The sequence below is a fragment of the Mauremys mutica genome, chromosome 4 (genome assembly GCF_020497125.1).
Source record: "Mauremys mutica isolate MM-2020 ecotype Southern chromosome 4, ASM2049712v1, whole genome shotgun sequence".
In the NCBI taxonomy this organism is placed as follows: Eukaryota; Metazoa; Chordata; order Testudines; family Geoemydidae; genus Mauremys; species Mauremys mutica.
In genome coordinates, this window is record NC_059075.1 from 32,969,029 (window position 1) to 34,051,166 (window position 1,082,138).

The 1,082,138-nt window shown below is 43.1% G+C and overlaps 6 protein-coding genes, 4 long non-coding RNA genes and 1 other non-coding gene across 31 annotated transcripts; 7 read left to right on the forward strand and 4 right to left on the reverse strand.

Moving 5' to 3' along the window:
* The first annotated feature begins 61,711 nt into the window (after window positions 1–61,711).
* On the forward strand, window positions 61,712–61,784 carry TRNAT-UGU. The gene has a single exon. It is a non-coding gene; the product is annotated as a tRNA-Thr (tRNA).
* Window positions 61,785–64,036: 2,252 nt separating this feature from the next.
* Window positions 64,037–68,616, forward strand: LOC123368930. Its single transcript, XR_006578934.1, has 3 exons — window positions 64,037–64,097; window positions 64,399–64,491; window positions 68,523–68,616. It is a non-coding gene; the product is annotated as an uncharacterized LOC123368930 (long non-coding RNA).
* A 125,307-nt stretch (window positions 68,617–193,923) lies between these two features.
* On the reverse strand, window positions 193,924–286,089 carry TTC8 (tetratricopeptide repeat domain 8). 8 transcript variants are annotated; one of them, XM_045015115.1, is made up of 19 exons: window positions 285,778–286,089; window positions 281,444–281,584; window positions 278,307–278,441; window positions 272,924–273,064; window positions 244,571–244,600; window positions 242,607–242,779; window positions 239,525–239,645; window positions 237,709–237,772; window positions 232,616–232,775; window positions 231,866–231,955; window positions 218,576–218,620; window positions 212,389–212,474; window positions 210,304–210,391; window positions 205,788–205,898; window positions 203,419–203,558; window positions 200,849–201,023; window positions 199,560–199,682; window positions 196,161–196,244; window positions 193,924–194,582 (listed from the first exon to the last, which is right to left on the reverse strand). In XM_045015115.1, the coding sequence occupies exons 7-19, from the start codon at window positions 239,607–239,609 to the stop codon at window positions 194,466–194,468; spliced, it is 1,368 nt and encodes a 455-aa protein (XP_044871050.1). In that variant the 5' UTR covers window positions 239,610–239,645; window positions 242,607–242,779; window positions 244,571–244,600; window positions 272,924–273,064; window positions 278,307–278,441; window positions 281,444–281,584; window positions 285,778–286,089; the 3' UTR covers window positions 193,924–194,465. The 8 variants fall into 8 exon arrangements, with proteins under 8 accessions (XP_044871050.1, XP_044871051.1, XP_044871054.1 ...); XM_045015116.1 differs by lacking the exon at window positions 281,444–281,584; XM_045015119.1 differs by lacking the exon at window positions 242,607–242,779.
* On the forward strand, window positions 259,732–597,055 carry EML5 (EMAP like 5). Of its 3 annotated transcripts, XM_045015105.1 has the most exons (47): window positions 259,732–260,257; window positions 260,974–261,071; window positions 265,169–265,303; window positions 285,612–286,755; window positions 346,088–346,247; window positions 351,310–351,408; window positions 352,492–352,560; window positions 373,915–374,100; window positions 399,088–399,223; window positions 409,009–409,210; window positions 410,494–410,631; window positions 410,945–411,201; window positions 414,032–414,244; window positions 419,655–419,822; window positions 424,467–424,573; window positions 424,977–425,095; window positions 431,901–432,087; window positions 434,853–434,958; window positions 462,156–462,249; window positions 471,800–471,900; window positions 483,854–484,056; window positions 486,846–486,957; window positions 490,789–490,916; window positions 492,955–493,096; window positions 503,378–503,530; window positions 512,044–512,175; window positions 513,011–513,099; window positions 513,934–514,110; window positions 522,200–522,401; window positions 526,128–526,254; window positions 533,639–533,653; window positions 559,216–559,294; window positions 559,537–559,644; window positions 560,721–560,850; window positions 565,082–565,180; window positions 567,529–567,549; window positions 576,077–576,250; window positions 579,693–579,901; window positions 583,280–583,437; window positions 586,306–586,420; window positions 587,034–587,222; window positions 587,481–587,653; window positions 589,621–589,783; window positions 590,947–591,050; window positions 593,314–593,467; window positions 595,742–595,842; window positions 596,198–597,055. In XM_045015105.1, exons 4-47 carry the CDS (start codon window positions 286,559–286,561, stop codon window positions 596,232–596,234), a joined length of 6,033 nt encoding a protein of 2,010 aa, XP_044871040.1. In that variant the 5' UTR covers window positions 259,732–260,257; window positions 260,974–261,071; window positions 265,169–265,303; window positions 285,612–286,558; the 3' UTR covers window positions 596,235–597,055. The 3 variants fall into 3 exon arrangements, with proteins under 3 accessions (XP_044871040.1, XP_044871041.1, XP_044871043.1); XM_045015106.1 differs by lacking the exons at window positions 259,732–260,257; window positions 260,974–261,071 and having other exon boundaries at window positions 264,409–265,303; XM_045015108.1 differs by lacking the exons at window positions 259,732–260,257; window positions 260,974–261,071; window positions 265,169–265,303; ... (4 more) ...; window positions 373,915–374,100; window positions 399,088–399,223 and adding an exon at window positions 406,827–406,937.
* Window positions 597,056–597,189: 134 nt separating this feature from the next.
* Window positions 597,190–646,285, reverse strand: ZC3H14 (zinc finger CCCH-type containing 14). 4 transcript variants are annotated; one of them, XM_045015110.1, is made up of 18 exons: window positions 646,165–646,284; window positions 644,872–644,914; window positions 635,881–635,995; window positions 630,643–630,683; window positions 630,063–630,258; window positions 629,243–629,666; window positions 627,787–627,947; window positions 627,346–627,446; window positions 624,815–624,970; window positions 621,291–621,365; window positions 620,679–620,838; window positions 617,940–618,163; window positions 615,711–615,831; window positions 613,708–613,844; window positions 612,006–612,100; window positions 607,813–607,919; window positions 605,887–605,930; window positions 597,190–601,573 (listed from the first exon to the last, which is right to left on the reverse strand). In XM_045015110.1, the coding sequence occupies exons 1-17, from the start codon at window positions 646,198–646,200 to the stop codon at window positions 605,918–605,920; spliced, it is 2,205 nt and encodes a 734-aa protein (XP_044871045.1). In that variant the 5' UTR covers window positions 646,201–646,284; the 3' UTR covers window positions 597,190–601,573; window positions 605,887–605,917. The 4 variants fall into 4 exon arrangements, with proteins under 4 accessions (XP_044871045.1, XP_044871044.1, XP_044871047.1 ...); XM_045015109.1 differs by lacking the exon at window positions 605,887–605,930 and having other exon boundaries at window positions 646,165–646,285; XM_045015112.1 differs by lacking the exons at window positions 605,887–605,930; window positions 646,165–646,284 and adding an exon at window positions 645,698–645,983.
* Window positions 646,286–655,928: 9,643 nt separating this feature from the next.
* Window positions 655,929–715,897, forward strand: PTPN21 (protein tyrosine phosphatase non-receptor type 21). Of its 2 annotated transcripts, none has more exons than XM_045015093.1 (19): window positions 655,929–656,004; window positions 661,491–661,849; window positions 674,805–674,974; window positions 682,832–682,929; window positions 688,567–688,634; window positions 689,158–689,228; window positions 691,366–691,453; window positions 691,820–691,908; window positions 693,671–693,758; window positions 694,560–694,639; window positions 697,248–697,308; window positions 697,878–697,962; window positions 701,061–702,529; window positions 705,412–705,549; window positions 708,409–708,630; window positions 710,493–710,621; window positions 711,021–711,255; window positions 711,712–711,872; window positions 712,768–715,897. In XM_045015093.1, exons 2-19 carry the CDS (start codon window positions 661,670–661,672, stop codon window positions 712,894–712,896), a joined length of 3,561 nt encoding a protein of 1,186 aa, XP_044871028.1. In that variant the 5' UTR covers window positions 655,929–656,004; window positions 661,491–661,669; the 3' UTR covers window positions 712,897–715,897. The 2 variants fall into 2 exon arrangements, with proteins under 2 accessions (XP_044871028.1, XP_044871027.1); XM_045015092.1 differs by having other exon boundaries at window positions 655,976–656,102.
* LOC123369471 lies at window positions 705,421–732,238 on the reverse strand. Its single transcript, XR_006579056.1, has 4 exons — window positions 732,119–732,238; window positions 718,879–718,926; window positions 707,740–707,803; window positions 705,421–706,065 (listed from the first exon to the last, which is right to left on the reverse strand). It is a non-coding gene; the product is annotated as an uncharacterized LOC123369471 (long non-coding RNA).
* LOC123369472 lies at window positions 717,139–724,516 on the forward strand. Its single transcript, XR_006579057.1, has 2 exons — window positions 717,139–722,386; window positions 722,703–724,516. It is a non-coding gene; the product is annotated as an uncharacterized LOC123369472 (long non-coding RNA).
* A 7,841-nt stretch (window positions 732,239–740,079) lies between the features above and the next one.
* Window positions 740,080–809,771, reverse strand: SPATA7 (spermatogenesis associated 7). Of its 8 annotated transcripts, XM_045017206.1 has the most exons (13): window positions 809,632–809,771; window positions 792,191–792,265; window positions 791,788–791,850; window positions 790,558–790,650; window positions 787,759–787,806; window positions 773,851–773,984; window positions 759,471–759,952; window positions 756,981–757,047; window positions 750,342–750,409; window positions 748,419–748,472; window positions 742,816–742,893; window positions 741,367–741,424; window positions 740,083–740,886 (listed from the first exon to the last, which is right to left on the reverse strand). In XM_045017206.1, the coding sequence occupies exons 4-13, from the start codon at window positions 790,592–790,594 to the stop codon at window positions 740,404–740,406; spliced, it is 1,509 nt and encodes a 502-aa protein (XP_044873141.1). In that variant the 5' UTR covers window positions 790,595–790,650; window positions 791,788–791,850; window positions 792,191–792,265; window positions 809,632–809,771; the 3' UTR covers window positions 740,083–740,403. The 8 variants fall into 8 exon arrangements, with proteins under 8 accessions (XP_044873137.1, XP_044873135.1, XP_044873136.1 ...); XM_045017200.1 differs by lacking the exon at window positions 791,788–791,850 and having other exon boundaries at window positions 740,082–740,886; XM_045017201.1 differs by lacking the exons at window positions 791,788–791,850; window positions 809,632–809,771 and adding an exon at window positions 793,868–793,972 and having other exon boundaries at window positions 740,082–740,886.
* A 20,905-nt stretch (window positions 809,772–830,676) lies between these two features.
* On the forward strand, window positions 830,677–842,568 carry LOC123370490. The gene is made up of 3 exons (XR_006579425.1): window positions 830,677–830,814; window positions 838,580–838,660; window positions 842,120–842,568. It is a non-coding gene; the product is annotated as an uncharacterized LOC123370490 (long non-coding RNA).
* Window positions 842,569–846,336: 3,768 nt separating this feature from the next.
* KCNK10 (potassium two pore domain channel subfamily K member 10) lies at window positions 846,337–948,195 on the forward strand. The gene is made up of 7 exons (XM_045017109.1): window positions 846,337–846,883; window positions 886,795–887,117; window positions 912,452–912,569; window positions 915,313–915,473; window positions 941,939–942,125; window positions 945,094–945,236; window positions 947,572–948,195. Exons 1-7 carry the CDS (start codon window positions 846,832–846,834, stop codon window positions 948,193–948,195), a joined length of 1,608 nt encoding a protein of 535 aa, XP_044873044.1. The 5' UTR covers window positions 846,337–846,831.
* Window positions 948,196–1,082,138: the final 133,943 nt, after the last annotated feature.

Sequence of the window (1,082,138 nt, forward strand, 5' to 3'; positions counted from 1 at the left end):
AGTAGAGGGTGGGTCTGGGTTCCCCCCAAACCTCCCAACTCCTGATCAGACACAGGAGGAGTTGACCCAGACTGTGGGGAAGATCACTGAGGTGAGCAAATCTGCCAAATAAGCACAGGACCCACCAAGGTAGAGGAGGAACTTTGTCACACCTAGTAAAGAGGAAAGGATAGAAGTTGATAAAGTACAGGTAGGAATTGAAGAGAAACAGTCAAACAAACAGACTCATTCAATCCCATCACAGGGAGGCAGACAACTAAATATTGACAAATTTTTAGGTGCTTGTATACAAATGCTAGACATCAAAATACTAAGATCAGTGAACTTGAGTGCCTGGTATTAAATGAGGATATTGTTATAATAGGCACCACAGAAATTTGGTGGAACAGTGATAAACCAGTGGGACTCTGTAATACCAGGGTGCAATATATACAGGAACAACAGAGTAGGTCACACTGGTGGGGGAGTGGAAATATATGTGAAAGAAAGCATAGTCAAATATGGTAAAAATCTCAAATTAATCAAACCATACCATACCATACAATCTCTATGAATAATAAGAATATAGCATTAGAATATACCACTGACCACCTGAGATGGCAATTGTGAAATGTTCAGGGAGATTAGAGTGGCTACAAAAACAGAAAACCCAATAATAATGAGGGATTTCAACTATCCCCATATTGACTGGGCCCATGTCACTACAAGATGGGATGTAGAGATAAAATTTCTAGACACCATTAACAACTGCTTCTTGGAGCTCCTAGTCCAGGAACCCACAAGGGGAGAGGCAATTCTTGATTTAATCCTAAGTGGAGCACAGGATCTGGTCCAAGAGGTGAACAAAGCTGAACCGCTCGGCAATAGAGACCATAATGTAATTAAATTCAACATCTTTGGAGGGGAAAATACCAAGGAAGCCTATCACAGTAGCATTTAACTTCAAAGAAGGGAACTATACAAAAATGAGGAAGCTAGTTAAACAGAAATTAAAAGGAACAGTCAGAAGTGTGAAATGCCTGCAAGCTGCATGGAAACTACGGTATTTAAAAACACCATAATAGAGGCTCACACTGGAAGTATACCCCATTAAAGGAACACTCAAGGAAGACAAGGTCATTGTGGAGATGCTAAATGAATTCTTTGCATAGGTCTTCACTACAGAGGATCTGAGGGAGATTCCTATATCTGAGCCATTCCTTTTAGAAGACAAATTTGAGGAACTGTCCCAGATTGAGGTGTCAGTTGAGAAAGTTTTGGAACAAATTCATAAATTAAACAGTAATAAGTCACCAGTACCCAATGGTATTCACTCAAAATTTCTGAAAGAATTCAAATATGAAATTGCAGAACCACTAACCATGGTATGTAACCTATTGCTTAAATTAGTCACTGTACCAGGTGAGTGGTGGATAGCTATTATAATGCTGATTTTTGAAAAAGGCTCCAGAAACAATCCTTGAACTTACTGACTGGCAAGCCTACCTGCAGTACTAGGCAAACTGGTTGAAACTGCAGCAAAGAATAGAATTATCAGACACATACATGCACATAAGTTGGGGAAAAGTCAACATGGCTTTTGTAAAGGGAAATCATGCTCTCCAATCTATTAGAATTCTTTGAGGGTGTCAGCAAGCATGTGGACATCAAGGGTGATCCAGTGGATAATAGTGTACTTGGTCTTTCAGAAAGCCTTTGACAAGGTCCCTCAGCACAAGCTCTTAAACAAAGTAGGCAGTCATGGGATAGGATGGAAGGTCCTCTCATGGATCAGTAACTGCTTAAAAGATAGGAAACAAAGGGTAAGCATAAATGGGCAGTTTTCACAATGGAAAGAGGTAAATAGCGAGTCCCCCAAGGATCTGTACTGAGACTTGTGCTGTTCAATATATTCCCAAACGATCTGGAAAAGGGGTGAACAATGAGGTAGGAAAGTTTGCGGACAATACTAAATTACTGAAGATAGTGAAATCCAAAGCTGACTGCGAAGAGTTACAAAGGGATCTCGCTAAATTGGGTGACTGGGCAACAAAATGGCAGATGAAATTCAATGTTGATAAATGCAAAGTAATCCACATTGGGGAAAAAAAAACACTCAGCTATACATACAAAATGATGGGGGTCTAAATTTAGCTGTTGCCACTAAAAAAAGAGATCTTGAAGTCACCGTGGATAATTCTGTGAAAACACCTTCTCAATATGCAGCAGCAGTCAGAAAAGCTAACAATGTTAGGAACCGTTAGTAAAGGGATAGATAAAAAGACAGAAGAGATCATAATGTCTCTATATAAATCCATTGTATGCCCACACTTTGAATACTGTGTGCAGTTCTAGTTGCCCCATGTCAAAAAAAGATATATTAGAATTGGAAAAGGTATAGAGAATGCAATAAAAATGACCAGGGAAATGGAACAGCTTCCATATGAGGAGAGATTAAAAAGACCGGGACTGTTTGGTTTAGAAAAAAAATGACTAAGGAGAGATGTGACACAGGTTTATAAAATCATTAATGGTGTGAAGAAAGTGATATAAAGGAATAAACACCTCCATGTTAACACAAGAACCAGGAGTCACCCAATGTAATTAATAGGCAGCAGGTTTAAAACAAACATAAGGAAGTACTTCACACAATGCACAGTCAACTTGTAGAACTTGTTACCAGGGGATGTTGTGAAGGCCAAAATATAACTGGGTTAAATAAAAGAATTAGATTAGTTCATGGAGGATAGTTCCATCAATGGTTATTAACCAAGATTGCAACCCCATGCTCCAGATATCCCTAAATCTCTGACTGCTAGAAGCTGGGACTGGATAACATCATTCACTTAATAATTGCCCTGTTCTGTTCATTCCCTCTGAAGCATCTGGCATGGGCCACTTTGGAAGACAGGATACTGGGTTAGATGGCCCATTGGTCTGACCCAGTATGGCCGTTCTTATGTTCTTATCCCTAACTTCTGTTCATCCAGTGGTATTCACTGCTAAACTAGGAGTTACCCAGGCTGTAGCTCTTTTCAGACGTCTCCCCATATAGCTGAAACTTCAAGAAATACTGACCTTAAGGATAATGCTGCCCAGAATTCCACCACCACCATGCTTAGCTTCCTCTAAGCCCTGTTGACAAAAAAAGAACTTTTTCCTTTTCTGAAGTGGCCTGGTGTTTGTTTTCCTTGCATCAAGGAATTTATAATCTAATCTGAAATGTGAAACATTGTGTGTAACTAGCTATAGGGAGGAGGGAGGGGGAAATACAAGTGTTTCAATAATTCCATGCAGTTACTCAGTTATGGGTTGAAGAGGGAATGCCAGCACGTGCTCACTAGTGTTGACATGTTTCTGGCTTTATTTTCAGGAGACAAAACCCTTCGTAAGACTGTACTGCTTGTCATCAGCAAACTGGATTCAAGGACCTCCCCAAATCTGTGTTTTCAGGGATTAAGTCAAATCACTGGTGCTGAATTGTTGGCAGATGTTAACAGGGTAGGTGCAGTGCTTTGGATTTGGGGCATAGAATTGCTTGCCCACATCCTACTTGTGTCCATTGTTTGAGAAACCTAACAGAAGTAACCATGTTATTAAAACTCCAGTGTTACACAGACAACATAATGTTGGACTCTTGCTCGCTAAAGCCAGGAAATTCCATAAAAAATTGTTGGGACTTGGTGTCAGCTTCTTAATTTTAGTAGAAGAATTGCTTTTTGCTTAACGTTGGCACAAGCATAGTACTTTATTGGCTAACCAACAATTTTGACAACTAAAGGGGTAGCTAATGGATCAATCCTAGTTCAATTGAGGTCCCTGGAAAAACTCCAAATGACTTAAATGAGAGTGGGATTGGACCTGTAATGTTTAACATGTATGAACTGATACATATTTGCATGGTTTATAAATGGCGGTTCTCTCATCTTGTTCTTTAATTTCCCTCATCTGCCTTCTCAAACACACACAGATTATTTTTATACAACTCCTGCAAAGAAGCTTTGTAGACGCACAGAAAATACGACAATGATTTTGTCTCCCCCTCTCCTACCTCCCTCAGATGCACATTATCTCATTATATTCTAAAGAACTATCTTCCAGGCAGAGCACTGCAGATCCAATTAAATCTGCTTCTGTATCAACACTGCTCTTAAGCAACATATATTGATTGGTGAAGCTTTGGACCCACTTTAATCAAGTAATCTAAACAGGGCTTAAGCTTCAAAAGCCTGGTGATGCTCCTAGCTTCAAAGCTCGTACTTACACTGAATTAATTTATCCTGGCTGTTCTAATGCTCCCAGCAACCCTATGGATTATAATGTTAGAGGTTGCAATCATGGCTCTGATAATATTCCCTAAGCTTAGACACTATTGATTATAATGTAAAGGCAGAAAGGGAAATGGGAAAGACAGGGAGAAAACAAAAGGCTTTGATTTTACTGAGCAAGACTGACTCATTCACTCCTGTTGTAGTCTGTTGGTAAGGGATATCATAAAGTGCAACTCGGTTCTTTCTTCAGTATAGATTTATTCTGTTATGGACTGAGTGTCAAACCCTCATTTCCAGACTCTCTCTACTGTAGCTGTATTATTCCACAGAGGGTGAAACATAAACATACTCCCTTTGAGGGGGAGCTCACATGGAGGCTCTAGTGTGATAGTACACCACCATTCAGCTGATGATCTCACATTACTTTACAAATTTGGGTAAATATTAACCCCCTTTTACAGATGGGGGAAGCAACACTCCTAACTCAGCCAGTTTGCACACAGTGAGTCAGTGCCAGGGCTAGGAATAGAAGCCATGTTTCCTGATGCCAGGTCACCCTGTTCTAATCCCTAGACCACAGCACGTCTATATCTCCATATTCAAGAAATGAGCCTATAAAGAACATCTTTGATTTTTATTAATGTGGATGGGTCAGTTCATAATGCTCTGGTGGTCTAGGTGAGTCAGTGTATTAACTTCACCCCTATGGAAGCATGGAGAACTATCTGGCCCAAGCAAAGTGCACTTGACACTGAATTTGGTGCAGTCGGTCAGCATTAGAGTAAGCGGTCGGGGCTGGTGTACAGTATATTGGAATAACACTTTTCAGCGAACCAGCATGAGCAGTCACTAGTCTATTCCCTCCTCCACTCCCAAGCTCAACTGCCCACTGCTCAGTGTTGATCCTGAGCCCTCTCGGGCCTAGGAATACAAGAACTGATGGTCTCTGGTCAAGCAACCTCTCTGTCAGTGAATCATGGACAAGCATCCTTCATTCCAATTTACTTCAGCAAAGTAGATGGCACATAACCTGAAATGGATTGCTCCATCCTGGTGGAGAACTGACCTGTAAAGTTGGTATCTGTGCAGGGTAGATTAACAATCAGTTGATGGTGCAGAGTTGTTAATTGGCAAGCAAAGGATGTTAAATGGCTCCTGCCTGCTATGAATTTCATGAGATACTGCATGTGCCAAGGAGAGAAGTCACAAGCATTCCAGGAAGATTTGGGTACCTACCAATGTGCAGTAAATTGTGGACATTTTGCTGCCTGTGCTTACGTTGTTCTGAGGAGGTGATACTGTCACCTGCTGACTTTCCTGGAAGTACTGTCTCTGGGAACCGATACATCTGGGATTGACATTATAGTCCCAGAATCAATCAGAAGGAATCGACTTGACAGGCAAGGTTAAAAGAACCAATTCTGCATACAGTCGCTTGGCCAAAAAATGACTACGAATGGGGAGGAGAAATAGAACATTATAAAATCATTTGTATCATATAAATCTCAAGGAGAAAGAACTATTGTTTAAGGTGATCCATGGGCAGCTTAACCATAAGTAATGGCATGAAATTAAGGAAAGGACATTTTGAAAAGATTATCAGCAAAAGCTTCCTATGGATGAATTGGGAACTGCAGTCTCTTCTCCTGATGGAAGTGGACCCTTAAAAACATTTAAAATTGGACAGAACACTGAACTGAGAAAAATACCCTGGACAACACTTCTACACCTACCTAGGATGGACTACAGCAGAGGTTCTCAACTATTTTCTTTCTGAAGCCCACCAACATGTGATAAAAACTCCCTGACCCACCTGTGCCACAACAACTGCTTTTCTGCATATAAAAGCCAGGGTTGGTGTTAGGAGGTAGCAAGCAGAGCACTTGCCCATGGCCCCATGCCAGAGGGGTCCCATGAATCTAAGTGGCTTGAGTTTCAGCTCCACCACAGCTTCGGTCTTGCGCTTCAGCCCTGCTGCGATGGGGCTTCAACTTCAGCCTCCTGCCCTGGGCCCCAAAAAGTCTAGCGCTGGCCCTGCTTGGCAGACCCCCTGAAATCTGCTCGTGGCCCCCCAGGGGACCGCGGTTACTCGATTGACAACCGCTGGGCCAGATTATTTAATAGGCCCCTTTGTCCCTAGTTCCCATGATTCCTTGAATGTCATTGCCCACAGTAATATCTGGGGATTTTCTTGAGAATAACATGTCAGTGAAAGGAGCTGAAGAAAATTTCAAAGTATTTTAATAGCTAATCAGTGAGCACTGTCGCCAGACATGGGCCTATGCAATTTTAATACTGCGGCATCTCTCACCTTATGGGGGAAATGGAAGCCTATGAAGAGATTTCACACAGAGAGCTCTGATTACTATGGCAATAATTTCTTTTAACAACCATTCAAACACTTCTTAATAAAAAAAATGATCATTTCACAGGCTGTCTTCTCATTTCACAGCAAATATGAATGTTCACAGTCTGAACTTTAACTAGTCAGATGGGATTTTAATATCCACAGTTATTAGTGCATTGTCAATTTGGGTTTCTACTGTTATTCAAGTGATCTCATTCTCTAAACATTGCACAGTGCACATGACTTAAATATGTAAGTTACGTATGCTGCATGACTGATGAACTTTTGTGATGCTTTTCATTGGCAATGCATAAAAAGGGATATTAGTCATGATTTCTCACTTGACTCTCTCTCTCTCTCCTTCCCAAACTACAGTGAGTATTGCAGCATCTTTCAGGGCATATCATAGCAGAGATGCCACTTACCTGCTATAATTAGTGACAAATGAACCTCAAAAGAGCCAAAGGCCCCAATCCTCTGGTCATGCTGCACTCAGTGCAGGACCTGGGGATTGGAGGACAAAGATGGCTATGTGTTAACTTTTGCTTTCCCCTGATCCCTAGAGTGCCAAAAACCACTGAGATTTAACCTCATTTACAGTTAGGATAAACACTAATTAGCTTAATTGGTTCAAATCTCAACTTGCCATGGTTAACTCTTAGGGCTCAGCACTGGTTCAGTGACCCCATTGGTCACTGACTGCTGAAGCAGGGCCACTCCGAAGTGTAGACAAGACCTCAGAAAACAGTAGTGAGGGAATAAAGTAAAATGCCCAGATATTCTGAAGTCTGGAGAGGGGGATCCAAGACTGGGATTTGGGATGAAGGGGGTAGAGGTGTGTGTAGCTGCCCTTGAAAAGTTTGCCCTTCAGTTCCCAGGCTTGAGAAGAGTGAAGAGAGACAGCCCCGCTGATGAGTTTTGCCATGGGTGATGTAACAGAAGGCTGGATAAATAGAGAATACGCTTGTCAGACTGTGGGGCACAGAGGAAAGTGGACATCTAGACTTCCTATTTCTCCCTTCCCTGTGCCCAGAATAATCCCTTATTATGAGCGCCACAGGGGAAAATGAGTATTTTCCTGCCTCTTGTGCACTGCCTGTCAGGCACTTTTACATAAGCATCCCTTTCTGTTCTCCACCTCAGGACAGAATGTCCTGTTGGAGCCAGTTGTTGTCTTTAATCGCTGAGAGTAAACATACAGATTACATTCCATTCTGTCACCAATATCCAGTGGATAATAGACGTGATGCGGTATCTGTGCCTCCCTCTCTGCACCGTACTGAGCTCTCTCCTACAGAACATGTGACACTAGATTATTCCCCATCAGTGATATAAAGGCTAGTATGCCCCCTTAGGCTTCAATACATCATCCTGCTTCGATCAACTCTCTGTGGGAAGTTTATCATCTCCCTCGAAGTCATTCAAGATTAGGAACAAATTGTGATCTGCAGCCTTCAGCCACTCTGGCTCTTTTTCTTAAAGCATCCCGGTATCGCTACTATCAGTGCTAACAATGGTGGGTGATGGAAGTGTAGTTTGACTACCTCACATTTAAGCACTGTGTTGTTTAACTATGCCCAGAACAAGTACTAGACATAGCAGTTAAAACACCAGCAGCCCCAGTGTTTCATTTACATAGAGCTTCCCCCCGACACATACACACTGGTGGAGCTGCACTAAGAATAAAGTTATGGAGCCGGTAATGGAGTTCACGCTGCGCCCCGGGTATTCGGCCCCGGGCCTCTCTCTTCAATGAGTCAGGGACGCTTCAGTGTGGTGCAGCACCCAGACTCTTTATTCTCAAAAGGTTTCCCACCACCAGTTCCCAACTATACGCAGGCTTCACAGCTACTTTGCCTACAACAGGACTGGCCAGCAACAGACTAGGAAGCTCCCACTTCCTGCTGGGCCGGGCTTGGCCATTCTCCCTTCTCCGGCTCCCTTCCAGCCTTTATAGCTCCAGGCTAATAAGACTGACAAGTGCTGCCCATTACCAGGCAGGCACAGGGCTATTCACCCAGCCTCAATCCATTCCCCTTGATTGGGGCTGGAGTAGCAGGAGCTGATTAAGGGCTTCTCAACCAGCACCCTCCCACAGAGCCATGTACCCCTGTTTACCAGCATTTATAAAGTGCTGAAGCCTCTCTGGACTTTCTATTGATGGTAGAGGTAAGTATCAGCAAGAACAATTTGGGGTGCTGTGGGGGGAAGAATCTGATCTGTTATGCTGCACACGTGTAAACCAGTTTAGCTTAATCTGATATTTTACTGAATTAAAGTAGACCGAAATAAGGGCAGTTTTTAAACCAGTTGAAGTGCATTTACATTATGGATTTCTGTGGGCATAACTAAATTGATTCATTTACACCAGTGCAAGTTTCTAGTTATACCAGTACGAGTTGCTAATATAGAGAAGCCCTTAGTAATAAACAGAGTACATTGCAGACCGTGTGTTAATTTTCTATTTGCTTCTTTCTTGTTTCTTTGTCTTTTTTTCCCCTCCCCTTCTTGCAGAGAAGAGAAATGATTGCTAATGAATTGCAAGCATGGGGTATGGGAAAATTAGTTAACATGGTCTAAATATTCAGAAATACAAATACATTAAAGTGATCAAGCAATGGATGGAAATTGACCCAAAGAGCAGGTTCTACTGAGAAAACATGGGAGAATGTAAATTAATGTGACTTGATGAAACCTGAAATGTCATAACGCAGCAGGGCATACAACACACCAGAGGAAATGTGAAAATTATGCTTTCAAGAAAAAGCATAGTTTTTTAAAACTAAGTGACTTTTAAATTATTCTAAAAATACAGTGAAGGCGTTAGTGTCAAGAAAAAACGTTATTGTTGGTTATCAGTCAATGCTGGGGTTGATTTATCAGAAGTTTCCTGATTTATTACTCTGGCTATGTGGGCTGTGGGCACCCCTTTATTTGTTTGTCTCTCTGTTTTCTTCAACTTTGCTTGGAGAGATTTCTTAGCATAGCAGAGCATAAACTGTATCTTTGTCTGTATATTTTTTCCTCTTTGTAATTCGTTTTTGTTTTATACAATATTAAAAATATTCTAAACTTAAATAATTTTTTAAATAATAAAGATTAAAAGACTAGGTTAGAAATTATGACTTCATTCTCTAATAAAACATATTGTAACCAGGATGGATGGAAGGGTCATTAGAAAGAATTAAGCAGCTAAATTGGCATGTTGTGTTTAAAAAAAAAAAAGTTTGAAAGACATCTTCTTGTCTGTCTTTGGTTTGTTGTTCATTTGACTTGACTGTTAGTGTCTTGAGAAAGAATGGTAGGACTATGATCTAGCTTTATCATGAAATATGAGAGAGATTCCACTCTGGAATGCTAAGGGTATGCATTCACCATTTCCAACGGCTCTCCTGACCCCTGCCGCTTCTCTAACCATAGAATGGATGGAGCAGGAAACATATAGCTCCTTGTCGCTCTGCATGCTATCTTCTCTTCCTTTCTTGCCTCTTGTACATGGTTATTTTCTCCTCCTCCTCCTATTTTATCCTAGTGCTGGGTTTTATAATCTGTCATCGTTAGCTGTTCAACACCTTGATGTTCTCTTTGTTTTGTATCTACTGTTTCAGCTGCTCCTCCTGCTAACTGGTTATGGTCATTTATTCAAAGTCGCAATGAGGGCGGATTAAGGACAAAGTAGCAGTTAGAGATGGGTCTAAATCACTCTTAACCTGGAAATAAAGCTGACTTAACACACAGAAAAAGGGCCAGATATGTCCTGGAGCATTACAGCCAGCCAACCATAGAGGCAGAGGTTTAACAGCCCCGGAGAAGCCAGCTAGAGAACTCGTAAGGCTCTAAATCCACAGATTCTGCTATGCAGGAGGGACATCCACTTCACTAACAATAAAAATCCTGGGAAAGTAATTGCTATTTTTAAGAGACCCAAATTATTTTGAGCATCTTAAGAAAGATAGTATGAGAGTGAGGGTGCTCTGCCTTCACCTTTAGGATTGAAACCCCCTGTGGAGCTTACTTTGGTTCCAGGGTGTGTCTATGCTAGTAACTGAAGTAAAGGCACAATGTCCCTGGGAAGCAGGGTGTCATGATCCGAGGATCTCAAAGCTGGATCTGCAGGGTTTATAGGAGCAGCCACGCTCCACCCCTCCATCTGGTAGCATGTGGATGCTTGCTTATCTGGGACACGTGAAGCCCAGCCCCAGTTTGAGGATCCACCCATGCAGTCCCATTGGCGGAGTCCCAGAGCAGCTGATTGACCTGTTGGCCCTACTTAAACCAGCGGCAGGAACAAGAAGCTGTCTGAACAACTGGGCTCTTCCCAGTTGTGTGGCTGCTTTTCCCTGGCTTGATTTCCTGACATCGTGACCTGGTGTGACTCTTGGCATCTGATCTGTGGTTCTGACCTCCAGTTTGATGCCTGACTCTGACCTCCTGGTATCCTGATTCAGCTGACTCCTGGTTCCTTGTGACCATGGACTCTGGCTCTCACTACGAGATCTGGCTGCCCATGATCTGACCATGACACGGGAGCCAAGGGCAGTCTCTCAGGGGCCCCTATCACTCAAAATAGTGTCTCTCCTCTCTCCCTCTGGTTTCGAGGCGACCGAGAGGGAGAGAGGAGAGACACTATTTTGAGTGATAGGGTTCCTTGTCAACCTGGGGACGTTATAGCGCCTGTGTCTGGATGGCCATCAGCATGCCTGCTCAGAGGAGGAGCAGTGTCTGAGAGAAAGTGGGAGTAGAGTTCAAATGATTGTCAAAAAGCCTGGGAAAATGAAGCTAGCCTGACCAGTAACGAAGATCTCAGTGAGATGCCTGTCTCCAAGAGCACTGTGGGAGGAGAGAACCCATTTTGGGAGGGTCTGGCGCAGCCACTGAAAGTGTAGGACTTGCTGTTTGGTGAGTTCATGAGTCCCAGGTCTGCAGGCAGGGTTTCCCTGAGAACTGGCCTCTGGGTACCTGCTGGCAATATCCCTAAACTTGTTCCTTTCCCTGTTCCAGGGGACTCCCGGTTAGGTTGCATTACCCACTTAGGCTGAGTTAGTCCTTAAGCTCACTAGATAGATCAGTCACCACCTGGCAGGTACTGCTCTTGCTGAGAGTTCAGGGTTGCCTGCCTGCTGTGATTGTATCCGAGATCTAGGGTAGGAGATTAGGAGTTGGGATTTTTTTAAGATAGTTATTAAAATCTTCACCTGATCGCTGTGTCCCTTTATGGTGAAGGGTAATCTCAGGAACAGAAGCACCCTGGTTTCTGTATGAAGAGGATACCCAATGTTGCTGAGGAGTCCGGATTCAGCTGTGAACCTGAGGATCATTCGTGGAGTTGTGAATGCACCATCTTTTAGTTAGATAGCCTGGGAGATTGTTTGGGAGATCCCCTATTCCCTGAACTGTGTCATCAAGCCAGTGGGTAAGAGTTTGGGGGTTTTATTACCTACTGTCTATTAAACCTGTTGGAGGGATTTACCATTTTATCCCATGTGAGAGTCTTTTGGGCTGTAGTTAACCAAGTCAGCCAGATGGCTTAATATCTGCTACAGAAGATACCCTTTGTACAGGTCAGCAAGGGCCCCCATGGAGTAGGTGTACCAATAGCATATTAAATTTTATACCTGCTATATCAGGTTATGTGACTGGGACTTTAGGGGAAATTCATCAGTTATTGTCAGCAGGGGATGGCACGGGTGACACTGAGAATATTGATTTATCCTGTTCTGTCATATTTACTTCCCGTTTAATACAGTTACTCTGATTATATTGTGTGTATTATTCCTTGGGAGTGTCCAACTATTTGGCAAGTAACTCATGGTTACCCTGTGGTTAGAAGTTTCCCTCAAGCTGGCTGGTAAATCCTGCCTGGAAGGAGCAAAGGGGTTGAAGGCACCACAGAGTAAATTTATCTAGGAAGAAAAGAAGAAAGTTATACCCTGCTGAGTGGGAGGCAGTGTCCAAATGAACCCAGGCCTAACCATCAAAACTGGTAAGGAGATTGTCATTAAAGGAGGTAAGCAGTGGATAGGGGTGCTACAGGATGAGATATTGGGTTAGCTGTGTAAAATAATGGTACTACATCAATTTTACTGGAATCATCTGACACATCATTCTGTATTCATAACATTTCATAACTTTGCCTAGATAATAAACTCTGAGTTAAAGTTGTAGAAGCAACCTTTACAGTCCAAGGTTAAAATCCCTGTTGATCAAATAAATCTTATTTTCTAAGCAATGTTGCAAATTATCTTGTCCCCTCCCAATGTACAAATGTCCTGGGTTTGGAAGTGCCACTTACTAATCAGTGATCACATATGGCCCCTTGCGCCCTTCCACAAAAATTAAAATTCAGTTTCTAATCATGTCCGTGCTTAGGAAAAGTGGTTTCTAACAAGAATTAGCCTGTGATGTGTTAATATAACAGGAGAACTGCAACTCATTTCTTTTTAATAGGGCTTTTCCATGAATAAAACAATGGCATGATTACAACATTTCCTGAAAATCTGTCTGGCATTAATAAAAAGCTTCACCTGCTTTAACTTATCTGGTCTGATTAGAGTGGCTTGAATATAAAGTACCTCCAAGTTATGAACAAAGTTCCTATTACACTTAAAGTTAATTAAAAAAAAAAAGATGTTAAGTGTGAATTCAATTATTCAGGCACTTCCCTGATCATATTCTAACTTTTTTGTTTTCATTAGATTATATATTCATTTTATAAAGTCCCAGTTGGCCTTCAGCTTCCCCCCACTCCCCCCCCCCCCCCGGATGCGTGAGTTTGACTCACAAATATTAGAGAACTGGTTGTTTTCATGCATTAGTTTTTCCTTGGCTAACTGTTGATGTACTCTATTTCCTGTACCAATATACACCATCATCTTGATTTAATATGTATGTAGAGTGGTTTTACAAAAGCAAATGTCCTAGCAGAAAAATGAAAGGAACCTTCAATCTGCACAGAATGTATATTGAGAAGGACAGTCAGGATTACAGAGGAAGACAGCTTAGTATAAGTAGGGCCCTACCAAATTCACAGCCATGAAAAATACGTCACAGACTGTGAAATCTGGTGTCCCCTGTGTGAAATTTGATCTTTCGTGTCCTTTTACCCTATACTATACAGATTTCATGGGGGAGACCAGAGTTTCTCAAATTGGGGGTCCTGACCCAAAAGAGTTGCAGAGGGTCACAAGGTTATTTTAGAGGGGATTGTGGTATTGCCACCCTTACTGCTGTGTTGCCTTCAGAGCTGGGTGGCTGGAGAGCAGCAGCAGTTGGCCAGGTGGCCAGCTCTGAGGGCCGCGCCCTGCCAGCAGCAATACAGAAATAAGGTGACAGTGCCATACCATGCCACCTTCTGTGCTGCTGCCTTCAGAGCTGGTCAACCGGAGAGTGTCAGCTGCTGACTGAGGGCCCAGCTCTACAGGCAGCAGCAAAGAAGTAAGGGGGCAATACCATAACAGTCCACCCTTACTTCTGCGCTGCTGCTGGTGGCGGCTCTGCCTTCAGAGCTGGGCAGCTGGAGAGCGGGGGCTGCTGGCTGGGAGCCCAGCTCTGAAGGCAGTGCCGCCACCAGCAGAAGTGCAGAAGTAAGGGTAGCAGTACTGCAACTCCCCCTACAATAACTTTGTGACCCCTCCCTCCCCCACAACTCCTTTTTGGGTCAGGACCCCTGCAATTACAACACCCTGAAATTTTGGATTTAAATAGCTAAACTCATGGAACTTACTCTTCTTAAAATCCTATGACTGTGAAATTGATCAAAATGGACTGTGAATTTGGTAGGGCCCTAGGTATACGATTTTGGGTCTAGAGGCTCCCATCTCCCTCCCCTTCCCCCCAACAGTACAGGAAGGCTGGTGGGGTCTATATTGTCCAAAGGGAAAGCAGGAAGAGTTGTCTGTAACCAAGCATATTTACTGATGTATAAAAAGAGAGTAATATAATGTATAAAAACAGACTACTCTAAAAGAGAGAAAACAGGTAAGCAAAAATTTTAGGCAGTATAATTAACAAGGCAAGGAGCAATACCATTCTCAGCACTGCTCTAGAGCCAGATAATATACATTTAAAGTCAAAGGAATAATTTACAAAGTTCTTTTTAAATCAATTCATAAAGCCAACTTGAAAAAGTAGAAAAAATTGGTTGAAGTATTTTTTTTTCTTTGTAACATTCTCCTGAAATTTTGTGAATGCAAATACAATAGCCTTGTATTATCTGATTCACATGCACTAGTGGAACTAAGTGGTCCACTTTCATTATCCATGTAGAGGGAAGTGCAAAAAGTAAATGATAGGCACTGTACGTAGATTTCTTAAAATTCTTAACACACACCATTATTTTATTTCAAATATGATCTTGCTGTCAGAAAAATGTGTCTCTCTAAAGCAATGCGCCAATTTCATGCAAACAAAATGGCTTTGCTGTCCTGAAACAATAGGTGTCAGAAAATGTAACACATAAAGCAAAGCAAAAGATAATAAAGTTTTCAAACTTTTTTCAAGTGACTAATCAAGTGCTAGATGGGAAATGATTGAACAGCTGTTTTCCTGAGCATTTTACTGATGTGGCTTATTTTCAGTTTCTCAATTGTGTTGAAATCTAAAGGAAGCTGATTTTTCTTAGGTAAGACTTGATACATATTTATAATATAATTGCAATTCCCTTATAAAGCAAAAGAATGAGACACTGAATAGCTTATGCCTTATATTAAATTTCATCTGGAAAATATAGAAGAGCCTCCCACTCATATTAGAAACAAAACTGCAGTATCAGTGGAAAATATGATTGCTTCGTGTTGTCTGGTTAGGATCCAATTATGTATGGTGTATTTATTTTAAATTTATATGATGAACACTAGAGATTTCTAGCAACTAAAAGGAGGAGAGATTTTGCTGAGCACTGAATTGAAAAACTAAAGATGTGTGTTACACACTATGTATATTGGAGATTATAGAACAGGGAGTAAAAAATTATGGCCACCGCTATTTACACTGTACAGTGCAGATCGCATTAAGTGTTGTTTGAAATGTTGTCACCTACTAGGCAGATATCCTGCTACTTTATCAGAGCTTTAAGCATAGTTTATTATTAGGGCTGTCAAGCAATTAAAAATTAGTTGCTATTAATTGCACGATTAAAAAATTAATCGTGATTAATCACACAATTAAACAATAATAGAATACCATTTATTTAATTTTTTTGGTGTTTTCTACATTTTAAAATATATTTCAATTACAACACAGAACACCAAGGGCACAGTGCTCACTTTATATTTGTTTTTTTATTACAAATATTTGTGCTGTAAAAAAACAAAAGAAATAGTATTTTTCAATTCACCTCATACAACTACTGTAGTGCAATCTCTTTATCATGCAAGTTGAACTTACAAATGTAGAACTATGTACAAAAATAACTGCATTCAAAAATAAAACAATGTAAATCTTTAGAGCCTACAAGTCCATTCAGTCCAACTTCTTGTTCAGCCAATCACTCAGACAAACAAGTTTGTTTATATTTGCAGGAGATAATGCTGCACACTTCTTGTTTACAGTGTCACCTGAAAGTGAAAACAGACGTTCGCATGGCACTGTTGTAGTCAGCGTCGCAAGATATTTATGTGCCAGATGCGCTAAAGATTCATATGTCCCTTCATCTTCAATCACCATTCCAGAGGATGTGCATCCACGCTGATGATGGGTTCTGCTCGATAACCATCCAAAGCAGTGCAGATTGACACATGTTCACTTTCATCATCTGAGTCAGATACCACCAGCAGAAGGTTGATTTTCTTTTTTGGTGGTTCGGGTTCTGTAGTTTCCACATCGGAGTGTTGCTCTTTTCAGACTTCTGAAAGCATGCTCCACACCTCATCCCTCTCAGATTTTGGAAGGCACTTCAGATTCTTAAACTTTAGGTCAAGTGCTGTAGCTATCTTTATAAATCTCACATTGGTACCTTCTTTGCATTTTGTCACATCTGCAGTGAAAGTGTTGTTACAATGAACAACATGTGCTGGGTCATCATATGAGACTGCTATAATATGAAATATATGGCAGGATGTAGGTAAAACAGCAGGAGCCATACTATTCTCCCCCAAGGAGTTTCAGTCAAAATTTAATTAACACATTTTTTATCTAGTGGCATCAGCATGAAAGCATGTCTTCTGGAATGGTGGCCGAAGCATGAAGGGGCATATGAATGTTTAGCATATCTGGCACATAAATACCTTGCAGTGCCGGTTACAAAAGTGCCATGTAAATGCCTGTTCTCACTTTCGGGCAACATTGTAAATAAGAAGTGGGCAGCATTATCTCCCTTAAATGTAAGCAAACTTATTTGTCTTAGCGATTGGCTGAATAAGAAGTAGGACTGAGTGGACTTGTAGGCTCTAAAGTTTTATATTGTTTTGTTTTTGAGTACAGTTGTAGATTTTTTTGTTACATATTTGTAAGTTGCACTTTCACGATAAAGAGATTGCATTACAGTACTTGTATGAGATGAATTGAAAAACATGGTCTTTTGTTTTCACAGTGCAAATATTTGTAATAATATAAAATGAGCACTGTAGACTTTGTATTCTGTGTTGTAATTTAAATCAATATATTTGAAAATGTAGAAAAAAATCCAAAAATATTTAATACATTTCAATTGGTATTCTATTGTTTAACAGTGCGATTAAAACTGCGATTAATTTTTTGGAGTTCATCACGTGAGTTAACTGTGATTAATCGACAGCCCTATTTATTATGCAACATAAAAGGGTGTTACGATATAGCAGGTGTGAAGCTAACACATATTACACTAAAACCTAAAACTAAAAGCCTTACCCCTAATCAAATTATTAGGGCCAAATTTCCAAAGTGCTCATGTAACCCCGCTTCATCTGCTGAGCTGTATGGGTAAAAGCGTGTCGGACACTTAGACAGCACACATGATATAGCAAGCATGTGTGGCAGCCAGCACAACAGTGATTAAAACAAGGACCTCCAGAGCTAAAAGTATGGGCTGCTACAACATCGACTAAAGAATTGGGGATTTCTAGCTGGATCTGAACAGACTCAAATCCTCTGCGGATTGGGCACTGTGAGGATCTGTAACACACTCACCAGTGGGTTACACATGCTCAATAGAATAAGCCTGCTCAGAAGGAGCAGGTTCAATAGAGAGGATTCCATGGCAGATGGAGGCAGGGAGTAGCTGTCAGTCTAAGGAAGCCTCCAGAATGGCATGTGAGATGAAGCTCTCATTTGACATTGGCTCTGAGAAAGGGGCATTTAGTGGTTGTCTTGCCATTCTCTGACCTGCTGTCCTGTGCCTGTCCTTACCTAAGATGGCTCCAGATTGTCCCACTATGGACAATTTGAAAGAGTTGGCAGCTCCTTCTTCCTGGAGACAGTCGCCAGGACTGAGGAACAGTGTGCTGGGGGTGTTTTGGGAATGAAGTATCTGTTTTGTTTTCCCACAATAGACTCTAGGTTAATAGCTGAACCATGTTAAATGTAATGTTCTTCTCTTTACAGAAACCTATATCTCTGCTCTTTCCAGACAATGTGTGTGTGTGTTTGTTTAGCATTGTGGCCCATCTCCCTTATTAATTATACCGTGCAAACATACAATAAGAAAAAGTCCCTGCCCCAAAGAGCTTACAGTCTAAATAGACAAGCCAGGCAAAGGGTGGGGCCAGGCTTCGTGTGCTGAAAACATGGGAATCCAGCACTCTGCTGATTCAGTAATCTAGTACAGGGAATGGGAGCTCTGGGCATAGAATGGCCCCAGTAGGCCAGACAAGGGGAAGCATTAGAGAGCTGTTCAACAAATCCTTACTTGCTGTAAGTGACGGAAGCCTTCAGAGAGAAGGGAAAGGGAAACAACACTCAATTAACAGCCCCCAGCCTCAGTAAGAGAAGCAGCTATGTGGGGGACAGGGTGACGAGAGGGCTAGTAGTTATTGATTTTCTGGTGCTAGTCTTTTTTTTTGTTCTTGAATTTCTACCACTGCGTTGGTGTAGCAGGGGGAGCTTCATGCAGGAACCTGTGCTGGTGGGAACCATGTCACAGCAACAGGGCAGGGGGTTTTCTACTTCATAAAAAGTCATTACTAAGGACAGTAAGTTAAATATCCTGGGATAGGCACTTGCATTTGAGTAGTGGAGGTGGGCCAAGAAGGCCAGTTTGGTTTTGGAAGCCCCTCAGATCTATAATTGGTTTAGATCCATATTTTATCTTCCCTGAACCATGAAAGTTTATGGGAGGAGGGTGGCTAAACAGTACCTGTTCAGACCCATCTCTGACTTAATACAATATTGTGCTATTTGCTACACATGTTTGGACAAGACTTTTCTGAAATATCCTGTCTCTTTTCTTGTGAGGGAATCCAGCCTGTGGAAAACCATTTCTGCCTCAGACAGTCTTAAGACTCCACATACAGTTTAGTCTTTTGTTGTACTAAACAAACCTTCCAAATGACCTTTTCCTGCTGAGAAAGAGGACATATCTTCCTGCTGGTAGAGTTTTGCTTTTGAAAATGATTTCTAAAGCAGTGTTATGTTTTACCAGTTTGTCGGCGTTAACACTCAGGCCTAGTTTGCCAGCTTGTGTTTGGGCTAGGACAGGAGAGCATGTTTCGCAGGCTTGCTTCTGTGGTTGTGTGTGTTTCTTTTTTTTGGCGGGGGGGGGGGGAAAGGGGCGTGAGGGAAAATGGGATGTTGTAGGGAGTGAGTGGGTGTTAGAGCTATTAGGACTTTTTGGAAAGGATGACTTCTGGCTGGTCTCCTGTTATTCCCTGCTGTTGAAGAGTATTTATTCACTCTTACTTATACTCCATTTTTGGAATAAGGGGTTTGTTATTGATTGGAACCATCAGTTGCAAAATCAGAGACAATAACGTACTAGAGTGTAAGCCAGGATTTAAAAAATAAGCTAGTTCGTTTAATTGCAACAGTGCATCTTAGTCAGTGGTGCTGGTGAACCATAGTGGATGAGTTGAGGGTACAGTCATGATACATTGCAGAAGGACAAAGCTGATGAGACATTGGGGAAAATCTGATCCAGACGTATAAATTAATGGCACACATTGCAATGTGAATCAAATTCAACTGAGTTTGTAGACCAAAATGGTAGTATGGACAGGAGCGCATAATAGACCAGTCTTTCTGGAATACTCTGAGTTGGTTAAATAAAATCTAGTGACCAGTAGGCAATTAGCTAATTGTTAAAGTCCTGGCATTAGTTTCAAATGACTTTTATATATCAAATTGATTGGTCCTGTGGGAAACAAAAGGAGAAAAAAATTCTTTCCACTTGCTTAAGGGAATAGGGGCAGCTTTCAATCCATCTTTTAATCACAGATGCATAGAATCCTAGAAATGTCGGGCTGGGAGGGACCCTGAGACATCATCAACTCCAGCCCCCTGTGACATGCCAGGACCAAGTAAACCTAGATCATCTCTGACAGGTGTTTGTCCAACCTGTTTTTAAAATCTCCAATGATGGGGATTCCACAACCTCCCTTGGAAGCCTATTCCAGAGCTTAACTACTCTTGTATTTAAAAAGTTTTCCTAATATTTAACCTGGATCTCCCTTGCTGCAGATTAAGCCCATTACTTCTTGTCTTACCTTCAGTGGACATAGAGAACAATTGATTACCGCCCTCTTTATAACAGTCCTTAACATATTTGGTGACTATTATCAGGACCATTCCTCCCTCAGTCTTCTTTTCTCAGAGTCAGGATTAATATGCCCAGTTATTTTAACCTTCCCCCATAGGTCAGATTTTCTAAACCTTTGATTGTTTGTGTTGCTCTTCTCTGCACTGTCTCCAATCTGTCCACATCTTTCCTGAAGTGTGATGCCCAGAAGTGGACACAGTACTCCAGATGAGGCCTCGCTAATGCTGAGCAGAGTGGGACAATTACCTCTCATGTCGTACATATGACAGTCCTGCTAATACACCCCAGGATTTTAGCCTTTTTCACAGCTACATTACATTGTTGACTCATTCAATTTGTGATTCACTATAACCCCCAGACCCTTTTCAGCAGTACTACCACCTAGCCAGTTACTCTCCTCACATAGTCAGTTATTTTGTTGCATAATAATGTATGTTTTTTTATTTAGAGAGCTCAATAGTGGGATATTGTTATAAGAAAATAAGAATGGTCTATGGTAACAAATATCATAAAGTCATTTTTGCTGAGACAAAAAAAAATAGTTTCCTAATATAGTAGTAACTCACTATGGTTGGCAATTGATAACTCAAACTTCACAAGACTCCTGGAATGAGATCCTGGTCTAATTTAAATCAAGATGTATTGCCATTGATTTCAATAGGGCCAGAATTTTACTCCTGCTACTTAGACTCTAACAGACTCTGGTAAAATCAGTAATTATCCTATAAAATTACCCAGTGCTAAATTGGCTAGTAATTTTCTAACCCGTAGGCAACTGTTACAATAGTGCTAAGAATGCACTATTATTTTTAGCAAAACAGCTTTCCAGCATTTTTATTGCATTGTATCATTTGTTTTCAGTAGCACCCAAAAGTGTGACTCAGAAAATAGCTGAAACTGAACTGTAGTTGTCAAGTAAAGTACATTTTGTGACGCACAATGCTTGCTGTTGATATCATGTTTGGTTACTTTTCTGCTAATTCACAAAAAATGGTGATTCTTAATGGGTCTGCCAGCCATTAATGTAAGTCAGTGAGATTCTACACTTGTCATGGTAGCATCTGAGCCCATGTATTTAAATCTATATGACACCAAAATTAGAACGAAGAAGACGTTTAATTAAAATATGCAATTTTAAACAATTTTAAAACCACATTGTTACTTCATATCCCTTCACAAGCCCCCCTCCCCCCTTGTTTTTCACAGGAAGTTCAAGGTTTCGTCCTTTTATTCAGGACCAACACAATTCCATCCCAACCTATATCACTCCTCTCTTCCTTCCCAGTCATTCCCTTTGCTCTTTCCACCTAAATCTCTCTCCTTTGTATCTTTCCTCCTCTTCTTGTCTCCAAGTCCACATCTTCTTTTAAGCTGCCCCCTACACTTGGAACTCCCTCCCGTTTTTATCCTAATGCTAGTCACCGGCTCTCTTCTTTTTCAAATCCCTCCTTAGAGCTCTCCCAGCGCTTTAAAAAAACCACCTCCACCAGGGGAGTAGCTACCAGCGCTGGGAGTGCAGCTACCAGCGCTGGGGCACTGTTTACACTGGCGCTTTACAGCACTGAAACTTGCTGCACTTGGGTGTTTTTTCACACCCCTGAGCGAGAAAGTTGCAGCGCTGTAAAGTGCCAGTGTAGACAAGCCCTTAGTTCCACTGAAGTAACTGAAATTGGAAGACGCTGAAGTCAGTGGAGCTACACCAATGTATAGCAGCTGATTATCTGGCTCACTGTTTTAAAAATTGGCACCACTTTAAGCGTGGATCATCAGTTGCCTGTGTATGACTTAATAACACAAGATCCTTGAAATAGGGACAGTCTTTTCAATAAACAGCAATAGCAACGTGCCATCCTAGTGTGATTAAAAGGAAGTGAGAAATACAGTCCCAAAAGATATATTTAATCATATTAGTAACTCCCAACTTGTCTGTTTTGCTTATTCAGGTATTAAGTCATGTTTTATAGGTTAAGGGGGCTGACCTCGTTCCCACTTGAAATCAATGGCACAATACTTAGTCCTGCCTTGAATGCAGGGGTCCCTTCCAGTCCTATGATTCTATAATTTACATTGACTGAAATGGGAGAAGGACTGGACTTCAATTGTATGTAATATTTTTTGTTTGATACATCAAGAACTTTCTTTCATTCTTCAAAATCCCTCTACTGATTCCATTGTGGGTCACCACATCCTTTGCAGAGGAGGAAGTGCCAGCCTTTTGTTAGATCTATTCAACTTTACTGAATGAAAATACTGTATTTGAAGTTAAATATTGCATTTATATGTTAACTAGTCAATATAGATTTTATGGAGCTGTGCTTTTTCATGTCTTACATAATTTCTGTAATACCCTAGTTATTACTCTAGCGTTGTAATGTTTCTAAATATGTATGTTATGAATATATGTATGAATAATATAATGGGTTTATCAGCTTGAGTCTGGGTGACAAAATTATTCATGAGTGGTGAAGCCAAGCATGAGATATGCAAGGCATCTCAGCTGTGTGCCAATAAACCTACACTATACCTATTGTGTAATTCTGTGTGCTACGTATGATACTGAAAGATGATTTTAGAGTTTTTACAGAGTTTAAAAAATGTGTATGGGAACTAATTTTTATATCTTTGCATGTGTAAAATGAGGCTTCTTTATTTACCAACTATCCAGGGTACAGAGGAGCTACAAAAATTTTACCCAAAATAGCTTATATATAGAATGTTCCTCTTTAGGAAGCTAGGCAACTTCTCCTTTCAATAGTATGATGTGACGATTGGGGAAATCTGACTACAGACAACTTATGAATTCTATTTGATATTGGCTACTCTTTATGCGTCAGATTGCTGACTCCATTCTGAGTGTGGGGTTGGTTTGTTTTCTCTCTTGTCCTTTTACCTCCATGTCCGACTGAATTCCAAGGACTGGGGCACTGGTCTAACAACAGATAGGAGAACCCAGTGAAAAGGCTAGCTCTGACCCAGGAAAAATGTGGTGTATCAGGAGAGAGGTTCCCTGGCAATCAAATCACATGATAGGGATCTGTGGTCACTTGTTAAGGCTAATCAGGAGTTCTCCTGACAAAGGATGAAGATTACAAAAGAGAGAGGATCTCTCAGCAACCATTGGAGAGAAAATGAGAGAGAAGAGACCAGAGATTCCATGTTCTGGATGAGAAGCCAGGAGGGCAGAGGGGGAGAGGAAGGATCCTGGACTCCTTAGAGGACTCTGACCTATGCTAAAAGAACTCTCCAGAGTGATGAGGAAACTGAGGCAGGAAAAAATGCATAAAGATGTATATATTATTTTGTCTAGATCTGTGTAGCTCTTGTGCTAAGTGAATAGTAAGTTGTATTTAGAATCCTGTGCAAAGTCTGAATGTCAGTTGGCATTCACGATCACATACTCCTGAAGGGGTAAACTGTAAACCAGGAGGCTCATACTTCTGGTGGAATTTTAGGGAACATGCAACTAGTTTCAGGGCCTACAAATTTGGCCAAGAGGGTCCCCACTGCCAAGGGGAGTGTCAGATATGAGGTCTACCCCTGGAGTGTGTACCTACAGGCCTAAAGTCTGCCTAGCCCCCAGCAAACTAAGGGGATGTGGCATTCAGTGGTTGGCTCCCCTCATAAGCAGTCTCATGTGTGTCCAGCAGAGGGAGATAAACCAGATCTCTGACATAAATATGAGTCTCCATCTTATTTTGTAGATTGTAAGTTCTTTGTAATTTATTATATATTTGTACAGCACTGAGCGCAGTGGGGCACAATGTGATTGAGGCTGTTAGGTGCTGTGACTCTCTGTATCTCAGGGGAACAACCTGCACCCCCATGTTCATCCTTGTAATATGATTGTGTGGTATCCAATGCAAAGTTTGTCATGTCGGGTATCTTTGGAAGGCTCATGATACACTGAGTATTTGTTGTTATAGTAATGTTATAAGTTGTAATTTCATGTATATAGTTATGAGGCTGAAAATGTGTCCTCATGGCTTAAAACAAGTCCAGGAACAGAGGGGCAGTTCACACCTCATCAGGGCATGTATGAGACAAATCCAGCCCAGCCTCACAGGAACAAAGGACACTGGCCTAGGCAGCAACAAAGGATCTGTTGGACTCTCAAGTGAGTCACCCCCTTTCCCTTGGTCAGTCAGGCACTATGATGAGGTAATGCTCACCTGATCCTGAAGGAGGGGATGGGGGAAGAAAGAACATGATAAAAGTGAGAGACATTTTCCAAGCTTTTCCACTCTCTTGCAGCTACATCTACAGACACCACCACCATCAAGTGACTGAAGTGCTGATCAAAGAGGAGAGCCTGGCTGAAAGGCAACCAGCCAGTCTGTGGTGAGAAGCAACTAAGTTTGTAAGGGCACTGAAGTGCTAAGATCAGCTCAGAATGTGCTTTGCTTTTATTTCATTTGACCAAATCTGACTTGTTATGCTTTGATTTATAATCACTTAAAATGTATCTTTTGTAGCTAATACATTTGTTTGTTTGTTCTACTTATCATAGATCATACAATATCAGGGTTGGAAGGACCACAGGAGATCATCTAGTCCAACCCCCTGCTCAAAGCAGGACAAATCCCCAGACATTTTTTTTAACCCCAGTTCCCTAAATGGCCCCCTCAAGGATTGAACTCACAACCCTGGGTTTAGTAAGCCAATGCTCAAACCACTGTGCGTTTGGTTTGAAGCGTATCAGAGACTCCCCTTGGGATAACAAGCCTGGTACATATCAATTTCTTTGTTAAACTGATGAACTCATATAAGCTTGTAGCATTCAGTGGGCATAACTGGACATTGCAAGACAGAGATTCCTAGGGTTGTGTCTGGGACCAGAGATATTGGCTAGTGTCATTTGGTTGCACAATCCAAGCAGCTTGCATGCTAGAGGCTGTGTGTGAACAGCCCAGGAGTGGGGGTTCTCACAGCAGAGCAGGGTAAGGCTGGTTCCCAGAGTTGAGGATTGGAGTGACCTAGCAGATCACCGGTCCGGATAACACCAGGGGAATGTCACAGGTGCTATTGCAGTATAAATGTTAAATAATAACTTCTATGTAGGTTGTATAGGAAAATGATAAATTATGCTATCATTTATCACCCTGGCTTCATATCTATCTATCTATCTATCTATCTATCTATCTATCGAGTAATCTAGTAATTTATAAAGAGGTCTATTTTTCTTTCCTCTTTTTTATTTAGGGGAATCAATTATAGCAAACAATAGGAAATTTGAACTAAAAGAGATGATGTTGCTAGAGGGCAGGACTTGGTAAGAGATTTTGTTTCAAACTACTTGACACCTCATGAACGGGCTCATTGGAAAGAGGCTCAGAAGTACCTAGTAATAACATCCTGACCTCAACCAATGGGAGTTTGTCCTGATGAACTAATGTTTGAAACGTGAAATCCTGCTGTAGAGCTTAGTGGCTAGAGTTTCTGTTGGACCAGAGAGAACTGGAGTTATCTGCCCCTTACTTGTGTTATTTCAGTTCACAAGGCTGCCAAATGCCATAAATTTTGTATCTCACTCATGCATTTGGTAATCCAATCATACCTGCCAGAATCTCTCACGTCCCTGAGATGTGGGCAAGAGATATACAGTTCTATCAGCAGCCACTAAGGGCTGCTATTGCATATGACACCTGAGTCCCTCGCCTATGGGCAGGTGGGGACTGAGCACGGGGCAGAAGGGGATGTTGTGGAGGGGCATCCGAAGGGAGGGGCAGAATGGCCATTTGAGAAGGTGGGACAGGAGCTGAAAAGGGATGGAGGAAGAATGGATTAGGCTGATGGAAGACGGGGAAAACTGGGGAGGCTGCCTCAGACCATCAGGCTCTCACTGCCTTTTTCCTCATGGAGGAAGTACACCCTACACTTCTCGACCCACAGATGACAAGTAAAGCACACTGGAAGATCAGTTATATGTAGGGTGTGGTTTCTATCTCCTGTTTATACTGAGTTATTATTCCAAACGCCATATACTGAGCATCACCTAACTCACAGGACTCTTTGCTGCTTTCACCTAACTATAATTTGTTAAATCATTGTAAAGAACTTTTTTAGAAAATACAAGAACAAAATTAGCTGTACAGTTGAAAGGCTTGTTCCAAATGTGATATCCCACATGAAAGAAATTCTCTTGCTTAAAACCACTTGCATTTTCCTTACACGTTATTGATCTGATTGAACAGTCCCCAGATCAAAGGAACACTGGTAAGTGAGCATTCCAGTGGCAATATGCAGAGTGGGGAGCTGATAAGAGAGCCGTTTAAATAATTGCTCAAGAATGTATTGGGCAATATGATTAATGATTATGGAAATATGATGACATGATACCAAAGGTAGTATGATATGATTGATGGGGAAGCTGTATAAGGCCAAGCTTAGTAACCAAGTGTATAGGAAGCAGTAATGAAACTTGTGATGATGTTATTAAATGTGGTAATTATTTGCTAGGGACCTTTGGTTTTCCATACTTGCCGCCTTACCAGAAACCAAATTACACCATATATTGCGTGCATTATTTCTACTATAATAAGGTTAGGAAAGAGATCCTACACTTCATTAATAGTATACTGTCATCACAAAACTAATTTAAAGAGGCACTCTCAACTTAAAAAAACCCCCTCATCTCCGTCTGAAAATGTATTATCAACGATTGTTTTAACTAACACCTAAGATAACTCTAAAGGAAAGAGATTACAGGAGAGAAAAAAATGTGTTTGTTTACTTTGTGCAATTGACAATGCTTTGTATATAGACAGTTTCCCCTTCTATTTGTTTGGATCTTTCACATAGAAACAGTGGAAAGAAAAACAGTTTTAGAAATAAGAAAATGTGATTATAAAATCTGAAATATTATCAGGAAGGTTTAAGAGCAAGTGTGGAACCAGACAGTAGAATACTAAGGGTGAAATTCTGGCCCCATGGAAGTCAATGGCAAAACTCCCATTGACTTCAGTGTGGGCAGGATTTCATCCTAAAAGCTTCTAAGCACATTTGACATATAGGTTGAAGCAGAAATATTTGTATTTTGAAGACACAACGATTTTTGCAGTGTTCTAATCTAAGATATTTGGTTTCATCCATTTTAAAGAGAGGGACATTATCTCCAAAATTCACAGCCAGATTTGGATTTTGAATATCCCCATAGTCTGAGGGTATTAGGCCCAATGAAAATTGTTGATCCAATCATTAGTCTGTTACGGTCTTGGCAGCTATTGTAATTAAATCCAAAAGAGGGAGTGGGGAAATGGTAGTGTGAGAGGAAAGATTTGAGCCAAGATTTATTAAGGCTGGGTAAACCAGATTTTATTCAACTCTCTATATTTGAGTCCTTGGAAATGTTGTTCATCTCTTTGCTGAGCTGTAGCACTTAGGCAAATTTTTGTAGGAGCTGAGTGAAGTTCTCTTATACAACTATCAGAATCACTTTTATATGATGAGACATGATACAGTCCTATGGCAGGTGACCACAGGGTATGAAATTTAAAGAAATTGGTGGTGCATGAAAAAGACATTTGAAGCCTCTCAAAAACCACTTTTCAGACATCCTGGAAAAATGTGTTCAGGGAGCTGTCCTTTTACAATCAAGGTCTTGTAGTTGCCTGATACCTTTGCACACATGAGGAGAGTCTAGTGTTGCTAAGGTCATAGGCAAGCTTGCAGTCATGGAGGGGTGAGCATTTATGGGATTACAGTTTACCCAAAAGTGGGTGAACAGTTTTCATAGCAGAAGGTAAAATATGCATTCTGAGTTTCTCCCAGCCTAAATGGGCCAGATTCATTCCTGGTGTCATTCTGCCGATCTCAGTGAACTTACATCAGATATGATGCTCAAACTCACAGACTACAGCAGTGATTTTAAAGCAGTTACCTGCTGAAGCCATTCTGTTTCGGATAAATATGTAAATAGTCACTGGACCAGAAAGAGAGTGAGTGAGTGACTGAACAGCCTGGTGATTTGGGCAATCTCCCGGGAGGGTGGAGACCCAGGGTCCAATCTCCCTGCCCCAATGACTCTTCAATTATTTATCCACAGGGGAACTCTGGTGGCAACTCACATTCCCAGAGTCCCAGAAATGGCACGGGGCTGCCCCACTGGCATGACCTCAGAGGCATGGTTCATGCAAGGTCATGCCACATGTGGAGGGCACCATTTTGAAGCACGCACACCCCTGTTAATGTGATGTGTGCAAGGTCATGCTGCATGGGGTGTGCCATTTTGAACAGTGTGCTGTCCCACCCCTGCTGGCATGACCTCGCTTGCACAGTGTGTGTGATGTCATGCGGGGCGGGAGGGGGCAGAGCCGTGCTCTCTGCAAAATGGTGTCCCCCATCCAATACCTGACAAAAACACATCCAGTTTTGTCTCAGTACCTGATGGGGGACAAACCACCCAGAAAGAAGACTGTTTGGTTCAAAACCAGACGAGTGGCCTCCCTAAGTGGAACAGCTTCAACTGGAGTACCTGAGGGATCCCCACATCAGAATATCCCATGGTTCAATTGTTAGAGCACTCTCCTGAGAGATGGGAGACCCCAGTGCAAATCCTTTTTCTGCATCAGGCAGAGGGGGGAATTGACTCTGGGCATCCCACACCCTGAGTGAATGCTCCAGCCACTGAGCTAAAAGTCCTAATGGAGGCAGCCCCACTGCCTCCTCCTTTGACTGGATTTTGATTGGGACCAGCCTGGTAGGTGTGCTCAGAGCACGTTTACTGGATTGAGCCCTGCTGGAAAAATGGGTGTTCCCCTGCCTATCATCCCATCTTCCCCTGGTTTGCGGATCACACTGGAGGAATAGCTAGGTTGGAAATAGGCCCCTGACTTCCTAGAGTGAGGCAGCACTGTATATACCCAGAGGCAGAAATATAGGCGCCTAGGGAAATTTTACAGTGAAAATTTAGCTATAAAGTGAGTTTAGGAGCCTACAGGGCTAGGTGGCAGCTGAGCAGGGGGCTAGTGGATTACAGTGGCACCTAAATTTGGGAGTTAGGTGCTTAAGTACCTTTTGTGGATCAGGGCCTGCACTACTTATTAACAGCTACCTGTGAACTGAGGCACATCATCAAGGCAGTGTGGGGACGGCTATGTTGCTGTTGCTTGTGCTGTACCTTTTCTTTGAATAGAGTTCAATCATTAGTGCTGACACATGCCTGAAAATTCACTTAAGAGGACATTTGAAGAACCTCTTTCCACACACACACACAGCTTTCTTGACGATGCTTTCAGATAAACAGCCTTGGCAAAGCCTCAATTTCATTTTATCTCTACAGATAGGCCGAGGGGAAAAAAATCAGTGCTGTCTGCCTGCAGCCCAAACAACTCACTTTGCTGCCAAGTGCCTTCTCAAAAAGGGGAAGAATACAAACTAATTTCATACCTATTCAGTTCAGTAATAGGCATTGTTCTAACCATACCTCCAATGATAAGCGGCAAGAACAGCTTGTTTTCTCATTGCTAAGCAACTGCTAAAACAGTGTGCAGAATCTCATCCAGCCCTAATGGGCTGATAGGGATCAGTGTATGAAGTTTTTGTTTTGCATTCTGAAGTCAACAATTATTGTAGTTCTCTATTAGCGTTCTTTTAAGATGGGTTGTGGCTGGACCAGATCCAATCAGTATCCTGCCTTAATGGCCAGAAAACACTCTACAGTTTTAATTCACTCATTTCTTTCTGATATAATGGGAAACTGAGATAGGAGGCGATGAGGACAAAATAAGGAAATGGGAAACGTTCTTTTAAAAGTAAAACTCTACAGTATATACTGTGCCTAGTCATGCACGGGGTAGTCTGCTGTAGGTGTATAATGTACTATAAATCATCAGATAGCTTTTGTATCTGAAAACTCAAAGACATCCACCCCTTGCAAAAACTAGTAAATTAGGAAAACAGGAATCCACGTGAGACAAGCTACAGAAGCTCCTGTTCACTTGGGCTTTTACACCAACCCTGAGTTGAACATTGTGATAGCCTCTGTACATACCTCTAAATAGCAGAACAGGACATTTTGGGCTGGATCCTGCCCAGGACAGGTAAAAGTGGCTGCATGCATGAGCACAAAGTAAAAGGCTGAGCAGCGCAAGGCACACAGTAGAACCTGATCCTGCATTAATGAGCATTGCTGTGCTATTGTCAGATTACTCCTGCCTGCTGTCAGGAGTGAGGCCTAGGAGGACAACACACCTCATGAGCATGATGAGGCTCATACTTGGCTCATATTGCTTCAGTCACACGCATTCTCTTGTGAGTAAGGATGCAGAAGCACAGGAGACTTAAGACTTACTACTGTTTGTTGTGGAAGTCCTTACTTACTTACAGAAAAGCAATTAAGCACATTGACTTCAGTAGGACTACTTGTGATGACTCAGGAATCAACACCTTGCAGGCAAATGCAATACCTTTGAATACCCTGCTGTGCACCTTGCAAAAACTTGCCAAATCAAGGCCTTGATATGACAAACTGTTAGGAATAAATTTTCAGAACGCTGTGTGAGGGTCTCAGCCAGCTGACTGAGTCAGAAGACTAACACAACACACAATGATTTCAAAATACAGGGGTGAGAAGTTGGAACCATCCCTGGATACTGATTACTCCAGTGTTGTCACCTCAGAACATAGGAGAAACTGCCAACAATGGCATACAAGGTAGACTTGCGCTGATGCATCATGTTATGTAACTTCCACTTTATCATCCTGTCTTAAATTTTAAGTCTGCCCAGCAAATAAAGCCAGAAAATATTTGTTTTCAAAACTGGCTGTAAATGTTTTCATTTATGTGTATGACTCAAATATAACCTCAAACTCTGGACATTTTCAGTACAGGCTTTCGAACAGTACCCATCGTTTCACTTGTCATTACTGGCAAGAACTCCCTCTTGTGGAATTATGTCTTTTTTCACCATGTAGTATACAAGATTTCATAAGAAAACTGATGCTGATAAAGGTTTTATCTACATGAGGATAGTTAATAATAAACCACAATAAAACCCCACTGAAATAATCTTAAACTCGTTAAATGCAAGGGAATGTAGACATGAAACTTATTCCTAATTTAGGTTTCAGAGTAGCAGCCGTGTTAGTCTGTATCCGCAAGAAGTGGGCTGTAGCCCATGAAAGCTTATGCTGAAATAAATTTGTTATTCCTAATTTAATAATTTCTACCATTGTCCCCAGACATTGCAGAACACGGAGACAAACTCCATTGAGCTGCTTTTCAGTTAGAAAGGGACACAGTTTAAGGATAATATAACAAATTGTATTATATGTAAACAAGAAATATTCTTAAGACCAAAGTTTGGAAGTGTTGGGATCTGGGCTCAGTTCTTTCTAGAGATATGGTTCATATCCACATTTCCCCAAATGTGAGAGATATTTGGATGCAGGGTTTTGGGTTAGACACATCTCTAATTAAAACAGAGCCAGTTCACAGCGGTCTATTACAGAAGAGTTCCTCACTCAACCTCTCTTTCCTTAGGCCAAGGACTAAGGGCCAGATTCACAAAGATAGCTGCCTTTTTTTGACTTAAGTCCACCAGTTAGGTGCCACAGACATTTTCAAAACCACTTTCAGCTGCTGCCTAAATTTCTGCTGGTGGGAATGCACAAAGCCTTTCATGTCTTGATGCAGCCCTACTCTTAACTAGTGCAAGCCAAAGTCCCCACAGCCCGGAAGGAAGATTTTCAAGCTACGTGTTCCCCCACCAATCTCACCAGCAGGTTTGAATCCCCACTCTGCCTGATTTGGAGCAAGCATTTTGAATCCTCCAGCCAGGGCCGGCTTTATTAACTGCGGGGCCCAATTCAAATACCCGGCAGCGGTCTGGGGCTTTGGCGGCACTTCGGTGGCGAGGGGTCTGCTCCGGGTCTTCCGTGGCACCGAAGGACCCCCCACTGCCGAAATGCCACCGAAGACCCCCGGAGCAGACCCCCCGCTGCCAAAATGCCGCCGAAGACCCCCGAGCAGACCGCCGCCAGATGAGTAAAAAAAAAAAAAAAAATTAAAAAGGCGTGGGGCCCGATTCCAGGGAATCAGGCGAATTGGCCTAAAGCCAGCCCTGCCTCCAGCTCTCCTACATCACAGGTGATTGGCCTAACTACCAGGCCATTGAGTATTCTGGGGCTGTTGGAATGGTTGCACTTGGTATCAATAATTAAATATTTAATGGAGTAGAGACTTGAACCTGAGTCTCCCACCTTCCAGGTATGTGCCTTAGCCCTTGGGTTATGGAGTCAATCTCTTTTTTTCCTTTGGCCCAATGAACATTTAATTATTTATGCAAAATGAAACAACTCCCACAAGAGACTGAAGGACACTCAGGACTCCCACATCCAAGGGGAGTGGCCTAACCTCATTATAGCCAAGAGCCCAGTGATGTCTTCCTTTTGCTGATGTTTTGTGAGAAAGGGCTGACCTGGCTTAGGAAACTAGCTCTCGAAGAGGGTTCATGGCTGAGAATCCTGAGTGGAGGGAGTCACTTGCCTCCTGCCTGCTAGTTAGGGCTCTGATCAATGACTGTTAGGTGCCTAAATACCTTCAAGGGGTAGGGCCTAAGCCTGCCTCTTTCCTGTGCATTTCACTCCAGGTGAGGTTGAGTGGCTCCCTGCTCAGCTTGCTGCCTTCTGAAAATCCCTTTTTTAAGGTGCTCAACTCTCTTCATACGTGGGGAACATGGGTGCCTAACCTGGGTTTAAGAATTCCTCTAGATAGCAGGGCACCTTGGAGTTAGGTGTAGCACTGCCTAAGTACATTTGTAAACCTAGCCCTAACTGCCTTGCCTCGTTTTCTTTTTCCTCACGTGAAATTAATGTATGTCAAACACTGCTCATTCGTGTAAGTCAAACTAGCTAAAGAAGAGGGATTCATTACAGCATATTCAAACCACCACACTGGCAACCTCAGCAGAGAGGTTGAGGCTTGACTGGCATACAGAGTGGTGTACCCTCTTGCCTTCTGCCAGCTTTTCACTGAGGTAGGTTGGAGGGGCAATGGGGGCAAAGCTTGCACTGTTTCTCTCAATCTATTCACTGGTTCTGTGGATTTCCTGTCTTGCAGTTTTAAATCAAACCTTTAATGCTATTAGATTTTTTTTTTAAATTTGATAATTCTAAAGGATAAAGAAAACCATACAGAGTACGCCCAAATAGAGCTGAGGATTGGTGTGCTTGCATCAGGGCTGGTTTAATTGAGCTGGGCAGAGAGATTTATCTCCTTTTTCGCTTTGAGAAAATCACTCCACTAGCTGTAGTTGTTTTGAACTTTTAATGTGTATGATACTGTATGATTGAAATGTGACCATTTATATCATTAATATTGCCATTATTACACAATTGCAACAAATCTTGTATAAAATACATCATATAAGGTATCAGTGGAAAAATTATGATCCATCACATATGATTATCCTGTTTCTATGAATGTATCTAAAGTTATGAATATTGACTATGTACCAGTATTTCAAATGTGTTTTCTCCTGGGGTAATTTACATCCAGTCTGGCCAGCACATTGTGAATGAACTATTAGAGTCAATGGCCCATTAAGGAACACTTAAATCTTACAATGGACCATAGAAGAAGTTTGTCCCCTCCTGGTGAGCCTTCCTGTGGATGCTTTAGACAAAGTATGGGTAATTGCCGCCACTCTGAGTCATCGAAGCATGCAAGGGCATGTGACTAGCTCATGTGACCCTGGACTCCATCTTGTGCCTGTAATTTTCCACAAGCTAAGACTGAGAGCAGTCCCTCCACACGGGAGAAGGTATAAAAAACCCTGGCTGGAAGCATCTCAGTTTGGCCTCTTTCCTGCTCTGATTTCTGGACTATGGACTTACACTAAAAGGAGCATTCCAATCAATGGACTGAGGACTTTCCAATTTTGGATGTTACCTAGGGTGACTAGATGTCCCAATTTTATAGGGACAGTCCTGATTTTGGGATCTTTTTCATATATAGGCTCCTATTACCCTCCTCCCCCGTCCCGATTTTTCACACTTGCTATCTGGTCACCCTAAAGTTACCAGAGACTTTATAAGCCAGCAGTTTATTCCATCACGGAATAAATCTTATCCAAGAACTTTTCAATGAGTGTTTGTGTTTGTTTTCCTTGACCATTTTAACTCTCTCCTCTTTCTTCTTATAAATAAACCTTTAGATATTAGATACTAAAGGATTGGCAACGGCATGATTATTAGGTAAGATCCAAGTTATATATTGACCTGGCTGTGTGGCTGATCTCCTTGGGATTAGAAAAACCATTTGTTTGATGAGATTGGTTTTAAATAACTACTCATCATAAAGTCTAGTGTCTGGGTGATGAAACAAGGGCTGGGATACCTAAGGAGACTTCATTTCTTACTTCTTGTTAACCCAGGGATCGGCAACCTTTGGCACGCGGCCCGCCAGGGTAAGCCCCCTGGTGGGCTGGCCTGGTTTGTTTACCTGCCGCGTCCACAGGTCTGGCCGATCGTGGCTCCCACTGGCTGCGGTTCGCCGTTCAGGCCAATGGGGGCTGCAGGAAGTGGCGTGGGCCGAGGGATGTGCTGGCCGTGGCTTCTCGCAGCCCCTCATTGGCCTGGAACAGCGAATCGTGGCCAGTGGGAGCTGCGATCAGCTGAACCTGTGGACACAGCAGGTAAACAAACTGGGCCGGCCTGCCAGGGGACTTGCCCTGGTGGGCTGTGTGCCAAAGGTTGCCGATCCCTGTGTCAACCAGTGTGGTAAGACAGAAGTTTACTTTTGTTACTGGCTTGGTATATTTTATGGAAGAATAACCACCAGTTTTGGGGGTGGGTCTGCCCCATTTCTCAGCAGTTTGTCCTGACTCTGGTATTCTCAGCTGTGACCCGCTGAGGCATGGTGACAATGTATGTCAAAGGTGTTTTATTCAAAACTGAAACAAATAAAATAAGTTAGAGTGACTCATCAGACATACTTTTAATGTGTTAAAACTTCTACCCCACTATACTGGCTGTTTTGAATGCAGCAAGGTCTGCCATGTAGAAACATATACGCTCTATGTGACTGTCTACAGTTGCTCCTTTGGAGACACTGCAGTTTGACCAAAATACATAGATATGTTCATGAATTTCCCCACTCAGAGTCCCCCACTGAGAACAGAATTTAACCATTCCTCTTGAGGAGTCTGCAACCCAATCGTTGCAGTCCTGGGCAAGTGCCTGTGAATGAGAAAATGAGATAGACCACTTTTTTCTTTTTACTGGTCAATTTTCATTATCCAAGCTGAATTAAATGGAAAAACAAAACAAAACCAAAAAAAAACCCCCAACACACTGCATAAATAGTAAAAAGAAAATTGGAAGTTTTTTTTTCTTTTTAATTATCTACGGTGTGTTACTAATAGCAAATTTATTTTAAAATCTGATTTTCAGACTGACAGTTAACACATTTTATTTACTTAAAAATAAACATACCTCTAATAGCTCTTCAGATCAACATACTCTGTTGTTTAAATTACTTTTCCAGATTAAAAAAAAAAAAACAGAAAGGATTTTTGACCCAGTGGCCTGTCATAGCTGAATTGGATGCCATGATAAGAAATTATAGTTTAATGGTACCTTGTCATGTCTTTTTTATTTTTACAGAATGGAGTCATAATATTAATGGGGAGTTCTTGGGATTGATTATATAGCAGCATCAAGATACATGATGCCATTCAATAGGCAAAATACCCCAAACATATCACAGGTACGAACCCAAAAAGGTTGCACTCTCAAGGCACAATAGGACTGGTGAGAGGGTGTGGTGGCCAGAATGTGTTAATTTAGGAAATAAAAAACCCCAAACCTGAAAGTGTAATTGGGCAGGTACAGTTGACAATTTAAAAACATTAATAACTCATTTTATATATAATTGTGTATTTATATATTTGGAAACACTGAACTGATCCAGTTTACAAAATGGACTAATGAGCTGTAAGCTCTTATTTTAAATAGAAGCCAAAGCATGCAAAACCAGCGACTTTTGTTTTATCATTTTTGTACTCATGTAACTTTAAATCTCAGATTGTGATTTGATTGCACAAAATTCCAGCTGAAAACACTTCTGAAATCAGAGTTCAAGAGGCCTAAACACAAGAGTTTCTACAAAGAAATACTGGCAGGCCCTTAAGTCTCACTTACAAGAAGAGATTTCAAAAAAGTGGAATATGTACTGTAGGTCCACATTTCACACCAGTGCTGGAGTCATACTTCTGAGAACATTCTGGAAGATCTTGAATGTGATAGTGCAGCTGCCACATTTTAAATCTTTCCTCTAAACCTTTGACTGGCAGGTGACTGGAGGACTTTTGGGTCCTGGTAATAGGGCATAGAAGCATTCACCATTAGGTTGATGGCTCAAATTCAGCCCATGTCAGTAATGACTGAAAACAGTAATACTCAGACTGAGGCTTGAGGGGGAGGGATAGCTCAGTGGTTTGAGCATTGGCCTGCTAAACCCAAGGTCATGAGTTCAGTCCCTAAGGGGGCATTTAGGGATCTGTGGCAAAAATCTGTCTGGGGCTTGGTCCTGCTTTGAGCAGGGGGTTGGACTAGATGACCTCCTGAGATCCCTTCCAACCCTGATATTATAAGATATTAAAACCAGCATGATTAGAAATAACTGGGCACTGGTAGGAAGGCTCAGCAAAGTGGATATTCTCTCCCAGTACAGGTAGTCTTTTCAAGTCAATATTTAAGGCACGTTAGTAGGGAAGTATTCAGATATTTGCACTGCAGCTATCCATGCTGTACCTGTTTTGTGGAAAAAGGACTCTAGTTTTCAGGGCTCTCAACTGAGCACCATCCCTGGTCACTAAATTAGCTTGCTAGATATGTGTGGGTGGGTACCCTTTGTAGCAACTAAATAAGTATCCCATAGTGAATAATCACACTTTCTTGCCTTATCAAACTGTGTCAATATAAAAAAATGCCATGTGTGAGCAGGGGAGACATTAACAATGTATCTGGGGGAAGTTTTCTACTAGAAAATCTACCTGCCAATCTGGCATGTCTTTTTTCTCAGGCAAATATCAGTGTAGCTAACCCTGAGTGACATAATGTTTTAGAGTGGATTCAAGAGGGATTGAATAGAAGTCAGTGTCCTGCTACTAGAAACTGAAAGGAGAGAGTGGATGATGTGATAATCCTCCACATGCAAAAGTGAAAATAATGACTTCCAGTAATTTGGAGGAAATGAACCGAAAGGCTCAGCTTCTGCCACCGTGTGTCCATGTGTTGCAGATAGTGGATTGGCCTTCAGCTATGGAGGTTAGCTGTGATATAAGCAAGGAAACCTGTTGAATAAGCTGTGATGGACCATGTGACAACAGTACTAAGCATATGGTGGAGCAGCAGATGGCAGTGCTGCCCCTATAAATGCCACAAATGTCCACTGTGCCATGGGCCACAAATGTCAACTACTGTGACATAGTGAGTGTGGGCTGCCATTCAATAATCCAGTTGCCAAAATCCCTGCTACCTTGAGGATAAGCCTTTTGACTAATCATTAGGGTTCCAAACCACAAAAAAAAAAAAAAAAGGTTGCACTTGACTCCTGGAGTTTTTGTGCAGCATTAACCCCAAAGTTATACCATCATAACCTGACTTAATTGTCCCTAATGGACATGCAATCTGACTGGCCCTAGCTGTGAACCAGTGCCCCACATGCCTGGATGTGTGAAACTGCAGGGATAGTCACATGAAATGTAAGGGGACTGAATCAACCCAGGAAACTTTCCAATATATGCAGTGAAATGGAAAAACTAAACATTACAATAATGGGACTAAGATGTTTTGGAGAGGTCAGGATGACTTTATCACAAGTCTTCCAAGAAACAAAGAACACAGTTATCAGTGCAAGTGGATGTCAAAGTAGGAGGAGTGGCAATTAAAGAGGATAGAACTGTAGCTGGATGGATTGAACAAGCAAATTTGTCATCTGAATGTGTAATGCTAATAGTGATAAATGCACATCCAAAAGATATGATTATTCAAGTATATACCCCAATAACTGCAGATTCTGATGAGGATGTTGAAAAATGTTATGAAAACGTTGAAGAAGCAATGAAGAAAGCAATGGTATGACAATGGAAAGACAGAGTGGTAATTCTTGTCTGGGAGACTGGAGTGTAAACGTAGGAAAGGAAAGAATAGCTGTTGGCCCATTTGGGTTGGTGAAAAAAACAACAGAGGAGAAAGATTCATAGAATTTTGTGAGAGACATGACCTCACCTTGAATACTTATTTTTAACAAAAAGAAAGCACAAGGGAATCACCAGGAGGGATATATAAACACCAAATTGATTTTTTTTTCATGATCAACCATAGGTATAGAAACAGTGTTAGGAAGGTTAAGGTTATGCCAAGTGTAGCTTGTGATCAGATCATAGATTGGTATTGATGAGACTGAATATCAAACTGAAAAAGTTACAAAAAGCCAAACGCTATGTAGGATGGAACCTTTAAGCTCTGAGAAATCAGGAGATACAAAGTCAAGAAGAAGTGTTCAGAATCATTAAGGAAAACAAAGAGCAAGTGACTTGGGACTCTGTCAGGACCTAGTCTCAAACCACAGTCTACTGGGTTCTTGGGAAGTAGCCTTGGCTATTGTACCATGCCAACTCACCCAGTTACCAGGGAATTCACAGACTTGGCCACATGATCTTGACTCTGGTTGGTGACCATATATAAACTTTCTGCATACTTTCTGCCCTTGTCTGAGCAATGAGCCATTGCCTGTTAGTTGCTATTTGAACCCTGCTTGACCTTGCTTTGCTGACTTGCCTGACCTGTCTTTCTGCCCCACCCGAGCCTGCCTTGCCTCATTCCATAAGCTACCTCGCTGTACATTCCCCTTGGATTGGATCGCCTGGCTATTGGATCTCTACAGTTTTCGCCGCACCAAGCAGCACGCCGAATTGCCGCCACGGGCGGCGGGGACAGTCTGTGTGCCCATAGGGCGGCAGGCACGTTTCCACGGCGGCGGCAATTCGGCGGCAGCTTCTATGTTTAGCTGAAGCCGCCCTGGACAGCTAAACATAGAAGCTGCCGCGGAATTGCCCTCACCGCGGAAACACGCCTGCTGCCCTAAAGGCGCACGGACTGCCCCCGCCGTCCGCGGTGGCAATTCGGCGCGCTGCTTGGGGGCAAAACAACAGGGACTGCCGCCCCTTGCAGAATGCCGCCCCAAGCACCAGCTTGGAATGCTGGTGCCTGGAGCTGGCCCTGGATCTCTTGCATAAACTCTGATCACTGATCTAGACTGCCTTTCAACCTGCCTGACCCCTGGGCATCACAGAATGTCTTAAAGGTACTATTAAAGAAGCTACTGATAAATATCTAAGGAAGAAGTTACTTGCTAAGAAAAAACCCTGGATAACAGATGAAATCTTTGCTCTGATGGATGAAAGAAGGAAAGTAAAAGCACAAAGATTGACAACGGGAAAAGAGGAACACCGAAGAATAAATAAAATGATAAAGAATAAATGCAGATTACCAAAGTCTGAATGGCTGGCTGAAGAGAAATGCAAAGAACTTGAACAATTGTATAAACGGAACAAACAACGTGAGATGTATCAAAAGATAAGAGCCTTTAATTACAGAAGAAAGGTGATCAGTACAACCCTTAAGGACAAAAATAGACAATATTTGATAGATCCTAAAGACAAGAACGAGAGATGGCAAGAATATGTGAAGGAACTATATGGTTATGATAGGCCTAAAAAATCTCAACTAGAGATCAAGCAAGTAAGCCCTCCAATAATGCATTAAGAAATCATGTCAGCAATAACAAGATTTCTGAATGGAAAAGCATTAGGTTGTGACAGAATACTGGCTGAATTGTTAGCAGAGGGGATAAAGGCTTGAAAGCCCTGTCAGAGGTAATGAAGAATATGTTTGAGAAAGGAGAATTGTCAGAAGATTTTATAACCTTACTGTGTACCCAAATCCCTCAAAAGAACAATGGTATGGATTGTAAAGACTACAGAACAATCAGTCTAACATATCATGACTTTAAGATACTTTTGTGAGTTGTTCAAGTCCAAATATAAGGAAAGATTGATAAGTAAATAAGCGAACAACTGTACAGCTTCAAATGTGGAAAGGGCACAATAAACGCCATTATGAACTTGAAGCTCGTACTAGAAAGATCAGTTGAAATGGGGAAAACTGTATATTTTTGTTTCGTTGACTTCCAAAAAACATTTGAGAGAGTCTACCAAAACAAATTGCTCAATATATTAAGAGCTGTAGGGATTGGTGGATATGGCCTCTGAAAAATAAAACAATTATACTGAAATCAGAAGGCAATTATAATGGGAGATGAAAATGAAAATCTGAAAGAGATCAAGAGAGGAGTGAGACACGGTTATATGCCACCAACTTTATTCAACATTTATAGCAAGAATTTAAATTAATTGAAGAAACATAAGATGATATTAAGATGAATGGAAAATGGTTGAATAATATCAAATGACACAGTGCTGTTGGCTGATTCAGCAGAAGGTCTGATGAAGATATGGAGATTATATATGAATATGTCAAAGAATATGAGCTAGAGTTGAATGTGGACAAGACAGTAACTATGGCCAGGATCCTGGAAAAACATGCAAGATTCCAGTAAACGAGACAGTTACACAGCAAATGAGAAATTATTGCTACTTAGGAAGCATTATTACAGAAGACAAGATACTGAAGTCGTCACCAGAATAGCAAGAGCAAAAGAGACATTGTGGAAGAATAAACATCTGATGAGAGAGACATAAATCTGAGACTGAATTCCAACTCTTGAAAGCGTAACTTTGGTCTGCATTAAATTACTATGGCTGTGAAACATGGACATTCAAACAATCAATAATAAAGAAACTACAATCCTTTGTTATAAAGAATTCTGAAAATATCATGTATAGACCATGTAAACAAAAGTATTGGAGATTATTTGAACTCAGCAAATGTTCGTTAGAGATTTTATGACAAGAAAGATTTGATTGCAGGGCACATTTTAAAAGATTTAGAGGCTGATACATGTTTATGGGCACTGGAAGGGAAAGCTGATGGCAGAAAAAGATGAGGCAGAAAAAAAAGATCTCGGATGGACAATGGAACAGTCTTTGTGATCCACCCAGGATATTAATCAACAAAGAGATTAGCAGAGGATTGTACAGAATAGGCTACCATGGTTGCAAACCTCCAGTAATCGAGATGCCATGTATGAAGAAGACCCTACAGGGTACTTAAAAACTTTAAAAGCTCAAATCAACATCAGACCAAAGAATTCCTTTTGAAATTCCTCTGGATATCTGTTGTCATTCAGCTCTATGAATCTACATTATGGCTTGCAATTTAGTGTACAATGCAGATAAAACTGAAGCTAGTTATCCCCTATGTAAAAGGATATAACATCTTTCATTCAAGGATGTCCAAGCTATTTTTAAATATTGTTGATCATCTTCTGACAGTGATCGAGTTGTGTTTACATAAGCTATGTCTATGGTACAAACTTTGGTCGATGTAAGTTACACTGGCATAGTGCCGTTGCAGTTAGAATGTCGCTTGTGTGCATGCATACTTGGCTCCCTTTGCTGGTGTTGCACGTACTCACCAGGAGTGCTTGTGTCCATGCACATTGTGGTGCACCAAGTAGGTATCATAGATTCATAGAATATCAGGGTTGGAAGGAACCTCAAGAGGTCATCTAGTCCAACCCCCTGCTCAAAGCAGGACCAATCCACAAGTAAATCATCCCAGCCAGGGCTTTGTCAAGCCTGACCATAAAAACCTCTAAGGAAGGAGATTCCACCACATTCCTAGGTAACCCATTCCAGTGCTTCACCACCCTCCTAATGAAAAAGTTTTTCCTAATATCCAACCTAAACCTCCCCCACTGCAACTTGAGACCATTACTCCCTTTCAGGTAGTTGAAAGCAGCTATCAAATTCCCCTTCATTCTTCTGTTCTGCAGACTAAACAATGCCAGTTCCCTTAACCTCTCCTCATAAGTCATGTGCTCCAGGCGCCTAATCATTTTTGTTGCCCTCCACTGGACTCTTTCCAATTTTTCCACATGCTTCTTCTAATGTGGGGCCCAAAACTGGACACAGTACTCCAGAGGAGGCCTCACCAATGTTGAATAGAGGGAAATGATCACGTCCCTCGATCTGCTGGCAATGCCCCTACTTATACAGCCCAAAAAGCCGTTAGCCTTCTTGGCAACAAGGGCACACTGTCGACTCATATCCAGCTTCTCGTCCACTGTAACCCCTAGGTCCTTTTCTGCAGAACTGCTGCCTAGCCACTTGGTCCCTAGTCTGTAGCAGTGCATGGGATTCCTCCATCCTAAGTGCAGGACTCCAAGTGCACAACATGCAACCGTGCAGCACACTGTCTTTTGGGATGTTTTGACAATGCATGTTGGGGCAGAAATGACTCATGCAGGGATGACTGGGAGCAAGGGGCAACTTCCTGGCATACAACTGTCTCCATCCCATACTGTCATTTGTATCCCATAATTTTCACACCTTTTTAAAAAATCCCATGAACCAGCATGGCCCTTCTCATTGTCTACCATCTCTGACAAAACCATGGCGCCTGCATAGTTCTGCAGTATTGTCATAAGCATTGCAAGCACAGGATGCACAATCCTCTGGTATTTGCAGAGCCATAAGGAAAAACAAATCAGCAGGGGACATGGCAATTTCTTGGAGGACAGATTGCTGTGGGACACAGTGAGAACCATTTCAAGGTCCTTACTACAGTTGCAGATGTGGGAGAGCCACTTCTGGGCTCAAGAAACAAGCACTGACTGGTGGGACTGCATCATAATGCAGGCTTGGGATGAAGAGCAGTGGCTGCAGAGCTTTTGGATGCACAAGGACACATTCCTGGATCTGTGTGCTGAACTTGCCCCAGCCCTCCAGTGCAGGGACACCAAAATGAGAACCGCACTGACAGTAGAGAAGCAAGTGGTGAAAACTCTGTGGAAACTTGCAATACTGGATTGCTACTGATGAGTGGGAAATCATTCAGGAGTTGGCAAATCCACTGTGGGGGGCCACTGTTATGCAAGTGTGCAGGGCCACTAATTATGTCCTGCTGTGCAGACTTTGTCTCTGGGAAACATGCAGGACACAGTGGATGGATTTGCAACAATGGGGTTCCCAAACTGAGGTGGAGTAATAAACACTCATAGCCCTATTTTGGCACCAGACCACCTAGCCACAGAGTACATCAATAGAAAGGGCTACTTTTCTATGGTTATTAGCGGGGATGTTTCACTGACACCGGTGTTGGTTGATCAGGAAAGGTGCACATGGCGCACATATTTAAGAACACAGGATGGTTCAGAAAGCTACAAGCAGGGACTTTTTTTCCAGACAAGCAGATTACCATTGGTGATATTGAAATGCAATTAGTGATTCTGGCTCCTCTGGCTCATTAAGCTGAACACCAGCCACCTTGACAGCACTAAGGAAAGATTCAGCTATCAGTTGAGCAGGTGCAGAATGACAGTAGAATGTGCTTTTTGTAGATTGAAGGGATGCTGGAGTTGTTTACTAACAAGACTGGATCTCAGTGAAAAAAATATCCCTATGGTTATAGCTGCCTGCAGTGACCTGCATAATATCTGTGAAGCAAAGGGGGCGAGAGGGGGAAGTTGCCACCGGGGGCAGAGGTGGAGTGGCTGCCTGGTAAATTTGAACAGCCAGACACAGGATTTATTAGAAGAGCTCAATGTGGAGTTATACGGTTCAGGGAGGCTTTGAAAGAGCACTTTAACAGCGAGCCACAGTAATGTATTGTGCTCTGCCTGGCCCTGCTGTTTTGAGGTCTGTTAGGAATTGTGTTGCGCTTGGTGTACATCAATGAATATAACACTGTCAATGCGCCTTTTATTGTGGTGCTTGCTGTGTTTGTCACTGATCCTATGCATTGTGTCACACTGTACAATAACAAGTAAGGGGTGGTTTCAGAATAGATAGGCAGTCTGCAGTGTATTTTGTAACTAATACAGATGATTTTTTTCCAAATAATAAATTTTACTCAGTAACAAAACCTGTGCAAAGAAAAATCTGTGCATCTGAAAAGCAAATACATTAAAAACTTAATAAGTTAATAGAAAAGAACTTAACAAAGGGAAAAAAACATTCATGTCCATTTTACCTCTACATACAGCAACGGTGGCTTTCACAGATCAGTATATGTGAAGCTGTGGCTATCCTTAATGTTCCCCAGGGTGGAGTGATAGGGGAAAGGATGCGGCCCCTGATACCACGTGGAACATTTTGCGGTGGGGGAGGGAGGTGCTGCAATGGAGTTATCCATGGACTGCCAAGGGATGCAAGCCTGTGATTGCTCAACTGTAGGTCCACACGAGTCTGTAGCATCTGTGTTTGCTGACAGAGAAGTCCCATTATGTCCTGGTGCACCTTCCTCTCCTTTTCATGCTGGGACTCCTGGGCCTTTCTCCTGAAAGCTCTTTCCTTCTACAGGCTGTCTGCAATGTTTACCCTCCACACCTATTGCTCACAGTCTGATGTAGCACTTGCAAGGTTTCACAGACAGTGTCTTCCTGAGTCATCTTCTTTCTCTTTATCTGGCTCATGTGTTCCAAGGGTGTGGAGGAAGAATGCCTCAAGGCAGCAATGGTGGCAGCTGCAGATGAAACATACAGGCATCATTGTCAGTATAGTCACAATGGAAATAGAAAGTTAAGATTTGGAACTCTCCTCCCTTGCTCCCCTAAAGTTTTAAACAAGACTTGCTTACTGACACCTCTGCTTCAGAGTGCTTGTGCATGGCTCCACTCACAGCACCAGATATGGTAAATATGGCCCAGCAGAGGTGAGGGAAAGGAAGATGGACTTGCACGGTTGCATGAAACTATAAGTATAGGGCAATGGCACTGAATACTGGCACCATTTTCCACAGGTGGTGGTGATTTTAGCTGATATCTCATTCCTCAGGTTAACAAAGTTACAGAGAACACAGCTGATGCTGGTATCCCAAAGTCACCTGGGGCCCATATGCTGCTAGCCTGTGTACTACAATGGTGCCTGCCAAAGTTATCACTGACTGGTGTGGGAAACTGTTTGGGGAGGAAGAACTAAAGCTGCCATCTCTAGAGACCTTCCAGTGAGGATCACAGAGTACCTCCGTGAAAGTTTCATTGAGATCTCTCAGGAGGAGTCAAGGGACATCCCTCTGTACATAAACAAACTGCTCTGCATGGCCCCCTGAGTAATTCTAGAGGGGAATGAAAAGCAGATGACGTTACCTTTCTTTGTTGTACCACTACCACTTCTAGTATGAGTAAATCCATGAAAAGTTGATAGCTATGTCCTGTTAAGTTGAGGGCACCATTAGCACCTCATTGCAATGGGAAATACAATTACACACTTATCTGAGGTTCCTTCCCTTCCATCAGGCTCTCCTGTGCTTGCCTGCCAGGACTGTGGTGGAGTCTTAAACAGGTCCTGGCTCATGGCATAGCTGGACCCCAGTTGTATGTCTCTAGTACTCCTTGTCTTCCTCCTCCACCTCATCCTTATCCTCGCTGTTCCTGCCAGGGGCCTGTGGCTTGGGCTCCTCAGAGGTACCCATAGTGGTGTATGGGGTGGTGATGGGGTCTCCACCAAGTGTGGAATGCAGGTTTGTGGCTTGGCACCAGATCGACTGTTGGCCTCCTTTGGCTTTTGATATGCCTGATGTAGTTCCTTTGCTTTCACACAGCACTGATGCTGGTTGTTGTCATACCCTTTTTCCTGCATCCCCCGAGCAATCTGTTCACAGATGTCCACATTTCTATGGCGGGTTTGTAGGTGTGTGTGCACAGCATCTTCTCCCCATGGGTCCAGGAGAACCAGTATCTCCTGTCTAGTCCAAGCCAAAGCGTGTCTTGAGCACAGCATGGTCAGCTGGGTAGTTGCATACAGCAGTGGAGAGCTGCTAGGTGTGCTTGCGAAGCTGAGCAATCAGGAAAAGGCATTTCTAAAATTTGCAGGGCTTTAAAGGGATAGGAGGCTCTTCTGGAGTTCACAGTTGTGAGCAGTGTCTGGCATTGCGGGATGGCTGCTGAAGGACAGTTAGGGTTGCCATAAGTAATGCAGTGTCTACGCTCACGCTGTGTCAACCTCAGTACATTGGCCATGGCTCAATGTCGCTTGGGAAGAGGGTGTTACTGCATCGCTGTAAAAGGGCACTTGCATTGGTGCAAGACAAATTTGTGTGGACACTTGTACAACTAGGTCAATGCAAGGCAGCTTGTGTAGACCAAGCCTTAGGAAAGGCACAGCTACTTGCTTTTACTCTTTAAAATACTTTACCCTGTAATATACATATATATAAATTAGGCAATAGATACGTTCCTACATTTATTCCAGAGTAGGGTTTGTCTGAAAGTATTTTCAATTTTTCCCCCCACATTGGCTTTTTTTGGAGACTATCCAAGAAAATTGAGTCCTGCCATGTTGTAACATAAAGGTATTGGTGTGATTCGGTATTTAATTTACCTTCCTTCTAATGTTCCCTTTGAATTGCTAATTTTATCTTTCATATTAAGGTTATAGTGTGTTTTTCTTCAGAATATTTTTATGCTTCAGCAGGCAGAGGAAACTCAGTCTTTGCAAGGACGTTAATATTCGGTCAGACTTCACAGCAGCTCACATGGCTATTATTCCAGTAGGCATCACCTTCTCCTGGAGAGAAACCATTGTGGTTAATGTAGTTTTGCAAGTCAGTATAATATTCACTGCATTTCCTTGACACGGTTTAATGGCAAGAGCAGCATGCACCCCGTGTCAGAGAAAATTACCTGTTGACCCTAGATGAAGTGTGATGCCTGTTCTTAACTGAATAGCTATGAAATGATGTGGAAAATCTCATATGAACACCCCTGTCCCATAGGGAACTCATTTTCTATCAGCTTGCCCATAAGGAACAATTGGTTTTGGCATTTTCTTTTTATAGGATATTATTAAATATATACCAAGTGATTGCCCACCAAGCCTTTCTCCTGGCCCTGCTCCCTAATGAAAGCATAAACCAATAAAGAAAGTGAATACAGGGAAAAAGAAAGTGTGGAAATGTGATGGGGTGATTTTATTATCCTGATAGAAAACAGAGATTGTGGCATTCCTGTTGAAAGAATCAGTCTTGATCTGCTCATGGGAAATTCTTTTATATCAGGTAAAAGACTGGCACAGTAAGGCCTGGTCTACACTAGGACTTTAATTCGAATTTAGCAGTGTTAATTCGAATTAACCGTGCACCCGTCCACACCAGGAAGCCATTTAATTCGACATAGAGGGCTCTTTAGTTCGAATTCTGTACTCCTCCCCGACGAGGGGAGTAGCGCTAAATTCGACATGGCTATGTCGAATTAGGCTAGGTGTGGATGCAAATCGAACTTAGTAGCTCTGGGAGCTATCCCACAGTGCACCACTCTGTTGACGCTCTGGACAGCAGTCCGAGCTTCGATGTTCTGACCAGCCACACAGGAAAAGCCCCGGGAAAATTTGAATTCCTTTTCCTGTCTGGACAGTTTGAATCTCATTTCGTGGTTGGACATCGGGGCGAGCTCAGCAGCACCGGCAGCAATGCAGAGCTTTCCAGCAGAGGAGTTCATGTAATCTCTGAATAGATAGAGGGACCCAGCATAGACTGACCGGGAAGTCTTGGATCTGATCGGTGTGTGGGGCGAGGAGTCTGTGCTTTCGGAGCTGCGCTCCAAAAAACGGAATGCAAAGACCTACGAGAAGGTCTCCAAAGCCATGAGAGACAGAGGATACAGGCGGATGCAACGCAGCGCCGTGTGAAAATCAAGGACCCCAGACAAGGCTACCAAAAAATCAAAGCGGCAAACGGACGCTACGGAGCCTGCCACCACTGCCCCACCAGTGACCGTGGACTCTGACGATGGGACAGTGTCGACGGCCAGTTCCTCGGCAATGTTCGCGGACGGGGAAGATGAGGAAGGGTTTGTGGAGGACGAGGCAGGCGACAGCGCTTACAACGCTGGTTTCCCTGACAGCCAGGATCTCTTCATCACCGTCACGGAGATCCCCTACCAACCCTCCCCGGCCGTTAACCCGGACCCTGAATCAGGGGAAGGATCACTCGGTAAGTGCTTTAAACATGTAAACTTTTATTCTTAATATAACAGGAATCAAGTATGTGAAAAGGAGGTCTCTATATATATGGGGATAAAACAGAAATCCTCCTGGGAGATCTCCACGAAGCTCTCCTGGAGGTAATCGAAAAGCCTCCACAGGAGGTTCCTGGGGAGAGCTGCCTTATTGGGTGCTCCGTGGTAGCACACTTTTCCGCGCCAGGCTTTCATGAGGTACTCAGGGAGCATTGCCTCCCCGAGCACGGCTGCATAGGCCCCTGGTTTGTGCTGGCTTTCACGCAGCATGCGCTCTCTATCTCCTTCAGTGACCCTCCTCAGGGCGATCTCGCTCGGCGACTCCTGCATCTAATTAGGAAAATTACCATAATGTTACGCCTGGTCCAAAGTATTTTAAAAAATTCTCCGGACAAACGGCGTAGCAGAGAGTCAGCACGCTGCTGCGTGACAAGCGTAACGGGAAGCCAAAGAATGAAATGGACGCTCATGGAGGGAAGGAGGGAGCGGGGGGGGGGCTGAGGACGCAAGCTATCCCACAGTTCCCGCTGTGTCCGAAAATCATTTGCATTCTTGGCTGAGCTCCAAATGCTTCTAGGGTCAAACACAGGGTCCGCAGTGGTTCAGGGCATAGCTCGTCAATGTACAGCCACCCCCCACCCCCAGAAGGAAAAGGGAAATAAATCGTCTCTTGACTCTTGTAAATGTCACCCTATGTGTACTGAATGCTGCTGGTAGACGCGATGCTGCGGCACGCTACGGTAGCATCCTCGCCCCCCCTCCCCCGCCTCATGGGTGACTGATGGTGCAAAACGACTGGTACCCGTCCTCATCATCAGCCTTGCGGTAGATGGTGTAGTGCAATAGGACTGCTACCTGTCCTCATCATCAGCCCATAAGTAGATGGCCTGCTAACCGTCTTCATCATAGCAACAGGGGGCTGAGCTCCATCAGCCCCCGCCCTTCATGTGTAAAGAAAAGATTCTGTACTGCCTGGACTATCATAGCAGCTGGAGGCTGCCTTCCCCTCATTTCATTTCCCTAACAAGTCACTGTTTCTTATTCCTGCATTCCTTATTACTTCAGCATACAAATGGGGGGACACTACAATGGTAGCCCAGGAAGGCTGGAGGAGGAGGGAAGCAACAGGTAGGGTTGTTGCAGGGGCACCCCCTGTGAATGGCACGCAGCTCGTCATTCCTGTGGGATCTGACACAGAGCGGCTGTGCTCTGTAGTTCTCTGATACACTAAAACCCTAGTACAGTTGCCCCATATTCTAGGCGGGACTGTTTCTATTTTTAGATACCATAAAGGAGGGATTGACTCGGGGAGTCATTCCCAGTTTTGTCTTTTGCGCCCCCGGCTGATCTCGGCCAGGGGTACCTATGACAGCAGCAGAAGGTGTAGTGCAATAGAACAGCTACCCGTCATCACCTTGCCAATTTACATTGGCGTGGTTGATGGTGCAATATGGCTGATAACCATCTCTGCTGTCATGCAAAAGCAAATGAATGCTGCTGTGTAGCGCTGCTGAATCGCCTCTGTCCGCGGCATCTAGTACACATACGGTGACAGTGACAAAAGGCAAAACAGGCTCCATGGTTGCCACGCTATGGCGTATGCCAGGGCAATCCAGGGAAAACGGGCTCGAAATGATTGTCTGGCATTGCTTTCCCGGAGGAAGGAATGACTGACTACATTTACCCAGAACCACCCGTGACAATTAAATTTGCACCATCAGGCACTGGGATCTCAACCCAGAAGTGCAAGGGTCGGGGGACACTGCGATGGGGTAGAACAGGGGCAGAGTTTATGCTTTCCGGATTGCCTGCTGCAGGAGTGCGGACGAGATAGGTGCTGTGCATGCATAGGCGGCAGGTTCGTATAATTTTTGGTGGGGCCCAAAATGGTGCCTCCCCCCCCCCCCCCGCTCTCATTCTGTAAGCTGATATAAAATGAAGCTGCAATGCGTCAGCACCACAAGATTACAAGGGTCAATTAAAAGTGGAAAGTCAGAAGCAGCACTTGCCTATTAATACCTAATATACGGTATTAAATTTTGTTGCACCTGTTGTGACAAAGTGGGAATGTTCTTAATGTTTTCTCTGAATACTGTGTGGGTGCCTCAGTTTCCCCTGCAAAGTGCCAACTGACGGTGTTGGGGACAAAGAGATCAGGTGGCCTCCTTGTCCGGAAGAGACACAAAGGGAGTGTCAGTTTGGAGCTGGCTGGGGAAATGGGGAGAGGCCCAGAACTTGGGTCTGGGCTCCCCACCCCCTAAGATGGACTTGACTGAGGTGTCCTGTTTTCTGTACTTACAAGCTCTGTTTTAGACTGTATCCCTGTCATCTAATAAACCTTCTGTTTTACTGTCTGGCTGAGAGTCACATCTGACTGCGGAGTTGGGGTGCAGGGACCTCTGGTTGCCCCAGGACCTGCCTGGGCAGACTCGCTGCGGAAAGTGCACAGTGTGGAAGGGCATGCTGAATGCTCCGAGGTCAGACCCAGGAAGGTGTAAGCTTCTTGCCCTGGGACAGTATGCTCAGAGAGGAGGCTCCCCCAGAGTCCTGACTGGCTTTGTATGGAGTTGTTCCAAAGCATCCCAGCATCCCCTTCCACACCATGCGCTTCCCAGAAGTCTGCACAGGCACTGACACTCCCTCCTCTGGCCTTTGTCTCTTTTCCAAGCATTAGGAGGCCACCTGATCTCTTTGTTCTCCAACACCTTCAGTTGGCACCTTGCAGGAGAGTGGCCCAGGCCATCAGTTGCCTGGAGGCAGGGTTGCAGCCATTCTCTGTGCAGACGGCATCACACTGGCCCTCTAGGGCTTTACAACAATCACATCCCCTTATCCCACCATCTAGAGCCTTAAGAAATGCATTGGGGAAACTGAGGCACACAGACAGTATTCAGAGAAAACACCTGTATACGACCAGTTACATACTTTGAAGGGTGTAAAATAATCAAATATTGTGCTAAATACAATGATACTCCAAACTGACCACCAAATTTAAGTTGCATGTTTTTCCCCTCAGGTGAGGGTTCTGGGGTGGGGCTGGGGATGAGGGGTTCACAGTGCAGGAGCGTGCTCGGTGCTGGGGGTGCAGGCTTTGGGGTGAGGCAGGGCTGAGGATGAGGAACTTGGGGTGCAGACAGGCTGCCCCAGGGCTAGGGCCAGAGAGGACTCCCCATCACCACCACTGGCAGCAGCAAGCTCCAGGGGAGGGACCCCTCCTGCCCCCCATGGCACACACACTCTGCACATGCTCCTAGAGCCCCTCTCAGGTCCAGAAAGCTCACTCCCCTCCCCTATGATGGGTACTGGGGGGGGGCACAGATGGCCTTCCATGTTGCTGCCCCTCACCATAACTTCACTGTGGATGGGGCTGCCCCTTGCCCAGCCTGGGGCAGAAGTGGGGTAGGCAGGGTGGTGGCTGGCTATGGGACGGGGGAGCAGGGTGTCATAAAATTCACCCAAGGCCCATCTGCTCAGGTCTAGGAAGCCTCCCTCTCCCATCCCTCCTGTGGCGGGTGGGTTGGTGGGTGCTAGGGGAGGGGGCATTGCCTTCACATGTGGCTTCCTGCCTCCCCTGTGCAGCCTGCTGTGCCTCACTGGGGGTAGGAGTAGGGGCTGGGACTGGGGCTGGGGCAGGGGGAGAATCATAGGGTCAAACACTCAAACATAATAAAAAATCATAGGGTCAAACACTCACGGAAGCCCCAGCAGCTGCTAAGGTGAATGATGTCTGTCTCCTGGCCCGTTTGTGTCTCCTCCAGGTAGGGGCAGGAGAGGGGAGGCCCCCTCCACTCTCCTCCCCCTCCTGAGTGCTTCAGCAGTAGTTAGCATTCCTCTTATGCTAATGTTGCAGCCCTTAGGCTACGGCAGCAGCAGCAAAGAGAGAGAGACGCGCTGTGCACTCTTTACATTCAGGCAGGGAAGCTCCGGGGAGAGGGAAAAATCTAGCTCCAAATATTGGTGGAGCAGAGCCCCTGATTATGAATATTCCTGGGGCTTTAGCTCCAAGAGCCCATATAAGTTGGTGCCCATGTGTGCATGGTGTTGTTCACAGACACAGACTAGACTGTGTTCATTGTTCACAGAAATGTATCTTTGCAAGGAATTCACTCCCTCTTTCCCATCACACAGCTTCGACTGTCTCTAGACCTGCCACAGCATCCCCCTCACAGAGGCTGGCAAAGATTAGGCAGCGAAAGAAAAAGACACGGGACGAGATGATCGCTGAAGTTATGGGGTGCTCCCGAGCCGAGGCGGACCAGCAGAGCCAGTGGAGGGAGACCCTCTCTCTGTACCAGCGCTCACACAGCGAACGGGAGGAGAGGTGGCGTGAGGAAGACAAGCAGGCGACTCAAATGCTGCTTGGACTAATGAGGGAGCAAACGGACATGCTCCGGCGCCTTGTGGATGTTCTGCAGGACCGCAGCCAGGAGGACAGAGCCCCCCCGCAGTGTATCTGCAACCGCCCTCCCCCGCCACAAAGTCCCATACCTCCCGTCACCCAAAGTAACCAGAAGGAGTGGTGCCAGGGGCCGTGAAAACTGTCACTGCACCCCAGCAGAGTGCTCAAGTACACAAAAGCTCTCATACCCTAATTTTTGAGAATTCCTTCCCTTCCTGACTCACCCTAGCCCCAATCCCAGTTTCATTCCCTGACTGTCTGGTTAATTATTAAAAATACTTTGCTGTTAATTACTGTTTCCGTCATGCTTTTTTACACAACGCTGCGTTTGAAGGGGTGGGTAGGGAAGGGGGTAGGGTATTGCATAGGACAGTCACCTTTAGCAGGGTACAGAGATGGGGGCAGGATCAGCAGCAGGTCACACACACAGTGCAGTCAGTAGGCACCCTGGTCGGTATGGGAGGTGGTTTGCAGGTTCTGTGTGGGTGGGGGGGTACGTGACTTTGTAGCGGGAGAGGGGGGTTACAGATCTCATGCAACGGTCCCTGTCCTGGACCACAGAGCCACGCAGCAGAGGAATCTGTATCCGTCCTCCCCCGCCACAAGGCCACATAGCCCCCGCACACAGAGTCCCAAAAAGGAGGGATGGCAGGCTCCGTTGAAACAACCAGTCCGGCACTGCAGACCGCGCTGGGAGCAGGAGCCTGTCATTCCTCGAGTTTAGAGGTGGTCTTTACATCACCGCACACCCTACCCAGCACAGTCTGCGTCCCAGTTTCAACCCTTTAATGCAATGTCATCAATAAAGAAACCTTTGTAAAGTTACAGTGGAACATGTATTTTATTTTTAAACGTGTGTTGGAAGTGGGGGAAGCGGGGTGGACGGGGTATGTAACTGCAGATGCTGGTCAACAGTAACTTGGTAAAGAAATGGGCAGGTTCAGCTTCTCTGTAAAGAAACTGAACAGTCACAGGTCACGCTGCTCGCTGGTACTTGAAGAGTTCCTTGTCGCTGTGCAAGGTGCCTGCATAGGGCTTCATGAGCCAGGGCATTAGCGGGTAGGTTGGGTCCCCGAGGATCACTATAGGCATCTGCACATCCCCAAGAGTTATTTTGTGGTCCGGGAAGAAACTACCTTCCTGCAGGCGTCTAAACAGAGCAGAGTTCCTGAAAACACGCGCGTCATGAACTTTGCCTGGCCACCCGACGTTGATGTTGGTAAAACGTCCCCCATGGTCCACCAGTGCTCGCAGCACCATTGAAAAGTAGCCCGATTTCTCAGCAGCTGACAGTGGAAGAGGTGGACGAGAAAGTGCGAGGAGTTGACAATGGCCATAACTGCCGCGGGCTCCATGCTCGCAGTGCTGTGGTGCCCGTGCTGTCACTGAGCAGAAAAGTGCACGAACAGATTGCCCGCAGGCGCTTTCGGGGAGGGAGGGAGGGCGTGATTGACGGTTCAATGATGACAGTTACCCAAAACCACCCTCGACACATTTTTTCCCCCAGCAGGCATTGGGGGGAAATCCCAGAATTCCAATGGGCAGCGGGGAGTGCGGGAACTGTGGGATAGCTTCCCACAGTGCACCGCTTCCAAATTCGACGCTGGCCCCGTTACTGTGGACTCACACAGTCGAATTAGTGTTTTTAGTGTGGATACACAACTTCGACTTCATAAGGTCGATTCCACAAATTCGACTTAAGTTGATTTGAAATAGTCTTGTAGTGTAGACATACCCTAAGACTACAAGTGATGTCCTCTTGGGATCTTTATAGCTGTATAATGCAGCAGCACTAAATTATATCTCTCTGGATGGATACATAGATTAATTATGAGTAATAGAAGGGAAATTAATTTCATGCTCTTGAAAGATGCTGCATGACACCAAAATTCTCTCTTGATTCACGGAACGGACATGTTGTCTTCCAAGTACCTCAGCCCTGGCTAAGGGACCAGGTCTGTGAGCAATGTTGAACATAAGAACAGCCATACTGGGTCAGACCAAAGGTCCATCCAGCCCAGTATCTTGCCTACCAACAGTGGCCAATGCCAGGTGCCCCAGAGAGAGTGAACCTAACAGATAATGATCAAGTGATCTCTCTACTGCCATCCATCTCCACCATCTGACAAACAGAGGCTGGGGACGCCATTCCTTACCCATCCTGGCTAATAGCCATTAATGGACTTAACCTCCATTAATTTATCTAATTCTCTTTTAAACCCTGTTATAATCCGAGCCTTCACAACCTCCTCAGGCAAGGAATTCCACAGGTTGACTGTGTGCTGTGTGAAGAAGAATTTCCTTTTATTTGTTTTAAACCTGCTGCCCATTAATTTCATTTGGTGGTCCCTAGTTCTTATATTATGGGAACAAATAATAACTTTTCCTTATTCACTTTCTCCACACCACTCATGATTTTATATACCTCTATCATATCCCTCCTTAGTCTCCTCTTTTCCAAGCTGAAAAGTCCTAGCCTCTTTAATCTCTCCTCATATGGAACCCGTTCCAAACCCCTAATCATTTTAGTTGCCCTTCTCTGAACCTTTTCTAATGCCAGTATATCTTTTTTGAGATGAGACCACATCTGTACGCAGTATTCAAACTGTGGGCATACCATGGATTTATATAAGGGCAATAAGATATTCTCCATCTCATTCTCTATCCCCTTTTTAATGATTCCTAACATCCTGTTTGCTTTTTTGACTGCCGCTGCACACTGCGTGGACGTCTTCAGAGAATTATCCACGATGAATCCAAGATTTCTTTCCTGATCAGTTTTAGGTAAATTAGCCCCCATCATGTCGTATGTATAGTTGGTTATTTTTTCCAATGTGCATTACTTTACTTTATCCACATTAAATTTCATTTGCCATTTTGTTGCCCAATCATTTAGTTTTGTGAGATCTTTTTGAAGTTCTTCACAGTCTGCTTTGGTCTTAACTATTTTGAACAGTTTAGTGTCATCTGCAAACTTTGCCACCTCACTGTTTACCCCTTTCTCTATATCATTTATGAATAAGTTGAATAGGATTGGTCTTAGGACTGACCCTTGGGGAAAACCACTAGTTACCCCTCTCCATTCTGAAAATTTACCATTTATTCCTACCCTTTGTTCCCTGTCTTTTAACCAGTTCTCAATCCATGAAAGGATCTTGCCTCTTATCCCATGACAACTTAATTTACATAAGAGCCTTTGGTGAGGGACCTTGTCAAAGGCTTTCTGGAAATCTTAGTACACTATTAGAGGATTGGGCCAAAAGAAATATGATGAGGTTCAACAAGGACAAGTGCAGAGTCCTGCACTTAGGACGGAAGAATCCCATGCACTGCTACAGACTAGGGACCGAATGGCTGGGTAGCAGTTCTGCAGAAAAGGACCTAGGGGTTACGGTGGACGAAAAGCTGAATATGAGTCAACAGTGTGCCCTTGTTGCCAAGAAGGCTAATGGCATTTTGGGTTGTATAAGTAGGGGCATTTCCAGCAGATCAAGGGATGTGATCATCCCCCTCTACTCAGCACTGGTGAGGCCTCATTTGGAGTACTGTGTCCAGTTTTGGGCCCCACACTACAAGAAGGATGTGGATAAATTGGAGAGAGTCCAGCGGAGGGCAACAAAAATGATTAGGGGGCTGGAGCACATGACTTATGAGGAGAGGCTGAGGGAACTGGGATTGTTTAGTCTGCAGAAGAGAAGAATGAGGGGGGATTTGATAGCTGCTTTCAACTACCTGAAAGGGGGTTCCAAAGAGGATGGATCTAGACTGTTCTCAGTGGTAGAAGATGATAGAACAAGGAGTAATGGTCTCAAGTTGCAGAGGGGGAGGTTTAGGTTGGATATTAGGAAAAACTTTTTCACTAGTAGGGTGGTGAAGAACTGGAATGGGTTACCTAGGGAGGTAGTGGAATCTCCTTCCTTAGAGGTTTTTAAGGTCAGGCTTGACAAAGCCCTGGCTGGGATGATTTAGTTGGGTTTGGTCCTGCTTTGAGCAGGGGGTTGGACTAGATGACCTCCTGAGGTCCCTTCCAACCCTGAGATTCTATGATTCTATGATTCTATGTCCACAGGATCCCCCTTGTCCACATATTTGTTGACCCCTTTGTAGAACTCTAATAGATTAGTAAGACATGATTTTCCTTTACAGGACTTTTGCCCAACAATTTATGTTCTTCTATGTGTCTGACAATTTTATTCTTTACTATTGTTTCAACTAATTTGCCTAGTGTTGTAAATGCAGTGTCCATAACCAATTGTATCTATGGCTTCTCTACTGAGACTGCCAGCAAGGGTTCCGATAGTGTCAGTTGTCGTGGTGGTTTCCAAGGTCTGTATAATTGTCTATTGGAACTGAGACCACAAACTCATTACACTGGGGGCATGACCCTCCTCTCACTTATAATGGAGTAACTAAGGGTTGACTTCCTGAAATGCAGCTGAGCTGTCCCAGTGTAAAACTGGTGTAAGCAGCAGGAGAATCAAGCTCGAAAATTGCTATTTTTATTTGGTGGTATTTTACAGTTATTTTGCACTGACTTTACACAGGTGTAAATGACTGTACCAGGTGCAAAGTAGTAGAATTAAGGCCTAAATCTCTCTCTTTTGATAGTTCAGACTAATTGAGAGGCAACATGCGGTACAATCCCTGTTCTGTATAGTGACATAAAAGATCAAAACCAAGTGATAAATCATCAGCTGGAAACGAGATCCCTGCAGTTTGGCTGGGCTTCTGATCCGTAAAGCTACTTTCCTAGTTTCTTCCATTAGCCTAACTGCAATCTTTGCCCAGTATGTGCAGATCCAAATTACTCTTCCAGGCCAGGACATTAACATTTACAGCGTTAATATATTGGGGCCCTTAAAATGAAGTGCGCTAATAGAAAAAGCTCCTCAATCCTTTCACATAAATCCCACTATTACAAACTGACAAAAATAAATGCAATGAACTTTCAGTGAGATTGCATCATATAAAAAGGTGATTAAAAATGCATTTGAGGGGACTAGTCTTGTCAATACAAATGCAGTGAGGAAACCAAGGGTGTTCCCTAGTTCAGCCAGTGATGGAGTAATGACTGTAATTTACTTCTGTAGCTTAATCCAGGCAACCAGAATTGTTGCTTTTCATTAAGAGGACTTCGTCCTGCAATAAAAAGATGGGATACCTAATAACATTTAGATAAGACATGGACAGTAATTTGTTCTTTAAAGGGACTTTGACAACTTGTTTTAGATCCAAAATGAGAATTTGTTTGAAAGATGTTTGTGAGGTATGCTATAGGGGGAGTTGATAGTGGTGCTTACAAAATATTTCTATGAATGTAAATGTTTTATTGATTTTTAAATTTCAATGAAAATCAGGATTTGTGTGTGTGTGTGTGGGGGTGTTAAACATTCCCTTAGGTGGTATAAATCCCAGCTCAGTAACAGTGTGCTAGTGCATGAGAACCAGAAAGCAAACCTGGCTACAAATTAGAAATTATTCTGTTCCAAAATCCAGAAACCTCCAAACTTCCTGGCTTCTTGAGACTCGCCTCAGGATTGTGCAACCTCTGGATCAAGATCTGAATTCTGTGGCTTGAGCAGGCCCATCTCTTTTACAAACATACAAAGATCAGTCTCATTTTACTGTCCTAGATCAGTGAGGAACAAAAACTAAATAAAAAGCATGACTGGAGAAAAATGAGTCTGTGTTTTAAATACTTAGTTTTAATCATTTCAGTAGGTAGCAAGAGAGGTAAGAAGTTAGTATTAATTTTTACATGTTTTCTCTTGACAGTGTTCCTTTTAAAGGGCACAGAAAATATATTTCTGCCATTGGCATTTAGTACTGCTTTCAGTTCCAGCCCCCTGAAGTATTATGGCTGACATGTTCCTTTTTTATGGTTTTGGGGAAAAGGTTGAATCTCTTTTACTCCTGCATTTAGTCACTGTTGGAGTGGGAACTTAAGTGTCAGATCTCTTTTAAACATTGTTTTTCTTTGTGATTCTCAGTTCTTCAGTATGTCCTAAAAAAGTATGTTTTGTGTTCTGTATTACTTCTTTCAGCGTGGTTAATTTAAGTGATGGAATGGCCCATTATTTCTTGATGACTGTCTTTCTTGACTTGCATTCGAAGTGAGCTGTAGTTCACGAAAGCTCATGCTAAAATAAATTTGTTAGTCTCCAAGGTGCCACAAGTACTCCTGTTCTTTTTGTCTTTCTTATGGGTACTAGGACTTTACCTAATAAATTTGGGACAATTTTTCCTATTAAAAGGGTAGACATCTTTGTCTACAGCAGGAATTGTACCTCTCAAGACCAATAAGTAGGTAGTCCAGCTTATCATCATGTACCAAGACTGGATGTTTTTTAAAAGATATGGATTAGGAATTATTTGGGGGAAGTGCTATGGCCTGTGTATACAGGAGGGTTGAATTAAATTATCACAATGGTCCCTTTTGGCCTTGGAATCTATAAATCATGCAGAGGAGAACTGTCTCCTGTAATAAACAAGCAGGGGATGATTATTAGAATTTAGATGAGATTTTAATATTTTCTAGCTCTCTTATGATGACTAGGAAACTCAAAGCAAAAGTAAAACAAAGTTCAGAGTTTTGTTACTTACTTAGGTTACAGCAGAATTAAGGAGAAATTCATGATGAATTTAAACAATTTTCTTTATAGAATTTGTTTTCAGAGTAGCTTGAATTCAAATGGATGTAATGAATGTCAAGCAGAGCAGAAAACAGACTTGTCCCTACTGCTTTGTTTAGTGCATGGTTTTTACTATCTAACTGCCCGGTGAATCTTCCTTTCCCAATAGCCATGGCTAGTTGTTTAGTATTTACTTCCATAATCTACTTCCATTATTTATTTTAAATTATCAGGGGATGAATATGAGAGATTTCTTTGATGGTTCCTGCCCTGAAGAGCTTTACCATCTTCATATGTATGAATAATGCTCAGACCACTCAGGGCACTGATTCTGCCTGGGGACCTCTTGATGTAACTGCAATAAATAAGTATCAGAGGGGTAGCCGTGTTAGTCTGGTTCTGTAGAAGCAGCAAAGAATCCTTTGGCACCTTATAGACTAACAGACGTTTTGCAGCATGAGCTTTCGTGGGTGAATACCCACTTCTTCTGAAGAAGTGGGTATTCACCCACGAAAGCTCATGCTGCAAAACGTCTGTTAGTCTATAAGGTGCCACAGGATTCTTTGCTGCAATAAATAAGTCATCTTTAAAACGCTCTAATCCAAACCAGGGTTATGATATCTCCCATCTTCCCCCCTGTCCAAATGCTATCAAACTAGAAGTACAAGAACCCAGGAAGGGGGCTGAAGATATCAATATGTGGAAAGCCTGAGTGGTAGCTTGGTAAATAATATATTTGTATTCAGACTGTACAGTACTTTAAAAATCCTAGTCCAGCACCAGTTGAATGAAGCTTTTAGAAAAGCATCTGGTTTAATCTGATTTTTAGTGGTATTAATAGCAATACTCAATGTGGGATTAATTCAGATGGGTCCTGAGGAACTTTTACTCTCCACTGTGGGAACCATCTTTTAACCTTGAAAACCACAAACTTCTAAGAAGGCGGCCAACAGTTGGGAGAACAGCTTTAGAAGAAGCTTCTTGCCCAATGTCCAAAGATTGCTTGGTGGATCAAGTAGAGGTGAACAAGTGCCACTCACCTTCCCAGAGCCCACGCCAAGGACTTCCTATCCTCCTGCCGCCCACTTGAGTAAAACACAAGAGCCTGCCAGTCCCTGCTGGAATCTCACCTGACCCTAGCCTTTCCCAGATGTCCTGCTGGGAAATCTGTAGGGGTGCTCTACACCCACGGCCAGCTGTCCAGTTGTGTGGGCTCAGGAGCGCCCCGGATGGCCCAGTTTTTTGAACCTCAGAGGTGACTGACAGCCCTATGCTACACCAGGTGTTACAGTGCCTAAGAACTGCGCCCCGATCTCTTAGAGGCAGAGGGGCGCTATTCTGCTTGTGATGAGTGTTACACGTAGCAGCCCAGAGGGCAAAGGAATGCAATAGTCTAGCTGCCCTTCAGTGCTCCCCTTTCGCGCTGGAGAGTTAGGGGTGACCCCGGGTGGGAGACGCGGCTGAGCTGTGCGGTGTTACAGGGAGATCCGCAGCGTTACTCAGCCTCAGAAGAAATGGGTGAGACTTTGACAACTCTAGACCATGGCGCATCAGGCTTCGGGACAAGCCCCCTCTCGTTGCAGCCGCTGGCTCCGCGGGGACTCAGGGAGCAGCCGGGGCCGCCGCTGGTGCCCCCGGGAGCCCTTTGCACGCTGGGGTTGTAATGACAGTGCGGGGGGGGGCGCAGCGGCACCCCCCACCCCGCAGCGGAACAGGGGCGCAGCGCGGGGGCCGGCCCGGGAGGGGCCGATCAGCACCGCCGCGCCGGCAGCGGCCTTTCCGCTTCTTCAACCGGGGCAGCAGCGACACCTGGTGACCAACGCTCGTTAACGCAGCACGAGGCGCAGCGGGGCCTGGAGCCGGCGCGCGCCGCACAGCGCCTCCCCCGGGGCCCCGCTGACAAGCCCGGCCAGGCCCGGCCGCCCCGCGGGTGGCGCTACAGCCTCGGGCCCGGCCCCTCCCGCTGTGAATGCTCCAGCCCGGCAGCCGCGGGGCGGTCCGCGCTGGTACCAGCTGGGCCCGGGCTGCAGCGCTGGGCCCCGCCGGGCTCCGCTTCTCCCGTGGAAATGAAGCGGCGCCGGCGGGGACAGCTGCGGCTCGCAGGCGCCCGGCGAGCTCGCCCCTGCCCAGGCAGGCGCCCAGCGAGCCCGGCGCGGGGCTGAGAGAGGGGCCGAGGGGGTTGCGGGCGGAGGAGGGGAGCTGGGGGCTTGTTTCGGCCATTGTTACTGCAAGGTCGCCTGGCATCTTAGTGCGACTCGGGCAAATAGCTAAATGGTGGCTCCATAGCTCAGTGGTTAGAGCACTGGTCTTGTAAACCAGGGGTCGCGAGTTCGATCCTCGCTGGGGCCTCCGCTTGCTTTTGGCTGTATAATGCCATGGAAGTTTGTCCTTGAATTAAATGCAACCGATCTCGTTTTGGTATGGAAGGGCTTTTTAAATATAGTGACAATCCTAAATTTCACACAGTTCAGTGCGTGTTACAGATGTAAGGGTAGTATTTGTGGAAATATAATGGTCTGAGGATATTAATGACCACTCAATTCTATTAATAATTAATATAAATTAATATTATTATCTAAATAATAAATAGCAACTATTACTTTAACATTAATATAATTAGCTCTCTTTGCCTCTATTTACCCGAGGGGGATAATAGCATCTTTTGAGTGCATTGTGGGAACCAGCCAGTAAATGTTCGTAAAGCACTCGTTGCAATTCCCCTGATGGGAGGTGCTGTGAAATATTGTTATTAAAAGATTAATGGAGAAAATTGCCCCTAGGTGGGGAATAAGTGGCATGAAGGGAGTGTGTGCCAGCTGGACAAAATTATCTGCTTCTTCGGAGCTTTGCACTGACCCAGGGCTGCAGATTTTATTTCTGTTAGAAGCTGCACTTCTGAGAATTTACTTGTCTATTTTTGCTTTTCCGTGGCCAGATAGGTTGGCTTGAAAAGAACTATAGCCTCAGACAAAAATCCACTTTTGTATTGACTTTTTCAAATTTTTTATCCATTTTTCAAGAAATCAAAGAGTCAAAAATACAACAAGAAAAACATTTAAAATAATACAACTACCATTAACAATGTGATGAGACCAAAATGCAAACATGGAAGCTTCTTTCTTTCATTCACTTTTTGACACAGGGGAGGACCAAGGCATGACCACAGGCTTAGTGTGACCTACTTACAAGTGTAATCTAATAATAATAATTATAACTGGTTTGTTTGATCCTAGCTGGCTTAAAGAGCAGATCTCTGATTTCTGCACCAATCAAAACTTCCATATTCAGAAAAGTACACATTCATTTATTTATAGTATATATTACTTTTGTGGCTACAACATTTTCTGACTGGCTGAAGTTTTACTTCAGGTGAGTGAATGATAGTCAGCTCTTCTGCCAATTAGCCTGCCTAACTCAATGTCTTTTTGATATTAAAAGTCCACTAGCTATGGAATGCAGAGGTGGCAGGTCTGGATAATTTTTGGTGGTACCCAGAATGGGTCCAAGTCCTGCCCCCCGGGGGCGGGGGGTTGGGCTCTGGGATGGAGTTTGTGAGTTTGGGCTCTGCACTGGGGCAGGAGGGGGTGTGGGCTCTGGGAGGGAGTTTGGGTATGGGGGTGCAGGCCCTGGGCTGGGGCAGAGGGTTGGGGTGCAGGGTCTGGGAGGGAGTTTGGGTGCAGGGGGAGGGGTCAGGCTCTGGGAGGGAGTTTGGGTGTGGGGTGTAGGCTCTGGGATGGGGCAGGAGGTTGGGGTACAGGAGGGGTGGCAGTGGGTCGGCACTTACCTCAGGCAGCACCAGCTCCTGAAACAGCCTGCACACCCTTCTGGCAGCATCTTGGTGACCCCGCCTCCCTGGATCGCAGGGATGTGGAGCTACGGTACATATTCCTTAGGCTGTGTCTTTCAGTGCTAAAACTTTAGTCATTCAGGGGTGTGAAAAAACACCCCTCCACCCTGAGCAACAAAAGTTTTAGTGCTGAAATGCGCCAATACAGACAGCGGTTTATTGCCAGAGCCGTGCTCCTGGCGATAAAACTACCACCCCTCATTTGGGGTGGTTATTTTTTATCCCCTAGAGAGCTCTCCCCTGGCGATAAAGCATGACTACATTGCCCATGTCACAGCGGTGCCACTGCTACGCTGTAACGTGGGGAGTACCACTGCGCTGCTGGTGGTGGGGGCAGCAGTTGGGGGCCCCCAAGACCTTTTAAATCACCCTTGGGCAGCAGGAGATGCTGGGAGGTGCATGGGGGTGGCAGGCGGGGTTGGGGGAGAGACCCAGCCCCGAACATTGGTGGAGCTGGGACCTCGGGCCCATATGACTTGCTGCCCTGATGGGATGGCAATGATATGTAGGGAAAGGACTTTTGAGCATCCCAAGGAGTTTCTCAAAAAAAAAAATTAACTTGTAAAACAAATATAGATGGAATGTGACAGAGTGCTTGGCAAGAAAGGCTGAGTCAGAATACTGGTCACAGCCGCTCCAATCAAGCAAGGCAGGCTGTGCCTAATTTGTGGGTGAGGCAGGGCAGAAAGGCTAATTAAGCCATTAGGCAGAGCCCACAAATAGGCGTAGGAAGGAAGTGGAGAGAGGGAAGCAGGTGAGACTGAGTGATTGTTTGTGTGCCCTCCCTCATTACAGGAGTTGTATATGTTATGAAGGTGATGGGAATCTGTTTGTAAATAAACTGCACAAGGTGTTGGACCAGCATAAGGGTCTCTGAGTAGTTTGTAGACCGGGACAGAGGCAGGAGCAAGGAGGCCCTGTTACGTGGAAGTTCAGAGCCTTATTCAGTTAATAAAGAAAACAAATGTAACTGTTTATAAGATTTACCTAACACTTGTGCTGGTAATTAGCTTTACCTCTGTGGTGATAGAGTGATCCTATATTATCTATCTGTATCACTACAATTAGCTAATACTGTCTTGTAATCAGAGTTTGATTTATGCCATATCAATACAGGTATCAACCAGGCCTGGCCCATCAATTCCAGCAGGAAGGTGAACACTCTCCTTATCCCTGAAACAATGCTCCTGTGCAACGATATGATATAAGGTACATGGTTGTGGGGAATTTCTGCCTGATTCCTGGAGGTGGTCATTTTATGCCAAGAGGCATGATATTTGTGACTACCCTTTTTTTCTTCTTAGCAGAACATTAGTTGGACACACAAAAATCTAACTAAATACATAACTTGAATAATTACAAAAGTTATGGAAAAAAAGACATCATTAACTTGAAATCTAGTCCATTCCAAATGAGACAAAACTAGTTTCAGGTAGTACAGCACTTCCTGGGTCCTGTCCTGTTTTAAAACAATTTATTTCTTGCTGTGTGAAGGACTCTGACACACAAACAAGAGGCAGAACTGACTAAGCCCCTGATATTACAAAAACCTGCACACATGCGTAACTTTACTCAGGAGCCTAGTCTCATTGAAGTCTTGTACATAAACGTTTGCATGATTGCCTGACTGACTTTGCAGAGGTAACAGTGAAACTGACTAGATACAAAGTGTTGCCAAATGCATAAAGGCCCCAGTACAGCAAAGCATTGAAGCACATGAGTAAGTCCAAATGATGTTAACTAAAGCAAGTGGTTAAGTGCTTTGCTAAGTAGGAATGGCTTTTTGCATACAGTCCAAACTGTAAAATTAAAAGAAATAATATTTTCTTGAATTTCAGTTACAGGAATCTTAATTGGTACTTGTAAAAATAGTAGGTGAAATGCGTTCCAGAGACAACTGTGGCTATAAGTTGATGGTGTTCCTTTAACAGTCCTAAAATTATTCATCTTATAAAAATCCAGCCACAGCATTTGATTCAATAACCTACAGCAGAAAATTCTATAAGCTGACTACCGTATGTGTTGTACATTTCTCTACATTTGTTGTAAATACACTGGCCTTTAATGATCCCCTGCAACAGGCTGAAATCAACTGATTGAAAATCAGTTAAACAATCACCATTGTTACAGTTTTTACAAATAAAGTCAATAAGCACTTTGAGATACTGTAAATTAAGAATGATACTTCTCTTGATTGATTGGTTTAACTATTTAAGCTTATGGATAAATGCTTCCCTATGCCTTGAGTCTTACAGAGATTTTATGATTAAAAATATTAATTCAACTTGGGGGTTGTGTAAAGTTCCCAGTGTTTCAGAAGAAATCTAGTGGGTATTTAAACAAATGTTTTTCCAAATAAGAGTTCATCATGGTTAGGTTGGGTTATTTATTTAAAAAATAATGTTTAAAGCTGTGTTTCTCAAATTGGGGTCTGCAAGAGTACTCCAGGGGGTCCACAGGCCCCAGTGATCAACTCCTCTCCCTCAATTCCTCACCCTTCCTCCCAGTGCCTTCTTTATGCTGGGGAACAGGAGGTGCTGGGAGGAGCAGGGATGGGGCGTGCTCGTGGGGATGGGGAAGAGGAGGGGCAGGGGTGGAGTATGGGTGGAAAGGGGGGGTGAGGGTGAGGGTGGGGCCTTGGGAAAGGGGTGGAGTAGGGGTGGGGCCTGGGGCTGAGTGGGCGGGGGGGGGGGGGGTCCGTGAAAACTTTTAAATCAAAATGGGGGTCCTCGGGTTGCTAAAGTTTGAGAACCACTGGTTTAAAGTAATGTAATAGTCTGCTTTTCAGCTATACTGTGCTCAAAGACTTTAGTGGACTAGTGCTTTTGTAACTAGTGATGACAGATGATTTTTCTAAAAGGCTGAGGTGGCTTTTATTAGTCTAGGAGACATGTTCATTGATGTAACCATCTCTGAACTGTGTTCAGATTCCTGATAGTGTTAATAATGTTTTGATATTAAAACTACTTGTAAACCCAAGAGAATTATCTTGGAATCTGGAAGAAACATATGCTGCCATAATTCAGGGGATTCTAATTTGATGCTGGAAATGCATCTTTCTGTTGTGTTTTTGAAGGAAAATTGCACCCGCTTTGCTCAGTCCAATAGTCTAAAAGCTTTCACGATAAACAGCTCAATTTTCTTCATGAGCAAACTGATTTCCTCCAAAGAATGTAATTACAATTGACGTTTCTAAGCCTAGTGTTTGGAGACATCCATCACTGATGACACTAACAGTAGGAAGGACCAAAGTCATTGGCTATGAAACAGTTCCCAGATTTGTTTAACTGTCAGAAAATAAAAACTTTAATTGTGTAATTTTTAAATATTAAACATCCCATTTAATAGTCATAGAGATTGCTGCCAGAGCTCTAGAGGCCTAGAAATTGTGGTGGTGTTTTTTTGTTTTTGCATTTTTTTAAAAACCAAAACAAAACCTGCAGCTTTACAAAACCTAAGGCCAATGGAAATTAAACTCGTCAGAAAAGCTCCAGTGAAATTCCAGTCTTCATTTAAAGTTACATACCCTGCCCTGCAGTACTTAGAGCCTAATGACTGCAGGTTTGTGCGAGTGCTACTCTTGGGGGAATTCTGTGCCAAAAAATTAAAATTTATGCTCACAATATTTTAAAATTCTGCATATTTTATTTTCAAAATAACACAATATAATCATGCCAGTTTCAGTTATTTTGGTAATTTATTTCAGAATATGTGTCAGCAAGTATGTCTGTAATAAAGACAACAAAAAAGATTCAGGAAATGTTTTGACGAATAGATTCCTTACTCTGTATATTAATACAGAACTTTGAGTAGTAATTCATTTAAACTACAATATAGAAATGTATTGCCTGCACCTCTTGGAAGCAGGGCAAAGGCTTGGGGAATCAGGGGTAATGGAGGAGTTGAGGGAGAGAGTAGTAGTTGCTGGGAAGGAGCCTGGGTGTGGACTAGGAGAATTGTTGGGTGCGGATGGGAAAAGTATGGACAGGTTTTTTGTGGGGCGTGGAGGTGGGTTTGTTAAGGAGTCTCTCCTCTTGTTAAGGACCCTGGCTGACCCTTACCCTCTCTTACTCAGTCAGACAAATCAGCTCCTATCCCCATGTGCCCCCTCTCCTCTGTCTCCATATGTCTCTGGTCCCCCACTCAGCCAGCCCCCTGCCAGTGTCCCTGAACCCCCCATGCAGACTTGGGCCCCCACTCAGTCACCCTCCTCCCCCATTCCCATGTGTCCCTGCACCACCACACCCATTCAGCCCATGTCCCCCGATTAGCCCTTCTGAACCTCAGTCTGTGACCCCCCAGCAGACCTATGTGCCTCACACTGTCCATCACCCCATATCCCGTGTCTCCTTACTAGCCCCACTGGGTGCTGTGAGGAATGCAGCCTCTTCTCTTCCCTATCTGCAGCTGGGGCTGCTTCTGCTCCAGAGCGTTTGCTCTACATTCTAGCTCCACTGGTGGGTGAAAGGCATAACTGCAGCACTTCTCAGCAGAATTTATTTTCTGCTGAGAAAAAAAATTCAGCACGGCACATGAATTCTGTATGTGCAGTGGCACAGAATTCACCCAGGAGTATAGTTTAGGAGAGCCAGAAAGTGAAACTAATGATAAATCCATTTTCTTTGTTCAACCTGCATGAAACACAGAAAGCAATCAAGCCAATAAATGGTAAAAATATTCATTGTTGGTAATCTAAGGTGTTGCTAATAACACAGACAAGGAAAATTTGTTTTCTAAAAGTATCAGTTATAGCCAGACTTATGAAGTGCTCATTCTTTTAGTCAGGCTCTTATGTGACCGTTATCATCAGGTTGTCTAACAAAAGTATGTCTAGACTGTAGTCATGCGGTATGATTGCAGCTTGAGCCTACATACCTGAGATAGTTTTAATCTGGCTAGTTTGGGTCCTGGAGCAATGAATGCATGGCAGTGCAAGCTTCAACATAGCTGTAGAAGCCCATCCAGAGCCATGATATGCACAGGAGTAGTCCATGGTGAAGCTCATGCCGCCATGTTGTTAGCCTGAGACAGATTTAAATTACTTTTACTTCTAAGGCCTCTCAGAAGATGGGCTAGTCTGCAAGCTCTACCCAAAACACACATACAGAAATAATAATGGCTGCATTGTTAACAATACTCTGATGGACCCTAAGTCCAGAGAACCCCAAAACCTCTACACACTAGGGAGACTTAAAGACAATAAAAGACAATCACCGTTCCATCTCTCTCACTGTCCAAAGGAAACGAACCCTGACTGCACACAAGGATGGGACCTGGATTCCTGGACTGGAACTCAGGAACACGGACTGGAACACAGGAACGGTGATCACTCAGGTAAGTAGTGCCTGGTGTCCTCTTCTTTCTTCCTTTCTTAAAGGTGTCATCCTGCGTGGTAGTATGCGGAGTCTTCCTCAGTGGATGTTAGAACGGGGGCATGCAGGTAAGTCTTGAAGCTGGAACTGGATGTGACTTGGTATCACTAACTACAAGTCCTGGTCTAGCTAGGGGCTCACGTCCACTGGCTCCTAACGTGAGAGAATGACTGCCACTCAGATGGACAACCCAGAGTAACAGTTACTCTACCCCTTAAGTAACCTGTGGTTGCTGGGCAGAGTAGGCTGTCACATGATCTAACTGATATAACCTTTTCCCACTCTAATTTGAAAAAGGGTGCCAAACTCTCCATGAAGGAGTGTTCAAAATAGAGTCCTAGTTGTTTAGCTAATCCAAGATGGAGACTGGGGAAACCATATCAAAACAGATTTCAACTCAGTGGCATTGCCAGGTGGAGGGAACAGGGGGAGCAATAAAAAAAAAAAAAAAAAAAAAAAAAGCACCACCTGCAGTGGCGCTTTTACTCACCCAGCAGTGCTCCGGGTCTTTGGCGACAGGCCCTTCACTCACTCCGGGTTTCTTCGGCGGCACTGAAGGTCCTGCCGCCGAAGACCCGGAGGGTCTGGGAGGCAGGAGCTGTGCCTGTGGGGGGCACTTTTGGGGGCCCCACAGGCCCAGAGTGGCCCAGCAGGGGATTGGCAGGAGATGGGGAGCAGCCCGGTCTGCTTCCCTCGCCCCAGCCCCAGCCGTGTTGCTTGGGGAAGGGATCCCCCCCTGCACTCACTGGCAGCGGTGGAAGTGGAGCAGCCCGGCCCCAGTCTGCTCCACTCTGTCAGCTCCCAGCCGTGGTGCTCTGCTGCCTGCTGCCGGTGAGTGCAGGGCAGGGGGAACCTTTCCCCAGTCCCCCCACCCCCAAGCAACATGGCTGGGGTAGGGGCAGGGGCAAGGAAAGGGGAGCGGGCTGGGGCCGCATTGCTCCGCTTCCCGCCGCCGGTGAGTATGGGGGCGGGGAGGAGGGACCTTTCCCCAATCCCCCCGCCCCTCCCCCCGCGACACGGCTGGGGCCCGGGCAAGTGAAGCAGAATGGGCTGGGGATGCGTCATTCTGCTTCCCGCCGCCGGTGAGTGCGGAGGGCGTCCTTTCCCCAACCTTCCCGCACTCACCAGCGGCGGGAAGTGGAGTGCCACGGCTGGGAGCTGGCAGAGTGGAGTGGGCTGGGGCCGGGCTGCTCCACTTCCCACCGCTGCTGGTGGGTGTGTGTGTGGGCGGGGGGGAGGTCAACCCGGGGGGATGCACAGGGGAATTGCTCCCCACCCCAGCTCGCCTCTGCCCCCTGGGCCTGAGCGCAAAGCTGCTGCTTGCTTCTCTGCCCTCCCAGGCTTCCCACGCGAACAGCTGATTTGTGGGAAGCCGCCGGGGGGTGGGTGCAGCGCATTCAGGGGAGAAGGTGGAGCGGAGGTGAGCTGGGGCTGGGGGGCGGGGTGGGGAGCTGCCAGTGGGTGCTCTGCACCCACCAAATTTTCCCCGTGGGTGCTCCAGCCCCAGAGCACCCAGGGAGTCGGGGCCTAAGGCGCTGCTTTTGGAGAATGTGTTCAGGGGGAGCGGCTGCTCCCCCTGCTCCCCCCTAGCTACGCTAGTGCTAACAGCGTCTTCCCGGCTCCAGGATGCAAGCTGGCTAAATTAAAGCTAGCTCAGGTATGACAGCTCTAGCTGCAACCATGGTCAGTGACTGCAGTGTAGAGATACTGATGAGTGCTTAGTTCTCCACTTTAACAGACCCATTATTCGGTGAGGTGTTTGTTTAAAAAGGCTTTACTCCAAATAAGAGCTATGCAATGATTGTTTGAGTGGGTTTTAAAGGGACATTGGACCCCAAATGTCACTTGCCTTAGAACTGATACAGTCTGGTGTGGAATTAATTCCAAAATATCTTCCCCTCTCCTTTCCCATCCCTGACCCAAAAATCTGCCACTGTCAGAGAAATGTACTAAACAATGCTGGTGTTTATGGAAGAAGCCCAGGCTACAGAGCCAGTCAGCCATACTGCCAGCCCAGTGAGAAAGGAGCAAGGACAGCCAGCAAGGAGAGTTAACTAATCAATCTGTTGTCTCATTCCATAGGTGCCATCTAGTGTGATGTTAGCATATGAATAAATATTTTAAACAAAATAAAACAAATGTTGACACTTTGCTCCATAAGAAAGGGCTTGTCTATGCATACAGTGCTGCAGGGGGATGCAACTGCGCCACTGTAGTGCTTAGTGAAGAAACTACCTACACCACCAGGAGAGTGTTTCTCACTGACGTAGGTACCCCACCTCCTCAAGAGGCAGTAGCTACATCAACTGAAGACACCCTCTCAGCAACATAGCCTGTCAACACCAGGAGTTCGGTCGGTATAACTGTGTCGCTCGTATACTGACACAAGTGTGTAGTGTAGTCAAGCTAAAGGGCTCACCAGGAGAAAGAGAATAAGTGTGGTAAGGGAAAATACGGTTGTTTTTTCTATTTTAAGAAGTTTTCCAAACAGTGTTTTTAAAAAAAAGAGAGGGGGGGAGAAAAATTAAAGTGAAATGATAGTATTTTATTGTGACTTCACAACAGAGCCAGTATATTGACTGTGTAGTAGATTTATTCTGATCTCAGGCAATGTCTCTTATTATCTGTATAACTCTGTAGGTGTGCATGGTGTTGTACAACAGAACTGTACCAAACAAAGAACAGGGAAATAATTTATATTCGAAAAGCCTGAGCAGGTACAATACACTGAAATGCACAATACACTCCGTGTGACCCAATGGACTTTACAACTAGAATGCTTCATGAAACATGCACTTTCAGAACATAGGAAATGTGAATTTTACATATTATTCAAAATACATATCTTGTCCTCTATGTGAAATTCTGATTGAAATGAAAGTTTATTTTCTAATGAAGGCATAACTGTAAAATTAGGGTTTAGCAGCATTATCCTTTAATAGACAGACATGATCCACCTGGGTTTTATGTTGTACACCATGTCATTCTTGAGGTGTCAGAGTCCCAGGATCTTTGCTTTCATAAGATTCTCTTGAATCCAGCTTACATAGAAACATTTGAAACAATTATGTAAGCACTACTTTGGCTTCCATATGTAGAAAATTCAACAGTTTGCCCCTCTCTAAGTTTTGTGACCTCTCTAAGGTCCTTTTAGAATCATTACAGTCTTTGCAAGATGTTTGGGAAAAATCCAAAGATCATAAGCCAGATTCTGCCCCTACTTGCACTTGTGTTTCTCCAGTGACTTCAACAGCACTGTTTGGTAGTTATACAAGTGAGGCCAGAATTTGGCCTTTTATAACTAGTCCATTTTATTATCTTTTAACTGTTAGGGGCATATCCTCAGCTGGTGTAAATAGAGCTGTGTGAATTTTTTTTGACTGAAACTCTTTTTCCATGAAAAATGCAGCTTCAGAGACAGCTGAACATTTTTGCTAATTCATGGTGAATTTCAGTGGAATAAGATCAAACCCTTTAAGTAATAAAGGATGATTAATTTGTTCTTACCTGCATTCCCAAAAATCTTAACTGCAATATCGTCTTCATTCTGAATCGCTTGGTTCTTTCATGCATTCCTGCCAAATTGACTTCATCAGGTCAGTGCACTTCCTGAACATGCCTCCAGTGTTGTGCATAATTGTGTAGAGTGCCCCTGCCATAATGTTGCCTGCTTGAGTGCAATTCATAGATTCAAAAATTAGAAAGTTAGATGAGATGTGGGATTTTTTAGGGGTGTGTGTGTGTGTGTGTGTGTGTATTATATCTGTATGATTTAGGAAAGCAGGCAACAAAATACACGTAAGTTTGTCTCTGGAAAAACTGAATCAATGTTCACTTGTAACAAAGGAAATACTTTTAAATATAAAAACTAGTATCATAACTAGTGCCTGAACTCAGCAAACCAGTCATGTATTTGATCTCTTCACAGTTTGTTTCCAAGTCATCAGAAATAATTATGCAAGATAAGCAATTTGGTCAAGAAAAAACACTTTAGGGAATTATGAGGTTTATTTTAATATGAGTATAAATTAATAGGGGACTGTAAATAGAGAAAGCAAGACTTGGAATTACTGTGTGTGTATCTTTATTCATCAAGTCACAGTAAGCAGCTTTGCTGACTTCAGAGCATGCAGAACATGAGCTAATGTTACATGTACCCCACTGCCCTCTGTTGGAAAGATCATGTCAGAGCTTTTAACAAGAAAAGCATGTTCATTCCCTCTAGGTTGAGTTAGCGGTGCTGGTTTTTTGACTCACCAGGTTGACTATTTTTTTGGACACAGAGGCTGTAAATTTTAATCCCCATGCTGTGTGTTTGTGGTTAGCTAATGGCCCTAGTGTGTGTTTGTTTATACACAGTCACAGAATGCGCTATGCTCTCATCTGCAAATAAGACTTTTGAATAAAATGCGTCATTCCTTTCAGAACTATTGGTATTGTTTGAAGAAAAGGCATCAAATTGCCATCTAGCAAATTGAAATCCACGCTAAAAGCTACCTGCAATAGAAATAAATAAAAAGAAGCAATACAATGGTTTACTTCCCCCAGCTGCCAGTTGTAAATGCACGGAAACAGCTATCACTGGTAACCTGCAAACAGTTTCTCAGTTTGACTAAGTATAATAGGAGCACTAGAGGGTAATAGAAATGGGATATGCTAAAAGTGGATTTTAATTTAGACAGTGCTGGATTCTTCTGTTGAGCTGTCAGTAAGAGAAGGAGGGAATATTTACAGATTTCGTTTACCTAGAGATCAATGCTTGGATTTGTAAACTAAATCAATAATTAGTGGCAGTTTATCTTTAAGCCACCGGTATATAGAACATCAGACTTTATAGACTAGAAGTTGTTTACAGTTGTCTGTATACTGTTGTGTGTTGAATAATAGGAGTTGGGGCCCTATTAAAGTATTCAATAGTGTTTAGACTTGTCATTTAGAAGTTGATCAATAATATCTGAATTCAGTGTTGCCATTGGATTACATGTGGCTTGCAACAGGATACATCACAGACACTAATTGTAACTTATTTGTTCTGGAACTCTGGGAGGGGGAAAAAGGCAAGCAGTTGGCTAAATTAATATCAGCAGCATTTTCAGAAGTGGGTGAGGACAAGAGCTCTAATGGTGACGAGAGCAACTGGTGGCCCTGAATATGAAATTTGAAGGATTTTTTCTTAAATACTGAATTTGCAAAGAAACAGACAAAACAGGATATGTGCATTAGGCCCTTGCCAGAAGCATCCAATGTATAACTTGAGGGAAGAGGTGTTGAATTTCAGGTGTTCATTGCTATTGCTCCTTTACATTTTAAATTTCATGTAATCAAAAAATTGTTTTTAAATAGAAAGATTTAGTTTCTGGTGCAGAGAGATCTTATAAACATAACTTTCCACTGTGGAAAAAATAGTTGTAGGAGAAAGCTTATAAACACCCCTATTTTGAATACTTTAATTGACTTTTTTTCTGCCTTTACATTTTTCCTTATTTTCAGTAACGGTTTCCAGGCTCTTGAGACCTGTTCTTTTGCAAGGATAGCAAGGGAATGGGACATTTATTAATGAGCCAGTGGTTTCCACTGTCATGAAATGCTCCTGTGTTCCTGGCAATACATTTAATCAGTGTAAACGTGGCACCATCCCTTGCCACTGGGGAAGAGCTTTCTGTAAAACATCCTGCTTCATATTGCTCCTTAAAGCTCCTCTCTGTTCTGCTTCCAATAAACGAGACAGCTGGTGTGCTGTGAGTGCTGCTTATTGTGTGAATCATAATAATCTCATTGTTACCTTGTACTCCTCTGCTTGTTTCTTATATCTTTGAATCCTGTTTAAGTGAATGGTGACAGGAACTTCTATTCTGTGTAAAACTTACAATGGCCTTCCCCATGAAAGTCGTCAGCTCTCTCTCGATACGAGGATGATGTCTGCCAGGGGAAAAACCCCAGGAAAGTACAGTGAATCTGTGGTCCAAATCAGACCCATGCATTCCAGCAAAATGTTCACCTTGCGTTGCAAGGGAAAGGCAGATCTAATTCCACGACGCATCTTGAATTAGCAAGGCTGCTTTCTGTTGCAAAGGAAGTTCAGTCAAGTTTTACAGTTGGGCCTAATCACTGTAGCACTCCCACAAGCTGATTAAATTTGTTGCCTGCAGAACATGGCAATCAAAAACCTGCAAGCATTGATCAATAGCACTGAATTGCACTGTCAGGTCTTTCCTGAAGTCATATGTTGTCCCCTGCAAAAAAGCAAGACATACTAATAATTAATGGGGGACCACCTGGAGCTACTCGGGGCCCTAAGCAGTTGTCTGCTTATGCCTAGCACTGGCTCTGACCGTTGGGGATAAAGTTGTCTGCTCTCCCAGTACTGCACCTCTCATCTCTTAAGAGTGGGACTCTATCTTATCCTAAGCACTCTAAGTCTATGCTTCACCACAAGGACATATGATATGAAATCTGCTACTCCCACGTCATTTCTTTGGGGCCATGTGGAATTGTATTCCTCCTTTTCATGGTCATGGGATGACTGTCTAACCCTCCATGCATCTGAAGTAGTGGGTTTTTTACCCACGAAAGCTTATGCTCAAATAAATCTGTTAGTCTTTAAGGTGCCAACGGACTCCTCATTTTTGTGGATACAGACTAACATGGCTACCGCTCTGATATTATGTCTAACCCTGCCAATGATGGCTATGTTGGGACAAGAAAGGGTTGTGAGTTCAGAATCAATTGTTAAAGCCAACAGGGTTTAATGCTCATTTCCTTTTGTTTTTAGAAACATATCAAATTCCTTGCTGAAGACCTAGAATATTATCCACTTATCCTCATTAAACTACGGTGGTTGAGCCATCAGCACTGGGTAAGTTTAAGAAAACTGGGGAAATTAATTCTTGGCTACTAAAGCATATGTTTGACTGAGTGACAGGTCAATGATTCTCTGCTGCTTATATCAGTGCTGGTGATCTGGATCAGCAAAACAATCCCTCCCTCAGAAACCTATGAGGAAAATAGGAATGGGACATTTATTAATGAGCCAGTGGTTTCCACTGTCATGAAATGCTCCTGTGTTCCTGGCAATACATTTAATCAGTGTAAACGTGGCACCATCCTTTGCCACTGGGGAAGAGCTTTCTGTAAAACATCCTGCTTCATATTGCTCCTTAAAGCTCCCCTCTGTTCTGCTTCCAATAAACGAGACAGCTGGTGTGCTGTGAGTGCTGCTTATTGTGTGAATCATAATAATCTCATTGTTACCTTGTACTCCTCTGCTTGTTTCTTATATCTGCCTGTTGTCTCCGATCAGATACTGAGACAGAGCTGTTTGGTCAAGAACAGTCTGTTTCACGTGTATGAGCACAGTCTCCATCTCAAAAGGGCCCTGGTCCTGGGCAATACATGTAATAATGAAGTGACGAATGGTGTTTTAGACATGGGCTCAATTCAAATACTGCACTGCAGACTCTTTGCATCCACTACGCTGCCCAACGGGGCCAAAGAACAAGCATAAACCCCCCTGTAGGCAATACCCCGAAGTAGCAGGAGCGCCAGCCAAGTGCAAGTGCAGGCCCCTGCTCTGGCACAAGGGGGGCTCCAGGCAGACTTGGGGTGGGATGGAGGAGATCGGATGGCCAGGGTGTTCTTATGCCATGGAAATTTCATGCCTCTGCACTGCCCACTTGCCTCAGGGGTTAGGCAAGCCTCAGAGCTGCCCTAGCCTGTGCCAGAAGCCAAGATAAGTCCAGGTTGCTCATGAATAGGTGAGATGCAAATCTCACTTCTGTCCCTGCTCCAGGTCAGGGATGAACCTGGCCCTTAGCTGGGAACTATGTAGGTAAAATCTTGTACTCAGCTTTAAATTAAAACATTTAACATGCCAAGTCCCCATTGTACCTCCTAGTGGTATGGTTAAGCTCATTTCTCTCTTCCTCGTCCCTCTGCCTCTCAGCACATATCCCGTTTACTATGACAGCCGGACTGCTGAATCCTCCTCCGGCCAGTCGTTGTCACAGTTGACTGCTTTGATAATTACAAAAGCCTGTTCTAAAGTGGGGCTGTAGCTACTAAGTAGCCCAGGCAGATTGCACTCCAGCCAAGGCACTAAGAACAACGGCAAATTGCCGTGCAGCAGCAGAGAGTATCAATGATTCTGCATCCTTCCCCCAGCGCTGCAAAATGCTGGGGGCCATCTGCCCTGAAACACAGTCGATAAACACATCTGAGGAATCAGCGGGCAAACATAATTCTCCTAAACCACCACTGACAGGAGCCCGCACATCATCCATCCCTCAGCAATGCTGCTGTAACAGCTTCAGCCTCTGCTACAGTGCATCTTAAATTCCTCCCTCTATCCTTTCCTGTGCTTTCCACAAATCCTTGCTCTCTTGGATTCATGCTGCTTGACCCTTCATTTGCATTCATCTCTTATGTTTTAATCTGCTTTGTAAAGGCTGCTCTCTCATCTGTATCACTTTGTTCCTTAATCTGATAGTGGAAGCACTTTCAGATGGTTTCCTCCACTGTCTCGCATATATACTTTTAATTAAAAAAAATATATATCCCCGTAGAAAAGAAAAATGTCTCTGTTGGTTTTGCCCTTTTCTGTTTGGAAAACATTTATCTCCCCACCATCCCTGTATTTCTACTGAAGTTTAATATTAAATGTGTCTTTTTGCCTTCCTCTGGGCTTTAATTTCATTTTGGTTTGGAAGGAGGATCTAGTTGAAGATGTAATGCAGCTGGACAATTAGGCACTATAAATAGCTTTTTAAAGGGCTGGGAGATGCTTAGACCCCATGAAGATCAGATTTGTAGCTGATTTGAGATTCAATCTCAATAGTTTCCTTAATCATCTGTCTCTTCCTAAATCATTTACTGAGGCAGCCTTTTTAAAAAAAACAAAATCTCCTAAACCATATACACTGTCTGTGTAACAAGATGGTTTGCTCCTTAAGGGTAGAGGCCCAGAGGCAGCCAACCCTGATTACTAAGGAGTCAGACCTGAACAAGGATCACCTGGTTCTCTTATAAACAGCAGCAGGAAGTCCTAGAAGGACTATTCTCAGGAAGAACAGAGTGGAGGACAGAGGCTGCTGGGAGTGAGCAGACTTCAGCCTGGTGCTTGGGGAGTGAGCCAACGGGAAAGAAAGGGCTAGGAGGGGGAAGAGGGTAAATGGAAGGACTTAAAAACTTTATTTTGAATGTTCTGTTATTTAATAAACCAGAACCCAAGCAGAGCTGTGAATGGACAAATGAGTTATTGAAGAAGCCCCTGGTAGGAGGAAACTAAAGTGGAGGGCTATCCTGAGACCATGAAAGAGTGCATGGGGGATGGCCACCCATTGGCTGTCCTCCTAGGAGCAATCTTCAGACTTGTAAATACAGTTGCTCAGTTGTAAAAGTTTACAGACTGTGTGGGCTGAAAATGAGAATCTGTTACTCTCCTTTATTATTGCCCTGTCCTATGTAGGTCTGTCCAAGTGACTTATTTGTACCAAGTGTCACACCAATGTCAATTGCTTCACGGTGGAACTGGAAAGAAAGCATGTGACATTAAACACCAGAGGGTGTTCATTACCTACTAGACTCTTAGGACTTGTGCCCTGCACCACTCAGCTGGGCCCCTTTGGCTCAGTATGTTGCATGGGAACCAGAACAGTGCCCGGGCAGTTTCTCTCATGCTATTTCTCTAAGCGAGTAGCGCCAAATCCTAACACTCTTACTCGGATTTTACTCATTCCTTACTCAGAAACTCCCATTGACTTTAGACTGGGCAAATGCTGAATGAAAACCGAATAAGAACTTCAGGATTTGGCCTGTCATGACTAAAAGACTTATGCAGCCCTCAATCCATGCATAAATAGGAGTGCCATATAGCCTGAGAGAACTGTATAGCTCTAAATATCAGTGAAACCCAGTAGTAAAGCCAGAGTTCTACTGTTGGTAATGCACATGATTGTCTCCAAAAATGACTTAAAAGCTCTCTCTTTTGGCCTGAAACACTGAAGTGAGGATATGTAGGGTCCTGTCATAATACAAATGAAAACACTTAGCTTCAGATCCCCAATCTGTATTTCTGACATCGGTGCTACAAAAGGGAGTGATGCTTTTTCAAAGGGGGCGTTTTTACTACAACACACAGTTCATTTCTGTTTCACCCTCTAAAAATCACTAACAAAAGTCACTTTCAGGAACCACATACCACCATCAAATGATTTAAACTGGAGTTTTATTTTCAGATCAAGGACACTGTATAGTTTGTAATTAACAAATTCAATACTGGACCATGCAACATAATTTATGTTTCACTTGCTATGGCCTCTCAGCTTGTTGAATTTTTTCCCCATACACCAGAAAAACCTCCTATTAGGCTCCATGTTCTAATTCTACAGGGTGAAATTCAGCCTGTCCTTGCTTGTAAGTTATATTTTCAAGGTTACTAAAATAGAAATAAATAGAATTGATGCTACAATTATATACAGTACATAGCACAACTGTGTGATGCTGTATGGAATCTGGGGGAAACTTCAGGATATTATGAATACGAATATTGTAAAATTGCAATGAGTTGTGCCAGATATGCCATGTAAGGTATCTACGAAAATGTTATCATTTCCCAACTATGATGATCTTGTTTGTATCACCTTTGTATTGTGAGTTATAGATATGTATGGTTTAGCTGTATTTCCAAACTTGTGCTGTGCACCTGGGTGACACCTCCCGACAGATTGGCATCAGCACTGCCTAGCCTGCTTGACGGCCCATCAATGGACATCATCAGTACAATAAATCCATTGAAAGACCAGGAACTACACCCTTGGGCAGTGGGTGGATTCCCCCTTTGAGGAGGCTAGCCCTGCAGCCCCACCCTCTATGGCAGGAGGCCTGAGCCCCCTTGCCTCTACCCTCTCCCTGCGGCCCGAGCAGCCCCAGCCATGCCGGCCCGCCGACCCCAGCCACGGGCCATCTGGCCAGAGCCATCCCAATTGTGCTATCCAGCCAAAGAAGCCCCAGCCCAGCATCTCACAGCCACCCATGACTACACCTGATGAGTCAGCAAGCCATGTAGGTGCATGCCTATGGAAAAAGAACTCTAAGACTTTGCCATATGCTGTGAAGCTTGTGTTTGGAACACAGAAAGTGCAAGTCTCATGGCAAAAGACTAAAAAAGGCAGCTGTATCAACTCCATTTTGTCTTCAATCCTGCTTCTTACCTCTGGAGTAACTTTTCTACAAACAGAAGCTCTGAACAAAGGACTGAATGACCCATACAAGCTGTGGATGTACTCCAGAGAGACTTTTAAGCCAGCAAACTCACCAATACTGCGAAGAACCTGATATATGGTTTTTGATAGCTTCTGTATGTATTTGATTGCTTTACCATTTAACAAGTCTCTTCTTGTTCTTTCTTTTTTCTTTATAATAAATCTTTAGTTTTTAGACACTAAAGGATTGGCTGGCAGCATCGTATTTTGGGTAAGATCCAACCTAATATTGACCTGACAATGTGGCTGGCCCTTTGGGGTCAGAAGAACATTTTGTATAGTGAGCAGAGTTTTTCAAATAACTTCTCACTGTACTGGATTTAGGTGCTGATTGGGAGCCAGAGAACTGGAATGCAATAAAGGGGGCTGTGTGATTTTCTTTTTTAGCTTCTTGATAACCAGTGTGGGAAATCAGAAGCACAGTTTGTGATTGGTTGGGGAGTTTAACTTTGGTGTTAACCACTAGTCTTGGGAGTATCTGTTCTCCCGTTTGCAGCCTGCCCTGACCTTGGCATTTCCAGCGAGGGCTGCCCTAGGCACACTGGGTCACATGTTGTGTTCCTTTAAATTGCAGGGAGCTGTTGCATTCTGGGGACATGACAGAGCCTATATTTTTCACATGGCCTAGCAGGCTTACTTCTTAGGTTAGTCAACATAAGAAAAATGTTCAGTCTCTGACTGAAACTAGCACTGAAGTGTTTTGGTGTTTATTGGGTTTGCACCAAAGAATGTTGTTGCAACTGAAAGTGAAGGTAAAGAAATAGGAAAGGGAGAACTTCTTAATATTTTTAACCTTACAGGTTGTAGGGCATGTTCCTCCAAAGCAGGCTTTGAACATCTTCTGAGATTTCACAGGCACTACAACAGTAAGACATGCAAACTGATACTCAGGGTGTTCAGGGCTATAATCTTGGTAACACTTGACTACTGAAGAATCAGAAGGATATAATTAAACCAAATTGTTAGTTGCATTCAAAATTATTGGCTTTGTCGTTAACATTAACTCTTTAGCATAAGTCACCCAACCAATTAGTTTAATAGAGGTATTCAAAATATTGCCCTAAAAGTTATTGTTAAAGTACTAACACAAATAGCAAACATTCCAAACTCTAATTCTAGTTTCAGAAGGGTCGCCGTGTTACTCTGTATCAGTAAAAACAACGAGGAGTCCTTGTGGCACCTTAGAGACTAACAAATTTATTTGGACATAAGCTTTCATGGGATATAACCCATTTCATGAGATGCATGGAGTGGAAAATACAGTAAGTAGGTATATTTATGTCCTTTTATTCTTTTGCTTAGAGACTGTCCGGTTTGGCCAATGTACATGGCAGAGGGGCATTGCTGGCCCGTGATGGCATATATCACATTGGTAGATGTGCAGGTGACTAAGCCCTTGATAGTATGGCTGATGTGGCTGGGTCCTATGATGGTGTCCCTTGACAGAGTTGGCAACGGGGTTTGTTGCAGGGGTTGTTTCCTGGGTTAGTGTTTCTGTTGTGTGGTGTGTAGTTGCTGCTGAGTCTTCATGTTGGGGGGGGGCTGTCTGTAAGTGAGGACTGGCCTATCTCCCAAGCTCTGTGAGAGTGAGGTATCGTCCTTCAAGATAGATTGTAGATCCTTGATGATGTGCTGGAGAGGTTTTAGTTGGGGGCTGTAGGTGATGGCTAGTGGTGTTCTGTTACTTTCTTTGTTGGGCCTGTCTTGTAGTAGGTGACTTCTGGGTATCCTTCTGGGCTCTGTCACTCTTTCTTCACTTCCTCAAGTGGGTATTGTAGTTTTAAGAACACCTGATAGAGATCCTATAGGTGTTTGTCTCTGTCTGAGGGATTGGAGCAAATGCGGTTGTATCTGAGGGCTTGGCTGTAGACGATGGATCATGTGATGTGGTCTGGATGAAAGCTGGAGGCATGTAGGTAAGTATAGCAGTCAGTAGGTTTCCGGTATAGGGTGGTATTTATGTGCCCATCGCTTATGTGTAGTGTAGTGTACAGGAAGTGGATCTCTTGTGTGGACTGGTCCAGGCTGACTCAGCTGTCGTCCCGCAGTGCCCCTACTCTACTTGCGCTACATTGATGACATCTTCATCAAATGGACCCATGGGAAGGAGGCCCTTGAGGAATTCCACCTGGATTTCAACAATTTCCATCCCACTATCAACCTCAGCCTGGACCAGTCCACACAAGAGATCTACTTCCTGGACACTACAGTACAAATAAGCGATGGTCACATAAATACCACCCTATACCAGAAACCTACTGACTGCTATACAGTAACTCCTCACTTAAAGTTGTCCCAGTTAACGTTGTTTCATTGTTACAACGTTCATTCATTGCTGATCAATTAGGGAACATGCTCGTTTAAAGTTATGCAATGCTCCCTTACAACATCGTTTGGCAGCCGCCTGCTTTGTTCACTGCTTGCAGGAAGTGCAGCCCATTGGCGCTGGCTGGTGGGGGCTTGGAACCAGGGTGGACCGGCAGCCCCCCATCAGCTCCCCGCTCCCCTAAGGTCCCTGTGTGGCAGCCGCCCAGCAGGCTATCAATTGCCGGCAGGTCAGCTGTCCCTCCCCCCACTGCCATGTGCTGCTCTTGCACTCTGCCTTGGAGCTGCTCCTGGGAGCCACCTGCTTGCTGTGCGGGGTGGGGGGGGAGAGAGAGAGCTGGGGGCTAATATCGGCGTGTCCCCCTCCCCCCCACTCCTGCACCCCACTTACTCCATCTCTGGGGGAGAGGGCAGGGGAAAGACAGGACAGGGCTCAGAACGGAGGGAGCTTCCTGGGAGCAGCTGCGCTCTCAACTTGCTGATCTACTTAACAAGGCAGTTTACTTAGAGTGGGGTCAGCGTACTTAAAGGGGCAATGTGCATCTCTCTCTCTCACACAGGGTGTGTATCTCTGTCTCTGTCTGCCATGCTGTCTCCCCTCCCTCCATTGGTGCTGCCTTGTAGAGTGTGAGGCTAAATTAACAACAATGGGTTAACCCTTGATGGCTCAGCCGAGTACTAGTTCATCATTTAGCAGTAAGGCATTCCCTGGGAAATATCCCACCCTCTGCCTGTCCCTACTCTGTGCTTCCCCTCTTGCTCCACCCCATGCCAAACAATAGGTGATGCTGTGCATAGGGTTGCCTTGCTAACAAAGATGGAATCATTTCAAGCTATTACACATTGAGAGACTCCTCTTTTCAACCCCAAACATGGGAGGATCGGCCATTCCACCCATGTATCTTACTGTGGTGTTAATTACATCCATTCAGACTGTATGCAGGGGTGAAAGTAACTTACAGGATTTACCAGTACTGCTGGAGTCCTGAGGGGGGCGTGGCCTCATCTGGAAGGGGCGTGGCATCTCAAGATTTAAAGGCCCTGGGTCACCAGCTGTGGCTGGGAGACCCAGGGCCTTTAAATCAACCAGGGGCTCCCAGCTGAAGAGGTGGCTGGGAGGCCCCCGGAGCTCAGGGGCAAATTAAAGGGCCCGGGGCTCCGGCCGCTGCAGGGAACCCTGAGCTTTGCGGGGCTGGGACTGAGATTTAAAGGGCCAAGAGCTCCTGCCACTGAGGGGAGCCCCAAGCCTTTTAAATCCTGGCCCCAGCCTGGCCACCAGAGCCGCCGCCGGGATTCAAAGGGCTCTGGGCTGCCCGCAGCGGCGGGGAGCTCTGAGCCCTTTAAATCTCAGCGGCAGTGGGGGGTTTAAAGGGCTCTGGGCTGACCGCAGCCGCAGCACCCCAGAGCCTTTAAATCTGGCCCCAGCCACCGGAGCCGCGGGCAGCAGGTTTAAAGGGCTCTGGGCTGCCAGCTGCGGCAGGGAGCCTAGAGCCCTTTAAATCCCCGCAGCAAAAGCCGGTGCGGTCTGGCACAGCGTACTGGCTCTTGCCGGTATGCCGTACCGGCCTGTACCGGCTTACTTTCACCTCTGTGTGTGTGTGTGTGTGTGTGTGTGTGTGTGTATGAATGTGTCACAAACAATGCATCTGCAGCCTGCAACCGACCAGCAGCGACCCCAGCAACTGGCCCCTGTGGGCTGCTGCCTGCAGAGAGCCAGCAGGTGCCGCTGGGCTGGGTCTGCCAAGGAGTAAGTAACCAAGGCAAAAACCCCAGCCAGCCGGGGCGGAGGCGGGGAGTCAGGGGTGAATGAAGGACAACTGGAATAGCTTTCATGAAATATACAAGATATTTAGAGAAAGTTTTGTCAATTTCAGCCTCTGCGCTCTGCAGGCAGGACAAAACAAAAAGAGATCTGAGATTGCACCCGCTGTCCTAAGGACATTTCAGATGTTTAAATCAATATAGAAAGAGGGATTGGAATGAAAACTACTATTTCTTTCAAAGGAGGCACAATAATTTCCCTGAATATTCAGTTTTCCCCTCCAATCCCTTTGTGGTTTTGTCTATGGGGGCTATTTGCTTTCCCTGTAAATCTTTAGTTGTTTTAGCAAAATTCCTTTGCCCAAAATAAACCCTAATCATCATGACACATCTTTCCACCATGTTCTCCATGTTTTTTTTGTGTTTTTTTTAAAACAGTAACATTTCAAAGAGGATGTGCAAGTAGTTTGGACATCACAACCATGATCCTCTGCTGGGGAGGGAATGGAATAGATCTGAACTTGGAAATGGTTCCTGATTTTGATCGTGTTTAGGAGATCCCCTCATCCCGGGGGCAGAAAAGAACTGCCCCTGCCATGGTCACACACACCCAACAACAACTGGGAGTGAAATTAACAAGGATGCCAGAAACGGCTCCTAACTCTGGGCACTGAACTGTACAGGGAACAGCTGAGTTTAAACTATTCTTATGCAGGGAGCAGGCTTCTCTCTCCCTCCCTCAGTCAGTCTCCTTTTCTTACCGGTCCTCCGTACCGGCGCGTACCAGCTTACTTTCACCTCTGACTATATGTGGCCTTTCAAGTATGGCCTTGGGATACAAACTGAAGTTTTGCCATTGACTTCAATGAGGCCAGGCTTTCACACTGTATATTCAAACCTTTTATTTGGAGACAAGTAGCAATCATGCTCTAGTAGAAGCTTGCAACACCAGATTGCTACTGGTCAGAGTGCAATCAGTTTGGGCTTGGAAAACCCACAGTGAGAGCTGTTATCATCCAAGTGTGTATGGCCATGAAACATATCCTGCTGCATAGAACTGAGACTCTTGGCAATGTGCAGGAAATAGTGAATGGATCTGAAGCAATGGGGTTTCTGTATTGTAGTGGGGTGATTGACAGGATGCATACCCCTATTCTGGAACTACCCCACCATGCCAGTGAGCACGTAAACAGAAAGGGGCACTTTTCTATGGTTATGCAAGTATTGGTGGATCATCAGAGATGCTTCACTAATATCACTGTGGATTGGTCAAGGAAGGGTCATCCCTTTAATTTCAGAAGTAAAAGGGTTAGCAGAAAAAAATACTTTACTGTCTTGACATGCATAATATAGTCAAATTATTCAATGAAACCCAAATAAAAATAAATAAGTTAATCAAGGAGTATAATAAACAGGCAGAACATAAATATCTGGGCCAGAAAATTATCTGCTCAACCTATGTTAAATATGTTTTAAAGACCGTCACCCCCAACCCTAAAGGATTAAGAATTAGAAAAAAAATCCAGATTTAATTAAAGACAAGCAGTTGTTAAATTTGTATTTCCCACAATGTTATCTAAAGTTGGAAAAGGAAGACGCTAGATGTCTGGATATGTGTTTTTTTGTTTTGTTTTGTTTTTTAAAAACCACTTAGTGCAATTAGAAATTTGGGTTATGTAACACAACATCCCATAATTCCTGTTATGTAAGACAACCTTGACTTGGGGTCAATTCTTTATATATGTCATTCATGGCATCCTCGCCAGTGTTTAACCCGGATGCACATGTTTTTAACAAATTGGCTGCTGTCCATTCAGTAGGTCAACCTGAAGAAGGTGTTTTTAAGGAACAATTAAACTTGCCTACTGTGGTGGTATACACCCAACCGTGGAAAGCTCTGCACACCACCTGTTCTTCTGCAAAGGGCTATCAGTATGTGTGTCAGTATAAAGTAATCAACCTGTGCATGGCCAGGTAGAAAGGTACAATCCGCAGAACTAGTTGTATGTGGCCAGCTGCCCTCTTACCTTACACAAAGTGAAGGGTTGTCTTAAAACAGACTTAAGTTTGAGGTCTAGCAGTTAGCACAAGGCCTGAATAATTGGCATGAGTGAATGACACAAGGGTCATTAGACTTAGCAATATGTATCTTGTGATAAATACACAAACCACAATAATAGTTTGGGCTTCAAATAGTATATTTAACCTACTCTTTGGGTATTTTGAAACCCCACTGATATATCAAAACCAGTGTGAAATGCATTAACACAAATTGGCCATGCAAGCTGCCAGAACCCTCAAATTGGTCTCCTGGAATACGAAACTTGGGCAGGGGACTGAGACTTAATTAGATTTGGTCCTGGACATGTATGGGTATAAGGGAAAGGTGTATTAAAGAGGTGTAGCCCAGCTCTTAGTTGGGAATTCAGGATGGTTAGGTGATGGAAACCAACCCAAGGAAGAGGGGTTCCTTGCCGCAGGTGTTCCCTGCAAGGTTTGTGAGGATGCATACTGTGGAACACTCTTCTGGACTTTTTCATACCTTAGCAGTGTTGTGATTATACTTGTACTAATCTGGGCTTTAATAAAAGCATTTTTATCTCTAAGTGTGACCTACCAATCTCAAACCTCTGAAACAATCCTTTAAGTAGTCACCTAAGATATTGAACCAGGGCATTTTGCACCCTAGTTAACTCAGAGGCTACAGTGTATCATGACACGTCTGTCTTGAAGAACACAGGGACTTTTCCAAAAGCTGCAAGCAGAGACATTCTTGCTTGACCAACACATTCCTATTGGTGATGTTTAAATGCCAATAGTGATTCTGGGGGACCCAGCCTACCTCTTGCTCCACTGGCTCATGAAATTCTACCGTGGCCACCTCAACACCGCTGAGGAAAGATTCAACTATCAGCTGAGTAGGTGCAGGATGACTGTTGAATGTGTTTTTGGTAGATTAAAAGCTTGCTGGCAATATTTAATGACTAGATTGGATCTCAGTTCCTATTGTTATAGCTGCATATTATGTACTGTATAATATTTGTGAGGTAAAGGGGGAAAGGCTACTGACAGAATGGAGCAGCAAGGTGGACTAGCTGTCTGCAGAATTTGAATAGCCAGACACACGGGCTATTAGAAGAGCCAACTGTGGTGACATACAGCAGAGGGAGGCCTTAAAAGAACTTCTTAACAGTCAGCCCTAGTAGTCTTGTGTGATGCTTTTGTAAGCTAGTCTGTCATCATGTATATAGAGCTTGAATCTGGATGGGTTATTGACTGCCACTATCAGTTTTGTAATGTGACATTTATGCTTGGTGTAAACTAATAAATGTACTAAAAATAGAACTTTATTATATACAAATAAACAGGAAACAAAGTGCAAATACAAAAGTTAAAAACATCTTAGCAGCACTGTAAGAGGATGACCCATACATATGTTGCATGTCTGGATTTAATAATGATTCAAGATTGTTATATTGTGGGCTCAGACAGAATTATTTCATCAAAGATTATCAATCAAAGATTAATACAGCAATATACAGAACACAGAAAGAATAGATTTATTATTATTCCACCACACTTGGTGTAAGGTAAAGAGCTGGTGTCTGTTTCTCTCTCTCTCTCTCCTCTATAACTGCTGGGATGCTTGGGGTCTTTACTCCCCAAGCTCACTTCCAAAATCCTCTGTCTTCTTATTGGGGGTGGGTGTTAGACAAAGAAATTAATTTATGGAGGGAAAATTACTTTCCCACCAGCAATTTCATGGTGTGTTCTGTTTTTGACATTTTCATGTTACCTAATTACTTATGGAATCTTTAGGTTAAACGATCAATAAACTTGCCGCCTTATATGCCTGGTGAAGTTTCTTTACTTTCATGCATCAATGCTGCTCATCCCTGTTGTGCCCCAGTTTCAGTATCCCCTGCACGATCTGGTTGTAGATGTCTATATTTCTTCAGCTGGCCCTCTGGGCTTGCACAGCCTTTTCTCCCCACAGGCCAGGGAGATGTATTACTTCTTCCCTGCTCCAGAAAGGAATGCTTCTAGTAGCTGTGTGTGTGTGTGTGTGTGTGTGTGCAGAGCCAGCATGGCTGGATGCTTCACAGGTGGGCAATCAGAAAAAGGCATTTCAAAAACACACTGGGGGCTTTGGCGGGGGGCAGGTTTCCAGTGTCTATGACCCTCTGGGGAGTGGGGTTCAAAATTGTGACTGAAGCAACCATTGTCATGAGGCTAGAAGCATTGTGTGGTAGCTACTGGAGGACTGTTATGGTCGACATACCCGATGCAGCATCTGCACATGTACTACATTGATGAAAGTAGGTCAACTGTGATTCTGCATCATTCGGGGAGGTAGTGTTATTGTGTGGATGAAATGGGGTGCTTACATCCATGGGAGACAAATTTAGGTGCGGACACGTGCAAAACTATTTTGAAACAAGTGGACTTAGGTCAACCTAACTTTGTAGGGTAGATGAGGCCTCAGTGTCCTTCAGGGAGTCCATGATCCTTGTGCACCACCTCCCCAGCCTTCTTATTTGGTTATGGGCTCTGCTTACCAGAAAGAGTCTCCTTTTAACAGCAGTTTCTAACACCTTGTCTCTTCCTGTCTTTCCACTTTCAAATCCTATAGGCTGCTGCCTCCAACCCTCAGTGTTCCTTACAGTGGATTAGAGTAATTAAAGGTCAATAGTCTTTGGCTGTGTGATGGGGTGTCCACCCCACACAAGGCCTGAAGGGGTAAATTAGGCCAATTAGCCTATAGGCCACACCTGGAGGAAAGCCAGGAAGTGCTAAGGCCTAATTTGCTGATGAAGTCCAACAGTGGGAGCAGCTGGGCTGGGTTTATAAAGGTAGGAAGCTGACACTGGAAAGGGACTCCAGGGAAGTAGACCGCAATCACTCACTGGGAAAAGGGAAGTGTGTTTGGGGGGGGCTATAAAGGTAAGTAGCCTACAGTTACTCCCTGGGAGGAGGATATAGGTGCTGACTCCATGAGTGCTCCAGGGCTGGAGCATCCACAGAAAAAAATCAGTGGGTGCTTAGTATTCACTGGCAGTCAGCTCTCCCCCTTCCCTGCAGCACCACTGATCAACTCCTCCCCCTCCCTCCCAGCACCTCCCACTCGCCACAATCAGCTGTTCTGCAGTATGCAGGAAGCACTGGGAGGGAGGGAGTGGAACTGGGTGGGAAGAGGTGGCATGAGGGTGAAGGCTTTGGGGAAGGGGTGATGTGGGGCCTGGGGTGGACTGGGGGTTGAGCACCCTTGGAGTAAGGAAGAAGCTGGCGCCTGTGGAGGAGGGAGTTGTGAGGCTGGTAAACCCAGAGAAATGGGGAGATCCAAGAGGTATGGAAGAGGCTCAGAGAAATGCAGTAAGGTTCAGAAAGCAACAGACCTTGGCTGCTGACTAAAGAGTCCCTGAGCTAGAACCTGGAGTAAAGCGTAGGCCTGGGTTCCCCTACTTGGGAAGTGGTACTGGCTGGACAGTGAATGGGAAGATTGCCTCAGTCTATTCATAAGAAGAGACTTTGATACCCTGGAAGGGGGATACACATATACTGACTTGGCTGGAGGACCAAGTCACGAAGAAGGGGCACCAGAAGTCGCAGAGACAGAGTGAGTGGCAGCTGGGCATGTAGTGAGCAGCAGATTGTGGCCTCAGACCTGGAAAGAGCTAATCTCCAAAGTGGCCAGGCGGTGGTTCCCCTAGCAATGAGTGGACCCTGTGACAGGCTGATAGTCTCCATTGGCCTGCTAAAGCAAAGTTTTTCATTTGCTGGTGGTCCTTAATGGTTCTCCCTGAAAAGTTCTGTGTAAATTCAAAAACTCGTTCCTCTCAACAGAAGATGGTCCAATAAAAGATGTTATCACCTTGTCTCTCTCATATCCTGGGACCAATATGGCTACAACACTGCATACTCCCATTCAGTGACAGACGCCTAGGTGCCAGCCCCTCATTCCACAAGAGGGATGATGCAACCTAATTGGAAAGAGTCCAGCGAAGGGCAACAAAAATGATTAGGGGCCTGGAGCACATGACTTATGAGGTGAGGCTGAGGGAACTGGGATTGTTTAGTCTGCAGAAGAGAAGAATGAGGAGGGATTTGATAGCTGCTTTCAACTATCTGAAAGAGAGTTCCAAAGAGGATGGATCTAGACTGTTCTCAGTGGTACTAGATAACAGAACAAGGAGCAATGGTCTCAAGTTGCAGTGGGGGAGGTTTAGGTTGGATATTAGGAAAAACTTTTTCACTAGGAGGGTGGTGAAGCACTGGAATGGGTTACCTAGGGAGGTGGTGGAACCTCCTTCCTCAGAGGTTTTTAAGGTCAGGCTTGATGAAGCCCTGGCTGGGATGATTTAGTTGGGGATTGGTCCTGCTTTAAGCAGGGGGTTGGACTAGATGACCTCATGAGGTCCCTTCCAACCCTGATACTCTATGATTCTATGACGGTATGCTTTGAGAGACATCAGTAAAGATATCATTGTACAGAGAGCTCATCAAATCAAATTGAAATTCAAAAACTTACATAGACTGATGCCCCCAACTGTCACAATTCTATGAGAGAGCTATATGAACAATTGTAAAGAAAAATCCCTGGAGTCGAATCAAAGGAAGAATCCTGCTTCTTGGAGCTCAGCAAGTTGTTTGATATGTAAGTAAATGGGAATTCATTCTTCCAAAGAAACAGCACAGCATGCTTAAAGCAACAACAATTATACCACTAACATTAATTAGTATTAACATTTATTTTTCTAAACAAATTGATGTTTATGATTGAGATTCATATAATGAGCAATAATCACTAATGAAGCCCAATTTAGTAATTCTTGATTCAGGTAAGAAGTAGTCATTTATATCTTCATTGTACTTCACAAACACTAATTTAAAATAGTAGATATGTGGAAGGAGTCTATTAAACTAGCAAAATATTGTGTTCAGTACATAGAAAACCTCTTGCAAATTCAAGAAGATATTCCAAGCCTCATGTTATGATAGGTATTGTCACTTCTGGGGGTACTTCTTTTATTCAGACACTCTGCCTTGCCTCGTGTCTTGCAACTGCACTTAAGGCCTGCTGACATCCGTCATAGCACATGATCTGGTGTGTCTGAGCTCTGAAGTTCAAACTAGCTGTGACTCTGCTCACAGCTCAAAGCAGCTGAGAATACGAGACTGTCTCAAAGCTCAAGCCAGATGGGACTCAGCTGAGTTCTTTAGAACAGCTGGCACCTCAGCTGAAATACTTCTTGAAAGATCAGAGTTAAAAAAATAAAATGATCTAGAGCTTCCTGCACTGTAGGGAAACACAAGTGTAAACTTTGCTATCAGACTTGGCTGTTTGACATTTCCTAGCTGCATTGGATTCATCTTATGATGTGTCTTTGTACGCTTCTCCCCCAAAATGTTATGTATTAAAAACTATTTACAGAGCACAGTAAATATAAAATCCACTGATAGCATAGAATACAGGTGTCTAATCCTTTCTGTGAAATCTATTTACCTCTTAGTCAAAATGACACCTTGCGGCAATGAATTCCACAAGTTAATTCATTGTTTTTTAAAAGTTTACTTAATCAGTTTTAATTTAATACAATGGCCCCTTGTTCTAATATTATGAGAGAGAGTAAATAAGAGTGCATGGCTGATCATTGTCATATCATTCATTATTTATAGAACTCTATCATAGCTCATCTTAATTTGTCTCCCCTCTAAATGCCCGAGTATATAAAAATTGACTTTGGATGGATTCTGCAAAGAAAGGATTTATTCTTTTTATTTAGAAAAGTCTATTTTGTTCTTTCTTCTCCCCATGCTAAAAATTATTGTACTGAGTTATGTTTATATTTGATTAATCCTGATCACGTTAGAAGGCAGTGTGAGGTTTTTTAACCACAGGGTATGTCTTCAGGTTTTTGGTGTTATTTATGTATAACACAATCTGATAAGAATTATAGTTGAAAGGTTGGAAAAGTCTGGATTAAAGAACTGGCTCTTAGGATTCTATTTAGAGCACAAGCTGGAAGCGTTATGATGGAAGCATTTAAGATGACCTGGAAAAGGCTTTATGCCCATTTTTGGTTCTTTATGACTTATGAAAAAGGACTGAAATAATCTTTTTCTCCCCAAATCATTTTTTCTTCATTTATACATTAGAAATTTGGGTTTTATCTACCATGCTTGACCTGGAAAAGACTATGTATAACTGGAGAGCTACTGTGATTTTTTTTTTGACCTCACAAATACTAAGGAAATGAGCAGCTGAGAAGGGGAAGAGATTTATACTCAGACTGGTTTAACATTCTCTTTTTTGCTTTTTATGAACCTCTATTTATCTCAAATGTGTAACAAACAGTTAAGAGAAAAAAAATCTCATTGTTAAATGTCCAACCACCTCCCCTTGAATTCAGGTCTCAGAAATCTCCCATCAGGGAAACAAACTTGGTATTCCTGATATTTTAAAGTAATAAACAACCAGGAAAAAACTATCCTTCCCAACACATTCCACATCCTATGTTTTCTTTATATATCATAAAGAAACAAAAGCTTTTCTTTTTAGGTCACCTTAAAGCTTCCCTACCCTCCAACCTAGCGTTGTGGCCAATGACATCTGTTACCCCTCCTGATGGGCTAAAGCCAGTTTCAGCTGTATTCTTGTTAGATCTCTCTAGGTTAAATGAGGTCAAGTCTGTTCAGCACATGTTTGGGCTGTCCCAAGGAAAATCTAGGGCATTGCAGAAAGTGTCTTGGTGTTGCAAGAGATGGCAGTTTTCTCTATAATCTGTGCAGAACCAATGCTCCAGCATGCGTATCAAGTTATTTCTCTTCAGGATCATTGCTCTGCTGCTGGTGGAAGACAATGAGGATTGTTGGAACCTTAAAAATGGCTGCATGATTCACGGGCTCCTTGCCACTGTATAGTTTGTTATGGGACAGCGTGTATATTCTTGGCAAAAATTTCTCTCCTTCCTTCTCCCCTCCACTATAGTGCAACATGCGCATGCCCCCTGGCTGCTGCCCTGATGAGCTCGATCCACTTACCAGGCCCAATATTTGGTGAATTGTCATCTAGTGTCCACGGGCCATTTTGGGAACTGCTCAGCAAACAGCTGCTCCCACCTCCCTTTGCTTCTGTTGGAAGTGTCTCCCCTCAATTAGCTCTGCAGTTCCTCCCCACTGCCCACAAAGCTTCCTGTCCCAGCTACCTCCTGCCAGGATGCTGCTCCTCTGCTTTATTTAGCCACAGCTCCTCCCCTGGACTTCCAAGGGCAGCTGCTAAGCACATGGTGGCTAGCAAAACTTTCCTCAGGATCCCTCAGTCACCTGGCTCCCCTAGTTTCTCCTGCACCCATACCCACCCTTCTGCCTTGCTGCCTCACCAAATCAGAGTTCCAAAATCATTGCACTGTAGTCCCAAACCTCATGGGCCTTGCAACCCTTCACCCACCAGCTGGCTACACTTCAGTGGTGGTGTATGTATATCATTTGTAAAGTGCTTTGGGACCCTCTGGGAGAAGAGATATTATCTCCCAGTACTGCAATAAGAGCAAATAACATTTCCCTCCTACATTAACATTGCATTTCTGGGGCACAGGGGCTGATTCCCCTTTCCTATGGTTGCCTGATACACTCCCATAAGCAGCTCCCCGGGTGCTGACAGCAAAGGGGTTCCAGAGCCCCCTTGCACTTGCTGATTGGCCAGACTGTTGCAGAGCTACAGGGGTGGTAATATAGTCAGCAAATGTTGAGCAACACCTGTCAGGCCTCCCTCTGCAAATGATCCTGCCTTTCAATTTGGGGCAATTGGTCATTTGATTGAAGTGCTCTGCACCGGAGTGATGCTGGCAAAATTCATCTCCTGTCCTGCAGGCCTTCTAACATAGCATTCTCATTGACCTCAGTGAGAGAGACAGTACATGTTTGGAAGAAATTCAGCACTGAGCCCTCTATGGGATCCAATACAGTATTTAGGGCAAACAAATACTAGCAGTGAACAACTCCTCCTGAGTACCTTATTTCAGCAAAGAAAACATTTTCAGAAGACCCGTTTCTATCAGTATTCCCTATGGAGTGGAAGCCATGTTGTTCTGTGGAATTTTGTGCAGCGCTTTAGAAGGGCTAAGCAGCGAGGCTGTACCAAACTTCCAGCCATCAAAGAGATTTAAGTTGCTTTAAATAGTCTTGTAGGAATCTGCGATACTTTAATCGTCTCGCTTGCAGCAAAGTATTTGCAGTGTCTGGGTTTATTTATGTTCTCTAACATCCTCTGGAGCAAGAGATAATGGCTGAGAACATTTCCTTCTACCCCACTAACTTTCTGTGGTGATTTCACAAAGGTTTCTGTGACCTGCCTCCACCTTGCAGCATAGTGACAAGACAGCCTATGCAAAACGGTGACACTATTTCCTATAATAAATAGTACATGAAGAGTCAAGATTACTTACATATTTTATGAGTAAGGCCCTACCAAATTCCTGGTCCATTTTGGTCAATTTCACAGTCGTATGATTTTTAAAATAATACATTTCATGATTTCAGATAGTTAAATCTGAAATTTCACGGTGTTATAATTGTAGGGGTCCTGACCCAAAAAAGGTAATGGAGACAATCACAAGGTTATTGTAGGATGTCATGGTATTGCCATCCTTAGTTTTGCGCTGCTGCTAGCAGTGGCGCTGCCTTCAGAGCTGGCCGGCTAGAAAGCAGCAGCTGCTGGCCAGGAACTCAGCTCTGAAGACCGTGCCACTGCCAGCAGCAGCGCAGAAGTAAGGATGGCATGGTACGGTATTGCTACCCAGGGGCGGCTCCAGGCACCAGCACGCCAAGCGCATGCCTGGGGTGGCAAGCCACAGGGGACACTCTACCGGTCACCACGAGGGCGGCAGGCAGGCTGCCTTTGGCGGCATGCCTGCGGAGGGTCCGCTGGTTCTGTGGCTTCACCGGCCCTCCTGCAGGCTGCTGCCGAATTCGTGGGACTGGAGACCTCCCGCAGGCAAGCCGCTGAAGGCAGCCTGCCTGCTGTGCTTGGGGCGGCAAAATGCCTAGAGCCGCCCCTGTTACTACCCTTACTTCTGTGCTGCGGCATTCAGAGCTGGATCCTCAGCCGGTAGCCACCACTCTCTAGCTACCCATTGCCACACTTACTTCTGCACTGCTGTTGGAAGTGCTGTCTTCAGAGCTGGGCCACCCATCTCTGAAGGCCGCACAGAAGAAAGGGTGGCAATACTATGCCCCCCCCCAAATAACCTTGCAACCTCCCCATGACCCCCTTTTGGATTGAGACCCCCAGTTTGAGACACTCTGGTCTCCCCTGTGAAATCTGTATAGTATAGTGTAAAAGTACACAAAAGACCAGATTTCACGGTCCATGATGTGTTTTTCACGGGTGTGAATTTGGTAGGGCCCTATTTATGAGTAAGTAAAATATGTAAAACAAACTCCTATCCGTGGCGAAAAGGTGATGTTTGCACATCACAAAGACAAGTTTTGTTTTTGTGTACTAGATTTTAAAGTCCTGATGTTTTATGTCATCACTGGCCCAGGACACAATCTGTCCTGGCCTTGGACTGGGATAATTCTGAGGGAGAAACCCCACAGTTACAAGGAGAAAACGTACACATATATTTCTATCCACTTACATATTGGTTGCATGGAACCCCTTGAATATTATTTAAAATATTTTGAGAGCCCCTTTGATTACCCTGTCCCTGCCAGCAGGTATATGGGATCTTGGGGAGCAATTACCACATAGGTGGGGTGCAAATTAATTTCTTTATTAAAGGAAAAAGGGAGTGGTGAGAATTTAACAATGAAATACGATGGGATGGGGTGTATAGGGTGTTTACAATAGACAATGATGGTGGGGGGGTGTTTCTTATTGAACAGTGTAGGGCGTTCTAACAGTGGGGTACAGAAAGTGGGGTTTAGTACAATGGGATACAGTACAGTAATAAGCAACTCAACTTTATATAGGAACAGGTCTAGATACAGTGTAGAATGTAAAACATACCAAAAGGAGATGCAGAATAAATGGTAGCTTCTATATAGAATGGTCAACAATCTTAGATAGTATGTATTAAGTGGTTGGTGGCCTTATACACAATGTAACACAATAGTATTAATGCAAATACAAAGTATATCAGAAAGGTGGAAGTAAAATGTGAATCATAGTGCAATAATACAATATGGGTGATAAGTGAAATTATGCAGTGTAGACTTAATTTGTGAGGCTGTGATAGCAAGAGTGTACCCAAAGGCTGGGTCAAGAAACAGGAGGGGGTGGAATGATAGTGGCAACTGATGAGAGATGCAGCTGCAAGCAGCGAGAGACTCTGAAGCCCTGCGAGGTAAGGACAACAGAGCAGTGTGTGTGTGTGTGTGGGGGGGGGGAATTTGGGAAGTTCAGATGGTGATGCAGACACAGGGGAAAAAGGCAGCTAGTGGTTTGGGAAGTTCAGAGGGGGAGATTGGAGCAGCAAGAACCTTATCTATCCTCTAACTTAAACTTACATAAAAAGACAAGCAGCTTCTACAAAGTAACAAAACAGGTACAGAATACAATCAGGCAATGACTTTTTAAATCTATCTTAACCAGTGACTAGGCAAAACAACAAATATCACAATTCTAAGCAAACTACAACAAGCAGCTATATGGAGCAACAAAACAACAAACTATAGCAAGGCAGGTGAGACTTACAAGCTTTATAATCTTAACAAACTATGACTTATTAAACTAAAGAAACAAAATCTATGGTGCACCTTATGCTATGGGGAAGTTACAGAGGGCAGAGTGGTATGTGCCCAGAATACAGCTCCCAAGGCAGCCCCCAAGGAAGCCAAGGGAGGTGGCTGCAGCAGTGGATACAGCTGGAAACAGTGAGTCCAAGGCAAAGCCCACAGGAGCAGAGCTTAGCAGCAGCACAAACTTACTTTTAGTGGCAGAGTGCCACGGAGTTTAAGAGAGAGGTTTTAAAACACAGACCAAGGTTTAGCTTGAGTCTGTGTGCTGGGGAGACAGAGCCAGCAGCTAAAATAATAAAACAAAAGTATAGACAGTTACACAGAGGGATTCTTACCAGCCCCCAAGGCAGCAACAGAGGCAGAAGCAGCAAGAACATCAGAAGGCTTGGTACAGTCTAGATAATCAGGAGATCTCTCAGGCAGCAATTCATTCTTCGTGGGGGGGGTTTTTTCAAAAAACGGGGGTATGCTCAAAAATAAAACGAGAGCGGAGAAAGGAACCCCCAGAACCCCCTGGCTGATCAGACCAGGCAGCAATGCAGGAATCTTTTTAAAGTCTGTTCAGAAAATGTCTGTTTATAAAGGCAAACCTGGGCAGCTTCCCACCAGTAACTCTGATTGGCTCCCCCTCTTACAGGGAGGAGAGAAGGCAGGGAGAAGACTGCAGGCAGCCACAGGCATGTCTGGGCAAGTCCTGTGCAATAGGTGACTCAAAAGCACATGAGGTCTATGACTCATGCCCAGGATCTTAAAAACACAATAGGTCTTGCAGCTCTGGACATTGCCTACCCTACACCAAGCCCAGGTTTTAACAAGGTGATAACAGCACTAACCCTTTGAACAGGGCAGTGGTCCCACTTAGCACAAGTGGCCCTCCCTTTGAGAAGTGCAGAGGCCCTGGTAAACAACTTAACAGCCAGGGAGGGGCGGCCACAGAGGAGAACAAGAACAAAATGGAGTAAGGGGACAGCTTTAAGAAACAAAATGGAGCTGTAACAGACATACCCAATCCAGCTGGCGTCAACAGAATGGTGATTTGGAACCAAAACTCCAGATCTGGATCTGAAATTACTATCTCTCTAGTACAAGAACTGCCTAGCCAAAACCCTAGATCCAGACACTTCTGAATTTGGGGTGTGTGAAATCCTAATCTAAACTTGAACTTTCTCAAATATCAAGCTGCTACCAACTGTTTACATTCAGCAATGAACTCAATTCATACCTGGATCTGCAGTTTTCTTTCACGCCTATCTCTATTGGCTTTTCTACACAGGGAAGCTATCATGAAATAAGTTAGCGTGTGAATTTAAAGCACAATAGCTATTCTGCACTAACTCCCTATGTGGACACTCTTGTTGTGCACTAAGAGTGTCAGCTTAGGGAGCTGAAGCGGGATAGCTATTCTGCAAGATATTCTAAGCTATTTTCCCCTGTAGAGAAGCCCTAATGCACAGCCAACATTGGGAATAATTTGTGACAGAATGTGAGAATTAGCTTGATTTCCCACCATAAGGGGAAGCAATGGTCTTTTGTGAACTACCTCTGTCTTTTATGTGCTCTGAGCTCCCCTCATGAGAGGGTCATGGTATTATTTGCCTGATATTGCATGCAGTCCTGGCAAGCAAAGCCGCAAAGCCAATATTTTACAAATCAGCTGCACCATATCAGAATTCACTTGTGATCCCACCATGTGCTGTCATCTCTCTCCCGACCATGCACAGGGTTCACTCTGATGCTCTCATTAACTAGTTATCTTTATGCCCACTTTCCCCATGTGTTGCCAGCCACAAAAGCTCAGGATTTTTATGAACAGAGAGCATCCTGGAGTGAGATGTGATGGACTGTTCCTGTCAGCAATGTAGGAAACAGAGCTGCTGTGTATTCTGGTCTTTGACTGCACATTTGGGAGGTTACTGATATGCACAAGATGGTTGGCAAGTTGACAGAGAAAGATACTGATGTTTCTGTACAGAAACTTTCTATCAAAACACTCCTGGTTCTGTGAGGTAAAAGTCACAAAACTGAAGTCTCTCAGTGTGGGGCATAACATAGGAAAGCTGAGCGATCAGGCAGGTTTGTCAGTAGCTACCGGTGTGGTGCTCTGCTCTTGTTCCATGATAACAGTCGGCTGTGTGTGTGTTCCCTCTGTGTGCTGCCCCAGTTCTGCGCAGATCGCTGACATAGCAAACTCCAAGAGAACCCCCAAAGACCACAGACTCTAGTAGGATATGAAGGAACCCAAGCCAGGTTTATTGTCAAACAAAGCACAGTAATAGTTTCCTGTAGACTCTACAAGACATACTATGAATTTGTGCCCCTGGCAATGGACTGGCTCAGTCAGCAGCAGGACTTTCCACTGCCCCCTAGGCCAGACAAAGATGTGCACTCTGGGACCTACTTTTATACAGTTACAGGACAGATTACTCATCCCTACTCACGTATTGAAGTACAGCCCCTTGACTCATTGGGGGCTGTCTCTCTCTTTGATCATGTCGGTTCAAACAAATCTATCCATCATGTTGTCCTTTTGACCCTGTCTTTAATATGCATCTTCCTGTTCCTTGTTATCTCTATGGAGTGTTCTAATGTTATCTTGGCACAAGTTCCTCTTATTAGCACTTATGTGTGGATGCACCTGCTTCTAGCAGCCCTTTCCTTGCCAACTTCTGTGAGTGGGGCCTGCCTCTGGCTCACAGCCCAGCTTTTGCCTAGCAATGCCTGGAAGTACTTTGGTTCAGGCTTCAGGCCTCAGACTGAACCTTTGATACAAGAGTTTGTTTCAGGGCCTCATCTTACTATAGCAGGTTCTGGTTTGTAGTAGAGATGAGCCTGAATCACAAAATCTGGGCCTAGATTTTGAACATACCAAAGTTTTACAGATATCTTGCGCTGAGTCTTTGATTTTGCCCATTCTCAGACAGAAGCAACCATAGGCAGCAGGTTTGTATAATTTTTGATGGTGCCCAAAATGGTGGTCGTCCCCCCCGCTCTCGCCCTGTAAGCCGATATAAAATGAAGCTACAACGCGTCAGCACCACAAGATTACAAGGGTCAATTAAAAGTGGAAAGTCAGAAGCAGCACTTGTCTGCTTCAATATACGGTATTAAATTTTGTTGCACCTGTTGTGACAAAGTGGGAATGTTCTTAATGTTTTCTCTGAATACTGTGTGGGTGCCTCAGTTTCCCCTGCAAGGTGCCAACTGACGGTGTTGGGGACAAAGAGATTAGGTGGCCTCCTTGTCTGGAAGAGACACAAAGGCTAGAGGAGGGAGTGTCAGTTTGGAGCTGGCTGGGGAAATGGGGAGAGGCCCAGAACTTGGGTCTAGCCTCCCCACCCTCCAAGATGGACCTGACTGAGGGGGTCTGTACCTACAAGCTGTGTTTTAGACTGTTTTTACCGGCTGGCTGAGAGTCACGTCTGACTGCAGAGTTGGGGTGCAGGGACCTCTGGTTGCCCCAGGACCTGCCTGGGCACACTTGCTGCAGAAAGCGCACGGTGTGGAAGGGCATACTGAATGCTCTGAGGTCAGACCCAGGAAGGTGTAAGCTTCTTGCCCTGGAGACAGTATGCTCAGAGAGAGGAAGCTCCCCCAGAGTCCTGACTGGCTTTGTATGGAGTAGTTCGAAAGCATCCCAGCATCCCCTTCCACACCATGCACTTCCCGGAAGTCCGCACAGGCACTGACACTCCCTCCTCTGGCCTTTGTCTCTTTTCCAGGAATTAGGAGGCCACCTGATCTTTGTTCTCCAACACCTTCAGTTGGCAGCTTGCAGGAGAGCGGCCCAGGCCATCAGTTGCCTGGAGACAGGGTTTTGGCCATTCTCTGTGCAGACAGCATCACACTGGCACTCTAGGGCTCTACAACAATCACACCCCCTTATCCCACCATCTAGATCCTTGAGAAATGCATAGAGGAAACTGAGGCACCCACACAGTATTCAGAGAAAACATTAAGAACATTCCCACTTTGTAACACCTGTATACAACTAGTTATATACTTTAAAGGGGTGTAAAATAATCAAGTATTGTGCTAAACACAATGATACTCCAAACTGACCACCAAATTTAAGTTGCACGTTTTTCCCTTCAGGTGAGGGCTCTGGGGTGGGGCTGGGGATGAGAGGTTAACAGTGCAGGAGGGTGCTCAGGGTTGGGGTGCTGGGGGCACAGGCTCTGGGGTGGGGCAGGGCTGGGGATAAGGACCTTGGGATGCAGACAGGCTGCCCCAGGGCTATGGCCGGAGAGGACTCCTCCCCAACCCTGTTACTGGCAGCAGCAAGCTCCAGGGGAGGGACCCCTCCTCTCCCCCCTCGTCGTCCCCCCCCCCCCCGCAGCACACTCACTCTGCACCACAGTCACTGCACATGCTCCTAAGGACTCTCTCAGGTCCAGCAAGCCCACTCGCCTCCCCTATGGTGGGTACCGGGTGTCACGGAGTCACCGGGCGATGCTCTGGAACTGCTCCCCACCAAACCAGTCAGGACTTTGGGGAGCCTCCTCTCCCTTGGAGCAGACTTTTTCAGGGCAAGAAGCTCACATGGCTTCACCTCCTGGGTCTCTCCTTGGAGCATTCAGCATCCTCTGCCCCTCCGTGCGCTTCCCACAGCGAGCCCGCCACGGCGGAGTCCTGGAGAAGCCACAGGGTCCTGCCCCCCCACTTTGCAGTCAGACATGACTCTCAGCCAGCCAGTGAAACAGAGGTTTATTCGATGACAGGAATATGGTCTAAAACAGAGCGTGTAGGTACAGTGAACCGCACCCCTCGGCCGGGTCCATTCTGGGGGCAGTGAGCCAGACCCCCCCTGTCTGCACTTCACTCCTCATCCCCAGCCAGCTCCAGACTCCCAAACCCCCTCCAGCCCCTCCTCTCTGCTCAGTTCCTTTCCTGGGCCAGGAGGTCACCTCTTTGTCTCCAACACCTTCAGTTGGCACCTTTGCAGAGGAGGGGCCCAGGCCTTCAGTTGCTAGAAGACAGTGTCAGGCATTTAGGTGCACTGGCCCTTTGCTCTGTAGCAATCACACACCCTGATCCACCACCTAGATACTTAAGAACTGCATTGAGGGGACACTGAGGCACCAACACAGTATTCAGAGAAAACATTAAGAACATTCCCAGTTTGTCACACCGGGGCAGGGGGTTGCCATCATGTGTGGCCTCCCCACCCCTGCTGCTGTCCCTGGGTGCCAGGGGGGGCGGGGGAGAGAGCTCCCAAGCACCTGTGTGCCTCCTTCCTCCTCCTCTCTCCCTCTTCCCCTCCCCCCAGTGCTCCAAGAGGCTGCCGGCTGCTGATCTCTATAGCCTTAGGCAGAAGCAGCACAAACAAAGGAGAGAGGCACTGGCTGTTTTCTTTCAGGCACGGAAGCTCCGAGGCAGGGCAGGGGAGAAACCCAGCTCCAAATATTGGTGGAGCAGAGCCCTCAGCCTTGAATATTCCTGGTGCTTAAGCACCTCGAGCCCATATAAGATGCCGCCCCTGGAAGCAACTACAAAAGTTCAGATCTTGATTCAGATTCTCAATTCTGATGGTGTTCAGATTAAAGTGTAAAACACACTTAGTCAATGTAGCCTCCCCTCTGTGCACACAGTCACACACCTCTGTCCACAGGGACAGAGAGAGAAAACTAACTTCTCATAGGGCTTTAAGGTCTTTAATTCTCAGTAACACTTAGATACCAGGGTGATAGGTACTGTATAAAATCCTAAAATTTATCCCAACACCCTAAAGCACATATTTTGCTTTACATAAAGAATCTTACTGGTTTTTAGAAATTATACAGATAGGAATTATATTTGGATTGCTGAAGGCAAGAAGAAATCACAGAAGATCATACAGTTTACTCCATTTAGGGCCAGATTAGATTTGCAGTAGGAAGAAGGAGATTTCACTCCTAACAGGTATCAACAGTTACAGCTCTGTGCTTCCCTGCATGCAAGGACTGCTTAAAGCCAGTGCCCAGATGGGCAGCCGTCTTTCCAGCAGGGGCAGGGAGGGAGGAGGTTGTGTACAGAGACCTGTATCTCAGAACTCTGCAGAGGGGATAACAAGCATGCATCTGGCCTGATGGTAGAGTAGAACTGATTGCCCACAACAGGGACATCACACTGGCACTGTGCTTTCCAGCTAATCAGAGTGAGATTATATGTAATGTCCACTATCTTGATCAACACCACCAAGGACTGACCCATTCACCTCCAGAGCTAAAAAGCTTGAGTCTCTACAGCTTGAGCTAAAGAGCCAAAACTAGGATGGTAACAGACATCCCCTATAGATTGGGCACAAAGGAGGACTTGTAACACTAAGTGTGTTTTATACTTTAATGCCCCTCCAGAAAGGTAGACCATACCAAACTGATATATTCAAAGATATTCACTTGATAGAATACTATTTCTATGCCAGTCAGATAGATGTACTGCAAACAGCCTCTCTCTAATCTCCTTTTTAATTATTTTTTTCCATCAGAAATTGCCTTTTTTAAAATTTATTGAATATCTGTGAAATTAGTATTCAGGATTCAAAAAATAAGATTTTTGTCTCTTAACAGTTAAAGGCACTAGCTACTTCTGGATCACGCTATTTTAGGGGCCTCAAAATTTCACAGAATATTTCATTTTGAGGACTCCAGTCCCTCCTTTTTCCCCCTCCCCCCCACCTCCCAAAAAACAACTGTCATTTATTTGTTGTGAAATGTCACACAAAAAATTTCACCTTTGCCTCGATTTTTCAGGCACTGCTAACAAAACACAAGCAATACAATGCTCCTTACTTGTGACACAGCAAGGAAAAAAATGTTCTACCATTGGAAAGGATAGAGCAGAGCTACCTTATAATAATGTCTGCAGCCATTTACGTAGTAAATATCAGCTGATTATAAATAAATAAATAAATATCACAAGTGTTTATGCAAGAGCAAGTCTGAAAAAAATTATTTCCGTTTAGATTTTCCCAAACTATTAGTTCTCAGCCAAGGTCAGTAAATATGTACAGAGCTGTAGGTACAACATTCAATGAATATTTTTCCATGTTTAATATAACTTGATTTGAAAACAGGACACTTGCTGTGTATGTGATTAAATCCCCTGATATTTTCCTTTATATTACATTCTACTTCCCGACAGGACAAATGGTCACAGAATTAATAAAAGGAAAGCAATCAAAGAACAAACTGTCCATCAGTCTTGCATGATCTGGGGCCAGTAAGCTCATCACACAAGGGAAGCAGCCATTCACATTTGCCTGCTTCTCAGGATCCCTGCATCCTCTGCTAAAGCTGTGCAGATAGCTTCATCGTTGTTATCTAAAGACTTAACTAGAATCAACAGCAGCCACTCATCTGAGCCAGGTGTGCTGTTCTCCACAGTCACTGGAAAGAGAAATAAAATGGCATCTCGAAAGGCCTGGTTAATATATGTACAAAACAAGTATTTTGATCCACCTACAGCAGGTGCAGCTTTTGTATTAATGTGGGATCCTCATGAAAGTGTTAATTTGTCTTGTAAACTTGTATTTTATTTAAAGTGAATTTAGTGATGTTGTATTACACCACCCTGGGTTCAGCTCCAGTTGCTACAGTTTCAAGTTCAACAGTGTGAAAATCGCCTCTGGTGCTTTTCTCAAATGTAGAGACTCTAGAGACACACAAAGTCCAAGGACAGTGAGCACAGCCACAATCACAAGTGCAAAGTCGTATCTGTACTACCAGTTTTATTAAAGCAATCAGTAAAGTTACAATTACCCAGGCCTATAGAAATCCTACAAAAACCCATGCAATAATTATAACTGTAGTCATACAGCCTCAAAGAGATTCTAGGGTCTGATGTATCTTTCACTAGGGCTGATTCCTGCAGGGGGTTTCCCATAGCTCTTCCCTTGTGTCTTCCCACTTTTACCCAACCAGGGAATTTCTTTTTATATTGTACTTCTGACCACACCTAATACCTTATGAATATGCATGATGTTTCATCACTCTTTTCCTTATCTGTACTTCCACACCCCATAAATATTGGGGTGCCCTATTTTTCATAGGTTGTTTGTTAATTCCTCTTATTCTCATTAACATCTATGCACAACATGTGTCTATGGCAACCTCTGCTCAGGAGAAAACATTCAAAGATGTTACAATCCAGTGTCTTGTGGTCTTAGACTGCAATGTATTGTCCATTTCCATAACATCACCTACTGGCAAATCTTTTACAGTAATCTTGTGACCTGACTGGCATAGTGTTCTTCCTCCGTCATCCACTCATGTTAAGCATTCTTAAGTCTATGGCCTAGTCTGGCTAAGCTAAAATCTTACAGGTCTCAGTCTGTAGGCCTTGCGTTCTGGCCACGTTTTACTAATACACACTCATCACTTCTAAATGCTTGTCAGTCTTATACTTCTGTAATCCTACAACTTAAATCTATTTATCATACATTGATTATATATGAAATAGCATATGAATTGACCATAACATCCATTACACAATGATACATGGACGATAAACTGAATTAATTGGCTACAATCTTCTGGGACTTGTGTGTGTTTGCATTAACCTACAGTACAGTATCTACAAAGGCAGATGATTAAGCATGTGCCAGCATGTCTCACTGCAGAGATCATTAAATTTGGGACCAGACAAACAGGTAGATTGAGTTAAAAGCTTCACAACACAATCTCTTGCATTCAAAGAATTGTATTTAAAAAAAAACCCACTCCTCTAGATGTGTGTTATGTTGAGATAATTGTGATAGAAATCCTCAAATATACTTAGGCTTAGCAGAGAGCAGTATTAGTGGTACCAATGTAAAGGGTGGCTTTTTAGATACTAGTTGCATATTTAAATCTAAAACAAAAGAGACTTTAAACTTCAAAGTCGTCTGAATATGCCTAAACTTGTGAGAGCCAGATCTGGACTCAAACCTGGCAGCTCATACCTAGTGGATTAAACAGGGAGCTGGAAGTCAGGAAACCTGGGCTCCATTTGCCTCTTGCTCAGCAAATTACTTCACCTCTCTATCTATAAAAAGAGGATAATAGCACTTATTCATCTTGGTGAAGTGCTTTGAGCTGTATGGATGAAAGTTGCTAATTATATGCAAAGTACTATTTAATATCTTTAGTTCTGCTGCTCATGGACACCTTGGAAGTGGTCTTGAAGGTATTACAAATGCTTTTATGAGGTACTTCACCTCAGGTTCTAAATGAAAAACCTTGCAATGTTCTGGAAGCTTTGAAAGAGAAACAAAATAAGGTAATATTTAAACAAGGAATAAAAACATCTTAATCATGAAGCAAATAAGCTACATTTGTTCAGTAGCTTAATTTAAAAATATGAGATTGAGTTGACCTCTCTTTACTTCAGTTTCTCTATCTGTAAAATGTGCATAATGATACTAACCATCTAACACGAAATCTGTGAGGGCTATTGAGGTAATATTTGCACAGTGCATTGAAGATGTAAAATGCTAAGTATTGTTATGTCTTATAAAACTATGGTAATGCAGAACTTGGGGCTGGTCTACACTGGGGGGGATTGATCTAAGATACGCAACTTCAGCTATGTGAATAGCGTAGCTGAAGTCGAAGTATCTTAGATCGATTTACCTCTTGTCCTCACAGCGTGGGATCGACGTCTGCGGCTCCCCCTGTCGACTCCACTACCGCCGTTCGCGCTGCTGGAGTTCTGGAGTCAACGGGAGCGCGTTTGGGGATCGATATATCGCATCTAGATGAGACGTGATATATCGATCCCCGAGAAATTGATCACTACCCGCCGATACGGCGGGTAGTCTAGACCAGGGGTCGGCAACCGGTGGCTCGCGGCTCGCCAGGGTAAGCACCCTGGCGGGCCGGCCCGGTTTGTTTATCTGCCGCGTCGGCAAGTTCGGCCGATCGCGGCTCCCACTGGCCGCGGTTCGCGGTCCCAGGCCAATGCGGGAGGCAGGAAGCCGCGGCCAGAACATCCCTCGGCTCGCGCCGCTTCCTGCCTCCCGCATTGGCCTGGGACCGCGAACCGCGGCCAGTGGGAGCCGCGATCGGCCGAACTTGCCGACGCGGCAGATAAACAAACCGGGCCGGCCCGCCAGGGTGCTTACCCTGGCGAGCCGCGAGCCACCGGTTGCCGACCCCTGGTCTAGACATACCCTAAGAGGCTGAGACCTCCTGAAAATGTTCATATCTTCACAATGCACTTTCATAAAAGTGGCTGATCCAGCCCAATGGACTTCAATGGGAATAAAACTGGGTCCTTATTCTCATACACCTTTTTTTATACAATTATTTTGTTTATTCAGTGTAGAGATATTAAACCAGCTTTGAAATCCACATAATTGATAAATCACAACTGTTGATGCTCAGAGAACAGTCTGATGGCCTTTTACAGAACCCAGAGATTACAAAGTATAGTAGTGAAAATTATAATAAGATTAATGGAAAGATGTGGCTCATATCGCTTACTTGAGAGAGTCTGAATGCAAGTCCAACTTTCTTTTTGCCATTATACCAGATAATCAAATTGCAGACACCTGTCTGAACCCTCCAATGTTCCCTCCTAATTTTTTCCATCCATGTGTGGAATGAATTTTGTTATGTGCACCAATATTGAGGTGACGTGCGGATGTGCACTATCAGTAGAAACAAAAACACCTAGCTATAGTATATATTTTTAAAAAGTTACCATAGCCAGGACAGGTTAGGCATTTTATAACTCACTACTCAAAGAATTAAATTTAAGCATAAGAAAGAAATAAAATTATGAAATGCATAGACCACTCAAAATACTAAAATAACGTCACTTTATAAGAATAAAATTACAGTGAATATATGTGCTTTGCAGGAAGTACCAAGAAGTAACAACAAAACAAGAATGTGTTGGGAGATGAGTGTGAAAGAGACTGTGTGAGGGAGTGTGTGTGTGTGTGTGTGAGAGAGAGAGAGAAAGAGAGACAGAGTGTGTGTGTGCTGGCTGCTGGGGAAATGTACGAGAGATCGTGTGCCATCTCTTTAAGCAGAGTGGCACTCACTCACCAATCTGAAGGCTTGTTCAGTCACCCTGTCTCCCCTGCCCTGCTCTGTAGAGATGGGGTACATGGGCTGGGGGGGCGGGGGACATCCTGATATCAGCACCCCTCCTCCCCCCACACTCTGCACAGCAAGCAGGAGGGTTCCAAGAGCAGCAGGTCAGGGGCTCCAAGGCAGAGGGCAGGAGCAGCGCGGCAGCAGAGCAGCGGCAGGGAGGGACACCTGAACACATGTCGCTGCCAGATGTACATGGCTCTACTAAGCAAGTGCATGGCACTTGGTTGACTCTTGCGTGACTGTACAGCTTAGAGGGAACCCTGCCTGGGATGTGTTTTATAGCTAGTTTCATGTAGTGATAATGAACAGCCATGTGGCCTAGCAGCCTAGACCTTATTTACAGCTTTATTTCCGCAAGGACAGAGCCCAAAATTTTCAGAGTAGGAGGCCTGCACATTTCAAATTAGCTATTTCTATAATGTAGCACATGGTAGAAAGAACTGAACACAGCAATTATAGCTATGAAAGCAGTGATGTTGGAAGGACGTGGTGCTAAGATTAGTTCAGCAAACATGAGGAGGCTGAAGCTCTTGGTCCAAGCATGAACCCTGCTGCTGTTGATATACAATAATGTCCTTAAAAATCATGGAAGGAAATCTAGCAGAATGTTTTAAATAAGGAAATACCATCAACACATCATAAATGAGAGAATTCAGAATAAAACTGAATTCAATTGTGCAGGGCCTATAATTAACTCAAGGGATAGACAGGCATCTTTGGATCTGAACACAAAGCAGGCAGATGGCTATAGCCATATAACTAGCTCTGAATCTATTATTGTAGGAATTGAAATAAAAAGCAGCAAGTGGTAGGAAGAAGGTGTGTTTTCTCCTTTGCTGCAATGGCTTTTATTTAAACAAATGAAATAGATACGCTGGGGGTATTCTGCCTTTTACTTCTGAGAGACTTTCTGGGAGGAAGGATGGTCTTGTGGTTAAAGCTCAGGCCGGAGATTTGGCTTCTATTCCCAGCTCTGCCATAAAGTTCCTTGGTGACACAAGATGAGTTAATCTCTTGCCTCCATTTTCCCATCTGTAAACAGGGCATTTTAATAATACTTTTTCAGAGAAGTAATATGAGATTGAAACCATTAATGTTTATAAGGCACTGTACATAAGTAAGGCTAAGATTTAATCACTGGTATTTTTGGTAAAAGTCATGGAGCGGTCACGGGCAATAAATAATCTGTCCATGACTTTTTCTATAACTACGCCTGACTAAATCTCTACTTCTGGGATGCTGCTGCTCAGGGGGCCCCTGCTGGGAGGGACCCTGTTCCAGTGCTAGGGGTTGACTGCCCCCTGGCTGCTGCTCCTGGGGACTACTCTCCAGATGGTCTCTGGGTGCCTCGGGCCGCTGCTCCAGCAGCCTCAGGACTACTGCTTCAGTCACCCTGGGACCACTGCTGCTCGGGTGGTCCCCAGGACTGCTGCTCGGGCGCTCCCTGGAGCCAGCCACTGTTCTGGCAGTCCCTGGAGCCAGCTGCCCAGGGCTGCCCAAGCAATGGCTGGTGCAGCTGGCTATGGGGTGGCCCCCAGGACTGCTGCTCAGGAACTCCCCAGGGCCACCCTCAGGACCACTGCTCAGGCAGTCTGTGGGACCAGCCGCACAGACGGGTGCTCAGGCAGTCCCCAGAGCCAGCTGGCCCTGGGCCTTCCAAGCAACGGCCGGTGTGGCTGGCCCCAGGGACTGCCGGAGCAGCTGACTCCAGGTTGCTCCAGCAGCTGCTTGGGTGGCCCTGAAGTCAGCCACACCAGCCACTGCGGAAATCATGGAGGTCATGGAAAGTCATGGAATCTGTGACTTCCACGATTTCCATGAAAGAATCACAGCCTTATATATCATTACAAAGTATTTTACATGCAAAGTGTGACTGGTCTCTTACACTGTTGCCATGTGACATTTTATTCTTCTCTGCTATACCTAAAACTTGATTTTCCCTTTATATATGCCACCATGGCCTGCCATGTAGCCCAGGAATCATGTTTTTGTTAAGCAGAAAAGGCTTTTCCTGGCATGATGCAGTAACTTTCATTGTATCAGGCATTTTGCCATTCAGCATGAAACAGAGTTGTTTGTAGGTGCCATATGTCATCTCTGATGTAAAGAATACTTTCTTGCTTGGGATGTGAGCATATTTTGCAGAAAGCTTTGCACATCCATTTCCTGTATTTAACTATTGGTTTCCCTAACTTACTTTGCATACCTATTATGTGAACTCTTGTGACCTTGCACGTTATAGATACTATCAGAACAAATAAATAATAATACTAATAATGCAATAAGCTCATTTCAAGTAAGGCAGAAGGTTATATTCTGAGATGGATGTACCATTCCAATGTCTCAGTAGACCCTTGGCTAAAAAGATATTGTTAAGTAAAAATATAGCTCCTTCATTAGTAGATAATTAATTGGGTAAATAATAAAAACATCATGTACCATAGGCTGGAAAATACGGCTAGGAGTAAAATTCTCCTCTCTAGTCAGTATTGTAGATCTGTTACCCACAATGCAGATTTGTGGCATATTCTCATTTATTCCCCATACACAATTCCCCTTTGCCAGTTTTTGGCCTTATTTGTGACTAGATTTATTACTTATTAATATTCCAATGATTACTTATTATTTGTTAAGCACCAATGATGTTCTCAGAAAAGTACAAGTCACAAATAAAGTCAAGCCCCTGCCTTTAATAGTTTATGATTTAAAAGAGACAATGATAAATTAGACCCACAGGGAGACCCAGAGGAATATTCCTTTGGAATGTTACATTTTATGTATCTGTAACACGTTCTTTCTTCCTTTCTGTTTGGGGAAGTCAATTGACTGAAGTTTGTAAGGGTTTACTTATGGTTCTAGTGGAAGAAGTAGCCTGTAGTAGGGATGTGAATGAGGAAAAGTTAGAGACCTGTTGCCCTGGGATTATGAGGCTGTTTCATTGATAGGGAGTAAGAGATGGTACTAGGAAACAGAATCCCCTTTGCTTCTTACATACACTCCACTACTTCATGCCATGAGTACGTTAGTTTGACACCATCTCATGAGTACCTCTCGGAATCATTACCTTTTCACCTCTAGATTACTACTTCAGTTCCAGTTTAGGTGAGTAAAACTTATTGCCATCTGTTAGCTTGTTCAGTGACCTGTGCAAATTTGGTGGACTCAGTCCAGTCCTTGTCAGACAGGTGTATTCATCACAACAATCACCACTAGAACTAGCACTAAATGCTTCAGATTATTTTGAGGTTATTTATTACACATCCCCAAACCACCAACACTGCAAATAAATACTACCTGTATGTATCCTATTTTATTTCTGTTCTTACAATATCTTGAGTAGAATTTCAGGGTGAGGGGAGAAGCTACCTCTGATCTGGATCAAAAGTCTGCACAGTCTATCACAAATGAAATCTCAGCAGCCACTTATATTTTAATTTGTTCAGATTTGGTGAGCCTTGTCAGGACCCTGGGTTAGTAATTGTTAGTGACACTGGAGGACACTGACAGTTTACCTGACTTCACATGCTGCTGGATGACTGAAAGGAGCCCTAATGAGTGCTCACTTTGCTGTTTTAAGTGGACTCAATATTAATAAGATTACTGACCTTCTAATCCCTGTCTACCATCACCACTGTGTGTGCTATTAAAATCAGAGACAAGGAAAAAGCACTAGCACTTGGATAAAGATGGTTAGAATTAAGGAATACAATTTTAGAGCAATTCTGAAATGCCCAAGACTAGAAATAAGGAAGTCTGGGTCTTTTTCCTGGTTATTCACAGGCTAGTTATGTGGCCTTGGAACAATCACAAGGCTTCCCTGACACCCGCAAACTGCGGCCAGTGGGAGCTGTGATCAGCCGAACCTGCGGACGCTGTAGGTAAACAAACCGTCTTGGCCCACCAGCGGCTTTCCCTGACGGGTCGTGTGCCAAAGGTTGCTGAGGATAGAATGGATTTTGTGCATTCTGAAATCCTGGCATTCATGGTGGTGAAACCACATATCAAGATTGCAAAACTCAAGCTTCACAAGAGGCATCTGGAGTGTGTCTAATGGGGTTGCTTTATTCCATGTCGTAGCTTCTAGAGATGAACCTGTTGTGTCTTTGTTCTCTGAACCACATTAATAATATGTGTATACCACCTGGGCACAGTTGGGTTGAAATAACTTTTGCTAACTTCATACAAGTTACAAGTCCATACAGGACTAGCTATATGTGTATGCTGCTGCTCTAGCAGGGTTCTGGTGACTGCAGCAGCAGAAGACAGGGATGTTAGAGTACTCCCAAATTATTTAAAGGGATACTACTGAATTCCCTTATACTACAGCGGTGGTGCCCAGCTTTTTTACACAGGAGGGCCACATAAACCTAAGCACAACCTTGTGTGGGCCAAACAGATTCTACATAGTTCAATAAGATTTAAAGTCACCTGTACTGATTTTATATTTTAAGGTCAGCTGGTTTTGTAAGAATTTAGATAGCTTGTTTCTATGTACCGCAGGGGCTCTCAAACTGGGGATTGGGACCCCCTCAGGGGGTTGCGAGGTTATTACATGGGGGGTCGCAAGCTGTCAACCTCCACCTGAAACCCTGCTTTGCCTCCAGCATTTATAATGGTTTTAAATATATTAAAAAGTGTTTTTAATTTATAAGGGGGGGTCGCACTCAGAGGCTTGCTGTGTAAAAGGGGTCACCAGTACAAAAGTTTGAGAGCCACTGATACAGTATTGTCTATTTACGCACTTGTATAAACTAAAATGATGATAAGCATGATGACAAAATGCTAATGAACCAGCTGTTAGTATATTGTGTTGAAGCAGGCCACAGGCCTTATGATATTCTCTAGTGGGCTGTGTAGTGCACCTGTGCACCGTGGTCACCTCTGCACTACAGAACCAAAGGGGATAAAACTTTACTGAAAAAAAGACCATGTGTGCCTTTCGCCTCTAGATTGAGGCTTTAACTCTAGCCTGGGTGAGTAGTGACCCAAAATCATTATAATCTGATGGCTGTTTGGTGGTCCAGTCCCCAGTAGACAGGGGTCATTATCACAAATATACTTCATTCCTAAAGATGTCCCATCCAGATTAACACTCCGGGGCAGCGTGAGGAAGCTGATGCTTGTGTTGTCTTGTTTGCTGGGGGCTCAGTTGGGGCTTTGCCATGATCATGGAACAGCATGTTGTTGTTCTGCCCCAGGAGCAGCCCAGGAAACAGATTGAAACTGGGAGTGACATTCTGGCTCCTGCTTTCTCCCTACTTGGAGGAAAACCTACCCTGTGCCTGGTCTGTACCTGGTGCAGTAAGCACAAACCAGCACGTTGGTAGGACAGAGCCACCCACTCAATGACCACTTGGGGAAGCCACTACTCATGATGAATGTAGGGGAACATGAGGCACCTATGGCTCATTATTTCCCTGTGTGGGCATACAGGAAGGATCACAGTCTGGCCCTGCATTAACAGGAAACATTATTCTCCTTTTATGAGCAATAAAAATTCACCAAAAGCCCATAGGAATTGAAATCCTCAAACTACTGACCAAGTGTAACCATCATATGGGTATGTATCTGGCACTTCTTGATTCATGAATGTTTCTTTTTGATTCACGGTAATCTATACTTAGAGGCTTGTGGCACCAGTGTATTTGAAAGTGGAGACGTCTAAATGTTCCTTTTTTTTCTAACAGAACCTATCCTTCTGTAATCATTTCAGCTGTCGAAGAAAAACTAAGTTCTCACTTTTTGTTTGGGTGCAGCAAAATTAAATACTTTATTAATTTCTCTAGTGAACACAAGAGGGAGAGAGTGTCAGGAACTGGGTTGCCCCTTGTCCCGGACGGATCTCTCTCAATTAGTAAACAATCATAGCAATTTTTATACCTTTGTTACAGACAGTGGCTAGCAAACCTGGAGACAGTAAAAGTAAACATTTGCATTTGTTTATACATAAGCCTATTCGCTATCTTATTTGTCTTCAATACTAGAACAGAAAACAAAACTGCAGTTTACAAGGTCGTAATGACTCTTCACACAATTCTCTCTGTACCACATTAAGATCCCTTCAAACCTTCATTAATTAATTCTTGGCCTCCACACAGCCATATCAGCAATTTCACCATCTCGGTGTATTGCTTTTATTGTATTTTCAGTTCTTTGGCCTGAATCTGATCTCACACCGGTGTAAATCAGGAGCAAAGCTCAGGTGTAATGAAGAATTGTACCACCTTTGTGCCATTTGAACCTTGGCACTTCCTCGGTGTTTTAAATTAACATGTATAAAAACGAAGCAGTAGAACTGGGCCAGATCTGCCAAGGGGATAATAATACTTTGCAGTTGTGTAGTTTAATGAATTAAGCTTGACAACATGCATGATAGGTGGGTAAACATACACAATTCCCCCTCCCTTTCATGTATGGATCCAAATCATAAAGTCCAGATTCAGTTTTAGGGAGCTCCAATTTTGGTTCATATATGGGGGCCTTTGAAAATTTGGGTCTTGACAGGAATTTTGAATGCCCTCCAAAGTTGGGTTTTATTGCGATCTGGGGATTTGGTTTGGGTCCTTCTCTATTCAAATAGAATCTGAAACAGTCTGCCAAATAAGCAGTAGAAGCACAGATGGTATTAAGGTATCTAAGGAAAGCACAGCTGTTTACTTAACCTCCCTTCCATATACAGGTCTGTGTGCTCAAAGCATTTGCAGTTGCCAAAAACTGGATGGTGGCCTTTGAGCCCTACGACTCTGTCCACATATCAACGTATTAATGGGGGTTGACTGACTAAGTTCCCTCAGCCAGCACTGAGACACACTGTTATGGGGGAGAAAAGCAGCAAGCAAAGGAAAAAGCATCAGCCAGAGAATCTGAAATTTTTAGGTTTTTTTCCCAGCTAAACCAGACAAGGACAGGAAAACAGCTTGATTTTATTCTGTAATATATTATCTTCAACCCTTCAGCCACTGATGGGAAAATTAAATACAGATAAGATGTTAGGATCTTTTCTCTAACTAAACTATAAAAATATAATCTGACCTGTCCAGACAAGGACAGTATAAACAATATCCGAGGTTTCTATTATTAGGTTGGTAAGTCCATTGCCCAGGTTTGAGTTCAGTGCAGGGCAGGGGAGAGGTGAATGCTGGATGTTTTTGTTATCAGAATAATGAGACACTGAATCAGTACAAGTCATTAAATATAAACCTCTGCAATTAATGCAGAGTCATTAGCTGCAGGATTTACATACATTTTTCTGATGGCTCTACATGTCAACTGTCATAGTTTGTACAGCATTTTAATATTCCACTGTTCGGGGTTAAGAAGGCTTATGAGATCTTAGATCACTTATCAGTGTTTGGTGTGGAGTTTCATTATCTCTAGCATGGATTACCGAGGCACAAACTGTTATTCTAATGGTTTCTTTGAAAGTTACTAATAATGCCTTCTCCAGAGAATTATACATGGCTGGATAGTACATATAAAATAATATTATGCAGTGTGTGTGACAGACAAGATATCAGCATTTGTTTTATTTGGATTCTAGGACACAAGGGTATTAAGGGGAAATGAAATGGCAGCTGCAGCTGTTGTAGGCATTCCCCAAAGGGCTAGAGCTAATAGGATATATATCTTCATCCAAAACTGAGTTAATTTTGAATGCAGAGGACAAAAAATGAAAGTTAAACTAATCACAAACATAAGAATCTAGTATCAGACATAAGAATCTAGGATAATGGAAAACAAAAAAGGAATTTTTTTAACTTCCTTCACTCATCTGTGCCAGATAATTATGATTAAAATGATATCTTTAAGCAAGAAATCCTGGAAGACAAGATGTTGTGTAGCTTAAGTGTCAGCTTTTTTGAAAAAAAAACAAACAAACCAAAAAAACAACCCACATCAGAGACTGGAACTATATGTCTCACAGACATTTTTTTGAAAGATCCTGCATATATTTCTAGACTGCTGCAAATTTATTGCCCAAAAGGGAATAACTTTTAAAATCCTATTCAGGGCTGATATTAAATACTTTAATCTATTTTCTGTTTTTAAACTCTAGATAAAATATGGTGCTAGAAATACAAAGTCACCATTAAGCTTGTTTGAAAATATTGCAAACCTATAAAAGAAAAGGTATATTCCAATTTAGCTTTAAACGTGGGGTTGACATCATAGTGCCTGCACGAATACCTTATATTTCCTCTAATTTTTATTTTAAGTAGTTGAATGTCGCTCTTTCATGTTCTCTTTAAGAAGCTGTTAGTCTTACTCCCAGCAGCTAGAGAATATAATTCTCTGGAAATTTGCCAGGTATTATATTGGGGGAGAAAATGTCTCAAACCTCAATTTTAATCTGCACTTGAATTTCCCATACTAGGAGTCTGAGTTGCTGTGTAATGGCCTCAGGTGCAACGATTTCTCCTCTAGCTGCTGATGGGCTTCAGCCTCTCAAGACTGTTTCTGTGCTGGCAATCCTCAGGAAACTGTTGCACTACCTCTGGGGTGTTACTGTAGGCAAGGAGCAAGCATTTTTACCACTGCATAAATTAACCATGCTCAGTGCAGGTCTGGAAAAGAAAAATTAATAGTTAATCATCAAATAGCATCTAGGACCTGGTCCTGTGAAGTCCTGATCAGCATCTTGCAGAATTGGGCCCTTATTGTCCATTGTTGATTGTCCAAGAATTCTTTCTGCACAGAGTCTGTGTAATGTGTAGCTTGTGCAGTAAACTTTCTTCTGGAGCCTAAAATGGCTCTCAGCTCTGTGAAATATGGTCCTGCTCTTGCTTGGACATTACAGAAGATGTGGCAGTGGGGCAAACTTATCTGAGGCTATTTAAGAAGATAAAGTGGGAATGGGAAGTACTTGTTTGTCCCTGGTCCTTGTGTCTTAGCCGAGAATGTTCAGAATTACTGAACTTTGGATAGTGCAAATGCTTACGGCAGAGTGGGTGGTGTGCAGTGTAAATACCCAGAAAAATGTAGCTATTGTAGATGCATGTAGAGTGACCAGATGCAGGGCTGGATTAATGCAAAGGCTTTAGGGGCCAGAGGAGGGGCCTGCAGGCACACAGGCTGGATGCGGCCCGCTGCTTCTTTTCACACACCAGTCCCCGAGCCTCGGCGCCCGCTCCCCCCACCCTCTGGGGATGGAGCTGCGAGCGGCAGCTCGCCAATGTACCCTTGTGGCCCCTAGGCGAGAGGCGTTCAGGGAATCGCTGCACGTTGCCCCTGCCCCCAGCGCCGGCTCTGCAGCTCTCATTGGCCGGGTACAGAGACCAAAGGGAGCTGCGGGGGCGATGTCTGTGGGTACGGGCAGCATGCACCCCACAGAGTGGCCGCACTCCGAACCTCCTGCTGCACCCCAATCCCCTGTCCCATCCCTGGCCCCACCCCAGAGCCCACCCCACTAGCTGGAGTTTTACCCTCTCCTGCACCCCAATCCTCTGCCCCAGCCCTGAGCCCACTCCAAACCCCCAGGGCTCCCACAAAATCTAATAGTCCCTGGCCCAAAGGAGAGTTAATCCGTCCCTGACCAGATGTCCCGATTTTATAGGGACAGTGCTGATACTTGGGGCTTTTTCTTATGTATGCGCCTATTACCCCCCACCCCGTCCCGATTTTTCACACTTGCTATCTGGTCACCCTAGATGCATGTCACTTAGGAAAGTCCCTGTCCTATCACTTGTGTCTTGTTAGTGTATAGTACATACCATTAATATATGGAATTAACGCAATTGACAATTTCTCTTTAGTAGAAGCCTCAACTCTCTAGAGGCTGCACATACTTTGATCATTTTTATTCTATTCTCTACTTTGTAAGAGAAATTTCCAACATCAAGCAATTGAGGTCAAATTCATTAGGGATGAATTTGCCCAAGGATAATGATGATTGTGTCCTTCCTACCCATTCTTTAAATGCCCCTATTATCCACCTGCTATGATTCCATTCTTCCCCTCCCCCCAGCTTCTGTGGCATTACTGATCTGTGGCCCTACCCTCATTCTTCTAGATTAAATATGAATAAGTACATGAGTGGCCTTAGCTAGTACCTTCTGATGTGTGTTCAAGACTGGGCACTTTTATTTGGACTCAGAGTTTTGAATAAATGGGCATACAATTTATGTTAAAATCAGAAATGAGCTCAAGTTTCAGAAGTTAAATCTGGATTTTGAATGCCCAGCGTTGCCGAGATGTGGAGATTTGGATTTGCCCATTATAAAGATAGAGGGCACTGGCAAAATCTAGATCCAGGTTTGGATTTTCAATGTCACCAAAATCTGGGGAAGTTTTGTTCTGAAGTTTTGGTTTAGGTCCATCCCGAGTTAAAATGAAACAATTTATGCCCATTTAAACCAATTCCAATCAATAAAATCTTGATCAGAGATAATTCCACACACTGTGATATAGAAACTAAAAGGTATGCTATACTGTTAATAGCACATTTAAAATTGATAAAAAGAAATACTTTTATCCAACAAATAATTAATCTGTAGAACTCACCACTGTAGATATTAGTGAAGGAAACAACTTTGTAAGGTTCAAAAGACATTAAAATCAATAATAATAGTGTCTGCTATTAGGGGAGGTAGGACCAAAATTAGGTTTATCAATCTTCACGTTTCAGTACATAAACGGATCAGCTAGGGTCAGAAAGAAATTCCTGCTTATGTACAATTGGTTAGGTATGTCTGCTTTTGTGTTTTAATTTAATTTCCTTCTCCTGAAGCATCTCTAATAGGCCATGGTCAGAGAGAGAGACTCAGAGGATCATTGGGCTGTTTCATTTTGTTTGTTTGGTTGGTTTCTGTGCAAAGGATGTAGAAGCTGCTGTTAAGAATTTACAGCAAATTGATGATGGATTTGTAAATATTGTAATTACAGAATCATAGAACTGTAGGGCTGGAAGGGACCTTAAGACCCCTGGCAGGACCAAGTAAACCTAGACCATCCCTGAGAAAGTGTTTATCCAACCTGTTCTTAAAACCTCCAATGACAGTGATTCCACAAACTCCTTTGGAAGCCTATTCCAGAACTAAACTATCCTTATAGTTAGACAGTTTTTTCCTAATATCTAACCTAAATAATCTTTGCTGCAGATTAAGCCCATTACTTCTTATCCTACCTTCAGTGAACGAAGAGTACAATTGATTCCTGTCCTCTTTATAACAGCCCTTCCCATATACGAAGACTATTATCAGTTTCCCCCTTCAGTCTCCTTTTCTCAAGACTAAACATGCCAAGTTTTTTTAACCTTTCCTCATAGGACAGTTTTTCTAAACTTTTATCATTTTTGTTGCCCTCCTCTGGACTCTCTCCAATTTGTCCACATCTTCCGTAAAGCGTGGCACCCAGAACTGGACATAGTATTCCAGCTGAGGCCTCACCAGGGTCCAGCAGAGTGGGACAATCACCTCCCATGTTTTGCATACAACAGTCCTGTTAATACACCCCAGAATGACATTAGCCTTTTTAGTAATTGCATCACAATGTTGACATATTCAATTTGTGATCCACTATAACCCCAAGATATCACATACCTAATTATGTAGCCCATTTTGTAGTTTATGCATTTGATTTTTCCTTCCTACGTGAAATACTTTCCACTTGTCTTTATTGAATTTCATCTTGTTGATTTCAGATCAATTCTCTAATTTGTCAAGGTCATTTTGAATTCTAATCCTGTTCTCCAAAGTGCTAGCAACCCTTTCTATCTTGATGTTCTCCACAAATTTTATAAGCATGGCTTTCCCTCCGTTATCCAAGTCCTTAATGAAAATACTAAATAGTATTGGACCCAGGACTGACCCCTGCAGTACCCCACTAGATATACCCTCCCAGTTTGACAGCAAATCATTGATATCAATTCTTTGAGTGTGTTCTTTCAGCCAGTTTTGCACCCACTTTATAGTAACTTAATCCAGACCACATTTCCCTAGTTTGCTGATGAGAATGTCACATAGGACTGTGTCAAAAGCTTTACTAAAAATCAGTGTATCATGTGTTCAGCTTCACTTTATTTATTAGAACAGTAACCCTGTCAAAGAAGGAAATTAGGTTGGTTTGGCATGAAATGTTCTTGAAAAATTTGTTAGCTTATCATTCTGTTATCTTCTAGATATTTTCCGAATTGATTATTTAATAATTTGTTCCAGGCTCTTTCTCAGTATTGAAGTTATGCTGAGTGGACCGCTTTTCCCCCTGTTTAAAGATATACTGTGTTTGCCCTTCTCTAGTCCTTTGGGACCTCACTTATCCTTCTTGGATTCTCAAAGATAATTACTAACAATTCCAAGATTGCTTCAGCTAGTTCCTTAAGTTCCTTGGGGTGAATTTCATCAGGCCCTGGCGACTTGAATACATCTAAATATTCTTTAAATTGTTCTTTCCATATTTTGGCCTGCATTCCTAATCCTTTGTTAATATTAATTGTGTTAAGTATCTGGTCACAATTTATTGTTGTTAGTGTAGACTGAAACAAATCAAGCATTATGTTTCACCCTCCTTGATAATCATCTCTTATTAGTTCTCCTTCCCCACGTAGACCTTGTCTGCACTAAGGGGGCAAGTTGATCTAAGCTACGCAATCTGAGTTTCACGAATAGCATAACTCAAGTCAACATAGCTTAGATCTGCTTATCGCGGGGTCCACACTGCGCTATATTGACAGGAGAGCATCTCCCATCAACTCCCTTTACTCTTCTTGTTCCCATGGAGGACAGAAGTCGATGGGAGAGCAACCTGTGGTCAATTTGGCGGGTTTTCATTAGACCTGCTAACTTGACCGCTGATGCATCGATCACCAGTGTCGATCCCTAGTAAGTAGAGGACCTACACTTTCCTTCCTCTTTCTCCTAATGTATTTACAGAATCTCTTCTTATTGCCTCTTATGTCCCTTGCTGGATGTAATTCATTTTGTGCCTTAGCCTTTCTGGTTTTCTCCCTTCTTTGTCCCTTCTATTCTACTCACCCATAGCAATTTGTCCATGTTTCCATATTTTGTAAGATTCCTTTTTGATTTTTGGGTCATTACAGAGCTCCTGATGGAATCTCATTGGCTTCTTACTATTTTTGCTATCTTTTGTTCACATCAGGATAGTTTGCAGTTGTGCCTTTAATATTGCCTCTGAAAAAAATGCCTGCTCTCCTGAATTCCTTTTTTCCCTTAGATTTTCTTCCTGTGGGACCTTATTACCAAGTTTGTTAAAGTCTGCTTTTTTGAAGTGTAGTGTCTTTTTTCTGCTGGTCTGACTCCTTCCTTTCCTTAGAATAAGGAAATCTATCCTTTCATGATCATTTTCACCAAAATTGCCTTCCACCGTTAGGCTTGCAACCAATTTCTCCCTGTTAGTTAGAATCAAGCCTAAAATGGTTATCACCCTGGTTACTTTCTGCTTACCGCGAAACCAAGCTTCGATTTCTGAAACCAAGTTGTCCGTATAGCTTCCAAGAACTTATTGGACATTTTGTGTTTTGCTGTATCACTTTACCTCAGATGTCTGAGTTAAAGCCCCCCAGTAATACCAGCTCTTGTGTTTTGGACATTTCTGTTATTCTAGAAATGCCTCATCCATGTCCTACTTCTGATTTGGTGGTCTGTAGTAGACCCTTAACATGAGGTCATTGCTCTTTTTTCCCCCTTTTATCTTCACTCAGAGACTTTCAAACATTCTGCTACTTACCTCCTTCTGGACCTCAGAACAAGTGTATATATTCTTGATGTATACAACACCTTCCTTTTTTCACTCCCTATCCTTCCTGAACAAGTTATACTCCTCTGTATCAAAATTCCTCTCATGAGATTTATTCAACTATCTGTGATGTCACTTAAGCCGTAAGTTAGCTTATGTACTAATGTCCAGTTCTTTGTTTATTTCCAGCACTCTTTGCATTTGTCTATAGACATCTGAGATGTTGAGCAGATTCCCCCACTGTTATCCCTCTTGTTGCTCCTCTGAGCCTATTGTGATTTTTCCAATCCCTCCTCCCCTCATAACATTTAGCCCTCTGTTTAGGCCATATTTTTTATATTTACCTGTCTGCTTTATCCAATCAGTTTATATTGTCCATATTTTGATTTCTTGGATCTATCTTCTTTGTTAATAGAAAGGATGTGCTTAGTAACAATTCCACTGATCAGACCTTCACTATCACTCTAACCCAGCTCATTTACCCTGTAACCAAGTCTATTTTAAAAAGGGAAAGATGCGTTACAGATCTAATCTCCAAAAAACAGCAGAAGAGATATCAGCCATGTTCCCAATGAATCAGCAATTACGCACATGGTGGGATTTACTATTCTGACAATTAAGGGTTTTGTTGCTGGCTATTTTTGTATTTTATAAGCAATTAGTCTCAGAGCAAATTGTTTCTTTCTATCCTGCTGTGCTGTTCCTGGCATTTTTCAACACAAATGTGGGTCACTTAGATTCTTGTTGACGAATAATTGTTTCTAGTTACTATGGGTATACTTGTACCATGATAACAAGGAGAAATGATGTCGAGATTTGAGTTTCCACTGTTTAGTCCCTATTGAAGCGGCCATAATAGCATTCTGCACAACTGGAACCCTTCTCCACTACCACTCCAATAAAGGGAAGAAAGGGCTTGGTTGTTCAAATGACTGTAACTGTCCCCATCATGTCACAAGACTGTGGTTTTTTAGGCAATGCCTGCAGAAGTAGCAGAGGCACAGTGCCTCCTAGCAGGAGCTCCTGAAAGCACAGAACCTGACTTGGGCTCAATGATTTCTGGACTGCTGCATGGGGAGCATAGGCCAGAAGCTCCCTGCTACATGCATTGAAGGGGAGTGTGTGCTTCCCAGTCTAACCACTGGCCTCCTAAGCAGTTAGATCAAAGCTCTTCAAAGGGCAGGGAGACCAATGTGAGCAGAATGAAAAAAGCAGCAAAACTCCTACTGACATCAGTGGGGCCAGGATTCAGTTCCAAGCAATGAAGGGAATTTTATACAGACATCTAGATAAACACCAGACTCATGTTACAGGTGATAACAAAATGGGGCCATTGTGTTTCACAATATTATAATCCCTTCTTTGGGACCTGCATGTAACCCTGACCACCACATCTCTATTTAAAGAGAACAGCGTATCAAGACCAATTACCTGTGTAGTGCCGGTATAATCGCCCCGCTTGGTTCAAGTTATTGTTTTATTAATTCATTGTAATGAGATAATGGGAGATCATATAAAACCCAGCCACTTCTAGCACCTCAAGCACTTTCATCCGCTCTGGTGGCACTTCAGAGGTAATTGATAGTGACACAGCAGTGTCTTTAAATAGGGAAGTGTTCATTCAGGTTACAAGCATGTCCTGAAAAAAGTGTCATTTGGTGACACCCACTGGCCCTGTAATTTGTTCCCTGTGGCATGAACGTGAAAATATTTCCATACAGGGACATGATGAAGGAATTCATTTACTATGGCCCAAGGGTAGTGCTTACACTGTCAGACAGACCTCCCATTCCCGATCCCCAACTGGTTGGGCTGGTAAAGGTAAGGAGTGCTGTGGAGACAGCAGGCTCTGCTAGTTAGAAACTAATGCCTCTCTCAGCTAACAGCAAATCGTCTGTTTAATTAAGGAGTAGCACTGTTGGAGATTAGAGTGAGTCCTGTCCAATGCTCCTCATATATGGATGTAGGCAGAGTTGGAAATAATGAGGGGGAAGTGTTCTGGGATGTGGAAGACACTGTGAGATCCCTGGAATATCAGCAGTTTTCAGGTCTCATTTGTAGCTAGAGCAGTTGGGAGCCAGTGTGGTCACATGCTGACCAGATTCTTAGCTTTGCCACTGACTTCAAGTGTGAGCATAAGCAATGCACTTAAACATCTTACTGTCTCAGTTTACCCCTAATAATACAGTAACCAGATTTACATCTCTGTAAATGAGAACAGAATCTGGCCTAGTTTCTTAGAAACTATGAACCAACTCTGCAAATCCTTACTTAGGTAAAGCCCCCATTAAAATTACCCACAGGTTTGGAACTATGCATTTTAAATGGCCTTGAAATGCTACTCTGTGATGTGTAAAGCTCTAGTTCCCCTTGAAAAGAGAAACAAAATGGAAATATATTTTGAAACCAAGCATCAGACTAAGAAGCTCTCATGTTCAGCATCAAGCCATGATGGACCTCGCTGCCTCCCTCGTCTGTAGATAGGGTGTGTTTATTCTCATGTTCATGTCTTTAGAATACTGCTCTATAGGAGAGGTCAGCATTGGAGCAGCTGCACAATTTATCTGATGGGCCTTTTCTGTACAGAGATCTTCCAACTTGCTTTCCCCCATCAGTGAAAATTTTAGGAAATGATAACAACTTGTCCTGTTTCGGAACCCACTGTCATTAGTGATTATATGAGCTCAGAAGAGGAAGAAGCCCTGTGTGTTAAATACACAGACGAAGTATACCTAAAAAACCCAGCAATTCTTCTTTAAACCTCTCCAGATCACTGTCAAATAGTGGAAGTCTGCATTTATCTGTGATCTCAATTCACTCAAACTGCAGTTATTTGGAATACTAATAGCAATTTCCTGTAATGAGTGCAGATATTCTGATTGCCAGATGGTTTGGAATGAGCTAGTGACTATTTTTGGCTCATAATAATAAGGAAATATTCTGACAGAAATAGGATGCCCTTTCACCAGGGTTAGGGTTAAAGTTTTAAAGATTTAAAATTAGGCATGTGCTTAGCTGAGTAGGGACCTTAGAAAACATTGGAGAAGTCAGATCATGGCTCCCACTACGTGGAGCCTTTATCTATTTGAGCAAAAAAGTGTGGCACCTAAAATTCAGGTGATAAGTGAGTGCATGCTGTGAAATTGTTACTCACTCCTGTTTCCAGAGAAGACAGAATATATTGGGGTGCTGACACAATATCATGACAAGCTCTTTGATTTTAATGACGATAATTGAAAATATTTGACCCCCATGGCTAGAATGCAGTGTTCATATTCAAAATTTGTCAACTTTCAAAATTATCCACAGATTTGGAAAGGCCTTGGAGTATAAACCCTGACCCTGCTAGGCACCTAGCAGAGATAGAGTGTGTATAGTGAGTTGTAGTAGCAAAACTAAAGGTCTTGGAACTAGAGATGTGTATAAAAACAGTTTTGGTGTAGAAGGGTGTTTCTGTTTGTATTTCCTGTGGTTTTTCACATTCTAAAATACTACTTATATTTATCATTTTGACAGAGTGGTATTTTTGATGCAAAAATAGCCAATTTTCACTTGTTTTTGATACAAAAAGATTTTAATTGAGAACTGGGCCCATGTTTGATGGAAAACTGGCCTGTGTTCACTTGAATATTCTTTGTAGAACTTTCCATAAAAATGATTAATTTGAGTTTGTACCAAAAAATAGGAAACCTTGAATATTTTGTGTCCTTCCTAGCTGGAACCCCTTTTCTTGTGGTGAAATTTCCTTGCCAAAAGATGGAGTGATTTGGGAGTACTTTTCAGGGCAAGGAAAAACCATGACAAGAGGTTGGTTATTGTATATCTATTGCTTCTTGTTACATTGCATTGAAACTGAGTTCCTCAGAGATTGTTCATGCAGACCATGGGAAAGTCTGTTGGCCAGATTCTCCTTTCGGTTACACTCGTGTAAATCCACAGTAACGCCGTCAAATTACTGGGAATTTATGACAGTATCATTGAGAGGAGAATTTTGCCCTAGGTGAACTAGTCCTCATGGTCTATTGAAGAGACATTGGAATTGAATAGAAGTGCATTTTCATCTAGTGCATTTTCATTCAAGTATCCCAAAGCATTTGACAAGCGATCTCCTAGACATATTTCATGGCAGTTCCCACACAAATTATTTATTAGCTAAAGTTCTGCTGTGAGACCGGAACCCATTATTTCTGGCAGTAGTTCTGACATATTGGTGGGTAAAGCTACCACATTTTAACTAGGAACACTCATTGGGGAAAACTTCCTGAGCACAGTTTCTGGCAAAAAGAGGATAAATGCTGCATTCCTACCTTGCACTGTCAAATATAGGAATGGAGCAGAATCAAGCTGCAATAAATTTAAGCTTTTCATAGACTTATAACCTACCTGTCCTGTTGCCTCACTCTGCTTATTTTCCTCATCCATAATCAGGTGCCCCAATCAGTTAATAAGTATTCCTGCCTCCAGAAGTGCTGGATCAGCAGCACGCTGTGATAGTGGGAGAGACAGGGGTAAGAAGCTGTGAAAAGGAAAAACATATAAGAAGAGAAAGATTGATGTGGACAGAAGAGGAGAGAACTCAGATATTATTGTGATAGAGGTCATGTAGATGTCGAGAGAAAAACACATAATAATATTTATATAGCATCTTTCCTCCACTGATCCCAAAATACATAATGACAATTACAAATCATGAGCTAAATTCTGCACTCATTTCTCAAATTGTCTTCAAAGGGAATTTTGTCCAAGTTAGATCCCAATCCTGCAGGCCTATCTATTTCCATTGAGGTAGCACCTAGGAGCTAGTAATTCTTCTGCACTCTCCACACTGATTAGGCCTCAACTGGAGTATTGTGTCCAGTTCTGGGCACCACATTTCAGGAAAGATATGGACAAATTGGAGAAAGTCCAGAGAAGAGCAACAAAAATGATTAAAGGTCTAAAAAACATGACCTATGAGGGAAGATTGAAAAAATTGGGTTTGTTTAGTCTGGAAAAGAGAAGACTGAGAGAGGTCATGAAAACAGTTTTCAAGTGTATAAAAAGAAGAGGGAGAAAAAATGTTCTTCTTAACCTCTGAGGATAGGACAAGAAGCAGATTTTTAAAAGCAGGTATTAGAGATTTTTAAAAGCAGGTTAAACAAACACCTGTGAGGGATGGTCTAGATAATACTTAGTCCTGCCTTGAGTGCAGGGGACTGGAATAGATGACCTCTCGAAGTCCCTTCCAGTCCTATGATTCTATGATCCAATGGAAGAAAACTGGAGGTGGATTTAATTAGGCAGAATATAATTATTCACATTAAATTCTGGCTAGATACTCAAGGCTAATCCCCCTAGTTTTTTTTTTAAATGCTTTGGTGTTTTTAAGGTCTCATCCCAAACCCATAAATAATAATATATCATATGGTTGAGATTTTTAAAAGCTACTTCAGGGATTTGGACATCCAATTCCAATCTGAAATTAATGGGAATTTGGTACCCAGATGCCCTAGGCAGCTTTGAAAATCTTAGCTTGCATGCGGAATAGCTCTGTGCTCTAATCCTCCTTTGCCCAACAACTATTTACACCAGCAAGCCAATAGTGAATGATCCACCATTCAAAAGGGCTTCTACTCATGTACTGTTCCCTTTTAAGGATTCAATCCTGCTGCTCCCAATTGTAGTAAGAGGAGGTCCTGAGATATAAACCTTGATATCAGAGGCCTGGTATGAGGCCTAAGACCTGAACTAAAGTAATGGTCAAGACTTTGCTAACATAAAGCAAAGTTAAGATGTGAGCCAGAGGCAGGCCCTGCTCACAGAAGCTGGCAAGGAAAGGGCTGATGCTGCAAAAAGAGACATACCTAAAAGGTACTGGACACCAGATATCAGAACATTCGCAGACTTGTACACTCCCCACAGATAACAAGGAACAAGCTGACCCATCCCAATGACAGGGCCAATTTTGGTCAATCAGGATAATATGATGGATAGAGTTGTTTTGTTCGAACCAACATGTACAAGGTGAGAGGCGGCACCTTACTACGTAGAGGGGTTGTACCTTGCTACGCAAAGGGGTTGCACCTCAATACATCAGGAGTAATGTGTAACTTGTTTGTACCTCTGTATAAGAATGCATCCCTGGGGCAATGTCTTTGTCCAGCCTAGGGGGCAGTGGAAAGTCCCGCCACTGACTGAGCTGAGTCCATTGCCAGGGGGCACATATTCATAGTATGTCCTGTAGGGTAAAGTCTAGAGGGAACTATCATTGTGCTTCGTTTGACAATAAACCTGGCCGAAGTGCCTTCGTACCTTACTAGAGTCTGTGGTCATTGGGGGTTCTCTCGAGGTCTGCTGTGTCAGCTATCTGCGCAGAGCTGGGACAGCACACAGAGGGAACACACACACACAGCCGATTGATATCAACATTGAACAGAGCAGAGCACCACGCCAGTAGCATCTGACAACACCAATGAAGTGAATGGGAGTTTCACTAGTGTTTTCAAATACTAGGATTCTGTGCTGAAAGAGAAAAGAGTGAAGGGTATTTACAAGTCCTGAATCCAGGAGAAGAAACTACTTTCTCCTGGGCCCAGGTAGTTGTGATCACTGCAGCCTCCATTGGCTTCTGTATTTTTACTTACTATTTGTATTGTGGTAGTGCCTAGGAACCCCAGTCATGGGCCAGGACCCCATTGTGTTATCTGCTATACAAACGCAGAACAAAAAGACACTCTGCCACAAAGAGATTAGAAAGGATGCCTGCCACCTTCTCCTCTGTGGTTCCTGGGGCTTGCATTTCCAGCCAACTGGACCTCCATTCTGCTGCTGCTGACAGCTCTTTGACAGCATGCTGCTTCTCTTTGTCTGCAACACAGAGCGTACTCATCCTTCTGGCGCTGAATCTCCTGAGAATCCCCTGCAGCCCCTTCTCTTGGCAGCCACAGGGCCCCTTGTAAACTTGCTTGACCCAGATTTCTTTTAATACATTTGCAGAAACTGTGTCAACCACAAGTATCACCTAGGACATGAGAAAATGAGGAGGGAGGGTGTGACATACCAGGCTACAATCCGGATTAGTGAACGGCTGTGTCACCAATGCCCAGCAGTCTTGGGTGCTGACGTAGATCCTGACTGGGCCACTCACAAACAGCTTTTCAGCATGCAAGCTGCACCCTGAGTGTGTGTGTGTAACTGCAGCCTGCCAGCCACACTTGGGTTACACCCTGGCTCTCACCACTCTTGATTATACTGCAGGATGACCCTGACACACCCCAAATCCTATTTCCGCCCCCAGAAATATATGTCCTGTACTGCCCAGCCCTCTCCCGGACAGTACAAATGATATTAAGTCTGTTAGTCCTTTAAGAGAATAATATATACACAATTTGTCACCCCAAATAGTTACCCAAACACTTTAAACACACTGGATTAGATAAAACAATAAAACAAGTTTATTAACTACAAAGAGAGATTTTAAGTGAGTACAAGTAATGAGGCATAAAAGTCAGAAATGGTTACAAGAAAAATAAAGATAAGTTACCTAATTTAACAAACTATATCAGATTCAAGCAAAGTATCTTACCACATGCTTTTCAGATGTCTTACTGATCAAATCCTGTAGGGAAAGACCCCTTACCCAGAGTCTAATGAATGCTTCCTTTGTTGCTTCAAGTGCAGTGAGTATGATGGGCAGGGAGAGAGAGAGACGGGTGCATTGGGGTGTTTGTCCCTCCTTTTTATAGTTTCACTCTCTCTCTCTCTCAAAAATCATTTCCAGCTGGGCACTAGGAGACAAAGAGTCTATGTGGAAGGATGTTCCCTGTTGGTTTTTATTTCATCTGTTTGACCTTCCTTTGTCTTTCCTTCTTGCTTGATGATTGTTTACTGCTTAAATGCAAATGAAGGGAAGCACACATTCCTTTATTTAGGACAGACTTGTTCGCCAGCTTCTGTTTGGGCAGGGCTGTGGGGTTTGGAATATGTGTTAACACCACCATACAGGGAAATCTTGTCCATTCATATTTTATAAGGACAATACTCATCAGCAAATTGAGTTTTCAGATGATATTTTACAAGACAAACTTTGTACCAAGATTATTACAATAGTGTGTAGCATGTGAATACAGGGGTACATTTTGTCACAGTTGGAGAGCAGACTTTAGAAGCCTTCTGATTTTCTTATTCATTTGCTATACATATTTCCCTTAGACCCACCTTTCTGGCCTACCCAGCTGTGTGTGTGACAGGACAATATACAGAGTACTTTAGCAGTGAAACCAACCCTGGATTTCTTACTTAGAGTTAAATGTCTCAGTTCAGGGCAACTGCACCTGTATTTCCCCTCAGTGGTCCATAAGGGCACCCACTCTCAGGTTTCCAGCTCCCCACCTGTTGCCTGTCTTGGATGGAGACATGCATCTCTCTTCCTTCTGACCAGGGTATTTCCAGGTTGTACTGTCCCCTGCCTTTGCTATTAAGCCCCAGCACACTCCGCCTAAACAGACCTGCTTGCTTTCTCTTCAGGGACAGCTGATAGCATGAGTGCTACAGATATATGTTATCACACAGCTCTTTTTAAGCAAGCCTACTTTATTCTTCAGGTAAAAATCATTACAGAGAAAACATATTTAAAAACAATAAAAGCACCTACACACATGCAAGCAAACTTACCAGGCATCACCCCACCTTAGAATTTCTTTACGGTCACATGTTCATCAGAACAAGCACACAGTCTTATGAGACCTCAGTAGGCCAACTCTTAGCAATCCTCCTCTGAGGATGTGGGCCCTGTGTGGACCAGTGATTCTGTCTGTTTACTGGATCAGGGAGAAGGCCCCGAGTCAGCCTAAACTCAGGCTTTTTATCCAAAAGTCTTTTCCTTTGTTGAGCTCTGAAGAATCCGGTTTGAACTAGTATATGCGTATCTCTCCAGGGGGCTTCGAAGGCTGATAATGGAGGAAGTTCATTAGTATCCCTACTTTCTATTAGAGAAAGTACATTCAATTCCACAACACCTACACAATTGAGTTTTCAATACAATGTATCCCAAAAGTTAAGGTTTAACATCATTCCGTAAAGTTTATCTTAATTTCACAAGCTTTGTTCAGGATACTACAGAATATTGTCAGTCTATCACATTAAATACAGGGGTGGGGGAACCTTCACCATAAGTCATAAAATATGCTCCTCTCCAAGTCCAGGCCTTTTTGGCTAACTTAGTAACAGGGGAGGGATAGCTCAGTAGTTTGAGCATTAGCCTTCTAAAACCAGGATTGTGAGTTCAATCCTTGAGGGGGCCATTTAGGGTACTGGGGTAACAATCTGTCTGGGGATTGGTCCTGCTTTGAGCAGGGGGTTGGACTAGATGCCCTCCTGAGGTCCCTTCCAACCCGAATAATCTATGATTAAAGGAGTTTCTCTTTCCAGAGATTCCATCATGTGCTCCTCTCAAACCCTGGATAGCATCATCAGTGGTCCCAGCATGATGATACCAGTTAGTGGAGTGCTGTGTGTCTAGGCTGAGATCACTGCCTGTCTTGTTTTGCATTTTAACAGCACACATTGCATTTTTATTTTAATATTGTCCTCTCTTTACAGTTGTAACACATTTTGCAACTAGAATTCAGATACATCTAGACATGGCTACAGGATAATTTATATCTGTATTAAAAAACTCAGAATGCCCCCTCAATTTTGAGAGACTAAAAAGAAATAAAGAACCATTCTTTACTTCTCTGCACACTAAAAGCTGGGGAAGGCTACTTTGCACATAGAGCTCTGGTTACAGTAGGGGACTGGGAGTCAAAATTCCTGGGTTCTTTCTCCTTATTCTGTTTCTAACTTGCAAGTTCATCTTAGTCAAGTTACTTTATCTCTGTAAGCCCCCACTTCCCACTTGTAAGATAAATACAATAATAATTACCATGCAGGGCTGCTGTATGACCATTATAATTAACAGAATTATTAACCGGGCTGCTCAGTGTCTGGTAAATTGATCTCTAGGAGCAAGCAGGTGATGGTGGGCAACCACCCTTCCATTGCAGTGGTCTGTGCATCCTGAGTTACACTGGTGAAACCCAAGACTGAAATTAGCCCAATATCTGTACAGTGTTTTTAGAGCCTTGGATGAAAGCTTCTACATAAGTGCTAAGTATTAGTAACAGTAGTGTTTTGAGAGCCTCACATTCACCTTTCCCAGGGGATGTAAAGTCTTGGGTTGCCTGTTGGCTTTGGAATAAAAGAAAATCAGGTTTGATGTGAGTGCAAGAGAAGGATACATCTCTCTTTCACTTCTGGGTCCCAATGAACAAGTGAATGATTCTCAGAAGGTTGCCTCAAGCTTTCCTTTGTAACTGTCTAGATCAGGGATCGTCAACCTTTGGCACGCGGCCCATCAGGGAAATCCACTGGCGGGCTGGGACGGTTTGTTTACCTGCAGTGTCTGCAGGTTTGGCCGATTGCAGCTCTCACTGGCTGCAGTTCACTGTTCCAGGCCAATGGGGGCTGCGGGAAGTGGTGTGGGCCAAGGGATGTGCTGGCCGCCACTTCCTGCAGCCCCCATTGGCCTGGAACGTCGAACTATGGACAGTGGGAGCTGTGATTGGCCGAACCTGAGGATGCTGCAGGTAAACAAACCATCCTGACCCGCCAGCAGATTTCCCTGATGAGCCGTGTGCCAAGGGTTGCCGATCCCTAGTCTAGCTGTAAGCTTCAGCTCTGCTGACTTTTCCCATGCCAAGAACCCTCCTTACAACAGAGCAAAGGGAGCATGGATTCTGTACTTGTACATGCTTGTTCAAGACCTTTTCTCAGTTTCAAGTTGGCAGGTAATAAGAAGGTGCAGGGAGAGGAGGACTGTTTCTTTATGACTGGACAGTTTGCTATGTTCACATTGCTGCATATAGAAGGTTATGACAGCATTTCTGGGGATTTGGAACTTGGCCATGAAAATTTGCTATTGGCTGAAACTTGTCATTTGAGATGTAAGCCTGGGGGGAGAGTGGTTTATTACAAGGTCACCAGGACTATTTGTCAGATTGCTCTTTGTGATGTGCTGTTTTTAAGAATTCCTGAAGTTTGACAAACCCTGGGCCTACTTCAGCGTGACATTTGACCTCAGTGGAGTTATTTTTGGATAAAAATGAAGTTATGTCCCAGTGAATCAGGCCCCATGTTTGTGCCATTTTGAAAATAAGAAGTTATTAGCCAGTCTGATAAGCCAGCATTAATGCTAATTGTAGGAGTGTGCTGGCCATACCCCCCTTTCCTCTGACCACAAACCCTTTTCCCCATTACACTGGTAGCAGGGAATGGGAGTGGCATAAGAAACCCCACACCAGCTCTGTTCTATCAGAGGATCATCTTTACACTGGGATGATCCTCTCTGGGCCAGTTAAGCCAGTTTTACAGTCAGTTTCTGCTGATAAGGTTATCACTGCTCTGAATGATCTGCAGAGACTGTTGCATTTGGATGGATTTCCTGCCTCTGAAGGTTTGATAAGATTATGTCCATAATTAAGAGAACACAAGCTGATCCAACATGTCTGAAATATAGAGTCCTTCCTTCATAAGATGCATACTACAGACAGATGATTTTCCCACTCAGTAAATGTGTACATTACTGGCATAAGGTGTGTCACTGCTAAATAGTCAAACACTGCACAATAGCTGTGGGCCACATTTTTCCTTCAGCTACATGAAAGTTAATGGGAGTTGGACCCATGTAACTGAGGGCAAAATTAGGTCCTGAGTATATTCATATGACATTATGGTCTACAATCAGTGGACCAAATTCTCATCTCATTTTCACCAGTGTAAATCTGAGAACTCCAATGAAGTAAATGGAACAGATTCTGATCTCATTTATACCAATGTAAATGAAATCAGAACATTGTCAATAGCTCAGAGCTCAGTTTCCTGTGATTAGAGGATCATGATTACATTTCCTGTGTGTATACACACACACACACACACACACACACCTACCAATTTTTTCTTCCATCTGCCACATGGCTTCCTTATTTCAGTATTGCTGGCTTTGATGCTTTTTAACAAAACCTTTTCTGTTTGTTTATACAAATGAAAATCAGAAACTCTCTTGAAAGGACAAAAATAACTTAAATCTGACACATGTCTGCTTTCTTTAACCTGCTTGCCGAAAAATAATTTTGAAGGAAATATCCATCTTATATAAAACCACTGTTTTATTATATGTGGGATAGATTTCTGTCTCATTGTTCAATCATGTGCTCTGCTAATTGTAATAACCCTGCTTATTTAATATAAGCACAGGTGGGAATAACCTAGGTAAAACTGCCAGGGCATGCTTTTCATCCAAAAATTTCTAACCTAAGAATTCTATCTTTTCCAATGGGGTTCTGTGTCTTTAATACCACTGCAAAATAAATAAATATATTTACCCGGATGCTTATATATATATATATATATATATATATATATATATATATATATATATACACATTCTGACTGTCGCAGACAAAACCTTGTAACCAGTGGAAGTTCCTTAAATAAGTGAAGCATTTCATATGAATTCTTAGTGAATGGCCAGTTGACAGATAAATGTCTCTATGGCCAGTCCATTGAGAGGTGTTATACAGAACCCCAAAGATTGAGACAGGGAAGCTTGAATTCTAAAGAAAATACATTAGAAGGATACAAGGCTCTTTTGGGGAGTTAGAAGACAGTCTTATGAAAATAATCTAAAATATTACACCAAATTCATCCTTGTAACTCTGTTATAATCAATGGAATGATACCAGGATAGATTTTGCCCATTTATTCTTGAGAAGATTCTCCTGAGTATTTAACATCTAATATTCCACAATCATAAGCATCCGGGTAAAGGTTATTATACATACTCATGCCTGGAAGCTGTCTAAGGAATAGTGGTAGAAAGGGTTAATAAAATATTTATGGAAAATGCTGATGTTTACTTAACACCTAATACACCCGGGTATCTTCCCAGAAAACAGGTTCATCTCTCAAGGAACAGGAGTATAGACAACTGAACGATATCAGCTTCTGAGTTGAATAAAGAAAATAGGAAGTTCAGGGAGCCCTGAGTTAGTCTAAGATTCCTGGTTTATTTAGTGAAGGCACTTAGTGCATTATCTTGGATGTTTCCCTTCATCCCTTCTTCAAATGGATCGACATTCCTTTCCCAATGCGACTATTGTAAACAGGGCTGGCCCTAGACCAAATGGTGCCCCAAGCGACACTGCAAACACCTGTATGCAGTAGAGCTGAGCTTCACATAACTGGGCTTAAATGTAGGGCCAGGACTATGCCATCGCCACTAGATCTGTAACTGCATGGACCCAGAGGCCAGACTCATGTGCAGCAGTTGTTACCTGTGTTGTAGCCCAGACGTTGCACTATAGCAGGTTGGGGTCTCCCTCACATCTCTTCTTAGTTCTCTGCATGCAGGGCGCCAGACGAAGGACCATGATGGTGGTGGAGCATCCGCCGAAATGCCGCCGAATTTCTGTGGCATTTCGGCAGCGACGAATTGCTGCAGAAGCTGAAGCAAGGTAGAAGCTAGCAGTGAGTAAGACACACCAGCAGAAAGTGACGTCATTGAGAGGCGTCGCCGCCGAAATGCCGCAGAAATTCGGTGGCATTTTGGCGGATGCTCCACCGACGGCCAGGATACAGGCGCATTTAGATGCCCCCACGGGCGGCATGGAGCCCGCAGGTACCGCGTTGGAGACCCCTGTGTTAAGTGAAGGTGGAGGTAATTCAGGTGGTTTCCTGAGCTCTGGATAATTTTGATTCTTCCATATTAGAGGCAGTGAACAAGAAGAGAAAAGGCTGACTGTGTGCTAGAGTTTCTTTGGTATAGCTGTCATTTGATTTATGGGAGATGGAACAAGCTCTGATTCTTAAAAGATGGGATAGGAAACACAAGCAGCTAACTTTATGTTTCATAAACAAGGCTGAGCTCTCTGATGCCTGGTCCTTGGCATCATCTTAAAGTGCTTGTTCAGAGCTTGTCATCACACAACTGGGACTTATACCGCAGGAAATTTGATTCTCAAGGTTCATCTGTCACGCTGAGACGTCGGGAAAACAAGCTGTGTAAATGTGAATGGAGATTGAATGATAGGGATGACATTATAGCAAACAAACTTAAAAAAAATTCACTCCCTGTCTCACGAGAAATGGTTGTCACTGTGTCCCAAGTCTTTACTGTTTAGGGTACTTTGTCCATGAAAAGGGGAGTCCCCACTGCCGCTCTCTGATCTTTCCCCACCTACATACCACCCTTTTTGTAACATTGCAGTCTCATGCTCTGCCCACCATAAACATACTTTGTCCTCATTTTTCAATTAATTCTCATGTTCTATTTCCCTGTCTAGCCAGTGTCAACTGACATTATAGAATGGTGAATAATACAACAAACTTAAAATTATATCTCGGGCAAGAAACACAACTTTCCACGGCGGGCAGGAGTAATCACACGTGATAATGCTAAAAGTACTTAATGGAATGCTTACGAACACCACCATATAACCTTCACTAAGCAAATCAAAGCCCATGGCAGGAAATGTGAAGTTCTGCTGTCCAACTACTTGGAGGTAATTTGTGCTGCTATTTGGGTACCAGGCACCAAAAGTACTAAGAAAGAAAGAAACCACCCAACAAATTATCCACAATGGGCCACATTGTGTCTATCCTTCACACTAACTCTGATTTTAAAAAAATGCAGATTCCAGACCAATGACTTTCAGTCAGCCATAAGCACAGTCGAACAACCAAGATACCAAAGTAAGAACCTTCAAGCTCTAAACCCGCTCCAACTGACATGTAATTTTCCAAACATTATTCTTCTTTCAAGGATTGTGCACCTTATATGTACCATGCCATAATTCTGTTCATTCCTTTGGAGGCATTTGGCATTGGCCACGGTCAGAAGACAGGATACTGGGCTAGATGGACCATTGGTCTGACCAATATGGCTGTTCTTATGATCTTAGTGGCTGACTTTGCTTAGAATGCCCCCGAGAAAAAGTTATTCATATGAGGGGTCATGGATTCTACAATTCCTCAGGGCTGGTTTAAGGGATATGCACAGTGCTACTGCTCCAATTGCTGCAGAAGCTGAAGCAAGGTAGAAGCTAGCAGTGAGTAAGACACACCAGCTGTTTGCTTCCATCTTCTTTCTTGCACTGCTGTCATCTCATTGCTGAACCAGCAGGCACCTGGCCCCCTTGGAGGGAGTCCAGGGGTGTGTGAATAGTTCATGCAGGAGATGAAGCACTATTGGCTCTATCCTGTCCCTCATTCCTGTTACTGGACTGAATCAGGAAACATCACTCAGACCATTTTCGTAGGGAGTGAGGTACTATTTAGAGTGAGAAAGGGGGATCTGGCCCTTTAAAAAAATTGGTCTCATCCCTACAGCTCAACATTTAGCACTTCTGTACCTGACTCCCCAGTTCAAGAGCCAAATATCTGATAACAAAAACTCACTGAATGACTACACTTGCCAACTGATACTGAGAACAGCTGTAGTTTGAATGTGCTAGTAGTGCCAAGTTTGGACTGCAGCGGTGACTTGAATGTATGTAAACTAGAGGCAATACATTAACTAAAGACAATATGATAACTAACCTTTGAATCTGTTAATTTTAAGACAGTGAGCAAAACTGATGGAGAGATCTGTCTTAGGGCCACCCCACCTGGAGTGCCCTCCTCTGGCAGGCTGTGGCACAGCAGGCATGCCCACCTCAGTTTCCCTTCTCAGGTGACCCAAGGACAGCACGACAGGCTCTCTTGCTTGAATAGTACCTGTCCTGGGAGCCAATTTATTGCAAAAGATAGTGCAAATCAGCCCATAACAAAAGTTCCAAAACATAGTCCATATCATCCCCAGTGCAAATAGTCCTTAAAACCCTGCTTTTCCCAGTGGGAAAGTCCACAACCTCCCAGCTGGGAGAGCATCCTCACCATACTCCAGTGTTTTCCATCACACCTAGGTTCCTTGTCTATCCTCTGCCATCTGTCTGCCAGGACAGTCACTTCAACCCTTCCCATTGGAGTGCAACCCTGCTCTTCCCAGCAGGAACCCCCACAGACTCTGCTGGGAGATCATCTTTACCAGGGGAGCATCTCTGACTCCCTCTGGCCCTCTCATGTTTTCTCTGGGTCCAGCTCTCCAGCTCTAGAGATGTCAGCAGGAAAGTCCCTCTTACTGCTCTGCTGCCTTCAGCCTTCTCCTTGGAACCACAATCAGTCTGTGTCATCGTGTCATCTCTTACCCTGCTCCTGTCTGCCTCCTGACCAACTCAGTCAGCTCTGACTCACTGTGTGCACGTCTCTTTTTCTGGGTCTCTTTATAGCCCCAGATGCTGTGCTGCCCCCTTAACTGGGCAAATGGAAGCATCTATTTTGGCATAGGAGATGTTGCTCTACTTCATTTAGAGGGGCCAGCCACCCTGTGACAAGATCTGTTGCTGTGGCTCTAGCAAACTGAAAGTGAGTGCCAATAATAAAAGCTATGCCCCCTACATGGTTGAGGCAGTCCAGAGATTTGGACAACCTGTTCACCTGCAGAGAACATCTTGCAGGTGATATGAATAACCCAGTAATAAATATTATATATATTTTTTTAGCTTTCCCTTCATGGCAGGTACATGTTCATGCATGTGGAAGAATTGAGAGAGCCTGACAGTGTACCATCAATAATCACCATTATGCCATGTAACTGTGGCTTTAGGCAATGCTCTTTTGATGATAATATCACGAACCATCTATAGAATTTTTCAGTCTTTGAAAATAGTACAGAAAGCTCAGCAACAGAGCTCTAGCTGCTCTTTAGACCAGAAGATCAGTGGTTTCAACATCCTGAAACTTTATGCATTTGGTGATCTACAAAACCAGGCCACCAGGCTGCGTGTGAAGACACACCGGGTGTGTTTGCTGAAAAGGCCCTATAACACCACACACAAGGAGATGGAAGCATGAATACGGTAAATGTTTTACCAGATACTTCCAATACCTACAAGTGGTAATACCATCCTCAACTAATCCACAATCCTTCCTCTGTTATATTGGGCACACGTAATTTCGGGGAACTTCTTCAGAAAGCCAGCAACCAGCCATCTAGAAACCTCTAGTAAAGGCTTACACCTTCTCTGGAAAGGCACATGCTTTTGCCTGAGGTTGCTCAGCAGGACTTGAGTCAGAGCAGCAAAAACAAAGAGCCTGGGATGCTGGGTCAGCACTGAAGCAGCAGTGACCATTTTGCTGCACTCCCATTCCAATTGCTATGGTTTATGAATGTGAATGGGTTCCCCCTTCAGCTCCTGCAAACCCAGGTTGATAGGCCCTGCTGGTAAATTATACAGCATGCACAGCTCACCAGGCTGCCTTCACCAAGTGTGTTTATTATTGTTTCTTCCTTAAGCGCCAGGTACAACACAATATAGCAGCAGATGAATGGAGGCCCCTTCCTAGTCCCTGGGTCAGCCTTCTATACTGCTTCTTCCCAGGGTTCTCCAGCTGGTGAGCTAATTACCTCCTTAGCTCATTAGGCTCATTACAGGTGTAAGTGATCCCTTCTATAGCCAGGTCTACACTATAAACATACATTGGTATAACAACGTCGCTCAGGGGGATGAAACGGCGATGTAGTTATACCAAGTAAATCCCTGGTTTAGGCAGCGCTATGTTGATGGCAGGGCCTCTCCAGTCGACATAGCTACTGCCTCTCATGGAGGTAGATTAACTATGCCAAAGAGAGAAGCTCTCCCATTGGCATAATAGCATCTTCACTGAAGTGTGGCAGCTTCCAAACTCAATCAAGCTACCTAACTCCCTCCTACTCAAACCATACCTGGTGTATTGGGTGATCTAAGTGACCAGTGCCCTGGCCTCCAAAGGGCTCCATCTATCATAATGAATTTCTAGCACAAATGAAGGAATCTGGTCAGGTAGGGGAGAGGGGGAAGGTGGCTTGTCTGCCCAATGTCTGCTTGGAGACAATGCAGCTACTTTAGGGCTGATTTCATGTTGGAGCTGCTGACTCAATGAACTGTTAAACATGTTAGGCAGTTGAGGATAATTGCCTGAGTTATTATGCTGGAAGCAGTGCCTTTTGTCACTTTGATGGACTTCGATTGTTTAGATATTACACATTTGAGTAGAAGTTCATTTTTGTTTGAGTATGAATTTGACAGTTTTCCAGCTTTTGCTATGCATATTAGAGATGGAATGAAGCCATAAGATTTGGACTCAGAACCACATTTTGAGCACCTCTAAAGGCACGGGTTCTCAGATCTGGGGTTTTGGTTTGGGCTTATCTGCAATATTTGTTTTCTCTTGTCACATTCACGTTCACATTTTCAGTATTGTTGGCTGTGGGCCATCTCTTGTCTAGAACTAATTGGCAACAGTTGTTCTTTTATATGCTATAATTACAATTTGGGGTTTTGCTTTGTTTATATTAGTGAAATTAGGGAAGTGTGTATTAAATACTTGCTATATGTTTTACCAAGTCACCACAGCACAGGGAAGTGAAGGCAGGGAAATAGTTCAGTTATGGTGTGACAGGTTCTGCATGACATTGTGGCTATAGTTTCACCTTTATGGTAACTTTTTATAAAAGCAAGAAAAGCTGCAGAATTGCTTCTTCTGTTGTGGAACTAAGCTTATTGCAGAATGTTTGCCCTATTCATGTGTGATCACTAGTTTACCCTTTCATACTGCACTCTTTCCAAGGACAGACACACGTTCCATCCTGCAACCCAGCCTTGACAAACACACCCAGGCTCCTGTTACAGATGTCTAACAGCTAGGTGTGGATCACATCCCCCACCAGCATGTAATTGATACTGCATCTGTTGTTTTAACAGCAAAATGTAATTGCATATGCTGGGGAGTTTATCTCACATCAGTGATGGAGCCAGAAGATTGGGGCTGAGGCAAGCGGGAAGCTTTGGGATTAGGTTATGGGGTTGACTCTGTCCCTCTTTCTCCCTGTTATTTCTCTTGTGATGATGTAATGAAGGCTCAACAGCTGTCATAGTTACACCAGCCCCAGGACTGTGGTCCAGGTTGTAGAAAATGAACTTTGAACAACTTACTGTGTGAAAGCAGGGGACATTCTTTAATGTTGTTTAACTGCTTTTCTGTACTATAAATTAAGTATGCAGGACAACATAGGATGTACAGGCTTTATTCGGCCCTAAAAGCATCCAAAACCATGCATATAATAATATAACTGTAATTACTGTAGTGTCCATAGGCGTTAAAACTACCAGGTTTATGGCTCTTTTTGAAAGTAAAAAACGTTTTCCTTTTATTCAGTGACTTGGCGCAAATCCTACATCCTACTGCATTAGGTCATATCAATGTGTGTTGCATGCCATGATGTGATGTCACTTAAGCAAAGCTGACAAAATGTCACTTCCCCGCACTGGAGAGAGATATATTGTAAGCTTGGGTAGGAACTGCAGCAATTACTAGAATATCCACGTTACCTGAGGTTAGGCAAGTACCACCACATCCTAAAGCATTCACATTTAACAGCAAATTGTTCTGTTCATGGCAACTCCAAAAATGAAAGGTTTTGTTCCAGGGCATCTTCACTATCATTGCAGGAGAAAACCTTGTAGTTTTATCTGTCTGTGGCTGACACACAGAAGGTGTGACTCACTGATTAAGAAGAAATGCAGCACTGAATGTGAGAAGCAAGAGCAAATTATACAGTGTGCCAGGCCCTTCCCACCAAATAGAGCCTTCCCTTTCACCACAATAACATTTAAGTGGCAAACAAAAATGACGAGGCTGTGCCAATTTATGGCTGTTATTGAGAACAAATTATACCTCTACCTCAATATAACGCTGTCCTTGGGAGCTGTAGTGAGGCGATGTGGCTCCCTGCTGCCCCGGAGAGGGTAGAGCCCATCTAGGGAGCTCTGAGCCCGCCCCTCAGAGGGTCAGGTGGCGAACCGTAACTATAAAGGCTGGCCCTCAGAGCTCAGTAGGAGCCCAGCCGCCAGAGAGAATAGACGTCCCTAGCGGAGCCCGCAACTGGGAAACCCCTGCGGCCCAAGTCGGCCACCCAGACTTGCCAGGCCTGCCCTGCGCCCGCTGTCCGGAGGAGTTGCCGGGCCGGCCCTGCGCCCGCTGTCCGGGGGAGTTGCTGGACCTGCCGATCGCACCCTACCCCGAAGAACCCATGCTCCTGGATCCCCCAGAGGCCAACACCGGGACCCAGGTAGGGCCCAAGGAGGAGTGTGGAAGTAGCCCGGGGGCAGCCGACCCCAGTCTGGCTGCAGCACTACCAGAGCCTATGTCAGTGTATTGCGGCCAGGATCCCCACTACACAGCAGGTCTTCTGCCGCTGCTAGGGTCCCGGGCTGGGACGCAGTGGAGTGGGAGGGCCTGCGTCCCCCTGCCACCCAACTCCTGGGTGGCAGATTCCCCCTCTCCCTGGCCTGAGGAGGCTGGGACCTATTGTTACTGCTCAGCCCTGCCTGAGGGCCTGAGCCACCGACTCAGCGTTTGTTGCCCTGCCTTGCCCTACGGGCTGGGCTTAATACTGTTGTTACTGCTCAGCCCTGCCTGAGGGCCTCAGCTCCTGACTCAGCGTTTGTTGCCCCGCCCTGACCTAGGGCCTGGGCTTAATACTGTTGTACTACTATTGCTCAGCCCTGACTGAGGGCCCGAACATTGGTGTTGCCCCACCCTGAGCCAGGGCCGGGCTGACCGGGTTTCTGCTGGCTACACCAAGGGCTACCAAGGGAGAGCCCACGGCCGGACTAATTCCCCAGGATCAACTGTGTGTAGTGAGCCAGTGTGGCTCCCCGCCACCCCGGAGAGGGTCGAGCCCCGGCAAACCCTTGTACAGGAGCCAAAAAATCTTACCGCGTTATAGATGAAACTGTGTTATATTGAATTTGCTTTGATCCACTGGAGTGCGCAGCCCTGCCCCCCCCGGAGCACTGCTTTACCGTGTTATATCCAAATTCGTGTTATATTGGGTGGCGTTCTATCAAGGTAGCGGTGTACTGCAGAACTCCCCAGATCTAAAGACACCGCAGGAAAGACGTAGCGTGCAAAGCACATTTAGAGTTGCCAGGCGTCCAGTTTTTGACTGGAATGCCTGGTCGAAAAGGGACCCTGGCGGCTCTGGTCAGCAGTGGGGCCTGAGGCTAAGGCAAGCTCCCTGCCTGTCCTAGCTCCATGTGACTCCCAGAAGCGGTCACCAGGTCCCTGCAGCCCATAGGTGCATGGACAGCCAGGAAGGCTCTGCACACTGCCCCTGCCCCTAGTGCTGACTCCGCAGCTCCCATTGGCCGGGAACCATGACCAATGGGAGCTGCAGGGGCAGCGCTGGCAGGTGCGAGGGCAGCGCATGGAGCCTCCCTGGCCGCCCATGCACCTAGGAACTGCAGGGACCTGGCGTCTGCTTCCTCGGAGCTGTGGTAAGTGCTGCCAGGACCCTGCACCCTGTACCCGCCTCAACACCCCAATCTCCTGCCCCGGCCCTGAGCCTCCTCCTGTACCCCAAACCCCTCATCCCGGGCCCCACCCCAGAGCCTGCACCCCTAGTCAGAGCCCGCTCCCCCACACCCCAACCCCCTGCCCCAGCCCAGTGAAAGTGAGGGTGGGGGAGAGCAAGCAACAGAGGGAGGGGGGATGGAGCAAGTGGGGCCAGGGCCTCGGAGAAGGGGCAGGGCAGGGATGTTTGTTTTTGTGCAATTAGAAAGTTGTCAACCCTACACACGATAAAAAAAGAACAAAAAAATACCAGACTGTAGAGCTAGAGCCTGTCTGATTTGAAATCAATGGCAGCACTCCCACTGATTTCAATGGGTGCAATATTGAACCCCAAGTACTCTGAATCCAGCTGAGACTGGATTATATGTTTATTACCATTCCTGTTTGGTAGTGCCTAGGAACTTCAGTCAGTGATTGGGTCCCTGTTGTGGTGGACAGTGTACAAACAAGTAAGAAAGAAGACAACCCCAGCCCCACAGAGCTTGTATTGTGAAGGTATTTACAGAAAACATTGGACTCAGAAGATCAGACTGATACTGCAGAAGAAGAACCAGAGCCCAACTGAAAGACTCCCGCTGAGTTCAATAGGGTTTTGGGTCAAGATGATAGTTTGTAAATGTGCAGATTGTATCGGCTCATCTGATAGTAAAAATCAGCCCATTTTAGATGCTTATATAGTTCTTATCGCCATGCTTTTTATGCAGAGATATAAAAATGCATGAGGAGTAACTAAATATCGTCATGAGTCTTATCCTGTCAGCTTGGGGCTTGCAGCTTCCCTAGAGCTGGAATAAACCTGTCTCATTGAAACAAATATCCTCAGCTCTTGGTTAAGGGATTACAAATTTCTTATTTGAGGATGTCATAGGAACTGAAATGGTGTCTGCTCAGTGCAGTTGTCTGACAGCTTCAGTTGGCTGTCCTGATTTCTGCTGCACTCAGTATGTAGGGGAGAAGATTGTATGGCTGCTGCCCACTGGGACCAGCATGATACAGGATGGATATTTTATGAGGCCACTTTTGAATAAATGCATTGATGATATTCTGCTGTAATGAAAGGGCATACATAATGGAACAAAGGGAAATACACTAGGCATTTCAACAGAAGAATAACATAGTAATACACCTTCTATTAACCCTTACAATGCTGGCTAATCTTGATGGATTTTAACCCTTTATTTAGGACTGGCTAATTTTCAAAGAATTATCTTGGTGGGGGTGGGTGGGAGGAGTAAAATGGGGGCAATGTGTCTGGCTTGGGAGAAAAGGGACAGAGTTGGAAGGCCTGGGAGTGATTACTCCCCCTTTCCCCCCCCCCCCTCTCCAGCCTGTGTACAAGATTTGCCCAACCTCTGACTGCTGCCGGTGCCGTCTTGTCTCTTGAAGGCCAAGGCAAGAAGGTCGTGGTGGTTTGGTAAAGCATGAGTAGCTGGATTTGGGGCAGAATGGAGACAGATCCAGAAAGCTGTCCTGGGCTCTGATAGCTTGGGGAGAGTGTGTGAGGCTCTCCTGCATGCTCAGCTGGTGGCCTAGTTCAGTCTGGGTTGGGGGCAGACTGGCACAACAAGGCAGGCTTGTTTAGAAGCTGGAAAGGGGCTGTGGCCAATGGCAGGGGGCAGGGAGAGGATGAGAGACACAAGAAGCTGATCTAGCTATCCTAAAATAATGGCCTGATTTTTCAGAGGAGTTGAGCACCACAACCCCTATTGAAATCAGTGGGACCCTGTGAGCATTCAGCAGCTTTGCAAAATCAGACCACTTGTTATGTCTCCCGATATGGCTAATTTTAGGCACCACATTGGAGAGTTTGGGGTTGAATACGTAGTGCCAAGGAGATAGGCAAGTAAAACAATATCTTAACAAATGAAATAGGTATTTGGCAGTGCTCCCTTGCTAGAGACTTACAGTCAAACCATCAGACAGCCAGAAGGCTGCACAAGAAGAAGGAAAAAAATCAGGATACTGGAATTCACTCAAACAAAGGCACTTTAGTAAAGGATGGGGAATTCTACTGACTGCATGTGAATATAAAGTATGATAATATTGCCATCCCCATGGCAGCATCTCAAAAATGGTACAGTAATATTTTGAAGTGTAACATAAATTTTAATTTGTTAATCTTAAACCAGCAAATCAGTTTTACGATAAATATTCACCATACACAGCCTCTCAGAGTAAAGCCTGACATATTTTTTAAAACTGTCCTACCAAAGGCCTAAAAATGTAATTTATATTCCATACAACCCCTTCGCATTAAGAGAATATTAAGGCAGCACAGTTAAGCAGGAAAAAATCAAGAAACATCAAGATTGCAAGTTCAAACTGGACTGTACACTCTTGTGCCTATGGATTGTGGTTGCATTTATAATTATTATTTAAGTAGCACCAGAAGGCTTCAGGTGCTATGTAAACATTCATGGTACCTGCACTAGGGAGCTTACAATATAGGTAGTAGGCCTGTCATGAATAGTTAGTAAAGGGTTAAAGCATAGTACTGGTGGGCACCTGACCGGAGGACCAATCAGGGAAGAGATTTTGAAACTCCTAGGAGGGAACTTTTTCTCTCTGTTTGGGGGGGTCTTTGTCTTTGGCCGTTTGGAGTTCAAGAGACCAGACGAGTTAATCAAGTCCCTACAAGTTCCACCTTTCTGAACTAATTTCTTCTAGTCAAGATAGTGAGTATTAGAAAGATACTTTGTGTCCTTATCTAATAATCCTATGTTTGCAATTCTGTGTGTTTGTTATTGATTATTCTTAATTCTGCTTGTACTGGTTGTACTGAGAAAGAGAGAGGATTCTCTCCAGAACTTAGCAAGGTTATACCCTATGAGTGCCCAGCTTGGATTCATAGAGATTCTGTATTTTCTTTTGTTCTCTTAATAAATTCTTTTCTTTTCTTTGGACTTGGTTAATTCCTTCCCTTGGGGAAATTCAGGGGAAGGGGAGGGGGAAGTGGGCTGCTTCCCTGTGTGTAGAGATTCAAGGCGTTTGAATCCAGTCATCTCTGTCTCCGGAGCAGGCTGGAGAGAGGGAAGAGGGGGGAGGTTCCTCCTCTGTGAATTGATCTGTGTTCCCAAGGGGGGAAACAGGGGTGTCCCGGCCCACGGAATTGACCGGGTGGTGGCAGCCGAAGGGGAGACCTACCCTAGGATTTTGGGGTGGGGGGAAGACATGCGGGTCCTCACTTTGAAACCGCCCAGTTTCAAGTGAGGGTAGACTCTGACAAGGCCATGTACAATTGCGGAGAGGAGGAAAAGAAGGAATATAAGGCAGTGTGGATTAGCAGTGGATTAGCATTTCTTGTAATGCCAAGGTTGCTTGGTTGGTTGGTTGGTTGGTTGATTTTTCTAATCTTTACTCCTTTACTTAAAAGAGGATTATGAACACTTCCTGTATGGGCACTAGCTGTGCTAGCTGGCATTTTTGCCACCCCAAACAAACAAACAAAAAAAAAACTGTGGGAGGGCTGGAGTGGCGAAGCAAAAAAAAACAACACACCTGCGGGGCAGCGGGAGTGGCAAAGCACACACACAAAAACACCTGCTGGGCGGCTGGAGTGGCAAAGCACACACACACACACACACACAAAACACCTGTGGGGTGTCCGGAGCAGCAAAGCAGGAAGGAAAAAAAACAACCCCACGGGGCGGCCGGAGCAGCAGAGCAGGAAAAAAAAAACCCTGCAGGGCGGCCGGAGCGGCAAAGCAAAGCGCAAAAAAAAAAACCAAAAAAAAAAAACCCTGCAGGGCGGCTGGAGCCAGGGTGCAGGGGGACTCTCTGTGCTGTAGACATGCAGTGGAGTGTGCGCCCAGTCTAGTGGGGGGAAGTGGGGGGGAAGAGAGAGAAGGGGAGCGGCCAGGGCTTCAGCGGGGCGCTCGCCACGCAGCCCCTCCCGCCAGGCCGCCTGCTGGGAGGGCTCTGCGCCGCTCCTGTCGGCTGGGAGGGAAGGATGCGGGCTGCCCTGCCGAGTTTGTTGCAGGGCGCTCCCCTCCTCCGCCCCCTACAGGGCATCCAGAGCAGCAAACCAAAAAGAAAAAGAAAGAAAAAGGGTGGCCGGAATGCCTTCCCTTGGAATCAGCTGCCCCAAGCACGAGCTTGCTCGGCTGGTGCCTGGAGCCGGCCCTGGGCACTAGAGGGTATGTAGGAGCCTTTGAGGCATGGCAAATTTGAAACAATCCCTGAAAAACAAGAGAGCAGTTAAATGTAATGTTTTTTCTATGAGCTAGGTCACCTGCTTTCTCTAACTGTACATATAGACCTTCTAATAGTTTGTGGTGCCTTCCCCCTAATGATTCTGTTCCCTTGATTACATTGTAATGTGCCTCCCATGTTTTGTTTTCTCTCTCTTACTGTGTTTCTGAAATGTAAATAAAATGTAAAATAAAAAATCCCACCAAAGAAGTCTTGATTACATGATCACATACAATATTATTTCTCAGTTAATACAACGACATCTGACATTAGGTTTTCTAAAACCCTTAGACTTGCAAGGATAACATCTTGCAGTATCTTTGTCAGTCTTTATTACGTATACTAGTTTCACTGTCATACTGCCAGTGTTGCCAAATCTCACAATTATATTACAGGTCTTGTGATATTTGGCGTTTTCCTGGAAGCCCCAACACCTGGAATCGTGGGGATTATGTGAAAATCTTAGCATATTTTTTTTTTAAAATAAGTTTCTAACCCTTATGGTTGCAAAGAAAACTTTGAAAATATGTCCCCCTTGTACCCTACAGGCTCAGAAACCAGAAGAGAAATAAAGAGAACTCCCAATTTATTTATTTTTAATCTCATGATTGGGTGGGGGTGGGGGAGCGGGGGAAGGGCTTGACTTATGATTTTTGAATGCTGGGTTTGGCAATACTGTACTGTTTCCAGAGACAGTTTCCATTTCCAGTCTTTCATGCACGCTCTGAATAATCAAGGCTCCATAAGAATGGCCCTATTGCATCCACAACTTTGTGCCTAAACAGACACTATCTTCCCCTGTGGAATGTGGTCCAGATCCCCCAGTATAGAATCTATCTCCCTCCTATTAAGATTCATCTCTCTTGTCATGAAAACGTGCCAAATGCATCCCCTGAACTAGAAGCACCACAGCAATTTGAATTTGGAGTGCTGGGCATCCTTCTGAACGCTTTCTAATCATTTCTAAGATGTCAGACAGGAGACAGACCCTGTCATTCATAGGTTTCCTTTAAAGTTGCACTGAAGCACAGCATCTCCTCTGTTCAGCTGATCCCTTTTCAAAATTAAATAGGAACCCAACCAGTCAAGACGTTTGGCTGACCATTTTATTCTGGAGTCAAGGAGCTTACACATATGGAGCCGTGACAATCTATGCAAGCTGAGGCTCTGCCCCAGGATGCTTCTGATGTGGGGACCACTTCTGGCTTCTAAGTAGGGGCTAAGTCAATGAGCTGACCTTTTCTGTGGCATAATGGCCAAGGAAGGCAGAACAGGAAAGGTTTTATGTCAAGCAGGCCCCAGAAAGCTCTTTGGCTGTGAGACCTTTATACCATGAGAGCAAATGTCTCAAGAAGATACATGGAAAGGCAGTGCCTCAGCTCCTATCAAGTTTCAGCCTTCTAATGCAGTCCAGTGATGATGGATGGTTTGTGAGGAGAGCCAGGAAGGCAGATAGTGGGAGGTGTTTAAGCTGTTTATGCCTCTAATGAATTGCTGAGTTCTTCCATCACTGGACAACGGTTGGAGAATGGGTCATGATGGAGTCAAAGGACCAGATGCATCTTTCATCTCATCCAAGAAGCCCCTTAGATAAGTAGGCATGATGTAGGATGTTACTAAGCCAGCCATGACTGAGGAAAGGAGAGGGACTCTTCCATTTGACTGTATGTTCTATCAGCCATCGAACAGAAAAAATAACCCAACAGATGGCTGATAGTAAGCACCCAATCTATATATAGGGAAGGAAGATCCAACTTTTCCTACAAAGAATTCTTTGGCCCCCACTTAGCATCATCTCACAGGTGCAGGTTAAGAAACATTGGTATAAAACATTCCTCAAAATGAAATTACTTGTTGCTGGCTGTAACTCACTTTGAAATATCATTTGACATTTGTGGTGTAACATAATATGCTTGTGCTATTAATCCTAGCGTTATCAGGTTAATCCTTATGGGCCAGATTTTCAGAAGTTGTCTTCCATTTTTGCAGCTGCAATTCAAATCACTTGGTCACCTACATACAGTGATTGCACCTACAAACTGGATACTTTGATGTTGAACTGAGTAAAGTTGTGGCCATAAAATTGGAGCTCAGGTAAAGGCGGGCTCTATATCTCATCATCTAACATAAGGCAAGCTGCTATAATCTGTTGCATCCTGGCACTCATGTTATAAACTGTGCTAGACATTATTTTTATGAACAGCTATTTACATATTCTTGGCAGGTTTTGTATTGCCATCTGTAGTACCAGGTACTTTTCAGCCAGCACATCTTTAGGAAACAAGGGCATATCATTCTTTCTGAGATCTACAGAAATATTCAGGAGCTGTTAGAAGCTTAGCCATTCATTATACTTACACAGGGCCGCCCAGAGGGGGGGGGGGCAAAGGGGGCAATTTGCCCCGGGTCCCGGGCTCCGCAGGGGCCCCCAAGAGAAGAGCGGAGGCTCCCGCCTCCGCCCCTCTCCTGGAGCCTCGGCGCATCAAGCGCCGAGACTCCAGCCGAGCCCCTGAGCCCCGCCCCGATCCGCGTGGTGAGGGGGCGGGGCTGGGAGCTCCAACGGGGCCTGAGCCCCGCCCCGCTCAGAGCCGCGTGGGAAGGGGGCGGGGCAGCTGCCTCCGCTCGGCGTGGAGCTCACAGCCCCGCCCCCTCACCACGCGGCTCTGAGCGGGACGGAGCTCAGGCCCTGCCGGTGACGCGCTCGGTAAGAGGCCGGGGCCGGGGAGAAGCCGAGGCCGAGGCCGGGGCCGGGGCCGGGGCGGAGAAGCGGGGGCCGAGGGGGGGGGGAGAAGCGGGGGCCGGGACCCGGGGCCGGGGGGGGGGAGAGAAGCGGGACCCGGTCTTCGGCGGCGGGGGGCCCCTTCTGTTCCGGGACCCGCCGCCGAAGTGCCCCCGAAGGCCCGCGGCGGGGACACCCCCCGCCGCCGAATTACCGCCGAAGACCGGGCGGCGGGTCCCGCTTCGGCGGTAATTCGGCGGCGGGGGGCTCCCGCCGCGGGTCTTCGGGGCACTTTGGCGGCGGGTCCCGGAACGGAAGGGCCCCCCGCCGCCGAAGACCCCGGGCCCCCGGAATCCTCTGGGCGGCCCTGTACTTACAGCCTAAAGAGCATAAAGCAAATAAAATGAGGGAGCATAAAAGATAATTATGAGGTGCTGAGAGTGTCACGTGAATAAGAGGATAGTTGGCAAACAACGCTCTCTAACAAATATTTTCGTGGAGTGAGAGATTTGTAATTCTGATTAGATTGAGGTGTAATTTCAGTGATTCAGATTCCAGGCCTGCTAAGCAACTGCCTCTCCCATTGTCATCAGTGCTCAGCAGCTCTCAGGGTTGGACCCCATTTTAGCCATAATACACTGAAATGTTTTGACTGGCTTTTTGCAGATGAAGTGCAAAGAAGGAACCCAATGTACTTGGCAAACTCTCATACAAACTGGATGTAGGGGCCACTTCATTTAACTCTACCGAGGAGAGACCTTCTGCACAAAACATGGCAGCTGTGTAATAGCACATAGCAAACCATACAACAATTTTGAGGATAAATTAAATAAAGATCTGATTTGCAGCTGAAATGCTGGAAGGGTCCTGGGCTATTTAATGACCACAAGTTATCAGGATCTTGCCCCCTACCATCAAACATTTCCTATTATTCTGAAAAACTGATAAATGTGTGAAACAAAAAGGATTAAGATGTAGGATTATTTTGAGGTAAGAGATGCAAAATTCTCTTTGTTCATTGTTTAATCCACTCAATTCTTTACATACATACATATATATGTCTGGCAAAGCTGGAATGCAAATGGCCACATATATAACTGTATGTCAGACGTCCTCCCATTCCAGGCCCAATCACGGTGCTGCATTGCAATTGCTTTTTCCTTGTATTTTCTTGTGTTCCAGCAGCCATGGTGTTAATTGCAAGTTGAAGCTCTAAACATAAAACTGGATCTTCTACAATTGTGCTTATTTATTTTTATTGTTGAGAGCACCATATGTGCTAAGAGTGTCACAGAAACAATTTCCTGCCCCAAAAAAGCATACAAGACCTTTGTAAGCAGGTGGAGAGGCTAGAGAAAGCTATTCCAATGCTCAGAGCTGCTGTTGACTGGCTTGCTTGTTTAGCCAAACGTTGACCACATACCACACCCTACCCAGGTACCACTGTCATGTGCTGGTGGGTTTGTTTCATAAGCAGAAAGCACATTTCAGAGCTTCGCTTCTCTAGAAAAGTTGCCAGTGAGAATGAGATTTTTCTGTCTGTTCAGCTGCAGGAGCAGCACTCACTGCTTTTATACACATGCACTTTTCTCTTGCTCTTGAAATGAATGAATCTGAAACTAATTTAGCTGTATGTAAGTGATGCAGGCTATGATGGTGAGAGACATGATCCACACTGTGATTTCTGCTATATGCCAGAAACACACAGTACCACCTTCTTAGGCTATGGGCAAACTGCAGGAGGGCTGAAACACCAGCTAATGAAGGAAAGTGGGGGGAATGACCTGATAAGATGCAGGTTTCTGGTTGATACCTGTGAGAAGTAAAGACGAAAACCAGCAGGTACCAGCTGATATTATCGACCCAAGGCGGAAGAGATGACATAATTACATTTAGATGTCAGCCAAATACTTACTTACAACAATTTCTAGGCAGAAAAATCAAGTGTGTCCTCCAGTCATTTGCTATCCAGCAAATGTACTATTTATGGTGTTTACATCATCTAGCGCAGTGAGGCTAGTCTTGGTTTTTTTGTTGTTGTCGCTATGTACATTTGCTACATAATTCTCTAAAGTGGCACAGATGTCAGTGCCCAGTACTTGCCCAGATAAATTGAATTAGGAGGGAGATGTAGGGAGTAGGGTTAAAATCATAATAGTTAGTGATGTGTTAAAAATGAGGGCAGGTCGAAGAGTCGGCAGAGCACAATCTAATTGAATGTCTCCTTACTCCCCAGCTTTTGTATTTTCCTTGTTTTCTTAGATAGACTCGTTCTCTGCCCCGGAGAATGTGCAATCTGTTTGTTTGTACAACAGCTAGCACCTGAGGGGCCAGTCTTGGAATCCTAGGCATTAGCATAATATAAATATTTAATACTAAATAATAATTATGTACAAATGCTCCTGATTTTGGAGCGATGGCATTGTCTCTCACTCCCTATATATTTCATGATGATCTATCCTATGGATATTTAAAATATATACACAGTGGAAAAAATATGCAGAGCTGAGGAAAATAATTCCTACAGCAGAAGCATATATGGAATAGAGACATACAGCTCACACATTCCATATTTATGAAAATCAATATGATGACTGATGTTTCTAAATCTTCAGGTCCATTTAGAACATCAGAATGTATATATTCAAGAAACACTTGGAAAACTCACTTGATGAAGACAAATCTTAGCTCCCAGCTTTGTCTTAAACTAAAATACAGTATGTTGATCTAAAATAACCAGGCACTGTGCCCTAGAGTTAAATGTGAAATGTCATGGTTTCATATTTTACTGAACTTGTGCAGCAATAACATGAAATACAATGGAGGAAAAAAGGCATCTAAATCCTCCACTGTGCAGTGCTGCCTATACCAAGTTTAGATGAGGGGCTTGAGGGTGGGATTTGCTGTTCAGAAAAGAAAAGGTATGAAAATATATTCAGGCTTTTAGCTGTTAAAGTTACTCTGCAAAATTCAAGGGAGACAAATTGGTGCTTTGGGGTTTTCTGCATTTTCAAATATGTGATTGAGGACCCTGGAGTAATGTTTATTTTAGGACAATCAAGAATAGCATAGTAGGGACCCATTTTTTTTTATTTTGTGTCTCTTTGGATGGATGCCAAGAGCCACAGGACTCTGGTTCTCACAAGCCTGTGTTGCTAGTTGATTATTTCTCCTTGTAGCATAATCAAGTCACAGCCCCAAAGTATATGGTATCAGACGCCATAACAGTCAGGGGAGAAAAGCATGGTTAATTGTACCTCCTAAATCATTCATGATGCTTAAATGTCTTGAGTGCTTATTTCCAGGCACACACTCTTTAGGGTGGCTCCTTTTAGTTTCTGATAGAGGCAGTATTAACACAGCATTCTGTGCAATGTATGTCCCAAGAACATACCCGGGCCCAAAAGTCATCCCCCCACCCACAGCACCACTGCATGGGGAGGAGGGGAGTAAATCCACATAGAGGGGGAAAAGGATTATTTAGGGTGCTCTCCCCCCACCTCTTGTACCACCTTTCTTTCTTCTGCAAAACATCTGCATGGCCCTTGAACAGAGACAGAGGTTGGAGGAAGGAAGCAGAGAAGAACCCGACTAAGTGCTCCTTCCGCCCCACCCCCTACCAGGCTGTGATCAAACTAAAGGAAAAGTCTATAGTAATGTAATGCTGCCTGAAGCAGAATGAACCTTTGCTGAGCACTTTGTGAATCCCCTCTGGAGAGCATAGCCCAGAGCCTGGCAGCCTTCAGCAGCCAGTCCTACCAAGGCTAGGAGAAGGAAGGAGGACATGGAGGAGAGTTTTTTCCATCCAAATGTTCAGGATCTGTGATCCTGGATGCCCAGCCCTCTACTGCTACTCTGTGTCAACTCCCTTGCCCTTCCTGGTCTTGCAGATCTGGTGGGAGGAGGCAATATGGGTCTTTGTTCTCCTGTGGTGGGTCTGTAACAACCAACAGACCCCAGTCATCAGCAGGCAGGATCGAACCTGGGAGCTTAGTGCATGAACTAAAAGCCAACTGGCTGTTAGCTAAGGCTGTAGAACAGATTCATTAATTTCTTTGTGTCTCTCTAAGTGGTCTCAGTGCCTCTAGATGGGACTGAACACCACACCCAGGAGGTGTGTGGGTTACAGAGCCACATAAGAAGTTCATTTGTTTGCTACTGCTTCCAGCTAATGAACTTAGTTTTTGGCTCAAGGGGGATTCATGCTGAAAATCTTGATTTCAAATCCTGCTATTGATCCATACTGTTAGGCACTATGGGTCTCAAACCAAAGTCCACCAGGTTGCTAAGCAAAAGCCTTACCCTTTGCACTATTACAATGGGGGGGGGGGGCAGGGCCGTCCTTAGGATTTATGGTGCCCTAGGCGAGATTATTAAACTGGTGCCCCTGTGCCTGATCTGCTCTTAGCAACACAAATATAAGCATATAGTATTGGAAAACTTGCCACATTCACGTTATTAAAACCAGTTTAACTTAATTAAGCACACTGTAATGCTGATGCACTAGCACTAAAGAAATAGCCCTATAGAAAAAATTCTGATTTGACAGAATGATACAAATAATATAATTTTTTTAATTTGTCAAAATTTTATTGGAAATTTATATGAAGAGGTATTGAAACAAAGATTTATTTTTAATTAAAAGCAATCTTTCTGGCTTTTTTGGCTGCAAAATCAGTTTAATAAGCTGGTTTTCCAAACAGTGGGAAAATATAACCCTAGTTTTACTGCTAGGTAAAGCACAAAGTGACCAAAATGAAGTCAGCACAGAATCATCTCATCTAGATTAAGGTAGCACAGAAATGTTACAGAAGTCCTATTGTGCCTTATTTTTGTTTGGAAAGACATTGGCAATAGCAGCACATTCACACGATAAAATACATGATAAATCACTGTCTCTAAAGTTCCATCAAAAACTGACATTTTCACAGCTCTAGCATGATCTGCTGTACAGATTCTTCACAAGGAAGTGTCCCTGGCCTTTTTAACTCATATTAACTATGTATTTACTTTATGAAAGTTGGAGAAAACACTGTGAAAATGTAAAACATTGGCTGCCCAACTTCTGGGCTGGCAAAAGCTATACTGACTCAGAGGAAAAAAAAAAAAGCAGGAGAATCTTAGTACAACATATGGTCAGTCTATACCAGGGGTCGGCAACCTTTCAGAAGTGGTGTGCCAAGTTCACTGTAATTTAAGGTTTCTCGTGCCAGTAATACATTTTAATGTTTGTAGAAGGTCTCTCTCTATGTCTATATTATATAAATAAACTATTGTTATTATCTGAGGTCCTGCTCAGGCCACTGCCAACTGAATAAATGAAACCCCAGACTGGCAGCGGGCTGAGCGGGACTGGTGACTGGAACCCTAGACAAGGATCCCAGGCCCTGCTCAGCCCGCTGCTGGTCTGGGGTTCTGACCACCAACTCCTGCCACCCAGGATCCCGGCTGCCAACCCCCCTCAACCTGCTACCAGCCTGGGATTCTCCTCACCCAGGCTGGCAGGAGGCAGAGTGGGGCCAGCAGCTGGGCTCCTGACTGGCAAGGGGCCGGCAGCCAGAACCCCGGAGTAGCAGTAGGCTGAGTGCTGCCAGCACCCCAGACTGGCAGCAGACTGAGCCACTCAACCCCCCAGCCCGCTGCCGGCTGAGTGAATGGAACCCCAGGCTGACAGCAGGTTGAGTGGTTCAGCTGGCCTGCTCAGCCCTCTGCCAGTCTGGGGTTCCTTGGGGGTCCCCAGGCCAGCAGCAGGTGCTGAGTGGGGCCGGCGGCTGGTATCCCAGCTGGCAATAGGGCAGCAGCTGGAACCCCAGAGCAGTGATGGGCTGAGCCGCTCAGCCTGCCTCTGCGTACCATCAAAAATCTGCTCACCTGCCACCTTTGGCATGTGTGCTGTAGGTTGCCGACCCCTGCTTTATACACTAGTAAGGAGATGAGCATATTACAGTTGTTGGAGGGCTCTTATCAGGAGTAACAGGCTGTAGGAAAGTCAGTCAACATTTTTTGTTTCTATGATGAAAACTGGCCCACTCCCTGCCGCAAACCAAACCTGTCACTAATAATTGTCAACAACTTAATTTTCTGTTTTTGGCTAAGATATTAATTTAAAAAAAATATTGAAATTGGATTCAGGATTGTTAGCAAGAATTTTTGGCAAACAAAGTTGTTAAATGACAATCTAAATGGCAACACAGTACTGCTTTCATGCTTGGCTCACCCCCCAGCTTGCTGGTCCAACAACTGCAGTAGACCCCAAAATCCACCTCTTGGGGTGCAGAGTGGCAACAGCAGCAGCAAACCCTCAGGTCCAATCACACGCCAATGGGCACCACCACCAGCCTTACGGACCATGGTGAAGTTAGCACAGCATCTGATCTCAGGGACAGGTCACCCATGGAGCCACAGCAGCTCATCCTGCCCTGTGCAGCTCCCCCGGGATGAGATGGATCACTGGCAGCTGCCAGCCCGGGGGAGAGGCGCTCCCCAGCTAGGGTGACCAGATCCAGATGTCCTGATTTTATAGGGCCAGTCCCGATATTTGGGGCTTTGTCTTATATAGGCACCAATTACCCCCACCTAGAGTGACCAGACAGCAAGTGTGAAAAATCAGGACGGGGTGGGGGGTAAAAGGAGCCTATATAAAAAAAAGACCCCAAAATTGGGACTGGCCCTATAAAATAGGGATATCTGCTCACCCTACCCCAACCCCCGTCCTGATTTTTCACACATCTGGCTAACCCCAGCCCAGCCCTGTGAGACATTCCAATCCTGGCAGAGGAAGTGAGTTACTTTCACTTTCATTCCTCAGCAGGCAGGCAGCCTCCCCCCCACCACCTCACCCAACCCAGCCCTGACAGAGGGGAGGGAGGAGAGAGAGAGGGATGCTCCTGGGGAGGAGGGAGAAAGGAGGGGGTGCTCCATGGGGCGGGGGGGGGGGAGAAAAATGGATGTTATGGGGGACAAGGATACTGGTTCCAGAGCCGCAGAGCCTGCCTCACCTCACCTCAGCCAGGGAGAAAGAGTCACACTCACAGGTGAGCTCCTTCCCCAACCCCTCCCCCCTCCCCTTCCCAGAGACCCCAGCAGCCAATCCCCTCCCTCAGACTGTGCTGCATTCGGCTCTCTCTAGGAACCAGCAGCCTGCTCTTACATGCTCCACTGCTTCCCGTCTGTCTCGGCTCCGGGCAGAGTGGTGCCCCCAGACCTAGTGGTGCCCTAGGCGGCTGCCTATTCTGCCTATGCCTAAGGACGGCCCTGGGGGGGGGAGAGGAACTGCAACTGATGCCCCACCACTACCACCTACACCTGGTGACTCAGCAGGGTCAGGTGATTAGCAACAGACTGCTGATTGGATACCAGTGGGTTCCTGTTCCACCCCTTTTCTGAACAAGTAGTTATTAGGCCTGTTGCTGCTCAGACTTCTGAAACTAAGCCTCTATCTCCATGCCTGGTTCTTGCAGCTTTGCCCACTTTTGTGTACCTGCTACCATGCCTTGTCCTTGCTTTTATCATCCCACCTTGTTCCTGCTTCCTTGCCCTGACTCCTGCTTTTGACTCCATCTTTGACTCTTGGAATAACTTTTGAGTCTGACCCTGGCTTAATCCTTGGCATGACTTCTGATGGTGAGTTTAGCTTTACCCTTGCTGTGGCTTTGGACTCTGACTCTGGTTTGACCTTTTGATGTGATGTCTGACCATGACCCTGACTCCCCCTGGCTCTGACCACTAGGTCAGGCTGTCCTATTACAGGTCCTGATGTGGTGGAGCGGCAGTGTTTAGGTGGAGTGGAGCGGATGTAGTGGAGCTGCAGTGTTTAGGAGTTAATTTGTTCTCAGTGGCTTTGCAGAGGAGGGAAGCATACAAGCTAGAGTTTGTAACATGAAATCATTAGACCCATTTTGTTCATTCTGCCTGCCTGCTTGCTGTTAACAAGGTTAACAAAAGTTGGCAAGGGGCCCAGACTGTTTTAAATCGTTTGTAGCCAAATTCATTATTGATAGAAGTAGGATCAACCTTATTGGCTTCTCTGTGGTTATACTTGCTTCCAGCAGTGGTGAATTTGTTCTCTTATCTATTAAAGTGCTGCTAGAGCAGAGCATCATTCTTGGATCAATATTTATTAGGATTTCAGCTGCATTGAAATGAGAACTGCAAGCAAGTATTTTAATAAATGGACTGATGAGTTATCTACTTGCGTTGCAGTATCTGCATGTATTGTATCCTCAGCACAGTGATGTTTTGAGAACTTTCTACAGTCTTCCTGTTCTATGAATCACATCATGTATTTGAAGGACTCCTACAGTGACAAGCTCTTTTAAAAGAGCTAGCTGAGGAGCTCCTGGACCATTAAAGTTAACTTTCAATAAGTCTTGGAGTACTGGGAAAGTTCCAGAAGAGTGGAAGAAAGCTAATGCTTTGCCAATGCTTAAAAAGTGTAACAAGATGACCTGGATAATTATAGGCCTATCAGTCTGACATCGAGCCAGGGCAAGATAATGGACCAGCTGATACTGGCCTTGATTAATCAAGAATTAAAGGAGGATAATCTAATTAATGCCAATCAACATGGTTTTATGGAAAATGGATCCCATCAAACTATCTATCTTTTTTGGTGCGATTATAGATTTTGTTGATAAAGGTAATAGTAATATACTTAGATTTCTATAAGGTGCTTGACCTGGCACCATACCCCATTTTGATTTAAAAAAAAATAGAATATAAATTTAACATGGTACACATTAAATGAATTAAAATTTAACTAATAGGTCTCAAAATGTAATTGTAAATGGAGAATCATAGTCAAACATGTTTCTTATTGGGTCCTGCGTAGATTGATTCTTGGGTCTATGCTATTTATCATTTATTAAAAAGTTTTTGCAGAAGATACAAATTGGAAAAGTGGTAAATAATGAAGAAACAGGCCACCGACACAGAGAAAGTAGGGTCATTTGGTAAATCGAGTGCAAGCAAACAATATGTGTAATATGTATACATCTAGGAACAAAGAAAGAAGGCCATACTTACCACATGGGGGACACTATCCTGGGAAGCAATGACTCTGAAAAAGACTTAGAGACTAACAATTTGGGCATAAGCTTTCATGGGCTATAATCCACTTCATCGGATGCATGGAGTGGAAAATACAGTAGGCAAGCATCCATGTAGGCATGCAGCCATTTCAGACCCTTGGAAGCATATGCTTGGAGTTCAGTTGAAGAAATATTTGACGCGTCAGGAACCCTTATTTTTTTCTTCACCCATCCCTCTCAATAGTTCCAGCACTTAGGGCCAGTCCTGCCCCCTCATCCACACAGGGTCCCTGGCTGCAGAAAAGGTGCAATTCTGCGGCAGAAGAGGTAAGTGGGACTTGGGGGACTGTGCAATAGAGGTTGGCTGGGGCAGTGCTTCTGAGTGCAGTTTCACCCGCTGGGCTGAAGTAGTTTTGTTTAGAGTAGTTGCAGAGTTGCATTGGTCCTGGGGAGAAGAGATTCCTTCCCTTGTGCATCTGCCCAACACCTAACCCAGCTACTCAGGCTGGGGACTCAGTACTGATCTAAAAAAAGCAATATTTAGCTAAAACAGTTTTAAGTCCAAACCTAATGAGATAGCGTATTAATATCAAAGGCTTTGTGTTAATATTGTATTAACTAGAGGGGATGGGGGGGATGTTTGTTTATTTTACGACTTTGTACACAGAGTTAATGCTCTTGGTTAAGCATAATCCCTCAAAAGGTCTTTTCAGTACTGAGGAGTTCAGCAGAGGACACTAATGCAATTGTGTGATTAACTTGCATCTATGCTTTTGTTTGGTTTGAATTTTGCATTCCGTGGAGACTGGCAGTACAGTAAGTAATTCCAAAAGTGCTGTCTGTCTCCTAACAAAGATGACTGTTGGCTCCTAAGTGCTGGCTTCTTCAAAACAAGCATGAGTCACTATCCCTGGGTTAGGTAGTGAATGTTACCGTGAGGTTCACAACTGAAAGATCCTGATGTGGAACAAATGAGGTTATTTTCTAAATAAATATTTATTTAGGGAACACACTGGGCCTAATCCTTCTCCCACTGAAATCAATGGAAGGTTTGTCATTAACAAAAGATGCTGTTTGTAAAGGACTTTGCTGTCTGTGAATGAAAAGCTTTATATACTAGCTAGGGATTATTAATTATTCTACGGAAACAAGAGCAAGCCTGCTGGATAAATTAATAAACACAGTTCGATATGAATTATATTAAACTAGTCCTGCCATTTCATGTTTAAAGTCTGAAGCTAACAAAACAGAGTTAAGGATCTGGCTATTATTATTTATTAAAACTTCAAACTTGCAAGGCTTCCTTCATCAAAGATCTCCATATGCTTTGACCCTTAATCGATTTTAAGCCATGTAACATGAGGTACATCAGTATTGTTGTTCTTGTTTCACACAGGGATAAACTGAGGCACAGGAGAGGTCAGTGAGGCTGAGTTAGTTTCACAAACTATACGAGTGGTAAAAGATACACAAGCCTGTCATTTTTAGAGAGATACATGAAATGGTGTTTGAGTCTCATTATGTAAAAAAGTAGAGGTGCTATAAAGAAACGAATGGCACTTTCTGCTGGGATTAAGGGTTAGAAAGCAGATGCATATTTATGTCTATTAAGACATTTTATAGAGTATCAGCAAAAACAACCACTTGATACACATTATATTCCATCATAAAATTCACTATGTACATACTATATGTATGGGTGAGGGCCTGGCTACCTGTGTTAAATACGTAGAATATATTACCCTATATCTGGGAGTTTCTCAATTATTTTACCAATAGAGCTGTCTATATTAGTTTTCTCAAATTACCATTTGGTTGAATTTGTCCTCTGGAGACAAGCATATGAGCAGAGACCTCCCCAGACATGACAAAAGGGACGAGCTGTGAAATATCACATTAAACAAGGTGCATATTGAGGAAAGTAGGAAGAAATGGGACAGATCTTTCCATTCTTTGTATTTAGGTACCTGTGCTTACTTTGAGGTACTCATATGGCTCCCATTGCTGTAATATCTGAGCACCTTCCATATAGCTGTTCTCATTCTAAAAATAACCATCTCTAATTTATAGCGGCTTCTTGCAGGTTCATATAACTAATGCTTAAGACTCATTGTTAATAATTGACCATTTAAGTACCACACAGTCCTATGTTTAATATTACATATAGTTTTACAGAAAGGTTTGTATAGTGTACTTGTAGCAAACTTCAAATCACCTCAGTAAACAGCATTCTATTTCCCATACACCACCTTCATCCTCTCTGGAAACACACAAATCCACCTGAAGGGCAAGGGCAAGACTAGTTGTCCATCTCAGCTCTTATTTTAAATGATTCTGGCTTAATCATGGATAGTGCTTTCTGAACCTTAAACCTCTCTAGTAACAACCGGTAATTATCATTCTAGGCTTGGACAAAGAAAATATTACCTATTAAAACATAGTTTTCCAATTGGCAGTAATTTCCTTAGTAGTCCAAAAAGTGCTCATTCAATCTGCCCCTCAGATTTACCTGCTTGAGTCCAGGAGAGTTTTGAATCCAGTCTTTTATTTCTGTTTGAAACCTCATTTTGCAAAGGGAATGCCACACCCTGGGATGTGAGGCTGGAGTATTTTAAAAGTTATTCAGTTTAAGAAATTGTTCAAGATAGGTGTCTGCCTTCAAAGTGTTTGATCAGCAGCTTGACAACCCGATAGAAGAAAAACAAGCAATACAGGACTAAGTCCTGTAAGGATTTAAATAACAAAAAGAATAAACAAAATTGCAGAACTAACATAACATTAGGCACAATCGCATTATTCACATTGCTTGTGTGTTACACCCCTTTGCCTGCCTTGTCTGTCTTGAATGTTTAGATTGTTATGCAGAGTGACTCCTCAAGCTCATGCATTGCCATGTGTCCAGCCTGAACACACTACCCTGCATATCAGCACAGCCACAGCCTGCCATGAACTTTTTACCTTTCCTTAGCATTCTGCAGTCTCGTTCAGTTCTTCAGCTGAGACAATTGCACAGTTGCTTATATTTAGTTACCATAGTCAGAGAATGCTGGAAAACAGTGTTATATCTCTCATTACACTGACTGAGGGCAAAAATATTGTTGAGACAACAGCTGTTGTGCTTTTTGTTTTTCATATTGCTTTCCTCTTCGTTGACCTGCATGATCCCTTTTCTTACTATTAATCTTCGTGTAGCTGATTGGGAATCTATTGCGAAAGGCTATTTAGCTCAGTGTAGTAATACAGTGTAACCTTAGCTGAACTGCATGGCTAATCCCTGCTTTGGAGGAAGGCAAAGCAGAAACAGAAAAATAGAAGCATTGCTGGAGTACTTTTGTGGGGGAGGGGAAGGATGTAGACTATGTACAAATTTGTCTTGGGTGTGACACCTTAGGGTAATGGGTGACATATGATGCCCAGAAGTCTTCACTAATGTCAAGGTGGGAGTGAGACAAACACTTTTTTCACTTTAATTTAGTACAGTAGTGTATCCCTGTTTTCCCCTAAGTCGAAACATGGAGCTGACTTGCTAACATTCACCAGTGCTTCCTTCTGCTCTATAAGTGTGTTCTGCTTCTCTTGTCTTCTACGCAACATCCTCCCCCAAATCTTCAAACTGGAACACAGGGTTTTAGTCACATGACTCCACTGGGGTCACACTGTCAAACTCTTTTTGAAAGTTTAGAAGCATGCCATATTCTTCTACATACTAGTTATAAAGCTTTTTCAAAAATAATACCCAGTCTTGCCTTTTGTAATGCAAGATATATCTCTATGCTTCATCAACTTACGTAAGAACAGCCATACAGGTCAGACCAAAGGTTCATCTAGCCCAGTGTCCTGTCTTCCAACAGTGGCCAATGCCAAGTGCCCCAGAGGGAATGAACAGGTAATTATCAAATGATCAAAAGATGGGGATCAATATGAAAATTGAAAGGTGGATAATGAACTGGTTAAAGGGGAGACTACAATGGGTCGTACTGAAAGGTGAACTGTCAGGCTGGAAGGAGGTTACTAGTGGAGTTCCTCAGGGATCAGTTTTGGGACCAACCTTATTTAACCTTTTTATTACTGACCTTGGCACAAAAAGTGGGAATGTGCTAATAAAGTGTGCGGATGACACAAAGCTGGGAGGTATTGCTAACACAGAGAAGGACCGGGATATCATACAGGAAGATCTGGATGACCTTGTAAACTGGAGTAATAGTAATAGGATGAAATTTAATAGTGAAAAGTGCAAGGTCATGCATTTAGGGATTAATAATAAGAATTTTAGTTATAAATTGGGGACACATCAGTTGGAAGTAACAGAGCAGGAGAAGGACCTCGGAGTATTGGTTGATCACAGGATGACTATGAGCCGCCAATGTGATATGGCTGTTAAAAAAGCTAATGCAGTTTTAGGATGCATCAGGTGAGGTATTTCCAGCAAAGATAAGGAGGTGTTAGTACCGTTATACAAGGCACTGGTGAGACCTCATCTGGAATACTGTGTGCAGTTCTGGTCTCCCATATTTAAGAAAGATGAATTCAAACTGGAACAGGTTCAGAGATGGGCTACTAGGATGATCTGAGGAATGGAAAACCTGTCTTATGAAAGGAGACTCAAAGAGCTTGGCTTGTTTAGCCTAACCAAAAGAAGATTGAGGGGGGATATGATTGCTCTTTATAAATATATCAGAGGGATTAATATTAGGGAGGGAGAGGAATGCCAGGATGGGTAAAGAAAGGTGTCCCTAGCCTCTGTTCATCAGAGGATGGAGATGGATGGCAGGAGAGAGATCACTTGATCATTGCCTGTTAGGTTCACTCCCTCTGGGGCACCTGGCATTGGCCACTGTCGGTAGACAAATACTGGGCTAGATGGACCTTTGGTCTGACCCGGTACGGCCGTTCTTATGTTCTTATGAATTATTTAAGCTTAGTACCAATGTGGACACAAGAACAAATGGATATAAACTGGACACTAGGAAGTTTAGACTTGAAATTAGACGAAGCTTTCTAACCATTAGGGGAGTGAAGTTCTGGAACAGCCTTCCAAGGGGAGTAGTGGGGGCAGAAGACATCTGGCTTCAAGACTAAGCTTGATAAGTTTATCGAGGGGATGGTATGATGGGATAGCCTCATTTTGGCAATTAATTTGGCAATTGATCTTTGATTATCAGCAGGTAAGTATACCGAGTGGTCTGTGATGGGATGTTAGATGGGGTGGGATCTGAGTTACTACAGAGAATTCTTTCCTGGGTGCTGGCTGGTGAGTCTTGCCCACATGCTCAGGGTTTAGCCGATCGCCATATTTGGGGTCGGAAAGGAATTTTCCTCCAGGGCAGATTGGCAGAGGCCCTGGAGGTTTTTCGGCTTCCTCTGCAGCATGGGGCACGGGTCACTTGCTGGAGGATTCTCTGCAGCTTGAGTCTTCAAACCACAATTTGAGGACTTCAATAACTCAGACATAGGTTTAGGGTTTGTTATAGAAGTGGATGGGTGAGATTCTGTGGACTGCATTGTGCAGGAGGTCAGACTAGATGATCATAATGGTCCCTTCTGACCTTAAAGTCTATGAGTCTATCCATCACCTGTTGCCCATTCCCAGCTTCTGGCAAACAGAAGCTAGGGACACCATCCCTGTCCATCCTGGCTAATAGCCATTGATGGACCTATCATCCATGAACTTATCTAGTTCTTTTTTTGAACCCTGTTATAGTCCATTTTCCATCTCATTTCCAAATCTCATCAAAATGCTTATCTGTTCATCCTTAGCTATGTTCGATCCTTTCTCATTCCCTTTATTAATATTTATTACTGACTCTGGAGCTGTGTTATTTACACTGTAAATCATTTTGAGATACAAATCATATGAAAGATGCTATTCAGAGTAAAGGTGCACCATACAGTGTGGTGTATTAGCACCACATATGGCTTTCAGAAATGATTAGGAAACAGCATCATTCTCTCAGGGTGAGATTAGCCAATGAAAATGTGTTCGGGCGGCAGTCCAAGCGGCTTTATTTATTTTATTTTATTCATTCACTTTGGGCAGCAAAAATGCTAGAACCGGCCTTGTTTGCTACCTCTCTCGAGGTGCTTTAATAAGGAGAGTTTCTCTGGATTTGTTCTTTAGAAGAAAATAAATCCCACTATCATTAAAGCAAACTCTATTTCATCTAGATCAGTGGTCCCGAACGTGGTGCCCGCGGGCGCCATGGCGCCTGCTGGGGCATTTATGTGTGCCTGCCTAGTGCCCAGCAGCGGAGAGAAGCTGGGGTCCCATGCCTGCTGGGGACAGAGTACTCCAGGGCTGCGGGCGCCAGCTTTCTCTGTCCCTGGCAGGCGCGGGGCTGTGGCTTCTCTCCAGCTTCTCTGGGGCTGCAGGCGCCGGTGTTCTCGGTCCCCAGCAGGCGCGGGGCCATGGCTTAAGATGGAGAGAAGCTGTGGCCCCGCGCCTGCCAGGGACAGAGAACTCCAGGGCTCCAGGCTTCATTCTGTGTTAAAGTAAGAATAATAAATATATTTGGACCAGCAGTTCAACAATGTTTTACTTTTTTAAACTAAATAAGATGAAAACTGTTTATGATATTTATTTTGTAAAAACTCCTTAATTTTTCTTACAGGTAGATAAAAAAAGAGCAAATTCACATGGTAAGGTGAAAGAGTAATTGCCGAATAATTTAATTTAATACCTTTTACATGTAAAATTACCCTTTTTATCTTAGCGATTCATATATTATGTAATATTAAATATGATGTTTTTCATATTATTTAATGTACAAATACAAAATAAGCCTAGAAAAATTGCTGGCGCCCGCCACACTCTTCTGAAAACATGAATGTGCTACTGGCCACAAAAAGGTTGGGGACCACTAATCTAGATTATACATGACTAACTTGAGCAACCTCATGTTTTACTGTACCTCTTCATTCTCCCAACCCCATTCCCTCCTACTGTTTAGTTTAATATCTTTTCTGTTATTGGGTTGTAAACGCAAGGGACCAGATGTGTTTCTATAGCACCAAGCACAATGGGATCCCAGCTGGGCCCACAGACCCTACTAAATCACAAATAAATAATAGTAATACTAAGAAACATATCAGTGTTGCCAACTGTTGTGACTTTATTTCAAGTCTCTTGAAATTTTTCTTAAAGCCCTCACTGCTGAAGCCAAGCAACTAGAGCAGGATGTCAGTTTTCATTTGAATTCAAAAGTAAGTTTCTATCCCTCATGCTTGCAGAGAAATCCTAAGGGCTCCAGAACCAGAAGGCAAATGAAAAGGACCAAGCAATTACTTTTTTTACAATCTCCTGATTTTTGGGGGGCCTAACTCATGATTTTTGCAAAGCTGGGGTCAGTAATATCTAACACATTTTAAAGTGGGTGTTGTGGTTTTTTGCATCTTTCTTTTGAGCATTTGTCCCCTTTTACACAAAATGTATACGTCTATAATGCCACTTCAAATAAAACACATGATTACCGGGTATTTACCACTTCTCCACCTAGAGAAAATAATTTTTCTTTTCCAATAGTTAAATGGTATATTTATAAATAAAAATAAATGTGCTAACTTTGCAAACAGAGCCTCTCAGATAATTTTAAAATGTTAGGAAATTCTTCAGATATGAAAGCATATACTGATAAATATTTTATTAAAATAACTTTAACTCTTCACTAATATATGTAGAGTGTTATATGCTTGAAATGAGTTATATCATACAGTAAATTCACTGCAGCAAATTACGACATTTTCTATTATGAATACATTATTGATTTAGTAAATATGTAATCTGTTAATCTATTCACTTCATAGCTGATTCAATTAGTCTTCATATTTTTAAAAATGGAAGAGATACTGCAACTTAGGCTCAGACACAGTATCTTCTCATTATTCTTGACATCCAGTGAAGTTTGCTATTCATTGTCTTCTTTCATAAAAGAAATTGTACAGACAGCTGGGAGGTGTAGTGATGATGTTTCAAAACATGACCAGGAGTTACACTGAATAATGTTAAATAAATCATTATCCCTACATTATTAAAAGTAATAATCATGCTTTGCATTTCTATGGTCCTTTCACATACAGAGCTCAATCTTTTGTTGTTTAATTTTCATGACACCCCAAGGGAGGTAGGTAAATTATGCTGTTTTTACAGACGGGAAAAACTGTAGCACCAAGAGGCTAAGTGATACAGTGTCATAGGTAGAGCTGGAACTAAACCCCCCCATAGTCCTGACTTACAATCTTCTTCTATCACTGTGGTTCTCAAACCTTTGTACTGGTGGCTCCTTTCACATAGCAATCCTCTGAGTGTGACCCCCCCCCCAATAAATATATTAAAAAGTGTTTTAACACCATTGTAAATGCTAGAGGCAAAACGGGGTTTGGGGTGGAGGCTGACAGCTTGTGACCCCCTGAGGGGACCTGACTCCCAGTTTGAGAACCCCTGTTCTATAACATTAGACCAGACTCTCTTCAGCCCTCTTGGATTGCCTCCATTGTCTTCCATATATTCTCAATCAAAGATCCCAGGTCATCACAATCTATGGTCTGACCAAGCAGTGCTACATGTCTTCTTTAGGAACCCACCAACTCTCCTTATGGGTTAGCTAGAAGAGAGACCCTCATGAATAATGGAGTTACTTTTCAGCTCCTACTACATGTAGGAGCTAAGGACCGAGCTCAGAATCCAAATTCACAGCCCTCATGTAGCTAGAGTGCTGGGGAAGCCCACCATGTTTTTTGAAGTTCCTTCTTAATAACTTCAGATATTAATGTTTACAGGAGTAGATTAAAGCCCTGCTGTGATGAGTTGGACACCGAAACCTTCTTGGGGGCTGCTACCTGATGTACCAAGACTACTACTACCCCTGCTTTCCCTGCCAGCTCAGGACCCAGCACCCTGTCTCACTGAGCCAGACACTCCCATCTGCTCCAACAAAGACCCAGGGTCTGAATTACTTGCCCCAAAGCTGCAGGTTTACCTGAAAGCAGCTAACAGAAGTATTCCTGTCTTTAACACTGAGATGCCCAACTCCCAATGGGGTCTAAACCCAAATAAATCTGTTTTACCCTGTATAAAGCTTATGCAGGGTAAACTCATAAAACTGATAGAGAGAGATGCACAGCTGTTTGCTCCCCCAGGTATTAATACATACTCTGGGTCAATTAATAAGTAAAAAGTGACTTTATTAAATACAGAAAGTAGGATTTAAGTGGTTTCAAGCAGTAACAGACAGAACAAAGTAAGTCACCAAGCAAAATAAAATAAAATGCACAAATCTATGTCTAATCAAACTGAATACAGATAATCTCATCCTCAGAGATGCTTCAGTAAGTTTTTTCCCTCAGACTGGACACCTTCCAGGCCTGGGCACAATTCCTTTCCCTGGTACAGCTCTTGTTCCAGCTCAGGTGGTAGCTAGGGGATTCTTCATGATGGCTCCTCTCTCCCCTTTATATATCTTTTCCATAAGGCAGGAATCCTTTGTCCCTCTCTGGGTTTCCACCCCCTCCTTCTCAATGGAAAGACACCAGGTTAAAGATGGATTCCAGTTCAGGTGACATGATCACATGTCACTGCAAGACTTCATTTCCCACTTGCCAGCACACACGTATACAGGAAGACTTACAGGTAAAACACACCCATCTGCAGACAATTGTCCTGGTTAATGGGAGTCATCAAGATTTCAAACCACCATTAATGGCCCACACTTTGCATAATTACAATAGGCCCTGAGAGTTATATTTCATATTTCTAGTTTCAGATACAAGCAGGGGTGGCTCTAGGGATTTTGCCACCCCAAGCACGGCAGGCAGGCTGCCTCCAGCGGTTTGCCTGCGGCAGGTCCGCTGGGAGGGTCCGCCTGCGGGAGGTCCACCAAAGCCGTGGGACCAGCGGACCCGCCGCGGGACCAGGGGACCTGCCGCAGGCAAACCGCCGGTGGCAGCCTGCTTGCTGCCCTCGTAGCACTGGCAGAGCACCCCCCCGCGGCTTGCTGCCCCAAGCACGCGCTTGGCGTGCTGGGGCCTGGAGCCGCCCCTGGATACAAGAGTGGTACGTTTATACAGATAAGATGATAATACTCAGTAGATTATAAGCTTTGTAACGATGCCTTACAGGAGACCTTTTGCATGAAGCATATTCCATTTATATTATATTCACTCATTAGCCTACTTTAATAAAATTATATAGACTGCAACGTCACACCTGCTTCTGCAAATTCTTGCATACAGGGGTTGAAATCTTTGCCGTATTGATGTCAATGGGAGTAAGATTTCATGTGTGCTTAATTTTAGGCACACATTGATCACACTGAATTCAGTGTCAGTAGGATTACTCACATATGTAAAGTTAAGCAGAGGCATAATTATTTGCAGGATTGGGGCCCAAAAAAAGGTTTAGAGACTTGTCAAGGCAACACTAATGCTTGGTACATACAAATGGACACTGAAAAAAACATAGCCAGGAGCACAGGGAAGCATGTGGATAGATTGAATTAATGACATACAATTGTATGGGGCAAAGCAACAATAAAAAGCACTACACCATGCAAGAAGCAAAAATCTAAACCGGAAAGTAATAGCAATTTTTACCCACACCATTTCACTGTGCTTTATGTTGGCATGACTGAAAAATAGCACCTATGTAGGAAAAAGTAGAATGAAATCAGGGAGTACTAACACATGACTCCTGCCACAGATCACTTTGACACAACCTGTTTAATGCATACCATTCATTGCACAACACTGATGTCCAAGTCTTTCAGGGTGAAACCTGGAATCTGCTACAGGATTAATAATCTTCGTCCACCAAGGTAGCACTCACTGTAGCTTCTAATGCCCTCCATAATCTGGGATCTCATTCTGTTGCCAAGTACCTGGAAGTATTGATGTTACGTGCACACAAAATATCAATGCTGATTTACACAGTGAAGAAAGAACATGGAGCCTCTGAGTTTGCAGATCACCTCTCCAAATTCCCACTGAAGAACGTGGATGGAAATACTTAATCCACAAAGACAAGGTGTCCTGGTAAAGCAGATCAACCACTAGTGAGCTGAGCAAATACACAAGCACCAGACTGATAGATTTTTTTCAATTTGGTACATTACATAAAAAGCAATGACATTTACTGATACATTGACAGTAACATCAATGCTACACTTTGTTGTCTTGTATATCTTATCAGACCTTAAATCAAGTGTGCAGTTTGAATTATTTCCACTTCTGTAAACTGAGTTGTAGAGATTGCTGCGGGAATAACTTGTTGAACAAGTGTAAACTGTATTAAGACAGGTGAATATGGCTTGTCCTCATTTCCACTGGGCTGCTTGGTTTTGCAATTGGCAGGTGTTTCTTTCTCCCAACTTTAATTTATCCATATTACACTGGTAGGTGAGCCAAATTCAACTGCATGTGTAATATTCCATTATTGTGTGAGGTGCAAAAAAGCAATATTTTTAAAATAGTTGAAAGAATTAAACTTTTAAAATATTTTCTCTCAAATCACTATAAATAAAGTTTGTCCCAGGAAACTTGCCCTGGAAAGGTGAAGCTTTGCATGCTGGGAATTGTAGTTTCAGTGTTTCTCACTTCTGTGTTAAGAGAGGAGAATGCATTTTGCAGCTGACAGGGCACAGGTCTTTGAGTCAGGAGACTTGGTTTCTACTCCCAGCTCTACCACTGATTTCCTATGTAACAGTCACTTGCCTCAATTTCCGTATCTCTAAAATGATACTTGTATTAGTTACTAATCTTTGAAAAGCACGTTGAGATCTTGGATTTAAAAACACTGCATACAGTAAGTCCCAGGCATTGTTATTAAAGAAAAGGGCAGTAACAATCTTTGCTCCACTTTATGCAAAAAAGCAAGTGTCTGGCAAATTGCCATGTCTGCCTTTTCATTTTGTCAAAGTTTACTTATCTTGTCCTATTGATCTTTGTCTGGCAAGGGAGGATGCATAGAAGTTGCCTCCAGTATTAGGAGTCTGACAACATATCCCCCGTTAGGCCCCTCTTGTAAAGGGGGATATTGCCTTATCCAGGGCAGAGGGATTGTTCAAATGAGTAACTAATTATGCATATAATGGTAGAGGTGCTCACAGATACTGGCATATGAAAGAACAAAATGGTCCCTGTGAGGCGTTGTGTATTTTAGATGTGCTGCATACAGTATTCCTCAGCAAACCACCATGTTTGTTTCAGGGAAGATCTTGTTCGGCAGCACTGAACCTCTTTTCAGGACAAGATATGCTATGACTGAGGACTGACTAATAAAATGTACCATATGAAGAGTTATATGAACCTGAGCCAGCCACGGGGGTTTTTTTTTTATCCCTGTGTAGACATACCCTCAGGGCTTGTCTCCACAGAGACGTGGTGTGCAGAAAACCAGGCTGTGAATCTGCACTGCAGTAGTGGGCTGCCCATTAGCTGGCTGTATGGACCCTGCTACTGTGCAGTAAAAGTTCTGCCAGGGTCCACGTGGACAGTTAGTGTACCACTTGCGGGAGCACTGTAGATTCACATGCTGGCTTGCTGTGTAGGCAAGCTCCTTCCCTTCCCCACTAAATGATCGACCAAAACTTCCACTCAGTCTCTGCTCTTTCCTTCCACTCATTGCTCTCTGGAATATTCCTTTTCTCTTCCAGTAACTTCTCATCCCCTCCCCTCATATGAGAGAGAGAGAGAGAGAGCGCTAAAGCTACCTATCCTGATCAGGTTAAATTAATGTCTAATTGAGACAATCCTTCTTATTACAGCAACATCACACCAGGTTGCAGAATTTTTTCTCTTTTCCTTTCTTTTAAAATACAGCCATGCACACCACATTAAAATACAGAGCAGCTGTAACCTTGACAGAAACTGACAGAGCCATGGTTTACCTTTTAATACTCACAAAATCCTTGTTTATCTGCTCATGGAAATGATGCCTAATGTGGTTATCTACATGGTATCTATGAGCCTTTCATTCCATATGTGAGGCTGAGCCAATTAAATCGTGTTTTCTAATATAGTCCTTTCCTTCATGTTTTCCCGAGTCATTGCTGATACTATTCATTATCTTCACCCTCCAACACCTCTGCATCAGAGAGCTGTACTGTTTTTCCAAACACTGCATTTGGCACCCCCATGTCATTGTCTGCAGTTTATCTGCATGATTCATGCAATAGTGTTGGTTCATGTGAAAATAAAATGGGGTCTCTGACTCATTTGTAAATTAATGTATCAGACAGTCTAATGTTGCAGATTTTTATGTGCGAAGTTCAGAGTGCTGAGATCCAGTAGGTGTCTAGTTATGAGAAAGTAATTCTGCAAGCATCTATATTTCTGCTCTACATTTTAGAAACCATCTAATAGATTCTAGTGAAGAGAGCAGTGGACAGTCACGATAAATGCTCATGTCCAGTTTTGTAAACTCCACTCCAAACTTCCAGAGTACAGAATCTGAACGCTATATAAGAGGGCAGGTTGTCAGATTGCAAAATGCTTGGGGTGACATTCCCATTATTCCCCTTCCTAGTTAGTGTGATTGACCCTGCCCAGTGCATGGATTTGGATGAGAGACTAACTTCTATTTAATCAAAGTCTTCACCTAATGAGGTCAAGCAAAAAAGTTTTGTTCCATTTTTTTTCTTCAAATAAATGGAAAGTCTGAATATCTTCAGGAATTATTGGTGACTATCTGACAAGCCTGATCAGTTGGTAGTACATGGTTATACTATGAGTTCATGGAATTGAAGCTTGTCTGATTGAATGTATTTCCCTGGACAAAACCTACAGAGACAGCAGACATAGCTGTAGGGTGATGCTGCAGGGTTCACACATTAACTACAGCCTGAAAACAGAACATATAGCTAATGAGACTACTAGCACAGGGACGTACCACAACCTGAGTGAGGATGGCAAAACTGGGGTTTAAAGACCCAGAAAAGATGGGATGGAAGAGGGGCAATTACATGTTTTTAAGTATTGTTGTTTCCTCATATCTTACAGTGCTTAGATCACATCTATACTGCACTGATATTTTTTCTGGAAATCTCATGGTCAAAACATTGGACCAAATCCATTTCTATTGTCAGGCTGCATTTAGGAAAATCTTCTACTCTTCTTTTTACAAGTGTTACTCTGGAGTATGAAGACTTGTTTCAGTTTAATTGTCACGTGCTAGCATGCTTTCAATATAGCCCGTTACCTATTTGAGTCCATGAACAAAGGCCCTCAGCTCATTTTCAAAAGCCATCTGTATCACTGGGAATACCCGGGCCTCCCAGGTGCATCCCATAAGAGAGAGGTAGCACACAGCCTTATCAAGCCCTAGAGAATCATACCTTGGGATTGTTTGAATGAGAAGAACTTTGTGCTGTATAATTAGGCAAGAGTCATAAAGCAGCTCCCCAATCTCTTCCTGAACAATAGTGGTTCTATCAAAAAGATCTTTAACTGCGCAAGCCAGCAAAGAGAAATGAGAGATGAGTTCAGGCTACTGGTAAGAACTTTATTAAAATAGTTTATCTAGTCTGGATCCAGCCTAGTAGCAAGGCAGAGTGGGGGATGTGAGTTCACCTGTTATGATGTTTGCTCTCCAGTTAGTAAGGGCTGCGTGCAATGCTGGAATAGCACATTTAGCCCCAAGATATAGTAAGAATCCCCTGGGCTGATTCAGAAGTGTTGATGGGTTCTCTAGGATGCCATGTTGAGAGCTCCTTTACTGAAGGTATACTTGTCACCATGCTGGGGTTCATGGGCTGGAGAAGTAAATGCAAAACAACAGGTTGGGGAAGAAAGGTTAGGGGTGCAGCAGAACAATTGCCTGGGGAAAAGAGCAGTGTTAATGGCTCAGGTTTAAAAATTGTTAAACCCTAAGCATGATCTAAATGGGGAATCTAGGTTTTTGGGCTATGGACCATGTCCTCTTTTTTTTGTTTATGTGCACCATAAGTCTACATTATCATGTCTGTTAAATTGTGCTAATTCTGGACTCAGGTGAAATGTTAAAGAACCCATTACAGTGTTTATTAAAAGCACTTGAACTTGCTAACACTGGTATTTGGGTGTCCTCTGGTAATCAGAAATTACTGTAATGTTTTCAATAGATCTGAGCAAACTGGCCGGGATCTGTACTGTATAGAAGGAGTATATATTATGTATAATTCATGCACCTTCTCAGTGCTATTTGTACCAAGAGTATTTCCGCTCCCTGTGGATGCCTTAATAGACCTAGAGGAAAACATTCTGTCTGCGTGGTAAAAGTGCATGCAATTTCATTGCATTAAAATCTAATCTCAGGAAGGGCTTAAGTGTTGATAAGTAAAAGACCCCTGTGTCTCTGGGAGACTATCTCTGTATAATATGATGTTTTCAACCCCCAAATTCTGTGTGTGTTTGTCTCTTACTATTCTTTGTTTAATAATACTTGCTGCCAAAATGCCCTTCCATTTATCCAGGGATGATAGGTACTTAGTCAGAAAGGAATTTGCTTACAGTGCATGTCAACTTTCCATTGTGTCATTTGGGGTTATGTTGCAGCACAACAGAGGCTGGTGAGACGATAACATGATGTGATGTGGAGTTACATGTGATAATATGACACGAGACATTGGACATCTTATTTTTTTTAAACCTGTGTTTGCCAGGATTCAGTTCCAGCTTTTTAAATACCTTTTCCTCTAGACAGTCATCTATTTTGCACTTCTTTTTAAAGGTAGCTAATCAGAGCTTTGTGTAGACTGAAAATCTAGATGGTTTATAACCTATGCATGAGCTAGGATAGCTCAAAATATCTAGGTTTTCCTTTTAGAAGACCAATAAAGTCATATAGACAGATGAGCAATGTTAAGATTGTTGCATAATGCAAGGAATTTGAATATTTTTCAGGCTACAGTGCCATGATTGCTATTTTTTTAATGGATATATTTGAATAGCTGGTTCTATTAATATGGGTAGAGTTTGTCTAGCTACATTAAGAACTTCATTGAAATAAGTATGGATGTATGATGTCATTATTTATAGTGTGATAATATGCAGAGGCCTAAATAAAGATGGAACCTTAGTGTGCTAACCATGGTACACTTGGAGACCTGGTTCCCACTGTAAAGAGTTGGCAGTCAGAGGTCAGATCTTGCAATGAGCTCCATGGAGGTGGATATTTGTGCCCATACAGAACTCACTGAGGGGATGGCATTTAAGAACTCATTCCCTAGTGGCCAAGTCCTGTACGGTCTGACTTGAAGGAGTTCCTGCGTATTTGTGTGCGCTCAGAGCATCTGAAGATCAGACCATATGCATATGTGCAATACAGGTGGAGGTGATGTCCCTGTGATGAACTGTAGAGTCATATGGTAAATTGCTTTATCTCTGCCAACTTTCCCTGCCCTCTGCCTATTTGTCTTCCAAGGACTTATTTTAAACTTTAGCCCTTGAGCTTGTTCAATTAGCTGCCACTTAATTCTTTTTAAACTGGCAGAGAAACATTTTCTCCTTCCTCCTCCCCCCAAATGTGTCCCATTACCCACCCAATCCCCATGGTGGACTGGATTCGATCCTGCACCAATAATAGCTTCTCCACACATTAAAATGTTTCATCTCTAAAGTCTGATATGTTGTGACCCTGCAGGGCTCAAAATGGGAGCCTTACACCATTGGGAAGCTTTAAACCATTACCAATGGGACCCCTGGCACTAATATCTAGTCCTGGAAAGACCCACTATAACAAACTTACAAGCCATGATATTTGTTATATTTTAATTTATTTTATAAAATAAGCACATAAGCTATTTTAAAAGGATAATAATCCCTTGTGAGGCCTGTATATTTGGCTCATGGTAATTAAGGCAACTAAAACATAGTCATCATAAAACAAGTTAAATTTTGTAACACATTCCTATAATGGTCTTTCTGTAGTATCTTTATACAGAATACACAGTGGTGTATAGGGGATAAAGGTTTTATTGGCACTTGTTGTGGATGACTTGAATCTTAGTATGTGAGGATTAATTAGTTAATGTTTGCAATGCACTACAAAAGGGTATTATAGAATACAGGCTTGGCATGATCTGGGATTGATAATTATGTAAAATCCTAGAGAGTTTAAAAATCAGAGCCTTGGTAATTACTTTATGTTATGGATATCTTTAACAGAGTTAGTTGACGATGAGAGGAAATAGTTTCTAGGTAGGAAACCATCTCAATTGAGTTTCTGGCTCTTTTAATATGTTTGCCCTTTGTATAGTCTTTGCAACATCTTTATTCTCCTGTAGCCTGGAGCGGTTTCTTTGTGGCACTGTAATCTACATCACTGATACACCTGTCAAAAAGCAAATAGAACATGAAAAGAATCAAATGAGTGGGTAAACAGTCTCATGTATAAGTAAATAACCACAATGATTTGATGCTACTCTTCTGTTAATGTGGTTTGCGCATAATTATGTTTAACATTCGTTTGCAAAGGGTTCCTATATAAATGCTAATATTTTGATAAACTTCATATCAGTTAACTATTTAGAGCACAGCCTTGTCCTTCCTAACTGCATAACACAGGAAGAAGATGAACAGACTAGACAAAATTGCACATTCCATGCCTAGTGATGCAACATAGTTCATAGTGTGTTTGCCTGATATTTCTTACTATGAAAACTGGGCATTATTATTATAGTCACATGTTCCATAGACCAGTAGTTCTCAATCAGAGGTACACATGCCCCTTGGGGTACACAGATGTCTTTCTGGGCGGGTACATCAACGCATCTAGATATTTGCCAAGTTTAAAACAGGCTATATTAAAAGCACTGGCAAAGTCAGTACAAACTAAAATTTCAGACAATGACTTGTTTATACTGTTCTATAAACACACTGAAATGTAAGTACAATATTTGTATTCCAATTGACTTATTTTATAATTGTATGGTAAAAATGAGAAAGTAAGCAATTTTTCAGTAATAGTGTGCGGTGTCACTTTTGTGTGTTTAATGTCTGATTTTTTTTGTAAGCAAGCAGTTTTTAAGTGAGGTGAAACTTGGGGGTACACAAGACAAATCAGACTCCTGAGAGGGGTACAGTAGTCTGGAAAGGTTGAGAGCCATTACATTACCATAGATCAAACCAGGGGCGGCTCCAGGCACCAGCACTCCAAGCACGTGCCTGGGGCGGCAAGCTGCGGGGGGCGCTCTGCCGGTCACCGCTAGGGCGGCAGGCAGGGTGCCTTCAGCGGCTTGCCTGTGGAGGGTCCGCTGGTCCCGCAGCTTCTGCGGGAGGTCCGCCGAAGCTGCGGGACCAGCAGACCCTCTGTGCTTGGGGCGGCAAAATGTCTAGAGCCGCCCCTGGATCAAACCCATTGGAAGTGGTCCTAGGGCCCGACTCCTCTGAAGCTGAGGGCTGTGGGAGCTGTGAGCAGGGCAACTACTAGCTTAACTGCCCTCTAAGGGTAAAAATTTAAGAATCACTGGCTAGCAATTAGAGGCATTAACACTTCTACTACTCCATAGATGAGGCTCAGGGCTTCTCAATCTTATTCATGTCTCTTGTGAAGCACAGGGTTATGTTGGTGGGAGGAGAGGGAAGTCATACCTGGTACAATAAATAGAAACAAAATTGAGTGACTTTTCCCATTCTGTGTCTGCCACCCACTCAGTTACCTTCATTAATGGGCAGAATTGTCAGTAAAATACTGTTCAGAGGCCAAAGAAGTTTGTTATGCAGAGTTTAACATACACAAAATGTTATCTGCAGGGAATCATAAGTATTCAGGACTCCAACAGTTTACTAAATGTCAAGTAGCTTAGCAAACAGCATTGCTCTTTTGCTGCTCTAACTCCCCCCCACCCATTGAAAGCCCAACCTTTCCTTTCATTTGATCATCCAGTTCAGCACTCCTGCCAAACACAGGACATGAACCTGCCTTTATGTTGCAGTGTGTTGTCCAGTCTAGTTCTAAAAGTAGAACTATGCTGTGAGAATTCTGCCATGTACTGTTATATCCTTGGGGGCAGCTGGTTTAGGAAGAAATCACTTGAGGCCAGACAGCAGACAGCTAACAAAACTACAATTTTATTTACAGACACAGAGCTCACCCAACCGGCCGAAGCTGGTTGGGCTATCCCCTAATAATCTAACTCAGTTGCCATAGGAACAAAACCCATGACAACCAAATACACAACATATTCCTCCCCCCCAATAAGAACATCCCCTAAATAAAACACACACTAGACTAGAGAAGGAGGGTAGACTGCCTCCATTCCTGGCTAAACCCTGGGGATTATTTTGCCCCATAACCGTGGGGTCGCCCTAGCTAAAGATCCAGCCGATGAGGAGACCTTCTGTCTCTAGGTGGATTACAGCGAACTTCTGGTGTTGTTGCACCCGAAAGTACCATGGGCTCAGGGTCCGCAGCACGAACAGGTGAGGAGGTGGTATCAGCTCGTGCTGGGCAAAGGGGTATCTCAGCCGCCGGCAGTAATGGAGGAGAACAGTCAGGAACAGGTGATTTGTGATTCGGTGTCTCACCACCGTCAGACCACTCAACTGCAGATGTGTCCTGAGGACTGGCATGACCTGATAACAGCTGATCTACATGTCGCCGCCAGGTAAGATTCTCTGCAGTCCGGACTGTGTAGGAAACAGGTCCTGTTCGAGTGATGATTGTGGCAGGGACCTATTTAGCTCTGGAAGTATAATTCCGAACCAAAACTGGCTGTCCCGGGCTAAAGGTTCGGTCTTTTGCTCTGGGTGCCCGTCTGATGACTTGATATTGCTGCTGATGTTGCACAATTTGTCGGGGTTCAGAAGGTTTCAGCAGATCAAAGCAAGTGCACAGCTGTCGTCCCATCATTAGAAAGGCCGGGGATGCCTGGGTCGTAGCATGAGGTGTGTTTCTGTAGGAAAGTAAGAAGGTATCCAGACGCTTTTGAATGGAGTGTTGTCCCCTTGCTGATTTCAAAGAGTGTTTCATTGTCTGCACAAATCTTTCAGCTAATCCGTTCGTGGATGGATGATATGGTGCTGACGTGATGTGGTGTATCCCATTTGCCTTCAAAAATTTTGAAACTCCTGAGAGACGAACTGAGGTCCGTTGTCGCTCACAAGTTGTTCTGGCAGACCAAAACGACTAAAGAGTCCTCGTAGTTTTTGGATAGTACTCTCTGCAGTAATGGACTGCATTATAGAGACTTCTGGCCATTTAGAATGGGCATCTACTGCCACCAAGAACATGCTTCCTTCAAGGGGGCCAGCGTAGTCAATGTGAATACATTGCCACAGGTTTTCAGGTCAGTCCCATGGGTGTAGGGATGCCCACTGGGGTGCATTCCTCACACCCTGACATGACAGACAAGCTTTTGCCTTCTCTTCAATAGCACTGTCCAATCCAGGCTACCAAAAATAGCTTCGTGCAATTTCCTTCATGCACACTATTCCACAGTGACCGGAATGTAGCTGTTCTAACATCTGTGATCTCAGTGGTGGTGGAATAATGACACGTCTCCCCCACAACAAACAACCAGATTGGACCGATAACTCCGTCCTCCTGGACATGTAGGTAACAAGGTCAGGTGAGACCGGAGAGGTTTGTCGAGATTTTCCATGCATCACCAGGCCTATAACTTGGGACAATACTGGGTCAACGCGAGTTGCCTTCTTTATCTGAGTAGCAGTGATGGGTGTATTCTCAACCTGTTCAAAGTAGAAGATTTTCTTTTGGGCACTATCTTGATGTTTGACCGGCAAAGGCAACCTTGAGAGGCCATCTGCATTGCCGTGCAGAGTGGATTTCCGATATTTGATGTCATATGTGTGTGCTGAAAGTAACAATGCCCAACGTTGCATACGACTAGCAGCTAATGGGGGAATGCCTGTGTAGGGTCCAAAAATTGATGTCAGAGGTCGATGGTCTGTGAGAAGAGTAAACTTTCTCCCAAACAGGTACTGATGAAACTTCCGAATTCCAAAAACAATTCCTAATGGCTCACGTTTAATGTTCACTGTCACAGTGATTCCCTTCATACTTCCCAAATCATCTCCAAAAACAGCAGCATGTTTCCTTAGTATAGGGGTTAAACTGGTTTCTTCTTTAGTCATCCGGTGCACTTCTGCCCAGTTCAGTTGAATCTTCCCAAGCCAAAACCTATCCATTAAGGCTGGGTAGTTACCTCTCACCACAAACAGTGGCAATTTAGCAGCCTGTCCATTGAGCTCCACCTTAACATTAATAGTGCCCAACATGGGCACAGCTTCTCCCATATATGTCTTCAGAACAGTTTTTGTTGCCTTAAGCAGAAGATGCTGTAGCTTTTCTTTATACACAGTCTCGGAGACCAGCGAGACAGCTGCACCGGTGTCCAGTTCCATGTGTATAGGTTTGCCATCCAACAACGGGGTTACCCAGTATTCATGTGAGCCAACTGCCAAAGACAAAACATGCAGTGGCACTTCCTCTTGTGATGAGGTGTCACCTTGATCATCCTGGGTCTGCTCTAGGGTATGCAGGGTTCCTCTTTTTGTCGGCCAGACCACAGGCCTCTTTTTCTTTTGTTTACAGGCACACTCAATGTGTCCCTTTTTTGCCACAGTGTCGACACACCAGGTCCTTACACCAGCATTCTGATGCCTGGTGACCCGGCTTACCACAGCGGTAACATTCTTGACTCTGCACAGTTTTGTGGGTCGGTTCTTGTGACACTTTTTGCACCCTAGGGGATGCACCGATGTATTGCGCCTCCCTTGTAGCCAGTTCCATGGAGACAGCAATATCAACAGCCTTCTGTAATGTAAGCTCAGCCTCTGTCAGTAGGCGCTTCCGTATAGCTTCACTGTAGAGGCCACACACTAACCTGTCACGCAGGGCATCATTTAACATCTCTTTAAATTCACAGTGTTCTGCTAGCTTTTTTAAAATTGCTACAAATTGTACAACTGTTTCATCTTCCTTTTGGTCTCTTTTGTGGAACCTATATCTTTCAGCAATTATCAGTGGTTTTGGGGAAAAATGGGACCCCAGGATTTCCACAATGTCACTGTAAAATTTAGTCTCAGGCTTAATAGGGTGTAGTAAGCTGCATAGCAGGGAGTAGGTTTTAGCCCCTACAACACTTGAGAATATTGGCACCTTCGCTTCTGTAATGTCATTTGCAATAACAAAAAGCTCAAAACGCTCAGTATACACATGCCACTGCTCTATATTCTCATCAAAAGGTTCCAGTGGCCTGGTCAGAGTAGCCATGATTTTTAGTTTCACTTTCACAGTCAGTGCAAACAAGCAGTTTTCTTTACCTTGACTTCTACTTCCTTCTGTTACTGGAGCAGCACCGGAATCCCATCCATCGTCGCCACTTGTTATATCCTTGGGGGCAGCCGGTTTAGGAAGAAATCACTTGAGGCCAGACAGCTAACAAAACTACCATTTTATTTACAGACACAGAGCTCACCCAACTGGCCGAAGCTGGTTGGGCTATCCCCTAATAATCTAACTCAGTTGCCATAGGAACAAAAAACATGACAACCAAATACACAACATGTACCTTTGGGAGACTTTCAACAGCCTTGTCTTGATGTCCAGCTGTGGTATCTCACCTTGCTGCCCTGTCCGATTCTTTTGAACTGGCTTCCAACCAAGGGTTTAGACCTTCTGATGCTGTCCTTGCTCACTGGATGTATGTGGCAGCTGTGGTTATGTTGGTAAGAAGTTCACTGGCAGCCTGGGCAACTACTCCTTACTACTAGGGGACACTGAGCCATTGGGCTCTTCTTCAGGCTTGTGTGCAATGTTCTTCTGAGCTCTGCCCATCTTGTCCTGTGTATCATCATTGAGACCGGACACTTGGTTCAGTTACTACAAATGTCATGCCATTTGGGGATTTTTGTAGGTGTGTGTAATATATAAAACTTGAGTCTGTAGGAGAAGTCAGAGACAGAAGGATAGTATAGTTCTAGCAATAGGACTGCTAGGTTACAAGGGACCCGAGTCATACTACTGCAGTGGGGAACTCCAGGAAAGAAAAAGGGCTCTTAAAATGAAGATTTTTTTTTAAAAAAACCTGTGTGGGCAGGGGGTGGGAAAGAGCCAAGGAAATGAGACTGCTAGGGCTACAAAAATGGGATGCGTCAACAAAACCCAAGTACATGCTCAAAGTGAACCTGGGCATAAGAGTGGAAATGCATGAGCCTTGTAGTCACATTAAAGAGGACATCAACAGGATAGTGAGAAGTTGTGAAGAAAAGCATAACAAGAACCAGCAGCTGGAAGCTAAAGCCAGATAGCTCCAAATTAAGAATAAGGCACAAATGTTTAACACAGAGGGTGATTAACCACTGGGACAAACTCTTGATGTCTTCTTCCAGAAAGGCATCCAGTCTTATGTTTGGCTAATGCAGATCAAATCAAGTTGGGCTCAAAACAGGAGTAACTGAATGATATTATGCAGGAGGCCAGACTGGATGAGCTAATGTCCTTTCTGGTTTTAAAATCTAGGACCCTATGAAAAAACACTGGTAGCAAGGAGGGTCCATATCCTGCACCTATACCTAAACAGCAAATTAGACCTGTATTGTGCTGTGGTCTTTTAAAGATAGCTAAAGAACTTATCCATAATCTTTCAGAATTTTAGCCAAAACTTTGACTTGCACCGTTGTTACTGAGTCTTCCGTTACTTCTTCCCAAAAAGCCCTAGTCCCATTCATAATCCTAAACATTCATGGCTTTTAAATAGCTTCTAGCTTTAGCAACTTGAAGGCTGTTGTAAAGACTGACTGTTGAGTTGGGGGTATAATGATGGCCTGAGCAGATCTGGCTTGGTGGCAGGTGTCTAAATGGAGATTCCCTTCAGATATTGTGGTAATGCTAGGATTCAGTGTGCATGACCTACCAACATACCATTAGCAATAATATCTCAGGCATCATTGTGAATAGCACCATTTTCTGGAATGCCAACTCCCCACTAGGTGACACTGACCCATTCTCCCCCCACCCTCCAGCTGACTGGAAGAGAGTGGGGATTATATAGGTATATGCTGGTGCAGGAAAGGTCCTTTTACCTGGACCGGGGGGAGGGCAGGGCAGCACACACCCTCCCAGCCACAAAAGTGGTGAAATAATGGGTTTTGTCAAGATTCACTGTAGGCATTGTGCTAGATGCACCTTTCTTTGGGGCCTGGGAAGGAATTTTGCCTTCACTGCTGAATTGGCCAAGGCAAAGTGGGTTTTTTTCCATCTTCCCCACAGGGAGTTGATGGGGCAGCTTAGTTGGGGTGAATGTGAAATGGAAGTTAGGCTATAATGTTGCAGGGGCTGATGTCCAGTGGAAGTACTCCGGAGAGAAGGGATATAGATAAAATGGATTGGTTAGGGATTTAAAGGTGGTATTCTTTAAAGGAAAAGAGATGGGGAGGTTTGGGGCTTCTATGACTGGTATGGCAGGAAGCCTGTCCCCCCTACTTTATAGTGCCTCCCCTTAACTCTCATTCGGAGGGGATGGTAAGCAGCATTCCCTCTAATTTTTCCCACACATGCAGAATTATTTTTTACGTGCACCAATATGGAGGTGATGTGTCACACATCACCTCCTTATTCGTGGACATAACAAAATTCATGTTGTGGGAGTGGGGCTGAGGGGTTTGGAGTGTGGGCAGAGGGCTGGGATGCAGGGTATGAGGGCTCCTGTCATAGGTTTATTCCCCACTTCGAACTTTAGCGTCCACAAGATGGGGACCTGCATGGGCTCCTCTAAACTTAAATCCTAGTTTAGATCTGGTAAAGCTGCCACCAACTAGAGATTCCAGTGTCTAGTACACTCCCTGTTCCCCCAAACTTTCCCTGGGGAACACAGATCCCAGCTTCCTGGGATCTTAACACAAAGGGAAATAATCAGTTCCCCCCACCTTCTTCCCCCTCCCCTAGTCCTTGGGAGAGAGATCTTGATTCAACTCCTTGAATCAAAACAAAGAGGGATTCACTATTCCCCCCTCCCCTTCCCCTGAAAATCCAACCAAGGGAAGAAATCAATCAGTTTTTAAAAAGAAAAGGATTTTATTAAAAGAAAGAAAGTACACTATCTCTGTAACACCAGGATGAAAAAAGTTACAGGGTCTGACTTATAAACCTGGAGAGGCTTTCCCCCCCTCCTTTCTCAGAATAATCAAAGTAACAGCAAACAGAAATAAAGATATTTCTCCAGCAAACACACAATTGCAAATGCAGAAATTAATTATAAGACTAATCCGCCTTTCTAATACTCACTATACTGGATAGTAGAAAATACTTCAGAAGAACTTGGAGATATGTCTGGCCTCTCTTAGATCCAAAGAGAGAACAAAGACCCAACAAAGAACACAGACAAAGACTTCCCTCCACAGAGATTTGAAATTATCTTGTCCCTTGATTGGTCCTCTGGTCAGGTGTTCATCAGGTTACTGAGCTTGTTAACCCTTTACAGGTAAAAGAGACCTTAACCCTTAACTATCTGTTTATGACAGCTCCGGATGAGGGTGCGGGCTCTGGAGTGGGGACAGGGATGAGGGGCTCAGGGCTAGGGCAGAGGGTTGGGGTGGGGGGGGTGCAGGCTCTGGGGTGGGGCTGAGGATGAGGGGGTTTGGAGTGCCGGCTGCTCCGAGGCTATGGCAGGGAGAGAGGACTCCCTCTAGTAGCACCTTGGCTGGGGGGGAGAGGTGCCTCTCTCTACCATGGCAGCTCTGGGGTTGAGGCTGTGGGAGGGGTGCCCATCCCCTGACCGCGGCAGATCTGGGGCTGGGTTCGGGTCGAGGCACCGCTCATCCGGCTGCGGCAAGTCCGGGGTGGGTTTGGGCCGGGGGAGGGGCGCCCCTCATCTGGCTGTGATAAATCTGGGGCTGGGTTGGGGATGGGGAAGGCGTGCCCATCCCCTGGCCATGGTAGGTCTGGGGCTGGGTTGGGGATGGGGGAGGGGCACCCATTTCCTGGCCATGGCAGGTCTGGGTGGGGTTGGGTTGGGGAAGGGGCGCCCCTTTCCTGGCTGCAGCAAGTCCCAACCAGGTGGGTTCCCTGAGTGCCTGCATGGTGCTTAGTGGACTGCTGCATGGCCATGCAGCCTACAGGGAACTTAGATGGTGAGGTTCCAGCAGTGGATTGGCTGGGGACCAGGACGGGTAAGGGGGAGGGCTGATAGAAGCCCCCGGGTATATATTGAAATGATTATTGAATTACCTGCACTGTCGACTTTTATCTGCTGGGTACTCCCAGACATTTAAGAATAAAGTTGTGGCTTAATTAAACCACATCCAGTATCTCCTGTCCTCCTTCCAGCATAGCTGGATAATGCTGGCTGGATACAGGTGGGGCTACAGACTAGAGATAAAACAATTACTATGTTACAGAAATGCTGCTTACACTATTAAGGTCATACTGTCCTAACTTGATTTTCCTGCAGAGACTGATACAGTTTCTGATGCATTGTGTTATGTTAAGTCATTCTAAATTAACTGAAGGTTGTTTTGCCCCAGGGCTGGCCAATTTGTCTAAGATTTTAAAAAAAATTGAAATGTTCCTCTGTGACTTACAGCCTGGCTCATTCATCTGCTGTTTTCAGTGTGGTGCTGCATTCTCATTACCACATTTGATCTAATTAGTAGTGTGTTAGTCATGAGCAAATATTGGAATATCCTTGCTTTGGGGCATCAAAAGGTCGCAAAGCAAATAGCTACTGACTTTTGGGCAAACAAACAAACCTGAATGGAGTATGCAAGATATATTTGGAGTGGCTTCCAAATTCTGCACATTAGGAAGCTAAAAGGTTTAAATCTCTGTTTAGAACTTTTATTCAGAAGCCTGTTTACATTGCCTTTAATTACTGTGTATACTTGGGCATCCATGTAAATTTAATTGTACTGTCCATAGTTGATCTTCCCACAATAAATAAAGGAACAAATTAGACTCAGCCATATTATTTTAAGTAAATAATACCTGTCTAAAGAATTGTTCAAGTATATAAACTCAGATGTAGCAGTCACTATAAGTATGTTAGGTCATATAAGTACCAAAGATGGACTATTAAGCTAACTGGACATCAATATACAATTGAAGTACAATAATCAGTCTCCATCCCATTTCCAATAGTAACTAATATTATATAGTCCTTAAAACACCTTAAATTAAGGAAATATTTAAAATGTCCCAGTAATATGAAGTGTGTTACCAACTGGTAAAAGAAAAGATTGGCAAGGAATCTGAACCTGTCTCCTTAATTCAGTGTTGTGGACTGAAAAGTACAATAATTGTGGAGGATCAGATTTGTACTTTGTTACAGCCTCTCTCTTCCCAGCAGAAAGTGGAATCTTATTTAGCTTCTTAGGTGCAAAAAGATTTCAGATTTTCTTAACTTTGCCATAAATTGGGATTGTCTGGAAAAAAACATTTTTTCCAATTGAAAATGTTGTACCTACTATTTTGCAGGTAACCCCCCTAAGATTACTAGAAAAAGGAGAAGGAAAAAAAAAGATTTATTTTCAGTTGTTCAGTTTGTGCATTTCACAACACTTTGTGTCAGTTTTATTGTTTTGTTGCTAATCACTTACGTCATCCACACACTGCTGTGCAAGGGGCCTCACATGTCATTTCCCCTGACTCTTGAGGGGAGAACTGACCATTTACTACAGCAGCAGCAGCAGCAAAGCTAAAACTGAAGATCCAGGTCTCTAATGAGAGAGGGAGGGGGAAGGTAAGACAAGTGCTCCTGAGTATGTTTGCTGTTTCTCTGGAACCAAAATAACCTTGTAAACAGGGGAGCGGAAAGACCTTAATGTGTTTGAATGTTCTTAATTGGTCAATTTAAAAAAAAAATCAGGTTTGCAGGTAGTGCAAATTACTTAGTGTTAGCTAACACAGGAAATCGTCCCAATATGAGAGCAAAGGGATATTGTGACCTAGATAGTGTAGCTCATTAGATGCATGTGAACTCCTGTTTTTCTGAGACTGCCTGAGGGCTCTGCCATGTCATCACTGAGGAATTCTGCTTAAAAAGTGAAGTGGATGGGAGACCCCTAGTTAGAAAGTGAAGGCGTGATATGGCCCTGAGAGAGGATCATGTAAGATATAATAGTAAAATCACAATTGGATCACTTAAGAATGAGGCTCATTGCTATCAGAATTCTAACGTTTCATTAGTGCCTGAACTTAAACAGGGGGACTACAAAAATGGCATTTTCTCACTAAACCAATCTACATCCTGACTTTACAGAAGAAATTAAACTTCTACTTTCTTACTCCTGTTAGCTGCACAAACCCAAAAGAGCTATGGCTGAGGGATATGGATTCTATTTTGATTTATGCATCAACCAAACTGATGATTAAGGTTTAGAGAAGCCTTTGATTAATGTGAATCTGCCTTTCAGATTTCAGAAGGGGTCTGCAGTTAAAAAAAAAAAAACTCCCATTTTTACTTGCAAATGGGACAGATTTAATCTAGTAGTTGCTGAGACAAACTAATCTGCCCATTTGCTGAGTCACTTTTCAGAGAACTGCACTCCAATAGCACTTTAAACATATTTACACAATATTAAGCAGGCTCATTAATGAGACAGGCACAATAGGTTTGGTGTGATTCTCATTTTCATAAAGACCAATGTAAAATCTCTGAAGTGATTCCAGAGCATGAGTAGAATGTTTGGAAACAGGGCACAAACCCCAAATTGGTTGTGATAACCAATTATCAAGGGTAAACTCTTCATATTTAGGCTGTTACAGTGTCTGGAGTCGCAGAGAGTCCCCTTGAGTACTCCGATCTATCTTACCACCCCCAGGAGCATACCTTTATGATAGATGGTCCCTTACACCAGAATCACAGCAATATTCAGGTTACTCCTGTGACACTGGTAAACCAAGTGCCAGCTCTGGTCAAAGTCTAGATGTCAGCTGAGAATTGACAAACTCTCACAGCTGGAAGCCAGGCCAATTCACTTGTGTATTAGTATAGATCAAAGGGATTGTTAAATATATAAGAATGTACTTGGTGTTTAAACTTCATGAAAACTAATGGGATGCTGCATGCATTGTTTGCACTAATCTGTATCCTGTTAGAACATACATTTAAATTGTATATACCTCTGTAACGAAATAACCCATCAAATGAAAGAAACCTTGTACAATGCAAATGAAGAACTTTAACAGGAAAGTGCTAATGCCTTCACATTTGAAGGCAAGTGTTCATTGTGTGTTATGATCAGACTCTAAACGCAGTCACTTCTGCCTCCCCTACCTCCCCGCCACCATCAAAGAGACCACATGGGTAGTGATCCTGTCAGTTTGTTTTCTGTGAGAAGAAGCAATAAGTGTGGACACAAGGAAAAGTTCCTCATCTCTGGACTGTCTGGATTCTAACAGAGCAGAATAGCTGAACGAGAAGACTGAGATCCCCAGAGTTATTCTGAGTAGCCCTGAGAGAGTTTTGGGAAACTGGCAGATTACTACATTTCTGTGACAATTGGGAATTATAGACTGGTGTGTGTGTGTGTGTACACCTTTTTAACCTCTCAATAACTCTCATTTCTCTTTCCTAGCTAATAAACCTTTAGTTAGTTTACTACAGACTTGGATATCCGTGTTGTCTTTGTGTGATTGATGATGCAAATTGAGCTTGGGTGAATGACTGGTCTCTTGGGACTGGGTGTAACTGGGTGTAACCTGGACATTTTTTTTAAATGACTATATCACATAGTTCAGCTTGCCTGGGTGGCAAGATAGACTGGAGTGCCTAAGGGGAATGTCTGAGACTCCATTATAAGACTATTGTAGTACTTTAGGCATTCACATTTGTTACTCATTTAGTGAAATCTAATTATAGAACATACCACCAGTTTGGGGTGTGTGCCCTGCTTTTGACAGTCTGCCCTGAGGGAAGCACTCACAGTCATGAGCCACTCCAGATAGTATGACCACTCCCAATCCCAAACTCAGTCCCTTACCCCATGTGAATTGCACTTTAGATCTCTCACCAATGACAATGCTTGTAGTCAATTCTATAATAAAGCGTAGAAAGATTTATTAAGTTGGAAAAGGAGGCAAGAGTTACTTACAAGATTAAAGCAGGTAAACGTGCACAAATGAAGTACAATCTTAAGTTTCAAAAAGTAATAGAAGCTTCTATAATAAGCAAACCCTATATGTCCTTTAGGGCAAACCCAGACTAAGTACTGGGGATCTCTTGCTTATGCTTAGTAAACCTGTCCCTCTCACCCCCCCAGAGTCCAAGCAGCATAGAGATACTGTTCTTTCTTGCTAGGGGTTGTTATCCCTCTCCTTCCTTGTGCTCTGAGCTGCAAATTCAGCTGATGGGCGGAATCCACTTGCATGATTCCTCTTCATGGTGGGGAGGGCAAAATAACAAAAGACTATTTGGGGACCACAGAAAACAAAAGACTATCTGGTGTCGATGACGCTTGCCTGTTGGGCAGGATGTGACACCTTTTGTTACAGATCAGCACTTTGGACCAGTTAATGTGCCTCTACTTTCTGGTGATTTACACAGTCAAAGGCTTACAACACAATCGTTCAAATATTACCTTACAATATGGGATGCATAGGTTATCGGTGAGATTAATGCATGCGGCAACTCAAACAGATCCTTATAATTCTAATACCTATTTTAACAACACAGGTGAGCCAAACTGATTTCAGCTATGTATTTCAGTGTCCCATTGAGGTATGGAGACCTAGGCATGAGACAGCACCTGGGCTTCCAGCATCACAACCAGAATCAAAATAGGTTGTTTGGTGGGCTTAAGTTCCATGGCAATAGCGAGCTGCTAGTTACTTCCGAAGTGGTGTTTTCTGAGTGATGGAAACAAACTGAGAGGTTTGGGTGGGGAGCGGGAACTCTTGAAGTATTTTCTGTAAGGCTTTTTTAAACAAACTAAGGTTTTGCCATATCAATCTTTCTGAAAAAGCTGGGAAACTGAAATAATGTAGGTCAGATTCTCCCTCTTAAATCAAAACTCCCAATTGAGCTGTATGGAGGGGGGGGGGAATCATTCACGAGGACAGAAGTAGACTATATCAGAGGAATTGGTCACTATTGTCAGACTTTTACTTCTATAAAACAGTAAATACAGAAGGGAAAATGGATGAAAACTACCAAATTGTTCCTGACATTTTCAGTAATTGCCTCCCCCCCCCGCGAAATTATTGCAGTAGAGGATCCTTCAATTCTGCATGTGATTTAAAAAAAAAATGGTGGCAGATGGGAAGTAGATCAACAGAACTACTATAAAATGCAGAGAAAAGAAAGATCATCATATTGATACATGTCTTTTTTCATATAAAAATGACCTAATGCCTTTAACAAATATTCTAGCCACCCTAATTAAGGTGGAATTCGCAAGAGGGTCTAGGTGCTGCAACACTCAGCATAGCAGCGTCTAACTTCTAGGGGCCGTGTCACCAAAATTATTCATGACCCTGAGTTGGGCACCTCAGCTCTCCATACAATACGTAGGGAGAGAGAGGTGCCTAAGAATGGGATTCACAAAAGCCAGCCTGCCTAGGCTAGCCAACAGGAAATGCAGAGGAGAGGGGAGTGGCTTAAGTCCCCCTGCAAAGGGAGTTAGGTGCTTATCTCCACTTTGTATTCACCGGTGTGAACACTCTCCTGGAGTTAGGCACCGAAGCCAGGTCAGCCCTTTCTCAGGGAAAAACTGAGGAGGAGATGGTGTCATTATTTTTAAGCTCTGTGGTAAGGACACTCACCCAGGTGGGAGATCTGGGTTCCATTTCCCCACTCTGCCTGAGGTAAAGAAGAGGGTTTCCCCTTGGCCAGGAGAGTGTAGGGTGACCAGATCCCACAGTTCCCACAGTCTCTGCTGCCCGTTGGAATTCTGGGTTGAGCTCCCAATGCCTGATGGGCCAAACACATTGTTGCGGGTGGCTTTGGGTACCATGAAAGACAATCGTTTCATGCCTTTTTTCTGTGCAGATGCCATACTGCTTTCAGCAGACGGTGCAGTAGGACTGCTAATTGTCATCGTCCAACCACCACTTCCGCTGCAACTCTGCTCTCCTGCTCATGTCTTGATAGCGAATTTCTCTATGTTATCTGTCATGGGCTCCTGGGAACATATGTTCTTCCTCGGGGAAATGTGCGTGGTGCTGTCATCCTCCACCACTTCTGCTGCAACTCTGCTCTCCTGGTGCCATGAATCCACCTTGCAGGTCCTCTTGTCGTTTGGTATAAATATCTATTCTCATGGCATCTGTTGTCATCCGTCGCTTCTGCTGCAACTCTGGTCTCCTGCAGATGCCGTACCATGGCAAGCATGGAGCTCGCTCAGCTCACCACTGCTGTTGTGAGCATTGTAAACAACTTGTGCATTATCCTGCAGTATGTGCAGAACCAGAACCTGCAAAAGGAGGCAACAACAGCGTGATCACCATAGTGATGAGGACATGGACACAGACTTCTCTCAAAGCATGGGCCCAGGCAATTTGGACATCATGGTGGTAATGGGGCAGGTTCATGCAATGGAATGCTGATTCTGGGCCCAGGAAATGAGCACAGACTGGTGGGACCACATAGTGTTGCAGGTCTGGGATGATTCCCAGTGGCTGTGAAACTTTCGCATGCGTAAGGGCACTTTTATGGAGCTTTGACGTGCTTTCTCCTGCCCTGAAGTGCAAGAATACCAAGATGAGAGCAGCCCTCACAGTTGAGAAGCAAGTAGTGATAGCCCTCTGGAAGCTTGCAATGCCAGACAGCTACTGGTCAGTCGGGAATCAATTTGGAGTGGGTAAATCTACTGTGGGGGCTGCTGTGATCCAAGTAGTCAATGCAATCGCTGAGCTGCTGCTATCAAGGGTAGTGACTCTGGGAAATGTGCAGATCATAGTGGATGGCTGTGCTGCAATGGGATTCCCTAACTGTGGTGGGGCGATAGGGATATGCGTTCTGTCTATCTTGGGACCGGACTGCCTTGGCAGCCAGTATGTAAACCACAAGGGGTACTTTTCAATGGTGCTGCAAGCACTGGTGGATCACAACAGACATTTCACCTACATCAATGTGGGATGGCCGGGAAAGGTACATGATGCTCACATCTTCAGGAACTCTGGTCTGTTTGAACAGCTGCAAGAAGGGACTTACTTCCTAGACCAGAAAATAATTGTTGGGGACATTGAAATGCCTATAGTTATCCTGGGGACCCAGCCTACCCCTTAATGCCCTGGACAGTAGTAAGCAGCTGGTGAACTATAGACTGAGCAAGTGCAGAATGGTGATAGAATGTGCATTTGGATGTTTAAAAGTGTGCTGGCACAGTTTACTGACGTGGTTAGACCTCAGCGAAACCAATATTCTAATTGTTATTGCCGCTTGCTGTGTACTTCACAATATCTGTGAGAGTAAGGGGGAGATGTTTATGGCAGGGTGGGAGGCTGAGGCAAATAGCTTGGCTGCTGATTATGCGCAGCCAGACACCAGGGCAATTAGAAGAGCACAGCAGGGCACGCTGTGCATCAGAGAAGTCTTGAAAACCAGTTTCATGACTAGCCAGGCTACGGTGTGACAGTTCAGTTTTTCTCCTTGATGAAAACCCGCCTCTTTGGTTCACTCTACTTCCCTGTAAACCAACCACCCTCCTCCCTTTGATCACTGTTTGCAGAGGCAATAAAGTCATTACTGTTTCAAAATCATGCATTCTTTCTTTATTCATCACACAAAAAGGGGGATAACTGCCAAGGTAGCCCGGGAGGGGTGGTGGAGGAGGGAAGTACCAGGTCACACTGCACTTCAGAACTTATTGAAGGGGAGGAGTACAGAAATTGATTTTAACAGCCCTTTAAGTTGACAAAAATGGCTTCATTATGTGGACAGGTGCAGGGTTAAATTGATCTAACGCTGCTAAATTCAACCTAAACTCGTAGTGTAGACCAGGGCTAAGAATCCCACTGGGATTTGGGTGCAAGTTAGATGCTGAGCTGCAGGCTGGTGTCAGGATTTGAGGCTACTGTGCACCTGTTTGGTGCTTTGGAGACTTTAACAGTGGAAACTTAAGTGCCTAGGGACTATGGACACCTACAGGGTTAGGGGGTTTGTGATGGCCAGTGGCACCTAAATATTGGATTAGGTCCCTAAAGTAGCAATTAAGCACCTCTGTCCTTGTAGACATGCAGACTCACCCCTGCGGCGCCTCCTGCTGGTTGTCCCTGGGAATTAGCTCACTTCCAGCCAGGAGCGCCCTCTGCAGGCTGGTGATTCACCTGTCCTCTTGGCACTTCCCCCCAGATCCCGGTGCCCTTTTAACTGGGGTGCTGCCCCCTGGCAGTCCCCCACCAATCTGGGTCTTCCCTCCCTGGGGAACCCCCAACCCACTATCCCCACTTTGCCTCAGTTTTGGCTACTGCCCAGTCTCCATCTACCCCCCGTTCACTGGGGCAGACTGCAGTATCAGCCACTCATCATAGGCAAAGGGGTCTGGACTGACTGCCTTAACCCACCCCCAGGCCACCCTTCTGCAAGCTCAATAGCTAGGTGGGCCTAGAACTAGGCTCTGCAGCCTGGGGAGTTGCTGGCCTAGGGCTTCCCAGCTCCTAAGGCCTTTCCCCAGCCCTGCCTCACTCTAAGTCCCCTGGGTGAGTTCCCCAGCAGCCAGTCTCCCTCTCCATTCAGAGAGAGACTGTTTCTTCTGGCTTCCCTGGCCACCTTATAAGGCTCTGCTGCTCAGTTTGGGGCATGGCCCCAGCTGCAGCCACTTCCCCCAATCAGCCAGGGTTTTACCTTACCCAGCCCCAGCCCTCTGCAAGGCTTTTCCAACCCCTCCAGGGCTGGAGTGGGTGCTCACCCCGCTACAGTCCTCCTTGTGAATCTGATACTCTAGAATCTGTCCTCTTAATACATTACTATGGACCTAATCCTTGGACTTTGTTCTGTTAGTGAGACAGAAGCATGCATATTATGCTATTAATGCCAATTCTACTGGATTTCTCAAAATCCTTTCTTTCTTGAAAATAAGTATAAGAGAAACTGGAAGCAATAGTAATAATACAACAATGGAAACAAATAAAACAATTTATTTTATATCAACAGAATATAAAGGAAAATATATAATTTTGCTTCATATAACAAGGAATTTATTCATAAACTGTACTCATAAGAACTTAATACACAAACTAATCAGTAAGAATGTACAGTATCAAAAGCCATGCTTGAAAGACAGACATGAAACCTTTTTGCCTCAATGCTGCACTGTCAAAGAAGAACATTAAAAACTTGCCAAAAAGTCAGGAAAAAATCTTTTAAATGCTTCCTGAATATTAAATGGAGAATTGTCTGACACTATTATCAGAGTTGCAATATCTTATTCTTTACTCAGAAATAATTACAATGTTGTTCTAGCCAAATGTAAAAAATGTCTTGCATATTATGTTACAAGTCAGTTCAGAATTTTTTAAACTTTTCCTGCTACCCAAACCAAACACAGGCCTTTTAATAAGGAGGGTTTGTTCCTATTTGATTCTCAGCTATTATTTTGTAAAATGTATTTTATAGTATCTCTGTAAAATCATTTGAACTATTTTACATGACAGAAATATGGTATCAAAGCATGGCGAAGTGCTGTTTTAACTGTTTGATGAGCTGTTGTGTATCAACATGACCTGGAAATGCTTCCTTTGACTTCTGAGCAGCTATAAAACTCCTCTGGAGATCTCCAACCTGCAAGACACATACACAAACACTCTAGTCACAAACAGTGCACTATTTATTACATGTACTCTGAGCAGCACACTTTCTGATGCCATGACACTTCCTCCACAAGTGTCCAAGTAAACTGGTCCCAAGACTGAACAAATAAGTTTGATATATGCCTAAAACCTCTAGTACAAGTGAGGGCTTTGGATAGAAAAGCACAAGGTGCTGCAGGAGACCTCTATGTAACCTGTGAACCATAAAAATAAATAATAATAATTGGAGATATACCAATCTCCTAGAACTGGAAGGGACCTTGAAAGGTCATTGAGTCCAGCCCCCTGCCTTCACTAGCAGGGCCAAGTACTGATTTTTGCCCCAGATCCCTAAGTGGCCCCCTCAAGGATTGTACATTCACAACCCTGGGTTTAGCAGGCCAATGCTCAAACCACTGAGCTATCCGCCCCCCTCACAGCACTGTGATGACCTCATCAGAAAGACCTTTAGAGGGAGGATCTGAGACTAGGTAGGCTGGGGTCCTGGCTAGAAAGGCTGTCACTACTTATATACCAGGGTATTACATTGAGTGTAGGGGTTACATTAGCAGGCTGCATACACAGCTGGTCTGCCCTAACTCCTGTAAAGTTCCCCTGTGCACAGCCTATGTAAATAGGCCACATGTAGAGACCAGGATACAGTCCTTCATCAGTAAATATGGCAAATCATTTTTACACTTTAAATCTTGTGCTTTACAATGGAGAGGGTATGTTTAAGAATTAGTGGGTTATTCTCACCTTGATGCATGCACATAGCTCTTTAGTGTTAGTGGGCTACCCACATAGCATAGACTTGCATCTAAATCTTCTTCAAGGTGAAGGCAGAGGCAAAGAGCAATTTGTACTTGCTAAGCATTTCAAGACCTGTAGATGCTACTCTTTATTACCAATGAAATTGTAATAGATAATGGGCATGAGTTTAAGAAAATTTTCTCAAGTTAGCTCGTCTTATCTACAGCACTTGATTCAAAACTAGTTTCCTACACATACTCTAACAAATGTCACCCTTATTTTCAATATAGATCAGATAGCTCTTCTGCATTTTTCTTTCAAACTAAGTGAACAAAAGAGAAATTACCAATTCAATAACTGAAGTGTCTCTTATGATAGAAGTTAATAAAAAGCAAAAAGTCAAAGGCATTAAAGTTGAAAAATATTATATTCCAGTATCAGGTAAAATTATGGCATAAACAATTTTAACATTCTTTTCACTGTTAAATAGCATCCTATTATGATTTCTTAATAAAGGAAATGATCCAATAACTATACAGACCACAAATGAAGTGAAAATTCTATAGTTTAGTAAATGTATGCAAATCCAAGGAACTACTACATAGCTAAAGGTCTTCAAAGTAGACACTTTTATTCTCAAAAGAAATTTGATTGGTGGTGTTTGAATTCCAATCCCTGTGCATTACAGTGTAGACATACATGTTTAATCTAAAGGGTAGACACTTGTATTTTTTCATTCACATATCTGAAAACTTGTTACATGCAAACAAAAACTTGTTGAGCTTTCAGATGACAGAAGAAGAAAACAGTACGTTACCTGGTCGGAGAGTGCTGCAAAATTGAAATGGGGCTCATACATATGAGGTGCTAAAGATGAAGCAGTCTGCAGCAATGCTCTTGCCTACATAGATTAAAAACAAGACTATACTGAAACATGTGTATGGTGGTGGGGAGAGAGAATGAGGAGAAAATGTGTTATCTGTTCTTTGAGGACATCATCTTGGATTGTCCCATAAGTCTTAAAATACACATGAGCAATATTAACTACTGTAGAAAGGCATAATTACAATTTAATAGCACTGAAATTAATGGGAATCTTGCCTGTGTTAACAAGGCAGAGTGGGAGCTTTAAATAGGCAATTTAGTACTAAATACCAAATAGAACATATTCTTCAAAAAAAAGGGGAAACTTTGAGAAACTGATCTAAATTTCTACTGGAGTTGGAGCTACTGTCTATTAAAACACTGCCTAATGCTCTGGAGTATTAAGTGTCCTTGAAAACCTAAAATCTGATCTCTTGAAAATGATATTTTTCAGGTTTAAGATGTCCCAGTGTGTATTGTTTTTATTGGGAGTTTTATGGTTTTCTTTTCACTTACTTTGCTATTAGCTCCCCTAAAATTCCAGAATCCTGAGCTGGATGAAATACAAATGAACACGTATCTGATATTATGCTATTCCCCCTGCATTTTTCCTGAAGCATTGTTCCAGTGAGCTGGCCAGGGAATGAAATTGACAAGAGTTCTGCTCTCTGCAGTGCTTGGCAAGCAGAATTCTCATCACTCGCTGTCCCCTGCAGGCTCACAAGAACAGATCGGACAGGAAGAGCTGAAAGATGGTGAGAGGTGCATGTAAGCATCCATACTCTCAAATGATCCAGCATTCTGATTTGCTTAGCCTAAATAGCTGACGTTTTTCACACTTTTTGAGAGCTGCTGATTTCAAAAACAAACAAAACAACAAACCCCTACTTGCATGAAAAGTTTGGGTGTGTGGATTTTTAAAACAAACTGTTTGGAATTTTTGAGGTTGTCAGGTTTGAAAGTATCCCACTAAATATTGAACAGGCTGCTCAATAGCCATCAGAAGTTATCCTTTTAAGTGATAGGTTACTATAGTAGTAAACTAGTGAAAAATAACGTGTGTGTACACATACATTATATATAAACTGAATTAATATACGGAAGATGAAATGAATGCAATACAAAAGTAAGTTCTTGTGAATATTTTCCATTTTTTAATAGGAACTTTGTGGACATTTCAAATAAAATGTACTCTAACAATCATCTCCATAAAATAGGTTTTCTGCTATTTTGGGAAAAAAAGGCTATTAACATTAAGGTTTAACTCCCAAGTTGGGCTTTTGAGTATGCATTACAATACAGTCAAATTGTGGAATAACTTGTTTCTCAAATACTGTCAATTTATTCTACTATCCTAGATAAATTTATTATATTTGAGTCTTTTATTTTTATACTTGAAATAATGTATTTTTCATAAAAGGTCCTGAATAGTTTTGAGCAATTTATCTTTGCTATTCATTTAAATTTTGTCCGCACACATACTGTACTTTTTCTTTTCAATCGTTGGATTAATTTTCTTTAGGTAGAGTTCAGGGGATTAAAGAGTTAAGTATTTAACAGCTGCAAACTTCCATAGGTTATGTATGTTAGCAAGTCTTCACTGTTATTCTTACACAAAGTATTAACTAAATTAATGGAAAATGTTTGGCCTGGATGTACAGTACTGCATGTTATACATAGGTATTAAATTGAAAAATGCCAACTTGAAAATTAAAGTTACAAGCAACTGAAAACAGGGGATTAGGCTGGAAATGCTTATCCAGCCTTAATTATAAGCAGTACCCACCTCTCTCAGTATAATTGGACTAAGGCTCCATCTGGGATATAAATTTATGTAGGTTGACTGAATGGGAAACGAAGTAAAACTGAACTTCATCTGTCACAGCAAAGATCAGCATGAGAGTATGTTAAATGTTACCATGGTGATTGCTAGGATACTTGTATAAAGTTAGCTCTATAAATGACTTGCTCCTTCGGAACAGATTTACATAAAAGTACTGTATATTATTCTGGTGTGTGTATGTAATATATAAATCAACCAAATGAAAAGATTCAGTTCTTACTGACGGCCTATTTTGATTGACGTTCCAACCAATGTAGGTTTGACTTTCATGTGATTTACATGAAAAAGTAGTAAAATGTGTTTATTCTAACAGAGACAAGGTGGGTGAGGTAGTATTTTTTTTTAATTGGACCAAATTCTGTTGGTGAGAGAGACAAGCTTTTAAGTTACACAGAGCTCTTCTTCAGGTCTGAGAGAGGTAATCAGTGTCACAGCTAAATACAAGGTAGAACAGATTAAACATAAGGCGTTAATACATTGCAAGATAATTCAAGATGAAGAGGGCATTTAATGCCTCTGCAGTCATAGGACAAAGGAGGGTAAGTGTTACAAATTATTGTAATATAGAGATTATTCCAACATGCACATCATCTATATTTAGCTACACTTCGGGGTACCATAGCATGTTGCACATATATCTAAGTTGGGCAACTATTTGCCCCAAGCTCTCACTGACTTAGGGTGCATTGCAAAGAAAGCCTTACAGGAAGGCATTCTGTTTCTGTACAAAACGTGCTCCAATATGGTGTACTGCCTTTTTTCCTTATTATGAACACTCATGTACAACGTGAAAAAAATGCTGCTATCCAGTTATGTTCAGGGTTCCCCTTATGCCCAGGGTAGTGGCATATTCTTGTCTATTGTAATTTTTCTATATCATTTCCCAATGCCTTAGCATGGAACATTATTATTTATTTAAGCCAATGGTCACATTCTAATATGAATGCTTAACTCGGAAAAATCTCAAGGTAGCCTTTGATTACAATGCATAAATAAATACTACTGGCTGTCCATAATTTTAATGAAGCAATCTCTTCATCACCTCTTTGTAGAAGAAATCCCTTGGCACCTGATAATGGACTCTCTCACCTACCTCAGTCAAGCAGTATATTTCAACAGGGTGTTCAGCATATTGAGGCAATGACTACGGGATAAATTGTTTGCTCTAATTCAGGCCATAGCATTTTTATCCTCTTTTACTTCTGGGCTACCATTTTACCTTCGGAAAACCCTAGTTTGCCATAACTGTCAACAGCAGATGCTGTGAAGGCATTGCAAACATTGCTTGTCTTCAACCAGCCACTCAAGGATTTATGAGGATATGAGTCTAGTGGTGCATGCTATGAAAATCCAGAGGCTATCTCAAAACATGCATCTGACTTAAACTTTGCTGACAAGCAAGCCATCTGTCTGGCTTCTCGCTTAACTGAAATTTCCTTGAAATCAATATGCTAACCACAGAAGGTTCAAAGCAAGCATCTCACATAACTTTAGAGTTTTAGCACCAACCTGCTCAATGTGACCCCTTCGTATCTCCAGCACAGCCAAGTTGTTATAAGCTTCTGCATGGTCATTATTATTGGCTAGGGTCAGCTTGAAACACTGGTAAGCCAAGTTCAGGTCACCTATTCCCTAAAAATATCAACAGAGTTTTTCACTCATCAAAAAGTTTGACAGTAAATTTCAGGTTGCTTAGTTGTGCTTTTTGTTTTAAAGGAATGTTTTTTCATCTGGATGTACTATTGTAAAATAAAAATTTGTTACTTTAAATAAAGACACACTGACAGAAACTCTACACACAATTCCAGTTTTTCTCAATTGCCTTTTGCCCCCCTCTCCTCATATAGGAGCTTCTTACTCTAGTACAAATATCAGTATCTCTGGTCTGGAACAGGAGGCTATTTGCTAATGTTTCAATTATATGATTTAAACTGATACAATGCAAGGTCACCTTGAAACTGCCAAACACTAAGAAATATATGCATCATGGCTTTTAAACTTCTGAGGGTGTAAAAATGTCTGCATTAAGGGTCTTATCCTAATTCCAGTAAAGTCAATGGAAGCATTCCCATTGACCTAGGACAGAACACTGTTGAAAGCTAAATGGTGTATAGAAGTCTACTTCCAGGCGAGTAGTTAAAGAGAAATACAAACTAGATTATGCATTAATGTGATATTCTCCTCCACATGAGAGAATTTTACAATGAACTCTATTAACATGATAGAAAATTAAATTAGATAACTTGAATATCTTTATTGGACAATTACCATTTGTATTTCTGTTTTAAAAAGCAAGCTGTAACAGAGATGCACCTACCTTCTCAGCCACAACACCTGCTACTTTAGGGTCTAATTCTATTCTGATACTCTAATTCAATTGCCATAAAAATTGTTATCCAATAGCATGTAGCAACCCAACATTTCCTGTCTAAGGGGAAGCAGCTGTAGGAGAAACTACTTTGAATCTGGTATCTTAGTCTAATAGGTTTGCAACAGAACGAGTTCCACCAAGGTTCTGTTGGAGAGTCTTTCAGCAAGATGTGACAACATGCCAAACTGGAAGAATGAAAGGTATTCCTCTCTTGGGGTTTCTTCTTGTTTTGAACTGTTAGTAAACCCTCAACCCAACTAAATATGTGCTGTTCTTTATTCTGTACTATCAGACTTCCATACTGTAAATTTTTTCACAACAGGCCTTTGGGTCTATCATACCAATTCCTTTTGCTTCAGCACTATTGGTTTTTTTTTTTCATTCGGTAAACTCATATTTATTCAGAAAAACTTTAATTTTTTCATACCACAGCCACATGCCCCAAGTTGTACCAAACATCTGCTGCCTCCTCCTCATTTTCAGCCAAAGAAAGTGCACGTTCAAGGGAGGTCAGTGTCATATCATACTGCTGGGCATAGAAGCAACAGAGGCCCAGATTGTTAAATAGCTGGCAGTTATAAACACCCATCTGCAGGAGACGTCTAGTTCAAGAGAAAGATAATTTAACAGGTTTAGATGTATTGCAAGTCTGAATTTCTTTCTAAATGGGAAATCTTCCCTCCATCCCAACAGGATAACAATAATAAGATCTGAAAGAAGTAAAATAAATTGAGTTCAAAGCAAATGTAAATTTTAAAAAGTAAAAACCGCAGTTAATCGTGGGCAATGACCATCCTGTTTGGCAAAAATGTGTTGAAAGGCTAAGCCACAGACAATGGACACAGACAATTTCTATGTGTAGAATCAGTGCTATGCAAAATGCTGTGTGTGTAAATCAAAACTCTCATAATTTAGCTTTTCAGATGTGCCACTACATTTGATTTTAGTGCAACTCAGAGTTGGATATATCCCTCATCACCCAACCTTAAAGTTGTAACTTGTTGCTATCACTTTTTATAATCACTCTTTATACTTGTTATTTTGGCCCAACCCTGGGCTTTCAGCAAAAGTCAAATCAGATCTTATCTAACCTTTAATCAGATTTACATAGTAGGCATATTACATGCTGCACATTAACTTTTAACAAAAATTTAAAAAAGTGTGTTTTATAAAAGAGTTCTGATTTAATAAGATTTAGAGGGAAAAGTACACTTAAGACCAGATCTTAGAATGAATTTAGCTGCTTTGCACAGGAGCAGAGGCAAATTCTGGACCTAAAGTCAGCATAGCCAATGACAGGAGGATCACCATAATTAAGGGAGATCTTCAGGTGGCATAGAACTAGCATAGATGCTGTAGTCCATAGAGCTAGCTTAGCCTTTTATTTTACTCAGAAGTAACACAAGGAATCTACAGGCCTGTATCCTGTAAGACACCAGTTTAAGCAAGTTAGCAGAAGTATGGTAGGCCTGTGATATAGCATAGATAAAATGGCCCAACAGTTACCCTAGATTTTAGGAAACTGGGAACAGCTTGCTCAATAGAGGGAGTTGGTACATAACAGTACCAGGCAACTACAGGAACACTGAACTGGTACTGGGCTTGGATATTTTAGGACAGAATCATTGGCAGATGTCTAACTACAAACTTGCTTGAGCAATTGGTGACTATGTGATAATTGGTTAAATGATCTGAAGAAGTGGGTATTCACCCACGAAAGCTCATGCTGCAAAACATCTGTTAGTCTATAAGGTGCCACAGGATTCTTTGCTGCTTCTGACGTTAATATGTTAACCTATAGGATAACTGCACCCCAATATTATGAGGGTGACAAAGTTAGATTTGGACATGGAAGGCTAAGCATCAGAATTAATATTTGTGATAGTGCCCAGGCCCTATAATAGGACAGGCCACTTTGTAGTGGGGGCTAGCTTTCCATCATTGATGGTTTAGCTCTTCATTATCTACCACCAATCTTTGGGCACTAAAGATCTGGGACCATCGGACTTATTTGGCATGCTGGAGGCAAGGCTGGTCCTTTGTCTCTCACCGCTAGGTCCCCAAGGAAGGGTATAAGTATATAAGCATATGCAGGGAATGACACCAAAGATATCCCTAATACTGTATTACTCTAACTGTTTATGTGGTTTGGGGCTTTTCTGTCCTTACTAATTGGCTGTTATTAAAACAAGTCTTTGCTTTGCCCTCAGTCTGAGTGTCTTTGCCATATATCCCAAGGTTCCCTACAAGACATTCAACTTATCAGTTTTAATGCTTTTTTGGGGGGGTGGGGGGAGGGGAGGTGCTTCTGGGGGATGCGGGGTCTAGGGCAGCCTGGGGAATTAGCAGGGCGCCTGGTGCCAGCAGCAGCGAGTGACCCGGCCCCAGCCCGAGCCCGCCCCACATCCCTGCTCTGCCCCATTTCCCCCTTCCTCCAAGCTCCCGCCCCGCCTCCTTCTGGCTTCCTCCCCCGAGCGATGCCGGGAGTCGGTGGGGTGGAGCAGGGCAGGTTGAGATTGAGTCACTCAGTGCTGCTGGTGCCAGGCCACCCTGGATCTCATGTCCCCCTGAAGCGCGCCCCCTACCCCCAAAGCGCAGTAAGCCCAAATATTGATGGAGCCAGGCCCACATTCCTACATATTGGTGGAGCATGGGCCCATATAACTCGCTGCCTATGCTTAATCCTTCACGGTGGTGTGTGCCTCCTGCAAAATGAAGTTGAAAATCAGGTCCTTTTAAGCTCCCTCTTCATTCATTTATCAGGTACTCAACCATTTTGATGCACTTTTATTTTAACAATCATCCTGCATATTAAGTGCTTAAGTGTAATTACCATATTATAGGTATAGAAGATATTAGACAAGGCATGTTGGTGATATAGTAGGCAATATTTCTCCATTTGCTTAGACACTTTTGAATCCTACACCCTTGCATTTTCTTTGGCACTATCAATGTTACAAAATATTTCTCTTCAATATTAATCTTACTTGCACACACCTGTAAAACCGCAAAGCTATTTCAGGTTGGTCTGAATAAAAGTGGTTACTGCCAATGCATGCAATGGCTTCCACATGAGTGTTATCTTGTTTTAAGACTTCTCTGTAGTATTCTGCAGCTAAGGAGATGTTATTCATTTCCTGCACATCAAAAATAGAAAAACAAATGAACAAATATTTTGCAAACTGTAGTAATCTTGCTTTTTATCATTCTATTAAACACTTATAAAGTGCCATAAACTTACACAGTGCTTTACAGGGCCTGGGGAAGGAGCTGGCAACGTAAGGGTATGCCTACACTGCAGCTGGGAGCGTGCTTTCCAGTGAAGGCAGACTGACATGCGTTGGCTTTGCTTGAGCTAGTATGCTAAATTAAATGAGCACCAAGTATAAGCCTCTAAAATCTGGAATAATGGAATAATTTAGTACATTTGTTTCCAGTAGAATGTGCCAATTAAAATGATCGTTTTTTATCTAAAAATACACCTGGATGTATGGTATTTGGATGGAGAAGTAGGATAGACTTTTGCTTTTTGTAACAACTAGACCTATGTCCCAGGTACTTTGAGGGTTACTGTCACCAGAGAAACCGCCTTCTGTGGAAGATGCGTGAATGTACAAAAGGTAGAGGTCATTAAAAAAGTGTTTTTATTTGTTTAGAGAGCAGTTTGTTCCTCTACCCTATTGCTCATAAACCATCCTAGAGTGTATCATACTACCACCCTGAGCAATTTGACTGAAAACAGTCAATTTAAAACCTGTTCTATCACACAATAAAACTGTAGCAAATTAACTTATGCAAATTTACATTTCTCAAACAAGGAAACATACTAAATTTTAATAATAGTATGATCATTTAAAAACCTGGAGCAAATGGAAAGTGGCAGACCTTCTCTTTTTCTAATGCCTAAGGAGAAAGTGACAATGAAGGTGTTTGGTACACATGTCCCTCCAGGCATGTGCAAAGAGAGCTGAATGGTTGTATGCGAAGGTACAAATCTTTAATTAAGTTATAAATCTGTAGTTATGTGACACACCAAGGCCCATCAGTACAGAAACAAACATCTTTTTATAACAATGGTGCAGAGAAATATCTAATACAGACTGCAGTACAAAAATTCATAAAAAGGCTGCATAATGTTAAGGATAGTCTACAGAATAATATGCCACATTATTATTCTCAAACTGTTTAAAGATTCAGATAGGAAGACCAGAAAAAGGATTGCAGATTTTTCTTTATAAAAAGCCGAAAAACATTTACCTTGAAAATGGATATTAGGCAAAAATGGATGACTTCTTGTTTATACTTTGAAATAGATTTATTGCCATTTCAGTGTACAAGGCAAACTACAATAATATAAAACTCAATACTTCTCTGTTTAATGGCAGCATTTTCTTTAATGCAAAATAAAAGCAACTACCTCTGATTATCAGCCTACAACGAAACCACTGTTCTATTTTAAAAGTACCGTATATACTCATTCATTAGCCTGTTCGTTTATAAGCCGACCCCCCAAGATGGTTAGGTAAAAATAGCAAAAACTGTATGACCCTTTCATAAGCCGACTCTATATTTCAGGGATTGGCAAACTTTGGCTCCTGGCCTGTTAGGGTAAGCCACTAGTGGGCCTGGATGTTTTGTTTACCTGGAGCGCTCACAGGCACGGATCCCCATTGGCTGGGAACGGCGAACCACGGCCACAGGGAGCCGAGGGGGTCCATGCCTGCAGACGCTCCAAGTAAACAAAACGACAATGTATTAGATACTCAATTCAATGATTCCATAGAGTTTAATATCAAATTTTGGTGTAGACCCGTTTATAAGCCAACCCCCGCTCTTTGATGCATCACTTTTTTATCAAAAATATTTGGCTTATGAATGAGTGTATACGGTAGTTACATTTAAAACAAATACCACCTAAGCTATGACACATTTCAACTTTACTAATTCACAATGACTTAATAGTACTAAGGAAGACAGTGCTGCTCTGTAGACTATCCTGCTGTTAAAAAACTACTAACAGGCCGTTTGAGAAACCAGCACTTTTCTTCTCTTTTAGGTCAATGAAAAATGTATGAGCTAATCATAGAACTACATAGACAATCTGGAAATGCAACACTTGATTTAATGTGGATTTGTTTGTGTTTGAACAAGGAAAAGCACGGTCTGTCTGGTATAATTAACCAGCTGAACAAATAAGGCTGTCTTTATTTTGATAGATTTTCTGTAACATTACCTGTTTTACATTAGTAATGCTGAAAAATAAAGTGAATTTTTGATGACCTTAAAAGCATATTGAACTTCTGGTCCTTTTTCCTGCATAAAAAGATAATCTCGTTTGCATTAGGGGTAGTGTAGTACATGCATACCTCATAGATTCTGGCAATCCCACAAAGAAGGGTCACTTCTCCAGGAAATCTAGCTAATCCTTGCTTGAAAAGATGTAAAGCTGTCAAAGGCTGATCCAACCGAAAATACACCTGAGCAAAGAAAAAGTGCATATAAATGTCAAATATTGATATTAATGCTCAGACAGCTGTTTGACGAAAGAAGTGCTACCAGCGAGCGATATAATCTTCTTTTGATGCAGAAGCCATTATCTCAAATAGTCATAGGAGCATCAATGGGAAAATCCTTGCAGTGATGCTAAAAATGTGACAGTCTTAATTATTTAAGTGCTAAAAACATGCCTGGAACTGTACAAGAACCACAGCAAGACATTTCCTGTCTCTATATTTATATTTATTACTTATAACATAGGTCCCTGGACCTATAATTCACAAAACAAAAAAAAAGTTAATGTGCACTGGGAGATTAAGATGATGTAACCTTAAATATTTTAAACATATTAATCTAAAAAATTATAGTGGTCACATTTTTGAGCCTCACAAAAGAAGTGAGTCTCAAGAGGAATTTGAATGAAGATTGTATTTTAGAATTCATGGAAAGTCTTCTACTCTGGCCAAATGACAAAGTGGACAGTGATATTTGCAAGCTTCCTCATATTGCTCTGCCAAAATGTCTCCAGTCATATTTAGACAAGATGATCCCTTATAGGCAAAAAGATAGTTCATGGCCTGTCGATCTTTAGTTTCTGTGCTGGTAATACCAGTATGGTGCTAATAGTGATGTGGAGACCTGCCCTGTAAGAACTACATTATAATTGGAAAGAGACCATCAACTGATGTCACAAAGACCATTTAAGCAGCACTCAGATGGTATAACTTTCTGAGACTACTGGAATGAAGCACATCTGAATCAATTACAGAGAAGAAAAAAAGTCATATTTTACGTGAATCACTCATGCCATTCAATTCCCCAAGCTGATTACTCATATTTCAGTAGAAAAGTGTTTCAGCTATATATACTTGAGAGTAAAGCAAGACACATTTAAAGTGCTCCTGCTAGTGGAATAACATAGTAAATAACGTTTGATTGTAATATACGAACAATGGAAAAATAGCTGCCCTTGGTGTTATTGAATATAATAAGTGACCCAAAGGAGTAAAGCATCAACATTATAAATTAAAGAAACCACCACAGTTAGCAGCACAATACAGCTCTTCTGCTTTTGGGATCCATGCAGGGAATTCTGAATGCAAATTATAAAGTTATTGTGGTCAAATCTTTAATTATTTATGAACAGATATATGCTTTACACACACAAAGCAGCATTCTTTGAAAAGTGACAATGGGGTAATTTTAATGATCTAATTGACAGCAAGTATTTCTCAAGTAAGGGACTGCAGTTTCATACTGATCATGGTAAAATTAGAATTAGAACAGTAGGATCAGTGGAAAAAATTTGCCTGATATTTACTAGCATCTCCTATATTAAGAAAAAATAATTCCTTCCTATGGAGAAGGAATAAAGAAGATTGAGGCTAGCTGCTGCTTTTTTTCCCTTTTTTTTTTCTTCAGTTTGCTAGACCCTGACTGCACAAGTGACAGTATCAATTAAGCAGACATTTTAAGCAATGGGACATCAACAATCTATTCCTAGCACATTCCATCTGTGGATGTCACACTTGTGTTGTATCTAAAGCAGCCTTCAGAGCATTCACTATACATTTCAGTTTATAATCTGCAGAGCAGCTTCAGATGGATTTAATATCTGCATTAAGCCTTAAACTTGAAAGAAATGTCTCCATTTTATGTCATGCGCATTTTCCTTTCTTTAATTAACATTTGAATTTATTTTACTATTTCTCATCAACTGCTTTCTACAATCAAATCTCTCTCTAAAGAGCTTCAGCAGAGGATATATAGATAAGAGAATACCCGATAGTGGGTATAGCTTTTTAATTAGCAGGAGTTTGGGATGATCATATTACTCAATGTGGCAAACACATGAATGACTTATGCAAGTCATCCCAAATAAATGCAATAAACGCTTTACACAAACCACACCCTGCATGTACCCCGTAACTTACATACCATTTTAGAACTGTTTCTGAGAGAGTCTTTAAAATAGTTATTATTTTGTATCCATCCACCTGTAAAGCTCAGCTTTCCTTATACTAGAAGTAAAACTGCACAAGCCTAAGGGGCATAAAATTAATTTTTAAAACCTCTAAAAATAGCTTTTCAAATGATAAGAATGCTATGACTTTTAAGTCTGACATATTGTGTCCTTCTGGAGCTAACAGAAAGTGCTGAATGTTGCCCCTTCTGGAGAGCTGGGAACCTCCTAGTTCTCTGGTGTAAAAGTCCCATTTCCAGCTCTGCAGTCGTGAAATAGTTTGACTCCTTGGAGTTATTGACTTGTACAAAACAATTCCCTATTTCTTATTCCCCTTCCCCTGTCTTCTGGCCTTAAACCAATGTTTCTCAAAGCGTGGAGGAGGAAGGTCTCAGGATTAGCCAGACTGATGTGCAGAAAACTGTTAGTTTTTCACAAATCTCAACTTTCAAGTTTTTTTTTAAATTAAATCTCTACTTGTTATGGTGATTAAAATGTGACTAGGATGTAGCTGATACTGATGTCTGCCTGATTTTGCAGAGAGCCTGAAACAATACCTCTCTGATATGAACTGCTGCTAACCGAGATGCTAGTTCACTACTCAAAGTACAGAGGAAGCCTCATACTATAAAAAGCTATGCATGTACTCTGAGTAATCACTTATTTTAGGGAAGCCTTTAATAGCTGTATTGAAAAAGCAGGAGGGGAAAATAGGTTTCCTTCTCTTGGGGGTGGTGTGTCAGCTTTCCAAAGTCTGCGGAAATGCTGCCTTACGTAACATCTTTAGTGCAATCAAGTGAATAACTGCAGCACATGTAGACGTATTCGAGTAGCTTCAATCTAGCTAGCTCAAATAACAATGGTAGTGAAGCTGTGGCAGCAGAGGCGAGTCACTAGAATAGGCTTGCAAAGCCCATGCAGTCATGGCTTCATTGTTATTATTATTCAAGCTCCTAGACAAAAGATACCCTGAGGGCTTGTTTATATGGTCAGTTAGTGCAAAGCAAACCAGGGTATAAAGCTGTTGCATGCCAACTGGCCATGTGGACCCTGCTACCACATACTAAAAGTTCTGTAGTGTGCTTTGACACAGTCTTTCTGCCCACAAACTGTGTGGACAAGTCCTTAGACTGCAAGTTTCCTGGAGCAGGCCTGTCTCTTCTTGAATGTCTGGAAAAATGTCTAGAACATCATGTGCACTACCATAAACAACAATTTTGGTGTTTGAATGGTGATGATGGTCAGGACCGGTGCTTCCATTAGGCGACCCTAGGCGATCGCCTAGGGCGCCAGAATTCGGGGGGCGGCATTTTGCACGCTACCCACGGGGCGCGTGGGAGCTTCAGGTTCCGCTCCCGTCGCGCCGCTGAAGAAGGACCCTCCGCTGACGTGCAGCGGAAAACAGCGGCAGGCAATTGAGCTACAGCCGACGTTTCGGCAACGACTGCTGCTGTCGCCTGCGGTATTTCGGCGGAGGGTCCTTCGGCGGCGCGACGGGAGCAGAACCGGAAGCTCCTGCACGCCCCCTGGGGAGCGCGCAAAATGCCGCCTCCTCCCGAATTCTGCCTAGGGCGCCAGAAACCCTGGTGCCGTTCCTGATGACGTTTCTTCAAGTGTTTTGCATATCTTTATGATACAATGTTGTCAATTTCAAGGTCTTTCTGACGGCTACCAATAAATTCCCCTTATTTTGATGTCAGTTGAAAAACCAGTTTTTAGATCTATCTAGTCACCCTTATTGGTTTATTTCATTGTTCTCCTAAAAAATCAGATAGCTACACGTTAAATACAGCAACTCTAATCATTCCTCATCTGTATAATTCTGATTGGGGTTTGCTGGCGGAGAGAACATAAACAGAAGATGGTGTCTTCGAGACTTGCACACACCACAAAGCAATCCAGTACTTAAACTATGCTCTTGCTTTTGTAAAGAGTTCTGCTAATCACAAATTATCAAATCCATGTAGAGGTCATAGTCTGAAGTACATGAATGCTTGAGCCTGAGGCAACAACAATCTAGTGAGTCTTCTGTTTTCAGTACTGACTTTTGTATTTCCCACTCCATTCATCACCATTTTGATATTAAAGATCTGGAATAAGACAAGTTGTGGGGAAAAACGTATAGCCAAAAAAGCTCATCAATAATCCTTTAAAATAAAACAAATTTAAAATTTTATACAATGGAAGTCTGAAAAATAACTTGTTCTATTTGTGTCAGTTCTGCTGTTTAAGTTAATTGCATTCTGAAAAGATTGGTTTATTTTAATACATTTTTTAATGGATTTGAAAAGCTACACAATCTGAAAAATGTATCATGTTGGATAGTCCCAGCTCGGCTGCCCCCTGGATTTTCATGTATAGATGAGAATTTCAAGTTATTCTAAAGCAGGCAGATTTAATTTGATTTGAGAATATCTACTTACTTTTGCTAAATACAGTATTGTATCTACCATGTCCTGCTGCTTGAGAGCTGATTTAAATTGTTTTTCTGCTTCACGGTACAATCCTAACCTAAGAGATAATAGATACATACAGAAAGTTCTTTATTCAACAATAATATAACTTGTTCAAACAAAGCACTATCCACTAAAAACAAATTAAAAAGAACTCATTAAAGTGCCAAAAGTAATGTGGGGATGGGTGGGGGTGTAAAAAATCGTTCACGCGTACGCACCTGCTAAAAGAAAATCCAAGTTCAAAAGTTAGGAAATGCCAGAATTGCCTTTGTAACCTTAATTCAGCCCCCTTGTGCATTTGCACTGACACACTTTTGATCACATACTATTTTTTCCACAAGACTCCTGCCTCATTCAGTATGCAGGATGGATCTAGTCTGGGAGTAAATCAGGGTCATGTATTGAAAGGAACCTGTCTTTAGGACCCCAGCTTCATTTATTCCAGAAGTTGGAATGTGTGTAGTGAATGAGCTGGGGACAGCAGGAAGAAAAAGAATGGTCTCATCATTAAGGCAGTCAAATGCTGCCTGGGGAAATGGGATCTATCCCTCTCTCTGCCACAGAATCCCTATATAATACTAGGCAAGTCACTTAAACCAAACTTTTCAGAGGTAGTCACTATGTATTCCTGACTTTCTGGGTGCCTGCCTGCAGTCTCACTGGAGAAATGGTGAGCACTCACAACTGCAACAGAAGTCAACAGGTGATGAGTCTAAACATATAAAGTACTGTATAATGAAATCTCAGGTCCTAGGTGTCTCAAACTGGGCACCCAAAATTTATAGATCCTTTTGACTTTAATCTGTGTTTCAGTTCCCATCTGTAAAATGGGGATAATATCCTTCATCTCACAGTGTGCAGTGAAAATAAATCCATTAATGTTTGTGATGCACTCAGTCTGACTCAACACTTGGCAGTCAAACTTCTGACAAACTGGTGGTTAGAAATTTGAAATATAATTTTGGAACTTCTTCAGAAAAGTTCTGCAGCCAACAGATGTGATTAGGTCAGGCCACTTCTGTGGAAGGAGAACATGTTTAAAATTTGGCAAAATTATAAGCGACTGGAAACAGCGTCTTGTACTAGGAAGTTTTGAGCAACCTTAATAGCTGTTATCAACCCTGCATATAATTGTGACAAACACAAGGAGGAAGCTCCAGTGCTCATAATATTGGAGCCTCGAGATTATCTCAGATTGTGGGACAGGGTCTGCTCATTTTTTCATTAATACTCCCAAACTGTAGTCTTCCTTATTAATGAAATATATACTATACTAGTTAGCCTCCTTATTTGAAAGATGAAACCATTTTATTTAAATTACGAGTCAAGCTCAAACCCTGCTTCACCAGAAAATGCCAATTTGTCTACGTTTTCCAGAAATGGACTGGATCCACTGAATTTCTGGTGATATGTAGGCAGGGTTCTGGATGGAACCCTGCCTACAATGCAGGCTTCAGGCCAGCTCTCTTGGTGGGCTGCTGGGAACAACATGGCTTCCAGGTTTGATGGTTCCATAGGAGCTGAACTATATGGGCTGTGTCGGGGCCAGGCACCCAGGGGTTCACAGATTCCCTGCCATGGAACCATGAGTCTGGATGTGCCTCAGCTAGAGCAGGGCCTGCTTCCATCTCTGCAGCAGGAACCCTGAGAGTCCAAGCTCCAATGCTCCGGGCTCAGCCATGTCTCTCAGGGCTTCTAGGCTCCCAGCTTCACATGAGTCCATGGGGTGCTCCCAAGATCAATTTTGTTTCAAAATATTCTAAATGAAATGCTTTTGATTATTTCAAAATTATTTTATTTTTTTTATTTTCCTTCTAGGACATTTCAATTCTTTGTTTCAAAATGGAACAATTTTTGGAATTTCCTGTAAAACAAATTCCAACTTTGTCCAGCTCTAATTTTATTATATTGCCATCTCTTAACTACTTTATTATACGAACACCTCTATACAATTTGACTTTGAAGCTTAGGAAATACTGTACAATTATAAGAAACTAAAGTTAATGTTCCTCAGATCACAATCAACCACTGAAGAATAGAAAAATGGCTTACCTATAGTAGCATTTCCCAATTTGGGCTTTCCACCACCAGTCCTTGTACTGTGCATGCTCTGTGGCAAGTGCTGCCAAATCTAAAGCCTTTAAAAAATACACAGACACACACCCACACCTTAAAACTGGCATTTCCAGGTTTCAACAAAGAATACTGAAGAAAAATACAAGCTCTAAAGAACAGCAAAATTTAAAAATATTGAATAAGATGCTTTGGTACATACAGACATTGTTTTTTACATATAGACTACGGAAGGATTATTACTTTATTTCTATGAAGATTGAATCATAAAATGTTTGAAAGGATTACAGCAGGATGTAATCATACATGCTTTTTAACAGTTATACATAATGCAAAAGAGGAACCTGGGAACACATTTAATGAGATTGCAGAGATTGAGGGAAATTTACTAAAAGCGACTTGAACTTAAAAAAAAAGAAAAAGAAAAAGGTGCTGAGGTAGTTCTGCTTGAGATAGTCTACAAATTATCTTGGTTTTGGTGATATCAGGCCTTTTCCACCTGGATCACTTGAGTACAGTGCACTTTCAAATGTGTGCAACGGGAAACACTGCTTTCCTTGGTTTTCTGTTTCCTATAACACAGGAAATGAGTATGGGGAAAAAAATAGGAAGGCTTTTTTCCCTCCTAATCCTCCACAATCAGGGATGTTTGAAAGGTAGGTATGCTATTCAACACATTTTGCTTGAACAGGGACCATTAGAATGGTCATATTTCCACCGATTAAAAATCAGAAAGATGCTCTAGTTTATCTTTTTTTCTTTAATTTCTGATTTCAGGTCATGGCATATTGTGCTGAAAGAATCATAGTCTATACTATATTGAAAGCCTATAAAACATACAAGCTGCAGAATTGTTTGAAATTCCATTTTCCATCATAACATAAGATGTCAGAGTAAAAGCTACACTTCCATTATAGCAGTTTCACCAGAAATAGTCTAAAAAGCTTTTAAACAAAATATTATGAAAATAGACATACATGGCCACGAAGCTCAGAATTGACTTGATTTCTTCATAACTACTTCATAGAACCACAGAAATCAGAAATGGAAGACTCCTATTAGAGTAGCTAAACCAGGGGCCAGTAGAGAACTGTTTCTTGGGTATGTGTTTTGTTTTGTATGTGTGTGGTTTTTGTTTTGTTGTATTTTTACAGTAAACTAATAAAGTTCTTGTGTATACAATACAGAAAAAACTGATAGCTGTATATCTGAAATGCCAATATTAGGTTGACCAAGTGGCAAGTGTTTCTGGGTTTTTATTCCCAGTTGCTTGCTCCTGCAGCTAGCACAATTAGGACAGCTTTAAAGACAGCAGGCCAGATCTTCAGCTGGTGTAAAATTGTCATAGCTGCATTGACTTGAACAAAGCTACAACGCTTCACATAAGTTGAGGACCTGTCCCAGCATATTCAATTCTTAGAAAGAGAGAGACTTTCTTTGTGTAATCCTCCAGAAAAACTAAGGAAACATATTGATCAAATCCTACCCATCAAATCCTGAAATCTTTAGTCTCAGTGGTGCTATGCATAGATCTAGTTGTTCAGAGTTCATTTCAGGATTGGGACTTAATTTCATACCAATGTGAATGATATTGACCACAAATAAAATTGTTTGCCTTCCATTAGGATCTTGGCTTCTTTGTAGTTTCATGGGGAGGGGCAGAAAACTATAATTTTGCTTCATTAGCAAACAGTAGTATGAAAAATGAGATCACCTTAGTTATACCAATGTAAAAAAACTTGAAGTTCACTACCTGAAGCCACTGTAACTGGGGGGGGGGGAGAGGGGGACAGATTTAAATATCTGGAAGACACTTAAGACTGAAACCTCCCTTAATTTTTGTTTGTTTATTGGGTTACATAAGATGTCAAATTACATGCCTGCTCACAATGTATTTGAAATAGGTATTACAATGAGAAAAGGCTAAAATGCAATCAACGCATGTGAAGAGAAATGTCCTGAGTGTATTTTGGTGACAAGCATAGCAACTACAGTGTATGTTAACATTCTTTGCCTTAATACATTTTTAAAAATGCAGTTATAAAAATAGAACATAGTGTGCTTTCCTTCACCCACCCAGTGTGCTTTGCTGGGGGTTGGCAAATACCAAGGCAATACTATGGGCGGGGATTATTAACCAGTATACAGTATATTTGCTGCTGTTCCTTAAGACAAATTGTAATGAGAGCATCACTAAACTTTCAAGCATGTCAGACTCTGGTGGTCCACTCTTTAGTTGAAATGAGCTAAGCAGCAGATGAACAATTTCTGAGCAAGGCTTTTAAATTGTCCCATTTTCACTGACATTTAGCCCACACTGTTTAGTCCACAAAATGAGAATCAAGAATAGTTCAGTGTCTAAAGAGAGTCAGTTATTGATGAATGATCCCAAAAGGAAACAAGAGTGAACAGCAATAATGGAGGAATAATTTCCTCCGAGAATAGGTATTTATTTTTCATTAAGTGAAATAAAGGGATACTGGATACATTTTTTTAAAAAGTATTAAATACTCTATTAAAGAAATATTGTGCTTTCCTCCACTTCTATCTCAAAAACTGGTAGTCAGTGGATTTTTGCTGTATTTGCTATTAATATAGATAAAATACTTTATATTGTGTATGTTTAATCAAATCTGCATACAACTGTACAATGGTATTCTTTAATAGAAATTGACAAGGAACTCAGCAGTACTTAAAGGAGTGGTTGAGGACTAAATGGAGGTGGGAAACAAAGACTTAAGGCTTGTTTATTAAAATTATATTGCAGAAGACAACAGTGCAAGTCCCTCACAATGGGCAAAATGAGAGCAAAGATCCCCTTTCTCTACTAATATTTTTCCATCTTATTTGTAAATATTTGATATCTTTTTTGGATGCGATTACAAGTTTGGCTGGTAAAGGTAATAGTGTTGATATCTTATACTTAAACTTCTGTAAGGGATCTTACTTGGTACATGACATTTTGATTAAAAAATTATAAAAATACATAATTAACATGACAAAGTAAATGGATTAAAAGATGTCTAACTGATTACAACTACATTGAGATTTAACAGGATATCATCTTTGAAAATGTGTTTTTAGTGAGGGCCAGCAAGGATCAGTTCTTGGCCCTATACTATTTAACATGTTTATTAATGACCTGGAAGAAAACATAAAATCATCATGGATAAAGTGCAGATGACAGAAACATTAGGGGAGTGGAAAATGATACATTGATACAGAGTAATCTGGATTGCAGGTAAATGAGGCACAAGCAAACAATATGCTTTTTCATAGGGCTAAATGTATACATGTAGGAACAAAGAATGGAAGGCACTGTGATGGGGGTGTTCATACCACACAGCACTGATAGGGTTAAGGGCCTCAGAAAGAGCCAATTAACCATATAGGCTGCACCTTGGGGAGAGCCAGGCTAATTGATGATGAAAGGCTAATTGATGATGAAACCCAGCTGTGCAGGGGCAGGCTGAGCTTTTATAAAACCAGGAAGTTTGCAGCAAAAAGGGGCTGTAGGGAGGGAGTCCACACTCATTCTCTGGACACAGAGAGCTGGGCTGGAGGAGATCCAGAAAGGAGCAAAAGCCCTGGTATCCTAGCCCTTCAGAAAGGGTTCACCCAGAGGAGTTGCAGGAAGAAAGTCTGTAGAATGCAGAGTAGGAAGAAGCTCAGGGAAAGAGCAGCGAAGGCAGAAATTGTGTAGAGCTTGGCTGCTGATTATAGGGTCTCTGGGCTAAAACCCAGAGAAGTGGGCGGGCCTGGGTTCCCCTACCAACCACTGGGAAAGTGGCATGGACTTAGAACTGGCAGGGAGGACTGCCTGTGACAGCATCTGGACAGACTGTTCAGAAGGACTTTGATACCTTGGAAAGAGAAAACGATATAGTGACCTAGATGGAGGCTGAGTCAAGAAGAGAGAGTACCCTGAGTCCTGGAGAGCAAGAGGGGGCCCTAGGGCAAGTGAGCAACAGAAGAAGGTGCTAGACTGGATGAGAGCTGATCCCCAGAGCCAACCAGATAGGGGTGCCCCAACAATAAGTAAAACTCTGCTTACACAAGAGGGGACCCTATCCTGGGAAGCAATGACTCCAAAAAATAAAAAATATTGGGGGATCATGGTGGATAATCAGCTGAATATGAGTTCCCAGTGCAACAATGTGTCCAAAAGGGCTAATATGTCTTTTAATGCATAAACAGGGGAATATCAAGTAGAGACGCTATTTTAACTCTGTAGTTGGCAAAGATGTAACGGTTGCTGGAATACTACGTCCAGTTCTCATGTCCACAATTCAAGGATGTTGATAAACTGGAGGGGGTTCAGAGAAAAGCTACAAGATTGATTACAGAATTAGAAAAAAAGCCATAGCAACAGACACACAGAGCTCAATCATTCAGTTTAACAAACAGAAGGTTAATGGGTGACTTGATTATAGTCTGTAGGTACCTACATGGAGAACATGTATTTGATAATGGGCTAGTAGAGTAACATGATCCAATGGCTGGATCTTGAAGCTAGACAGATTCATATTGGAAATATGGTGTAAATTTTATAACAGTGTAATTAACCATTGGAACAATTTAGTAAGGGTTGTGGTGGACTCTCCATTACTGGCAATTTTAAAATCAAGATTGGATTTTTTTTCTAAAATATAAGCTCTAGGAATTATTTTGAGGCAGTTCTAGGTCCTGTGTTTTATACAGGAGATGGACTAGATGATCCCAATGTTCCCTTCTGGCCTTTGACTTAATCTATGAAATCACATTAGGAAGCATATAGTGATATATTTTCACTTTCATTTATATTAATTTCATGTTAGCCCTTTGTCACTAGTGGACTAGAGTTCCTCTTGGTAAACAATATGTATTTCCATCATTGTTGGCATCAGAAAAATCCCACTTCCTTGATGTCAAAGTAAATTAGTAGCAATTAACATGTTACACGTTCTGTTTCTTTCTGACACTCACTGATTGGTTGTATTTTGGATGCTAGTATACTGAAATTCAATCATATCAAGAAAGGCCCGTGCAATCAAACTGGCAGAGAGCATATGAGTGACATAATTTAGTGCCAGATTAAACAATTCATAGCATTTCATCTGAAAACAATTCTGATCTACATCAACACAAACCATTTGTTTTCTGGTAATTATTGCTTCACTAGTTGAAAACAGTCAAAATGGCATAATGGAAGAAGCAACTTGGGAATTTAATTAATCTTCACTCCCCTGAAAACACCCCTTGCTCAATGCATCTTTAGGTCTTGCAGAAAAGCCTATAAATGCTTAATGAACCATGTAAAATTGATCTGAACTTTTTTTTTTTTTTCAGCTCCAAGAACAACCTACCAGATACCACGGTGATGAATGTGCCAGAAATACTTTGTATGTTATAATAAATTTTATATCTTACTCATCCAACAAAACACACTTCACCTGTGTGGGCTGGTAAGAAAAAACTTGCAAGACTAGCTTACATAACTTTTAAAGAGTTAAACAACAGGTAAACAAATTTAACGGTGACTGTTCAATATAGTATAAAACTGTGGTTATGTCTACACTTGGAGCTAAAGGTGTGATTCCAGCACACACAGACTTACCCATGGTAGCTCTGCCAGTAATTTACCTGATTTTAAGTTCAATCCATTATTACTAATTACAGTATTATCCCATATACCATCCCAAACAATTCTCCCTCACTCTTAGTCTGCATCTACACTTGGAAGAAAGGGCGTGATATCCAGCTTGTATAGATATAGCCACACTAGCTTGAGTTAGTGCACTAAAAATAGCAGTGTAACTGGGGTCGCATGGACAGTGCTGCTTGGGCTACCTGCCTAAGTACATATCCAGGGGGTCTGGGCAGGTACATAGTTAGGGCAGCTTGCCTGAGCCGCCACTTGTGCTACCCTAGCTATACGGCTATTTTTAGTGCACTAGCTCTGCTCGAGGTAGTGCGGGTATATGCTATTTTGACTTCGGAAATAAAGGCATTAACATTTTAGTATTGGTGACTTTTTCATTCTTGGAACAAGAATTTTCTTAAAGCTGCAATTTTTCAATCCTAAGAACTAAAATAACACTAGAAGCCTTAGTTCAGCTGAAACCTGACAGACATGGCAGAATAAGATTTAGTACAAGTAAAAATGTATTTTGTATAGATTACTTACATTCTTAACGTCATTTTCATGGTGAAAAATGTATTCGAACAATGCCTATCAGAAGAACAGTTGAGACATTATCATGTTTGAAGAAAAACATTAATACCTTATATAAGAAACACTTTAGGTTCTCAGAATGTAATAATGACCAATTACTACTCTAAAATAGCAAACACAGTTACACATAATTCTATTGAAACATTAAATGGACTTTGAGTTAGATAAGCAGAATCTACTGATATACTATGAATGTAAAAATAATTATCTCCTGGCAACATAGTACATGAAATTACCTGGATTGTCTATAATGTTTGGTTTTTAAAAATACATTTTTTTTAAAGTGTCTAATCTAGAAGTGAAAGTGACATTGTGGGGTTTCCTGTTTATAGTCTCTTTACTTATGGAAAGAGCTTGATCCTACAGAGACTTATGTACATGCTTAATTTTATGCACTGTAAGTAGTCTGGAAGTCAATGGAATTTAAGCATAGGCATATGTCTTAAGGACCAGGGCTCAAATTTGTTCAGTTCACGAGTGAAAAATGCCTCTTCTAAAGTTTGACACTTCATAGTCAACCATTCCGGAATCCGAAAATCCAGATTTCTTTTTTTCTCCATGTTTGCACATCATTAGTAAAAACATTCTGCATCTGAAACTTGGCAAACACGTCTAAGGATCCAGAAGAGAATGCATCTCAACCTCTACAGCTCTGTTGACTCTGCAGTACTACTAAATATAGATGTATTATGGTAAGAAAAATAAACAGTCAAGACTGAATATACAGAGGGAAAAGATTGTTTGAGGTGGGAAAAGTTCTGATTTTTTTTTTTTTACAAAGACATTTTTCTGACCTGAACTGCTTTTTCAAGTGAATTTATTGCTGGTGAAAGATATTAGGTTGACCATAATGGAGACTGAAGTCCTCTGTTTATTTACAGAACTGATAGCACAGGTAGTAACACTGCAAAGTCACCTATCGTGAAACCTGATATATTATTACTCAGGTACCAATCTGTCTTCTGATCTTATTTATTTAAAAAATATAATTTCCAAAAAATCATTTTTCTAAGTGCTGGATGCCAGCAGTGAACAGCTGTTAGTTATACTGTACACTTCAAACTTGGAGTTAAATAATTAAGTCTATGATCACAGACATCCAAAATGACACACAATGAAGCAGAGGTTTCAAAATTTAATTATCCCTTCATAACAAGACTTTTGGTGGAGGGTGATTTCCTCTACCAAAACTTTTTTTTTTATGACTGACTTCTAGAAAAATCAGTTTGGAAGAGGAAAAGGGGGATTTAAGTCCAGAATAAACAAGTTGGGTTTTTTATTTTGACACTAGGCATGTTCAAGAAAATTCTCACAAGTGTAAAAATAAATAGTTAACTTTTAAAAATGGCCATGACCAACATACAAAACACCTACTAATAGGAAATTTCCCAGGACTAAGCTCTTATTCATAATTTATTTTACAATAACCTCAGTGATGTTGAATGTTAAAGCCCTCAGCCTTGAAGTAACAGCAGCAGGGAAGGTTTTACAAATTCTAGATCTTAATCATTGCAGAAGAGGATACCATTTCTGTAAATTCAACTTAGTCAAATATAGAATATAGGTTTCCCTGGGAGGGGAAAAAATGCCCTGTTTGTCCAAAATATCAAGCCTTTTCAGAACCCCAAACTGAGAACTAACAGGGCCTTTCATGACATTTTTGCTAGCGTCCCTTCCCTTAGGACAAATTCTTAAATGATTAACCCTACGGAAATTAAAGAATTGCTAATGGATTGTCTTGGCCGATGGGAAAAGACTCAACCTCCTTCCTCCTTCTACGTTTGTCTAGAGAGAGATCTCTCTAAATCTAAAAGAAAACAAAGAATATATACAGAAACTCCATAGTATCTTCCAGTGCCCTGTCTTAGGGTTTTATCCCAAATGCTAGAGACTTATCAATATCAATTCTTTATCAACGAACAGCTAGCAGAAAAAAAGCCAAATTATTGGTGGCAATGAAGAAAATTCTGAATGTTACACATTCAGATGGGACAGTATGTGGTGTTACTGCAGAAGCATCCAAAGTTCCCAGTCTGGTTTGGGTCCAATTGTGCTAGAAACTGTTTATAATTTATCAGTTGGCAACTGGTTTGGACTTCCAAAAAAAAACCTTGCCAAGGCCCAGCAGAAGAGACAGCTAAGGAAATAAGTAGCTATTTTGACTCTCACATCATATTTAAGACACAAAACACAGTTAGGAATAAATGGTCAATATTAATCCTGGCAAAAATTTCATACTGGGATGCCACAAGTTTCTAAGGTACTAAGTAGTGAGGTGGCAAAATATGCAGATGACTATTTATTTATGTTCTTCAAGACTGTGAAGAACACTGAAACCTGACCAACCTAGGTGAACAGGAAAACCAATGGCAGATGAAAACAAGTTTGGATAAATGCAACACAAAGCACCCTGGAGGGAATAATTTGAACTACTCGCATCTTAGTGGGTTCTAAATTAATTGAAACAAATCAGAAAAAGATCTGGGTATCACCTAAAGAAAGCTCAATGTCATCTTCTGCTCAATATATAGCAGTGGTCAAAAAAAGGTAAATAAATTTAAGATGTATAAGATGAATACTGAAAATGCTATAATGTTATATAAATCAATAGTAAGCCATCCCGTGTAATACAGAGTTTGGTTCTAGTTAACCTATCAATAAATAAATAAAATGAAAGCAAAGAGGGGGTTCAGAAATGGGCAAAGAGAATGATTAGAGGTATGGGAAAAAAATCTTCTATAGAAAGGTGATTAAGAGCAAACACGATAAAGAGATATACAAATAATTAATGGTATAGAAAAGGTAGATAAGTCACTAATTACCTCCTCTCATAATACAAAACAAGGAAACATTCAATAAAAGTGAGAAGTAGCAAACATAAAACTGAAAAGTAAACATTTTCTTGTATGATTTGCCTGTGATATTGCCCCAAGATGATATTGAGGCCAAAAACGTAACAGGATTAAGTAAGATTGGACACGTATATGGATAAGAATATTTAGAATTACAATAGTAAATCTTTATTTAAAAATAAATTTTGAAAGGGATATAAATCCTCCTGCTTCAGGACATAAATCAACCTCTAAGTACTGGAAATTAGAAGGAACCTTTCCTTATATATAATTAAGGAATACTCTGTCTTCTATATGGTTTCTTGCATCTTACTCTGAAATCAGAGGGGTAGACGCGTTAGTCTGTATCCACAAAAACAACGAGGAGTCTGGTGGCACCTTAAAGACTAACAGATTTATTTGGGCATAAGCTTTTGTGGGTAAAAAACCCACTTCTTCAGATCCATGCATCTCATTGTTTCTTATGCTGATGTAACTGCTGCTGGCCACTTTTGGAGACAGGATACAGGATTAGATGGACCATATGATCTAGTATGGCCATTCGTGTGTTTTAAAACACATAGGAAGACATCATTCATGCCATGAAAAGTTTATAATTTAAAGTGAGTTTCACAAACAAAGGAGAGAAGGGGAAATATAGGGAGGGCAAGCATAAGATCACATAAGAATGGCTATACTGGGTCAGACCAAAGTGGCCAATGCCAGCTGCCCCAGAGGACTGAACAGAACAGGTAATCATTGAGTGAGCCATCCCCTGTTGCCCATTCCCAGCTTCTAGCAAACAGCGGCTAGGGACACCATGCCTGCACGTCCCAGCTAATTGCCATTGATGAACCTATTCTACATGAACTTATCTAGTTCTTTTTGAACCCTATTATAATCTTGGACTTCATAACATCCTCTGGCAAGGAGTTCTGCAGGTTGACTGTGCATTGTGTGAAAAAAATACTTCCTTTTGTTTGTTTTAAACCTGCTGCCTGTTAATTTCATTTGGTGACCCCTAGTTCTTATGTTCTGAGAAGGAGTAAATAACACTTCCTTATTTATTTTCTCCATACCAGTCATGATTTTATAGACCTCTCTCATATCCCCCTTTTAGTTGTCGCTTTCCAATCTGAAAAGTCCCAGTCTTATTAATCTCTCCTCATACAGAAGCCGTTCCATATCCCTAATAATTTTTGTTGCCCTTTTCTGAACCTTTTCCAATTCCAATAGATCTCTTTTGAGATGGGGCAACCACATCTGCACGCAGTATTCAAGATGTGGCGCATACCATGGATTTATATAGAGGCAATATGATATTTTCAATCTTTCTTAATGATGTTCAACATTCTGTTCAAACTCTTGCTCATGGCCCCTATGACAATTTTTCTTAAAATACTTTAGTAAAAAAACCCAATTATGCACATATATATGTCCAAATCATTATAATTTATTTATGTAGGTTTTTTTTCAGATTCAATAATAAAAATAATGTACAGTTCTCTATTCTTTACTGGACCCAAACAGAATAGAAACACACATAAGGTACTTTGCAGATTCTTGTCTTTTGGTTGCCTTTTAAAAAAAAGACTTGCTAGCTAGAAAGTCTGCTGCTGCGAAAAGTAATATTTGTATGGTTGTTAATATCACTTTTCATAGCAGACTTCCTAGCTAGCTGGGAGGCTGTGAAAAGTGATATTAACAACCATACAAATTTTCACAGCAGACTTACTCAGCCCTGGCAAGTCAGGGACAAATTAAGCCCTGGATGGGGATGTGGGTAGGGAGACAGTGGGGGCCAGCGGCAATGGGGTGGGGGCTGAGCCCAGCGTCCAGGGCTGGAACCTGCCACCGCGTGGTCAGAGCCCAGGACCAGAGGAGGCTGCGCGGGCCAGGGACAATGCTGGGGTTGATCCCAGAACTGGCACCTGCCGCCGTGTGGCTGGGGTCTGGGGCCAGAGCTCAAAGACTCATGACCGGAGCCTGCCACCCGCCGTCTCACACTGAAGCCTGAAATCCAAGCCTCACCACCCCCCTCCCCAGGAAGGTGGGAAACTCGTAGGCTGCATGCTTATCTGGTGTTTGTGGCTCCAGATGCGGGGAGGGCCCAACCCCTTCTGGTGGTCCAGGGGGAGAGATACTGCTTTGCGCCCCAGCCACTGCCCAGGAGACTGTGGCTGGAAGAAAAGCCCCTGGTGGCCACATGTGGCCATGGTGGCCGTATTTGATAACCACTTTTTTAGTTTATCAATTTGTTCCAAAACCTCCTCTAATGACACCTCAATCTAGTACAATTCCTCAGATTTGTCACCTAAAAAAATGGCTCAGGTTTGGGAATCTCCCTCACATCCTCAGCCATGAAGCCTGATGCAAAGAATTCATTTAATTTCTCTGCAATGGCCTTATCATCCTTGAGTGTTCCTTTAGCATCTTGATCATCCTGTGGCCCCACGGGTTGTTTAGCAGGCTTCCTGCTTCTGATGTACTTAAAAATTTTGTTGCTATTACTTTTTTAGTCTTTGGCTAGCTGTTCTTCAAATTCTTTTTTGGCCTTCCTAATTATATTTTTACACTTCATTTGCCAGAGTTTATGCTCCGTTCTATTTTCCTCACTAGGATTTAACTTTCACTTTTTAAAGGATGCCTTTTTGTCTCTCATTACTTCTTTTACTTTGTTGTTTAGCCATGATGACACTTTTTTGGCTATGTTTTTTAATTTGGAGTATACATTTAAGTTGAGCCTCTATTATGGTGTCTTTAAAAAGTTTCCATGCAGCTTGCAGGGATTTCACTTTTGGCACTGTATCTTTTAATTTCTGTTTAACTAACTTCCTCATTTTTGTGTATTCCCCCTTTCTGAAATTGAATGCTACAGTGTTGGGCTGCTGTGGCGTTTTCCCCACCACAGGGATATTAAATTTAATCATATTATGGTCACTATTACCAACCGGTCCAGCTATATTCACCTCTTGGACCAGATCCTATGCTCCACTTAGAACTAAATCAAGAATTGCCTCTCCTCTTATGGGTTCCAGAACTAGCTGCTCCAAGAAGCAGTCTTTTAAAGTGTCAAGAAATGTTATCTCTTCATCCCGTCCTGAGATGCTATGTACCCAGTCAATATGGGGATAGTTGAAATCCCCCATTATTATTGAGTTGTTTGGGTTTTTTTAAACCTCTCTAATCTCCCTGAGCATTTCACAGGCACTATCACCATCCTGGTCAGGTGGTTGATAATATATCCCTACTGCTATATTCTTATTATTAGAGCATGGAATTACTAACCATAAAGATTCTATGGTACAGTTTGATTCATTTAAGATTTTTACTTCACATGGTTACACAGGCTAGCTATGTGAACTTAAAACACCACCCTATACCGAAAACCCACCGACCGCTATGCCTACCTTCATGCCTCCAGCTTCCATCACGGACACACCACACTATCCATTGTCTACAGCCAAGTGCTGAGGTATAACCGCATTTGCTCCAACCCCTCAGAGACCAACACCTATAAGATCTTCACCAAGCATTCTCAAAATTACGATATCCGCATGAGGAAATAAGAAAACAAATCAACAGAGCCAAACATGTACCCAGAAGCGTCCTGCTGCAAGCCAAGCCCAAGAAAGAAACCAAGAGAACTCCACTGGCCATCACCTACAGTCCTCAGCTAAAACCTCTCCAATGCATCATAAGTGATCTACAACCCATCCTGGAAGCCTTGGGAGGCAGGCCAGTCCTCGCCCACAGACAACCTGCCAACCTTAAGCATATTCTCACCAGCAACCACACACCGCACCATAGTAGCTCTAACTCAGGAACCAATCCATGCAACAAACCTCGATGCCAACTCTGCCCACATATTTACACCAGTGACACCATCACAGGACCTAACCAGATCAGCCACACCATCACCGGTTCATTCACCTACACGTCTACCAATGTAATATACGCCATCATGTGCCAGCAATGCCCCTCTGCTATGTACATCGGCCAAACTAGACAATCCCTATGTAAAAGGATAAATGGACACAAGTCAGATATTAGGAATGGCAATATACAAAAACCTGTAGGAGAACACTTCAACCTCCCTGGACACACAATAGCAGATTTTAAGGTAGCCATCCTGCAGCAAAAAAACTTCAGGACCAGACTCCAAAAAGAAACTGCTGAGCTTCAGTTCATTTGCAAATTTGACACCATCAGCTCAGGATTAAACAAAGACTGTGAATGGCTAGCCAACTACAAAAGCAGTTTCTCCTCCCTTGGTGTTCACACCTCAACTGCTAGAAGAGGGCCTCATCCTCCCTGATTGAACTAACCTTGTTATCTCTAGACTGATTCTTGGCTGCATATTTATACCTGCCTCTGGAAATTTCCACCACATGCGTCTGATGAAGTGGGTATTCACCCACGAAAGTTTATGCTCCAATACATCTGTTAGTCTGTAAGGTGCCACAGACTTTGTCGCTTTTTAATGGTTATGAGATTTATCAACTCTTTGCATGTTGGAGAGGTGATAAATTAGAGTTTTTCAACTTTAAGCAACAATTCTTAATACAAAATGAAATGAGGATCTTAAAATTTCATCATACTTTGGCTTTAGTGTCAATTCTGTCTTCTCCTTAAAAAATACCCCTGCAAATCCATAAATCTGCACATTTTAACTCAAGTCTTACTTTCTATAAGAAATATAAATGTCAGATTACATTAACTTTCTAACATTGATAACTGCACTTGCTCCCTGTGGATGTGTCTAGTAAGATTCATTTGACTAAGCCTCTTCTGAGCTGAAAGTGATGATTCACTTCAGCTTTTGAAAAAATGCACATATTTTTTAAACAGCATCTCTCTTGAAAACTTAGCATGTGTTTGCATGCGTGGATGTGGATCACAAACTAAATATGAGTCAACAATGTAATGCTGTTGCAAAAAAAGCAAACATCATTCTAGAATGTACTAGCAGGAGTGTTGTAAGCAAGACACAAATAACTCTTCCATTCTACTCAGCACTGAGAAGGCCTCCACTAGAGTATTGTATCCGGTTCTGGATACCACACTTTAGGAAAGATGTGGACAAATTGGAGAAAGTCTAGAGGAGAACCAAAAAAATCATCAAAAGTCTAGAAAACATGACCTATAAGGAAAGACTAAAAAAACTGGGTTTGTATCTTCTGGAGAAGAGAAGACTGAAGGGGGACATAATAGTATTCAAGTATGTAAAAGGTTGTTATAAAGAGAAAGGTGATAAACTGTTCTCTTTGACCACTGCGGATAGGACAAGAAGTAATGGGTTTTAATTGCAGAAAGGAAGATTTAGATATTACGAAAAATTTTCCAACTGTAAGGGTAGTTAGTTAATCATTGAACAATTTACCTAGGCAGGTTGTAAAATCTCAGTCATTAGAAGTTTTTAAAAACAGGTTAGACAAACACCTGTTATGGTGGTCTAGACAATATTTAATCCTGCCTCAATGCAGGTATTGAAATGACCTACTGAAAACCCTTCCAATCCTGTATTTCCTACTCCTGGGAGAATTCTGCGCCACTGTGCATGTGCAGAATTTATGTCCCCTGCAGATTTCTTTTCTTCTCTGCAGATAAATGAGTTTCTGATAGGGGAAGCAAAGAGAAGCCACGAGCGGTCATGTGTCCCTTCCCAGAAGTATGTTTCAGGTGCCCAGGGCAGCCAGGTAAATCACTGTGGGCAGCAGGCAGGACTGGAGAAGACCTGGCTGGTGACTTCTACCGTGCACTGGGCTCAGCTGCTAGTCCTGACCGGGCTGAGGAGGACGGGACTGTGTCAGACCCACCCCCAGATTTCTCCCCTGGCTGTAGGAAGCTCTGCAAACTTTCCCCTCCCCCGTGCTTCTTGCACCCATCGCTCCTCAGCTGCTTCCCCATCTGCCCAACCTCTTTGCATTCAGACCCCCTCATATCCTCCCCTTTGCACCCAGAACCCCTCCTGATGAGCCCCACTCCTCCTGCAACTGGACCACCCCAATGAGCCACCCGTACCTGGATCCCCACCCTACCGAGCCCCACTTCCCCAGCATCTGGACCCCACACACTGACACCCTCTTCCAGGCACTATCCCCCCCCCCACCCAGATGCCCCCCCCCCCGAGTCTCCAACTACCTTCACCTGGACCCCCCTGCAGAGTCCCATTACTGTTGCACCCAGAACCCTCCAATGAGCCCCTGTGCACCCAGATCCCCTACTGAGCCATCTGCACCCAGATTGCCCCCAAAAGAACCCTCTCAACCCACACCTGGATCCCCCCCTTAATAAGTCCCTCCAGACTTGGATCCTGCCTTGCTGAGCCTGCCTGCCCACACCTGGTGCACCTGGCATGGAGTGGAAGGGCCCTGGGGTGTTTCTGGGGCAGGCCCAGTCCTTGCGCTGTGACAGGGTTGGGTGCAGCTCACCATTGAGTCTGATCTCCCACCTTTGTGCAGCCAGTGGCCTGTGCTCCCCACTGCAATAAAATTTGCAGAATTTTAAGATACTGAGTGCAGAATTTTTAATTTTTTGGTGCAGAATGCCCTTAGGAGTAAACATTTCTATGATTCTATGGCATATTATTACTGCAATTGAAGGTGTCAATCTGGAATGTGAGTATGCAAGCAACTTAACTATCCATCTGCATGCAGAGTTTCCAAATCTGCATTTAGTTGCAGCAAACACACATTTGCATACAGAACACCCATCTGATTGATTAAAAAATTTGTCAAATCATTTTAATTAAGTTTTTGTTTAAGTGTCTTAAAGCTTAGAAGAAAAGGGGATTCAGAGTTCAGGAGAAATCCTCACCTATCTAGGCTTCAGGAATACCCCACATATTCCCATTTAAGACATTTACAAAGATAGGGTTTGTTTTTGTATAACAATGTACAAATAAGTGTGTATTAATTACAGTCCTAGATAGGCTGACTGCCATTAACAGATTTAAAGGCAGATGTGCAATGCTCACCATTGCACATCTCAAAAAAAGGACTTCCACCTCTAGGTCACTAGTCAAATACAGCTCAGGTCAGAAGAGAATCAGCCCATCTGATAGCCTTTCAGTGGCCTATGCGAAGTGAACTGTGGGGATCAGTCCACTTCCTTGTGGGCAGGTATCCACATAAAGACACCACCAACACAACTGGCACTCTTGTAGAGAGACTCAGTTGAGAGGTCACCCAATGATAAAATATGAAACAAAATCATCTTTGCATTCCCTTCAGGTGAGGATTGAGTTGAATTTGTGAGGGAAGGCACACTGATATACTTGTTCTGTTGGTAGAGGACTTCAGTTTCTCTGGCTATCAATCATGAGAAATAAACTGACAAAAAAAAATTATGAGCACTAACACTAGTGGAAAAATAGATCTAATATAAAAAAGGGAAGTAAGTCATGGCTTGAAAGCAAAGGAAACAATCCAAACACTTTAAATCTTTTTTTAGATTAACAGTGAAGACTTTTATTCATACTCCCAATTCATCCACAAATTTCTCTGCTTAGAGGCTGAACAAGATATTGTATTGCCTTTTGTCCATCTTGCATGATGGTTCAAGATCCATTAAACCATTAAATAACATTAGCTGATGTAATATTTCTTGAAAGTAACTGCATGTTCTACCACCATAACATAATAATGGCTTATGTATGTTCAATGCCTCCTTTTAAACTTTGATTTAGTATTACCTCTTCACAAATGTTTTCCAGTCTGGGTCAGACTGCTAATATTTGTGGACCTAGCATAAATACACCTTAAAATAATGTCAGTTCTGTAAACTGAAAAAATGTTACGTTTTCTCAGTTTAAGATTACAAGTTTAAGGAATGTAATGTCTTCTTTATAATAGCACAGAATGGATATGTGGACTGTAATTATTCCCATTTATTTCTTTTCAAAGGGGGTTTATTAGAATAAATGGCATTATAAAAATATACTGAGGGTACATGCACACCTATGGTCTCAGATTCTGGACTGTCTATTTTGAGTCTGGCAACCTATGTGGAAGATACATTGGCCTTACTATGTTAGGCTGCTGCCCATATACAACCTTCTGCAGTTAGGAGTTATGCAGCTTGGATCAGGAGGGAGGGAATGAGCTTATGTAAATGAATTGCTGATATCCTGTACTGGACCCATCCATCTCCCCTTACTGGGGCTGAACAGCATGTTGGAGTTTCTTAATCTTAGATCTTGAAAGGGAAGGAGAGAGAGCCAAGAAGAATATACTGGTGAGAGGTCTTCCAGCTCCATCCATTGGGGCATAATAGGGGAAAGACCTAATGTTTTCTTGAAGTCCTTAGGATCCTCCCTCTTATGACTGCAATTTCTTCAGACATGATTGGTTGGAGACAAGGCCGGCTCTAGGTTTTTTGCCGCCCCAAGCAAAAAAAAAAATTTGGCTGCCCCCGCACCCGCCCTGCTGCCCCAGCTCTGGGCTCTCCCTCCCTACCTGCACCCCCCTGCTGCACCAGCCCTGGGCTCTCCCCACACCCGCACCTCCCTGCTGCCCCAGCCCTGGGCTCTCCCCGACCCACACAACCCTGCCACACCAGCCCTGGGCACCCCCCCCCACACCCCATGCTGCCCCAGCTCTGGGCTCCCCCCTTCTCCTCCACTAGTGCCCCCCCACACACATCCCCTGCTGCCCCAGCTCTGGGCTCTTCCCTGCCCCCCCACCTGCACCCTCCTTCCACCCCAGCCCTGGGTCACTGGTAACTTGCTCCCAGGGAGGGTCATTCAGCAGGAATTTTGGATGTGCACAGAACACAGACAGGATTGGTTCCCATATTGTTACAGAACTGCAGTAAAGCGGAACAATTTTCAGCTTGTGTGATTGGAGGCTATCTGGATGCATATTATAAGACTGTCCTCCATAAATCAGGAAAAGTTGAGGTGCCTTTATTATTCTTTTGTACCACTCTTTGTTTCTATGGGGAATTTGCCAATGCAATATCACTGTCTTCCTTTTAAACAAATAAAACTTAAAAAAAAAAGGCAATGGCTGTTGAAAATAGCAATTCCAGTCCTAAAAACCACTGGGAAGCATTTCTTGCTCAATTTTATCCTACTTTTTCTACAGCAAATTACAGTGGATCAGTATATTTGATTTGGGAGAAATGAAGTAACAGCTGCCCAAACTGAGCTTGAGCACTCCTGAATTTTGAGGTATTCAAATCTGGAAGGCAGGTGCTAGATTCCCTTTCTGAATATTAGCTACATCTGGAAAGGAAAAGTCAATTTCTGCTTCCATGGCTCAGAAGTGGAAATCCTCCTACGTGCCTGGTACTGTATCTAAAGCTGACCAGGTCCAGAGTCTCCCCTCCCTTACTTTTCATTTTAAATTCTAGTGGGATCCACATACCTCCCTTGCTAGGCTTCAGATAGAGAGGGGCACTGTCCATTTAGTCCACCCAATTCCTCCTTTGGGGGCTTGAAGGTGAGGTCACACCAGTATCCCTAATCCAGTCTGGGGATGTCTTCTGAAGGGGATATCTGGGCCAAAGCCTTCTACTCCTTGGGCACACTTGTTCCCTATTCACAGTGCCACCGTGCTCTAGCAGTAAGCTCTCCATTCACAGCAAGCTGCAGCATGAGCTTTCAGCTACCATACTCCCTCCCTCCTCCCTTTCCTGTTGATAGCAGCCAACGGAATGCTGGGAAATGTAGCTCTTTCCCTGCTCCAGGGCTTGCTCGATACGCAGGGAGCTAACCAAGGAACTACAGCTCCCAGGGCCCCCTGTTGGTTCTCAGCTCCCAGGCTGGATCTGTGCCAGCTGCCGCCCCTGTAAATGGGCTGCCCCAAGCAGCTGCTTGCTTTGCTGGTGCCTAGAGCCGCCCCTGGTTGGAGAAACAGGTGAGGCTTTAGTTTGAACGCCTTTGCTACTTTTCCCAATGGACACAAAGGTGTCAGAGTACATTTGTTTCCAAGTACAATGTCTGTGCTCATACAGAGGGATTCTTAAAAAAAAAAAAAAAAAAAAAAAAAAAAAAAAAAGCCTTCCCCCATCTAAAGGAGGTGGGGGAAAATAGCTGATCCCATATTAATACAATTGAGGTTCCAAATACTGCTGCTGGACACTTCATTTCTGCATTTATAAGACAGATCTATTGCCCAAATGCCAATTTACGACAGTATTGGGGATTTGAGGATTGTTAGCATTGAGAAATACCTAATGCAATGTGTTATGACTCCTAACAAGCGAGCACTTCCTTCTCTGAGTAGCGAGCAGCCTCCTCAGCTGCCGGACCTTGAACGACTGTGGCACCCCCATAGTCCAGCAGCTGCGGAGGAAATATTAGGCTGGAAAGGGTCCTAAAAATCTAGAAGAAGAGAGACTAACAGTAAATTAACATTGAAGTGATATTAAATATAGCAGAATATTGACCAAAATAGTCACATACCTTTGCTAACTTTGGTTTTTGAGCATATTTTGCTAAATTCAATCTAGACAGGTTTATGAAAGGACCTTCAGGATTTGTGAGCATAGAGGCCTGAAAAAAAGTGTTAAACAGAATTAACCCATTACACTATACAAATACATTTCAAATATCAGATGAAAAAAACCTTCAATGGAAAAAAAATGTAAATTATAACTGCAGTAGAGTATGTGATTTAAAAAAAAGGCTTTTTTTTTTTTTTGCAGAGACTTGGGAAGAACTGCTTATATGCATATATAGCAGGAGTTCAACAATACTTTTTTCCTACAAAAAAACCCTAGTTTGCATTAGGTCTTCAATCCAGAAACACTACTGGCGATTTCACTAAACACAGCATAAATTAGCCAGATTTAATCTTAGTAACTCACTGGTGATTTTAAAGAGAAACTACTGCTCTTGAACAGTGCAAAAAAATTTAAAAAAAAGTGGAAAAGTCAACAGTTTTCTTCATGGAGCTCAGTGAGTGAAGAATCAGGACTGCAGAATTTCCTTTTGTGAAACTTTATGCATATTTAAACACAAGGAAATTAACAAGTAAGGTTTGATAGCATTTTATTCATTTTTTTTAAATATAGAGCTTGGCTATCTACTTCATATTACTTGAGCTAACTTCCCCCAAGTTTGATTTTTTTTCCCAGATATAATTTTTAAGCTAAGCTACAACATCATAGGAGGGAAAGCCATCCTTCATAGTAGTAAAGCCAAACCACTCACCGTTCCTAGTCTGACGTATCTTCCAGAAGCACTAGTAATTGGGCGAGCAGTATGAGCGGTTCTGGGAGTTCTTATAGCCTGTTCCATAGTGCCTGGTCGTCCACTTTGTGTGCTGGGTCGCACAAACCCTGTAACAGGTCTTCCTGACTGAGTCACTGGCCTAAATCGAAGAAACAAATGTTAAAATGACGAGCAGATGAGGGAAATGTGTTCATAGAATCATAGAGATGTAGAGCTGGACAGGACCTCAAGAGCTCTTCTACTCTAGCTCCCTGGGCTGAGGAAGGACCAAGTAAACTTTGATCATCCCTGACAGATGTCAGTCTAACCTATTCTTAAAAACTTCCAAGGATAGAGATTCCACAACCTCCCTTAGAAATCTATTCTAGAGATTAACTACGCTTATAGTTAGCAAGTTTTTCCTAATACCTAACGTAAATCTCCCCTGCTGCAAATTAGGCCCATTACTTCTTGTCCTACCTGCTGTGGATATTGAAAACAATTGATTACTATCCTCTTTACAACAGCCCTTTTCATATTTGAGTCATTTGTAATCAGATCCCCCTTCAGTCTTCTTTTCTCAAGGCTAAACATGTCCAATTTTTTATCCTATCCAGGGGCAGCTCCAGGCACCAGCACACCACGCGTGTGCCTGGGGCAGCAAGCTGGGGGGGGGGGGCGGCCTGCCGGTCACCATGAGGGTGGCAGTCAGGCTGTCTTCGGTGGCATGCCTGCGGGAGGTCTGCTGGTTTGGCGGCTTCGGCGGTAATTCGGTGGCGGGTACGTCGAAGGCTCGGGACCGGCGATCCTCCCGCAGCATGCCGCTGAGTCCACGTTATCAGCGGACCTCCTGCAGGTGTGCCGCTGAAAGCCGCCTGACTACCGTGCTTGGGGCGGCAAAATACATAGAGCCGCCCCTGATCCTATCCTCATGGATCAGGTTTTCTAAACCATTTATCATTTTTGTTGTTGTCCTCTGGACTATCTCTAATTTGTTCACAGCTTTCTTAAAGTGTGGTGCTCAGAACTGAATACACTACTCCAGCTGAGGCCTCACCAAGGCCGAGCAGAGTGGGATAATTACCTCCTAGGTCTTACATGGGAGGTAATTAATACATCCCATATTATATTAACTTTTATCACAACTGCATCACACTGTTGGCTCAAGATCAATTTGTGATCCATTATAACCCCCAAGATCTATGAATCCTTTCCAGCAATACTACTGTAGTTGTGTATTTGATTTTTTTATTTGCAAGTATAGTACTTGCACTTGTCTTTATTGAATCTCATCTTGTTGATCTGAGATCAAGCTGCGTGGAAACTTTTTAAAGACACCATAATAGAGGCTCAACTTAAATGTATACCCCCAATTTAAAAACATAGTAAGAGAACCAAAAAAGAGCCACCGTGGTTAAACAACAAAGTAAAAGAAGCAGTGAGAGGCAAAAGGGCATCCTTTAAAAAGTGAAACTTAAATCCTAGTGAGGAAAATAGAAAAGAGTATAAACTCTGGCAAATGAAGTGTAAAAATATAATTAGAAAGACCAAAAAAGAATTTGAAGAAAAGCTAGCCAAAGACTCCAAAAGTAATAGCAAAAATTTTTTTTAATACATCAGAAGCAGAAAGCCTGCAAAACAACCAGTCACTGGACAATTGTGATGCTAGAGGAGCACTCAAAGACAATAAGGCCATTGCGGAGAAACTAAATCAATTATTTGCATCGGTCTTCACTGTTGAGGATGTGAGGGAGATTTCCAAACCTGACCCATTCTTTTTGGGTGACAGACCTGAGGAACTGTCCCAAATTGAGACGTCATTAGAGGAGGTTTTGGAATAAATTGATAAACTGAACAGTAGTAAGTCTCCAGGACCTGATGGTATTCACCCAAGAGTTCTGAAGGAACTCAAATGTGAAATTGCAGGACTACTAACTGTCATCTGTAACCTATCATTTAAATCAGCTTCTGTACCAAATGACTGGAGGATAGCTAATGTGACACCAATTTTTTAAAAGGGCTCCAGAGGTGACCCTGGCAAATACAGGCCACTTCAGTACCTGGCAAATTGGTTGAAATTATCGTAAAGAACAAAATTGTCAGACACATAGATGAACATAATTTGTTGGGAAATAGTCAACATGGTTTTTGTAAAGGGAAATCATGCCTCACCAATCTACTAGAATTCTTTGAGGAGATCAACAAGCACGCGTACGAAGGAGATCCAGTGGATATAATGTACTTAGATTTTCAGAAAGCCTTTGACAAGGTCCCTCACCAAAGGCTCTTAGGCAAAATAAGCAGTCACGGGATAAGAAAGAAGGTTCTCTAATGGATTGGTAAGTGGTTAAAACAGAGTTGGGCAAACTACAGCCCGCGGGACCCTCCTGCCTGGCCCTTGAGCTCCTGCCCTGGGAGGCTAACCCCTGGCCCCTCCCCTGCTGCTCCCCCTCCCCCGCAGCCTCAGCTTGCTCTGCCGCCACCGCAATGCTCTGGGCAGCAGGACTGTGAGCTCCTGGGGCACCGCAGCTGCAGAGCCATGGCCTGATCCGGTGCTGTGTGGTGGCGTGGCTGGCTCCAGCCAGGCAACACGGCTGCCTGTCCTGGTGCTCTGGGCGGTGCGGCTATAGCGCCGTCAGCCACCAGTGCTCCAGGCAGCGTGGTAAGAGGGCAGGGAGCAGGGGGGGTTGGAGAGAGAGCAGAGGAGTTTGGGGTGGTGGTCAGGGGCAGGGGTGTGGATAGGGGTCGGGGTGATCAGAGGGCGGGGAATGGGGAGTTGAATGGGGGCAGGGGTTCCCAGGGGGCAGCCAGGAAGGAGGGGGGAGTAGGATGGGGCAGTGGGGAGCAGTCAGGGGACAGGGAGAAGTGGTGGTTGGATGGGGCAGTCAGGAATGAGAGGAGGGGTTGGATGGGGCAGTGGGGGGAAGTCAGAGGCAGGGGTTCCGAGGGTGGTCAGGGAGAAAGGGTGGTTGGATGGGGCAGGGGTCCCTGGGGGGCAGTCAGGAATAAGAGGAGGGGTTGGATGGGGTGGTGGGGGGCAGTCAGGGGCAGAGGTTCCAGGGGATGTCAGGGGACAAGGAACCAGGGGGTTGGAGGGGGCAGGAGTCCAGGGGGGCCCCATCAGGGGGCGAGAAGTAGGAGGGGTTGGATGGGGGCAGGGCCAGGCCATGCCTGGGTGTTTGGGGAGGCACAGCCTCCGCTAACCGGCCCTCCATACAGTTTTGGAAACCCGATGCGGCCCTCAGGCCAAAAAGTTTGCCCACCCCTGGGTTAAAAGATAGGAAACAAAGGGTAGGAATAAATGGTCAGTATTCAGAATGGAAAGAGGTAAATAGTGGTGTCCCCCAGGGATCTGTACTGGGCCCAGTCCTATTTAACATATTCATAAATGATCTGGAAAAAGGGGTAAACAGTGAGGTGGCAAAATTTGCAGATGATGTTTATAAATGCAAAGTAATGCACATTGGAAAACATAATCCTAAGTATACATATACAATGATGGGGTCTAAATTAGCTGTTACCACTCAAGAAAGAGATTTGGGAGTCATTGTGGATAGTTCTCTGAAATCATCCACTCACTGTTCAGCGGCAGTCAAAAAAGCTAACAGAATGTTGGGAATCATCAAGAAAGGGATAGATAATAAGACAGAAAATATCACATTGCCTCTATATAAATCCATGGTATGCCCACACCTTGAATACTGCGTGCAGATGTGGTTGCCCCATCTCAGAATAGATATTTTGGAATTGGAAAAGATTCAGAAAAGGGCAACAAAAATGATTAGGGGTATAGAACAGCTTCCATATGAGGAGAGATTAATAAGACTGCAACTTTTCAGCTTGGAAAAGAGGCGACTAAGGGGGGATATAATAGAGGTCTATAAAATCATGAGTGGTATAGAGAAAGTAAATAAGGAAGTGTTATTTACTCCTTCTCCTAATACAAGAACACGGGGCCACCAAATGAAATTAATATGTAGCAGGTTTAAAACAAACACAAGAAAGTATTTTTTCATGCAACGCAATGTCAACCTCTGGAATTCCTTGCCAGAGGGTGTTGTGAAGACCAATACTATAACAGAGTTCAAAAGGGAGCTAGATAGATTAATGGAAGATAGCCATTGATGAACCTATTAGCCAGGATGGGCAGGAACAGTGTCCCTAGCCTCTGTTTGCCAGAAACTGGGATTGGGTGACAGGGCATGGATCACTTGATGATAACCTGTCTGTTAATTCCCTTTGGGGCATCTGCCATTGGCCACTGTCAGAGGACAGGATACTGGGCTTGATGGACCTTTGGTCTGACCCAGTATGGCCATTCTTATGAGATCAATTCTCTAATTTCTCAGTGTTATTTTGAATGCTAATCCCTCCCATCTTGATTTAATCTGAAAATTTTATAAGCATATTCTCCATTCCTTTAGTCAAGTCATTAATTAAAGCATTGAATAGTACCAAATACAGCACAGACCTCTGAGGGACTCCACTAGATACATATATTCTTCAGTTTGACAGCAAACCATTGGTAATTATTCTTTGAGTACAGTCTTTCAAGCAGTTAGTAATGCACCAACCTTATAGTAACATCATCTAGATCATATTTCTCTCATTTGCTTATGAGAATATTACATGGGACTGTGTCAAAAATCAACTGAAAAATCAACATGGATCATGTTTACTGCTTCCCCCCATCCATTCTACATCAGTAACCCAGACAAAGAAAAAAATTTAATTGGTTTGGCATGATTTGTTTTTGACAAATATTACTTATCCTATAGGTGCTTACAAACAGATTGTTTAATAAACTTGTTCCAGTATCTTTCCGGGTATCAAAGTTAGCCTGACTGGTCTATAATTCCCCAGCTCCTCTCCTCTACCCCCCCGCCCCCACTCTAAAGACAGGTACTATATTCGCTCTTCTCAAGTCATCCTGGAGTCGAAGTAGTATTTCCATCAATTTAACAATACAGAAATGCTACACATTTAAACCTATCATTTTGTAATTTGTAAAACTTAATATGTTACATTAATGTGAAGATCCTAAATTTAATAAATGTACAAGTTAAAGCCGCCAAACATAAGGAAATGCATACCTAACAGCTGGACTGGGACCTCCACCTTGACTGGTTCCAGGGAGTTTCAAAGAAGTTCCTGGGCCTACAAATTAAGAGTCTCATCACTTAATGTTTGTTTATAGCCACTCTAAGGCTGCATGGTACTTAAAGAGAACTTACAGTCCAGATTAGACCTTGTGACATTTTCTTGGTGCATTCAGATCTGTAAGTCACCCTGTTATTCTTCTGCCTTAGCAAATCAGCTCCCTGCCACCCCAGTCTGTTAGCCAGACTCCTTAGAATGCTGCAAGTTCTAATTTTCTTTCAATTAACTCTTGATGTACTTCAGTTCCTGAATTCTGCAGAAGTGTCCTCCTGCAGCATGCTCACAGAAATACCAAGCCTGCTGTCTTTGAAGAGACAGAATACACACCAGCCTGTTGGCTCAGCTGAGGATGCACCCCTCATTTTAGTATAAGAGCACTGAGATGAAATTATAATAAAATAATACATTTATTAATAAAAACACAGATTTAAGTGATAGTAAGCAGAGACAACAGCAACAGAAAATGGTTACAAATAAAACAAAAATATAATCACATTTTCTGCCACACTGGCCACTCCAGAAGAATCTGTGACTTCCGCAACCTCCATGAAAAACACGGAGTCATTAGCCACTTTTATTCTGAGTGCTATAGAAGTCAATACATAAATAAAACAGTGTGACCATTTTTCAGAGGCTGGGTCTCTGCCTTTCATCTATTAGAGGGTTCTCCCTTCTCATTCCACCAACTGTTGCTCTCATTTCAAAAGCGCTCTTGAACTTGCCTACTATAGATATCTACTTTTATTTGTATACACCTTGCTTAACATTCATTTGCATGATATAAACCTAATCTATTAGCCACTGGCAATCTTTCCCTAAGGTGCCAGCCAGAAGGTCACCTCCTTTTCAGTCCTTGTTTTAATTATAGGCTGACTATATTTTTCCATAATGACTCCTTGTTGAGAAAGGCAGATGGTGAGGAACCATGAGAGTGTCTGTGTGGAAGAACCCAGGAAAGGGCCAGAGAGGAGATGGGCCAAGAAGGACACTGGGGAGGAGATTGTGTGCTAGGAAAGGCCATACCACCACCAAGCTTTCTAGGAAATGGTCCTGGGAAACAGCATAGCAGAGCAGTCTTAAGTATGGGCATACTGCTGCTCACAATTTAGGATTACAGGGGTAGGACTCATATTAGGGGAAGGGTATGTGTCCCTTTCCACCTCCACCAATGCTAACTCCTAGAGAAGTAGTACAGAAACCCATGCACTGAGAAAAAAAGGATTACTGAACCTGAGTGGAAGGCTGATGGAGGACTCTTGCCTTGAAAGTAGACTTTTGCTTTGGTTGAAAGGCCAAATCAGCAGCATAAAGTATACGCCAAATGAACTGCCCAGACAGAGAGGAACCCAAGGCACCAAGTAAAAGTAAATTGTTACAGCAGATGGATCCTGATGCCAGGCCAGGTATGCTGCTATTATATTCCTTAGGAGATGTGAGCTTTATGTAACTGAACCGATTTAAAAATCTATCAAACTGCCAAATTAGTAAGCAAAAGTATTTTTCTTTCAGCTGAATCTCAATGTACCTTTTACAACACCATGTTATATTATTGAACATTTATATTGTGATAATGCCTAAAAATCAACACTAGGTTGGTCCCTATAACATGTAATGTACTATTATATACTAGATGACAGTCCTGCCAGTCTGTTAGTCTATGAGGTGCCACAGGATTCTTTGCTGCTTTTACAGTCCTGCCACAAAGAACTTACATCATTTTAATACATCTAGGTGAAAGTCTGTACTTACGTGCAACTTGAGCAATGGCATTTTCATCAAGCATCATCTCTGCTATTCCCTCCTGATCTATATCAATTTCATCCACATAAACCATTTCTGTTAGAGCTCTTGTTTTCAAACTCCAAGCAGCCTACATAAGGATAAAGCAAATAAACAAACAAATCAAACTTAAGTACTGGAAAGGAATCTAAAACACATTCAATTGTAGTAGGTTTTTAACTTTTTTTAATCCTTTCATAAATTATACTTTGGGTTGAGAAAGGTAGAGATTTGACTGGCTGGTTCCAGTGGCAGAATTTTGACGCACTAAATACACCACTACCTCGATATAACGCCACCCGATATAACATGAAAATGGATATAACGGTGGATCAAAGCAAGTTAAATATAACACGGTTTCACCTCTAATGCGGTAAGATTTTTTGGCTCCCAAGGACTGTGTTATATTGAGGTAGAGGTGTAAATACAAAACATTAGGACTGGTCTTTGGAACAAGCAATTGCTTGAGGTTCCATGACTGGAAACATTTCCAGCCTCAGTTCCAGATCACCAGTCAGTCAGTCAGTCTCCCCTTAGCCACACCATTACAAGAGGGGAAGGCAAATCATGGTCCTATGTACCTTACCCTAGGCAGCTCAGTGCACAGGGGAAAAACATCTTAATCGGTAGGGAACAAAGTTATCAAGTAGGACTCTTAAATGCTAACACTTATAACACTATTCAGTTTCAATACAGGCATCCTTTAAAAAAAAGGAGAATCCAAATCTCCTTGCTTCAGAATAATCGCCACTAGTAAACATGTACATCTACCGATATACTAAGTCTAACCAACTGCACGATACCATTGTAACAATTTATGGTGAATTGGACAGGCAAATAGCTCAAGTGAATAATTTGGAGCACTGGTGGGCAACCTGCGGCTTGTCAGGGTAATCCACTGGTGGGCTGTGAGACAGTCTTTACATCGATTGTCCGCAGGCATGGCCACCCGCAGCTTGCCATTGCCGGGTAATGGGAGTTGCGGGAAGCAGCGGCCAGCATGTACCTCGTGCTGCTTCCCACACCTCCCATTGGCCGGAAACAGTGAACCACAGCCCCTGGGAGCTACGGGCAGCCATGCCTGCGGACGGTAAATGTAAACACTGTCTCGCGGCCTGCCAGCAGATTACCCTGACTGGCTGTATGTGGCCCATGGGCCACAGGTTGCCCACCACTGACTTGGAGGATTATATGGAATGGGAAATTTTTTGCTGTATGAAGAGCTCAGTGTAGGCTGTTTCACTATCAAATCAGAGGGGGAAAGCTTCAGTGGTTAAATAGAAACTCTGGAGAACTAACACTGCAGATCTAGTTCCCTTTTTGATAACTTAATATACACGTACTTACAGGTCTAGGATGATAAAAGGGATTGCAAGATCAGTCACTGACTTTCTTTCAGACATAGAACAGACTACCATTAACATCCCAGAATGAGACTTATTAAAATAATCAGGTTTATTTCTTCCTTGACACTGGCCTAAACAGACCATTAGCAAAGTATGCTTAATGTTTCCAAATGAGAAATAGCAAGGTTAATTCTTCTCTAAATGAAACCAAAGGGATCAAACACACAAGGACAAATAATCTTTTTTTGAATCCAGAAACAGTGGAGGGCCTGCTATGGAAGGAACTTCAAACTTTTCATAACGTGTACCACATTTTAATAGAGACTGACTCAGAGACTTTTCTTCATTTAGGATTGCATAGACCATCTCCTCTCACATTTGCATTATATAATATTTCTGTGGCAACTACAATCATTGCTTACATAGAAAAGAAATACTAGGAAAATGTATTTTAAGCTGCATTTTAGTGCAGTTTGGAGCTGGGAGAAGAGAATGCATCTAAACAGCCAGCTCAACCACATTTGGAAATCTGTTAATAGTAATAGGAGAAAAGAACAGACCAGGGCAATTTGAATCTAGCCCAATCCAATGTAATCCAGGTCTACTTTTTCTTATAGTTTCTTAACCTGTAATTTTGGTGACAACCTTTAATTTGCATTAAAAATTTGCAGTTAAAAGTTCATCTCATCTTTACATATTTTCATGAAGCTCCAGACAAGTATTTTATTTTGGTGCTATATTAATCTTTTTGACGCTGTGTATTTCTGAAGTCCAATCTAGGCCTTAGCTCCAATTTTGGCAAATTGCTGGTATAGACATCAGTGTAGCTGAACCAATGCTAACTCCTAGCATACATAAGAAAAGCTGCTTTGTAGTGATTTTCCATGAAATCTGCAGCTTCCCTATTTATACTGGTGCAGCTGTATAAATTGCCGAAGAGGCCAATTTTAGTATCGGTAAGGCCTAGATAAATCTTCACTCTTCTTCTCCAACAAAAAGCACTAGGCAACTTAAAAAAAGCAACACGCATCCTTTTGTCATTATCAGTCAGCTATTGGAAAGTTAGGGCCCTTAGGCTGTGCTTCTATGTTAAACTACTAATTGGGCATTATATAGCCAACAATAATCTTTAAAAAAATCACATACCATCGCCTAATTACACATCAGACTTCAGATCAGAATATTGCTTATGGCAATGCTTCAGTTATCAGTATTTTGACCAAAGCAGCAATAGATGGAACATTACCAAATATGGAACTTAAAGGCTGCATGCATATAGGGATTTTTTTTATCTTGCAAGACAAGAGGATGATCCACAATCCTTGTTATCTGTTAATTATACAAGACCCATAAGAGAAGAAAGTACTGAATAAATCCAATACTGGTGCATGTATGTAACAAAGCTGGCAGAATCCCCCTCCCTTCTCCAAAAAATGTAGATAGACTGCAACATAATCACTTCAACCCTCTGGTTAACTAAAGGAAGCACAAGCATTTTCAGATGAAATAATAAATGTACAAGAAGATGCTAAAGGTGCATGGCAAGACAGCAGAAAAGAATGAGGTTTTTGAAAAATAAAATGGGATTTGTGAAAACATCTCCTTTCATATAATCTATTATTTACCCAGTGTAAACTGATACAGGGCTTTGTTAGAACAATTATACTTGGCTACTGACTCTTCTGAAGAAAAAATGAAAAGTATACCTCTCTCCATCAAAACAGATAACTGTAACCAATTTTCTTGTCCATAATGAAACAGAATCTGGTTTTATTCACCTACGTCCTCATCTTCTGAGATGCTGAGCACTTCATGACAGCCTCTTGAGTAGTCTCAACTCTGAATTACTTCAATAGGAGTTGCTCAGCACCTCTACTGTCTATAAAAAGTGTGATAATAAGGTAGATGGTACAATGAGGAGCACTATAGAAGATCTTAAGAAAGCAAGGCATATTTGCCCAACATACCAGCTACACAGAGAAGCACCATTTATCTCCAAATCTGATGAGCTCACAGCCCTAATGTTTTTTACCAATAACTTGTAGCAGTTCCTGCTATATGTTATTTTATTCCACGAACCCCAATTTGGGAACCACTGTTTTATTCTAATATGGAATGCATTTTCTGCTTTCAGTTTGCACAAAGGCCAAAATCTACAAGTTTTTAAATATATTCCATTTTATTAGTAACAACTACAGGTTTTAAAAACAGCCAATTTTAATCATTTACTGCAACACCATGCACAGCAATTTTCTGTTACTTCTTTCAGAATTAACCCAATATGAATTTGTAAAGATACATTAATGTAGTAGTGCACAAACTTCTCCAGTCGTGCCCCCGCCCCACATCATTAACGGAATCTGTCCATGCCCCCCCGCCCCCCATTATTGTACAGCCAAGGCTTCCTCAGTAGTGGAACTTGGGCTGAAGGTGAAGCTGGGGATGGAACTGGGGATGTGGGAGGGGCTGAGGCTAGAGGTGGAGCTGGCCTGGGGGTGGAGAGGGAATGAGGGCAGAGCTGAGCTGGGGGCAGAACTAGGGTGGGGTAGGAGCTGGGGCTGGGAGCGGAGCAGGACTAGGGGCTGAACAGGGTTGGGGCGGAGCAGGGCTGGGAGCATAGCTACACTTGCAAGTTGCAGCGCTGGTAGAGGCTTTCCAGCGCTGCAATTAGTAACTGTCCACACCTGCAAGGCACATCCAGCGCTGCAACTCCCTGGCTGCAGCGCTGGCTGTACACCTGGCCAGGTTGGGGTGTAGCGATTGCAGCGCTGGTGATCCAGCGCTGCTCATCAAGTGTGGACACACACCAGCGCTTTTATTGGCCTCCAGGGAATAAGGAGATATCCCAGAATGCTTTAAACTAAATTACTCCCTTTGTTTTGTTATGCAGCCTCTCTTTGTTTTGTTGTGAACCTCCGGAGGAGCTCCGTTTCGCTCCGTTTCTACCGGAGCTGCTTATCAGCTCCTGTTTGCTGTGATCAATCTGTGAACAATCAAATGAGATCCTCCTCCCTGTTGTGAACGAGCTCTGTGGAGCTCCTCCGTTGCTGCTGCTATCTAAAAAACAAACACAGCTCCTGTTTGCTGTGATCATCTGTACTTGGCTGTAAACAATCAAATGAGAGGCAGGCAGGGAAACAGCGGGGAGTCGTGTTGCCTACATGCTGTTTGCAATTAAGAGTTAAGACTAAGGGGTCGGAAAAATGTTCTGATTTTTCAAGTCAGGAAGCTAACACACAGTGTTGGCTCCAAAAATCCACTCTCTCTTTCCCCCCCGCTCCCTGTCACACTAGACCCCACTCCACCCCCCTCTTTTGAAAAGCACGTTGCGGCCACTTGAATGCTGGGATAGCTGCCCATAATGCATCACTCCCAACAGCGCTGGAAATGCTGCAAATGTGGCCACACACCAGCGCTGGTAGCTGTGAGTGTGGCCACACACCAGCGCTGCTCCTACACAGCTGGATGACCAGCGCTGCAAACTACCAGCGCTGCAAACTGTAAGTGTAGCCAAGCCCATAGCTGTAGATTCACATCCCTGGCTTGCCATGCACTAAGTCTCTGTGTAGACAAGCCCTAAGGAATTAAATGAAACAAACATCACTATATAACATGCTATAAACTCTTGTCAGTGTTTTTTCAAATACTGGTAGTTATGAAAATTTTTTACCTGAGAAACTGTGAATTCAGAATCAGGCTCCTAGAATGCATAAGAAAAGGAGTGAAATAAGAAATGGAATCAAACAATGAAAAATCAAAACAAACCCATAAATGGAACAGCAATGTAACTAAATCAAAATACTTGATGTAACCTCCTTCGGCCATTACCTACCATTACTAGATTATTTTACTCCTCTACATTTTCAAGGCTGAAGAGATGTTCTCCATAAGAGAAGTAGATTTACAGTAAATAACATCTCAGACATAGCTTGGTTTCTTGTTTCAGTTTGGTCACATTTGCCAAGTTATAGTTTAAACATTAGGTGTTTTAAAATGTAAGAATACCAGGTGAATACTCCATATACAATTATTTTTAAATGTACAACATCTGAAGGGACAGCTAAATACCATTGTTAAACTTAAGTGACACTCAGAAAATAAATCAGAATTTTAGGTCCAGGAACATGTAACAAAATCCTCACACATGGCATGCATGAAGAAAAGGGATCCCAATTTTTTTTTTGTTAGCCACTGATGGCTTCATCACGAAGTTCTTAAAAGAAAATAAATATCTGCATACAAACAAGCCTTTGTATACATTATGATGGAGACAATGTATTTAATTCAATAAATGCTCAAAACATTATTTTTTCAAATTAATGCAATAGTACTCTAGCCACCAGTTAGAGAAGGCACAACACCTAAGGGGGGGGGGGGGGGAAAACCCAACAACTTCAAGGTAATATTATGGCAAGTGAATTTGGGGACCTAAAACTTAAAACATTTGAAACCTGAAGAGAACATAAAGTCATTCTAGTACCAAAAAGAACCTGTCTGGATCTGCAACACCAATGTAGAATCTGAAACACAGGGAAAGATAATAGGTTTTCCAGCTCCCTAAACTATAAGAGGGTTCACTTAAATTTTCCAGTGTGTACACACAAGATTGTCTAAAGCAACAAAGAGTCCTGTGGCACCTTATAGACTAACAAATGTATTGGAGCATAAGCTTTCATGGGTGAATACCCACTTCGTTTACTAATGGTACAAAATATTTAGGCTTCAGTACACTAACCCAGCTCTTGCAAAATTGTGAGCTGATAGCAACAAACCCCATATTTAGATTGCCTACCATTTTCTAATAGAAAAGAATGACTTTTTTTTTACTGAAAAGCTCTAACACCTTATTAAACGGCCAAATTTGGCAGGAGAAAAGAGTAAAAGACAGAGAAATGCCTTTTCTTTGTCTCTTCATTCTGTTCAGTTTTGGCTGAGATCAGAACTATGAAAAATCACCATTCCCTTCTGTTACTTGCCTTGTCAACAAAATTGTGGTAGCATACTAAAGTAACTGAACATTAACATTGTAATCTCAGGCTGGGCTCACATCGCCAAGTCAGGAGAACCACACAATACACCGATTAACAACAGAAGCAGACAGCTTCTTGGGGAGTGAGGGGAGATATGGGCTGAACTTCCCTTGACAATCCCCATCCTATGTACATTGACCTAGCACACAGCCCTACTTAGCTGTTATCGCCCTCCCTTAGGGGTACAAGATAGGGAAGGTACTCCTCCTCCACTGGAAAGAGCGGGAGAGAGAACATAGAACCAGTCTGGTTCCTCCTCACCACCTACATAACCCAGCATATGACTCCAGCAGCCCATTTCTTCCACTTCCGCCAGAGCACTTCTTCTACTTGCTAATATTGTTAGCTGTAGCTCAAGCTGTGTTATAGTGATGAAGTTTCAGGGTTTAAATCCTGCTGCTGATGCATGATTTTTTGGGGAGGGGAAGTGTTACTACTCCATATAACAACATTTGTTTGTACGTCTTTTCCTTTTAGGAAAAAAATTAAGAAATTACTGACAAACTGTTCAAAGGATATTATTTAGATTGCAAAATCAAACACGCAAAAGTTGGACAATGCCAGCAATTCAGGTTGCATGGGCTGTCAAGCTGTCTGGAGTGGCTCACGAATGTGGGTGCCAACCTCAGGGCAGACTGTTACAAACTAGGGCACAAACCCCAAACTGGTTGTGTGTTCTATAATTAGATTTCACCAGCCAAGTGTCAAATGTGAACCCCTCAACCACTATAACAGCCTTACCATGGAGTCACAGACAGTCCCCTTGGACACTTGGGTCTATCTTGCCACCCAGGCAAGCTTGCCTTTGTGACAGATGGTCCCTTACACCCAAAAAAATCACAATAATATTCAGGTCACTCCCAGTCCCAAAGGACCAGTCCCTTACCCCAGGTCAATTGTATCTTAGATCTCTAACCAAAGACAATGCTTGTACCAATCCTATATTAAACTAACTAAAGGTTTATTAACTAAGAAAAAGGACCTTTACAAGGTTAAAGCAGGTAAAGATATACCCACAATTAAGTTACAGTCTTAGGTTTCAAAAAGTAATAGAAGCTGCTGCAACGTGCAAGCTCTGTGTGTCCCTTAGGGCTAACCCAAGCTAAGCAGTTTGGGAATACCTTGCTTATGCTTAGAAATACTATCCTCTCCAAATTCCAAGAAGTATAATGATACAGATCCTTCTGGTTAGGGATTTTTATTCCCCTCCCCTAGTTCAAAGTGTGATGGGTGGAGGGTTTGTGCACATCCCCTCTTCATGGGTGTGAAGGGAGGAATTAAAGCCTTTTGTCCACTGAGGTGCCAAAATGATTTGTCTTCAGTTGGGCAGGAGATGACACCTCTTGTGGTAAACTAGTATTTCACACTTGGTAATGCTTCTCTCCTGACTATTTAGGTTTCGAGCTTCATAACAAATACTTTGATAGTCACAAAGCAAACAAACACTTAAATATTACCTTATAACCAGGGATCCTAATTTTCTATGATAACCCCCCCAAAATGCTCTGCTTAAAAAAACAAACAAACATAAAAATATGTGTTTTTCCACAATTAAAATGAAATGCTGAACTGTAGTTTCCCTCTCAATTGATTAGACTCTGCCTGTTGGTATGCATACTTCCACCTTTTCATGTTCTCTGTATGTATAAATATCCCCTGTCGGTGTGTTCCATTCTATGCATCCGAAGAAGTGAGCTGCAGCTCACGAAAGCTCATGCTAAAATAAATTTGTTAGTCTTTAAGGTGCCACAAGTACTCCTGTTCTTTTTGCGGATACAGACTAACACGGCTGCTACTCTGAAACCTGTAGTTTCCCTAGCCACAATACAGTGGAACCCCGCTTATCTGATCTAATTGGGATAGGGGCCAGATCAGATAATCAAAAATTCAGATAATCTGGAGAGCTTGAACCCCGGGTGGCGGGGCTCAGGCTGTCAGCCCCAGTTCCGTTAATACAGAGAGCTAGAAAATTGAGGCTCAGATAAACAGGCTTCTGTTTTTATTTTTGCACAAAATGTAAAAAATTAAAGATTCTCTGTACAAAAATGCAGATTCCACATTTTTCCATGACAAACAGATTTCTAGGATCCCTGCTTATAACATGGGTGTGATGGGGGTGTACCAGGACCTTTGAGGTCTCCTGCTGGACTACACATGGTAGGGAGTATACATTGCCTTGCCTGCACTAGAGTTGTAGGATGTGTTGGCTAACACATCCTAGTTAAGAGAAATTTGAAGATATTAACTAACATTTAAGCAAGTGATGGAACTTTTCCATTCGCATGAATGGAAATCATTAACTAATAATAAAATGTAGTGTGACAGAATAAGGGTGGATCCTGCATTTTTTACTCATGTATGTAATCCAACTGAACTCAATGGGACTAGTCACTTGAGTAAAGACTTGTGTGAGAGGACTTGCAAGACCAGGCCACTTGTTAGCTTATTCTTAACAATAAAGGGTCTAAGTTTGTCATCTTTTACACATCTAATCCACTCTTGAAGTCGCTAATGTTGTAAAAGTATAAATGAAAGAAGAATTCAGCCCAGATTTATAAACCTTTGAGAGCATTTTAAAATGAAAGTTACTGTGTGAAATCAATCCATTTTAAGATAAAACCATCAGAAAGAGCTGTACTTATAAAATTAAACTTTTAATGTAACAGCTTAAAGAAAGAGGAGAGCCTGAAAAACTGTTTGGATAACTATTTTTGAAGCTTATAACATGCCTGTATCTACAACTGAAATTTAAGGTAAATATGAATTGATATGTGCAACATACTGTGAAAAATCAGTGTATACTGAAAACGCAGGCCAAATTGCTACTGGCATCATTGTAGATCTACATTATAATAGTGCAGGGAAGTGACTAAATGAATCACTAATAATATTTATCTTTACATTTAGTAACCACAGCAATTTGTGTCAACTGTTTATTTCAGCTGAGGATGCTTTCAGAAGCGAACCTCCATGTGAACGTCTTAATTATATGTTTACTCTGACCTTGTTAAAATCAGCATACAAGCAGCTAGGTTTAAGATGTTTTGTTTGAATTATTTAGCAATTACTTCATTTCCATAAAGAATAGCAAAAATCAATACCATAATCATAAATAGGAGTAACAGCACTGAGGGTCAGGGGAGGGAAGTATTTTTAAAAAAAGACAGTTCAGTGAAAGCACAAACTCTTATAGTAGAGCATTAAATACGTTTTAAAAGCAGGATATTCATTATACATCTATTAACAATTATACTGTTGAGCCATTTCCCCCCTTCTTAATAGTTGAATTATACGTTCACAATTAGTACATCAGTGCTGGTTTAATGCCTTGAATGTGACATATGGAACACAAAGAACAGTAATCAGATTAGGCAACTAATCAGGACAATAAACAGACAGCAGTAGAGAAAGAGTGTTCTCTCTGTCATGCTACTACTACAAATATGGAAGCCAAGGTCCAATTTCTTATGGTAGGAAAAAAGGTTGCATTTGGCATTAATGGTTCATGCATTCATAAATCCAGCATGTTGTAAGAGTTTTATTGGGAAGTCATCCACTGAATTCTTTGGAGACTTCTTAAATAAGTAAATAAAAATACAGTACATATCAAAAGAGAATCTGTTGAAAGGAAATCTTTTAAAACCTCGAGGAATTCCTTGATCTGATTTTTAAAAAGTTGACCTAGTTACATTTTGGAATCAATTTTAATGATTAATTCTTTAAGAATTGGTTTACAATGCCAATATAAAGTATTTAGTATCGTTGCATGAGAAATTCTAGTTCATGCATGATTGGCTGAAAAATTAACATGATGCCTCAAAAAGCTTAATGCTTTAAGCTCGTAACTTCCATGGACATCAATTTCAGTGGAAGTTAGGAGCTTAAATACTCTTGAGGATGTGGGCCACAGTCTAAGTCCCATTTTTAAGTCAGTGGTACTTAAGCACTTTTGAAAATTTTACTACTCAATCTTTCATTATGTCATCACATACTGCTTTTCCCGACTCATTCAGTACACCTAACTGATAGGTACTCAGGGAATGACTCAGGAATGTGTACAGAATGAAACTATTCTAGAATCCCTGCCTCATTTGTTGTAAAAGTTGGAAGGTGTGCATCCAGTGAGTCAGGAACTGCAGGAAAAGAGATGAGGGTCTTGAGGCTAAGAGTGTTGAATGCCACCCTAGAGAACTGGATTCTACCCCTTCTCCTGGCCCAAAGTTCCTATGTGATGCTGAGCAGCTCATTCAAACCAAACTTTTCACAGGTAGTTATTAATTGTATATTCACTTCTGGGTGCCCAACATAAGATATCTGGGGCTTGAGTTGCAGAAGTGCTGAACATGCAACTGTAAACAAAGTCAATGGGAGCTGTATTTTTGAACATATAAAGTGCTATAAAAATGCTAAGTTCTCTGGATATTAGGCCCGGGGCATCTCAACTTGGGCACCAAAAACCAATTGACAATTTTGACCATACTTGCTCTCTGGTTTAGTTCCCAATTTTAAAATTGAGAATACTACTACCTTACCTCACAGGGATGTTGTAAAGATAAATTCATTAAATGTTTTAAAAAAATTTAGATTTTATGGTGATGAGCAGCATAGAAAAGTATTCAGTACAGGTTTTGGATAGTGTGGGGTAAATAATGCATGAGGCCAATTGTTGAATAATAAGGATAAAAAGAAATGCTCTTAAATTCTTTTTTTTTTTAATTCACAACCATTGTCATTTTTAATTATTGAATATTAGAATAAGCATGTAAAGATGTGAGTAGATGTTTGAGTAATGTGCATCCCTTAAAGTTATGACTTCAAAGATTATCATATACTTTGATATCTTCTCTTTTGAGTGTCTTAGAAAATAAATATTAACCTTTATTAAATGCAGAGTAAACATATTTGTGTATGTGAATATGGCTTTCCTTTTTAATCGCTTATTTTCAATAGTCTTGAACACAGTGGATTTGATTAAAATCAGAGTGATTTAAATCGTGATTTAAATCACTAGTCAGGAAGACTCGATTTAATCATGGTTTTCTACATAAAAGTGCATTCTTGTTGGTTGTTATAACCTTAATACATATTCTTCACAACTCAGAGGTAGATGTAGGTTTTATTTTTAGAAGGTACACACTATACATTTTTAAACACTGATTTATCTTGAAAACTTTTCAGATTCGTTTTACAGCTATATCAGAAAATGAATGATTGTTTGGTTATTTCATTTACCAAAGGCAATTGAAGCAGATATTTATGAAGTCATTGGGAGGTGAACTATAATATTTGGAGGATTTTCTTTCCATGCTGTATTAGGAGGAGAATATCACAAGACAGACATTTAAATTGTTTGGGGTTTTTTTTTTTTTTTTTTTAACTAAAACAACAACGTTAAGTATTCTGGATTTTTTCCTTCAACAGCAAACATATAATATTTTAACAAAACAAGCACATGCTCCTTGCTTCTCACATTTATCTCCAGACTTCTTCTCCTTGTCCAGATCTGTTCCGCCCCAACAATCTTCTATTCATTGAACTTTTTTGAAATTTTGCACTTTTAGAGAGAGGTAAGGGATTGACCCTGTGTACACAAATTTACAATAGAGTTGAGGTCTGTGAATAAATGTAAAGTAATGCACATTGGAAAAAATAGCCCCAACTATACATACAATATGATGGGGGATAATTTAGCTACAACGAGTCAGGAAAAAGATCTTGGAGTCATCGTGGATAGTTCTCTGAAGATGTCCACGCAGTGTGCAGATGCGGTCAAAAAAGCAAACAGGATGTTAGGAATCATTAAAAAGGGGATAGAGAATAAGACTGAGAATATATTATTGCCCTTATATAAATCCATGGTACGCCCACATCTCGAATACTGTGTACAGATGTGGTCTCCTCACCTCAAAAAAGATATACTGGCACTAGAAAAGGTTCAGAAAAGGGCAACTAAAATGATTAGAGGTTTGGAGAGGGTCCCATATGAGGAAAGATTAAAGAGGCTAGGACTCTTCAGCTTGGAAAAGAGGAGACTAAGGGGGGATATGATAGAGGTATATAAAAACATGAGTGATGTGGAGACAGTGGATAAGGAAAAGTTATTTACTTATTCCCATAATACAAGAACTAGGGGTCACCAAATGAAATAAATAGGCAGCAGGTTTAAAACAAATAAAAGGAAGTTCTTCTTCACGCAGAGCAAAATCAACTTGTGGAACTCCTTACCTGAGGAGGTTGTGAAAGCTAGGACTATAACAGCGTTTAAAAGAGAACTGGATAAATTCATGGTGGTTAAGTCCATAAATGGCTATTAGCCAGGATGGGTAAGAAATGGTGTCCCTAGCCTCTGTTTGTCAGAGGATGGAGATGGATGGCAGGCGAGAGATCACTTGATCATTGCCTGTTAGGTTCACTCCCTCTGGGGCACCTGGCATTGGCCACTGTCGGTAGACAGATACTGGGCTAGATGGACCTTTGGTCTGACCCAGTAAGGCCGTTCTTATTTCTCACCTCTATATATTATTTATTTAAAAACATTTTTGCTGTTAACAAGCATGTTACCTCTGGAGACACAAATCCACAGTTTGAGAACTGCAAAACTAAGCATCTCTGATGGTATCTTCAAGACCAGTGGTTCTCAAACTTTTGTACTAGCGACTTCTTTCACATAGCAAGCCTCTGAGTGCGACCGTCCCTTAAATATATTTAAAAGCTTTTTTAAAAATTTATAACACCATTATAAATCTTGGAGGCAAAGCAGAGTTCAGGGTGGAGGTTGACAGCTCATGACTCCCCATGTAATAACCTCGCGAGCCCCTGAGGGGTCCTGACCCCCAGTTTGAGAACCCATGTTCTGGACTGAGCACTGAGTCCCACTGGGTAGATAAGAAAGATTAACCTAAATGATCTATACAGAAGCCTGTGGAACCCCATAAGATTGGGTCCCTAATCCATGAACTATTGGAACTCATTTACAAAACTTTTCTTAAACATTACATGAATATATTGTCTCATACTATAGAATTGGAATTTATAATCCCTATTCCATGATGAGGTATCTTTGAGCTACAACGTGTCTTAATTAAAACTATCTTTAGATAGGTTTTTCCCCCCAAAAGCATTTTATCACAAAAATCCAATTTAAATTAAAAAAATATATTTTTTTTAATCATTTATTTTTATCCACCCTGGGCTCGAAACAATACATAAAGTTAGACTGAGTTTAAAACAAAAGTGAAAATAAGTTAATACGAAAGGCACATTGAGGCTTACTAGCCCTTTTCTCTCTGACCTGAGCCAAGCAGAATGCACATATGACAGACTGACAAGGTAGGTGAGATAATCTTTTATTGGACCAAGTTGTGCTGCTGAAAGGTACAAGCTTTTGAGCTACACAGAATTCTCCTTCAGGTCTGGGGAAGGAAACAGAGTGTCTGAGCTAAGGACTGGTAAGCAGAAGGGGCAACATGTTGGAGGAGGTCACTTGCAATGAAATGGGAAATTGGGGGTTAAACTGTTACACATAAAGGGTTTGAAGTGAGCAATTAAGGGTAGCAGGCAGTGTGATATATTGCAAACTGTAATAAACCATAAAAATCAGTGCCCCTATTAAGTCCATGGCTTTTGGTGTCTGTCTAGCAGAGTTATGAATTTAAGTTACCAGGCTCACCCTTTGAAGGCGTTGTGCAGATTTCCTTTGAGGACAAGTACTGAAAAATCAGATATGGAGCAATAGCTTTGTGAAAAGAGTTGGTCCATGGGTGATATAGTGTATTTGTCTTTTATCACTTTTTTCTCTGAGCTCATGAGAGAGCACAATGATTGTCTGGTTTCACCCACGCAGTTGTTGAGGCATTTTATGCACTGGTTGAGGTACACAACATGTTGTGACAGATATGTGTAGGACCCAGGAACCTTGAAAGATGTGTTGCGAGTGGTATTGAACACCGTAGCAGTGGAGATATTACTGCAGGTGTTGCATCTGTTTTGGCAGGGTCTGGTGCTGCTTTGATTTGGTGGGTCCTTGTCTGTGGGGAGTTTTCTTCTGATGATGATGTTGGCAAGGTTGAGGAGATGTTTGAAGGTCAGAAGAGGGCTCAGGAAAGACTTCTTTCAGGATGAGGTTCCCATCAAATATGGGTTGTAATCGTTTGATACCCCATATGGGTTCCAGTGTGGGCTGGTAGGTGACAACTAGGGATGTTTGATCAGTGGGTTTCTTTTTCCTGTATTAAAGCAGGTTCTCTTGGGGTATTTTGGTGGCTCTTTGCATTGTGTGATCTTCTCTGGAAGGGTGTCCCTGTTTAGTCAAGGCACTTTTAAATGTGTTTGGGTGTGTATCCCGGACTTTCTCTTAGGAGCAAATTCTGTTTTATCTAAGGCCTGGCTCTAGATAATAGGGTTTGTTTGGTTTTTTTTGGTGTGTCTGGGGCGGTTGCTCAATTTGTGGAAGTAAATGTGGTATCCGAGGACCATCATGACTACAATAACACTGCAAACATGTGACAGATATCAAGGCTTGGATCAAGAAGGAAAAAGATAAAAGTGCACTAACACAGTGAGGAGAAAGACACAGTTTTATAAATCAGAAGCAGAGTTGTAAAATATCAGGCAGGTAGCCAATAAAAGCTAATACTAGCCTTAGATTCTGTGTGGATTACAATAAAAACTGCAGAATCTGAGTCATGCTGAGTAGATAACATAGTAATTGGCAGACAACAGAGAAGACAAATCATTTTACATTAGTCTGCCTTCTAGCATTAATTATATCAAACATTTTAAAGGCTAGTCTTTATGTACACAGTATAAAATGGCTTCTTAGTGAGATTTCAAATGTAGGATTTTTGATATGGTGAGTCTGACTCAAGTTGCTACAATGAAGAATTTCTTGCCTATTGATTTAGTTTCTTACACTCTGTTTGTACCAATAAAGAGATTTTCTCAATACTTGTACACCATCTGTTGTTAATAGTTCCACCTTCTACCTGCGCTGTCAGATAAGATTGTCAGAGGATTGCCATCATAGTTCTGACACATAAATACACCATGAAATACTGTGCACTCTACAATCTTTCTGAAGAAATATGCTGAGCAATTCACATTAAAGTAACTATTGCAGTTTTTTGAAGTCTATGAACTTTTAGTATTGATTTCAGTTATACGAAGTGTTTTCCATAGAGACTTGACTTAAATACATAGTGCATATTTAAAATATAAAAAAATAATCTGAAGATTAAGAGCATCAGTCAAGTAGAAATACAGTTCACTTTAAAAAGCAAGCCACTCCTGTTTAGACTTAACTTTTAAATGAGGATTCCTCAAATAATTATATAGCAACAGTGAAACTGACTATATGCAAAGAATTGTCAAATGCACAAATTTGAGAGAATTCCATTCACTTTAATCCTTCAGCTAAAGCAACAGTAGTTACTTGTAGCAATAAGTAAATTTTCAGACCAAAGTGTAAATCTTACACTGGGACTTGATATCATATAGCATAATTATTTTAAAAGGTGTTTCCACTGGTTTTTGTAAAGGGAAATCATGCCTCACCAATCAACTAGAATTCTCTGAGGGGGTCAACAAGCATGCGGACAAAGGAGATCCAATGGATATGGTGTATTTAGATTTTCAGAAAGCCTTTGGCAAGGTCCCTCACCAAAGGCTCTTAAGCAAAATAAGCAGTCATGGGATAAGAGGAAAGGTTCTCTCATGGGTTGGTAACTGGTTAAAGGATCTGTACTGGGCCCAGTCCTATTTAACATGTTCATAAATGATCTGGAAAAAGGGGTAAACAGTGAGGTGGCAAAATTTGCAGATGATAGAAAACTATTCAAGATAGTTAAGTCCCAGGCAGACTGCGAAGAGCTACAAAAGGATCTCCCAAAACTGGGTGACGGGGCAACAAAATGGCAGATGAAATTTAATGTTGATAAATGCAAAATAATGCACATTGGAAAACATAATCCTAACTATACATATACAATGATGGGGTCTAAATTAGCTGCTACCACTGAAGAAAGAGATCTTGGAGTCATTGTGGATAGTTCTCTGAAATCATCCACTCAATGTGCAGCGGCAGTCAAAAAAAGCAAACAGAATGTTGGGAATCATCAAGAAAGGAATAGATAATAAGACAAAAAATATATTGCCTCTATATAAATTAATGGTATGCCCACACCTTGAATACTGCATGCAGATGTGGTCGCCCCATCTCAAAAAAGATATATTGGAATTGGAAAAGGTTCAGAAAAGGGCAACAAAAATTATTAGGGGTATAGAATGGTTTCCGTATGAGGAGAGATTAATAAAACTGGGAATTTTTAGCTTGGAAAAGAGGCTACTAAGGGGAGATATGATAGAGATCTACAAAATCATGAGTGGTATAGAGGAAGTAAATAAGAAAGTGTTATTTACTCCTTCTCCTAATACAAGAACAAGGGGCCACCAAATGAAATTAATATGTAGCAGGTTTAAAACAAACACAAGGAAGTATTTTTTTTCACACAATGCACTGTCAACCTCTGGAACTCCGTGCCAGAGGGTGTTGTGAAGGCCAATACTATAAGTGGTTCAAAAGGGAGCTAGATCAATGGTTCCCAAACTTTAACAACCTATGAACCCCTTTCATTAAAATGTCAAGTCTTGCGAACCCTCTCCTAAAAATGAATATTTCCAGGGATTTTCTCCTTTACCGGAGTATAAATTATAAAAGCAGTGATCTTGGAAATACACAATTTGTTTTTATGACATGCTTATTACACACGATTTATTATTAATTATTATTTATCATTACAGTATTTTTATTACATTATGAAAAGAGCAACACTCTTCCAAGATCTCACTTTCATAGCTTGTATCACTTTGAATAAGCCTGTTATAAGACAAGGCTCCTATGTTTCATCAAGGAGTATCAGATGTGAAACAGCATGAAGGTATTTAAGAAGCCAACTCAAAGAGTTCCTGTTACACAAGCATTCAGGTCTTGAGCAGTCCAGGCAAACAATGCACGTTACAAAAAAGCTTAAACTTGTTCTTCATAATAATTTTAAAGATAATACTAGCCACCTATTTAATTTTAAAAATAGCAAAAAATATCCACCTCCCTTTCCATTTCTTATAAGGAGTTTTGAAGTTTAAATCTCCTCAGTGCGATAGATATGCTTGCTTTGATCTGCTTAGCTCTTGGAAGTCCAAGGGCTTTGGGCTGCTGGCCCCATGCTGCCCGGGGTCCCTAGGTACAGCTCTGTCTGCCATTAGGGAATTTTTCCCCGAGAACCCCCTGTAATATTTTGAGAACCCTCAGTTTGGAACCACTGAGCTAGATAGATTCATGGAAGATAGGTTCATCAATGGCTATTAACCAGGATGGGCAGGAATGGTGTCCCTAGCCTCTGTTTGCCAGAAGCTGGGATTGGGTGACAGGGCATGGATCAATTGATGATAACCTGTCTGTTCATTCCCTTTGGGGCACCTGCCATTGGTCATTGTCAGAGGATAGGATACTGGGCTTGATGGACTTTTGGTTTGACCCAGTATGGCCGTTCTTATGTTCTTAATCTGTTACTATTAGTGTTGTGGTTGCACCTAGGAATCCCAGTCATTGTTAAGGGCCCCATTTTGCTAGGCATTATACAAACATAAGATGGTCCCTGACCCAAAAAGCTTACAATCTAAGTATACATACTGCAAACTCACTTCAAAAAGCTTGCCTTATTTATGGTGTGGAAGACCCTGCGAAGAACAGCTCTGCAGATGCTAGTGCATGTACAGCAGTAATTAGTGGAAACAATCATGAGGTTATAGCTTCAAGCTTTCTCTGAATGTCCTTTTTTAGTAAAAGCTTTTTTATTTGTTCCTTGTGGCTTTTGCACATGAATAAATGTTTTGAAATATCTAGCGTAAACTAGTGCTAATCAAATCTTATACCTTGTGCAATTTCAGTGGTTGCTGCTTGAGGTCCTTTGCCTCTTTTCCCTTATGGGGAAGGGTGAACCACTTGCCAAGCTCTTAAGAGAAACTGAAGCATAGTACATTTTGTGAGAACTAAAATCTTCCCAGTATATCATGTCCAGAGGCAAAGTCCATCTAGCTGTTCTCCAAGAAATAATAGCAATAATGACCTTTACATAAAATGATATTTATCTAGGATGAAAGCTGGAGAACGCCTTTTTTTCATGCAATATGTATAAGAAAAGTGTATACTGTGAACAGCATGCTGAACACTTAGAGAGTCAATACCCATTCAGATGGAACAAATTGTCAGTTCCATGTAATTGATGATTAAACAACAAATTCAAGTATACAGTCCCTTTACCAGATATTGAAGACTAGCAGGAATATCAATCTATCTTAGTTTTACACTTCAGCCAATCACAATAGCATCTGAGAACTTTTGACATAAAATCAATAGCACAATCCCTTGTGCACTTCATGATGTGTCTAGAACTTCTCCTTTTACAGGGTCAGAATTCTGCTTGAGCTGGGGGAGTTTTGGAGTGGACTGGATTTGGAGGGTGGGGGGGAGATAAAGGGCCACAATTATCTTATTGCTATTATAATGTATATATTTCAATTATAGAAGTACCTTTGGCCTGGTCTACACTGCGGGTGTGTGTGTGTGTGTGTGTCAACCTAAGATACGCAACTTCAGCTACAAGAATAGAGTAGCTGAAGTCGACGTATCTTAGTTTGACTTACCTCGCATCCTCACAGCACGGGGTCGATTGCTGCGGCTTCCCCGTCGACTTTGCTTCTGCCTCTCGCCGAGATGGAGTTCAGCAGTCGACGGGAGAGCGATCAGGATCGATTTATCATGTTTACACTACATGCGATAAATCGATCCCTGATAGATCAATCACTGCCGGCCGATTCAGCAAGTAGTGTAGATGTAGCCTTTATCTCCTACTTCACTACTTGTAGGATTTGGGGACCTAAAGTGCATATGCCATCTCATGCCACTAGCGTAATAGATGTCCCTTCAACACTGTTTTAGAGTAAATCTGTGGGGGCTCCACTGACTACTCTTGAAGGAAAAAAAGATTTCAGGGAGTTCTTTCCTTTTTTAGCATTTTTGTCTTAATAGGGAGGCTTTGCATCAAATGGAGACAGCAGATATACATTCAAGTTTGATTTTGATTTTTGTTCTTACTTAGTTCTGATGAAGTTATCAAGTTAATAGTACTTCTGTGAGATCTACTAATAAGCAATACATAAGAGCTAGCTAACATTACTTTGCAGTGTTGATGTTGTGTTGGTCCCAGGATATTAGAGAGACAAGGTCAGTTAGGTAACATCTTATACTGGTCCACCTTCTATATTGATTAAACTCAGTCTAGGTACCTCCAGACTGTCTAGCAAATGTTTCTGGCTGATGCAATTTATAGGTTTACACTCGCTCCTCTGTCACTAAGAGACAGTCGCCCACTTGGAACAGCATGTTTGGAAGGCCAGGATGGCAACAGGTGATAAAGCAGAGAAGCTGCCGGAGCCTCCCTTGTAGGAAGCATGGCTCCCCTCATGCACTTCCTCGAGCAACCCAGTCCCAGGATGGACTAGGGACAGGACACTGATGATGTTGGGGGTCAGGGGAAAGCTGGGAGCACGAGGTGTAGCTACAAACCCGACAGCGCGGGCACACTCCATCCACCCCGAGTGAGGGGGCGCTAACACACACTCCCCGGCGCCCGCCCACTCTTATCCCCGCTCCCGCTCTACCCCCGCGGCCGGGGCCGGTACCTGGTGTCCGGGGCATTTCTCCAGCAGCTGGGAGCACAGATCCGCGCAGAGCTGGAACTTCCGCCGCCTGAAGTAGCTCCAGGCCTGGAGCAGCGGCTCCATCTCCAGCCCCATCCTGCCGTGTGGGGCGGATCCGGACCCAGCGCCGACCGGCCTCCTCCCCTCAGAGCTGGCGTCCCTCTGCCAAGCAACGCCCGAGCCGGGGCCTAGCGGGAGCAGAGGTGGCCAAGCAGCTGCCTGAGAAACAGCACAGCCCGATTCGCTCTGCCCCGGCCGGCCCGAGCCTCCCGCACGGTGGCGGCCTGGGGATGGCTCCCGCGGATACTGCAGCAGCGGCTGCTCCCCAGGGCACAGTCTCGCTGAGTCCATCAGGGGCAAACTCTGCTCTCCCCGGGCCCGGTGGCCTCCCTGGCCAACCCTCTGTCCAGGCCCGGCCGGCCCTATCTCCCCAAACACCAGCGGGCTGCACCCTTAGCCCTAAGGGTGTGGCAGTGCCCTCTCCCAGGGCTCCCCCCTGGGCTCACCGCAGAGGCAGCCCCGATAATTGCCAAATTAAACTGGTGTTCTGCCCCCCAACTAGTCCCTGAGGGGTGAGTACAGTGATCCACATCCCGTATCAAATGGGCTTGGGGCAGATGCCCTGATACTGTAGACACATACTAAATTTGAAGTCAGTGGGGCAACTCCTCTGCTTAAAATTAAGCATATGTGGTAGCTGAAGTGGAGCTTTATTTTGTATATCTGTTACATTGAATGAGTTTAGTATCTTACTGTATTGTGCCAACTCACACATTCAGGCCTTGCCTAAATACAAATGTTATACAGATCTAACTAAATGGGTTTAACATTAGAAATGGATGTAGTTAAATCCATGCAGCTTTTGTGCAGATCAGGCTTTATTTACAATAGTGTAAATCTGGAGTAACTCCAAGGGGGTGGATTTGGGACCTGCTGCTGCCCCATTGAAGTCAGAGGTAAAACTCATTGATGTTAATGAAAGCTGGATCAGGCCCTTAACATTGGTAACCAAGAGCTGAGTTTGGTTGGGTTGCTAACCAGTCATCCCAAGGATCTGACATTTTATTTTTAAAACTGTCTACCGTTTCATGCCATTGTTCATCTATGATCTAGTATAACATCTCTCTTTACTGAGAACTAGTGGATTGAAGGATTTCCAGTTTGTGTTAAACAATTTGGCCCAAGAGAACACTATAAATATCAGTTTTTCTATATATTATATATAGCAGTACAGTTTTATGGGTTGGAGTGGATTAAATGTTACAGCAGAGCTCTTTCTGTGCTACAGATATGAGAGTTTAATTTTAAGAAGTGTTCATCATTTGCTGCTGTTATTTACCATGATGGGAATTCAGCACTTCTGAAAATCTGGAATCCTGGAACCAGGTAAAGACACTCATAACCAAAGTATAAGAACAGTAAAAATACCTTGGAGTCACACTTCACTTCCAAATGCTAAGAACCCAGTTCTTAGCTCCTCAAGCAAAACATCTTCTGAAGACAGTGGGAAGTCTGATTACGAAGAGTACAGGCTTGGGACCACTGTGAACAGCTGTGCTTTCTCTGTCTTGGAGCCTTCACTGGTTCCTTTTAGCTTTGGCAGAGAAAACCAATCAAGAACTAATTTCAGATATTGTAGTGGTGGAAAAAAGTTGGAATGGTAATAATTATGCTATGCTGTAAAATGTTAATGGTGGACACCAATTACATACCAAAAGTTAATTAGTGTATTAAGCACACTTCATTCAAGCTGAATGAGGGAGCACTTAAATATCCTATTGTTAGTGACAGCTGAAAGAATAGAAGCCACTTCCCAAGGCATGGACCAGCCTGGCAGAGTTTGAGTGAGGGAGCTGTGGGGGTTGATTTAAAATATTGATTGGCTGCAGCTGTTTGCTGGTTTTTTCTTTCTGACAGACACAGACAGTGAGAGAAATGTGGAGATCTTGGCTCTGAGAAGGAGCAGAGACAGAAGACCAGATCCACATAGGGACTTAGGTGCCTCAATCTGAGGTTTAGGTGCCTAAATCCTGGTTTTAGGCAGTACTGTGATCCACGTAGCTGCTTTAAAAAAAAAATTTTTCTGTACAAATTCCTGAGACAGCACCTGAGTTTCTACCTCAGGTATGTGCACTGTTGCCTCACAATAGGCATGAGTAGGGTCTTACCAAATTCATAGTCCATTTTGGTCAATTTCATAGTCATAGGATTTTAAAAAATCATAAATCTCATGATTTCAGCTATTTAAATCTGAAATTTCACTGTGTTGTAATTGTACCGATCCTGACCCAAAAAGGAGTTATGTGTGTGGGAGGTTCCTAGGTTATTGGGGGGGGTGGGATGTGATACTGCTACCCTTACTTCTGTGCTAGTGGTGGTGCAGCCTTCAGAGCTGAGCAGCTGGAGAGTGGCAGCTGCTGGCTGGGAACCCAGCTCTGAAGGCAAAGCCACCACCACCAGCAGCGCAGAAGTCAGGATGACATGGTGTGGTATTGCCACTCTTTTGCGCTGCTGCCTTCAGAGATGGGCCCTCAGTCAGCAACTGCCACTGTTTGGCCGCCCAAGTCTGAAGGCAGCAGTGCAGAAGTAAGGATGGCATGGCATGGTATTGCCCCCTTACTTCTGTGCTGCTGGCAGGGCGCTGCCTTCAGAGCTAGACACCTGGCCAACTGCTGCTACTCTCTAGCTGCCCTGCTCTAAAGACAGTGCAGAAGTAAGGATGGCAGTACCATGACCCCCCTAAAATAACCTTGTGACCCCGTCTGCAACTTCCTTTTGGGGCAGGACCTCTAATTTGAGAAATGCTGGTCTCCCCTGTGGAATCTGTATAGAATAGGGTAAAAGCATACAACGATCAGATTTCACAGTCTGTGAATTTGGTAGGTCCCTAGGCATGAGATAAGCACCCAAGTGCCTAAGCCCCTGTGTGAGGCATAAGCAGGAGAAGACAGATGGAGGAGTGCCTGTCTTCCCAATGGGGCTTGATCCAGTAGGTGTGCTCTAAGACAACTACAAAATGGAGGAGGAGGTGGGGTTGGTGCCTGTATCTTTTATCCCAGTGATTATTCACCTGTAATATGGGAGACCCAGGTTCAAGTCTCCCCTTCTGCTGAAGAGGGAGACAGGATTTGAACAGGACTCTCCCACCTGACTGTTCTAACCCAAGGGCTGTAGAATAGTCTGATGGGGCAGGTGAGGTTTCCATCAGTTTTTCCTGTTGAATTATTAGTTATTGAAGCAGGAGGACTGGACCCTGGGTCTCCCCCCAGCCAGGTGACTAATTTAACCCTCAGGCTATAGAGTCATTCTCTCTCTTTCTGTCTGTCCCACTCAATATGTATATAAAATAGAATGGTATGATGCTTTCTGGGGTACCCAGGGTTTTGAGGCACCTCGCTACCACTTGCGCCTTGCATGAGTAAGCCTTTACTGTGCCTATCATGGGTCAGCTCCCTGACTCCACTGGCCATGGGCAACATAAGTGCTCCACTGACCCTCTGCAGGTTAGCAATAGGTTATTTGTAAAATAAAATCATAACATAACACGCATTCTAGAACTTTGACTTATTTACCTTGATACTTCCTTGTCTTACAGAGTAAAGCTTATCCCAAAGTCCTTCCAGCTTTTTTCATCCAGGCCTGGCTGTGATCCCTTTTTCATGCAACAAAACACTCAGCTTGTCCCCTAAGTAAAGGGTGCAGAGTAGCAATCTCTTGGTACCCTTAAATATATCAGGCCAGTTCTTTCTGTTTTTTTTCATAAACAGGACACCCTCTACCGACTGCTTCCCCACCCCCATGGCCTTCCTCTCATTGATTTTTGCAGTTTTTTAATCAGCATATGTCTCCCTATGCAAATAAGCTTATAGTGTGAGACATGGAATACACAATGACCAGAAGGGAAAGCATCTGCTACCTCCTGCTTGAAAAGAATCTGTTTAAGACATGTTACCTCTTGGTTACCTGCCTTAACTCTAACACTTGGAGAATATAATTTCCAGTATAGATACATAACTTCTTAAATATTATCCATACATAAATTTTGAAATTATGATAATGATCAGTGAGCTTCTGGATTGTGATAGAGACCTTACATGCTACCCAGGATTTCCTTGTAAAACACTGTGCATTCCCGTGCCCTCTGCCAGTTGGCATCAAGAGGTCCCTTGGTCATAAATGATTGAACAGAAGAAGGCAAGCAAGGATCTCCTTCCCCTATCAGTAAAAAGCGACAAAGAATCCAGTGGCACCTTATAGACTAACAGACGTATTAGAGCATAAGCTTTTGTGGGTGAATACCCACTTCGTCAGATGCATATAGTGGAAATTTCCAGAGGCAGGTATAAATATGCAGGCAAGAATCAGTCTAGAGATAATGAGGTTAGTTCAATCAGGGAGGATGAGGCCCTCTTTTAGCTGTTGAGGTGTGAACACCAAGGGAGGAGAAACTGCTTTTGTAGTTGGCTAGCCATTCAGAGTCTTTGTTTAATCCTGAGTTGATGGTGTTAAACCTTGTTATCTCTAGACTGATTCTTGCCTGCATATTTATACCTGCCTCTGGAAATTTCCACTACGTGCATCTGACGAAGTGGGTATTCACCCACGAAAGCTTATGCTCCAATACGTCTGTTAGTCTATAAGGTGCCACAGGACTCTTAGTTGGCTTTTTACAGATCCAGACTAACACGGCTACCCCTCTGATACCTTCCCCTATCAGATTATCCCATAACTCAGTGGTTAAAGCACGCTCCTCATAGGTGGGAGATCCCTGTTCAAATCATATAAAGGAGCCAGTGCTTAAGCTCCCTATATAAATCAGTCACCATGTGGCAAGTACTGCTCTTGCTGCAGTGGTTGTCAATTTGCTGTGATTATATCTGAGCTCTAGAGTATGAGATTAGGCGTTAGAATTTTGTAGGGTAATTATCTTGGGAACAGAAGCAGGCTGATTCCTCTATGAACAGGATGCCTGCCTACTGAGACTCAGCCCTTGTGCAATTGCTGAGGAGTCCAGAATTAGTGCGGAACCTGAGGATCCTTCACAGAATTGTGAGTGCACCATCTTTTAGTTAGATAGTCTGGGGAGATGGTGTAGAAGGTGCTGTATTCATCAAACTGTGTCCTCAAGCAATTGAGTAAATATTTGGGGATTTCATTACTTAACATCTATTAAACCTGTTGAAGGGACTTACTATCTTATCCCACGTGAGTCTTTTGGGCTGTACTGAACCAAATCAACCAAATTGCTTATTGCTGCTACAGAAGATACCCTTTTCACAGGTCAGCAAGGGCGAGTATGCATACCAAGAGGACACTAAATGTTATTCCTCTTATATCAGGTCACGTGATTGGGAGTGCTGAGGAAATTCATTAGTGTTGTTAGCATGGGGAGGGCACCAGCAACTGTGGGAGTTTTGGTTTACCCTGTTCTGTCATATTTTCTTCCTGTTTAATATAATTCCTCTGTATATATTATTCCTTAGAAGTCTCCACCTATCTGGCAAGCAACTCAGGGCTATCCTGTGGTCGGAATTTTCCATTCAAACCGCCTCGCTGCCTGGTGATCCTACTAGGAGGGAGCAGGGATCGGAGAAGGCACCATCAAGTAAATTTATCTGGTAAGAGAATAAGGAAGTTACACCCTACTGAGCTTGAGGCGGGATCCAGATGAACCCAGCACTGTCCATCAAAAACCCAAAAGGAGCTTTCTTTGGTGTTAAAGGAGCTCTACACACCAAAGAAATATCTGATACATATAGTTTGTTTTTTCCTCCTAATGGAAACAATCCAGGAGGTTCCTAAATATTAGCTAATGGCTTGGACCTAGGGGAAATAATGTGCATAAACACTGGTTTATTCTGATGGGGGCAGGAGGAAGTAGCACAGGCTATGCTTGCACTGCTCATGCCTAGCAGTTTAGAGTTGGATTATGGCTGGCCTATGCATGAGTGAACGCATGAGGACAAGGTAGCACAAAGCTCCCTATATGGGGAGTGCTTCTCTGAGCTAAAAGGGGATAATAAGGATTGTGAAGATGAAGAGGTAATGCCATAGCCCTATCCTGGTCTCTATCGATGGGAGCACACACTGCATCTCATGAAAACATGTAGCAACTGGTGGGCTTATTCTGCACACTTTGTGCTTCAGCCTCCGATCAAGCATGCTTCTTAGTGCTCCACTTGAGGATATCATGCTCTGCACTGACTTCAGTGCAGGGTTGTAGCCAAATAACTATTGAGTTCTTAGCTTGTTTAAAATTGCAAACCCTACAGCATATATTTAATGGTTTGGCATAGTATCAAAGGGTATGCAAGACATGGTATTCAAAGGGATTATGAACATTTGCCAGTAACTATTGATTTATTAAAAAGATTAGTAGCAGTGCTTCCAAGCATTTTTGTGAACGTTTATGAGACCATGCTTTTTGAAATATCTTTTGTTAACATTTTATGTAATTTAGTACATCTGGGGCGCTATTTTATAATAGAATACAAGGTGAAGGGCACTTGCAGTTTGCATTTTGAGGTCTGTACATTAATTCTAAAGTTACCTGGGACTAAAACAGATGAAACTGATATGAGCAGATGTAACCCACATACCTTGTGAGTGCGGTGTTCTGTCCCATCTAGTGGCACTGAGACCACTTAGGGTATGTCTACACTACGGGATTACTCCGATTTTACAGAAATTGATTTTTGGAAACAGATTGTATAAAGCCACACTAAGCACATTAATTCGGTGGTGTGCGTCCATAGTACCGAGGCTAGCATCGACTTCCAGAGCGTTGCACTGTGGGTAGCTATCCCATAGTTCCCACAGTCTCCCCCTCCCATTGGAATTCTGGGTTGAGATCCCAGTGCCTGATGGGGCAAAAAACATTGTCGCGGGTGGTTCTGGATACATGTCGTCAGGCAACGGCAGACCCCTGTTTCATGCCTTTTTTCCTGGGTTACCTGTGCAGACGCCATACCATGGCAAGCATGGAGCCTGCTCAGCTCAATGCAGCAGTCATGAACATTGTAAATACCTTGCGTGTTATCGTGCAGTTTATGCTGAACCAGAACCTGCTGAACCAGGCGACGAGAGTGATGAGGACATGGACACAGAATTCTCTCAAACCGCGGGCCCTGGCGCTTTGGAGATCATGGTGTTAATTGTGCAGGTTCATGCCATGGAACGCCGATTCTGGGCCCGGGAAACAAGCCCAGACTGGTGGGACCGCATAGTGCTGCAGGTGTGGGATGATTCCCAGTGGCTGCGAAACTTTCGTATGCATAGGGCCACTTTCATGGAACTTTGTGACTTGCTTTCCCCTGCCCTGAAACGCCAGAATACCAAGATGAGAGCAGCCCTCACAGTTGAGAAGCGAGTGGTGATAGCCCTGTGGAAGCTTGCAACGCCAGACAGCTCCTGGTCAGTTGGGAATCAATTTGGAGTGGGCAAATCTACTGTGGGGGCTGCTGTGATGCAAGTAGCCAAAGCAATCACTGAGCTGCTGCTACCAAAGGTAGTGACTCTGGGACACGTGCAGGTCATATTGGATGGCTTTGCTGCAATGGGATTCCCTAACTGTGGTGGGGAGATAGATGGAACCCATATCCCTATCTTGGCACCGGAGCATCAGGGCAGCCAGTACATACACTGCAAAGGGTACTTTTCAGTGGTGCTGCAAGCACTGGTGGATCACAAGGGACGTTTCACCAACATCAGCATGGGATGGCCGGGAAGGGTTCATGACGCTCGCATCTTCAGGAACACTACTCTGTTTAAACGGCTGCAGCAAGGGATTTACTTCCCAGACCAGAAAATAACAGTTGGGGATGTTGAAATTCCTACAGTTATCCTTGGAGACCCAGCCTACCCCTTAATGCCATGGCTCATGAAGCCATACACAGGCAGCCTGGACAGTAGTCAGGAGCTGTTCAACTATAGGCTGAGCAAGTGCAGAATGGTGGTAGAATGTGCATTTGGACGTTTAAAGGGATGCTGGCGCACTTTACTGACTCGCTCAGACCTTAGCCAAGCCAATATTCCCATTGTTATTGCTGCTTGATGTGTGCTCTACAATCTCTGTGAGAGTAAGGGGGAGACATTTATGGCGGGGTGGGAGGTTGAGGCAAATCGCCTGGCCGCTGATTATGCGCAGCCAGACACTAGGGCAGTTAGAAGAGCACACCAGGAAGCGCTGCGCATCAGAGAAGCTTTGAAAACCAGTTTTATGACTGGCCAGGCTACGGTGTGAAAGTTCTGTTTGTTTCTCCTTGATGAAAACCTGTCCCCTTGATTGACTCATTCCCTGTAAGCCACCCACCCTCCCCCTTCGATCACAGCTTGCTTTCAAAGGAAATAAAGTCACTATCATTTAAAAACCATGTATTCTTTATTAATTGATTATAAAAATAGGGAGAGAATTGACAAGGTAGCTTGGGTGGGGGAGGGGAGGAGGGAAAGAAGGAAAAGACCACTTCAAAACTTGTTGAATGACAGCCTTTTGCTTGGGCTGTCCACTGGGGTGGAGTGGCAAGGTGCATGGAGCCTCCCCCCCTCCCGCGTTCTTGGGCGTCTGGGTGAGGAGGATGTGGAACATGGGGAGGGGGGAGGGCGGTTATACAGGGGCTGCAGCAGCATTCTGTGATCCTGCTGCTGTTCCTGAAGCTCCACCAGATGCCGGAGCGTGTCCGTTTGATCCCGCAGTAGCTGCAGCGTTGCATCCTGCCTCTTCTGATCTTCCTGCCACCACCTCTCATCTCGAGCGTCCCTGCTGTCCTCACATTCATCCCTCCTGTCCTCACGTTTGTCAGCTTCTTTCCTGTACTGTGATACTGTATCCTTCCACTCATTCAATCGAGCTCTTTCACTGCGGGTCGACTGCATTATCTCAGAGAACATTTCATCTCACGTGCGTTTTTTTCGCCACCTTATCTAAGATAGCCTTCAGGATGGAGGAGGGACGCTTCAAAAATTTGCAGCTGTGGGAGGGAAAAAGAGGGAGAGAAGTATTTAAAAAGATACATTTTACAGAACAATGTGTATACTCTTTCACGGTGAACAACACTATTCACATTACATAGCACATGTGATTTCGGTACAAGGTTACATTTTGCATCTTAATATTGAGTGCCTGAGGCTTTGGTGTTAGAGATCACAGATGCAGGGCCGGGCAAGAGAATTTGGCTTGCATGCGGCCATGGTAAGCCATTGTCTTTCGGCTTCTGCAACCTTCATAAAAGCAGCGCCCTCCTTTCCCATACCAAGCAAAGCCCGTTGAGTGCTGCGGTTTTCATGTTAACGTTCAGCAGCAGAAACCAAAATAATCCCCTCTCCATCCAATTCTCTGGTATGATCACTTTACCCCTCCCCCCACCGCGTGGCTGGTATCAGGGAAGATCCCTGCTAGCCAAACGCGAACAGCTCAGTGCCAATGCCCCCCGCCCCACCACTTGGCTAACTGCAGGGAAGGATTTCTTTTCAGCCACAGGCAAACGGCCCCGTAAGAACAGCCACCTCTGTCCCCTTAATTAAATTCCCGTATTTCAACCATGTTACCATGAACGATATCACTCTCCCGAGGATAACTCAGCGAGATAAAGAACGGATGTTGCTTGAATGCCAGCAAATACCGGGACCGTACGCTGCCATGCTTTGCCATGCAATGATATCCGATTACTTGCTACTAGCCTGGTGTGGTAAAGTGTCCTACCATGGAGGACGGAATAAGGCTGCCCTGCCCAGAAACCTTCTGCAAAGGCTTTTGGAGTGCCTTCAGGAGAGCTTCATGAAGCTCCATCCCCAGACACGTTAACAGACTTTTCCAGTAGCTGTATTGGCTGCGAATGCATCCCAAGTCCTCAGGGCAAATTAATCATTAAAAAACGTTTGCTTTTAAACCATGTTTTATATTTACAAAGGTACACTCACCAGAGGTGCCTTCTGTGGCTTCCTGGTGCGGGATACTGCCTTGGGAGGGTTGGGAGGCTACTTCAGTCAGGCTGAGAAAAAGATCCTGGCTGTTGGGGAGAACGGTGTGCTGTGTGCTCTCTGCAAGTTCATCCTTCCTCCTCTTCATCATCTTCCCCGTCCGCAAAATCCTCAGGCATGGCTGAGATTACCCCCTGCTCGGAACCCCCGGTCAGGGGTGGGGTAGTGGTGGTGGCCCCCCCTAGAATTGCATGCAGCTCATTGTAGAAGCGGCATGTCTGTGGCTCTGCACTGGACTGTCCGTTTGCTGCTTTGGTTTTTCTGGTACACTTGTCTGAGCTCCTTAACTTTCACGCGGCACTGTAGTGAGTCCCTGTTGTGTCCTCTCTCCATCATGCCCTTGGAGACTTTTACAAATGTTTTGGCATTCTGTCTTTTGGAACGTAGTTCTGCTAGTCCTATCCCCATACAGCGATCAGATCCAGTACCTCCCGTACGATCCATGCTGGAGCTCTTTTTCGATTCTCGGACTGCATGGTTACCTGTGCTGATGAGCTCTGCATGGTCACCTGTGCTGATCAGCTCTCCAGGCTGGGCAAACAGGAAATGAAATTCAAAAGTTCCCGGGGCTTTTCCTGTCTACCTGGCCAGTGCATCTGAGTTCAGATTGCAGTCCAGAGCGGTCACAATGGTGCACTGTGGGATAGCTCCCAGAGGCCAATATCATCAAATTGCATCCACACTAACCCTAATTCGAACCGGTAATGTCGATTTCAGCACTGCTCCCCTCGTCGGGGAGGAGTACAGAAATTGATTTTAAGAGTCTTTTATGTCGAAGTAAATGGCTTCGTTGTGTGGACGGGTGCAGGGTTAATTCGATTTAGCGCTGCTAAATTCGACCTAAAATCATAGTGTAGACCAGGCCTTAGAGAGACAGATAAAATGAGTCTGCTCTACAGCCTTAACTAACAGTGAGTTGGCTTTTAGTTTATGCAGTAGAGGCTCATGTATTAAGCTCCAGACGTCCCAGGTTCGATCCTGCCTGCTGACGACCAGGGTCTGTCGGCATTACAAGTGGAGGCTTGTCCGGGATTTCAACTGGGAAGTCTCTGAAGCTTGGGGATGCGCTTCCTCAGCTAGGGGAAGTATGTAACCCACACACCTTCTGGGTGTGGTGTTCTGTCCCATCTAGTGGTATCGAGACCACTTCGAGAGAGAGAGAAAATGAATCCGCTCTACAGCCTTAGCTAACAGCGAGTTGGCTTTTAGCTCATACTGTAGAGGCTTATGCACTAAGCTCCAGAGGTCCCAGGTTTGATCCCACCTGCAAAAAAACAGGGTCTGGTATCGGTGTTACACAGACACGGGACAAGTAGTGACTGAATATTTGGTATTTTGCTATTTTTAAAGGAGTTTTGCATATTGCACACTATATCAGTTAAATACAATTTGTAAGTTCTATAACAGCCTGGATTTACACACAGGTTAAGGTGCTTTATATAGTTCAGACACTGGCATTATCCTCCTCAAGGAATTGAGGAATATATTTTTTGTAGTTCTGGAGCCTTTCATATTTAATATCACTAGTTAAAATCCATCCCAGACTGGTAAAGATTTAAAGGTGTTACCATATGGTAGCTTATAAGAATATAAGAGCAGCCATACTAGGTCAGACCAAAGATCCATCTAGCCAAGTGTCCCGTCTTCCAACACTGGCCAATGCCAGATGCCCCAGAGGGAATGAACAGAACAAGTAATCATCAAGTGATCCAGTATTTTATGTGAAAGTAGTTTCTGGTTTCAGTAAAATTCATAGTGAATAAGCATCTGCATATTAAACTATTACAACTACTATCACCACAACTGGCATGTTTGTTTGCAATCTCAAAGAGGACAAGGAGTAAATGGGTATGGAAATTGATAAGTTTCTCATTCCCTTCAGTTCAGGGTTGAGGTACCATGTAGATGAAGCTCGCATTGCTTCTGCTTGAGTGATTACCTGCCCTGTGGAAAAACTAGAGAACTTTAGGCTGTAGGGTAGTCAATAAAAATAATATTTTAGAGGCCATTTCTTAGGGCCAGATAATGTGAGAGGGGAAAAAAAAGATAGATTTCCTACACATGAAATAGTGACTGCTAGGAAGAGTCTTAATTTAGCACCACAAGCACTTTGGATCTGGGAGGCATTGTTTAAGTGAGGGGATTTTCACTGATGGGAACATTTCAGGAAAATGTGAGATGAATGATTCTGTAGAGGTGTTTGCAATTTGTACTATGAAAAGGAGAACATAGGCTGAGTGGTTTATAGGTGTACCTGTTGCACTTTCAGAACATTTTGTGGACAAGAGAAGGCTACTTTATATTTATATTTGAAGTAATGGAAGGGTCTACTGTATAATTTGGTGACATTTTGAGTATTTTAGATCAAACAGATTTGAATTTATTCATAGATCCAATCACGAATAAAGCAATAGTCTTTGTTGTCAGTGACGTATCTTGGGGAAATGCTAAACAAATATGTTATGCATGCAGTACAAATATAGAAGTAAATATATGAAGGAAGGTAGGTAAATGATATATTGGAGTTCAGGAGCACAAATTATCCAAAAATCTTAAAGAGAACTGATTCTTGATCATGTTGGCTAAAAGAAATTCTGGTAATATCCATGTGTTTTATAAATGCATAAGTGTATTATGTTAGGAGACATAATGCCTGTGCATTCTTATCTTCTCTGAAGGGGAGTAAAATGCAACAATGTTTCTTATTTCACTTCCATGCTTTTGTGACTTTAATAACATCTCACTGGCAAAATAAATCACTTATTACTGCATTCTACTTGCAACCCCACAAAAGAGCAATTCAAAGTTCAGGAATTAAAATAATTCAAACCCTTTTATGGCTGCAGTTGGGGATTATTTTTCATTTGAGGACTACAGAATATCCCTGAGGCATGCTGCAGCAAGAACCCTGATTATCATTATCATTAAGATTGAAAATCCCAGAGTTCTAATAAATGTAAGGATCCTATTTATTTTATTCAGGTCTACTTTAATTTGTTTGTCAAATGCACAGTTTTTCAGTAACTCATTTTAGTCTTACTGGGTGTGAAATTCAAGGTTTTACAGCAAAATATGACTATCTCAGTCATGCCAAACTGATTAGCTACTGGAGTCACAGCGTGAACAGTTTTGGGCCATTGTTAGTGAAGGACAACCAGTGACCAAGACAGCACTCCAGTCAGCACTTAATGTAAATGACACAGCAGCCTGGTCCATTTCTACAGCAGTGGTCATGCGATGAGTGTTATGGTTACACTTACCTCACTTCCCTAAGGAAGTACAGACAACATTGGAGGACCTCCCCCTTCAAAGGCACTAAATTGTTTGCCAAGAAAATTGATGCCTCTTTCCATATGCTCAAGTATTCCAGGGCCACTCTTCGGTCATTAGTCATTGTACACCTGGGCAAAAAAGAAAATGATGTCCTCAATCTCAGCATAAGTCCTGACAATACATTTTTCCAAATGAACGCTATTATGAGCCTCAAAGGAAAAAAATCCAGATTTTCCAAATGTAAACCATCAGGCCCCCAGTCTTTCTCTTCACAACCATCTACCTCAAAACATCAGTTAGGCATCTTGGTCAGAGCACCGACAGATGACTCCACTCAACACCAACTGCAGCTGATCAACCCATTGCATCCATTTGGGTACTGTCTTGCTTTGTTCCACAACAACTGGTAATGAAATAACATCTGACTGATATCATCCACAATGGGTATTCCATCCACTTCACCTCCCTCCCATCCCACCCCCAACACCCTTTCCTGTCCCTCTTCAGGGACCCTTCTCACGAGAGTTTATTATGGAAAGAAATAGATCACCTCCTCTGGCTAGGAGCCGTAGAGCCAGTACCTCAGCACCTATGAGGTTAAGGGTTTAATCTTGTTATTTCCAGATACCCAAGAAGAAGGGAGGTTGGAGACCCATACTGGAACTTAGAGCACTGAACAAATTTGACAAAGCTCAAAAATACAGGATGGTCACACTAGCAGCGATTATTCCATCTTTGGACTAGGGAGATTGGTTTTTGGTCCTCGACCTGCAGGATGCCTATTTCCACATATCGATATTACCTTCCCACAGAAAGTTCCTTAGAGTTACCCTGGGCCAAGACCATTACCAATACAGAGTGCTCCCCTTGGCCTCTCATCAGCTCCAAGAGAATTCTCCAGCGTCCTCTCTGTAGTGGCGGTGCACCTACATTCCCAGGAGATTATGATTTATCCTTACCTGGACGATTGTCTCCTCACAGCCCGCTCCTTCAACAACGCCCTCTGGGTCACTCAGATTGCTGTAGACTTGTTCACAGAGCGGGGCTTGCAGATCAACATCCAAAAATCGACATTCACCCCTGTACAGCACCTAGAGCTCATAGAAGCCAATCTCAACTCATTAAAGGTGAGAGTGCTTCTGCTACAGCACAGGTTCCACACCTTGGCCACAGTCAGAGAGGAAGTACAAACCTGCCCTCATAACAGGCAGACACTGCCTCCAACTTCTGGTGCTGCAGGCACATCCATGATATCTCATCCCAGGCCTCACATGAGGTGCCTCAAGATATGGTTAAGCTCAGTCTACAGGCTGAACAAAGAGACTAGACAAACCTCTATCACTGAACACCAAAGTCAAACACTCCCTGGACTGGTGGAAAGACCCAGCGAATGTCTGCACGGGGATCCCCGTCTTCAAACATCCCCATTGTTGCTTCTCACCACCGATACATCCCTCATAAGGTGGGGCACACATCTCAAAAATCTTATGACAGAGGGCAAGTGATCATCCACAGAGATATCTCTTCACATCAACCTCCTCGAACTCAGCAGTCAGGAATGCCTGCACCGACTTCCTTCCACTAATCAAAGGTACACACACACAAGGGTCTTAACAGACAACATAGCATGCATGTACTACATAAATCACCAGGGAGGCACCAGATTGCCCTCCCTTTTGTGCAGAAGTACTAAAGCTATGGAACTGGTGCATTTCCCACAGCATCACAATATCAGCAGCCTACCTTCCAGGAGTACAAAACATGATAGACAGTCTGAGACGCAAGCTCCTACATGATCATGAATGGGAGAGAAACTCAAAACTACAAAACATATTTAGATGGTGGGGATAAACCTGTTTGCCACTTACTGGAACAAGAAATGCCCATTCTACTGCTCCAGGATAGGATTAGGGCAACACTCCTTAAGGGATGCTCCCCTTTTTCTGTGGGAAAAGGACCTTCACTATGCCTTTACCCCATTCCCTCTACTATTGAAAGTCCTATTAAAAATAAAAAGTGAATGCACCTTCATGGTTGAGAAAGACATGGTACCCTTACCTGTCACAACTGGCATGTATCTGCCAATCTCTCTCCAACCCACTCCAGACCTCCTGTCGCAGAACAAAGGACACACTCTCCATCCCAACCTGTGGATTATCCAGCTCAAGGCCTGGCTTCTTCATGGTTCCAGCAGATAGAAAAAGCCTGCTCTGAGGAGGTACAGGAAGTGTTACTATGCAGTAGAAAATGTCATTTACCTGCCTAAGTGGGCCAGGTTTCAGGTTTGGTATAATTCCCGACAAATTTCCCCAACATCTGCTACTCTCCCAATGGTCTTAGATCATATACTGCCTCTCAAGAAATCAGGACTAGCTTCTAGCTCACTCAGAGTTCATCCTGCGGCCATAGCAGCCTTCCATCAAAAAAATAGAGGGATATTCAGTGCTTTCACACCCAACCACAAAACAGTTCCTCAGGGTATAGTAAACCTTTTCCCCCAACCCAGACATCCTACCCCAGCATGGGACCTAAACTTAGAGCCTAACTAGGCCACCTTTCAAACCCATGGCTACTTGTTCACTCACATACCTCTTGGTGATCATCTTGGCAAGAAGAAAAGGGGAAATAGCGGCACTGATGGCACAGCCCCCTTATACAATATTTTTTTTGGGCAAAGTTTCTCTCATCCAAAGTTCATCCCCAAAGTGACCTCATATTTTCACATAAACCATCTGATTCACCTTCCAATCTTTTACCCTGAGTTTCACCCTGATAGCAGGAAAGCTAAACTGCACATAGTAGACATTCGGAGAGCCCTGGCCATTTATTTGGACAGGACAAAGGCCTTTAGGAAATCATCTAAACTTTTCCTTTCCATTGCAGAAAGGTCTAAAGGCACAGTGATATTATATGACTCCTCAAATGGGTCTCAGCTGTGTTTGATACAGTTTATCAGGTTTGTAACATAGTATCTCAATCCGGAATCCAAACACATTCCACAAGGTCGGTTTTCTCCTTTGTCGCCTTCCTCAAGAATGTCTCTATATTGGAGATCTGCAGGTCAGCAATCTGGGTGTCTACGCATAGCTTCGCAGAACATTATGAGATTACCAGAGACTCTGCTTCCGACGCCTTCTTTGGCTCTGCAGTATTGTCATCCATAACAGACTATACTCCGAAGCCCAGCCTCCTATTAGGGTTACTGCTTGGGAGTCACTTACAGTGGAGCACCCATAGGGACACTACTCGAAGAAGTTACTCATGCAGCAATGATGGTTCTTCAAAATGTGTATCCCTATGGGTGCTTCCCGACCCACCCTCCTCCCCTCTACTTTGGAGTTCTTGTCAAGAGAAGGAACTGGCGGGCGGGGGCATGGTTTCATCCACATGTGCTGGTTAGCCTTGTGGCATAGCACAATGCAGGGAACAGTGCATGTGCAGGCTGAACAGACACTGCTACCAAAGTTCTCCTATCAGCAGCACAGGGATGCAAGCGCAGCAACAGCGGAGTACCCGTAGCAGGACACATGTCAAAGAACCATCATTTTCGCAAAAGGTGAGTAACTTCTTCTTAACACGTTTATGGTAGTACCTAAGGGCCAACCAAGAATGTGCCCCATTGTGGTAGCCCTTATATAAACAGAGTTGTAGATGGCCCCTTCCCTGATGAGTTTTAATCTAAAGAGCCAAGACAGATGCAGTGTGGGGCAAAGGTCCGAACACAAGCAGAGGGAGCAATCTGAGGGCAGCAAATGGCATATCTATGGTATGCAGTATCTGAATACAGTATTTATAGAGTGAAATAAGCAATTGACGACTTTAAGGATATTTGTGGTTAAATTAATTTTGAATACTGTTGTTGCATGTGTTTATTGCCCTTAGTTTTTGCTGAATATATCTGCTACATATTCTTATCTCTAAAGGAACTGTTGTCACATCTTCTTAAAACCTACAGTACTGTATGTTGGCTCTGTAGTGACCTTTATTATAGCAGTGTATTTGCATGATTGTCAAAAGGCTTGGCTGAGAGAGATCTCTTGTGAAGTTAGTACAGTGGATTATATTTTCAAATCTCTGCTTCGTAATATGCAGAAAGATGTGATCTTGACTTTTTAAATCTAATAATTTGCATCAATCAGTTGATGGTATTTTAAAAGGAAAAATAAATTGCATCATGTTTATGGACTGATCAGCCCACATCATTTTTAGTTGCAGAGAAATATCTGAAGAGGAGAGAAATACACCATTAATTTTGTATGCAAGTAAGGTACTACTTTGTTATTTTAGATAACATCGTAAGATGGTGGTCATGTAAATTGCTGTTAGAATAGAGTTCTATATTTAGTTTACAGTTCAAAATCAATTTGTTTGGAGTTCAGAATCAGATTTTCAGTATAAGATTATTGATGGAAGAGGCAAAGGTATTTAATCAGCCTCACTTCATGTACTTCATTTAAATCTGCTTAGGCTGTCATATGAATTGATGATGCTTGATACAGATTTTCAAGCTCACCTAGATGGATTACCATGGTAAATATTTAATTGGAAGTGGAATGCACATTGAAGACAGGTCATTTAGATCCAGAGTGTGTGAATGACAATTGTATTTGTACACTGTGATTCCTGAACATCTCTGCCGAGAAGAATAGTAGTGACTGTAAGAGCAAGATGAAGATTGGTGGCAGATGGTTGGCGATCTGAAGTATGGTACTTATTGCATTGTTTAGAGGTTCAGAAAGCATTTTTACTGAATTGTAACAATGTGGATTAACACTGGTAGTGGTTATCATCTTTAGTGCACTGGTAAAGAAGTTTTAAGGAAGAATATTAAAATTTTTAATAAAAAGATGGTTGTGAAATCATCTGACGTATCACTAGTTTCAAAGTGAGAGTATTCAACTTCATTCTACTAAAACTACTCATACTCTGAGGTAAAATAGAAGCCCTTTTTCGAATAAGATTTGTAGGAGACATAATACTGAGGACATAAAAACTTAAGCAAATGGAAAATTAGGACAACCTTTGTACTGTAAATTGGAAATATTAATGAATATCCTTTGTGACAGGGTCAGGCCAGAGGGCTACAGGAGAGTGATAGAAGGTTGATATATTAGCCCCAGATTAAGCAGGTCCCTTTTCCCGGAGAAAGATAATGGGCTGTTCCAGAATAATCAGGAAGTTGCTGGAACCAATTATGGTAGGCAGACTAATTAGGACACCTGGAGCCAATTAAGAAGCTACTAGAATCAATTAGGACAGGCAGGCTAATCAGGGCACCTGGTTTATAAAGGACCTCATTTCAGTTAGTTAGGTGTGTGCGAGGACCTAGGAGAAAGAGGCACGCAAGGAGCTGAGAGTGAGAAAACTTACTGCTGGAGGACTGAGGAGTACAAGTGTCATCAGGAGGAAGGTCCTGCGGTGAGGAAACACTGTAGACAGCTGCGATCCACAGGGCCCTGGGCTGCAACCCGGAGTAGAGGGTGGTCCCAGGTTCCCACCAACACCCTATTGGATACAAGAAGAGTTGACCTGGACTGTGGGTCCCACCAAAGGGAAAGGTCCCTGGCCTGTCCCCTGACCCACTAGGTAGATCAGCAGAGACTACAGGGATTGTTCTCCTCCCTTTCCCCACGCTAGCCAGTGATCAGGTTAGCTGAGTGAACGGCAGGTTTGAGCCACTAGCAAAAGTGGCCAGACTGAGGGCTGCTGTGAATCTCTGAGGTGAGCAAATCTGCCAATAAGCGCAGGACCCACCAAGGCAGAGGAGGAACTTTGTCGCACCTTCTAACTATAGATTTATAACCTATTTAAACCATAGAGAGAGTATAAAAATACACAACTAATTATAGCATTTTGCAGTACTTCCTGCTGCTGAAAATATATTCAGTAACATGTTAATTTAAATACATAGTAAAATGTTGGACCTGCTGAAGACAGCAGTAGTTTTACTATTGACTTCAGTGGGGACAGGATTTGACCTCGGTATCTATACGTTTGTATTTAGAACAAGACAGCATTTGTTCTCTTACAAATAAATAAATCTTATAATTAGTTTTCTATTAACCAGTCTCTTTTTAACATTAAACAGGATTCCTATTATGTAGGTATTTATGAACTGCTTTATGTAATTTAAATGGATTAATTTATATATATATTTTAAATATGTTGACAGGTACATGCCATCTCTGCCAATTTCTACTAACATGTCAGGCAGATCAATGAAAATAAAATTTGAAAAGGTAAATTAATAGTCTTTAAGGCCCAAATTGGCAAATTACATAAGTATGCATCTGAGGACATTCATATTCATATAGGCAATTAAGCACATGCTTAAGTACCCGTAAATATAATGTGATGGATTCAGATTATTAATGAAGATGTTGAACAAAACCAGCCCCAGGACTGACCCCTGGGGTACTCCACTTGATATCATCTGCCAGCTAGACATCAAGACATTGATCACTACCCGTTGAGCCCGACGATCTAGCCGGCTTTCTATCCACTTTATAGTCCGTTCATCCAATCCATACTTCTTTAACTTGCTGGCAGGAATACTGTGGGAGACCGTATTAAAAGCTTTGCTAACGTCAAAGTATATTGTGTCCACCGCTTTCCCCATATCCATAGAGCTAGTTATCTCATCATAGAAAGCAATCAGGTTAGTCAGGCATGACTTGTCCTTGGTGAATCCACGTTTACTGTTCCTGATCACCATCCTCTCCTCCAAGTGCTTCAAAATGGATTCGTTGAGGACCTGCTCCATGATTTTGCCGGGGACTGAGGTGAGGCTGACTGGTCTGTAGTTCCCTGGATTCTCCTTCCCTTTTTTAAAGATGGTCACTATATTTACCTTTTTCCAAAAGTCTGGGATGTCACCTGATTGCCACGAGTTTTCAAAGATAATGGCCAATGGCTCTGCAGTCACATCAGCCAACTCCCTCAGCACCCTTGGATGCATTGCATCCGGTCCCACAGACTTGTGCATGTCCAGCTTTTCTAAATAGTCCTTAACCTGTTCTTTCAGCACGGAGGGCTGCTCACCTCCTCCCCATACTGTGCTGCCCAGTGCAGCAGTCTGGGAGCTGACCTTGTCTGTGAAGAGCGAGGCAAAAAAAGCATTGAGTACTTCAGCTTTTTCCACATCATCTGTCACGAGGTTGCCTCCCCCATTCAGTAAGGATCCCACACTTTCCCTGACCACCTTCTTGTTGCTAACATACCTGTAGAAACCCATCTTGTTACCCTTCACATCCCTTGCTAGCTGCAACTCTAATTTTGCTTTGGTCTTCCTGATAACACCCCTACATGCTCGAGCATGCTATACTCCTTCCTAGTGATCTGTCCAAGTTTCCATTTCTTGTAAGCTTCCTTTTTGTGTTTAAGATCAGTGAAGATTTCTCTGTTAAGCCAAGCTGATCGCCTGCCATATTTGCTATTCTTTCTGCACATAGGGATGGTTTGTTCCTCCGCCCTCAATAAGGCTTCTTTAAAATATAGCCAGCTCTCATGGACTCCTTTCCCCCTCATATTAATCTCCCTGGGGATCCTGCCCATCAGTTCCCTGAGGGAGTCAAAGTCTGCTTTTCTGAAGTCCAGTGTCTATATTCTGCTGATCTCCTTTCTTCCTTTTGTCAGGATCCTGAACTCAACCATCTCATGGTCACTGCTGCCCAGGTTGCCACCCAATTCTACTTCCCCTACCAATTCTTCCCTGTTTGTGAGCAGCAGCTCAAGAGGAGCACGACCCCTAGTTGGTTCCTCCAGCACTTGCACTAGCAAGTTGTCCCCAACACTCTCCAAAAACTTCCTGGATTGTCTGTGCACTGCTGTATTGCTCTCCCAGCAGATGTCAGGGTGATTGAAGTCCCTCATGAAAATCCGGGCCTGTGATCTGGAAACTTCTGTTAGTTGTCCAAAGAAAGCCTTGTCTACCTCATGTAGGTAGTGTGCCACAATATGAAAGTGTGTGTGTATATAGGAACAAGATGATTTTAATGATAGATTAAAAAAAAGAAATAGTTAGGAATCATTGGAACTATGGGGAAGAAAACTTTAAACCCACTTAGATGTGAAATGTTTTCCACTTGTCATAAAAGGATCTAAAATTTATAATTAATAGGAGAACCCACAGTGGGATGCTGGAAAATAAAATACCTACAACACAAATAGGATAGGCACAACTGTAGGCCACTCAAAATTATTTAGTAGTATTTTTTTATTCTTCTTTATTAGCTCCTTTTTATCTCTGAATTTGCCACCCCAGGACCAGGATAAGAGTGGTAGCAAAATCTGAGAAGACCAGCTATCATAACTTGTGACGCCTATGAAGCAGTGCAAAATGTTACATTCTCAGCACCAGTTTTTGCTACCAATAGAAAATTGACAGGAAGGTGTTTATTACATCTGCTTCCCTTCCCCCATTACCATTCCACCTGCTCAGCTTAGGCACTCATAGCCTTTTCTGCAGTTAGCAGCCCAACTGTTCCCACCTCAGCACCAACCGTTACCTCTTCATCAGTCACTTGAGATCTTTGAGCTCCTTCTCCACCAGTCTTCTCTTCATTCTTCTGCACACTTCTACATGCTCACTGATGCTCTGCTCTCAGTCCCTCCTCCTTTTTCTGTCTCTTCATGCATATGAATTCAGCCTGAACGGGGTTACAGGGTAATCATCACAAAAGGACTCCAGCCTCTTCAGCCAGTGGTATGGTCACATCCACATAAGGAATTAGCAGACACTGAACAATTCCAGCCTTGCTCTCCCTCAGAAAACAAACGGTTAATGAAAGTGTTAAATGGTACTGTCCATGGTGCTGATTATTGTATTTAATTTTATGAAAACATGTTTAAGGTAAAACAGAAACATCTTTTGTGTTTCTTTGTTGTCAAACACATCAGTGCAAATTACATTTTGTGTCACTACACAATGATGCAAGTCCCATACTATCTCTAAATGAATTCAGATAACTATGAAAAGCTTTCATTCAGCACAATATACAGTTATAGCAAAAGTATTGTTATAGCAATAGTGACAAGAGTTACAGTATATTGTATGTAAAGAAGTGATTTCTTAAACAAGTGCTTCTTGGAACAGCTCATTACAAAGAACACACATGCAGTGCTTGTTTTCTAATAGATCCTATGTAACACCCAGCAGCTGGTTCAAGTAGTGATTATCAGATATATAGGCATGAGAGAGATGAGACACTAAGTAATAGTGACAACATTAATTTTAGTATGCTTGGGGATGGAAAGGTCTCAAACTAGTATGGTGGCACAACTTCAGAAGTGAGTTTTCACATAAATGAGGAAGTAAATAAAATAGGCCCTAAAGTCAAAAGAAATAACAATCTTTAAGATCTGGCAAGAATGCTACCTATTATTCAGTAGCATTTAAGCATACCATAAGAGTCACACATGGCATGCAGACTTCCGGACAAAAGAGGAAATTGGAAAGCAAGTTATAAACCAGCATGGCTCAATGGCAAAGCTCAAGAGGTTATTTCAGCCAGACAGCTGAAAATAGAAATCCAACTCTAATAAGGCCAATAATAAGTGTAGAGCACATGAGCCAATATGTAAGAAAAAAATTAAGAGGGCTAAGATGGAATTTTGAGATAAACGTCCAACAATGATTTTTCAAATACCAGAAGCTGTAAGCCTGTAACAGAATCAATAGGCCTGCCTCAACCATGAAGGAGTAAAAGGAGCAATTCAGAAGGATAATGAATTTGCAGATAAGTTAAATGAACGATTTTCTTAACATCTCTTTTCATCAAAGTGGATGGGGGAGAGGGGAGGAATTTATGAAGACTGTAGATATGGGGAGGTAACACTAATGGAGTACTGTCACAGATTGAAGTGATCATGTAATTCTCATAATGTGCACACACACACACACAAGGGGGCTAAATAAGATTACACTGGTAATCTTAATTCCGGCATGTCCTCACTTGAGTACTTGGCTTTGAAGCCTCTTTTAATATAGATGGAGGGATTTTGTTTTGGGGTTTTTTTGAGTATACATTACAAAAGTTAATTCACCTATCATTGGGTTAGACAGCAACAGCTTTCTTAAAAAGCACAGATCAGAAATACACATCAGTTTAGGACAAAAGTGAAGAATACTTATAAAAAGGAATATCAGTTGAAACAGCTGGGGGGATTTCATCAGATGGATGGATGTAATTACCCAAATTGGGGATTTTAAGAGCAGGTTGGACAAACACCTGTCAGGGATGGTCTAGATCAGGGGTCGGCAACCTGTGGCTCCCGGCTCGCCAGGGTAAGCACCCTGGCAGGCCGGCCCGGTTTGTTTATCTGCCGCGTCGGCAACTTCGGCCGATCGCGGCTCCCACTGGCCGCGGTTCGCGGTCCCAGGCCAATGCGGGAGGCAGGAAGCGGCGCGAGCCGAGGGATGTTCTGGCCGCGGCTTCCTGCCTCCTGCATTGGCCTGGGACCGCGAACCACGGCCAGTGGGAGCCGCGATCGGCCGAAGTTGCCGACGCGGCAGATAAACAAACCGGGCCGGCCCGCCAGGGTGCTTACCCTGGCGAGCCGGGAGCCACAGGTTGCCAACCCCTGGTCTAGATAATACTTAGTCCTGCCTTGAGTGCAAGGGACTGGACTAGACGACCTCTCGAGGTTCTTTCCAGTTCTGTGATTCTAAGTTAGAATTTGGCCAGTATATTGAAGTTTGTTTCACTAATCTTGAGAACTGTGTCATAGAATCCTTGGTTTAGGTCCTCCATTGTGTTGCAAGTGTGATCCAAGGGTAAAATGCTGGGCCCATTGAAGTCAGTGGCACAACTTAATTGCACATCAGTGACCTATAACAGATGATGATGATCATAACATCTAAAAGTTATTAAATGAATCATTTCTGTTACCATGCATGTTTAATATTATTTAAACATATCACCCAATCGGTGTGTTGGCTTCAGGCTATGGGAAGAAAGAGTCATGCAAGTTGGATTTTCTCATTTTTTTGGCTTCAGTCTGTAAATTTATGGGACTGCACACGTATCATATATGGCTGTAGTGTTTAATACATATTAATATACAAAAGACTGTATGTAGCTTAAGGAAAGAGAATAAGGGAAATTGGAGGAGGTAATCTTGTGTTAATTCTCTAAGTTTAAAATGTTTTAACTGGTTTTACACATCACTTCCACAAAAGACACACACAGGGGCTGTGGACATTCACTGCAAACACCTCTGAGTGTGAAGGAGCTATGGTGGCCCCACAAGCTAGCCATGTCAGAGTTAATACACTATAAAGAATAATGGTGCATTTAATACTGTCAAGTAGAACTGTTTAGGAATTTTCAGGTCAGGCTGCTCAGTTCCCTGGCTGGCCTGATCCCTGGCAGCCTGGACTCCCAGGCTCCACAGACTGCCCAGGGAGCAAGCTGAAAATTTCAGTTTTCCTGAAATAGACTGAAAATAATCTATCCCTAATTACGAAAAATATCTCTTTCTCCCCCCCTCCTTTTGTCCTGATTTGGGATTAAAGTTTTTTCAAAAACTCAAAATTTTGCTTGGGAGGGAAAGACTACTTTCTGGCCAGCTTTACTTCTAAGTCATAGTTCCAGGCTTCATGAATCTCAATACAGACAGTAATGCTGCTTCTTTGTGTTGCTGCTCTGTGTTGACTTTAATAAATATATGGGTAGAGCAGTGTGGCTGCTTATTCAGCACCCTCTCATGGCCAGAGATTGCTTTACAGGCACTCTGCTCCCATTTGCCTGTCTTGTGGACCCCTTAAGCACGCCAGTTAGTCTCTGTTGTGACTCTCAGCACCCCTTTCGGGAGCTGGTTTAATATTATATACAGTTTACACAAACCTCAGTCCTTAATCACAAAATAATCCACCTGTCCTCAGTGAGTCCCAGCAAAGTCCAAAATCATAAGCTCCACCAGTTCCCAGTCCTCTGGCCCTGCTTCCATTTATTTATTTATTTTATTTCTCTCTCTCTCTGTTGGTCTCTCATGTAGCCCACCACTTGGAGCTGCATGATGTTTTTTATAGTGGAATCCTTGAGTCCTTTCAGGTGGTGTTTATATTGTAATTAGGTCTGGCTTAGCTGTAGGCAAGGTAAAGACAGGGCAGGAATAGTCCAGAAGAGAATGCTTGAGCAGCTGAAAGGCTACGAGTAAGCTGGTGGTAGGGAGCTGACACTGAGCCAGGCATAGGCATGACTACTTCATGCTGGAGGCACAGGGTAACAAGGTGACTCACAGTCGTGGGTGCCCTGAGATTCATCACAGGTATTTCAAAGAAAGGAGAAATAACTATTAAGAAAGAAAATTCTCTTTGGTGGATCACAGCGAAAGGGAGAAGTTGTGATAACCCCAGTAATTCATACAAGCTTAAAGTCATCTGGTAAAGAATAAACTCATCCTATAGGAAAAAGAACAAATGTAGAAATAATTGTAAGTTATAAAATCACACTAAGACCATAGGAAGTGTTATACTAGAAAACGCTATGAGATGTGATTTCTTAGCTTATAGTGTCAATTATTATTTTCCATGATCATTTGCTATTTAAACCATAAATTAAATAGCATCTTGACATTAGCATGATTTCAATCAAGGTAAATAATGGTGCGCTAAGGACAATGTGTAATAAAAATACTATTTAAAAGTCGTTTCACCCTCCTTTTATTTTTCAGAGTGCAATACAGGAACTGAATGAAGTAGCAGTCAGGCACTCAGCATTGCAGACAAGAGATGAGGCTATATGCAGCCATGCTACACCTATGTAAACTGATAAGGAATTCTTTTAAACACTACAGCCATATATGATAACTCTGAAAGCCTTTTGGAGGTAGAGGGTACCTGTAAACTACTTCATGGAATCAAGTCGTCTTTGGTTGCTCGATACGTCATTTCAGCAAGAAAAGAGCTGCTTATTCTAGACATTGGGCTACCCCCAGTTTTAGACACCACACGGCCTAGGGAGGTGGTGCTGAGATGTAATCGCCACAGAGAAGCACAAGCTTCGCAGCTACCCACTCCGTATGTTGGCAACCACTGCCGATGGCTCACCCTGTTTGGTAACTTTCATTCCTTTTGCCCAGCCTAGTCCCCTTTGTCCATTCCCCTGTCTGCCAGTCAGCCCACCTGCCTCTTTCTTAAGCCCAGCTCCTGCATCTTGTCCCGGACTTTGCCCCGCTCTCCACCTATTTCACCCTCCTCTAGCCATGCATTGCCCCTGCTCTGTCCTGTCCGTTCCTCCCTCCGCTCGCTTTCAACCCACTGGTGTGAGCGGGCTCTGGCGGCCGAGAAGGGCAGCGCTTTCCGCAGGCGGCGCCGGGCATGCTCACGCGGCCCGGGCATGCGCGCTACAATCCAACAGCCTGTTCTGAGGGGAAGCCGTTTCTGGCGCTAACTGTTCCGGGCGGTGTCACAGTGCAGCCATGTCTGGCGCGAGGAGACCAGCCCAGCTCGTTCGGCGGCGCCCTCTGTGAGGAGGCGGAGGAGAGGCAGCGGCGGGCATCCATGTCGGCGGCCAGGGATTAGCGAGGGAGGCACCGAGCCCGGGAGGGGGGAGGGTAGCTGACCCCCTCTACTCTGGGGCTCCGGCGGGGGAGACGCGGAGCCGGCCGGCAGTGGGGACATGGCTGACCAGAATGCCCCCAACAGCCACCTGCGGCTAGAGTGGGTCTATGGCTACCGGGGTCACCAGTGCCGCAACAACCTCTACTACACGGCGGCTAAGGAGATCGTTTACTTCGTGGCGGGGGTCGGCGTGGTCTACAGCCCCCGGGAGCACCGGCAGAAATTCTACCTGGGGCACCAGGACGACATAATCAGGTACCAAGACCCTCACGACCTTCCCTCTGCCCTCGCCCGAGAGCCGCCGGAGGAGGGGCAGGTGCCGTGGCTGGGGGGGCGGATGTCAGTGTCCCAACGACTAGTGGCACCCTTCTATCCTGCAACCCCCACGCTCCCCTAGCGCCCCCACCCTCCACCTTCAGCCGCGGGAGCACCCGGCGAAGCCCTGCCTGGGGCACCAGGACATCCCCGGGTATCCGAGATCCCGATCCTCAGAAACATCGGTACAAATTGTACTTGGGATACCGGACTGTGTCATGTCCCGTGCCAGGATCACCAGACCTCCCACCCCTTTTTCCTGGCGTGATCACAGGCAGAATATTGGAAATAATCTGAATATGGCAATGACAGTGTGGCTTTAATTCACCCCCCTCCCCCATTTAGTTTGTCTTGTATGGCAGCAAGTATAGAAATCCCTGTAGAAACGGCTTTTGGATCGCGCGGTTCACTGCCTGCTTTCCTCAGGTGCTTGGTGCTGAAATTTGTATGCATGGCTGTATGTCAATATTTTGCCAGTATAAAATGATGTCTCTACCGTTGCTTGGTTCCCATCTGTGTGTGAAAGTCAAAAGGCTGGGAAGTGGGAAGTAGTAATCTGATGTGCATTTCAAAGTCATTCAACTCAGGAGGAGGTTAATCTGCAGCAGGTAGACCTTTGGCCCACATTTAAATACAGCCATTAGAGTATGGAAATGAAAGACACGTCTGCAGTTTCTGCAATGTTTAAGATAATTTTATAATACCAAACATTCTTGCAGATTTGAAATTTATTCTACAGCTCTAAGTGTAGGCTAAATGGTGAGTTAATAAAAAAGATTAAACACCAGTGATGCAGAAGCAGAGTAGATGTCATGGAGGTGGAGTTTTTCCTAAATACACCAAACCAATCTTAGGCTTTTGGATACCCAGGTAGCATTGGAAGGTGAGTGGCAGTATTTTGAAGTGTATAAAGGGTAGATGTGAACCTGAGTCAGCAATCCTTTCTCTTCCAGTAGGCCTCATTGTGTGTGGATTTTAAATATTGTCCTTTGATTGCTGTTTTTATTTAGATAACAATTTTCAGCAGCCAGTAAATCTTGTAAAACACATAGTATACTGTGAATTGCTTGTGATGCTGGAAAGCACCAGGCATATCTTTTATATTTGCTGTACAAAGGTATTAACTAGCATTGCACATAGAGAGTAAAATGGATGCTGACTCTTTCATTCAGGGTTTAATACATTCTAGAAATCTGGACCAAAATGGCCACAAATATTTCTGTTTTTATTTTGATCTTAAAATTCTGTTTAGGGTCTTTAAAATCTTCAAAAGTTTGAAAAGTACGGGTATGAGCTTCTCTTACAGACCGTTCTGTCCCTAAATTAATTCCTATTTGGTGCTCAAAATGAGAAGAAAAACTTAGGTAGCTCATGAAATGCTGTGGTGTACTATGCAACCAAGCTGGATCAGATATGTGATTTAGCTATTTGTTCTATGGTCATTTCATTCTTTTTTGACAATTTCTTCTTAATCTGAAACAAAAAAGCACCTCAAGAATTGTCATCAACTCCTCAGGCAAGGGGGCATTGTGGAAAATCCTTCAGCATAGCTCCCATGAGCCTTTGCTTCCTTTGAGCACAGCTCATACGAATGAAGGGACCAATCCTGCAAAGGTTTACTACATAGTTATTACTGATATGAATAGTTCTCATTGATGTAGTACTTGCTATCATGAAGTTTCCCTGTTAATTTCAATGGGGCTACTTATAGCATTACCCCTGGTAGACGTGTTGACAGGATTGGGCCATGAGAAATAAATTGTTTATGGCTTCCAACTGTGAAATTTCTTTGGTCTCTATGAATGTTTGTATGGAGTGCTGATTTGGGATAAAAGGCTAATAACGACCTATCATTCAAACTGTACCAAAGAGTAGAAAATCTGCAAGGGGGAAATCTTTAGTGACTTCCTTGATTGTTAGTAGATATGTTTTGGCTTCTGTAGTATCATGATCAAACATACAGGAAGTTCTTGCTTTACAAAGTAGTGGTGTTATGATGATCTGATTCTTTATTTGTTTGCTGAGGTAATCCTTGTGGAGCAGGGAGTATTTTCAATTTTGTACAGTTTTGTATATCTATCGAACTTTAGAAAGACTATATAGAACTGTTAGAACACTTGAAGATGTAGTGAACATTCATCTCAACAGTAGAATGACTGTTTCCAATTATACCATCTTTTTTTTATGATTAATGGGGTTACCTTCTACTTTCTCCTTTCAAAAAAAAAACAACAATCCCGTCCTTGGTAGCTTTTCAAACTTAAGTTTAGTGACTGAGGGCATTAGTTCTTAAAGCTATATGACTTTTAGTATCTCATCATCCTGAAATATTATATTAAATTGTTTTCTCGAAGAAATTAGCTATGAGAAAAATGTGAGAATGTCATTGAAAGTGGGATTATATAACAGAATAATCATTATAGCTGCTTTATTTTCTCTCCATAAAGTAGCAAGTTTTCAGTATACTGCAAATTTGCTCATACTGTTTGATTTGATAAAACACATTTGTTGAATACTGCAATGTTGTTACTTACAAATCTCTGCAGGAAGAAAACTGCAGGATTGCCCTTTCTGTATGCATATATGAGTTCTCAGTTGTAAAAGCAGGACTGAGGTTTTAATCTTTATAATGTATTAAAAAAATCAAACTTGAATGCATACAGATCTACATCTGCTAAGTTTAAATTGCATTATAAACTTTTGATAACTAGGTCCCATAATACAAGGTGGGTAGATCATTGGTACTCTTCTGCATAGATATGGCATGTTTTGAATGGTATTCTGATATTAAGCAGCACTCAGAAAGATAGGAATTTTCATACCAGATCACACCAGTCATCCCTCTAGACCAGTCCAGTATCCTGTTTCTGATAATGGTGGGTACTAGATGCTTGAGAAAGGAGCAAGAACTGCTTTAGTGGTCAATTATGGAATAACTTGTCCATGGTAGACAGAGAGTTTCCTCCTAATACCTTCAGTTAGTGGTTAGCTTCTGGTGTCAAGATTTAAACCTCTTATTTAAAATAAAACACACACACACATGGTTTAATCCTACCTAATTTAGCTAGATGTTCTCATTATCCATATAAAATGTCTAATCTTATTTTTAATCATGGTAAACCCTTGGCCTCAGTTTTACCTGTGGGAATGAGTCCCACAGGTTAATTATGCATTAAGAGAGAGAAAAAGTTTTCTTTTTATCTGTTCGTTGCCTTTCAATTTAATTGAATGTCCTTTTGTTTTTGTTATATAAGAGAGTAATTAGGATCACTCAAATTACTTTCTCTGATATCATTAATTATTTTGCATACCTCGATCATGTCCCTCCCCTTATTTGTCTCTTCTCTAGAATGAATAGTCCCAGTCTTCTCAATTTCTTTTCATAAAAGGGCTGTCCATGCCTCTAATAATTTTTGTTCCTCATATAAGGACTCCATTTATTTTTGCTATGTATAATCTGAGAATCAATAACCAGACGTGAACACAGTATTCTAGATGAGGGTATCTAATTGATGCATATTATAATATTTTCAGTATTACATTCTATCTTATTCTTTATTAGAGTAGTTCAGCAGTGCCACTATAGTTAAAGTTGTGTCACAACTTCTGTTTAAAGGTCAGCTTTGCTAAATCCTCTAAAATTTACATGTTTAGTTGGATGCCTTTGACGTTTGGTGTGGCTCAGGAAGGTGCAGTGACCTGACTTTGAAGTCATTTGAGTCATGATCTCCTGAGATAATATATATATATATAAAGCCCCCCCCCCCCATAGTCATTTTTCAAAAAGTTTCTAGGTGGGTTCTAGGATGCAGGCAAAATGGTCTCAATCTGTTGAGTTTTACCCAAAGTACTATATGGCTCCCACTAAGCCTTTGGAGGACACAAATTGAGAATGGTATTTAAGAAAATGTACATTTTTTACAGTGCATGTGTCAATACAGAAAAAACAGAGGGTTTCCTTTCCCACCATTTTATATATTTTAAAACTTGACTCTTGTAAGTGCTCTAAAATCCAAATGGTTATTTGGATTGCTTTGAAATGTGGTTTTCCTTGTGTGCAGTAGTGTTAGTGTTCCAAATTTGGGGTCATTTAACAGATGGGTTTCTGAGTTACAGGGCCCCCCAAAACACTTTAGTTCTGCTGCCTGGTACTGTTAAACTGAGAGGTGATAATTATTGGATGAATCACTGACCTTGTTGAGATTGATGGGTTCAATTATCATAACTAAGGATACATTCATCACAAGCCCCCACCTAAGACAAAAGGAATTTAGGACTGAATGGCTGGAGGTTGCTGCAATTTGTGAATCATGGGTGGCAATTTTATTTTGTGAGGAATGTAATCAAAGTCTTTGAAGGATAAAATTAGATATGTAAATACTTCCTGGGAGGGGAAGGAGTATTAGGGGGCAGAGGTGTGGGGGAGTCAAAGGAGAGATCTTTGGGGCTGCAGTGACAGGAGGGGAATAAATTAGGATTGGTGGTAGGGGAGGGGAGAGAGGTTGGAGGCTCAGGTAAGGATGGTATGGGGATTAGGGGTAGTGGAGAAGTGGGACATGGAGAAGGGGGATGTGAGGGTGAGTGGCAGAGGGACTGAAGGAAAATGGGGCAGGCGCACTTGTCAGCCCCACATTCTCCCCTCCTGTGTGTCTAAATCTGGAGGGGTTCTTGCCTCTCTGGGACCCCCTTCATGAGCTGGGAGATAGAGAGTCTTGCCCCACTGAAGGTGTCTGAATTCCTCTCCTGCTCTCCTTGTATGTGCCAGGATTAGGGGCCCATGAGCCCATCTACAAGGGTTGGAACACCTCCCTACCCCAGTCATGTGAACTGAGTTCTGGCCTTGCCCTTTTGGGAGGGTATGAAGCCTCCTCCTTGTCCCACATGTGATCCAGGTTCTGGAGAAGTCCTGTCCCTTTGGGCGGGGAGCTGAGAATGGACATACTTCATGCATATCACAGGCTCTATAGCACTGAGGAGGGGAATGAGAACACCCTCTGAGATGCAATTGTTTCAGGTTGTATTTGTCTTCATGGGGTGTTCTCACTCAGCTGAGAACATCACATTGAGATGAATAGGCTGCTTCAGACCTTTCAGAGTCTCTTTTGCTGAAGACGGATGTATAGAACAGCCCTTTCCCTCCATCCATCCTCACTGTTTACAACAAGATGCTTCTAGGTCCTCTAAAATCCACATATTTGTACAGATTTTTTTTTTGAAAATTTCTATGCCTTGTGGAAATACAGAGTAGGATTAGTGCTCCAGATTTGGGATCATTTGAGCAGGGATTCTGGAGATATAAATCCTCTCCCAAAATAGTATCCATCTGACCAACTTTTTTTCCCCCTTTTGTTCTGTAATAGTGTTAGATGGGATTCTGTGCATGAGAGTGAACAGCTTGTAAAAGGAGGTGAAGAAACTGGGATTGGCAGAGGAAAGCAGTGTGTGTTAACAAGGAATATTGGGGCACTGCTGAATGAGGGTGGACTTAAGGTTGCATGGAAAACCTTAACTACGCATATCAAAATGGGAAATGACTTCCTAGGAAGGAGTACTGTGGGAAGGGATCTGGGGGTCATAGTGGATCATGAGCTAAATATGAGTGAACAGTGTAACGCTGTTGCAAAAAAAGCAAACATCATTCTGGGATGTATTAGTAGGAGTATTGTAAGCAAGATACGAGAAGTAATTCTTCCGCTCTACTCCAGGCTGATTAGGCCTCAACTGGAGTATTGTGTCCAGTTCTGGGCACCACATTTCAGGAAAGATGTGGACAAATTGGAGAAAGTCCAGAGAAGAGCAACAAAAATGATTAAAGGTCTAGAAAACATTATCTATGAGGGAAGATTGAAAAAATTGGGTTTGTTTAGTCTGGAGAAGAGAAGACTGAAAGGGGACATACGTTTTCAAGTACATAAAAGGTTGTTACAAGGAGGATGGAGAAAAATTGCGGCAAGGGCAGTTTAGGTTGGACATTAGGAAAAACTTCCTAACTGTCAGAATGGTTAAGCACTGGAATAAATTCCTAGGGAGGTGGTGGAATCTGCATCATTGGGGAATTTTAAGAGCAGGTTAGACAAACAGCTGTCAGGGATGGTCTAGATAATACTTAGTCCTACCTTGAGTGCAAGTGACTGGGCTAGATGACCTCTTGAGGTCCCTTCCAGTTCTATGATTCTATGATATCCTTGTTTTTGGAAGTTTGAGTTTTGCTAAACTCAGCGTTCTTCAGGGGGACAACTCTGAGTTAATGCTGTTTTTGCCAGTAAATAGATTATAATGTTTTGTTCTTCTTTGAGGGCCCTCTGCGTGTTCCCATTTGTGGGATATGGCATCCCAGCACTGAGACATCGAACTGCCTTGCAAAGTAGTGTGTGCTGAGGCTGTACAAGAGTTCTTGCTTGGAAGTGATGTCATTGCCTTACTCAGTATGAGGGAGTGTACTCCCTTAGCTGCCTCAGTTCCTTTGCCAATGCCAGAGAGAGTGCATGAGTTCACCTTTGTGTCCTCATTCTAGGATCTTCCGTTAGTATTTTTTGTAAAGTTTGTAAAGTTAGTTTAGAGTAGTATAGAACACTTAGCATAGTTAGACCTTCCCTTGTCCCTGGAGTCTTCATTTGACCCACTACTAGGACCATACGGGGCCCTCATCCCAGTAGTGGCTTCAAGAGATGCCCTTCCTGCCCATCAGTCATACTGGAAATCAATGCCCATATCCAGGACCTTCTATGTTTCGGTGAGACCCACTGGGTAATCTGGTGTGCAGTTTGCTGAGCCTTCACTTCCCATGCTAGAAGGGAGAGACATTTGAGACTCTGGGCTCATCTGGCTTCTTAACGTCTACAGATTGATAGTTGAGGCTCATCAAGTAGTGGGTATTCACGCACGAAAGCTCATGCTCCAATACGTCCGTTGGTCTATAAAGTGCCACAGGACTCTTTGCTGCTTTTACAGATCCAGACTAACACGGCTACCCCTCTGATACAAGTGTACTGAGACCAGCCTCCATGCTGAGATCCTCTTGACAAAAGGCCCAAGACACATTTTGCCACTCTAGCCTCAGCATTGCCTTCTATCATAGGCTTGAGATCAAAATCTCCTTGGAATTATATTGGGAACAAATCCTTAATGCAGGCTTACTCATGCTGGTTAAATCAAAAGCATCTCTGAAGACCAAACGGATGTTGTCTATTAAGGCCTCAGTAGACTTGGTAAAAGTGCAGGAAGTGCTCACCTTGGCATCAACTCTTTTTTAGGCACTATTGTCCCTGGCACAGACTGTGGACGCATCCTTAGGCATCAGTGCCTCTGTCTTGACACCAAAAGTCCATTTAGATATGCATCTGGGCAAAAGGAAAAAGAGGAAACATATCTCACCATAAGAGGGACACAAGTATAATAAAAAAAGAGGAAGTTTCCTCTCCCTTCTCCTTTGTACTCTCTGTCCCATGAGTGCATTGAAGGCTCTTAAATGGTACCATGGTCACTTCTTCTCCACACAGCCACATGTTTCGGCACCAATAAAGTCACTGGTTTGAACTCAGTGACATCTTTGATGTCTCTTTGTCTGAGTTGAGGTCCACTGTCAAGGCTGCTTGCGACCCCTCCACATGCTGTTCTGTTGCTTGACCCAGTGTCTGTATTGGCTTTCCTGGTTCTGATGTGGAGCAGCCTTGTAGTATCTTCAGCCCCTTTGGACATTAATCTTTAGCATTCCCCTATTCAACCTCTAGGCCCTGACCTTATTCCCTCACTTCAGATCCAGACATCATGGAAGGATATGATGCAGCATCGTCTTCAGCTTCTCATGTGGTTTACATATAGGACTTGGTGAAAGCCCTATTGGAGGCTTCATTCTTCCACTGCTGACAAACACAGACCGCTTCAGGATCTACTGTGGAGAATGGCCAATATTCTTCAGGTGCAAACTAGAACAGTGAAGCAATTAAAAAAAAATTAATCTTCAGCCTCCTCGCCACCGATGCCTCCCTCTCCACCCAGATGTATGCTATTAACGTATTAAAAATTAATGCGTTAATTTTGTTTTCAGTTCATTGCAGGTGTTAAAGAGCTTTAAACTAGGAATTTAGGGAGGACAGTTGGGTAGTCTCCATGCCTGATTCTAATATTGACCAGGAGGAAAATCAAGAAAGAGAGAATACAGCAGTGGAGAAAGGAACAACAATGGATAGGAGAATGGACATTAAGAGGAAAGATAGTGCCAGTGCCAATACCAATGAAGCCTAAAGTCAGGTAATACTGGCAGTAGAATAACTGTACCTCATTGGTTGAGGAATCTGGGTGAAGCCAAGCAGAAACAACTATAATGTTTGCATACCCATGCAAGGAGCATGGGTAACAAAATGGAGGAGCTAGAACTACTGGTGCAGGAAGCTAAACCAGATATCACAAGGATAACAGAAATATGATGTAATAGTAGTAATGACTGGAGTACAGGTATTGAACATAAGAATGGCCCTACTGGGTCAGACCAAAGGTCCATCTAGCCCAGTATCCTAGTTTAGGAGAAGTATAGGATATTTACTCCTGGGAGAATTCTGTGCTACTGTGTAGGTGCAGAATTCATGTCTCCTGCAGAATTTTATTTTTTTCTGCAGAAAATACATTGATGGTGCCAGAATAGCCAACTGCATGAATGCAACAGGCACTTTTGGTGTCACAGTAGCCTCTGGTGGCCAAAGGTGGAAGCACTTCTGGCCAGAGTGTATTTTCTGTGGGGGGAAAAAAATCTGTGTGCGTGCAGTGGCACAGAATTCCCCCAGGAGTAGAAGTTCATCACAGCACCCTGCCCACACAGCCAGGTTAGGACATAATGGGGCACATGGGGCTGCTGGGGGATCACAGACTGAGGTTCAGAATGGCTAGTGGGGTGACAGCATTGAGCCAGGGGCTTAATGGGAGTGGGGGTCACATGGGGAGGAGACCGCAGGGACCTATCAGCATACGGGGACAGGGGCAGAAGTGTCTGACTGAATGGGAGAGGCTTGGGATCAGCCAGGGTCTGCATGGGGGAGGCTCTGCAACTCCCTAACAATCCTTCCCCTCCCCTCCCCCCAAAAACCTGTTCCATACTTCTCCCACCCATACCCAACAACCCTCCAGGTTCACTCCAGGCTCCTTCCTCTCCCTCAGTTCCTCCATTACCCCTGACACTCCCAAGTTTTTGCACTACTTCTGACGAGTGTGAGAAATACACTTCTGTGTTGTAATTTAAATGAATTACTCAAAGTTCTGTATTAATATGGCTAGTAAGGAATCTATTTGTCAAAAAAAATTACCAGAATCTATTTTTTTGGTCTGTATTGTTACAGACATACTTGCTAACAGATATTTTTTAATAAATTACCAAAAGAATTGAAAATGGCATGATTATATTGTTATTGACAAATAAAATATGCAGAATTTTGCAGAATTTTAAAATATGCACAGAATTTTTAAATGTTTTTGTGCAGAATTGTTTATTTTTTGGTGAAGAATTCCCCCAGGAGTAGATATTGTGTACCAGGAAACTAGTAAATCTTGGTTTAAAGACCTATTCTATGAGAGCCACTGCAGCATCAAAGGCATGTCTTGGGCACTTTCTCCAGGTGTTTGGGTGCACATTTTCACCAGATATTACTCTTCAGATCTAGCATCATATTCTAATGTATAATTTGGGAGAGCATTGCCAGGGTCCATATTTATTCAAAAGCTCCTCACCAACCATCTACCTGGTGGAGCATTGCTTGCTAATTTCCCGTAAGTGGGAATGCACAAAGGTCTTCAAAGAAGAAAGAGAGATTACTTATCTGTATGGATGGTTGACATTTTTCTGTTGAAACTGTTTCTCAACTGAAAATTGGGTTTTTGATTAAACAAAGCCATACGCAGCACTTGAAAACTTTTATCATAGGAAAGTCTAAATCAGTATTTCTCAAACTGGGGTCACCGCTTGTGTTGGGAAAGCCCCTGGAGGGCCGGGCCAGTTTGTTTACCTTCCCCATCTGCAGTAAGGCCAGGAGCATGAAAGTTACCATATTCTTGGCAGTTTTAGTGCCCACAAGGTTCTGAATAGCAATTGTGAAATTCACCAAACTCCTGTTAATTTCAGGCCTTGTCTGTAGTTAGTGCAGGGCAAGCTAGGGTATGACTCTACAGCGGGGTGGATAAACTACAGCCTGCAGGTCTGATCTGGCCCGCTAGCCGTTTTAATCCAGCCTTCGAGCTCCCGCTGGGGAGCGGGGTCTGGGGCTTGCTCTGCTCCGGCACTCCAGCTGGGGAGCAGGGTCGGGGGCTGCCCCACACAGCTCCCAGAAGCAGTGGCATGGCCTCACTCCAGCTCCTATGATAGGGGCAGCCAGGGGGCTTCACTCTGCATGCTGCCCCCACCCCAAGTGCCGCCCCCGCAGCTCCCATTGGCTAGGAACCACAGCCAATGAGAGCTGCAGGGATAGTGCCTGCGGACGGGGAAGCATGCAGAGCTGCCTGGCCGTGCCTCTGCGCAGGAGCCAGAGAAGAGACATGCTGCTGCTTCTGGGAGCTGCTTAAGGTAAGCACTTCCCAGAGCCTGCAACCCTGAGCCTCCCCCCATGCCCCAGCCCTGTTCCTTCTCCCGCCCTCCGAACCCCTCGATCCCAGAGCACCCTCCTGCACCCCAAACTCCTCATCCCCAGCCCCACCCCAGAGCCTGCACCCGAAGCTGGAGCCTTCACACACACACCCCCACACACCAACCCCCTGCCTCAACCCAGTTCCTCCTCCCGCACCCTGAACTCCTCATTTCTGGCCCCACCCCGGAGTTCGCACCCCCAACCAGAACCCTCATCCCTTCCCGCACCTCAATCCCGATTTTGTGAGCATTCATGGCCTGTGATACAATTTATATTCCCAGATGTGGCCCTCGGGTGAAAAAGTTTTCCCACCCCTGCTCTACAGTGCAGCAGCCTGCCACACACTAAATGACTGTGTGGACCATGCTACTGTGCCCCAAAAAATTCTGTAGTGCATTTTGATATACTGCTGTTTTGAAAAAGCTTTGATTTAGTTTGTTTGAAACAGCAGTAGATGAAAATGCACTACAGTACTTTTAATGTGTGGTACAAATCCACATGGCCACTTATTGCATGGCAGGCTGCAGCGATGTAGACTTACACCCTAGCTCACCTTGCACTAAACCACCATAAAGATATGCCCCCACTCTGCTGCTGCTTAGCACAGTTATGAGTAACAACACAGACTTTAGAACTGTCCATATGCAGATTAAGAAAGACAGCACTATTTACAATACTGTTCATATTTGAAAGAATTTCTTCTCAACCATAAGGCCTAGACACTTACTAAAAGAAAAATATAAACCCACCAACCCCACAAAACTTGATTCTGAACGCATCAATGGAATTTGCTTATGAAATCTTCTTTCTTGCTGTGAGCAAAATACTTTTTCAAGTCCTGACTTTATAAGCAAATTTCTATTAAAAAAAAAACAAGCAGAAAATATGGGAACACACATGCTAGATTTTGTATAGTTTTTGGAGGTTTTTTTGTTTTTGTTTTTTTAACCAAAAAAGTGTTTTAGTAACTTTTTAAAAATTGATTTGGTGGAATGAAAATATTTTGGAATAGAGACAATAAAACCTTTTATATTTAATTGAGTCCAGGTAGAACAGTTGGAACTAAAACTTGACTGTCACTTTAATTAGTATCTGTGTCATAAGAACTCTTCAATGCACTCTCTTCTAAGTACTACATCGTGTATACACACAAATTCCAGAAAATTATCCACCAAGAAGAATACTGTAAAAACATATCACAAACCTCGAACACTATATTGTATTGAAGTAGATCTACACAGTAATGAGCCAAGCGCTTACAAGCTTGCCTTCACTCATCATGCTTTTCATAGTCTGCACTTACTCCACCTTGTGATCTGATTCTGTCAGTACTTGCAAGTAGGATCAGACCAAGTCAATACTTGGATGAGAAAGCATGTAAGTGCTTCAAAAAGTGCTGCTCTTGAACAGATAGTTGGCACGTTCTCCTCTGGGTCAGTACTGAATCCATAACATAGGGTTAAGGAGCAATATATTGTTGGAGAATAAGAAGCAAAACTGAGCGCCTGCCCACATTTGATCATTAAAAATCCAAAGTCATTTTGTGCAGAAATTTAAGGGCATTACCTTTCATGTTTGGCCAAATTTCTACTTGGGTAATTACTTTAGATTTCTGCCTATCTGAATTTTCCCTGCAATTTCAGCTGGATTTCATTACCTTAGTTGCCATCATGGTATGGATAATGAAGTAGATTTTGTACCTGAGCTGGTATATTTTCATGACAGCTTTGTAAGGCTGACTTAACATTTTTCTTAAAGTGCTATAGGGTGAGATGTGAGGAGACAATGCCACAGGGGTTAGCTGAATAAATTTGCATAAAGTACTATCACTTAATAGCTTGCATGAAGTCAAATTTTGCTGGTTGTTTTAAGCTGTTAAAATTAGATTTGTATTAAGCCTTTGTGATAAAATCAACTGAATATTTAAAAGCCAATTATTTGGGAGTTGTCCCTTTTTTCTTAATAGCTGTTATTTTCCAAATGTGTTAGTATTAACGCGCTGGTTTTTTTTAACCCTTCTAATTCTTGGAAAACTGAATTTTGGAATTTAATCCATAATACAACTCCTGTGGATTCTCAATACATTTACATAATATGAAGAACTAGTGGTACAAGAGTTATAAAACAGAAGTTTGTTAATGCCAATCTTGCATCATTTGTATATTGAAAACTTGGTATTTCAGTTCTTCAGATGTTTGTGCTCTCTGAGTGAATCACATGAATTTTTGTTTTTCAAACTTTCACAGACTTAGATTGACATACTTTATAATTTGCATGATTAAAAAATAAAATAGAATGTATTTGCAGGAGAAATTAGTTTCAATTTTAAGATCTTAAGGGTTTTGTGTGTATGAGAGAGAGAGAGAGAGAGAGAGAGAGAGAGAGAGAATCGGTTACCTTGCAATTTGCCCAAATATTTACAATGATGTCACTAGATTACAACTGTGAAAGTGTTAAGTTTGGTCAAAAGAATTTTTCTGCAAGTGATCATTCATAATTGTGATTGATTTAGTGTTATAGTCCAGAAACAGGAATTTTAAAATGAAAAGAATTCAATATTGAAACTAACAATATAGCTTTCTGATTTAAAGTGACCAGGGACATTTATACAAATTAGTCATTTTAGAGTTGGCATGGCTGGCAGATGAGTTTGGAATTATAATGCTATAATAGTCTTTTGAATTCCCCTTGCTCATTATTCATAAAATATTTAGTTCATTTGAAAGTAACTGTTGCATGTAATACATCCATATATCAAGTATTTGACTCACTTCAGTTTTTGGCATCACTTGAAAAATAATTCCTCAATCAAGTTCTGTGACAAGAGCCCAAGAGCTATCCTGGCCACTTTTGATAAGTCAGGTGAATAGACAGCCTTGAATTGTATTCAATGCTTTAGTCTCAAAAAAACAAAGTGAATTTCCCATATCAGGCAACGGGACTCAGTGTGAATGCCATTTGCATTGGTATAGATTCAGTGACAGGACAGCCTTCAGTAGTGCTTTCACATTCACACAATGTGCACAAGTCAATACACAGCTGGCTTGCATAGAGGCATTGGTGGCCACTAAGCTGCACCAACATAAGGTGGTGTCTAACACAGATTTATGTTTCTGCAAGAAATCACCTTCTTTAAGTATGATACTTGATCTCTGTTGAAAAGGCCAGACATGCTGCAGATCCTGACCTTGAGTCCTGGCAACAAGAAACATAGGGCTAGATTGCTATGCCAGGTTTAGGACACCAGACAGTCATAGAGTCAAGAAATTTCTTGGCACCCATTGACTACTTGTTCATTCACATCTTATTAGCGGTTCCTGATGTTTGCTGCGGGCCACCTTTACTTTTATTTCAAGACCTTGTCCTTCTGCTTGCATTGTCCATTGAGACTTTCTCAGCAATGATGGAAGTGGTAGCTGCAACTCTGAGAGGGGTATCTGTATTATTCCTCACTTGGATGACGGCTGGTTCTGAGCAAATTCTCTTTTGAAAACATCTGCAGTAGTCAGTGTATCACCTTGGCTGTCCCAGGACTTGGTGAACACATAGTAAAGCTCCTTATATCCCACGGAGATCATTCATATCCTGGAGCATCATTGATTTAGCAATAGGTAAGATATTCCTGTTCCACAAGAATATTCTAGAGCTGGAAACACTCCTAACTCAATTCAAGTCCATGAGATCAGGGTTCTTCATGCATGATCCTGAGATTTCTGGTGTTGTGCTTGGCTAAGGTTCCACTTCCAGTCATTTCTAAAACAATTGCTGTCCTTCCACCTACCTATGGTAGATTAGTTTCCTGATTAAGTTTAAACATATCTGCTCTGTGAGGACTGGACCAGGTCAACAGTCTGAATGGGTCTCCTTTTCAGGATCCCCCTTGGACTAAAACAGCCACATCTGTCAGCCTGTTTGGTTGGGATGCACATTGTGCCTTGAGCTCTGTCCTGAGTGTGGTCACCCAAGAAATGCAAATTTCATGTCAGTGTCCTGAAACTGAAGGCAGCCTGTTTTTTTTGTCCTCCCCGTGAGTCTTCCTCCACTCCAATCTATCCTTATTGGAATTGACAATGTGATGGAGATAGCCTACTTCAACAGTCAAGGCAGAAGGAGAAGTAAACCCCTATTGAGAACCGCCATCCTCTTCAAGTGGGTGGAAAAGAATCTATAGTCTTCAAGACTCTACATTTTTCCAGGTGTCTGAACTTTCAGTTTGACTGTCTGAGCCACCCCAACGTCATCCAGGGGAGTGGTCTCTATACCTAGAAGCTTTTAACTTTCTGACTGATAAACTGATGCTAAGAGCTAGGGACTTATTAGCTTCAAACAGCAACTTCAAAATTCCTGACTATTGCAGCAGGTATCCTGACCCCTGCTTGGGCTCAGGTTGCCTCCTCCAAAGCTTAGCCAGGGAACAGGGCGTAAACCTTTCTCCCTCTCCCTCTAATTTATAAGATGTTAAAAATGGAGAAAGATTAGTACCTTCTGTTACTTGTGGTCCTGAACTGGCCCAGGTGGACCTGGTTCACAGGCTCTGTGTGTTGAAGGGCTTCTGCCTCTGGCACCCAGGATGGAGAAAACTGTTGTCCCAGGGTTTGGTCCTTCATCTTAGCCCCAGCTACTTCAAATTCAGGCAGTTTGACTTGTTCCAGCATGTCTAAATTAGGGGTGGCAGTCATCTACACCCTTCCTTCCTCCTGGAAAAATGAGACTTCCTATGTTTTTTTATGGGTCTGGGTAGAGTTTGTTTGGCAATTCTCTTCCTGAAGCCTCAGATATCCTCCATTGTGAAGTTTCTCTGGGACTACTTTGAAAAAAGCTTTTCTTCCAACAACGAGGGGGCCCATCCTATGCCCTTAGCTGTTGTGGAGGTTTCTTGGTAGACTCCCATCCCTTTGACTACATTCCTTAAAGTGGTGTCCTTTCTTAGAGTTTCTTTTAGTCTTCTGTCCCTCTCTGGAACCTGAACCTTGTCCTCAACAGCCTTTGAGCATATCTCTTCAAGCCTCTTCATTTATTTTTCTATCTCCCTTTCCCAGAATGTTTCCTTTCTGGTGGCTATCACTTTGGTTTGTTAGGTAGGATGCTTATGGTTCCGTTCTCTGAGCCCACTCTCCAGTCTGATATTTTTCCATTTAAAAATTGTGGTTCTCAATATATATCCTAGTTTCCTCTTCAAGAAACTTCCTCTGTACATTTTAACCTAGAAATCTCCCTTTCTAACTCTTGTTCTAATTCAAAAGTCAGGTTTGAGATTAGACAACCATAGAGCCCTTCAGTATTACGGTATCTTTTCAGAACAGCTTTTTTTTAAGAAGTCCCATTTGCTCTTTATCCTTTGATGGTCCCTTTTAAGGAAGAAAAGACCTCTCAACGTCTGTTCTCCCTGGATTGGATTCTGCATCCAGCATTGCTGTGTTTCAGCAACCTATTCCCTGTCTGGAAACCTCAGCACCCATTCTACCAGAACAGTAGCTGCCTCCTGAGCCACAAGCAGGAGTTCTTCTGTTACTGAACTCTATTAAGCCACTATATGGTACTCTGTCCTCAATTTATCCAGCAACTATGTCCATGGCTTGGCGGTGTCTGTTGATGCTGCCTCTGGAAATAAGGTCCTGAAAGGAGTGTTTACCAGCCTTTAGTTACCCTCAGCATGGAGGAGGGATTTGCTCATCTCACAGGCCTGGATTGACTCTTTCCTTCATACTTGGAGCTCAGTCACATACTCTCACCTTTGTGCAGAACTTCTTAGTCTTCTTTTTTGTTCCTTCTTGAGTTTCCTAGCATTGCTTGTCAGAACACATCACAGGAAAAAAAGATCCACCCAGGATGCCCCAGAGGGAAGATTTGCTGAAGCCAATCCTTTTTTTCCTCTCCTAGCTTGCAAATATCTTATCTGAGAAGAGTGGCAGCTTGGAGCAGAAGAAAGGGGCCGTGGGGCCAAAAATTCATCATCCAGTTAATCACTGCCTGCCAGCCTGACAGCAGTGATGAAGTTTTTTGCAAAGGCATCTTGGTATATCAATCATGTGAATGCTCATGATTATCTCGTGGGATGACTAAATTTGCTTCTCAAAACTTCCTTCAAATTTCCCCTCTTGAGGATGTTCTTGATTCACATAGCCAAAAAAAAAAAGGCAACAAAAAACCAAAAACCCGCTATCAAGTGTGTGTGTGAAAAGAGATGCCTGGGTGTTACAATGATAAGTGTGGTGTGTGAACTTCAATAGAAGAGTGAAAGGACTTTTACTTCAGATAATGACGAAAATAGGAAACTCTGTCTCATCCTAGAACTCAAATCTCAGTTTCTTCTTTGTGAAGGAAAAGTTGAAAGTGATGTTTTGGGGGATACCCTGACCTCTTCTAGAGGAAGGCAACTTGCCGTGTGCTCTGGAACTTGCAGGCTTCTACAGACGCAGAGGATTATCTCAAGCACAAGGATGTATTTTGAATTCCTAACAAGCGAACAATATGTGTGTTGCTTTTTAGGCTAGCATTTGCACCACATATATTTACAAAATACTTGATGGAAGTAACTATATGTATACAGGCTGGTAGTGGATGTGTTCTCCTACCTGAACAATTTGTTGATAAAAGAAAGCATTTGGGAAAAGAACCAAGTGCTTATCACAGCTGGAGTTGCTATTGGTAAGAATTATACTGCATAAGTTGGATCTTATAGACACAATAGTACTTGCATTCCATATAGGTTCTTGTTCTGCCCTCATTACCTGAGTTGAAAATTCTGTGTTTTCTCTGTCAACAGGTTCATTGGATATTAGAACTCTACTCAATCAACTTTAATTTTAATACATTTTAGTATATGAAGTTGTCCTGGGTAATGGATAGCTTCACTTCTTGGGGTTGTCTGCTGTTATTGACAGAGTTGTGAGAAATGTCTTTTGTTTTGTTAATTTCCAAACTTAGAAATGTGTTATTTAATCTAATTTAATTTTTCAAAAGAAGGAAATTTCCAGATTTCCCTGTCGTGACATCATGAGGGAAAACAATAAAAAAAAAAAAGCTCATTCTATGAAAATCAGTTTCATTTACTCTAGAACTACAAACATTATAAATGAAACAGAAATGTAGGTTTATTGCATGTGCCACTACAGGATAGAGTTGAAACTATGTGGATGCCTTAACTATGCATTTCTATACTTTAGATTTGAACTTCTTTTAAGTGTAACCTTGACTCTAAATTTCCAGGGTTTGTAATGTTCGGTTTTGGGATAATTACAACATCCTTGTATAAACAACAAGGAGCCCTTGTGGTACTTTAGAGACTAACAAATTTATCTGGGCATAAGCTTTCATGGGCTATTACCCACTTCATCAGACGAATGGAGTGAAAAAAACACACAAAGATGGACTACAATAACGTCACGGCAAACCTGGTGTCTGAGCTTTGTGACTTTTGTCCTCACCACAGCTATTTCAGATTTGGGGAAGATTTATATCTTCAAGTCAGTGGCACTGCTATGGGTACCCACATGGCCCCACAGTATGCCAACATTTTTATGGCTGACTTAGAACAATGCTTCCTCAGCTCTTGTCCTCTAGCGCCTTTACTCTACTTGCGCTGCATTGATGACATCTTCATCAGCTGGACCCATGGGAAGGAGGCCCTTGAGGAATTCCACCAGGATTTCAACAGTTTCCACCCCATCATCAACCTCAGCCTGGACAGGTCCACACACGAGATCCTCTTCCTGGACACTACAGTGGAAATAAGCAATGGTCACAAACCCCACTCTAAACCGGAAACCTACTGACCGCTATACTTACCTACATGCCTTCTGTTTTCATCTAGACCACATCACATGAACCATTGTCTACAGCCAAGGTCTAAGATACAACCGCATTTGCTACAATCCTGAGACAGAGACAAATACCTACAGGATCTCTATCAAGCATTCTTAAAACTACAGTACTCACCTGGGGAAGTGAAGAAACAGATTGGCAGAACCAGAAGGATACCCAGAAGTCACCTACTACAGAACAGGCCCAACAAAGAAAGTAACGTAACGCCACTAGCCATCACCTGCAGCCCCCAACTAAAACCTCTCCAACGCATTATCAAGGAGCTACAACCTATCCAGAAGTATGATTCCTCACTCTCACAGACCTTGGGAGACAGGCCAGTCCTCGCTTACAAACAGCCCCCCAACCTGAAGCAAATACTCATTAGCAAGTACACACCACACAACAGAAACACTAACCCAGGAACCAATCCCTGCAACAAACCCCGTTGCCAACTCTGTCTCCATATCTATTAAAGGGACACCATCTTACAACCTAACCACATCAGCCACACCATCAGTGGCTTGTTCACCTGCACGTCTATCAATGTGATATATGCCATCATGCGCCAGTAATGCTCCTCTGCCATGTACATTGGCCAAACCGGACAGTCTCTATGGAAAAGAATAAATACTGCCAAGAATGACCTTGAGCGTATCACTGCAGACTACGTGGCTCTGGGAAGAAGGATAAAGGAGTTTGAGGCACAAGTGGTGTTCTCGTCTATCCTCCCTGTGGCAGGAAAAGGCCAGGGTAGAGATCGTCGAATCATGGAAGTCAACGAATGGCTACGCAGATGGTGTCGGAGAGAAGGGTTTGGATTCTTTGACCATGGGATGGTCTTCCAAGAAGAAGGAGTGCTAGGCAGAGACAGGCTCCACCTCACGAAGAGAGGGAAGAGCATCTTTGCAAGCAGGCTGGCTAACCTAGTGAGGAGGGCTTTAAACTAGGTTCACCAGGGGAAGGAGACCAAAGCCCCGAGGGAAGTGGGGAAGTGTCCCATACTGGGACAGCAGGACAATCAGTGAGTTATCTTACATGCCTATACACAAATGCAAGAAGCCAGGGGAACAAGCAGGGAGAACTAGAAGTCCTGGCGCAGTCAAGGAATTATGATGTAATTGGAATAACAGAGACTTGGTGGGATAACTCACATGATTGGAGTACTGTCATGGATGGATATAAACTGTTCAGGAAGGATAGGCAGGGCAGAAAAGGTGGGGGAGTTGCGTTGTATGTAAGGGTATGTCTACACTACAAGAGTAGTTCGATTCAACTTAAGTCGAATTTGTGGAATCGACCTTACAAAGTCGAATTTGTGTATCCACACTAAGGACACTAATTCGACTTTGTGAGTCCACACTAACGGGGCAAGCGTCGACTTTGCAAGCGGTGCACTGTGGGCAGCTATCCCACAGTTCCCGCAGTCCCCGCTGCCCATTGGAATGCTGGGTAGAGCCCCCAATGCCTGCTGGGGGAAAAAATGTGTCGAGGGTGTTTTTGGGTAACTGTCATCATTGAACCGTCACTCCCGCCCTCCCTCCCTGAAAGCGCCGGCGGGCAATCTGTTCGCGCACTTTTCTGGTCAGTGACAGCGCGGACGCCACAGCACTGCAAGCATGGAGCCCGCTGCAGTTATGGCCGTTGTCAACTCCTCGCATCTTATCGTCCACCTCTTCCACAGTCAGCTGCTGAGAAATCGGGCTACTTTTCAATGGTGCTGCAAGCACTGGTGGACCATAGGGGACGTTTTACCAACATCAACGTCGGGTGGCCAGGCAAGGTTCATGACACGCGTGTTTTCAGGAACTCTGGTCTGTTTAGACACCTGTAGGAAGGTACTTTCTTCCCGGATCACAAAATAACTGTTGGGGATGTGCAGATGCCTATAGTGATCCTCGGGGATCCAGCCTACCCGCTAATGCCCTGGCTCATGAAGCCCTATACAGGCGCCTTGGACAGCGACAAGGAACTCTTCAACTACCGGCTGAGCAAGTGCAGAATGGTGGTGGAGTGTGCTTTTGGACGTCTCAAGGGGAGATGGCGAAGCTTACTGACTCGCTCGGATCTCAGCGAAACCAATATTCCCATTGTTATTGCAGCTTGCTGTGTGCTCCACAATCTCTGTGAGAGCAAGGGGGAGACCTTTATGGCGGGATGGGAGGTTGAGGCAAATCGCCTGGCTGCTGATTACGCTCAGCCAGACACCCGTGCGATTAGAAGAGCCCAGCGGGAAGCGCTGTGCATCCGGGCGGCTTTGAAAGCTAGGTTCCTCAGCGAGCAGCGTGACCTGTGACTGTTCAGTTTCTTTACAGAGAAGCTGAACCTGCCCCTGTTTCTTTACCCAGTTATTGTTGACTATCCTCTGCAGTTACATACACCGTTCACCCCGTTTCCCCCCTTCCAACACACGTGTAAAAATAAAATACATGTTCCATTGTTACTTAACAAAGATTTCTTTATTAATGACTTTGCGTTAAAGGGTTGAAACTGGGACGCAGACTGTGCTGGGTAGGGTGTGCAGTGATGTAAAGACCGCCTCTAAACTCGAGGAATGACAGGCTCATGCTCCTAGAGCGGTCCGCAGTGCCGGACTGGTTGTTTCAATGGAGCCTGCCATCCCTCCTTTTTGGGACTTTGTGTGCGGGGGCTATGTGTTCTTGTTGTGGAGGAGGACGGCTACAGATTCCCCTGCTGCGTGGCTCTGTGGTCCAGGACAAGGACCGCTGTATAAGATCTGTAACCGCCCTCCCCCGCTACAAAGTCACGTACCCCCCCGCCACAGAAAATGGAAACCACCTCCCATACCGACCAGGGTGCCTACTGACTGCACTGTGTGTGTGACCTGCTGCTGATCCTGCCCCCGTGTCTGTACCCTGGTAAAGGTGACTGTCCTATGCAATTACCAACCTCCTTCCCCACCCCCCCCTTTCAAACACAGACTTCTGTACAAAAACATGACGGAAACAGTAATTAACAGCAAAGTATTTTTAATAATCAACTAGACAGTTAGGGGATGAAACTGGGATTGGGGCTTGGGTGAGTCTGGAAGGGAAGGACTTCTCAAAATTTAGGTAGGGAATGGGAGCTTTTGGGTACTTGAGCACTCTGCTGGGGTGCGGTGACAGTTTTCACGGCCCCTGGCGCCCCTCCTTCTTGTTATTTTGGGTGAGGGAGGTATGGGACTTTGTGGCGGGGGAGGGTGGTTGCAGATACACTGCAGGGGGGCTCTGTCCTCCTGCCTGCGGTCCTGCAGAACATCCACAAGGCGCCGGAGCGTGTCTGTTTGCTCCCTCATTAGTCCAAGCAGCGTTTGAGTCGCCTCCTTGTCTTCCTCAAGCCACCTCTCCTCCCGTTCGCTGTGTGAGTGCTGGTACTGAGAGAGGTTCTCCCTCCACTGGCTCTGCTGGGCCGCCTCGGCTCGGGAGCAGCCCATAAGTTCAGCGAACATCTCGTCCCGTGTCTTTTTCTTTCGCCGCCTAATCTTTGCCATCCTCTGTGAGGGGGATGCTGGGGCAGGTCTGGAGACAGTCGAAGCTGTGTGATGGGAAAAAGGGAGTGAATTCCTTGCAAAGATACATTTTTGCGAACAATGAACACAGTCTAGTCTGTCTCTGTGAACAAGACCATGCACAGCACCTATCTCGTGCGCACTCCTGCTGCAGGCAATCCGGAAAGCACAAACTCTGCCCCTGTTCCACCCCCTCGCAGTCTCCCCCGCCCCTTGGAATTCAGGGTTGAGATCCCAGTACCTGATGGGGCAAAAATCATTGTCGCGGGTGGTTCTGGGTAACTGTTGTCAGTCGTTCCTCCGGGAAAGCAACGGCAGACAATCATTTCGTGCCCTTTTTCCCTGGATTGCCCTGGCAGACGCCATAGCGTGGCAACCATGGAGCCTGTTTTGCCTTTTGTCACTGTCACCATATGTGTACTAGATGCCGCGGACAGAGGTGATTCAGCAGCGCTACACAGCAGCATTCATTTGCTTTTGCATGACAGTAGAGATGGTTAGCAGCCGTTCTGTACCGTCAACCATGCCATTGTAAATTGGCGATGAGATGACGGTTACCAGTCCTATTGCACTATACCTTCTGCTGCTGTCATAGGTGCCCCTGGCCGAGATCAGCCGGGGGTGCAAAAGACAAAACTGAGAATGACTCCTCGAGTCAATCCCTTCTTTATGGTATCTAAAAATAGAATCAGTCCTGCCTAGAATATGGGGCAAGTGTACTAGAGATCCAGTGTATCAGAGAACCAGAGAGCACAGCCGCTCCGTGTCAGATCATGCAGGAATGATGAGCTGCATGCCATTCACAGGGGGTGCTCCTGCAACAACCCCACCTGTTGCTTCCCTCCTCCCCCAGCCTTCCTGGGCTACCATTGCAGTGTCCCCCCATTTGTGTGCTGAAGTAATAAAGAATGCAGGAATAAGAAACAGTGACTTGTTAGTGAAATGAAATGAGGGGAAGGCAGCCTCCAGCTGCTATGATAGTCCAGACAGGACATTAAGCAGTGTGGGGGAGAGGAGACCAGCATCCTGCTGCTATGATAGTCCAGGCAGTACAGAATCTTTTCTTTACACATGAAGGGCGGGGGCTGATGGAGATCAGCCCCCTGTTGCTTTGATGAAGACGGTTACCAGCCATTCTGTACCGTCTACTGGGAAGCAGTAGCACTCATGGGCTGATGATGAGGACGGATAGCAGTCGTATTGTACCGTCAGCCACCCATGAGGCGGGGGGGGGGAGGATGCTACAGTACAGTGCCGCAGCATCGCGTCTACCAGCAGCATTCAGTACACATAGGATGACATTTAAAAGAGTCAAGGGACGATTTTTTTCCCTTTTCTTTCTGGGGGTGAGGGGTGGGGGTACATTGACGAGCTATGCCCTGAACCACCGCGGACAATGTGTTTGACCCTACAGGTATTGGGAGCTCAGCCAAGAATGCAAATGCTTTTTGGAGACTGCAGGAACTGTGGGATAGCTTGCGTCCTCAGTCCCCCCTCCCTCCCTCCATGAGCGTCCATTTGATTCTTTGGCTTTCCATTACACTTGTCATGCAGCAGCGTGCTGAGTCTCTGCTACGCCGTCTGTCTGGAGATTTTTTAAAAATACGTTGGTCCAGACGTAACATTACAGTAATTTCCCTAATTAGATGCAGGAGTCACCGAGCGAGATCACCCTGAGGAGGGTCACTGAAGGAGATAGAGAGCGCATGCTGCGTGAAAGCCAGCACAAACCAGGGGCCTATGCTGCCATGCTCATGGAGGCAATGCTCCCAGAGTACCTGAGGATAGCCTGGCGCGGAAAAGTGTGCTACCACGGAGCACCCAATAAGGCAGCTCTTCCCTGGAACCTCATGCGGAGGTTTTTCGATTACCTCCAGGAAAGCTTCGTGGAGATCTCCCAGGAGGATTTCTGTTCTATCCCCATATATATAGACCTCCTTTTCACATAGTTCAGATTCCTGTTACATTAATAATAAAAGTTTACATGTTTAAAGCACTTACCGACTGATCCTTCCCCTGATTCAGGGTCCGGGGTAACTGCTGGGGAGGGTTGGTAGGGGATCTCTGTGAGAGTGATGAAGAGATCCTGGCTGTCGGGGAAACCAGCGTTGTAAGCACTGTCGACTGCCTCCTCGTCATCATCTCCTTCCTCATCTTCCCCGTCCGCGAACATCGCCGAGGAACTGGCCGTCGACACTATCCCATCGTCGGAGTCCACGGTCACTGGTGGGGCAGTTGTGGCAGACCCACCGAGAATGGCATGCAGTGCCTCGTAGAAGCGGCATGTCTGGGGCTGGGCTCCGGAGCGTCCGTTTGCCGCTTTGATTTTTTGGTAGCCTTGTCTCAGGTCCTTGATTTTCACACGGCACTGCGTTGTATCCCGGCTGTATGCTCTGAGTGCCATGGCTTTGGAGACATTCTCGTAGGTCTTTGCATTCCGTTTTTTGGAGCGCAGCTCCGAAAGCACAGACTCATCGCCCCACACAGTGATCAGATCCAAGACTTCCCAGTCAGTCCATGCTGGGGCCCTCTTTCTATTCTGAGATTGCCTGGACTCCTCTGCTGGAGAGCTCTGCATCGTTGCCGGTGCTGCTGAGCTCGCCCCGATGTCCAACCAGGAAATGAGATTCAAACTGGCCAGACAGGAAAAGGAATTCAAATTTTCCCGTGGCTTTTCCTGTGTGGCTGGTCAGAATATCGAAGCTCAGACTGCTGTCCAGAGCGTCAACAGAGTGGTGCACTGTGGGATAGCTCCCGGAGCTACTAAGGTCGGTTTCCGTCCACACCTAGCCTAATTCGACATAGCCATGTCGAATTTAGCGCTACTCCCCTCGTCGGGGAGGAGTACAGAATTCGAACTAAAGAGCCCTCTAGGTTGAACTAATTAGCTTCCTGGTGTGGACGGGTGCACAGTTAAGTAGAATTAACGCTGCTAAATTCGACACAAACTCCTAGTGTAGACCAGGCCTAAGAGAGCAGTATGACTGCTCAGAGCTCCAGTATGAAACTGCAGAAAAACCTGAGAGTCTCTGGATTAAATTTAGAAGTATGAACAACAAGGGTAATGTCGTGGTGGGAGTCTGCTACAGACCACCAGACCAGGGGTATGAGGTGGACGAGGCTTTCTTCCAGCAACTAACTGAAGTTGCTAGATCACAGGCCCTGGTTCTCATGGGTGACTTTAATCACCCCGATATCTGCTGGGAGAGCAATACAGCAGTGCACAGACAATCCAGGAAGTTTCTGGAAAGTGTAGGGGACAATTTCCTGGTGCAAGTGCTGGAGGAACCAACTAGGGGAAAAGCTCTTCTTGACCTGCTGCTCACAAACAGGGAAGAAATAGTAGAGGAAGCAATAGTGGATGGGAACCTGGGAGGCAGTGACCACAAGATGGTCAAGTTCAGGATCCTGACACAAGGAAGAAAGGAGAGCAGTAGAACAGAGACCCTGGACTTCAGGAAAGCAGACTTCGACTCCCTCAGGGAACTGATGGGCAACGTCCCCTGGGAGAATAACATGTCGAGGAAAGCTGGCTGTATTTTAAAGAATCCTTATTGAGGTTGCAGGAACAAACCATCCCGATGTGTAGGAAGAAAAGTAAATATGGTAGGCGACCAGCTTGGCTTAACAGTGAAATCCTTGCTCGTCTTAAACACAAAAAAACAGCTTACAAGAAGTGGAAGATTGGACAAATAGCCAGGGAGGAGTATAGAAGTATTGCTCAGGCATGCAGGAGTGAAATTAGGAAGGCCAAATCACACTTGGAGTTGCAGCTAGCCGGAGATGTTAGGAGTAACAAGAACATAAGAACATAAGAACATAAGAAAGGCCGTACTGGGTCAGACCAAAGGTCCATCTAGCCCAGTATCTGTCTACCGACAGTGGCCAATGCCAGGTGCCCCAGAGGGAGTGAACCTAACAGGCAATGATCAAGTGATCTCTCTCCTGCCATCCATCTCCATCCTCTGACGAACAGAGGCTAGGGACACCATTCTTACCCATCCTGGCTAATAGCCATTTATGGACTTAGCCACCATGAATTTATCCAGTCCCCTTTTAAACATTGTTATAGTCCTAGCCTTCACAACCTCCTCAGGTAAGGAGTTCCACAAGTTGACTGTGCGCTGCGTGAAGAAGAACTTCCTTTTATTTGTTTTAAACCTGCTGCCTATTAATTTCATTTGGTGACCCCTAGTTCTTGTATTATGGGAATAAGTAAATAACTTTTCCTTATCCACTTTCTCAACATCACTCATGATTTTATATACCTCTATCATGTCCCCTCTTAGTCTTCTCTTTTCCAAACTGAAGAGTCCTAGCCTCTTTAATCTTTCCTCGTATGGGACCCTCTCTAAACCCCTAATCATTTTAGTTGCTCTTTTCTGAACCTTTTCTAGTGCTAGAATATCTTTTTTGAGGTGAGGAGACCACATCTGTACACAGTATTCGAGATGTGGGCGTACCATGGATTTATATAAGGGCAATAATATATTCTCAGTCTTATTCTCTATCCCCTTTTTAATGATTCCTAACATCCTGTTTGCTTTTTTGACCGCCTCTGCACACTGCGTGGACATCTTTAGAGAACTATCCACGATGACGCCAAGATCTTTTTCCTGACTCGTTGTAGCTAAATTAGCCCCCATCATGTTGTATGTATAGTTGGGGTTATTTTTTCCAATGTGCATTACTTTACATTTATCCACATTAAATTTCATTTGCCATTTTGTTGCCCAATCACTTAGTTTTGTGAGATCTTTTTGAAGTTCTTCACAATCTGCTTTGGTCTTAACTATCTTGAGTAGTTTAGTATCATCTGCAAACTTTGCCACCTCACTGTTTACCCCTTTCTCCAGATCATTTATGAATAAATTGAATAGGATTGGTCCTAGGACTGACCCTTGGGGAACACCACTAGTTACCCCTCTCCATTCTGAGAATTTACCATTAATTCCTACCCTTTGTTCCCTGTCCTTTAACCAGTTCTCAATCCATGAAAGGACCTTCCCTTTTATCCCATGACAGCTTAATTTACGTAAGAGCCTTTGGTGAGGGACCTTGTCAAAGGCTTTCTGAAAATCTAAGTACACTATGTCCACCGGATCCCCCTTGTCCACATGTTTGTTGACCCCTTCAAAGAACTCTAATAGATTAGTAAGACACGATTTCCCTTTACAGAAACCATGTTGACTATTGCTCAAGAGTTTATGTTTTTCTATGTGTCTGACAATTTTGTTCTTTACTATTGTTTCAACTAATTTGCCCGGTACCGACGTTAGACTTACCGGTCTGTAATTGCCGGGATCACCCCTAGAGCCCTTTTTAAATATTGGCGTTACATTAGCTAACTTCCAGTCATTGGGTACCGAAGCCGATTTAAAGGACAGGTTACAAACCTTAGTTAATAGTTCCACAACTTCACATTTGAGTTCTTTCAGAACTCTTGGGTGAATGCCATCTGGTCCCGGTGACTTGTTAATGTTGAGTTTATCAATTAATTCCAAAACCTCCTCTAGTGATACTTCAATCTGTGACAGTTATGTTAGCAACAAGAAGAAAGTCAAGGAAAGTGTGGGCCCCTTGCTGAATGAGGGAGGGAACCTAGTGACAGAGGATGTGGAGAAAGCTAGTGTACTCAATGCTTTTTTTGCCTCTGTCTTCACAGACAAGGTCAGCTCCCAGACAGCTGCACTCTGCAGCACGGTATGGGGAGGAGGTGACCAGCTCTCTGTGGAGAAAGAAATAGTTCGGTGCTATTTAGAAAAGCTGGACGAGCACAAGTCCATGGGGCCGGATGCGCTGCATCCGAGGGTGCTAAAGGAGTTGGCCGATGAGATTGCAGAACCATTGGCCATTATCTTTGAAAAATCATGGCGATCGGGGGAGGTCCCGGATGACTAGAAAAAAGCTAATGTAGTGCCCATCTTCAAAAAAGGGAAGAAGGAAGATCCAGGGAACTACAGGCCAGTCAGTCTCACCTCAGTCCCTGGAAAAATCATGGAACAGGTCCTCAAGGAATCAATTCTGAACCACTTAAAGGAGGGGAAAGTGATCAGGAACAATCAGCATGGATTCACCAAGGGCAAGTCATGCCTGACTAACCTAATTGCCTTCTGTGATGAGATAACCGACTCTGTGGATGAGGGGAAAGCAGTGGATGTGCTATTTCTGGACTTTAGCAAAGCTTTTGATACAGTCTCCCACAGTATTCTTGCCAGCAAGTTAAAGAAGTCTGGGCTGGATGAATGGACGGTACGGTGGATAGAAAACTGGCTAGATGGTCGGGCTCAACGGGTAGTGATCAATGGTTCCATGTCTAGTTGGCAGCCGGTATCAAGTGGAGTGCCCCAAGGGTCCGTGCTGGGGCCGGTTTTGTTCAATATCTTCATTAATGATCTGGAGGATGGTGTGGACTGCACCCTTAGCAAGTTTGCAGATGACACTAAACTGGGAGGAGTGGTTGATACGCTGGAGGGTAGGGCTAGGATACAGAGGGACCTAGACAAATTAGAGGATTGGGCCAAAAGAAATATGATGAGGTTCAACAAGGACAAGTGCAGAGTCCTGCACTTAGGACGGAAGAATCCCATGCACTGCTACAGACTAGGGACCGAATGGCTGGGCAGCAGTTCTGCAGAAAAGGACCTAGGGGTTACGGTGGACGAAAAGCTGAATATGAGTCAACAGTGTGTCCTTGTTGCCAAGAAGGCTAATGGCATTTTAGGTTGTATAAGTAGGGGCATTTCCAGCAGATCGAGGGATGTGATCATTCCCCTCTATTCAGCGCTGGTGAGGCCTCATTTGGAGTACTGTGTCCAGTTTTGGCCCCACACTACAAGAAGGATGTGGATAAATTGGAGAGAGTCCAGCGGAGGGCAACAAAAATGGTTAGGGGGCTGGAGCACATGACTTATGAGGAGAGGCTGAGGGAACTGAGATTGTTTAGCCTGCAGAAGAGAAGAATGAGGGGGGATTTAATAGCTGCTTTCAACTACCTGAAAGGGGGTTCCAAAGAGGATGGATCTAGACTGTTCTCAGTGGTAGAAGATGACAGAACAAGGAGTAATGGTCTCAAGTTGCAGAGGAGGAGGTTTAGGTTGGACATTAGGAAAAACTTTTTCACTAGTAGGGTGGTGAAGAACTGGAATGGGTTACCTAGGGAGGTGGTGGAATCTCCTTCCTTATAGGTTTTTAAGGTCAGGCTTGACAAAGCCCTGGCTGGGATGATTTAGTTGGGTTTGGTCCTGCTTTGAGCAGGGGGTTGGACTAGATGACCTCCTGAGGTCCCTTCCAACCCTGAGATTCTATGAAATGGATACAAATCAGACATCAGGAATTGTAACATTCAAAAACCAGTAGGAGAGCACTTCAATCTCCCTGGACACTCAATAACAGACTTAAAAGTGGCCATTCTTCAATAAAAAAAAAATTCAAAACCAGACTTCAACGAGAAACTGCAGAACCGGAATTAATTTGCAAACTTGACACCATCAAATTAGGCCTGAATAAAGACTGGGAGTGGTTGGGTCACTACAAAAGTAATTTTCCCTCTGTTTATACTCACCCCTTCTTGTCAACTGTTGGGAATGGACCACTTCCATCCTAACTGAATTGGCCTCGTTAGCACTGACCCCCCACTTGATAAGGCAACTCCGATCTTTTCATGTGCTGTATTTTTATACCTGCCTACTGAATTTTTCACTTCATGCATCTGATGAAGTGGGTTATAGCCCACAAAAGCTTATGCCCAGATAAATTTGTTAGTCTCTAAGGTGCAACAAGGACTCGTTGTTTTTACAAAGATGTTGTAATTATCCCAAAACCAAACATTACAAACCCTGGAAATTTAGAGTCAAGGTTACACTTAAAAGAAATTCAAATCTGTTAAAGTATAGAAATGTGCAGTTAAGGCATTCAAATAGTCTCAACTCTATCTTGTAGTGGCACATGCAATAAACCTACGTTTCTGTTTAGTTCATAATGTTTGTAGTTCTAGAGTAAATGAAACTGATTTTCATAGAATGAGCTTTTTTCATTTTTTTCCTCATGATGTCATGACAGGGAAATCTGGAAATTTCCTTCTTTTGAAAAATTATTAAAAATCCATAATGAAAACAAAACAAGAAACCCAAAGAGAATACTACCATATGATAGTTATGCCACATATACAGTGTGGTGGAAAGGGTTAAATTTTTAATTGTTGAGCACCAAGTAATTTTATTTTAAAAATTACTGAAAATATTTAGTCTAGAGAAAAATGAAAAGTGGTAGGCCAGCTACTACTAATTGTTTCTAGGGGTGCCAACTTTCTACTTTCACAAAACTGAACACCTTTGCCCCCACCCCTTTCTCCGAGGCCCTGCCCCCCACTCACTCCATCCCCCCTCTTCTGTCGCTTGTTCTCCCCACCCTCACTCACTCACTCATTTTCACCAGGCTGGCTCAGGAGGGTGCGGGGGGGTGGGGGGGGTGAGGGCTCCGGCTGGGGGTGCGGGTCTGGGGTGGAGCTGGGGATGAGGAGTTTGGGTGAAGGAGTGGGGTCAGGGCTGGGGTAGGGGGTTGGAGTGTGGGGGGGGTGGTGAGGGCTCCAGCTGGGGGTGCGGGCTCTGGGATGGGGCTGGGGATGAGGGGTTTGGGATGCAGAAGGGTGCTGTAGGCTGGGACTGAGGGGTTTGAAGGGCAGGAGGGGGATCAGGGCTTGGGCAGGGAATTGGGGCACGGGAAGGATCGGGGTACAGGCGCTTACCTCAGGCAGCTCTTGGAAGCAGCGGCAAGTCCCCCCTCCAGCTCCTACATGAACAGAGCCCTAAACCGGAGCCTGGGGCTGGAGCCTGAAGCCCCACGGCCAGAGCCTGCCACCCCGATGCCCCAGGGCTGAAGTCCAAAGCCTGAGCCCCACCGCTCATGGGAAGGTGGGGAACAAACTAGCTGCCTGCTCCTCCAGCTTTGTGCCCCAGGTGTCTCCAGAGGTGGGCAGGACCCAACCCCTGCTGGCAGCCCCAGCAACACCAAGGCAGTGTATCCAGGAGCACCAGGAAGGGGCCACTGCTTTGCTTCTCCCCCCTGCCCCCATTCACAGCCCACGAGGTTGTGGCTGCAAGAAAAGCCCCTGATGGCTACATGTGGCCACCATGGCCGCATTTAAGAAATGCTGACTTAGAGGACACCATGATTAAGACCAAGCAAAATAATCACAGTTACTAACCACGACCACTGTATTATTAAAAAAGGGAAAAAAACCATTAAACAAAATAACACATATAGATTCATAGATTTAAGGTCAGAAGGGACCATTATGATCATCTAGTCTGACCTCCTGCACAATGCAGGCCACAGAATCTCACCCACCAACTCCTGGAACAAACCCCTAACCTATGTCTGAGTTATTGAAGTCCTCAAATCATGGTTTAAAGACCTCAAGGTGCAGAGAATCCTCCAGCAAGTGACCTGTGTCCCATGCTGCAGAGAAAGCCGAAAAACCTCCAGGGCCTCAGGGCCTCTGCCAATCTTCCCTGGAGGAAAATTCCTTCTCGACCCCAAATATGGCGATCAGTTAAACCCTGAGCATGTGGGCAAGACTCACCAGCCAGCACCCAGGAAAGAATTCTCTGTAGTAACTCAGATCCCCCCATGTAACATCCCATCACAGACCATTGGGCATATTTACCTGCTAATAATCAAAGATGAATTAATTGCCAAAATTAGGCTATCCCATCATACCATCCCCTCGATAAACTTATCAAGCTTAGTCTTGAAGCCAAATATGTCTTTTGCCCCCACTACTCCCCTTGGAAGGCTGTTCCAGAACTTCACTCCTCTTCTGGTTAGAAACCTTCGTCTAATTTCAAGTCTAAACTTCCTAGTGTCCAGTTTATATCCATTTGTCCTTGTGTCCACATTAGTACTAAGCTTAAATAATTCCTCTCCCTCCCTGATATTTATCCCTCTGATATATCTATAGAGAGCAATCATATCTCCCCTCAGCCTTCTTTTGGTTAGGCTAAACAAGCCAAGCTCTTTGAGTCTCCTTTCATAAGACAGGTTTTCCATTCCTCGGATCATCCTAGTAGCCCTTCTCTGTATCTGTTCCAGTTTGAATTCATCCTTCTTAAACATGGGAGACGAGAACTGCACACAGTATTCCAGATGAGGTCTCACCAGTGCCTTGTATAACGGTACTAACACCTCCTTATCTTTACTGGAAATACCTCACCTGATGCATCCTAAAACTGCATTAGCTTTTTTAACGGCCATGTCACATTGGCGGCTCATAGTCATCCTGTGATCAACCAATACTCCAAGGTCCTTCTCCTCTTCTGTTACTTCCAACTGATGTGTCCCCAATTTATAACTAAAATTCTTATTATTAATCCCTAAATGCATGACCTTGCACTTTTCACTATTAAATTTCATCCTATTACTATTACTCCAGTTTACAAGGTCATCCAGATCTTCCTGTATGATATCCCGGTCCTTCTCTGTGTTAGCAATACCTCCCAGCTTTGTGTCATCCACAAACTTTATTAGCACATTCCCACTTTTTCTGCCAAGGTCAGTAATAAAAAGATTAAATAAGATTGGTCCCAAAACCGATCCCTGAGGAACACAAATAATAAATTGGTTACTCCTGTTACACTCTCTTCTGTATGCCTCTTTCAGGAGAGTTTTTAGCAGAGATTACATCTCTGAGAGTGAACTGCCTCTGGTGGGGCCCTTTTCTCTTGCTAAATTGAGACAAATATTTTATTTCCCAGCATTGTGAGTCCAATGGTGGTATATCATTCAATAACAAAAACTGTTTATGGATGTGTAAAAGAAATTTGTTCAATGGCAGATGGATCTGTTGGTTATTATTAATAACCAGACAGTTTGTAGATGACGTATGCAATCTTAACTAAATCCTATGAAATAAAAAAAACAAACTTAAATCCATTACATAGAAGAAGCCATTTAAGGAGCTATCTGGAGACAGTCGAATTAACAAATATTAAGAATCGTAAATTCAATTAAATTTACTGTTTCTCTGTTTATCAGTGTTTAACCCTGGTATCTTCTGCAGGAATGTGTGGTCTAATGATCTGGTGATTAACAGGAGAAACAATTAATCTTAACAACAGTGTTTCCCAATCACAATAAAATCATTACAAGAATTTTTTAATCTAATCTCTTCAGGGTCTTAATTAACTTCCTCTCACCAATCCATGTTGAAGTTTTAGGGAGGTCGTTCTTAGGTTGGTTTTGTTGAGGTTTCTTTGGTGTTAGCTTTTGTGCTTTTTCTTAGCTATCTGTGACAGCTTGCTTGTAAAGATAGGCAGGATTAAGCTGATAAGTGCTGTGTGTGTTTGAGCAAGCTGGTAGGGCATGAGTAAAGGGATGCTAACTTCAGGGTTAGTGCCTCTCCTTCCTATTTTCGTGAAATTATAGGAAAACACACCACCTTCAGGCTTATTTTGAATTGAAATTGGCTGCTGTCATACTTTCATTGGCTCAGTACATTCATGAGTTTTCCTTAGGAACCTCTTCATTTTATGAATATGTAGTTTGTTAATGCATACATGCATTTGGGTTGTAACTCTTTTTTTGATAGTTATATTTCCTTTGTTATCAGGGATTTGGAGCAATCAAATTTTTGAATTGCTCTGCTGCAGCTCCGGGCAAAAACCTACTGGTCCATGCTCCAGCTCCGGGCTCTGCTCCAAATCCCTGTTTTTCATTGTGGCAGGAGAGTCTCAGAACATCTTTAGTTTTAACTCTTTTTATTCAATACATTTTCTGAGATATTTCTTTAATTTTATTACAGTTCATCGGGCAATTAAATTGTTTCCAAAAAGTCAAAAGCTTTTTATAAAAAGAACTGGAGTGTTTGATTTCTCAAAAGAAAATTCAATAATTTTAAGAGTGTTTAACAAGAATAGTTATTAACCAAGCTATTGATTCTTCATAATTCTTGGAGACATGATTTTTCTTGTCTTCTGGACTTGGTGAGGGAGTTAGCTAACTAATTAATTTCCCTTTAGTATAAATATTCTATATTTAAATGGTGTTTTGTAGTAGTAATCAGATTAGCAAGGTCATTAGATTTCAGGTTGGTACATAAAGCATTTTACCATTTACATAGCAATGATATTAGGAAATCACATTAGAAGCTTTGCTTTTAGTTAACATATTGGTAAATATGTATTTTATAAAGGTGTTTGCATTTTAACATTTAAGAAATAAACAAAAGGTTTAAATAATTTCCAACTACACATTTTCCTAGAGGCTTTTCTGAATGATGTTTTTAGAGTGCTTATAAAAGAAATTCATTTCAACAAGGATATTTCTAGAATTCTTTCTGTGGATTTACTTAAATGTTTTTCTTGGAAGGGTGAAAAAGTCTACTTTACAACCTAGATTTATTGTTCTGGTAACACATTCTTTTACACAATCAGGTATTTTCCTAAAACATGAACGTTTTCCATGATTTGTTTTCTTGAGGTGTGGATTACATTTGTACCAAACTAATTTTATACAAAGGGAGGTGTCCTGGTCTTAAAAAAACACTGTGGTTTACTTACTTTTTAGACCAAGTGGGTGTTTCCCAGTTGTAATATACAGTTTGCAGTTAACTTGTTTTTCTATACAAATTATCAATCACAGTAACCAAGTTTACATCCATTTTTAATACATAGCATAAGACTGTTATAAAAATAAAAGCAAAATAGAAATTAAGAATGCATTTTAAAGTTTGAATAAACATTCTTAGGAGTAATAAACATGGACTTGTGGATAGGAGGGCACTATCTTCCTATCATTTGGCTTGTCTTTGGGGTGACAAAAAGCAGAAACCTTCTGCAATTTCTTTTGATTACCTTGAAAACTTTATAAAATAACTAACTTAAAACATATGCAGGTATTGTTATATTTCAAGCATCCTTGCTAAACACACTTATAGCTATCTTAATATTCAATAAAGGCACTGACAAGTTTGTAAAGTCCTAACATATGAATGTTATACATTTTGGTATCAATATTGAGGTCTCTCCCAATAATACCATATATACCACAAATATACTGTGTGACACGAAGATGGTATGCTCCTTATGCCAAGAGAGGCCACTGTTTTAGCTGAGGACAATTTGGCTTGACTCCTTTTGGGAACAATGGGAAGTGGTAGCCATCTTGACAGACAGCACCTTTGTGAAGGGCAGCTATGGCTTTCAGTCTCATGGAGAATAATTCCTGTCGAGAACAATAAAAGATGGCAGTTATTTTAAAAGAAGACAGTTCTTTGTGGAATTGTTGATGAAAATAGTTACCAGCCCCCATTGAAGGAGAATCTTTGAGTTATGGGAACCACCTTCCCCGATAATCCTTAGAAACGGAACAACAAAAAACCTTGCAAATATTCAAATGCAGTCTATGCACAAGATTTTATTGAGTTTTAAGTATATGGGAAGTTTGAAGAGCCTATTATTTTGTTACTGAGATAATTTGGAGAAAAGTATGGTCTGAGTAGGGGAGTTAAATTTCTTAAAGGACCCATTTTAAAATCAATTTTAGCTTCAAAACTAATTAATGGATTACTTTTAAATTCTCATAAAAATAATTTTGTGCCCAAAGAGTCAGTGTTTTAATTTTGGGGAGAATCTGCTATATTTTTCTTACAGAAGGAAGTGGAAGAATTTTTGCTTGAAGTACAAAACTCAACTCAAACTTGACTGTGGAACCACAAGCAGTGCTTCCTTAATAATTCAGTCAAAACTTTCCATAGAGGAAGGAAAAACTTACATCTTTGACATTATTTGGAACTTTAGATTATAGAGCACATAATATCCTAGATGTAACTAGAATCTTAAACAAGCAAACTTTTAAATTTTTATCTTCATACAGAGTACATAGTATTTGGATACTGGTGGAAGTAAAAATATATAAATTAATGTTTAATGTCAATACAAAACTCTTGTTCAAAATTCTATTAAAAGTTAACCTGCAAATAAATAAGTAAAATAAAATGCAGAATTGCAGCAGTGGGTCAGACTTATCTATTGTGTAAATGATTGAGATTAAAAATTATACTTAGAATGTATCCATAGTTATTTATAAAATTATTATGTGCTGTGTGATAGACCCAGGCCAGTTGGGTACAGCAGGATAGCAGAAGGCAGATATACTGGCCACTGGATTAACAGTTTTCTGTTCCCTGACTGACCAGAGCAGGGGCTGCTCCAGGCTAATAAGGAACACCCTGACTAATTAACCTGCAAAGAGTCAGGTGAGGCCATTAAGCTAATGTGACCACCTCACTCTAATTAAGGCCCCGCTGATATTATAAAAAGGGCTCACTCCAGTCAGGCAGAGGAGAGCCAGAGGAGAGGAAGTGCGGCTGAAGGGCTGGTTAACGAAGACACCCTCAAACCATCGTTAAGGAAGCCCTAAGGTAAGGGTGAAGAAGGGAGAAGCAGGAGTCCTGTGGGGAGGTGGCCCAGGGAAATGTAGCAACTCTGGCAGTGGAAAGATTGGCTGCCAACAGCTGCTACCATTAGGGTCCCTGGGCTGGAACCCGGAGTAGAGGGCGGGCCCGGGTTCTCCCCAACCCACCACTACAGGAACATCTCCTGGGAGGGGAAGTCAGGCCCCTGTCAGGACAGGAGACTAAACTGTTCTGAAATAAACCCCCAGGGACAACAGAGACTGTGGGAAATCACTCACCAACCTCCTTGCTGGCCTATGATGAAAAGGGCTCAGTAGACTGTAGCCCTAGAGAGAGAAGGGCTACGTGGAGGGTCACAGTGAGCCACTGAGGCTAGCATAAACTGCCTAGAAGCGCAGTACCCACGGGGCCAAAGCCAGAGCTCTGCCAAAGTTGTCATCTCTAATAAATACTGTCTTCATTTGATTGCATATTCTGTTCTGATTTTTCCAGACTTGGGATGTGACGTTTATGTCTCAATGTGGTATATCTCCAAAAGTCATTCTAACAGACAAGAGGGATGAGAGAACTGTTTTTCTTTATCATGCTACTTTCCATTTATTTACCTTACTATTTGTATATGCATGTGTATATAAAAGTAAAATGGTATACTGTTGTAAACTGATTCTTCAGTTATCATGTATTTTACTTAAAATTTTAAATTAAAAACTGAATGATAAAATGCTATATTTGTACCCTCCTAAAATTAAGAAGAAAATTGGAAAAGATAAGTGAGTACAGGGTGTGATTTAAAAGCCTTCATGTAATTCGTGGTCATTTAAATTATGACCAATTTATGGACCTCCTTCCTATTTAGACTGAAAGTGAGTAAAGAGATGTCTCTGTTTTATCAAGACAGTGCACACACAGAATAAGAAGATTAATTCTAGATTGTGGTTAGCTGACAACTATATAAACCTCCTCTGACTTTTGGAACTGTGTTAATCCTCGTTCTTTGCTTATAATCGTTCTGCAAGAGCAATCGTTCTGCAAGATGCTTTAGCTTAGAACAAGACAAGGCATCAGACAGTATTTGGACACTTCATGAAGATTTACTACAGCTAGTCTGTCATCTTAAAACTCAATTTTCTTCTAGAATCCTTAAAAGAAATAAAGGAAAAGTTTGAAGAACTAGTAAATGTGCTTTTTAAATCTAAGCTGCATTTTAATGTGACAACTGCGCTTTCACTTTGTTCAATGCTGTATCAAGTTCTTGTTCTTTTCCTTATGTTTAATTGTTAATCCATACTCTTTGGAATATTATATTTGACAACAAATCTGGGTTGGGGCAAGACCAGCAGTGGTTGCTCTCAGAGTGAAGCAGGGTAAAAGGCACCCGAGGTTGGAGAATTGAGGGGGGACAGCTGTTCTACAGTCCAGATTGCACCCTGAGTAATGTCACAAAGACCAATGGATTCTCGATGTTATCCAGACTAATTAAGCCATCTAAGAAGCAAGATGGAGGTGAGGTCATGGTCCCATCAGCCTCTGAACTTGCACCATCCATAGGTAGTACATCATGAGCATTCCCTGCACACTAGATCTCTCTTCTGCATTTTGCTGTATGTATGTTCCTTATTGGATTCAGTGCAGAGAGTTTATTCTGCAGTACTGCTTACTCAAATATAGTTCTGCTGACAAATGCTACTGCTCTTGTCAGCAGCCAGTAGTGTTTTCAAGCTAGTGGGCAATGAGAGAGGAAGAATCCCTGTGTGTAACATGTCCCTGGAGATTGATACTCTTATATTACTAGAGGGCAGTTGTATGGGAATCAGGTGTTTCAGCACTGTCCTTCTGTGACATATGGTACTCCCTGTTGCCCTCTGTATCCCCACATTCACAACCAATGATGTTTTGTACAAAGTATGCCTTGTGTGGTATCGTTTAAAAAGTCTTGATTTGATTAACCTCATTATCCTGTGAAATATATGTATCCTTGTACATGAACTTATGATATTTTTGCTATATGTTTGTTACTGAAACATAATGTGAGCCTGGAGACACCCACAGCCTAGCTCTTCAGTGGCAACTTAGGGGTGACCAATATCCAGCCTGGTGTTAAGCAGCCATCACCTGGCATTCACCAGCAGGGGAGTTGTAAACAAAACATTTACACTTCATAATGAAGGATGGTCAGCAACTCATGACACAGCATGGATTTTTCAAGCACCTGGAGAAAAGTATACATGAGGGACAATGACATTACCATTTGGCCTGCCTCTCCCCCCACATCTCTACAAAAGGAAACAAGATTGCCTGAAAGACAAAGAAAACCCCATTGGGATTTTGGGAAAGCATCCTAGTTAACATGAACTGCTGTGAAGTTCTGGGTGAGAGAAATCCTTTTACTTTCAGAATCATTACCTTGATAAAGTTTACAATCTAGATTGCGGTTTTGCTATTTTATTTCTTTTTATAACCAGTTCGGATCTTCTATGCCAATACCACTTAATCTGTCTTTCTGTAGTTAATGAATCTGTTTTATGTTTAATATAAACCAGTGTGTTTTTGGCTGAAGTATTTGGGGAATATATTAACAAGGGCTGGTTTATATGGAATGGCAAACTAATTAATGAGCTTGCCTTGATCAAGGAGGTCTTGATGCATAATTCTGGGTGCAAGGTTGGGTTTGGGGGAATTTGTGGGTGTCTCCCTGTATACAGTTCATGAGTGGCTGTGAAAGCCTCCCTGTAACTTTGTTGGGTGTGTCTCTGCACACTGATGGCTGAGTGAAAAGAGTCTGGAGGGCTGTGCTGTTCACTAACATAGCAGTGTAGAAGATAGCCTGGGCAGGAGACTTAAAGGGGGCACAGTGGTTGCACAGTCCAGATTGCATCCCAAGGCTGTCACACCTTCTCATGTACATGCAGGAGAGTTTTCCTGTGTTCTCCCTCTCAATTACCTAACATCAAATACCTAATACAGAGTCCTGTGAAGTGTCAAGAACCACGCAAATTCCAGCTGATAAAGCAGAACTTGAGAGGATGAATCTCTGAATTTGGGTGTGCGGTCCAACCAGTAGATGTTCTCCTTCCATCCAGGAAGGATGCCACATCAGGAGAGTTACTACTGCATCTGGAAAATCTTCAGATGCTGGGGTTCATAAAATAATGTGGAAACTAAGTCAACCTGTATAAACCTACCTGAGATTTTAGTTTTGATAGAGTTGTTAAAGAATTGAGAATACTTTTAGGGCTTGTTTAGACAAACCACTGTATGGTGTATCTAAAAGTGTCATTTTGTTCTGATTTAGTTAAACTAGTTAAACTTTGTGTGTGGACAATGGTATCTAATGGATTACATCATTGTCTGACAATGTGACATAAGGGATGCCAGGATCACCAGAGCCATGTGTGGAGTAGAATGCTGGATGGATCATAGAATGACTAGGTCAATATTGAATGTATATATTATCCCCACACGCCCAAAATGCCCCAAAACAATCAAGACGTTCCCCTTCATCCTAACCATGCATCCTATCGAGACAAGCTACTAAGTGCACTAGAAACCAACCTTAGTAATAACCTTGTCTCATGGGAGGAATTTGGAGACACGGTACAAAAAACTGCAATTGATGTCCTTGAACAGAAGAAAAGGGCTCACTGTGACTGGTTTGATGAAAATGATGAGGAAATCACAGTACTCTTGAAAGAAAAAAAAATGAGGCTTTCCAAAACTGCCAAAATGATATTCAGTCCACCGCAAAGAGAGACAGATTCAAACACCTGCAAAGCAAGACACAAAGACAACTACGTTCAATACAAGATAAATGGTGGGAGAAAGCATCAGAAGACATTCAAATGTATGTGGAAACAAATGAAACAAAGAAGTTCCTTGACTCCTTGAAGCTAGTCTATGGGCTTTCAATGGTAGGCATAGGTTCACTCATAATGGCTGATGGCAGGACAGTCATCAAAGACAAACGTGGCATGAAACAGAGATGGGTTGAACACTTCAGCCAACTACTGAACAGACCATCCTCTATTGAAATAAATGCTATTAACCAGATGCCTCAAAAGCCTATTCACCACCCTCACTTAAAAAAACAGGGCAATCAGTATGATGAGCTCAGGAAAGTCCTCAAGCAGAGATGGAATATCAGCAGAAATATATAAATCTGCTAGTCCAAAAATGGCAACACCACTCCAGAAGATCCTTACTGATCTCTGGGAGAAATGGCACAAGACTTCAAAGATGCCATAATTATTCCTTTATTTTAAAAATAAAGGTAGCAAAGTGGTATGTGATAACTATAGTGGGATATCTCTCCTATCTGTGGCTAGAAAAATCTTTGCTTGTGTCCTCCTGAACTGACTGATTTCATCTGTCTCAGAAGTCAATCTACCTGAGGCTCAGTGTGGATTCAAATCTGGTTGTAGCACCATAGACAAGATTTTTAGTATCGGGCAAATGCAAGAAAAATGTATCAAACAAAACATGTATCTGTTCAGTGTCTTCGTTGATCTGACAAAAGCATTTGATACAGTCAATAGAGAAGGATTATGAATGATCCTTGGCAAACTTGATTGCCCAGCAAAACTGGTAAAGATCATTTATTTATTCCATGAGGGGTTGCAAACTCAGGTACTTTTTAATGGAGATCACACTGACTCCTTTCCCATTTCAAATGGAGTCCTTGCCCATTTACTGTTCAACCTCTTCTTAATCCAAGTTCTCAATCATACTACAAACGGGCTCAACAGAGGCATATACATCAGATACAGACATGACAGCTCAGTCTTCAATCTTATAAGGCTTAAAGCAAAAACAAAAGTAACAGAACTACTACTAAGAGAAGCACTCTGTGGATGATTGTGCCCTCCTAGCACACACAGGGAGATCTCCAGTGCATCGTAGATCACTTTGCTGAAGCATCAAAATGGAGAAATTGCTGAAGCATCAGATTGGAGAAAACTGTGGTGTTATATCAGTCATCTTCCCCACTCCATGCCATATCTCCTAGCATATCCATTAGTGGAACCCAACTAAAACAAGCTGACAGTTTTATCTATCTTGGCAGCAACATCTCTAATGATGGATCTCTTGACAAAGAGACCACAAATAGGATACGGAAAGCTTTTCAGTCACTAGGAAAGCTATGTAACAAAGTCTTGAAATCCCACAACATAACCCTCTCAACAAAAATAAAACCCTACAGTGCTTTTGTGCTCACGTCTCTCCTCTACAGCTGTGAGACCTGGACACCATACAAATGGAATATCAAACAGCTAGAGGCCTCCCATATGCAGCCTCCCATATGCAGCAATTATGGGGATCCACTGGCAAGACAAAATTACCATGTTGGAGGTTCTCCAAAATTCAAATGCCACAAGCATTGAGGCCATGCTGATAAAAGCTCAACTACGCTGTGTTGGACACATCATTAGGATGCCTGAACATCGATTCCCCAGAAAAAAATTTCTATGGAGAATTGGCACATGGACATCAGAATCAAGGCCGCCCCAGAAAGCTCTTCAAGGACAAGCATCAAGAACAGGATACACTTTGCAATAAAACTGGATGATCTTGAGAAGTCTGTGTCAAATAGATCAGCATGGTGATACACAACACTCAGAGCTTTTCAAGGCTTTGAAGAGGATAGAAATAATCAACTGTTAGCTGCAAGGGAAAAGCATCATACCACTGTGATAGCTACCAAGATGCTCACCAATGACTTTGTCTACCTGATCTGCTCATGAGCATGCACATCATGCTTTGGACTTCAGAGTCACCCCAGAATCCATAAAAAGAGAGAGCATGAAAATGTCATCATTGAATCGACGGACTATGCAAAGGACGCTCTTACATAGGTGTAAATCTGGTTTATGGAGGTTTAGCTTGCCCTCAAGGTTTAAAATTATGTAAGAGTGTTCAGATACCAAGTTTAACGAGTTTAACTAAATTGGTGCAACATTGCACCTTTAGCTAAAGAAGTGTACATGTGCATAGACCAAAGTGTTACTTTGGGTGCATCCAAAACTTTGCCAAATAAAGACAGTTTAACATTTCACTATCTCATCCCTAAATTGCTCAAAGCATTTGTTGAGTGTTGTCCTTCTGTTAAAGCTGTCTTTGCTAGCTGGTATCTAAATCCGGTTCTGGTGCATTTAATCAAGCAGTCTTTTAAACTTTTTGCTACCTAGTTATTTCCTCCCTCTGAAATTTCTTTTCTTCACACACACTTGCAACAGTTTAATTAAACTGGGTTAGTTATACCAAAGCAAACTTCTGTGTGCACACACTTGTATTGGTTTAAAACTGATTATATTTTGCTTGCCTTTGTATCAGTGGTTCTCAAACTGGGGGTCGGGACCCCTCAGGGAGTCGTGAGATTATTACATGGGGGTTCGTGAGCTGTCAGCCTCCACCCCAAGCCCCGTTTCGCCTCCAGCAATTATAATAGTGCTAAATATAAAAAAAGTGTTTTTAATTTATAAGGGAGGGGTCACCAATACAATATTGCTGTGTGAAAGGGGTCACCAATACAAAAGTTTAGTGCCACTGCTTTATATATTTAAAATTGCAGTGCTAACCAAAGGTGTAATTATAAACCAATTTTACTAAAATCAGTGCAACTATATAGTCTGTGGGACCGAGCGTATAGGGCCCACATGGACGAGGAAGGGGCCAGAAAAGCCCTGGAGGTAGGGCTAGGCTCAACCCTACTGCCCTGTCAATCATGCATGATAGGGAGGAGACTTTTGGTCAGCGGGGTGTAAGATTGCCTTAACCAGCAGACTGCAGGAGTGACTCAGTGCTGTGGAGGAAACTCCTAGGCAGAAGCCCTTCACTCTGACCATGAGGAGAGTACTGTGGATCCTAAGGTAAGGCAGACAAGCTGAGTGGTCTCAGATACCCAGCCAGAGAAATTTCCCCAAATCCATTATGTTAGGACTGGGTTGTTGGCAGCACTGTAGAGTCACCACTGCTGGGATCTGAGGGAAGGAGTATCCCTGGAGGCATTGGTGGGGGGGGGGGGGGCGGGGTTTGAGACTTTCATTTTGATTCCTCATCTGGAGAGAGTTAAAGAGGCCTACATAGGGCAGAGCCCCCATTGCAAATAGTAGGGAAGTGGGGCTGGTGTTGCGACCACCCACAGTACTGGGTGTGGTCAGGTTTCCTTACCCCCTGAGTGAGGAAACACCAAGGATTCTGTTACAGTTTAACATTCTTAACTTGATTTAAACCTGGCTGATGTCAGTTTAGCTGGCTCATACTGTTCTCTAATACTTCAAAACATCTTTCCACCCTTCTTATAAGGTTCTAAAATAGTAGACATGACAGATTAAAATACTGTTGACTAGGAGCAAGCAAAATTGATAGAAGCCACATTTACATTGATTTAAGAGTCCTCCCCTGCAAGTTGTACCAATTTAAAGTATCTTGGTTTAAAATCACACTTTTAGTTAAATAGGTGCAACTTTGTGCATAGACCAGGCCAAAGTTGCCTTTATTTATTTATGTATTGTATTGAATTTTGCTTAAAAAAATAAGGGAGAAAATAACAACGTAAAGGAATGGGACGGGTATGAAAGGAAAAGGAAGGAGGGAGGGCAGGGAGGGGAAAGAAGAGTGACATCTGCTCGAAATTAATCAAAGATTTCTAAAAAGTCAGACCAAACCTTTTCAAATTTGTCTGAGCTCCCTCTTCTCTGAAATGTTATCTGCTCTTTAGCTGCCAGGTCAGCCAAGCTACTGTGCCGAGTTTCTATCCTTGGAGCAGTCTCCGCTTCCATCAAATATACGAATAATTTGTCTACAAGCACTGCTCTTAACAACAGAGCTTTCAGTGAGTTGGAGAGTTTCCAAGATGATGGGATATATCCCAAAACACAGTTCTGAGAAGTAATTTTTAAGGAGGAATCCATTATCATATTAATCTTCCTACCTACTTCTGGACAACAGGATTGTAACTTGGGACAGTCCCAAATTATGTGAGCCAGTATGGTTCTGGGGTACCCACATCTCCAGCAGCAGTCTCTTTGGCAAGGCCCATGCACTATAACTGATGCAGGGACCAGTATGAACAAAAATAAAACTTTCTGCTGGATTAGCTGTAACTGAAAATCAAAAGTAGAGGTTTTTAATGTTTTGCAAAGTACTTCCCCACACATCTTTTGTTCTAGGTGTGGCACAGGAAATCTAAATTCTTCAAGTGCTTGTTCATGTCATTTCCAATTAGGTGTATGGATACTGCTAAGGAAAATACTTTTCTGGCTGCTAAAAGAACAGGAGTACTTGTGGCACCTTAGAGACTAACAAATTTATTTCAACATAAGCTTTCGTGGGCTACAGCTCACTTCTTCGGATGCATAAAATGGAACACAGACAGGAGATATTTATATGCATCCGAAGAAGTGAGCTGTAGCCCACGAAAGCTTATGCTGAAATAAATTTGTTAGTCTCTAAGGTGCCACAAGTACTCCTGTTCTTTTTGCGGATACAGACTAACACGGCTGCTACTCTGAAACCTTTCTGGCTGCTGTGCATGCAGGGCCAGCTTTAGGCCGATTCTCTCAAATCGGGCCCTGCGCCCTAAAGAAGAGCGCCTTTTTTAATTTTTACTCACCCAGCGGCACTCCAGGTCTTCAGTGGCTTTTCGGCAGCAGATCCTTCAGTGCTGTGGAAGACCCGGAGCAAAGACCCGGAGCGCCGCCGGGTGAGTCATCCCTGTTGGTGCCCCGTCGAAACTATTTGAATTGGGTCCCGCACTTCCTAAAGCCGGCCCTGTGTGCATACAACACATGCACACGTAATTGGAATGGACATGAACAACACATCTCGAAGAACAACAGTTACGAGAAGGTAACAATTTTTAGGGTCATTTGGGGCCAGGAAGTTGTAACAGGCTACAGCTGGTTGGGTGGATCTGTAGGACTCTTCCCACTTCAACAACAATTCTGGAGTCTGTGGTGCTCCCAGAACCTCAGGACCAAATATGTCCTTCAAGAGATGCTTAAGCTGAAGGTAACACCATGCAATTGGACCATATAGGTTGTATTGCTGAAGTGCTCTGAATGGCAAAAACTCTAAATTTGCCTTTTAATAGCTATCACTTCTGAAAAGGATTAGGAACTGTATTTCAAAAGATTTTTCTTCAGTTTCTCCCAAGTTGTACTCAGTACTATTTTAGAATTTTCCTCAGCAGTCTTTCTTTATTTCCTCCAGGACATCACACTACCCTTAATTTTGTCCAAAAACTAATCATCCTAAAGAGAGAAGGTGATATAGCTTAGATCTTAGTACAGCATTCAAACCTACTAAGACAGAACAGTCCACTAGGAAATCTGATACCTTGTTCACCTTACATGCTGGCAAAAACTAAGATCTGGAAATCCTGGAACACAACCAACTCTTACCTGGGTCATGTTTTCTATTTTAGAAGCTTATAAGAAGGGTTGGAAGATGCTTTCAAGTATCTCAACACGCTTAGCAAGATCTATTGCCACATCCTGGGTAGACAGAACTAGGCCCTTTTATAAGGAGACATACAAAGCAGCCACCTGGCAAGCTCAACCTACTTTTATCAAATAATGCAAAGTAGATATGATATCATCATCTGATGTCTTTGGTTAGTGTTCTATTCTCACTTAATGTATATCCTCATTTATTCTGCTTTCCCTCCCTCTTTTTCTGGCTGGACTGATTGCTACTTCCCAAAAGTTATGCTTTCCAGACTAAAGGATTTCACAGCCCTTATATCACTTTTGCTGTTTGTAAACCCTTTCTAAGTAAGGTAGGATATGGAAGGGCTGTGAAAGAGTCTTGGGAACTAATCAGAACATAATTTTCAAGTGGCTGGTTTTTTTTTTCCAATTACAAGCAGTTTATTATTCTGATTTTCTTTAAGTTGCATACATTTACTTTAGAATGGATTTCTAAAAGAGCTGGCTGTGCCATTACCAATGCTCTGAATAACCATGGGAAAGATACAGCTTTGGGTAGTCTCCTTAGGGATCCTGGTTCTTGGTGTAAGGGGACTGTTGTCCCCTTACTAAAACTCAGTGGGGGTGTTTTGGTTGGCTAGCTCCCAGTTCTAAAAGAAAGAGGAAGGGTCAGTGGGAAATCAGGCCCCTGAGACTGACAGTCCCCAGGAACAATGGGGAGAGGCCAATGCTCCAGGTCAGCCTGATTGACAGGGCGAGCAGGCTAATCAGGGAGTCAGGAGGCCAGAGGGGTCCTGTCCTCTCTGTGAGCGGGAATTGCCTGGGTCAGACAGAGTGGGGCTGAGCTAAGGAGAAAGCAGGGGTGCAAGCTGAGCTGGGGAGTAGAGCTGAGCCGGATCCAGAGGGGGCTAGAAAAGCAGCTCAGGAAGCAGGTCAGTGCTGGTAGCAGAGTCTCAGAAGCAGCCCACAGAGCAGACCTGTCCTGGGAGGAGAGCTGCAGCAACCAGATCCAGAGGCGCCAGAGAAGCAGCCCAGGGAGCTGGAGTCAGAGGAGCAGCAGCAGCTGTGCTGAGGCAGAGTGGAGCTGGAGCTGAGGCAGAGTGAAGCCGGGTGCAGTGAACAGCTGGGGAGAGCGAGAGGGCAGAGGGCCCAGTGCAAGAGAGATGCTCCCAGCGAACACACCTTGCAGGTCAGACTTGGAGGGGGATCATAACCCTGATGGAGCGGGTGTGCCATTGGGAAGAAGGGTCCTGCCACCTAGAGCCTGAGAGCGTGTGGCCACTGCCAGAGCAAGTGTCCAACCCGCAGCACCCCTGCAGCACAGCCAGGGCCTGAGAAAGAGGCCTGGGACTTCTGAGGAACAGACTGAACTTCCCTTACATTCCAGAGACACTGGTTGTGATGTCCCCATGCCACAGAGGAGGGTGACATGTTTTCCTTTAACCTTTCCCATTTTTTTCCTTATTTTTAAAAATGTTTTATAAATTGTATTTGCTTTGAACTGTATGTAATGATCAGTGGGCCAGGGAAGCATCCAGTGCAGAGGGAGCACCCTGGAGTGGTGACACCCTAGCCCCTACCCTAAGTGACCACAAAAAAGATTGGGGGTTGAGGCCCCCAGGAATCCTCGTCCCAGTCTTGTTGGGGTTATGAGGACTCTGCCACACCAGAGAGTGGAAGGGGAGTCCTCTAGGTCAGGGAGGGCTCTGGGTAAAGGAAGTGGGAGCGAGGACTCAGATCCTTTCCCTAGCCCACTTCACCGGAGTAGTGTATAAGCCAGGAAAGTTCCCCACAATAGCGGGACCATTCCCCTGCTTACATTGGGTTTGTGAGAAACAGATGCATCCCCAAGATAACCCACTTAGAAAATATTCCTCTTCAGAGTCTGTGCATTTCCAGTAAACGGACTGATTGGTGTGGCAAAAAAGATCTTCAGTTTCTCCTACTATCCTCATTGGTGGGGGAAGGGAGGGTGTGCCCAAATGACAAGTGAGAAAAAGTGGTGGATCCCCAACCAAAGAAAAGGGGGAAAGGTGACTCAAATGTGTGTTAAAAACTTAATCAAAATTGTATGCTTAAGTACACAAAAATAATTCTGATGTTTGAGTTATACTTTTAATTAGAAGATACCTAAGGTGGTGGTATCTTCCACAACTGCATTCTTCTCCGCATTTTCTAATGTCCTAGTTTTGTGAAGCTCAGTCACATGAATACATTGTTGGATTTTCATCTGATATTTGGTTGCTAAGGAAACCTCTTCTTTAAAACAGTATCTGTGTCTTCAGCTTCGCTATTTTTCCATGTCTACTTGAAATTCAATATTGAGGACAAAACCGAAAAAGAAAACACAACAAATGCTAATTCTTTTTCCCTTTTATAATGTGGGAGTGAAGCTTCAAAGCTGTCAGTTATACATTAACCTGCCTAAAGATCCCTTTCTACCCTCAGCCTAATTACAGTTTTGGGATCTCAGTCACATTATGCTTGTCTCTAGTCTCATCCCACATTTAAACAAACATAGTAAGCACTGCTTTCATGCTGCTGTCAAGAAACCAGGCGTGAACAACTAACAGTATTTGTCTAACACATATATTGTGAATCCCATCATTGTGTTCAAAGTAATGGAAAACACACAGACAGGGCTGGATTAACTCTCCTGTGGGCCCAGGGCTATTAGATTTTGTGGGACCCTGTATACAAGTCTTTTTCCTGGGAGGGGGTTTGGTGCAGGAGGGGGCTGGGGATTGAGGTGCGGGGGGTGCGGGGTCTGGGAGGGAGTTTGGATGCAGGAGGGGGATTCTGATCTGGGGCAGGGGGTTGGGGTGGAGGATGGGGTGCGAGGTGCGGGCTCTGGCTGAGGTGCTTACCACAGGTGGCTCCTGGCCAACGGCGCAGCAGGACTCAAGCAGGCTGCCTTTCTGCCATAGCCCCACGCTGCTCCCAGAAGCGGCTGGCTTCTAGCATGTCTCTGCAGCCCCTGGGGGGAAGGGGCTAGTGCACTTATTCCTGTTGCCTTAAGTTCCTGTCTCTTATCACTTGTGTTCTTATCACAGTGTGTCTCCTTGCGCTGCCTGCAAACGCTGCCCCCGTAGCTCCTATTGGCCGGTTTCCGGCCAATGGGAGCTGTGAGGACAGTGCTGGGAGTGGGGGCAGCGCATGGAGCCACCTCTCCCCCCTCGCTAGGGGCCGCAGAGACGTGTGGTGTGGTGCCATCTGCTGTTGTGTTGGGTAAAAACAGGGCCTGGAGACGCTGGCTGAATCAACCGCAAAGCTGTGTGAGAGAGGCCTGCCCAGCTGGGGGGTTAGGGGCACAGTGGTTCCCATGGCTCCCAGACTGCACCCTAGGGGTGACAACCCATCGTAGACAGAATGCAATTTTCTTTTCAGAGTCCAGTGTCCCTCCGCTGAACAGGAAAATCCCTGAAAGCATTTGAGAGGATGGCTCCAGTGGACAAAATATAGGCAAAATTTCAGCAACCCAGTCTTGGTGGGGTTACCTCAACTGTCCTCCCTTGGGCAGAAAAGGAAACTGGTAGGCTTGGAAAATCTGGTTGTATCAGCAAACTGCTCCTTCCCTCGTCTCTGTGTGAAGAAATTGATGCAAGACAGACCATGAGGCAGATGTAAGATAATTCCTAAGTCCATAGAGCACACACCTAACAGTCACTGCACCTACTTGCAGAGATCAGTCATGTTGTTCCTCTCTGCCTCCCCTGGGGTGGTGGATAGGGAGTTTTGGACACAGGGCAAACACCATGGATTCTAGCCCAATCCTCTCACCACTGCTGCCACCTCTATACAAGCATCCTAGGGACTTCCTACTGCTGGATTCAGGGAAATACAGACCCATTTGACATGTGGACCACATGAAGAAGAGAGGGACAGTCCTGGGCAAGCTGATTCCAGGGAACCAGTCTTCTAAGAAGTCCATTCTCTAATTTCAAGCCACTCCTTCAGCTATCCAGAAGCAGACCCCCAGAATAGGAGGAAGAGGGGAGACAATAAGACCCACTCCTTGGAGGACAGGGACAGTCCTAATCACCTGAAATATTTTGGAGTGATTCCCCAAGCCCAAACTCACTCCTTACTGTGAAGCAGAAGTATTGTAGTGTTAAATATTTGTTATCTAATGGTCTGTGTTTGGGCAGTATTTCCATTTCACTTAATACATTGCCTATACTTTCTCCAGAGAAGAGAGATTTTTAAAATACTGGTTTTTGTGTTAATTTCCCTGTACCTGAGGCTCCTGTTTCTCTTGTGTTCACAAAAAATGCACTATATTACTTGCCTACAGTTATCCATGTATTAGTTATGATCAAGGCATTTTTTATCACAAGCCTTCTCTGTATCTTTGCAAGCATTCCTTTACAGTAACAGTGAGGATAACAGAACAGTTCAATTTCCTTTACATTGTTTTTCTTGCTGCCATGAGAAGGTGTGTAGAGCATACAGCTCAAAGAAGTATTTAATCTTAGGTAACCTTGACTTTGTGAACTGTAGGAATACATCTAATTCTACTTCTGGTGCCACAAATGTGTCCAATTTAGTGATTTTTTTTTTTAGTGTTTTATCATGATACAAAATTTAAGAGCATAAGAACATAAGAGTGGCCATACTGGGTGAGACCAAAGGTCCATCCAGCCCAGTATTCTGTCTACCGACAGTGGCCAATGCCACGTGCCCCAGAGGGAGTGAACCTAACAGGTAATGATGAAGTGATCTCTCTCGTGCCATCCATCTCCACCCTCTGACAAACAGAGGCTAGAGACACCATTCCTTACCCATCCTGGCAAATAACCATTAATGGACTTAAGCTCCATGAATTTATCTAGTTCTCTTTTAAACCCTGTTATAGTCCTAGCCTTCACAGCCTCCTCAGGCAAAGAGTTCCACAGTTTGACTGTGCGCTGTGTGAAGAACTTCCTTTTATTTGTTTTAAACCTGCTGCCCATCAATTTCATTTGGTGGCCCCTAGTTCTTATTATGGGAACAAGTAAATAACTTTTCCTTATTTACTTTCTCCACACCACTTATGATTTTATATATCTCTGTCATATCCTCCCTTAGTCTCCTCTTTTCCAAGCTGAAAAGTCCTAGCCTTTTTAATCTCTCCTCATATAGGACCCGTTCCAAACCCCTAATCATTTTAGTTGCCCTTCTCTGAACCTTTTCTAATGCCAGTATATCTTTTTTGAGATGATGAGACCATATCTGTACGCATTTATTCCTACCCTTTGTTCCCTGTCTTTTAACCAGTTCTTAATCCATGAAAGGATCTTCCCTCTTATCCCATGACAACTTAATTTACGTAGGAGTCTTTGGTGAAGGACCTTGTCAAAGATTTCTGGAAATCTAAGTACACTATGTCCACTGGGTCCCCCTTGTCCACATGTTTGTTGACCCCTTCAAAGAAGTCTAATAGGTTAGTAAGACATGATTTCCCTTTACAGAAACCATGTTGACTTTTGACCAACAATCTATGTTCTTCTATGTGTCTGACAATTTTATTCTTTACTATTGTTTCAACTAATTTGCCCGGTACTGACATTAGACTTACTGGTCTGTAATTGCCGGGATCACCTTTAGAGCCCTTTTTAAATATTGATATTACATTAGCTATCTTCCAGTCATTGGGTACAGAAGCTGATTTAAAGGACAGGTTACAAACCATAGTTAATAGTTCCACAATTTCACATTTGAGTTTTTTCAGAACTCTTGGGTGAATGCCATCTGGTCCCGGTGACTTGTTACTGTTAAGTTTATCAATTACACCTCTACCCTGATATAACGCAGTCCTCGGGAGCCAAAAAATATTACTGGTGAAACCGCGTTATATTAGGGTAGCAGCGGGGAAGCAGTGGCAGGGCTCCGACGGTGATTTAAAGTGCCCGGGGCTCCCCACAGCAGCCAGAGCTCCGAGCCCCTTAAAGCGCCGCCTGAGCCCCGGTGCCGGAGCCCCGGGGTAGTGGCAGCAGGGCTCCAGCAGTGATTTAAAGAGCCCCGGGCTCTGGCCACTGCGGGGAGCCTTGGGCCCTTTAAAGTGCTGCCTGAGCCCCACTGCCGGAGCCCCGGGTAGCGGCGATAGGGCTCCAGTGGTGATTTAAAGAGCCCTGGGCTCCAGCTGCTGCGGGGAGCCCCGGGCCCTTTAAATCTCCACCCGAGCCCCGCTACCGGATATAACGCGGTAAAGCAGCCCTGCCCCCCAGAGGGCTGCTTTACTGTGTTATATCGGGGTAGAGGTGTAATTCTAAAATCTCCTCTAGTGACACTTCAGTTTGTGACAATTCCTCAGATTTGTCATCTACAAAGGACAGCCCAGGTTTGGGAATCTCACTAACATCCTCAGCCGTGAAGACTGAAGCAAAGAATTCATTTAGTTTCTCCGCAATGACTTTATCGTCTTTAAGTGCTCCTTTTGTATCTCAATTGTCCAGGGGTCCCACTGGTTGTTTAGCAGGCTTCCTGCTTCTGATGTAATTAAAAAACATTTTGTACCAATGAGCATTTCCATGATAGGCAGAAGAGAGAGATTCTGTACTTGTCCTTTCCAGTGTTTTCTCCACTCATTGTATATAAGTGTAATTTTGTTGTTGTTAGGGTAGATCTTCCGGATGGTTATTTGCTGCTGTTACTGAGAGTGAACATAACACACAGCTGTACTGAAGCAAATTATATTTTTCCTGAGTCAATACATATGTTCTGTGGGTATATGAGTGTTTATACAAACTACTATGGAGGCTAGGTTAATAAAAATATCTACCTAGTAGTTTCACTCAGTATGCCTCTACTATGTAAGCTTCTGCAATGCATAAATCTATTCTTATTTTATTTTTATTTTACAATGAATTAGGATCTGGCTTTTGCATTCTAGTTAATTACATATACTCTATATGCATGTAGGAATTTGTATTTTTGACTAAGGCCAAGCACTGCTTGACTCTATGGTAGAAAGTGATAGGAAAAAAACATTTACCATGTTCTGCAATCTTATTGTTTTTTTCCCCTGAAGTTTGCTAAGCTTAATTTTATGCTTCTGTACAGGAATAGCTTCTGTACATAAGTAGCTTTTAGAAATAAAACATTTTAAGGCATTAGTTTGGTTTCTATTTTTGTTTCTAGATCTATTGAGGGTTTTGCCTTAATCTACAAAAGTGCAGGATAAGCTTAATATATTTTTGTCAATAATGATAAAGCTTATGGATATTGCATGGATAAAGTTTTTTTTATTCTGCTAATTACGTCTTTGGGTGCTGCTAATTTCTCATCTATGACTATTAGAACTGGTACAATCATAATATAGGACAGACTTGTCTTAAAGAATGCACCATTGAGCCAAGCTGGTGTGATTTTAAGACTGGTATTGACATTTACATGACCAGGTCACAGAAAGAAAGGGTTTAAAAAATTCCAGTCATCTTAATAATGGCAGTAATGATTTAGTCTTATAAGCCAGTCTTTATTATATCAATATGCATTTTTATTCCACAGCTTATGGCTAAAGTATATCAGTTATCATTGTCTTAAGATGTTTTAGAAAAACATCTGAAAAAAGCAGTGTTATTTTAATAGATACTGCTGCAAAATACTACCTAATAATAGTCACTTCGTAGCATTCAGCTGATTTTTCAAAAAAGCTAAAATTTCCAAGATCAAATGCCCTTATTACACAATAATTTTAAAATTGGGTCAATGTAAATGTTGAAATATGGTGCTAAAATAATGAGATTTATAAACCGCAACTAAAATCTTGTGGACTGGTAATGACAAAGTCAAATAATCTTTTCTTGAAAGTATTTTAACATTACTGTATCAGGCATGATGGTATGATAACAATGTTTGTTGTTGTGGTTTTTTTGTGGGGGAAACAGATTTGGGAACAGCTTCAAAAATGTATGCCATAGTGAAGGCCTTCATAGTTGAATTGATAAACCTGGTTACCACAAAAAGATACCATTCTTAGGCATCTCCTACGAGATGTACACTCTTAACACGGATATAGATTATTTGCTATTTTAATGTTCTGGAAAAATGATCATATCTTAAAAATCTCATATTTTACATATATTCAAAATAAATCAAATGAAAAAGGATGTATTTGAAAACATCCTCGCTTAAGTCACTAATTTTTGCTTCCTGAACTTCATAGAGTCTTTGACATTGTGAAACGTATTTTCTGATTTTAAGCATTATGCACATATAATGATAACACTTCTTGACTTTAAGTTGTTTGTTTTATTTAATGTACATGTTTTAGCCAAATCATTGAACTTGTGGTGTAAGTATTATGATAAAATAGTTTAATTCTTACATCACCAGATTACCATATGTGCATCTACGTACATCTGTCTGAGTGTAACAAAACATAATTTAAGATAAACTTCAAGATGTGAATATTTTAAAATAGTGTACCTTGGCCAAAAATTTTAAATATGGTTACCAAATACTAAGCTCCTAAATCCATTTTTAGACACCTAAATAAAGTAGCCTATTTTTCAGAGGTATTGAGCGCCTGAAGTTCCTACTGAGGTCAAAGTTCCATGGTGTGGAAGTCAGTGGCACTTGGAAATGCTCAGTACTTTCAAAACCAAGTCTTCGTATTTGGGCACCTAAATAAGAGTTTTAAGAGCCTAACTGTAGGCACCTAAGTTTCAAAATGTTGGCTATTATATAGCTATTGGTGTCCAGTAATCCATACCATACTACTAAGGTTGTTTAAATATATTAGCCTTGCTATAGTATATTCAGCAGAGCTACTGTGTTGTAATGGAGATTTCATTCTCTTCTGCACTTGTGAATCTTTTCTTATTTAGCTTTTCTTCCCATCGAATAAAAATATATTTATGATAATACTTGCTACTTATACAGTATAATGCTTTCCATGTGAAAGCAGGTAAGATGCTTTAATCTAATTTTGAGGGATGGAAGTATTATAATTAAGTCTATCTGTCCAGGTGATTATACAGTCTTCCTCCATCGTATTATTAACCCTATTTTAGAGTTGGGGGGAACTGACTGATTGTCTTGCATAAGATTAAATAATAAGTTAGTGGCAGAGCCAGGGATGGAACCCAGGGGTCCTGGGTGATTTCAAGTCTCATGAATTAGCCAGAAGACTATCCTTTCCATATTTTTATCTTCACTGTTCCTTTTCCTCTTTTAGTTCCAGTCTCTTCCCTATCCTTTCTCCTCCATCATTTTCTCCTTTGTTCTTCACTTGGTCCTTTCTCCCCCAGTTTTCCTCCTCAGTTCTTTGCCTCCCCTTTTTCTTATCATCTGCTTTTCTTATCATCTGCTGATCCTGTTTCCTTTCCCCCTACTTTGTCCAACTCAGATCCTTTCACTTCCAACATTTCTCCCCTCATCAGGTCCTATTATTCCTTCCAACACATGCCTGTATGCTTTTTTAGCCATCAGCAGCTGTTGTAGGCAGCACTCACTCCGAAGCCAGCAGACAGGCTCCCCCTGTTTCCTGACCCTAGCTGAGTGGTGATTGGGTACACTGGTGGGGGGAAGGGAATGCCCCGATAACAGCCTTCTTCACTCCCGCTCTGTGCAGCAGACAGGAGGTAGGCTCCCAATCTGGAGCTGCTTGGCTAGGGGCAACTTGATGGGGGCGGGAAAGAGGCAGGAGCAGTAGTGGAGCAGGATGGCAGGACACCCCAGCCCTGGATGCGTGTATCAGTGCCCACCTGTGCATGATGCCCTGGTGTGTGGTTAATGCTTGTATAAAAAAAGTGTTAATTTGTTTTGAGTTAATTGCATGCATTAACTGCGATTAATTGACAGCCCTAATTATTATTTTTTATTACAAATATTTGCAGTGTAAAAGAGATGGGGAAAAAAAAGATGGAGCAATCTTGAAGTTGAAGCATGAAGGGGCATACAAATGTTTAGCACATAAATACCTTGTAATGCTAGCTACAACAGTGCTACTTTCAGGCAGCATTATCTCCCATAAATGTAAACAAACTTGTTTGTCTTAGCGATTGGCTGAACAAGCAGTAGAACCAAGTGGACTTGTAGGCGCTAAAGTTTTATACTGGTCTGTTTTTTTGAGCGCAGATATGCAAAATAATGATTCTACATTTGTAAATTGCACTTTCATGATAAAGAGATTACGCTACAGTAGTTGTATGTGGTAAATTGAAAAATACTATTTTATCTTTTTTACACTGCAAATATTTGTAATAAAAATAATAATATAAAGAGAGCACTGTACACCTGTATTCTATGTTGTAACTGAAATCAATATATTTGAAAATGTGAAAAAAATCCAAAAATATTTATAATAGATTTAAATTGGTATTCTGTTATTGTTGAACAGTGCGATTAAAACTGTGATTAATAGTGATTAATTTTTTAATCTAGTTAATTTGTTTTGTATTAATCACTTGAGTTAACTGTGATTAATTGACAGCCTTAGTCCTAACTGAACACCGAAATATATAGCTGGAGACTAGTCTGGCTCACTTGTGTGTTAGTATTGTTAAAATATATGTTAAGTTTATAAAAATGTGTTTAGTCTTTATGAAATGCTTATAGATAATGTCTGTACCCCATATTATAAGGTGCTATTAAGTGTTTGCATTGTAATCCTCCATAAGTCATCAAACAGGAAAGAAGCATTAGTTAATGTAAAATACTGGCTTCCTGCACAAGGTATTAGTGCCTTCCCACAAAGAAGGCCCACTGAAATCAAATGAGCCATTGTGAAACATCAAAGAACACAGACTTGAACTACATTCCTCCCTCCCCCATAAAGAGGAGGCGTGCGTGTGAGCTCATCTGATCATCTTGAACTCTGGGAGGAAGGGAATAAAAATCCCTGACAAGAAGAACTGTATCTCTATGATGCTTGGACTATGGGAGGGCAAGATTTCTAAGCATAAGCAAGGGATCACCAGCTGCTTAGCCTGGGTTAGCCCTAAAGGATGTATACTGTTTGCTTATTGCAGCAGTTTCTGTCACCTTTTGGAACCCAAGACGGTAACTTATTTGTGTGTGTGTGTGTGTGTGTTTGTTTAACTGCTTTAACCTTGTAAATAACTAATTTCTTTTTCTTAGTTAATAAAACGTTAGTTTGTTATAAAATTGGCCACAAGGATTGTCTTTGGTATAAGATCTAAAGGGCAATTGACCTAGGGTAAGTGACTGGTCCTTCAGAATTGAGAGTAACCTGAGTATTATTGTGATTTTTTTTTTTTTGGTGTAAGGGACCATCTATTACAAAGGCAAGCTTGCCTAGATGGCAAGAGAGACCGGAGTACTCAAGGGGACTGTCTGTGACTCCATGTTTAGGCTGTTATAGTGCCTGAGGAGTTTTCACTTGATGTTTGGTTGGTGAAAGCTAAATATAGAACTCACCAGCAATTTGGGGTTTGTGCCCTGCTTCTCAATAGTCTGCCCTCAGGTTGGTACTCATGCTCTTCAGCCACTTCAGACAGATTGACACCTGGATCTAGGTCAACTCCTAGGAGTAGAATTTATTATCATCACACACTGCCTTGCTCCTCTTTGCTGTAAGTAGTCTTCGGAAGATAAATACACAGAATAGATGTTGTATTAAGGCTTTCATTTCCATTCTCCAGGAGATTTATCTAGGGAGGGGAAGAAAGGTTGGACACCACTTCTCTATAATGGACTTTTTACACCCAAGATCACTTCTTGAATTTAAGGGCAACCCAGGATCTACCCTTCCCCGAGGCCCTGCCCTGCTCATTCCATCCCCACCCCTCTCCGTTGCTTGCTCTTCCCCACCCTCACTCACTTTCACCAGGCTGGGTAGGGGGTTGGGGTTCAAGAGGGGATGCGGGCTCTGGGCTGGGGCCAAAGGGGTCGCAGTGTGGGAGGGGGCTCTGGGATGAGTCTGGGGCAAGGGATTGGAGTGCAGGAGTGGGTGAGGGGTGCAAGCTCTGGGAGGGAGTTCGCATGCAGGAGGGGGCTCCTGGCTGGGGCAGAGGGTTGGGGTGCAGAAGGGGGTACAGGGTGCTGGCTCTGAGTGTGGGTTCAGGGCTGGGGCAGAGTGGGGTGCAGGAGGGGGTGTGGGGTGCTGGCTCTGAGAGGGGGGTCAGGGCTGGGGTGTAGTAGGGGGCTTGGGGTACAGGAGGGAGTATGGGGTGCTGCCTTTGGGAGGGGGTTGGAGTGCAGCCTCCCGCCATGCAGCAATTACCTTCAGTGGCTCCCGGTCAGCGGCGCAGCAAGGCTAAGGCAGGCTCCCTGCCTGCCCACTCGCCCCACGCCCCTCCCGGAAGGGGCCAACACGCCCCTGTGGCCTCTGGGGGGGCACATGGCTCTGTGAGCTGCTCCTGCCTACAAGCACCGACCCCGCAGCTCCCATTTGCCACATCTCCCCATTCCTGGCCAATGGGAGCTGTGGGAGCGGACCCCTGCCCCCCACCCCCAGGTGGCCGCTTTCGGGAGCAGCATGGGGCCAGGGCAGGCACCTGCCTTAGCGGCAGCCATGCTGCACTGCTGGAGATCGCGATTGACTGGGAGATCCTCTAGGATTGACCAGTCGATCGCGATCAACCGGTTGGTGACCATTGGCATAGAATCAATTTTCAAATGGTTACCTTCCTGGGTCAAGTAGAGCATTTCACAGATCCCTCTGTTTTGCTGTATACGGTTTGTACAGAAAGATTAGATTTCTCTAAGTATACATCCCTCTTACCCATCTTCCTTTGATATGAAATATAAACTGGAAGATTTCAGGTCCTCTGTTATACCTCATTTACATGTTCACCATGTCATGGGTTAAATTGCCATTTCTGGAGCCTAATCCTGGCAAGGAACACTAGATCAGTGCTTTGGCATTCCAAGGATATGAGTTTTTTTGGGATTCTTGCTGCTGTTTTTTTCCTGGCTATGTGTTCAGAAAAGTGTTAAAAGAAACACATTGTTTCTGTGAGGGTCTAGTGCACAAAAAAGTGTCCTGTGAGGGTCTGGATCTCAGGAAGTCTTTGATCAAACAACCCCAGATTTTCTCTGCATCTGTTACTCTTGGCCTTTCATGTGGCATACCAGTTTTCAAAGCAATTTGCCTAAGCATGTGGATTCTAGAACACTTTGAAAAATCAACTTGACATAAGCTCTGCTACAACCTTAACTATGGGCAAGCATTTGTTATTTTATTATATTATAAGTCAACTGTCCTTAATTAAAAATTGTTTTGTGTTGTGTCCTTTTAAACAGGAGGAAATGGGAAATAGTAATTAAGCAGAAGAATTTGGTAAAGCATGCATGTTGCAGAACAGAAGATTAGTGAGTGTGATAGGTTATAAAATAAGTTTCACATTGAAAAAGGCCTCATGTAAGATGTAAGTTCGGTTATTAGAACTGTGTGAAAGAAAGTTGTATGGCTACCATGAAAGTTGTCTTACAGGATGATACTGTGACGTGTTGTTGTGTCAATGGGAAAACTTGTTATAAAAGTTGACTTTTGTTTAGGGAATTAAACTAACATTTGATTAACGAGCTAAATAATGTTTGAAATTATTTTTCCTTTTTTTGGCAGCCTTGCTTTGCATCCTGAACGAGTGTTGGTGGCAACAGGTCAAGTTGGAAAAGAACCATATATCTGTGTTTGGGACTCATACACTGTGCAGACTATATCGATACTGAAAGATGTTCACACACATGGTATAGCTTGCTTGGCATTTGACTTAGATGGGCAGGTATGTAGTCAATATTCTATTTTCAAAATCTGTTTTTAAAAGATAAACTGTCTAAATCTGTTTTAAAAAAAGTCCTCCGATACAACTTTCTTTCAGGAGATGAATTGAATCAAAGGTTTTATTTGTCCAGTTCCAGCTTCAGGAAAGCGATGTTAGTATTTACAGACACTTTTCTTGCCAAACTTAAAAATTTGCAGCTTCAGAAAAGATGTGAATGAAGAGATGAGGGGAGCTTACTGCACTGTAGTAGGGAGATCATTCCAGGTATAGGAGAGAGCAAGAAAGAAGACACACATGATGGCAGGCTCGTCCCCAGCTAACAAAATGTTAACCATCTTGAAAAGAGGATTTAAAAAAAAACACAGTCGTAGGGTCAGATTATGAAATTATGGTACTGGCCTTTATTGGAGGCAGTGTGAAGCCACTGCTATAGCGGGGCTTTAGGAGGCACTGTTCCCAGAGTAGCAAATTGCTTCCCTGAATGTCTCAGCACCCTGCAGACTTGTTCCTCTGAGCTAGATGGCTCTGCTGGTTGATTTGGGGCATATTTTAGTTTATTCTCTCTATTTTGGGGGTTTGCTAACACTTCAGTCTTAACTGAAATTGTGCCTGGCCTCTGCACGGAGTGGGGAGAAGGCACCTTGTGCTACTCCACTTCCCCGTCCCATTCGGCCGTTCTTACAAACCAGTGCAGAGGCCAGGCACAATAATATGTCCTTAGGCTGTGTTCTTCCCTAGCTGACTTTAGTTCCTTCTGTTAGCCAGGGAAATTAATTTCTGTTACCTACTAGCTCTACTACTTTCCCAGTTAGAAATGTAGTGGTGTAGAGACCAATTGTTCTCATTATCTGAGCAAGAATTAGGGTAAGAGTGCTCCCAAGTGTGAATTTCATTTAAAAAACCTGGAAACATAAGAGGGAAGCCATAGAGATCATCAGTGTGATAGGGAATCTTTGGGTTTTAGATTTCTCACTATGGCTAAACTTTCAGGATGCATTGCTTGCAAGAACAACATTCTTTCACCTACAGTGAGCAAAGAAAACTATGCTTCTACCCCTCAAATGCTGTTCTAGCATCAATCATTCTTGCCTTCATAACCTCTTAGCTCAACTATCCTAGTCTAGGACTAAAGTTTATCTAAGGTTGTCTGTTAAAGTCAGCTGGAAACTCCCTCTAGTCCAGACTATGGCTGCCTGTCTGGACTTGTTGCCATTTGACTGGTGTGTGAAATTCAAGGTACTGATTGCCATATTTAAAGCCCTAAATGGGTCTAAGCCCAGGCTACCTTAAGACTGTCTCATCATCTCCAAACTACCGTACATCTACACTCATCAGGGACATAAATAACCTTTTTGTATTTTGGGGGGGACTAGAATTAAAAAAATAAAATAGCTGTTGAATATCATTTCAATTAGTAGTTTTGCATCATAACGAAATTTCTTCACTTTTATTAAAATGAGATAAATGAACTTTAGTTCCCATCTCAGTTTCCTTATTAATGCAGTTTCTACATTTTGGGGGGAAAGAGGAGGAGGACTATAGCTCCCTCAGTCCCCAGTTGTCTATGCCCATGCTCATCCAGTATGTTACAACTTGCTGGCTCCAATGGTAAAGTTTATGGTACAGGTTTCTTGATAGGAGAGCTGCACCTCTAAAATATGTTGCCTGTGGAAATACAGTTAAGCATCAGAGAGGTAGCCGTGTTAGTCTGGTTCTGTAAAAGCAGCAAAGAATCCTGTGGCACCTTAAGGTAATAAGGGGAGATATACCAATCTCCTAGAACTGGAAGGGACCTTGAAAGGTCATCGAGTCCAGCCCCCTGCCTTCACTAGCAGGACCAATTTTTGCCCCAGATCACTAAGTGGCCTCCTCAAGGATTGAACTCACAACCCTGGGTTTAGCAGGCCAGTGCTCAAACCACTGAGCTATCCCTCCCCCTTCAATGAAGTGGGCATTCACCCATGAAAGCTCATGCTGCAAAACATCTGTTAGTCTATAAGGTGCCACAGGATTCTTTGCTGCTTTTACAGTTAAGCATGAACCTAGCCAGTTTTAGAAAGAACTTCAAGGCCTACCTCTTTGTTCAGGTGTTCCATACTAATTAAATCCTGCTTTCCTAGCTCTCTGGTAAATCTGCAGGCAGCCGGGGAGCATGAAATTTGGTCTCTTTTTGAGATTTGAAACTCTACTTAAGTTTTGTATAACACCCAGATCTCAGGATGCTGGATGCTTTAAAAATTATTATAATAGTAATAGATTCAATATACTTTTACTCCACTCATTCCTGAGAGGGATTGTTTAATGCTGGAGCTAGGTCAGTTCCTGTTTGGAACATTTTCAGTAGAAGGAGTAGATTTTGAAAGATCTGAAAACTGGGAATTTATGGAGTTTTTCAAAGAGAGACCAGAGAGATCACTTCCATGTAGTTTCTTTGCAGTGGGCTGCGCACCTTGCAGCCAGTTTGGTGTTGGTGGTATTGTAGGTGGATTTCCCTGACAGGCAGACTTTTTAACTGACTATTATCATCTATGTGTGTCAGAAAATTGAAACTAAATTTGCCTTAACTTGGTCCTATGAGTGTAAGAATTATCAGTTAAAGAGAGGAAAAATCTTTGTCCATAAGGCTCACAAGTCCTTCCTCTGTCAAAATTAAGCCATCACCATCCAAATGTAAAAACAAACAAACCAAAAACCAAAACACCCTACCACCCACTTCATATTTGTGTGATCTTAGTCTGTCTTTAAGATTGTGTAATATCATTGTGGTCAGATCTTACACAGTAACAATTATGCTCTCAATGTTTAAGAAATAATAAAGTTGAAATGCAAAGCTAAAATGAAGAGTGAGTTAAGCCCAGAAATATGCTGTTTATTTCCACATATTAGGCTAAGAGAGGGCTGGGGAGCACAGAGAGATTTTTATTTTATTTTTTTCATCTCAGGAATAACTTTTTGGAACTTCCAGATTTGCAGTTCATCTTTTGTCTTGGGACTCCTTGGATATGCTTACTGAGTTCCTTCAGTGATAGTTTTAGGCCCTCATGCTAAAGCAATCATGCAAGACAAAATCAGTTGCTGTTTTTGGAGGCAGCACAAATTATTTCATAACATAGTTTATGGAGAATGATATAGCTTAGTCTTCAAAATATAAATTAACCACCATTCTTGCACAGCTATGGATGCCTGTGAAGGTTTTTAGTGGTCAGCAGTGACTGAAAGTGCAGAATTGAATTGCATCTCTTGTAAAGCACCATCTGGAAACTGAATGTGCACATGCATACAGTCCACTTTTCTCTCTCTTCCTTTCATGCAGCCTCCTTATGTCTGAAACGTCTTCTCTCTGGATCTCTTAAGAATTTCAGAAAATAAAATAAAAAGTTTAATAGGTATAGAATATTAAAAATATTTTTGGGTATTGACTGAACTGAAATTTAAAAACACTCTCAGCTTTAACTTAATCTTTTTAAAAGAAATATTTTGTTTAATAGGTTTTGAAGACGTAAGACTAAGGTGATGTGTTTATTCTTTACGCTTCCTTGAAATTTTAAGATTAATACTTATGTAACTGTTTACAGGATCAGGGTGTATGTACTTTAAATTTAAACTAACTTCAGTGGGATTGCTCACATACTTAATATTTAGCACCTGCATTTTTACAGAATTGGGTCTTAGGTACAGAGTAATATTTTGATTTATTCACATTTGTATATTGAGGATATTTCAAGAACAATATTCAAAGTATTAATTCAGAAATATCTGTTAATATCTATTAAGGTACTAGTTAATCTCAGGTTTATAAAAGTGTATTGTTCTTCTACTGACACAACCTCCATGGAAGTTTTTTGCTTACATGAAGACTAACACTGGGCCCTGTTGCTCTATTTTCCCCCCTCTTAAATATATATACAGTAACTCCTCGCTTAACGTTGTAGTTATGTTCCTGACAAATGTGACTTTAAGTGAAACAATGTTAAGTAAATCCAATTTTGCCATAAGAATTAATGTAAATGGGGTAGGGGGGTGAAGGGGTTAGGTTCCAGGGAAATGTTTTTCAACAGACAAAAGACTATATTATACTGTGTATACAGTATATACTTAGACACAGTATAAGTTTTAAACAAACAATTTAATACTGTACACAGCAATGATGATTGTGAAGCTTGGTTGCGGTGGTGAAGTCAGAGGGTGGGATATTTCCCAGAGAATGCCTTACTGGTAAATGATGAACTAGTACTCGGCTGAGCCCTCAAGGGTTAACACACTGTTGTTAATGTAGCCTCACACTCTACAAGGCAGCACAAATGGAGGGAGGGGAGACAGCATGGCAAACAGTGAGAGAGAGAGAGAGCGAGAGAGTGTGTGTGAGAGAGATGCACATTGCTCCTTTAGGTACTCTGACCCCACTCTAAGTACATTGCCTTAAGTAGATCAGCAAGTTGAGACAGCAGCTGCTGCCAGCAAGCTCCCTCTGTCCTGAGCCCTGTTGTGTCTCCCTGCTCTATGGAGATGGGGTAAGCAGGGGCCAGGAGCAGGGGGGAGGGGGATACCCTGACATTACCCTCCTCCTCCCAACCCCCCCCAAACAGCAAGCAGGAGGCTCCTGGGAGCAGCTCCAAGGCAGAGGGCAGGAGCAGCACATGGCAGTGGGAGGAGGGACAGCTGAACTCCCAGCAATTGATAACCTGCTGGGCGGCTGCTGCACAGGGAACTTAAGGGAGCGGGGAGCTGATAGGGGGGCTGCCAGTCCACCCTGGTTCCAAGCCCCCCACCAACTAGCTCCAATGGGCTGCTCTTTCTGCAAGCAGTGGACAAAGCAGGCAGCTGCCAAACAATGTTATAAGAGACCATTGCACAACTTTAAATGAGCATGTTCTCTAACTGATCGGCAACGTAACAATGAAACAACATTAACCAGGACGACTTTAAGTGAGGAGTTACTGTATACAATTAGATTTCTTTAAAAAATCCAGGTATGGTAAGATGTCTCTCAAAATTAAATGGGAACTTGATCCAAATATTGATATTTTCCTTTTTTTTTTTTAAACTTCTTGGAAATTATCAGCGTTTGGTCTCAGTGGGTCTGGATTCAAAAAATACAATATGCGTATGGGACTGGAGAAAAGGAAAAATGTTATCTATGGCTCCTGGTCATACAGACAGGGTAAGCATAACTACTTAATAGGAGTATTGGTGGGATTTTGGTATGTTGAAACCTCTGTGTGTACATATTGGGAATTTTTGTTTTCTGAATATCAGCTGTTGTAGATTATAGAAGTTGATCACGTTAACTTTATTTGAGGAAAAATATATGCATCATAAATATCTATGCTTTAGGTGATATGTGGTTCACCACATATTTTGCATACTCTGTGGAGACCTAGAAGCATATATCGAAGGTGTCATATTTGAGGCAACTCTAGACCCTACTCCTGGTACAGGAGAACCAAAATGTGCCAAATCTTTTGAACTCTGTAATTCATTAGGTGTATGTGGCTTAGGAGTTGGTGAATACACACAGTACTTTGGAGACCATTTTGAAGCAGGCTTATTCATAGCTTTTACACAAATGAAAGAATACTCAAAAAGAACACTATTAAAACATGTTACAAGAACTTATACAACTCCATTTAACAATAATATACATTTGGTGACTATTTTCATTTTTTATAATCTCGCTGGCATTTAAATTCTTCCAGGCTTTTGAGAATATCATTAACAACTCCTTCAGAGCATTCTGACAAATATTGAACTTTATCTCCTTATCAAGCTTCTAGTTTAGACATATAAATCTAAAGATAATACATAAAAATGAGAAAAGGCATAAAAGAACATTAACTTGCACAACTTCACAGTCCTCAAACATCAGAAAAAAACAGCATTAGGCCTCTGTGTGCCCCTTTTTATATAATCAAATATTATTTCTCAAACACAAGATAGGATTTTTTTCTACAACTTTTAAATATACACACAACATCTTCTGTAACTGTATGTTACTTTGGGTATGCCAGACAAATACAGATAATGAAAGCTATTTATATAATGTACAATGCACTTTAACTTTTGAGGGGAGGCATAAAAAATAGTCCCAATAAACTTCTTTGAAAAGTTCTGAAATGGCTTTTTGCTGTCTGTAGATTTTGTGCTGCTTGTCATTTTGATGGGAATTTGTTCTATTTTCATTTATATATAAAATTATACATGTATTAAAAAGGCCATCTTTACTAGCATTCTGATTTATTTGCAGATATTTGATATTTCTTGGGATTTGTACCAACCAAACAAACTAGTCAGCTGTGGTGTAAAACATATTAAGGTACTGTACTAAATTTATACTTTTGTTATACAAATAAGTTGAGTTATATTTACTATCACTCTTTTTTTTTGTAAAACAAGTAATTATGGAATCTAAAGGGAGTACTTTTATATTTAATTTAGATAGGAGGTTTGTATTCAGAATCTTACTAATAAATTACAAACAAAAATATTATTTCTCATGAGATATTCTGATAACTTTTCCATTAATAGACTATATTAGATCCAGTTGCTGCTTAATATAACTTGAACATGTAAATTGGAAAAGGAACATTATTTGTAATTAGACAACTGCTAGTGTAGTTTCTTCTTTTTTTAAAAGGACATGAGAGTTCTTCCACAAGATACACTGAAGTTATTTAAAAATAAAGTATTATAAAATATACTGTTTGAGATCCTAAGTAAGTAGTGGTGGTGGTGGTGATGATGATGATTTTTTACTACATCCTACTTTTGCTGATGTTGGCACACAGGGCAGAAACTAGTCTCTTCCATCCATCTCTGTCATTATCTGCTGCTTCCATCTGCTCTATGGCGTTGAGATTGACCTACTGTTCTGACCTCCCTGCTAAGGGTGGTGGTTCTTCTCTGGGGTGCTCTTGTTTCCTCACACCATTTGGGTTCAGTCTGAGAGCTTTACGTGAGAGTCTATCTGTTGGCATGTCCCAAATATGTCCAACATTTCCTTCTAATTCTAGTGGAGATAAGCTGCTGATTGATAATTTCTCAGATCTCCTCATCGTTGAGAAAGTCTCTCTGTCCAATGCCCAGAATCTTTCATAGGCATTTATTTTCAAAGGTATTGAGCTTTCTGTGTAACATTTTAAGATCTTCAGCTCTTTCAGCAGTATGTTAGCACTGAGATTACATTTGAGTTGAAAGTTTAGTTTTGTTTTGGTACTGTATATCTTTGATTTCCATAGGTTGTTGAGTTTTTAGTGAATGCTGTGGATGCCTTTCCTATCCTTGATATCACTTATTTCATAAAAACTCTGTTAGCAAATATGGTGCTGCTTAGGTAAATGAACTTTCTTTGTTTTTGCCTTCTGATATGTTGTTATTGCTTGACACTAGGGTTTCAAAGACATTTGTTTGTGAGTCCTGGTAGGCCTGATATTTTTGCCAACATGTCTGTCTGTCTTTTTAGCTTTTTGGAGGTGTCACTCTAGTGTGATATCATCAGCAACATCTAGGCCCTGTAGGCATTTGCCATCTACCCATACTATGCCAGTGTTTGTGTTGTTAATGTACTTCTTAATTATCCAATCTATGGCAATCCCAAACAATAATGCTTGTGTCCATGTTGAACCATTGGGTCTGGTTGTTTACCCTTACAGCATTGTTTGCATCAATGTATTTAGTCTTGATGATGACAACTTTAGCTGGAATTTCATAAGACTGAAGAATATTTCACAATGTATGCCTATGCAGTCTGTTAAATGCCTTTTGAAATTAGACTAAATTGATAATAAGGGGAGCCTGCCATTGTATGCATTTTTGTGATAGTCCTTAGTGTGAATTTCTGATCTACACAAGATCTCTTCAGCTTGAATCCAGATGCTTCTTCCCTAAGCTTTGCATCCAATGCCTCTTTCATCCTGTATAGTATCACACTATAGAAGACTTTTCCTGCTACAGAGAGTAGTGATTCCTCTCCAGTCATTGGTCAGTAAAATCACTATGTGATGGGTAGGATCACATAAACGCTCCTGGGAGCTGCCAACTGATGTGCCAAGACTACTACTGCTCCTGTTTTCCCTGCTAGCTCAGGACCTCCAGCACCCTGTCTTGCTGAGCCAGACATTCCTGTCTGCTCCAACAAAGACCCAGGGTCTGAATTACTTGCCGAAAAAGCTGCAGGTTTACCTGAAAGCAGCTCACAGAAGTGTGCTTGTCTTTAACACTCAGATGCCCACTCTCTATAATACTGATAGAGAGATATTCACGGCTGTTTGCTTAATACATACTCTGGGTCAATTAATAAGTAAAAAGTGATTTTATTAAATACAGAAAGTAGGATTTAAGTGGTTCCAAGTGGTAACCAGGGGCGGCTCTAGGAATCCCGCCGCCCCAAGCAGGGCGGCGCGCTGCGGGGCGCGCTCTGGCGGTCGCTGGTCCCGCGGCTCCGGGGGACCTCTTGCATACGTGCCTAAGGAGGTTCCGCTGGTCCCGCGGCTCCGGTGGAGCATCCGCTGGCATGCCTGCGGGAGGTCCGCCAGAGCCGCGGGACCAGCGAACCCTCCGCAGTCATGCTTGCGGGAGGTCCACTGGTCCCGCGGCTCCGGTGGAGCATCCGCTGGCATGCCTGCGGAAGGTCCGCCAGAGCCGCCTGCCACCCTTGCCGGCAAAATGCCGCCCCAAGCGCGCGCTTGGCGCGCTGGGGTCTGGAGCCGGCCCTGGTAGTAACAGACAGAACAAAGTAAATCACCAAGCAAAATAAAATAAAATGCGCAAATCTTTGTCTAATCAAACTGAATACAGATATTCTCACCCTCAGAGATGCTTCAGTAAGTTTTTTCCTCAGACTGGACACCTTTCAGGCATGGGCACAATTCTTTCCCCTGGTACAGCTCTTGTTCCAGCTCAGGTGGTGGCTAGGGGATTCTTCATGATGGCTCCTCTCCTCCCTTTGTTCTGTTCCACCCATTTATATATCTTTTGCATAAGACAGGAATCCTTTTGTCCCTCTCTGGGTTCCCACGCCCTCCTTCTCAATGAAAAGACACCAGGTTAAAGATGGATTCCAGTTCAGGTGACATGATCACATGTCACTGCAAGACTTCAAGCCTTCATTCCTTCCAGCCTGACTCACAGGAAGGCCTGCCTGCAAACAGAGCCATCCAGTCAATTGCCCTGGTTAATGGGAGTCATCAAGATTCCATACCACCGTTAATGACCCACACTTTGCATAATTACAATAGGCCCTCCGAGTTATATTTCATATTTCTCGTTTCAGATACAAGAGTGTTACATTTATACAAATAGGATGATCATACTCAGTAGATTATAAGCATTGTAATGATACTTTACAAGAGACCTTTTGCATGAGGCATATTCCAGTTACATTATATTTACTCTTTAGCATATTTTTATAAAATCATATAGGCTGTAACATCACACACCATTTTTGAGTATTCTGAGAATTATTCTATATATCCGCTGGTTAGAAGTGGTCTCTTTTCCCCCAGACCTCATTAAACAGCTCTGCCAGTTTGGTTAGGGTTGTAGTGTCAAGTGCATTTCTGCTGTGATTTGATCATCTCCCACTGCTCTGTTGTTTTTGAGCTTCTTGATTGTAGCCTGTATTTCTGACATCTCTATGGGACTGATGTTGATATCAAATTGGTCAGGTTTGCATGTTTCATTGAATTCTGGTGCTGAGGTATGGCTTGGTCTGTTGAGGATTTATTTAAAATGCCCTGCCCATCTGTTGTTCTGATCTACCCCAGTTGTAAGCATTTTCCGTCTGTATTTTTTATTGTTCCATTTCCTGTTTTCAGGTTTCCACACAGGGGTTTAGTTACTAGTTAAACGACTCTGAGGTTTTGTATCATAACAGCAGTGTCAGCTGCTAAGTCTTAAACATAATGCTTTTTCTTTTTCCTTGCATTGCTTTTCACTGCTTTGTTTTCTTGTACTCCTTTTGCTTTTTCCAATATTTCATTGATCTTAGCATTCAGGAGTTTTCCTTTCAGTGCTTTACTTTCATCAATAAGATGGTGTATCTTTTGGCTTATCTAATTCTTGCTTTGTTTATGTTGATATCCAACTACAACTGCTGCTGGTTGAATCACATTGTCACTGAGTGCTGCCCACTTTCTTTAGGTCTAGTTGTTGCCTTGTCTTCCTCTGCCTCTGGCAATGCCTCAAATCTGTTCCTTAGTTGAAGCTGGAGTTTCTCTCAGTACTTTTTTTGTTTGTTTGTTTTCAGTTCTGTAGTGCAGATTTTCTTTGCTCCTTTCTGTTTAAAGTTGAGCTTTCTCAGTTCTAAATTCAGTTTGGCAAAGCTGTTGGCATCTGCTGCTTGCTATGAGTTTGCATTTTGGATAGATGACCTGTATCTTGAGCTAATGCAGATGTGATTGAGCTTGTTTTTTTTGTTTTTTTGTTTGTTTTGCCACCTGGTGAATTCTGTGTTTGTCTACATATGTAGTTATGAGGGAACAGGGTGCTTGCAAGAACTGGGTTGGAAACCATGCACAATTAAATGAATCTCTCACCATTTGGGTTTAATGATTCCCAACCCACACTTCCCCACTGATCTTTCCATTCCTTGGTTATCACATCACACTTTAGCCATCAGAATGAGTAAATCATGTTTTGGTATTCTGTCAATCACATTTGGAGTTAGGTGGTACTTATCTTTATCCTCCTATGTTCCTGTGTCAGAGCATAGCACTGTATTATTGACATGTTTAGGAAGCTGATTTGGAGCCTTGCACATATGATGTGTTGGTTGATAGGTTTCCAGTTGAAAAGTGATTTTTCCATGGAATCAGTTGTATTGAGTGCTATTCCTGCAAAGCATGCATTGTCACTAAGATCTGCATAGATGAGATTTTTTTCTCTTGCTTGGAATTCTTCTTATGCACACCTGTCAGTCTGCTCTGACTGATGCTCAAGATTTCAAGTTCATAGTTGTTTATCTCCCTCATGATCTGTGAGAGCTTTGAAGGGTCCTGTCTTCCAGAGACTGGCTTTTACCAGGAATCTTCATGTAGCATGAGGGGTTGGCAGTATTCTCTATTGAGCAACCATTTTTACCAGAATGGTAGCTTGGCTCCATTTTCTATAACCAATTAGTTGGTATTTTTTAACAAGCTTCGGTAGTTAGACTTGATTTCAAACCTCACTTTGTCCAGGCTTGGGACAGGCAGCTACATCAAAGGGCTGCAGGCAGAGTCATACACAAAATAATTTTGAGGTGAATCCAGACGCTCAAGGTTCTATTGTTTTCCTGGAGCAATCAATGACTTCTAACAGCCAACAGTTAAGAAATGCAGGGAGAAGCATTTCTTACTTCATAGAGAAACATAGGGAACTCAAATAAATAAAAGAAAACTCTTGCATTTTTTTCCTCCAGATCTTTTCCCACTACCCACATTTTTGTCATTGTTGAACACTGCACCATCCTTCCTGTCACTGAGGCTTGTAATCTGGACTGATGACTCACCATACTCCTCAAAGATTCCATACTCTGCTCTTTAGGGTCTACATAACAGCTAACAAGAGGAAACCCTTCCACTTCAAGGGTCAGTACTGCCAGAGTATCTCACAGCAGGCTTACCAAAGCTTCATTGTGCTGCCAAAGAAAAAGCCACACTTCTTCGAGTAGTGTCCCTATGGGTGCTCCTCTGTAGATGTATCTGTGTCACTGCGCCTCCCAGACTAGAGGTTTTAGATAGCAATGCCTGTTCGGCGTGCACATGTGCTCTCCCTCTCTGGTGTATTGCCTCAGTGCTATCTAGTGCTGCGCAGGCAAACCACACTCAGTTCTTCTTCTAGTGATTGCTCATATCCATTCCATGTAGGTGTGCACGTGCCGTGTGCACGTTCGTCGGAAGACTTTTACCCTAGCAACTCAGTGGGTCGGCTGGGCACCCCCTGGAGTGGCGCCACCATGGCCGCGGATATATACCCCAGCCGACCCACCCACTCCTCAGTTCCTTCTTACTGCCCGTGTCGGTTGTTGGAACAGTGGAGTGCAGCTTAGCTGACCTTCACCTCCTTAGCGTTCTCATAGCTTTCCTGTATATAGTTCAAATCAGTTTAAAAGTTAGTTAGTAGTCGTTTCTGTAGTTGTTATATTAGAGTTTAATACGTTTAGTCAGGTTCGGGGCTTTTGCTCTCCCCGCACCGGGGCCGGCGCTCATGCCCGGTTCCCCGGGATTCAAGCCGTGTTCAGCTTGTCATCGCCCGATGCCAACAGGAGATCCGCATGACTCCTGTTTAAAGTGCCTCGGGGAGTCGCACTTATCCTCCAAGTGCGCAATTTGCAAGTCCTTCAAGCCTCGGACAAAGAAGGAGAGGGACATTAGACTAAAACAGCTCCTCATGGAGGCGGCTTTAACCCCTCCGTCTTCGGCACTGAGTGCGCCTTCGTCGGATGCAAAGAGCTCGTCTTCGGCACCGGGCCGCACCGGTGCACCTGCTCCTTCTCAGCACCGAACGTCGTCAGTGTCTAAGTCAGGCCAGAGGCGCTCGCTCTCTCCTAGAGCGAAGACTTCTAAGACCCCTGCCGCCCCGGCACCGCCCGCGGTGCGGCACGAGGGCACGGCTCCACCGCACCGCACGGTGCCTGCAACCACCGTGCTATCGCCTGAGCCGTTGCCGTCGACACTGGCTCCCCAGGGACCATTGAGTCCGGCTCCTGTCTCCCCGGCACCTGCCGTGGTTGAGTTGATGGTGCCTTTTATGCTGGAGGTCTGCGAGGTGGCTAAGGACCTAATAGCGCTCTCAGATGCGGCACCACCACCGCCCCCGGCACCGCCGGTGCGGGCTGTCCAATCGATGGGGAAGCCGGCGCTGATCCATCCTGCCTCCTCCAGCGCCCGGCACCGCTCCCGGTCACGGTCCTGCCGTCGCTCCAGGTCCCGGCACCGGTCTCGCTCCTTCCGCCAAACACAGTCCCGGCACCGCTCCTCAGCACGGCGATGATCGGACTCACAGCACCACTCTAGATCCCGGTCGCCGTCGTATTTCTCCTAGCACCAGTCGAGGTCTCGGCACCGGTCACGGCACCGCTCCTCTAGAAGCCGCTCCAGGCGCCGTTACACCAGGTCCAGGTCGACCTCCCGGCACCGAGCCGGTCGCAGGTCCCGGTCCCGTTCTCGGCACCGCAGTTTCTCCCGGCACCGCTCCCTGGTGCGGAAAAGTACCAAGTTGGTGGGAACATCGGCTGAAGGCCTATCCGCACCACCATGGCCGTCCAGGCATCCCTCGGCGTCCTTGCACATGGGGAGCTACTATTCACAAGACCCGGAGGCAGACGTACCGGAGGGCCTGTTTCAGGACCCGCAGCCTGAAACGCAGGGTAACCAGCAGTGGCCCTTTTGGACACCTTGGGCGTACCATCAGGCCCAAGGTGCTCCACTTGCTCCATCATGGGCCGCCACCTCTGACCGTCGGGCCCCTGAGGCCACAATTACTCGCCCTCCACCTGCGGGCGGAGACGGCCAGTTACCGCCTCCGGTCACCTCCCCGATGCCTCCTGAACAGGAGCCTCAGATCGAGGAGCAGATGCCAGATGTCCTGGCCCCCGGGGTATCGTCGTCCTCTTCGCCTGATGAGGCAGTGGCGGGTGCGTCATCCTCCAGCCCACCTCCAGTCGACCTTGCTTCTCATCAGGACCTCCTTAGGCGGATTGCCCTGAATATCAACTTGCAGATAGAGGAGGTCCCAGAGGTCGAGGACCCTGTGTGCAGCATCTTGGCGGCGGACACACCCATGAGAATGGCCCTGCCATTCATTAAGACGATCCAGGCCAAGGCAGATACCCTCTGCCAATCGCCTGCATCAATTCCACTGACGGCTAAGGGGGTCGAGCGGAAATATATGGTGCCATCCAGGGGGTATGAGTATCTTTACATGCACCCTCCTCCCTCCTCCCTAGTCGTCCAGACGGTGAATGACCCCGCGCCGAAGTCCAAAGAGGCCAGGAAGATGGACCTCCCGGGCCGTAAAGTTTACTCAGCGGTCGCCTTGCAACTCTGGGCTGCCAATCAACATGCGCTGCTGAGTCGTTATGACTATAATACCTGGACGGAGATGGCGAAGTTCCGGGAGTTGCTTCCCCCAGATTCTCGCCAAGAGTACAAGGCCTTCCTGGAGGAAGGAAAGAAGGTGGCTAGAATGTCCTTGCAGGCCTCCCTGGATGCGGCTGACTCCACAGCCCAAACCTTGGCAGCAGGTGTTACCATGAGGCGCATCTCTTGGTTGCAGGCATCCAACCTTCCGCCTGAACTCCAGTACACCATTCAAGATTTGCCCTTTGAGGGGAAAGACCTTTTTTCGGAGAAAACTGACTCTAGGCTGCAGAGCCTGAAGGACAATCGGGTTACTATGCGTAACCTAGGTATGCATACGCCTGTCACCCAGCGCCGCACTTACCGCCCTCAACGCTTCCGTCCCTACTCTGTCCCTAGACGTGGACAGGACTTTAGCAGACGCCGAGGATGAGGAGGCCGCAGACTCTATTCCGGCCCTCAAGCAGGCCAAAATCGCGGAGCCTCTAAGACGCAGCCGGACCCGAAGATGTCCTTTTGAAGGCACGCCCGGGGACAGCATACCTTTCCCAGCTCGGGATCCTTCCCCCCTGTTCTCCAACCGCCTCTCTTATTTTTTCCCTGCGTGGTCTCTCTTGACCTCAGATGTCTGGGTCCTGCGCACCGTGAAGCACGGATACCACCTCCAGTTTGCTTCCACCCCGCCTTACCGTCCTCCCTCCCAGTCCCTCTTCAGGGACCCCTCTCACGAGCAATTCCTCTTGCAAGAGGTGCAGATGCTCCTCAGCATCGGAGCAGTGGAGGAGGTACCAAAGAAAGATTGGGGCAGAAGATTTTACTCCTGTTACTTCCTAATCCCGAAGTCAAAAGGAGGTCTCAGGGTGATCCTCGACCTCCGTGGCCTCAACAATTTCCTTTTGAAGTTAAAGTTCCGGATGGTCTCCCTAGGGACCATCATCCCCTCCTTGGACCCCGGGGACTGGTATGCTGCCCTCGACATGAAAGACGCTTACTTTCATATAGCCATATTCCCTCCGCACAGACAATTCCTCCGCTTTATGGCGGGCCGTTGACACTTCCAGTTCGCGGTCCTTCCCTTCGGCCTCTCCACAGCACCTCGGGTGTTCACGAAGTGCATGGCAGTGGTAGCCGCCCACCTCTGGCGCCAAGGGCTCCACGTGTTCCCCTACCTGGACGACTGACTCCTGAAAGGGGCTTCCAGGGAACAAGTCAGAGAGCATGTGCGAGTGGCAAAGGACCTGTTCACGAGCCTCGGCCTGCTGCTCAACGTGGACAAATCCACCCTGGTTCCCATGCAGAGGCTGGACTTTATAGGCGCGACCTTGGATTCCACTCTGGCCAAGGCCTGTCTTCCTCAGCCGAGGTTCCTGGCGTTGATGGCCGTCATCCGCAGCCTTCAAGCCTTCCCCACGACCTCGGTTCGCACTGGCCTCGCTCTGCTGGGGCACATGGCAGCGTGTACGTACGTCACCAAGTACGCCAGGCTCCGGCTCTGCCCCTTTCAGATGTGGCTCCACTCGGTGTACCGTCCGGCCAGAGACTCAATAGACACCTTGGTCACTGTGCCGCCGAATGTGCTTCACTCCCTCGACTGGTGGCTGAACCCCTCCGTGGTGTGTGCAGGGTTGCCCTTTCACCTGCCCCAGCCCACGTTGTCTCTAACGACAGACGCGTCTTCCCTCGGCTGGGTAGCCCACCAGGGCCAACTGCACACACAGGGCCTGTGGTCATCAGAGGAGCTCTCGCTCCACATAAACGTTCAGGAACTCAGAGCAGTCCGCCTCGCATGTCAGGCGTTCCGCAGGCTTCTATCCGGCCATTGTGTCTCCGTCTTCATGGACAACACAACGGCCATGTACTACATCAACAAACAGGGCGGGGCCCACTCTTCCCCCCTTTGCCGAGAAGCCATCCAGTTTGGGACTTCTGCATAGCACATACGATCGACCTGGTGGCATCCTTTCTCCCGGGAGTTCGGAACACTCTTGCGGATCGGTTGAGCAGATCCTTCCTGTGCCACGAGTGGTCCATAAGACCAGATATTATCCACACCATTTTCCACAAGTGGGGATTTCCCCAGGTGGACCTCTTCGCGACGCGTGCGAACAGGAAGTGCCAAACGTTCTGCTCATTCCGGGGGCACTCACCAGGGTCAATCTCGGACGCATTTCTCATTCCATGGACTCACCAACTGTGCTATTCGTTTCCCCCGTTCCCATTGGTCCACAAGGTTCTGCTGAAGCTCCGTCAGGACAGGGCTCATCTGATCCTGATTGCTCCGGCATGGGCCAGGCAACCCTGATACACCACGCTGCTCAGCCTCTCTGTGTCCCCGCCGATCACCCTCCCCCTCTGCCCAGACCTTATAACTCAGGAACACGGCAGTCTCCGCCATCCGGACCTCCACGCTCTTCACCTCACGGCATGGCTCCTGCGTGGCTAGACGCCTCAGAGCTCCGCTGCTCCGCACCTGAGCAACATGTCCTGCTCAGCAGCAGGAAACCTTCCACTCGCTCCACATACTTGGCCAAGTGGAAGCATTTCTCGCTCTGGTGTCTCACGGTCTCTTGTGCCCACGGCGGTCTCCATGCCAGTTATCCTGGACTACCTATGGCACCTTAAAGAGCAGGGCCTGGCCTTATCGTTCCTGAAGGTCCACTTTTCATCCAGGCGAAGGTGGGCACTCGGTGTTTTCTCACCCGGTGGTCGCTAGGTTCCGTAAAGGGCTGGAACGTCTCTACCCTCAGATCCGTCACCCCGCCCCTACCTGGGACCTGAACTTGGTACTCAACAGGCTCATGGGTCCGCCCTTTGAGCCGATGGCAACCTGTTCTCTCCTATACCTGTCATGGAAGACAGTTTTTCTGGTGGCCATTACTTCGGCTCGGAGGGTCTCTGAGATCCGAGCTCTCACTGTAGACCCTCCTTACACGGTCTTTCACAAGGACAAAGTTCAATTGTGGCCACATCCCGCTTTTCTCCCTAAGGTGGTCTCGGCCTTCCACACCGGTCAGGACATCTTCCTCCCAGTTTTCTACCCCAAACCTCATTCATCTCCACGGGAGCAGAGATTACACTCCCTGGATGTCCGCAGGGCGCTTGCATTTTATATTGACCGTACAAGGCCCTTTTGTAAGTCCCCCCAGCTCTTTGGGCCATAGCGGACCGCATGAAAGGCCTTCCCATCTCCACTCAAAGGATCTCCTTGTGGCTGACAGCATGCATCCGCACGTGCTATGACTTGGCCCATGTTCCAGCGGGCCACCTCACTGCCCATTCTACCAGGGCTCAGGCTTCTTCAGCCGCTTTCCTGGCACACGTACCGGTTCAGGAGATATGCCGTGCAGCGACCTGGTCATCAGTCCATACGTTTGCTTCGCACTATGCTCTGGTGCAGCAGTCTAGAGACGATGCAGCCTTCGGCTCAGCAGTTTTGCATTCCGCCACGTCTCTCACTCCGACCCCACCGCCTAGGTAAGGCTTGGGAATCACCTACATGGAATGGATATGAGCAATCACTCGAAGAAGAAAAGACGGTTACTCACCGTTGTAACTGTTGTTCTTCAAGATGTGTTGCTCATATCCATTCCACACCCACCCTCCTTCCCCACTGTCGGAGTAGCCGGCAAAAAGGAACTGAGGAGTGGGTGGGTCGGCTGGGGTATATATCCGCGGCCATGGTGGCGCCACTCCAGGGGGCGCCCAGCCGACCCACTGAGTTGCTAGGGTAAAAGTCTTCCGACGAATGTGCACGCGGCACGCGCACACCTACATGGAATGGATATGAGCAACACATCTCGAAGAACAACAGTTACAACGGTGAGTAACCGTCTTTTCCTTCTCAATTTCTCTTGGCCTGAGATGGAGCATTAGAAGAGGCTGAGTGATGATTCATTTCTAAACTTTATTTCTAGTTAGTAGTGTAGAAAATAGAGTTTGTTACCTAGATTAATGTTACTCTTTTTTTCTTTTCTAAAAAAAAAAAAAATAGAGGGTGGGGGGATTTCAAAAACAGTTATCTCTTCCTCTTTGGGGAAACAAAACCCAAAAAGGGGCATGCCTGGCTTCCCTGGGTTTAAATGCTATCTCTCCTGCAAAGTTATTCTGGTCAGGACCGGCCATTCATGCTGTATTCACTGCCTAGGAGAATTTCACTTACCACAAAAGTGTACTTTCTGTCTGAAATTAAAATCAGGAATAGGAAAAAGCCATGAACTGAAGCTCAGACTTCTCTGATCTAAGGTCAGTTAGATCACCCCAGAGCAACAGTCCCCAACATGACTGTCAGTGTCCTTGGGACATCACTCCCAGGTGGATTCAGTGAGGATATCTGCTGATTCCTCTCACAAAACCACCAAAAAAAGAGGGCTACCAGTCCCCAAACTGAAGAATTGACTGGGAAAAAAGAGATCCCCCGCAAAATCATCCACCTTGGCACTGATCAAACCGCAACAGGGTACCCATGAGTCATTAGGCTCCTCAAGTACCAGTACTGTCAGTAAGCCTAAAGACCTGAAGGGCACAGGCTCAGAGGCATTGGTTCTGTCAGAGAAAAGAAGCAGTAGAGAGTGTGCTAGCTCTTCTAAAATGGCACCACCAGAGACAAGGAGAGCCTCAGTACCAAGCACTTCCACACAAAAGACCAGAGCACCATCTTCTGGCTGATCATTGGACCACAGAAGACAACAGGTACCATTGAATCCCTTGACACCAGGCCCCTCTAGGCAGACTCTGTTGGTACTGATTACTACCATAGTATTACAGGAATTCTGTTTATTCAAAGACCTCTTGGTCTCAGAAATGCTAGAATCCCCATTACTCAGTACTGGCACCGACCACATCTCAGTCTCCTGAATTCCCCATGGTACCAAGACACTTCTCATCAGTCTCCTTTTCTGCTCCACCTCTATCAAGTGAAGAAGAGGATGATGATAACATATCTTCAGTCTCAGTACAAAGTTCCCCAGGACAACATCAAGGGACCAATCACCTAGAAACAGTTACAAAGCCACAAAACCGATGACAGGCAAGGCCCACCCACTTGCACCACTCCAGTTGGCCGTATTGGGACCCATGGGAAGCCTCTAGACACACCAGTTCTCTAGGACCTCAAATGTCTCGCATAGGGATAGAGGAAAACAATCTCCCTCAACTTCCCTTTCTAGACCCCCTGATCCTCAAGAGGAGATTTTTGAGGAACAGGAAGCAAGACTGGATAAAGAAATTACTCCATTAACAAACATCTAATCATCCATTCCATTTGAAGCCATTATGCCTCCTCCATAAACTATGCCAGATGACTTTAAACAATTTCAAGACCTCACCAAGACAGTGGTGGACTCACTTCAGATCCCTTTGAAGAAATAAAGGAGACACAATACAAGCTGCTGGACATCTTCCATATGTCCATATCAGGTCGCATTGCATTCTCTATCAATTGCCTCATTGATAGAGAATGCAATGCAACCTGATAAGGACATATGGAAGATACTAGACCCAGCCAAACCCATCAGGCAAACACCAGCCATGATGCTGCCCACATGCAAAAGTCCAGATAAAAAATATTATGTCCCCTCTTAAGACGTGGACTTTCTCTTCTCCCATCCATCACTAAATTCCCTTGTGATAGATGCTGTAAATAAACGTGGCAGACAGCACCATGCTAAATCAACACCCTATCACAAGGACTGGGAAAAATGAACTTATTTGGCAGGAAATTGTACTCATCGGCAACCCTGCAGTTTAGGATTGCTAATTATCAGGCCTTAATGGTGAAATATAACTACCTCAATTATCGAAATTCAGCACCTTTATTGAACACCTCCCAAATGATCAAAGAGTGCAGTTCCAACTCATCATTGCTGAGGGCCAGCTTCTGGCAAGTACATCATTACAGACTTCACTAGACACTGCTGATACAGCTTCTCAGGAGAGCTATGTGACTTCACCTTTCCAGCCTCCCAAGAGAAGTCCACATGACTGAGGAGGACCTTCCAGTCAAAAGATCCAAACTCTTCATGGAAAAAAACAGATGATTCCCTCCACGCACTAAACTACTCGAGCCATTTTGCATTCCCTGGGGATCTACATACCTGCACAGAAAAGGAGGTACAGCAAAACTCAGACATCACAAAGATCCTGACCTGCCCAGTTCCGTCCACCCCAGAGAAACTATGAACCTCAGTGGAAGAGACAACAGATACAAAAACAAAGGGTGGCAGCACCCCAAACCTCAACTGCACAGCCTTCAATGTCGAAATATCAGTTTGATACATAGCCTGAGGCCCCTAGCCACCATCAGTTGCTGCAAAATTCATGTTATCTCTATCTTTTTAGACACCGCCTTGTTCTTTTGACAAAATGGGGAAAAGATAATGTCAGATAAGTGGGTACTGGAAATAATCTCCAATGGTTATTTAGTCCACTTTCCCTCCCTCCCTCCCTCCCTCCTAACCATCCTCTCTCTCTCTCTCTCTCTCTCTCTCTCTCTCTCTCTCCAAGGACCCCTCTCACGAGTGTCTGTTACATCAGGAAATATGCCATGTCAAACCTCAGTGCTATAGAACAAAGTTCCCAATCAGCACAGAGGGAAAATATACTCCAAATACTTCCTGATACTGAAAAAGAATACAGGATGGAGACCCATTCTGGATCTGAGATTGCTCAACAAATCCGTAAAGGCACAAAGATTCAAGGTGGTTAAATTAGCATCAGTAATTTCATATCAGGACTAGGGAGACTGGTTCTCGGCCCTTGCCCTACAAGATGCTTATTTTCATATCAAGTTCCAGCCATTCCACAGAAAGTTCCTGAGATTCAGCCTAGGTCAAGACCATTTTCAATACAGGGTACTTCCATTAAGCCTACCATCTGCATCCAGAGTGTTCTTGAAGGTCCTATCTGTGGTAGCAGCATGTCTTTGAAAATTAGGAATCATGATATATCCATATCTAGATGACTGCCTACTCAAGGTACAACTGTTTGATGCCCTATCAGCCATGCAGAAGAGTATATATCAGTGCTTCTCAACTTATTTACCATTGTGGGGCGTATATGCAATTCACTATACACCTCTACCTCGATATAACGCTATCCTCAGGAGCCAAAAAATCTTACCGCGTTATAGGTGAAACTGTGTTATATCAAACTTGCTTTAATCCACTAGAGTGCGCAGCCCCGCCCCCCCGGAGTACTGCTTTACCGTGTTGTATCCGAATTCGTGTTATATCGGGTCGCGTTATATCAGGGTAGAGGTGTATATTGTGACGCACATAACACACACACTACCTGTATGACCCTGAGGATGTCACATGGGGCCACAGCTGTGTGCTGATTGGGTCGCAGGTTGAGAACCACTGCTATAGATTATTTATGGAGTTGGGACTACATCTGAACACTCAAAAATTGACTCTAACTCCAGTGCAACATCTAGAATTCATAGGAGCCTATCTAGATGCAAGTATCAGAGGGGTAGCAGTGTTAGTCTGGATCTGTAAAAGCAGCAAAGAGTCCTGTGGCACTTTATAGACTAACAGACGTAACGTTAGTCTGTTAGTCTATAAGGTGCCACAGGACTCTTTGCTGCTTATCTAGATGCAGTAAAGGTCAAAGCCTTCCTCCCACTACACAGGTTCAATACGCTAACAATCTTAATCAACACCATCCATATCAGCCCCCAGACCTTGGCCAGGAATTGCCTTTAACTACTGGGGTACATGGCAGCAGGCACCTTGCAATAACTTGTGCAAGGCTCCACCTGTGTTGCCTTCAGGCATGGCTCAAAACGGAATATGCACCAAACAGACAGATTGACCAAACCACTGTTAATATCCTTGATAATCAAAGACTCTCTCAAATGGTGGAAAGACCCACAGCATGTCTGCGCGGGGTCCCCTTCACTCAGCTACCTTCAACATTGGTATTGACAACAGACATATCTTTACTGGGCTGGGGACCTAATCTAGACAACCACAAAGCAAATGGTACCCCGTGGAATCAACACTGCATGTCAATCTGTTGGAGTTCAGAGTGGTCAGGATCACCTGTTCACATTTCCTATCATTGATCAAAGGCAAACATAAAGGTTATGACAGACAACATAGCATGTATGCTCTACATAAATTGCCAGAGTGAGATCACAGTCTCTTTGTGCAGAGGCAATGAAACAGTGGAATTGGTGCATTCAGCACAGCATCAACATATCATCTGCCTAACTTCTGGGTATACAGAATACCACAGCGGACACCCTCAGCACGACACTTTTGCAGGAATATGTATGGGAAAAGTACTCCATTGTTCACCAAAACATATTTCTGCATGAGGGAGTCCCAAAAATAGACTTATTTGCGACAGCCAAAAACAAGAAATGTTTTCAGTACTGCTCCAGAGCTGGACTGTGGCATCATTTGCTCAGAGACACCTTCCTCTTTCACTGGAATATGGGTCTCCTTTACATCTTCACTCCAATTCCTCTCATATTGGAAATCCTGCCCAAGATAAGAAAAGAAAGAGCAAAGGTTATTCTTATAGTCCACACATGGCCAAGACAGGCAGGGCCGGCTCTACTGTTTTCGCTGCCCCAAGCAGCGCACCGAATTGCCGCCGCAGATGGTGGGGGCAGTCTGTGTGCCATTAGGGTGGCACACGCGTTTCCACGGCGGTGGCAATTTGGCGGCAGCTTCTGTCTTCAGACAGAAGCTGCACCGCCACGGACAGCTGAACATAGAAACTGCTGCCGAATTGCCGCCGCCACGGAAACGCGCATGCCGCCCTAACGGCACATGGACTGCCTCCGCCGTCCACGGCGGCAATTCAGCACGCTGCTTGGGGGCAAAACCACACAGACTGCCGCCCCTTGCAGATTGCTGCCCCAAGCACCTGCTTGGAATGCTGGTGCCTGGAGCTGGCCCTGAAGACAGGCATGGTCCCTCAATTGACAATACGCCTTCCAGTCAAACTCCAGCCCCTTCCCCACCTCCTCTTTCAGAATGCCAGACAGATCCACCACCCCAGCTTGCAAGTTTTCTGACTCAAGGCATGGCTTCTCGATGGTTCAAAAGCATAGAGATGTCATGTTCATAGGATGTTAAAGAGGTGCTATTACATAGCAGAAAAACATCAACTTGTCACATGTATATCCAGAAGTGGAAAAGATTCCAAATCTGGTGTGATTCAAAACATTTTATGCCAACATCCTTTCCCTCCCACTGGTACTAGACTACATCCTAGATCAGGATTATCTCAAAAGTCAGTAAAGGTATATCTCATAGCCTTTCATCATAACATAGACAGCTACTCTGTAATCATTCATCCTACAACAAAAGATTCCTTAAGGGTCTGAGTAAACTCTTGCCACAAGTCGGATGCCTGACACCAACATGAAATCTTTAACCTGGACCTTAACTGTCTTACAAAGTCTCCTTTTGAACCCCTGTCCATACTCTTGCTTACACAGCTATCTGTGAAAACAGCATTCCTAGTAGCCATCACCTCGGCTTGGAGAATTGGGGAAATCAGCACTCTAATTGCACCACCAGTGGTGGTGTTGGTGTTTTAAGAGTTCAGGCTGCACTGAGATCACACTCCAAGTTCCTCCTGAAAATATCCTCTGCCTTCTATATAAACCAACTTACTCACCTCCCAACCTTCTTCCTAAAGCCACACCATGACAAAAGAGAAGCAATATTGCATATACTTGACATCAGGAGAGCATTGGCATTCTATTTAGATAGAACAAAAATTTTCAGAAAATCTCCTAAATGATTCCTTTCCATTGCAGAGAGATATAAAGGATCCTCGATTTTTGAAACAAAGACTTTCTAGAGGGATATCAAACTTCATTACTATTGCTATCGTACTCGCAATCTTCAACCTCCATCTGGAGTTGATATTCATTCTACGAGAGCTGTATCCACTTGTGTAAAAAATGTTCCTATCACAAAAATATGCAGAGCAGCAACTTTTGCAGAACATTGTGCAGCATGACTCAGCATCAGAAGCCATGTTTGGCTCCACAGTTTTGGCATCAATATTAGACTTGGCTCCAAAGCTCCATCCCTCCATCAGGATACTGCTGTACAGTCACCTACAGTGGAGCACCCATAGGGACACTACTCAAAGAAGAAGGGGTTAGTCATCTTATACAGTTGCTGTGGTTCTTCGAGATCTGTGCCCCTATGGGTGCTCCACAGCCTTCCCTTCTATTTGTGAGCTCTTAATAAGAGGCTCTGCAATAGAGAAGGAACTGAGGGTGGTTGTGCAGCACTGGATAGCCTTGAGGCAAGGCATGAGACAGGGAGAGCACATGTGCAGGCCGAATGGACACTGCTACCTGAAATCTCCAATCTGAGGTGCAAGGATGCAGATACATCTACGGTGGAGCACCCGTAGGGGGACACATCTCAAAGAACCACTGTTACTGCACAAGGTGAATAACCCCTTCTCACACAATGGAGCTCATCCTTCTCCCATTCAAATACCTTCTGTGTCCACTGTGTCCAGTAAGTAGCAAGTCATCTTAAAAGCCCATACTGATCTTGATCCTAGGTCCGTATCCTTCTCACCCATCTTTAGCAACTGTCTGTCTATCCATCCTCCTTCCAAGCATTCAATTGTTTTGAACTAGTGGGTTTTATAGTCAGCAGAGATTATTCCATTCAATTATGGTGTGTGCCAAGCTTCTACCCTGCCTCATCTTCAGGGAGCCTCTTCTCTTAACATTTATCGAGGGAGCAACTTTAAATAGAAAAGCTAAGATTCTGGAGCACAAATTGGTGGCTGAAGGGGTGGTGATTGGGGAGATAGGTATCCCTGTATATGCCCCAATTTGATCCCTAATTTACACTAAAAAATGAGGAGTGGCAATTGAAATTCCCTATAGCCATTTGTTTACACAGATCTCTGGGAGTACTTTTTAAAAAAAGGATATTTTTTAACATTGACAGGTGGGAAATGTATGTAGCTTGTAAAGAGTGAATGTGGGGATTAAACTATTATTGCTTTGTTGGCAAAAATGTTCAGTGTGTCAGCTAGATTGCATACAACTTTAATTTAACATACTGCTTATCATGTAGTTTAAAGACATCCATTAGCTTGATTACTACTTAACTTTCTGCCACTTCAAGACATAGCACAACACTGGCAAATTAGTCCTCCTGTCTTTTGCCAAAAACAATTGTATATTAAGAATGGCTCAGATTGCTGAAGTAACCTATTTTATTTTTTAAAAATTAGTTTCCTTTAGCAATTTATAGTTAACAAAATCCATTTTAATTAAATCATATTCTGAGCATCTTTAACAACTAGGCTGCAGCTATTTGGTCATGCGTTATTTAAATAAAAAATCCTAACCCAAGATCTTGAATAGCATCCTGATTAGGCAAGAGGTCCGACTTTTTAAAAATATGTATAATCCATCATGATATTCCTTTTTAACATCAACAGTTATTTCTCATGCTAGGAATCATTATATAATCCCTGGATAGACTTCATGTTGACTAGGTATTTGACTGGAGAATGCAAATTATTATATTATTAAATGGAATTGCCTAAATCGATTGAAATGACAATTTGTACAATGATCATACTGTTATTTCTCAGGTAATACAGTATGTAAATCTTTGTACTGGTATAATTAATCAATCAGAGTTCAACTGCAGGGATTTGCATAATCAGTGTATGGTTATTTCTCAATAACTACTGGAAATATGAAAATCTTTTTTTAGGTAACTGCTGCAATCCTTCTACTAATGTCCTTTATTCAGAATTTTTAACAGGTTGTGAGCAACAAAAATGCTGATTAAGAGTCTAAATGTAGTACAAAGGGGTACAGGTAAAATGATGGTGCATCTCTTGAGACAGTTTGTGTTACTTGTTTGTGGTGAATGAAGTAAATGCTACATGACATTCAGCACAGGGTTACAAAATTGGCTCAGCAGTTCCTGTGCACTCTACTGCATATTTATGTGCATAGAAAAAGTGAGCAGGATTTTGTAAAGTACAAGGTGTGGCAGCCTGTATGGCTATAGCTCTGCATTGCATACCAGGAAAAAGAAGGATACAGCAAGAGAGTGGGACAATAGTTAGCCTGTAACTCCAGCTCTGAGGATACAGTATTTGCAGACCTAGTTAGGGAGTGGTGAATTAGGACTAGAGCTGGGTGAATAATTTATTTTTCAGTTTGCTAGTAATTAAAAAAAAAAAAAAGCGGGGGTGGGTAAGTGGGCTTGGTTTGGGTCAAATCCAAAAACCTGCACTGTTCAGGTTTGGCCTTTCTGCCCCTTCATAAACAGACAGAGGGATGGCCAGGCCAAACCTGAGTGGCGATGCAACTCCATATGCTAGATCACAATGCCACTCAGTTTGACTGCCCTCTCAAATGGGGGGCCCATGGCAATCTAAATATTGGAAATGTTCTGCTTCAAATGGGATAAGCGAGTTTGAGGGGCAAAGCGGGATGGTTCTGTGAAACTCAGGACTGAGAGATCTGCATGCAAATCACTTTAATGAAAATGTGCGCACTCCAGTTTCCTTGTTTTTTCCCTAAAGACAGAAAAAAACAAAGCATAGGGCAACTAACTGCTACTGATAGTTCTCCAGGTGTGCTTTTAAAATTTATTTCAGTTTATCTAAATGCTCCTTTCCAGAGCTCTGTCTGCATATACAAAGTATTAAAAACCAAAACAAAACTGGAGCATAGACCATTTGGCCCAATGGCTGAATTTAAAAATCCTCACGTATCTAACTCAAAATTTAAACTCTTCCAGCACTTGTTCCTATTCATGTAAACACCTTTCACTCCCCATCCCAAACAAATCCAAACCTATGAAGTTGTGGTAATGCACAGAAACTGGAAATTTCTTTCTGTAATCTCTTAACTGACAGGTAGTGTGTGCTTTCTCTTTCTTTCATGCTTTTCAGTAAAAGAAATCTTCATTATTTATTGGCTTACTACTTGAGTTGAGATCTATTTTGATGTTAACTATAACATAGCCAAAGAAACATCCTCCTAGAAAAGAGTAGTTTGGAATTTAGAGGGCTTCAGATGTTCAAGTAATGACTGTGCTTCCTATTGTCCATGTTGAATAACATGAATCTTGCATGCACCTGATTGTGCTGAAACATGCAAATCATAGCTCTAGCTCCTGAACATCACACTTCTAATGTTGGTCTGAAAATATGTCACTAAAGCACAAAGGATATTTTATGTATTGCATCATGAAAAAAATCAGATCATTTCATTATGAAACAACTCTTTTGAATGATTACAAAACCAGCAATAATATTGAACCTAACAGTGAAAGTTTGATCAGTAAAGACATTTGAACTTTATTTAAAACTGATACCAGGAAACTCTTTCATACGAAGGATCATAAATATATGAAAGTAGTATGCTTATTGGAAGTAAAAGACTTTGGTTAGCCGAAAAAAAATTGCTACAGGTGGCACACTGGAGAACCAGATTAATGAAGAGTACAATACTTTGTGTCTCTTGGCTCTAGTATATTTCTCTCTCACTCACTCTCAAATATGCATACACTACATTGTTTCCAAAATTCACAGGACTTTTGCAAAATAAAAACCATTATTATACCATATGTTTTATCTATCAGTTTTGGAGCTTGTGTGGCAATTCGTTGACACCAAAGCGTGGTGTTTTTGGCAAAACTGGTGATCTCCAAACTATACTTTGCCTAGCCTGTGCAAGAGATGAAGTGACACATTCTGGTGCACTTAATGGAGATATATATGTATGGAAAGGAATTAATCTCATACGGACAATACAAGGAGCACATGCTGTAAGTATATTTATGTTATAATAATTCAGATTGTTTGAACAATGCTCAGCTTTGGAAATTGATTAGTGTGTAATTAATAGCTCAAAGAAGATTTTTGAAATATCATTGCTGAGATTTTTATTTTAAACCAAAATGTTTAAATCTAAATCTGAAGAGGTTATTTTTTTTTCTTTACATAACTTTTCTGTATCCTTCCCATATCACTCTAGACCGTATGCTTATGTGGAAGAGACAAGTGGAGAAAAAAATCAATAATCCTGAATCCAGTTTCTACATGCAGAGCTGTGTGTCTTTTTTTTCCTCCAGGTGTTGTAACTAGTGTATGTGACAATACAAGACAAGGTTCAACATTTTAAGATTTCTCATCTACTATTCACATATAAAACCACTAATTTTCTGACATTTTAAATCTGAGGCCTGGTCTACACTGGGGGGGGGGGGTTCGATCTAAGGTACGCAACTTCAGCTACACGAATAGCGTAGCTGAAGTCGAAGTACCTTAGTTCGAATTACTTACCCGTCCTCACGGCGCAGGATCAACGTCCACGGCTCCCCCGTCGACTCCGCCACCGCCGTTCGCGGTGGTGGAGTTCCGGAGTCGACAGGAGCGCGTTCGGAGTTCGATATATCGCGTCTAGATGAGATGCGATATATCGAACTCCGAGAAATCGATTGCTACCCGCCGATATGGCGGGTAGTGAAGACGTACCCTAAGAGAAATTTACTTGGTCACACTATTATGAGTATATCAGGTTGACTTTCTAAAACAATTCTTTATGTTTGAAGGTGGATTTTAATTATGGACAATGGTGTACCTTACAGATAATGTTAAACTCAGTATGTTATGAACAAATTGAACCAATAAGACACAGAATGGGAAGAGAAGAAACTTAATTTTCTTACTGTAGTAGAGCGGCCCAGCTCTACAATAGTTAAGCTTAAGACCAGATTTCTGTTTAAAGCTTGACTGTCATAAGTACTACAAAATCTGTACAGTTACTGGGATTGCTTTCAAATTTTGTTCCTTGTGTGGGTGTGTGGTTTGGCCACTGATCCAAATTTGGCTATTGGTTCCCGGGATATAACCCCATGGGGGGAAAAAAGCTTTTCTTAATGTTAACATCTTCTGGTAGTGAATTTTTGCTCACAGACAGAGATCAAACTAGGGCAGAGGTCATTGCACAAGTATCTAAAATGCTTGAGTTACCCAAATGGAGTACATGCACCCACTAGCCCTGTGGGGAAAATCAAATTAAAACATTATTAGTCAAAGACTTCTCTGGCAGTGTGCAAGATGAATTACACTTAGTATATGCAGAGAAAGAGGTTATCTGGAAAACTACCTCTATGTCATAGGACCTTGTGACTCTGATGTTATGTAATGGTCATTGAATCTGAGCACCACCCGGCACTATGAATTCAAATCCAGTCCAGGGCAGAAAGCTGAAATAAAAAAGGAGGCATCTTGTTCCAGGTTGCCTCTGTCAAAGGGTTTGTTTTTTTTAAATTGTGGGAAAATGTAATCTGAATACATCATAGGGCACTTAAACTATTTATTGAAAAGAAAATAAATTACACAAGCAAATGTTTGCTGGGAGGAGAGGGTGATATTGCATTAATTTAGATGGAATATAGGTGCCCAAAGATGTTAACATAACCCAGTTGCTGTCCAATGTTAAACAGTGTTAAGCAAGATTCAGGGTTTGGTATACAGAGACCTTAGCCTGCTTAGTACTATGGCAAATACCATTAAAAACCTTTTAAACCTTTTATTAAAAGGTACTTAAAAGGCAAAACAGTTAAAGCATTTGAAATGTTGTTAAAATGAAAGCCTTACTTTACATTTCTTGTTTCCCTTTCTTGTTGGCGAGAGGTTTGAAAGGAAAACATAACCCTTGTTTAACAGTGTTCGATGGTAATAACATTCCTTTTGGGGTAAAGAGAAGAAGTTAGTTGAGATTGGCTAGAGCTGTTATGGCTGCTTCTGTTACAGTTCGATCCTGTTTCATCTTGAGTGGTATTTGGGATGCAGCTGAGGCGTAGAAGTGATGATGTCATCTGGCTTCCTGTCTGTTCTTGTCAGGACATTCGTCAGGATCAGGACGAAGAAGGTCTGGTCCCAGGAGACAGTGGGGGTGGCAGTCATGATGGTGAAGCTTGCTCCAATAAGCTTTAGTTTGTTCTTCTTGTTTCTCCTCTGAAGGCTCTTTCTTTAAGGATCCAAAAAAAGGACTGATGGGTGAAATAGCACATCCCCTCATTAATTTGTCCACCAATTAAGCCTAATATCCAACACACCAATTTTGGTTAATTTCCAGTTCCACATCTTCTATTTATAGCAAGTATGATTTAAATGTTTTCCTTGAGTTATATCAGTAGGCCTTTCTGTTTGGACTTATTTTGATTTTTTTGAAGCTGTCAATCAATATTTGTTATATATTATTGTGCTTTCTTATGAACATACACTCACTTTTTACAGTAGAATTTACAATTAGGGTAAATTTGTAGACCAGATTATCACAACACTGATTGGGTTGGAGGAGTAGGGGAGAGGAGTTTGGGGCATGCACCAAGAATACACTGCTGACACTGGGATAAGGAATTGAGAAAGGGCATGCTTAATGCATATCACAGCCTCTGCAGCACTGGGTATGGGGGATGAGTGCTCCCACTGACATACATTGAGCAGTTCACACGTATCAAAGCTATTGTTTCAGGCTATATTTATCTCGATGGGGTATTATTTCAGCTGAGAACATCTCATTGAAGTGGATGGGTCACTTAACACCTCTCCAAACTAATAAATTATTAAAGGAGGGTAATGTAATTAATGTAAAATCAACTTGAGTTTTTGGAAAATAGATCCTGTCAAACTAACTTGATATCTTTTTTTAATGAGACTACAAGCTTCTGTACGGCATTTGACTTGGTACTTCATGACGTTTGATTAACAAAATTAGAATGATGTAAATTAACATGACATATTAAATGGATTAAAAACTGGCTAAGCGATAGGTCTCAAAATGTAATAATAAGTGGGGAATCATCATGAAGCAGGTGTGTCTCTAGTGAGATACCGCAGGGATCACTTGTTGGCCCTGTGCTATTTAACATTTTTGTCAATGATCTGGAAGAAAACCCTAAAATCATCACTGATAAAGTTTGCAGACAACACAAAAATTGGGGGAGTGGTAAATAATAAAGAGGGCAAGGTCACTGATTTAGAGCAATCTGGATTGCTTGGTAAACTGGGCACAAGCAAACAATGTGTTTTTAATATGGCCAGAAGTAAATGAATACATCTAGGAACAAAAAATGTAGGCCATACTTACAGGATGGGGATTCTATCTTGGGAAGCAGCAACTCTGAAAAAGATTTGAGAGTCATTCTGGATAATCAACTGAATATGAGTTCCTAACGTGATGCTGAGGCCAAAAGAGCTGATGCAATCTCGGATGTATAAATAGGGGAATCTCAAGTAGAAGAGAGGAGGTTATTTTACCTCTTTATTTGGCACTGGTGCAACTGCTGCTGGAATACAGTGTCCAGTTCTCTAGTGCCCACAATTCAAGAATTATGTTCATAAATTGGAGAGTTTAGAGAAGAGCAACAAGAATGTTAAAGGATTAGAAAATATGCATTGTGGTAGACTGAAAGAGCTCTCTCTATTTAGCTTAACAAAGAGAAGGTTAAGGAGTAACTTCATTACAGTCTATATCAGGGATCGGCAACCTTTGGCATGCAACCCATCAGGGAAATCCACTGGCAGGTCGGGACAGTTTGTTTATCTGCAGCGTCCGCAGGTTCTGCTGCTCACAGCTCCCACTGGCCGTGGTTCGCCACTCCAGGCCAATCGGGGCTGCGGGAAGTGGCGCAGGCCGAGGGATGTGCTGGCCGCTGCTTCCCGCATCTCCCATTGGCCTGGAATGGCAAACTGCGGCCAGTGGGAGTTTCGATCGGCCAAACCTGTGGATGCTGCAAGTCCCAGCCTGCCAGCAGATTTCCCTGATGGGATGCATGCCAAAGGTTGCCGATCCCTGGTCTATATGTACATATACATACATTAGAAAACATGCATTGTAGTGATAGACTTAAAGAACTCACTCTATTTAGCTTAACAAAGAGAAGGTAATAGAATATATAGACTTAATAAAGTTACCTCTTAACTTTCTGTTTGTTAAATAGAGTGAGCTCTTTGAATCTATCACTGCAACGCATGTTTTCTAATGTATGTATATGGAGAACAAATATTTAATGGTGGGTTCTTCAGTCTAGCAGAGAAAGGTACAACATGATCCAATGGCTGGAAGGTGAAGTCAGGCAAATTCAAACAGGAAATAAGGAATACATTTTGTCAGCAGGGGCGGCTCTAGACATTTCGCCGCCCCAAGCACGGCGGCATGCCGCGGGGGGCGCTCTGCCGGTCGCTGGTCCCGCGGCTCCGGTGGCCCTCCCGCAGGCTCCACCGAAGCCGCGGGACCAGTGGACCCTCCGCAGGCATGCCGCCGAAGGCTGGCTGCCTGCCGCCCTCCCGGCGACCGGCAGAGCGCCCCCCGCGGCATGCCGCCCCAAGCACGTGCTTGGCGTGCTGGGGCCTGGAGCCGCCCCTGTTTGTCAGTGAGGGTAATTAACCAGTGGGACAATTTACGAAGCGTGGTGGTGGATCACTGACAATTTTAAAATCAAGATTTGGAATTTTTTTTCAGTTTTGACAATTAATATTGATTGATTAATCCTCCTACTTGCAGTCCTGGCCCAAGGATCTCTGCTCTGCCCTGCCAGGAACACAGCCTTCCCCACACCTTACGCTTGCAGGGATCAAGTGTCACTGGCCCTGCAGCCCTGCAGGTAGCTCTCTGCAGGCCTGCTATCATGACCTCATTCTCACACCTGTGACAGCAGGGCTGCAAAGGGTTTTCTATGCTGGCACAGGGCTGGTGACACCTGATCCTTGCAGGTGCAAGGTGAGGGGAAGGGTATTGTCCTCGTGGGGCAGAGCTAGTGAGGGAGCAAGACCCATGGCAGCAGGGCCACAGAAAACGTTCTGTCCTACAAGAGAGCTAATGATGCCCAATCCCAGCAGGTGCAGGGGGAGGCTGCACTCATGCTAACTGTTTCCTGTGGATTTTTTTCATGTGTTTTTTTTGGTGTGTCAACTGAAATAGATGTTTAGTGACATCTATTGATTAAAAAAATAGAATCCTGCCAAGCCTAACTATATAAAAGCTAGGTATTTTGATTACCTAGCCACAGTAGCATATCAGCTACAAACCTAGGTGAGAACTAAGTGTCTAAATGGCCACTAACTACCAACAAACATTTCTTGTTCTGTTTTGAAAAGATAGGAAATTAATTGCCAAAAAAAAGTAAGTTAACACAGAGTTAAGGTTGCCTGGTGACTACTCATGACCTTCCAAAACATGAAGTTCAACAAAACTCAAACATCTGACAACCAGGAAACAGAGTTAAGGTAAATACCCATGTAATCTTAACTCTGCCTTCTGTGAGAGATGCCCTAAACCATCGATAATGCAGATACTTGCACTCTGCCTTTCACTGTAATGGACAGGCCCTTCTTGTGCCTGCACTATGCTCAAATGCTGATCCTACTCCTCTGACAGAATATTCCACTTTTTACAACCCCTTCACACTTGCACCCAGGATGCCACCTTTTCCCTACCAGTCATTAAATCCCCATCTACTGACTCCAACATTCAATACAACTGCACCTAAAACACTGAAAGCAGCTGGAGTATATGCAGATAATTCCCAGTGTCTCTTGCCAGCTGCAGAGTGCGGGGGCAGAGCTAAGGTTGCATGGGCATTTACATTAACTTTGTATTTCCTGGTTTTGCTGAACTTGATTTTTTGGAAGGGCATGAACTGTCTGTCACCAGGCAACTTTAACTCTGCATTAACTAAGTTTTTTTCCATTTAATATACCAATACCTGGAGTCTGGGTAATATGCAAGAAGAATTAGAAAGTCTCACTGATGAAAATAAATTTGATATAGTTGGTGTTATTGAAACTTAGTGGAACGATTTGCATGACTGGAATATTAAAATAACTGGTTAGAACGTGTTCAGAAAGGATAGAATAGGAAAAAGGGGAGGGTGTAACTGTGGCATATGACATTAAAGATCCATTGCCTTCTTTTAGAATTACTGCTAACTCAGAAATGCAGATCTTGAATGCATGTGAATCCAAGTGCTAACTATAAAGCCCAGCAGTGGGTGCGTGTTACAACCACCAAATCAAACCAGAGAACAGGATCAGTTACTCCAACACCTACCTTTAATGTATAGAAAGTAAACATGTGATGTTATGGGTGGGGACTTTCATTTTGGAAACATATTATGGAGGTTTAATATAGCCAGTGGTAAAACATCATTTGCTTCTAAAAATATGGATGATGGATTTTCTAACAAAAGGTATTGAACTCTACATGAGGTAATTCTATTTTGGATTTCATATGATGGATAAAGATGAATTAATCAATTAATCATAGGACTAGAAGTTGGTGGTTGCCCAGGGAACAGTGATCCTAAGCTGATTACATTTAATATGGTATTTTTATCAGAATGCTAACCTAAATGTGCCACGCTTCTTAGCATCGTAGAGCAGGCAAAGGTCTTTTGTTGCTGCCCTTGATGACAATTTTTCTTTTGCAAAATGTTTGGAGTCATAACCATACAAACTGTGGTGGATATTGAAGTTGCTGACATATATGGTGTGGTGGCTTGCAGGTGGCCACACTGAAGAGGGCCAGTTCATTAATGGGAGTTTACAGACATTCACTACAGTCAAGTCGCTGACCTTGATGGTGATGGAATTAAGGGACATGTTTGGGAGGACCTGAGTAGTGTTCTTCTTCAAGTCATCTTTGACACGGGTTGACTGCTGAGACAAGGATGTATCCATTGATCTCTCTGGTGGCTTTCTCACTCGATGTGTGTTTCCTGCAGTGCAAGGATGTCAATTTCATCTGTTTGTAGGCTCTTCCTGAGATAGTCACATTTTGTGCTGGATAAACCCTCAATGTTTAATTGCATTATATGCAGTGAAGGGTTGGTGTCCGGTTTGACTTAGAAGGGGCCATTTTTTCCATGGTTTTGCTGACTAGGAGGCCTTTTCAGGACATTCTGTCACCAATTTTACATTAGTTGTGCTTACTCATGTAGCAGGTTATCATCCCTCCGCCCATGCTATATGCCTGACCTTTGCTTTGTTGCAGGATGATAACGGCCACTCTTTGTCATCAGAGAGTCTCCACGTGCAATCAAAGGGAATAGGTATGTGTGTACCTTGAGGTTCCAGTCTCAATGACTTTCCCAACAGACTACACAGACCCATTGTGATACAGGTCAATCTCCAAATCCTGCTATTTTGCTCCATCCTGAAGCCTCGGTGTGGAACTTTGGGAAAGTAGTATAATAGAGAAATCTGTGACATGGATTCCTCCGACCCCTGCCAATTATCGTCACTTGGTTAGTCTTATAATAGCTGTCAAAGTCAGTATTCCCAGGGGATACAAAAAGACTTTCACTCCCTGTTGGACACTAGAGAGTGAAGAACTCCTTTGACAGTATAAGGCAAATGGACAACCATATACAGCAAAAGCATTGCTCCATTCTTTGGACTAGTCAAGAAGGCAAAGATAGTGTGACACTGTGGAGGCCCTTGACCTCACAAATCAAGTTGAAAGGTCTGGTGTCTCCTCCATGCCCTTGGTGGAGTGATGCCTGCAATCTGTATATCTCCGCAAGTGAGCTCAGACGCCATAGCATGGCAACTCATTGCCAACTTAATTGACAAAATTACCATAAAGTCAATAAAGAACTCTATAATGCCCTCAAATGATGCCAAACATTTCCCCAATTTTCTGTGCCCTATTCAGTGGAGGAGGTGGACAGCGGCTTCACCCAAATAAAGCCTGGAAAAGCAGCAGGTCTTGATGGCATATATCCCTGTGGTCTTAAAGCATTTGGGCCATATAGTGAGAAAATGGCTAGATGCTCTCTCTACCAACATCCACTCCTTGGGGAGAATACCGAAAGAATGGAAAGGAGCAAAAATTATAGCTGTTCTCAAACCAGGAAAAGAGGCAACTAATGCGAAAAGTTATTGACCTATAGTGCTTCTTAGTGGCTGCTATAAGCTATTGGAGCAGCTTCTGTTTTGCAGAATGAAGCCATTGGTGGAGGAACTAGTCCCCCAAAGAACAAGCTGGTTTCAGAATAGGCAGAAACTGTTATGACCAAGTCCTCGTGTTGACTATAGAGAAGCTGGCTATCAACGCCAACTTAAAACAGCAACAATATTTATCAATCTTAGTTTCACATACAATACAGTATGGCAGAAAGGACTTCTACTGAAACTTGCAATAGCCATACTCTTTTGCCCTAGAATTAGGCTCATCATTGAAATGCTGAACAAGCTCAGATTCACGGTGTATCTTGGTGATGCTATCAGCAGCCTGTAAAGACTGAACAGTGGACTCCTGCAAGGATCCCTTTTAGTTCCAGCATTTTTCAACTGTCTATCAGCAATTATTCCACCAACATCCTCCCACAAGTTCATGTGCTCGGATGACATCGCGCTGTCTGCTCAGACTTCCTCATTTGAAACCTCAGAAAAGGTTCTAGAACAGGACCTACAAACACTAGAAACCTATTTCAAGGCATGTTGGTTAAAGCCAAATGCCTCAAAAGCAGGGGTCTCAGATTTTCATTTGAATAATACCCAAGCCAAGAAGAAATTAAATATCAGTTTCTGTGGGTCATCATTGATGCATGGTCATAATCTGAGGTACTGATGATAACACCATGCATGCTCAGTTTTCATCTCCTTCTTGAACCAACCAAAAGGACAACAAAGACCAGGGTCAACATCATACAGAAGATTTCAGGAACATCTTGGGAAAGCGACACCTGCACACTCTGAACATGGACACTAGCCCTAGTCCATTCCATAGTGGAACAGTGTGTACCAGTTTTGGAGTGGAAGTCCACACACTATTTTAGTGGACACTGAAATTAACACAGCTCTTTGCATAATTAGTGGTACCCTCATATCAATGCTAGTTCCATGATTATTGGTACTGGCTAATGTTGTGCCAGCAAATCTCCAGTGAGAGGCTGTGACAGTTATGGAAGATCATAGCAAATATCACACTAGCGCTCCCCCATGATCTAGAGCACCAGACTCACCACCAACTAAAATCAAGAAAACCCTTCTGGTCTTGTGCCACAGCCCTCTTTGTGGAAGTTAAGGACATTTGCAGAAGATGGTCTGAAGCCTGGGTGGCTACTGACGTATCAAACAAAAATCTAATTGATGACCCAACTGTGCAAGTGCCGGGCTTCTCCTCCCCATAGTGCCTACGGACAACTCTAAATCATATTCACATCTAACATGAAAGATGAGCATACTTACTCGATGGATGGAAAATGAGAAAATCGCTGAACTGCAACTGTGGCTTGGTGCAACTGTTGGACACATCATGGACGACTGCCCAATCTATACTCATCCTGGAGGCGTCACAGTCATTCACATGGCTACCCCATTTGCTCTTGACTGGATAAGATACCTTAAGATTCAACTGTTTCTTTCAGGGTTCCACTGTTGCCATATGAAAGAAGATGATTTAACATGGCAAACAGAGGACAGTCCCAACCAAAAATATATATGCCTGGTGCTTCTGAGGGGCTAATTTCCCAATGCTCAAGAAAATTGAGTGAAATTGTTTGGAAGAAAAAAATTAGACTGAAAATTGGGAATATTTAAAGAAGAATATATTAGATGATCAAAAATCCATGATTCTACAATGAAGGAGGATGACAACTTTGGCTAAAAGCCCATCCCATTTCAGTGAAGTTAAGGCACCAATTAAAAATTAAAAAGCATTATAGAAAAATGGGCAAATAGGTAGCAATTGATGTAAATTAGAAGTTATGAAGTGCAGAAAATTGATAAGGGAAGCTAAAGACATCAGGGAGAATCCAAGACGGGCAGGGCTAAAGACAAGAAGAAGGATTTTTAAAAATATATCATGAACAAAGAGATTCTAGCAATAGTAGAGGCCCATTACTAGATGGAGATGGTAAAACTGTTAATAATGAAATAGAAAAGGCAGAAGTGTTCAGTAAATATTTCTGTTTTGTATGCAGAAAGAAGCAAGATGATGGACTCATTATTTGAGGATATTTAAAGTACTTTCCAGTCTATTACTAACTGAGGAGGAAGTTAGACAACGTCAACTAGGGATAAACATTTTAAAATCAGCAGACCCAGATAACTTGCACCCAGAGGTCCTAAAAGAGTTGTCTGGACCAATCATAAGATTTATTAAAAATTAGAATACTGGGGAAATTTCAGAGGACTAGAAGAGTGTTGTGCCAATATTAAAAAAGGACAAGCTGGATAACCCAGATAACCACAGGCTGGTAAACCTGACATCGGTCCTTGGCAAAATAATGGAAAAAGCTGATTATGGGATTCAGGTCATAAGAACTCTAGAATAGGAATACAATTAATGCCAGTTAACCTGGTTTTATGGAAAATAGGTCTTTTGAAACCAACTTCATTTCAATTTTTGATACAGGTAACTGGATATATATAGCTATAGATATACATACTTAGACTTTTGTAAGGTGTTTGACTCAGTACTATGTGAACCTTGATTTAAAAATTGGTACTAGATAATATTAGTAGAGCACATGTTAAAATGATTAAGAACAGATCTCAAAAAATAGTTGTCAATGGGGAATCATTATTGAATGGAGGTGTTTCTAGTGGGGTTATGCAAGAGTGTTACTAGGCCTGATGCTATTCAACATTTTCATCAATGATCTGGAAGTAAACATAAAATCACCACATCATTTATAAATTATAACAGCAAAAATTGGTGCAATGATAAATAATGGAGAAGACAGGGAAATCATTCAAACAAAAAGTGCTTTATTATAGCCAAATGCAAAGTTATACATCTGGGAACAAGGAATGCAGGCCATGCATATAGGGGGACTTTATCTTGGAAAGCAGTGACTTTGAAAATGATTTAGGGGTTATAATCCATGAGTAACTGAATATAAGCTCTCAAGAAGCTAGGAGGAGAATTGCAGAGTGCTGAGAATGGATGAGCAGGAGGGAATGCAGGTGAGGGTTGGAGCGCTAAATTTATTGGGAACGGGAGGAAAGGGTGGGTAAGAGATGGAACTGATCAGGGGTTTGAGAGGCAAGGCATCAGCAGAAGGGGCAAAGAGCTAAATGGGGAAAGAAGACAAGGAGATATACAAGCACACATTGGTAGCACTTCAGGAGCTTAGTCATAGATGGTAGATCTGATACAGGAAAATTAACACTAAAACCATTAACCAAAAAAACTTATCAAAGCACACTACTGTGTCAATAGAAAGTTCTTAGTTGCAGCGTTTTTATGAATTTCAAACCCTTTATCGATACATATGAATGTGTAATAAACTATATGATATATTATTTAAAACAAACAAAATACCACTCTATATTTTAAAGACTATTGCATACTGTGGTTGAACTTTGCACAGTAAGTGTACATCAGATGCCTTCTCAATAGCTGAATAATTTATTTTGGGATATGCTTTCAGAGGTGAAAATTAAAGTTGTGTGGATTGATGCCAGAGGCTGTGGTTAAATAACAGGCACCCAGGCATCATGCATCCATGGTGGTATGCTGAGCTTTAATTAAATATAGATGGAAACAATAATTTAAATGAATGTTTTAAAGCTGGTCTTGTGGGCCAACACAGTTTGCCACACAGAGTTTTGCTCCTGTTGGACTGGCTAATTATGAATTCAAACTACACTGATCTACATTTATAGGGTAAATATATATAGGTAAATGCTTAATTATTTTTAGATTTCTATAGTGAAATGCACTCCTTTCACATGTCATGGAACACATTTCCACAATATAATAAAACTTGGAGAGAACTTTTTTTTATTCTTTCAAGTTAAAAGTTAACAATGACATTCCCCAGAAAAAAACTACTCCCTATCCTCACCAACTTTCATTCATGAAAATGCTTTAGAAAAGAGTTTGGCTTTCTACTAGCCTGAAGGTGAACCAATTTGGGCTTTGCTGTACAAGTAAAGGGAGTAAATTCCAGAGTCAGTAGCTTCCAATGGGAATTTGCTTCCCCCAGACTGCTGCAGGGGGGAACAGTTACCTCAGATGTTATAGCTGATGTCAACTGTTGTGCAAGACATAAGTGGGAGGGAGAGGCAATGTCTCATACAGTCAGGACCTAGTTCATATATGGTTTTATAGATCAGTGTCTATGCTTTGAATTGTACCTGCATGTGAAAAGGGAAGCCACTGCTGTTCTTGTGGAACTAGTGTAATATGTTTAGTTTTCCAGTACAACTTAATAGGTGGGCAGTTACATCTTGCACAGGCTTTCTCCATGATCTTTCAAGCATAGCTTAATTAGAGCTAATCCAATGTAGAAATTGCATAGGCGGGACTATTATGGTGAGGTCTGGAGTTTACACAAAATGGACATCATTGATTTTTGCCCACTGAGACAAGCTCAGATTCTAGAAGCACCAGGAGATCTGAGAGTACCTCAACACTGCAAACTTCTTGGGCCTAGTCACAGGGGAAGAAATAGTCTCTCTGCCCTACCCCTAACAATCCTTCTCCATCTCCCAAATATCAGCTGTGTTGTGTCCAGCTATTTTGCTTCAGCCAGTTTGCTCTCATTCCATCCTCTTTCTCAGTTTAACTTTGTGACCTAGGTCATTAATAAAAATATTAAAGAAGATTGTGCCCAAGACTGATCCTTGAGGAACTCCCTACAGTTTGATAATTCACCTTTTTAGTACAACCCATTGCCTTTTCTCCTTAGCCAGTTTCTTATCCACCTTACAGTTCTTGTACTAATCCCCATTTTCTCTTATCTAACTAATAATTTTCTGTGTGGTACTGTGTCAAATGCTTTACTAAAATCCAGTAGATTAAATGTACTGCATTTTCCTCCTCTTAAAAAAATCAGTTATCTTTTCAAAGAAAGGTATCAGATTAGTCTGCACTGATCTACTTTTGATAAACCCATGTTGCATCATGTTCTTTCTCATTTGCCTCCATGAATTTAATTATTCTTTCCTGAATAATTTGTTCTAAAGCCTTTTGTACTCATGAGGTCAGACTGCCGGATCATTTCCCCCCGACACTGCCTTAGGTATAGGTCTTCAGTCATACAATATCACTCCCAAATAAATGGATTTATTAAAAATCCTTGTTTGGAAGATTCCTTCATGGAGAATAGGTCCATTAATGGCTATTAGCCAGGATGGGCACAGATAGTGTTCCTAGTCTCTGTTTGCTGGGAATGGGCGACAGGGGATGGATCACTTGATGATTACCTGTTCTGTTCATTTCCTCTGGGGCACCTGCCATTGACCACTGTCAGAAGACAGGATACTGGGCTAGATGGACCTTTGGTCTGACCCAGTATGGCTGTTCTTATGTACTGGACTAGCAATCTCATGCACCATTTTATTTCAATATTCTAGAATGGAAATTATCTGTCCCCCCTATTTGAGTGCATTAAGCTGTTCAAGTTTTTCTTCCATCTCAAAATTTCGATCCTGCCTTTACACACATGTTCCATATTAGCATCCTTATTGAAAACTGAGGCAAAGTATTCATTGAGTTTTTAAGCCATACCTAGATTATCTCTAATCTCCTCCCCATCCACAGTGAAGAGTGGCCCAACTCCATCTTCCCTTTTTCTCTTCTTTTATTTATATAACTAAAAAACCTTCTCTTATTATTTATTTTAATTTCCTTGGCAAGAGCTAATTCATCGTGACTTTTAGCAATTCTCATTTTGTTCCTACATTTTCTAACCTCCATGAGGTAGCTTTCTTTGCTAATGAATTCTTTTTCCATTCCTTGTAGACTCTCTGTTTACTCCTAGTAACTTTTTAAGGTGGTTATTCATTCAACTGGGTTCAGTGCCTTTCTCTACAAGTTTTTTCCCCTTGTTTGGGATGCAACATAATTTTTGTATTCTTGATTGACAGAAATTCCAATCCTCCTCCGCATTTAAGCCCTTGAGCTATTCATTCCAGTTGACTTCTTTAATTCCCTTTAAGTCCCTTTTGAAATAAACAACCATGATTTATTACCTTTTTTTGGTTATTCTTCCCTTTAATTTAAACGGAGTCAAATCACAATCACTCGATCAAAGGTTATTTCCTATGATCATGTGTTCTGTGATGGCCTCACTACTTATCAAAACCAAGTCACTGCATAGGACCTTTCTCCCTCTTATGTTCACTAACCATGAAGGGCATGAATCTAAACTGCAGATGAAAGGTCCCTCAATACATACAGGACTTTAATGATTGTGTCTCCTGCCAAAACTCCTTAAAACTCAGTATGTCCTCCTCAAGATCTGGGTCTGTCTGTGAAATGGAAGACAGATTAATCTTGGATATATTTGATCTTATTTCCAAAGCATGTAGCCAGTTTCTCACAGTACAAAAGATCTGATTCTTTTTCTAAGCATAAATATAAAGAGTTTCCGAGATATACCTCCCCTCCTGAAACCACAACTAGAGAGCAAAGTCCTGCTACTCTTGTGCCAGAACTATTCTTCCCTCAGTCACAAACACACGAGGTCTCTGGACCAGTTAGAAACATGGAAATTGAAATGATTCAGTTCAAGAAAAAGGAAATACTCTAACTCCATTATCAATGTTTTCCTCTAAAAAGAGCTCTTGGAGTTTTGAACATACTAGAATTTTGGTAGAATTTAATCCATAGTACAGAACTAAACATCTAAAACAAAATATGCAAAAATTCCTCAAGCTTTGGATTTGCTCTGTAATGGCTGAAATTTAATGCAGTGAAAAAAGCACACATTTGAATCAGTCACCTGAAGATGTAGATAGAATTACCTCACCATTGAAATTGACAGAAGTTATGTGCCCTGATCTGCTTAATTGCTTCTGAATATTTCATTAGATGCCTATTTGCATATTTAGATATTTAAATACTTTTGAAAATCTGGCCCAGTGTCAATTGCCAGTGTCCTGGGAGTGAATATTATGCCCAATTTAATCTAATCAGAAATGAATTTTAAAAGATTCCTGAGATCCTTACTTTGATCTTTGAAGTCACTGGATCCTGATTGTTTTTGGCCCTTTAGTGGTACTTGTTAGTTTCCCCGTGAAAGCATAGAATCAGCTAAAATTTTGACACATTTCTTATCTCCTGGGGTTAGCAATATTTTCTGTAGTTGCATCCAGGCAGGCAGAAAGAACCTCCAAGCTTAATCCATATTTTGATGAATTTTTAACCTACCCTCAGTATTATTTGGAAAGACCAAACAAAATTTGTATAGGAAGAGGTATAGTAAATGCCCAGGAAGTTCTGACATGCCTTAATAGTGGGTACTAATTTTTATAAAAGCCAAAATTTATTTGTTTTTTTTTCAATCATTAAAAGAACAGTCTAGTCAAATTTTACCCAAAAGCTAGTTTTAGCTGTGAAAACTGGTTCATACTTGGGGACCATATGCTGCATTACAGGACCCTGACCCAGAAAGAAGCAATAATTATTGGAACTGTATGTTTGCCTGTCACTCAGAACAGAAAATTCCCTACTTAGTCATAAAAGGCCTGCAGCTGTTACTGTGCCCAATTCTTCCTTCTATTATAGGCAGTAGTGTGATGGGTTCCCCCTGGCGTGCTACCTGGAACTGGGGTACCACTGAGCCCTCTGACCCACCAGCCTGGGCTCCCTCTCACACTGTGCTGCTGTTAAAAGCTGCAAAGCCCTCCAAGCTTGCACTTTGAACAGCATTTACACAGGTGGGGACACACCCAGCTGCAGTTACATGCAGGTTCTCTAATCATCAACCTACCAGCCTAGGACCCCAGAGCAGTACCATCCTGGCCTGGTCAAATCTGGCCAGTATATGGGTTTAATACCTGGTCTGCCTCTCCCTCAAAGTGAAGAGGACCATGCACACTTGTGGTAACCAAGCTGAGATTTTCCCCAGGCTCCTTAGTCAAACGCACACTGGTTTGGATTAAAACATAAAATAAAATTTATTAACTACAAAAAGAAAGATTTTAAGTGATTATAAGTAATAGCAAACAGATCGAAGCAGATTACCTAGCAAATAAACAAAACCGCAAACTGAGCTTAACATACTAGATAGGGTGAGAATTTGCTAATTCATATCCTACCTGAGTGATAACCAGGCTAGCAGATTCGTAAGGCACAAACTGCCTTTGCTTTGCAGTTTGGGTTTCCCAGGCTTTCATACACAGGCTAGAAACCCCTTTAGCCTGGGACCATCACTTCCCCTAGTTCAGTCTTTGCTCCTCAGATATTTCCATGTATGTTGTTGTGAGGAGAGTGAGGTACCATCATGATGTCATTTCCCACCTTTATATCTTCTTTCCATTTGCTGGAAAGCTCTTTTGCTGTGACCTGGGTCAAACAGTTCCCATTGTGTAGTGCTATCTCTGAGAGGTTTCTATTGTACGCAGTTCCTGGAGTAATCCTTGTGCTTGTGTGCATTTCCTCAATAAGACATAAACATTGTTTGGCCTTTTTACTGTTGTACCTGAAAGGCTGCTTGTGGGTGTTTTCAATCTCACAACATGTTTCAGTAACACATACATTGCCAAACTTCATAACTTCACATACGTTGATAGCACATGCAATCCAATGAGATATTAATGTCTAACAGATCAAGACTTTTAGAATGATACCTTACAAGGCATACTTTGTGCAAAACATATCCTAATTATATTGACAGTGGTGAATAAGGTGGTGCCAGGGTGTCACCTTTGATTGTTTTTAAATTTTCATCGGGTGTTACTTTTGTTTGCTTGTAACTTAGTGTTTAAAATACATTTAAAAAATAGAGATAAGGTAAAATTTTAAAGGCTCAAGTGACTTAGGAGCCTAAATGCTACACATATTTGAAAATGGAATTTAAGTTCCTAAGCAACTGAGTCACTTTTGAAAATGACTTTTGGATCAATAAGATCGAGGCTCCTGGCAAAAAAAAAATCAGGATTAGATACAATATATTAGGCAGCGGTGTTGTATTTATCTTTATTTCAATATTGGATATACCAGTCATGCCTTTTTCATAGAATCATAGAAGATTAGGGTTAGAAGAGACCTCAAGAGGTCATCTAGTCCAACCTCCTGCTCAAAGCAGGACCAACACCAACTAAATCATCCCAGCTAGGGCTTTGTCAAGCTGGTCTTTAAAAACCTCTAAGAAAGGAGATTCTACCACCTCCCTAGGTAACCCATTCCAGTGCTTTACCACCCTCCTAGTGAAATAGTGTTTCCTAATATCCAACCTAGACCTCCCCCACTACAACTTGAGACCATTGCTCCTTGTTCTGTCATCTGCCACCACTGAGAACACGTGAGCTTCATCCTCTTTGGAACCCCCCCTTCAGGTGGTTGAAGGCTGTTATCAAATCCCCCCTCACTCTTCTCTTCTGCAGATTAAACAAGTCCAGTTCCCTCAGGCTTTCCTCGTAAGTCATGTACCCCAGCCCCCTGATCATTTTCGTTGCTCTCTGTTTGTTTGACTTTTTACCTAAGTACCTAATAGAGCAGACTAATGGCAACTAAAGCCCTGATCCAAACTCCAGTAAGGTAGTGGAAGTCTTTCCATTTATATTTGCTGAGGTTAGAGAGAGTCCTAAGGCAAAAGGATGTGAAACTAAACTCGTTTTAGGTATAAGAAGCAGCAGCATTATGATCATCAGCATCAGGATGAAAGTAATATTTTAGCAATTCTCTATATCAGCAAACACATTAATTCTACTGTTTTTTGAGTTAGGTAGGTAGTAAATAGGCAAAAAATCCCATTCAATCAAAGTCTATAGTCCGCATCATTAAACCAGTTCTACTCTACTTGTGTGTCTACCTGAGAAATTTGCTCCAGTTAATTTAAATTGATGTAATTGAAAGAAAATGTAAAATCACTGTTGGTAAAGTTTGCAGATGACACACAAATTTGTGGAGTGGTAAACAGTGATAAATAATGACTGACACATCAGTTCCACAGACTGATCTGGATCTAATGATAGACTGGGCTCATGTGAACAACATGCATTTTAATGCAGCCAAATTCAGGGTCAGACACCTAGGACTTATCCATACTTACAGTGCTGCAGCCACAAGCTGTGCCACTGTAGCACTTAGTGAAGATGCTACCTGCACTGACGGGAGAGCTTCTCCCATTGGTGTAGGTACTCCACCTCCCCGAGAGGCAGTAGCTGTGTCGATGGGAGAAGCCTTCCCATCGACATAGTGCTGTCTACACTGGAAGTTCAGTCAGTATAACTGTGTCATCCCTGAGCAACTCAGTTATACCAAAGTAATAGTAGTGTAGTGTAGACCATCTCCTAGAAACAAAGAATGTAGGTTACACTTATAGAATAGGGGGTTGTATTTTGGAAAGCATTTACTGTGAAAGGAGCCTAGTGGTCATGGTGGATAAACATCTGCATGTTAGCTCTTTGTATAATGCGGTGGCTAAGAAAGCCAATGCAATCCTTTGGGCTCTATAAGCAGTAGACTGTCAGGTAAAAGTAGAAAGGTGTTATTACCACTGTATACAGAATTACTGAGACAATTATTAGAATACTGTGTTCAGTTCTGGTGTCCACAGGTTCAAAAGGGTGTTGAACAACTGGAAAGAGATTTTTTTTTTTAAAAAGTTACAAGAGTGATATGAGTTCTGGAAAACCTGTCCGACGTTGAGAGACTTAAGAAGCTCAGAGTCCTGTGGCACCTTATAGACTAACAGACGTATTGGAGCATGAGCTTTCGTGGGTGAATACCCACTTCGTCGGTGCATCCGATGAAGTGGGTATTCACCCACGAAAGCTCATGCTCCAATACGTCTGTTAGTCTATAAGGTGCCACAGGACTCTTAGTCTGGATTTGTAAAAGCAGCAAACACGGCTACCCCTCTGATACTTAAGAAGCTCAATCTATTTAAATAGGGGTTCTCACAACAAATTTTTTGGTGGCCTCAGAGTGTGGCCACCAACTTTTGCTGGTGAGTGTATTGACAGTTTTTTTCCTAAAATACTTAATTAACTTTAGGAAAAACAAAAAAAAATGCATCCAGATCATTGCAATTTATTTATGTAGGGGTTTTTTGCAGACTCAGTGATAAAAATAATGCTGTGAAAAGTGATATTTGCAAGTGTTAATATCACTTTTCATAGCAAGTATCCAATAGAAGGTTAAAAGTTTACTTTATCACAGTGTATAAGTATCTTCATGGGGAGAAGATTACTGATATTAGAGGCCTCTTTAATTTAGCAAACAAAGTCATAAGAGGATATACTGGCTGGAAGCTGAAACTAGACAAAATCAGACTAAGAAATAAGACAGATTTTTAACAGGGAGAGTGATTAACCATTGGAATAATTTACCTATGGATGTGGTGGATTATCTCTCACTTAAAGTCTTTAAATCAAGATTGGATGTCTTTGTAAAAGAAATACTGTAGCTCAACCAGAAGTTATGGACTTGATGCAGTAATTACTGAGAGAAGTTTTATGGCCTGTATTATGTAGGAGGTCAGACCAGAGTAGGGTGACCAGATGGCAAATGTGAAAAATCCTGGACAGGGGGTGGGGTGTAATTGGTGCCTATATAAGGAAAAGCCCCAAATAACGGGACTGTCTCTATAAAATTGGGATATCTGGTTACCCTAGACCAGATTATCATAGTGGTCCCTTCTGATCTTAAAATATATGAAATTTGAAAATGGTGAAACCTCTGTTTCAGTTTAAGAATGACTTATTTTAGTTTAGCTTAATCATATTCCTTATCAATTTAAACTAAACCAGTATAAACCAGAATAAGGGTATTCACACAGAGGTTTGCTCTGGTTTAACTAAATCAGTTTAAATTCATACCTTAAGTTAAACTAGTTCAATTTTCTCATGTGGACAAGGCCCAAGTACTGATTTAGGACAGCACTTAATCACATTACAATTAAACCAGTGGAAGGTAAGTATATATCTTTAAGTATGTGCTTAAGTACACTCCTGAAGTCAAAGTGCAAAGGTTGTGGATCTCTCAAGACATCTAGATAGAGTTGTGTGTAGTGCTGGGGAGGAGCTGGTGGTCGTGGTACATGTAGGTACCAATGACATAGGGAAGGATAGGAGAGAGGTCCTGGAGGCGAAATTTAGGCTAGGTAAGAGATTGAGTTCCAGAACCTCCATGGTAGCATTCTCTGAGATGCTCCAAATTCCATGGGCAGGGCCAGACAAGCAGAACTGCAGTCTCAATGCGTGGATGAGATGATGGTATGGGGAGGAGGGGGTTAGATTTATTAGGAACTGGGGAAACTTTTGGGAAAGGGGGAGCCTATATCAGAAGGATGGGCTCCACCTAAACCAAAATGGAACCAGATTGCTGGCACTTAACATTAAAAGGATCATAGAGCAGTTTTCAGACTAAGGGTGGGGGGAAAGCCGACAGGTGCGGAGGAGCACATGGTTCGGACATCCCTTAGGGGAAGATCTATTAATAGAGAATCTCTTTGTCCTAGTGAGGATGAGAGGATGGAAAATGATAAAATACAGGGAGGGTCTGATCAGAAACAGGCAAATAAAAGAGTCCTATTCAATTACATCGTGTAATGGCAGACAGCTAAAAGGAGACAATTTTTTAAAGTGCTTATTTTCCAGTGCTAGAAGTCTAAATAATAAGATGGGTAAACTAGAGTGCCTCGTATTCAATGAGGATATTGATATAATAGGCATCACAGAAACTTGGTGGAAAGAGGATAATCAATGTGATACAGTAATACCAGGGTACAAAATATATCGGAAGGACAGAATAGGTCATGCTCTAATAATAAGAATATAGCTGTAAGGTTATATTGATACAGTCTCCCACAGTATTCTTGCCAGCAAGTTAAAGAAGTATGGGCTGGATGATTGGACTATAAGGTGGATAGAAAGCTGGCTACATCGTCGGGCTCAACGGGTAGTGATCAACGGCTCCATGTCTAGTTGGCAGCCGGTTTCAAGTGGAGTCCCCCAAGGGTCGGTCCTGGGACCAGTTTTGTTCAATATCTTCATTAATGATCTGGAGGATGGCGTGGACTGCACTCTCAGCAAGTTTGCAGATGACACTAAACTGGGAGGAGTGGTTGATACGCTGGAGGGTAGGGATAGGATACAGAGGGACCTAGACAAATTAGAGGATTGGGCCAAAAGAAACCTGATGAGGTTCAACAAGAGTCCTGCACTTAGGACGGAAGAATCCCATTCACTGTTACAGACTAGGGACCGAATGGCTAGGAAGCAGTTCTGCAGAAAAGTTCTGCAGAAAAGTTCTGCAGAAAAGGGGTTACAGTGGACGAGAAGCTGGATATGAGTCAACAGTGTGCCCTTGTTGCCAAGAAGGCTAACGGCATTTTGGGCTGTATAAGTAGGGGCATTGCCATCAGATCGAGGGATGTGATCATTCCCCTCTATTTGACATTGGTGAGGCCTCATCTGGAGTACTGTGTCCAGTTTTGGGCCCCACACTACAAGAAGGATGTGGAAAAATTGGAAAGAGTCCAGCGGAGGGTAACAAAAATGATTAGGGGGCTGGAGCACATGACTTATGAGGAGAGGCTGAGGGAACTGGGATTGTTTAGTCTGCAGAAGAGAAGAATGAGAGGGGATTTGATAGCTGCTTTCAACTACCTGAAAGGGGGTTCCAAAGAGGATGGATCTAGACTGTTCTCAGTGGTAGCAGATGACAGAACAAGGAGGTAATGGTCTCAAGTTGCAGTGGGGGAGGTTTAGGTTGGACATTAGGAAAAACTTTTTCACTCAGAGAGTGGTGAAGTACTGGAATGGGTTACCTAGGGAGGTGGTGGAATCCCCTTCCTTAGAGGTTTTTACGGTCAGGCTGGACAAAGCCCTGGCTGGGATGATTTAGTTGGGAATTGGTCCAGCTTTGAGCAGGGAGTTGGACTAGATGACCTCCTGAGGTCCCTTCCAATCCTGATATTCTATGATTCTATGATTCCCAACCATCTGACCAGGATCGCGATAGTGACTGTGAATTGCTCAGGGAGATTAGAGAGGCTATTAAAATAAAAAACTAAATAATAATAATGGGGGATTTCAGTTATCCCCACATTGACTGGGTACATGTCACCTCAGGACGGGATACAGAAATAAAGTTTCTTGACACCTTAAATGATTGCTTCTTGGAGCAGCTGGTCCTGGAACCCACCAGAGGAGAGGCAATTCTTGATTTAGTCCTAAGTGGAGCACAGGATCTGGTCCAAGAGGTGAATATAGCTGGATTGCTTGGTAATAGTGACCATAATATAATTAAATTTAATATCCCTGTGGCAGGGAAAACACCACAGTGGCCCAATACCATAGCATTTAATTTCAGAAAGAGGAACTACGCAAAAATGAGGAGGTTAGTTAAACAGAAATGAAAGGGTACAGTGCCAAAAGTGAAATCTCTGCAAGCTGTGTGGAAACTTTTTAAAGACACCATTATAGAGGCTCAACTTAAATGTATACCCCAAATTAAAAAACATAGTAAGAGAACTAAAAAAGAGTCACCGTGGCTAAACAACAAAGTAAAAGAAGCAGTGAGAGGCAAAAAGGCATCCTTTAAAAAGTGGAAGTTAAATCTTAGTGAGGAAAATAGAAAGGAGGATAAACACTGGCGAATGAAGTGTAAAAATACAATTAGGAAGGCCAAACAATAATTTGAGGAACAGTTAGCCAAAGACTCAAAAAGTAATAGCAATTTTTTTTAAGTACATCAGAAGCAGGAACCCTGCTAAACAACCAGTGGGGCCATTGGACGATCGAGGTGCTAAAGGAGCACTCAAGGACAATAAGGCCATTGGGGAGAAACTAAATTAATTCTTTGCATCGGTCTTCACGGTTGAGGATGTGAGAGAGAGTCCCAACCCTGAGCCATTCTTTTTAGGTGACAGATCTGAGGAACTGTCCCAGATTGAGGTATCATTAGAGGAGGTTTTGGAACAAATTGATAAATTAAATGGCAATAAGTCTCCAGGACCAGATAGTATTCACCCAAGAGTTCTGAAAGAACTCAAATGTGAAATTGCAGGACTACTAACTGTAGTCTGTAACCTATCATTTAAATCAGCTTCTGTACCAAATGACTGGAGGATAGCTAATGTGACACCAATTTTTTAAAAGGGCTCCAGAGGTGACCCTGGCAACTACAGGCCACTTCAGTACTGGGCAAATTGGTTGAAATTATCGTAAAGAACAAAATTGTCAGACACATTGATGAACATAATTTGTTGGGAAATAGTCAACATGGTTTTTGTAAAAGGAAATCATGCCTCACCAATCTACTAGAATTCTTTGAGGGGGTCAACAAGCATGCGTACGAAGGAGATCCGATCCAGTGGGTATAGTGTACTTAGATTTTCAGAAAGCCTTTGACAAGTCCCTCACCAAAGGTTCTTACACAAAGTAAGCTGCCATGGGGTAAGAAGAAAGATGCTCTCATGGATTGGTAACTGGTTAAAAGATAGGAAACAAAAGGGTAGATATAAATGGTCAGGTTTCAGTATGGAGAGAGGTAAATAGTGGTGTCTCCCAGGGGTCTGTTCTGGGACCAGTCCTATTCAACATATTCATAAATGATCTGGAAAAAGGAGTAAACAGTGAGGTGGCAAAATTTGCAGATGATACAAAATTACTAAAGATAGTTAAGACACAGGCAGACTGTGAAGAGCTACAAAAGGATCTCTCAAAACTGGGTGACTGGGCAAGAAAATGGCAGATGAAATTTAATGTTGATAAATGCAAAATAATGCACTTTGGAAAGCATAATCCCAACTATACATATAAAATGATGGGGTCTAAATTAGCTGTTGCCATTCAAGAAAGAGATCTTGGAGTCATTGTGGATAGTTCTCTGAAAACGTCCACTCAATGTGCAGCAGCAGTCAAAAAAGAGAACAGAATGCTGAGAATAATTAAGAAAGGGATAGATGATACCATGTTGCCTCTATATAAATCCATGGTATGCCCACATCTTGAAAACTGTGTGCAGATGTAGTCACCCCATCTCAATAAAGATACATTGGAATTGGAAAAGATTCAGAAAAGGGCAACAAAAATTATTAGGGATATGGAATGGCTTGCGTATGAGAAGAGATTAATAAGACTGTGACTTCAGCTTGGAAAAGAAACGGCTAAGAGGAGATATGATTGAGGTCTATAAAATCATGACTGGTGTAGAGAAACTAGATAAGGAAGTGTTGTTTACTATTTCTCATAATACAAGAACTAGGGGTCACCAAATGAAATTAATAGGCAGCAGGTTTAAAACAAATAAAAGGAAGTATTTCTTCACACAACACACAGTCAACCTTGGAACCCTTGCCAGAGGCTGTTGTGAAAGACAAGACCATAACAGGGTTCAAAAAAGAAGTAGGTAAATTCATGGCGAATAGGTCCATCAGTGGCTATTAGCCAGGATGGGCAGGAATGGTGTCCCTAGCATCTGTTTGCCAGAAGCTGGGAATAAGCAACAGGGGATGGATCACTTGATGATTACCGTTCTGTTCATTCCCTCTGGGGCACCTAGCATTGGTCACTGTCAGAAGACAGGATACTGAGCTAGATGGACCTTTGGTCTGACCCAGTAGGGCCATTCTTATGTTCTTATGAAGTTCTTTCTGTACCACTTTCAATTCCATTACAACATTGGGAGAAAATCCATAATACTAAAAATTGTTCTTTAATTATTCCATTTATTCTGACTCAATTATAAAACATGTACTTGTATAATTTATGTTGCCTTATACCATATAACAAAAGGGAAAATATTTCTATCACTATGAAGAAGAATTTTGCTTTGCATAACAGTAACTGTAAACTGTGCATATTTTAAAACTTTTTTTCCTTCTTTTTAGGCAGGAATTTTCAGTATGAATGCATGTGAGGAGGGTTTTGCCACTGGTGGCAGAGATGGCTGTGTTCGTTTGTGGGATTTAAATTTTAAACCAATTACTGTGATTGATCTCAGGGAAACAGACCAGGGATATAAAGGTAAAATAGTGTTATCATTTTTGTTACACCATCAAAGAGGAAGTTCTTCATAGATTGAAAAAGTAATGTCTATTTAAAAAAAAGTTAATGGAAATGTTTTATAAATGTATATGTATATTAATATGAAGAATTTATTTGCACTATAAGAATTAATAATTTGTAGTTCTATAATGGCCATTCATCTGGGAATCACTAAGCACTTCAAACATTCAATAAGACTCGCAACAGTTTTGTGAAATAGTCACAGCACATAGTGGTAAGAGAAGTTTTCCCTCTGAGATGCAGCCACTCTTACGTGGTAACACAGCAGCTTTTTCACGCTATGCAGTAACACTGTATAACAATATAGGACAGAAAATGAGGACTAGTGTACTGAAACAGAAATTGCAGAGGGCATTTTGATAGTCATATTGCAACGTTTGTCTGACAACAATAGCACTTATACACTCAGCACTGGTCAGACATAACCACCAAGGTGCCATATCATATGAAATAATCTCAAATCCTCAGTTTTTTGACACAATGAAAAGGAGGCACCTCCAGCAATATATTTGTTTCTAATGTTGTCCTAAAATATTGATTCAGTACCATCTCATGAAAAGAGTACAGACATACTGAAACATACCATCACTTTCAGCAGCACTTCTGTTGCAGGCCTCTCAGCCAATTGCTGAAGCTGCTTGACCTTGTCATTTTTTACAATTATGCAAGATCCCAGTACATTGAAGGATGATTGGAGCTAGCCAAATTTATTAGTATCAATAAATAACTGCTCTCATATACAGTAAAATAAACATATTATTTTTGAGCTGTAATTGACCTAGCATCCCCACTAAGATTCTGAAATATCCTGACAAGATGGGTTGTGGACAGTCAGTTTCTCATGACTGAGACAGTTCAAGAAAAAGAAATACCACAGTTAGGGTGGCCAACTGTAGCTGCTGCCGCTACTTCCTGCCGCTCTCCTCCTTCCCCCCCCAGTGGCAGAGACCAGTTACTGCAGGTAACCGGGCTTTTCGTGTCTGGTCAGCAGTGCTAACCAGACACTGCCAGGTTCCCTTTTTGACCAGAATCCTAGCAACCGTAATCAGAGTCTCTAAGCAAGAGCCAAATGTATTCAAATCTCTGCTTTCCCCCTACTTCCTTTCCAGGGGAAAGGCAGGGATTTGGACAATAGCTCTTTTTACTTATTTTTTTATTTTTGAAGGCTTTCTTTTGCTGCTTCTTCCCTTGTTTCAGTCTAGCATTCAACAAGATTAAGGCTTTCAGATATCTTAAATAAGACTAGCATCCCCTGCCAGAAATTACTGAAATTTCATCAGTGGAACTTTGTGAACATGGCATTTCATGGAAAGATGTTACAGCACAGATAAGGATACCTGTTCATATATCTCAAAAGTTTTTTTTTTTAAAAATGAGGAATTTACAAGTTCACAAAAAGTTTAATATTTTGTCTTTCATTTGCCATTACTCTTAAGCCTGGTCTACACTAGGCGTTTAAACCGGTTTTAGGAGCGTAAAACCGATTTAACGCCACACCCGTCCACACTAAGAGGCCCTTTATATCGGTATAAAGGGCTCTTTAAACCGGTTTCTGTACTCCTCCCTAACGAGAGGAGTAGCGCTAATATCGGTATTACCATATCGGATTGGGGTTAGTGTGGCCGCAGATCGACAGTATTGGCCTCCGGGCGGTATCCCACAGTGCACCACTGACCGCTCTGGACAGCAATCTGAACTCGGATGCAGTGGCCAGGTAGACAGGAAAAGCCCCGCGAACTTTTGAATATTTCCTGTTTGTCCAGCGTGGAGCTCCGATCAGCACGTGTGGTGATGCAGTTAAAAATCAAAATAAAGAAAGAGCTCCCGCATGGACGATGCGGACATGATCGCTGTAAGGGCAGGCAAATCTGTTCTATCAGCGCTCCGTTACAGAAGATGAAATTCAAAATCATTTAAAAAAAATCTCCAGACAGATGCCATAGCAGGGACTCAGCGCACTGCTGCGTGACAAGTGTAACGGAAAGCCAAAGAATCAAATGGACGCTTATGGACTGGAGGACTCAAGCTATCCCACAGTTCCTGCAGTCTCTGAAAAGCATTTGCATTCTTGGCTGAGCTCCAAATGCTTCTAGGGTCAAAAACAGTGTCCGCGGTGGGTCAGGGCATAGCTAGGCAATTTACGCACCCCCCCCCCCCCAGAAGTGAAAGGGAAAACAATCCTCTCTTGACTCTTTTACATGTCACCCTATCTTTACTGAATGCTGCAGATAGACGCGATGGTGCAGCACTCAACACCAACATCCTTGCTCCCCCCACGCTATGGATGGCTGATGGTACAATATGGCTGGTATCCGTCCTCATCATCAGCCTATTGGCACATGGGGCAGTGCAAAAGGACTGGTAACCATGCTGACTAGCATCTGTTAGGTCGATCAAGGGCGCCTGGCCCTAATTTTTCCTGGTAGATGGTACAGTATGGCTGATAACCATCGTCATCATAGCAACAGGGGGCTGAGCTCCATCAGCCCCCACCCTTCATGTGTAAAGAAAAGATTCAGTTGCCCCTGGACTAGCAGAGGGATGCTGGGTTCCTCTCCTACACACTCCTTACTGTCCTGTCTGGACTATCATAGCAGCTGGAGGCTGCCTTCCACTCATATCTCACTAACAAGTCACTGTGTCTTATTCCTGCATTCTTTATTACTTCATCACACAAGTGGGGGAACAATGCTACGGTAGCCCAGGAAGGCTGAGGGAAGAACGGAATCAACAGGTGGGGTTGTTGCAGGAGCACCCCCTGTGAATAGAATACAGCTCATAATTTCTGCAGGATCTGACACAGAGCAGCTGTGCTCTCTGGTTCAATGATACAGTGGTTCTCTAGTACACTTGCCCATATTCTAGGCAGGACTGATTCTATTTTTAGATACCAAAAAGGAGGGATTGACTCAGGGAGTCATTCCCAATTTTGGCTTTTGCGCCCCTGGCTAAGAGCAGCCAGGGGCACTTATGACAGCAACAGATGGTGCAGTGCAAAAGGACTGGTAGCCACGATCATCTTATTACCAATTTATGGCATGTTAGATGGTACAATATGGCTGGTAACCATCTCTGCTATCATGCAAAAGCAAAAGCATGCTGCTGTGTAGCGCTGCTGAATCGCCTCTGTGAGCGGCATCTAGTACACATACGGTGACAGTCACAAAAGGCTAAACAGGCTCCATGATTGCCATGCTATGGCATCTGCCAGGGCAATCCAGGGAAAAAAGGCACGAAATGCTTGTCTGCCGTTGCTTTCCCAGCGGAAGGAGTGACTGATGACATTTACCCAGAACCACCCGCAACAATGATTTTTGCCGCATCAGGCACTGGGATCTCAACCCGGAAATTCCAAGGGCGGGGGAGGCTGCGGGAATTATGGGATAGCTACGGAATAGCTACCCACAGTGCAATGCTCCAGAAATCGACGCTAGCCTCAGACCGTGGACGCACACCACCGATTTAATGTGTTTAGTGTGGCCGCGCACACTCGATTTTATACAATCTGTTTTGTTAAACCGGTTTATGTAAATTCGGAATAATCCCGTAGTGTAGACGTACCCTTATGCATAGTTTGAAAAGGCCACCACTGTTTGAAATGATTGCAAAGATTAACTCCTGCTATAGACTTTGAAAGTCTACATAGCAAATATCCTGATACTTCTGTCTAAAAGAAGACCATTTTATATCTTCCCACCTGTTTGCTTTCTATCTCTAACAATTCCTTCATTAATTTGTTCACTCCTTCTCTATCTAGTGCTTTTTAAACCTATTGTTTAATTATTTCTGATACCTACTTTATGTTATGGGAGATGTCTCCAGGAATATTACTTATTATTACATCCTATAATAATGTATTAAGTTCCCATTTAAAGCCCAATCTGGGTTCCAAGTAATGACTTTATTATTAGATCTTTACGTTTGATTTAGAAAGAGGTAATCTAATTTTAAGTATATTTGGTAGGAATTAATGAAAGAAGTATAGTTGTTCTCTACTGTGTTTCCATCTCCAAGCCTTTGTTAACCCATTATTTCTAATATTATTATTAAGATATGTTCCAGTGCTCTGAGTTAGATTTTAAGTAGATCTGTATATTATTGAATGAATTTTAACATTAAAATTTTCTACTATTATCTCTTCTTTTGAAAATGCAACTAATATTCAGAATAATATTACAATTGTCTCTGAACTTCAGTTAACTATTTTCCCTTCTAAAAAACCTCTTATTAGAAAATATCTTCCCTTTTTCTCCCAGTGATTTCTCTAATTCAAGTGTTATTTTCTCACTAACAAAATTACACATCTTTCTATTTTAGAAAAAGAAAAACATAAGTAGTGCAGTAGTGACTTCTGTATTGAGATCACCAAACACTTATTGTTGTCAATTGTCTCTTGTTAAATTAAAAAAAATTTTTTTTTTGAAAATTTGGCCATTTTTAAGAATTAGGTAGTGATTTGCAACAAAGGCAAAATCTTGACATTTGGCAGAGGGATAGTCCTGAGACCAGAATGGCATCTTGCTGGTAGTTGTAAAAATCTGCTCAGATTTGGAAGAGTTAAAATCTGCAAAAAGTTTACCCTATAATTTTCTGAATGTTCCAGCTGCACTGCATTTGCTCCCAGGCTTCACTGAGCTTTCTAGATTGTTCTGAGGCAGCCACACAGACCTGAACTTCTGGATGGATCCTGCTGCAGACCCTTTTGCTGCTTCTTTCCCTCATTAAAAGTCCCATTCACCTAGAGGAAAGTGCATTGGGTTGGGCACTGAGAGACAGTGAATATAAGTCTCACCACTCCTATTGAGAAGTTTTAATAGTTCTGTGCTCTTCAAAGCCCTTATTATTGAGGGTTTTTCATTCCCTCATCTAATTAATTTGGATGTTCAAAAGCAGAAGTAAGTATTTCTGCCACTTTTCATTTCCAACATTCTTAAAATTGTTAAGTATCAGAGGGATAGCCTTGTTAGTCTGGATCTGTAAAAAGCAACAAAGAGTCCTGTAGCACCTTATAGATTAACAGATGTATTGGAGCATAAGTTTTCGTGGGTGAATACCCACTTCGCCAGACGCATTAAAATTGTTGTTTTTTATTGTTTAGTCTCTAAGGTGCTCTAGTTTACAATAGCTGGGGTGTAAATTTTACTTTGCAGCAGCATGTTGCACACTAACTGGCCCAAGTGGACCCTACTGGCATGCACTAAAAGTTCCCTATTGTGCGATAATGTTACTGTTTGAAACAGGACTACATTAACACACAGTAAAGAACTTTTGGTGGGCAGGCCAGTTAGTGTGGGCAACATTGATGTGCATTACAAGTTATATCTCAGCTGGTGCAGACTAAGTTACTGAGTAGACAAGCCCTACTTCATCAAGTGTACCCAGATGATTGTGTTGTCAACTTTCAGCTTTTTAATCTGGCTAAAACTCTTGTCTTCCACAAGCATCTGACTATTCCCAAAGGCTAATTTAAAGATATACTACGTCTGGTTTTCCAACTTCACAAAATGACTCTTAGGTTATATCACATAGCACCATTTTTAAAAAAAACAACAAGTATTTAATTTCCACCTCTAATATAATTTATTGTATCTTACCTATAAAAATGAGTTCTTAGTAGAATTTTTCTGTAAGCATGATGTTTTTATCTTTGTTTCCATCTGAACATTCAACTCTAATATTGAATAATGGGGAGATTTTTTTCCAGTTGACATCAGATAATCTCATATTTGTTAGCTTATTGTGTACAACAAAGAAGTTTTATTTTTAAATTCAAATAGTGGTTTTACCAACACCACAACTAACTACCAAAACACTTTTAAGAGCTTTCCAGGGGTGGGTGTTAGACAGATTTTTCCCCAGGCTGTTCTTCGCTGTTTTTTCCTGTCATCTCCAAAATAGAAGTAATAATAACAGAAGCTATTGGGCCCAATTATATTCTCCATGTTGGGAAAACCAGACAGAAGGCATTCTCCTTTTTTGGTACTGTAAACACCAGAAGATGGACACTTTGAATGCCCGTAGCCAGAAGAAGCCCAATTCCTTTTTGAGAGCCAGGTCACTGACAGAGACTCACAGAAAAAAGTCTGGTACTGAGTTTAGAAATAAGCCAGCCCTAGCTAAATGTTCCCCAATACCGCATTTGTTGTCTAGCAATGTCAAGTTGTTGCTTCAGGCACCACTTTCAGAACCACTGAGATTGACTCTATTGCCAGGACCTTTAACAGCTTTGATTTAATCTGTGGTATACACTATGCTCTTGGTACAACAACACCTCTCATTGGCCCGCTAAACCCAGGATTGTGAGTTCAGTCCTTGAGGGGGCCATTTAGGGATCTGGGGCAAAAATCTGTCTGGGGCTTGGTCCTGCTTTGAGCAGGGGGTTGGACTAGATGACCTCCTGAGGTCCCTTCCAAGCCTGATATTCTATGATTCTATATTGCAGTAAGGGACCTTCTTTCCCTCTTAGTTTTAGATTCATTGCTGTTATGGGAAGAGTTTCATTAGTATCCCATTACAGAAGGACTAGAGCCTCTCCTTGTTCCTCTTCATACAAATCAAAATCTCGGTACCATCATTCTTATAGGAGCAGGTCCAGGGACAGGATGCCTTGCAGCTGGTCCCTGGTACTGTATCTGTTCCAACAGTGGCATTTTTGGAAAATCTTGTGGGGTTCCTCTGGACTCTAGGTCCTCATTGCCTATACCATGTGTCACCATGCCTCAGTGAGTCACAACTGAGAATACTAAATTCAGGACATGCTGCTGAGAAATAGGACAGATACACCCCAAAACTGGTGATTATTTTTTCATAAGGCATACCAATCCAGCAACAAAAGTAAACTTCTGTCTCACCACACTGGCTAAGAAGAAGTCAGAAATGCAGCCTTCTTGGGTATTCCAGTCCTGGATTCAACACCCAGACACTACACTTAATGATGAGTAGTTATTTAAAACCAATTTCATCAACCAAAGGGTTCTTCTGATTCCAAAGAACCAGCCACATACCCAGGTCAATATATAACTCAGATCTTACCCATTAATCATGTTGTTGCCAATTCTTTAGTATCTAATATCTAAAGGTTTATTTATAAAAAGAAAGAAAGAGGTGAGAGTTAAAATTGGTTAAAGGAATCAAATACATACAATAATTGCAAGGTTCTTGAATCAGGTTGAAGCAGTGATGAAATAAACTGCTGGCTTGTTAAGTCTCTGGTTGCTCCCAAATGATTGGAAGGTCCTCAGTCCGTTATTTAGAATGCTCCCATTAGGATAAGTCCATAGGTCAGAGATCAGAGCAGGAAAGAGGCAAAATGGAAATGTTTCGAGGGACTTTTATAGCTTCTTCCCTGTTGAGGGAAACCTATTGTTCGAAACAAAGCCCTCAGCCCAGTTTGTGGAAAAATACAGGTAGCAAGATGGCATTTAGGGTCACATGATCTAGTCACATGCCATTTTATGCTTTGCTGAGTCATAGCAGAGGCCATTATCCATACTCTAGAATGTTCACAAGAAAGTCCATCAGGTGTGGATTAGCCTCTTCTATGGTCCATTGTGAGTTAAGTGTTCTTTGATGGGCCATTCAGTTTGAATAGTCCCTTCACAATATGCTGGCCAGACTGGATGAAAATTACCCTGTGGGTGATACCACTGGAGCAAACGTATTTGAAATACAGGTACATAATCAATATTCATAATTTCAGATACAAAAAGGATACATGCATAAAAATAGGATAATCATATTCTGCAAACCATAACTTTTCTATTGACATCTTACTTCACACACTTTGTACAAGATTTGTTGCAATTATATAACAGTGGTAGCAACAATGATCTACATGGTTATATTTTAATCATATAACATCACACCATGTACCAATAAATCATCTTCAAGGCAATATACTGTACCTGATACCAATCTCAGTACCGATCCCAGTAAGCAGAGGATGTGCTTCCTTCAGTTGTTTCCTTCAGCTGACCGTTCCAGTGCAAAGACTGCAGAACAGAGGTACACTACAGTGCTTATCTACCCATTTGCTTCTCCCTGGATGCGGCCACTGTCTCTGAATGATTCTCCCCATTTTTGGATGATTAGATAACATAACAGGAACTTATGAAGTATATAGCCACCTCCCTTGGTTTTCAGGTAGCACTAGTCCAGGGCAATCCACGCAAGTTAGTGGATATTTTGCATACTGTGTGTCCTACTTGAGTGGCTTTACCTATTAACAGTGCCATCTTGGAGCCTACAAAAATCCTTGGGCAAACTCCCTCCTTTCTGATGCCCACTGCCAAAAGGACTGAGACAAAGCTGAAACTGGTAAAATTGCTTGTATAGTAGACACTATTGACTAAAGCCAAAATTTAAGAATTTTGACATGCCTAGAGTTAGGCACCTAAATCTATATTTGGGAAACTAAATAAAAGTGATCTGGTTTTCAGAATAGTTGGTCACCTTCAATTCCTCTCAACTCTGTGTAACTTGTGGGTGCTCAATTCCACTGAAAATTAGGTTACATATTTAGGTACCAAAATATGTATACCAGTCCCCAAGCCCACCCTACTCTATGTATTGTTGTCAGTAGGATCTATTTTTCACTCTTTCAACTTGATTAGCTTCTTCTGATAATCAGATGATACATTGGTTGTTGTGTTGATGATTGTGGAAGGCAACCTTGGGTAGACAAGCTTGTGAGATGAAATGACACTTTCCTTTAACTTTCTGCTTATCTGTAATTCTTATGAAAGCTAAGAATAACACATCCCGTTGATATCTCTGTTGATGGCGTTCATATAGTCTCTGCCAGCTCTGTCAGAAATATGAGTGTGCCCTTTGATTAGAAGTTGGGCTACGTGACTCATATTCAGAATATAACTATATATGTTAGGAATTCAGTGAATTAAAATGCACACTTTTATGTGCAAATGTCAATGTGCTGGATCATGCATCTGTTATGTTAAGATTTTATTACACCTTTCTTTACTCTGCTCTCCAATATGCAAGGCTCACTCTTTCTATTAGATTTATGGCAATGCAAGAAGTGGAGGCTGGCATCCCTAAGGTAGTGATGGATGTGTGGTCTGTTGTGGTAAAAAGTTTGTCCATGGCTGAAAGAGTAAGATGGTATTTATTATGCAGGTTAATTTCTGGTTTTTTTCTGTGGTTTTGACAGCTATGCTATCTATGCAGGGGTGAAAGTAACTCACAGGACTTGCCTTAGCGGGGAGCTTGGAGGAGCCCTTTAAATGCCAGCCCCAGCCCGGCCGCTGGAGCTGCGGGCAGAATTTAAAAGGCTCCTCCGGGTTCCCTGCTGCGGCGGGGAACTCAGAGGAGCCCTTTAAATCCTGGCCCCAGCCCGGCCGCTGGAGCTGCGGGTCGGGGCCAGGGCCGGGATTTAAAGGGCTCCTCCGAGTTCCCCACCACCCAGCCCGGCCGCCACGGCGGGCCGGAGCCGGCATTTAAAGGGCTCCTCTGGGCTTCCCGCTGCAGCGGGAAGCTCGGAGGAGTGCTTTAAATGCCAGCCCCAGCCCGGCCACCAGAGCTGCGGGCCGGGATTTAAAGGGCTTGGGTCTCCCCAACCCAAGCCCTTTAAATCCCCGCCGCAGAAGCCGATGCAGTCCGGCATGGCATACTAGCTCTTGCCGGTACGCCGTACCCGTACCGTACCGGCTTATTTTCACCTCTGTATCTATGTGAAATTTTAAGTGGTTCCTAACAAAGTGCATATATATGTTTTTTTCCCATAGGTCTGTCTGTGAGAAGTGTTTGCTGGCGAGGAGACCATATTCTAGTTGGGACACAAGACAGTGAAATTTTTGAGATCGTTGTGCATGAACGCAATAAGCCTTTCCTGATCATGCAGGGGCACTGTGAAGGAGAGCTATGGGCTCTGGCAGTCCATCCTACAAAACCGTTGGCCATGACTGGAAGTGATGACCGATCAGTCAGGTTAGCAACAACAACAATGCCCCCCACAGCCCCAACAACAAAATGACCAACAATAATACACCAAACTAAAGCTCCCCACCCAGATTATGTATAGCTTTATAGAGGAGACTTCATCTTTAGAAAAACATAATTGAAATGTAAAAATGCAAAATGATTTATGGCATGTCATATTGTGGTATTGAACCAACATAATTTATTCTTCTAACTGTAGATACTGATTACTTTGCTGATGGAGGTCTGAAAACAATGGCAGAAATGGGTAGTTTTCAAAATGGAAATCGAGGCCTTCATTTGAACTCAAATGGTGGAAGGGATTACTTTCATAATTTCAATGATAGTAAATAAGATGAGTGCCAAAATTTTCAAACTTGGATAACTAAAGTTACACACCTAAATTTATATTTGAGTATCTAAAAAGTGATTTAAGTTTCAGAGGTGCTGCGAAGCATGCACAACTCCCAAATTAAATAATTTTGATTGATGTCTTTAGTGAACCTTTCATCCAACCTATATCAAGCATTACTGAGATGCATTCTTTTGGGCTGATGTGGTACAGTACCTTTATAATTCTTATTCACATCATGGTTTTTTTTTTAAATGTGATAAAATTGCATATCTGACTTGTGACATTTTTGTTTAACTTAATGTATCTATATTTGTTAAATAAGGCTACAGTCCAATAAATTCTAGTAAATTATTCTCTTGTACATAGTTTTTTTAAACATTTTTCAAATTAAAATGTAGTGTCATTTTTGCTAATCTGCTAGGAGATGCACTAATATAATAAAAAATGAATTGACACACTATTGTAAAATTCCATGCTTGAAAAGGCATGATTAGTATAAATTAGACATTATTTTGATATCTGGTGACATACAGAAAGTTGTGCTACATTATGAATGATAAATAATAGAAAGGGGGCATTTGTATTGTAACATTTTCAGTTGTTCATTCAATAATCTATAACTAAATCAATAGTATACACTTTAAGCAATAGAAAATTCAGGTTTTACAAATAAGTACTGTTCTTTGTTAAGTACTTAACAAAATGAGTCTGCCTCTTCAGTTTCACAAATTAGGTACTCAGTCATACTCTTAAATATACAGGCACTCGTTGTATGCAAAGCTTGTAACTTTGTTAGTTTTGGAAGTTGATAGCAAATGACTTCAGAATATAGGTGCAGTGCTGCATTCAGAATATATTCTATGAAGTTGAAATCTTTACTTTTTTAAAATCAGAAAACAGCCATTCCTTATATGATTTATTTAATATTTTATTTTAGAATTTGGAGCCTAATAGACCATGCATTGATTGCACGGTGCAATATGGAAGAACCAATTCGCTGTGCAGCCGTTAGTACTGATGGAATCCATCTTGCACTTGGAATGAAGGATGGCTCTTTCACTGTACTTCGAGTCAGGTAGGTACAAAGATTAGAAAACTATAAACAAACTATACACTTTTTCTTAAGTAATTTATGCATATACCTGTTTTGTTTTAGGTAGAAAACATGCTAAGGAAGCATTTAAACTTAAATTTCAAACACAGGTTCACAGGCTATTTATGTTTAGTTGTTACTCTGAAAGCATATTAAGAAAATTACATTTGTACAAGGAATAGTAAAATTTCAGAATTCAGAACAAGATTTTGTCAGGCACATTCTTGAAACTGTGAATGTCAATATGATGACATTCTCTTTTATGCTTGTGACACATTTTCTTTCTCCACTACAGGGATATGACAGAGGTTGTTCATATTAAAGACAGGAAAGAAGCCATTCATGAATTAAAATATTCACCAGATGGCACATTCCTTGCGGTTGGCTCCAATGACAGCTCTGTTGATATTTATGGTGTTGTTCAGCGGTACAAAAAAGTTGGGGAATGTGTTGGATCTGTAAGTTTCATCACTCATATGGACTGGTCTTCAGACAGTAAATACTTACAGACCAATGATGGCAGTGGGAAAAGACTTTTTTACAAGATGCCAAGTAAGATTTTGTATTTTTATAATTTGCTTTATTTTATAAATTCAATCTACAATATATAGTTAATAAATCTTGGTTTGAAACATTAAGTTGTTGAGGGCATGGAAACTGAACAAAGATGTTATGGACCAAGTAATTATTCAGTGGATAACATGTATGAGAAAATTAGAGACTTGTCCATAATTTCCTGGGTGGTGGCTGGTGAGTCTTGCCCACATGCTCAGGGTTTAACTGATCACCATATTTGGGGTTGGGAAGGAATTTTCTTCCAGAGCAGATTGGCAGAGGCCCTGGAGGTTTTTCGCCTTCCTCTGCAGCATGGGGCATGGGTCACTTGCTGGAGGATTCTCTGCAGCTTGAGGTCTTCAAACCACAATTTGAGGACTTCAATAACTCAGACATAGGTTAGGGGTTTGTTATACAAGTGGATGGGTGAGATTGTATGGCCTGCATTGTGCAGGAGGTCAGACCAGATGATCATAATGGTCCCTTCTGACCTTAAAGTCAATGAGTCTATAAATAGTCTGCCCATTCAGATTTGTCGTCATATTCTAGACTGTTTCAGTACTCTGGCTTTGGTAACCAAGCATTTCTGAGCCATAGTTGCTTAATTGTAATTAAATATTCTTATATTTTATTAGTAGCATGTTTGTTTTATTACAGTATTATTTTTAAAAAATTATTTGAAACCATGTTTTTTTAGATCAGTGGATCATTCTGATTAGTATATCTCCTCACCCCACCTTTTTTTAAAAAGAATAATTCTTCTTTGAGTGATTGCACATCTCTTCCACTCAGGTGTGTTTATGCCCAGTGCAGTTGAGCCAGACATTTCTCTGTAGTAGTACCTGTCAGGGTGGAATATGCTTTCTGCACTTCATCATGTCCCCAGGCGAACGTATACAGGGTGACCCACTCCAACCCCTCCTTCAGTTCTTCTAACAAGCAGCCAGAGGCAGTGAGAAACTCCTTGTGCTCTGTCACGGTTTTCCCTCTCATATTGAGATGTTTCTCTTTGGTAAGCAGATCATTCACAAGTGCAGTGAGATAGTAGTACAACTCATACATATATCACACAAGAATATTAATGATCAGTGAGATACTAGTTTTCCAGCGATATATTGCATTCCACCTTTTGGGTGTATATCATGAAAACAATGTGTTAGGTGTAATAGTACGTCAGGCCTGACGAGTTGCTGACACAAGGTCGTGAACCACCAATGGGCCTCTGTATCACAACTGGCAGATTGCAACTCTGCATGCTTCTGATTGCTTAACACTTGATTCTTATGGCTCTGGGGTATTATCATTTTCATGTAATCATTTTTTTTTACTTTTGTATCTATGATATTGAAAAATTTAAATGAGTCATAACATGTATAACTTCCTTAAGAAAGTTCCAAACCGAAACGTATACAGACCTTCCAATGTTCAGTATTGTAATTACATATATTAGTATTACATCCACTGCAGTTTTATTTTTTATTTTGTACAACCCTAAATTAATCTCCTAATCTACTGTTTTATCTAACCACAATTTGAATATCTAACTGAAACTAAAAGCAATGTTGTGTGCATTAATTAAACAGTTTTAAAAATAGAAAATTCCTTAAACTGGGACTAACTAGTTTTTCCTGGGGTAGTAAAAACCATGATTTACCTGGTAAAAACCACCTCTGGTAAATACCATGCTATCCTTGCCCATAACATGGCCCTCCACAACTTGTCCCTGTTTCCCCTTGCTTCTGTACCCTCATAGCCTGTCCCTGCTCTGTCCATTCCAGCCCACCCCTGCCCCCCTCTTTCCCTCTTCACTACTTTGCATTTAAGCCTGTCAGTCTGCTTTTCCTCCTCCTGCGTGGACACCAGAAGGGGGGCATTGAGAGAACAGAAGTCTGCCTGTTCTCAGGGCTTGGCTACACTTACAAATTTGCAGCGCTGCAGCAGGGTGTGAAAACACACCCTCTCCAGCGCTGCAAATTGCGGCGCTGCAAAGCGCCAGTGTAGTCAAAGCCCCAGCGCTGGGAGCGCGGCTCCCAGCGCTGTCCGTTATTCCCCACAGGGAGGTGGAGTACGGACAGCGCTGGGAGAGATTTCTCCCAGCGCTGGCGCTTTGACTACACTTAGCGCTTCAAAGCGCTGCCGCGGCAGCGCTTTGAAGTGTAAGTGTAGCCAAAGGTGCCTGGCACCATAGTGGCCCCAGCTATGACTGCAGCTCTGGAATGGTGCGTTCTCAGTCCAGTCAGCATATAAGAGCTGTGTGTGGATGGAGCATGTTCAATGCAGGTGGAACCATTGGAGAATGTTATCAACTTCTAACAAATCTGTATAAACTGAGACTTTTTCAGAGATGTATAATTTGGTCATATTTGATAGATTTTCAAGTTCCTGCTCAAAATCATGGAGGCACTAGGGTTTCTCAATGAAAAGTTTATAAAGGTTTTTTTTTAACAGGGGCCAAACAACATATTTTCCCCTACCTTTGTTCTTGGAAATGGCTGAACCATTTTTGCTGAATTATTATTTTTTTTAAATCAGCCTGAGGCAGATAACTGCTATGAAAAATTTTAGCCAAAAAGTTTGGCAAAATTATATGCAGTTGAAAACTAGGTCTTATAATAGAAAGCATTAATCAATGTTGACTATAGATAGTGCCATCAGAGCTGCCTATAATAAAAAGAATGTTTAAAAAATATAGTTTTACTGTACAATTTTCAACTCAGTCTGAGCTATATCTGAGTTCTGGTCATCTTTTGATAATTTTAGTTCCAAATTTATTAAAGGAAAAAGCAGGAGTGAATTATTAAAAATAAGCCTTTGCATTTATTTTTAGGTGGAAAAGAAGTAACAAATAAAGAAGAATTAAAAGGCGTCCAATGGGCTTCATGGACATGTGTTTATGGCCTTGAAGTTAATGGAATCTGGCCCAAATATTCAGATATCAATGATATCAATTCTGTAGATGGAAATTTTAATGGTCAAGTTTTGGTTACAGCTGATGACTATGGAATAGTAAAACTATTCCGGTATCCTTGTTTAAGAAAAGGTAATATCTTTGTTTGACTTAAATTATTAATGAATATTTATAAAGGTTTGGGGAAAGTAGAAAGGTCTTAAGAGTTATGTAAATGGCAAAGCTTTAGTCTTAGAATGTTAAAGTACAAATATGGAAAATAGTAATGATTTGATTAAATGAACATGTAATAGTGACTTACAGAATCTATGATCTATGTTTTTGTGTGTGCTTTGGGTAAGATAGTGATTTATATCACAACAGGTTTTATATGGCAGTAGTACACAGTTTCTAGAAATTTCAGTAGAAGAACAAATGCACTATGGGCATTCCTTTATAATTATGTTTGTTTTATCATGATTGCTGATCTGTCATGTTTCATGCTATGGATGAAATTGTGTAATTATGGAAAGTAAGAATAACAGACCTTTGTGCAAAGAATCTCTATGAGGGCTCTAAAAAAGTGAAGGAATTGACCCCCACACATGCACTCAGTGAAGCACAGTATCAGCACACCTGATCCCATGAGCTACAGAAGTGTCTGCTGTGGTCATATGCAGATCTAGGTCAGTGGATATTGGTAATTTTTATTCCAAGTAGGCATTCGCCCTTTTCTAGTGCTTAGTGGCAGACTGGATCATTGGCTCTGGGTTAGGGGCTAGGACCATCCTTCAGGAGGAACTCCCAGAGGTCTTTGCCTCCAAACTTGCAGAGGTAGTAGACCAGGGGTAGGCAACCTATGGCACGAGTGCCGAAGGCGGCATGCGAGCTGATTTTCAGTGGCACTCACACTGCCCAGGTCCTGGCCACCGGTCCGGGGGGCTCTGCATTTTAATTTAATTTTAAATGAAGCTTCTTAAGCATTTTAAAAACCTTATTTACTTTACATACAACAATAGTTTAGTTATATATTATAGACTTAAAGAAAGAGACCTTCTAACAAGGTTAAAATGTATTACTGGCACGCGAAACCTTAAATCAGAGTGAATAAATGAAAACTGGGCACAGCACTTCTGAAAGGTTGCTGACCCCTGCAGTAGACCTTCGGTCTGACCATGGCCCTCACAGGAAATCCCCTTACCCCAGGATGAAGCCTAGATGGCAGATACATTTTCCCCAGAGCCATTTTGGAGCCATTTTCCCCAGAGAAACCTTTAAAGAGGTAGTGTCCATTTACTGAGCACAAGTCCTGGGGCTTCTGAGCATAAAAGTGCCAGTAGAGGGACCGTTCCTTGTGAAAGGAAGAAAAGCCCCAGTTAAATTCTTGATCAATAGGTTTATCAGCCCACACAGAGAGCCAATCACAACACATCGTTCATGTTATTCTAGACAGTTCTTCGGCCAACCGCTGGCCAGGCTGTCAGTGGTACTGGACATCCGATTGGCATAGCGCACTGTGGCCTAGAACCCCTGAGCGATCTGCCAGCCTCAGCCTCAGCCTCCCAAGAAGCTGAGATTACTGGCCCGTGCCACAGCATCCAATGTCCCAGTTAAATTATGCAAATTGAAAGTTCATGACTTCGGCTTCTCTCTGGTTCTAATCCTAGAAGTTCCTCTATATTGCCACCTTGTCTGACGAAGGGGAACTGTCTGATTCTGATTGTGTGATCCTAGATGAGGAGCCTCAGAGGTTGTTCCCTCTTCACTGTAATGCTAAGAAAAGTTCTAGCAGCCCTGGAGATGCTGCTGGACCAACCCCAGGAGCAGGGCCCATTGGTAAAATCCAGGGAGTGTCTCAGAAGTATTTCCTAGCTAGCATAAATCAGGAGCTTTGTGTTCGTCTACAACCTGCTTCTGAGGACTTGATTAAGACAGAGTGGGAGTTTATCGTCAAGGAGAAGTTTCGTAGCTGGCAAAAACAAAAATTCTAAACACCCCCAAAGACAAAAAGGACTTTGGCAGTCTTGCCAAAGTTGGAGCAGCCTCAACCTGAGTCATAGACTCTGGCCCACAGCCAACAGTTTAATCTTCCTCCAAGTACTAGGGAAAGAGGGACATACACAGTGCACACTGTCAAACATTGACATTCCCAGAAAGTAATTTTTCATATAAGGCTTCAGTTTTCCAATGCCTTCCACAGCCAAATATGCCTCAGATATTAATAAAGGTGCAAGCGCTTCCTGTGGCCTTGTATATACTGTCAGGTCATCTGTTTCCAGCTTCAGGTCCTGCTGTTCCTTATTCTGAGCAGCTGACCCCTGTTCAGCCAGGACTAAGCATCAGGGAATATGCCGTTAAGTAATTCAAAACTCCTTCCTCAGGGGAAATGGGCCTCCTCTTCCCTCTCCCTCTCTTCCAGTCAGGGCTGGTTCCAGGCACCAGCGCAGCAAGCGGGTGCTTGGGGCGGCCACGGGGAAGGGTCTGCACGTCTGGCTCTTCGGCGGCAATTCGGCAGCAGGTCCCTCACTCCTTCTCGGAGCGAAGGACCTGCCGCTGAATTGCCACCGAAGACTGAAGCGGCAGCGGTAGAGCTTCCGCAGATAGCTTTTTTTTTTTTGTGGTCCTTGGGGCGGCAAAAACCCTGGAGCCGGCCCTGCTTCCAGTACTCCTACAGAAGGTGATGAAGTAGCTGACTTTCTCATTAGGGAGACATGCAGGGAACATGTCTCCAGGCACTGTAACTGTGGTCTCCCTCAGAATGCTCCCTCCCTCTTCCAGCCCTTACCCCCCTCTAACGGATTTGAGCCAGAAGTCAAAGATGATTTATCTATTTTTCCCAGTTAGGGCACTCAACTAGGATTTGGGAGAGACAGGTTGCAGTCCCTGGTCTGAACCAGGGAAAACAGAGACTTGAACATGGGTCTCTCACATCCCTGGTGCGTACTCTAACCAGTAGATCATTGACTATTCGTGGGTGGGTGGGTTTTTCAACAAAAAACTTCTAAAGTCTCAGCTTTGTCCTGGTCAGGAATGGGAAATAAATTGAAATCTCAAACATTTTAATGGGAGTGGAAAACCTTTTCTTGGTTGGCTCTACTTCTTGCTCAGCCCTGCTACTAAGGGTAAGGGAAAATCTCAGATGAAATTTCTGAAGCTGAAGCCCAGAGCAAGCTACCTCATACTCTCAACTGAAGTCCCCAAAATGAGGAGTGTGTGTGTATTGCAGCATGAGAGGGAAGTCTTTGCAAAGTCAGATGTTTAACAAAAAAGAGTTGTTGCTGCTTCACAGTTATTCAAAAAGCTCTATTCCAGAAACCATCCAGGTTGAGCAAGAAAAGTGCTCTAAGTCTCAAAGATTTGTTGTATCTTAAAACCTGTGATACCATGATCATATGACACAGCCCCTGCAATGCACTTAAGCATTTGAGGAGGTAGAGTCTTCATAATATTTAAGATTAGCCTAGGGACTAGACTGAATCCTAGCTTTTGAAAGAGCAGAGAAATACTGTCCTATGGTTAAGGCTAAGTTTTTGTCATGGATATTTTTAGTAAAAGTCATGGACAGGTCACAGGAAATAAACAAAACTTCATAGAAGCCTGTGACCTGTCCCTGACTTTCACTTAAAATATCCCTGACAAAAGGGGTAGGAGGGTTCACCACCCACTGCTGCTGGGGGCTCCCACGTCCCCCACCGCTGCGGTGCGTGGGAACTCTGGAGTCCCCCTGCCTGGGCGGGGGCTGGGCTGCTGCGGGGTCCCCTCAACTCTGGACAGCTGGGAACTTCAGGGTTCCCCAGCTGCTGGCTGTGGCTGGGCAGCTGCGGCAAGTCCCCTTGTTGCCCGCCACATCTGGGCAGCTGCGGGGACTTGCCCAGTTACCTGCGGCGGCTGGGCAGCTGTGAGGTGTCCCTGCACCAGGGCAGGGGCTGGGAGCTGCGAGAGCAGGGCTGGCTGGGAGCTCCAGTCCCAGGGCAGAAAATGTCATGGAGGTCTATGGAAGTCACAGATTCCATGACCTTGGTGACATAATCGTAGCCTTAGCTATGGTTAGATCATGTAAGAAATCTGTATCAAAAGGAATCAAATTTTTTTACTACTTTTGAATTTTTTAGATAATGTAGGATGATTTTGAGTCCTTTAATTTATCTATGAAATACATCTTAATGATCTAGGGATACTTGAGAAACAGATAACTGATCCTAGAGCCCTAGATACATCCTCAGAATCCTCATGAAAATCTGCACTTACTTTACAATCAACTAGTTCTTTAAGGGTCACATGCTCTCTGATGTTTTTTAATTCAAGCTATAACCAGAGTCGTCCCTTGGGTACAGCGAATTGGGGCAACCGCTCCGGCCCTGCGCTTTGAGGGGCCCTGCAGGCCAGTGTGATTGGCCAGCGTGGTTGATCCCGGAAGTGATAGATTTGTTACTTCCGCCCTGGGTCCTGGGCCCCCCTCAGGATAGCCCTGGCTATAACAATGTGACCCACCTAATGGGCTTGAGGACAAACGTTAGGCAAGTTCATATAACCTTTGTGCTATTATAGAAATAGAATTTTACCATCAGTTTGTGCCACTCAACAATGGCTTGAATATCTAATGCTATTTTGTCTTATTCCCTTTTGCAAACACAGTTTAAGTAGTTCTTCAGATTTTGGTTTGTTTTTTTTCTTTTGATAGCCTTAAGGCTTTTGCTAGTTGCTAAGTGAGATAATCCAAAAACCCATCCTAAGAAGAATTTTCAGAAAATCTAAAAGAAACCAGCTTTCTTCTTCTTTTAAGCAGTTTTGAGCGTGACTAATTAAACAGCAAATGAACTTGCTGAATAGAAATAACAAGAATGCCTGCAATGAGTTCTGTGAAGCCAATTTCTTTTTGACATATATCTGAATTTTGAGTTTGTTATGCAGGATTTGGTAACAGAGATAAGCAGATGTAATAGTAGTGATGTAATAGTATGCCTGGCAAGAATTGCTTAACACTCAAAGCTCTTCACTGGGAAAAGTGAGAGCTGGCATTCTAAGCTCTCAGATAGCCCAGTGAGGGGACCCCAATTAAATATGTGTAAATAAAAATTAAAATGCCACCCTGTGATAGCAGGGAAAGTAAGCACTGGCTTCTTGTACAAGGTGAACAAAGTGATTCTAATTTTTTTTTTTGGCTCCATAGCTCAGTGGTTAGAGCACTGGTCTTGTAAACTTCATAAAAGCCTAGCATGTGTCCCCTTCCTTTCTGCCTCTGCATTTTCATCTGTTATTAACTGATGCATGAAAGTAAAATTTTACTATTTGATATGCAGGCAGATTAGAGGCTGGGAATGGTATAATAATTTTGTGACTCTTTATTGATCCATCTTCCTGTTACAAAGCAGAGCAAATGGAATTCTAGTTATCCAGATTGGTGGCATCTAGTGAGCAGAATTATTTTTTATTTAAAACTTAATGGTTATTTTTTCACACGTATAGAAATGTTCCCTGTTTTTTAATCATTGTGCTTTTGAAAGATTTATTCTGAATACACTGAAAATGCTTTCTTCCCCTTCTTCCCCCGCCCTTGTTCTAGGAGCAAAGTTTAAAAAATATCTTGGGCATTCAGCTCATGTGACAAATGTCAGATGGTCACATGATCATCAGTGGGTTGTTTCTATTGGTGGAGCTGATCATTCTGTCTTCCAGTGGAAATTCATTCCTGAACGGAAGCTGAAGGATGCTATTCACATAGCACCCCAAGGTGAGAGCGCATAACATTCTTTTATCTTTAAAAAAAAGGTGAAAAAGGTTAATACAAGTATCAAAATAATTTATACATATTCAGAATTATCTAACCTTATGCATTGATCATCCTTAAAATTTTGAAGTTGCCTGAGGTAGCTAATAACATAACCCCAATATTTGTTGATAACTTCCTATTATAAGTATAGAGAGATTTGGCAAATATGCTCATCGCTTTCTTCATGTCCTGTAAGCGCAAAGACAATATTGAAGAGTTTTAAGCATCACCACTATAAACATACCAGTATTGTAATAGAGTTGCAAGGTGTCCGTTTTTTTTATCGGAAAGTCCAGTCGAAAAGGGAGCCTGGCAGTGTCAGGTCAACACTGCTGACTGGACACTAAAAGCCCTGGTTACCTGAAGTAACTGGTCTCCACCACCAGGAGGTGAGAAAAAGCAGCAGCTGCTGTTGGAATCTGGAGGAGCAGGGGAACACTCTGGAATGGCTCCAACAGAGAGAGGTACTAGTGGCTCCCCCATCCTGTGCCGAGCACGGCTCTCCCTGCCCTGTCCTGCCCGACTCATTTCTCCACCCCAGAGTGTGGCTCTCCCTTCCCTGCGCAGTCCCAGTTACCCTCCCACCCCCAGAGTGCAGCTCTCCCTTATCTGACCTGCCCCACTCACCTCTCCACTCCCAGAGCATGGCTCTTCCTTCCCCACAATGCCCCACTCACCTCTCCACCCCCGGAGCATGGCTCTTCTGTCCCTGCCCTGCCCCATTCATCCCTCCCCCCCAGAGCGTGGCTCTCCCTCCCCTGTCCTACCCCACTCACCTCTCCACTCCCAGAACACGGCTCTCCCTTACCTGGCTTGCCCCGCTCACCTCTCCACCCCCCAGAGCCCAGCTCTCTGTTTCCCGCCCTACCCTGGTCACCCCCTGGAGCTCGGCTCTCTTACCGGTGTCCTGCCCCAGTCACCCCTTGAGCCCTGCTTCGCTGGCAAGGGGAGGGCAGTGGAGAGAGCAGCGAGTGACAGTGGGGGTGAGGAAGAGAAGCAGGGGCTGGGGCTTCAAGAGGAAGAGGTGGAGCAAGGGGCAGGGCCTCTGGGGAAAAGGCCGAACAGGAAGTGGGGGAGATTCCAATGCTCAGTGTCGGGTTTTCACAAATTAGAAAGTTGGCCACCATATTTGCAAATGAATTATTTTAGTTACTTGAGGAAATGTGTAATAATATGCTTTCATTGAGTATGTAATCAGTGACATAAGATTTAACATGTATCGATTTAATTATTTAAATTCTAAAGCATTAACCCGTATGTTTGAGATTTCTCAATCAAGGCTCTCAGTTTAGAGCAGAAGCAAGCTTTGGGCCCTTCAAGTATCCCATCTCTAACTTGCATAATTAGTGTTAAAGATCAGATTTAGGCCTCAATCCTGCGAAGATACATGTGCTTAACTTTACTCACAGTCCATAAAGTAAAACATGCACCTAAGTCCTTGTGGGACTGGAGCTTTATTTATCTATGTCAACATCAATGCACTATATCAATGACTTTTATTTAACAGTTTTACAAGGGGTTTCCTTTATATATCTATAAATTAGACTAAATGGAACACATCGAGAATTGAGTTGTAGTCTTGAGACGAGAACTTTTTTGTCCCAAAAGCATGTTTAATTAATTATTTTGCAAACAGATATAATATGATATTGTATATAGTGTATAATCTTGATACAAATAATGAATTTCCAAAAAATCATTCTTTTAATTAAATCAGGCTTTTATTTAAATTGCCTTGTTTTAATACATTCTTATTTTGTAGTGGTATGCTGAAAAAGTGGATGTTTTATACTTACTCTTTTAATTAGAATTTCGTAATTGTTTAGTAACATTATTTTCTGAGATTATTCAGTAAAGTTTTAGATCTAGTTGATCTCATTCCCACTTCTTGTTGCTCAGGGCACATTCAGAGGACAATCTTTTCTGTCTCTCTCTCTCTCTCCCAACCGCTCATAGACCTGTCAATCTTCTAATAAATATTTATGCCCATGCTTATCATTACATACATGAGTCGTCCCATTAAAGTCAATATAAGAGTATCTTAATTTTAAAGAGTTTTTGTTTTAAATTTTCAAAAGTTACTACTGATTTGGGGCAACTCACTTTCTGGGTGCTCAACTTGAGACCTTCACAGATTGCCTGAATTTCAAAGGGTAAGTGCTCAGTGATTATGAAAATTAGGCTTCTTTAAGGTGTCTCAAGACAGGAGCCTACAAGTTGAGGTACCCAAAATCAGCACTCACTTTTGAAAATGTAGGCCTTTATGCTTAAGACTAAAAGGTAATTGTGGGTAGGAAAAAGTTGCTATTTGAAAGGGTATCATGGAAAAGCAATTGTAGTATATTGTTTTTTCCTCTAGAAATTTGTCCAATTCAAATAAAATACCTTAGTAATAGTGACACTGAAATAAATCAGTTTTTAAAAAACAGTATTTAATATTAGTTCATTCAATTTTAATCTGAAATTGCAATAGCACAAATTTTCAAATTAGATTGAGGCTATGCACAACTGATTTAACTATTTTTTTTAGTCAGGAGATTTAAATAATAATATTGCTCTCTTACATAGCACTTTTCATCAGCAGATCTCAATTAAAATCCATTATTTAAATTGCCTTGATTTAAATCGTTCCACCTTGTCAAATAATGCTTATACAATAAAACTATTAATTAAAACTATGCACAAAATGTATGCCATTCTGCATGATTACATTTAGTAAGGAGATTTTGATATGCTAGGAGAGCTCAGTTTAAGCTACTTGATAGTCCCTTGCTTTCTGTGGCTGAAAATGTGCTTTTTGAGCAACTCTAGATGCATCCTTCTCACATACGTATCTTTGATCCCTGTGCCTAGCAGTGTGATTTTGAGTATGGCTTTAGTATGGAGGCAGTATTTTCTGACTGATCCACTCTTTCTGTCAGTGGGCAGAAATAAAATATTCATGCTGGGTTTGTTAGCTTTAATGGCAATTTTAGATTCTTTTGATTGTTTACTTTCTCAGAGAAATCCAAAAAAGGAGTGGTGAATATTTCCTCTTTTTTCCTCACATTCTCACAACTGGGGCCCCTACAAGGTTGCAATTAATTACCCATCCTATTCAGTATGTACGTACAGCAGATAGGAAAGACAAATGATATGCTTTTCTGGCAGTGCCACCAATAATCAGATGACTTAAATGTGCATTTGATCAAACTCCATCTGATGGAGTCTGTCAGGCCTTCCCTGTCCCCCTGCAGGAGTTATCACTCTGAATACCTCCTTGCTCAGGCTGGGCTATCAACAAGGCACACTCCTCCAGAGGTTTGCAGGGCTAAGAGGGGACACTGACCAATCAAGAGTCAGCAGGCCAGTTAAGTAGGCTTGTTTGCTAATACTCATGGTCAGAACTTGGTGAGACTGGAACAGATGAGATTTTCAGTGCTAGCCCAGAACCCCAGTGCCAGGTCAGGTTCTTGCCTTCTAGCACTGCAACTAAATGCTTGCCTTTGAGGTTTCATTTGTTTATTTAAAGGTGCAGACAGATTCTGAATTTGCTATTATTTAACTCCAAGCTTATGGCACTGGCCGCTCTGTTCTAACCACGTGGCCCTAACTTGTGGACTGAGGAAAGGGACACCTGCAATACTACATTTGACCCCGCAGGCGGCAATATGGGGCAGCCCCTACCTGTGACACTCTGATACTGAGATCTTTGTGCTTTTATGATACCTCATGGAAATGAGAATGCACGTGAGTGAATTGATTAGTGCTCATTTGCAGTAAGACAGAAGTGAATCTAATAATATGGGGAAGGATCTAATGACATGAACAGTTGCAAATGTAACATTAGTCTTCATCAGTGTGTTTCAGAATCTCAGGCACGTATCACCAGTTCACCAAGATCTGTAGTATGTATATGTCTACATTTGAGTGTAATTCACTTTCTTTGTTATGATCTCTCAATGATCTAAGATCCATTTATATGAAAGGGGCTTTCTGCTTCTGAACCACCACTGAAGTTAATATCTGTTGGGTCATTCTCACTGTTGGCTCCAGAATTTAAACTTTACATATCTGGTAACAAGACATTGTCAGTGGAGGACCCATGCCTCTGGAATTTGCTCCCAAAAGTAAATATGACGCACTGGGTCCAATATTCAAAGGTGAATAAACTTGTATCTACAAAAAACTGCTTTTGTGCATACATATTATAGAATCAGAGAAATGTGGGCTGGAAGGGACCACAAGAGGTCATCAGTAGGGGAAGCTAAGGTACAGACACATCTTGCCCAGGTTCACTTAGCAGGTCATTCACAGAGCCAAGAATGGAATCCAGGTCTTCCAGTCAAGTGCCCTGTCCACTGGACCACACTGCCTGTGAAGTGAGTTTAATACGTGAAGCCTAGCTATCAAAAAGGAATAAAAAAGCAAGCAGTCCAAATTTGAAAGTACTGTTGTATTAAGAGAATTGATGATAATTTCAGATGATCTTATCATGGTTTAGTAGTTCATGTTGTAGTAAATATCAGCAGTCAGGCATAAGCTAGAAGTGTTGCAGTATTTTTCTGAACCATATACTATTTTAATTAATTGTTTCTGTCTACGTTTTGGTTTTCTTGATCACAGAAAGTCTGGTTGATTCTAACAGTGATGAATCAGATTCAGATCAATCTGATGTTCCAGAACTAGACTCTGAAATTGAACAAGAGACTCAGATCACATACCGTCGACAGGTAAGACTTGAGTTTTAATGGCACAGGGCCAAATCCTGAAATATTTCCCAAGGGTTTACTTGGTCCTTTCTCAACAAAAGCACTGAAGTCAATGGGAGTTTTACCTGAGTAAGGACTGAATAGAAATTGAGCAAGGATGTTAGGATTTGGCCCATTGCCAGTAGCTGACATTCAAAGACAACAGAAAGCTCAGTGGCTAGATGTATTCACAACACTTCATATCATGCTGTATTGTTTGTAATTTAAAAACAAATTGTATGCCCAGTTGGCTACAGTCATTGCAAATATCTGCAGTATGTCAATGTGCCATTCTGAAACTGAGCTGATCTATAGGTTTATTTCTTAGATACTTGTTCTTCCTGAAAACATATCTGTTTATATGTATGTGTATTCTTTCATAAAGGTTTACAAAGAAGATCTACCTCAGCTTAAAGAGCAATGCAAAGAAAAACGAAAAAGTGCAGCTTCTAAAAGAAGAGAGAGAGCTCCAGGGAACAGTATAAGATTACACTTTGTCCATGGGTATGAAAAATTGAGTTTTCTCTAAAAGCGACTGGACAGATTCATTTTCTGTTATAAATTTGTGGCAACAAATATAGTAATGTAAGATTTAAATATGTGATGAACCAAGTGAAAATTATTAAGATCAGATGCTGTATTTTAGACACTTTTTACAGCCACGCAAGTCTTTAAACTAAATTTATATACAGCAGTGGTTTTGCTGCCCAGCTAGATTACAGCATGAAATTCCTACTGGTAACTCAGTTGGTGTCATTATTTTATAGTGCTTTCTAAATATAAGACTTGAATGTCACCTAATCATATATTTTTTTGCATCTGGGAATGAATCTCTCTTTCTCTGGCTTTACCAGTGACTTTATAGTTAAGACTGAGTTGAATTTTCTACTTAAAGCATGTTATCTAAGAAAAATACAGCATGTCTTCCCCAAAATTCAGCACATACTCTTCGAATAAAGAACTAATTTTTGAAGAGTTTACAAGTAAATCTATTAACTTAGGAATTTAATTCAAAATTGGCCCTTTAAGAAACTTCATACCCAGTTTCACATCCTTTTTGCATCTAATAAACTCAGTAACTGAATAATGCTTCATACTTCCCAAATTGTTAAAACTCATTGAAGTCTTGTACCTGGGCTATATCTGAGTATTTTTTCAGGTTTAATAGTAATTTTCCCCATTACTTTTCATAACTGAAAGTATTTCTATTAAGAGAAAGGAAGTGGAGGGAATTAAGAAAAATATTATAGTTATTACATTAGAATAATAGGCAGAAATATAACTTCCTCCCTGTATTAAACAAAACTTTGTAAAATTTTATGGGAAGTATATGGAAACCAACTAATATTGCACTTCCTACCAAACGATGACTCTGTGGCAGAATGGAAATCTGCTTTGTGAGGTTTGATAAATGCATATTACGAAGGTCATGATGGTACAGTGCAAATTTGTCAAATGAGACACTAATGCTCTCCATTCTAAATGCCACTAAACACCTTTTAGAGATTTCGTCTAGGGTTGGTTTCTGAAATTATTTTTAAAAAAGCAGACTTTGGGAAATTAAGGGAATTAATCAAAGAAGTCAACTGGACTGAACAGCTCAAGGACTCAAATGTGTAGGAGGCATGACATTTCTTCAAATCAGTTATTCAAAAATTATCTGATATTGGCATCCCCAGCAAAGGAAAAAACTTGTAAGGAAAGTTGTGAACCAAGTTACATGAATAACCACGTCAAAAAGGTTATTAAAAGTAAACAGAGACCCTACAGGAAATGGAAAAAGAGGTTAATCAGCAAAGAAAGCTACATTGTGGAGGTTAGAAAATGTCAGTGAAATTTACTACAAGTCAAACTGAATTAGCTCTTGCCAAGGAAGTTAAAATAAATATTAAGGTTTTTTTAGTTATATAAATAAAAAGAGAATAATGAAGGTTGTGGTTGGGCTGCTATGCTGTGTGGATGTGAAGGAGTTTAAAGATAATCTAGGTATAGCCCCAAAACTAAATGAATACTTGACCTCAGTTATCAATAAAGATGCTAACATGGAACATGCGCATGAAGGCAATACGGCTGAAGGAAATGAGTGCTAGAAATGGAAATCACCACATCTAAGGTGGAAGGAAAATTTAGACCTTAATGTGCTCAAATCAGGGGAATTGGATAACTTTCATCATGGAATACAGAAAGCACTGGCACATGGGTTTGCTAGTTTGGTAGCAAGGATGTTTAATAATTCTTTATTTACGAGTAGTACCATTTGACTGGAGAATAACTAATGTGATATCTATATTTAAGAAAGGGAAAAGAAGTGATCCAGAAAATTACAATTCTGGTTATCTTATCTCAGTAGTATGCAAGGCTTTAGAACAAATTATTCAGGAAAGAATAATTAAATGAATGGTAAAGGGGATGTAATGTAACATGGATATATCAAAGGTAGATTATGCCAGACTACCTGATTTCCATTCTTGAAAAAATAACTGATTTCTTAGATAAGGGAAATGCAGTAGGTCTAATATAGTTGGACTTCGGTCAAGAATATGACACAGTACCACAAAGGAAATTATTTGTTAAATTAGAGAAGATGGGGATTGGTACTAGAACTGTAAGGTGGATAAGGAACTGGCTAACAGGGAAAGGGCAGTGGGTTGTGCTGAAAGGTGTGGTATCAGACTGGAGAGAGGTTACTAGTGGAATCCCTCAGGGATTGGTTTTGGGACCAGTCTTATTCAATTGTTTGTTAATAACCTTTGGACAAGGCATTTATTGATATTGCCCATATTTGAGTATCAATATGTAACTTGAACCTGGTATTCACAAATTTGGGATCACGTTGGCTCTTCAGCTTGTTCTAGATGCCAAGATATAAGCAATCAGTTTTTGTAAATATCCATTTTATGAGGAGGTTATTTTTTTCTTTTGCAAGTGACTGTCACCACAACCCATACCATTGTCACCTCCATATAGCCTCATTTATGTATGTTATACTTAAAGCATTACTTGAAGACGATTCGGAAACTTCAGCTAATTTAGAGTGCAGCTGTTCATTTATTTTGTGGTGCTTTGTTTATGGTACATATTGTACCTATACTCCAGTCTGTATGGCTGCTTTTCTTTAGTGGTCCCAAGGAGTCTCTCAGAATCCAGATCCAACTCATCCTTCTCTAGGTCACTGGGTTCTGGAGTTTCATTTTGCTGATCCTCCTGCTTGATTCCTTTGGTTTCATCTAGTCACTTTTGGACCATGTTATCATTCATCAACTGTAAACCATTCATTGGAGTTGTTTATATCAGAGTCTGACAAATAGAAGGAGACTGTGCTCTGGGTAGGATTGTTCCATTACTGAGTCTGATTCACCAAATACTGGTTCAAATTTCCAACCATCTCTAAACTGTTTTGCACTAGGACACTGTAGCGAGGCAGAGCGGCCTCCCTCTGACTCTGACAGGGAGGACTCCCTACCCCGGGGTGGGCAGAGCCAGGCTGAACAAGTATAAGAGGCAGAGCCTCCAGCTCAGTTGAGGGGGAGCCAGGGAAGGAGTCAGATGTTGCTGCCTTGTTGCTGGCCCCTGAACCAGTGACTGAGCTCTATCAACCCTTACTTCTGAAGTAATACCAGGAAGAGCTGCTGCCAGGCAAATACCCTGAGGAGCTGCTGGAACTGCCGGTGGCAGAGTATCCCAAGGAGCCTGCGGTCCCATGAGTGATTAAGCCCTAAAAACAAGTATGAGTAGGAAGTAGCCCAGGGAAACCAGACATTAGTCTGGTTGTGTTGCTGAAACCATGGTCAGCATGTTTTGGCAGGATCCCTGCTGACCCAGTGGCGGGATTTCCCGCCACTGTTAGGGCCCTGGGCCCTAGGGTGAGCCCAGGTCCTCTTACTCCACTGCTGCCAACCCTACCCTGGGTTGGCAGCCCACCCACCATAGGCCGAATGGCCTGCAGTTGTTTGCTGTCTGCCCAGCCAAGGAGCTGAGCCATAGATTTCTTTTTCTCAGCCCTCTGAGAGGGTTTGAGCCTGACTGTGTACTATTGCTCTGCGCTGCTTAGAAGGCGGAGCCTGACCTGCTTGCTGCCTGCTCCAGCCAGACTGTTATTGCTCTGCCTGGCCCAGAGGGCCTGAGCCTGATTGTGGTGGTTGTCTGCCCCAGCCAGGGGGCTGGGCTAAAGGCTGCCAATTGTCCTGTCATGAGGAGCCAGCACCCTAGACTCTTTACTGACTTACTTTGCTTAATCCCCTGTTGATCAGCTCTCAGCTGCTAAGTGGCGTAGCGAGTTCAAGTGGTCTCCCTCTGACGCTGACAGGGAGGGACCACTCCAAGCCACTACAGACACTTTTTATTAATAGCTTACGTTTTATATATCTTTTAGCTATAATTTTTTTTTCCAATACATCCTTTTTCATACATTCCTGGGCCTTTTATGGTGGCTTCAGTAACTTGGGGGGACCAAATAATGTTGTTTTTTATCTGCTTTCTTCTATCTTTAAACAGAAAGTAAAGTGAGGAGCAAGCCCTGGAGTCAGGGAGATAAGGGTCTGTTGTGGGTTGTTCATGCATTGTTCAATGGGCACAGAAGTTTCCACAGCTGGGCAGTGCTGACAGCACATCTCCACAGCATGAACATGTAGAGTCAGTATTCTCCAAGAACTATAGTGACTGCTGTTAAATAACCTTTCCTTGTTGGATCTACAGAAGATGTAAAATTGTTCACGAAGTTATATAAGTGTTTGTTTTTCACAAGTATTTGAGAGCAACGGATGCTCAAAACATAAATCAATATGTTGCTCTGAGTTGTATATTTAAGTCTGCTTTACAAAAGAGCTTTACATATTTTCTGAATGTGCCTCTCCTGCTGAAATAGTCACTTTACAATGAGGCAGGTAGCCTCACTCTGTGTTATCTGTAATGAGTGTCAGTGGTTTAAATAAGACAGATTGCCTTCTGATGCTATAGTATACCAACTTAAATCATAATTACAGATAACTGTCATGGGAGTAAGCATGGAGATATTTAATGGAGAAGCTAACTTTTGGGAGACGAATGCTGGTGGATCACTATTGGTAACTAGATCAGATAGCTACAATGGGATTAAGTTATGAATGTCCTTAAAGTTTAAAACAAGAGGCTTGTGTTTGATGTGGAGCTGAATGAGTAGCCAGTGGAGGAAACTTAAAGAGCAGGTTGATTTGGTCAGAGTGACAAACCTCAAAGATTATTTCAGCAGCAGCATTCTAAATAGATTGGAGGAGTGAAGAAAAGTTGTAATAGAGAAGGCATGAAATGTTGATAAAAGGATGTGAGTTTTCAGTTTATAGTCAGAGAAAAGGCTTGATTTCAGAGATTCTGTCTAAGAAAAAGAGGCAAGATTTATAAATGGCTTGAATGTGTGTGTGCAATGAGAAGATCAAGTGAAAAATGACACCTAGGTTGTGGGCCTGAAAGACTGGGGTGGTGATAGTGTTGACATGGTGATAGAGAGTGGGAGCAGAAGGAAGGACTTGTGAGGAAAGGTCAAGTGCTCAGTTTTTGTTACGTTGAGCTTAAGATGCCGAGTGGACATCCACAAAGAGATGTCAGAAAGACAGACCAAGATACTACATTGGATGAAGGAGGATAACTTATCAATAGAGGGGTAGATTTGTGAATCATCAGCATAATGATGGTAGTAAAAGCCATGCTTGTGCACATTGATGTCTATGGCATACTTACCGAGCTAGATAAAGAGCAATGGAGCCAGCCTAAGGAAAGGAGTCAAAGTGGGTTTCTGGAATGAGAAAGTGAAGAGGGGAGGCATCCTTGAATAGATGTCAGGAGGAATTCCTCTGGGAGGAGCCAGCCATCAGATTGGTGATGGCAAAATGATCTTTGACATTGGGAAGGATCCAGACAGTAGATGTTTTGGGGTTCTGATGGCATGATGAATCCTTCTTGTCATTTTTTTGGTATGTACTTACAGTAAAGATATTTTTATTTCTGATCATGACACTGATATACTGTCTGCAGTCATCATATTATCTTGTTCTGCGATCCTCTTAGATTTCACAGACTAAGTAAGTTTTGGCTCACTACTTGAATGATATAGACTCCAAAAAACTCCTCGATACTGCAAGAAGTAACGCAGGTACTGCAACTCCTCAGTACTGCATGAATCAGTAGGTGGCACTTTGGTTGACTACTGGCTCAAAACAATACTCCAGCATTGTGGTAATGGAGCCCATAATGGAGTATTGTTTTGACCCAGAAGTCAACCAAAGTGCCAGCTACTGAATTATGAGCTACACTGAAAACCAAAAACTAGCGCTAAATGAAAAGCAGAATTTCTGTCCTGTGAGAAATTCAAATTTTTCAATATTTGTTTTTATGTCAAATCAGGACAAAAATTTGAAATATCCAAATCTTTGAAAGAAAAGTTCCAAAGATTTAGATTTTGAGATGGTAAAAATGATTTGTTTTGATATGTTCATTGAAACTAAATGCCTTATTTTGAGTCTTTTGGACAACTGCATCTGCCTGTGCTGCTGCATTTCCTTCTGGGAGTTGTATTTTGGGTGCCTCATGCTTTCATTTTTCCTTATCAACTAGACTACATCTCCCACGGTGCAGCCACAGTCAGATGGCTCCCAGGATGCACCACACAGTTGGGTCAAAAGAGAAACTATGGTGCCTCAAGAGAGATGAAGTCCAGCCCCAAACCCTAGCCTTTAAGAGAGAATGAGGCATGAAGCACTGCAGTACCACAGGAAGGTGCAGTTGAACACTAAACTGACTCAAAACAAAATGTTTTAGCTCAGTTCAACGAACTGAAATGTTTTGATCTGGGTTGAACCAACCTGAAATAAAATGCATTTTGCATTGAAAAATCATTTTGACTGAAAATTCCTGACCAAATTCACCCAAGGATCTTGGCCACTTGTGATGTAGAAAGAAAATGTTAAGCCTGGTATTCCAGACAAATTCCAACCTGTACAATTGTATGCAGTCTAACTAAATTCCCCCTGCAGTTTCATTTGGAAAAAAATATTAGTCTTCCTGTTTTAAACTTCTTATAAAGCATTACTGTTAATAAACGTTCTCTTTCAAGTTAGGGGTAGGTGTAATGATCTTTGCGTATTAATTGAAGTTTGTAAAGTGGTATTCTTTGGGAATAGAGATGTGAATCATTTTAATACTCCTATGTAGTACTTGGTATATTATTTGTAAGGTGTTACCTAATTTAAGAATTAAATGTGTCCTGATTGTTTTCCTATCGTTAACTACTTAGCATCTATGCTTGTGATCTTGAGCTAAAAACTATTTTTTTGATTAGTTACAGAGGTTATGATTGTCGGAGTAATCTATTTTACACTCAGACTGGTGAAATTGTATACCATGTTGCAGCAGTGGGCGTAGTATACAATCGGCAGCAGAACACACAGCGCTTTTATCTAGGTCATGATGATGACATTCTTTGCCTTGCTATTCATCCCTTAAAGGACTACGTGGCAACAGGCCAGGTAGGATACATGTTTATATGCATTAGAAATTTGAAGTTACAGTACTTTAGTGAATTTACACATGCATATTTAGGATTTTGCAGTCTACAAATATGCAGGTGAATTTTTGAAATTGTGTTGGGGACAGAGAGAGGTCTAAAACTTGAGAACCTCAGCTTTTCTCTAGGGCTGCCAAGCGATTAAAAAAATTAATCACGATTAATCATGCAATTAAAAAAATTAATCACGATTAATCGCACTGTTAAACAATAATAGAATACCATTTATTTAAATATTTTTGGATGTTTTCTACATTTTAAAATATATTGATTTCAATTACAAGTGTACAGTGCTCACTTTATATTTATTTTTATTACAAATATTTGCACTGTAAAAAGCAAAAGAAATAGTGTTTTTTCAATTCACCTAATACAAGTACTGTAGTGCAGTCTCTTTATAATGAAAGTTGAACTTGCAAATGTAGAATTATATACAAAAAATAACTGAATTCAAAAATAAAACAATGTAAAACTTTAGAATCTACAAGTCCACTCAGTCCTACTTCACCCACTCAGACAAACAAGTTTGGTTACAATTTGCACGAGATAATGCTCTCCACGTCTTGTTTACAATGTCACCTGAAAGTGAGAACAGGCATTCGCATGGCAATGTTGTAGCCGGCATTGCAAGATATTGATGTGCCAGATGCGCTAAAGATTCATATGTCCCTTCATGCTTCAACCATCATTCGAGAAGACATGCGTCCATGCTGATGGGTTCTCCTTGATAACGATCCAAAGCAGAGCAGGCCGATGCATGTTCATTTTCATCATCTGAGTCAGATGTCACCAGCCGAAGGTTGATTTTCTTTTTTGGTGGTTCGGGTTCTGTAGTTTCCGCATTGGAGTGTTGCTCTTTTAAGACTTCTGAAAGCATGCTCCGCTCCTCGTCTCTCTCAGATTTGGGAAGGCACTTCAGATTCTTAAACCTTGGGTCAAGTGCTGTATCTGTCCTTAGAAATCTCACATTTGACAAAACGCAAAGAAGGTACCAGTCTGCTGTGAAAGTGTTCTTAAAATTACAATTTGCTGAGTCATCATCCGAGACTGCTATAACATGAAATATATAAAAACAAGAAGTCTGGTAGCACCTTAAAGACCAACAGATTTATTTGGGCATAAGCTTTTGTGGGTAAAAAATCTACTTTCTGTTAGTCTTTAAGGTTCCACCGGATTAGTTGTTGTTTTTGTGGCTATAGACTAACATGGCTACCCAGCAATACATGAAATATATAGCAGAATTTGGGTAAAACAGAGTAGAAGACATACAGTTCTCCCCCAAGGAGTTCAGTCACAAACTTAATGCATTATTTTTTTAATGAGCATCATTGGCATGGAAGCGTGTTCTCTGGAATGGTGGCCGAAGTATGAAGGGGCATATGAATGTTTAGCATATCTGGCACGTAAATACCTTGCAAAGCCGGCTACAAAAGTGCCATGTGAATGCCTGTTCTCACTGTTAGGTGACATTGTAAATAAGAAGCTGGCAGCATTATCTCCCAGCAATGTAAACAAACTTGTTTATCTTAGCAAATGGCTGAACAAGAAATAGGACTGAGTGGACGTGTAGGCTCTAACGTTTTACACTGTTTTGTTTTTGAGTGCAGTTATGTAACAAAAAAATCTACATTTGTAAGTTATATTTTCACGATAAAGAGATTGCACTATAGTTCTTGTATGAGGTGAATTGAAAAATACTATTTCTTTTGTTTATCATTTTTACAGTGCAAATATTTGTAATAAAAATAGTAATATAAAATGAGCACTGTACACTTTGTATTCTGTATTGTAATTTAAATCAATATATTTTAAAATGTAGAAAAACATCCAAAAATATTTAATAAATTTCAGTTGGTATTCTATTGTTTAACAGTGCGATTATTCACTATTAATTTTTTTAATCACAGTTATTTTTTTGGTTAATCACGAGTTAACTGCAATTAATCAACAGCCCTACTTTTTTCCAATTAAATATATTTGATCAAATTTGACAACTGACTGAGTTTATAACTGATTAACTCTCAAATAAGCATGAATAAATTAACATTTTTGTTTTATTTTTTTAAAATCAACATTATATTGTGTTTCAACTGTAAGATAACATATAGAAAAAAACTGAATACATATAACATTTTTTATATTGTTAAAGGTAGCTGTCAAAAACAAATGTTCTCATATTCTGGATTTCCAGTTTAGACTGTTTTATATGATAGTATGTCTGAATTCTATATGTATGCTCAAAATCGCAGTGCTGTTAGTTACAATAAGATGCTATTTTATCAATCTTGCCTCTTTTTCTTAGACAGCATCTCTGAAATGAAGCCTTTTCTCTGACTGCAAACTGAAAACTCTCATACTTTTATCACCATTTAATACTTTTTCACAGGCATAATTTTCTGATAAACATCTTCTTTCAAAAGCTTTGTTCTCACGTCAAGAATTTATGGCTTGATTTTGAGAGAATATTTTGAGTTTTAATTAGTGAACCCAGCTAAGAAACTGTGTTGGTATAGATAAAGACAAATGATTATTAACTAGACAGCTCACCAAATTCTCAGTAAAGAATTTATACTTATATTGGTAATATTTGTAATCTGGGTAAAAAGTATGTTTGAGATTAAGCAAACAAATTGGCCTAGTTAGAGATTTTTGATTATATAGTAAACTGCTTTAAGTGATGACCAACTACAAGATGCAAAAGAATGCCTAAAATCCTTTATATTTTAGGTTGGTCGGGATTCCTCAATACACGTTTGGGATACAGAGACAATCAAACCACTGTCAGTATTAAAGGGCTATCACCAGTATGGCGTTTGTGCTGTTGATTTTTCAGGTAAAATATAAATAGATATATATACGTATTTCATGTTTTTTTTTAACGTACAGTGCTAGTCAATTTTAATTTGTAAGTGTGATCTCCTCTTTCAGCTTAGATATGGACCACATTCAAGTTTTGCAATTGAAAATGCTTTCTAGTGATCATCCTGAAATGACAAATATTCTCTAATAGTAAATATTCTCTGTAAAAAGCTACTGTTGAATTTCACACATCTGGAACAAGATCAAAGAGCATGATATCCAAATCAAAAGAACGGGAATGAATCACTTTAATAATAACTAGTCCTTTCCTTGTCACAGGCAGTGCCACAGATCCTAAGCCTTATCTACACTACCAAGTTTTGTTGATAAAAGTGATGTCAACACTTAAAAATCGGCATAATAAAAATCGGAATGTCATGTTCACACTCGCTCTCTTTGTCAGCAGAGCATATCCACAGTAAGGGCACTATCATCGACAGTGTGAGCAATGCACTGTGGGTACCTATCCCACAGTTCAGTTCGACACCTTCTGTCGCTAGGTGTTGTGGGAAGGCAGAGCAGATCGCGGCACATCGTTGGATCAGGCTCAATGTCCCATAATGCATCGCTTTCAGTCCCAGGACTCCATGGGCTTCCAGCTTTCTTTCATGGCATTTTTCAATGGCCCTTCTTTGCTGTGCACCCCAGCATCTTTGTGAGAAGGATGGATCTTGCACTGCTATCCTATGCTCTGATACTGTCATGAAGACATCGTGGATGGCAATGCAGTTAATCGCGAAGTTCCTAAGTGAAGAAGACCCCCAGTCGCCTGACATGCTGTAGGATATGGATAGGAGCAACTTTTGATTGCTTTTGGCATTCACAGAACAACTGCAGAGGGTGGACCATCGCTTTTGGACTGGCGAAACAAGCACTAAATGGTGGGATTGTATAATCATGCAGGTGTGGGATGACGAGCAATGGCTACAGAACTTTCAAATGCGGAAAGCCACCTTCTTGCAACTCTGTGCGGCGCTCGCCTCAGCACTATGGCACAAGGACACCAGAATGAGAGCTGCCCTAACCATAGAGAAGTGTATGGCAATTGATGCATGGAAGCTGGCAACTCTAGACTGCTACCTGTCGGTCGCAAATCATTTTGGAGTCGGGAAGTCGACCATTGGGGCTGCGTTAATGCAAGTGTGCAGGGCAATTAATCACATCCTGCTGACTCTGGGAAATGTGTGTGAAATAGAGGATGGCTTTGCAGAAATGGGTTTTCCTGACTGTGGAGAGGCGATAGATGGCACACATATTCCAATTTTGGCACCAGACCATCTTGCAACAGAGTACATCGATAGGAAGGGGTACTTCTCCATGGTGTTGCAGGCACTTGTGGATCACCTTGGGCGTTTCACTGACATCAATGCGGGGTGGTCCGGGAAGGTGCATGACACACACATCTTCAGGAACACTGGCCTGTATAGAAAGCTACAAGCGGGGACTTTCTTTCCAAACCAGAAGATTACAGTGGGGGATGTTGAAATGTCCATTATAATCTTGGGAGACCTGGTGTACCCCTTTCAGCTGTAGCTCATGACACCTTACACTGGAAACCTGGACAGCAGTAAGGAGTGGTTCAACAACAGGCTGAATAGGTGCCAGATGACAGATTAAAGGTGTACTGGCAATGCCTTTATGGCAGGTTAGACCTTAATGAGGATAATATTCCCATAGTCATAGCCACATGTTGTACATTGCATAATCTTTGTGAAGCTAAGGGTGAAAGGTTTGCACAGGGTGGAGTGTTGAGACAGGCTGCTTGGCTGCTGATTTTGAGTAGCCAGATACCAGGGCTATCAGAGGAGCACAGAGGGGGGCAATTCGAATCAGGGAGGCTTTGAGGCAACACTTTGAAAATGAGAACCAGTAATGTATATATCTGTGATTGGTGCTGCAATGTTACATTACATGTAATTTTCCTAGGAAGTAATGGTGACATTTGGAACCTTACATTCCAGCAAGCACATGAATAAACTGCCTGTATATGTATTGGCAGTGCCTACTATCTCAGTTTGTAGAAAACAAATAAAGATGAGTTACCATTCAAAAATTTTGTTATTATTGCACAAGAAACAGCACACAGAAACACACAAACATACAAAGATGCTTGGTGGGAAAGAAGGTACCAGGGAAGGGCAGACTTTCAGAGTTGTGTGTAGGTCCAGCTCTCATTATGAAAGTTGTCTGAGGGGGTGGAGTGAAGGGGAAACCTAGAAGTCGCAGAAAGTGGAAATGACTGTGCAGGCGGAGTTGGGGGAGAGAGGGACATGGAAAAGAATTCTGAATGTGCTGCAGGGGAGGGTGGGCATGGATCTGCTTGGTCTGCAGCTTTATTAAGGACTTCAGCATTTGCGTTTGCTCCTCCATTACTTTAATCACCCGCTCAGTAGCATCCTTAACAAATTCCTGATTTTCTTTTCTGTCCTGCCTTTTGGCTTCCCAGTACTCCTTGCATTCCCTTTTCTCTGCATTGAAGGAGTACAGTACCTCCCAGAACATGTCTTCTTTGCTCCGTCTTGGGCACTTTCTTATCTGGCAGAGACGCTTGGCCAGCGTGTGTGGGGTGTTTCTGAAGGCCACATCTGCCAAAGCCCAAGGAACAATGCACAGAAGCATGATTGTTAAATTCACGCACAGCATTGAACCATTTCAATAAAATACACTCTTTGCAACATAACAATCACTTTCTCACTGACCTTGGGCAAGCACAAGCTCTGCGAACACCCAAAGCATGGTGAGTGTTGGCAGGGGGGATGGGGCTTCATATGGGGAAAAGAGCACTCACTCTGCAAGGAACTGGGGGAAAAGTTCTAAAATTCTCCTACACTTTTCTAGAGGCGGGGGTCATTCTAGAAGACATCTCACGGCTAAGGGTAAGCAGGGAAATGAAGGTACATCTATTACATACTTCTGGCTTCCACCCTACTCCCTATGCTGCTCACTTGTGTGCCGCTTTGATCCCCGCACAAGCAATGGCGCAGGAAAGTTCCCTACAATGGGGGAAGGAACAAAGCTGCTCTGCCAAGGAACCTTCAGCAGTGGATTTCCAAGTACCTCCAGGAAACTTTCCTGGAGATCGCTCTGGAGGATTCCCATGAGATCTCAACATACATCAACACCCTGTTCTGCTGTACTGATTAGCTACATAGGGAAATGTCCAGCTCACAGAAACACAGCCAGCCTTCCACATTTCTATATCCTGAACCCACCTCCACACTACACAAACCACAGCCATTTACCAGGTGTCTCCTCTCCTGCTTCTTGCTCACTGGAGAGTAACTGCTGAGACTGGCTGTACACCTCTGGAGTGGTGAACAGTTCCTGGCTGCCTGCCCCACGGGGCGAACCTGCCGGGAGCGCCACATCATCTAACTCTACCTCTTCATTAATGATTTCGTCCTCCAGGTTAGGTCCTCTTTCCACTGCTTCCAGGCCCACCGAAGTATCCACGGGTCTCGGCAGTGGAGGTGGGGTCGCGACTGAGGATAGTGTCCACCTTCTTATAGAACCGGCAGGTCTTAGGTGCAGCACCGGAGCGACAGTTTGCCTCCCTCACCTTATGATACACCTGCCTCAGCTACCTTATATTTGCTCTGCACTGCAGCATGTACTGATCATAGCTCTTCTCACACAAGAAATGTGCCCATATCCCAATTCCTACGGCTCAAGCGCAGCTGTGACTGCACAGCTTCCTCTCTCCATATGCTGATCAGATCCAGCAGCCACACAGTGGTCCAAGCGGGAGACCATTTTCTGCAATAACCTATCATGGTCATCTGGGAAGATGCTCCACACCGAGCAAAGAGGAAATGGAATTTCAGAAATTCCCAGTGCTTCTAAGGGGTAGGGGTAGATGGTTGTTTACCTGGCTGCAGGGCAGTGGAGTTCAAACTGCTGACTAGAGCGGTCACGATGGGCCTTGTGGGACATCTCCTGGAGGCCAATTAAAGCAATACAATGATGTGTAGTGTCCACACTGGCACTTTGTCGACAAAAATTTAGAGGAAAAAGATTTGTCTCTCTCAGGGTGGTTGTATTTTGTCTTCAAAGCAGGGCATTTTTGCCAACAAAAGTCACATCGCAGTGTGTAAGCATTCACTGTTTTGTCAACAAAAACTGCCTTTTGTCAACAAAACTTGGTAGTGTAGAGAAGGCCTTAGACAATGAGTCGGCAATGTCTCCTTGGAACTTTAGAGGAACGCCAATCTTGAGAGCCACTGCTACAGGCTAGGCTCTGCCAGTAAAAGCCCTTCAGTGTTGTTCTTCCTCTAAAAACGGTCAGAAGGATAAAACTTTCTATGCATGGTATTCATGTCTTTTATTTTATTTCCCCAAAAATTTACTTCAGAAAATCCATTGCAAAGACTCCTTGAGGCTTCAGAAAGAATTTGGAGTCCAAAACTATTGTTTTTATTTGAGCCTTTGAAGAATTTAAGTCTTTTAGTACTGCTTATGGAATTTGTTATTAATGAATAATATACATTAAACACAAATCTTCTTTAAATGTAAAATCTCTATTTTTATTTATTTTTTCTCTTTACTCATTTTTCTTATCAACATGATGGTTTGGGTTCTGTTAGTATCTGCTCTGGGAAAATAAACATAAAAACTCTTTGGTAACTCTTTGGTAGCCAAGTAATAAAATTAATCCATTCTTTAGCATTTTAGTCCATCCTTTAGGAGCAAAGTTGAGCTATCTCAAACTGCAATAAACAAAAGTCTATACTCTGATGTGAGACCATCAGCAAAAATCCGTTAGTTTTAATAAAACATTGAGCCCCTCCAGGTTCCAACAAAACACCTGGTTGCTTCCGCTAAAGATGAAATTCATACAGAATAGTTTTTAAAATTTGCATTGTTTTGACTATTGTCTTCATGGCCAGAACTCTTTCTGTTTGTCAGTTCTCTGGCTTAATCAATCATTGGTAAAATATTAGCAACATTGCATTTTAGCATCTATTTTAACAGCTTGTATCTTAGAAAGATGAGCTGAAGGCTAGATTCAATCTTTTCTTGCACAGGAGGAAGTGCAGCAATTGACATACTGGACTAGACCACTGGCTCATCTAGTCCTGTATTCACCCTCTGATCGTGGCCTCTCATTGTTTCAGAGAAAGGTGCAGAACACCTCTTTTATCTGCTTCTTCCAAAAGTACTTCTGCACATTCTAATACAGGGCCTCTTTGTGTATATAATGCCCTTTCTCAGTCACTCTGCAAAGCCAGTACCCTCTGCATATTCATATCTTTCTAAAGACCCTCTTATGTCATGATGCATACAAGAAATGAACTGACTGACTATGGATAGTGTGTGAGCATTTTGAAATTATTTATCTTTTAAAAAACCAAAACAGAATATTTATCATGCCAAGTTACCTCCATCTCTGTTTTATTTGTTTTTGTTTGTTTGTGTGTTTGTTTTTTAATGCAAACTCTTGGAAAGTACATAATACATGATGTTCACTGCCAGAAGAAAAATTAAACAATACTAATAATTCAGTAGTGGAAATTGATATGAGAGGCTAAAACTTTTTGAATTCTTCTAAGTTCTTGCCTTCAATTATAAATTGTGGCAACGAGTTCCACAGACTAATCATGCATTCTTATTTAACTCTATCATGTCTCTTTTTATTTGTTTCTTCTCTAAAATGAAGAAGCTCAGCTTTTCTGTCACTCTTCATATAAAAGTCTTTCCATGCCTCTAGCTCTTTTTCACACATCTCTTGACCTCTTCTATTTCTTCTATAACTCTTTTGAGATCCGAATTGATAAAAGTATTCTGGGTAAAGGTGTAAATATGTTTGTGTATCTATATATTAGTGTGTGTGTGTGCACGTGGAGAAATTTTGAAATAGCGTGTGTGTGTGTGTGTGTGTGTAAGGCTTTGAAGTAGGTTTATTTTGTTTGTATGTGCGGTAGGGAGCTTTAATTGGTTCTTCTTTTTCATTTACTTTTTATTGGTTTTATGTTGCACACTTCGTTTTTTGTTTTTCTTCATTATTTGCCGTTTTAATATTTTTGTTTTCACAGTCTAATAGTACTGCAGGACAAATAATGGCAGATACAGTGTGTAATATGCTTCTTTGCCTGAATTTATCTTTTGAGAATCTGAGAGGACAAGCCTCTGACTAAACCAGTGTCATAGACCTTTCTGGACATTCACCAAGCTGCTGTGGTTGGATCCAAATATTGGATCCAGCATGCTTCTAAGTGCACTCAGTCTGGGTTGTGGCTAGGTGCTTGGCTTTGGCTTCCAGGCTTATGCCCAGAGTGCAGACTCCCTGTCTGGTATCACTTCTAGGAAGTGAGAACCTGTGGTCCAGCTGCTTTAATCCCCAACACCAGTGCTGAACATCCCCCCCATCCGAGGCCTCTCCAGGAGCTTAAGCACACTATTTCCCAGAGCTCCACCTTTATAGGTAAACTTGTTCACTGTTTAACCTTTCAGCAACGTATAACAGTTATGACAAGGAATCCAGAAGCTTTGAAAAGTAATCCCTTAAACACGTACACACATTTTATTCATAGAGAAAGCATCCAGACTTACAGATCCATGCAAAAATAACACAATCCGCACAGAATAACTGTCCCTTCAGTGTCCTCACCACTCAAAGAGCCCACTTGGGTTTTAGTCAGTCCTTGCAGGGTCCCCAAACCCTCCTCACCTTGTGTTTTTTAAAAGCAAGTTCTTATACTTTGTTACTCCTTTACTGCTGGGGGATTTCCACTGATCCGACCAGGGCCCCGCAGACAACCTGGGAAGAAGAACCAGTTTTCTTCATCTTGGCCAATCTTTTTAGCATATCCATTATATTGCCAAGGCAAAGTCATTCCATATTAATGACATTTTTGATTGTCTTGTAGCTGCTTCCAGATGTGACAGCCTCCCTGTTAGCAAATTGCTAATTTTGTACACACTGAGAATTAGAGTTATACATAGAGTCCGTAAAACCAGTCAGAAATCATGAGATGTACACAGATTTCTCAAACCAGCACAACGAGCAACAAGTCCTGTAAGCAGATGGTGCAGAACTTGTTGTTATTCTTCAAGTGCTTGTTCATGCGATTCCATTCTAAGTGTGTGCTTGCCCACATGCACAGTTGTGGGAATTTTTTGCCTTAGCGGTATCCATAAGGCTGGCTCTGGCACCCTCTAGAGTGCCGCGCTCGTGCACCAGTATATGAGGTGCCACCAGCCCTACGCCCTCTCAGTTCCTTCTTACCACAAATGACGATTGGTCAGAGAGCCTTCCTCTTGTCTCGCAAGTGGATAGTGGTTTCTAACAACCTATAGATTGTCTCTTTCTATATAGTTGTTAGTACTTAGTGATTAAGTGTTAAGTGTTAGTGAGTTAGTCCCAGCAGGGACTTTGCCCCGAGGCGGGGCATGTCCCGGTCTCCAGGCTTTAAACCCTGCTCAACTTGCAACAGGCTTATGCCTGTTAGTGACCCCATTAGCAGCTGCTTAAAGTGCTTGGGAGAGTCACACATAAAGGAGACGTGCAGAATCTGTGAGAACTTTCCCACTCTTTTTGAGTCCTGGGCTGACATTCACCTAAAGACCCTCCTCACGGAGACTGCACTTTGCCCAGTGTCAGAACCATCCCACTCTGATTCAACTCCCAGTACATTGGCGTGGGTGTGGAGCACCCTACTGGACGTGAGTTCTGCCTGGCACCGTTTGCCCTCGCCGGTACCCAAGAAATGCCCGAAAAAGCAGTGTGGCTCTTTGGCACAGAGTAAAGAGGGGAAGGGGGTGTTCAGCAAAGGACCAATTTCAGGCCTCACGGCCACCTTGGAGCTCCAAGGGGGTGTATCTCCAGCTGGACACCCCCAGCCCATCCAGGGATCTGCCTCCGACTCCTGGGTGCAGTAAGGGACTCTGGCACCTCTTAGTGTCTTCCAGATGGCTAGGGACCTAATGGCCATTCCGGTACTGCCCACACTGCGACCTGCAACAGATTCGACTAAGGCTCCCTGTAACCGGGTCCTTTCCTGGGCCGCCCCCTGCTGAGCTCTGTGCTCCCTGAATAAAGCACTGTGAGGATTTTCTTGCTGCAGCACCCGTGGCTTTTATTTACATACAGTTCCCACCACCAGCGATACTATGTACAAACTTACAGGTCTTCCTATCTCCTCTTTACAGGGGGTCTCCCTTCAGCCTGGAGACTACCCCTTCCCTGGCCATCCCCTTGCACTGGCTGCCAGCCAGCCTTTATAGCTCTTCTACTAGCAGGCCCACAGGTGCAGCCAGTTCCAGAGGCCAGGCACCAGACTTCTCCCCAGCCCCAATCTATTTCCCCTGATTGGGGCTGGCTGAGCAGGGGCTAATTAGGTGCCTTTGCACCAGCACCCTGCTACACACCTCCCCCCTTAAGCTGGTGCCGGGCCTGGTCTTCCTCGGCCTCGCCTTCCGCGGCCAGGGATTTTCTTCTGAGGTTGGGCCTCCTGCCCAGCCGAGGGGTCCCCTGAAACAACCCCATAGGGCTTTGGCACTCCACACCCACAAAAGGTACATTGGGTAGGGGGTGAGGCACCCCACAGGTCCACGCTTACCCAGAGGTCCTCACACCATTCACACGGCTGGGCCAGCCACCCCAGAGGCTCCTCTTTCCTTTCCAGTGGGGGTGATGGCTCAGAGCTCACTGCCCCGAGTTGGCCCCCTATCTCTGGTCCAGGTCCTCTGTCCCTTTGCTGTTGGGCCTCACTCTGCTGAACGCCTTCTACCTCCCCGAGGGCTCCCTCCCCCAGGTGGTCCTGCCCCGGGAGCTCCCTGGGCTCCTCAGTCATTCCCTCCTGTTTACTTTCTTGGCTCTGTTGTCTAGGCTGTTCTACTTCTCCCCCCGGAGGTTGTGGGGCCTTCTCTTGCTCCCGATCTGCCTCCCCTGGGGCCTTGCTCTCCCTTTCTAGGGTTCTTTTTCCCCTCATTCTCGGTTGCTTCCCCCCGGCCGCCTTTCCCCTCAGGGGAAAGTGCCAGTCTTGCCCTAGGACCACGGGGTAAGCTAACCCTTCAATTACCCCCACCCGCTTCCAGGTAAACCGCCCGTCTACTTCGAGAGGTACCTGGGCCACGGGACAACATTTCCTATCCCCGTGGATGCAGTCCACCCACATCCGTCCCCCGGGGATAAGCCAGTGCGGCTTCACCAAGCGCCGCTGTGCAAAGGAGCGGGCGGAGGCCGTGTCCACCAGACCCCTCTGGGGCCTTTTGCCTACCCGCACCGGGATGGTGGTCAACCCACGCCTCCTTTCCCCCACCCCAGCCCTAGTCCATCCGCAAAAGTCCGCCGCCCCACACTCCATCACCGGGCAGTCCCGACTTTTGTGTCCCAGCTGACCACACCGCCAACACACGAACTGCCCCGGGCGGCTAGGGGTCCCCTTGGGCTCCTCTCATCGCTTGTCCGGCGGCTTCACCCCGCCGTGCTCACGGGGTTTCCTGCCCCCCTCTGGGTCTCGCAGGACTCGATGCTCCCTCACTGGGAAGTCAGCCTCCGCATATTCCTCGGTCCTTTGCACGGCCGCTTCCAGAGTGGCCAGCTGGTGTCGCCGCACCCAAACCCGCACGCTGTCAGGGAGGCCCTGTAGAAACTGTTAAAGGACCACCTGGTCCATTATCTGGCCCACCGTGTGGGCGTCAGGCCTCAACCACCAGGTTGCCCAGTCCGATAACTTTTGCGCAAAGGCCCGGGGCCACATACGCCCTATCCATCGGGCTGCCCGAAGCTTCTGGCGGTATTTCTCGGCCGACAACCCGAGGCGGTCTAAGATTGCCGCCTTCACCACATCGTAATCCCTGGCTTGGGTCTCCGTCAGGGCCATATACGTGGCCTGAGCCTCCCCGGTGAGATAAGGGCCCAGCCGTAGGGCCCAGGTGGTATGATCCCAACCGGCTCCCAGGGCCACCCACTCAAAGGTGCCCAAAAAGGCATTGGGGTCATCGGCGGGGGCCATTTTACAAAGGCTGAGGCCTGGCGTTCGGGTCCCATCCCCCACAGCAGGACTCACCAATTTCTGCAGGAGCTGTTGCTGTACAGTTGACTGCTCTTTGATAAAGTCCTGGAGGGCTTTCTGCTGCTCGGTCTGCCAGACGAGGAGAGCCTGCCGCTGCACCTGTTGGGACTCCTGGAAAGACTGTAGCGCCTTTTGCATTTCGGTTTGCTGCTCGGCGAGCCATTGCAGGGTGCCCTCCATGCCCAGGCTGCCACACTGCGTCTATGGCACGATTCCCGGACAAGCCCCCACGTGTAACCGGGTCCTTTCCTGGGCCGCCCCCTGCTTAGCTCTGTGCTCCCTCAATAAAGCACTGTGAGGCTTTTCTTGCTGCAGCACCCGTGGCTTTTATTTACATACAGTTCCCACCACCAGCGATACTATGTACAAACTTACAGGTCTTCCTATCTCCTCTTTACAGGGGGTCTCCCTTCAGCCTGGAGACTACCCCTTCCCTGGCCATCCCCTTGCACTGGCTGCCAGCCAGCCTTTATAGCTCTTCTACTAGCAGGCCCACAGGTGCAGCCAGTTCCAGAGGCCAGGCACCAGACTTCTCCCCAGCCCCAATCTATTTCCCCTGATTGGGGCTGGCTGAGCAGGGGTTAATTAGGTGCCTTTGCACCAGCACCCTGCTACACTCCCCAATCCAAGGGCAAGCCAGCCATGGGACTGCTTCAAAGGGCAGTGGAGCATCGTCGGTCCCCAGAGCAGAGGCGTCCGTTCCCTGACTCCACAACTGTGACTCCCAGCTCTGGAACCTTGGTCTCTGGCCAGATGGCCCATATCCCTGGCACTGCGCTCGCAGTCCCCCGCATCGAGGCACCAGTCTCTCAATTCCTGGTACCGACCCACCTCCCACCAGTCGATGCCCCGACATAGGTCTTCATCCCCTAGATGGTCTTCAACACATCAGTCTCTGCCAGTGCGAGATCGCTTGCTGCCACAGCACTGGTCCCTGTTGCCCTGGCACCGTTCCCCAATGAGGCATTGGTCACCGACTTCCAGGCACTGGTCCCCCGCTCCTAGAGTGAGCCTCCAGATGCAAGCCTCCTCAGCCCCACCTTGGTCCCTGGAAAGTGATTGGTCTGAGTGGGAGTTTAGCCCCTCACCAAGGAAGCACCGATCTCTTTTGGCTCCGGAGACCAGTGCAGCACTGGCTCTGGCTGTATGGCAGCAGGGCCAATGGCCCTGTTGTAACCCGTGGGGCATGCTAATGATGCTGGTGTCATATTCATACAACTCCTTGGCCGCTTCGGACAAGCAACTGCTGGTATCAGGCTTGGAACACAGCGCAGACTCCAACATGGGGTTGGAGGATCAGGTGCCAATGTCAAGGGAAAATGCCCCAGCTCCTTCCCCCATGGTGCTGTTATCGTCTGAGGCACCTCACATGCCAGCCCTACTGATGACTTCAAAGAGCACCAAGCTCTGCTTAAAAGAGTGGCTTCTAACCAGGGCTTGGAGGCCGAGGAACTGGCAGAACAATCAGACACCCTTTTTGACATGCTAACAGCGGCAACCCCAGCATGGCTTGGACTGCTGGTCCATGAGGGTGTTCTAAAGATGGCTAAGGTACTGTGGCAAACCCCTTCATCCATTCCACTCACCTCCAAACAGGCCAGAAAGAAATATTATGCCTCTGCTAAGGGGTTTGAATATCTCTACACCCACCCACCCCGCAGGTTGGTGCTTGTATCGGTGGCCAATGAAAGGGGCAGGCAGGGTCAGGTGAGTGCCATGCCTAAAAATAAGAATGTCAAGGGATTGGACCTTTTTGGAAGAAAAATGTATTAGACGGCTAGTCTCCAGTTTAGGGTGTCCAACAACCAGGTCCTGTTGGGAAGGTATAACTTTAATCTGTGGGACTCCCTCAACAAGTTTAAGGATGCTTTGCCACAGGACCTTGGCCAGGAGTTTGTGACCATCCTGGAAGAGGGCAAGGGGGTGGCTAGGGGCTCCCACCAGATGGCCTGGGATGCAGCCAATTCAGCTTCAAGAGTCGTTGCCTCTACTATGGTAATGAGGCACAGTTCCTGGCTTCAATCCTCAGGTTTATTCCAGGAGATGCAGTCCTCCATTCAAGACCTTCCATTTGAAGGCAAGGGGCTCTTCTTGGAGCAAATGGATGAGAGACTGCATGGTCTCAAAGACTCCCAAGCCACTCTGTGCCCGCTGGGCCTCCACACACTACAGGCATCAAGAAAGCAGTTCTGTCCTCTTCTGCCACCCAGGTCCTGGAGGTCTCCTCAGCAAAGTGCCTTCAAAGTTGCCTCTCTTCCTCCCATTCACCTGCCCAGCCCGGCCCTGTGAGACACCAAGGGGGCCTGAGACAGGCATTTTGAGGGTGCGCACAAGGACAGTGCCCCAGTCAGACTCCAGGATCCACCATCCAATTCTTATCTCAACCATCTGTGTCCCTTCCGGTCGGCATGGTCACAAATAACCTCAGACTGTTGGGTGCTCAGTATAATATCTTTGGGCTACACCCTGCAGTTCTCAACTCCCTCCTCCCTCCCACTCCCCCTTCCCCTTCCCTCTTTCGGGACCCTTCTCACAAGCAACTCCTTGTTCAGGAGGTGGAAAACCTTCTAGGAATGGGGGCAGTGGAGGAGATGCCTCAAGACTTGAGGGGGAGGAAAGGATTTTACTCCCACTATTTCCTAATCCTGAAAGGGGGCTTAAGACCCATTTTGGACCTGCAGCATCTCAACAGATATCTCAAGACCATGCAACATGGTCTCCCTAGCCTCCAACATCCCCTCCCTGGATCTAGGAAATTGGTACACCACCCTTGATTTGAAGGATGCATACTTTCATATTTCTATCTTACCAGGGCACAGATGATTCCTCCATTTTGTGGTGGGTCAGCGCTGTTGCCGGCTTAAAGAGCCCGAGGCGGAGCAACAGCAGGGTTCGTTGCCCGGTGTGCGTCGCACTAATTATCACACCAGGGTGGAGAAGCAAAACCAGGTTTATTTGGGCCCAAAGAAAGGTGCCAGGGAGAAAAGCCTTCTCAAATCCTGCACGCCCGCGCGCAGGCGGGGTCCCAGCATTTATACCCCACTTGTTTGTGTAAGCCTTTTGTTCGGTTTTCCCCCTCACCCCTCCCTTCCCAGCAGCAGCTACATTAGGCATTACATTTCAGTGTGTTAGAAAAGGTTCTCATGCACAAGCTTATCTGTGGCCTTGACAGAACAAACACATACAGATTTTCCTTCCCCCTCTCCCCCTCCTCCCCGCCGCTTTTGCTGTTCCAAACTCCTACATTTGCAAGCGGAGATTGCTGACAGCTACACATTTTGCTTGCAGTCTGTTAGCATCTTAGGCTGGTTAAAGTTTACAGCATGTAAGAACTTTGGTTCACTTCAGGCCCAAAGTCACAACTTTGGTTTACTTAGGCCTAGTGGCACCAACAATTCCCCCCTTTGAGAATACTCAACAAACTTTTGGCGAGTTTTCTCAAACTTTAAAAACAAAAAACAAGGAAGCTTTACAGATATATGTACAACTGCTCTTTTGAGCTTAGTTACCCCAACCCAGGAATGAATGCATGGACAAAAGAGTGGAATGTCCATTTAACAACTAAGGGATTGGGACACTGACTATAAATCAGGTAGGTATACCAAGTGGTTTAATTTCCCAGATGTCTTCGTGAATAATTCAGTCCCATATGCATGCTCCCCATGGACCCAGCAGGATTCGGTATGTGGAAACCACACCCACCCTAACCGATCCATATGCTTGGAAGGAGCACTTTGAATGTCCCCACTTCCATCCAGAAAGTGTCCAAGTATGTCTTCATGACCACAGATCAGATGGTACTCCTGATGCATCTGTAAGGGCAGTGGGCCAAGTCTAGTCTAGATCCCACTGCAATGCCTTCCCAGCCTCAGTGATATGCAATACCATCTCTGTCAGTAACTTCTGGGTCATGGAATTAAGGGCTGAAATGACATGTAACTCACCAACTCCAGCCTGTACTTAAGATAGCTGAGTTTCAAGAATAAGGCTAGTAGCCTTTTCTAGTTGGCCCAATTTTTTATCATGTTCTTTGCTTTTAGATATTGGCCCTAGCCCACAGGGATCTGCTCAATTCTCTTTCTTTCCAGAGGAAATAACCCAGGCCCTCTGTTGTGCTAATCTAATGGCATCCCCTTGTGAGCAATCTGGGTATGTAGAAGTGATTTGAAAACTGGATAAGGGCAATGTCATTACATACTGAAGGATTTATCCAAAACACAGGGCACAGCCTGTAGATTAAACCCCAAAAGTCAATTAATACCACATTCCCAATCATGGGTCCCATAAATTTCTTCCTGCCAGTGTACAATTCTTTGTTTCTTCACCAGGGTCAGTTCTCAATGTCCTTTTAGTCAGGAATTCCTGGACTTTGGCAATGTCAGTGGAGTGAGTGTTTCTTCTTCTTTCCCAAAACAATTGTGGTTTAGCATCCTACAGGGGAGAGGTTTCCAGCACATATCACCCGGTAATGGCTTTGCTTTTTCTAGAAAAGTCTAAAGGCACAGTTGGTCTGTCAGTGGACAAGGGAGAGGTTGTCCAGAAGCTGTCCAGAAGCACAGTAGAACTAGAAGAAAGAATAGGCTAATCATCAATAGGAAAATTCTTCTGATATGGAGGGGTCTTTTTGCAGTGAGAATCCTGGGTCCAAGCAGTCAGTCTTTGGCACTTCACAGCAGTGTTGGTAGACAGGAGGACTTGGAAAGGGCCTTTCCAGCGTGGAGCCAAGGCAGTCTTTCGTTGATGGATCTTTATGTAGACCCAGTCTTCTGGTTCCAAGGAGTGGGCAGGGCTGCTAGGATCTTTGGGTTGTTTCTTCTTTACCTGTGAGAAAAAAAAAACCTAACACATTGCATTAGTGTCTTTGCAGATTTTACAAATTTTATAGTTGCATGGGCAAATTTAAGTCCCCCTTTTTTTTCTGGTTTTTAGCCAAGTAATGGTTCTTATACTTATTAGTGCCAAAGGAAGGGCATCTGGCCACGTTAAGTTTGTCTCAGCACAAATCTTGGCCAGTTTATTTTTAGCATGTTAACTATTCTTTTTCCTTTTCCCATTTTTTTCTTTAACCTATAAAGGAAACTTTTACTTATACACCTTTTGTTAACAATGAACACATACACAGTACATTAGTCTTATTTAATGTATGCCACATATACCCTTTTACTAAAATAACCTTATTACAGAGCTTTAGAACAACAGGCCAGGACAAGCACACCCACTTTGATGAGTTCACTTAATATAACCTCTAGTCCAATAGCTTTCCACCATCCCCAGCCCTCTGGCTAGAAGTCTGAGGTAGCCAGAAGGATCCCATGTACAATATGGGGAGTGGGTTAACTTTCCATGTCCTTGCTTTCAAAGACTGTTAGTATGCAAATTTTAATAACCATTCTAAATTAAAAGATTTGGCCAATGAAGTTTCTTTCTCTTACTTAAGAAAATGTATTAGACTTTAGTATATCACATTTTTTTGATATATCCAAACACTTTGTATTCTAAGTAGAACAAAACAAGTATCTGCATTTCAATTTGACACTGCTGCTTAATTTTAAATCAAACCATCTCATAAAAATATTAAACACAACAATTTTGGCCACGGGACAAACACCACAAGACAGAACATAGAACACAAAACATAATTGTTACTCTGTCAGTAAATGCATGATATGTTGAATGCTGTTCAGCTGGCATTAGTTTTCTTTGATTATCTGAAAGACAAAACAGAAGTCTACCCCCTTCTGGGCAGTCAATCATTACTTAAAATATACGAATACTCTTGTTAATTCAGGAGAATTACCCCATATTTTCTTTGCCTGAATTTATTTACAAACATTTCAAAGACACCAAAAACTTCTCTTTAGCATTTTTACAAAGTTCAACTGCTGTTCCCTCCAGCAACTAAAGAGTTAACTTTTCACTTTCCCTTAAAAATCACATGCTCTTCCCTTAAATCACTTGCTTTTTCCTTCAGCAGCCACTTACCAATTCAAATCACCATTTCAAATATCCTCCTGAGTATTTGAAATTTCCATGCTTATACTCACTTACTCCTTTTCACTACACCCTCAAAAGTTTCCAACCTGTTTTCCAATCTCTCTGCTGCCTGTCCGCCTGGGCCCGATCCTGCTTTTCTCGCTGAACTGTTCTTATCCTGGACACAAACTTATTCCACTACCAGTTTAGCTAGGAGGGTGGGCTTCACAACTAGCCCCCACCCTTCTGGTCTTTTCCCTAAAATATTTTACTCCCAAAACTACTCAAGTCCTCCCTAGTAAGGCTTGCCACCTGGCAAAAATACATGGCCATTGGGTAGAGGCCATTTACTTAACACACAATCCAAACTCCTAAAGGGGGTCTACCCAGAGACCCACCCATTTGTCTGCTGACACTTAAACAGAAAAGAAAATTACACAGAGAGCAGAGAAAATTACAGTCTAAGCCAGATTTTTCCTACTTCTATTACATTGTCCGTCACGGGGGGGCGGGACAGAATTATCTCAATACAACCTCAGAGCTTCATCGCACACATGGCTTCCACCCTGAGGAATTACGAACGAGAAGTTCAGTTCCGCCCACACACCCAACGCCCAAATAAACAGAGCAGAAAAACCAACAGTAACCGGTTAAACAGAACAGAGCTAAAACTAGATAGTGCACCAAAACCAGATAGTGTTTCCTTATTCTATTAGGGCTCACCTTTAACCATACAATCCTTATTATATAATACCAAACAATACCAAACAAAGCAAACATAAAATAACAAGGGTAAAACAGATGGTGTAAATTCTGCAGGGCTTCCCAATTCTCTATTGCTCACCAAACTGACAAATTTCTGTTACCAATTATCCCTTATGTCAGGTGATCAAACTGACATTGCAGGACTGGGGGGGGTAGATAGAGAAATCACACCATATATCCAAATTTTAAAGCTTCATTAAAAATAATAAAACAACAATGGAAAGTATTGGGAACACTCCCACATCACTCAGGAAAAAATATGAATGCTCCAAGCCTTAAGCCACTTTAATACTTACACATATCCAGACTGGCATGTCTGTGTATAATGTTCAGAGAAGGAAAATAGGTGGACGGGAGAGTATCCTGTATACAGCTTGTCCAGAATTTCCAACATGCTTCCACTCTTGGGATGGCTGTTCTTTTACACCCTGGACTCTCCTGCGGCGTCTCTTTCAGAGATTCCAGTTCAGGTCAGCTGCCCTATGGCTTTTCCAGTGTCACCGAGCCATACCAGCTACAGGGTTGCAGAAGCACACTGTTGGATCTCACTGGAGAATTAAGCTTTGCAAATGCAATCTCAGTTCTGTAATTTATACTGCCCTTGGTTTGCCTCTGTTTATTTTCCACAACCAGCTGGAGCTGAAAGTAGTTTTACTTAGCATAGTCTGTGTGCTGGCTCTTGACCTTGTAGGCAGAGCAGCTCTCTCTTTATCTCTGGGGTTAGCCGAGTTTCAAATTAACCCGTTCCTAGACAAATTGCTCACACTGTGTCAGAGGCTTTTCTTTGTGATTAAAAGCTCCTCTGAGATATATGATCTTATCTAGATTGAAGATACCTTCTAATGGGCACTGTTTAGATGGATTTTTACACATGTGAAGATTCCAATTCTCTAAATACCTGCAGGTTTTAGGACCATAATGTACGTACATGTACTATGCTGGGGTACCCTTAGGGGGTGAGGTAGAATTTTTAGACTGTCTCTTACCCATTTTCCACTTACACACACAGAGAGGGTACCCTGTCCGCACTAGCGGCTCATAAACTAAGAATCTCTCCCTACAGAACAGTCACACAGGGGAGACTAACAAGGATGACTGACTCTCCTACATCCCCTTTCAGCAAAGAGCGTCGGCTAGTCTCTGGGAGACACAGCGCCGTATACTCTAATTGCATCCAATGAGATGATCAGACTGTCAGTAGCCCACACGGAAAGGAAGGGGGGGAGGGAAGATGGGTTCACACATTCCTAGACCCAGGCAGCTTCCTCGCCGGACGATGCCAGGCTGAGTCAGCCCACCGTGGGTCGGATCTCCTAAAGATCCACTAGTTACTGGGCTTGCGTTAGACTACTCCTGATCATTAGCAATCGCTTCACAGGGCAATCTGGGCGTCTTCCAGCAACGAACACTCACATAGGTATACACACACACACACACACCAAGGCCATTGTTTCCTATTGCCACGATGCATCTTATCTTGCTGCACAGTCAATAAATTCAAATGGCATGAGCCCAGCAGAGACAGACATTCCCACGGACAGTTCTCCTCCCAGTGCAGCTCTGGGGCATATGATGAGGGATTTTTACAAGAGCTCTACATACAAACAGCTTCAGAAGCTACCCATTCGCTGACAAAACAGAAATAATTGAAGGATCATGTTGGAATTAAGTGATCCTTCTGGTGGCCACCTTTCCTGGCTCTCTAACTGATACTGAGGCCAGTCTACTGTATAAAATCTTTTCAGTTTACTTTTAGTCATTGGATTCAAACCAAATACCTTCCAATTTGCTAGAATGCATTCTAGGGGCGTACACCTTGCCCTACTAACCTTACCCTGTCCTTGCCCCATACCATGGGCTTGTCCTTGACCCACTATAAAACGCTCCCTCGTCTAGTGGGAATTACAACGGCTGGGCGTCCCGAGCCTCGGGCAAAAGTCCACACCACTGGACTGTTCCTACCTGATCCACAGGACCGGTTCCCCACCGTCGCCCGTAGCTGCTTCTCCACTATCTGAGTGCGTTGCACCGTTGTGCCCTCCAAGGTCAGCCTGACGCGTCTCTGCCGAGGCCCCCGGTAAAGACACCAGTGCGCGCTAGGCATCGGCTGTGACCATCGTCCACCGGCCATTGGAGGAGTCCGGGCAAGGCACAATTTTGCCTCGAGCCCACCCAGGGACGCCAAAACTGTTGCCGGCTTAAAGAGCCCGAGGCGGAGCAACAGCAGGGTTCGTTGCCCGGTGTGCGTCGCACTAATTATCACACCAGGGTGGAGAAGCAAAACCAGGTTTATTTGGGCCCAAAGAAAGGTGCCAGGGAGAAAAGCCTTCTCAAATCCTGCACGCCCGCGCGCAGGCGGGATCCCAGCATTTATACCCCACTTGTTTGTGTAAGCCTTTTGTTCGGTTTTCCCCCTCACCCCTCCCTTCCCAGCAGCAGCTACATTAGGCATTACATTTCAGTGTGTTAGAAAAGGTTCTCATGCACAAGCTTATCTGTGGCCTTGACAGAACAAACACATACAGATTTTCCTTCCCCCTCTCCCCCTCTCCCCGCCGCTTTTGCTGTTCCAAACTCCTACATTTGCAAGCGGAGATTGCTGACAGCTACACATTTTGCTTGCAGTCTGTTAGCATCTTAGGCTGGTTAAAGTTTACAGCATGTAAGAACTTTGGTTCACTTCAGGCCCAAAGTCACAACTTTGGTTTACTCAGGCCTAGTGGCACCAACAAGCGCCATTTCCAGTGTATGGTGCTACCTTCGGCCTCTCATCGACCCTGAGAGTATTTACAAAGGGTATGGCACCAGTGGCCACTTACCTGAGGCATTGAGGCATTCAGGTCTATCTATATCTCAACAACTGGATCATCAAGGGAAAATCTTGGGACCAGGTGCAAAGGAGCCTCAGTCTGGTACGATCCACCTGTCCTGAGCTGGGTCTGTTGATAAATGAAAAGAAATCAACCCTGACCCCAGTGAGGTGTATAGAGTTCATAGGAGCGATACTCGACTCCACACAAGCCAGAGCTTTCTTCTCGGAAAGCCGTTTCCAAGCTATAGCTGACCTGATAGCTCATGTGATGGCCTACCCTCTCACCACTGCGTCCATGTGCCGAAAGCCCTTGGGCAACATAGCAATGTGCACTTACGTGGTGCGCATGCGCAGCTTCATTTCCGGCCCCTGCAAGTATGGTTGATGTCCGTCTACATCCCCAACAGACATGTTCTGGACCGGGTAGTCATGGTACCAAGTCACATCTGGTCATCCCTGAAGTGGTGGTCAGACCCTGACTCAGTCTTAGAGAGAGTTCCCTTTGCGACCCCGTCCCCATCGGCCACTCAAGGCTCCGATGCTTCAGATCTGGGTTGGGGAGCCCACCTCTGTGATCTCAGCAAGGTTGTTGGTCGCGGGACAATTGATCCCTCCACATAAACGTCAGAGAGCTCAGAACGGTTCGCTTGGCCTGCCAGGCTTTCCTGCATCACCTGAAGGGCAAGGTGGTCCAAACCTGACGGACAATGCTGTGGCAATGTTTTACAGTAACTCCTCACTTAACGTTGTAATTATGTTCCTGAAAAATGCAACTTTTTGTACACATCAATGATGATTGTGAAGTTTGGTTGAGATGGTGAAGACAGAGGGTGGGATATTTCTCAGGGAATCCCTTACTACTAAATGATGAACTAGCACTGGCTGAGCCCTCAAGGATTAACCCATTATTGTTAATGTAGCCTTACACTCTTCAAGGCAGCACGAATGGAGGGAAGGGAGACAGCATGGCAGACAGAGACAGACACACACCCCCTGTGAGAGAGAGAGAGAGATGCGCATTGCCCCTTTTAAGTACGCTGACCCCACTCTAAGTACACTGCCTTTTTAAGTAGATCAGCAAGTTGAGACAGAAGCTGCTGCAAGTAAGCTCTCTCCGTCCTGAGCCCTGTCGTGTCCCCAACCTGCTCTGTGGAGATGGGGTAAGTGGGGTGCAGGAGGGCGGGGGACACCTTGACATTAGCCCCCCCCCCTTTTCTCCCTCCCTGCACAGGAAGCAGGAGGCTCCCGGGAGCAGCTCCAAGGCAGAGGGCAGGAGCAGCACATGGCAGTGGGGGAGGGACAGCTGAACTGCCCAGCAATTGATAGTCTGCTGGGTGGCTGTGGCACAGGGAACTTAGAAGAGTGGGGAGCTGATGTGGGGGCTGCCAGTCCACCCTCCAAGCCCCCACCAGCTAGCTCCAATGGGCTGCTCTTTCTGCAAGCAGTGGACAAAGCAGGCAGCTGCCAAACGACGTTATAAGGGAGCATTGTGCAATTTTAAACGAGCATGTTCTCTAATTGATCAGCAATGTAACAGCGAAGCAACATTAACCGAGATGACTTTAAGTGAAGGTTTCCTGAGAAAACTACAATGCATTGGTGACCTTCCAGAAAAACCCCATCCTAGCCACCATGGATGTAGAGGCTCTCTACACAAAGATCCCACACACAGATGGAATACAAGCTGTCAGGAACAGTATCACTGATGATGCCACAGCACAACTGGTTGCTGAGCTCTGTGACTTTATCCTCACACACAACTATTTCAAATTTGATGACAATATATACTTCCAGACCAGTGGCACTGCTATGGGCAGCCACATGGCCCCACAATATGCCAACATTTTTATGACTGACCTAGAACAATGCTTCCTCAGCTCTCGTCCACTCACGCCCCTTCTCTACCTACGCTACATTGATGACATCTTCATCATCTGGACCCATGGAAGGGAGACTCTGGAAAAATTCCACCACAATTTCAACAGCTTCCACCCCACCATCAACCTCAGCCTGGACCAATCTACACGAGAGGTTGACTTCCTAGACACCACGGTGCAAATAAGTGATGGTCACATTAACACCACCCTATACCGAAAACCCATCGACCGCTATGCCTACCTTCATGCTTCCAGCTTCCATCCCGGACACACCACAGGATCCATTTTCTACAGCCAAGCACTGAGGAACAACCGCATCTGATCAAACCCCTCAGACAGAGACCAACACCTACAAAATCTTCACCAAGCATTCTCAAAACTATGGTACCCGCACAAGGAAATAAGGAAACAGATCAACAGAGCCAGACGTGTACCCAGAAGCCTCTACTGCAAGACAAGCCCAAGAAAGAAACCAACAGAACTCCACTGGCCATCACATACAGTCCCCAGCTAAAATCTCTCCAACGCATCATCAGTGATGTACAACCCATCCTGGACAATGATCCCTCACTTTCACAGGCCTTGGGTGGGAGGCCAGTCCTTGCCCACAGACAGCCCGCCAACCTGAAGCATATTCTCACCAGTAACTACACACCGCACCATAGTAACTCTAACTCAGGAACCAATCCATGCAACAAACCTCGATTCCAGCTCTGCCCACATATCTACACCAGCGACACCATCACAGGACCTAACCAGATCAGCCACACCATCACCAGTTCATTCACCTGCACGTCCACCAATGTAATATACACCATCATATGCCAGTATTGCCCCTCTGTTATGTACATCAGCCAAACTGGACAGTCCCTACATAAAAGGATAAATGGACACAAGTCAAATATTAGGAATGGCAATATACAAAAACCTGTAGGAGAACACTTCAGTCTCCCTGGACACACAATAGCAGATTTAAAGGTAGCCATCCTGCAGCAAAAAAACTTCAGGACCAGACTTCAAAGAGAAACTGCTGAGCTTCAGTTCATCTGCAAATTTGTAACACTATCAGCTCAGGATTAAACAAAGACTGTAAATGGCTAGCCAACTACAAAAGCAGTTTCCCCTCCCTTAGTGTTCACACCTCAACTGCTAGAAGAGGGCCTCATCCTCCCTGATTGAACTAACCTTGTTATCTCCTTGTTATCTTGCCTGCATATTTATACCTGCCTCTGGAAATTTCCACCTCATGTGTCTGATGAAGTGGTTATTCACCCACAAAAGTTTATGCTCCAATACATCTGTTAGTCTGTAAGGGCCACAGGACTCTCTGTCACTTTTTAATGGTTATGATGGCCTTGTTGCTGCATGGCTGAATGCAGAAGAACGGGCATGCTTGGCTTGTGTTCAACAGGTCCTCATGGGTAGCAGAAAGCCCTGGGCTTCGGACCAGGGTTTCCGGCCTGACCAGGCCTCTCTCCAGTTTATCCTGCACTATCTTCTTCACCACAAGCTTCGGGGCCTGTCTTTCTCAACAGCCAAGGTCCGCTTGGCAGCTATTTCAGCCTTCCACCCTCCAACACAAGGCAGTTTGATCTTTGAACATGACATGGGGGTTCGGTTTCTGAAAAGCCTGGAGCGGTTCTACCCTCAAGTCCACGACCTGTCCCACCTTGGGACCTGAACGTCATGCTGTCTAGGCTCACAGGTCCACCCTTTGAGCCATTAGCTTCTTGTTCCCTTCTGCTGCTCTCGTGGAAGGTCTCCTTTCTGGTGGTTGTAACGTCAGCCTGCAGGGTCTCCGAAATTAGAGTTCTCACTTCGGAACCACTCTATACAGTGTTCTATAAGGATAAAGTTCAACTGCGACTGCACCCAGCCTTCTTGTCCAAGTTAGTTTCACAGTTTCATATGAACATTTACCGGTTTTCTTCCCAAAACCTCATAAGTCAGATGAGGAGTGCAGACTACACTCTCTTGATGTTACAAGAGCGCTGGCTTTTTATACTGGAAAGGACTAAACCATTCTGGAAGTCAACACAGCTCTTTGTTGCAGTAGCAAACAGAATGAAGTGCCTCCCTATGTCTACAGAGAGGATTTCATCACGGATCACTGCCTGCATCAAGTTTTGCTGTGAGCTGACAAAGGTACCTTCTATGGTGACTGTAACTGCTTATTCTGCTACAGTGCAAGCCTCTTTAGCAGCCTTCTTGGCCCGGGTGCCGATTTGAGATATCTGCAGGGTCGCTACTTGACATGAACAAGCACTCAAAGAAGAAAAAATGGTTACCTGCCTTTAGTAACTGTTCTTCGAGATGTGTTGCTCATGTCCATTCCATTAACTGCCCTCCTACCCCTCTGTTGCAGTTATCGGCAAGAAGGAACTGAGGGGGCATAGGGACGGCGGTGCCGCATATACCAGCACATGAGCACGGCACTCCAAAGGACCCCAGAGCTGGCCCTACGGATACCACTAAGGCAAAAAATTCCGACAACTGGGCACGTGGGCACATACACACCTTGCATGGAATGGACATGAGCAACACATCTCTAAGAACAACAGTTGCGAAAGGTAGATAACCGTTTTTTACCTGGAAGTAGCAAATTGCACTTTTTAATGCACTTTATAAACCTTTAAGCTGAGGAAGCAATAGAAGCATCAGCTGTAATTCAAGGAGCTATTGGAGTGGAAAATATGGGCACATCTTGTGGTCATTCAACAAAATTAGCCATTTTCCTTTCTATGCAGGTCAAAAACATGCTTCCACAGGTGTACAAAACAAGTCATCTGGCTGTTTTAAATGTATATAAGAAAATAATAGACCTTTTTGATAATCTTTTAATAGCACGGGAGTTTGTTCAAAAATATGATTAATGACATGCTACTTTGGAAATGTCTAACTAGGTATCAGATGATTGATGTAATACATTGTATCATTTGTGGATTAGTGCAGTTTTTGGTTTGCATTCGTTCTGCATCAATATAATCTATTGAAATAACATCCTGAATGGCTAGCTACATTCAATTTGCATTTTTTTAATAAACAAGCAACCCTACCTATACTATACTTGTAGGCCTGTGCAGTGCAAGGTAGGTCTGATATGCTTCAAATGCAGAACACAAAAAACCCTTCCTGTAGACCTATAAAATATTAGATTGTATATTTTTGGCGTTTACTGCGACTGCTGTCTGATGCCTTTGTGAAACTGAGATGTATATAGTATTTTTTACATTTTAAGAATGAACCATTTAGTCAAGTATGAGGCATATTAAAGAACTAAGGAGATTTTATAATATATAACTGTTTTATTTTTCTTTGTGTAGTATAATCCAGTCTGGAAAACTGGCAGCAATTTTGCTACCATTCATCCCCTCCATCTCTCCAACTTTGATTTTGTGGTTGTGCCTATCACATTGTCTTTTGGAAGCATGTCACTAGTCACTTGGGAATATGAATATTTGGATCAAAACTTTGTAAGGAGTCATAGCCACAGACAACTCTGAGTTACTTTGATCATTGAGGCAGTAAAACAAGAACTCAATTCCTGTTCCTTCATCTACTGTAACTTTGACCATTCTTTATTATGTTTTATTGTTTCTAGGTACTATAATTATACAGCCCCTCATCATCATAGTATCTAATTATCTTGTTTTGTTTTATTAGTTAAAGTTTATTTTATTAGTAGTTAGTTTTAATTAATATTATTGCAGTTGTGTGAGCCTAATGACACTTCAGTGAATCTCTGGTTCTATGCTATGGCCTGTCACCATTTTTTATTTGTCTGCTATATCCCTCGGCTAGCCTTTTGTTCAGGATCGTGGTATTTTTGGACCAACAGAAGAAATCAGATCATTTTTGTTATGGGAAAAAATGTTGGTCTCTGACCAATCTACGTGCTGCCTAACATGTCTGGATGAGGGATGCCTGCCCAGCTGATGCCTGATGTATCAAAATGTTATGCCTTCAATATGGAAAGATGAATTTTCACTTTTCTCATCTTCAAAGTGGCATTAAAGGCATCTAACTCTGACTCCGAAGGACAGAGAGTCTTTACCTTGTTTGTACTCAGCTTCCTAAGTGGAAATTAAAGGATGGAGCCAAAGTTTGTTCATATCTGAATATTATAAGAAACTGTAAAGATTGATTAACCCAGTGAGTTCAGGATCTTGGGTCTGCTCAAAAGAGAGGAAAGCAAAGAAGAAAAGAAAGAGACCAAGCTTATTTACTTCCTGTTTCTATTCTTAGAATGACAAGAATCGTGGATCTGGTGGGGTGGTTGGCTGGTGCCGAAAGTCCTCCTAGATTCAAATGATTTCAGCAATTATGATGTTTTGTGTCAAATACTTCAGATTCAAAGGTGACTGTAGTCCCGGAGCCAGGATCCATCCTTGGCACAAAATGAATGCAGTGAGTTGAGAAACTTGAATCATGTCTGTTCCCTGGAAAGGATCTGGCTCTCTCTTCCTTGGTTTCCACTCCACCATAGTAGGCAGCCTTTGCCCATTAAATCTTTTGAGTTTTCTCTGCCCAGGAAATTGAACTCTGATAGAAGCTGATTCCTTGTTCTCTTGTAGTAGGCCTCACTGCATTCTAGGATGGTATTTGGTTTCACTGGAAATAATCTCATCTCAGGCACAACTAAAGTGTGTGCTGAGATTGTGCATACTGTTGGATCTTGGGCCTCTGACATTAGAGAATTTTGAATCCTTCTTGGCTACTACCTTTCAAGATGTTATCCTCTCCCCCAACCCTCCAAAGTTTCCAGGAAAGAAGCTCCGCAGCTTCAGAAGATGTGCACATGCCAGGAAGAGATCAGTTGCAAATGAGCACAAATGCTGCATCTTCTGACTTGGAGTGAATCATGACATACCTGAGAGTCAGATCTGCCTCAAGATGTTAACCAGAGTCTTCAAGCTTGGGAATATCTCAGAAACTTCCTAGAAGTACCTCTGAGACACTTCTTTAAACCAAATCTGCAGTTACCCCAGAGTTTCTGCTTTGTCAGGGTAGGGAATACTAAATTCAACACAGAGATTCTTGGTGCCCCCCTGTGTTGAGGGATTTTGTGGAATTGGCATCAACACTTGGTAGAGCGGTGTCCTTACCTACCCACCCCTGTCAGCACACCATGGAGGTTTGCAGTGAATTACTTACAGGTGCCTGAGATGGACTTGTTCTCTTTTTAGAAGCCCATCACAGGGAACCTGGGCTCTGACTTCCCTTAAAGAGGTCAATTACCATGTTACAAAAGCATGTTCTTGAAGATGAGTACTGATATGGAGGATACTAAAGTGAAGTATGCGTCTAGTGTAGAGGAACAGGAAGGCAATGACTCTGCTTTAGGTGACATGACATATCCCAATTTTTTAAAAAGCTAGCAACATCAATAATTCCTGTGCCAAAATGCTAAAAGACCAAGATTAAAATGTATAACAAAAATAAATGACTAGCCTAAGGTCTTGCACTAAGTTAATGGCAAAGGGAGGATTAGAACTTGGAAATTCTTGGCTTCAAGTCCTATACTCTGTCCACTAGACCATCCATATAAAAAATCTGCCTAAATACAACACATCAACTGTGGTTTATCTGTTTGTACATTCTTTCATCTCATAATATAACAAGTAGTGTTTTGTATGATTTATAGTATATCTAGTATAATAATTTGATTTCTTGTTATTGCAGAGTAATGCTCTCTACCCACTCTCTTACCATACATTTCCTTTTCTAGCGGATGGCAAACGCTTGGCTTCTGTTGGCATAGATGACAATCATACTATTGTGCTCTGGGACTGGAAAAAAGGAGAGAAGCTTTCAGCAGTAAGGTAAAAGTTTAACTTCATTCTGAAATTTATACCAAAATTAGTTTCAAATGGCAATGGACAGAATGGATACAAAGTGAGAATACTACTGAGACATAAATGAGCAGTTTCCCTTGCTTGTTGATTCCCCCAATCAATGGCTTTTAGCATAGACTTAAAACTTTGTTTAGGGAGAAAAGCTGTAGGTAAAGTAAAATCAACAACCATTGCTATGAAAGTTAAGTGACAAACTCAAGATAAGAAATAAGAGATTTGTTCTTACTGGAAGAAAAGAGATGTTTTATTAACATTTCTCTGATGTGTGAGTAACTGCCCAGTACTTTTTGAAACAGTTCCTTTAAAACTCACTACACACACCTGCATTTCTCATTTCTATATCTTACCATGCCCCAAAAAATTACATAGTCACAGACTGCATACAAGTCCCTTTCCAAGCTGAATCATTGGCTGCAAGTGACTCTTCCCCTTCCCTCACCAGTCACTGCTGCACACACTTCCTCACCATTTTTGCAGCACATGCATGCACACTACTTGCCTTTCAAACACCACACACACTCACATGTCTTTCTTTAATGTTCCTGTTCCATGCAGTTGGGTCTGGTGCTTCTCCTTTCTGCAGCTACTGGACTTTGAGGCTCTTGTATGCAGCTGGTGCTGACGCTGTTTTTCTGGGCCTCATCAACCTTCCATGTAGCACCTCACTCACCAGATGTACACTTTCAGCCCTTCTGCAGATGTTGGTATCTACTTTTCTTTTCCAAAACCTTCTCATGGTAGGTCTCCAGCAGTGGCTCCCTCAGGCCTTTCCTATGTTGGTACTCTCAGATGACAACTGCTTTCTCCAGGGATTCCCTTTTGTTGCAGGTCCTTACTCCTCCCTCCCCAACCCTCTGCTCTGAGGCTGTGCAAACTTGGCTGTGCAGCTGGTAGCTGCTGAACCAGGCCAACCTTGCCATCCTCATTTAGTTCAAGTTTTATCTTTAAGATAGTAGTTCAAGTAGTTGGTTCTTGCTAGCAGGTCTCCTGGCGAGCTGACTAGGAGGCTTCATATGCTTGTCTCTGACAAGCCTTAGCAGTTGCTGGTTCCTTATCTCTTAATGGTCACTTGTGGGGAGAGGAACATAGTCTGTCAAACTAGATTGTTCAGGCATGAATATGCCTTCTTTGTCAGTGGCTCTTAATAGTTACTGTCCTCACTTGCTCCTGAGGTCCCTTGATGAATCAGGAAAGAGTCTTCTCCTACAGTCATTTGACACAGTTCATTCAGATTTGATTCAGTAATATTTATGATGATAATTCTCCCAAATCAGCAGATGCTGTCAGAATTTTTGGAAAGTTCCCCAATCTTCAGTGGTTCTATATATATTTGTATATAAGGCATGTGACCCTTGTGCCAAAGATGACTTCAGTTCCAAGAATTATTGGACCCACCACAAGGCTATGTTCTTGTTCAAGGAGCATCCCTGTGAGTGCTCCACTTTAGGTGTCTTGACGCCCTGAACTTGTAATTGGAGATTTTTGGTAGCAGTGCCCGGTTGGGCTGCGCAAGCGCTATAGCTGTGTCACACCGCTCCGAGAAGTCTTTACACAGCGGCGCACAGCCAACCGTCCTCCTGTTCCTTCTCTACCATCTTTGGCTTGAGTCGGAGTGATCAGCAGCACCTTCTCTTACCTCATATAAGATTTATAGTAGCTAGTTCATAGTGATACGGTTAGCTTAATTGTAGTTAGCTTCCCTATCCCCTTACCTTACTCTAATTTCTTTAATTTTCACACAAAAAAAGTCTCCCTTTACCTTTCTACCCCTGTCTTTCCAGCAGGTTTATCCCTGTTTTTGTCTAAGAGACCGACTCTCTCGGGCATGCCCAGCTCACCTGGTTTTAAATGCTGCCTGACTTGCAGACTCTCCATACTGGTCTCTGACAGCCAGGCTCAGTGTGTCCACTTCCTCGTCGAGACACACATTACTCAAAAGTGCCCACACTGCAAAAAGCTGACAGCCAGGACAAGAAAAGTCAGAGATCTCTAACTGAAGCTCCTCATGATGGAGAAATCCCTCAGGCCAGTCTCTGACCCCAAGTCCAGGCCACCCCCTGGCAACGGTTGCTCTACTTCAACAACAGCTGCCAAAGAGCCTGTTCCTAGAAAGGTTACCAAAAAGCGGTCACGGACATCCCTGCATGGAGAATCACCTAAAAGAAAGCGATCTCCAACTGAAAAATCTGCCCTGGTATCGATGGCACCGAGATTGCCAGACTGCGAGGCACTGGGATTGTCTGGCACAGAGAGTTCCTGAAGAGCTAAAGACCCTATGCAGGCAAGCTCTAAAGGAGGTTTACACACTAAACTGAAACATTCCAGCTCATCACCCACGGAGCCGAAGAAGATCTTGGCATGGAGTGGTATAATGGTGCCACTTGCTGTACCTATGCCACATAGCCCTAAATCCTCGGCACCGCAGCTTCAACTCATGCTCCCAGGCGGTCCACCATGTCGTCTCTGGCACCGAGCCTCACGGTTCCACAGTAATTCATAAGGCATGCGGACCTGATAGTGGCCTCAGTGCCTGAATATTTACTCGCCACCGAGGATACCTCATCCAAATCAGTACCAAGCCACCTGACTATTCCTTGCAGATCAGCCCCCCCATCTCTAGTGATGAAGAAGAAGAGGATGATGGAGTAATATATATTGCTTGCCACTTCTCACCCAAGCCAGGACCATCTCATCACCAACCACTTGTGGATATATGAGGATGTGGTCACCTATGGACACCCCCCCCATACCATTCCCACCTAACTGGTCATACTGGGATCCATGGGCAATGTATAGGGCCCAAAACCACAGTTCCCCTAGCTTCCTTAGGTCCAGAACAGCCAGGTCTCCTTCATCAACTGTTCTGGCACCCTTGGAAACACAAGAGGAAGACACTGAGGAACCTGAGGATATAGCTGAGCATGACACTTTTCTGCCTACTCACCTCTCTTTGTTGTCACCGGACGAAACTATAATGCCACCACCCCCCACCATGGGGGATGATTTCAAATCCTTTCAGGACCTCTTCAAAAGGGTTGCTGAATCCCTAGACATTACGTTGGCTCAGCTACCAGAAGCCCAACATAAGCTCTCAGACATACTCCAGGCATACCCATCAGCAAAGATATCTCTGCCAATTAATTATGCAATCATGGAGCCTGCAAAAATAATCTGGCAGATACCTTCTACAGCACTACGCTCATGTAAAAGATTCGACAAAAAATATTATGTGCCAGAAAAAGGGGCTGAGTTCCTATTTACACATCCCATGCCAAACTCCTTAGTAGTGGAGACAGTGAACCAAAGGGGAAAACAACACCAGTCCCAAACGACCCCATACGATAAGGATTGGAAAAGGCTGGACCTTTTTGGGCAGAAAGCTTATTCCTTAGCTACACTTCAGTTTCGCATAGCCAACTACGCAACCCTGCTGGCCAAATATACATGCAATCTGTTCTCCAAAATATCAGCTTTTATTGAAAATGTATCCAATGACAAAAAAGAACAGTATAAGGCAAACATTTCTGAGGGGTCTCTCATCGCCAGGATGGCCCTACAGGCCTCCTTTGACTTTGCAGACACGGCAGCATGTTCCATCGCAACATCTATGGTCATGCGCTGTGCATCTTGGCTCCACCTCTCCAAGTTCCAAAAGGAGATCCAGGCAACCGTTGAAGACTTACCCTTCGAGGGTCAGAAACTTTGCAGACAAAACGGATGTCTCATTGCATACCCTAAAAGACTCAAGGATGACCTTAAAAACCCTTGGTATTTACATATCTGCAAACAAAAAGAAACAGCAGGTTTTACAATCAGAGATTCTTGTCTACGCCATACTCTCAGCTCCAAAGACAGTATGACCAATGACGTAAACAAAGAACAGACGTTGGCAGGACCAAGATCAACCTTTGACGTCTTAATAATCCACCTCTACACAATCATTTTGAAGGTGTGGTCGAGGGCACGAGACCTCCACACACTGTTACTCTGGAACCAGAAAAGGTCCCCTGCCCATTCGGAGACTCTGTCACCATACTACTCAGTCTGGAACAGCATCACGACAGACAAATGGGTTTTAGGGATTATCTAAAAGGGCTACTCTATCCCCTTTATTTCTGTCACCTACCCACCCCCCTTTCCTGTTCCTCTTCAGGGACCCCTCTCACGAGCACCTGTTACAACAGGAAATAAACCACCTTGTACAAATAGATGCCATGGAACTTGTACCATCGCAACACAGGGGAAGAGGTTTTTATTCACACCACTTTCTAACTCAGAAAAAGACCAGTGGGTGGAGACCCATCCTGGATTTACAAAAACTCAACAAATTCATGAGAATATATCAAAATGGTGACTCTAACCACAATAATTCCGGCATTAGAGAAGGGAGATTGGCTCTTGGCCCTTGACCTACAGGATGCTTATTTTCATATTAATATCCACCCGTCTCACAGAAGATTTTTGAGAGTCACCCAAGGGAAACAGTATTTCCAATGCAGAGTACTACCCTTTGGCCTATCCACTGCCCCAAGGGTTTTTCCCAAGGTTTTCACTGTCGTTGCAACTCAGTTCCGCAGACACAGAGTAAGGATATTTCCATACTTGGACGACTGCCTCATATGGGCACCAACATGGCAAGAAGTTATAAACGCCATGCAGAGCACAATAACCCTTTTCACGAACCTAGGGTTGCAAACAAATACGCAAAAGTTTACACTGGTTCCTCTCCAAAAGTTAGATTCACAGGCGACTATCTCGACTGTCTAACAGCAACAACAACATTACCCCAACAATGCTTCCTCACTCTAGTCAATCTAATTTCAGTGTTGAGGGACAGTCCACAAACATCTGCTAAAATGTGTTTACAACTCTTGGGGCACATGTCAGCAACAACGTTTGTGGTAAAGCATGCCAGACTCTGCATAAGATGCTTGACAGGTCTGGCTTTGAACAGTGTATATACTGCCAAATAGTCTCTCAACAGATGCCTCACAATGCCACGCAGAGTAAAAAACTCATTAACATGGTGGATGCAACCAAGGAATGTCTGCCCTATCCAACAAAGAACTCCAACCCTGACAATCATGACAGATGCTTCCCTAATAGGTTGGGGGTGGGGGGCACATCTACTCAACAATATGGTCCAAGGCCACTGGTTCCCAGCAGAGTCCAACCTCCACGTAAACTTACTGGAGCTAAGAGCAGTCCGAAATGCATGTGACCACTTTCTCCCTCTAATCAAGAACAATGCCATTAAGATCCTCATGGACAATATAGCTTACATGTTTTACACAGTATAAACCACCAAGGGGAAGCAGAATCATACTCCCTATGTACAGAGGCAATGTGCATTTGGAATTGGTGCATCACCAACAACATAGAGATATCGGCATCCTATCTGCCGGGATGTCAGAATACAACAGCAGATGTACTAAGCAGGGATTTTTCACAAACTCACGAGTGAGAGATGGACTCTGGAATTCTCAAATCCATATTCAAACTATGGGGGTTCCCCACCATAGATCTATTCGCAACAGCTCAGAATGCCAAGTGCCCACAATATTGCTCCAGAGCTGGATTGGGACACCACTCCCTAGGCGACACTCTCATTATCAAATGGGAGGCGCCACTGATGTATGCATTTCCTCCAACCCCACTCCTAAGCCACGTCATTAAGAAGATCAATCAAGACAAATCCAAGGTCATTCTCAGAGCCCTCACATGGCCCGGACAAACGTGGTTCCCATACTTGTGTCAGATGGCAGTGAAACCACTTCAAAGCCTTCCCTTAGTACCTCACCTTCTATCATAAGATGTGGAACATGTCCGTCACCCCAACCTTGCAGTACTCCACCTCAAGTCCTGGTTACTCCATGGCTGACTTGGGTTGAGAAGGCCTGTTCAGAGGAAGTAAAAGATATATTACTGAACAGTCAGAGACTAAGTACAAGGAAGACATATATCCATAAGTGGAAACAATTCTGCACCTGGTGCCAAGATAAACAGATCTTACCACAATCGTCCCCCCAACCGAGGATCCTGGACAATATACTAGGACTTAAAAAAACAGGTCTATCCACAGCCTCCATCAGAGTACACTTGGCTGCTATTACCTCCTTCCATGACAAGGTGGACAGGGTCACCATATTTGCTCTCCCGACAATTAAGCGCTTCCTTACAGGCATTGAAAACACTTATCCCACTGTGACAGGGTGCTGAGCAGAAATACTGCAGAATCAGCCCCCTGCCACACCAACCCCATTTAAGTGAATAAAGTGGAGCTGGCTGGAAAGAACCTGCCCAAATTGAGGAATGAGAGCCAGCTGCCAGCCCAATTAGCCAAAGGCTATATAAGAGGCTGAAAAGAAGGAAGCCAGGATGTTGGGCTGGAGGAAAGTGAGGGAGTCTAGGCAGGGAGAAAGCCCTTCCCTCCTGGGTTCAGACACAAGGAACCGAGAGCTGTGTAAGCAGTATGGTAAGAAGGTGGTGGGAGCACAAACTTGTAAATAAAAGCACCAGTGGTTCCTGTAATTGTAGGGGTCCTGACCCAAAAAGGAGTTGTCGAGGGGTCGCAAAGTTATTGTAGTGGGGGTTGCGGTGCTTCTACCCTTACTTCTGCATTGCTGATGATGATTGTGCTGCCTTCAGAGCTGGAGAGCAGTGGCTTCTGGCTGGGATCCTAGCTCTTAAGGTGGAGCTGCTGGTAGCAGCAGCGCAGAAGTAAGGATGGACTGGTATGATATTGCCAACCTTCTAGGCTGCTGCCTGCTGAGCTGGACCCTCACTCAGTCAGCAGCACCACCCTCCAGCCGCCCCGCTCTGAAGGCAGCAGCACAGGAGTAAGGGTGGCATGGTATGGTATTGCCACGCTTATTTTTATGCTACGGCTGGTGGGGGTGCTACCTTCAGAGCTGAGCGCCCGGCCAGCAGCCACCTCACTCTGGCCACCCAGCAATGAAGGCAGTGCAGAAGTAAGGACGGTAATACCCCGCCCCCCTAAAATAACCTTGCGACCCCCCTGCAACTCCCTTTTGGTTCAGGACCCCCAATTTAGAAATGCAGGTCCCCCCCTGAAATCTGTATAGTCGAGAATAAAAGTACACAAAAGACCAGATTTCATGGGGGGACACCAGATTTCATGGTCTGTGATGCATTTTTCATGGCCATGAATTTGGTAGGGCTCTATATATGAGTAAGCTCAGCAGACCCTGCAGTTCCAGTAACTTTCAGGAACTTTCGCATCTCATCTGATGGCAGACGGTCTCCAGGCTACTCTGACCTGTTGACAGTTCAGGAACAATCACCAATTACAAATTGACTTTTTAAAATACATCCTCTCCAAACTGTAGCAGCCACAGATGTGTCTAACCTGGGATGGGAAACCAATACAGAGGACTACACAATAAGAGAATTTTTATCTCTATAGGAACTGCACTTGGACATAATTATTCTGGAGATGAGGGCAGCTCTATACTGATAGAGGGCTTCCAAGGAGACTTGAGAAGCACCTACAACTCCAGTTCCTACAGTTAAAAAATGGTTTGTGGTGTCATGCAAACAGGACTGAGTAGACACTTTGTCCTCACCAGAAAAGCTACTTGACTAGTCTTTTCACCTGTCTAAGTGAAAGACTAAGTACTTCCAGGTACATTTGGCAGCCATTCTGGCCAATAGTGAACTAATTGAAGGTCAACCAGTGTAATGTCTATGCAGTCCCTTGTCAGGTTCATGAAGGTCTTGACGCTTTTAAAACTTCTGATTAAAAAGCCTCCTGTGTCATGGGATATTACCGTAATATCAAGATGACAAAACTGATGAAAGCTCCTTTTAAGCCACTCAGTCTCTGTGAGCTTAAGTTCCTCACATGGCAAGTAATTTTTACCTGGTAGCAGTGAGTTCACCTTGCAGAGCCCTTGTAACAGACCCAATGTGTACCATATTTTACAAGGATAAGACAGTGCTGTGGACATATTGCAGGTTGCTCTCTAAGTTGGTGTCTGAATTCCACTTTAATAAGCTGTTTGTCCTGCCAGTGTGTTTTGCATGGCCATTCCGGAATACTCCTCTCCCTACACTTGATGTCTGAAGGTGCTTAGTGTTGTTTTTGGAAAAGACAAAAGCCTTATGTAAGTCCACACATCTTTCATTTGATGCCACTTCATTGGGCAGTACTGTATATTACTAAAAAGACAATATGATTGCATTTTATATTGCTAACACCAGGATTGCTTGATACTAAAGGCATTGTCAAGGTGCACTGATTTTGAAGCAACACTGTCACCATCTTCTGCTTCAGGTATATTTTCATTAAGAAACCTCAAACATAGTCTACTCCACATAATATATTAAGCATTTATTGCTTGGATTTCACCTCCAGAATGGACTCCTGTTTTAGACTCGTCATGCTCAATAACTTATTTTCAAAGTAGATTACATTTTGTAGGATTTCATCTGTTCACCTCCCATTAGAGCTCAGAGCCTTTTCTCAAGTGTTTTTCTCTTGCACCTTTTTTTATACTGATTTCTCCCCCCCACCCACACACACACCCAGGGCCTTTTTTTTAATCTTATGCTGATCATTTTGGATTGGCTTTTCTAACTGGGGAGCTTCACTCTGTCATTGGAATTGACTGCAGTGTTGAAGGACAGCATTTATCCATGACAGATTGTGGTGTAAGGTGGTTAGTAACGGACTGGCTCGTGGTGCCCTCAGAGTCATAAAATCTTAGGTAGCTAAAAGCTAAAGGAGTTCTCCCATTGTTGCACTAAGGAGCAAATACCCATGAGTGAGACTCCTACAAAATATTTTCAGAGAAGCAGCATTACTGGTAAATAACTTTCTCTTACATAGGAAATATAGCTGAAAGTGATAGGATCTTTCAAACCAGTAGCACCTGTAGCTGTGTATTATATGTCTGCATTTAGGAACTTAGAAAGAAATACAAAATGTGTCAGCAAACAAAGATGACAGGGTTTTTTTCAAAAACTGCTGAAGATAGGTATTGTAACATAGATGTGACAAACGTTGTCATACCCATTACTGTTTAAGTCCACTAGAATGATGGAAAAGTTCAGTAAAAAGCGTGTGCATGTTGTCATTGATTTTCAGAATGAGAAACTGATTTAGATAAGATCTGCAATTAATGTAACCTTATAGCCCTTAATTTGCTATCAAGGCTTAATTCCCAAAGAATGAATATATTGCATTATTTTGGGTCAAGTTTGTTCTTTTACAAAGAAAATGCTGTCGAGTGGATTCCTGAAGTAGAGCAGTTTCTCCAGATTTCTAATCTGCAAACTGTCAAATTAAGTGTGAGACAGATAAAAATGGCAGTAAACTCAATACCTTTAGTTCAATGGCCTGCCTTCCTATTACCACTAATAAAAGAATTGTTAAGAGCTATAGGAATGTTTTGTGAGATAGACATTAGTAAGCTGGACAATCAGACAGAAAAATATGAGTGTATACATTTGTCTGTGTATAAAGGCAGTGAAATATTTTACTTTTTTATTTCAGAGGAAGCAAAGATAAGATTTTTGTTGTTAAAATTAATCCTTATATGCCTGATAAACTGATAACAGCTGGAATTAAACACATGAAATTCTGGCGTAGAGCAGGTAAGTAAAGGCATTTTTTGTGTGTGTTTTTTAACTGCAGCATTTTCTGTTATATCTAAGATAGTAATTATTATGCATTCTTTATGATTTTTGACACATGTATATATTAATAGGTTCTCTTTCTAACTCCTATTAATAATAAAGATTAATTTCTGTTATGGTAGTGTCAGAGACCCCAAGAAAGATCATCTGCCCATTGTGCTAGGTGTAGTACAGCATGCAGAGGTTTTTTATCCACGAAAGCTTATGCCCAAATAAATCTGTTAGTCTTTAAGGTCCCACTGGACTCCTTGTTGTTTTTGTGGATACAGACTAACACAGCTACCCCCTGGTGCCTTGGAGAGGTTAGTCTAGTTTTTATAAATAATAGTTCTGCAATTAATAGTTGTCACAATTCAGGGCAGTTGCACCATATTTCCCCTCCATGGTCCCTTGAGGCACCCCTGAGGCTCCAGGCTCCTCAGCTGTCACATCTCTTGGGTGGAGACCCATGTCTCTCTCCCCCCGGACCAGGGGCTTTTCCAGGCTACACAGTTCCCTGCTTACACTGTGATAGTCCCAGCAAGCCAGACTGCCTAACCAGGCCAGTGTCTGCACTTTGCTTTCTCTTTGAAGGCTACGAACAACATAATTGGTAGCAGTTATAACTTACCACACAGCCCTTTATAAGCAAGCACATTTATTCTTAAGGGGAAAGTATTACAGAGAAAACATTAAAAACAATAAAAGAACCTGCATGCATGTTAATAAGCTTACCCAAGATCACCTGTGTCTTATGGGGCCCCGGTAGGCCAAAGTCCTTCCATCCCTTCCCAGGAAGAATTGGAACCCCATTGGACAGAAGGGCCTGTCCATTTGTTTGATCAGAAAGAAAGGCCCTGAGTCAGTTTAAACTCAGGCTATTTATCACAGAGTCTTTTCTTTGCCTGTTGGTCTCTGTGGAATCTAGTTTGAATTAGTATATGCGAGCCTCCCCAGGAGGTGGTATCTCTCTGGGGAGATTACAAACTGCCTGATTTGCCTTAACCACCTATTGTTTTAGTTCCTGTAGGAGCTGTGGTAGCCCTTCCCCATGGAATAGAACAGTCCTACAGAAACTATTCATTTAAAACAATGGACCCCAAAGATGCTGCATGGAGTTGCAATGTTTGTCACATCTCCCCATGAAGAAGTTACATACATTTAACACCATAAGGTGTTTCAAGAGTATTTCAGGAAATACCATATCTGTCACAAAAGTTATATAGCTCAAAATATCTCATGCACAGCTGTAGGATAATGTAATAAATCCCACTCAACATATACAAAAAAAGTTTTCAGGTGATACCAAAGAGGACAAGTAATAATTTCAGACCTTCAATATTTAGTTGGTAAAATACATAGATAGATACATATATAAAATAGAGATATAATGATCTAAATCACAAAGGAATGCAATTTTAAAAATCTAAGGTCCGCCTGTAAGAGGCACAAATAAGGTTGCAGACAAGGCTCTTGCAGTGAATATACCTACTAATTATACTTTGTGTGGCTGTCTTTGCTAAACATGACTACAAAAACTCAAGAAGTTAAAGAATAGATGCATGTTTAATCTATTTGAAAACGTTTAATTTAGAACAATGGAAAAACACCATCTCAATGGTATTCTGAACTCCAGTGTATCAGATCTTTAAAGGCATATGGAGCCAAAAGGGTCTTTGAAAAGATTACCTCTTTTGCTGGAGAAAACTACTGTGTCAACAGGACCTGCAAATACTCAGACATCATTAGTAGTTCTGAAAATACACTGGCTCGGGTGAATCCTTCCCATTCATTTTAAGATTAATCCTTAAGAGCTATAGAACATTTAACTGCAGGGAAAACAGCCACCCTCGTCATTTCAGTCATGGACTGCCCAAGAAATTAGCCAGGTTGAACCCAGGCTACAGTAGGCTGCTGTTTAATAAAGTTATTAGAATGCTGGCAGGCTGCTGCTGAGATTAACTCTTCTTTGAATAGTGTCCCTATGGGTTCTCCACTGTAGGTGCAGCAGCACTCCCTGCCCCTAGGATCGGAGATCTTCATCAGCAGTGCCTGTCAGACTGCACATTCGCACCTCCCCTCTCTTGTGCTGTGAGCGGGACGTATATATATATTATTGTGCTGTCTGACTGCCCCCCGCCCAGTTTCTTCTCTACCACCTTTGGTTTGGGACGGAATCCGCAGAAGAGCCCGCTTCTCCTTTTTCCCTCATTAGAGTAGTGCCTTACCTGTCAGTTTTAGTGTAGTTTAGAACTTCTTCTTCTTCTTTCCTCTTATATAAAAAAAATTGCTTTCGCTTCACCTTTATTATTATCTCATCAATTAGGTTTTCATTTCCCTGCTTCTCACACTTCCGAACAGGAAGCTTTTTTCCTCACCCTTATGCCCAGATCTCCCAGGTTTAAGAGGTGCATCTCTTGCTGTAATGCCCTCCAGTAATGGACAGCCACCTGCAGTGTGTTCGCTGTCTGGAAGAGGGACACATTCCAGAAAAGTGTTCCTACTGTCACAACTTGACTGCCAGGGCCAGAAAAGACTGGAACATTCGGTTATGATTTCTTCTCATGGAGAAATCACAGCGCCCAGCATCGAACCCAGACTCTCCCCCTGTGTGGCTTTCACGCTCTGCCAGGTTGCCTGCCGATCCTCATTCCCTACGTCCCTCTAAGAGAAAGTTGTGTCTTTCTCGCTCTGACAAGAAAACAGGCTCCCTCCTCACACTCTGAGGCACAGCCTGCCAGAACACCTTCCCTTGTGAGGTCAGTTGTCTCAACATCATCTGACAGGGGACATAGCTCCAGGACCCAACTACCTCTGGTTCCGGGATGAAACTGCAGTCTAGGGACCCTAACCAGGCAAAGCTACAGCCCTCAGCACCATCTCTTGGCACTGGAGACCACGACATTCTGACTTCAGGAGCTTGGCACTGACAAAACCACTGGCACTGGCGTCCTTTTCAGCACAGCTGAAACCGTTGACACAGAGCAAGTCCTTGGCCCTGCCAAAACTGCCAGCACCGACCAAGTCCTTAGCACCAACAAAGCTGTCAGCACCGAGCAAGTCCTCAGCACTAACCAAGTCTTCAGCTCCACCTGGGCACCCAGTCATCTACTGGTGCTGATGATGCTCCTTCCTCCTCCCCAGGAATTTAGATACCGTAAAGACCAGCTTGTATCTGACATGCCCGAGTCACCTCTGCTCAGACATGACCTCCTCCCACTTCCACCCTCCTCTCTGGACTCATGAGATTCCTCCCTTTTCCCCCTGACAAGGGCACCCTCAGTGACAGGGAGGAAGAGGAGAAGGAGGAGTGCTCCATCACACCCTTGTAGTAGTAGAATTTTAAACCACACTTCCATATAGAGTTAATCGGGCCATCAAACACATAAACAACAAATTCAAAAACAAAATCCCACAAAAACAGCCCTATAAAAAACAAAAACTCAAATCATATATCTCAAAATAAAATTAAAAATCACTCACTAAAATCAAAATAAATAAGCCCTTACTCCATAGTAAACCGCCTTAGCCCATTACTATACCATATTAAAAAAAATAAAAAATAAAATAAATACATATTTCACAAATTAAATTATTTACATAAATAATATTGTTTACATTCTTTGGGGGAAAAAAATCCCAAAACCTAAGCACAAGGTGCTGCTTACCCACCACAATTTTAATCCACAAAAAATAAAATTCCAGTATAAGGTCTGGCTTTAGCTACTTCTAAAAACTTTTAGAACCCAAATAATGAAAGCAATGATAAAAAAAAATGCAGCCCTCCTTATAAGTCAATATTTTTACAAAATAATTCACTCCCTGCCAGCCAATCATAAATTCCTACCCATAATCCAATAATCCTCAAAAAATGGTATAATAAAAATACTAGCCAACTCTTAAACCCCTTTAAAATACCAATATATATGCCTTAAAAAAACAAAACAAAAAAACCCTTAAGGTTCACCTTATAAACACCACAAAAATACCAAAACACTAAAAAATAAAGGTTAAAATAAAAATTCCCTATAAAAATACCACCTAAGTTCCAGCTACCCACAATTACCATATTAATAAAATAAGTCCATTAAAACATAAACAATACTAACAGTTATTGTAAAATACTATCCAGTACCCTGTAATAAATTAAACCTGTAGTTCCCAAACACGTGCACCAAAACCTAAACCAAAAACTATGCATTCAAAAAAACACCCCAATTAAAATTTAAAAAAACAATTCAAAGTAGTCCAGTAACAGTCTTATTAAATCCCCTGTTAATAAAAATAAAAATTAGTAAGTATTAAACTCAATTAAACATATCTAAATTAAAACCCAAATGTCCACCCTACTCCCTCCCTATTATAACAGCCTAAATAAAAACATATCAACACTCCAATAACAAAACAAAACAAAATATAATAAACACCATATTAAAAATTTTAGCTTTAAAGCAAAAATTATAATTACTATAAACCTAAAGGTAATTAAAAATAAGTTAAGTTTCTTGTCACAACTGCAAAATAATCTCATTCACAAACAAGCAAATAATACTATAAATTTAATACAAATATATCTAATAAACCTGAAAGAAACATTAAAATATGTAGCGGTGGCAAAATAACCTTCTAGCTGCTATATAAACAACATATACAAATAAAAAATAAAACTGCCTTAGCCATAAAATGTACTAAAAAGCAAATTTTTAGTTTAGCATCACTTAAACACTAAATGTTTTGGGTAATATCTAAAATGTTCAAATATTAACACATCTTTTAAAGCAACAAAAAAAAAATCCTTATTCACATACAAATATAAATAAATTAAATATGTTTCCAGCATAATTAAGCCTAATTTGTTATTAAGTAAAATTATTATTAAAATTACTCACCAACAATCTATAAAAACAAAAATATAAAAAATAAGCCTTCTCCCAAAATTAACCATAAAATCCTTTTGGCTCCTCCGGGTTATAGGTCAATAAGCTAAAAATAAATAAATAAATAATCAAAAATGTACAAAATAAAGCCCTCAAAAATGGGTGTGCTTTTCCCTACCTGTCACCACAAAACCATGCAAGAGAAACACATCACTAAAAACATATATATAAAATAAACTAAAAAAGTAACTCAGTTTTTACAACACACACACAAAAAGCCCTTCCCACCCTTCAAATATTACATGCCAATCAAATATTCTATGCCAATAAAAACATACTAAAAATTGCTAAATCTAAAAAAACCCTAACAGCCTATCATTTAATACAATATTTTTACAGGCTGGTTCCTGACCTCTAAGAGAACATTGTCTATTAAGTTTCATCCATTAATGTTCGTCCATTAATATTGTCCTGTGTTTGCTTGCTAAAAATGTATTGTGTGCTATTAAGCAAAAAAAAAGTTTATTAAATTACAACCACAAGCTCAAATTATCTCTCAATATATTGTTATAAAAATTGTATTAAATATGACCCACTCAAGTATTTTTCTTGAGGGGTCAAAAGGGGGACATGTAGTATTAGAATTTTATGTTTATATTAATATAATTTAAAATAAAAAAAGAATAATATAATGAAGCATGTATTAAATGTATTGGTGTATTATTTGATCATATCCTGCCAGCCACTCTTTTTAAATAACAGAAAGGAATGGTCTAATGGGCCATTGGTAAAAATACATCAGCCAGAATCTGTGTCTGGACTGATTTCAAGGCAGTGACAAACCTTTAAGGCTCACCAATTTGTTGTATGTTTAGCATTTTAAAATAAGTTAAAAAATGCAGTAATTGTCCTTCTTTTACACTGCAGTGTTCCTGTTCAAAATGTTCTGTGTAAATTAATTGTTTTGTGTGTAAATAAAAAAAGTATGTGTTAAAAAATAAATGTAAAGGCCATCGCTAAACCAAATGTACAAAAAAAAACCAGCCAAAGACAGGTGCAAGAGTGCCGGAAGGCTGCAACACGCTCCTATTGAAATGTCAAAAAAGGGCAAATTAACAGCTCTAAAAATGAGACAGGTATCCATCAATAGGAACAAAATAGCTGTAATAAAAAATAAAAGAAACAATTAAAAAAAACAAGCCCTCGTCAAACAACAATTACTGCATAACAGAGCAAAACTCATTGGTCCCAGTAAAAAAAAATCACTATATAAACAGGGTGCCTTGCCATAAAATTTTGGGTTCGTCCTGCCAAGACTTCCCCAGAGCATCGTGTCACAACCGACAGAACCTGGCTCCTCCCTACTGGTGATCAACCTAGCTGGCCACTAGGTTGATCTGGACTGGTAACTATAACATCGACTGGCGGGACAGTGTGCATGGTGTGTGTATGTGTAACTAAAAAACATGCTAATTGCTGTATTCTCAATAAATGCAGCGTGTTGCCTTCTCCCCTATAAAAAATCTTGTGTGCTTTGTATAAGCATAACACCCTCTTATTCAAAACAGGCTTCATCTACACATCCTCACTATTCACAATCCACATCTGGACCACTGTCCTCTTGTGGACCACTGTGGATGCAACTACATTTTCCACTCCCTCCACATTGGTCATATTGGGACCCTTGGGACATGCACAGGGCAAAATTTGGGAAGCCTCTCGTGGAGCAAAGCTGGAGACCTATATCTCTCCCTTCTCCATTGGTCTCTCGAACATCAGAGATTGAACCTCCCCCAGTACTGGATGAGGAGGAAGAACAGGAGGAGGAAGCTCCACCAACATTTATATTTCTCCTCTTCTTCCCCCAATGAGGCTGTCAGGCCCCCACCTCCTGCTGCTGCTGACAGCTTCAGACACATTCACGAATTATTCCACAAGATGCAGTCTCCCTACAGATTCCTTTGGAGGAAGTGAAAGATCAGCAGCATAAATTGCTCAATGTCCTGCACACATTATTTTCCTCCAAAATTGCCCTACCTATCAACAAGGTTCTTCTCAATCCTGCAAAAGTGCTCTGACAGACCCCAGTGACCATCCCTCCAACCTGAAAATGGGCAGACAAAAATGTTCTTGCAAAAGATGTGGAATTTCTTTTCTTGCATCCCACCCCAAATTCCTTAGTAGTTAATGTGGTTCAAGAGAAGGGATTACAAATATCAATATTGATCTACCCATCACGACAGACAGTGGAAAAGCTTAATTTATTCGGACGCAAGACTTATTCATCTGCCAGACTCCAATTTCTAATAGCTAATTACGAGGCTCTTACGGCCAAGTACAACTACTCCAAAATATAGGAACACGGCCATAACCTTCCTGGGGCCAAGAAAGAACAATTCCAGGTGCTTATATCTGAGGGACACCTCTTGGCCCATACAGCCCTACAGGCCTCATTAGACTCTGTGGATATCACCGCCCACTCCATCGCAACTGCATGGTTATGAAGTGGGCGCCATGACTGCACCTTTTAGGCTTTCCTAAGGAGTTACAAACCACAGTTAAAGACTTACCCTTTGAGGGCCCCAAACTATTCATGGCACATATGGTTGATTCCCTATCCACCCTTAAAGACTGCCGAGCTACTTGCCACTTCCTTAGTATTTACAAACCAGTGCCAAAGAGACACCTACGAAAGTATCATCTCCCGATGCGATCCTGACCACTGCGGTACATTCCTCAGCAGCACTATGACACTCAGCACCAACAATAAAAGCCCCCTACCAAATGTAGACAGGCCACTCCTCAATGGACTAGCTCTCAAATACCTGCAGCCAAGCAACAGTTTTGAAGGTGTGGTCAAGGCCTCAAGGAGGCTCCCCCCTTTTCCAGTCATATCAACCATCTTCGACATCCCACCAGTTTGGTGATCGATTAGCTCCGTTCTTTCCATCCTGGAGACTAATCACCTCAGACATATGGATTCTAGAGATCATCAGGGAAGGATATTCCGTCCCTTTCCTATATCCTGCCCCTCCCACCTCTCTCCCCATCCCTCTTCAGGGACCCCTCTCATGAACCCATTTTACGAGAAGAAATAAATCATCATCTGCACCTGTGAGCCATAGAACTGGTCCCTTCCCAACATAGAGGAATGGGTTTCTATTCCCATTTTTTCTGATCCAGAAGAAATCCAGTGGCTGGTGGCCGATCCTGGACCTTCAAAACCTAAACATGTTTGTCAAACTTCAACACTTCAAGATGGTTACCTTTTCTACCATTATCCCAGCACTGGAACAGGGGGACTGGTTCTCGGCCCTTGACCTCCAAGATGCGTATTTCCATTTCACAATACACCCGGCCCACAGATGGTTTCTCTGTTTCACCATGGGAGCCAACCATTATCAGTACAAGGTACTGCCTTTTGGACTATCAACAGCCCCTTGTGTATTCTCCAAAGTCTTTGCGGTAGTTGCTGCCTACCTAAATAAAAAAGGCACTGTCATCTTTCCATACTTAGACGACTGTCTCCTCAAGATCTCATCCAAAGCCAACACTCTTAGTACAGTCCAGGTCTCAATGGACCTTTTCATGAATCTAGGCCTCCATGTGAACTTGGAGAAGTCTACTTTAATACCAATACAACACCTGGAGTTCATCACCACACAACTAGATGCCATACAAGACAGAGCCTTCCTTCCGCCTCACACATTCTTGACTGTAGTGGATCTTGTATCCAAGGTGCAAGCCTGTGCCCAGATTTCCAACAGAATGTGTCTCCAGCTAATAGGATACATGACAGCCACCACATTCATGGATAAAGCACGCACAATTACACATGCAATGTCTTCGGTCATATGTCTGTACAGCATATGTCCCTCACAGACACAGCAGCCACAAACTGTTATCCATGCTGAGGACGGTCAAGGACTCACTACTCTGGTAGACACAGCCCAAGAACATCTGTGTCGGGGTTCATTTCCTTCAGCCAGCACCAATCACGATTCTAACAACTGATGCCTCCTTCATCGGTTGGAGAGTGCACCCTCACACTCATACAGTGGAGGGCAGATGGTCTTTAACCAAATCTACCCTACACATCAGCCTCCTAGAGCTACAGGTGGTCTGCAATGCCTGTTGATGTTTCCTCCCACTGATTGCATATCGCACCATCAAAGTCATGATAGACAATATCGTCTGCATGTTTTTACATCAACAGACAAGGCAGACCAAGGTCCCACTCTTTACACTCGGGGGCACTGATATTATGGTGATGGTGTATCCAACATGACATCAACATCTCAGCCACATACCTCCCTGGACACCAGAACATCACTGTGGAGTCATTGAGCAACAGATACTTCCATGATCACAACTGGGAACTGGATAAGCAAATCCTTCAGCTTATCTTCAGCCACTGGGGATTCCTTAACATAGATCTTTTTGCCACACCACAAAATGTCCAATGCCCTCAATTCTGCTCAAGAGTGGGATTGGGACACAGGTCTTTAGGAGACACATTCCTCATCACATGGGGATGCACCACTGCTTTATGTCTTCCCTCCCTTCCCCTTTCTGTTTTGAGTACTCCACGAGATTCAGGGGGATTGAGCCCATGTCATCCTTATCACTCGAACATGTCCACAACAGATCTGGTATACTTACCTCTTTCACATGATAGTATGCCAACCCATCTCCTCCATCCAACTCCACAACTCATTTCACAGGATGTGGGTCACATCCTCCATCCCAATCCACAGATGCGCCACCTCAAAGCCTGGCTCTTCTGTGGTTCTAGGATTTGGAAATAACCTGTTCAGATGCAGTTAAACAGATACTCTTGAATAGCAGACGCAGCACGACTAGATGCACTTAATGTCACAAATGGACTAGGTTCCTATGCTGGTGCGTCTCCCATCAGGTTGATGCAATAAGCGCTTAACTACCACTTATCCTAGACTATATTTTACACCTTAAATAAGAGGTGGGCCAAACTACAGTGGCCCGTGGGACCATCCTGCCCAGCCCCCGAGCTCCTGCACCGGGAGACTAGCCCCTGGCCCCTCTCCTTCTGTTCCCCCTCCCCCGCAGCCTCAGCTCTCTCGCTCTGCCACCGGTGCAGTGCTCTGGGTGGCAGGGCTCTGAGCTTCTGGGGCAGCGTGGCTGCAGAGCTGGGCCTGACCCAGTGCTGTGTGGTGGCGGTGGTGGCGTGGTCTAGCTCCAGCCGGGCGGTGCGGCTGTAGCACCGCTAGCCACCAGTGTGTCAGGCAGCACGGTAAGGGGGCAGGGAGCAGGGGGGGTTGGATAGAGGGCAGGGGAATTTGGGGTGGTGGTCGGGGTGGGGATGTGGATAGGGGTCGGGGCAGGAATGGGGTTGAATGGGGGTAGGGGTCCCATGGGGGCAATCAGGAAGGAAGGGAGGTTGGATGGGGTGGTGGGCAGTCAGGGGCAGGGGTTCCACGGGCAGTCAGGGGTCAGGGAGAAGAGGTGGTTGGATGGGGCAGGGGTCCCGGGGGGGGGGAACATCAGGAATAAGAGGAGGGGTTGGATGGAGCGGCGGGGGTCCAGGGGCAGTCAGGAGAGAGGGAGCGGGGGTGTGTGGATGGAGCAGGGGTCCCGGGGGGGGTGTCAGGGAACAGGGGGGCTTAATGGGGCAGGGGTCCAGGGGGGCAGATAAGAAGTGGGGCCCAGGCCACGACTCCCTCCCCTAACCAGCCCTCTATACAATTTATGAAACCTGATGCGGCCCTTGGGCCAAAAAGTTTGCCCGACCCGGCCTTAAATGGTCAGGATTATCCACCAGCTCCATTCATGTGCATTTGGCAGCCATCTCCACTTTTCACTGCCACAATAGATGGTCATTCTGTCTTCACACATCCACTCATAAAATGTTTCCTGAAGGGTCTCCAAAATATTTATCCCCACATACAAGATCCAACCCTGGCCTTGTTCTACACTCTCTTACTAGACCTCTGTTTGAACCAATGGCGACATTCTTACGTTCACTTATCAATGAAAACAGCCTTTCTTGTCTCTATCACCTCTGCCCGAGGGGTCGGCGAAATTGGGGCGCTTATGACCCTTATATCCTCCATACACACTTTTTCATAACTCAAGAATGCACATAGTGGCAGTATCATGTAGAAAGTGTAGAGATAGTCATTGTGAGTATAAGCACTGAGATATAGGTCAGTCCTACTATATTCTAAGTCAAGATCCACTACTGAAACTAGACCTGGAACTGGTGGACCTGAGACCACATGATACTGAAGTATACGTTTGTGGGGGAAATCTTCATCAGTGCCAAATGCTGGCAAACAGATCCAGAGGTTTATCACTGAAGACATAGCACAGTGCTTTGAAGATATAAAAATCCCTAGATCTTCATCTGTTAGGTGGCACCGTTGTCTCATACATGGAGTTACTCTGAGAATTTTGTGAAAATTCACATCTCATTTTCACACCTGACAGGTCACAGGATACTGGACATGGGCATCCTGACACTACTTTACATACATTTTAGAGGCTTTTCAAATATATTGGTAATAACATTTCCGTCCCTTATAGGCCAGTACAGGATACTGAATCAACACAAATTTTAAAGCTAAAGTCCTAAATTAATTTTCCTCCAAAAATATAGCATGAAAAGAATGTGTTGGTAGTGTTTAAAGTTTTTACATTGGAGTAATATGGTCATCCCACTCATTCCATTAAAATCTTTATATCATACAATCATATGACAGAAAATTAAAGTAGTATTTAGACACTGTCTCTCTGATATATCTGTATGTTTGTTTACATGTGTGTGTATATAAATTCAACTCCTGATTCAAGTAGCATGTAAAATGAAATCCTAAAGGTGAAATACCTTCTTTTTCTTCAAAGGTGCCAAAAGGTGGGGGAAGGTGAGAAGTAATGATTCGTGAAGAACCTTCAAAGCTTGCTTATTCCTAGGCTAGAGGAAAACAGATTTATTAATCTGGATAGGTTGCCCTATAAATTGTTTTGAAAGCGATAGTTATGCAAGCATTTGACTACTTGTTTTTATTCTAAACCAGGAGGAGGACTGATTGGGAGAAAGGGCTGCATAGGTGCAATGGGAAGAACTGATACAATGATGTGTGCAGTATACGGCTGGACTGAAGAGATGGCATTTTCTGGAACTTCCACTGGGGATGTGTGTATCTGGAGAGATTTGTTTCTCATAAAAACTGTCAAAGCACATGATGGTCCAGTATTTAGCATGCATGCATTAGAAAAAGTAAGTGAACTATTTGGATTTTAAATGAGACATAGTTTGGATTAATAAAAATCTCTTTGTGGCTAGGCCTAACATGAATGCAGTCTATTACCATATAATTGGAGTTCAGGATTCTGGATGGTGCTCCCCACTCTCGAGTCAGCGGGAACTGAGAGTGTTGCATTTCCCATTAGGAGGAAGTGCATTGTATCATTATATTATAGTGACTCCTCTCACTGATTTTAAGAGCTGCATGCCCTCCTGTTTAATGATGCCTTAAGAGTAAAAGTGGATAAAGCAGGTAAAGTGGAGGGACTCTCTGGGGGTGAAAGGGGATTCTGTTACATTGCATTAAAAGAAACATATGCCAGTTATGTTTGTTACTATGTGAAGACTTGAGCAGATGTAGGGTTGCCAACTTTCTAAATGCACAAAACCAAACACCCTTACCCTGCCCCGCCCCTTCCTTGAGGCCCACTCCTGCCCTGCCCCTTCTCTGAGGCCCCGCCCCCACTCACTCTAGCCCCCTCCCTCCATCGCTCGCTCTCCATCGCTCGCTCTCACTTTCACTGGGCTAGGTCAGGAGGTTGGGGTGTGGGAGCGGGTGAGGCCTCCAGCTGGGGGTGGAGGCTCCAGAGTGGGGCCAGAAATGAAGGTTTCAGGTTGTGGGAGGGGGCTCCAGCCTGGGCTAGGGAATTACGGTGCGGCGGGGAAGGCTCTGGGGTGGGGCTGGGGATGAGAGGTTTGGGGTGTAGAAGGGGGCTCTGGGCTGGGGCCAAGGGGTTTGGAGTGCGAGAGCAGACTCCGGGCTGGGGCAGTGGGTTGGGGTACGGGAGGGGGTGCAGTCCCCAGCTGAGGGTGTGGGCTCTGGGGTGGGGATGAGGGATTTGGGCTGCAGGAGGGGGCTCAGGGCTGGGGGAGGAGGTTCCGACCTGGGGCAGGGGGCTGGGGTGCGAGTGGGGGCTGTAGGATCTGGGAGAGAGTTAGGGTGTGGGAGGGGATTCTAACCTGGAGCAGGGGGTTGGGGGCCCAGCGTCTGGGGCACAATTAAGGTGTGGGACGGGGTTCCGACCTGGGGCAGGGGGTTGGGGTGCATGAGGGAGTTCGGGATGCAGGTTCCAGCCGGGCACTGCTTATCTCAGGCGGCTCATAGTCGGCGGTGCAGCGGGGCTAAGGCAGGCTCACTGCCTGCCTTCCCTGGCTGCACACCACATCCCAAAGCAGCTGGCATGTCCATGTGGCCCTTAGGCAGAGGGGCCAGTGGGCTGTGTGTGCTGCCCGCGCCTGCTGGCACGCCCCCGTAGCTCCCATTGGCTGCTGTTCCTGGCAGGGTCAGCGCTGGGGGCAGGGTCAGCACACGGAGCTTCCCTAATCGTCCCTGCGCCTAGAGGCTGCAGGGACATGCCAGCCACTTCCGGGGTGCTGTGCAGAGCCAGAACAGGCAGGTAGCCTGTCTTAGCCCTGCTGCGCCGCCGATCAGACTTTTAACAGCCCGATCAGCAGTGCTGACTGGAGGCACCAGGGTCCCTTTTCAACCAGGCATTCCCGGTTGAAACTTTCTACCATTTATAGCAATTTTCACTATTTTATGCATAGGAAATTTCTTCCAAACTGGTAGAAAATCCGTAAATGAAATAAACTTTTTAACTACATCCATTGTATATAATCCTGTATCCTTGTGTATATAATCTAGTAACTATTATATGGGCTTTATTGGATTACAAATTGAAAACTGTTACAGTGTCAACATACAGTAAGGCAGGGATCGGCAACCTTTGGAATGCGAGCCGTCAGGGAAATGCGCTGGCGGGCCGGGACGGTTTGTTTACCTGCAGCGTCCGCAGGTTCGGCAGATTGCAGCTCCCACTGGCTGCGGTTCACCGTTCCAGGCCAATGTGGGCTGCAGGAAGTGGCGGCCAGCAAATCCCTCAGCCCGTGCCGCTTCCCGCAGCCCCCATTGGCCTGGAACGGCAAACCGCAGCCAGTGGGAGCTGCGATCTGCCGAACCTGTGGATACTGCAGGTAAACAAACCGTCCTGGCCCGCCAGTGGATTTCCCTGACGGCCCGCGTGCCAAAGGTTGCCAATCCCTGAAGTGAGGCCTTGTCTACACTATACCACTTTAACTCTTCTTGCATAGTTAAAGCAACACAAGCCCTCTAGTTTGGTATACTTCTATTAATATAAAGATATATTGGTATGGGTATTCCAATATGGGAAGGGGAATAAGCTCCATCAGTATAAGGCACTTTTATATCAGTTCAGCTGCGTCCCCACAGGGGGGGACTATTTCAGTTAAAAAAAAAAAAAACACCGCTGACTAAAATAGTAACATTGGTACAAAACTTGTATGTAAACTAGGCTTTAGTCATCTGGAATAGATACAAGTTTAAACCAGAGTATGTCCTTTTCAGCCGAAGGAGCTACAGTGTTCATTTTCTGTCACAGTTATAATTAATTTAGATATAGGAATGGTGAACGTTTAAGACAAAACTGTGTTTATCCTAATTTATAACATCAAATGATTACAGCTTTATTGCCAGTTTATCTATTGTCAATATTTTCCCCCTTATGAAACAATTTCAGTCTTCTGACATAGGCAGAAGAATAGAAATAGAGTATTCCTGTTAGAGAAAAGGGTCCCAAACCACAAAGTTAAAATACAGATGTAACCTTTCCCCACATTCACAAATATGCTAGTCAGTATTGGCACAAGTCATTGTAGAAGTAAGGATAATCTTTTTAAAAAAAATACTAAATTATCTACTGATGACAACCTATGAATTAATCCTATTCTACTTTTTTGGGCAGGGATTTGTAACTGGTGGAAAGGATGGGGTAGTGGCTCTCTGGGATGACACCTTTGAACGCTGTCTCAAAACCTATGCCATCAAACGAGCTGCTTTGGCCCCTGGCTCTAAAGGTGAGTGTATAGTAAGTACATCAAACCTTTCTGTTTTATTCTGCCTTTAAACACTGTCTTTAGTAAGCTTTTTCTTCTAAGTTTCCTCCCTCCACAATAAAAGGAAATCAAGTTTTGCTGTAGTAAAAATTGAAAAAGGGAAAAATAAAGTTGTATTTGAAAACTGTTCTGTTTAAAGTGTGCTTCTACACTGAAAAAATGACACAGGGTACGTCTACACTATGGGACTATTCCGAATTTGCATAAACCGGTTTTGTAAAACAGATTGTATAAAATCGAGTGCACGCGGCCACACTAAACACATTAAATCGGTGGTGTGCGTCCACGGTCCGAGGCTAGCATCAACTTCTGGAGCGTTGCACTGTGGGTAGCTATTCCGTAGCTATCCCATAGTTCCCGCAGCCTCCCCCGCCCCTTGGAATTTCCGGGTTGAGATCCCAGTGCCTGATGGGGCAAAAATCATTGTCGCGGGTGGTTCTGGGTAAATGTCATCAGTCACTCCTTCCTCTGGGAAAGCAACGGCAGACAAGCATTTTGCGGCTTTTTTCCCTGGATTGCCCTGGCAGATGCCATAGCATGGCAATCATGGAGCCTGTTTTGCCTTTTGTGACTGTCACCGTATGTGTACTAGATGCCGCTGACAGAGGCGATTCAGCAGCGCTACACAGCAGCATGCTTTTGCTTTTGCATGACAGCAGAGATGGTTACCAGCCATACTGTACCATCTACCAATCCATAAATTGGTAAAAAGATGATCATGGTTACCAGTCCTTTTGCACTGCACCATCAGTTGCTGTCATAAGTGCCCCTGGCTGCTCTTAGCCAGGGGCGCAAAAGCCAAAATTGGGAATGACTCCCTGAGTCAATCCCTCCTTTTTGGTATCTAAAAATAGAATCAGTCCTGCCTAGAATATGGGCAAGTGTACTAGAGAACCACTGTATATCATAACCAGAGAGCACAGCTGCTCTGTGTCAGATCCTGCAGAAATTATGAGCTGTATTGCTATTCACAGGGGGTGCTCCTGCAACAACCCCACCTGTTCATTCTGTTCTTCCCCCAGCCTTCCTGGGCTACCATAGCATTGTCCCCCCACTTGTGTGATGACACAGTGACTTGTTAGTGAGAAATGAGTGGAAGGCAGCCTCCAGCTGCTATGATAGTCCAGACAGGACATTAAGCAGTGTGTAGGAGAGGAGCCCAGCATCCCACTCCTAATCCAGGGGCAACTGAATCTTTTCTTTACACATGAAGGTGGGGGCTGATGGAGCTCAGCCCCCTGTTGCTATGATGAGGATGGTAACCAGCCATATTGCACCATCTATCAGGAAAAATTAGGGGCAGGCACCCTTGATCGACCTAACAGATGCTAGTCTGCATGGTTACCAGTCCTTTTGCACTGCCCCATGTGCCAATAGGCTGATGATGACAATGGATATCAGTCTTATTGCACCATCAGCCACCCATGGCAGGGGGGGAGCAAGGGTGTTGGTGTTGAGTGCTGCAGCATCGTGTCTATCTGCAGCATTCAGTAAAGATAGGGTGACATGTAAAAGAGTCAAGAGAAGATTGTTTTCCCTTTCACTTCTGGGGGTGGGTGGGGGGGTGCGTAGATTGCCGAGCTATGCCCTGACCCACCGCGGACACTGTGTTTGACCCTAGAAGCATTTGGAGCTCAGCCAAGAATGCAAATACTTTTCAGAGACTGCAGGAACTGTGGGATAGCTTGAGTCCTCCAGTCCAGGAGCGTCCATTTGATTCTTTGGCTTTCCGTTACGCTTGTCACGCAGCAGTGCGCTGAGCCCCTGCTATGGCGTCTGTCTGGAGATTTTTTTAAAAATGATTTTGAATTTCGTCTTCTGTAACGGAGCGCTGATAGAACAGATTTGCCTGCCCTTACTGCGGTCACATCCGCATGGTCCATGCGGGAGCTCTTTCTTTATTTTGATTTTTAACTGCATCACCACACGTGCTGATCGGAGCTCCACGCTGGGCAAACAGGAAATATTCAAAAGTTCGCGGGGCTTTTCCTGTCTACCTGGCCACTGCATCCGAGTTCAGATTGCTGTCCAGAGCGGTCAGTGGTGCACTGTGGGATACCGCCCAGAGGCCAATACCGTCGATCTGCGGCCACACTAACCCTAATCCGATATGGTAATACCGATATTAGCGCTACTCCTCTCGTTAGGGAGGAGTACAGAAACCGGTTTAAAGTGCCCTTTATACCGATATAAATGGCCTCTCAGTGTGGACGGGTGTGGCGTTAAATCGGTTTTACGCTCCTAAAACCGGTTTAAACGCCTAGTGTAGACCAGGCTTAAGTAAAAGTAGCAACGTCTAACCTAAACCATATGCTTCCTTTGTATATTCTGTCATACCTGTGTTCTTTAATGACAACAATAATGCTTTTCATGCCTTTTAGTACTAGGACCAAGCCAGCCAGGAGACAGTGATTGTGGGGATTCAGTTGTGTAACAAAAACCTGAATTTTTTACTAAGTCTCAGTCAGTTTCACCTGTTCACATCCAGGAAGGAAAATTTGTTCTATAGAACCTTTATTGCTGATGATTATACATCAGAAGGAAAGAACCAAGCTTAACACTGATCAGAAGTTGAGTTTGCAAGACTAACCATAAAGGAAAAAATAGTTTTATTTGTGAATTGAACATATTTGTAAATCTTTGAGGATAAACACTCACTCCAATTAGGGCATTTTGAATACGGGCCACAAAGATCAATGACAAAACTAGATTTGGCCTGGAAGATATTAAATCCTTAGCCTAATACCAACCCATGGTCTGAAGAGAGAATCTGTGCATGGCTTATAAAAATGTAGTAACAGTTACACTGAATTACAGTTATATGTTTTGGGGAAGTTCATTTCCATAAACTCTTCAGTGTCTTCTATTTTGCTCAATCAGCAGGTTGATTTGGAATTAATTGTCATTCCTTTCACAGACCTCAATGGACTACTACAGAAGTGAGGGTAGTTTAAAAAAATTAGAGAGATTACACTCTGAAAAATTATTCTCAAAAATGGCACCATGGGGGTCCATATTTAATCTTCCTATTTGTTCTGCCTTGTAATAAAGGAATGGAGGGGAGAATATTTTTTTTTCTATTGCAGGTTTAATACTCTGTCTGGCTTTTTTTTCATGTGATCATGTATGAGTACTGAAAGGTTTTCAGGCCTGATGTTCCTTCAAATTTCTCCCATTTGCTGGCTGGTGTTGGTCCTGATATGCAGCTTTTCCAGTCTGATATTCTGGAGATTTCTCTGTCCGTCTTCCCTAAAAAAAACTAAGAATCTTTTGTTCTTAGCTTACATCATTAGACTGTCAAAAGGGTGGCTCGCCATTTCCTTATTAAACTTCTATTACGGTTAAAATAGTAGTTTAACACATTTTACTGATGTACTCCACCCTAACTTTAAGATAGATAGCATCATAGCTATACACACATTTCTCTCACTGTGGTTTGTAGCATGCTTATTAGATAGCCATGTTAATGCTCTCCACCTTGTTTGAACCTCAAGGAGAGTCTAGTGAACATGAAGATCATTGACAGTTGCCTTATATGGCAGGGTTATTAGAGAAGGTGGGGTAACAAAAACTGGGAGGCTGGCACAGAATAAATTATATGGCTTCTGTAACAATGATACAGAGCACGTTTAAAAATTAGCTAATATGTGCTAAAGCTCCACATCTGTAGCCAATTTTGTATGCAGGAAAATGCTAGGACTTCTTTTCTGTTGAATTTGATCTGGTAAAATGTGGGTGTAATGTATATACTTCTGAAATTAAACTCACACCTTTAAAAATTTAATGTTTTAGGTCTCCTCTTAGAAGACAACCCTTCTATACGTGCCATATCGTTAGGACATGGTCATATTTTAGTGGGCACAAAGAATGGGGAAATACTGGAGGTGGATAAAAGTGGACCAATAACTCTGCTGGTTCAGGTACATTTTAAAATATTACTGTCAGGGTGTTCAACATCTGAGCCCGTGGCGAGAATCTGTAGCTATGTCACCCAGCAGCGAGACTCTGCAGCCAGTGGTAGGGGAACCTGAGCCCTCCCTGCTCTACCAGTTTCCAGCCCAGAGCCTGTGACAGGTTGGTCAGATATGCAGCCTGGGGGGCAGATGCCACCAAGCCTCTTCACTGGGTTACTTCCTACTGCATTCTCAGCCCCCTCCAAAGTCACAAAAGGTGTCATCTTATGAACTCACAGGTTGGGGGGTTCTCACCAGAGTCTTTGTCGTTCAGTTCCAGCCCTCTGTTCCTGGTCTCCACAGGGGCCTTCAGTGGCTCTTCTGCGGGGTCTGGTCCAGGCAGTGCGGCGCTCCTGCAGCCTCTCTCCAGGGGTTACCAGCATAAGATTGCTCCTTTGCTCAGTCTGCACTGACTGAGCTGAGTTGCTTCCTTTGGAGCGCTTTCTCCGCTGTGAGCATGCCCAGCAGCTGCTCGATAACCCTTGGTTCCCTGGTGTGGGGTCAAGATACCCCATCATTATTACCCATATATTCTTTCCCCCCACCCCCACTTCCTTCCCAGAATCTGCTGGGCTTTGTAAGTTTCTATCATAAGTATATGATTATACTTCAAACAGAAGTAAAATAAAATAATAAACATTCTAACTATTAATGAAGTCTGAAAACTATTTTAAATTCAGAGATTTTAAAAGAGAAGAGACCATTACGATAATCTAGTTTGACCTTTTGCAAAACACAGGCCCTAGAATTTCACCCAGTAATTCCTGCATCATGTCCATAATTTCTGGTTTAACTAGAGCAATGGTTTTCAGCCTGTGGTCTGTGGACCCTTGGGGGTCTGCATACTATAACTAAGATTTCCAAAGGGGTCTGCACCTCCATTTGAAATTTTTTAGAGGTCCACAAATGAAAAAAGGTTGAAAACCAGTGAACTAGAACATATATTTTAGAAATACATCTACTCTTGATTTAAAGACTTCAAGTGATGGCGAATCCACTACATCCCTTTGGTAAGTTGTTCCAATGGTTAATTACCTCACTGTTTAAAACACAGTGCCTTATTTCCAGTTTGAATTGGTGTAGCTTCAGCTCCCAGCCATTGGATCTTGTTATGGCTTTGTTAGATTGAAGAGCCCAGTGCAATCAGATATCTTCTCCCTTTGTAGGTACCTATAAACCATGATAAGTCACTTGTTAGCCTTCTCTTTGATATCCTAAACAGGCTGAGCTTCCTAGGTCTCTGATTGTAACATGAGTTTTCCAGATCTTGAATCATTCTTGTGGCTTTGTTCTTTTCTGTTCATATATATGTAAGATGCATATTTAATCAATGTATATGAAGAGCTATTACAGCGCAACAATGCATGAACAACAGATTTTTAAAACGCACGCACGCATACTAGATCCTAAATCAAAAGAGATATATGTCTATATCTATCTATCTATATCTATATATATATCTATATCTTTAGCAGAGCCTGGCTCAAAAGATATGCTAATATTTTGTTTATAGTATGTTTTTATCTTAAGCACAAACTTAAAATAATGAATGTATATTTTGAAGGATTATAAAAGGAAGTTTATAAATACTTTTTTACAAATTGGGCTTTTTCTTTGTAATAGAATGCACATTTATGGCCAGACTGTGAATTCCTAACTCAAATTGGGTCATAATTATTCACATGAATAGTCCAGTGACAATTTGGGCCTTCATTGTTAGGTTAACAAAAAGATTCTATAAATTAGATAATTTAGTGAATCAGATCATTAGGGCAATTTTCTCAGATATAATTTACTTTAATTTTATATTACATTTTACTTAGAAGCTTTTTATTTTTAAGATATTCTGTGCTGATTACTGAACCAAGAGTGTTTTCATTAGGAAGTTTTCTTTATCATCCAACAAAGATTTCCACGTTCTCAGTATAGTTTTGTAGCGTCCTTTTTTTTTCTCCCCTTACAGTTTTGGAAATAAAATTACCTGATAGATTTTTTTTTTTTACAGGGTCACATGGAAGGGGAAGTTTGGGGTCTAGCCACCCATCCTCATTTACCTATTTGTGCCACTGTAAGTGATGACAAAACCTTAAGAATATGGGATCTATCTCCTAGCCATTGTATGTTAGCTGTTCGCAAATTGAAAAAGGGTAAGATGCTAGTATGAAAAGAGATTGTAATTGAATTAAGTTAACACAAATTAGCATTCTAAATCTTGCAAAGACAAAATGTGAAAATATAAAGTTTTCTCTAGTTCAAACAATTTCTGTGACAAGACGTTACTGACTCAACAGATAAAAGCTGCAAGAAATATTTAAATGTAATAGTGTTTCATAAGACTGTTAACAATTAAAAGCCAGAAAATTTAAAATAAAGGATGAAGCCCCAGCATTAAACCCAGCACCTTTTATCTAGTATTGGAGGCATTTTTAAACAATGGTTGATTTTATGTATCGTATATATACTATAAAATTTTAGCTCATGAGTATTTTCAGATGAAATCACAACATTGATGCTGAAGGTCCTTTTTTGTTATTTGACATGATCATGATGTTATATAATTTTGTGTGGATTTTTTGTTTTGGGATTAAAACTGGGGAGATGATCTGCCAGGAAGTATCAGAAGCTGACAGAAAATATCATGATAGCTCTCTGAAAGGTGGTTGTTATTACTATCATCAATTATTATTATTAAGAAGAAGAAGAAAATTCCTAATTAATTATATTGTGGAAGTACCCAAAGGCCCTAATCTGGAGAGGGGCTCCAATGTCCTAGACCAGGGGTCGGCAACCGGTGGCTCGCGGCTCGCCAGGGTAAGCACCCTGGCGGGCCGGCCCGGTTTGTTTATCTGCCGCGTCGGCAAGTTCGGCCGATTGCGGCTCCCACTGGCCGCGGTTCGCGGTCCCAGGCCAATGCGGGAGGCAGGAAGCGGTGCGAGCCGAGGGATGTTCTGGCCGCGGCTTCCTGCCTGGCGAGCCGAAAGCCACCGGTTGCCGACCCCTGTCCTAGACACTGTGAAAGACACATTTGCCTAGAAGAGTTTATAATCTAATTTTAACACCAGATGCAATAAGTGACGGTAATAAACAATAGGAGGGAAGTACAGGGAGAATATGGTTAACAACATAAAGGGGGATAGGTATAGTAGATTTACAGACTAGTTCAGGGAGGTTGTTGCATATGTAAGGGATGGTGTGGCAGAAGGAATGAAGACTCTTGTGGCAAAACCAGACAAGCAGGTGGAGCAAGGAAGGGGAGGATGATACAAGGAGAGGCAGAGCTGTAGGATTTTAAATGTGGGAGCAAGAAGTTTGAATTTGATACAGCAGAAGAGAGACCTAGTAAAGGGATTTAAAGAGGGGAGTGATGTGGGAAGAATAGGCAAGACTGATAGTCTTAGCAACTACTTATTGAATAAATGGTGTGTGGGTTTCAACAAGGCCAGTGAGGAAGAAGTTGTCAGAGTCAAAACAGGTAGGGATGAGGGCCTAGTTGAGTTTTGTGTGCGTGAACAGAGAAAAAAAGTCTTGATTATAGGTGGAGATGGTAGTGAATCCTATAGTTAAGGTTGCCATTATAAGACTTTGTTTTCAATTGCGTATAACTTTCCTAATGTTTAACAGTTTAGGCTGAAATTTTCCATGCCAGGTGTATGCCTCAGGCTGAATTTGTTTTGTAAAGATTCATCAAAAATGATTCTTGTGTTTCCTAGAACATGGTAGAGGAATACATTGTTTTACTCATGTTAAAAAACTTTGTGTTTCCTTGAGAAGCTGCAGCACCTCTGTGCTTTAGAATAGGCACATGAAATTTATCAGGAGTGTTGCCTTTGTGTCAGGATGTGCGCTTCCTGTAAAAATCCATCAAAACTTGGCAGAGTAACAAACTTCTGAAAATTACAGTTCGCACATGCTGAGTAGATATTGGTTAATGTTTAGCAACTAAATTCCCTGAAGATTATGCCTATACTGGGTGCGCTCCATTTCAGGGCTGTAGGAGCTGAGTAGATGTGCCCTTGTGAGTACTCCTCCCAGCCAGTAGGGACCACTGTAGTGCCAGGCATCAGAAGTGAGATCATTCCCCTAGTATGGCGAAGGAGAAGGAATCAGCTGGGAATGCAGAGGGGTGAGGGATGGAGTGGGAGAGGCAGTCTGTGGCCTGTGGAAATGGGAAGAGGGACAGAGATAGGCTGTGGGAGCGAGAAGTAGGGTGGGAAGGTAGAGTCAGGCTGCAGAGGATAGGAGGAGGGTCTGTGGGGACAGAGACTGGCTGTATGAGGGAGGAATAGGAACTAAGTAGAGAGAGACATGCTGCTGGTGGGGGAATAGGTACAGAGTGGGGACAAGAAGCAGGCTATAGGATTATACTATAGTTAATACTATAGGACCGTGGGCCTTAGGGACATGCTGGCTGCCGCTTCCCGCAACTTCCATTGGCTGGGAACGGCGAACTGCGGTCACTGGGAGCTTCAGGGGGCTGTGCCTGCGGATGGTGAACATAAACAAAATGTCTTGTAGCCCGACTGTGGATTACCCTCATGGGCCCCATGCTGAAGGTTGCTGACCCCTGGTTTAGTGTGTATAGTCTTTTGCAAGTTGGGGTGGTGTATATAGCTAGTATATATAGTTCTTATAATCAAAGGACTTTTCACTCCAGGGGCCGGGCATGCTCTGGTACCCAGGCTTCAAGCCTTATGCCAAACCTGTGCCAGTAAGTGACCCGCACTTGAGTTATTTAAAGAGTTTTGGGGAAACTCATGTTAAGGACAAGTGCAAAATATGTCAAGACTCCAGACCCTGTACCAAGAAGGACTGAGACATCAGACTAAAGGCTATCCTCATGAAAGCCACCCTCAAACCTGTCTCCTGGCACCAAGCTCTTCCCAGCACTATTCTCCATCCCCGGTGCCACAGAAGAAACCCAAAAAGCAGCACAGCAAGAGAGGGCACTTGCCGGTACAAAAGAGAGAAAAGTGGGGAGAGGGAGTGAGACCCATGCCAGGCCGTTGTTCTACCCCTGGACCTGCGTCAGCACCGTCAACTCCATCAAGGGAATTGAGGCTGATGAAGGACCCTCTGCTGACACCAGGGAGTCACCATGGTACCAGTGGACTGATGGTGCCATCAACCCTGGAGGTTTATCAGGCAGGTAGGGACCTTCTCTCTGTTCTGGTCCCTCCAGCCCCACTGGGGAACCTACCAGCTCTGGCCTCCGGAAGCAGGAGGGAACAAGGTACATCAGGTGCCTTCCTGGCACTGGGTCCCCCAACATCATCCAGGGGCAAGCCCTACCTGATCCCAGCGTCCTGCTCCCTGGCACACCACTGGTCCCCAGAGCCCCTGCACCATATGGCCGCACAAGTGGGTACTGCTCCACCCTGGTCGCCGACAGAGGAATCCTCTTCAGATTCTGAAGAGGAGCCCTATGTACTGAGAAAAGCCCAACATCGGTACCCAGCCTACACCCCACCAAGCTTTACTGCTGGTCCCCAGGTGCGTGTCTGGCTAACGGGCCACTGGCCGATGTAGTGGCTCTACTGGAACCCCTGGGAGTTTCCCCTAGAACCAGGGCCTGACTCCCACTGCTCCTACTTGGTGGCCTCTTGGAGGCAGGCTACTGCTCCTTCCTGCTCAGCATCAGATCCAGACTCCAGCACCGATCCCAGTACCAAAGCCCCGTAGGTATAGTCGAGGCAGAAGGAGAGTAAGGAGTCCCTCCTTCAATGAAAGCCTCCCCCTCATCCTCCCCAGATGACGCTGTTGCAGGTCCCAGCAGACTACTTCCCCAGGATGATTTCAGGACCTTCTGAAGCAGGTCACTTCAGACCTGGTCTTGGAGCTCAAGGAGCTCAAGAGACATCACACAGCCTTAGTGGATGCAGCCAGGATATCAAACTAGCCCTACCCATCAATGAGGCAAAGATGGGACCAGACAAAGCCCTATGGCAGATTCCTTCTTCTCTGGCCCCCACTTCAAAAGGGGCAGAGAAGCAGCATCTATTATGTGCCAGCAAGCAGCTTCTCAATATCTATACTCACACCCTCCCCCAGGGTCCCTGGTGGTGTCGGAAGTGAACAAAAGGGACAGGCAGGGCCAGTCGAGTGCTACCCCAAAATAAAAGGATGCTAAGAAACTGGACCTTTCTGGAAGAAAGGTTTAGTCCACATGTAGCTTCCAGTTGTGTATTGCCAATCAGCAGGCTCTTCTGGGGAGATACAATTTTAATCTGTGGGACTCCCTGACTAAGTTCAAAGACTCCTTGCCTCAAGAGGCAAGGCAGGAGTTTGCAGTCCTCCTAGAGGAGGGTAAGAATATGGCTAAGACCTCTCTCCATGCGGCTCTGGATGCTGCCGACTCAGCGGTCCAGACAGTAGCCTCTGTGGTCACCATGAGGTGCTGTTCCTGGCTCCAGTCCTCTGTCTTTTCCAACAAGTCCAAAAGTCTATGCAGGACCTCCCATTTGAAGGCTCCTCTCTTTTCTCGGGGCAGATGGACATGAGACTTCACGGACTGAAAGACTCAAAGGCTGCACTATGATCCTTACGCCTGTATGCTCTATCTGCCTCTAGAAAACACTTCAGGCCCCAGCAGCTTCCTTGGTTCTCAGGACCTCCAAGACAGGAGCCCTACAAGAGAAAAGGCAGAGGTTTTAAGCGGCGCCAACCACCCCGTCTACTTTAGCTTCTCAGGGCCCCAGAGATACTCCGGCAAGCCCAAGCAGACTTTTTGAAGCTATGTCAGAGGGCGCTGTACCAGTTGCCATTTCAGATCTGTCCCTCTTTCATTTTTTGACCATCTGTCACTCTTCAGCCCAGCTTGGGCATCCATAACATCAGACTGATGGGTCCTGAGCACAGTGACAATCCGATGTACCCTTCAGTTTTTATACAACTCTCCCTCCTGCTGCCCATCCCCCATCCCTCTTCAAGGACCCTTCTTATGAGCAGCTGCTTGTCCAAGAGGTGCAATCCTTCCTACATATGGGGGCTGTGGAGGAAGTTTCTCATGACTTGAGAGGGAAGGGGTTTTATGCCTGGTATTTCCTAATCCCAAAGGCAAAAGGGGGGCTCTGGCCCATCCTGGACCTGCATCACCTCCAGAGATATTTCAGGAAACTGAGGTTTTGCATGATCTTCCTGGGTTCCATCATTCCCTCCCTGGCCCCAGGAGATTGATACGCCACCTTCAACTTAAAGGATGCATAATTTCACATTTCTGTCTTCCATGGCCACGGAAGATTTCAGGTTTGTAGTGGGTTATTGCCATTACCAATTCACTACCCTTTCCTTTGGCCTATCAGCAGCGCCAAGGGTTTTTACAAAGTGTATGGCAGTTGTAGCAGCCTTCCTTAGGCAGCGAGGCGTTCAGGTTTACTCATACCTCTACTACTGGCTGATCCAAGGTTGGTTGCAGGCTCAAGTGCAAGACAGCATCAACACAGTCTGAAGCATGTTGAGGGTCCTGGGCCTGCTGATAAACAAGCAAAAATCAACAATTCTCCCATTTCAGAAATAGAATTTACTGGGGCTGTGCTCGACTCGACCCAGGCCAGCACCTTCTTGCCAGAGGCTCAGTTCCAGACAATGGCAAACCTGATATGAACAAAGATCATGGCCCACCCAATCATGACAGCTCAAGTGTGCCTCAAGCTACTGGGCCACATGGTGGCTTGCACTTATGTGGTTCAAGATGCAAGACTGCACCCCAGTCTCCTACAGATGTGGCTAGCGTCAGTATACTCCTCAAGTATCATTTGAACTCAGTCTTTTGATTCTTCCCTCGGTCCTTGCCTCCCTGAGCTGGTGGAAGGAGCTAAGGTTGATAATGATGGGGGTGCCATTTGTGGCCCTGCAGCCATCGGTGTCTTTAGACTTGGATGTGTCAGATCTAGGGTGGGGAGTCCACTGCAACAACCTCAGGACTCAGGGCCTCTGGTCCTGAGAAGAACACTCCCTGCACATAAATGTTAGGGGGCTCAGAGCGGTGTGCCTGGCTTGCCAAGCGTTTCTTCCCTGGGTCTCAGACAAGGTGGTTCAAGTTCTGACAGACAATACAGCAGCCATGTTCTATATCAAAAAGCAAGGAGGGATCCAATCCTCCACCCTTTTGTCAGGAGGCTGTTGCTGTATTGGACTTTTGTACAAGACACTCCATTCATCTCAAAGCATCTTACCTCCTGGGAGCCTGGAATGTGTTGGCAGATCACCTCAGAAAGTCCTTCTCCTCTCACCACAAGTGGTCTCTTCACTCAGACGTTGTCAATGTCATCTTCCAGAGGTGGGGGCCTCCCCAGGTGGACCACCAGGCAGAACAGGAAATGCCATCAGTCCTTTTCACTTTGTGGGCAGAGCCTGGGCTCCCTCTCCGATGCTTTCCTGCTCTCATGGGCAGACCACCTATTGTATGTCTTTTCACTGATCCCCTTTTTTCATAAGGTTCTCCTAAAAATCAAATGGGACAAGGCAAGGGTTATCCTGATGGCATGGCCACAGTTCTAGCATTAGTTCAGGACACTTCTGGACCTCAGTGGCAGCTCTACTTGTGCTCCCACTCTGCCCAGACTTGATTTCACAAGACCATGGCCGGTAGCTTCACCTGAACCTCACCTCCCTGCACCTAACTACATGGATGCTGCATGGCTGAACACTGAAGAAAAGGCGTGCTCAGAAGAGGTTTGACAGATCTTGTTAGGTAGTAGGCGGCCTTCCACTAAGGGTGTGTCAAGGTTCATTCCCCACTCTGAACTTTAGGGTACAGATGTGGGGGACCTGCATGAGAAGCTCTAAGCTCAATTAACAGCTTAGATCTGGTCTGGCTGCCACCACCCCCAAGCACTCCCTTCCCTGGGTAGCCTTGAGAGACTCCTCCACCAATTTCCTGGTGGACACTGATCCAAATCCCTTGGATCTTAAAACAAGGAGAATTTAACCATCCCCCCTCCTTTCCCCCCACCAATTCCTGGTGAGTCCAGATATAATCCCCTTGGATCTTAAAACAAGGAAAAATCAGTCAGGTTTTTAAAAAGAAGGCTTTTAATTAAAGAAAAGAAAGGTAAAAGAAAACACTCTGGGAGAGATTAGCATACCAGCTACTCTCACAGACAACAGATTCCAAACACAGAGGATCTTCCCCTGGGCAAAACCTTAGTTACACCAAAAAAATACCCAAATACCCAATTTGATTCTTCCTCTAATTGCACAAGACAGGTTACAAAGAAATAAACATAAACTTATTTATTCCTTTCTAAAACTTACTCTGATAAGAGGCTGGTTCCTTGATCTTTTTCACTCCAGCTGAAACTGAAACTGACTAAACAAAGGAAACTTCCCTCCTTCCTTTTGAAACATCTTGTTCCCCCATTGGTTCCTCTGGTCAGGTGTCAGCTAGGCTAGGTGAACTTCTTAGCCCTTTACAGGTAAAAGAGGCATTAACCCTTAACTATCTGTTTATGACAGGGTGCATACTTGGCCAAGTGGAAATGTTTCACTTGTTGGGCCTTTGAACAGGATCTCTCTCCATCTGGATCCTCTCTTCACTCTATCCTGGATTATTTGCTCCACCTAAAGCGGCAAGGTCTGGCACTCCTCTATTATGGTTCATCTGGCAGCCGTCTGAGCCTTCCACTCCCTCCCCCACAGTGAATGGCAGATTAGTATTCAAGCCATTAGCATCATGCTCCCTACTACTTCTCTCCTGGAAGGTAGCCTTCTTGATGGCAATTACCTTGGCCAGAAGGGTCTCTGAGATCAGGGCCCTTATGTCAGAGCCACATTACACAGTGTTCTTCCAGGACACCTGTGCCCCCATCTGGTCTTTCTTCCAAAGGTGATGCCACAATTACACAACAATCAGGTCATTTTTCTACCTGTCTTCTTCCCAAAACCTCACAAAAGCTCTGAGGAACAACAGCTTTATACATTGAACATTAGGTGAGCCCTCATCTTTTATATTGAGAGAACTAAGCCCTTCTGCAAATCTATGCAACTCTTTGTAGCAATACCGAAAAAGTTGAAAGGGCTACCTGTGTCAACCCAAAGACTCTCATCCTGAATAACTGCCTGTATTAGGGTTTGCTATGAACACATGAATGTCCAGCCTCCATCCATCATGACTGCTCATTGCACAAGAGCCTCGGCTTCATCAGCAGCCTTCTTTGCCTAGGTATCAATCCAGGACATCTGCAGAGCTGCAACCTGGTCATTGTTTCATGCCTAGGCATCCCAATATGCCATCACCCAATAGGCCTGTGATGGGGTGGGGAGACCCCGTCCAGTGCCGGGTGAGTTCACCTCATCCTTTGAGCTGGCCTCTGTCTCTAGGCCGTGAGACCTAAGGGCTAAAGTCCATAGAGTTGCCCTGATCTGCAGGGCTCTACGGCCCAATGGCCAGAGTCTATGTAATCGCCCTGATCCCTAGTGGGCAGAGTCCATAGAGATAGTCCAGGTTTGCAGGGCAGTAAGGCCTGATGGCCAGAAGCCGCCGGGCAGCAAGGCCTAGCAGTCAGAGTCAACAGAGATACCCCACGTTCAGGGCAATAAGGCCTGGTGGCCAGAGTCAATAGAGTTGTCCTCTGGGTGGGGATGTATGGCCTAGCAATCAGAGTCAATAGAGCTACCCTCCAGGCAGTAAGGCCTGGTGGCCAAAGTCAATAGAGATACCCCAGGTTCATGACGCAGAGCAATAAGGCCTGGCAGTCAGTCAGTAGAGTTGCCCTCCAGGTAGGGCTGTATGGCCTAGTGGCTGGAGTCAATAGAGTTGTCCTCTAGGTGGGGCTATATGGCCTAACAGCCAGTTGGGGGGTGTGGGCCATCACCCCGGGGGAATGGGTGGCGGCCAGGTAGAGGGACCCAGACCCTCTCTGCTCTACTGGATCCCAGCCCAGGGCTCTGTCAGTGTCAATTGTGTCCGCCACTGGGTCAGCAGGGATCTGTTCGCAACACACTGAGCATCACTGGGACAATGGCTAGTCCCCTCCCAGGCTACTTCCTACTGTGTTATTCCTGGTGGCGATCTGCACGTCTTTGGGGTCTCTGAGTTCCTCAGCCTGTGCAACTCCCTGTAGCTCAGACCTCCCTTGGGCATCCACAGGTAGCTGGGCGTCTGCTGGGGCCTCGGCTCCTCTGACTTCCGCATTCTGGAGCTCTAGTGGTTCCTGGGCAGCAGCTGGCAAGGAGTGTCCTTCCTCTCTGGTGGTTAACCCAGACTGAGCTGGGCTGTCCCCTCTTATAGTGGTGTTACACCTGGAGCATGCCCAGTAGGGATACAGGGGGGCATGGCTTCCTCTGCCCAGAGTGAGGAGTTAACTCTTCCCCATCCAGTGCGGAATGAGTTTACCCCATCAAAAGGCCCAAGAAACTGCCAGTTTTGGGAAAGCAGTTTTGCAGTCAGCACATCCATGAACTCCAAGCCTACCTCCTGGGGTACTGCTTATGAACCAACTAGCATGGAATGGATGTGAGCAAGAACTTGAAAAAAAATGGTTAATAATCTTTCAAAACTGTTCAAGATGTGTTGCTCATGTCCATTCCATGACCCACCTTCTTACTCCTGGAACTGAGAGGGTGCACAAACACAGCTCCAGAGGGCACTAGAGCCGACCCAACAGATACTGCTAATGGAAAAATTTCTGGCATCAGTGCACGCGGTGCACATACACTGGGTATGGAATGGACATGAGCGACAAAGCTAGAAGAACAATGGTTCAAAAGAAGCAAAAAGGAAGAATCCAGATTTGATGCAGAGGAAGTGATGGGAAAGGAAGAATACTTTAGCTGCTGAATTTTCTACAGACAGAAGTGGTGGGAGCCAGAAAGGAAGAGATCAGGCCAGATGCAGTAGTCCAGGAAAGAGAACTCTGACATACCCCAGGGGTTGAGCAGTGAAATTAGAGGAAGAGTAGCACATTTTAGAAATGTTAGAAGAAGATTCTGTGAAATCTGAAGAGAAGGAAAGAAAGGGCTAAGTATATAGTGTTCAGCATTATGCTGCATAGTCAAACTCCATATTGACAGATGAAAATATACTGTAACTGATCGCATATGATGAACCTTGCTGTACGCTTCGTATGAGGAGAGCACATTGTAGCAAACAACTGGCACCGATTGCCATCGTGGTGAGCAACACAGAAATATGTAAAACAATATTCATCTTTACCCTGATCACAAATGTAAAATAAATAATAATACCAGTAAAAAAATTCAAATTATACAAATAAATGTGAAGTCATACCTCTGCTTATCCAGTAACAGAATCTGTGTACTTTCATGGAAGCGGGTCTGTATTATCTCTTGGAATTCTTTCTCGGGGAAAAAAAGTGTGGTTTACATAGGACTGCAGGACTAATCTTTCCTAACTTTTGGACAAATAGGTAAACCAGAAATGGAGAATATTTAATGAAAGAATAAGTAAATAGCTCCTGTGTCTCTTCCAGGGGGCAGATGTTGCTGCTTTTCTCCTGATGGAAAGGCATTGGCTGTAGGTCTCAATGATGGAAGTTTCTTGATGGTGAATGCAGACACTCTGGAGGATCTAGTCTCCTTCCACCACAGGAAGGATGTTATTTCAGAGATTAGATTTTCTCCTGGTGAGTGATCCATTAAGGTGATAATTATCAAATCCAACTTGGTTGAACTTCATATCTGTGGTAAAATATAAGCATGCATACTGGGATTTTTGGTTTCCTCACTGAGAAGACACTTGTGTTTCTCCATAATTGTATCAAATCAATTGTTAGAATGTGTTAAAGGAAGGTCATTTTTCAGATGTAAAACCTTGATAATGTTCCTTTCTTTATGCACTCTATGGAAATTTGAAAGAAACAAATGGACATAAATCTTATTCTTCATCTCTTGTGGACCTTCTGGATCTCCTTCAAAAGAACGGAAAAATGAAGATTTGTTCTTCTTCGAGTGGTTGTTCATGTCCATTCAAAGTAGGTGTGCACGTGCCGTGTGCACGCCAGCCAGAAGATTTTCCCCTAGCAGCGTCCGTAGGGTCAGCCCTGGCGCCCCCTGGAGTGGCGCCACTAGGGCGCCCTATAAAGGGGCCCGCCGACCTTCCACCCCCTCAATTCCTTCTTACCGCCGGTGATGGCTAGCTGGAACTTCTCTTGCAATAGCAAGTTAGCAGTGTCCTATCCTTCTGTGTGGTCCGTGTATATAGTTTCGTTATAGTTAGTTTATTTAGGTCATTGTATATAGTTCTTGGTAGTTGGGAGGTCCCCCCCAAGTTTTCGTCGCTCGCTGGGGCATGCCCGGGTCCCCCGGGTTTAAACTCTGCAAGGACTGCGGGAAATTCATGCCCAAGAGTGACCCGCACTCTGCTTGTTTGAGGTGCCTCGGAGAGAGCCACCAAAAGGACCAGTGCTCTATCTGCAGAGGCTTCCGCCCGAGAACTCTCAAAGACAGAGCTCAAAGACTTAGAGTCCTCCTGATGGAGGCTGCCCTGCGGCCACCCTCGGGCCCGGAACCGTCCGAGGCGGTGCCCAGCACGTCTTCCTTGGTGCGGAGCGCCCCGGCACCGGCATCAGGACTTAGGGCCCAGCCCAAGTCGTCTAAAATTCGGCACCGGACGGAGTCGGGTCGTTGGAAGTCGGCCTCAGTGCGGCACCACTCACCGTCGCCGGTGCCCGCTAAGAAGAGAAAGCCAGTGAGGGAACGGTCACCCCACCAGGACCTGAGGCTGACGCCGTCCGCGGGTGCAAGCGGACAGGCTGGGCTACAGAGAGGGCGGTTGCAGAGAGGGCGGTCGAGTCCGGACCGGCCTAGATCCCCGGACCTCAGCGGAGACTTGCGCCTCCCTTCGACACTGGAGGCGTTCGAGGCCTCAGACTTGATGGGACTCCCGGCGCCGGCCTCCCCGCACCGTAGGGAGTTGCCTACCACGGCCCGTCCCCCAGTACAATCGAGGAGCAAGCCGGCCATGCTGTCGCCTCCCTCCCCGCACCGCGCCGCTAAGGCAGCTCCGGACCAGATGAGAGGCTCCCCGCTGCCTCAGCACCGCTCTCCAATGGCACCGGGTGCTGCTCCCCCCAGGTCCTCGTATTCAGAGACTTCAGACTCAGAGGCAGACTCCTACCGCTTCAGCCAGTTGCGGAGCAGAAGATCGGTTTCGGGGGCGAGCCACCAGCGTTACCCACAGTGTCAGCAGCAATGGCATCTGCCCTCGCAGTGGCCGTTTTGGACCCCCTGGGCATAGCACCAGTCAGTAGGCCAGGCGTTTGGTCCTCGATCAAGGTCGGCCTCGGTCTCCTCGGCGTCGGTGGCCCCGGCGCAGCTGCCTCCTCCACCGGCACCGTCGCCGGGCAGGGGTGTGCCATATCCAAGTTCGACACCAGCAGTGGCTACAGTTCGGGCTCAGCAGCCACCGCCAGATACGCCAAGCCGCTCACTGGCAACCCCGGTACCGGTCACGGTGCCGCATTTAGAATCGGAACTGGCCCCGCAACCTCAGTACCATGTGCCACAGGACCCCGAAGGACTGCACGCACCGGAGGAAGGGCCGATCCACGTAATTTCCTTGTCTTCCTTCCCGGATGAAGCGGTCTCGGGCACGGCTGCGGCACCGGCCCTGAAGGACACTCGAATCCTCCAACAACTGCTCCGGTGAGCAGCTCAGAGCCTTGCAATCCAAGCTGAGGAAATCGAGGTAGACGCGGACCCTGTAGTAGACATCCTGGCTCCCTCAGGGCCATCCAGGGTGGCTGTCCCGCTGATAAAGACCATAGTGGATACGTCCCACACCTTATGGCAAACGCCAGCCTCCCTGGCCCCTACTGCCAAGAGAACGGAGCCCTTTAGAGGGGACGAACACTTGTATACCCCTCCCCCCCAGACTCCCTGGTGGTGGATGCGGCCAACCAATGGGAGCGTCAAGGGTTTCAGGGGTCAACACCAAAGAGCAGGGACGCTAAAAGACTCGACCTCTTTGGCAGAAAAGTGTACTCCACAGCAGGCCTACAACTCCACATTGCCAACCAACAGGCAATTGTAAGCCGATATGGTCATAACACGTGTTCAGCCATGTCGAAGTTTACAGAGCTCCTTCCGTAGGACTTGAGGTCAGAGTTTTCGGCCCTGGTGGAGGAGGGGAAGCTGATCTCCCAAGCCTCTCTCCAGGCTGCCCTAGATGCGGTGGACTCAGCCTCGTGCACTCTGGCCACGGGCCTGGTCATGCGGCGGGGAGCCTGGCTCCAGTTCTTGGGCCTGTCCTATGAGGTCCAGCAGACCATTCAAGACCTCCCCTTCGAGGGGCAGATGTTGTTTTCAGAAAAGACGGACAAGCGTCTGCATAGCCTAAAGGACTCGCGGGCCACGCTTCGCTCGCTGGGCTTGCATACCCCTGTGACCCAGCACAGGCAGTTTAGGCCGCAGACGGCCCCACACCCCTACCAGCCTCAGACTCGCCAGGAGCTGGGGCGCAGGCGGGGCAGAAATGGCAGGAGGCATCACCAATGCCACCCCTCCGGCCAGGCGTCCGGTCAATCGAGACCGCTATCGGGGCCTACACCCCCTGTTTGATGGTACGGTCGAGGGCGACCTACCTGTCAAGACTCTGGATCCTTCTACCCCTACCTTTGGGTCACATCTGTCCCCCTTCTACCGTGCCTGGTCCCAAATCACGTCGGACAGCTGGGTGCTCCGCACGGTAGAGAGGGGATATTCTATCCAGTTCTCCTCCCTCCCGCCCCACCAGCCCCCCTCCCCATCCCTCTTCAGGGACCCATCTCACGAGCAACTTCTAAGTCAAGAAGTGAAGTCCCTCATGGAGGCAGGGGCGGCGGAGGAAGTCCCTCGGGAGCTCAGGGGCAAAGGCTTCTACTCCTGGTATGTCCTAATACCAAAGGCGAAAGGGGGCCTGAGACCCATCCTAGACTTGCGGCGGCTGAACAAGTTTGTACGAAAGCTCAAGTTCCGCATGGTCTCCCTGTCCTCGATTATTCCCTCCCTGGATCCAGGAGATTGGTATGCTGCCCTCAACTTAAAGGACGCTTATTTCCACATTGCCATAATTCCCCGACACCGTCGGTACCTCAGGTTTGTCGTGGCCGACGCCCATCTGCAGTTCACGGTGCTCCCGTTCGGCCTGTCAGCTGCTCCAAGGGTCTTCACGAAGTGCATGGCAGTCGTGGCGGCCTTCCTGAGCAGGCGGGGCATCCAGGTATTCCCCTACCTGGACGACTGGCTCATAAAGGGCCGCTCCAAGGAGCAGGTGGAGACCGAGGTGTTGTTCATCAGGCGGACCTTTCTCAATCTCGGCCTCCTCTTGAATGAAGCCAAGTCCACCCCGTCTCCGATGCAATGAATAGAGTTCATAGGAGCAGTTCTGGACTCCACCCACGTCAGAGCGTACCTGCCGGAATCCAGGTTCCGTGCGATTTCCGAGCTCATCCTCGGACTGTACCGCGCCCCGATTACCACGGCACGAGTCTGCCTCCGGCTGTTGGGTCACATGGCGGCATGCACCTATGTGGTAAATCATGCCAGACTCCGGCTTTGCCCGCTACAGTCCCGGTTAGCGACAGTATATCGCCTGGCCAGGGACCCCTTGGACTCAGTGGTGTCCATTCCCCACTTGGTGCTAACCTCGCTGCGGTGGTGGCTCGACCCACAGAAAGTGTGCATGGGTGTCCCCTTCGCTGCCCCTCAACCCTCCCTCTCCCTGGTAACGGATGCCTCGGATCGGGGTTGGGGAGCACACCTGGGACATCTCAGGACACAGGGCTTGTGGTCGCCGGAGGACCTCGAGTTGCATATCAATGTCAGGGAGCTGAGAGTGATTCGCCTAGTTTGTTTGACCTTCCAGTCCCACCTGGCCGGCAGATGTGTTTCAGTCCTATCGGACAACACGTCGGCAGTCTTTTATATCAACAAACGGGGGTGCACTCTCCTCTCCCCTGTGCAGGGAAGCCCTCGTGCTGTGGGATTTCTGCGTCTACAGTGCTACCCACCTGACGGCGTTCTACCTTCCGGGGGAGCAGAATGGTTTGGCAGACACCCTCAGCTGCTCGTTCTGGGGTCATGAGTGGTCCCTCCGATGGGACGTGGTGCGCTCAATTTTCCAGCTCTGGGGCTTTCCCTGGTTAGACCTGTTCGCCTTGAGGGAAAACAGAAAGTGCCGACAGTTCTGCTCCCTCCTGGGCCGCAGTCAGGGGTCTCTGTCGGATGCCTTCCTACAATCTTGGGGGGTCGGTCTGCTCTACGCCTTTCCTCCGATCCCCCTGATACACAGGCTGATTCTGAAGATTTGCAGGGACCACGCACGGGTAATCCTGATAGCTCCGGCGTGGCTGTGCCAACATTGGTACACGTCACTCCTGCACATGTCTGTTCAGGCGCCCCTGACGTTGCCCCTGCTCCTGGACCTGATCACGCAGGACCAGGGCTCCCTCCGCCACCCAAACCTGGAGTCCCTTCACCTCACAGCATGGATGCTCCATGGCTGAACCCAGTGGAGATGCAGTGCTCCCAGCAGGTCAGACAAGAGCTGCTCGGTAGTAGGAAACCATCAACTAGGGCCACCTACCTGGCCAAATGGAAGCACTTCTCCATATGGTCGGGTCAGCGAGGTCACAATCCACTGGGGGTCCCAATCCCCATTGTCCTAGACTATTTGCTCCACCTCAGACAACTGGGCCTCTCCCTCTCCTCGATTCGTGTTCACTTGGCGGCCATCTCGGCTTTCCATCCAGGAGAGGGGGGTACCTCGGTGTTTGCGAACCCGCTGGTCGGGCATTTCCTCAAAGGTATGGACAGGCTATTTCCGCATGTGCATCAGCCAGCCCCTGTTTGGAACCTGAATCTGGTCCTCTCCGCCCTCTCGAGACCTCCTTTTGAGACTCTGGCTTCGTGCTCCCTGTTGTACTTGTCGTTTAAGACCGCCTTCCTGGTGGCGATCACCTCGGCCAGGAGGGTGTCGGCGCTCAGGGCGTTAACATCCGAGCCCCCATACACTGTCTTCTATAAGGACAAGGTCCAACTTAGACCTCACCCGGCTTTCCTACCCAAGGTCGTCTCTCAGTTCCACATGGGTCAAGATATTTTTCTCCCGATGTTTTATCCGAAACCACACTCTTCCAATGAGGAGCGGAGGTCACATTCCCTGGATGTCCGCAGGGCCTTGGCTTTTTACATCGAGCGTACCAAGCCGTTCAGATGCTCAACTCAGCTTTTCATCGCAGTGGCGGATAGGATGAAAGGGCTCCCTGTCTCCTCTCAGCGAATCTCTTCGTGGATCGCGACCTGCCCCTGTCCCTCCGGTCACGGCCCGCTCCACTAGGGCGCAGGCCTCCTCTGCGGCGTTCCTCGCTCAGATCCCGACTCAGGAGATTTGTAGAGCGGCCACGTGGTCCTCCATCCACACGTTCTCGTCACACTATGCCATCACGCACCAGGCTAGGGATGATGCAGCCTTCGGTCGTGCAGTACTCCAGTCAGCAGTGATCTCCAACCCCGCCACCTAAGGTTAGGCTTGTGAGTCACCTACTTTGAATGGACATGAAAAACCACTCGAAGAAAAAATGGTTACCCACCTTTTAGTAACTGTTGTTCTTCGAGATGTGTTGTTCATGTCCATTCCAATACCCACCCTCCTGCCCCTCTGTCGGCGTGCCGGCAAGAAGGAACTGAGGGGGTGGAGGGTCGGTGGGCCCCTTTATAGGGCACCATAGTGGCGCCAATCCAGGGGGTGCCGGGGCCAACCCTACGGATGCTGCTAGGGGAAAATCTTCCGGCTGGCGTGCATGCGGCGCGCGCACACCTACTTTGAATGGACATGAACAACACATCTCGAAGAACAACAGTTACTAAAAGGTGGGTAACCGTTTTTTCTCCTGTTTTATATCTATCATTGTTTAGCAAATGGAATTAATATTACCATTTGTTGCTTGGATACATTATCACACTTTGGAGGCTAAGTGCAGGATTATCAGAAGAGCTCAGCTCATATTTAGATACATAAAGGTAATGAATAGATTTTCAAGTGATTAGCTCCCATTGGAAATAATGAGAGCTGCTAAATCTGGCAACTTGTATTAGGTAGAGGTCACTGCAGAGCAGTCTCTGTGTGACATTTTACACTATGTATCTTCATGAAACTTTACGCATAGCTAAAGAGAGCAATTTATTTGAAGCATCATTAATGCTTTAGGGTCAGATTTTTGAAAGTGCTCAGCACCCGATTGGGATCAGCTTTTTGGAAGAGCTCAGCTCCCATTTAGGAACCCAAATGTATAGCCCAAGGCATTAACACCACCTCAGTGGAAGCAGTCTTGTTACCTATAGACAAAGCTTGATGTAGATACATGGTGCAAAAGATCACACAAATACTGCCCTGCTGTTACTTCAACCTTAATATTACACATGCCATCCTCTGTGAAGGAAAGAATGGTTGGATTTTCAAGTTTTCACTTCTGATTGTTCCTTAAAGATACAGGGGTTGTCTGTCTCAGACTATGGGTATGTTTAGCCTTACAACCAGGTGCAGAGTGCAAACACTGCACACCCAGATGGGAGGGGTATAACTAGCAGTGTAGACCAGTGGCTCTCAACCTTTCCAGACTACTGTACCCCTTTCAGGAGTCTGATTTGTCTTGCGTATCTCAAGTTTCACCTCACTTAAAAACTGCTTGCAAAATCAGACATAAAAATACAAGTGTCACAGCACAGTGTTAGTATATAGGCCTGTTTCTTAGCCTGGGATAGAATTTTGAGTTTGGTTTTTGATACTTTGATATCCTTACTAATATGTGTGAACAAACAACAAAGGCACTTTTACTTCTGCCTAAAGAGATGGGGTTTATAGCACAATGAGATGAGATAAGGAAGAGAGTTAAAGTGTTGCTGGGTATGGTGGGAGTTTAATATACGAGCATACACTTGAAGACTGCCTCGACTCCTATAACAAGGCAAGGCCAAGCAACCAGTCAGGAGGGGCAAGATGGGATTGGGGGAAAAGCATAAAAAAATACTAAAAAAGCCAGAGAAAAGGTGACCCTGGCTGAAACATAACTTCACTGCTTACCCCCTCCCATGGGGTACAAAAGAGGTGGTACCAAAGCCCTCACACTCAGGAGCCTCCAAAATGGAACATGACCATAAATTGTAAGGAGTGGGACCAAGGGCATGCACTACAGGTATAATTATGCCTGCTAAGAAAGGAGAGGGGAAGAAGGAAAGCTCTGCGGTGTACAGAGCTATGGATATGCTTGCTAGATTAACCCCAATAAACATCACTTTGCCTGCACTTTGGACTATGGTCTTCTGCTTTCTGTCTGCTTGACAAGAACCAAGCAAGGGGGAGGAAAGCCCTAACCCACTATTACTGAAAAATTGCTTATGTTTTCATTTTATAATAAAATTATAAAATAAATCAATTGTAATATAAATATTGCACATACATTTCAGAGTATAGTACATAGAACAGTATAAACAAGCCATTATCTGTATGAAATTTTAATTTGTAGTGACATTACTAGTGTTTTTTTTATAGCATGTTGTAAAACTAGGCAAATATCCAAATGAGTTGATGTAACCCCTGGGTGACCTCTGCGTATCCCGTGGGGTATACGAACCCCTGGTTGAGAACCACTGGTGTAGACAGTGAGGCACTGATTGGGTGAGTAAAGCAGAGTGCATGCCTGAACCCCAGGATATATATACCCTACACATGTGCTCTACATGCCCAAGCAGTGCCTCTCTGGGGCCCTGTCTACACTGCTCTTTTTAGCAGTGTAGGGTCTTATTGCCTCCTCCTTGCCAGAGCCTCTCTTCACCACATTGAAAGGCTCCAGCAGTGGGGAACATCTGGAGCCTTTCACTGCCACATGTAGTTATGCACTGCAGTGAGTGTGGATGCAGCCTGCCTTTTCCTGCCACATGTAGTTACACATACCACCAAAAGTGTAGACAAGGTCTATGACATTTTTGGTTATTTTGTGATATAGATGCTAATCTGTCAGGAGTTGGTTGTGGATCACCACATCTATTTCAGAAAGAGCTGGAAATTGAATTTAACTGAGATCCAAAAAGTTAAAGGGTAATAGCTTATCCACTAAAGTTTAAAACATTGAAAAATGTCTTATGTTCCAATTCATTTTAGGTTCTGGAAAATACTTAGCGGTGGCATCATGTGACAGCTTTGTAGACATCTACAATGTAATGAGCAGTAAGCGAGTAGGAATCTGCAAGGGCGCCTCCAGTTACATAACACACATGGATTGGGACATCAGAGGTAAGTAATCATTTGTGAATATAAATGACAACTGCAAAATTAGATCATAGGTAAAATTTTCAAGAGAGCCTAAATCCTATTTTCAAAAGTGATTTAAGCATGTAGGAGCATAAATTTCATTGGAAGTCAAAGGGTAATACTCTCTGTTAACCTAAACATGCAGATTATGCTTTATTTTATCTGGTATACCTAGAATGTGAATTTATGATGCCAATGGCAGATTCATTCCCTCAGTTAAGGATGCCGATGTTATATGCGTAAAAATACCTAATTTAGACACCTATAAAGAAGGCAATTTGATGAAGTAAGATAAAAGTTCTATCTAGATTCTTATATGTCTTACATGTAATGTATTGTTTGATTTCTACCTTCTGAGCAATGTATTGTTGCATCTCTTTTCCAAGAAAACAAATCCTTGCTTTGTCTCTCACATGGAAGAATAACTTTTTCTTTTTAAATAATGGAGATATACCTATCTCCTAGAACTGGGAGGGACCCTGAAGGGTCATCGAGTCCAGCCCCTTGCCTTCAGTAGCAGGACCAAGTACTGATTTTGCCCCAGATCCCTAAGTGGCCCCCTCAAGGATTGAACTCACAACCCTGATTTTATATATTTTACAGGGAAGCTTTTATAAGTCAATGCTCAAACCACTGAGCTATCCCTCTCCTTAAGTAATACTGAATACTAAACACATGTTTAATTTAAAAATGAATTAAATAGAAATAAATAATTTGTGGGAAATTAACAGAAAATTTCCAAATGCACATTTGTTCAGTGAAGTTGAATTTCCTAATTGGTGTTAACATACCAGTATATAATTTATATATTTTACAGGGAAACTTTTACAAGTCAACACTGGTGCTAAAGAGCAGCTGTTCTTTGAAGCTCCTCGTGGGAAAAGACAGACAATTCCCAGTTTGGAGGTAGGGAAGTCACTCAGTTGCAAACCTGAAGAACTACAGTATAAACTGCATCTAGGAGAAAACATTTTTTAGTTATGTGCTGTTCTGTGTTGTCCTTTAATTATACAGAATATTTTTGTGAATTTTTCATCTAAATAATATCATCCTAGAATGCACACTAACATAAGGGATGTCTTCTCTTCCTCCTCATATAAATTAGACATGTATCTACTATTTGGAAAACAGTATGTATTGTGACAAAGTTCTGAGCCTGTATTGGTGGGTCCCACGCTTCTGGGTGGATTCAGTGGCCTCAAACTCAATAAGGCCCCAATGTGACCTCCCTTTCTCAGGGTACTGGCAAGAGTCACAGCCTATTGAGTTACTTTCATCACCAGCCAATGTGGGAGTTGGGAAGGGGGAATACCCCACAGTCTCTGTTAGGGTGACCAGACAGTAAATGTAAAAAATCAGGACAGGGAGTGGGGGGGTAATAGGAGCCTATAAAAGAAAATCAGGACTCTCCCTATAAAATCGGGACATCTGGTCACCCTAGTCTCCGTTGCTCTGTAGAGGTCAGTAGGCGCAGTTCAGTCTTCTTCCTAGACCGAGTCCTGCTTCCCTTCTCCAGGGAATCTCTGTAGAGTACAGGTGTCTTAATTGGTCTGGAGTAGCCTTTGTTTGGTTATCCAGGGAACAGGGACCTGCTCATTCAGAAGGCTGATGTACCTGCCTTCCACCACTCTCTTATATTCTTCGGGTCTGAATCTATCACAGTATATAAAATAATATATTTTGAAATAAAAAGCTTTTGTTTTGTTTGAGATCAGATTGATAAAAAGTTTTGTTTTGTAGGTTGAAAAGATTGGCTGGGCATCATGGACAAGTGTTCTGGGCTCTTGCTGTGAAGGAATCTGGCCAATAATTGGGGAAGTCACAGATGTAACTGCTTCATGCCTCAGCAGTGATAGTAAAGTCTTGGCCACAGGAGATGATTTTGGGTTTGTGAAACTTTTCCGATTCCCTGCCAAAGTAAGTAAGTTTCTAACTGTGGTATTAGAAGACTGGTTAATGAAATTGCTTATGCCAACACTTACCAAAATTATCACTCCATATAAAGCATAATATTGCTCTTAAATTTTTTGTCACCATGATCAGTTGAGGAAATAATTATGACATTGTAAGTTGTTGTGCTTTAAACTGTGAAATATATTTATGCCATCACATAGTTCTTCAATTGTTAATATTATACCATACAAGTGATGTCAGCAGTGCACGTGCTTATAGTATTTTAACATGAGGTTTGACAACTGCTACCCAGTACTAAACCTCTGTGTTTAATATTGTTATGCACCATTCTCCTTTAAGTGCTTGCTCATGTTCATTCCAATGTAGGTGTGTGCTCGCCACGAGCTCTGCTGCCAGAAAGTTTTTCCCTCAGTGGTATCCATCGAGTCAGCTGTTGTACTCCCTGGAGTCACGTGCTCATGGTGCCGATAGAAAGGGCCTTGCAGCGCCCTCAGTTCCTTCTTACTGCCCGTGACGGTCGCTGGAAGTACTTCGTCCTTGTGTTCACAAATACTCAGTGGACTTTGTTTCTAACTTGTTGTGTATAGTTACTATTATTATAATTAAGTTTTAGTTGTTAGAACAGTTGTTAGGTTAATGAACCCCAAGTTGCAGGGTTAGTCACTGCCTGGCACCGGGATATGCCTCAGTTTCTGGGGTTTAAGCCTTGAGGTTCGTGCCACAAGCCTATGCCGGTGAGCGACCCCCATTCCAGCTGCATTAAGTGCCTGGGAGAAGCTCATGTGCAGGAGCACTGCAAGATCTGCAAGAACTTCATGCCCCACACCAAAAAAGATGGGACAAGAGACTTGTTTGTTCTTATGGAGGCAGCTCTCTGTCCTCCCTCGGAGCTGAGTCCCTCGGACTCAGCACCAAGTACTTCAGCTTCTTTCAGAAGTGCCCCAGTGACTATTAGGACTTAACGCCGGTCTCCATCCCCAGCACTGAGAAGGGACATTGCTTCTGCCTCTCGAGAGCCTCGTCACCATCTGTCATCTCCAGGACCGAAGAAGACTGCGCCGGCCAAAGACTCTCAGCACTGCTCTTCATCGCTGGTGCTGAAAAAGATGGACAGAAGTCAATCCCCGACCCCCAGGTCACAGAGAGATTCTAGTAGAGTGCAACCCGTGCCAGGCCACTCTGAGATCTCTAGAGCAGGAGTCGGCAACCTTTCAGAAGAGGAGTGACAAGTCTTCATTTATTCATTGTAATTTAAGGTTTCACGTGCCAGTAATACATTTTAACGTTTTTAGAAGGTCTCTTGCTATAAGTCTATATTATATAACTAAACTACTGTTGTATGTAAAGTAAATAAGGTTTTTAAAATGTTTAAGAAGCTTCATTGGGGGGGAGGGATAGCTCAGTGCTTTGAGCATTGGCCTGCCAAACCCAGGGTTATGAGTTCAATCCTTGAGGGGGCCATTTAGGGATCTGGGGCAAAAATCTGTCTGGGGATTGGTCCTGCTTTGAGTAAGGGCTTGAACTAGATGACCTTCTGAGGTCCCTTCCAACCCTGATATTCTATGATCCCTATGATGATTTAAAATTAAATTAAAATGCAGATCTTATCAGTTTAATGTGATCCTTGCTCTTGCTTTTCCTTGCTGAGTTTTCCAATGTTTGGCATGTATTTGGATACTTTAAACTGCACACAGGCTTCTGAGCAATCAGTTGTTATCTGGCTCCGAGAGCACAGATTTCATATGTGAAAATACCTGTTCACACAGGTATGTGGATCCAAATACTGAAAGTATTGCAAACACAATTTTCTTCAAACAAAAAATTTCACTGCCAGGGATGTCCAGCAGGTCAGAATAGAAGCCCCATGATCTCTCTCGGTAGCTTCAATTGCACTCTGCAGATCTCCAAACTTTGATGCCCACAATTCTGAGCTTTTTAACTGAATGAGCTGCATTTCGAAATCTTCAGCACCCATCCACTGAAATACAGACAAATCCAAGTCACTTTCATTGAACTTTTCAGATTTAATTAGAAAAGAAAGCATTGGGCCAAATCACTGGAAATCTTGAAATCTGTCAGAAGATTCTGGTTCCAGTTCTTGCATGTACATTCCAATCTCATTGACACTGACAGTACAATGCGTCGATAGCTCTTTTATGTGTTGGAAGTAGCAGAAAGTCGAAGTTCAACTATCCCGAGAAAAAACTGCTAGTTTTACAACAAATGCCTTCCAGGCTACATAAAGATCCAGAACCGTTTGCCCTGCACCCTGGAGAAAGAGGTTGAGCTCGTTTAGGTGAGCAGGACCTCACAAGCTCCTTTTTATCCAAGAAGTGTAGTTGCTCCTAAGGTTGGGAGCTGTGAAGGAGATTCCACAGGAGCTAAGGAGCCAGGGTCCTATTCCAGTTATTTCCTAATCCTGAAGGCCAACAGCAGTCTCAGACCAATTCTTGACCTGTGGAAGCTCAAGAAGTTCATGAAGAGACTGAAGTTCCGCGTGGTCTCCTTGGCCTCTATCACCCCCACGCTGGATCCTGGACCCCCTCTATCATCCCCTCCCTGAATCCCCTCAATTTGAAGGATTCTTATTTTCATATTGCAGTCTTTCAGGGACACAGAAGGTTCCTCAAATTAATCATGTGCACTACCAGTTTGCAGCGTTCCCATTTGGCCTGTCAGTGGTCCTTTGGGTGTTCACGGAGTTCATGACAGTCATCACGGCCTTCCTGGGGAAACAAGGGGTTCAGGTCTACCCTTACCTTGACAACTGACTGATCAAAGGTTGGACTGAGGCCCAGGTGGAGACAAACGTAAAGTTAATACAGTCAACTTTCCAGGACTTGGGCCTGTTAATAAATACCCAGAAGTCTACCCTTTCCCTGGTTTAAAGGATAGAATTTATTGGTGCAATCCTCGACGTGGTCCAAGTCATAGCCTTCTTCCCAGAAGCCCAGTTCCAAGAGCTAGGGGCACTCATGGAAAGTCATCACCAGGACAAAGTACCTAAAGCTCCTGGGCCACATGATATCATGCACCTATGTGTTGCAGCAAGTGAAACTACAGCTCAGACCTCTTCAGACTTGGTTGACATCGGTACATGCACCGGGCCAACACCACTTGGACACTGTAGTCACACTTCCCCCATCAGTGATTGCTTCCTTTCTTGAGTGGCTGGACCCGCTGCCAGTGTATGCTGGAGTCCCGTTCTTGAGACCCCATCTGTCAGTATCTCTCATCACAGACACTTTGACAATGGGCTGTGGAGCTCACCCCTCAGAACTCAGGTCTTCTGGTCTCCAGAGGAGTTCGTATTACACATCAATGTCAGGGAGCACAGTGCAGTTTGCCTAGTCTGCCAGGCATTCAAAAACCACTTGGAGGGCAAGGGCATGTCGATCTTCACAGACAACATGACAGCAATGTTTATATAAAACAGGCAGGGTGGGAGGTTGCTCCTCTCACTTGTGCCAGGAAGCTCACTTGTGGGAATTCTGCATAGTCCACTTGATCCACCTTGAGGCCTCCTATCTGCTGGGGACACAGAATGAGCAGCAGATCATCTCAGTCCTTCTGCAGTCACCACAAGTAGTCCATCCATCCAGACATTGTGAAACACATCTTCCAGAAGTGAGGGACTCCCCATATCAACTGTTCATGATGATGCACAACAGGAAGTGTCTTCAGTTCTGCTCCTTCCTTGGCCACAGCCCGGGGTCACTTGCAGACTCTTTTCTCCTCCCTTGGACCTGGTCTACACTAGGAGTTTATGTCGAATTTAGCAGCGTTAATTCGACTTAACCGTGCACCCGTCCACACCAGGAAGCTAATTAGTTCGACCTAGAGAGCTCTTTAGTTCGAATTCTGTACTCCTCCCCGACGAGGGGAGTAGCGCTAAATTCGACATGGCTATGTCGAATTAGGCTATGTGTGGACGGAAATCGACCTTAGTAGCTCCGGGAGCTATCCCACAGTGCACCACTCTGACGCTCTGTTCAGCAGTCCGAGCTTGGATGTTCTGACCAGCCACACAGGAAATGCCCAGGGAAAATTTGACACACTCCGGCGCCTTGTGGATGTTCTGCAGGACCGCAGGCAGGAGGACAGATCCCCCCTGCACTGTATCTGCAACCGCCCTCCCCCGCCACAAAGTCCCAAACCCCCCCTCACCCAAAGTAACAAGAAGGAGGGGCGACAGGGGACGTGAAAACTGTCACTGCACCCCTGCAGAGTGCACAAATACAAGAAGGCTCTCATTCCCTAAATATTGAGAAGTCCTTCCCTTCCTGGCTCACCGAAGCCCCAATCCCAGTTTCATCCCCTAACTGTGTAGTTGATTATTAAAAGTAGTTTGCTGTTAATTACTATTTCCGTCAAGTTTTTCTACAGAAGACTGTCTGTGAAGGGGGTGGGAAGGGGGTTGTTAATTGCATAGGACAGTCACCTTTACCAGGGTACAGACACGGGGGCAGGATCAGCAGCAGGTCACACACACAGTGCAGTCAGTAGGCACCCTGGTCGGTCTGGGAGGTGTTTTCCATGTTCTGTGTGGGTGGGGGGTACGTGACTTTGTGGCATGGGAGGGCGGTTACAGAACTTATGCAGCGGTCCTTGTCTCGAACCACAGAGCCACGCAGCAGGGGAATCTGTAACCGTCCTCCCCCGCCACAAGTTCACGTAGCCCCCGCACACAGAGTCCCGAAAAGGAGGGATGGCAGGCTCCGTTGAAACAACCAGTCCGGCACTGCAGACAGCTCTAGGAGCAGGAGCCTATCATTCCTCGAGTGTAGAAGCGGTGTTAACATCACTGCACACCCTACCCACCACAGTCTGCGTCCCTGTTTCAACCCTTTAACGCGAATTCATTAATAAAGAAAACATTGTTAATTAACAATGTTCCATTAACTTTATTTTTAAACGTGTGTTGGAAGGGGGGAAACGTGGTGAACGGGGTATGTAACCGCAGAAGAAAGTCAACAGTAACTGAAGCAGGGGCAGGTTCAGCTTCTCTGTAAAGAAACTGAACAGTCACAGGTTACCCTGCTCCCTGAGGAACCTAGCTTTCAAAGCCTCCCGGATGCACAGCACTTCCCGCTGGGCTCTTCTAATTGCATGGCTGTCTGGCTGAGCGTAATCAGCAGCCAGGTGATTTGCCTCAACCTCCCATCCCGCCATAAAGGTCTCCCCCTTGCTCTCACAGAGATTGTGGAGCACACAGCAAGCTGCAATAACAATGGGGATATTGGTTTCGCTGAGATCCGAGCGAGTCAGTAAGCTCCTCCATCTCCCCTTGAGACGTCCGAAAGCACGTTGAATGATGACAGTTACCCAAGACCACCCTCGACACATTTTTCCCCCCAGCATGCATTGTGGGGAAATCCCAGAATTCAAATGGGCAGTGGGGACTGCGGGAACTGTGGGATAACTTCCCACAGTGCACCGCTTCCAATGTCGAAGCTTGCCCCGTTAGTGTGGACTCACAAAGTCGAATTAGTGTCCTTAGTGTGGACACACAAATTCGACTTTGTAAGGTTGATTCCACAAATTCGAATTAAGTTAAATCAAACTAATCTGGTAGTGTAGACATACCCTTGGAGGGACTATCTCTTCTACGCATTTCCTCCCATCCCTCTCATACACAAGGTCTTGCTATAGATCAGAAGGGACAGGACGTGCGTTATCCTGATAACATCAGCACTGGTTCACCACCCTCCTGGACCTGTCAGTGGAAGCACCATTCCATCTGCGTTCATTTCCGGACCTGATCTCCCAGAACCATGGCCATCTACCTCATCCAAACCTCAAGTCCCTTCATCTCATGATCTGGAAGCTCCAAGGCTGAACTCCACAGAGCTAGCATGCTCAGGACAGTTCATGAGGTTTTTTTAGGGAGCAGAAAGCCCTCCTTTAGAGCCACTTATCTGGCAAATTGGAAAAGATTCCTGATTTGGTCTGTACTGAAGGGTATTTCTCCTACACAGTCAACACTGTCTTTTATTTTGGACTGCTTGCTCTACTTGAAACAACAAGGCCTATCTGTGTCATCTATCAGGGTCCAACTAGTGGCAATCTTGGCTTTTCACCCGTGGGTGAATGGGTGTTCTGTTTTCTTGAACTTCATCTGTGATTGTTTCCTCAAAGGCCTGGAGAGATTATACTCCCTGGTACAATAGCTTCTCCCCTAGGACCTCAACCTGGTGTTGGCGCAGCTGACAGGACTCCCATTTGAACCGTTGGCAACGTGCTTTCTGCTCTGCCTATCCTGGAAGGTAGCCTTCCTGGTGGCCATTACTAGAGCTCTGTGTGGATACAAAAAATTTTCTGGCAGTTGTGCTTGGGGCGAGCACACACGTACACTGGAATAGACGTGGACAACATATCTCAAAGAACAACAGTTGCGGAAGGTTAGTAACCAGGTTTTTTATATTTAATTCCAACATTTGGTTTTCTTCTTTCCTTACTAAAATCAATATTTGGTGAAAGATTCTTGAACACTAATGCAATAAATCAGTGTTTCCCAAACTTGGGACGCTGCTTGTGTAGGGAAAGCCCTTGGCAGACCGGGCCGGTTTGTTTATCTGCCCCATCCGTGGGTCTGGCTGATCGTGGCTCCCGCTGGCTGCGGTTTGCTGCTCCAGGCCAATGGGAGCTGCTGGAAGCGGAGCGAGCCAAGGGATGTACTGGCTGCCACTTCCAGCAGCCCCTATTGGTCTGGAGAAGCGAACTGCAGCCAGTGGGAGCAGCGATCGGCTGAACCTGTGGACGAGGCAGGTAAACAAACCGGCCAGGCCCGCCAGGAGATTTCCCTACACAAGCAGTGCCCCAAGTTTGGGAAACACTGCAATAAATTTTTGAAAAAGATATATTAGAATTGGAAAAGGTACAGAGAAGGGCAACAAAAATGATTAGGCATATGGCACAGCTTCCATATGAGTGATTTTAAAAAGACTCAGAGTGGTAGTCGTGTTAGTCTGGATCTGTAAAAGCAGCAAAGAGTCCTGTGGAACCTTATAGACTAGCAGACATAGTGGAGCATGAGCTTTTGTGGGTGAATACCCACTTCGTCATGCATTCGACGAAGTGGGTATTCACCCACGAAAGCTGATGCTCCAATACGTCTGTTAGTCTATAAGGTGCCACAGGACTCTTTGCTGCTTTTAAAAAGACTGGGACTGTTCAACTTAGAAAAGATATGACTAAGGGGAGATATGATAAAGGTGTATAAAATCATGAATAGTGTGGAGAAAGTGAATAGGAAAGTGTTATTTACTTCTTCAAATAACACAAGAACCACAGCTCTCCCAATGAAATTAATAAGCATCAGGTTTAAAACAAACGTAAAGAAGTACTTCTTCACACAATGCACAGTCAACTCGTTTGCTAGGGGATATTGTGAAGGCCAAAAGTATAACTGGGTTCAAGAAAGAATTAGATAAGTTCAAGAACCACGGCTCACCCAATGAAATTAATAAGCATCAGGTTTAAAACACACGTAAAGAAGTACTTCTTCACACAATGCACAGTCAACTCGTTTGCTAGGGGATATTGTGAAGGCCAAAAGTATAACTGGGTTCAAGAAAGAATTAGATAAGTTCCTGGAGAATGGGTCCATCAACAGCAGTTAGCCAAGATGGTCAGGTACTCAACCTCATGCTCCAGATATCCCTAAACTGCTGGCTGACCAAAGCTGGCACTGAACAGCAAGGAATGGATCATTTGATAATTGCCTTGTTCTGTTTCATTCCATCTGAAGCATCTAGCACTGGCCACTGTCAGAAGACAAGATACTGGGTTAGATGGACCATTGTTCTGAGTCAATATTGTCATCCCTATGTTCTTATTGTAAATTGCAGTGATTTTGCTCCTCATTTTCTTAACCAGCTGAATGCAGATCTGGTTTATATTTCACCAAGTTGCTGGACGATTAAGGAATTCATCAAATTATATAATACAGAATAAACGCAAAACTATTTTAAAGCATATGCTTTTAAAAGGTTAAGGTTATAGAAGTGGACAAACATGCCTTTTATTAGCAGCTCATTTTAATTTTATTTAGAAGAGTTGATTAAACTTTTGTCTCTCTTTTCATATTTAGGGAAAGTTTGGAAAATTTAAGAGGTATGTGGCCCATAGTACGCATGTAACAAATGTTCGTTGGACTCATGAGGACAGTTTGTTGGTCACTGTCGGTGGGGCAGACACCTCTTTAATGCTGTGGACCTATGAAATGGAGGGACATCGAGAGAGCAGGCAATGTGATAGTGAAGAATCTGATCTAGATTCTGAGGAAGATGGAGGTCAGTAATATTCTTAAGAAATACTAGTGTAAGGCCTGGTCTACACTGCAGGGGGGGGATCGATCTAAGTTACGCAACTTCAGCTACGTGAATAACGTAGCTGAAGTCGACGTACTTAGATCGACTTACCGTGGTGTCTTCACCGTGGTGAATCAACTGCTGCCGCTCCCCCATCGACTCTGCCTGCGCCTCTCGCTGGGCTGGAGTACAGGAGTCAATGGGAGAGTGCTCTGGGATCGATTTATCGCGTCTAGACTAGACACGATAAATCGATCCCTGCTGGATTGATCGCTGTCTGCCGAGCCAGCTGGTAGTGAAGACATACCCTAAGAGAGCAATTCTTGTTTCTTTTAGAAAAACTGCCAATTTAGAAATAAAAATATTTATATAGCTATTTTTATCCAAAGATTACAAACTACTTTAGAGACATTAATTAAACTTTATAGCATCCTGTATGAGGTACAGACCAATAAATATAGTCATGGGGAAACTGATAGATTAAGTGATTCACCCAAGACCACAAAACTGTTCAGTGTCTGAGTCTGTGGAACAGAACTCAAGAACTTGCTCTAGCCACAACACAGCACTAGAAATTGTATGCATAGATTTGGTGTACCAGCAGAATCTAACTGCCAGAAAGCTATATAAATGCTAAAATCAATAAATAATTATATTAAAGAAGTCAGCAAAATAAAGTTAATGTTTAAATACTATTTATTTAAAAAATGATGAAGAAAAGGATGTGCATGTCTGTTGAAATCTACACCATGAATGAATCTGGTTGTCTTGAGGTTTTCTAAAAAGCCTTTGTCTGTTGTATCTGTGTAGTAGCCTGAAATATGCTCATGTTAGTATTATGGGCCACCTTATCATAAAATTCTAAAATGAACAGGAGTAACAACATTTAATCACGTTGCATAGAACTAAATATCAGTTCTTCTTGCAATACTGAATGTGTGGGTTATAAAAGGTTCCTATTCAAATCATAGCTCAGGAGTTCGTTCTCAGGCAGGGGTGCTCAAGATTTTTTCCAAGGGTGTCAGTACCTCCTCTGTGCTCCCAAGTGAGTTTTGCTTGCCTCTGTTACATTCAAGAGAATGAATATCAATCTTCAGATACTTCTAAACTATCCCTGCCAGATTTGGCTTTTTTTATCCCTAAATATTAGATTTTTCTGAAAGCAATTTAACTTTGTTGGCATTGGAATACATCAGATCACACCAAATAGGCATTTTAAAACATTAATCGGGGAGGATTCTCCTGGACTCCTCCCCAGCTTCTTAAACAGCTCTTAGTTTCTGTGTTGCAAATCTGTCACCATCTTGTAGGCTGCTCAGAAGACTTTGGCTATTTTGAAGCTGTCTAGATAAATACAGAGAAAAAACACAGCCAGAGCCTAAGCATTTGGATCAGACTCAGCAAGTTCAGAGGTGAGAGAGACACTATTTTGGTTGCAGTTAATATGTGTTGGATAAGCAGCTGGAATTTTCAAATCAGATCGTGAGGAACCCCAGCCTCAAGAATTTGGAGAACAGTTTGTATAGCAAACTATTATGTTTGCACCAGTCCAAAAAAGTATTTATCTTGGCATCATAATTTTATTTTTAAAGCTGATCATAGAGGCTCTAGGTGGTGAACTAACAGTTAAAATATATGCATAAAACAGCACAAAACCTAAACAATATAATATTAAAATGTCAAAAAGGTATTATTTTAAACATAACCTTTGCCAATGTGACACATACATCAACAACCAAACTACTCTTCTGTGAGACCTGTGATTTTTTAAATGTTTGACAAGTCTTGATCTGATAATACGAAAGGATTCTGAGGGAGGTGTGTGGGGGGGCTATGTAAAATGAGACTTGGTAACATATCTGGGTCCAATTCACTTAAATTGACATTTAACTTCAGTAAGTTGTACAGGCACTGGCCCACCACTTTTTATTTTTCTGTTATTTTCTGGTGAGACATATATCTAAACTAATCATACTACAGTGGTCCCCAAACTTTTTACCTCTCGCCCCCACTTACTCCTAGCCACATCCCTCTTCCCCCACCCACTCCCAGGAGCCAGGGCCGGGAGCAGGGCCATGGTTCCGGAAGGTGAGGACGCAGACAGAGGGAAGGGGGCTGGAAGGGGGTGGAGCCAGAAGCACAGCTCAGTGGTGCTCCCTCCCCACACCCTGTGGGAGATGGCCTGGGTCCCAGTCACACCCTCCAAACATTCCTCCACATCCCCCCACAGGGATGCACCCAGCAGTTTGGGGACCTCTGCTGTACTACCATCTTGGAAATGCTTGAGACTACAATTACAAAGAAACTACAACAAAGAGCAATCATTCACAGACTATAAGTGCAAGAGAAAAATTCAAACATTCCCAATACCTCTCTACCAGCCTAAGAAATCATGACGTTACAAGGACTTCCTCTATAGCAGTTCATACAGCTGCTAACCAAGCCATAGGGATAATATTCCCAGTCACACTTCTCCCATGACATGCCCTTTATTTGAACTTGATATCAAGTCGACCATAACGTTTACAAGTTTAAGGGAATAGCTATGCAAAAGCATTAAAACAGGCAGCATAGAAATAACTATACCTAACCTAAGGGTAGGTCTACTCTTACCTGCCGGGTTGACGGGCGGCGTTCGACTTCTCGGAGTTCGAACTATCGCGTCTAATCTAGACGCGATAGTTCGAACTCTGGACGCACTCCCGTCGACTCCGGAACTCCACTGGAGCGAGTGGCGGTGACGGAGTCGATGGGGGAGCCGCGAACTTCGTTCCCGCGGCGTCTGGACGGGTGAGTAGCCCGAACTAAGGTACTTTGACTTCAGCTACGCTATTCGCGTAGCTGAAGTCGCGTACCTTAGTTCGACACACCCTCCTTAGTGTAGACCAGGCCTAAGTAATTTAGTTTTACATCTTTATTTGCTACTTAATTAGCAGACAATTGAAGGTTTGGCATGGAAGACCCTATGGCAGTGGTGGGCAACCTGCGGCCTGCAGGCCGCATGCTGCCCATCAGGGTAATCTGATTGTGGTCCGCGAGACATTTTGCTGATGTTGACCATCCTCAGGCATGGCCCCCTGCAGCTCCCAGTGGCTGCAGAACGGGGAACTGTGGCCACTGGAAGCTGCGGGGAGCCGTGCCTGTGGACAGTCAACGTCAGCAAAATGTCTCACAGCCCACAATCAGATTACCCTGATCAACTGCATGCGGCCTGCAGGTTGCCCACCACTGCCCTATGGTGGTTGAAATTACTGCTCTTTGAAATTCTTCTATGTTGTCTTTCCACATTTTAAAGAATGGATTGCATTTTTTCCTACTGATATTTTTAAATGACTGTTGTTGACCCTCTCTTTATCTTTTAATCACTTTTTTTAAAGTGGACTCCCTAATTTATTTTTGAGTTTGTATTTTTAAAAGGTGGTATGCAGTGGTGGTGTAGCCGTGTTGATCGCAGGATATTAGAGAGACAAGAAGAGCTCTGTGTAAGCTTAAAATCTCTATCACCAACAGAAGTTGGTCCAATAAATGATATTACCTCAACCACCTTGTCTGTCTAAGAAGGTGGTATTTAATTACATGTATATTGTATTACTTTTTATTTGATTGCCTAGTGCTCTGGCAGAAGGGATGCTACAGAAATAAAATAATTATTTATTATTTTTCACTTCCTATTTCTCTTAGTCCTTTTTACTATATTGATTTTATTAGGTTATGACAGTGATGTGACACGAGAGAATGAAATTAATTACACCATCAAAGCCTTATCAACAAACATCAGACCAATGTTTGGAATTAAGCCTCATCTGCAACAAAAGGAGCCATCACTAGATGAAAGGTAATTTCTAAATTGGAGTTATATGTAGCTAAGAAAAGTAGTAGATGTATTTTATAATAAAACATAATTACATTGATGCATTGAATGCATAAAGAGAGCTAACACATTTTAAATCAGTACCGCTTTTGAAACATCTTTGATTACCAGACAATTATTTACATCTAGACCATGCCTCCATTTTTATAAATGGAGGGAATTTAAAAAAAATGCATAACTGGCCTGTGTAAATGATAACATTTGAGGAATCTCTTGGATAGTATGGTCATTTGTCTCTGTTCTTCTTCAAGTGATTGCTCATGTGTAGTCCACAATAGGTGTGTGTGCTCGCCACATGCACCAGTGCCAGAAGTTTTTCCCCTAGCAGTACCCGTAGGCCCCTGCAGTGGCGCCTGCCTGGCGTGGTATAAGGGGAGCCGTGCGCTCCCCCCACCCTCGGTTCCTTCTTGCCGCCAGTGAAGGTGCATCGGAACTGCTTAGCTCCAGCTTTGCTGTAGTTCGTTCCCAGAACTGTTCGTTTGTTTAGAGTTAGTACCTGTAGTTAGTTAGCTGTTTAGTTAGTCAGTGAACCCGGGCCAGGGCATGCCCCGCACTCCTGGGTTTAAGTTGTGTGGCTCTTGCAGGCGTTCTATGCCAAGAAGTGACCCTCACGCAGCCTGTTTGCACTGCTTGGGAGAAACCCATATCAGCGAAAGGTGCAAGATTTGCAAGTCGTTTAAGCCTCAGACCAAAAGAGAAAGGGACATTAGGCTCCGGGCCATCCTGATAGAGTCGGTGCTGACTCTGAACCGGCACTGCAGTGTCGGTACGCAGCAACCCTCCAGTGCTATCGACCAGATGGCACCGCTCCCCATCATGGAGAACACCAAGCCCTGGTCTACACTAAGGTCGGGGGTCGAACTAGGGTACGCGAATTCAGCTACGTGAATAACGTAGCTGAATTCGAACTACCCTAGTTCGACTTACTTACCCGTCCAGACGCCGCGGAAGCGAACTCCACGGCTCCAAGGTCGACTCCGGCAACTCCTCCTGCCGCGGTGGAGTACCGGAGTTCGAACTAGCGCTTCCGGGGTTCGAACGATCGCGTCTAGATCAGACGCGATAGTTCGAACTCCGAGCAGTCGAACTCGCCGCGTCGACCCAGCAGGTAAGTGTAAACGTGGCCCAAGAGAGCCAGGAAGACTCCCTCTTTGCAGCAGCACCACCGAGGGAAGTCTAGGACAGAGGTTAGGCCCATCTCGGGCAGTCTTCGATCCCCACCGGGCCCCAGGCCTCCAACTCAAGTTGAGCAGAGTAGCCCAGCCCCTTTGGGACAGGCCTCTCCAGATGTCCGGATGCCGTCCACACCGGAAGCCCTCCAGGTGGCTTGGGACGTCCTGTCCATGCCAGTGCCCAGAACACTGCCAATGTCGGCCCCACGCTCCAGAGGCAAGGTGCTGCTGGGATCTCCACAGTCACCTCTGGCCCGGTACCGGTCTCGGTCGAGGGAACGTTCCCGACACCAATCACCGCCCAGCGACCGCTTGGGGCAGAGTCCAGGTGGATCGCCCTCAACACCGACCAGACTGGCTGGGTCCCATCTGGCTGGGACTCACGGCACTGCTCGTCCTCAAGGAGCGAATATAGACGGGAATATTGCCGTCAGTCCTCGTCTTGGAGAGGGTACTGCAGTCAGTCACGGCACAGTCGTCGATGCCATTCCTGCTTGGACTTCCACTCCAAGTCTCCGCCAAGACATCGCAGCCCTGGGCATCGATCACCAGTGTTTCGCCGTCGCGGGTCCACCCATCGTGGCCATTCACGGAGTAGCTATTACTGTTGGTACCGGTCCTCCACGTCGAGATTGCACTCCCGTGGCAGTCATAGATCTTGGCACCACCACTCCTCCCCCAGAGACAGCAGCAAATCTTACGCCAGCCCAGTCTCCATTCATAGCAGTCCTTCTATGGGCCAGGCCACCCAACAGCCGCCCTCCTCCCCCCAGTGCCAAAGCAGGTGCAGTGGCACTGAGCGTCATGGCCGGCCCAATGGTACCAGTGGGCACCGTGGCCTCCGACGCAGCCCCCCGGTGGGAGCTCACTCGGTGGCTGGAGCTTCGGAAGCACCGTCAGCCTCCCTCTCCAGACCCTCAAGAAAGGAGTCGGTGGGACATACATCCTCGGCACCATGCCCAGAATCCGACCGGGTGGTGGACCCTCCAGTGCCAGCCGACACTGCACTGGCCTCTTCGTCCCACCCGGAGGAGGCAATTGCAGCCCCGCCCCCCTCCGTCCCACAGGAGGACTTCAGGGCCCACCAAGGACTCTTAAAGAAGGTGACAGCAAGCCTACACCTCCAGGCAGAGGAGATGGAGGAGCCCTCGGACTCCCTGTTTAACGTATTGTCCCCATCAACACCAGGTAGGGTGGCCTTGCCTCTCCATGAAGGGGTGGCTAAGATTTCAAATGCCCCGTGGCAAACACCGGCCTCGGTCCCCATCTCTAAAAAGACAGAACGCAAGTACTTTGTACTCACTAAGGGGTATGAGTACTTGTATACACACCTGGCGCCCAACTCCCTGGTGGTCAAGTCAGTCAACCATAGGGAATGGTCAGCCAGACCTGACCCCAAAGAACAAAGACTCTTGGAGACTGGACTCTTTCAGAGGGAAAATGAGCTTCTTTGAGCTTCCAGTTACGAGTGGCGAACCATCAGGCTCTCCTGGGCCAGTACAAATTCAATCTGTGAGGCTCCCTGCCTAAGTCTGAGGACTCCCTCCAGGAGCACGATAGGAAGGAGCTAATGGAGGAAGGGGCAGCGGCCGCTAGGGTGTCCCTGCAGGCAGCCTCGAAGGCTGAAGACACGACTGAACGATCAATGGCCTTCACGGTGTCCATGAGACAGGCGTCATGGTTCCTGCTCTCTGGTCTGTCCAGCGAGGCACAGTCTTCGTTTGACGGGAAAGCTTTGTGTGTGGAGGAAACAGATACAAGGCTACATGGCATGAAAGACTCCCGCACGACGCTCCAAACTCTGGGCCTCGATGTCCCGGCTCTGGCAAAACCTAAGTTCAAGCCACAACAGACTACGGCCCAGGCCACCCTCCCGAAGTATGAGGCTGCCCATAAGAAGCAGTGGGACTATAAGAAATGCCCTCAGAGGCAGTCTCAGCCTACCCCTTAGCCTGGGTCCTCCAAGGGCAAGCAGGCAGGGAAAAAGGGGTTTTTGACAGGATGCTCAGGGGACCCCGCCAGTCCTCATTGAGCAGGAGATGGGGCGGCTCCTTGGACTAGGAGCGATAGAGGCAGTTCCTGTGGAGTTCATGGGCAAGGGGTATTACTCCCGTTATTTCCGTACCCCGAAGGCCAAAGGGGGGGCTCAGGCCCATCCTGGACCTCCGAGGTCTGAAGCAGTATATGGTGAAGCTCAAGTTCCGCATGGTCTCCCTGACCTCCATCATCCCCTCCCTGGATCCAGGGGACTGGTACCTGCCCTACAGGACGCATACTTCCACGTCCACATATTCGAGGGACACAGGCGCTTCCTCCATTTCGTGGTGGGACAGAATCATTACCAATTCACAGTCCTCCCGTTTGGTCTGTCCACTGCCCCCAGGGTGTTTACAAAATGCATGTCGGTGGTAGCGGCCTACCTTAGACAGCAGGGTGTCCAGATATTTCCCTATCTGGATGATTGGCTTGTCAAGGGCACCTCCCAGTCGCAGGTGAGGGATCATGTGGCGCTCCTCCTGTCCACATGCAATGCCTTGAGCCTGTTGGTAAACAACACCAAGTCCACGTTAGTCCTGGTCCAACGCATAGAGTTTATCGGGCCACTCCTGGACGCAGTGTCGGGCAGGGCCTCTCTCCCGCCAGACAGATTCTAGACCCTGAAAGGTCTCATCGACTTGTCACAAGGTTCCCAGTGCCAACTGCCAGGCTTTGCCTGCAACTCTTGGGTCACATGTCGGCATGCACCTACATGGTCCATCACGCCAGACTCAGGATGAGGCCCCTCCAGCTCTGGTTGGCCTCAAAGTTCTCCCAGACCATGAACAGGGTGGACAAGGTTCTCACCGTGCCGGACTCTGATCACCTCCCTACGGTGTTGGTTCACCCCAAACAATATGCTCCAAGGGGTCCCATACAGGGGCAGGGCCCCGTCGTTGGAGCTGGTGTCCAGTGCGTCGGACCTGGGTTGGGGGGCCCATGTGGAGAACTTTCAGACCCAAGGCCTGTGCTCGGCTCAAGACCTGTCCCAACATATAAACGTTAAGGAGCTCAGGGCAGTGCGACTGGCGTGTATGGCCTTCCGCTCGCACCTGGAGGGCAAGGTGTAGTCAGGGTCCTCACAGACAACACAGCCTCGATGTTCTGTATCAACAGGCAAGGCGGGGCCCTATCCTCTGCCACAAAGACCTCAGGCTGTGGGACTTTTGTATAGCCCACGATAGCCACCTGAAGGCCTTCCACCTACTGGAATGAAAGGGCAGATTGCTTCAGCAAGGACTTTTCCTCGCAAGAGCCCACTGGCTCTTCTGAAGGTGGGGAATTCCCCAGGTGGACTTATTCGTGACTCAGCAGAACCAGCGATGCCCCTGGTTCTGCTCTGGGGGGGGGGTTGGGGAGGGGCACTATCTCCGATGCCTTTCTCCTGTCCTGGTCAGGCCGGCTTCTCTACACCTTTCCCCCATTCTTTCTAATCAGCAGGGTCCTGGAGAAGATAGTCGGACAAGGTCTGGGTCCTCCTGTTTGCCCCGGGATGGCCCAGGCAGCATTGGTACAGGACCCTCACGGGCCTGGCAGTAGCTCAGCCATGACCATTGCCACTCCACCCGGACCTGCTCTCTCAGGACCAAGGCCGCCTCCTCCATCCCAATCTAGCAACTCTTCAACTCACAGCGTGGCTGCACAGTGATTAGGTGGAAAGGAAAGGACGTGCTCAGAGCAGGTTCAGCGCATCATCCTCGAAAGTAGACGGCCCTCCACTCGCCGCGCTTATTTGGCGAAGTGGCCCCTGTTTTCTAGGTGGGCGGCAGATCAGGGTGTCTCCCTGGTGACCGCGCCGATCCAGCTTATCCTTGATTATCTCCGCCACCTGAGGGCCCAGGGCCTGGCGCCCTCATCAGCCAAGGTGCACCTGCCAGCCATATCGGCCTTCCATTCGCCAGTGGAAGAGCACACAGTATTTTCCCATGCTATGACTGGCTGGTTCCTTAAGGGTTTGGACCGTCTTTTTCTGTATTCTAGATCCCTGGTCCCACAGTGGGACCTAAACCTGGTGTTGGCTCGTCTCACGGGGCCCCCATTTGAACCACTGGCCATGTGCTCCTGATCTCATCTCTCATGAAAGGTGGCCTTCCTGGTTGCAATCACGTCGACCAGGCGAGTCTTGGAGCTCAGGGCCCTGACCTCCAAGCCACCATATACGGCCTTTCATAAGGACAAGGTCCAGCTCCACCCACACTCCGCTTTCCTCCCGAAGGTGGTCTCTGCCTACCACATGGGTCGGGACATTTTTGTACCAGTCCTCTGCTCCAAGCCTCACGCGTCCAGTGAGGAGCACTGTTTCCACACGCTCGATGTGCGGCGGGCTCTAGCTTTCTACCTCGAGCGGACTAAGCCGTTCAGAAAGTCCTCGCAACTGTTCGTCGCCTCGGCTGAGCCAATTTCCACTCAGCAGCTTTCCAGTTGGATCACTTCAGGCATCTGTTTCTGTTATGCGCTGGCAGGTGTCCCCGCACCACCCATTGTGAGGGCACACTGGACTCGGGCACAGGCCTCGTAAGCTGCCTTTGTTGCCCATGTCCCCATCCAGGACATTTGTAGGGCAGCCATGTCGTCTTCGGTTCACATGTTCACCTCGCACTGTGTGATCGTCCCCAAGGCCAGGGATGATGCTGGGTTTGGCAGGGCAGTTGTCCGTCCTGGGAACTTGTGAACTCCACCCACCTTCAGCAGCTATAGCTTGGAATCACCTATTGTGGAATACACATGAACAATCACTTGAAGAAGAAGACAGTTACCTTTTCTGTAACTGGTGTTCTTCGAGATGTGTTGCTCATGTCTATTCCACATCCCACCCTCCTTCCTCTCTGTCGGAATTGTCTGGCAAGAAGGAACTGAGGGTGGGGGGAGTACACAGCTCCCCTTATACCGTGCCAGGCAGGCGCCACTCCAGAGGTCGCGGGGGTGCTCCTCCCCATGGGTACTTCTAGGGGAAAAACTTCTAGCACCGGTGCACGTGGCAAGTATGCACAGCTATTATGGAATAGACATGAGCAACACATCTCGAAGAACACCAGTTATGGAAAAGGTAACTGTCTTTTTTGATAATATAATGGCCTGTTTTGAACCCTGTAAAATACTTATTATAGGCAAAAACTGGTAGTGATACCTATTGTTATAAGTGTATGCCATATTTGTCTCTAGTGGTTGGTCCAACTAGAGGATAACAGCCTGCAACTGCTATCAATTACTCCCTGAATGAAAGTGGTAATGGTCTGAAGTTGGACTATGGATCTAAATGTCCCAACCTAGCTGATGATATGCAGGGGTGGCTCTAGGCATTTTGCCGCCCCAAGCACGGCAGGCAGGCTGCCTTTGACGGCTTGCCTGCGGAGGGTCCGCTGGTCCCGCAGCTTCGGCGGACCTCCTGCAGGTGTGCCTGCGGGAGGTCCGCCGAAGCTGCAGGACTAGCGGACACTCTGCAGGCGTGCCTGCGGGAGGTCCGCCGAAGCCGCAGGACCAGCGGACCCTCCGCAGGCAAGCCACCGAAGGCAGCCTGCCTGCCGCCCTCGCGGTGCCAGCAGAGTGCCCCCCGCGGCTTGCTGCCCCAAGCACGCGCTTGGCGTGCTGGGGCCTGGAGCCACCACTGTTGATACGTATGTGTGGAGAGTTGGGGGTTAGAAGGGTCCACATGATGGATTTTTTGTTTTTTTCGAGTTTGCTCTTTTAAACACTTAGGAACTTACATACAGAAAAACTATACTTAATATATGTAAAAGTTGAATTCAGGCACTCAAAAATAAGGATATACCATAATTAACATTATCCATGCAAACTTAATTTGGACCCCTTGTCAAAAGTACAAATACAACAAGTTCTACAGAATTGTAAACAAAGTGCTGATCCAGCCCCCAGTGAAGTCAGTGTGAAGATTCTCGTGACTTCAGCAGACATTGAATCAAGGCCTAAAAGGTTAGGACCAAAACCTTCTAATTAGGGAGGCTGGAGGAGTAATGGAGACAGAATTTGATCCACTGCATTCATTTTCATTTTTTAGCCCAGATTTCTGCTAAAATATTACTGCAATTCTGTTCTGTTCAAAATTTTTAAAAAATCTGCTTAAATATATACTAATTTTTGTTTTCTCTTTCTTCATTTTTCCCTTTTTGCTTCCTGTGTAGGCAAGGGGTAGTAAGGTAAGTTTCTTATCTTTATAATAATCCAGGATAAAGCATTTTTATTACAAAGCTTTGAAAGTAGAGTTGTACATTGACACAGCAATGAATGCTTAAAATAAGGTGCATTATGGAACATACTGTTTGTTAAACTGGCAGATTGTTACTGGGCAGTGAAGGAATTAGGGGTCAAATAAAGAGCTAAGTACACAGTGTGAGTAGCTGGGCTGGGCATGAGGTAGAAAAGCATGGAGTCGGAAAGACAAGTCTTCCCTCTTCCTCCTGATTGAAGAACAGTTCTTCTGAGGTTACTTCAGTCCAATGGCTGAAGTAACCTCTGTGGACCTTTCATGCAAACCCCTGTGAGCGAGAGAGATGTATAATCCATGCTGTGTTATGTACCCTGGCCAAATACAACCCATGTCTGCCCACTCCCACCCTTTGAGTGAAACTGAGATCCACATTGCACATGAGGAAGTTGAACCCCTTGCATGCCTGCCTGGCCCCCACTTGCACAGTGGAAGCATAGCGCTTCTATTGCTAAGGGCTCCTCTGCCGTGTTGAAGGAGAGAGCTGCATTGTCTCTTAGGCCTTGTCTACGCTACAAGACTATTTCGAATCAACTTAGTTCGAATTTGTGGATTCGACCTTATGAAGTCGAATTTGTGTATCCATACTAAATACACTAATTCGAATTTCTGAGTCCACATTCACGGGGCCAGCGTCGACTTTGGAAGCGGTGCACTGTGGGAAGCTATCCCACAGTTCCCGCACTCCCCGCTGCCCATTGGAATGCTGGGTAGAGCCCCCAATGCCTGCTGGGGGAAAAAATGTGTCGAGGGTGGTTTTGGGTAAGTGTCGTAATTGAACCGTCAATCACAACCTCCCTCCCTCCCTCCGGGAAAGCGCCTGCGGGCAATCTGTTCGTGCACTTTTCTGGTCAGTGACAGCGCGGACGCCACAGCACTGCAAGCACGGAGCCCGCTGCGATCATCGCCGTTTTCTCCTCCTCGCACTTTATCGTCCACGTCTTCCACAGTCAACTGCTGAGAAATTGGGCTACTTTTCAATGGTGCTGCAAGCACTGGGGGATCATAGGGGACGTTTTACAAACATCAACGTCGGGTGGCCGGGCAAGGTTCATGATGCGTGTGTTTTCAGGAACTGTGGGCTGCTCAGACGCCTGCAGGAAGATAGTTTCTTCCCGGACCACGAAATAACTGTTGTGGATGTGCAGATGCCTATAGTCATCCTCGGGGACCCAGCCTGCCCGCTAATGCACTTGCTCATGAAGCCCTATACAGGCGCCTGGGACAGCGACAAGGAACTCTTCAAATACCAGCGAGCAGCGAGCAGCGTGACCTGTGACTGTTCAGTTTCTTTACAGAGAAGCTGAACCTGCCCCTGTTTCTTTACCCAGTTACTGTTGACTCTCCTCTTCGGTTACATACCCCGTTCACCCCGTTACCCCCACTTCCAGCACACGTGTAAAAATAAAATACATGTCCCATTATTACTTAACAAAGGTTTCTTTATTCATGACTGTTCGTGAAAGGGTTGAAACTGGGACGCAGGCTGTGCTAGGTAGGGTGTGCGGTGATGTAAAGACCGCCTCTAAACTCAAGGAATGACAGGCTCCTGCTCCTAGAGCGGTCCGCAGTGCCGGAATGCTTCTTTCAACGGAGCCTGCCATCCCTCTTTATGGAATTCTGTGTGCGGGCGGATATGTGACCTTGTGGTGGAGGAGGACGGATACAGATTCCTCAGCTGCGTGACTCAGCGGTCCAGGACAAGGACCGCTGTATAAGATCTGTAACCGCCCTCCCCCGCTGCAAAGTCACATCTCCCCCGCCCACACAGATCCTGGAAACCACCTCCAAAAACCGACCAGGTTGCCTACTGACTGCACCGTGTGTGTGACCCACTGCTGATCCTGCCCCCGTGTCTGTACCCTGGGAAAGGTGACTGTCCTATGCAATTAACCACCCCCTTCCCCACGCCCCCCATTCGAACACAGTCTTCTTTGAAAAAACATAACGGAAACAGTAATTAACAGCAAAGCATTTTTATTAATTAAGTAGACAGTTAGGGGATGGGACTGGGATTGGGACTACTGTGAGTCTGGAAGTGAAGGACTTCGGCAAATATAGGGTATGAGAGCTTTTGGGTTCTTGAGCACTGTGCTGTGGTGCAGTGACAGTATTCACGTCCCCGGCCGCCCCTCCTCCTGATTATTTTCGGTGAGGGGGGTATGGGACTTTGTGGCGGGGGAGGGCGGTTGCAGATACACTGCAGGGGGGCTCTGTCCTCCTGCGGTCCTGCAGAACATCCACAAGGCGCCTGAGCGTGTCCGTGTGCTCCCTCACTAGTCCAAGCATTGTTTCAGTCGCCTGCTTGTCTTCCTCACGCCACCTCTCCTCCCGTTCGCTGTGTGAGCGCTGGCACAGAGAGACGGTCTCCCTCCACTGGCTCTGCTGGTCCGCCTCTGCTAGGTAGCAGCCCATACGTTCCTCGAACATCTTGTCCCTTGTCTTTTTCTTTCGCCGCCTAATCTTCGCCAGCCTCTGCGAGGGGGATGCTGTGGCAGGTCTGGAGACAGTGGAAGCTGTGAGATGGGAAACAGGGAGTGAATTCCTTGCAAAGATACATTTTTGCGAACAATTAACTGAGTCTAGGCTGTCTCTGGGAATTCTGGGTTGAGACCCCTGTGCCTGCTGGGGCACAAATCATTTTCGCGGTGGATTCTGGGTAAATGTCGCCAGTCATTCCTTCCTCCGGGAAAGCAACGGCAGACAATCATTTCAAGCCCGTTTTCCCAGAATTGCCCTGGCATACGCCATAGCGTGGCAACCATGGACACTGTTTTGCCTTTTGTGTATGTCACCGTATGTGTACTAGATGCCGCTGACAGAGGCGGGCAAGCAGCACTACACAGCAGCATCCTTTTGCTTTTGCATGACAGCAGAGATGGTTACCAGCCATATTGTACCATCAACCATACCATAAATTGGTAATAAGATGGTAATAAGATGGGCATGGTTACCTGTCCTTTTGCACTGCCCCATTTGGGGCTGTCATAAGTGCCCCTGGCCGAGCAGCCAGGGGCGCAAAAGCAAAAATTGGGAATGACTCCCTGAGTCAATCCCTCCTTTTTGGTACCTAAAAATAGAATCAGTCCTGCCTAGATTATGGGCAAGTGTACTAGAGAACCACTGTATCATAGAACCAGAGAGCACAGCTGCTCTGTGTCCGATCCTGCATAAATTATGAGCTGTATGCTATTCACAGGGGGTGCTCCTGCAACAACACCACCTGTTCATTCCGTTCTTACCCCAGCCTTCCTGGGCTGCCATACCATTGTCCCCCCACTTGTGTGATGAAGTAATAAAGAATGCAGGAATAAGACACAGTGACTTGTTTGTGAGAAATGAGTGGAAGGAAGCCTCCAGCTGCAATGATAGTCCAGGCAGGACATTAAGGAGTGTGGATGAAGGAGCCCATCATCCCTCTGCTAGTCCAGGGGCAATTGAATCTTTTATTTACAATGAAGGGTGGGGGCTGATGGAGCTCAGCCCCCTGTTGCAATGATGAGGACGGTTACCAGCCATATTGTACCATCAGCCATCAAAAATTAGGGACAGGCGCCCTTGATCGACCTTACTGATACTAGTCGGCATGGTTACCAGCCCTTTTGCACTGCCCCATGTGCCAATAGGCTGATGATGAGGATGGATTTCCATCTTATTGTACCATCAGCCATCCATAGCGTGGGGGGAGCAAGGATGTTGGTGTTGAGTGCTGCACCATCGCGTCTATCTGCAGCATTCAGTAAAGATAGGGTGACATGTAAAAGAGTCAACAGAGGATTGTTTTCACTTCTGGTGGTGGGTGGGGTGTGTGCGCAAATTGCCGAACTATGCCCTGACCCACCGCAGACACTGTGTTTGACCCTAGAAGCATTTGGAGCTCATCCAAGAATGCAAATACTTTTCGGAGACAGCAGGAACTGTGGGATACCTTGCGTCCTCATTCCCCCCTCCCTCCATGAGCGTCCATTATATTCTTTGGCTTTCCGTTATGGTCGTCACGCAGCTGCGTGCTGAGTCTGTGCTATGCCGTCTGTCCTTAGATTTTTTAAAAATACTTTGGACCAGGTGTAAAATTACAGTAATTAACCTAATTAGATGCAGGAGTCTCCGAGCGAGATCACCCTGAGGAGGGTCACTGAAGGAGATAGAGAGCGCATGCTGCGTGAAAGCTAGCACGAACCAGGGCCCGATGCAGCCGTGCAATGGGAAGCAATGCTCCCTGAATACCGCATGAAAGCCTCGCGCGGAAAACGGTGCTATCACGGAGCACCCAATAAGGCAGCTCTCCTCAGGAACCTCCTGCTGATGCTTATCGATTAACGGAAGGAGAGCTTCGTGGAGATCTCCCAGGAGGATTTCTGTTCTATCACCATATATAGAGAGACCTCCTTCTCACACACTTCAGATTCCTGTTATATTAAGAATAAAAGTTAACATGGTTACAGCACTTACCGACTGCTCCTTCCCCTGATTCAGGGTCCGGGTTAATGGCCGGGGAGGGTGGTTGGGGGATCTCCGTGATGGTGATGAATAGATCCTGGCTGTCGGGGAAACCATCGTTGTAAGCGCTCTCGCCTGCCTTGTCCTCCACAAACCCTTCCTCATCTTCCCCGTCCGCGAACATCACCGAGGAACTGGCCGTCGACACTGTCCCATCGTCAGAGTCCACGGTCACTGGTGGGGCAGTGGTGGCAGGCTCCGTAGCGTCCGTTTGCCGCTTTGATTTTTTGGTAGCCTTGTCTGGGGTCCTTGATTTTCACGCGGCGCTGCGTTGCATCCCGCCTGTATCCTCTGTCTCTCATGGCTTTGGAGACCTTCTCGTAGGTCTTCGCATTCCCTGTTTTGGAGCGCAGCTCCGAAAGCACAGACTCCTCGCCCCACACACCGATCAGATCGAAGAGTTCCCAGTCAGTCTATGCTGGGTCCCTCTTTCTATTCACAGATAACATGAACTCCTCTGCTGGAGAGCTCTGCATCGTTGCAGGTGCTGCGGAGCTCGCCCCGATGTCCAGCCAGGACGTCAGATTCAAAGTGCCCAGACAGGAAAATGAATTCAAATTTTCCCGGGTCATTTACTGTGTGGCTGGTCAGAGAATCCAAGCTCGGACTGCTGTCCAGAGCGTCAACAGAGTGGTGCACTGTGGGATAGCTCCCGGAGCTACTAAGTTCGATTTGCATCCACACCTAGCCTAATTCGAGCTAGCCATGTCGAATTTAGCATTACTCCACCTGTCGGGGTGGAGTACCAAATTCGAACTAACGAGCCCTCTAGTTCGAATTAAATGGCTTCCTGGTGTGGACGGTTGAGCGGTTAGTTCGAATTAACGCTGCTAAATTCGAATTAAAGTCCTAGTGTAGACCAGGCCTTAGTACACTATTCCCATTAACACTACTTTGTTCTTGTTGCTGAGTATTCTTATGAAGAGAAAGCCAGTATTTCTCACTGAACTCCAGAACATATCAGAAAGAAAGCAGACTATACCTGCTCATTGCTGTGATAGTGCTCAGAAAGTATATAGTATACACCCTGATGCAGGGGTTTACAGTGCAGTCTTTTTGCATAAGGAGTTAATGAAGATCATTCCTTTGATATTTTCCATTTGTTCACTTACATTTCAGTTGAGTATACAATATACATCAAACAGGGGGTCTCTGATAGTCTGAGGTATGAGTAAACTTGATACATCTGCCTAAGTATTACAAACAAGTTTAAAATATCACCTGTAAAAAGATTTATTGTTTTTACATCAGCTTTGACTAAATATACTCATAGGACCACAGAGATGTACTGAAGTAAAGTTGTGCTTCTGAGGGGCGGATGTCCCCCATTTAATATATATATATTAAAACTTGTGTGTAAACAAGACATTATATCTTAGAAGTTATCTTAACCTTTTTAATACATAGTGCAGCAAGATTACATTTTTATATAGTAGAGAAAAATGAATATTACCAAGTAATGGAGGTATAAGACTATGTATATCTGTGATATAGGTATTATGACATTAAATGATATAGGTATTATGACATTAAGTGCAATACTCAAGATGTTTGTGATGGTAACTATGCCTGAGTTTTCTTTGTGGTCTTATGCATCATTTTTCCTATGTTGTGCTGTTTATATTTAGTAGATAAAAGTAATACAATTTTGTTTTACCTGCATAATTAATAATGTTTTGGCTTAACTGTTTTATTTCACCTTTGGGGAACAGTTCCTCTGTTTTCCCCAACAAGGTAAACGGGATTTTTGCAACTTTGTGGTGACTTTGTCACCACAAGCAGCAGAAATCTTGTATAGGCATTTAATATTAAAAGGAAGATGAGTCTACAGATGTTTTTGAAGCTTTAAATACTTGTGACTGTTTGTTCCCCTGCAGTGCAAGGGAGCAAAAGGACAAAAACTAGAAAGAAAAGGAGTTTAAAGGGGTATGGAAGGGGTGGCTGGCCACATGCGGTGCTCCAACCTCATGGCATAATTGTCTGCCTTCCTGCTGTATAATTCCCACTGCAGAAGAGCAGGACAGGGAAAAAATGGAATGGTCTGGTGGAACAGCTGCTTTATATGGCTTGTCTCTCAATGGAAATGGGTCCAGAAACGGAAGGTGCAGCTTCTCTGAGCAGCATTAACTCGTGCTATCAATTGTATGACCCCCAGAAGAGGAGTTCCTGGCCACTAATGCCAATATATCAGGCAGGGGAGACAATGGCAACACAACAACTGTACCATCTATTCTTTTGTTCTGGGGATGGCAAGGAAAAGTGTGGCGCCAAGAGCCACAACTGCATATGGCTTGAAATATTTGGGGTCTTTGCTATTAATTCCTGTGTGTCTTTGGCTGATGCAAGTAACTTTGGGTACCACCCCTTACCTCCTCCACAATGTTACTTATGCAATAACATGACAAGGAAATGTGATAGTATTTTGGTTTTCCAAGACCTGATAAAATTATAAAGTAAGTATTCTCTTACTATGCAGTTTTATGTAAGGAAAGCATGTGACCCTTCATTTTCACTGGAAACTCCTTATTTGGATATAGTAGGTGCCCTAGTAGGCACTTCCAATGAAAATGCAGTTTTGAAATATTAAAAAATGGAAGTGGAGAATTTTTTTCTTTTAGTCCTGAATTCAAAGTAACAAACTAACTCCCTATTACTTGAATAGTGATATGACATAAAAATTATCATACAGTTGGGTAAAGTTAATTTACATAAATTGCATCTGACAAGTGGGTATTCACCCACAAAAGCTTATGCTCCAATACATCTGTTAGTCTATAAGGTGCCACAGGACTCTTTGTGGCTTTTTAATTTACACAGTATCCTATAAAGTCTGAGAGCTTAAGGGAGTTAGATTCCCAGGTCCTATTGAAAGTTGGTGGAAGTTGTGTGATTAACTCCTTTTGATCTCTTTGACTGTGTCAGCCTAAAGTGCTCTGAAGGTTGATATTAAAAGTAGAAATGGACCAAAACTTTACATTTCTGACCTGATGATATTTTACAGAATATGTGGGTGTTAAAACTCAGGGGTTTGGTTCAGCCTATACAGAGTTAGAGGTCAGTTGCAAAGTGTGAATACAGATCTGAATTTCCAGAAAATGTAGGGAGAAATTGGATGCAGAGTTTTGTTTTGGACCCATTTCTAATCAAGTCACGTTATTCTGTTGTGAAACAAAGTGTTTTCACATAGCTATGACTTATCGTCTGTATTGCTATGTTTATTGTATCCATTATTTAGAATGATAAAATGCTATGGACTGTAAGGTAACACTCACATGTGACATTTGAATGATTTATGTCTTCTAAGGTGTGTGCATCATTTACCTATTTTTTCTGTGTGGCATTTTTATATATTTGATGGGTCACAAAAGACTGGGAAACCATTTTTAATGATGAACCTTTTCTAAATGTTTCTCTCTTTTCATCTGTATTGTTGGGTTGTTTTGTAATATTTGACTGGACATGTTTTCATAAGAGAGAAAGTTTGGGGTTTTAGGAAGGTTATAGAATGGCTCATCATAAGAATGGGAGTGTGAAATCAAGGGAGAATTGCCCAGTTTGTATAATGCAATGAGCAGTATGCACAAATCAGACTGGTTAAAGTGCTATAAAAAAGCAGTGTTATTTTCTTGAAACTTAAGGCCAAGAATTTCAAAAGTGATTAGTGATTTTGGGTGCCTCCATTTTTGGATGCCCAAACTGAGATCCCTTTAAGGGGCCTGATTTTCAGAAAGTATTGATCATTGTATCAACCCGAAAATCAGGTCCCTTTAAGGTGTCTCAGATTAGGCATCCAAAATAATTAGCCACTTTTGAAAATTGTCGCCAATGTGTATTTCTCCGAAGTGACTTACAGAGTGGCTTCCTTCGGTTCCATGATTGTCTCTCAGTTTACAAGTAAAAAAGTACCAGACAACCCTGAAGATTCAACGTGAAATATGTAAGTCAAGTAGGATTTTTTTTTTCCTGAGTCATGTGTCATCCCCAGTAATAAATATTTTTCTACAAGGTGGCCTATTGTTGAATGCATTATCCGACCCCACTAAGAACTGTGAACCTTCCAGAAAAGTAGTGTTTATTAGGACTATATGAGCACTCCTACATAGCTCAGAATGTTAGGAGCTGAAGTTGTAAGCGAAGTGTGGTCCTCAGTAGCTTCCGTTCCTTCCTTTCCAACTATTTACTCTGGGACCAGCCACTATTATCAAGCTTCAGGCTGGCAAACACTGTGGGACCAGTTCTGAGGTTGATCAGATGATGATGTCAGCACCATTTTCTGTGTCTGATGGTGGGGTATCCTTAGTGCCAGGGATTTAGATGATCTCTCCTCTCAGCCATGAACTGCATACTGCTATTTGTGTGAGTTCCTCACTGCCAGAGTGTCTCAGCTAAGCCATCTCCTGTCAGTGCTGAATTTTCCTCCCAGTGCTATGCCCCATGTTTAGTAAAGTCTGTTTACTCTCCCCCTGCTGTCAAGCAAAAGGGCAAACAGAAGCTGATCCCAGATGGGATCTGCACCAGGAAACTTTTTTCCACTGTGGAGAAAAAAGAAACATTGCTTTGGATATAGAGGGTACATCAATCATTGAAGGTCTGGGTTCTGAAGATACTTCTGATCTTTCATGGTTGGCAATTCCCAGGATTCTGTCTGGTTGTCCCTACTTTGGAGACAGTATAGTCTCCCAGTGATGATGCCCCTTTTGTTGTCTTTAATTAGGTATTTATGCTATAATGGTGCAGGGCATATATGAGCACCTCATGAACATTAATTCCTCTTCAACTGCTTGCTCATCTTGATTCCATTGTAGGTATGCACGTGCCCATGTGCACGGTCTTCCGAGATTTTTGCCTTAGCGGTATCCATGAGGCTGGCCGTGGCGCCCCCTTGAGTGCCACATCGTGCACTTGGATATCAGGCACCGCCGTTCCTACTCCCTTTCAGTTCCTTCTTACCACCTGAGGTGGTCAGTCAGAGCACCTTTCCTTGCTTGGCAAGGGCTAGCAGTTTTGTCATCTTGGACTTGTTTCTTAAAGCCTTGTATATAGTTATTCTTAATAGGTAGTGTTAAGTACCTGTTAATAGTTTAGTTGTTAGTAGTAAAGGTCCCAGCAAGCACTTTGCCCCCAGAAGGCCATGGCCTGATCTCTGGGTTTCAAGCCCTGCACAGAGTGTAACAGGCCTATGCCTGTTAGTGACCCTCACAACAGTTGTCTCAAGTGCTTGTGGGAGGCACACATCAAAGACAAGTGCTGTATCTGTAAGAACTCTCAGCGGCATTCCTGGCCCAGGTCCCGATCCAGAAGATCTGCAGGGTGGCGAAATGGTCATCAGTCCCCAGCTTTTACTTCTCACTATGCCATTACCCAGCATGCCAGGGACGATGTAGCATTCAGCAGAGCAGTGCTTCAATCAACTAATCCGTGAACTCCGACCCCACCTCCAAGGTACAGCTTGGGAGTCACCTTGGAATCGACGTGAGCAAGCACTCGAAGAACAACTGTTCCCTACCTCTCATAACAGTTGTTCTTCGAAATGTGTTGCTCATGTCCATTCCAAGACCCACCCTCCTACCCCTCTGTTGGAGTGAACCGACAAGAAGGAACTGAAGAGGCAGTGGGCTGGCAGGGCTTTTTATGGGGTGCCATGAAGGTGCACCTCCAGGGGGTGCCTGATCCGACCCAATGGGAATCGCTAGGGGAAAAACCTTCCAGCAACTGTGCATGCAGCGTGCACACGCCTACTTGGAATGGACCTGAGCAACACATCTTGAAGAACAACAGTTATGAGAGGTAGGTAACCATTTTTTGATGTGAAAATAGGGAAACACCTTGTGAAGGAAAAGAAAAATTACTTACTGTCGTAACTCTGATTCTCTGAGCTTTCCCATAGAAAGAGCACCCAGTTAGGAGATGCATGACTCCTGCTCATGAACTTGGAATTATCTAAAAATCAGTTCCATTAAGGCTGCTTCTCCCTCCCTCCCTTGCACAGAGTTTTGATGTTATAAAAGGTGGAGGGGCCCCAATCACTATTCAGCTCCTTCTCCTAATTCAGGAATCTCTTTAGAGGCTCCAAAGAACTCCAGAAGATAGATTCATAGATTCTAGGACTGGAAGGGAGCTTGAGAGGTCATCAAGTCCAGTCCCCTGCCCTCATGGCAGGACCAAATACTGTCTAGACCATCCCAGATAGACATTTATCTAATCTAGTCTTAAATATCTCCAGAGATGGAGATTCCACAACCTTCCTAGGCAATTTATTTCAGTGTTTAACCACCCTGACAGTTAAGAACTTTTTCCTATTGTCCAACCTAAACCTCCCTTGCTGTAGTTTAAGCCCATTGCTTCTTGTTCTATCTTTAGAGGCTAAGGTGAACAAGTTTTCTCCCTCCTCCTTATGACACTCTTTTAGATACCTGAAAACTGCTATCATGTCCCCTTTGTCTTCTCTTTTCCAAACTAAACAAACCCAGTTATTTCAGCCTTCCTTCATAGGTCATGTTCTCAAGACCTTTAATCATTCTTGTTGCTCTTCTCTGGACCCTCTCCAATTTCTCCACATCTTTCTTGAAATGCGGTACCCAGAACTGGATACAATACTCCAATTGAGGCCTAACCAGCGCAGAGTAGAGCGGAAGAATGACTTCTCGTGTCTTGCTCACAATACACCTGTTAATGCATCCTAGAATCATGTTTGCTTTTTTTGCAACAGCATCACACTGTTGACTCATATTTAGCTTGTGGTCCACTATAACCCCTAGATCCCTTTCTGCCGTACTCCTTCCTAGACAGTCTCTTCCCATTCTGTATGTGTGAAACTGATTGTTCCTTCCTAAGTGGAGCACTTTGCATTTGTCTTTGTTAAACTTCATCCTGTTTACCTCAGACCATTTCTCCAATTTGTCCAGATCATTTTGAATTATGACCCTATCCTCCAAAGCAGATGCAATCCTTCCCAGTTTGGTATCATCTGCAAATTTAATAAGCGTACTTTCTATGCCAATATCTAAGTTGTTGATGAAGATACTGAACAGAGCCGGTCCAAAAACAGACCCCTGAGGAACCCCACTTGTTATACTTTCCAGCAGGATTGGGAACCATTAATAACTACTCTCTAAGTACGGTTATCCAGCCAGTTATGCACCCACCTTATAGTAGCCCCATCTAAGTTGTATTTGCCTAGTTTATTGATAAGAATATCATGCGAGACCATATCAAATGCCTTACTAAAGTCTAGGTATACCACATCCACCGCTTCTCCCTTATCCACAAGACTCGTTATCCTATCAAAGAAAGCTATCAGATTAGTTTGACATGATTTGTTCTTTACAAATCCATGCTGGCTATTCCCTGTCACCTTACCACCTTCCAAATGTTTGCAGATGATTTCCTTAATTACTTGCTCCATTATCTTCCCTGGCACAGAAGTATGGTTCCCCATGGGCAATCATCTGAGAGTTGTTATAGTATGTAACTGTTTTTTCTTTGTGAATTGCTCATATGGATCCCTACTCTTGGGAAATTATCAAGATATAAAAACCTTAAGGAAGATGGGTGTAACATAGTGCTTTGGGTGTACATGCATGTTCCCATGCCTGGTTTCAAGACTCTGACCTGCAGCAGAATCAAGTTAACAAGGGTAACCTGGTGGCAGCCCAGAGGTGGAAGAAGCACATTCTGACAGAGAAGAGACTCAGGGTCAAAAAAAAGGTATAGGAAAGGTCTCTCGGCATAACTGAGACAAGAGACACTTGCCAGGGAGCAAGAGAAGAAGCCTCATCAGGAAAAGAGCTGAATTTGAGAAGGATCTATACAGTCTGAGGAAGAGGTCTGGAAGATATGATTTGACATTGAACTGTTATGTCGTAATAATAAATTAGACCCCAAAAAGGGGATGTTACTTGAAGCATGAGTTCATATGCATTTATTCATGAGACCAAGAAGGGGGAAACTGAGGCAACAGATACATCACCGGGCAAGGTAGGCTGATCCTAGCAGTGTGGGTTTGAAGTGTATTAGTTAAAGATGATGACAAGATTGTTCTCTCAAATTGGGCATGACATCTCAAAACCAAGTTGAAGGAATGATGATGAAAAAATAGAGTTCCAGAAACAGCCTTGGGTATTTTAGTGATGGATACTGTGCAAAGACATATCACAGAAGCTGTCTTAGACTTAGCTGAGTGTCCTCTGATATCTCCATGTGGCTGAGTATCTGTCATGTCACAACAGCGTTGTATACCTAATCTGATTCATCTGGACAGCCTGCAAACCAAGATGGGTTGAACCCTGGTCTTGTTACATGCTTGAAAAGTCAGGGGAATTTGCAGATAATTTTGGCTTACATATATAATAACGTAAGGCCTTCTGGACATCTCAGATATGGATCCTTATCTCCCTAGATGTGTATAAGACCAGGGGAGGGCAAAAACACACAGGTTTCTGTCCCAATTGAAATGGAAATCAAAGATCACTTTACACAGGAAGTTGGAGTGAAGATACAGGATCACCTTATTCTTTTTGAACACAGTGAAGGGAGCATCAACCCTGTATCTTACTAAATAAGGGATCATGATGTGGCTATAATCAATGCCATCTTCACAGACAAATGGCACGCAGAACAGTTTAACAAGGTTCAAACAGCACTTTATGAAAACAAGATTCAGATACTGTGGTACTTCTGGTTCATGTGCCAGAGAAAATAGGTGGAAATTTTTTTCAGAAATGTGTTACTGTATGATGAGCAGATTGCCAACCCACAAACATGAGTGTAGAAATCTGAGGTGGCTCCCAGCTTGACTTGGGCTCCCAGCAGTCCAGAAGCCAAACTGTCAGCCTGGGGAGAATTTTAATCTGGATGGAGAATCTTGCCCCAATCCTGAGACAAGAAATCTAGTAGACTGGGAAACAGGACTTTGTAGTTTCAAGTTCCAGAGGATTAGAGAACCAAAACTTCCAGGCTTGGGCCAGGATTATCCATAGCATTTTGCTTTCATCCCATCTGACTTTCTTAATTAACTTCTGGATCGACAGAATCAGAGGAAAATCTTAAAGGAACTCCTGATTCCAGTCCAGGAGAAGAGTGCCTGTCAATGATGCTGGGTCATGCCTGCTCCTGGAGTCTATCCAGATGTATTTGGCACGCTAGTGATAGAGATCTAGCTGTGACTTGCCCCTCTAACAGAACAAATAATGAAACATTGAGTCTGTTGATTTGGAAACTCTGCTCAAGAACTTTTAGAAATTGAATTGGGAGAGAGGAGCTGAAATGTTCACATTGTAAAGAAACAATGCAAAAACAGATATTCTGAAAACCAGAGCCTTGCTGACCTGGGGATTAAGTTGTGAGGAGAGGGAAAATGGAAATGAGTTGAATGGGATTTTTTAAACATTATTTTCCTTTAGCAGGTTAATAACCCTATTTGCTTTGCTTTGTGCTTTCTTCTCATTTAAGCAAATTCTAAATTACTTCTGTTTTGTCTGCAAGAAATGATAACTGAGCTAGCATCTTTGCCAAACAGCTTGAACATTCTTATAACAAAAGCAAGTCAGAGCAAAAAGATTATAGTTGCTATCCAGAGTGGAAAATGTACATATTCACAGTGCAGTTATTGAACAATAACCAGAGCAAACCCAAGCATTCTGATTACTAATGATAAAGGCTGTTAACTTGTTAGAATATAGGAATATGCATTTTATATGGCTGCATGATTTTTCTCAATAATGAATACATGAAACAGACCCCTACAACCAATCAGCATGCTGAGGATAACTAGGAACCATTGCTGTACAGTTCATCATTAGCTGTACCACATGCCTGCAATTTGGTGAGCTGAGACAATTGCATTTCAGTATAATCTAATATATTTTGCTGTGTAAATTTGTACAGGTGTTGCATCTGCTTTGATTAGTGACTTGAATCTATCCTATCTGTCTCCTTATTTAGAGAAATGACCAGTTTCAAGTCATTTTTTAGATTGAATTATTCAGATGCTGTACTTATCAACTCTGTTAAATGCTTATCGTTCATCAGAGGTCCTCACTTCTCTCGATACCCACATACACACACATTTCCTCTTCTTGCTTATATTGGGAGTTATTTTTATTGGATCACATCCACCCTCCACTGCTTGTGCAGAACTTTAATTTAAGTTAGTGGCAGTTTTGTGCAAAAATCAGTGGTTGTGGTGAATAAACCTCTTATTATAGACACAATTTCTCTTCTGCTCTTTTTAAAAAAGCACTTTAAAAAGTTGATTTTCTTTCTTCCCTTTAAATATTTTGCTGAGAGCCAAACTTGTATAAGTAATCATTCTCTTTTTCTTATCTGCTGCTGAAAAGAGGTTCCAGGTAATGCTTTTATTTTGCTAAGCTGTCTAGTCCATATTTTACCATCACCCTCTCATTACCATTAAAAATCCATATGTTATTTTGGATTCTCATAGGATGCTGTACTTTACCTAGCAACCTTCAAAATACCATTATGCTGCTTATCAGTTCTTAAATTACATAGATAGAATCAGCTATAGTTCTATTTCATATATTCTACATTATATTTAGGGATGTATTTACCAATAATATTGTCCACATGTTCACAAAATTTGTGAACATTTAAAAAATATTAAATTAGTGTGAAATAAGAGGAGGTAGGAGTGGAGTTCAGTCTAGTTCTTAGTGGACAGCTATCTGTTATAAAAAAAACAAAACACCACAACTTGCACTCCTTTAGCATTTTTTGGCAGTCTCAGTAGAGAGAGCAAAGAAAAAATGGTCACAGAGACTGAATTTGCCATGACAATCTAGCACCCTTTATAAGCATTAAAGCCACTGTTTATCCATTATTAAAATCAAAATCTTAAATACTAGATAACTAACAGTTCTGTACTTGTGCACACAAAATTGGCACTTATCTCTATGCATACAAGGCTTAGTATGAGTGCCCAGTCTGACTGCTTATTGTCAGCGGGCAAGATTTTCAAAAGTACCTAAGGAAGCTATTAACTTTTAATGGAAATTAGACACTTAAATTGCTTAGTTGGTTTTGAAATCCCGACCAAAATAAATGTAAACAAACAAATTGTCTTCAATCTCTTCAAGTTCATAAACTATTTGGAGCTCATTTTTCTGTGGGCGAGGTTCAACCTGTACTGAGGGCCGGCACCACTGAAGTCCTTCAACATAGGTGGTAGTTATGCCATGTGGTATCCTTCAGCACAAGGGTGAATTTCTTCATCTGTCCATATAGCTGCAATTTATTCTCTGAAAAATGTGATTAGAATATCTACATTTTAACACAGAAATAAAGATATCACCATTGGCATTTCAGCCTCGTTTACCACTCAACTCAAAGATAAAAGACTTGTTGGCATCTTACACTAGTAGAGGAGAGAGATAGATAAGGAAATGCACATCAGAAAAGAGCATACTTTGATCTGTTAATAGCTTTAAAATGAAACCTAGGGAGAGACATATTGTAACATTGTACAGAACTATATATGCATACCATCATCAATGATGTTGAAATCACATCAAGTGGGATGAAATGAGATTAATTGTTCTTAAACTATGTATAGTATCAGGGGCGGCTCCAGACATTTTGCCACCCCAAGCACGGCGGCATGCCGCGGGAAGTGCTCTGCCGGTCGCCGGTCCTGCGGCTCCGGTGGACCTCCCGCAGGCGTGCCTGCGGAGGGTCCACTGGTCCTGCGGCTCCACCGAAGCCACGGGACCAGAGGACCCTCCACAGGCACGCCTGTGGGAGGTCCACCGGAGCCCTGCCTGCCCCACTCCCGGCAACCGGCAGAGCACCCCCCGCGGCATGCCGCCCCAAACACGTGCTTGGCGTGCTGGGGCCTGGAGCCGCCCCTGTATAGTATAAATAGATTTATTTCATTTCTACAGTCTTTTAACAAAGAATACTAAAATATAGATGTCTAGTAACACTGACTACATTTTCATGCATAAAACAAATTACCTATGAGAACGGTCTATTCCCCTTTGATACAGGGACTTAACTCCTGTATTAACTCCCTTACATGTGTTCAAAGAGAAAATTAACCTAAAAGCTTCCCATGCCTCTCCCACCTTTTGTATGCACAATTTTTGAGCATGCAGCTGTATTCCTCATGCAAATGCATGTCCGCTATATATTGCATGTGCTAATAGTGACCCAACTGCATACCAAATGAAAAATCAGCCTGCAAAAACTGGGTTTTTTTAGATTTGCATCCTTAGGACAGTGTTTTGAAAATGTACTCCCATGTTCTGTACCATGCCTGGCATATGCCTGCTTCTGAATGCTGAGATTGTTATCCTGAAACATATTTGAATGAAAAATATGTACATATACCCTTACTCTTATCTTGCACTCAGTTTCCACTGCTGTGAAAAAATATAGTGCATTTAGAGGGGTTTTTTTTGTTTTGTTTTTAGATTGGTTTACAATTATATTGTTTGGATATCTTGAAAGACAGACAGTTAATCAAATTTAACTCTATTCTTGAGACCAAAAGTAATTTATTTTGCATACTTTATGATATAGTATAGTAGCATACAAATTCAAATAGGCCAATCAGTTGCTTGGCTAAGGAGTTATATATTGTACTTAAATACTAGATGGTGTTCTGAAATTGTTTTATAATAGAAAACTGTCATACATTTCTCTCTTCTCCCATTTTACAACAGTGGATTAAGGGACAGACAACATTTTATGATGCCACCTACTGGAAGGAGGCAAAAAGTTCTGAAACCCCACACGTAACTACATAAGCTTGAGCCAGAACTTTCTCCCTTTAATTTTCTTTGTCTTCTGTACTGGGAAACATAGAGGCTTCAACTCTGCACTCCTGCTGTCTCCTTTCTTCTTCCCTTTTTCTCTCTTTCTCTGTCTTTCAGGGACACAAAAGAAGAAAGGAGACAAGGAAGGGAAAGAAACTTGAATGTTTTTCTTCAAATCCAAGGGAGGGTAGAAGGCAGGGGACCAGGATCTGTGGCTCATCACTCCCTGGGGGTGGGGTGATCTCAACAGGGGTTGGCAATTCAACCAGACATTGTAAATATCAGATTTACAAGGGTGGACAGAGTACAGACTTTCCTTCCTCAATCTCTAAGAGGCTCCCTTGATTGAAGCACCCATATGCCTAGCATGCTGCATCCCTGCCTTACTGGTATCAGCACTCTGCCTCAGCTTTCAGCTCTGCTCCACAGCTTATGCAGTTCATCATCATCAGCTTCTCTGCCTCCACAAGGCCCAGGGACTCTTGTACCTGAGGTCTTCAAGCCAATCCCACTTCTGGTAAGTCCTGCTTTGGCAGGTATTTCTTCTGCCTCTCCTCCCTTGTTGGACCCTTCTACTGCTTTCCTTCTCCCTGTGCTTCCCATCCCCAGGATTTTCCTCTTTCACTTGTTGTTCCTGCAGGAATTTCTGCTGCTCCAACTTCAGCCCCCTTAGCCCTCCGAGCCTTTCCCTGTCCATCTGGCACTCCCTCAGCCCCAGATGGTTCTGACATCTCCTTTGTTCCCTGTGCAAACAGCACAATTCTCTACTCTCAGGGGTCTGATGCCAGGGGGCCTGCTTGTTCTCCATACTGGAGACCAAATTCTCTAGCGGCCTGCCTGCTCATTGAGCTTTCTTTTTAGCAGCATGTCCAGCTGTTCAGCAGCTCTCCAGTTCAGGCTCTCCAGCTCAGGCTCTCCATTGTCCATTTCCTGAGGCTTCTCCACCTGTCCTGGCCCTGGTAAGCCACACTCTGGCAGATTCATATCTTTCATATTCTACTTCTCAGTTAAAGCCTTGGTAGAAATTTGTGCTGGCTGTAAGCTCCAGGTTATTCCCTGTATCTGGTGTAAGTATTGAGCTGGTGACTGGAGGATCCAGCCCCTGGGTTTCATATCATTGCACTCAGGAATTCAAACCCCAGATCATGCTCCTTCAGCATGAGACTGAAACTGACTACTTCACAATTTATAGTATGTGGGTCTTTCTGTTGAGACCCTGAAAACCAAGACCCTGGCTGCTTATAAAAAGTGTTTGTTGAGCACTTCCCGTCCTAATCCTTCAGCTCTGCCGTCTCTGCCTCCCCTTACGAGGCTGTAAGTGCAGAAACCAGAACTTTGTCTCTCCATCTTCGGGGAGAGGTTTATCTCCTCTCCCTTGTTTCCCAGTAGCAGGTTTTCCTTCCATTTTTCTGCTCTTGCCCAGGGAGCCTATGCAGTTCATAGGTTCAGTAGAAACTTGGTCTTTCTCTCGGTCTCTGGCTGGGATTCATCTCTGCTCTCTCACTGATTTTCTTTGAATGCACACTTTTTCTCACAGGTGCTCTGAATGGCCTGGCTGTCACATCATTGCTCTCACTTTCTGTATCTGTGGTCTCCCTTACTGCACCACACATCAGGACCCCTTACCTGTTGCCTTTCAGTCTTTGCTAATTGTGTGTTGCACCAGCCTCAGAAAGGATGGACTTTACAGCCACACTCTCATACTGGGTCCCTTCTGCACAGGCAGTACCTCTTCCTGTAAGACTGCCTGTCCCTGCCCTCCTTGTTGCTAACTTGAGTCCAGTTTAGAAGCACCATGGTCCCTCTGCACAATGCTTAGCAGCTTGTCATGAGAAATATAACCTTGAGGTCTGATCCTACAAGGTTATTGCTGCACAGAGGTAATAGACATAATTCCCTTGAGAGGGACCTCATATTTGAACCAGCTTCTTGTGCAGAATCACCAAAATCCTTCATTTCTAGGCTGCTGGGGACCTTCAATGTGTATTTTCCACGGTCAGAATGTGGAATATATATCTTGGGAGAATACTTGAACTTGTGCCTCAGTAATGAGGTTCCAGTTGTCATAATCTTGTTGTTCCTAAGTTCTCCTCCTTAGTATTAAGTAAGACAAGTATAGAGCATTGTACAGCTGCCTGCTTTTATCTGTGGCATATCCTTTTGTAGTCATGGGGAAGTTCATATGATAATATTTTTTGCTTTCTGAGGTTCTTAGAGAACTTGGTAATGTTAATGAGTTAGGATACGCAACACAACTGTGAAGTAGGGACATCTTGCTTCCATCGAGAGAGGGAGGCTGAGGCACTGAAAGGTGATGCGACTCCAGGATCTCTTTTGTAATGGAACTATCTGTCCCTCCAGAGGAATTTTGGTGAGGAATTCTGCTCCTAGTTATTTCTTATGCACAAAAACTACAAAGAGCTCTGGTGCTTCCTTGTTTAATGTTAAATAACAGCAGAGATTCTGTATGGAAACTTCCAGGTCAGTTCACTTTTCCCAAGTGACCATCTCTGTTTGATCACAGTTCAGAGCCCATATCTGCATGTTCATATCTTTTCAGCTCATTGGAGTCTTCTACTTTTCACCCTCAGAAACAGTCACTTCCTGTGTTTAGCACCCTGCCATTTGTACTTTCTTCAGCTTCCAAATCTTGCTGGTACTGGATGCCAACTTCACTGGGACAAATCCCACCTGACCTCTTTCCAGTAATTTGTTCTTCTGGGTGTATTCCTAAATAGCTATCTGTGGAAGGCTCTCATGTCCTATTAAAGGCTTCAGTCCTTACTGAGCATGCTGTTGCCAATCACAGCATCTCCCCTTCCTCAGTCAGGAGCATCCTTGGGATACTGGCTTGCTTTGTAGCCTGGGTGGACCTAGTTCTGTAGATGTGACTGAATCTTTGGCCTTGGCCCATGTGGCACTCTTTCTTCCCTGTGTTGATTCATCCTTCTTTGAATTAGTGATTTTCTCCATCCATCCCCTGTCTCTTTAGCACCATTGACATGTGTCTCTTGGATTGGGATGGTGCATCTGGGCAATCCATCAGCCCATGATCCTGGTCTAGGGGGTATTGTGGGTGGAGTAGAAGGCTCCCAGAACTCTGGGCCTCCTGCCTTACTCTCCTAATTTGGTAGCTTCCAGTCCTGATTTCCCACATCTTTGTCTGCTGTAACAATCAAACAGCAGTGGCTTCTGCCAACTGCTAGGGAGGTGCTTGCAATACAGCCCCTAGTTTTGGAAGTGATGCTTCTGAGAACCCTTCTTCTGTCCTTGAGACCACTATATCTGGAGGACCATAACAGCAGCCTTCCAGGCAGACTTAATTACAAACTCTTCTGGGAAAATGAAACCTTGTGCCCCTGGACTTCGATGCCATTTTCCAGAGTAAAGAGTGCCTCACCTTGGACTGGTTTATCTTGATGTCTGTCAGTCATTTCTGATTCAGTTCTCTTATCCCAGTCCCTCACCAGAGTTGAAGTGGTGTATTGAGATGCTGCTTCCTCTGCTACTCAAGGTACTGAGGAAAGCCAGGCAGGATGAAACAGTTGTAATCCTTGACCTGGTCCCTTCAACTCTGTGCTCTGTACCACATCCACCTTAGACTGACTGCATTTAAGTTGAAGGGAGCCACTTCTGAAAAGAAGGTTTCTCTGCTGACATGACACTGTCTGGAGAGTGGAAAAGGCTTTTTCTTACTCTTAGGTCTGGCAAGGTGTCCTGGCCTGGTCTGACATCAGAGGGCTGTCCTGTTTCCTACTTTTCTTGCTCCAGGATCTTTGGGATTTTTTTTCTATTGGTACTCAAGTAAGATCTCAAACCAGTGATTAATCCTTCCTTTGTTCCCAAGGTGAAGAAAAATCAGCTGTTCTTCCTCTTGCTCCCTCCAAATCCCATATTGCACCCCACCACCTATGAGAAGAAGTTTCATTTGTTGAACATCTAAAAAAAAAAAAGTTCTCATTCTCATGAGTTTAGAAAGCCAAAACAATTGCTACTCTGTTTTGAGGGTTGTAACAAGGGCAAGGCTGTATCTGAAGTCACTTTTGTTAGGTAGGTCCAAACCTGCATTCTCACAGAGTATGCCCAGGCTGGCAGCCTTGTCCTGAGTTTGTCAGATGACATTTGGCAAGAGAAGTCTTCACTTCTTGGTCAGTGATAGCTGAAGCAGTCATTTCCCAAGTGTATGATGTGGCGACATGGTTGTCTCTATTCCTTTTTATGTCACTATTAGCTAGGCCTCTCTGCTTCTCAGATGGTCTCTTTTGGACAAAGGGTCCTGCTAGCAGAACAAGCCCCGCTTCCTGGGTTTATTACTTACTACATCTCTGTCATTCTATCCACTGTTGTAGGATTGGCGAAGACAGACATATGACAACAGAAAATTACTTAGCAGTAATTCTGTTTATTGGAGTCTCCTGTTCTCTTTCCCTGCATCCCTCCATCCTCTGCTCTGGTGCTTGTTTATCATCTCTCTCACTGATTTGTATACTGTGTCCTTTTCTATGGCTGTGGAAGTTTTTTTTTAACTGGAGGGAGCATTTACTGGCTAAAGCTGTGTAGTCAGGTATGGAGTTTCAAAACTCTTTGCATCCCTGCTTCCAGTAGGTGGCACTATAATCCATCTGTCCTTTAATCCAACATCATAGGATGGTAGCCAAGGTTACTACAACTAACAAAATTGCTGGTAAGTAGTCTTCTAATATACAGCACTCTGACATCATTCATACTTATTATTTTTAAAAGGAGAAAGGTACTTTTATTCTGATGATAGAATAGTCAGCCATATTCATTTTATCTAAGCAAACAGGAAAGTAGATTAATGATAATTAGTTTATAATGCATCTTTAAGGTGTGATATTGAAATGAATGAATTTATTTATATGTAATCCGTAATTATTACTAAACATCTGTATAAGTGCCAAGAAGGTTATGGAGATATCAAAGGAAATATAGTACCTTAATTATAATCCCAGTGAATAATCTGCATGCAGATAGTAAAATCTTGATTAAGTACTCTCAGTATCATTTACCATATTGGTTTTAAGATGTCAGTTCTTTCCATTCATATAGTGAATGCAGTTCTTATCCCTGAAATAATATGGTATTGTGCAATCAAACTTGTTTTCAATTTACTTTTTAATCATCTCTCTTCTTCAGGAACTCTTGATCACATAAAGTTAAGAATTGGGAGTAAAGCTGGATAACATTTTACTATCTCACTTCAGAGATTTTTAGGACTAGACGTTATTAAATATAAACTAATGTTTTTCAAACATGTACAGCCAATAAATCTGAAATGGATAATATTCTAGAGGTCAGTGTAGCCATTTCCAGAATAATAAAGTAGTTAGCTATTTACAACTGAAAATGAAGGCTGTTTTATATAAAAAAGAAGGCATTGACATGTGATCTTAGTTTTAAATTAAAAGAGTTGTATAGGTTGTCTGATTTTTTTCAGTAGATATAATTGGAACCGGGCTGTTTGGAAGCAGCTCACTAAACAACTATGGGTGGGATTTGTGTTCCTATAAAACGTAGACGCTTTTGAAAATCCCACCCTAAATGACTGTATTTTTCTGACAGGAATTTAGTGGCAATATAATTTGTATCTATTACAATGTAATATTTCCAGTGGTTTTATTTATTTTGTATATTTTAAATATATTTACATCTTGCTTGATTTATATGTTTTCATAATATTCCAATAAACAAGTAATATAATCCGTTATACATCCTATTGATGAGACACATGTTTGGGGTTTGGTCAAGGGCATAGTTCTGAAGAGTCTAGTGTGGACACGGAGAGACATCCGTTTTCCATGCAAGATACTGATTGCTTATGTGCCTAACCGGAAATTGTACACCTATGAAAAAAGTGTAGAACAAAAGTGATAAAAACATGTTTTTTCTCACAATAAAACATTGATTTATCCCTGAAAAAGCATAAATGCGTTAAAGGATGTCTGTTATTTTGTGAAGATGAATTATATCCCATAGCTAGCATGTGTAAAATGGGTAAAAATTGCATGAGTTTTCAGGGACTTTTGTGGTTTAATTGGATAGTAAAATAAAAATACAGCAGTCTTGTGTAATATGCTTTATCATGTTTAGTGATTATATTGTATTAGTGTTGTAAATATATAGAGTACTTTACAAATATCAGGGGAAAATGTTCATTATCAGAGAGCTTGCCATGTACAAAACAGTAAGACAACATCAATAGAATTTTTTAAAATAATACTACGGAGAAAGAATCAACATGAATTAAAGAAAAACCCAAATATGGGGGAGAAGGCAAGAGAAGAGTCGAATTTGACAACAGTCTTCCAAGCCTGGGAAAGTAAAGTATGGGTATCATCACCAGTAGAGAAGGGAGGACATGGAAAGGGGTTAGGAAAGTTGGGAAGTTTAGTTTGAATATATTAAATACAAGAGCAGGAGGAGATGCAAGAATGGTCAGAGGGTTGAAAGTTAGGGATAGATAGGTAGACTTGGGAGCTATTAGTATAGAGGTAAGCTGAAACTAGGGAACGAGACAAAGGTTTTGAAAATTTATAGAAAAGCAAGGAACTGCCAACAAAAACCTCGTGGACTGATGGCTCCTTGTGCTCAGTCTAAGAGGTGATTGAGGGGGGAGACTGACCCAGCCTGCCTCTCTCTTTATCCCTGCACTCAGAAATTGGGAGGCTCCTGCTCCATATCATGACCACAGAGAGAGGCATAGGACACTGGGCCCACATTGCTAGGTCAAAGGGGGTGTGGTCAACAACTGTCCCTCTCCCTCCTCTGTCCCCACCATCAGCTCACAGTAGCATGAGATTCTAATGCTGCTGGTGCCTTTAGGGAAGAAAATATACTGTATTATGAGTTTCTGAGAATAAAAATTGTAATAGCTTTCCAGCCACCAACCTTCCCAGCAGAGTTGAAGATACATATTTGCATTCCTTAATCTTTTTCTATCTTTCACTTGAAAAACAACCTGGCAGAAAAACTAGTATGTTCCATGCCCCAACCAATGGGCACCTTTTGTGTTCTGTATCCTAGATAGGATTTCTGCCTGAAAAATACTCAAATTACAAGTTTCCTGCCAGTCATGTTCTGGGGGCATTGTCTCCAAGAGTTATGATCTGTTGTAGCTTTTCCTTTCAAAGACAAGGAATGATGGATAACTAACTCTCTTACAAACTCAGCTGAGTTAAATAATTTAGACTTCACAAAGACTTGTTAAATCCCCAATTTTGAATTAATACTATTTTTTCCGATAGTTTCGTGTAAAAGATTTTTTTAACAACTGAACATTTTATCTAGAATCAGCTCCTGTTGCTCTTGCAAATTTGTTAGCAATACTTATATTTTGTTGACCACATTTATGTATTTCTTTTCTGGATATATTGTTAAATAGATGTATAATTGTCCTTTGTGACTGAAATCATGTATGTTGTCTACAATATATAAATATTACAAATATTTTAAAAGATAAGTGAACAAATTCAAATTATTGTTTTCCTAGTGAAGTGATGGAAGCCCATTGCTTGAGACAACTTAAAACTAGACTAACCAGAATACTAGAATGTATACTGTAAGGATATAAAAGCAAACATGCATTTGCAAGGAGATGGGCTGGATGTTAATAGGTCTTTTCTATCTTTAATTCATATTTATTCAATTAAGAACTGACTTGAACTGTGGCAGAGGTGCCCAGGGCTCAGCAGAGTCTTTTACAGTTGTAGGAAGAGATGGGGGTATCTAGGGTCTGTTAAAGGAATGTAGGAAAGGAGGTGGGGAGATAACTGGGGTCTGTTTGGAGTTGTGGGAAAGGGTGGGACAACCTTAAATGAGTTTAGATAGTTCAGGCAAGCCTCTAAACTTTTGTGTGTCATCCAACAATAAATATTGCATTGAAAGGGAAAAACATGGAGAAAAAATATGCTGTTAGAAGTTAAAAATGTTTGGTTCATTTTTACTGGAAAATAAGACTTTGAATTGACTTAATAGATACTTTTAGAATTGTCAAAAATGTATCCAGTTGATCCGTATAAATTGTGAAACTTCTACAACCAGAAACAGCTATTCTTTTCACAGTGGTCTTTTTACTTTATGACAATTCAAGCAACGTAGTGATTTAGCAGTTTCCCCTATCCAGATAACAGATTAGACTATACTCTTCTAGTACGGAATGGGTCACAGACAGCCTTTTCTTATTCACAGTTCTCTATTTCAGACCACCAGTTAGTAGGGCACTGCCACAGCCTGAAAAACTTCAGACAAATAACGTTGGCAAAAAAAAGAGACCAATAGAGGTAAGGAAAACCACAGACATCTTTTTTTTCCTATTTTAACATTCCCTTAATCCCTTAATTTTTTTACTATTTTGTTCAAAAAATTGATTTGCTTATCAATAAAGTGAATGGTTGTATATGGTAAAGTTAGTATAAAGAGAGAAATAGTTAATAGCGTGTATGTATACAGCAGCAAATTTCCTTTTTTGGGAGGGGATCCTTTAGGATCTTTTATCTTTCATTTTTCTTTTGATCCCTGAAAGGTCCAATGTCACCCCACCCCACAAATGTGTCTGAGCCACAGCTTTCTTCAGAGTCTATCAGTTACAGAAACAGCACATTCAGCCTATGTGGTATGGAGTCCCTCTTGGGTGAGTGTAGGGTATCAGTATAATGTCACACTTGGCCAGAACTCTGATTTTTCCATGTGGCCATGCATTGTATTACCAGTAGGTTACTAAACCAGCTAAACAAATTACCTTTAATTCTGAAGTTTTATTCAGAGGAATGCAGTAAATTTCTCTCTCCCCTTTATGCATGAAATACCCTCCCTGAACTCATCTGTAAATTCACCTGAACTCTTCACTAACGTCTTCTCCTTTAAAACTAAAATTCAAAATAAACCTCTTCTGAAGCTTGTAAGTAATCGGCCAATTAATGATGCTTTTAGGGTTAGGTGGGATTAGACCCAATCCTGCAGTTAGATCTGATTGTAGGATTTGGAGCTTTAATTAGTATTTTCTCTCTCTTTCTCCCCTCCCAGTGCATATGAGGGGTTTTTTTTTCATTCTATGTTTGACTGTACCCTTTTCATATGTGACCTGTCTGCTTAAATTGTACGTGCTTTAAATTTGGGAGTGTGTCTTCATCTGTGTCATTGTCTTGCACAGTGGGACCCTGATCATCATTAGGCATCTGAATGCTATTGTAATATAAATATTAAATAATATTCTCACCCTATTAGAAATATAGATTATTAATTAATCTTCAAGAAAATATTTGGCATAGTATGTAGTATTTTGCCATGATGCTTTGGGAATTTTTAGGAACCATCTCAGCAGTCCAGTTCCCCTAGTCCTCCAAGCTGAACATCAGGTAGACTATGGGAATATGAAACTGGTGAAGAATACTATTCATACTAGTGTCCTAGCATCTTGTATATCAAGAGTTACGTTCTTGTTGCCGGATTAGACTGTGTATACTATTTTTTGTGAAAAATTTGTTTGCATTAACATCTATCAAAAGATATAGCATGAGATGTGGGGGAAATATGATATACTGGTGTAATAGGCAGCAGACCAGTGTCAGATGTTTTTGGCCATCGTCAAAAATTCATTTTTTCCTTTGAATATAGGCAATTACACATGTTTAAAAAATAAAGCACTAGGAAAGCTTTATTCATAAAGAAGTTTTAAAGTATTTAATAGACTTAAATCTGTTTTCTTAGGATCTAGTATTGGAGCTGGTATTTGGGTACCGAGGCAAGGACTGCAGGAACAATGTTCACTATCTGAATGATGGTGCTGATATAATTTATCATACTGCATCTGTTGGGATTCTGTATAACGTGGCAACAGGTAGGAAAAACTACTTAGGAAAATTTCTCTGCTCATGTGTACAGGCAACACCCATCTGATAACCAGTATACTTAAAATCTTAATGCTGTCTGGAAAAATTACAAAATAATGATTTACGAAAGAAAATCTAGCTAAAAGTGCAATCAAAGAGTGTGTGATCTGTATTATTTGTGCTATGTAGTCAAAAGAGATCTGAATAAATCCCTGGGAGGACAATATTTGGAAGGAGGTGTAAGAATCCAGTTATTTCAATACCAGTTTTCTTAACTCAGTAGTACTCCCCCTGCATGTACCAGCATCCTGTGTGTTCAAAAAGTAATTGTCTTCACATTCTCAGCTGACAGCAATATACTGCTAAAGAATCTGTAATTTAGGAGGCATTGCAATTTTGTCATTGTGATGCTGTGAGACATATCACATATCACAGTGTCCTGTTGAGCCTTCCAGGTTATGGTTGCCATCTTAGATTCCCTCCTGTGAAGAGGGATGAGGAGTACTGCTATTGTTCAAATTTTCCCAAGCTTTAATTTTAATACACTATTTTGAGTTAGGTCTGTGGTCAAAGTCAAAACTAAAATTAAAGTCTCAAGGTTTCTGTTCCAGCTGCAGGAACTAGCATGGAGCAAGTTTTGATAATTGCTCATGAGACCTAAAATGTTTCATTTTAGTTTTGAATTTAATACATTTAAAATTTCAGCATTGCTGCAAGCAGTTTTCTCTTAAAGTAATCCAAAATGACAGTTACTTGGAATGTGTACAGAATGTGCCTTAAACACACATGGATATATAATAAAATGTACAGGGAAAACTTCTGTGGGACCTTTGAATTCATCACACGTTTATAAAGTGAAGACAATATAGAAATTAATTTGCTGTGATTTTTGTTGACTTTTGTTAAATATGATATGAGCAAGTGAATGCATTTGAGTGGCCACATTACTTAGTTATGCAGATCATCCAAAACACTTGCCAATAAAACCTTTGAACCACGTAACAGCATCATCTTTTCCATATATGTTACAGAAAAACTGTTTTAGAAACGTTTGAAAGAGGTTTTAAAAACATTATTGGGACTATTTTTATGTCTTCATTTATTAAACTAGCAACTCACATCTCAGTCCTCCCATACCATGTATGTTAGTTCACCAACTACCCCCAATATTACTATTAAATGGTAGACTTAGACTTTCAAAGGGCTTATTATTCCCTATCATTATCTGCGTTTTGAAAATATAGGCAATTTGCCTGGTGGTTTGAATTTGGGAATCACTACTCTTAGGTCAGTTGTTTACCAGAAGTATTACAATATCCTAACAAAACATGCATCTTATATCTTTTGCTTATTATAAGAAAAGCTCCACTTCTTCTCTGCAAATACATGGCCAGAATATCCACCATCTCCAGGGTTGTCCCTTAGTAGAGATAGAAGTCTGTGGCCCAGTTCTTTCTGGCCACCAATGCTGTAACCCTATCCACAGTGGCCTTCTTGGAATCCCTGGGATGTTGCTCAGTCCAGAATGAGGTCACCTATTCCTCCAGTAGCCTCTCTTCCTGAACCTCCGTCGCTATAGCCACAGACAGTAGTTGCTCCAGAATTGCTGGTTCAGCCTGCACCATTGTTACAGGTGCCACGGGAGATTCCATGGGCTCTGCTTCCTCCTTCTTCTTCATTGCCAGACAACTCTGTGGTACCAGAATCTTCCTCCCTTGTACCTGAGGATTTTAAATCGTTCAGCCTTGGATATTCAGGCCAAGCTTGCTTAGGAGAACACCCATAAATTGATGGATTTATCCAATCCTCAGCTCCAGGGAGAGTGACTCTCTCCATAAATGAAGCAATCTTGGAACCGGCAGAGATCCTAACACCCAGATTCCTTACACCCACAATGAAATATGCAAATAAAAGATACCACATGCTATTTAGAAAAACTGAACGAGCACAAGTCCATGGGGCCAGATGCGCTGCATCCGAGGGTGCTAAAGGAGTTGGCGGATGTGATTGCAGAGCCATTGGCCATTATCTTGAAAACTCATGGCAATCGGGGGAGGTCCCGGTTGACTGGAAAAAGGCTAATGTAGTGCCCATCTTTAAAAAAGGAAAGAAAGAGGAACCGGGGAACTACACGCCAGTCAGCCTCACCTCGGTCCCTGGAAAAATCATGGAGCAGGTCCTCAAGGAATCAATTCTGAAGCACTTAGAAGAGAGGAAACAGGAACAGTCAGGAACAGTCAGCATGGATTCACCAAGGGCAAGTTATGCCTGACTAACCTAATTGCCTTCTATGAGGAGATAAGTGTGTCTGTGGATGAGGGGAAAGCAGTGAATGTGTTATTCCTTGACTTTAGCAAAGCTTTTGATACGGTCTCCCACAGTAATCTTGCCAGCAAGTTAAAGAAATATGGGCTGGATGAATGGACTATAAGGTGGATAGAAAGCTGGCTAGATCGTCAGGCTCAACGGGTAGTGATCAAAGACTCCATGTCTAGTTGGCAGCCGGTTTCAAGCGGAGTGCCCCAAGGGTCAGTCCTGGGGCCGGTTTTGTTCAATATCTTCACGAATTATCTGGAGGATGACGTGGACTGCACTCTCAGCAAGTTTGCAGATGACACTAAACTGGGAGGAGTGGTAGATACGCTGGACGGTAGGAATAGGATACAGAGGGACCTAGACAAATTAGAGGATTGGGCCAAAAGAAACCTGATGAGGTTCAACAAGGAGAAGTGCAGAGTCCTGCACTTAGGATGGAAGAATCCCATTCACTGTTACAGACTAGGGACCAAATGGCTAGGAAGCAGTTCTGCAGAAAAGGACCTAGGGGTTACAGTGGAGGAGAAGCTGGATATGAGTCAACAGTGTGCCCTTGTTGCCAAGAAGGCTAACGGCATTTTGGGCTGTATAAGTAGGGGCATTGCCAGCAGATCGAGGGACGTGATCATTCCCCTCTATTTGACATTGGTGAGGCCTCATCTGGAGTACTGTGTCCAGTTTTGGGCCTCACACTACAAGAAGGATGTGGAAAAGTTGGAAAGAGTCCAGTGGAGGGCAACAAAAATGTTTAGGGGGCTGGAGCACATGACTTATAAGGAGAGGCTGAGGGAACTGGGATTGTTTAGTCTGCAGAAGAGAAGAATGATGGGGGATTTGATAGCTGCTTTCAACTACCTGAAAGGGGGTTCCAAAGAGGATGGAGCTAGACTGTTTTCAGTGGTAGCAGATGACAGAACAAGGAGTAATGGTCTCAAGTTGCAGTGGGGGAAGTTTAGGTTGGATATTAGGAAAAACTTTTTCACTAGGAGGGTGATGAAGCACTGGAATGGGTTACCTAGGGAGGTGGTGGAATCTCCTTCCTTATAGGTTTCTAAGGTCAGGCTTGACAAAGCCCTGGCTGGGATGATTTAGTTGGGTTTGGTCCTGCTTTGAGCAGGGGATTGGACTAGATGACCTCCTGAGGTCCCTTCCAACCCTAATCTTCTATGATTGAGAATTTAGGGCTTGTGGTCAGAACAGGAGACTTTCTGTCATATCAGCATTTGCTGGGCACAGTTCCTTGAACAGAAGCTCATTTAAGATGACTGAACTGTTTTAAAAATAATATATTTTGACAAAGGACACAGAAAATATATTAGCACGTGTATTCATTTAATAAAGTAAATTTTCCATGGCAATTTATCTTTTGGTGCACTGATGGTTTGTTTTCAACAATACATTATTACTCAGGTGTATATTTTTAAATGCTTTTTTATGTTTATGGTAAGTATTTTAATCTAAAGCATGGGATGTTTTCAAAAGTATTTATTAAAGTGAGACATACTACAATTATTTACTGCTTTTCATCTTCAAAATATGTTATCAATACGAACTAATCATCAAACAGCAAGCCTGTGGGGTAGGGAAGTAAGTATTAATGGTCCATATCAATAGCGGATGTAACAGCAATGAAGTCTGTGCAATTACACCAGGGACAAATTTGATCCATTCTCACAATACTCCTAATTAGAAAGCTGAGGGAGAGAGGTTAAGGGACTTGTCCAATATCACTGAGAAATATATATCAAATCCAGATTTAGAATTTAGTGATTCATGGCTCCAAGCACTGTATGTAAAATATTATGTCATCATAAAGCCATTCTCTATTAAATATTAGAACATTTTTTTTCAAATTTAATTGTTGCCATATATGCATAAATGTTTTAACAAACATAGTATTAATTTTTTGTATTTTTATTTTAGGCTCTCAATCTTTTTACCAGGAACATAATGATGATATTCTGTGCCTCACTGTAAATCAGCACCCCAAGTTTACCAACCTTGTGGCAACTGGCCAAGTAGGTATGTTTGTATTTTTTTAAAATGGAATTAACATATAAGCATGATGTTAGGGTCATTTGAGTTCATGAATAAAACATAAAGATTATTTGATTATGCTGTCTCCGTTTGTATGAGTGTTACTCAGTTACCTGTCCTCTTTATTTTTTTCTGGAGAGTAATTTAATACAATTAAACAAAAATTATTGAGAGGCTTAGGAAGCCAAAATTTTGTTATCAGAAAGTAATTTTGGAAATTTTGAGCCCCATTTAAATTCGTCTGTACTTTCATTTAATCTCCTGACTTGTTCTGGCACATCATCATCATAAACAGTCTTTCCAACCAACTCAATCAACAGTCGTCTGTTAATGAAAGGAAGACAAATGAAGAAGATTTAAATAAACAACAGTCTGCATTTTTATCTTAAATGGAAAAATGGAAAAAATAGTTGTGAATTTACATAATATTATCCCATGATACAGGTTTACAGTATCTACAACTACAGGGCTCATAATAAATGGTTTTAACCTTCCAAACAGAGCCAAAGCAGTAATGAGTGTTTCCTTATAGATCAGGGATTCCCAAACTTGGTTCCCGGCTTGTTCAGGGTAAGCCCCTGGAGGGCTGGGAGATGCTTTGTTTACCTTTGTTTCCCGCAGCTCCCATTGGCCAGGAACAGCAAACCGTGGCCACTGCTCAGGTAAACAAAGCATCTCACAGCCCGCCAGGGGCTTACCCTGAACAAGCTGCGAACCAAGTTTGGGAACCGAGTGATAATCTAGATTTTAATAAAAACAAATATATATTAAAATGACATTAAAGTTGAAATGTAAGATCACACACAAAAAAATAAATCCTTACAACAGTATTCTTATATCAACACTACTGTGTCTAGACATTGCAGCACAATACAATCCTCTGTCAGTTCCACAACACAAACATATGTTGCATATCTTTTAATGTTTCTTAGCAAATAATAGCACATATTGAATGTCTTAGAGTTTAGAAAATGTAGGAACCAGATTGATTTTACAGGAATATATTTTTATTTCTCTACAAAAATTTGTATTGAAGTCACTGCTAAGAAGAGTTGGGCAACTAATGGATTTTTCTGTTCACTGGGAATTTTTAAAAGTTGAAAGAAACCCATTTCATGTTGAACTGAAAACAAAAATTTTCAAAATGTTTGGCAAATTGAAAAGAAAAAAAATAAAACTTGTTTCAGGTTGAATGAAACATCATTTTGGCAAAACTGAAATGTTGCGATTAGATTTACTCAAAGGTTTACTCAAAGAATGCAGAATGGGATGGGAGGAATGCAATGACACTACAAAAGCTATGGTTCTTTACTTATTTTGTTTCCCTCTGTGCTTTTTCACTCAGGAGGAAACATAGGACACTTTTAATGCTCATTTGTCCCTTAAACATCCAGTAATAATAGAAAAACTTCTGCCTTGTTTTATAACCTGGATTGAGGAATAAAGAGCAGGAACAGATGACACCACATAAATAAAATTGTTTCCATGCAAATAATCCCAGTAATTAAATGAGGGGAGAATTTTTTTTTTTAAAGATAAACATTTTTTTCTAAGCAGAACAATTTTTAAAGCTTTGCACTGGCATTAAGGTTATTTTACTGTACTAATTTGCTTTTGGTATTTTTAACAGTGTTATAACTTGCATCAGCATAGTTTTGACATAATGCAGTCTCCAAAGATTTACAGAAATATTATTTTAATGTGTTTTCAAATTGTAATGGCATGGTAGCGGAGTCTCTGTAGTCTTGCACTGAAATAGTTTTGACATCAGAATATCTCATTGCAATGTTTTATGATGATACTAAATCCATTATGTTATGCAGAATGCTTAATTCTTTCTCTAATTTGGGCGTGCTCCTGTGTAATGCTGATCACCCATCCCTTCTACTGAAGTAAATGGGAGTAGAGGTGGTTCAGTACATGACAGGATCAGGCCCTTTATTAATATACCATCTCAAACATTATTTCTCTCTGGGCATTTATTTACTTAATTGGCTAGCATGCCTGAAACATGTAAAAAATGCTATTAATTTAGAGCGAGGTAGAGAAGGACTCAAGCATAGACCCAAGTGATATTTGTACATTTTAAAACTCACACAATTGAAGACAAAATGCATTCATGCTAGCTATTTGTATTCCAAATGTGACTGAAACCACTTTAGACATCAGTATTTGTTCAACTTTAACTATAATAGCAGTATTGGTACTGCTGTAATGCAAGAAGATGACCTCAAGGCGTGTGGTAAGAAATTACACTTTTTGTAGCATATATTTTCTTGGAACACTTATCTTATTTCTGATCTAATTATTTTTCTGCTGCTTTTCCATTACAGGAGACTCAGCAGATATGTCAGGTAAGGGAAATAAAATTTTAACCTCTTCAGGTATAGTTAGACTATTGAGTAGTCACCGTCTACAACTTTGTAGATCAATAAGTTCTGAGAATATATTTCAAGTTTATAAAGCCACGTATCAATCATTTACTGCCTCAGCAATGAACATACACCATAATAGCTCAGTAAATTGTAAAAATAGAATATTTCCTTTACCAAAAATCAAAACATTCAAAAGAACACGCTTTAAAATGACTTTTGTTGAAACATATTCCCTTCTTGCTGCCCAGTGATAAACTATTTCTAACATAGCATACTACTGCTGCTACTATAGCATATATGTACAAACGTGCAGTTTTTAGAAGCTATTGGGGCTGACAACAAACAGTTTTAGACAATTCAATTGAACATAATTTTGTAATGTATACATTTAAAGCAATATTCCACTGAGGAGGCCTAGGTGACTGAGTGAATAAAATAATCACCTTTCATATCTACTGTATGATTGTCGTGCAGTTACTACCAGTGATCCAAAATGATTGTTCTTATGTCAGTTTAATTTTGTGATGAATCATTTTGGGTCTTTTGACAATTGTGATTGAGCTATTTTTAGTAATAAATTGTATCTTAACTGTAATTTTAAGGATCCATCACCATCATGTGTGAGTGAGTTCATTGTTGAGCAATCATTGTAGTTGTTTGTCATTCATCGGACACAGAGATGCATATAAGTGGGTTCATGTGTATATAGAGAATATGATAAAAAAAATATGCATGTGATGAGCACATGGTCAGTGAAATTTTGAAGTGTGTTGATTTTTTTTTTAATATGCCAAATGAATGTTACATTAAGGATGGGAGAGAGCATACAAGGGAGCCTTTTTCCAACCAATATTCCTACGTAAGAGGTAACCATAATATGGCTGTTTCCCAGAGTTCAGGAGGAACCCCTCTAGTGCTGCATAATGTCTCCACTAACTCCCACTTAGGCACTTCTGCTGCCTCATTGACCCTCCTAGCACAGCTTTAGTTTGATCTTCTATGTCTTAATAAACCTATATAATTCCTGATGGCATTGCCTGGGTCCTGCACTATATTCTCTCTTCTTTGTGGAGCTACTAGACTAGAATCTGGGCTGCTGCTGCTCTTTATTATGATGTTTTAAGTATCTCCATGCCAAATTGTTTGCTGGCATCAGGATCAGAATGTCACATGAAATGCTCTATTGACTGCAGAACAGGTCTGGTTCATTCTAGTGCAGATCTCTTCTGCCCTGCTTGCCCATGGAACCTTTACCCTGATTAAAAAGAGAGAGGAGACCCCACAAAATGCATCCCTCTGCTAGGACAGATACTCAGCAGGCTGACCATGACCTCCATGAGGGAGGAGCAAGATCAAGGCAGAGATTTTGAGAAGAGCACAAACAGAAGAAACCACATTTTTCTTCCAGCTAACCCTGTTGTGGTAGTCTACTCAAATCCACATTTGTGGTGTCTAGATGAAGATAGGGTTGCCAACTTTCTAATTGCACAAAACTGAACACCCTAGCCCCTGCCCTTCCCCAGGGCCGGTGCAACCATTAGGCAAACTAGGCGGACACCTAGGGCGCCAAGATTTGAGGGCGCCAAAAAGCGGTGCCCAAAATATCTGGGCGCTGCGGCTTTGATCAGCTCCGGCCGGCCGGGAAGTAATGTCATTCCTCCTCTGGCCACCGGAGGTGCTGCGCTGCTCCCTGCTGCTCTGGCTCTTCTCCAGGGCCCCGGCCCCTGCTCAGCCCCCCCCCCCCATTCCCCTGAGCTCTGCAGCAGGGCTGGGCCTGCACTCACCAGCGGCAGGAAGTGCAGAGACCCGGCCCCAGCCATGCTGCCCCTTACCCTCTAAGCCGCCCCCCCCCCGAGGCCTGCCCCCTGCGGGGAGGCAGCGTAGGACCACAGAATATCTAGGGACAGCTCTGGTACCCGCCACCCTGTCTGCAGCCAGACCCTGCCGCACCCCCCGCGCCCCCTGCCTCCAGCCAGCCCCGCACCCCCTGCCTCCAGCCAGCCCCGCGCCCCCTGCCTCCAGCCAGCCCCAGGCCGCCTGCCCTGCTTCCAGCCAGCCCCACACCCCCTGTCTCCAGCCAGCCCCTGCCGCACCCCCCTGCCCTGCCCGCAGCCAGCCCTCAACCCCCTGCCCTGCTCGCAGCCAGCCCCGCACTCCCAGTCTCCAGCCAGCCCCTGCTGCACCCCCCTGCCCTGCTTGCAGCCAGCCCCTGCTGCACCCCCTGCCTTGCACGCAGCCAACCCCACACCCCCTGCCCTGCCCACAGCCAGCCCTGCATCCCCTGTCTCCAGCCAACCCCACACCCCCTGCCCTGTCCGCAGCCAGCCCCACACCCCCTGTCTCCAGCCAACCCCTGCCGCACCCCCCTGCCCTGCCCACAGCCGGCCCCGCACCCTCTGCTCTGCCTCCAGCCCCACACCCCGTCCCCAGCCAACCCCTGCCGCACCCTCCTGCCCTGCCCACAGCCGGCCCCGCACCCTCTGCTCTGCCTCCAGCCCCACACCCCCTGTCTCCAGCCAACCCCTGCCGCACCCCCCTGCCCAAAGCCAGGCAGCCCCACACCCTGTCAGGTTGTTCATTTATTTTCATTAAATATGTAGACTAAATAATGAAATTAATAAATTTTCAAGCCAAACGTGTATTAATTCTAATGAACAATGCCATATTATGCAGTATTCATTTCTGAAAGTTTATAATCGATGCTCTGGGGGGAGGGGTGGGAGGGAGCGCAAGGTGGAAGTTTTGCCAGGGCGCAAAGTATCCTTGCACCGGCCCTGCCCTTCCCCGAGGCCTTGCCCCCTTCACTGCACCTTCCCTGAGGCCCCCCTCCCCACTCACTACATTCCCCCACCCTCACTCACTTTCACTGGGCTAGGGTAGAGGTTTGGGGTGCGGGAGGGAGTGAGGGCTCCAGCTGGGGGTGCGGGCTCGGGTGGGGCTGGGGATGAGGGTTTGGGGTGCAGGAGGGGGCTCCAGACTGGGGTATGGAGATGAGGGATTCAGAGTGTGGGAGGGGGCTTCAGGTTGAGGCAGGGAGTCGGGGTGTGGAAGGGGGTGAGGGATTGGGGTGCAGGAGGGGCTCCAGGCTGAGGAGTGTGGCCAAGGGATTCAGACTGTGGGAGGGGACTGTGGGTTGAGGCAGGGGGTTGGGGTGCAGGATGGGGCTCTGGGTATGGGAGGGATCTGGGCTGGGGAAGGGGTTGGGGTGTGAGAGCTCTGGGCTGGGGGATGGGCTCTGGGCTGGGGTCAGGGATGAGGGCTTTGGGGTGCAGGAGGGGGCTCCAGGCTAGGAAGTGGAGCCGAGGGATTTGGAATGCAGGAGGGGGCTGCGGGTTGAGGCAGGGGGTTGGGATGTGGGGGGGGTGAGGGCTCTGGGCTGGGGGCACGAGCTCTGGGGTGGGGCCAGGGATGAGGGGTTTGAGGTGCAGGAGGGGGCTTCAGGTTTGGGGGGGGCTGAGGGCTGGGGCATGGGGTTGCAGTTCAAGGGGGTGAGGGCTCTGGGCTGGCTGGGCGGGCTCTGGGGTGGGGCCAGGGATGAGGGCTTTGGCATGCAGGATGGGGCTCCCCAGGTTTGGGGGGTGGGAGCTGAGGGCTGGGGTAGGGGGTTGGGGCACAAGCTTACCTTACATGGCTCCCGGTCAGCAGCACAGCAGGTGTGGGGGCTAAGGCAGGCTGCCTGCCTGTCCTGACACCGAATTGCGCGCATGCCAGAAGTGGCCAGCAGGTCCGGTGCTAGTAGGCAGGGGGCGGAGCAGGAGGCTCCGTGGAAGCTGCTCTTGCCTGTAGGCACCACCTCCCCCCCACTCCCATTGGCCAGTTCCCAGCCAATGAGAGTGCAGAGCCGGTGCTCAGGGCGAGGGCAGTGCGCGGAGCCCCCCACCTAGGAGCTGGACCTGCAACCCGCTTCCGGGGCGCAGCATGGTGCCCCAGGACAGGTAGGGACTAGCCTGCCTTAGCGCCACAGCAGTGCTGACCAGAGCAACCAAGGTCCCATTTTGCCTGGGTGTTCCAGTCGAAAACCAGACACCTGGTCACCCTAGATAAAGATGGTCCAGACTTCTCTTTATCCGAGATCCACAAACTTTCAGCTCATGGTGTCATGTAGGTAGAGATTAGGGCAGACCAGGATTTTGCCAGGGAGGATGCTGAAGAAGAAAAGACTGTTCGAAGTCCAGGATAAAGCCCTGCATCTGTTTCATTTTCCACAAAGAGGTAAAGAAGCTTGTCAAATAATTCTGGGGTATCCCAGAAATTTGTTCTGCCCAGCAACAATGCACCATTTTAACTACCTGCCTATAATACTCTTCAAGACTTTGAGGTAACACTCAAACATAAAAAAATGGTAGTAACTGTGGTGTCACCAAATGAAGGGTTATTTCCATGAAAGAAAATTCTTACACAATGCACAAAAGGAATAATGAGCTGGTTCCAAATATCATTTTGATGTGTTCAACCATAGTATTATGCACTACTAAGGCATGAACCATTAAGCTGCAGGTGCTAGATGCAGACTTCCTAACAGATCAAAAGTAGATTAAAAAGGTTTAGACAAAATCCATTTGATTTCCAAGTTCTTTTGCAGTGATTCCCTGAACTTGGTCATGCTACCATTCCCTTTTACTTGTTAATATCCACACAGAAGGCGGGACCCTCTAGTCAGTGAAGGCCATAGCACCATAATTCCAGGTCAAGCAGAGACTGATCACCATTTATTTTAGAATATAGACCTTTTTGGACGTGTCCCTGTACCAAGCTCTTCAAGTTCTCACAGATTTGTTGCCTTTTCCATCTCTTATCAGACAGAGGAGTGAGATGTAATGTTTTGATTGTTTTGCAGAGGTTTACTTTGCTGTTCTCCAGTACCAAAGAGATCCAGGGGTGTTTGTGTACTTGTAGATCTGACATCATTCAGTCCCCTTGTGCCATATAGGGAATTCAAAATAGAGACAACCCAGATAGTTATAGCAGCAGTTGAACCTGCATGCATTCTCACTTTCAAAAAAAACACATATCTGCATATACATATTGCATCATCACATCAAAAATATTTGCTTTGCTCTGGGTCAAGAGCACTTTTAATTGACACTTTATCCTTGCATTGCTCCCACCCACACCACCACTTTCTGCTCTATCTCAGCAACAGGCTTCTGAAAGTTCAGTCAGCTCTAGAGGCTCCAAAAGTACTTTGAGAGTCAGTACAGCTGCTTACTGTTTATTATTAGCCTTAAGGAGAGCGAATTAGTGTGCTCTCAGAAATTGGTCCACCTGAAAACAGTCTCCAACAAGTTCTAAGGTCTTGTCTACCTGTTCTACAAGAGGTTTGACAAGGTAGTTTTCTTAGCTCAGGAAGTTGGATGCCTATACAAACAAATGAATCTTCCCAGGATTTTCACAAATTCGATTGCCTGTTTTGTGCTATGTAAGGTTTTTAAAAAAGGAGCAGGGGGAGGGTTTCTATTTCGTTAAACCAATGTGGCTGTGTAACAGCATGAAGGAAATCTTCATAGCAAAAAAGAGCCTTCTGGACCCACTCTTTTCAGGCCTCTTCATGAGTTGGAGTGTCCTTCTGTCTTCCTTCTGCAAAAGTTGTTACTGATTTTTCAAGCAGGTTTGTGCTGCTGAGTCACTTACACACCTCTGAAAGTCCAAGCCCTAGTCAGGATTGGGGCCTCATTGTACCAGGCTCTATATGCAGATTGCAAGCCATGCTTAGACTATATGTTCTTTTGGAAGGGACTCTCTCTGTGATGCCTAGTACGATGAGTCGCTGACTTCTAGGCACTACCATAGTCATAAATAATCATCATCCTCCTGATTAATAACGTACATGCATATTGTGGAAAGACAATCCCTACCCCAGACAGTTTACAATCTAAGTAACTCAGGGTATGTCTACACTACGGGATTATTCCGATTTTACAGAACCCGATTTTTGGAAACAGATTGTATAAAGTCAAGTGCATGCGGCCACACTAAGCACATTAATTCGGCGGTGTGCGTCCATGTACCGAGGCTAGCGGTGTGCATCCATGTACCGAGGCTAGCGTCGTTGCACTGTGAGTAGCTATCCCATAGCTATCCCATAGTTCCCGCAGTCTCCCCCACCCATTGGAATTCTGGGTTGAGATCCCAATGCATGATGGGGCAAAAACAGTGTCATGGGTGATTCTGGGTAAATGTCGTCAGACAATCCTCCCTCCATGAAAGCAATGGTAGACAATCATTTTGCGCCCTTTTCCCTGGATTGCCTGGGCAAATGCCATAGCACAGCAACCATGGAGCCCGTTCAGCCTTTTTTCACTGTCACCGTATGTTTACTGGATGTTGCTAACAGACACGATACTGCAGCGCTACACAGCAGCATCCCCTTGCCTTTTGCAAGTTAGCAAAGACGGGTACCAGCTCTACTGTACCGTCTGCTGCCTTGCAAGTTGACAATGACGGTTACCAGTCATACTGTACCGTCTGCTGCTGTCATGGGTGCTCCTGGCCGGCCTCGGTGAGGTCGGCCAGGGACGCATGGACAAAAATGGGAATGACTCCCCAGGTCATTCTCTTCTTTAAGTTTTGTCTAGAAAAGTTTTGTCAGGCAAGCCTCCTAAAGAACCAAAGAGGCAAACGACCACTCCGGGTCAGAGCCCCAGACATCCCGCAGAAATGATGAGCTGCATGCCATTCTAGGGGGTGCCCCTGCAACCACCCCACCCATTGCTTCCCTCCTCCTCCACCCCTTCTGGGCTACTGTGGCAGTCTTCTCCCCACTTGTGTGATTAAGTAATAAAGAATGCATGAATAAGAAACAACACTGACTTTATTGCCTCTGCAAGCAGAGATCAAAGGGGGGAGGAGAGGGCAGCTTCCAGTTGCTCTGATATTCCAGGCAGGAGTGAATCTCCAGGAGACAAAACTTAAAGAAGAGAATGACCGGGAGTCATTCCCATTTTTGCCCAGGCACCCCTGGCCGACCTCACCGAGGCCAGCCAGGAGCACTCACGGGACAACGATGACGGATATCAGTCATACTGCACCATCTGCCGTCCGCAAGGCAAGGAAAGGGAAGGGGATGCTGCTGTGTAGCACTGCAGCACAGCGTCTGCCAGCAGCATCCAGTAGACATACGGTAACATAGAAAAAAGGCGAGAAACGATTTTTTTCCCTTTGGTTTCACAGGGAGGTGGGGGCTGAAGACATATACCCTGAACCACCCGCGACAATGTTTTTGACCCTTCAGGCTTTGGGAGCTCAACCAAGAATTCAAATGGTTTTCAGAGAGTGCGGGAACTGTGGGATAGCTACAGTCGTCAGTCGTCCCTCCGTGAGCGTCCATTTCATTCTTTGGCTTTCTGGTACGCTTGTTTCAGCTCCTTAAGTTTCACGCAGCACTGTGTCAAGTCCCTGTTGTGCCCTCTGTCCATCATAGCCTTGGAGATTTTTTCAAATGTTTTGACATTTTGTCTATTGGAACGGAGTTCTGATAGAAAGGATTCATCTCCCCATACAGAGATCAGATTCAGTATCTCCTGTACGGTCCATGCTGGAGCTCTTTTTTGATTCTGGGACTGCATGGTCACCTGTGCTGATCAGCACTCCACGCTGGGCAAACAGGAAATGAAATTCAAAAGTTCGTGGGGCTTTTCCTGTCTACCTGGCCAGTGCATCCAAGTTCAGATCGCTGTCCGGAGCGGTCACAATGGTGCACTGTGGGATAGCTCCCGGAGGCCAATACCGTCGAATTGCGGCCACACAAACCCTAATCCGAAATGGCAATGCCGATTTCAGCACTATTCCCCTCGTCGGGGAGGAGTACAGATATCAATATTAAGAGCCCTTTATATCGAAATAAAGGGCTTCGTTGTGTGGACCGGTGCAGCATTAATTTGGTTTAACGCTGCTAAATTCGAAATAAACTCGTAGTGTAGACCAGGCCTCATACCAAGATACACACCTGTAGTTCTTCTACTTCAGTAAGCCTACCAGTGGTTCAGCTGGCATACTGCTAGATATATAGCCTGCATTCCAAACTGGTGGGCACCTTGTAGAAAAGGAAATTTTGTTCTTGTCTTGTAAACTGACTTTCTGCAGAAACCACCAGTATGAAAGCCTCACCCAAGTATTAAACCTGTGACAGGTTACATACTACTAGAGAAGGTATGTTTCAAAGTTCTCAGATTTTGAGTTATTGTTTCAAGCTAAGGAAAGTTTAGCTCAGGTTGAAAACAAGAGAGGACTCCTGTATGAGGGGCTCTTTTGGGTTTCAAAAGCTCAGCAACCAACTAGAGGGTGAAGCTATGTGCACCAATATAATATTGAACAACAAGCTTGCAGTCCAGACTGGTGGTCTTGTTTGCAAAAAGTCAGTTTATAAGGTGAGACCAACATTTCCCTTGTTTTGGTTCAAAAGATATTTTTTTTTCTAGTGTTAAAACCTTATTCGCTTTCAGTAGCAAAAATGTTGCCTTTGTTTATAAGCATATAATAATTAATTGATGATTTTATATTCATTTAGCTACAGCTCCTTCTATCCACGTGTGGGATGCAATGAACAAACAGACACTATCTGTACTGAGATGCTACCATTCAAAGGGAGTTTGTTCAGTCAGTTTCAGTGCCACTGGCAAACTTCTCCTCTCTGTAGGGCTGGATCCTGAACACACCATTACCATTTGGAAGTGGCAGGAAGGTAGGAAAGCATTTGTATTTGTACAATACATTTGTATTGCCCCTAAGTCAATCAAGAACACACACCAAAATTGCAACATAAAAATGTTGGTTATCAACTGAAAAAATGATTGTAATAAATGTCACATAGCATATACTGTACAAATTAAAAATGAGATAAATGTGATAATTGCCAAATGTATTTCCAGTGAATCATCCTTGTAAACATTGGATAAGAAAATCCCTTGACCTCCATTTATAATAATGAAAGTAAACCTTGTTTCGTTCAGTTTTGTATTGAATCTATTTCTTTCTGCTCAATATAAATCTTTTCATACCCAGAAGGAGTCCTCTAGAGACTTGACTGATTGACACTCTCACAAAGACAACAGAACAATCTGAAACTCTCAGAAATGTGATGCCTAAACTGCTTCTCCTGTATAATCTCTGAAATTACATCACAGGCCCAACTAGAGTAAACAGTCATTCATAGCATCTCTGCTCTGAGTTCAAGGTTTTAGGCCACAGGACCTTGGGTTTTTGTTGCCCATCCTCTCTTCCGCACTGTCCTGCTCCTTCTCTCTCTCCCCTTCCCAACTGGCAAGTTCACACCCAGACCATGACTGCAAAGTTGCTGGTGCACCCAGAGCCTAAGGCTGCCAACTTTCTAATCGCACAAAACTGAACACCCTTGCCCCACCCCTGCCACGCCACTTCCTGAGGCCCCCACCCCTTCTCTGAGGCCCCACCTCCTGCTCACTCCATGCCCTCTCCCTCTGTTGTTCACTCTCCCCCACGCTTACTCACTTTCACGAGGCTGGGGCAATGGGTTGGAGTGTAGGAGTGGGTGAGGGCTCTGGCTGGAGGTACGGGCTCCGGGGTGGGGCCAGAAATGATGGGCTGTATAATTAGGGGCATTGCCAGCAGATCGAGGGATGTGATCATTCCCCTCTATTCGACATTGGTGAGGCCTCATCTGGAGTACTGTGTCCAGTTTTGGGCCCCACACTACAAGAAGGATGTAGAAAAATTGGGAAGAGTCCAGCGAAGGGCAACAAAAATGATTAGGGGGCTGGAGCACATGACTTATGAGGAGAGGCTGAGGGAACTGGGATTGTTTAGTCTGCAGATGAGAAGAATTAGGAGGGATTTGATACCTGCTTTCAACTACCTGAAAGGGGGTTCCAAAGAGGATGGAGCTAGACTGTTCTCAGTGGTAGCAGATGACAGAACAAGGAGTAATGGTCTCAAGTTGCAGTGGGGGAAGTTTAGGTTGGATATTAGGAAAAACTTTTTCACTCAGAGAGTGGTGAAGTACTGGAATGGGTTACCTAGGGAGGTGGTAGAATCCCCTTTCTTAGAGGTTTTTAAGGTCAGGCTAGACAAAGCCATGGCTGGGATGATTTAGTTGGGAATTGGTCCTGCTTTGAGCAGGGGGTTGGACTAGATGACCTCCTGAGGTCCCTCCCAACCCTGATAGTCTATGATTCTATGATGGGTTCAGGGTGAAGGAAGGGGCTCAGGGCTGGGGCAGCGGGTTGGAGTTCAGGAGGGTGTGTGGGCTGGGGCTGTGGGCTCTGGGTTGGGACCGGGGATGAGGTGTTTGGGGTGCAAGAGGGGGCTCAGAGCTGGGGCAGGGGGTTGAGGTGTGGGAGTGTGTGCAGAGTGTGGGCTCTGGGAGGAAATTAGGGTGCGAGAGGTGGTTCCGAGCTGGGGCAGGGGGTTGGGGTGTGGGCTCCGGCTGGGCAGCGCTTACCTCAGGTGGCTCGCGGTCCATGGCACAGTAGGGCTAAGGCAGGCTTCCTGCCTTGCCCTGACTTCACATGGCTCCCAGGAAGCCGCCGGCATGTCTGGCTGCTAGGTGGAGGGGCCAGGGGGTTCTGTGTGCTTCCTATGCCTGCAGGCACCACCCCCGCAGCTCCCATTGGCCACGGTTCCCAGTCAGTGGGAGCTGCAGAGCCAGCGCTTGGGGCGGGAGCTGCACACAGAGCCCCCAAGGCCGTCCCTGCGCCTTAGAGACGGACATGCCACTGCTTCTGGGAGCTGCTCAGAACCAGGGCAGGCAGGAAGCCTGCCTTAGACCTGCTGCACTGCCAACCAGACTTTTAGCAGCCCCGTCAGCGGTGCTGACTGGAGTCGCCAGGGTTCGTTTTCGACTGGGCGTTCCGGTCTAAAACTGGACACCTGGCAACCCTACCAGAGCCCTGAACCCTGGGTGCCAACATGATACACTATCCAATGACAGGCCACCTTCCCATCTAGTGGTCTTTGCTGATGAAGGAGAAATCCATCAGGAGCGATGAGTGGATGTAATGAAAATGACCCCTCACTGTGGGTCTGTCATCAAATGTGGTTAGTGTCCAGTCAGGTCCCTGCAGAAACTGGTGCAGTGTTGAGCGTGGACATGGGCAAAGATAGAGCCTATATAGTATGTTTAGTAAGGGCCTGTCTAGTAAGTTTCTCCTTACCATACAGTCAAGAGGCCACTGTCTTAAGCTTGCTCTTCCTCAAGAGTTTATATGGCTCCATCTGGATAGCTACAGAGCCATCAAATGCTTCCTGGATAGGACAAAGTACTTTAGGTAGTCAGATACTTTGTTCATCTGCTGTGCAGGTAAGAACAAAGCATCTAAGACAACCATCTTCAAATGGGTCAGAACATCTAATTTTGAAAACTATATATAGGCTGGAAAGGCACCATCTTCGAGTCTTAGACTGATTTTGTTGAATGTACTCTATTCATCTTGGACAGAGAGAAATAGAGCAGCTTTGGCGAAAATCTGCGGAGCAGCCCCCTGGAAATCTCTGCATATTTTGACTGGATGCTAGAGCTGGGATTTTCAGAGGACCTAAGGTAGTTAGGCTCCCAAATTCCATTGAAATACATTAGGAGTAAGGCCCTGATCATTAGGCCTCTTTGAAAATTGCAGCCTACAAGTAGACATAGCATCTTCACCAGATGCTGTCTTGGTCATCAGGTCTTTAGTCTTCGATTCTCAGGGCCGCCCAGAGGATTCAGGGGGCCTGGGGCAAAACAATTTTGGGTGCCCCTTCCATAAAAAAAAGTTGCAATGCTATAGAATACTATATTCTTGTGGGGGCCCCTGCGGGACCTAAGGCCTGGGGCAAATTGCCCCCCTTGCCCCCCCCCCCCCCAGCAGCCCTGTCGATTCTTCTTGATCTGTCTCCTTCTTTCATTCTTCTCCCCCACACCACCTTTCTCTATTCTGGAATTTTTCCTATACTGGGTACGTAGTTTGTATATGTGTATAGCTTTCTAGGGTTTAAAGCATTGGAGATATGCCATTCCAGGATTTATATAGGAGGAACAGCTTGGGGTTTCAGCTACTTTTTTGACTATTGTGCGGATGAATAATTCATCAGGCTCCAGAGTAAAGGATTCTTGTGTTGGGAGAAGACATATATTTGTGGTAAGTTCAAATTCTCCATTTTCTTTTTGCCAGGTGCCAAAATTGCCAGCAGAACTGGTCATAACCAACGTATATTTGTAGCAGAATTCAGACCGGATTCAGATACCCAGTTTGTTTCAGTGGGAGTAAAACATGTGAGGTTCTGGACCCTTGCTGGGAGAGCTCTTCTCAGTAAAAAAGGGCTACTGAGTTCAATAGAAGATGCCCGGATGCAGACCATGCTATCTGTAGCTTTTGGAGCTGTATGTACCTTAACAAATTCTTTTAAAATGCATACATACAAAACATCCTTTTTACATTTTATTCTTCCATGTCTGTATATGTAGTAAAATAAGTTATCCTGAACTTTTCTGCCACAAATGCCTATTTGCATAATAGATTGCTGCCACCTGCTGATTAGTATATAAACTTATTATTTCTAGAGCTTATTCTTAATTAAAATTAAATGAATTCTCTTTAGAAAAAGGTTATGAATTCAGATACTCCCAGTGTTGTATAAACTTCATATGTATTGATTTTTTATCACAAAAAATATTCCCATCTAGTCCTATTCTATTTTATTACTTTTCAAAAAATGATAGGAAGATTTGACCTTTGGGTAACAAATGTCCATCTTCCAGCCGTGCTTGTTCCAAGACAAAATTTAACTAAACAAGATCCAGATTTTTGTGGAGTAAGTCACAATATGCAGTATGCATTTAATATAGAAAGTTTACAAAAAGGTGTAAAAAACAGCCATACCACCCCAGGTTGTGAGGTCATCATATCTTACCAGGATCAGGACTGATCTATACTTAGATGGGAGATCCCCAAGAGAAATCTAGCATCTATGGGAAGTTGTTTGGTGTTTCGGTTGGTACCACTTTTCCCTTCAAGTCAATATTTAGTAGCCCAGCATAATTAGGTCATTGTAATATGTAGGGTAACCAGATGTCCTGTTTTTATAGGGACAGTCCCATTTTTGGGGACTTATTCTTATATAGGTGCCTATTACCCCCCTGACCCCCTGTCTCTGTTTTTCACAGTTGCTATCTGGTCACCCTAGTAATATGCCCTCTTTCAGCTGAGACCTAAAACCTGAGATTCTCATCTCATGTTCATTAAACATAAAGAATTATCTGTGGACTCCAGAGAAGTTCTAGGGTGGCTCTGTTCTCTCCTGCCTAAAGATTCGCAGAAGGTGGTACAGGGAGGTAGTACTTCTTCCCTTAAGGCACTTTTATGTGGAATTCTGAAAGGAACTTGCTGGCTGAAGTTCATTCCAGATAAGACTGAGGTGGTGATGTTAAACTGAGAGAGGCAACCAGAAGAAATTAAGAGAATAACTTTTCCACTTTTATTAAGGTTTTGGGCCTGCCATGGGGTGGTTCTTGTTCACAGTCTGGGTGTATTGTTGCATTCCCCCAGCTGCTGTGGGATGATCATACAGCAAAAGTGTCCAGGAATGCGCTTTGAGGATAATTACCCATGGCAACAATGTACCAAGGATTATAGTGGATTCTTTTAAAATATATGCTCTAATTCAAAAGAAATTAGTTTGGAGGAGTCCTATGGCCTTTGGTATACAGGAGGTCAGACTAGATGATCACAGTATCTCTTCTGCCCTTGGAATCTATGAAAATGATCTGCGCCTTGCTAAGAGATTGTGACCATTTCTTCGAGATGCTAAACCAGGACCCACACCTTTGTCACTGGAAGACTGGATTACTGCAGTGTGCTGTACATTGTGCACCAGCTTAATTTATTAAATTTACTTAAGATATAGCACCATGTGGCAACCTGCTTATTAACTGGTACTTCTGAATGGCAGAACATGACACCTGTTCTGTATGATCGACACTAGCTGCCTATTGGTTTCCAGACTGACTTTAAATTGTTGTTTGTGACCTCTAAAGCCCTAAATGGCTTGGGACAGACTGCCTCTTTATCACAGTTGCAATTGGCAGATGTGTTTGAGCTGGATTCTCCTTGATTTAAAAGAGGGGGCTGGTGTGTAGAGTGTTCTCCTTGAGTGGCCCTTAGCTCTGGAACAGGCTTCCCTCTTCTAGTCCAGTATAATCTGAGTCAGTTGACCTTTGTGTCACAGTGCAAGCGGTAGTGTTGGTCCAAGCTGCATCTAAGGATGAAGTTTGAGAGCAGTGAACCTGTGGGGAAGTTTTGTCTTCTGCTGGCACGTCAATTTTATTTCTGTTTTTGTCATTTATACCAACAGTGCTTAGGGAGGGTGGATAAGTGCCTCTCTTTACTTTTGCATACAAATCTAGATAAATAAGTAATTTTTTTAAAAGTATGGGCAACTTTTCACAAGCATAGGGATGGTGTTTAGTAGCAGTTTCCTGGTCACATTCCCATGAATCCATCCTGCCTAAATGCCCACTGCAGTTTCAACTGGATATAATATTTTTCTTCACTTCCAGTCATTTGATGTTATGTGATGTTGCTGTATACAGATAAACAGCTGTGTCATTCCCTGCACAGAATCAGCTGCATTTCAGGAGTGGGTGGCAATGAGTCATGTAAATACCATGAATAGCTTGGAAAGTGAATCGGGATCCCTGGGAATTAAATGTTTTCAATGCATATAACATCATCATCAATAATCATCATCATCATCAAAGAGTGTGAGGAGCTCAGATTTTATGATAATAGAGGCTATATTAGTGCCTTAGATAGAGATGTGACTTCAAGGGAAACCAATGGCAGATAAAATCAGCAGAGTCAATCAAGGGAATGTATTTTTTCCACATTGATATAATATCTTATATCACAAATAATATCACAAATAATTTGAAACATAAAGAATTCTGCACTTACTTAACAGAAACATTTTGTACTTCCCAAGCATTTAGTTGTTACTGGTTTTAAATATTTTTCAATATCATTGCTTCTGAATACCTAAGGTAGTTAAGCTTAACTTTACTACCCCTCAAAAATAGGAGGCACAGTTAAAGAAAATCATAGTTTATGTTCCATTGAGTTAGATTCTTACTTCTTTCCTTTTTTAAACTGACCATCTTTGTGCTCCATTGAGGGAAGTGCTATACCTAATAGCTGGACACTGAAGATGATTTCCATCAAACATTGTGCTTGAAGTATAGTAGTAATAGTCTGACTTACTGGTTTTGTGTGAAACATGATACTAACTGGTATCTTAGCTGCTCCTGATTTCCTGGCTGCTCTTCCATGGTTGTGCAAAGGGATGATGCGGAACGGACTCGAGAGCTCTGTCCCTAAATTCCAGTCCAGGAGGGGCGTGTTCATGCTCCCTGCAGTGCTGGACATCTCAGCCTAGGGATGACCTTTGCTCTATCCTTCTTCCACATTAACTGGAGAAGAGCATGTGCCTTGAAAAGTGCATAGCAACTGATTCTCTTTTATGTGTTCACCCTGTAACTTGGAGGCTATCTGCCTGCCTTTTTCCTCTGCAGACAGAGTGCCTCTGGGATCTGCCATTGGTCCGTATCCCTCTACAAACACCACTTTTACAGCAATGACTAATAAAGCCACAATCTAGCCCAAAATGTAGAATTTGTTTATTATTTATTTATTACAAAAATTAAATGTATTTCTTCTTGACTTATTCAGAATCAAATTATAAGTATATTTTCCCCCCTTTTCAGAATAACTTGACATTTACTGGTACCATCAGTGGAGATGTTTGTGTTTGGAAAGATCATGTATTGGTACGAATTGTGGCCAAAGCTCACAATGGGCCTGTGTTCACAATGTACACTACACTAAGAGATGGTCTAATTGTAACAGGAGGCAAAGAAAGACCGTGAGTCTTTTTGTTTTATCATTCAAATATGTTTTACTAAGATATTGTGTGCTGTACAAATGTGCTTCGGAACATGAAATTCCAGTAGTTACCATCAGTCACTTTATTTAAACACCTATGCAAGCTATTTCAAACATTTTGTGATGATTTTTCATTATTAAGATTAAGACTGACTAGGAAACAAATAGCTTTGAAACAGTAAAGAAATAAACACTGTTTTACAATGGGAGCATTACATACAGTGAAAGCCGGGGAATGGGGCCCTTGCTGGACCACTGAGGGAAAATACAGGCCTGAACTGTAACAACGAAATTATCAATTTTCCTTTTTCATGAAATATAAATTGACCACCCCTTTCTCACACAGATATCTTTGTCACAAAAACTCATGAGACACTTGAGAGGTTAAAGGACACCTATTCAACAGCCTGGCCCTTGGGTCTGTCTTAATCAGATTTCAAAAAGAAGATCCTTTATTTTCATTGCCAGTGCCAGTTTTCTTCCAATCCCTTTTTACACTTTCAGAGCTGGCATTAGAAGGGATGCAGTAGAGAGGAAAGCAGCATCATGAGAGGGAGCTGTCTTCTGCTCCTCTTTTGCAGATGCCAATAGCACACAACAGATTTAATGAGACTGAAAGCTCAAGATTCAGTATTGCAGAACACTACATATTTCCTTTCATTTTGGTGAGATCTTTTTCCTTTCCCTTGGAGATAGCTGTTAATGTACACTGCATCCAAATACAAAACTCCATCGAATTTATTATTTCCCTAAAATAATAGTCTTGCATTTTTAAAGATGTTTTGCTTTTAATATGTTCTTTTTATTTGCTACTTATTTCTCGACATTCTAATATAATATTGAGTGTCTCAAAGCCAAAAGGGTATTCTTATCACATAGGTTCAAAAGAATCAATGAATACATTGAAAAAGGTAAAAATAAAATCAACTCATAACTGCTGTACATTGTCTTCTATTCTGAAGAATCTTAAAACACATTGCACATTTTAATGTAAACTATACAGACTACTTAAAAACACAAAGACATACAAGTTTGTAGTACGTTTGATAATGGAAATCACTAGGAAATATCAGTTTTCCTGAAAAAATGGTGACAAAAGTATTTTGTAAATGTGTGTGTTTTGGCATTTAATGTAGATCAAAAGTACTAAAAGACAGATCTCCTCCTCTTGTTCCCTGAATTGCATTTTGAGACTCCAGCTGTCTTACTAATCAAATACAGAAGATGTATGGATGACCACCTAAGGGAACTTGATGTATGCAATATATTTGCATACTTGGCTGATGCTTTGATCACACAGAATTCTGAAGATATACTGTGAGACCATTTTTAAGAGTAATGGAAGCCTGCATACTTACACATCAATATTTATAACTATCTGTTGAAAAATAGCAGTTGCTCATGATAAGTAGTTGAATCATTTAGCAGAAATGTAATGCAATGCTTTGGTCTAGTAACACTTATAGCTAAAATACATCATTAAAATTAACCTCCACAGAGCATGCACAGCCTATCAAAATAACCACACAATGTTATTGCTCTACCCCGGTGTCTCAGTTCTGCTCTAAGAGGCTGTGTTTGGCTGCTCTGAGTTGTGTTTAGAGCTGGGAAGGCCCTTATTCTGGCCAAAATTAGGGGGAGACAAAAATAAGTTAGTCCCCACTGACCTTGTTTTCTGCACCCACTACAAGAAGGGAGTAATGGAGAATCTGGCCTTTTCCCTGCCATCTCCTCATCCCCATTGTCTATCATCTCATGCCTACAGAACAGGGACCACATCTTTTACTTGTTCTGTGAAGCAGAACATTGAAGGCACTGAATAAATAATAATAATAATATTAATAATTAAAAATACATGCTACAAATCTTATTCTGTTTCCTATATCCCCATCAACACCTTCCCCATTGCTTCTCTTTCAGTTTTCCTCTTCAGTTTCTTTTCTTGTATTTTCTTTTGCTTCCCTCTTCTCTTCCTTCACTCTCTCCTTGTTTTAGGATTAGACTGTTATGGCTCACAGGTAGTGTTTAACATATAGTACTAAACCAGTAGTTTGGGAAATCCACTCCTTTCTTCACATCATATGATTTTAGTCACTAGACAGAAGAGTTTTCTAAATGCCATTTCACAACAGCAGGGAAGAAGCATTACAGTGCAGGAAATTGAGGAGCACCATATGAATTACAGAATCTGTAATCTAACTATGCCTTTGATTTATTTTTCCTCTGGACAGTAATTCAGAGATTTCAGCAAAATTGATCATCTTTATAGATTAATACACATAATTCATTCAAATCAAAGAATCAATGTGTTTTTGAAAGATGAGATTAAAACAGTAGAAAAACAAATCTACTTTGGTTTAAAAACTGTTAAGATTTAATAAATAAAATTATCTAGAATCTGAATTTTATTTTTTTAGTCTGGTATATATTGCATATTAATATTTTTCCTATACAGATGCTAATGGAATCTTTAAGGAATAAACTTATAATGCCTTTATCTTGTTTATTACATTAGTGCCTAAGGGCCAATCAATGGTGCTCCACTGTGCTTGGCACTGTACAGAGTTGTAGAGGGTCCCTGCCCTGAAGAGCTCACAATTTAAATAGACAAGACAGAGACAAGGTGGGGGAAAGGGATATAACACACAAACAGTGAAGAGTGTGATGGCAGCCACTGTCATTTTAGTTCCATGCTTTTTAGGAGTGGGTTTACTTAGGAGGGAGTAAGCTAAATGAATAAAAATGGGAAGGAGGGGGATGTTAAACTATATTAAGTAACAAAATATTTTAATTGACTAAAATACGAGCTAGCTTTCATACTTAGTGACTTTGGATACTATCTTATTAGATCAAAGGAAGGAGGGGCTGTTAAACTATGGGATCAGGAGCTGAAGCGATGTCGTGCCTTCAGATTGGAAACAGGACAGATGACTGACTGTGTTCGTTCTGTGTGTAGAGGCAAAGTAAGGCATGTTCTCTTTAATATATTGCTGTCAATCCTTGGGTTATTATACAGCAAATTGATATACAGAAGAATTTTTGCAGAATCTTTTTCTCATGGTTATTAGTTTGAATAATTAATACAAGTTGATGTTAATTTTAAAGAGTTACTGAAGAATCTAACTTTAATTTATAATTTAAAATGTTCTTAAATTAAAGGCTTACCGTGGCTGTACATTATCTATCATAAAGCATACTTTCCAGGCCACACATAAATTCACGTAAGGAAATACTAGTCTCAGTTAGGATGATATTGTGTATACGACTTGATTAAAAAACAACGAAAGATCACTTTCTGTGTTTAGAACCCAGACCATTATAACAACTCTTGAATCGATGTATTCGATTAAATTTGGAGGCAGAGAATAATTCAGTTTTATATCTGATGTCTGACTTGTGAACAGAAATTCAGACAATAAGAAGATTCACATGCCGATCTCTTCATTAACAAAATGTAATCCTTATTTGATTTCAGCAGACCTTCTTGATGGAATTATAACCATGGTTCATTTGTTACTATTTATAAGTATTAGCTAATATATTATTACAGTAATAATTCTTTCACCATTGTCTCAGGGGAAAATTCTTGTTGGGACAAGGAATGCTGAAATAATTGAAGTTGGAGAGAAAAATGCAGCATGTAACATTCTAATTAATGGTCATATGGATGGACCTATCTGGGGACTGGCTACACATCCTTCAAGAGATTTTTTCCTTTCTGCTGCAGAAGATGGGACAGTGAGACTCTGGGACATTGCTGAAAAGGTAGGTGTAAAGTTAATAGTACTAAGCAGCTATACTTTTAGCAAAAAAGAATCCAAGATTTATTCAATAATGGGGATTTAAAATAGTTTTTCTTACCATAGTCTGAGAAACTAAGCTAGTATAGTGGTTGTGACACTATATTTTGCATAATAAAGTATCCATTGAATGTTAATGAGAAACTGGTGGTTATGGATTATTTTGGAACATGCATAAATAGAAACATTTACTCCTCTTTTCCTGGTTTTTATTTTCTCACAGAAGATGCTGAACAAAGTCAGTTTAGGACATGCAGCTCGGACTGTTTCTTACAGCCCCGAGGGGGACATGGTGGCTATTGGCATGAAAAATGGAGAATTTATTATCTTGCTGGTGACCTCTCTAAAAATATGGGGGAAAAAAAGGGACAGAAGATCTGCTATCCAAGACATAAGGTCAGAAAAGTCATGGCATTTATCTGCCCTTGAAATGTAATAATAATGAGCTGATAAAGTAAGCAAGCAATAATTTAAAACAAAAACTCCACTCACATAAGGTGATTTATTTTATAAGGAAGTCCCATATGCAAAAGTTGCTATTCACCTGGAGTTCGTATACCTAAAACACCATATTAACCCCCTCGCAACCCAGTGTAATTTTCAAAGTTTGTGCTTTGAGAATAGTTTTATAATACAATATAATTTACTTTTGTATAGTATCCATCGTACAGAGTATTACAAAATGCTTTGCAGAGAGATAGAATAGAGTGAATGCTTTACAGAGTTGGGTATAATGACTTCAATACAAGGCATAAAGAGAAAAAGGTCATATGAAGATGGAGTAGAACAAATGGAGTAGAACAGAAAGCTGGAACCTAAGCAGTAGAGATGTCAGTAAGTATCGTCAGACACTACTTACAATGAAGGGGAAAGGGAAGGGTTCTGTCATAAGTGAGCCCACTTCAGAATTCTAGATTCAAAAGAGAAGAAATCACCTCAGCCTCTTAGAGGGAGAGAGAAATTCAACAGAGGTAGGGTAGCGCAAGAGAAAGAGTGACTCCTGATTGAAGAGAGTCACAAGGAGAGGAGATAGATGACAAAATTTGAAATAGAATAGTAAGTGGCAGATAATAAGGCTAGAATATTAAGGTAAGGTAAGAATATTAAGATGGAGAAAGTTCATGGAGGGATTTGAAAACGAGGACAATTCTGAATTGGATATAAATAAGATGTAATTGATTGTAATGGAAGATGGGGAAGTGACAATATGGTTCTGATTTTGGTGCAAATGTAGTCAAGCTGCAGCATTCTGGATCATATAATTTAAAAAGTAAGGATTTAGGAAGACCATAAAAACAGAATAAAACATGTTCCTTGCCCCAGAGAGTTTATAATAAAAAAAAATAGACAAGATTAGACAAGAGTTTAGGGGAGAGAGTAAGGAAAGATCATTGGTACAAGAAAGAATTAATTGATTCCTAGAATAAATTAGTTTTAAGGAGTGATTTCAAGACTAATGGCTTCACAGACAGGGAGTAGGAACCAGTAGATTTAGCATAGGGCAGATTGAAGGTAAACATTGTGTGCAAAAAGGAGACAGTATTGGAACACCTTTATGGAGCAAAATACGATAAAAAATATAGCAGGAAAAGATACATTTACACAGTGGTGTGATCAGATACTTAATAGAAGAACTATAGGGATTTTCACATACCAATTTTGCCTGGCAGGTGTACAAACATTAACATTCACCAAACGTAAATTACTCCAACATTTTTATTTCAGTTTCAAATCTTGCTTTATATAGTAGATTATTCCTCCCTTTTCAGTTTTTTGCTTTGTAAACAGTGTGTTTTCCTCAATATTTATCTGATTAGATTTCATTTTAGCCACATTTCATTCAAGTGGTCCCATCCAATGGCTCTTCTCTCCATTCCATCCTTCATTGTTAAGAAAAATAAAATTGATCCTGTCTTCTGTAAATCTACATGCCCATCTTTTTAAAGTAGTGAAGATTAAATCTTCTTTCCAGCATCTGGAAAGTTAGTCTGGCTCGAATGAAATTCAGTCGGACCATGCGCAAAATGTTTTTGCTATGAGAACTCATCGAGAGAAGCAATAGTAATTCAAATATATTGTAGAGAAAAAAAAATCACATTTTTATTTCTTTAAATCTCTTCTATTACTAATAATAAATCATGCTGAAAGAGAAAGTAGGACCAGAAAAATGTTGTTTTCTCTTGTCTTTCATCCCTTAGAATAAGAGCTGCATCCATTTTGTAACACTACCTTGCCAAAAAAAAAAAAAAAAAAAAAAACTTGATATCAGAAGGTTGAAAGAAAATAGAAAAAGAAATTCTAAGATCTTACATTTTTCTTCTTGTGAATTTCAACCTCTCTTCTTAAACTATTTATCTATTCAGGTTCAGTCCAGATTCTCGTTACTTAGCAGTGGGTACTAGTGAGAATGCAGTGGATTTTTATGACTTGACATTGGGCCCCACACTAAATCGAGTTAGCTACTGCAAAGATATCCCAAGCTTTGTTATCCAGATGGACTTCTCTGCAGATAGCCGTTTTCTCCAGGTATCAGTCATTTGAGATCATTGTATTTATTTTTAAGTTTGTAAGTAAATGTATTGCTCATGACGGTCTATTAACACTTGTTCATACCAAATATATTAGTGACAGACACCATGCAAGGTTCCTTATGAAGCTCCAGTAATCACATCTCAGTTTTGACCAGCAGCTCCCCCAGTATTTCAGTCCTGAGCTTATCATGGTTAGAAACTGATAGCTGTATTAAATGGTGAGGTTGTTTTGTGATAGGCATGTATAGATCACAAATACAAATAAGTTGTTTGGACTCATCTTAGTACCCGAGTGTGAGAAATAAATACAGAAAGCAGAAGTGTACTTCTGAATTACTAAAAAGTGACACTGACTGTTCACCTGCCTCATCACCTTATTGAAGCTGGGTTTGTAACCTTTTGGAAGTGAGAAGGAGTACAATCTTTCTTCCCAGGAATCATCAGGAAATGATGGCAAACCCTTCAGATTCTTGACCATAATAATAGAGAAAATGCCCCTGTGCACATCCTATCAGTACAAGCCTCCTCTGATGAGCACTCTACCCATGTTGCCATGGCTCTCACAACGCATCTACACATTTTGACCCTTTTCTATGAGGTCACAAGCCCAAGCTTCAGGCTGCTGTAATTTACACTGGCCACAAATGGCTCCAACAGGCCAAAAATAAATATTGGGATCAGCATGGAGTAGAGATGACCTAGCAGCACTCCATTTTCCCTACTGCACCAACATCAGGGAGGAGGAATAGCATACGAGCTCTTATGTGACCTCTTCACCACCAAAGGATCACACGCAGACTGGGGTGAGCCTCCCCAGGCCAATTAAGCAACTTTTAAGTCCAGTTTATACCTGCATTATTTACAACATTTACTCTTTTAATTGGGTGCTGTGTAGTAAGGAATGTACATGCATTTCACTCATATTTTATTGGTAAGACTTTTTTAAATTAAAAATTGATCACCATTTCTCATTGTTCTCTACTTGTATACATTTTTGGGAAGCATGAGATCTTCCCACAGAATACTTCCTCTGATTCTACTCTATTTCAGAGCCATCGATAATAACATTGAGTGTATAATTATATCCTTACCACTTCAAATATCTTCAAACATTTTTAACTCAAATGAACTCTTATTTCTGGATGTTCATCCTCAAAGGTCTCTACTGGGTCTTACAAAAGGCAGGTCTATGAAGTGCCTTCGGGAAGACAGCTTATGGACCAGGCAGTGATTGACAGAATAACATGGGCCACTTGGACCAGGTACCTAATTCACACAGATTCACTCTTGCTACTGGAGTAAAAGTTCAGATGTCTCCCACCTGGAAAGAAAACCATAGGTCTGGAAATGACCATATTATCATGAAGGATACCGCAACGCTACAGCGTTTGATCTATATTGTTCTTTAAAACATGCCTACTTGATCTGGCAACAGAGTAGTTGTACATTATACAGTCACATGGGAAGAATATATAGACTCCACTTGAGACCACTGGCAATTAGTCCAGTCAGGGTATTAGATGCATATGGTCTCTGGATGGAGGTTATGAGTTTTCGCGCTCTTTAAGTACCCTTTACAGCTTTTGATCCAGCATATAAGGCAGCAGTTCTCAAACTGTGAGCCGAGACCCCAAAGTTGGTCACAACCCTGTTTTAATGGGGTCACCAGGGCTGACTTAGACTTACTGGGGTCCAGGATCGAAGCCAAAGCCCTTGGGCTTCAGCCCTGGGCAGTGGCACTCAGGTTACAGACTCCCTGCCTGGTGCTAAAGCCCTTGGGCTTTGGTTTTGGACCCCAGCACCTGGGCAGCAGGGCTACGGCAGGCTCAGACTTTGGTCCCCCCTTCTGGGGTTGTGTAGTAATTTTTGTTCTCAGAAGGGGGTCATGGTGCAATGAAGTTTGAGAACCCCTGATCTAAGGCAACCTGAGAGATCATACATCCCATTCTCCCAGTTAATTGAATGTGTTGCAGCAGTAGCTGGAAATACAATTTGAGGGTAAGTCAGGAAAAAATATAAAATTGGTTTCAAATAAAAACCTGCATAATACAAGTCTGTGATCATTTAAGTTTTACAGAGCCTATTAGAGCATGTGTAGTAGACAGTGCTAGATTTTATACAGTACTGCTGTTTACTATATGAGAAAAATATGATTATTATTGGTGTATTCAAAAATATACAAAAGAAATCATTGTATAAACAGATTATATGATATTTAAAATGATATTTTATTATGTTTGGCATTAGTTTTATTTTTTTTAAACTACATTGTTTTATTTTACATTGTATATTTAATTATTTTGATTTTTATAGAAATAAAAATCATTTTGCCATTAGGCTCATTTGACAAATCTGTAAAATCACAATCAATACAAAATAACAAATCCTGCAACATACCTTCATTCGTGCACTAAAGGTTAACTGAAAAAATCATTCTTTTTTAAAACAAAAAATCACCAGCCCCATACATCTCCCACTTTCTCAAAACCCTGAACAAGAGCTGGGATCTGTAGCATGCCCTGAACTTTGGCAGACTTGAGCTACTTCATACCATTGTGGGGAGTGAATTCCAAAGTCACTGGGTCTTTAAAGAGAGAGAATGTCCTGCCAGCAACCCATTCCTTTTCAAAACAAAAGGGTTCCTGATCATAATCAGGATAGTATCAGATAGGCGGAGAATTTTCAGGTCATCAGGTTCCGAGACATTTTTGCACCTATTCATTTTATGATTTAATAGTGAGTTAATTTATTATATATTCCTCATTTGTGTTTGAAAGAAACACTGTCAGTTGACCTAGCCCTAACTATATCATAACTTTATTTTAAAATATAATACTCAAGCCTGATCCAGACACATTCTAGCATCCCAAATTTTCAGCATATAAATTATAATCCATCATATAACCCAGTGCTGGGTTTCTCTTCAGGTTGTGGAATGTACATGTACATATAATTAAAGCTAGCCAGAGACCAATAATTCCATTTCATGAGGATTTTCGAGGTTTGAAATGTATTTTAGATCCAGTGCAGGATGAAAACCAAACCTTTCAAAAGTTTTTGCAAAAGGGTTAGCTTTTGATTTGGATCTCTTTCTTTCTGGAATGGACCAGGGTCTACCCTGGACCTCAGGAACCTTTCGGTCAAAAATGCCATCAAAATTCATACATCTCCACAAAACATTTTGATTTCAGTGAAACAGCGTTTTCCCATGAAAACATTTCACAAAAAAATGTTCTGACTAGCTCTAATAGTAACATCTCTGTTCAACTTCTGTACATTATACTTCACATAATTTATTTTTCTATATTTGACAATTGCCTCGGTTAATTTTAACTATCAATTTCATCATCTGTTTTTTAGCGTTGTTAGCCATGTTGTTTTTTTTTTTTTTGGTAAATTGTTTACTTTAATTCCAGATTCTCATAATCACAGAATACTATAAAAATCAGTTTATTATTTCTAAACCTATTGCTTTTCCTACAATGCATTAGTTGCCAAGGGGGCCCTCTCACCCTTCTATTTCAGTATTCTAGGGGATGAAGTAGTTGGAATCTGGTCCAGGCATGCTGAGAAAGCTGATGTGAACTGTGCCTGTGTCTCTCACTCTGGAATCAGCCTTGTAACAGGCGATGACTTTGGCATGGTCAAGCTGTTTGACTTTCCATGTCCTGAAAAATTTGTAAGAACCTTTTGTTTGTGTGATTGTAACACAAAGTGCTTTTGATTTTGTGACATCCTATCTCTGGAGGGAGGGTGGTGGTAGTGCTTTTTCCCTGCTGAGTTTATAGCTTTTTAATGTATGCTTTTAATTGTAGCTCCATAGTCTTACAAGCTTGCTTGCTATCCAGGATTTCCTAAACCCTTGTACAATAGCTGTAGCCACAATCCATGATTTCAAGTAATCTAAAAAACTAGCAATAGTACTTGCTTGCTATCTTGCATTAATAAAGTGCCTTCATTATGAAGATCTCAAAGCGCTCTACACATGTGGATAAGTAACACTATCTCCATTTTACAGATAAGGAAACTGAGGCACAGAGGTTAAGGACTTGTTATGGAAACAAACTGTGACTGCACAGTATAAATTAACAGCAAAATGGTTGCACTTGTGTCCCTATCTGTAGGTGATTTCATGGTAACAATTATTGTTTGGCTCTTAAATCCCTTTAGTCAGAAAGAACTCTAAGTTTCCACTACATTTTCATTATGTTCATCACTGGCTCCTGTAGCAAGGAGACAACTTTCTGAACTGTGAACAAAGAACATGGTTTCTCTTAAGCCATGTCTTCACTACCAAAAAAAAAAAAGTGTGTTCTGATGGGAAGCCTAGGCTTTAACTTGAGCCACTGAGTAACTCACATGAAAATAATTGCATTGTCTTCACAAGGACTTGTTACACACCTTTGTTTGAAGACAAGGCCTTAAGGCAGGAATCTGTAATTTCTGCGTGGAATGATGTCAGAAATAGTCTGTTCACAAGCTGGAACATGATGGCCAGCCATGAAAAGAGAGCCAGTGGAGGGAGCAAAGCATGAGTCAGAAGAAACAAGAAATTGGCCAAAAAGTAAAAATAAAAGGAAAGGAAAGAAATTTGGTTTTTAATTTTTTGCCCCCATTCCCGATGTCTCCCCCCTCTCCTGCCACAAAAGGTCTCCTTTATATGCAAGTATCTGCACATACAAATACTGCCCACCTCACAGACACCCATCTGCAGAAAGTAGGCTGTAACAGGGTGATGCTCACCTCTGCAGCGCCTCCTGCTGGCCTCCTGGGGAATTAGCTCGCCTGCCTCCAGAGTGCCCTCTGCAGGCTGGTGTCCTGCATGTCACTGGCCCCCCATGTCCCTCCCAGACCCCGCTGCCCCTTTCGCTTGGGGGCTGCCCCCTGGCAGTACCCCCTCAGTTTCTGGGTCTCCCCTCCCCCCAGGGGAACCCCCACCCATTATCCCCACCTCGCCTCAGTATCAGGCTACTGCCAGTCACCGCCTAGCCCCCGTTCACTGAGGCAGACTGCAGTGTCCAAGCCACTCATCACAGGCAAGGGGGGTTTGGACCTGCTGCCTCGGCCTACCCCTGGCTACCCTCTGCAACCCCAGTCCCTTCTGGGGGGTTTCCAGGCCGGAGCTCCCCAGCTCCTCTGGCCCTCCCCCAGCCCTGCTCCACTCTAGGTACCCTGTGAGCTCCTAAGCAGCTAGGCCCTTCCCTCTCTAGAGGCAGAAAAAGACTGACTCTGCTCCTGGCCTACTGCCCTCTTATAAGGGCCAGCTGAGCCCCAATCAGCCTGGGAGCTGCTTGCTCCCAGCCACAGCCCTCTCCTGGGCTGTTTTAAGCCCTTTAAGGCCAGAGCAGGTGACCACCGTGCTACACAGGCACATTCAAAAAGAGCAGTGGCGGGCTACCCAAGGAGGACTTAGGCATTGCCGCACTTGAACTTAGGTCTCCTACCTCCTAGGAAAATGCTCCATTCACTGAGCTACGGGGTATTTGGGGGCTGGTCTGTCTCAGTCCCTCCTGTTAAAGCTGATCTACAATGATATAAATATTTGTTGGAGCAGCATAACTAGAACCTGGGTCTCCCAGCTCCCTAACCACTGGGCGCACATGCATGTGTGTTTGTGTGTAAGATTGCTTTATACCCCACTGGATAAAGGCATTAAATTGTCTCTAAACTATGGGGAGGGAGGTGTGTGTGTGTGTGTGCGCGCGCACGCACACACACACATAGTTTAGAGACACCTCCACACCCATAATTTAGAGACAATTTAATAGCTTCTGCTTTAAATGCATTTCATGATGCATTTCATGAAATGACCCCTTTAGCCTAGGAATCTATGGAGCATTTTAGAACCTTCTAGATACATGATACTAAACATTATACACACACACACTCTTTACTCTCTTTTTCTAAAACAGTCCAATGAAGAGGATTAATGATCTTTCATGTTATTTTTTAGGCAAAACACAAGCGATTTTTAGGTCACTCGGCCCATTTGACTAATATTCGATTTACAAGTGGGGATAAATACGTTGTCAGTGCTGGAGGGGATGACTGTAGGTAAGTATATCTTTCCATTCTTCCCAAAAAGTAATTAGAAATCTAATATGTTTACTCTGAGTGGGCAATTCTTAATAGTGCAGAGATAATGTTCAAGTTCAGAATCTGAGCCATTTAACCAGTTATGTGTTTGTTCCTTATCGTTTGTAAAGAAGCAGTCAAATATTTACAACACTTGATTCTTCTTATTTAAGAGTGGTATGAAGTACAGAGATGCACTAAAATAAAAAAAATAAACTGTAATGGCCAATATAGTTTGACATATTTTTTAATTTATTGGAAAATAATTTTATTGACGTTTCTTTTATATTAAACATATAATAATTTTTAATCTCTCAACTTTTTGAAAATGCAGCTTATTTATCTGGAAATGTGTGCATATGCTTCATTAAGGGAGACATGGAGCCTTTGCAAAGAGGATACTGCGGAAAATTACAGGCATGAAAGACCGATGAGCGCAATGAGACATTCTACAGTGCCCTGCATGCTTAAGAAATGGTGCTGATCAAAGACAGACAACAATCTGTCTCTGAAAGACAAGTGTCTAGAGTCTATCAGAAGAATAGACTATAACAAATATGCTGCGCCCCCCCCCTAGATTTGCTACAGTATTGGATAATCCATGTATGGATTCCATTCACTGCCAGACATTGAAAAAGAAACACATGGATAAAAGGAAGAAGTGAGTTGTGGATCAATGTACAGTTTTCCAATAAGATAGTGGGGTTTTAATCAAGAGATGTTATTTCTGACCTAATGCTGTATGTTGATGCATTTATTATCAGCACGAATGTGTTTCCTTTAAATTCTGGGGATTGAATATCATTGAAACAGATTACTCCTTTTTTTATTACTGAAAGGAAAACATCTAGCAGTTCTTAAATAAAACTACACAGTATTTTAATAAAAGATTAAAGTAATAAAATGGGATATGACATTTCTATGAATAGTCAAAAAATGAAGCATTGCCTGGTGAAGCAGTAATAGTAAAGTTTGCTCCTTAGACCTGCAGTATTCATATGCTTAGAGGCCTGGGTCATAATCCTGTTTGATGAATGCTGTTAGGCATGCATGAACCCATTCTTTAAGGCTAATTTAGTGTTTTTGTTGCACTTAAACATTAAATTAGTTCCATGAGCAGAAACAGATTTGCTCACTTTGCGAGTGCCTTGCCCACAACCTAAAAGTCTAACTCCAGTTTTTGCCTTGCGATAAAAGTGTTCTCAGTGGAACAGAGATTACTGTTGTGTAACTTGACTGAGCTGCTAGCCTCTTTGCTGGAAATATGAAATAAGATAATTTTAGTCTCTGTAAAGACTGGGGTCATCACCAGTTGCAAAAACAGAATTTCACAGCAATAGGAATTGTTGATTTTATTTTCTCAGTATCACGTGGAGGATGCAGAGAGAACATAATCTTTCCAAACACTGGTATTTTGTACATTCACATTTTTTAACAGGAATAAAACTAGTTGGAAGAGATCTTTATTCAGCTCTCTCCCCTGATTGTAATGTAACATCCAATCATAACTCTTCTTTAAGTAAGCATGCATATTAAGGATATGGGCCTGCTTGTAACCCTTAGTATAAAAACATACTTTAAATGGCAAAATAACACAGACTTAAGCATTTTAGTGATGATAAACTCCAGGAGAAAGTTGCATTTTTGGTAAAACTGGGGAAGACTGCTTCAGTTGTTTATTTGAAATGATCATGCAGTGGAGGTGTGCTGTGGGCTATATCTGTTTTTTAAGCAGTGCAGTTATTTTTCATGCAACATGAAAGGGAGCAAAAGTAACTAGCTCACAGGTTGTATTAAAGTGCTATTAAACGTGAGTAGTGTTGCTATGGTCACAGTTGTTATTGTCTACTTAAGTCAGCGTTTGTTAAGGACAAACGGCATTTGATTGAGATAGCATAGCAGTTGTTATTCACCTCTTTTATCATTTTACTCCAAGTAAATGTAAAAAGGAAACAAATAAACCTCAGCACCCACTGTAGATATCTTGTGTGTGTGGTGGGGAGAAAGGGAGAGATTGCATAGAGTGGATGAGAAAGTACGAAGAGATTCAGCCAGACCCTGTACTCTTCCATGTCCAACAATGCTTGCTGTTATGTAATATAGGCCCTACCAATTTCACAGCCCTGAAAAACATGTCACCAACTGTAAAATCAGCCCTTTCCTGGAAATCTGATCTCCCCTGCTGCGGGGAGCCTAGGGCTCCAAGTTGCTATTCCGACCGCGCTGGGGAGGGACAGGAGTTTTCCTTCCCCTGCACTGCCGCTCTTGGTTGGGAGATCAGACCCACCTCCAGAGGCAGTGCAGAAATGAGGGTGGTACATCCTCACTTCTGTGCTGCAGCAGCCCAGGAGCTAGGATCTGGGCTTCCATTCCTCCACCCCCCACTCCCCCAGGGCTCCTGCCACAGCACCAAGCAGTGAACTCGGGGCTTCCTGCCACAGTGGAGCTTGCTGGGCTGGGGGCTTTTGCTCCCAGTGGCTGCAGCTGGGGCAGCCTGGGCTCTGGGTTTCTGCCCCTTCACTCCCTACCTGCCCGGCTCCTGCCATGGCTCTGGGCGCCTGGGGGCTTCCACTCCGCAGTTGCAGCCAGGACTCGCGGCAGCCCGGGCCAGGGGCTTCCTCTGCTGCTCCAGTCAGGGCAGTGCAGGCTCGGGGTTTCACCACCACCAGCCACTCCAGCCGGGTCAGCCTGGGCACCTGACCCTGTGGCCTCTGCCATGGCTCCAGGTGCCGAGCTCAGGGTTTCCTCCCCCGGCAGCTCCTCCTGGGGCTGGGGGCTTGTGCTCCTGCCAGCTGCAGCCGGGGCAGCCTGGGCTCAGAGCTTCCGCCGCCCTGCCGCTCCAGTTGGGGCTCCGAGCAGTCCAGACTTGGGGCTGCCCGGGCTCAAGGCTTCAGCCCCGCAGCTGCAGCCGGGATTCAGGGCATGCAGGCTCAGGGCTTCTTCCCCCGCGGATTCTACCAGGGCTCAGGGTGACCTGCTAGGGGCTTCTGCCCCTGAGGCTTCTTCTGGGACTGGAGCGTCCATTTTTCCTGGGGGATCTCAAATTGACGAGGGGGCTCTGCCTTCATCTGTCCCTGGCATGAACTAGGAGCCCCCAGGTGGGGTGTTTCCAGAAGCACTGGGGGGGGGGAATCCTACCCACCTTCACCTCCGGGAACCTCCTCTAACTGCAGGAAGCTGGGAGGGTGCTAATTTTGGGACCCCTTAAACAACTTTGCAAGCATTCCCCTCCCCCCTACCCCCCCCCCCCCGATTCCATTTTGGATGTGACCCCATCTGAAATCGTGAAATTGACCAATTTTAAAACCCTCTGGCTGTGAAACTGTCCAGAATGGACCATGAATTTGATAGGGCCCTAGTAATATTCAACACTATTGACCCAACAAATAATCTTATACAATGTGTTTCCTATATCTAACTAGAGCGTCTTTCACAATAGAAAAATGTATTGATCTAGTGTCTCAGGCAGGCAAGATCTGGAACAGATGATTTGTTGCCATTACCACTAGAGTACAATAGTTTCACTAACCACACAGCTGCTGTTCTAAAGTATAAGGTGCTAGGACTAGGGTCTGTGCTAGGGTACACCAATGACTCAGGTGAATTGCACCTGACTGACAGATGTGAGATCAGAATCATGCTGCAGCTTTACTCTTACTGCCCATTATTATTATTTAAAAATTAAGTTAGCATTTATCTATGCTAGAGAAATCAGTTGTTAGTGTAGTAATTTGTTGTTTTGCACCCTGTGTTCCACCACTGATTCAGTGCAGCTATACTACACATCTGAACATAGTGTAAGATTTGCCCTTGCATCCATGCTAAGGCTGCCTTACACCAGTTCAGATGGGATGACTGTCAAAAGCTCCTTTAGCTAATGAACCTCTTTAAATTGCCAGCTGAAAGTCATCTTTCTGCGTCTCCCCATCTACCACAAATCCTATGCCCATTATCCCCCAGTAAATCTTCAGCCTGTGACTTGCACCCACCCCCTACTTTCCCAGAGTATCCTTTTCTCACACTAACCATTCCCCGACCACCATCTTCAGTAGTGCCCATGCTATGGCTGTGCCACTCCACTGCTAATTTGCCAGCTGATACTTTTTCACTGAGGAACCACAGAGGTACATCAGAGCACAAATACCAGCACACAATGCACCACAAATCACCACTGGGGCTATAGCAGGAGGTGCACAGCTGCTATCTACACTCCTTCTACCCCCAAACTCCTGAGGCATCTGTTCCCCCATTTCTGCCCCCATTTGGAGCTGGGGAGAATAGTGTCTTAGCTGCAGATCTATGGGGGCAGAGTTCATGTTCCACAAGCAAACTAAGGAGGTTCATTGCTGAAGAGAGTTTTTGTCTTTGACAGCAGTGGGAACTGACAGCTCACCAATCGTCTTAGTGGGATGTGTTTACACTGACACACAAGTCAATTGTGCCTCAATTAGGATTTACACTCACTAATGTTAGTGGTGTAATTTCAATCAGTTAGGTGCCATGCTGCTAAGTGAAACTCTTCTGCAGTGAATACAAGGGCCAACAGCCTATGGAACGTTATAACTGACCATTGGTACAGAAAAATGCCTAGTGTGCTATGGCCTTCTAAAACCTGGAAGGAAGGAAGAATGTGAAGGGCTGAGTGGTAGAGTTGTTCTGGAAGTATGCAGGATAAATATGGGGGCTGGAGGCTATAATGGCATTGGGAAAGGTGCCTTTCCCTTAGCTATGCAGCACTAAAAGAGGGTACTGAGCCCCCAACACCTTTTTTTTTTTTTTGTATCCTGCCCCTCAATCATACAGGTTCACTTTCTAGTTTGAAATGAATACAGCTCTAGGATACCTTTCAGGTCCACAAAGTAATTTCTTTTTATATTAAAAAACTAGGTTTCAGAGAAGCAGCCGTGTTAGTCTGTTTCCGCAAAAAGAACAGGTAAAAAACTATTAAACCCATTATACAAGTGAAAGAATAACACATGCTAGTCTAGATACCCATGAATCCATCTGTTACTGAAAAGTATTTAAATTAACAGAGAATTGACATCCTATGCACAGACTGGAATTCTAAAAAAATCATCTCAGACTTAAACATGACCCTATTGTAGTCAAAAGAGCCAAGATGTGGAAAAGGTTAGGGTAGAGGGGAGAACTAATGAGCCAAATGTATTGAATCATTTTAACCTTAAATGGCTCAATTTTTCTTAAAAACATGATCACTGGACACCATTATTTGGATCTAGGAAGGGGTTGGGGGAAGAGCAACTTAGTTTAGCACGCCTTTTGAGTAACTGAACGTATGCACCAATAAAGTCAGTATTTAGCTAGAACAAAAATCTTAACAATGAGCATAATCAGAAGTTGCTAGAGTTACCCTAATTACAGAAATCTGGTTAATGTTGGCTGATACCTGCACCACCTGAAAAACAGCACACGGCACCCAAATAACTATTTACATGCTGTAAGTGGATAGCAAGCCCTAACAGTAGGGAAGGATGAGCTATTTGGTTTTAATATATACTCTTCTTACAGCGGCAAAGTGACATGTTTTCCTGTTTGATTTATCAGCATAGTAGATGCAGCAAGCCTTAATTTTTGTCAAAAGCAAGTGGTTTTTGGTTAGAGTGTATACAATAGACAAATGTCTTGTTGCTAGCTTTATTTTGGCTAGTGAGTGAATCATTCTGTGGCCTTCTTCCTGAATGTACCATGCCTAAACAAAGGGAAGAAAAAGATATTGCAGGTCACAATTTAAACTGCCATATTAGTCATAGTAACCAATTTGACTGAGCAGCCCTAGCTGTGTTCATGTATATGCTCTTTCATACCTGCAGACTTTCCTGCCTCTTGTCATCTGTTCTTTTTTTCCCTAATGTTTACAGTACCGTTCATTTTTACTTATCTGGATAAATATGTGAGCATGCCAAAACTTACTATGCACTCTTTGTACCAATCACTGTGGTATTGTCAGACCAAATCCTTGTCTTGATTTTGGTCCTCTTCAGCTTCTAGTCTTAAACCAAACTGGTCTTGAATGCCTGATTATTTAGGCGAAAGAAAATGGGGTGCATAATATGGAGCGTGGCTGCAACAGATCTGCTTACCAAATCATTCACAAATAACTGAATACAATCTCAGCAGTTATTGAGGGGTTTTTTTGGTCACATCTACTTGAGTTATCTATAGTAAAGCTTCTAATCAGGATTGGGCTCCCATTGTTATTATCAATGTAAAAAGAACTAGGAAGACAAGAGTCCATCCCCCAACTATAAAAACAAGGGGGGGGGGGTTGCAGAAACGGCATACAGTATACGAACATGGTAATGACAAGCAAAAGTTAATTCCACTTCTTTAATTATGGAGGATGTGCTGAAGGAAACAGCAGGAGGGAAAGAGTAAATAAGAACAATGGGGTGGGGAGAAAAGGAAATAGTAGGGAAGGAAAGGTGGAGAGTGAGGTTGCCAATGGAGTGACAAGCAGAAGGGGCACGTGGTCAATGAGTTAAACCAGCAGATGAAAAATGTCCAGATTTCAAATTGAAAGAACTGGCAGCTGGTGTCGTTGGCAGTGAAGAGGCAGCTGCTAAGAACGAACCCCTCTGCTAGTTTGAGTGGAAGGTTACTGGGCACTGCCCCACCCCTTTGTTCCTGGGGAAGTCACAGCTGCTCCCAAGGAGTAACCTGAGGCTTGGCAACGCCTGCTTTACTACCCTCCAGCCTGACAAAAAATACATTATGTTTTGCCCACACCCCAAAACGGGGGTTATTTTAACTGGCCTAACCTGATAATGTCCAGGTTTCATATTGCTGAATAACAGGGGTATTTAAACTTTTCTTTAGTAGAAAAAAAAACAGAATTGTGAAATTTCATAAGATGTTACATTGTGAAAATGGTGCCCATGAGCTGTTGCTTAGGAGGGAGATGCACAAATCTCGCTAATGAGCCTGTACTTATTAGTTCATCTTTGAATTACTGACAAATTATATTGAGATGGGAGTTACGATTGAGTACAAATCAGTAATTTAAGGATTAAAAAAAAAAATTACAGTGCTTTTGTGAGCAAGAAACAAATAACTCAGGAGAGAGTTTAAGGCATAAGTTAAAATAAATACACAAATGTGTGAAGGTATAGAAATTGAGTCACCCAAACAACCTCAACTCTGCCCTATAGTGACACTATGCAATAACCATACACTTACGATGAGTGCATAAATGTTTATAGTCCTAAATTTGATTAAACTGATTTTAAAGTCTTCCCCCCCCCTCCGCCCAATGGTGGTACTAGAAGACAGAGTTAACATTTTGTGTGTCTTATCCATACCTTAACACATTTGGATTTCTCTTGTACTTAACCTAAATCTGAATTTCCTGGGTTTGTAATGCTTGTTTTGGGAATTGTTACAAGATTCCAGTAATGGTTTTATCTCTAAATTACTGATATATACTGTTAATCTTAGCTTTAATATAGAATATTTCCTGGGAGTTTTATATTAGTTCAAATGTCATAGAAGAAAACTAAACAAGAAACCCAAAGAGAATGTTGCTATTTTATATTTGTAATGATTTGAAGAGGGTGGTATCACCCTTAAATCTTCTAGGACCAGATTCACCAGATATTTTTGCTGTTAATCCCACACAGGAGCAGTGCAAAGCAACTGGAGTGTACTAGTCAATTTCTCCTAACACCTAAACTCCACGTTCCCCAGAATGCACCCATAAAGAAATTTCCTTTATTCCTTCCCCCCTCCCCCAACTTCCCATTCACACCTCTCCGGAGTTTCCCATACCTGTTGAGTCAATCTGGTGTAACAGGTAGTTCTTTAAAAGAAGTTTTAGGATTAGTGTTCATTTTCTGCCATTTTTCTTAATTAAAAGTTTCTCCTTCAGCAGGGGCTGATGAATATAAGAATTGCCTGCTTTCAAAGTGGCAGCCATCTAATTCACTCGGTCTGAGACTGTAGCAAAGATGCCCTCTTTTAAAATGCCCACTGCCTCCCATTGGTGGCCATTTTGAAAGAGGGGATATTCGCTAGGCAACAGCACTTTCAGTCTCACTCCCATGAGGACAAAAGCAGCTAAGGCAGCTGTTTTGAAAGAGTCAAACTAATTAAGATTTATTTATAAATTCTCAAAAAAATCATTCTATGCCCAAAGGGGAAAATGCTGTAATTTTGGAAGGACACACTGTATCTTCCTACGTAATAAAGTGGCTGCAGTCCTACTTTCAGTACAAGACTTAAAACACAAAACTTAATGCTCAGCCATAACTATGGAACGGTGACTGGCACCTCCACAGTTCCACAATTGTTTCAAACGTGTATGATATCCAGGACATGCTTGATTATTTGGAACTGTAGTAAATTCATTTTATAAAGAAACTCCAAGTGTCACCACTGACACAAACTGCATGATAAAGCTGGTTTACTACTCCTTTGTGAAATTCTTGGTGCTGTCAGATAATGCTTTCCATGGTTCTAGCCTATTTTTCCTTTACTGCTACTACTTGTCATAGTGTTGTGTTTTTTGGGCTTCGAATAGCTACTATAATTTTAACATGAACAAACGGTTGGTACTTGTGAGCATTGTTTAACTGTTTTTAGTTCATTTCTGAGTTTACAGCAAATACTAAGTAATGGAAAAGCTGCATTATTAATGTGTGAAGAAAAGTAAAATGTACATTTTATGTAAAGTTTAACATAAAAATAAGATCAAGACCACAGTAGTTATTTAAAATAATGTAAAATCAATCTAAATGGCATTCATTAGAAAAAATTCCCCTTAGACTAAAATTAATATTTTTTTTACTTTGTGGGTTGGTCACCTACTGTTTTTATTAGTGGAGCACATCAGCAGATTGCCTTATGCTAAACTTTGTGCAATAAGTGATAGACATCAAAGCCGCTGAAATTAAACCAGTGTAGGAATTAATCTGTTTTGCTGCCCTATCATGATTGATTCACTTTTGTCTCATACCTAAAAGGAAAAAATGCTTCTGAAAGGTGCAGCTAGTTAATGGATGTATTTGAAAATTCTATTAAAAAAAATTCATTTGCAGTTTTACTTTTCATTTCGGGGAGGGGAGAGAAGGGATGGAAATCAGTGTTTCGGTACTGTTCTTCATCCTATGCTACTCTGCTCAATTGTCTAGGAAAATTTCTTACTGAAGTTCTTTAAGCTTAAAATCATTGATCCAGTTGTCTTTTTAGATTGTTTGTGTTTCATTATGGTGTCTGTCAGACAATCCCTCTTGCTTTAACCAAAAAATGTACTCTAAACTAGTCCAAAGGTGTATGTTCATGTGTTACTGTAATAAGGATCATGGTTTTAAGTGTGCTCCCATTTTGATTTTGGCCATGGCCATCTAATCCCTGTAATCATATAATACTGTAGTTTTTATGTTAATTTATGCAAAAATTTGAAGATTTAATTTAAATATTTTAAAATAAGATTATTTTTTTTAATTTGAATATGAACTAAACTTTGATTAATTTAAAATATTATTTGTGCAGATAAAGTAATTTCCTGGAGTGTTCAGAATTCAAGAATATATTTGTCACATTTGAGTTTAAAATATGTAGGTAACATTGTTTTCTGATATCTAATGTAAATAATTGTAAAAAAAATATCTTTTGTATATTTTTGTGAAAATGTGGTTCCCCAAAAGATACAAAAGATTTAATAAAAAAAAGTGCATTCATGTTATTGTTTAACAATTCATATCATTTGAACAGATGAATTACAGATTTTAAACTATTTCTACACAGTTACCATTTATATGGGTTTATCTTTGCTATATAAGTTACAGGTACTCCCTGGAGGGAGATGATTACAACAGAGTATGTGCAGCAGTGTTGAGTGCTTGAAGAACAATAAAGTCTCTTGAGGATAGATTCAAGATGGTGCCTTCTCCCTACACTTATCCTTAAAATTGGATTTCCAGTTGAACTGCTTGGTAATTCAAAAACAGTGGAACAACTCACTTTATTTAAAAACAATTGCTTACTAATGCCTACTTTCCCTCTTACCTTTATCTTCTACTGTCAGATTATCAGGGGCCTATGTACTGTTCCTTGAATAAAAAGAAAACACAACAACTTTCCATCTGCACGAGAGGGTAGTTATTGTTGTACGCATCAGATACTAAAAGTGGATGTGTGGGAACTGAAATCACTATTGCACTAAGGTGTCAATTTGACTGTGTGTGTATATTTGGCAAACACTAAGGCCATTTCCCCAAATAAAAATCATGTAACGACCATTTGCATTGGTGGAACAACCCTTATAAAAGAAATTTATTCTAGTTAAAAAAAATCTTTGATGGCTCTACTCAATAATCTTTACGCAAAGAAAGAACAGACTAAACCGAACAGTAAAATACAAACCAGGTCTTGAAATTTTTAATGGAATTTAAAGTAAAATTTTTTCCCTCCACAGATGTTCTCTTCAGAGTAGTAGTAAAAAAAAAAAAAAGTAAAACCAGCTATTAAACTTACAAATTTGGAAAATTAGAGACATTTCAAGTATGCAATAAATTTCATTTTATGAAAACTATATATATTCAAACTTCCAAAGGTGTGTGAAAGGTTTTGTAGTATCAGGATTTCCTCTCCATCAGCGTTCCAAAGGCAGCAACTTTCATCCACAAATTGTATGATAATTATTCACTGGGAGGGGGGAAAACCACATAATTAACACGCCTATTACCAGTTATAGATGATTTGACAAGTGTTGTCCTAGCCTCTTAATGATTCAAGTATCAAGACTTCCATTTCAGGGGATATTAAATGGTGAGAAATGCTCAAGAGAGCCGAGCATTTAAAAAAAAGGTGAACATTTTCAAACTTTGTGCCTAAAGTTAAGTTCCTAAATCTCTGTTTAGGCACCTTAATAAAGAGCCTGATTTTCAGCTATTTTGAGCGCTTGCAACTTCCACTGACTTCAGTTTCCAAAACATGCAGCTGTTGCTGACACCGCAGGATTTAATCCTAACAGTGCTGGCATATAAAGAGATGCAGATTAATGGTATAGATTTTTCTTAATGGGTTTTATGACATACTTAACTCTTGAGACAGCAGATATAAGTTACCAATTAAGTATGAGGAACAGAAACAAATTACAGGTACTATTCACCTTCAACCAATTACTTGCATAATATACAGAAAGAAATATGTAAGTTCTGCTAATAATTTTATCAACAGCAATCTTAAACTTAAAACAAGAAACACTCAAGCATTTACACTTAACACAAGCTATTTCAACTTTAAACACTGGCTATTTTATACTACATTTTGTAATCTTTCCCTCTAAGCCAAAATTTTTACAGGTAAATAAATTCCCCTCACGTGGATATTTTCAGAATAAACTACCATTTTCTTGGTTCAGAGCATTAAAAAACCAATGATACCTAGAATGCTGGTTAATTCCCACAGCATTGTGTAGACTAACCAGTGATAGGAAGAAGGCTGTTTTGCTATGATATGAGGAACACTAAAAGGAGCAAGCAGACCTGACCTGAGACATGGGGTGTCATGTACCATGACATGAGACGAGACCAGGAACAAGGAAGAACAGATGTGCAGCTTACAGTCTGACTCAAGGGAGCGCAATGCACTCTACTTAGTCTTTGGGCACAGGCCTGGAACCTTGTTTGCTTTATGCCACGCCCTCACCGCAGACCTCTGATTTTTCACATTTCTAAGGGTTGAGTTAGTAACTGTTTAAGTCACTTTCAAAACAACAAAAACAGAGTTCTGGTTCAAAGACAGATTAGCCTTTGACCATTGCTACACAATAGGATTGTGAAATAATTACCAATCTTAGGCCCTAACCCAACAAACATTTATGCATACATGCAACAGGGCTACTCACGTAAGTAAAGTTACACATGTATATATGTATTCAGATGATCAGGGCTTTAAAAGCTAACCATGGTGAAAGATTGCTTAGATTACCTGGTTTGAGTTCGAGTCCATTTCAAGGCATGACGTGGAGGTACAGCAATAGTGGGATGGTAGAATGGGCAGTCTGGTCTTGTACACTGGGTGTTAAATCTACAGTGCTAAAATTAATTCAGAGAAGACTAATTAAAGTTAGCGCTCCTAAAGCCACAAACAAGATATCTTGGCACATTTTATACACAAGTACTTATTACTATATAGTCCAAAATACCTGATGGGCAATAATGGGTCAATAATTTTTAAAATTAATAGCAGTGTCAACTGAACCCACTAATGGCAGGGGTTCTGTTTTCTATAAGGAAATGTTCTATCAACAGGATATTTAATAACTGATCATGAAATTATAAAAATGCAAATAAAATGTACTAAAAAAACAAACTGAAGACTGCTAAGTTGACTGGCACCTGGGAGATTCATTGTTTTAGAGGTGGAAAAAAATCATCTGCTAAAATGGCAAATGTATTCTCCGTGTCGTAAACAAAAGGAACCAATTTTATGATTTTCTCATACTATTGATCCTGAATGCCCTGAAGGAAACAAAATTCTCTTAGCAATGCACTGAGTGCTTGAGACTTGTGATTAATAGATTTAAGAATCCATTATTCCTCATTCACATCCAACCCCCTTGTCTCAGGGTCCCATGTTGCATCCTGTTTCAAGGGCTCTAAAGTTTAAAGTGTGTATAGTAAAAGCCAAACTCACTAGGTTTTTGTTTCTAGTGTAACCTTCACTATGTTAGTATTGTAAAGGTGTGGCATCTAAAGATTTACTACAGATACTGGGATTTCTCCTCCCCACGGTGCACTGCAGCAGTGAATTTTCTTCTACAGCCTTCCTGTCATTCCTCCTCACAGGAAGAGTTTAGATAAGGGGTTAGTTTTGAATATTCCAAGAATCACAAGTCCTTGTTACAAAGTCACTAAGGCAATTCATCATTACAGTTAGCTACTAGACCTATGCTACCATATATGGAAGAGCAACAAGAATTTATCTGCAATGACGAAAAAATACGTTGTTAGATGATTTTACCTTCCACTTTTCATCTCTCTAGTGACTTGTAAAATTCCATTACTGTCCTGGAAAACAGTATTTCTTGGGACCATCAGTTATTATTGGCTGGGGAAATGAGTGGGTGAGATTCTGTGGCCTGCATTGTGCAGGAGGTCAGACTAGATGATCATAATGGTCCCTTCTGACCTTAAAGTCTATGAGTCTATACTAGAAGAGATTCAATCACATCATTGCCTTCTAAATGATAAAGCAGCAATTACAAACCAAAAGTGAATTCATTATTCAATTTAAATGAGGGTATTTCCCTTCTTTCATCATGTCCCAAACTGATTTCTGAAAAAGATCTCAGGCAATATCTCACTGTTGACATAGTGATTACATTTTGTCTAGACAGAAAGTAAGAGTTTAGGAAATGTATTGTAATGTATTTCTTAATCAGATCCTAGAAAGTACTTTAAGGCCTCTAAGGGTATATCTACACAGCAATGGAAGCCTAGGGTTAGTGGGACTTGAGTCAGCTGACCTGTGTCAGGGAACCCTGGGCTTGTGCATCTATACTGCGTTTTAACTCTAGGTTAAGGATGTTCTGACTTGTTTTACCCTAGGGCTCTGGCGTCCACACTGCACTGCACTGCACAGACCTGAATCAAAATAACCCCTCTTAGTGCCAACTACATCGGTCTCAAGTCTAGCCCTATGAATGTGTTACTCTGTGAGGAAACTACTGTCCCCCCTGTTTCCTAACTGACAGTGCTGTTGATGAGACTCAGGTGCCCATATGGAGCACGAGTTGCATTACTGGTGCCTTTGGTGGCTGCCTCAGTAGAATGAGTGCAGTTTGAGAAGACTTTATACTGAACTATCATCTAACCTGTGATTTGGGCTCCAGCTTCAGGTTGAGCCACAGTGGCAGGAAAATGCCTTTGTGCACCTGCTCTGAGGATAATTAGGGCATCAGTTTCCAGGGCTGTCAAACTATTAAAATGAAACTTGGCAATTCCTCATTTTTAAAATAGGATGTTCAATGAAGGTGTTTTGTTTGGTTGGAAGTTTGACAGAAAATTGTGGTTTCAGAGGAAAAACACACGCACATCCAAGCCTGGCTACTGCCCGCTGCAGGGCAGTGAAGTGCATCCCCAGGGCTTGGGGTGCACTGTGCTCCAGCACCTCCCAAGGATCTCTTATCCCTGCCCCATTCATATCCTGGGAGGCAGGGATGTGAACCCCCGGGGGCTGTGGGCAAGTTTTGGGGCTGGCTCCCACTCACCACTCTGACAGTGCACACAGCCCAGATGCCTCTGCAGACGCAGCCCTAGGGAGGGCGGGGGGGGCCTGAGAGCTGAGTGAGACCAAGCGGCTGCCCTGAAGGGATGGAACGGTAGAGCTCCCGGCTCGGCACAGCCAGGGGATGGATGACCCCAACAGCCTGGCAGTTGGGAGCTGCCTCCCACCTGTCAGCTTTTCTCCCTGCTCCGGGCAAGTCTGTGCAAGGAGGAGCTGGAGCTGCAGGAGGGTGCAGGAAGGTTTAGGGGCTTGCTCCCACTCGCTGCCCGGACAGTGCACGCTGCCCAGGCACCCTGCACATTCACCCACAGAGGGGACCAGAAAGCAGAGACCAAGTAGCTGCCCTGCAGGGAGGGGGAGCAGATGAGGTGTTGGGGGTCATCCTCCCCCGGCCATGCTGAGCCAGGAGCTCTGCTGCTCCCCCTCCCTGCAAGGCAGCCACTTAGTCCCTGCTCTGCTCTCTGGCCCGCTCCCAGCCCCACCCCTGCTCCCCATGGGAGCAGCAAAATCTGGCTGTTCTCTTGTGACCCAGAAGGAGCTCTCTGCAAAAAGCTTCTTCTGATTGGTCTCCATTGAAAACCCTGCAGGCTCCCTGATAGTGTGCTTGGAGACCAGTGTTCGGCAGACAATGGGTTAACGCTGATCTGGCCTGCTTCTGTTTGCAATAGACTGCAACACAGATTGTCTGTGGGCATAGAGAGGACTAAGGAAGTTGCCCCAAGGAACCCTGGGATACATCCAGGACCTGAGTCAATCCTGGGTCACATGCACACAGGAAAGCAATAGGGCTTGGACCCTAGGTCCCAACTTAACATGGGCTCAGACCCTCCCGTCCTGCAGGGTCCTGGGCTCCTAAGTTCGAGCCCTAGGTTAGCACAATTGGTTTGTGGATGCGAGGGGGGTTAGGCTTGAGCCCAGGTTCAAGCCTGGGTTTCCATTGCTGTGCAGACATACCCTAAAAGACAGACTGCTCACGAAATCGCCACATGTATCAAAGGTGATTCTCATAACAAAAGAGAAGATTCCCTGTCCACCTTCCATCAAAATTCATAGCACAAAGGTACAGCTTCCTCTTATAGCGAACACGAAGAGCCGCAAGAAAATCTCTAATGTAAAGAAACACAATCCACAATTAAAGGCAGCCTTTCCTTTCTTCTCTTCCTTTGGTGGCTATCTTTACCAAGCCGATCACATCTTTCTCTGGAGATACTCTCAATATAAACTTTAAGTGTGGCCACTTCTGGATGCTATATCCTCAATGGGATAATCATCTAGCTGTGCATACGCTAAGCCAACTCTATGACCCCAGCTGCAGGAAAAGTGAAATCCCAAGTCAGCATTTATTGTGTGCTCTCCCCATGATATCATAGAATCTCAGGGTAGGAAGGGACCTCAGGAGGTCAACTAGTCCAACCCCCTGCTCAAAGCAGGACCAATCCCCAGACAGATTTTTGCCCCAGATCCCTAAATGGCCCCCTCAAGGACTGAACTCACAACCCTGGGTTTAGCAGGCCAATGCTCAAACCACTGAGCTATCCCTCCCCCTCCTATGTTCCAATCATTCCTCATAAGCAGAAGAGTTTGGATTACTGGTTAGCTATGAACTGACACTGAAAACATACCACAGTGCCAGTCTGATGTAACTGAACAAGTCTGATATTTAGCATTTTCTACAGTTTTACTAGACCACCAAAAAGAGTTTAGGAAAGATCATTCAGAAATGTACAACTATAAATCAGTGCTTTTCTGTCTCTCGTTTTCAAGCTATAAATTGATTACGTTTCAGATACAAATTATAGAAGCATTTCTGAGGATTGTGTCATAAAACACAGTGACGCAATGTAACATTTTTCAGATTTCCTTCTATAGAAGTGTTAACAGACATTTCTTACTTTTGGATGATAAAATGGACATTCCATTTTCTTACAAGCAGGGAAAAATCTGCAGAGCTGACTGTTGGAGGTTGCTGGTGGTGCTTGTAGTGGTGCTGTTAGAAAAAGAACAAGAGTATTGTATGGATCAAAACAATTCCATTTTCTCAGCAATTACTATTTTGTATTTCCAGAGTTCATTTAGTCTGAGGATCTCAAATCACTCCGCAAACAATTAAGCCTTGTAATAGCCCTGTGAAATATGTAAGATATATCAGGATTATGTCACCCAGCAATGAAAAGCTGCTGATTCTGGGATGGAACATGGACACTATTTAGCCACAAACAGAAGCACTTCAACAGTTCAGGACAAAAAACGCAGAATATTGCTTCCAACAAACTTCAGGGGAATTTAGGCAGACAAAGAGGTTCAAATCTTGCATTCAGGCTGCAGAGAGCCTGTTAGTTTTCAAATTAAATAGGACTGGGACATAACACCTCAGTGGGGCTCTTCCCAGGAACATATAGGAGTGCATGAAGTGGTATAGGTCAGGAGTGGTCAACCTGTGGCTCCTGAGCTGCATGCGGCTCTTCAGAGGTTAATATGTGGCTCCTTGCATAGGCACTGACTCCAACATGCTGTGGGGGGGCTCACTGCTCAACCCCCTGCTCTGCCCCAGGTCCTGCCACCCCTTCCCCTTCCCCCAAAGCCCCTGCCCCTTCCCCTTCCCCTGCCATGCCCTCCCCACCAGAGCCTCCTGCGCACTGCAAAACAGCTGATTGTGGCGGGCAGGAGGCAGGAGGCTGGAGTAGGAGGCGCTGATTGGCAGGGCTGCCGGTGGGTGGGAGGCACTGGGGGCTGGAGGGGGGTAGCGGATGGGGGGCTGCTGACATATTCCTGTGGCTCTTTGGCAATGTTTATTGGTAAATTCTGGCTCCTTTTCAGGCTCAGGTTGGCCACCCCTGGTATAGGTGATCAGTATGTAGGACTCTACCCTGACACAATAATGAAACCACACCTCACTGTGATGTCAGGAAGCACTAAGCCACTGGAGATGTGGTCTTTTGGGTGTGGTTTAAAGGCTCTCTTACCACATTTTTTTATGGGGGTAAGAATTTAATCCCTATGTTTCTGGCAAATTCCAACTCAAATAACTGCATTTAGTTGACTTGATGGAAATTAGGTTAACATCTCTTTACTAAAGGATAGTCTCTCTGTTTTAATGAGTGAAAGATAAAAATGATCACAAACATGTAAAATTACAAGACAGAAAGCAGACTTCCAGAAACGTACGCCTTTAATTTGTGTTTTCACATCAGAAGATCATTCTTGTTATAATACAGATTAAATCTGTGAACAGTTTAGGTACATTTGTTCTTACAGAACTGGCTAATTACCTGATCCATTCAGAAGTGATAGGCTATTTCTGTGTGCCACCACCTCTGCCCCATGCTACTCCCTTTGCAGTGAATGAGAGTTGCTTGTATGCAGCACTTACACAGAGGAGCTCAGGGATCTGACATTCATAACAGATTTTGCAGGTATATTAACTCACATCTTAATGCCCAGGGGATAACAGAAGTGAGGGGAATGTCGAGTTTCATACAGATAACTTTTTCCTCTTAGATATCATCAAATCAGATTCTGTGGGTTAGCTCCAATTCCTCACATGCACTATTCCCTTCCTCACAAATTCACAGTAAACTAGCAAAGACTGCTCACCTGGTTTGGGAGGCGGCAATGGGATTCGTCGGCTGGCGTGAGTGTAAGGGCAGTCTGGCTTAGTACACTTTGCATCGTATTTACAGTTGGGGTGGATAAACAGGCACTTATCAGCAAATTTGCAACTGGGAAAGACTCTGGGGGGAAAAAACCCAAACCAGTTATTTGAACCATATTCCATGCAGCAGCTAGTGCACACCTGCTCCAGGGCAAACTACAGTTCCCGCAGATCAGATACGGTCTGAGCCACAGCACCCAGAAAGAGAGTGAATTCATTTTGCAGAAGGTGATATTTCCAAATAAGGATTAGATGATGTAAGGCTGTAATTCAAAATGAACTCTTTCAACAAGACAACACCAAGGCTGATGGACCCCAAGTCTGATAATACCTGCTATCTAAAAATAGCACTAGTATATCCCCAACAGCAGAGCGAAGGCAGTTCGATTTAAAACCGCAGCTGAAAGGCTAAGCAAACCAAACAAAACAGCTTCTGAGCTCCCACTGCAGGAACACCACAAGCTGTACACGCCCCAGGAGAATCATTTTCACTGGGTGCTAAATACTTGAACCCAACAATGTCCCCTTTTCAATCTCAGTTTTAGGACAATAAAAGAACTAGTATTCTGATCTCATGTGAATTTTCTTTTCAGAATTATTGTGGAATGGAACCACTTGTGTTTGTCTACCAGAAATTCAGAGGTATAGGGTGGCATAAGTTACAATGTATCATTGCCTTTTGGAGAAATGAGAGAAGCAGCCATAAATGCCTTCCAAAATATTATCTCATTCATTTGTGAGACAAAGTAGTGCAAACCACAAAGAATACCACCATTCATAAAGCAAGTGCACTTACTAGACAATCTTGAATCACTGTATCTACTGTACTAAATAAAAATACAAGGACTATTCTCTTTTACAGTACTATGGTCTTTGACTAATTTCAGACTGAGAATCTGCTTTCCCAGTCACAGATTCATAGATTCCGAGGCCAGAAGGGACCATTGTGATCATCTGGTCAGAGATGCACTGAACCAATCAGCATCAAGGTGTGAATTTTATTCTCCACTCCCTCACTATGGGATAGAGGGTGGGGAAAGCAAGGGCTTCATGACCTGCCAGCTAGCCCTGTATCAGAAAGATTCACCTTGTGGAATGAACTCCACAACAGTGTACACTCTCTTAGGGGGGCCATGCCTGTTTCACTGTGATGTGGTTCCGTTTCTCTTCTTCTGACAGCAGCTGGTAAAGCTGAGTGCCTGCCTGGCACACAAAAATCCAGGAGGACAACAGCAAGAGAGCTATTCTGGACAGTCGCTGCCAGTTGAAGAAGAGTCTAGCACAGTAAAATCTTCAGGATGACTCCTCTAAATCTTTGCTTTTAAGCCAAAAAGCCTTGTACCACCATATACATGGGAGCACTTGTGCTCAAAACTCTGGGGACACCTAGCTGAGGTACCTTGGGCTTGCTCTACTACACTACAGCCTTATGTCGGTATAACTACGTCACTCAGGGAGTGACACAATTATACCCATCTAAGCCTGGTACAGACCACGCTATGTCTACAGGAGGGCTTCTCCCGTCAACACAGCTACCGCTGCTCATCCGGGCTGCAGTAATTAAGTCGACGGGACAGCGTCTGCACTTAGCAGTGCTGTGGCTGTGCTGCTGTAAGCGCTGTAGTGCAGATGTAGCCTCTGACAGTACACTCCTAGCTCTCCTATAAAGAGGTCAGACAAACAGCATCCTGCACGGTGGAGAAAGCTCTCTCCTGCCGGAGATCAGATGTGACTCTGCTGATTGTAAATACCACTAAATTCTGCAACATGGTGAAAGAGAGGAAAGCAGAAGGGGAGAGGAAGTTACATTTACGAAGCAACGTTCAACTCCCATCTCCCACCATGAAGCATGTAAATTGAGTAACAGATGTGAAATAACTAACATGGCATTTAGAGCCCAGAAGGACAAAGAAGATCAGATGTCATCGAGTTCTGTAGCACTTACTTGCACGGTAATGTGGGGTGGTGGTATGCACATTCATCTCCATTTTTACAGGCAGGCCAGTACTTGCAACGCTCAAGCACTTTCTCTTGTTTCTGCAGCACAGTCAATTCCTCCATCTCCACTGTGGGGGAGAAATGACATAGGGACCTTTTTTTTATTACATGTGCAGTTTGGTTTATGAAGCAGACCACGCTTTAAATTCAGTATGTTCCCTGCACAGACTGCTTTCTCACCAACATATGACAAGCTTTTATACAAAAACTGAAATCTCTCAAGGCTTCAGATCACCTGAACATACACAGAGTTTAGTCAACCTCTAACTAGAGTGGAGAGTGTTAGCTGCTGAAAGCTGCAATACTTTATTTAGTGGGTTAATTTCTCAATTACAAAGTGATCAAAACAAGTGTGCACTTGACATGCAGTAAAATGTGCTACACAAGCCTGTCCCTGCTAAATCCTTACTTTCCTCTTAAAATGACTAAAAACATCCTAGGGCTGGATAGTTATCGTCTTTCAAGGACTTAAAGATCATCCAATGAGCTCAGTTTACTAGTAAAAGAAATGGTTTTCTGCCAGATATGCAAACACAAACTGGATCCTTCCTTACTCTGACTGGACTAAGAAAAAGATTCTGCAACTGAAACTTCACTAACTGTTGTGTTGATGCATGTGTCAGAATAAAATCTCCCTTTCTCATGGATAGTTTTGACTTTGGGAGACAATCATGAAAAAGCAGCATTAAGAAGTTACCTCTGACACGGCACTCAGCAGATAGGACTCCTTATTAACAGGGCAAGCTGAACTGTTGAGTAAGAAGGTGCAACTTTCATACAATCACTTTGTTGACAATCATTGCACTTCAATCACTTCTTGGTTTCCCTCCTGCAATTCCCTTCTTCAGTTGTTCTTAAATCTCTACCCTGTCCAGTTCTGAGGATTCAGAAACCAGAATAGGATTGCCCTAGAAAACAGGACCCTATCCCTCATTCTCTGGCACCTTCACTGGGTTCTTAACTATCCACATGCAATTCAAAATTCACACCAATATCCCTATCCATCCTCACTAGTAGCAATCTTTCTGCACCCTCATTCATGTACCTGATTCACATCCCTTCAAAACTGAGTGGTACTGCCCCATCTGAAACGCTATCTTCTCCAAGCTGCTTCACATCCTGGCTCCAATTCTACAGTTTACTCCCTTGCTTAGCTTTATGTGCTATGAGCAGTCCCACTGAAGCAAACTGCTGCACATAAAGCTAAGCATGCAAGCAAGCATTTGCAGGATCAGTGCCTAAACCTCTCTATTAAGGAAACTTTCTGAAACTGTCCTTTAAAAAGATCTATAGGCATTTCACTGATTTAGGGCCTGATCCAATGAATGGAGTTGAGGGCACTCAGCATAGTACCTAGCCCTGAGTTTCTTATATATACATTCAGGAAATTTTGATGCATTGTTATTATGTAAGGGACTGACATTCTCGTACTACAAATGGAAATCCTGAATGTAAATGTGACCTAAAACCAGCGAGTGTTTAAGGAGCCCAAGAGAAAGGAAAATCCACATTTTAAAGTGAGTTTTACTTTGCATTCAGAAATCAACATTTCAAAAGCAGAGTTCTAAACAACTTAAAAGAGGCCAATGTTCTAAATTCCTGGACAGCTATTCTGAATGTATAAGATATTAAGAAAAACACAGTGATCACAGGTAAAGTGTCTTCTATTTTGAAAAATTCTACCAATTTGAAAGACTGTCTTTATCATTAAAAACAGCTTTTGAAATTAACAAATCTGGCCAGAAAGATCATGGTTACCACCACAACCTGGAACATTTCCAATCGCTCAATACAATTTAATAAGGTGCATCTCAGAACATACTGTCCTGCACGGGGCCAATCATGCAGCAAGTAAGGGGAATAAAGGCTCTTTCTGACAAGTACAAGTTCACTGAAGTTTAAAAGAAACCACTTATCTAATTTTACTGACACATAAAGCTGTGTGGAGAACAATTTCAGCTACTGCTCTTGGTCAGCAGGTTAAACAGCCCTATCCCCTTAAAATGCTGAACTTTCACTTCTGTGCTCTCGTTACAGCCTGAACAAATAATACAAAAACAAGTGCAAGGAGTGATGTTTAAGGCTGGTAGGCTTGAGAGTTCTCCCAAGTACGAAAGCCCCACATTAAAATGAACCTAACTCCAATATGAAGGCCCTGTTGGCAAGGATAATTTACCATAAGGGCTCTCCAGCTGCCTGCTTATAACCTGCATCTGCTGTGCTTGAAAGCTTTTTAATCCCTTGTTTGCAGCTGCATTTTGGGTAACTGGCTTTACTCCTTCAGTTATACAGCTCTCCTCCTCTTCTTGATCAGATATGTACCCTGGTGGACTGGGCACACCATCCAGTGTCACAATGAATTTGGGACTAGCAGGCTTTTCTGGTTGTGCAAGCTGCTCTCTAAAAAACAGAAGAAAAGACAAGGTAAAAATCACAGGGAACTGAACTCTTAAGAAATCGAAGTAAAGTCAGTTGTATTGATACCAACAGAGCTGTAAGAATGAGTCCAAAGAGCAAAGTACAAGGAGCATCTCACTATCCAGGATTTGGGGGGGGGGGGGGGGAGGTTTGGCCAACAACAATCACCCTCTTCAAATATCAACATTCCTTATTGCATCACTGACACACCAAAAAAACAGGAATCTACACCTACAGAGAGTAGTAAATTTCAACAGGTAGATTTTACAGCCTGTACACACTGGCTCAAAATGACAAATTCAGAGACTCCTTGATAGGTGCAAAGTTATTAAAGGAACACAGGTAAGCCGTTTAAAATAAGTCAACTTTGAGGCATAAAAGTGAGCAAAATGCCAGTCAGAATCCTTGGAAGAAGCTATTTCATATACAATATACATGCATATACCCCCTCAGACACACAGTGAAAGATACATGTTGAAGTCTGAAAAGAGTAGGTGAGCTTGAGTTTAGGATGGCTGCATTACTTCCAAGTGGCAAAGGTAAAAGTGAATTATGCAGCCATCCCAAACAAGTGCTAACAAAGCCTTTATCTCTCACCACACCATCATGTATTCTTTATATGCTACATAGTTAGAAGGGGGAACGAAGCAACTGAAATTGAATGCATGTCTATAAAGGGCCTAAAATGTTTTTTTAATATATTAAAAACATTACAAATGTAAGGCTCAATATATTAAGACCTTTTAGGGCTAGATGTCAGAGCAGGGTCCTATTGGATGGGAGGACTCACCTCTTTTCAAAGGTATAAAGCTCCAGTTTCCAGCCCTGCAGCATCATGAGATACTGGATGCTAAATATGTCTAGTACAGGACTGAATCATGACCATCCATGACCTTGAGTAACTGTAATTTTGGTGACAAAATTTCACTTTTGGAGAGCAAAAAGGGAAACACTTCTCTGGCAGGCTGCCTTTTTTTAAAGAGAAACTGCTCAGGGGGTTGGAATGTTAGCAGATCCCTGAAGAAAGGAACTAGAAGGCTAAGGGCCAGTGAAGTGATGAAATGCCATCCATCACACGGCATCACATCCACTCCTGCAGTTTGTATATAAACAGGTAAAACATTCACATACCCCAAAACCGGAGCTGCTCTTTACTAGGATGAACTAAAAGGAGCGCTGTCCACTGGGCACTGATTTCTGCAGACCCAGTGAACTCAACATAGACCATTCTCAACAGCTATGAGTCCCGCGCTTCCCTTAGCTAAATGCCTTATAGGAAAACTCCCATAAAACAGGGCTCTCACACACCATTTACCTACTTAATAGCTGTTTGCTGGCTTCTGAGTATGGAGGCTCCAGTTAGGTCAGCTCAGTTTTACACCCACACTCCCAGGCAAACCCAATCAGGAATACATTCACTTAAATACCTTAAATACCATCTTCTTCTTCTACCATCTAAAATTAACATTAACCTTGCTGTTTGCCTCTGTCCTCTACACACCTATGGTTCAAAATGATAGGTGGGTAGAGGACATCAGTACTACAAAGAGCTTGTAGTCTGCTGGGTAAGGCTACGTTTCTGTCACGGAGGTCATGGGAATCATGGAATTCATGATTTCCAGAGACCTCCGTGACATTCTCTGCTTCAGCCCCAGGGGCTGTGGGACTCTGAAGCTGGCAGCCAGCAGAGCCCCCCTGCAAGGTTCCAGCGACAGGTGACAGACTCCCGAGGGGGCTCTCCTCAGGGTTGCAGCAACGGGTGACAGCCTCGCAAGGAGGGGGACACCTCAGCCAAGCAGTTGGGGTACTCTTTGGAAAATATGGTCACCTGCCGCTTCCAGCTGCTGTGGGCAGAGGGGGAACCCCACAGCTCCCGGCCACGACGGTGGTGGGGGAAACTATGGAGCCGCAGCAGCAAAAGTCACAGACAGGTCACGGTTTCCGTGAATTTTTGTTTATTGCCTGTGACCTGTCTGTGACTTTTACTAAAAATAACCATCACAAAATCTTAGTCTTACTGCTGGGCTAAGAATAAATATAACGAGTAAAAAAGTTAATCAAAATTAAAACTCCTTAACAAAACCCCATGCAAACTATTGCTTAGATTTCAGCAAGATGTAACAGCTGTAATAAAAATTACAATACAAGTGGGCCACTCTCTGATACCTGCAAGCCATCCAATTCCTTTTTCCATTTTCCTGGTAAATGAAAAAATTGCTCTAATCACAACCAAGCCTGGGACACATTTTCAGTTTAAAAGAAAGGAGTGTCAGGATTTCTGAGTTTTGGCTGGGCTGTAGGCTCTTTTGTCCATGTTTTCATCAGTCTTGATTGGGCTTCTGCAGCACGGAAACCAAGAAATGTATTGGATTTGTTCTTGTAACCTGTTACATTTAAATAAACATTCTAACCAATTACAAGATACATTACAGTAACAAGACTTGGCATATATTTGGTCCTGTTACTTGTTTAAATGAAGAAAGGACTGACTTTTTACCTTGTCTGTATAAGACGTCCTGAAAGAGCCCGCATTGCCTCTGCAGCCTTCTTTCCCAATTCCTGGTTCTGTGTCACTACTATTTCCTCTGATAGCTTTGGCTTTTTCAGAATAAATGATCTAGTATCAGTGTGGACCAGAGACTCCATGTCATAATAATCTGAGTCACAGAAAAAATGGATCGAAGTTGGAATAAAAGACTCACTGTATTGCACTTTAGTATGCAGTCATGTTTTTGAATAATAATTTCAAAGAGACCAACCAACTAGCATTTTGTTTTCAATTCTCTGTACTAGTTTTTAAACAGAAAATGAGTGTACTTTCTTCATTATGCACCAACTCTGATTATATCAGCTGAAGGTGTAGCAGCATATGGCCTGATCCCTAGGAGTTTGTTATTGGGCTGGCTCTGCTGCAGCTGCTGGATCTATACACCAATATCTCATTTTTGGCACCTACTGATGGAAAGATTTTACTTGACGTGTAAAAACTAGAGGACATTACAAATATAACTAATTTAAAGGGAAGTGCTATTTTAAACCTAAAATACAATGGCCTCTTTGGTCAAACTATCACATTTTCAAAAAGAAAAAAAGAAAAGCCATCGTTAACCTTGAGTCATTTGCAAAGTTTCTTCAACTAACGGTTCAGTCTGGAGTCGGGAAAAGAGCTGCATTTGTTGAGTTCCTAAAGAAAATATGGATTAGAAGCACATTTTACTGCATGTCAAAATTAAAAGAGAACCCAACTGCTAACTCTCCTTTCTTTCTGATCTTAAAAAAAAATCAAAACGAACAGGAAGAAATTTTCATTTCTGTGTTTTTATTTCTCCATCTCAAATGTTCCAAAACATATAGCAATAAAACATTTCCTCCAGCAAGACAGGATCACACCAAAATCCAGCTGTTTATCCAGCATGGATTATGTTTGTGGATGCAGAGTCTTCTGGGAGAAACAGTACTATAAAGATCAGTTCTGCTTACACCTTTGTCCCTTATTTTTACAGGGATTGTCTATATTTTGAGTAGTACAGCAGGTATCCCCATTTCCAGCTGCCTCCTCTCAGGCACACTCAAATGCAAAGAACTAATTAAAACAAAGGCTACTTTATGCTTTAAAGCTGCTAGACAAATGAGGTTAGAACATTCTTCTGCATTAGATTTATTGTTAACGTTTGGAAAAATTAGCACACGTCTACACTTAAAATGCTACATCTGTGCACTTGCGCTGCTATAGCGCTTCAGTGGAGACACTGGTATGCTGACGGGAGGGTCTCTCCTGTCAGCATAGGTCAGTGGTCCTCAACCTTTTCAGCTGGCGCCCGCCAGCTAAAAGAGCACGGCGGCGGCAGAGCACCCGCCGAAATGCCGCGGCGGGGACGCCTCTCGATGACATCACTTGTCGACGGCAAGCAGCATCAGCGAGAGGCGTCCCCGCCGAAATTCGGGAGCAACGCCTCTCGATGACGTCACTTGTCGGAGACAAGCGTCATCATCGAGAGGCGTCCCTGCCCCGGCATTTCGGCGGGTGCTCTCCCAGGGGCCAGGATGCGGGCACATTAAGATGCCCCCGCGGGCACCATGGCACCCGCAGGCACCGCATTGGGGACCACTGGCATAGGTAGTCCACATCCCCGAGAAGTGGCAGCTAGGTCAACGGAAGAATTCTTCTGACAACCTAGTGCTGTATACACAGGGAGATAGGTTGGTATAGCTACATCTCTCAAGAGTGTGGATTTGTCACACCTCTGAGAGATGTAGATATACTGATGTAAGTAACTAGTGTAAACCGGCCCTTACAATAGGTTGATAGTGTTCCTAAGCAGTCATTTCCATTTAAAACCCCCAACATTTAGTTTATAAACACTAAACCATCTCATATACGGATACAGGAAAAGTTTTCCTATACATTATAAATTAACTATTCAAACTCATTCCTATTCTGAAGTAAATGCTATAGACTAACGTGGCTAGATAAAAAAAATAAAAACAAAAACAAGGGATTGAAAAAATGATTAATTTTAACAGGAAATTGTTACCCCCAGACAATGATGTTGAGCCAACCTGACAACGATCCCACTCAAATCCATTTTATCCTTTAATTTAATCTAGCTATTTGGTGTGCTTTATTCATGCTGTTTCTACATTACCTTAATTTTTTTTAAAAGCCAAGACTTCCTCCCTGAACATTTCACACTGGGACACACTCCGTTTCTCCAGTGTCACACACATGATCAGGTTTGTTTATAGCAAAGATGCACAGAAAATAGTGGGCTATGTGGGTTCCTCAAAAAAGTTTATGTTGTAGTAGCACGTGGTTAAGACCCCAATCCTGCAAACACTCACAGGGACCACTCACAGCAGAAAAGTTAAGCTCATGTTTGTTTGCAGGATCAGTGGCTAACTGAGCAAAAAGAATTAACATTAAGCAATAATAAATGTTCAGTGAACTCCACTTTGGTTGGCATAATATTGGGAAAATCCCTTTAAGTTTGGAGTGTACATGCAATTCCATTGGGTCACTGGTGAAGATGCATATCTACCCAAAAGCAGAATGCCATATTTAGAATCCCCAGGAGACAGAGATCCCCTGTCAACTTGAAATCTGGTCATTTTCACAACATGAAAACAACTGAATGTCCTACACCCAAGTCTCCCTGAAAACTTTTTTCTTTAAATGTTTTTCTCTCCTCAGTTGCTATATGAAAGACACAAAAACAGTAGGCACAACAGACTTACTATATATACAGAGGAGAAACAATGAAACTAGCTATAAGAAAAAAAGCTCTCAAATGCACAAAGTAAACACTGACAAAGAGAGAAAAACAATTTGTTTCCTTTAATCTCTATCAAATAATATAATCTTAGGTGTTTTTCTAGCAACAGCAAGTAACAAAGTTTCAGTGTGATTATTAAATTGTTGTTGCTCCTTTAACACAACTGAAATTTATTGGATTTTTTTAAACTATTTTCATCTCAATTTTTTCTTAATTTTGAATTGATGCTAATATTATGAAATACAGATTTTAGAAAAAGAAGGGGGAAGAAAGATGTTTACTAGTAGATATTTATATTCAACTCATTTGGTTCAAAGACATAAGACCACATGTTGTTCAAGACCAGGGATCGACAACCTCTGGCACACGGCTTGCCAGGGTAAGCACCCTGGCAGGCTGGGCCTGTTTGTTTACCTGCCGCATCCGCAGGTTTGGCCGACTGCAGCTCCCACTGGCCGCGGTTCATCACCCCAGGCCAATGGGGGCTGCAGGAAGCAGCGGCCAGCAAATTCCTCGGCCCGCGCCGCTTCCCGAAGCCCCCATTGGCCTGTCAAAAATACTTTTTGCAACTTTTTGTCACATACAATAATAAGCAACAGCTGCATTTTGTTTATACATACGTCATCTTTATCTTATTTTTCTCACTTCTATTTAGACGTTAGTCTACATTCCTCATTATCGACACAAGGTCGCAACAACTTCTCACTCAGTTCTTTCCCACTCGCCTCACATAATCCTCGCTTCTACAAATCTCGCATAATTAGGGTTACAGCTAGCCTGACTCTTGCTCACAGAGGTGACTGTTTGCATTGAAATCCCCTTCAAATCCCTGTCAGTTCTTGCTCTACTTCCTCAATACTAAGGATGGGGAAATAGTAACCAAACATAATACATATGCAAATAAGTGCATCCTGATTGGCGGCAGCTCCATTATGTGAAATTATTCACTATAAACCAGAAGGATATACAAATCTTTGCTTCCTGCTTGGCTCATCACAGGTGATTATTACATATTACACTTTTGCTCCAGAAACCTCAATGGCTTTCAGCTCATTTCCAAGTATAACACAGGGGGTTTTGATCTATAAAGCCCTTTATGGTTTTGATTCTTGGCTTCTAAGAGAGTCCAACAGCTACAGAAGCAACTAACAAGCTGTGGCACCACTAGAAGGTGCTCAAATCTGCTTCTCCAGTGCATACTTTGTTGTCTTCTGGTGCACTTTTGGTGAAATTTCAGTTTTATATGCTACCATAATCACATGTGACCAAACAACTTGATAATCAGCCTGTAACAGGCGTCCATGTTTAAGTAAAGTAACTTTCCCACATATGGGTTTTTGAAAAGTAGTATCAGAATTACCTTGAATTCTTTCTAATGTCTGTTCCTTGGGTTCTTCTGCCTCAATCTGGGTGCTCACTCTGGAAGGTCGGCTCTGAATATGGATCACTTCTAATAGAGTTTCATCCTGAGCAATTCTTGTTCTGGGTGCAACTGGAACTGTCTGCTTCTGTGGAACTTTACATAAGTCAAACAGTTGAGCATGTTAAAAAAAACAACATAGTGGTACTATGTTTGCATTTAATCCCAAAACAATTTCATTCTCAACAATCTAAGTGTATAACTTTAAAAGCAGTCCAGAGACTGGCCTAGTGGCAGTTCCATGTGCTGCAATCTTAGGACGCCTGCTTTGTAAGATCAACTTCTGATCCCTCACACAAACTGCCGGTGCAGAGCCACAGCTGGCCTACAGTGGAACTACGATTGACACTGCAACCGCATTCACTCACCCAGCTTTCAGGGTCAGAAGAGTGTGGTAGTTAAATGGAGGGCAAATGCAAATTGGACTTTCTAGTGACTTTCAAAGCCATTTCTCTTCCTGCCTTCTGTCAGTATGACTATGCTATGGATACATTTGAATCAATCTGTGATAGCCAGGATGCTGAAGAATCCTACCCAAGATGCTTGGAAATAGTGTAGACTGTGACAGCAGCAGCATTTGATGACATCAGGATGGCAGTTTGACTTCCTTGCTTTGGTTTGGCTTTGACCGTGAGCTGGATGTAAAGAACTGTGGGATGATGGGATTGCTGTACTCTGGATGAATACCACATTGACAGTCCTGACCATTCTCTGGCTTGTACAGCATGAGGCACTGCGGAGTGCTGGATATATCATTCGGTTTCTTATACTCTTTTTTCATCCTTTGTGTTGTACATGAACTTATGCTACTTTCATTTTTTGTTTAAAATGTTTAAATAGGATATGAAGCATTTGCAAATTGTACTGTACCTGGAGCAATAGCACTAACAAACACTTGGAATGTTTTTAAAAAAATGCAAAAATAAAAATTTTTTACTGGCTCCTGTACCTTAGGGGTTTGGAATAGGAAGCTGAAATATGGTCTGGAGATAAGCCCAGAATTCAGAGAGGTGCTTTCTGCTGTCCCTACTTTGGCTGAGTTATAAGCCACAAAAAATGACTATTGTTGCAAGCACAGGACAGTTTTCACAACTTTTTTACGTTTCTGGCAATGTTCCATCTCCTACCATGTTACACTGTGCATCCTCTCAGGCCCACTGAGCCTCCTGCTGCATTTCAGGATACCCATAAGGAGCTCTAGTTCCTGCTGCTGTGTCTTTTTCTACTAAAATACCCTTTGACATAGTAAAGCTATGGGCTGGTGCAAGGAACCAAGAGTTCTAGTAGTACCAGCTCTTCCACTAACTTGTCTTAATAATTCTGTTCCCTAGCAGTAAAATGGGCATAGTACCATCTCCCTAATTTGCAAGGATGTTATAATAAGTTCACTGATGTTTGGGAAGCATTCAGACACCATAGTATGAATGCAGAAGAAAACTCCATAAAGAACTACAAAATTCTTTATTCATTGAAGAGTTTGCATGCTATGCAGTGAATGACATTGAATAATGAGGATTAAAATACATATTTAAAAGCTTTATTCATTGAGTACTCAATGAAGCAGGGGTCTTGTGGAAAAGTTAGTATGGGATCATCTTATTATAATGCACATGCCCAAAGGGCCATAATTAATGCTGCAGAGGCTACTTTAATTCAGGTATTTCCTAACTTGTGGATACTTCATTTGGCAACCTCAATAACGTTCTCTTAACACTTTATTTTTTTGTATGGAAGATATTTTACAAATAGCGAAGTGATTTACCAAATTCTTCTCCAAAACAATTCCAAGTTAATTTTCCATTACTGCCTCATTTTTGAAAAGGCTGGCAATCCTTGCCCCTTCTTCCATATTCTCGCACCAGCTCGCCCTGTATCCAAACTCACCTGTGCGCACAGAATAGTTTTCCTCATCCAATTTATGATGATCGTGAATCAGAAAATCTCATGCGCTTCCGACAGCTGTCCCCTTGATACTTTCTCCTTCCTCTTCTCTTCCTCTGTACGTCCGTAAGACATACAGTTTCTTAAGGAAGTTTCTATCTCAATGTCCATCCTATCACCGGACTCCATTCCTCACCCTTATCTCTACAGCGCCACTGCCAATAACTGCTTTTGCCAGTTCCCCAGCTCTTTAAAATTAATATTTGGGAAGTCTTCTGAAAATGTAAAGCACTATATTAAAATAACTTATGTTAGTGCTCAATAGTAAAATCTGGCGTTGTCCATACCCTTTTCAAAAACACTTTTCTTAGCTCTCGCAAATTTTAATTTGGATTTTTTTGTCTGGAAATAGCATGGAATCTGCTCCATGTGAGGAACCTTTGTTTCTCCTCATCCCCCTTGATCTCAGAGCACTCTTCAACACTCCAGACCAACCTTCAAATCTACCTTTCAGCACCCATGTAAGCAACTCCCTTGAAAGGACTTTAAAATAACATAGCTTTGCCAAGCATAAAAATAGCATGAATTACCTGTGGAATAGTTGGTTGTCTTTGTAACCGATTCCTGAGCTTCAGATATAGCTTTCAGTATTAAATTCTTATTGGCCTGTTTGGAGGGTGGTAGTGAAGGTCTGAGAGAGAGAGATAGAGAAATTAATTTTTCCTGCAGATATATGAATTCCAGTAGCCATTGTAAATCCAGTACTGTGATGTTTCACTTTCAACAAAATGTTAAAACATTGCATATTTAAATACAGTGTCGCTAGAAGACACAATCTGAAAATACACTTTAATTAACTAAATCTTTTTATAAGGTATTCTTCAACTCTAATGTTTTAAACCAGTTAGCTCACATACTATACTAAACCTTTAGTTAGCCGTGATTTATCCATCACCTCATTCCTTTTCCATAATCCCCTTTAATAGATTCATATTAAAAACCAGTACTGGACCGTAGAAATCTTCAAGTACCTTCTTTCAGGCTTTGCTGGTACAGACACACTGCTGGAGATACTTCCTATTCGTAACCCATAGTCTTCCTCCTCCTCCTCCTCCTCCCCATCATTACTGAACTTTTTCACTTTGACCACTGAGCTTATAACTGGCAATTTTCTCTTCCTGGAGCTTTCTTCCTGCAACCAACAATTCATTAATCAGATCCACATTAATATGCAAACAAACAAGACCCTGTTATTCCACCAATAAACAGATGATGGAGAGCTTCCACTTAAACACTGATCTAGGACACTGAGAAACACTTAATATCATGGCTGTATTGCATTGTGTGAAGAAAAAAAAAAGTGCTACAGAAAGAATGAGGTTTAGGATGTGACTCACAATCCCCTCGAAGGAATACCTAGACAGAACTCTGCTGCCAAGAGTATCATTTATATTGCTTATACTTTCCTATTTTCCCTATGCAGCAGCACTATCTTTGGATAAATACAGAGAGTGTTCACTAGCCAGACTGATGCGCCAAAGGATTTTAGTGACAGAAATCAACATCTTTGGTAAAGAGAGAAAAACCTTTCAAGCCATAAAAACTTGTCTAAGGCAAGGCTGAAGATGATGAAACTCCAAATTCTAGGGCTCTCTCCATAAATATCCCTCTATTTTTTTTAAATACAGGATTGTAATATTAATTTTTTTTTTAAACTGAGAAAGTAACAGCTCAAAGGGGTGTGTCTAATATACCCCAGGAAGGGAGGTGACTGATCTGCTGCTAACTCATGAGAGACTTTGGGCGAGAAACATCACTTCTCAAGACCCAAATAACCTGTCTATAAAATGAGAGGATGATGTTACCTGCATTTATAAAGCATTTTAGATTAAAATAATATGACACTCCTAGAATTATTAGCTTGCTACTGACAGGATCATTTTGACATCCACAGCAAGTGATGTAATAGCTATGACTTTTGAAACTAAGATTCATGGACCCTAAATACAAAGTTGTTTGGCACACTAAAAATACATAGAGATACATACACAAATAGGTAGATGGATATATTTCCTTCTTTGATCTTCAGTGTTGGTCTTTATTCCACACCTGGCAAACTGGAGATCTACAAAGAACTCATGCATGAACAGCTATTCCAAAAAATCTAGAGATTAAAATGATTATTCTTACCTACCATATGCCAACACTGCCAACGATGTTCTAATTCATTACTCCAAGTCAGTAAAGCACCAAACAGATGCCACATCACCAAGTTAGTCAGCAATTTGTGAAGGTTTTGGGGTTGTTGTTTTTTAAGCACACTGGTTTTTGGCCAGTGGACTAAAGTGATGAAATCCTGGCCCAACTTACATCAAAATTCCCATTGACTTCACTGGGGCCAGGATGCCCTCCTAGGTGTCATCCAAGGTGACTTGGCTTTGTTGAGCATGTGTCAAATACAGACATAGTTTAGATCTGCATACTAACCTCACTGCTTATTTTATCAGCACTCAGTTTGGAGGTGGGCCTGTAACTCTCTGCTAAGCTGCCAAATGCTTCTGGATCACATAGCGGGATTGTTTCCAAAGACCTGCAGCTTTCCATGTCCAACTGCCTACCACCCTGTAGACTGCCTTGCTGCGGCAATCTTTGTAAGTGTATATGGCTGTCCGTGCTTCTGCTAGCTGGTGGTCTGTAGATTTCAGCAGTAGGACGGGAAGATCCATAAGTTACAGTTACAACAGCTTTCTTCCGAGACAACAATGGATTCTCCTGCACAAAATTTAGGTCTTCATCAATGAGATCATCTGGTTCAGGTTTAATGTCAATCACAGCTTCAGAAGGTGACAACTCTCTTAGAGGCTTGACCGTTGACATTAAGCGGGATGCAGATCCATCTTCATAAGACTGCCTGGAGAAAGAAGAGGTTACAAAGTCTTAACTAACTGCCAGATAAGAATCCCTAAAAAACAAAATTTAGAAGAACGCTTTAAATATAAGCAGAAATAAAAAACAAGATTTTACTCTTTTAAAAAATCTGGCAGACTTGACATCTACTTTTCATTTTAGGTTAGTTAGTTAAGATAAGAACATTTATTGCATAAAGAAGCATGAAGTAAACTTTCCAGGTATAATATTTATTTTATGCAACACACAGTAGCAACCCTTTTCTGAGTGAGACTGGAAAAGCCTCCATTCTCCTGTTCTGGTCTCGTTAGCTAGTTAATCCCTACTGCTCTTCCAAACAATTTCAGTGATGTATCCCCGGAAATCTGAGCTCTTGCCAATAAGCAGGTAGAAGCCTTACCGGGCAGCAGCAGCTCTCTGCTCTTGTGAGCTGGTTGAAACTCTGGAATCGTTTCTTTCAGCCCGAGTGCTGGAGACTGCAAGAGGTGGTAGGATTTCCTCACGCCGTCTTTCATCACTCCCACATGAACTGCTTTTGCTGGAAGGCAAGTTGCTCTCAAAGATGTTAGAGTCTGAAGACTTTAGGCTAGTAGGTTCTGTGAAGACAGGTGCACTTCACCTTTACATCAAAGTTCATTGACTTAGCTTATGTAAATCAATTATACAGCAAGGGCAGCCTTAAAGCCACAAGCTAATGAACAATTGGCCTCTATAGAAATCCTCAGAAGCAAACCCACTAGACTGAAAAAGCAGCAAGACCTGCTTTAAAAGGTCATATTTACTTCATCCCAAGAGCAACATACATGACAAGTTTCTTAATAGCCAGAAGCCACAGACATCATATACATTAAATATTAATGATACAGCCAATTAAGAACTTTTAAAAAACTGGCAAAATATATACACGAGTATAAGAAAATACTGTACTGATATCTGCTTCCAAAGCTAAGCTATTGCTTTCTTGGACAAACTTTACTTACCAGTAGTTACAGACCGAAGTTTATCTAACACACCATGTAGCCTGAAAAAAAGAGAGAGATGAGGAGATAAGTAATTTAAATTCTTTCAGAACAGTAGCCATTCAAAAATCAGCAAGATTTATAAGTTTTATTTTTCATGTCAACAGGCCACTCATTTGAGTGAGCCTGCTTTCCACTTAAACAATCATCCCTTTGTACATCCAACCCCAGAATCAATCAATCGATCAATTAAGATCTGCACAGTCCCAGACTCCACCAATCAGTTTTGTACACACACATAAAACACTCTCCTCTGTGCACTTGACTGATGCAAGATCCACTTCCCTAGCAAATGTTGCATACGGACACAATGTCTTTAAAGAGAGAGCAGTCAAGAAACACTGCCAAGGAAAAATTTCAGCTAGAGCCCAAATTCAAAGGCTTCCTATTAAAAATGTATCTAGTAAAACCAACAAAGAAAACTACAAGGGAATAAAACAATCCTGTGTAAAATTTCAAACTGACTGGACACCTGCCTTCAGAGAAAAACAGAAATGCATGCCCCATTTTTAGCCCATTTTAGAATTCAACCCTACCTACTCAGTTGCAACTAGACATCTTCATAATTTAGGAGCCTAAGAGAGTTATGTGCCCAAATTCCATTGAAAGACTGAGTAACACTTTTGCATTAAGGAAGCCTTTGTGATCCCTCTTGCGTGCATTCTCACTAGAACACTCCCAAAACAGCGTCCGCTGAGCTCTGCTGATGTGATCATCATGGATCAACTTTCACATTCACGGCCTGACTACACTTAAAATGCTACAGCAGCACAGCGGCACCACTACAGTGCTTCAGTGCAGATACTACATATGCTGACGGGACGCATTCTCCTGTTGGTGTAGGTAATCCACCTCCCTGCGAAGTGGTAGCTATGTCAAGGGAAGAATTCTTCCATTGACCTAGCACTGTCTATTCTGAGATTTAGGTTGGTTTAATTATGCCACTCTGAGGGGTTGATTTTTCACAATCCTGACTGATGCAGTTAAACCGAACTCATTTTCTAATGTACAGCAGGCCTCACCCCTGTCAGAAAAGGGCTGACAAACCTTTAAACTGGGCCACAGCTCTGTCACGGCAGTGCTGTGAAACTTTTTATAGCAGAATCAGAATTATACACTAGAGCAGGGGTTGGCAACCTATGGCACATGTGCCAAAGGCGGCACACAAGCTGATTTTCAGTGGCACTCACACTGCCCAGGTCCTGGCCACCGGTCTGGGGGGCTCTGCATTTTAATTTAATTTTAAATGAAGCTTCTTAAACATTTTAAAAACCTTATTTACTTTATATACAACAGTAGTTTAGTTCTATATTATAGACTTATAGAAAGATCTCTTCTAAAAACGTTAAAATGTATTACTGGCATACAAAACCTTAAATTAGAGTGAATAAATGAAGACTCGGCACACTACTTCTGAAAAGGTTGCTCACCCCTGCACTAGAGGTATACATTATACCTGGGAATGCCCTGCAAAGGATTGGTATTGAAATCTAAGGGAAATCCATTTTGGTGAGAACAAAGACTGGAAGCATAAGAACAATGTTTAAAATTTTAGGTTTCCTGGATTTACCATTTTAATTTTCCCCATCATATTTCTAGATTGTTATCGGATACATTTCATTTAGTCTTCACATTTTCAGTTATTTTTAACCACAATGTATTTCAATATTTGATAAAATATTTGCTGTGAAGTAAATTTATATTCACAAACAGATCCAGAAACCTGAGTTGCCTGATTAAGTTACAGTACTCTCATTCCTTTAATAATTTAGAGGGCATTGTCAAAATTAAACTAAGTACATCTAAAAATTCATGTATCTTGATATATTGTCCTACACCGAAGAATAATTTCTCTTCGTACTTCAAATTCTCTCTCCTCACCTCATTATTAGTCTTATGAGTAAATGATTTAATTTATTCAACTTCAAAGTATTAAAAATGTTCTCTGTCATATTTAATAATACATTATGGGATACAGTCTAGCTAAAATATGCTATAAAGAACAAGTTCCAGTAGTGGAACTAACCTCCACATTCGATAGTATCTATTTTGTTTTCTAACTGATTCATGTAGCCACTGGATGCAGGATACACAGATGTGTGACTGATAAAATGACAAAAAACAAACAAACCCACAGACAAACTGTTCAGTCATGCCACAATAGGGAATAAATGACCATGTACAAATGTGTATACTTTTCAAAGAACAATAAATTGCATGCGCTTTTCTTCTGTTTCTGACAGGGGCCCAGAGGCAACATATAACTGTTGAGGGCACAATTTAAAGACTGTGGGCACATGACTGACCCACATGTTGCCTCTGGGTGCAGAAACCTTCCATCCCACATCCCTGGGACAGGGCAGCCAATCCCGTCAGCTCCTGGAGGGCTGGGGTCGCAGGATTGGGGAGCACATGCATCTGGGGCCCAGCACCAGCCCCGAGGAAGAGAGGACGGAAAGTCACAGCAACAAAGTTTCTCTAAAGAGCTCCCCAGGCAATGTCCCTATCTTGGGCTGAGCACACGGAACCTACTCCTGGTGCCTTCCCCAGCGAACCGGTGCCCGGCCTGGGGCTGTCGCATTCTCCCCACCCCACCAAGCTAACCTGCCTTGTGGGCCCCCTGCCTCCACCTCCCCAGCTGGACTCTCACAGGTAGCCACTGCACTGCACAGAGGAAGCGACCCATAGTAGCCACCCTCATCCAGCAGGAGAAGCAGCACCTGTCTCATCCCCTCCACTCACCCGCTGGGCCTGCTGCCGGGGAGAATGGCCAAGCGAGCTGGAAATGTGCCAGGGGAGGCGGGAGGAGAGAAGAAGGTGCAGCATGAGAAGGACAGAGCTCCCCTTCCTGCAGCAGGCCGAGCAAAGCCCCAAAGAGGCAGCTCGATGCTCACAAAAATTTGGGTGGGGTATGTGGCCCCCCCACACCTAACCTCTGAACCTGCCTAAAATAAATGAAAAGCAATCTCACAGTATGTCCTGTAAAGGGACACTGTCGTGTTGAGATCTAGTCAATTAAAAATGATAAACTAGTTCTAGGTACTACACCTGCCATAAATCCAGTGTCTCTGTTCAGTCCATGATTTTTAGTGTGTAGCAAAGTCATGAATTTAAGCTCCCAGAGTCATCTTTTGAAAGCACTGTGAAACTTTCCTTTGAGCATGAGGACTGATAGGTCTGATATAGAGTGACCGCTTTGTGAAAAGTGTTCACCCACAGGTGATTGATAGGGTGTTTTTTGTCTTTTATCATTTTTCTGTGAGAGTTCATTCGAGAGCATAGTGATTGTTTGGTTTCACCCACATAGTTGTTATTGGGGCATTTAGTGCACTGGATGAGGTACACCACGTTGTGATAGGCATGTGTAGGACCCATGGATCTTGAAAGGTGTGTTGTGGGGGGTGTTGATCATTGCAGCAGTGGAGATATGTCAGCAGGCTTCACATCTGTTGCTCTGGCAGGGTCTGGTGCTGCTTTAAGTTGGTGCGTTTTGGTCTGTGGGGAGCTTGCTTTTGATTAGGAGCTTAGAGAGGTTGGGAGATTGTTTGAAGGTCAGAAGAGGGAGTTCTGGAAAGATTTCTTTCAAGATGAAGTCCCTATCGAGTATGGGTTTTAGTTGTTTCACAATACTTGTGTGGGTTGGTAGGTGATAACTAGGGATATGCAGTCTCTCAGGGTATCTGGGTGGCCCATTGCATGATTGACCAGATCTACTTCTCTGGTGGAGTGCCCTTGTTTGGTGAAGGTGGTTGAAGTGTGCTAAGATGTATATCCTGGACTTTCTCCTTGATGCATATTCTGTGGTATCTGAGTACCTGGCTGTAGACAACAGATTTTTTGGTGTGGTTCTTGATCTATGAAGATAGATGTGGTGATCCGTGGGTTTCTTGTATATGGTTGTCTGTAGGGTTCCACTGTTGAAGCTGACTGTGGTGTCCAAGAAGTTGATGCTAGCGTGGGAGCATTCCAGAAAGAGTTTAGTGGACAGGTGGTGGTTTTTAATGTTGTGGTGGAAATCTATCATTGATGTATCTAAGGCATATCACTTGTTTCATGGTGCATTTGCTCAGAAATTCTTCTTCAAGGAGGGACATAGAATATTAGGGTTGGAAGGGACCTCAGGAGGTCATCTAGTCCAACCCCCTGCTCAAAGCAGGACCAATCCGCAGATTTTTACCCCAGTTCCCCAAATGGCCCCCTCAAGGATTGAACTCACAACCCTGGGTTTAGCAGGCCAATGCTCAAACCACTGAGCTATCCCTCCCCCCTAACATGAAGTGGTTGACATATTGGAAATCCATCCTGGTACCCATGGCTGCTCCCATGGTTTGGACAAAGTGTGGTGTTGTTGAATGAAAAATTGTCATGGGTGAGGATGAAATGGATGAGTTTTGTGATGTGTTTGAGGTAGATATCTGAGGGTTGTCCACTGTCTTGAAAATATTAAGCAGCAGGAAGCTATGCCATCACTGTGAGGGATACTGGCGTATAGGGAAGTGACATCCATGGTGGTAAGGACAGTGTTCTGAGGGAGGTTGTTAATGTTGCAGAGTTTGTGGAGGAAGTTGCTTGTCTCTCTCACCAACAGAAGTTGGTCCAATACAAGATATTATCTCACTCACCTTGTCTCTCTAAAATCCTGTGACCAACACGGATACAACACTGCATAACTATAATGCCTACACAATATCAACATCTCTAACTGAAGCTGTGTTAATCTGAATAAAAGGGAAGTTTACCAAATAAATCTACCATAACCAGCTGTGACTGCACTGTGTAATGTTTTCTATTCTTATAGAATTTTGCAGTAATAATTTTCTGAGGGCAACTCTCTTGATGGGATTCAAATGTTTGAAACTCATTTTTGCTAACCATGACTAAACAGACTCAATTTATTTTGAACATTTCAGAACCTTGAGGTTCAGCTGGAAAAAGGAATAAAAGGAGAATACCAATACCTCAATCTCTAACAGCTGTATATATGTATGTTAGTGTTACCACTGCCTGAACATTAGCAAGCTACAAGTAATAATTTAAAAGATTATCAGTTACTATATTGCATCACTTCATGCACAAGAAAAAATTAATTGATCAAATGTTATGTGTAATTTCTTATATTCTCAAGTCTCACATACAGAAAGCAGTTATGAAATAATTGTAAGAAGTAAGGTTCATGGAAAAAGTAGCTCACAAACATACCATACAGTAAACCGGACAGTGTTGTTTCCTAGGAAAAGGGAAAGGTCCTCTGTCATTTGCTCCTGACTCTTCTTGTTGGCCACCATTACCATAATATAATCAGGGAGCTCTTCATCTAATTGGAAAAAAATAAATATACAATTTGTTATTATTTTTCAAAGCAACTTTGCATTTAACAATGACATTTTTATAAGATTTTCAAAATACAGTAGATGCACAAAAGAGATTAGATCCCCAAAGACGACCTCGGAATACTTCTCCAGTTTTACTATAAACCCTTGGAATGAAGATCTTCATTAAACAGGAAGCACAGAGGTAACAAGAGAACAGCAAAATCATGGCCAAACAGACTTGTTTAAATTGATTGGTAATTACTTGCAAATTTTCTTGCAAAATCAAAAGCTTTCAAGATTCGCTCTTTTGCAATGAAAAATCTGCATCACTGACAACACTGGATATAGCCCCATAAAGTTGCTTTATCAAAACCCTTCTATGTTCTGACATACCGTGATGAAATGCACCCCTGTATTCACACCCTACACACTACTGTGATAATCTTTGTACAAGGCATGTCTTGTGAGGTATCATTTGAAAACTCCTAACTTGCTGATCAGTAATATCATTGTAAAATGCATCTAGAAACATTGTGTGTAAAGTTATGAACATAAGATGAAATCATGACTTAGGTGTGTTTCCCAGATAAATCTGGGGAGTAGCTACACCAACTTCTCAAAGACAAAGGGCAAGCAGACACCCCATCCAGGTGTCACCAAAGCTGACGGGCCATCCCCTATCCAGTGACCATTCTTTGGTAAGAAAGGGAGACAAGGACAAAAAAAGCTGCATCTTAGAAATGAAACAGCATGAGGTGTCCCTGGTTCCTCAGACCCCCAGTCTCTCGGTTCTCAGCTGGAAATGCTTTTCAAAGAGGGACTGAAACTATAAAAAGGAGGGGCAAGCACTCCAAAGCTCTCCTCCTCTCTCTTCCCGTCCATCTCCCTCTGTGCATCTGAGAAGACAAAAGCAGCAGCCATTTGACTCTGGGGGAGGGATCCTCACCTGAAAGTTTGGTCCATAATGCTGTTGGAAGCATGTGGTAAGAAATCGTGCTCTGAATCTAATATCTAAACTGTATTCTTAAATTTATTTACCTAAATCTGGGTTATTGTTGAAATTGTACTATATGTACCATATGACTTTTAAAAACAAACTTTGTATTTGTGGATAATCCAAGCACTATACCCAGATGTACAGTCACTCTTTTCGCAACCTGTGTATTATATAATTTTAACATTAGCTTTAATAAAAACATTTAATCTGTTAAGCTAGGCACCAGAAAGCATTTTTATCTTTATTTTCTTGTAACCATTTCTGACTTTTACGCCTCATTGCTTGTACGCATTTAAAACTCTCTCTTTGTAGTTAATAAACTTGATTAAGCTAATGCAGTATTTAAGTAGAAGTGTCTGAGTAACTCCATTTAAGGTGGTAAGCTTGTGTGTATTATTCCTTAAAGGAATGAAGGAAATAATGTGGACTGTTCAGGAGAGGGCTGTGCAGTACAAGACATACATTTTTGGGGGGGAATCCAAGACTGGGAATGTGTTGGGGTCACCCTGCAGTCTAACTAAGGTTGGTAAGAGCCAGAGTGAAACCCAAGGTGTGGCTAGCAGGCTGCAGCTGTACAGAGACTCATGGTGTGACCTGCATGCTGGAAGGCTGTTTGTGAGCAGCCTAGGTGGGAGCTACTATAAGCAAGGTATTGTGAGGCACCCAAGGTTTACTCCTGAGGGCATTCTGCACCAAAGAATTAAAAATTCTGTGCCAAAAAAAAATATAAATTCTGCACACAATATTTTAAAATTCTGCAAATTTTATTTGTCAAATAAATATGTAGGCTCCAGCATGGCATTGGGGAGCACAGGCCTCTGGTTGCACATAGGTGGGAGATCACTATTACACTTCCCCAGTCCCACCTCCTGCCCCACAGTCATTAGCTGCTGGCTGCCCTGGGCACCCGAAACATACTGCTGAGGAGGGTCACGTAACTGCTCTGGTGGCTTCCCTGTCAGAAAGTCATTTTTCTGCGGGGAAGCAAAGAAATCTGCAGGGGACATAAATTCTGAGCATGCACAGTGATGCAGAATTCCCACAGGAGTAAAGGTTGTAGTACAGTGATGAGACAGCCCCTAACTGGTCTGAACTGCATCCTGGTATGTCAAACATACCTACTTATGACAGCACAACAAATGGATTATCTGATAAGCAAATTAATAAGCAAGCTTTTCATTAACAAGTTTTTCCACTTCCTCTGAAATACAATACAAGCTTTATATATGGCTATTGTCAGCTCCACCAGAAGCAAAATTAAAGATTACAGTAAAATTTTAAAAGAGCAAGTGAGTCACACATACACGATAAATATATGAACAAAGTCATTTTGGTATCACATTTGTATATTATGGCCTTTTCTTTAAACACTCATAATATATGTTTTCTCATTTATTCAAATATTTAAGATAAAAGCCCTATACTGCAAAAGGGCTTTCTCCTTCAGGAAAAGCAACCAAATAAAGCAAGGGTTGGCAACCTTTGGCACACGGCCCATCAGGGTACAGTGGTTTGAGCATTGGCCTGCTAAACCCAGGGTTGTGAGCTCAATCCTTGAGGGGGCCATTTAGGGAACTGGGGTAAAAATCTGTCTGGGGATTAGTCCTGCTTTGAGCAGGGGGTTGGACTAAATGACTTCCTGAGGTCCCTTCCAACCCTGATATTCTATGATTCTAGGGTAATCCGCTGGCGGGCCCCGAGACATTTTGTTTATGTTGACCGTCTGTAGGCATGGTCCCCCACAGCTCCCAGTGGCCGCGGTTCACCGTTCCCAGCCAACAGGAGCTGCGGGAAGCGGCGGCCAGCACATCCCTGAAATAGAGAAATTTCCTTTCTGATTTATGCATAAAATTTACAGACAAACCTTTACCTATTAACTTCAAAAATTCCATCTAAAAAAAAAATGAATAAGCATAGATAGACACTATATACTTCAAGGGGAGATGGTAAGATCATTAGGGTCTGGATTCAGCAAAGCACTTCAACTCGTGCATAACTAGGCATGTCAGCAGTGCCAATTAAATCACTTCAAGTTACATACATGGTTAAGTGCTTTGTTCAATCAGGGCCTGGGTCTATATGCAAGATTAAAAACAAACTATTATTCATTTCAGATGAATACCAACGAAAGGATGACTTCTTACTTTCATTCCTTATTATGTATAAAGCACTTTGCAATTCTCTACAGTAGCTTCCATTTCAAGTATTATATTATTAAAACCTGAATAGCCCTTTGGGCAGCAGCATTTTGAACGACTTTATGAAGAGGATTAGATGCACCTTTTTTATTTTGGTGACACTTAACAATGCTGCACAACCCCAAAGCTACCGTTGTCACTAAACGTAAAAGAAAACTAATAATGTTTACTGACGATAATCCAATTCAGAACTCCTCCTTTTCTATCTTTATTTGAGGGAGTGGTGGAGAATACTGCTGAGAGGAAATAGTGGTTATGGCTACAAGTTGGTCATGGATTCCGTGACTTTCCATGATCTCCATGAAATTCTGCAGCTGCAGCAGCCAGTGGGGCTGGCCCCAGAGGCCCCCCAGTGCAGCCATGCCCCGGGGGCTAAGATTTAGTCAGGGGTGTTTATAGTAAAAGTCATGGACAGGTCATGGGCTGTGAATTTTTGTTTATTGTCCATGACTTTTACTAAAAATACCCATGACTAAATCTTAACCTTAATAATGGTACATCAATTCTTTATTTATTTAAAAAAAAAAAAATCAAGGCCCCAATCTTGAAGCAACTGATTTGTGTGCTTAACTTTACACTGTGAGTTGTCTGACTTCAGAGAGACTACTCACAGCATGTAAGGTTGAGCATATTTGTCTTTAACATGTTTATTACAGTAGTACAGGGATCGGCAACCTTTGGCACGCAGGTCACCAGGGCAAGCCCCCTGGCGGGCCGGGATGGTTTGTTTACCTGCCGCGTCCACAGGTTCGGCCGATCACGGCTCCCACTGGCCGCGGTTCGCTGCTCCAGGCCAAATGGGGGCTGCGAGGAGCGGTGTGGGCCGAGGGATGTGCTGGCCGCGGCTTCCTGCCGCCCCCATTGGCCTGGAGTGGCAAACTGTGGCCAGTGGGAGCCGCGATCGGCCAAACCTGCAGACACGGCAGGTAAACAAACCCGCCTGGCCCATCAGGGTGCTTACCCTGGCGAGCTGCATGCCAAAGGTTGCCGATCCCTGCAGTAGTACCTTAGAACTAATCAAGAGTGGGGCCCCATTTTATTAGGACTCTACAGAACAGCAGACAGCCCGTTCCCCAAAGACTTTACAATCAAGCATATGCATAAGCTTTTACAATATCAGGGCCTAAGGAGGCAAATCAGAGAAAAGAAGAGGAAAGCAATGAAATGAAAGCGTAACAGAACAGAATTACATTTTCTCTCATATTTTAAAATGTTCAGAGGAGTATGTGACAGTTTGTGTGACTACAGCAGTTAAATTCATACTGCAACAGCAGTTCTTAAAGTTCATAAGATATCATTTCAGCCCTGTGCTAGTAGTTCGTGAACAGTTCCAGAATAAGATATTACTGTTCGCAGCCACCTAGTATGGAATGTATGGAAGTTACTCCCTTGCTGAAAAACTTGGGCATCTGTACAAATGTGAGATTTTGGAATACTGTGAAAAATTGTAGATCAGCATTTTAGAATATTTTTTCTTCTCTTTAGTTTCCTATGTTGTGAGATTTTCCTTTAACAGTTATTTCTACATTATAAATAACTTTAAAAAAACAAAAACAACAACAGTCTTTTTACAGAAAACCTAACCGAATGGCATAAACAGACACAAATCAGAATAAAAATGTACACATTCAGAATGGTCTATGCTCAGAATAGTAAAAATGTCTCAGGAAGTAGGGAGGATTTTGGTTTTCTAAAGAAAGAAATGGAGGCAAATATTAATTGGAAGGCTGTTCCAAGCATTAAGGGTAACATGAAAGAAGGTGTAAAAATCAGGAGCGAGAAATGACAAAGGACCACAACAACTTGAGTGTAGACAGGAGGTAAGATAAGACATAGGCAGAGATGTAGGTGGGTCCAGAGACCTTTCAATAAAACAAGAAGCTTGAACTTAATTCAGAAGAAGAACAGGAGCCATTGTAAAGATTATCTTGGTAGCTGTCTTTTGAATGAACCAGTTGGTGGGGACAGACAATGGAAGAGGGGGTTACAGAAGAACAGCCATACTGGCTCAGATCAAAGGTCCATCTAGCCCAGTATCCTGTCTTCCGACAGTGGCTAATGCCAGGTGCTTCAGAGGGAATGAACAGAATAGGTAGTTACAAGTGATCCATCCCCAGTCTCCCATTTCCAGCTTCTGGCAAACAGAGGCTAGGGACACCATCCCTGTCCATCCTGGCTATTAGCCATTGATGGATGTATCTTCAATGAACTTATTTCGTTATTTTTTTAACCCTGTTATCGTCTTGGCCTTCACAACATCCTCTGGCAAAGAGTTCCACAGGTTGACTATGTGTTGTGTGAATAAATACTTCCTTTTGTTTCTTTTAAACCTGCTGCCTATCAATTTCATTTGGTGACCCCTAATTCTTGTGTTAGGAGTAAATAACACTGTTTTCTTTACTTTCTCCACACCAGTCATGATTTTATAGACCTCTATCATATCCCCCCCTTAGTCATCTCTTTTCCAAGCTGAAAAGTCACAGTCTTACTAATCTCTCTTCATATGGAAGCTGTTCCATACCCCTAATAATTTTTTCTGTACCTTTTCCAATTCCAATATATCTTTTTTGAGATGGGCTGACCAAATCTGCATGAAGTATTCAAGATGTAGGCGTACCATGGATTAATGTAGAAGCAATAACATATTTTCTGTCTTATTATCTATCCCTTTCCTAATGATTCCCAACATCCTGTTAGCTTTTTTGACTGCCGCTGCACATTGAATGCTTGTTTTCAGAGAAAAGAACAGGAGTACTTGTGGCACCTTAAAGACTAACAAATTTATTGAAGCATGAGCTTTCGTGAGCTACAGCTCACTTCTTCGGATGCATAGAATGGAACACACAGACAGGAGATATTTATACATACAGAGAACATGAAATGGTGGAAGTATGCATACCAACAGGAAGAGTCTAATCAATTGAGATGAGCTATCGTCAGCAGGAGGAAAAAAACTGTTTGAAGTGATAATTAAGATGGCCCATAGAAGGTGTGAGGAGAACTTAACATAGGGAAATAGATTCAATTAATGTAATGACCCAACCATTCCCAGTCTTTGTTTAGACCACAGGTAATTGTGTCTAGTTTGCATATTAATTCGAGTTCAGCAGTTTCTCTTTGGAGTCTGTTTTTGAAGTTTTTTTGTTGCAAAATTGCCACCTTCAAGTCTGTCACTGAGTGGTTAGAGAGGTTGAAGTGTTCTCCCACTGGTTTTTGAATGTTATGATTCCTGATGTCAGATTTGTGTCCATTTATTCTTTTGCGTAGAGACTGTCCAGTTTGGCCAATGTACATGGCAGAGGGGCATTGCTGGCACATGATGGCATATATCACGTTGGTAGATGTGCAGGTGTACGAGCCCCTGATGGCGTGCCTGATGTGATTAGGTCCTATGATGGTGTCACTGGAATGGATATGTGGACAGAGCTGGCATCGGGCTTTGTTGCAAGGATAGGTTCCTGGGTTAGTGTTTATGTTGTATGGTGTGCGGTTGCTGGTGAGTATTCAGAGAATTATCCACGACTCCAAGATCTTTTTCTTGAGTGGAAACAGCTAATTTAGACTCCCATCATTTTATATGTATAGTTGGGATGATGTCTTCCAATGTGCATTACTTAGCACTTATCAGCATTGAATTTCATCTGCCATTTAGTTGCCCAGTCACCCAGTTTTGTGAGATCCTTTTGTAGCTCTTCACAGTCTGCCTGGGACTTAACTATCTTGAGTAGTTTTGTATCATCTGCAAATTTTGCCACCCTATTGTTTACTCCTTTTTCCAGATCATTTATGAATATATGGTCCCAGTACAGACCCCTGGGGACACCACTATTTACCTCTCTCCATTCTGAAAACTGACTATTTATTACTACCCTTTGTTTCCTATCTTTTAACCAGTTACCAATCCATGAGAGGACCTTCCCTCTTAGTCCCATGACAGCTTACTTTGCTTAAGAGCCTTTGGTGAGGGACTTTGTCAAAGGCTTTCTGAAAATCTAAGTATACTATATCCACTGGATCCCCCTTGTCCACATGCTTGTTGACCCTTTCAAATAATTCTAGTAGATTGGTGAAGCATGATTTCCCTTTACAAAAACCATGTTGACTCTTCTCCCAACAAATTGTGTTTAGCTATGTGTCTGATAATTCTATTCTTTACTATAGTTTCAACCAATTCGCCCTGTACTACAGTGAGGCTTACCAGTCTGTAATGGCCAGGATCACTTCTGGAATCTTTTTTTTAAATTGGTGTCACATTTGCTATGCTCCAGTCATCTGTTACAGAAGCTGATTTAAATGATAGGTTACATACCACAGCTAGTAGTTCTGCAATTTCACATTTGAGTTCCTTCAGAACTTTTGGGTGAATACCTGGTAACTTATTACTGTTTAATTTATCCATCTGTTCCAAAACCTCCTCTACGGTCTCCTCAATCTGGGAGAGTTCCTCAGATTTGTCACCTAAAAAGAATGTCTCAGGTTGAGGAATCTCCCTCATATCCTCAACCATGAAGACCAATGCAAAGACTTCATTTAGTTTCTCCGCAATGGCCTTATCCTCTTTGAGTGCTCCTTTAGCATCTCGATCGTCTAGTAGTCCCATTGATTGTTTAGCAGGCTTCCTGCTTCTGATGTACTTAAAAAAATGTTGCTGTTACTTTTTGAGTTTACTAGCTGTTCTTCAAATTCTTTTTGGCTTTTTGCTCCTTTCTATTTTCTTCAATAGGATTTAACTTCCACTTTTTAAAGGACGCCTTTTTGCCTCTAACTGCTTCTTTTACTTTGTTGTTTAGCCCTGGTGGCACTTTTTTGGTTCTCTTACTATGTTTTTTAATTTGGGTATACATTTAATTTGAATCTCTATCATGGTGTCTTTAAAAAGTTTCCATGAAACTTGCAGGGATTTCACTTTTGGCACTATACCTTTTAATTTCTAGTTAACTAACTTCCTCATTTGGAGTAATTAAAATCAGAGATTACTAGAGTACAAATAACATCTTGGCACTAGAAAAAAAGAAAGAACTGATTTCAGAGATGTTGTGGAAAAAGAAGCTGTATGATTGAGAAACCAGAGAACCGAAAGGTAACAGTGGGAAGGAAAGAGAGGAATCAAAGAAGACAACCAGGCTGCACGGTTTAATGACCAAATATACAGTGGGGCTGACAAACAAATTAAAGAGAAGACTTGCAAGAAGAAATTATGAGCTGATCTCCTTCAGACATGATGGACTGAGAGGATGATGGGGCATCCTTTCATAACCACTTTCGGTAAACCTGCAAATGTAATTACCCATCTGACACATTTAAATAGGTGGCAGGATTAATTCTGGACCCAGCTACAACCTTTGGGCTTGATCACCCAATGGCATGTGATCCTTGCACCCATGTAGCCCATTCCCCAGTGACTTCAACTGTGCTCCAGATAAGAGGCAGAGTTTGTAAGTACAAATCCAGATACGGGATTGAAGCCTTTCTCAGGGTTGCTTCCAGTGGAGCACTATATCAAACTGTGAACTACTGTTGCACTAAAATAAATATCTAAAGTCACGTGCAGTACCTAAACCCCACACTGTTATGGGAGGAAACTACCTTATACCCTTGCAAGGGGCAGACACACACTAGCAGGTGTTTTCCACCTTTAATTACAATGAGCTTAAATAAAGTTATTAAATAGAATAAAACTTACCGACATAAGCCCCCAGCTCCTGCAATTTTCCCTTTATAGCGCCCTATAAAAAGAAAATAAATTAAGATTATTGCATTTAAGTTAAGGAACATTGGATATGACTAATACCCAAACTCTGAGAGAATTTTAGTTGTTTAAATGTGTTTGTCAACACCAGTAATACAGATCTTGTACAGGTGTTAGCTTATTTTTCCTCTTTTCCACTATTTACAATGCAAACTTCCAAAGGGAGAGGCAGTGTTGACAACTCTCATGATGTAATCACCAGTCTCTCAGTATCTGGGATAACTCTAGATCAGGGATCCGCAACCGTTGGTACGCGGCCCATCAGGGAAATCAGCTGGCAGGCTGGGACAGTTTGGTTACCTGCAGCATCCGCAGGTTAGGCCAATCGCAGCTTCCACTGGCTGTGGTTCACCGTGCCAGGCCAATGGGGACTGTGGGAAGCGGCATGGGCTGAGGGATGTGCTGGCCACCGCTTCCAGAAGCTCCCATTGGCCTGGCGCAGTGAACCGCGGCCAGTGGGAGCTGCGATCGTCCATACCTGCGGACGCTGCAGGTAAACAAACCAGCCCGGCCTGCCAGCTGATTTCCCTGATGGGCCACGTGCCAAAGGTTGCTGATCCCTGCTCTTGCTCCTTGAGTAATGGGATTACTTGAAAATCTCCATTTATGTTTTTAAATTCCTAGCCCTTCATAGTTGCAGAAAAACACCTGAAAACGTGAAGCCCCAAAATAAAACAAACAATAAACAGAAACCTTTCTTTTTAAACCTCATTTTTAAGCCAATCTCATGACCGTGGGGGGGGGGGGGAAGGGAATCTACCTCATGATTTTTGAATCAGGGTTGGTGTTTACTAGTGATGGGCTCGAAGGGCACAATTCAGGTCCAGAGTTCGGCTCCCCGAGTGCGAGGATGTTTGGGTGCCGGTTTGGCCCATTTCAGGGCCGGCTTTGGCGGCACAGGTCGGATCTGGATGCGGGTTCGGATTCCAAACTCCCATGAAAGCGGGGGGGGGGGGGGTATTGGGCCCCTCGGCACCGGTTCTCAGTCCCTGACCATCCCCCGCCACCCGCCCCATCTCCCCGCTGTGCGCGCGCGTCGGGGAGGCGGCTGGACGTGGCCCCCGGCGGCCGGTTTGCAGCTGGGCCCGGGGCTCATTAGCGCGCGGCCCGTGAGCCCAGCCTCCGGCCTGGTCAGCGGCTGCAGCGCGGGGGTCTGGGCCGCACGGCGAGCGGGGGGGGCTGGGCGCTCTGTGCCCGCGGGGGGCTCGTGGCCCCCTTCTCGCTCACCCGGATCTTGCGGCTGATCTCGGTGCCGATCTCCATGGTCGCAATGTCTGAGGAGTCCCGGGCCCCGCCGCTGCCACCACAGGCCGGGCCGGCACAGAGAGCGCGGCCTCCGCCTGCAGCGCCCTCTGCCGGGCAGCCCAGGAACAGCGCCCGCCGGGCCTCAGCCCACCCCCAGGCCCTCTACAGAGCGGGGGCCGGGGCCGGCTGCTCGGCCCCCCACAGATCCCCTCTGCCCACCACATATGAAAGCTTTAAGCTCAGCCCGTGTGGGTGACATACAATCCAGTGAGAATGTCCCGTCCAGGAGAAATGGAAGGCTGGCAGCATTCTGAAAATGTGTTGAGAAAAGAACAATTCTGTCACCTTTGTTTTCTGTAAAATGTCTGAGTTTGGAAGCAGATGATGTACTTGATCAATATGTACAGACAATTGTAAATGTATAGGTTTGATTAGTTTGGACCAAGAATAGTGATGGAGTTTCAATCTGCCTTAGTATTACTTTAAAAAGACACACTGCAGTGACCTCAGCACATGGTTTGTTTTTGTTGCTCTTAAGTTATCTGTGTAAACTTGTAAATATTTTTAATTTGAATTTTCCATTTGAAAGACTTATTGCACTAATGACAATTTTAAATATATCAAAATTAAATTGCTTTCATTTTGAAAAAAAAAGGGTACCGTCTGCACAAAGCCCCCCTTGCCACTGAGAGCCTCATCCCTGCTCGCCCTACACCCTGCTCTCTTCCTGTCTTCTGTTACACCTGCCCAGCTCCCAGGCTCTCAGACACGGATAACCACCTTTTTTAAAAAAAACAGGGAGAGAGGTTTGGAAATAACTTTTTTTTTTTTCAATTCTGAGTCAAGTTGCCCAGTTGCCTATTCAGCAAGTTTCCTTCCTTGGTAAATTGGTTGATTTTTTTTGTAAGTTAACATTTAAAAAAACCCTGTATCCCAAACAACTAAGACTGGGATTCACAAAGGTACTTAGGCACCTAAACTTCAGTTTTAGGCTCCACTGTGATTCACAAAATTCCCACCAAATCCTGAAGTGCCTGCATTTTGAGGGTAAAAGTTAGAGCCCTGTGTGGATACAAAATTCATATCCGCGGATGTGGATATCGGCAGAAATAAAGGGCTCTGCCAGGAAACACAGTGGCGAAAGCAGCATCATGTTGGGCCCCCACTCGCAAGAGCCATCATCCACCACAGACAGCTCCTCTCCCTGACATGACTGTACCGCACCCACTCCTGCCCACTGTAAACCCAGTTTAGCAGGCCAGTATACAGTTGGTAGTTTGGACTGCTCCAAAGTGGCATAAAGCAGTGAGAGCATACAAGTGAATCTATCCATAAAAGCTACAATTAAAACAAAAATTAAGGGTGATATTACATATATTTAAATCATTGTATATATCACATTGTAACTTTTTTAAAACTTGCATTATTGTAATATACGTAACAGCTTGAACCCCATTGTGCTAGGTGTTATACAAATGCAGAGCAAAAAAACAGCCCCTGCCCAAACGGTTTACAATATAAGAATGTCAGGAGACATCAGATGGTTCTAGACAAATGGGAGAGTACAAGTCAAAAATGAGGCAGTATTGATCAGCATGACAAGAAGTGATCTTAACACACCTTAAATAATTGAAACAAAAAAGGTTATTTCTATACAAAAAAACCTAAATTTAAAGACATATCAGGAACTTAAAGGTAAAAATATTAACATTACAGGGATGTTGTAATTATCCCCAAAACAAGCATACAAACCCAGGAGTTAAGGTAAAACTTAAAAGAAATACAAACATATTAAAATATGGAAATAAACAGTAAAGGCATCTAAATAACCTGAACTCTGTCCTGTAACAACACCATGCAATAACCATAAAATTATGATCAATAATAAATTTTTATGGTCCAAGATTAGATTAAATTGACTTTAAAGACATTAAGGACAGTTGTAAAGAATTACTTATGGGTTCACTACAGTCCCAGGATAAAGTTGTCTGGACAAGGAAGGTCTGAATGCTAAAGGACATATTATAAAATTAATTTTATCTCAAATTAGTGGACTTGCTTGTAAATTATCTTTGAATACAGAATGAATTTTCTGATAAAGTGCTGTAATTTTGGGGAATATATGCTGTATTCTTCATACATAAATCAGTGATTCATCTCTGTATTAAGTGCAAATCTCAGTTTTAACTACAAAGCTGTAACTGGAGAACCTCAATAATAATCTCAGCTAATATATTCAGTAGCATAAGATGTTGAAATGCAGTTTATTGTTTACAAGCCCATTTGTACCTTGAAAGGGGAATTTAGCAAACACAGATATAAGTTTCATCTGCAGAAACAATGGACACGCTTTAGACTGCAAGCATTGTAAGGTAGGGATTGTGTCTATGTCATTTTATGTCTCTATGGCACCTAACACCCTTTTAAAACTCAATAAATAAATTATAGTGTTGCATTTCACATAACTGCCTGTGGGTCTTAAATGGTCCCCTAAAAAGACAAGGTGGGTGAGGTAATATATTTTATTGGACCAACTTCAGATGGTGGGAGAGACAAGCTTTCGAGTTTACACAGAGTTCTTCTTGAGGTCTAGGTAACTTAATCAGAGTGTCACAGATAAACACTCTGATAAGTTGCCCAGACTTGAAGAAGAGCTCTGTGTAAACTCGAAAGCTTGTCTCTCTCACCATTGGTCCAATAAAAGCTATTACCTCTCCCACCATGTTCTAATATCCTGGGACTGACATGGCTACAACACTCCATACTTTACAAGCCCCTGTAAATTCCTGAGAGCCCTGATTTAACCTTGTTTTGTGGAACATCCTATATTTGTCATGAATAATACCTAGAATGATGAAAAACAAAGGAAGTCTCATAGACACTCTGTCAAGTAGTAAAAGGGAAGTGAAGGAGAAAATGCATTTGTAAAAAGGAGAGAAGATTTTATAAATCACACAAAGAAGAGTAATTCCCATCGCTGAGACAATCAATATCAGTCTATGTCTGACTTTAAGGGTATGTCTACACTACCAAATTAGGACAATTTTATAGAAGTCAATTTTTAGAAATCAATTTTATACAGTTGATTGCATATGTCCACACTAAGCGCATTAAGTCGGCAGAGTTCATTCTCACTACCATGGCTAGCATCGACTTATGAAGCGGTGCACTGTGGGTAGCTATTCCACAGTTCCTGCAGTCTCCACCGCCCATTGGAATTCTGGGTTAAGCTTCCAATGCCTGATGGGGCAAAAACATTGTTGTGGGTGGTTTGGGGTACATGTTGTCAGTCACCCCTCCCTCCATGAAAGCAATGCAGACAATCGTTTCGTGCCAGTAGGGTGATCAGACAGCAAGTATGAAAAATCGGGACGGGGGTGGGGGGAAATAGAAGCCTATATAAGAAAAGGACCCAAAAATCAGAGAGGCTTTGAAAACCAGTTTCATGACTGGCAAGGCTTCAGTGTGACAGTTGTGCGTCTTTCTCCTTGATGCAAACCCGCCCCTTTTGTTGATTTTAATTCCCTGTAAGCCAACCACCCTCCCCGCTTTGAAATGAAGTAACTATTGTTTTGAAACCATGCATTCTTTCTTTATTAATTAAAAAAAAAAGAGATAACGGACAAGGTAGCCCGGGTGGGGTGCGGGAGGAGGGAAGGACAAGGCCACATTGCTTATTGTAGCTATACTAAAAATCAAACTGTTTGAATGACAGCCTTCTGTTGCTTGGGCCATCCTCTGCAGTGGAGTGGCTGGGTGCCCAGAGCCTCCCTCCCCCCTCCCCCCATGTTCTCGGGCGTCTGGGTGAGGAGGCTATGGAACATGGGGAGGAGTCTGTGCTCTTGTTGGCTTTCCTGTAGATCCAACAGACGCTTCATCATGTCCGTTTGCTCCCCCATTAGCGTCAGCATCACGTCTTGCCTCCGCTCTTCGCACTCACTTAATTCTTTCCTGGCCTCTGCTGCTGAATGCCTCCATGCATTAAGCTGTGCCCTATCAGTGTGGGAGGACTGCATGAGCTCAGAAAACATGTCATCGCGAGTGCGGTTTTTTTCGTCTTCTAATCTGCAATAACCTCAGGGACGGAGATGATAGGTAGAGCGTAGAAACAGTCTATGCTCTACGATTCTGGGGGGACTGTATGGTCACCTGTGCTGCTGAGTTCTCCACGCTGACCAAACAGGAAATTAAATTCAGAAGTTCCCAGGGGGGTTCCTGTGTACCTGGCTAGTGCATCGGAATTCAAAGTGCTGTCCAGAGTGGTCACAATGGAGCACTCTGGGATAGCTCCCAGAGGCCAATACCGTCGATTTGTGTCTGCACTACCCCAAATTCGACTCAGCAAAGTCGATTTTAGTGCTACTCCCCTCACCGGGGAGGAGTACAGAAGTCAATGTTAAGAGCCCTTTAGGTCGACAGAATGGGGTTGGTTGTGTGGACGCATTCATTTTAAATTGACCTAACGCAGCTAAATTCGACATAACCCCGTAGTGTAGACCAGGCCTAAGTGTTTGGAGCAATCATCTCTTGTGTTCAGTGAATAAATTCTGATGTATTCTCTATAGCTTTAGTGGTGCTCAGAAGTCCTGGCAACTCTTCTTTCCTATTGATTTGTAGAGTACAATAGTGTCAAGAACTAGTGTCTCCCCAGTAAATTCATCAAGACACTTGTGCAAATGTCTTCTTGCTCCAGAGAACAATGGAGTTTGTTGTATTTAGTGGACTCACTTTGGAGCAACCCTTTTCCATTAGTCAGGGAACAAGCTGACCCAACCCTTTAGGGTTGCCAATTTGGGTTGGACATATTCCTGGAGGTTTCATCCCATGACATGATCTTTAATTACAGATTAATCTTTAATTCCTGGAGACTCTGGGAGAATCCTGCAGGTCTGGCAATGCTACAAACCTTGGAGTCAGGCAGGGACACCAAATTGCCAGAAACGGGGCACCGTGAACTCCTGCATTTAACCACCACGTTCTGCTTAGACAATGTACCCAGCTATTGGGTTGCTGCCATTACGAGAAAGCCCAGAGAGGCTGGATGGAACGATGCCAGTTCATTCTAAACCAGCCAGGGAAGGCGCAACCAGACCACTGCCCAGGGTCAGCATGGCAGTGGGAAGTAGCCCCAGACCGCTACCCTTAGGTGCCAGCGCAGCCCACAGGCCACGTTGCTCACTGGAGGGGACCCAACCGGATCAAGGTGTTTCCTGGGCTGGGACCTCCCGGGAGACCCCGTCCCCTCGCAGGCTTAAGGATGGGATGGGGAGGAAGGGGGCTTGGCTAAGGGTCCCTGGGGCCTGAATTACACCTGACTACGGAGCCTGTGCCAGCTCAGCGGGACAAGGGCGCAGGATACCACACATGGGTCCAACCCCCCATCCCAGGGTTAGGCTACATCTATTAATGCGCATGCGTCAGAGACAGGAGCATGCACATTCGCAACAGTGAAGCTGCCACTGCCCTACATGCTTGCCAAACTTGGCTTCTTGGCAAAAAAGAGAGTGGGGGAAACACAGAAAGCAGCATCAGCGGGAACGTGACAGAAGAATGATGGGAGAGGTGGAGAAGTGGGGCACAAGGAGTCCTTCCTAGGGAACCCAAAAGAAACACAGGGCTCTCAGGAGGAAAGGTGGAAATGTGGGTTTTTGAGCTAGGTGCGTGCCCCTTAGTGTAAAATGCACAAATACACAGAGATGAAAAATTAGGGAGATAAAAGTGTTCTCAAAGATGCAACGTCAGGGCAGGATCACACTGAAAGCAGATTTAGGAAGGAGACATAACAGATAAAATGTGTGGGATCTCTCAATCACCTGGAGCCAGGGGCAATCACTCCCAGTTACACGGACCTAAACAGGGGGCCGGGGGTGGTGGTGTTCATCCAGACATAGCGCTGCAATGTGTTGTGTTGATAATAGTATTACAGAGGCATCAAATAACCTTAGCTGTGTCCTGTAGTTGACACCGTTAGGGAAGAAAAAAGGAAGGGGGGACATATAGAGGCGCTGGAACTACGGGTGGAAAGGTGTTTGAAGTGGTTTCCATCATTTTCAGGTTTGCAGGTTGTTTAATGGCTTTCAGCACCCCCATTATAAAAATTGTTCCAGCACATACGGAAACATACCTTTAAAGATCAGTATAATGTAATCTGGGAGGGACCAAATCACTAAATTGCATTAAGTATAATTGAATGATTATTGCATGGTATGGCTACCAAGTTATGGTTATTTGGATGCCTTAATAGCGTGTTTCTATACCAGGAGTGGGCAAACTTTTTGGCCTGAGGGCCACATCAGGGTTCAGAAACTGTATGGAGGGCCGGGTAGGGAAGGCTGTGCCTCCTCCAACAGCCTGGCCCCTGCCCCCTATCCTCCCACTTCCTGCCCCTGGACTCCCCCCTCCATCCAACCCCCCCCCCCACTCCTTGTCCCCTGACTACCTCCTCCAGGGACCTCCCACCCCTAACCCCCCCGGGACTCCATCCTCTATCCAACCCCCTCTGCTCCCTGTCCCCTGACTGCCCCGACTCCTATCCGAACCCCTGCCCACTGACAGGCCCCCCAGGACTCCCACGCCTATCCAACTGCCCTCTGCTCCCTGTCCCCCGACTGCCCCCTGGGGCTCCCTGCCCGTTATACAACCTCTCCACTCCCCGCCCTCTTACCATGCCACTCAGAGCACCAGAACTGGCAGCCGTAAGTAGTACATGGTAAGTAGCACATTCCTACGGGGAGCAATTTAATACACTACACCCATGGCTCTCGCAGCTGTGCTGCCTGGCAGGAGCTCGCAGTCCTGCCGCCCAGAGTACTGGTGGCACTGCAAGCTGAGGCTACGGGGGAGGGAGGACAGCAGAGGAGGGGCCAGGGTCTAGCATCCCGGCCGGGAGCTCAAGGCCCAGGCAGGACAGTCCAGCAGGCCATAGTTTGCCCACCTCTGTTCTACACTTTAACATGTTGAGATGTCTTTTAAGCTTAAACTTAACTGCATATTTTTGGGATATTCAGAACATTCCTGTAATTTTTTACACTTGTTACTGATATTTACTCTCAACATAAAATCCCTCAATCTATTTGTTTAACTTGGAATATATATGGCTTGCAGTGATCATCATAAATATGGCTCAGTAGCATTAAGATAGGTGGGAAAATAAATTGTGCTCAGAATGAAAAGAAACTGTGATAGAAACTCAAGAGCAGTTCCTCACATACAGGGTGGATAAAAATCAATGATTTAAAAAAAAAGTTAAAAATTGGATTTTTTTGATAATTTTAATTAAGATACATTATAGCTCAAAGATCTCTCATCATGGAATAGGGATTATAAATTCTAATGCTATAGTATGAGACAATATATTCATGTAACGTTTAAGAAAAGTTTTGTAAATGAGTTCCATTAATTCATGGATTAGGGACCCAATTTTATGGGGTTCCACCGGCTTCTATATAGATTATTTAGGTTAATCTTTCTATCTACTCAATGGGACTCAGTGCTCAGTCTAGAACAGGGGTAGGCAACCTATGGCACGCGTGCCGAAGGCGGCACACGAGCTGATTTTCAGTGGCACTCACACTGCCTGGGTCCTGGCCACCGCTCTGGGGGGTTCTGCATTTTAATTAAATTTTAAATGAAGCTTCTTAAGCATTTTAAAAACCTTATTTACTTTACATACAACAATATTTTAGTTATATATTATAGACTTATAGAGAGAGCCCTTCTAAAAACGTTAAATGTATTACTGGCACATGAAACCTTAAATCAGAGTGAATAAATGAAGACTCGGCGCAGCACTTCTGAAAGATTGCTGACCCCTGGTCTAGAAGATACCATCAGAGATGCTTAGTTTTGCAGTTCTCAAACTGTGGATTTGTGTCTCCAGAGGTAACATACTTGTTAACAGCAAAAATGTTTTAAAATAAATAAATAGTATATAGAGGTGAGAAATAACAGACCTCATCTCTATTGTCCCTCTGCAAATTTGTGTACACAGAGTCAATCTCTTACCTCTCTCTAAAAGTGCAAAGTTTCAAAAAGTTCAATGAATAGAAGATCATTGGGGGTGGAATAAATCTGGACAAGGAGATGAAGTCTGGAGATAAATGTGAGAAGCGAGGGACATATGCTTGTTGTTAAAATATTATATGTTTGCTGCTGAAGAAAAAAATCCAGAAGACTTAACATTGTTGTTTTAGTTAAATAAAACAATTTAAATGTCTGTCTAGTGATATTCTCCTCCTAATACAGCATGGCAAGAAACTCCTCCAAATATTAACAATTAACCTGTTGAATTGGAGATAGTTCACCTCCCAATGACTTGATAAATATCTGCTTCAACTGCCTTTAGTAAATGAAATAACCAAACACTCATTCATTTTCTGATATAGCTGTAAAACTAATCTGAAAAGTTTTCAAAATAAATCACTGTTTAAAAACATATAGTGTGTACCATCTAAAAATGAAACCTACATCTATCTCTGAGCTGTGAAGAATCTGTATTAAGGTTATAACAACCAACAAGAATGCACTTTTATGTAGAAAACCATGATTAAATCAAGTCTTCCTGACTAGTGATTTAAATCATGATTTAAATCAAATTGATTTAAATCAAATCCACCCTGCTCACATAGTACAAATACTACCTACATTTTGTTGTCACATACACGGGTTAGTGTTCTGCTGAGTTACTTAGTGGACCTGTAGTTAAACCTGCCTAGAGAGTGGGGGAAGAGTTCAGATTGTATAACTGACATTGTCTGATAATGAATCAGTATTCACTTATTATGTTTGATTCCATCCCTTTCCTTGTCCCCCTTTAAGTCTGTGCCACTGCTTTCATCTGCCCCCCACAACAATGAAGACCATTCCATTACCAACAAACTGAGGAGGGATCCTTAACATTTATACAAGGCTTTTCTTTGGTTAAATGCTTTATAAACATGAGCTAATTAGTCCTCACTTAGTGCCTGATCTGACAGTTCTTATTACAGTAATTGCAAAATTCCTGTTGACTTCATGGGGTTTTTGGCTGACCCAGGAGAGTTCTATCTCCTAATCAATTTTGTATTTCAGTAGTGCTGCTGCTGCTGAGAAAGCATGTGGATAAGAGCTGGTACTCCACAATCACTTTTGTTTTAAGTCATAGACCTTAAAATAATGTGCAATGGCTACTTTCTATAATACACAAACCTAATTCAAATGAAAGCTTAAAAATATGTCCAGGCGAGGTATAAATAAGAGCAGTAGATTTGAAAGAAGCTTTTCTTTAATTGGAAAGGCATCAAATAAATGATCATATGATTAAAAAAAGAAAGGATTGCCTGCTGTTTGTTGTAAGTCCCTATTTCTGTAATGCCCCGGTAGCCAGAGGAGCAGCTGTCCCATTGCTGACATTCTCCCTGCCAGGCATTCCAACTCTCTGAGGTAATGGGCTATAGCATACGGGCTTCGCTTTAATCTTTCCTCGTATCCTTCCGCGTGGATCTAGCCAGGGGAACGCCTCCAGGAAAAGAAATGAAATGCACAGACAGAGAGAGATGATTTCAAATATTCCAGAGAACACATTTTGTGCTCAAGCAGCACAATATCCTTGGTCACATGAAAGGTGTCTGCAAAGCTGGCTGCTGCAGGTTTATTTGGCTGCAATATTGGTCCCCTCCCAGTCCCTGACTCTTTACCCAGTGGAATGATATCCAGAGCAAGGGCTTTGAGACAGGAAGTGAGGCGTGTTTTCACTATGAGTGATCTGAGAAGAAGGCGGGTGAGCGGAGATAGCAGCTGTTTCATGCAAGGGGCGCACAATAAGTCCGGTTCCCAGGAATTTAGGTGAGGTGGCTTCAGGGGAAGAACTCAGCGCCGCTGCTGAGGTTTCACAGCTAAAGATGTGGGAAGGGATACGCGGTGTCTTTGGATCACTGCAGCAGGTAACGGGAAAGCTTCGGGCGCTGTTGGAAATAACGTGTTCTGTGTCCCTCTGTGTTTTGTTTTTTGTTTTTGTTTGTTCGTTCAGGTTACACAGTTTCAGGCATTTCCTTTTAAGATCAATAAAAGCAGCCTGGAGAGGTGAGGTCAGTGTAACTTTCGGGGCCTCTTCGCTCCGGGTAGCAGAGGAAGTTTGTGATGTGCATATTTAGCGGGTACTCTTACTCCTGGGACTAACTGTAAGTAATACTGTACCAGTGGTTGATTGGTAAAAGTGTAACAAGGCGAGGGAAGTGATTTTGCTTTTAGGCTTCGCCCCATATTTATAAGATACGTTTCTACGTTTAAGTAGTTGAAATAGCGGGAGCCTCATTTCTCCTCCCTGCGTTCCAGTTTCATGTTGCATACTGTCATTCGTGCAAACTGTCTGATGAAATGCTTTACAAAGTTAAATGAAAGCTAATTATTGGTGAGGATTTAGAAAAGAGGCATGGATAAAGAAGAAAGATATTCAAATCCTTGGTAATTCTGTTTGGTTCGTAGCCAGATTGGGCTAAATTCTTATCTAAAACTATATGTGCAGCATGCATGTATGGATGGATGGATGCAATTTAGCAAGTGAAATTCTTTTTTTGGCTGTGGTATGAAAATTCTAGGCCTGCCAAATAAAGACTTGTAATTTCAGCAGAGTTGATTAGATTTACAAGTGTTGGCACTTTGGTGCAATTTTCTTTTTGCAAAAATAGGCCCATAACAGTGTAGATACACATGTTTGACATAATGCCTGAGACAAATATGACAGCAGATGGTAGCACAAAATGACAGCTGGTAAATGAAAACAATACTGCACTATTTGCAAGAATTGTGCTTGGCCAGCAATAAGTTATTGAATTACTTCTGAACATTATTCCTCAAGTGTTCTTATTTGTTCAATACAATTGTATTTTACAATGTCAGGGGCTATCTGTTTGATTTAGTGAAGTAAATGGATTGCTAATTTAAATGTGTAACTATTTAATTTCACTATAGCTTTCCTAAGAATCATTTTAAAAAGTGAAGTAAGCATGCCTCATAAGTAAGGAAAATTTACCAAAAAATATAGTTTAGATAAAATGAAAATTAGTTTGAGTCATCACTAGGGAAAAATGCAGAGAATACAATATGGCCTTAAGAATGGACTTGGCATGTTTTGAAAATTCCTTCCCATTTAATGGATCACCAAATCTTATTTAAAATTCCCTCCTATGCATACATCTAGTTTTGTCAAAGAAATAACTAAAGCAATGAGAATCCAGCAATGTGACACTCATTAAATTTCATTTGTCAGTCGCTCTGGAGCTAGTGAGATGTATAGGTGTTATTTGGGTGCTTTTAAAAAAGAAAAAGACTCCTTAGAGCTAAAAAGATTGAAAGCCTTTCATGTTTAATTGTACCCCGTTAAAACAGATTTAAAGTTATGACAAAAAGCTCCATAATTTGTTTTTTGTCTTTGGTACTACAGGGATCACAGAAAAGAGCATAATCTGATATACAATCTGTTCAATACCAAGGCACAGGAAAGCGAGCTCCACAAGTTTCACTGCCAGGAATAAATGCACTGGGGGATTCTGCCCTCACTATGCAGGAAACTCTGCAAGGTTCAGTCTGTGAAACCTTCCCTGCACGCTGTTGTTATGTAGTAGGACTATGAATCAATGTGCAGAGCAACCAGGAAAGCCTGGAAACCCCACATCACCCTAGGCCAGGGGTCAGCAACCTTTCAGAAGTGCTGTGCCGAGTCTTCATTTATTCACTCTACTTTAAGGTTTTGTGTGCCAGTAATACATTTTAACATTTTTAGAAGGTCTCTTTCTATATGTCTATAATATATCACAATTGTTATATGTAAACTAAATAAGATTTTTAAAATGTTTAAGAAGCTTCACTTAAAATTAAATTAAATTCAGAGCCCCCGGACCAGTGGCCAGGACCCAGGCAGTGTGAGTGCCACTGAAAATCAACTTGCGTGCCGCCTTCAGCACGTGTGCCAGAGGTTGCCTACCCCTGCCCTAGGCTCTGCAGGGAAATCTAATTCCATCCATTATGATTTGTATTCTAGTAGTACCTAGAATTTTTGTTAGGTATTGCATATACGTACAGGGAGACAGTCTCTGATCCAGCCTACCTTACTTACTGCACAGACTTCTATAGAAGTGTGCCAGTAGCTGGGGCAAGTATGTTGCATAGAGTGGCACAACCTATTCCAAATCATTAGAAGCATGACCATGCAAAAAGGACATGGAAGGTTTCCTGATGTGGGAAGTTGAGTAGGTCACTGAGGTGCTCCTTCCCCCTCACGCTCTTTGTGTCAGGGGGTCATCTGTCCCTTTTGCCTACCTTTATTACCCTCCATGGGTGCCTAACAAAAGGGAACATGGAGCTCTGTATGAGTTTATGAATTTTCCTTGATTAAGTCAGAAAGATCCATAATAGATACAGATGATCTTTAATTCGAGTATTTTATTTATACATTTTAAGGGACTAAAAGAGAGGTGCATTAGGAGTCTGCCTCCCCCATCAAAATGTATCCTTATTCTAGAAATATAAATAAGGTATTTGATTTAACAAATTGTAAGGGGAGTCTTCTCAGAAATCAAAGTCAATACATTTAAAAAATATAATACTAACACATGCTAGTCTGAAAAAATGTTGTTTGGAAGACTTTTTGGAAACAAGTAGTTGATGTTTCATTCTTTCCTAACCATAGAAGAGAGAAATCAAGTATAATATGTTGCAGGCAAAACAATGTACATGATCTGAAAAACTTGTATGTTATGTTTTTGCCCACAGTAAATATTTGCTGCCAGGCTATACCACCACTGAAAAATAAGACTTGATGGTAAATACTGACAGGTCTTTAACCACTGTGCTAGAGCAGACATTTAATAACTTCTATTATTGTTAATGTTGTAGAACATGTTGCCTGCAGCAGTCTGAGGTTTCATTGATGATTGGGTTAATTATTAAGTTCCATAGTGTAGTAATTAGCGCCTTCAAGGCTAGGTTCTGGTACCACTGAAACTAGGCATATGTTTTGATCACTATAGAATCTCTATTTGCATAGGTACAGAGTTAATATTCTCCTGTTCATAGACACACATTTCATTTGTTTTCTTTATCTATAATTCACTCTCACTCCGTCCTGCTTTTCTAGGTTTTAAACACTGCTGGAGTAACATTACTTTTAAAAATTCCCTATTTAATAGTTCCAATAATATTTTCTCCCTAACTTTTTTTTTAAATTAAACTTTTTAAGTTAAGGTGGATATGAATTTACATTTTAAAAAACAACCCCCCCTAACCCTTCATTAAAAAGGACGTTTGCAGGTTTGTTTATATACAAGCTGACCATCCTCCTCCTGACGTTTTAAGTGTTGAAACAAAGCTACTGGGAAACTAGAAGGGACCCAAAAAAAAAAGAACAAAAAAAAAAAACCTAGATGTGTGGCATCCATGGGTCCACCCAGGCACCTGATGACATCATCGTTGTGACCTAGACGCCAGGAATGTCACTCCCAGCAAAACCAAACATAAGAAAAATAAATTGCGCTGGAGGAATCAGCCCCACATGTCCCGCTAACAATGCACAAGGTTAAAGGGGAGCTCAGTTGGAGGCCTAACTAAAGCGGGCACCGTCCCTTTAAATGCTCCCCTCCCTTGCCGTCCCCTTGTAGGTGAGGAGGGCTCTGGGCGGCCTCTCCGGATTAACCAGTCCCTGACACGTCAAGAAGCTCCCGTGGGCAAGGAGCCTGATGCCTCGGCCCTTGGCTGTCTGGTGCTCAGAGTCGGGGCCAGGGAGCCTCCCTTTGGCAGCTCGGGTTCTGAGCCTCTTCAGCCCTCCCTGCCGATGGGCTCGCTCGCTCCCTCCCTCTGGACGGGGCTGCTCTCTGTCAGCAGCCAGACACCTTTCAGACGGGAGCTCATCCAGAGGGTCCTCAGAGCCTGATGCCAAGCAGCTGCTAGTCACTGACCTACTGGGGCTAGTCCTAGCAGAGGAGGAATGAAACCAAACAAACCCCTTAAAGCCACAGGCTCAGGTAATCAGCCTGTCCGTGATGTGTGCTGTGTGTTGTTTACCTTGGGCTGGTAGTTTCAAGATTAATGTTTGGTTTTCTTCTCCCCAGGAATGCGATTAGATGTCAGCAATTTACTATGTGAAGCCTGCCTTTGTGCAGCAATTTCCATCAGAATGGATCTCAAAACACTTTATAAACCTTACTAATTATCCAAACTATTTATGTCTATGAAACATAGTAATCGCTGCATAGAGAATAATAGTCTTTTAGAAAATGTTGATACCTTCGCTTCCATTATGCAGGCACATTTTCTAAACAGTCAATAGTTGTAATAATGATGTGCAGTTTATTATAGGGAGTGGTCTATGAGAAGGTAAGGTAATAGGTTTCCAGACTTATTGATGGAGGGCTTTCTGCGCTTAGGAGGTAACATGAAAATTGTTTGTGGGAGACATGGAGCAATGGATGGTGTAAAGGAAATTGTTAGGGCTTATAGATTTCCTGGAAGAACCCTGTCTTTGAGGAAATTTAGAAAAGAATTGCTTCAACCACCACTGAAAGGTAGTCCCCTCTGGTGAGGTGGAGGGGAGGATGCTAGGGCAAGTACTAGCAACCTGAAGCACAGTACAGCTGTTTAGCACAGGAAATAAAGAATATTGTAGCTAACAAACTGCAGGGGGAAACAAGTGTTGGAATATAATGACCTGAATGGGAATCTGGCTAGGATTCCCTCACCCCAGCTCCAAACCAAAAAACCTACCACCACACGACACCCCAGACTGTGGCATCTCTAATGCCCCTATGTTTTGGTTTTGCATTTTGTCCAAGACAGAGCCTTCAATAGCATGGTGCTCCTAGGACAATACTGGAGCACAGATTTAGTCCTGAGCTGGAGAAAACGGTGCCACCCAGTGACTCTCCTTCCCAATTACTTGAAGAACCTAAGTTTTTCCTAAAGGTGTCTCATCCAAGTATTGATCCAGTTTATGAAATACCTAGCCATTTTAGAGCCTTTGTTTTATCTTTAAAGCATGTCAAATGGGATGTGGACAAATGCTTTTGGTCAAATTTATTACACTATTTGGCAGATGACTAAGACAGAGCCATCAAGAAGTTGTGACTTACCAAAGGTCATTCCAAGAGTCTGTGGCAAACCAGGAATCTTTGTTCCTGTTTCACTGTTGTAGACCATGCACCTCTCTCTCTCTCTCGTGGTGGAGAAAATCGTTGACCATGTAGATTTAGAAAATGTAAGTTTTTGTTTGTGGATTTCCCATGGTTCCAATTCCCCTTTCAGGTAAATCACTTCTGGACTCTCTCCCTTCTCCTTGTTAGAACTGCTGTGGAAACTCCCTCCAGTTAGAGCTTGGTGGAGGACCTGCTCTTCTTTAATGGCTGCTGCTGCCGGTTGATTGGCAGGATACTTCAGGGCTCCTTATTGCTTGGGAGAAGACACCTACTTCCCTTCATTTTCCAGCGTGGTGATAGCTTTTCATCACTGTCTGTGGGGAAAGATGCCGTTACCTTTTGGGCTCAAATTGAAACGAACTCGACGTTACACAGTGTCCAGCAAGAGCTGCTTGGTGGCCCGCATCCAGCTGCTCAACAATGAATTTGTGGAGTTCACTCTTTCTGTGGAGAGCACCGGCCAGGAAAGTCTGGAGGCTGTGGCTCAGAGACTCGAACTGCGGGAGGTAAGAAAATTGGCAACTTCTCTAGCCATCCCTTTAAAGGAGTTACCCACTACAATGATTCCCTACCATTTTAGACCAGTGGTTTTTAACCTCTTTTCATTTGTGGGCCCCTAAAAAATTTTGAATGGTGGCGTGGACTCCTTTGGAATCTTAGACATAGTCTGTGGACTCCTGGTTGAGAACCACTGTTCTGTGATAATGACAACCTTTTATGGACCCCTTAGACATAGTCCATTGATCCCAGGTTGGAACCACTGTTTTAGACAACTATGCTACTCTACCAAATTCTCTCCTGTACCAGCCACCCCAGCATGTTCCTTCAATTGTGAATGCTCTGATCCACAGTGCAACTTGGATGGCTTCAAAATCCAGTCTCACAATTTATGTTGTAGGGTTAGACTAGAGAATGGGATGTGGACAGCAGCAATGAACCATGATTCAGCCCACAAGCCTGAAGTGCTGGCCAAAAGGACAGTAGTTGTCACTTCTTGTACGGTGCTGAGAATATTGTCAGAGTTCAAGACAAGTAATGACCATTCCTGCCTGAATAGATCATAACAGAGGGATACAGGAAGTAGTGGGCGATTTGGAGGCAGGTGTTAATTTAGAATCTCATTTTTTTCCTTTTAATCAGTTTATAGAGCTTACATGAAAGAAGTGTCTCTTTAAGAAAGAGGTATTTGAATGAGTGGGGTCTCAGGGCACTGGTGCTGTGCAAAAAAGCACCAGTGCTCATGGGCGGGCACGTGAACTGCCGGCTCGGGGAGGTTAGCCCCCATCCCTGCCTGTTCTGTCCGAAGCGCCTCCTTTTTCATCCCATCCCCCACCAGAGCTGCCGCCGCGGCCTCCCCCCAACACTACCGCGGCCACCGGCCCAGTCCCATGGCTTGTCCCCCAGCCTCAAAGGAATGCCAGGAGGGCAGGAGCGTGCTGCTCCAGCCCGGAGGGTGGGGGTGGGCAGCCGCTGGCTGCAGCCTCAGCTCCGGAGTGCAGGAAGGCAGGTGGAGCGGAGCACTGGGGGGTTGGAGCTGGAGGCCTGGAACCGCACGCAGGGAGTGTCACGGCAGGGGATGGGGTCACGCCTGGGTGTTTGGGGAAGCAAAGACTCCCCCAGCCTATGCGACCCACCGCTCATGCCAGCACTAATACATGTACTGTGGACTGGGTATGTGCAAATATATATACCATGAGTGTAAGCTAGACCAGGGGTTCTCAAATTTCATTGTCTTGCAGCCCCCTTCTGACAACAAAAATTACTACATTACCCCAGGAGGAGGGACCGAGACATGAGCCTGATGTCCCCTAGGCGAGGGACCCAAAGCCCCGCTGCCCCAAGTGGGGGGCCGAAGCCCAAGGCCTTCAGCCCCAGGCAGGGGGCCTGTCATCTGATCCCTGCCACCTAGGGCTGAAGCCCTCTGGCTTTGACCCCAGCCCTAGACAGTGGGGCTCGGGCTTTGGCCACAGGCCCCAGCAAGTCTAATGTCAGCCTTGGCGACCCCATTAAAATGGGGTCGTGATCCACAGTTTGAGAACTGCTGAGCTAGATAGTTGAGCTAACAGATGGCCCATTAAATGCATAGTTGGCCAGGTGCAAATGCTTGACTTCATCTAAAAGTCAGAGTATTTGCATACACAAATTAGTTTTGAAAAGAAGGTTAAACATTATGGAGAACTCTCTAGTAACTCAGATTTACCTCTGTCCCACACCAATCTGATGATGATCCCTCTTTGGTATTTTGATTTATTTACATCTGAAGTCCTGAATTGTGAAACTGGGCTTACAGAATCCTTACCTACGTAGAACCTTTGTTCACACAGATCTCTTTTTAAAGGGAGACATTTATTGTTGTAACTCCATTAGCTTCAGTCTGGTGGTATGAGAGATGAATTTGACCCCAAGGGCTGGATGCTGTTGACACAATTTGGAAATTGGCACATATCCCAGTCCAACTCCTTGCTACATCCATGTATTGTGTATTTTGTACTGCACTCATCTGACTTTTTGTTTGGAGGGGAAAAATATAAACTAGAAAATGTATAAGACAGAAATGGGCATATGTTGCACTGTAGTACTAGAAAAGAGATGCCTCTGAATACTGCTTTGTATAAGAGACAAACAGTGACAAAACCCCAGATTGCAGTACACAACAAAAATAGAAGAGCAAGCTGGAAAGGCTATAGGATTACTCTGTTTAGTTAATTAATAACTTGTTGATTTTTCCAAAATATTGAATTTCCAATTTCAAGCAGCTTCAATAACTATTGAGCAAACAAATTTAGGGCTCAGTCCTGCAAACAGTTACTGTTGTGCACAGCATTAATTACTTTAGAACTGCTCATGGTATTAAGCATTATACAACAGCAAATGTTTGCAGAAATGGCCTCGTATTCTGTATTAAAAATGTTTTGATAAACATAAGAAAAGTCAATGGATTTGTTCTGGGGTTATGAGCACTTGCTTACTGTGGGATCCATTAACTTCCATCTGCCTTCTTGTCATTTGCCATCAGTTGTCTTTTTAAACTTTATTCTTCAAAATTTAATATTCCACATACTTTTCTGCAGCAGTTACTAATTCATTGTCTTGTGTTCTCACCATGCTATATTGTGCCGGGGGTGGGGCGGGGGGGGGGGGGAATACTACAAAAGTAGTTATATTGAGATAGTGCCAGTCCATACTGTAGCAGGCTGTGTATCTGTTCTTTTATGCTGATGGTCGTGTGTGTGTGTGTGTTAGTGGAGTTTGGTGACATCTGAAAATAGACTAAATTGACAATCGGAGCCAATTTACAGTAGCAGGTGGAGATCTTATTATATCTGGTTTGCAAAAGAATAGTGTCATGAGCTTGATCTCCCACAGCAACCTTTTGGGATGGGGCAGAGCCCTGTGCTTCAGTCCTCAGTACCTAAGCAGTCATCAGCACAAGTCTAGATGTGGAAACCTCTGACTGAGTCCCAGGGGAGTCTACTCCATTGTGGGGCTCTCGGAGGTACCCAAAATGACAAAGGAAAGCAAACAAACTACTGGAAGCTGACAGCAGGCCATCTTCCTGCAAGGGGCTTCCAGCAGTCTGTAACACAGTTCAGCACCCTCAGGCAAGTCACTGACAGTTCTAAACCAGCCATTCAGGATCTGGCCCACCTTCTGTTCAGGAGGCTCAGACTGACAACCATGGCCATGCAAGCAGGCTTTGTCCTTAGCTGCTACCCTCGCCAAAAGCTGAAGATAGGAGGTCTGTTCTCCTCGCAGCACTGCACCCAACTGAGCTGGGCTTCCCACCCTCTGTTTTGTTTTGTTAAGGCCCTTCCTCTAGACCTGAGGTGCCTTGCACATACAATGGGGAAGGGCTGCTTAAGTTCATAAATGCTCTTTAACATCTTCTGGTCCGGTGCAGGATTTGTGTACTCCATCACAAGCAGGCACTGTCTACCCTGCCTGACCTAGTCACACTTATCAAACCATTTACCTGGTGTTGGAGTGTCAGGGCAGGGGGGTTTTGTGTACAAGGCTGGCAGTTCCGCCTAGTGGCTATACTCTGTTACCCAATGGCGCGAGTCTGGTTGCTTTGCACAGCGTCTAGAGTCAGTGGCTGGGGTTAGGGGAACCCAGACCCACTCTGCAAGATGCCACTGATAATTTATTCATGTATGAAGGACCCTCAAGTCCATCAACATTGATGGGAATTGAAGGTGTTCAGTACCTTGTAAGATCATGCCTGTTGAATGGGGTGTTAATTACTACCATGAAAAGTAGCAACATCAGAAAGTGGTTCAGATATTGTATAAGGGATATACATATATGATGCCTGAATTATGCATACAACCTTAACAAAGAGCCTTTTGCAACAAGATTTAAAAAAAAATAGTATGATTTCTGAATTTTTCATTCACTTCCTGTTAACTCCATTGCATTATTTACTTACTATCTACAGGATTCTGAGAAACAGCTTAAGGGTTTTGCGTTAATACTGTATTTTTTAACAGTAATGGAGGTAATGTATTGGAGGTAAGAGTATCAGTGTTTAAATCATACTGTGTATCACTAGACACTGGCTTTTACCAATTCCAGCCTCTATATTAGCAAGGTAGTATGGTATACTGGTTAGAGCACAGAATTAGGAATCGGGAGACTTGAGTCTGTTGTTGACTTCATCTTTTGACCTGTTATAAACTTAAAAAAAAAAAGAAAATTTACTGAGGAGAATATCTTGTGGTATTCCCAGAATGTGAATCAGAGGCAACATAAATATAATCCCGCTCTCTTAATCACAGACCCTGGGCAAGAAGCCAAGTCAAAAACATGCCTTCATTAAATTCACCCTTAATCGTGCTTCAGTGAGACTATCCTGATGCTGCTAAAAGAGGGGATATAATGAAAACCTAGGACCTCTGTTTATCACAAGACACAGTCCCAGCCTTGCAGATGTGAAAAAGGATCAAGTGCTGTGGTTGTGAAGCTGTTGACTGCAAACAGGATGAAAGTTGTGTGTGCGTGCACACTTGCATGCACATTTGCACATGGCATGCATCTGTGGCATGAATGTGAGCAAAAGACATTTTAAACCAGAAACATCTTGTAAATATTAATGCTATTAGCCATCTTCAAAGAAGTGGAGTGAATTTTTAAGAATAAACTCTGATTTTTTTTTCCTTTATTTCTGTTATGATTATGAAATTTCTCTTTCAAAATGAAAAATGAAGGGGCTAATCCGGCTGGTCTTGCACAAGTGGAGTTGGTTGTCACTGGAGTTGTGTGTGTGAGTGAGGTGAATATTTGGCCCCACGTTCTGAAAAGACTGACAAGGGAGTCTGTCAAAAGCTGTTGAGAAATTCCTGGAGAGGGTTGGAAGGTGGCACATGCCTTTATTTATTCATGTATTTATCTTGGGTCTGGACAGGGTTGCCAACTTTCTAATCGTACAAAACCGAACACCCTAGCCCCACCCCTTCCCTGAGGCCCTGCTCCCCACTCGTTACATTCCCCCTCCCTTGGTGGTTCGCGCTCCCCCACTCTCACTCACTTTCACTGGGCTGGGGCAGGGAGTTGGGGTGTGGGAGGGGGTGAGGGCTCTGGAGTGGGGCTGGGGATGAAGGGTGCAGGAGGGGGCTCCAGGCTAGGAGGTGAGGCCGAGGGATTCGGAGTGCGGGGGCGGGGGGGGGCTGTGGGTTGAGGCGGGGGTTGGGGTTCAGAAGGGGGTACAGGCTCTGGGCTGAGGGTGCGGACTCTGGGGTGGGGAGGTTGATGAGGGGTTCAGCATGTGAGAGGGGGCTCGGAGCTGGGGGTGCGGGCTCTGGGGTGGGCTCAGGGATGAGGAGTTTGGGGTGCAGGAGGGGGCTCCAGGTTTGGGGGGAGCTCAGGGCTGGGAAAGGAGGTTGGGGCTTGCGGTTGGGGCATGGGCTTACCTCAGTCAGTGGTGCATCGGGGCTAAGGCAAACTCCCTGCCTGTCCTGGCACCGCACTGCACCTCAGAAGCGACCGGCAGGTCCGGCCTCTTGGTGGGGGCCAGGAGGCTCCGTGCGCTGCTCTTGCCACAGGCACCACTCTCGCAGCTCCTATTGGCCGCGGTTCATGGCCAGTGGGAGTGCGGAGCCAGTGCTCAGGGTGGGGATGGCACGTGCTGGCTGCTCCCGGGGTGCAGAGTGGTACCAGAACAGATAGGGACTAGGTTGCCTTAGCCCTGCAGCACCGCTGACCAGACTTTTAACGGCCTGGTCAGTAGTGCTGACTGGAACTTCCAGGGTCCCTCTTCGACCGGGCATTCCGGTCGAAAACTGGACATCTGGCAACCCTAGGTCTGGAGGGAGAAAGGAAGGATCAGGACTCTGTAGAAGTCAGTGAGGCAGAATTCATAGACTTGAATTGTGCACAGTAAAATTTTGTTGCCCGATGTCTACAACATGTCTGATCCTCCTCAGAGAAAATACATTTGAAAATATTTGATTTTCAGTGTAATGTTTTAAAAATGTTCATTTTTCAGATAAATACCCCGCTAAAGGCTGTTTTAGTCTGTTACACAAACACTATCTCAATGTTGTTGTTACTGACCTACAAATTAAAAACACTCCTAAGAAATGATATCAGAAACCACAGTGACTGATAGATTGAGCCTTCTGGCAACGCCATGAATGAGGTTTGACTAACACAATCATGCCCGAGCCCACCAGAAAGGGATAAGCATGATGAAACTTTGAACATGAGTAGTACTGAGTGGTGGACTGGGATGGATGGACAAGTGTTAGGGCTCAGTCCTGCATTCTGCATGGCTGGAAGACAATATTACTTACTTCTACTGATTGTTAACCTTTGATCTTTGAACTAATAAGGAGTATGCATAACATACAGGATCTTAATTGTCTGTTTCCCTTTTTAAACCAAGAAGAAATCAGTGTTTCTTTTACTAAAACCTGTCAGGAACATAGCAAATTTGATCCTATCCAAAAGTATATTCATTTGACATGACTCAACACCAGGGAGCTCTGGAGTTGTTACTATCTGCTATCACCCAGGATGAATTTGGGGGCAGAGCAAGCTATGGCAAGGCCAATAGATCAGCAGTTCTCCTACATGCAGGAGTTTGAGGGAATGGGAGGTTTTCTCTAGTGACTATCTAAAATAACTGTTTAGTAGGTGCAGAATTTGTCCTCGTGTTCTCATTTACTAAGCACAAAATAGATAAGGTTTTTCTTTCAAAAACTGATTGATAGGCAGGGAGTCTTAACCATGAATTCCTTAGCTTTTTTCCAGGTTAAGTCAGAACCTGAAAATAACACGTAGTTCTCTTTTTCAGAATCTATGTATTGTAATATAATTTTATAGTAACTTATACTACAATATGTTGCATCAGCTGCATTCCTCTATATAATGGATGACTGCAGAACAGGATTTGCTGTTCTTTTGAAGCACAATAGTTTATTTATATGAGCTGAGGTATGTTGAATATTTTTGCTTTTCTATATGGTGAAGAAATGCCAGAAATTAAAAACCTGATGAATAGCTATTTGTGATGCTTTTGAGGATGAATGTGTTGCACAGAATTGACGACAGAAAGTGAGATGAGTCCTCCCACTTTGAACAGAGAGAGAAAGTGACCTGAAATAAATATTAAAAAGAGCTACAATTTTTAGCCATCTTGACAGTGCCAATGTTAAATAATAATAATGGACAGTAATGGGGAGGGCTTGATCTTCAAGACACATTTTTCAGGAAAATGTCATTCTGCCCATCTTGATTTCCCCCCCCCTGCATATCTCTAACACATATCTCCAAATTGCAAAACTGTAAAGATCCCCTGATTGCAGCTCCTAATATATCTTGGTCAGACTATAAAATTAGTCTGGTGTGTTCTCATTTATTTATAGTATCTTTGAGGCAGGCACCTTCTAGTTAATGTAATTTTGCACTTGTTTTAGCCACCTAGAGAATAACATTCTCCTTTTCTGTTCCAATCCATTTATAAGGCCTTAGTTACTGAGTGCTCCTTTTTCTAGCTTTCATCATGAGAACTCTTAATATCATATTTGATCACTTTGTATGTCACAAAATATACAGTAGGTTGTTGAAGTTGCTTATGCAATAACTAATTAGTCACCACGATCAAATCTCAGAAGAACATGTGACAGTCTGTAGCCCAAGCTATGTGACTTCTGACAGATGGGAATTTATAATGTTATTAGTATGTTTGTAGCAGCATAACACCTTGTACCTATTAAAGAAACCTTCAGAGGCAATAGCAGAACGGATTGAAAAGTCCTGAGAAACAAAGCTTCTTTTGACACTTGCCTTTAGATTCTCTTGAGATGTAAAATCAAATCCAGAGATCATGGCAAGATGTAATCCTGGGGTCACAGCAAGAGTTGCAGAGTTCATGTGAGGGAAGCTTACATTTCCACTTACTGACACATTATCTTTAAGTTCCTCTTCAGACAGCACAAACGCAGACTAGAAGTGACCTCAAGATATTGTACTAAAATGTATTCTCCCACACAATAAAGATAAATAACCTCCATAAAGCAGCTTTCATCTTGAAGGATTCCACAATGCTTTACAAATTTAAGCTGATATATAAACGCAGCCTAATTCACCCCTGGTATGACTCCATTGCAGTCAATGGAATTAAATTAGGGATGAGTTTGGCCCACTATGTGTAAGGATTTCTTCACCAACCACTTAATTGAAAGGCAGCAGCTGATTAACAGCAACAATACACAGCAGTTTAGGACAGAAGGGGAAGAGTATGGTTTCCAGTTGACGCTATAGGGGGAACTGAGGTAGGCAGAATGAAATGACCAGAATTGGAATTTGGCTAGAGCACTAAGACTCAAGCTCAGTTTTTCCTGTGGTTTCTTAAGAGACCATCAAGTGAGTGAGACCTCGGGTTTATATTTCATGTACAAGGAACAACCTCCAACAAGACCTTGCCTTTTAGCACCATTAATTTTCTACTGACAGAGAAGGTACAGTAGAACACGACCTACTATATCATCAGAACAGTGTATCTTCCTCTGTCCCCCATGCAAATACTGACCAAACCAGGCTGCTTAGCTTGTGAAGTCCGATTGCCTCAAAGCAAGGTGGCATGCATGTAGGCGATAGAGGCAGCCTTTTTCCGCCTAAAATTTTGGTTTCCATATTAGTATTCACCTCTAGACCTATTTTTTATTAGTTCCTTTTATTTTACTGTGCATTTTTTTCAGTGGTTCCACAATTATATAAGAGCCCAGCTATTTTTCTATAATGCAGAAAGTAATTAGCTGGAAAGTAATTAAGTAGAAATTCTACAGTTTTTTTTTTTTTTTTTATCTAGGTTTGATTTTCTGTCCCGGAGATAAATGACGAATAAGCTGCTATAATAAACAAACTTCACTACAATGTTAATCTCAGAAGCTTAACATATTTTAAGAATTATGTCATGTCACTTTTTTTAGGATTGTGTAATGTCTTGTGCTACTATTAACAGACTTTTAGCAATGAGTAAAAAATGATTCTATTTTAATCAGCACTAGTATTCCAGAGCGCATCAGCTCTGCTGAGAATTCATAGGGCCAAATGCTACCCTTGAAGCCAAAAGAAGGCTTGCATGTGAATCAGAAGACAGGATTTGGCACATAATGTTTTATTTGCCGTTAATCTGTTTATTCTGGGCATTCAAGTGTAAACATTTTTTTTTTGAGGGGGAGAAGGTTATTTAAATGCACACAATTACACTCAATAATATTTGGGTGGACGCATTTCCTTATTTGTGGTCATAACTTCGATCTATTTTTATGCAACAACATAAGTGGCCTGCTTTTTAAAGAAACTGAGTGGAAACTTCAGGCAGTCAGCACCTCTGAAAAACGAAGATACTTATTCAATATAGATTTAGAGTCTGACAGGTTTGAAATTTTTGGCATATTTAGCCCAAATCTCAAGCCCCCCTCATCCCCCTTTAAATTACAATCTATTTTCTTTTTCATGGCTTAGATTAAGTCTACAGATCAGATCAAACCAAGTGAAATGGTTTTCTGGGCATTGTCACATATATATCCATTGGGTCAATTTTCATAAATGTTCATATGATTCGGGGAGATAGGGACACAGACAGACACACACATTTTGACAGTAGGCTGCATTGGTTCAGTAGTGGTGACCAAAATACTGTTAGGTTTCAGTGTCCAGCTTTAAACATTGCACTGATCCTAAAGATTAGTGGTAGCCCCTGGCTGTTACTATAATTGCTAGGCCAGCTAAATGCATTAGTACTTGGGCAGATGGATTGGACCAATAGTAAGAATAGGTTTACATACACAAGCTTTTCACAGCAGCAGGTGCAATCTGGCAGCTCTTGGCCTATACTTCAACTTTAATTGAGGCATGAGTCTACATTATTGTAGTTGTATTCCTGTAGTTCACCTACCTTACCTTGTTTTAATGTAATTTTACATAAAAGGATGTTAAGTAGCAAATTCTAACAGTCAGAAGTTAGGAAATGCCATAATTAGGGTTGCCCATGTACAGGGCCGGCTCTAGACCCCAGCACGCCAAGCGCGCGCTTGGGGCGGCATGCCGGCGGGAGGGCGGCAGGTGGCTCCGGTCGTCCGCGGCTCCGGTAGACCGCTCTGCTCCCGCGGCTCGGATGGAGCATCCGCAGGCACGTCTGCGGAAGGTCCACCCGAGCCGCGGGACCAGCGGACCCTCCGCAGGCACGTCTACAGGAGGTTCATTGGAGCCGCGGGACCGGGCAACCGCCAGAGCGCCCCCCGCGGCCCTGCTTAGGGTGGCGCAATTGCTAGAGCCACCCCTGCCCATGTAACTTTAATTCAGCTCCATGAGTGTGCACATTATAGTATATAGTCAGTGAGCTTGTCTATACAGACAAACCATGGCAAGTTGGGCTGTGGCTCTGCCCCACACTAGCTTGCAGCACACTGCCTGTCTTTATGTACCTTGCTAATGCAAGTCTCAGTCAAAGCCTATGCGCATCTGCAGGCTACACACGGACATTTAGTCCACTCTAGGCTAGTGCAGGGCACTTTCACATCCCCACTTGCTACGGTCTAGCTGTTTGTATAGAAAAGCCCTTTTAATTACATGATCATCTACACTTTTTTTCATAGGATCCATGCCTCATTCCATGCCCAGTGGACATTGATGGGGTCATTCAATGGGTAGCTGTTCAATACTTTTTTATCCTCTTCATTCAGTGGGTGGCTTTGTCCCTGTGTGGTGGTTATTGCACACCATCCAAACACTGCACTGAACCCAAAATTATCATCTTCCAGAGTTTTTCTAGGGTGCTTTCATCCTAGTACCTTAGGTCCAGACCCACAAAGGTACTAAGGCATTATGAGCCTCACAGCCCCTTAGATACCTAGAAAATCACAGAATATCAATGCAATCTGCAAAGCCTGAATTAGGCACCTAGGCGCCTGGTACAATGAATGGGGAGAGAGAGGCATCTCGTACGGCAATCCACAAAGCCAACATACTACGCAGGGAGCCGACTAAGCTAGCCAATGGGAGATGCTGACTGCAGGGGTGTGTGCAAACCGCAATCCTGTCACAGAGATGGCTGCAGTGTGGCATCTATCTCTGCTAGCGATCCAAGAACCAGAGAAGATAGGCATTCTTAAATTGCATGGGGGGCCAGGAACAAACCATTTAGGGGAGGAGGACTTTCTTGATAAGCTTTAGCCTAGTCAGTCGATAGTGTACTCACCCACCCACCCAAGATGTGGGAGATCCTGGATTCAAGTCCCCTCCTCCTCCTGCGGGGGAGAAGGGATTTGAACAGGGATCCGCCACTTCTCAGGTGGTTCTCAACCAGGGGTACGTGTATCCCTGGGATTACTAAAAGGTCTTCCACGGGGTACATCAGCTCATCTAGATATTTGCCTAGTTTTACAATAGGCTACATAAAAGCACTAACAAAGTTAATGCAAACTAAAATTTCATAGACAATGACTTGTTTATATTGCTCTGTATACTATACACTGAAATGTAAGTACAATATTTATATTCCAGTTGATTTATTTTATAATTATATGGTAAAAATGAGAAAGTAAGCAATTTTTCAGTAATAGTGTGCTGTGACACGTTTGTATTTTTGTAAGTCTTTAAGTGAGGTGAAACTTGGGGGTACACAAGAATTCAGACTCTTGAAAGGGGTTGAGAAAGGTTGAGAGCCACTGCCCTATCTATCAGGCTATAGTTATTTAACTCTTCACTTCCCAATTAATATTTAGTTATTCAGTTAGTTAACTAACAACTTCAATAGAAGAGACTGAGGAAGACCCATAGAAGAGTATCCTAAAGTCCAGTGGCTAGAGCAATCGCCTGAGAGGTAACAGATCCCTGTTCAAATCACTTCTCTCCCTCAAGAAAAGTGGGGCTTGACTGGGGGTTTCCTACATCCTGGGTGAGTCCCCCATCCATTAGCACAACCACAAAAGGCACATGTCTGACACCAAGTCAACACCCTGGACAAATTTCACGCCCCTGCTCCAAAGCATGGAGGTTCTAAAGCTTCCCAGTGAAACAGTTTTACACATTCTTTGAATGTGGAAAAACATGTTTTTTCCTGCTCTCATTCTCAGAAATGGCTGACCCTTTTAGTATAGGGAAGATGGGGGCGGGAATAACTTGAGGCAGACTCTTGGCATAGGATGTTTCAGCCCTGGCAGTTAACATTGCAAAGTTATAAGGAACTGGAAACGTGGTCTTTTTTTAAAGAAAAGTGTTAGGCAGTCTATAGGTGTTTCTACCTGCACCATCTATAACAGTGCATGTGTATAAACCACTTGGGGAAATTCCTTACTGCCACTGATACCAATGCACAACATTGATGCTTTATATTAATCACTATTATAATAAGAATACTGATGGTTTGTCTGATTTTTAGATTGACATTTTATACCCATGTCCGTGCTCATTGAGGACCCAATTCTGAAATTGTTACTCACAGGAATAAAGACTGCCAAATCAGACATTATTGATCCCTTCTTGTATGATGTGAAATTTAGATTTGAATGAGTCTGATTCTGCATCATGAAGTTAATGCTGCATCATGAAATGTAAACTTTCACTACCAAGAATATTACTTACTTATGTGAATAGTCTTATCCAAGTCAATGAGAATGCTCACAATAATAAAAGCTGGTGGTGTTTTGGGAATAGGCCTGGTTAATTTATATATTAGGCAACCAAAAGTGTTGTCTTCAACTACCTGGGTTTGTTTTGGTATTACATATTATGAAATATGGCATGCTAATACTGTTAAAATATTTCAGTGCTCCTGGCAGTTTTGAATCCTAAGACTATAGGTTTATAAAGCCTTCCTGTGTTAAACTGTTTTTAATCCTGTATCTCTAGCCTTTTGTGAAGATGGAGACAGTGCCAGGTTCATGCTATATGCACTTTATCTGGTATCGCAATATTGACATAATTTGATCATTGAATTGCTTCCTTCTTTTTCAGATTACTTATTTCAGTCTGTGGTATTACAATAAGCAGAACCAGCGCCGGTGGGTGGATTTGGACAAGCCTCTGAAAAAGCAACTGGACAAATATGCTTTGGAGCCGACGGTATATTTTGGAGTGGTGTTTTATGTGCCTACTGTTTCTCAGCTTCAGCAGGAGATTACCAGGTAAACTGCACATGTTTTTAAATTCAGCTTTTTACATTCTAACATATGAATCATCTTAAAATAGACATAATTGCCTGATTTCCAACCTTTTTAAAAATGGAAATGCAGACTTAAGGCAGAAACTGTGCCCAAACTGTGGCATTTATTATCCTTTCAGTGTATTTAGACTATATAACTGGGATCGGCAACCTTTGGCATGCAGCCTGGGACGGTTTGTTTACCTGCAGCATCCACAGGTTTGGCCGATCGCAGCTCCTACTGGCCACTGTTTGCCGTTCCAGGCCAATGGGGGCTGTGGGACGCGGCATGGGCCCAGGGATGTGCTGGCCACCGCTTCCTGCAGCCCCCATTGGCCTGGAATGGCAAACCGTGGCCAGTGGGAGCTGCGATCCGCTGAACCTGCGGACACTGCAGGTAAACAAACCATCCCGGCCCACCAGCGGATTTCCCTGATGGGCCGTGTGCCAAAGATTGCCGATCCCTGCTATATAATAATGGAGTTGCTCTTGGGATGAATTTTCCCAATGACCTTATTGGAGCTTAGTAAAGTTATTCACGGACATGCTTGCACGATCAGCCTTTCAATTATTATAGGCTTTTCTTTCAGAGCAATACTTTGCTTCAGGAAACCAATCCAACACTTACTACCTGAAGAGCTGATAGAGGCAAGTTGTCCTGTTCTCAGCACAGTCTGGTATTCATAAACCATATTTGCAAAGTCCCATCTAAGGCTGAGCGTGATTATAGACAAAGATGGATATCAGATAGGAAATTGTGCATCCATTTCCACTGTTGCTTTGTGAATTCATTGATCATAGGCACAAGTGCCAGGAAGTGCTGTTAATTGTAAAGGAGAATCCAGTTCAGCATGTTCACTGATCAGCTCTTCAAATGGTGACTATCAGTCTGGGTTCCTAATGAACCTTCACTTTTTAAATAATTGTATTGATTTTTGTAGACAAAAGAAATACAAACATGTAAATGAATTGGGATAGGCTCTGTACAAATAGAAATGGAAAAAAACCCGGAATCTTTCCTTAAAGCCAAATTCTAACATCTAAACCAATGGGCCATGTCTACATAGCCTCAATAGGGAGGTAAGGATAGACAGATTTGATTCACCTTGTCCCAGCTGCTGTTCCACTTCTTTATTTTAATGTGCATGGTGTTTACACCAGTGTGATTTATTTTTTTCACTTTCACTGAGTTACTTCTCATTTACACCAGTTTGGTTGAGACCACATTCAGACCCTATATTTCTGCCTTACCCGTGGATGTTAGGAATTCCCTTTTGCTAGAGAGTTAAATAGGAAACTATTGTAGCAGGCTGTATTGCAGGTACTATCTGTGGTAAAATTCTTTTCTCACAGAAGTGGAAAATACTTATTTTAATGTGAACTGCTGTAGTTCAGGAGTTTACTTTTAACTACTAGAAGACCAAAAATTATTTTGCTGCTGCATAGACCCTTCATATTTGTGACATATTGGTACCCAGAAAATGTGTATGTATACTGTCCTGTTGGGGACAGTAGCCCTGGTATTTTGATGAATGTTCAGTGGATAAGGGGTGAACACGATAGGGACAATACTTCAAAGTTACTTGGGGACTGGGGTGCATGTACTGTTAACCTGCAAGGCAAAGTAAGGGCTGGCATAGCCCAGATGAGAGTGCTTGGGTGGCTAATAGGCTTGTGTTTTCAGGGAGCTGACAACCAGTTAAGCACAAGCAGACTCCCTCACTGAAGGCAGAGGGGTAACAAGATGACTCTCAGTCCTGGTTATCCTAAGAACTGTCACAACATTAACTACAGGCTTCTATGCTTTAATGCAGTGGGGTGTCTCAGAATACATCCTGCAGCTCCAACATATTATACAGTGCAGTACAAGTCCTGTTGACTTTGGATCTCATTTTGTATGGGAAAAGCTGTACGTTTGTTTTCTTTATAAAAGGTTAAAATGCATGGTGGGCTGTTTTTCAGTTGTTTTCCAGGTTCTTAAGGGCCTGATCCAACTCCAAGACATGGAGTATTTCCATCAACTTTAACAGGTATTCGATTAGGTCCTAAACTTGGTATAGGATTCCACAGGTTGATGTATCTGGAATTGTTTCAGCAAGATCAAAATATTAAAAGCTTTCACGGGTGCCATAGGTTGCCTACCCCTGATCTAGCATCTGGTTAAAGAATTCAACTTTGAATTGTTGTTTGGGGTCTCTTATGGGATTATCCTGTGCCTTGTAATCAAAATGTATTCTTTGGTGACTCTTGAATGGGTGGGAAAATAGCTTCAGTGTGAAGTTCCTCTGCCAACTTCTGTGCACTCTTCAGAACGTTTTGAAATCCCTCATCTGACCGGTAAGACTGTAGGTATGACTTTGCTTTGTCCAGTTGTTTCATTGCTCCAGATATATCAAGGTGAACACCTTGGAGTCTCTTGCTTACAACATTTATTTCAAACAGTATGTCATGCCACACAGAAGTTGGAAGTTATGTATGTTTCTGGTGATTCCATTTCCCTCTGCCACTGTTCTCCCACAAACAGTTCCTGTCATAACATTATCCTCTATAATGGCAACTATGGAATCATCTATCTTCCCAATTTGGTGTTTGATAGGCTTTATCTCTGCCACTCGACTTTCCCATCATGTGGCACTCAGTGGTTTCAGTGTCAGAGGATGTTCCCAGATGTTGCTTCAAAATTTGCCATCGATGAGTTGATGCAGAGAAAAATACATAGATGCTTTTAATTACATTAAAAAAATTCAGCAACCTCACTAGAAGCTGATGCTGCATCACTGACCACCAATTTCAATGAATGAGAACTGCATGGGACAAAAAAAGCTTGAGGGTTTAACTCTTGGATCTGTGGCAGCACTTCTCTGTTCTTTCCTCTCTTGCTGGCACCATTATCGTAGCCCTGACCTCTCATGTCAGCTATCGCAATTCCCGTATCTTCCAGCTTTTTAAGAAGCACGTTTGTCATACCAGCTCCTGTAGTATCAATGTCAAATTCTAGAAAATGCTCTCTGACAGTCACCATTGCAGGGACATTTTCACTAGGTTCTGTTGTTGTTACAAAAGGCACCATTAAAGTCATTTGCTTGGTATGGCTGATGTCGGGTGTGCAGTCCAGAATAATAGAGTAATATCTTGCTGACTTTAGATCTGCCACAGTCTTCTGTTTGACTTTTGTTGCCAGTAACTGTATGATCTCATTTTGAATTATTTTTTTCCAAGGTAGTGGTGCGTGTACATTTCTTGGATGGTGACTCTTCTTAGATGCTCCTGGAGTACAGCATCAAACTCAGCCGTCAGCTCCACAATTGTAAGGAAGTTTCCATTGTTTGGCACATACAGCTGATCTGAAGTGCCATGCGGTGCTAAGTTTTGGGCAGGGCCGCCCAGAGGATTCAGGGGGCCTGGGGTCTTTGGCGGGGGGCCCTCGCTGCCAAATTGCCACCAAAGACCCGGCACTTCGGTGGTGGGTCCCGGGGTGGAAGGACCCCCCCACCACCGAATTGCCTTCAAGGACCTGGAGCGGAAGAAGCTCTGGTGGCCCGGGTCCCGCAAGAGTTTTTTCCAGGGCCCCCAGAGCGAGTGAAGGACCCTGCTCCAGGGGCCCAAAAAATTCTTGTGGGGACCCCTGCGGGGCCCAGGGCAAATTGCCCCACTTCTCTCCCCCGCCCCTCCCCCCCGGGCAGCCCTGGTTTTGGGTAGCAAGCATTCTCACAATGGCAATGAGCCTTTTCAGAACATTTTGCCAGTAAAGAGACTCTGATGCAATCTTCTCTTGATGCTGATCATCTATGGTGGCCTTTAACCGTAGTCTCATCTCAAGCTCTTTCCACCTATGGAATACTCTCCAGTGATTTGCTGCTTTCTCATGGCATGCCAGATTTCTAGCCAGATTTTTCCAATTCTTTGTTCCTGTAGGAACCCAGTGTGGCTGGACCATTAGACTGGAAGAGTTTGCAACAAAAACAGTATGCAGCATTCTGGGGTTTTGAGTGCATAAGCTATGGCCTCTCCACTTTGTCACTATTGGGGATTTCACACCAGTAATGTGTTGGATGGTGTAGCGATGTAGGACTCACCCCGGCAGTACCTCCTGCTGGTAGTGTCAGGAATTAGCTTGTTTCCAGCTTTGGAGCTCCCTCTGCTGGCTGGTATCCCGCTGCCACTTGGCCCCCCATGTCCCTCCCTGGACTCTAGTGCCCCTGTATCTGGGGTGCTGCACCCCTCAGTCTCAGGATCTCCTCTCCCTGGGGAACTCCCACCCCCTATCCCCACCTTGCCTCATTTGTAGGCTACTGCCAGTCACCAACCCGCCCTCGCGCCCTGGGGCAGACTGCAGTGTCAGAAACTCATCATAGGCAAGGTTAGGTCTGGACCTGCTGCCTCTCTCTGCAACCCAGTGCCTCTATGGGGCCTTGGACAAGGCCCTGCAGCCTGGGGAGTTGCCAGCCTGGAGCTCCCCAATCCCTCTGGCCTTTCCATAGCTCTGCCTCATTCTGGGAACCCTGAGCTTCCCAACAGCCAGGCACCTCTCTCTCTGAAGGCAGAGAGAGACCATCTCTGCTCCTGGCTTCCTGGCCTTTATAGGGCCAGCTGGGTCTGTTTGGGGCGTGGCCACAGCTGAGGCTGTTTCCCCAATCAGTCCGGCTTTTCCCCTGCCCCAGCCCTCTCCAGGGCTGTCTTAAGCCCTGCAGGACAGGAGCAGGGTGACCACCCTGCTACAGATGGCAACTTCTATTTTCATTGTCTTTGTGGGACATGATGTTTTTCACTTGCTGTGGCCCATGCAGTACAAGGAAGGTCCCTCAGGCTACTGCTCAAGTGGGTCCACAGTCCTGGATCATCTAGACTTAAGGAACTAAACTCAGCAGCAGCTGTTTCTTGTGCCTCCACCACACTTTTCTTTGATCTACACTTTTCTTCAGGAATGTGCATGGTTACATCCATTTGAGATGGAGATATGGATGCTGCAGTAGCTGCCAGGTCACCTGCACTCTGACTAACTGGAAGATCAGGTATCTCCTCACCACTCATATCCTTATTGCGGCCGGAAGGCTCACCATGAACATTTGTGTCTATGTATCTCAGGAGAGCTCCTTCCTGGTTAGATAGGAAAGCTTCCTTTGCTTTCTTTCTTTTTCTGAATGCTGCCCCAGAGGGGCGTTTTCTTCTTTCACTCATGACTGCTGTTCTATGCCAGCTATAGTTTCTCTCCACACTCAATTGAAGGGGACAAATAAGCAGGCTGGTAGCAGGGCCTGGGTGAGGGAAGATATCAGCGTCTTAAGGGCCTAACTGGCTCCTACTACTTCAGTTGACTGCCTGTTCTCCTCAAGTGGGTTCAGGGAAGCAGGAGGAAATAGGAAGCTCCCTGAGAAGCTGGTATTAATCAGACCAGGCTCCTGGGGGTTCTAGAGAGGTAAGAGGTTCCTCCTCCTCTCTCTCCCTGTAGCCCCGGTTGCTTTCTGTTATTCCCTCTCACCTTTTCTCCTGCCTGCCTGTTATGTCTCTTGTGCCCTCCTTCCTCCAGCACAGCACTCTACAATCTCTGTGCATCTAGAGCAGAGAGAATACATATGCACCAGCAGGAGAGACAATTTTCTACACTCTGGGTCCTAGTGGTGCTGCCCCCCTTCCCCCCACATTCTGGCACCTGAGGCGCTGCCTCAGTTTGCCTCATGGTAAGGCCAGCTCTGTATATTTGGCATATCCAAGGGAGTGCAAGGCCCACGTTTGAGGGTCTGAGTTACTACAGAAAATTCTTTCCTTGGTGCTGGCTGGTGAGTCTTGCCCACATGCTCAGGGTTTAACTGATCGCCATATTTGGGGTTGGGAAGGAATTTTCCTCCAGGGCAGATTGGCAGAGGCCCTGGAGGTTTTTCGCCTTCCTCTGCAGCATGGGGCATGGGTCACTTGCTGGAGGATTCCCTGCAGCTTGAGGTCTTCAAACCACAATTTGAGGACTTCAGTAACTCAGACATAGGTTAGGGGTTTGTTACAGGAGTGGGTGGGTGAGATTCTGTGGCCTGCATTGTGCAGGAGGTCAGGCTAGATGATCATCAGGGGCGGCTCTAGACCCCAGCGCGCCAAGCAGGCGCGTGGGGCGGCCCTTTCCCGGGGGGGCGGCATTTGGCTCCGGTGGACCTGCCGCAGGCATGACTGCGGCGGGTCCCCTCTTCCCGCGGCTCCGGTTGAGCTCCTGCAGGCATGCCTGCGGCAGGTCCACCGGAGCCGCGGGACCACGGCACCCGCCGCAGTCATGCCTGCGGCAGGTCCGCTCGTCCCGGGCTCCGGTGGACCTGCCGCAGGCATGCCTGCGGGAGCTCAACCGGAGCCGCGGGAAGAGGGGGGCCCGCCGCGGGACCGGGGAAGGGCGGCGCAGCGCACCGCGCTGCTTGGGGCAGCCTGATTTCTAGAGCCGCCCCTGATGATCATAATGGTCTCTTCTGACCTAAAGTCTGAGTCTATGAGTCTATAATAAGATGGGGTAGTTTTGTCTGAGCATCATATATTTCTTTAGCAGGTGTCCTGCAGGAAGAACAAGAAACCTACTGCTTGGTTAGGGTGATTTCCTTTTGCACAAAGGGTAGTGTGTGTTTTTGGAGCAAAGGATTTTAGTCCCAGCTCTGTGTGTGATTTATGTAGCACTGGTATCTATTGTCCTATAGCACATGGCTCTGTTCTTGTGGGAGAGGGGAAAATAGTAGAGAATATGTTAAAAGGTTGCCGTGTTTAATAGTCGTTGGTAAAGATGGAAAACAACTATTTTCCTGTGTTTAGTCTGGCATGCATTTATTTATTGTTTCTAATGGCATGATGTACCTCCTGAAATGTAAGAAGACAAGATCCCTCCCCCAGAAACTCTTAAACTATTGTTCAATGTGATGTTGTGAAACAGCTAGAGGGACAGGGACAATACCAATAAAATTATGCAGTTACACCCTCATGCTGAAAAATACGTGTGTGCTTTACTTGACTTCAGATGGGACTGCTCAAGTGAGTAAAGTTGAACACACGCTTAAGTGTTTGCAATATTGAGTAAGGGCTAATGTACAGCATGAAGAAGTTTAAACTTTTAAAAAATGTATATATTCAGAGTAAATAAACGTTTTAGTCGGCTACGTTTATGTAGGGTTTTTTCTACAGCAGTAGTAGGTTTTAAGGAAGTACTTTGAGGAGAGGCTGGTGGCTTGCTGGACTTCCTCAGAAAGCATGTTCCCTGCGTAGGGAATGGCATGGAAGAATGCAAGAAGGTGGTTGTGGGAAAGTGATGTCCTTGATGAATGGAGATGACACAGGTAGAGACCAGGTTGGATAAATTGGATGAGAGACCCGGTTGATGGGAATGGATTATGTACGGCCTTAAAGGGGATGACATATAGCTTGAAGTGGATGTACTGGAGAAGCAAGAATCAAAGTGATTCAAAGGGAGGAGTGATGTCAGATTGACCAGCAGCAGTGTTCTGAATGGCCTGAAGAGAAGTGGCGTGATTGTCAGAGAGGCGAGAGAAGAAGTGGTTATAGGAATTAAATAGCGCGATGAGGAGGACATGAGTACGTTCTCGATGTCTGGGCAGGCGGGAGAGATCAGATCCTGGAGATGTGTTGAAAGTGGCGGCAGGATATGGATACGCTATAGGGTGAGGGAGGAGCTGAAGATGAACACTAAGTTATGGGACTGAGTGACAGGAGGATTGTGGTATCCTCAATAGTGAGAGAGTGAGGGAAGGGGAGGGGATTTGGAAGGAACGATGCATGCAAATTCATTGGCTTCCAAAAGATTTTTTGGCTATATTGTACTGAAACAAAAATGAAAAAGCTGACATGGATTTTTTTTTTGTAGATACCAGTATTATTTGCAATTGAAGAAAGATATCTTGGAGGGAAACATTCCTTGCACATTAGAGCAAGCAATTCATCTGGCTGGGTTAGCTGTTCAAGGTAAACAAAGGAATTTCACTAAGTAAATTTTAGGGATGGTGACTTGAGATATTTGGATGCATATTTTATATTTGTTGCTTACACGAACACCGTCTGTTATGGTAGATACTCTGTATGTAGTTATGTGGCTCTATGCCTGCCTTTTTTGTAAAATACATGATATTTGTTTTGAATTTATAATCATTTAATGCACCTGGATTATGGTGCCTCAGCACTTAGTTGGCCATTAAGAGCTTGATCCTCAAAACTGTATTAACTTCAGTGGGACTTACCCAAAGCCACAGAGGGAGTCAGTGTCCCAGGAGTTCCTGGCTCTCAGTCATGGGCTCAGACCACTAGACTTCATTGCTGGTTGAGGAGCAGGAGAGGGGGATGCATTTTAATAAATAAGAATGTGTCTGTACACCCATATTCTTTTCTCCATGTTGTGTCTCACGCCAACTCCCCCTACGCCTGTAATGTGCTTGCAGAACTAGTCCGCAGGACTGCTATCCCACATTCAAATCTCTCCCGAATGCCCCCTTCTGCCATGAGGCCTACAAGAAATTAGCCATTTAATGTTGGCTAGTTGTGGGGCAGGTTGGATAGGTTATACATATATTTAAAAAAACCTAGAAACCCCCAGTACTAACAGTTTACCTGTCTTCCCCATGACCAGACTAATTATATGTAGTCTTCCATTCCCACAACCTTTGCCTGCATTTTGTCTTCCAATATAACTACTAATAGTTTGTAAAACCACCAGCATTGGCAGGGACTTGGGGACTTGTGTAGTATATGAAACTTGTAGCTGATTTTTAAAAAATCAACTAAATGTACATATTGATAGCATCACATTTAAAGAAGAGAATTTGTTTTTCTGCTTTGTTTACCAGTGAAATAAGGTTAATTTAAAAATACCTTATGTATGTAAAATCCATTTTTTTTTGTAGTGCAGGCCAGCCCTTTAATACTTGTCATCTACCAAGTTCTTGCTTACTATTTTATGCTCTTGGGAGAGTATAAATGTGTCTCTGCTCAGTGAGTTGTTTATGGGAATGTTTCTCAATATAATCCTCTTTTCAGATGGAAAATATTTTATCCTGTAACTTTTGCCTTCTTCATTTGATTTGATATTGTAAGAGAGGAATTGTATGTGTTAGTAACACACTGAAAAACCAGTGTAGGATAATAGCTTTTGGATTGGTACCGCTTGATAACTAAGGCTACATATAAGGTGGGTCAGCTGCTTTTACCAGGAACACGCACACTTAGATTTTGGCAATTGGTGATATGTCATTGTCCCCACTGAGGAATACCACAGCAATTTGTGATTTTAATAGTAACAGTAAATCAGTTCTGAACACTAGTCTGATCATGAGTATCATTAATCTAAAATGGCTGAAGTCTCCTTTAAATGTGAATACTAGCCCACGCAATACTATTAATTCTCAATTACAGACTGTTGTCTAAGTACTTCTCTTCAGTGAGACTTGTAAATAAGAGCTATATTTTTGTGAGTTATATTTGTATATGAAAATATGGAACAGACGTTCAGCAGAAGCCTTGGGCCCTTGAGACCTTTTCTCTTGAAGATTAATTTATAGCTTCTCTGATATTTATAGAATCATAGAAATGTAGGACTGGAAGGAACCTTGACAGGTTATCTAGTCCATCTTCCTGCACCAAGTTACGACCAAATATATCTAAACCATCCCTGACAGGTGTTTGTCTAACCTGTTCTTTAAAACCTCCAATGACAGGAATTCCACAGACTCCTTTGGAAGCCTGTTCAGAGCTTAACTATCTTGATAGTTAGTTTTTTCCTAATATCTAACCTAAATCTCCCTTGCTGCAGATTAAGCCAATTACTTCTTGTCTTACCTTCAGTACACAAAAGAACAATTGAGCCCCATCCTCTGTATAACAGTCCTTAACAAACATATTTGAAGACTTTTATCAGAGCCCCTCCAAGTCTCCTTTTCTCAAGACTAAACATGGCAGTTTTCAGAACCTTCCCTCATAGGTCAGATTTTCTAAGCCCTTTATCATTTTTGTTGTTCTCGTCTGTACTCTCAGATTTGTTCATATCTTCCCTAAAGTGTGGTTCCCAGAACTGGACATGCTGCTCCAACTGAGGCCTCACCAGTGCCTAGTAGAGCAGATCGTTACCTCCCGTTTTACATCTGAAACTCCTGTAAATACACCCCAGAATGATTTTTTGCATCTGCATCACATTGTTGACGCCTATTCAATTTGTGATCCACTATCAGCCTCAGATCCTTTTCAGCAGTACTACTGCATAGGTAATTATTCGCCATTTTGTAGTTGTGCATTTGATTTTTTCTTTCTAGATGAAGTGATTTAAACTTGTCTTTATTGGATTTCATCTTGTTGAGTTCAGACCAATTCTCCAATTTGTCAAGGTCATTTTGAATTCTAATCCTGTCCTCCAAAGTGCTAGCAATCCCTCACATCTTCAGATTTCTAAGCATATTCTCCACTCCATTCTCCAAATCATTTGTGAAAATATTGAATAGCATTGGACACAGAACAGACTGCTGCTGGACCACACTAAATACATCTCCCCAGTTTGATAGCGAACCACTGGTAACTACTTTTTGAGTATGGTCTTTCAAGCAGTGTAGCACCTACCCTATAGTAATTTAATCTAGACCACATTTCCCTAGTTTTCTCATGAGACTGTCACTTGGGACTATTTTAAAAGCTTTACTAAAACCAAGATATGTCACATCTACAGCTTCCCCCTATCCACTAGGCCAGTAACCCAGACAGACAGAGAAGGAAATTAGGTTTGTCTGGCACGATTTGTTGTTGACAAATGTATGTTGGCTGTTACTTTAACCCCGTTATCCTCTAGGTGCTTACAAATTGATTGTTGATTAATTTTGTTCCAGTAAAGTATCTTTCCAGGTGTCAAAGTTAGGAGACGGTCTATAATTCTCTGGGTGTCCTCTTTGTTCTCCTTTTTAAAGATAGGTACTATGTTTGCCCTTCTCCAGCCCTCTGGGAGCTTTCCTGTCCTCCATAAGTTCTCAAAGATAATCACTAACAGTTCTGAGATTGCTTCAGCTGGTTCCTTACCAGGCCCTGCTGTATCTTATCTAAATATTCTTTGATCTGTGCTTTCCCTATTTTGGCTTGTGTTCCTTCCCCCTTGTTGTTAATGTTAATTGTGTGACGTCTCTGATCACAACCTACCTTTTTAGTGACGATAGAAGCAAAATACGTTAAACACCTAGGCCTTCTTGATGTCTTCTGTATTTAGCCCACTTTATTTCTCCTGTTCAACAGCTGGGGCCAGATATTGAGGCAGGTTCTCTGTCTCTGTGTGATCCCTTTGGGCTGATTGTGTGACCAAAAGAGAACCAAAACCTCCTCTAAGTCCCTGCTGTGAATACTCCCAGCATGGGGAAGCCTCCAGCAGGTGCAGAGCATGCAGAACTGGCTTCTAGGCCTCACTCCCCACGTCTCCCAGCACAGGGATCATTTTAGGGTGTGGAGGGGGAACTGTCCAGTGTGTTCCAACAGTCCCTGTCTTGCGTACAGTCTCTGTGGGACCATACCCAGTGGAGCAAGTCAGAACAGCCCTTAGTCTGTTCTAATCTGCACCAGAACTGGGACTGCGATAGAGAATCCGGGAGCAGTGATCATCTCCCTGACAGCTACCTTCCTCCCTACCTCCCATTCTTCCGCACCCAGTGGAAGTTGTGTTGGTTTGGATGTTGACAGCCAGCATCCTCAGTAAAAGAAGCCTTAAACCAGGACCAGGCCTACTTGAATCCTGGGGAGGGGAGGGGAAATCCAAGGGCCAGAATACAACTGGGTGCAGGGACAACAAATGAAAAGAGAGGAACAGGAGTGGAGTTCCTAAAGTATTAAGATCAAAAGGATTAGTGATTGAACTGTGTCACATGACCAGTCAGAAGAGGAACACAGACTAAGTAGGATATCTTAGGAGAAAAAGGACAGAAAGGAAGTCTCACCATCACAGAATACCCTGCCCTCCTGGTGTGATATGGTATTTCAGCAACTCTGCCTTGCTCTCCTTCTCACTATGTCACTGATCTGGTACAATGGTTAGAGCCCTGAAAATCTGCGGATAACAGCTTCATATCCCCAGATATCTGCATCCATGGATACGGATCTTTGTTTACCATCTCTGGATTACGGATCAGATGCAGATCCAAATTTTTATCCAAGCGGGCTCTATATTACGCAGGGGGTCTCAATCAGCAGGGTTCTGATTTCAGGGGTCTGCCTGTAGGGCTGAAGCCCAGAGCCCCGCAGGGCCTTAGACCCCCTGAAACCAGCTTGCAGCTTCCGAGGGGGCCACAGATGCCCAGTTGAGAAGTGCTGCTCTAGAGGGTGCTAGTGCAGATCCTTATATAAGGTGGAGTGCAGATCTCAGGTCAGATACAATTTAATTACCATGGATACGAATCCAAATTTTTGTATCCATGCAGGGCTCTAATGATGGTGACTTGGCCTTTATCCAGGTCTCCCTATAGTTCCACCCCTTCCAGGGAATCAAGGCCCCAAACAAATAATGTCCAACAACATAGTGGTAATCAACACAACATCTTCTGTCCTTCCTGAGCTCCTCTTCAGCCTTGCAGAGCTTCCCCCTGGAAACCCTCAGCAAAACTCAGAAACCAGACAAAAATTCAAACTAGAGCAACTTCTGCTTGCCTAGGTTTCAGCTTTTAGAGCATTCTAGGATCTCCCAGTTCTCCTCTCTCCTACAGAGCACCAACCCACAGGGCTGCCTCTCTGGAATCTTGCCCCTTTTTCAAGCCCCCCTCCCCCTGCGCCAGCGTTCACGCCACTCTTGTAGCTTCCCCACAATTCTCCCTCCACTGAGCTTCTGTCTGACCCGTCGCACAGGGCAGGAACTCCAGATCTCCACTCTCCTGGGTCTCCTTTTCCCAGCTGATTTCCTCAGTGAGCCTGACGCACCCTCCAGGTATAACAGGTTGGTGCTAATTCAAGCTCTGAAGCATGTCTACACTACAAAATTAAGTCAAGCTAATTTACTTTGGCATACAACCACTGCAGAAATTACATTTCTTGTGTGTGTCTACACTTTGTTCCTTGTGTCGGCGGTGCATGTCTTCATCAGGAATGCTTGTCGATTGTACTGTCAGTGTGGGGCATTGTGGCAAGGCTCCTGACCACCAGTAACCGTCGACATAAGCAATGCAGTGTCAGCATTGACACTGCGTTGACCTAACTACATCGACACCTTGACTCTATGCTGCTCACGGAGGTGGAGTTATTAAATTGGCTTAGGCAGGCAGTTACTTTGACAGGAGTGAAATTTAAGTGTAGACACTTACAATTAGGTCAACATAAGATGCCTTGTGTTGACCTAACTCTGAGGTATACACCAGGACTCTATCTCTATTTAGCCCCTTTTTGGTCAGTATGGGGTTTATACGCTCATCACAACATGATTTGCTTAACTGTTATACTTCGCAAACTTTACTGACTATTGTACAGTGTCATCCACTAGTTTCAAATAATAGAGTTCATTATGACGGAGCTATGCTGTACAGAGAGTGCATCCTTCACACTGAACTAAATCCTTTCATCATCACAAGTACTTGAATCCTACCTGTTCTTTCATTTCCTTAGCTGACTTTGGAGACTACGATCAGTATGAATCTCAGGAATTTCTACAAAGATTTGCCTTGTTTCCTGTGGTAAGCACTTTCTTCAGCTGCTTTTCTGACATTATTGAAAGAAATCAAACAGTTTGGAGACCCCTTACGAAGTGAGCAAACGCAGTATTGACAAATAGCAGTGCTTGATCAGAGAGATTTCAACAAAGGGATACATGCTTATATAAAGGCTGAGAACCACTACTTCTCTCTGTTGTTTACTGCTCCCAAACCAATCAAAGCACAAATTATTGAGGTTCTGCAAGTAGATCTAATTAAAGTTTTTATCGAGTAATTGAATGACACATAATGCTTTGAATTGCACAATAGATCCCAGTTTTCCAGGACATTGCAATGTTTTAAGATGTTTGTATATTATAGTGAAGATAAATGGTGGTGGTGGGGGAAACAGTGTGTTGTTTTAGGTTTTTGCAGTGATCTGTTCACAGCCTACTAACCACAGGCTCATTTGGAAGTCAGGTTCCTACTGAATGAAGGAACTAATTATTTTATCCTTTAGAATTCCTTCTGCTAGCTCTTTAACTAAATTCTGCTTTATGTTAAGGGTTGGTTACAAGAGGAAAAAGTCCTGGAGGAAGCAACACAGAAAGTGGCCTTGCTGCATCAAAAGTACAGGTAAGATTTCATAAATGCAGAAATTGTGGAGCAGTCATTTCAGATCTATGGGCTTGTCTAGACTACAAAATTAAGTCAACTTAAGTTAGGTTGACCTACAGCCATTGCAGTAATTTAAATTGATTCTGTGTGTCCATACAGTATGCACCAGTGGTGTGCATCCTCACCAGGAGTGCTTGCACCAACTCAAGTGGAGCATTGTTGGGCACTGACAGCTGGAGCCCCACCGTCCCTGGGCTGACAGCTGGAGCACTGTATTTTGTCCAGTTCTTGATGCCACATTTCAGGAAATATGTGGACAAATTGGAGAAAGTCCAGAGAAGAGCAACAAAAGTGATTTAAAGGTCTAGAAAACATGACCTATAAGGGAAGGTTGAAAAAATTGTGTTTTGTGTAGTCTGAGAAGAGAAGACTGATGGAGGGACATGATCACAGTTTTCAAGTACATAAAATGTTGTTAAAAGGAGGAGGGAGAAAAATCGTTCTCGTTAACCTTTGAGGATAGGAAAAGACGAAATGGGCTTAAATTGCAGCAAGGGCAAATTAGGGTGGATATTAGGAAAAACTTCCTAACTGTCAGGGTAGTTAAGCACTGGAATAAATTGCCTAGGGAGATTGTGGAATCTCTGTCATGGGAGATTTTTAAGTGAGGGTTAGACAAACACCTGTCAGGGATGGTCTAGATAATATTTAGTCCTGCCTTGAGTGTAGGGGACTGGACTAGAAGACCTCTCGAAGTTCGTTCTAGTTCTATGATTCTGTGGTATAGGTGATGTTGTATATTTAGGTAGTGTGATATAGAGCTTCTCACCCATATGTTGCTGGTTCAAGTCATCCTGGCTCAATAGTGACTGAAAGTTATCGTATGATGCTGTCTCACTCCTATATCTAGAGTACAGGTCTCCAAATCACTAAAACTATAAGTGCCACTAACTGAGAATGAATAATTAGGAACAGCTACTGCTCTCTTGCCAGAGGTGTTCTCTCCCGGTCAGAGTTGAGGCAGAGCTGAGGATGAGTAGTGTGGGGAAAATTGCATTTCTTCTGTCTGTGCCGTGAATTTCAAGCTTCTGTGGATATTTACATCCAGGGTAAAGCCAGGACATTTGAAATAGCAAATGCATATCGTAATAATGCTGCTTATCGGGGCAAAAATAAATATTGTGGCTTCATTGTTATAACGTTTATAAAGTCCTTTAACTTAATCTCTCGCTTTAGTGTAATGGAAATTGTGACCACAATTATTGTTGTTTAAGAACTAACAGTATGCTCAGAGCTGTACCAATCTAAAGATAACCTCTGTTTCAAGGTATTTACAGTCGAAGTCACAGAGATAAGACACTGGGAGACCCAGAGGAGGGTGTCGGATGAGATTCCTTGTTTGTTTTTTTTCCTGATCTCACTCTTTTTTCCTCTATTTAGTATGATGTTGGGCTGAAGATGGAGTTTGATGTCGCTCAGTGTTGTGCGTTTGTTTTAAGCAGCATGGAAGCTGTGAGTCTTTAGGAAGAATTAGAATGAGGCGAGGGGTGAGGACTGACATATCGGGATTGGGGGCTTGTTCTGTGCATAATGTGCAGCATAGAAAGAGGAATGTAGATGGGAGTGGGAGAAGAAAGTGCAGGAGCTGAGGTTGATGTAGGAGAAAAGAGGAATGAGAAGGAATATAATAAATTAGTGTCCCTCTTTTTTGTACTGTACCGTGGTAAGCATTCTGTTTGTGCTAAAGAAATAAATAATCTGAGATGCAGGCTGGAGTGGTATTATGCAGGGCCCTGAATGGAAATACTAGACATTCAGTTTTGACATGGTGGGTGATGGGGAACCAAGGGAGGGATTTGAAGAGGGATGTGACATAGTCTCAATAGACATGGTAGATGAATTGACAAGAAGCGATTTGGAAATCAGGGAAACTAGAGAGGAAGAGGTTACAGGAGTCCAAGTGGCAGGACCTGGACAAGTGTTTTAGCCACTTGGACAGACAAGCAGCAAGATTTCACGATAGCCTGGATATCTTACTAAGTGCTTTTCGAGCTTTGAGAGCATGCTTCAGACTAATACAAGTAGGAGTCCCCCCACTGGTACAATTTTAGAAGCTGATCACTAGACTAAAAGTTACTGTTGTGTTTATTTGTAGAGGCCTTACACCTCCTGATGCAGAAATGTTATATATGCAAGAGGTAGAGAGAATGGAAGGCTATGGTGAAGAGAGCTACCCTGCAAAGGTAAGAATGGCTTTGACACTTGACGTGACTTAACAAGTGCAACCATCTTCATATCTTTCTTCCATTTAAAAAAAAACCAAGAAAATCCAATGTGTAAGAAACCCCTGGGCCCAATACCCCATCTCTTAGTCACCTGAGTTGTCCCAATCACTTTACTGGGATTACTCTGGTGCATAAGGGCTGCTGTATCGAGTCCTGTGTTAGTGCTGCATGATGAGGAGAGGTCATGATCTCAAACTAAAGATTAAGATTTGCATTGCCTATGTAAGAATCCTTCTGTGACCTCACTGAAATGAATAGTTGCTGCTGCTGTAACTTTGGCTCATAAAGAGTTTCTTTCTTCTGATTTCTGTTTACTACTTCCAGGACAGCCAGGGAAGTGACCTATTTATTGGGGCATGTCTTGATGGTATCTTTGTGAAACACAAAAATGGCCGGCCTCCTGTTATATTTCGGTGAGTAGTGTCCTCTGTCAGAATAATGCTGATGAGTACTTTGCAAATTAACATTTTATGTGCAGTCCTCAGTTGCTTTCTTGGCATCTTGGATGAATACAGATCTTACTCATTAGCACAGTTCCAAACATGGGCCCAGTCTTGCAGTCCTTGTGCATACATACTGTAGTCAATGGGAGTTTTACCTATATAACTGCTGCAGTATTAGTTCATTTAGATCTATGTTATATATGTGTGTTACCTACAGTTATGTATATTGCTCTGTGCAAATGCATGTGACGTTAAAGGCAGCAGCATTTTGCCAGATACAGACACATACCTTTATGATTGCACATCCCCAAGTAATTGATGTGCATGCGTTTTGTTTTTTTTTGTATGGTGGGGGTGTGTGTGTGTGTGTGTTGTTCTATATATGGAAATATGAAGAGAAGAGTTGCATTACTATTCTGAAGTGATAGATCATTTGCTGTTTGCAGTTAGGCTGTCACTGGTAGTGAAGCATGCAGTCTTCCTGGACATTCTCATAGTTAAACATTTTTAAAATGTTTTTCCATACTAGGCATGGCCTTGAGATCCATCTATCCAGGGCCCAATTCCAATAGCCCAGATTTCACCTTTGGATGCAAGCACATGGGTCCCACTGACCTCAATAAGAGCTGCATGTGTGCATCCATGGGCAGAATTTGGCCTACCAATTGAATGTCATGTAGCGACACGTGTGGAAGGCTACTTTCAAGGACATTGGTGACTTATAGTTACCATTGTGGCCAGGTGGACATTGTTCTCAGTGGATTTTATCTGATCAAATCGAGTTTGTGACTGACTGAGGACCAAATTTTGGAACCTCTCTGCAACCCCAGAGTAAGTGGGCCATGCACAGTGAATCTCTACGGGCAGGGGCGGCTCTAGTAATTACGCCGCCCCAAGCACGGCGGCACGCTGCGGGGGGCGCTCTGGCGGTCGCCGGTCCTGTGGCTCCGGTGGACATCGCGCAGGCGTGCCTGCGGAGGGTCCGCTGGTCCCGCGGCTCTGGTGGAGCATCCGCCTGCGGGAGGGTCCGCTGGTCCTGGGGCTCTGGTGGAGCATCCGCAGGCTGCGGATGCTCCACCAGAGCCGCGGGACCAGCGGACCCTCCGCAGGCACGCCTGCGGGAGGTCCATCGGAGCCGCCTCCCGGCGACCGGCGGAGCGCCCCCCGCGGCATGCCGCCCCAAGCATGCGCTTGGCGTGCTGGGGCCTGGAGCCGGCCCTGTCTACGGGTGCCAAGGTCTGCTCACTCTTGCCTGTCTTCTCATTCATTTTAACCAGGTCTTAATAGCTCTGAGCATTCTTGGTTACTGGACATAGCTTTTCTTTTACGAGTGATTAACTTTCAAGCAGTCAGGACATGCTAATGGCTAGTTTCTTGTCTTAAATACATAAAAAAAAGTTGAAAGACATCAAAGTTGAGCAGGAATAGCACAGCATTATCCATTATAAATAATACCACCCACACTTATACATCCTCCAAAGAACTACAGTTACATCCCCATTTTCCTTTTAACAATAATTTAATGGGTGTGAAGTTATAGTCTGCTTCTTTAATCACTATTGTAGAGTTTGCTACACATGACTCAGATGCGGGGCTGGGGAGAGGGGGGGAGTTGTTGATCAGTTAGTCCTCACCCCCTCCCCCCCCAAAGATAGGTTTTGTTTTTCATTTTTACTTTCTGTATGCTGAAAATCCAGAGCTTACTTGTCACGTCTTCTCCCTATATCCTTAGGTGGCATGACATTGCCAATATGTCCCACAACAAGTCCTTTTTTGCATTAGAACTGGCAAATAAAGAAGAGACAATCCAGTTCCAAACTGTAAGTGAGTGAGTTTTTATTTCTCTCAGTCTAAAGCTATACAAGTAAACCACAAAATAAGACAATCCCTCAAACTATTTTTGTCCAAAATGTTGTGTTTTTTTTCAACTGTGTAGTTATGTGGAGGTTTTTTAGTTGCTGTTACAATTTTTAAAAAGTTCTAATTATAAGGGTGGCACAAATATAACATTTTAAATTCTATGGCTGCTTCAGAAGTTTTTATACAAAAGTAAAAGGCATTAAGAAATCTTATCTTTTGTAAGTACACCAGAAGTGCTGAGCACTCTGGTCTAAACGAGCGAAGCATTTAAGCATGTGTTTAAATAAGACTTTGAAGTCAATGGGACTATTCACATGCTTAAAGATAAGTACATGTTTAAGTGCTTTTGCTGGGTCAGGGCCAGAGTGCTCAGTGCCTTGCAGAATTGAGCCTTTAAAGCATTTGTCTATTCCCTTCTTCAAGGATATAATTTTTGTAATAGTCTTAAAGTGTGATATGCACAGTATATATGGTTATTCAGTGTTCTGAGTCATAACATTGTCTTCAGCAGAAGGCTGCTATTTTCAACTTCTTTTAATCTAGTGGAGTGTTCATGCTTGAGCAGCTGGATTAGTCCTGCAGATTACATGGTTCCTAAGAAACTTTGATATAGAAACTGCTACATCAAAATGAAATGGGTCAAATCTGGTTCCAAGATAAGTCAGTGGTAAAACTTTCACTGACTTCCATGGGACCAAGAGTTGGGCCTGTATATTTTAGCCTGTATATTTTGTCGTATATCTATATATTTTGTTTGACAGGAGGACATGGAAACAGCAAAATACGTGTGGAGGATGTGTGTGGCCAGACACAAATTTTACAGACTAAATAAATGTAGCCTGTAAGTAGAATAGTTTTTTGGGGGGGGGAGGAGGTCTCTGTTCCCATAATGAACTTAAATGCTACATAACATCTGTAATTTATTACTTGTTTTGAATATACTAAGTAGTGACCTTGTTTACTCCTGATGCTTCAACCATGTATTTATACCCAATATGGAAAGGATTTATCTTTAAATGGTTGCAGCCTTATAATAGAGGATGATATTTTTATAACCTGGAGTCACAGCTGAGAACCCGGGGCGGCTCTATGTTTTTTGCCGTCCCAAGCACGGCAGTCAGGTGGCCTTCGGTGGCACGCCTGCGGGTGGTCCGCCGGTGACGCGGATTTGGCAGCGTTTCTGTGGGTGATCTGCTGGTTCCGCGCCTTTGGCGTACCCACCTCTGAATTGCCGCTGAAGCCGTGGGACCGGCGGACCTCCCGCAGGCATGCCGCCAAAGGCTGCCTGACTGCCGCCCTCACGGCGACCGGCATGCCGCCCCCTGTAGCTTGTCGCCCCAAGCACACGCTTGCTGCGCTGGTGCCTGGAGCCGCCCCTGCTGAGAACATAATCCTCTTCTAATAACTTGATCTCAATGCTGTAAATGCATCTACTTGCGCCATTAATGTCAAGGTGTTTGTGAAATACTGAAATCTATGGGACTCTGAATGTGCTTTTGACTGACCTTGTAATAGGACACTGACGTTATTTTAAAGGTGCAGGGGAGTGAATGTAGTGTTCTTGGAAGATGCTGGATTGGCAGTCTTACAGTATGCAGCCCTTTTGATATCCACAGAATCCTCATAGCTCAGTAGGCACCAGAGCAGGACAAATTAAATACAAGTGAGAAGATTAAATTTAATGGGCCAGTCTCCACACTGCAAATCAAGGGCCTGATTCTGATTTTTCACCTTTTTTACTTCAGTCAAGTTATTCTTGATTTACATTAGTGTGAGACAGACAATCAGGCCCAGAGAGTCAAAATAAGCATGATTTCCATTTAATTTAATTTATTTCACATAGTCCAGCAATAAATGACTTGTTGAGGTCTGATTCAGAGCCTATTGAAGTTGAAGGAAAGATGGTGGGAAATATCCACATCACAAAAATCACCACAACAGGCACTAATATTAATTACACCCTTGCTGACACTCTCAAAAATAGTTGAAGGATTAACTTGGAATAGAGACCAAACTGGCCTCTCATCCCACAGGGTGGCTGCCTTCTGGTCAGGGATGAAGCATATTGGTAGAGGTGGTGTATATATCAGAAGCATGTGTAGCTGCTGTTTGAACTATATTGGTTTTCTGGTTACATTATGAACGTCAGTCTCTGGGCTGTCAATTCTGTACTCTTTACAATAGCTCAATTTAAAAAAAAAAATGCCCACAACCAGTAGTTCTTAATCTTTCCTTACTGGGATCCCCATGTCAACGAGCTGGGAAATCTTCCTGTTTAGCAAAAGGGAGGGGCAAAGTAGTGCTGACACCCAGGCTAAGAACCTCTGTCCCAGATTCATCTAAGTTCAGTTAAAATGTCTTCTCTGCTGGTAACATGTGCCTTTCTTTTCAACGTGCTAGTTGACTGTCTCCATTTTGTCTGCACGTACCTTGTCTTTAGAGACTCCCCAGACTCTCCGCCTGTGGAAGGCTCTCAGAAACCTTTCCTCATTCTTTCCTTTCCACGCTTTCCAATTCTTTCTCGTCCTTCTCTTCCCAAAGGGTGAGCTGGAGAATAATCTCTTTCTTTCTTTCTGAAATTTTGCATGTCCTGTATTTGTATTGCTCTGGTGTCTTTTGGGTCCTTGTCTTACTGCACACTGACGGGTACAGAAACAGTATAGAGTGGGGAAAATGGGCATTGCTGACCAGTCCAACATGCAGTGATTTGCAAACTACAATACATTGTTTATGATAGTGACAATGTTTGCCGTATCTAAAATTTGGATTGGCTAGGGACCCAGAATGAGCATTTGGCTGTTGTTTATTTCTTATTATAGCCTAGTAAGTATTGAGGACTCTTTACAGATGATTATAAAGACAGACATCCAGGCCAGGGAGCCTACAGGTTACCACTTGGGTGAGAGTCTATCGGGGTTGAAATTTGGTGAGAGCATGGAAATCCCACCTTTCTCCCAGCCCACTGCATATGTGAAATTCAGGTCCTCCTCCGTTTCACTCACTGCTGGGGAAGCGTGGTGTGCCAGAGCAATCTGAATCCTTCTCCTGCTAGAAGCAGCAAAGAGTCCTGTGGCACCTTATAGACTAACAGACGTTTTGCAGCATGAGCTTTCGTGGGTGAATACCCACTTCTTCGGGTGAATACCCACTTCTTCTCCTGCTAGGGTCTTGTATATGGGGAGAGAAGGCAGTGAGGTAGGCAAACACCTTGTTTATTTCTCCCTCCTCATCCTATTTATGTATTTCTTCTCATTCTAGCAACAGCGGTGATTTGTGCACATGCTGCACATAGCTCTTCCCTTTGGGACTGGTGGGAGGACTATGAAACATAGGGCCTGATTCTGTGAAGTGCTGAGTGCCCTGAAATGCAGTGGTGAGCACTTTACAGGATTGGGTCTAAGTTGACAATGTTGTAAAACTCTTTGTTCATCATATGACTTGCTTTGTAGACAAACCCAGGCTGTTACAGTGAATCCAGTTAGAAGGAGGTCCTCTTCCAGGATGTCTCTGGTAAGGTTTTCAAATAGCTTCACATTTGAGCCACTTCTTGTTTCTTGTTTTTTGCTAACTAGAATGAGGATGCCTCATGAGGGGAGAAATGGTGTGTCTACATTCATAGTTAGTAAGATTAGAGAAGGATACTTTTCTTAGGAATATGCCAAACTTCTGAGATTTGAACTTTTATAGTTTTCCATTAGACTTGAGTCAAATATTTTTTCCTTTAATGAAATAAGCTGAAATGATGAAAAATAAGGTGGGATCAATAAATTAAGAAACATATTGGCTTGTCAGAAAACCAGGATGTAACTTCTTAATAACTGATCTAAAAATAGTTTTGTTAGGTATTTTAGATACATCTGTTTTCAATTTAAGATTCCCCTACATCTAGAGAAAATCATAGATGTCTGTTTGTAGGCACTACATTGGTTGGCTTTTACTCTTCACTTGCCCTGAAAACTGATACTTTGTGTTACACACTGACTAAATTTTCTTTTAGAATAGCCCCTTGTACAATCTTCTTCAAGACTCTTTAATAGTCATGTAGTATTTAACTACTTTTAAAATATCTTCTTTCTTAGCCCAAGCCACAGCCTTACATGATGCAACCACCACCTCCTCTACATTACAATGGACACTACACGGAACCATATACATCGTCCCAAGGTAAATTATGATGTGGTCACAATGTTTAACTCTCAAGTAAATTCTAAATACAGTGGGAACCAGTAAACACTCAGACCACTTGATATCACATTTTACCACATTATATCACATTATATTTCAACTCACTTTAAGGCCCCATGCCACTGCTAGAGCTGTGCAAAGAGGCCATAGTGTGAATGTGAATCAGGACCACATTATTTCTCTTGCTGCAGTACTTGTTTCTATTCTAAGTATCATGACAGAGGAGTGTGGCAGGGAGCTAGGATGGTGAACACTGAGTTATTGACCATGCACATTGTAATTACAGACCACAATCCCTCTTGAATGAGCTTAAATTGGCTATGGTTACTATGGCTATATATACACCTCAGAAAGTAAGTTAATGAGCAGGCCTCAGGAGCTCCTTCATATCCCTCTAGACCTTAAGGATATCAGAGCTCCATAAATGATCAATGGACTTTGTACCCTCTTTCCCCTGACTGCTCCAAGGACTCTGCCCCGCCCCTGGACAGCAATAGAGTGAGTGGGACTTCTTAGGACCATGTGGGACAGGTACTCAAGGAAGAGAGGGACCTCCTGTCTGTAGTAGTAGGTATAGAAATCGTTGGGATAGGCTGGGGGTGCAAACTTTGAGAGAGCTCAGGGGATTGTAACTGGTTTGATAGGGAATTTTTAAACACTGGTTTTCTAAAAGTAAAATAGTTAAATTATTCAGAGCTCTCAAGTGGTGTATGTAGCTAGTCTATGTAATATGCAATGGATTTAGGGTGATCAGACAGCAAGTGTGAAAAATCGGGACGGGGATGGCGGGTAATAGGAGCCTATATAAGAGAGAGACCCAAAAATCGGGACTGTCCCTATGAAATCAGGACATCTGGTCACCCTAAATGGATTTACCAGTACCCTCATTTTCCTTCTCCCTTATTGTTATCCTCATTTTGTGTTTAATTAGACTAAGTTCTCAGAGGCAAGGACTGTGTTTAATTATCCACTACAGTCAGGCCTTTGAGTGTTATGGTAGTAGAAATATAAATAATATTGGTAATACTGAGTCGCTGACAGCTTTGGGAACTAATACCTGTAATCTCCATAGCAGAACAGAGTTGAATTGTTTCCAGTACCGCAGTAGAGGTACAGTAAAGAATACCAAGTTTGTAATAAAATCCTGCTATTGAACGCTTATTCTCATGAACAAAGACTCAAAAGCAATTGTCAGCAAAGATGCACAACAGTTTTTTGTTTGTGCTGCATGCACAAAAAGTGCCCAGAGCAGTGACTTCTGTTTTGCATTTTGGCATCAGAGCAGAAGCTCCGCTGCTTTATGAATATTAAATGCATAAAACAATAGATAATTTACTTTAATATGTATAGTGAAATCTGTAATAAGGACCAACTGTAGTAAGCAGCAACATCCTACCATATTTTAAAATATCCCAAAGTCTCCAGAAAACTTTGGTTTGACTAAGATCTACCTTTGGTTGCTGGGATGGTCACATAAGGCAGATTTCTTAGACTGTCTACACAGAGCTAGTATGTGTATGTCTCTCTGAGCTGGAGGTGTGATTCCCAGCTCAGAGAGATGTACACACTCTAGCGCTGCTTGAAAAGTAGCAATGCAGCTGTGTGGCTTAGGCTAGCCACTTGAGAACAACTGTATCCGAGGTCCTAGGAATGTACTTGGGGCAGCTAGCCTGAGCCACCTCCCATGCTGTCCCCATCATGCTGTATTTTTAGCATGCTATTTCGACCAGATCTAGCAAGTGTATGTCTTTCTGAACTCGAAATCACATCTCCCAGCTGATTATAGACACATCATTAGTATTGATTATTCACTTATATAGTGGGCCTGATTCTTCTGTCACTAAGGCCTTGTCTCCATAGGCAAGTTGAACTGGTTTAACTTGTTTTTTGAACTGATATAGTTCAACCAATACAAACTCCCATGTGGACACTTTTTTTTTTTTTATTATTATTATTATTATTTCAGTTTGAGTGTCTTATTTTGATTTAATTTAAATCTATTCCCAGTCGAATTAAGCTAAACTGAAAAAAAGACGCTCTTTGAAATAAGTGTCTCTACACAGGAATTTGCACTCGTTTAACTAGATCAGTCTGAATTCACACCTTAGGTTATTCTAGTGCAACTTCCCCATGTAGACAAGATCTTGCACTGGCGTACCTCAAGAGTAACTCTGTATAATTCACTGGCATAAAACAGGTAAATAAGATATATAAAGAAATAAGATCAGAAGCTGGACCAAAAACTTTTATATTTTACCTTTTTCCTCAATCACTTCCACTCTGCCTAATTCTCAGTAGCTGCAGTCACTGCAGGACTTTGAGTGGCTTGGTGGATGAGGGAAAGTCCCCTCTGCAGCCACTGTTAATTAATCCAGTTAGTTAGATGACTAGCATGGCTGCCCCTACAGGTATGGTGCACCTCTTCCCCCAGAGCTCAAGTGCTGTAACTCTGTACTGTGCCTTGTCTCCCCGGCCTAGAGAGCTGAAAGCCTGATGTTGCTCCTGAGCCTGTTACTGCTTAGTTGGTTGGATTTTTCTAGATTCCTGCTTTTGAATGGTTCTTGTGAGTGAGGCTGACACGTTTTATTGATCAACCTTGCCTGAATTCTGACTCTGGCTGTTACATCACAACCCCACTTGGTCAAAGCAAAAAAAGTTCGGAATGACTTCAAGATAGAAGGCAAATTTACATCTCTCATGTTTCACTGCTGAGTCTTGATGCCACACTTATTAACATCATGGTGTCTGAAAACAAATCACATCAGAATTAAATCAGTCTCCAGATTACAGGATCCGTTCTGTATGTCAGAAAATTGACCAGGTAGGAAGAGGTTAAAACAGAAATACGATCCCGAGGTAGCAATTGTGTATTGCAGTGTGTTGGGAGCCTTGCAGCACTAAAAATGCAATCCTTGGAAGTAAAATGTTGCTTGGCAGCAATATATTGTTAAAGCCAAGATATGGTGGGAAAGGGCTGAGGTTTTGATAATTAATCATTGATTAAACATGGCTAGTAGAGGAATTTCACTCTTTTAATGTTTGGACATAATGGTTGTTAAACACTTCATTTTTTTCAGATAACCTTTTTGTGAGCAAGCAGAATGGATACTACTACCACTCTCAGACTAGCTTGGATAGAGCTCCACATGACTACAATGGCAGAATTCGCAATGGGAGTGTCTATAGTGCACACAGCACAAACTCTTTGAATAACCCACAGCACTACTTGCAGCCATCTCCCATGTCCTCTAACCCAAGCATTACTGGAAGCGATGTCCTGAGACCTGATTATGTTCCATCGCATCGACATAGTGCGCTAATACCACCTTCTTATCGGCCTACACCAGATTATGAAACTGTGATGAGACAGCTTAACAGAGGAATGATACACACAGATAGGCAGAGTCATTCTATGAGAAATCTTAACATCAGCAATTCATATGCCTACAGTAGGCCTGATGCTCTGGTCTATAGCCAACCTGAAATCCGAGAACATGCTCACTTCACCTCCCCCCAATCTAATCACTATCCTTTTAACCTGAGTTACAGTTTTCATAGCCAGTCTCCCTACCCATATCCTGCTGAACGGCGTCCAGTTGTTGGAGCAGTCAGTGTCCCTGAGCTAACAAATGTGCAGCTTCAGGCTCAGGAGTATCCAGCACCAAACATCATGAAGACCCAGGTCTATCGACCTCCTCCCCCTTACCCATACCCAAGACCTGCAAACAGTACACCAGACCTTTCCCGACATCTTTACATTAGCAGCAGCAATCCAGATCTAATCACACGGCGAGTTCACCATTCTGTTCAGACGTTTCAGGAAGACAGCCTGCCTGTTGCACATTCCCTTCAGGAAGTGAGTGAGCCCTTAACATCAGCACGGCATGCTCAGCTACAGAAAAGGAACAGTATTGAAATAGCTGGACTTGCCCACAACTTTGAAGGCATACGAATTAAAGAGCGGACCATGTCAGCCTCTGCTGCAGATGTGGCCCTTCCAAGGGTCATGTTGGCAGGGTCACAGCCCAGCGTTTTCATGGAGAGAACAAAGCAAGAAGAAAATAAGGAGCAAGAAGAAAGTTTGAACTGTGATCATAAGAAGTCTCTTTCAGATGCCACTATGCTGATTCACAGCAGCGAGGAAGAGGAAGAATTTGAAGAAGAAAATAAAGCTAGTACAACTCTGACTCCTCTCTCTGATGATCAAACCCAGCTTTCTGCCATTATGGGCGGTTATCCTCATGAATCCTTACTAAGTTACCCCTATGGTTCTGTTGCTTCACCTCCTGGCCCTTTGCATATCCTTGAGCCTAAGTTACATATTTCAGAGACGGAAAAGAGGATAAAAGATGTGAGCCCAGTACACTTAATGGCTGAAACCCAGGTGCAGAGAAGAGGTGAAGGATTGCTGACTCCATCTATGTCAGAATCTGACCTTACGACTTCGGGAAGGTACAGAGTGAGAAAGGATTCTCTGAAAAAGAGACCTGTCTCTGATCTTCTGTCAGGGAAGAAGAATATAGTGGACGGTCTTCCCCCTTTAGGAGTAAGTGGATATTATTTCTCTCTTCTCATGGCTCCTTGTGATAGATCTGATACCATTCGTCAAGTGTTTTTAAAAAAGCTTTTTCAATATCTCTGAAGCATAGCAATTAAATGCAGTAACCTTCCTCTCCATTGCCCTCTCTCTCGCTCTGTTTCCTGCTTTCTCTCCTTATTTGTCTGTCCTTTCCCCTATTTTGTCTTTTTTTCCCCCCCTCAGTCTGTTCAGCCAGTCTTCCTGCCGCCACCCCCTATTCAGTCTGTAGCTAGCGGGGACTGGCTCTGAGACCTCCTCAGCCTCATATAACCCATGGATGAGTCATCCAGGGTGGCTTTTAACAGGCCACGGTTCCTAGAGCCCTCCCATTCACCAGGCAAGTGAAGCAGGAGCAGCTACATCCACTCCTCTGGCAGTTTTGTGACCGACATTAGACCCATTCCTGTAATTTGAGCATTGGACTTAACTGAATGTTCACGTGTGTCTTCTGACACGCTTCCCGCTCCCTCTCCTCCTAATGTGATGTCACTAAGCTCCTCCCTCCTTTGTATTCACTCCTTGGTTTTTCCCTTTTCCAGGTGCTCCCTTCCTGTCTCACCTTTTAACCATTCTTTCATCCCTAAAAACTCAGTCCCTCCTTGCCATTCCCCTCCCTGCCACAAACACAAACTGACACTCCTGCCCACAGAACCCCCTACAAGATGTGCGCAGAACCACACAATGTAATTAATGATCTTCTACATCGACCTCTCTTTGTTTTTAGTCTGTTTAGTTTGCAAGTTCTTAGGGCAGGGACTATAACTCCATGTGTTTGTACAGTGCCTATCTCATTGTGGGTGCTACTGTAACAAAATAATTGTTCATCCTTTTAGCCACTAGCTTTTTCCCCCTGTTTTCCCTATTTTTAGTTTGCTTTTTTTAAATTCATTGTGCTACATTAACTTCTTCCCCAGGGTCACTACCAGCAGCTGCCAATAGCTCTTTACACAGGGAAGAGCAGCATACTGGCATACTAGTTTTACTGTTTTAGCAGCTGCTACAACTGACTTTGCAGAAACTAAATACTGTAGCCGTAGTCTATTTATCTAGGCACTTATATAGCCCTCATCATTGTCCCTCCGAATCCAGCTTTCTAGCATGGAGCTGGATGCAGAAAGAGACCAATAGAATTGCACAACCCTAGTCAATTTCCTTTAAGAACTTTATAATTGTATAAAATTTCTGTGTCTCTTCCCCCTCTTTGTTACACTAACATCAAGTAAAATTAATGAGGTTCTTCTGTTGATAGGCTTATATTCAGAGGTAGCTTGAACTCTCACCTTGTGTCATGGGTCCAGATCCTCAAAGGTTTTTAGACACCTAACTCCTAATTATTGCAATGTGACCTTTAAATATCTTTGAGGTTTTGGGTCTTGATCTTTACATGGTATATGTTTTTGAGACATTTGTGAACCTACTCTGCTTTTTTCTTCTACTGTGTTTGTAATTAGTTTGCTTTCACACAGAGAGAGAGAGAGAGAGAGAGAGAGAGAGACTCACTTTAGTTTTAAACTGAGATGTTCTTTACTCATTGGAAATGTTCAATAGAATACTGTCTTATTCAGCAAGTACCATTGTTTAGTTATTTTAAAACACAGCTAGAACAAGGTGGGTGAGGTAATATCTTTTATTGGACCAACTTCTGTGGAGCTTGAAAGATTGTGTCTTTCACCAACAGAAGTTGGTCCAGTAAAAGATATTACCTCACCCACTTCATATCTCTCTCATCTTAAGACCAACGCGGCTCCAACAACCCTGCAAACAATATAGATAGAACCTAATTCCTTTCAGTACTTAATACTGAGATTTATATCCTGATAAGACTGATAGAGGCATTCTTTCCATGACGTCTTTTGCTCCCACTGTGGTCCTTTGTTATTGGGTTTCCATTCATTCATTCTTGCACATAGTCCCATTCTCTTAGCTTTTGCAATTAACAGTGTTTTTGTTTCTGTTACTGCCTGTTAGCTCTTGGATATATTGATTTTTTTTCACTCACACAAGTGCCCATGTTGTGTTTCAGTTTTTTTCACTGTGATAAATTCTTTAGGTCTATTATTTTTGTTAGCAGCCAAACTTATAAACTGTAGGATTGAGACATTTGCTTTCTCTAGTATGTAAGTGTTCAAAAGATCATGGTGGAATGGTTCTTAACACAAAAATCCCCCTGAATTTGTACTAATATTTTCCTCTAACAGTAAGTGATTACTGCAAAATTAAAGATTCAGGCCCTGATTTTCCAAAGGCCCTTAACTCTGCCTCTAAGTATCGACCACATTTTTGCATCTGAAATTTGTTGTAGGCCCATTTTGTTACGTGTTTGACATTTAAGAATCCTCCCCCCACCCCAGCTGCAGTCTAATGCTTATGCATCTAAGTGCTATAAAATGCACCCATAAAATTGTTCTCTGAGGCCACTTCTGAAAACTGGGCCTATAAACTATATAGTGTGATGCACATAATCGTTTTGATGTGTGTGATATCCCTTTGCGGTATTTTTTTCTGTCTTATTCATATTATTAGAGATTTTAATTCTGTTGAGGACTGTAAACTGCCCAGAATTTCCCGTTGCACTGTGACCTAGCCTTGGAGAGAACAATATTTGTCATTCTTGTGGCGTTTCAGAAACTTATATCTGGAATGAAGTCAGACTGGTGTCCTGTCCTAAGAAAGAATGTGGCTTTACCACTGGAATCTCTTAGACAGTGGTTAGCAAAGAGAAACGACTGTGCATTGTCTTCTGTTTGCAAAAAGGAGTCAGAGGAGTCCCTCTTATTAAGCTGAACCCCTATGAAGGCTACGTTGTAATCTGTTTTGTGGATATTACAATTTTTAAAATTTTTCTGCAGGGTATGAAAAAGAATAGAACTGATGCAAAAAAAATAGGGCCTCTGAAGCTAGCTGCCCTAAATGGACTAACCTTGTCTCGAATGCCTTTGCCAGATGAGGGTAAAGAAGAGCCTACCAGAGCAACAAATGATGAACGGGTATGTTAAAGTTTTCTAGAGTGTTTGGTTTCTCTTAGCCAGGCAATCTTAAAAATGAACTGCATCGTCATTGTGTTTTGTGCTAATTACTAGAACATCTCACCCTCAAAATAATTCAGACATAGAAGGTGGCAGCAAATCGGTGAAAGAGACTTGTAATTATTGGTTAGTTGTTGGTAAAAGTGCCTAATGAGGCTAAGGATGAAAGTGTGTGTGTATGTGTGTTTTTTTTTTTTTTTAAATGTGTAAGATTCACTTGTCATCCAGCTTCTGGGTATTAGTTAAAATAGTATCCAGAGTTTTTTAAATTAGAAACTTTCCCTCCATTTCCCACTGAGTTGTTTCCCTGTCTAGAGTGTATGCTCTTCATGGTAGGGACCATGACTTTCTGTGTGACTTGCACTGTTGGTGCTTAACAAACAATAATAAAAATGTAACAACAAGTATCCTAGTTAGAATTCACTCCAGGGTTCAGGTCTTTGCAGGTCACATTGATATTTCTCCTCAGGAAAAACCCTGAAAAAAAAGATGGATCTTAAACAATGCCCTGAAGATCAACACATTTATACCATCTCAAGCCTGTGGGGGAAGCCGGCTCCAAAGTTGAGGGTCATCCAACTGAGAATGCCTTGATCCCAGCTTCTAGCTGTTTAAAGCTGGGATGTGCAGCATAAGCAAGAGCGCTCTGGCTAATCTAAGTGTCATGAGAGGATATGGGATGAAAATAGGCAGAACCCAAACTACATAGGGCTCTATAGAACAATATTATCACCCTGAATTATACCCAGGAGCATAGAGGAAGCCAGTGTAGTCCTTGGAGAAGTAGTGTAAAGTGCATCCTTCAGCCAACACTTACGTGCCTGATTCGGTGAATAACACAGCACGCTCAGCTTCATCTCCACTTTAACTCAATTCACTGAGAAGGTCACTGAGGACTTTGCAGGACTGAGCCCTCAATGAGAAACCACATTCTGCACCAACTACCAACTTCCAAATGGCTTCCAAATGGTAATCCAGTGTCAAGCACATAACAGGAATTCATTCTGGGGATCTCAAAGGTTTGGATAACTGAGTAAGGTCCACACACTGGAGAGAGGTGTTGTAATTTTCTGAACAAATGTAGCTGGAAAATGGCATTTTTAGCCAGAGGTGCACCATAGGAGTCTAGGAGATCCTGGGGACCTAAAATAACACCACATTGTCGATGAAGTTAGCAAACCGACACAGCCATTAATGGCTGAGCTTCAGTGAGCACACTTTATCCACACCCTAGTTTTTTCCAAGCACTTGGGGAAAACAGGGAATCTGCACTGATAAGATAGATGAAAAAGAGTCAGAGATGTGTGTCCTCTGCATCCACATCCCCACAGTGTCTTTCCCAGCAGCCCTGTATGCGGTGCATGTTAAATAGGAGGGTGACAAAATAGAACCTTGCAGACCTCTGTGCAGTAACCAATAGGGCAGAGGCGCCATTGCCCAGTACCACCCACAGGAATCTATTAGAGGAAAGAATTGACTGTGAAAGGTTTAAAAAACAGATATTGTTGCCGCTATTATAACACTGAGCACTGTTGTGTGTGATGCTGTACAAACAGGAAGTTTACCATTTAAATAGGGCACAGACAAAACAATTCGGACATATGTAATAGAAGAAAATCCAGTTTGAGGACTGCAAATATTTTTTAGAGGACCAAGAAGTTCGTTCAACATATACTTCTGAAGCTCAGATTCATGCTACTGTGTCCTTGCTAGTCAATTTCATAGTAGGAACTTGACCAAGAAGAAAGTCAGAAACTTCCCTGTGAGTGTGCAGATGTATGAATTGTTATGGAGATTTTACACCTTTCTCTGTACCATCTCGTAATGGCAACTGTTGGAGACAGGATACCAGACTAGATGGTCGATTTGTCTCATACTGTGTGGCTGTTCTTATGTTACTGTGAGAGTCTGATGCACGGGAGACACACATAGTTCTCTAGCTTAAATTTCTTTTTTTGGGGGTAAACAGATGCTGAAATTCTAAAAGTATCTTCTGATTAGAAAGTATTTTGGTTTTGAAAAAAAATAAATGTTTCAGCAGGTCTTGTTAAATAAAAATAAAACAATTAATGAAACATAAATGAAAAACAATACAGAAAATAATTAAAAATAAAACAGAATTATTATGGTAGGAGGAATTTGTGCTTATACCTCTTCTGCAGCAGGAGTTTGTAGGAAGGATTTTCTGCCATCTTCAACATTCATCATCTGCAGGCTGATAAAACAGAGTATTTGCAGAGTATGCAGAATTTATGCATTTAACAAAACACTTTGTTTTGAATCTGGAGAGCTTTTCTCTTCTACCTGAACAACAAAGCTGACCAGATAATAGAGTTGGAAGATACCTCTTTTAAATTAGCTCCTGCAACCTGCTACATCAAGCATGAAGGACTGTACACATCCCTGTCCAAACTTATCTATCCTTGCCTCAAATACCCGTAGAGACTCTGTCCTAACTACCTTGTTTGGCAAAATGTTCCCATGTCTGACTGGATTATCTGTATAGAAATAAAGGAATAATTTTTTAATGTTATTTACTATCTCCATCTCCTAGTGCCATATCCTTACATTCTTCTTCCATGTTCACTTAGACTAAACTAATTTACGCTAATGGGAGTTTTATATGAGTAAAGACCCCAATATTTGGCCACTCCTGAATTATTGTGGTTGTAAAAACAGTGATAGCTGGAGAGGGCTTTTAAAAATTAAGTGAGAGAAATTTGTGCTTTTTTTTTTTAATTAAATTCTTTTCACTGCAGTGTTAAGAGTAAAATTGAGTTGGGATGTGGCATTGTATGATCATCTTATTCTATCTTTTAGTGTAAAATTCTAGAACAACGGCTGGAACAGGGAATGGTGTTTACCGAGTATGAGCAGATTCAAAAGAAAAGGCTCTTGGATGGAGAATGCTCAATAGCCCGGCTCCCTGAAAATGCAGAGAGAAACAGGTTCCAGGATGTCCTTCCCTATGATGATGCCAGAGTGGAGCTGGTCCCAACCAAAGAAAACAACACTGGCTATATCAATGCATCCCATATTAAGGTAAGATTAACACTGATGAAGAACGTTTTGCAAGATGATTCTTCAGTCTCCTTGCAGCTAGTATCAAAAGCCTCTTTATTGTTCGGTTACAATAATTCTGAATAGCCTAACAGTGTTGCCAGGGTAGTTGACTTACTGGGTTAGCTGACTGAGCACACTGACCTCTGCACTTTGAAATGTCAGGGCACATGGGGCTATGAGGAGGGTCTTGGTGATGAAGACCTGAGTTGGTGGTGCTAGCTTCAGAGCAGCACGACACTGCTGGGAGAGACTTTTCTTTCTCTTAACTGTGCAGGGGATTGCAACTGTTGTTGTACTAAGAGAAGTGTTAGGACTGAAGTTGAAAAACTGATGACTGATAAATGAGTGTGGGTAAGTCAGTCCCTCTTTCCTTTTTCATGCTGGCCTAATATTCACTATTTTGAGGAAGAGAGATTTTCCTTAGGGCTTATCTACATGGAGATTTAGTGTGCAGCAAGCCAGGGTGTAAAACTACAGCACTGTAGCCTGCCACACGCTAAGCAACTGTGGGGACTCTGTTACCACGCACTAAAAGTTCTGTAATGCGCTTTGAGGTACTGCTGTTTGAAACGGCAGAACATCACAGCACACAATGGAACCTTTAGAGCTCAGTAACAGGGTCCACGCAGCCACTTAGTGAGTGACAGGCTAGAGGGCTGTACATTCAAACCCTGCCTAGCCACGCATTAAGTCTCAGTGTAGACAAGCCCTTAGGCCTTAAGAGAGACTCCATGGCCAGATATCTGATGCATCTGCCATATACTGTTCATCCAGTTGCTTTCTCTTTTTTCTTTGTCATACATTAATAGAAGGTAAATCAATGCCTTGGGGATGTAAAAAGCTGGGCAATAATCCTTAAAGCACACTGGGGTCCTTTGAGATCAAAGCTGGTATATGTGTGTCAGGTATTGCCCAATCTGACTCCATTCTCAGCAGAGACCGACACACACCCAACCTAAAGAACTGAAATTTAAGGGCCCTATTGTTCCCTCTCCTTCTGTGGATCTGGCCTGGGAGCACAGAAGGTGGGAATGCTAGCTTCATGCTGGGACTTTCCTGGCTGGTCGCAGGGAGCAGATGGAGCCAGGTGGGAAACTGCTCTTCACAGTATAACCCTTCCCCTCATCCCCACCTCCTCCCAGCCTCTTTCCTTAAAGATTATAAGGAACCTCTTGCAAGGTGAACTTCATAGAATTTCCAGGACCCTTTCCCCTTTTTCCAGTGGGTGTTTCCACAGGGAGATGGGTTATAGTCCTAAATGATTTGAGGCTTCTAAAGAGAGTTAAGGTCTCCTTCTTATCTATAGGCAGCTCTAAACAAGGTTATACTTTTTTTTTTAATGGCCTTTTGCTGGCTGGCATAGTATTGAACAGTTTTCATACTCTATAACAAGCTATAAGTCAGCATTTTGACTTTCCCGAATCAAAATTGGGAGGAAAAACATATTGACTAGTGTAGACTCATTTTAACACTGTAATATTGGCATTGAAATGGCTAGAAAACGTCTTTAAAGCCTAATTTGTCTGACTGCACGGAATTCACCCAATATGAAAGAATGTTGATGTAGCCTCAGTTGTCCAGTATGGTTGGTTTTAAAATATTGTGTATCTAGTTGTTTTTCTCCTCTAAATGTTCATTTAACTTTTTTAAAGGACTATATAAATTGATAACTACAACACGACAGGGTGCAAATACTAGGTGGAGTCAGATTTATATGGTTTACAAATGGCCTCATTTGGTTCCCAAATGTTACTTCCAACTCCAAACTTTAAAGTCACTCACTTTGCAAACAACTTTCTTGGTAACCAGTAATTTAACATTCTCCTTTTGCATTTTTACAGGTCTCTGTCAGTGGCATTGAGTGGGACTATATTGCTACACAGGGCCCTTTGCAGAATACATGTCAGGATTTCTGGCAGATGGTGTGGGAACAAGGGATTGCCATTATAGCAATGGTGACAGCAGAAGAGGTGGGTCCTTAGGCCAGGTCTGCCTTAGAAACGTTTGTCGATATAGTAATGTTAGTTAGGATCGTGATCCTGAGTGATATTTTTATTTTGACAAAAATATCCTTTTGCCAATATAGTTTTTCATTCAGGGAACTGGTAGAAGTTTTGCCCGTATAAACTGGTCTCCGCTTGGGAGATTTGCTGAGATAGTTCTACTGGCCAACCATTCTAGAGTAGACTCAGCCTTAGAATGGTTTCCTCATTTACTAAGTCTGAGTCAAAGTTTGTGGAGAAGCCCTTTAGCGGTACATTGTGGTGTAGAAACGTTGGGATTGTTACAGCAAGTTCAAGTGTGTGTGTGTGTGTGTGTGTGTGTGTTCGTTCGTTCATGCCTTATGTTTACAATGCTTTGCTTCCAAGGAGGGTGGGCGAGAAAAGAGCTTCAGGTACTGGCCCCGACTTGGCTCAAGGCACAACACTGTCACCTATGGGAGATTTAAGATTACTACACGATTCCGGACAGACTCTGGCTGCTATGCAACTACAGGCTTGAAGATCAAACACCTTCTCACAGGGCAGGAGAGAACAGTTTGGCATCTGCAGTACACTGACTGGCCAGAGCATGGGTGCCCAGAGGATCCCAAGGGATTTCTGTGTAAGTTGTGTTAATCCCCTCCATTAGCCACACCATCTACTATGGTGGTAGAGCATACTGATGTTAAAGGTTTCTTCACACCAGTGATGGATGTTGCATTGCTTCTTTGTTTTTTGTAGAAATGTGTGTCTTTCTGCCTCTAAGGTCATGTACATAATTATTAAAAACCATATAAATTAAAACATAATTACACTGCATGCTGTCACTTTAATCACTCTCCAGCAAAAGAGAGTTAGGCTATAAATCACCTCCCCAAGAGCCCCACCCTGGGAAACTCCCAAGTAAGTAAATAATCCTTCCTGTTGCTTTGATGGGCTGTTAAAAATGTTTCAGTAAATCAATGATCATTGTCAGGAATGTGACAGGAATGCTGCAGTTTGTTCTCTGATGTTAGTTACAATGGTAGTGATGTAATGTGTATTTACATGTCTTTTTCTTTCCCATTGGAACTGACAGCATACTTGGAGGAGATACAATCAGTGCGGCGCCATACAAACAGCACAGCAGATCCTAAAAGCTCTAACCCTCCTGTACTGGTGCACTGCAGCGCAGGTGTAGGAAGAACGGGAGTGGTCATATTGTCAGAGATCATGATTGCCTGTTTGGAACACAATGAGGTTATTTTCTTGCCTATGTTTTAAAATAAAAGCTTTGGTATATGTATGTGGAGACTGCTCAAGTAACCCAGATCATAAGTATTGTGCTGCCTGATCTGGTGTGGCCTGTGGAAAATCCTTACTGCTGAGGTTGGGAGGACCCTTACAAGCTCACCCCCTTTAGTAATATCATTAAAGCGTTTGCTAGTGCATCAGGTGTGCATTAAAATGTATTTTCCATTCAGGAACCTTGTCCTACAAGGTGCTGATCAATGCCTGTGTGGTGCAGGGCATCCTCACATTCCGTGGACTTCAGTGGGAGCTGAGGGTACCCAGCATCTTGGTAGTTTGGCTTTATGACCAATTTTTACAGATGCATTTTTCAGTTTAGTCCCTGCACTTCATTAGATTTGCTTGGTTGCTGAGTGTATCTGTATTTATAATATTAGTGTTGTGTAGAAGACAGTGTGACAGTTTAATAAAATATTTAGAGGAGACGTTAGCCCTGTCTGGCCATCACCCAAGGAGACCAGCTATAGACTATTGCACTTGTTGCTTTTTTCATTTTTGAATGTGCTCTGAAAGGTGATAAAGTGTATCTTAGTTTCAGTATCTATGCTGATGATACTTAGTATTTACACATGGCAGTGCTTTTCATCTTCAAAGCACTTGCCAAGCATTAAATTATTAAGCCTCATTATGAGGTAGGCAAATTAGTATTAAGCCCTTTCTACAGATAAGGAAAATGAGGCAGACAATTTAAGTGACTTGGCCAAGGCTGAGCTGAGATTTGAGCTCAGGAGTTATAGACTCTGTGCCCTGTGCTTAGATCATACATCTCTCCTGTCTTGAAAGAACAAACCACAGATTTATTAATCACCAGTCATTATACTAGTTAACTTCTTTCTTTTTCCAGATGCTGGACATCCCAAGAGTGCTGGACATGCTGAGGCATCAGAGGATGATGATGGTGCAGACTCTCTGTCAATACACTTTCGTCTATGGAGTTCTCATTCAGTTCCTTAAAAGTTCTAGGCTTATATGATGCCCATCACTTCCTGTGGGACTGAATCATCTCAAGAGTTTATAAAAGGAGAATTGCAATTGTCCAGGCATACTTGCCTTTCTGATGTTTTCCTGAATAGATAACTCATGCAGAGTTACCTTTTCGGCATGGTGTGGGGATGTTAAATGCAAGTGCAAGGTATCGACCTTTGCAAAGCAAGATATTGACTGGACTAACTTCTTTCTGTGTTCAGCTATGTTAGGAAGGTTCTAACATAACACAACTGTGTTCTTGTGAAGAACCTGCCCACCTTCTTGAGATTGTGTTACTCTGGGTAAATTAACAGTCAACTTTACCAAAAGTACACTGGGCAATTTTGGAAATAACCTATGTTTTTTTTTAAGTCTCTAAATTGCTTTTTTTTTAAAAAGAGCATTAGCTCTGAGCATGGAAAAAATATCTGTAGAGTTGCATAGCGAGGGGTATGACTGCCCCATCGGAATGCCAAGGTCTTAAGTAGTCTCACTCTACTTTCCATTTTGTATTTAAAACAATGCTAATATATTTTTAAAAATAGACTTGGTTTCTTCTGGTTCATTTAGCAGAACCAGCAGCTGCTAGAAACCTAAAAACATCAGGACAGTTATTTTTCTATTCAGCAAATTTAATTTTTTTAGTCTTCAAAGAGCTATACATTTATAAACAGCACAAGTTTTCAGAGAAGAGCAGAAACGAAGACACTCAAATTAACTTTTCAGGATTTGTACAAAAGTGAAAAGTACAAGAGGAAACTGTTGGTACCTGTAGAGTTCCAGGTAGTAGAATCGGCAAGAGAAAAGTCTTGTTACCTGCAGAGTACTGGGTAATAAAATAGTCAAGTAGAATGCATTTTCTAGGTGACAAATGGTAAGAGAGAGGCACAGTTACCTACAGAGTTGTAGGTAATAATCTGCAAGGGGAAGAGGTTATTGTCAGCGGTTTTAGGTAAAAGTAAATTAACAAGAAAAGGTCAGTTACCTACAGGGTTCTAGGTAACAAAATGGACAAGAGGAGGTATATATTCAGTATTATTCATATATTTAGAGGACAGTTTGATTTTACTGGTTGAAATCGAAGTGGATGCAAATGATGTTTTAAGCACTTTGTTTTTTTGCTCTCTTATTTATATAGCTAAGCATATAAACTGTAACCGTATATCATTTAATAGATTAAAGTACCATTACTAACCTAACTGTTAATTTAGGAAGAGCCTTTGGAAATGATGAAGTGAGAGATAACAGAACTTAAAAGTAGGACGTTACATAGTGGTGAATGGGGAATGAGTATGTGCAAATGATGGTGCAAGTGTGACGGATGTGATTTTTGGTTGCACATGGTTAGTGCAAAGACTTCAGTATTTTTACTCTCTCTAGCAAGAAAAGCTTAAAAACATCTTAATTTACAGTAGAATTCTTGAGCTTATTTTGTTAATCAGCAGAAAGGTTTTCATTAGCCTTGTATGGTATTGTTGAGTTAAGGGTGTTTATGATATACAGGAGACCATCTGAGAATGATAGCAACACTCAGAAATGATGATTGATGATGTTGGAGATGTGGGTATTTTAGTGACCACCTTTGCTCAAAAGATGGTAGCATGGTCACTGGATGGGGCATGAAACTGGAAGTCAAGAGACCTGAGGGTCTGTTCCCTGTTCTGCCACTAACTCGCTGTGACCTAAGTCAGATCACTTCACCTCTCTGTGCCTCAGTTTTTCTATTTGTAAAACGGGTAATAATGTTGCCCCACCTTTGTAAAGTGCTTTGAGATTTAGAGACAAACAGCTCGATTCAAGAGCACTCTTTGTTGTTTGTAGATGGATACTGGTCAATTGAATGCCTAAATCTTTGGAGGACCAGTCAGTGAACAAACAGACAAACATTTTGTACCCCCCCCCCCCCCCGAGATACCTGCTCCACAGAATGGAATGGGATTAGCATTTATTTGTCAGTCATTTTTATGATGGTCAGGATGGTTCTATTTACTTCTGATTATCTGTGAGGAAGCTTTAAGCCATAGTGTAAGAGACTAAAAGCTCCCTTCACAAGAAAAAATTATGTGCAATTTTTAATTAAAGGATAATAAAGGTTTGCTTCAGTTTCCTCTGTAATGATCTGCTCCCAAAATGATAGACAAGGTCCAAATGCCAGTGTTAAAATATCACTCCCCGCCACAAATTATATTACTATGGGGTAGATTGCAAGAGCCATGTAGTGTGTTTTGGTGCTCTTTCCAACTCGTATTGCCCTTGGTAAAATGAGTTTTATGTAGAGTTGCCGTTGCCATTCTAAGCATTGTTCTATTATGTTTCATAAAGTGAAGATCTGGTCTGTGCATCCACGCCCTTTCTGAAAACCAGCTTGCTCTTTTCTGAGAAGGCTATCGACTGCCTCTGATATATGCTGGACTATGATCTTGCACAATACTTTTGCTTGGTGTGAAACCATGCCAGTTATTACAGTCACTGAGAGTTCCTTTCTTTGGTATCTTCACTATAACCCCATTGGTCCACTCACCTGGCACTTTTTTTCCCTTTCCCAGACTAATGTAAATAGAGGGCCCAGGATAGATGCTGCTAACTCAGGATTTATCTTGAACAATTCTACATTCAAGTTATCCTTGCCAAGAGCTTTCCCTTTTTTAAGGATTTGATTGCTTGAATGATCTCTTCCTCAGTTGGAGTGTCTGTGTCGATATCATCTTCTGCCTCCTGGATGTTTTCTCTGTCTTTAGGTGGCTACGTGTTCAGCAATTCTTTGGAATGCTCTGTCTAGCGCATTTCTTGTTCATTTTCAGTTGCTAGTAGGTGGCCTTGTTTGTCCCTGATGAGTGTTTGTTGGTGTCTGACGTTTACCACTGATAAGCCACATCATTTTGTAGACTGTTCCTTGTTCATCACGAGCAGCTGCATCATAGAATCATAGAATATCAGAGTTGGAAGGGACCTCAGGAGGCCATCTAGTCCAACCCTGTCATAAACAGATAGTTAAGGGTTAAAGTCTCTTTTACCTGTAAAGGGTTAACAAGCTCAGTAACTTGATGAACACCTGACCAGAGGACCAATCAAGGGACAGGATAATTTCAAATCTCTGTGGAGGGAAGGCTTTGTCTGTGTCCTTTGTTTGAATTGCCGTGCTCTCTTTGGATCTAAGAGAGGCCAGACATGTCTCCAAGTTCTCCTGGAGTATTTCCTACTGTCCAGTATAGTGAGTATTAGAAAGGCGGATTAATCTTCTAATTAATTTCTGCGTTTGCAATTGTGTGGTTGCTGGAGAAATATCTTTATTTCTGTTTGCTGTTACTTTGATTCTTCTGAGGAAGGAGGAGTGGGGGAAAATCTCTCCAGGTTTATAAGTCAGACCCTGTGATATTTTTCCATCCTGGTATTACAGAGATAGTGTACTTTCTTTCTTTCTTTTTAATAAAATCTTTTCTTTTTAGAACTTGATTGATTTCTTCCCTTGTTTGGATTTTCAGGGGAAGGGGAGGGGGAAAAAGTGAATCCCTCTTTGTTTGATTCAAGGAGTTTGAATCAAGGTATCTCTCCCAAGGACAAGGGGAGGGGGAAGAAGGTGGGGGAAATGGATTATTTCCCTTTGTGTTGAGATTCAAGGTGTTTGGATCTGTGTTCCCCAGGGGAAGTTTTTGGGGGAACAGGGAGTGTGTCAGACACTTAAAACTTGACTGGTGGCAGCAAGAACCAGATCTAAACTAGGATTTCAGTTTAGAGGAGTCCATGCAGGTCCCCATCTTGTGAACGCTAAAGTTCAAAGGGGGAAAAAACCTATGACAAACCCTCTGCTCAAAGCAGGACCAATTCCCAACTAAATCATCCCAGCCAGGGCTTTGTCAAGCCTGACCTTAAAAAAAGCATCCTCTGCTTGTGTTGCCAGATTATCAATGTAATGCTGTTTGTCCACTCTCGCAAGGCGTTTGACTTCCCAGTGTGCCTTGCTATACTGCTCATGGTATTTGTTCTTTAGCTTCTGGGATTTTGTGTCTAAAACTTTTCTTAAGGGCTCATCTGGTTTCTATGGCGTTCCATATGCTGGGTGGAATCAATTCCTTCCTTCTCTTCTGCCTGTAGCCTAGACAGGCATCACTGCTCTGTTTATAAATTGCTGTTATTTTGCCCCACTTTTTTTTTCCCCATAGAATATTAGGGTTGGAAGGGATCTCAGGAGGTCATCTAGTCCAACTCCCTGCTCAAAGCAGGACTAATCCCAAGACAGATTTTTACCCCAGTTCCCTAAATGGCCCCCTCAAGGATTGAACTCACAACCCTGCGATTAGCAGGCTAATGGTTAAACCACTGAGCTATCTCATTCCCCTCCTCTTTATCAAGGTCTGCAAGTGCTTGAAACCTGTTCTTTAACTGGAAAACGAAGGCTTTCTGTATTTCAGGGGCCTTTAGCTTGTCAATGTCATAATGTCCCTGTCCCTTGTTTGGTGGACCCACACTTCTCAGTTTTAGCTTGATGGAGGCTGTCACAAGGTGGTGGTCGCTACCAACATCTGTACCCCTTCTCACTTTCACATCTATCAGTAATCGTTGCCATTGATCATGATATGGTCAATCTGGTTCTTATCTCTGCCATTTGGAGAACACCATGTTAGCTCGTGAATTTCACAATGTTGAAATAGAGTTCCGCCGATGACTAGGTCATTCATATTACAGAAACCAACAAGCCTCTCTCCATTTTCATTCATGGTGCCACACCCATGGCTTCCCATTGCTCCGTCATTGTTTGTGTTGTCCTTACCAACCTTGGCATTCAGGTCTCCCATGACGGTAGGTCATGGCGTGGTACTCTCTCTAACTCTGCCTATAATGTAAGGTAGAATTTGTCCTTTACTTCTTCATCACTGTCATTTGCCAGAGCATAGCACCGAATCAGGGTGATATTATGTTTCCCTTTCAGTCTGGCTCTCATAAGTCTGCTGCTGATGGATTTCCATTCAAGCAGGGAATGCTCCACTCCCTTCTTCAAAAGGAGAACACCACCCTCATGGTGTTGTCCATCATCCCATCCAGAATACAGCAAAGTTTCTCTCGAGGCTGTTGCTAATCTTCCTGATCCCATCCATCTGCTCTCGCTGACACCCCGGATGTGTAAGCTGTAGCGTCTCATCTCTGCTGTGACCTGAGCTAGCTTCCCTGTTTCGTACTTTGTCCGTATGTTCCAAAAAACAAGTCTGGTTTTTGTCTTGGTGTTGAGCACTTCAGTCTTCATGCTAGTGGCTTCCTTTCGGCTGTCACCACTGGCAGTCATACGGGTCATTGACTCCTGAAAGCCATTACACACAGTAATGGTCGATTTCTCCGTCACTTTTTTCTGTAACATATTTTGTTTTTTACGGGACAGGGTTGTTAGCTCTGTGCCTAACCCTCAACCTGGAGGACCAGGGTGTTTGTTTTGTCTGTCCCCTTTCCCACAGACCAATCCGGCATGGTTGAACCTACCAGGAGCAAAAAGCCCCCGCCGACACAGACTCTGGGGATCGTGAGAGCACACAAACTGTCCCGCCATGACAAAGCATGGACACCAGAGGACATTCTGCGGGCATATGGAATCCCTTTACGTATAATCAACATCATCAAAAGCTTTTATTTCAGCTTTACATGCAGTGTTGATCACAGTGAGCTCAGTTTTGAAGTCAAAACAGGAGTACTTCAGGGAGTGTGTCATGTCTGCAATCCTCTTCAACATTTCCATTAGCTGGGTAATGCAGTGTACAACAGAAGACATGCCAAGAGGCATTAAACGGACACCCATCCCTTGAAGACCTGGACATCACAGATGATCTCGCTCTCCTATCACATACCCAACACCATATACAAGAAAAAACAAATTGACTCAATGCATTCAGCCAGCAAATTGGACTGAAAATGAACTGCAATAAGACATAATAAGAAATAATATTGCCTCACCATCACCAGTACGGATAGAGGATTATGTTCTCACCGATGTGGAAATACTCACATATTTGGGCAGCACCATCAGCCAGGACGGTGGAACAAGCCAGGACATCTGGAACAAAATCAATAAAGCCAGGAACACCTTCAGGAGCTTAAATACAGTCTGGAAATCATCAACATACAAAACCAAAACCAAACTCGAGATTTATCAGAGCTGCGTCCTTTCAACATTACTTTATAGTGCAGAATGCTGAGGAATGAGAAAGTATGACATGTCCAAACAGTCTTCATTCTGTATAACTTGCCTCAGAAAAATCCTCCGTATATTTTGGCCCAGAACGATCTCAAACCAAGATCTACTGACACAGTGCAGCCAAGAGGATCTGAGCACCATCATTGCCAGGAGGCATTTGAGATGGATTGGTCATGTGTTTTGGATGGAAACTGATTCCATCACCAGAGCGGCAATAAGATGGACACTTGAAGGCAAGCGAAAACCAGGCCGTCGGAAAACAACATGGCAAAGAGCTGTGGAAGCCGAGCTGAAAAACTTGGAGCACAGCTGGGGAACCATTGAAAGACTTGCCAGAAACAGACAGGAGTGGAGGAGCTTTGTTGCTGCCCTAAACGCCAGAGGCATAATAGGAACATGATGATGATGATGATGATGAAAAATGAGTTTGAGCACAACAGAGAAAACCTTCTCTTCCTCTTAACTGTAGGACTAAGATAACATGCTTACCGTGTCTTTGCCCAACTAGAACCACACCTGGCAAGAATAATGCCTTGATCCCGAGGAAACTAATCACTGAAGATGAGGCACACTATAATTCACATCTGCTAACCTACAAACTACCTGCAACTTATATGTCAAATGGTTTATCAGTACCTCTCAGAATCTGGCTTCATGGGCCCACTTCTGCAGTTATTTCATGTATAGACTTTACTTCAGCATGAACATTCATATAAATCAGTGAGATTACTCATGTGAGTAAGAATTGCTGGATCCAGCTCTATGAAAGCATTCTAGCCAACCTGTTTCTCTCCAAAAGATTTATCAATCAGAATGAAATTCAACAGCTCTCTGTACCAAAATGAAACTTAAAATTGCTGTTGAACTAATTAAGAAACTGTGTTTAAGTTTAAATGTATACTCAGGCATTAGCATTCAAATGCTTTGAACCTTCAAAACCACACATTTGTCCATGCAAACTGCATGGATATCTGTACCATGTTTCTTCATAGAATATTGAGCATTACAAGGGAATTGTTGCTAAACCCAGCCCCAGCCAGGGGTGCAGATCCGTTTATTTGCCAAAGGCTTAAAATTCCACTCCAAGTGGGTCCAGGTTCACCAAATCCACTTTCCTACCTTACTGATGTTGAAATACTAGGGAGAAACTACAATACATATATAATTAAAGTTTAAGCTGTATTCTTTGTTACAGAAAGTCTGTTGAATAAAGATGATCTTGCAATAAGTAGCAGGGAAAAGATACTGCTCTTTTTCAGAGTTAGAATTTCAGAATTCTCAGGGACAATGAAGGGTGCTGCTACTGGAAATACATAGTCAAACTTCACTCTCTCTTTTGTAGGACTAAATGGAAACTACTTCTTTAGGATCAAACTCTGCAAAGTCTGAGGCTATGTCTACACTACAAAATTAAGTCGAGCTAACTTACATTGGCATACAGCCACTCTAGTAATTACATCACTTGTGCGTGTCTACGCTTTGCTCCTTTTGTCAGCGGTGCATATCCTCATCAAGAGCACTTGCATCGATTGTGCTGTCAGTGTGGGGCACTGTGGGACGGCTCCGGAAAGCCAGTAATGGTCAATGTAAGCAACGCAGTGTCTACACTGACACAGCATCAACCAAACTACATCGATCTTGACTCTCTGCTGCTCGTGGAGGTGGAGTATTAAGTCAGCATAGCGGACAGTTATGTCGGTGGGAGCCAAATTTAAGTGCAGACACTTCTGTAGTTAAAGATGCCTTGCATCGACCTAACTCTGTAGTTTAGACCAGGCCTGAGTTAAGAATCACTAAAAAAAAAATTGGAGGCTGTACCAATGGCTTCTGCGCACTCCCCTGATGTGAGAGTTTTGGCCAGTGGGTCTATGGGCCTGATCCAAAGCCCTTTGAAATTAATAGATGCCCAGTAACCCAGTAGGCTTTGGATCAGGCTGTAAATCACTCCTCTAATTCTGTGGCATGAGTCCCATGGAGCATTACTCCATGACATACACACAGTTCCTCTGTGTCGCTTCTCCGCATCCTGCACAGTAGAACTATGTGGTGGTAGCGCTGCATATAGGAATGTCCACCCCTGTGGATAGCTGGGCCAGATTTAGGCCATAGTGTCTACTGTGCATGTAATAACACAAGTGACCAGGTTAAAAATACAACTCTAGGGATCTATGGATATTTTTAAAAATACATTTAATTACAAGGAACTTAGCAAAGGAGAGCCCATGATTTTCTTTTGATAAAGGCAGCAGTAAATTGTAATCAGTATTTTCAAAGAGAAATGTAGAAGAGTGTTATAAATATCACATAGATGGACTAAACTGAAAGAACGTCATTTTGCTATTAGTGTATTTGTGTTTTTCTATCTCCTGCATGTGTATTGCTGGGTTAATACTTAGGGCATGCAGGGAATTCTGCCAAAGTAGCTTCTTAAATTAATAAGCAGGACTGAGTAGTGAAAGAAGAACTATTCGTATTTAACTTTTCATTACCAGAAGCCATACTCGGCTGCTGAAGAATCATTAAACAGCTGATCCAAAGCCCATTGAAGTCAATGGAGGTGAGAGGGAGGGTATCTTTCTAGTGACTTCTCTGGACCAGTCTCCAGGTGCTTGATCAATTACCTTCCAAAGAGGTATTTGTATTATGGTGCCTCTGTCTTAACACTGTGCAGCCAGGTTAATGAAGTCATGGGCATTTTGCAAGATTGGGCTGATTGTAAACTGTGAAGAAATAAGGTAAACACAAAGCAAATTTCACTCACTTGCCTTGTAAGTGGTTTCACATTTTTTCCCCCCAATGTGATGCTAATAAATTAAGGAAAGGATTAAATAATTTATTTCATTTATCAAAGAAGTGAAACTGCCATTCAAAGAGATTTATAGAAGTAGTGTGGAAAATATTATTCTTAGAAACTGAGGTTTTCTTAGAGCAGGTGAGGGGATGGGACGATGTCAATCCATAAAAATGACCAGTCCAACAATGAAATTTGCAAAGAATTGCAAATTAATTTGATTCACATCTACAAACTCTATCCTGCAACATGCTGAGCTCCCTCAGTTCTGTGAAATCAATGGTGGCAGTTGAAGCACTCAGCACTGATGCAGGATAAGGCCCACAGAGCTTAAATACTCACATCTCCTTTTAAATTTAAACACAGGTACCTAAAATAGGTCAAAACAGTGGATCAGGATTCTCCATCTGTAGACTCTTGAAAAATGAAAAGGATAAGCGGGTAAGAGAGTTTCTCCAAATCTGTCTCTTGTACTAACTCTGACATGTGGAATGGGGGGTGAGAGTGCAGGGAGTGGCTAGAGCAGGGGTCAGCAACCTATGGCATGCGGCTCACCAGGGTAAGCACCCTGGCGGGCTGGGCCAGTTTGTTTACCTGCCGTGTTCGCAGGTTCGGCGGATCGTGGCTCCCACTGGCTGTGGGTCGCCACTCCAGGCCAATGGGGGCTCTGGGAAGTGGCAGCCAGCACATCTCTCAGCCCGCACTGCTTCCCACCGCCACCATTGGCCTGAAGTGGCGAACCACAGCCAGTGGGACCCGCGATCCACTGAACCTGCAAACACAGCAGGTAAACAAACTGGCCCGGCCCACCAGGGTGCTTACCCTGGCGAACCGTGTGCCAGAGGTTGCCAACCCTTGGGCTAGAGGCAAATGGAGAAGGTTTTGGAACAATTTTTATCGACACTAGAGCAGCTAGAAAGGTTTGATTCATATAGGATGTTTTGTGAGACATAGTAGGATAAGTGACTGTAGTCAGATTCTGGTTTTGCGGGGTTTTTAAAAAAGTGCTTTTTGAAACGCTGAACATTTTAGTTCAGAGGCTGTGTTTATTAAAAAAAACCAAACTCTCTTTTGCAAGTTTATTCTGTGCAACCTATCAGCTCAGCTTCTGTTTACAGACTTAAGGTCTGCAAAACACTGGTCTCTGGTTTTACACTTGCAAACAGCAAGGGAAAATAAGTGTTTGCACTGGCAACTATTTGTGTGTGCACTTAAAGTCATTTAGATGTTCAGGTACATGCTTTCTGGGTGCAGTCAAGTATTTACAGTAGACATGACTGACCTACATTGTGCCAGGTTAAGGCTGGGCTTCAAATTAGGCCCTTAAGCTATAGCATTTAACCATGAACATAGAAGTCATATTTCAGTGCAGCACACGCAGTGATCTTAACGCTTCAAATAATCACACAAACTTCCACAGCGTTTTTTAGGTATGGCTGTACAGTCAAACCTTATTACTAAGATGCTGTTGGGATCAGCTAATTTGGTTCATTCTGTTTTGGTCATGTATATTGTTTTTTACTAATCAGCAGGGATTCTGTACTTAACAAAAAAAATTGAATTTTTTAGTTAATGTGCATTTTAAAACAAAAAGTTAGTAAGTGAGCTTTGACTGTATTTGTCACAGTTTTCCACAAGACACTGCATTGTGAAATGAAGGATGTGCCTCCACTGTGTTTTCTCTTCGGGTTTTCTTTCTTTGGCTATAAATGATGATGGGAGGCGGGTATTAAATTTGATGTACAAAGGAGCTAATGAAAACAGATGACAAAAGATACAGCACTGCAGCAGGCTAGACAATTGTTTTGTATAAATTTTGTCATATTATTTTATTTCAAATATTCAGCAGTCAGAATCGTACCAAATAATCATCTTTATGAAGCACTGTTTCAGAAGATGCCTAACCTTATAAAGGAAAATTAGATGACATTTTTCTGTTGGGAAATGCTAAAGTAAAACTTAGACTTGAAAGTACTATAATGAGAAACTTTCAGCACACCGGCTTTCTAGAATCATTGAATTTAGAGATGGAAAAAGATCTGTTAGATCATCCAGTCCATCTCCTTGCTAATGCTAGAAAATTCTCACAAAGAAGATAAACATAGTCCATGTACAGGGCCCTCGCCTGAACTATTTCTATACCCAAAATGACTGTCAAGTGTATTGCTAAGATTGGATGGGACTTCAGTGGGAGTTTTAGGGTCTTGATCCTGCAAAGTCCTGAACACTCATCAGGTTCTGACTAAGCATTCCTGCAAGTTGCTGAGATTGCTTAACTTTCACTAAAGTTAGTGGGAGTCAAGGTGTTTCAACAGCTTGTAGCAAAGGAATGCAGGATCTGGCCCCAGCTGCATCCTTTTCCTTCGAGCCAGTATGCAGGGATGTATACACTACTTTGTTTAAACAGTAGCACACGTGGATTTTCAAGTATTATTTTTCGAGTATCAAGCTAGTTAATATGTATGTTTTGCTGTATTGCCTAATACTGTAAAAATGTATAATCAGTACAGCTTTAATTCTTGTAAAATTGAAATTGGTTTGTAAAACAATGTACAAATTGTGTTTCATAGACAGAAAAGCTTGTATTACTGAATATGTAATATATGTGAAATGAATATATCAGTCTATTTTTGCCATGGAAATAAATATTTGAAGCAATTTTGGATTTTGTTTGAGTTGTACTGAAAAAAGCAGTCAGTGAACTTAATTATGATCAGTCTAAATACTTTCCTAACTCCTAGATGTGATGGCAGAGATGCATTCAATATAACAGATCCCCTTTCCTAAAGTTTGCAGAAGATACTGTAATGCACCTAAAGGAGATGAACAGGAGTACTTGTAGCACCTTAGAGACTAACATTTATTTGAGCTTATGCTCAAATAAATTTGTTAGTCTCCTGTTCTTTTTGCGGATACAGACTAACACGGCTGCTACTCTGAAACCTAAAGGAGATGGTATATCTCTTGTTATTGAAAATTAAAGATATTAATAATTATCCTCTTTGCAGCAAAAGCCTCATGATTTCTGCCCTGCCATTATCACCTCATAGTCCATTTTGCATTATGCAGTGAGAGTAATATTAAGAATGTTCAATTATGAATATCAGCAATTCCCTTCAATGAAAAATTAGGGAGGGATAACATTTGACCTCCCTAGAAAATTTTGTTTTCAGTAGCTCTGAAAGTAATGTTAATTAGAAACTGAGTGGTGGTGATAAACTGCCTTACAGATCTGTTTATGGAATATATAACCTTAATAACTTGATATAAAAAGATTGGGATAGAAGAGTCGAGGGTTAATTGTGTATGAAATCCCTTGCAGCCAATTTGATTAGCCATATCATCATGATTTGTAACTTAAGTAACAGAGTGAGTTGACAAACTCCAGGAAAATTCCATCTTTACCCATAGATTATGTGCTATAGCTTTGCAAAAACACAGTATCTGTATGGCCCTTATATATTTCACAGTCATGGTAGCACCTTGTTGTTGCTTCTGTTGGCTTAGCTCACGGATTGGCAACTTTGGCACACGGCCCATCAGGGAAATCCGCTGGCGGGCCAGGATGGTTTGTTTACCTGCAGCGTCCGCAGGTTCGGCAGATTGCAGCTCCCACTGGCCGCAGTTTGCCGTTCCAGGTCAATAGGGGCTGTGGGAAGTGGTGGCCAGTACAACTCTCGGCTCACGCTGCTTCCCGCGGCCCCTATTGGCCTGGCATGGCGAACCGCGGCCAGTGGGAGCTGCGATCGGCCGAACCTGCGGACGCTGCAGGTAAACAAACCATCCTGGCCCGCCAGCGGATTTCCCTGCATGCCAAAGGTTGCCAATCCCTGAGCTAAGCCAACATAAGCAACAACAAGGTGCTACCATGACTGAAATACTTAAGAACGGCCATACTGGGCCAGATCAATAGTCCATCTAGCCCAGTATCCTGTCTTCTGACAGTGACCAATGCCAGCTATAAAGTAGATATAAATGATACATTTTCCAGTTATGATAATATCTCACTATGCCACCCCCACTGCAACCATCTAACCAATGGGCAGCCTATGTCATTTAACACATTCATGAACCTGCTCACTGCTGAATAAGCAGTTTCACTACAAATGGTCGCCATAGAAACACGGAGGTTGGTTAAATGGGCGTTTCCCCACTAACCCAAAGACAGGAAGGCAAACAACTTCCGTGCTTTTGGGGGAATTGTTTGCTTCTCTCATATACGGTGTACAGGGCATTTTCCATAATTTAGTTGTTGGGCTGTAGCATCAGTTTGTCATGGGAATGTCATGGAAGCCTGATATGTGGACACTGAAGTAAAGTTAGCTTCCGGTCAGTGTACAATGCCAATTTTAATGTTTGTTTCTCTTCCTACAGTTCCCGTTCCAAAACACAGACCCTGTTTTAAGCTCTCACTACAATTATTTCTTCTAGTCAAGCTAGGGTGACATTTTCAAAATGCAAAATCAGGGCAGATGGAGGGTCCAGGGCTCCCCACAGTGACCTGGACTCCCTCGGCAGCTCTTACTACTGCCCAGCTCCGGCTTCTGGCCTGGCCAGGGGTGGAGCCTCAGGGGGAAGAAGAAGAGCAGGGGCCAGGGCCTTGTGGTGGGGGGGGCTAAGGCCCACCTCAGCCCACACCGCTGGGTAAAGGCAGGTGCTGCCCTTGAGCCTCGGGCAGGTGTGGAGCAACGCCACAGGGAATCTGGGCCAAATGCTGTCCCAGAGTCATTCAGCCCAGGACTGGGACTTGAACTCTGCATTTTGGGACTGTCCCACCCAATTCGGAACAGGTGGTCACTCTAAGTCTAATAAATGTGTTGAGTCAAACTCAAAAGGTAGCCCAGGCCTATTTCCACAAATGGGACTTGGGCCTAATGCCATGGCCTCAAGTTAGGCCTCCAGGCTCTCCATACAATGTGGGGGAGAGTCAGGTGCCTAAGAGAGGGGTCATCAGAAGCCAGCATGCTAAACAGGGTGCTGCCTAAGCTAGCCAGGAGTGAAATGCTCAGGAAAGAGATGGGGCTGAGATTCACAAAGGAACTTAGACACCTAACTCACATGGATCTAGGCCAGGGGTTGGCAACCTTTCAGAAGTGGTGGGCCAAGTCTTCATTTAGTCACTCTAATTTAAGGTTTCGCGTGCCGGTAATACATTTTAATGTTTTTAGAAGGTCTCTCTCTAAGTCTATAAACTATTGTTGTATGTAAAGTAAACAAGTTTTTTAAAATGTTTAAGAAGCTTCATTTAAAAATAAATTAAAATGCAGATCTTATCAGTTTAGTGCAGTGGTTCTTAACCTGGGGTGCACGCACCCCCTGGGGCAGGCCTGGTCCAAGCATATTTTGCACCCTAGGCGAAACTTCCACCTTGCGCCTCCCCGCACATCGGTTCATTGAGGGGCAAATCCCAACGAGCCTTTATAGACCCCAGAGGCTGCTCCCCAGACCAGCGCCAGCCCCCATGCGTCCCCCCGCACCTAGGGTTACCATATTTCAACAATCAAAAAAGAGGTGAGCCCTGCCCTAGCCCCGCCCTGATCCATACCCTCCCACTTCCCACCCCCACTGCCCCCATCAGACCTCCCAACCCCCCCTGCTCCTTGTCCCCTGACCCTAACTGCCCCCTGAACCCCACCCCCTACCTAACCATCCCTGCTTCTTGTCCCCTGACTGCCCCCTTCTGAGACCGCCCCACACTAACTACTCCCCTAGGACCCTACCCCCTACCTGTCCCCTGACTGCCCCAACCCTTATCCACACCCCCATCCCCAGACAGACCCCCGGAGACTCCCACGCCCCATCCAACCACTCCCTGACAGAACTCCCCAGAACTCCTGACCCATCCAACCCTCCCCTTGCTCCCTGACTGCCCCCCAGGACACCCTTACTATGCCCATGCCAGTCAGACGCTGACTCCATGTGGAGGCAAAACACGCTGCTGGGCTGCTGTGCACACAGCCCCTCCCCCGCAGAGTGCTGAGGCAGTGGGAGGGGGGGCGCTGCGGGAGGGGCAGCGGCGGCTCACTTCTGGGAGCCACAGAACCCGAGCATGGTGAGGAGGGAACCAGGGGGCGCACCTGCCGCCTGTCTGGGGTCCTGGCTGCCGGCCCCGCTCAGCATCCTGCTAGCCTGGGGTTCTGTTCATTCAGCGGGCTGAGCGGGGCCGGTGGCCGGGACCCCAGTAGGCAGTTGCGTGCCAGGCAAAATTGGCTCGCGTGCCACCTTTGGCACGCGTGCCGTAGGTTGCTGACCCCTGATCTAGGCCTTAGGCCTCTTGACTGACAGGCCACAGGGAGGTGCCTATCTCCACTCAGGATCTTTAGTCAGCAACCCTCACCTGGAGTTAGGGTTGATCTGGCTTAGGTACCTTTCTCACACCTAGGGACCCATCCCACCCCATTATAACCAATTGGTGGGGGCATGTGGGAGACCTGCTTTCAGATCCTTGCACTGCCTGATTTGGAGTAAGGACTTGAACCCAGCTTTCCCACATCCTAGCTGAGGGCCCTCACATGCAGCCTATTGTGTATTCTAGTTAGGGTGAGTGGCTCAAGCTCTCTTGTTGGAGCTGTTCCACTTTGTATACATAATTAAATATTCACTGAGACATAGGGAATGGCTCCCTGTGTCGGGTTTCATGAGCCCGAGGCATTAAAGGGTAAGTGGGGTCTCCAAGGATCACAATGGGCATTTTGACTTCCCCTATGCTGATCTTCTGGTCTGGGAGGAAAGTCCCAGCTTGCAGCTTCCTGAACAGGCCTGTGTTCTGAAAGATCCATGCGTCATGCACCTTTCTGGACCAGGCTGCATTAATGTCCATGAAACACCCACGATGATCCACAAGTGCCTGGAGAACCATAGATAAATACCCCTTCTGATTGATGTACTCAGAGGCTAGGTGCTCTAGTGCCAGAATTGGAATATGTGTCCCATCCATCGCCTCTCTGCAGTTAGGGAAACCCATTTGTGCAAAGCCAGCCACAATGTCATGCACATTGCCCAGAGTCGTGGTTCTTCTGAGCAGGATGCAATTAATGGCCCTGCAAACTTGCATCAACATGATTCCAGCCACCAACTTTCCCACTCTAAACTGGTTAGCGACTGGTTAACTGTCTGGAGTTGCCAGCTTCCAGATTGCAATAGCCACCCGCTTCTCCACCAGCAGGGCAGCTCTGTCTCGTGTCCTGGTGCTGCAGGGTAGGGGTGAGCTCAGAACACAGACCCATGAAAGTGGCTTTCCTCATCCAAAAGTTCTGCAGCCACTGCTCATCAACCCAGACTTGCATGACGATGTGATCCCACGACTCAGTGCCTGTTTCTCGAGCCCAAAAGCAGTGTTCCACTGTGGCGAGCATGTCTGTGAATGCTACAACCAATCTTGTGTTGTATGTGTTATGCGAACCAACATCATCGTTGGACTCATTGCTGTCAGTTTGTAGATTAATTTGTAACTCGACTGCAATTCGTGATGTGCTGGTGAGACCCATCAGCATATTCCTCACAAGTTCAGGATCCATTACTGCAGACCAAAAGGGAAGACAGAGCACGCAATATAAAAAAATGTTGAAAGATGGTGCCAAATGTGGACAGAAGCACAGGGATTGCTGGGATGCGAAGTGATGCATCACAGGGCATTGGGACAGGACCCAGAATGCACCGCACCACCCCTCTCCCTTCCCACAAGCCACAGTGCCAGAATGGGAAGAGGTGCTCTGTGGGATAGCTGCCCATAATGCACTGCTCCCAAGGCAGCTGCAAGTGCCACAAATGTGGCCACACCACTGTGCTTGCAGGTGACAGTGTGAACACACAGCAGCACTTTCCCTGCTGCGGTCTCCGAGGGCTGGTTTAACTTAAAGCACTCTACATCTGCAAATGTAGCCATGCCCTGAGTCTTTCCCCCTGTGAGTCCCTTTATAACCTGTTTTGTGACCATTGAGTATCCCACTTTGGGAATTTTCTTCTTGCTCCATTTCCACCCCTCCTAGCAGACAAGTTAGAGAGAACTGTTTCTCCTAGGGTGCAATTACTCGTTTGTTCTCCCCAGGTCAGGCCTATTCAGATGCTAATGGTCCTTAATTAATCTGTTGTTGTCTCTAGTATGGTAGGTTTTAAAGATTGATCAGGAATGATGGATACACGACGACAGAGAGGCACTCATGACACAGCAATTTTCATAGTAACAACTGCATAATATCATCCAGAATTCATACACCATGTGTAGGTTCCCCAAATGGTCACAGTAAGTGTGAATGTTGTTGCGAGCAGGGTGCTGTCGTGGAAAAGCTGGCTGAAGAGGTGAGTTTTGAATTTAGCTCTAAATAGAACATGATGATGATCCTAATTTCATGGGACAGTAATTTCCATAATCTCACTCCAGCTCTTATGAAGGTTCTGCGTCCTGCAATCATGAGTCACTTTCAGCTAGTTGACAGTGTAATTGTCCCAGTAGCATATAACCACCACAGAAGGCCACAGCTGTAGTGGTTAGGACCAATTTCACATGAGCTTTGAAATCTGGACAATGATCTTGAGCGGGACATTGTGTTCATAGGGGAACCAGTACAGAGAGCAGTATACTGGCATGTCAGTGGCTATTTATCTTGAGATTTCTTTCTCTCTCAATGCTGTGTAGTGGTGGAGAGAAGGAGAAACATTTGAGTCAACGTCCTTATTGGGAGCATTAGTAGGAGTTTTGCCTGAGTAAGGACTTCAGGCTAGACCTATAGCTTGTCAAGCACTTGGGGATGAAAGGGCACAACATAAATGTAGGAGAGTATATGTAGCAGAGCTAAGCAAACTTCTCCTGTCCCATTTCTGACTAATCACAACAGCTCCAAAACTGATCTGCATGACAAGACCTCAGACAGAGACCTAAATTTAAACCAAACATCTGTCATCCCAGACATACCAAACCAGTATTATTTACAGCTCTGCTTATTCTACGGATTTAAGGTATCTGCTCTAATGAACAAAACTACTAGGAAAGACTTGGAGGGCTTGCTCATCAGTATGTTAATCTAGGCTACTAAATTCAGATTATTATTTTATTAATAGCATTTCTAAAGTGACAGTCACATGCCTTTACATACATTTAAACATCAAATCCTTCCAAGAAAAGACCCAGACATGCTTCTCCTGTTCTGAGGCAAAGTAAGAATTTTCACTAGGGTTAAGGGCCTACAAAGAAAGTCTTCTGTGCGACACACACACACACACACACACACCCTTCCACTGAATACAATTGAAATTTAATCCTGTGTAGACAAATGCTTTAGCACAATACTCCAGTGAGTCAGTTGTCTGCAGAATCTAGTTTGTTTTAGTTAGATTTACTGTGGCTTTTTGGAGCTTCCAGATATCAGTTGCTAATTTCCTGTACTCTGGCAATAGAGAAATATGTACATCTGTTCCTTAGTGACTTCATCTCTGAGTCTCCAGAAATAGTGAATGTCTTGATCTTGCATAAAATCAGACCTCTCTTGAGGGCTGCAGGTCCCCATCATTCTAGATTGCTCAATAAGTCACTGAATTTTCAGATAACTCCTTTAGTTTTGAGAAGCACTGACTGATGGACCTATTGAGGCTGAGGGTTCAGGAATCTGGAGATTTTATGCAAATGATGCAGTGCCTCTATTTTCATATCTAATGACTATCCATCACCTCATTTCATAACACACTTCTTATTTTTAATAAAGTTGCTGGAATGTTCTGCTCCTCATAGTATCAACTGCTCTGCTACAGTGACAAGGACTAAACTCATAGAATATCAGGGTTGGAAGGGACCTCAGGAGGTCATCTACTCCAACCCCTGCTCAAAGCAGGACCAAGCCCCAGACAGATTTTTGCCCCAAATCCCTAAATGGCCCCCTCAAAGATTGAACTCACAACCCTGGGTTTAGCAGGCCAATGTTAAAGAGCATGACTAGATTTTTTTGGTGGTTTTATGCTTCCCTCTCAGTAGGACTTAAACACAAACTGAGGCTATTAAGCCTTTGGGTTTGTGATTTATTCACTGACAACCCAATGGGCTTTCTCCTATCCGGAGCTCCAGCAGCCACTATAGGAGGGGAAGAGTGGAGCCCATATACTACAGTAAAGGTGGAAGGGCGACTACGGTATCTAAGCCAAACCAAGCAAAATGCCACACGAACTCCATTTATAACGTTACATACATAGCTCACAGGGGCTCCAGCTGGCAGAGGGCTCCTGGTTCCTTCAGGGGGACAGTCTGTCTCTGGGTGGGTATTTCAGACTCACCTGCACAGTTTCCCAAGAGTTGAGATCACAGAGGCTGTATCCTGAGTATGCCGGTGCAGTTGCTGTTCCTCCTCCCCACAGTTGTTGATTCCATTGTGAACTCCCTGCTGTTGCACACAGAGCATGTGCAGGAGTCTATCCCATCATGCATCATGGTCTCTATGCTCTGACAGGAAGTGGGGGAGCTGAGATACAAACCCACACTGGCCTAGTCTCAGTAGTCTCTGCCTGGTTGCTCCAGCCATATGTAGCTTGACTTGTTTTTTTCACTCATGGCCCCTCAAGACACAGGCTGAAGTGTGTGAAGCATAGGCTAAGAACATGGCTTCAAACATGCATCCTGAGGGAATTTTTTCAAACATGTTAAGCTACCTTGATTGAGCTAACACATTTGAAAAACGCAACCTTTTTGCCTGTCAAAGCAAGGCCTCTGACTTAATCGAGCAGAGTGTCTTGGTTCCAGGAATTCACCCTCCAAAGTTAGAACAATCCTCTATCAACTGCAGGTACATAGTAAGTAACATGTTTTTTTCCCCTAATTACTCTCTCTAGGCTGCATAGTGCATGCTAGAACCAATACATGATCCAAATAGGCACATCAGTTCCCTGCATGATACAAAGGGGAGAGTGGATTGTACTTTGCAGGCAATCAAGATCAAAATTTAATTAGGAAAAATCAGCAAAGTGCAGTTGTGCATTAAAATTAAAACATGCATTGTTTGTAAATGAAGTGTTTGTCTTCTTCCCAATCGTAGCTTTTGATTCAGCATATAGAAGGGGCTGTTCCATATCAGAATCAAGCATATGGGTTATACAAATCCATACAGCAAGTATCAGGTGTACTGATTTGGTGCACTGTAGCATGTTAGGAAACAATTTGCATAAATAGAGAGTATGGTGAGTGCATGGGTTATCTAATATTTGTGTACTGCTGGAGTGTGGTCACTGTCTGAAACAAATTCATCCCTAGTGTCACTGAGTTAGGAGTTCTGCCAAGTGTATTTGTGCCATCAAGCTGGAAATTGAATGCTCCATATGAGTCAATTTGCATGAACAAGGTTATCCTACTTATCCCACAGCACACTGTTAGCACTTAAATAATGAAAAGTAAATAGTGAGGTTAATTTACATTTTGTGTTGCTAGTCTGCAGAGAAACTGGAGAAAATGTGCTAAATGGCATTGCTGAGCATTCAACCATAAATGAGTCTCATTCTACTGATCATGGAATGATAGAAATGTAAGGCTGGAAGGGACCTCAAGAAGTCATCAAGTCCAGCCCCCTGCACTGAGACAGGACCACATAACCTGAGACCATCCCTGACAGGTGTTTGTCCAACCTGTTCTTAAAAACCTCCAATGACGAGGATTCTACAACTCTCCCAGGAAGCCTATTCCAGAGTTTAACCATCCTTATAGTCTGAAAGTTTTTCCTAATATCTATCCTACATTTGTCTTGCTGCAGATTAAGCCCATTACTGATCTATATTAGCAGACAGCTTTGGGGTTGGGTTGGCCCATTCATATATCATTAAAAGCCTGGTTTGCTTGTTCTGAAGTTGGCTTTTTGCTGTCAATGTGTGTCACAGGGTGAGCTGTCCCTTGAAGGGAATTGGGGCTCAGCCTCACCTGTGCTAGGCTTAGCCCTCCTTCCCATACAGAGGGAATGAATACAAGGGCCACATGATGGTGAGGATGTGACTAAGAACATGGGGGGTATGAGGGCAGTCTGAGGTGAGCTGGGGAGAGCCTTCATGGAGTACATGTCATTAAGCAGTGGGAGAACAGTCAGGAAAAGGCCAGTGAGGAAGCCTAGGCTGAGTAACACTCCAGAAGGCCTGAGGGGCCTGGAGGGAGTATGATCCACAAAGATGAAAGCTTAGGCTGGAAGAGGAGTAAGAACACTGTACCAATGGTGTGAGCTGGCTCTGAAGGGTTGTGGGGTTCTAAACTTGATATTAATAAACCAATTCAATAAACCAGAGTTAGTGAGAAAAACACTGGCAGTGTAAATGTGAGGCCCTGGGGACAAAGGGGAAACAGGCAGCAGCAGGGCCTGAAGGCAGACTGGGTAAGCCTTGCTACAGTGTGTAATTGGCACCTGGGACATGTGCACCCTGCCTCTGGGAAGCCAAACAGCCAGCATATAGCCCTCTGTTATCTGTATCAACTATGTTTTGTACCTGTAAAATGCCAGTAAAGTACGTGCCAGATGTTGTTTCCAAACTTGATCCTTGCTGGAGAGTTAGCTGGCTCTGTAAATATGCTCTCATGGTGACAGGATCACTTGATATCTTACTACAACTAGCTTAATTTCTCATATATATGCATGTGTATAGGATGGTATAGTTGTGGGGGAGAGGGGCTCATCTTGTGCTGTGTGATTCATCTTCTGGAACCAGCTTGCTTCTCTCTCCTGTTAGCTCTGCAATGTGCAGTAGCTCTTGCACAGATACTGGAACAGTCCAACATTCTTTATGGTGTTGGATTCCTGGGATGACTCTGCACAGGATCATGAGTAATGGATCAGTCTCATGCTGCCCTCAGAGTATGAGTTCGCATAGCTCAGTGGGTTGCCTAGCTGGGGTTTGTTTTGTTTGTCTGAGATACCTCGCTACTCAATTATTCTAGCCCTTACTTACCATTCTCAAGGGCTCTTGTCACCCCCTCCATCCTTCCAGCTGAGGACTGGATAAGACTCACTCCACTGGAGGCTATGAGCACGATTTTGTAAACAGTAAGCGAGATTGCTGCTCGGAAATGCGAGTCATGCCTATTCCATAGGGACTGGGTGTTCTGCTCCTCTAGCATTCTCATCCCACTCTGGTCTGGGAGTGGTCAAGAGAATGGCTTGGGCTACACAGCCTGAGAGCTAGCTCCACAAAGAGGACTTAGATGGTAAATGTTGCAACACTGTGTTCAGGCATCCTGCCACCTAATGGAATCCACAGGCCCGAGTTATGCACTCAGGAGAGTTAGATGCCTAGGCATGGGATCCAGAAAAGCCAGCTCGCTCAGCAGTGAGTAGCCAGTAGGAAATGCTGAGGAAAGAGGTGAGTCCCAAGCCCTGCCCCTCAAAGGGACTTATGGGCCAAGCCCCATGCAGGATTCACAGCTGTGAACTCTCTCCTGGTGTTATAGTGCCAGGTCAACCCTTTCTTCCAAAAACAGGCAGAGTCTCTGCCATATAATGTTTAGCCCAGTGGTTAGCCTGCTCACCCAGGATGTGGGAGCCCCAGCTCCAATTCCTCCCTCTACCTGATGTGGAGCAGGGATTTCAACCTGCCTCTGAGGAGGGTGCCCTCACCACCGGACTATCTCCTGTTGAAGCTATTTTATTTCGTATCACTGATTTAAATAGTCAAGTGGGGAGGCACAGCTAAGTAAGGGTGGGTGTGACTATAGCCTAGTGGTTAGGGAATGCTCCTGGTATGTAGGAGACCCCTGTTCAAGTTCTCCTTCCACTGGCTATTTATTTATGCAAAGTAGAATGGCTTCAGTGGGAGAGAGCAACATAGTCACACTCACGGCTATCTCATAGCTGTCTCGAGAGCTGTGGGTTCTGAGCCGTGCTCCACATCAGGCACAGGGATGATTTGACTCAGTATCTCCACATCCTGGATAAGAGCGCTAACCACCAGGTTGTAGTCACACCCACCCTTACTTAGCTGTTGCTGTTGGGCATTTCCCCTGCAAGTGAGATAGGTGGGGAATACCTAATTTGAAGATCCTGCAAGGGTTTAGGGATGGGCTAGGCACACAAGCCCCTGAACTTTGGTGGCAGGGCACATGCCCAACAGCAAATGTTTAGGTTCTTAGTGGATTTTATCAGTGGAAACTTAGGCATGGAAGGAATTTAGGTACCTACATGCTTAGGCAGCAGCAGAGCAGGGGTTTTGAAGATCTACATTTTGGATTTAGGTGTCTGAAGTGAGTTAGGCAGGTTTGCAAAAGACTCGGGGCTAGATCTACATAGGGATTTAGATGCTCAAGTGCCTGCATAAATGATGGTGGTAAGTATAACTGTCTTCTGCAAATTGCTGATGGGCTCATCAGACACAGCTCCTGTCCCTAGTTGTAGGTTACAGTGAGACTACTTGAGAGAGTAAGGGTTGCACGAGCAGGCCCTTTGTTTTCACTACAGAAGACAGAGTCCAGCAGCTAAGGTAGTTTTCTACATATAAATAAACCCCCTGTCTACAGTAAACCAAAATATTTTTAGCTCTAGTTTCCTTCCTCTCTGTGAACCATCCTGATTCCTGATCATGGGCTGGCTGACACTGAGGCCTTCCCAGTTTTTCATTGAGCAGGTCCAGTTTTAGATGAGTTCAGAGCTGCTTGGCAGATTCATTAGTAGCCATCATGCAAGCGATGACTGGTATTCTTCTCTTTTCCCACCCACTCCGGAGATACATTATCCAGTGACATGTTTGGCTTCCGCTAGCCCAAGACCTATGTGTGGGTGTTTGAAATTGGACCTCTTGGCTAGTAGTGATGTGACCTGTGGCAACAACTGCTGCAGTGGTTTGTTTTACTATTTGCCTGTTCATGCATAATTACTATCACTGTTAAGGAAACTAATCATTGCTGGATGGAGCAGATTTCAATTTTGGGGATGAGGGTTCTACAGAAGAAAACTGGAAGATTTGACTGTTTCTGTATTTGTTTCTAATCCTTACCTGCTGTTCCTTTCCCCCTAACCGGTATCTACATGTGTGCCCTTCCTTAGATTGTGAGCTGCCGGGGATGGTGTCAGTCCCTTCTTGAATGTCTAAAACACCCTCCACGCTGAGTCAGACTATAACCAAATGATAAAATTTCTGAAGTTTATAAATACAGCATTAAATAATAGTTATCAGCACAGAACCCATTATCTGCAGCAAAGGAGATTTAGGTTAGATATTAAGAAAAACTTTTAACTATAATGGCAGTTAAGCTCTGGAATAGGCTTTGAAGGGAGGTTGTGGAATTCCTGTCACTGGAGGTTTTTAAGAAGAGGCTGGACAAATACCTGTCAAGGATGGTTTAGGACAGTGGTGCCCAAACTTTTCCTGTCATGCCTCCCCATACCAGTAATGGAATCTGTCTGTGCCTCTTCTCCATTACAGCATAGTTGGCTCAGCAGAGGACAGAACTGGGGACGGGGGAGGAGCTGGGGCTAGAGGTGGAGCTGGCCTGGGGGCAGAGAGGAAATGGGGGCCACAGCTGGGCTGGGGGCAGAGCAGGGGGCGGAGTGGAGCTGTGGTTGGGGATAGAGCTGGGCTGGGGGTGGAGTGGGGCTGGGTGGCGCTCCTTCCCCACCCCCATGGGGGCTGGCCTGAGTCCCCCTGTGTGCCCCCCTGAATGGGGGAGCACCCCACAGTTTGGGAACCACTGGTCTAGGGGTACCTGGTCCTGCTTCAATGCAAGGGGCTGGACTAGATGACTTCTCAAGGTCCCTTCCAGCCCTACATTTCTATGAAAGAGAGACACAGAAAGGTTGTGACTTGTCCAAAGCCACAGAACCAACTAGCAGCAAATTTGGGAATATAAAATCTCGAGGCCCAGATCTGAATTCTGTCTTTTGGGCCATACTACCATTGTGTGGGTTAGTTATTTATTATGAACTACATTTGGAGTTATTGGGCCTAGTTTTCCCTCACATTAGGAAGCCTCTACAGTGCTCCAAGCAGTGCAAAAGGAATAAGTTACTCTTACTTTCAGGCCCCTTTACAGTGCTAGTATCAACAAGAAACAGCACCCCTATAAATTACTAGATATTGGGTCTGTTTCTCCCCTTGCCCTGTATGGTCATTTGCATCTAGGCAAAGTGGGTATAAACTGCTATCTTTTTGGCTAGGTAGCATTTTACCCCCATTCTGGACAGGTGTAAATGGTGCAAGAACAGTAGAGAATCAGGGTCATTTATTAATGCTGGTTATCATAACCCAAATAAGTTACTGTCTTATGCAGGAATAATAAGTAGAAACATTTTGTATCATTAGGGAAAGTGTTGACAAGGTGATAATATTTGACTGTAAGCAAAGTCTCCAGTTATAACTAAGTAACAGCCCCCCGTGCAGTAGTTGTAAGTGCAATTTGAAATAAAGATGAACACTATTAGGGTCACGTTCTTCTCTGACACAGACCCTTATTGACTAGAAATGTACTGAGTGTAAGTCAGGACACTGCATTTACAATCTTAACGGTAGAGGTTGTGACTGTCTCATTCCCACCATAATATTTTGGTTTAACACTACTTCTGGCAAAACTTGAATATTGTGCAAGAGAAAACAGATACTGTGGTACTAAGGCAGTACAGAAGAACACAGACAGACCAAAAAACAAACTTGCACTATTGATAAATCTTATCAATGAGGTGGCCTTTGCTACATTAATTTCTGAAAATTGCAACCACACAAGTAACTGCACCTGTTGGAGCTGAAGTTAGCAGTTGTAGCTAGTTCCTTATTTTGCAAAATTGTTTGGGAAAGACAGTTAATCAGAAAAAGGAGGGAAGGAAACAGGTAGAGTTGTGTAAATGAGCTCTAGCCACCTAACCTTGTTTCTGGAAGAAGGAGATTAAGAGATAAAACCAAGAAAAGAGCAGGTACACTGGAACAGGTGGCCTTTTCCAGTTCCTAAAGTTTCTTATAATTAATTAATTATAATTAAATCATAGCCTTTGTTTAGCCTCTTCAGTTGTGCGGTTCCACTACAGCAAAGACAATTACTTATTTCTCACAGATACTTCAGGATGAACTGGATCAGGAAGATGAATGTCAGTAATTTAAGGGGAAAAGTAGCAAGATGTGACTTATCCATATGTATTCTCAGGCCCAATCTATTTAGGTAAATGTTGAACCTACTAATTATACACTTAAAACTACTGAAGTGTAAGATAGTTTAAGATACTAGGACGATGTCAAGCAACCCACAGTGCTTCCCTATGGCATTAACCCCTCTTTAAAAGGTGGTACTGGTGGAGACACATCGGTCCAGCTATAGCATGAAGCTTGCTCAGCCCCTGTTCAGGCTGTAGCTGTACTATGGATAAACAAAGAACTTCAGTCTCTCAGTGCAGTACGTTTCATGTGTACTAGTATAAATACATATTTAAATAAAAACCTGCCCTTTCTACATTTTCTACATGATGCCTGATGTTTTAGCCAAACTCTCCTGATCTTGAATTAAAGCCCAACTCTCATCAATTTATTAAAACAAAAATATATGCAGCACTTTAAATCGAGGCTTTCCTCAGTGCAGGAAACTGAACAGAACATTTTAGTGTTGTGCAATTTGACAACTGTTGCAAAATCTCCATCCTCCTAAAATATCAACTGAGTCATGAACATCCAGATTAAAACAGTGTACCAACAAAGCCAGCCAACTGCAGCAGTTACCAAAAGATATCCTTTCTTAGCCAAGCAAGACGGCAGGAGGTTAAGTGAAGACTGAGGGTTGCTATTATGGGAGATGTTCCACTGCTTTCTACAGCAGGTAAAGACAGGGTAGAAAAGATCTGGCGATGAATACAGGAAAGAAGGGAGTGAAAGGAGGAGTGATCACCCCCTAGCAGCCAGTCACTGGCACAGAGAAATGCTCACGTTTCAGACGGTGACTATATGTACATAGGTCATTCCTATGTAACTGGATTTAAAGAGGGGTTCATCTCCTTTTGGGAATTTAGGACAATCTTGAACAATGGACTAGGAGTGCCAAGAGATGCAGAAATCCCCTCCAACATGGATGCAAGAGACTCCATGTTCACTCTGCACATTTCCTGCAGACACTAAACTCTGTGTCTTGTTTTCTGATGCTGATCAATCCTGAATTCTCCCTGCAAAGTGATGCTGAAATGTTCAATAACAGCTTAAGCTGTGATCTTAGCTCTTGGTGGCAAAAGCTTATTGTATTACAACTGTGCTTTAAATGCTTCAGTTATTGCACTCATTTATTATAAAAACAAAGAATAAATAATATAACTTATTATTACAGCTCTAATAATCCTAAAAATATATACCTCTAATTTTAGCACTTTCAACAGTTATTTCCAAATTAGACACTTAGCTGAAATATATAAAGTCCTTTTTAACCAGTGTCATTTGATACACTACAGGTGTATGTTAGTACATGAATCAGTTAAAGCCTGATTAATAATACTTGTACTCCTGCTGGAGAGGCTATAGCAGTGTCCAAAGAGAAAAGTTAAAGGTAAAATGAATGATTCACTAGCATTTATTTAACAAACGTCAGCTCTCTGCAACAGTCTACTGTCCTGTTCTGCAGCTAGTTCTTGTCTACTACTTTACACAGAGGAAATTTGAAGGGCCTCTGCAAAGTTTTCCTCAAGATCATCAAGTTCCTTATTTGATTCAAAGTCACTGTCGCACGTGGTTGAGTTCAGTGTTGGCTCAAATGCGTGTGAAATATCTGGGGCTTCTTCAGATTGCACTGAAGAGTAAGGATCTGTTCCAACACTCACCGCTTCAGTTATATCTTTTGAAAAGATATCCTTGTCATGCATCTGCTTTGAAGTTTCACTGTGTAAGGGGTGTTTTAGGTTGTTTGTCTCCTTTGATAATAAATCCATGGCTTTTAGGAACTCCTCACTTTTCGTAGTCTTATTTTGTTTCCAATTTTTGCTGGTAAATTGGAGCTGGTCCAAGGTCTCAAATCTTTCCAGATCAAATGGGTCAATCACTTCCTTGCTGCCATTGACTCTCTCAGATTTCTCTGTGTTGCAGCCCAGGTCGACTTTGAGGACATCCAGTAGGTGGCGCATTTTGTTCTAGAATTTAAGGGAAGAAATAAGGTTCTTAATCACTTATGGCCCACTCCACAACTGCCTGCAGTCTTAAGATTGAAATCTGTTACAGATCCTTAGTCCAAATAGCTGAATGTATTAAGAATTTATTTTCAAATTAGCATGTTCCATTTAATTACATTTTTGAGGAAATACAGGATGCATAAAATCAAGTAACTTAATTATTCTTATAATTACTTTGCAGAAAACAATTATCAAGTTTCTGAAATAACTGTTACCCAGTGTAGGAAAGTATGCATGATGTGGATGATCTAGAAAGGTCACATTTCCCACTTGCATTGCTGACAAAGTACCGCCACACAATCTCTCATTTAAAAGGTGGATCTGTACTGAGGGTTATGGCTACATCTGCAGCATTTTTAAAAGTGCACTTTGGAAAGACCTCTCTGAAGTCACTTACATGGACTGAGAACATTACAGACTCTGTTCGGAAAAAGAACATACCTCATCCAAACGGTGCTTATTTTGCTCTATGTGACGCTCAAACAATCTCTCCAAAACCCTAAAAATAAATAAATAAGGCAGGCTCAGGCAGATCATTATTTTGAGGAAAGAAAGATAAAATGTCCTAAACAAGCCTAGATGAGTAAAGGATACAAACTCCAGAGTCTTCATGCATTTACTAAGGGGAAATAATCAGATTGCTCTCATTATACTTCGTCACAAAGAGGCCAACATTGTGTCTACATGCTAACAGACATTTGCTCAGTGGGCCAGGCCTTGTCATAGGGCTGAATGAGAACACTAACTGATGTACCCCTTGCTCGGTCTTAGCCAGTCTCAGTTCAGATAGAGTGAGCGGACGCCACAGGCTGAAGCATTCACAATCCCATAACCCCTCCCCATAGTGGCTGCTGATGTGCAGAGGTACAAGCATAATCCCTATAGTCCCAGGAGACCCCCTGTCCCAGGCCCGGGGAGGGGGAAGAGACAAAACACAGCTTCAGCAGCTCACTGTGGCAAGGGACAGAAGATCCCTCAGGCCCTGAAGGCCCTTTATCATGGCCTGTGGGGAAGGCAGAGAGAAAGAACCTCTGGTCCCTTCTTCAGAGACTGGGGAGAAGAAACTGTGAGGAGAGAGTCAGGAAGAGAGAGTCAGGTGCTAGGGCACCTCTTTCAGTGTCAGGATTGGTATGGGCTGTGCCCCTCTGCTCCACTTGATTTGAAGTGGGGGGACATAGGAAGTGGAGTAGAAGGGTGGAGAATGTGCATGAAGGAAAGGTTGTGGGGGATAAGGAAACAGATTGAGAATAGAAAAAAGAATTAGTGAGAGTGAGGGAAAGAAAGGAGAGACTGGAAACAAGGAAAGAGAAAGAGGACAGGCTGGTTGTTGGGGATGAGAAAAAGAGAGACAGAAGCAAGAGAATTCAGTGCACAGAGAGAATTTAACGGTAAGGGAGAATAACCATTGGAACAACTTTCCAAGGGACATAGTGGACTCTCAATCATTTGAAGTCTATAAGATTGGAGATCTTTCTAGAAAATACATCATAGTTGAAACAGAAATTATGGGCTTGATGCAGAAATTACTGCATGAGGTTCTTTGCTTTGTGTAATATAGGAGGTCATCCTATATAATTACAATGGTCCCCTCTGGCCTTAAAATCTATGTATCTCTGATAAGGGAAGAGTGACAAGAGATAGAGGAGGAGAGGAAGAAAGAGAGCAGACTATGAAGATGTGCCAAGATCTACAACAGAAGTAAAAGGAAAGGAGAGAGAATGAAAGCAAAGGGAAGTTATGTTTTTAGAAGTGTATTTAATAGAAGGTTAAATGCCAAAATCTTCTTATAAAGATGTCACCAGGGTCAGAGATACTGCACTCCACACTGCTTACAGAATCCAATCTGTTCTGAGCACAGTCCCTACAAACCTTAAAACAAAGATATCTAACCTGTTGGAAAATAATCCAAGATTCAGAATTTCATCTGTTACATCTTCAATGAAACTCAAATACCGAAGCTCTTCTTCTCTGCACAGAGAACAGAAAATCCAGTCTGAATGTTTAAAAGTAGAGACATCTGTCACACAACAGAGCAAGAAGCTCTAGCTGCTAAAGGACATTACTTAGTAAATACCATGGAGGAAATGGAAACACTTATAGCTCTTGGGACCAACTTAGCTTCTTGTCTTTCAGAAGACAAGTTACTTAGGCCCCATGTTTAGGGTGAATAAAAATAAGCTCTGTATAAAGTACGATCATATCTGCAGAAATGTTGCCTTGGCATTTCAGAGCAAAATTGTCAAGCTTTATGTTAACTTCCTGCTCTTGTATAAACTAGTCCAGAGCTCCTGAGGGGAGAAGTCCTGCAGGAGGGGTGACAGATCACAACCTGCTTTGTGCCGTGAGATCTGGAAGGCCAACACTGCTCAAGAAATGGGTAGTGCTAGCCAGGTAGGGGGCAGAGACATGATGCAGCACAATGCTCTGATTCAACAGCTTTCACAGGGGTTTCTTCAGTTGCTACTCCCTGGTGGGGGGGCAGTGTTTCCACTGAACACCTCCCTTACTTCAGGCATTGCCGGTGCAGGGAGAGGTAATGGATACCTCTTGGCGCCAACTTCACTCATTCTGATCCTTTCTTTTTATATTTCAATGGAAACAACCCTTTAGCAAGACAGAAACATTCCTCTGCAGTGTTTGCAACCCAAATGTTGCAGCATTCAGCTAGTGCAGGAGAATCAGAGAATGAAACTCACTAGCACCTAGCACAACAGGTCCTGCTCCAGGACCAGGGCTCCTAGTCACTATGGTAATACAAGTAATAATAATAATAATAATAATAAATAATAGCCAATTTTCATTGTAGAGTCAGAGAGATACAGAAAGAAAAACAATGCCCTGAGTAGAAAGTTCATCGGATTAACATATTTTCAATGTTAACAGGTAAAGGTTTTACTAGTAACAATGCTAAGAAATTTTTTACACAAGGGTTTCAGCCTATAACTACTCCAGGAAGAACAGGGGAACTCTAGACTGTTCAAACAGCAAAGCATTACAAGTATTCTTCAGTGGCACGTGCAAGCAGCTGTCATTAAGAAATATATAAGAGAATTAATCAGGCATCAGCATAAAAATATATTGATGTAATGTATGGTAAAATGTCCTTTCAAGTAAACAAATGATATAGCTAAAATGAGTTGCTTGGATTATGGGAGTTCAACATCACAAGTGCCTTGAAGAGTGCTGAGGTGTTGTGGAGCTCTTTGGCTAACATTCCTTAGAACCAGTGGTGATGCCAATCACTATGGCTGGGAGAGCCTCCAAAAGTTTGGAGTTCTGTTGAGACAACCTAATAATAACAACAACAATAATAACGACGCAGTAATATGTTCCCCTTCTATAGCATCTTCCAAGGATTCCAAAGAGCTTTTCAGTCAAGTCCTCTTCAAGATAGGGAAGCATTATCATTCCTTTTATAGATGGGGAAACTAAGATATAGAGAAATTATGTGACTTGTAAATCAGTGTAAGAGCTGGGAATATAATTCCAGTCTCTGACTCCAGGGTCTCACCAGGTTTTTGGCCAGAAATACTAGGAGAATGCTCTCCTTCATGATCAGTTCTGTTCCTGGATATAAACTGGAAAAAACAACAATCCACCAACTTATTTATCCATTTGTTTTAGAACTTCAAAAAAGATTGGGTTCTAAAAAGGAGTGAAGGATGGGGACAGGAGTTCTGACTTTATTTGGACCGGGCTGCCCATCCGTACAAGTACAAGACTGGGAAGGAGATCTGGGTTCTATTCCTGGCTTTAGCCCCTCCTGAACCCAATTGCCACATTTATGAAATGGGGATAACTATCTAGCTCACCAGGGGATTGTAATGCTCAGTTCACTAATGTCAGCAAAACACTTTGTGATACTCAGATGGAAGGGTCTATGGAAGTACAAAATACTATTAATGCCTCTCTGAATATCCTATTTCTTCAGTGTGCTTTCCTCTTCATTCCTATTGCATGTAAAAAGGGGATCTTTGTTCTCAGAAGTTTCTCTGTTCCTGCTACTTGTTCTCCACCTGATGCCTGATTGCAACATTACACTTTGGTTGCACTGGAAATGTTTGTTGTATCTGTCTGTTGTCAATACAAGAAAAGACCATGGTATCAAGGGGGGAACTAGTAGCAGGAGCTCTGCAGTAACAAATGTCCCGTCTTCATAGAAATATTCCTAGTAATAAACAAGAACAAGAATAAACAAGAATAGCAGAATCTAGTCACTTTTCCCCAAAAAAGTTGTAGCTAGTTTTCCTGATTTTTAGATCCGTGGGGGATACTTCACATGCTGTCAAATGGATTTCTTTATTTGTAGCCATGTCAGATCCAGATCAGACTCTGATGTGATAGTTTATTACAATGCCTCATTTATTGTTTTAACATAAGAACATAAGAATGTCAATACTGGGTCAGACCAATGATCCATCTAGCCCAGCATACTATCCTCTAACAGTGACCAGTGCCAGATGCTTCAGAGAGAATGAAACAGAATATGGCAATTATCGAGCGATCCATCCCCTGTTGTCCAGTACCAGCTTCTGGCAGTCAGCGGTTTAGGGACACCTGGAGCATGGGTTAGTATCCCATACCATCTTAGCTATTGAAGGACCTATCCTCCATGAATTTACCCAATTCTTTTTTGAACCCAGTTATGCTTTAGGCCTTCACAATATCCCCTGACAACGAGTTCCACAGGTTGACTACACTGTGTGAAGAAATACTTTCTTATGTTAGTTTTAAATAGGGTGACCAGATGACAAAACTGAAATATTGGGACGTGTGTGTGTGTGTGTGGGGGGGGGGGGGTCAGAGGAAAAAAAAAGCCACTGGAGCGCCCCCCTCCGCACCAGCTCTCCTCATCTCCACCTCCCCCTGTAGGAGAAGGTGCCCAGCTGGTGCAATCCCGCGGGCAGCCCCGGAGTGGGGGCAGCAGGCCCCAGCCCCCCAGTCCCGCTTGGGTCCCACAGGGGAATGAACGGGGCTGCCGCTGCCTCTGCCCCGGGACGGAGTTTCCCTACAGCCCGCCCTGCGGGGCGGCGCAATCCCGGGGTTTCCCTACAGCCCGCCCTGCGGGGCGGCGCAATCCTGTCACCCCGAGTGTGCCCTGGTCTGGCCCGCGCCCAGCTGCCCTGCAGAGCACCGCGGGCAGCACCGGAGTGGGGGCAGCAGGCCCCAGCCCCCCTGTCCCGCTCGGGTCCCGCAGGGGAACGAACGGGGCTGCCACTGCCTCCACATGGCAGGAAGTGAAGCTCCGTTAGAGTCCCCGCAAGGGCAGCTGCTGCCCCCCCACCCCCACCCATGGGCGCGTACAGAGAGCCGGTTCCCCAGGCCAGACCCAAGGCTGCCCCTGCAGGTACCGCCCCACCCTCCTGCCTGCTCTTGGGGTCAGGCCGGATTCACTCACCCTGCGCTCCCCCGGGCCTCCCTCCAGTGCTTGCGCCACCATACAGCTGATCGGCACAAGCCTGGGAGGGAGGAGGAATGCAGCATGCTTGGGGAAGAGGCGGGGATTTGGGGAGGGATCCAATGGGGCAGTGAGGGGGCGGGGCTGGGGGCGCGAGACCCTCTGGGCTCCACCTGTGCGCGAACATCGGTCAGGACGCGGAACAAACAAGCAAATATCGGGACAGTCCTGATAAAATTGGGACGTCTGGTCACTCTAGTTTTAAACCTGCTGCCTATTAATTTCATTGGGTGACTCCTGCTTCTTGTTTTATGTGTGGGGAGGTAAGTAACATTTCCTTATTCATTTTCTTTACACCACTCATGACTTTTTAGCCCTCTATCATATCCCCCTTAATCGTCTCTTTTCTAAGATGAACAGTCCCAGTCTTTTTATTCTCTCCTCATATGGAAGCTGTTCCATAGCCCTAATCATTTTTGTTGCCCTTCTTTTTATCTTTTCCAATTCTAAAATATATTTTTTGAGATGGGACGACCAGAACTACATGCAGTGTTCAAAGTGTGGGTTTACCATGGATTTATATAGTGGTATTATGATATTTTTCTGTCTTGTCTCCTTCCCTTTCCTAATGGCTCCTAACATTCTGTTAACTTTTTTGACTGCAGCTGCACACTGAGCAGATGAATTCAGAGAACTATCCACGATTACTGCAAGGTCTCTTTTCTGACTGGAAACAGCTAATTTAGACTCCATCATTTTGTATGTATAGTTAGAATTATGTTTTCCAATGTGTATTACTTTGCACTTATCAACATTGATTTCATTTGCCATTTTGTGACCCAGTCCCCCAGTTTTGTGAGATCCCTTTGTAACTCTTCACAGTCAGCTTTGGTCTTAACTACCTTGAGTAATTTTGCCACTTAACTGATTACCACCTTTCCACATCATTTATGAACATGTTGAACATCACTGATCCCAGTACAAATCCCTGGAGGACACCGCTATTTATCTCCCTCCATTGTGAAATCTGATAATTTATTCCTGGCTTTTGTTTCCTATCTTTTAACCAGTTACTGATCTATGAAAGGACCTTCTATCTTATCCCAAAGGACTTTCTATCTTATCCCAAAGCTGCTTACTTTGTTTAAGAGCCTTTGATGTGTCAAAGGCTTTCTGACTGTCTAAGTACGCTGTATCAACTGGATCACCCTTGTACACATGCTTGCTCAAAGAATTCTAATAGACTGTTGCAGCATGATTTCCTTTGGACTCTTCCCCAACATATCGTGTTCATGTATGTGTCTCATAATTCTGTTCTTTACTATGGTTTCAATGAATTTGCTTGGTACTGAAGTTAGGCTTACTTGCCTGTACTTGTTAGGATTGTCTTTGGAGCCTTTAAAAAAAAAATCAGCATTACATTAGCTAACCTCCAGTCATCTGATACAGTGACTGATTCAAGAAATAGGCTGTATACCACTGTCAGTAGTTCAGCGATTTCTTATTGGAGTGCCTTCAGAACTCTGGGTTAATACCATCTAGCCCTGATGACTTACTACTGTTTAATTTATCAATATGTTCCAAAACACCCTCTACTGACACCTTAGTCTAGAATGGTTCCTCAGATCTGTCACTTACAAGAATGGCTTGGGTGTGGAAATCTCCCTCACATCCTCTGCAGTGAAGACAGATATAAAGAATTCATTCAGCTTCTCTGCAATGGTCTTATCTTCCCTGAGTGATCCGTCAGCATCTTGATCATCTAGTGGCCCCACTGATTGTTTGGCAGGCTTCTTACTCCTGATGTACTTAAACATTTTTTTGCTGTTAGTTTTTGTGTCTTTTGCTATTTGCTCTTCAAATTCTTTTTTAACCTGCCTAATTATACTTCCATATTTGACTTGCTAGAGTTTATGCTTCTTTCTATTCTCCTCAGTAAGATTTGACTTCCAATTTTTAATTGATGCCTTTCTGTCTCTAGATGCCTTTTAATGAAACTTAAATTTATATTTGTAAAAACTTAAAAGGAACTTTAAATTTGTTGCCATTTTACTGTTTCACCCAGTAAAAGAGAGAGAGGAAAAAATATACTTACTCAGCCTGGATTTTTCTCATTGCTGAGGATTCCATAGAATACATGGACGTCATGCTAATCAGAAAAATAGATATTAAAAAAATAGCATTAGGCAATTTCCTAGAAACCTCCAATTCCCTGCATTTCACTCTCTTTCTGGAGCAACCCACAATCATGAGATGCCCTCACCCAAAAGTGTCTGCCAAAGAACACCGAACCCCTGTGGTAATAACTGGGTTAGCTGTACCAGTGAGAGTTATGGGAATGTCACTAACATCCTTTATCCATTTCATCTCTATAGAAAACAATCCCCTGCTCCAGTGGCAAACTCCACTTTTTAACTTCAAAGCAGATGAGAGTTTCCTTCAGGAGTATTATTACTCCAACAAAACTCTAATATTGGGGCAGTCAGAACCCTTACCCCAAAGATGGACGGTATCCCTCAGACTGAAAAGGAAGTCCCAATGTTACACCTGAGGCTGGGTCTCCATCATGGCAGTACAGCATCCCATAATCCATTTAGTGCTTTTAGAAGAACATTTAATATAGTGCATGTAACTCTTACTCATGCAAGTAATCTCACTGCACTCACATCATCTTGGCACAGAAAGGAGACTATTATTTAATTTCTTGTCATACAAACATCTCCATGACTTCTTCCATGCCACTATATATAGAGCTGAGCAAATAATTGATTTTTTGGTTTGACAGATACAAAAAAAACCAAACAAACTTTTGTTTTGGGTCAAACTAAACATTTAATCTGACCCAAAACAACATTCTTTCATTGTTTTGTTTCATTAAGTTTTCAGGTGTTTTCTACTCTTTAAAAAAATCTCTAACAAATATAGCTAAATTTCTAAACCAATTTGCAAATAGTTTATTCACTCAGAAATGCATTTTCAGTCAAACAAAACTATGTGCCAAAAAAAAAAAATTAAAAAAATTCACCCAGCCCTAGCCACATATACTTGGAACACTGTCTCAGAAACTGCCCATCCATCCACCACTCTTGCCTTAATGTAATGTAATGACCCAACCATTCCCAGTCTTTGTTTAGACACAAGATTGGGAATGGTTGGGTCATTACATTAATTGAATCTATTTCCCTATGTTAAGTTCTCCTCACACCTTCTATGGGCCATCTTAATTATCACTTCAAACAGTTTTTTTCCTCCTGCTGACGATAGCTCATCTCAATTGATTAGACTCTGCCTGTTGGTATGCATACTTCCACCTTTTCATGTTCTCTGTATGTATAAATATCTCCTGTCTGTGTGTTCCATTCTATGCATCCGAAGAAGTGAGCTGTAGCTCACGAAAGCTCATGCTTCAATAAATTTGTTAGTCTTTAAGGTGCCACAAGTACTCCTGTTCTTAATATCATCAGTTACTGCTACATGGAGGTAAGAACCTATTCAGTATATGGCCTTGCTTCATGGGTAATTTAGATGATCAGATATTGGGGATCTTTTTTCTCTTGAAAGGTACTTATTCATGCATGACTATGGAAATGCATCAATAACACCAACACCACCAACCTAACAAAAGAAATAGCTTGTAAGTTCTGATCTTAGTTCTAGTGTGTCTAAGGACTTATTAGTTGTGTTGACTCTGTCATACTCACTCCTGGCTAATAGAAACTCTTGCTCAAATAAGCACAGGATGCAAGAACACAGTGATCTACATATTAAAAGTATATAAAGATTTCTTCACTTATTTCACATATATCTCACTTTATTGGCTTAATGTTGGAATTTTATCATAAGGAAAATGTGAATATTGCTTCCTGATCTATGCACAAAGTCATTAATCTCCAAAAACTCCTTGCTATAAAACAGGGCTCACAGACAGAAATGGTAATGATGGCCAATGAGCCTAATAACTAGTGGTGAGGCAAGCAATAAAGCATGTTTGAAATATTTCCTTCTGCAAATCAGGCACCTTGGCAAGGAGTACTGAAAAGCATCCATCCTTCCCTCAGACTCATCTGGAGCAGACGTGACTTCAGCCTACAAACACAGAGATAACATCTTTATTATTGGTGCAACACTACATAGCAAAACAAGGATCAGAACATGGTTAGTCATGAGGCGTCAGGAGTGTGGGGGGACAGGAGGTTTCTGCCAAGCACATAGTCATTAGGAAATTCCAGCTTAGAAGACCAGGGGGAGAATTTTGTTAAAATTTTATCATCTGCATGTGATTCAGCTAATCTATTAACATTAGTTTTAAAACTATGTTCTTAATAATCCTTTGCTATAATATTATAAGCATACAGCATCTTTTATTCAAGGATCTCAGAAGAGTACTTACAAATATTAATAAAACCTCATAACACCTTTCTGAGGTCAATATTAACAGTACATTAAGGCACCTGGAGGTTAATGGCCTAATCTGAACATAGGCATAGGCTAAACACCTAAATCTCCAGCTGAAGCCAAGAGAGCTGTGAGTACTCACTTCCTCTGAAAATCAGGCCAAAATGACTTATCTAACCACACAAAATGTGTCAGTGGTAGAGTGGGAGTAAAATCTAGCCGTGCTGAGTCCTATTCCATTGCACTAACTACCAGACCATTCCCCCTCACTTCAGGCACTCACACAAACATAGAGATGGTAAAGTTGTCTACTGCCTGCATTTTAAACGACAACACTCAGAAAAGGCCATTAATGCTCCATTACTGACTGTCACTCTTTCATCAGCAAGAAAAAGGCTGATGTGACAGATGTTGCCATATGAATACATAGTACTCAGCTGGACTGGAGGGGAGCTACCTAATTATCAAAGCTTTCTCTGAACCAATTTCTTCCCAGTTCAGATGCAGCCATTCTGTCATTTTTAGGGAAGGTATAAAGCAGCAAATATCCCGCAAGCATAAACAGAACTATTTGCTTTATTCATAATCTGAGATGTTAAAGGTCCAATTCTGTGACCCTTAGTCAGAAGTCCCTACTCATGTGAATCGTTCTATTTACGTTGACAGGATTATTTGGTTAAGGAATATGTGTCTGTGTACAGGCTATAGGATGAGGTCCAAAATTTGGTAGCTATTTGAAAAATCTCAGTTCCAGGTCATACTCTTCAATACAAAAATGAGCAGAAAGGGAAAATGTTAAGACAAAATATCTTCAGAGCTGATGCCACTTATCACCACAAATCAATAGTGTGCACTCAAAAATTACTGAAAATTTTCCTCTGGTAAAAGACATTTCTGTGCTATTGCAATTGTCGTCACAAGCTATATATTACATCTGAAAAATATGAGCTGAGAGACAGAATCTGCCTCCCTTGCTCATGCTGAGCGGTACCCTACTCCTTAAAGTCCTACTGAAATCTATGACACTACTTGTAGAGTAACATACTATTCAACATGAGTAAGGGCAGCAGAGCCTAACAAAGAGATCTGTTGGTATAAAAGACAAAACTAAGCACCAGCTAACCACAATCATTATAAAATCTCCTATGACTGTCAAGAGTATATTTAATAGCATAGTGCAGTGGTTCTCAAACTTCATTGCAACGCAACCCCCTTCTGACAACAAAAATTACTACATGATCCCAGAATGGGGGTCCGAATCCTGAGCCTGAACCAACCCCACTGCCCTGTGCGGGTGGAGAAGGGGCCAAAGCTGAAACCCAGCTGTAAACTGAGCCCCGCCACCCAGGGCTGAAGCCAAAGCCTGAGCCCCACCACTCTGGGCTGAAGTCCTTGCGTCCTGGCGATCCCATTTAAACAGGGTCACGACCCACTCTGGGGTCCAGACCCACAGTTTGAGAACCCCTGGTGTAGCGTAAAGACAAATTGACTGATGGCACCAATACACAAAAGGCTGAGACTTCTATCTCAAATCATCCTGTTGTGTGTAGGTGTTGAAGCAAATCAAGAATTAAGCTCAAAATGGAGATACCATACGTGTGTGTGCCCCCCCCACTCTCTCTCTCTCTCTCTCTCACTCACACAATGACACACTGAAGGTAACTATGCAAGGAAACAAGGAAATTCCCAAATTATACCCTGATAAAACAGCTCCTAGGCATTTGCAATATGATAATCTAGCAGTTATTGCATATTTTATACTTTTTATGAAATGAAGATTCTGTAAAATACATATTTACAGGGCATTTGAAACATGATTATTGATTCTGAAGCCCTAATACACATTTGGAGGTTAAGTAGCGATAATAGTTTCTTATATAAATACTTAAGTCTTTAATAAAAAAACGGTTACCTACCTTTCGTAACTGTTGTTCTTAGAGATGTGTTGCTCATGTCCGTTCCATTCTAGGTTTGTTCGTGCCCACCTGCACGGTTATCGGAGATTTTTGCCTTAGTGGTATCCGTAGGGTTGGCTGTGGCAGCCTCTGGAATGCTGTGCTCATGCATCAGTATATCAGGCGCCGCCGGCCCTATGCCCTCTCAGTTCCTTTTTGCCAGCAACTCTGACAGAGGGGCAGGCGGGGGCAGGATTTGGAATGGACATGAGCAACTCATCTCAAAGAACCACAGTTACAAAAGGTAGGTAATCGTTTTTTCTTTTTTGAGTGATTGCTCATGTTGATTCCATTCTAGGTGACTCACAAACAGTATCCCTGGAAGTGGGATCGGAGTTCACAGTTGTGTGGCTTGCAGCGCTGCTCTGCCAAAGCCAGCATTGTCTCGGGCTTGCTGGATAAGCACATAGAGAGACAAACATGTGCATAGATGACCAGGTAGTGGCCCTGCAGGTATCTTGAATAGGCAATTGGAGCAAGAAGGCCACCGATGAAGCTTGCGTCCTAGTTGAATGGGCGGTTACAATTGCTGGAGGAGGCACTTTCACCTGTTCATAGCAAAACTGAATGCAGGCAGTGATCCATGATGAGATCCTCTGGGTTGACACCAGATGACGTTTCATCTTGTCCGCCACTGCAATGAACAGCTGCATTGACTTACTTGCTTGGTCCTTTTGATGTAAAAGGCTAGCACTCTTCTGATATCCAGAGAGTGCAATCTATGCATCTCCTCATACCTATGAGGCTTTGGGAAGAAGACTGGCAGGAATATGTCCTGGCTCACATAAAACTGAAACTGAAACAACCTTGGATAGGAAAGCTGGGTGTAGCTGCAGCTGGACTTTGTCCTTGAAAAACACATAGGGCGGCTCTGAGGTTAGTGCCCTAATCTCAGAGACCTTATGAGCAGAAGTTATTGCCCCCCAGGAATGACACCTTCCAGGGGAGCAGAAAAAGGGAACAGGAAGCCAGTGGCTCACATGGGCCCCCCATGAGCTGTGCCAGCACTAGATTCAGGTCCCAAAGAGGGACTGGGTCTCAGACACGGGAGTAGAGTCACCTCAGACCATCATGTCATGAGTGAAGACTGAGCTCCTCTGGACTGGAGGGTGAAAGGCTGATATAGCAGCCAAGTGGACCTTAACTGATGAAAGGGACAAGCCCTGGAGCTTAAGATGTAGGAGATAGTCCAGGATTGACTGCATCGAGGCCTGCTCAGGCCTAATATTCCGGTCCAAGGCCCAGCATGTGAACTGTTTCAATTTGGCCAGGTAGGTTGCTCTGGTAGAGGGCTTCCTGCTGCCCAACAGTACCTGCTGGACATGGCCTGAGCACTCCCGCTCTTCCACATTTAACCACACAGCAGCCAAGCAGTCAGTTGCAGCGCTGCCAGGTTCAGGTGCAGAAGATTGCCATGGTTCTGGGACAGCAGATCCGGCCAGAGAGGCAGCTGCAGTGGGGCCACCACCGAGAGGTCCAGCAGCATGCTGAACCAGTGCTGGTGATGCCAAGCTGGGGTTATTAGCATTACCTTCTCCCTGTCCTGTTTGATCATCATGAGGACTCTGTGGATTAATGGCACTGGTGGGAAGGAGTACATCAGGGCCCCCAACTATGAGAGTAAAAAGGCGTGTGACAAGGACCCTCTGTCGATCCCTCAAATCAAGCAGAACACATGGCATTTCCTGTTCTGAGAAGCCAACAAGTCCACTTGGGCAGTTTCCCTCCTTTGGAAGATCATGCTGACCACCTCCGGATGGAGTGACCACTCATGGTGAAACACGAAGGTTCTGCTGAGGCGATCTGCTAATACATTCCAGGTCCACAGGAGGTGCATGGCCACGAAATGAATGGCATTCTGCACACAGAAGTCCCAGAGCCGGAGGGCTTCCTAGCAAAGGGCTGTCAACCTGGCTCCACGACGTTTGTTGATATAAAATTTTGCGGTGGTGTTGTCTGTCAGGACTTGTACCACTCTGCCCTTCAAGTGGGACCAGAAAATCTGGCAGGCCAAATGAACCACTCTGAGCTCCCTGACATTTATGTGGAGAGAGCAATCATCCCACAACCAGCGGCCTTGCGTGCTGAGCTCGCCCAAGTGGGCTTCCCAGCCCAGGTCCAAGGCATCGGAAACCAGGGTCAGCGACTGGGACAGGGGCACGAAGGGAACCCCCTCCAACACCGATTTGGGGTCCAACCACTATTCCAGTGACAATCGGATGTGGTCTGGCACCCTGACTACCAGGTCTAGATCATGCCCTTTGGGGGTGTAACAGACGCCAGCCATGCTTGCAGTGCAGGAGATGGAGCCAGGCATGATGGACCACGTAAGTACAAGCTTCCATGTGGCATAACAACCTCAGGCAGGTGTGGGCGGTGATGAGCGGGTGGACCCTTATATGGGAGTTCAAGTCTGACATAGCTTAGAAACAGGCCTCCAGAAGGAATACCTTGGCCCGCATGGAGTCAAGGACTGCCCCTATGAACTCTATCTGTTGCACTGGTACGAGGATCAATTTATTTTCATTTACTAATAGGCCCAGGTCGTGACAGGTAGAACGCACCAGATCGAGACTCCTCTGCACTTGATCCTGCAATCTGCCCTTGATGAGCCAATCATCGAGATCAGGATAGATCTGGACCCCTTGATGTCTCAGGTAAGCAGCTACTGGGGCCATGCATTTGTCAGCCATACCGCATGGCTGACAAGGGGCCAAAGAGCAGCACCATAAATTGGAAGTGAATCTGACCCATCATAAAACAGAGGAACCGTCTGTGTCATTGGAAGATGGAAATATGAAAATAAATATCTTTCAAGTTGAGAGTGGCGTACCAGTCTCCCAGATTCAGGGAGGGAATGATGGAGGCCAGGGAGACCATGCACAACTTCAACTTTTTGAGATATTTGTTGAGTCGCCGCAGGTCCAGAATGCATCTTAGGCCCCCTTTTGCTTTCAGGATTAAAAAACAGCAGAAGTAAAACACTTTCCCCCACATTTCCTGAGGGACCTCTTCCATTGCCCCCAACTGCAGGTGGTTGTCAACCTCCTGAGCGAGGAGTTGCTCATGAGAAGTGTTTGCCAGAGGGCTTTGGAAATCTTCAGGACCCCATCGTGCACCAGAAGCGTGACATGTGCAGGGGTTGATGTGGAGAGCACATTAAACAAGGTGTCCGATTGCGCCATCTCCTCCACCTCTAGGCCTAAGTTTGTGGCCACCCTTCGGAGCAGAGATTGGTGCTCCTTAAAATCATCTGGTGGGCTAGTGTGAGAGGCTAAAGGCAAAAATCTCAGATGAACGTGCACGTAAGCGTGCACACACCTAGAATGGAATCGACATGAGCAAACACTCGAAGAAGAAGGGGTACAGGTATATCTGATTCAAACAACTGGTATCATACTAAAGAGATGGCTCTCCAGAGTCCATTGGGACTACAGCAGGAATTATTTTTATTTTCAGAGTACCAGAAGCTTCTTTACTACATATTCAGGAACTGAATGGTTTCTCACAAGTTCTATTTACTTCCCTAACCTAACAGCATATAAAGGCTCCTTCTTAATATTCCGGTTCGTGTGTCTGTCCAGCTCTCAAACATACATTCAAGCGCAAGTGCTAAAAATCCTTACAGAATCCATCTCCAAACAAATTCTCCTGTACATGATTCTTAAGTCATTTTTTTCAAGAAAATAATTGATTATTTATTCTTTTCCCCCAAAGATTCCCTAAAAGCCCAAAGTCCACACTATTGTCTAATGGGCTGCTACATTCCAGCTTAGAAACAGTGCCATTTTTGAGCTATAGTATTTAAAATAAAAGTCACTAAAGATCTGGCTCTGGTTTTCAAATCCCTCTCCAAAAGTTCCAGGACTATATTCCGTAAGTACAAAAATTCAATACATCATGTTGTGGACCTCTGAGCTATCTATCTGCCTACCTACAATACTGCACCAACTTCATCATGTTTAATAATACTGGGCCAGGTGTCTGCAGTCTTATCCGTATCTCAATTTCATAAGTGTATATTTACATGTGTGCTTACTTGTAAATGTCACATACTACACATAGATTTTTTAAAAAACTAGTTTTTCAGAATCCATTTCAATTTTTCCATATTCTTTCCTATCATTCCAGCTCATTCCTTTGGAACAGGTATCTTGACACATACCAAATTAATCTGTCACCCATCCAGAATATGAAATTTTAATTCAGCTTTACACTGAAGTGGCAAAGATAAAATATGGGTTCTCTGCATGGTGGACATGTAGTCAAAACACCTCAGTGACTGACAGAAATATTGTTTGTATTACCTGTGTTATGATCTTCTGCAGTATGGTAGTATCTTTTCTCTCAGGTTCTCTGGCCTCAGATTGAAAACTACAAAGTTTAAAAAGAATATTAGACAGATCTCTTAGAGTATACATACCTTGTAGTCGAAACAGCTGTTTTCTATATACATTGGCAGAGATTTTCAAAGCCACCTACAGAATCTAGACACTTGATTCCCATAAATGTTAAAGGTTATTGGGCATTCAGATCCTTTAGATATCTTTGAAAATCTTTGCTATAGCTTCAACTCTCATAATGAAACTAAGAGTCAATTTTCAAGGATGGCAATATTTAAGATAATAAAGCCATATCCAGATCATACAAATTGATCTGCTGACTGCATAGCAAAGTATTCAGAATAATTGTCTGAGACTGGGAGTGGAGACTGCGCAAAAAATTAATATAAATTGCAATGGGGCCATTATGTAACCTACAAATATGAAACATGGTAAATTACCACCACTGCAGTCTTCTGAATTCCAAAATATATGGAATAAAATAAGCAAAGACCAATCACTTCCAAGTATAGGGTAGAGTACAGGAGATGCCTGTATTGCTACTGCCTGTGTTTTTAATAAAGTGAGGGCTTGAGTGTCCAGTTTGGCAAATATACCATCCTTCATGAACACGAAATTAACTTAAATATGTCACATAAACTTCAATTGCTAAGGGAAAAAGAATTAAAAATAGAAAGTAACTGACATTCTCAAAAAGGTTTATGAAAGACTTGTGGTAAGAAGCATAAATCAAATGATATTGGGAATCTTGATCTTTGTTTAAATGATCAGACTCAATCAGCAGTGGTTCATGTATTAGAAAAAAGATATTTGATGACAAATGTCTTAATAGAACTATTTAAAACAGTCGAACTTAATGTTTCTTCTATATGCCTTTTTGCTGCAGATGGAAAAGGGGCACAGGTATTTATTTTAAATATACATTAAAATGCCTATTTTCCTCTAGGTATCAATGGAAATCTCATCTAAGTGATCTATCTATCTGTCTATAAAAAGGGACTACCTTTCATGAATTTTAATGTCTAAAGGCATTTTATCTGTGGTGAAGTATATTTGCCATTATACCATATTACTTTAGTCACAATCTATATCAAAAGGAAGTGATGAAGTTAACAGAGGTAAGGGAGGAAGGAGAAGCTCACAGAGTTTCTTGCAAATGTTTTGTTCAATCATTTCATTACATCCACCAGGTAAGCCCTGGTTTCAGATCTGGAACCCTATTTGAATGACCAAGGAAGTTGACAGAGGTTGAGCTCTTCCTACCTCAATATTCCCAAGATTTTGGAAAACAATTCTCCTGATTTAGACAAGTGCTTTCAGGGGTGCTGCACTTGCCACTTGAAATCCAATAGTATGGATTTCAGTCCTGATGCTATGGGGTGCTGAGCCCCCTGAGCTCCCATTGACTTCAGTGGGAGTGGAGGCCATTTAGCATCTTGCATATTGGCCCCACAGTGATTATCTATCCACTGTTTCCTCAAAACATGCACATGCACAGTAGCTCTCTCATTTAAAGGTGCTCAGAGACTATGCTGATGGACATGGTAAAAACCCTAGGCAGGATAGACAGCTCATACAAGAGAGGAGCATTAGGGATACAGGCACTGAGGCGACTAAGGTCCCGACTATAAGAAACTTACTTTAGATGGAAAAATTTGACAACAAAAATTCTGCCTATGAGAACATTTTATACAAAATAAAATTGCCTTCTTCTGCATTAACATGTCCACTGCTCCAAGCAGCAGCACAGTGCAAGAGAAGGCAATTTTATCTTGTATAAAATGTTCACACAAACTGTATCTTAAAATGTTTTAACTAAAAATAGAATCACATATCTTAGAAAGGGAAAAAAAGCAGCATTAAGAGATGTATTCAAGGGGAAAAGGGCATTCTGAGTGAGATTTCAAAAAGGGATGGAGAGTCAATTAGGGAGACACCGGAATACTCTCTATATAGACTGCAGGAGCTGCAGAAGGGAAGGTTCATGTGTAAAACTGTGAGAAAAGACAGAAAGAAAGCCAGTGTAAAAGACAGAGAGAGCAGGGAGGAGAACAGATACATGAGGAATGAGTCTCCACTTTCTTGTACCTTGTGTTGCCATTGACACCAGTGCAAAGTGCATGTAGAATACTGCCATTTGGATCTGGTAGCATTTGAAATCCAGAATGCTTAGGTGTAAACAGTGACACGAGGTGAAAGGGAGTAGAGAATCATGTCCACAGTCTATGATACAGACTGGAGCAGGTCTTTGGAGGATTTTTAACACAAGAGACCAAATTCTGTTATCATTTACATTAGTGATAAGTCTGGAAGAATTGTAGTGATTTCAATTAAATTACGCTGGATTTGCACCTGTATAGATGGGAGAAGACTTCAATGCAGTATGTAGCTTTATGAAGATCCTGAAATAATTAACACTTAAATAACACTATTTTAAAATTTTAGTCTCTGTACCTGCTCAAGTCCGTTTGTGTTTCTGCTTCCACCTGCTGCTTGGGGGGGTCCTTCCTTTTTCTTTTAGCAGGTGTGTAATACCTATACTGTGACAGGAAGGATTTAGCATCTGATTTTAAGGTGCGTGGAGTGAACGGTTGATGGCTGTCAGTAAAGTGGTCAGAGTGCCTATCTAGGAGATCCCCGCTGTACACTTTGGATTCAATATCCTGATGCTTGTGAGAAGGACTGATGTTCATAACACTTTCAGCAGAAGAACTGTATGAAACTCCAGAGTATTTTCTTTGTGGACTTGAAAAACTGACACTTGAATTAGAGATCGAGGCATTAGATGTTTTCCGAGTATCTTTTCTAACACATTTTGCAGGGTTGGGAAGATCCAAGCCTTGCCTGCCTGAAGACAATAATGATCTAGACAAATGCTTCTGTGCATTTTGTGCATGAGGAGATAGCTGGTCATTGTCTTCTGCTTCAAATGAACTCTAGAAAAACACAAATGATAATGTTCTGTGAAATGATTGCTTAACTGGTTTCTTTTCAAGAGATTACATGGAGCACATCTGAAGTATGAGGCACATAAAGAGTGTCAAAAAGCAACTATTTATCTCAGAAAATCAGTGTGAACAATTGGTTTGACCCAAAATAAAGGAAATCATTAAATATGAAATAATTATAAATTATGAAACTGAACAAAATTTAACAAATTACACTTATTATTAATACAGTAAAATGTCTGTACATTTTTACTCTGAAAAGTGTCAAGATAAAAACTGCACATCCTTATTCAATAGACGGGCTCCCTGTGGGCTTTAGAGACAAAAGCATAGTAATCTTTACTACTATTAGCACTGCAGAACCATCACAGACAGGTAGGGAATAGTGAGCTGGATTCTACTCTTTCTTATGCACAACCAACAGAATTGTGTACAAAATTTCAATCATTTACACCAGTGCAAAAAGCCATTGAGGTTGTACAGGTGTAACTGAAGGCCTGGATTTATTTGAAGAACACCTTCACTGCCAAGGATGATGTGTAAGAAAGAAAACCCCTTGCGTAACTCTCAGATCCCAGGATGAAGTTTGCAGGGCTGCCAGTAAGAAATAACATCTGTCTCTGCAGCTCAGGCTATGGTTTTAACCAAGTTGGAGATGTTTCTATAAAGATTTTGCATTTCAATAAAGTCAAATGTATTAGCAAAAAGCACCAATGGTGGTATTTTTAGTCACCTCCAAACAATGAAAGATTTTAAAGCTCAAAGGTTGTAGGTTGGATACTAAAAATGAAATGTGATGTCTTACAATCAGAACATCCCTACAAACGCTGAGGTGCCATATTACATATAGCCTTTGTATAGACTAGAGCAGGGGTGGGCAAACTTTTTGGCCTGAGGGCCACATCGGCCTTGTGAAACTGTATGGAGGGCCGGGTAGGGAAGGCTGTGCCTCCCCAAACAGCTTGACCCCCGCCCCCTATCTGCCCCTACCCACTTCCTGCCCCCTAACTGCCCCCCTCAGAACCTCTGACCCATCCAACCCCCCCTGCTCCTTGTCCCCTGACCACCCTCTCCCAGGACCCCCAGCCCAACCACCCCTGGAGACTCCACCCCCTATCTAATGCCCCCTGTTCCCTGTCCCCTGACTGCCCCCCCAAACCTCTTCCCCATCCAGCTGCCCCCTGCTCCCTGTCCCGACTGCCCCCCCGGGACTCCCTGCCCTTTATCCACCCCCCCACCCTCTTATCATGCTGCTCAGAGCAGCAGGAGCTCACAGCCCCGCTGCCCGGTTGGAGCCAGCCACACCGCCGCACTGCCCGTCAGGAGCGGTGGGCCAGAGTGCTAATGACGCGGCGAGTTGAGGCTGCAGGGGAGAGGGGACAGTAGGGGAGGGGCTGGGGGCTAGCCTCCCCAGCCAGGAGCTCAGGGGCCGGGCAGGATGATCCTGCGGGCCGTAGTTTGCCCACCTCTATACTAGAGACTGGACTAGAGATGTCCAACCTTTTCAGCCTGAGGGCAAACCATATTTCAAAAAGGTCAGAGGACCACAATCAATGCTTTGGTGCAGGTTCTCTGACCTATTCATCTCCCTCTGTGCTGCACAGATAGAGAAAGATGAGTAGAAACCACTGACAATTCCCCTGCATGGTGGTATTCCCACACCAGGGGGTATCCTCTAGAAGGTGTGTTGCTGGCATAGCCTGCTTCTATACCTCCCTCCCCACTGTTCCTTGCTGGTGGGAGCATGTTGCATTCCTGCTATCCTCAGATGGTGTATTATCCCGAAGGTGACCATTACCAGGTGGTGCAACTTAGAGCCATTTGGGAGCTGCTCTAACTTGGGCTGGGGCACAGAATTAAGGAGCCATAATTGGTTGTTGGTTCTCAGCTTCTCCATTTTATCCCCTCTCCTGGGCTGCCTTAGGTGGTTGCCTGGGTAAGAGGAGCCATTTTCTGACAGACGCTGCTGTAGGCTCTGGAAGAACCAGTCATAGTCCTGTCCTGCTGTCCATTGGCCTTCCTCAACTCTAAGCAACATCTGACAGTGTGGAAAGGATTCAGAGGCACTAAATGAGGAAAGGCACATTAGAATGGCTGTGTAATGTATCAGCACTAGTCAAGCCCATTTTGATGTGGGTCCAAATGTTCAGGAAGAATCCTAACAAGACAGTTATTGCACAAGCCTTTAACACATCCCTGGAAATGTGTAGTGTCACAGTTGGATTTGAAGGATAGCAAAACTTCTAGTGACTCTGCTAACTGGCAAGAGTTATTTCTAACACTTTATTAACTCCAAGGCCAAGCTACAGCTAGGAAACTGACTCAGAAGCTTACAGACAACCACCATTTGCCAAAAACTTAAATATATATTTTTCATCTGTACAATCAGTACAAAAAGTATAAACTATGTGAGGGAGGAGGGCACCGCACATACTATATGTATTTTAAACTGCTCACTAGGATAGCCTCGAGAGAGAAACATCTAATTTGCATGTAGGCCCACGCGAAAAGCCACAAGGATACGGTGTTACTCTAGCACATCTCATTATCATACTGTATAAACAATATAGTGCAGCACTCAATCTAAAAGAGCAACTTCCAAAACCTGCCAGTTCAGTTCACTTTAAACTGAATAAAGAGGCTTCTTAAAATGAGGGATTCATTGCTCGTTACACTCAATGGGCCTGCCTTCCTAGCATTCATATAATCAAATGTTGTAAAATGTAAATGAATGTAAATATAGAAAGGGGTTTCTGAAGGGCAGAATTTAATTCATTAGGCTAATTAGTTACCAGATTTCTTGTGAATCTGAAGTTTGGCTTCAGACAGGCAGAAGTAGAAACCTTTCATATGATATATATCCAACATATTAATTAGGAATAGGTAGATCAGAAGACACTGGTATATGACTAAAGATTAGGCAGCATGTACAGTACTTTAGAAGCGATAAAAGAAGGGAGCCAAGGCAGTTAAATTCATGAATAAAATACATTCAGGAATGTGTATGCGTTTAAAATTATCTTAAACATCTAGCTCTTTATACAGATTAATTAAAAAATAATATGCAATTCAGTCCATCAGCAGGCTTTCATACAAATGATTACAGATTATCACTTGACAAAGCCTTGATTCTAAGCAATGTCCTACTCACAAATGCCACATGATTAAGGCCACATTTTAGTCACGGGCATTATTAGTAAAAGTCATAGACAGGTCACAGGCAATAAACAAAAATTCACGGCCCATGATCTGTCCATGACTTGTAATATACATCCCTGACTAAATCTTGGGGGGGCATCCCAGGGGTGCTGTGGGTGCTTGGGGGGTGTATGCTGGTCTGGGGAACACCCTGGGTGCTCTGCGGGGAGCAGCCCAGGACTCCCGCTGGTGCTGAGGGGTGGGGGTGGTGGGGCTGGCAGGCTCCTTACCTGGCTCTGCGCGGCTCCCCAGAAGCAGCAACACATTCCTCCATCAGCTCCTAGGCGGAGGTGAGGCCAGGCAGCTCTGCACACGGCCTCCTTCCCAAGCTCCGCAGCTCCCAAAGGCCTAACTATTTCTAAAACTTCCAGATAGTACATTTTCTGCTCTCTTCTGTGCACCTAAGCAATGTTTGTTTGTTTTTTAAGATCCAGAAAATGTGCCTTTTTGCTGTATAAATGATGTTACATTACCTCCTAATAACGGTGTTATTAATCCCCGTGTCACCAATAGCCCATTTTTTCACTCTCAGAACTCCATGGTGTTTTAAACTAAAAAACAAACGTGCCTTTATGGTATTTTAAACAGTTCTTGTAATAGCTTTAAAACAAACAAAGAGAACCTCTCTCTCGAAATACCATCAAAAATAAATCACAGTACACATTGCTCACATATAACAGGATATTTCCCTTTGCTTTCATTGCACTTTTCTCTAAATTTAATACAAATGTTACTTTTCTAGTGAGAACAACTATTTGAGATATGTTTACATGCTAATAACTAGAGCAAACAGCTCATATATTTACAGCTAGTAGGGATGCAACGTACCCTTCTTTGTAGTGTTTCACATGAACCAACTTAATTTTACTACTACAGCACAATTAAGTGCTGAACTGGTAACTTGCAATAACAATGCCAAACAAATGCCTGTGTTAGCAAGCAGTATAATAAGGTTTACTACATGATTATTTGGATATAAAATAATTGCAGCTATAGTTTGGTGCTATGGAAAACAGATAAGACTGGAATGTTTCAAAATCCACCTATAAGAATGTTTTGGAAAGCAAATTCCAAACCCTTTAGCATTTACATAAACAACTTCGTTTTTGTTGTACAATGTATATTTGGTGCTCTTATTTTTTAAAATAGTTTAAGGAGTTGCAGCGTAAGTCAAACTTTAGAAGCACTTAGTACATATGACAACTTAATCACATCTAAAATAAAATAGAGTAATGACTTTTTGTTGCTAAGGGTAATGGGTCAATTATTGTGCTGATTCCATCTCATGAAAATACATTGGACCCGGTCCTTAGATAAACAGAGCTGAGTGAAAGGGGTGTCAGCCAGTGCAAAATTAGGCGCTGCTGTTTGCATGCACTTTACTCCTATGTGTACAGTAAACTGATTCTGATGTTTAACGATTCTTTATATATGTATGTGTATATATATTCATTTATATTACGATGTCATGAATCTACTTAACATTAACGATTTATCTAACCATGAAAATATGGCTAATTTTACACAATACTACAAATATTCAGTGTGAGACTGCATGGGAGATTTTACTCTAGCCATCAAACAAAACTAAACAATTTTAAATAAATAGTTGAAACCCCATTGTTTGGGGCATGTAAAAGTAGACTGAGTATGGTACCGGAAAATATACTGTAAGGGATAATTCTGAGCTGACTTCTCTTTCACTTCTATTTTCTATCATCCGACTGTATATGAATGAATAATTTACAACTCCTATGTTCTTACAACACAACCTTACTAATGCTACTTCTATGACACATACTCACACTAGCTTTAATCTAGCTAGCTCGCAATAGGATTGACTTGGGGCGGTGCGGGCTTCAGCATGGACTGCACAAAAAGAATGCACCTAGGTGAGGTCATGCAGGCTTGTGCATCTTCACTGCTATTTTTAGTGAGCAAGCTAGATTACACCTAATGCAGGTTCATCTATGTGAGCTGCAAATCACACCCCTAGCTGCAGTGAAAACATAGCCTGAGACAGGTAGTTTTCACAGAAGTAAAAAAAAAGGCTTCCAGAAAATATGTGCATATTACTACTAATAATAATCATGAGGCACTGAATTAGTCACAATTTTGTGAAAAGTGCATTAGTTACAGAGCAAGGTCCTGACCCTGCTGTGAGCTCTGCACCAGTGGACCCCTGAACCTGCACTGAAGCCATGGAAGCAAGGGTCCGTCCATCAGAACAGAACAAATTGCAGATCAAGGCCATAGCTTGCTAAGTGGTGGGCAACAGATGCACACAACAAGCCAAGGAGAAATGGATTTCCCTCTAAATTATTTTTATTTTAAAAAAGAAAGTGTTATTGCTTAACCAAAAACCCACTTTGATGTCACAGATGCCTCCTAAAATCAGGCTAGTTCATTGAAAAGATCTGCTTTTATACAAAGGTGTAAATTCATCCCCGAATGAAGCCAGCAGAAGTGCACCCAGGATGAATTTGGCTGAGGAAATTAATTTTTGCTGTAGGTGAGGGTCTAGAATATGACAACACATCTTCTAATGGTCAGAAAACAAGCTTCATGATTTATATCTTTGTAGGTAATTCATCACAAAATTTAATATTTTACAAGCTAAATAAAGGATGGAATTATAAAATGTATTCTCATGTTTGCTACAGAGAGCAGTTGACAGTTTAATATCCATTCAGTCTGACTAAAAAAATATTTGCAATAGTCGTGACAGCAACAAGAGCCTTGTGGACTTTAGAGGGTTTCCTTTAAAGAGATTATTTAGGCACTTTGAAAGCTATACTATCAAAATGCAGAAGCTGCAATTTTGTATCATTTTGATCTGCTAGTTCTTTTAGCTTGAGATAACCTGAGCTGTAATAGCTACTTACAGATGCCTATGGCAGGCAGGGGTGCTGGAACAATTTGTATAGTGGGGGTGCTGAGAGCCATTGAATCAAACTGTAAACCTTGTATATGATGGAAACCACTTCAAGCCAGAGGGTGGGGCAGCATCCCTAGTTCCAGCACCTACGATGGCAGGTCTGACTTGTGCTTGACATATCTGAAGAGTAGCTTGCTTGAATAGAGCAGAAAATAAGATCTCGTTTGGTAAATATTAGTATTTTACATAATCTGTGCTTCCATCTCCCCTTGTACATACTATCCGTCCATTTAATTACACTCTAATATTTACTTAATGAATGAATAAAATGAGGGAGCAAGTTCACACAAACCTGTTTCTGTCATTCAGGGGTGGTCAGACTAGAGCCTTAGGGATCTAATTTGTTTACAAGCAAATATATTAACATTCATGATTTTTCTCATTTTACAAAATAACCTGTAGTGTTGGTATTCATATGTACAGTAATCTATTATGCAATATTCAGATTGTATAGCATGATATATTCCTGTCTTCAACAAGTAGACATAGGTTACATTTGTTAACTAGAGATACAACTAAATGTATATGTGAAAATATATGAATTTGGACTTCTAGCATAAAAAATATAGTTGACACCAGGAAGCCATGAAGGAATTTTCCATTTGTATTTAAGTGTTCACAATATATGTATGGGTTTTTATTTTAATACTTTAAATGGTATTTTTGGTTTCCTTAGGAGTTCATTTATTTAATTCAGAAAGTACTAATTTGAGTATAACATATCTTGAGAATGTTAATAGCAATATAACAATAAATAATTAGAGACAAGACATCTGATTAGGCAATTATAGCTATGAATGCATACACAATGCATCTGAAATTAACAATATAGATAAAAACTTAATATCACTTCCTAATATGTATTTGATATGCACAAACAGATTTCCATATGGTCAGAGCTGTCATTTTACAACTAGATTTTCTGAAACTCAGCAAAGCACATACCACACATTAAGAGCTACCAGCCAATTTTATGCCATCTCTCTCTGGAAAAAAACCCTGCAACAATAATTGAAAATGGGAAATGAGTTGGACCTGATTCTCGCCTCATTTTACATGGCTTTTACACACCAGTGTAATTTCACTGAATTCAATATTTTTTCATCCTCTAATAACTTAAGTGGTTGAAGGGATTTATCCTCCAGAAGAAAGAATCTCAGAAATGACGCTGGCATCAAGGTTTGGCTTTTGGCATGGCTGATATCTTGCAAATTTCCTCATCTCAGAACTGGTCAGTCCGAAGCACCCACTAGCAGAGTTGTCTGAGCATCAGATAAGAAATACCCAGCCTTGCTTGAATCACAGATTTGACTCATGGTAGGATCAGCCCAGCTATGCATCCTTTATAAGATGAGCTCCAGTTTGATGCCTGAGGGTTTTCTAGATGAGGGCTTATGAACCAAGGTCTGTTCTGCCTTGGCATCAAAGATGCCATGGCACTTGTCACAAGGGCAAGGATTTCTACTGCAGTAAAACCTTCCCACTCTTGCTCCCTGTGTTGTGCACTACGCTACTGTGCTATCTTCCTAGTTGCTGCTATCTACCCTGTGGGTGGTTGCATTTCAGTGGTGCTCTGCGTAGATGGATCATACAGTACTTTGGGAGCCTTTTGGAGAAGGGCACTATATAAGTAAGTTGTTATTATGAATGTCATCTGCAGGTAAAACTGAAAGAAGTCAGCACTACTGATAGCTTTGGTGACTTTTAAATGGAGATGCTGAAATATGCAATCTAACACTACGTTTCATTGAACAGGGGGAAACCTTTACACCATCTATGTGAAGAATCACAATGTTACTTTTATAAATATTAAATTTCATGAAAATTAATAAACCTCTCTGCCCTCCCTAGCTCCTGTGTCCATATACCCTTTTCTGTTGCAGGAAAGCCAATTAAAATATTTAAAGTAGCTACACTTAAAAAGGAGTAAATGTGCCTCATGCATTGCACAGACTGGATGGACAAGGGGGAAGAATTAAGATTGTGTGGACAACCATAAATCTTTCAAAACCTAACTTTCATTCATTTAACAAAGTTTTTTTGCATGTATACATACAATTTTAAGTTAAGTGCCTCTTTCTATCTAGGTACTTATATTGTGCTGATCACCATACTGTCTGAGTACCTTTCACTCATATGTGCCAGCAATCATTAATGTGTTGCTATGGGGACTGGAGAAGGGGAAATGTTAAGAAATGTATTTGTATAATATTTATAAATACAATGAGAGACTTTTAAAAGGAATCATTTAACTTATCATAGTATTAGGCTCAATCCTGAGCTGTACTGAGTATGAGGAGAAGTAAAGGTGGCTCTACTCCATCTTTATGCTTCCCCTCATCTTTGGCCAACCATGGGACAAAACAGCCCCCACGTGTAACTAAGAGCAGCAAAAAGGGTGCTCTAAGTTCTGCTGACTACAACAGGCTCCAATGGACATCTCTGCCACATGAAAAATCAGGCAGAACCCTATGTATTCCAGCTCACCCCCTATGCCGAGTTACCACACTTATCTCCTCTTCTAAGGGTAGGGAAATGCTTGTAGTATTTCAGACATCTGTGTGTGCCAGCTCTTGATAAATGGGGTCTTAGTATGTAATACTGTGATGAGGCATTTTTATCATCGTGAGCTAAATGCTTCCTTTTTTAAGAGCACTCACTCTAGTAAAAAATAAGATATGAAATCTGCATGAAGTAACTATAGAAGTAACAGTTCTGAAACATATTAGTGTAGTAGCTTTTGAGAAACAAAACAGAATATAGCATTACTGTTATAAGTGAAGCAATTACAACTAAAGAACTTACTGTATTAATGAATTTAAAGTCTTATGCGTAGTTAATTTTTAGTTAAAGTTACACAAAAACAACGCAGTGGTGGGCCATTCTGGTGCAACAAACACTGTATGTTACTCAGTGTATAACAGGACATGCTGAATAGATCATTAGAAGTATTGCAAGGTCCTTATCAAGTATAGTAATATTCCACTCTTGCTATGCATCTTTTTAGCACCTGGTGGTGTTCCACATTGTTTGCACCAGTAATTCTTACATTTTGATATCTAAATTGATTACCATCATGCCCCATAAGCATCTTTTGACTCAATATTCAAGATTTTGCAGTGGTTCTAAAAGCAGAAAATTTAAGATCAGCAGTTTCCCCAGGAAATGGGAACAGCACCAACAGCAGTACGATTATATTGCCTGGTGATAATTCTGTGTCCTATCATATCTTTTAATAGGCATGTGTAGAAGTCGTCTTATGGTTACTAGTTACTTAGGTATTCTTAATGGCTAAAGAAATACAATTTGAGAAGTTAAGTGACCCTAAGGATGCATTAGGAGTGATCCAATAGGTCAACAGGAATAAAACTCCCTAGGTACATCAATAAACATAGTAAAATCAATACACTGTCTGGTAAAAGAAACAATATTTAAATATTACTTTGGTTGTGGAACAGATTTATGAAAGCCCAATTACTACCACTGCTCACTTTATAGCAGGAGTCCCTCCTGCAGAAATATATTCACTTCTTACTAATGCAATGGTGCTTCGATTCACATGCTGATGAAAAATATTTTGTAAATCTTTAAGCAAGATTTTCCATATTATGATCTAATGTCTATCATCAGGTCCATGGCTTGGATAAAAGCTGTTGTTGGCTGTATTTTTTGTTCTGAATTATGTAGAGAGTGAATTCATGGGACTCTCCTAGTGCCAAGTTTTATATTTTGGAACATCTGCTTCCTGTCTACATGGAGGTGAAAAGATCTCCAGAAAAGGGCTCAAAATAGGTGACATTAAGTATTATCCAATGTTACCTAAACAGGCAAGTCTGCCAAAACCACTTATAAAATATATTATGATTGCCTATTTATATCTCACTCATACATGCAGTTGGTTGAATCATACACAAATGCTGGCAAGACTGAGATGTTCTTGCTGACAATCATTTTGCAGTCACCATACATGTGAGTCAAACATTGATGAACAGGTACCTACAAGTAATTAGTAGTGCTAAGTGACACATACTACTTGAGAGAGCTCTTCTTTGGGGGAGAGGTTAAAATACAGACAAGGAACTACAATGCTCTGACATTGCTATGTCAAAGCACACACTTAAAACACTTTTTAAAAAAATAAATAAACTCAGATCCTGTATTTGATGGGGTGTATAGACTCCACACAGAGGAGGAAGGTGCTAGAGAGGCACAGGAGGCAAGGCTAGCCACGCCCCTGTGGCCTTGTCAATCACATATGATAGGCAGGAGGCCTTTAAAAGGGAGAAAAGTGCAGTCAGCAAGGGTGGGAAGGGAAGGAGCAGGACTGCCAAGCAGGAGACTGCTGGCATGATCCCAGGAGCGACAGGGAGAACTTCCATCCAGAAGATCTTCATCCCAACCCTATGGGATATGCAGTGAACTCCCAGGGAGAGACTTAAGGAGACCCACAAGGGGTAGGGGTCCCTTGTAAGAAGTTAGGAACTAGGGCCAGTGCTGGAGCCAACCAGTAACTGGGTGTGGTCAGGTTCTCTCACCATCTGGGAGACAAACCTCAGAGGACTCCTTTACACCACACAATAAAGTATAATAGAGACAGCGCATTAGTAACTGTTGCTCAGGATTTTCAGTTAGGAATCTAAGAACAAGAGAGAGATTCAGAAAATAACAGTGAGAGAGGAAAATATAATGGTGACTAAAAGATGGGATCTCGCAGCTTTAATTTGACATATCCCTCCCTTTTTCCAATACAGATCTGTGCATTCATCCATACCCAGAAGTCTTGCATAAAATTTCAAACTATTATTACCCAGCACTCTCATAAAGTTATTAAATTGTCTGCTATGAAATACAGTCATGCAGAAAGAAACCAACTAATGATCAGTTTTATATTTTAGCTGGAAATGTACTGTATCTCTGTGCATGCTTTAAACAGAGAATAAATTCTAAAGATATCAAGCATTCTGTGCTGAAGTCAATACAGTGAAAATAATGTATTCTTCCTTAGGTAAAGTTGGCAAAAGCTTTTGCTGCTGGTTAATGCAATTCCGTCCCATAATAGTGAACAACACTTACTAGACTAATATACTTTATTTCAGCAATTTATTTCTCTCTTTCTTGGAAGTATATTTAATATATCTGATGAATCTCTTGATAACAAAAGTCAACTTACAAATATAGATAGCAAAGTCTTCACTTAATTCTATTGTTTCAATGGCTTAAGTAGCATGTTGGAAATCAGAAAATTCACTTTCTAGTAATAGCAATTGTGTGAACATGTAACTAATGGAATAGCTCCCCAAATTAGGAATTTTGTGGCATAGGGAAATAAAAGAATCTTCAATTTGCTGCTTATGTGTAAATTAGAACAGATCTAGCACCACATATTTCCAAACCTCTGCATAGATATCTATGATAGTTACATTTGTATATATTTTGTAAAATGCAAACACATAGTAACACAGAAACACCATACTCGAATTACCTTTCTTGGTGAAGATAACCTGTAACTGGTTAATCATCAAAAACCTTGCACTGTTTTATTTTGGTGACATCTGCCTAACTTGTTACTGAAATAGTGTGGAATGTAATTGTCTAATGCAAATAGGAAAATCTTACTTTGTCTGCAAAAGTGCTATTATCCATTCTATAAATATTTCATTTTCTATATTAACACCACTGAGGGCACTGAATCCAAACCTCTAACCCTTATTCTCATGGAGTATTGCTTAACCCCGTGAGAATAGTCTACCATGCAGTTCCTCCCATCACCTAAATCCTGCATGGTGGTAACACTCACAGGATGGTGTTCAGCTGTCTGAGTGGTTGTGCAGGGGTGCCACTCCTGGGTGCTGCAGAACTGGTCTCAACTGCAGTCTATGCAGGCCTGATGCAGAAGGCCAATTAAGGGATGGGGTGAGATGAGACACAATGGTGAGCTGTGGGAGGGGCTGTGGATCGGCATTTATCCTGCTCCATTGCCCCCAATGCTCTGTTAGGGTTGCCAGGCATCCAGTTTTCGACCGGAATGTGTGGTCAGAAAGGGACCCTGGTGGGGCCACTAAAACTCCGGCTGGCCACAATGGCTGGCTCCGCATGGCTCCCGGAAGTGGCTGCCATGTCCAGCCGGCTCCTAGGTGCAGGAGTGGCCAAGGTGGCTCCATACACTGACCATGGGAACTGTGGCTAATGGGAGCTGCGGGGGTGGTGCCTGCAGATGGAGGCAGACGTAGAGACCCCTGGCTGTCCCTGCGCCTAGGTAGAGGGACATGGCAGCTGCTTCCAGGAGCAGCCGGAGGTAAGTGCTGCCTGGAGCCTACACCCCGAACCTCCTCCCATGCCCCAATCCCCTGCCCCAGCCCTGAGCCCCATCCCATGCTCAAACTCCCTCCTGGAGCCTGCACACCCTCCCACACCTCAACCCCCCGCCCCAGTCCCGAGCTCCCTCCCACACTCCAAATCCCTCGGTCCCTGCTCAGAGCCCCCTCTTGCACCCCAAACCTCTCACATCTGGCCCCACCCCAGAGCCTGCACCCCCAGCTGGAGCCCTCAGCCACACCCCCTCATCCACCTGCCCCAGACCTGAGCCCCTTCCTGCACCCAAAGTCCCTTCTGGAGCCTGCACCCCACACCCCCTTCCACACCCCAACCCCCTTCCACAGCCCTGAGCCCCCTCCCACACTCCAAACCCTAGCCCCAGCCCAGATCCCTTTCCTGCACCCCAAGTCCCTCATACCTGGTCCCACTGCGGAGCCCACACCCCCAGCTGGAGCCCTCATCCCCCTCATCCCCCCTGTCCCAGCCCGGAGCCCCTCCTGCAACTCAAACCCCTCATTTCTGGCCCTACCCTGGAGTCTGCACCCCAGCCCAGAGCCTGTACCCCCTCCCACACCTCAATCCCCTCCCCAGCCCGGAGCCTCCTCCCACACTCTGAACCCCTCATCCCCACCCCCAGCCCAAAACCCCCTCCTGCACCCCAAACCCCTCATCCCCGGCCCCATCCCAGAGCCTGCACCACCAGCCAGAGCCCTCACCCTCCCACACCCCAACCCTCTGCCCCAGCCCGGTGAAAATGAGAACGTGAGTGAGGGTGGCAGAAAGCGAGTGACTGAGGGACGGGGGATGGAGTGAGTGGGGGCGGGGCCTCGGAGAAGGGGCGGGACGGGGTGGGCAAGGGTGTTCGGCAACCCTATGCTCGGTACAACCGACAAAGAGAGGCTATGGCTGTTATTCCATCCCACAGGCTGGAATGGCAGCTGGGGGTGGGGGAGGGTGATGTACAGTAGCCCTCTGGCCTCGGGATGTGTGGGAATTTCAACTCTTCAACCTCCTCCTTCAGGGTTTACCCTAAGAAAGAAGGCATTGGGGTGAGGCAGGAGGAAAATGCAAGAAAACGACAGCGCAAGAAAAATCTTGGGGCTAAGGCTTATCTTCATTTTCTTAGGAAAAGAGGAAAAACCCAAGTAATAAAAAAGGGAACAGGGGAGGTTTGGGTTGTATAGCACTGTGTGTGTTGAGAGCAGCATGGGGACTCTGCCTATTTACACTAACGTTTAAACACAAAGGGCCAAATCCCAAGGTCTTTACTCAGTTTTTACTCAGTCTGAACTTCTTTGGACTCCTGACCAAGGAGTGAGTAAAAACTGAATAAGGACTTGAAGTCTTGGCCCATAATATCTAATTGTTAAATCTTGGTAATTTTGTATGTAAAAAGGGAAATATCTACAATTTGAAACAAAGTTAAAATATCTACCTTTACAAAAGTGGATAACAGTGGCCTCCGGCTCCCTCTGGAGCTGGACCGTGAGGCATTTTTTGCCGAGCTCATCTCCTTCTCACACCTGGCAATTTCCTTCTTGAGTTTCTCTCTCCGTTGCTGGTCTGCAACTTAGGAAAGAAAGAACCAAATAAAATTAGTGAGGTTTTAAAGAAACGTTACTGAGTCCTTCTCTCTAAATGCATTACCTTGTGTGGCCTTTCATTCAGTCAGAAAAGTAAAATGTTGTTATGTGTTCCAGTTTGAACATGCTGTAATCATGAAAAATAACTTCTATTGTCAAAAGGAAATATTAAAAATTATGTTGCTTCCTTTAGGGTTAGAAATTTTAAGTTCTACAACTACAAAAAAATTCAGTGGAATTGGAAGATCAGCTTCAGCGATATGAGAGTCTACTCGAAAATCCATTGCACTGTTCCCATCCATACAGCACTAAGAACCCTTCCAATTTTAATCCTGCTGAACAACAGTATTGAAATTTTTGGTGAAAAACAACATCATTTGTAAATGTTAAATCTTGATAAATTTATATGTACAAAGGGAATTGCAGGACTCAAACAATTCAGGGTCAAACTCTGGAAAAAAGTAGAAAGGCCCCCAAAATGGGCACACAAATAACACTGTAAAAGTGGCAAATTACATGACAGGACCATGAATAGTCTAGGTAGGATCTGTGTGGATGGGCCATTGCTGGATCAGGAGGGAAGAATCAGATAAGCTACTGAACCTTGGCTCAAATGCCTCTCTAGAGCAGAAGACTGGCAAAGTGTCTATGCCATCAAGATATTGGGGGGTGGGGGTGAGGGAAGGGAAGGAGCCATGGCCTGCTGCAACATGGCCCTTTGTTCTTTACATAAGAACATAAACATAAGAACATCAGAAAGGCCGTACCGGGTCAGACCAAAGGTCCATCTAGCCCAGTATCTGTCTACCGACAGTGGCCAATGCCAGGTGCCCCAGAGGGAGTGAATCTAACAGGCAATGATCAAGTGATCTCTCTCCTGCCATCCATCTCCATCCTCTGACGAACAGAGGCTAGGGACACCATTCTTACCCATTCTGGCTAATAGCCATTTATGGACTTAGCCACCATGAATTTATCCAGTCCCCTTTTAAACATTGTTATAGTCCTAGCCTTCACAACCTCCTCAGGTAAGGAGTTCCACAAGTTGACTGTGCGCTGCGTGAAGAAGAACTTCCTTTTATTTGTTTTAAACCTGCTGCCTATTAATTTCATTTGGTGACCCCTAGTTCTTGTATTATGGGAATAAGTAAATAACTTTTCCTTATCCACTTTCTCAACATCACTCATGATTTTATATACCTCTATCATGTCCCCCCTTAGTCTTCTCTTTTCCAAGCTGAAGAGTCCTAGCCTCTTTAATCTTTCCTCATATGGGACCCTCTCTAAACCCCTAATCATTTTAGTTGCCCTTTTCTGAACCTTTTCTAGTGCTAGAAAAGGGCAACTAAAATGATTAGGGGTTTAGAGAGGGTCCCATACGAGGAAAGACTGAAGAGGCTTTTCATGTGCATTCTAGCTGCATAGTGGGGTGTCATAAACTCTGAACGCTAATGTGATTCATAAAGCTGCATGCCCCTGTGGAGATAGCCTGAACCAAAAACACCAACATACTCATTTCCAAATGTGAATAAAGAGGCCCTACAGAAGATACAGATACTTGTAAAATGCATGCAAATGAGACCCAATTTTACTCTCAGCCCCATGGGCACAACTCTCATTGACTTCATTTGAGTTCAGTGCATTTCTCCACTGCATGAACAGTCTGCCTGAAGCAACCCAGAAGACCACCATTAAACCAATTTCTGCCTTATCTAACCCATACTGAATTTAGCTCATACTCTGCTAGGCCCCAATCCACAGAGACTTAACTTTACACAAGAACTTAGTGGGATCAGACAGCACTTCGGTGATGTTCTCAGCTTTTGCAGAAGAACCACAGGAATCAGAGGGTCAGAACTCAGGTCTTAGAGGGTCTTCAATTCACCTTTAAAATGTATTCTTCTGTATGTATTAATCCTACAGATAGTTGTTAATGACTTGCAAAAACAAATATGTATTAGTTTTATTAAACATTTCAGTCCTCCTCAAAGCCAAGTACTGGTGCTTTTCAGATGTAATGTTCTTGCTCTCATTCCTCAGCCAAATGCCCTTTTCTGTTTCTTTTAATTCTTACAATTGACATGGAAGATGCAAAGGAATTGCTTCTACAGCCGCTAATTGCTGCAGCCTTTTCTGTTAGAGTGCTTTATGTTATACATTGACCTTTATTAGTGAAAATCCATCCTATGAAGAATGTAAGCAGTTTGATGCTAAATATTGTAAATCAGAATTAAAACATGGCTACTCTAATTTATTGGAGTTGCCGATCGCATGGGTTCTAACTCACAGTAGGAGCATATGAAAAATAACTAAAGGTCTTAAGAACCCAGTCCAGCAGAAGCAGATAGCCTTTGTGTGCCTGATCCAAATAATCACTCAGGGTATGTCTAAACTACAAACTTTAGTCAACCTATATTAGGTTGACTTACAGCCACTGCAGTAATTACTGTGGTGGTGTATGTCCACACTACCCTCCTTGTGTTGGTGGTGTGTGTCCTCACCAGGAGCGCTTCCACTAGGCTAATGGGCAGTGTGGGAGCTGAGAGCATGGTCTCTCTGCTTCGCTGGCAGCTCTCTGACAGTAGCCTGGCTGCCCCCCATGGTCTCCATTCCCTGCAGTTTACCTGCCCTCCCCCATACCCGCCAGACACTGTGTTGCCCAAACTACACCGACATCAGCCCTACACCTCTCATGGAGGTGGAGTTATTATGTCTGTGTAGTACGGCACTTATATCAGGGGGAGAAAGACTGTAGTGTAGATTTGTAGTGTAGATACTGACATAATTAGGTCAACATTAGCTGTCTTATGTCGACTTAACTGTGTAGTGTAGACCAGCCTTCTGACTATGCTAATATAGCTGGTGTATTGGAGGCTGCAAAAATGCATTCTTTGCCTGCTGCTCAGATACTATTGAGATGAGCATTGTATAAATTCCTAGAGAGAGGGAGACAGATAGAATGACAGGATACTATCAACTGTAAATGCAGACTGAAGAAATCAGTTCAGCCTCTACAAGGAGTTTAGATCTCTCTACCTTTTATAAGTTCAATCACAAATGGCTCAGAAGAAACCTACTTTCCCCCTCCAGCACAAGCCCAGTATTTAAGTCACAGGGAATATTTTACATTGATTCTTCTTCTGTGTCCATATAATACACATTGGCCTTGATGCTGCAAAGCTTGTGTGTTCCTACTCCCTTACTCACAAATGCTCCGGAGGAGAATAGGTATGTCCGAGAAGACATGGACTTAAGCAAAATGTTCAATATTCTTAGACCTCACTCCTGACACTAGGGAAGAGTATCGGAGCAACTGTGCATCAGTATCAACATTAATGAAGGATCAGAGTCTTCTACTTTCCTTGTCCTATTCACCACTTTTTATCTTGCATTTATATGTTGCAGTAGGATAGACTACTGTGGCACCCCTCTGAGGAGAGGATGGGTGCTGCTCCTGTTTCAGCCTCCAGGGCACAGTCTTCTGCCTGTGCTGTTCATGGTATCTGCCCCCTTACAAAGGGCATGGGAGTGATAAAATAGTCCAAATAAAAAGACGGTATGCTTCAGCAGCCCACAAAGGGCAGAGTCCTGGGCCTTTGGGAAGACAAAAACAAAATAACTGGCCCCTCCCCTTTCTGAGAGGGCCCAGGAGGCCAAGGCTCTGAAACCATTTCCTCAATCAACAACCCCTGCTTCCAGGGGACAGGGTGCTCTGAGTTGCAGTCCTGCTCCTTCAGAATGTTGCGCTGGACTAAGCAGGGACCCTCCCTTTTAAGGACCTGCCCATCTCCAGCTGTGACAAGCCTCACTGGTGTGCTGGACTGGGATTGACTGTGCACAGAGGAGCTCTTTAACCCTTTCCTGACTGGAGTGGGGATTGCCCAACACGTTTGCAATATTTCACATCTGAGCAGTAAAGGATTGAGCCCACTAAGGGTATCACAATCAAATAAAATAAATGGATAGATTCTGGAGAAGGGCAGGGGAAGGAGACAAAGGGAGTGGCCAAAGTATCTCTGGCTATTCCCAGCTGCCCAAATGATCCCTTTGGGCTATAGGCAGCTAGATGTAAGTTTCTGGGTACTGTAAAAAACTTTCCCCTCACTAATTGCACAACTCAGCAAATCCAGAGAATCTGGTCCAAAGGCTGTAAAGTCACACGGGGTGTCACGTGGCATCACAGAAATATGCTAGCCAGAATGGTAGAAAACTTTACCCACATACAAATCCTGATTTGTTGTTATGCTACAGCATCTTCAGGCCAATTTTGCCAGTGCAAAGGGACTGCAAGCCATCCACCAAGGAATTCCCCCTGTGTAGAAGGAATCTAGAGGGCAGTAGGCTGCTGGATGCAAGTTGGGGTAGCCCTGAGGCAACCTCCCAATGTCCCCAAACTAAGGGAGACAAAAAAGTAACATAGATCCACCTTCCCCGCCCCACCTCTTGGGTCCTGCACCAAGCAAAGTGAGAATCAGGTCTGGAAGCTCCATTCTTTAAAGTATGGGTTTACTCAGACAACAAGTGAATCTGTATAGGGGGCTTGCTCCCATAAGGCACTGAGCACTCATAACTCCCACTACAACCAACTGGAGCTGAAGACACTCACCACCACCACACAGGATCAGGCCCCAAGACATGAGACGATGGTGCAGCTATGACTATGTTAATTACAGCAAGAGACAGGCAGGCATTTGGAAGGAAGTGTAGTACTATGAGGGAGAAATGTTATCAGTTAATTGGACACAATAAGATAGGCTTCCTCACTTCCTTCTGCCCTAGAAATAGTACGGGCCAAATTAGTCCCTGATGTAATCTCAACTAATTTCAGTGGGGTTATACCAGGGATGAATTTGTCTGTGTCCTTGTTACTGTGCCATGGACTAAATGCCCATCACTGCCAGCAGAATAATTCAAACAAAAGGAGATGCATCTTTTAACAGATTTAGTAGGAATGTCTGACAGATGAACTATAAATAGCCTTAACTGTACAGAGAATCCCCAAACTAAAGATCAAAATTGATCAAAAATGTCAAAATGTCAAATGTCTAAATCTGCTTGTTTACAAGTAAAAAAAAATTTCATCCACTCTTTAAAAAAAAAACAGTAATGAATATCTGAGTATAAAATGCATCCTGCAGATTTAAATGGCAAGATCTCCAAATCTTAATGGAATCTAAAGATCAATGAGTTTCAAGAGTGACTCTGCTCACAATCATTGTCAGGCTTAGTAATAAGATAATGCATTATATTATAAGCAAGGCACTGACAGTTAAATGCACAGTGTGTACGAATAAGTTCCTTAACTTATTCTACCCAGTCCGTGAGCCTGTTCTGTTAATTCTGCAGGCAACAAAAAGTGGCTGTATGTATGTATGTGTATGTATGGCTGCAAGCATTTTTAAAGGCTGTATTGTATACTATTCCTCCCCGACCCTCCCCCCACCCCCACACACCTTTTTTAAAGTGTACCGAGCTATGAAATTCTTACTAATCCAATTTAGAAACTACACTACTGACTAGGCAAATGCCTATTACACAAAGTTCAGAGGATACCAAGCAAATTTCCCTTCATTATAATTTTATTTTTCTGCAGTGGTTGCTCCCTCTACAGGTTTGACTCTATTTCCATAAACCCAGCACTTCGGCAATATTTCTAGAAACCTGCCTGGAGTTACAAAACATTGCTTGGCTGACTGAAATGAAGATGATAAAACTTGCAAGTAATTCAAAAATCTATCAGACACGTCACACTTCTAAGGAGTTTGGCAGTCCGGTGCTTATAACCACAGTATGAGTTTGCAATTGCTTAATATGAGTGGTTGTCCTTTGCTCAGAATTTCAGATCTCTACAGTCACCGTATATCACAGCTAAATACAATTTGCAATATTAATTCCTGAATTGATTTGTTTTTTAATGTAAATAAACTATTTCAGACATTGAAGCATTAATTGAACAAATAAAAGATTATCTTATTGAGCTTAGCCAAGGGTAGCGCATGTCCCAGAGCATAATTTAACACTGAGTAATGCTGTACTTCCCCATGTGAACCAACTATTTATTTGCCAACTCAATTCTGGGCATTATTTTCCCATATGAACTCCCCCAGACCAAGAGCATGCAAAGAAGTCACATCATGTATCTTTCAAAGCGGAGATGCCATCCTCAGTTTGGATGTGCTGGAAGAGGCCATGAAGTAAACAAGTGCTGTCTTTTGTAAAAACCCTTCTCCTTTGCATAGCTCAGTCTCAGTTAACAAAAGGCCCAATCACACCACAATTTAGCCATCTAGGATGAAATCCTGGCCTCACTATCATTTTAAATGAGCCATGATTTCACCCCTGGAGCATTCACTGTTTATTAAAAGGACAGACAATATGAGGTTATGGTTTTCATAATTGTAGGACACGATTCTGTCACACTTCCTCAATGTTAAGTAGTACCTTACTCTGAGACTAGCCCATTCAATCAACGGCACTACTTGTGGAATAAGAGAGCACTCAACAAGAGTAAAGGTGGCACATGATATTTATTTAGGAACAGATTCTTCCAGCCTTACTCGTGTTGAGTGGAAGGTTACTCAGAGTAGTCTCATTTAAATCAAAGGGACTACTCAAGAAGCAAGGTAATACTTAGTGTGAATGCAGATGGCAGAATCTGGCTACAAGTACAAGGAAGAAGTTAAACACCTGCATAGCTGAGGGTAAACAGACTAAGAATCACAGCTGTATTAGTGTAGTCCAATGGAAAACACAAAATTTAGCCCTAATTCTCCAGTGTAATGTGGCTATTTTGTACTCCTCAGAAATCCCAGTGCTGCCCTGAAACTAGCTTCCTTACTCTGCAGTTGAAGGATCCTAAAATTAAATAGAATTGCCATACTGACTCCCAACAACACCCACTCTCCCAGATGTCCATGTAGGGAATGTCCCCAGAGAAAAGAGGGTGTGTCACCCCCTTATCCACCAGATCCTCAGCTGCTGGAATATCCACATGGGGTTGTTGGCTACTGGTATAGATTATGATAGTTTCAAATTGCTCTAATTTATGCTGAGGGACTGGACTCACACGCTCATCTCAAAACTTGCACTACGCGCTCCCTGGCGCTTATCATCAGCATTTTGTAGTATTTCATATACAATAATGCAGTGACCAATTTCACTTTAATAAATACAGTCAGGAAAATAAATACCTGATTTAGCAAATTTAAAAGGAGAGGTACACTTAGTAAGAGCAATATACTTCTATGTGACCAAATCCTGGGGTTCATACTCAGCTCTTACTTGGAATTAGTTTATTGCTAGGTCTTTTTACTAGGCAAACTCATATTTACAGCTGCTGTGCACACCACTACAGGCTCTATGGGCTACACAGCTCCAATGACCATAGCCCCACCACTTCTAAAATCCCGCTCTGTGGCAGAAGAAGCCCACACAAAGTACAGTTTCGTGGAATATAAGGGCACAGATCCTCTGTGCATGTTTCACACATCTGGCTCCACCAACCCACATGGGAAGCATAACTGCAACATCTCCCCTTGCTTATTTGGCTTTCTACTCCCGCAAAGGGCAAAACGCACCTCTTCTGTACCCGCCCCAAAATAACCAAGTTTTGCAACTGTTTTACAAAATAATAAATAAGTTAGCATTGTATCTTGTTTTGAAAAAAAAGAATGCAGTGTTCATTCCATCTTTTTATAAATACTGTTTGCCAGTAAAGTAATTGAGCCCTTAAGATGAAAGGCTAATATCAGCTGTTTTGAGAATTGGTTAGATTTTCTTGTAAGAATGAAGATATAGGCCCTGAATCATGTGAGTCACAGAGTGGACATCTGTTAACTACAGACTATTACTGGTAACAGTCTTGCGTGTACTGCATTTACCAATCTAGTTTCTTATGGATTAGAGTCAGTAATACAAACTTGCTTTTGACTTTTTGGTGCTGCGTATCACAGAAAAGTGCATTGATCATGCAAAGCCCCCCTTAGTAGAAAACAAAGAGGTGTTGATTGAATTTATGCCTACATAACACACTCGTTTACACTTTTAAAATAAGTTTTTCTCTTTAAAACAATTTCCATGTCTTTCCATCTTATTCTCCCACAGAGTGTCCATCAGTATAATATCTATACAATACACTGCACCCACAAATAATTGCAAAATTGTTGAAGAAAAAATAAGAGGCCAAGACTAGGATGAAAATCTGACCTTTATATGTAAAATGTTGTTTTCTTCAATGTAGTTTGTGACAATCTTTATTGGGGATTATGTATAAAGTTTAAAAGAGAAGAGTCACAAAAATTATTCAAGGACTGGAAAAAATGTCTTACAGTGAAAGACTTAAAGAGCTTGATCTATTTACCTTATCAAAAAGAAAACTGAGAAGTTACTTGTTTATGTATATGTACCTTCACAGGGAGAAAATTATAGGTGCTAAAAGGATTTTAATCTAGTTGGAGAAAGGCATAACAGGAGCCAATGGCCAGAAGTTAATGACATTCAAATTCCTAGAAATAAGGCACACATTTTTAAAAGTGAGGGTGATTAACCATTTGGCCAAAATATCAAGGTATGTGGTGGAGTCCCCATTTCTTGAGATCTTCAAATCAAGACTGGATGCTTTTCTAGTAGATTTGCTTAGTCAAAAACAAGTTATTGGGCTCAATACAGGGATGACTGGGTGAAATTCTTGGCTATGGTAATGTAGGTCAGACTAGATCTAATGGTCCCTTCTAGCCTTAATCTATGAAAAATGTATTAAGTTGCTTTAAATAAATTTCTTTGTCAGAGGTTCTGCCTTTCATAGAGAACAAAATGTGTATCTACTGCAGAAGTATTTCAAGTTGCTATAATTCAAAGTGCAGGGACATATTTACACATTTGGTTTTCATATTTATAAGCAAGAAATTCAGATGACAAATACACAGGACTATATTTTCAAAAAGATATGTCTGATTTCTGTGCACTATTACCATGTGTGTGCAAACATGCAGCGTTTATATGCATAATTCAAGTGGATCTTTTAGGAAAAGATACGTATATTATAGTTGGAGCAAACAACAACAGCGATCATTAAGATTGCCTGAGTGTTTCCATTTAAAGGCCGTATTTCAGATACTTTTAACCTTCACCTTTTGGTCTGAAATTTTCTGAGTCTGACCTCAGTTGAAGGATTATATTTTAGGAAAGTTTGAGAAAAATGGTTCTGCCATTTTTGAGTACAATAATAGTGAAAAATATACACAGCTCTTAATAGCTCTAATGAACCCTCAGGGAGTGACACAACTTGGAAACTTGGCAGTTGTAGTAAGTAACTTAATCCCTCCCCGCATTCTCACTGTTCTGTTGGCACTATCTGTGTATGTAAGAAAACCCCAGGTCATTAAAAAATGCAGGTGTGTCTGGAATGAGGTAGGGCTCCCTTATTGCATAGATTCTTAGAAAGTATGCACGAAAATGAGGCAGGACTCATATGGGGATGTGGAAGGGCCAGTGCAAGGAAGACTGTGCGAACTTCCTGCACAGCAGCAAAACATGGACAAGTTTGATTTTCCTTGTTTACACAGAGATTTTATGTTTTTCACAATGCCAAGATCATCAGTGATAATGCACAAAATGTACGTGTGCACACGTGGAAATAATGCTGAAAAAAAATCAGGCCTAAAAATATAAAAATCCTGATAAGTTCGTAGGTCCAGGCAAGGAAAAGTATCACTTACACTGCATCATTATTAGTTTTTTTCCCCTAAAAATGAATATGTTTAATCACTTCTAAAAAATGTAACCCCAGGTTCATACTTGATATCCATCCACTATGAGTGCCGGATTTCTGGTGGGCAATTTCTCAGAATGCATATTTTTCCTAGCAGGAGAGCTACACTCTCAATCACTAGGTTCAGGCTGCACTATCAGTGTGTTCTGTGGAAAAACCTCTAAACATATGGGTTGCAAAAGTTGTTATTATTGGAATCCAGTCATGTGTAGCAACACCTGTCTTATTTGGCAGGGCTTTTGTCAAGTTTTCTGGCACAAATGCTACAATAATGAGATTTCTAATAGCCACTGGTATTGACATGCTTAGGGTAATTCTGCACATAGAAGTTTCAAATTTCAAGAAGTTTCACATTTAACAACTATTTTAAGTCAATAGAACTGATCTAATACACATGTGCATGTTTGCTGCTGGCTCAGTGGCATGGCAGCTTGCCAGCTTTGCTGTCAGCTAGGATAGTGGGAAAAGAACTGTGGAAACTAAATACACTTTAAGGGCAGACCTATTCAGTTGTTCAGAGGAAGTGCCAGCTCCAGTATCATGTTAGTGCTTAAGAACCAATGACTGAGCCATGGCAACAGCCCAAAGTGAACTATTCAACTGCTATTTTAGCAGGGCAAGCAGCACAATTTTTGGGGGAAATGTTCAGCATGATGTGCAGGTATTCTGCTTTGCAACTCTCATTAATGTTAAGAGGAGCCATCCTGATAAATCCCAACACTTCATATTGAAAATTTGCTCTCAATGTGTGCTTTGAGAAGCAATGAGGGGAGAAGAGGACTTCAAAGCAGAACGGTGAGAAAATTCAATATCTGAAAAAGTAATTGCAGAAACTTTACAAAAGTTCAATAAAGTGACTGTAAATCCCAGATTATGGCACCACAAGTAAAATATTTTCACAGTTAAGAAGTAAAAGTAGTAAGATAGTAGTAGGATATGGAATATAAAAGGAAAAAAAGTAAATTAATATGTTCCAACAGAGGCTATAAACTAATACTCCATGTCCTAAGGCTCACATGGAAAGGACAACTGAGATGAGATTATTTTAAAATGATCTTTTTCATATTTTCTTTTTCAATACCCTTCTAGCAATCTCAGTGCTTGTGTTGTTGATTGCTATGACACTACCACCTATTTGATATGGGATGGGAAGAAAAGTTCCAGTCCAGTTTGAAAATAAGGTGAAAGTGCAATTTAGTGAGGACTTAGTGTACTGTTTTTACTAAACAGATGGGCAAACACAATAGCAGCAGCAAAAGTGTACAGTTTCCATCACACACTGGTAGGAGATTAATTCAAATTCTGTAACCATGACAAAGTTACACAGTCTGAGAGTGGTCTGAGTAAACTGAATGGAAAGGGAAATACACTGTACCTAAGCAAGTTCCATTTGAAATGGAATTTTACCTACTAGTGCCATTACAATTATCTGCTAAGGTTAAGGCTCTGACCCTGTTTTCAACATGTACTCATATAATCCAGAAAAATTCACAATGGCATGAACTGTGTCATATAGGCTCACAGTTCAGGAATATTTTGTTTGTGAAAATAGCAGGCTCTGAAATAAATGGGCAGAAAGTTCAGAAAGGCCTAAGTAGGTGCAGGAGAATCTTCTTTATCCAGGTGGGAATTCAAATAAAGGCCTGAGGCAGCAAGAGAAGTCACAGAAGTGAACTTTTTTTCCAAAAAAACCCAAGCACTTTAATCCTCCATCCTACACCAAGCTGAAGAAGCCATGTTTGGTACAGAGGAGCTAGTGATACAGCTATAAATAAATAAATATGGAGATATACCTATCTCATAGAGCTGGAAGGGTCCCTGAAGAGTCATCAAGTCTGGCCCCCTGCCTTCACTAGCAGGACCAAGTACTGATTTTGCCCCAGATCCCTAAGTGGGCCCCTCAAGGATTGAACTCACAAGCTTGGATTTAGCAGGCCAATGCTCAAACCACTGAGCTATCCCTCCCCCCAAGGTGCCATGAGGAATCCTATATCCCAAGCTGTGGATCTGCAGGATAGCTGGATGGCTGATCTGCAGGATAGCTGATATGAAGCTGCTCTTGCAGCCTAGAGGCTGTAATAATCCCTTTTGATACTGTTCCAGCCTGTGCTGCACCCTCTGAAAACAGCAGATGATGAAACCACAGGTTGTCTTGGACCTTTTGGCCCTGCTTTGCTTCTTGCCTAACATCCCTAAAACCCATTCCACAGGGACATGTAACAGCCCCAGTGAAACTGAGTTCTGCTGCCCAATGGGTGTGTGAACCATGTATCTTGGCTCCCCACAACACATTGATTTGGCTGTGTCTCAGACTAAGTACAAAGAAGGAGTGTCTAGATTCTGCACTGACAGGGCTAGCTCCAGCTTTTTTGCCGCCCCAAGCTGTGAAGCGGGAAACAAAACAAAACAAACAAAAAGATAAAGCCGTGATCGGCAGCAGCTCTACCGCGCCGCTTCATTCTTTGGTGGCAATTCAACAGTAGGTCCTTCACTCCCAGAGGGACTGAGGGACCCGCCGACGAATTGCCGCAGAAGACCTGGATGTGCCGCCCCTTTCCATTGGCCGCCTCAAGCACCTGCTTCCTTTGCGGGTGCCTGGAGCCGGCCCTGTGCACTGAGTAGAAAACACATTCCATGGCCTTCTTCCATCCAAAATGACTGCTTTAATAATTCACTTATCACCATCATCATCTTATCTTTTGTTACTAATTACAATACAAGCATGGACACAGATACACAAATCATTAGTATATATCTTGACAAGAATACAATGAAGAAATATGTTTGTTAATTTAACAAGCCGCTGAGGTTTAGCCTCTTTGACTGGTATACTTCTTTTAGCAGTCAGTAAGCTGATGTCTTGAAAGTCACTGCATTCCAGCTTGCACTGTTGTCGCAATAACTTTCTCCTTTCTCTTATCACAAACAGTATTTGATACAGAGATATAACTAACAATGGTAATAACTGCAGCTCAATCCGGGTTGATGGTGACCTATGTTGTTACTACCTGATGGCTGTTTGATTGTTTTTGTGAAATGAGTTGATTGGTCTCAGTCCAGTTCCTGGCAGGTGCTGACTTTCCCAAAACACCTCCAGAACTGGCAGTAATGGGCACTCTTGTTAAAAGTCTTCATAGAGAAGCTGAGTATATATGGAGACAAAATTTACCTTCCACCCCACATGTGGTGCCATAAGGTCAGAGATGTAACACATTGGAAGGGAGGTGGGAGAGAGAATATTGCACTGCTCCTGCTTCTGCTGCATCCACCATGGGGAAGACGACGACTTTAAACTTCAAGGTTGGCAATAACTGGCTAGATGCATTTCACTAGGGCTAAATTAATTACAGACTGCCACAAAAAGGGGAATGAGGAGTGTTATAGAGTCATGAAGATACACGTGTGCCTTATTGAGTAACTGTGATCTTTTATTGTTACCCCTGTGCTTCCTCTCTCTTTCCCTCCCTTTTCCATTTATGAGCCTCACTTATATTGTGAGAAATTTAGATTGTGGGCCCTTTTGGGTGGGGACCGGGATTTTTCTTGTATTTGTGAGGCTCCTACTGCAAATTTGAATGTTGTATCATTAATAGCTAGGGCCCCATGTCTGTCATAGATGTTGCAGAAGTCACGGATCCCTGGGGTCGCCGGAGCAGCTGCTGCTCAGGCAGCCCCCTGCAGCGGTCCCAGGGTGTCTGGCTGGAGCAGCCGCGGTCGGCGGCCCCCAACAGCTGGTGCCGCTGGCCCTTGGCGCCCCTCCTCCCCAGCAGAAGCCCCCCTCACAAGATTTAGTCAGAGATATTTATGGCTATATGACTTTTACTATAGAGTCATATAGGTCACGGGACATGAATTTTTGTTTATTGTCTATGACCTGTACATGACTTTTACTAAAAATACCCATGATTAAATCGTAGTCTTATTAATAGCAAATAACACCATAACTTTATAAAACTTTTTAGAGAATTAACATCTCATAGGAAATACTTACATTTAATGCTGGTTAACCTGCTTTTTGGCACTGAACAGTCTACGGCTGCTGAAAACGATAAAAAAAAATAGAAGTGAGTTATACAAGATCCTATTCTTAATATTTGCTATGGTTAGACCAATATATTACCAAAATATCACTAAACAAAGACTTGTTTAATTAAAGGCTAACAGTTTAGCTAATTATGTATACAGTACCCTGTCTCTGAGAATGGCTGGAAGAAGGTGGAAAAGTGTAATGCATCTAGTGTTGTGATAATATATCATGAGAGAGGAATTTCTTCCTGACCTTAACTAGGTCCTGATCCTATAAACACGTGTGTGTTTAACTTTAAGCATGTGAGTAATCCCACTGATTTCAATAGGACTACTCAGGTGCTTAAAGTTAAGTATGAGTTAGTCTACATTTTAGTCATGGCTTTTTATAATACAAGTCCTGGACAGGTCATGGACAAAAAACAAAAAGTCACATCCCCGTGACCTGTCCATGACTTTTACCAAAAATATCTGTGACTAAATCTTACAAACTTCCCCAGCTGCTGGGATGGCCCTGGGGTCAGCTGCACCAATGCTGCAAAATTCATGGAGGTCATGGAAAGTCATGGAAGCCGTGACTTCCCATGACCTCCATGAATGATTCGCAGCCTTAAGTATGAGCATTAATATTTGCAGGATTGGGACCAGTTTATGCCATGAAGCATGGGAATAGGCTGTGAAATTTAAAACAAACAACACACGAAAAAATCTACCTTTTTTTAATAGTATGCACACAAAATATTTAATAATTTCCCAATGACCCTTGGGTCACTGCCCCAGATCCAGCACATTATATTCTATTATTTGACTTAAAATAAAAGTTAGGCAGAGCTTTGTAACCTAATTTTTTTCACTTGATTCTTTAATGAAAGGTTGACTATAAACACTGCATAAGGACAGCATCACAAGTTTCTAAACTTCAGTAATATTCAACCTTTGGGCAAAGTTTTGCCATAATTAAGCAAAATGTACTAAGTTTTGCACTAAATTTATACAAAAAATGAATTAGCTGTTCTATGTAATTGAAATGGAAAAGGTATTGCTTCAGAAGGCTGTAATGGCTGGTATGAAATCTGAATTGTGCTTTGGTGCAAAAAATTTCCAAATACAATACAAGACAGAGACAGTTGGGAATTAACCTCTCCAAACTGGAATAAGAAATTAAAATGAAAAGGTTGTGCATGTGAAATCTGTGAAGCAGTCTGCATAAATGTCTGAGAACTGCAACTCCTCAGATCATATCTGGAGCAGGTTGCTTGTGATAGTCAAAGTTAAAAAACATTTGGACAGAAATATGCATTTCAGTTAATATGGAAGTTAGAATGGTGCAACTACTGTTTCACCCTATTGCCATATATTATGGGGGGCAAGAACTCACAGTAGCAGATAAGAAGCAGATAGAAACTTTTCATATCAGATACTGGGATCATATGGATAGTGAGAATAAGTGCATATTAAAGAAATGTGATTGATTCTAGTATATTTCTGACAAATATGAATCAGGAGAGGAGAGTGTATTTGGAAGCATGCTGCAGCTGCAAGAATGAATTTCTTGGCAGAGATCCAAAGAAAAGCAAACGCTATAGCTAAACAACATCAACGTATAGACTGACAATATATTGGCACAGACAAGCCAAAGAGTCAGTACTCTTCCTCCCATCACAATTTTAGAAAAATAAAATTGTAAATGAAGCACACACTGGAGCCTCTGATTCACCTTTTGGTGCTTCCTCTGTGCCTAACAAAGAGTTATTGGCATTATCTTCTTATTCATACTCTGAGTCTGAATTTTAGTGACTATTAATAACTGAAGATTAGCAGTATCATTAGCCTGATTTCCTTTGACTATCATCCCACAACAAGCAAAAATGGATGAGGCAACAAAGAGGATAAAGTGTTGGATTCTTAGTTCATAAGGAACCAATATAAAACTGCACTGTTATGAAGAGGCAGTGGTTGACTAGCTTTCCCTTATAAGCTCAATTTTATCACAGCTACCTTATCTTCACTCAAAATAAAACAATCTCCCTGATCCTTCTCATGAGTGCTCATTCTTCTGCCACAGAAAATTAAGGTGTGCATGGAACCTTTACTCTGAAGTTCCAGACTTCCTAACATTTGCTTTGTGAAAACATTACTCTAAAGTTTGAATTTACTTCTCTGTAAAGAACAATGAACATTAATATTACTTTATGAATAACAAAGATTAATAATAGCTTATAATAATTTACCAACATTTGGGGAAATTTTTCAAAGTGCTAAACACTCACATTTTCCACTGACTGCAATGAGAACCCCTGTGTTTAGCACCTTTGAAAATCAGGCCTTTTTGGGGTTTTTTTTGTTTGTTTTTAAAAGATGAAATGCTCTACATTTATTCTGATGTAACTAATCTGTGTTTACTGCCACAAATCTATCCTAATGAAGGTTTTTTTGTTTTTGTTTGCTCTATGCAATTTACTTAGCATCAGCAACAAAACAGAGTGAAATGAAGGGAAATCAAAGACAGACTCACAGCACTAAACATCACCCGAATAAATAATAAAACAAGATGTTAATGTGAGAAAAACAAGCACACACAAAATTACTGGATGACTTTTCATATTTATTATTAGTGGGAAGCAGCCAACTGACATCAGCAAGGAACTGAACCAGCAAAAACAAAACTTTCTACAACTCAATTCCTGTTACAGGTCTATTCTAATGCAAAGTGAAGGAAGGAGCTAAAACTGGGTATAGAAGTTTCATGTCTGGACATTTTTACCTTTGGCTGAAAGGATTTTGTTATAATGAACAGCCATGTGATCCCTGATCAGGTACTGGTTATTTAGTCTCCGGGAGGAGTCAATGCAAAAAGCTATAAAATTAAACACATTTTAATGTTATAAAAAGTAGTGTAAAGATAGTTATTAATTAATTACAGTTCAAACCCAACACAGTTCCAAACAAGAGCTGCAAAGATGGCAGGCGGTGTTACATAATGGAGGCCACAAGAACCAGAGCATGGGGCTGCCCTTGCCTTTGTCCTCCCAACTTCACAAGCGACGTGCCCTAGGGGACACTTTTCTTTCCTAACAACTTCAGAATCATGGTACTTCTGGGAACGGGTACCGAGGCTTTCACTCACGCTTCGTTCTAGGATGTCATTTCTCCCTGCTACCTTTTCTCCTTTCTCTGCAGTGTTGGTTTGCATTACAACCCCAGATCCAGTGGCTAAGCACTCTCATTCCATCTTCTACAAGATCATACTGCATCTCTAAACCAAACTGCAATTTGGTGGTCATCAAAGTGTGCTAATGCTCCCTCCCCTCTCTTTAAAACTGAATAGTGTATGTCTGACAGCCTCAAATCCAGGTGTTCTACCCATGAATCCCAGGCACTTTGTCTCTCCCATATTAATGGGCTGGTTTGGTAGCATTTTCATAGTTAAAATGCTGAGTTGATAAAGTCCCAGTTTTCCATCACTTCCACCGCATTCATTCAACCCCAAACTTTTAAAAACTTTTATTCCAAACCAGTAACAGAATATATGTTTAAATTTCATCAGTATAAATAAATACATTTAAAAACAATACTCAGTTAGTTGTCCCTCCTCTCCATTTACCTGCCAGCCCCCAAGGTGAGGCTCTGCAGGAAAATGTTATTCACATTGTTAGAAGGTTTAGTGATATTACCAACTGTTACATGGGAAACAGAGATTCCTAAACTCAGGACATTGTGGATAAGGGCCTGATGCTGTGAAATGTTGACATTAGTGAGAGTTCAGCACACTCAGCACCTTACAGGATCAGATTTGTCCCATAGAGTCCTAAACCATTTTCAATCATTTATTTTTATTTAAACATAATCTTTGTCATTCATGTTTAAAATATCTTAGGACACAAAAATTTAAGCTTGGACAGAGTTCAAGAAGTCCCTATAAATATAGGCACTGTTTTAGCAGGGCATTTAAACACATGCTTAAGTGGTCTACAGAACAGAGGGGACTACTCACAATCTTAAAGTTATACATATGCTTAAGTGCTCTGCTCAATGGGAACCATAGCTTCTTCATCACCTGAATGGAAACAAGCTCAGTATCATATTAGAATACATATTATTCATTCTATTTGAGCCATTACCTCATAAGAAATAACACTTAAAGGTAGTATTTTTACCTTTTTAGCTGTAATTTTATGTATTCTAGCCAGCAAAAGCACCAAGATACATAAAACCCAATGTGAAAAGACCAAATGTTCTTTCAGTAAAGCGTATTTGTATATTACTATTATTAAAACCTCAGTAAAAGTTTAAGTCAAAGGTTTTAATGATATAAAAAAATTTTTAAATCATAAAATGAACATGTCCATACAAAGCAACCATGACAACCCTTTTATCTAATCATACATATTACTTACCATTACTCTGAGTACTTAAATGTCCTTTAAATGGGCTTGCTGGACCATATCTGGGAATGGCTGGGTATTCGCTCACTTAAAACAAAGATGTCAAGAAATTAGAAGGAAATACATATTTTGACAAATAGGATAAAGCAGAACATGTTTCTTTAAAGCTGCGAAGGTCTGTTTAAATCAGTTATTATGAGAAATTTGAATCTGTGGCAGCCAGTCAGATTACTGGAAGGGTGGACTTTATTTAATGTTATAACATGAACATCATTACAGTTCAATGAGCTTCACATATTACCTAAATACCAAAGTATGATTGTAGACAGACAGCGTGGTGAGGTAATTTCTTTTATTGGACCAACTTTGGTTGGTTAGAGAGAGACAAGCTTTCTAGATTACACAGAGCTCTTCTTCAGGTCTGGGAAAGGTACTCAGAGTGTCACAGCTAAATACAAGGTGGCACAGATTGTTTAGCATAGAGAATGGTCCCTTCAAAGGAATGTTCCTTTGAAATATGTTAATTACTTATGCTAAACAATATGTGCCACCTTCAGTTTAGCTGTGACACTCTGAGTCTGTTTTCCAGACCTGGGGAAGAGCCTGTGTAAGCTTGAAAGTTTGTCTCTCTCACCAATAGAAGCTGGCCCAATAGAAGATATTACCTCACCCACCTTGTCTCTCTAATATCGTGGGACTGACACAGCTACAACAACACTGCATACAAAGTATGACTGTGATGTTTTCATAGATTCATAGAGTTTAAAGCCAGAATGAATCATTAGATCACCTAGTCTGATCTCCTGTATATCACAGTCCATTAAATTTCACTCAGTTATCCCGTACAGGGCCCAATAAAAACTTGTGTTTGGCTAAAATATAACTTCTTTTAATGTTTTATTGTAAGGATTTTAAATCCATTACATCAAATGACTGATGTACGTATAATCTTTTCTGATGATAGATGCTGATGTAATTTACCTTCATGCCCATAATTTACACGGCTAAATTCTGAACACTTTAAGGAAACAATCTGTGCTTTCTCCTCCAATAAGAAACCATCTTAGCAACAAAAGGAGTTTGTTTCGAAGTATGCTGTATAAAGATAACCTGATATTGCACTGCCTGAGGTCATTTAAAAAAATAATCATTCAACTTCCCAACAGTTTGATGGACTAGCAGAGATTCCATTTAATATCTTTAGATCTAAAACATTCACAGAGCAGCTATTCTATGACAAATGTTAATGCAACAACTCACCCTAGTACCAGTCATTTGGCATAATAGGAGAATAAGCATCATAGAATCAACATATTCTGCTCAGAAAATAAATGTCTTAATATTAAATGCAGCAGCTGTTGTTCACTGGTCAATATTTTATCCTGTTGACAGTATGATTTTCAAAAGTGCTCAGCAGACTGAGTGCAACTGAAAATCCCAGCTATTGTATCTTATGTAAATTAGGATCTTAAAAATCACCACCTGATTTCAGAGAAACTCCACATTTCTGAAGCAATTTTTAAAAGGAAATATTGATTATTATGAGCAATAACATGCTCTGAGCCTTCACTCTATGTGGCTAACCTCAAGAATTTAAAATATAAAACAAAGAAAAAGAAAAAATCCACAAGACTCTTCTAAAACAAGATTTCTTTCTTGAAGTTAAAGTACCATACCTACTCCACTTACTATTGACTATAATAATTTGCAGCCAATTTCAAGGAACATATGATCATTGTCAAGGGCTGAACTAGCCCATTCTCTCTCACCTGTAGATGTTAAGAGAGCCTGAAATGATCTTGTGACTGATTGCCTTACAACTGATACACCACTGTGTGCAAGTAAAAACACATGACAAGGTGCATGGTCATAAGCAGATGTAAACACACCTCAGGTGCTCTGTGAGGTAAGAGGCTGAAAGTAACCAATAAGTGTGGTTATCTAATACACTGGACTTGGACTCTTCAGTCTCCGGTACAACTACACTCCATGAAATACACTATGCTTTTTACTATATTAATTTTTAAAAAATTAAGATATTTGAAAAATTGTGGAGAAAAGAAAGATGTCTTTATTTTGAGATACATAGTATTTTTTTAAATTAAATTTAAAAAATATGGGTTTTTTTAAATCCCCTAATTCAAGGTCCTTCACATTAGAAGTAGGGATGTAACTTTTACTATTCAGGTCAACACCAAAAACTAGCCATCCTTTTCTTCATCTGCATCTTTTTTCCCATTCTTCATTACTGCTTCTATCCCTTCTTGTTTCCTGGTTGCTTCTCTTTAACTCCCCTCCTATTCTCTGATTGCGTACCCTTCCTTCCCAGTCCAAATCCCTCACTGCTTCCCTTCCCATCACCTCTGCTCCATGTACAAACAGAGAAACAAAGTGAAACTGATAAAATAGAGCAGCTCTCTGGTTATGGCCCCAATCCTGAAAAAACTTACATATCTCCTTAACTTTAACCAGATGAGTAATCTAATTACATGCTTAAAGTTAAGCACTTGGGAGCATGTTTACAGAATTGAGGGCTATATTTGTTGCTTCTGGCACATGGAATATAACAGTAAAGAAGGTATGGGGAACAAGATAAAATTGGTTTGCATTTGATGATTTCTAAAAACTAGCTATAAACTATAGGACCCTTTTGGCTTTTATAGGCTGTAGTATTTTAAAGCACTGTTAATAAAAATCAAAATAGATGGGGAAATCTTAAGACATTCTTCTTTTGGATGGGTGTAATGATTTCAATGAGAGCAAAGTAGTAAATTTCTTTCTGTGTAGTTACATTAAATACACCTCTACCCTGATATAACACAACCAGATATAACACAAATTCGGCTATAACGCGGTAAAGCAGCGCTCCGGGGGGGGGGAGGGGGGAGGCTGCATATAACGTGGTTTCACCTATAACGCGGTAGGATTTTTTGGCTCCCGAGGACAGCGTTATATTGGGGTAGAGGTGTACTATAGATCCTGAATAGATAGTCAAAGCCACTGTCACATGGAATCTTCTTTTATAATATAACAGCATTTCCAAACCTGGGATGTCTTAACGCTCAGTGAATGTACAGTTCCATTATACAAGCTCTTTAATGGGCTTTTTACTGTATTCCAAATGTAGGCATATTACATTTTACAGAAACAAAGCACAAATGCTATAGAAATCTTCTGACTATTCACCAGAAGCTCTGAATAGAAAAGGGAAGGAGCTATCAAGTCCATTAGCTTAAAGCATCTATCTATTTTTTGGATGTACTGCAAAAGCTATTACTCTTGAAAAGGACAGGATATATCTGTTGCTAATTTCCACATGCAACTAAATAATTTGAGAGGCACATTGTGATCTGGGTTACTACATATTCACATCCTGAATGTCTATTATACACACAGATTATTTGACCCTACAAGAAATAAAATGGGCCACATCCAGGCTGTTGCCAGATCCTATCTGTTCTTCATTTAAAATATCTTGAAAATCTGTCCTTTCTCCTGCACTTAGATCACTATCTCTTGGCCCTACCTTAGTCAATTATCTACTTGACTACTGCAACTCCTTCTCCCTGGCTTCCCTGCCTCTCCTCCAGTACATATCAAATGCCACTAGTAAAGTCATCTCTCTTGATCAGTGATCAAATCAGCTTAACCCCTTAAATGAATTCCTCCGTTGACTTCCTCTCACCTTTCATACCAGGTTCAAATTTCTCAGCCTCACCAGCGAGGCTCTTTACATTTACATTCCTGCTTTCATCTCTGCTCTTGTATATTTCTAAACATTGCCCCTCTGACTTCACTGAAGCCTCCTGACTAGTTATCACCTTTGGTTGTGTATACACTAGAATTTATTCATTTACATTATAGCCATCTGTAAAAGCAGCACATTATATCACCAGCAGATGGCACACTGTTCAACTGTAACAAGTGAAATATTTGGTGTTACTGTACCAACCTTTTACTATTAATACATGTAATTTGTAAAAAACAAAACAATGATCTAAATCATCCGTTTACCACAGGAAAACCCAAAAGACAGAGCCAAGAGGGAGATATCTTGCAGAGTTTCCTCTGAATCTTTCTCCTCAGGAGGAGCAGGGTCTGCCCCCAAACTACACAGACCTCAGGAAATTAGCTGAAGACACAAAGCCATCTAATAACAGGCCCTATCATTCCCCCATAGACTCAGGAAGACAACATTATGTCAGTTTACACTCAGTTCATATTTCAAGGTTATCTTCACAACGATAGACTAGAAATTAAAATGTAAGGCTTATATTTGGGAGCACAGGGGGCAGATTCTTCAGGAAATTACATGGCTATAGAATATACATAAGCTTGACAATAGAGATGTTTTCTAGGGGATTTGGATAGTCGGGGGGGAGGGGTAAGGATGACTTGTTCTGGGAAGATGGAAAGGGGGAATAAAGGTAATAAGACTTGTACCTATCACTTCAAACAATATAAATGCATTCTGTCTACTGTAAGAGAGATATAGTGGGTGAGGTAATATCTTTTATTGGAAGGACCAACTTCTATTGGTGAAAGAGATGAGCTTTTGAGCCATATAGAACTCTTCTTCAGGTCTGGGAAAGGTACTCCAAGCTTCATAGCTAAGTGCAAGGTGAAACAGATTGTTAAGTATAAAAGTAGTCAGCACATACTCTAAGGCAATGTTTCCCAAACTTGGGATGCCGCTTGTATAGGGAAAGCCCCTGGTGGGCCGGGCTGGTTTGTTTACCTGCCCCGTCTGCAGGTCCGGCCGATCGCGGCTCCCACTGGCCGTGGTTCGCTGCTCCAGGCCAATGGGAGCTGCTGGAAGTGGCAGCCAGTACGTCCCTTGGCCCACGCCGCTTCCAGCAGCTCCCATTGGCCTGGAGCAGCGAACTGCGACCAGTGGGAGCCGCGATCGGCCAGACCTGCAGACGGGGCAGGTAAACAAACCAGCCTAGCCTGCCAGGGGCTTTCCCTACACAAGTGGCGTCCCAAGTTTGGGAAACACTGTTCTAAGGGATCATTCAAGATAGAGTAACTGGCTAACACCTCTGCACTCATAGGACAAAAAAGATGGGGTTAGAGTGTTATAGATTGTTATAATAATCCAGTGTCTCTGTTTTATACAACTACACTGCATACAACAATGGAAGATATCGAATTTAGGTGTTTGAAGATACAACTACTTCTGTCTACTGTTGTAAGTCTGCTTTGTCTATTTAGGACCTGATCCATTACCCATTTATGTCTGTGGGAGTCTTTCCAATGACAGTCCTTCCCCTGACTTCAATGAATTTTGGATTAGGCTCTCAAATTGTAAATTCTCTGGGGAAATAATCATGTTTGTACACTGCCCAGAACAACGGGTTCCCAGTCCTGATTGGGGACTTTTAATACAAACATCAATATAAATAATAATAAAATTTCTGATTACAAATGAACCTTTACTACCTGTGCTTTTCTTTCCTTGTAAAAATAAATGATTCCATTGTAAACACCCTTTGACCACAGTTTTAAACTTTTTGTTAACACATATGTAGAACTGAACTGGGAACTGTACAAACCAGTTTTAGCTTTATTTAAGAAATTAGTCAGATTTAAATGTGTCATTTCAGAAAATGAACTTTTCCTGCCAATAAGTACGTGGATATATATATCTGATACCTAATGCAAATAACTGCAGTAGGAAGCCACATGTTTATTCAAATTTCAGAGATATTGCATTGTCCACCCTAGGTAATTTACACAAGAGTTTTGTCATATATACAGCTTCTCAAGGTACAGAATGTAAACAAAATTACATAAGAAACATCAAAAATCAATTAGGTCCTTTAGTACATTGTCAATGCTTGTAATTGCTTCCTTTTGTGGGCTTTGCTTGCTAATGAAGGATACAGTGCGGTACAGAAGGGAAAACTGGATGAGAATCATTAATTTTTTTTTCCAGCCAGTGGCAAGGGTGGATATCAATCATGATTTTTTGTTTGTTGAAAAATATTTTGTTTAAATGATTTCTCCATTAAATCTGGTTTTTTTTATTTACCTGTTGCCAGTTCTTACTTTCTTCCCATTTTACAGCCTTAAATTGCTAAGGTGGATATTCTGTACTTCTTTCTTAAACAGTTTCCTAATTGTTAGAAGAATTTCAGAGTTTACATAGAATTTTTAAGAAGATTCACCTATACTGAAAAAGACAATTCTATGTCTCATTAACATCCTTCCTGTAAGATCAACACAAATTCAAATACAACACTGATAAGGAAGTAGCGGGGCTATTTTTACAACCAACACCACTTTCTTATGTACTGAACTTCTGCACATCAAGACAGATGACACTCTTTGACTGGGCTATAGTCTTTCTTCAAGGTTTGCAGTTTAAAACCAGTCAGACTTGTATTCCTAAGTCATTTATATTCCTTTGAAAACCACCTTTTTCAATGCTTAGATATTGGGTTTAGGATATTAACTTTAGGCTTCTGTTTTGACAAAGATTTTATGCTGTGAGACTGTTTTTAAAATAAAAATACAATAGTAGCCCCGATGCTGCAACACTTTTATGCACATGCTTAACTTTAAGCATGAAAAGTTCCTCTGAAGATAATGGGTCTATTAATATCAGTAAATCTACATAGCTACTTAAATATGTGTGGGATGAAGGCCTTCATTATCAATATTTTTTTAACATTAAAATAAAATATCATACTAGTAGTCAAGTATCAGAGGGGTAGCCGTGTTAGTCTGGATCTGTAAAAAGCAACAAAGAGTCCTGTGGCACCTTATAGACTAACAGATGTATTGGAGCATGAGCTTTCGTGGGTGAATACCCACTTCATCAGAGTCATGAAATGGAAATTTCCAGAGGCAGGTATAAATATGCAAGCTAGAAGCAGTCTGGAGATAAGAGGTTTGTTCAATCAGGGAGGATGAGGTGTGAACACCGAGGGAGGAGAAACTGCTTTTGTAGTTGGCTAGCCATTCACAGTCTTTGTTTAATCCTGAGCTGATGGTGTCAAATTTGCAAATGAACTGAAGCTCAGCTCTGACTTGTGTCCATTTATGCCCTTCTGCTATGTACATCGGCCAAACTGGACAGTCTCTATGTAAAAGGATAAATGGACACAAGTCAGATATTAGGAATGGCAATATACAAAAACCTGTAGGAGAACACTTCAACCTCCCTGGCCACACAATAGCAGATTTTAAGGTAGCCATCCTGCAGCAAAAGAACTTCAGGACCAGACTTCAAAGAGAAACTGCCGAGCTTCAGTTCATCTGCAAATTTGACATCATCAGCTCAGGATTGAACTAACCTCGTTATCTCCAGACAGATTCTGGCCTGCATATTTATACCTGCCTCCGGAAATTTCTATTACATGCGTCTGACGAAGTGGGTATTCACCCACGAAAGCTTACGCTCCAATACATCTGTACATACTAGTAGTGACATTTTAAAAAACAAAATAATTATAATTTAGTTCATTATAAATTTTATTAATCAATTAAGGCCAGAAGAGAGAATTATGAGCATCTAGTCTGACATCCTGTGTAACACAGGCCATAGAATTTCATCAAATGATTCTTGCATCAAACCCAATTTTTTTCCAGTTTGACCATATCTTTTAGAAACAGACATCCAAATTTGATTTAAATTAGGTTGTTTTTTTGCCTGGCTTATTTATAGACTTTTTTTGGAAAAGCCCCCTCCCTCCCCCCCCCCCTTTTTTTTTAGAATAGCTGCAAAGAAACCAAGATTTTTTTATTTTTTTAAATATTTTCATAAAGTTTAACTGCTTGATTTTTTTAGCCTTTGCAGAGTTAATTTTTTACCTTTTTAAAAAAAAATTATTTGCTTATTTTTTAAAGTGACACCTTTATTAATTTAGATATTACCAAATGCCTATATTTTTTAGAGTTTGGTTTACCAGAGCAAGATCTGTTTAAAAGGAGTAATTTTTGAACAAAATATTATTTTTGGATTACTTTTTTTTTTAAATATTTTTAAACACAGGTGCTATTACTACTTGCCCACATTCTCTACCAAAAATGTTATGCTTAAACAGAGCACACGAGATCTTTTTATAGAGGAAAAGGCAACATGCCGCATTTATTGAGAATACAGCAATTAGCATGTGCTTTTTAATTACACACACACACCATGCACACAGTTCCGCCAGTCGATGTTTATAGTTACTAATCTAGAGTCTGGATTAATTTAGTGGCCAGCCAGATTGGTCGCAGAGGGGAACCAGGCTCTGTTGGTCACGATCTGATGCTTTTGGAGTAGTGGCAAGACGAACCCAAAGTCCCATGGCAAAGCACTTTGTTTTTATAGTTTTTTGTTGTTGTTGTTGAAGTTTATGGATTTTGCTGTGTTAGTTTGTGACTGGTTACTTTTTAACTGGCGTTATTTTTTGATGGCCCAAAACACCTTTGAGAGGGTTATTTTGTTTGGCTTTGAATTAATTATTTTGTGTTTTAAGGGTGCCAGCCTTCACCTTAGGGTTGTTGGTCTGCCCCACCCCCCACCCCCCAACCATGGATGCGCACTGATGGCTCTTTGGCATTTTTGAGTTTGAGGTTTTTTTATTTTATATTGTTTTTTTTGCCCATTTGGCTTCAAAAATGGCCTTTACACCTTATTTTTTCCTGATGCATACATTCCTTATTCACATACACAGTTTTTTGCAGAGACCTTCAAAAGGTAACAAATAGCAGTGTTTTATGTTGAACAAGAAAGGCATTATAAATTAGACTTTACTAAATTTTGTAACTGTCCTTTCCCATATTGGGACCTGGGCCTCCAAAATTCATTTAATTTAATTAACACGGACACCAACAAAATTCTGTCTGTTACTTACAAGGCATAAAAAGAAAATGGCTAATACTAGTATTCACTATTCTATTTATTTATTTTAATACCTTAATTCTTACTATAAAACATATACTTTACATAGCCAAAACATAACCAATTATATAGCACAGTACCCATGGTACAACACTTAGACTGACAGAGAATTCACTACATTCCTAGGTAAGTTGTTTCCATGTAGGGTTGCCAGGTGTCCGGTTGAAAAGGGACCCCGGTGGCTCTGGTTAGCACCACTGACCGGGCCACTAAAAATCCAGTCGGCAGCACAGTGGGGCTAAGGCAGATTCCCTGCCTGCCCTGGCTCCATGCAGCTCTTGGGAGCAGCTGGCTTGTCCGGCTCTTAGACACAGGGGCGGCCACAGGTGTTCCATGCGCTGCCCCGACCCTGAACACTGGGTCCGCAGCTCCCATTGGTTGGGACCCACGGCCAATGGGAGCTGTGAGGGCAGCGCCTGTAGGTGCAGGCGGCGTGCAGAGCCCCCAGCGCCTCTGCTTAGTAGCCGGAGGCGGGACATGCTGCCACTTCTGGGAGCTGCGGCCAGGGCAGGCAGGGAACCTGCCTTAGCCCCGCTGCACTGCTGACTGGGAGCCATCCAAGGTAAACATCGCCCAGCCAGAGCCAACACTCCAAACCACCTCCTCCACCCCAATCCCCTGCCCCGGGTCGGAATCCCTTCCTGCACCCTAACTCCCTCCCAGAGCCCACACTCCCTCCTGCACCCCCAATTCCCTGCCCCAGCCTTGAGCCCCCTCCTCCACCCTCATCCTCAGCCCCACCCCAGAGCCTGCATCCCCAGCCAGAGTCCTCACCACCTGCCACATCCCACCCTCCATCCCCAGCCCTGAGCCCCCTCCCACACCCTCAACCCTTCATTTCTGGCTCCACTCCGGACCCTGCACCCTGAGCTGGAGCCCTCACCCCAACTCCCTGCCCCAGCCCGGTGAAAGTGAGTGAGTATGGGGGAGAGCGAGCAATGGAGGTAGGGGGATAGAGTGACTGGGGGTGGGGCCTCAGAGAAGGGGCAGGGCAAGGGTGTTCAGTTTTGTGCGATTAGAAAGTTGGCAACCCTATTTCCATGGTTAACTCTACTCTCTGTTTCAGAGGTTTTAAGGCCAGAAGGGACCATGGTAATCATCCTGTCTGACCTCCTGTATAACACAGGTCTATTAAAAATGTACAATTTCTTTCCAGTCTGAGTTTATCTAGATTCAGCATCCAGCCATTGGATTTTCTTATGCCTTTGTCTGCTAAAGTAAAGAGCACTTTATTATCAGAATCTTTTTCCCGGGTACATACTTATATACATCATAATAGACTCCCTCTTAATCTTGTCTTGCACATATCAAATAGTGGACACCAGAATGGGACACAGTAGGAGACACAATATTCCATTAATGGTCTCATTAATGCCATATGCACTGGTAAATAACACATTCCTACTTCTATTTGATACTCCCCTGTTTACCTATCCAAAGATTTATTTCGCTCCCTTAGCCAGCACAGTGCACTCGGAAATCATGTACAGATGATAATCCAAAATGATCCCTACATTCTTTCCTGAATGTCTGATTTCCAAAATACAGTCCGTCCCCTCCCACCCCATGTCTGACCACATTCTTTGTTCCTAGATGTATATATGACCTTTCATTTGGCTGTATTAAAATGCAAATTTGTTCAAGTGAGGTTACCGTGCAATCCAGATCTCTCTATATAACTTACCTGTGCCCACAATTATTATTTGCCATTCCACCAATTATTATGTCACCTGAAAACCTTACCAGAAATGATTTTATATTTCCTTCCACAACATGGATAAAGATATTGAATGGCACTGGGCCAAGAACAGATCCCAGTGGGATCCCTCCAGAGACACCCTCGCTGGATGATTCCCATCTACAATTACATTTTGATCCATCATCATCTACCAGCTGTTGAAATCCTTTCCTTCTCCCTCCTGTATGAAAGAGAGATTAAAGAATTCTAACAGACCAACCTGACCTCTTCTCAAGCATCTTGCACAGGACCCCACAAACCTAGGGCTGAGCCTTCACATTCCCAATCCCAAGGTCTTCAATAAGACTACTTGCGTGAATAAAGTGGAAATAATTTGGCCATGAATCTGTTTTTGAGAAGGAATGCTGAAGGGACAGGGTAACCTGTATCTGATTACTACAATAATTATAATATATAATAATGTCAGCATTTCAAACTCAGGCCCTATAATAGGATTTATAAACTGTCCACCAAATTCTGTATTGGTCTGAAACTTGGACCATGTCTGTATCAATAGAGCTGTACCCCTGTAAGAGCGCTCGTGTAGCTGCATAACACTGAGGGGAGAGAGTTCTCCCGTCGACAAAATAAAACCAGCTCAATGAGTGGCGGTAGCTATGTAGGTGTGAGACGCTCTCCCACTGACATAGTGCAGTGCACAAGAGCGCTTATGCTGGCAACATTTATGTTGCCCAAAAGGAGTGTTTTTTCACACCCCTGAGAGACAAAAGTTTTGCCAACATAAGTCGTAGTGTAGAAATGGCCTTAATAAGTAAGATGTCAGCCCAGGAGTTTACCACTTCCACTAGCATGATGATATCACTTTATTATTTAGAAAAACATGGGGCACATGCATGGAAGAAATCTGCAAGGTTTTGTGGTTTCCTGAGGGATTATTCAACTCCTACATGCCATTTTGGAGTCATTCACTTTAAGAGCCAGACAGATGCAATGACAGCTTTGAAAAAGCTCAATTTCCTTTGAAAATTAGGTATTGGGCTTGTTTGTGGCTGCCATATGGGATGCAAAGTGAAAAGAGCCTGCACCTACTTTGGAAGCTACAAAAATTATTTTTAAAATCATAAAGGCAAAATTGAGCACATAGTGGTCTTAACTATGATTTTCTCTGTTTATGCAAACTGAATTCAAGCATACTGGACCAAGTTCTGGTCTCAGTGAAGTCAATGACAAAACTCCCATTGACTTTGATGGGACAAAGATTTGGTCATTAATCTGACTTTAATGCAGTTAACTTTATAATTTAATATGAGATGAGCGGTGTTTGCTGGATGAGAGTTCTTGTAATTTTCTAGTCTTTTTGAATAAAACATATTCAGTTCCCCCCCCAAAAAATGCAATAATATGCATTTAAAATGAAATTCCAATTTTGCTGTGTTTGAATTTTGCATGTAATCAACTACATTTGGGTGTAAAACTGAAATGTTATGAAAGTGACATGCTTCCTACAACAGATATCAGTGTCTGCCATATGTACCATGGTAACGCTATACAGTCCATTAACTAAATATGTACTATTAATAGGCATGCTGAATTACATGCAGGAAGCTCTTCTTTAGGTCTACTATTAATGCTCAACAGTGTGCTAGTTTTCTCAGTGCTCCAGGACAAATAACCTACTAACACATTGCATAAACAACGTAAAATGAACAAACTGAAAGATATTTATGTTTTACAGTTAAAAAAATCCCAAACAAAAAGCAAAATAACACTACCCAAAAAACCCCTAACTGATTGATTAGAAAGTAATGTGATGAATGAAATAATCTTGTGTTAAACTGACTCAAACCAAAGGAAATCAAAAGCAAACCTTGAAAAAATTCATTACAATTTTTTTTCTCTTGCTCTTGCTTTGTGACAATTGCAGAAAGTGCTGGCTGTGTCAATCAGTGGTTTATTTATTAACGGAAACTAAATAGGAAAAAATAAATTAGTTTAAAAAGGTAACTGAATCTGAATGTTCAGAAAAGTTCAATGGGTAGCTGTGTTCTATGTTTTAAGCATTGGGTCTAAGCATCTTAGGGTATGTCTACACTGGCAAGTTTCGGCACCACAAGTTATACCACTTTTATTAAAACGCTGGAATTAATAAATAGCTGTTGCATGACCACACTGTGCTCCTTGTGATGCTGGAGCGCATCCACATTAGCAGCTCTCTTACACTGACAAAGTCAGCAGTGCATTGTGGTAGCAATCCCACTGTGTACCTGGCTGCAGGATGCTTTGGGAAGGGCTTTCAATGCCTCATGGGGCAGGCACAGCATCACGTGATGCAGATTTCCCAATTCCATTGTCCCAGGGACTTTCTACTACATTACCAGCTGCTTTTCAACTGAAGTGTGTGGGGGGGGAGGGGGAGGGGGAGGGGGGAGTGTGCGTGACAGGCAGTGTGTGTATGAAGCGGGGAGAGAGACAGTGTGTTCTGGGGGACAAAGAGTGTGTCAGCATGCTGTCTTGTAAGTTCAGACAGCAGCAGGAAACAACCAGTCCTGAGGCAGGGGGAAACATTGACATCAGCCCTGGCCTCCCTCCCTGGGGTCTCTGCACAGGAATCTCTCTCTCTCTCTCTCACACACACACACACCTGCCTCTGTGTTTAACAGCATGAGCATTCCACATTAGTGGTTTGCTTTGTGTCCTGGAGCAGATCAGCACAGCATACAATGGTTGTCAGAAACGGTGCTCTGAAGGCAGGGGTGCATGTCTCCAAGGCAGCTGAGCTCAAAACAAAGAGCAGAGCAGTTACCTGAGGTATTATAGGACAGCTCCAGAGGCCAATTACAGCGCAGAAAGCAATCAAGTGTCTACATTGGCAATAGAGTGCTGGCGCCTCTGCACAAATAGCCTTACAACTCTCATCGAGGTGGGTTTTTTCAGCGCTGCAACCGAGGAGTTTCTGTGCACAAAGTGGCTTGGCAATGTGTACACGTCTGCAGTTTGAGTGCAAAAAGCTGCTTTACTGCGCAGAAACTTGCCAGTGTAACTTGCTCATCAGCATTTGGGGAGAGGAGGCTGTCCAGTCCCAGCTGCACGCCAGCTGCAGGAATTTGGATACCTACAGACAGATTTCACGATGCTTGACAGAAAGTGGCCATGACTGGGACACACTGCAGTGCAGCGTCAAAGTTAAGGAGCTGCGGAACACCTACCAAAAGGCGTGGGAGGCAAACCACCGCTCCAGTGCTGTGCCCACGAGCTTCTGGTTCTACAAAGAGCTGGATGCGATACTGGGTGGTGACCCCACCTCCACTGCGAAGGCCACTGTGGATACTTACGTGGCTCGTGTGCCAGTCGAGAGTGGACTGTGCCAGGAAGAGGAAATCTTGGAAGAGGATGTGGAGAAGGAGGGGGACCCAGAGGCAGAGGAAGACTAGGAGGTCAGAAATGCATGCTACCACAAGCTCTTCTCTACCCTGGAGGAGGCTAGCCAGTCACAGCTGTCAGAGCTTGGCGAAGCACAAACAAGAGAGGAGGCCCCTGGAAAGTGGCTTTGATTTTGGGAATCGCTGAGGCGAGTTGTTGGGGGCAGAAAGGTTGCAGAAAGCAGGCTTGTGTCTGAATGATGCGTGTACCACCACATGCCTAGTCTGAGTGGTGGAACAGGCTGTTGACTGACTCCCTCACTTCACGGGAATCTGCCTCAGAGATCTGTACGAAACTCTCATGGAGATACTGGGCAATCCTCTGCCGCAGGTTCTTTGGCAGAGCTGCTTTGTTTCTTGCCCCATTAAGGGTAACTTTCCCACACCACTTTGCCATCACTGCGGGCAGGGGGACGGACACCATTCCTGCACAGAGGCGAGCCGCATAAGCGCCAGGGCGGAAGCCACAGTCTTGGAGAAGACCCTCCCTTGATTCCCTGCTCACTCTCAGCAGCGAGATATCCTCCATAATGATCACATCCTGTGGAAAATGTGGGGACAGGAATGGTTATCAGGCTGCCCCTACAGTGCTAACTTGCCCCAAGAGCCACATGCCCAGTGTACAGTACAGTCCTGGAACACTGATTTCTCCTGCCCCTGTGGTTACTCACAATTTTTGGGGTCTTGTGGCTCATATGTGCTTGCCTGGGGTCAGCCAGTTAATGACAGGTATGTGAATAGTGGCTGTGTTTTAAATCATTGAATCAGTGGTCTCTGTGTTGCAAACAATACTGCTTCTGTAAAATGTTGTATTTTGGCTTCAGAAATATGACCTTGGAAGCCCAGCCTCCGTCTTTGTTATTGCCGGCTGAACAACTGCGCAGAATTAGAAAGCAACCACGAAGAACTAAAGAGGACTTTCTGCGTGATGTCATGATGCACTCTGCAGCTGAAAAACAAGAATTGAAGGAGTGGCGGGACAGTGAGAAGAGGGACCGAAAGGAGAACGTGGCACACCAGAACAAAGCCACAAAGTGGCTCTTAAATATTATGGAGCACCAAGCGGACATGCTCCAGGCGCTACTAGCACTGCGAACCAAGCAGCTCTGTGCCCGCCCTCCCCCGCAGCCGCTGCTGCAAAACTGTTTCCCATGCGCCCCCCAGACACCACCACCACTCTCTTATCAACCTCCTGGCTCCAGTCTGTACCCGCGACAGTCCACTCCTCCCCTGTCACTGTCCAGCACTGCGGACTCCCAGTACCCACTGCACTCAGCACCCGTCCCTCTGCAATTAGGACCTGCTGAAGTACAGTACCCGCTGCACTAAGGAGCTGAAGAGAAACAGTCAAATGAAAAAAAGTCTCTTACAGTTACATCACATGAAGGCAGACAACTAAATATTAACAAATTTTATAAGTGCTTGTATACAAATGCTGGATGTCTAAATACTAAGATGGATGAATTTGAGTGCTTGATATTAAATGAGGATATTGCTATAATAAGAATCACAAAAACTTGGTGGAATGATGATAATCAATGAGACATGGTAATACCAGGATACAAAATATATAGGAATGACAAAGTGGGTCGTGCTGGTGAGGGAGTGGAACAATAGAAGAACGAAAGCATAGAGTCAAATACAATAAAAATCTTAAATTAATCACACAGTACCATAGAATCTCTATGGGTAGAAATTGCATGCTTGAATAATTAGAGTATAGCAATAGGAATATACTATCAGCCTCCTGACCAGGATGGTGATGGTGATGGTGATTGTGAAATGCTCAGGGAGATTAGACTGGGTACATCACCTTAGGATGGTATGCATACCATCCTAAGGCTATTGACTGGGTACATCACCTTAGGATGGTATGCAGAGATAAAAATTCTAGACACCATTAATGACTGCTTCTTGGAGCAGCTAGTACTAGAACTCAGAAGGGGAGAGGCAATTCTTGATTTAGTCCTACATGGCACACAGGATCTGGTCCAAGAGGTGAATATAGCAGAACTGCTCAGTAACAGTGATCATAATGACAGGTTTCAGAGTAGCAGCCGTGTTACTCTGTATCCGCAAAAAGAACAGGAGTACTTGTGGCACCTTAGAGACTAACAAATTTATTTCAGCATAAGCTTTCGTGGGCTACAGCTCATTTCATAACGTAATTAAATTTAACCTTCTGGTTGGAGGGAAAAAGAATCAACCAAAGAATTCCACCACAGTTGCATTTAACTTCAAAAAGGGGAACTACACAAAAATAAGGAAGCTAATAAAACAGAAATTAGAAGGAACAGTCACAAGAGTGAAATGCCTGCAAGCTGCATGGAAACTTTCTAAAAACTCCACAATAAGGCTCAGATTAATGTATACCCCAAATAATAAAAAAAAGAGGACCAATAAAATGCCACAAAGGCAAAACAACAGAATAAAAGAGGTGATAAAAGGAGAAAAGACAACTGGAGGGCGAGCTGTTGTCGATTTGGCGGGTCTTCACTAGACTTGCTAAATTGACTGCTGATGGATCAATCTCAGAGATTCGATCCCAGCTGTAGTGTAGATGTAGCCTTAGATAAATTCATGGAGCCTATTAGTCAAGATGATCAAGGACACAACCCCGTGCTCTGTGTTTCCCTAAGCCTCTGACTGCCAGAAGCTGGGACTGAAAGATGGGATGGATCATTTGATGATTGCCCTGTTCTATTCATTCCCTCTGAACCATATGGCATTGGCCATTGTCAGAAGCCAGGATACTGGACTAGATGGATCATTGGTTGAACACAGTATAGCTGTTCTTATGAGCTACTCCCAGGAATCAAGGTGGAGCAATGCATGCTGGGAGCTCTCCCCCCAGGGGCCTGCCCCCCTGGGGATCAGGGTGGAGTGATGCATGCTGGGAGCTCTCCCCCCAGGGGCCTGCCCCCCGGGGATCAGGGTGGAGTGATGCATGCTGGGAGCTCTCCCCCCAGGGGCCTGCCCCCCCGGGGATCAGGTGGAGCGATGCATGCTGGGAGCTCTCCCCCCAGGGGCCTGCCCCCCGGGATCAGGGTGGAGCGATGCATGCTGGGAGCTCTCCCCCCAGGGGCCTGCCCCCCCGGGGATCAGGTGGAGCGATGCATGCTGGGAGCTCTCCCCCCAGGGGCCTGCCCCCCGGGATCAGGTGGAGCGATGCATGCTGGGAGCTCTCCCCCCAGGGGCCTGCCCCCCCCCGGGGATCAGGGTGGAGCGATGCATGCTGGGAGCTCTCCCCCCCCCCCCGGGGCAGGTAGAGCAATAGCTGCTGGGAGCGATCGGTCTCCCCCTCCCCCAGCCAGTGACTGACAGCTCCGTGTGGAAAGTGTTGCTGCAGCCGAGGTCGCCCCCCGCCCAGCTTCGCCCTCGGCGAGTCCCTGCAGGCCCGCCCCGCCCCTCCGCCGGGGGGCGCCAGGCCCCGCGCTACCTGGGCTCCTCCTGCTGCCGCTCTCCATCCTCACTCCCATGCTCCTGGCCTGGCCCCAGGCTCCTCTCCCTGAGCCGCGGCCCGGCCCCTTCTCTCAGCTCCGGAGTAGCGGCGGCCCCTCCCCCCAGCCGGGGCGGGGCCACTCCGGCCGCATGCAGGGTTGCTATGGCCACGGACCCGGTCACGTCGCCGGGAGTGTTACGTCCCGAGGCCCGGCAGCCCAGGGGAGGGGGAGGCCACTGGGGGGCGGGGGAAGAGAGAGGCTAAGGGCGGAGAAGGGCATGGGGGGGGCGGTGTGCGAGGAAGAGGAGTTGGAGAGGGGAGAGGTTAGGGTGGGGGGATGGAGAAGGCAGGGGAGAGGAGAGGGCAGGGGAGAGGAGAGGGCAGAGGGGAGAGGAGATGGTGGGGGAATGGAGAAGGGAGGGGTGAGGAGATGGCAGGGGAGGGCAGAGGGGAGAGGAGAAGAGGAGAGGGCAGGGGAGAGGAGATGGCGGGGGGATGGAGAAGGGAGGGGTGAGGAGATGGCAAGGGTAAGGAGGATGGAGAAAGTGCAGCCCGCCAAGGCATGACCATGGAGGGGGCTGTGTGAGGCATTGGCTGGTACAACACTGTTGTCTTCCCTACCAAAGTCCCGTCTGGCCCTGTTTGGGGCTGCCTGACCCATCTCTGGGCTGTAGCTAGGAGCCACAATAGGCTATGGCAATGGGTAATTTAGTAGCTAGTGGCCCTATCCAAAGGGTGTAGTCCTGTGTGCGCTGGGGGGCGGGGGGGTGGTCTCTTGGCCGTGGGCTATGTTGCTCCTTTGCAGATTCCTAGAACGGACACAAATGAAGGGCCACCTCATGCCCATGGTAGTAGAAGTATTATTTGGCATGTTTGTTACAGTAGTGAATGAGAACTAACCAAGATGGGACCCCATTGGGCTAAAACACAGCTGGTAGAAGGTGCTGCTTTGATGGTCCTGGGGACTGACATCCAGTACACAGATCAGGTGCAGCATGGGCAGTGACAGTGCAAGCTTCACCCATGCTGCTATTCCAGGGAGCCTCAGCCCTTATCAGGAGCATCACCTTCTAGAGAATGAATAGGTAAGTGAATCTTCAGACTATGAAGGCCTTGATCTTGCAGTGTCCAACTACCAGCAAAGCCTGACTTCAATGAGAGATGAGGATACACAACACTATGCTCTAGTTCAGAGGTCCCCAAATTTTGGGGTGCACCCCCCTAGGGGTGTGTGGAGGAACATCCAGGGGCGGGGCCCAGGCCAGCCCCCACAGAAAGGAGGGGAGGGAGCACCCCCCCAGCTCTGCTCCGGTCCTACTCCCAGTTGTGTTTGCCACTCCCAGCTCTGTGCCTGACCCTGTCCCCAGCCTCGGTGCAGCTCTGCACCCAGCCAGGAGCCTGGCTGCCAGTCCCCACCACCACGGCCTGTTGGGGCAGCTCTGCTCCTGGCCCCATGCTATCCTCGCCCACTGGCCGCAGCCCTGTTCTCAGCCTGGAGGCTGGGAACAGAGCTGCACCTGGCCCAGCTGCCGGTCCCCACCGCAGCCTGACTGTGGCTCTGGCTCCACTCCCGCCCCCAGCCTTGGCCCTTTGCTGCGACCGCACTCCCGGTCCCAGACCCACCCCCAGCTGTGGCCCCAGCCTTGGCCCCCTTACTCCTGTCCGCATGCCGTCCTACTCCCCGAGAGCCGCATCCCTGCTCCCAGTCTAACTCCAGCAGGGTGGGGAGTAACTATAGCAGCACCATTGCTCAATGGCCACTACTGCTAACCTTGCCTTGCGAGGTTCCCCCTACCCTGGGAGGAAGGTTTGGCTGGTTGATCTCTCTTGTCATGGATCTACTCACCATGTCTCCACCTTTTCTCCTGTCTGCCCTTCCCTGCTACCTTGGATGAAACTCCTGCAGAGCACAGCTTCCCTTCCCTCCTCCCTTCATGCCTTGTTTCTGTTGCCCTTCAGTCCCTATCCACCTCAGGAAAGGTTAGGAGGTTCCCCAGTATGGCTGAGCTGGAAGTGGAACTACGTATTTGAGAGGAAAAACTGTTCTATCTGACATCTGCATGTGCTATTTAACTTTCAACCCACCCAGAGGAGCGATCAGTTGAGCTAGTTATGAATTTACAGATATGAGCTGTAAACCACTGGTTTACTAGCTAATACTACAACAGATGTTTACACACGTGCTGAAGTCCTAAGGATGGATTAAAATTCTAGTCCCATAGGTAAGAAATAACTGACAGGGCATTATTCGCTAAATGATTCCCCCATCTGTAGAGGGCCATGAAGTTACTCTGAAAAAATCAGGAATATTTAGAGTGATTAATGCTATAATAGCTGTGAGTTGCTTCTTCCCTACCTTAATGTGTTTCATTAAAATCATTCATATCTGAACATGAGATGTCAAAGAGAAATGGAAGGTAAAGAAATATTCATTACCATGTGATCATTTTGTCTGCAAGTAATTCCTTCCCTTCATGCAAAAAGATAATTTGATTATCGGTAAACTATATGGTTTGCTGCCTTTCTGGCATCCCTGGAGAAATGTCTGAATAAACCTGGAACTGTTCAAACTTGTTACAAAAACAATGAAATAGTATTTACAGGGGCTCTGTTCTTACTCCTAAGTCAGACAAAACTCCTATTAATTTATAGGGACGTGGAAATTGCCATGCTGGATTGGACCAATGGTCTATCTAGTCCAATATTCTGTCTGACAGTTGCCAGCATTAAATACTAGAGAGGAAGGAAGAGAACTATAAAATAATTTGCCCTTAGGCAAAGTTTCTTCCTAACCTCCATCAGTTAGTGGTTGGCTTATGCCTTGAAATATTAATATTTATATCCCGTTCAACATTTTTAGTTCCTCTATTTTAACACTGGATTTTCTTATTAGCTGTATAAACAGCAGATCCTTTTTGGAAATTTGATATCTTGTAGCAATAAATTCTCCAGACTAATTGTGCATTGTGTAAAAAAATTATTTCCTTTGATCAATTTAAAATTCACTTTGGGACCCTTCAGAGGTCCTGGGATTGTCAGTCGGTCTGTGTATCTTGGTTTTCCTAAAGTGCCTCTCATCATGGTATCTAAGCACATGTATGAATCATGATGTTACAAGTACCCTGTTTTTTTGTCATGGCCAAATCCTCCCTTGAGCTTTGGGGAAGTTCCTTTATGTGCACAGAGCATCAGTTTTGTTTTACATGTTACGTTTCTTCTGGCTGTGAGAGCAGCAATCCTCTTAGTTCCTGATGACACACCCTGAACCTACAGGAGTTCTTACACAGTGGAAAAAGTGAAATTAATGCTCAATTACATGTTAAATGGTAACTGGGATTTTCAAAGGAGCCAAAGAGAGTTAGGTGCCCAAATCCCATTGAATTTTAATGGAATTTGGGTGCCCAACTGCCTTAGGCTACTTTGAAAATCCTAGCCTAAATGGTTAAACCCTCAAATGATGGAAACAGAGATTGTATTAATATGATTTTATTTCCTGTTACCTAAAATAAAATACTACAGTTATCTTAAGTAAGATATTTACTGCTACAGAACATAAAAATAAATTGTCACAAAACACAACCTTACTTATATGCTTAAGCTAGAACTTTAGCAGATAATACAGAAGATACTCCATTCTCTTCTCTTAGGCTTTCTCTCTCGTAACTAGTTTGATATTTTCTGAATGATTCCTTCATCCAGAAATAAAACACTAAGTTCCCAGCAGTGTAACTGTCAGACAATAACCAGGCTAGTCAGCCTAACTCAAATGATCCTTCCATTACCGTCTCTCTCTTTCTGTACCTCTCAATTCTCTCCACCATTTAGTGGGTCAAGTCTGAGAATTAAAAAAAACAACTGTAATCATGTGAGCAAAACATTTCAAGAGTATCACACCCATTCCCTGATTACTAGGCAACCTGTCCCTATCACTTAAAGAATGTATCTAGTTCTATTGTTTTTCTGCCCATCAGCTGCCACATTACATTAAAGATGTCCTAGGTCTGAAATTCTTGCCCTCCTATGCCAACACACTTCAAAGCTTCCTGCATTTCTCACCAGTTTGACTTGTGCTGAGATGGCTTCATTGCTGTTGTTAAAGTACCTCACACCCCCTTTGCCTCTTGTAAATCTTTTTCCTGTTGGCTTTAAGAGTGGCACATTTTTACCTGCTGGAATATCTCCAGAAGTATAAACAATGGGCTTAAATATATAACTGTGCACAAATGCACCAGGATGTGCCTACATATATTGACCAAAAATAAGGCTGAAAGAGGGCTGGATCAGTCAGAGTCACTGTTCTAACCAAAAGAAATAGCTCTCTCACTACAAAGGGAGCAGTGATGCAAATGAGTCTGCAATATTTTCCCTTAATTGACAAACAGGAAGCACAGCATTTGAATACCCAGGCACCCTTCCCCGGTAGTGTTTTTTTCCACTCTTTTCTGGACACAGTGCAACACATGGTGCCATAATGCACTGGGAACATGTTGCAAGTTTCATGGTTGCTGGGCTAGCTGCACCTCTGTCCCCTTTATGGTCTTTGTCTGAGTGCACCCCGTCAGGTGGCAGACCTTGTGCCTTTACCTTTCCTGGGATGAAATTTTGCAATTATTTCAACACCCTGTATATCATGTGGACTTACCCAGCAAGTTTGAGTGAGATTGGACACCTGTGGTTCTTCCCTTTGGTAGTCTGTGATCAGTGGTAAATCTGCAGTCAAGCAGCCTTCTGAAAACCCAAACATTGTTTATTTCCACAGTTAGAACAAAGCCTTTAGAGAAAAATTATTTTAAAACCACAGTCTACGTATGTCTATCTTTCCTAAGGTTTACAATCCCCTGATGGTAACCAAGGTTGGCCTAACTTCTCCAGGTACCTCCAGTGAGATGTCATGTATCTCAGTTGGCTTTCCCAGCCTCCCTCTTGAAAGAGAGAGACTTTTAAAACTGCCAAAAGTCTTTTGTTCTTCTGCATTCTGAGTGTTGACTGTTCTAGAAAAAACTAGTTTTGCAGGTTGGTTAGGGAGATGGTAAAATCTTCAAAGCTAACTGTTCAGGCATTGTCCGTTAACATCCCTCATGTGGTTGTGGAGAGGTGGCTTATCTGGAGCCATTGTTTCCCCTTTCTGCTTGTTCCAGCCCTTGTTAAACTAAATCAATATATTCATACAGTAAGCATCCCAAATAACCAGGTCAACATACAGTATTCACAAACTATTACAGAACAGCTTCAGATCCATCACAATTGCATTTCAGGTTGGAAATAAATCTCATAGGTTTATTTGTGTTTATATTCTGATTGCTGATCGCTGGGTTTAGCAACAGTGCACCTTTGTCAATCAGGGATCACTGCCACATCAGATTTCCCTGCGTTACCGCTCTGGATCCATCATGAATTTCTCAACAGGCTGATGATGTCATGGAACATCCCTAACTGGCAAATTCAGACCATTAAACCTTGCTGTTCACTCTGATACTGCTGTCTAGTAAGAAAAACATTCCTCTGCTCCATCAGAGGAAGCAATAGCATCTTTATAAGTGCATTTAAACTGTTCAAGTCTTAGCAGTTTACTGATACCTACTAATGACATTCCATTGTCAGGCAATGGGGTACCTCTCATGCAGCTGCTGTGAGGAGAAGAGAGAGGACTGGGACTAAAGTATCTGTTTTTAAAGTAGTGTTTTTAAATGCATAATTTTTTTGTGGAGAGAGAATGAATTTCTGTGTATCTCCCTTAATTGTGATGAAGGGGCAGATTCTTCAAGTGAATGGTCTCAACATTTATATAAAATCATGTTAAGCACTGAAATCATCCTCACAACCTTCAAAATTATATTAGGGTTTTATACTTTTATCGGGCCTGATCCAAAGTGTGTTGAAATTAGTGGGACTCTTTCCATTGGCCTGTGGTGCATATATATGCTGCATGTTGGCAACACAATTGGTTACTCCATTACTATTTACATTTATTATTTGTCTGGCCATAGTGCCCAAATGTTTCAGTCAAGACTGGGGCCCCACTGAGCTAGGCACTGTACAGACAATTATTGAAAAGTTTGCAATCTTAAGACAAGGTGCAATCAGGGCCAGCTCCAGGTACCAGCGAAGGAAGCAGGTGCCTGGGGTGGCCAATTGAAAGAGGTGGCACTCCGTCCGTCATTGGGGCGGCACGGCACGGTCTGCGGTGGCAATTTGGTGGTGGGTCCTTTGTTCTCTCTCTTTCTCTTCAGCGGCACTTCAGCAGCAGCTCAATCACTCCGCTTCTAGTCCTCGGCAGCAGCTCAATCGCTCCGCTTCTCTCTCTTTTTTTTCTCACCACTTGGGGCGGCAAAAAAGCTGGAGCTGGCCCTGAGTGCAATGAGTGAGTGTAACTAACAATAGGCAGGAATGGGGCAAGAGAGGATGAGGGTAACTAAGAAGTATGTAGTTACATAGGGGGGAGGGATAGCTCAGTGGTTTGAGCATTGGCCTGCTAAACCCAGGGTTGTGAGTTCAATCCTTGAGGAGGCCACTTAGGGATCAGGGGCAAAAATCAGCCCTGCTAGTGAAGGCAGGAGGCTGGACTCAATGACCTTGCAAGGTCCCTTCCAGTTCTAGGAGATTGGTATATCTCCAATTATTATTATTACCATAGGCTGGCAGTGGGGACAATGACACAGTCCTTTCCCATTTAACAATTCAGAAAAAACTCCTGCAGTATAAATAAATATTACCAATTCACCTATGTGATGCAGTTATGCCTAATCTTTCTGTTGAGTTCTGTTCGGGTTCTTTTATTGCACCCATCCAAGTGGCCTATGAGAGCTTATTTTTAAATGCAGAAAGAGAGAAACATCTATAAATCCTAGGACCATCTGTGGTTTAGCAATGCTACACTCTGATGCATTGTAAAACCTAGCAGTTGATGTGGCCCAAGATCTACTTACAGTTTGTTCTTATACTATGTCACTTTCTGTTTATCTACCGTTACCTCAAAAATTCAGATAGGCGATTGGACATGAAAAATTGCTTGTATACTGTATTAGTGTTGAGAGCTGTTCTGTTGTCACTACTTTACTTGAACTGGTAGGTATTAAAGAATTCAGGCATCAATTAATTAAAATTGGAATTTTAAAGAAATTGTGTATCTGTGAATCTAATATCAGTCATCCAGACGTAAGATCTGTCGTTATTCTCTCTGTAAGGAGATATGATCATCTATTGTGCCATAGGCAAATGCTTAGTACTAATAATTAATAATCAGGAATATTAATATACATCCAGACCATTTTATATGTTAAGTGTGATGCTGTATGATTGAAGATGACCATTTATATCAGGGGTGGCCAACCTGTGGCTCCAGAGCCACATGCAGCTCTTCAGAAGTTAATATGCGGCTCCTTGTATAGGCACTGACTCCAGGGCTGGAGCTACAGGCACCAACTTTCCAGTGTGCTGGGGGGGTGCTCACTGCTCAAGCCCTGGCTCTGCCACAGGCCCTGCCTCCACTCCTTCTCGCCCCCTCCCCTGAGCCTGCCATGCCCTCTTTCTCCCTCCCCCCAGCCTCCTGCATGCCATGAAAGAGCTGATTGGGAGGTGTGGGGAGGAAGGGGGAGGCATTGATCAGTGGGGCTGCTGGTGGGTGGGAGCTGGGTGAGGGGGGAAGCTGATGGGGAGCTGCTGACAAATTACTTGGTTCCTTGGCAATGTACATTGGTAAATTCTGGCTCCTTCTCAGGCTCAGGTTGGCCACTCCTGATTTATATCATTGTTGCTATCACTGTTGCACAAGTGCATTCAATTTGCTACAAAGTGTTCCATTGACACCTTACATGATAAAGTTACAATCTGTCAAGTATGATTATCCTGGTTAAATCACTGTATCATCACTATATCTGAAGTTATGAATATTAACTATGTATTTGTATCTGAAATGTGTTTGTTCTCGGGGTGACACATACAAGGTAGTTTATGTCCAGTCTCACCAGCCTATTGTGAATGTACTACTCAAGCTTGACAGGCCATTAAGAAGAATCAACTCTCCAGATAGCTCTTCCTCAGAGTGCCTCAAACAGCAAGGAGTCAATGGCCAACCCTGTGATTCAGCAAAACATGTAAGGCCATGTGATGTAGACATGTGACCTCAGACTCCATCTTTGTCAGTAACTTTCCATACGCAGGGGTTGTGGGCTTTGGGACAGTAAACATCCATGCTCATGGCAGAGGATATGAAAGAAGTCTGGGGCATCTCCATTTTATGTTATTCCTACTCCAATTTTCTGGAATGTGGATTTGCAACTAAAAGGATTATTTTGAACAATGGACTGAGGACCTTCCAATCTTTCGGAAGTTACCAGAGAGACTTTTGCAAGCCAGCAGTCTATTCCATCACTGCTACAAACCTGATCTAAAGACTTTGCAAACATTTGTATGTATATGATCTTTTAACCGTTTATAACTCTTCTTTTTTATTAATAAATTCTTAGCTAGTTTACTAAGAATTGGCTGACAGCCTAATATTTGGGTAAGATCTGAAATATATATTGACCTGGGAGTAAGTGTCTGATCCTTTGGGATTGGTAGAACTGCATGTATAATGAATTGGGCTTTCAGTAACCTCTCATTGTACAAGACTGTAGTGGGCCGGTCACCCTGCTCCAGTTAGAAAGGGGTTAAAAGCAGCCAAGGGATGCTGGTTGGGTAGTCAGCCACAGATGTGGTTGCACCCAATTAGGTTCCAGCTGACTCTGATAAAAGGGCAGGCTGAGCAAGTGAGAGAAAACTCTTGCTCTACCTGGGGAACAAAGAGGATGAGGCTGCTTGAGAGAGCAAGCAGGGTACCTGAGCCAGAGCAGGACTGGGAAAAAGCAGGCAGAGCTGGGGAGCTCTGGCCTGGTAAGTCCCCAGGCTGAGGCTTTGCTAAAGGCCAGGGAGGTAATAGGGCTGCAGAAGGCAGCTGGGGCTAGAAAGGCAGCAGGTCCAGCCCCCTTCCCAGTGATGAGTGGCCATTACAGACTGAAATTTGCCCCTGAGAGAAAGGTCTAGAAGTTGAATGGCAGTAGCCACTGAGGCAAGGTGGGTATAGGGGGTTGGAGTTCCCCTGGGAGGGGAGACCCAGAGTGTGAGGGCACTGCTGTGGGGCAGCATCCCATCGTAAGGGGAACTGGGAGGGATGTGGGGCCTGAAGTGTTATAAGTGGTGGAGATCAGGAGGAAGCAGGTACTGGTAGGAAGACACTGGCAAGTAGAAGGTGCTCTGAGGTTAAAACTGAGCTAATTCCCAGATGACCAGCAGGTGGCGCTGTGGTGGGACATGCCCACCATGCTACAAAGACCAATTTGGAGGGGAACCAAGATTTGGAATACCTAAAGGGGACTCCGTGTTTGTCTTCTTCTTAAGCAGTGTGCTGCTACAGAAGCCCTTTTGTTACGGGCTTAGTGAATCTAATTATAGAATAAACCACCACTTTTGGGGGGGTGCTTGCCCTGTTTCCTGCAGTTTGCGCTGAGGTGGCATTCTCTGTGGTGATCCATTCCAGGTTCTGGTCACATTAAGTATCTCACTAAATAACAGAGAATTATAGGTCAGATTAGGCCTGAAGTAAATTATACCCTCTATTGAACAGAGTGGAATTACACCTGCTTACACCATATCTGAATTTGTCACCATATTTTAAAACACATTTTCAAAACATTGTTACTACCCTTTATGGTTTTGTGCACAAATATAGTCTGCAATCTTCTGAGAACTAGCACATAGCTGAGTCCAACTTTCAACCCAATTAGAATGGTTTGTTTAATTTTATTTTGGTCTAAGGAGGTACTATAATAAACATTGTTTGTGTGTATTGATGGATGGTGAAAATAGACTGGGGAACAATCTCTAGCAAATTTTGCTTTACAAGCAACAGCAGTTTCTAGCACTTGAATCATTTGTAACTATATGTGTGAAAAGAAAGCAATGTGCAACAAAATTTCGAGAGTGAAAAATGGAAGTCTGAAATGTAACTATCAGAGTGAAACCTTTAACGGTGACTTTTCCCACCAAACAACTTCATAACAAGTGAAAGTTTTGTAATAACAAAAATTGCAATTGGCACATTCTACGGCACTGAAACAATCCAGGACTTTCAGGTCATTATTAACTAAAATCCACTAAAACAATCTACTATCAGTAGATTGGCATTTAGATATTGACATAAGTAATTTAGGAATAACCTAGATGAATGTAGATAGCTAGAAACTGAGTTTTACTATGCCCAAGTTCATTACAAAAAAACTTTTTTTATAAATATGTTTATTCCATGATGAAAATATGATCGTCAGAAAAGGAATGGCATGCAGTTGGATGGAAAGGACACAGAACTAGGACTTGGGAGACTTGTGGATATGTCTACACTGCAGTGTAAACCCAGATTAGTGGGACTTGAGTTAGCTGACTCTGAGTTAGAGAACTACTTAGGGCTTAAGCACTGCTTGTCAACCCTACATTAAGTAGCCTGGTCCTCTTTGTTCCCCAGCAAGAGTCTTCTCTCACTCTCTCAGTCTGCCCTTTTATCAGAGTCAGCTGGACCCTAATTGGGTGCAACCACACCTGTGGCTGACTAGCGAACCAGCCTCCCTTGGCTGCTTTTAACCCCTTTCTAACTAGAGTGGGGTGACTGCCCTGCTACAATGGCTTTGCCTGATATGGCTGCATGCAAACACACAGAACTCCCCATGCATCCTTATCCCCCCACCTCTCTTCCCACCACATTTGTGGACCAAATTTCAAACTGCAGTTGAATTCAGCACAAATTATTTTGTCACCTATGGACTACCTTTAATTGAAATGGACTAGATTTGTAGCTCAAAAATATTTCCACCTCCCCCGACAGCTCACTGTTTCCAGGTGGCTAGGTACATTGTTGAGTGGTTACAGAGTGGCATACTTATAGGCATGGCAATGTAAGGTTATTATTTTTAAGAAACAGGAATCCCCTAGCAAAAAGAATCTTTGCCTTCTCCAATAAAAATTCACTTTCAAGGCATGTTTACAGTTTGCATTTCCCACTTGCCATTTTTGTGCTCCATTCTATTTGTGTGTGAGGGGCCGGGGGGAGGGAGTGGATCCAAGCACTGGAGGCATACAGTCTGCCATTAGTGGCTACACACTGCTAGCTGGGGCTTCTAATAACTTTTTCATTGGTTCATAGAACAGCAATCCCTCCCTTTCCTATATTAATAAATATTAAAATGGAGCCAGAAACTTACCCGACTCAGGTGCAGCTTCTGTTCCTTCTGTGTCTGCTGCATGCTCTGCAGTGGGCTGGTCCTCAGGGGCTCATCAAACAGCTCCTCTGAGTACAACCCCAAGATGTGCTTCTGCTCCAAAGCCTCCTCAGGGACTGGTTTCAGCAACAGAGTCACTTCACTGTCCTCACTCAGCACCTACTGCTGGCTCTCATCAGTCCCCATGCTGGATTCTGGGGCCAGCAGGTCACCATACTGGCTGACCAGGTCATCATGCATCACCTTTGGCTCTATGCTTGGTGCAGTACCCAGCACCCAGTCAAACTCACCATAAAATGGAGCATGATGTCAGCAAGTTGCCCACGGTGTGGTTCTGATCCGTGGTTTTCCAATACTCAGTCTTGAGCCACTTAATCTGCTCCCTACACTCACTGGTCTGGTACATTTGCAACACTGCCAGGTCATTTGCTATTTCTTGGTATGCAAGGTCATTCCTGGTACTTTTATTAAATTCCATTGTTTTGCTGGCCCCACACCAGAGATTCACCAAAATCTGGCTGTGCTCCGTGACCACAAAGCAGTGTGCTTTGCAAAAGCCTGCTTTTGTTCAGTCTCTGTTGCAAACACAGAAGGTTTTTGGATGGTGTGTTTGCTGCTCGGTGTTCAGAAGACGATGGAAGGATTAAACACTGACTCACCAAGCTGCTGCACTACACCAAGGGATGGCTGCTTCCCTGGAATCAACTGGAGATTCTTGGGATGCAGAGGACAAAGGAAGTAGGCCCATCAGATTGTGGGCTACTTTTGGGGGACATTCAGGACCCGAGTTGTGGGGGCTGCATTTACACTGCAAAGCAATAGGGCTCAGACCCTGGGTCCCAGCTTGATTTGAGCTCAAATCCTCCAAAGCCACAGGATACTAGGTCCCTAGGTCCAAGCCCGAGTCTGATAGATGTATGTAGACAGAAGGAGGGTTAGGACTCAAGCCTGAGTCTGAGAGAAGGCTTACACTGCAGTATAGATGTGCCCTTAGGTTCTGTTTTCAGTTCTGCCGCTGACTTGTGTGAACTTGAGCAAAGCATGTGCAGACAAGTTTTCAAAAATGTTCACTGATTTTGTATTCCTCAATATTTGGGTATCCACCTACGTCACCTTAAGGTGCCCCAAAACTCAGACACCCAAAGTCAGTGCATACTTTGAATATTTTGGCCTTAATCTCTCTGTGCCTAATTCCTCATCAGTAAAAATGGGAATACTAATACTTAGCACTTATCTGTAGGTCTTACAATCTGTAGATCTCAAAGTATTTTAACAGAAGTGGCTAAGCACTGGGTCAAATCCATCCTTTGTGTAACACCACTGAAGTCAATGGGGTAAAAGAGGCTGATTATTATTAACTAATAGCTGTGGATTGTAAAAGGACATAAGGCAGCATATTTTTCAATAAGTTACCAGATAAACTCTGCCATGAGGGTCTGATTATGAGAGGTGAAATACATTTGTAACTCCTGTTGACTTCAATGTGAACTGTGGGGGCAGGATAGATGGCCACCTCACTAAAACAGTACCAATTGATTCTGAATGGCGGTTGTGAATGATCTCTCTAAGGCCTGGTCTACACAACAAAGCTAAGGTGACACAAATTACTTGTTGTTGCCACGGGTTTGCATATGCTCCGCACAAATTGGATTATAGCTGACAGAACCCAGCTTTTGTTACAAAAATAACACTGCCTCCCTGATAGGATGACCATATTTTTCCCAAAATGGGACACTGCACGGGGCTGGCCTGAGCCCCCCTGCTGCTCGCCTGCAGAGGGCCAGCCCCAGGCTTTCCTCTATCCCCCGTGCGGGGCAGCCCAAGCCCCATGCTGCCTGCCCATGAGGGTCCACCCTGAGGCACCCATCTCCCCCTGCTGCTTGCCTGGGGCCAGTCTGAGGTCATCCCCCCCCACACACACACATGAGGTGGCCCGAGTCCCCCTGCCACCCATGTACACAGGGACAGCCCGGCCCAAGCCATTCTCCTGAGCCCTCCCTCCAATGCAGGGCTGGCATTCCCGCTCGCCCCCACGCCTGCATATTCCTCTGTGCCCTGCTAGGGATCACACCTCACTTTTTTTGGCAAAACTGTATGTTTGTTCAGTTTGCTCTTGATCAGTTGGCAAGAGCAAATGGGACAAATGCCCAGTTTTGCCCAAAAAGTTGGGATGTCCAGTTTTGGTTCCCCCCACTACAGAAGGGATGTGGACAAATTGGAAAGAGTCCAGCGGAGGGCAACAAAGATTGTTAGGGGCTGGGGCACATGACTTACGAGGAGAGGCTGAGGGAACTGGGCTTATTTGGTCTGCAGAAGAGAAGAGTGAGGGGGGATTTGATAGCAGCCTTCAACTACCTGAAGGGGGGTTCCAAAGAGGATGGATCTCGACCGTTCTCAGTGGTGGCAGATGACAGAACAAGAAGCAATGGTCTCAAGTTGCAGTTGGGGTCGTCTAGGCTGGATATTAGGAAAAACTATTTCACTAGTAGGGTGGTGAAGCACTGGAATGGGTTATCTAGGGAGGTGGTGGAATCTCCATCCTTAGAGGTTTTTAAGGCCTGGCTTGACAAAGCCCTGGCTGGGATGATTTAGTTGATGTTGGTCCTGCTTTGAGCAGGGGATTGGACTACATGACCGCCTGAGGTCTCTTCCAACCCTAATATTCAATGATTCTATGATAGGGCTTAACAAAGGGACTGTCCCGGCCAAAATGGGACATATGGTCACCCTACTCCCTGAACAACTATAGGTCCTCATCTGACATTCTTCTGTGAGCAGTATGCCAGTGTGAACGCTGCATTACCGCTGTTGGTGAATAGAGTCATCCAGCAACAGCATGACACTGCCCCGTCCCTTCTGACCACTGCAATAACACTTCTGAACTCTGCTGCCAGGGTCAGTGACAGAAGACCATCCCTGTGTTAGAATCCCCAGCATGTTTGGAAATGCCTCTTTTCCTGTTAGCCCAACTTTGGTATGGCTCCATGCAAAGACAGAGCTCCAGATCAACTTTATGCTCTTGCCTGGATCAGAAAAGAAGTCCTGGAGTCTGAAAGCTTCTAGAGTGTACTGACAAAACAATCTCATTTTGGTATCTCTGTCTTAGAGGGCTGCATCAAGCGTGGCACACAACTCCAGAAATGTGGCTTTCTACTTCTGAAAATTCTGCAGCCATTGCTGGTTCTTCTGGATCTGCATCATGATGTGATCCCACCAGTCAATACACATCTCCCGGGCCCAGAAACTCCACTGTGCAAGTAGCTGGTCAATGAATATCTGCACTATCAAAAGCAGCCAAATGTGCACACACAATCCACCCCTAGCTCCGTTAATGTATTTTGACAGCTTTGATAAGTTCTTTTATTGCACAATAATCACACGTTTGTTTAAAATGGAAATAAATAACTAGAGTAAGGAAGAACATTTTCATGCTCAAGATAGAGCACTTATTATTAAAACAAAGTGGAGGTGGAGAGGAGGTGCCATTATACATCTGGTGTATTTGCCTTCAAGTGACTGAGACTTGCAGATGCATGTGTATCATTTCCCCCTGGTATTGACTGAACATAAGTTGGTTATTTTATCAATAATTTGGACATCCACAAAAACCTTTGATTCACAAGGCAGAGAACTAGAGCAGTTGTTCCTCATCACCAGGCTCTAGTCCGGTTCATAGATTCATAGAAGAAGATTAGGTTGGAAGAGACCTCAGGCAGTCATCTAGTCCAACCACCTGCTCAAAGCAGGACCAACACCAACTGAATCATCCCAGCCAAGGCTTTGTCCAGTTGGGTCTTAAAAACCTCTAAGGATGGAGATTCCACCACCTCGCTTGGTAACCCATTCCAGTGCTTCACCACCCTAATATCCAACCTAGACCTCTCCCACTGCAACTTGAGACCATTGCTCCTTGTTCTACCACCACTGAGAACAGCCTAGCTCCATCCTCTTTGGAATCCCCTTCAGGTAGTTGAAGGCTGCTATCAAATCCCCCCCTCACTCTTCTGCAGACTAAATAAGCCCAGTTCCCTCAGCCTCTCCTCGTAAGTCATGTGCCCCAGCCCCCCTATATTTTTTGTTGCCCTCTGCTGGACTCTCTCCAATTTGTCCACAGCCCTTCTGTAGTGGGGGTGCCAAAACTGGATGCACTACTCCAAATGTGGCCTCACCAGTGCCGAATAGAGGGGAATAATCACTTCCCTCAATCTGCTGGCAATGCTCCTACTAATGCAGCCCAATATGCCATTAGCCTTCTTGGCAACAAGGGCACACTGTTGACTCATAGCCAGCTTCTCGTCCACTCTAATCCCCAGGTCCTTTTCTGCAGAACTGCCACTTAGCCCGTCAGTCCCCAGCATGTAGCAGTGCATGGGATTCTTCTGTCCTAAGTGCAGGACTCTGCACTTGTCCTTGTTGAACTTCATCAGATTTCTTTTAGCCCAATTCTCCAATTTCTCTAGGTCACTCTGGACCCTATCCCTACCCTCCAGCATAGCTACCTCTCCCCACAGCTTTGTGTCATCCATGAACTTGCTGAGGGTGCAATCCATCCCATCATCCAGATCATTAATGAAGATGTTGAACAAAACTGGCTCTGAGACAGACCCCATTTGATACCGGCTGCCAACTAGACATCGAGCCGTTGATCACTACCCGATGAGCCCGACGATCTAGCCAACTTTCTATCCACCTTATAGTCCATTCATCCAATCCATACTTTAACTTACTGGCAAGAATTCTGTGGGAGATTGTATCAAAGGCTTTGCTAAAATCAAAATATATCACGACCATCACTTTTCCCATATCCACAGAGGCAGTTTTCTCATCATAGAAGGCAATCAGGCATGACTTGTTGACTGTTCTTGATCACCTTCCTCTCCTCCAAGTGTTTCAAAATGCATTCCTTGAGGAACCTGCTCCATGATTTTTCCTGGGACTGAGGTGAGGTTGATCAGTCTCTAGTTCCTCAGATTCTTCTTCTTCCCTTTTTTAAATATGGGCACTATATTTGCCTTTTTCCAATCATCTGGGACCTTCCCCGATCTCCATGAGTTTTCAAAGATAATGGCCAATGGCTCTACAATCACATCAGCCAACTCCCTCAGCACTCTTGGATGCATTAGATCCAGCCCCATGGACTTGTGCATGTCCAGCTTTTCTAAATAGTCCTTAACCTGTTCTTTCACCACTGAGGGCTGCTCACTTCCTCCCCATAATGTGCTGCCCAGTGCCGCAGTCTGGGAGCTGACCTTGTCTGTGAAGGGCAAGGCAAAAAAAGCATTGAGTACTTCAGCTTTTTCCACATCGTCTGTCACTAGGTTGTCTCCCCCATTCAGTAACAATCCCACACTTTCCCTGACCTTCTTCTTGCTAACATACCTGTAGAAACCCTTCTTGTTACCTTTCACATCCCTTGCTAGCTACAACGCCAACTGTGTTTTGGCCTTCCTGATTACACCTCTGCATGCTTGAGCAATACTTTTATACTCCTCCCTGGTGATCTGTCCAAGTTTCCACTTCTTATAAGCTTCCTTTTTGTGTTTAAGCTCACCAGAGATTTCTCTGTTAAGCCAAGTTGGTCACCTTCCATATTTGCTATTCTTTCTGCACATCGGGATGGTTTGTTCCTGCACCCTTAATAAGGCTTCTTTAAAATACAGCCAGCTCTCCTTGACTCCTTTCCCCCTCATATTAGCCTCTCAGGGGATTCTGCCCATCAGTTCCCTGAGGGAGTCAAAATCTGCTTTTCTGAAGTTCAGGGTCCATATTCTGCTGCTCTCCTTTCTTCCTTTTGTGAGAATCCTGGACTCGACCATCTCTTTATCTTAGATTGAAAGAGAAATGATTGCAGTCTTGTTAGCTGAAAACAGAACTAGAGTGCTTTAGTTTCTTGACTGCTACTAATTCCCCCCCCCCCCCCGACTTGAAAAGTTCAACAAGCATTTTGTTGGGATCTCTACAGTCTTTTGAGGATAAAGTATTTGTAGGGGGCTAGTTTTTTGTTGTATTGTGGCTGCCTATAGTGTTACTGATCTGATAACTTGATGTTGCAGAATAATGAAATGTATAGCAAGATCCATATGTTTTCAGCTGGAAAACTGAGAATCAGTTCCCATGGCAGCCTCTCCAGCTGTAATGTCACAATAGGCTGTCAGAGTGTTATGAATCCACTGTTTGCAACAGCTGGATTTTCTCCGCCTCCTAATTGTGAGCAAGAAAAATGCTAACAACAAGAAGTTGGCTGCCTTCTATTACTAACACTTGATTAATGAATACTATAGCAGAGCATAAAAGAGGCCAAAAATAGACCATAAATTTAGTTACATGTCCCCTAAAGCCTAAACTTAAAGAGTTATTCATTTTGAAAAAAACTTTCATGACAAAGATCTGTACATATAAATTGAGCTCCATGCACATGAATCCTAATGTCTTTAGGCCAAATTTTTCACATGCATACAGTCCTAACCATTAAAAAAATGCACCTGCCTATAAATAAAGGCCTCTTAAATTCTTAGCCCTCTTTCCCCCAAAAGAAATTCTGATGTGCAGGAGATTTCCTAACCTAGAAAGATAGGCGGAATAGTATATTCTGGAGGGCTGGGAAAATTTTGTGCAACCCCACTGGCCTGAATCTACATCCAAATGTAAATGAGTGCAGAATTCAATCTATCAGTAGGAGTTTTGCACAATGACTGAGGGCAAAATAGATTTTTCTTGCCCAGTGTGCAGCAGCAGTTCTGAAAGGAAATAGAATACTTTTCTATGTCAAAAAGGGATGGAAAATTGTGCAAAAAATATTAGTGTCATTGCATAAAATGGTAATACATCTTTAACTGAAGTGTTTTGTTCAGTTTTGGCCACCATTTCTCAAGAAAGGTGTAATAAAGATTGAAAAAGGCCAAGAAAAGCATGGCAGTGAGTGAAGTGATATTTATGTACAAAGTTAGATGGACAAAATATAGCTTATTGTGACTGGAAAAGAGAAGAAGAGATGGACCTTTTATGAACATATTCTAATTTATGGAGAACAGTTAGAACTGATTTGAATTCTTCCTGTGCCATCAGATGTCACTTAGGGTACAAACAAGAGTCCACCAGCCCTGTCTATCTTGCTGTTTGCAGGAATGGCTAACTATAGCTTGCATCCGAAGAAGTGGGTATTCACCCACGAAAGCTCATGCTGCAAAATGTCTGTTAGTCTATAAGGTGCCACAGGATTCTTTGCTGCTTTTACAGAACCAGACTAACACGGCTACCCCTCTGATACTTAACTATAGCTTAACCTTTTATGAGGGTAGGTTGTTGGCTGATTACTAGTTCTGCAGGTTGGGAGTAGAGCAGATTGCTTTTCATCTGGTCACTATCCTTTTACCTGTCTGGCTTTGCTGGCTCTACCAGGAGTTAAAACTTCTGCAGACATAGCTCTCAGGGTCATTGGAGCACATAAGCCTTCCCACCACATTGAGGTACAGTGCCCAAGGAAGGAGAACCAATCAGTCCCTTCTTTTTAGCCTGTCACATAATAGAAGAATGAGACAACGTTAAATGTAATTAAAGGACAATGTTATATTTATAGTAAATAAAAGGAAGTAATTCTTTATGCACTGTATAGTCAACATATATCATACACTGACACTTGTGGTCATTGAGATGAAGGGTGGTTTTATGGCTAAATGATTGGGCTTGAGAAGCAGGGCTGGTGCAACCCATTAGGCAACCTAGGCGGTTGCCTAGGGCGCTAACATTTTGGGGGTGACAACCACGGTGGCCGGACCTTCCACTGCCTCTGTCGGGGGCGGCATTTGAGGGGCGGGACCTTCCGCCACCTACAGTGGCAAAAAAGCTGGCGGCGCTCCTGTTGAAGACTTGTTTTCTATTCTTGTCTCTGTCACAAGGTCCCTATTATGTTGGGCAAGATGCTTAGCCTTTCTATGCCTCAGTTTCTTCATCTGTAAATGGGTATAAATAATATGTACCTGCAAGAGCTGTTGTAAGGCTTAATTCACTAATGTTAGTAAGTGGGTTGAGTGCCTCAGCTGGAAGATGCTAAAGAAAGAGAAAGTATTTTTATTAATGCTTTTCTCTGAGATTTCAGACATCTTTAGCTGGTTGTGCAAAATCACTTGTTTCTGTTGAAAGTATACTCACTGTGGACCAACCAGATATTTTAAAATAGAAAGTCCCTCAATTACTCTGTAGAATCCCTAAGGAATTTATAAATAAGGCAGGCCCTTTTCCTAAGGAATAACCTTGTTAAACTATTTCACAAAGAGAAAGAAAGAGAAAGTGCTATTGACCAAAAAGTGTAGTCAAATGTTTGATTATACTCATGGTTCGTTCAAAAGTGTTCAAGACCAAGTAATCAAACTTGGCCAAATTTATTGTCTAAAGACAAAGTATTACAATACAAAAAGGAGACATACATACACTCCTTCTGGGAAGCAATTTTTATCTCGAAATGTTCACCTTACACAGGTGTGCTTCAAAGGTACTACCATCCACATTAATAGGTATGTGCTACTAGATTTAACATATGCACTGTTTTATATATATATGCACATCTCTCTCTCATGTATGTATATATATACACATATACATAAACATACACGAGAGAGAGATGTGCATGCATTTCCTAGTGCTAATAATTTTGATTTAGCTGTTAAACAAGTGTGTCAATCTCTTGGAACTGGAGATTAGCCATGCCTCAGTGTTCTGCTTCATAGTGCAATGAGAAAGTAATTAAGCAAATTAAAAATGTCAGTATCTTTATCAACAAACATAATGTACATGTGTAACTCATGATAATTTACATAGTGCTTTTCAGCCAGAGAACTTACATATTTTACATACAGAAATCACTGCAGCCACTTCAGGGCTCCATCCTCCAGTGCTGGAAAAGAGACACAAGCAACATGTAAATTCAAACTGTAAAGTGACTCAGACTTATATATGTAAACAGTGGGCTAAATTCAGCAACATGTGGATTGAGGAAAGTTATATGCACTGCATTTCTCCATTATTTCTCAATCACAGAGAAGTATAATCTGGATATTATTGTACCCAGTTCATACATGCTCTTCAATACTTCTTTAAAAAAATCACAGAATACATATAGATCAGAAATTTACTATACCTAACGATATACATTGCAGCATGTCTTGTAGCAGGTTGCCGAACTCTATGAAATGCATGTCACCTGCTGGTTTGTGGGAAGGGGCATACCACCTAGCTGTGACAAGCCATAGCCTAACAGCCAGTGTACAGTGTGCTTTTCACTTCACTGGCAGCCATGCCATATGTAACACAGTGCTGCGATCCCTTTGCACATTACAGTTCCCATTCCATTATGTTCTTGCCAACAAAGTGCTTTGAAACAGTTAATAAAATGGAGAACATAATCAACATTGTACTTGTCACAGACGTCAACATTACATTTTGTATTCAGTGTAATTTATTCATTGCTTTGTTTTCTCCAAGTCCACCAGGGAGTATGTAAAATCCACATGAGTTTTCAGTTAGAGCTCTGATTTATTGTACCTAAAAGTTGTACAGAAACCATGGTGGTTATGCATCTTCTATTTGTCTACACATCTTTTCAAGTATAAGAATGCAAGTTATTCCTCACTTATAATATAAGACCTTGCAAGGGGGCTGTGAACTTATAAGGGATACCATTCCTCTGGGATCAGAAGCCTACAGCTGGATGCTTAGCCACCCACTGCACCTGAGCAGAGAGCTGGAACTTAATTAGCTGATCCTTATAGAAGAGAGCAGCAGCAGATGGAGGGGTAAGACTGCAACACCTTCCAGAAAGCTGAGGGGCTGTGCTCCCAATAGACTGCTACTGGAGCCACTGCAAAAAGGAAGTGATCCAGAAACCAAATGGATAGAAGGGAAACTGTGTGAAATGCTTGATTACTGAGTCTCTGAGGTAAGAGCCAGGAATTTTGGGTTGCTGAAGGTATCAGTGTCAGGGAAAAACTTGGGGAAGAAACTACCCAGCATGCTTTGAGATAAGAATCTGTGAGGTCTGATTTGTTAAGAAGGGTTAAAATAACAGCTAACCCAGTTGGCAACTGCTTCCCTGGATTCTTTGGAGAGATTTAAGACAGAATTATCTAGGGAGTGAAGCAGCTCCCTAAGAGTGAAACCTGGCCCAGTAGGAGGGGGATGCAATGCAATAGCTCCCAATGCATCACAGGAGCATACTCACCCTTGGGGTGTCCCCTTACATCTGTATGTAATGTTGCCAGTATCCTCAGCTCCAGTGCCTACTGCACGGCATCTGCCTTTTGCTGGGTCTTCCATGGCTTGGCCCTCCAGCCAAATCAAAGTTCAAACACCTTCCAGGTTATCATGAACAAGTCTAAATGAATCTGAATAATTCTTCTGCCCTCTTGGGTTACCAAAGTCTTCTGTTTCTAGTTACAAATGCTATTTCAGGGCTCCCTCCAAGAGAAGTCTACTCTGTTCCCTCTGGGGTTCTCACCCCAGGAGAATCTTGCCTCCTCTGCAGTCTGCCCCTAGATCTTGCTCCCTTCCCAGGGCCCTCCAAAAGGATCAGTTCTGTCCCTATAGCCTTCCTCAGTCTGCCTTCCCAGAGGGAGGGAACTCCCAGGGTTTTCTTATAAGGCCTAGGTCTGCCTCTTCTGGCCACAGGCAACTAGTTAATTAGGATTCTTTTTCTCTGCCTTGCAGGTGACAGGGGTTAAACCACATCACAGACCTTTTGGGAATAGACTATTTTCCGGCTTGCTTTTACAGTCCTTGGCACACAGTGGGCTACATAAATCATGAATATTATTTTATTATTTCTTAAAAAGTAACTTGTAATTTACACTCATCAGATTGTCTCCAGATTTATCTATTTCAAACAGCAGAATCGGAATAATATAACATTTAATTTTGCTTCAAACATACATCTCCCAAAACCACATCACCATTTGGAGATCTGGCAATGGATGTGTAGAAGATGTGCAAATCCGGAGAGCCATGTGGATTTAGAATGCCAACCTTTCAAATACTGGAACCATGTATTGCTCTCAGTCTGCATATGGTCCATAGAGCATACATTTTTCTACAACAGAGAATGTAGTAAAGCTCTTCAGGGCAAGGATCTCATGTTTTATATGTTCTGTAAAATACCTACTATTACTTTTGAATGCTGTAAAAAGAATTATGATGATTAATGCAGAAGCTGCAGTCATCCCCTTAAATGTTCACTATGATGCTTATGCATCTCCCTGCTATTCAGGAAGAAAGTGCTAATGAAAAACATAGTATGGCTGGGTCAAGGGGAGTGGTGGTTATACAGACTACTCCCCACATTCTACATTGTAATTTCATTAAAAAATGAATCATTCAAAAATCTGCATAGTCTATAGGCCCTGTGGGAAAATGGAGAGGGTGATGGGGCTGGAGGGAGGAGTTTCTCTAAGTGGCATGCTCTGTCTCAACATCTGAGTGAAGCTTGCAGTAAAATGTGTGGCAAGGTAATGCTGCGTGAACCAACATTAACCTCTGCTGTAAACACTGCCCCTTACCAAATCAAAGAATGCAACTGGAGCCCAGAAGCTAATGGTGGCATGGTTTTGCTGCTATAGTTAGTGGGAGCATGGAAGGAGAGAAACATGCACTGAGTTCCTGCATGTAGTTGGCTGAGATCTGTGACTATGTGGGTTTGGTTACCTGGGCTTCCCTGACACTATGTTGCAGCTCTTGGCCCTGTCTCCTGCCAGTGCCACACCTCTGCTAGTCCTGTGGATCAGGAGGAAAACTCACAAACTCCATAATTCTTACAGAGCCCCAGAGTCTTCCTAATAGTTTGTTCCCAGCTGTGAATTTTTTTTGTGCAGGAGAAGACCATATAGGCCTATAACTTTCAGATATATGCTGTGCAGACCTTTTGGTGGAATTAGGGTCTAATAGTTCAATTCAACTATGTGATTGTCACTGGGTCATCTGAAAAGTGTGTAATTTTATGCATGGTAGGGGTTCTTTGCACCTTAACCACCAAACATGTGATGGGCATGTGTTACAAAATGTCTAGATTAGATTTACATGCTTGCTGTATTTGGGAGGAAAGGGGGACTTGTGCCAGAAAGGGCATTTCAACCCAAATTGCATAAACTGAGCATTGAGTGCTACCATCTAAAATCACAAACCTAGAGACATTTTCATAAGATACTACTGACACTGAAAGCTGTAACTTAGTCCCTGATCCCTTCTGTTTCATTACTAGAAAACTATGATGCCCTCACATCACCCAGATTGCAAGAGACTGGACATAAATTATTAATGTAAAGAAATGTCAGACTGGATTATGGCATCCAACTCTTGAGGATGCAGCATTAGCAAGATTCGATGGCTTTTATCTATATCCAGATCATGATGAAGCTCACATTCCCCCATAGTTTGACCATTTGGAACTTGGTTTTACTTTCACTAACACAGGTGTAATTCCAATGACTTCAGTGAAATTACTCCTGATCCTCAGCAGTGTGAGGTCAGAATCAAACCTATAATATTTATACATTAGAAGTATTTGTTATGAACCTGCCAAAAGTGTTTAAATGAGATTGTGATGCTGACAGACCAGCTCAGATCAGAGCAATAGGCCAGTTCACTTTTGTGTGAATAAAAAAAATGTTCTATACTAATTCACTCGAGTGTTAATTTAGTTCAAAGGAAATGTGAATGATATTGTCATCACTTCTCTACAACTTGTTGATTGCTATTGGATTACATTATGTATACCCTTTAATTAGATAACCCTAGACCAGTGTGTGTTATTGCTAAGATTTGAAGATGTTTGATGTGTAAACTGCATGAAAACTAATGAAATGTTACTTGTATTGTTGTCACTTATGTATACCTATACATAATGCAATTGCCTACCATTACATTATAATATCATGGAACTATATTACCTGTGAATGCAAAGGAAGTAGAATGCTAACTTCAAGGCAAGGATCATTGTGTTCAACAATGGAAATTCAAAGATTCAATCTGCATTCAATATGATTCAATCAAAGATTCAGTCTGCATCAAGCTTCTGATATGGTCTCCCACAGTATTCTTGCCAGCAAGTTAAAGAAGTATGGATTGGATGAATGGACTGTAAGGTGGATAGAAAGCTGGCTAAATCATCGGGCTCAATGGATAGTGATCAATGGCTCCATGTCTAGTTGGCAAACTTGCTCACACCGGTATTGCCCTGGCCTCTTCTTTTGTCATTCAGTGTTGAACGCATTCTAAGACAATATGCATTTCCTCACCTTTTGGGGGCGAAGCCAGACTTTAAGGCACCTGTTCCCCTACTTGGTGTAAACTTTGTGTTCGTTTCTGACTGGCACAAGCAAACAGGTTTTGGGCCCCGTCCCCTATGACACTTCTATGATGTCATAGTTGGTACTTTAGGCCTGCCTGCCATGTGCAGGCAGGGAGAGGAGAAAGAAAAACGAATCCTGTGTACACCCGTAACCGAGCCTGATCACCTCGAAGCCTCTCTCTCAGCTCACGTGTTTCAAACAGAGCTTCTACGTTTGCCGGTCATTATGCGTTGGTTTGTATTTGTAAGTATCAGTTATTACTAAATGCTGCATCTTTGTTTATAAATATTGTTAGTAGATATTTTACTCATTGTGTGTTTTAAGTTTCATTAACTCTATTAGCTAATCATACGCTCCTCCCTTACCCCTTGTAATTATCCCCAATAAAACTTTAAATTGATTAATTTTAGTGTGTGTGTGTGTGTGTCTGCAGTTTGCATCGTGACCTATACTCTCCTTGCATCCCTTACCAATATAGTTTGTTGCCACGTGCAGCCTGGTAAATAACAGGCCTGCATTTTCTTTCGCCCCTGCGAGTCCGTGGCAATCTACAGGCTCCATGTCTAGTTGGCAGCCGGTATCAAGTGGAGTGTCCCACAGGTTGGTCCTGGGCCCAGTTTTGTTTAATATCTTCATTAATAATCTGGAGGATGGCGTGGATTGCACCCTCAGCAAGTTTGCAGATGACACTAAACTGGGATGAGTGGTAGATATGCTGGAAGGTAAGGATAGGATACAGAGGGACCTAGACAAATTAAAGAATTGGGCTAAAAGAAATCTGATGAGGTTCAACAAGGACAAGTGCAGAGTCCTGCACTTAGGACGGAAGAATCCCATGCACTGCTACAGACTAGGGACTGAGTGGGTAGGCAGCAGTTCTGCAGAAAAGGACCTAGGGGTTACAGTGGAAGAGAAGCTGGCTATGAGTCAACAGTGTGCCCTTGTTGCCAAGAAAGGCTAACAGCGTTTTGGGCTATATAAGTAGGAGCATTGCCAGATCGAGGGACATGATCAATACCCTCTATTCGGCATTGATGAGGCCTCATCTGGAGTACTGTGTCCAGTTTTGGGCCCCACACTACAAGAAGTATGTGGAAAAATTGGAAAGAGTCCAGCGGAGGGCAACAAAAATTATTAGGGGGCTGGAGCACATGACTTATGAGGAGAGGCTGAGGGAACTGGGATTGTTTAGTCTGCAGAAGAGAAGAATGATGGGGGATTTGATAGCTGCTTTCAACTACCTGAAAGAGGGTTCCAAAGAGGATGGATCTAGATTGTTCTCAGTGGTAGCAGATGACAGAACAAGGAGTAATGATCTCAAGTTGCAGTGGGGGAGGTTTAGGTTGGATATTAGGAAAAACTTTTTGACTAGGAGGGTGGTGAAGCACTGGAATGGGTTACCTAGGGAGGTGGTGGAAACTCCTTCCTTATAGGTTTTTAAGGTCAGGCTTGACAAAGCCCTGGCTGAGATGATGTCGTTGTGGATTGGTCCTGCTTTGAACAGGGGGTTGGACTAGATGACCTCCTGAGGTCCCTTCCAATCCTGATATTCTATGATTCTATGATTCATTCCTCACTCACAGCCAACAAAGGAAGGCCCATGTAGGTACAGAATCTGTCAGCTTTCTCTCTGTGTAAAGGAGCTATCAATATGGATTCAAAAAAAGATCCAGCATTTCTGTACTATTTGGACCCTCACAGTGAAGTGGGTATCTCTGTCTTGCATCTGGCCCAAAGTTATTCTGGGTAACCCTGAGAGACTTGTGGAAAACTAGCAGATTACTACATCTCTGCTATTATTTTGGACTTACAAACGTAGAATCACTTGTTAATGCATTTTACCTGCTTTAGCCTCTCAATAACTTTTATCTTCTTTTTATGAGCTAAGAAATCTTTAGTTAGTTCACTAGAGAAATTGGCTGCCAGCATTGTCTTTGGTGTGAGATTGACCTTATCCATTGACCTGGGGTAAGTGACTGATCTTTTGGGGTTGGGAGTAATCTAATGTGATGTGATATTTGATATAGAGACTAGTATCACAAAGTATCACAAAGTCCAGTTTGTCTGGGAGGCAAGGTAGGCTGGAGAGCCTAAAGGGACTGTTTGTGGCGCCATGGTAAGACTAACATCATGTTCCAGGAGTGCACATTTGTTACTGGCTTGGTGAAATCTCATGATAGAATATACCACCAGTTTGGGGTGTCTGCCCTGTTTTCTGACAGTCTTACCTGATATTGGCATTCACAGTTGTGAGCTACTTCAGATGGCATGACAGAGATATTAAATGTTGTTAACCTGCACTGATATTGCCCATCTCAACCATGTTGATGAACATGATCTGAAGTCTAGCCCAGGATCAGTGCATTGTTCTAAATACCCATAAACACTATGCAATATTTTGTATTAGGAGAACAGAAATATACTTGGGGCCACATTCTCTAGCCTCCTATGCTCCCTTTTCCCTGGTCATCTGGGGAAGGTGGAGCTATATGCCACTCCTTACAGAGGCTATGCCTAAAGGTACAATCTATGTATTTCTCTAGAACAGTAACTTTACAGAGTCCAACCTTGGAAGGACATTCTCACTTTGTTGATCTTGAATATTTTTGACATATGTCTAGCATTTATTTTGTAGACATGATGATAGATCTGGCAGATATCTTTCTTTTATGATCCACATGGTATCAAGGCTTATTTTTAATTATATGGGTGGTCCTGAGAATTGAAAAACAAAGACAAAGAAAGCAGTACTGTAAGAGACTGTGGTGTGATTGCTCCTAATCCAGGCTAGAAATTGCTTCCTTCTGCTAAATAGAGTGATATTCACTCAGAATACAGGATGCATGGTTATTTTGTGAAAGATTCAATGAAGAATGCAATAGGCAAAAGATTAAAAATTAATCTTACATCTGTTTGTTGCACAATGAAAATACATGCAAACCTCTGAGCATTATACTGGGAAATGAAGAATTGTTTCTTTAAACAGTAATTTAGAGAGGAAGAAAGTTTACACGTTTGCTATTGCTGAGCAATTGTTTCATAGGGAAAAATAATGGAAGCAGCTCTGACTTTTTAGTTCCTCCCATCAACATCCTCATTTCAGAAGTGCAAGAATACTTGCTGAGAACTATGAACCCCCCACTGAGGTCAATAGTTCTGTGCATAAAGAGATGGCAGGATTAGTCTTTAGAAATACACCAAAAACATCTGTGGCATCCAAAGTTTCTTTGTTTTTAACTGATGATCAATGTGTGGAATTTCACAGATGTTTTCTGGAAATCTGAATTATCTTCCATAACTGATTATCTGCACATGCTTGGATCCTTATCACTAACTGGAGTGGCCTATATTGCTAATATGGTTACTTCAGTGTGCATCATATTGGTGCTTTGGTTCCCCATACCTGAGTGTCTTGTGACAGAGTAGATTAGCTAAATTAGAGAATATCACCCACAGCAAATTTCTTTTGTTCGCTAATTGACAATTCACCTACAACAGAAAACACTATAGCTATACAATAAAATGGTGGTATTCTTAGGTTATAAGAAACTTTATTTTTAATGTCTACCTTTGTTTTACTATAAACTGAGTGTGTTTATTAAAGAGAGACTTTTTCACTTTCCCCAAGAAATAGGGAAAAAAATAAATCAAACAAACAACATGCAGAGATATACTGAGACCTTTTAAATGCAATCTGTCAATTTTTAATCTTTGCTTCTCTCATTAAGAAGCACCAGACTAGAGGAATTTTTTTTCCTCCAAGATCTGGATACGCTAAAGGCTTACACACTTCATAGTTTGTGTGGGCTGGGCTCACAGCACACACCAGGGGCTCCTTGTGCTCTCCATTCCTACACAGACTTCCTCTGTGCCACCTTGCCATCCACATCTCTTTCAGGGATTCCTTGCAACCCCCTTCCTTCCCCTCATGCCAAGGGTTCTGTTTATCCTGTGGTAATAATTGGAGCCTAGAAGGCCTATCTCACTTGTGAGCTGTTGTATTGATATCAAGGGACAAAAGAGTTAAAGGTGTTTAAACTTTCACAGTCCAATATTAAATCAGATACAAAGGTTCAGTGTTTTTTACAGAGACCCTGGTTCCTTGGCAAACAGCCAGAAGCTTTCATTCTTAAGTTGGAAGTTTATTGATCAAATACAAGAAATCAAAACAAGCACTTACGCTGAAACTGAAATTGAGTAATTATGCAAAGCAAACTTAATTAAAACCTATTAAAGTCTCTCGCCTTTAGGAGGCAAAATATCAGTCTTTTATTTTCATGAACAACCTTTCTTTGATGAGAAGGAAAAGGTTAACTTTACTCTCAGTTCTGATATGTGAGATGTATTCACTTCTGTTTTTAACAGGCACAAGGTGGAGGAGAGACAGGACAGAACAGGTTGGGAGAAATATGGCTTTGGTGGTGACCTTGGAACACTGGACGGCAGGTCAGTCACAGCCTGTTGCTTGGACCCAGGCTCATGTTCCAATCAGAGATATTGTTTGGTTGGGTCCTTTCTCCTCAGACAGAGTAGAGCTGAATGGGCTGTTTCATCTTGCCGTGGTAATGTGAAAAGCTGAGGGAGTGAGAGATAGGATAGGAGTTAAAAATAGTGTGGCAGAAAGTTACACAAAAAGGAAGGGACACAGACCCAGATCTTATTGCAGTACTGCCAATTAGGTATCCCCACAGATGGGCTGAGGCCTGGATGTCATGATGATATGATGACTTTCAGACTCACAGGTGAAAACAAAGTTCCTTGACCAAGAACAAGGCCTGCTGGCCTTCCTCTTGGGAAGAAAATTCTTCAGATACACAAATGAAGACACTTGGCTGGCACCATCACTTCAGTGGAGACTCCAGCTGTGGACATGTGTGATCCTGCTTTGTTTCTGCTTTCCATCTGATCTGCTCCTAAGTACAACTGTACTACAACACGGTACCAGGATAGGTATGTTCTCAACACAGTCCTTGAGTTACATCAGCAAAACCCTTTTGTCTAGATTAATGCATTCTTCACATGTAACAGTCTGAGTTGGACTTTTGTTATCTTTTTTTCCATCAAAATTTGGTACAGGTGAATAAATCATTTTACAAACTTCCATACACTTTCCCACAGTTAGGCTCACAGCTGAATTAGGCCTTCTAGGCCCCAATTATCACAATGTTCCCTCCTTCTTCTCCATGCCAGGGACACTATGTGTCCCTCATTACCTCCTCTGCTATATGCCAGGTGTTTTGTCCCCGATGCCTCCCTCCTCCCATACCACAATTGTCCATTTCCCCCCCTTGCCTATGCCAGGGGTTCTCTGTGTCCTCCATTCCTCCTTTCCCCTTACTATGGTCTTCCATTCTTGCCCCCATTTTCCCTTGCTTCCCCTGCTAGGGATTACCCTTGTGACTAATCCCATTTTAGCCTACCCATGTCTAGAGGGTCACACACTTCACTGTGTCTCTAGGTTGAGCTCACTGCATACACAGCGGTTCCTTGCATCCCTCCATTTCCACCCCACATCCCTCCCATTCCCTTCCATCCCCCTTTATTTCAGGTATATGTGTAAATACACAAATAGTTAAGTTTGTAGAACTTGTAATTTGTTAAATGATTTCTATCTCTCTGGGAGATAAATCATCCTTGGTGTCAACACTTTAAACTCCATTGGGATGATGGGCAGAGTTGAGATGAGATGTTATGGAAGAAGAGTTGTCACCAGCTGTCACCAGCTGGTTCTTTAATCTATAGACAATTAGAATCCTCGTTAAAAGCTGTGTCTGCTAACCAGATGCAAGGAGCTCTGTGTGTACCTGATTTTTTCTGACATTCACATAAATCAGTAGTGTTCTGCCCATTGACGCATAGAATATTCCCCCAAATTTTGGAATTAATCAGATACAGCATTAAAGAGTTATTGTGTTACATCCAAACAGATAGACAAAAAGAGAGAAATGACCCCAAGTTTGAGTGTAGGGCTTTGCTTAAGGATTGGCCAGTCATGAGGCATGAATGTGCTTTTAACTGTCCAGGGTCCTGAAATACACCTAACATCTTTTCTTTATTTGACACATACTCTTCCATGACCCTGGCTTTTCCTTTCACATCACAGAAACATTCCTTAGGCATCACTAGAATTTGAACCCCAAAATTCCAGAATTTTAGCCATCTACGAAACTATGGCACTACATATTGAGCTGGTAAGAAATCTTTTGGAGGAAAATGACAAAAGGAAACAGAATAATGCTGTAAAGTCATCTTGTTTTTATTAATCTAGTTTGCTATTTTCTTTAACATACTTGACTTTGATCCAATGAGAACTCTTCAGTGATAGTTTTTACATGCTAAGAGCCAGATTCTTATCAATGGTGTAATTCCATTGAAATCAAGTTACACTAAGGTAAAACAGGTGTAAGTGGGATCAGAATCAGGCCCAATATCTAAGCTGCACAGTTTGTTGCAAGGAGATTCTTGTACAGTACAGAAACTTTCCTGAAAGAGCTTAATTGTTTACAGCAATCTAATTAGTTGAATTAATAATAATAATACTATTGTGTAACCAGTGCCAGATATTTGCAGAGTGCATTACAGATTAAAAGACATAAAATGAGATTCTCACTCCTGTCTGAGCCTCCTGTCTGCCATGTAAAGGGGCTGGGGTGGTGTAATGGGGCTCTTAAAGCCCTGGATCTGGCCAAGGGAGACCCTCTCTAGCACTGAAGCTGAGGGTGAAGAAGACAACTACAGGCTGACTGTCAGGGACACCCTTATAAGTCCTGCCATAGGATGTGTGTGTCTGGGGTGAGGCATGTTAGAGGTCAGAGGGGGACGGAGTTGTAGTGCATAGTGTTGTGGAGATTATGTGTAGTACTGCTGCCCCTAGGCAGCTGGGGAAGGCTGCCATAGGCAGTGCTCTAGAGTTTGTCATGCCATGAGCTTCTCCAGCCCCTAGAGCAGCCTACAGATGCAAAGATGTTATGGTGGCTTAAAGCCACTTTAGCTCCCACTTCCCCTGGCCTGAGTCCTGTGCTGCACCTCTTAGAGATACAGAACAGAATCTCAGCCAGGGTCTCTACTCTAAGCAATTTACATTGAGGGGCTCCATCCTGTAAACACATGCTACAGAGGGATAGTATTTTTTGCCATGAGTAGCATCATTAATTTCAGTGGAACTACTCACAGCAATAAGCATTAACTTCTGAATGTAATGCTTGCTGGATCGATCCCTAAATGAATTAATTATGCAACATAACACATGGCTGCTAAGAAGACGGGTACTGCAGGGAGATGAATAAGAATAAAGATGTGAGGTTACTCTTTATTGCACTGTATATAGTGGGTTTCATTCTCAGTTACTCTGATGTCCCTGTACACCATTGTGGCAGCATGAAAGAGCCTTTGAGTGGGTATAAATGGACTTCTTAGAATACCCTGTACAGAGAGGGCTACTCAGCCAATTTAGAACTGGTGTAAGGGCTTTACACCAGACCTGCTCCAAATCCTCAGCATGGGGTGGGGGGTGGATCAGTGACATATCACAAGTGTGACCAGAGTGCACTTCACTGTGCTTATTCTCTGGCCAGAGTGTAAATTAAGGGTCCTGCAGCAGCTCTAATTTACACAAGGGCCCTGCATGGTCCCAAAATATGGGGAGAGCAAAAGTGGTTTAAAGCTGCCCTTCCCCCCAACTGTATCCCTGTAACTGAGAATCTGGTCTCTGATGTTAGCTCCCTTACTCATTTTGTTTTGGTTAAGTTGGGGTGTGTGAGAGAGAGATATTTGAGGTGGAATTTGAAGAATGGGCAATGTGAGGTCATGCCAGTTATGTGGGGAGTACAGAGTAAACTTTTTTTAAAATAGTTTTTTTCCTCTGTAGCAATGTCATGTGTCTCCTTTCCTCTTTTTCCATTTCAGGTTTTTATTTTTTAGTCATTTCATTTTGGATTTTCACAACATGAAACAGCTCATTGGGATATCAGCAGAAGGTCTAGATGGATTACAGCTTTTCCATGACCAGAGAGAGCAGCTACAGCAAACGTGACACATGGAACACTCTTCTCAATCAGAGATGCCAGATTTCAGAAGGCAATTTTATATTTAGTGTTCATATTTGAAAAAATGGGCAGATAATCTAATAGCAGTAGTATGATGTCTCAAAGACTGGTATGTATTTTAAATCTAATCATGTTTGGTTTTCTCAATGCATCAAAGAAATGGCAGCATTTTATATATAAATCACTTGTTATTTCTAGCATCAATAAACCTTTATTTTTCTTCCCAAATTCACCCTTTAGGATCTAACTATGAATAAGCAATATTTATTCACCTGCACCACAGCAAATTTCCATATGTTACATCACAACAGTGTCTAAATCACTCGTGCCATATTGTTAAGGAATAGTAAAATGACACTTAGCATTTTTTCCTCCTGTTAATACATTTTAAAAACAAACCTTGTTGCCCTTTGTCTTGGGATGGTAATGCCAACCCTGTAAGGCATTGAGTGTCAACTCCCACTGACTCTAATGGAAGTTAAGAGCACTCAGCACCTCTTCCTATTAGGTCTTAAATGAAAATACAATTTTAAACCCAACCAACTTGTTAAGTTACTGCTCTGGGGCCCAATCCTACATACTCTTATGCAAGTAGTAAGATGGATCCTGCACTACTTGGAATTTTTAAAAGACAATGTAGGCAGTAAGCAGTACTAAGACTGCTGCATTTATAAGAGGTGCAACAGCTTGAGGCACTATGCTTCAAGACACAAGTTTGCTCATTCCTTAGAAATCCATATCACTAAAAGGGTGAAAAATCTCATATTTGCATATGATGACTGTTAAGTTCCTATGCAACAGCTGCATAGACTGTGATAGGTGATTTCATTGTGCTAAATTCATCCGTGGTGTAACCCCCTTAATTTTAGTGAAGTTACATCCAGGTATCAATTTGGTCCCCTAAGTAGAAATCACAGTTCTGAGGCATTGAAATAATTGAGCAAGATTTGTCTGCTCATAACATGGTAACTAATTGCAAAGAAGTTATATGACATCATGTGGTTCAGTATCTGATTGTATTTTTAAATTAACCTTATTGATTTGCCACAAGTCTCTTAAACCATATGGCTGATAGCAAGACAAATGTTTATACAGAGTTTGCAGATGCTGTTTGGGAAGTGCATTTACAACAGTGAGAGTCAGGAGACAGGAATGTGGTATTATAAAATTAGAATTTGTAAGATACTGTAAGTCAGAAATATATAGGCACTTCCCTGAGGTCAGTTTTACTAAAACATGAATATGAATATATGAAAATCCCTCTTCATAAGATAACACTGACAATCAGGGTCCAGATGTCTCAGGAGTTTGGTAATGGAGTACATGAAATGTTCACCTCTAGGCTACAGATTTAAATCCAGAGCCGGCTGGCAGCAATTGAAAGTGGTTGGTTTTCCAGTAGCCTCTGTAAAATGAGTTTGGTGATCTCGGTCCAGTTGTCAGAGACAGATGTCCACAGCACAGAATCCACCACAGCAACTGCTGGCAGTCATAACAGAAAGGTGAAATAGTAAAGGGGCTATGGAGACTGAGATAGCTAAAGGTGGTACTTCTAGTTCACAGGTGTGGGGGTGAAGCTTTCTGGGTTGCTATTCATACTGAAACTTCTGTGGGGGAAAAAAAGGCTTTAATCTCCAGGGGTGTCAAGATGGCATCTTTCATGAGCGCTCGGGAGTAAAAGGTAACAGCAGAAAAGTTCATTTAAAAACTTTTGCATGGCATCATTAGTCCTTTAGTGATGTGTGGACACTGGGTTTGGAATTCTTCTCAACAGCTTGCCTAAGCAAGGACATACCTGAATCATCAAAGGTTTCTTATTCATGGTCAAAGTCATTGTAACATGTTTGTACAGCACAGATGTAAACCCTAATCTGAGTTTTGTTTCCATTCAGTTTGCTGAAGTACTGTCAACAGGAATCCCAAAGCCTCTTCAGAATGCAGTGGGATTCACTTTCCCAGGAAATATTCCCTGCTTCTGGTGTCATCACTGCACTCATGTTAAATTCAAGTCTGACTGAACAGACTCATTATCATTCCCTCCATGTCTTCCCTCACAGCAACCTCCTCTCCTCCTATTCAACACACCACAAACTGCAGGGGATTTGAGATCAGGGAAAAGGAAGGAAGTCAATGGCCTAACTCTTTGAAAACTTGCGGCGCTACTTTAAACTAGTTTCTTAAAACTAAGTCTCATTTTAGGGGCTTTCCCCACAGACAAACAAAAGAAACTTAAAGAGGTGCCACACTATTGGTTTTTCTTTCTTCTTGTTCAGTGTTGGACAAAGATTGGGGCATTTAAGAATGCTTCTGAAATTGATTTTAAAAAACAAAATTCAGGTTCTGTTACTAGCCAGAACTGCAGTTTGCAGGAGGAGAAAGTTTGGCCGCCCCACTCTTCATTAAACTTTGGTTTACTACAACAGGGATTTCATGTTATCACTTACCCAGGTCTAACCCCAGGCACAGTAACCAGGGCAGCTTCAGCAGGGCAGCCACAGAGGGGAATCATTCAACAACAGAGATGGGGCCAAATGAACAATTTCCAGCTTGGCTCAGGTTTGAATTGGGAACCTCTCTCCTGACAATGGAGGGCATAGGTGCAGGAACTAGGCGTGCAGGAACTAGGGGTGCTGCCACACCCTCTGGCTTGAAGAGCTTTCCACCATCAGGGTTTACAGTTTGGTTCAATAGCTCTCAGTACCCCCACTATACGGATTGTTCCTGTACCCCTGATGGAGGGAGTGGGGGTTCTGATCCAGCCCCTGGCAGAGCCAGGCCCCTCATGATTGAAATCCACCATGCAGATCTAGATTGCTGAGACACCCACGCCCTGGAAGTTTGAAGGCTTCAGGAAGCCAGCTGGTCCCCTTCCCTATTCACCCCCATTTCTTTTCAGAGCATGATTGTTCCGTGCCAACAAAGGGTTGGTCTCCACTGTCAAAGAAAGGGGACAACGCAGGGTTAACCTCGTGCATGGAGGGACTCCGATCGTTTTCAACCCCTCTGTGGGAGAGTCTAACACAAATATTGTGATTTTAGCTCAAGATCCAGCCTCTCCTTCCTGGAGTTGAGTGGGGCCCACCGATCTTTGGCTGGATGTCAAAGGATTGTCTCCTGGAGCAGGGAGAGAGGAGGAAGGATGCAGAATTAGCACGCGAACAGCAGGCGTCTAGTAACTGCGACAGAAAATACAGCCCAAGAGTCCCCGTCTCCCCACCCCGGGGCCCCTCGGGGCGCTGAAGGGCAAAGGAACACACAGCTCCCATCGAGTTCTGCTCACCTCCTCCTCCCACGGGGCTACTCAAGAGCCAGCTGAACCTCACCGCCTGGCTCTGGCTTGGATTTGTCCGGGGCCAGCGCTTTGTAGGTATCTTAAAGGGGGCGCACAGGGGAAGGGTCCTGGATGGAATGTGCTCTGTCTTGTTGCCCCTACTGTGAGGCTCCCACCTAGCACACTGGGCTGGAGGATGCACGATAAAGCCCACCCGTTTGCTGCAAGGACTCCCAACGCTGCTCTCGCGCCTGCCATGTGCTGCTGCTGCTAGTAGCTAGTCAAGCGTGTCTCCGGCTGCAAACTCCACCAAACAACACACCGCAGCCTCCTCCAGGGAAAGAATCCAGTAAGTATTCACCGAGAGCCCTGCCCGCTCCACCCCGGAGCACCCTGCGATCAGAGCTCCTGGGCTCGCCTCACAAAGGGAGTCGATTTCCCTTTGCCTTGCTGGCTCCCGTTCGCACTCACCGAGCCGCTGCCCCGGCCGGGCAGAGAAGGAGCTCCCCGGAATTCCCACCAAAGCCATAGCGCGCTCCCCTCCTCTTCCTGGCTGCCTCGCCTTGGCCGCAGGACGAGCCGCTGCTGCATTCAGATGGGCTGGGCTGGGCTCCCCCACCCTCCCACGAGCCGCGCTGCTGCAGCTTCCAACATCAGCCGATGACTTCTGTTTGCTACTGGTGCCCGGCGAGGGGCTGGGCTGGTTCTTGGCGGTGCTGAGGCTGGAGGGAGTGGGAGTGGGGGCGGGGGTCTGTGTGTGTGTGTGCGCGCTTCCTTCTCACCAGACGCAGTAGCTAGGAGGGAACAAGGCTGGCTGGTTTCCCTTGCCACCCCCAGGTCTGCGTCTCGCTAGCCTGTGATACACTCACGTGTGCACCAGTCAAATGTGTAATGCTGCAGTGGGCAGCCCACCGCCACTACCGGAACAGCTGCAAACGGACTGGGCGAGCCAGCTGCTGAAGGACCCCGCGCGGGAGCGAACACCACCTCGGCTCTGACGCCCCATCTCAGTGCAGCACCTGTATTTCCTCTTTCACTCAGAGCCCCCTCACTTTATTCCCCCCTTCCCCAGTCTGGGTGTTCCCCTCCCCCACTTTACTCTCCAACCCGAAAACCTCCATTCCCTCTTTCCATCTTCCCTCTTGTATGTGTATGTTTCTTTGCTTGGCAACCACCGGTTTCCCTCAGTCAAACGGCGCAGACCGCCCATCATTTGAAATTAATTTCTTTGACTGCAGCACCGAGGCAGGAAGGTTGGGAAATTTATTTAATTCCTTTCCCTCCCTGTGCAAAAGGAAGCGATGAAATTTCCAATCGAGACTCCAAGGAAACAGGTGAACTGGGATCCTCAAGGTTGGTGTTCCTGACTTTGTAATTCTTGCTGGTATTATTATTCCTCCTGCGTGTGGCTGGGAGGAAAGTGTTTGGCTCGGAATTGGAGTAGATGCTTCTTTACAGCCTGCTCCCCATGTGCACTGCTCAGTCTGTCTCATTTAGTCTCACCGGTGTCTTGAAGCTCGGAAATGTTACTAGGGTCTGGGGGAAGGAGAAGCGAGACAAGCCTTTTTTCCCCGATGTGACCTATTCCCCCTCTCTCCCTCCCCCCAGTATTTTAGTATTTCCATTGCAAACTTGTCTGGGATGGCTGGGTTCACCGCATTGGTGCATTGTTTGTTTTGTTTTATGCGTGGCTCCTTTGTTGTTTCTGGTGATCGTTGTCTCTAGTACATGGGTGGTGTATGGGGTGGACACAGAGGTGACGTCTGGCTCTGGTGTCCTCGGTGGAGAATGTCTCTTGGCAGGCAGCTGGGGTAAAAGGCTACTGCAGTATGCCCTATAGAGTGGGCAGCAGGAAAGGCATGTTAAATAATGGAGTCCAGAGGGACTTTTCTACGCCTGACTCCATCCTATTAACAATCGATCAGCAGAAGCTGGTAGATTGATTAACTCTACACTTAGTTTTTCAGCGTGTTGGTGTGGTGTGGGGAGGGGAATATGTCTAGGCCAGTGCGGTGGTTTGCTGTAAAACGATCCAAGTTGTGTGTGGGGGTTTCTTTTTAAATACTTTCAGCGCCCGAGGCGCTTAGTATACGATCTATTGGCTAAGTGACTGAAAGGGTCCTGATTATTAGCATACTGACGTGCAATCTCTCTATAAACGATCACTAGAGGATCTGAACAAGTTGAAGCCCTAAGTCCAGGTTTGCGGTCAGTAGCTGTTTAATAGCGCTCAGAGGAACTATGAAAGGATGGCATTGACTTGGATTATTGGTCTTTCTTCTGCGGGTCTGGTTTTGATTCTCTGCCACCCCACCCTGCTTAGCTGCAAAATGGGACACTGAAAACATTTCTCCTAGTTCAGACCAACCAAAATGAGATCAATATCCTCAGGCTGAAAAGTGATGTAGTGTCTGAATAATAGAACATTAAGCTTTAGTTTAAGCACTGTTACCTGCTTAATATGGTGAAAGCTGAAATAGACACATAAAAACCCACCCTGTGGTTCACAACAGGAATGTGAGCATCAGTATCTCTTAAAATATTTTATCTCAATAAGTCCGTGTTTATATGGCATCAGGTGTTCTGAAAGGCAGAATTTGGCAGCGTAAACACTTGTAGAATGAGTGTAACAGCATCTTTTGGTTGTTGTTTATTTGCTGCTGTCTCTCTTTTTTTAATTTGATCTCACTGGAAATTGCACCAAAAATCTGAAAAAAAATCAACAAAAAATCATACATGGAATTGTGGAATGGTGCTAGTATGATGGCACCCTGTACACAGCTCCATTATCTGGCAGTCAGCTCTGGGGGCGTGGGTCCCTCCAACAAGTGGTTGGTCACAACTCACCACGTGCATCCAAACCCTCAGTTTGCCAAATCGGGTGAAAACCAGCCAGCACAGATGATGTGTTTCTTCCCTCCTGAGTTGAATCCCTAGTAAGGACTGCAGGACTGGGCCTATTATTTCCCCCAACTGTACAGACATCAGTCAGGCTTCAAGGATGCTGATGTATAACAAGGAAGTAAGCAAAAAAAGGCATGTTAATTTACAGCTTTATGACAAACACAGGAAATAGATAAATGTTAGCCCTGTGAAGGATAATATTAGTAGGGGAAAACATCTTGGATCCAATCCTGTAACCTTTACATGAATACTCCCATAACATGCACTCTGTTGAATAGTCCCTTTGAAGAACTAATCATGTGAATAAGGGATGCAGGTCTGAGTCGACAGGGTTCAATTTTGAAAAGAAGATAAAATAAAAACTGCCCATACAAAAGCTCTAGGTACCCTAAACTATGATATGCTAAACTATGAGACTAAACTATCTGTTTGATCTTGTATTTAGCTATGACACTCTGGGTACCTTTCCCAGACCTGAAGAAGAGCTTTGTGTAAACTCATAAGCTTGTCTCTCTCACCAACAGAAGTTGGCCCAATAAAAGATATCACCACACCCACCCAGTCACAGATAGATGCTATCCATTTGGTGATCTGCATGCATATATATGCAAAAGAAAGGCAAGTCTTTGAATACCATAATGTTTGTGGAGTTAAAGATAGCACTTTTTAGGATATGTCTACACAGCATCTGGGGGTGTGCTTCCCAGCTTGGGTAGACAAACATGTGCCGCTTTGCTTGAGTGAGGGCACTAAAAATAGCAGTGTGGCCGTGGCAGCATGGGCAGTAATTCTGGCTAGCTATGGGACCTGCCTGACCTGCCGGGTACATACTCAGGTGGCTAGCTTGAGATGCAGCCACAATGCTATTTTTAGCACATCTGTCTACTTACACTGGGAAGCACATTCCCAGCTGAGGTGTAAACATACTTTAAAGATCCACATGTGAAAATCTGTCAGTAAGAAGGCTGTGAAAGGGATTAAGAGATCTTAACTATTAAAACAGGTGACTGGTGTTCCATCAGTAAATAGCTTCATATATCTAGCTGCATTTAAATGCATGTCAGTTCAATATGCCTTGTTCTGGTTGTCAGACACATAACCCACTGGGACCACAGTTTTGTCTAGCATGAATTTAACCAGAATATTGTACTCACTTGGGGTTAGATCCACAAAGCAATTTAGGTGTCACAACACCTAACTTTTACGTGCCTGCTGCCCAATTAAATCCTCAGCCTTGAGCTGGGTGCCTAGGCTCCTATATGATGCATGAAGAGGGTTAGATGCTCAAAATGGGATTTCCTGAAGCCAGGAGCCTAAGTTAGCCAATAGGAGATGGCGAGGAGAGTAGTTTAGGCACCAATCTCCACTCAGCATTCACAGCTTTGAACCATGTCCTGGAGTTAAGTGCCAAAGCCAGGTCTGTCCTTTCTCATTAGAAATCAGAAAGAGTGAGCTCCCATTACAGCCAACAGCCCAGTGGCCAGGGAGCTCACCTGGAATATGAGAGCGCTGCTTTCAAATCCCTGCTCAGCTTCATTTAGAGCAGGGGCTTGAACTTGGGTCTCCCACATGCCAGGTGAGTGCCCAATCTCTTGCTAGCTCAATGAATATTTAATTAGTTATATGAAGTGGAACCATTTCAATAGGAGAGACTGAGAGACCCACCCCAGAATACTCAATAGCATAGCGGGGGCTTGGGCAATCACATTAGAGATGGGGACACCGGGTTCAAGACCCTGCTCCAATCAGGCAGAGGGGGGAACTTGAAACAGATCTCCCACATCCCAGGTGAGTACTATGACCTCTAGGGTGTTATTCCTGATTTGTGTGCCCACTGACCTCTTTTGTGTAAGGCCTGATCCAGTAGGCATGCTTAGAGAACACCTACCAGATTGGGCCCCACAGATGAGATCAGCGGCGAGGGATCGGGAGGGAATGCCTAGACTGAGATTCCCACCAGGGTTTAGTTGTGAGACCAGGCGCCAAGCAGCTTGGCAGCATCAGGATTTAAGCAGCTTCACACATGCCTACCTACAGAAACTGAGGCATTTAGGGAATTTAGGTACCCACAGCATTAGGTGGCAGCTAAGCAGGGATTCTGAGGATCTCAGTGGTGCCTAAATGTTTTAGAGGCCAAAAGTGGCAGTTAGGTACATAAGTACCTTTATAGCTCTACAATATCTGAAGTACACCCATTTATGTTTCTTTGCTAGCAAGTGAGCAATTGGAAGATGTAACATGCTGTAATGCGGGTGACGAGCATTATATTTACAAACATACAGTTATTCTCAAGATAATTTTGTAACAAATGATCCCAGAAGATGTTTTCCAGAAATGACATATATCTTCCAAAGGCCAAAGATCTTGTAATGGAGGATTGCATGAATCAGGGGACTGGTGGGGATGCTGGTTTGAATCCAGGTCAAGATATTAATCACTTAAATGAATTAGTGTTCAGATACCACAGCACTGGTTGCACTGCAAATATTTAGATAGGTAAATAAATTACCATCTAATGGCTCTTTTTTGGGCTTATATGAAATTGGTGTTCTCAGTCCACACAACAAACACCCCCGGCCCCAAACCAATGTACCATGAAAAGACTTTCTGAAAGGGTATACAGAGTAAACAGGTGGAAATTGACAGAAGAGAAAGCAGGAGTTTAGCAGACAGCAAATGGGAGGCTGTTCAGTTTCTCAGCTATAACTCCAAGGAAGGAATGGATCATGGAAACTGAATCATACATTTGCTCCTCCAGGTGATACCTCCAGGGGAGGGTTGCTACATAATGGTAGTACGGTGCGAGATATTTGTGCTGTCACTGCCCAGGCTGCACCTTCATGCCTCTGTCTGGTTTTTAACATTTTGGCCCCAGTAATCACTTAAGTTCTGGGAATGGCCCTTTTGTTGCTTTGAGGATTTAAATAGGCTGGCACTTTTAGAGATCCTTAAAATTCACATTAATGAACATATCAGACACCTTCATGAACACTATTTGCTGGGGAAGAGTCAACATGGTTTTTGTAAAGGGAAATATTAGAATCCTTTGAGGAGGTCAACAAACATGGACAAGGGTGATCCAGTGAATATAGTGTACTTGGACTTTCAGAAAGCCTTTGACAGGTCCTTCGCCAAAGGCTCTTAAGCAAAGCAAGCAGTCATGGAATAAGAGGGAAGGTCTTCTCATAGATCAGTAACTGGTTAAAAGATAGGAAGAAAAGGGTAGGAAGAAATGGTTAGATTTTACAATGGGGAGAAGTAAATAGCGGAGTCCTCCAGGAGTCTGTACTGGGACCAGCGTTGTTCAACATATTCATAAATCATCTGGAAAATGGAGTAAACACTGAGGTGGCAGATGATACAAAACTACTCAAGAGAGTTAAGTCCCAGGCAGACTGCGAAGAGCTACAAAAGGATCTCTCAGAACTGTGACTGGGCAACAAAATGGCCAATGAAATTCAATGTTGATAAATGCAAAGTAATGCACACTGGAAAACATAATCTCAATTATATTTACAAAATGATGGGGTTTAAATTAGCTGTTACCACTCAAGAAAGATCTTGAAGTCATTGTGGATAGTTCACTGAAAACATCCACTCAACATGCAGCAGCAGTCAAAAAAGCTAACACAATGTTAGGAACCATTAGAAAATGGATAGATAATACAACACTAAATATAATAATACCACTATAAAAATCCATGGTACGCCCACATTATGAACACTGCATGTAGTTCTTGTCATCCATCTCAAAAAGGATAGATTAGAACTGGAAAAAGTACAAAGTAGGGGAACTAAAATGAGTAGGGCTATGGAACAGCTTCCATATGAGGTGAGAGGAAAAAGACTGGGACTTTTCAGCTTGGAAAAAAGGATGACTAACAGGGGATATGATAGAGGTCTATAAGATCATGAATGGTGTGGCAAAAGCAAATAAGGAAGTATGATTTACTCCTTCATATAACATGAGAACCAGCGGTCATGCAATTAAATTAATAGGCTGCAGGTTTAAAACAGACAAAAGGAAGTACTTCTTCACACAGTGCACAGTCAACCTGTGGAACTAGTTGACAGGGGATGTTGTGGAGGCCAGAAGTATGACAGGGTTCAAAAAAGAACTAGATAAATTCATGGAGGATAGATCTCTCAATGGTGATTAACAAAGATGGTCAGGGATGCAACCCCATGCCCTGGGTTTCCTTAAATCTTGGACTACCACATGCTGGGATTGGACAACAGGGGATGGATCACTTGATAATTGCTCTGTTCTGTTAATTTCCTCTGAAGCATCTGGCCACTGTCAGAAGACAGGATACTGGGCTAGATGGACCATTGGTCTGACCCAGTATGGCCGTTCTTGCTATAAAATAAGGAAACATAAATGATGTGAAGAATGAATAAAAAAAGGTAGGTACTTCAGGATCGGGCCCTTAACGTCAGTGAGAATTTGGCCCACTGACTTCAGCAGGAACTTGGCTCTTCTGACTATTTGGCTTCACTTTTTTTTTTAAAAAATCATTTATCGTGGCTTTGTAAAACATCTGTTACGTATTACTGATAGTTGCTTGTTTGTTTACTACATGCTGCTCTCATTTTGGGCAATCAAGGGCCTGATCCAATGCTCACTGAAGTCAGTGGCAAGTCAGGTGATTGGTCTCACACCACACACATGTAAATGTCTTAGACCATCAAGTTGCACATCTAGCTAGCTTTTGCAGATACTTATCCTTATAATTGTGATTCTCATCCTCCCTCTCCCATTCCTCCTGTTTGTTACATGTACTTGTTGTACCTTGTTTAAGTTAAATTGTAAACTCCCATTTAAACAAGGGACTGTATTTTCCATAAACATTTTTAAAAAGGGCAACACAACAGGTTTCTGATCCCATTGAGTGCTACCTCAACAAAATTATTATTATTAATAATTAACAGACACTGCAAGGCAATGTCTGTTTAAAACAAGTTTCCATTGGAATAACTGAAAAAAAACATTTCCATAGGAACATTAGTATTGATTTAGGTCTGGTAAAAGATAGTTTTGTTAACCAAATCTAAAACTGGAACCAAATTTGACTTGACAGTGCCCCTTTCAGGTATTGATTTTAATGCTCCAAAGTAATTTTCCTCTAAGCACAGAGGATCCCTCGTTTTCCTCACTTTCTAAGGGGGGAATGTCCTTCAGGCTGAAGAGGGCTGGATGTGACTCCTTTCAAAACCCACCAAACACATCCCTGAATTGCTGATGCCCTGCAGAATGATGCAAGGTGCTCTGTCCACAAAGGAAACACATGCTTCCCCTGGAGGGATGCTCCTTGTAGTCAGAAGGCCAAGCTCAATCTTGACCTTGGAGCTGGTGGCACATTGTGCAGTCATTAGACTGCCCAGCTTCCTTTGCACAGAGAAATATAGTGAAACTATAATATACATTCAAATGACAGGGATCGTAAAAGCCCTTTGAAACTCAGGTTATATGTGCAGTTCCAATGCAACTTTTTGGCACGCTGGATCCACTGAAGCTATAATGTAACTCCTTGGGTTCTCTCACAAAGGCAATTTCTGTGTAAGAGTAGTTCATGTATTTGGGAGACTACAACTCAGTAATAAATCAAGAAGCTGAGAGAGCTCTATAGAGATTAGAGCAGTGACTGGGAGCAAGGATTCCTTGATTCTCCCAGTAACTTACTGTGGGACTTCCCAGTAAGTCACATAGGCCCACATCCACAGAGATTTTCAGGCATCTAAACCCCAGCTGTGGGCACGTAAGTCCCAGTTTTGGCTCCACTGTGTCAATAAAACTCCTGCTGGACCTTGTAGGCACCTAAACTCACTTGGCACCTAAGTTTTCAAGGTAAAGGTTCCCTGGGTGCCTAAGTTCCTGCCTCTGGGCATGCACACTGCTGCCTCACTTTAGGCGGCCAGACACTTATCTCCTACCTAAGTCTCAGAGCGATTCATAAACCGGGTGAAGATAGGCATTCCTCCACCTAAACAGTGTGCGGGGTCTAGTTGGGTAGGTGTGTTCACGGGCTGCCTGCTGGATCAGGTCTCATTCAAAATCTGGCTGGAGGAGGAAGTGGTGCCCATTTTATAACTTTTAGCCCAGTGGTGAGAACACTCCCCTGGGATGTGGGAGACCCACATACAATTGCCTCCCTGCCAGATGGGGATGTGGGTTCCCTGTTCAAATCCTTTGAGGTATGTTCTCTAACCACTGAGCTATGGGATATTCTGATGTGGGGATCTCTGTCTCTCCTGTTGGAGCTGTTCCACTTTGTATTAAATAATGAAAGTGATTGGAGCTGAGGGACTGGACCATTGGGCAAGAGAGAAAATGACTGAAGTCCAGGGTTGGGGCACTCCCCAAGGAGGGAGGTGGGAGCCCCTGGGTCCAGTCTCCATATTACAATTTCTCTATCATTATTGAACCTGGGTCTACCACATCCCAGGTGAACAATCTAACCACTGGGCTAAAGGTTATAAGGTGGGCACCTCCTCCTCCAGGGGTTTTGTGTGGAGCAAGACAGACACCTAAGCCACCTGAGCTCAGGTACCAGGTTCCCATTTGTAGATGGCTAAGCAGAGATAGGCACCTTCTTGCAGCCTGGACTTAGGCTCCTATCTCCAGGAGAAGGGTGGGGCTTAGCAGCTGCTATTAACTAGCTTAGGCAGGTCCCCACCTAGTGTGATGTTTTTTGTGGACTGCATTCTCTCCCTATTCATTGCATAGAGAATCTAGGCACCTCACTTAGGCTTTGTGGATCGCATTGTTAATCCTGTGATTTTCTAGGCACCAAAAGGTTAGGGACCATGACACTCAGTGTTGCAACATCTAAGTCCCTTTGTGGATCCAGGCCTTAACCTCTCAGTGCCTCTGTTTTTTCCCCCTCCTCATCTGTAAAAGAGGCGCTTCTAATACTTACCTATTGGGCAGGGGTGTTGTGAAATATAATTAACTTTTCTAAAGCAATTTGAGGTCCACAGCTGGAAGAAACTGTATAAGTGAAAAGCAGCAGTATTATATTCAAATGCTACAACAATTCGGAAAGAGCTAAACAGCCTCATTCCTTGCACACTGGAGCCTCCAGATCACAGCATTTCAGAAGCGGGGTTATCTCAGTATTTTACAACTACAGGAAGTCAGTTTTGTTCACGCACATTTGGAGCCACACTTTTTTGTTGGTTTTCTTAATGCAGATAGGAGGACTGGGTTATTCCTTGCTGTATGATTTTGGAAGAAATCTCCTGTATTGTTAGTGTTAGTTAAACTAATGGTGACTCTAATGTAAGGTACAAAGTGCTGTGATTGCTGCCTTTTCCTGACGGTTAATTTTAAAGACGTTGTCACGCTGTCTGGAGTGGCTCACAACCATGAGTGCCAACCTCAGGACAGACTGTCAAAAAGCAGGGCAGACACCCCAAACTGGTTGTATGTTCTACTATTAGATTTCACCAACGTAGCAACAAATGTGAACTCATGAAGCACTGTATCAGTCTTACTGTGGAGTTACAGACAGCCCCCTGGGGCATTCCAGTCTGTCTTGCCACTGAGGCAAGCTGGAATTAGTGATAAATGGTCACTTACACCAAAGATCACAAAATATTCTGGTTGCTTCCAGTCATAAGAGACCATTCACTTATCCCAGATCAATTTGTACCTTAGGTCTCACACCAAAGACAACTCTGGTAGCCAGTCCTATAGTATACTAACCAAAGGTTTATTAACTAGGAAAAAAATGATTTTTTTGCAGGTTAAAGCAGGCAACATATACACACAAATGAGTTACAGTCTATGATTCCAAAAGGTGACAGAGATGTAGTAATCTTTCGGCATCAAATGTCTTTTATATGGCCCAGGGTTGACCCCAGGGATCTCTGCTTTTGTTTTCTAGCTCCAGCCCTGTGAGATCCCAAACAGCAAAGAGATGAAGAATTTTCATGCAGCTATCTTTATTTCCTTCTTCTAGAATTCAAGTTGATGAAACAAGCTTCTTTTCATGTTGCACCTTTACGGGTGTAAGAGGGCCATTAGCCCAGTCTTTGTGTCATAGTGCTTCACAATGGCTCATTTAGTTTTGATAGTCCTCCTTGATGGGTAGCAGAACCACTCCTCCTGCCTGAGTTCGTAAGTTCAGAGGAGGCATTTTTACAGTTGTAAAATAAAACTTACATATTATAACATGGACTACAGGCGTTACAAGTAAGGTGGTGAAGTTTTAAGCAAACTACTTTTACAATGGAGCTGTATAGAATGCAGGGGTTCAGTTCTGCCCTTTGAAGAAAGTGTCTCAAAAGAGGAGGCTGATGATGGGTACAGTCCTATTTGCCTTACTCATGTGAACAAGTTCATTAAATTCAATGGCACTATTTGTATTAGTAAGGGAAATAGGATTAACTGTAGAAGGCATTACAATTTATGCTGTAAATACAGTTTTTTCTTGTTGCAGATGAATATGTATGCACATCTGGCTTTGAGTGGGTTTTTCTTATGTGTGCTTGTGTCAAACACAGCCACTGTTCAGTCTACAGCTGTGATCCCATTACCTTGGTTTACATATTTTTGGTTTTCCATGAGCTTCTTTTTGGCTGTCTGGTATTCCACGATCGTATTTGCCATTTCTTCTGAAGATATAATAGAAGCCAGCACACTAACTGCCTGTGATAAGCATTAGGAGAGAAAGAAAAAATTGTTGACTATAACTTCAGAGTCGAACAGCAGATCCAGCATCTGAATGAGCAGGAAGTTCTAGATAGACAGATATAACAAGCACATGGCCACTTAGGGCTTCCCTATTGTTACTGTGCTATATATCCTGTCCATTCAGAATATCCTGGTGCTAGTAGGGCTAGAACTCTTATAGGTCTAGGGTACAATCCAGACCAGTAAGGGATTGTGTCCCTTCTTCTCCTGCAACCCTGGGTGCCTTACAATGCTTTGCTGCCGGAGCACTCAGGCTGGGACACTCACAACCAGCCTACAACTCACACCCTGAAGTGTCTGTGTGCTAGTCAGCCTTGGTTCAGCAGCTCTGACCCAAATAGCCTGTCTATGGCCCCACAGCAGCTTCCACCAGCCTTGGTTACAACCAGCAAGGTGACCCCAACACACACACAGTCCTAAATTTCCCCAAAATCAAGCACTCTCCAATGCGTAGCCTTCTCCTGGACTGGCTTGTTTATTCCGTTAAAGACACAAAAGCACATCACAATTTATTAATTTAACCCTTCCATTTAAACACAGCACTGAGCTGGTTTATCCAAACTGTGAGGAAGGCAACATGGAGTCTGGTGGTGAAGGAAGCTCTGTGCTCTTTCTTCCCCCACTTGTTAGCTTAATAGCTTTGTTTACCTAAATGTAAAAAAATGGACCTTCATTGACTTTGCCTGAAGACCAAGCTGGTCAGGAAGTCAAATACACATTCCTTTGTCTAGGGCAGACCTGTTTACCAACTCCCCCTAACATACCTGGTTTAAACGCTCTTTAGTGGTAATTTCAGCATATATCAATAACTCTTACTACATAACATACATACATCACACAAGAATAATATTGATCAGTGAGTTATTAGTTTTTAAATTATACCTCACAAGGCATCTTGCAGTAGTGTTTGAACACAGGAGTACTTAGAGTCACAGACTCAGATCCCCCTGCTCTAGAAATTCATGATCCTAGTGCCTGAGCTAAGGGACAATTGCTGTTAGCATCACAGAATTGAACCCATGACACCCAATTGAACAGTTTTGGATCTAACCAGAAGAGGGCAGTGGCACATATATAGCTTAGTATTTGCCTCTTTTACCCCTAGTTTATCTGTGGTGGTTGTAATCACAGCAGATAACCCAACACTATATTATACTTGATCAATGTGGATTGCAGAATTCCTGGAAGATGTGCATTTTATGGAGGGAGCTGAGGGAGATGAGAGTTATACAGGGAAGAGGCTATTGCAAATATAGAGGACTATGTGAGCAAAGGTGCAAAAGCAATAGTGAAGAGAGAGGATGAAAGGAGCAGTAAAGTGATGGGATTAGAAGATATTTAGGAAGCAAATGAGGGAGAATGAGGAAGTGACAGCAGTGATACACGTGGAGGCAAGATTACATAGGGCCTTGAAGATAAGGAGCTTGAATGTGATGTGGTAACAGACAGGAAGCCAAAAAAGGAGTTGAAAGAGAGGTTGATGAGATTGATCAGCAGGAGAGGAAGATAACAGTATCAGCACCTTTTAGGATAGGCTGGAGGAGGAAGTAATGGGCAGATCAGAGAGGAGAAAACAACAGTAATGAAGTGGAGAGGTGACCAAGGCTTGGTCAGGGTCCATTTTCACAATAGGGATAGTGAGGAAAGGGTTAATGTTAGTTAAAATGAAGAGGAAGAATAGGACTTAATCACAGACTAGATACTTGGGAAAATGGGGAAAATAGGAATCAAAGGTGACTCTGGGGCTATGAGCCTAGGAGGCACGGAGAACAGTGGAATTGTCCATAGGGATTACCATTTAAATGAAGAATATTATCCTTATTTTTGCCACATTTAGATGAGAGTAATCCATTAATTGGCATTTGGACTGAAAGTCCCCCAGACAATGTTACAAATCCATACAGTGCCATCCCTGAGTGCTGCAGTTAGCTTTTGGGTCTCTGCTGTAGATGAAAGATATGTAAAATCACATGTAGAGAGGCAGCTCTTGATTCACTGAGAATCTGAGGAAGTTTGTGTGTTTATTCTAGCCAGTGTGTGGGATGTTGTAGCTGGGCAGTTACCCCACCCCTGAGATAAAAGGAGTGAGAGCAGCTGAAGGAGGGTGGCTGAGTAGCTGGACACAGCTGGGCCTGATAAGAGGGCTGGGAGTCAGGAGCTGTGAGAGTCTCACTCTAGCCTTGGAGTGGGAGGGACTTAGCTGTCTGGGAGCACAGGGCATCTGAAACAGAGCAGTGCTGGGGAAGGGTAGGTAGAGTTGGGGAGCTCTGGCCTGGTGAGTCCTCAGGCTGAGGCCTTGCTGAAAGCCAAAGGAGATACTGGGGCTGCAGGGAGACAGCTGGGCCTAGAAAGGCAGCAGGTTCAACCCCCTTGCCAATGATGAGTGGCCATTACAGACTGCAGTTTGCCCCAATGAGAGGGGGCTAGATGATGAATGGCAGTAGCCACTAAGGAAAGGTGGGCATAGGGGGAGGGAGTTCCCCTGGGAGGGGAGACCCAAAGTGTGGGGGTGCTGCTGTGGGGCAGCACCTCAAGATAAAAGGGCACTGGGGTCTGGGAGGGATGCTGGGCCTGTGGCAGTCGAGACACTGGCCATCAGGAGGTACTCTGAGGTGGAGGAGCTAATTCCTGAGGCAACCAGCAGGAGGTGCCACGCTGGTGAGTCAGTGACCTGTTACAGATGTATTGTACTGATGAAGTGTCCAACTATGTTAGCTTAAAGCAGAAGTATGCAAATACTTGACAATATGACTTTAGGGCTCAGTCCAGCTCCTGATCAGATCAATAGTTGTTACCATTTTCTCAACGGGAGCACCATTAGTCTGTCAATCTGCGTACCATCAAAATTGCACAGATTACAAACTGCCCTCAAATGCTTTAAATAATAAAGAGTTGCCTGTTGTAAATGACAGAAAATAAAGGTTCACAACATTATATGTGAATAAAGTACTGAGTTGTAAGACCAATAACAGAGAGAGAAATTAAGAGGCTTAAATGAGAAAGAGACAGATACATTACAGAGTTCAGTTTAGTAGGACCTTTAAACCTTTATTTTGTAAAAATCTCAATGAAATGGCAAAAACCAAAACAGACTATACACATTGAGTAATATTTGAAATTTTCATGGGGGTTTGATGAACAAATGTATTGATACAGCGAACAATAAGATTTAAAATCACAACTTTTGGCAACTTTTTCACTGGATTGTCTCATTGTTCTTTGTATCCCTTTTGCAAGAAATTTAACATGCTTGTCTTGGGACCTGGCCTTTGTCCACTTTGTTACTCCTCGCTGCTAGTATTTGTCTAGAATGTATGTTATAACATATTAACTGTAATGGAAAATGTGTGTCAAGGCCAAGCCACTGAATTTGACAACAAATCTGCTGTGGTGCGAATGCCATCAGTCACTCCCAGGAAACAAAACAAACTAAGCGAGCTCAGCCCTTGATAAATACTGCTGTACCTACAAGACAGTTCCGTAAGTTAGGAATGTGGTGGCTAGGAGTTCAAATTAGGGATGTTAAGTGATTAAAAAATTAATTGTGATTAATTGCACTGTTAAACAATAATAGAATACCATTTATTTAAATATTTTTGGATGTTTTCTACACTTTCAAATATATTGATTTCAATTACAATGCAGAATACAAAGTGTCCAGTGCCCACTTTATATTTTTGTTATGAATATTTGCATTGTAAGAAATACTATTTCTTTTGTTTTATATTTTTCAATTCACCTCACACAAGTCTACTCAGTCCTATTTCTTGTTCAGCCAATTGCTCAGGCAAACAAGTTTGTTTACATTTGCAGGAGGTAATGCTGCCCGCTTCTTTTTCACAATGTCACCTGAAAGTGAGAACGGGTGTTTGCATGGCACACCATTGTAGCCTGTGTCACAAGATATTTACATGCCAGATTCATATGTCCCTTCATGCTTCAACCACCATTCCAGAAGACATGAGTCAATGCTGATGTTGGGTTCTGCTCGATAACAATCCAAAGCAGTGCGGACCGACACATGTTCATTTTCATCATCTGAGTTAGATGCCACCAGCAGAAGGTTGATTTTCTTTTTGGTGGTTCGGGTTCTGTAGTTTCTGCATTGGAGTGTTATTCTTTTAAGACTTCTGAAAGCATGCTCCACACCTCGTCCCTCTCAGAATTTGGAAGGCACGTCAGATTGTTAAACATTGGGTCAAGTGCTCTAAAGATAGTTACAAATCTCATATTGGTCTCTGCATTTTGTCAAATATGCAGCGAAAGTGTTCTTAAAACTAACGTGCTGAGTCATCATCTGAGACTACTAGAACATGAAATATATGGCAGAATGTGGGTAAAACAGAGCTGGAGACATACAAATCCTCCCCAAGGAGTTCAGTAGCAAATTTAATTAACATATTATTTTTGTAACGAGTATCATCAGCATGGAAGCATGTCCTCAGGAATGGTGGCCGAAGCATGAAGGGGCATACGAATGTTTAGCATATCTGGCATGTAAATACCTTGCAAATGCCTGTTCTCACTTTCTGGTGACATTGTAAATAAGAAGTGGGCAGCATTATCTCTGTAAATGTAAACAAACTTGTTTCTCTTAGCGATTGGCTGAACAAGAAGTAGAACTGAGTGGATAGGCTCTAAAGCTTTATATTGTCTTGATTTTGAGAGCAGTTATGTAACAAAAAAAAATCTACATTTGTAAATTACACTTTCACGATAAAGAGATTGCACTACAGTACTTATGAGGTGAATTGATAAATACTATTTCTTTTGTTTATCATTTTTACAGTGCAAATATTTGTAATAAAAATATAAAATAAGCATTGTACACTTTGTGTTCTGTGTTGTAGCTGAAATCAATATATTTGAAAATGTAGAAAACAATCCAAAAATGTTTAATACATTTCAATTGGTATTCTATTGTTTAACAGTGCAATTAAAACTGATTACTTGCAATTAATTTTTTAATTTGTGATTAATTTGAGTTAATCGCGTGAGTTAACTGAGCTTAATCAACAGCCCTAGTTCAAATTTCACTGCTTTTGACTGATGTTCAATTAATTTACTCCCTTTGTTATTCATGAACATCATGACTGCAACCTCAGCAGTGTTAAGGCAGAAAAACTTCCCAAATGCCTGGAATGCAAGCCGGTCTGATGTGCTGATCTGTTGCAATAACTAATATCAGAGAGTACAAGGTGACTGTCAAGATCTTGCATGAGAGTGCAAGTTTGATGAAGCTGGGGTACCTATTGCTTTTGGGTAGCTGTTGGAGATGGAAGCGAAAGCCTTCTAAAGAGTTGGGAGTGTGTGTTACTGACATCTTTATAGCCATATGAAGATGGAAAGAAATGCACAAATCTTTCCCCTTAACTTATTTCCATTTCTTTGAGGGTTTGGGTGGATGGGGAGTGTCCTGCCACAATCTTAACTGCCACTAATAAGTATAATTTTTGTTTGCTAATTTTACAGAGATAGGTCTTGAGCCTCAGATTTCAAGTCCATATATGATATTGGCCAGTTTGGGGCTTTTTGTATTTGGGGTTTTGGTTTAGCCCTTTCTAGAGAGCCAGACTTTCTTAGTATTTAGTAGTGTTTAGATGAGGTGTTTGGGTCTGGGTATATTGCTTATGTTTTAAGAGAAGATTTGAAAAGAGATGGAGACCTAAAGAGGAGAGATACAGGGAGGCTGCTCTAAGTGGTAAGAGCTACAAAGGAAAGAGGCTTTTGCTAACATTACCCAAAAGGTCTGAGGGGACAGGGCCTGATGTTATGTGAACAGTGGATGTGGAAAGAAGAGTGTAGATAGTGGCTGAAGTGAGTCCATGGAGACTTTGAAAAACAACATAGGCACAGAGACAGAACTGTTGCCAATAACTAAAACTTTCCCTTTTCAGTTAAGCTATGCTCCATATTCAGGATCTCAGAGCACAAGCCTGTAAGAAATAAGCATCTAAGCTAATGCATATTTGGAAAAAACTGCAGTATCTGTATGGTGGCTACTAGATCCCCAGATTTAATATATTATTGACTTTTTGGTGCCATGTCAGTGCATGACTGAAAGTAGAGGCCTAAAGGATAAGGAATGGGATATAAATGTCTCCTTATAATCAATCACATTTTGTCTATGCAGGCTGCAGTTTAAAAATAATTGTAAATATTTTGATGGGACTATTGCAAGATGTCTGAATTTAATGAAGCAAAATATCATCTTAGACAATGATCATATTCTTCCTGGGAGAAAAATATGTAGATATTGTCTTCTGCTTATTCCTCATACTGCCCTGAAATGTATGTGGGGTGAATGATCTTTCAATTCCTGCATGGTTATGTCTGCCTGAGAGCCTCTAGACTGTTGGTGACCAGCTGCAAATTGTTTTGTGTGTGCTGAAGGCAATGGACAACGTAATCAACAAAAAAAGTAACAAGAATTATCCTCCTGAAAAACACCCTATTGAGAAGCAATTTGGCATATATTAGCAACACTATACCAGCGGGTCAGCTTAGTGTTTTTAAACATGATGTTTTGAATACCTACACTTGCTGGTTCCGCGTGTTCATATCCCAGCAGGATTGACTCAGCCCTTCTTCTTGAGGAAGATAAATTGGAGTGCCCTGCATGGGGTTCTTTGGAATAAGACCTTAAAACAGATATTCTGTCTGCTCTGTGAAGACTCTAAAGAGCCACGGCATCTATTGTAAAAGTAGGGGGTTTACCTGGTGTACTTGGGCAGTATTTTCCCCCTCTCTACCATGGTTGCATAGCTTACCAGCCTTCTACTTCTCTCTCTCTCTCTCATTCTGCTTCCTCTTCCTGTTTAAAGCTCAGTACCTAGGATGGAGTGGGGCCTTACTGACTAGCTGCAGGCTGTAAACTTTAGCCTCCCTATTATGTGGGAACCTGGGGCTGAGAGAGTGAAAAGCTCTCAGTTTCAAAACTGGTCTCTATTTGAGTGCCTCTATGTCTGAATGCCCAACATTAGATACCATAGGCCTGACTTTCAGAAATGCTAGGCATCCACAACTTCAGTTGAAGTCAATGGGAGCTATAGATTCTCAGCACCTCTGTAAAACAGATCCCATGAATCTAAAGCTGTGGAACTCCTCTCCCCCGCACCCCAATTTTTTTTGATATACCTAAAATTAGAGGCCACTTTTGAAAATTTGGTCTTTAGTGATTTGTCTAAGGTCACAAGGCAAGTATATAGGAGAAAAAGTTGGTAAAACAACCTGGTTCTCTTGTCTCCCGGTCCCATATGGTCTCCACCCAGTATTAGAACTGACTGGAAGATAACAAGAGAGACAAGGTGGATGAGGTAATATCTTGTATTGGACCAACTGCTCTGGGTAAGAGAGACATGCTTTAGAGCCTGAAAGCTTGTCTCTCTCACCAGCAGAGGTTGGTGCAATAAAAGTTATTACCTCACCTACCTGGTCTCTCTAATCTCCTGGGACTGACATGACAAAAACTACACAATTCCATTTCACAGCAACTTTTGAGGGAGGTCTCAAAATTTGGTTTCATTCTGAATTGGAACAAAACCTTGTCAAATGTAAGTCCCTGCTCTCCCTGATTCAGAACAGAGTTCTTCAGCTCAGATCACTCTGTCAGGTAGAGCAGGCACTGGAGCCTGGGGCTCTCGTATCCCAGCCTAATACCCTAACTGCCTGGATACAGTGTTTGAGAGAAAAAGACTCTCACACTCTGGGGATTGTGGGAGCTTCTGAGCATGAGGCTGTTGCAATAGCTGTTTCTCTCTTAGTTGTTTTACTTTGATCGTTTTACTTACAAATTTCCTTGTTTTAGGATGTCAGTCAGTTGGAGTCCAAACCTGGCAACACCACCTAATGGCAGGAGTCAGCAGCCATAGTGCCCAGTGGTGAGAGTCAGTGGCTGGGAGTAGGGGAACCCAGTCCCTCCTTGCTCCACCAACCTAGGGTCCTGTAAGTAGTAGTCAATTATGCGGTCAGGGGCCTGAGGTATGCTCCCTGCCACTTCCTACCTTGGCTTCAGTTCCTCCCCTGGAACCCCTGGCTTGCATCTGGATTTACCCTGGAGTTCTCTCTGATCTCACTCCAGGGGGTTTTCCTCTGTCAGTTGCAGCCCATCATTCCTGGTCTCTGTGGGTGAAGGGCCTGTCATGGAATGGCAGTAGGGCCTAGCCCCAGCAGCTTCTCTGCAGGATCTTGCAGCACACAACTGATCCCTTGCCCTGTCCGTCTAGACTGAGCTGAGATGCTCCCTTTTGAGTTCAGTCCCCACTGTGAGCACGCCCAGCAGATGAGGCTGGGTGGGGCTTTCTGGGCCCAGAGCTGCTCATTAACCCGTAGTTTGCCAGTGTGTGGCTCATGCACCCTGTCATATTGTTATTTCCCCTCCCTCTTTTCCTGGGGAGCGAGGGGGGTTCACTGGGAGATCTACTTCAGATGGGTTCAGCACTCTGACCTGTAGACATGAGGTCTGGTGTTTGCCTGCTGTCTCCTGCTCTATGGAAGACCTGTTCCTGAGGATAGGTGAAGTTATTGACTGTATGAATATATAATCTGCTTCTCTAATGAAGTCAAGTATCAGAGGGGTAGCCGTGTTAGTCTGGATCTGTAAAAGCAGCAAGAAATCTATCATGATTTTCCTAGCATAGGAGCAGTTTGCAAATTGCTCGGTTCAGGAGGGACTCTGGATCAAGGAGTCTTGTTGCAGTTTCCCCTTGATTACTACTGCCACTGAAGTCCCTTTTTCCAGTGTCCTCCTTCATTTGCAATGTCACCCTGGTGTTTGCTGTCTCCCACTATGAGAAGGTAGTTTCTGCCACTAGATTGATCCTGCTGGGCAATAAAAGTCCAGATGGGAGGCACGTCATGCCATTCTGACTCCAGGTTTATATGGTTTTAAATAGCCCTGAGCAGCCCTTGAACTTGGCTCTAAAGCACCATATAGCTGTGAAGAATTGCCACCACAGACACTATGAAATCTGTGGTAAGCTGGACCACCTGAGATGTTCTTGCCTGCTGACTCTGGGAGCCCTAGCACAATTACAGGGCCTTGGGATAGAAGAGAGGGGGTTGGGACATCAGTGGGCCAGCAGAAGACAGAGCCTATGCCTGCACCACTGGGATCTGCATTCCCCATCGCCCTAGATCAGAGGTGGGGAAACTATGGCCTGCAGGCCACATCCGGCCTGCAGGACTGTCCTGCTCGGCCTTTGAGCTCCTGGCTGGGGAGGCTAGCCCTCCAGCCCCTCCCCTGCTGCCTCTCTTCCCCTGCTGTCCCCCCTCCCTCGTAGCCTTAGCTCGCTGTGCTGCCAGCACTCTGGGCAGCGGGGCTGTGAGCTCCTGCTGGCCTGCCCCGGTGCCCTAGACTGCGCAGCAGTGTGTCTGGCAGTGTGGCTGCTAGTCCTGGTGCTCTGAGAAGCATGGTAAGAGGGTGGGGAGCAGGGGGTGGGAGGGGATTGGGATAAGGGGCAGGGGGTCCCGGGGGCAGTCAGGGGATAGGGAGTGGGGGGGTTGGATAGGAGGTGAAGTCCAGGGAGGGGGGATGGTTAGGGGCAGGGGGGTCTCAGGAGGGGGCAGTCAGGGGACAAGGAGCGGGGGGGGTTCGATGGGTCGGGAGTTCTGAGGGGGGCAGTCAGGGGGCGGAAAGTGAGAGGGGGCAGATGCGGGCGAGGACCAGGCTGTTTGGGGAAGCACAGCCTTCCCTACCTGGCCCTCCATACAGTTTCAGAACCCCGATGTGGCCACTTGGACAGAAGTGGGTCCTGGACTCTGGAGAGCACTTCTTCATCAAGCAAGTGGAGTCAAATTTTGGAGATGGGGGTGAGGAGTAGGTTAGTGAGTAGGGGCATTGCTGGCATATGATGGCATATATTACATTGGTGGACGTGCAGGTGAATGAACCGGTGATGGTGTGGCTGATCTGGTTCGGTCCTGTGATGGTGTCGCTGGTGTAGATATGTGGGCAGAGTTGGCATCGAGGTTTGTTGCATGGATTGGTTCCTGAGTTAGTGTTACTATGGTGCGGTGTGCAGTTACTGGTCCACCAATGTAATATATGCCATCATATGCCAGCAATACCCCTCTGCTATGTACATCGGCCAAACTGGACAGTCTCTAAGGAAAAGGATAAATGGACACAAATCAGATATTAGGAATGGCAATATACAAAAACCTGTAGGAGAACACTTCAGCCTCCCTGGCCACACAATAGCAGATCTTAAGGTGGCCATCCTGCAGCAAAAAAACTTCAGGACCAGACTTCAAAGAGAAACTGCTGAGCTCCAGTTCATCTGCAAATTTGACACCATCAGCTCAGGATTAAACAAAGACTGTGAATGGCTTGCCAACTACAGAACCAGTTTCTCCTCCCTTGGTTTTCACTCAACTGCTAGAACAGGGCCTCATCCTTCCTGATTGAACTAACCTCGTTATCTCTAGCTTGCTTCTTGCTTGCCTATATAAACCTGCCCCTGGAAATTTCCACTACTTGCATCCGAAGAAGTGGGTATTCACCCACGAAAGCTCATGCTGCAAAACGTCTGTTAGTCTATAAGGTGCCACAGGATTCTTTGCTGCTTCTTGTGGACTAAAATCTGCAAACATTAGTAAGCTTCGGGTTTATAATGAAATTTGAACCTATGTGAATTTTATCTGGTTTGAGCTTCAGTCACCTAAATATTATGTAGCTTTAGAATATATAAAATAGTAGTTAGGACAGGAAGCATATGGCATGGTGACAACTTTGGCCTGGTCTACACTACGCGTTTAAACCGAATTTAGCAGCGTTAAACCGAATTAACCCTGCACCCGTCCACACAACGAAGCCTTTTATATCGATATAAAGGGCTCTTTAAACCAATTTCTGTACTCCTCCCTGACGAGGGGAGTAGCGCTGAAATCGGTATTGCCAGGTTGGATTAGGGTTAGTGTGGCCGCAATTCGATGGTATTGGCCTCCGGGTGGTATCCCACAGTGCACCATTGTGACCACTCTGGAAAGCAATCTGAACTCAGATGCACTGGCCAGATTGACAGGAAAAGCCCCGCAAACTTTTGAATTTCATTTCCTGTTTGCCCAGCGTGGAGCTCTGATCAGTACGGGTGGCGATGCAGTCCCAAATCCAAAAAGAGCTCCAGCATGGACCGTACGGGAGATACTGGATCTGATTGCTGTATGGGGAGACAAATCTGTTGTATCAGAGCTCCGTTACAGAAGACGAAATGACAAAGCATTTGAAAAAATCTCCAGGCTATGATAGACAGAGGCCACAGCAGGACTCAGCACAGTGCTGTGTGACAAGCATAACGGAAAGCCAAAGAATCAAATGGACGCTCATCGAGGGAGGGAGGGGGGACTGAGGACTCCAGCTATCCCACAGTCCCCGCGGGTCCCGCGCTTCCTAAAGCCGGCCCTGGTCCCCACAGTCTCCGAAAAACATTTGCATTCTTTTCTGAGCTCCCAATGCCTGAAGGGTCAAAAACATTGTCCGTGGTGGTTCAGGGTATATGTCGTCAATTTACCCCCCCTCTCCCCCATGAAAGAAAAGGGAAAAACATAGTTTCTCGCCTTTTTTCAATGTCACCATATGTCTACTGCATGCTGCTGGTAGACACGGTGCTGTGGCGCTGAACAGCAGCATCCCCTCCCCTTCCTTTCCTGATGGCAGACGGTGCAAAATGGTGGAAAACCGTCCTCATCATCCCGTGAGTGCTCCTGGCTGGCCTCAGTGAGAGTGGCTGGGGGCACCTGGGTAAAAATGGGAATGACTCCTGGTCATTCCCAGCAGATGGTACAAAGTGCTTGGTAACCGTCCTCATCATAGCAGCTGGAGGCTGACCTCCATCAGCCCCTCCCCCCCTTCATGTCTAAAGAAAAGATTCTGTACTCCCTGGACTATCATAGCAGCGGGAGGCTGCCTCCCCCTCATTTTATCTCGCGAAAAAGTCAGTGTTTCTTATTCCTGCATTCTTTATTACTTCATCACACAAATGGGGGGACACTGCCACGGTAGCCCAGAAGGGTTGGGGGAGGGGGGAAGCAACGGGTGGGGTTGTTGCAGGGGCACCCCCTAGAATGGCATGCAGCTCATCATTTATGCGGGATCTCTGGGGCTCTGACACGGAGCGGCTGTGCTCTCTGGTTCTCTAGTACACTTGCCCCATATTCTAGGCAGGACTGACTCTATTTTTAGACAAAACATAAAGAAGGGAATTACCCGGGGAGTCATTCCCATTTTTGTTCATGCGCCCCGGCCGACCTCAGCGAGGACATCCAGGAGCACCCATGACAGCAGCAGACGGTACAAAAGGATTGATAACCGTCATCGCCAATTTCCAATTGCAAACGGTGCAAAATGACTGATAACCATCATCTCATCGCCAGTTTACAATGGCAGACGGTGCAATAGGGATGGTAACCATCTCTGCTACCTTGCAAAGGCAAATGAATGCTGCTGTGTAGCACTGCAGTACCGCCTCTGTCAGCAGCATCCGGTACACATATGGTGACAGTGACAAAAGGCAAAACAGGCTCCATGGTTGCCATACTATGGCGTGTGCCAGGGCAATCCAGGGGAAAAAGGGCGCGAAATGATTGTCTGCCGTTGCTTTCACGGAGGAAGGATTGAGTGACGACATTTACCCAGAATCACCTGCGACACTATTTTTGCACCATCATGCATTGGGATCTCAACTCAGAATTCCAATGGGCAGGAGAGACTGCGGGAACTATGGGATAGCTACAGGATAACTACCCACAGTGCAATGCTCTGGAAATCCATGCTAACCTCGGTACATGGACGCACACCGCCGAATTAATGTGCTTAGTGTGGCCGCGTGCACTCGACTTTATACAATCTGTTTTAAAAAAACGGTTTCTGTAAAATTGGAATAATCCCGTAGTGTAGACATACCCTCAGTCAACTAACTTAAGTTTCATCGAAATATGCCTTTTTTTTTGTCAACACCGAGTGCTTCACAAAGAGAGATGTGATGTGAAAAAATATCTTTATTCACCATAAAAAAATCTTGAGGAAACAAAACCAAGCCTTGTGGAAACAAAAGATGAACAATTATGAATTTTCTGAAATAATTGACTTTCAGAAGACCAAATCCAGAGGCTCTGCCTCAGTTTCTATATGCCTTAAAATGCACAATACCAGGAGCCTGAGGACCAGCTCTCTGTTCCCACCTCTGTCACCCACTTGCTGTATGAGCTTGGTTTTGTTACTTTGCTTTGGTCTCCCCACTTGTAAAATTGAGCTATAATATGCATTGAGAGGTATGGCTGAAAGGCTACTATACATGTTAAATATTTGTATTGCAGTAATGGGTTCAGGTTTGGAGACCCCTTGTACTAGGCTCTGGGCAAACAGGGGAAGAGTGAGTCCATGTTCTGAAGTGCTTACAGTCTACGAGGTTATTAATTACCTATCAATTAACATTAAATGCTTAATTAAAAATAATCACCTAGTTATTCATCAAGATGTCAATAAACTGACTTGGGATTTGGTTTCTTGACTTGAATAAGTGTTTTTGCATGATTAATGGCAGTAGGATTTTTGGCCCCATAAACTTTTAAAGCAGTGAGACTTTTTTGTTTTCTTGCTTGGAAAGACCCCAGTCAGCTGGTAGTTTGAATTGCTATTCTTGTGCTCCTGAAAGAATTGTGGTGACTTTCTTTTCAATAGCAGCATCATTGGAAGGCACGTTTAACAATCAAAATGTTATTCAGAGCCTCCTTTCTCTCTAATTATGTTTTCATGAGTAAAATTAAATCAGACTGCATCCATTTCTTTTAAATCTCTGCAGGGAAGCAAGGCATAGGATTCTTAAATTGAAATAATAGAATTCCACAGAAAAGTCTTTTTAATACCCTGACAAAAAGCTGTCAAAAGAAACAAGGGAACTGGATGGCTCAGTGAATTGGTAATAACTTTAAAGAGAGCTTTTAATCTCTGTCACTTGTTAAAATCGTCACTACCAGGTTAACAATTAATAGAACTGAGCCAATAACTCGTTCAACAAATTTAGCTTCTTTTTGTAATTGCATGATATCTGCAAGCAGATTATGATTTCTTTGACACTTTGAGTTGTCACTTAGTTGTGATTTGTTAGATAAGTCACATGGTATAGTTTTCTTTCCTTGATTGGTGACAGTATAAGTGCTCCCAGTATGAGATGTAATGGAACATTGACATTTGCTTTCTGTGAAAATGTGTGACATTAAAGTCAACTCCTTGAACGTGTACGGAAAGTAAACACAATAAGTGTGTGTGTGTGGAGGGGGTGTGGAATGTGAGAGAAGCAAATTCCTTCAAAAAGCTGAATGATTGCTCTTTGTGCAGTATTCACCTAATTCTCGTAGTGAGACCCAGAAAGTCATTAGCATTTGAAGGCAGTCTGCTGTCTACATCCATGTTCATCACTATAGTTTGAGTGCTGACCTGTGTATTGACGGGTCATTACCTAGTCAGTGGACATGTGTCTACATCACAAAAAAGCATCATGTTTGGAGAGCCTTGGAAGAGAAGTCAGAGATTGAATTATCCATATTGAACTCCATTCTTATCTGTATTGTCCCCTCCCAGTCTGTAGCTGACATCTGTCCTATACCAGTGCTTAATGAGCTATGATGATGAGAGTGATGTAAGAACCTATAGAGTCTAGGAATAAAACCCTGAAGTCTTAAGTTCTTGGTGGTAATCAGATATGTATTCAATGTGTGACAACATTAAGGGATGTTTCCATAGTGTACTCCACTAGCTGGGAAATCCTCAGGGATGACTCCCAGTGAGCACACTTGTTCCATGGGAAGGACTACCCTAAAATGGGGAGGGCAGGACCATTTTTAGTATAACACAAGATTCATCCTAAGTGCCTGCTGTGCAGCTTCTAAACTGCTTGACTGTTCCAACAAGGCTTTTATGGCACAGGGTAGGAAACTTAAAATCTCCTTAGCTCTTACAGCCTGATGACTTACCTCCCCACCAACTTTGCAGGACTCCCTTTTGATAGTTGGGAAGCCATCTCAAATGGGATGACAAGCTTTGTCTCAGACCGTTGTGCTTAGTTGGTTTCCACTGTAGTCCCATTTTTGGCTTTCTTTGTTTTCTTTTAGTGTCTTAACTATAGCTTTCTAATAAGGAAGCGAGGAAACAGCATTACAAACAGTGGTGTTTTTAATTTTCCTCTTACAACTGCATTCCAAATCAATTAAGCATTGGGTTATTCCAAGAGCTATTAATTATAGCGTGTCAATTATAAACAATTAAGTGGAATTATGTAGATTGGCTGGAAATTACTGCGAATCGTATTGTCAGCTGCCGATATATCCCAAAAATTGCAGAATTGTTGTACATGACACTTTCCCCCAAAGCTGCTGGCAGGAATGAGAAATTAGGCACTGCTGATATTTCTCTCTCCCAAAGCAAAGCCTGTAAACACTGACAAAAAACCACCACTGGGCAGGAACCTTTGGGGGTAATCAGCATACTATGTTGTTTTTAACAACATACTCAGCCTCTTTTTTTTAAGGTTACATCACCATTTATACTTCTTCTACCCATCTCTCTCTTTCAGTCCTTAGTTGAATTTGTTGCCGCTGAGGACTGCCTTTGCAGTAAATTGCAGAGATGTTGCTGATGTCAGCAGCACTATTACTGCATTAGAGACTCCACGTTAGGTAAAATGATGTTAGACTTCACCAGTGGGATGCTGCTGCAGTGTAAAGCCATTTGCTCCGAGGCACTATGTGCATTCTCCCAGCAAGTGATGTCTTCAGCTTTGCTTTCATTGAAAGCAAATATAATACTAACACTTTACTCTTCTATAGCACCTTCCGGCAAGGTACTTTACAAACACTAGGGTGTGAAATTCTCCCTGCTGTGGCAGGCTAGCGCCAGATCCTCTGCTGTGCTTAAGCCCTGCAGTTGGATGCTACTAGAGGTGCAGCCCCAGAGAGTACAGGGTGTCCCTGCCAGTGTTGCAGAGGCCAATATGGAGAGCGGGCAGTTATATGGATCCAGTGCCCACAGAGGGGCTGTGGTTGCTATTCTGACTCAGGCTGGAGCAACAGTCATGGGAATGCTGAGCTGCATTTCTGTCCATTGTCCCAGCCAGAAGGGAGGATTTTGTCTCTCATGTCTTCATCACAACCTGAATTTCACCCATTAATTATTTAGTATTTATGGTAGTGCCCATAGTGTGCTAAGGTGTTGTACAAACACAAAGGAAGATACAATCCTAGTCTCCCACAATTTACCCTCAAGGAGCCAGATTTTCAGAAAAGCTCAGGATCAGATTTTCAAGTGCTCAGCACCCACAGTTAGGGTCAGATTTTCAGTAGAACTCAGCACTCAATGTGTGAAAATCTGGTCACTTATTTTGTTGCTAAATTGATGCTGAACACTCACTTCACCACTTCTGGCCCTATAAGACACAGCAGACAGCGATGGAGAGCGGAGGAAAGTGGAACAAGCAGGTAAGTTGGCCAGACAGTGACTAACCATGCAATGATAACGCAAAGGGCACAATTGGTGGGGTTTTTTTTTGCGCTATATGTGTATAGACACTTCTAAATAACATTATGCCTGTAACAACCTCCCACTTCCTGCATAACATGTGCTTTCTGCTTCTGTTAAATCCTTACTGCCTTTTCTACTTCACACACCTGGTTGAGAAACTCATGTGGCTAATAGCTTAATGCACTGGTTGCTTCATTGTTTCCTCCTGTATAACCCTGTCCTAACTCTTCCCCACATGCACAGCTCTGTTATCTTTCCCTAAGAAGCCAGTTCAGTTGAAATCACTTCAGAGTTTGTGGTGTGTGTGTGTGTGTGTGTGTGTGTGTTCTTTCTTTCTTTCTTTCTTTTTGAGATGTGAAAGCAAAGGGTACAAACCCGTTTCCCTCAGAAACTTCTATTTGGAGATTAGCCCAGGCTTTAGAGGTGGAAGATCAATGCATTCTCCACGGTTGAGCTGCTCACCTTTCAGTCCTTTCACACTGTTTTAAATAGGAAAATCTTTGGGTATTAATTTTTCAATGCGATGAGTGGGCCATTGAGAAGGAAAACCATTTCTGAAGGAACAAACCTGTCTGTCTTCTGCACTTAGAATAGTCTGATCAGTTCAAATTAAATGTGGCCCTCTCCTGGGGGCACCCTGAACCTCAGTGGTGGGGGAGCTCTTTATTCCTCCTTCCTCAGGGGCTGGATGACCCTTAGGACCAGTGGACCCTGAGTTCTTAGTGCTGGGGCAGGGCAGGCCAACTTGGCTCAGCTGGCTCGCAGTCCATGTGGGTACAGCAGAATCTTGGGGATCAGCCTCTGTTGTGGATCTGGGACTCCAGCTCAGTCTCAGGCCCAGGAGAGACCTCTCGTTCTGCTGCTGGGAGCACTTCTAAGGCTGCTTCTCCCCTGTCTCCCTACAGCCAGCTCAGGCTTTGTTCTCATGTACCAGTTGTTTGTAGGCTCTCAGGTTGCCCGGAAAGCATGCCAGTCAGGACCCCGGTCTGTGGTGTTTTGAAGGATGTGTTGGAATTGCAGCTATTGAAGAAATTGTGTGTGTATGGGCGGCGGGGGGTTCCTGGTCATGCTTGCAGGTTGGAAAGCTCTGTAGAAAAGTGTCCAATCAGTTAGTATGTGACGAGCCAGCTGAAAGCAGGGTGAGCTGAGTTGTGGCACTCTGCCTTAGGGACAGCCTGTTTTCTCTCTCTGTGTGTTGGGTTCTTTTGTGTCATTGTTCTGAATTCTCAGAAGGAAGGTGGTGTCACATTGCAACCTTCCAGCAGGGGTGTTTGTTTTATGCTGTGAACATAAGCGGGTCCACCTCTCCCCAGGCCGTCTGCATCCCCCTAGCACAGGCCAGGCAGGCAGTCTCAGTTTGTGTTCCAGTTTATCCTTAGGACTGTTTTTCGCGGGGACTGCTCCTCAGAGCTTCCCTAACTGGCAAGGTGCTATGTAAACTTTGCAAAAGATTGTGGTTTTTCATTGCTTCAGGAAGGATGTACCAAGTGCACAGGGCAGTGCTGCAGAAGAGCTGTCTGAGCAGGCTTAATGGAACTTGATTTTTTTCCCTAATTCTTATTATTTTTATCTTTTTAAATTTTTAAGATGAACTATTTATTTTTAGATTGGCCGAAAATTAAGCAGGGGCTAGGCGGGGGACTAGGGTTAGGGTGACCAGGAGTCTGGTTTTGGACCAGCACACCGGTTCAAAAAGGGATCCTGACGGCTCTGGTCAGCACCACATGTCTGGCTCCTAGCCTTAGGGGCAGCCAGGGCGGGTCCGTGTGCTGCCCCGCCTGCAGCCCCTATTGGGTGGGTTAGGGCAGGGGAGGAACTAGCGTGACTCATGAGCACTCAGCAGACGGCTGTTGAGGGGTCGCGTGGCGTGCGCTTCTCCTGCTGCTGCCTGCCTCTCTTCTCCTCGTGCTCCTCGTGTGGCTGGGCTCGAGCTGCGGTAACCCGGAGCGGAATAAGCTCTGGGGGCCCAGGCCCTGCGAGAGTTTTCCGGGGCCCCCGGAGAGAGTGAAGGACCCTGCTCCAGGGCCTCTGAAAAAACTCTCATGGGGGCCCCTGCGGGGCCCGGGTCAAATTGCCCCACTTGCCCCCCCCTCTGGGCAGCCTTGGGAAGGAGAGGTGGGTTAAGGGTGGGGGCTTGGAGGAAGGGGGGGCATGGGCGGGCCAAGGGTTGAGCCCCCCACCCCTGGTGCTTGCAGAGAAGGGGAAGCTGCCGCTGCTGCTGCGCAACGTGCTTCTCCTAGCCTACAGCACCTTCAGCCTCCTTGCCTGCCTCATTGTCCCCAGTGCCAGTGAGCTGTGCCTGTGTGGGGTAAGGTGGGGGCACCTCCCAACTATAGTACTGCACTGTATGGCAAAAATAAATCCCTGGAACCTAACACCCCCATTTACATCCATTCTTATGGGGAAACTGGATTCGCTTAACCTTGTTTCACTTAAAGTCACATTTTTCAGGAACATAACTCCAACGTTTAGTGAGGAGTTACTGTATTCATTTCATAACAAGTTTTTAAGAGAAGGGAATTCTAAAAGAAATGTATTTCTTAAAAAGTGAATGTTGTTGACTAGTAATTGCAGAAGAGCCAATGTATCATACATTTCACCCCACCTTTGTCTAGCTACATTATAAACTCTTTGTTGCAGACTCTCTCTTTTTATGTGTATGTCCAGCACCTACCACCCTGGAGTCCTAATTTTAGATGGGGTCTCTAGGCACTAAACAATTGTAATAGTAAATAATGTGGAAGTATATGTGTTAGTGAATGCTAGATGTGTACACATGAATACACATGTGTATCTGTATGTAGGCGTGGGAGTCAGTTTCTACAGATTTATTTATACAGGTATCTGGACAGATGTGCATTTCTGTGCTTGTGCTCTATGGATTTGTATTTGGGCTTCAGGAGTGGGCCTTTAATGGACCAATTGCAGCTGTGATAATGTGTGGTCCTAATTCCACACATAAAATTACAATAACTTTAGTGAACAAAAACCATGCAGCTGGTTACGAAAAATGGGAAGAGGGGAGGGAAAGAATCATGAAAACCTTTGTGAAATTTATTTATTTTTAAATTACCCTTTTTGACTATTTTGCTGCCAGCTCTAGTGTCCTGTAACAAATAAAACCTGAACGTAACATAATACATCTATCAAAACAATAAATCTGTGTATTTGGGCCTTGCAGAGAAAATGAGCATGGGGAAGAGCAAGTGACGGAAGGAGGGGGGATGGAGTGAGCGGGGGTGGGGCCTCAGGAAGGGGCGGGGCAGGGCCTCAGGAAAGGGGTGGGGCAAGGGTGTTCGGTTTTCTGGAATTCGAAAGTTGGCAACACCAACTAGGGGTTGGGTTAAGGCAGCTCTGATGGCAGGGCTACAGGGGGCTCCCTGCACAGCGGAAGGGCTCATGACCCCGGGGTGGAAGGTGCAGGGGGAAGCTGTGGTCCGGGTAGCACAGAGCAGAGAGATCCCATCATGACTGCATGGAGGAGGAGCCCCCAGCTGTGGGGGAGGCCACCCTGCTGCTGCTGAATGGCTTCATCCTCAGTCAGGAGCCATTCAGCAGTGAGGTGACTGAGCCTGGGGTCTCATCCTCCTTCTTGTGGCCCTGGCCAGGGGTTCTGCTCTGCCCCCTCCACTCCCAGGAACACAGTCTTCCTTGCACCAGCAGGGATCTGGTGTCACCAGCCCTGTGGCCATGCAGATACCTCTTTGCAATTCCGCTGTTGAGGGAGTGAGGGCCCACGTGGGGCTGCAGAGGGAGCTCTGCACTGCTGCAGGGACAGTGATGCGTGATCCCTGCAGGCACAAGGTGGGAGGCTGCACTCCCTTTGTCTGTTACTGATTGATATTCTCGTGAAATCACTTGCATCCAGGAGCTGGGGATTTAAGAAAAATACCAATAGGAGACTCATGCTAAAATTGTGAGAGTTGGCAACAATGAAGATGGGAAAAACCTTGTTAGGTCATCTAGCTCTTCTCTAAGGGGCCAGTGCAGGATTGTTCCCTACTGTACATTCATACAGGATATTATTCCCTGGACTTTTTTCTAGGCCCCAATCCTGACAACTCCACGACTGACTGTAGTGGAAGCAGGATCAGACTTCTAACATGCAAAGTTCTCTTACTCATGATCTGTCAGGGAAGGGTTCATGTTCTTACTTGGCACATAGAACAAAATCTCCAGATCCAAGCATTCAAGTCATTAACTACTTAATCCTTAGCCACAAATAAATGATTAAAGCAATATAGCCAGAATACCTAGGCAAAAAGCTCGTAAGTCAATGTCCACAATACAGTGTACATCCTATTAGTAACAATATTTTACATTTCACCCTTTTGCCCTGCCCTAACCTGCTTGCCCATAAGTGGCTGGCGTTTTGCTAGGTTGACTCTCATCGAGTGTTGTTAGAAATCTCATGTGCAAGCCCCTCTGTACTAATGCAAAGCCTGGCTATTCTGTTCACCTAAGTGCAGAAGGATTTCCAAGGCTTGGCTCTTGTAGCATGGCTCTTTCAGAGGTTAATGGCAGTGCAGAAGCAGACATTTAATGCAGCTGGTAACATTAGTGTCTTCTGCTTGTTTCACTCTAAGGCTTGTCCAAATGAACAGGATCTTGCTTTCCCCGCTGGCATCCTCTTGCTGGGAAAAGGCCTGTGTCAAAACACACACTTTCCTTTGAGGGCTGCATTTTTGCCAGTATAGTATGTGTGAATGGAAATTCATCATTGCTTTTAATGAGGCAGATTAATTCGCCTTCAATATGATTTAACAAACATTGCCCTGGGAAAGGTCCATTCTGATAGTGGTTTATTCTGAAACACAATAAGGGATTAACAGAACAGGGATTTTGTTTTGCATTTGCTAATACACATTCCCCTGTTCTTGTGCACTACGTTTGTCTTATAATAAAATAATAGTATTGCAAAGCCACTTGGAGTGTTTGTGAAATGAATTCATTTATTCCTATGCAGTCAACCAAACACGTTATAAGTAGAGCTGGTAGCAACATCTATGTTGAGGTTTCTTGACAGTACAAGACCATATTTTCAGTTGCTTATAACTTTGCCAGCCTTAAATTGTTGAGGCTGAAATTTTCAATACGGAATATCTGCCTCATGCTGAACTTTTTTGGGAAGTGTCCCCTAAAATGAGTGAGCTCTAGCCAAGAATGAGGTGAGGGGAAAAATACATTTTTTGTCTTTTCTATTTTTAAAAAGAAGAAACAACCCATGCCCCCAGCATTCTTACAGTGGTTTCACTGAGAAGCTCTGGCCTCTACCTGCTTTGAAGCAGGGACTAGAAATTTGTCAGGATGAGTTGCCCTGGTGTCAGGGATATGCCTTGTGCTGTCTCTGTGAAAATCCACTCAAATTTGATCAAGTTATAAGCCTCTGAAACTGCAGTTTGTACATGCTCAGCAGAGCCTCGATAGGTTCTGGCAGCTGAATTCTTTGATTCCATCTGCTCGGGTATGATCCATCCTTTCATAAGTCCTGTTTGCTGACTGGACTGCGCCACCCTCGCAGTGTCACTCCAGTCCAGGGCTGCAGAGGCTGAGTAGGATGTTCTTTGTAATCGCTCCTCGTGACTGCAAGGGGCCACTGTGATGTCGGGCACCAGAACTGAGAGCTGGGATAACGGACCAAGCTTTCGAGCCACACAGAGCTCTTCTTCAGATCCTTCAAGCTCTGTGTTGCTCGAAGGCTTGTCTCTTTCACCAACAGAAGTTGGTCCAATAGAACATATTATCTCACCCACCTTGTCTCTCGAATATCCTGGGACTGACACAGCTACAACTACGCTGCATATAGCTGGGATAACACATCTCTTGTACTCTCAGTGCTCCCCCGATGACATCCAGAGAACTAAGGTCAATGGGACCTGTGCTCTGGATATAAAAATGCTGAGTACTCTGAAAAAATCAGGCCCTTGACTTCTCGGATGGGGAACTTGAAATTTGTTGACATTTTTGGCCTTACTTTCTGTGCCTCAGTTCCCCATTTGTAAATGGGGATAAAGCCACAGCACCTCACAGGGGTGTTGTGAAGATAAATTCTTTGATGTTTATATAGGACTCAGATACTACGATCAGAGCACCATAGAAAAAACCCGTGGGGAAATTAATAATTCTGTATCCAGAACAGGGTTTGGATGATGTGCTGAAAGTAGTACATGGGACCAGACACTGAATGATGAAGAGAACTATTGAATGGCTACCCATTCAATGAGCACTATCTGTCCTATACACTGAATGAGATCCTATGGAAAAAACACTATGTGCTCATGGAATCTAAGACTGTCTCATAATATATATGCACAGGCAACCTTAAGTCAGGCACTTCCTAACTTTTGAGTCCTTGACTTTGCAACCTTAATGTTCTTTTAGCATAGTTGTATTGGATGTAATATTTAACTACAATGAACTGATTTTTATATCTGTAGGATAGATTCATGTAGATCTACCCAGAGGTTCCCAAACTGTGGGGTGCGCCCCCCCCAGGTGGCATGGAGGAACATTCAGGGGGGCACGGCTGAGTCTGGGCCAGTCCCCATGGCAGGGTGGGGAGGAAGTGCCACCCAGCCCTGCTCTGCCACCAGCTCTGCTCCAGCCCCACCTCCAGTCATGCCCGCTCCACTCCTAGCTGCGGCCCTGGCTCCTGGCCCTGTGCTTGTCTCCGCTCCGAGCCCGGTCCCAACCCCCAGCTTTGGGCCCCGGCCGGGGCTCCACTCCCAGCCCTGCCCCCAGACTTGGATTGCACATGCAGCCTTGGCCCCAGCCACGGCCCCAGCTGTGCCCCCAGCCTTGGCTCCCTTACCCCCATCCTTGGCCCCGCTCCTGGAGGGCGTGGAGTAAGGGGGGGCATGACCCTGGTTTAGATCATCCATCAGTGAGACATCAAATAGCTCAGCTGAGATGGTTTTTATTAAGTCATATTGTTCTAACCAAAGACAGCTTAGCACAAATACAGAAAGGGGGAGGTCAAGATTACTCTAATTTACTCTTCCGGGGATGCAACTTGCAGTGGTCACTGTTCCAAATTGGTCATAATTTCATGTTTTATATTTGGTTTTTATACTCTACATTTACTTTTTTCTATAATGTGCGGTTAGCTACACACCGAGCATCATCCAATCACCATCTAATGTCATCCTTGCATTCAACAGTCTAGAGTCTAGACAGCACTGGTTCCATTATGCCTAATACGCTCCAAGTTTCCAACTTATAAAATATCATAACACCTGTGGCCTATTCAGCAACCACACTGTATTGTGTGGCTAGCTGTGTAACACCTTTTTACCAATTGTTTCATTTTGCCCTTTGCAGTTGGAACACCGTGTGCATCTGCAAGACTTATTCCTTTCTTGTGGTTTTATAGTCGAGCCAATCACAAGCACAAAACCAAAACTTAAACTGCTGTAAATATCAGTTATGCCATAGATCCCCTTTATTTCTTTTAGGCCGGGGTAGCTTCTGCATAAGTTTAATATGCTCAAAGTCAAATATATCTTTTGTTTCTCTTGACACAGCCATGAGGGATGCTGGGAGCGCTCCATATGGCAACATTCCTTTCAAATGACATGTAAAAACCTAATGGCTAGTTTCTGTTACTAAAGATCCCATGTCACCTTTCTGGATAAATGAGGGTGTAAATCTTAATTTCCCAGCTAAATTCCAGTTTGAGTAATTGTGTGGTAATTGTAAATGGAATTTGCTGTTTCAAGTGGGTATGGCATTTTTCACTTTCCTAAACTGTTTTGTAGTGCTGCTGTGTATTGTTAAACTATCTCTCCATTTCATTCCAGAGGTGATTGTATTTTAGTAAAACTCAGCATTTTTACAGCCCTTTATATACTGAAAGTACCATGCTGGCACTAATTCTCACAACATCCTTGTGAGGTATAAGAGTAAGCATTATTATTCCCATTTTACAGATGGGAAACTGAGACTAAAAGGTGAAATGACTTGCCCCAAAATATAGGGAGGTTGCAGCAGAGCTGGGATTAGAATTCAAGACTTTGACTCCCCACATGTTCATGCCAACAAATCCTTGGGATGTGGGGGGAAAGTAGAGAGGGGATTAGTGACAGAAAAACTGCTTTCCTTCTGATTCCTGTGTGTAAGCTGGTTTCATGTGTTAGCTCAGTATTAAACTTACGTGTGAAGAGAACTACATTCAGTAGGTTTCTGTAGTATGTTGGTCATTCTACAGGTTGAGGATCCATCCCCAAAGTAATGCTTAAGCAAGTACCGGTTTTAGGACAATTTGATTTTTAGTAGACAGCAATTGCTGTAAATTATTCTGTACCCACAAATTGTTCTTCTGCTGGGAGAGAATTGTAACCCATTGTCTAGTTAATGGTGTAATCACGCTGGTATGTTCAAATTGTATGTAGTCAGACACTTCACAATACTGCTTCCCCCCTAGATGCTGTAAACATCTAAGTGTAGTCCTCAATTTGAAGAGGCTAAGGTACTTGGAGGGTAAAGTCAGCCTTGGTTTAGCACCAGAGGCTATATTTTTGTCATCTAGTTTCATTTCATTTGTGACTTAAACCAGTGGTTCTCAACCAGGGGTACGGGTACCCCGGGGGTACGCAGAGGTCTTCCAGGGTATACAGTACATCAGTTCATCTAGATATTTGTCTAGTTTTCCAGCAGGCTACATAAAAATCACTAGCAAAGTTACAAACTAAAATTTCATACAGACAATGACTTATTTATATTGCTCTATATACTATACACTGAAATGTAAGTACAACATTTATATTCCATTTGATTTATTTTATAATTGTATGGTAAAAATGAGAGAGTCAGCAATTTTTGAGTAGTAGTGTACTGTGACACTTTTTGTATTTTTATAAGCAAGTATTTTTTAAGTGAGGTGAAACTTGTGGTATGCAAGACAAATCAGATTCCTGAAAGGGGTACACTAGTCTGGAAAGGTTAAGAGACACTGAGGCCTGGTCTACACTAGGCGTTTAAACCGGTTTTAGGAGCGTAAAACCGATTTAACGCCACACCCGTCCACACTGAGAGGCCCTTTATATCGGTATAAAGGGCTCTTTAAACCGGTTTCTGTACTCCTCCCTAACGAGAGGAGTAGCGCTAATATCGGTATTACCATATTGGATTAGGGTTAGTGTGGCCGCAGATCGACGGTATTGGCCTCCGGGCGGTATCCCACAGTGCACCACTGACCGCTCTGGACAGCAATCTGAACTCGGATGCAGTGTCCAGGTAGACAGGAAAAGCCCCGCGAACTTTTGAATATTTCCTGTTTGCCCAGCGTGGAGCTCCGATCAGCACGGATGGTGATGCAGTTAAAAATCAAAATAAAGAAAGAGCTCCCGCATGGACCATGCGGATGTGATCGCTGTAAGGGCAGGCAAATCTGTTCTATCAGCGCTCCGTTACAGAAGACGAAATTCAAAATCATTTTTTAAAAATCTCCAGACAGACGCCATAGCAGGGGCTCAGCGCACTGCTGCGTGACAAGCGTAACGGAAAGCCAAAGAATCAAATGGACGCTCATGGACTGAGGACGCAAGGTATCCCACAGTTCCTGCAGTCTCCGAAAAGTATTTGCATTCTTGGCTGAGCTCCAAATGCTTCTAGAGTCAAACACAGTGTCCGCAGTGGGTCAGGGCATAGCTCGGCAATCTACGCACCCCCCCACCCACCCCCAGAAGTGAAAGGGAAAACAATCCTCTCTTGACTCTTTTACATGTCACCCTATCTTTACTGAATGCTGCAGATAGATGCGATGCTGCAGCACTCAACGCCAATATCCTTGCTCCCCCCCCCCGCCATGGGTGGCTGATGGTACAAAACGACTGGTACCCGTCCTCATCATCAGCCTATTGGCACATGGGGCAGTGCAAAAGGACTGGTAACCATGCCGACTAGCATCGGTAAGGTCAATCAAGGGCGCCTGGTCCTAATTTTTCCTGGTAGATGGTACAGTATGGCTGATAACCATCGTCATCATAGCAACAGGGGGCTGAGCTCCATCAGCCCCCACCCTTCATGTGTAAAGAAAAGATTCAATTGCCCCTGGACTAGCAGAGGGATGCTGGGCTCCTCTCCTCCACACTCCTTACTGTCCTGTCTGGACTATCATAGCAGCTGGAGACTGCCTTCCACTCATTTCTCACTAACAAGTCACTGTGTCTTCTTCCTGCATTCTTTATTACTTCATCACACAAGTGGGGGAACAATGCTACGGTAGCCCAGGAAAGCTGGGGGAAGAACGGAATGAACAGGTGGGGTTGTTGCAGGAGCACCCCCTGTGAATAGCATACAGCTCATAATTTCTGCTGGATCTGACACAGAGCAGCTGTGCTCTCTGGTTCTATGATACAGTGGTTCTCTAGTACACTTGCCCAAATTCTAGACAGGACTGATTCTATTTTTAGATACCAAAAAGGAGGGATTGACTCAGGGAGTCATTCCCAATTTTGGCTTTTGCGCCCCTGGCTAAGAGCAGCCAGGGGCACTTATGACAGCAACAGATGGTGCAGTGCAAAAGGACTGGTAACCATGATCATCTTTTTACCAATTTATGGATTGGTAGATGGTACAGTACGGCTGGTAACCATCTCTGCTGTCATGCAAAAGCAAAAGCATGCTGCTGTGTAGCGCTGCTGAATCGCCTCTGTCAGCGGCATCTAGTACACATACAGTGACAGTCACAAAAGGCAAAACAGGCTCCATGATTGCCATGCTATGGCATCTGCCAGGGCAATCCAGGGAAAAAAGCCATGAAATGCTTGTCTGCCGTTGCTTTCCCAGAGGAAGGAGTGACTGACGACATTTACCCAGAACCACCCGCGACAATGATTTTTGCCCCATCAGGCACTGGGATCTCAACCCGGAAATTCCAAGGGGCGGGGGAGGCTGCGGGAACTATGGGATAGCTACAGAATAGCTATCCACAGTGCAACGCTCCAGAAGTCGATGCTAGCCTCGGACCGTGGACGCACACCACCGATTTAATGTGTTTAGTGTGGCCGCGTGCACTCGATTTTATACAATCTGTTTTACAAAACCGGTTTATGCAAATTCGGAATAGTCCCGTAGTGTAGACGTACCCTAAAAAGCCAATGAGGTCTCAAAGTGATTATGGAGTAATGATAGTGGCACCACAGTTAAGGTTGCAGCAGAGGTTCTGTTTAAAATGAATCTAGCATCTAAAACCCATATGGTATCCTATATATATATAATCAGATCAGTTTGACAAGTAGCATGCCAGTTCAAAGGCCTAGGTAGCCCTATTCTGAGGGCTTAAGCAGAACTTAAGTGACACATAGGCCTTGTGCTGACTCTCTGCGTGGTGGTGAATTTCACACTTCACGAACAGTAAATGTCTGGCACAGAATATTGGATGAAGCATGTTTCCTGCTAAAATCTTTAAAACTCTCAGGATTCATGAACATTTTCACAAAAACCCGGTGCCTTTCTGAGTACTTATGAATCATATGGTCCCACAAATCATAGTAAATCAAACTCAGCCTTTTGATTTGTCAAGATGTTTGAAAATAAATGTTTTACTATTCTACCAGGTCTAGTTCTAACCACTTCGGGTCGCTAATGACTCCATAATAATAATTCATAATAATTCATAATTAATTATGTAAAAATAGGATGCTAATTCCAGTGTTCCGACAAAACTCAATTTTGTGTGATCTGCATTCTGCCGATTTAAAATCCCTGTTGGTGTTCTAATTGGATAAACTCTTCTCCACTTTTTTCCTAAATTGTTGCATCAGCTGGTGTGTCCTTAGAAGTAATGGGTGAAATGATCTCTGTGAATAATTTGTAAGAATATGTGAAATGCTGATGGATCCTTTGAGGGAAGGTGTCCCTTCAGTTTGAGATTATCATTACAATGTAACAAGGTTCTTCTGTGTATCTTGGACATAATACTTTACAAAATTATATGTGCAGATACATAAAGATCCCAGCTATGCTTTCAATTAGAGATTTAATGAGGTTTGGAAGGATTAGATTTGTATTGGTAAATGTTGATAAACATTGATTTCACCATAGATACACAATCTGATGAAAATTAGAATTTTACAGATAGGTAAAGTTTTTAAAAAATGCAGTTTGAGAACTTAACATTTGATTTAAAGATATTTACTCTGTATATTTTGACATATGATGTTGACAACTTGTGTTTTAAAGGACTTTTTGAATGTCTATGTCTATTGTCATGAAATAATTATTTCCTGTAACTGTGAAAATGTTTTTGGATGTTTTTCTACATTTTCAAATATATTGACTTCAGTTACAATGCAGAATACAAAGAGTACAGTGCTCATTTTATATTATAATTTTATTAGAAATATTTGTACTGTAAGAAAGATAAACAAAAGAAATAGTATTTTTCAATTCACCTCATATAAGTCCACTCAGTCCTACTTCTTGTTCAGCCAATCACTAAGACAAACAAGTTTGTGTACATTTACAGGAGATGAAGCTGCCCACTTCTTATTTACAATGTCACCTGAAAGTGAGAACAGGCATCCACAAGGCACAGTTGCAGGTTGGTGTTGCAAGGTATTCACGTGCCAGATAGGATAAACATTTGTATGCCTCTTCATGCTTCGACTTGTAGGCTCTAAAGTTTTACATTGCTTTGTTTTTAAGCGCAGTTATATAAAGAAATATCTACATTTGTAAATTGCATTTTCAAGGTAAAGAGATTTCACTATAGTACTTGTATGAGGTGAATTGTAAAATACTATTTCTTTTATTTATCTTTTTTACAATGCAAATATTTGTAATAAAAATATAAAGTGAGCACTGTATATTCTGTATTCTGCATTGTAATTTAAATCAATATATTTGAAAATATAGAAAAATACCCAAAATATTTATAATTAATTTAAATTGGTATTCTATTCTTCAACAGTGCGATTAAAACTGCGATTAACTGCAAGTATTTTTTAACCTTGCAATTAATTGCAATTATTTTTTAATAGTTTGATAGCCCCCCCGTGTGTGTGTGTGTGTGTGTGTATGTATGTATATGTATGTGTATATGTATATGTATGTGTATATATATAGATATATATATATATTTATTTATATATATATATCATATACACATACAAACCTATTTTTAACATCCTTTGGTTTGCATTTCAGTGGCTGTTCCCTCAGCCATGCCAGCTTGTGAGCCCAAGACTAACGGGCACCATCCAGCTCCACGACTCTCTGTTTCTTCCCGGACCACTGTGGTCGCCACCATGGAAACCACCTCCCAGGGCTCGCAGACAGTCATGAAGTGGAAAACAGTGGTGGCCATCTTCGTTGTGGTTGTAGCTTACCTGGTAACTGGAGGTCTTGTCTTCCGTGCCCTGGAGCAGCCTTTTGAAAGCAGCCAGAAAAATACAATAGCCTCAGAGAAGGCAGATTTCCTTCGGGAGCATGTTTGTGTGACCCCAATGGAGCTGGAGACTCTGATTCAGGTGAGATGTGAGGGAGACAGCAACTCATGGTGGAGGAGGAAATATATATAATTTTTTTTGAGCCTCTTCCTGGAAGTTCTGAGAAATGAGCTTAGTATTTCATTGCTAAGTCCAAACCACAGGGTGACTGGATGGCTCAGGGGGATTGGCAATGTGGTAGGGAGCCTTCCAGCTTGAAGTCTCTGGTTTGAATCTAACCCAAATGGCTAGTGACAGAAGTTATCACCTGGGAGCTGTTTGGTGGCTTGTGTGAAATGAATTGGTCTCGTTCTAGGTTCCACTCAAGAAGTGTCGGTATTGCCAACGTTCACCATCCCAACTAGCAGCCTCAACAGAGGGGTCAAAGACCAAATGGGTATATGGACTTGATAATCCTCTTTCTGTTCTTTAGGTGGTGCCTCCCAGTCAAGATATTGTGAAAAGGTCTGCAGTGCTGCTGGCTGTGTGGTACATGTTCCTGTTTGCAGTGCTTCTAATTTGGCAGCTTTCACCATTGCTGAATTCACATTAAAGCATTTAGGAGTTGGCTTCATTTATTTGTTGTTAGGCCTGTGCACACTAATGTAAGAACATTTCCTGCTGGCTTGACTGACAAAGCTGGGCTTCATTAATAAGATGGCCATTCATTTAATAAATGAATCCTACACAAAAAGTCCAGAATTCTTGTAGTGAAAATCTGTTTTGATGAGGAAGATTAGAATTTCACTTCAGAAGAGTGACAACACTTGCTCTATTCTACAGGAGTGTCAAGGGGGCTATATTCAGTGCTGGTGTGGATCATCTGAAGTCAGTGAAGATACACTAGGGTTGAATTTGGCCTGATGTGTTTAACATTTCAGTCTGAGAATGTTCTATCCCCATTTACTGGGAGCAGCTCAAATTGCAGCACTGAACCTCAATATTGAGGTACATGAGTGAGCTTTATTGATGAGGTCTGCAGTGCATAAGTATTCACACACTAAATCATAGTTCCCAACATTTCAAGTGGCTGAAGTGGGACACAGCGCCACTCATGTCTGGCCCCTCTCCCGCTCCATAGACAGAGGTGTATATGGACCAGATTTGATTGGCATTGCAATCTAGCACACTTTGTTGCGGTGCCACACAATTTGGCCCGTGGGCTCTCCATTTGCATCTATGGAGGGGCAGATGGGCCAGTCCTGAGTGTTGCTGCAATCCCATGTGCCAGGTCATAATGCCACTTGATTTGGGGGCCCTCTCAAACAGAGAGCCTGGAGATTCCAACCTCCCACCCCAGGTGACCCTGAATGCAGAAATGTTTGCTTCAACTGAGGCAGGAGGTTTTGACGGTCAAAATGGGAGAGTACTGCAAAACCTGGGACTGTTGTGAGGTCTGCTAAAGTCCTTTCCTAACATTCATTAGGCTCAGTGCAAAACCTCTGATGAATTTCATGGAGAACAGCCTCTTTTTAGTTGTTCAAAGTTCTGACCTGGAGTCTGGAGAGGATGTCCCCAAAACATTGTAGATGGAAGTCCAGATCTTTTCTCGAATGCAGTGCGAAATGTTTGCAAGCAAACTTGAAACTATTTTATACTCACCTGGACTGGAGTTTTGTGACAGGTTCAGAACTGAAGTAAGAGGCTTGCTTAGGTTCACAAAACTTTTGCATGAAGCTGGACCCAATTCCTCCTGCCTGGTCAAACTGTTGAGAATCTCACAACTCTATAGTTCACAAGAGGAAACTATACTTATTTTAATTAGGATTGCCAAGTGAATAAAAAAAATAATCAAGATTAATTGTGCTGTTAAACAACAATAGAATACCATTAAATATTTTTGGATGTTTACTACATTTTCACATATATTAATTTCAGTTACAACACAGAATACAAAGTGTACAGTGCTCACTTTATATTTTTTATTACAAATATTTGCACTGTAAAAAAATTCACCTCATACAAGTACTGTAGTGCAATCTCTTTATCTTGAAAGTTGACTTACAAATGTAGAATTAGGTAAACAAAAAAAAACTGCATTCAAAAATAAAACAGTGCAAAACTTTAGAGCCTACATGTCCACTCAGTCCTACTTCTTGTTCAGCCAGTCACTCAGAAAAATAAAGGTTTGGTTACAATTTGCAGGAGATAATGCTGTCTGCTGCTTATTTACAATGCCACCTGAAAGTGAGAACAGGCGTTCACATGGCACTGTCGTAGCTGGTGTTACAAGATATTTACATGCCAGATGCACTAAAGCAGGGGTCGGCAACCTCTGGCACGCGGCTCGCCCCGGTAAGCACCCTGGTGGGCCGGGCCAGTTTGTTTACCTGCCATGTCGGCAGGTTCGGCTGATCACGGCTCCCACTGGACGTGGTTCACCGTCCCAGGCCAACAGGGGCGGCGGGAAGCTGCGGCCAGCACATCCCTTGCTCGCACCACTTCATACCGTCCCCATTGGCCTGGGACAGTGAACCATGGCCAGTGGGAGTCATGATTGGCTGAACCTGCCAATGCAGCAGGTAAACAAAGTGGCCCGGCCCCCCAGGGTGCTTACTCTGGCAAGCCGCGTGCCAGAGGTTGCTGACCCCTGCACTAAAGATTCATACGTCCCTTCATGCTTCAGCCACCATTCCAGAGGACGTGCTTCCATGCTGCTGATGGGTTCTGTTTGATAATGATCCAAAGCAGTGCAGACTGATGCATGTTCATTTTCATCATCTGAGTCAGATGCCACCAGCAGAAGGTTGATTTTCTTTTTTGGTGGTTTGGATTTTGCAGTTTCTGCATCAGAGTGTTGCTCTTTTAAAACTTCTGAAAGCATGCTCCACACCTCGTCCCTCTCAGATTTTTGGAAGGCACTTCAGATTCTTAAACCTTGGGTCGAGTGCTGTAGCTATTTTTAGAAATCTCACATTGGTACCTTCTTTGCGTTTTGTCAAATCTGCTGTGAAAGTGTTTTTAAAACAAACATGCTGGGTCACCATCAGAGACTACTATAACATGATATATATATGCAGAATGTGGGTAAAACAGAGCAGGAGACATACAATTCTCTCCACAAGGAGTACAGTCACAAATCTAATTGACACATTGTTTTTTTAACATGCATAATCATCATGGAAGCATGTCCTCTGGAATGGTGGCCGAAGCATGGAAGGGGCATACGAATGTTTAGTGCATCTGGCATGTAAATACCTTGCAAAGCCAGATACAAAAGTGCCATGCAACGCCTGTTCTCACTTTTAGGTGACATTGTGAATAAGAAGCAGGGCAGCATTATCGCCTGCAAATTGTAACCAAACCTTTGTTTGTCTTAGTGATTGGCAGAATAAGAAGTAGGACTGAGTGGACTTGTAGGCTCTAAAGTTTTACACTGTTTTGTTTTTTGAGTGCAGTTACGTACCCCCCCAAAAAATCTGCTTTTGTAAGTTACACTTTCATGATAAAGAGACTGCATTTCAGTACCTGTAGGAGGTAAATTGAAAAATACTATTTCTTTTGTTTGTCATTTTTACAGTGCATATATTTGTAATAAAAATAATAATATAAAATGAGCACTGTGAACTTTGTATTCTGTGTTGTAATTTAAATCAATATTGAAAATGTAGAAAAACATCCAAAAATATTTAATTTTAATTGGTATTCTATTGTTATAAGTGTAAATAATTTTTTTAATCACGATTAATTTTTTTGAATTAATTGTAAGAGTTAACTGTGATTAATTGACAGCCCTAATTTTAAGCATATAAATTTTGGCATCTGGCAGTTGCTCATCTTATATATCGCTCTAGAAGAATTATGTTATACCCAACTGAGAAAAATGTTGAAATGTATGTATTTTATACCATGAGAGTATTTAAGGCCTATATACATATTACTGATGGGCCTGAACATCAAATTGCAGATCTGAGTTTGCATCTGGATCTCCCCAAAACTCAGTTCTGGTGTTTTTCTTCATCCCACTGTATGGGAAGGGATTCAGCTATGAAGGTGGAATCTGGACTTGAATCTGAACTTTTCCAAGTTGAAAGCTTCTGGTCTGGGATTTTTGCTCTGATCTATTTCTAATACACATCATGAGAGGGCTGCTGAGGTTAACATTTCCTGCTATTCTTGAGGTGCAATACATAATGGAGCAGTTCTAGGTATGAATATTAAAGCAAGGAATGTGTGTGCCAGAGGTGTGAAAGTCATTCATGAAAGATATGCGAAGTTCTTGTTTTTCTAACAAAGACTTTTTGCTGCCTATTAGGAATTCTCTCTCAACAGGATGCTAAAGAGTGCAACACCAGGATATTTCTTAATATCACGTAGTCTGAACCAGGTTGCAGTTTTGAAGTGTACACAACATTTTGTCCTTTCTTTTACCTCAAAGGTGGTGGCCTTTAATCTCATATCCAGGCAGGTTGTGTCACTGGAAGTCAGATATTCTGAACAAACCTTATCTCTCATGAATTCAGTTTGTCCTCAGGCATTTCACTGGCTAACTGGGAATCATTTTTAAATAGTAAAGTAAACAGGTTTAGCAGCTTGACATGCGGAATAGCTTAAGGCCAGCTAGTGTAAAATATTAAAATGTATTTTGTCAATAAAGAATAATTTCTATTTGATTCCTATGAGTGACTAGGAATAGGTAAGCATGGCTCACAGCTGTGGTGAAATACAATGATACATCATAAAGCTGCACTTGTAACTGAGCTCAGTGCAAGAACACAACACAGTGTTTCAGATTATTGTCAAGGGTTTAACATTTTTGCTTTCTACCTTTTATGTTGATTTAAAAAAGTGACATCTCCCCTAGCTGGCACAATGGATTACTGCATTGCACCAAGTGCTGGCCTATCTGAAAGACCATGAGATTAGAATAATGGCACTGATGGGGTAACCTCCTTGGGTCTTGGCGGTGTTACATGTTTTCATCGCAAAGCTACACCTAGCGGCGATATTTATTATTAATTCAATGAGACTAACTTACATTGTGTAGATGAATGCATAGATCATACTCCCCAGAGTTACAATGAGGACTCAGCTCTGAGCTACTGGAGTACATTCTCATGGAACAGATCCAATAGGGGAATGAAAGGGAGACTTTAACCATAGGCCAGGGTCTATGCTCTTTCAAGCTGGAGTAGCCTTCGTTAGTAAGGAGAGACTGTAAAGAGGAGATGAAGCCTGTGATGAGTTTGCGAACTTCTGACCTGAGCCCTAGGTCCTATGTCTACTGGAAGGGTCTTGCCTTGAGGAGGCAAAGCATAGAAGGAAGACACATGGTAGCTGTGTGAGTCTAGGAGAACCTCGGTGTGCTGAAAGGTGCTTTCCATACTGATCCCCTCTTCTGCCTTCCAAAAACATCTGTATGATTGGCACAAATACTACTGGTTTTATTGCGAGTGACCAGAGATGATCCCAGGCTGTGAAGTTTAGATGTGCAGATGCTCAGAAATGACTGATAAGTGCAGTATAAATGTCTAGATGGAAGGGAATCCAGATCCAAATAGCCTCAAAGTTTATGCCTGGCTTCACCTGTTGTAGAGACAGGGCCTGTCCATGAAATTCAGGGAAAGATGTGAACTTCTCAAAGTTTGTGTTTTCCAGTGGAGTTCAGTTCAGGCCCATCTCAACTACTGATGCCTGCTGCGGTACAGGGTACAGAACAGTTTCTCCTAGCAATAACTACATTGTCTCACAGCGCATCTGGTGTTATCCCAGTTTGCCTGAAGTGAAAGTCTGTAGTTTTGTCAGCACACATCTGCTTCTTAAGATTAATATACTGCAGTGAAAATAGCTCATTAATTAGTGCTTCATGCAATCTATGACCTGGCTTCAATGATATTATCTATTGTAAATATAGAGGAGTGAGGGACTGACAAAACCAGCTATGCTCTACTTTTTAATTGCAGCCCTTTCGGATGAGGGGACTTTCATCAGATTGATCTGAAATTGAATTTTGAGAGGAAAAAAAGAAAGAAAAAGGTTTAATGTAATAAAAAGAAAACAGACCTGACTGCCTCCGCTGTGTTTAGCTCTCTGATTCCCATTTGGCCAAAGTGTTGTAAGATTCAACAAAGGATTAGACAATTATTTTAATAAAAATAAGGTCTGCAGTTACACTTGCTAAGGTAAAATTACCAGGATTACTCATCCTCATGGTTCAGGGCATAAGACGATCAGTACTCTCTCTTTATAGTGTTATAGCTGACTACAGCAGCTCTACCCAGGACAGTAACAGGAAATAGTATGAGAACAGAGAGTTGGTAAGGAGGGAGGCTAGTCAGTAGTTACTGTCTTGGGCTTAACTATTTGCACTGCTAATGCTGTCAACCCCTGAGTTGTGCTTTGAATTTTTTTCCCTAAAGAGCAGAATTAGTAAAGAAACTTTAGCTGCTGTGGCCCAGATCCATAAAAGTCCTTAGGTGTTGCAAGGCTGAGTGTTGCAATGCCTACATTTTAGGCACTTAGAAAATCACAGGAACAAAACTATGATCCAGAAAACCTGGCTAGGCTCCCTATATAATGAATGGGGAGAGAGAGGCACCATAGAATGCGATCCACCAAAGCCAGCATGGTAGGCAGGAAGACACCTAAGATAGTCCAGGGGAGATGCTTACAACAACAGGGGTGTTATGCCCCACTCCTCGCAGAGAGAGAGGCACCTATCTCTGCTTGGCATTCCATGAATGGGAACCCATCTCCTGGAGTCAGGTGGCTTAGGTGCCTAACCAATTTCTTGCAGGAATGCATTAGACACCCACCTCACTCAACGCAAAACAGACAGTAAAGGAGGATGTGGTGGTGACTGGAGCAGGGGACTGGGCCCTGGGTCACCCACTTCTCTGGTGGATGCCCAACTGAACACTGAACTATAGACTCATTTTCTCTCTTTCATTATTTAGCCACAGTGAAATAGCTTCAACGGGAGAGATTAGAGGAGTCTTGTGTCAGAATATCCCATAGCTCAGTGGTTTGTACATGTGCCTCAGAGGAGAGAGAGCCCAGTTCAAAATCCTTTCTACTCTGCTAACAGAGAGGCAGAAATTGTATCTGGATCTTCCCCATTGCAGGTGTAGTTCCTAACCCCTGGGTTATAAGTGCAACTGTTTCTATATTTTGAATGGTCCCTGATTCAGTAGACAGCCTTTGAACCCACCTAGTGGATCAGGCCCCACACGCAGGTTAGATGGCTGAATGCTGATCTTCCCTGTTTTGTGAATTGCTCTGGGGCTTAGGCAGGAGATAGGCACCAAGACACCTAGAGGGATGCAGCGATGGGCATTCCTGGACACTGAAACCAAGGCACCAAGGGCACTTTTACTCTGAAAATGTAGGCACCGACAGGGTTCGGCAGGAGTTTTGTGGATTGCAGCAGAGTCAAAACTGGGACTTAGGTGCCTAAACCCTGGACTAAGTCTGGGATGTAGGCCCTGAAATACCTTTATAGATCTGAGCCTACCTGCCTGACCGGAGCATTGTTATAAGCCAACCTGCCTGTGCTGGCCCTTTGACAATAGACCAAAGATAAATTGGATGACTTGAATCAGATGGAAGAAAAAAGCCCTAAACAGAGCAGAAAGAGGGACTTTTGAACAAAATACTGAAGGAGGTGTGGAAAGACTGACTGTACAGTATAGAAGAGCAATTGTAAACTTCTGAGAGTTAACTCTCTTGTGTATCCTGTTTATGGAAGCTATTTTCTCTACATGTCCTCATCTCCTCTCTGTTCCTATTCTTCACTTTTTAAATGATAAACTTTAGGAGAGACAAAAAGAAAACTATTAGATTTATCCAAATGACATGTGATCCATTTCCTATAAGAGTAAGGGGACAACATTCAGATAGATTTATAATATTAGATTCTAAGGGCTAGTCTACACTTACGAGCCGGGTCGACGCGGTGAGTTCGACTTCTCGGAGTTCGAACTATCGCGTCTAATCTGGACGCGATAGTTCGAACTCCGGAAGCGCCGCAGTTGACTCCAGTACTCCACCACTGCAAAAGGCGGTGGCGGAGTTGACCTTGGAGCCGCGGACTTCGATTCCGCGGCGTCTGGACGGGTGAGTAGTTCGAACTAGGGTACTTCGAATTCAGCTACGCTATTCACGTAGCTGAATTTGCGTACCCTAGTTCGACCCCGCTTCTTAGTGTGGACCAGACCTAAGTAGTGCTTGGGTTGTGAATTCTTGCAGGGAACATGAGGTCTGGTGGCTAGAACACAGGATCAGAAAGCAGGAGTTTTAAATTTAAGTCCTGTTTCTATCACTGATGTTCTCCATTTCCTTGGGAAAAGTCAAATATTTTGTCCTGCAGTCTCCCCATCTGTAAAATGTATATAACAACACAGGGGGCTGTGAAGTTCAGTTCATAAAAAATTGTCAAAAAAAGCACTTTGAAATTCTCAAATAGAAGATGCTGTAGAAGTGCAGTGTACTAGCAGCCAGAGTCAGCCTCTGGTTGGAGGGCTCAGAAAAGTAACCAGGAATGTCAGCTTCCATTCTAAAAGAAAGTAACTTTCTAAAACGTTTTTTCCTTGTAAGGAGTCTTGAAAATGTAGCCAGTGAAAACTGGTGATTGAGACAGAAAATTTGGAACTGATTGTTCCTGAAGATCAGACTCCTCATGCTTGAAGTTTGGGCTGGCCTTTAAGTGCTCTGCACTTCTGATAATCAAGCCACTTACAGTATCTGGGTGTCTAAAATATGGCCTTGATACATTTTTGAATATCTTAGCATTTGGCTCTAACTTCTCTATGGCTCAGTTTCCACATATCCAAAATGGGGATAATAATTGTCTATTTCCTGGGGGGATTATAGTAATTTATTAGTTAATGTTGTAAAAGACTATATAAATCCGAAACTCACCCAGCTGTCCACAAAATGTTTCAATGGTTGGTGACCTTACAGGTTCCAGAACCGCAGTTTATTTGGGCAATTGTCCTTTGCAAAGCTTTTCTAAATGTTGGCAACACCTGGGTGCCATTCCTGCAGCAGCAGCGCTATAACATTTATATCTATTTTAAGAATTCTTAATTAGTTTTTAAATAATGTCATTTATCATTTTCATAGAGTGAATACTTTAACAGTGATACCCCAACATGAGATGTGGCAGGGTTATAACTTTTCCATTGTATTGTATTTCAGTCCAGACAAAGCACCGATAGAAAGAATGTATTATGTGAGAAACAATCATTAGGATCAGGAGAATGAGATTTCCAGGAACTGATTTTATTTTACATTTTGAATGACCATATCTCAAAGAGGGGCAGCTACTTGGTCGTCAGTATCAGGAAAGACTGATATCTTCTAAAAAAAAAATCTGTTAGATCTCATTTTCCTTGAGATGCTCATGGAATGGCAGCCATAAAACATTGATATCACCTTGTGTCATTAGTTCTTGTATCCTGTTAAACTTTTCCATTAGTAGCTCTGCCTAAATCCTCTCAAAGCTTTTTTTTTAGTCTAAGAACATCTTTGTTTCCATGCGGCTGTAATTTCACATAGCTGAAACCCTAACAGATTAGAGATCATCTGACATTCTGTTAATTATACTTCCCAGTAGCTGAAAGGTCCAGCAAATTAAACTATGAATCACACAGAAGTTTATTCCGTTACATCCTCTGTTAGTTTAAGGATGTCTTCCTGAAATAAGTTGATCGATGGGGGACTCCAGAAGATGTGTGGGAGACTGCAGGTGATACCACATAGGGCCTGAGTGTCCTTTCACTTATCCTGGAGTAAGACCGGAAGAACTCCAATGGCCTATGGAGTTACACCTGTATAAAACCAAGATGAGAGGAGAACCAGGCCCATAGTCTCCACCAACTATCCCAGGTGTTCTAGTGCAGCTACTGGAGAAATGCATGCTGAGACAATGTCCTCTTGTCCTTAATTGTAGACAGATCATGTCCACATTGGGGACACAATCATCGACAGGGTGAGCAATGCATCATGGGAAGAGCTGATCGCTGCATATTTTGGGATTCTCTCACAGCCCCCCTCAGCTGCCAAGAGCAGCATCATGAGTAGCTCTGTGAGCTCTCTGTGTTGAGGGATGGCAAAGCAGCACAGCAATCTGTCCCCCTCCCCCTGGAGCAGTCTGTCCCCCTGCTGCTGTGTTCCTAGTGCAGGGCAGAACAGGCGCATTCCAATGATTTGCTCTTTGTTTGTTCCCCAAAGGGAGCAGCACACAGATACTTCCCGTAGCTTTGAAAGAGGAGGGGCGCATGCCCGCAGAACAGGGCCGGCTCCAGACCCCAGCGCGCCAAGCGCGCGCTTGGGGTGGCGTCCCAGCGGGAGGGCGGCAGGCGGCTCCGGTGGACCTCCCGCAGGCATGCCTGCGGAAGGTCTGCTGGGACGGCGGCTTCGGTAGACCTCCCGCAGACATGCCTGCGGAGGGGCCGCTGGTCCCGCGGCTCCGGTGGAGCATCCACAGGCACGTCTGCGGGAGGTCCACCGGAGCCGCGGGGCCAGCGGACCCTCCACAGGCGCGTCTGCGGGAGGTCCACCGGAGCCACGGGACCGGTGACCGCTAGAGCGCCCCCCGCAGCGTGCCGCCCTGCTTGGGGTGGCGGAAATCCTAGAGCAGCCCCTGCTGCAGAGCAGAAAAGATCAAAACACTGAGCACAGCAATCAGGACAGGCATTGTGGGATACTGGCGGAAGCCAGTTCTGTTGACAAAACAATCAGCAGTGTCTACACTGGCTCTTTGTCAACAATAAAGGGAGGGGAAAAGACAAAAGTCTCTTGTAGGGATGGAAGTTTTTTGTCACCAAAACTGGATGTTTTTCGCGACAAAAGTTCCATTGCAGTATGTATGCTCTTGCTGTTTGGTCACCAAAAGGCAGTTTTGGTGACAAAACTTGCCAGTGTAGACAAGCCCTTGGGTTGAAGATAAAAGTGAAAGCTCATAAAATGCACTTATTGCCACAATGCTCGTGCTCATTCCATGTTGTTTTAAAATAAATTCATATAGTGAAATTGTAGCTGGAATGAAAGTCAAGTTTTGGAGGTCAGCAAAGGAGGGTCCTCATACTTGCCCTACGGTACTTGGGTGAAAACCTGATCAATAACCAACTTTAATTGATGTCCATGTAGCCAGGATGTCACCCCTGGGCTTTTCCTCTGCCTAAGCATTGCAGTTTCTTGGTTGGGCATGATATCCATAGAATGCCATGCAACATGCCATCTCAGTAAACTTCAAGGAAAAGTCTGATTATGAATGGGGCCTTAGCTTGTCATTCTGTTTCAGTTTCATTTGGCTGCTCCCCTGGGGCTGCATGCTAGGAATTCATGAGACAGATTTATGAATCTTGAAATACGCAGTAGAGATGATGGAGAAGCTGATTGAGGCAAAAATACAGAATTTATATGGAAAAACTTGGGCTAGTTAATTCCCACTCGTATAAGACCATCAGGAAACGACAATATTAATATTTTCACTTATGGCACCTTTCAACTAAGAATCACAAAGCACTTTACATGCACTGGGCAAAATTACTGAGCTCTCTGGCTGTTCTGCCTGAGTGAAGACCCATTGATTTGGCCCATTGATTACTATTTTTAGTACAATGGGCCTGATTCTTACATACACTGTGCTCCCTTATACTCTGTCAGTATAAAGGGCACTTAAAGTGCATGTACGTTTCATTTATGTTCACTTTAAGTTCCCTTTACATGGCTAGAGCAGTATAAAAGCCCCTTAGTGTAAATGAGAATCAGGCCTAATGCATGACAGGTTTGTTTTTTTAACTTTTTGTCCTAAATTGCTGTTTTGTACATTGTTAAACAGCTGCCACTTGCAACAAGGGTGGCAGAACTTCTCTGATGGGTCACATCATTCATAGCAGGATGACTCGGGCATCATCTTCATCTCCAGCACTGCTCCATTTCTCTTGACCTCCCTCATTGCTATGATGCAAGGTTATGCTCCTAACTTATAAAAATGACACTACTTAGCTCTTGTATTGCACTTTTCAAGAGGAAAATGACTTGCCTAAGGTCACTGGCAGAGCCAGGTATAGAAGCCAGCTCTCTTGAGACTTAGTCCAGTGCTCTAGTCACTAGGTCACCGTACCTAGGATAGTGGCTAGTAGTCTTGGATTAAAGGGATTATTTTTCTTATTTGGTTAGAAAAAACCCAAGCAACCACAAATAGAGTAAATTTAAAATGTGTTTTTGTATTTCATAGAGAGAATTATAAGTATGATTGCAAGTAAGGCAGATAGATTTTTTCCCTAATAGATCTGCTCTTGTATAGAGGCATTTTAAAGAAGTAGCTACTGTAATTAGTATAAATCTAATACTTCGTTCATTTTAAAGTGTCAATCAACAAGTTTAGACTCAAAACTAGATGAAGGTTTGTAACTATCAGAGGAGTGAAGTTCTGGAACAGCCTTCCCAGGGGAGTAGGGGAGGGCAAACCCCCTAGCTGGCTTCAAGACTGAGCTTGATAAGTTTATGGAGAGGATGGTGTGAGGGGACTGCCAGTAGCAAAAATCCCCAATGGAGACAGGACACTAGATGGGGAGGGCTCTGTGTTACTACAGAGAATTCTTTCCTGGGTATTTGCCTGGTGGGTCTTGCCAACATGCTCAGGGTCTAACTGATCACCATATTTGGGGTCAAGAAGGAATTTTCTCCAGGGTCAGATTGGCAGACTCCCTGGGGTTTTTCGCCTTCCTTTGCAGCTTGGGGCCTGGGTCACTTGCAGCTATAAACTAGTGTAAATGGTGAATTCTCTGTAACTTGAAGTCTTTAAACTGTGATTTGAGGACTTCAGTAACTCAGCCACAGGTTAAGGGTCTATTTCAGGAATGGGTGGGTGAGGTTCTGTGGCCTGCATTGTGCAGGAGGTCAGACTAGATGATCATGATGGTCCCTTCTGACCTTAGTCTATGAGTAATCTATGCTGGGATTCTTGTTCTATTTAAGTGTATTTTTGTACGGGGCTAAAGCTTCACAAGACAATTATATTGTCTTTATTATCTATTATTTAATGAAATAACACTGCAAAATTCCTCAGCTTTGTTCAGAGACTCCGAGCATCAAATCACTTGGGATGTATGATGTGGTTTACAATTTAGTAAGACTCTTCTGATGCTAATGTCTGAGGCTTAATCCCACTGCATATTTGGTCCTTGTCAGGTTGATATGATTCTCTTGCTCCCTAATAAAACAGTCAATGTCACATACTATCAGCAGCTATGAGGCATGAGGTTATCTCTGCTGTATAAGACAAAGCATGCAGTCATCATTAGGTCCGTAAACAGCACTATTACTATTATTTGGATGCATTCTTGATTTGGCCCATGAAAAGCAATCATTGAATTTAAGTTGATATAAGCTGTTTTTCAGGCAAAAATTAGAGAGCATGGTAATTAATGTGGCCATAGCTCCAGAAGCTGAACTGACAATTAAGGATGTGGAATTCAAAGAAAGAATTTATATAGGAAATGTAAGAATGCAAGAGGAAAGCATTGTAGATTAAGTTGAAATGGTGTATTAATCTTCTACATACCATTTGTTTATGTAGTGTTCAATGTGTGTTGGATGTTTTATGGGCAGAGACCAGGTTCTGAGGACTTAACGTTTAAATAGAAACATAATAGGACAAGCAAATACAAAAATAAAGGGAGCTGGTAGGTAAGTGAAGGACAAGGGTTACAATTATAAGGTCATGAGTTAGCTTTGATGATTCTATGCACATCCTGTTTCTTGTTATTTTGTTGGTTTGGTTAAGGTAGAGCTGGCAAACAAATAGATTGTTTAAAAAAATTGTTGGCAACTTAATGAGTCTTCAGAACATTATTGTAGGACTGGGAATAAAGGTGAATCTACAGCAAGCATCCCTTAACAATCACTGAAGGGGAAAAAAAACAAGGAGAGGAAGAGTCTAAAGAAGAGTTGTTATCTTCATAATGAGAAGTCATTATAATAGAGAAACAAATGCAGCAGGAACATCCTTTTGTCTGCTTGATGATAGGAATCCATTTGGAGGAGAATGATGGTGAAGGAGGCAGGGATTATAAAGTTAAACAATCCTTGTAAGGGATTTAATAGAACTGGAAAGGAAGGAAAAAAGTGGAAGAGTTTTATTTTTGACTTTCCCTTTTTTATTTATTTATTAATTTTTTGGGGCCAAATTTCTGCCCTTGGATACATTTGGGCTGCTTCCACTGAATAACCCTCCAAATGTTCAAGAGGGTTTGTGTGTTGTATTTGTTCTCTGTTGATAAGGAAAACATTTTTTCTTGGCTTTGGACTCTTTTGAAGAAGCAAAAGGAGCTAGAACACTAGTTGAGCCAAATAATAGCACTTCCCTCCAAGGAACCCAAAACCAGTCCTCTTGACATCCCATTCTACTTATCCCTCGCCCTCAGATCAGCAGTTCATAGCACCACCTCCCAGCTGTCCTGCTGCCTATGGGCTTGTATTCATTAGACTTTTTAAAATCTCAAATTGATTGCCAATTAAATGAAGGGAGTTAACATATTTATAAAGGCTAGTGTGCACAAACACGTGTACAAATGTTTGTAGCCTGGATCAAATGTTGGTGTGGCACAGCAATACTCTAGCGATGAGTGTCACAGAAACGCCTATAAATAAATCTTCCCAGAGTTTTCCCACATAATAATAACAGGAAAAGAAAACCAAATATCAATAATGATTAGACTGCATAGTGGACCCAGGTAATTCTGTAAGGCACCCCTGGAACAGTGATGAACAGGGTATGAATAGAGGGCAATCTGTATCAATCTGTACGCCGCATCAGAGCCACTTACAATACAGGATGATAGAAAAGTGAGTATGCAGCCTGCGAGGGGATGTGGTGTGTGCTAATATGAAAATGAAACCAGGGAAAGAACTAGGATATTTAACATACCAGCAGAACTGCTAAAAGTGATTGATGACTGTGGTATTGATCTCTTGTGGAAAAAATTGCAATGATGTATGGATGACTAGACATTGGCCAGACAACTGGATGAAGGAAATCTTTCTGCCCTCATCAAAGAACACGGATATAACAGAGTACCATACCTTCAGACCATGTCCTTGATATCATACATGAGTAAAGTATTGCTCTACATAATTCAGGGTAGCATGAAATGAATTATAGAAGCAGATCTACCACCACCACCAGCAGCAGCAGCAGCTGGTTTCAGAGATGGACAAAACCACACATGATTAAATCATGACTATCTGTGTCAGGTGCTATGAGTCTTGAATCCAGGCCCAGTGGGTGGCCAAACAAGAGCCTTCCCCTCTGCTTTACCCCACAGCAAGGCCAGATGAGGGAACTGTAGCTAATACCTCACTTCCAGAGGCTACACCTGTTGACTCAGCAGGGTCAGGTGACTAGCAGCAGGCTGCTGATTGGATACCACCATGCACAAAGCTTCCTGTTTTTGTCCCACTGTTTGCCTGCGCAACTAGTTGCTAGAGGCCTGCTGCTGACTAGACCCCTGAGTCCAAATTCCTGTTTGATTGCCTGGTTCCTGCTCTTTGCTCTTGTTACCACAGCTTTATCCTGTACTGCTCCTTGTTCTTGGTTCCTGCTTCCTAATGCTAATTCTAGCAACTGACTCCAGTTTGACCCTTGGTGTTACTTCTGTCTCTGATTGTGGCTTAATCCCTGGCGTGTCTACTGACTCTGACACTGGCACTGACCCCTGGTTTGGCTTCTCACTGTGGCTTCGACCTTTGATGTGACTTCTGACGGTGACCCTGACTCTGCCCCTGTCTCTGACCACTAGGACAGAGCAACCTATTATGGGCAGTGACAATCTGTCATATCACTGAAAAATGTAGAGAGTATAATCGCCCCATTAGTTATGTTTCATTGACTATTTCAAATCATCTGATCCCTCAGACATGATCATCTCTAGGGGATACTAGCAGATGTGGCGATTCTAAACATTTAATAGAACTCATCAAAATTTTCTACTGTCAACAACAGAGTACATTGTGAACAGCAGCAGGTGACAGTGAGTGGTTTTGGGCCAGGTGTGGGACAAGGCTGTGCTTTGTGCCTAGGCCTTTTCAACATACATGCAGAATTTATCACGTGACAAGCCTTGGAAGGTTTTTATAAAGTGAATGGAGCTGGGGTTTCCTTTGGTGGACACCTCTTAACTGGCCTCAGATTTGCTGAGGATGTGACACTCTTTGCTACAACCATTGATGCAATGCAGTGAATGTTGGAGTCTGTAAAAACAGTTAAGATATGGACTATCCCTGAACGTGGAAAAAAATGCATGTACATTGATACAATCAATAAAAATGGAATGAAAGTAGACATCACAATCAATGGTTAAGCTGTAGAGGAGGTATATGAATATATTTATCTGGGATCATACATATCCAGCCAAAGAAGCTGTTCCAAAGAAATTGGAAGAAGACTAGGGATGGCTTGCCCAGCCATGGCCTCCCTTACGAAAGTATGGAAAAACTGTGACAGCTGGAAATGTATGAAGGTTTGACTGGTGAAAAGCTGCTTCTTTTTCCATAATGACTTAGGGATGTGAATTCTGGGAAACTAATGCTGCTGAGAAGAGGAAATGTGAAGCCTTTGAGATATGCTGCTGGGGAACTCTTGCATATCTTCTGGATGGGAAAGACGATGAACACTTAGGGCTAGTCTACACTTACCAGCCGGGTCGACCCAGTGAGTTCGACTTCTCGGAGTTCGAACTATCGCGTCTAATCTGGACGCGATAGTTCGAACTCCGGAAGCGCCGCGGTCGACTTCGGTACTCCACCACTGCAAATGGCGGTGGCGGAGTCGACCTTGGAGCCGCGGACTTCGATTCCGCGGCGTCTGGATGGGTGAGTAGTTCGAACTAGGGTACTTCGAATTCAGCTACGCTATTCACGTAGCTGAATTTGCATACCCTAGTTCGACCCCGCTTCTTAGTGTGGACCAGCCCTTAGATTAGAAATATTATTGGAGAGACATGGACTCTGCTCTTGGAAATCAACAGACACAAACTTAAGTACTTTGGTCACATGATCAGGCATAGAGATGGAAATAACTTTCTCAAAGTTGTCATGGAATGAATAGTGGTGGATCATCATAGTAGGGGATGACCAGTGAAGAGATGGATAGGAGGTGTGCAGCATATCAATGGGAGATCAGCTGCAAAGTTAGTGATGGATCAAAAAGGCTTCTGAAAATTCTTCTATGAGGTCACCAGGATTTAGACATGAATAAATGGACTTTACTTATTCTTTTGCAGGTGAGGAAACTGAAGTATAGATAGGTTAAATTAGTATTCCAAGCAAAAAACTGCACCCAGTTCTCCTAATGTCCATCCCTGTGCTCTAAACACTTGATAGTGAATCCTATCTAATATCTATCACCACTCTTAAAATTCATAGGCTATGTGAGAAAAAGCTATTTCAGTTACCCTTCCAGCCATCGCATTCCCATATAGTTGTAACATAAGCCAGGTTGCTGAGTGAGGTCACCCCATCACCACCACATCAGTTGTGCCCTTGAACAGCTTTTGCTGTTGTATGTATCTGAATTTCTGTAAAGACACAGCTGTGCCAAATATCTTAGTCCTGAAATGCCTTAGTCCTTGTCTTGAAATGTCTCTTCTGATTTTGGAGAAGTGCTTTGTACTGGTGCCTTATAAGCCAGGAGTAAAAAGCATAATTCCACAAGGACCTGGAGCCAAGATTAGATCTGTGAATAAATGGTGAATGTTTTTCTGTAAAATTATGTGTGAATATTTTCAGCTTTGTTGCAGGCATTTTCCTCCCCCTCTAATTTGGCTTTTGAGCAAAGGTTTTGATCACATGGAATATTTGCATTGAAAAAAATGAACATTGAAAATTTGAACTTCTAAGCCACCTACCACTCTGAAGGGGCCTATTTTCAAATGAAAAGCTACTGAAGACTGATACCTTTATTTTGCCAACATGGGACCTTTTTTCAAGTCTATAAGAAATTATTAAGAGAAACCCTTTTACTGTATGAGTACTTTCTTTGAGGTAGAAAATGGTTACAAAAAGCGTAAATGTTTTAAATGGAGTTTAAAGACGTAAATGGCTTGGATTCTGGGTACTTTGGGGACCCACTCTTACTTTGTGGGACACTACAGCAGTTGAGATCCATTGAGGCATTTGAGCTAGAATCCTTAGTTTAAATGGGAAGGGGTTGCTGACAGAGCCTTCTTAGTGAGGGGCCAGGGCCGGCCCACAACATTTTGGCACCTGAGGTGGGGAGGTCAAATGGTGCCTCCATGCCCCCTTGCTTGGGCCAAAACTTTGAAAGGTCTCAATTCTGCCTTCTTCCTGTTCTACTCCTCTCATGGTACTGCTCTGCTACCTACCCCAATAAAGGAGAACTAATAACTTTAAATGCCTTGTTCAAAAATTTTAAGTAACACTTCACTTTCAAACTCCTGAACAGTAAATGTAACTTTTCTTGTCTGCATAGTAAACACTGGCATTTGTATCTGTTTGAATAATCAAAGTGGTGCTTTCCCTGCCTTCTTCGTTGCAAAGATTGCAGAGCTGAAGAAGGTCCACAGTCTGGGCCAGCTCATGCTCTGTTGAGATGGTTGCAAGGCTGACCAGCTTCTGTGTCATTGTGGAGTATAGATATGTTTTTATTAACTTCATCTTGGAGAAGCTGCGTTCTCCACTGGCAACTGTTACAGGAAGTGTTAAAAGTATGCGCAGAGCAACAAAAGCATTTGGAAAGAGGGTGGTCATCTTATTTGTGCACATATATTCCAGAACAGCCTTTGGAGTTGATCCTGCTGAAATGTATCTTGAAACGGCTTTCAGTTAATCACCTAAATCACTCGCATCAATATCGCTCATGTCATCATGTGACAACACAGTCTCTAGTGCCCTGCATTGCTGGTGTAGGTCTTCTTCAGGTATAGTGAGGAGTTTTGGAATATCATGCAACATCCCAAATATACTGCTGTGTTCCTTGAGTTGCATGAAACGTTCCTCAGCAGACTGTATTGCACCATCTAGCACCTGGTTAAAGAATTCAACTTTGAATTGTTGTTTGGGGTCTCTTATGGGATTATCCTGTGCCTCGTAATCAAAACGTCTTCTTCTTCAGTGATTCTTGTATTCTTGAATGGGTGGGAATATAGCTTCAGTGTGAAGTACCTCTGCCAACTTCTGTGCACTCTTCAGAACATTTTGAAATCCCTCATCTGACCGGTAAGACTGTAGGTATGACTTTGCTTTGTCCGGTTGTTTCATTGCTCCAGATATATCAAGGTGAACACCTTGGAGTCTCTTGCTTACAACATTTATTTCAAACAGTATGTCATGCCACAACACTAAGCCACACAGAAATTTTAAGTTATGTATGTTTCTGGTGATTCCATTTCCCTCTGCCACTGTTCTCCCATGAACAGTTCCTGTCATAGCATTATCCTCCATAATGGCAACTATGGCATCATCTATCTTCCCAATTTGGTGTTTGATAGGCTTTATCGCCTGCACTTGACTTTCCCATCATGTGGCACTCAGTGGTTTTGTTACCCAGGGTTCTTTCAACCCAAAGTTCTTGGTAACTTTTACTCTGTGCAAGGAGGTGTCAGGAAATAAATCAGGGGAGACACAGCCGTCCGACCGATAGATGGCTGGCACAAACAGGACAACACAAGAGTGCTTTCACTTAAAGCTAAACTTTACTAGTCTCAAGCACTTACACACGTCCTCAACAAGATTAGTAAAACACCCCCAACCTTCGATAATTACCGAAGCTGAGTGTGGCTCTCGAGTGGCACAGTGGCAGCCCGTCTGCTGGTGGGGAACACAAGATGCATCCAGAGGGAGAGACCAGTCCCAAAGAGTCCCCAAACGAGTCCCCCTATTTCAAGCTTTTTCCCCTTATTTATACATTAGTAATAGAATGACATGTCCCTTAAAGAAACCTTGTTAAGTAAGCATTTCAGTGATCAAGAAAGAAGTTCCTTCTGATTATTGATTAACCAGGTGTGGGTTTTTCCAGAGTCTGCAGCCTTGAGACCCCAATAGACATTCCTGAGGGTAAATCCTGCTCTTTTAAAATGCATGTATCAGCAACTTCAACACAATTCTTATCAGGAAGGATGTAGGGTCAAGCTGCCCTTGCTGTGGCACCCAAAACCCCCTCCCCGCCTGCCTTGGTCAAGCTGAGTGCTGAATGGCCAATTTACAGCTTGCTGACTAGGCCGCCTTTAACAATAAGCCATAGTGGTTTCAAGCACTTTACTGGTTTTCCAAAGTCTCCCCGTACAGTTTCAGTGTCAGAGAGGATGTTCCCAGATGTTGTTTCAAAATTTGCCATCAATTTAGTTGATGCAGAGAAAAATACAGAGCTACATTTATAGGGGGAGGGATAGCTCAGGGGTTTGAGCATTGGCCTACTAAACACAGTATTGTGAGTTCAATCCTTGAGGAGGCCATTTAGGGATCTGGGGCAAAAATCTGTCCAGGGATTAGTCCTGCTTTGAGCAGGGGGTTGGATTAGATGACCTTCTGCAGTCCCTTCCAATTCTGATACTATATTAAAAAATTTAGCAGCCTCACTAGAAGCTGATGCTGCATTACTGACCACCAAGTTCAATGAATGAGAACTGCGTGCAACAAAAAAAGCTCAAGGGTTTAACTCTTGGATCCATGTCTGCACTCTGTTCTTTCTTCTCATGCTGGCACCATTATCGTAGCCCTGACTTCTCATGTCAGCTATCGCAATTCCTGTATCTTCCAGCTTTTTAAGAAGCACATTTGTCATACCATCTCCTGTAATATCATCAATATCAATAAATTCTAGAAAATGCTCTCTGACAGTCACCAATGCAGGGACATTTTCACTAGGTTCTGTTGTTGTTACAAAAGGCACCATTAAAATCATTTTGTTCTGTATGGCTGATGTCACGTGTGCAGTCCAGAATAGCAGAGTAATATCTTGCTGACTTTGGATCTGCCACAATCTTCTGTTTGACTTTTGTTGCCAGTAACTGTATTATCTCATTTTGAATTGTTTTTCCAAGGTAGTGGTGTGTGTACATTTCTTGGATGGTGACTCTTCTTAGATGCTCCTGGAGTACAGCATCAAACTCAGCCATCAGCTCCACAGTTTTAAGGAAGTTTCCATTGTTTGGCACATATACCTGATCTGAAGTGCCATGCAGTGCTAGGTTTTTGGCTAGCAAGCATTATCACAATGGCAATGAGCCTTTTCAGGACATTTTGCCAGTAAAGAGACTCTGATGCAATCTTCTGTTGATGCTTATCATATATGGTGGCCTTTAACCTTAGTCTCATCTCAAGCTCTTTCCACCTATGGAATGCTCTCTGGTGATTTGCTGCCTTCTCATGGCATGCCAGATGTCTAGCCAGATTTTTCCATTCCTTTGTTCCTGTAGAACCCAATGTGGCTGGAACATTAGACTGGAAGAGTTTGCAACAAAAACAGTATGCAGCATTCTGGGGTTTTGAGTACATAAGCCATGGCCTCTCCACTTTGTCACCATTGTGGATTTCACGCCAGTAATGTTTTGGATGGCAACTTCTATTTTCATTGTTTTGGGGAACATGAAGTTTTTCCCTTGCTGTGGCCCATGCAGTACAAGGAAGTCCCTGAGGAACTCTACTAGTAACCTCTCTCCAGACTGACGGTTCACCTTTCAGTACGACTCGTTGTAGTCTCCCCTTTAACCAGTTCCACCTTTCAATTTTCATATTGATCCCCATCTTTTCCAATTTAGCTAATAATTTCCCATGTGGAACCATATTGAATGCCTTACTGAAATCGAGGTAAATTAGATCCACTGTGTTTCCTTTGTCTAAAAAATCTGTTACCTTCTCAAAGAAGGAGATCAGGTTGGTTTGGCACGATCTACCTTTTGTAAAACCATGTTGTAATTTGTCCCAATTACCGTTGACCTCAATGTTCTTAACTACTTTCTCCTTCAAAATTTTTTCGCTACAGATGTCAAACTAACAGGCCTGTAGCTGCCTGGATCACGGTTTTTCCCCTTTCTTAAAATAGGAACTATGTTAGTAATTCTCCAGTCATACGGTACAACCCCTGAGGTTACAGATTCATTAAAAATTCTTGCTAATGGGCCAGTTCCTTTAATATTCTTGGATGAAGATTATCTGGGCCCCCTGATTTAGTCCCATTAAGCTGTTCGAGTTTGGCTTCTACCTCGGATGTGGTAATATCTACCTCCATATCCTCATTCCCATTTGTCATCCTACCATTATCCCTAAACTCCTCATTAGCCTCATTAAAGACTGAGGCAAAGTGTTTGTTTAGATATTGGGCCATGCCTAGATTATCCTTAACCTCCACTCCATCTTCAGTGTTTAGCAGTCCCACTTCTTCTTTCTTTGTTTTCTTCTTATTTATATGGCTATAGAACCTTTTACTATTGATTTTAATTCCCTTTGCAAGGTCCAACTCTACATCAGGCATCTCCACATCACTCACATCCTCACTGGGGCCGGAAGGCTCACCGTGAACATTTGTGTCTATGTATCTCAGGAGAGCTCCTTCCTGCTTAGATAGAAACGCTTCCTTTGCTTGCTTGCTTTTTCTGAATGCTGCCCCGGGGGGCGTTTTCTTCTTTCATTCATGACTGCTGTTCTGTGCCAGCTATAGTGGCTCTCAACACTCAGTTGAAGGGGACAAATAAGCAGGCTGGTAGCAGGGCCTGAGTGAGGGAAGATATCAGCATCTTAAGGACCTAACTGGCTCCTACTACTTCAGTTGGCTGCCTCTTCTCCTCAAGTGAGTTCGGGGAAGCAGGAGGAAATAGGAAGCTCCCTGAGAAGCTGGTGTTAATCAGTCCAGGCTCCTGGGGGTGCTAGAGAGGTCCTTTCTCTCCCTGCAGCTACTGCTGCTTTCTGTTATTCCCTCTCACCTTTTCTCCTGCCTGCCTGTTACATCTCTTGTGCCCTCCTTCCTCCAGCACAGCACTCCACCATCTCTGTGCATCTATAGCAGAGAGAATACATATGTACCAGCAGCAGACCCAATTTTCTACACTCTGGGTCCTACTGGCGCCTCCCCACAGTCTGGCACCTGAGGCGGCCACCTCAGTTTGCCTCATGGTAAGGCCAGCCCTGTGAAGGGCTCTTGACTCTGGAGCTTGCTTCCCTCTACTCCAGAGGAGCCTGAGTCTGCAAATCTTCACAGCATGTTGCAAAGCCTGTGTATGCTTTCACTGAGGAGATGGGGAGAGATTTCTCAGTCCTGGTGGGTTGGGAGAGCTTTATCATTGAAAGTGCCCCTTTTTAAAATCCTGTGTGTCCCTTATGTATAGAATGTTGTATGTTTCATATACCAAGAACATGGGTAGTTTCTTGTTTATAAATCAAAATAGGTCAATCAGGTTTTGAAGATGGAAACAAATGCAGTTCTGAGATATGATAGCTGGAGGTACGCACTCATGTGAAGGGTCAAAGACTAAGCCTACGGGGCTGTCTGGCACCATGGCTTCCAGAGGGGCATTGCAGACAAAATATCAAGCATATAGGTGTGGCTGACAGTGTTAAAAGCAGCAGAGAGGTGAAGGAAGATGAGGCTAGAGGAAAGCAGCAGAAAAGTCATAGGCATGGTGGATCACAAACCATGGAATGGCTAGCTGGTTGACGGCAGTGGGCAGTGTTGAAAGCAGGTGGTTAGAAAGTGGCAATTCAGACGGGGATAGATGAAAGACGGGGCAAAGTTTAGTGAAGATAAAGGCCAAATTATCAGTTGGTGGGAATGTTGACCTTGAATTGAAGAAGGCTGAACAAGGAGTTGAACTGGGAGGCCAACAAGCCAGACAGGTTGCCAACATGGAAGTTGAAGTCACCAAAATAAATATCAGAGATTATATTTAGAGGGAGATGCAAATTAGAGGGGAAAGAGATTGGAGGGAGTCATAGTGAGAGCAGATAACAGCAACATGGAGTGGGAAAGGAGAATAGAGTCTAATGGGGCTCCAAAGAGAACAAATGGGAAGAGATAAGAGGGAGGAGTTGAAAGTGGCAGGAGGGGAAGAGGAAAAGCTTGATCCTCTCACTATGATCCAGTTGGGGATGATTCATGGTAGCGAGCATTTGAGAAGCAGAGATTGTGGTGTGAAAGCACAGACCGTGACCGAGTGGGGGGGGATATAGGTTACTGTGTGTCCCAGGCAATGGAGAGCGTGAGAGATGAAAGAGTTGTGAATAGTGGTGATCTCTTCAGAGATGGAACAAATGTTCCAGAAAGAGAATGAGAGAGACTGCCAAGGGGCAGAGGTGGGGTCTGCCAACGGAGGTGCCAGTGGGGCAGAGGTGGGGTCAGAGACAGGTACAGAAGGGGCAGGGAGGGAACGAAGGTTGCAGTTGGGTGGTGTCACTGGATTTGTTAAAAACAAGAAGTACTGGCGTTATAGTTTAAATGTATCAGTCCAGGTATTTCCCTGCTACGTGGGCAGACTTCATACCTCAGTAACCCCCAGATGCTAAATGTCCTCTAGATTTGTGAGTATCCCCTCAGGCTACATGAAATCACATAATTTTACTGATATATAAATATGCAGAGACTACAGTAATCTGAAGGGGGTTTCTGTGTTAACCTCCACTGCAATTGTAATCCAATCCCAGTCCTACTGCCAGGCCACTTGCACACTTTTTATTGGCATGGCATGGAGAACGATCCAATGACTATGCATGAAAAGCTCCATACTGCTCGTGTTTATATGCAACACTGCCATCTACAGAATGGGATCATTATATCAGATGGCAGATATTAGGACAGGAGGATCTATCACCACTAGTACTGTGAAATCCCAAGGGTCCATGGTGTGCATTATAGTGGCAACTGGGAAGTCCTAGGTGGTCACAGATTTGTTTCAATATATTTTTATTAAGGAGTCCTTTTTGTTTGTTTCAAATTAGGTATTCTGTATTTTATTTGGTATCTGATATTAACGACTTAATGTAATTTATTTAATTGCCTGATAATTAAAACCCCTGACTGACTAGATTCAGTTGACTCAATGAGCATTATTTCTATTTACCACCTTCACTGTCTCATTTAGCATCCATCTCATCCCCGTCCACCATTAGAGAGCCTTTTCCTCTGCAGCTTCTGCCTCTGGAACAGCATTTCTGCATCTCTCTGATTTCAAGCCTCATTGCATTTTTCCTCACTTGTCTGTGCCTCTTCACTTTTCTTCCCCTTTGATATGTATTACTGCACTCTGTAGAATACTTTGGGGGTTCAATTTGTATGGAGGATGCTACTGTACTTAGAGCATCAATTACAGAATTCAGATCCACGCTTCCCCACTGGTGTGTGGAGCTGGGGTTCCTGTCTCTAACTGTACCATATTTGAGAAGGCACTTTGCAGGCTGACTTGTTATCTCTTTCCTTGCAGCATGCCATTGATGCAGATAACGCAGGAGTCAGTCCCATAGGAAACTCTTCTAACAACAGCAGTCACTGGGACCTTGGAAGTGCCTTTTTCTTTGCTGGAACAGTCATCACAACCATAGGTATATTTATATTTTAAGGGAGATGGTGACATTGAGAAGTGGAGAACAAAATAAGATTCATTAGATCCCAGAGAGACAGGCAAAGCAGCAGAACTGCACTTTTGGGGGTGCTTTGATGGTATCATTATGTGGTGTATCTGACACTAAGCTGTGGGGTGCACATCAGGAATTACTTATATAATGAGAGTCCAAGAAAGCAAGACTGAACCAGAAAGCAAGTAATACAGAAATGTTCACAGTTCTGTAACCCTGTTACTACTAGTACAGGTGGTTGCCTACTTGGCCATGGCTACGCAAGCCAATTCTGTCTCTGAAGGTCAAGCACAGGAGCCAGATACTTCACATGAAGCTGCAAGAAACCCTGCAGTGGTCACTAATGGAATAACTTTCCCACAAGGGTAATTTCTTCCTAACCACATCAATCAGTGGTTGTCATATGCCCTGAAGCATGAGGGTTTATATCCCTCATTAATTTTTCAAATCCTAGCTATTTTAACTGGGACTATACTCAGTGTCCATATAAATGTCTAATCCTTCTTAAAATCTAAGCTTTTGGCCTCAATGATACCTGGTGGCAATGAGTTCCTCAAGTTAATTATGCACTGTGGAAAAAATAACTTTCTTTTACCAGATTTTAAATTGTTGTTTTTAAATATCACTGAATGTCTTCTTGTTCCTGAATTATGTGAAAGGCTAAATAGGAGTGCCAAATTTACCTTTTCTATGCCACTAATATTTGTATTAATCTGTCAGGTTCCCTCTTACTTGTATCCTCCTAACTAGCCCCAATCTTTTCAATCTCTCTATTTATGAATGAAATCTTTACCCCTCTAATTACTTTTGTCAGCTCTCTCTGTACTACTCCCTCTGAGGACACTCAATTGATGATCTTTGCCTTTACCAGTAGCTTATATTTCTGTGGAAAGTCAATAACTGAGGTGTTACTCATATGGATTCATTTTTATATGAAAACATATTTGGGAACTTCATAAATGGCATATTACATTTCATAGCCCTGATTTAGAAAAGCATTTAAGCATATATTTAGGCTTTGTTGACTTCAGTAGGATTTAAGTACATGCTTAAAGTCAAGCATGTACTTAAGTGATCTTCCTGAACAGGGATACTTTCCTGAATCAAGCTCTGTTGATTGCATCAATTAGGGTCTTGGTTATGAAAATCAGCACTAGGATCAGTTAGAATGTTGAATCTAGTCTGATGTTTCCTTTATATTTTTAAATAATTCATTTGTAGGTGTGTGCTAATTTTTGGAGTAGTCAAGCAACAAACACTATAATGAAAGGGTTTTAATGGAGACCCCAAAATAATCTTAACTGTAATGGTGCGGGTGTTACAGTTATAATTCTTGTTTCCTCTCTTTAATGGTAACCCTGCTTCCCAAATAGAGACATAATGGTCACTGAAGTCATTCATATACACTATATAGAGGCACATGGAGAATTGGAAAAAAGGAGGTGTCTATGCAAACTGCAGTGGCTATAGGTGTTTTACATGTTTGCACAGAGGCATTATTGTTCTTCCTCCCCTAGGGGAAATACACTCACTGTCAGCCCTGGCTACACTTTTAGAAATGTCACAGTGTGTTCTCCTCTGCACACTCAATGCTCCTGGCACCTTCCATGGGCTAAGGGGACAAGTCCTTCCCTATGCTTTCCTGGCACTCCTCTCTAGATAGTCCAATACTTCTGCCAGGACTAGCCTTGCACAGCCCCCTTGCACTCTGGCTGCAGTAAGATTGTGGGAACCTTTGGGCAAGGGGCTTCCTGCACTTTACAGCAGTTGACAAGGGAGTTGCTCTCTGTAGAAACCTGTATCCCCAAGGACTTCTACACTGACAATGAAAACCTTATGTCTATGCAAGAATCTCAGACACTTGGATGGAGTTCTGAGGTTTGGAACCAGAACTGAAACCCAAACCAAACTTACCCAAAGGTGTTCAGACTGAACAGAGAAGAGGTAATTATGTGTTAATTAGCGTTTGTGCTCTGTTGAGGCAGCTCTGTGAGGTACCTTAACAATGGGCAACATGAAGACATATAGGAGTCTTTATTACCGCGTTAACAATGCTATTTAAATGTAAATAATCTCCAGAGGGAATTCTCAAAGAGCTGCCTGTGAGAGCCCATTAAAAATCATGAAAAATAAAACTTAGGCTTTTTTATTATTAAATTGAAAAGAAGAGTGAACAAAAGGAGTCCTTGAAGCCTCATGTTAGCACAGCAGCAAGGACTGGAAATGGCGATTCCTATAATCTGCGATAAAGAGCCTATGTAATTCAGAGCTGAAAACTGGGAATGAGAATATTTAGGTGAGTCATCCTCCCATCAGGATGCAATTGACAGAGTTCAAATGCAGCAGCAGCATGGAAGAGATAGGCTAGGGCTCTAATCTAAAGGTTTCCTGTAGCGTATTGTGCAGCTGCCATGCTGAGTAAAAGTAGCCCAGTTACTCAAACAACAGCTTTAATTAGGAAGATGAGTTCAGAGAGAAATAGTAGTAACTGAGGGTTACATGTGAATAACTAATGCTGGTTTCCAGTGGGCACCACTAAAAAGGCTGGACTGACTGACTTCTGTTCAACGGGCATAACGTGGTGGAGAGCATGTAAGGAACCTTCCTCTTCTTGCTCAGAAACTATCTGCAGACTGGGTGTCGCATATAGGCACCTGCACAAGAGGCCATGTCTGAATTGTGAAGTTATGATGATAATTTTTCTCTCCAGGGTATGGGAACATCGCCCCAAGCACTGAAGGAGGCAAAATTTTCTGCATTTTGTATGCCATCTTTGGGATTCCACTCTTTGGCTTCTTGCTGGCTGGAATTGGAGATCAACTAGGAACCATCTTTGGGAAAAGTATCACAAGAGTGGAGAAAGTTTTCCGAGTAAGATCATGGTTAAAACTCTTTGCTGGTGTGGCCTGACTTGTTTAATCTCAAGTACTATTAACATTACAGAGGATCTTAGAAAGTTTTGCATGTTGGGCACAAATATCTTTAATTGCATAGCTTGTTTGTGTGATCTACATTTCCTGCATTGAAAATGAAGACAAAGTGATACAGATTCTGTGGGACCAGGTATACAGATCAGGTATACTGATACAACCCTCAGTTGCATCAGTACTGAAAACAGAAAGATTTGGAAAGCTTGATTTCTGGGGTGAACTATATAGAGAGAGGTAGCTGAAAGGTATCTATGTAGAGAATAGAAAACATACGGGGCCAGATCCATAGTTGCTATAAATTAGCATAGCTCCCCTGACTGTGATGGAGCCAGCTGAGGATCTGGTCCATAGTTCTCCCCTTCTCTATGGCTTTTATCACATTTGGGTACTACTTATACATTTAATACCAATTTCTAATTATACAAAGTGTTCTGAAGCTGAACAGACCAAGTGCAGTGACCGCCAACTTACTGTCCCTGGTGTGGTTCATTCTGTTGAATTACATCCCCCATGGAAGTACATCAAACACTTCACCTGGGAGTGGTATCACAGCGCTGGCTAATGCTGCTTTGCTAACATGGTGGTTTCACTTCAAGGATTCCCCTTTTAGATGCAGGACTTCCAGAAATGATGTGACCATATCGTAGTTCCTTGGTATGTGGCATAACTGGAGGTAAGTCCTGTCTGGGGGATGGGGTAGATGAGGGGTTTTCCAGGCTGACTATTTTAATAAGCCTCCATTTCTAAAACATTTCCACAGATACAAGGCAAAATACTTGTAGCTGATTTTGGAACTAAAGTAATTGAGCATTAGACCGGAGTATGAGTAATTTCTCCGATTAAACTACCTGTGAAGAGTCCCTGTCCACACCTTAGGAATATCTTTTGGCCTCCATTTTCAAAAATGACTAGTGATTTTGGATGACTCAATTTTTACATGCCTGACTAGAGACAGCTTGAAAAGGCCTGATTTTCAGAAACTGCTGAGCATCTACTTTCTGAAAATTTGATCCCTTGAAGATGTCTTAAGTTGGGAACCCAAAAATTAAGGGACCCAAAATTGCTTGGCACTTTAGAAAATTTAGGTCATATTTTCTATTGCATAGAATTTACTTCAAATCATTCCTGGGAGAATTCCAGTGTAGTTCTTCCAGGGAGAAAGCTTACCAGTGGGTAAGATATGGATTTGGGAATCCGGAAACCTTGGCTTTATTCCCAGCTCTGCCATAGACTTGCAGGGTGATCTTGGACAGAATCCTTAAACTCTGAGCATCTCAGTTTCTCTCTCTGTAAATATGATAATTATATGTACCCATCTTTTAGAATTACTTTGAGATCTAAAGCTGAATGGAATTGCTACTACTGCCTTTGGAGTATTATTCTCACACCCCACCACAGTACCTTTTCCTATTCTTGATTTGATGCCTTTTCTCCTTGTTTCTCTCTCTCCCCAAACCATCCCCCCCGTTGGTATTTGCACCCTTCCAAAATCTTGCATTGCAGAGCTACACAGATTTAATCCTTATACGTTTTTCCTCAAATTCATCATTTCAACTGATTAATCATTTTTGTTGCTTTTGTTCTGACGTCCTTCAAATTTGTCTATACCTGTGTGGTGCTGAGATGGGACAGCTGAGTACAGTGTTCTAGGTGGAGTTCTAGAGTTCCTAAACATCCCAATAACATCTAGACAGACCAGTCTGAGGAGTCACCTGACAGCAAAACTGACATTTCATGTTACCAGGCATTCTGAAGCTGTAGCCAAAAGGGTAGAAATAGAGATGAGGGAGAATTTAGCTCAGCCTAGAAACTCTTAAAATATTTTCCCCTTCCTTAATGGCAAAGTAACTGTAGATCTCAAATGCTTAACTAACTTAGGGCTTGTATTCCTCCCAGTACACCCCTTGAGTAAATGGGTGGTGCGCTGCAGAGCTCTGTTGGTGATGTGATCCTCTCAGCACTGTAGTTGTTACTGCAGTCTAGGGCTACAGTAGCCCTCGGCTCCTTCTGTTCACCATCTTCTGCAAAGAGAAAGGATGGTGGAGCTGTGTATTCATGGATGCATTGGCTCCACCCCTCAGTGCTCCCTCAGCATCCCCCAGGCGTCAGTGTGCTAGGATCCCTCCCTACAATTGTGCTCAAATGTGTGTGAATGTGCGTGGTTTCCCTGAATCCTGCTTCCATTCCCTGTGCGGTGGAACTGCACTGGTTCACCTGGATGTGGGTTGTTTTGTGGCTGTATAGATTGCTGGGGAGGGTGACAAGATTTACTTGCAGTGCAGGGTTCTTATCATCCAATTCCTTCTCTTAACAATCCTGTTGCTCATTGCAGCATTACCGTGAACAGCTACCCCACACCACGTGGCAGGCAGTTCACCTCTGACATCCCGAACATATCTGGAAAGGTAAAAAGAGGCTTCCTTCCTGAGGAGTCACACTAGCACAGTTCGGTTGTCTGACAAGACCTGGGCATCCTCACAAAATCTCATTTAGATCTCAGCATAGATTAGAACCTGAGAACACCACATTTCCATCACACACTAAACAGCCCATGTGCGCTGCACTCAAAATCATTTCAAGAACAGTTCACACTACAGGCCGGGGGTGGAGGGAAGAAGAGAGCTGCTCTTATGGAATGTGCGCAACGCCCACATTATTGACAGAGCGTTTCGGCAGAGGAGTTGGATGCGTGCCACTCTTCAGCTGGTATTTCAAGAGCAATTTTGGCACTACATCTGAACGTATAAATAGCCACCAAAACAGCCATTCATTTGCTTGCGATGTATAAACTTGTTGATTCCTCTTTAAGGGCCTTAATTATCCTTTAACAGCACATTCAGTTTGGGTTTGACAGGGAAGTCGCTGAAGGTTAAAAAAAAAAGGGCTAAATTTTCCTCTGCTGTGTGGGTGCACTGCTGAGCAGAGGGGTATAGGGAGCCTCTTCTCCCCTATACAGGCAGCAGGGCAGGATCTCTCCTTAGTGCTGGAGAGCACTAAGTGGTGGAACCCGGCTGCTGGGCCATTCTCTGCAGCAGGGCTGGCTCCAGGGTTTTTGCAGCCCCAAGCAGCAAAAAAAAAAAAAAAAAAAAGGCCGTGATCGCGATCTGCAGCTCTACCGCCGCCGCTTCAGTCTTCGGTGGCAATTTGGCGGCTGGTCCTTCCCTCTGAGAGGGATTGAGGAACCCGCCGCCGAATTGCCGCTGAAGACCCGGACGTGCCGCCCCTTCCCCTTGGCTGCCCCAAGCAGCTGCTTGCTGGGCTGGTGCCGGCCCTCCTCTGCAGCCTCAGGAGGTGTGGTCTGCTGGAAAAGGGCTGTTTCCAGGCCTACCACCCAACTGGTGTGTATGCTGTGGTCACTAGCATTCCTATGCAGGGTCACCTGCTGCTGCTTCAAACCAGTATTAAAATGCACGCTGTGTAATCACCTGCCAAGCCCATCTGAGGGAATCCCAGATAAATATGATTTCTAGTAATGAAGGTAATAACAATAATCCCTTTTATCTGACAGTGCTTTCTAGGCACTTCAGAAACTAACTTTGAGTCAAGGTGGCCATAAGCTTAATTACAACACTCATACATTCATAAAGCATTCTGTGCACAGCCCAAGGTTGCTTCTGCAATAAACATCAGTGATTTAAGAATCCTTAGCATTAAAACCAAACCATTTTCTTTCAATTTTTTCCTATATACACACAGAGACTATGAGCTACTAAAAGTAGAAGGAAAATTATTCCACAGTTTGACTTCTGCGGAATGTACCCCTTGCCATTATCATAAGGTTAATTTAGGGCAAACTAAATAGTTATCTAATTCAGATCTTTAAAGACAGTTTAGAATCAAAGTTGAAAGAAGATCCGATGAGTATATTGGAGTAAACCTATTCTCAGTCTTAAAATTCAGTAAAAGAACATTAACATACATGAGCTGTGTTATGCCTCTAAGGCAGTGGTTTCTCAATCCTTTTTCATTTGTGGACCTCTAAAATTTTTTGAATGGAGATGTGGACCCCTTTGGAAATCTGTTGTCTGTGTAGTTGAATTCTATTCAGTCAGTTTTCAGTCTAAGTCTTTCACGGACCCTTTAGACATAGTCTGCGGACCCCCAGGCATCTGCAGAGTCACAGACCACAGGCGAGTGGCATAGCACTGCATTCGGAGAGGTGCAGAGGTCCACTGTCCCAGATTGAACTCTGGGACGTATTATGTGTAGGCAAACTGTTCCTGACTGAAATGGAGGGACTTAACTGATCTAATACATCTGTTATCTGTCCTTCAAGGTTTCAACTCTGATATGCCCTTTTGATCTTCCCTTATGAAGTCTGACATAGATACATGAGGTCTGGCCTTAAAGTTCTTTGAAAGTAGCATTCACTATTATTCTCTAAACAATAGTAGGTTTAACACAGGATTGATCAAACACCTTGTCTGCACTTCCATTGAACTTTGGAATAACCCCATGAAAAGTACCTCCTAGTAGACAAATAAGAAAAAATCATACTAAAAACCCAATGAACTCCTTTCTTCTACTGTTTTCTAAACAGACAGCATTTACTTCACTTTCTGTGAACTTGTTTCTTCTTTGTCTTCCTGGGTACATCAGATCTGTTCTCCTTGCTCCACTCTCCCTACCCCCACTGCCTCAGCTTCCCTGTCAGTAGAGATCTGTGGCCACTTTGAACTCATTTTCTATAGTATAACTCTTTAGTACTCTCGAGAGTAGAAAATGAGGTAAAAGTGATTGTTGGAGCAGACATTACTACAGGAAGGCAGCTATTGCAGGGATGAAGCAGTTTAAAACCACTGTTATTTCCCCCCTGTTAGTACTTCCCCTCTTCCCTCCACATTTGCCTTTTTACCTGTCCACTTGCTCTTTTTCATTCTCTCATTTGTTTCCTTCTCTTCCTGTTCTCTCCATAACTCCCACTTTAAACTTGTAATATTATTTGAGAATCAGATCCCAGTGGAGTTCTTAAGCAAAGATTCATTTCAAATGAGACCCACAACTTCCTCACTGTTGAGTATTGTAGGCAGGCTGGGGGGAAGTGGTGGTTACCTTTGAAGTATCCTGATTATCTCTTCTCTAGTAGTGTAATGTCACGATCCAGAGACCCTGCTTGTTTCCCAGCAAGCAGGAATTACTCACTGCTTAGACCTCTGTCAGATCCAAACTTGCATCCATTTTCTTTCTCTTTGAGGAGCTGAACCAGGCACACAGATGGGAACATTATCAAACACAGAGGTTCAGATCCAGGTCAGAACTTAGCCATGACATGGTCTCACTGTGGATTTACACCGATGAGATCAGAAAGTGACCCAGAGTTAATCAAATACAAAGTGGGGAAATCTCAATTCTAACCTTTACTGATACATTCACTAGGAATCACCTAAATGCATCCTTGAATGTCTGAAGCTGGATGCCCTTTCCTCGAGTTTATTTTTCAAAGTAGTAGAAGCTGTGCCCTATGCTTGACACTCACAGTCCAGGATGAACTGAATTAGTGTTTAAATAAGTGGGAAACTTAGCATGTCTACTTCCCAAGTAGATCCTGAAATATAGAATAAATCAACATTTACCTGTGTCTATATGAAGTTCGATTACATTTATGTTTTGGGCCAGTATCAATGTATATTAAACCACATACTCAAAAATCATCAAAGGATCAAAAACTTTCTGCAATCTTCTTTTGAAAACAATGTTACTCACTGAACTTTCCTGTGAGTAAAAGTCACATCATCTATGTGAATTCAAGAACTGCAACAGCAGAGTGAATCAGAACAGTGATCCATCTCTCTAATCCAGTATGCTGTCCCTGATGTTGTCTGATGGGCAGATGTGTCTGGGCAGGTATAAAGCCCGGCATAATGCCCTGAATGTGCAAAATTATTCCAGGAGGGTATAAGATTCATAAATTGAGACTTTGGTCTCCTGAGCCATTAGTCTGGCACTTTCCACCAACACTTATTTCAGCAAAAGAAAATCATTGACAAAAGTTGGATCAGACACTATTGAAAAGAACAGGTTAAATCATAGCATTTAATCTCAACATTTTCATTTCTGAAAACTAGTCGCATTAGCAGGATCAGAAAGAGATACCATCTATTTAATCCAGCAAAGTAGCGAGTGCTGTGATAGTTTTAATTTGAATTCCCTCTCACTGGTGAGAATGACATTTATTTTCTTGATAAACTTGTTAAGTCAATTGTAGAAACCTTTGAGGTAGAGAGGATGTAAACCATAGTCTCTGGGAAGCAAATACTTCTGGCAGACACAAGGTTACCTTGCTATTAAAAAACAAAAAGATGATGTAACCCTTGGAGAGAATCATTATACAAAGCCTTGAGGTAAACTGACATGAAACACTTTTAATTTGGGTTCTATGATTCTGTCTCTCCATAGCAGCAATTGGGGATTTGCTTCTTTGAAGTTTTTTCTTTTTTTGCTTTCCATATAGCAAAGAGTATCATGCTTAGAGAGAGTAAACTGTGAGGAGAGAGCTTGTATGGACAGAAGGAAGTTTGTTAGTGATCAGATTTATAAGACCATGCACCAAGTGGAAGTGGTTTTGAACACAGTTTCACCAGACTGTATGGTCATGTGTTAACTGTCTACCAGTTTAAAAATCTGTCCTAGAACATCTACACTACAATTCTATGAGCAAGGTCAGCTGCACTAAACAGAAATAGGCCTTAGAAGGTTATGTGAAATTCATTCAAACTAAAGATGGTCCTGAACCCCAACCTCAGATTTGAACACCCCTGAACTCTGGGGTGATTGAAAACCAAACCTAGATACAGATCCAAGTTTTGCAAATGTTCCCATGTCTTGAAAATTGGCTAAATCAGAACCCTGGTTTCCAAACATTTCCAAAATATCTAAGAATTCAAAATTCAGATGGGATCCAAAATTCAAAGGTTCAGATCTGAGGTTCAAAGTCTGAGCCACCTCAGATTTTTATATATGATTGCCATGATGCATGACAAACTTCCTCTATTTAAACCTTTCTTATTCCTTCCCCAGTCATGGATGCAGAGGTGCTCCTCTGAATTATTAGCACTAGCTAATCTAGTTCAGTAGTAGACAAATTGTGTGAAATTTCTGAAAGTAGTATTAGTGACTGGACTGGATCGGTTACTGACTCTAACAGTTAATCCATCCATCCCATTCTCATCATCTTAGTGGCTGAGCTTCTGATAGCCAAAGCCAGGCAGTTTTCCAGATAAATCCAGCAGGACTGAAGTAAAGTTCCAGTAGTTTCTTGAAAGGTAAATTTCATTGCAGAAGCAGAATATGACACGTCACCTTTTGTATGCTGAGATTTTCTGCATTTCCATGAAGAAGGCTCTGTGGCTTTTTGATTTTACAGTTCCCACTGGACCACTTCATTTCTTGAAAATAGTTACCTTATTCTAACTGTGCACAGGGCAAAAGTTTCTTCTTTGATCTACACTATAGATCTTACTTTGCCCTTGATCCCAAGACAAAACTTCCACTGACTCCAACTCAGGTTTCACAGAAAGGTACAAGTGGAGAACAGAGAGATCTGTAGTGCAGGTAGGAGAGCTGCGGTGAGGTGGTAAAAGAGCTGTTCCTTCATATGGTTTGTAGTTGGACAGACACTCAAATACTAACAAAAATGGTCCATTGCTAATATGTTAACCTCCATCATTCTGCAAAAGTGAGACCTAATAATGTACTTTGACACATAAAATAATAATAATAATACCTACCTCTTATCTAGTGCTTTTAGCAGTAGATCTCAAAGTGTTTTACCAGTGAAATCAGAACTATTGTCCTCATTGTACAGGTAGAGAAACTGGGACACAGAAGGGAAGTGTCTTGCCCAAGGTCACCCAGCAGGCTAGTGGCCAAGTCAGGATCAGAGCTTGGGTGTCCTCAGTCCCAGTTTAGTGCTCAGCCCATTAGGCAACACTGATTCTCAGAAAGAAACAGCTTGAGCTCTATCAACCTTTAAAATAGTTCCCAGTCTGTTTACTGGGTCATATTCTGATCTCAGTTATTCTGATCTCTGTTATGCCGTTGTAAATCTGGAATAACACTTTTAGAAATCAGCCACCAATTTAGGTGCTTCAAGATGGATTTAGGGGTAAAATTTTCAAAAAGTGCCCAAGTGATTTAGGAGCCTAAGTCCCATTACTTTTTAGTGGGATGGAGTGTAGCATTTTCAAAAGTGCCTATGGGCCAGATTTTTGTAAAGGTATTTAGGTGCCTAAAAATGCAGATAGGCACCCATTGGGAGTTAGGTATCTGTGTGCTTTAGAAAATCCCCAGGAATCTATCTGTATCTTTAGACACCAAAATAAGTTTTAATAATCTGGCTGTAGGAGCCTAACTTTAGACATTCATTTTTGAAAATCAAGGCCAAAGTGACTTGCTCAAGGATACACTATCAATCAGTGGAAAACACAAGAATAGATTCCAGAAGTCCTAACTCCAAGTTCCCTGCCTTATACTCTAGGCAACATGCTAAATGCAACATGCAGACACTATTTAATCATTCAAAACTCTTCTGCCTTCTCCTCAGTTTTCTAAAACAGCTCTGATTGTCAGAAATAATTACCCAACTACCCTCAACCCTTTTCAAAATCTCTCACCTGTTATGCCCCTGCACCTTTCCCCCAAACCTGTTATCAACTCCACGTACATTCTGCTTCAGTTCATCAATAATTTATCCATTATATAGGAAATAATTAATCTCCATGGACTTTATACATCCTTCACTCCTCTTTATCTCATCCCACACCTGGCTCCCTGGCGCGCCCTTATTAACAAAACTTTCACTGCAATCTCATAACAGCTCTTCTAATTGCTCTTCTGGTGGCAAGCTCATTACAAAGCCATGGCCACCTGGACACATTAAAGAAGGTTTGGCGTTTCCCTGTGTCCATCAATTGCAGGAGTGGGACAACTGGCTTTTCTAAGGAAGAATCCAGAGTAGACAGCAGGCAGGAACATTCGGTTGATGCTCTCTGGCTGTAATACCTTCCAGGCTGCATCCGGTGCTATGTTCCATGTTGGTGTTTTAATGATGGTGGTGGAAGGATAGATACAGGTTTTATTCTTGCTTTTGAACATTACTTCCTTTGTTGCTCCTTGTGAAATGGTGGTTAGGGCAGGACACTGGCAACCTGGGTTCCTGTGGGCCAATTAATCCCCTTGTCTATGGTGGTGCAACTCCACTACATTCAGTGATATTGCATCCACTTACACTAGGGCCGAATGTGGCTCCTGGATTCTATTTCTGGTTCTGCTGACTCATGACATGCCCTTGGACAAGTCAATTAACCTCTTTGCCTCACTTTCCTCCATTTGTGAAGTGGGATAATAAAATGCACCTAATCTACCTAGTTATCAAGAAAATTAATTAATAGCTGTAAAGTCATGTTGATATGTTTGGATCCCAAATCCAGTGACTCCTGGGTGCTGATTCTGGAATTTTATCTTCATAAATTTACTATTTAATGAGGGGCTTAAAGCTTATTTGTTTTTGGAGAAATTAACTTTAGCATGGTGTGTCCTTCACAGCTTTGTCTTTAGCCAAGCAAATCAGTTACTTACTTGAAGCTAGTGAGTTTATTGTCTACTGCTTGGCTCAGCTGTCTGTGGGCCACAGTATTAGAAAGTTTTTCTCTTCCAGTTAATCTTTGACATCATTATTTAATCCAACAGGTCAGTTGTAAATTGAAATGTATATCAAGGATTAATATTAACACTACTAGTTAAATACAGATCATATCAGTTCCTAAAGATTTTCTGACACTGTTGACTTTATCAGCAATATCTGGTGGGCCACTGAGGCATGAGAAAGGCAGCAGTAATCTATGGCAACTTCAAAGACAGCCCTTGAAGAGAATCCATCTCTTTCTCTATAGAGAGCCCAGGAGGTGATGAGCTTGGTGGTGGTTGGAAGGTCAGTCCAATAGCTGGTAGAAAGAAGAACACAGTGGGACTCAGAGGGGAGAGAATGTCTGTTCTGCCAAGCTCTTGTCAGCATCAAGCAGAGAGTAGCACCACAATTATTGTTTCACTTTTGGAAGCACATCAGTCCTTTCCTGTACTGGGGAAAAAGTGTAAAAAGAAAAGGAAAAGTCTTGTTGCGCAAGGGAATTCTGTGCTAGAGGGAATTCTGAATCCAATCTCTCTTTGTCTTATACCTCTCTATTCCATGTGGAACAGAGGGTGATCACCACCGCCTTCCATCTTTGCTGGTCTCCTTTGCAGAATGAACTTCTTCCCATGTCATTTTGGTAGCTTTCAATTCTGCTTCTATTGAATGTTTCCATGTTATCCTGGGTCTACCTTGTCGCCCCTTGCCCTGGGGATTCCAGTTCAACAGCTGTCTTGCTATGTCATTTGGGTCTTTCTTCCATATATGTCCTAGCCATCTCCATTTTAATTTACTGTCCTGTTGGTTTCTGTTTGTCTTCCTCCAGAATTCTTCATTTGTGATTTTTTTTCAGGCTATCTGATATTGAGGATTTGTCTAAGGTAGCTATTTATGGATACTTGGAAATTTATTAAGACCTTATTAGCTTAACTCCAAGTTTCAGCACCATATAGTGTCTTTACAATGGTGTTAAATATTTGAGCCAGATCAATAACCGACTCTCAGAATTCATTGAAATTCTATTTGCCTACCTAATCATCTATGGTATTCCTATACCACCTATCCCCATAAAATGTAAGCATTGAACAAGGTGATTGGGAACTGCAAAGCATTATCTACCATGGATGTCAGAATGAATTATGTTCTTTGCTTCTCCAGTCTCTAGGATGCCCTTCTCATCTTTATTTTGTTGAATTTCTTCTTCAGTATATAAAATGACTAAAGGTGCATATCTCCAGTAACTCTCCTCACCAGAGTCACATAGCCATCATTTAACTTCTATGCCCTGACATTTTATGACTCTTAAAAATAGAATCCCCACAAATCTGAATGAAGAATCCATTAATACAAAGGGTTTTCATTTATCACAGGTCCTATTCTCCCCTGGATTACAGTAAACTATAATAAATATTTTTCTCATTTGGGAAGCAGTCTGCATTGCAGTGCCTCCTGCTTGTGAATATACTATAGCAGTCCAAGCCTAAAAATCCCTTGTCATAAATATTCCCCATACTCTGTTACTCTTAGGTCTTTCCCTAATTTATTCTAGCCTTTCATAGAATGCCTGACACTGTAATATCTAAGTACCTTTTGGATGTGTACTCAGAAATAAATAAATAAATAGTGACGAGTTTACCAGGCACCTGCTGGTTACAAAGACACCAGCTAGATCAAGGATCCCGTAGACCAGAAGCTGGATTCAAGTGTAGAATAAGTTTTTCTGCATTCAACAGGTTATAGGAAGGAATGTTTTACAAATAGGTGTAGCTGATCTTACCCCTTCCCCTGTCTTGTCCCCCAATTCAGTGCTCTAAAATAAGGTTTGAAGGCCGGAGAAGCAATAGAGGCTAGGGAATTAAATTCTCAGGCAGTGGGTTTCTTCCACTGACACTTTTATCGGGACAGGCACATCAAGCTTTAGCCCTTGGTATTTGACTCTGTCCGCTTCTCACCTGGTGTTCCCCACTACATGCCTCTTTCCATGAGCTTAGGTCCCAGCCTAAATGCTGAGGCCCAATGCTGTTGCCCAATGCTGTCCACCTCCCGTTTTAACCCAGAGTGATACATGGCGTGCTTCAAATCCTAGAGTGTACAAGACTGGAGTGCGCAGCAACCTATGCAACACCATGGATTTGCCCGTGCACAAATGAATAGGAATCAGCAGTGGTGATGAATCACAGGTCCAGACAGAGCCTGAACGTGATGCTCCCATTAAAAACGGGAACAAAATGGTTACTGACTCCAGCGGAAGAAGGACAAGAAGAAGATGTGGACAAATTGGAGAAAGTCCAGAGAAGAGCAACAAAAATGATTAAAGGTCTAGAAAACATGACCAATGAGGGAAGATTGAAAAAACTGAGTTTGTTTGGTCTGGAGAAGAGAAGACTGAGGGGGGACATAATAACCGTTTTCAAGTACATAAAAAGTTGTTACAAGGAGGAGGGAGAAAAATTGTTCTTCTTAACCTCTGAGGATAGGACAAGAAGCAATGGGCTTAAATTGTAGCAAAGGTGGTTTAGGTTGGACATTAGGAAAAACTTCCTAACTGTCAGAGTGGTTAAGCACTGGAATAAATTGCCTAGGGAGGTTGTGGAATCTCCATCATTGGAGATTTTTAAGAGTAGGTTAGACAAGCACCTGTCAGGGATGGCTAGATAATACTTAATCCTGCCTTGAGTACAGGGGACTGGACGAATAATCTCTTGAAGTCCCTTCCAGTTCTATGATTCTATGAATATCAGCCTCAGGGGATCTTTTTGGTACAGGTCTCAATCTGGCAAACGAATACAGAGGCCTGAAATCATTGGCATCCCTTGTTCTGGGGGTAAGTAATTGTTCAAGTTAACACATGGGCCTTTAGCTACCTGCATACTCCCTGATAAACGTAACTGTTAATCACAAAGCTTTAAATCTCAGTGGACTGCACTGAAAAGGAGCTCAAAGCAATTATCCCTGCTGTGGAAGCAGGAGACAATCAGGATTTGGAAGCATGATTAACAGTTTACAGAACTGCTGGGGTTTCTTTGCTATTCTTTGTGAAGTTTGAAAAAGGAGGTGCTGGAACGGAAACTCCAGAGTAGTGGGAAAGAACTCACTTTCCAAACGGTCATCGGTGCCTGAAAGTTTAACTGTCTCTAGAGCAATACCAAGGATCATTCTTCCTTTTTTATTGCCCTCCGTTTGGCCATATTACCGTGGCAATGGTTTGAATTTCAAACAGTATGGTGCTGAAATGCCATAGCTATGTTCCAGGATGTATATCCAGATCACTGTTACATTTGAAAACATAATTTATATCCTGGGGAAAATCTTGTTCTGTGTCAAGATAATTTAGGCTGTCAGTTTGGAGCACATGATCAGAAACCACCCACGAAGGAGATAAAACAAGAGAGGATGCAAATGTAACAGAAAAAAGAAAAGTGATCAGTGAAAATACAATAATCTGCTGCCCCCTAAATTAAGGCACAGAACCATCCTACTAGCTAGGTGTCACACTGCAAAAACACCCACCTCAACCCCCTGATTGGCAGGCTTCACAGCAGTGCCATGAACTGAACTAAAGTCTCACTAGAGAGATAATTCTCTAAAGTTAGGTAGAAGTATTTTGGCCTGACTATAGGTGGGAAACATGATGTGATGCTGCCTGTGATGTGTCTGTTCTATGGATAGGGACTTCAGTCTCCATGGCTGTTGACTCAAAAACTTTAATCAATGCTAAATAATTTGTGTGTACACTCTCCACATACTCTGCCCACCACACCAAATAAAAATCACTTTAAGAGTGGAGCCTGTTACATGAATAGGACCTGAGAGAGCAGTCACTTGACATCTTATCAATAACAACTGGTGTTTTGCTCAAACCAAACCATAAATCTGAGAATCAAGGACTTTGAAAAGTTTGGAACTGGATTCAGATTTGAATGTTGTGGTGTGGCTCCATCTCTAGTAAGAATGCAACAATGGAATATTTTTAGTACTGAAAGCTAGGAGAAATCCATAGCAAATACAGATATAAATGCCAAAGATTTCAGCATCAAATTCCCAGAGGGGACTGGAGAATGGTGGACAATGATTCCAATGTAACCAGCTAAAGAATCAAAGACTGCAGGTTAAAGGAAAGTGAAGATGAAAATATACAGCAGCCCCACCAGTTTCTGCACAAACACAATCTATATCAAGAAGTCTAGTCTGGAGCACAACTTCTTTTTGATGTCCAAAGGTCACTGTTTAACCTTTGGAAATCTAGTCCAACCAAGTCTCAGCTTTCCTGTCAGAGCATAGCTCTGCTGCTGTTTTTACTGCTTTGTTGGCTGTCACTAGGGAATTGTGCAGCAAAAGAAAAGGTCCTGAAAATACAACCTGAAGAAACCTGAATGACTTATTTCAGCTGGTAGTAAAAGCCCTATTACAGCTAACAAAGAAGAGGTAGAACTTTTCCAGCCATTCACAGAAATTTCCAGGGCCATGTGCAATATTCTATTTCTTGCTAAAATTTTGGAAATGGCTATGTTCATGCAATGGCAAAAAAGGAATCTTTCATTGATGTTGCAATGCTGTCTGGATCTCTCTGGGTTGGCTCAGCTTGTTGCAGTGCATTTCTAAAGTAGAACCAGCACAACTACCCTTAGCTGTAAAAGTTGGTCTATAACCTTGCTATTCATTTTCTATACAATATCAGAATGTGCCTTCTCTAAATTTCATCTGTGATCTAGATGAAGGCTTAGAAACCACTCAAATCAAAACTGGTGATACCAAAAGTGGGAGAATAACATTATGGCCTCTGTTCTGACATCTGTGTGCTGTCTCTGCTAGCATTTCAAGGCTGAAAAGCCAGTGGATCTTCCTGCTGGGGACACTCTGGTGTAAATGGTATTCTGCGGTAGGCCAGCCCTATGCCACCCCTCACAGACCCTGGTTTAGGGGGTGTGCAGGGGGCTAGCCGGTGGAAGGAGGGGTATTCCAGAAGGAGAAGGCATGAGTAATGCATTCCAGCTGTTGCGTCATCCTTGAGGCTGCTTAAGTTTGTGCCACGAACCAGCCCCTTGCCTGCCCCAGATTCTGGAAAGTGCAAAGGTGAAATAAAGACACTTTTGTCCCGCTCCCTCACTATTCCTGTTCCACACTCAGCTCAGCTAGAACAGAGATTTGGGGCCATTATTATTCCTCAGATAATGCATTAGGCTTGTATGGCAGTGTACCAGCACTGTGTTAGAAAAGGTCCATGCCCTGAGGTGCTGATTGCACATGCTGTTTTGGACAGACATAATCAAACAACTGAAGGATTAAAGTGCAGGTTTACTGGAAAAAGTAGCTATGAACAAATAGCACCTTCTTACTCAGATCTACCCACCACAGTGTGTTCAGGAGAATATCTGCTGACTTGCATAACAAATATGAATTTCTATGGCTTTTTACTCCTGTTCTCCCTGCTGCACTAACATATCTGAGAAAGCATGAACTAGATGCTACCCCTGCTTGCACATTATTAGCAGAATTGTTTATTAAGTTCCTATCATTCCCAATATGCAAACTCATTGAATGCGGTGGCATTGTGTAGGTGTCATTTAAGCCCTGCTGAGTGTTGCAGTGCCTAAGTCCCTGTGTGGCTCTGGACACGTGAGGTTAAGGGCTAGATCCACAAATGTATTTAGACACCCTGCCACCTAGTGGAATCTACAGCCCCAAGTTAAGTGCCCAAGCTCCCTGTGTAATGTGCGGAAAGGGTTAGGCTCCTAAAAATGGCATTCACAAAAGCCAGGAACTGCCTAAATTAGACAGTAGGAAATGCCAAACAGGAAATTCCTCTCAGGGAGCTAGGCACCGAACTCTCAGGCAAAGGGAAGTGCCTCCCTGCACTTGGGATTCACAGCTGTGAACCCTCTCCTGCATTCGATACCTAACGCAGATCAGTCTTTTCTCATAAAAAAGGACCCCCCGCAACTCCTGTACAGCCTAAAGGCCAGTGGTTAGAGTGCTCACCCAGGATGTAGGAGACCCAGCTTCAAATCCCCACTCTGCCTGATTTAGACCAGTGACTTGAACCCAGGGGTCACTCTCACTTCCCAGGTGAGTGCCCTAACCGCAGGGCTAGAGGGTATTCTCAATCTCTCCTGCTGAAAATGTTCCACTTTGTATGAAATACTTAAATTTTCATTGGAGCAGGGAGAGGGAGGCTGTCCCATGAAAATGGGAGGCAGCCTAAAAGGGCATGAAGTCAAGGGAAGGTAAAGTGGACAAAAGGAGCAGTCCAGAAGGATGAGTATATCACAGAGGAATGATCTTAATTCCAAAGCGCCCTGGGGACAGCAGGATGGTGAGCTGCTTGCAGTAATATGCTATTCAGGACAAATCAATGTGAAATCACACACCTAGGGAAAGAAGATAAACAGCATGGTTAAAAATTTGCAGAACATCTACCTGGAAATTGGAAAAGAAACAACAAATCTAAGAGTGATATGCAGTAGTAGTTACACTGTATGAACTCAGAGTGATAATGGAGACAAAAATGTCAATACTGAATACTGATGGGGATTTTATGTAAAACTAGAGATTGCACTACAAAGTCTTGGAATAGCGGGTATCATTCTGTATACTTTAAAGTGTAATATTATCTGAAAAGTGACTGTAAAAATGGCACCATTTGCTCCTCTATTGACTGTCTCTTGGTGATTTCTGGACCATATCTGATCAGTTTGCAAAGGAATATGAGTTCCTTCTAAGTGCCAGCCCTGCAGCCCCAGTCTGGAGACTGAAAACCCACTTGGGTCCTTTCATCATCAACAATAATGTTTTTGTAATAGTTGCTCTGTAGGACCTAGGAGTTAAAAATAATAAAAAGATATTTCAGTCCCTAAAGTCAGCAGACAAGACTCCGAATACACAGGGGGCCTCAGATCAGTTGAGTGAGAACATGCCATTTTTTACGTATTCCCTTTCCACTGAACTTTAAAGCCATGGAAAATCAAGAGAGAAATACAGAGAAAGGCAATGCAGCAAAGATTGGTGGAGATGGTACATAAGGAGTGAAGTCCCCTTAGTGAGTACGCACTGTTTCCGGCCTTCCTGAGATTATACGAGAGTAGCAGTAGGTTGTTAATTTGAGTATCTCAACTGCAATAATATCACATGAGGAGAAAGGTGATCTCTAACATAACCAGCGCTCAGCTCATTTAAAGTAAAAATCAGTACTTTTATTTGCTCATGGAAATTGACACAAGAAGCCAGTGTAGGTATCAATGTAATGTGATCCCAGCAAGAGAATCCTTTAAGAACTTGCATCCTAGAAATATCTCCTGTTCTCTCTCATCATTTTCTTCCTTCCATCTCTCTCAGATTAGTTCGTTTTGAATTCAAGTTGCAATCTTTCTCATTAGCAGACATTAATTTATTATTTGAGTGTCTCACAAACACTTAACTGCTTTCTCAAATGTTTGGTGGATTTATTGGGAAAACAACAAAGAAAATATTATTCCTCTTTATTTAAAACTGAAAGTAAAGGGATCTCCTTTTGCAGTTGGACTCCTTTGACAGTTTCACTACCACACCGTGCTGGGAAATGAAATACCATGCTGGGAAATAGGTTAAACAGCTCTACTGAAGCCATCTGCAGTAGGTCAGCTATGTGCCTCCTGCTGTTAGGGTCTAGCTTGCAAAGAGTGTTTATAGGGAAAAGTTCTTCCACTTGTTAGAATCCTCTGTGCACATCATTTCAGTTAAGAAAACCACTGAAGACCTTCAGAGCAGCTTGCATGAGGGTATCAGTTCACATATTACAGGAACCTAAGATTTGTCATCGTATCATTGGTCTGTCAAATCTGCTACCCTGCAATACCTGATGTTTCCTGGTGAAAACTTTCTATAATGCATCTGGGCACTTGTGCAATGCTGTGCAGAAGGAGGGACTGGGGAAAATGCCTTCTTGATCCTGTGGTGACAATGTGTGATGTAATTCCCATCATTGGTCTGTAAATGAATGCTTTTTTTTGGTGCAGGCTTTCATTAAGCACTTACTGTTCTTACTTTCACTGCGTTCAGTGATGTCATGCATGTGATGTTACTTCTTTAATTCTCGTGATTCTGGCACATTGGTGTCCCCATCTCCCCATCCTATTCTGAGGGTTAAAGAAATGTGTGCCAGTGGTTAGAATGGTCACTACACTCTTTTTTTTTGGTGTTTCCACCCATGATGGGAAGCTATTCCAAGAGCCAGAACAGCTGTTTACACAGTATGCAGTTGAGTTGCATTAAGCTATACTCAATGTTTCACAAGTTGCTACACTACAGTATGTCACACACAAAGTAACAGGCATAAAAACAACGGTGTATGTTTGAATGCTTGGTAAACCATTCTTGAACAGATACCTTTCCTAGCCTTCTGTAACAAGGCCCAAACACTGGGCAGAGTGAAAAAGCCCTCACTCTCTTCTGGCTTTATTAACAACACAATATAATGTTTAACACAAGCTTTCTCCCCAAGGATGGCTACTTTTAGGGTTCCTCCAGTCCCACAGGACTGTTCAGCCCCTACCCTAGATCTGTTCTCTAGAGAGCCACTCCCCTCATTTTATTATACCTACCTCTTACAGCACTTTTCTTCACGACCCCGATTTTTACAGATGGGGAGGCTGAAGCACAGAGAAGTGAAGTGACATGTCCACTATGCCACACTAAGGTAATAAGCCAGCTGCATTAGTGAGTCAGTAGAAGCTGCTTAACCTTTACCCAGCAGGTTCAACGCCTGTTACCATGACCAGGTATTTCAGGAAAACAAAAAAAAAGTTTTGGGTCCACAAACTATTCACGAATTTGCCAAATAGTTTCAGTCAATATTTTTTTGGGAGTGTCTAGATTTAAAAGAGGACTTAGGTTCCACTCACAAAACTGAGGAGGAGGTGGTGCTACTCTTACATAATAGCCCAGTAATCAGAGTACACACCCAAGTTCAGCTACCCATGCCATTTGAGTTAGGGTAGGAACTTGAATGTGTGTCTCCCCTATTGTAGGTGAGGGACCTAACCATTGGGCTATAGGATATTCTTGAGTGAGTCAGTCTCTCTCTCTGGCCCAATGAATACTTAAATGTACACAATGGAATAACTTCAACTGGAGAGATGGAGGCTCTCCCCCTGCCAGGGGCGGCTCCAGGCTGCAGCACGCCAAGCGCGTGCTTGGGCCGGCATGCCGTGGGGGGCGCTCTGCCGGTCGCCGGGAGGGCGGCAGGCGGCTCCGGTGGTGCCTGCGGGAGGTCCACCGAAGCCGTGGAACCAGTGGACTCTCCGCAGGCACGCCTGCGGGAGGTCCACCGGAGCCACGGGACCGGTGACTGGCAGAGCGCCCCCTGAGGTATGCTGTCGTGCTTGGGGTGGCGAAATGTCTAGAGCCGCCCCTGCCCCCTGCCCTGCAATGTTCTATAGCCCTATGGTTAGGGCACGCACCTACACTCAAGAAATGAAAGTTCAGATCCATATGCCAAATCTGGCAGAGTGGGGGGCTGAAACCTAGATCTCATACATCCCAGGTGAGTGCTTTTAGCTAGAGGATGGGGGCGGCAACACCCCTTCACAGTTTTTTGCATAGCCTTTCCACGTTTTCTTTACTTTTAATAAAAAAGTGGTTAGACATGTCCAACATTGAAACAAAATGTTTTGTTTGACCTGAAACAAATTTTTGTTTCAATTTGATCTGTAACATTTGTTTTGGTTTAGCCAGCAAACAGAAACAATCAGTTTTTTGCACAGCTGTATCCCTGAGTAGAAGCAAGAGTTTCTGGAGAACTTCAGAGGATCTCTCTTGTGAGATTTCCCACCCAATTTGGCAGATTCTGTAAGTTAAAAAAAAATCTGAACTTTTGGGTATTTGTATGACTCTAACCTGAAGTCTGAACTTTTTGAGGCTTTTCCATCACTAATGTGTATGTGTCGTGTTTTTTCAGCCATAATCCAACATGATGTACAGTGTTGTAGTGGTTTAGTCTGTGACTCACCTAACTGTAGCTTGATGTAAAAGCTGTGGTCCATTAGCCCCAAGAATCAGAGCAGCACAGACTGCAGTGGAGTTCCTTGTAGGAAAATGACAGTGCCAAGAAGTTTACTCGTGAGAAGAATGCAAACTATCAATTATTTTTGGTGTAGAGTTACTGCAGTTTTGTAGCATTCCAAATGTTCAGTGAATTTGATACTATATATTTGATGCACGTAATTATAGGTAGAGATGGGCTGAAGATGAAAAATTTCAATGTAGATCCACATTTGGCAAACCCCAACATTTCGGAGTGTTAGATCATTGGCTCTTTATAAAGATAGAGGCCATTTGCAAAATATAAATCCATATTCTGATTTCTAAATACCTGCAAAGTTCAAAGAAGTTTGGTTCAGCCCTATAACTAATTCCTATATAAAATATAATGCTTACACTTCTCTTAATGGCAGTGTAATTAACTGGCACTCAACACTGGAGTGCCTCTTGTTGGCTTGATATGGAACTGCAGCTATGTCTCTGCCTTGGTTTTCCCAGCTGGTCTCTCAATAAATTCAATGAGACTTACATACAGTGAACTATGCCCCTTCAGGGGTCTAATCTATTTACACAAGCTTTTTCCTTCTGCCACAGGTCCCCAGGCTTCTCCATTGCTTGGAGCTCAGCAGTCTCTTCCCTGCTGACTCAGGGTATCTCCCAGGTCTCCCTGCCTGGAGAGCTTTGTACTTTGTCTCCTCTGGAGCTTTTTCTCTCTGTGTTCTGGGAGCTGTTCCTCACCTTGAGAGCCTTTGCTCACCAGAGAGACTCCAGCAGGAGTAGCTTCCTACCCAGCTCTCCTGAGGTGCTCACTCCCTAGGAGCTTCCTCTCTCTTTTCTGGCTCCTGCCTGAGCACTCATAACTCTTGATTAGGCCCAGATATTCCTTAACTAATAACTACTATCCAGTTAGCCATCCACAGGTCGATCTGGGTTGTCTTACTCTCCTCAGCAGAACCTGTCACTGGGAGGTGGGGTGACTGACATCTCAGAGGGCCAGCCACCATGACCTATCTTTCTCCCCCTGAGCTGACCTGTACTCAAAGGCAGTCTCGATAAAAACTAACTCTTGATCATGTCCTGCAGCCAAGTGGGTACTTCCTGCCTTGCTGTCACAAGGAAGTCTACAAGACCCCCGGCGATCTTTGTATTCTTGTCACTGAAGTACAAAGAGCCCAAAAGTGGTGTTCCCCAGAGTCCTGTGTAGCTCGAGTGGTGAACCAAATCCCCAGCAGTCTTTGGCATGTCGTAGTTCAGAACAGCCTGTACTCCCTTGGGAGTCAATAATCAGAGGTCATCCGTAGCACTGGGCTTTCACAGTCGGTAAGTCACTGTAAAGTTGTCTCGTGGTCTCTTCAAGAGCAGCTGCCCAGAATACACTCACACGCAAACCCTTCAGAGTTACGGGACTCCTTCATCCAGACCAGCACCTTGTTAGTCTTTCAAATTACAACTGACTGCAACAATCTTTTTTCCCCACAGTCTTCAGTAAAGGAACAATGAGAGCCCATTTCTGATCCTCTTGCACCCACATGAGTGTGTGTGTGATGTTATCAGTTGAAGAAGTACTTTTATGCCCCTCCCCTTGTGGGGTCGTCTTTTCTTTAGGCTGGATTTCTGTTTAGCCTGACTCCGGTAATGGCTTTGTATTGCTGTTCCCAGGCCTCTGGGTGGGGAGACGATCCCGTCTCTTCCCTCTTTATTTCAGTTTCCTCTTGGTTGCATAGTTTTACAGAACTAACATGGTGGCTTTTCCCCTCAGTGGGCCGAAGCCCCACCTCAAGTACCCAATCCTATGCAATGTGCACATTCACCATGAATAGTGCCCCCTCGTGCCTGGAGGCAGCATTGCAGAAATCCAAGCCAAGTCACATTCAAGTTCAAATGCCTTCTGGGGTAACAAAAGGTCAAACTGAAAGTCCATGACAAATGCTCAGACTAATAATTCTCATGCCTCAATCAGGCTCCCCTGAAGTCTTCTTCGTGCCCCCTGCAGAGCTTCTCTTATGTTCGTTCTCCCCAGCAGGATTCCCTTACTGACTTCCTTCCCCCAGGATTCTGGCAGGGACCTCCTACAAGGAACAGGAGGATCCGTATCTCAGGCATCACCCTCCGGAGCCTGCCCTGCTCCCTCTGGGTCTCTTCTATTCCCTGTTTCCCTTGCAGAATGCCAGCCTCAGGACTGTCTTCCTGGATGCTTGCCCCGTGTTCTAGGGGCTCACCATAGGAGTTAGCTCTACTCCCAGGGCTCAGCTCTCTGAATACAGCCAGCCTCAAACTGCTGGATCCTCCTTTGCAGTCTCTCCCCTCAGAATGAATTCCCAGCTCTGTTTAAGTCATCCTTCCTGACTCCCTGCAGCGGGAGTAACTCATTATCAGTAAGCTGCTGTATCACCATTAGCTGGGGGCGAGGCTGAGCCCGGCCAGCCAGCCAGTGACAGTCAGACTGAAGGATCCAGTTCTGGTCTACTTTGGTGGTTTTCAAGATCTGGTCTGCAGAGCATTTGCTGGTGGCCCAGGGCAAGCTGGGTGGTCATATGGTGCTGGCTTTCCCTTGTTGCTTTTGTTGCTACACTGCATTAAAAGACAGGAAAAAATATGCAGTTCTTTCCAATGTAAACTGTTGTTGAAGTTGTCACAGGGATGCTGTGCCATCATGAATGGAAAAGGAGGTTGCCCATGCAGTTGCAAAAGGGACAGGACATGGGTGCACACAACTGTGAATGAGTAGGGAGGTATCTATGTGTGACCGTTGGTGCCTGGTGGGGGGCCACATTGAGATTGCTCAATCAGGACAAACTGCAAAGAATGGGGCAGATGATCCCCTTAACTGGTGGTTCTTCTAATAATTAGATTCACCAAACCAGCAACAAAACAGCTTCTACAACACCTTACTGGTTACCCACAAGCCAAAAACACAGCTCCCTTAAAGTAATTCAGCCTTGAGCTCCCACCCAGACAGCCAAGGCAAATATGAGGATTACTGAAAATCTTGTTCATCATAAAGTTCTACCAATCCCAAGGGATCAGACACATTACCTGCCAGGTCATTGAATATTTCAGATCTCACACAAATACATGCACAACCAATTCTATTAACTAAACTAAAAAATGATTAAAAAGCAAAGAGAGAGTATTGTAGTTAAGAGGTCATTATACATATAGGTATGAATAAAATTCTTAGGTCAGTTTCATAGTAGAGATGGTGAGCTGCTGAATTGCAAAAAGTTCTTTCCAGAATCAGTTCATCAGGTTATAATCCAAATAGGCAGTCCATATACAGTGTTTATTCAAATTATTCCATGAGAGTTAGCAGGGTAATCCAGAGTGGAGCTGAAGACCTTGGTCTTACAACTCAAGCGTTCCCTGACCAAGCTTAAGCAGATCTGAGATAACAGGATCAGGGCCCTAGAGTTCTTTTACTGATCTCTGGCAGGCTGTCAATAGCCTTTGGACAGGAGGTATTACTTGGGTGAAGCATTGTGGCTTTGAAATTAAACCTCCTATTTCCTATGTATACACAGGTAACTAGTTGCATTCATCAGCATAAGGTAATTATCCATTAAACAGTTCATAGATAGTTTGCTATAAACTTCAAAGAGAAATATATACAATGATATTACACCCAAGTTTCATCTAAATGTGAATATCCCCTTTTGATCTCTCAGTTAATAGAATATAGTAATAGACAGGAATGTCTGGTTACATTGTTAACCTCTAACAAGATATAGGTCAGTGGTTCTAAAACTTTTGTACTGGTCACCCCTTTCACATAGCAAGCCTCTGAGTGTGACCTCCCCCCCCTTATAAATTAAAAACACCTTTTTATATATTTAACACCATTATAAATGCTGGATGCAAAGCAGGGTTTGGGGTGGAGGCTGACAGCTCGCGACCCCCCATGTAATAACCTCACGACCCTCTGAGGGGTCCCGACCTGCAGTTTGAGAACCCCTGATATAGGTAAACACAGACAAATACAATCACTATCTTCTTCTAATTCTAAGGAATGGCCTTAATTACCATTTATATACTTTTCTAATATGTCTTTAAAGGTTGAATTTGCGTCATTTAGCTTGCTAGTCGCGTAATCCAGTCTGGCTCTGTGTCACACCATGAGACAAGCTTTTGACTAGGATGTTAGTCCATACTGTGAAAAAAAATTGAGTCTGCCAATCTACTTGTATACTGGATTCCACATATTATTGTTCAGCAAATAATGTAATGGGGGTGAGGGTGGGGGGGTTGCTTTTGTGCTATTTTCACTAGCTCTAAAAATGATGAGCCTGAATCATCATTGTCCTTGTATAATCATTTATGGTAATGCACAGTGAATGTCCAATACTACTATTCTGGTCTGGTGGCATTTCACCCTTGCTTTGCCCTGGTGTAAATGGTGGTGCAGGGTAGTAGTGAATCAGGCCTGATGGCTCTCCATCCAGTTGTGTGGTGCGCATTACCTTTATATAAGCTAATGGTCATTTTTCATTTCTCTTAAAAACCTTTGGCTGTGTTTATTGTCCATGAAATCGAGGGACTTATAACGCTGGCTTGAACAAGCAGATGTCCCAAGTGTTTCCTGGTCCTGATCTGTAACACCCAGCATCTTCCAGTTATTGTCCTATCATAAGCAGAGACTGCGTTGGCACTCACACTGAAATGCATGCTGATGTGGACATATGGGGACTAGGGAAAGAAGCACCATACTTAAGTTTACTTTACTAATATTACATAGCTGGTCTAAAGCACTTTTTAGCCAAGGATTTCCCAGTACTTTACAAACATTGCTCAAGCCTCAGAACCTTCAGTGTGAGGTGGTGAAGTGCTGTTATTCCCTTTTTACATCTGGGGAAACTAAGGCACAGAACATTGAAGTGACTTGCCCAACTTGCAATCACCAAGCTGGGAAATAAATCTTCAAGGTCTTTTGCATGGGGCAAGTTTGAATCCAGGTCTTCCAGGTTGAAAGGCTAGTGCCAAACCCATTTCACCAGTTAATTTTTAGATGTCCTCACTTCTAGCCCTAGCCATATCAGCTACACATCATACAAAATAGTACAAAGTGGAATCCTGCAGTTCTGGGTTTATCTCAGTGAGAAACAATTCCTAATGAAGTTATATCGGATTGTAATGTTTTCAGAAAGCTCCTTAAAGCAAAATAATTCCCCAAAGGAAAAAAATAGAGAGTAAGATTGAATACTCTAGCGTTGTTTATCTGCTTGGTACTTGAGTAGTGATTTTTTTTTCAGGTCTTGCATTGGATTAGTCATGTTTACTGTAATCTTTTTCTGTTAGCTCTCTGAAAATAGACAAAGGGTAAACACAAGTGTTCAGAAAAATAAGTGAGGGGAAGAATAGCATACAATATCTGTTTTTAAATGGCATTTATAAGACAGTGTATTTAGGCTACTATCTGGGTATTGTCTGCTGTGTCTCGTATTCAAGCAACCTTTCACAATTCAACTTTGCAGGCTCCAAGGAAATGCAGTTTCTACTCCTTCTGAGAAGAGCAATAGCACTGTGCACTGGCTGGTTAGACTGGTAACTGTCCAGTTTAGTCCATAGCCTCTAGGGATATTATAAAGACAATTTCTGAAACCTTATTTCCTTTCTAGATGATCTAATCTGAAATGAGATCTCAGTTCTGGGTAAAGGCACATAGTTTGGAGAACTAATTTGAAAACATGTAATATACATCTTAACCTCCACATTCCCTCTACAGGAGAAACATATAAAATTTAAATTGGAGTTTAAAATAACCTACAATAGACCAGTGGTTCCCAGATTTCTTGGGCTGTTGTACCAAATTCTGAGTTCATTTATATCATAGTGAATTTGGAACAATTGCACTGAAGTCAACAGAGTTAACTGCTGACTATTGAGATAACTGAAATCAGAATCTTGACCTAGTGACCTCAGCTGTATCAACCAGGGTTGAAAAAAAATAATATTACATCACTGATGTAGGTATTTAATTTACAGCAGCTAGAACCTTTTTTCTCTCCCTGCTTAAAGGCTCAACAGCATAGTCTTACACAGATCCCCATGCAGTGTTGCCAGCTCTCACAATGTTATCTCCGGTCTCACGATATCTAGTGTTTTACTTGGAGCCACATCTCTTGGAGTCAGGGGATTACATGAGAATTCCAGCCTTCATTTAAAAAAATAGTGAGTTTCTAGCCCTCGTGGTTTTTGTGAAAAGCTGGAAGAGTGCACTCTAAAGGCTCAGAAATCAAATAAAAAGACCCCCCACAAGTATTATTATTTAAAATGTTTGTGATTTTAAAGCCAATTTTATGATTTTTTTACACCTGACTCATGATTTCTGACTGCTTGGGGTTGACAATACTGGTATTTTGTATGTGTGTGCGCACGCATGTATGTATGTATTCCCCATTAATTTTTCTGAACCTGCAATGGATCCTTAGCTACTCCAAGTCACAATCTCATTTGATCTGGGATGTGGAGCACTCCAAGCTTCATGTTGGTTAGCACACATGCCACTGACTGGGAAATAGGGAGCAGCATTGCACTGGAGCCCAACACAAAGGGTAGATGTTGTGGAGAGGTTCAGCCTAATATAGATCAAAAAAGGCAGAAGTACCAGCACCAGCAGGAGCAGCAGTGCTTTGGGACCAGGCACAACAAGGATTGTTTTTAAGGGGTTATTTACACGACCAGTCCTGCAATGTATGTTAAATTCAACAACTGGGGGAAAAGCATGAATAATCTATCAAAAATGTGTTCTCTCTTGTTGTTCCCTTTTCTAGAAAAAACAAGTGAGTCAGACAAAGATCCGGGTAATCTCCACTATCCTCTTCATCCTGGCAGGGTGCATTGTCTTTGTGACCATCCCTGCAGTCATTTTCAAACAGATTGAAGGATGGACAGCCTTGGAGTCCATTTACTTTGTGGTCATCACTCTGACCACGGTTGGCTTTGGCGATTTTGTAGCAGGTAAGTAATCTGAGCATTGAAATGTCACCCTCAGTCTAGTGGCACCAGGTAGAAGTGCCTTGGCTCCAACACATTTTTCTAAGGTACATAGCAGGCTTTTAAAAACACATTGAATTCCACTGAAAATGATTCTGAATGTCTTCATCTGTGTCACCGTGCAACTGACAAATAACACATAGCAGTACAAGCTAATTTAAAATCCAGGTGTCTAGCCATCTGACGAGCACAAGCTCTGAACAGTGTAAGCAAAATGAGTATCTTCCTCTTGGAAACTCTTACTGTCCTTTATCATGCTATGAATTGTGCATGAGTGAAATTAATTTCCTATTGAATTCAAGACATCTGAATTGTATTAGTGTCTTTTGCATCATACTGATAAAGGCTTTAATAGGTGAAGCAAGTAGCTCAGGGGATGAGACTTTCCCATTGGATGGCCATGTGTGAGCTGTACAGTCCAGTGAGCTGATAGATGCTATAACAGGAGCACAGCATCCATGGCATGAGCTGCAGCTTTCTAGGAGACAGCTCGCAGGATTTTACTCTCTAACCTCGATAAAAATGTTGATACTGCGGCCATCCCATTAAGGAAAACTGACATTAGAAGTGAAATGGGACTAAGGGATGTGCATTTGAGTGTTATGTGGATATGGTGTATTTTCTGGGATGAGTGCAGTCCTAAACAGGTACCATAAATATTCATCCCCATCAATTACCAGCAAAGGGGCTGTCCTGGGATTGGTGGTCACAGAAGCTTTGCTGAGGAAAAGGTGGTTAGAAACCGAGAGGCATCTGTTCTCCCACTGGTATGTGAGCTCCATTTCCATTAATGTTTACTGGCTATAACAAATGTGTTGAGACGCGTATGGATCCCTGTGTTGCAAATAGATGTACTATGCAATTGTCCTGTTATCTCCCATTACACCAATGAAATCTGAGTGGTTAAAACAATTCAAATTCAACCAGTTGGTGACCAGTTTGCTTGCTAAAAGTTGTTCTTTTATAAACAGTCCCCTCACCCTCCCTTTCTTATTTTGGTAGGGAAGACATGAGTTATCTGTGCAGATGGGCCTGAATCAAACCCCAGATCTGAATACACCTGAACTATGGGAAAATTCAGATCCAGGTCTGAATTTTTTGACTTTGGTCCATCTTTAACTATTTGAATGTGAAGAATATTGGATAGAAGAATCCACTGATGGTTGGGTTTTTGTGGTATCATAAGAAGGTAACCAAAGACATTTGGGTGTTTCACAATATTTTTCCTGGGTCTGTGGAAGTTTCCCTTCCTCACTGTTTTTTTTTTAAATTTAATTCTAAAATATTAGATCTTTAAATCTAACAACAACAACAAAAAATCTGACAGCTAAAATGGCCAGAAGAATAAAATTCAAAATCATTCAGCAGCCCACAGCTGATGTTTTACTAGAACCAAATGGAATGTAACCCACAAGCCTCAAGGATAATCTCATGATAGGAGCGTTGGAGCGGGAAGCAGATTTGTGGTTTATTTCTGGTTCTGCCACAGATTTCCTGTGAGACCATGAGGAAGACTCTTTAATCGCTCCCTTCCTCAGTTTCCTTATCTGTAAAGTGAGGATAAAGATACACTCCTTTGAGGTAAAGTAATAACAAGGGAACTGCACTGATTTATGCCATCTGAGAATTTGGCCCAGTGTCTCTGTAAATTGGAAAAAGGGTTTGCTGTTGCTGGATACAGTGGTAAATCTGATAGGCTGGGAAAAATAGTGTAGCACTCCATCCATTGCCTGGCTATTCAATGTGACAGACCACGGCAATCCACTTTATAGAAAGCTTCCACTGAGACATGTGTGACCAGAGTGGCCTCATTATACTATAGCAATGACAGCCCCCACCTCCCGCTGGTTCACGTGGTGGAGGACTGGAAAGGCAAAGTGATTCACAGTGTGTATGAAGAAAGATTAGAATCAAAAACAATATTTGGGTTTTTGCCAGCACCTGAATGCCTGGGCTTTCAAGGGAGTGTTCAATCATTGTAAGTACACTCATGCTCAGGCTGGGTAAAACTCATTTTAAGGGCTCATTAGAATGTATCAGATTGCAAACAGCCTGTAAAAGCTCAGGGGAAAACCATTCAATTGTAGCATGGGTTGTCAGTGGGGAAAAATCCTGTGTTCTGTCTGTGGCTATAAACATATAACCGTGTAACACTGGAGGGCATCTTCCTTAAATAAAATGAAATATGCTAATTATTGGCCAAAATGTAAAATAGGAAAATTAGATTCTTTATCTGGATTGAAACTGTTTAAGATCAAACAGAAAGTAGAACAAGTGAAGAGCCCAAATCCAAACTCTGGATCTAGATGGCCCTAAATAGTCAGAAGGGTCCCTCTTTCTAGACTGGACCAGGTCAAATCCCCAGATCCAAACAGGCCCCAGCTTTATGGAAGTTGGGATCCTGATTCAAATACGTTTCAGGTTGGGCTCATGTGTAGAATTTAGTGAAATGTGCTTCAGATCAAAATATTTTCCATAATGTATATTCTACAGGGGGTGCTTTTACTGGTCTATCAGTGTTTTAAATATAGTGTGTGGTATATCAGAAAATGATATTCTCTACCTGTATTAGGCTTAGTCTTTGAAAAGTTGTTTGTGCCCTTAAATAAGTGTTAAAACTGGGGATCTAATACCTTTCTCCACAATATTATTTAATGCAAAGAAAAATCATACAAAATATTCTGATCAGCCACACAGCAGCAGAACATTAAACCATTTTAGGAAGGGTCTAAGTGTAGGAAGGGATTTGTGGATTCCAGCTATTTCTCAGAACAGACAAACTTGTAGTCATTTCATAGGACAGAAGGAAGCTGCTAATGAGAACCAGGAAATACTTTCATGAGTTTCCATGAATTGTAGAAGGCCTGGTGTTAAATATTTTTGCCATCTCATGGTTCCTACGCACAAACAGAACCATGTGTGCTTATTTCAGGGGGAAATACTGATATCCATTATCGGGAGTGGTACAAGCCCTTAGTCTGGTTTTGGATCCTCGTCGGCCTTGCCTACTTTGCCGCTGTCCTGAGTATGATTGGAGACTGGCTAAGAGTTCTATCCAAGAAGACAAAAGAGGAGGTATGACTGCTAGTTGATCAATGATTTATCACTTTATAAGAGAACTTTAAATGCCAGATCACTGCTGGCCAGGGAGAGATGGTCCCTTATTTGAACTAATGCTAAATAATCCCCTGTATTTACCATTTTGGCTGCTTCTTTTCAAGCCTCTTCCCTTTTTGTATTCTAGTGTGTGACTTAATAGCTCTGATCTCTTGATCCCTTAATGAGAGAGGGAGGAAAAAAAAAGGAATTGACTGAATCAAACTCTGTCATTAGCATTATAGCCCTATAGAGTAGGGTGACCAGACAGCAGATGTGAAAAATCAGGATGGGGGTGGGAGGTAATAGGAGCCTATATAAGAAAAAGACCCAAAAATCGGGACTGTCCCTATAAAATCAGAACATCTGGTCACCCTACTATAGAGACCGCATGATATTAGGATTTATAGCACTATCATTATGGGAAAAGAGAAGAGAGCCTCCACCACAAAATTAGGATCCAGAATTTAACTTCCTCTCATTCACAAAGGACTGGGGATTCATAGATTTTTTTTTTTTTTAGGCCTGGAGTAACTATTATGATTGTCTAGTCTGGCCTCCTGCATAACACAGGCCAACATACTATTTCACCCAGTAATTCCTACATCAAGCCCAAAACTTCTGTTTGAGGTATAGCATATCTTTTATATTTGACCTCAGGGTTTGGATCAGCCTATTATAAAGCAAGAGTCAAACTTTAATCTGTGGTGGATTTTGAACCCCCCTTCCTCTAAATTCAGGGATAGCGGTTCAGAGTCAGGGTTTCGGTTCAGGCCCATCTCTGTGAAAATGAAGTAGAAATGTCAGTAGAAAGATACTGTAAAAAAACAGAGGAAACTTTAGCCACTTTTGGCAAGAGCAGTTGGTGTCCTAGTACCACTTGCCCTTAGTTAATTTCAGCCAAAACACTGTCCTCCACAGTTCATAGGGAAGGGAAGACAATATACTAGTGACTCACTAATAATCAGGGTGGAAAGTGAGGGTAGCTGCCTTGGCTCCAGCATTATACTGTTAAGCATAATTTCACCCCTCCTACATCCCAACAAAATCTACTTTGGCAGATTAGTTAGGGAATGCATAACCAGCAAGTAGTTTGCCAAATTAGTACTGCTGTTCATTATCAAGAGTTATTTGTGAAGTCAGCTGAGTCACCTGAGTCCAAATGTGTCTCTGGTGTATCTCCAAGGCCACAAAGTGAGATACATTATGGAAGAATTTGGTTTGTGTTGGTGGGCTGATCAGATGCAATATCAGCTTAAATCTATTCTCTTTTCAAGTTGGACCTTGGGAAAGGCCTGGATGGGCTTCAACATCAGTTATTCATTTCTCTCTCTCTTTTTTTCTGTGTCAGAAGAAATATTTATACAACACAGTAGCTATGTGAGCTCCCTATTCCAAAGTCATTATTCTGTATTCATGTGCCTGGAGCTAGAAACATAACATAACAATAAATCACTTAGGGACATTTGAATGGAACTCTATGGCTCCTTGAAGCACCCACAGGGAATTTCCCAAGTGTTTTCAATCCTTGTGCTTTAGGAAACAAACTGATCAACAGCTGGCATTTGGAAGAAATTCCAACACTTTGGTATATAGTATTTGGATAGTTCAAGAGAAATATGGAGATTTTTCCACTTCCCGTTAAAGACTGAAGCATTTGGTAACTTTCTGAGACAGAATATCCAGACTAGATGAACCATAAGTTTCTTCCAGTATTTAAAATAATTTAATAAGAATATAGATTTTACCTAAATTAATCACTGCAGGGCTCAATACAGAACCTTCAATAGGATTGCACAGGTGTAATTGTGATCACAGTTTAGGAAATAGGTCTATATATAATTATGTTTATGATTTCTCAGTTATTAAAGACCTCAAAGCCTCATATGGAAAAATCCTTGGTTGCTGATGGTTCTTTGAGTTAACTGTCTACCTGATGAGTGCACAGAGGTATCAATCAGTGGTTTTATTGTTTCCCTAATGAAGAAAGGGTTGGTCAGAGTGTGAGAGTATCCTTGTGACTTGCAAGCTGGACATAAAATGTCCACTGGTGGTAGCCAAATGCAGGAAGATAAACAACATACCTATGTGGGATTCAAGTTGTAAGCCAGTCTAGACATAGTATGATTAAAGATGAGCCTGATGCTACCACTGCCAAATTTTGGGGAAGTTTGGAGCAGGCTCCAGCTCCAGATCTAGTCTTTTCAGCTCTGACCAATCTCTAATTCTATGACATACAGTAAAAATGTGTGTTATTATTCTACAGTGAGAATTTCCCTCTTTCCTTAGCATGTTTTTGTTTGTTTTCTGGAAGGTTGGTGAAATAAAAGCCCACGCGGCTGAGTGGAAAGCCAACGTGACTGCTGAGTTCAGGGAAACCCGGAGGCGGCTCAGCGTGGAGATCCATGACAAGCTTCAGAGGGCAGCCACCATTCGGAGCATGGAACGTAGGCGTCTAGGGCTGGACCAGAGGGCCCACTCACTGGATATGCTCTCTCCGGAGAAGCGCTCTGTCTTCGCTGCCTTGGAGACAGGACGCTTCAAGGCTTCATCTCAGGAAAGTATCAACAACAGACCTAACAACCTGCGCCTTAAAGGGACAGAACAGCTCAACAAGCATGGGCAGGGGTCATCTGAGGACAACATCATCAACAAGTTTGGCTCCTCGTCCAAGCTGACCAAAAGGAAAAACAAAGACCTGAAAAAGTGCATCCCTGAGGATGTGCGGAAAATTTATGAGACCTTCCGACACCTCTCCTTGGATGAAGAGAAGAAGGAAGAGGAGACTGAGAAGATGTGTAACTCAGAGAACTCTTCTAGCACAGCTATCCTGACTAACTGTATTCAGCAACACTTGGACCTGGAAAATGGAACCATCCCCACTGAAACCAAAGAAAGGGAACATGAAAACAAAACGTTACTTGAAGACAGAAATTAAATGTAAAAGATGCTTGACTTTAATTAACTTATGTTAGTGTTTTTATATACATACATATATATATATATATATATATATATATTGAGACACGTGCCTTATACAGACTCCTTATTCAGTCTGAATTACATAGCATTGAAGAATATTTCACTGTGCCATAATGACTGAAGCTTGCTCTGCCAAAATGAATCAGAAACACAGCACTGGAGAATGGCAACAGAAAGCAACACATGGGGAACTTCAGCCTGTGTAAGATTACAGTGGCAAAATGCAAAGGGAGAAACTTGCCATGGCAATACAACTGGAGTGCTACCACCATGGCATAATGTTTGCAAAGGACAGCTATGTTAGAAGAACCTGTGGGAGGGTGAAAAAAGAGGCGAGAACTTTGTGTCTTTTAAATTGATCATGGCTTCACTGAGCCTCCCACTGGCGATTGAAAAGAGGAGAAATGATTGGGATGAACTAGCAACTTTCAATAAGGCTGAGTTTACATTTTGGCACGTGATCCAAGCTAGATTTTTTTTCATTTTTAAAAACAGATGCATTATCTTTCTAAACTCCAAAAGCATGTCCCTGGACTTGGAATCCAGTTGGACATTGGTTGTAAAATCAAGGCAGACATATTGAAGGATGTGATTGCTTTTTTCATTTAAAAAAAAATACAAAAAAAAAATTGTTTTCCTTTCCCTCAGAGGAAATATCTGATATAAACTCGCAAATACTGAATAAAAAGCAAGTTCAAACACTACATGGTTTAAAAGAGGGGGAAAAAAGATATATATAATGTTTTGCTTGACGCATCAAATAGTGGGCCAATTTTTTAACAATTTTCTTGTTCACACTTTATATCACTGAAGAAAGTTCAGTTTTAATGCTGTAATACTACAGAGACAGAAAGAAAGCGATAGCCTTTGCATGATGTCAGCAACTGGCTGTTCTCTGTAGCCGCATTGGAATTTTAAAGAATAGACTTAAGAGCATTTACAATACTAAAATGAGGACCAGAGCACCCTTAGAATCTCAGGGCTGTATGTCCCTTTTGGCGGGTTAGGGTTTAGACAGGAGCTGGTCATACCCTCCAAAAATAAACAAAAAACCCTAAAACAAAACAAAAGTAAAAAAAAAAGAGAAAATAACCAACAAAAAACTAAAAATCAGAAGATGATAAAATACGATGGAAATATTTTAAGTGCTTATAGCTTTAAGTGCCATTAACACCATCTTATTTTGTAACTTTTAAAATAAGTGTTTTGAATAATTTATTTGATTTCTTTCCCTTTCAGTTTATTTTCTTTGTTTGATATTTGCTTTCTATAAGTCCCTTTTCTCCATAGACTCCGAACACAAACTCTACGTGTTTTGAGACAGACAACGAAACACAACCAAACTGTGAGAGTTTTGTATCTGTCGCTGTGACTGGACGTGCGAATATGGGAAGCACAAATGTCTCCAGACTTCAAAGTGAACGTTAAGAAAAAAGACTGTGAAATAGTTCATGGGAACTGCAAACAACACTAAGGCCTGGTGCATTCAGTCTGCATGTGGTGCACTGCTTGCCATTACAAACGGGAGGTTTTTGCATGCTGGAAATGAGACATACATAATTGCACAATTTATCCTCCCCAACCTCCCCTCTTCACAAAATCCTCAAATTGCCCATCATGCAAAGTACTCCAATTCTAACAGCATTCCTTGTAGGTTTGCTGCCAAAATAAATGTGGAGATAGGCTCCAGACACATTTTGAGTCTTTCTGGCTATTCATACAACCAAGCACTTCCCAGTCATGCAGGCAAAGATTTTCAGAAGTGAGTGCCAATAAATGTCTGCACAAAAATGCAAACATAATTTTTGTTTGCGTTTTCTGAGATATCGCATGCAAATGGACACTAAAACATTTGACTGGTCATTTGCATACACAGTTACCATGGCTATGAATACGTACATGGTAATTGCACATGAAAATTATTAGCGTGCATATTTGCATATGCAGTTATTTGTGCACAATTTGCAACTCTGAGCTAAAAGTCACTGCTGCAGGAGGCAAAAGGAACTCTGAGTATGTCCTTTCCTTACAGAGTCACAGAACCTGAAAAATTGTGTTCTAAGTCAATTTGGTTATGAAAACCAGCTGTCCTAAAATTAAGGATGAAAAATCACTGGTTGAGAAATTGCAGTCATTTCAGACTGGTTTAGCCCAACAAGATCGAGTAAAAATTGGATTTTGCTTAGTCCCCTGATGAATCTGTTAAGATAAAGGGCTAGATTCTGGCTTGTGTGGAGAAGCCTTGCTCTGTAGCCTTTCTCTGTAGCCAGAGGCCTCAGGAAGCATTGTGGCTGGTTCAGCTGGAATTCCTCCTGGAGGCTCCAATGGTGCACATATCAGAGCAGCAGCTCTGCCACCCTTTGAATGGGTGCAGTGTGCACTCCCTTTTCTGACAGGTCAGTGCTGAGGGAATAGGGCCATGGCGATGCTCAAATCCCAGACCTCCTCGCTACAGGGAGCAGGGTCTATCCGAGGAATGGAAGTGCTTTTGCCCTCCTCCCACTCCTGTGGACACATGCGGGACCTGAACTGAATGTGGGCTGTAATCAGGATTCTGACATTCACAATGCTGCTTGCAAACAAATCCCTTGTTATCTCATTCTGAAATGAGTCATATCATATTGTGTTAGCTATGTAGGTCCCAAATAGATGAATTACACAGAACTCTGTATCTGGACCCCCTAGTGTTTATGTTTTTCAGATTTGGGGTTTTATGGAGTTAGCTGCAAAAATCAGATCTGGGTTTGGATTCCAAACAAGATTAAAAGATGTTCAGATCTGGGTCCTTCTCTAATTAAAGTGCTGTCTGGAAATCCTATATTGCACTTTATTTGTTCGCTTTGCTGCAACTGAAGGAGGATTCCAAAAGCATAGAGTACAGATGTAACAATTAATCTTGCTTAGCGAGTATAAAAAGACAATAACATCCCCAGTCTGATCTCTCCCCTAAACCATACAGTACGAGCTGTAGATAAGTGCCCTGCAAATAAGAAATAAGAGTTAGTCCTACAAAGTGCATTTACTCTGTGCAGGAAAGTCAATGTCAGATCAGCCATTCTTTCTAGTACTGCCCTCCTCTTTCCCATGTGGTCAGGCAAGCTGACAGTTTGGGGAAAGTCCTGGAATGTACATCAGCATAAACGCTTTAAATTAATGGAGGCTGTGTTTATTGGCCAAATTCAGACCTGGTGTAAGCAGGCGCATCTCTACTGAGATATCGGACTGGAGGATCTAAAATGTATTTTGCCTCTCTGATTCCACGATCCTTTGTGTTTACTGTTCACGTTCTAACAGTGTCCATGTCTCCCCTCAGTTGTTGCTTAGCGAAGCTATACATAATCCCCCAACTGACATTTCATTAGGGACTGTCTTCGGTATCTACCAGTTTTGAATGCTTTTGATCCAGGGACAAAGGGTGATGCAAGCTAAACTCCCAGTGAGATACTAAGCAGAACATTGGGTGGCCTTTCACATGAAAGACATCACCTCAAAAAATAGAGAGCTTCATTCCCCACCCACGTATTTGTGAAACTTGCTGAGAAAGCTGCCAGTCTTGTCTATTAATAGAGATCCTCTCATCTGATTGCTTTCATGGTCAGGCATTGCACATTAAATAGTTAAATATAGATTATTTGGATGATAAATTAGAGAGAATGGCAGTGACTGCACAGGAAGCCAGACTGAAATTTCTAATCAACTGATCTGATGTCATAAAGTCTTAATTCACCTCTTCTTTTTTTAAAGCACATCCCCTGTATGCAGCAGTTTGGGAAACCATCTCAGTTGAAGCCTTGACTAGAAACTGGCTAAAATCCCTGTTCTCTTGTTTTCATAACTATATAAAAGCTTTTAATGTCATTCCTGGTGGAGTTGTTGCACTATTCTTGAATGTTTTAATGAGATATAGGCTGAACCAAAACCCAAACCCAAACCCATACCTTCAGGTTGCTGGTTCCTAGCAGCTCTCCTAGGATTGGAAGAGCAAAGGGGTGACTTAAATCCACTTTGCTCCTTGCTGCTGTACTGAGCACACCATGGCTAGAAATGAGAATCTGGCCTTAAACTAGTAAGGAAATTGATTGTCTTTAGCCACAGTCCCCATATCCAGGAAGCAGAACCAGCTGCATGTTTTCCTACAGATTCTAGCCCACTCTGCTCCAATTTAAATTCACTCTTGTGCAGGAGGGTTCTGATGTTTTCCCGGAGATCCTGCTGAGACACTAATAATTGTTAGTATATTACAAGCAACTGGATTGCCAGGTGGCTCCATTCCATTCTATCCCTGGCACTATTTGCATGAACATCTGGCTGTTTTGAGAAAGGGTTTTAACTTCATCCATGTGAGATTCTCCATGGGGTTAATTCACCCTTTCACAGATTATATGGGTTATTAGAAATAATACCTATAAATAAATGGTCACAGTGATTTACATTCATTTAATCCCATCTTGGGTGTTGGGGTGACATTATAAATCACCTGATCTTTTGCTGTCTGGGTTTATGATGTCTCCAGAAACTCTTGGTGGAGTTATGTGCTTGTTAAATCAGTGCAGCCTCTCCCTTGTCTCTGTGTTTTATATGAGTATTGTTAATTCAAGAGGAGTCTTGCTCATGTCCATTTCTAACCCAATACCATCAGTAAAATGTGGGCTGGAGCTAGAGCTTTCTGGGAGCTGCAAGATCCTCCCTAAACCAGTGAATGAAAGGAAATGAAAAGTAGGGCTGTGTATCTGGGTTGTGACAAACCCCGAGAAACCTGCATTTCTCTGAATGTGTGTTGTTGTATACATTGTTTATGGGCTTTTTTGCTTCCAGGGTCCATTTATGGTACCAAAATAACATGAGATCTGCTTCCCAGGCTTTTTCCACCATCCAGGAAGAAAAATACCATGTAAAGACCAGAGTTTGCATTATTTTGCATATTATCCTGGAGAAATAATAGTGCCTCAGTGATGTGCTTTCCAGGAAAGTGCGTGCCAGGGTGTCACTTGAAGCCTGGCTGATTCCCAGGATTTTGGGAGAGTCACTAGAGGTCTGTGGTGGCTTTGGACCTGCTATTTTTAAAACCCATCTGTAAGGTGCCATGCACACTTAATGGTATGGCATATCAGTAATAAATACAGCTCTGTGAGTGGGTCCTGAGGCAATAAAATACCCAGAGCAAAAAGGAAACACACATAGAAATCAACAGAGCTACCTGAAATGCAAAAATATTCCCCTAATCCACAGCAAGCAGCTAAATAAAGAGGGACAAGAGCTTAGGCCCAGATCCTCATAGGTATTTAGATATCTAACTTCCATTGATTTCAATAGGAGTTAGGCACCTATATTCCTTTGAGGATCTGGGCCTTAGTATCTTTTTCTCATTGTCATCTCTTTCTTTTTCAGTGATATGATGCAACTATGTAATCATGCTGGCAAATGTTGCATCATATTATTGAACTCAGATACTATCAAGGTACCAGTGCTAATGCCAAGCTGGAATAATCTTAAGGGAGTAGAGACATGCTGTAGCTGAGCTAGATCATGTTGTATTGAATAAGTCACTTTAATCACAGGACCCATTCACACTGCTTGTGGGCACCCGGGAACAACATGCGTTTTAAATGGTTTTAAATAAAACCCTGTGTGCGCACACTTCGTACTGAAACATCTATGCAGTTCTTGTACGAAACTTGAATGGTGATGTCCCTCACCATATGTAGTTTCACTTTAAATCTCTGTACTATCCCATGGCAGTATGCAGGTCACATATCGGCCTAGTGTTCTCAGTATGAAATATAGATGCCTCTTATTTAGCAGAAAAAGGATATCATTCTAGCAGGTGCCTGTCTAGACAACTGGGCTTTCGCTTTCCACTCGGAGCTCCTGAAGGGTAAATCACTAGCAGGTCACCATCAATTTGTGGGTGTATGAGAGAGAATATTTTTGTCTCCAGAATCTATTCTGCCCACACACATTCCCTCCTCATAAGAACTGTGGGCTTGAAGAGAAAAGCTTAATGGTGCCTCATGGTATATGCAAACCAAACGTACCAGCCTTCAGTCTAACCCTTAGCTATTTCACAGATCCCAGAGTGATGGAGTAGATTATCAGCTCTAATTAGAAATGGGGAGGATTGGCTTCTGGATTGGAACTGCCTCACAGTTTGAGTGGGTTCAGATCCAGTGTCCCAATTTGGACCCATGTGATAGAACTGGGCTCAAATCGCAAAGTTCAGATTCAGATGTAGGTTTTGAATGATTTTTGCCAGAATTCCAAAGGCATTTCAGTCCGATGTTCTGGATTGAGCCATGAAGGTCTGATCTGGAGTTCTGAGATCTGGATTTGATAGTGACTTCCTTAGACTTTTGGGAGGATCTGCATGTGGGATTTGGATCCAATTTGTCTGTTTCTGGCCCATTTCAGATTATAGTAATAATTAAATGCACTTGCAGAGATATTCTACCTGTTTGCTTTTTCTCTCTCTTTCTGTAAGATTTCATGGTGCTTAGAAAGGCATTTTCAAAAAAGGAAGGAGTTCATAAATGTCTTTAGCCAGGGTACCAAGCAGAATGTGCTTGTACCGTCTCAATAAGTTTTGCTGCTATTGTCTTTATTTTATGATGTAATGTTTTTCAATGATGGAAAAAAATTGCAACAAAGACCTTCTGGAGGCTACAAACACTTTTCCTGTTGTTCTTTCTTTCTCAATTGTTCAAACTAACTCCTGGCAAAGACAGAGGTGCTGCGATTAGGGCACTGATCTTCCTTATGCATACAGCCATGGAAATCAATGTGTAACTGAAATTATCAGCATCACCTGCTTTGCATTTTCATGTATACCCCAGTCATATTTACTCTTTGTGTGGCAGAGTAATGCACGTAGCAGTGGTGGTGGGAGGGCATGATATGAAGGAGAGATGGCACAAACCTCCTCATATGATGGAAACACACTAGGTCAGTGCTTTGCAGAGGAACCCCTAAAATTACAAGATTATGGATGGTTCTACATGTGACATGTACAGGAGCAATTAATAGGTAAAGGAGCCAAAGGTCAGAAATTTTTAGGGATTAGTGATATGCTTTCCAGGAAAGTACATACCAGGATATCACTTGGGGACTGGCTAATTCCCAGAATTTTGGGAGAGTCACTAGAGGTCTGTTGTATTAGTTTACATTGAATAACTGGGCCAAAAGTGTTAACATAACCCAGTCACTGTCGAACATTAAACAGTATTAAACAAGGTCTGGGGTTTGATATACAGAGACATCAGTCTGCTTAATACCATCACAAACATACTATAAAATTCTAACCATAGGGTCGAATTTTATTCTTTGAAACACATAAAAAGAAAAAGAATCAAAACAAGATAAAGAACATTGAAATGGAAATTGATTGTTTATGCAAAACAAACAATCAAAACCTATCAAACTCCTTTTGGAGACGGTGAATACTGGTTAAAGTCTGTTATTCAGTCAAGCAGTTCTTGGTGGGCAAGGGTTACTTTATTTGATCAATTCTGAATTGAGAGTGACAGTCACTTTCCTGCCTTAGAATAAACAGATAGACACTGAAAGAAGAGAAGAGAGAGGATAGTAAAGGTGGGGGAAATATAGCTTTTGTTGATGTTCTCAGGGACACAGTGCAGCTGGTCAGTCACGGATGGATGTATTGGGCAGGCAGGTTGGACATATCTGTTACTTTAGACCCAGGCTCACCTCCCCGGTCGGGAGTATCATCTGGTTGGTCTGGTCAAGTCCCTCTCCATCACTGGGCCTTCTAAGGCTGAATAGAGCTGGATGGACAGTCTCGTCTCACCATGCTGGTGCCATGCAGTACAGTTGATTTCAGGATCAGGTGAAAAGCTTAGAGAAAGAGAGACATAGGCCAGGAGGAAGATGGGGGAAGAAAGGAGCACACAAAGGAGGGGGAAGGCAGAGCAGGATCTCACTTGTCAGACTGGGATCCTGACTGATGCAGGGATGATGGTCAAAAGTCTGCCTTCAAAGCGTCGTGTCATGGCAATAATTGTTCCACTGCAGCCACGGTGATGGTAAAAGTTCTTGTTGTGTTCTCCCACAAAATCTCTTTTTAAGAACTACAAACAGACAATGTGTGGAATCCTCCATACTCTCATTATTTTGTCCACCAAATAGGCCTAATTTCAGACACATCAATTTTGGTTCCTTGATTTCTGCTCTTCTGCTCCCCTTGTTTACCAGGCATAATCTTAAGAGAGTCTTTGAGTGGTAGTCTTAGGCCCTTTCTGTTTAAATTAGTTCAGTCTTTCTGTCTCCTCACATCTTTTCTTAAACAGTTTTATATGACAGATCACTGTGACAATTCGTAACCTTTACCCACTTTTCACTAGTTGAGCTTACAATTAGGGTAAATTTGTAGGTTATCACAACAGGTCATTATGGCTGATAGGAGGGAAAGTTGCTCCCTCCTGGGAGGCAGAGTAAAGGTCAGGACTTGCAGTGAATCCTGATTTGCTTCTTTGCCTCCTGCTGGGTGTTGCCTGATTTTCCCCAGTCTGCCTTCTAGCTGTGATTTGTTTTTCCTTGCTGCTATGTTCTGGCTCCTTTGTGCTGAGAAGCAGAAGCAGAGGCAAGTTGTTCCTGGCATGCAGTCCAGCCCCTTTCATGCAGGCAGAGTATGTGAGGCATTTCCTGGCACTCACAGAGGGTTGGGACCTGGGAAGAGTTGGTGGAGTCATTTTTCCTGGAAAATGGAGAAACTAAGGATAGGGAAGTGTGGTAACATTGAGACACCTCTATCCCCTTTTAGGACCTGAGTGCAGGGTGCTCACAACACAATGTTCTCTAAAGCAGGATTGGCTCAGCATGGTTTGATGTTTTACACACTGTCTGCTGTCCTTGAAACAAATAGTTACAATGTGGCAAACCGATGAAAGTTCCATTAAAAAAAAAATGAATAATAGAACTGGGATACCAAAATGGAGCACAGCATGAAGGAGCCCACACAGACTTCATTGCCTGGCCAGGTAGGTGCCAACACGTGGTCCAAAAAGAACTTAAATATTTCCTCAGATTGCATGTCATTTCCACAAAGACTTCTGTAGCTTTTCCCCTCCCATACGGGCTCCGTGTCTTATTATCCTGTCCTTTTGGCACCCCAGATCTGAGTCCTCATATTCTCCTGCTTCCTTGCTGTTGTCCTTTCCTTTGGTGATATCCCCAAGTCTCCTTTGGAAAAATATAATGTCCTTGTTGAACTGAATATTAACTTGGCTAAGATGGACATGTGGGACTTGGGTTGTTGTGCTTCTCTTAATGGACCTATATTCTCAGCTATCATTTCCTTTCAGCCACTGTGTAGCCTCCAGGAAGAATGAATAAAGGATATTGGGGTTTCGTTGAGTCCCAGAACACTTGGGGCCTAATCCTTGTCTGGTGTAAATTTCTGTAGCTCCATTGATTTCACTGGCTCTAAGCCAGCTGAAGATCTGGTCTGCAATATCTATGCTGTTAAATTGAGTGGCAATTTGCAAAACACAATTATTGCTATAGATCTAAATCCTGCACCCATTTTTCTTATGGGAGTTTCACAAGAATCAGAACTACAGAATTTGCCCCAGAAAAAGGACAGTGTCAAATGGGCCAATTGTTTGTTCCTACCTTTCCCTATGAATTAGAACATTTCTGTATAACTCTTGGCGGGAGGTGGAGTTGTTTAGTTCCTGCTCTATGACTAAAACATGAAAAGATGAGAATCCTAGGGCTGTTACATCAACATGGGAATTTTCAAAGCCCGCTGAAACGTGACTGTAATGGGGTGGACTAGGTCTGGAGGCCTTGTTGCTCTGCCTCACCCTGCCCCAGAAAAAAGCAGAGGAAAAGTCCTCCAGGCAGCTTAGAGTGGCTGCTGGGGAGCAGCCAATCAGAGGGGCTGCTGGAGAGACCAATCAGGGGCCAGAAGGACCACATAAAAGGAAGCAGCAAAGACAGAGTAGTCAGTTGCTGCCTGGAGATTGAAGAGGGAGGATTAGGTGCCTGGAAGACCAGCAGGACTGTGGATCGCTCACTGCAGCCCATGGGAAGGCTGCTGAGGATAGGGTGCCTGCTAGGCTAGAAGAGCAGCAGGACTATGGACAGGTCAGTGTGGGCAGGCTGAGTCCAGGGGACTGAGTCCATCGCCTGGCTAGGCGATGATACTGTGATGCAGTGGTCCCCAACCTTTTCTGTGGGGTGGGTGCTGGATGACTAGCAGCCTAGGAGTGTGGCTGCTGGACAATCAGCTGCTGAAATGCTGCTGTGAAGTGGCAACATCAAGAGGTGTCGCTGCTGAAATTCAGTGGGATTTTGGCGGTAGTGCTTCTTGATGTTGGCGCTTCTTGGTGGCATTTTGGCAGCTGCTTGTCCGACGGCCAGTAGGCCCCATGTTGGGGACCCCTGCTGTGATGGGTTATTCTGGACTGGTTGGAGACTGAGCCCAGGGAGGGCTGCTGAAAGGATAGCAACTGAGGATGCCAAGATGGGCCCCTGTTGTGCTGTTAAAGAAGGCAGTGCCTCTTGGGAGGAAGCCTTGGTGCTATGGGTGGTAAGGAAGAACTAGAAAATGTAGAGAACTGGGGGAGGGTGCAGTGTTTGTGACCTTACCAGAGAGGGAATGCCTGTGAGAGGTGGGTGCTGAGTCTGTTACGGGGACTTTATAAAACAATTACCCCCTCCCAATCCAGATTACCTGCCACAATTTCAGGGTTAACTGCACCTCTAAATCCTCCACGGTTTGCTCAAGAAACACCCCTTTAGAACTCAGGCCTCTGTCCATCAGTCACAGGACTCTGCCCTTAGGTATCTCCCTTCAGAATGAGGATTTAGGCTGCAGTTCCTCCTGCCCTTCAGTGCTCTTCAGTTAGCTTAGTGCCTGCAGGGTCACGTGCTCTCTCTCTCTCTCTCTCTCTCTCTCTCTCTCTCTCTCTCTCTCAGGGACTAGGCAGGGTTTGCCAGTGACAGTCCAGCCTTTACAAAGCAAAGTGCATTTATTTTTAGGACCAAAAAGAATTAGAGAACATGTGAAACAATAAAAGGTTTACACACATACTAAGGCTTATGAAGTCACTCATCTTCCACATGGGGAATCTAGTCCATTTCATAGTCCTTCCAAACCTTGCAGCAGCTTGTTTGGTTACAACCTCATGTCAGCTGTTGGGTCAAAATGAGGGATTATCCTCCATTACAGGTTGGGCCATTCTACCACACATTCTTTCTTTGTCTCCTGGGCCTCCTGAACCTTGAATCTATGTAATTCACCCCAGTTGGTGGCACTTCTCTGGAGTTGTTTACCTGTCTCAGGGTCTGCACTAATTACCCCCCATTGGTTTTAGTTCCTGGAGGAAGCTCAGCACTGCTCCCCCACAGAGCCCGCATATAATGCCTGGCTCAGAGAAACAGATAACACTTGTAAAGCTGCTACAGTAGTGTCAAAGATATTGCATCTGTTCATAATATCTGTCACATCACTCTAGTACTGAACTCATCAGCACACCTCACCCACAAGGTACATTTAGAGTTCTGTCTGCTCATCTGAGTCAAAAAATAAGTTTTAACTACTTCTTACTTCTGATATCCCTGCAGCACCAACCTAGCTAGGAAGAAGGGAGTCAGATTCCATTTTTTCTGGGGCATCACCAAAAGATTCAATTACCAAGTTTTAATCAGCTCCACCTGTGCAAATCCACTGGTTTCATGGAAGGCAGAATTTGGCCTAGTGATGATGTGAGAGAAAATATTTAGCTTTACTTGGAGTCCAAGCTGAGCTTGCAAGGGCTGGCAGTTAGAAAAAAAATCTTGTAAACTGAGCACACTTCGCACGCAGTCACTGCGAGACAACAAAATAGGGAGGAGCCCCGTCCTGTCATTTTTGCAATGTCATGTTTCAGAATTGAGATGGGCACTGAGATATTATCATGGGCGAGGCGTGAATTCCTGAAATCACAACACTGCCGAAATGCAGGCAGAGATCTGAAACAATCTAAGGCCTGGTCTACACTAGGACTTTAATTCGAATTTAGCAGCGTTAATTCGAACTAACCGCTCAACCGTCCACACCAGGAAGCCATTTAATTCGAACTAGAGGGCTCTTTAGTTCGAATTTGGTACTCCACCCCGGCAGGTGGAGTAACGCTAAATTCGACATGGCTAGCTCGAATTAGGCTAGGTGTGGATGCAAATCGAACTTAGTAGCTCCGGGAGCTATCCCACAGTGCACCACTCTGTTGACGCTCTGGACAGCAGTCGGAGCTTGGATTCTCTGACCAGCCACACAGGAAATGACCCGGGAAAATTTGAATTCATTTTCCTGTCTGGGCACTTTGAATCTGACGTCCTGGCTGGACATCGGGGCGAGCTCCGCAGCACCTGCCACGATGCAGAGCTCTCCAGCAGAGGAGTCCGGGCAATCCCAGAATAGAAAGAGGTCCCCAGCATGGACTGACCGGGAAGTCATGGATCTGATCGCTGTGTGGGGCGAGGAGTCTGTGCTCTCGGAGCTGCGCTCCAGCAAGCGGAATGCAAAGACCTTCGAGAAGGTCTCGAAAGCCATGAAAGACAAAGGATACAGCCGGGATGCGATGCAGTGCCGCGTGAAAGTCAAGGACCTAAGACAAGGGTATCAAAAAGTCAGAGCGGCAAACGGACGCTCCGGAGCCAAGCCCCAGACATGCCGCTTCTACGAGGCACTGCATGCCATTCTAGGTGGGTCTGCCACCACTGCCCCACCAGTGACGGTGGACTCCGAGGACGGAATAGTGTACCGGGACAGTTCCTCCTCAATGTTCGCCGATGGGGAAGATGAGGAATGGTCTTTGGAGGACGGCGCAGGCAACAGCGAACCCACTCCCGCTTTCCCTGACAGCCAGGATCTCTTCATCACCCTCACAGAGATCCCCTACCAACCCTCCCCTGCCATTAACCCGGACTCAGAATCAGGGGAAGGATCAGGCGGTAAGTGCTATAGACGTGTAAACATTTATTTTTTATAAAATATGTATATAAAAAATAGAAACACTATATAAAAAATTGTAAATATTAAACTATACGAAAAGTAGGTCCACACAAAGAGGGATTGAAAAAAAATCCTCTAGCGACAATTCAACGAAGGTGTCATACAGTTCCTCGAAAAGCCTCCGCAGGAGGTTTCTTGGGAGAGGTGCCTTGTTGGGCGCTCCGTTGAAGCAAACTCTTCCTTGCCAGGACATCCGGATATACAGAGGGATCATCGCCTCCATGAGCATTGCTGCATATAGTCCTGGTCGGTGCAGCGCTTCCCTTAGCATCCTCTCTTTCTGGGCACGGGTGACCCGCCTCAGGGTGATCTCGTTCTGGAAATACTGCATCTAAGTAGGGCAATTAGTGTATTGTTACTATTGTTAATGGTTTAAAATTAGGTTGCATAACAATGACCCTCGCCTAACAGCCACGTGCTAGAGGCCACAGAGAACAAGCATACATTCCCGTGCACTGGCGGGAGGGGCTGCAAAAGGCTCATCCTTTCTGCTTTCCACATTGCCTTTAGCAGGAGAGCACAGATATCCACTACCTGATAAGCATTATCTACTGTAAGGCTTACCAGGACTGTCTGCAAGACGGATTCAGCTGTCTCTCCCCGCTTGTCCGCTCTCCTGTGCAATGGCGCCGCCAATGAGAGCGTACTCCGAAATCTCGAACTAGTTCTGAGATCTCGCGAGACTTGGTGCCCTGTATAGTCTTGCTCTCTTAAACTGACTTGACTGTGTTCACTGTCCGCAAACCTGTATTTGGTCAAGGAAATCACTTACTTTTTCGCATCACACAGCTTCGGCTCTTTCCCGGACTGCCCCGGCATCCCCCTCGCAGAGGCTGGCTCAGATTAGACGGCGAAAGAAAAAGACTAGGGACGAGATGTTCCAGGAACTGATGGCCAGCTCCAGAGCAGAGGAGGCAGAGCAGAGACAGTGGAGAGAGACCCTGTGTCAGCAGCATCGCACACACATCGAACGGGAGGATAGGTGGCGGCAGGAAGACCAGCAGGCGACTCAAACGCTGCTTGGTCTAATGAGGGAGCAAACGGACACGCTCCGGCGCCTTGTAGATGTTCTGCAGGACCGCAGGCAGGAGGAGAGAGCTCCCCTGCACTGCATCTGCAACCGTCCTGTCCCCCCCTCACCCAAAGTAACAAGAAGGAGGGGCGGTAGGGGCCGTGAGAACTGTCACTGCACCGCAGCAGGGCGCTAATGTACAAGACACCTCGCGCGCTCTAAATTTGTAGAAGTTCTTCCCTTACAGGATCACCCAGTCCCAAATCCAAGTTTCAACCCCCCACTGTGTATAACATTATTAAAAGCGGTTTGCTGTTACTCACTGTTTCCGTCACGTTTCTCGTGTCAGAAGACTTTGTGTGTAGGGGGGGGGATTTTTAATTGCAGTGCATAGCCCACATTACCAGGGTACAGACTTGGGGGCAGGGTCAACTGCAGGGCACACACAGACTGCAGTCACTAGTCACCAGGGTCAGTCTGTGTGGTGTATGCTGCCCCGGGTGATTCGTTGATGTGTATGCTTGTCCAGGGTCCTGGCGCCTGCCATCCCCGAATGTAAAGGCAGGCTTCCCTTACGATGCACTTTGACCGTAGCCACGAGCCTCTCCGCTGCCCTGAGCCCCAAAAAGAGCCCTCATCCAGGGACAGATACTCACCCTTCCCCCACACCTCTCACCCCTTCCAACGCCCAAACCCACAGCCCACAGCCGTCATGCAAACCCCTATCCAAAGACGGCACCCCTCGCCCCTTCCTGCAAACCCACCCATTCCTGCAAACCCACCCCTACATGCACAACCACTGTAAACCGTCCCCCACCCCACAGACCTATGTAGGAGCAGGAGGCTGTCCGTCCTGTATTGGACAAGCGGTCTGTACATCAGTGCACACCGAACCCAGCACAGTATGCTTCCATGTTTCAACCCAGGAACAGAAATGCAAAGTCAACGAAAGATTTATTATTAATTACTGTTACATTTCATTAGTTTTAAAACGTGCTTTGGAAGTGGGGGAAACTTGGAGAACCGGGTTTGTGAGCTCAGATCTAACTCGACACATACAGACACAGGCCCATGATCAGGCTCTCTTAAAATCAAGTGGACAGTCACAGGTTACCCTGCTCTGAGAGGAAACTAGCTTTCAAAGCCTCCCGGATGCACAGCGCTTCCCGCTGGGATATTCTCTCGGCACGGGTGTCTGGCTGATCGTAAACAGCAGCCAGGCGATTTGCCTCAACCTCCCATCCGGCAAAAAAGGTCTTGCCCTTGCTCTCACAGAGATTGTGGAGCACACAGCAAGCAGCAATAACTACGGGGATATTCTTTTCGCTGATGTCCGAGCGAGTCAGTAAGCTCCGCCATCTCCCCTTGAGACGTCCGAAAGCACACTCCACGACCATTCTGCACTTGCTCAGCCGGTAGTTGAAGAGTTCCTTCTCACTGTCCAAGGCGCCTGTATAGGGCTTCATGAGCCAGGGCATTAGCGGGTCCCCGGGTCCCCGAGGATCACTGTAGGCATCTGCACATCCCCTACCGTTATTTTGTGGTCCGGGAAGAAAGTACCTGCCTGGAGGCGTTTGAAGAGACCAGAGTTCCTGAACACACGCGCGTCATGAACCTTGCCCGCCCACCCGACGAAGATGTTGGTAAAACGTCCCCTATGGTCCACCAGTGCTTGCAGCACCATTGAAAAGTAGCCCTTTCGGTTAATGTACTCGCTGGCCTGGTGGGCTGGTGCCAGGATAGGGATGTGAGTCCCATCTATAGCCCCACCGCAGTTTGGGAATCCCATCGCGGCGAAGCCATCTATGACGACCTGGACGTTTCCGAGAGTCACTACCTTTGAGAGAAGTTGCTCAACGATTGCGTGGGCTACTTGAATCACAGCAACCCCCACGGTAGATTTGCCCACGCCAAAGTGGTTCGCTACTGACCGGTAGCTGTCTGGCGTGGCAAGTTTCCAGAGGGCTATGGCCACTCGCTTCTGCACACTCAGGGCTGCTCGCATCCGTGTGTCCTGGCGCTTCAGGGCAGGGGACAGCAAGTCACACAGTTCAAGGAAAGTGCCCTTATGCATCCTGAAGTTCCGCAGCCACTGTGATTCATCCCAGACCTGCAGCACTATGCGGTCCCACCAGTCCGTGCTTGTTTCCCGGGCCCAGAATCGCCGTTCCACACCATGAACTTGACCCATTGCCACCATGATCTCCACGGCGCAGCGTACCCTGCTTTGTGAGAGGCCTGCGCCACTCTCCTCACCGCGCTGCCGGAGCCTCCTCGCCCGATTTCTCAGCAGCTGACTGTGGAAGAGGTGGACGATAAGGTGCGAGGAGTTGACAACGGCCATAAGTGCAGTGATGATCGCAGCGGGCTCCATGCTCGCAGTGCTGTGGCGGCCGCGCTGTAACCGACCAGAGAAGGGCGCGATCAGATTTCCCGCCGGCGCTTTCAGGGAGGGAGGGCGTGATTGACGGTTCAATGACGACAGTATCCCAAAACCGCCCTCGACACATTTTTTCCCCCAGCAGGCATTGCGAGCTCTACCCAGCATTCCAATGGGCAGCGGGGACTGCGGGAACTGTGGGATAGCTTCCCACAGTGCACCGCTTCGAAAGTCGACGCCGGCCCCGTTAATGTGGACTCAGAAGTTCGAATTAGTGTATTTAGTGTGGATACACAAATTCGACTTCATAAGGTCGAATCCACAAATTCGAACTAAGTTGATTCGAAATAGTCTTGTAGTGTAGACAAGGCCTAAGTGAACTCTCCTTCTCCACATCTTGGTGTGAATGCAGCAGCACACTTTCAAGGACTTCGATGCATGCCACTGACTCACTCAATAGTGTGCAGATTTCACTAAATGTGAATTCAAGTATTTTCTCAGACATGACATTTACAATGAGCAAAATCTGCAGAAGCAAGTAGTGCTATCAAACCAAAAGGGAAGTTCTGTCATTTACTCATCACGTTGACACAATATGATTTGGGGAGATGGATGCTGAGTTACAGAGCCAATTACACTGTTTTACTCCCCTCCCCCCACTTTTTATTGTGTGTGAAGCTACTTTTGATAAACTGAATTGGCTTGTTAAGCTAAGGAAAATACTGTAGATGGTTCTCATTGAAGTCCCTCCTCCCAAATTCCTGCTGCACAGCTGTAAAGCTGCCTTTGGTTAATGGTTTATGAGAGAGCTTTCATTCACTGCTTGATGGAGAGCACAGAGTCAAGGGAAAGGAAAAAGTGATTGGCTACCTGAAATCAAGGTTTGTCTTGGTAATCAGCTGGCTTTAGGAGGGTTTTGGGCATCGCTGACTAGGCTCTTAGGCAGCATGGACACTTTATTTTATTTTATTTTAATTTTTTAACATGCTGCTATTTCACTTTTCACTGTTTAGCAGGGGATTTAAAGAAGGGATCGGTTTGTTTCTGCATATCAGAGCTTATTTTTCTGACTTAATGGGTCTGTTTTGATTTACCAAAAAGGGGTTTATTTCCCCCCTCTAAACATGACTCCCTTTCCGCAAACCAGTCCCTAAAATTTGTCCACTCCAGCCTTCAAATGTTATATGAAATACCCTGACCTTACTCTGCTTATGTCATATTTAGGGAAACAGGCATTATCAGTTCTCAAACAATCAGCTGTCTTGGAAACAGAAAAATAAGTTCAGGCTGTGCTTGGCATTTCCTCTTTTGCATCATCCATACAAACCCACTGTGCTTCCTATTTAGGTACACCTGCTTCTAATTAGCACCCCAGAAACTGCATACCTGCAATGATTGATTGGCGATCCCTCGATTTGAGGATGATCTTTACCATGGATTTACTATGGGTCCTGGAACCGCAAATCTGCCTGCAGTAGGTACAGACATTTCATGGCAGGCCAGCTGCCTGCTGGGAGAAAGTTCTTACGTTTTCCTTCCTTCTCTCTCTCTTTTCAGCTTCAAGAGCAAGGCACTTCTCCTTCTCTACTGCCTGATGGAGGATGTGGCACCATTGGGGTCAGTTGGTTGCTTGCTCCTCCCAGCTTGTGATGTCCACATCAGTTTTCTTAAGATATGCTTTCAGTGTCTTTGTAGCGTTTCCTCTAACCACCACGGGATCTCATGGGTGAGCTGAGAGTAGAGGATTTGTTTTGGGAGGAGAGAGTCTGGCATCTGCACACAATGTCCAGCTGTAGTGAGGCGGCCTGGCTCCCGACGGCCCCTGAGAGAGAGGAACCGGAACAGCCACCTCAGTGGGCGGAGCCACTGCCACCTGTTCCCGCCCCCCGGAAGTCAAGGGGCGGGACAGGAAGTATAAAATCCCGGCCCCAGTGCTCAGTTGGAGCCCGGCGGCCGGAGAGGACAGACGCTCCTGATCGGGCTTCTCCTGGACCGAGCCTCCCTCGAGCCAGGTATCCTGATGTGGACCGACCAAGCCTCCCTCGAGCCAGGTACCCCGACGTGGACTGGCCGAGCCTGCCCCGAGCCCGGTACCCCGAGGAGCTGCCTGAGCGTCCCCCTGACCCGAGTCCGGAGGAGCAGCCCGACCTAGAGAGCCCTCAGCACGCTGAGGAGCCCATGGTGTGGGACCCCGCTGCCGAGCCCAGCGATGAGCAGGTACCCATGGAGGGGGAGATGGAGTGTAGCCCGGGGATAGCCGACCCCTGCCCGGCTGAGGGCACCGACGTGCCCATGTCAGTGTGTTGCGGCCAGGATCCCCACTGACTGCAGTGGATCCACGCCGCTGCTAGGGCCCCGGGCTGGGACACAGTGGAGTGAGTGGGCCTGTGTCCCCCCTGCCACCCCACTCACGGGTGGCAGACTCCCCCTCCTACCAGCGTTCAGGCAGAGAAGCCTGCACTTACCTGGGCTCTTGAACTATTGCTGTAGCTCAGCTCCTGCTACAAGGACCTGAGCCTTGAACTATTGTTTATTGCCCCGCCCTGACTAAGGGCCTGGGCTCTTGAACTATTGCTGTAGCTCAGCTCCTGCTACAAGGACCTGAGCCTTGAACTATTGTTTATTGCCCCGCCCTGACTAAGGGCCTGGGCTCCTTGAACTATTGCTGTAGCTCAGCTCCTGCTACAAGGACCTGAGCCTTGAACCATTGTACTGCCCCGCCCTGACTAAGGGCCTGGGCTTCCTGAACTATTGCTGCAGTTCAGCTCCTGCAACAAGGACCTGAGCTCTGAGACTGTTGCTACTGCTCAGCTCCTGAGGCAAGGACCGGAGCCCTAAACCTCGTACTAAGTGTTTGGTGCCCCACCCTGACTGAGGGCCTGGGCTTGCTAGTGCCCCTGTGTGTTCAGCTCCTGCTGAGAGGATCAGAGCTCAGGACTGCTGTGTGGCTGCCCCGCCCTGATTGAGGGCCTGGGCTTAGCTGTTTAACTTTGTTACTGCTCAGCCTGCAGGAAGGCTCTGAGCCCCCTGGACTCTTGCGGGCTGCCCCACCCTGAGCTAGGGCTTGGGCTTACTGACTTTGGGCTTGCTCAGCTCCGGCTGCAAGGACCGGAGTTTAGAACTGGTTTGCTGCCCCGCCCTGACTGAGGGCCGGGGTTTATTGACTTTATTGGTGCTCAGCCTGCAGGAAGGATCTGAGCCTAGAACTAGTGTTTGCTGCCCGCCCTGACTGAGGGCTGGGGCTCATTGCAGTGACCGTGTGCCTTTGGTTCAGCCCCTGCCTGAGGGGCCGAACCCCGAGACCTTCAGAACCCGGAGACTAATTTGGGCCGTGTAGTGAGGCGGCCTGGCTCCCGACGGCCCCTGAAAGGGCACGGCCCCAACACTGGACTATTACACGAGCCCAGAGAAGTTTGTGCATGAGGATCATTGCTTCCATGCTGGTGACCTGGGGTTCAGCAAGGATGCTGGCGTTAGTGCAGTTATCTTGCCACTTGACGTGAAGGGTCTTCTGGGAGGCATCATTGGTGGTACCTCTCCAGACTCTTGAGGTGCTGTTGATAGGTCACCCAGGTTTCACATTCATAGGAGTGTAGGAACAACAATTGTCTTTTAGACCTGGATCTCGATGTCCTGCCGTAGGTCACGGTCTGTGAAAATGCATCAGTACACTGGCTTGTTTGGGCGAGGAGAGCAGTAAAGGTAAAGAAAAATAAGGTGTTGTAGATAAATGGATGTTGGTCAAGTTTGTTAGGATGTTGAGTCCACTCTTTAAGAAATGCACAACTCAAAAGTTTGCTAGTTCTTTCCCCAGAACAAGCTATCTTTTTACTCATGGCCCCATCTCCATAGTTTCCAAGCACTGCACTATTTTGAAATAGAAATAATACCTGCTTTAGTTGTGGCATAGATGGCACTCCCAAAAGACTGAACAGCCCATGCAGTGTTATGAGACATTCACACGGAGAGCCAAAAAGCTGGAACAATAAGAAGGTCAGGGGTTTGCCCTTTGGTTCTTAATAGTTTCTGAAGAAACCTTGTGCTGTGTGTGCAGAGATTTTGGGCAGTGAGAATGGGTAATTGAATCTTTTATTTTCTGCTCAGGCCAGTCTGTCATACTGACTTGCCGCAGGTCCTTATTGACCTGTTCATAGCACAGAATCTAAGGAGTTGAACTAATAACATGCTTGGTATTATGTGGTGTCTAGAAGAGACTATGATTGTTTTCACAGCTATACTGGATTCTGAAACTAAGCTTGGCAGCTAGATAGATCCTGAATGGATTCTGAGAAAGATTTTGGATCCAAGTGTGCTAATTAGAAGTGGGTGAAACTCAAAAGACTTGGTTCTCTTCCAAAAAGCATTGGAAAGTATGTACTCAAACTGTCGGATTCTTGGGACTTTGAAACTGAGTTGAAAATCTTGCATGTATAGGCTCTCTTTGGATTTCTGGCCTTTCCTGCTTCAGCCCTGGCAATACCACAGAATCAATCTTTCCCTCGTTATTTCATCATTTCCACTATTGATCCTGCAGGAACTTGCTAGTGCAGAAGCAGCAAAAACAAAAGGTAACTGGACAACTTCCCCCTGCCTTTGATTTAATGATAGGTTCAATTTGGCTCAGTTCCAATTTGAGGCAAAGAAAAAAGTAGAAGGCCTATTCCAAGTGACACCATCTGCACCCTGGCTTCAGTTACATTACAATCAAAATGTGTCATGAATGTAGAAGCTTCCCTTTCAAATGTAGTACTAAAATACTTCAATCTCTCTAGTCCAGGTAGAGATTTGAATGTGTTGCTAGGAACAAGCAAAACATGAAATACTTGGGTGTTCAGAGACTACAAGGAAGGGGATCATATATGAAAAGAGGTAGATGTGTTTCCATCACAATTTGCCGGACCTAATTTCTGGACACCTGAAGTCCATTTGGAATAACAGCTCACTCTGGTATTGAGGATTCCAATGACCAAAATCTCACCAGGTCATTTAAATGAAGGTGGTAGTTCCATTTTGCCTTGAGAGATACAGAGATCAATTTAGCAGAGAAGAATTCTTAAAAACAACTCAATTTCTTCCTTCAAGGAAGTGAAAATGAAAGTGGAGTGGGGTAAGGAATAGATATAATTGGCTTGGACTTCAAGAAGGTTTTTTAGTACAAAATTGTGTAAAGTTAGCAAGAGACTATTGGTGAGGAAATACTGTTTGGATAAACAGATGGCTGAGTAAAGGCTGGCGAGCTATCGCAGAAAACTGATATGTATCACGTAGGCATCAGAAAACAAAGAGCTCAGTGGGGACAGGTATGGGCAAAGTGTTTGGTCTCTTGATATTATACATCAAGGTCATAGGGCAATTGTGAACTATGCTTTCACAAATTTGCTTGAAAAGAAAATTGTGGGGAAAAATACAGGCAAATAACAAAACAAGTTAACTGGTTATTTGGCAGTGATTGCCTTTTAATACTGTGGCTATGGTTTAGCACTCGGAAGGAATTAGCCCAATGCTGAAGCTAAAATATATATTTCAGTAATGGAATTTTTGGTAGTACAGTTCTATAGCTGTGTGGTCGTTATTTCCTGAATGCTAGACTTGAGTCCCCAGGGGGGCTGATTTGCAGAAGTACTGAGCAATCACAGTTGCAACTGTTGGAGTTGTGCTTAGAACACATGATGTGCTATACAATGGTACATACTCTGAAAAATCAGGATCTGGGTGTGTCAAATTGGGTGCCCAAAATTGTTTAAAACTTTTGACCTTAATTTCTCTGGGCCTCAGTTCTCTAGCTGCATCTAGCTGTAACCACCCCCTCATCTCACAGGAGTGTTGTGAAGATACATTCATTAATGTTTGTGAAACATTCAGACTTGATAAGCACCATAGAAAAGCCCAGGAGAATTAATAATTCTGTCTTCAGAGCAGGGATAGAATAAAGTGGAGTAAATAAGGCCTGGGGCAACTCATTGAACACTGAGGATAAAACAAAATATTGAATTGCTGTGGAAGAAACAGTATGTGATCTTGTCATTTAAAGGCTGTCTCATAATCCATGTGCACAAAGGGGCTGAATTAAGGTTCCACAGGCAATCTTAATAATGGGATTTTCTAATTTTTCAGCTATCTTTGCAACCTTAATGTTTTTTAATTCCAGTTTTTCTTGCATGTAACCTCCTAGGTTTAAAAAAAAAGACATGAAAAATTTTATCACGTGGCATCATATTGACACCTGCATGGATGGAACTTTAGCTCCACCACACAAACCACTACCACTTCAACTAGAGAAGTAAATCATAATAATTGTCATCCCTCATGTAGGCCAGCACTAGAGGTGGATGAGGTACTTTGCCAGGGGGTTCCATAGCCATTTGCTGCTAGCAGAGGAATGGTAAGACTCAGATTTTAGGTACAACTGCATGCTGTGGTGTAGAGTATGCACTAGTGAGCTATAGCAGGCACTCCCCCTGGCAGCCTGGGATGGAGCAGACGTTACACTACTGCTTCAGTTTCCCCTATTGGGCTTTCAATAAGTTCAGTGAGGCTTACATACAGTAAACCATCTCTCTTTAGGGATCTAGTTTATTTAATCAGCTGCCATATGTGGTATCAAACCAAAACTTTCCCTTTTACTGTAAGTCCTGAGGCTTCTCCACTGCCTGGAACTCAGCAGTCTCTTCCCTGCTGACTCAGGGTATCTCTCAGGCCTCCCTGGCTGAGAAGCTTTGTACTTTCTCTCCTCTGGAGCTTTTTCTCTCTGTGTTCTGGGGACTTTTCCTCTCTGACAGAGGGACACCACTGGGCTTGGCTTCCTACCCTTTCTCTTGAGGAGCTCTCTCTGTGCTTGGACCCCTGACTGAAGCCTCATAACCCTTTATGAGGCCCAGGTGCTCTTCCTAATTCACCACTGCCCAGCTACTTATCCAATTAACTCTCCTCAGGTGGATCTGGGCTGGCTTATTCTCCTTAGTGGAGCCTGTCACGGGGGGGTAGGGCGCCTGACTCCTCAGAGGGCCAGTTGCCGTGACATGGGTATAGGCTATTCTGCCCATTTCCCCCCATTCTTGACCCCGACTGCCCCAGCCTCTCCAACCTGTCCTTGTCCCAGTCCTGTCTCTTCCTCATTCTTGGTTCAGCTCCCAGTCCCATTCCTCTTGCCTACCGAGCCCCAGACTCCACTCCTTAGGCTTCTCATCCTAATCTCCTTTGCACAGGAGTCCCAGTATTCCTCTCTGGGCTCAATGACTGAGTCCCACAGTCCCCATCTCTTCTCCTACCACACACTAGTTCCATTCTCCATGAAGAGCCAGTTCCTTCCCTCCCACCCCAACTCCTTGTCCCTAGTCTCCTTCCCCAATCAGTCCCAGTTCCCCCTCTCAGATCCTTTTCTGATCCATCTCTCCCCTCTTCCCCTGTTGACTTCCAGTCCTAGTCTCCCTCCTCAGGTTCCTCATGGTCCCATCTCAATCTCCCTTCCCTCCCTTTCCATGGCTGCTTGCACCATTCTGCCACATCCCTGGCCTCCCAACCCAACCAGTCCCAGCCTTCTCTCCCTCCACTCCAGTCTGTCTCACCAGACTCTTTCCCATTCTACTCTTTCCTCCCCTTGGTCCATGTTTTGTCCCCTCTGCACTGAATTGGGTGGCTTCTGTGACGGGCTGGATCACAGAAACCCCCCTGGGAGCTGCCAGCCAATGTGCCAAGACTACTTCTATCCCTGTTTTCCCTGCCGGCTCAGGACTTCTGCACCCTGTCTTGCCAAGCCAGACACTCTTGTCTATTTCAACAAAGACCCAGAGTCTGAATTACCTGCCCCAAAGCTGCAGGTTTACCTGAAAACAGCTCACACAAGTGTGCTTGCCTTTAGCACCCAGATGCCCAACTCCCAATGGGGTCTAAACCCAAAAAAATCTGTTTTACCCTGTATAAAGCTTATGCAGGGTAAACTCATAAATTGTTCGCCCTCTAACACTGATAGAGAGAGAGATGCACAGTTGTTTGCTCCCCCAGGTATTAATACACACTCTAAGTTAATTAATAAGTAAAAAGTGATTTTATTAAATACAGAAAGTAGGATTTAAGTGGTTCCAAGTAGTAACAGACAGAAAGTAAGTTACCAAGCAATATAAAATAAAATGTGCAAATCTATGTCTAATCAAGCTAAATACAGATAGGATCCTCACCAGTTCCAGAATACTCCCTTTACAGGCTAATCTCCTTCTAGCTTGGGCCCAGCAATCATTCACACCCCCTATAGTTACTGTCCTTTGTTCCAGTTTCCTTTAAGCATCCTGGGGTGGTGGAGAGGCTCCTTCTTTAGCCAGCTGAAGACAAAATGGAGGGGTCTTTCACGGGTTTAAATAGACTCTTTCTTGTGGGTGGAGACCCCCTTCCTCACTCCTATGCAAAGTCCAGCTCCAAGATGGAGTTCTGGAGTCACCTGGGCAAGTCAGATGTCCATGCATGACTCAGTCTTTACAGGCAGAAGCCAATTTACACATGGTATCTTATATGTCTCCAGGAAGACTACTTATGTGGATTGGAGCCTTCCAAGCTCTTTTATCTGTTAAGTGCTTCTGGGTTGAGCACTTAATTTGCACATTCCTTTCCCAAGACGTAACCAAATGTTTTAACTAAGGCTACTTAGAAATCAAGCAATTATACAGCCAATGTTAATAACTTTGAATACACAAATGGTGCCTGCATACAACTAGGATGAATATAACTAGTAGATCCTAACCTTTACATGTAGCAAAACCCTATTCCAGTTATATCATACATACATTTATGAGCACCCCACACCCCATAAAGCCTTATGGGGTACACTGTCACAGCTTCCTCCTGCACACTGCCTGGATGCCAGAGGAGGGTGGGGCAGAGGGGGTGTCACTGAGGGCACAGAAGAGAGGCTCCCTGCTCTCACTTTTGGTGCCCTGGCACAGAGCAGCCATTCCAGGGAAAGTCTGGCTTTGCCCCTGTAGCCCTGGGCTGGAGCATGCTCACTGAAGGGTGGAATCTTCTTAAATTTTAGTAGCTAAAATCTTGGAAGTCTTTCTGGAGCACTTGCAAACTGCATTTTTTTTAAGGCTCATATTGTGGCCAAAGTTGGACAGATTTTCACAGGAGTGGCAAAAGGTACATCCCTCCCTGCTCCAAAGTCCCTGCTCCAAAGCATGCAGATTCTATAGCTATTTAAAAAAAAGTCACCAGAACTTTTTAACCTGGAAAAAACAACTTCATTTTTCCTAGTCTTGTTCTTGGAAATGGCAGAGTCATTTTGGCTGAAATTTTCCAGAACCATTCAGCCTGAGGCAGACACTCAGCATGTGAAGTTGGGAACTGTTTCTGGAGGTGCCAGATTTCAGATGACATGTCCTAAACCAGGGGTAGGCAACCTATGGCATGTGTGCTGAAGGCAGCACGTGAGCTGATTTTCAGTGGCACTCACACTGCCTGGGTTCTGGCCACCGGTCCGGGGGGCTCTGCCTTTTAATTTAATTTTAAATGAAGTTTCTTCAACATTTTAAAAACCTTAGTTACTTTACATACAACAATAGTTTAGTTATATATTACAGACTTATAGAAAGAGATCTTCTAAAAATGTTAAAATGTATTACTGGCACGTGAAACCTTAAATTAGAGTGAATAAATGAAGACTTGGCACACAACGTCTGAAAGGTGGCCAACCCCTGTCCTAAACACTTGTGGTCATTAAAGACTAAGACCATTCTGATTACACTAAGAGGTGTGCACCAGTTTCCTTCAAGTTTCCTACAACAACAGAAACATGTATTCTCCTAAATGTTGTCAGTAGGTGTAGGATGTTTTCAGTGCATTCTTCAGGAACAGAATATCATTCTTAAGCTCCAGAATATCATTCACTTAGTTTTTGCTCTTAAAAGTCATAATATGTTTCTGACTTTAATTTTATCCTTCTGTAATATGCAGAGTGATCACCATAAACAGTCTGTGAAGAAGAGAAGAGCTATTTCAAACATGGATGAGATGCACTGATTTTTCTTTGGCATGGCACTTAGCCAGTAACATCACATCACTTTGCTCATGAGTGCACGCACACTTGTGTTTGGTGAATTCTTATTCTCCAGGTGTCTAAACAGTGTTTCAGTTGTTGCAGCTGTAATTGGCACCAAAGTCCAACTTGACTAGATTCAAGTGACAAGTAAATCAAGTATGTGAAAAGCTAATTCAAAGCCAGGCAGCAGACCATGAAAATGGTTTGTGTGAATTCTTGTTTTCTAATGGGGGACTTCAAATGATTGTTGTGGCTTTTGGTTGTTGCAGAGGGAGAAAATCTATAACATTCCTGTACTGCTATAACTTATTCACACAGATATGGGTCCAGCTTTGTTGCATGCATTCAGCAGGCTCTCGCTTCCAGAGCTGAAAAGATCAGTCTCTTCTGCTGGCAATTCACTAAGTTCTAACTCCCACACATAAAGCATCTGGAAAGCAAAGAGTTTTAGTGCACTGCGTCACCAATCCATCTGTAAGAGCTAAATATGGCAAACTCGGCTCAAGAAAACTACTATGCTCTACCACTTGAAAAGCTGCAGCATAGTGAGACTCTGTCCCCTAAAGAAGACTGAGCTTTTAGGTACAGGCTGTGAATATGCAGTCTGTTAGGACCAGGGCAAGCCTGCCCCTTCATTTTGCAGGTTGGGGTAGAGGTGAAGCATGTTTGTATTAAAGACCACTGACACCTCATGTAAAGCTGAATGAAATACTGTTCTATTCATCATAAATTACATGGATTAACTTTTTGCTGGTTTTAATTACACTGTGCTGTAAATTACATGTGCACTACCTGGAGCTTTATAAATGCAAGGTCAGAAGCCTCATAGATCCACATTTCAGATCTAAGCCAAAGCTCATTGGAGTCAATGGGAGACTTTCCATTGACATCAGTGGCCTTTGGATCAGGCCCCCATGGGGAGTCGGACAGTCCATACATGGCTCTCCACCCAGCCATGTCGGAGGGGTACATCAACCCACCCACAACACTATCCCCCCTGTCCTTAGAGATTGCTTTCTCATGGGTCCTGGCATCTGAGCATAGGGCAGGGCAGAATTGTTTTTCAAAGTTTTCCACAAGCTATCAGTCGCCTAGTGAGGATTTTACATTACTCAGTGAACAACTGTTGGAATATCTGACTATTTTTGAAGTGCCAGTTGAACTCCGCTTTGTCTGGATGGAACAATTATGCAGCAAAAGTCCTCCCACTTCTTACACTTTCTTACAGCGGCACAGGAGGCAGCAAACAGAGCTGCTAACAGGGGAGTTTGCGTGGGAGTTAGCAGGGGGAGGTGGAAGGGGGCCGCGCCGTGTCCCCTGTGTTTCCCTAGGTACAAGCACCGAGCGAGGCCGGGACAGCAGCAGCCATGAGCCAAGCAACAGAGGACACACCGAGGATGAGAGCATGCAGCAGCTGCGGTATGTACCTGGTCCTAGCAGGGGACCCAGAGCAGTACTATATATGTATGAAGTGTCGCCTAATAGAGCTGCTGGAGGAAAAGATCCAGGGCCTAGAGCTGCAGGTAGAAACCCTGATAGAGAATAGAAGGGGGTTCGAGCAGCTGATGGAGCAATGGCAGGCAGTAACTGAAGGGGAACGCCCAGGGGCACAGGTGGGAGCAGGGGCTAAGGCCAGTGAGGGGGGACCACCAGACGAGGAGGATGGGCGGTGGAAGCATGTGACCGTGAGAAGCAGGCCAAGGAAAAGGAGAGCCAGTGACGGGGAAATAGAGCTAAGGAACAGGTTTGAAGGTTTGGAGAATGAGGAAGGGGTAAAGAATATGGTAGCTGATGGTGGGAGGCCAAGGAAAAAGAGACGAGCAGCCAGTCCCATAGATAGAGGGGAGGAGTCTATGGAGGCAACACCAAGTTTGGGTCAGGGGAGATTACAGGATGGCTTAAGGGGAACCACAAGGGAAGATAGGAATGGAAGGAGCTTGCAACCAGGGGGAACGGGGGATAGGTTAGAGGACCGCACTGTCCCCAGGCAAAGGCAGGTCTACGTGATTGGGGACTCCATACTGAGAAGGTTGGACAGGCCTGTGACCAGGGCCGATCCGGAGAACAGAAGGGTTTGCTGTCTACCGGGCGCTAAAATACGGGATGTGGACCTGAGGTTGAAAAGGATCCTAAGAGGAGCAGGTAAGAACCCTTTGGTCATCCTTCATGTGGGAACGAATGATACTGCTAGATTCTCGCTAGACAGGATCAAGGGAGACTATGCCAGGTTGGGTAAGACGCTTAAGGAAATTGAGGCTCAGGTGATCTTCAGTGGGATCCTACCTGTCCCTAGGGAAGGGCGCCAAAGGGGTGAGAGAATCCTGACGATTAATAGTTGGCTGAGAGAGTGGTGTTACAAGGAGGGCTTTGGGATGTATGGGCACTGGGAGGCTTTTGGGGACAGACAACTGTTCTCACGGGATGGGCTCCACCTAAGTAGGGAAGGAAGTAGACTTCTAGGAGGGAGGCTGGCTCATCTGATTAAAAGAGCTTTAAACTAGACACTGGGGGGAGACGGTTGGGAGAGGCCCTGGAGCACTCCACGCCAAATTTATACATTGGGAGTGAGAACAAGAAGATAACAACAGATATAGCCAGAGGGGGATGGTTAGGTGTAAGGAAGAGGGGGGGGACGGATACTAGATCGACAGGTCATACTGGTAGTACTGTGTCCCTACCGAGCGGGGTGAGAAGAGTGAGAGGAGCCCAACAGCAAAAGGTAGGATGTTTGTTCACCAATGCGAGAAGCTTAGGTAATAAAATGGAGGAACTGGAGCTCCTGGTCCGAGAATTGAAACCGGATATCGTAGGAATAACCGAAACATGGTGGAACGATAGCCATGACTGGAGTACAGGTATGGAAGGGTATGTGCTGTTTAGAAAAGACCGATGCAAAGGTAAAGGTGGGGGAGTAGCATTGTATATCAATAATGAGGTGAAATGTAATGAAATAACTAGCAATGCAATGGTTAATACGGAGTCTGTGTGGGCAATGGTCACATTAGGGAAGAAAACTACCAGAGCCTCACCCGGGATAGTGATTGGGGTGTGCTATAGACCGCCGGGATCTAGCTTGGAGACGGATAGAGAGCTCTTTAATGTTTTTAAGGAGGTAAACACTAATAGGAACTGCTTGATCATGGGAGACTTTAACTTCCCAGATATAGATTGGGAAACAAATGCTAGTAATAACAATAGGGCTCAGCTTTTCCTAGACGTGATAGCTGATGAATTCCTACATCAAGTGGTTGCTGAACCGACAAGGGGGGATGCCATTTTAGATCTGATTTTGGTGAGTAATGAGGACCTTGTTGAGGAAATAGTTGTAGGGGACAACCTTGGCTCGAGTGATCACGAGCTAATTCGTTTCAAAATTAATGAGAGGATAATTAATATTGCATCTGAGACTAGGGTTTACGATTTCAAAAGGGCTAACTTTACTAAATTAAGACGACTAGTTAGGGAAGTGGACTGGACCAACATATTTAGAAATCTAAAGGTAGATGACGCCTGGGGTTACTTCAGGTTGAAATTGCAGGAGTTGTCAGAGGCATGTATCCCGAGAAAGGGAAAACGGCTCGTAGGTAGCAGTTTTAGACCGAGCTGGATGACCAAGCGTCTTAGAGGGGTCATTAAGAAAAAACAGAAAGCGTACCGGGAGTGGAAAATGGGAGGGATCAGCAAAGAAACCTACCTTATTGAGGTCAGAGGGTGTAGGGATGCAGTGAGAAAGGCGAAGCGACGGGTGGAGATGGACCTAGCGAAGGGGATTAAAACCAATAGCAAAAGGTTTTTTAGCCATATAAATAGGAAGAAAACCAAGAAGGAAGAAGTGGGACCGCTTAAAACTTTAAACGGAGTGGAGATTAGGGATAATCTTGGAATGGCACAATATCTGAACGAATATTTTGCCACGGTCTTTAATGAGGCTAATGAAGGGCTAAGGAATAGTGATAGAGGGACCGATGGGAATGAAGATATGGGGGTAGACATTACGGTATCTGAGGTGGAGGCCAAACTTGAACAGCTTAATGGAAGTAAATCGGGGGGCCCGGATAATCTTCATCCTAGAATATTAAGGGAATTGGCGAGTGATATTGCTAGCCCGTTAGCGATGATTTTTAATAAATCTCTAAATTCGGGGATTGTACCGTTGGACTGGAGATTAGCTAATGTAGTTCCTATATTCAAGAAGGGGAAAAAAAGTGACCCGGGTAACTACAGGCCTGTTAGTTTAACATCTGTAGTATGCAAAGTAATGGAAAAAATTTTGAAAGAGAGAGTGGTTAAGGAGCAGGAGGCCGATGACAACTGGGATAGATTACAGCATGGATTTACGAAAGGTAGATCGTGCCAAACCAATCTGATCTCCTTCTTTGAGAAAGTAACAGATTTTTTAGACAAGGGAAATGCGGTGGATCTAATATATCTGGATTTCAGTAAGGCGTTTGATACGGTACCGCATGAGGAATTATTGGTTAAATTGGAAAAGATGGGGATCGAAATGAAAATCCAGAGGTGGATAAGGAGTTGGTTAAAGGGGAGACTGCAGAGGGTAGTACTGAAAGGGGAACTGTCGGGTTGGAGGGGGGTTACCAGTGGAGTTCCTCAAGGTTCGGTTTTGGGTCCTATTTTATTCAATCTATTTATTGCTGACCTGGGAACCAAGAGTAGGAGTGGGCTGATAAAGTTTGCGGACGACACCAAGTTGGGAGGTATTGCCAATTCGGAGAAGGATCGGGATATCCTCCAGGGAGATTTGGATGACCTTGTAAACTGGAGTATTAGTAACAGGATGAAATTCAATAGTGAGAAGTGTAAGGTTATGCATTTAGGGATGACTAACAAGAATTTTAGTTATAAGCTAGGGACGCACCAGTTGGAAGTAACGGAGGAGGAGAAGGACCTGGGAGTCCTGGTTGATCGTAGGATGACTATGAGTAGGCAATGTGATGTGGCCGTTAAAAAAGCTAATGCGGTCTTGGGTTGCATTAGGCGGGGTATTTCTAGTAGGGATAAGGAAGTGCTAGTCCCGTTATATAAGGCGTTGGTGAGACCTCATTTGGAGTATTGTGTGCAGTTTTGGTCTCCCATGTTTAAGAAGGATGAGTTAAAACTGGAACGGGTACAAAGAAGGGCCACTAGAATGATCCGAGGAATGGAAGGCCTGTCGTATGACAGGAGACTTGAGGAGCTCGGTTTGTTTTCCTTAACCAAAAGAAGGATAAGGGGAGATATGATTGCACTCTTTAAATATATCAGAGGGATAAATACCAGGGAAGGAGAGGAATTATTTCAGCTCAGTGCTAATGTAGACACAAGGACAAACGGATATAAATTGTCAGTCAGGAAATTTAGGCTTGAAATTAGACGAAGGTTTCTAACCATCAGGGGAGTGCAATACTGGAAGCCTACCGAGGGAAACAGTAGGGGCGAAGGACCTCCATGACTTTAAGATTAAGCTAGATAAGTTTATGGAGGAGATGGTATAATAGGATAACGGGCTTAGTCAATAGGTCAATTAAGTGCGAAACTGGTACTTAATTGGGTCAAATTGGGTCAATAATATGATATTCTTAACCTCTTTCAGAGGGTGTGGCTGGAGAGTCTTGCCCGCATGCTCGGGGTTCAGCTGACCGCCATATTTGGGGTCGGGAAGGAATTTTCCTCCAGGGCAGATTGGCAGTGTCCCTGGAGGTTTTTCGCCTTCCTCCGAAGCATGGGGCAGGGGTCGCTTGCTAAAAGAGTGGGTAGATCGGCTAATGTGGCCTGCATCTTGCAGGAGGTCAGACTAGATGATCATAATGGTCCCTTCTGATCTTGAATTCTATGATTCTATGATTCTGCTTCAGGGGCTCCAATGTCTTAAGTTCTTAGTGACTGTCCCTTTGTCTAACAAGGGCCAGCAGAATAGCTGGAGTAGCTGAGAAGGTAGCTGAGTAGCTAGCAGTAGAACTCCTGAAATATGATTTCCTCCCCACCCCAAGCCTGAGTCTCTAACAGAAGTTCTCAGTCTCCTCTCAAAGAGAAAAAATATTGTTTCTGTTGCTTAATACAGTTTTTGGAAACACCATGAAATGATGGGGCAAAATACACAATGCAGAGTGAAAATGCTCTCTGCTACACCCTTATGATGACAAAAGCTGTGGGCAGTGACGCTTAGGGCATGTCTACACTATTAGCAAGGAGCTGTGAGTCCCTGCTCATGTAGACACACTTGTCCTAGCTCTCATTTAGATAGCATGCTAAAATAGCAGTGTAGCATGGGCAATGGCATGTGGTGGCATGGGCTAGCAGCCCTGTGTATGGACCCATGGAGTTCAGGGGGTCTGTATTCAGCATGGCTAGCCTGTGCCAATGCTTGTTGTTGGCCATGCTATTGCAGCTACGCTACCATTTTCAGCATGCTGGCTTGGAGAGAGCTAATACGAGTTGTGATGGGTTGGCCCTCCCCCTTCTGGGACACCACCTGATGTACTGGGATTTCACTGAGCCTTTCCTTCTTAACCAGGCTGGGTTCCCTCTCCCTGCTTTGCTGAATTAGGCTCTCTGGCCTCTTGCAGCACACACACTCAGGTAGGGCCACACCCTGCTACAGACTGATGTCAGCTCTGTGTGAGAGGACTCCTCCCCCCCTCCCAGCACTCAGGTGCACACCCCTTTTGGGGAGATAAACCCAAAATAATACTGTCTTGCACTGTATAGAAAAATATGCACAGCACAAGCTCCTAAAAATCTGCCATCTTCCTCAATGTGAAGAGAGATGTGCATACTTCTCCCTCCCCCTGTTAGGAATTGCATAAACAAGAAATAAGTTTATTAACTACCAAAGGTGGATTTTAAGTGAACATAAGAGATAACAGACAGAACAAAGCAGATTACTAAGCAAATGAAACCAAACATGCAAACTAAGCTAGTTTCACTAAAGAAATTGGTCACAAATAATATTTCTCACCCTACATATTGTTGCAGGCAGATTACAGAAAGTCTTGAAAGGCAGCTGCACTGGTCTCCCTCTTGAGACCTCAGGTATTATCACTCACAAGCTAGACAACCTTCCAGCTTGGGTTCAACCTTTTTCCCCCCAGTTCAGTTCTTGCTTCCAGGTCTTTTTTCATCGTCTTAGGGTGGGGAGGCAGAGGAGAACCTTGATGATGTCACTCCTCTGCCTTGTATAGCTCTTGTGTAAGGCAGGAACCCTTTGTCTTCTAGTGGAAAACCACTGGCATTCCAAAAAGGGTGGAGGGGTATCCAATACCAGGTGACTTGGACCCATGTCTCTGCATGGCTGTGGCAGCCATTGCTCATAGTTTGTCTCCAGCGTCCACAGGAAGACTAAGCTCTCTCACAGTTCATTGTCTCTGCTAATGGCCCATTAGCCCTGTCTGGCTTTTCCATTGTTGTACCTGAAGGGTTGGTTGGGGGTGACACCCAAAGTAACACATTTGAAATACAGATACATAGTTAATATTCCTAACTTCAGATACAGAAACGATACAGGCATACAAATTGGATAATCACATTCAGTAAATCATAACCTTTCCAATGATACCTTACAAGACCCATTTTACATAAAGTACATCTCAGTTCTGTCATTCATATCATAAGCATATTTTCATAAAGAATATGGAGTGAAACATCACATGAGTATATGTATGTGAGCTGAGAATAGCACCCTTAGCTCATAGTGAAGATGTAGCCTTAGAAGCTGCGGGAAGTGGTGTTGCTCTTCCATCTGACTTGCTAGTGGCCCACCGGGGTGCAAGGAAGAGCTGTGATGCTGGAAGGGATGGGTGAGTCAGTTGGTGGAGTTGTTCCCTCTACGTCAGTACTGACTGACTAGTTGCTGCAGCATGGTACTAGTGCTGTTGGGTTATGGGATGTGGTTTGGTTTGCATAGTCTGGCATTCATTTGGTTGCTGCTACTCCCTGCCCCTACATAGATTCACAGGTATTATTTCCTTGTGAAGTGGGTAAGTTAAGAATCCTCCCCCTGTTTGTTGTACTGTCCTTTTGATAATGCTCAAAGCTTCCTAAAGTGGCTTCTTTCTGTCAGGAATCACTATTCTAATCTTTGCTCCTGGACATGTACATATTGGACAAAAAGAAATAAACTGCTCACGCTTCCTTAGGTCGGTCACTCCTGCCTAAACAGCTCTTTGCTGGTCCTTCTCCTTTTTACTGTAGGTAGGTACTTAGTTCCCGCTGCATTTGTATTTTATAAACATACTGGTTAGTCAGTGGGCCTTCTTGCTGGTGTTTTTATTTTGTGTGGAAATAAGCCCACATTGAGGCCCTGGAGCTGATAGACCCTTAATGCTGGAGACAAGAGGTTTTCCAATACCAACGCTGGGTCTGAATCTGTTATACTGTGGCCTCTGTCTCTGCAATGATCTGCAGAAAAATCCGGGGTACAAGCATACATGAGTATTGGGGTGTTTGAAACACAGATCTAGATCTGAAATGCATTGCTTGGACCCATTGGTTCATGCTATTTTGCATTTTCCCCTGTGCACTTCTACTCTCTCTCTACATACAGACAAAGTTTAATTTCCAATGTTTCCTCATTCATGTCTCCTTCTGTCTGCACTGATTTTTATCAACTTTAGAAACTGCAGTTCTGCTCTGAAAAGTGACTATCACACATCATTATAGGGTTCCAAATTCAGTATCTTATTGACTAGCAAATGGCATTTTTATGTTAAACTAAGCACTTCTTTTCAAGCTCTGAAACCTCACATGGGATCTGAAGGTCAAGCTGAGCTCTTTCATTCATCACTGTAATCATGTCTCACTTCTACCTGTGCAACTCCACTCTTTTCTAGTTATGTCCTCAGTGACATTTATGCAGCCCTCTGACCCTGATTGGAGTTCCACAAATGGTAACTGACTGCAATTTAGTGAAGAATTGCACTGTTCCCTCTTGGTTAGGACTTGTCTATGCAGTCAGCTAGCATGTGGCAAGCTGGGGTGTAAATCTATAGTACTCTAGCCTACCACACACTTGCAGATTGTATAGACATGCCCTTGGCTGTGTTGGGTCAACAGTGCTAACAGGAGTAAAAAGCAGTGGAGACTTATTTTTATCACTAAAATTGCTGTGACCCTGAATACACACCAGAAAGCAGCTATGTTGAATAAGAAGGTGCCACTTTTAAAGTAGTAGTTTGTCAAAGAAGAGCCACAATTAAAGGCTGATTGTGTTTACTGCTCCTGAGATCAAGCAATCAATGAAATCCCTCTTTTAGGTGCAAAATCTTCACTTTAAATTGCTTAGGATAGAATACTTAACCTTGTGCATCATGCTTGTGAAAAAAATCAGGTATCTCTCTGTATCTCTTCAAGGTCTAATACAAGTATAACTGCATAATGGTGTAAAATGTGAAGAGCTCTGTTAGAACAGAACTAAAACCCAGACTGGCTTTTGAAGAGATTTACTTGTGTATCTGATGGATAATTGATCATGGCATAGAAGGGTTGACTGAAAGAGTCTGATTTATGGTTTAGTCATATATACTGTATGGAACTCTACTACATTTAATTTCAAGCCCAGGAAATGGTTTAGGCATAATATAATCTGAGGCTATAACAATCATATTTTAAAATACAAGAGGGAAAACAAAAAGACAAATCATTTTGGATTTTACCTCTTCAAAATGGGATGTGTTTAAGCAAGGTTCTTGCAGAGCCATGTGAAGAAGAGAGCAATTAAAAGGGTATGGTGAACTGAAATATTCTGATTTAGTGTAATAGTAAATTCCAAAGAAATGGAAGCCACACTTCCAAAACCCTCTTTATTTGCTGTATCCTCATGTACAAACTAATAATTGAGCATGAAAGAGTCGGGCTGCATTCATCAAAGGACTATAATTCTGGCATAAATGTAGGTATACGTCTATAGTAGACTGATCACTTCAAACTTGAGGAAAGTGTGTGTACACACAATCTTCAAAATATGAAACATACCAACAAAAAAATCCAAAACAAAACCTGTACCTTAAAAGAACATTAAGGTTGCAAAGTTAAGCACTCAAAAATTAACAAATGCTGGAATTAAGGTTGCCTGCACAACCCCTGGGGTGTATGCATTATGAGACAGTCTTTAATTACATGATCACATACTGAAAGGGAGAGGTTAGGGGTCAGCCAGGGTCTGCATGGGAGAGGCTCCCCAACTCCCTAACAATCCCCTCCACCCCTGTTCCATACTTCTCCCAACAACCCTCCAGGTTCACTCCCAGCAATTACTTCAATGTCCCTCAGCTCCTCTGTTACCCTTGACTCCTCCAAGCTTTTGCACTGCTTCTGAAGGATGCAGGAAATACATTTCTGTACTGTAGTTTAAATGAATTATTACTCAGTTCTGTATTAATATGCCTAGTAAGGAATCTAGTTGTCAAAAACACTTCCTGAATCTTTTTTTGGTGTCTGTATTGTTGGACATACTTGCTGACAGGGATTTTGAAATAAATTACCAAAATAATTGAAACTGGCATGATTATATTGTGATGTTTTGACAAATGAAATATTCAGAGTTTTAAAATATTGTGTGCTTAATTTTTGGTGCAGAATTCCCCCAGAAGTAACCAGGTATTCCCTCCCCCCGTTACCCATTTGGGTAAGCGCTGTGCATATTTGCAAGGCACAGGGATTGAAGCATTTACTGCTGATACTCATGTGGTATCTAGGTGGACCTAGGTCTCTAATCTCCTGGGCTGCCAATCCAGCATCTTTCACCAATGCTGAACTGAAATGAAAAGATGTGAGGTGGCCAAAGGGGAACTGCAGCTTTGTTTGTATATGGAGTTCTGTCAGGAGTCAGAAATAGATACAGGAAATGGGTGGGGAAGAGGCAAACTCTTTATTTTATAACAGGATTTGAATTTTAAAAAAATCATTGGAAAGAGCCCACAAGATTTTTTTTTCTGGAGTTCCAAAGCCCCTGTTATTCTTTAAACTAGAGGTGAAATATCCAGCTTGCTGAAGAACTTAAAACTAGAAGGAGAGAGAAAAACCTAGTTAACAATCATGGGACAAATATTTCAAAATGAAAAATTAAATATTGATTTTTAGCCAATTAAAAAATTCCCCATTATGCTAGCAGGCAAGCTATGCAGGGAAAACAAACCAATCAGACAGGACCTATTCTGTCCCGAATGACTTTCTATTTGAAACATAATTTTTTTCTGTTCATAAAGCAAAGATGGTCCTGGACCATGATATAAGTCCTTAAACTAATAAAGGGCCAGATTCTGCACTCAATCATGTAAATCCAGAGTGACTCCATTAAAAGCAGCAAAGAGTCCTGTGGCACCTTATAGACTAACAGATGTATTGGAGCATGAGCTTTTGTGAGTGAATACCCACTTTGTTGGGTGCATCCGACGAAGTGGGTATTCACCCACGAAAGCTCATGCTCCAATACATCTGTTAGTCTATAAGGTGCCACAGGACTCTTTGCTGCTTTTACAGATTCGGACTAACACGGCTCCCCTCTGATAAGTGACTACATTGACTGTTATGCAGCAGTGTACGTAAACTCAGAATGCAACAGAATCCTGGGTTGAATTAGGAAGTTCTTCTATTGAGGTTCTTTGTTAATGACCAAAACAATGCTGCCCAGATCCAATGTTACCAGTAAGCTATTATCATTGCATTTTAGGGCAATGAGATCATCTAGTTAAACTGGTTACATATGCAGCCAAGGAGAAAGGTAGATTTAATTTGCTTCAGTGAGCTTTCAGCAGAAAAAGAAGGGAGGATAGTGCCCTGCCTGGGGCACACCAGAAGATCCCATGCATGAAATCTTCTGATTTATTAATTACTATTACTCTCTCTCCTCTGTTTGGACCTCACTTGCAGCAGTCACACTAGTCCACTGTGGGTAATCAGGGCTGCCGAGAGCGGGTTCGGGCCCCGGTGAAAAATTTTTTTCAGGCCCCCCAGTAAGGACGGACCAGCTAACGAGGGCTGACGAAGCTGGGTCCCAGGCCCTCTTCTGGACCGCCAGGCCCCGGTAATTTGTACCGGTTTCCTCCCCACCGCCCCCATCGGCCCTGTAGTTAATCACATTAGCCCTCTGAGAACTGTGACACTGGCCCAAGCCTTAGGAAGTGGGAAGATAGTGCAGTTTTTAGGCACATTCATTCTTTGGCCTCTCTGCTGTGATTGCCAATGGCAGTGGAAGATGGCCTGAGATCAGTAATTCACTTTACATCGGTTATCCAATAGGGATAAAGATGGCAAAGGACTTTGATTAATCAATCAGGGCCAAATTCAGCCTAGTGACTTAGAGGCGAATGGCTCTTTATCCCACCACCAGTCCCCTGAGCCTTCCTGTTCCCCTTCCTCCTTGAGGTTTCTTAATGCATTTTTGAGTGTCAGTTTTTGAAATGGCTGTTGCTGTTCATCCTAAGGGACTATCTGTCACAATAAATGTCATGGCAGTTACTGATTATCTATCAGGGGACCCTCCACCTCTAGACTGCTGTGGCTGGGGTAGTCAGTAGCAAGAGCAGATAATATGAATTCTTACATACGAACATAGGTTTTTGTCATACTGTATAGAAACAATTGTCTGTCTTGTCAGGAATCCTGTCTTGCCCTATTCCTGGGAGATGGTGGGGAAAAAATCCACAATGCACCTAGTCAATTGTTTAATGCTGTATGGAGGGGAGGGGAACTCCTCTCTGCCTCCTGTGGTGATCAGCTGATGCTCTGAAGTATGAGAGCCCCTTACTCTTAAGAAATGCAAGCAGCTTTTTTTTAGCTCAGATGTCCCAAAGGAGGGGTGAAGGCAGATGCAATGACTTCTGAACAAGGATCACTAGCTCTTTAAGGTGGAGGGTTCTCAGGTAGATGCCTGAGTAATTTCTGCTTAATTTGCAGTTGCATTGGTAATTTGAAGGACCTTGTGAAAATAATATGGCCTCCTAATGGTTTGGGGGTTTTTGTTTACATGTTATAAATTTCAACCTTCACTGTGCAGTAAGCATGTAGTTAACAGATGGCAGAAAATTACAGCCTAGACAGCATGACCAGAAGGTCTTTTTTTGTGACTGCTCCCAAACACAGCCCCTGGGACACTCCTAAGTTTTGCCTGTCTGCCTGGGTAAGAGTAGCTCTGGCCGCTATCCCAGCACCATGGCTACAGGCAGCAGCTGTAGTGGCCCAAGCACAACTATGTCTTTCCTCTGCCCCCTGTTGGCTGTCCCTCTCTTTCCCAACTGGAGCAGTAGCTCCTAGCCCTGTTTGTTGGCAACTACCTTTCAGTGACTTGCCCAGGTATATTTCTTCTTTACACTGTGGTCTCAGGCAGGATATGATCTCCTCTTCCAGTCCCCAGAAAGTAAGTGCTTTCATGTTGGGAAGAGTGCTGCCAGTGTTGGGACTGACCAAAAACACTGCAACAAATAGAAACACAACCTGTGAAAGCTGTACTTGTGTTCAGAGCTTGCAATGGACTTCAGTAATCACACAATAGCCCTATTCCTCCTCCCTGCTTTCTTTCTTTTAATATAGCTGTTCCATTACCTTGTTATCAGAGAGGAATCTACATTCCAATTGGTCAAGGTGACATCAGGACATGCATTTATCTGTAAGCTACTGATATTGTTTTATATAGCACATTAGTAATAACAATTTTCTTTAAAAGATGCCATGGAAGCTCCTTGTTTCCTCAATATTTTCTTTATTGCCCATATTATTCAGAGTTTTCTGCCAGAAGGGACCACCAGATCATCATATTCTCAGACAGGATAGAGATTAGATTCCTTTTCTGGCCTCTGAAGCCATGCCAGGGCTGTGCATTACTCATTTAATGACTTCTAAAAGATTTAACACTCTGGCCCAATTTATTCCATCTCAAGGAGAGGGGGGAAAGGTGTTTGCCTCAGGCTTCCAAATCATCTTGTATTGTATATTCTGGTCATAGATCCCTAATTACATTATAGCTAATTGGAGCACATAAAACGCAGCTGTGGAAGAGCAGATACCTGCTCCCAAAGAAGGTCACTGATCACTAGACACTCAGAGGTTGAGAGTTTGTCTTGTGGCTGATATCGAGGTCCTGCTGGGGTTAGAGCTGGATGAATACAACCAAGAACTAGTTAGGGAGATCCTTGTGGATAAAACCCACTGCAGAGCTGATATTCGTCACCTTTTTAATTCACAGACCTGTGAGTGATTCTTCATTCACAGGAATTCCTGTGGAGAACAAAACTATTATCAATCAATATTGACACAATTATTTGCACTGGATGTGGGCTGAGGTGTACTGTATCAGATGTGTGGTCCATCTAGTCCATTATATAGCTCCTAAAGCCTCTTTGGGTTAGGCACTGTTATACCTGTTTTTAAAATGAGAAAAATTAAAATGTAAAAGCAACCTGTTGAAACTGAGTGGTAGAGTCAGGAATAGAACATAGAAGCCCCCTTGCCTGTAATCGCTGGTTTTAACCAGTAGGCTACACTGTCCTTAGCTTTTCTTGCACAATCAAAAGTCCCTGGATAGTTTTTCCATTGCTTTATATCATAAGTGGTAGAGCAGATTGACTGTGCTTTCCTTCTCCCTGCTACCTTGGAGCAAAGGTTGCCAGTGTTAATAATTCAAGCGATCATTCATGAGATTCCTTATCACCCAGATGCCTCAGTAAGGGACCATATTAGTAAAACACAATAAAAGCAACTATTATAGAAAGGCAAAACACCATATCATCTCAGTGCTAAATTAACAAAGAAACATTTTGACAGTGATCCTGAAAACAGAAGAGATGGGGCTTCCTTTAGAACTAAGGCTACGATGGTTATGTCGTTAGACAATGAATGTTCCCCTTTACAGGCTTCAATTTCCCTGCTGCTTGCATGAGCTTGTTATAAAAATACTCTTCTGTGCTGTTTTATAATGCCCTTTAGGATCCATTTTATATATATTTCCCTCCCTCTCTATGTAAAAATTCTCTCAGAGAGAGCTAGAGCAGGCTCTGAGCACGTCAAGGCAAATGGTTACAATAAGCAAACACATTCCTACAGTAACTGTGTCCCCTGAAGGGGACCATTTGTGTATATGAGCTAATCTGAAGCCAGGTTGTAGCTAAAGCATAAAATGTACTTAAAATCCTAGCCCTCGGCCTTACAGACACTGAAAATGAACATTATTGTTTGTGCTGGGCAGTATTCAAACTCAAAGGAAGATACAGTCCCTGTCCTGAACAATGAACAGACTAAATAGATTGGAAAAAAGAGCAGAAGGATGGTCTAGATCAGGGGCTCTCAAACTTCATTGCTCTGCAACTCCCTTCTAACAACAAAAATGACTAAATGACCCCAGGAGGGGGACCAGAGCCTGAGCCTACCCAAGCCCCACTGCTTCGGGGGAGGATGCCAAAGCCCAAGGGCTTCAGCCTGTAACCTGAGCCCTGCCAGCCAGGGCTGAAGCCCCCAGGGCTCGGGCTTTGGCCCTGAGTGGTGGATCTCGAGCTTCGGCCCCATGACCCTGCAAGTCTAACACCAGCCCTGATGACCCCATTAAAACATGGTTGAGACCCGCGTTGGGGTCCTGATGCACAGGTTGAGAACTGCTGGTTTAGTGGTTAGAGTATTAGCATAGGCGATCTGGGTTCAAGTTGTTCCTTTGGCACAGACTTCCTGTGTATCCTTGGCTAAGTCACTTAGCTGCTCTGTTCCCTATGTACACAGTAGGGATGATAATACTTACCTACCTCATTAAAGATTGTGAGGTGCTAAAATACTATGGTAATGGCAATATAAGTACCTAAGGTAGATAGAAGAAAGGCGGGAAAAATGATATAACATACAAGCACAGTGACTGAGGTTAAGCTAGGCATAAGGCTTATTGCTTCGCTACTCTTGTTTGAATAAAACTCACTAAATTCCCCTGCCTTCTCCCTCTTCATCTTCTTTGCACCCCAATTCCCAGCCTCAGTGTCAGTGTTTTTTCAGCTCTCCTGCCACAATGTTCAGCCTCTATGTGCCTAGCAGGTGGTGTGGAAGTGCACAAATGGCTGTGGAAAAAGCAGCCAATACCAAACAGCAAGGCTGGCATTGTTGGTGGGGAAGAGAGAATGGGGACAAATGCGATACATGTGGACATGTAGGAAGAGGCAGAGTTATACGGGTCTTGAAGGTGATTGTGAGACATTTGAACTTCATGCTGTAAGGGATTGAAAGAGGGATGCTGTTTTGTACAGACTGTGTGGGTCATGAGGTGCAGGGGAGACCAGTGAGGTGGTGGGTACCACACTCATGATGGGAATGATGAGGGATTGGCTGAGAGTTTTAGTAGAGTAGGCAGAGAGAAAACGTTAGCTCTTAGAAATGGCGGGGAAAAGTGGCACGAATTGAACACTTCCTGGATGGGTGGGGCACTGAACACGAGTCATGGGTATCTGGCATGCTGGATAATTCTGCAGCTCAGATCTAGCGGTGTTTGGTGATTCAAACAGAGGAGCTCGCCTAGTGCATTAAAGGGGCTTTGTAAAACCTGACAAACATTTGGAAAATAACTAGGGTGTGGATATCTTTGAGTTTAAACTTAGTACTGTGATATCTCAGGGCTGCAATCAATATTTCACAGATGATAGATTTTTACATTTAATAATAAAATTTAGTGAATACCTTTTCTATTGATTTTTTTTGGTTTAAATATAGAACTTCATTATAAGCAGATATTATCTTGGTTGGCTTTAGATCAGGCCCTACAGGTAGAACTGTAATGTCTACCCTGTGCATTGAAACAACTCAAGGAAATTCAGGTTACTTTGACTGTAAATAGAGTTTTGCTGTCTGAGTTCACTATAAGTAGCCTCAGCTGTATTATAAACCTCCGAAAATACAACAGGATTGAGGAAATGTAATCAACTCCTGACTTATTGGGAGAGGAAGCTATTATTGAGGAAGTCCATCCATCTGAGGAATCTTTTTTAAAAATTCTGCTAATGGCAGATCTCTTCCTGATTTTTTAGACGATCGTATTCATTAAACTCTACTCTGTGAATTAGTTTAAGTCAATTGTTAAAGAGCATCATTTATCTAGAGAATTAGCTACATTTCACTGATTTCCCCAGAGGGGTTGACAGTGCCTCTTGGAAAGGAATTTACTATAGTCAACCAGTTGAGGAGTTAAGTCAGTTAGTTCACTCCAGACAGACACTCTGAGTTGGGGAGACTGCTTATCCATCTGTGCCTTGTGGATTCTGGTTGCTGTTAAGCTTTTTAAAGGGACCATGTGGTTTTCCTTTAATTCCTAGGAAATTCATAGGCATCAGATTGCTCCATCTCCAAGCTGTCTCTTTTACATACTGGTGAGGAATGAGTGTATATCCCAAAGCTTTTGTCACCCAATGCTGCTCTAAAGTACGAGAGGTCATATTGTCTTACACCAGAGGCACGGAATGTATTAAAAAAAAAAAAAAGCATGTGACATGAATTTTCTGATTTTATAATGATCAGGGTCCACCTTTAGGTGCAGAGTATCAGAGAGGTAGCCGTGTTAGTCTGGTTCTGTAAAAGCAGCAAAGAATCCTGTGGCACCTTATAGACTAACAGACGTTTTGCAGCATGAGCTTTCATGGGTGAATGCCAACGAAGTGGGCATTCACCCAAGAAAGCTCATGCTGCAAAACGTCTGTTAGTCTATAAGGTGCCACAGGATTCTTTGCTCCTTTAGGTGTAGATGTTTCACAGAGGAAGATTTTGCCCATGAGGATGCAGAAAGAAAAGAAACAAACCTCTTCCCAAAATATCGTTCAGAGGAGACTGCAAAAGCCATTATCACCTTGTACACAATGGGACCAAAAACCTCCTAAAATGACTGCGACAAGGTAGGTAAGGTAATATCTTTTACTGAACCAACTTTTCTTGGTGCAGGAGACAAGCTTTGGATGTGAGGTGAGTAAGAGGAATGGATTGAGTTTGGGACTTGCTACATTTTTCAAGTTTTAATGTTGACGATCCACATCCTTGCTCTGCTGCCTGCTTTTCTATTTCTGTACTAAAATGACTCGCCCCATAATTTACCAAAAGTTCAAAAAACTTTCCAAAGAACCTGGGAGAGGTTGGGGCTCAGCCTGAAACCAGGTGAGTTTGAGCTAGCGCAGGCTGCATTTGGCTAAGGCCAAAAGGCTTTCTGTAAGACCCCCACAGCACTAGGACTGGGAGTTGTAGGCCACTGGCACTTCCACATTACCATTGGAAGCATAGGCTGGGTTTCTGCTGGAGGACCCTGTGAAGCTAGACAATGCAGGAAGTATTGCCCAGTACGGCCTGAGTGGCAATCCCCTGCACCCCACTGATTGGCTCATGCTACTATATAAACTAAGAAGTCATGATGGGGAGCTGTCTTAGCAATAATGCAAACTACCTGCTTGATTCTCCTATAGACCTTGCCTTGCTGTGGAGTGTAGACTCCTTGGTATCCTAACCTGGCTTGACACTGACCCTACTACTTGTCTCCTGACTGCAACTTAGTGACTGGTGCACATAGACCACCCCTGGCCTGGCCCTAACACTTTCTCAGTGATAACATGGTGCAGCCTGTGACATCTCTGCTCCACAGAGTGAGCTAATTATGATAGCAGTAGGATCTGATGGAACCCTTTGGGTTCCCTTGCCAGAAGCCAGATCACCATCAGAGGATAACAGGGAGAAGAGGGTGGGCATGACTTGCCAGAACCATCCCCAGCCCCATTGCCTCACCAACAGGAGGGATACTGCTCTTTGGCCTTGTCTTTAGTAGGGGAAAAAAAGGGACATTCTTAACTCAAGTTAACATAAGGTAAAAATCTAGTGTCCCCTTGTCCAAGGCAGTTTGTAGTTTTCACATGAGTTAGTAGGCTGAGGTAAATCTTAAGGCTTCCTCATATTCTTTACGTCAATCTGCTAACACATGTGGAAATGACAAACTGCCTGGTCTTAACTAGGATTTTATGCTAATTAATTCTAGTGAGAATGCCATTCTTTTCTTAGTCAAGATGCACCATTTGGAAGTGCAGTGTCCCAAGCAGAGCAGAATATGAATGCTATTTTCCTCCTGGTTTTTTTTTCTTCTGTATGTGGATGAAATATTGTGATGTTGGGGTATCTGAATGAATGAAGCATGATGGCGTTGTCTTAAAAATCTAACAATTTGTGTAGTGGCCATCTCCCCTGAGAGCAATTTTCAAGAACACCTTGTCTCATTTTCCATTCTCCTGGCCTCTCTTAAAGCACCCTCACCTACTGCCAAGCTATCGGGCATGGGGAAAGCCATAGCAGTATCCTTCAATGGCAGATTACCATTGATAAGCTTTGAAGAAAGGGGCATTAAGGTGGCATTTGAATGAAGAGAGGGTGATTGTCTGGGTACATAATAAAAATTCTTACTGCCCAAGGCAAAGTAATCCAGCCCTCACAGATCTTTATTATGCTGAAGCTATAATAGCTTAAGTTTATGAAATATACAAATTCTGAAGAGCACAGCACTACTATATGTTGTACATGGCAGCTGCCTCAGGCACTGGAGCAGCATGAATGTGCGGTGTCTGATGTGTGATTTGCTCCTATGCTTTCATAGCACACTCCATCCATCATTATAATGTGTTTTAGGATATTGATCAGGGAAGATGAGTTGTCTTCTGCCAGAAGCACAATTAAAAAAAAATTAGGAAGACAAATTTGATCTTTTGCCAATCATTGTAAGATCTAATTTTAATAAAATGATTGTATGTGGATAAACTAAAGCTTAGATAGAAGGCAGAGTGATTTAATCCAGAAGGGAATGTTTACCAAGGCCAGGAATTATTAGCTTCAGTTAATAAATATCAGTTACTCTAATGAGGAGATATGGAGATTATATCAAGTGCACTATAAATGTACAGGGCACTGTGTTGAATTGAGCTGCACTAGGAAAGTAATGTAGTGACTAGGGTTTGAGAATTTACAGTCTGAGGGCATATATGTGGGATCAAGTGTAATTAACCTAAAAAATAAGAAACAGCCTTTTACACAGGGAAGGTTGTGTGGAAAGAGATGGAACAAGTGGCCCTGATGATAATACTGGGAAAGGGAAATAAATAACTCACTGGGTGTCTGTTCCAGTCAAGATCAATTTCAAAATTGCCCTCCTTATTTTAAAAGCTTCCATGGCCTCACTCATGAGTACCTGAAGGTCTTTGGTCCAAATGCTTGTACAGCTTGAGTAGGGCTACTTGCATGAGTAGCAGCTGCAGAAGCATACTTGGCAATTATATAGTGCTACACCTCTTAAAAGTGCTGTCCAATCCGCCACTGTCGGAAGGGAGAGGGGCAGGCACATTGGTCACTTTTCTAATTCAGTGCTTTAGATACAGTTACATGCTGATGTTGCAATCCTGTTTCAGCGGAGTCCCGTGAACACTCCAAAATTGTATTACACTGTCGGTACCAAAGCTCTTCACTTTAAAAAACAAAATGCCAACCATTTAGAAAATCAGAAAGTGAGCAGCTAAGGGATTCAGCCAATCACCACTGCCACAGCGCCTTTATCACTGACATTACCAGCCCCATAATGTACCAGAAAAGTTCCTGGGGTTAGAACTCGTAATATATGTAATTTCAAGCTGATTAGTTTCTATTTTGGGGAAGATACAGCAGGGTGGTGAAGACTGAGTTTATTCTGGATCGCTTTCTTCAGCCTTAACTATCATGCATCTGCTACTGCTTCATAATGGTGCACCCAATTCTGCAATCCTCACTGAGGCAAAAGTCCCAGTGTAGTGAATGAATGGGACTTTTGCATAAGCAGGACTGGTTCAGACATTGTGGCTAAACCTGAAACCATAGCCTCTTGGTCATGTGGCCCCGCTGATGCTAATAGAGTGGTGGTTGTTTCTTAAACTTCTGTGCTGTGTGATGTAGAGGCTGAGCTGCTTTGTGCTGAGGTCTCTGTGGGGATAATGACTTGAGTCCTCTGGGGAACTGGGATATCTCCTCCTTTACTGCAGTCTTAGCTGTGACACAACATAGGTTCCCCTTCCTTCTTTGTAACAGGAAATCCCCATCCCACTATTCCCCAAGATCCCTCAGCAAATAGATACAGATTTGTCCTCAACATGAACTAATGTATGTGCTATGGCCTCTTTGCACAGGTCTATCAGTGTAACAAGGCTGTGATGCTGATCTGGGAATTCCTCTTTTGTGACAAGAGTCTGAGGTGGCACAGACCTGGTGTGGTTCCTGCTCACAGCCTCGATGGTCGTGGGCATGGTGGGAGGAAAAGGAGATTACTGGAGCAGCCCCTTGTGGCCGTAGGCAGTCGGGCGCAAATTAGAGCAGCCCTCACAACCCTGTTTAATTGTGTTTTATTGACTCCCCTCCGGCTGTAAGCATTGCTCCCACTATGTAAGAGAGTCACTTTGGGTTTCCGTGTAAAGTTTCCTGGGGAAAGCTAACACCTCCATTAGTGTGGGAAGACTATGATGCCTCACAGGGGTACACTGTGTGTTCTAAAATCTAATATTGTCTTGGGAAGCCCCTGGCTTTGAGCATGAGGACTGCTCCTCAATGAGGGATGCCCAGAGGTAATTGGCTGGAGTCCCTATGACAGTGGCATTATGAAAGACAGCACAGAAGCCCCAAAGAGTTATCATCTAAATAGACATGACAGACAAAGGCTGAGAAGGGAAGGGATTTGCCCAAAGTCACACAGTAGGTCAGTGGCAGAGTTGGGAATAGAACCAGCTGTCCTGCCTCCCAATCTAGTGCCATATCTTCTTTCCCTTTCTGTAGGTCTGGTGTCTTTTCTCCCCTATTGGGCATGGCATGGGAGATCAGAACAGGTCACATGCACTATATTGTAGGCTTTTCATCTGAATGGCTTTGAGAGAGCCTCACACTTGCTGGAATCAGCTCTGGGCCTGAGTAAGGAATGCAGAGCTGGACCCAATAAAATCACTACTAAAGAGAAAGGGAAAACTAAGATGGAAGGAAAAAAAGGGACATAGGATGGGGAAATGAGGAATCAGCATTTCTCATATATTATACATGAAGTTAAAATCAAAAGAGCATATGTCACTGGGAGCTGTGTGTGAGTCCAGGATCAGGCCCCTGCAGCATTAGTGCATTCTGACCAAATAGTATGGTGGGCATTTTCTCCACCTGTGACGGCTCTAGCCAAATTCCCTGATGTGACATGTGTCAGAGGGATAAAGGCACACACTCTCCTTTCATTTTCATCAAGATATTTCAAAAGGGTGATTGGTTTCTATATATAGCTCTATTTAGCGTATATTGCATCTTTAATAGTGACCATAGAGCAGGACATTTCCTAGGGATTAATTGTGTGGGGTTAATGATCCTTTACAAGTTTCTCTGAGCTGGCCATTAATCCCAGGAAATGTACTATGGTTGGATTATAGTAAATAAGTTTTATTAAATCTAATGTGTCTTTGGGAATCCTAATTCAAAGGGGATGACTATGGAACACGAACCCTGGGATCCAAGGCCAGCTGAAACTGCAATTTCCCCCTAGTTTTATATTTGAATATGTTGTGACAATAACACCTATTTCCCAGGCACTAGAAATCCCTTCTCAAAACCCCCAAGCCATAGCCTGGCAGTAAGGCTGCACCCATAGACTCTGGGGAGAAGCTGGAGAAAATATTGGAATTTTGTATCATGAACTTGTGGCAGCAAAACTGAGACACTTCAAAGAATTCTTTATGCATTTTGTTGGACTTTGGTTTAATGGTCCTAAGTCCTGGGCATTAGAGAACGCTACTGGGTTAAAGGGAGCAAACATGTCACAACTGGGGCATGGGGTCATACCTAGTGGTCAGAGCAGGAGTCAGTCAGGCTGAGTTGGGTACCAGAAGGCCATAGGGCAAACCAAGAGTCTGGCATCAAGAGGCAGGCAGAGGGTAAGCCAGGAGGCAGGCAAGGACAGAAGCCAGAGTCTGGCATCTCTCACATGAAAGTTCTGAAGTGGAGGCAGGCTGTATTGTTTCCCACCTTAAATACTGGTGCCAGCCAATCAGTGGGCTGTGAGAAGCTGCCACTCAGGTCCTGCTGGGCGGTATTTCCTGCTAGACCCAGCCTCAAAGGGTCCTCCCACGGGAGCCTAGCCCAAGCCCCCTGGCTTTTTCTGCTTATTCAAGGAATATAGGGGGAAAATGTCTGGGGGAGCGGGGAATCCTACCTAGTAAGTATTAAAGATAAATGTCTGTATAATATTATTCAACATCTGCTGGCATTCAAGTCACTTTTTAATGGTACTGTACTTTGTAATGTGAAGGAAGGTTATGAAGCTTCTTGTCTGACTTTGTAGCTGTCAGCAGCAGGTGAAAAATGAAGTTTCTGAACCATAGTTGCCATTGATTTTTGTGCGCTGAAGTCACCTTTTTTTAATAGCCTGTTTCAGTTGCAGTTCTAGGACAAGCAGCTAATTCTATTAATACAAATATATGTCAAAAGCAAGTTGGAACAAACCACATTATAGCTATGCAAATTTCTGATTTCATAGCTCCTTTTGACTTGATCTGCATTCTATGAAAATAATTCCAAAGTCCAGTAAAAGAAGGAAGTGATAGCCTATAATATTTAGTTCTCTTGGAGTTTCTCAGTCTGAATTCCTCTTCTTTACTTTTGCTACTATTCTTTCACTATTGTTCTTTTAAAAATGATGTCATTTCTCTGTGATGCTTTCATGGAGTGTCATGCTAGTACAGATGGACTACCTTATAATGAACACCCGGATGTTGGGAGGACAATAAAGCTTAGATCATTTCTAGATTCTCTCTCTGAACTGAAGACTCCACATTTATAATCAATAGCTTTTTATGAAAGCAGCCACAATACTTATTCCTCCTGATTCCTTTTCATAGTTACATCAGGTGAAATACTACAGAAAGAGATAAAAGAGAAGAGTTTTTTAAGATAGCCATTTTTTATGTTTGTTTCTATGTGACAGCTTCCCTTTGCTGCAGTCATTGTTTCCAAGTTACTCACTGGTTTCTTCAGATCAACACAATCTGCTGGGTGAGGGAGGAAACATAGCATGATGGCAGGAAACATAGGAGAAGGATGGTTACACTTAGAAATGAATCCAAGCCACAACATTTGTAGCCCAATATGGATTTCAAACACCCTCAGCTGTTGGAAGTGGCTGGATCTAGGCTTTTGGTTTAGTCCCCCTTCTCGTTGCAAAGTATCTTTCATGTTAACTTTTCAACAAAGGCATCTTGAATATTACTCCTAGATGCCATCTTTCCTAACTTGCACAAATGTCCTCATCCTGACCCTGTGAAGATGCTGCTATTGAGCTGGCCAAGGCACAGATTTGTTAGACTGCAGAGTGTGACTCCCCACTAGAGCTGTGTGAATAACAGAGTTTTTGGTTTGTCGGCAATTCAAAACCATTGAAATAAAAACAGTTTGGGGTTGAGTGAAATGTTTCTTTCAATCCAAAATAAAATGGAAGGAGATTTTGAAACAAAAAAGAATTTTAAACAAAAAAAACAAAATGTTTAAAAATGTCAATGAAACATTGATGTTTAAAGTCTTTTTTTCCCCAAAAACAATTCAGTGAAATTGACATGAATTTGCAAAAATGTTGCATTGTTGTCAAATATGCATTTAAAAAAAGTTTTGACCAAAATGTTTTGCCTAGTTCCCTTCTCCACTGCATTGCCTTCTGTGCAATTGCTTACACCTAAGCAAAGTGAATGCAGAATGTTACTCAGGCTGTGATGGAGAATTCTGATTTAGTAATAGTTTAATTTTGCACTGGTATAAACATTGACATGTGGGATGAGAAAATGGAGAATCAGGGAGCACATTCAAAGACTTGCTGATATCCTTAATTTTTTTTTAACCAACGTGCTCACCCCAAGTGTTCTTCTCCTTTGCACATAGAGAAAGGGATCCAAGTTATAAAAGCATCATAAATGGACACAATATTACTATTAATAGCTTTAAAAGTCAGGTTGTCTTGCTTTTGAGCATTTCACTTTGTGGCAATTAGAAACAAAAAAACAGAGAGGTGGGGATTCTTTTGTATGAACAAATAGCAGCAAAAGAGAATAAAAAGATTTGTGTCACACTTTACATTAAAGATCTATTTATAAAGAGGTTAAAAAGGGTTAATAAAAGATGAATAGATGTTTTAATAAATAGTTACAGATTATTCGGTAAGACAATAGTTTGCTTATTGCCATGACTTACAAACATCTATAATGTTTTCTAGTGCTGGCCTTATAACAAATTCTAAAACATACTGCTTATGCCAGTAGCATGATAACATCCATTAATCCTTTATTAACTCTTTATAAAGGGACCCTTAATATAAAATGTGACAAGACTTATACAGGAAAAAAATCGATAGTGACAACAAAAGTTAGAGCATAACCCTAGCCTATGTTAGAAACATTGCCAAAAAAAATCTCTTCGTGACAAAAGAAATACCCAGGTGAAATTTGTATTAAAATACAGCCATTTTTTAGATACCCAAAAATGAGATAAAGAAAGAAAACAACGCACTGGACTCTCACAACTGATTCTGTGGGTCAAAGGGTACATGAGAAGTGAACTTACTATGGTAGATGTGAATACACAATCTCAAGCAAAGGGCTCAGTTCTGCCCTCACTGGCTGTGAATTGGTATCCCTCATCTCATCAGCACTCTACCATATATTTCTTTAAGCCTGTGTGCATAGGAGGAAGAGGTGTCTGATTTCTGTCATTCTAGGATGACCCTTTTTGACTATCCAAACAAAGTCTGCATCTGATTTCTTGACATTGACTGGGTGTTCTAGCTCATTCAGTAATCCCACACACTCAAGCTGTGGGAGGGTAGCTTGCCAGATGTACGCGAAAGTTATCTGAAGTCAATGGTACTTAAGCATGTGCTTAAGGACATTGCTGAATAGGGATAGACTTACAATTTGGCATGTGCTTAAATATTTTGCTGACTAGAGTCCCTCAGTAATTATGTGACTCTTGCCAATTATGCGGTGTCAGAGGGCTGGCCCTCTCTTGCATACATTTCCACCATTACTATGTTTGATACCACCATCCTTGGATAAGCACACTAGAGTATCTGTGAGTGGATGGTGCCTTTTGAATGAAAACCACGGCATGAGTGTTTCTGCAAGTGGAACAGCTGTTTCCATGAGATTATTTTTCAAAGTAAACACCTTAAGAAACTATTTTGATTCCTGTGTTGATAATAAATCAGAGGATTTAATTATAGCATTGCAACCCTCCCTAACTCATATGCAAAGTCTTCCATCAGCATCCAGGAGAAATCTAATATGCTTCTCTCTTAACAGCTTATAGTAATGGAGCGCTACAAATTGTGAGCTGGAATAACTCTGTGATTAAACTTATGATTAAATGGCATTTAATTGATCAGAATTCATATTCTGAGCTCCTTTGTCAATGCAATTGGGTTGCAATAATGCCCCAGGTAAATTAAAACGGAAAAAAGGTGTCTTATTACAGTAAATCATAGCTCCCTCTGGATCCTGTGAATGAGTTAAGACACTGCTCTATATTTGCAGATGTATTTATTAGCAGTTTACTTTCAACATATGTACAGTTCTTCGTTGACACTTTTCCAGCCAGCTGTTTAATTATATATTCTCCACATGTCACTAAATATGACATTCTCTGTCACTGAAAATGTTAATGGGTATCATAGGACTGATACATCTGTTTGAATTGGCATTAATGTAACGAAAATCTCATACCATGCTAGTAACTTCCTTTTCACAATCGCTTACTGTTGTCTGAGTGTAAACAAACTGTGCTAATATGGAAGTTGTTAAAATAACACTAAATCTCATTGTGTCATAAAAATTGCATGTCAGAAAAATCATAGTATGGATGGCAGATGCTATGTAGAAATAATTCATGTTTGGCTTTCTGTGCTCTGTGGGATTACATTTGCTTCAGAATGGAGCTGTCCATGGTAGTGAAAACTCAAAACTTAATTCAATGCTATATCCATTTTGTACAGGGGGAGAACAAACAGAATGAATCAAAATTATCCCTGGTATAACCAATTTGTACCAGATTTATTTTTGGCGTAATGAATTCTGTTTATATTTTTGTGTTACAAACAAAACCTGAGCCATCAAGATGCATACAGTGCAGACTGCATAATAATTAATTACTGATAGCACCATAAATATATATGGTGCTTAGAAATACAGATGAAGATGGTTTCCCTGCCTCAAAGAGTTTAAAATATAAAGTCTCGATCCTGAAAGCAACTATAAGTGGGCTATGTGCTTTCTACTACAAGTACTTCAGTGGGAGTAATAGGCATTATGCCTGGTAGTAATTGACAAGAACAAACAGAAGGGATGGGGAAGGAAAAGACAAGACAAGTGGGAGATCGGTGTAAGAATGTGGTCATACTGGAGATTAATGTATCTTTTTGGTAACAGATCATATTTCTAAATTACTTTAGACTATAGCTTTTAAGTGAGGAATGAGTGGAGTTGAGAGGGAATTTAAATAAGGAGAGAGAGGAGTTAGGGTGAAGGTGGTTTTAGGCATAGGGCATAGCATGACAAAGGCTGTAAACTGGCATGAGAGAAGAAGATACACGTGTACAGATGATCAGCTTGGGCTGAGAAAAGCCAGCATAGTGGACAAGTTGGGGGATGGATCCTGGAGGCTGAATTTGTTTTGGGAGAGAATAGGGAGCTAATGAAAGGATTTTAGGATAGGCTGAACATGGCCATTAGGGTTGGGAGCAGTAGATGATTCAACAGCAGAGTTGGGGGTAGATTGGAATAGAATGAGGTGAATGTCTGGAAGGCCAGAGAGGAGGAGACTGCAGCTGTGATGGCATGAGATGGTTAAGGCCTCAACGAAGGCTTTTGCAGTGTGGATGGATCCCTTCTAGTGCTTTAAACTAGCCAGTACCCTTTATATTGCAGGATGTGGTCAGAAAACAGGGGAACTGAGGAAACTGCAACATTTTTAATATATTTTATTTCCTTTTTTGGTCGAAATTTAGATTTTGCTGACTAACTCTAGTTGTGAATGACAATCTGCATTTACAAGCTATTGAAAATATACTTTGCATCCTGAGACATCTTGAATAAGTTTGCATGTGGAATTGTGTTATCCAAGTGTGCTCTGTTATGTTTTGGATTGTGCTAATCTGATTCTTCATTTGAAGGTAGATTAGTTGTAAATTAATAATGTCAATGTTTTACTGTCTTTGGTTTATTCTGATTTAAGATGTGTAATTTACTAATTCATTAACATTTATCATTAGTGGCTCTGTAGTAATTAATAGCTGATTAGGTTAACATCTCCATAAAAGGGTCATTTTATTTTCTTAATATGACTGATAAATTTTCAAGACAAGTTCAGTCTTACCCACTGTGTGAAAACACATCCATTTACCTGTTCTAAAGCTAAAACTAATTCTGACTATAAATGCCTAATTCTTTTTTTATCTTATCTTATCTCTAGAAGGAAATTCATATCCAGCTGTTGGTTCTAGGCAGTCAGCCCCAGTGGTTGGGGTGGTGGTTGATAATAGATATCAAAGGTGAAAGCTGACCTGTCCAAGGGCGGTGCTAAAACCATGGACCAGGAACTGGCTGTGGGTCAGAACTAAGGTCAGAGTCTATAGATAAGCCAAATCAGGATCATAGTCAGAGTCTGGAAGAAGGTCAAAACTGGGTTGAAATCAGTCTAAGGGTCTGGGGGTCAGGAGGAAGGTGCAGGGCTGGAATGGGTCAGGAACAGAGGTGGAGTGAGATCAGCATACAGACAAGGCTGAAGTAGGTCTGGAACAAGGCTGGGGCTGGAACAGGAGTGAGGGCAGGATAGAAGTCTAGGGAGTCTGCAACACTGCAAGGCAGCCGGATGATTCTTAGCTGAGTGTTGCTGTTGTACAGACTAACTTGTGGCTCTGGGGGTGAGAGTGAAATAGCTGTGCCTGGGGGTCATCTAATCCAGGCCCTGCCCAGGGATAGGTGGCTGCAGCATGCCTGAGGGATGAGTCACTGCAGGCTCTGAGGGAGGGGTGAGTCATTGTAGCTGAGTGAGTAGCCCTGGTCCGGGTGCGTGTTTGCCTCAAGATTTGGTTCAGAAGTGTCCTGCAGCCTGAAATCTCTACTTGCACTGAGGAAAAAGTATAGCAATGACAGTGCAAGCCATATTGACCCTACCAATGTGTTTTGAACACTCTTCAGGAGAAGCATCTTTGGTAGGCGAAAGGATCATTCAGTCTCCATAGCCCATTCAGTTTTGGGGCTCTCTGAGTATATCTACACTGCAATTAAACACCCGCGGCTGGCCTGTGTCAGCTGACTCAGGCCCGCGGGGCTCAGGCTGTGGGGCTGTAAAAATTGTGGTGTAGATGTTCAGGCCTGAGTCTGGGCCCTCAGACCCATCCCCTCATGGGGTTGCAAAGCCTAGGCCCAAATATCTAGACTGCAATTTTACAGCCCAAGCCCTGTGAGCTTGAGTCAGATGACATGGGCCAGTTGCAGGTGTTTAATTGCAGTGTAGATATAATCTCTGATTAGACCGACAGCAAGAATTCAAGTAATGGTGATGGTTTTCTGAGATGAAGCTTTATATGCTAGTTAATGGATAGAGACTAGCATCTTATTTTGTATACAGTGGATAGCTATTAGTGGTAGTGACATTTGGTCATTACTGACCTCAGTGGATAAGAACTAACATGCTGGAGATGAAAGGTTCTGTATCCCATTATATGGGCCATCCAATCCCCGACCAAAAGTAGATGCATCAACTCTTCTAGGCAACTAAATATTCTCTCCCACTCTGGAGCTTTTAAAAATATGTGAAGATTGCTTGCTTTCTTATTTCCCAGTATATCTGCACTAATCTGTCTATTAGTTAAATAACACTAAATGCTACAAATCCCGAGGCACATCTTCTCCAACGTTTCTCTTGGTGTCCAGGATGATGTGGACATGTAAACTGGAGCAGATTAGGGGCCTCCTGCAGGGTGCTGAGACTAGAACCAGGAAGTCCTGCTGAAAACATTTTTAGAAAAACCCACTTTTGCGGCTTAAGACTGGGTTTTTGTGAAGGAGCCTAAAGGAGTGGGGTGTCCAACATGCAATGAATTTCAAAAAAGATTTGGGTGCCTAGCTCCCTGTCCATAACACTTTTGATTTTGGTGTAACATTTTTCAGTGAAACTTGTGTAGACAAGAGGATGCAAAGGATCTTGTTCAAGGTTCTACACACTCTTCATGTGACTGTCAAAATAGGAAAAAGGAGTAAGTCCTGAGTGTAAACATGTTGCATGAGTAAAACTTTTGGGACATGACTAAAGCTGGTAAGAAACTCAGTGTACTAAACAGCCAATTTAGTGAAAGGTTAAACCGTGTGCCTACATATTAAAAGCACAAATGCACTGTTGCCAAATATGTCTGATTTACAAAGTTCATTACACTTCATTCTAGCTGTTCTGTCCTCATCCTACCCAAACATTGTCTGCAACAACAACAATGTTATGAGTTCAGGGATAAACCTCCTCACAAGCAGGCTTATTTTTAATTGATGTTTCCTTTTTTAAAATACAATCTTTGAGGGAAGAATCAGCCTGGCAGTGTTAAGATGGTGAATACAATATGAGAGCTTGTTAGACACAGGCTAGTTAGATGGCATATTTAAGGCCTTTCCTAACCCTACAAATACAATACATTTCAAAATCAGTTCCTCCACTTACAGGGGCAGACCTGAATTCAGGTCTTCAGGATTCTGTCTCTTCTCAGCTACAGTTGCTCGCATGTGTGAAATAGACTCATAGACTTTAAGGTCAGAAGGGACCATTATGACCATCTAGTCTGACCTCCTGCACAATGCAGGCCACAGAATCTCACCCACCCACTCCTGTAACAAACCCCTAACCCATGCCTGAGTTATTGAAGTCCTCAAATTGTGGAGAATCCTCCAGCAAGTGACCCATGCCCCATGCTGCAGAGGAAAGCGAAAAACCTCCAGCGCCTCCGCCAATCTGCTCTCCTCTGTCTCCACTTCTGTAAAGGTTCCTTCATTGGTTCAGTGCTCAGTGTGGATTATGGGGAAACTGGATGGAGACAATGGTAGCAACACTTCATGGCATACGCCATACAAATCTTTCCGTTTTCCTCTTGGAAATCTGAATGGGAGTTAAATGACATTTCCAGGCAGCAATGAGCAACCACAGAGGAGTGAGTGTTTGCAAGAATTCATGCTGCCAAAGTTTAATACATTGTGATTTTGCAGGTCAGAGGCAAAACAAAACCAAAATCCAGTGAGCATTTCCCCTGAGATCACAAATAAAGGAGACTTGTCTGAAGCCTGGTCTACACTACGCGTTTAAACCGGTTTTAGGAGCGTAAAACCGATTTAACGCCACACCCGTCCACACTAAGAGGCCCTTTATATTGGTATAAAGGGCTCTTTAAACCGGTTTCTGTACTCCTCCCTAACGAGAGGAGTAGCGCTAATATCGGTATTACCATATCGGATTGGGGTTAGTGTGGCCGCAGATCGACGGTATTGGCCTCCGGGCGGTATCCCACAGTGCACTACTGACCGCTCTGGACAGCAATCTGAACTCGGATGCAGTGTCCAGGTAGACAGGAAAAGCCCCGCGAACTTTTGAATATTTCCTGTTTGCCCAGCGTGGAGCTCCGATCAGCACGGATGGTGATGCAGTTAAAAATCAAAATAAAGAAAGAGCTCCCGCATGGACGATTCAGACGTGATCGCTGTAAGGGCAGGCAAATCTGTTCTATCAGCGCTCAAAATCATTTTTTAAATATCTCCAGACAGATGCCATAGCAGGGACTCAGCGCACTGCTGCGTGACAAGCGTAACGGAAAGCCAAAGAATCAAATGGACGCTCATGGACTGGAGGACTCAAGCTATCCCACAGTTCCTGCAGTCTCTGAAAAGCATTTGCATTCTTGGCTGAGCTCCAAATGCTTCTAGGGTCAAAAACAGTGTCCGCGGTGGGTCAGGGCATAGCTAGTCAATTTACGCACACCCCCACCCACCCCCAGAAGTGAAAGGGAAAACAATCCTCTCTTGACTCTTTTACATGTCACCCTATCTTTACTGAATGCTGCAGATAGATGCGATGGTGCAGCACTCAACACCAACATCCTTGCTCCCCCCACGCTATGGATGGCTGATGGTACAAAACGACTGGTATCTGTCCTCATCATCAGCCTATTGGCACATGGGGCAGTGCAAAAGGACTGGTAACCATGCTGACTAGCATCTGTTAGGTCGATCAAGGGCGCCTGGCCCTAATTTTTCCTGGTAGATGGTACAATATGGCTGATAACCATCGTCATCATAGCAACAGGGGGCTGAGCTCCATCAGCCCCCACCCTTCATGTGTAAAGAAAAGATTCAGTTGCCCCTTAACTAGCAGAGGGATGCTGGGCTCCTCTCCTACACACTCCTTACTGTCCTGTCTGGACTATCATAGCAGCTGGAGGCTGCCTTCCACTCATATCTCACTAACAAGTCACTGTGTCTTATTCCTGCATTCTTTATTACTTCATCACACAAGAGGGGGGACAATGCTACGGTAGCCCAGGAAGGCTGAGGGAAGAACGGAATCAACCCCCTGTGAATAGAATACAGCTCATAATTTCTGCAGGATCTGACACAGAGCAGCTGTGCTCTCTGGTTCTCTGATACAGTGGTTCTCTAGTACACTTGCCCATATTCTAGGCAGGACTGATTCTATTTTTAGATACCAAAAGGAGGGATTGACTCAGGGAGTCATTCCCAATTTTGGCTTTTGTGCCCCTGGCTAAGAGCAGCCAGGGGCACTTATGACAGCAGCAAATGGCAGAGTGCAAAAGGACTGGTAGCCATGATCATCTTATTACCAATTTATGGTATGGTAGATGGTACAATATGGCTGATAACCATCTCTGCTATCATGCAAAAGCATGCTGCTGTGTAGCACTGCTGAATCGCCTCTGTGAGCGGCATCTAGTACACATACGGTGACAGTCACAAAAGGCGAAACAGGCTCCATGATTGCCATGCTATGGCATCTTCCAGGGCAATCCAGGGAAAAAAGGCATGAAATGCTTGTCTGCCGTTGCTTTCCCAGCGGAAGGAGTGACTGACGACATTTACCCAGAACCACCCGCGACAATGATTTTTGCCGCATAAGGCACTGGGATCTCAACCCGGAAATTCCAAGGGGCGGGGGAGGCTGCGGGAACTATGGGATAGCTACAGAATAGCTACCCACAGTGCAATGCTCCAGAAATCGACGCTAGCCTCGGACCGTGGACGCACACCACCGATTTAATGTGTTTAGTGTGGCCGCGCACACTCGATTTTATACAATCTGTTTTGTTAAACCGGTTTATGTAAATTCGGAATAATCCCGTAGTGTAGACGTACCCTAAATCTAAAAGACACAGTGTTTCCTTAAAGCTGGAAGCATAGAGGCCCAGATAACAGCACAAATAATGAAACTATGTATCTGCTCCAGTTGCAAACAAAATTCTTAAAGCCTCACAGAACATCTGTGTTTACACAAGATGCATCTGGATCTAGTTAACAAAAGACCCACAGGAAAGTCAATGTGAACCAATTGATTTCATGAATGAATTGTGCAGGATATTTCAAATGGACCTTTGTCATGGGTCTACCCTCACTTGAAACTGGGCGGTTTCAAAGTGAGGACCCGCATGTCACCATGTCAAAGGTCTCACCCCCACTTGGAGCTGTTCGGCTCCAATGTGGGGACCTGACTTAGTTTCCCTCTAAACTAAAATCCTAGTTTAGATCTAGTAAGCTGCCACCCTTAGGGTGGGGTTCCTTTTCGCTGCCACCACTCAATTAAGAAATGTGAATTGAGACACAGTCCTTCCCCAAAATCCTAGGGGATTCCAAGAGCCCCAAATCCATGGAGTTCTCACACCCAGGAGAAACAAACCATTCCCCCTGCTTCCTCCCCCCCCTCCCTTTTCCTAGGAGAGATACCGGGATCCAACTACAGAGGGATACCTCCCCCTCCCCTTTCCCTGAGAATCCACCCAAGGAAAGACCAACAAGTCCTTAATAGAAAAGAATTTATTAAAGAATAAAAAGAAACTACAGAATCTCTATGAGCCCAAGCTGGACACTCATAGGGTATAACCTTATCAATCTCTGGAGAGAATCCCCTCTCCCCCTTTTCTCAGTAAAAGCAATATCAGCAAACAGGAATAAAGCATTTCCTTTAGCAAACACACAATTGCAAATATAGAAATCAAATCATAAGACTAATTCGCCTTTCTAATTAATACTTACTATTAATTAGTAGAAACTACTCCAGGAGAACTTGGAGACATGACTGTCCTCTGTTAGATTCAAAAACAGTTCTCACTCAGACAAAGGCTTCTCTCCACAGAGATTTGAAAAAATCTTATCTCTGATTGGTCCTCTGGTCAGGTGGTCACCAGGTACTACATGTTAACCCTTTACAGGTAAAACAGACCTTAACCCTTAACTATCTGTTTATTTATGACAACCTTAAACACAAATAGCCTGTGAAAGACACATTCATTTGCTTATGAATATCCCAGTGACAAAGATGGAAGCACAAACAGCAATTAGATGATTCTTCTTGGAACTGGCTTTTTATTAGGACTCTTTCTTTACTAAATCTTTGCTTGGTGTGGGTGAGTGGTGGGGAAAAAACATTACTTTGCATCAATTATATTTACATGCATTTGGCTCCTTTTTTATTCTTCCTATGCATCTCTTCTACTTTAACTCTCATTCCCCCCACCTTTAAAACAATCTGACTTCAATTTCACAGCAAAATAGTTGGTACTGAAGAAACATTTTGCATTGCAGATATTTGAGAATGGCTTATTCATAATTAGTGAATGGGTATATGAGAAGGGTCTGTAGGGGGACTAGGAATAAAATACTTTTCCAAATGAACTGCATGCCAGCTAGAAATACCCCAGTGTGATAGGTAGAGCTGAACGAATAATTTGCTTTGACTAATTTGACAAATCTCAGCTTTTTCTGTTTATGAATTATCCGCAAACAGATTGCAAAACTTGGGCATAGCATAGATCCTGTGGATCTGTGATACCTCACGCTTTGTGGAAATGGAGGGCCATGATGGAAGGGGAACTGGATGGTTCTGCTATAGAGAATGTGGCAAGGTCCTGCCAGATAGTATGCAGGGTGCTTTTGTGGGTTGGGTCTCACAAAATGCTCATATATGAGAAAGGGAGGGAGGGACTACATAAAAATCCCTTCACTCAGCACTGAAATGCAGTATTCCACCCAGAAGTGGCTGAAGCAGTTTAACAGTGCACAGTAATACTCTACAATAGTGGACAAGAAATGCGGAAGAATACTTCAGCTAATTGAAACTGTAAGGGGAATTTTAGGTAGGAACAATGCAAGTAATGGAGTTGGAATTTGCTCAAGGTGCTGGGTTTAACATCTCTCTCTCTGTGTATGCACTATGCAATCGTTAATGACAAATGACCTAGAACCTTGGTTTTATGTCAAATCCAAAAGACCCTCTCCTAACACCAGGATAAGGACGTTACTTGAATACCGATTCAGATGAAAAACTGCTGACTTGTGAATCACTATTTCCTGCAGTGTGTAGGTGTTCTCTGGAGATCTAGCAAATGCTGACACATCCTGACCCTTCTCCGCATGTGAGTTCTGACAGAATCACAGCCCATGGTGCTATGGCTGTGGGCCAGACAAACAAATGACAACATTTTACAGCACTGATCCAAAACGCTGTTGTAAATTGTAGTATTTGGCTATTACTGCAGTGGTTTTTGTTTGTTTAAATTAAAGAGCATTTCTGGTAGGTTGATGCATCTTGCTTTATGAAACCTGGTACTATGCACCTCACACCCTTTTTAACTGATAAAATTGAAACAAAGGGTTGCATTTATTCCTGGACTAATTGCCTACAGTGGCATTGCCAAAGGCACGAATTCTGTCGCCTTAGACTTGATTCTGTAGCCGTAAAGCTGAATATCGCAAGGATCAAGTGACTTGTAGAAGGCAAACACCAGCTTTCTTGGTCCATTGCTGAAAACTAACGGCATTAAAATAAGTAAACACTGTTGCCACGGTGACAGTGTTTGTTTATTGTAAAATCTATTAGGCAAAACTGCAATCTTATTGTTTTTAAAACCTCTACAATGAAAGAGTCGACTGGTGTCAGTGCAAACTTTCCTGGGGCAAATGCAAGAAAGGATGATGAGCTGGGTGCTGCTCATCAGTGTCCTGGTAACAGACTGAGAAAAGGTTTTTGTTCTGGCAACGTCTACACAATAAAGGTTTAATCTTTAAAACTGACTGCTGAGTGTGGCAAAGTCCCGTCTCAGTCTCCCCAGCCTTTGCTGTTTTTAGCTCTGGTGAGACTGGCTTGGGTAATGCAGTCCCCCTTAGAACTCAGGGGAAGTCTGTCCCCTGTCTTCCCATCAGTCTTAGTTAAAGTATTTTTTACCCTGCCTTGTAGGAGAGCGTCCTGCCGCTCCTCCTGGGGAGGCTTGCTGCTTCAACACTCCTGGCAGCCAGGCTCCTTCTCTCTCTGCTTTTTCCCCCCCCTTCCTTCCTCCCAGGAAGGGGTTTAAAAAGGTCTCAGGCAGCTCCAAGTTGGAATCAGCTGATCCTAATTACCCTCAGGTAGCTCCCCTCAGCTGATTATAATTTGCTACCTTGGTAACCCTTTCTCAGCTGAACCTGATTGACCTGTAGTTGCCACTCAGTTGATAAGGAGGAGGGCCTTTTAACCCTCTGGGACTGACTCCTCCCCCCCTCTTGCAACTGTCTGTCCTGAGTTTATCACATGAGCTATAGTTCATGTAATGTTGGAACCTTTATGGATGTTACTTAGCTCAGTATCTGAGACTCTGCTTCGGTAATAACCTGTCACATTGCATTAGGTCAGCAGCATGTCTCTGGTGGAAATTATCATCCAACTCAATTGTCTAGGCTCCATGCTATAGAATTCATTTTCTTGGCCTAAAAATAGCAATTTTATTATTAAATAATAAAAATACATTAATTAAATATTCAACTTGTGCCTAGTCAAATAGAGTAGACAGTATTGTGCCCCACAGACTGTAACAGAATCTTGTCAAATGTGAACAAAAATCAGTTCCATGTGAACTACACTTGCTATATGTTAATAGGTCCCAATCCTGCAAGCTACTCCATGTTTACAGGAAGGGTGAAATCCTGGCCCCACAGAAATCAATGGCAAAATTCTCACTGACTGTAGTGGGGCCAGGGTTGCACCCAAAGAGATCCATAAGCATGGAGCATCTTGCAGGAGTGGGGGCCTTAGTTTAGACATCAATTGCCACTGAAGAGTAAAGCACAGCAGCATCCTAACCTACTGTATCATGACCACCTGCATGGTTAAAAAATCCCATTGACTTTCATAGGAGACTTGCTTGAGCTATGGAGTGCAGGATAAAACCCAATGGAGGTAGGTGTGTGTGTGTGTGTGTGTAAAGCCTCTTGTAAACCTGCAAATCATTCTGTACACATATGACTAGTGTGTATGTATTGTATTTACCTGAATAAGAAGTGATGGATTACAGATGTAGTCTGAGTATTCAGAATGTAACATTTTGTGTGTGTAAAGATGATTTTTCAGGTTTACAAGAGGTGATTTGCAAGTTCACAAGATGTTTTTTTCCAAAACGCCATCTATTTTATTTTATATACAGTGACACCATTCTTACCAGTCTATCACAAAATGCTGTATGGATTTAAATTAGCTAAACATTATTACTTAAGTAATAGCAATGATAATACATGTAAGGTCTGATCCAAAGTACAAAGTGTGGCAAGATGCCCACTGACTTCAATAGGCTTTGAATCAGGTCCTTCAGGAATTGTATACAATACAGTTACAATAAATGACATTGCTTTAGAAAAGCAAAGGGGGAAATACCTTACATACTACTATAGGAGAAGGAGAAAAGAGATAAAATGATGTTTCCTCTTTCAGTATATAGCTTAATTTATTTGATTATGTATTCAAATTTGTAGTCTTATGTAGATATTAACTACATTATCAGACTAGCAAATACAATTTGAATGTGTTATTAATGTCTATAGCATTATTTGCAATATACATGAGAATAAAATAGGTATATGGGATAACTAAATACAACTAATTTGGTGGATGGACAGGAGGAGAGTGATTTTTTTTTTTTGCTATGAATGTTTGAATGCATAATTTTCTACTTTTTTTCATTTTTTATTTGTGACATGAAATAAAATCAATCACTTTCCTATTCTACCTCCACTTATGATGCAGTTTAACAATGCACCATGTTTGTGAAACAAGAGCTGGGGGGGGGGAAATCTTTACCATGAAAGTAGTTTTTAGATGAAATTTCCATTTTCCTAGCTCACAGCACTTCTGGAGAATGGTAGCAATTTCACGAGGTTGCTAATTTTTTTTATATGAATTTTCATGAGGAATGCTCACTCCCTGGCTGTGAGCAAAAACTCACAGCCACTTTTGTCTGGAAAATTCAGAAGCTGGTGTAAATCATGTAACTCCATTGCTTTTAATGGAGCTATGCTGATTTATAGCAACTGAGGATCGGTCCCTTTCCAAAACCCTTTAAAAAGCCCCCAGAAGCCAGGGGATCTAGAAAAATGAGAATTGCCCTCCTTTGATGGGGGGGGGGTGGCGGAAGGTGAGGTTTGGGAAAGTGGACATGCTCATAGTCAGAGTAAGTCTGTGTTTCGTCGTTAAAAAGGGATCAGACACAATGGCTCCTGGCTGTAAGTCATATACCTAAACTACTGGACCACAATGCCATGAACTTTCTGAGCCCTATTTTCTTCATCTATAAAATGGAAGCCATGTTTACCACAGTGATATATGAAAATATACAATCTTGGATAGGTAAGTAGCCTTATCTTCATCTAACAGAACTGGAGACTAATAGTTTAAGGTCAAAACTGTAACACTTGGTTGTCTAAAGTGATTTCTTTGGGAGTTCTAGGTGCTCAGCACCTCTGGAAATCAGGATGGATGCCTAATTATGGATTTGGGTGCCTACAGTTTGAAAATTGTGGCTAAAGAGACATGCTCGGGTGTGGGACTGGCAGCCAAGAGACCTGGGTCCTAATTCTGGTTCCACTGCTAACTTGATGGATAGAGGAATAGAACAGGCAGCAGTATTTGCTGCTGTCTTCCTATTGCCCCACTCTAGATGCAAAGGAAGTATCAGAAAATATTAAAAGTATTGGTGCCCAATTCACTTTTGGCCTTTATGCTAAGAGTATCCATTACTGTCAATGCTTCTGTGGTGTGGATACCTGTCTTCCAAGATCTGAACTGAGATCCCCTACCCCACCAGACTTATTTCTCACAGGCCACCAAACAGTAACACTCTTCTGTCCTTCTAATCTGAGCTGGAACTGAACCAACAATCTGGAAGGAAAAGGCCATAGTGGACTTTTCCATTCTATTGTACAATACAGTTTCTTATACTGCTGATTACTGTAATATCTGAGTGTAATACCAACCCCTTGAGCCATCCAGTTCCCAGGCGATATATATTGAAAAAATATCATTTAAAGATAAATGTATGTGTTCTTTTCTGGTGTTAAGCCTGCTACTATACGGTTACCATCCAATGACATCATATCGTTGAGATCTGAAACACTAGCCTGTGAATTTCCATTGCAATGTGTTAACAGGGTATCTGATTTCCTGTCAGTTTCACTGCTGCTCTATAATTATTCAGTTCATACACAGTAAATTAAGTGCGCAGATTTTGGCATGATGGCACAGAGAAGGCTAAAATGTTAAGCAAATTGAGACTTAGTCTACATAAAATCAGTCACGTCACTGATGGCAAACATGGAACAGGGTTTGCAGTGTGCTGCAGCTGCAGGTGGCGTGCTCAGATTCCAACCCGGCATAATTACTTATCTGTACAGTCAACACTAATATGTTATGACATGGGGGTCAGAGGTGAAATTGGAGACCTTTTCCCCCTAATCTAGGGGAAATTACCTTTCTGATGATATATGGCCACAACATTCAGCTCCTAATCATCAAGGCAGGTCTCATCCAGAATGGAGAAATTACAAATGTGATGTCAGGGAATTAAATATTAAAGGCTTGTTTTCACAGTTACTGAGCACTGACAGCTTCCAGCTGGATTCAGTTTTGGGGGCTCAGCATCTCTGGTGATCAGGCCTTGGAAGCCTAAAAATTAGAGATGGGCCAAAACAAGAAGACTGACTAACAATTCCCCTGGAAGCTTGTGGAGAAGGAGTCTGATCCAAAATGAGACTGAAATATCAACAACTTGCAAGATTTTCAGTACCATCAAATCTGAGCCCTGGCCTTGATTTTTGCCTCAAACCGGAACTGCTACCCTCATCTTAAACTGGATTTGGACCCAAACAATGTCTCTTTGGCCTTTTATTATTATTATTATTGTTATTATTATTATGGATCACCATAACCATAATGTCTTCTAAAAGATGTTACCATATAGACAAAATGTATTTGCTGTAACCCTAATAAAATTTCTGCTTCAACTAAGTATAGTATTTCTGACCGTGATGTCTCTTCCTTTCTTTGTCAAAGTTGGCCTCTAGGTCTTTGATTCTGAAGGATCCTGCTCCTTAAGCTTTTTATCAGGTCTACACAATTAGTCTGATCCCACCGTCTACAATTTATTCTGTTGGTATCAATTAATGCTTGACTGAACCCCATTTTCTGTTCTATTGGAATATTATACGGTTCTGAATTATCCTTCAGTAATCCTGGAGGTTGTAGCTGGGGGAATTTCATTATCATGTACCGTGTTTATATCTGTATCGAGATAGTCCCAGACCATCTGTCAGTATCACTTTTCCTTGATAATGGATCAAAACAATTATAATGATAATGAATAATTATTGCCAATAAAAATAGGGAGGTGGACGGCTCAAAGGATTAGTGATGCCTAGAAACAAAGACTTTCAGTCTAGGTCACTTGATTCAAATCCAGCATGAGCCAGGAGGGACAGAAGTCATGCCCCGCAAATTCTCTACATCCCAGATGAAATGAGCTGGGTCAGCTTAATTTGATTGTTGCTATTTATATATCACTACAGGTGTACATGGTGCTTTATGGACAAATGAAAAGAAGGCAGCCAAGGACCTTGCAGTCTAAATTAGACATCACACTGCAAGGGAAGATAAGCCAAGCTAGGGGAGGGAGTATGGACAAAGGTTAGACAGTTTTCTGCTGGATTATATATGTATGCATCTTGTCAGTACATTTTCTTTATTTAAATGTAGGGACATTTCCCAGAGTGCAGGTCTCTTCTCTATTATCTCTATAGAGCCAGAGAAGTACGCTGGACTAATCAGACAAAAATAAGGCAAGGTTCCTGCCCTGTGCAGTTTGTAGTCTAATTCCTACATTGTATCCACATTTAAAGCACCACCAGAGCACTGAAAAGGAGCTGTCTGTACTCTGTCCGTGTCAATCCAGAGTAAATCCACTGAAACCAGGAGGTGGTCTGATTGAAGGCAGAACTTGGCCCTTCATCAGCTGTTTTGGCAGGTCAGGAACTGAATGGGTGCTGGAGACTGAACTCTATATGGGCCAAGGAGACTGCTATAAGTGGTCTCTCCAGATCCAGACTGAGGTACATTGGGGAGAGGGAGTGTGGGGAAATTTATGACTGATGCCAATGCTGTATGTTTTTCTGTGGTTAAATGGAGGTGTTTGTCTTGCTATAGTTGGCTGTGTTATATGTGCTCTAGCTAGTTATAAGACTCTGCTCTCATATTGGGGATAAATGTACTATACTGAACTCAACTCCTGATGCACAGTTGCTCTAAAGACTTTTTATGTTGTTCTGGCAGAATAAAGAGGCTTTAAAGTAGGTGTAAAAGGCTCATAAGAATGATCCTGGTGCAGGGAACTCCCCTAGCTGGTATAGAGATGGCATATGGACAGTATGCTGTCCCCAGTCCTAGCCCCTGGCATAGCGGTTGGATTGGGGACATTTCAGCCATGTGCCTGGAGTGTGCACTGCACTACAGCTATTCTTTGTTTTCCAGGAGGAAGATGAGTGTAAGTTAGAGCAGCCCTCAGAGTGCTCTTGTGCCAGAAGTTGGACAGGCATCTCCATTGGCCCAGAATATAGGGATAGCAAAGATGACAAAGTCACTTTGACCCTGCTCCTCCATTCCTCTCCAACTGCAGGAACAGAAGAACTATGAATCAGACCCACTAAAAGTTACTGTCACTTGTAGCCATATTTTCTTAAAATAGAAAGTCATATAGTACATTTTCATCTGATGGCAGGCAGTTAACCTTAATAAGTCTAGATCCATGACAGTAATTCATGAATCAGCAATAAGGCCACAGAGGCCATATATGGCCACAGGAAAACCCCCCACTGTACAGTAGTTAATGTCTCTCTTAACACACACGGGAGGCAGGAGGTACATTGAAGGTCATTAGTAAAGCAACTGATGTTCTGATACAATAGAAAAGGCAGCTTGAAGCCAATGCTCCTAAATGGTTATTAAAATAAACATTTATATACAGACTTTTATCTGAGTGTCACAAATGGCTTTATAAACACTAGTGAATGAACCTTCACAGAACCCCTGTGGGTTAATTGTCTTTAGCCCCATTTTACACAATTATTTATTAGGTGCATGGGAAGGATAAATGATCTGGCCAAGATAAGAGCATGAGTTTGTGTAACATATAGGAGAGTAAAACCCAAGAATCCCAACTTCCAGTGTCCTGCTTCACCACTAGACTCATTGACTATGTCTACACTGCATAGTAAACCCAGGCTCCGACTTGTCTTTAAGCCAGCCCCCAGCTACCATTCACACACACAGCTGTCTGACCCACACCTGAAATCTCTGTGGACTTGGGCCTGAAGACTCACTCAGGGGTCTGAGTCCAAGTCCAAGCCCCCTCATATGCAGCATGGATGTAGCTGAAACCTGGGTTGCTAGGCTTGTATCCAGAAAGCGTGCCAATGCTATCCCACAATCCCCTAGGCCAAATTCCCACTCAATTCCCAGAACCGGAAGTAGCCTCCTAGTTCAAATATAGCTACTTGGCATTTCACTCTATTGTGTGTTAGCTGTGGGCAGCATGATGAAGAAGCCCTACAGCAAGCGCGCTGCTAGATGGCAAGAGAAACACACCGGAACACCTACAGCACATCCTGGGGCCAAATCTGGAAGTCCTGTTTGGGGACAGCCCTGGAGAACAGCCCAAAGCTGAAGCAGCAGCAGCAGAAGAATCTCCAGAGCCTGGTATTTTTTGACTACCATATTTTTTGTTATTAATATAAGAATGGGAGAGATTTCTGGGCTCTGCTCAGTTAAATTATTATTACAAGCAGGAGGTTGTAGTGTGCTTCTGCTGAGGGTGGACACCATCCCTAGTTCACCCTCCCTCACCTGCAATATCATGGCTGGAGATTGGATATGGGCCAGGGTGGGCCAGGGGCCCTGAGGTGATATCGAGCATTCTTTGTCTCAGGTGCTTGGCTGGCTGGTTCTTGCTAATATGCTCAGGATCTAACTGATCACCAGATGTGGGGTTGGAAAGGAATTTTCCCCCAGGTCAGATTGGCAGTGACCTGGGATTTTTTTCCACTTTACTCTGCAGTATATGGCTGTGGGGCCATTTGCCAGGATTATCTGGGGATATCTTACTTAATCACTTTACCTGCCATTGTGGTGGCCTTGGGCATTGGTTTGGACAGAGACATTCCTTAGGGGAGGATCTACTAATGGAGATTCTCTATGTCCTAGTAAGGAGGAGAGTATAGAAGATGATAATGGGGGATTTCAACTATCCCTATATTGACTGGGTACATATCACCTCAGGACGGGATGCAGAGGTAAAGTTTCTTGGCACCTTAAAAGACTGCTTCTTTGAGCAGCTAGTCCTGGAACCCACAAGAGGAGAGGCAATTCTTGATTTAGTCATAAGTGGAGCACAGGATCAGATCCAAGAGGTGAATATAGCTGGACTGCTTGGTAATAGTGACCATAATATAATTATATTTAACATCCCTGTGGTGGGGAAAACACCACAGCAGCCCAACACTGTAGCATTTAATTTCAGAAAGGTGGACTACACAAAAATGAGGAGGTTAGTTAAACAGAAATTAAGGAATAGGAAACAAAGGGTAGGAATAAATGGTCAGTTTTCAGAATGGAGAGAGGTAAATAGTGGTGTCCTCCAGGGGTCTGTACTGGGCCCAGTCCTATTAAACATATTCATAAATGATCTGGAAAAAGGGGTAAACAGTGAGGTCGCAAAATTTGCAGATGATACAAAACTCCTCAAGTTTCAGAGTAGCAGCCATGTTAGTTTGTATCCGCAAAAAGTACAGGAGTACTTGTGGCACTTTAGAGACTAACAAATTTATTTGTGCATAAGCTTTTGTGGGGCTCGTTTACTTGCACATCTACCAATGTGATATATGCCATCATGTGCCAGCAATGCCCCTCTGCCATGTACATTGGCCGAACCAAACAGTCTCTACGCAAAAGAATAAATGGACACAAATCTGACATCAGGAATCATAACATTAAAAAACCAGTAGGAGAACACTTCAATCTCTCTGGTCACTCAGTAACAGACTTAAAGGTGGCAATTTTGCAACAGAAAAGCTTCAAAAACAGACTCCAACGAGAAACTGCTGAACTAGAATTAATTTGCAAACTAGATACCATTAACTTGGGCTTGAATAGAGACTGGAAGTGGCTGGGTCATTAAACAAATTGAATCTATTTCCCCATGATAAATATCCTTGCACCTTCTTGTCAACTGTCTGGAATGGGCCATCTTGATTATCACTACAAAAGTTTTTTTTTCTCCTGCTGATAATAGCTCGTCTTAATTAATTAGCCTCTTAGAGTTGGTATGGCAACTTCCACCTTTTCATATTCTTACTATATGTTCCATTCTATGCATCTGATAAAGTGGGCTGTCGCCCACGAAAGCTTATGCGCAACTAAATTTGTTAGTCTCTAAGGTGCCACAAATACTCCTCAAGATAGTTAAGTCCCAGGCAGACTGCGAAGAGCTACAAAAGGATCTCAAAACTGGGTGACTGGGCAACAAAATGACTGTTGAAATACAATGTTGATAAATGCAAAGTAATGCACATTGGAAAACATAATTCCAACTATACATATAAAATGATATGGTCTAAATTAGCTGTTACCACTCAGGAAAGAGATCTTGGAGTCATTGTGGATAGTTCTCTGAAAACATCCACTCAATGTGCAGCGGCAGTCAAAAAAGCTAACAGAATGTTGGGCATCATTAAGAAAGGGATAGATAATAAGACAGAAAATATCATATTGCCTCTATATAAATCCATGGTATGCCCACACCTTGAATACTGCATGCAGATGTGGTCACTCCACCTCAAAAAAGTTATATTGGAATTGGAAAAGGTTCAGAAAAGAACAAAAATGATTAGGGATATGGAACAGCTGCCATATGAGGAGAGATGAATAAGACTGGGACTTTTCATCTTGGAAAAGAGACAACTAAGGGGGGATATGATTGAGGTCTATAAAATCATGACTGGTGTGGAGAAAGTAAATATGGAAGTGTTGTTTACTCCTTCTCATAACACAAGAACTAGGGGTCACCAAATGAAATTAATAGGCAGCAGGTTTAAAGCAAACAAAAGGAAGTATTTTTTCACACAATGCACAGCCTGTCTGTGGAACTCCTTGCCAGAGGATGTTGTGAAGGCCAAGAATATAACAGGGTTAAAAAAAGAATTAGATAAATTCATGGAGGATAAGTCCATCAATGGCTATTAGCCAGGATGGGCAGGAATGGTGCCCCTAGCCTCTGTTTGCCAGAAGCTGGGAACGGGCAACAGGTGGTGGATCACTTGATGATTACCTGTTCTGTTCAATCCCTCTGGGGCACCTGGCATCAGCCACTGTTGGAAGACAGGATACTGAGCTAGATAGACCTTTGTTCTGATCCAGTATGGCTGTTCTTATGTTCTTAACATATTACTGATTTTTGCCATGAATTTTCATTCATTCCTAGCTGGTGATGCATGTGAACTTCTCACAGAGTAGGAAATCCAGCCAGTCCTATTTTGGGGCAGCGCATACTTATTAGGGCTGCCTCTGTAGCTAACGAGCCCCCTCTATCTCCTTAGCATAGATGGATGGCTTCCCTCTGCTGGCCTGTAACTGAAGTTCACATCTCCATCCAGACTAGGCAATTCCAATGTTCTCCAGAGCTTGCCCTGCTTGAAAGGATTGTAAAACTGGATGCATGTGCTGTGACACAAAAGCTGGACCTGATCTGCTTGCAGGGACCAGATACCCTGTGACAGTCAGCCCACCAGGATTTTGCATTGTTGTTTATTTACATGTACGTTTAAAATAAAGTGTTCAATTTGCACATGAGTTTACACATGAGGCTTTTATTAAATTTATTAAAGTGGAACTTCATCACTGTAATCCATAAACTGTGTGTTTAGGTATATAACCAGTTTCTCTGAAATGCATAATACAGTTCATAAAATGTCATCACCATAATCCAGAATCTGCATGTTGAGATACATGAACAGTTTTTTATAAAATGCATAATAACATTTCATGAAAAATAATCTTCTTGAGCGGCTCGAGCCCTCTAAATTGTGGGATGAGTGTTGCACAATTACAAATACTATGTCATTCGTTCTCATCCAGGACACCATGCAAAACTATTATGTGGGTGCAAAAAGCATCCCTGATTTCTGTTGTGCATGTGGATCCTGCCTCAGTAACAATAGATGCACTTTCTGGTTACAAGTACCATTCCAACAATGTCTTAGGTCCACTCCTGGCAAATGGCTCACCTCTGACCTAGCAGACATTGTGGAGTGCACAACAGAGCACAATAAAGCAGATGGCATTGACAGCATTGGCATCCACACAGTTCTGAAGGCAGCACCATCTGGATTTCAATCTGCCATATGTACGTTCCACCACCATCCTACAGCTACTGAGCATGTAGTTGCACCTTCTTTTGCCAGGCTCTCTGAGGGAACAAACGGTCCCTTACCCCCAGAATAATGGTGGGGATAGTGACTCAATGGATAACAATGTCATCTGGTGGTAATATTGTCCCCGTTTGTCCTGATCGCCGGAAAACACTGGCCTCATGCATCCTGCCAGTACATCCCATGTTGGTGTCTGTAAAACTGCTTAGACTGTGGTTGACCAAGGCTTTCATAATGCAGTAGTCCCATTTGAAGTTTATGCACTCGTGCTCTTTGCAGAGGGAAACCTGTTGGCACATGACTCCCATCCAGGGGCGGTTCCAGACACCAGCACGCCAAGCGCGTGCCTGGGGCGGCAAGCTACGGTGGGCGCTCTGCCGGTCGCCACGAGGGCGGCAGGCAGGTTGCCTTCAGTGACATGCCTGCGGAGGGTCCGCTGGTCCTGCGGCTTCAGCAGACCTCCCGCAGGTGTGCCACTGAATCCGTGGGACCGGGGACCTCCCGCAGGGAAGCCGCTGAAGACAGCCTGCCTGCCGTGCTTGGGGTGGCAAAATACCTAGAGCCGCCCCTGCTCCCATCGACAGCCCCAGTGCAGTTTGGAAACCCTGTTCTCTCAAAGCCAGCTACTATTTCAGGAATGTTTTTATGTCCACCAGCTTTGGGTACATCACAGTGCTCCTTGCTTCACAAACCTTCACCATAACAGCCCACATAGTTGACTTATCAACACCAAACAAGTTAACCATGGGCCTGGGGTAGCCAGCTTCCAGATGGCTATTGCGACATGCCTCTGTACGAGCTCCTTCATGTGTTATCCTGTTGCTGGAGGTCAGGGAAAGCTGCACACACAGCTCCAGGAACAGCTGCTTTTTAATGTGAAAGTTCTGAACCCACTGTTGGTCATCCCAGGTCTGCATGATGATGTAGTCCCACCAGGCTGTGCTCGTGGCTTTGCTCCAGAAGTGCCGGTCTACATATGGGGCATCTTCAGTTATGGCAACAGGCATGAGCAGATCAGCTGGGTCTTGGCTGCCATGTCTGTCACTCCTTCCCTCCAATAGGTGCCTTCAGTAGAGCAAATATCACCACCAAAATGTCCACCAACATCTCACAGATGCTCTGCCTGATTCGTGAACTAGGAGTGAAAGCACAAGCCGAAGAAGTTCTTCCATTGCTCCTGAATCCATGGTGCTGGCTGCAGTTGCAGGGAGCATGCAGATTCAAAAATGGCTCAGCTGGATGTGATGGTGGGCTTCCATTGGCTTCCACTGGCTTCCAAAGGCCCTGATTAGAACACCCAGGGTTTCCCATATTATTCATCTGCCCCCTAGCATATGCTATGGGGGGCAAGGATGAACATGAAAGAAAGGAGGATGGATATTTGTGGATGATATTCCACCAAACCTGATTACTGGCTACCTGAATGTATCTGCTTTCCTCCCTGATTACCAAATGAGATACGCTTTCTATGTACAATAATCTCTCCTGTTTAAATATTGCCAAACAACCCAACCCCAACCCCTCACACAATAAGCAACTGAAATAGCTAGTCAGAATTATTGTGTCCCAGGCCCAGCAACATCAACCCAAAGTGAAGGCCAAAAAATTACATTGTGACTAATGCTGAAGTTCTTATCTGTTCAAGCCTTCACTTGAGCGTGTGAAGGACCATGGGGGATGAGGGGAAAGTTTGATCTAATAAGAGGACAACCTTTTGTCCTTTGTAAAAGCAGCAAAGAATCCTGTGGGACCTTATAGACTAACAGACGTTTTGCAGCATGAGCTTTCGTGGGTGAATACGAAGTCTTGCATCCGAAGAAGTGGGTACAGGATTCTTTGCTGCTTTTACAGATCCAGACTAACACGGCTACCCCTCTGATACTTTTGTCCTTTGGAAAATTGAACTTTTAGGGGGAAAACATACATCAACCTGTCTCTTTATAGTCAGATTTCTCATCTGTAAGGGAAATGATTTGCTTCTGCTTTTGACTTTCACTCAAAGCCCTGATTCACTTTGAGGTGTGTTTTTCTTTTTATATTTATTTGTTGAGGAAACTTTCAAAACAGTATTAAAGTAAGAGCATAAAGTATCTTTTCTGATAAAATGCTGCAATTTCTCCCAAATGTATACTTTTTTTGATTCAAGTTTTAAAGGGAAATTTTTGTTCACGTAGGCACAAGACTTAAAAATGGATCATTTTATACAGAGAGGAATTTGCTTGGTCAGTAGTTTTCTTTCTCCCCTGTGCTGTTATTGAAGGTTTTGTACTTTATCAGTTTACCTGCTGTAGTCCTGTGCTGCTATTCCTCAGCACAGCTCTTTGAAACACTGTAAGCCTGATTCTCCCCTCACTTATAGTAGTTCTACACTCAGTTAAATTACTCCTCATTTATACAGGTGTCAGTGGGGACTCTGGCCCTGGAATTGCAGTCCCAGGTTAGATATAAGATATGGTTAGCTCTGAACGATTAATAACAGGTCTGTGTCTCGCTGATAGTCTCTGCTTTCTGTTTGATTCTGCAATGAAGTCAGAATCTTGTACACCATTCTGAGAGCTGTAGTGCATAAATATTTAACAATATTTAGTACTGACTTCAGTATGGAAGGAGCAAAGCCCATTTTTTCATGTAAATAATTTTGACAAATGCAACAAATGAGGGAAGAGAAACTGAGACTTGCACCTGAATCACTCTTTGCTCTTCTGTCTGGGAAGATTATGGTGAACAGGGATGGCTTTAACCTTTCTTGCTAAGCCTTCAAATTCCTTTGCTATCACTGCCCCTATTTCAGACTCTGTCCTACCCCTTCTATTCCTCCCCTACCCTGTGAGAAGATAACTGACTCGTATTCCCTGAGCATGTGCAGGATGAACCACATGCCCTTAGATTTTGTGAATAAAACTAGGCAAACCAATGTCCATGAAAATTAGAAATGTCTTCGGAGGATATTTTCAAAAGTCCCTAAGGGATTTAGGAGCATGTGTTAATGGGACTTGTGTTCTGAACATCTCTTCTTGGCTTTCTGAATTACCACTTTCTGTTTCTGAGGACCCATACCTCTACCACTGGTGGTTTTATAGAAAACAGTGCTATATCCTCATTGGGGAGAGGGCAGCCCTCTGAGCTGGTGCAACTGACAGCAGGCTGGGTGAGTGCATTTGAACGCTCAGACCATCCCCAGCTCTCTCAGACCATAGAGTTGCCATGCTGTCTCCCAGTGAGTGCTCTCCTTGAGCCAACCCTTCCCTACTTGCAGGGATCATTTCTACTGGAGAATTAGGTCATGTTAGTAAATGACCTTAAGATGCTGTGATAACTAGAATGTTATTAAACATGACTTGATGGTCAGTATAGATGGGGACAAGTTGTGTTTTACAGTATGCCAGATAGTTAATTAGGCTTTTTATACTGTTGTACATGAGCTGAGAAAGTTCTCTGATTAGTACATTTTATTCATCTCAATAAATACATAAAAAGAATTTGAAAAGGAAGTTTTTATTTTATTTTAAACTGAAAATGAAAGCTTCACCTGTTTGAATGTCACAAGAAGCTGTGGCATTTTTAAAGCTGTTTCAGGCAGCTGGAAGACAGAAAATAAACCCAAAGCGGTCTCGAGGAGAGATGTACTATTAAACCAATTTTAGGTACCAGACAGCACAAGCCTTTCTGAGATTCCTTTTGGAGGGGAAGCTTCTTTTAGTATTGAAGTGCCCAGAGTAAAAGAGAAAACAGCAGTACCTTCAGTCAGAATAGGAAGTGGATTTCCAAGGAAGAGAAGTAATCCAAATTAGCCACTATTAGCTAGAAGGAAAAGCATAAATCTCTTCTTGGAAGAAAATGAAACAAACAACATATAGAAATGTTGGAAGTGTCTGGGATGTCACTGGAGTACTGGAGGTAAAATGAAAATAGATTAAATTAATAGTTTCATTATCAAGAGAGGGGTTTGTGAGGAGAGGAATAGAAGTCACACTGTTTTTTGAAATTTCTTTGATTTACAGATTTTTTTTCTATTTGTATATTTACTGTTTCATTTATACACTTGGAGCAAAATTATGCCATCCTTCATTGAACAAAACCCCAATTTATGTCAATGGAGTTCTGCAGATATGTTATGTGGTGTATATGTAGCTTTATAACTAGCTGTGTTTTCTGTCCTTATGAGAGTTTTGTTCTGCTGAAGTTCAGCTGCAGCTTGTAACACAACAGACGTGCACTCTGTGCTCGTTTATGGAGCGCTTACTTTGGGTCTTTCCTGTTGCTTTCCTTAATCTGAAATAATTCTTTTCAGACTGCAAACACATTTTCTTCCTTTGTGTATGGAAACATGAAATAACAGAAGACAGAATATATCTAGTGGGAATTTTTGCCTGAGTCACGACTGCAGAATAGGCCCCTCATTCGGTAGGCTTCCTATCTATTTAATAAAATCAGTCCATAGTTCTTAAAGGCTGTTTTTTATCTTTGGAAAGCTGGACCCAATGTAACTGCAGGGCTAAAAGGCTTTTCTCAACAAATTTTAAACATAAATTCACATAAAAGCAACATTTAACCTTTTGTCTCCTTCCCATGAGTCTACATAAAACATTTAGAATCTATGGGCTCTAAAATTCTCCCTTCCACAGATGCTCTTGAATATTGAATGAAACCTTCATTTGATTCATGGCCAACTATCATATCAGGGAGACCATCACATATACACTTGGGATGTCTGGCTTTTGCAGCTCTGCTATCCATCTTTCCATTTCTGTGCATGACATTTCCTGCCCTTTCGTTCATTGTGAATTGGCTTTCTCTTTAACCTTAGGGTACCAATGCATTTCATTGGATTTGAAAGTAATGCTAGACTGTAACTGGCAATATACCAAGTGTTAAAGGGCATCTTCCAGTCTTTTATTTTAACAGGCTGCCTGAAAAACCTGAAATAAACTGATTCATGAGGGAATGCGTATACGTATACTATCTAACAGTTTCTTCCAAGCCATTATAGTGAAGGAAGAACTACATCAATTCTATTTGCGCCTCTTCAGTTGCTTTAGTAGCGATTCATAATAAGCATCTTTTGATTTTGATGGAGGTGAGTAATAGCATGGGGGTTTCAAGGTCTATTTTGTATTGATTATTGTTGGCTAGGGAGTGTGGTGACATTGGTGGAGGTACAGAGTCTTATATTGTATTATTTAATATGGGCAAGGGTTCTCTTATAATTTTTTGTATCAAAGTATGTAAATAAATGAACACAGCAGTATACTGAAAGGCCGTGTGATCTACTAGGGAGCCCGGAACTCCCAATTATTTATCTAATGTTTACAGAGTGCATGCTATCTGAGCTCAGACAACATTATTCAAATGCATGATTCGCCTTGTGGCCTTGAATAAGTCACTTAACCCCTCTGTGTCCAAGTTTCCCCTCTGCAATATGGAGACAAAAACTAGGGCTGGCTGGAAACCAGCAATTCCATTTCTTTTTGCAGGGAGAACAAAAGAGTCTCCAACTCACTATAGTCTGCTGATTAGGGCACTGGCCTGTGAGAGACCTGGGTTCAAGTTCCTGCTTCAAGTCAGGCAGGATCCCTCACAGCCCTAGCAACTGAGCTATAGAGAATAGGAATCTCCCTCCCTCTCCAACACACCTAAGAAACCTTCCTGACAAAGCTTATATGGGGTGACATGAGAATTACCCCATTCTGTTCTTTTCCTGATCCATCTGGCACCCGCCACTGTCAGAAGACAGGTTACTGGGCTAAATGGACCATTGCTCTGACCCAGTATGGCCGTTCTTATGTTTTTAATTGTCATAGATATGGATATATTTCCACAAAACATTTTGGTTTTAATTAAATAGTTGGAAAAGAGTGTTGCTGAAAATATTTCAACCAGCTCTAATAATAAAACTAATCTACCTGCCTCATAGAGGTGTTGAGAAGCACATCAAAGATGCAAAGTGCTAGGTAAATCCTAGGTGGTATTATTGCTTTCTGTTGATGGAATATCAAAATTAATTAACTCCAGAGGTAAATTTTGACCAAGTCTTTGCCTTTACCAAGTCAATCATCACCAGAACAAAACTTAGTGCGTGTATTGTTTCATGCAGTTCCAGTATCAAGTGAGGCACTGTACAAATACATTATAGGTATGTCTATATTGCACACTCCTTATGGCAGCATGTAGAGTACATATATGAGAAGCCCCCCCCCCCAGCATGTGTATAAATAGCAGTGCAGAATGTGCCCAGGCATATACCCCCACAGCTTTCTATATGCCCAAGCGGTGCCTCCCCTGTCTATGCTCCTATTTTTAGCAGTGTAGTAGCCCGCTGCATCCCTGCTGCTGGAGCCTTTTCACACCACAGGAAAGACTCTGGCAGTGGGAAAGACTCTGGTGGAGGAGGCAGTGGGGAAAGTCTCTGACTGAAGCTTCTCTCTTCAGAATATTCTGATAAATATTTGTTGCTATGAGAACTGTCTTCAAACTTCAGTTCCACAGCAGGCATGTTGCTAGGGTAGCTTCACCCACAGCTTGGCTTGTAATTCTATGCTGTCCTTTTAATGCTGTCTCCAACCTCCACTTCTGAATGAAAAGCATCTCCGTCCTCTCAGATATTTGTAAGACTAATGTTAAAAATATTAAATTCCTAATATAGATATATAGCGATATTCAATTTACATATAATATTGCACTGATTAAAATTAAAGATAACATTCATGATGCACTCCTGCACAACACACTTTCCCATTAATGGGATTGCCTCAAATTAACCTGATAAATAAAATTTGCGGAAGTCCTTGAGCCATATTCAGACCTGTCGTAAGCAGTTGCCGTTTCACTGAAATGTATAGACTTACATCTGTGTACACCAAGTCTGAATCTGGCCCTTTGGTTTTGGTACAGCTTTGTAGCCCAGCTCAATTTCACTGGTGGTGGGGGATCAGATGTTACCCAGACGTGTACATACAAAAGCTAAGCTGTGTTAAAGTGGATTTCAGTGCATCCATTCTAATAGGAATGAAAAACTGCAGGCAGGCTGAGAAGCAGGAGGAAATATTTTATAACTGAAATGGTTCAACCCTTGGGTGTTTTATGATTATGCTGTGAATGAAATCTATCACAGTGATAGTGTTGTCTCCAGGGAAGCTTTCAGAATGAATGCTATTACCTGGAAACTGAATGAAGATCGATTATCTTCCAGCACCTTCACATCCATAGTATATTTAAATAAGGGCAATCACATGTAATGGAAACATAGTGGGAAAGATTTTTTTTCTCCCTAAGTATATGAGCCATATTAATAGACTTGTTTCTGCTGTGTCCTAGAGATTGAACTATTTGAGTAAGGTGCTTCAAATAAAGCCAGGGATGAGCTTTAGCTTTGTTCGTATCTGTTTGCTATCTAGGTGCTGCAGAATGATTAATAACTCAAGGAGTCTTCTATACAGAAAATGGCTCTCAGTGCTCCAGTGTGCCAACAAAAGCCATCTCAACACAAAGGCCAAAATTATAGGAGGCCCCTATTGCAGAATAAACCAAATAAACCAAGATCACATCAAAGCTTGGTGTGCTTGTGCAATGACAGACCGCATGTGGACTGAGGATATGCTTCCCACAACAATAGGATGGGGTGGAAGTTTCTGTAGGTAGCTAGCTTTCGGAGTTCCTGTCAAAATGATTACTTTAAAGGTGCTGGGATTTTATAGTATTATAATATTGCTAGGGTGCCTCAAGGCTCAAATAGACCTTTTCTAGTTATTTTAAATCTAAATAAATAGATAAAAATAAATGCCTAACAAGCTTATTCGGTGGTCTAGACTTATGAAGTCTAGTGAATGTTCATAAATATATTCTAAAACATACATTGGGTTAGTCATTTTAATTAGCCAGTTACCTCTTCTAGGTTTCTTGCTTCCTTTGGGTCACTATTCCTTAGCTAAAGCACAGACTGGAGAATTCATTTAAATTAATGTGTTTTATTGGCTGAAGCAGAATTTAAAGTAAATAAGGAATTACAGCAAGCAAAATAAATATGTTTAGGTGACAGCATTAATAAATTATGAGAATGAATTCAACATGGGATGTTACAATTAGTCATGAATTAATAGATCAAATTAATTCAAGATCTTATCACAGTCTTATTGAAAGGCAAACTTTATTCTAGTTGTCCAGTATTCTGGGCAGGTGGTGTTGGTGCCTGTCTTTAAAAACAGATCCTTTCAATGTGCCAATAAATGTATATGCCAATGGAATTATGAGACTTCCCATGGCATTTTAACAGATTACGCTAAGGTTTTTTGCAGTGGTGTTATAGCTATTGTGGTCCCAAGATATTAGAGAGACAATGTAGGTAATGTAATATGTTTTACTGGACCAACTTCTGTTGGAGGATTTAGCTCAGACACTCTGATTTCTTTCCCCAGACCTGAAGAATAGCTCTGTGTAGCCTGATATCTTGTACCTTCCACCAACAGAAGTTAATCCAATAAAATATATTGCCTTATCTACCTTGTCTCTTTCATACTCTAAAGTTTGAAATTTAAACAAATTACTTAAGTTTCAAGAAGGTCAGTTCAATCTAAAATTACCTTATCCAAGTGATAGCCCAACTTTGCCACCCAAATACCATATATTAAACCCTAAATATCATATATGGCAATAATTTAAAATGATTTTAATCTCTTGGATTTTACCATTTCTGTGAACTCTTATGCCAGTTTAATCTAGGGTCCAAATAGTGGTAAAAATCTTCAATTTACAATCCAATTGAAAGTTTCTTTCTCATTTTGCTTAAGAAGATGTTACAAAAATCTGTGATATTTCTAGCCTGAACTCTTTAGAACATTCATGACTGCTCTCAGCTACCTTTTGCTGTAGGTAATCACAGTTTCCTACTACAAACTGTACTTGGCTCAGTTAGTGCAATGAGTTTTTCTGTGCTCAGCACTCAGTTACTTATTGATTTATCATAATTTCTAGACAACTCAGATTAAATGTGTTAGTGAAACAGAAGTATGCCTCCTACATTTTAGAGACAAGGTGGGTGAGGTGATATCTTTTATTGAACCAACTTCTGTTGGTGAAAGAGACATCTGAGGAAGAGCTCTGTGTAGCTCAAAAGCTTCACTCTCTCTCACCAACAGAAGTTGGTCCAATAAAAGATATTACCTCACCCACCTTGTCTCTTTAATATCCGGGCACCAACATGGCTACAACACTGAATCCTACATTTTAGTCATCTGCAGGATGTAACTATGGTGTGTATTATCTGACAGCATGTAGCTTAAAATAACCAAGTCTGCACTTGGGGAAACAAAATACACGTATAAAAGGGTTTAGGATACTTATCAATTAGAACTGGCATATAGGTAGGTTCTCCAGATGAGATTAATGATTTCAGTGGCTCGTTTCTTGAGATAGATAGAAGGTGGATCATTCAGATAGTTCATTCAAGAGGTTATACCAGCTATATTCTTGCTCTCTTTCAGGATTTAATGAAAGTCTTCCTAAATATGACTTCAAAGAAGCAGTTAATAAGATGCCTATCAGTTGTATGACTTTAAGTGTTAACAAACAATCCTGCTTTCAGTGTCTTTCATTCAGGTGTTATGGCTTCATGAACTGACATGCTGAACAAAACAGGATGTTTTATACAGTTTCTGTTGGGTGGTGCAGCCTGGCTCCTCCTCTTGGCACATTAGATGTGGTCCAGTCACAAAGTGATCCATGCTCTGTTGTAATGCATAAGCATACAAATTTACCTTAATTGTGAGCTGGATTGTAAGAAAGTTTAAGTGTGGCAATAACCTATAACAATAAATGTTGATGGGAAAAGATGCAAAAGGGAATCAGACAGACTAGGTTAGTCCAAACAAAAAGGCCTCCTGATATAATTCAAGGGATGTGTTATGATGGTGCCTGGTAAACAAGCGGAGTGTGGGACTGGAAATCAATCAACCAAAATTGGTGTGCTAGAAATTAGGCCTAATGGGTGGACAAAATAATGAAGGGATGGGCTATATCCTCCAAACTCTCTCTTTTGAGTTTCTTAAAAAGAAAATACTTTGTGGGAGAAATTAGCAGAAATGGTTGGCCAGAGGGATACTGTGATGCTGGCTGACTGAAAGACAAGAGAAGGGTAAGGAGTAAGCTTCACCAGCATGGCTGCCATCCCCTACCATTTCCTGGAACCCCTGACTGACTTCATCCTAATCCTGAGAGATGTCCTGAGCAGACCAGACCAGAGAGAGGGGCCCAGATTATGTCACAACCTCCACCTGCTCTGGCTAACACCACCTAGGATGTAAGACTTCGTCTCCTCCCCAACCTGCAACGTGTTCTTTTCCTTCCCTACCATATTGCTTCTTTTCTGATCTCTCTTCTTTTTCCTTCTGTCTAATCAGAGTGTGGCTTAGCTGGCTAAGACTGCATATATTGCAACACTGCTGTGAGCCTGTGACCAGAAAGGCAGCTAAATGTATTATCCTAAACAGTCTGACGCTGACAAGTTTGCCAGATTTCGAAGTGGCTGATAAGACCATGTGCTGTGCCTGTCAGGTCGTAAGTGGGAGTCAACGCCGGAGACAGAAATGCATTTTCTGTCTTTGCTGATCTTTTCTCTCCTCATTTGTGTGTGTGTGTTTGTCTTGTTTTGTTTTCTAGAAAATGGGGGATTGGACTTTAACAAGAACAGCAACAACAACAACTACAGCCCATCTCAACTAACTGCTCATCTTTTCCCCAAAAGGACTGTTATTACTATCTTCAATACCATCTAAAAGACTGTAAAACAGAGGTTTGCTTTTAAAAACTCTCCAGCTAAAGGAAAGAGAACAAGGGATATCATTAATATGAAAACCTTACTTAATACTTCACATTTCAAGAGCGTTAACTGTTTTTTCTTCTTTTCTGTATCTTTATGAAATGACTAAAAAGAACCAGCACATCCCTCAGCCCACGCTGCTTCCTGCAGACCCCATTGGCCTGGAATGGTGAACCGCAGACAGTGGGAGCTGCGATTGGCCGAACCTGCGGATGCTGCAGGTAAACAAAGCGTCCTGGCCCGCCAGAAGATTTCCCTGATGGGCTGTGTGCCAAAGGTTGCCGATCACTGTTGTATACCAAACCCTGAATCTGTTTAAAACTGTTTAATGTTGGACAATTTCAGGGTCACTTTAATACATTTGACTTTTTGGGTCCATATATTCCATCTAAATTAATACACCAGCTCCTGGCGAAGATTTGAAACTTCCAGCTGGAATACAAGTTGTTTCCTTCATAATGAGAAAACAAGGTGTCTCTTTTTGAATTCTAACAACTTTTCCTCTGAAAAATTCCAAAATCGTTATGCAAAATATCTTGTGCCATCCCAGCTTGTGCGAAACTTCTTGGTACATATGCTGAGCATCTCTTGGTTTGGCTTCAGTTAGCAACCTACTTTCACAAGTTGCTTTCCATGGGCTTCTCTTCAGTGTGGTCTTTTGGCTAATTTTACACAGCTTTGTCTTCTTTCCAAACTCACAGTTTCCTTGTCAGCACATCGCCAAAAAGTCTTAAATACAGTCCTGTTGTAATCTTGCCACATTCCTTTACAGGTCTGTACTTGTTTAGTAGTTCATCATACCGAATTTAAAACACAATATTATCCAAACTATTCCCAATATTCTTTGGGGTCAGGTCACCTTAACAGTGATATTTCCTCAAGTTGAAGAGATTTGGTACAGAATGCCTTAGATAGCTTTAATTCTCTATACAGTTTCTCAGATTTTAACCAATACCTTTATATTGCTATACTGCTATAGCATATTATTCTTGCATTAAATATAACAACTTGATCTACTGTATATATCACATAGTACAAAATCTAAGCATAAAGCATACTGTATAAAAGGGAAAAGGTATAAGAGGAAGTTATTTCACAATTTTGAGAATTGCAGGACAGAGAGAGAGAAAAAATTAATGACTAGAGATAATGGCACATCAAAAGGTTCAAAACCTGGGCTTCTTTTCTGAAACTTTCCTGATTTTAGCTGAATCTCTTTGGTAAGAACATCTTGCAAGATCAGCTTTCTCTGTAATGTCTCTGCCCGTGGTTGCATGAGCAGGCACAACTTATTTTAGTTTCATTCCCTCCCGCCCAGCCATTCGGCCCTTGATATCATGGCTCCAGATGGCTGATTCAGCATCATCAAACTGCAAGATTTATATATTTTGTGTCCTGGAAATTCTGCAAGCAAAGCAGTCTTATGGAATTTCTCCTGAGTCATATTTAACTCCTATTCGGAGCAGAATCGGAATCATGCCCAATATTTGTTCCAATGAGTCAACATTAAAAAAGAGCTAAATTTGGGGTAATAAGAGTCAGCCACAGTATATAGTCATGGATCATTAAATCCTCACCAATTCTGCATAGTATTGCCTGCCCTTTCTTTGAACTACCCTGATTTCCTTCCTTTTCTTAAAACAACAACAGCAACAAACACCCTTCTTCCTACAAAGTATATGAAATTTCAAGGCTCCAGGACCGTATATATGTATAAAAATGACTTGTGGTTTGCACTAATATTTCTATTGTTTCAAATGACTTATATTTAAATAATGATCTTGGGCATTGTGCACAGCGATAATATTATCCTAAAAGCCGCTAATGTGTTTATTGGCATGATCTAGTTCTAGGAAGTTGTTGGGGGTTCTTGTCAATTAAAAAAATGATTTCTTCCTCCATATGTAGGATTGGCAGATACTGGTACATATATAATAGGAGCTTTGGGAATCATGATCTTAAGTTGTTTTTAAAGTCGTGGACATACTTGTGGATTTTACCTTCTGTAACTTATTTGATGAAAGTGTTGATGGGAAAAGGAGAAGAACTTGGTTGTTACTGCAGTTAATTTTTCTCTCTATGCATCAGCGGCAACATTCTCATTTGGATTGTGGACAGCTCTTTAGGCTGTAAGTGGTCTGACAAGATCTCTCTGGTAGTGATCAGATGAGTGTTCTTGTTTCTTTTGTGGGATTACCTCTTTTGTGTAATAGCAGAACAGGACTTAATACATCTCTGTTATATTAAATCAGCATTTGTGGTGAGGATAATTGGAGAGGATAACTGGATTGTTTTGGGAATGTCTGAATCTTCCCTCTCAGGAGGAGGAGGAAGACTATTCATCTTCATATCCCAACAGAGAGACAATTCAGCCCTTTCAAGACCCAGTAACTATTCCATTTTGCTTTTTCAAAAACTTGAAACAGATAATATTTTATTATACATGGGCAAAAATGAGTTTTTTCAACTGTAGCTCATGAATGCTTCTTCTCTAATTAAAAAAACCAACAACCTCTTTTCACTGGTCTATGGCCAAAGTTTCATATGATCTATTGAGAGCTTTACTTCCCTGACGATGATATAGCACAACTGGTTGCTGAGTTCTGTGACTTTATTCTCATGCAGAATTATTTCAAATTTGGTGACAATATATACCTCCAGACCAGGGGCGGCTCTAGAAAATAGGCTGCCCCAAGCAGCGCGGTGTGCTGCGCCTGCGGACGGTTCGCGGGTCCGGCGGCTCCGCTTGAGCTGCCGCAGTCATGCCAGCGGGAGGTCCAGCCGAGCCGCGGGACGAGCGCCCCCTCCGCAGTCATGCCTGCGGCAGGTCCGCTCGTCCGCGGCTCCGGTGGACCTCCCGCAGGCATGACTGCGGCAGGTCCACCGGCCCAGCCTGCCGCCCCCTAGATTTGGCCGCCCTAGGCAACAGCTTGGTTTGCTGGTGCCTAGAGCCGCCCCTGCTCCAGACCAGTGGTACTGCTATGGGCACCTGCATGGCCCCACAATATGCCAACATTTTTATGGCTGACCTGGAACAATGCTTCCTCAGCTCTCGTCCACTCACGCCCCTTCTCTACATACACTACACTGATGATATCTTCATCATCTGGACCCATGGGGAGGAGACTCTGGAAGAATTCCACCATGATTTCAACAGCTTTCACCCCACCATCAATCTCAGCCTGGACCAATCTACGCGGGAGGTCCACTTCCTAGACACCACAGTACAAATAATGACGGTCATGTTAACACCACCCTATACCGAAAACCCACTGACAGCTATGTCTACCTTCATGCCTCCAGCTTCCATCCCGGACACACCACATGATCCATCGTCTACAGCCAAGCGCTGAGGAACACCACATTTTCTCCAACCCCTCAGACAGAGACCAACACCTACAAGATCTTCCCCAAGCAGTCTCAAAACTACAATACCTGCACGAGAAAACAAGGAAACAAATCAACAGAGCCAGACGTGTACCCAGAAGCCTCCTACTGCAAGACAAGCCCAAGAAAGAAACCAGCAGAACTCCACTGGCCATCATCTATAGTCCTCAGCTTAAACCTCTCCAACGCATCATCAGGGATCTACAACCCATCCTGGACAATGATCCCTCACTTTCACAGGCCTTGGGAGGCAGGCCAGTCCTTGCCCACAGACAACCCGCCAACCTTAAGCATAGTCTCACCAGCAACCACACACCACACCATAGCAACTCTAACTCAGGAACCAATCCATGCAACAAACCTCAATGCCAACTCTGTCCACATATCTACACCAGCAACACCATCACAAGACCTAACCAGATCAGCTACAACATCACCAGTTCATTCACCTGCACGTGCACCAATGTTATATATGCCATCATGTGCCAGCAATGCCCCTGTGCTATGTACATCAGCCAAAGTGGACAGTCCCTATGTAAAAGGATAAATGGACACAAGTCAGATATTAGGAATGGCAATATACAAAAACTTGTAGGAGAACACTGCAACCTTCCAGGCCACACAATAGCAGATTTTAAGGTAGCCATCCTACAGCAAAAAAAACTTCAGGACCAGACTTCAAAGAGAAACTACTGAGCTTGAGTTCATTTGCAAATTTGACACCGTCAGGTCAGGATTAAACAAAGACTGTGAATGGCTAGCTAACTACAAAAGCAGTTTCTCCTCCCTTGGTGTTCACACCTGAACTGCTAGAAGAGGGCCTCATCCTCCCTGATTGAACTAACCTCATTATCTCCAGACTGATTCTGGCCTGCATATTTATACCTGCCTCTGGAAATTTCCATTACATGTATCTGACGAAGTGGGTATTCACCCACGAAAGCTTATGGTCCAATACATCTGTTAGTCTATAAGGTGCCACAGGACTCTTTGTTGCTTTTTACAGATCCAGACTAACACGGATACCCCTCTGTTATTTGTGAGTGTTATTCTTCAAAGGAGCTGTCCATAGGAAATGCTCAGATGCAGTCAATCATGATCCTGCAAGATTTGGATTAAACCTCACAGACTGATTTCCAGTTATACTAAACTTGGCCTTTGATTTAATCCTTTTTGTCTGAAAGGTCAGTGTTCTTGCAAAAGTGTCAACTAGCTTGATTTCTTGCAGTATTAATTCATTAAAGAGTTAATGGCCTACTGTGTCCATGAAGAGCATCATGGACTATACTGTCTGACCATCTGCTACAGAAAGATACAGAGAGCCCGGAAAGAATGATTCATAATTCTGATGCAACATCCTATGGATAACATAGAACAGTGCAGCAGTGGGAAAAGATGAATTTGAATGTATTATTGAGTATACTGAGCAGATGGACATGGCTATGGTTAATGTCACACATACTGATGAACAGTAGGGCTGAGCAAGGGGCACCTGGACACTGTGGCTTATTGTGCCAGAAGTAACAGTGAATTTCCTTACTGAACAATCAACAACTATTAACATGAAAACTGGAAATCCAGAATTCCCATCACTGGACATTCTGGGATGAATTCATTCAGTGGAGTTGCATGGAAGGAGCTGAGGGTATAATTATACCCACTGCATAGTATGTTAGGGACATGATATGAGGACAAAATGTATACCAATTGTTCAGGTATGAAACAGCTGACCATATCTAGATTTGGTTTTGGTTGAGTGAAACTGCTCATATGTTTCAACAAATATTGGTCAAAAAGTCACTCTGAGTAGCCAGGAAAGTGTTTGCTTTGATAAATACTTTTATGCTAGAGTTGGCACAGTAAACACATCTGTCAGGTAAGTGAAAAGTTAATAGTTGGATTTGAAGTGCTTTTAAAGAACAAAAAAGCAATGTGATAAGATACCTGTATTAAACCTAAAGAGAGGGGCTCTTCTTCAGGGAGCACTGTGGAAAAATAAATCCCAACCACTGATATATTTAGATTTTAAATTTGAACCTGCTCCTACTAATCAACCATATAGTTACCAATCACTTAAGGCATGATCCAGTGGTGGCTTGTGCCTAGGGTAACCAGATGTCCCAATTTTATAGGGACAGTCCCAATATTTGGGAATTTTTCTTATATAGGCACCTATTACCCCCCCACCCCCATCCCGATTTTTCACACTATCTGGTCACCCTACTTGTGACTTTTATATAATATTACAAATGTGTGCATCATTTTAGAGTAAGAAATGTCCTTTGCTTGAAAGAGCTTACAGTCTGAGACAAAGTGACAATCAAAGAGACCAGTGATATTTCTGGGTAAAAATGTGATTAAATACTGAAGTCCTGTGATTCTTGTTCACATGCACAGAATTAAATTGATGAATGAGTTTGGGTTTGGGAAGGAATTGTTCCTGAGGTATATTGACAAGGATGTTGGGCCAAGGTTCTGCTCTCAGTGATAGCGGTATAAATCCAAAGTAACTCCATTGACTTTGAGTATGAAATCTGTCCCTTTGGAATTTTATTTTTCTGCTTTACTTTGGAGCAATGGCTACAGCCATCTGTTATGTTAAGCGGGTGTATCCCATGCAGCCAGTTTCCTATGACTGCAGAGTCTGGCAGTGAGTATTGATAAACCTTGAAGACCTTTGTCCTTCCTATCTTCCATGTTTTTATGAGGTGCCTTTTCTCCTTTACTGTGCCCATAAAGGGGAAACAAAAACAAAACCTACTTAAGTGCACCCAATGAGCCTGAAAAACTTTACGCTGATGCACAAATGAACAGGGGAGCTTTAGTTAAAGAAGCACTTCTTTGGCACTGGAATTGTCAGTGTTTATTGGTTGTCTTCATATGAGCCAAACAGGCCCTGGGGTTAGTATGTTCACGTCATGAGGGTGTTTCTGCTGAAGCCTACTGATTTACTGAATACAATCTGTGACAATCCGGTCAATTGTCCTTGAAATTGAAATGGCCAAGAGTTTGTCTCTGCTTTTGAGGTAAAAATGACCAATGAAACACTGCAAAAGGACCATCCTGGTATTCTGTGTGATGGTAGCAAAGGTAATATTGGTTCCAGGAACTTCTAAACATTTTTGAAATAGCCAAAGCCATCCTCCTAATCAAGCAGTTGAAAAGGCTGTACATCAATATTTGCTCCTGATCTGAAGTGTGGTGGTCAGGAAGAGGTGAAAAGAAAGTTGAGAATAGGTTTTTTGTTTTCAGGCTGCCCTCATAGGTTGCTCCAGTAAGGGGTGGCCATTGTACTTTAACCCAAGGCCCAAAGGCATTACAGGGTTGGCAGGTGATCGATGAGTGGCTTATCAGTGTCCAATTCTATACCAGCTGTAGGAGTCTATCATCACAGTGTATGGTCCCACCACCACCACCAACGATACAGCTTCAGATAATTTTTACCAGCAACTGCAGATAATCCTTAATGAAACCCTGAGAAGAGATGTCATCATGATCCTGGGAAACTATAATGTGAAGGTAGGAAAGTACCCTGGTAAGTACACTCCGGAAGTTTGGTATTGGACAGAAGAACATGAACAGGCAGCAACTGCTGGAATTTGCAGCTGCCGTGACAATGGAGATTGCTGATATGCTCTTCTGTTACCCACAGACTCACAATAAGATCTGGCATAACCCAGTTGGTTTCACTAGATCTGTTGGCAACTGTGTTCTTGTTAACAATCATTGACAATCAACAGTTTCTGATGTACAAGTTTGTAGAGGTCCTGAACTTGACATGGACCATGGGCTTCTGCTGGCAAAAGTGCACCTTCATTTTCAGTGTCAACTAGTTAATAGGCTAAAATTAGTCCAATACAACTAAAAGCTCCTATTAGAACCAACCTATCAAACAGGTTTTTGTTTTGAACTCTCAAGGCTATATTGAAGCACCAGAAGTTGCAGTCTCACTCCATTCCTCCATCAAGCCACCGAATAACCTTGTTTTAACTCATTGGTGCTGACTGCTGCCAGCTTTGGGCTGGGACCTCAGCCCTTCAAAGGTCAGTGATGGATCAGTGAAGAGATGCTTATGGTTCTTGGAGTTAAGAAAGAAGTGAGACTGCAGGTTGAGTAGTCAAAAATGTGATTGTTGAGAGCAAAAGCAAAGGCCGAATGGGTTCAGTTTTGGAACATTGTCAAGTCATTGTGTAAGAAAGATAAGGAATCCTGGTGGTCAACTCAAGAAGCCAGTTTAGAACAGGCTGCTTTCAGGGACTATCTCTGCAGCTTCCATTCAACTTTGCAATGTCTGCAGGGGAAGATAGCACCAGCATGTCCAGTACAGAATCAGGAGGACATCATCAGCCAGGGTCTGCAAGACTAGTTGTATCAATGAGAATATAATTGCAATATGCTCCTCAGTTGTCTGCTACTCCTGTCCCTCTTTCACATGGAATGGGGCAGGAAGTTCCAGTAGAGTAACCTTTCTTCATCCATTAAGAGATCCAAATTGCAGTTTGTAAGTTGAAGTCTGAGAAGGCACCAGGCGTTTGTATCATTACCACTGAGTTGCTGAATGCAGGTAAGATTATTGGAGTATTGTGTCTGTTCTGAAAATCCTGCACAATCTGATGCCCTAATATCATCCCCAATGGCAGGAAGAAGGGTGTTATTGCCCTTTTTGAACAGAAGCAGAAAAAGGCTGAGTGTAGCAACTATAGAGGTATTAAATTATTTGTGATGTCCTGTCCCTTTAAATGTTTGAGCACTCCCCCACCACAGTGCAAAGCCTCATTTTCATGTTAGTTTCAGTTTTGCCAGCAGCACAATAAAAGTTACCACAGCAGATAGCTATGTTTCTATCCTGTCCCTCTGTGTCTATGTCTCTCTCCGTCTCTGCTGGGTCCAAATATAACATATTGGCAACATGGACCTGGTACACCATGAGTGTCCCATGCTCCCAAAGAAAGCAAATAATAATAAAAAATGAAAAAAATTCACCTTGAAACAAAAGGTGGAGACTGCTGCTGCATTTTGCTTCAGGTACAGAATTAGCCTGCTAGCAAGAGAGAGGAAGTAGGCAAATAAATAGAGCAAAGGCGAAGCATTCTGCAACTATTGCTGGAGCAGTTCAAAACGAAACTTGAGGGGGAAGCAAGTAGCCATCTCCGCTGACCATGTGCTAGCAGACAAAGAGAGAAAAAACACTTTTATCTGCACCGAGAGTCTTTAGGCACCAAAGAAAGTGATCTGTGTTCTGCTGGGTAGACACAGTCACCAGGTGCAGGTAGTGTATAATTAAAAAATAATCCTGTGGAAGAGAAGATGTCCAAAGGTGTGAAGTCCTCCAGGACAGCAGAGAAATGTCAACTTTTGTGGGCAAGCTGTGATGTTATTGACATGAACTGTGACTGTATAGATCGTTGTTGCAACCAAGGTCCTATAGTTGCACCAAATCGTATACGAAGGAGGTCAAGTAAAGTGTTTATGAAAAGGTTATGATTTGCTGGTTATGATTATGCTATCTGTATGCATGTATCATTTTTGTATTTAAAGTTATAAGTATTGGTTTTATACCTGTTTCAAATGTTGGCTCCTGGGGTAACGCCCACGAAGTAATCAGCCAGATATGCCATGTAAGATATCTGCAAAAATGTTATAATTTGCCAGATATGATAATCTTGTTTATATGTTTGTATCATCATTGTATTATGAGTTATAGATATGTATGTGTGTCTGTATTTCAAACTTGTGCTCTGCTTTTGGGTGACACCCCAGGCAGTTTGGCATCAGCACTGCCTAGCCAGCTTGATGGCCCATGAAGGACCATCAGCTATACAACTGACCCATTGAGAGAAGGCAGATACACCTTTTGACTCAGCAAGGCATGCAGGGACATGCCTATGGAGAGAACTCTAAGGCTTCCAAGCCATGTGCTGGGCAGCTTGTGTTTGAAACAAAGGAAGCACAGGCTGCATGGCAAGAGACTATAAAAGGCAGCTGCATCTTCTCCATTTTGTCTTCAGTCCTGCTTCTGACCTCTGGAGGAATGTGCTTGAAACTGAAGTTCTGAACAAAGGACTGAATGACCTACCCAAGCAGGGATGTTTGTACTCCAGAGACTTGACTGGTTTAAATCAGCAGTAATCCCATCAAGCCTGAAACAAGACTGAACTAAGAACTTTGCAATTGTTATATGTATTTTATTCCATTTAACCAATTTTAACTCTCATCTATATTTCTTTCTTTTCATGAATAAACCTTTAGATCAGGCATCGACAACCTTTGGCACGCAGCCTGTCAGGGAAATCCACTGGTGGGCCGGGCTGGTTTGTTTACCTGCAGAGTCCACAGGTTCAGCCGATCCCAGCGCCCACTGGCCGCGGTTCGCCATTCCAGACCAATGGGGGCTGTGGGAAGCGGTGCCAGCCACTGCTTCCTGCTGCCCCCATTGGCCTGGCACAGCGAACTGCGGCCAGTAGGAGCCGTGATCTGCCAAACCTGCGGACACGGCAGGTAAACAAACTGGCCTGGCCTGCCCGGGTGCTTACCCTGGTGGGCTGCGGGCCAAAAGTTGCTGATCCCTCTACTAAATTTTGAATCTATCACCAGACATTGTCTCAAGTTCCTCTGGAAGAAACCTTGACTGTTTTGAAGACTTATACAGAAGAAAAGTTAGTCACAAAAGGGGATACTGAAGGTGAAAATTCAACTAAGATGGGCTATCAGTCATTTTACCCTTGTATGTGATTGAAGGAAAGTGTCCACATCTTGTGGCAGATCTTGGCTTGAAAAGCGTGAGGTGAACTGGACCAAGATCAAAGACAACAAAAAACACCTCAAAACCCTCAAGAGAAACTGGACAAACACTGCAAACTTTTTGAGAAAGAACTTAGACAAATGAGCAACATGTCAGTGAAGCTCACTTTTAAGTCTGATACCCAAAATATTACAAGTTCAGAGTTGTGCCTTACACTCTGAAATCTCTGGTGGAACCACTTATAGTGAACATCAGAGTCTTTGTCATCGGTTTCATACAGTGAGTGGGCTATACCCATTGTACCATTGATCAAGAAGGATGGCTCTGTCTAACATTGTGGAGATTTCAAAGTGACACTGAATCCAGTTTTATGTGCAGAACAGTATCCATTACCTTGTATTGAAGATTTGTTTGCTACTCTTAGTGGGGAACAGTGTTTCAGTAAACTGGATTTGCTCAGTACATACCTATAAATCTCAAAATCAGCACACAAAAAGGCTTATTTTGTCAGAACAGGTTGCCTTTTGGTATCACAACAGCATATGCCTTACCCCAGAAAGCCATGGATTCAGAGGGGACTGAACAGAGTTCAGTGCTATTTGGGTGACATCCTTGTTACAGGAAAGGACCAAGAAGATCATCTTCAAAATTTGGATGCTGTCTTGCAACATTTGGAAGACCATGGACTGAGAGTATATTGAGACAAATATGAATTTTTCAAACATTCAGCTGAATACCCTAGTCATGTAATTGATGCCATGGCATAAGAAAATCACCAGAGAAAGAGAAGGCAGTTCTTCAAGTGCCATCACCAGAGAATGTGTCACAGTTACATTCATTTTAGCACCACTTAACTACTATGGTAAATTTCTGCCTAATTTGGCAACAGTATACGGCACCTTTACATGAACTGTCACAAGCAAAGAAAAAATGGAAAATGACTAAAAAGAGTGTGACTGTGCATTTAAGGAAGCAAAGAAACTGTTGACATCAGTCAAAGTTCTTACGCACTTTGATGCTTCGTGACCATTGCAATCAGCTTGTGATGCCAATTATGATGAATGAAATGGGTGCAGTACTTTCCCACATTTATCCTAATGGCACAGAGAAACCAATTTCCATTGCATTATGAACACTCACTACTCCTGAGAAGAACTATGAGCAAGTAATGTTGAGAGTTTTTCTCTGTCTTTGGAATTCGGAAGTTCCATACCTAGCTGTATGTTAGACATTTTTCCTTGCTGATAGATCATCACCTGTTACTTTTAGTTTTTGGACTGAAACATAGAATTCTATCATTAGGTGCTGTTTGTATGCAACCATGGGCATTGCTACTTGAAACTCATTCCTATACTATTCAATTCCGTAAAGGGAATCAGCCTGGCAATACTGATGGGCTGTCATGCCTGCCATGCCCAAGGTCTTGCTATCCCAAAGAATCTTTGGACAAAGTGTTCTATCTCAATTTGATGGATAGGTTATCCATTACTAGCACAGATATCAATGATTAAACCTTTAAGGATGATGTGTTTTTTCTTATGAAGGGAATGGTACTACAAAGTAGTTTTGAATCAAAAGAATCCCCAGTTTACAAAATGAATGTCACATAAATGTGAATAATCTGTAAATCATGGCTGCATCTCATGGGGAATGTGAGTGATCATCCAAAATCACTTCAATCTCTGGTTTTGGAAGCTCTTCACAAAAGTCATGTTGGCATTGTACAGATGAAAGCCATAGCCCGGAGTCATGCCTGGTGACCAGGGATAGACCAAAGACATTGAAAGAAAGGCAAAGTGTTGTACTACATGTCAAAAAATTCAGCATGATCCTGGCCCAGATCCTCTACACCAGGGGTAGGCAACCTATGGCATGGGTGCTGAACATGGCACGTGAGCTGATTTTCAGTGGCACTCACACTGCCAGGGTCCTGGCCACCGGTGCAGAGGGCTCTGCATTTTAATTTAATTTTAAATGAAGCTTAAACATTTTAAAAACCTTATTTATTTTACATACAATAGTTTAGTTATATATTATAGACTTATAGAAAGAGACCTAAAACGTTAAAACGTATTACTGGCACGCGAAACCTTAGATTAGAGTGAATAAATGAAGACTCTGCACACCACTTCTGAAAGGTTGCCGACCCCTGCTCTACACCCTTGGTTGTGTCCTCAGACTTCTTGGACATATACTCACATGGACTTTGCTGGACCTTTAGAAGGTTATAGGTCTTTGGTCGTAGTCAACACCCATTTGAAATGACTAGACATTTTTAGAATTACTTCTACTACAGACACCAAGACCACTGGACATCTTCATACCTTGTTTAGCCAATTTAGTCTACTGTTACAGTTGGTGAATGACAATGGACCTCAATTCTGTTACAAAGAATTCCAGAGGTTCCTAGCTTCAAATGGAATTCAGCACATACACCCATCTCTTTACCATTGTGGAAGAAAACAAGTCCTCACTCTGCGTTTGTTAGCAACAAGTCAGAGACAGTTTATTACGAACAATTGCAAGGGAAGACTGCAGTTGGACAGGGCCCCCTCGTGACCTTAGGCAGATCTTCCCCCTACACGCAGTATAAGACAAGTATTTATACCTTCCCGTTACATACATACAAGATTTCTGCTTAAATCAGCATTCCATTCTTATCAACTAAAAGCGAGGTGAGAAAACATCATCTCTCACAACTCTCGCGTTGTTAGGGTTAGGGCTACCTTTCATTCTATCCTTAAATTGACTAAACATTTACCCTGCTTTAATTCTGCTTCCACACCATCTGACTACAAATTGATTAGTGGAACGTTTTGTACAGATACTTAAGCTTTCCTTAAGAGCTATCAGGGCTATTTTGAATCATCAGCAGAAATTGGACAATTTCTTGCTTGTCTACAAGAACACACCACATGCTACTACCCAGGAGTCACCTGCAACTCTTTTCTTGAAGCAGTCATTGCATACCTGTTGGGACCTGCTATGTCTGATGTTGCCTCACGTGTAGCAACATCCCAAGCTATGCAAATTGATTGACATGAAACTTGTCATTTTTTTCAAGTAGGAGACTTATAGTGGACTTGCAACTACAGTCGTGGAGTGAAATGGGTACCTGGAGAACTTGTAAAAGGCACAGGACCTGTTTTTTCGTGGTAAAACTATCTGATGGTATTTTATGGAAATGCATATGGACCAGCTGCAGCCCTGACAAGTCCAGAGATGTTCCAGTGGGACTTTCTGTTCCTCTGTTTGAATCTCCTTACATTACAACTCCTACTTTTCATGACTTGGAAGAAACTTTGGTACCACATCCAGATGATTCTTTAACACGGACTTTTCCTGTTGTCCAAGACATTGCTGCACCACCCTCACCATGTTGTCCCAAAACAGTGTGAAAACCACTTGTGCACCTGCACTTGGTACTTTATTCCTTTCCTCCCAAATCAAGAATCTCCTCTTCCACACCACAGAAGCAGCTTTGACTATACTTATACACAGAAGAAGAAATTGCCCAACTGACTAAGTTAATCAGAGCAAACCTTGTACTTCTGAAAAAATATTGGTTTCCTTTCAGCCAATAATTTATACCTTCAGTCAGCTCGATATGGCACTCTCCTGTTTCCTCACAAGGACTATTGATCATTATGGGCATTAGGGTCATATAGGAGAAAGAATGAGGCTACTTTTTCTTACTGGATGACAATACGTACATGCCTGGTTTTGAACAAGGCTGAGTGTTATTGCAAATAAATGAATCTTTGCACAGAAAGCACTGCTAGTGCACCCAGGGGAATTCAATTTTTTTTACAGCTAACAGCTGAATTAATTTATTTTATTGGCACATGCTATATTTAAAGGTCACCAGATAAGCATCATTTCCAACAGTTACAGCTTCTTATATGAATTCCCAAGTGTTCATCAATAGAAAAATGAAAAGCTGGCTGGAAGGAATTGGATCCCTTCATTGTATATTCTGATACAGATTTTGCAATATCTATTTTTGTGAGAGTACATCCTTTTGCCACTTTCACAGTTTAGCCATATATTAAGTTTAATGTATTTTTGTAAATGGCTGACAGCAAGGAGAAAATACAATTTACTCATATAGATCTGAAGCTGAGCACAAAAAGGTTATTTTGGGAGTTGTATAACATACTGTGTATAATGTCTTCTGGGAACAAGATTCTATTTTACTTGGGATTGACTACATATAATATACATCATACTAATTGGAATGACCAATGTACCATATTCCCACCCTAGACATATTTGTATAATTGTAATATGGTGGTTTGCTTTCTTTTACATGTGCTTGTCATGATTGTTCAGTGGGGCCCAGGCTTTTTTTTGTCCTCTGGGTATATCAAGTATTGAATGTATGGGCAGAATCTGGTAATGCAACCACTATTAACTACAGCAATGTGCTACTAATATTAAGTACACAACAGTAAGTATTTTATTTAAGTTTTTTAAAAAGGAAGACCATTAGAATCTGTGTCTCTCATCACTAGAAAACAGTAACTGTGCTGGAGATTAGGGTTTCAGTGGTCCTAAGGAAGCATGAAACTCTGACTAGCTGGGACTAGGAGCACGGTGGAAGCTCTATTTTCTCATGATATTGAGACAGATTTTCGTTACCAATCTGCCTGGAGTGCTGATGCTGCAGGATCGTTTGGGGAGGAGATGACGTAACACACCAAGTGTTTAAATTTTAAAGCTTTATAATAAAATACAGCAGAGAGTGACGCTCCCACGTCACTCAGGGGAAGAAAGAAAGCATTAGAGCCTCAAGCCCTAACCCACTTTCATACTCACACATGCACTACCCAAAGCTGGCCGGGCCTGAGTGTAACGTAAGAAGAAGAGGGGAAAGGGTGGACAGGAGTTCTTGCCCTGGGCCCAGGTCATCCAGGGAATCCGCTGTAATCTCTGAATTGCTCCAGATCTCAGGAGGGTTTTAAGTCCTGGGCTCCTTTGGAGGTGTTCCATTCCACGACCTCTGTTGCTGGTGCTCCTTGTGCCAGTCCAAACTGCTTTCTGTGGTCTCTTTCCCTTTCCTAAAACATCCTGGCTCCAGAGACTGTTTTCTTTTCTGTCTTGGCCTTCATTGGTCTTGCTGTTATCTTTGCAGCTTTGTGTCTCAGTTGCTCTCACTGTTCTCACTGTTATCTTTGTAGCTCTGTGTCTCACTTAGTTCTTCCGTTCTCACAGCTGGTCGCGGGGGAGGTTGGACTTCCCCCCTTCTGTCTTGGCAGGTAGCAGCTGGCCTTGAGCTGGCTGGAGTTAGCTTCTTATCTTTGGACTGAGCTTGCTAGCTGCAGTGTTGAATTAGCTGCTCTTCTCCTTCCTCCCTTCTTGGCCTCTAGTACCTGCAAAGGAAACTTCCACTCCACACTTACACACCTTTGACCCTCCCCAAAATGCTTTGCGATGCTTGCAGCAGCGTTAGCAATATACAGTGCTGATCTGCCTTCCCTGGGGAGTCCCTAAGGGGAGGGGGCCATTGGGGTGTGACAATATCCCAGAGGTCAGGGAGAGGAAGCAGGAATAAGGAAAATATGCATTGTTGGCCACAGTCATTCCCCACAGAGCCACCTTGCAGCTATGGCAGGTTGTTTCCTCTTTTCAGCTGTTGTATTAGTGCAGTTCATGCTCAATGAGGAGTAAAGCTTCAGAGCATAATGGAGAAAAATAGCAGCCTAGAATGAGAAGATGAGGTGAAAAGGCAAAGTCCCATGAGTCTAATTACTCAGGCCCAATGTATATTGAGCCTATACCGTAAGGACTGGTGGGTCCTCCTGTTATATGGCCTTAGGCTGGATGGTAGGAGCAGTGCTAATGCAATTGCTTATACACGGCCAAATCCTGAAGTCTTTTTATTAGGATATATTAGGACACATCTATGCTGACTCAGAAGGTTCAGACACCTATCTGAATGGACTTTGAATTTTCTGAGATTTGCCTATCTTTATTCCCAGTTGCATGAAAGAAAGAATGAGACATTGTCCAGGGGTCAACTTTCCTTTCAGTGAATCATACAAGCATTTGCCCATGTAATTCCCAATAGCGTTAGCAGAAGCTACGGAGCACATTGCCCAAAATGTGCTCATGAGAATGAAAACTAAACCTGATTCAGACATTTCACAGAACACTGCAGCCACACAGTTACAAAAGCTGAACTTCTGTTTTTCTGAGAACTATTCTTATTCCTGGAAGCCATCAGCAAAACATGCTGATAGCCGCAGTGACCTTTTATTGATCTATTCTATTTTTGTCACCAATAAGCCTTTTTTGTATTGTTTACAATTGCAGGCCAATAACAGAGAGTCAATACTAATTGATCAAAGTGAGCACACATCCTCCTTAGGTTTAGCACTGGTATAAATTACTGTTCAACGTATTCAATGGAGAGAGGTAAAAGACATTTTTCAAGGTTTTCTAGCGAGAACTGTAAATGTAAGAATGCTAAAATAGTGGGTCAAGTCCTGTAATTCTTATTCAGCCCAATGAATTCGATGTGGGCTTGGCCTGAGTGCATGCATTTGGCTCAGTATGCATGGGTGTGTTTGATTTAAGGATGAGAAAAAGCACGTAGCATCAAAAGATTAAAAACCAAAGTCTGCATCACATTGCTAAACAGAATAATGGGATTTTAAAACCATCTAAAATGATAGGTGGAAACAGTAAACAAAGAAGAGAATTATTAGAGGACTCCAATACAGACATCAGGGCACTGGACTAGCAGTCAGATCTGGGTTGTGGCCCATTTTTCCTTATACTTATTTCATGGGTTAAGGAAACTATTTAGGTCTAAATTTTCCATTTTCAATGAGTCCACAACTCTAGTTGAAGTCAGTGGGAGCTGCAGATGTTTGGCACCTCTGAAAATGAAGACTTAGGTGTATCAGTTTGGCACCCCCAAGATTGTGGTAAACAGAATTATTGGACACTTCTGAAAACTTCTGTGCCTTAGTTTTCCCATCTACAAACTTTGGAAAGGTGCTTTGAGATACTCAGATGGAAATTACTATGTGAGTATTAACTGTTATTAAGGGATTATAATTAGGGCTGAAATTTAGCTAAGGGAAATTTAAACTCTAAAAGGAAAACTTTCCTTACAGAAACATCTGTTAGATTATGGAATAGTTTACCAAGATAAGTTGTGGGGATGCTATTGTTTGAGTCAGTTAAGCTGCACCAGACAAAACAATATAGAATCATAGAATATTAGGGTTGGAAGGGACCTCAGGAGGTCATCTAGTCCAACCCCGTGCTCAAAGCAGGACCAATCCCCAACTAAATCATCCCAGCCAGGGCTTTGTCAAGCCTGACTGTAAAAACCTCTAAGGAAGGAGATTCCACCACCTCCCTAGGTAACCCATTCCAGTGCTTCACCACCATCCTAGTGAAAAAGTTTTTTCTAATATCCAACCTAAACCTCCCCCACTGCAACTTGAGACCATTTACTTCTTGTTCTGTCATCTGCTACCACTGAGAACAGTCTAGATCCATCTTCTTTGGAATCCCCTTTCAGGTAGTTGAAAGCAACTATAAAATCCCCCCTCATTCTTCTCTTATGCAGACTAAATAATCCCAGTTCCCTCAGCCGCTCCTCATAAGTCATGTGCTCCAGCTCCCTAATCATTTTTGTTGCCCTCTGCTGGACTCTCTCCAATTTATCCACATCCTTCTTGTAGTGTGGGGCCCAAAACTGGACACAGTACTCCAGATGAGGCCTCACCAATGCCGAATAGAGGGGAAAGATCACCTCCCTTGATCTGCTGGCAATGATCCCATTTATACAGCCCAAAATGCCGTTGGCCTTCTCGTCCACTGTAATACCTAGGTCCTTTTCTGCAGAACTGCTGCCTAGCCACTCAGTCCCTAGTCTGTAGCAGTGCATGGGATTCTTCCATCCTAAGTGCAGGACTCTGCACTTCTCGTTGTTGAACCTCATCAGATTTCTTTTGGCCCAATCCTCTAATTTGTCTAGGTCCCTCTGTATCCTATCCCTACCCTCCAGCGTATCTACCACTCCTCCCAGTTTAGTGTCATCTGCAAACTTGCTGAGGGTGGAATCCACGCCATCCTTCAGATCATTAATGAAGATATTGAACAAAACCGTCCCCAGGACCAACCCTTGGGGCAGTCCACGTGATACTGGCTACCAACTAGACATGGAGCCATTGATCACTAACCATTGAGCCCGATGATCTAGCCAGCTTTCTATCCACCTTATAGTCCATTTGTCCAGCCCATACTTCTTTAACTTGCTGGCAAGAATACTGTGGGAGACCATATCAAAAGCTTTGCTGAAGTCAAGGAATAACACGTCCACTGCTTTCCCCTCATTCAGAGCCAGTTATCTCATCATAGAAATCAATTAGGTTAGTCAGGCATGACTTGCCCTTGGTGAATCCATGCTGACTGTTCCTGATCACTTTCCTCTCCTCTAAGTGCTTCAAAATTGATTCCTTAAGGACCTGCTCCATGATTTTTCCAGGGACTGAGGTGAGGCTGACAGGCCTCCTCCTTCCTTTTTTAAAAGATGGGCACTACATTAGCCTTTTCCCAGTCATCCAGGACCTCCCCCAAACGCCAGGAGTTTTCAAAGATAATGGCTAATGGCTCTGCAATCACTTCCGCCAACTCCTTTAGCATCCTCGGATGCAGTTCATCCGGCCCCATGGACTTGTGCTCATCCAACTTTTCTAAATAGTCCTGAACCACTTCTTTCTCCACTGAGGGCTGGTCACCTCCTCTCCATACTGTGCTGCCCAATGCAATAGTCTGGGAGCTGACCTTGTTCGTGAAGACAGAGGCAAAAAAAGCATTGAGTACATTAGCTTTTTCCACATCCTTTGTCACTAGGTTGCCTCCCCATTCAATAAGGGGCCCACACTTTTCCTGATCACCTTCTTGTTGCTAACATACCTGTAGAAACCCTTCTTGTTACTCTTAACATCCCTTGCTAGCTGCAACTCCAAGTGTGATTGGGCCTCCCTGATTTCACTCCTGCATGCCTGAGCAATATTTTTATACTCCTCCCTGGTCATTTGTCCAATCTTCCACTTCTTGTAAGTTTCTTTTTGTGTTTAAGATCAGCAAGGATTTCACTGTTAAGCCAAGCTGGTCACCTGCCATATTTACTATTCTTTCTACACATCAGGATGGTTTGTTCCTGCAACCTCAATAAGGATTATTTAAAATACAGCCAGCTCTCCTGGACTCCTTTCCCCCTCATGTTATGTATATGTATTGGGAAACAATGTTGCATCAGTAAGGCCTGGTCTACACTATGAGTTTATCTCAAATTTAGCAGCGTTAAACCGAATTAACCCTGCACCCATCCACACAACGAAGCCCTTTATTTCGATATAAAGGGCTCTTAATATCGATATCTGTACTCCGATGAGGGGAGTAGCACTGAAACCGGTATTGCCATTTTGAATTAGGGTAGTGTGGCCGCAATTCGATGGTATTGGCCTCTGGGAGCTATCCCACAGTGCACCATTGTGACCACTCTAGACAGCAATCTAAACTCGTATGCACTGGCCAGGTAGACAGGAAAAGCCCTGAGAAATTTTGAATTTCATTTCCGGTTTGCCCAGCGTGGAGTGCTGATCAGCACAGTTGACCATGCAGTCCCAGAATCAAAAAAAAGCTCCAGCATGGACCATACGGGAGATACTGAATCTGATTTCTGTATAGGGAGATGAATCTGTTCTATCAGAACTCCGTTCTAATAGATGAAATGCGAAAATATTTGAAAAAATCTCCATGGCTATAATGGACAGAGGCCACAAGAGGGACTCAACACAGTGCTGCATGAAACTTAAGGAGCTAAGACAAGCATACCAGAAAGCCAAAGAATCAAATGGATGCTGACGGAGGGAGGGGCGACTGATGACTGTAGCTATCCCACAGTTCCTGCACTCTCTGAAAACCATTTGAATTCTTGGGTGAGCTCCCAAAGTCTGAAGGGTCAAATACATTGTCGTGCGTGATTCAGGGTATATGTCGTCACCCTCCCCCGCCGTGAAAGCAAAGGGAAAAAAAATTTTCTCGCCTTTTTTCAGTGTCACCATATGTCTACTGGATGCTGCTGGCAGACGCAGTGCTGCAGCGCTACACAGCAGCATCCCCTTCCCTTCCCTTCCGGACGGCAGACGGTGCAGTATGACTGATATCCGTCATCATCGTCCCGTGAGTGCTCCTGGCTGGCCTCGGTGAGGTCGGCTGGTGGCACCTGGGCAAAAATGGGAATGACTCCCAGGTTATTCTCTTCTTTAAGCTTTGTCTAATGGAGATTCAGTCGCGCCTGGAATATCATAGCAGCTGGGGACTACCCTCCGCTCCCCCCTTTGATCTCTGCTTGCGGAGGCAATAAAGTCAGTGTTGTTTCTTATTAATGCATTCTTTATTACTTCATCACACAAATGGGGGATAACTGCCATGGTAGCCCAGAAGGGGTGGGGGAGGAGGGAAGCAATGGGTGGGGTTGTTGCAGGGGGACCCCCTAGAATGGCATGCAGCTCATCATTTCTGCGGGATCTCTGGGGCTCTGACCCAGAGTGGCCATTTGCCTCTCTGGTTCTTTAGTAGGCTTGCCTGATATTCTAGGCAGGACTGACTTGCCATTAGACAAAACTTAAAGAAGAGAATGACCTGGGGAGTCATTCCCATTTTTGTCCATGCGCCCCCGACCGACCTCACCGAGGCCGGCCAGGAGCACCCAGGACAGCAGCAGACGGTACAGTATGACTGGTAACCGTCATTGTCAACTTGCAAAGCAGCAGATGGTACAGTAGAGCTGGTAACCGTCTTTGCTAACTTGCAAATGCAAGGAGATGCTGCTGTGTAGCACTGCAGTACCGCGTCTGTTAGCAACATCCAGTAGACATACGGTGACAGTGAAAAAAGGCTGAACGGGCTCCATGGTTGTCGCGCTACGGCATCTGCCTGGGCAATCCAGGGAAAAGGGTGCAAAATGATTATCTGTCATTGCTTTCACGGAGGGAGGATTGACTGACGACATTTACCCAGAATCACCCGCGACACTGTTTTTGCCCCATCATGCATTGGGATCTCAACCCAGAATTCCAATGGGTGGGGGAGACTGTGGGAACTATGGGATAGCTACAGGACAGCTACCTACAGTGCAATGCTCCGGAAATCGACGCTAGCCTCGGTACATGGACGCACACTGCCGAATTAATGTGCTTAGTGTGGCCGCGTGCACTCGACTTTATACAATCTGTTTCCAAAAACCAGTTTCTGTAAAATCGGAATAATCCCGTAGTGTAGACATACCCTAGGAGAATAGAGATGGTCAACACTAAAGATCTCTTGCATCTGTACTGTCTTTGATTTTATGATCCTGTGAGTGCAAAGGTTCTACTGTGGTGTTAGCACCAAAGCCACGATGTGACAGAAGTGCAATAGCGAAGTAGCAATTGCCACTGACGTTGTGCCTGTGGATGAGACAGATAGGCAAAATGCACCCTCAGAAGTAGCACTTACTAACCCCTTTAAAAGGTTTTTGTGGACTTTCCCAGGTGCGTGCGCTGACCATTTAGTGGGTATATAGCAGTGCCCAGACTTCCACCCCATTCAGCTAACATCCCTTAGTGTGGAGTGCTTTGGGGCTCCTGTACATCTTCCTTTGCACATTCATGTAAGAACTATCACAGTTTACCCACAAATATCTGCCTGGATCTGAAAAAAAAACTTTCAAAGTTGTAGTGATGGCCCACATGGCTACCACTTTCCCCTGAATTTGCTACAGAACTTGCTACAGATGAACTTGCTACAGAATGAACTTGCTACAGAAAAAATGATGATCAGTTTGGATGGTGAAGGGGACACACAAGAACTTAGAGGATAAAAGAACAGCCACACTGGGTCAGATTAATGGTCCATCTAGCCCAGTATCCACTCTTCCAACAGTGTCTAGTGTCAGATGCTTCAGAGGCAATGAACAGAACAGGGCAATTACTGAGTGAGCCATCCCCCTATCATCCAGTCCCAGCTTCTGGCATACAGAGGCTTAAGGCACCTAGAGCATGGCATTGCATTCCTGACCATCTTGGCTAATAGCCACTGATGGACCTACCCTCCAAGAACGGGTAAAGGAATAGTTTAAAAAAAAACCCCTATGAATCCACAATCTGGAAGATCTGTTGATTTATCTTGGCATTTACTTCTCAACAGAACTCAGGCTGATTGCACTATACTAAATAGAGCTTTGTGAGTGCAAAGTACTTATATTACTGCACTCTCACAATTTTATCACACATCTTTTGATATTTGATGTTTTTCTTAAAGCCTCAACTTTAAGAACCTAAGGTCACTCGATAAAGTGAGACTCTCAGCTTTCCTTGAGAAAAGTAATCTAGCCTTCATTGAGAAGAAAATTTTGAAAAATATGACCCAAATGCACCCTAAAATCTCCAAAAACAGAAAGTAAATAACCCCCAGATTTATAATTAAAACTCCCTCATGATTTCTAAACCATCTCGGGAATTTTTGGGCCTAACTCATGATTTTTCAATGTTTGGGTAACAATGTAGTAGTTACTGTAGGAAAGATCTGTTCCCTCTAGAAGCAGGATAGAAAAATGGTCTCTCATTCCTTCCTTTTGTGACACATGAGGTTCATTTGATGAACTCCTACATTTATGTTGCTTAGGTGGCGGGAAGTGGTTGTATTTTGGCTGGTGGTGCTCAGCAGAGATTTCCCAGTATGTAGGGGAACTTTCCAATAGTATAAAGATGGAAGAGGCAGTGTAACCACTTCCTGTGTCAGTTTGAGCTCTCCCACAACAGATGACATAGGGAGCATGCTGGGGAACGAAGTGGGCATGTGAGGGCTGGGGTGAGTAGGAGGAATGGCAGAGTTATGCTGTGCTTATCCTCCACTGGCATAGGTCGTTTAAGGGGTCTAATTAGAATGCTCCTAGGATGCTCTAATTTATGCTGGGGCCAGATGACACAGGATCAGCCTCAACCAGTTCGTTGATGACCCTGCTTTTTCCTGCATTGAATGGTCCTTGGCCACAGGGGAAAGTCTACCCCCTGGTCTGTTGCATAGGAAGTAAGGTGAATAACTCCCTTTAACAAATCCAGAATAGAGGCAACCCACCGAGTATCATGAGTAAGGCTCCATGTTTTTCATGAAGGTTACAGAAGTCACAGATTTTGTGACTTTCTGTGACCTCCGTGACTTCTGCAGTGGCCCGTGCACTTGGCCTGGGAGCTGCCTGAGCAAAAGCCAAATAAATCCATTTTACTCTGTAGAAAGCTTATACAGAGTAAACTCATAAATTGTCCGCCCTCTATAACACTGATAGAGAGATATGCACATCTGTTTGCTCCCCCAGGTATTAATCACTTACTCTGGGTTAATTAATCAACAAAAGTGATTTTATTAAGTATAAAAAATAGGATTTAAGTGGTTTCAAGTAATAACAGACAGAACAAAGTATGTCACAAAGTAAAATAAAGCAAAACATGCAAGTCTAAGCCTAATACCTTAAGAAACTGAATACAGGTAAATCTCACCCTCAGAGATGTTCCAATAAGCTTCTTTCACAGATGAGACTCCTTCCTAGTCTGGGCCCAATCCTTTCCCCGGTACAGTTCTTGTTAGTTCCAGCTCAGATGGTAACTAGGGGATTTCTCATGACTGGCAGCCCTCTTTGTTCTGTTCCACCCCATTTTAGATCTTTGGCACAAGGCGGGAATCTTTTGTCTCTCTGGGTCCCCACCCCTCCTTCTAAAAGGAAAAGCACCAGGTTTAAGATGGATTCCAGTATCATGTGACATGTTCACATGTCCTGTGAGACCCCAAGCCTCCATTCTTTCCTGCCTGACTCCACAGGAATATAGGAAAGCTTACAAGTAAACAGAACGATTTACAACTAATTGTTCTAGTTAATGGGAGCCATCAAGATCCTAAGCCACCTTTAATGGCCCACACTTTGCATAATTACAATAGGCCTTCAGAGTAATACTTCATATTTCTAACTTAAGATACAAGAATGATACATTCATATAAATATGATGAACACACCCAGTAGATCATAAGCTTTGTAATGATACCTTACAAGAGACCTTTTGAATAAAGCGTATTCCAATTACATTATATTCATAGTCATAAGCATATTTCCATAAACAGATGAGTTTACTCCTCCTGAACTTATTGCCGGAATCTTGGACACTGTCCATGGTGGAGGGAGTACATGTAAAAATCCCTGTTTGTCTCTGGTTACGTACCCTTCCAGTACCTTTAAATCCTATGATGTCATTCATAGGTGTTTTAGCAAAGTTCTGGGTTCTTGGCCCCTGGGTTCCTGAAAACATGTTGGGGACGGTACAGTATTGCTAACAGAATGCAGATTGCAATATCTGTTAAAATGTAGGTGTCTTGGCATTTAGCCACCAATGCCATGAAGCGGTGTGCCTAAGTTTCCCCTTCCACACAACAGGATAGGCCTGTTAGGCTTTTGCTGCTGTGCTAAGCTTCCAGCCTGTTTACAGGTATAAGCTGAAAAGCAACATGCTTGTGGGACTGTCTTGTCACCATCCATAGCATGTACAGAGGATGGAATCATTATTATTATTATTTATATGGTGCCACAGGCATGCATGTCACTTTATAGATATAAAATAAGAAAAGGTTCCTGTCCAGAGGAGCTTACAATTTAGATGACTTAATGGATCATTTAATTATTATTATTACAATTCAAATATCCCTAAAGGGAGCCAGGAACAGATAAGTTTTTGATATGTGGCTAGGTATTATTTTTGTACTAGGTTTCAGATCTGGGTCCCATAAACTATTCATTAGAAAACCATTATCTACATAATAAGCTCTTTAATCATGTTCCTGGTGGATTAATGGTGTTGTTGCCAGTGCACTTAGCTTGTACATAACTTATTGACATTGGCATCACCAAAGCCTGATTCGTCTCTGAAGCATAGTTTCATTCAATAACTTTGCTCTTATTAAATGTTCTTTCACCTTAGCGGTCATGATGAATTTCCTGAAAACAGCTTTTTACTCTTTCATAAGAAATACAATAGATCTGGTGTGTGTGGTAATTTAACTCCAGCTAGTAAATGTCATTGGGGTTACTAACGCAGTGGGTACCCCATTAGTTGTAGTAGTTCAAGGGGGTAAGAGGAGAGAAATAAGTAAGTTTCTTTAAAACAGAAAGGCTGATGGTTTAGACAACTTTTCTTTAGGGGGGAAATTTTAACACATGATAGTATTTATAGAAATGTAAGTGTATCTGGTTAAGATTTTTCTCTGCCACTTTAGAAAATATTTGTGCTTCCTTCCTGCCACAGCTAAATTTCTACATCCTGTTCCTATAGTGAAGTGAAAGGCCTGAGTTTTTGACAACAGGGAAATTTATCCTGTGCTACAGATATACCATGATTTCTTTCCAGGATACGTTAGGTGGAGGAGATGGCCTGTGAGGGGGAAAAATCCTTGTTTAAATGCAATATAACCGTAGTAATTACCAGAGATGGACTGATGGCACTAAATTCAGATCTAGATCTGGCTCTGAAACCCCACCATATTATGGGGGTGTTTGGATCCAGGGTTTTGGTTTGGGACCCATCTTTAGTAATTAAAACAATCATCAAAAGCAGTTGCAAGAACCCCCAGACACAAGTAATAGATGAATGGACTTATTGGCCATTGCCAACATGCAGCATTATCATAAGTGTTGCGACGAGCTGAGGCAGTTTTCGGGGTGTGATCTAGAGATAAAACACAGCTCAGGAATTTTACCTGATCTGCCTGCAGTTTTCCTTTTTGGCCACTAGAGGCTGCAAGGCCATAGGCAACCACAGCAGCTGCCTACAGTACTAGGTGGAGTGCTCCTGTGCACAGCTGACCCCTTTTGAACTCTACAGCATTGGTGTTAGCCCCTCACCACAGTGCAGGAAAGGAGAGACTGGAGGTAAGAGGCCCAGGGAAGTCTGGAGAGAAGAGAAGCAATTGCAGGAGCCTGCAAGTGGAGGGTGGGGAGCTGCAAGAGCCTTCAAGGAGCTGCAGGAGCTGCCTGGTGAGGCTGCAGGAGCAGGTGGCAGTAGGATGAAGGGGAGCACAAAGGACAGCCAGGGAGAAGGGGTACTGGGCAGTTGGTGCCTGCCGGTTGATGTGCATATTTGGTGTGCACTGAAGGTTGAATTTTCAGTCTGGAGTTGATGCACACAGAGTGAGGTTGATTGGGGGAGTTCAAAAACCAAAAGTCTGATCCAGAAACATGATTGGTTGTATTTATTTTTTTAAAAAATCTTATGGGGGGCGGGGGATTCTGATGCATGATTTTAAGCTCTGTGGGTTTAGGAATACAATACCCCAAAACATTAACAGTTTAGCAGAAATGTTACGGAATCAGTAACGGTTCTGCTGCATTACTGAGGACATTGTTTCAGATGCCGCTATATAAATGAAAACAAAACAATTCAAAATGGGCTCTCTGGTCTAGGTAGCTGTGTCAGCGGGAGGAGGCATTGGCATCCCCTTTGTGTATTGCACCCTTAATGTGGAGGCGTCTCCTCAGGCTACAAGGATAGCTGCCATTCTGTGTTTCAGATCAGATGCAGTATGTTACACAGGAAGGCCTTTCCTTTCCTAGGGAAAAAGATGTGTTTTTACCTCATGTTAGCTAATGTGGTAAAATCCTAGTGAAGATCAGGCACCCTGTGGTATTCACATGCGTTAGCAGGTTGGCTCTCCATAAAGTTTACCTTGGCCTGCTAATGTGTGAATACCACAAATGGCCTAATCTTCCCTAGACTTTTACCTCAGGTCAGGTTCTAGGTGCTAGCTAAGAGGTAAGACCACACCTTTGTTCCTAGTGTGGACGCACCCTTTGTGTCTGTGCTCTCTCCTTCTTGGAGATTGCCATTTTGTGCTGGCTTTGTTTTTTCATCATCTTAAAAGTAATTGTGACTTGAAATACATGTTTCTTTTTTTGTTTGAGAAATGATAACAGGCACAAGGTCCCAAACTAAATCCCTGGATTCAAGGAATCCTGAATGTGTGGGAGGTGTAGCGTGTGGTGACTGAGCTCTACTTGTAAAAGCTGAGTATGCACTCGGGAGGCAGGTTTTCACCACAGAGGGCAGGCACTGCTTATTAACTGTATGTGCCCCCAGTCTGGTCTGACGGTGTCTCTTATGCTTCCGAACCTTGGAGCTGTTTAAAATGAGAGCATTTTATTAAACTTTTTTGTCAGAATCCTACAAACAACCCACTATAGCTTGCACAGCCCAAGTCTTTCATGAGCAGGACCCTACGAAAATTGTGGATTTTCTTTTTAGAAAATTCATGGCAGTGTCATTGGTAAAGGTGAAGGTGGCAGTTTTGCAACAAAAAAACTTCAAAAACAGACTCCAAAGAGAGACTGCTTAACTCAAATTAATATGCAAATTAGATACAATGAACTCAGGCTTAAACAGAGACTGGGAATGGTTGGGTAATTACACTAATTGAATCTATTTCCCTATGTTAAGTTTGCCTCACACCTTCTATGGGTCATCTTAATTATCACTTCAAAAGTTTTTTTCCTCCTCCTGATAGCTCATCTCAATTGATTAGACTCTTCCTGTTGGTATGCATACTTCCACCTTTTCATGTTCTCTGTATGTATAAATATCTCATGTCTGTGTGTTCCATTCTATGCATCCGAAGAAGTGAGCTGTAGCTCACGAAAGCTCATGCTGAAATAAATTTGTTAGTCTCTAAGGTGCCACAAGTACTCCTGTTCTTTTTATTGGTAAAGTAGAGAATTTCACAGAATATGCCTGGAATGAAGTCAGCTGCCCTGGCTCAACCGCCCCAAGCCTGCCCCTCAAGCTCCCACTGGCTTTGGGGGAGAAGTGAAGTGAGGGCGGGAAGAGGAGCAATGTGGGCAGGGCCATGGAGTAAGAGCAGGATGTGGGAACGAGGCCTTGGGGCAGAGTGTGGGCAGGGCCATGGCCTGGACACCCTTTCGGTGGCGGCGCTCCAAAGGTGGCAGGCCAGCAGCATGCCTCCAGAGGGAGGTGCGCCGTATCCTGTTTGGGGAGGCTTAGCCTCCCCTGGCCTATTATACCTGCTGCCTATGGGTGTGAGGTACAGTAGCCAGGGCTAGTACCACTTGGAACACGTGCTACAAGCTGCATTGAGCACGACATCAGCACCCACGGATGCTCTCTTCTGCCCCCCTGCAGAGGCCAGGGCTGCTCGCGTTCCAAGCGGGTGGCAGCACTGGCCACTGTGTTTCACATAAAACTGGCTACCGAGCCCCCTTGAACTGCTGTTCTGACATGACGCTGCCACGCTATGAGTTGCACTGAGCATGAGACTGGCGCACGTGGATGCCCGGTTCTGCATCCCCACTGTTGGAAAAATCATGGTATTGGGCTAATTGCAGGATTTCTGTGCAGTCCATGAAATCTTGATTGCTCATTACTCTATTTGCGAGTACCAAACTCTTCTGACCGCACCCAGGTCACTAGTCCTAACCCTTAAAAGGACAGGAAAATATAGTCCTGGCATTCCCCGTTCTTCTATCAAAAATAGTTCCCTTTACATTAAAAGACTCTAACATACATATTCTAACTTACCAGTGCTACATGTGGAGTCTCTTGCCCCATTTGTATTATGCATAGAGATCATATCTTTGCAGTGTCAGTATCAGATATTGGAGTCTAAGTCATAGTAATGACAAATCCTTATGAAACAAACTTTAAAGTGGCCTTTGATCAGCCAGGCCCTGCCCCTTCCCACCTTTTCTGGAGAGGCTCGGAACCATTCTTGTGCTCAGTGAACACAGGGACTATGAGTGTGCCTAGCCCGTGTGCAGGGGCATGAAGGATATGTGTATGTGGGGTTAGGTTTCTTGTGCCCCCCAGAGCAGGCTCAAGCATATCTGATCCCCTGCTAATTTGGGGATTTCCATTATTCCAGGGCTTTGGAGCTGTGCTCCGGCTCCGCTCCAGCTCCAGGCAAAAACCTGCAGCTCCACTGCTCTGGAGCTGCTCCGCACTCCAGCTCCAGGCTCCACTCCAAAGCCCTGCTATTCAAAGTCCCAAATTCAGTGTGTGACTTTCACTCTGATCCAGGCTCCTTTGTCATGCCTGCTGTGGGGAACAGGAGGGTAGATAATGTGCCCAGAACTGATGTGTGTTTTTGAAGGGCATTAGAGGAACAGTGGATTGTGCTTTCCTATCAAACAGGAGGAAAGAATGAAATAATTGGCCAGGACCATGCTAAGGACCCTGACTGAGATGTCCTGATTCCTTAGAAGACTCACGTTGTTACCCCTACAGAGCTCTGTTTGCACAAAGCCGCTCAGTTTCCATAACTTGCAGTGCTGGATCATGAGTAGCAAACATCACAGTTGCTCTATGAGATCGTTCCCAGGCAGCGAGCGGCAGGTTTGACTTCAGGCATGTGTCATCATGAAAAGCCAAACAGTACCTGACTTGCCAAAGAGATACAAAATAGTAGGCTTGAAGTGTTCCTATTGATCATACCTTCTACATGTCTCCGGGAGTCCTGCTTTATGCATTCTTCTGCATTCAAACCAGCCTGCTCACATTTGCTGCGTACTGACGTATGGCTGTGAAATCCTCTGAGACAATAAGCATTCTGCTGGCATTACTTCTCAGAAAGAGAACGTTTGCTTTGCTTTTCTTTGTTGCAACAAACAGGGCATGCTGACAAAGCCAGAAACAAAATATATATTGAGGTGGAACCAGTGTAAACTGCACTTCCTTCATGCTTTTGGGGGCTATGGAATTATTACTACTGCTCCTTAGGCTATAGGTGAGGGAGTGTATTTTCCGTAATAATTCAGTGCAGCACAAAATCAAAAACCTGCAACTCCGTGACATAACTGAGCTGGGCGCCATTGTTCAAGTGTTTATGCAGAAAATAAAAAGAAATAAAAACATACGTACTGTATTTTGACAACTACTCCATTTCTTGCACCTGCTGTGACCATAAGCTATTAAATAATGCTTAGGCTTGGAAGGATTGGAGTTTTATTGGTAAATGTTGATTTCACTGTACACCACAAACTGACAAAATATTTCCACTGTTAATAATAGAAATTTACAGATAGGGAAAAATGCTGCTTGAGAATTTCTTAGAGTCAAAAGTCAGTGATTTAGACTTTCAAATCAGGCTTGTTACAAATGGACTAGTGAGTGAAGAGTAAAAACAAGTATGATTTGTTGATTGAAGGATACGTATATTTTGATATGTATTGTTGACAATGTCGGTTTTAATAGTTTATAAAACTTTGACTTTTTGGATCTCAGTGTCTACTATCATTAAATAATTGTCTGAACCCTCCATAATTTCCCACAACTATGAACATTTCAATAGATAAAAGAGCTTAAATAAATGCTGATATTATCCATTGACATTATATAAAAACTGAATTCTGCCCAGACTTAATGCTGCAGTGAACAGGATATACAAGTGGAAAGCAACCACATGTCTTTATGAGAGGGTGTTGCTATAAAGAGAGAGAGAGAGAGGGGAAAAGAGAACATTATAAAAACCTTGTTACCTCTGTAGGTATCATGATCTGTTTGCCCTGTATCAAGCAGCGTAATAACACTATTAGATATTCAACGTCTGCATATTGTTTTGTGCTTTCAAAGTGCTGTTCAAACTTTGACTAATCTTCACCCTACTCCTGTGAGATAATTAAGTAAATTATCTCAGTTTTACTAATGGGGAAACCAAGACCCTGAATCTAATTCTACCCTTATTTACTCCCAAGCAACCCCTTTGACCTCAGTGGCGTTGCACATGTGAAAGCCAGGCCAGAACTTGGCAAAGCCAAGTTAAAATGGGATTATATTCTGAAAGGGGACTAAAAGTGGAACTGTCTTACTTTGATAGGGTTATTGTATCTTTTCATGTTCATATTTGCTGACGTAAGTGGGTTTTTTTTGTTTGGTTTGTTTTTATCTCCTGTTACTGCTGCAAAACCACTACGGCTATTAGTGAAAGCACTGGAGTTTATTCTGGTTCGTGCATCATCAATACTTGATGACAAAGTTCAAAATGAGGAGAATGGGTTTGCGAGGGTATAAATGAGCGCAACAAATATCTCTCAGAATCTTTCTTACTTGTGTTTTGATGCGTGAGTCACACAGAATACACTTTGGCTGCAGATCTTAAATTGAAGTGTCAGCTACAAGGTCATATGCAAATAAATTGTGTGGTTAGTAAAAGGCAGTGTAGTCAACAATACTTGAAAAGTGCTAGGTAATGTGTGTTAAAGAGAATATTCATAGATTCCAAGGCCAGAATGGATTATTGTGGATCATGTTGTGTGACTTCCTACATAACACAGAGCATAGACCATCCCCAACATAATTCTTAGATGTGGTTTTTTAAAAAACCACTCAATCTTGATTTTAAAAATTGTAAGTGATGGAGAAGCCATCATGACTGTTGGAGATATAAGACAAAACTTCTAGAATGAAGGTTAAATCTGGGTGAGGCCATGGAGGAAGGGAAAGGAGTTAGGAAGGAAGGGCACATAGGATCATAAGGTGACAAGAATGTGAAATGAGCATGTAAGGAGCTATTTATTACTTGTATTTCAGTAACATCTGGGGCACAGCACAAGGTGCTGTATAGATGCGTAGAAAACAGTCCCTGTTCTGAAGAGCTCACAACCTAGTTTATGACAGGACACAACAGGTGGATGGAGATAGACAAGCTGGTAAGTTGAGGTAAAGTAAAGCAAATAGTCTGTCCTGTACTAAATAGCTCAATACCTCCCTTTCTATGGTTAGCTGGTAGTGCTTTGTAGGTATTGTGTCCAAGGTAAGTTTAAAAGAAGAATGTGAAGGCGCATGAGGTAGTGTCTTTGCAGATCTGTCCATTAGATCTGCGGGGTTGTTCTGTACTTCCCTAGATTCTGTTGCCCTCCTCTGTTTCTCCTTTGCTCACAATACGGATTTTGAATTGAATCAATTATCTTATCTATGGGCCTCAGATACCATGGTAATGTGTGATATAATTTGCCTAGCTAGAACATTGTGTGGGTTCAAAGCCTCATACCATAAGTAATGCAGCTTGTAGACACCCAGACAGGAAATGGGTGGTCACTGCTTTGTTTTAACAGAGCTTCCTGTGCAGAATTCAAATGTCATCTAATGTGCTGCTAATATTAGAACTGTCAGCCTTGAGACTGGGTGAAGCATCTCTCCCAGGTGATCATGATTCATATGGAATCTGTGCATTGCAAAGTGAATCAACCCATGTGATTCAACAACAGGAGGGACAAAAACTCTGACCACAAAGTAGTTTCACCAGTCTCCATAAGTTGTGCAAAACAAAGCAAGTCTTTTTAACAGCTAGTTTTACCAACAAAAGACCATCTTATGCTCCCTGCCAATTTTCCTTCTCCCTCTCTTTGCACAGAGAAAGAAGCATCCTGTTTTAAATAGGCTGTTATTCCAGCCTGACACAGCACACCTGCAGTTATTCATACTGTGTTTTCCCCCATATAATTATTAACATGATATAAGACTCAGCTCGATTTCTCTCATTATCTTCTTCAAATGAAAGCCAAATTAACTGGCAGAGAGTTACCAGAGAGCTAAAGGGTGTGCGAGAGACCACTGAGGTGCCAAAAGGTTATGGTTCTGTTCTGCTGAACCTCTGAGTAAATACGTGACAGACATGTTCCAGCAAGTTTGCATCAAGCTGAGTGCCAGGTGACAACTAGCATTTTAGAAGTTTAAAGCTTTGCTGAAATAAAAGCATGACAATAGGTTGTGAGCTGGTGGAATGGGTCAGAATTCTTAGTAGCAGCACAAATGGAGATTAGTATCCAAAGGCCAGATCCACAGCTGTGTAAATTTGCGTAGGGCCAGTGACTTCAATAGATCTATGCTAATTTGCACAGTTGAGGGTGTGGCCCTGAAACTTTTTTCTCCTGATTCTGAGTGTACCCAACAGAAGTTACAAAATGAGCCTCTCTGTCCCACACCACCATTCAGTCAGGTTAAACTTCAACTTTCTAGCACCTGGATATTGACCTCTGCCTTCTCCAAAGGCCTCTTTCATGAATGCTTCTCCATTGTTTCCTCGGCCTCCGCTCACTGCCTGTCTGGACCTCCAATCCCCATCTCTCCTTTATTACTCCGCTCTAAACATTTGTGTCAGACTTATGCCAGGAATTAATGTCTTGGAAACCAAGTAGGGCCTGTGCAACCTTTCAGACGGGTGGGAGTAAATAGGGTTTCAAGTAAATGAAACAGGATGGGGAGTTCTCACCATATCTAAATTTTGCTAACCAATCCTAACACATTGTAACAAAATTCTCTAACCAATCACACCCCACCACCTTAATTAATTTACACCTAGCAAAATTAATTATGTAACAGACAGAAACAATCAAAGAACCAGACAGAGATCATGCAGACAATAGGGAAGTGGGGACCATAAAGATGAAGCAATAAAGAAATGAGGATTTCACAACCACAACTAATGATAAGTGATTTCTTGCCAGACAGAATGCTATCAAACTAAGTTTTCTTTAACCATCTGTTTCTTTATCTGGTGATAGTAGTGCTATTAGGACAGGGTCTCCTTTTTAACAGCCTGATATTACATTGTTTTAATGTAATTTAGATGGAATGTGAGGATGGGACTTCCTGCTTCCTAGCTCATGGCTGCTGCTCTCTTAATATGGCTGCAGACCAAGGCCTTATCCTTATAGTTGGGCCTGAGGTTTCTGTTAAGTTAACTTTCGAGCAAAGCCATCTTTAATCTGCCCCCTTGATGCCAGCTGTGCAGATATGTCTAGTCTGACCCTGTCAAGATACTGCTGTAGAGCAGGCCAAGGCATTTATTTGCTAAACATGCAGAGTGTGATTCTCCACTGTATTTCCTTTTGTGCAATCACTTAGATCTGTGCTAAGGGGGTGTAATAACACCAGTGTGCATGGAGAACATTTTACATCTACCTAGCCCAGTTCATTGGACTGAAAGAATGACAAAGGGCAACTGAGAAGGGTAGAAGGAATTTGAGGAAGAGAGAAGGGGAAAAGGAGAGAGTGAATGCCAAGGAGGAGCAAAAAAGAGGAATAAGAAAACAACCAGGAAGTGAAACTGAGGGTTTTCAAAGTAATCTCTTTGATCAGCTTCACTTCTGAAACAGTTACAAACATAACAATTCATTTGTGTTCTTTGGCTTTTTCTTTTGTGTGAGATCTATATTGCTATCACGAATATCACTTCATGAACCTACTCAGTAACTCCAACTATTGACACTAGAATGGTCACATTCTGGTCTCTTGGCATCATTTCCAGCATACCTGTAGTAATGACAGCACATGGTGCTTTTTCTGTATGTTACTGTCTAGTGCAGGGATCGGCAACCTTTGGCACACGGCTTGCAAGCATAAGCACCCTGGTGCGCTGGGCCGGTTTGTTTACCTGCCATGTCCGCAGGTTCGGCCAATCACAGTTCCCACTGGCAGCGGTTCGCCGTCCCAGGCTGCGGGAAGCTGCACAGGCCGAGGGATGTGCTGGCTGCTGCTTCCTGCCACCCCCATTGGCCTGGGACGGTGAACCACAGCCAGTGGGAGCTGTGAGCGGCCGAACCTGCGGACATGGCAGGTAAACAAACCAGCCCGGCCTACCAGGCGTTTCCCCTGGTGGGCCGCGGGCCAAAGGTGCCGATCCCTGGTCTAGTAGCTGGTCCATAGAAAAGATATGGGGCTGGCTACTGCTACTAGTTAGAGGAGTTTCATATATTTTTAAGCAGAGTCAGGATGAGATCTACCCTGACATCTGGTGGTACATTATGAGGAGTGGGCAAAGGAATTTTAGGAATGTGCATTTGCATTGGTAAACCCACTCCACTTAGCATAACACACAGCAGCATGGGATGGTTATTTTCACACTGTGGAATCCCCAATTTCTTTGTTATTGGGGCAGGAAGGAGAAAAAAGTGCTGTTACCTTAATTATGTGAATGAGGAACTATGAGACTGCTTTATGACAGAAATGACTCAACCTACATTAAATAGTACTTGCTAGACAAGGGACATGGGTTCCAAAACCCAGTGAAGGGAGAGAGGCTGGGGACTGGTGTGTGTACCTGATGGTATGGGCCCCTTTTGAGGGCCTGGAACACCAATTGCACATCCTCCTCTCTCCACTGTTAAAGAGCAGAGCTAATTTTGAATCCTTTAGGAGTCCATCTGGAGGCTGCTGACCTGAATTCATGTTGGGCCAAGGTGGCACTGGGGCTCAAGTTGAAACCACTAAGAGCTGAAATCACTAAAAGAGCTAAGCTTACTGAGCTGAGATCACTGAGTGGGGGAGAGCCTGAAGATTGATTGCTAAGCAGCTGGCAGAGCGGAGCAGTCTGCAGCACGTTGGCGCAGCCTGTGGAACAGTGAGCAGTGTGGAGCGGTTCGCGGGGACGGCTGATGCGGTTCACAGGTTGGCTGGAGGAGCGGCACAGCTGATGGAGTGGAGCCAGTCGTGGTGAAGGCTGCAGCAGAACTCCACGGAGAAGCGGGGCAGTCGGCCCGGCCCACGTAAGGTGTCCTTTAACACCCTGTGTGTGCCCCCCCCCTTTCCACCCAGGCTGGGGGGTAAAACTCTGCAGATAAACTTTTGAACTCTGGGGTGGCACTGACCAGAGACAGAGACTCTTGGGTTGTTGGACTTTGGGGTGATTGGACTTAAGACCCTAAGGGGGAAAGGACAGTGCCAAATGTACTTGGAAGTGGGTTTTTTTTGCTTATGGTTTGTGTTTATTCCTGTTTGTGGTGTCTCTCCAACGTGATGCCGCATTGTTTCCCTCCTTTATTAAAAGGATTTTGCTACACTTGGACTCTGTGCTTGCGAGTGGGGAAGTATTGCCTCCTAGAGGCGCCTGGTGGGGTGGTAGGTAATTGTCCCAGGTCACTGGGTGGGGGCTCGAGCCGGTTTTGCATTGTGTTATTGAAACGGAACCCCTGGATACTGAACCCGGCCCTTGTTGCTGCCAATTCAGAGGGGCAGAAGGGTTACATATTCATACATTATAAGGCTAGAAGGGAACACTGTGATCATTTTATCTGACCTCCTATGTAACTCAGGTCCCAGAACTTCCCTGAATTAATGTCTTAGCTCAAGGTGCAGAGGCTTGTGTTATTGAAGATAGGGGACCAGGGTTTTAGTTCCAGTTTGCAGTATATGTGTGAGGTTATATAGTAACTCTGTCTGTGCAGCTAGTGCATCTCATTACAACAGTCTGGGAAAAACTTTTCAGGAAAGATGAAGGCTGCCAGACTGGCACCTTGCAGACTGGTCTTTGTAAGGAGCAGCATGGAGGTTCCCCCTTGCTCTGCCGGCAAAATAAGCTGCAGCAGCCCATTTTCTGGAGCAGCTAACTTTTCCCTCCATATTGGCATTTTTTGGGGGTGGGAGGGGGCAGGAGCAAAGAGGTGAATGCAAGGCTCTTTCCACTCCCTGCCCCTTCAGGCCAACCTGTACCAGCTCAGGACGGAGCCTAAGACATCACTACTGAATGATGCAACACATTCCCTCCTTAATATGAGACAAGGTACACTGCACCAACAGTATTTCCAGACTCTCCTGTGGTGCAAGAGACAGGAATTTGGAATTGCCTTTCACTTGGTTAAGTTAAAAGTTTTTCTGTTGTTACAGTCACGCTATAGTCTTTAAATCTGTGCCAGATGGAGCAAAATTGCCCCCTACTGATCACAGCGTCTCAGTTCACCCATTTAATTCCTTGAGTTGCTGTAGTGTATTTTCAAATACAGAAGAGTACAATAGTCTTTACATATATATTCGCTGACACCTTTCATAGTCAAAGTATTACATGTTTTGCAGTAATGAGTTAGGCATGACATTTGTTAAAGTGATAGAAATGCAGGTTTTGCCCCGATTAAACAGAAAATGATATGTTATCTCAGAGACAAGGTGGGTGAGGTCATATCTTATTGGACCAACTTCCATTGGTAAGTGAGACAAGCTTTCAAGCCACATGGAGTTTTTCTTCAGGATCTCTTAGATCTGTGCCAGTGATTTTCAACCTGTGGTCCGTGGACCTTTGGGGGTCCACAGACTATGTCTAAGATTTCCAAAGGGGTCCGCACCTTGATTCACAATTTTTAGGGGTCTGCAAATGAAAAAAAGGTTGAAAACCACTGATCTATGGTATCTATGTTATCTCAAGCAGAGAATGAAGCTACACCATCTCATCCCCTTACAAAAAAGTTTTGGCTCATATGCAGTGTTGCAAATCCAATCATCAGCAATAATATTGGGCTAGTCCATGAAAATTAGGGAGTGCAAGTGATAAGCAGTTTAGGAGCTCATTTCACATTGATGGGCATGACATAAAACTTTGGAACTGTTACCACCAAGTGGTTGGTGACCTTGGAGGGATCCAAAAGAAACATCAGACCCAAAGCCTCCACCTCCGAAATGAATAGTTTTAAGTTGCTGCTGGTTTCTAAACTACTGCCCAAATTTGCTTGTAACTTTCCACAAAATTAAGCCTTTCTGCTCAGAGTATGAGTTGTTAATTTAGTTATGAAATACAGCACCGCATTTATTGTTTATACATAGAGCCCTGTGTGGATACAAGAATTTGGATCTACATCCGATTCGCATTTCTGATAATTAAATTGTGTCCGACCCATGATCCACACTCCACCTTTTATATGGATCCACATCCGCACTAGCACCCTTTAGAGCAGTGGTTCTCAACTGGGCCTCTGTGGTCCCCTGGGGGGCGTCGAGCGAGTTTCAAGGGGTCCGTGGCCCTGCAGGACAGAAGCCCTGAGCCTCAGTGCCCCCTGCAGGGCTAGAGCCCTGAGCTCCGGCACTCCCACCCATGGGTCTTTGGGCTTTAGCCCCATGGTGGGCACCAGGGCTTGGGGTTCCAGACTTCAGCCGTGCAAGGGACACTGGGTTTTAGTTCGGGGAGGGGAGGGCTCAGGGCTTCAGCCCTGAGAGGAGTACCAGAGGGGGCACCAGGCTCAGGACTCAAGGCTTTATCCCTGTGGCGGACCTCCTGAAACCACGGCCCTCCAGGGGGGCATGGACCTCCAGTTGAGATCCACTGCTCTAGAGCTCTGCGTGGATAAAAAAATGTGGATCTGCATCCAATTGGTGATCTGTAAAGATGGTAAACAAAGAAATGCATTTGCAGATGCAGATATTCCTGGATATAAAGCGGATATCCTTGGATTGGCACAGCTCTATTTATACATGACAAATTCCCGCAATAGCTGCAGATTTCAATGCAACCTAAACTGGAGTTAACAACGAATCCTCCATAATACATTGCAGTATGTTACTATTTCTGTTGTTCCCATAGCAACATATGTACTGGATTGAAATAATACTGCTGTGCTCTAAAGACCTTTGCAGATTGGGAGGGAAGATTACAGGAGCATATGTCAACATAAATGCTCAGGAAATTGCATATTACATATCTGATGTTTCTGGTGCTATTTCTTTAACAACAAAACTTGTTTGTCTTTGCAAACAAAATGTGTGAAGAAAAATAAAACGGTGAGAGACAAACAATACAGGTTTGCACTCTCAGCTGAAATGCACCTGGTGCAAGGCTTTCCACATCACGTAAGCCACATGCAAGTCTACTGGCTGCAAGCCATGCAGGGATGTCTTTTTTCCCGTCTGCCAGGGCTGCCACAGAAGTATCAGTATGGGTCTATGGCTTGGCTTCCCAGGCATTTCCCTGTCTACAGCATGAAGTCCTCCTGGGCTAGATGGTTCTCCATTTCCCCTGAACTCTGCCACCTGGGATAGCAATGAAGAACCTCTTTGGAGACCTGCTACAGAGGTGGCAGCAGCTGGAGGGGGCTGGGTCTGAAGGTTGCTTATTGCACTCTCTGGCATTGGCAGTGTCCAGGTTGTTTCTAGTGCCATGGCCCAAGGGGGAGGAAGCTGAGGGGGAGGAAGTGGCTGAGTTCTGCAGTCCGGAGCATGGCTACTGCTGTGGGCTCCAGGGAATTTTCCATCTGGTACGTCGCCCTTCTGGCATCATTTCCCTCAGGGAGATTAGGGAGAGGGAGCCACTAGCCCTTGGATTTGGCTTTGTCAACCCTGCCTGCCTCCTTTGTACCACAGGGGTGGGGTGGGGTTGGGGGGTGGAGGGTGGCGCTACCAAGATGATGCCTGCATCTTACCCAGCAGAGACATCTTCACCAATTGTGACTGGCAACTTTCCTGCCTAGGTGATAGGTGACAAGGGTTATGTCTACACAGAATTTTAAAACATGTGACAACTAGTCTCAGAGCCTGGGTCTGTAGACTTAGGCTTGCAGGACTTGTGCTACTGTACTAAATACAGCTGCGTTGACGTTCAGGCTTGGGCTGGAGCTCCGGCTCTGAAGCCCACCCCCTTCTCCAGGCTTCAGAGCCGGAGTTGCAGTCTGAGCCACAATGTCTGCGCAGCTGTTTTTGTTATATCCTTGGGGGCAGCCGGTTTAGGAAGAAATCACTTGAGGCCAGAGAGCAGACAGCTAACAAAACTACCATTTTATTTACAGACATAGAGCTCACCCAACCGGCTGAAGCCGGCTGGGCTATCCCCTAATAATCTAACTTAGTTGCCATAGGAACAAAAACCATGACAACCAAATACACAACATATTCCTCCCCCTCTAATAAGAACATCCCCTAAATAAAACACACACTAGACTAGAGAAGGAGGGTAGACTGCCTCCATTCCCGGCTAAACCCTGGGGATTATTTTGCCCCATAACCGTGGGTTCGCCCTAGCTAAAGATCCAGCCGATGAGGAGGCCTTCTGTCTCTAGGTGGATTACGGTGAACTTCTGGTGTTGTTGCACCTGAAAGTACCATGGGCTCAGGGTCTGCAGCACGAACAGGTGAGGAGGTGGTATCAGCTCGTGCTGGGCAAAGGGGTATCTCAGCCGCCAGCAGTAATGGAGGAGAACAGTCAGGAACAGGTAATTCGTGATTCGGTGTCTCACCAGAAGAAGTGAAGTCAGACCCCTCAACTGCAGATGTATCCTGAGGACTGGCATGACCTGGCAACAGCTGATCTACATGTCGCCGCCAAGTCAGATTCTCTGCAGTCCGGACTGTGTAGGAAACAGGTCCTGTTTGAGTGATGATTGTGGCAGGGACCCATTTAGCTCTGGAAGTATAATTCCGAGCCAAAACTGGCTGTCCCGGGCTAAAGGTTCGGTCTTTTGCTCTGGGTGCCCGTCTGATGACTTTATATTGCTGCTGATGTTGCACAATTTGTCGGGGTTCAGAAGGTTTCAGCAGATCAAAGCAAGTGCGCAGCTGTCGTCCCATCATTAGAAAGGCCGGGGATGCCTGGGTCGTAGCATGAGGTGTGTTTCTGTAGGAAAGTAAGAAGGTATCCAGACGCTTTTGAATGGAGTGTTGTCCCCTTGCTGATTTCAAAGCGTTTTTCATTGTCTGCACAAATCTTTCAGCTAATCCGTTGGTGGATGGATGATATGGTGCTGACGTGATGTGGTGTATCCCATTTGCCTTCATAAAATTTTGAAACTCCTGAGAGACGAACTGCGGTCCGTTGTCGCTCACAAGTTGTTCTGGCAGACCAAAACGACTAAAGAGTCCTCGTAGTTTTTGGATAGTACTCTCTGCAGTAGTGGACTGCATTATAGAGACTTCTGGCCATTTAGAATGGGCATCTACTGCCACCAAGAACATGCTTCCTTCAAGGGGGCCAGCGAAGTCAACGTGAATATGTTGCCACGGGTTTTCAGGCCAGTCCCATGGGTGTAGGGGTGCACACTGGGGTGCATTCCTCACACCCTGACATGACATACAAGCTTTTGCCTTCTCTTCAATAGCACTGTCCAATCCAGGCCACCAAAAATAGCTTCGTGCAATTTCCTTCACGCGCACTATTCCACAGTGACCGGAATGTAGCTGTTCTAACATCTGTGATCTCAGTGGTGGTGGAATAATGACACATCTCCCCCACAACAAACAACCAGATTGGACCGATAACTCCGTCCTCCTGGACATGTAGGTAACAAGGTCGGGTGAAACCGGAGAGGTTTGTCGAGATTTTCCATGCATCACCAGGTCCATAACTTGGGACAATACTGGGTCAACGCGAGTTGCCTTCTTTATCTGAGTAGCAGTGATGGGTGTATTCTCTACCTGTTCAAAGTAGAAGATTTCCTTTGGGGCACTATCTTGATATTTGACCGGCAAAGGCAACCTTGAGAGGCCATCTGCATTGCCGTGCAGAGTGGATTTCCGATATTTGATGTCATATGTGTGTGCTGAAAGTAACAATGCCCAACATTGCATACAACTAGCAGCTAATGGGGGAATGCCTGTGTAGGGTCCAAAAATTGATGTCAGAGGTCAATGGTCTGTGAGAAGAGTAAACTTTCGCCCAAACAGGTACTGATGAAACTTCCGAATTCCAAAAACAATTCCTAATGCCTCACGTTCGATTTGGGTGTAGTTAGTTTCTGCTTTGCTTAGAGTGCGTGAAGCAAAAGCAATAGGTCTCTCTTCTCCCGAAGGCATAGTGTGTGACACGACTGCTCCCACTCCATAAGGGGAGGCATCGCAGGCCATTTGTAGGGGTAAGGATGGATCAAAGTGCGTTAGAACTTCAGAATTTAGCAATGCATCCTTAGCTTTGTTAAATGCAACATCACAGGCTTCAGTCCATTTCCAGGCCTTGTTCTGCCCAAGGAGCTCATGAAGTGGTTTTAGCAGTGTAGCTAACTGTGAGATGAACTTTCCATAATAGTTCAGTAGTCCTAGAAACGAGCACAGCTGGCTTACATTTCGAGGTGGGGGAGCCTCCACAATAGCTTTAACTTTTGCAGGGGCCTTATGAAGTCCTGCAGAATCAATGATGTGTCCCAAACATTCAACAGAGGGCTTGAAGAATTCACACTTGTCTTTGCGAACTCATAGGCCATACTCTTCCAGTCTTTGTAGGGTAGCCTCTAAATTCTTTAAGTGATCCTCTTCATTTCTTCCAGTGACCAGGATATCATCCAGATAGTACTGAACTCCTGACAAGCCACACAAGATCTGGTCCATAGCCCTCTGGAACAGGGCGGGAACAGACGTTATTCCGAAGGGTAGGCGACAGTATCGATAAAGCCCCTTATGAGTCACAATAATCAACAGCTCTTGGGACTTTTCATCAACATGCATCTGTAAATATGCTTGACTCAGATCAATCTTACTGAACTTTTGTCCCCCAGCCAGGCCTGCGAAGAGGTCATCGATGCGGGGAAGCGGGTATTGCTCTGCACACAATACTGGGTTGATAGTGACTTTAAAATCACCGCAAATCCGGAGAGAGCCATCTTTCTTCACTATTGGAACGATAGGAGTGGCCCATGAGCTATGGGTAACTGGTATTAGGACTCCATTGGTGACCAGGCGCTCCAGTTCTGCTACAACTTTTGGCCTGATGGCATATGGCACAGTTCGGGCTTTCAGATATTTTGGTGGACTGTCAGGTTTAATGTTCAATGTCACAGTGATTCCCTTCATACTTCCCAAATCATCTCCAAAAACAGCAGCATATTTCCTTAGTATAGGGGTTAGACTGGTTTCTTCTTTAGTCATCCGGTGCACTTCTGCCCAGTTCAGTTGAATCTTCCCAAGCCAAGACCTACCCATTAAGGCTGGGTAGTTACCTCTCACCACAAACAGTGGCAATTTAGCAGCCTGTCCATTGAGCTCCACCTTAACATCCATAGTGCCCAACATGGGCACAGCTTCTTCCATATACGTCTTCAGAACAGTTTTTGTTGCCTTAAGCGGAAGATGCTGTAGCTTTTCTTTATACACAGTCTCGGAGACCAGTGAGACGGCTGCACCGGTGTCCAGTTCCATGCGTATAGGTTTGCCATCCAACAACGGGGTTACCCAGTATTCATGTGAGCCCACTGCCAAAGACAAAACATGCAGTGGCACTTCCTCTTGTGATGAGGTGTCACCTTGATCATCCTGGGTCTGCTCTAGGGTATGCAGGGTTCCTCTTTTTGTCGGCCAGACCACAGGCTTCTTTTTCTTTTGTTTACAGGCACACTCAATGTGTCCCTTTTTGTCACAGTGTCGACACACCAGGTCCTTACACCAGCATTCTGATGCCTGGTGACCCAGCTTACCACAGCGGTAACATTCTTGACTCCACACAGTTTTGTGGGTCGGTTCTTGTGACACTTTTTGCACCCTAGGGGATGCACCGATGTATTGCGCCTCCCTTGTAGCCAGTTCCATGGAGACAGCAATATCAACAGCCTTCTGTAATGTAAGCTGAGCCTCTGTCAGTAGGCGCTTCCGTATAGCTTCACTGTAGAGGCCACACACTAACCTGTCACGCAGGGCATCATTTAACATCTCTTTAAATTCACAGTGTTCTGCTAGCTTTTTTAAAATTGCTACAAATTGTACAACTGTTTCATCTTCTTTTTGGTCTCTTTTGTGGAACCTATATCTTTCAGCAATTACCAGTGGTTTTGGGGAAAAATGGGACCCCAGGATTTCCACAATGTCACTGTAAGATTTAGTCTCAGGCTTAACAGGGTGTAGTAAGCTGCGTAGCAGGGAGTAGGTTTTAGTTCCTACAACACTTAAGAATATTGGCACCTTCTTCGCTTCTGTAATGTCATTTGCAATACCAAAAAGCTCAAAACGCTCAGTATACACATGCCACTGCTCTATATTCTCATCAAAAGGTTCCAGTGGCCTGGTCAGAGTAGCCATGATTTTTAGTTTCACTTTCAGAGTCAGTGCAAACAAGCAGTATTTTTCTTTGTTTGTTCTTTACCTTGACTTCTACTTCCTTCTGTTACTGGAGCAGCACCGGGATCCCATCCCCGTCGCCACTTGTTATATCCTTGGGGGCAGCCGGTTTAGGAAGAAATCACTTGAGGCCAGAGAGCAGACAGCTAACAAAACTACCATTTTATTTACAGACATAGAGCTCACCCAACCGGCTGAAGCCGGCCGGGCTATCCCCTAATAATCTAACTCAGTTGCCATAGGAACAAAAACCATGACAACCAAATACACAACAGTTTTTAGTGTCGTAGTGCAAGCCTGAGGCTGTAGACGCAGGCTCTAAGACTCACTGCCATGCATTTTAAAACAAACTGTAGGCATAAGCAAGGTGACATACCCAGATTGGGTTTAGAGAGGGAATTGCACTCTGCTCCCACAGCCAGCTGTGCTCTTCAACAAGGCACTTAATGGTGAGGTAGAGGAGCATGGCAGGAGACACAGATCGTTCCCTTGGGGGGCTCTGTCTTTTCCTGGCCTACCTCTCTCCCTGCAGCCTCCAAGGGCACGAGCTGCTGCAAACGCCTCAGAAGGGGAAGCAGAGCTGGAGGGACGATCTCCCCATAACACAAATGCAGCTCTGGGATACGGCTGGGAATTGGACAGACGAATTATTTAGCTGTGCTGACAATCGGAAATTTGAAATCAAAGGTTGAAATTTTCCTCAGAAAGCTCTGCAGCGAGGAGGTCAGCTTAACCACCTGCCTGCTGCTAGCGAAGCAGCAAGAGCAGGCAGGAGCTTTAGGAAGTGGGGCACTCTCTGCTGCCAGTGACTGACAGGTCTGGCTCTGCCCCAGTGCCAGCTGAAATACCTGTCATAGCGGGTCTGTGGACCTTAACATGATGAAGAATACCAACATCACAGCTGGTGCTGACTGGCAAGCTCACTGGCAGTCTCTGCTGTAAGCCAGGGGGCACGGATGTCGCCCTTTCAACTCTGAGGTGGCAGCACAGGACAGAGACTTGTTTGCAAGGCAGTGTGTCAAAGCTTGTGCTCCTGCTACCTTTTCTGGTGTTAAACTGAGCACTCCTGTTTGCAGTGCTGTTAATTCAGCCCGGTTCAAAATTAATTTAAACATTAAAGAAGGGGGGGCGTGAATGAGCTTAGATGCTCAAAACAGTCACTCTACAAATCAACAGGTGAGGCAATCAACCGTCAAGCAGCCAAATATTCTTGAGTGAGGGAGAGATGATGTGCCACTTCCTGTCACTAACCACATTTAGGTGGGCTGCAGAAGAGTCATGACGTCCTGCCTGTTGTTTAAAAAGAAGCTGTTTTCAGCTGTTTTCAGCTTTCAGGATGTGTTGTCATGATCCTGTCACTGTGTGAAGTGTATTTCTCTGAGAGCCGAAGATGTGCAACTCCTGGTCCCAGACTTGAACTAGCTAAGGGGAGAGAATGTGCTAGAAGGGGAAAGAGGTTCCTGTGGTTTTGGATGCAAGTTGGATTCCAAATGGCTGAAAGACCTAACTCCAGCAGGCTGAATGCAATCCCCACCCCAACCCTGCAATTTTGTTTGTATTTGTTCTCCAAGTTTGGGCCCATTATTTGTTAAGAGGGGTTAATGAAATATTTCTTCTCCAGTTTAAATTGCAAGGATGTAGAATGTAGTTGCTCAAAATAGATTTTGAGAAGGATACTGGCATTAACCCATCTACTCTTAAAAAAGCACTATGAGGTCGTTATCCATCACAAATTAACTTGGTTTTATATCTTATCTGTGAATGTCTTATATCTGTCATACTTATAGGGCACCAATCCTCATCACCAGGCATGCTATATAACCCCCCCACCAACCTGTCTTGGGGTACAAAGCTGCTTAGGTTGCCTTTTCTCTGTGTACTTCAGTTTCCACGTGCAATGAGTGTAGTGCTGAGTGAAGTGCTTATACCCATATTAATATGTGATTAGACACTAGGAAATTGCATGTGCTAATTCTCTATCATTTCAACTTCCTATCCCAGAAACAGTTCAGACCCTAAAAAAAAAAATGTAAGCAGAGTCAGGATGAGCCCCATCCTGACATCTGGTGGTAAATTATGGGGAGTGTGGAAAGAAGTTTAAAGTGTTGCATTGGTATTTTGGTTATTTGCATCAGCACTCCCACCCCACTTAGCATACCGCAAAGCAGCATGGGATGGTTATTTTCACAGCTGTGGGAGCCCCAATTTCATTGTTATTGGGGCAGGAGCAATAAAATGTTGTCACCCCGATTAAGTAAATGAGGAACTACAAAACTGTCTTATGATAGAGGGTTTCATTATCAATTAAATAGCACTTGCTAGACAAGGGACATGGGTTCCAAAACCCAGTCAAGAGAGAGAGGCTGGGGATAGATATCTGTACTGGGTGGTGCAGGCTTCTTGTGTGAGCCAGAAGCACCAGTTCTACCTGTGCCTCTCTCCACTGTGGAATGTCAGAGTTAATTTTTGATTCCCTTAAGAATCTAGATACAGGTTACTGAGCTGAACTTGCTGGCATTGGGGCTCCCCTACTATGAGCTGGAATCACTGAAGAGCTGGACTTGCTGAGCTGAGAGCACTGTGCTAAGGAGTGGGGGGAGCCTGAAGCAATACCGTGGAGCAGAGCAGCTGGCAGAGCGGAGTGGAGTAGTTTGTGCAGCCACTGGGTGAGTGGAGCCAAGCAGCTCGCGAGGACGGCTGGAGTGGCTCACAGGACAGCTGGTGGACCAGAGCATCTGGCAGAGCGGAGCAGCCCACAGAGCAAGCGGAGCTGAGCTGTTTGCGGGGATGATTAGTGGAAGCAGAACCCCACGAAGAGGCAGGGCAGTTGGCCCTGAAACCATGTAAGGTGCCCCTTTCTACCCAGGCTGGGGAGGGGGACCTCTGCAGAGAGACTCTTGAACTCTGGGGCTGCACTGACCCCAAGACAGAGACTTTTGGATTGTGGGACTTTTGGGACTGTGGGTGATTTGGGGGTTGCTGGACTCAAGGGCCCCGAGAGAAGGACACGGCCCAATTTGCTGGGGTGGGTCTTTGCTCACGGTTTGACCCATGAACTCTAGCTGAGGTATTTTCCCAATTTAATGCTTGTTGTTTATCATGTATTAAACCTTTTCTGCTACAGCAAGACTCTCTGCTTGCGAGAGGGGAAGTATTGCCTCCTCGAGGCGCCCAGGGGTGTGTGTAAGATTTTCCCAGGTCACTGGGTGGGGGCTCGAGCTGGTTCTGCATTATGTTGTGGGGAAGGGACCCCTATGTATTGAACCCGGCCCTTGCTGCTATCGTTTCGGCCCGGCAGAAGGGTTACAAAAAGAAGAGAAAAAAGAAGACCGTTTTGTCCTTGGCACTGGATTTTCCAGAAAGTGGTTGCTATAGCAATAATTTCTCTCAAAATGCTATATTTAAAGCACCAGCTCCTGTGAGCCACCTCACTCCTTGTGATACACTGATCACTAGCTTCCTTCTACACCTCACTCACCCCACCTGAGGAATATGGAGGGTCACATCTCCTTTCACTGGCCCCACACCCACAGCCTCCTCTTAACAAAATACAATAAAATGGTTTTTCTTTGAGACTTCTCTTTTAATTGTTACTAACTGCTTCACACCTCTTACCCTACATGATTCCCTTTTATTATTAATTACTCTCATTTCGTTATAATAGTGTAAGGGAGCATGAGGTTGAGGCCGAGCAGTAGCTCATGGACCAGGGTTCTAGCTCCTAGGAACTATGGGCTAGATCCTCAGGTGATAATTTCAATTGAGCTATGTTGATTTACAATTGGAGAGGGTCCAGCCTTATTGTCTCTAGCACACTGATTTGTTACACTGTGTTGTGTTTCTTGTGTAAAATCTGAGATGGGTTATTTGACGGGTCTTTTCTTTGGTTCTTCCAAAGTCTGAGTCAGGAAGAACAGAGATGGAGTCTTTCCCGGTCATTATAAGGCACTGTTTGTAAAATGGCATTGTTTTTATTACATTGGTATTGTGGGTGTAAAGATTTCCTAAGCTTCTTAACACTACTAAGCTAGTGCATTTGAATAGTAGAGCCAATATGGTATGTTGAAAAAGGTCTGGCATTGAATATTCCTACCTTCGCTTCCTCTTTAAGGTCTGCTTGAGAAGGAAGCAGCTGGGTGAGTTGCTGGTAGCCTCTCAGCAGACAGAAGAAAATCTATGTAAGCAGGGTCTGAATGAGTTTTCCTCTGTCCTCTATTGATGAAATGGGGGGAAAGACACCAAGAGCAGACCGTATTTGCATAGACACACCTTTGGAGATGCTGGAACAATTTGTATAGCAGGGGTGCTGACAGCCATTGAACCAAAATGTAAACCCTGTATATGATGGAAACCGCTTCAAGCCAGAGGGTGCAGCAGCACCCCTAGTTCCACCATCTATGAGAACATTTCCCGTAAATCCAAGACTGAAGTAAATTTTAACCCAAAACAGCCAAAATTGATCATTTTGGCAAAGTGGGTCTGTCTGCTGATCACCTAGCTGCTGGCTGCCTGCCAGTGATGGGGGTGGAGAGGAGGCCTCAGCCTCTGCTGCTCTGGGATGGTGCCCATCTGCTTCAGGCCTCCCCAGGGGCAGGGCCCGCCTCTCCCTGCTGCACTGCATAAGCGGTGCACTGGGGAAGTCAGCGGCTCCACCCCACCCCTGTGAGGAAATGCCTCCTCTCTACTGCGGGCACCACCAGTGCCAGGTAGGTAGGGCTGGGTGGGGCCCTGTGGGATGGTGCTTGGCAGTGGAGGGTCAGTGTGGGGTGCTGTGTAGTTATGGTGATGGGGCTGTGGGGAAGAGTGCTGGGGGAGATTGCTGGTTTGTAAACAGTGCCCTCATGCTGGGCTGGGTGGAGTGAGGCTGCCCCTGGCCTGCCCCTGGCTCCGGGGACCGACCTCCCCATGCCATGCTTCATTGCCCCCAGGGGAGCCCACAAATATGTTTGGCGCCGGGCCCACAAAAGGTTAATTCGGCCCTGTTTCAGAACTGAGGTGAACCCATGTGAATGCACCACTGAATTCTAGGACTTTTCTGACTGCAACCAACCAATTGTGAGTAGTGTGCAGCAGAGGGAAAGGAGAGTGGTGTGTTAAAAGTACGTTCATTCATTGGACTTTCACACCATAGAGTGGGAAACTGAGGCAAAGGACTACTACCCAACATATTGTGGGGTAGATGTTTACTTGTTTACATACTTTTCAGTCATTTTTAGCAATGTTTTTTCAAACTAATCACTTTTAGTACATGTCCTTGTGAGTGGAGAAGTATTGCCTCTTGGAGGCACCCAGGGGTGGTGGTTACTATTTCCTAGATTATGGGGGTAAGGACTCTGTCTGGTACTGGTTTGTAATGTTAAGAGGAGCCCCTAGATATTGGACCCAGCCCTTGTTGCTGCTGACACTTCCTGGCAGAAGGTGTAATTCTTTATGTGACTAACAGTGCCTTGATTACAATGGTAAAAGATCAGAGGGGTAGCCGTGTTAGTCTGGTTCTGTAAAAGCAGCAAAGAATCCTGTGGCACCTTATAGACTAACAGACGTTTTGCAGCATGAGCTTTCGTGGGTGAATACCCACTACTTCGGATGCAATGGTAAAGGAGTATGGTAAATGGCAAACACCTATACTGTATACTTATAATCACAACTGCTTCTCTTTTTTTCTC

Excerpts from the sequence above, each read along its gene's own strand:
- ZC3H14 (XM_045015109.1), bottom strand. The coding sequence starts at position 646,200 with ATGGAGATCGGCACCGAGATCAGCCGCAAGATCCGG. Across the intron at positions 630,684-635,880 it reads ACTGTCCGGTTTACTGTATG|GCTACATGGTGTGTTAGATA; the intron begins GTATGTTTGTGA and ends TCTTTTTTTCAG. Across the intron at positions 607,920-612,005 it reads GTCCATTTTATCATCCAAAA|CACTGTAGATTTAACACCCA; the intron begins GTAAGAAATGTC and ends AATTAATTTTAG.
- PTPN21 (XM_045015093.1), top strand. The coding sequence starts at position 661,670 with ATGCCGTTACCTTTTGGGCTCAAATTGAAACGAACTCGACGTTACACA. Across the intron at positions 691,454-691,819 it reads AAGAGAGCTACCCTGCAAAG|GACAGCCAGGGAAGTGACCT; the intron begins GTAAGAATGGCT and ends TACTACTTCCAG. Across the intron at positions 697,309-697,877 it reads CCTCTTCCAGGATGTCTCTG|CCCAAGCCACAGCCTTACAT; the intron begins GTAAGGTTTTCA and ends CTTCTTTCTTAG.
- SPATA7 (XM_045017200.1), bottom strand. The coding sequence starts at position 809,671 with ATGGGAGTGAGGATGGAGAGCGGCAGCAGGAGGAGCCCAG. Across the intron at positions 759,953-773,850 it reads TGTTATCCACTTTTGTAAAG|AGTTCATTTGAAGCAGAAGA; the intron begins GTAGATATTTTA and ends GTGTTTTTCTAG. Across the intron at positions 740,887-741,366 it reads ATAAGCACCGTTTGGATGAG|AACAAAATGCGCCACCTACT; the intron begins GTATGTTCTTTT and ends CTTAAATTCTAG.
- KCNK10 (XM_045017109.1), top strand. The coding sequence starts at position 846,832 with ATGAAATTTCCAATCGAGACTCCAAGGAAACAGGTGAACTGGGATCCT. Across the intron at positions 887,118-912,451 it reads AGCTGGAGACTCTGATTCAG|CATGCCATTGATGCAGATAA; the intron begins GTGAGATGTGAG and ends CTTTCCTTGCAG. Across the intron at positions 915,474-941,938 it reads GAGTGGAGAAAGTTTTCCGA|AAAAAACAAGTGAGTCAGAC; the intron begins GTAAGATCATGG and ends TCCCTTTTCTAG.
- TTC8 (XM_045015113.1), bottom strand. The coding sequence starts at position 259,781 with ATGGGGCTGGAGATGGAGCCGCTGCTCCAGGCCTGGAGCTACTTCAGG. Across the intron at positions 212,475-218,575 it reads ATGAAAATGACGTTAAGAAT|GCTTTAGATTTGGCAGCACT; the intron begins GTAAGTAATCTA and ends TATTTTTTAAAG. Across the intron at positions 201,024-203,418 it reads ATAGCTTTGCGGTTTTACAG|ACGTCTCCTGCAGATGGGTG; the intron begins GTGTGTGCAAGT and ends CTCTTGAACTAG.
- EML5 (XM_045015105.1), top strand. The coding sequence starts at position 286,559 with ATGGCTGACCAGAATGCCCCCAACAGCCACCTGCGGCTAGAGTGGGTC. Across the intron at positions 424,574-424,976 it reads AGATCACATACCGTCGACAG|GTTTACAAAGAAGATCTACC; the intron begins GTAAGACTTGAG and ends TCTTTCATAAAG. Across the intron at positions 586,421-587,033 it reads GTTCTGTGTGTAGAGGCAAA|GGGAAAATTCTTGTTGGGAC; the intron begins GTAAGGCATGTT and ends CCATTGTCTCAG.